Source organism: Mauremys reevesii, linkage group 5 (assembly GCF_016161935.1).
Source record: "Mauremys reevesii isolate NIE-2019 linkage group 5, ASM1616193v1, whole genome shotgun sequence".
Taxonomy (NCBI): Eukaryota; Metazoa; Chordata; order Testudines; family Geoemydidae; genus Mauremys; species Mauremys reevesii.
In genome coordinates, this window is record NC_052627.1 from 115,330,376 (window position 1) to 116,304,066 (window position 973,691).

At 41.3% G+C, this 973,691-nt stretch overlaps 2 protein-coding genes across 28 annotated transcripts; one reads left to right on the plus strand and one right to left on the minus strand.

Moving 5' to 3' along the window:
• The first annotated feature begins 21,915 nt into the window (after positions 1-21,915).
• SORCS2 (sortilin related VPS10 domain containing receptor 2) lies at positions 21,916-789,729 on the plus strand. Of its 9 annotated transcripts, XM_039541215.1 has the most exons (29): positions 190,330-190,432; positions 190,977-191,106; positions 264,514-264,581; positions 476,374-476,473; positions 645,363-645,527; positions 650,623-650,696; positions 659,907-659,971; positions 662,908-663,026; positions 670,243-670,332; positions 688,266-688,445; positions 696,064-696,210; positions 697,728-697,830; positions 711,011-711,087; positions 722,764-722,855; positions 724,213-724,320; positions 740,692-740,812; positions 742,860-742,993; positions 743,731-743,859; positions 745,737-745,908; positions 749,525-749,711; positions 753,167-753,300; positions 755,818-755,941; positions 757,858-757,970; positions 759,759-759,884; positions 764,270-764,369; positions 766,759-766,861; positions 772,803-772,960; positions 775,108-775,187; positions 789,621-789,729. In XM_039541215.1, exons 2-29 carry the CDS (start codon positions 191,104-191,106, stop codon positions 789,687-789,689), a joined length of 3,141 nt encoding a protein of 1,046 aa, XP_039397149.1. In that variant the 5' UTR covers positions 190,330-190,432; positions 190,977-191,103; the 3' UTR covers positions 789,690-789,729. The 9 variants fall into 9 exon arrangements, with proteins under 9 accessions (XP_039397147.1, XP_039397153.1, XP_039397150.1 ...); XM_039541213.1 differs by lacking the exons at positions 190,330-190,432; positions 190,977-191,106 and adding an exon at positions 21,916-22,003 and having other exon boundaries at positions 772,803-772,948; XM_039541219.1 differs by lacking the exons at positions 190,330-190,432; positions 190,977-191,106 and adding an exon at positions 21,916-22,003 and having other exon boundaries at positions 772,803-772,906.
• A 9,591-nt stretch (positions 789,730-799,320) lies between these two features.
• Positions 799,321-971,646, minus strand: AFAP1 (actin filament associated protein 1). Of its 19 annotated transcripts, none has more exons than XM_039541551.1 (22): positions 926,672-926,866; positions 924,649-924,757; positions 918,476-918,562; positions 916,509-916,596; positions 898,636-898,716; positions 896,500-896,628; positions 889,103-889,200; positions 870,771-870,879; positions 863,558-863,769; positions 859,247-859,426; positions 841,924-842,016; positions 839,262-839,346; positions 834,634-834,783; positions 830,569-830,780; positions 825,436-825,581; positions 816,694-816,811; positions 814,800-815,057; positions 810,718-810,832; positions 808,036-808,200; positions 807,294-807,484; positions 806,343-806,504; positions 799,321-802,758 (listed from the first exon to the last, which is right to left on the minus strand). In XM_039541551.1, the coding sequence occupies exons 6-22, from the start codon at positions 896,624-896,626 to the stop codon at positions 802,732-802,734; spliced, it is 2,448 nt and encodes an 815-aa protein (XP_039397485.1). In that variant the 5' UTR covers positions 896,627-896,628; positions 898,636-898,716; positions 916,509-916,596; positions 918,476-918,562; positions 924,649-924,757; positions 926,672-926,866; the 3' UTR covers positions 799,321-802,731. The 19 variants fall into 19 exon arrangements, 17 of the variants coding, with proteins under 17 accessions (XP_039397485.1, XP_039397483.1, XP_039397477.1 ...); XR_005599378.1 differs by lacking the exons at positions 898,636-898,716; positions 916,509-916,596 and having other exon boundaries at positions 799,339-799,420; positions 800,682-800,762; positions 802,633-802,758; XR_005599377.1 differs by lacking the exons at positions 898,636-898,716; positions 916,509-916,596 and having other exon boundaries at positions 799,321-800,762; positions 802,633-802,758.
• Between the last annotated feature and the right edge of the window lie 2,045 nt (positions 971,647-973,691).

The window sequence follows — 973,691 nt, forward strand, 5'->3', positions numbered from 1 at the left end:
CTCTCTCTGTCTCCCCCACGCTCCCTGTCACACTCCACCCCAACCCCCTCTTTTGAAAAGCACGTTGCAGCTACTTGAACACTGGGATAGCTGCCCATAATGCACCACTCCCAACACCGCTGCAAATGTGGCCACACTGCAGCACTGGTAGCTGTCAGTGTGGCCACACTGCAGCGCTTTCCCTACACAGCTGTACCAAGACAGCTTTAACTCCCAGCGCTGTACAGCTGCAAGTGTAGCCAAACCCTGAGAATTAGGGCTCAAAATCCAAATCTAAGTGTTACTAATGGCCCTGTCTGTATAATGGGCTGAATCAAATGCCTTATTTGAACATCAGTGAACTTAGTGAGAAAGGGGTGTTAAAATCCAGATCTGCATCTTTCATAGCATGGGCCCATGTTTAGGTAAAAGTAGGGGGTGGGGAAAGCTTTTGATTGCAGTTGTACTGGAAAAAAAATACAGAATGTGGCTAACTGCAGTAACATTCTTTATTGAAACATTGCAGTCGTACAATGCTCAGGAAGGCTTTTGCAGGCACGACTTCCTAACAAGATATTTGATAGATAAATCAGCAGGTTTTAAAAAACCCAAAACTATAAAATACTCCACTACCAACAAACATTTGTCTGCTCTCTAATTGCTTGGCCCAGAGTAACTATCGGTGTACTGCAGGTTTTCTGTGTTTTAGTTTAAAACCTGGTACTGCTTAGAGCTCAAGAGATTCTAAATAGTGTCCACTGACACACTTATTGTTTTCTCTTACTGGTGAATTCCATGAGGAGTATTTGCTGCCCCTATTATAACAGCAGTCAATGGAGACTGATCACCTTATTTGACTTTGTAAACCTGACATCGTGTGATGGTCAGTAAGAAATAAAGTCAAGGCTGGGGATTCTCTCCTGCATTTCTTAGGCTCCCAATTACCAATGAAATTAATTTAGATATAAATGTTGAGGTGGAGAAAACTATTCTCATGGTTTAGTGTTTGTGGGCCTCCCAGAAGTAGGCAGGGTTTTGCACAAAGGCAGGGTAAGGGCTTGGTGGAGTGGGAGGTTATTTTATCTCTAGGGGACAGTGCTGAAGGCATGAAGAGGGAAGTAAAAGAAAGAAACAAAGGGGAAGGGGAAGCTGCTAATCTTAGGCCAGATTTTCAAAGGTATTTGGGTGCATAAAGATGCAGGTAGACACCTACTGGGATTTTCAAAATCACCTAAGCAGGTTAGGCATCTACCCGGAGTGAGGTGCCTAATCTGTTTAGGTGCTTTTGAAAATCCCATTGGGCACCTATCTGCATCCTTTGGGGCCTAAATACCTTTGAAAATCTGGCTCAAACTAGCTAATAGGATAAGGAGGGATGTTAAAAGGAATAAAATCTGAGCTGCAGGCCAGGTTGGAGTCTTCCAGGGCCTTGAAGGTAAGGATGAGCCTTTCCACTTGATACAGTAGACAAGAGGGACCAATGAGAGGGTTCAAAGAAGGGAGTAATGTAGACTTGATTGGGAGAAGATCATTTTTAGCAGCTGCATGTTTGAATGGGCTGGAGGAGAATGTCATAGTCATGGAGGTCTGCTGGGACGCAGTTGCAGTCACTGAGAGGCAGGACGTGGTGTGGGTATATACCAGTGTTATAGCCTCTGGGAAATGAAGAGTACGATTTTGCTGGGCTGTGGTGGAAGAAACAGGAAGGCTTGAGACAGCCTGGAAGTGTGAAAGGAAAAGAGAGAGAGGAGTCAAAGTTGACCCCAGTGTTGTGAACTTGAATGATGGTGAGAATGGTGGTGCTGTCCATTGTGATGAAGAGAGTGAGGTGGGCTTGTGAGGGTAAAATGAGGAATTCTATTATGGCCAAGATTCACTTGGCATCCCCCCATCTGATGACAAACCACCTACAGTAGCATTGCATATCAAAGTGGGATTGGGCAGCTTGATACAGGTGTAAAGACAGCAAGATTTGGCCTGTTAAATTATTAGGGTGAAATTCTGCCTTCAATTACATAATGCCACTGAACGCATGTAAGTAAAATGGGGGCATAATTTTTTTGGGGGGCGGACAAATGTGCAAATGTGGTAAAGAGGAAAAAGGAAAAGACAATCTCATTTTGATATGAAATGTCAGCTAGAATTGTTCTGAAAAAATGGGAATGTTTATTTTTGTAGGCGGATAAACTATGGTGGCACTTATTTAAGAAATGCATCAGAAAAACAGAGCACCAGCAATTTCTATCAATTGTTTATCAACAATTGATGACAAAATTTCTTCAAATGTTCATGTAGAGTTGAAGTGTTCAGCTCAAGGGCAGGTTTCTTCAACAATCAAAGCTGCTGCTGAATACAGTAAAGTAGCATATGTTGTGTTTAAATTTGAACCTGAAGAGGTGACTGTCAATACAAGTAAATATGATAACTGTCTGGAAGCAGAAATCATTTTTAAATGTCTAATCAAATACGATTCCTTGAAGACTTGGAAAGAAGCTCAGACAAAAGAAAGATAGCTGAATAGTGATTGATTTTTTTTAGCATTGGCTATTGCAAAACATACTGTCAATAAACAAATCTAAACTCCTAAACAGCTGAACTCAAATCCATTTCTCTGATTTGTCCTCCCAATAGGGTTAAGTATCTGACATGATTGCACTATATTTTTAGCTGATTGGACAGTGCCATCCATTTAATTTGGATTGGCTCAGTTAATGCAAAACTGCTACTATCAACATTAGTATTTATCAAACAGCAATACCACTTAGTCTCCAAGCCTTTGGATCTTCACCCAGAAATGCAGGTGTGCAAGTGAGGAATATTTTGGCAGTTAAGCAAAGCACCTTTCTGACTATCAGCCCTGCCCAGGTTTTAAATATAAATATCATAGAATCATAGAATATCAGGGTTGGAAGGGACCTCAGGAGGTCATCTAGTCCAAACCCCTGCTCAAAGCAGGACCAATCCCCAACTAAATCATCCCAGCCAGGGATTCGTCAAGCCTGGCCTTAAAAATCTCCCTAGGTAACCCATTCCAGTGCTTCACCACCCTCCTAGTGAAATAGTGTTTCCTAATATCCAACCTAAACCTCCCCCACTGCAACTTACGACCGTTACTCCTTGTTCTGTCATCTTCTACCACTGAGAACAGCCGAGCTCCATCCTTTTTGGAACCCCCTTTCAGGTAGTTGAAAGCAGCTATCAAATCCCCCCTCATTCTTCTCTTCTGCAGACTAAACAATCCCAGTTCCCTCAGCCTCTCCTCATAAGTCATGTGCTCCAGCCCCCTAATCATTTTTGTTGCCCTTCGCTGGACTCTTTCCAATTTTTCCACATCCTTCTTGTAGTGTGGGGCTCAAAACTGGACACAATACTCCAGATGAGGCCTCACCAGTGCAGAACAGAGAGAAATGATCACATCTCTCAATCTGCTGGCAATGCCCCTACTTATACAGCCTCAAATGCCTTTAGCCTTCTTGGCAACAAGGGCACACTGTCGACTCATATCCAGCTTCTTGTCCACTCTAACCCCTATGTCCTTTTCTGCAGAACTGCTGCCTAGCCAGTTGATCCCTAGTCTGTAGCAGTGCATGGGATTCTTCCATCCTAAGTGCAGGACTCTGCACTTGTCCTTGTTGAACCTCATCAGATTTCTTTTGGCCCAATCCTCTAATTTGTCTAGGTCCCTCTGTATCCTATCCCTACTCTCCAGTATATCTACCACTCCTCCCAGTTTAGTGTCATCTGCAAACTTGCTGAGGATGCAGTCCACGCCATCCTCCCATCATTAATGAAGATATTGAACAGACCCGGCCCCAGGACCGAACCTTGAGGCACTCTGCTTGATACCGGCTGCCAACTAGACATGGAGCCATTGATCACTACCCGTTGAGTCCAACGATCTAGCCAGCTTTCTATCACCTTATAGTCCGTTCATCATACTTCTTTAACTTGCCAGCAAGAATACTGTGGGAGACCGTATCAAAAGTTTTGCTAAAGTCAAGGAATAACACGGCCACTGCTTTCCCCTCATCCACAGAGCCAGCTATCTCATCATAGAAGGCAGTTAGGTTAGTCAGGCATGACTTTCCCTTAGTGAATCTATGCTGACTGTTCCTGATCACTTTCCTTTCCTCTAAGTGCATCAGAATTGATTCCTTGAGGACCTGCTCCATGATTTTTCCAGGGACTGAGGTGAGGCTGACTGGCCTGTAGTTCTCCGAATCCTTCTTCTTCCCTTTTTTAAAGATGGGCACTACATTAGCCTTTTTCCAGTCATCCCAGACCTCCCCTGATCGCCATGAGTTTTCAAAGATAATGGCCAATGGCTCTGCAATCACATCCGCTAACTCCTTTAGCACCCTTGGATGCAGCACATCTGGCCCTATGAACTTGTGCTTGTCCAGCTTTTCTAAATAGTCCTGAACCTGTTCTTTCTCCACAGAGGGCTGGTCACCTCCTCCCCATGCTGTGCTTCCCAGTGCAGTAGTTTGAGAGGCAAAAGACTACTGTTTGTGAAGACAGGCAAAAAAAGCATTGAGTACATTAGCTTTTTCCACATCCTCTGTCACTAGGTTGTCTCCCTCATTCAGTAAGGGGCCCACACTTTCCTTGATTTTCTCTTGTTGCTAATGTACCTGAAGAGATTCTTCTTGTTACTCTTAACATCTCTTGACATGACAAACAGCAGCTTTTCTAAACTACAAGGTACCAATATCCCCAGACCAGATACCTGAGGGGCATCGGGCATACACAGATATATCAAAGGAGCCTATAAGGGGAACCCAATCCTGTGAAGTGCAGAGTGCCTTTATTGTACTGAAGTTGATGGGAGAGGAAGGTGCTTGCCAGAACCTTTCAGGAGCCACTCGGCACCATGCAAGACTGGGCCTTGCTCAGCAGGCTATTGGTAGAAAGATATCACTGTCTAGTGCCTGATCTTTCTCCCATTTAAGTCAACCGCAAGACTCCCAGAGTCTTTAATGTGTCCTTTAGCAACATTTTATCAGGTTATATTTCACATCTCCTTTTCTTGCCCACATGCTCAGGGTTTAACTGATCGCCATATTTGGGGTTGGGAAGGAATTTTCCTCCAGGGAAGATTGGCAGAGGCCCTGGAGGTTTTTCATCTTCCTCTGCAGCGTGGGGCACGGGTCACTTCCTGGAGGATTCTTTGCACCTTGAGGTCTTTAAACCACGATTTGAAGACTTCAATACCTCAGACATAGGTTAGGGGTTTGTTACAGGAGTGGTGGGTGAGATTCTGTGGCCTGCATTGTGCAGGAGGTCAGACTAGAAGACCATAATGGTCCCTTCTGACCTTAAGTCTATGAATCTATGATTCTTTAAAATAAGGAATTCCCATCCTTAGTTCCACTTGATTTTTTGTTCCACAAACATTTTTGTTGCAATTTCAGTGTAGATTTACTATCCCTATCACATTTCACACTCCATTGACTTCGGTGAAGTTGTATCTGCGTTGATAAGCAATGTGTGGACCTGTGACTCCAAATGCAAAGTCAAACTCAGTTTTCTTAAACAGTGCTGCTAGTTGAACTGTTGCCTTTAAAGATAGTTCTCCAAAATTAAATGTGCATTGGAGATGCTGATTTGAGAGAAGAGTCAAATCACAAAATGGGCCAGGTTCACTGCAGCCTGCTGCAGACCCTGCTGAAGGGCTCTGCTGTTGGAAAGTCCACCGCGAGAGGGACTACAATGGTGCGAGATGCCCGGCTAGTTAGTGCAGTCTCTAAAGTGGGTACGCTGGCTGAGGAGGCGATATGAGGGCAGCCAGAACATGAACTGGTTCAGCTCATTCCCTAGGCAGCATTCATCAGTGGGGCTTTTGTAGAGAGGAGATTGAGCTTGACCTATGCTTGCAGAAATCAGAGGGAAAGCAAATTCTTTGGGTGAATCTCTCCCTGCAATACAGTGAGCCAGGTTGGTTCACAGAGGTACTATATACACTTAGTTTGCCAACACAAGTGAATCTGGCCTGATATGTATAACTTGGCTAAATCTCAGCCAAAGGGGGTGGAGGGTGGATGTGGTAAAATATTTGAAGGGTGAAAACACTGTAATGAAGAGATGGAGCTGTTCAGGGTGGCCCTGGGGACTGCTATCTAATTAGGAGTAATGGAATGAAATTGAGAGTAAGATAATTCAGGATGACTATTAGGAAAACAATTCTTCACTTGAACTGTGGCTTTAATGTAGTCACATCTGGTTACAACTTACTTACAAGTTTTCTCTGTTTTATGGAGGGATTTAGTCCACTACACTACATGGGCATTAAATTCACTTTAAAAAAAGAAAGAAATCTTAGGTCTGCTCTGTCTACACTACAGCTAGACTGCACAAGGGTGGAGAGAATGATTCATAGTATGAGGGGAAAATATAGAAGTAAATGGTCATGGTTATGGGGATACCATTAGCTTTTGTTCCCAGCATACATTTTAACTGTGCTGTGACTGGGTTGTGTAGATGAGCCCTTAGTGTAGCTTGTATGTAAAAACCCAGAATTACCTAAATACAGCAATCTGCATCTGGGTTATAGTGCATCATTAGTATTGCAAATACTTTACTTATTTGGGGCTGATACTGCATGTGCTGATCATCCTCCGGTGAGGTATTGATACCCAATGAACTTAAGGAATGCAGGATTAGACTCTGTGGGATTTTGTTCTTGTGCAGGTTTAAACCCTGAACCTGCAAATATGAAGATGCTTAATTTTAAGCATGTGAATAAACTCACTGACGTCAATGGGGCTAGTCACATGCTTAAATTAAGCATGTGCTCAAGAGTTTTGCTGAGTAGGGGCCTTTGCACAGAACAGGTCCTTTATTTTTCTTTATAGTATTATAAAATCATTATTTAAGATGTTCCATAATTCATAATCTGATGGTGACAGGCACGCTATCAAATGCTGTGTTGCTACTTAGTGATTTTTTCATTGAAGTAATGAAGTCCAGAGGCCACATGCAGTATGCAAGACATCCAGACAGGTCTTTGATAGTATGTTTTCAAAAATCAGTGGGTGTCTGAACCAGTGTATAAAAAACTTGAATGAATCCAACTTACTCTCCCACTGATAGAGGACCACTAACACCCAGTAACTGCAGCTAAGAGATGGAGAACATAGAAAAGGAAGATATTGTATGGGAGGGGTGAAGAATAAACAGAGGAGACAAAAAAATTCTGCATTAAGTGAGCCGTAACAAAGTATCTTCAGTAATACTTTTTTGTTGACAACAGAGACCCCATGAGTGCATTTTCCCCCCCTCCTTCCAAAACAGAAGATTTGTGTGTTTTGCAATGCAGTTTTATGCAGCTTGAAACTATAAGAGCACTGCTGGAAAATTGGAGGAACAATGATTTATTCCTTGGCTGAAAGCTGAACAAGGGAAAACGCATAAACACTGCACTATAGGCACAAAGGATGATTATTTTTGCCACATGAAACCGTTTTTAAAAATTCATGGGGAAAAGTAATTTTTGACAGGACTGTGTAGGTACTTTAGGTTTTATAAAAATAGCTGTCAAAGAAAGGTTTGTCAGCAACTGCTATCTCTGCTCTGCCATTCACAGCTTGTTTATGATTTTTCCTGAAAAAATGGGAGTATTTGTTTATTGATAGATGAATTTATATGATTATAGCAGACTCAAATCACAAAAATATAGTAGAGACAAATCCATGGTCTAATTTAAGTTACTTTTTTTGATCAGTTTGTCTTGCAAATAAATAAAATTCCACATACATATATATAATATAGAGAGAGAATAAATGCATTGCTTTTCCAGATACCAGGCTCTGCATTTCCGATGAAATCATAGTAATTTGTATGGGATTTTAAAGAGCATCTTGGCACTAAAATATTTAAAAGTTGCCTTCTGTTTCCTTGACATTTTTTATAATTTAGTGCTGCAAATCCAGATTCCCCAGGCACTCTCATAAGACATAATTCTAAGCAAATTTTGTTGTTGGTGGTATTTCTAATATTCTTTTACCCCAGCTCCCAGTTCTGTCTCATGTAAGCTAATGTGCAGCCTCACCAGTGAGGATGGAGAAATGTAGTCCCAACAACGGGTCTCTTTACATCTCTTTCTTAAGGGCTTGTTTTATTTCCAAAACACAAACTCAATGCCATGCCTAGCCACAAGCAGGTGCTCTAGCAGTGAGTCCACTCTTCTACAGGCTTCTAGATGCTATTGCAATATAAATAAATAATAATTAATAGAGGATTTAGCTACAGGGCTCCCATTTAAATTAACAGGAGTTATATGGCTATATCCCCTAGTTGGCTTTGAAAATCTCATTAGGCATACACAGCAATTGTATAATACAGTACAGATATTATTGCCACCATTTCCCTATTATACAGAGTCACAAACCTTTTATCGCTGTGAGTTTTTTATATATAAAACATGTATATTTATGTTGTTTGTTTAATAATATGAAACACTTTTAAAAGCTGATTTGATTGCTGTAAAAATTGCTGGGTTGACAGAAATTCCCTGTATTTATCCAGAGAGTTTCTGTGTTGTGTCAGTACAAGCTTTTTCCATAACCACATCCCTCTTTGTCTTAACCATGGCCATCTCTGAAAAGATGAAAGAAAGGAATCCAGTCTTCATGTCCTTTCAGTCCTTGGCCTCTCCTGAGCTGGAGACCGAGGGAAGCAGTTAGTGGCAAGTACAATGGTGCGGACGTGTACATCAGCTGCATTCAAATGCCATGGGGAAGGACATAGGGAGATGGGAATTGCCTGAGCAATCAACTCCAGTTGGCTTTGAAATCCTTGTTTTTTTCCAGTTTATTATGGGAAATCTCAGTGACTGAGAAGGTTAAGGATCTTGATTCTCTAGAACAGTGGTGGGAGCTGCAGGCGGCCATGCAAATGTAAACAAATAGTCTGGCAGCCCACCACCAGATTACCTGATGGGCTGCGTGCGGCCCACAGATGGCAGGTTGCCCACCACTGCTCTAGAACCTGGATGTTCTCATCTATTTTCTTATCTGCTGTTCATGGTGGTGCAGAGACGCACTGTTTTCACTGCTCCCATTAATCTAAGGGGACTATCACGCAGTGAGAAGTAGGACAGTAAGCCAGCTAAGAGGATAGTTTTACTAAATGTTTATACACTATTAATATTTTCACTAAAGCCAGTTTTACCGTGCAGAGACTTGGGTTTTTCCATGTATACTGAGCTTTTATCTTTGGAGTATTTTACAAACACTGACTAACCTTCAATATCCTTGAGAGGTAGAAAGTAGTATGGTCCTTATTTTCAGATGGGAAAACTGAGGTAGAGTAGTTAAATGATTTGTCCAAGGCAAGGGAGAGTTAGTGTCAGAGTAACAATTAGAAACCAGTAGTTCCTGGCTCCCTGTCCAGTAATTGAGAGACCATGCCTGAGCCTTGAGGTTGGAGTTCATGTTGTGATTCCACAGGAGATAGGTCAGTGTTTTCCTTAGACACACCTCATAGTAATTATAAATGTGCTAAAAATTGTGGGTGACTGAGTTTTTCTTCCTCCCCACATTGACCCATATACTTCATTGTGACATGAAGTAAATTACAGTTAAACGCTTTGGTAGATGAGAGAGTTGGTGTTGAGGCCTAGAATGGGAAGATAACATAAACACAAAGTAAAAAATTACCCAAGCAGGCATAACCTTCCACTAAGTCACTTTGTTGTATTTTCCGTGAGTGGCTGAATTATTGCCTAATCCAGAGGTGGGCAAACTGTGGCCCATGGGCCACATCTGGCCCACAGGACCATCCTTCCTGGCCCTTGAGCTCCTGGCCGGGGAGACTAGCCCCCAGCCCCTCCCCTGCTGTCTCCCCTCTCCTCGCAGCCTCAGCACATCGCGCTGCCAGTGCTCTCTGGCCCACTGCTCCTGCCAGGCAGCGCGGCTGTGAGCTGCTGCCGCTCTGAGCAGCATGGTAAGGGGGCAGGGAGCAGGGGGGTCTGGGTAAAGGGCAGAGAGTCCCGGGGGGCAGTCAGGGGACAGGGAGCAGTGGGGGTTGGATGAGGTGGTGGTTTGGAGGAGTGGATAGGGGTCAGAGGATGGAGAACAGGGGGTTGGATAGGCGTGGGAGTCCCACGGGGATCTGTCAGGGGGCAGGGGTGTGGATAGGGGTCAGGACAGTCAGGGGACTGGGAGCAGCGGGGTTAGATAGAGGGTGGGGCCCGGGGGTGGTTAGGGGACAAGGAGCAGGGGGGGTTGGAGGTTCTGAGGGGGGCAGTCAGGGAGTGGGAAGTGGGAGGGATTGAATAGGGGGTGGGGGCCAGGCTGTTTGGGGAGGCACAGCCTTCCCTACCCGGCCCTCCATACAATTTCAGAACCCCGATGTGGCCTTTGGGCCAAAAAGTTTGCCCACCCCGGCCTAATCTCTACAATTCTGAGAACGGGTCCCAGTTGCAATGATTCAAATAAGCATTTTACCACAACCTGTCACTGATCCCAGTTTGCAAGAGTCACAGGGTTTTGTCTGGAAAAATAACTTTCTGCATACTGTAAAATCAGATGTTTTCACTTTCTCAAATCTAATTTTACACAAGCAGAAGAAACAACATATGATGAAGCAAAAGGTGAATGATCATTCTCTTTGGTTTTATCTTCAGGCTTTGCTTTTATTCTGATGGATGACACTTGTGTTTGACTTACTTTTATAAAACTTTTTTACAATTTTTCTTTGACCTGTGCATCTCTGCATGTAAATATTAACATTTTGCATTTCCATTGCATCTTCCAACTGAGGTCATTGTATGCAGAGATTATGTGATGGAGTGGTGTGATGAAATTTTTACCTGCATGAGTTTGGGATGGCTACATTACTCAAGGGAGTTGTTCTGGTCATCCCAAATCTCTAAAATGTGGAAAGCTTAAAAATATTGATATTATTTTTCATATTTATCCACATATAAAAGTTCTTGGAATTCTGAGTCCAACTGTGCAGGCCTCTGGGGTAGAGGAAAATTAAAACAAAACAAATTTTAGAAACTTCAAAAAATTATCCAAATAGTTTTCCCATAAAGAATGTAATGAGTTCAAGATATCTTGGGATTGTTTGAGAATTAGCAGTAAATGCTCCTAGAGTAATGGTTTTAGGCCAAAAGGAACCATTAGATCATCTAGTCTGACCACCTGTATGTCACAATCCATTAGATTTCACCCCATGGCCCTTGTATTGAGCCCAATAACTTGTGTTTGGCTAAAGCCTATCTTCCAAAAAGTGTTGTGTCCCACTGGAAAAGCTGTGAACGCATACATCTTGTTTCAGTGGTGTGCACCTTCCATTTCTAGCCATGAAGACTCATAAGAAATGAGACCTTAAATCTGCTACTCAGTCACAAAGTGAATAGTCTCTGTGCTGGGGAAGAAATTCCACATTTGCTGAGGAAAGAGGAAAAGATTGTTCTTGCAGTCTTCTTTAAAATGGTGGTTCTTTGAGGCTGCTCGTAGAGTTGCTATGTTAGAAGTCCACATGGAGATGGATAAGTGAAGCAGAGGGTTGGTGAAACATAAAATATGTATTATTAATCAAATTTATCATGTGGCTATCATATCGCCACTTCAAACAGGTAGATATGTATTAGTGTATGTTACATATACCCGAATGCAAGCTTTTGTGTGTATGTATACACAGCCTAGTGCAAAGTCAAGCACTCAAATTAGGAAATATCAAAATTCAGGTTGCACGTACAATCTTAATGATGTCTGGTCAACACTATGGAGTTAGATCGACATAAGGCAGCTTATGTCAACCTAAAAATGTCTGTGTCTACACTACCAGATTCCTCGCATTGCTGTAACTTTCCTGCTATGTTGATTTAATGACTCCATCTCCGTGAGAGGTGTAGTGCTTAAGTCAATGTCATTAAGTCAACGTAGCAGCAGTGTAGCCACTGTCTTGCTTACGTTGACTTAGATGGCCTCCAGGAGGTGTCCCACAATGCTGCACTGTGACCGCTCTTGTCACCATTCTCAACTCTGCTGCCCAGTAGCCAGATACACAGGAAACAGTCCCTCCCCTGTTAAAAGACCAGGAGCTTTTGAATTTCCATTTCCTGTTTGTTCGGCATGGAGAACTCCCCTGCCCAGCTGAGCATGCCATCTCCATGCTCCAAACATGCTCTTGCCTGGAATACGTACAAGGTGGTGGATCTCCTTGGTCTGTGGGGAGAAGAGATCAAGCTGTAGAGATGTGGACATCTACGCGACGATCTCTTGGGACATGGTGGAGAAGAGTTACCAGAGAGACCCGCAGCAGTGCCACGTGAAAGCGAAGGATTTGGGTCAGGCGTACCAGAAGGCAAGGGAGACAAACAGTTACAAGGAGTTGCAGGCTATACTCTGCAGTGACCCCCCCCTCCCTCAAGAGCCACATGGATACTTCAGAGGAGTTGGAGTCCCGAGCCACCCCAGGCAATGCTGAGGAGGAGGTGTTGGATGAGGGAGAAAATGGGAGACAGGCAAGTGGGGGATCCATTGTCCTGGAGAGCCAGGAGTTGTTTGTAACTCCGGAGTAGTCCAGCCAGTCACAGCACTGCAGCATGGCTGAATGTGATGCCGAGGAAGGAACCTGTGGTGAGTACGCATTTAGCATTAATATTGTGAGGGTACATGTTCTTATTCGCTATTTTTTATTTAAATAGCTAGTGGCGGTAGAGTGGCTATCTGCTTCTCGGTGGCTGGACCTGCTAGTCAGAGCGTGCCCTGTGAAACAGATTGTTTATGTACACAGGGATGTCCTGGGAATTCTCCATAGAGAGCTCCAGGAAAATTTCATGGAGGTAGTCTGCAATCCATTATAGAAGGTTTTTGGGGAGGGCTGCCTTATTTCTTCCACCACTTTCCCATGTCACTCCAATATTAGTTCGGCAGGCATCATCGCAGTACATAACATAGCAGCATAAGGACCTGGTCTGTACCTGGAGGCATGCAGCAGCTGTTCCCTTTCCACCTCTCTTACCTTCAAGAGCATGATATCAGCTAGGGTCATCTATGGGAGATGGTGGTAGTATTCATTTAAACTGCTCAAACCACAAACACTAGTGCTTTTGTGCCCCCCCCCTTGTGATAGCTCACCCCTTCCGCCACCACCGGACAGGGATGCTGGAACCTGGGGGGTCAATGGGGCAGGGGTGCTGGAATTGGGGGGGCCATGGCTGCCCACTGTTTAACATGGCTGTAGTTTGTGTGGCAGGGGTCAGCATTGCCCCCGCAAACTGCAAGCCTCAGGCAGGCAGGGTGTGGGCACATGGACCGGGCGCTGCTTTTGAGCATTCCATCCCCCTGCCCAGAGCAGGTGGAGAGTCTGGGTCTCCCCACAGCGGCCCAGGCTCCCATGGCGTCTCTTACCACTGCCCGGGACCAGCTTCGGGACTGGGCAGGGGGTGGTGCCTTGGGTGCCAGAGAGCAGCAGCGGCTATGGGGGTTGGTGGTGAAGGAAAATGTGATGGCTATAGCCCACCGCAAGCTCCCCTCCTCCCCCCAGCATTGCCCCTGCTGAGGCTTGCAATTTGGGGGGAGGAATGCCGGTCCCTGACCTCCACACTATTCCCATGTTACAAAGGGGAGGTGTCATGGCCCACTGGCCACCCTAGTTCTGCCACAGGTTACCCCTCCACTGCCACAGATGTTCTGGCGCCCCTGCCCCGGGATGTACTCACCATGTCTGGGAAGGCAAACCGGTTCAATGAACACCTTGCTTGGATTCAGGAGAGTGATTTTTATTAGGGCTGTCAAGCGATTAAAAAAAATCATGATTAATCACGTGATAAAAAATTAATCGCGATTAATCACACTGTTAAACAATAATCAAATGCCATTAATTTAAATATTTTTGCATGTTTGCTATATTTTCAAATATATTTATTTCAATTACAACACAGAATATATAGTGTACAGTGCTCACTTTATATTTATTTTTTATTACAAATATTTGCACTGTAAAAAAAAATAGTATTTTTCAATTCACCTCATACAATACTGCAGTGCAATCTCTTTATCATGAAAGTTGAACTTACAAATGCAGAATTATGTACAAAAAACTGCATTCAAAAATAAAACAATGTAAAATTTTAGGGTCTGCAAGTCCACTCAATCCTACTATTTGTTCAGCCAATCGCTCAGACAAACAAGTTTGTTTATATTTGTAGGAGATAATGCTACCCGCTTTTGTTTACACTGTCACCTGAAAGTGAAAATAGGCGTTCTCATGGCACAGTTGTAGCCAGCATTGCAAGATATTTACATGCTAAATGAGCTAAAGAGTCCTCTGCCCCTTCATGCTTGAACCAACTTTCCAGGGGACATGCGTCCATGCTGATGACGGGTTCTGATCAATAACAATCCAAAGCAGTATGTACTGACTCATGTTCATTTTCATTATCTGAGTCGGACACCACCAGCCAAAGGTTGATTTTCTTTTTTGGTGGTCCGGGTTCTGTAGTTTTCACATTGGAGTGTTACTCTTTTAAGACATCTGAAAGCATGCTCCACACCTTGTTCCTCTGAGATTTTGGAAAGCACTTCTTAAACTTTGGGTTGAATGCTGTAGCTATCTTTAGAAATCTCACATTGGTACCTTCTTTGTGTTTTGTCAAATCTGCAGTGAAAGTGTTCTTAAAATGAACAGCATGTGCTGGGTCATCATCTGAGACTGCTACAACATGAAATGTATGGCAGAATGCGGGGTAAAACAGCAGGGGAAATACAATTCTTCCCCAAGGTGTCTAGTCACAAATTTAATTAATGCATCATTTTTTTTAAATGAGCATCATCAGCATGGAAGCATGTCCTTTGAAATGGTGGCCGAAGCATGAAGGGGCATACGAATGTTTAGCATATCTGGCACGCAAATACCTTGCAATGCTGGCTACAAAAGGGCCATGCAAATGCCTGTTCTCACTTTCTGGAGACATTGTAAATAAGAAGTGGACAGCATTGTCTCCTGTAAATGTAAACAAACTTCTTTGTCTTAGCGATTGGCTGAACAAGAAGTAGGACTGAGTGGACTTGTAGGCTCTGAAGTTTTACATTGTTTTGTTTTTGAGTGCAGTTGTGTAACAAAAAAAATAGAGTGAGTTTCACTTTCACAACAAAGATTGCACTATAGTACTTGTATGAGGTGAACAGAAAAATACTATTTCTTTTGTTTATCATTTTTACAGTGCCAATATTTGTAATAAAAAAACCTACACTTTGATTTCAATTACAACACAGAATACAATATATCTGAAAATGTTGGAAAAACATCCAAAATTAATAAATTTCCATTGGTATTCTATTGTTTAACTGTGATTAAAACTGTGATTAATCGTGATTAATTTTTTTTAGTTAATCATGTGAGTTAACTGTGATTAATCGACAGCCCTGATTTTTATATAGCAAGTCTGCACTGGACATTGGATCTGCACTGACAATGGTTCCTTTGTGCTTTGCATGTTTTACAGCTGAAAAGTGTGGCCTTCAACTCTTTCTCCACACTGGCAGAGAGGCTCTCACAAATAAGATGAAGGTGAAAGAGAATGCACAATGATATGTTTAATGAGATAATCAACACCTCTGGGACAGTGGACTCTGAGCAGAGGGCATGGAGGATTGCTCTCAGAAAAAATGAACATGGAAATTTTGAGCAGAACAAAAGCTCAGGAGAATGAACGTGGTAAACAGCAAGAGATGCTGAGGATTCTGAAGGAACAAACAGACATGCTGAGGCATCTGGTAGACCTTCAGGAGAAACACCTTGAAGCTTGACTTCCTCTACATCCCATCCAGAACGTGATTCCAACATCACTGTACTCCTTCTCCCCGCTCATACATGGATGTGTGACAGGCAAAGCTGGTGTGATTTTGAACAGAAGATGAATGTGCTTTTCCCCTCCCAATTGTATTCCCCTGTATTTCTGAGGTTTACTTCTGTGACACATATTTCTGTTTTTATATCTGTGTGCAATAAAAGTCAATTTCTTGAAAATGAAATAACCTTTATTACTTCAGAGTGCGGGGGGGGGGAGAGGGAAACTGAGGCACAGAGGGAGGATGTGAACGAGTTCACATAGAGCCAAAGCTGTGAATAGAACCCAAGAATCCTTGCTCCCATCCCCTCCACACTCTAAGCAGTAGCCCACACTCCCCTCACTCATGGCAGCCACAGTGGTGGCCTCTGTGAGGTATTAGTTGGTGGGTCTCAACCCATTCCCTGGGCATCAAGTACACCCCCCTCACCGGCAGTGTCTTTGGAAGAGCCACAGACTGAATGGAGTGTGGGGTTGTCTGCCCAGCTGTAGCAAGGGAGGGGGCTCTAATGGTTGTAGTGGGTGGGTGTTGGGAGTCATTTTCAGAGCAAACCAAGAGGTGTATTTCCAAGGTTACATTACTACACACAGAGCAGTCACAGCAAGGTTCAGACTATTGGCAGGCACAACACAGAAAAGCAACACATTAGCGTGGGTCGTTAATAAAATGGGGTTTCAAAGCCTCCCTGAGCCGCATTGCTCCCTGCTGAGCATTTCTTGTAGTCCTGGTATCTGGCTGCTCAACATTAGCAGACAGCTTATCCACCTCTATGCCCCACCCTGTGGAAACTTCTTCTCTCCCTTTGCTTCACAGATATTATGAAGCACACAGGAGGCAGCTATGAGGGCTAACCTAGTGAGCAAACTGTGCCAGCGACCCTTCAAGCAGACAAAGCACGTTCAACTGCCATTCTGCACTTGCTGAGCCTGCTGCCGAAGCGCTCCTTGCTGCTGGTGTCTGGTGTCTGGCTTCATGAGCCATGGGAATGAGGGGTAGACTGAGTCTCCCAGGATCACAATTTCAGCATCTCCTATGGTGATTTTGCAGTCCAGAAAGAAAGTCCCTGCTTGCAGCTTTCTGAACAGGCCTGTGTTCTTAAAGATGTGCGGGTCATGCACCTTCCTGAACCATCCCACACTGATGTCGGTAAAACATCCCCGGTGATCCACCAGCGTTTGCAACACCATTGAAAACTATCCCTTTCTGTTTATATATTCTGTGGCAAGGGCAAGGTGGTGTGGTGAGAAGATGGGGATATGCATGCCATCTATTGCCCCACTGCAGTTAGGGAACCTCAATGCGGCAAAACCATCCAGTATCTCCTGCATATTACCCAGAGTCACTACCCTTCTTAGCAGAAGGCGATTAATGGCCCTTTATACTTGGATCACAGCACCCGCCACAGTGATTTTCCTGACTTTAAATTGATTCCAAACTGACTGGTAGCAGTCTGGCATTGCAAGTATCCAGACAGTGATCACTACTCACTTCTCCACTGTCAGAGCAGATCTCATTTTAGTGTCGCTGCACTGCAGGGCTGGGGCAAACGCTGCACACAGTTCCTGAAAAGTGGTCTTGTGCATCTGGAAGTTCTGCAGCCACTGCTTGTCATCCCATACCTGCATAAAAATGTGATCCCACAAGTCAGTACTTGTTTCTTGGGACCAGAATTGGCACTGTACCATGTTCAGCTGCTCTGTGACTGTCAACAGCAACCGGGAATTGTTTCGTTCTATGGCTTCCAGCCAGGCTACTTCCATGCGGCAGTTCCTCTCGTGGCTCTGGAAATACTGCAGGATAAAGCATGTTGTGTTTGCGACACTCACCACAATAGTGCACAGCTGTGCGGGGTCCGTGCTTCTCTAGAGATGGTGGATGCATGGGTATGCCAGGCTTTTGAAAAAAAGGTATGAAATATGAGATGTGGATGAAATCAGGGGAGGGAGAAAACTGCATCATGGGATGTTCAAGCCCTGCTCCCAGTCACTCCTGCAAGAATGTTTTGCTCCCATGAGGCATTGCTAGCCCTTCCCAAAACTCCCTATGGCAAGTTGCACTGTGGGATAGCTACCCATGGTGCACTGCTATCTGCATGGATGCAAGCACTGCTAGTTAAAACGTGCTCCACCAACATAAGGAGTGTGGTGTGGACATGCACAACTGACTGCATGTCGACTTACCTTAAGTTGATTTAAGTTTGTAGTGTAAACATGGCCTGAATCTTTAATTTTGTGACAACATACTCCTTTTTCCATGGGAATTTTGCCACATTCTGTGCACAGGGAATATACATACTTCTCTTATAGGCAGTGCTAGTACAAGGCTGTTAAGGTTGGCTTACAATCCCACTATAAGACCCTGTTTTCAGTGGCTTAAAACTTTATCAATTTTAACCTTTTGGGCTGAAATTTTACATGTTGGTTGTCTGCTTTTGTCTGACCTTTTTGGGAAAATTTCAAAATGATTGAGTTGTTTCCAAGAATGAGGCTAGGGAAATATATGTTGTTTTGCCTATGTTAACAAATTCTGGAAACTTCGTTTTAAAGAAACTCCAGCATTCCCATGCTTTAGAGCAGGGACTTGAAATTTGACAGAGGCAGAGGGTAGCCTTTGTATCAGGTACTGCCTTTTGCCATCTCTGTTAAAACCTGCCCAAATTTGGACCAGTTATAAACCTTTGAAAAATCTCAAATCACATATGCTCAGTAGAGACTTGCTAGAGTTTAACAGCTAAAATCTCTGAAGAACCCACCCTCACTGAGCATGCTCGAAGCTCTCACAGCTCTTAGCAGATGCAGCATGTACCATCTCCTCACAGCTCCTACTACTGACCTGACTGCATATGCTCAGTTGCTCTTTGAAGTTGAAACATACTTCAGCCTAGGACTACAGGGGGATGAGAAAGAAGGATTTCCCCTGTAATGACTGGCTGCTCCAGGCAGGAGTGGGGCCAGGCACTGGAACTGAAACTGAGAGCCTGTTTTGCTTGCACACTCAGTAATCTCATTCCTGGCACCAGCCAATGTAGAGGAGGAAGTTGTCTGACTCAGTCTTAGCTAGACCAGCAGGAAGAGGAAAAAGTAGATTGCGACAGAGTCTCACCAGAGTGGTGGTGGGGACTGTAACTGACAGTGGTTGGGCAAAGAGACTGGGAGAAGCGGGGGGAAGGGAATTTTGGAACTTGGAGTCATGAGGGAAATGGTGATAGACTGGAGCCAGGGGATGGGGAAGGGGAACAGGGAAAGACTGGGACTGGCTGCACAAGGTGACTGGGACTATAAGTCATTGGGGGAGAATGGGACAGAAATGTTGACATTCAGCGACCATTGAAGTCGCTTGGAGCTGTGCTTGGTTACATAAAGTGCCATATAATGCTTAATATTCTGAAAAATCGGATCCTAGATGTATCAAGTTGGGCACCCAGAAGTAGTGGACACTTTTGACTTATTTCAGAGTAGCAGCCGTGTTAGTTGGTATCCGCAAAAAAAACAGGAGTACTTGTGGCACCTTACAGACTAACAAATTTATTTCAGCATAAGCTTTTGTGGGCCACAGCTCACTTCTTCGGATGCATAGAGTGAAACACACAGACAGAAGATATTTATTCTACTCTGTATGTATAAATATCTTCTGTCTGTGTGTTCCACTCTATGCATCCGAAGAAGTGAGCTGTGGCCCACAAAAGCTTATGCTGAAATAAATTTGTTAGTCTGTAAGGTGCCACAAGTATTCCTGTTACTTTTGACTTAGTTTCTCTGTGCCTCAGTTTCCCATCTGTAAAAGGGGATATAATACCACCATCTCCCATCATAGGGATATTGTGAAGATAAAATGTTTGTGAAGCACTCCAATACTATACCGATGAATTCTGTGGGAAAGCCCTTGAGGAAATTAATAATTCTGTCTTCAGAGCAGGGTTTGACTAGTGTGCTATAATAACGCCGAAGGACATGCACTGAACAATGAGGATAAAAAATATTGAATACCTGCTCTTTAATTGAACACCCTCCATCTTGTGCAGTGTACTGAATGAGTAGGGGTCCCATGAAAAAAGATACGATCATGTAATTAAAGCAGCGGTTCTTCAAACACCTCGCCCCCCACTTCTGACAACAAAAAATTACTACACAACCCCAGGAGAGGGGACCAAAACCTGAGTCTGGCCGAGCCCTGCCTCCCGGGTCAGTGGGGCCAAAACCAAAAGCCTTCAGCCCTGGGTGGGGGGCCTGTAATCTGAGCCCCGCCGCCCAGGGCTGAAGCCAAAGCCTGAATCCCATGCCCAGGGTTGAAGCCCTCAGGCTTGGGCCCCAGGTGGTGGGGCTTGGGCTCTGCCTTCAGTCCTGGGCACCAGGAAGTCTAATGCCAGCCCTGGCAACCTCATTAAAAGAGAGTCGTGACCCACATTGGGGTCCCGACCCACAGTTTGAGAACTGCTGAATTAAAGTATTTTTATCATATGCATATACACAAGGGGGTGGAATTAAGGTTGCACAGACAACCTTCATTCTGGCAATTCCTAATGTTTGAGTTTTTGACTGTGCAACCTTAATGCTCTTTTAATGTGTCTTGTGTGTGTGTAATTATATACACACCCACACCTAGGGCCGGTGCAACCATTTAGGCAACCTAGGCGGTCGCCTAGGGCACTGGCATTTGGGGGGCGCCATTTTCTTCAGCAGTGACCGCAGCGGCCGGATCTTCGGCCGCCCCAGTCGCCACCGGCATTTAGGCAGAGGGCGCTGGGGCAGGGGAGCGCGGGGAGGGCCGCCTGCAGCAAGTAAGGGCGGGGTGGCATGCATGGGAAGTCCCTGCCCCAGCTCACCCCTGCCCCACCTCCTCCCCGAGCACGTTGTGGCTGCTTCACTTCTCCCACCTCCCAGGCTTGCGGCGCCACGGCGTGCTCGGAGAGGAGGCGGGGCAGGGGTGAGCTGCTTCACTTCTCCCACCTCCCAGGCTTAAGGCGCCAATCAGCTTAGGTGCCACAAGCCTGGGAGGTGAGAGAAGTGAAGCAGTGACGGCGTGCTCAGGGTGCTCGTGCGCGGAGCAGGGGTGAGCTGGGGTGGGGGGAGCTGCCGCAAGGGGGGTACCTCAGCGCAGGGGGGGGAACTGCCGCAGGGGGGCACCCCAGGGCAGGGATGCGGGGGGGGGGAAGGGGGGGAAGGCGCAAGATGGAAGTTTCGCCTTGGGCGCAAAACATCCTTGCACCGGCCCTGCCCACACCATTATTTATCAAGCACTTATACTGTATAGGGCTGAGCACAAGTCACACAAGGACAGTTCATGTGACAAAATAATCTACCCTCTAACAAAAGACAGAGGCCGTTCCCTAGACACACGTTGAAGCCCAGAGGATGGAGTAACTCCTGACAGGGTGGAGTGGTTCTGTTCACTTCTGGTGGGCATTCACACACAGAACATTCAAGAACTGCAGGAGTTTAGCTTTTGCAAGGCAGGATGTAACTGCCAGCAGCGCTGCTCCTGTCATCCTGATGTCCATTATTTGCAGCAGGGAGCGGCCCCCACGCCAGAGCCACGAATGATCGCACAGGGAGTCTAGGGGTGGGTGGGACCCAGCCTACCCAGTACATTATGTGCGGCTGTGCTGGGCTCTGAGGTTGCCTGCGCCTTGGGCTTCAGAGAGGAGCCAGCAGATGGCGGCGCCTCTCCTTGGCTGGGAGAGGAGTCCCGAGCACGTTGTTTCCAGTGTAAACCCTCGCTTTGGTTACAAACCCTGCCTTCCTCCCCTCCCTCCCCCCTCCGGAGGCTGTGTATCTGTCTCACATTCACATCCCAGCCTGTCACTAGCACATCCGAAGGCGAGCATGGCGCAAAGGGGGCCACCCGTGTCTCCAACAGGGACCCTCCCCAGGACAGCCCCTAGCCTGGCGCTGCTGCTGCTCCTCCTCGGTGCCTGCTGGGCTGCGCGCCCCTCGGAGCAGTGGGGCGGCCGGAGCCCCAGCTGGGTGACCCGGGCAAGAAGGAACCCGCGGGAGCTGCTGTTCCGCGGCGGAGGCGGCGGCCGGGAGGAGGCTGGGGCGCTGGGGCGCGCTGGCGAAGGCGTGGGGGCTGCTGCGGGGAGCCGCTCCAGGAGAGCATCCTCCACCTCCTCCCGCCCGGCCAGGGAGCAGGTCTCTCTGATCAGCACCTCCTTCGTGCTCAAAGGGGACGCGTCGCACAACCAGGCGATGGTGCACTGGACGGGCGAGAACAGCAGTGTAAGTAGGGGTCCCTCCCCAGCCAAAGCCACCCAGCCCGGGGGGGCGGAAGGCATCGCCCCCCCCCAGCGGAGAGCCCAGCCGCTGCCGCCGCTGCGCTGTAACTAGATGGCCCCAGCCCTCCGCGCTGTATTACGGGAGCTGTTCCCTTCCCCACCCGGCTGCCCGGGGGAGCCTTGCCGGGGGGTCTGGGACTCTGGAGTCGGCGCAGCAACGCAGCCCTTGCGTGCGAGGCTGGAGGCGGCGGGTGACAAGTGCATCCCCGGCTGGGGCTCAGGCAGGTCCCGGGAGGAAACTAGCCGCCTCCTCCTTGGCCACGCCGGTACTCCGGCCGGGGAGGAAAGGGGGTCGCCCCGATGTAGGGGGGCCGGGAGGAAGAGCGACCAGAGCGGGGGCAGCGGCAGCAGCAAGCCCCATCCCGCTTGCGCGACTTCCCTGGGAAGTTTGGAAAGTTTACAGCATGCGTCCCGCACATAGATGGAGAGAGGGGCTGGGGGGTGGGACTGCACCTGGAGCAGGTCTCCCGGGCTCCGCCTGCCTCCTCTGGCCCGCGACGCTGCTCGGGCTGCATTGGCCGCAGGGGCAGGTTGGGGGGTGACTTGTGGGGAGGATCGGGCCCGAGCGATGGAAAGTTGTTTCAGTCTCTTATCCTCGGGCGGCTGTCGGCAGCTCCAGGAGACGCCTGGTGGCCGGTCACACCCACCCAGTGTGGCGGGGGAGGAGAGGCAGAGGGAGAGAGCTGCGGCCAGAGCATTATCCCCCTCTCCCTCCCCCGCCCTTCATAAAAGTGCCGGATTAAATTGTCGAGCCTCAATCGATTCACCTCAACCCAATCGCCTGCTTCTAATCCCTGGCCCGTGGGCGAGGCGTTTGCTAAAAGGCCTGAGAGGGTAAAAACGCTCAGCGGAGGCGCTTGGTTGTAAATTGTTCTCACGCGGCTAAATGGAGTCGGAAGAGGCGCAGTAGCGCCGGGTCATTGGTCTCAGTTTGAGCTTCATTCCTGGGCCTGCTAACGCGCAGGGGAAAGGGCACGAGTGGTGGGGATGCTCCAGTTTGAACACTTCCATCTAGCGCGTACGCACCCACTCAGCTTTCCAGCCTCACTATGACCCTCGCCCCTGTTATTCTGTCTCATTTCAAAGTTACACTTTATTTTTGGTCAGCCCCAAAGCCCCCCTCTCACAGCTGAAAACTGAGCTCCATCGCTCAGTGCAGCAGCTGACCCTGGTCTGGTCTCACCTGTGCAAGTAGCACACAAATGAAGGCTCCGCTGTTTGATTTGGTCAAAATGGGTAGAGTTTATGGAGTCAGGTGTCTTGATCTCTCAGCTCAGAAACCCAGGGGACCCATTCTGTCCTATGGTGTAAACGAATGGTGAAACTTTATTTTAATATCCATTATACTTGCCCCTTTTTTAATCTTTTAACAAGCTGGCTGCTTATCTACTGATTGAAGTTTTATACAAATATCTTGCTGACACTGATGCTTTTTTGTATGTACGCCAAGTTTCAGAACTTTGTCAGAGTTAAAGCAGTGTGTGACTTTGTAATATTTAAATTAACTAATTATATGAGGCCAACTTCTCTGCTGGGGTAATTCCATTGATTTAGCCCATTATCTGTTTTTAACTAATATTCAATCTTGGCTTTATTTCCTTTATATCTACAGATGATGGGTATATATTTGTACAGATGGTTTCTGAGATTTGCTGCTTCTGAATTTATCCTTCAGTAAAACATTATTTCATAACACCGTGTAACATAGGTAAATATTACACAGCACCAGGCATTGTGTAATGTCTATATAACCACATAGGCAGTGAAATCTTGTTATGAAAAATCTAGAATGATTTTCTCCTCAAGATTTTAGTATTTCTGGAAAATCTCTGCTTTATTTTATTGTAGATCAGCTGAGATCATGGCCTTAGTTTGAACTTGAGCTTTGCAAATTATGCATAGTGTTCGTTTAAACTTGACACAGTTCAGAAAGCCTGTGTTGTATTTCCCATAAATGTATGGATTAACATCTTCCCCTTTGGGTTGTCAAATCCACTTTGTGCCAGCTCTGCTAGTGGGTCACACAAGAACAAGAGCTGTCCAGTGAGCAGGCTGGCTTCTTGTGTTAATGCTTATTATATAATCTGGTATTTTCATGGGTCAGAGTTGGAGTCAGCATCACAAAGCTTGACACCCAGTTTCTGATTTACTTAGGAGGGAAATGTGCACTGATAGCCATTTTCCTTTAATAGAAAGTATTGCAAATCATTGGCAGCATCTATTTCTCTAGATTTGTCCTTTCCCTGGTACTGCTTTCAGAATAATGCCATTTCTTTCCATGGGCATTGCTTGCAGGCTGTTAGGGCTATTTTTCTTTCTTGAAGAGATCACTATTAAAAAAGTTGGCTTGAGTTCAGATTTTTAGATACAAAAAATGTAAGAGCTTTCATGCAAAGTACTCTGTGCTCTAAAACAAATACCTTGCTAATCCACACACTATAAGCCGCACTTAAAACTAATGGTCTCTCCCCATCTCTCTGCAAAGATTTAATAGCAGATGCTGCAGTGTTAGCTTGTATTGCTAAGATTTCATTATTTTTTTCACGATCTTCTACAATGTGTGTACGAGTATATGATGAAGTAGTTTCCTCAGTAGCAAAAATACATTACACTGTCAGAATGGAATACAGTTGATGCATTATCTTATTCTTTTCTTGTTTGTGTACTTATTAGTTTACTAAATTCATTAATGTGTGGCAGGACTCCACATCATTAGTGCAAATAGATGTTCTCTACTGTATTTACTAATTCAGTGACAAAAATGTTTAGTTGTGCTGTGCTATTTTAAAATCATGCCGTTCAGCATGCCCGCTATCGGCTGGACTGTCCCGCAGTGGGCTGGACCAATGACCTGGAGGTGAAATGCTCTATATCCCATTACCAGACACCTGAGCACCTAGTTCCTTTGCTTAGCATGCTTTTAAAAAATAGGTAGGTGGCAGGAATTTTCATCTCCCCCCGCCACCCCCAGATTCATTAGACTTGTCTGCTAACATGGTTGGTTGGTTGTGTTGTAGAATGTGAGTTGATAAAATAATGAGGAACCAAAAGCTGCTACAAAGAAGTGATCCGAGGATTGCAAGGAAGGTACAGAACTAGTCTGTCTGAGAAAAGTGGAAGAAGTGTGTCAAGTTCATGCAGTAAGGATGAGATGGAAACGATACAAGCAAATGTCACTGTTCTTCACTCTGTTGTGAGTTTAAATACCTCAGGCAACAAAAAACCCTATTGAATGTAACCAAGGACCTGATTTACAATCCATTGAAGTCTGTGGGAGACTTTACTGGGCTCTGGTTCAGGCTCTATATCCATGTTAGAAAGCAGGAGGAGCTTTTGATTAACTTCTGATAAGTGTTTGGAGCAAGGAATAATCATCTAAGTGAAGAAATTAATAGAAATGGTTACCAATCTTGTGCCTTATCCTTCACCATTGTAATAATGTCATAACTCCCCTCGACCTCAGTAGGGAAGGATGGAGCCAGAAGCTACTGAGGGCCTGATCCAAAGCCCACTGAAATCAATGGAAAGATTCCCATTGGTAACAATGGACTTTAGATGAGGCCTTGAGTGCCTCCTTGGGAGGTGCTGAGCACTTTCAGATGCCACTGAGGGTATGTCTACACTGCAGCTGTGAAGTGTCATTTTTCAGTTCACATAGACTCATGCTAGCTTTACTTGAATTACCACCATAAAAATAGCAGTGTGGAGGTTGCGGCACAGGTGGTGGCTTGGGCTAGCCACCCAAACTCGGATGCAGAGGGTGAGGCAGGCTTGGATTCGGGTGGCTAGCATGAGCTGCCACCCATGCTGCTATTTTTAGCATGCTAGTTCCAGCAGAGCTTGTGTGGGTCTGCCTACCTGCACTGGGAATCACACCTCTGAGCTGCAGTGTGGACGTAACCTGAGGACAATGGTGTCAGAACAATTTTTATACAGGGGGTGCTGAAGGCGGAGACCTTGTTATTAATACTTCAAGCAAGAGGGTGTGGCAGCACTCCCTGCACCCCTTGTTCCTGTACCTATGCCTGAGGATGGTGGGAACTTCTTTGGAGGCACTCAGCGCTTTGTAGGCTCAGGCACTAAACTTGTTCTCTTGCACTTTACAGGAGTGGTGGTTGAAAATTTGACAGCAATGAGCTTTAGACGATCATATCTTGTTAAACACCTTACCTTGTAAAATAAATAAAGGAGAAACACACAGTAGGATTATTCCCTTGAGCTCCCTGATGGAGAGACAAATAATCATAAATGGTGAGTGGGCAGCTGTTTCTCAGAAGGTTGTTCACCTGCATGAGTAGTTCATTGAATGCGCTGCCATGGAACACTCATGTGTGGATCAAGGACAAATAAACAAACTTGGAAAGGGCTTAGATTGCTTGATGTAAATACATTTTAAAAAGCTCTGTGATCATCCTGTAAATCCTACTGTGCTTCAAAGGAAGTGCTTAATTTGTAGTTGCATGAGGAGGCCATAAATTAAATGTATCCTTTGCCCCCTCTTTTCTCTGCTTTAGAACTCTGCTGTGTACTTCTGTTATCCTTTCTTAGTGTAGTTATTTTTCAGAATTAAGGAAATGTTAGGTTTGATAGCAGAGGGGCGTATAGAGTTGCAATGGTTGTAAAGTGAGTTTGAATATCTAGGAAGATCACTGAACACTTCCTCGTTCTGTTAATATAGGGAGCTGTGTAAATTGCTTCCTGTTTTGTGTCCTCATTACTTTGTTTTGTATTCTGAAGAATTAATTATTTATAAATTCCATAAACAGCAAGCTTGTTCCTTACCTTTTCTGACTGTAGTCTGTCTAATCAAAAACATTGTTGGGGATGCAAGCCTTGCAAAGCTGGTACTTTTAATGTCAATAGCTTAGCTGGTTAGTTCATTCCTACAGTCAATGTTTGCACTTCCCCTTCCCCTGTTGCTTTGAAAGTGCAAGATCTGTCTTGCACTTCTACTTCCAAACAAAAGTTCTTGCAAATGGAACTAATTTACTAACCTGTCTTAAAAAATCATAAACTGGAGGCTTGACTGCTGGGTTGCACAATGTGCCATTAACATCCACAAGAGTTATTGATTGGTAGTCACTTATCTGATAAAGTAACAATACTTTTTCTATCAGGGTGTATTTCACAATATTTACAGTTTGCCATTTGTATAAATCATCTTTATGCTGTGCTAAATGTAATATGCAGCTTTTAAAGTTTACTAGGGATACAGTATTCATATCCAACTGAGGGGAATACAACTTATTAGTGAAAAGCTTTAAACAAACAATTATTCTTTAGAAGTAGAGAACTTAAAGCCATTCAGTGTTCTGTGATTACAAAGTAAACAGTTTCTTCACAGTATTGGACTCTTACCGACTCCCATAGAGAATATCTATTTGACCTTAGTGTTCACTTGTGTTTTAAAAAAAATCATAATTAAGAGAAATACTTGAAGAATGAATCTCATATTCAGATTTGATCTTGATTCATTGGATGCTCTGTGGAGACTGCTAAAGTGTTGTGAACACGACTTCAGCCAACTAGTTCTTAAGTCTTCAGTTTCACAGTGTCTGTACTTCCTTTTTTGTTTGCTTGACAATATTAAGTCTGTGCAGTCACTCATTTGCCCAGTAGGTTGGTGTCTTGGTCCTATGTAGCCCTCATAAATGTGTAGCACAGGGATACAGTAAATGCTTTTATATACCTTTAAAAAGATCCAGTATTTAGTAGTTTATCAAAGAAAGAAAGATCTGCTGTGTATATATACAGTAGTTACTATACGTAGGAATTTATCTACTTTAACAGCCCAGTTAATCCAGTTATCATTGTTTGATAAACAAGTATTTTGCTTAATTTAAAAATGTTACTTTTTTGCAATGCAGTTTCACCACATATGATTGATACAATCCAGTGACCACTAAATGTGTTCTTTTGGCAGATATTTTATTTAATTGGTTTTCTGTTTTGTTCCATTTGCAATAAATTGCACTGTTGGAATCCATAAAGAAGATTGACTTCAATATTCCTGTAGCAATATCTGTAACTGTGAATGTAACTATTTATCCAAACTAAACAGCACTCCATCTTGGTGATTTTTGGTTCTCTTCTCTTTATCAAGAGGGCCAGATTACTGCTTATGGGACAAAAAAGAGAACATAGTCAAAAATCCTGACTTCCTGGATTTAATAAATGACAGATGTATTGCAGGCTGTAAGGCAAGTTCCCCACAGATATATGTATATATATATATATATTTAAAAGATTCTTTGAGGTGTTGGTGAAAATAAAAACAAAGTTATTCTGAAGGGACTTGCAGAATCTTACACCAAAAGCACTGAGCTTCTCAGTGATCTCTTAACTGGCTGAATTATATTCCAAGTTTAATATAGTGATAAAACAAAACATAAACTTTGTAGTTTGTATTATTTTTTCCTCCATTTTACCATTTTTTCTTTCTTTTGGAGATTCTCTGTATCTCAACAGTTCTATCAAGTGAAGGTAGGGGGCAGCACCTCTGTAGACACAGACAACCCACCCAGCCCCAGCACCTCTCAAGCAAACTCTTGAAATTGACCCATAAGTTCATCATTAAATGTGTGTTCCAACCTGTGTGTGTGTGTGTGGGGGGGGGGGTGTATTAGATTTCAGAGTAACCTGAAATTCATCAAGGAGAGGAGCAGAATGTAAAGAAGTACCTCCCTACTGCTATGGCCAGAGGCAAGGTGTTTGGAGGAGAGTAGGGGGAAATGAAAATGGAGGTAAAAGAAATGTAGCAACTAATAATAAAGACATAATATACAAAACAGTAATATCTCTGATACTGCAGACACACAGTGTATGCATGGATAAACCAAACTGGGATTTATAATATCTCATTAGAGATGTATCTAGGCTTTTGGCATCAGGAATATATCCTGAAGTGGAAATTTCAGACACTACCCTTCACAGACTTGACAGTATTAGACACCTATAAATAGAGACGTTTGGAGAGAGAAATGAGAAAATTTTTAACACTACTGATATTCAGTGAGTAGGAGAATCTTTTGGAAGGAAGAAGTAGGGAAAATGACGATTATTTTACTGAAGAACAGGGACTGTCCCTTCTGAATAGGCACTTTCAGTGTGTATGTGTTCACTGGACATATTTATATTGGGGAGGCCAGGAGATAGGCAGTGACACTTCTTCAAACTGAGGAAAACTTTGTACCACCAGAGGTCTGAGCCCCTAGTGCAGGGGTCGGCAACCTTTCAGAAGTGGTGTGCCGAGTCTTCATTTATTCACTCTAATTTAAGGTTTTGCGTGCCAGCAATACATTTTAACGTTTTTAGAAGGTCTCTTTCTATAAGTCTATAATATATAACTAAACTATTGTTGTATGTAAAGTAAATAAGGTTTTTAAAATGTTTAAGAAGCGTCATTTAAAATTAAATTAAAATGCAGAGCCCCATGGACTGGTGGCCAGGACCCGGGCAGTGTGAGTGCCACTGAAAATCAGCTTGTGTGCTGCCTTCGGCACTCGTGCCATAGGTTGCCTACCCCTGCCCTAGTGTATTCCCAAATAGTGTTTCTATCACTCTGTCAATTAAGGCCAACTAGATTAGCATTAAGATAAAGAAAGAATGTGTCATATAACGTAAGTAGAGTCCTTGTTGCAACTGCAAATAAAACTTCATTTCTGCAAACAAAAAACAAGTTGGAAGCGTGTTTCAGTGGAGTCTGGTTGACACCATAACATATCAGAACCTTCTTTATAAAAAACTGACATCTTTAAATAACTGAAAGGTCTAGAATGAACTGTTAAGTGATCCAACTGGTTCCTCAGTTCTTATTCTATTATTTGCATTGGGTAGCACCTAAGAACTCCAGTCATGACTCCATTGTGCTAAACACTGTACAAATATAGACAGAAAGATGCTTCCTGCCCCAAAGAGCAATCTTGCAATCTACAATTTAATACTTCATACACCCACTGGGTAGAAGACATGAGACTTTCATGTGCAGTAGGCATTGGTGCATAGAGATTGTGTATGGTACACCTAGCATTTGCACAAACAGATCCCCCTTTTACACATCGATATGGAAACATGTTGACACGTGTTGCAAACTCATTTGAAAAAGTTTTCCTAAATAGATACATTTGTTATTGACGAGTTTATTATTAGAATGATGTTGTATTGTGATAATGTCTATATAAATTTTAATAATAGCCGTAGCTAGAAACAATATTTTATATATATGCTATACTGTTTTTGGCAGTAGTGTGTATCTTTGACTGATTCAGCAGTGCATGGAGGGCAGTGGAAAGACTTTGGCCATGATTGCGCAGACACTTAAGCACACTGTAATGGTACTAACAGCTGTAGCTCCAGTGACTTCAACATAATCACTCACATGAGCGAAGTTCTTCATCTGTTTAACAGTATTAAGGATTGGGGCCACTGACTGCAAGTTCACCTGGTGAAAGTTAATCAGAATTCTGAAGGACATTAAGAAGGAGTAAGAAGGATGGTCCAGTGTTTAGGACAGCCTGAGACTCAGTTCAATTCCCTGCTTCACTACAGACTACCTGTGTGACCTTGGGAGAGCCACTTAGTCTCTTTGTGCCTCAGCTCCCTACCAGTAAAATGGGGATAATGGTACTTTCCTACCTCCCGGGATTCTTGCAAGGATCAATAAATGCATTAAAGATTGTGAGGTGCTCAGATACTATAGTAGTGGGAGCCATATATGTACCTAAAATAGATTAGATTTTCTATAGCCTTGGCGATTTTTAGCTTTCTTGCAACTACTTCATAATGCACTAAAATGGCAGAATCCTAGAAATCAGAGATGGAAAAATTCTATGAGGTTCATTTAGTCTACCCTACTACTAATGCATGCTTGTTCCCATGAGTGGATCTTGTAGTGCTTAGTTCAGTCGATACCTTAAGTTACTGGGCTTCTGTCACATCTATAGGCAGATTTTTCAAAAGTCTGAGTTCTTGCTGTTAGGACAGTGTGTCTCTCTCTCTTTTTTTGGTAATTCAACCTAAATTTTTCTCTTCTTATTTTTGTCTCATTATTCCTAGTTACTCCATTACACCACCTGGAATAATTTTGCTTCCTTCTTTGTCTTCATATCCTTCAGATTCTTCTAAACAGTAATCATGTTTTCCCTTTAGTCATTGTTTCATTAAGTAAAACTCACTTAAATCTTCCTTCTTGAAACAGACTTGCCAGCTCTCTAATCATGGCACTAGGTACCATGGTGACTGATGCATTATTATAAACACAGACAGAGAGAGACTAGATCTTTTCTGAATTTCCTCCAATTTCTCTTTCTTCATTACCCCAGGTCCTCCAAAAATTAAACTGTAGAAAAGTCATTGATGGTAAACTGTGATTCATTTTTTTTCATAATGAGAATTTAAAAGTACTTTGATAAATTTGGCCAGTACTTAAATTCCAAAGGGTTAAAGCTCATTTTTATACATTGTTTAAAATGACATTGTTTGTTAATATTTTGTTCTTTTAGATGGAATCAATAAATGAACAGTTTATACATGTCCCTGTCCATTTCCCTGAGATCTGTCTCTCTGATGTCTTCCTTTTTAAGCATGTGCCAAATGGTTGAGTTACATGGACAATTGGAGCCAGGCAGGAGTTTTTCAATGTACTGTTTGTTTGGGTGTTTTTTGGCTCAAGAATGTCAATTCATCAAACTCACAACAGTTTGCAAAATTTCAACAAAATTCCCAAGTTTCAAAATTGTCAAACCAGGGATGTTTTGACATTTTCAAAACGAAAAGTTCCTTTTTTGAGTCAAAATGACTGCTTCAATATCTACTAAATTTAAACTTCAAAAAGTTGAGTCAAAATTATCAAAATGTTTCAATTGACCTGAATAAAAAACAATGTATTTCCAGCTCCCAAAATTTTTTGAGATTTTTTTTGACTTTTTGTCCTGATTTGGAATGGGAAGGTTTTTTTTTGTTTTTGTTTTTTAAATCTTAAATTTTTGCTGGCTGGGAAAACCATTTTCCTCCCAGCTCTATGGACAATGCTGTAGAAGTCCAGTCCCAGTTGCTGGAAAGCAAACGGGTGTCCCTGTCCCCAGTGGGGGGACAGTGTGCATGTTTTGTATCATCCTTGGGCTAATGTGTGTAGGCTAGGCAGGTGGCAAGCTACATTGTGTGGAGCACTAGTCCATGCAAAAACATGCGGTGGTTGTTGTTGTTATTGTCCTCCCTCCCCAGAATGTAAGAGCTGTGGAGAAGGGATTGTCTTTTTCTGTTAGTACTAGAGCTAGTACAATGGGGCCCTGATCCTCGACTAGGGCTCTAGATGCTACTGTAATACAAATAAATAATGGTGATGATGACTGAGAATTGAGCTGTCCCACCCTTCAGCTCTGGCTATGTGAAACTTCCATCTCCCTAGACTCTCTCATTAAGCTACTGCATAAAGGAGTTGATTTTCTTGGCTACCGGAGAATAGCCTGTTTATGATTAATGCATACCCACACTTGCCTCCAACAACCATCATTCCTGAAAGGCAGATGCTCGAGGGAGTGAAGTTAAGGGGTTAGCAGGAATATATTGAAACTGCACTTTCAGCTTGGGGCGGTGTTTCACCTTGTTCAACGTGACCAGTTTTGAAGAAGTATTTGTTTCTTTATCGCAAACATGATTGCACCAGGGGATTGTCGGCTGTCACTAGATCTTCCAGGTGTCTAGCTTTATAAGATATTCTTCAGTATCTGGCTCCCTGGGAGTGTGCTTATCAGTTGTTCCTTTTGCAGGATCGGAGTTGTTTGTGGGTCTCTCACACAAAACTAATGAGCAGCGTTCATTAAATATTAGCGCTGGCCCTCTGTGGTAAACAAGAAGTGTTCTGAATGTCCATTTTTGTTCCTTTTGTGGATCTACATGGTGCCTTGGATTCACCTATATCCCAGATACTGACTGCTTGCAGCCTGAATTTTCCATCTCTGCAATCTTTCTGACTACTTTAAAAGACACTGTCAAGGGTTGGAAACCTAAAATTAGACCTGGCAGCTGTTCTTTGGTTTGTGGATCTGCATGTGTACATGACTTCTCTCATCCTCTGTCTTCTCAATCTGTGAACAGCGGGAGTATTACTAAATGAGAAACACCTGATCAGGATTCTTGTATATTTCTGTATCCCTTGTGGTTAGAATAAAGCAGGCAGCTGTGTGTGAGTGCTCACATGGAATCCTGTCACCTGGGCTGGACTGCCCAGCAGAGAGGTTGAGAGTTTATCCAAGTTGCAGCTCTTATTTTAGAGAAACTGGTAAACTTTCGTAGGGCTCTGGAAGTCCCTCTAAAACAGTGGTGCCCAACTTTTCCAGCCTGCAGGCCAAATACATGATTTCAACCCAGTCAAGGGGCTACAAGAAACAGGTTGTGGCAGATTCTCTGCCCTGTTCTGCCCCCTCTTTTTGGCTCAGGCAGCATAAAGGGAGCAAAAACCACCCACAAGTTCTAGTTGGGAATCCCTCATCTTCAGGAGGTACAATGGGTTCAAAGAGGGAGCTGCAGTCTAGGGTGACCAGATGTCCCTATTTTATAGGGACAGTCCTGATATTTGGGGCATTTTCTTATGTACTCATAACTGGCTGTTGGTTCTGAGCTTCTCTCTTTCTCCTCCCCTGGGTTGGTCTGAGTGGTTGTGTAGGGGTGGGGAGTCAGCACTGGCAAAGCGACTTGAGATCTGATCCTACTCTCTTTGGAGCTCCCACTGCCTGGCAAGGAAGCAGACAGTGGAGCAACCAGAGCTATGCTCATACCTCTTGGTCCTTGTTTCATGCTGTCTGTAGACTCAGATAGAAGACATCACTGCCTTGGCTCCGGGAGGCTCCCATTTGGAAGATTGCCTCTGAAGCCACAAGGATCTAGAAACGTTTTTTTAAAAATTGAAAGATGGGATTCAGTACAATCTACATAAACATATCCCGTGGTTTGAATCTGGCCTGTGGGTCGGATGTTTGACATCCTTACCATGGACGGTAACAGCTTTCAGTCATCACCTCCCTGAGTGGATTTGATTGATCACTTTTCAAATGAAAAGCTCCATATCCCATTATCAGTCATCCATCTGTGTAATCTATCTCTCTGTCTGTACTACCCTAATCTAAGTATTTATATATCCCCCGCACCCACCCACCCACACTGTGGTATCTGTGCCACGGAGTCATCCAACCTCATTCACCCCAGTTTCATAAAAACTCTTAAATATTATGTTTAATACACAAATGAGGCTCTGTGGGGAACTATGCATTTTGCTATAATCCCAGATATCACTATGGATTTTGTTACCTGAATTTAGTTCAGATACTAGTGGATATTCATATGACTCAATCATAGAAATGTAGGCCTGGAATGGACCTCCCAGAAGTCATCAAGTTCAGCCCCCTGTGTGGAGGCAGGATCAAATAACCTAGACCATCCCTGACAGGTATTTATCCAACGTGTTCTTAAAAACCTCCAAGGATTGGGATTCCATCACCTCTCTTAGAAGCGTATTCCAGAGCTTAACTACCCTTATAAGTCAGGTTTTCCAAATATCTAACCTAAATCTTCCTTGCTGCAGATTAAGGCCATTACTTTGTGTCCTACCTTCAGTGGACATAGAGAACAGCTGATCACAGTCCTCTTTATAACAGCCCTTAACATATTTGAAGACTGTTCTCAGGTCCCCCCCCCCCCTCAGTCTTCTTTTCTCAAGATTCAATAGTTTCTTAATCATTCCTCATAGGTCAGGTTTTCTAAACCTTTTTTTCATTTTTGTTGCTCTTTTCTGCACTCTCTCCAATTCATCCACCTTTTTGCTGAAGTGTGATGCCCAGAATTGGACACTGTACTCCAGCTGAGGCCTCATACTGATATGACTTTTTGCAAAGCATTCCTCATTATTTTTTTTTGCAATGTATTGATAACAAATCTGTTTTCCCAGGCAATTAAATATTTACAGGCTGTGACACAGTGCAGCTATTGAATAAGAATACATCTGCAATAATTAAAATGAGTGACACTTTGAAAAACAAACATGAGCTGCAGAGAGAACAGACAGCAAATGTATGTGAAACTGTCATGATTGGAGACTTTGCAGCTCAACAGTCAGGCTAAATTGCTCACACGGCTATAACTGAGCCTTGCAAAGGTGAAGTTAAAAGCAACAAACACAGCTGATGCCACTAACTGAAAACAAAATACTAAGGCTATATAGTATGTCTGGAGTAAGTTGTTTCACTGATAGCAGCAGCAGTTGTGCAGTCCCTGCAGTTTATGCACTGAAGGAGATTGGTAGAATTAGAATGCTTTGATCTAATACGAAAGTGACACTGTCTTAAGGAGCTGAAAGCTTTTCGGGTGCATAAATCATACATCTTATTTTAGGGACATGAGCATCAGAGATGTGCATGTGTATTGAAGAGTGTGTGTTCTGACACAGCAGGTCTCAAATTAAGGTCTCTGTTAGCTTTTCATTGTTGATACGTTTGCCTATTACTGATCTTTTAGAGCTCAATCTTATCTTTGCCACCAGCTCTGAGCAAGGGGCAGTATGCTGTTACACTGCCCCTGGAACAGACAAAAAGGCACCGTGTGACTCAGAGTCACAGAGCCATTCTGAGAAGGAAGTACCCTGTACCAGGTGCAGCATACATGTAGCTACACTCCTCACCAAGCCCGGCCCTCTTGCACAGGGAGGAGGGTAATGTGGCAGCTCTAAAGAGGCTGATCTTTTCTTGCCTCCGTCAAGCTTTGACTTCTAACTTTTGCAACTTTTCTTTGTTTTATTATTTTAATCAAAGCCAGTAGATTGATTAAATATTTGGGTTTTTTAAAATGCTTGATAAGAATAGTGTATTTGCTTATTACTGGGGCAGTGCAGGATTTATGACACCCTTAACTATTCAGTGCTTGATCTTTAAAAGCAGCAGAGAGTCCTGTGGCACCTTATAGACTAACAGACGTTTTGGAGCATGAGCTTTCGTGGGTGAATACCCACTTCGTCGGATGCAAAGCTCATGCTCTAAAATGTCTGTTAGTCTATAAGGTGCCACAGGACTCTTTGCTGCTTTTACAGATCCAGACTAACATGGCTACCCTCTGATGCTTGATCTTTGTAAATAATGTGATTTATTTAGCAGCCTTTATTTCAGTATTTAGCAGCCTTTATTTCAAAACTGGTTAAAGCTTTTTGGTTTTGGACTAGCAATCTTAGGCCCTGTTCCTGCAATGATTTTCACATGCTTAAATTTAGGCATTCAAGTCAGTGAGACTACTTATGTGCTCATAGCTAAGTAAGTCTTGGCTGGATTGGAGTCCTATGTGTGACTTGTAACAATAGTAGGCAGAAAACATAGACACAAGGTTGATTTTAAGTTGACTGTGTCCTTTTTTTACAAGCTATATTTATATTAATGCAGGAGTGAAGGAATAGATATTAATGGGAGCCTTTGGTGAGTATCCAGGGAAAGAATTTGATCTTGCTATGGAAAACAACACAACTACTCATGCAATTAAGCAGAAATGCTGTATTTTCATTATGGATAATTTAAGTGAGGACTGCAGTAGGAAATAGGTTGACGCAGGGAGGCGTATTAAGATCAAACTGGGGGAGGGGCGGCGCTGGATCTGTGCTTGTGTAGCAAGATCAGGTTCCATGTGAAGGTATTGTGAAGTTTCTATCACCTTGGACCAAAGTCTTTTGATTCTGGCAAGACCAGAAAATGGACCCCTACTGGTTCTGAAATTGTAGGTGTGAATTTAGACACAGGGTTTTGAATTCTATTCCCTTTGTGATACTGGGAGATCAGTGCCAGCTCTTGACAAGCTAGTAGGTGTCAGCTGAGCACTGACAAATTCATAGCTGGAAACTAGACCAGATCTCCTGTATGTTAATATTGTTCAAGATAGGTATTAGACTTGTAAAGATGTGTTTAGACTCTATAAAATGCTTGTAAGTTGCAGGATGCATTAACCTTTACTTCTAATATCCGTATCCTATGCTATAAGGTATTATGTAAGTTTTGCTTTGTCATACCTGTCTGAACTTGTGAACCCAGGCAGGAGGAGGGTTCCCCCACCCATCATGAAGGACTATCAAAACTAAGTGGGCCACTGTGAAGCGTCATGATACAAAGACTGGGCGAATGGTCCTGTCACACCTGTGAAGATACTGTGTGCAAGGAAGCACGTCCCATCAGCCTTAATGCTGGGAGAGGGAAATAAATATAGCTGACTTGAAAAGTCTTCATCTTTTTGCTGTTTGGACTCTCACAGGGCTAGAGCTAAGAAACAAAAGCAGAGGACTCCAAGGTCAACCTGGGTTAGCCCTAAAATAGGGGTTCTCAACCTTTTTCTTTTCGAGGCCACTACAACATGCTATAAAATCTCCACGGCCCACCTGTGCCACAACAACGGTTTTTCTGCATATAAAAGCCAGGGCCAGCGTTGGAGGGTAGCAAGCAGGGCAATTTCCCAGGGTCCCATGCCACAGGGGGCCCTGCAAAGCTAAGTTGCTCAGGCTTCGGCTTCAGCTTCGGGTGGCGGGGCTTCTAGCCCCGGGCTTCAGCCCCAGGTGGTGGGGTTTTGGCTTTCTGTCCTGGGCCCCAGCAAGTCTAATTTTGGCCCTGCTTGGCAGACCCTCCTGAAACTTGCTCGCCCCCCCCCCCGGAGGGTGCCCGGACCGCTGGTTGAGAACCACTGCCCTAACTTTCGGAACCGTAGACTGTAACTTATGTGTATATGTTGCCTGCTTTAACCTGCTAATACACCTTCAGTTAGTTAGTACAGGATTGTCTTTGGTGTGAGATCTAAGGTACAAATTGACCCGGGGTAAGTGACTGGTTTCTTGGGATTGGGAGCAACCTGAATATTTTGTGATCTTTGGTATAAGTGGTCATTTATCACTAAGTCCAGCTTGCCTGAGTAGCAAGATAGACTGGAATGCCCAAGGGGACCGTCTGACTCCGTGGTAAGACTGTTATGTTATATCAGGAGTTCACATTTGTTACTGGGTTGATGAAATCTAATTATAGAACATATCACCAGTTTGGGGTGACTGCCCTGCTTTTTGACAGGGCAGTCAAAAAAGGTTGCCCTGAGGTTGGCACTCACACTGCAGACAGAATGACACCCCTCGTGTCCCAAATTGACAATACATGTATCTCACTAAGTTGGAGCTTTGGCTTCTGAATATTCTAAGCTGTAGAAATATTAGACATTGTAGCCAGAGCTTAGAATCTTGAAAATGATCCCTAAATAGTTTGATTTAAGTGGTATCTTATTTCCAGCAGAGTCTCTTAAAAATAGCAAATAAGACTATGAGGGTTATGGTGACATTAAAAAGCATTGCCACGCCCTGCTGTGTGCCATTGTTAAAATAACTTATTGTTTTCATTTGCTCTTAAAATCTAGTAGCCGGTTCCGACTTAGTGAGATACATGTATTGTCTCTTGGGTTAGAGACTGTTGTTTCAGGGGGTGAAACATACATGAAAAACTGTCATCTTGATGTCTTTTTGCTGTTGTGTATTGAAGCATTTTTTTTAGAAATATTTTAATAATTCATTCATTGGAAAGACAGGATACATGTCCTGAATGTTTTCTCCAGTTATCTGAAGTTGGATTAATGCTAGTTAAATGGACAGTCTTGTCTCCTTGAGGATGAATCTTGAATTCAAGGCATTAGTCTCTTCGTACATGAGTGGTAGATGCTCTTAACTACAAGTGAGGTCTCATCTTTTATTTATGAAAGTTTACCTGACATTATTCAAATGTCTGGCCCTTTCTAAATCATTAAGAAATGGATGCCTTTGATGTCTGAATGCTTGACTTTAAATAGTCGATCTTTCCTTGTGCTGTGTTGGAAAGCTGTTTTGATGTACACAAGCTTTGCTTCTTGTTAGCTCAAGGCTTCTGTGGCATAATTAGGCTTGGTTTGCTGGTTCAATAAAAACTGTTGGTGGAAATGTTTAAAAAACCAAACAAAGAATCCCACCAACTTTCTGATCAAATGGAGAGTCACGGCAGTGACTTGAAGCCCAGTTAGTGTTTTGTTTTGTTTTGTTTTAAAGGCCTGACTATTGCCTGTCTGTCCCCAAGGATTTTGGGACAGGCTAGGGGCAAAGGTCATTTGAAAACCTTCTTGTCTTTTCTCATTTATGAATGTCTCATGATCTTCTTAAAAAGGTATCTAGCTCTTCCTCGATAGTTTTAAAATTTTGCTAGAAGGGCAGCAGTTAAATCATTCTAGTGTGTGACAATCTAGTGCGCTATCTATCTCTAGGCCCCAGGGAATTCTCAGCTAGTATAAATCAGCCTAGTGCCATTGACTTCAATGAAGCAATATTAAATTACATCAGCTGTAGATCTAGCTCCTAAATCTTGGTTTCTTCTATAATTCTCATTTGAAAAAAAAAGGAGGAACCTGTGTGTGATGGGATGTGCACCCCAGCAGGCCCTGAAGGGGTTAGTGTGGGCCTGAGGGGCCAATTTGTAGCCAATCACCTCCTAGTGGGAGAGCTAGGAGGAGCTAGGGGGAGGGATAGCTCAGTGGTTTGAGCACTGGCCTGCTAAACCCAGGGCTGTGAGTTCAGTCCTTGAGGGGGCCATGTAGGGATCTGGGGCAAAAATCTGTCTGGGGATTGGTCCTGCTTTGAGCAGAGGATTGGACTAGATGACCTCCTCAGGTCCCTTCCAACCCTGATATTCTATGGAGAGAAAAAAAAAAAGGAAGCCCAGCTGGGCAGGAGTGGGTTGGATTATAAAGCCAGGAAGTGTGCGGCAGAAAGAGGCTGCAGGGAGAGATTTTGCAGTCACTCCCTCAGAGCAGAGAGGGAGAAGAAGAGAAAATAAGCCTGGGGTTCTAGCTGTGGAAGAAGGGCCAACCCCAGAGGGGTTGTGGGGAAAGAGCACCTCAGAGGACTAGGTAGAAAGAAATGCAGGGAAACAGCAGCTTTCTGGGTTTTTATTACTTTTAATGTCTTAGAGGGTCTTTGTTATATGTTGATGTCATGGTACCAAATCAGGAGGATGAGGTGGATGGGCATTTCTAGAACAAATTGTAGAAATATCTAGAACACAAGACCTAGAAGCAATAGAGGACCTTAATTGCCCATATAATTGTTATAAAAGTAATGTGGCAGAACACAAAAAATGTCTGATAGGTTTTTGGAATGTATTGGGGACAATTTATTGTTTCAGAATGTGGAGGAAGTAATCAGGGGGATGATCATTTTAGACTTGATTCTGAGTAATGGGGAAATTGGTTGTGAATCTGAAGGTTGAAGGGAATTTGGGTGAAAGTGACCATGAAATGATAGACTTCTTGATTGTAAAGAAAGGAAGGAGTAAGAGCAGCAGAGTGAGGACAGTGGACTTCAAAAGAGCAGACTTTAACAAACTCAGAAAACTGATAGTTAAGGTCTTACAGGGAGAAAACATGAAGGGAAAAGTCGATAAGGAGAACCGGCAGTTTCTCAAAGAGACAATATTAAAGGCAGCAAACTATCCAGATACAAAGGAGAAATAGGAAGAATAGTAAGAGACCAGTATGGCTCCATCAGGAGCTCTTTAATTACTTGAAAATAAAAAAGCAGCCTACAAAAAGTAGCAACATGGACTAATTGCTAATGAGGAGTACACAAGAACAGCACAAGCATTTAGGGACAAAATTAGGCTGTGGTACAAAATTCATTACACCTAGCAAGGAACATAAAAGGCCATAAGAATAGTTCTTAGAGGAACATTAGGAGCAACAGAAAGAAGAAGGAAAGTCTGGGTCCTTTACTTACCAGAGAAGGAGAGCTTATAATTTGTCATCAAGAAAGCTGAGGTGTTTAAGGCCTATTTTACTTCAGCCTTCATTAAAAAGGTAAATTGCAACCAAATACTTAACACAATTAATATTAACAAGGCAGAAGGAACACAAGTCAAAATAGGGAAAGAACAGGTTAAAGACTATTTAAATAAGTTGGATGTATTCACGTTGGCAGGGCCTGATGAAATTCATCCTCAGGGTACTTAAGGAACTAGCTGAAGCAATCCTGGAACTGTTAATAATTGTCTTTGAGAACTCCTGGAGGACAGGTGAGGTCCCACTAGGACTGGAGAAGGGCAAACCTAGTACCTCTCTTTATAAAGGGGAACTAAGAGGACCTGGGGTATTATAGACCAGTGAGCCTAACTTTGATACCTGGAAAGACCCTGGAGCAAACTATTAAACTATCAGTTTGTCCATTCTTCAGTAGCTAATGTGTTTAATTAGAACATTCTTCAGCGTTGACACCTACAAATTATGAATCAGTCCAAGGGCAACCCTGCAACTCTTACTCAGTAGTCTTTATTCAGGTTAAGTCTTTGTAAGTGTTGCAGGGTCAGGAACTAATATAGGATCTTCAACTCTAAACCACAGAATCATAAAATAATTTGGAATAATTTTGGCTTGACAGAATTTAAATGCTACAAGAAGAGAGACATGGAAGACAATAGCTTTGTATTTATTTATACTTCTTTTCGTTCAAGACTGATTAAAGGCAATACCAAAACATACTAGACAGTTTCTTATACCAGGGATTGGCAACCTTTGACCCGCGGCCCACCAGGGTAAGCCCCCTGGTGGGCCGGGCTGGTTTGTTTACCTGCCGCGTTCACAGGTTTGGCCAATCGCAGCTCCCACTGGCCACGGTTTGCCGCTCCAGGCCAATGGGAGCTGCGGGAAGCAGCGGCCAGAGGATCCCTCGGCCCACGCCGCTTCCCGGAGCCCCTGTTAGCCTGGAGCGGCGAATCGCAGCCAGTGGGAACTGCGATCGGCTGAACCTGCAGATCCGGCAGGTAAACAAACTGGCCTGGCCCGCCAGGGTGCTTGGCCTGGCCCGCCAGGGTGCTTGGCCTGGTGGGCCGCATGCCAAAGGTTGCCGATCCCTGTCTTATACCATAGCTTCAGGGCATATTCAGCTGGGATAGCTTTATTCAGTTAACTAAACATAACTAACCTAAAGCAGTAGTATATAACATATGCATACAGTTGGCCTGAACCAGCAAGATACTGACTGTTTCCTGAGAGTTGCTTTAGTATATGGAAGTTGAAGGTGTGCTACACCTTTCAGTGCCTTGCAGAATCAAATGCAGTGCAGGGGTGACTCCAGGCACCAGCGCAGGAAGCTCGTGCCTGGGGTGGCAAGCCGTGGGGGGCGGCCTGCTGGTCGCTGTGAGGGCGGCAGTCAGGTTGCCTTCCGCGGTGTTTCTGTGGGAGGTTCAGCGGTCCCGTGGTTTCAGCAGTAATTCGGTGGCAGGCACACTGAAGGTGCGTGACCGGGGCAGACCTCCCACAGAAATGCCGCTGAAGGCTGCCTGGCTGCCATGCTTGGGGCGGCATAAAACATAGAGCCGCCCCGATGCAGTGTCTTTAAGATATACGAGAATGTGCCAAAGGGAACCTAATCTAACCAGCACTGCCCTAAAGGCATCATGATGGAGAGTTTCCCTATCAGAGAGTTGTGAAACTATATGTTTGCTCTCCAAGCTGAAATGTCTCTGATTTTGATGCACAAATCTGATCTCTGGCCTAGCTGAAGTTTTATCTGGTTGGTCCATGAAGGCTAGTCCTGTCTGATGTAGGTTTGGTCAGTTATTTTTTTATTTTTATTTTTTTAAAATAGCTTTTTCAAACTTTAGGGAGACGCAAACAGTCCTTTATTAGTTAAGCTTTGCATATCAGTGATAGGCTTAACTTTTGATTAGTGATCCCATTATGAAATGATTTGATTGGATTTTGAAAAGTGACCTATAAAATTGCAGCTGCAGTTTTCTGGGTCTTGGTTTTCTCACATTTAAAGTGTTAGAATGCACAAAATCTCAGACTTGTGCGTGCAAACTGAAGTTACATGTACAAATCAACTAGTTCAACACTTATTTATCAGGTTGTAAGCAAAAGTCTGAGGTTCTGTACAGGTAAAAATGGAAACATAAAAAATACATGTACAATTTTAGAATCCATTGTATTTCCTCTTAAAGTTTCTCACTTTAAATGTACAGTATGTATTGGCTTCGTCTGTTTATCAAATGTACTTGTAAAGTAACCTGTATGCGTATTGATGGTTTTCCTGAGCTAAGATTCTTCCTGTTCATATAAACATCTTTCAGGATGTTTTTATATTACACATATCTACAAATACAACCACCATATGAAAGTTTGTAATGAAGGTGGTAAATAGGGAGATTCAGGGATAGGAGGTCCCTGAATCCTCCTGAGACAAAGGGAGAGGAGCCAGGACATGACAGTCCTAGGGTGTTCTTAAGTGCCTTTTGCCTCAGGTATGGCACCATTTTTAGAGAGCTGAGCTCATGAGCAGTGCATCTCAGTTCTCCCAAGTAGCAGTGAGTGAAGGGGCAAGTTCATAATTCTTTTCTGGTCTGGGGAGACCAAAGCAGGCGTTGGAAACAAATAGAGACATACAAACTTCAGACAGTTTGAAAATCTGGTTAGGGTGTATTGTGTATGGATGCTTAGCTGAGGCTGTTTGGTCTGGAAATCTTCCGAAACCAGCCTCTCTTATGAGATTTGCAATCCTATGAGCTTTCCCCCCAGACTTAGCAATATCATGAGAATAGAATGTAGTAGATTCTGTGCCAGTGCGGGGACAGAGTGGTGGTGGGTTGTACCTTTCCTGTGCAGGTGATGTTGCCATAGAAGGAGGGTCCAATGGCTCAGGCACTAGCTTGGGACTTGGGAGATCTATGTTCAATTTCTTATTGTAGCACAGACTCCCTCTGTGACAATGGGCAAGTCACTTAATCTGTGCCTCAGTTCCCCATCTGTAAAATGCGTTTTCCCCCTCTTATCTGACAGAAGTGTTGTAAAGACACATTAAAGATTGCAATGTGCTACAGTACTGTGATAATTAGGGCCAGACCAAATGGTCCATTTTGGTCAATTTCATGATCATAGGATTTCAGAATAGTAAATTTCATGATTTCAGCCATTTAAATCTGAAATTTCACAATGTTATTATAGGGGTTCTGACCCAAAAAGGAATTGAGGGTGGGGGTGGGGGGTTGCACGTTTATTGTAGGGGCGGGTTGCGGTACTGCTATACTTACTTCTGTGCTGCTGACGGCGGCTCAGCCTTCAGAGCTGGGCAGTTGGAGAGCGGCAGCTGCTGACCGGGAGCCCAGCTCTGAAGGCAGAACTGCTGCCAGCAGCAGCACAGAAGTAAGGATGTCCTGGTACGGTATTGCCAGCTTTACTTCTGCCCTGCTGCCTGCAGAGCTGGGCCCTTAGTCAGCGGCTGCCACTCTCTGGCCACCCAGCTCTGAAGGCAGCGCAGAAGTGAGGATGGCAACACCATGACCCCTTTAAAATAACCTTGTGACCCCCCTGCAACTCCTTTTTGGGTCAGGACCCCCAATTTGAGAAACGCTGGTCTCCCTAGTGAAATCTGTATAGTACAGGGTGAAAGCACACAAGACCAGATTTCACAGGGGGAGACCAGATTTCATGGTCCGTGATGTGTTTTTCATGGCTGTAAATTTGATAGTGATAATGAGGGTAATATAAGGTAGCTCAGATAAATGGAAGGGACAGAGTTGCAGGTTAAATAGGTAAGTCATATTTCTCATGTTAATCCAGTATAGTTTCTTACACTGAGTTTCCATGTGATTTAAAGTCCTAAATTTTATCGCTTTGTATCATGCCAGGGATGGGATTTTAAGATTGATTTTCTTCCTTCTAAATACATTTAAGTATATGTTTCTTACCATGTCAGCTTTTACTTTATTGTGCTGAACAAAACAGGTGCAGTTTTCTGTTGGATGACTATCTACTTTGAGTACACAGTGTTTACCTTCCTTAAACATTTGTTTTTAATACATTTTCATTACTGTTTTTTCTCTGCTTTAATTTGCTAAGAAACTTGTAAGTTTTTCTGAAGACTCATCATGCTCATAGCAGTTAGAAATGCATTCAGCATTATTTCTCTAAAAACAATCTGGATGGTCTGTGATCTGAATCTGCAGGGCCATAAAATATATACGGCACTGTATTAAATTTTACAATGCTCATTACATCAATGCTATACCTGTTGGGTAGAAAATCACTGAAGCAGATGAGGAGTAGTGCTGTTTGAACAGCAGAGTATTAGAAATGCTTTTACAGGAGCTCTTTTAGGTATGAGCTTCACTGCAGGGTTCAGCAAAGAAAATAATTGGTATTTAAGATGTTTGCTAAGTAACACAACTATTTCTCCACAGTGGAGGAATTACAAAGCAGTGAAGTGCTGTAAAATTTTTCTTTGGGCTAAAAAACCTGCCATGTGAAGTCTTAGTTCTATAATGAGACGTCTCTGTGGTTTAGTGAATTGAGCACAAGGCTGGGAGTTAGAAGGCTTAAGTTTTATTCCTGGCTCTACCATTGTGACCTTGGGCAATACTCTCTTGGGTCCTGCTCCCATTGAAGTTGATGGAAAATTTCAGTTGACTTTGATGGGAGCAGAATCAGGGTCTTAATCTCTTGGTGCCTCAGTTTCTCCATGTCTGAAATGAGGATGTGAATTTAACTTTGCCCTTGTATTATTTTTAGATAGATCATTATTAAGATGTTTAGGCTACAAATTCAATTTACCTTAAATGTACCTACCTCGTAATCTGTTAAGCTATTTCCTTTGGAGGCCTGGAATCTACACATCTGCTATGCAGAAGATTCACTGCTCTATTGCTGCAGTAGGCCTTAAATGGTTAAATAGTGAGATGGTTTAATGTTGAATAACCTACTGTTTATAATTATAGACATAATAAACCTCTGTATTTATCTTGCACCTAGATATACTTGAAGGGGATTTTAATTTATGATCTGTAGATAATTCATTTTTAATGGGCTTTGCATTAACATTGCTAATGGTCATAATGCATTTGGTTTCAAAGAGCTACCCTATTTTAAGATTTATTGGAAAATAATGAATATTTCACCATCTGCTCTAGGCTGCACATGAGAAATTAATGTAAATATTTTAGGTTTGGGGTACTGCACTGTACCTTTCACTTCCATTACCAAAGTCATGATTGCTTACTCTTGATGGCAATGTACAGAACACGGGGTATTATCCTCGATTGAATCAACATATAAATTGCCTGTTGCAAAACAGCTACTGAAACTGTCATATAAAAACATGATACAAAGCTATAAAAAGTCTAGAAGTCTTTTGTTAGGCAGCTCAACTACACAGCCAGAAAATGTTGTCAAACTGGGCACATGGCAAACCTAATATCAAGCAAGTCAGCCACCCACTAACAAGAGGAGCCTAGTCCCAACTGGCATAAAAATAGGAGGGATGCGGATAGCAGACACTATTTAAAACAAAAGGAGGTATAAAATTGGTCTGGAATGAGCCTCTGAAATAAATGGGGCTTGCAGAATGCTAAAGTCAGCCAAAAAGGAAGCCTGGCAGACTACCTCTGGGATGGACTGCTGCAGCCCAGTTCCCTTGACTGAGATGATCTTGCCCCCAGCCCATTCTTGACTGAACCTAGGGACCCACTCTGGCCAATTCTAGCTGCTGGGCAGGGTTATAGCCTCAGAGTTGACTATAGAAGTGCTTAAAGTTTAGATAATGAAGGGCTTTGTTTAACACTAAGGCCCTGAATTGAATTTGCAGTATTGACCGCCACTCCAGTTCTCTGGGGGCTCCATTGCTCCATCCTAGGTTCTGCTGCAGTCGTAGCCTCCAAATCAGTTTAAAGAAAAGCCCAATTAGGCGTACATTTTACAGTAGTATAGCTTGGATATGACATGGGTATGTGTATAGCATTTTCTTGATGTGTGTAGAGTTATATACAAAAATCCATCATACACTGCTATGAGAACAGAACCCAGCAGGCGCTTTGTGGGAAAATTACAGAACAGGAATTAAAGAATAGAAACATAAGGAAGTCTCTTGGATGCCTGCAAACCTTTTTACAGTCTTTTGCTGTCTTTCAGTAGAAGTTGCCTTATGCACTCTTACAGCCATGTTTGCAAAACTGGCTGCCTATGCTGTGTTTACAAAACTGGTGTGTACGTTAATCCCCTTCCCAACTGTGCCTGGCAATGTGCTGCTGGGGAGGATTCAGCCTTTGAAGGTACCCACACCTATCATTGATGTGAGCAGTTACCTGTTTTTTTTCCCTCGTGAGAACGATTACCTGTTTTTCATGCACAGATTTTTTGAGAGCTTAATTTAGACAACGAATTCTGAAAACCTGGTCCCCAAAATAACTCTGCAGCAGTCCAGCTACTAACACTCCTCCGTCCCTTGCACTTTTTTTGTGTGCTGCCTTCTCTGACTCTTAAATGTGTTATTCTATTGCATAGGTATTGGAGAGCAGATGTTACAGGTGGCTTTTCACCATTAAAGTGTGAATTTTCTGCTTCTGTTTTCTGTTGTATCTCTAACTTGCATACTAATCGAGTGTTTCTGTGCATAAATATTTTAATCTTCCCTTCATCTTCTTCCCTCCCAGTCCTCCCTCAGAAAGCATGGAAATAATGTTTGCAAACCATTACCCTGGTCACTCTGCTTGTATGTTGCATCCCTTGCTTCCCTCTTTGCCTATATTGCCTATGAGGAGTGTAAGCACTTGGAGCAGAGATACTTTCTTACTATGTGTTCATATATCACCTAACACAATCCCTCATCTTGGTTAGGAGTCTCTCTAGGTGCTACTGCAATAACAGGCAACAAATATTAGTGTTCTGTATGTGGTAGCAGTTTAGAAGCAGGCATCTCCCTTTACTGTACAGCCTTTAAGTGGCCCTAGTTCTTTTCAGTCAGCTCTGTGGAATTTGAGTGGTGTAAATTGTCACTGCTGCTCGTAAAGATCCTGAAACAATGTGTTGCAATAACATTCACAAATACACAATTCCTTCCCTGTGCATGAATCCAAAAGCAACTTCCTAGAGAAAGATAAAACTGAGCTACGATCATGCACAAGCTATGTAAAATAAGTTAAAGCCATGTCTGAATACAAGACTAGCAAGGAATAGTGAGGGGGCTAATACTAAAGTATTATGGCAGCCAATACGTAAGGTGGTACAGATGATAAGAATCTTTAAAGAGTAACCAGCACCGTAACAGAAACCAATATGATAACTTATAAATCTGGGGTGCTGTGATAATACTATCAAATGCTATTTAATTGCACGTGGCACAGTTCATATGAAAATGTTTCACAGCTGACTACATATTCTACAAGTAGCGTAGGTTACTCGAAGCATCTCTATAGATAATTGAAGGCTGTAATGGCCAAGTCTCTGGAAGAATGATTGAGCACAGGACAACTGAGATATAAAGAAGTAGGATTTTATTCATATTGATTGCATAGTGCATCACACACATGTAGGGCTTTACAAACCCAGAGTAAGATATGTTCCCTCCACTGAGGGACTTATAGTGTGAAGAGACTTTTAAAGGATGTGATGCGAGAGTTGTCACAGGTGGAGTCACAGGAGAGCAGTGGCTGTGTAAAGAGAGTGGGCTTTAACAAGAGATATGAAGGAGAAGAGGGAGAGAGCTAGGCATGCTGCAAGAGTGAGGATTTAATTGTTTTGTAGGGTCTTAAGAAACTGTGCATTGACTATTTAGTAATATGCACGCTGAATATTAAAGACCTCTGAGGTTGACAGTGCTGCTGCTTGGAGTCATTCTTGAATATATGTAGTGAGTTGGTGACTTAAAATTCTTTATTAGTGAGGGAAAGAGAGCACGAGTTTCTTTGAGGTCAAGTAGGCACAGGACAAGAAATGGCCTCTGAAAAAACAGTTTAGGAGACCTCTAGGGACAGAGAGGTAGGGAGGCTGTCAGAGGGTCAGCCATCTTGGAAAACCGATCTGTCACCCAGTGTGAAGGCAAAGAAAAGTTTGATATTTAAGGAGTGTAGGGAACAGGCTGAAGGATAAGAGGTGTGTTCAGAGAGATGAAAAGGGATAAGTCTAGTGAGGAAGGCTGGTCTTTCAATTAGAGCCACAAGGCTCTGTCATAGGCCTTTCTGAATTTGAACAAATCAATTAGTCTTTCTGTCTCTCTTAGTTTCCCATCTCTAAAATGGGAATAATTTCTTTCTCTCCCTCTTTGTTTGCCTGTTTAGATAAGCTGTTGAATGCAGTGACTTTCTCTTACCATGTGTTTGTAGAAAATGTCAGGCCAAGCGTCTTGGCTCCACTTCTTTTGATAATCTGTTTTACAGCAACCCACACTCCCACACAAACCAGCTACAGTCTAGATGAATAGTTTTGCCTGATGTTCTCTCCCTGTGTCATATCTGGTATTTAACTGGACTACTGCATTGTCAGGGCCAGTGCTAAGTCATTGTTCTCTCTAAGGGATTCTGTATACGCTGATACCACTATATACACTGTTAAATAGTAATAATCCAGATCTGAACTTTGTGACTCAGACCCGTGTCTGACAGCGAGCATCCCATCCGGTATGGACAAGGGAAAACCCCCCAAAACAAACCACAGTGGCTACATTTCATTGGTGAGCGAGTACTGCCAAGGAGAGGACACAGTCGTATCCTGCTGCAGTATTAATCCTTAACACTCACTTGTGCAACTTCCTATAATCTAGAGAGAGTGTTTTAAAACCTCAGTGCTAAATGGTTTGAATCTGTTTGGCAAACCAGAGGAGTTCCAGGGGTTCTAGAAAACGGTGTTTTTAAAAACACCGCAGGCACTCGTGCACAGGATGTCTGTGCAAATGCCGCGCCAAGCAATGCCGGAGCGGCGCGCCCCGGACCGGGAGGCAGCGGACCTGCGGCGGGCATGACTGCGCGGAGCTGCTGGCTGGGCGCGCTCAGCTGCGCAGCGCGGCGCTGCGCGCTGTCGGCTGGTCGGTCGCCCTCACGCCCGTCCCCGGAAGTCATGCCTGTCGCAGGTGCGCAGGTCCGTCATCCCGGGCTCCGTGGACTCAGCGCATGACTGCGGCAGGGTCCACCGACCAGCCCGCCGCCCCTGAAAGGGGCGCCGCCAGGGGCTTGCTTGCGCGCTGGGCTAGAGCCGCCCCTGTGTCTGTGCCTATAACTCCCAGGGGGACTGCATGTGATGCACCATCCATTTTAGGATGGTGAAGAATCCTCCCCTCTCTGCACCTGAGCTGCTTCACTGGCCGCTTGAGTAAGGGGATGGAATTCCAGTCCCATCCTGCTGCCTTGCTCAGAGCCTGCAATTGTGACTGACTGAGGTGTGGAACATGCAAGAGGGGAGGACAGCTTCTTATTCCATCCCTCTCCTTACCTACACAGGGACCAGTTACAGTGTGGTCTTTGGTTAGTACTGTCCCTGAGAAACTGGTTCTGAATCAATAGAATAAGTAGAGGTTATGAGTGAGATATGCAAACAACACTATGGCTGAGCCCAAGAATCCTTTACAACAGCACGTTGCCTTTTAAAGTAACTCCTTAAACAATGGGTTTGTTGAAGAACGGGTTTTTTTTGTTTGAGTCTGAAGATGACTTAGAATTTGTACAGTACTGTAATCGAAGTGGCAAGTTGTTTCATCACACTTAAGTTTATTGATTCCTTTAGTACATTGGCTTCCTTTCTGCAAAACCAACAGTTTGAATCTCTGCAGCTCGGGATAGATGAACAGAATACCCCTGTTTCCCTAACTCTGCAGACACCAGAGTTTTTTATGGGGCAGGGAGGGAGAAATGATGATGCGCCAAATCCCGTTAGTTTAAGTGTGTACTGTAATTGCTTTGACAATCTGTCAGGAGATTTGTTTTGTTTTTTTTTGCTGGTCATTGCTAGGTGCTAAGCAAGGTTAAAGTGGACCATCCATATTCCATTTGTTTTAATAAGCAAAAAGGCAGAAGATAATAGAAATTAATAGGCGAGTAAGACAAGCCAGAAAAGGAATAGTGTCTGATTCTGTCTTGCATACTGCACCTTCAAATGTTAGTTTACATGCCTGTTTGCTCAGGAATAGTGCTGTGAGTCAATCAGTATCTCTTCCAGAGTAACACATCATGTGCGCTCTTTGAGACTTGTTGGTTCTCTTTGCTGCTTTCCTTAATCTCTAATAAAAGTCATCCAGACTGAAAGGGCATATTTTTTTCCTTGTGTAGGGATAACGGAGCAAAACAAAGTGAGGGGGTTTATCTATTGGTCTGCAGAAATGGGCTTGGGAAGGGGGAGAAGGAGGAAGTGGATATTCTGGCATTGAAATATAATCTGGGCTAATGGAGGAAAGCCTCAAAAGCACTTGGAAGACATTCTAGCTGTTGTGTAATTCTGAGTACCTTATCGATGTAAAATGTTCTGATTTAGAACAGAGGCCTGAGAGGACTGATGGTATCAAACTAAGATTCAGGACCTCTTAGCAGCACTTAGCTTCCAGTAGCAGGGATATTTAGTGAAACCATGTTACGGACACCATATTTTTAACAGAATGATTTGTGGTTAGATTGCCACAAAGGTGAAGTGACTTCTGTCAAGTTTCCAAGACCAGCTTTTCATGGGAGATGTCCCAGGGATGTCATTTCCATTAAAGTGACCCTGGAAAAACGTAGTGGAAGAAACCCTTTTTAAAAGATTTTCTGAACAGACTTGCTTCCTTTCCCTTACAAGGTAGAAACTTTGAGATACAGGGTCTGATCCAAAAAGCCTATTGAAGTCAATGAAAAAGACTTGAATTAAGTGGGATTTTGGATTAGGTCATACAGCAGAAAAACAGAAGAGAAAGAGCTAGAAATGGCACCTGCTTAGAGGGCCCAAGTCTCCTTCCATTGACTTCATTGGAGTTATTCCTGATTTACACAAGTGTGCTGGGATGCTATGGTGACGGGCGGTATAAGAACTGGAGTTGAATTCTGTTCTATTGAGGGTTTTCTGTATGAGAGCAAACAATGTGGCCACGTTAGAAGGATCGTCTCTTGTCACCCTTTTTGATTGTGCGACTCTAAATCTGTGCCATCTATGCAGGGCTATATTTAGTATTGGCCCTCCTATTTACGTTCAAGGGTTTACAAGCTTTCTAACAGCCCTATAGAGCAGTGGTTCTCAAAGCCGGTCTGCCGCTTGTTCAAGGAAAGCCCCTGGCGGGCTGGGCTGGTTTGTTTACTTGCCGCATCCGCAGGGTCGGCCGATCGCGGCTCCCACTGGTCGCGGTTTGCTGCTCCAGGCCAATGGGGGCTGTGGGAAGGGCAGCCAGCACATCCCTCGGCCCGCGCTGCTTCCCGCAGCCCCCATTGGCCTGGAGCGGTGAACCGCGGCCAGTGGGAGCCGCGATCGGCCGAACCTGCGGATGCGGCAAGTAAACAAACCGGCCTGGCCCGCCAGGGGCTTTCCCTGAACAAGCGGCAGACCGGCTTTGAGAACCACTGATATAGAGGGGATTTCTTCTTATTGTCTCAATAGCCTAGGCACTAACTGCTTGTTATGTTCACAAATGGGTGTACAGATTCTTGGCAAAAAGAACAGGCCAGATTAATTCATACTTTAACTAGACCTGTAATCATGTATGTCCAAAGAGAGTCTATGCAACCAGATTGACTCCTTTTTCATCATTCATTTGAAACAAGGGTAGGTTGTTTTGTCTTCTATGTGAAACAAGGGGCGATACATTTTAGAACTGGAACAATATATTGATTTGACCAACCTCCATCCCCCATAATCTAATATTTTTTTCCCCCTATAAAAACTGTGATGAGGAATTTCTGGTGATTTGAATCAAGCAGATCCTTGCCATCTGACGAGTGAAACTCTGAGTTGCCAGGAAACAGGAAGGCGAGTGTGATGTTAATTAGAGAAGATGATCTGTGTTTGCCTTGCCATCTAACTTCCTTCTGCTGTCTTTACATCACTACATAGAGGAAGCACAGAAGGAGCTAGAGATGTAGGCTCCAGCTGATTATGTTGTCTCTTATGTAACCCTTCTGCCAGGTGAAGTTGGCAGCAACAAGGGCAGATTCAATATCCGGGGTCCCTCTTAACAGCACAATACACATCCATCTTGAGCCCCAACCCAGTAATCTGGGAAAATTAAACACCACTCTTCGGTACCTCTAAGAGGCAATACTTCCCCCTCTTGCAAGAACTGAGTTTGTGTATAGCAGAGAGAACCTTTAATAAAAAGGGGAAAAGAACCTAGCATTAATTTGGGAAAATGCTACAACCATGATTCAAACACGTCTGACAATGAGCAAAACTCCCATCCCAGAGTACATTGCTGCTGTATTTGTAAATTATATTAGATTTAGCTTTGATGTATTTCACCTTTTGTTTTTCATAGTGGGCCTTCACTCAGGTTTTCACTTTTGACTACTGTCATTTGCCCTTGTTCTGCAAACACACATGTAAGCTTAGCTTTACTGGAGCTTCAGTGAAACTACTCCCATGCTGAAGGTTAAGCATGTGTGTAAGTGTGTGCAGGATTGGAGACTTGGGATGAGAGAGGAGGATCTTGAACTGAGAGTCAGCAGCTCTGGCTTCAATTTCTGGCTGCGCCACAGATGCCCAGTGTCACTTAGGCCAAAATTTTCAAAAGTGAATACTTTGGGTGCAATGACTGTGTGTGCCCAAGTTGAAACATTAGAGTCCCAGGGCCTTGAACTCTGTGCTCCAATTCTATATCTGTAAAATGGGATTAATAAGATTTCCCTACCTAGTAGGGTTACTGTGAGAATTAATTTATTAAGATGTTTGATGATCTGATATTATGGTGATCAAGGCCATGTGGGTATCACCATGTGGTGATCAAGGCCAGAGTGTTAATATTATCTAATCATATGCCTCTCAGGTTTGATTGCACAGAAAATAGTTGAAATATTTTTCTGGGTAGAATATGATGTTGCTAAGTATGTCTAGGGCTGGGCAAAACCTGTGAAGTTATGTGAAATAAGACTTGTTTTGTTCAGTTTGAGTTTGCACAACTTTTTCCTTGTAATTTAAAACATTGTTCCTTTCAAGGTTGGTTCAGTTAAGAACACAGACGCTTATTTTTTTTCAGATTAAGAGAAATCTGTGCTCTATTGCAGTAATAAAGCCTCATTACTGTCTATTAAATATTAGGCTGGTACAAATATGTGTCTTGTAAGTACTTTTCATACCATATACAATGGAAAAATTCTTTCTTGGGTTAAAGGGCCCAATCCACTGAGGTGCTTAGCACTTACTGCAAGCTGCTTAGTGGCCTGGACATCCAAAGAAGTGTATAGAATGTCTCTGATGTCTGTGCAACTCCATTGAATCCAGAGGGGGGTTGCATGAGTGTAACCCAGTCCTCTGTATTTATACTTGCATTAGAAATTTTCTCTCTTCCTCTCTCTGTTCCTTTATTCATGTTCTCCTTTTATACTCCTCCTGCTTTCAGTTCCACTATTCACCTTAGTTTATTAATGGAACTTTTCTTTCTCAGTTTTCCCCAATGTGAACGTGAACCCAACTTAGCGTAACCAGATGTCACGATTTTCTAGGGACAGTCCCGATTTTTGGGTCTTTTTCTTATATAGGCTCCTATTACCCCCCCACCCCTTGTCCCAATTTTTCACATTTGCCGTCTGGTCACCCTAACGCAACTACCCAACAGGAGTAGACATTCAGAACCTACAAAGTTCAAGTGGGCCAACATGAGTCTTCCCCTTCTAATCAATTTTCTAATAGTACCTGAATACAGTGCTTCCCAACTTGTTTTTAGTGATCTATACCACAGCACAACCTTGAGAATTACCCTTGCCCCAACCCTACCGTACATGTAATCTCCAATGCATTTGAATAATCTTTGAATTTTTTTATGCATAATGTATCCACTTTTAATTTAATCTCTGTGTTTTGTCTGTGTACATGCCTATGCTTTTATTTAGTGCTTTAAGATGCCCCACTGCTGCTCCTTTGCCTTCTTTGTGAACTGGTGGACTTAGCAAGAGTGGATTGTTGTGATGGTCAGTGAGTCAGTCTTCTGAATGTTGTTGTTGTTAGTTGGCAGTGCCACTGTCTCTGGTGTGCAATCACACGCTGTGGATGCTCCTGTTTTATCTGCTGGTTTTCCGTCACACTCAAGGGTTATTGAAGTTGAGACAATTTTTAAGGAAGTGATCTAATTAGATCCACTTTGTGCCTTTTAATATGGAGTAGGTAGAGGATGGGACTGAGAGCCAGGACCCCTGGGTTCTGTTGGGGAGGCACTATTATAAGAGGAGGCTTGGAGTCAGGACTTCTGGATTCAGTTGTTGGCTCTGCCACTACTGTTGTTGTTTTTATTTGTATTACTGTAGCACCTAGGAACCCTAATCATGAACCAAGATCCCAGTGTGCTAGGTGCTGTATGAACACACTACAAAATCTGATGTTGGATATACATCTGAAATGTATATTTAGGCCTTTAAATAAAAATGGGCCTGATTTTTCAAAGGTGCTGAGCACCTGCAACTCCTACTGCCTTCAGTTGGGGCTTAATACCTGTAAAATAAAAGCAGATTTATTTAGTAGTCTAATACCAAGAGTTTCAAAGTGACTGGTTACGGGTGCCTCAATTTTAGGTACCCAACTTGAGACTTGCTAAAGGGATTTTCACAGGGTTGGTGCTCAGTACTTTCTGAAAATCAGGTCCCTTTAAGTCACCCTCAGATTGAGGCACCTAAATCACTAATCACTTCTAAAAATCTTGGGCTCCTAAATTCATATTCAGACCAAGTTTAGGCACTCAGAGTTGGAAACACTGGCCTTAGCTTTTTCATGCTTCAGTTTATCTCTCTGCAAAATGGACATAATCATAAGAACCACACAATCTTACTGTGAGAGCTAATATTTAAAATGGACTTTGAAGTCCTTGAATAAAAGCTTGCTATATAAGTGAAAATATTCATTTATATATTATTCCTGGCTCTGATGCTGACTCATTTATCTTTACTGTGTCATTCTTTCTCTAAAATTAATATAATAGTAGTAATCTACATTAATCTGGACAGTAGTCATATGCATTCCTACCAGCAGATGGAGACAGGAAATCCAAATAAACTTGGCAACATGATTTCCTGTCACAGACACTTACAATTGAGACAGCGACATCTCTTCTCATCTAAACAGGTGGAAACAGCTGAGATGAAAATATTTGCTACCGCTTCCCTCCTCCCCCCCTCCCCGCTGCTCTCATTTTGGGATTTATTCTTTAATAGTAATGTCTCTTCCTCCATCTCCTGCGTCCTACCTCAGACCTTTGTGTAGCCGTGAAGTATGTGTCATCCAAGACAAGAACCACTGTGCAAGGCATCAGTTTAAAAGCATAAAAGGCATTTCAACCCAAAGCCAGTTTATATTTATATTCAAATCGTGGTGTTATCTATCTGTGAAATTATTCATCATATTCATGTGTGAATGCTTTAAATGGTTTAATGTGTTCAGCTGATAACAAACTGCATGCTCGAACGTAATGTTGCTCTTTTTAGACTTGATTATACTGCATCCTTGATTGTGATTTAATGGCTGTTCACAAGCTTGTTCACTCTTGCTGTTGCATATTAAGTACCATAGTATCCAGCCAAGTCTGCCAAAGTCTTTTAAGAGCCCATGCTTTCTCAAGGGAGATGAAAAGCCCTAAGTAGGCTAACATTTTGATTCGAGCTTGGGATTGTGTTTGATTGTTCTAGACCACCAAAGATCATGTCTGTAAATCTCCTTGGAAATGTTTAAGTGCTGAAAGACTGGTCTCAATGCTGGATTTTTCTCTTCCTAAAATCCTGTTTAAATAATTAAGCAAAATCCTTTCAAAGGCAATTAAGCAAAAGCAATAGCAGTCAAAACAGCCCCAACTATGAGTTTTATTCGTCCTGCCCTGTCCATTTTCCAAATGCCTATTTGAGGAAACAAATATTCTATCAGTGTGAAAGCTGGTAAAGGCTAAGAACAAGATCTTGCAGTACCGATTCGTTGGGGTAATCCTTACTTGCACAAATAGTTCTGTTGACATCAGTGGGACTGTTCACCTGAGAGGACTACTCATGTAAATAAATAAATAAATAAAAAAGGTCTGGATCTGAGTATATTTTTTTTCTACCTGATTCTTCTCTTATGCTAATGTAAATCATGAGTAACTCCATTGAAATCATTAGAGTTGCATCAATTTAAAAAGAGTCTGACATGAGAATCAACCCTGTTTTTTGTTATTCCCATCCTAATTGTTCAGTTAAGGTGGCAGCAAAGAAATCACCCAAATAAGCACAGTTTTCTCTTATCAATGAAATTACTTTGTAAAAGTATTTGGCCAGATCTGTAGTACAGGGCATGGGAGCAGAAAAGATGAAGGTTATGATTGAGATTTCCCAGGGTCTTTTCAGCTGAACATGCCCGGTGTGGAGTGGACGAAGGTCTCCTCTCTAACCAGCTTACACAACGTGGCAGGGATGCAACACAAGAAGGCAGTAAATGCTCATAAAGCTATTCTTTATAAGCCATAAGTTTCCACAAAAGCAAAGATTTCAAATGCTGCTTGTGTAGTGAATCTTGACAACTTTCTTCTTCATGGAGGAGGGGAGAGAACTCCACTTACCTCTGCTGGAATTCTACTTCCAGCACCACCCATCTTCAAGGTCCTTGTTGTTGTCACCACATTGATCCCAATACTTGCAAGACAGGTAGCTGAAGGCTGTTAGGGGGAATTGAACCCAACTCCCTCCCCCCACAATGTCATGGAATAATACAGCTGAGCTATCAAGCCAATCCAAAGCAAAGCATTTAGATTCTTTATACTCTCTGTACATCATCTTACTATAGTATGTTGAGACTGGATATCTATCCTAGAGATTTATGGAGCCCCCGTTATCATAATATCTGAGCACATAACAATTTTTAATGTATTTATCCTCAGAACGCCTCTCAGGTCAGGAAATACTAATATTCCTATTTTACAGATGCACAGAAACAAAGGGACTTGCCCGGGTCACAAGGGAGCAGGGACTTGAACCCAGGACTCCTAAGTTAGTGCCCTAACCATTGGACCATCCTTTCTCTGAATACCCAGAACATGCTATCTTTACAAATTATGAAAGGGATCAGTGAAAAGTTAATAGAGAGACATTAAGTGGGAGTTTATAACTAGCCCAGACTCAATCTAACATCAGAAGGGCCTAGACAACACAGTGATGGGTGAAACATCATCTTTAGTTTATCTGAGGACAAAAAGGGGTGGCATGACATGTGGTGTGGTAGTAGGAAAGTGGGACTGAGGAAGTGCAGGCACATTAAGTAGGGTGATCTCCTGACTAAAATATCTTGTATTCCGATCCCTCACTAATTCTGGTTCTCTGTATAAAAACAAACCAGTCTATATGAACTAAATGCATTTTGGGCCAGATCCTCAGCTGCTATAAATTGACGTAGCTCTGACTTAAATTGAACTGATTTACACCAAGTATCTGGCCCACTGACTTGCACTATTAGTGAAATTTAGGATTCTGAAATCCTGATTCTTCTCTTGCTTATTACCAGTGTTTCTCTCCTGTCTTCAGCGGAATTATTCTTGATTTACACTTAAATGTTTTTAAAATAGAGTAGGAAGACACTCTGGTCACCTTAACTTTGCAAAGATACTGAACTCTAGTCTCCCATTAAACATTCTAGATGATACCAGGTTTAAATGTAGAGAGCATAGTAGAAAATAACTTTTTCACTGCAATAGATGTGTGACAGGGTGCTCTACTCACTATAGATATGGAATCTCCTCCTGGCCAATCTGGGGAATAGCTCACCAAGCTGACACCTCTCCCCCATGGTTGCAAGTCATCCCCCCACCTGTTTCTTTGCCTGCAGCCCTGCTCTCGCTCCAGGAGCTGCTCTTGTGACCTCTTCGAGACTTAGCCCTCCAGCTAGGTCATTATGTGGTTTTCCCCTTCCATGGGAGGAGGGGGAGGTCTCTTCTCCCAAACCAGCTCAGGCGGTCTTCCTATGCACTGCTTCATTGGTGCCACTTCCCCGGTGTCTGGCTGGGGAATCCAGGCCCGCTCGCTAGTCCAGGTTCCTGCTCAGGGACCCTCTAGTCAGCAGTCAAGGCCTGTTCCACCCTGTACATTGCTGCATCTCCCTGAGACTTTTCCTAACCTTCTGGCTCTCCTTTCCTTCTCTGGGTCTGCCAGCTTCACCCTTCCTCCTCCTGGGGAGCAACTGGAGGCTCCTCACTCTTACCAGGAAATGACTGCAGCCTTTCCCAGCAGCCCCTTCTGTTGCCAGCTTCTTGGCCTATATAGGCCCGGCTTGTTCCTGCACCAGTGAGTTTCTTCTAATTAAGGCTTCTCTTGAAGTCTTAATTCCCCCCAGTTTGCCACCTAATAGGCCAATTGGCCCCTGTGGCCTGCCTCAACCCTTTCAGGGCAAGTGTGGGGAGGACACTCCATCACAAGGTAGAAAGCAAAGAAGTTCAGAACTTGATAAGAGCTAGGTAATAGGGAGGTGCCATTAATAAGGATTAAATTTACAGAGACAATGAAAGTATCATATTGGAAATGGGTAGCCCTCCAGTACCCTGCTTTAGAGCACTTGAAGAGATTAAAACTCTCCAAACATGAGTATTCTGGTACAAACGGCTCCTTTGTGCTTGTACTCAACCCATTGCCTTCGTCACTGTCTGCTAAAAGTCCTTCATTTTTCCATGGGGAAATAGTCATCCAGCTGAAGTGGATCATGAAATATTTTAATGTGGATCATACTCAGTTTAATTGCAGCTAAAGTGGCAGATATTCCCCCTGTGATATGTCCTCTCTTCTTTGGAACCAGCGGAAAGGAAATATTTGGCAGAGGAAGAACTGCAGTGGATCTTCCTAAGGAATATCATACTTTTCTGACTGGTATTAGGAGGTGACTGGAATGTTAGCTCAGATGTCCCTTGAAATTCTTCCCTGGCAGGGGTGAGAGACTGCATAATGCTGCAATTATGCCCATATCCCAACATATAGGACCTTGCTTTCAAAGTCAGCAAAACATTCAGTAAGCGTAAATTGAAGTATGATGCTTTGACTCTGGGCCTGGCTATCAATTTTGTATTTTCTTAATATTTATTGTAGACATTTTTATTGGTCATTAGTAGAACCCCAGATCTGTCAAGTACTTGATAATTAAATAGGAATTAAATCATTTAAGTGTAAATATTAGAGATTTTGTGAAAAATAAGTAGCTTATTTACTTGAGCTTGAAAAAACAGAGAATTATTTACAGTAAATGGCTGTTTTAGTTACAGTGTCGCCTGAAGTATTTGTATAATGAAATCCGTTATCTGTTCAGTGGCATTCACAGAGGAAGGGAAACACTAGTTTACAGTAAGGGTGGGATTTTTAGAAATACTTGGCAATGGCTTATCTCTACTCCCATTGAAACCAATGGAACTTTTACCGCAGTGGGAGCAGAGCTAGGCCATGTAGCATGTCCATCCCAAACGAACAGCTTACTGTACAGACCCTGAGATTTGTTCTGAATGACTTTTACAAAGTGTTTGGTTTTAACATTGTTGTGGAATTTTAGCTGACTTGCTAAAATCGGGAGTCCTCTTCCAAAGGCAAAGATGTGTTAAAGAAAGCAAAATAAAAAACATCTTATACGCTTAGTGATAGGACCGTCTGTCTTGTTAGCTTCCCACTGAGGTTGAATCAGCTCTTTAAGAACCAGCCCTGATGTTATCACCTTAAAGTAGTGCAAGAAAACACTCACCCACATCAGTCAATGACTTCAGTCATTCCCCCTCCTGCCTTAGTGATGTCCCATTCAGCTGTTTCTTCATTGGTCCTTTTCTGCACCAGACTCTATGCCTAGAATATCCTTCCCAAACTGGTTTGCTAGATCTCTACCCTCATTCAAATAACTCCTTAAGATCACTGTGATGCCAGCAAGAAGCCAGTCAGCCAAGACATTTGTTTTATAAAACATATATTAATTTATATGAACATATGTTTATCACAAATGAGAGACCGTTCATTTTTGTTTGCACATGCTAGGCACATGCCTTTGCTGTGTAACAGCATCATATTACCATGCTCTACCTCCCCCACTCGTTTGTCCCTTCGTTAAGTCATTAAATTAAACTGCAAGTCCTTAAAATCCATGCTATATTGTGCAGCTCCAGCAAACTTGTTGGGGACTGTGAAATAACAAATAGTCCACACTAAGGGAACAGGAAAGGAAATTTTGAGACATCAAATTCACTGCTTTTAACCCACTGTTTTGTGCCTAGCTCTTGTTGATGTCCTTGGAAGTATTGTGATCTGGTATGACACGTAATATGTGTGGCATCATCTGGGGTGAAAGTAACTTAAAGGACTTACTGGTACTCTGGAGTCCTTGGGAGGGGAGGGGCCTCAACTGGAAGAGGCGTGGCCTCTACCGGAAGAGGCAGGACCTTTAAATCCCCAGGCACTTTAAATGAGGATTTAAAGGGCCCAGGGCTGGGGCTGTGGTAGCAGTAGCTGAGAGCCCTGGGCCCTTTAAATCACACCCGGAGCTACCAGCTGCAGAGGCAGCTGGGAGCCCCAGGGGTGATTTAGAGAGCCCGGGGCTCCAGCTGCTGCTTCCACAGTGGAGCCCCAGGCCCTTTAAATCACCATCAGAGGGGGCCCCAGTCTCTGGCGGAGCTTTAAAGGCCCCGGGGCTCCACTGCAGTAATGGCAGCCGGGAGCCCCTGGCCCTTTAAATCACCGCCAGAGCCCTGCAGCTGCTACCCCAGGGCTCCAGCAGCAGGGCTTGGGTGGCGATTTAAAGGGCCCCAGAAGGTAGTGGCAGTGGGATCCCCGAGCCCCTTTAAATCGCCACCCGAGCCGCGCTGCCGGAGCCCCGGGGTAGCAACAGCAGCTGGGGGCTCGGGTGGTGATTTAAAGGGCCCGGGGCTCCCACTGCCACTACCCTCCGAGGCCCTTTAAATTGTTCACAGAGCCCTGCTGCCAGAGCCCTGGGGTAGCGGTGGCGGGGCTCCGGTGGCTATTTTAAGGACTGGGGCGGTAGCAGCTGCTGCCGCCCCAGATCCGTTAAATAGCCGCTGGAGCCCCGCTGCTGCTACCCCAGGGCTCTGGGAACGATTTAAAGGGCTCGGGGCGTAGCTGTGGCAGCTGCCCCGGACTCTTTACATCGCCACCCAAGCCCTGCCGCCGCCACTTCCCCAGGGCTCCGGCAGCAGGGCTCTGGTGGCAGTTTAAAGAGCCCGGGGCTTTAAATTGCCGCCAGGGGAAGCCGATCCGCCTTGGTACGGCTCACCAGCTTACTTTCACCTCTGGGCATCATCTAAGCACAGTGGGGTACGTAACAGAAAGGATTGCAGTCTTAACTTCAAATTTTCCATTCTTTTGGAATATTCAGTGCATAATTCTGGTGTGTGTGTATGCGTGCACATGCATGCTGGGCGGAGGAGAAAATGCATAGGGAGTCCTCTATCCGTGAGTGCACCGGTGCAGCAGCTGGGCAGGAAGCTAACCTAGTGCTCCCTTGAGTGCTAGACCCTTGTCTGTCCAGGACTTACAGCCCCTTCCTCCATTCTGAGAGCACCAGTTACCTGAGGACCTGGTCATCCCAAACCAGGACAGGACAGTGAGCCATTAGGCCTTTAGAATGTTAAATTGCACATGCTATTTCTGTCTTCATCTTCTGCCCCAGAGCATTGAAGCAGTCAGGTTCTTTCCTCTGCCTTCAGATTGAATGTTCCACTGTTGTGCCTAGCCAGTATTGCAGGTTTGCACCTGAGTGGGTAGGGAGTAGAATTCCTACCTTATCCCTGCAGGTGATCAGCTGATGCCCTGACACATGAGATTAAAGTTCTAATAACGTTTTATGAATTGACTGTTGTTCTTGATAATATTTTTATGTGACCTATAACACGGAGTTTTAAAAGGATGTTTTGTGGAGCCGTAAGTATCCGGGGGTTGCCATATGGTATACTATTAGCTATAAAGTCATCCGTTCTTAGTTATCCTTCTGGGTGCTAAATGATTCACAGATAAAATAAAGAGTGGAAAACACATTGACCATTGACTGTCTCCTGTGATGTCTTTTTATTTGTAAAATTGAAAACTGGTTTTGAGTTTTGCTCTCGTCATCCAAACATTCTACTTGTTGCAAGAGCATAGCATGTAACCTGTCATCTGGAAATTCATTGCTGTAGAAACTGAATATAATTGCTTTTGAGAAGTAGTTATATTCATTTTTGGGCCCTGTCTATTAAGCATCCTTATGAAAGGAGAGAGAGCTTTCCATGCACAATATATTTCATGCAGTTTGAAAATCTGTCTCCACAGCTGTTTTTTCCACCCTAACCATCAGCTCAGCTCTGTGCTAGAAGTAACAGAAAATGGTATGTTTGCAGAGTAGGAAAGCAGTGTGTCTAGATGTTTGCTCAGGGGACTGAGAGTTAGGTCTTCAGGATTTTATGCCCAGTCTTTACTCCTGATTCCCTCTGTGATTTTAAATAAATTACTTAGTTCAATATTTTTGAACTTGCGGGCCTAAAGTTAGGCTCCTAAATATGTATGTAGGCACCTAAATAGAAACAATCTGACTTTCTTAGGTGCTGAGCCCCTTGGTCTCCTTAACTTCAGTAGGGATTGTGGATGCACAGCACTTCTGATAATTGGCCCACTTCAATGTAGGCACCTAAATATGAATCTAGAAGCCTAACTTTAGGCACTCAGATTTGAAAATTTCAGCTTTGACCTATGGGTACATCTTCCGTTCAGCCCTCTGTCAAACTGACATAATAAGTCTACCTTAGTCAAGGGGTTTGCTATGAGGAATGTCAGTAAAGTCCTTTGAAATTCTCAGATTTAAAAAGTGGTTTTATGGTTAAACAGTGGCTGGTATTTTACAGCTGATGAATAAAGATGTGTATTGTTCCAGCATAAGGAAGACATTACTTTGAACCCATTACCCAAATACCGTGCAGCCATTCATGTAGCAATGGAGCCATCTAGGATGTTTCTGAATATCAGGACTGTTGTGATAAACATAACCTAGCTTATTCTGCCCCTGCACCGAAACAACAGATAATTCACAGTTTCTCATGAGCAGTGAGAGAGTTTGAGTGACATGTGCAATATCGGACTGATGAGGTAAGAGTTCATTTGTTATGGTCTCTGGCTTCGTGAGCACACCGTCTGCATGACCTGAAATGAAGCTGCTTGAATATATCACCGAGAAGTCAACTGATTCAGTAAAGTTTCTACTCTAAAGTCTGATCTCATTTGCATTGTTATAATTCTGTGTATCACCGTTGAAGACAATGGAGGGGCTTGGATTTATACAGTACAGCTGATTCAGTTTGACCGTGTGCCTCCTGGTTTGGACCAAACAACCAGAGGCCTGCCTTTAAAATTACTTGATGTCTCTTTCCAAAGGGCATAATAGCATGTATGCATCAAGTCAACAAGTTACACCCCTTCCTAATATAGGGAAAATGTGGTGTGTGGCTTGTTGAAAAGGACTGGTTTAATAGTAAGTACATTTGATAGGTATAAGCAGTTTCAGCTTGACATGGAGGTAAAGGAATTATAAAGAGGTTCAAAAATATGTACCCCAGAGACAGGGGCGGCTCTAGGAATCCTGCCGCCCCAAGCAGAGCGGTGCGCCGCGGGGCGCGCTCTGGCGGTCGCCGGTCCCGCGACTCCAGGGGACCTCTTGCAGACGTGCCTGCGGAGGTTCCGCTGGTCCCGCGGCTCCGGTGGAGCATCCGCTGGCATGCCTGCGGGAGGTCCACCCGAGCTGCGGGACCAGCGAACCCTCCGCAGTCATGCCTGCGGAAGGTCTGCCGGAGCCGGCTGCCGCCCTGCCGGCAAAATGTCGCCCCAAGCGCGCTGAGGTCTGGAGCCGGCCCTGCCCAGAGAAGCATTTCCCAATGTATATTAATACAATTTTGGGCAGTTATGCCTGAAACTGTAGGCTCTCCCCCTGTACCGAAATATGGAATGAATGTGCAGAGTGTGGGGGTACCACTGTCTGCCACTTTGGGGCAGTCCAAACTCTATTGTAGTTTTAAAGCATGCCTCCCATTCCACTAAGCCTGCTTTTGCTCCCATTGAATTTAATGCATTTTGCCACTGAGCTCGGTGGCAGCCAGATTAGATCTCTATTACTATAATTTAAGGGCCTGGTTTTCAAGAGTGCTGAACATCTGCAGCTTCCATTGACTGACTGTCATCTGGAGCTGAGGGTACTTAGCACCTCTGGAATTGTACAGAACACAGAGGAGGACAAGAATCTCCCAGTCTAAACAGACAAAATAATTCAGAAACAAACTTCCCTTGATGGTCCTTGAGAATGGCTCTGCTATTGCCAGGAGAAAGTCAGTCTTTGCTGGGTTTGATTCTGTGAGAGGTGTGTGATAGTATTTTTCACTAAATTGCATTAACATTGAAAGGCTTTACTTAGACTTATAAAATGATAGTTTTTTTCTGAAAAAGGTTGAGATCCATTCCCCACGAATCCTTTTCATGACTCTCTGGAAGAGCAAACGCTTAGCATATGGGTTCGATAAACCTTTGATTTAGATCTTTCAAAATCCAGCTGTTGGCGAAAAGCAGCGTGAGAGAGTTCTATTTTGTATTTTTAAATTTTCATTTATAAGATTTTAGTTTTTGTGTGTGTGTGTTTTGTTTGCAGTGTTTTTGGTTTTTTTTTAAACTCCAAAGTGGTAGTGCTACTGAGCCTTGATTTTACTGGGACTACAGTTCAGGCAGTATAGGGACTGTATGTGATATGACTGCTTGAATTGTTTCCTTTTTTAACTTCTACATCAGCAGCTACTTGGATGAGTCACATTCATGGGATGAATTTTAGCTGGTGTGTACATATTGGCAGAATATTCCTGAGAAAATGTTTGTTTGAGAGAGGTAAAGTGAATTCTTTTTTCGGTTTCTTAAAAGCCAACTTTGATTGTCTGATTTTTTTTTCCTTCCTTTTTCTAGTGTTGCACAATCTGTCTATAAATATTTACAAATTTTCAGTCAGGATTAGCCTAATTCCTTCATCTTCAAAGAGTTTACTAGGAGATCATCTAGGGTGCTAAAACCAGTTCTTTGGTTATTATAGGTGTGCGTTTGACTTGTTTACACCCATGTTCTGAATGTAGTGAGGTACTGAGTATAATCTTTCTTTGCTGTCCCGCTTTCCGTGGTAATTCATCCATATCAGGATTAGGGAGATGGGATCCAAGATGCTGCTTACTTTGTATGCTCAGAGACACAGCATCACCAAGAGATACCTGCATCCCTTGTCTGCTATTTTTTGGGGGATTCTTGTTGGCCATTGGATAGCTTATGTAGTTAACTACCATATCTTGTTTGTAAATAATGTAAAAGCAGTGCAGCGTGCTCCATTTAATCAGGAAATCTCCCAGGGAATTGTTTAAAGCTGAATGTACTTAATAATTTTAACTACTGTTTAATGGGAACAATAATTCTGCTTAATGGGGATGCCTTCAGGTGACTTACTGGCACTAGTCCTTTCAGTTTCATTCTGTTTGCTCCTCAAAGAACTTTCAGTCTTGTCTTGGCTTTGCCGAGAAAATGTATGAATGACTTTCCCACTGCCTGTTCCAGGTGATAAGTGTGATCTTTCCATATAAAGTGCACATACTGGGATACCATATTGAGCACCTCAGCTCTGCTGATGCTGGGTAAGGGACAAGCTCAATTCATATCTCACTGCAGATAGCGCCCCTTCTATGTGCAGAGTCACTCCATTACACCCAAGACTCAGCTCCCCTGTTTTCCCCAACTTTCTCTTTTTCCTTCAATGAACCACCATCTCTGAACTTGTCTAAAATCCCATGGATATTACCACTCCTGAGAAATCAGAAATAGTGCTTTTAAACTAAATGTACGTGGGGTAAAAGCACAACGGATAGAGTACAGAGTGATTGCTATTCCTGGATCTCCTAAGGTTTCTATATTCTGTGGACTTTAGAAGGGAGGTGATTTACTGGAGGAATTGGTATGAAACAGGGAAAAGCTGTGCAGCAGAGGTACAGTGAGTGTAGGCATCATGGAGAAAACGGGGAGCAGGGAATCCTCTAGAGCTCCTCAACCTTGCAAGTCCCATTTTATCACAGATCCTGAGTAGTCTTCTCCATCTCAGCTACCCTCTTGCCCTGAAGTCCACAGGGGGCACAGCATGAACAGTGTCGCCAGGGAAAATTTTAAAGAGTGCACATGTTTGGGCTGTGCAAACCTTCTGAAGTATCATTGTTCCTATGGTCCTTCTGAAATCTGGAAGAGCTGCTGCAGACTTTTTTAACATGATGCTTAGGGGAAACAACAAATACTACATGCTAATCTTAAAGGAATTTCAATGTCATATTTTATTAAAGAGACTCTGTGAGCCATGAGAATATTTGAACCTGAGGCTATTTAACCTTTTGGTACTTGAAATGCTTAGGCTTTTTTCAATTCCCTGACTTTATATACATTTTAGTTACTAACACTTTGTGAATTTAAAGTGAAATAGCAATTGTAGCACTTCAGATTTTATTGCAGTTTTTGTTGTTGGTGATTATAAACAAGATCTGCCCAGGATTTGTGAGGTGGGTAATGATTAAGGAAAAGCAAAAGGGGAAGGTCTTAGTTCTCTGAGATAAAGGAAAACAAAATAGAAAAGATGCTGTCAGCATAAGTCAAATGCATTTTCCAAGCCATTGACAGTAATACAAGATTGATTAACATCTATAAATGGTTGAGGTAAGAGAGTTTCTTCCTAACCCCCATTTGAGATTGTCTTGCCTTGAAGCAGGAAGGCTTGTATCCCTTCCAATGCTGTGAGGTGAAATCTGAGCTCCACTGAAGTCAAGGAAAAACTTCCATTGACTAAATGGTATCGGGATTTCACCCCCTGCCTTTTAAACTCCTTACTATTGTAACTTTTTGGATGTTCTCATTATCCATAAATATTCCAGTCCTTCTCTTGAATCCTTAACCTCTTTGACTTAGTATGTTATAGCAATGACTTCCATAGGCAAATTCTAATCCTGTCCTCCAAAGTGCTGGCAACCCCTTCCAGCTTAGTGTCATCTGCAAAATTTATAACCATAGTCTCCATTCCAATATTTTCATTAATGACTTGGCTAATGAATAGTACCAGATGCGGAACTGACCACTGATGGACTCCACTAGATACGTCCTTCCAGTTAGACAGTGGACCTTTGATAACTAGTCCTTTGAGTACAGTTTTTCAACCATTTGTGCACTCACCTTCTAGTAAGGTCAAAGCGTGACTAAAATCAAGATATATCATGTCTACTGTGCTCCCCCTATCCACCAAACCAGTAACCCTGTCAAAGAAGGCAATAAGGTTGGTTTGTCATGATTTGTTCTCGAAAAGTCCATGCTGGCTAGTCTGTATAATTCTACTATCCTGTAGGTGCTTACAAAATTGATTGTTTAATAGCTTGTTCCAGTATGTTTCCAGGTATTAAAGTTAGACTCACTGATCTATAAGTCTCCAGGTCTTCAGTGTTCTCCTTTTTAAAGATGAGTACTATGTTTGCACTTCTCCAGTCCTCTGGGACCTCACCTGTCTTCCATGAATTCTCAAAGATAATTTTTAATGGTTCCAAGATTGATTCAGCTAGTTCCTTAAGTACCCTAGGATGAATTTCCTCAGGCCCTGCTGAATAGAATGCATCTAACTTTTATCTAAATATTCTTTGATCTTTAACCTTCTACACTGATACATTTTAAACTGGGAATTCTGTTATCCAACCAGACAAATTCATTGTTTTGTGAGTCAAGTGTAGTACCCTACTTGGATCAACAATACCTATATTTGTTGCTTTATTTATACTCTTTAACATAGTGCATATCCACCCTGGGAATGCTAGGGACTTCACAAAAGCACATGCACATTAGGGTTACCTTAGAGGACTGGTAGTGATAGAAAGTTGATGCCAGCTGATAGTTCTTGGTTGACTAATGTGAAACAAGTTGATGGTCTGAGTCCAGTCCCTTGTAGAAAGAAGTCTAAGTGCTTATTACAAAGCCTATTGAAATCAATGGGAGTTTTTCACTTACTTCAGGGAGCTTTAACTCTGGCCTTAAATCATTAAACCACCACTGCAGTTGACACTAATTAATACTCTTGTTGGCAGGCTTAGCAGAGTCCAGGGATGGAATAGACACACACAGATCAAATTACACTGTCTCCAGAGGTGGACTTTCCAGTTCATGTCTGAAGCATAACACTTTGTGGGAAACTTCCATTTCCTGTGCCTGGGTTGTGCCAGTACTGTGCACAAATAAAATATTTTGCTTTACTGTGCTGGCTGTGTGGCATCCTACATCACAAAAATAACCAACAAAACCTTTAAAGACAAAAATCACATTGGAATTTATATCCGATTATAAACAGCCTAATATCATTTGTTCCATCTTCATTATGCACATTCTTACTCCATGACAACTCTGTGAGATTGCAATGTTGTTTAAGAAAATCGGATCTGCTGAGGCTTGCCTTTGCTGGCAAAACTGGGGCAAAACTTATGTTTGTTTGATTAGCAATGTGTTTTGATGCAGATTATAACTATTGCTAGAACATACATATGAGCTTACTGTGGTCAGAAGGAAAGTTCTCTTCTCTCTTCCCCCAAGGCTTATAACTGTTTTTCATGGTAATGTCTGCTTTGGCCTTTAAGACACATGCATTTCAAAATGACTGTGTATGATCTACCAGAGTTGCAGTCAACGAGGAACAAAATGTACAGCCTCTCAGGCAGAGAATGAAATTACCTGCTATTTATTTATTTGCACATTAAAGCTTTTTTATGAATAAACTGTACATTCATTTCTTCACCCCTCCATGAGATGTGATTTCTCCTTTGTAAGATATTTACGATTTATGTAAATGATTGTGATTGCAGAAACTAATCAAACCAAGGATGAAAGTAATTATAGCCTATCATGTAGGGTATGGTTTCCTCACTCAACTGCAGGCCCCATGTTCGCTTTCACTTCATTAAAATATATATGAACTCCATTCACGAGCTAATTTGGGCAAAACCATTAGACTTTGTCAGAAGTTTGAAGTTCATTTTCATGCACAAATGAGCCTGCTGAAGGTTATTTGTGTGCGTGGGTGGGGGGAGTGGCAGAGGAAGCTTGATGGTTGGTTTGCCAGGACCTGTTGTCATTTTTATGACTACATCATGTTACATAGTATTCCACAGGTGGATCAACACTAAGCACTTCATAAAAATACAGGGACTACTTAAAGATATTAAGGAGAACGGAGACCTTATCAGACCATTAGAGACAAAGTTGATGCCAGACAATAGCTCTTGGTTGGCTAATGTGAAATGAGTTGATGATCTCAGTCCAGCCCCGAGTTGAAAGGTGTCTAAAGGCCTGATACAATGTCTTTCCATTGACTCAAGTGGGCTTTGGATCACACCCAGAGAACACCATTCAATCTGTCTGGATTTTTGTGTCTTTTTAAATCATCTTTAGAAAAGCTCTAAACAGAAGGCTGCAGAAATACCCAGAGGGAATACAGATCCAGATCCCAAGGTAAGTTTGAATCCAGCAAATTCCTGTAATTTGCCATCACCAATCCCAAGCTTTTGGGAAGCCTGTTGTGACTAAACTGTCACTTATGTCTACCGGTGTGTGGTGTCAGTAAAGACTTTCTTCCCTGGAACTGCCATCCTGAATATCAAGTTATGCTCTGGACTGACTGACTGAATCACTGGAATCTGCTTTCTCTGTGTGCTTTATCAGAGATCACCAGGCAGCCATCAGTGTGATTGACTGGCTCCATGCAAATTGTCAGGCAAAAGTAACTGAAATGAAGTAAAATGTGTGACAACTAAAGAATAAGCAACAATCTGTCTTTTCAAATGAGCTGTTCTGTTGGCAATTTGACAAATTGTGCTGGTTTAACTGAAAGTTCTGCTGAATGTATGATATTACTTTATTAAAAATATTCTGTTGAGAACTGCTATTGTTTAAATTCTTCAAGGCAAAGTGCTTAATGACATCAATACAAATCAGTAAAACTGATCTAAAAATCCTGAGACTGTGGAATTCTTCTGAGATTATAGTCATAAATATACTTGCAATTTTAACTGTAAAATAGATGTCGAGTTCCGCGATCTATGTAAGTTGTCATATCTCTCCCCTAGAGCAGTTGCATACAGTCCTGGCCCACAATGATACATGAACTTAATACAATAAGGCCTTTCAGGGATATTGCAGGAATTTGCCATGTCTGTCACATCTCCTTCCTAAAGAAGTGGGTGTAACTAAGGTATTTGACAGGCACCCTAGGGGAGCCTATTTCCTGGACAGAGCATCAGTAACCCCAATTGCTGTCCCTTTAATGTGAGCCACTTCAGTATCATAATCTTGGTGCAAGAAGCTCCATCTTAGCAACTTGGCATTTGTCCCTTTCATTTGAAGTGGGCAGGTGAGTGAGGAGTGGTCAGTGTACATAGTGAAATGCCATCCAAAAAGGCAGGACTGTAATTTGCAGAGGGCCTGCACTATGACCAAACGTTTTTTTCCCACTTTTGTACAATTTTTTTTTCTTGGGGAAGCAGTTTCTCATTCAGATACATTATTGGGTGTCCCCCAAGCCCTCTGTTGGAGGCATCTGTGAACACCATAAAAGACTTGTCAAAGTCTGGGCTTACCAGAAACAGGTCTGTACTTAAGGCCTCTTTCAGTTTGCAGAAGGCCATGTGACACCGTTTGGACCAGATGACTTTGTCTGACTTCTCAGTGAGAGGAGCAGTACTAAAGTGAGGGTAATATCCTGCCATCCCAATAAAAGATAGTACCTCTTGTCTTGTCTGCGGAGTAGGCCAGTTCTTAATAGTCTCCACTTTTGCAGGCTCTGGCTTTGCACTGCCCCTCCCCACTCTCTGGCTGAGAGCCTGCTTCTGCCATCTCCACCTCGCATTTCTCCAACTTCCCTGTCAGGCCTGTGGTCTGAATGCTGTGAAGCATTCTCCTTTTGTGGGTCACATGCTCCTCCCAGCTCTGAATGAAAATACAAGTATCATCTATAGATGCCAGAGCAAACTCCACCATCCCATCCAAAATCAATCTTACCAGCTGCTGGAAGGTTGTCAGGGCCCCCTTGAGGCCAAAAGGTAGACCCAGGAACTCAACTACACAGGGCTAAAAAAAAACAATGGCTGGTCCTGGTCAGCTGACGTCGGCTCAAGCTTCAAGGCTGAAAAAAATCTGTGTGTTTGACGCTGGGGCTGGAGCCTGACCTTTGGGACCCTGCAAGGGTCGAGGGTCCTAGAGCTCAGGCTCCAGCCCAAGTCTGAACATCTGCACAATGATCGTTAGCCCAGCAGCCCAAGTCAGCTGACCCGGGCCAGCAGCAACCATGCCACAGGGCTTTGATCCCTGTGTAGTCGTACCCAAAGAGCTCTGTTGGGTTGGTAAATGTTGATTTGAGCCTGGCATCTGAGTCCAAAGGCACCTGCCAGTAACCTTCAGTGAGGTCAGGAATTGAGCCCCTCCCAAGCTGTCCAGTGTCTCGTCTGTTCTTGGCATAGGGTGCACATCAGTTGTGGTGATAGTATTGAGCTTTCTGTAATCTACACGGAATCTAAATGTGACCCATCCTTCTTTGGTACCAGTACAATGAGGGATGCCCATGGACTATTTGACTTTTTTTGGATCTCCCCTAATTCCAGCATGTCAGTGATTTATTCCTCCAGGCCCTGGCATGTTTTCTCAGTAATTCTGAAGGGGGACCTTTAACCAGAGTCTTGACTCCCATCTCTCCTTCTTCCACCCCCTCCCTCCCCACCCCAGCGGACAGCAAGTGAGGTGCATCCAGGCTTACTAGAAAATGCCTGTTGATAAGCCTGCAGCGCCCCCACTCTCATCCTGCTGTGTAGGGGTTAAGTGATCAGAGGGGGCTATGGAATCCAGGGAGGGGGCTGGGTCATGTTTCTGCTACCAGATTGATGAGGGTATCCTCTCCCTCCTCCCAGTGCCTGCTCACGGCCAGGTCCAGTTTCTCTGTCATTTATATAGTTTCATCATAGTCACCCTGGAAGCGGCCAGCAGGTCCGGCTCCTAGGTGCGGGGGGAGGGGGGCGCACGGGGCTCTGTGTGCTTCCCCCACTCCGAGCACCGACTCTGCACTCCCATTGACTGGGAACTTCAGCCAATGGGAGCTGGGGGGGAAGTGCCTGCAGGCAAGAGCAGCGCACGGAGCCTCCTGGCCCCACTGCCTAGGAGCTGTACCTGCTGCTGGCCACTTCCGGGGCACAGTGCAGTGCGGTGCCAGGACAGGTAGGGACTAGCCACTTGCTGTGCCACTGACTGGGAGCGGCCCAAGGTAACCCTAACCCCTCCCACACCCCAACCCCCTGCCTCAACTTGTAGCCCACTCCCACACTCCGCATCCCTCAGCCCCATCTCTCAGCCTGGAGCCTCCTCCTATATCCCAGGCCCCACCCCAGAGCCTGTATCCCCCTTCCACACCCAACCCTCTGCCTCAGCCCATAGCCCCCTCCCACATTCTGAATCCCTCGGCCCCCGTCTCACAGCCTGGAGCCGCCTCCTACCCCCCAAACCCTTTATCCCCAGCCCCACTCCAGAGCCTGCACCCCCAGCTAGAGCCCCAACCCCCTGCCCCAGCCCAGTGAAAATGAGTGAGGGTGGGGTAGAGCGAGCCACCGAGGGAGGGGGAATGTAGTGAGGAGGGGGCAGGGCATTGGGGCAGGGCCTCAGAGAAGGGGCAGGGCTAGGGTGTTCGGTTTCATGGGATTAGAAAGTTGGCAACCCTACTGAGTCTGTGTCTGATCTCTGAGTTTCCAGTTAACTCCTAGTAGCTGTTTGTTCAGGTAGCAGCAGTGACAACTGTGTGTGTTTGTTTGTTTGTTTTTCCTCACCAGATGCAGACATTGCTAGGCCTTTAATAATATGTATCTCTCTCTATCTTTTATGTCACAGAGCAGGGAATTGAACCTGGGATCTCCCAACTCCATATCAACTCACAATTGGGTTACACTAGTGCATGATACATGAGATAGAACTTTTAAATCTGTTTAGAAGCTGAAGTTGGTGTGGAATGCAACAGCCTGTTTGTTATGCAAGGTATCTCACTGAGCATGTTACAGGAGGTACTTTGTGATCTCCACTGGCTAGGTGGTGTTTTTGTCCCATAAAGCACTTTGAGAGAGTGCCTCTCTCCCCGTGTGATTTGGATATTGCATTTGAGATCAGTGGAGATTCTCAAGCTGGAGCTCCTGCTATTAAAAGGGAGGTACTGCTGGTTTTGGAACTTTCATGGATTGAGAACTGGTTAAAAGACAGGGAATAAAGGGTAGGAATAAATGGTAAATTCTTAGAATGGAGAGGGCTAACTAGTGGTGTTCCCCAAGGGTCAGTCCTAGGACCAATCCTATTCAACTTATTCATAAATGATCTGGAGAAAGGGGTAAACAGTGAGGTGGCAAAGTTTGCAGATGATACTAAACTGCTCAAGATAACTAAGACCAAAGCAGACTGTGAAGAACTTCAAAAAGATCTCACAAAACTAAGTGATTGGGCAACAAAATGGCAAATGAAATGTAATGTGGATAAATGTAAAGTAATGCACATTGGAAAAAATAACCCCAACTATACATACAATATAATGGGGGCTAATTTAGCTACAACGAATCAGGAAAAAGATCTTGGAGTCATCGTGGATAGTTCTCTGAAGACATCCACGCAGTGTGCAGAGGCAGTCAAAAAAGAAAACAGGATGTTAGGAATCATTAAAAGGGGGATAGATAATAAGGGTGGTCTATACTTACTGCGCGGGTCGACGCGGAGAGTTCGACTTCTCGGAGTTTGAACTATCGCATCTAATCAGGACGTGATAGTTCGAACTCCCCACGCACTCCGGTCGACTCCGGAAATCCACCACTGCGAACGGAGGTGGCGGAGTCGACCTTGGAGCCGCGGACTTTGTTCCCACGGCGTCTGGACTGGAGAGTAGCCCGAACTAAGGTACTTTTAAGGAACTATTCGCGTAGCTGAAGTCGCGTACCTTAGTTCGACCCCCCACTTAGTGTAGACCAGGCCTAAGACGGAGAATATATTATTGCCCTTATATAAATCAATGGTACGCCCACATCTTGAATACTGTGTACAGATGTGGTCTCCTCATCTCAAAAAAGATATACTGGCACTGGAAAAGGTTCAGAGAAGGGCAACTAAAATGATTAGGGGTTTGGAACGGGTCCCATATGAGGAGAGATTAAAGAGGCTAGGACTTTTCAGCTTGGAAAAGAGGAGACTAAGGAGGGATATGATAGAGGTATATAAAATCATGAGTGATGTGGAGAAAATAGATAAGGAAAAGTTATTTACTTATTCCCATAATACATGAACTGGGGGCCACCAACGAAATTAATGGGCAGCAGGTTTAAAACAAATAAAAGGAAGTTCTTCTTCACGCAGCGCACAGTCAACTTGTGGAATTCCTTACCTGAGGAGGTTGTAAAGGTTAGGAATGTAACAGCATTTAAAAGAGAACTGGATAAATTCATGGAGGTTAAGTCCATTAATGGCTATTAGCTGGGATGGGTAAGGGAAGGTGTCCCCAGCCTCTGTTCGTCAGAGGGTGGAGATGGATGGCAGGAGAGAGATCACTTGATCATTACCTGTTAGGTTCACTCCCTCTGGGGCACCTGGCATTGGCCACTGTTGGTAGACAGGATACTGGGCTGGATGGACCTTTGGTCTGACCCAGTACGGCTGTTCTTATGTTCCTTGATTTGAAATAGCACAGATATGTTGACCTTCAGGACACACATCAAAGCTCATCCTCTTCTTAGGCTTTGGGGAGGAACAGTAAATAGGGTAAGTATGGTTGTTATCTGGGGACCACGAGGGATTTCTATGATCATTTGGTGGGTTTACTTTCGTTATACAGTGAGGATTACCCACTGGGTTTGTCATTTTGCTCTGTAGTTTGTGCTTTAAAAAAACCTGCTAAAAGTTCGTAGGTACTGAAATAGACACTTTTAATACATAGGTTGACATAATAATAATTATTAATAATAAAAAGAATGATAATGGATCCTTAGTGAATGTGTTTCTTGGAAGTTAATGTATGTAAGGCAGATTTATGAAACCATACTAGTTAAATTCAAACCACTGTGTGGAAATATTATGTTATTGCTTAGCTAGTTCCGTTTTTTTACTTTACACCACTAGATTTATGAAATACATAGATCTTCTCTTTAAACAATCCCTCAAGCCTCAGATTACAAATTAGTTCCTTGAAAAATCAGCGGTATATATTCTACATTTAATAAATTCAATTATTAAGGAAGCAAAAAAAATGCTTATTCAGTTACTGTGGATCAGGCATCAGACATCGAAGTGAGCTAGATGAAGCATGAAATTGATCACTAAAATCTATTTTATCAGCATTTCTTAGCAATGAACTTGGATATTTTAAAAACCACCCAAACCTAGTCTAAGTAGGTTTTTCAGATGATGTGACTTGAAATGCTAAGGATATTACAAAACAAACAACAAATGTCCTTTGCGTTAAATTTGTGCATGATCAAGGAATTTACATTATGTATGAAATGCAATTTGCATTTCATTCCAGGGAAAAACTATATGAAATACATATTTGTGTATGCTAAATGGGTTTGAGTGAGATATATGGATCCCATGAGTGAGAGAAAAGCAACATAAAATTAACATACATAAAAACTTTGTGTATCTAATCTTAAAGTTGCTTTGCAAACTAATGACTGCATGGGAATCCAGAGTCAGATTGCCATGCCATTGCTGGCTTGTTCCTTTTTACCTCCTTCCTCACCCAAGAAGATTCTTTAAATTCTGACTCAACTTCTGAAGTAAAAAACTTTTCATTATTTCCTTGGTAGTAAACCTTTCTTCCACTTTCATGGCCCAGTGTCCTAGCTACCACCATTCTTTTGGCTGGAGACTAGACGGAAGGCTCTCCTCAGTGCTGCTGCTTTGACGATTAGACAAATCATAATTGGGCAATGCAAGACTCCTTTCCACCAGGAGCTGAGCACCCTGCTTCCATAATACTCTGTGATCTGTGGAATGAGGCCCAGATCCTCAAAGGTATTTAGGCACCTAACTCCCATGAAAATCAATAGAAGTTAGGCACCTAAATATCTTTGAGGCTCTGGGCTTGAGAGACTGGAATGGAAAATTTGGGATCTGATCCTAGACATCAGCAGGGCTTTGGGAAAAATTCCTATTCACACCAGCAGACTTTGGATCAGGACCCTAGTGGTGAATGCTTTTGGGCGCCATTGTCAAGCTTTTATTCCCAAAGTTAGGTACCTAAGTCTCTATTTAGGCATCTAAGGAAGTGGCCTATAACTTTTAGAGGTGATGCACGTACATAGCTCCAATTAACGTCGAAAAGAAGCTGTGTGCGCTCAGGATGTTGGAAAGGCCTCTTGTTTAGGTGCCTATATTGTGATTGCTCCCACTGCAGTCAGTGGTATAGGCTTGGACTCTTAGGTTTCTGTCTTCAGTCACCTCCGTTTTGAACATATTGGCCTTCATAGGAAGTACAGTACTTACCCATTTGGAGACCCAGGCAATACACAGCAATGGCAATGTAGCCATAACGATTTCTTTTCTTACTGTTCTCTAATTTGAATTCTAAATATGGTTTCAATCTCAGGTGCTTTGATGAAGAACAATTTTAATGTCAGGCCTAGCACCATATTGGCATATTTTTAAATAACATCTAAATCTGTTTATCCATTCCATTAAACCAGTTTTGTGTCAGTATAACTCCACTGAAGTCACATTTTTAGGAGCATGTAGGTTGTCTGTCAAGTATACTATGAGTGTAGACTTAAGACTGATTCTGCTGGTTTAACTCCAGTGGCTTCAGTGGACTTCCTTAGGATTTACATTGGCATAGCTAAAATCAGGGTCTGACCCTTGTTGTTGGCTGGAGCCCATTTTTCTTTCATTTGACTCAAATTGGTTCCATTCTGCTCAGCTGTTTAAAAAGTTCCAACAGCACCAAAAGGATTATTCCTTTGTGGTCTGGGAGCCTTCCTACTCTTTTTGAGCAGTTTTGTTTTGAGAGTAAAATTATGTAAGCTGATTTTTAGAAAGCATTTTGCAAAACTCACAGGTTAAAGGATTTTACCTACATCAATGCTACCTAAGTCAGCGAAACCTTTTCAGTTCCTCTGACAACCTCTTTCAGACACAAACAATCTTTGACTGTAAGCTCTTTGGGCACGAACAGTCCTACACTGCATATTTGTACAGTGCCTACCACAATGGGGCCAATGTTTGTCTTAAGCAATATAAGGAACTACAGCAATATATATGTTGCACAATAATAAATACTCCCCTGCATTGCATTTCAATTTAGGGGAAAAATTGCACTCCTGGTGAACTGTTTGTTTTACATTATGCCTGTATTGGAAACTGGTATTTTGAATTTTTAAATGCCATTTATATGGATTAGTCAAGGTTTGGTTGCTCTTCATGACTAAATATTTGTGAAGCATGATACTTCTCAAAGCTATTTTTAAGGTTAGGCAGATGCTTTCTTTTTCATCTCTTGTTAGATAATGAGTAGGAAATAATGGGTGAAAAAAGAAAAATCCTTTTGGTAGAAGTAGTGTTAATACAAAAAAGCACAGCAGTGTTACAGAAGATACCAAGACAATGTATCCAGGTAATATAGTCTAAAGCTTGTTACTCTGGGGGAAGCAGCGTATATCTTTACAGTGTAGCACCGGAGAAACATTTCAATTATAGCTTTTGATCGTTTGAGGTGTGGAAGACCCTTGTGACTACAAGTGTGCCTTTTCCTCTCAGAATTCGTCATTGAACTTTTAGTTTAGCAATATTTAAACTCTGCATAAACTCTAGCAGTATATAAATGCCATTTTGATGTAAATATTTTAATTATTTAAAAAAAAGTAGTATTGCCTAGTCACAAAACAAAGGCTACTGAATATTTCATGTCAGCTCTGTGTTGAACACCTGCAGTGTAAATTTCACCTCCAGGCAAACCATACTCCTGGATAGGAGGCAAAGGTAATACAGGATTATGATTTCATGTTTATCCTGCATGATTAATTTCTTCTCATGATATTGAAATTAACCTGAAGATTTATCAGTTTCAATTTGTTAAGCCAATAATGTCCCTCTCCCCTGAAGTAATATATTAAGCATGACAGACATCAGCCTTTTAACATTTCTTTTTTCCAAATTCCTGTTTACTTGGGAAGGACTAGTGAGTAGAATCAATTGGGTGCACATGTTCACAAATCCCTAGCACGGAAGACATTAGGGTAAAATAAACTTCTAAGTGGCTTTGAGGTCTAACCTGCTGAGGTGGATTATTCTCTGTCTACTCTAATACATCATAAGACATTCCTTGCTAATATACTGTGCCATGTGCTATCAGGGCAGTGTAAAATATGACCTCAGGAACTTGATATTCGTTTATGCCAAGGGCTAGAAAAGATGTGTGTTCTTTACTTACTGTAAGAAAAATAACACTCTTCTTCTTACTTAAAATTCAGGAATATGCTCATGCTTACTGGCAGGGGTAGGTTTAGTAAGTTCAAAAACAAGTGGTGTTGAGAATATAATGTTTCCTGGGTGATTAGAGAGAGGGAGATCACTTACTTTTCCTGTATGTTTGAGCAAAGGGAAGCAACTAAATGAATCTTGGCCAAAATTGGAGTGCCTGTAATTAGATTCCTAAATTCCTATTGCTGGCCTTAGTGGCCTGTTTTATAAAGCTGCTAAATATGTGTAGCTCCCATTGACTCTGGTGGGATTCGTAGGTTCTCAACACTCCAGAAAAACGTGCCTTTTCTATTTAGGTACCTAATTATGATGTTAGGCACCTATGTGTCAGAATTTTGGCCACTACTCCAGTGATGCTGTTTCTTAAGCCTGTTTGATTTTCTTTGAACTACAGTCTTCCACTTGTTTAGGAGGAGCATGACCCTATGAATCTGCAAGAAAGGTCTTTCATCTTTAATTAAACACAAAAATACAGTACTGTATCCTTGTTCCTCCTGTAGTGGGCATGCATTCCAAGAACATTAGAAACCTGCAATTGACACTAATGGAAGGCTTGTATGTGCAAGGGAGCCCCATTACCTAGACTGGAGGTTCTCTGGGGATGATATCATGACTTCTTATCTGTTTACAAAGTGCCTAGCAGAGTATTGGCATTATGCAAATAATAATGCAATATTAGCACAATACCATGAAGTTGGTGTGATACAGGACATTAAGTTCTCTCTGTGAGCAATGCTGCCAGTGGGTGCCTGTTTCAATATTTTAAATGTTAATTTATTAGAATGAGTAAATGGGGGGAAAAATAAGTTTGTGCAAATAATCATTTTGATGGTACAAGGAAGAGTACGGTCTCAGTCGTCTTCATTTATTGCAAAAAAGAAACATTAAAATATAACCATCAAATACTTTAGCACTTGCAGGAAACATGCAGTGGAGTTTTGGAATCTGATTTTATGCTGAAGGTTGTCTCTCTGCGTCTGTAAGTTTTCCTTACTTACTGAAAGGATCCACCTTGTACAGCTCATCTGTGTAAGCACTCTCTACCGTTGTACTTGTCCTTTCTCATAACTCATGTTGATCTGAATTTATCTCCTGTCTCAGTGCTGTTTGTTTGTGGAAGACATGGTTTTTAATGTACTAGGCAGCCTTGCATGTTGTCAGAATGAGGAGCTGGACTTCAATCTGTCTAAGTAAGGTTTGATATATATTGGATATGTGTACAATTTGGTGGAAGGCAGGAATTGATGCTTTTTATGATGTTTTGACCATGCTAATGAAATTCTGATATGGTGCAAAGACTGGGATGCTGCTGCTAGCGTATGTTGGAAGGACAATCAAGCTCTCTTTATATATGGTGTTGATTCTGGTAAGTCATCTCTGGTACTTCTGATTGGCAAGGTTATTCTTTTATTGGTTTGATCCAATACTGTAAGTCTGTTAACGACACTAAGACTTGTATTGCATTTTATTCAGGTAGTTGAAATAATTATGCATCTTAACAGCTAGTACTGTATTTGGAAGAAAAATACTGTAAATGACAGTTTATGTATTTGTCAAGTACATTGAATTTCTGCTGATAGTTACAATGGGCTCTTACTGCAATAGTTATTGTATACTTTGCACATATTCATGTGCACTTTTGAGCTATACCCATTTCCCTTATATAATTGTGTTATGCATTTGTAAGTACCAGTGCTTGGCTGTTATCCCCCAAAATAAACAGATGATGATTTGGGCAGATCAATGATCTAATTCTACCAAAGTGGCTACTGCAGACATCTCACACACTTCCCTCAGGAGGGGAATGCTGGCTGCAAACTAGTCAGTGAAATAGCTGGCTTGTAGGCTGCTTTTCTCAGCACCTCAGATCTATGGCTTACGGTGCTCTCGGGTCTGGCACTAGCTAACTGTACAGGCACATAGCCCAGGATGAGTCAATAATTAAGCCAACAATGGCTCCAGCTCTCAAATTAAAGTCTCTCTTCCTCCTCCAGTTTCCAGGAAGTCTCTTGCTGGTGCCTCTGGGTTCAAAACAAGTGTTTTCCCCGGAAGGGCATGAGTATACAATTGCCACTATGTTCTGCTTGGACAATGATAAAAGCAAAGGAGCTTCCTTAGAGTTTGCAGATGGTAATGCATCTTCTGCTGTGACCTTAAGAGCAAAGCAAATTTCTTCCTCTTTGCATGGGAAATATTGTAGAGCTGGGAAGAATGGCATTTTGAAAAAAAAACCTTTGTTTTCTGAGGAAATTTTGTTTTCTTTGAAATTTTCCAGTCACCTCTGGTAATTATCTGACTGCTGGGAATCCAAGTAACTAAGGCCTGGTCTACACTGGGGGGAGTGGTAGGGGGTAGGGTGAATCTATCTAAGTTATGCAATTTCAGCTATGTGAGTAACATAGCTGAAGTCAACGTACTTAGATCGACTTACCGTGGTGTCTTCACCACAGCGGGTTGACTGCTGCCACTCCCTCGTCAACTCCACCTGTGCCTCTCACGGAGGTGGAGTACAGGAGTTGACAGGAGACTAGACACGATAAATCTACCCCTGCTGGATCGATCACTGCCCGCCGATCCGGCGGGTAGTGTAGACATACCCTAAAAGACTAGGCAGTTGCTATCCAAGTTCAAGCAGCTTTCATTATTGGAATCTAGATATAAAGCTGCAATCAGCAGGATGATCCGTATTCTGCAAGCACAAGGAGTGTGGTGTATGTAATAATCACTTTGTGTATATTGTAGCTTGTTGAAGTGGTTAGAAAAACCATCAGCCTTTTTATTACAGCAGTCAGCTTAGTTAGGGTTTCAGCTTGTAACATTATCTCAGAAACAGCAGATAAAACAGCTGTTGGGGAAGCTCTGTATACTCCTGTTTGCAAGGAAATTGCACCTGTAATTGTTTGTTTTTCAGTGGGTAGGTTGAGGTTGGGAGAACAAAGCCACTAAAAGAAGAGAGTCTCTGACAGACCATTATATTTTTCATTCTTCCCCTCCACCTCTTGTGCTATAAATAACTTGCGTGTAGCATCCAACCTGTAGAAACACATACAAACACCACTGCATCCTGTACCACAGAGGATGATAGTACTTGGCTTCATCTTTCTTGAGCATTTTATTTTGATCCTGATTCTGCAGTCCTCACTCATTGAGTAGTACTTACTCACGTGTAATCGCAGCTCAACAGGAATACTATGTGTTCATCACAATGTCCATGTGTGTATGTATAAGAGTTCCTAAAATTAAACACAAACTAGAGTAAAATCAGATTAACGTAACTCCTGTGATCCATACACGACGGCCTACTAAACTCTGTTATCATGACATGGTGTCTATTCTTAATTTATGTGAACTCTTGATCAACCAAACAGATTTGGTGTTCCCAAGTGATTCAGATATTCAGAATTCTACTGTTTATTAGTATAAGTAAATAGACTCGTGTCAGGGTTAAATTATACATGAACATGCCCCCTGGGGTAAATGTGAGCAGATTGGCGTATTTGTTTAATTTAAGGCATGTATTAATTTGGGCCAGGATTGTCAAATATTGATGTCTAAAATTAAGCTCCTAAATTCCTATTTAGGAACTTCAATAAAAATGGCCTGTTTTTTTTCAAGGGTAGTAGGTACCTGCAGCTCCTATTGTTGGGTGCTTAAAAATCAGGTCACGTTTATGTAGGTACCTAAAAATGGATTTAGGAGCCTTACTCTGGGCACTCGTTTTTCAAAAGAAATCTTGATCTCTGTTCTAAGTGCTGTTAAAAAGGTAGTGTTATCAGAATCTATACCAGGAAATGGTGTTATTTCTCTGCGTCCTCTCATGAACACAGGAGTGTATTGATTTATAGGTTCTAAGATTTCATAGCGGGGGCACTGCTATTGAGAATACTCTGCCCTCACCACTTCTCTCAAGCTGCATTGTCTCTGTCAAGATGCGTTGTCTCTGTGGAGCATAGCGAGGGTCATGGAAAATGAAATCATTTGTGAGGTGACTTGGTTAAGAGCTTTGTAAATTAAGACCAGAACTTTGAAATTAGTTCTGAAATGAATAAGGAGCACTCATGAGCACAGACCTGATGTAGTCACATTAACCTTTCCTTACCCTGTGTGGTTTCATAATCATACACTTTGCTGCAGGTTGATAGACTTGGGCTCTGAGAGACCAGCTGTGAAACCAACGTCCACTGAGACGTTCGCTCCATTGAGAATGTCCTGCTCCTAGTTTCCTTAAAATCAAAAGTAGAGGTGCTATCCTAACAGCTGTAGCAGCCCATTGCAAGAGAGGCAATCTCTAACTGGGTTAGGACCCAGTTCTCATAGGCTTCATCGATCAATGTCAACTTCTTCCACTGTACCTAAAAGTAAATAGGAAGGTAGTATGGCCATTGGAGAACTGGTCTGATGTGGGTAGCTGCATTCTGTGCTGACAGAAACTTCCGCGTGGTCTTCAGGGGCTGGCACCTATAGAGTTCAATGCATTAATCCACCCTTCAGGTCCTAAGGCATTGAATAACTGTAAAGATATTTCCAGTTTTCTGAGGCTTATAAGAGCATGGCTGAGCGGAAGTGGAAATCTTAAATCAAGGAAGCTCTTCTTTTTGAACAGTTCAAGCAAATGGGTTTTGGTGGTAGCAGTGTGGTAATGAAAATCTCAGTTACATCTATTGCTCGAGGTAGCAGTATGGGGGGAACCTCAGAAGGGTGCACAGAATTAGGGTTCTTTAGCAGGGACAGAGCAGAGGGACGAAGAAAATTAATCACTCTCATTGGGAGCAGTACAGATTTCAGCTTAACTTGTGCGGCCTGTGGTGGGGTTTTGTTGTTGTTGATGTGTAGAGAGATTTACTTGGCAAATGTGGATACCAATAAAGAAAAGCTTTTTCCAGATTCAGTTTATACAAACAAAACACCCAGACTGCATATGTATGTGCAACAGAGGAAACGCTTATACTGTCAATGAAAAGAAAACACAGAAACATCAATTATAAAATTAAGGGACATACCGACATAACAAAGAGCAGCCAAGTATTGTCCACATACCAAATTCTCCAGTGTAAGTTGCTGTCTGATCTTTAATATAGACGTGTGGGTCACAGAGACAGTAGGTTCTAGATGTGGAGGCTGTTTGAATCTGGATGGAGCATTGAATGCTGGGATTTGTAGTTTTGGAGACTATGGCCTTCCTGGATCTATAGTCTCTGTGAACCTCATTTCATTGTTAAGGATGAGGGCAGAGGTAATCTATTTTATATAGATTGCTGTAAGTATAACCTTTGGCCTTCTAAAACATGCTGATGTGGCCCTGAGTTAGACAGAGTGTGAATGTCCTTTGAGATGAAGAATTGAAAACAAAATAATATGATCTTAAATTCCAGTATTTATTTGAGGAAGGAAAACGTTCATGGCTGTCAGTGCTATGTGATTAGCTGGACTTTCTGCAATGAGTTAAGTTAGCTTCAGGCTCATATGGGAATTTAAAAAGGTCAGTCTCTCAGGAAAGTAACTGACAAGTAGACAATAATTTCTTCAAACAGATCTCTCTCTGTTTTATCCAAAGAGTAATCTGTCAATCAGGTTCCATTCCCTTCTCTTCCATCAAGTGATGATGGCAAACTAATTATACGTATTACATCAAACTCTGATGAGCTCACGTTTGCTGCTCTGCAAAAACAAGTTTCAAGTGCCTTGCAAATTATAATTCTGGTAAGCACTGTGTTCACCCTTAATATTTTAAATCTTTATGAAGTCATGAATAGGAATTAAATATTGTTAAGAAAATGAACATTTATCTCTGGAAAGGAAAAATTGTAAAATGGGTTCTGCCACTAAACATTGGTTTTTCCCATTAACCGTTTTCATTGCTGCTGAGCTGCTGAGCTGACCTTTCCTAATAAGATTTGATTGAAGTCAACAGAAAGCAGGTATATACCTGATTGGTTTAGTAATATGGCAGGTATATTCTGGTAGGGTAGCAATAGTATGCTCTAGTGTAGACAGAGCATAGTTGTGGGAGCTAGGAACTACTGATACCAGCTCTTATAGTGACTCACTGTGTTGTCTTGAGGAATTGATTTAGCTCCTGCTCTTATTGAATTGGTAGAGTTTGGCACTCATGTCAATGAGTAAGATCAATGCACGATGGGGCAAATTTGTTATGTGCATGATGTGTTGCAGTGGGGGAGAATAGGGTTTGCCTTCCTCAGAGGCATTAGGTAGGAAGCAGGCTAGCAAGGTCTGATCTGCTGTGGCAAATCATATGTTCAGGGGGATGCAGAAAAATAGGAGGAACTTGCAGTAACTACGTCAACTTTATGCACTTTTTCTAAACTAAAACAACATATGTAACTCTAGGTTTACCTATTTGCCAGTTTCCTCTTATTGTTTCATTCAGCCTCCTTTCCTAAAACCTCACTCTTGCATCACTCACATATCATGGACCATCAAGGAAATAGACTTACTTTGTTCTTTATGGGGAATCTTTTCATACTCATTTGAACGCTTTACGAAAAACAATCACCATGTGACTGTTGTATAATGTAGAAATAGACAGTTTGGTTGACATTTGATTCCCACAGGGTACAGAATTAATGCCCCAATTCAGCAAGGTACTGAACCGCAGGAGTAATCTCACAGACTTTAAGTTCCTTGCTGAATTGGGACCTGATTCTCATTTACACTAAAGCCCAGTGTTATGCTTGCTGTAAGGCCCTTTACACTGCCAGAGTTGTGTGATGTGGTCTTATTATACATGAGAATCAGACCTTAAATATGTTACAGGAATGAAGAAATGTCTATTCTTGAAAATGGTTTTCTTTCTGGAGGACGAATAGGTTTTTTCCCCATCTCCATTATATCCCATGACCACGTTTAGCTTTCTTCATAAACTCTGTGGGGATTAGGGTGATCAGACAGAAAATGTGAAAAATGGGGACGGGATGGGGGGCTAATAGGAGCGAATATAAGAAAAAGACCCAAAAATCGGCACTTTCCCTATAAAATCGGGACATCTGGTCACCCTGGTGGGGAATCTCAGACCCCTTCTCACCAAAGAGATGTGAATCTACACATTTTACACGGTGTAATACCTGGCCAAACGTTTGCCTGCAGGCCCATACAGGAAATCCTTGCAATGACACCTCACGTGTATGATTGTTACTCCTTATCATCCAACAAGACTTCTGTATTAGTATTTACTTCCAAAATAGATGGAAAATAGAGAACAGTTAAAATGCAAATGTTAAAACTCTGGTTTAATTCTGCTCACCTTCCTCGCATAAACTATTCAACTGCAGTTAGCAGGACTACCCAGGAGTAGGGCGAATGGGTTTTGGCCGTTGCATAGTTTTGTATCTGGTATAAAAGCTCTTAAAAACTGAGCAGCCTTAGTTGTACTCAAAAGGCTCCAAATCTGGAGCTTGGCTGAAAAAAATAAAGCTTTTTAGGTCTGATTCTTCACTGTTACCCCAGTGCAACTTTTGCTCATTTCAGTGGGAATTGCACTGGTGTAAATGTGAGCAATATGTGGGTCTTAAAAACATTGTTATGGTTTGGGATAAACCTCTTTGAAACTGGGGATGTAACCGCTGCCCTTCTTTTAAAATAGTTATTAAAAAGCCATTAAGCTGCTCTATATTATAATCAGGTAGGTGAAACAATAACAGCCTCCACCCCAGACACAATCATAACTAGCAAAGCAATAACATAATATTTCCACACAGTGGTTTGAATTCAACTAGTATGGTTTCATAAATCTGCCTTATATACATTAACTTCCAAGAAACACATTCACTAAGGATCCATTATCATTCTTTTTATTATTATTAATTATGTCAACCTATGTATTACAAGTGTCTGTTTCAGTACCTACGAACTTTTAGCAGGTTTTTTTTAAAGCACAAACTACAGAACAAAATGACAAACCCAGTGAGTAATCCTCACTGTATAATGAAAGTAAACCCACCAAATGATCATAGAAATCCCTCGTAGTCCCTAGATAACGACCATACTTACCCTATTTACTGTTCCTCCCCAAAGCCTAAGAAGAGGATGAGCTTTGATGTGTGTCCTGAAGGTCAACATATCTGTGCTATTTCAAATCAAGGAACATAAGAACAGCCGTACTGGGTCAGTCTCCAGTTGTTTGATTCTTAATGTGTCCAGGGAAATAGGACTTTTTGTACATTCATTGTAAATAAACAGAACTGCATAAAAGGTACCCAACTTCACCATCAATTTCTCTTTCTCGTGGAAACAACCTGCAGGGACCCAAACTTTGGCTGACAGCTCAGATTAAAAAATAAAAGAGACATAATAATCATTTTTTGCTGCGTAAACTGATTAATAGACCTGTGACTTATTATATAGAGCAATGAAACAGATTCTCTAAAGATAAGGATCTGCGTCATTAACATGATTCACTGTTCTCTTATTTTTTCCAAAACCCTAATCTGTTTGGAGTCTCTTTTTGTATATTAGATCAGTCTAAAGAACTTAAATAGACAATGGTCATGATATTGAAGTCTGAAGTGCTCATTTAATTAAACATAATGATCTGTACAATTCAGTTTCAAGTAGATTAACTAATTCTTGTTAACCAGTGGGCAGCCGGAGCTGACATGAATATTTCTAGGCCCAACTATCATGGAAGCATCCTGTGTTCCCTTTATTCAATTTGTATGTTTCTCCATCTTCTCTTCCTTCACTAAACAACAAAATAAGGTCCAGCGTCTGGTCATCTAGTGGTGCCTTGCAGCATTGCCTCCCCTTTGCTACTAATGAGTGTACTGACTGCATTGCTGCTGAGTGTGTGATCCCTGGTTGGTGCAGCATGTGTGTCACGGTGCCGAGCCTTGCAACAGCAAAAGAGTCAGAAGCAAGGTTTACATCAGGGAGCACAATATAGAGTGCAAACAATTAAAAAAAATACTGGGGGAAAACCCCCAAATGATTGCCATGGCGATGTCAGGACTGTCCAGGGCACCTTAAAACATCCAGGCTTTTGGAGTTATTCCATTCTAATGCCTTCTCTGCTGCTGACAATACAATTATTGCTGCTGTGTGAAGTAACATCTGTATCCTAGGATGTCAGTCCAGGAAATCAACTGCTTATGCGACTCCCCAGGAGGCATGGTCTGATGATCCTAACCCAAGGACTCCTGAATTCTCATCCTCACTCTGAGACACTGACTCCTTCTGTACCCTTAGACAAGTCACGTAGGGCCAGATTTTTAGAAGATGCAGATAGGATCCTAGCAGGATTTTCAAAAGTGCCTAAGCACTTAATGTACACTGATTTCACAGGGAGTTAGGCAGGCACCAAGGCACTCTTACAAAATTGCCTAGTGGGATTTTCATATTTAGGCACATAAATACCTTTAAAAATCTGGGGCCTTGGTCTCTCCACCCCAATTTCTCCAACTATAAAATAGATATAATAATTCTGAACCTACCTCAAAAGGGTGGAGTTAGGATTAATTAGTTAATGTCTGGAAACTGTCCCAAGGATGAAAAGTACTTTCAATTCAGAGTACAAGAGGTTTACAGTATTACACCCTCACAAGGTTATGGTGAAATATATAGAGCTAGTCCCGAAAAGTTAGCGATGAAGCAGTAAGTAGGTTGCTCAGTCTCTCGCTAAGGAAGTAACAGCCTCTTGACTGGCAGGACTCTAGAATCCTACAAAGCAGGACACAAACTGGCAGAATTCATAGGTTAAGTGAAACGAATTAGCAAACAAGTAATTATATTTGTGTGTAACCTTGTTAAGATTATATCCTGTCCATCTTAAAACTGTCATTATTAGATGCATTTAATCTTTGTGACACATGGAACAGTGTATTATGTTTGACAGTTTCTAAAGTAAGAAGGACAAGAAGCTCTAATTGGAATGCTGGCATTGTATAATAATGCTGAGCATTTTTTATCTTCAAAGGGCTTTGCAGATGCTTGCTGGCTAATCCCCACATCCCCCTGGTGAGGAAGGTAAATTTTATCCTTATTTTACAGATGGCGAAGCTGAGACAGAGCAAGAGTGAGTGGATTAGAACTAGCAAGTTCCTGGGTTCTAGTAGTCTTGTGCTAAAACACTACCCCCCTCACACCCTATTCTTTTTAGGTTCTTATGCTGCGCCCATCACCCTGGTATTTGATCCTTCACATATGAAGTCACTTTCACTCTACTACCAGTGTCAGGGAGTTCTGTGGGAGTCAAACATAATAATAGCCATTACAAGTAAATTAAAATGTAGGGTAAGTTTGTTTTCTTTATTTCTGAAAGGATCTGCATATAGGCTGAGTGAAAGATCAGAGCTTATTGAGATCAATGGAATTCCATTGTTATACAGTATGGAGGATCAGACCCATTGCACTGTCAAAAATCTCTGAGGGGTGCAGTGTTATACACTACAATATGTCTTGTAGTGCTCTGCCATTAAGGGAATTTGAGTTTACTGATAGCTGCAATGACAAAACGAACAGCAGTGCTGACATGGTGGTTCTGTTAGAAACCGTTGCTTTGGGACTTAAGAGGACACTGTGTGGTTGAAATTAATGTATTTTAAAAAATAAATGTCCTTATCTATATTAAAAAGCTTTAATGTGCAATGCTCTTCTATTGAACAATGTATTAGTTGTGTCAGTTTCACTCTGGTTTTCAGTCCTTCATTTCTGTTTGAGTTGCAAACAAAGTTTAGGAAAACTTTTATTTATTTAAAAAAATTGTTTTTGATAAATAAATAACTCCTTCCACTGGTCTTAAATTTTGTAAAAGCTTCCCCTTACCCCACAAAGCTTTGAATATGGGTCCAAATTTAACCCATAATGCCCACTTTGGAACATATTGGATGAAATTTGTGGAATGATTTGGGCAAACATGCAATATATTTTAAATTATTAAACAAGAAAATACCTAATATGCAGGTAGTTTCAAATACTTTTTTACAGAACTAGTTTAAATAAAAATTAAAGTTTTTGAATCATATTCATACAACCAATAGTATCCCTGCCCCTTTCTCTTCCTTTCTCGCCTATTCTTCCATCCCGACCCTTCCCAATAATTTTGAAGAGATACTTTTTCTTTTCTCTTCTCTTGTTGCCTCTGTTTTCCTGGGAAGCTCCTACATGGATACACTTGTTCCCCAATAAAAGGGAACATTTTCATTTAGCCTTTACATGAAGTCTATTGGCTGAAATGACAATGCTGTTAAAAAAATCAATATGCAGAAAGCCAAATCATTACTAAGGTTCTCCAGTGAACTGTTCAGGCAGTCAGTGAGCTCAGGAAAACAGCCTAACTGAGTAAACTGCTCTGTGATTGATTTCAAGTGTATCTGACAGAGTATAATTGTCTACCCATTCATTTCCTCTCCTCTCTCCACAGGCTGCCCCTTTTAGGATCAAATAATCACTAACAGTAATCATAAGCAGCAAGAGTAGGAACAGAGTGCTTATAAACTATCCTCTAAGTTTTGCTTTCAGCAATTTGGTCTGATTCCTTATATGCCAGTTCCTCCTTCCCATTTTGCACTTGTATGATTACACTCTCTTCAGAGTCTTTGGGTGACATCCTGGCCCACTGAAGTCAATGAGAGTTTTGCCATTGACTTCAGTGGACCCAGGATTTTACTTTGTCGTAACATTTCAATCTCTTCTTTTCTTTCTTCTCATTTCATTTGTTAAAAAAATGTGGGAAGGGAACCAATCCAGTCAGATGCTAAGCACTCTAAAGTTCTACTGATCAGAATTGGAATGTATGGCACTCACTTTCAGAGAACAAGCTCAGCACTTTAGCAGATCAGGCTGTGATTGAAAATGATGTCTGGAAATAGAATATGAATATAGGGCTGTATTCTGATCTCTTCTCAACAGGTGTGAATCCAGAGTATTTGGACAGAGTACTTGTACTTCAGTGGAGTTATTCAGATTTTGCTCACATTCCTTACATACATTATAAACTTATATCAATATGAACCACATTAACCATTTCTATCTGTTCTCTGCAGTATACTGAGAAATCAGTAAAAATTAAGAATGTATTTTTATCTGAAAAAGCAGCACTTACAGCCAACCTGGATCTGCCACCACATATTTTGCTTGTTATAAATGTGGGTCCTAGGATACCTCCTAATTAGCTCCTTGTGGTCATGAGTGATGGAAAATTTTTAATCATAGTGTCATGTGTTGCACAAGTCTCCACTGTTATATCTAAGGGACTTCTTGAAGAAAGCTATATAAAGAAAAAGTGTTACATCCTTTTAAGTAGTGGCAGGCAGCAATATTCTGCTTAAGCATAACGCAAAAACATGGTTGCATAACATGACATTCCCAGCGTCCATTTGTAGTTAATGTCTGTTATACTGTATATCTGAGTGGGTGATAGCCTGATAGCTGATATGCATCGCACAACTTCAAAATAGCACCTATCCCACCTAACATGACTATTTACCAAGTAGGATTCTAATTTACCATATGAGAAGAAACTGAACCTTTTGGAGCATCCACTATCAGCCATTATTCTTTCTTGGAAAAACTTTATTTTGTTTAAAATAGTCTTCTAAAGTTATTCAATAATTTAACATTTTGGATCTAATACAAAAGTTTATTCCTCACCTCTCCATAAACATATACCATTTTTTCATATTCATAACACAAATGGCTATTGAAGGATACATGTATAATTCAGATCTACTGATCTAGGTGTATTTATGCCATGTCCATCACCATGGTATCTGAGCACCTGTCATTGTATGGAACATCAGGTCTGCATTTTTTTTAATGCTACATGAAACTAAGCAACATAATGAACTAGGACAATGTTCCTGTGTCGTCATATATAGGGCTTTTGGTTTTTTGGGTTTAATAATTTAAGTTTGCAGGGTTTACTGCTGGAACTTAAAAAATTGCTATGTAGATGTCCAAAAACTGGGGTTTTTCAGGCTCTTTATATTGTAATGAGTAATGAATGCTATATATTATATACATTACTCATTACAGTATATATTACTATAATCTCTTTGTAATGTTTCCTAGTTAACTTTAAACAACACTACATTTAAGTGGACTATGGAACTTTTAGTGTGTACCAGCAGTGTCTACATGGACCAATTAATTTGTAACACATTACAAATTGCGCTTTAGGGTATGTCTACACACAGCAATGTAAACCTAGGATTAGTGGGACTCGACTCAGCCGAGCTGTGTTAGGGAACCTGGAGTTTGAGCATCTACATTGTATTTTAACCCTTCGTTGAAACTTTTCTGACCCATACTGTATCAAACTGTACCATAGAATCTGTATGGATATTAATTCCATACTCGAATAATAAAAATATATCAGTAGGGATATATTACCGACAACCTGACCAGAATGGTGATAGTGACTGTGAAATGCTCAGGGAGATTAGAGAGGCTATTAAAATAAAAAACCCAATAATAATGGGGGATTTCAACTATCCCCATATTGACTGGGTACATGTCATCTCAGGATGGGATGCAGAGATAAAGTTTCTTGACACCTTAAACGACTGCTTCTTGGAGCAGCTAGTCCTGGAACCCATAAGATGAGAGGCAGTTCTCGATTTAGTCCAAAGTGGAGCACAGGATCAGGTCCAAGAGGTGAATATAGCTGGACTGCTCGGTAATAGTGACCATATTATAATTAAATTTAACATCCCCGTGGCAGGAAAACCACCACAGTTTCCCAACACTATAGCATTTAATTTCAGAAAGAACTACACAAAAATGAGGAGGTTAGTTAAACAGAAATTAAAAGGTGCAGCACCAAAAGTAAAATCCCTGCAAGCTGCATGGAAACTTCTAAAAGACACCATAATAAAGGCTCAACTTAAATGTATACCCCAAATTAAAAAACATAGTAAGAGAACCAAAAAAGAGCCACTGTGGCTAAACAACAAAGTCAAAGAAGCAGTGAGAAGCAAAAAGGCATCCTTTAAAAAGTGGAAGTTAAATCCTAGTGAGGAAAATAGAAAGGAGCATAAACTCTGGCAAATGAAATGTAAAAATATAATTAGGAAGGCCAAAAAAGAATTTGAAGAACAGTTAGCCAAAGACTCAAAAAGTAATAGCAAAATTTTGTTAAGCACATCACAAGCAGGAAGCCTGCTAAACAACCAGTGGGGCCACTGGATGATCGAGATGCTAAAGGAGCACTCAAGGATGATAAGACCATTGCAGAGAAACTAAATGAATTCTTTGCATTGGTCTTCATGGTTGATGATCTGAAGGAGATTCCCAAAACCGAGCCATTATTTTTAGGAGACATATCTGAGGAAGTGTCCCAGATTGAGGTGTCATTAGAGGAGGTTTTGGAACAAATTGATAAACTAAAAAGTAATAAGTCACCAGGACCAGATGGTATTCTCCCAGGAGTTTTGAAGGAACTCAAATGTGAATTGCAGAACTACTGACTTCTGAGGTGATCCCGGCAATTACAGGCCAGTAAGCTTGACTTCAGTACCAGGCAAACTAGTTGAAACTATAGTAAAGAACAAAATTGTCAGACACATAGATTAACATAACTTGTTGGGGAAGAGTCAACATGGTTTTTGTAAAGGGAAATCATGCCTCACCAATCTACTAGAATTCTTTGAGGGGGTCAACAAGCATGTGGACAAGGGGGATCCAGTGGATATAGTGTACTTAGATTTTCAGAAAGCCTTTGACAAGGTCCCTCATGGATTAATAACTGGTTACAAGACAGGAAACAGGGTAGAAATAAATGGTCAGTTTTCAGAATGGAGAGAGGTAAATAGTGGTGTCCCCCAGGGGTCTGTACTGTGACCAGTCCTATTCAGCATATTCATAAATGATCTGGAAAAAGGAGTAAACAGTGAGGTGGCAAAATTTGCAGACGATACAAAATTGCTCAAGATAGTTTAGTTCCAGGCAAACTGTGAAGAGCTACAAAAGGATCTCTCAAAACTGGGTGACTGGGCAACAAAATGGCAGATGAAATTCAATGCTGATAAATGCAAAGTAATGCATATTGGAAAACATAATCCCAACTATACATATAAAATGATGGGGTCAAAATTAGCTGTTACCACTCAAGAAACAGATCTTGGAGTCATTATGGATAGTTCTCTGAAAACATCCGCTCAGTGTGCAGTGGCAGTCAAAAAAGCAAACAGAATGTTGGGAATCATTAAGAAAGGGGTAGATAATAAGACAAAATATCATATTGCCTCTATATAAATCCATGGTACGTCCACTTTTTGAATACTGCGGGCAGATGTGGTCACCTCATCTCAAAAAAGATATATTGAAATTGGAAAAGGTTCAGAAAAGAGCAACAAAAATTATTAGGATATGGAATGGCTTCTGTATATGGATACATTAATAAGACTGAGACTTTTCAGTTTGGAAAAGAGATGTGTATGGGGGGGTATGATAGAGGTCTATAAATCATGACTGGTGTGGAAAAAGTAAATAAGGAAGTGTTATTTACTCCTCGTAACACAAGAACTAGGGGTAACCAAATGAAATTAATAGGCAGCAGGTTTAAAACAAACAAAAGGAAGTATTTCTTCACACACCGCACAGTCAACTTGTGGAACTCTTTGCCAGAGGATGTTTTTGTGATGGGTTGCACCCACCTTTTGGGTCGCCACCTGAGGTACTGGGATTTCATTGATCCTACCTTCTCCACTAGCTTGGGCTCCCTCTCCCTGTTTTTCTGAATTAGGCTCTCTGGCCTCTGGCAGCACACACCCACAGGTAGGGATGCACCAGCTGTAGAATCACACACAGTCTGCAAACAGCTCTCTATGAGAAGACTGAGCTAGGAAATCACCCAGCACTCAAGTGCAGCTCCCCTCTGGAAAGTACACACAAAATAATATTGTCTTGCACTGTATACAACGTAAGCTCATAAATTTGCCCCCTCCCTCAATGTGGAGGCAGATATGTACAACTTCTTGTCCCCCCCCCCAATTAGAAATTGTAAAAACTGGGTTTAATAATAAACAAAACAAGTTTATTAACTGTAAAAGGCAGATGTTAAGTGATTATAAGGGATAGCAAATGGAAGAGGGCAGATTACTAAGCAAATAAAACAAAACATTCATACTAATCTTAAGATCTTAAAGAAACTGGTTACAAAATGTAATTTCTCCCCCAAAATGCTGACTTAGACAGGATGAAGAGTTTCTGTAGCTTAGAGTTCCAGTTATTTCTCTTTACAGATTAGACTCTTCTGTCTCAGTCTGGGCTCAGCCCTTGCTTTCCTTCAGCTTAGTTCCTTTGTCTCTTCAGGTACTTTTAGCTGTCTTGCTTCTTGGGAGGAAAGGCAGTGAAGAGAGAGTCTTGTTTGCCTTACTCCCCAGCCTTAAATAAGATTTACATAAGGCAGGAATCTTTTGTTTCCCAGTCTTGACCTCCCCCTCCTTTCAGTGGAAAATTACTAGGAGTCCACGATGGTATTCAGTATCAGGTGACAGGACCACCTGACCAAGCAGTGTTACAGCCATATCCCAGGACGCCTCTCAGGAATGAGAGAGATTAGTATCTTCAAAGTCTTATTGTTTCTTCCTAATGGCCCATCAAGGCTGATGGCCTGTTGTTTGGTGGGTGTCTCCCAAATATACACACAGTTGTAATTGTTACATGGTCAGAATTCCTACATTTAGATACAGAAATGATACATGCATACAAATTAGATAATCACATTCAGTAAATTATAACCTTTCCGATGAAACCTTACAAGACCCATCTTGCGTAAAATATATCTGTTATGCCGTATCCATATCATAAACATATTTCCATAAAGAACATGGGGTGTAATGTGACAGTTGTGAAGGCCAAGACCCTAACAGGGTTAAAAAAAGAACTAGATAAATTCATGGAGGACAGGTCAATCAATGGCTGTTAGCCAGGATGGGAAGTGATGGTGTCCTTAGCTTCTCTTTGCCAGACTCTGGGAATGGGTGACAGGGAATGCATCACTTGTTGATTACTGTTCAGTTCATTCCCTCTGGGACACCTGGCATTGGCCACTGTTGGAAGACATGATACTGGGCTTGATGGACCTTTGGTCTAACCCATTGTGGCTGTTCTTATGTTCATGCTTAAACCTCGGGCTCTGGCATCCACACCGCAGTGCACAGACCAGAGTCAAAGTAACCATATCCCAGAGTCCCTAGTGCTGCCCTAGGACTGTGATGCACTTTGGGAAAATTTTACTGCCTGCCATGCAGGTTATCTGGAAGCAGCTCGCTTTGCAAAAGGCTTGATTGGTTTGCTCTCCAATTGCAAACCCAGGAGACTCTCTGATGGTGTGCTTCCAAATCAGTGATCAGAAGAGAAAGGGTTAAAGCTGACCTAAGCTGCTGTCATTTGCAAAGGAGTCTGGCTTCTGTTTTCAACAGAGTGGATTGCAGATTGTTGGAATAGAGAGAGCTATAAAAGTTGTCCGATGGAAATGTGGGACATGTCTGACTTCTAAGAACCAAATCAAGTGCAGCTGCGTCTACACTGCAGAGCGATGGGGCTTGGACCCTGAGTCTTAGCTTAACTTGAGTTTGGGATCTCCAGCCCTGCAAGGCTTTGGTACCTTGGATCTGAACTCTGGGTTAGTGTAACTGAGTGTAGACACAAGGGTGGGCAGTGTAGACATACCCTTTGAAATCACACCCCCATAGTCCTCATTACTGCTCCATGTTCACAAGCCGTTAAATACAAGTAATATTTTCCAGTGTTTATTGGATAAACATAGATTTTATTTTATCAGTTAAAATCTAAAATCAGAAGCCTTACATGTATACTATACTGCACACCTAACCATACGTGTACCTGCAAAGCATTGTGCTTTCATATGTTGTTAAACATTACAACGTGTTCTCTAATGTGATGTCTCTTAGTACTTTGTTTAGTTCTAAACACTGTTCTGTTCTTAAAAATGTGTTTGTGAGAATGGCATGGCATTTCACATTTGTCACTTCTCTGTTTCATGTATCAAATATGCTCCATTTATAAGTAAAACATTTTTTTCTGGAGTTGCCAGCCCTCCAAACTTAACCTGACATCTCAGAGGTAAACTGGGATCTTTCCTTCGTGTGTATCTCCACTAATAAAAAAAAAAGAAGGCTCGGCAGGCTAAATTAGGCCTTTGGTGAGAGCTGTTGAACTCCAAGATTTTTCAAAATATCCCCTTGGTGACCCTTCTGCAGTCTCATTGCCTTTGGTGGGTTTGCACAGTGTGAAGAGGAGTAAAAACAGTCACATATTATTATAGTAACTAAAGCCATAGTCAGCTTTGACTCCGAATATAAACAGAGAGCAGTTCTGTTGACTAAGAAAGTGCTATTTTTATATAGAGACTCTTCAGAGTACAATGGCACTTGAATGTCTAATGAGATGGAGTTTCCATCACTTTCTTTGGGAGACTATTTCAGAATCATAGTTTCATTTTTTTTCTAGGTATTCAGACTCCTTGCACCCATGATTTATACCCATGCTAAAATATCCCTCTCTTTCCCTGATGTTTCCATCTTTCAACTATTTATAGACTATTTTCATGTTTCCCTCCTCTCCTACCCCACATCATAGCTATTGCTTAGCCTAAGCTATATGGATTCAGCTTTATTATTCTTTCGCACAGGTCAATCCCTCCAGCCTTTAATCATGTTCTGTTGCTCTTCTCAGAACTCTCTCCAATTTGTCTATAGCTTTGAGGTAATGAGATGCCCATAAGTACTAGATTGATACTACCACCTAAACCTTTTAAATCATATTAAAAAGTGTATATAAAGGAGATCTCTATTACAAGTATATTGGCAAACACATTTTTATATGACATGCATGTATAATTGCTCTTCTGACACACTTCAACAGTGTCTTTAAAGGGAAAAAGGTGCGTTTCTGTGATTCTGAATGAATCTCTGTGTATATTTCACAAGAATATATTTATGGCAAACAGGGCTTAATCCTGCACCATTGAAGTCAATAGGAATTTTGCCACTGGCTTGGGTAGGAACAAGATCAGTCCCGTAATCTGCATGTTGTAATCTGCACTGACTTTCATCCAACTACTGTGTATGTATAGAGGTCACTTGGTCACTTTTAAAAAAAAAATATGGATAGAAGATGCTTTGGTAACCATTTAAAATAGTTTTCAGAATCATTAAGAAAAGATATATTTTTAATATAATAAAGGTTGATTAAGCACGATTGGTATGATACAGAGTATATGAAATATAAGCTTTATTTCATTTTTCTCCTTACACTGGAACACAAGGTATTCATTTAGAATTTACTTGGATAAGCATCAGGTGAGATGAGTAAATGGTAAGAGTATACTGGTCTGACACAGAGATCTTCACAACTAATGAACCACATGGGCAGCAATGGTGGTGCTGATTTCAGATGTGGCTACATCATTATTAGTAAATAACAAAACACAGGCTGTCTCGAGAAACTTGTAGTTAACAGGTAATGAAGGTGGCTCAAAGAATAACTTACATTTCAAATATTTTAGTTCTCTCAGTTTAGATTAGTGATGGGTGTGAACTGCAAATTTCAGAGCAGGATCCAGATAGGAGTTTTGTTTCAGCCCATACTAGTGTAGATCTAGAGAAAGCTCTGAAATTTGAATCTGGCTCTGAGATAAGATTCAGAATTTGCCATTCTCCCTATGTTTGGAGTTTGGATCTGTGGTTTTGTTTATAGGATCTGTCCCGGCTCAAATGTTCCTATAAAATCTGAGAGTCCCAGAGAAGAGCTAATTCCAACAGACAGATTTTATAGGATCTTAACTTTGAGAACTGCTAGCCTTATCTTTTCCACAACCAACAAGGTTCACCAAAGATAAAGCTTGCAGTTGTGGGTTCTCAAAGTTAAGATATTTTACCCGTGATGAAATCCCTTTTAGTTACACATGCATAATCAAATATCTGGCTAAACTCCTAAGGGAAATACTATTAAGATAAATGTACCAGCTGATGCTGCATTATTCGTGACTAACTCACAGGTCTGTTCCAATTGCACATTAGGACACAGCAGGAGGTATTTCTGATCTCCTCTGATTCCAAGCACAAATTGCATGTTGTTCCTCATTAATAATGTTTTTTAAAATAATAAAAGGATGAAGGAAAACTTTGGGCAGAGCTTATCTGATCTAATAATACCCTGGAGCATTAAAGATACTAATAGCTTCTGATCTTTACGAAAATAGTGAATGACTAGAAAAAGAATGTGTATCTCTGTGTACCACAAAGGCAGTGAAACTCATGCCTCTCTCTTTGTCTTGATAGATCTGAGGTGCCTGGTTTCCCTCTCTGTGTTTCTAGGTATTTAACCCATACCTATCACCATACATCTGTTTCTAATTACACTTTTGTATACAACATGTGCATCATTCTTGCATTTCAATCCAGCATAGCTTTCCTAGCTATTTTTTGAGTGGACATAACATAATATATACACAATACCAATCACAACTATTTTCTTTGGCTAACTCTGCAGAGTCTAAGCTGCTCAGAGAGACAGGATGGCCAAGCAGTTAGGGCAACATTGGCCTGGTACTTGGGACACCTGGCTTCAATTCTCTGCTCTTAAACAGGCAAGATTGTGGTGGGCAAGTTACTTAGTCTCTCTGGCCCAGTTGCTCAAAGATATATATATATAGGGTAAACAGGGGAGTTGTGAGAATAAATACATTAAAGATTGTGAGATGCTCAGATGGGCTCTCTATAAATATAGTAATGGGCTCTCTATAAGTACCTCAGATAGATAGAACTTCTCCACCGTATGAGCAGGAAATACTCACTCCCCATGTCTCACACATATACTATCTCTTTAAAATATTTCCCCAATAGTTCTAATACATACCAGCTCTTATCTCTTCCCCTCAAGAAAATGTTATCAAAGTAGATGGGGGTGGGGGAGGAAGGAGGAGAGGAATCAAGCAAATCATCGAATCAACAAGGCGTATGCTAAAACCCATTGTTCTTTCACTTCCTTTTTTGAAGCCCATCCTTCATCCTTATGCTCTCTATTTAGTTTGTAAGACCAACATTTTTCAAAGTTGGATGCCTGGCACTAGGCATGTGTTGGAATTATTATTAATACAGGATACTACCATGACACCAATTTAACCATAACTGCCTTTATGAAATCTGAAGGCTGCGTGGTATTTCTTGAACTGCTGTAAAAATGTCTAAAAGGTCTAAATAATAAATAGTTTATTACATCCAAACAGTAACAAAACATATATAAGCATCTGACTAAAATACTTAAAAAAAAAAAAAAAAAAAAAAAAAAAAGCTAAATCTAGGGATGGTCCGACCCATACTACTCAGCTCTAACTTGGTCAGGCAAGTGTTAGCAAAGAACCTTTTAACAACCAAGTGATGTCATTGCCAATTGTTGGACCTTAGCTACGGCCAGATGAAGCAGGGTATTTTTATATACATGTGTATATATATATACACAAACTTATATACCCAATTATTTACTGCACCTGGCAGCCAGTTAACAATGTTTAATTTCTGTTACATTGGTCCAAACCTTAAATAAGATAACACTTGTATTTTGAAGGGTCACTACAAGTTTAACACAACAGGTCTTCTTTCTCATGATCTCATTCTTTTTGGTCACATTGCTTTGGGCCTGGGGCTTATGCTGCTATCCCAACTCAATTTAAAACCATAGTTCACCTAGGTCTAACATGGGCCTATCGTCCTACAGCATCTAAGTAGTTGGCCTGATTTTTCAGAGGCAGACAGTGTTTCCTGCTGATCTTGAATTAGCTGTTTTGAAATGAGTTGAATTTCATACCAAAGTAAATAACAGAAGTGGTATGGGACTGATAAGAGGCTTTTACTGAATTAAATATGAAAAGGAATAATACCATTTTGAATTATAATGAAAGTGCCACTGAATTTCCATGATGTTACACCAGGATGCCATGTAATCCAAGGGTCTTGCTGTAGAATTCAGATCCAGCTTGTAGGGGAACCCTGATAATTTACATTAACATAGGAGTTTCAGCTACTCACTTTGAATATCAGTGCACTTGACAAACCAAACAATCCATTGCACTAGTGGCCAACTTATTTTGGTTTTAAGACATTGGTGCTGTATTCTCTTCTCACACTATTGTAAATCAGGTGTAGCTCTTATGTGCAGTAGTGTAACAGTGGTGTACGTAAGAAGAGAATTGGTCCTGTAGTCATTATCAGGCAGTGGTCATGGAGTGCCTCTGCTGTTCCTCAGGAAGTGGCTCAGTGCCTGAGGAATCATGGAGTATACAAGGAAAACAAGGAAAACTGAATGTAAATAAATAACTGAAACCAAAATTAAAAACTCATCTGCTGGGGAGCTCTGTGCTCTACTAATTGGTTTCAATTATTTAAATGTACAGAGCAAGTTTGATCTGTAATTGTAGTGAAAAGATAAAGAACCTGGTTAGTGAATCTGAGCCTTCTCAGTAGTGATGGAATGTTCTTTTCAGTCCCTGGGAAAATTCTTCTGGGAAATCCACCTAATGATAGAACCAGAAAAGAAACTATAGAGGGGTTATAATGACAGCAGCATATTAAAAGGGAATGGAATGAGGTTATCGGAAGGTAATATGAGAAGACTGAAGTGCCAGATATCCTGGCAACCTGTCAGAAGAGTTGTTCGCTCACTGCTCTGATACACTGTATGCAGGACAAAGGGATGAATGATTAAAGACACCTGACAAGTGACATTAGAAAGGAAGCCATTGAGGCATCAAGTGCCAGCAGAGACTCTGTGTCTGAAGACTGACATTTCTGGCCTCATAGAGCCTTATTCTCATTTACGCTGAAGCCTCTTTACATCATTTTGGGAGCATAAAAGGGGCCTTTTTATAGATGAGAATTGGGCCCTTTACTGTTTTATACATCTGATGGAGTGTAGAAGTCTCTATTTGGAGAGGACCCTGAAGTCCTGCCACACACACCACCCTAGTGGTCCTCCTAGAATAAGACCCTGCCAAGCTAGTCGCTGTCCTAAGACATTAGAGGTTAATTTTCTCAGCCACGGTTCAGTCAAGGAGGCACTGTCAGTTGGCAGATATTTAGATGCAGAAAGGCTTAGTGGGATCAGCACCTTAAAGAAGTCTAGGTTATTCCCAGAGCTTGGAGAGGGATGGGTTATTATGAGTAGAAGCCAGGGAAGGGAGCTTTCTAGGGAAAACATGGGAAATACCCTGTGTGGTCTGTATTTTGTACTTTTGAGTTACTGCTTTTAAATCAGCCTGAAACATGCAGCTAGAGACACTTGCCAAGTTAGTGTCAGTTTGGGTTAGATGAGAACTACAGTAAGACTTTACCTGGAGAAGGTGACTTGCAGTCAAACCTGACCACCCAATGAACTCATTCCCCCCCTCCCACCGCTGGATGCCCCCCTCTTCTGCATGTTCTCACATTACACACAAGTGCTAGTGTTCTCATGCACGCTCTCTCCATTAAAAAGCACATTATTAAGGTTGCAAAGTCAAGCACTCAAATGCTAGGAAATGCCAGAATTCAGGTGGCCTCTGCTATCTTCATTGGCCCTTATGCATATGCATTGGGATTTAGTTTTCAATGAAATGATCACATACATTTTTTCCACAGAATTCCTGCCTTATTAAGTGCACAGGATGGACAGTACTCACTTACTCACTTTTTTGTTTTCTCCTCATTGTTCAGTGTGTGTGCCTAGGGCTTATTTACTGCACATAAGCCATGCTCTGAATGAAGAATTATTAATTTCCTCAAGGTCTTTTTCTATTACTAGAGTATATGAGGGCTTCGTAAACATTAATTCATTTATCTTCATAGCACCCCTGTGAGGTGAGGGAGTGGTATTATTCCCAGTTGACAGATGGGGAACTGAGACATGAAGAGGTTAAGCTCAAAGGTTTCCATTAATTTGGGGTGCCTAATCTCTGAGACTCCAAGGAACTGAGTTTTCAGAGTATTTAGCATTGTACAGCACTTTATATAATCAAACACAGCTCTAATGATTTCAATTGCAACTTTGAGTGCTCAGCACTTCTGCAAATCAAACCTCAGTGTATCAAGTTGGGCACCCAGAAAATAAAGAACACAACAGTCACCGTCTGTGGAAAGCTTTGCTTAAATGACTTCTTAAGCATCACATCGGAATGCAGGGATAGAATACAGTTCTCCAGAGCAACATCAACTGCCATAATCATGACTGTCCTCTCTCTTCCTGCGATCCTCTTACCTCATTCACTACACACCTTCCAATTTATGTGACAAATGAGTCAGGGGTCCTACAGACAGCCACCATTCACTACACAACGCTGATTCATCCCTAGAGCTGATCTGTTCTGCGCACTGAATGAGGCTGAGGTTCTGTGGAAAAAATAGTATATGATCATGTAATTTACATTTGGTGTATAATTTGTACACACAAGAGGCCTGCATTAAGTCTGGTCTGGCAACCTTAATTCTGGCATTTCCTAACTTTTGAGTGCTTGAGTTTGCAACCTTAATAATCTTTTAATGTAGCTTTTGTGTGTATAATTTCTTAGTTTTTATAAAAGCAAACTAAAAAATATTCAGTCAGCAACTGATAGCAGTAGTAGGTTGTCATCCTGTATGCGGACCAGCAATAGAGAGGGAGGAGAGGTACATTTTTTCAGTGGGTTTCACAGATATTTGCTGACAGAAGAGGAATGGTGGGATTCATCAATTATGGGTTTCATTCCAGGCTCTGGAGGGGACTGTTCTCTAGTGAGCACAGACTCTTATGCTCTTATCTCTCAAGACTGACTTCCTCTGTCCCATCCCTATCAAGATGTCCCCTGTTCCAATCCCATTTCATCCCTGCCCCGGCTTCTTGTCCTAATCTCATTATCCTTGCCTACCTGGTCCCAGTCTCCACTCCTCAGGCTTCTCATCCCATTCCTAGTTTCCTTGCTCCGCCAATCCTTGCCTCCTCCTCCAGACTTACTGTCCAAATCCCAATCTTCCCTCCTATTCCCTAGCATCTTCCCCCTCCCCACACCTGGTCCCAGTCTCCTTGTCTAGTCAGTTCCAGTTTCCCATTCGAGCTCCTGGTCAAATGTCTTTCTCTTCCCTGCACCCCCACAGGCTCCCAGTCCTAGTTGCCCTCTCCAGGCTCTCATCCTGTCTGTCTCCCTCACCACCCTCTCCCTGACTGTTTCTCCCTTTCTTTTCCCATAGTTAATCCTGCCTTTTCTTGTGTTCCCCAACACCTTGTCAGCTCTGTCTCTCCTCCTCTTTGCCCCCATTCTCCTCTCTGCTGTTTTCTAGTCCAGCCAGTTTCAGTTTTTCCCTTACTCCCAGCTCCTTGTCTGAGCTCAGTCTCCCAGCCAATTGGCTCCAAGTCTCCACCCTATTTCCCTCATCCGCACCCAGTCCTAATCTCCTTCCCCTTCCAGCCTCATCTCCCAACCAGCCCCAGCCTCCCTCCCCTTCTTCCTGGCTCCTATGTCACACTTTATCTCCCCTCTCCCTCTTATCCCAGTCTCACCAGGCTACTTGCCTCAATTTATACCTTCCTTTCCCATTTTTTTGCCATCTCCCCCTCCTCCCCCAAAAAAATTGCCTGAGAGAGATACCCAGGATGAACAATTTCAGCCTGATAGGTTAAAGTTTGGCAAAGTTATAAGCAACTGAAAATAAGGGGACGTGTCAGGCAATAATAGGTGGTGCTACCAACCCTGTCTGAAAGTAAGGCAAGGTCCCCTTCAAAAATTAGAACAAATTCTGTGTTGGCTTGTTTTCTATTGTGAGAGGGGATGGCTCTAAGCTTCAGGTATGAAATATTTTTATTTTTCTGGTACCACAGGGTCAAATCCTAGCAGGACTGACTGAACTCTTCATCCATCTAACATACGTCTCTGCCCCATTATGTCGTATTTGAGCACTTCACCGTCTATTAGATCTTTATCCTCTGAACACCCCTGTGAGGTAGGGAGTGCTAATCTCCTCATTTTATAGACAGGTGACTTACCCAAGGTCACACAGGAAGTCTGTGGCAAAGCAGGGACTTGCACCAAGGTCTCCCAAGTCGTAGGCTGGTGCACTATCATCGGACCATACTTCTTTTCTGAGTTAGACACATTGAGTTCTATTCCATTCACAGTTGAGGAGGGCAGGATCTTTTTAAAAACCTGATCTCCTCTGCTGGTATGGAACTGGAAGTCCCATAGCATTTTTGAATGACAGCTTAGCCAAAATACCCCCTCCTCTGACTTTGTAGGTTGGTTTTCTCCTTTGTGCCAAAGGTGTCTGCATGTCAGTGATGTATATTGTTGTGAAATGCTTAGGGATCCATCGAAGGGCCACAGCAGATAAGGGCCTCATGCTCTGAGGGGCTAAGTGCTCACCACTCCAGTTGACCGGGGTAAAAGTGAAAGTCGTTTGGTAATATGTGCCCATAAAAGTGAAAAAATAAGGGAACGAAGATGCTGAGAATGTGAAAGAAGAAAACTGGCTGGTTGAACATTATTTCCTGTCTTTGCTATAGATGCTTCAGTGTAAAATCATTATTGGAGGGAGTGTATTGAAGGCTGCCACTTGTGCTGGATTTGGCACACACAGGGCCATTCAGCTGGCAAGAGATTAAAATGACACACACAAGTGGAGGCTTTTTTTACAATGCTGCCATTGAAATGATAATGGTGGTAACCTGGTCTTTGAGTCTATTTACTGTAGGCTTGGCAGACTAGACTAGAGTGCTATTGAACATCCCCTGCTAGTCTCCTGATGAAGAGGACTAATCTTGGGTGCTACGCTTGGGATGGCTTGGAGTCCATAGAATAGATTATATGTTGCTTTTTAAGGCAGAAGTTACAATAATTGAATTGATTGTCTTTCATTTGACTCTTGACTGAAAGGAATAAAAAGCTTCAGGATTATTGATTTAGCTTTGCAGTCAAGTATTTTTCTTTTGTTTCAACTTCCCATAGGAGCTAGCCTTAGACCACTTATGCAGTTGTGTAAGGGCCTAATGCAGTAGAAATAATGCAGTTCTGCTTTGCAGGAGTCTGAATCAGCAAAGAGCCCATGCATCTATCTTTAGGCTCTTATCAGTCAGACATCACTGTAACACCTAAGACTTCCTAAAACAAATTAATTAAAGACAGGATCCAACAAGTAGTCTTCATTTATCTGCCCTCCCTAGGAGGTTACTGGAATATTATTCTCTCTTTTATGCCTCTTGGAAACAACTTCTGGATGGGTTCTAGCTAGGGAATGCAGAGGTAGAAAATATAACATCATCCTCTCGGGATGTCCATTCTAGATCAATGACCAAGACTTTACAACAACCAACATGGAGATCAGCTCAGAGAATCCATCTCGGGTTTTACACTGGGCCCAGTGGGACAGTGATTTTTGGGGTCAGATTTTCACAACTGATCAGCACTGACCTAATCTGCTCTGATTGAAGTCAGTGTTTTTAGTGGAAATGGTGTTATATTAACATTGGGCACTTTTGAAGATCCCATCCTGGGAGCCTGGTTAGTGCTGTAAGAACAGTCATACATGGGATTTAAATTGTAGTGCTTTAATTTTAGTAACTCCACCTACATCTTAGTGCTTTATGTAAACCACAGGAATTTGTCACAAACAAATTAGGGTGTGGATAGCAGATATGCACACATTATGGATCCAGATAGTCAGAAAACCCTGTAAGGGAGCAATGAGCAGCATATGCCCCTCTTTCCCATCCCCAGCTGCAGCGTTTCTACCCTGGCTGAACAGGTGACTTGTTGCTAATGCACGTGTTGGAACTAAGGATCCCTTTCCTCAAACCCCCCCCCCCCCCCAATCCCCTGGTGCATCAGTGCTTTTCTCTTTGTCTCAAGATTGGGACTTACTGTAGAGTAAGTGGACACACACTGTAGCCTCTTTTTTTAAAGTTTCCAATTGGATTGCATCTTTAAAGAAATGAAACTTCCCCCCTTCATTTTAAACCAATTTTAAAGGATATATTTTAGGGAGAAATATACTGTAAACAGAGTCATGCCTGAGATCCAATAGAACAAACATGTAATATAACTAGGCATACAGAGAAAACATGAAATTAAACAGAGCAAGTAAGACCCTTCCATAGTGGTTGTCAGGTTTGGAACACAGACTTCCTCTAACCACAAGTTGAAATTTTAGCAGGCTTAGCAGAGCCACTATCCTGCTGCATCATATACATTGAGAACTGTATTAGCGTGTGTGGATCTTTAGGACAAAACTCTTTTAAAACAAACAAATGAAAAAGCTAGGTCTTGTCTACTCTGCACAAACATTAAACAACTCACTTTGGCTTTTTCATGTAATAATGCAAGCTTGCCCCAGTGTCCTTGGCCAAAATTACTGCTTTACCTTCCAACTGGTTTGCAGCAGCTGTTGGCTGGCTCCCTGCCACTCTCCACCATAAAATTGTCTGTGTTTCAGTGTTGCATGTAGAGTGTTTTAAGAACTTTGGGATGAAAGGCCTATTAAATGTAAAGTTATTTTGTTATTAAATATAGTCCTGCCATTAATTTGAGTTCCATCTCCATCCCTAGAGTTAGTGGTCTGTGTGTACCAGGAAAAGTTGCTTGCTTTGTTTGACAGTAGCCTGTAAATACAGTGAAGTCCATATCAGAGGTGGTAGTCCTAGAGAACAGGGCATTGGACTGGGACTCAGAAGACTTGGGTTCTATTTCCAAGCTCTGTTGCTGGGTGACCTTCAGTAAGTCATTTTCTCTTTTCTGTGCCTCAGTTTCCTCACTGATAAAATGGAGCTAAACAAAGATACTTGCCTCCTTTGTAAAGTGCTTTGAGATCTACTGATGAAAAGTGCTATCTAACAGTTTGGGATTATTATTAGCACCCAAGAGATGCTTCTTCCTCTGTAGATTCTTACAAAGGCATCAAAGAGCACGATCTCTCTCTTTCGCTCAAACATGATTTTTGCAATCTCATTCTTTTAACAGTTGTTACTTTTTATATGATACACCTCTACCTCGATGTAACACGACCTGATATAACATGAATTCGGATATAACGCGGTAAAGCAGTGCTCCGGGGATGGGGTGGGGCTGTGCACTCCACTGGATCAAAGCAAGTTCGATATAACGCGGTTTCACCTGTAATGCGGTAAGATGTTTTGGCTCCCGAGGACAGCGTTATATCGAGGTAGAGATGTATCTTGCATCCAGTAATCTCATAACACTTTACAAACGTGGGTAAATACCATTATTTCTATTTTGCAGGTGGGAATACTTAGGCCTGATCTACACTGGGGGTGTGGGGAATCGATCTAAGTTACGCAACTTCAGCTACGTGAATAATGTGGCTGAAGTCGACGTACTAGATCGACTTATTGTAGTGTCTTCATTGCAGTGAGTCAGCTGCTGCCGCTCCCCCGTCGACTCCGCCTGTGCCTCTCATGGGGGTGAAGTACAGGAGTCGACGGGAGAATGCTCAGGGATCAATTTATCGCGTCTAGACTAGACATGATAAATCGACCCCGCTGGATTGTTCGCAGCTTGACGATCCAACGGATAGTGTAGACATACCCTTAGTCTCTAAGAAGGTTAAGAGACTTGTTCATCAGCAGCTACTCAGTGGCCCAGGTTTCCTGTCTCCCAGGAGCTTTAATCACAAGGCCACTTTATTATGCCGTGTAGGAGTCACCTTGCAAAAGGCAAACTGCTCTGTGGTTGCTAGGTAATAATGTGCCGTCCTCAGGCCTGAACCAAATTCACTCAGATTTGTGCTTGTTTGTGACACTGTACAGTAGCAAGCTAAAGGTTTTCCCCCTTAGATTTGCACTTAAATTGGACTGTTCAGATTAATTGTGTGAATTTATCCATCAAGGTGTACACTTAACAAGGGAAGCTAGATGTAGCTTTAGAAAATGCTGCTCTTTATACTTGCTTGCTGAAAGCAGCAACATGGATGACTTTTAAAAAAAAGTGTTAATAGAGAATACCAACACCCTAGACATTAGTAAAATACTGCAATTTATGTAAAGCTTTTCATTATGGCTCTGTGGGGAGTTTCCAAACGTATTAGCATTTTTTAGACTCTCTTATCAGCACTTCAAAGATAAAGTGGTGTGGGATGAACGCTTCTCCATTAACACTCGGCGTACCGCTTATGCTGATGAACATACAGTATATGCCAAAAATAGATATGAAAATCTAAAAGGGGAATTACGAACAGATGTTTTTAAAAACGCAGACAGTTAATTTCTCTGGGTTTTAATTATGATCTGTCACAGGCACTCTTATAGAAACGTTATCACGAACCAAAATATCAATGGAAAATCTCTCTTGCATTAAGAGGAAAATAATTCATTGTCAGGATATTTTTTGTGAGGTGCTGTTCATGGAGGCTGCATGTGTTTCATTAGTGTTTATCCCCAGTTCGTTGTCGTCATGAAAGCTCACAGCCAGCTTGGAGATCCAGCTCGGTGTAGGACTGGATTACTGACCTTAAAGCATTGAAAGCTGAATTTATTAAGTAGCAGCATTGTCAACCCTAGGGATTTCACAAGGAATTTGAAACAAAAGAGCACAAACCTCCTAAGAAAGTTTTCCTCCCAAAGGCATTCTCATTTTTGAAAATAAATGAGCATCACTATAGAGAAGTATCTTGGAATGACCAAAAATGAGATTTCAAAGCCCTTTAAGTGAAATTTCAATTCTTCTCTTCGGGGCTGTCACGCTACTTTCCGTCCCTTGTACCAGACTTTGCCCTTCTGCTCTCTGAAGAAGACTCTTGTATAAGCTGTAGATGAGGAGAGCTAAGCTCTGACCTAAGTGCTATTGGTTGCAATCAGCCTGGAAGTTGGGAAATCAGAAGCACTGAAAAATCTTGCCAGTACATGGGGCAGAACGTGAAAGAGAAGAGTATCTTATTCTCTTACAGAAGGTTAGCAATGGCAGTTTCTTGATTTATACATTCATAAATTAAGCTGAAGTTAGTGGTAGTGAAATTGAATAAATTACACACACTAGTGTGAGTGGTGGACTATTTAGGAGTAAATCTAACAGGGATGTGGGGAATTCTTTTCTGTCATTATCATATGAGAAAGTAAAACATTTCAGACTTTTAGTAAGAAGAGGCAAAAGATTGATAACCACTAGTCTAATCTTTTTGCTCTGCAAAATGTTCCTGTGCCTTGAGTTTCCTGTCTCCTGTTGTTCATTTTCCCCAACCTCCTTTCTGTGCTGTCTTTCTCCCAGGCTTTTTAGACAATCTTGTTAATATTTTGTTCAACCAACAACTAGTATAAGATTGCAAATGTTAAAATACATCTCCCGATGTAGTTGCCTACTAATTGTCATACTTAAAATGCTGGGCTTCAGAACGAACACACACACAAGACGTATTTGCAGATCATCTGGCTCAGGCCATGGTGTGAATGGTAAGTGCAACTGATGTCAACAATCTTGACTGGAAGATAAGGGAACTGTAGCATCTCTTTTCTTCTGCACTTAGCGAGCTGAGCTATTCATGGAAACTGCAACTTTTTGGGGGTATTCTTTACTGCTATTATTCTTCACAAATGAAACCTGGCTTCTTCATCCTAAACAATGCTCAGGATTTAAAATGTTGCCTCCAGGAGAAGAAAGTCTATTTTCCTGTAGGATGGATATTTTGCTCTCCAGTCTGTTAATTGTGGCCTTTTCTTTCAATGGGAATAATTGTGTTATTAATAGTCTTTTCATGAACAGAAGAAAGGCCTCTTTGGAAGGGGAATACTCTAGCTTCACAAAAGGTTTCTGATAGCCTTAAGGTGGATTTATCTGGTGGAGTCTTGGCTAACCTTCATATTAAACAGACAGAGGCAGTTTAGGGCATATGGGGATGTGAAGCAAATTACAAAATAAATTAAAAGCATTATGGCTCAGCAGTATAAATTAATGCAGCTGCTGTAAGCTTCCTCCTGAGAGAGTTGTCAATATCTGCTAAGCTGCTATAGGAGAAAAATAAATTAAGGTGTACTTTATCACTCTTGCTTTCCCCCCCCACCTCCACAATTTCAAGGGGTCCCACATCTTAACTCCTTCAGTGCTAGTGCATTGCATATACTCAGGGGACCACAGAGGCAGTTGGAGCAAACAGCCAATCAGCAGAGGAGAAAGAATGTCCAGAGTAAAAACTGTAAAAATCAGACACCAATGACATCATTTAATGTCCAAAGTTCTCCACTGCAGCTGGTTGTCGCTGCTTTTGATGGCTCATTTTTGGGAGGGCTTTTCTTGTCAGTTGCTCTCTTCCCCAAACTTATATAGCTTAGTGGAAGCGTGGGGGCACATGGGCCCTGGAGTCCCCAGAGCAGATGTCTCCTCCGTTCAATTCTGGATCTGTGGGGTAGCTAACTCTGGCATTAACCTTCCCCGTGACAGCTGTATCTGCTGCAGGTGCTTGTTCTGCTCCTGCCACCTGAGTGCTAGTGTTGTCGCTCTCCTGCTCACTCTCCTGGGACCTAGTCACGTGCTATCAAGTAAAATGTAGTCAAACCCTAAATACGATCAGAGAGGGCAATGGAAATACCCCCCTTTGCTTATGGCACAAGGAAGGGAAGGCTGCAGGGGGAAAACAACAATCCCACTGAGACACTTCGAACAAAAATCCTGAAATGAAAGAATCTGAGGGATCCAGAACTTGAACACTGATGTGGACTGAGTGGTTTAGAGTTAGCTGAAGACTTGAGATTTAGGATCATAGAGAAGACTGTGATTGCCTGTTAGTTAAAAATAAATAATAATCTATTCTGTGTTTGTGGTTCACCAGTTTGGTCATGGCGTTGCCATGGAGGAGAGGCTGCCGGACACTGAGACAAAATGGAATTGAAAACATTTTTATTATTACTTATTACAGTAGCCTCCAGAGGTCTTAATTGAGATCAGGTCCCATTGTTCTAGGCCTTGTCCAAACGCAGTAGAGGACAGTTTATGCTCCAAAGAGTTAGCTATCTGAATTAAGGCAAGATACATCAAATGGATTTAAAAGATAAATGGAGGGAAGGGTAACATTGATACAACACAGGGCTACATAAATTAGCTACCAATATCTGCAAAATTAGAAGAAACAGATTAAAAAAATATATAAAATGAGATCTCAGACCTTCCTAAAGGCTCCTGCCTAGCTACAGTCATTTGCAAATTAACCCTAAGCATTGAGGTTAAGGCAGATTTTGAAGGACAAGATTGCACCTTTATAGGTTAGGCGTAGGATGGCTTGCCGCATGTAAGGAGTGGCACAGAAGAGAGCACAATGGAATTTGTGGCAGAAATGGCAAATGGCCAGTTGAGGCTGACAGCATTGGTTGAGTAGGGAGGTGGGGGGTGACCTAAGATATAAAATGAGAGAAGTAGGGAAAAGCTAGATTGTGAAGGATCTTAATGCTGAGGACAAGGAGCCTGTATATGAGGAAGAGCCAGTGAAGATGGTCAGAATGATGGGCCAGTAAGATAATTTTAGCAGCAGAATGGACCTGCTGGAGATAACATGGATGTTGGGATGGTTGTTAGGGGGCTTATTCCTTCACCCTCTCACTTCCCTGGTCCTTCTCGCATGAACAGAGAGCAACAATACCCGAAGTCTGAAGATGCAAACAATTCAATGTTTATTGGGGTGAACTTCCAGCAAGCATGATTCCAGTTTCCTTCCTCAGTGTCCCCCTTCCCAGCTCTGACACCACAGAGCCTTGCCCGTGTCCCTGTTCCCATTTCCTGTTCCCATTCCCCCCTTTAGCGAAACATGATTCCAATTACCCCACCCCCACCCCCGTTCCCTGTTCCCATTCCCCCCTTGCTTCCTGATTGACTGCAGACTATAGAGTAAAACTTGAGTTCTGCTTAGCTATACCTTAACCAATCATTTTACTGAAATTTAACTAACCAATCCTAACATATTGTGACATGATTATTTAACCAATTATATCCCACCACCTTAATTGGTTTACACCCGACAAAATTAATTATACAGCAGACAGACACAATCACAGAACCAGACAGAGGTTATACAGACAAACAATAGGGAAGCGGAGACTACAGTGATGGAACAATACAGAAATGAGGATTTCACATCCCAGCTATTGATAAGTGAGTTCTTGCCAGACAGGATGCTATCAAACTAAGTTTCCTTTTACATATTCTAGGCTCTTCCCTTTCTCTGGAGGTGGGAGGAATATCAGGACAGGACTGTATTCCTAACAGCCCAACAGCACCTTATTTCAGTGTGACTAGTTTGGAATGTAAGCATGTGACCATACACTTCCCAGCTTATGGCTGCCTCTGCTGCTTAGCCAAAGAACAGGGCCTCAGACTGTCACAGTAAGAGAAGGCCCTTACACTGGCAGACAGTGATTTTGATTCTTTCTTTTATAACTAGCTTAGTGATAAGAATACACCTAAATTCTTAAAGTATAGGCCTTTGCAGGCAGGCCTGAATATCTATATCCTAACAATGGTCAGAGTGGTTGATGCAGATTCAAGACGGGACTGAGTGACTGGGAGGATGCTGTTGTCACTGGGGATGAAGAGTGTGAGAATGGGAAGGGGTTGGAGGAATAAAAGGAGCTCAGTTTGGGCCATATTAAGCTTAAATTGACTTCACAATATCCATGAGGGGATGTCATGGAGGCAAAGCTCTAAGACTCTGGGACGATGACAGATTCCTTTGAACTCCATAGTGGCTGGTTCTGGAATTTTGAAGGAGGCTTCTCCTCCTCTTTGTTTTAAGGAGAGTGAGCCAGTCATGTCCTTTGCTAGTCTTCTATTATGGTTAAAAATTTAAGCTTAATCCTTGCATCATAAGGTATAGCCTGGCTTTACCAAAAATAACTTACCACAAAGACACATCCCAGAACAACCAAGGAAACTCATGAGCCTTTAACTTTGACCTTTGTCCTCATTTTCCTCTTTCTGCTTTCATAATGTTTTCTTCTTTTATCTTGTCTCTGCACTTTAGGATGGGACTGTGTCTTTTCTCAAACTTTGGACACCCCATAAATATTTATGTGAGGGAGGAAAATAGGGTTAAATGGGCAGAGGTATGTGTCTATGTTGAGAAAGATGACACAGAATGAAGGGTTGAATGAAAGTTTTGCAACTTCCTTGTGGGGTGAAAGCTCACATAGCTATAGACTTCCACCTGGTATGTGGAATGAACTACCTGGAGCCTCCACTACAAGGTAATAGTAAAGTATCATTTTGACCATTCGTTTAGGTTCCAAAGAGAATGAGGAAATTCAACATGTGACTGTGGGTGCTAACAGCTCTGTTCTGTCGAACTTGAGTTCCCCTTCCAGCGCTGATGGAAATGCAGAGGAGCAGAGTTGTCATAATTGTATTGTGAGAGTGGGACGGAAAAAACAGAGGGCTGTGAACTGTGACAGGGCTTGGTTAAAGGGGAGGATGTTGTGAAAAGCCTGGTACCAATGAGCAAAGAAAAAAAATGTAAAGGGCAGGGGGAAGAAGGTAAACAACAAAGCGAAAGGTATAGGTTTGCTGTCAGGAGTTAATTTCTTCCCTGTCTTTAGTTGTCTGAATATTAGTGATGGTTAGACAAAATGGTACTGCAAACAGCCAGTTAACTTGGGCATAACAGCTAAGAATGATGGATGTAGAAAAAAAATTGTATTACAGGAAGTGAACACACTGTAAAGGAAACTGATCAGTAAACAGCAAACGCAAATCAAGTAGATGGAGCAGAGCAACTGATTCTGACCAGCTTTGCTCTCTTTCCTGTTCCCTTATTGAAGGTTCTTCCACATTATACTGACTGTTAGTATGATGGTCTCCATTTTCATATGGATTACAGTGTCTCTTTCTGAAACCATCTGGCTTCAGACATCAAAGAACAGCTGTAGATAGCTTTGGCTTTTAAACGTAGCTAAAGTTCACCCCTCGGTGTAAAATAAAATAGAGCCGCACACACATTGACACTGACATGGTGACACTGAGCCTTGGGGAATTCTATTTCTAATCGTCAGCTTCAGTCTTTCTTCTTTCAGGAATTCTGGGCCAAATCTTGCTCACCTTACTCATGTGAACAGTTCTGGCAACTTCAGTTGGATTGTTTGCTTGGGTCGTTACTGGGTGCCAAGCCATATAAGCTCCAAATGTAGGTTTTGTTAACTAAATAAAGTTTAAAGGAAAGGAGGATTATAAAAAAAAAAACATAAGGCAAATGGAACTATTTTAATGATTTTTTAATTTTAATGAATGTTTTTCCAAGTTAAATATACCCCAGTGGTACTGGAAACCCTACAGCATCTGGGTTAGTGCATGAGAGCCAGAAAGTGTAATTGTCTATGAATGGAGTGGTTGGATTCTAGTCTCACATTGATGTAAATCTGGAGTAACAGTGTTATTCCAGATGTGCACCACTGTTAGAGCAGCATCTGGCCCAGAAAGTGAAACTGACCACTATTATTTCACAGTCCACGTTGAGTGAAGAGAGGAAATTGAAGAATAAATATAATGCATGAAAAGTAAATTAGGCTTCTAAAATTCTGAAGGCTTAGCAGTAGCATTAAACTACCGCCAGTGATAGGATCACTGTGGAGCTACAGAATTCTGGGGAGAACACCAGGTCGCCTTTGGTCTCGAATGCTTCCAGGAGCCCCGGGGGAACACAGTTGTTGCTCCAGTATTGAATTATCGCAGTCTTTATGCACGGGTCCAGCTCAAATGGAAAGACAGCAGGTTTGTGACCCTTTCCCCTCCTTACTGCCTATTAGGCAGACTAGCAAGAGCAGCATCGCTAACCCAGAGTAGCCCTTGTGCTCAGGGAAGGATGTTTGCCATGTGACAGTGTTTAAGGGATGTATGAGTCTCCTTGCAACCTCTCCCTACCTTTTGTGGGCCTGCATAATGCTGGATATAATCACACTTGTTAAGTGTCCCTTTCAGCTGTCAGGTTTCAGAGTAGCAGCCGTGTTAGTCTGTATCCGCAAAAAAAACAGGAGTACTTGTGGCACCTTAAAGACTAACAAATTTATTTTAGCATGAGCTTTCGTGAGCTGCAGCTCACTTCTTCGGATGCATAGAATGGAACACACAGACAGGGGATATTTATACATACAGAGAACATGAAAAGGTGGAAGTATGCATACCAACAGGCAGAGTCTAATCAACTGAGATGAGCTATCGTTAGCAGGAGGAAAAAACTTTTTGAAGTGATAATTAAGATGGCCCATAGAAGGTGTGAGGAGAACTTAACATAGGGAAATAGATTCAATTGGTGTAATGACCCAACCATTCCCAGTCTTTGTTTAACCCACAGTTAATAGTATCTAGTTTTGCATATTAATTCAAGTTCAGCAGTTTCTCTTTGGAGACTGTTTTTGAAGTTTTTTTTGTTGCAAAATTGCCACCTTCAAGTCTGTCACTGAGGGCTTGGCTACACTTACAAATTTGCAGCGCTGCAGCAGGGTGTGAAAACACACCCTCTGCAGCGCTGCAAATTGCGGCGCTACAAAGCGCCAGTGTAGTCAAAGCCCCAGCGCTGGGAGCGCGGCTCCCAGCGCTGTCCGTTATTCCCCACAGGGAGCTGGAGTACGGACAGCGCTGGGAGAGTTTTCTCCCAGCGCTGGCGCTTTGACTACACTTAGCGCTTTGAAATGCAAGTGTAGCCAAAGCCTGAGTGGTTAGAGAGGCTGAAGTGTTCTCCCACTGGTTTTTGAATGTTATGATTCCTGATGTCAGATTTGTGTCCATTTATTCTTTTGCGTAGAGACTGTCCGGTTTGGCCAATGTACATGGCAGAGGGGCATTGCTGGCACATGATGGCATATATCACGTTGGTAGATGTGCAGGTGTACGAGCCCCTGATGGCGTGTCTGATGTGATTAGGTCCTATGATGGTGTCACTTGAATGGATATGTGGACAGAGCTGGCATCGGGCTTTGTTGCAAGGATAGGTTCCTGGGTTAGTGTTTATGTTGTATGGTGTGCGGTTGCTGGTGAGTATTTGCTTCAGGTTGGGAGGCTGTCTATAAGCGAGGACTGGCCTGTCTCCCAAGATCTGTGAGAGTGAGGGATCATCTTTAAGGATAGGTTGTAAATCTTTGATGATGCGCTGGAGAGGTTTTAGTTGGGGGCTGTAGGTGATAGCTAGTGGTGTTCTGTTGTTTTCTTTTTTAGGCCTGTCCTGTAGTAGGTGGCTTCTGGGTACTCTTCTGGCTCTGTCAATCTGTTTTTTCACTTCAGCAGGTGGGTATTGTAGGTTTAAGAATGCTTGATAGAGATCTTGTAGGTGTTTATCTCTGTCTGAGGGATTGGAGCAAATACGGTTGTATCTTAGAGCTTTCAGCTGTGACATCTACAGGTAAGACGTTCTCTCCAGCCCATACCTGAAATGAAGGAAACAAAACTCTGCTTGTGTTACTCTTCTAGTAATAGGTTGTGCTGTCAAAACTGAGCAAAGGAGGAGTGAGCAACAAGAGGGGAAACTAATCCCATGTTTCTACAAAATCATCTTCCTTAGATCTCTTTAGGAGGAACAAAGAGAAGAATGGAGGCAGGGGAAGAGTGTACAGCAAAACTGTGTTTCAATTACTTTTTAGAAAATAACTGTAAACGTTTTGCTTCAAAATTTGCTAAGCTTCATTGATTTAACACTGCACTTCACCTGGGGATTTTCCTCCTGAGTGGTTAGGTTACATTACACATGACCTCTTTCCTGCTCCTTTTTAAAAAAGCCTTTTTTTGATAACGGTTTGAAAAACAAAATTAATTTGCTTGTATAAACTGTCTGTACTAACCTGTAGTTAGTGGCCATTGGATTAATTGCTTGTAGGGGGTGATTATGTTAACATTCAGCAAAAATCTATAAACACAGTGTATCCAAATGCGTGTCCTTACTCTGAATGGATTTATTTTTAAATAAAGTGCACTTGTATATAGTCTAATGTTTAACAAAATCATGCAGTCTATAACATACACCAGCAAATGTAAAAGAAATCGGTATTAGGCTGGATGGGTTTCAGTATTTTGTGCTTCCTCAGTAGTGACTCTGGAGAGTTAATCCAACCCTGCTTTCCTTTACAAAATATGGGCTTCTGGTGAGCCAGAGAGCAAGAAACAAAAAGAACTCAAGGCTGGAAGAATTATTACAGGGAGTAGAGGACTAAAGGGAAAGGTTAACATTACAGCCCAGCTAATGTTTATATTTATACTGCAAATAGCTAATGAAAGGACAAGGACAGAAATTTGTCCATATGTAAGTGGGGGAATGGTCCCGCTATTGTGGGGAACTTTCCTGGCTTCTGCACTACCCCGGTGAAGTGGGCTAGCGAACGGATCTGAGTCCTCGCTCCCACTTCCTTTACCCAGAGGCCTCCCTGCCCTTGAGGACTCCCCTTCCACTCTCCTGTCTGGCAGAGTCCTCGTAACCCCAACAAGGCTGGGCCCAGGATTCCTAGGGGGCTCGACCCCCAACCCTGCTGTGGTCACCTAGGACAGGGGCTAGGGTGTCCCCACTCCGGGGTGCTCTCTCTGCACTGTGCACATCCCTGACCCACTGATCACATCATACAATTTAAAGCAAATACAAGTTATTTAATTAACACTTAATTTAAAAAAAAGAATAAGGAAAAATGGGAAAGGTTACAGGAAAACACATCACCCTGCTCTGTGGCAGGGAACATCACAAAGAGTGTCTCTGAAAGGTCAGGGCAGTTCACAGTCTGTTCCTTGTAGGTCCCAGGCCTCCTTCTCAGGTCCTGGCTGTGCTGCAGGGACGCTGCGGGTTGGACACTTGCTCTGGCGGTGGCCACACACTCTCAGGCTCTGGGTGGCAGGACCCTTCTCTCCAGCGTCACCCCCGCCCTGTCAGGGTTACGATCCCCCTCCCAGTCTGGCCTGCAGGGCCTCTTGGCTGAGGTATCTCCCTGCGCTGGGCCCACTGCCCGGGGTCCCCCGCGCTCTCCCCAGCTGCTCACCGCACCCGGCTCCGGACTGCTCCAGCTCCAGCTCCACTCTGCCTCAGCACGGCTGCTGCTGCTGCTCTGACTTCAACTCCCTGGACTGCTTCTCTGGCCTCTCTGGCTCCAGTTGCTACCGCTCTGCTCCCAGGGCAGGGCTGCTCTGCAGGCTGCTTCTGTGACTCTGCTCTGAGCTCTCATCTGCTTCCTGGGCTGCTTGTCTGGCCCCTCTGGCTCTCGTGCTGCAGCTCTCCTCCCAGGGCACGGCTGCTCTCTCTGGGCTGTGCTCTGGCTTTTTGGGCTGCAGCTCTGCTCCCATCAGCTTAGCTTGGGGCCCTGCTCTCTCCTTAGCTTGGCCCCACTCCATCTGACTCAGACAATTCCAGCTCACATGGAGGACGGGACCCCCCTGGCCTCCTGACTCCTTGATTAGCCTGCTCGCCCTGTCAATCAGGCTGACCTGGAGCACTGGCCTCTCCACATTGTTCCTGGTTTCCCATCGACCGCTCCCTTTTTAGTGCTGGGAGCTAGCAACCAAACACCCCCACTGAGTGTTAGTAAGGGGGCAACAGTCCCCTTACACATAGTATTCTGTAAAATATATAATAATGATACCCCGCACTAGTTCTAGAGTAATTTACAGACAGAGACATGGAAATGTTTTACAAATATCAGTTAAACGTCATAACGGTCCCATGAGGCAGGTAGAAATTATTTAAGCATTTTTCAGAAAGGTAATCTGAAACAGAGAGGTTAAGTGATTCGCCCCTGGTAAGTGGGTTAGTGGCAAAGCTGGGAAGAGAACCCCAGAGTTCTATCAAACAAATTTTATCAAGGAAAACTTACAAAGCAGCAAATTGTGTTCTAGTCAATTAGCCTTTTAGCAAAAGAGATTGAATGACTCTTTCATTTTAACTGTGGAATATTTTTCAATGCTTTCTTTTAAAATTATTCCAACATTCCTATGGGGGTATATTCCCCCTTTGATGTCAAGTTGAGCAACAATTCACAGGTTTTCAGAGCAGCAGTGCTATTAGCTATGCCCTGGCATCTCCTTAAGTCAAGGGCCTTGTTACCTAATGTCTCTAGACCTCTATATACACAGTAGGCACTATGTAAATAATGCATAAAAAAATCATAGTTTATTTCTGCTCTCCATATTCAGTTTAGCTTTGCTCATATTTAAACGCTTCCAGCAAGTGAATCAGGGGAATCGAACCAGAGTTCAGCATCCACCAGGAATGATCCTGATTTCACTTATGCCCCAATTCAGCAAGCTGTTTAAACACATGCTTAATTTTAAGCACTTGAATAGCTACATTGACTTCAGTGTTACTAACTATGCATAAATAGTTTTCTGATCTGATCCATTAACTGGTCTAACAGTATTAGACTCCATTGTTTTTTCAGTGATATGCTGCTAATCAAAAGGCAGAAATATACTGGGAAAGTTTCAAATTACTTGCTAGTCCTAGAGGAAAGTTTGTTTTTTTTAGTTTATCAGCTCTTTTTTAAAGCAGAATATACAGTACTTGATAATTGATCAACTCTGAGGCTACAAAGGCCAGTCATTGCCTCTTGCGCCCTCTGGTTTGAATAGTAACAGCACATTTTCATGCTGAGTTTAGGCGAATTGGCTCCTGCTTGTGTATGCTGGGTAATGTCTTTTCAAATTCTTGGCATTGGTAATGAATACGAATTTGAACATGACTTGCAGATGTTAAGCTTATTGTAGGAAAAACACTCACAACAACTTTAAGCTTCTAATATGTGTCCAAAAGCCAAGGAGGGTATTGGAATTACTGCATTAATTCAGTTGGTATAGGTTTTTTGCCTGCTCTGTGATGGTCTCTGTGGGCACTTAAACATGCTATTGGTGACAGCTTATATAGCTACAGAGCCCCCAAAACGTCTTTGCTGTCTGAACATCATGCCTTAAGAGAAATCTATTGCAATTGTGCTGTTGTTGGAACAGATTATGGTCTCCGCTTTATTGGTGTAAACCTAGAGTGATTCCTTTGATTTTAGTGGTGTAATTGAGATCAGAATCTGGCCTGTTCCTTTTTTTAAAATTTAAAAAAGGAGCTGTATTCGGAACACCACTGTTAATTGCCGGGAGACCCCACAGCAAGGGGAGGAAGGATAGCTCAGTGGTTTGAGCACTAGCCTGCTAAACCCAGGGTTGTGAGTTCAATCCTTGAGGGGGCCATTTGGGTAACTGGGGCAAAAAAAATCTATCTGGGGGGTTGGTCCTGCTTTGAGCAGCAGGTTGGACTAGATGACCTCCTGAGGTCCCTTCCAACCCTAATATTCTATGATTCTAAGACTAGGTGGTATTTATGGTATATAAAATGTCATCCTTTGTTAGCCACACAGTGATTTATTACTCGTGTTGACCCATTGCAATCTCAAAACTGGGAATTTCTTATTTTGATGGGGATTTTCTCTGAATAACAATAAAATAATAATGATAAACATCAACTAACAAACAACCAATCTCCTTTTTCAGGAATTATTGGGCTTTGAAGACCCTTTTTGTTTTTAACTCAGAATAATGCGATGGAAAAATTTGGATTTAGCATAGTCAGTTAAGAGGGATTCCGTATTTTGTGCAAGAAGGATGCTTATTTCAGCAATGGTGTTAATTCTCCCTTCAAAAGGAAATGGGAATGTAGCAGGGTGGACCCTGCTCCGGGGTTTTAAGGGGTTAGAAAGCAGCCTGGCAGGGCTTGAGAGCTGTGGCTGGAGGCTGCACTGATGGGGAAAGTGGCTGCAGCTGGGGCCACGCCCCAAACTGAAGCCCTGGGGATTATAAGAGGCAGGAAAGCCAGAGCCCAGACAGAGTCTCTCTCTGCCTTCAGAGAGAGATGGGCCTGGCTGCTTAGGGCTTGAGCGCAGATACCTGAGTGAAGCAGTGCTGGGGAATAGGCTGAGGAGCTAGGGAAGCTCCAGCCAGGAAAGCCCCAGGCTGCGGCCTAGCAAAGGGCCAAAGGTACTGTGGGTTGCAGAGGGCAACCTAGGGGTAGGACGAAGCAGCAGGTCCAAACCCCCTTTGCCTGTGATGAGTGGGCTGATACTGCAGTCTGCCCCAGGGTGTGGGGCTAGACCATGACTGACAGTAGCCACTACTGAGGCAAGGCGGGGATAGTAGCGTGGGGTTCCCCTGGGAGGGGGAGACCCAATTATAGATAGCGGGCACCGGGTCCAGGGAGGGACGCCGGGGCCAGAGAACAGGCGTGTCACCAGCCTGCCGAGGGCGCTCCAGGGCCGGACCGAGGGACATTCCGGGACCGACCAGCAGGAGGCGCGGCAGGGGTGAGTACCGACCCTGTTACAGGGAAATAGAATCAAAGTGCCAAGGAAGGACTATAATTTTGTCCTATACTGTAGTTCTGTTCATTAATATTCTTCTCTGGTGATGTGCAGTGATAGAGAGGATGTTGTTACTGGGGTTGCAGAGGTGTAAATGACAGGAATTCAGTTAACAGCCCTGTTGATGTTCTGTGAACCGGATTAAATTCCAGCTCACTCTCTTGTTTAGGTGTGTTGGATTTGAAGACTAAACAATTTAAAAAAATCGGTAAACCTAATTTTTGTTGCTACATTCTGCAGGTATGATACTGAATACACATAGGGAGCAGATCTGTGGGTAAGAAAGTGGAATCAGGTAGGTAGTTTTACTCAGAAAACTGTAAGTCCCTCAGGGGAAACTCGTCATTCAAATAACAATGTGGTGTTGTGCTAGATCCAAAATATACTGAGCAAAATAACAAAAAATGACACATTTGCAAGGAAAATATTAGGTAAATGAATATATCACAGGTCTGCTGTTTTTACCCTAGCCCCTATGTAATCTTCCCCGTATCAGAGTGGGGAAATAGTTCCCTCTCACAAATCTAGCATGGCTCCAGCAAGTGTTGGTGCCTAGTCTTGCCACTTGTTCCAATATGTACAGGAAAGATGGTTTCATGATTAAAGTGCTGGATGGGGTCTCAGGAGATCTGGGTTCAGTGCTCAGCTCTGGTGCAGACTTTCTGTGTGAACCTACCCCAAGTCAATTTAATCTTTCTTCCCCTGAGTTCCACATCTGTTCTGAGGGTACGTTCACCAGTGCTTGTGAGGTGCTCAGATACTCTGGTGATGGGGTGTGTATGAATAGATAGTGATACGACTGTCCTCTTCTTACAAGAAATAGCCAGCTCATGCAAGGTTTTGTAAGCATGGAGGGAAAATTATTCTTCCTTTTATAATATTCTTGGTAGAGCCCTTTTCTAAATGACATTTGACATCAAACAATTTAATTCATTTTCCCGATTTATCAAAACCAAAGCCTCAGCATCTTTTTAGTAGAGGTGAACAAATGAAATAGCAATCATACTGTTATACAAAATGAAACACGTTGAACTCTACAAAGTCCTAGCACACTTTTGGGTGGACTTAAAAAAATATTCATAGTAAAGCAAAGATAGAAAATACTGAGCAGCCCTCTAAAGTCCACTCTTTCGGCTCAGGTCAACAATATTATCTAAAAATATTCTGGGGATGGTGCGAGCTCCCCCAAATAGTGGCATGACTATGAAGGCCACTCTTATATACGTGGGTAGAGCAACATAAAATCAAGAGCTGTCATTGTCATGTTTGCTTTTTGACAGATGGGAAAATCTTTGTAGTGTTTGAAGAAATATGGGATGGTAATCTAAACATCTCTCCAAGAGATCTGACTTGTTGCAAATAATTTTAGAATAAAATGTCACTCTGCCTTCCTTATTGACTTCCTAATGCAGTCCTAGCAGACATTGACTGACTATCCCTTTCTCCTAGGACCCTCCAAGTCCTTGATGTTTCTCAGTTTGTGCTATGCATTAGGTATTCTGCTTGGTTTCTCAAGGCACTTCAGTCTATGGATGAAACATACAACTTAGGCCTTGAACACTTGGAGTAGTTAAAGATCCTGTGGTGTTTGTGTGTAGCTGTATTAACTAAGATGTTTTGGCCCCAAATTCCAGCTTGGGTAATTACATTCTGCCTACCTGAATTCCCTCTGCAGTTTCAGCTGGATATGGTATTTTTATTCACATCCTGTTTTTCATAGAAGTATAGGACTGTAAGGGACCTCAAGAGGTCATCTAGTCCAGTGGTTCTCAAACTAGGACCACCGCTTGTTCAGGGAAAGCCCCTGGCGGGCCGGGCCAGTTTGTTTACCTACCACTGGCCGTAGTTCATCGCTCCAGGCCAATGGGGGCTGCAGGATCATTTTAGATTTTAATCATATCCTCCAAAGCACTTGCTTCCCCTCCCAGCCTGGTATTGTCCGCAAACTTTATAAGTGTGCTCTCTATGCCATTATCTATATAATTTACAAATATATTGAACAGAGCTGGACCTAGGACTGATCCTTGCAGGACTCCACATGATGTGCTCTTTCAGCTTGACTGTGAACTACTGAATTTTCAACTAGTTATGCTCCCACCTTATAGTATCTCCATCTAGGTTCTGTTTCCCTAGTTTGCATATGAGAAGGTCATTCAAGACCTTCTCATAAGCAAGTATCAAAAGCCATTCAAGTATCAAAAGCCTTATTAAAGTCAAGATATACCACATCAACCGCTTCCTCCCTTCAGTTTCTGAAAATCAGGCCCTATTAAGGTGTTGCAAACAAAGCACAATAACGGAGGTATTCAAAATCCCTAGAAATGTTGACAGTTTAGGCCTTCGTTGATAGTAAACAGCTTCTGTGTTCCCCAAGTGAGGTGTTCGTTCTCTATCTATTACCTGCCTTACAGGAATATTTTGGAGTTTAATTAGTAAAAATTTGGAAAGCACCCTGAGATTCTTGGATCGAAGGCTACAAAGAAGATCAAATTATTTGTTGTTTGTATGTATTATGTTCTTATTAGGGCTATCAATTAATCCCAGTTAACTCACGTGATTAACTCAAAATTAATCATGATTAAAAATATTGTGATTAATCGCACTGTTAAACAATAGAATACCAATTGAATTTTATTAAATATTTTTGGATTTTTTTACATTTTCAGATATATTGATTTCTATTACAACACAGAATACAAAGTGTACAGTGCTCACTTAATATTATTATTTTTTATTACAAATATTTGCACTGTGAAAATGATAAACAAAAGAAATAGTATTTTTTAATTCCTCATACAAGTACTGTAGTGCAATCTCTTTATCGTGAAAGTGTAACTTACAAATGTAGATTTTTTTTTTGTTACATAACTGCACTCAAAAACAAAACAAAGTAAAACTTTAGAGACTACATGTCTACTCAGTCCTACTTCTTGTTCAGCCAATCACTAATACAAACAAGTTTGTTTACCTTTACGGGAAACACTGCTGCCTGCTTCTTATTTACAATGTCACCTGAAAGTGAGAACAGGCATGACACTTTTGTAGCCAGTGTTGCAAGGAATTTACGTGCCAGATACGCTAAACATTCGTATGCCCCTTCATGCTTCGGCCACCATTCCAGAGGACATGCTTCCATGCTGATGATGCTTGTTAAAAAAAAAAATCCATTAATTAAATTCGTGACTAAACTCCTTGAGGGAGAATTGTATGTCTCCTGTTCTGTTTTCCATGCATTCTGCCATATATTTCATGTTATAGCAGTTTCAGATGATCACCCAGCACATGTTCATTTTAAGAATACTTTCACAGCAGATTTGACAAAACACAAAGAAGGTACCAAGGTGAGATTTCTAAAAGTAGCTACAGCACTCGACCCAAGGTTTAAGAATCAGAAGTACCATCCAAAATCTGAGAGTGATGTGCTTTCAGAAGTCTTAAAACAGTAACACTCAGATGTGGAAACTACAGAACTCGAACCACCAAAAAAGAAAGTCAACCTTCTGCTGTTGGCATCTGACTCAGATGATGAAAATGAACATGCGTCAGTTCACTCTGCTTTGGATCGTTATCAAGCAGAATCCATCATCAGCATGGACACGTCCTCTGGAATGGTGGTTGAAGCATGAGAGACATATCATAGAATCTCAGGGTTGGAAGGGACCTCAGGAGGTCATCTAGTCCAACCCCCTGCTCAAAGCAGGACCAAACCCAACTAAATCATCCCAGCCAGGGCTTTGTCAAGCCTGACCTTAAAAACCTCTAAGGAAGGAGATTCCACCACCTCCCTAGGTAACCCATTCCAGTTCTTCACCACCCTACTAGTGAAAAAGTTTTTGCTAATGTCCAACCTAAACCTCCCCCTCTGCAACTTGAGACCATTACTCCTTGTTCTGTCATCTTCTACCACTGAGAACAGTCTAGATCCATCCTCTTTGGAACCCCCTTTCAGGTAGTTGAAAGCAGCTATCAAATCCCCCCTCATTCTTCTCTTCTGCAGGCTAAACAATCCCAGTTCCCTCAGCCTCTCCTCATAAGTCATGTGCTCCAGCCCCCTAATCATTTTTGTTGCCCTCCACTGGACTTTCTCCAATTTATCCACATCCTTCTTGTAGTGTGGGGCCCAAAACTGGACACAGTACTCCAAATGAGGCCTCACCAGTGCTGAGTAAAGTATGAATCTTTAGTGTATCTGGCATGTAAATATCTTGCAATGCCAGCTACAACAGTGCCATGTGCATGCCCATTTTCACTTTCAGCTGACATTGTAAACAAGAAGCGGGCAGCATTATCTCCTGCGAATGTAACCAAACTTGTTTGAGGGATTGGCTGAAGTAGGACTGAGTTTTTGGTTTAGAGGACTTTACTTGTAGGCTGTAAAGTTTCACATTGTTTTATTTATGAATGCAGCTATTTTTTTGTACATAGTTATACATTTGTAAGTTCAACTTTTATGATAAAGAGATTGCACTCGTATTAGGTGAATTGAAAAATAGTATTTTGTTTTTTACAGTGCAAATATTTATAATAAAAATAAATATAAAGTGAGCACAGCACTCTTTGTATTCTGTGTTGTAATTGAAAACAATATATTTGAAAATGTAAAAAACATCCAAAAATATTTAAATAAATGGTATTTTATTATTGTTTAACAGCGTGATTAATCACGATTAATTTTTTAATTGCTTGATAGACCTAATTCTTATTGTTCTCAGTTATAAAAGCACCATGGTTAGCAAAAGACATTGCCAGAAGTTTTATTTACTTCTCAGTATCATCCCACTTGATTTTCTGAGAGGCTTGACCTGGTTCACGTTATAACACATTGCTCTTGTGAGAACTCTTCTAAGTAATCTCTAAAGATATGAGACCAAATTTTGCCCAGTTATTTTGGGGGTAAACTTCCTTCTCTCATAAGAGTTTGTACAGATCTCACCCAAAACAGATTTTGACCCATGAGTTTCAGATGTAAGAGAAGTTTCCCTGTTACGTCCTTCATGCAAAAGCAGGCCACAAAACAAAAAACAAATCTCCCACAAAAGAAACCCTTGAATTTGACTGGGAAAAGCTTTCTTCTTTGGAGGAAGTTAGAGAAGGAGTGGGACAGCACAATTAGCATGTAAAGGAGTCCTCTAAACCAAAAACTGTTTGAAAGGAAGCAGTTAAAAAGGCACTTGTTTGTTATTCTGCTCTAATATGTTTCCCCAGAAGCTATTTCATAGGTCTTGGACATCTCAAGGTATAAATAGCACAAAGTTCGAGGAGTACAAGTAGTTCCGGGTGACTTTTGTTGAACTTGGCCTTTTTTTCTCAGAACACTCCTTGGGGCACATTGTGCTGTCATAGACCAGAAACAAATGACATGTTGTGTCACATTGCTTAATTAGCAAATTCATTGGAAAATCAGACATCCAATCAGAAAGTGCCATTAGCATCTTATGAGGGCACACCCATGTCTGTGCACCTGGTTGGAACACAGAACTGACTCTATCCCTTTTTATTCAAAAATTCCATTTTATAACAACAAGACACTCCAGCAGAGCATCTCAGGGGATTATTGTATTTGTTAAGTGGCTAATGTCACTGGGACTATGATTTTATGATCCATGCTGTACAATCACCCAAAAACATACTACCTATTGTGGCTCACATAATATCCCTACACATAACTTCCTGTAGTTTATTGCATAACTGGAGTGTGACTTCAAAGTGCAAATTTCTAAAGGCAGCAGAATAGTTGTGCACTAATTAATAGGATTAGATGTATGCATCATGGTTTGGAGAGGAGGATATACAGAGAGACAGACAGCCTCTCCACTTGTCAGTCTGAAGCTGATATCATTATTGATTGCCTCAGCAAACTGTAGTTTGATTTCTGGGGCCAGTGAGAATTACAGCAATTCATTTAATGGATTCTGATGTGTCACGTAAGCAAAGTTGGAATCCTACAAAAAGTGGAAACATGGGCAAATTACCAGTGCTTAATTTGTAATGAAAGAGGTGCCAGAGCTTAAGCATTTAGGTGGCAGGGCTCAAGCAATTTTTTTTACATTCATAGCTGATGCAGCAAACTCAAAGGTCCCAGGACTGTGAACTGACAAGCCTAGAGGTGCTGAGGCTCGGCCCTGGCAAGCCCTGGCACAAATTAAGCAATGCAAATTATTAAGGAGGAGTCCAAATAATAGCACAATCATACAGGGACAAAATCAGAGAGGCTACTACACAAAATGGAGTTATACCTAGCAAGGAACGTAAAAGGCAATTAAGAAGAGGTTCTTTAAATACATTAAGAGAAAGAGGAAGGAAAGTATAGGTCCTCTGCATATTGGGGAAGACGAGCTAATAACTGATGACATCAAGAAGACTAAGGCATTTAATGCCTATTTTGCTTTAGTTGTCACTAAAAAGATTAATGGTGACCAGATACTCAGCACAACAAGGTGGAAGGAACGCAAGCCAAAATGGGAAAGAACAGGTTAAGGAATATTCAAGTCAGCAGGGCCTGATCAAATTCATCCTAGGGTACTTAAGGAACTAGCTGACGCAATCGCAGAACCATTAACAATTATCTTTGAGAACTCAGGGAGGATGGGTGACGTCCCAGAGGACTAGAGAAGGGCAAACATACATATCTTTAAAAAGGGGAACAAAGAGGACCTGGGGAATTATAGACAGGTAAACCTAACTTTGATATCTGGAAAGATAATGGAACAAATTATTAAGCAATCAGTTTGTAAGTACTTAGAGGATAATAGGTTTATAATAAATAAGCAGCATGGATTTATCAAGAACAAATCATGCTAACAAACCCTATTTCCTTTGACAGGGTTATTGACCTGGTGGATGGGGGGAAGCAGTAGATGTGATATATCTTGATATTAGTAAGGCTTTTGACACAGTTCCGTCTAACATTCTCATAAACAAACTAGGGACCTATGGTCTAGATGAAATTACCATAAGGTGAGTGTATAACTGGTTGAAAGACCATACTCATAAAGTAGGTATCAATGGTTCTCTGTCAAACTGGGAAGACATATTTAGTGGAGTCCCACAGGGGCCACTTAGGGGTCCAGTACTGTTCAATATTTTCATTAATGACTTGGATAATGGAGTGGAGATTGTGTTTAGAGTATCTGCAGTGTTGAGAAAACCTGACTTATGAGGAAAGGTTAAAAAAAACTGAGCATGTTTAGTCTTGGGAAGAGAAGACTGAGTGGGGACCTGGTAACAGTTAAGGGTTGTTATGAAGACTACGGTGATCAGTTGTTCTCCATGTCCATGTGCACCTGGTTGGAACAAGGTAGGACAAGAAATAATAGGCTTCTCCAAGAAATAATAGGCTTAATCTAGAGCAAGGAAGATTTATGTTAGATATTAGGAAAAACTTTCTAACTCTAAGGGTCGTTAAACTTTGGAACACGCTTCTAAGGGAGACTGTAGAATCCCCATCATTTGGAGGGTTTTAAGAACAGGTTGGACAAACATCTGTCAAGGGTGGTCTAGATTACTTGGTCCTGCCTCAGCGCAGGGGGCTTGACGTGATGTCCTTTCCAGCCTTACATTTCTTTGATTTTTATGATAAAGTTATTTCCCTTTTCTAGATATGTCTTCATCATTAAAGAAGGATCAGGGAGAAAGAATTTATAATGTTTTTAACTACAAGCTGGCAGTGTATGTAATCTCTAAATTGGATGGACCATCATCAAAATAGGTCATTGCTCAGAGGTGTTCTTGATCCTTTGCCACTAGTGATTTTCATGTGCAACAAGGTTTGAGATTTATTAAAGACCCCCTCCTTGAGCCTCCCATCAGTGAGGTAGTTCCACTGATGTCACTTAATTGCATCTAAAAGGCCCAGTCCAACTCCCATTACAGCCAGTGGAGCCACTCTGTTTGACTTCATCTGTGGGAGTTGGGACAGGCCTTAAGTCAGTGTGTGCCTCTGTAGTGTCCACTACAGTCAATAGAATGACTTCATTGAGGACTAAATCAGGCCCTATGTGACTGTCCCTTTGCTGTTGTGGAAGCCAGAGTGTCAAACTCATTCATGTCTGAAGTCATCCTCATTCTATTTCTCTCCATTGCTAAAAAATACCTCAAGAAATCTTATTAATCCAATGGTGACTTTTACTTTGACCACCGTTGGACCAGTATTTATTTTCTAAACTTGACTTTTCCCCTTCCCGTCCCTTTTCTAGACCTACTTGATTGGTTTTAGACCTACTTGCTGCAATTTTAGAATGTGGTCTTCTATTTCAATGTTTTTATTGCATTTTAAATTACATTTTGTAGTGTGGTCTTAGGCCTGGGCCCCTTGATCAATAATGTTGGTTGGTTGGTGCAACTAGGAGAAGTGTGGTCTTTCAACTCCTTTATGCCTGTTCACTTCTTCCTAATCTGCCTATAGCAAGTCCATAACTAAAATATCTAAGTGCCTTCTACGAACTAACAGATCAATCTCCTAATATTTTATTACCCTTCATCTTTCCCCCCCATGCATTTTAAAATGTAGTTAGTACTTGGCACAGTAATGCAGTGACAGCACTAGAGAATGCAGACGTTTGTTTTTGGACTGGAACAGCTGCTGCTGTTCCAATCATCACCCATACTCTGTTGACGTGATGTTTAGAAACCATCTTTATGACTGCAAAAGTTAATGCCTCTTCTGTGAGTGGAACTGGACTGAGATATTCAATGTATTTCTCATAGGCCACCCAATAGCCATTAGATGATAATAAGCCAGATCTTCAGAAGGTATAAATCCAGTTTACACCAGCTGAGAATCTGGCTCAATATTCTGATCATTGCTGAGCTGAGGGAGATCTGAGCCAGTGACCCAGAGGTGAAAAGCTCTGTATCCCATTATCAGTTCCCTGAGGGCATCCAGTCTTTCCAATTTTCACTGTGTTTAAGGATTCATGTTTTCTCAATGATGATTGCCTTTGGCAGAGGTGAACCATTCATAACAAATGAGATTAGACCATTTCCCTCACCACCACACTTCTCCCCCCCACCCTTTTATAACATGACAGTTTAGATAGCCAAGAAAGCGGTTATTTACTAACATTTTGCAGTAGCTGAGCAGAAAAGTGGCACAGCATCCCTCTAACCTAATCTTCAGCTTCAAATCATGCAGCCTGCTTCTATGAATGAGAGGAAATGCGGGTGGCTCTGCAGCATGCACATATTTATAGCCCAAATCTTTGCCATTAACAAAAAAATGGAAACCCTCTAAATCTGGACATTTTCTAAAATTGGGACCAGTAGTCACCTATGGACAAATTCCAATCTAAAAACAAGGTTTTTTCCTGTAACTTCAGACCTTCTCTTAGTACTGAATAAGAAAGATAGTGTGTAGCAGAATCTAATCTAATCCAAACCCCGATGGGGGTTTCTTGAACATTATTATTGTAGAACATAAGAAGTGCAAATATGAGACAAGCTGAGGGTGTGGTGAACTTCAGCTTCAAAGTGCTCAGAAAGAATTGGCCTTCATCAGTAGAAGCTATTTCCCTATTCCAAGAGAAAAGGAGTGGACCCAGGATACTGTCGCCTAGTCTAATTTATTTACAAAGCTCAAAGTGTTACAACTCGTAGCCTACATTTAGACACCTGGATTCAAAGTTTGACGTAGGAGCCTACAAGTATGTGTACACTGCAAACAAACAAACAAAAACAACAAACCATACCCCTGACAGTGAGTCTCGGAGCCTGAGTCTACATAGTTGGGCTCAAGGGCTCATGCTAAGGCACACTAAACATAGCAGTGTAGATTGCCACTTGGGCTGGAGTTTGGGATTTGAAATCTGGTGAGGAGGGCTGGTCTCAGAGCCCAAGCTCCAGCCCAAGCAGAAACATCCACACTGCTATTTTTAGTGCCATAGCGTGAGCCCTGCAAGCCCGGGTCTGTACACCTGGGCTCTGCGACTTATTGCCGTGGGTTTTTGTTTGCAGTGTACATGTATGCTGAGAGGCCTGATTTTTCAGAAATCGTGACCATCTATGGCTCAGAGTGAAAGCCAGTGGGTGTCCAGCACCCATGAAAATCAGGCCATGCTGATGTAGGTGCTTAAATATGGGTTTAGTTTATGTACCCAGTTTTGAAAATTTTGTCCATTACATCCACTTTTGAACAGGGATATTGGATGGCAAAAGCAGGCCAAAGCTTAAGTCTAGTGCACTCATAATACACCCAGGACACACTTCCTAGAGATCCAAGAAATGGCTATGTCCAAATACCTTTCCAGACTCTCTCTGCCTGACATTTGTTTTTGTTTACACTGATGTTATGTCCATTGATTGTTCATGACTTAGAATACTGTGAATTAGAACCAAATCAGATTCTTTTGGGCCAGATTTTGCTTTCGGTTTCACTAGTGTGACTAAACAACTTTTGGCCCTTTGTGTCTAACTACTGCAGGACTCAAAGTATTTACCACACTCCAACACAGTTAATCCTTTATTACTACCAGTTGCTGATAAGATCAGTAAGTACAGATGCTGATGGGATCACCCTGAGCTGGTACTAGTAGACAAGAATCTACTAAAAAACAACAAAGAGTCCGGTGGCACCTTAAAGACTAACAGATTTATTTGGGCATAACCTAAGGTTTTTTACCCACGAAAGCTTATGCCCAAATAAATCTGTTAGTCTTTAAGGTGCCACAGGACTCCTTGTTGTTTTTGTGGATACAGACTAACACAGCTACCCCTGATACAAGAATCTACTCAGTTGGACAAAAGGAAGCAGTGTGCAACTAAAGGATCTGAGCTCTAGCCCTTACCTTTCATAGGATTCTCTGCCTTTGAGACTCTCGATGAGGTGAGATAATGTGATAACCAGGAAGCCATGCAGGAGAGAACTTATTTCAATAAATATTTTTGGTATTTAGATGATGAGCTGCTTGGGAACTTGATTTCTTTCCCCTCTATATGAAAATATAGTGGTAGGGCAAGGACAGGCTTTTAGTCTAGACTTTTGTGCATTAAATAAGGGTTGGGGAGGGATCCTGCCGTAAAATTTGTAAGACAAGAAAAGATTTGAAGGAGCTGAAGTAATCATTGTTAAGCATGCTGAATATCTCAGCACAAGGGCTTGTGTGGGTGGCCACATTCAACAGCCAGCTAGAAGCAAACCAAACAAGACATCTCTAATATGTAAGGAAAATCAATTTGAACTGATAGCCTAAAATGGCAGTCAGTTAGTAAAAGCCACAATGCCACCAGCGGAGTCTGATCACATTCCTGGTGGAGCCTGATAGGATTCCTCAGCGCAGTGTGTCTTTGCCACCTGTCTCTGTTCCTTAGAGTGTGGTTCAATCCATTCAGATTCAATTTGGTTTTTATTCTTTGAGTGCTTAATAGCCATTGCCAAATCTTCACGCAGTTGGAGAACGACAGTGTCAAGAACAGGTGCTGCCAGCTGAAATTATATGGTAATGCTTGTAACAGTACTTGGGAGAAGGAAAATGGAAAAGTTTAGTTCCTTCATGGCAGAATTGGATAAACTGAATGAGAGATACTGGTATAAAATCATTAACCTTTCTCTTTGGTTCCTTTTCCATAGTGAGAGCAGGAGGAAGAGCTTGTAGAGCTGGGAGTAAGAAGACCTACATTCTAATCCCAGTCCTGACATTGGCTCACTCTTTGACTTTGGAGAGGTCACTTAGACCAAAATTTTCAATCCACAGTCAGATGCTTAAATAAGTGACCTGATTTTCAGAGGTATATGCACAACTCCCTGCAATTCACGATGAGCATCCAATACAAATGGAGACACATCAGGATTGAAAGTTTTGGCCTTAATATCTCTGTGCATAATTTTCAAAGGTGCTGGGCACACAGGACTCCCAGGAAACTGAGTGGGAGCTCATCGCTTTTGAAAATTTGGTCCTTTTTTCCTTGGTTTTGCTGTGGTTAAATTGGGATAATAATACAGGCCTCACTAAGGTGTTGTGAGGCTTCATCAATTAGGGCTTGATCCTGTAAGGTACTGAGCATCCTCAGCTCCAACTGATGCTAATGGGATCTCAGGGCACTCAGCACCTGCACGATCAGGACTCTTAATGGAAGATGAAATGTAAATGGTAAGTATTATTAATCTATACCTTAATGTTAGTGTAGAACCCCAGTCCGCTGGGTCCTTAGACTGTGCCCCTAGCATCTACCCCACCACAATATGCTGACCACCACCCTGACCAACTGCCCAAAGTGCTCAAGGCCCGTGGTCCCACAGCAGCCATGCCCCAGACCCCTGACTGGCTGGACACACAGCACTATAGAACCCCTGGGAAGCTGTCTGAAGCAACAGGCCACTGTCTTCTGGTTGCTGCCCAGACTCACTACGTTTTGTAACCTTACCTTGTCACCCGTTGCCTTGCCAGCACTTGCCTTCCTAACCTGCTGGCTGGCTCCTAGGATTGGATCTCCTGGCTACTTACTGCTGTGAGAACACCGACCATTGCCGGGAACTGCTTCTGATACAGATTGACCTGCTGGCTATCTAGCCATCTGTACACAATTGACCACAGCTCTGGAGTGTACTGGCTATCAGGCTTTTCAATTAGCAACTGTTACAGTTAGCAATCCCCACTGCATCTTCAGTGGGGACTAGCCCTTCATAGTGATGCTGGTTTATTCATGATGTTTTTTACTTCTTGTTTTCTGGTCTTTTCCACTGGCTGTTTCACATAAATGTTTTTCTGAACTCTTTAAAGAAAAGAGAATGTTCTGGTGATTGTGCAAAAGCCTCCCTTCCTTTGGGTATTTTCACTACCCTTTTCAGTTTCTTTTTCTGGGTAGTTCACTTAGATTTCCCTATGCTGCTTCAGTATGGTAAAAAAGCAGACACAGCAATCTGTCTCCTTCAGAGCAAAAGGATTACAGGGGTCAGGTGGTGTAAAAGTACATACTGAATGGAGAATTCCCCACTAGAAAATCAGTTTATTGACTAAGGGAAAGTAGCTTGCTGGGGTGGCGGGGAAGGGGAGAGTGGAATACTTAGGAGTGTTGCTGTCATGGTTAACTTGTGGATCACTGAGTGTGTGACCCTTCCCCTCCATTTTTAAATCCTCTTCTTGCAAACAGAAGTGATCATTCAGTAGATGGCAATTTCCCCTGTGAGTCAGTACTGAACTTGTGAATCAAACCAAGATCCTGACTAATTAGAGTAAGTAAAGGTCCCATAGCAGGTTTAGTAAGAAAAGGAATGTTAAGCTTAATATCCTGGCCAAACTGCAATGTAGGTAATTACATTCTGTTCTCCTAAGTCATTTATCATCACATAGATGGCACCATAGGTGAGAATGGTGCTTTACAGGCAACAGGTCTGATTCTCCCCTCACTTAAACAGGCTTTATCCTGGCATCGATCCATTGATTCAATACAGTTACTGTTCATTTATATTTGTCAAAATATATGACAAAAGGACCATGGCGCGTGAATGATGTGGGAAAGACCCTAGGGGTGTGTAAAGCGAGGGGGAATACCACCCCTTGTGGGGTGCAGCTTCTTGCTCAGAGATAGTGAGTTCTGTCTGGGGCAGGGGTTGTCTTCTTATTATTTATCTGTACAGCAATCCCATATTAGAACCCTAATCCTTGATTACTATAATACAAATAATAAATTAATCATAAGAATAGAGTGTGAGGTAAAAGTTACTTATTCTGCTAGGGGTTTTTTGTGTGTTACTTTTACTATTCAAATGTTTTATTTGTAAGCGAGTGAGGAGTTTACCATGGTTGATTAGCATTGCCCTAGTGCCCATACAAGTCTTTAACTCATGAGCCACGCCGCAAAAATCATTAGATGTAAAAAGACGATGCATTCTGGGTTCTTTTTATTTGCCTTATGGCTTTTCGGTCTCTACTGGATACTGGGATCATATTTTCAAGCTTTTCTCTGCAACCACAAGGACTAGCTCAGGGGTAGGCAACCTATGTCATGCGTGCCGAAGGCGGCAAACGAGCTGATTTCCAGTCCGGGGGGCTCTGCATTTTAATTTAATTTGAAACGAAGCTTCTTAAACATTTTAAAAACCTTATTTACTTTACATACAACAAAAGTTTAGTTATATATTAGACTTATAGAAAGAGACCTTCTAAAAACGTTGAAATGTATTACTGGAACGCGAAACCTTAAATTAGAGTGAATAAATGAAGACTCGGCACAGCACTTCTGAAAGGTTGCCGACAACTGGACTAGAAATTTACTGTTTTGAGCTGAGAGTCATGTGACAAAAGGAGCCTGGAGGACCAAGAGCATCACCAAATATTGCGAGACTCCTGGTAACATTACAAGAGTTGACAACAGTGGCATTGACAGGCTTTGCAGAAGAGAACTTGAAGGAGGGATTAGAATGAGAAGGAGGTTGCCTGGAAAATTAATTGAATTAAATATTTCCATGAAGAAGGGGCAGTATGGAAAAAGTACTTAAGAGGAGCCCTCCGATAGTGTCAATTGGACCATATTTTTTTACTTCCTGTCCTGAACTATGTATACCTTTGTTCACTCTTAAACCCAGGTGGATGCAGTATGATGAGGGGTGAAATGTTCACTATATATTCCTTACCTATTTCACAGCGGTGTTGTAAGGATTACTTAATGACTGTAAAGCATTTTGTGATTCTTGGATAGGAGGAGCTATACAAGTGCAAAGAATTATTATTTGTATAAATCTAAAATGTGTGATTCTTTGTGTGAAAGCTACTACAAAACATACAATTTTGATGCGAGTCCTGATTTGAAGAACAAAAAACTGTTATTGTTGCATGGCTGTGTTTTATGGGGTAGGTAACACCCCCTCCCCCAAAACCCAACCTATCCCAATCCCCTAAATTCAGAACAAATATGGCTTTGGATAGAATTGTCCTTTGTGTCCCAATAAAAGAACGATTCACATGTTCAGAACTGGAATCTGTGTAGATGCCATTCATTCCTCATTTAACTTTTCCAAAGTAAAGTTCAGTGGGCATCATGGAAAAGAAATAGTCCATCAGACAAGGTACATCTTCTTTGCAACTACTGTTGCCCTTCCCACTAGAAGTTTTCATTGGTTCTGTCCGTGAAACAACACTAAATAGAAAGAGATGTTAAATTTATGTTCTATAAATATCTAGATTGGCCAGTTGTACTCAAATTAACAAAATACATTCTAGGAGCTGGTCTGTATAGTCAAAATTTCACATACAATATCTACATACAGTGAAACCTGCACTAAGCACACTGCGTCTGATAGAGCTGATAGTCTCTTGCACTGATTTAAGCAACCGCTCTAAAGTTGCCTGAAGGTTTACAGTATAATTTTGTTCAACATTTGGTTAAAGATCCTCTCTACTGGACATCTGAATTTTGCCTGTCCTTGTGTATTCACTGTGGCAGAGCTGTCTACCACTGATGACGAAAGAGAGCCCAAAGGGGGAAAGCTATTATAAAACAATGGGTATCTTAATTTAAAAACCCTTTCTTAAACTTTGTCTGATGCGCCACTCCATGGGGAAAGAGAGAGAATGAAAAACCAAATGAAAAAGGTTTCAGAGTGGTAGCCGTGTTAGTCTGTATCAGCAAAAAGCACGAGGAGTACTTGTGGCACCTTTGAGACTAACAAATTTATTTGGACATAAGCTTTCGTGGGCTAAAACCCACTTCATCGGATGCATGCAGTGGAAAATACAGTAGGAAGGGGTGTGTGTGTGTGTGTGTGTATATATATGTACAGAGAACATGAAAAAATAGGTGCTGCCCCTTTACACTACCAAAAGCAGAGACCTGGGCCTTCTTACCCTAGTGGAGTGTTGGTTGTTTGTTTGTTTGTTTAAGTTTTCTTGATTTGCTCCAAGAGAAGCCAGCAGTGCTTACCTGTGAACATAACCACACATACCCAATCAAAGGCAATGAGGGCAAAGCTGATTTATAGTATTACACAGTGTCACACATTGGTAGGAATGAAAGTATTGCAGCATCCCATTGAGAAGACTGCCAAATACTAGTTTGGTTGGCTGTGAAGATCAGGACCTTGAATTTGAACTGGTATTCTGTGGGGAGCCATTATAGTGACAGGAACATTGGCATGATGTGTTTGCAATAGCCTGTGTTCACTAATGCATGGGCAACTGCATGTTGTACCAGCTGGAGTTTGTGCAGATCTCCAGCTTTCAGTCCGATTTATAGTGCATTACAATAGTCAAGCTTGGAGGTCACACATACATGGATCACCCTTGTCTGTCTTGCACTAGTGGAGGAGAACATGCAGGCCAACACGCATTTCATACATAATTCACCTAAAATGCCTTTTGCCTATCTTTTTCCACACTCTGGATAAAAGAAGACATGGTTCCAACTACTAACACCTCAGAAGTTCATATCTAAGAGCAGATATCTTTTAAATATTTTTGTACCTTTGATTTTGATGTTCTGTATGCTACCATATCTAGCAACGCCTGCTTCAAATCTTCCTTCTCCTACCTGTCAGTACATCATTTCATGCTTCACTAAGTGGTGCAAATTGCAAAACCATCTGTTCATTACTCACGTAGCTATTGTGTGAAATATGAATGAAATATTTCATGTCTAAAAGAGTCATTGTAAACTGAATCCAGCTTGTATAGCGCTTTGGATCTAGAGTCTAGTTCAGGGGTTGGCAACCTTTCAGCAGTGGTGCGCCGAGTCTTCATGTATTCGCTCTAATTTAAGGCTTCGCGTGCCGGTAATACACAGACCTCAAAACATAAGTCTAGCATACTGAGGCCAGAAGGTCTCGCTGTAAGTCTATAATATATAACCAAACTACTGTTATATGTAAAGTAAACAAGGTTTTCAAAATCTTTCAGCAGCTTTATTTAAAATTAAATTAAAATGCAGATCTTATTAGTTTAGTGTGATCCTTGCCCTTGCTTTTCCTTGCTGAGTTTTCCAATGTCTGGTGGCACATATTTGGATACTTTAAGCTGCACACAGGCTTTTGAGTGATCAGTTGTTAACCGGCTGGAACCCCAGATCAGCAGATGAGGTGAGTGGAGCTGGCAGCTGGTAGGGCTGAGCAAAGCCGGAGGCCTGGACCTTGTCTGGCAGGGGGCCTGCGCTGGAACGCCAACAGGAAGCAAGGTGAGTGGGGCTGCGGCGGGGACCTTGGCTGGCAAGGGGCCAGCAGCTGGAACCCCAGAGCGGCAGCGGGCTGAGTGGGTCAGCCTGCCCAGCTCTGGGATTTCAGCCCACTGCCAGCCTGGGGTTCCTTCACCCAAGCCAGCAACGGGCACTGAGAGGGACCGGCGGCGGGACCCCGGCTGGCAGGAGCCAACGGTGGAAACCCCAGAGCGGCGGCGAGCTGAGCGGCTCAGTCCGCTGCCGCTCTGGGGTTTCAGCCGCCAGCTCCTGCCAGCTGGGATCACAGCCTCCTGCCAGTCTGGGTTTCCTTTCCCCAGGCCAGCAGCGGGTGCTGAGGTAGACCCCAGCTGGCAAAGGGCCAGCAACGGGAATCCCAGAGCGGCAGTGGGCTGAGCGGCTCAGCCCGCCCCGCATACCAACAAAAATCGACTCGCATGCCAAAGGTGGCACGCGTGCTGTAGGTTGCCGACCCCTGGTCTAGTTGTTTCCTTTTTGGTCATTTATCTCAGTACAGTACCTGTTTAACCAAAGATGCACTTTGCAATTTTAAATCTTTTGTCCTCCTCCCACTCCACCCCATATCTTTCCCATTTAACATAGTTTGAGGTGTGTTTCCTTTATGGAGGGTTTCCCCTGGTGTGAATTCACATGTTCCAGTTTATTCAGGCCTTGGCTTACGTGTATGTATGTATAAGTATGTAATGTGTGTATACGTATATATATGTGAGGGAGCAAGATTAACTTGCTCTATCTTACAGCACAGATGTGACAAATATTGCAGGCATTCTCACTGACTTTGTTAAAAAAAAATGTAATTTTAAAAGTGTTAATTTCCCCCCCATCCCCAACCAGCTCTACCTCACATTTCCGGTCTCCATCAGAGCCACGTTTGCCATCTTTTTTTGATCGGAAGGAGTTGTATCTTTCGAAGCCACTGCCATCATTGTTGCATGTATCAGATGGTGCTGGTTTCTACCACAGCAGGTCAATATCGTCATCTGATGCTCAACAACGCTCCTAGCTTTTTTACAGCTACAGGGCCCAGCCGTATGCAATGATGGAGATGTGACATTATTCATCACACATTTTAGAGAGTAATTAAATGACATGACTGAATCCTTTGTGGACTCATAAATTTGACTATAGTGAATGACATAGCAGAAGACAAGAGGTGAGTAGTTTGGTAGAGCTGTTTCCCTAAGAATCAGGATCTCATTAATTGTCTCAGGATGCACTAATTAGATTTTATTTATTTCTTTAAGAAGAGGTACAAGATGAGGAAAAATTGTGAACTCCAGCCCAGATTCTCAGCTGGTGTGAGCTGACATATCTTCTTTGACTTCAGAGGAGTGATTCTGACTTATGCCAGCTGAGGATCAGGCTCTCTGTTTTTAGAGCAAAATAGACAATTCATGAGTGAATTAAAATATGATCATCTTTACAGATCAAAGAATGGAAATGCTTTTTTAACAGTTTTGTGGAGGTGCTAATAACTACTGTAACTAAATATTATTCGAAATCAATATTTATCTTGATTATCTTTGACTATAGCCTTGATAGTATTGAACCTGGCAAATCGTCTGTGTTTTTCAGGAACAAAACTGTGTGGCAAGTTAAACTTTTTTAGTGGGTATGGAGACGCATGTGTTTAGAAATCTGTAATGAACTGGTGGAATGGGAACCTGTAACATAAAAATATGGCCCAGTTTGTAGCTTTTGTGCCTCGCTGGAGTAAGCTTTCAGGCAGCTTGAAAGCATAGGCATGCTATGCCATATAGGCTAATGAGTTGGGCTAATCCTGGAATCTTAAAGGAGTTGGCTATCAATAAGTGAAATGTGCAGCTGCTTACTGATATCACATTTTAAAACTGCCTATTTAGGAACAACTTGGTCAGAGTATATACTTTTATTTTACTTTCATGTTTTCTGCCAGCGAAGAATGAAATAATAATTTTCTAAAATCTGAACAGTTCATTTAACTATGTACGTAGCATGGCATGAACAAGCCTTTGGAAAAATATAAACTGATTTGAAAGTGACCCGTGGCTTGATTAACTCTGAGTATGTCAGTAATCTCATTAATTTCTGTGGGATTGCAAATATTTATGGGGAGTGCTTCTCACGTGTGAGCAGCAGCATGGGAGAGAGTGGGAAGGTGCTTACCTTAACGTTGGTATTTCCAGACTTCTCAGTGCTTATTATCTGTGCAATTTTTGCTTTCAATTAACATTTCATTTTTATATGGAATAGTGTATAATATTCAGAGAAGGATGCCAGCTGCATAAAGTTTGCTAGACTAGCCTGTAATTTAAGACTGTATTGTTGCTTTTTAACTTAAAAGTTTGTAGCCATCTGGAATAAATCTTTTACCATCAAGAACAGAGAGAGAGATTCCTCAGCCCCCATGATCTGTAGCCTCAAGTGATCCCCATTAAGGGAAATTAACCCTTATGTCACTGAGCTTCTAAATCTAACCAATTATATAAATATATAAATATCAGTCGGCAGGTTTGTGCACTGGGTGGTTTCTAGGTTTATAACGTGAGCTGTGCTGCTGGGTCAGCTCTGATGCTACAAAATGACTCCAGGTACAGAAATCTGGAAAGCTGCTGGTGTTTGCTTTCCTAAATAAAACAAACTGTAAGTCAGATGTTTAATCATAGCATCCTGACAGGTAACAGGGAGCCTAGTCTAATACAGCTCTTTTACTCGCCCTGGTGGATTTCAGAAATAATAAAGGCTGTTGTGGAGGATAAACTGTTTCTTAATACAAGCCTTGTATGGAACTTTTGTCTTAAAACATGTGTTGTATAACAATATGAATCACCAGCATGAGAGCAATGCTGATCTAGGGTGGCTTTACATTAAGAAAATAACCTGCTGGCTTTAGTAGTGTTTGTTTACTTTATATCTTTAGCGTCATTATTCTTAAGTAGTCTTATCTATTTTCTTTATCACATAGGAGTGTATGTATCAGAGAGAGAGAGAGAAAGGGGGGGATTGGAATGTTGAGCCTTGTCTCCTTTGAGGCTGTCCCTGAACATGAGAGAAAAGCTCTTTGCCTTTCTCAAGCATTCCAACCCCATGCCTGCATACCACTGCAGGTGTACGGTTTTGAATGTGGCTTTTCTAGTTTCTTAGAAGACATTTGCGAGAGGGGGATAAAGGGAGGGAGAAGAAGGGCTCCTTGTCTCCTTAACAAGGACATAACATCGTGCGCTTTCAACATTTTAGACAGGAGCCTGTTTTAATCCCTTTAATGCCTTGGGACATTCTACATACCTCCATTTAAAGGGGAATTTGTGGCTCTAGGGCCATGCACTGAATGTTCGGCCCAGCCAGTAGAATTCAACAGGATCACTTTTTACATGGTGTAGCCGGGGGTGTGGGCATAGCTGTGGCAAGGGAGAAATCTAGTATGCATTTTTACAAAATGCCTTTGTTGTTTTACTTTGAAGAGGGTTGTACACTTCCTCTGAGTAAGTTGTCTGGGATGTATGTTTGTGGTTCCAATTATTCTTGGTTTTCTATTAAAGGATCTGGCTTTGCAACCCTTTTTCACACGAATAGTCACAATAAAGTACGTGACACCCCTCCCTCTCCCCTCAAAAGTCTCAAACAACAATGGAAGAATAGCCGAACATTGAAACTTAAAAACTAATGGACCAGATTCTGATTCTACTTGCACCAGTGTAAATCTGGAGTAACTGTCTTGGGTTCACTGGAGTTATTCAGGATTTGCACTAGTATAACTGAGATCAGAATCTGATTCTCAATGACCACAGAATTTTTTGTCTGATATTTAGTTGACTTATTATTCAGATATATGCAGGTAAACTGTATTCACTAAAACGGTACATTCTTTACACCATAAAATGATGGGACTAGTTCAGTTCCCCAATACTCACAGCTCCAAAATTCTTTCAGAGAGAGATTTCCACAGGATTGGTATTCTGGATTAGATTTTGTCTTTCAGTCTTTTTTTTTTTTTTTTTTTTGCTTGCTTGCTTGCTTCCAGCAGTGGTTTTAAAAGAAGTGGAAGACTTCTTCCTCATAATGTACTTAGCCAATCGGGTGATGCAGTATGTGAGGATTTGGGAGGCTTTTTTCCCCCCGATCTTTGCAGGGATCAGTTTATGCTTTGAATCAAGAGATTTAGTTTAGCACTCTCACCAATAATATGCTGTGCAGACTTAACACATATTTTAGAAAAGAGTGTTGAACAGTGGGTTTTTCGTGTGTTCATATACAATGGGATTCAAGTCTCAGTGATTGGTTGGCTCTCTGGGGAAAAAGTTACTCTCCAAAAATGCTTTTCTGTGGATGCTGCTATTGTTCGTATCTGACTGACTCCAGCTGGTGGGGCTGTTTAAGAAGAGGTTGCAGGTAGTTTTGACATTTTTTCTTTTTCCTGGGTAGGAAAAATTGTTTCACCTTTTGGACTGCTGCTCATCTTCAAGTAAAGAATGTTATAGCTTGTGGGACTCCCAGCTGGAGCCAGTTATAACCCGAAGAACCAGCCTTGGCATTAAAGTATCGAGTAGAACTTGTTCTGCTTCACTATGGTGCTTATACCTGTTTTCAGATATTCAGGTTGTTGTTAAAAACCAATAAATTTACTCTGCACTTTGCAAACCTAAAATCATGTTCCCTGTCCAAAAGGGCTTAAAATCGGAGGTAGACTACTAGTAGTAATAGTACAGTAGCACCTAGAATTGTTAAGTGAGATCAGGGCCCCGTTGTGCCAAGTCCTGTACAAGCACATAGTAAGAGACAGCCCCTGCCCTGAAACCTTTACAATCTAAATAGGTCAGACAGAAGAATGGGGGTAAGGAAAATTAAAGCAAATAATGTAAAGTGACTTGCCCTTGGGCACTCAGCTGGTCAGTGGCAAAGCTGGGAATAAAACCCAGGTCTCCTGAGTCCTGGTCCAGTGACCCATCTGTTGGACCATTCTGCCTCAAGAGAGTTTCAGCAGGAAGAGCGGAGATTGAAGAGATAACCGTGATAGTAAGAGTAAGATGCAGGTGTACCTGGATGCAGTAGGCCTGAGATAGGGCTGTGAGGACACTTGGCAGACAGTTAGAAACTGCTCCAGGCATAGGAGGCAGCATGATGGAAAGTACAAAGCTAGGAGTGTGATGTAAGGAGATATAGGAAGCAAGAAAGAGAGAGAATGGGGCAGGCAGTTCAGCAGCAGCATCACACATTGCCTGCTGAACTGAGAATCCAGGATCCTGCTTCCAATCAATATGGGAGTTGTCAAAGTACCAAGAATCATAGTTGAAGAGCAGGATCGCAGAGCTCAGTGGTGACTTTAGTCTTATCCCTATTTTGTTTCAGTGGTTATTTGGTGACTAATTTGTGTATATGTGATGCTGCGGATTTGAGAATCCACCTGAAACATATCACAGAGAAAAAAAGAAGAGTTCTGTGTAGCTTGAAAGCTTGTTTCTTTCACCAGCACAAGTTGGTCCAATAAAATATATTACCTCATCCACCTTGTCTCTCTAATGTTCTGGGACCAACACGGCCACAACACTGCAAACATACCACTAGCTACAAAATTACTCACTCTCCCACCTTAATTCTTGTGCCCTGATCAGTTTGTACTTGAGCGTATTTACTGTTAGACCAATTTGAGGTGAAATTACAGGGATCTGAGAAGACTGTCCTCAAAGAAATGAGACTTGGACCAGAGTTTCTTAAATTGATTCTGAAGCCACATGCCAAAATTGAATGGATTTTCTTTTTTACAGCTGCAACAAACACCTACCCACATTTTTGTGAACCAGGCTGATCTAATTTTCAGGAGGCTCCTAGAGGTCTCTTCTACACAGCTATGACTCTGTGGTTTCCTTTGTTGCGACAGACAATCATGGCTCCTTCTAGGCAGCAAGGCCCTGGATTTGAGTGTAGGTGAAGATCACAGATGGTTCTGGCATGGGGTTGAGACACAGTGACAGATAGTTGTGGGGAACGCTGCATAGGTGCTGCTTATGTTATGCTTATACTGGGGCCAGAGGTCTCCATTTTCTGAGTCAGTCAATATGTCACTTTTCATAGGCACCACACTTAATATTTGGAATAATCCAATTTCAGGTCTTAATAACAGCTTCAGAATGTGAAGAAGAAAGAGAGAACCTAATTGGAGAATGAACAAAGACCCTGTGGCTAACAGCTTTGTTAGCTGAGCTGTAATAATTCCTAACCATTTCCCCCTCACCTCCAGTTTAAAGTAAGTTAGTCTGTTGGCCTTTTCCCTTTAAGAATTGCCACTGGAACAGGGCTTGCTCTTCTTTTACATGTCTCAGTTTTTAAAATACAGTGTAGAAGATAATAAAAAAAATGGAATATGAACAGTTTGCAAGTAAGAGCTGTTGAGGTTGTAAAAAACACAGGTAGGGATTTTGACGGGTTGGCATATCTCCTTCCACAGCTATAACCTTATCACTGGTGAAAGAGATTTTTTTCCCCCCTAGACAGTCACCTGATTTATGGTAGACCTTTTATACATCATATGTTGACTCATAGCTCATCCTCAAAGGATGAGCTGTGACTAATAGACCTCAGTGGCTGTACTGCAATTTATACAGGATTAGTATTTTAGGAGAATGGTGTGTGAGATTTAAGTAGGAGTAGGATACATCACTGTGGTTCGTCCTTTGCTGTCAGCAAAGCAATCATAAGTTCATTTCTTTAAAGAAGCTCCAGGCCAAATGTCAAGAAAAATTAAATCAAGCAGTGATGTAGTTCCATAGGGAAAATGTATTTCAATTGTGAAGTATTCATGGATGTAATCTGTCATCCTGTAGGTTGTGACTTTTGGGTGCGCTTACAGGCATTTTGGCCTGGTAACTGCTACTTGTTAAGAAATTTGGCTATGATAAAAGACTACTTTCTTTTCTTTCTTCAGTGATGACTTTAAGAATGTATATAGGTATAGACAAATCCTCTGTGATACAGCATCTTTAGTGGAAGAAAATCAGCCCTGTCAACCACTGAGCAAAGACACTAGAATCTTTGAAAACTTTGGCTTCTGGAGTTTGTGTGAGAATTACATTGGATGAGGCTTATCCAGCTTTGGAAAATGAGGTTCCTTCTGTGGGGTGCTTTGCACATTACCAGTATCTGTGTACACTGGCTAAGGAGGGAACACTAAAGATATTCTGGGATTACTTCTGCAGGATGCTGTACAAGAGCACTGACTTGTGGAGAAAGTGGCTCTTATACTTCGCTTTGTCTTTGAAATTTTGCTACAAGTTCGATCTTTCCTTCTACTATGACCAGTGTTAGCCCAAGCGTGGATAGTTCAGTGCAAAGCCACTTGAAACCGGTGAACAGACCCCCATTGACTTCAGTGGGCTTCGAATCTGGCCCACATACAGAAAGATTCCCATTGATGGATTATACTCAAATCCCAACTTGGAGTCTGTTCCTGAGAAGTGCAGAGCACCAGTGACTACCAATGAAGTCAGCTGCAGTGGCAAGGGTACAGTGACTCCCAGGACACTAGTCTTGAGTTGCTTCTTTTGCTGTGAAATGGACTGACCTCAGATTTCTCCACATTCCACTAAAATGTTGTCCAAATGCATTTTGGGGGGATGGGGAGAGAGGAGGAGAAACTACATTTCCCATCAGACTGTTTTAGCCCCAGATCATTGTAGATGTTGATTTACAGCAGTAACTGGCCAGTGGCATGCAGTTCACGCATGGAGATGAGTGGAAGAGGGTGGGTAGGAGGAGGGAGAGAATATGCCACTCCCTGATGATGAATCAGTAATTCAGATTAAACCCTATGTCTGTTGGAATGAAGTATTCCCCAGTCTTAATTGCTAATGCAAATATCCAAAGGATTCTCAGTGACTTCAACAGATGCAGGACTGAGCCTCAAACATATAGTGTTCTCACTGTGAGATCCCATCCTGTATAGTACAGTTTATTAACTCTTCTACATTTTTCGGGTGATGTGGGATGGCTGTGGCTTTTTATTGCCTTTAATTACAGACATTCGTAAGCCTTGTTATCCCACTAGCCGTGAGCACTGATGTGTAGCATTCAAATATCCATGTCTCTCTCAGCCATATTATTTGATTATTTTGAGGCGCTACACTTGGAGAGCTCATATCACTCAGGAAGGGAACCTGTTCAGATGCAAATAGGTGTTTAGCTCCTCACAACAAAACAAATGAATGTTTGATACAAGGTTTTTCATTTTGGAAGGACTACATTGCTTTTATCTTCTGCTGTTTTTCATTTTAGAGATAACAGGCCTGATTCCTCAGCTGCTCTAAATCAGTATCATTCCTTTGACTTTAGTGGCGTTATGCCACTTTATACCAGCCGAGGATCTGGCCTATTATAGTGCCCACATGTGAAAAGAGTGGAATCCAGTCGGGTCTTTCATGGGATTTTGAGAGCATCACAGACATGAGGGGCTAGATTCTGCTCTCAGTTACACTGATGTAAATCCAGAGTAACACCAATGAAGGCAATGGAGTTACTCCATATTTACCCCAGAGTAGCTGAGAGCACAGTTTAGCCCGTCATATCTGAAACCAGAAAACACAAAGAAAACAAATCGCCACACATTAGGGAGTCTTGAATCACAAAAACCTCTGAATAATTTCATTGTGTGGTACCCTAATACCAGGGATATTTGATAATGTAAGCAGGTTGCACTGAGTTTTGAACAGAGATACAATCATAAAGAACAACTGGAGTTAATAACCCTTTGTAGCATGCACATGCATGTAAATGTATTAACTTCGCTGGCAGTGAGAAATCGGCTAGTGTTCTCAGGGCTAAGCTGCTGCCAGACAGTTTCAACTTGCTCAGCTGGCATTTACATATCTGGTAATCCAAGCTGACACTTGCCATGGCAGCATTACAAGGGGTCACTTTATGGGAGGGTGAACTGCTCTTGATCCCTTTCCACAACACATTATTGTAGGTCAGATTCAGAGATGTCATGCATCTTTCCACCCTTCCACCCCCTCATGTGCATTGAATAAACTGTCTCATTTTGAGCAGAGTAAGGGAAAGCCTCCTCTTGAGCTCTCTTTGTATTCCATGGCATCTCCCCTTATGGTATATCCCAGAAGAGTCACACAGTCTTTTATGGGAGCTGTAGGGACTAAAGTACTTTGGAAAGCAATTATTACTGCATTGGTAGGAAGATGGGTTGGACGATCTAATGGGTCTGTTCCATTGTACTGAGCAGAAGTTTTCGTTGAGCTGTCCACACCGATAGTCAGGTCTTTTCCCTGTGTGGTTACAGTTGATTTAGAATCCATTTACTTGTATGAGTAGTTCAGATTGTTCTTTCCAAAGTGCATTACTTTGCACTGGTCTTCATTGAATTGCATTTGCTATCCTGTTGCTCAGACATCTCACTTTATTAGGTCCTTCAGCAGTTTTTCAGCCATCTCTAGGCTTTAACCTAAAAAATTCCATGTCCTCTGTAAACGGTCACCAAATTATTAGATCATGAGTATATTAAATATCACCCTTGTATGGAACATTGGGGCATCCACTATTGACCTTTTGTTTGGAAAATGACCACATAAACCTGCTCTTCACTTGCTACATTTTAACCAGTTTCTAATCTATGACTTTGTCTCTCTTTCAGTAGCTTTTTTTTTTTTTTTGGTTGGTAGTTGGAGCCTATACAAAGGCTATTGGAAGTCTGAACATTTATTGTTTATCCGTTGCCTTCATTCCCTTAAAGAATTGATATTAGAAAGGCATGATTTTGCTTTACACAAGCTGTTCTCTTTTTGTCCCTGTCATATCTTATTAATCTAGGGAACAGATCCTCATTTGCCGTAAATCATCATAATTCTATTGGCTTTAGTGCTGCTATCGTAACTTATGCCAGCTGAGGATCTGGTCCTAGATGTTCTATAATTCTTTCTTTAATTGTCGTTTCAACCAGTTTTCCTGCTATAGACATGAGACTAATTGGTAGACCTGATTTACATTTTTTTAATTTTGAAATTAAAAGTATTTCTTCCCCCCACTATAGAAATGGTATTTTAAAATGGGGGATTTATCTCCCTCCTACCGCCCCAAAAGATTACACCCTTTTTTTTCACAACCAGTTCTCCGTGCTGGTTCCTAATTGTTAGGATCAACCTTTGCAGTGTTTCTAAAGAGAAGTACAGCACTTACCACCCTCCAATCCTCTGGTATTCTATTCTATGTAGGTTCTTATACCACACTCATCACCATAGTATGAGCACCTTCTAGTAGGGCTCTAAGCAACTTGATTAACATCTGTCATGTGTTTGTTTCCTCATCCTCCCGCAAGGGAGATGTTTTTATACAGAAACTAATTTGAAAGATTGATTTTGTATTTTTAAGAGCTTGATTCATTCATTCTCTTTATTATCTGCATTATCATTGTGCAAAGGAGGCCCAGTCGTGGACCAAGACCCATGGTACTAGGAGCTATATAAACACAGAACAAAAGGTGGTCCCTGCTCCAAACAACTTACAATTTAAGTATAAGACACGAGACAAGAGATGGATACAGACTGACTGATGGGGGACTATGAGGAAACCATGAGACAGTATTGGTCAATGTGATAGGCAGTGGTCTCAGAACACCAGCAGCCTAACGGCAGCCAACATTTTTACAGGCATCATGGCCAAGAAAAGTTTTGAGGAGGGATTCGACAGAGAACAACGAGAAGTGGCATTGGGGATGTTTATGGGGAGTACCTCCCTAGCATGTGGAAAGTGAAGACAAGCAGTTTATGTTTGATGTGTTAGAGAAAAGGGACCCCATAGGGGGATGCAAAAAAGAGGGGTGATATGGTCAAAGTGCCGGGCTAGGAAAATAATCTTTGCTGCAGTGGATGGATACGAGCAGAGGAAGACTGCATTTGCCAAGGTCAGAGAAAAGATGTTGTAGTCATCAAGATGCAAGATGATGAGTGCCTGGATGAGAGTTTAGCTGTGTGGGATGGATAGGCAAAGTAGGGATGAGCTGGAGTTCTGATGAGAAGTGCAGCAAGGAAAGTAATTGAAATACTTCCCTGATGAATTGTATTTTCTAAATGGACAACCTATCCTAATTCTCAATTACTGAAGGACAATCTTCACTCATTGATATATTTGCTTTCCCCAACCAACTCTCTGTACAACTTTTTATGAGTGATGTACCCGAATACTTGGATGCTAATATCTAAACTGTAATCTTAAATGCATTCACCTAAATTTGGGTTATTGCTGATTATGTATCATATGACTTTTAAAAACAAACTTGGTATTTGTGGATAATCTAAGCACTATACCCAGATATACAGACACTCCTTTCTCAACCTGTGTATTATATAATTTTAACATTGGCTTTAATACAAATTTTAAATCTGAGACATGTTATGCAGAAAGAATGTGCAAGACTTAGACAGGGCCTGGATGTGAGGATCCAGGAGAGAAAGAGAGGTCTGAGTTGAATATAACTCCCAGGTCATGGGCCTGAGTGACAGGCAAAATGGTGGTTTTGCCCACAGTGATTGAGAAGGGAGGTGGTAGGGAGTGGATGCAGGGTGGGGAGGAGGGGAGAGTAAGAGCTCAGTTTTAGCCATGTTGAGTTTGAGCTGGCTGCTACAAATCCATGAGGAGATGACATATTTTAGTTTGGACAGAAAGTCTTTCACAACTTTTGGATTCCTCATTCCCTGTGGCACATTGCAGTTTTAATGGCTCAGTTAACAGTGCCTCATCTTTATTACCTGCAAAAATGGCTCTGGGGACAGGAATTTCCCTGTTTTCATCTATGATGAAAACTGATACAAAGAAGTCAAACTTTTAATACCTCTGGGCCAAAGAGTCCGACAAGGGTGAAACAGGGCTAGTCCTATTTCCTTTCAGCTACTCTGCACACAGAAAAACACAACGGAATAAACAAATTTTAACCTTGAATTAGTCTCTCTTACTCCTTCTTTCTCCCTCAGATCCCCCTCCTCTTTCTGTTCTACACCTGACTTTTCCATCTCTCCATCTTATATTGGAACCTCCAGTTTCTTTCTACCTTAATTCCTCTCTCCTTCCCATCTGTTTCTCTCTTCCTTCACTGATTCCCCTAACCTTTCCCTCTTCTCCTCTACTACCCAGCAGCTGTGCTTCCACTGTCAAGCTCCATTCTTCTGCTCCCACATCATTTCTCTCTCTCCTCTGGTTCATATTGGGGCTCTCTCCCCTAGTATCCCCGATCACTTCTGTCCCCTCTTCTCCTTCCCTTCCTGTACCCATCCTCCCTTTTATGGTTGGGGTGATCTCTAGTGGCCGTCCGTTTAGCCATCCGAGGCACCTGCTGTAATTACAGTGGGCTCCCAACCGCAATCACAGGGTGTTCTCAAAGGCCTGCAGAAGTTTTATTTCCTTTCAGACTGCCATAAATATAAAGAGAAGGGTAACAACCTTTATGTATGCAGTAACATAAAATCCCTCCTGGCCAGCGATACAGAATCACCTGGTTGGCACCTGACCAAAAGGACCAATAAGGAAAGAAGATACTTTCAAATCGAGGGTAGGGGGAGGGGGGCAAAGAGGTTTTGTTTGTGCTCTGTTTGTTTGTTCCCCTCTCTGGATGGAGAGAGAGACTAAGCAGGTAAAACCTATTCGGAAAACATACCTGAAATGATGCATCTAAAATTACACAAATTGTAAGTAAAGGCAAGAAAATGCGTTAGATTATCTTTTGTTTTAGCTTGTGAATTTTCCCTGTGCTAAGAGGGAGTTTTATTCCTGTTTTTTGTAACTTTGAAGCTGAGCCTAGAGGGGAATCCTCGGTGTTTAAATCGGGATGTAAAGTTACCTTTCATCCTGATTTTGCAGGTGTGATTCTTTTACTTTTTCTTTAAATAAAGTTCTTCCTTTAAGAACCTGTTTGATTTTCAATGTCCTAGAGACAAGGGGTCTGGTCGGTACTCACATTATTCTCAAGCCTCCCCAGGAAAGGGGGTGAAGAGGGTTGGGGGAATATTTTGGGGAAATAGGGACTCCAAGTGGCCCTTTTCCTGAATTTTGGTCTAAATCACTTGGTGGTGGCAGCAAATACTGTCCAGGGACAAGGAAAGGATTTGTGCCTTGGAGAAGTTTTAACCTAAGCTGGTAGAAATGAGCTAAGGGGGGTCTTTCATGCAGGTCCCCACATCTGTACCCCAGAGTTCAGAGTGGGGAGGGAACCCTGACACAGACCCTCTCATATTGCCTGCCCTGGCAGGAACCAATGTGACGGATGGGATATCTTCTAGGCTGTTAGGATGAGGCTTTCAGAACCAAACTAATGAGTTACTACTACAAATAATAAAGATGTCTGTGATGCAGAAGGTCCGGTAAGTATTATGATAATTCCAGTTCACTCTGCTGCAGCAAATCAATTCAGTATTATTAATGGTATGGTGGCAAGAAGTGCAGGATACACTGGCTTTTTTGAGCCCTGCAGGTCTCCCTTCCAAATCGTGCCCAGTCCTGATCCAGCTTGGCTTATGAAATCCAATGAGATCATAGCCCAAAGCTGCATGGCTATAGTGTATGGCACACTGTTCTGCCAAAAGCAGCAGTGGGAACTGAACCAACTTCTCTCAAATCAATGAGATCTAGCAGCTTATTCTCTGTTTGTGGGGCAACAAGAGTGCAACTGTGTGTTTCTTTGTGTGTGTCAATTCAGAGTTTCAAACTCATTTATGTAGCTCTGTGCATATTGATAAATTAGTGGTAAATATGGTTTTCATGATAAACACTCAGAGCAGATCTGCCATGTCACTTTATTATTTATAAAGACTTCGGGGATTCTTTCCAGGCCAGCTGACTCACAACTTTGAAGTCACAGAGCAAAGATTCAACCTCTTCTTCACTCAATAGATGCTTTCAGCTGCAAATCCTACTTGTACATTCAGGGCTAAAATCTTGTCTATTGAAAGAGCAGTAGCTTCAAAATGTAGCAGAGCTGTGTTAACGCTTCATTTCCTACAGTGAATCATTTTGCCTATGAAAATGTAAGAGCTGGAGACATTAAAAAACAAAACAAAAAAGCAACCCTCCGTGCTGTGGAATGGATTCTTTTCTCTTTCTCTAGATAACTTTATCCCATCATAGCAGTAAAATGCAGTGATATGGAATAATTATGTGTTTTAAGCCTTTCCAATTGATATACTGTTGGGTAAATACATGCACTGAATGCTTCAGAGTGACTTTGGAGAGCAAAACACAAGGACATTTTGAATAAAAGAAGCACTCACTTAGACTATGGGGTATATTAACCACTTTTACATCATTAGTCGCTATTCAAGATTAAAGTAGGTATATTGACAGAAAAGTGATTGTAAAAATGTCATTGTGGGGCTGCATAATTTGTCATCTCCCAATAGCTTCTATTATCAAATTTGCTCAGTTTCCAAGTCCAAAGGTGATTTTTCTAGATGCCTGAAAATTTAACCCAGGATCAGAAAATTAAACTCTGCTCTTTCTACTTTTAGCATCACTGCTGGGAGAAAGGGTGCTTTAACTGGAAACTGACATCTGGGTTGGTGATATGAGAGGCAGAATGGAATCCAGCTCAGTTTCCTCTATTGTCTTTTCAGTGTTAGCAATATTAAAAATCTGATGTAGTCAGCAAAGTAAACTGGAGGACACCAAAGTGGCAGATACGTTGAGTAAAAAGATGCCATTTTTTCAAGGTATTTTTTTCTTAAAGTTGACACTCTCTTTAACTCAAGCTATTGGACTCCCTGTGAACGGCTATAAACTGTGAAAAAGAGATGGGAGAGACTGTTCTACCATAGATCAAGAATGTGCCTAATATGTTGATTTTGCCTGTTTTTTCTATGATTTCATCTAGTGAGTTTGTAAGCAATATCCATAAATCAATGGAGGTAACAAAATGTACAAATACAAGTCAAATGGGAAATTCATAATTAGAAATTTAAGAAGTTATTAAAGATTTTGGATATGTCAAATATATTTAATGCATATAATATTTTTCACATTCTTATTAGTTTGTTATTGCGGAATTAACCACTACTTCCAAAAAAGAGCTATGTAACTGCTAAAATAGGTAGCAGATAGAGTCATCTCCTTGTACAGTTTGGTATTTTGATGTTCATGATTGTTTTAAAGGTATGTCTGTGGCTTTGTATTTTTTTCTTTGTATCATGAAAACAATAAAAGAAATGCCTGAAAAAATGTTTGCCAATCTAGAGGCAATAAAGATAATGATGTGGAAAGTCTTTGGATGAAGATGGCGCCAAAGAACACTGGAGGATTCATGGTGAGAGAAAGCATCAAATCAGGAAAAGGTTGTGGCTGAGCTCCTCTTAGAATATAACATTAAAATCCTATAAAATGGTAACAGTGTTGGGGATTTTTACCTGCCCAGATATGTTGGCTATAGAGCTGATTTTAAAAAAAGCTTGATAAAGGAATTGTTAGGTGCAAAAGAGAAGATTGTTACAATCTCATCTAGTCTTAAAATTTATGAAAAAAACTGTTTCTGAAGCTTTGTTTGCAAGATTCCATACCTTGACCCTATAAATAGCAATGAGACTAAGGGCTTGCCACACTTACGGAGGATTGATGCTGCAGTGGTCAATTTAGCCGGTCTAGTGAAGACCTGCTAAATCGATCGCCGATTGCTTTCCCGTTGACTCCTGTACTGCACCTGATCAAGAAGAGCGAGGGGAGTCAACGGGAGAGCATCTCCCATTGATGTCATGTAGTGTGGACCCCATGGGAAGTAGATCTAAGCTACGTCGATTTGAGTTACGCTATTCACGTAACTCAAATTGCGTAGCTTAGATCGACTTTTCCTTATAGTCGAGGCAAGGCCTAATCCTCATTCTATGTGCAAAGCCTGACAAAATGACCTCTGTGCACAGACTTTCGCTCGGGTTGTAGGGAAAAAGAATATCCTCTCGCCTAAAGAGCTGGTTGTAGAACATCTGAACAACCCAGACACAGCTGCTAGTATAGTGCCAGGTCTGTTGTATTTATCTGTAGTCCACTCTGTGGCAGCTACATGTGTTTTTACCCACTGGATTCCTATAATTTCAGAACCCCTGGTCATTTCTCCAGCTCTGCTTCTGTGCTGTCCAGTCCCACTTGATCCTCTAACACTTTTCTCTGCTGTTGTGGAGCACAGGGATGGGTAGGCCCCATACAAATATTTTCCATGGTCATGCTCCATCCTCTCATTCAGAACCTTGCTAATACTGCTAACTCTGAGATCCTCTGTGGCCCTTTTTGTAAATTGGAAGATTTAGTCTGATGTGCTGCAGTCTACTTTTGGCTAAGGATGAGGGAGTAATTAATTTTCCATGCCCATCTTTGGCCTCTCAGCAGGGATTGTTAACAAGGATACTCCAGAGTGCCAATTTTGGGGGTAGCAATCCCTCTGCTAGTAAAGGGATTGGTCATACCCCATAGGCATTTGAGATCTGGTGGAGAAACATTCACCTATTTTTAATGCTGCATGGAGCTAGATGTAGTGTTACTGCTGTTCCTACATAAATGTATTGTACAGGTCATGCCTTATAATTTAAGGCATAGAATCCATGAAAGGGCTAGACTTGGCCTCAGCCATTAATTGTTGTTGTTAACAGCACATAGTTAAAGATGCTAGATAGACAATAAAAACCTCTCAGCTGCAAAAGGCTGCTGTATTTTAAGACAGTTTTTCTTTATTCATATGTGTGTGTGTGGCGGGCTTTGTACCTTGTCGACCCCTTAAGTCAGGGGGGCGGGAGGTAACTCCGCCTCTCTACGCCTATGTGTTTTATCCCCTCCCACCCGATAGTCAGCACAGTGTGGCCCAATGGCCAGGGTCCGTCTATTGCCTCTTCCCGAGTGGGGTAATGCAGCCTAGCGGCCGGAGTCCATTCAGTGTGCCCCTAGGGCAGTGCAGCCCAATGTCCAGAGTCTGCCCAGTTCTCCTCCTCTAGTTGGCTCTCAAGGCCTAGTGGCCATAGTCAATACAGCTACCTCTGGAGGCAAAACAAGGGGCCTAGTGGCTGGGGGCTATCACAAGGGGGTGGCGACCCCCGGTAGGGAAGCTCAGACCCACCCAACTCCACTGGGCCCTGACCTAGGGCCCTGACAGCGGTGGAATGGTCTGCCAAGGGGTCAGCAGGGAATCCTACCGAAACACACTGATCTCATAAGGGGTGGGAGGTATCACTCCCTCACCCTCTCTGGGTCACTTCCTACCAGTGCGGGGCTGATAGGCGCCGTCACAGTGTGTGCTTTTTAAAATCGCTTTTTGTGGATATGCAGGGCTAATTACTCAGAGTAGTTGCAGAGGTGGAAATTGGGGCAGAATTTTGTTTTGCTTCTTTTTTTGTTTCACTTGTTTGCATTTAGCAATGGAAATCTTACAACTTATGGTTGTATTTATTACATTAATCAACTTACCAACCATCACAATAACCCAATAAGAGAGAGAAGTAATATTATCCTCATTCTATTAAAGGGGGAAATTGAGACACATGGAACCTAGATTTTGGATGTGGCTGAGTTTTGCTTGCTCTGTGGCTAAAAATTGCATAGGGAAAAGCCAGCACTGATATTTGCACATAGGAGTTAAACTATTTGCTGAAAGTCTCTGAGGGAAACGGCATCGAAGGCAGGATTTCCTGGCTTCCAGTTCTGTGGTGAGACAGCTAAACTACGCTGTCTGTTCCTGGGTATATACTTGAGCTGGATGGATTCATCTATTGTTTGTAATATACAGTATCTGAAAAATAACATGTTGGACGTGCTTTTTGCTCCACCTTCAGTCAAAACTCCTGTTGACTTCAGGATCATGGCTTTAGTAGATTTTATACTTGCTTTTCCTAAATTGGCTTTGTAATTATGTTTGTAATATTTTTCCTTTTTTCTGAAATTCTCTGATACGTGATATGCTTTTCCTGTCTGTCTCTGTCCAAATTAAAATTGTTTGTGAGGTTAGTTTTAGTTCTTTTATTGCATCATTATACTGAGCAGCCTGTCAGTGCTTCCATTCTAAGCCCAGTTGTGTAGGGCTTTATAACACAGCTGTACGATATTATTCTGAGCTGAAACTTGGCTTTAAATGACTCAGACTCAAGCGCCCACCATCTTTTTTTTTAATACAGATAAGTAAAATAAATTGGTATGGGCTGCATTTTTAAGTTAGAGGATCAAATGTTTAGACATGGAATGGTTCTGGAGGTTGTTTTTGCCCCTCTTACTTAGAGGGAGGCTGTATCATTAGTACAGTTAGCAGGGGCGGCTCCAGGCCCCATCACGCCAAGCGCGTGCTTGGGGCGGCATGCCGCGGGGGGCGCTCTTCCGGTCGCCGGGAGGGTGGCAGGCGGCTCCGGTGGACCTCCCGCAGGCGTGCCTGCGGAGGGTCTGCTGGTCCCGCGGCTTCGAAGTGTCGAAATGCCTAGAGCCGCCCCTGACAGTTAGCAGGTATTGTTAACTAGTACATAGAAGATAATCACTTCTAACTTATGAGCCTGATTGCAGCATGTGGCTAGAGCCAAAGGCAACCTTTGATATGAACGAGCAACCCCACTGAAGTCAATGAGTCTCATTCTCTACTGCCCTGCATCTTGTGGAGGGAATTACACTTGTGTAAAAGGAGCGTAAAGTGCTACCAAATCAGAATGGTAACATTTTACACCCACTTAGCCCAGGGGTAAATGGCTCCACAAGGTTCTAGACAATGGACAGTTAAGCCCAATGTAATAAATTAACTGCAGTGGAATAATACCCAGTAACACCAAGGGCTCAGTTGTGCCCACAATATATAAGATCACGCAGGGTGATTATGGATAAATGTATATACTAAAATTGCGTTCCTTAACTTTCACTCTTTTCTCCAGGCCATTCCTTTATGTTAATATCAGCTCCTAATATTTTTTTTACTGAATCACAAAGTAACTCTTTAGTATTAAAAAGAGGAATCTTGTATACTATGTGTATGGGTGAAGACTTCAGGGAGGAAATCCTGGCTCCACTGAAGTGAAGGAGCATTTTGCTGTTAACTTCCACTGTGTCAGGATTTCATCCCTCATCTTCACATTTCTTATGGCCTCTTGTGTAAACATAGATAATGGCCTAACTAAAACTTTAAGCCAGTGTCTGCAAGTCGGAGCACGCTGGAGATGCGTTCCTCTAGTAGGAATTCCTGGAGATATCAGGCCTTATTTACACCAGTGTGGGAGGAGAATCCAGCCTGCTGTCTTCTGGAGACAGCTGGGGAGAGAGCAGGCCAAAGTAGCCCGTGAAACACCCTTTAAAAGAATGCAGCAGGAATTCTACCAGTTTTGGCTCTGGACCAGTGCTGCAGAGTAGTGTGAATGCATGAGCAGGGTCATGGCTCTGCCTGCACCCCTTCCCACCCACTGTGAGAAGGCTCACAGAGGGAATGTATCAACTGGAATTATAACTAGCCTCTGTGCTTCTTGTGTGCTCTCCCCTTCCACCTCACTCCCATTGTGTATTTGTGCAGGGCTAGTCATAATCCATCCCTAAATATGTATTTATTGTATATGCTGTTTCTTATTAAAGCAGAAGTAATGTTTTGTTTGCAGCCATCAGGGTCAGTTGCATGCATTTATCTTTTTCTAGCAGCTAGAGGAGAAGGAAAAACTCCCCCAGTGCTTTTGACTTTTCAGGGTTTTTAAGCTTAAAAAATTGACCTGGCAGAAGTCCAGTCTGGAAGGTTTTAATCTGAAAATAACAGCGTATTAAATATCTACTGTCACTGCTCACATATTTGTTTATTGTTAGTTTGACAGTATATCATGTGCTGAGTTTTTTGGGTGGGGTATTTAAATTACGCAGAGGTACATTGGAATGATTACAAAAACATGCTTAATACTTTGACTTCAGTGAAGTTATTCTGGATTTACATTGGTTTAACTAACAGCAAAATTTGTGCCATTGTTGGATTATAGATAAGCGTGATTATATTGTCAAAATGGGTAAATTTGTTTAAGCTCCAAATCTTGATAATGCCCCTTAGAAGTAAGGCACAGAGATTTTTCACTTTTTTGTTTAAATAACAAACTAAAAATGTGTCTGGACTACGACCATGAGCTTGAATCTGATTTCATTTACACAGTTCTCCACTGTGTTCCAGCAATCTTAGGTTGTTGTGACTCTACTGGTTTCAGTGGAGTTGTGTTTGCATAAAACTAATGTAGTGAACTTAAGAATCAGGTCCTCACTTCAGTGGAATTATTCCTGATTTACGGTGATGTAACAAATATCTGAGTGTGACAGATCTTTTGTTCAACGTGGTCAGTTATAGGTAGTACTGGCCCTGAACCATGGGTCCCACATATGAGCTTTGTCTCTGACCCATTTCTACTGTATCCTGGATTAAACATCTTGTGGTTGAATGAAAAAAAAATCCCTTTACTTAGGACTTTACAATGATAAATCATGTGCAGCAGAAAAGTGAAAATTATCTTTGCATGTGCCCAGGTGGTTAGCAACATGGGGATGAAGGAGAGCCCCTATTTGTAAGCCTGTGAAGGAAAAACAATAGACTTCCAGGAAATGCCTACGTTTTTCCATGTGTTTTTTATTTGTAAGAGCAGCATCTTGACACAGTATTAGTACAATCATGTGACTGAAGATCTGACGGTGGCAGTTCTTAAAGCAGGAGGCAGAGATGCACAAGAGTGCCATAGTGCTATGTGTTTAGTTCAGCTAGGGAGGGGAAAAAACAAAACAAAACAAAATAAACAAACCCACCACAGCATCCCTGGAGTTATTAATGGATAACTTTCAAATGAGAATGGTGATGAAGATTAAAAATCTTAATTCTAGTAAGCACTAAGCTAAAATTAATAGTCTGTGTTTTTGTTAAAAGTCTCAGAGGGCCCCTGCAGCTAGCATATAAATGTTTTTCTACTGTTAACATTTTATTTTGAATTACAACAAATTCAACTGCTTTGACCAAAACAACTCCTACAAGTGAATACACTGACTCAGTGGGTGTAGTACACTAAAATTGATATCTTCTTGTATTTAAGTACATTTTAATACAGTCTGTTTGCATATGGTGCATACCGGTGCCAAGAAAAGCAAAGTTACACATGCCTTATCTTGGTTTCTTACTCCGTGTTTTTTTCTGTCTTGAAAGCTGACACATTTTTGTCATTATTATCCCTGTAGTTCCCAGATATTTCAGATAATAGGCTCTAACTTGATCTTTTGGAACTCGTGCAGGTCTATATCTTAGCTTTGGCTTCTTGGGGTGAAGTTTGTGTCCTTCCACAACCTAAACTGCACACATGTTGGAAACCAGTTTAAATGTGTGGATATTTTAACACTGATTTCAGATGGACCTCGGTGGTGTCAGTGGAATAGCGGGTGGCGCATGGGTTCGTTATTGGGATACAAAACTCTTCACATCTACATACTTTGTATCTAATTCAGGTCCATAATGACCACAGGTCATTACACTCTGATGACTGTTGGAGGGCCTTGTTAAATGAATTTGCTCTCAATGCAGATACGAGTGGAGGAGTGTCCCCCTCACCGAAACCTACATCAGTTAGCAGTCTCAGCAGGGCTAAATGGGAATGGAGACTGATCCATGGAGATGTGCTTCTTCCCCCTTCAGGAGAGGCAATCAGTGGGGCAGTAAGGGTAAAGCTTGTACTACTTTTGTCTGAGCTGTATCTAAGTCATGCATAACTAGAGTACTTGGCAATTAATTTGGCATATTTAATTCTTTTAAAAAAATGAGTTTAAGGTTACATCTACTTTTTTATTTAATATGGTCAAGAAGAAAATGCACTTCAGTAATTTAAATGAGTTGTCATTCTGTTATCCGTAAGCATCTTGCTTTATCCCTATGTGTATATTTTCACTCCATAACCACCAGCAAGAACTGTCATCTGAAAAGGGAGAGGTAAGGAGATCAGTAGAGAAAGGAGAAATCTTTTCTTTCCGATACAATACCGCATGAGGAAAAGATCAATAATACTTTGATCATTACATTTTGAAAATGACCTGACACAAGTCGTGAGTGGCTCAGCCATGCTAAACATGTGTGGTTCTCACACACACACGAAGATCAATATATAAATTCAAGGCAGGTGTGAAAGACAAGTTGAACTCTTTATCCTTGAATGCTTTGCTGTTTCTTACCAAACTCACTACATAGGTGGCTCCTAGAAGTTGATGTGTTAATATAGCTTCAGCTGGCTCTGCCACAGGAGCTTCAGCTCCACTGGTAAAATTCAGGCATGTAATTTTCCACAAATGTAGGTAGTAACTGTGGTGGAAGCTATGATATAGACCTGGCATGCACGTTTTTACCCCTGCAAGGGAGAGAGTTAGGGGAAATGATGAGGTTGACTATTATAAATTCATTTAGAACCTGCATTTAGGTTTCTGTTGTGTACAGTGATCAGTGTGAGTAACACTCACATTTGTTCTGTGCCCATGCATGCTTGAATGGTGTTGGAATGTGAAGATAAATGACACCATCGTGCCCCTTTTTTCTCCTCGTCTCTTCTTTCTCTTCCATTTTGCTTTGGTTTATTTCCTCTTTTTGTCATTGGTGTTTGGAGCCAGGGTAGTCCTTTATATTCAAGATATTTGGGAATTTGATGATGTGTAGCTATGTGTAGTACTTGTTAAGGATGGTGGTAATTATTATGAATAGCTGTGTGTAGTACTCTTGGTGTTAAGGATGGTAGTTATTATGTTTAGTTGTTTAGAAATTAGCACAAACTTTTAGGAATTTTTGAAATCCAAACTCAGATCTGAATTTTGCAAATGCCCCCTCACTCTGTAATAACCTAAACCAAAAAGTCTGGCCAGAAAACACTCACATTTGGGGGGTGGATATTTCAATAGTAGATCCAGATTCAGTTATCTTTTGTATCTGCTTCTTATTGTGAAATTCCAATAAGGAAGGGGTGTGTGTGTGTGTGTGTGTGTGTGTGTGTGTGTGCAATGTTCACGGATTTAAAAAAATCCCTTCTCCCTGCAATTTCTCACACACAAGCCAGCATGGGGTTCTTTACACCAACACTCTGGTCTTTACCTGCTCTGCGGACATGCAGGTGGACTGGCAGACTGTTTTGAAGCTACTGTGGCTTGAGGAAAAAGCTGGTCTTCAAAGGAAATCCAGCGTTTGAGAAAATAAAGCTGGTGTTACGATGACTGGAACTTTAAACACTAAAGTTTTTAAAGATCAGATCCCATCAGATTTTTTTTTAAATAAAAAAGCTTTTCTTTTTTTCTGAAATTCCAGCTTTTACGTTAAAATCATGCTGCTCCCTGACCCAAGCTACTTCAAAGGTATTCTGCCTAAAGTGGCTGCACAGCTTGGGCTGACTAAGCTGTTGGATGATACAAACTGCTGTGGGGTTTGACATCTTACAGGCTCCTGACATCTCTGGCCAAAATGCAGAGTTAAAAGAAAAATAGGAGAAAATATACAATTTAAAAAAAAAACTTTAAGCCTTTAAATGCTTCTTGAATAATGAAAATGAGAACGTTAGTGGTTTTCCAAAAACAAACTCACTTAACCTGTAGAATAGCCCACTCATTAGTATTAATATTTGTTATTTGTATTGTGGTAGCACCTAGAGGCCCCACCCATGACCGGTGTCTCACTGTGCTGTGTGCACTACAGGTAAGAGTCAGTGCCTGTCCCAAAGAGCTTACAATCTAAATAGACAAGAGAGAGAAAATGTAGGGAAAAGGAAATATCCTCATTTCACAGCTGGGGAAAGGAGGCACAGAGAGATTTAGTGACTTGCCTAAGGTCACACTGGAAATATGTGGCAGGGCATTGAACCCAGATTTCCTCAGTGCTGATTTAATACCTTAACCACATCCTTTCTCCTCATGGCCCTGTTTCAGAGCCCACTGAACTCAATGTCATGTTTGGTGTGTTTCTCTGAAAACATGACTATGTTCCATCCTGTAACACCTTCCACATGAAGATCTCCCAGGCTTTACAACCAATAATGAATGTAGCCTCTCAAAGTCCCTGTGACATAGGCATAGTAAATACCCTCTTACCTACCTGAGGAGGAAATAGAGACAGACAAATTAATCAGCCTTCACATGTGTCAAAGTTTCAGGTGCACACCCCACTTGGCCATTCAGAAGACTACTGTGAGGAGATCCAGTGGATGGATTGTTTGTTTTAAAATTCTGGTGTCTAAACACAGCCCGACACTGTCCCTATCTTTGGACCTCTGAGCGTGCTGCCTGGGCGCAGATCTTAGATCTTCCCGAGATCTGAGACCACACAGCCCCATACCCAAGCCCTAGAACCAATACTGACCCCTCCGATTTTCCCCACTGCTTAAACACACCCTCTCCAAGAACTCCACCCAAATAATATAGAATCATAGAATATCGGGGTGGAAGGGACCTCAGGAGGCAGGGCCACCGGGGGGGGGGGGGGAATGGGGCAATTTTCCCCGGGCCCCACAGGGGCCCCCACAACAGTTTTTCGGAGCCCCTGGAGCGGGGTCCTTCACTCGCTCCGGGGGCCCCAGAAGCTTCTTCCGCTCCGGGTCTTCGGCGGCGGGAGGTCCTTCCACTCCGGGGCGGAAGGACCCCCCTGCCGCCGAATTACCGCCAAAGTGGGACCCGCCGCCAAAGACCCCAGGCCCCCTGAATCCTCTGGGCGGTCCTGTCAGGAGGTCATCTAGTCCAACCTCCTGCTCAAAGCAAGACCAAGCCCCAACTAGATCATCCCAGCCCAGGTTTTGTCAAGCCTGACCTTAAAAACCTCTAAGGAAGGAGATTCCACTGCCTTCCTAGGTAACCCATTCCAGCGCTTCTAGTGAAAATGTTTTTCCTAATATCCAACCTAAACCTCCCCCACTGCAACTTGAGACGATTACTTCTTGTTCTGTCATCTGATACCACTGAGAACAGTCTAGATCCATCCTCTTTGGAACCCCCTTTCAGGTAGTTGAAAGCAGCTATCAAATCCCCCCTCATTCTTCTCTTCTGCAGACTGAACAATCCCAGTTCCCTCAGCCTCTCCTCATAAGTCATGTGCTCCAGCCCCCTAATAATTTTTGTTGCCCTTTGCTGGGCTCTTTCCAATTTTTCCACATCCTTCTTGTAGTGTGGGGCTCAAAACTGGACACAGCACTCCAGGTGAAGCCTCACCAACGTCGAATAGAGGGGAATGATCATGTCCCTTGATCTGCTGGCAATGCCCCTACTTATACAGCCCAAAATGCCATTAGCCTTCTTGGCAACAAGGGCACACTGTTGACTCGTATCAGCTTCTCGTCCACTGTAACCCCTAAGTCCTTTTCTGCAGAATTGCTGCCTAGCCATTCGGTCCCTAGTCTGTAGCGGTGCATGGGATTCTTCCATCCTAAGTGCAGGACTCTGCACTTGTCCTTGTTGAACCTCATCAGATTTCTTTTGCCCCAACCCTCTAATTTGTCTAGGTCCCACTGTATCCTATCCCTACCCTCCAGCGTATCAACCACTCCTCCCAGTTTAGTGTCATCTGCAAACTTGCTGAAGGTGCAGTCCACGCCATCCTCCAGATCATTAATGAAGATATTGAACAAAATCAGCCCCAGGTCCGACCCTTGGGGCACGCTGCTTGATACCGGCTGCCGACTAGACATCGATCACTAGCCGTTGAGCCCGACGATCTAGCCAGCTTTCTAGCCACCTTATAATCCATTCATCCAGCCCATACTCCTTTAACTTGCTGGCAAGAATACTGTGGCTATATATTTGCGGTTGACCTCTTCCAGAGGGCATGTGGTAGGTGTAAAGCATGAAGTGCACAGATACTTTGCATAGGATTCTGACACACTGCTCTTTTTAATAGCACAAGAAGTTCTCAGATCTGTATAAAAATAGGAAGACCTACATGCTTTTCCATGGCTCAATTTCCTCACCACTCCTGAGCATTTGTTGGGCTGGAGCCCTTCTGTTGCAGTGCCAGGCTTGGGTTCCGAAACACAGAGCCTTTCCCCTATAGCTTGCCTTCTCTGATCTTGGTTGGTCTGTCTCCTGACCAAAACCTCCTGTCTGGCTTCCTGAACTTTTCCCCTGAGAGGCTTTTTTAAAGGCTAGCATTACACCTTGGTGTCTTTGTTCTACTGTTGGTAGCATTCCAGTCTTCAGCCTCCCAGCCCCAACTGGCCCATTGTCCCAAGGTGCTTCACCCTGAATAGGCACTTGCTAAGTTTCAATGACCCACTGTTGCCCCTGGTCTAGCAATGAAGTATCCCAGCCCTGCTAGCCTATGGTGAACTCCACATTTACATAGAGGTATTCCATGATACAGCAGTTTTCATAATAACTATTTCATAGTATCAACCAGAATTCATAAGTTGCCCAGGGAAATCCCCCAATTAATTGCTCCGTGTCATCCCCAAGCCTGATACCCCTCCCAAGTGGGAATTATGGGACTAGTGTAGTTTTACATCTGCAGAACTCCATTAACTTGAGCAGCACTTTGCACCACTGCTAGTGAGAGCTGAATCAGCTTTGGAACCCACTGCTTTACTAAAGGGGCAGATATGTGAGAGATGGTGGGCCTGGTTCCCAGCTGCCTTGCATGTGCACCTGTGCAACGCGGGTGTAAAATGTTACCACTGCATGAAGTGAGTAGAGAATTCTGCTTTGGCAGAGCTCTACACTCACTCTGCATTGGTGTAAATTACGGTGTAGAGTCTTCCAGAGCCCTGTAAGTGATCACTTTGTGTTTTAGCCTGACTTATTTTATAACATTTTTGTACCATAATTTCTTTGTTTATCTGTCTGTTATGGTTACACACCCACCCCTTTATTTGGTGTCAGTTTCACAGCTGAAAGCAATTTATTTAATTCCAAATAGCAAGATTTAATACAGTTGTTTCAGTTTGTTACAGTTTCCCTGTGTTGGTTCTAAGTTCAGTGGAGCTGGGTTTTTTTGTTTTTTTTAAAAAGCAGTTTTCGTTTTGGTTAAGAGTCTTTGAATACATAATGGTAACAATTTGACTGACACCTCCATGGACTAAAAATGCTGTTCATTTTATCCTCTTGTAATAAACCATTTATTGTAACAGTGATGGCATTTATTTCAGCAGTGCAAAACTAACCCCTTGTATCAGTATGAAAGTAACCACCTGGAGTACTAACAATAATTTACATACCCCTGGGACAACATTCTGCTCTTGATTATGCAGCTGTAAACCCAGGGATATCTCCCAAGTACATTCCGAATAATTCTATTGGCTTCAGTGGGGTTACTCTAGGTTTACACTGGTGTAATGAAGACAAAAATGTAACTAATCTAACTAATTCAGCAATAATACATGAGAAGTAAATCTAAACTTTGTTGCTGGTCTAATAAATTAGCTGCTAATCCTCGTAATTAAACTACAAACTAGTTCATTTGATGCAAGCAGTATAACTAGACTGGTTCTAATATAAGCTAGGTAGTTACCAAATTTCAGAGGCGGATCGGGAGTATTATTGCTATGACAGCAATAGTTAATTCAAATAATGATAGAGTTTTAATAGACAAGGTTGTCTGACTGAATTAGCAAAAGCAGATTTGCTGAATAATTGGTTCTTTCTTAGTACAGTATGTCACTGATTCCTCTTTCTACCCCCCCGTCCCACACCCCTACAATTGCAACCATCAATCTGTTCCAGTGCATTATGCCCTGGGAGTTTTTAAAGTTACCAGTACAGAAGTTGAACATTTATCAATAGTCGGAAAAGACATCCATGGAATGTCTGAGCAATATGGTAAACGAAATGCAGTATCATCAAAACAAACAAATCATCAAGCCAACAAAGCCATAGACCTGAAGATGCGCATTGTGGAACAAAGAGAGGAAATGCATCCATCTGAGAGTTACAAAATACTGCTCTACATTGGAATGACAGCCTCCGACACCAGCGGTTTGATAAGTAGAAGCCTGCTGTGCCATTCTACCTGTTTCTAGTTTTCTTGAGGAATTAACTTGCTATTGAGTCTAGTGCTTTGGAAGGGAAAACTACTATTTCTGTAAAGCAGGTCTTATGTAATTGTTCTGTTCTTATTTACTTCTCCTTAACTTGATCTGTTGTCACATTTCTCTTTTTAAAATAACGTTTCAGGCTTTCAGATAAATGTTTACATGCATTTATCACTTCTGTGTTGAATACTAGTACTTTTGTATTTACATGAGCCACTTCACAAGTCACACACTAACATTTTACACGCACACTCTCTCACTCTCTCTTTTGAGTGCTGCAGTGTTAACGGTTTGCAGCAAATATCTGCATGGCAGGTGGTTTGATGAGGTAATTAACACACAGTGCAACTTTTTTTTTGGTGCACATTCCAGAGCAGCATGGATTTGCTTCCAGCTTCAGTACCGGGAAGCAGAGAATTGTTGTAATACATACATTCTAATTACCAAACCAAACACCTGAATGTAGGTGACTAGAATTTTGGGGAAGTTTGGCTTTCCAGAAGGGCAATCAAACTTTGCCTGTGGCTCCTGTGTCTATAGTGGGACAAACCAACATCTTGTACAGTAACATCTGTAGACATTGGGAAAGTTTGGGTATGGATTTAAATTTAGCAGTTTGGGGTCCACCGTTGATTTTAATTTTACATTCTGCAGAGTCCTGATTGGGCCCACACCTTAACTTGCTAACCTCTCAAGGACGTTACTATGGTGATGAGCGTGTTATAAAAACCTATATAGAGTAGATTAGAAACAAGTTATATAGATTCATCAATGCTCATTTTCTTGTGCCTGGGCTTCCTGACTTGTCTTGCAGCATGTGAAATGAGTAATAATCCCCTGCTGCTGTGCCCACCATGATCTCCACACTTCACTCACCTATAGATTTTATTTTTTAAACCATCTAACTAAACATAGGGGTTGGGTAATTGGGATAATCAGCTCTGCAGATGTCCTAGGCCCCACAGGACTGAAACAAAAACCTGATCTACACTACGAGTTTAGGTCAAATTTAGCAGAGTTACTTGGATTTAACCCTGCACCCATCCACATGACGAAGCTGTTTTTTTCGACTTAAAGGGCTCTTAAAATCGATTTCTGTACTCCTCCCCCAATGAGGGGATTAGTGCTGAAATCGACCTTGCTGAGTCGAATTTGGGGTAGTGTGGTCGCATTCGATGGTATTGGCTTCCAGGAGCTATCCTAGAGTGCTCCATTGTGACTGCTCTGGACAGCACTCTCAACTCTGATGCACTGGCCAAGTAGACAGGAAAAGGCCTGCGAACTTTTGAATCTCATTTCCTGTTTGGCCAGCATGGCAATCTGCAGGTGAGTGCAGATCTCATCAGCAGAGGTGACCATGATGGAGTCCCAGAATCGCAAAAGAGCTCCAGCATGGACCGAATGGGAGGTATGGGATCTGATCGCTGTATGGGGAGACAAATCCGTGCTAAAGACCAAATGCCCAAACATTTGAAAAAATCTCCAAGGGGATGAAGGACAGAGGCTATAACAGGGACTTGCAGCAGTGCCGAGAGAGGGTTGACTGATGACATGGCTTACAGGGAATTAAAATCAACAAAGGAGGTAGGTTTGCATTACGCTTCTGCACGGGTAACCCAGGAAAAAAAGGCAAGAAATGATTATTTGCCATTGCTTTCACGGAGGGAGGTGGGAGGGGGGCCTGATGACATGTACCCAGAACCACCCGTGACAATGTTTTTGACCCATCAGGCATTGGGATCTCAACCCAGAATTCCAATGGGCGGCAGAGACTGCGGGAACTGTGGGATAGCTACCACAGTGCAACGCTCCGGAAGTCGATGCTAGCCTCGGTACTGTGGACGCACTCCGCCGAGTTAATGGTCTTAGTGATCTTAAGTGGGGACACACAAAATCGACTGTATAAAATCAATTTCTAAAAAATTGACTTATATAAATTCGACCTAATTTCGTAGTGTAGACATACCCAAAGCTTCTGCGTTGCTCCTAAATGAAGGTTTTACACAGCTCTACAGAAGCAGGGCTGTCTGCCAGGTACCAATAAATGGTTGCTCTTAGGCATGCTTTGTGTCACACCCTTGCAGTTGCCTCTCTGTTCAAAAGGTCAAGCTCTGCTCAGTTGTGTATTGTGTCCATCATAGCGTTTTCACACCATGTAAAGTGTTTCTACTGTCACCGTCTCTCTGTCTCCTGGTTCCCACTCTATGATGGATGCTGACCCACTGCTCCAGCTATTTTGCCATGTCTGCCCCTGCCTCCTATCCTGCTATTGCACATCTGTCTGATCCATGTCATTTGAAGCTATTTCTGTGTGACATGGTGTGCTCAGCAATGTTTCCCTCCTCTCACCAGCTGTTTCTCCTTTGAGCTGTGTGTTGCTTGGCTTTTATGAAGGCACTCTAATTACCCCTTCTGGGATCTATATGGGCCTGACATACGCCCGGGACTCCATGCTGTGCTGTGTGAATGCACACCTTGAAGCACACTTTTGAAGGGGAATAACACCTTGCACTTTGGGCCAACACACCTCTGTCAAATTTTTAGTACATTTGTAACAATCTGAGGCACAGAGATGTGTGTGAGCCAGGAGGTCAGGATATGAATTCAGTTGGTGTCCAAACTTCTTCGAAGTTGAGGAGGGCAGGAGTGGGATTCCGATCCTGTCTTCAGTTCAGGCGCATTTCTAGCAGGGTGCAATTTTGTGCTGATCCCCAAGGAATTGAGAAAGTAGGGCTTTTTCATTTCTAATTTCTGGGATTCTCAGAGATCTTTTGCAAATAGATTTACACTCTACGCGCGCGCTAGGCTGATCTTTAGGAGTTTTCTGACTCTATCTGGAACATTTTCTGCAGCTTTTCTTTATTAAGGAATAAATGGTGCATCCTGGCCAGGTCCCTGCCTACCAGCATCGAAACAAATATATAATGAAATGTGTTTTTATCTTATGTTTAGTGATTGACTAACACTGACTATTGTACTTAAGGTGCAGAGCCCAATTCCAATTAGTCTTCATGGTCCCTATATTATGAAGGCATAAAATTAGGCAAAATGGTTAAAGTCAAATAGTTTCTCAGGATATTGTAAATACCATCTTCTAAAAACTAGATGTTTTTGTAAAGCTTCCATTCTGTTTTTGTGATGTGGGAGCTGGTGGGCTTTCTACAACCTTGTACCTTGATCCTGCTCAACTTTGTGCACTGTGAGTAGGCCCATTGAAGTTAATTGGGCTACTCATAGCGTGTAAAGGTAAATACACACGTGTATGCAGGATCAGGGCCTTGGTCGCTGCTTCTGCCTCACAACCTTAGAATTTAGCAAGATTTGAAGAGGGATTAGACGTGTCTATGGATAACATGAATTTGTATAGCACCTAAGGCATTGGGGTCCTGGTCCATGACTGGGACTCCAGATGCTAGTTCAATACAAATAAATAAGAATAAAAATACCCAGAGTTGTTATAGCCATTTCTTAAAAAGAAGGGCTACAAACCCTCGTGTTTTAGGTTACAAACCAATCTTTATTAGAGATTAGGATGAGACCGATGACCAGCTGATTTAATGATCTAGTGAAACCTTCAGTTTCTGCTGCCCTAGTCATACAAGAGGGGCCCCTGGCTGCATCCTCAATGGCCCCGAGATGCTCCATTTGCTCCACAAAAGGTTCTGTCACTACAGAGGATCGGGGGAGGAGGGAGGAGTATGGTAGGGGTCCCAGGCCTACCCACTCTACCGGGTCTCAGGATCCAACCCAGTTATTGAGCTACCCCAAATTAGGTATTCCCCTGGATCACTTCCTACCAGTCTAGAACTCCTTTGTTTGGGATGTGGTCATTGTCTTGTGGACTCTCCTTGGTCTCTTGATGTCCTGTTCAATCAACCTCCTATAGGGCTTTCAACTCCCAAAGGGAGTGGGGATGGAGGTGGATCCAAGTACCTGCTGCTAGAGCAGCCTTCACCATGCTGTTGCCACTCCTGTTACAGTGCTCAGTGTTAGTCTTGCTTCCTGATGTCACATACAGCTTATTCCCTGCCCCGACCTCCTCTTTCTGGGCTAAACTGTTTTTCCAGTGGGAACATGCCCTGTACCTGTTGAGGAGTGGGGCATCCCTAGACCAGGATTGTCTACTCCAAGTCATGCTTCAGTGTGGAGCCTGTAGACCCCATTACCCCTTCATAGGGGGCAAATTACCCACTTCTGCCTACTGTGGAATTGCTTTCAAATGAAGGTGCAAGAGTCTTTTGCTGGCTACTGTTGGAGTCAGGATACTGGAATATATGGACCACAGGTCTTATCCAGTCTGATAATTCCTGTGTTCCTGAGAGAAGCTGCATGACACACTGGGGGAGCAGAGGAAACCCAACTTTCCTCCAATAGTAATAGGTCTGCCAGAAAAAACGATTGCAAAGCTTCTGTAAGGTGTTGGGAGGGATAGCTCAGTGATTTGAGCATTGGCCTGCTAAACCTGGGGTTGTGAGTTCAATCCTTGAGGGGGCCACTTAGGGATCTGGGGCAAAATAATCTGTGAGGGACGGTACTTGGTCCTGCTGTGAAGGCAGGGGACTGGACTCGATGACCTTTCAAGGTCCCTTCTAGTTCTATATTTCTATGATTATGACATGGAAAGGAAAATCTACAAGGAAGGCAGATGGAGACCAGCATAGTGACCATTGTAAATTCACATGCCTAACTTTGAGAGAGACAAGGGGTAAGTGAGGTAACATCTTATATTGGACCAACTGAAGTTGGTGAAAATGACAAGCTTTTGAACATTAGACAGGAGAGCGAGAGAGAGGAAAAAGTCAAGCAGGCATGATTTTAATAATATGGATAGTTTTCATAGCAGAGTGATTATGGAATATTGAAGGTAGAAGGAGTATGGGGAGTTCAAAAGGTGTAAGTGGTTCCCAGGGTTACTGCCTAGGGCAATCCTTAAACTAGGGTCCTCCTAATATGTTTAAAGATAGAATACCTTCATCCAGTCTAATCTATGGTGTATTTATAGGACCTCAACTGCTGTACTATGTAGGTGCCACTACATAAATATATATGGAAATTTGCTATTTTCTGCCATTTCCACTGTTCACCTCTACAGTAGGGATCCCATAAATCCTACCACCAAAATAAAATTGACCGGGTATTTTAAAAGACAGTTTCCACCTACTGTGCTGTAGCTAAAATGTGCTGGATAAATGTGCGGTCAAGCAGTGCTGCTGGCAGTATTCCAAAGAGAAGTTGACCTTTAGTTCATGCCAGTGAATGAGAGGGTGTGACGGGTCAGCCAAGAAACTCCCAGGATAAGGAGAAAATGTGGGGAGTGAATGGCACTGATCTGCAGCATCTCTCGGTGCCCTCAGGTGGTTACCTCTAGAGACATGGTCTCTATGGTCTCTGGCCTGGAGGATGGTGGGGGCCCATCCATTGTCTCTACTATGTCTGGAACAGGCTTGGGCCTTAGGGGAATCTGCAGGATCTGGGCCACATCCAGGTCAATACGGTTATTCACTGCACCCAGGGCCATCCCTAGGAGGATGGGGGCCCCAGGACATAGGTGCTGAGTTTCTAATCTGCCGGGGGGTGCTCCCTCCTGGTTCTGGCCAGGCCCCGCCCCTACTCCACCTCTTTCCCCAAGGCCCCACCACTGCCCTGCTTCTTCCCACCCCTGCCCTGCCCTCTTTCTGCCCGTGTCCCGCCTCTGTCCCACCCAGTTCTGCCCCTCCCCTGAGCACACTGAGCCCTTGCTCCCCTCCCCTCCCCTTCCCCCAGCACCTCAGGTAAAACATCTGATCAGCGGGTGCCACCCGCGGGCTGGAGGCACTGGGGGGAGGTTCTGGTAGGGGGGGCTCCTCCTCACCCTCCCCGCCCACCTGCTGGCCTGCCGCTCACCTCCCTGTTCGCCTCCTCACCCCGCTCGCCCACCTGCCCGCCACACCTCCCCACCTGCCTCCTGTGGCCCCCCCCAAAGCGCAGGGCCCCCCAAAGCACGAGGCCCTGATTTGCCATACCCTAGGGATGCTCTGACTGCACCCAAGGGCATGAGGGCATGCTGTGGAGGGATTGGAAAGGAGCACTCTGGGACATGTAGCTCAGCTGGTACTTGCAAATGCAGTGTTGATCGATGGCATTCAGCATGCTTTCCATAAAGGACAATGGCTCGAGACTCAGGGGAACATTTTGTCAAGGTGGTCCATCTAGCCCTCTTTACCAGGCCTGGGGTAGCTCGTTTTCCTGAGTCTTCGATTTGGGTTCCTCGTGGGAAAATCAGATACAGTGTGATCTGGTTTGCCACAGTAGAAGCGCAGGATAAAACGTTGCTGATGCTCCGTTTCCTTGGGGTAAGGGGTCATTGGCCCAAGTTGACCTGCATTGGCTAGACTTGCGGAGTGGGACCTCATAACGGTGGGAGCAGCTCCAATGCCACTTTTCTTTCTTCCTGCCCTTCACACAGCCGATTGTCAATCTGGATGACGACAGCAGTACAGACGCCCAGATCCATTGGGGTCTCACCTCTAGCCAACTCATTCTTGATCTCATCCCGCAGGCCCCATTGGAACTGGAACAGCTGAGCAGCCTCATTCCACTCCATGTCTGATGTGAGATGGTGGAAGTCTGCTGCATAGGAGGCAGCTGTGCCCGACTCCTGTCGGAGTTTCTGGAAGGTGGCTTTGGATAGATAACACTGGATTGCTGGCCTCCTGTAGTGGGGAAGCCCAGTCTAATGCCTCCCCGACCAGCAGCCTACCTTGGCTTGGTTGGACGAGTATGTTTGAGGGTGAAGCAAGAACAAGAGGTGGCACTACTACATGAAGCCTCAAAATATGGAACGATCCCCACTGAAGCACTTCCGGAGGGGGCCTGGCTCAGGGGGACGATGCAGACAGTACGGCCCAGAGCTCATTGTTCTCTGCACAGAGTTGATAGACTTACCCCTGCAGTGCCTGATTCTCAGTGACCAGCTGCGTGATCTGCACCTGTATGACTTAATCGTCTGTCTGGAGGCGGGTCACCTGCTTGTGGAGAGGCAGTGCTCTTTGGGGTCAGAAGAGCTCCACTGGGTCCATACTTGGCTGAACCACGCTCGGAGGGGTTGTTGGTTGGAGCAAACTGTTGTAGACCGGGATGTAACTGGTCATACCTAGTGGTCAGAGCAGTAGTGGTCAAGCCTACTGGTCAGAGCAGGAGCCAGGAACCAGAGTCAGTAACAGACAAAGTGTCAAGCCAAGAGTCAGAGTCAGGAATCAAGCCAAAGTTTGGAGCCAAGTGGGGCACAGAAGCAGAGATCTGGAACAAGGCAGGAGGGTAGAAACCAGGAACAAGGTAGAGCTTAGGAGTCACGTCAGAAGGCAGGGTCCAGTCTAGCTGCCAGCCAGAGATTCACCTAGTTGCTCAGACAACTTGCTATGCCTCCTTCTGGCTTAAATAGTGATTCTGAGCCAACCAGAGAGGCTGGATGTCTCCTCCAATTGGGAACTTTGTGGGTGGTGCCAGCTGGGGTCCACCAGTCCACACTCCCTGCTGGTACCAGTGAGCTGCCAGGTGGTGGCTGCAGTCTGAGAACTGCAGTCCCTCCCACTGATAAGGATGGCAGCATTTGAAAAATCAGATGTTTTGTTTTGTGGTTAATTTGACGTATTTGCAATTTCTCTAGTTTTATTTTCCTCCTTCCACAGCCATCATGAATGTAAATTTATGTACCATCTGGTATAAATTTGATACATTTCCATTGCATTCATATGTCTGTGGTGTGCTAGAAACCCGTAGGGTGTGGTACAAAGCATGTCAGCCCAGGGTTCCCTGTAGGTATAGCAATTGAAAACTGTGGATTGGCTGAACATGAACTAGAAATACTGCAAGTGAGCATTACGCTGACAACCCTGAGCAAATCACTAAGTAATTCTTGGAGGGTTTTTCATTGAATTCAACATTTCTTGGACAGATTAGCTTTCAAAGTTCTGTGCTGGAGTAATGAAGTTTTACATAAAGTTATCTATAAAGTTTTATATAAAATAATATGCCTTTAAAAAGTAATGTGGGTAATTGGTCCTTGGCCATAATTATAATGGTGGTTAATCCTTAAAGATCCAATAGATTAAGCTAATTTGATATTTCCAGAGCGCCACTGTATTAATCTAGCTATTTAAATGGTTGTAAATTTAGTTTGAAAGTTATGCTGCTTTAACAATGGGTACATCAAAGGTAAATGGCCAATCTAATATTTAGAGCAAGGGATTGGGAATCAGGTCTCCCAGCTGTATTCTGCCCTCTGCTACTGTATAGTTACTGTAAAATGAGCATCATACCTGTCAAGTTGTGAAACGTAATGTTTGTAAAGGTCTTCAGGTTTCTCAGATAAAAAAGCATTCTAGAACTATGAAGTGAAGTAGTCAAGCTAGCTAAGACTGTACAGTCCTGTTTTGCTGTCCGTGTTTCTGTTTGTAATAAAATGAATTACAAGATTGAGGAAAACGATAAAACATAGTTGTGTAGATGGCTGGATGCGAAGGACAATTGGTGTTTTAATATTCCTTCTTTCATTTCTTCTCAGGCCTTGTCCAACACACAAGTTGCACTGTTTTAACTAAAATAATTTAAAACCAATTTACTTAAAATGATATAGACACTTGAAAAAGTGGTTATAGCAGTTTAGCTTGTGCCTGTAAATTTAACGACAAACTAAACTGATTTAAAACAGGTTTAAATCAATTTAAGCGAGTTCACTCAGATTTTTCACTGGTTTCACGTAGGGCTCTAAAATGATTAAAAAAATTAATCACGATTAATCACAAGATTTAAAAAATAGTTGTGATTAATCACAGTTTTAATTGCACAGTTAAACAATAATTGAATATCATTTATTTAAATATTTTGGATATTATATACATACATATGCAAGGCTGCTGCGGCTCATGGTGTCTGGCATTCGGCCTGCTGTGGAGGGCGGGTTCCATGCTGTCCCATGGGCCATGGCCATCCCTCAGCTCTCTGGCCACTCCTGGCTCACCAAGGGCACCATTTCAGATTTTGGTGTGCGTATGTGTGTTTTGGGGGAATGCTGTCTCTTTAAGCAGAGCACTCAGGAGTTTGAACACACATTCAGCCAGCAGTAGCTGCTGCTGGCAGCACCCACTCCTGAGCCAGCACAGCAGCAGACAAGGCACCTCCTGTTCCTTGACCCCGGCTCAGCAGCGACTGGATACATGGGTGGGGGGAGGGGAAAACCCAACATCAACCCCCCAACCCCACTCTGCACAGGAGACAAGAGGCAGGCTCCCAGTCTGGAGCAGCTTGGCTAGGGGCGGCTCCATGGGGGGTGGGAGCAGCAGTGGAGCAGGATGGTGTGAGGAGGGGCACCCCTGCCCCAGAGGCATGCAGCAGCACCCCCCTGAGCATGATCCCTTGGCGGTGGCCCCCCTCCTCCATCCCTAAAGCCGGACGTGTCTATCTCCTCACCTGGCTACTCCCATATCCCGTTTTCAGAGGTGTGCGATTAATGCTTGTTTAAAAAAAAGCATTAATTTGTTTTGAGTTAATCACATGCATTAACTGAGATTGACAGCCCTCGTTCAACCAAATCAGTTTAAAATGACACCTTGGTTAAACCTTAGCTTGTAGACTAGACATAAGTCTCTCTTGGCTGTTTTTGATTCTTGGTCTGTTGTTTTTAAACACACTAAGGGCAAGATTTTCAAAATGGGGCACCTATAGTTAGATTTCTAATGCGGGATTTTCAAAAGTGCCTAAGGGGGTTAGACACCTGATTCCCATATGCACTGTTGAAAATCCTATCCATAGGCTCATATTTAGGTGCCTAAATCAATGGCCTCATTTTCAAAACATCTGAGCATCCTGTAGCTCTCATTGATTTAAATAGGAGCTGCTGGGTGTTGAGCACTTCTCAAAATCAGGCCATTTATTTAGGGATTTGGGAGCCTAACTTTAGGAGTCTAAAGTCCTGATCTAAACCCCACTGAAGTCAGGAAGAGGTTATCTATTGAAGTCAATGACATTGGATCAGGCTCTGACTGAGTAATTATATTTTGATTTGCAGTTGTTAACTAAACATTTGAAATATTTACATGAAACTGAACTGGAAGGAATAGTGGTCAGGTAATGTGCACTGGCCAACTGCATGTGCAATTACAGAACAAAATGTTGACATGCTTTGGAAAAAGTTGTTTGTTTCCAAATCTGTGCAAAACAGACCAACAAATGGAAAGGCACATTCTGTATAATTTGCAGAATTTCTATTGCTTATTTTCAGATGTAATAGTATTAAAAAGTAAATAGACAGGGCAGGTTGGACTACACTTTTTCTCTGTTGAAAAATGCTTTTGTTGAAACATCAGTTTTGATGACATTTTTTTGGGAAGGTGTGTTGAGATGTGTATTGTCTGTGGTTTGGGGACTTCTGCAATTTAGGGCAGGGTTCAGATTTTCCATCTCTGTGGTTTTGCCTTTTTCCAAATCAAAGTACTATGTGTTTTTTAAATGAAGATGTATAAAATCAAGATGAACGATTATGCTGAAACCACATTTTTAAGCAAATTAACCATGATAAGATCTTTAATGTCATGTAATAGAATATATTTTTTTAGTAATGCATTAAAATTGTCAAATCAGATATGATCACACAATTAATGAGATTACATTTGATGTAAATTTCAATTCATTATTACAGTCACTGTGTTCATAGACTCTTTAATAACATCAATATGCCATGATAGTTCAAAAGGAAAGCTCTGCCGTGGAATACATTAAATGAGCAGATACAGAGTCTGCAAGTATTTTAAATACACATTTTGATGCATTTCTATATTGTAAGATTTCTGTGATATGGTAGTGATTTGCAGATAGAGAATGAAATAGAAGTTAATTAAGGCAGTCCTCCATGCATGTAGAAGAATAGCTTAGATAACAGTGTTAGCCAGTTTAATTAAGAGTTGTCTTCTAGATGTTTCTTTTGTCTTTTTAAACCTCCTCCCCCTCTGTCTCTCTCTAGATTTCACCTATTTTAAGTAATTCTTATGGAAATAACTAATCATTACGCAAAAGTGCCTGGGTGACCTTGCCTCATTATAACTGTTACAAAAAAGTTTAATTCAGCATGAAAAGAATAACTTAGGAGCAACATAACTCACTTTCTCTCTTGCTTTTGGAGGTTAACAAATAATTAACAGACAGAAACTAACATACTTTACCTTTATAAAGGAAAAGAGAGATTTTTTCACTAACTCAATCTCTTGCCATAGGTCCTATTCCTAGAGGGCTTCTCTAGTCCTCTTTTGGGAGCCATAGAGGTCCTTGAATTTTTTTTTTACTTCATTCATTACCCTCCTTTAAGCAAGGTTGGACAGGGACATGGTTTTAGAATCTAAGATGGAGAGGGAATGAGAGCTAATTACCTGAGTTCACAAGGTTTTAGGGAATGCTGGTGGAAAAAATATCATACCATGCTGTGTGGTAGTGGAGAAGTCTCAGTGTGAACCCCTGAAAGGCAAAGTTTTGAAACTTTAAAAGAACAACAACATGAATAGTTTGCTATTATTTTAAGATGAATTAAAGATTAGAAGAGGCTTGCAAAGAGGGAAACGTGAAGCTTGAACCTGGAAGCATGGCAGGCTGCCATCCTTCAGGGCAACCCCAACAGGCGATCAGATAGAGTGTACCAAGATTCACCATGCTTCCTTCCCAGCACTCCAAAGACTCTGCTGCTCTGGGAATGAAAAATGCAAACTTGAATCTGGAGCCTGAGTCTCTGTATGGCATAACATTGTGCTGCTGCTAGATTGATGGGCCAGTTAACATATCTTACATTGGTGGAAAGGGGAAGTCTTTTAACCCTATTTTAGAAGAGGTAGTCTAACAGAGCAGGCCCTCTCCCACCCTGGGGTCCCTCACAAACAGCCTTGCATGCCTCTTGCTTGTCAACACCTCTGTGAGTTTTAGTGATGATCCCACCAGCCAGAGACTCAGCTTCCCCTGGGCTCTGCTATCCCCACCCTTCTTTGTGCTTCCTTCCTGTGCTTTTAAGTAATCTCCCCAGCCAGTGGGATAATTAGCTTCTTAGATCATGAAACCCCAGTCAGTTTAGACAATTAAGTACTCTCCTCCTCCACCAGGCCTTTCCTTGTGGAACCATGTAATGCTTAAGTGACCAGAGTGCTGGGACAGCTACTGGCTCTCAGAACTCTGTCATAGGCAGATAGTGATTTTCTATGTAGGTCTGAGCCTTCCTGCTTTCTTATGCAGAAAGGGTGATGGCTGCGTTTGCTTCAGGGAGCTGAGATTTAAAATTAAGTCACTCTCATAGCTTTCTTTTCATTATCCTGTCAGGAGTGAGAGGTCAGTCCACTTTAAGATGATAAAGACCGATGTATCACAAGCAAGGTCAGAAGTAAAATTTGCTTCATTCTCATAGAATTACTGTCACTCTGCAGGAGCTGGATATTGCTGTGATTTCTGTTCCTTAGGCTGTGTGCCCATCAGCATACCGCTGACTGTCATCATGCAACATTATATGGTCCGCTGTGTACCAGGGTGTCTGTAGGTCATCAGCTTCATTAAAATCTTTCTGAAGTAGATCTGATGTTTCTTAACACTGGTTACATGAATCTGGTCTTTTCTGTCTGGCACTATGCACCATTGTATGCATAAATAATGTATCCGTTATGTTTCCTTTCAGCAGGGGCATTTATTAGGCATCCTTATTTCCTCTCCTGTTTGCTTTGGCTACTCAGGTTGCATAAAGAGATTTCCTGTCGGCCAGGGGACAGATTGTCATAAAATCTTACTGCATAAGGAGCACAGTCTCCTTCACAGCATTATCACATACCCAGTCAGACCTTCACCTCAGATAATTTAATCTTTTAGAGAATATGGTGCCATATCACATTTTAAACCCAATCTATGCAAGCCCAAAGCTTTGCCAACAGGGCTGTTTCATTTTCTGGCTTTACAACAGAAGCACCAATAAATGTATGTTAGTGGTGAATTGTCAGGCTCAGGGGGATTGCTAATGGACAATGGAGCCTTTCAGCAATTAATTGCTTGTCCAAATCCAGCCAAGGTTGAGAGTGTCCAAAAGATGCCGGTTACCATGTGATGGCTGAGCAATGGCCTGGGATTCTATTCAGTGTTTAGATACCAAGTGATAGGTACCTTGTGAGGCCAGTGATTAAAATGACACAGCCCCCAGAGTTTTCCCCTCCAAGACAAGTTTAAGGTATGTTGACGAGCCATTGTGGGGAAGCTTTCATTGCTTCTGCCCTTCTTGTACCAGTTCCACGGCTAGTCAGGGGGTGTCTGTCTTTAAGGCTATTAATGTGGCATATTCAGAAATTAAGGCTGTTAATGTGGCATATTCAGAAAAGAAGAATGTTTTTTGTTTCCAAGGATATCATCCCCCGTCATTTGGAAAGATTTTCTGGACATGAATTTCCCTCCTCTTTTGTAGGCAGGTGCTGTAAATTGGTAATTAATGAAGAACACCTCTCAGCTGATATACATTTTCAGCAGTTTTGAACTAGAATTTCCCTACCTCACAAAAAAAGTTCTTATCAATGTTCCAGCAGTCCATCTTCAGGTTTAATTAGTAGATCTCTTTACCAGTTCACTGAGATATTATCTTTTTTTCCCATGCTGTTTGAAAAAGGTTAATAGGTCAAGTTCCCTTAGCAATTAGGGAAAAATGATTATAAAACTTAGGTTAATGCTCACCTTGTACTGGGAATTGATAATGACTGAAACATGTAGAGATGAGTCATGTACTGTAGACAACAATCTGCCCTTCTGATGAGTGGGGTGATCGGAGTTGGTGCCAGTGGCACATTTGCCTAACTATTATATTACCATTTTCTTGGCTGAAATCTGAAGGCCTTGTACCCAATTCACCTGTCTCCGGGAAGAAGTTAATATTACTTTGGTAAAATGCTAGACTGATGATCTTTGGTGAACTATTATAGAAATGTCACTTCTCATATTTGTACTCAGTGGTTCATGACAAATGGCTGTGAGCCAAATTTCAAGATTTTATCTTGTTCACAAGATAATCTGTTGTGCCCTCTGTTGGCATGGTCAAAGGTTGTATTTGATGAAGCTTCTAGTTCAGCAGGAACATCAAAATGGAATGTGTCATCTTGTCCATTACTCCTTTTATACAGCGAGGGTGGAATTTTGAAAAGTGTTGGCCTAACTTGTGTTTCCACTAAGGTCAAAGTTAGTCTTACCATTGACTTAAATGGGAGCAGCGTTTTTGGTCAACTCTGAGCACTTTTGACAATCCTGCCCCAGTTTTGAAAAGCCAGACAGTGGCAGCTGCTGACTGAGGGCCCAGCTCTGCAGGCAGCAGTGAAGAAGTATGGGTGGCAATATGACACCATGTCATCCTTACTTCTTCTGCTGGCGATGGCTCTGCCTTCAAGCTGGGCTCTTGGCCAGCAGCTGCCACTCTCCAACTGCCCACCTCTGAACCCAGCACTGCCGCCAGCAGCTGTGCAGAAGTAAGGGTAGCAGTACTGCAGACCTCCTTGCGACACCTCCCCCCCCCACACACAACTCCCCTTTGGGTCAGGACCCCTACAGTTACAACACTGTGAAATTTCCGATTTAAATAGCTGAAATAATTAAATTTATGATTTTTAAAATCCTATGACCATGAAATTGACCAAAATGGATAGTGAATTTGGTAGGGCCCTCTTAATAGGAAATACTTTAGGTACGAGTATTTTAACCCAAACTGCCATGTGTTGGTTTCTTTGCATGGTAACATCTTTGGCCACAATCTTCCCTTGTTGAAGCAAAGACTGTTTTCAAATATTTGAAGTCTCGGGATAAGTTTTGTATTAAGAGAAATGGGAAAAAATCTTTCTTTTTGAACAGACCACCAACCAAAGGATGGATGGAATGAGTAGCTGCAGTACAAAAGACTTTACATGGGGAGTAATTGAATGGAAGGTGATACTTCAGTTGTAAGGTTTGTTGACTGACTTCCATAAACTATCACGGCAAAGACTTGATTGGAATATAACCTTGTAATGGGTCAGCCATTGTGTGTGTGATCATCATGTAGCTAGTCACAGAAATGACTGGGCATATCTGTCTCTTTCCTAATATTTCTCTCCTTCAGAGTCTCTCTCTCTCTCTCTCTAGCTCTTCCTATTTCAATTCATCATGTAGAACAGCTGCCCAAGGACAGCTCCTGCTGAGCCAGCCGGATCTGGGAGTGCAGATTTTCAAGCCTCTTCCTAGATAGGTTGTGGGTGGAAGTTGGACATAATGAACACAGACAAAAAATGCTTCCTTTAAAAAAATATATATATATATATAAAGCTCAAGCACTTTTTGGATGGGTCAGATGGTGTGGTGGGAAAGTCAGTTAGCTGTGTATTCCATCTGTGCTCCGATCTGAGTGAAATGATTATTAGCGTGGGTCATAGAGCACCACACCTGCAGTCCAGTCTCTGTGGAATCAGTAATTACGTGTTAATTAACAAGTCTAGAATGAGTGAGAGTTTGCATGTCAGCAGATAATCTATATGGTGACTAATAAACTGCAGAATGTTTTCAATTAGCAGGCTTGAAAAGGAAATCCCAGTGAGCGTTTTGCTTGGCTGGGTAAGGACTGAATGAATGCACTCTGTTGTTACGGCTCACAAAATAGGAAAGTGGCGAATTTAGAGAGTACATTGTAGAAATTGAGACCTTTAGAGTGAAACGTTTACGTTACAGATTCTAGCTGCTATACATCGATGAAGTCATTTAAAGTAACTTCAGCAAAATGTACTAAAGTATAAGACAAGGGGAAATGTTGAGAATTTTCCATGTTTGCCCAATAAAACCTGATTATAAGTCTGAAATATATTTTTATTAAAAGTTTAACAGGGGCAAGCTGGATATGAGTCCAGGACGAATGGAAACAAATGCTACATTCCTTCTTTGAGGTAGATGCTGGGACCAGTGGAATAGCTCATACACTGTTCTGAACCTCAATAAAGCATTCACTGTGATCTCAGCATATAACATTCCTTCCATGACATGTTTACATAGTAACATCAAGAGAAATGATATTTCCCAGTGACCTGTCTCCATGTCCCGTCTATTTTGATTTACCTTATTTCTGCCCCAAACACCATACCTAAGTCCAGGCACACACTCAAGGGCAGTGTTTGGAGAGGTGATTTCTAAGCAATTGCATGATGATTTTAGTTTTTCTCTGTGAGACAATATTAGAATGGCAGGCAAAGGTTTGACCTGTTACAATATTGGATCACAAATTTTAATGAGATAGCACTAAAGAACGCCCATGCACAGAAAGCATAGCTATCCATTCTGGCTGCTACCTTCATTGTAAAGTGAAATGTAAAACATTTATTCTCTGCATTCTTCAGGTGCCTTAGATAGACCAAAGCTGGTCAAACCAACCTAAAGGAATGATTATTTTAAAACTGAATCTGAGTGGATAGGTTATGTTCAAAGTTGTAGTCTAGGATGATGGCAACAGCCCAGACCATTACCTCATGTGGAAAAACCTGTGAGAAAGGAGAACTGGGGGAGAAAATGTCCTCTATGCAAATTCTCCTTTATTGTTATAATGGGTTTTTCCTCCTACTGGGCCCATCTGGAAACCTGGTGGATCCTGGGGATCATAGAGGCCCCAGCCATTCACATGGAGACTGGCTCTAGCCCACAGAAGGGCCTTCCTAGGTTCCCTGGTAGTATGGCTCCATTGCTGCCATGTTATCAGGGCCTCCCTTGTATGAGGCTACTTCTGGAGCTCATGGGGAAACATGGGGGATCTACATAGAAAAGATCATATAGCCTAGCCCCAGGCACTCCTCCTGTGTGGGCGAATTCTCTGCTGGGACCAGGGGAGCAATGATGCCAGAGCTGGCTGACTTTTCAAGTGGATGTGAAGAGGAGGAGGAACCTTCCATATGTGGGTCAGAGGACACAATTGACCCAGAGTGATAAATACCCTGAAGAAAAGGTCTTTAGTGGAAGAGGTGATAGATGCTTAGCTCTAGCACTATTGACACCCCATTATATGTTTGTTTATAAACATATTGCAGCAAGTGGAAATTCATTACACTCTTGGAATAAGTGCAGTTTATGGGTGAATAACAGCCAGGTTCAGTTCTTAAGGGTCACATGGATGTACCCTTCTGGGTCTTGTTTGCAGGGGGTGGCAATGAATTATTCGTTGAATAATTCAATGTAAGGAAACCATCTCCTCCTCTTTAGTCAGAGCACCTCAGGCTGCACCCAAGGGAACTACTACACCTTAACCCAATGTTATCTGCAGATATTCATGGCCTGTGCCACAGTCTCTCTCACTGTGAGCTCCTTGGCAACTTCAGAGGCACTGGTGGGTGCTCCCCCATCTTCTAGCTTTGTTAGGCAAGCTTGCTGGCACCCAAAGATTATAACGGTATTAAAATCCGAGAAGGTGAAGTAATCTGGAGCATATCTGAATGTCAGGCAGCTGTCTCGATCGCAGGGTGAGAGATAGGAAGCCAGAACTGTGCAAACTGAGTTTTATAGTTGATCATAAAATTAAGGCCAGGAAGTACCATTAGATCATCTAATATGACCTCCTGTATATCACAGGCCATTAAATTTCACCTAGATACTCCAATAGTGGGTCCAATAACTTGAGTTAGACAGAAGCATTTCAGTCCTCAGGAGACTAAGCTGTTATGTTCCACAGGCAGAGCACAGGGGAAACTGAGGTGCCACCAATACCCAAGGCCACTGCAATGGCATGGAATTGTTTAGATTGAGTTATGCCCAGATGGCCCCAAATCCCTGTTTCTGCTCCTGGTGAACTGGCTCAGATTCCATCTCTGCAGCTCTATTGGGATCCTGAGTCACTAATAGAGATCCTGACATCATATCGTGTATCTCCTGGTCCAGTTCTTTGTATATCTCTTTTTCCTGGTACATGAAGCCAATGTTTTCCACTTTCTCTCATGATTAAGGTGCAAGGTACAGGTGTGTTATCTACTAGTGAATTGGGCTGTGTGGAGGTGTGAGTCTCGAGGACTCAACTCTCTGTAAAAAGCAAGTTTTCTGCCAGACCAGACCAACTGTTATACTAGATCTCAACCCCTTCAACTTCATGGCACCTGATGTTGCCTATCTTTGCCAGTCTTCGATGGAGTACATATACCACACCGGCACGAAAAGGTTTAACTGGAACTAGAGAGTTTAATTAAGGCATCTGGTTGCAACTGAAAGTTGGGCCAGGATTAACTGAAGATGAAGCCCAACTGGGAGAGGAGCTCAGTGGTAAGTATAAAGGGAGGAAACCCAGCTGAGAAGGGGGCTACAGAGAGAAGAACTCTCCAGTCCTCCTTTGGTTGCTGGGGGGTGGAGGAAGGCCAGAGAGAGGCAGATCTACAGTAAGCCCAGGCAAGGGCTGTGGGAAAGGGCCTGAGGGAAGGCCAATGTGAGTAGAAGTCCAGTAAGGCAGCATTGGAGAACCTTAGCTGTTCACCACAGGAACCCAGAGAAGAGGGAAGGCCTAGGTTCTCCTACTGGCAACCAGAAATGGTGGTGCAGAAACACCCTGATCCAAGAGGGAGGAGGACTATTGAGTTTGGAACCGGGCCTCCAGGGGGAAAGCCCTGGGAGATACCACTCTGCACAAGAGTGGAAGGACAGCCCTGCAGAGTCTGGGAAGGACAGCCCTGGCTGCAGAGGAGTGAGTCTACGTAGGGGTGAAGAGTTACGTTTATTTGAGTTTAGTTGATTGGAAACCTTGTTTACCCCTGAAGAAAAGAGACTTCAATGTGACCTGGCTGGAGGGTCACGAGAAGAGGCAGACATCTGCAGGACTGGAAGGACCATCAGCAAGGGATTCTAGAGACAGAAAAGAGCACCTATTCAACACTAGGCTATGAGGGGGGAGCACCAATGGTTATTCAACTTTTCTGCACAGTCACTCACTAACTTGCTGTGTCTGACTAAATTAACTTGGCTTAGCACCTCCTCCTCTCCCCAGTAGGATTCCAGTCATAGCCTGTATGTAGGCCTCAGGCCAGCTGGTAGCCTTTTTTTGTAGGATGGTCCCCTATGAGACACAGCAGCAATAGAGTCAGTTGGGTCACAGAAGCAGGATGTATTTGTCACTGTGAAAACACGGTGCAACTTAGCTGTGCATTGTGTGCTGCTGTATTTGTACAGGAAAGTGGCTTTGGGCCTGCTTCACCCCTGTGCAATATGTAGACCAGATACGCTACCAAAGTGGTGTCTGAAACACTGCAGGATAGTAGTGGGAGGTCTGTTTCCACCATTAGGGCTATTATGCCAGTTAGCTCTGTCCACACTGGCACTGCACTGATGGAGACTGGTACTGTGGAGAACCACATGATGGCCAGTCTTGCTCAAAGCAACTAATGGTGGGTGACACACATAGCATTGGGGTGCTTTTGTGTGTGGACATGAGGTGTGATTCAGCTGTACTAGGTAGCACCCCACATTTCTTTAAAAAAGGCAATGCCCTGTGGTCATGGCCATGTCATTGAACCTCTCTGTGACTCCATTTCTCCATTATATAACAAGGATAGTACTGATTACCCTACCTTACAGGAATGCTACTTATTAGAAGTGCTTTCTGAATGTTTGTAAAGTGCTAACAATTGATATTATTTTTTCTCTAAATGACTTGTTCCAGCTTGTGCCAGTTTAATGCACACAATACCAAAATAAAACATGAAAGACTTTTTAGAAAACTTTCCAAATGTCTCCCTCTTTTGGGGTACACTTCCAGACAACTTATTTGCTTGCAGTTCCCGTTATAAAACCTGGAGAAGCACTTACATCTCGTGCATTTTGAATCTTAACTTTGACTTGCTGTACTACACGATATGCCAGACTAAAAATACCAGTGGAAGAACTGCACCACTTCCCAGGGACGCCATGTCCGGTTTGGTCAAACCAGGGAATGGACAATGAAAGAGGTGGCGCCCTTTGTTTCCATTTTAAACTACCATTAAAAAAAAGCACATTAAGGTGGGGGCCAAAGAGCTGCCTCCAAATTGCTACCTTGCCTTAGGCAAGTCACTTAACTTCTCTGCACCCCAGGTGTCTCCATTTGTACAATAGGGATTATATCACTTCCATATTTACACGGTTCTCTGGAAGTTTCATTCATGAATGTCTGTTAAGTGCTCTGACACTCTTGAATGCAGAACTGCAAAACTGTTAATAAATACTAAACCATTTCCTCCCCTGTCTAAGTTGAGACCACTTCCAGTGGTTTTAAGTGCAGGGAATTGCTCTCAAACTGGTAGAAATGTTCTCAAAAGGGAAGTAATTTGTAAAATGTTGCCACTGTACAAAACTCCACAACAATATGAAATTCTAAAGAGAAGCTGACTCTCCATTCTTAATGCATGCATATGGCAAGGGTTCTCAACCTTTTTCTTTCAGAGGTCCCCTCAACATGCTATAAAAACTCCACAGCCCATTTGTGCCACAACAAATGTTTTTTCTGCATATCCAGTAGATTAAAAGCCAGGACCAGCGTTAGGGGAGTAGCAAGCAGGGCAATTGCTGGGGGCCCCACACCAGAGGGGACTCCACGAAGCTAAGTTGGCTTCAGCCCCATGTGGCAGGGTTTGGGCTTTGGCTTCAGCCCTGAGCGGTGGGGCTCGGGCTTTGACTTTCTGCCCTGGGCCCCAACAACTCTAACACTGGCCCTGCACTCTGCTTTAATTTGGTGGACCCCCTGAAATCTGCTCATGGCCCACCAGCAGGGCCGGCTCCAGCGTTTTTGCTGCAAGCGGCAAAAAAAAAAAAAAAAAAAAAAAAACCTACAATTGGCGGCACTTTGGCAGCAGCTCTACCCCACTGCTTCATTCTTCGGCAGCAATTCGGTGGCAGCTCCTTCCCTCTGGGAGGGACTGAGGGACCCGCCGCCGAAGAGCCGGACATGCCGCCCCTTTCTGTTAGCCGCCCTAAGCACCTGCTTGCTGCGCTGGTGCCTGGAGCCGGCCCTGCCCGCTAGGAAGCCTCGGACCCTTGGTTGAGAACCTCTGGCATATGGGACCTGATGCTGTAATCAGTTCTGTGTGGACAGACTATGGAAATCAACGAGGCTCTGTATGGATGCAGGAGTCCACTCTCAGATCTGATTGCAGACTTGAGGTTGTTGAACAAAATCCTGCCCTACTCTGAGCTCCTTGAGAGCGAGTGAGTGCACTAAACATGGAGCAGCATTCTGAATTTGGTATTTTCTCCCTTTTCTCCCTTTGGGCATTTGAAGTTGGATCTTTACTATTATTTTTGCATAGTTTTTGGTATTTAATTTTTTATTAGGCATGAGAATCTGAGGACCCGTGAATGAGTCTCTTTCTGAGAAGCATAATGATTTCATTGGATAAATATTTAAAACATGGCTAACTCAGTAGCCAACCTGATACAGACACACAGTTTCCTTTGAGATAGCCTCTTAACTATATACATATTTAAAAATCATTTTTATTATCTTTTAAATCATCACTCCTGCAGTAAGCCTCTCTGATTCTCCCTTGCAGGTAATAATAACAACAACAATAATTAATAAAACAGTAGGTGCCTCTTTTTTTAGTAAAATGTGTGCCAGATTAGCAAAATATAACTGGGTGTTTATTTTATTTTTCATGTGCCCTGCAAGCTGTGAACAGCTGTGAGAGATAGAACAGCAACATTCTGATAAGCCTCTCTCTTCTCTTTTTGACTGCTTTATTTGTATACTGCTTCTGAGGGAACTGTAGTCTAGATACCAACTGTCTTTACTGGCCTGGGAGAAATCAGAGCTGCAGAGGATAAACTGATGCAAAAAGGAAGTCCTTGATTGCTAAATGCATGCTTAAATGTTAACTTTCTATTCATCACCATTTCCTCTCTCCTCCCCACTGCAAAACACAAGTGCTGTATTGTTTTAACAATAACAGTGGGAAATAATTCGTATTTTTACACCAATTATTTCCCCCAGTGATAAAAAGAAAACATAATGGAATAAATCTGGCTTCCTGTCTGTTGCTGGGTTCATATCAAAGTGGTAGTTTTGACCTATAAAGATCTGAGTGGTTTGGATCTTGGTTACCTTAGAGACTGCCTCCCTCTCTATTATACCACAGCTGCAATGCTCCAGGTTTAAATAGGAGAGTAAGGTGGCTGTGGGCATTTTCTGGGTAGGGCCCTTGAATCAGGAAGAATGTTTTTGTGATTAAAACCCTGGCCTGGGATACTGGAGTTTGGAGGAACACTTCCTGGCTCCGCCACATAGATCCTGTGTGACTTTGGGCAAGTCAGTTAATCTTCCTGTGGCTCAGTTCCCCATCTATGAAAAGGCAGGATAAAAATACTTCTCTACCTCACAGGGGTGTTGTGAGGTTACATTAATTAATATGCAAATAGGCTCTGTAATGGATGCCAGATAAATGGCTATGGACGCAGGAACTTGCTTCCACCCGCACAGGGCCCAAGTCAGTTGACCATCAGAGCACACTGCAAAGTGACCCATTCACCCAGGCTTGTGAGAAGGGCTTAAATTATGAAGTGTGGCGCCCCAATCCTGCACACATTTAAGTGAGTACATAACAGTATGCCTATGAGTAGCCTCATTAAACTCAGTGGGGCTACATGTAGGTGCAAAGTTACGCATGTGTCTAAGTGTTTGGGGCATAAATAAATTAATGGGTAATGGAAACCATTAGCCTTGATATGCTGAGAGGGTAAGAGAAGATTTGTACTCGATATTAGTTTAGTTTGGAAATGTTTGCATATTGTGCGCATGCCTACAGAACAGGATTTAGGTGTATTTTGTAAATTAAAAATAAAACTGATCAGTCAGCAAGCTTTATAAATCAGCATTTTTCAGATGCATTTGTGCACAAGCATGGAGTTCAGATTTAAGTAGTTCAACCCACCAGTTTAAGAGATAACTTAGTCAAGGCATGTTAGCTCTCTAGCCAGTTTTACTAGGCTGCCCTAAAATAGAGAGAATTATGGACTCTCTATCCTGCAAGAGGGTGGGGATTGGAGAAAAGCCTTGGCTTCACTAGCAATAAGACCAGAGTTTATAACATTCCATATTTGTCTTGTTTTCTTTGTGATCATCTGAACCATCCAGGCAACCACAAATTTCAAGTTCCTCGGTGGTAGCTCTGAAGCTGGTTTGCTGACAGGGCAGTTGCATTTCTCGTGGCTGATTACAAGACCATGGTCCATCAAACTTGAGAGATCAGCTTCCTAATTGAATGGTATCCATAATTCTCTTTTCTTTGCATTTTTGACATGTGTGGAACTTTACTCTTTTCAGGCTTTGTTAGTCTTAAGAATTTTGCCAAGGGGATTTTAAAAACAATTTTTTTTTAACTGCAGCAGTTAATTGTTTCTCAGGCTATAGTTAGGAGCGTCTTACCAGACAGCAAGATGCAAATTAAAATTTTACTTGAAAGTGTATTCCTTTTGGTTAGGATAAAAAAAACCAACAACCCAGCTTCCATTATATAAAGAAATCATCTGGTAGCTGCAATTCTGAGGCTTGGTGGAAATGCTACAAACTTACCAACATTTGAAAGCTATAAATAAGAAGATGTGGGTGAAAATAAGGCAAGGGCCTTCTCCTGCAAAGTTTTACTCACACGAGTAGCCCCATTGATTTCCCCAGGGGTTACCCGCTGGGATAAGGCTATGGCAGATGGGCCCCACACCTTTTAATTTTGCTCGAAATGCATTGGAATAAAAGAGCTTGTTGGAGAACAAAACAGGGTCTCTCTTTTTCCCTTTATATGAACAGTCAGCATGTATGAGTGAGCAGCAGACTGGGCCAGGTTGAATTGTTCTGCTAGTCTCCACAGCACACGTTCTGCTCAGCCTTGTGAGCTGATCTTGTGGTTCACAATGTGAACCATCTTAGAACACCTCATTAGCAGAGGATGATGGCTTTATTGGGGGTGGGGGAACAAGTAATAAAAACCCTTCCTTTGGTTAGAAATGAGCAGTTTAATTTTAATGTGATGACAGCCTGATAGTGAGGATTAGGCTTGCATTAATGCTGGAGCTCGGTGTGTCAGAATGACAGAGAGGAGAGCTATTGGCACTCATGCATATAAACTAGCCCCGGTGAAAAAAATCAAAAGGAAGAAAACCTGCTGTGTTTTTAACTTCTGAGGCTTTTTTCTCCTCTGACAGCTCAGTGGACATCTGTTAAGTAGCAAAACCTTTATATGGAATCCCTCTCCCTGAATCTTTGATTTCTGGCTGTAAGCAGCCATCATTTGAAACTACAACGATGAGTAAAATACCAATTTATCAGATGCAGTTTTTACTGCTAGTTATAAGGAAACCATTTAAATAAGTGAATATACGCTAAGCAGTGCTGTATTTTTCCACCATGGGACTCTATCTAGCCACAGAAAGTTTCCACAGTGTCTGTCCTAATGGGAACATTTAATCTAGCAAAATGTTTCAATAAATAAAAGATTTTAAATAATGTTGACACCTTTCATTTACATGAAACTTTTCACATGTCACAAAATGCTTTGCAGAAGAGAAAAATGAGACACACAGATAAATAACTTGCTGTTACCTTGTGGTCCCTATCCCCACTTGATTGTTGCATCCCTCTATTGCATCTTGTCTCAAGCAAGACTGTAAACTCCGTGGTGCAGGGTCTGTCTTTTTCACCATATGTTGTACAGCACTTCAGTAATACTAATATACACCAATCATTCCAGGTCACACAGTGGGATAAAAGCAGAGTGGGGAATAGAACCCAGGCTTTCTAACCACTAGATCATGCTGCCTTCCTACTGTTATTCTTTGTTATCGACATTTTATTGACTATTCGGCTAAAATGCCACAAAGGAACATCCATGAATTCACAGAGAAAAAAGGAGTGGATAATAGTGTGTTAGAATCAGAAGCACAGTGCACGCATGTCCCACAATATAAAATGTAATAATCCATGATCTCTGGTATATAAATATCATCATCACTAGCTAACTGCATAGGTACACTCGGGGGAGTAGAATCTAAGATCTTTGGCACCAAAGCCACAAGCCACCAGTTGGTGAACAAGATTAAATTGTAGATGGAACTAATGTATATATGAAGGGGATCCGACATAACCCCTTTATTACTATTGATTGTGTGATTGATTGTATCATCCAATAGAGGGAAGTTCCGGGGTTTTCAGGACAACTTTTTTGGTGGCCTCAAGAGTGTGGCTATCAACTCTTGCTGGTGGCCGCTCTCACACTTTTCCCTAAAATACGTAATTAGCTTTAGGAAAATCAAATAAATACACACATATACACATCCAAATCATTGTAACTTATATATTGCTAGCTAGTAAGTCTGTTGTAAAAAGTGATATTATCAAACATAAAAGTATCACTTTTCACAAAAGACTTACTCAGTTCCAGACTTACTCAGTCTCAGTCCTAAGCCTTGGGGGGGGGGTAATTGTAGGCAGTAGTGGCCAGGGGTGATGGAGTTGGGGGGGGGCGGGGGAGAAAGTTGGGGCCAGAGCCCAAAGCCCTGTTGCTGGGCGATAGGGATGGAGCCTGAAGCCGTGAGGCTGGAGTCTGCCACCCCAGCACACCAGGGGTGAAACCCAGACCCTAAGCCCCACCATCCCCGGGAAAGTGTTGAACTCATCAGCTGCCTGCTCCTTCAGCATTGTGCCCCAGCTGTCTCCAGAGGGGGGCAGGGCCCAACCCCTGCTTGCAGCCCCAGCAGACAACACCAAGGTGGTGCATCCAGGAGCAACAGGGAGAGGGAGGGGCTGTGGCTGGAAGAAAAACTGGTGGCCGCATTTGAGAAATGCTGCGCTAGATACACGTGTAATAGAGATCTGTGCATTAGAATTCCACAGGAACACAAATAACTCCCCATATCATGGTGTATGTGCAACCCCACTGTTAAATATTTGTTACAAGTCTCCCCAGTGTGTCTGATTCACAAGGATATGAGTCTGCTAGAGCTACCAACAAGTGGACTTAGTCCTTTTGCACGAGCTGTTAGAGTATCTCCTGCCGAAGTAGAAAATAATGCTTGGAATGAATATTCTGGGATATTCGTGGGAATAATCAGAGATTAGATAGAGTAGGGGGAAGGGGTAGTCCAATTTATAGTTCAGACATCCTGATTAGAAGTTGTCCTGACTGGAGATGGTTGCAGTTCTGTCCTCTTTGCCTTAAATTTACTAGGCATGATTGAATCCCTCTGGCATCCCCTACATATATGTATACATAGAGTGAGAGAGAGTGCCATACACACACAATATCCAGCACTTGCAAGGGATGGATTCACTAGTCTAAAAGGGGTAGTTTGGTACGGTGGGTTGGTCACTGAACTGGGATTCAGGAAACCTGGGTGCCTTGGGAAAATGGATTCACCTCTCTGTGTCTTTTCCCTCCCACTCTTTGTCTGTCTTGTCTGTTTAAATTGTAAGTTCTTCGGGGATGGGACTGTCTTTTACTATGTGGTTGTGCAGTTCCTAGCTCCCTGGAGCCCTAATCTTGGGGGTGATGGAGGGCTCTAGGTGCTACCATATGGTTCATAATAATGATGTCTTTTTTCCACCTCTAAACTTTGATAGCTTATGCATAATCTTCTGTGAAATGTCTAGCTGTTCATTGTTGTTCCACATAGAGGAAGCTGAAAGAACATTAACTTGGCACTAAAAATATTGAATTTTAAAGCAAGCAGATCAGTTATAACCCTTTTGAGTGTTCTGGCACATTTGTATTCTCCGGGTTAAAGTGCTATTTATTCTCAGTACTGTTGACCTGATTTTAATCTTAGCTACGTTAATGCCTACAGCCATTGAATGGAATATATTGAGTAGAAAAATAAATTCATTCTTACAGAATGATGATATAACAGTGTTTTAAAAAGGTCAAAGATGGAATTTATTTTCTGAATGTTGTTGAATCTTGCATGCTTGAGCATTTTGAAATTCAATATACTCTTATGCCAAGTGAACACTTGCAGGGCCTTATCCTGTTGGTTGGTGAGAACACTTGCCTCCCATGTTATTCAATGGCTGTTGAGAGCACTCAGTATATCTCAGGATTGAGCTCTGTGAGTGCTTTTTAAACATTGCATAGCCCCATGCTTACGCAAGAATAATAAAGACTAGACTTCCTGGGCATATCTGAGTAAATCGGAGGCGGGGGGGGCGGAGGAGGAGGCAGACTACGTGTTAAATGTTCACATTTGTCAATCCTAGCCACCTTGGAATGAATGGATGATAGCTGTGGGAATTGTGATGTGTATCCTAAATGATTCTGCACTCAGCCTCGGAAATCATGAGTGGCATGATTTTAAATCTGAGCACCGACTATTCTCTAGTTTTCCCTTTGTTGTCAGTCATCAGCTTGGCACTGCAGCCTATTGTCATACTATTGTATATCTTTTGTGAAGTGCATTGAATTTTCTTGGCAAGATAAAGCTCTATCTAAGGGAAAGTCACAGTTTTAGGTGATAAACATTTGGTGAACAAAGCAAAGTTCATAGTATGTGTTTTCTTTTTGTGTTATCCAAGGACATATACAATTTATAGGCGGATAAAGCCTTTACTTAAAAGTGGGAGGAGGAAGAACTACTACTACTACTATGCAATGCCCCCCCCCCCAGTGTATGGGGGGCCAACCAGATCTCTCCAGAGTCCTCTATCCTGGGCCATTTGCTCTAGCCGGTTCCAGGTATAGAGATGTCCAAAACATCAATGAAATTATATTTCATGAAACATCTTAATGAAATGAAAGATTCACGATGGATTTTTGCAGATTTTTTTGCTTGAATAGAAGTATACTCCACAGGCGCTGACTTTTGTTTTTGCTGGTGGTTGCTTCATCTCCGAGGCCCCACTCCTGCTCCGCCTCTCCCCTGAGCGCCTCCTGCCTGCTCCTCTCGGCCCCCTCCCCCAAGCAGCTCCCACCCGCTGCTCGCTCCTTTCTGCCCCCTCTCGTCTTAAGGGCGAGTGATGGGGGAGGGGGCAGAGAGGAGTGAGCAGTGGGGGCCTCAGAGGAAGGGGTAGAGGAGGGGCACAGCATGGGCGTGGCCACAGGGGAATAGTCTGAGCAGGGGCGGGGCCTTGGGGTGGAGCACGGGCGGGGGTAATGGTCCATGGGTGCTGAGCACTCCCTATATATTTTTTTCCCATGGGTGCTTGAGCCTCAGAGCACCCATGGAGTTGGTGCCTATGGAAGAATCTACATTATGACGTTGTTTTAACTTGGTGTACTCCTATGGAAAGAAAGAGATTTTTATTAAATAGCTGACTGATGATTAAGCTAATTTTCTGACAGATGCTTTCAGACACATCAAAGACACACTTGGGTAAAATGCTTGATGGTTGGGCATGAGTAATGTTAGTATTAAAGAGGCTCAGAAAGACTATAAGCCCAGAAAGACTATAGGCCCAATCTGATCTCCTTTTTACTCATGTCAGTGGCACAACTCCTGTTTATTTCAATGGGAGTTGGAATAGGTCCAAAGTGCCTGGTTAGAAATAATATATTTTGGGAGAAAAATTCCATACCTCTTTTTCTAACACCTGAGACCATTAAACTTACCAGGATTTAAAATTTGATTTTTCTTTTCACCATTTAATCCTATTTGTGTGCCTTTAGTTTATTCTATTTTTCTCTCAAACTGAACAATGAACATACACTAGTTAGTTTCAATTCTATTTTCTGGAGCATTTCACTTCCCGGGTCTCTGGGGAACATTTAATTTAAACAAAATACTTTTCACTGAATTGTTAAAGTAATTATAAAAATATTGAATTCATACTAGGTTTTTAAAAACATGTTGTGTGTGTTTGTTTGTTTTAAATACATCTGTATTTTGGGTCTATGCTACTCACCCCTTTAAAGTGAGAACAGGTAGGTAAAGAAGATGGGAATTATTTCAGATACACCTTCAGTACTGATGTACATAAACATATAGCAATACATAAGCAATGAAAAACTTTTTTAGTGTTCTGTGCTTTGTGTGTGGTTCAGAACACATGTAGGTGTGTGTACACGCCTGTAAACAGAAACGTTGCCAACAGATTTCATAGATTCCAAAGTCAGGAGGGACTATTGCGATCACCTAGTCTGACCTCCTGTACAACACAGGCCATAGAACTTTCCCAAAATAATCCCTAGAGCATGTCTTTTAGAAAAACATTAATTTAAAAAATGGTCAGTGATGGAGAATCCACCATGACCCTTGGTAATTGTTCCAATGGTTAATTACCCTCAGTGTTAAGAATTGACACCTTACTTCCAGTCTGAATTTGTCTAGCTTTCTAGAATTTGTCTAGTGTTCATGCTAGCAGAGAAAGCTGTAAGAGACCATTATTAAATATTTGTTCCCTATATAGTTAGTTATAAACTGTAATCATGTCACCCAGTAACCGTCTATTTGTTAAACTAAATAGATTGAAGTCCTAGAGTCTATCACTATAAGGCATATTTTCCTTTAATCATTCTTGAGGCCCTTCTCTGAGCTCTCTCCAATTTATGAACACCCTTCTTGCATTGTGGGGACCAGAACCGGATACAGTTTTCCAGCAGTGGTCACATCAGTGCCAAATGCAGAGGTAAAATAACTAGGGCTGTTGATTAATTGCAGTTAATTGAATCACGATTAATCACAGTTTTAATCACACTGTTAAACAATAGAATACCAATTGAAATTTATTAAATATTTTGGATGTATTTCAACAAAAGAAATAGTATTTTTCAATTCACCTCATACAAGTACTGTAGTGCAATCTCTTTATCGTGAAAGTGCAACTTACAAATGTAGCGTTTTTTTGTTACACTCAAAAACAAAACAATGTAAAATTTCAGAGCCTAGAAGTCCACTCAGTCCTACTTCTTGTGCAGCCCATCGCTAAGACAAAGAAGTTTGTTTACATTAAGAGGAGATAATGCTGCCCTCTTCTGAGTTACAATGTCACCAGAAAGTGAGAACAGGCATTTGCATGACACTTTTGTAGCTGGCATTGCAAGATATTTATGTGCCAGATATGCTAAACATTCATATGCCCCTTCATGCTTCAGCCACAATTCCAGAGGACACGCTTCCATGCTGATGATGCTTGTTAAAAAAAATGCATTAATTAAATTTGTGACAGAACTCCTTGGGGGAGAATTGTATGTCCCCTGCTGTTTTACCCCACATTCTGCAATATATTTCATGTTGTAGCAGTCTTGGATGATGACCCAGGACATGCTGTTCATTTTAAGAACATTTTTACTGCAGATTTGACAAAACACAAAGAAGGTACCAATGTGAGATTTCTAAAGATAGCTACAGCACTCGACTCAAGGTTTAGGAATCGAAAGTGCTTTCCAAAATCTGAGAGGGGCGAGGTGTGGAGTATGCTTTCAGAGTCTTAAAAGAACAAAACTCTGATGCGCAAACTACAGAACACAAACCACCAAAAAAGAAAATCACCCTTCTGCTGGTGGCATCTGACTCAGATGATGAAAATGAACATGTGTCGGTCCACACTGCTTTGGATTGTTATCGAGCAGAACCCGTCATCAGCATGGATGCATGTCCCCTGGAATGGTGATTGAAGCATGAGGGACATATGAATCTTTAGTGTATCTGGCATGTAAATTTCTTGCGACGCCAGCTACAACAGTACCATGAAAATGCCTGTTCTCACTTTTAGGTGACGGTGTAAACAAGAAGCAGGCAGCATTATCTCCTATCTTGTTTGTCTGAGCGATTGGCTGAACAAGAAGTAGGACTGAGTGGACTTGCAGACGCTAAAGTTTTACATTGTTTCATTTTTGAATGCAGTTATCATTTGTACATAATTCTACATTTGTAAGGTCAACTTTTATGATAAAGAGATTGCACTACAGTATTTGTATTAGGTGAATTGAAAAATGCTATTTCTTTTGTTTTTTTACAGTGCAAATACTTGTCATCAAAAATAAATATAAAGTGAGTACTGTACACTTTATATTCTGTTATAATTAAAATCAATAAATTTGAAAATGTAGCAAACATCCAAAACATTTAAATAAATGGTATTCTATTATTGTTTAACAGTGTGATTAATCACAATTAATTTTTTTAATTGCGTGATTAATTGTGATTTTTTTAATCACTCGATAGTCCTACAAATAACCTCTCTACCTCTCCTCAAGATTCCCCTATATGTCATACAAATATGGAAACAAAGACCAAATTCTCCTTTACCCCATCAAACAAAAGTAAATATTGTCTAGCTTTGTCATTGTTCTATTTCTAACTAACATTTTCACAACTTGTAGAAACCCCTTTTTTTCCTTTATGGAAAGGTGATGGTTAAAAAAATGTTGTTTCTCATTCCAGGCATTTTGATATTTAATGAATAATTAAAAAGTGTTTGCATTAGGATAAATTACTTTAATATTATTTTTTAAAATTAAAAAGGATTGGAAGATGCTTTTTTTTATAAATATTTAGCTGCAAGATGTCCCCATTCGGTAACATTTTTCATTCGCTCCAAAAGAAAAGGCAGTGGGCCAAATTCTTTCCTGGTGTAACATCTTTGAGATCAGTAGGCTTACGGCACAGATGAATTTTGCCCAGTGTAATTTTTGGTAACTTAATTTATGCTTAATTATTTGGCATAATTGCCAAGTGTACTGTCAGTTTAATGATGGTTTATGAGAAATGGCCTCAGTCAACCATTGCTAACACAATGACTGTCTAAATGAAATGTTGCATCACAGACTACTAGTTCTGGCATAAACATTTTTTGATAAGTAAATAAATTAGGTGACACAAAAAGATTTTGGGGTGAATTCATCCAGCCTTAGGAGAATGAATAATTGTTCTCCACCCCACACCCACCTCTGCTGCCCATTTCAGCAACTCACTGCATGGTGAGACCCAGCATAAGCCATCTCCAGAACAGAAGGACTGGTCTGTCAAAGATAATATCAGTTGTTTGTTTCCTATTTGGTATCCTTGGCACATGGATGGACTGTAATAACAGTATAGCAGTTGAGCACTGTTATTATAATCACATTGGAGAGCCTGCTGCTTATGAATAACATTTTTATAATGGGGGAAGGACTGGGGACGAAACCATGCAAAATAACTTGTGTACCAGCATCCAGAACAAAAGGCTAGTGTTTCCTAAACCGATATTTTAATTCGAAAGACCTGGGGAGAGGGCTGCCACCAACAGCTGTGGTGGTATATAAAAACTGACCATCATGCTGTTGTAATAACAACCCCAAAACTCTTAAATTGAACGCTAATTATTGGAGTTCTTGCTTTATTTTTAAGAATGTAATGTTGTTTCATAGACCCTTCCAGGTGCCCAGGGTGGCTTTCTACTGCAAATGTAATAGTCCAATCACAGGCATAATAATCCTTTATTATTCTAGCATCAATAAAGGATTGAGTGGATGAATCGAGTGGATGTTTGGCGGAGAAGAATGCTACTGAAGTCAGGGTTGGTCCTTTGCTATCCAGAGATGATAGAGATATTAATCTTTGTGTCTGTGAAAGGAAATAACCGGAATAATTCTAACTGTGAAGTAGCCTCCCTGTAAATTTCCCTATGTGTCAGTAATGTACCTTTACATTACATTACATATCTCATCTATGTCTTGTAACAGTATTTGTGTTAGTTTCTGTATATTAAACACAATCTTTAAAGCTTCTTTCAAGCTGTTCCATTAAATATTTGAGGAAGGCGAGCATTACCTTATGGAAATGCTAATGATCTAGGGCAAGATTCTTATCTGTTTCACTTGTGTAAATCTGGAGTATTTCAAGTCAGTTGAATTATTCCAGATTTATGCTGGTGTAATTGATATCAGCACATGGTCCTTAATCCTGGGTGGTGTAACTGAAATCATAGTCTGCATCCCTAATTTTCTATTTGATTGATGTGCATAGCTCCCTTTATCCTTAATGGATGTTGCACACATATTAGAAGAGTAGACCCTATTAGGAATTGTCTAAGAAGTGAAATGAAAATGATAAAGACTGAGTCTTGGGTGAGGTATTGTATTTATTTTATGGGATTTTAAAGGATATTATAGTGTTTAAATTATCTGGTGCATTAGCAAATGGTTTAGATCGGCTTTGGCTGATTGACAGTAGTGGGTACATTTTAGAAAATTATTATCCACACTGGGATTTTAATTTTGCTGCAAATTATATTATTTTTGGACAGGTAAATTGCTATTGCTCCCAGAGGATGAAAATAGTGTGTCACTTATTACTTGACTTTTAGCAATAATTAAAATGCATTGGTGTATTATGCTCACGTAGTGTTAGTAATGAAGCAGGGCCTGTTTGCTTATGTGGGTGAGTTCTGAGTCCTTGAGGAATCTGAGGAGTTTTTTAGTAAAATAAATTGGGTACCCAATGCTTCACGTCACAAATCATTTTTCACAGTTTGCATAGTTTTGACACCTGTAAGACATCCAAAGTAATCTGCCCCAGAGACAGGGCCTTTCACTTAAATTGAGGGTGGGCCCACTCCAACTCAGAATTAAGGTAACTGAAGAACAGATGAGCAGAATTTTACCATTCCCACATCTTATGTTATATTTGGCTACAAGAGAAGATTCTATTTTCCAGTGCTGCTACTCCTGTAACTTTTATTCAAGGCCATTAAAATCAGGTAAGGGTATGGTTTAAGAAGCAAGTACTTTGTTAAAAGAAAACTTCTTGTCATCCGAGCTGATCAAAGACCACAGTCCAGATCTTCCAGGCTTTGTGAAATGGCTGATGAGAAGGAACGAAGGTTAAAAAAATAAAATGAAGTTATCACTCTTGCTTGCACTCCAAGGCTTTTTACCAGTGATTCCATTTGGAAGGGGCTATTTCTTTCCATAGCAGAAAGAAGTCATGAGAAAAATAAAGTAACATTTATGTCAGCTGATGGGAATCAAATCGAGTGCAATGGAGTGGGTGATCTTTATTGAGGACTAGGTGGCAATGATACATATCACCTTCTCAGCAGAACTTGGCAATTGTAAAAAATTGTTTCCTTCCTAAATGTAACAGGTGAAGGTTGTCATGCTAGATAGATGGAATGAATGTGAGAGGACTTTGAGGATTCTTTTAGGCATGTAATTGAAGGGAATCAAGAGAGAGCCTGTTAATCTTTGAGGTACAGCAATGAAAATTTTATCGTCTGTCTGTGAGCTTGTACTTGATCCAGAGAAAGAAACAGACTAACTGTTGATACTTTGAGACTAGAGGAACTTGTTTCTGAATAGATTGTATGTGTGGTAAACTACTAGTTTACTACTATCCTTTGCTTAATTGAAAGCTACAGGAGGTTAATAAACCACTGAAATGTTTTAACAATCAGGGGCTTGGCTGAAGTACAAAATCAGGATTTGAAATAGCATTAAGCATAGCATAAATCCACAAAAGCAAGGAACTGCAGCGCTAAGGCTCTCAATTCATCATTGACATACCATGTTGTCCCCAGGCATTCCTACACACATGATAAAAATTAAAGTGGCTTTGCAACCTAACTATAGCATTTGCTATTGAGATCCCTGTAATGTCCAGGCACAGGGGGATGTGTTAAGAATAGATTTATAGGTTGGTTTGGAATTTTCTTGCTTCTGTTAGCATCAGGGGTCTTGCAGTAACTATCTCAATACGAAAAACTTGAGTTTAATTTCCTTTCCTTAAAGATTATCTACTTAGGACCCAATCCTACAATTTACAATGTGGGGTAGATATCACTTGGCACACTAGCCTACTTGCACGTTGCAAATTGTAGTACTGGAGCCTGAGACTGCAATTTCTTTGGGGGCAGGGGCCCTTCTTGTTTTATGTCCATACCATGCTTTGATTCTTGATTAGAGTCTCTAGCTGATACTACAATACCAATATAAGTGCTTATAGGACAATAGTATTATCATAAAATTTGATGCCAGCCATATTTTAGTCTGCAGGACCTTTTTCCAAATTAGTCCTGTATACTATTCAGGGACAAAATCACTCCATGTATTTTAATATTTTTGTACCTTATTAAAATAGTGTAATGAAAAGTAAACTTTTCCTGTCTATCTTTTCTAGCAAACAGGAGTGTCCTGGCTAAGATGCACTGTCTATAGTGAAGCCAGTTCCAGACTGCACTCATGTCATAGAACCAGGAAAAGAGAATTAAATGCTGTACACAGAATGATGTAGTAAGCAACAAGCTTGGTATGCTGCAAATACAAGTGTTCCTCATGGTGCTGAAGCATACAAAAATGTTGAATGAGCTACTGTTTCTGCTCAGTAGCTGAGTTTCCAACTTAAATATTTTCTTGCTTCAGAACACCAGAACTCACTCGCAAGATCTGCCTGTTCTTATTGCTCAAATTAAGGTCTTGATCTTAGAATCTAATCTGTGCAGGCAGACCCTTATGCCTGTGTGTGGAATCCTGTTAAAGTCAATGGGGCTCCAGTGGGTGTGGAGGTCCCACGTCCAGAGGGATCGCTCCCATTGCGGTCAAAAAGCAAAATTTTTTATTGCAACTTGTAATGTTGTACCCTACTAGATGACTCAAAAAGTTAAAGACTGGAATGCAGAACAGCAGTTATTGCCCGAGAACTCTTGAGGTACAACATCGACAACGCAGCTGCCAGCGAGACAAGACATGCAGATGAAGGCCACTTGAGGGAAGAGGGTGGCGGTTACCCTTCCTTCTGGAAAGCAAAATCAGCAAGTGACAGGTGAATACACGGTGTTGGCTTTGCAATCAAGAACCTTGTAGCCAACCGCCTGACTGAGCTCCTTGCCGGCATCAACAAGCGCCTTATGACCCTCCGCATCCAATTGGTCAATAAGTCATTTGCTACCATTATCAGTGCACCAACACTTGACGCTGATGAAGAACAGAAAGAATCCTTCTACACTGACCTTGCTAAAATTCTGTCATCTATTCAAAAAACGGATAAGATAATGCTCTTAGGGGACTTTAATGCAACAGTTGGCTGAGATTCTAATGTATGGAGAACCACCATTGGGAAGGAAGGCATGGGCAAGACCAATTCCAATGGCATCCTTCTACTCAGCAAATTTGCAGAGCACAACCTTGTGATCACAAACACAATTTTGAGACAAAGCAACATATACAAAAGAACTTGGCAACACCCCCGCAAAAAACAGTGTCACCTCCTAGACTGTCATTGTAAGAAAACAGGATTTAAGAGATGTACAAATCATCTGTGTTATGAGAGGAACCAATGATTGCTGGACTGACCACTGCCTGGTGAGATCAGTCATGTCCATCAGGATTGCACCGAAGCATAGAAAGCAATCCATATCATACAGATGGCAATACAACATCCAAAGACTTCAATCCTCAGTGTACCAAGGAAACTCCTCAGTGGAAAAACTGACCATATGCAGACCTAGAAATGACAACACAAGTGTCGAAGAAGACTGGGAAGCCCTAAAACAGACCATCCGTGAGGCGTACGAGGAATCCATCGGCCTTGTTACTTGTTACCATCAGGACTGGTTTGACGACAACAACACTGAGATCACAGCCCTTTTGGACCATAAGAGAAAAGCTTTCTGTGACTAGCAAAATCATTCAGTCAGAAGCAGAGCTCTTTCTGTCAGCTCAAAGCTGAAGTTCAAAGGAGGATCTGAGAAATTAAAAAGAAATGGTGGGAGGACAATGGAAAAGAAATCCAAGCATTCACTAACAGACATGATACGCAGAACTTTTTTTGTGAGACAAAGACCATGTTCATGTGGCCTCACACCGCTGAAATCCAGAGATGGTAGTACCCTTCTTAAAGATAACAAATCCATCAAAGAGTGCTGGAAGGAACACTACCAAACAGGGGCAGCTCTAGGAATCCCGCCGCCCCAAGCAGGGCGGCGTGCCGCGGGGCGCGCTCTGGTGGTCGCTGGTCCCGCGGCTCCGGGGGACCTCTTGCAGACGTGGCTGCGGAGGTTCCACTGGTCCCGCGGCTCCGGTGGACCTCCCGCAAGCATGACTGCGGAAGGTCCGCCGGAGCCGCCTGCCGCCCTGACGGCAAAATGCCGCCCCAAGCGCGCACTTGGCGCGCTGGGGTCTGGAGCCGGCCCTGCTACCAAAAGCTTTTAAATTGAGAATCAACTGTGACTGATGACACCATCAACTCCATCCCTCAGCACCCAATCTGGGAAACTCTTGCCAACCTACCAACAGTTGAGGAGGTCCTCAAAGCAATTAAACAAATGAAGAACTATAAAGCACCAGGTTCTGATGGCATACCAGCTGAAGTACTGAAAGTGGGGGGAGAAACACTGACTAATAAGCTTCACTTGCTGCTCCTCAAAATCTTTCTCACCAAAGAAATCCCTGCTGACTTGCATAGTGCTACCATTGTCACCATTTTCCAAAAGGGAGATAGGGCTGACTGTGGCAACTATCAAGGCATTGCCCTCTTCTCCATTGCTGGGAAAATTCTTGCTTGAATCTTACTGAATTGCCTGCTCCCTCTTGCAGAGGAAGTACTTCCAGAGTCCCAGTGTGGCTTCAGACCATCATGAGGCACAACCGACATGATTTTTGCAGCCAGGCAGATCCAGGAAAAATGTTAAGAACAACACCAGGAGCTGTATAGGGCCTTTATTGATCCGACCAAAACCTTCGACTCTGTCAACTGTGAGGGTCTGTGGAAAATCTTGTCAAAGTTTCGCTGCCCAAGCAAATTTATCACCATTGTAAGACTCCTCCACGACCAGATGACTGTCTCCCTCCTGTGCAGTGGCTCTACCTCTCAGCCCTTTGTTGTCTGAAATGGTTTAAAACAAGGTTGTGTACTTGCACCCACCCTTTTCTCCGTATTCTTAGCAGCTATGAAAATGTTAACCTAAGGCCATTTGCCACAGGGCACTGGCATCCAATACTGGACTGACGGCAACCTCTTCAACCTTCCTTATCTCTGTGCCAGAACTAAAGTAATATCAGCAACAATAACTGAACTCCAGTATGCAGATGATTCTACTGTAGTTGCACACTCAAAGGAGGCTCTACAAACAGCCTTTAATTGCTTCTCTGAAGCTTACAAAAGGCTAACTCTGAACATCAGCAAAATAAAAGTTCACCACCAGCCAGCTCCAGGTCAATCATCAGACCCAGCAAGGAAAATCTACATTTTTAATCTACATACAAAGAAGAAGTGGAAAATGTAGACTACTTTGCCTATCTTGGCAGCCATCTCTCACAGAGGGCAGACATAGATGTCGAGATTCAGCACAGAATCTGCTATGCCAGCCTTGCCTTTGGCAGACTGTCTTACTGGGTGTTCAACAATCATAACATCAGAACACACACTAGACTTTTAGTTTATAAAGCAGTGGGAATCCCAACTCTCCTCTATGGCTGTGAGACTTGGGTGACCTACAGAAAACACCTGAAAAACCTAGAATGTCAACAACAGCATTTTCTTCGTAAGATCCTCAACATAAAGTAGGAGGATCTCTGCATTAATGCCAGTGTCCTCATAGAGGCCAACATCATCAGTATTGAGGCCCGGATTATCCAGCACCAGATGAGGTGGAGCGGGCACTGCATGCACATGCCTGATTGTGCTTACCAAAACAATTGCTGTACACCCAACTCACCAAAGGAGAAAGAGGAAACGGGGAGGCCAAAAGAAGCAATTTAAAGATGATAAATATCAATCGACACCACTCACTGGGAGACAGCACCCCAGGACAGGGATAACTGGCAAAGACTTGTCAGAGACAAAACCTCCATTTTTGAGGAAAATCACCTTGTCCTGGTCTCAGAAAAATGCCAGAAAAGAAAAGACAGCCAACTGCAATCATGGCCCAACTCTGACTTCCAGCACCGTCTGCAACATCTGCCAATGAGCCAATGAGACTGTGGCTCAAGTATTGTCCTTAGTCATCAAAGGACCCATAAAAAATAAACACCCGTGAAAGAGATCATCCTCGACTTTGAGGGATCGATGACAACACATAATAGCATTGACCTCAGTGGGACTGTCTGGATGCATAAAGTTATTGAGTATCAGGGACTGCCTGCCTTGCCAAGAAAAACCATCAATCTGACTGTGTTAAAAAAAAAAAAAAGCGCTGACAAATGAACACACAAATTATCATATTGCATCAGACCAATGGTCCATCTGGTGCAGTAATATTGGTCAGTGCCTACTGCTTCAAAGGCAGGTGCAAGAAACCCTATAGTGGGCAGCTATGGGTTACTATCAAAAGCATATCATAAATGCTACTGATACCGAGCTCCACCATCAGCTAACTGAAAAAAAAATATTTCTGCAAAGGATTGCAGTACTTGTAACAAGAGCATGTACATTGTGTTGATGGCCCTTTAAGGTCTATATTTTTAAATTTGCAGCCTTAGTTGTACAGCATGAAGTTCCTATTTCTTGTGCATTTTCCTTATTTGGTTAAAACAAACAAACAAAAATCTCTTGAGCTCAGTAACACCAGTGCTTGCCCGTTTCCAGGTGCATGCTTTAAAAAAATTGAGCTTTTCCCCCCTCTGCATTCTTCTTCATCCCTTGTGCCAGTGTCTCACTGACCTCTTCTCGGTCACTTCAAACCGTCATTCTCATCTCCACTGCCTGCTGTTTGGAACAGTCATGTGGTATCCCTCTACTTCATCAACCTACCTTATTGACTCTCCATTACCCGTTGGATTTAATCTGAAAACATATCTTTCCTCCCTTGTTTATATCTCTTAATTTCACCCTCCCACAGTTGTTCATTATTTCAGTCATTAATTGTATTTCACTCTGTAAGAAAATAGGGGATACTGTTTTTTTGAGAGACTCTATACAGGATGAAGTTGTATAATATTTGCTTGATTATGTTCATTCTACCTGGTGCTTATCTCTCTGCAACAATGAGATTTGTTTGCTGGAAATGTTCCGTATCACCTCACATCTATGTGTTGCAAAACTGTATCATCAGGTTTTCTTGTCTATGCTGATTACATGAGTGAGTTTGGGTAGTGGGGAGGGATAGTATGATTATTTTGCTACTATTGCCTATTAAAGTGAATGAGAATTTTTGTATTAGAAACACAAAGAAACATTATGCTGCCACCCACAATTGCTGTTGTAGCAAGTGTGAGGGGAGAAGACATGAAAGGAAAATGCTTTGACAGGGAAGTACTTCTATGTTTTCTGGAGATGAAACTTTTACACAGTGAGCACAATTTTGATGTCACCACAGTAATTCCATTCACTTCAATGGAATTACTCTTGATTTACCCTGATGGATGAGAAGAGTTAAGTCCTAGCAGGCTTGATGCCTCTTCTCTGCCTTTCACTTGATTTAACTATTTACCCCAATACAAAGTGTGTATGAAAACTATCATTCTGATTGGATGAAGCATTTTGTATCCCCTTTGCACAGATGTAAATGACCATCCATGAGGCACAGTAGGGTAGAATCCAGACTACATGTGTGGGATAGACTAAGGCCAGATCTACACTACAAACTTTCGCTGACATTGGTACATCAGTCAGGGTGTGATCTCTCTCTTTTGTGTCAGCAAAAGCCCCTACTGTAGATGCAGTTATACTGGCAAAACTACACTTTTACCAGTATAGTTTATTCTACTCCCTACCACTGCCCTATCTGCAGTGAATTGATACTGACAAAAGTACAATTTTGATTTTATAAGCTGCTTCCATCTAGGAGCTCTTTCTTAGTATAGAATAGCTATACTGGCAAAGCCTTCCAAGTGTTGGGCTGGCCTAAGAGAGTTCAGGGAGGGAGACAAGTCCTACATAACTTTGTTCCAGTGTCAGTTAACATTCTAGCCTGTCCTCCTCACTTCTTTGTACAAGAGCGCTGCTTTACTAACATGCAAAATGGCTTTGTGTCGAGGAATAGCATTGTCATTTTGGGAAAACTGCATTTTCTGGCACAGACGAGCTGTGGTTTGTGCTCCCAAGGAATGATGCTTTCCTTTGCTAGATATTTCACAAATGAATTCCTTAGTCTGAATTTGATGCCATAGTGTGTGGATCAATGCTATTCCTCCATGGCGAGGTGTACAGAATCCCAAACATACTCAGCAGTCTGTTGTTATAAGGCAACATAGGCAAAGCCAAGAAGCCTGCAACTACCACTTTCATTAACAGTAATTATCCTTGAGCAGTCGTGATAGGAACAGAACCCTGAATGGTAATTAGCTCCAATTGTTATGCGATGCATTTTCAGGTTCCTGTACTGTTTTTTCTCCCTGTTTAAGAATAGACTGAAGGGATAGCAATAAATTCTGGTTCCTCGCTGTTAGAGGGCAGAGCACTGAAATAAGAGTGACTATACAAAGCCTTTTTCTGCCTTTTTTGGGTTTAGAGCTAGTTGTTTACTGCTCAGTCCAAATTAGGATGTTTTTTAACATGTCAAAATGGTCTCTGTTGCGATCAGAAATCCTCCTACCTTTACATGCTTCAGAGTCTCCATAGCAATGATAACATTTCCCTATCCCTTTTCTCAGCAGCTGTATTGTGCTGTTTAGTTATATGTCGTAGTAAATTAAAGTGACAGTTACCGCAGATATGCTTCAGTTCAGATTTGTTGTATTTGTTGACGTATGTGTGCGTGTCACTGATTAATAGAATTGCCAGATTGGTGCCGTTGCAAATATTCCCAACCATTGAGAATGTTTAGCTTTTTCTATCTATCAACTAATATCCATTCTCAGTAGAAGTTAAATCATATACCTACATGAAAGGAATTTAAATATTCTGAATATATCTTTAATGTACACTGTGATAAGTATGTCAATATCCTGGACAAACCTTATTGAATTAAATTTCAGTATCTTAGGAGTATTAACATATTAAACATGCAACTGTGTATTACTGTGGTATTTTAGGGAGGAGACATGACTAATATAAAGCCTGGAAAGTGCTATGAGCTTCAGAGGACTCTTTGAAACAATTTGCTAGATAAGCAAAGTTAAGTGGGGGGGGTCCTAGGAAGTACATGGGAGGAGGGAAAGGCAACTTCTTACCTCCAGACCCAAGGTTTTGAATCTGTGCCCTGTGGAAAAACCCATTGTTTGCTGATTGCCTGTTACGTGAGGACAAGATCAGAGGCCCAAATTGGATCAGAGTGACTCACAGATTCATGGGGGTCGTTCTGAGTGACTTGGTACCAGGCCTATTGATTGAAACTATAGTGAAGAACAGAATTATCAGATATGTAGATAAACACAATTTGTTGGCTTTTGAAAAGGGAAACCACGCTGCACCAATCTGTTAGAATTCTTTGAGTGTGAGCAAGCACATGGACAGGAGTAGATATAGTGTACTTGGACTTTCAGAAAGCCTTTGACAACAGCTCTAAATCAAAGTAAGCAGTCATGGGATAAGAAGGAAGACAATAACACTGTTTATAGTCTCTGAGGAGGAAGCAAAACAAGCCCACTTAGACAGTCTGTCTTGCTGGGGAATTCACAGGATAGGCAGGGAACTGTGCAGCCGGAAATAAACCTGGTCAGGAGGGAGAGAGACATGCAACTCTGCCCAAGAGAGGCGACCGCTGGGGAGCCAGAAACTTGAAAGTGTGTGCCCTTTCTGGACCACCACTGTGAGAGGAAAATAGAGGTGCAGTTGCCATGAACTGTGACATACCCTTTATGGATATTATACACTCATATCAAGCAGTTGCTCTTTATAGCCTGTATTAAGTTCTTATTGTAACATCCCTTCTTGAAATGAGACTGAGTTATGAAAGTGTTAATAAATTTATTGGCATATAAAACAAATCGGCTAAAGATCTGATCAACTCTGTCCTCGCCTGTGGGTAATAATAGTCCTTAGCCCTTAACTAATACTGCTCATCTGCAAAGCTCTTCACAAACATTAGTTAATTGACCCTCTCACCACTGTTGAGGTAGGTAAATATCTCAGTTTTTATTGTGGTGGTGGGAGGTAAATTGAAGCAGAGAGGTTAAATGACTTGCCCAAGGCAACAGAGGGGGAGTCTGTGTCACAGCTAGGATTAAAACTTTGTGCTCTTGGCTCCCAGTCCTGGGCTCACGTCACTGAGACATTCTGTCTCTCTGTGAGTGCAGTCCCCGGAAATTGCTGAAGGGAGCTTTGGGTGAGAATATAGAACAAGGGAAGAGGAAAATGTGGAAACAAGAACAGAATCCTACTAATCTCTAATTGTGCATTAAAACAGGATGCTCAGTGCTGCTATCTTCCCCCCTTCCCCCCCCCTTACTCTTTGTGAAACCTATGAAAGTTACTTGGTAACTTATTTCTTTGAAGGTATGGCAGTGTGTAGATTAATACCGACACTGCACACCTAGTTAGCATGGGTATAAATCGCAGTGTTCATGGTTAGGCACAATTTAGGTGAGTGCCCTACATGTCTGTACCCCCTGGGTAAATAACCTACATCACTCTATACATGCCCAAGCAGAGCCTCCCCATTCTGCACTGCAGTTTTTAGCAGTGTAGTGTCCTGCAGCTGGAGCCTTTCACTTCAGCGTATAGACACAGGGTGCCTTTCACTGCAGCTACATGTGTAGTGCCTGTACTCTACATGTTGCCAAAAGTGTAGGCATAGCCTTAAAGAATGCCAGGTAGCTTAAGAATGGAAGATATTCAGAAATGCAAGTAGTCAGACTGTAGCCTGTAATGCTAGGATAAGGAATGGCAGTGAAGGATTTTGGAAGTGAGGGGAGTGATACTTTTTATACCATATTGTATTCCGAGTTCTTTGTAGGAAAGTTGCCCTGGGGTGAGCTCGCAGTAACCCAGATTTTAGTAATACAGATCTGGAGAGGGGTATTATTGTATGTCCTACTTCAACATATTAATATACACATAGTGGATTTGTGGGATGCATTTTTTTCTCTTCATATTTTTTGTTCAAGTTCTATGTTTCTCTTTATGAAAATATTCTCATGTCATATATGGAGGATAAATGAGGATTTGGGGCCTGATTTTCCAAGTTGCTGAGCAACTTCTGTGAGATTATTCAAGTGAGAGTTGAGAATACTCTGTACCTTCATGAGGATGCTGGGCACTTCATGGGATTGGGCCCTTGATGTACAGAAATCTTTTGATGTTGCTAAAGCACATTATCCAAGATTGCCATCGATAGTCCAATACACCTAATAGTTATTCACTTCATTCTAAATTGTGTTTGGGGATTAATGATAGAAATCTCTGTATTTGTAAAACAAGTGAGAATTTCACAGACCCACACTTACAGCTGAGGTGGTATGATATAAAATATCCTTTGCACATCAGTTAATGCACCATTGACAGTGATTACCTTTTGTGGGAAAAATAGAGCAGTATTGTAGCAGAACTACGGGATGAGCAAACAACGAATGCTGTGTACTGCTGTGGTATTGTTTAACCTCTGTGCATTGCATGGATGGGAGTAGGGATTATTACCTAATTGAAGCTAAAGCATTGGGCTGGGAGTCAGGAGATCTGGGTTCTGGTTTTGCCACTCACTTGTTCTCTATTGAGGCGAGTCTCTATTGTTCTGAGACTTGAGGCGAGTCATTTAATTCCGTGGTTCTCAACCAGGGGCCCAGGGCCCCTGGAGGGCCATGAGCGGATTTCAGAGGGTCTCTGGGGGCCCAGAGAGCAGGGCCAACATTAGACTTGCTGGGACCCTGGGCAGAAAGCCCAAGCCCTGCCACTCAGGGCTGAAGCCAAAGCCCGAGCAACTTCACTTTGCATGGGGCCTTGGGCAGTTGTCTTGCTCCAGCCCTGGCTTTTAATCTACTGGATATGCAGAAAAACCGTCATTGTGGCACAGATGGGCAATGTTGTTTTTATAGCATATGGGGGGAGAGGGGGAGGCTCAGAAAGAAAGAGGTTGAGAACCCCTGATTTAACTTGCCTCTACCTAGGCTTTCCCCAGTATAAAATGGAGGTCATATTTGCCTATTTTGCAGGGGTCATGAGTGGCATAATTAATGTTTACACTTCTGTGACACTTTCCCTCTGAAGATCTTAAAGCACATGAAAATGTATTGCTATAGAATCATGACTCTGGCCCCCTGCTTCCTGGTAAAGAGAAGAGTGTTGTAATAAGGTGTACTAGAGCCAGGTGAAATGTGAAGGAATGCATGGAAGGGTGTGGAGATGTATTGTCTTGATGGCAGTTTTCTGAGACTTTAAAATGACAATCTACTTAGTGAATAACTGAATCCTTCTAAGAAATTTCCTTCTCCATTTTTTAAATCCTCCTTCAGCATCTGTTCGCATGCAGACTGGATTGGATTCCACATCTTTAAAAAAACAAACTAAACACGCTTCCAACATTAACTGTACACACTTCCATAGGCCTTTTCCTCTGCATTTTTTATAGTCTCAGATCCCAAATGATGTGCAGATTTTTCCAATGCAGGTCGCATACTGATGTTGTCCCCAAGGTTCAGTCACATACTAGCCAGTCCTGCAGAGGAACAGGAGCAAAATTTTCAAAGTGTCTAAGGTTTGGCTTCTAAATCCATATGTAGGGTCAGAAATAGGAATTGTCTTGGTTTTCCAGATAAGTGACTGATACCTGCATGTCTCACTGAATTCAGTGGGAGCACAGGTTGTTCACCACATCTCTTAAATAAAATCTGCTTGATTTTAGGACTATTGATTTAGTAGCCATCAGACTTGTATATTTGAAAATTTGTGTCAGAATTCCCAAACTAATTATTTATAGTCATAACTAATCTTGAAGAAATTGTATGAAACCACAGATGGATAGCAGAAAGAGGGAAATGATTTATGTGTGGAAAGAGCTCCTGTTTACAAACATCTTAATCTCGTTTACTGAGGACAGAAGACTTGCTTAGGCCACATTTAAATGAAAGGCATTATCAATAAATTGCTCATAGACAATGTGTGATTAAAATGTCACTAACATTTGTTGTCCTGTCAGAGGTGGCCTATAACATCTTACCAGTTATATCTAAGGTAAAATGGTAAAGCTGTCCAAATATCTACATTATTCCCTTGTGTTCCCCAATGCTTTCTATAGCAAATAACCTGTATATTTGCAATATTCAAGATATCTAAGAGGAAATAATTATTCAGTTACCTAAGTCAATTGGTTAGTTTTAAAGGGCTGTCACTGTATGCAAACCTACATATTTGTTTCCCCTTCAAAGCTATAATTTCTGATTCACTTCTTTACAACCTGTGTCTGGACTGTCATGTTTCTTTTGTGTGACCTTATTACTCAATAACATCTATCAAGGAACCATGTCCTGATATATATGCCACCTGTGCTTTGGACTATTAGAAATGGATAGTTCAAAATGTGCCTCTTGATTTCAAAATGCATTCCATTTTGGTCTTGTAACACAAACCTTTTTCATTAATCCTTTTAACCACTTCAGTGGGAATGTTTCTCTCATGAGTAGCTATGGCTTTCTAGGTTAAATTACACACCTGTGTTGTTGTTTGACTTCACACAAACATGTGATGCAACAAATTATGAAGATGTGTTATGATTAATCACAGCCAGTACAATCTAGAGAGGCTGCAGGATTTTAGGTTATAATATGGAAGAAATGAGAGAGGAAGAGGATAATTTTATTAAGAAAAATTTATATAAAGTCTTAATGAGTAGCCCATCAAACTGGCTTAAATTTCTATAGTAAAAGATAAGGCACCATATTGACTTCGGACTGATGCCCGTTTAAACCCTGGCAGATTATCAATACTGTATTTATGCCTACAGACCTCAGCCAGATTGGGTCCTGATTGTGCTATACATGTATAAACAAATAGCAAAAACACCATCCGTGTCACAGATCCTAGTGAGCGCGCCTTGTTCTAGCCACCCACTAGGACTGCTGTGAGGGGAATCCAGACTTCTGTGCTCTGGGTTCCTGGAGTGTGGTAGGCTTCTAGAGCCTCAACATTTTGCAGCACTGGTTTCTCCCTTGGCATCTCTGGTACAGTTTCCTATGCACTGACTTTGTCTGCCACCATTCTTGGAAATGGGGCTCCTCATCCCCTCTGCCTGAGGCCTTCAGGACCAGTGCTGACCCTCTTAGATACTCCAGTTATTTAAACACACCCCTTTCCTGAACTTCTCTCCAAAGGTGTGAAGCTTCTGGTTATAGTTTAACTCCCTCAGGGGCGCACAGTAGTTGTAAAGCAGTCAACAGATGCACTGTGCACAGTCTAATGTCTTTGCTCTTCTATCCTTAATCATGTAAAGCGCTGGAAAGTACAGATCATACAAAATAAACACTGAACACAGTCCCTGCCTCAGTATCCATTCCAGGGATAGTGTTGTCCAGAGTCCTTGGAGCCATCTGGGCTCAGAAAAGTGGGCAGGTTCCCCTTGCCCCACGAGGATGCTACGTGCTGCGTGACCTCTCTCCCAGAGCCCCTCGTCTAGCTTCTCTGTTTTTCTTTTTTAAACCCTTCCTGGTCACCTGGCGTCTGTTGTTTTTCTCCTAGCAACTTTACACTGCTCCTACCTTCCCCTCTTCCTTCAGAGGAATCAGCTAAACTGGTTCTTTGAAGGATGCAGCGATGGATTTTATTTATTTACTTATAGCATAAACTTTTGTGAGGTTTAAGTATGGTCGTTAACATTAAGTATTCCTATTGTCCCTTTCTGGGGTGTACGTCCTACACCTCATATCAGCAGTGATGTAGCCACATACATATATAGGCACAGATGATACAGTATTTTTTCATAATACCTCCTCACAATATCAATTAGAATTCGTAAATTGTACCGATATAGCCCCAGTCATCACACTAAGAGTTTACAGTCTAAAAGACAAGATTACCAGGTGGGTGAGATAAACAAGTGGGGAGAGGAGATGGGGTTGGTAGCAATAATAATGTAATCAATGGCAATAATCACAACTTGCCTGCCAAGCCATTAGCAGAGAGCCTCAGTGGCAGAAGCAAAGCGGCAAGAGGAAAGTAAAGCAAAGCGGCAAGAGGAAAGTAAAGGACTCTTGCAACAGCACTTTTTAACCTCCCCAAAATATAAGCTGGCCAGGAACACAGCATTATGTGAGAAAACGGGGGCCTATCCTGACTTAGTACAATCTGTCATCAGCCTCTGCCAATGGTTTCTAGCATAAACCAAACATGCCCACTTACCTCTTTTTGCAGAAAACCTGAAGGAATGTAGTTTTGGCAACACTACCTGTCCTCCCTCATGGTCAGTCAGCTTTGGGGTGCAAAAGGGCTTCTTGGCTTAGGGAAATGTGATTTACGCTATCCTTATCCAGCATTTGTGGCCTTGGTTCACAGACTGGGTAAACTGCATTTTGCTGTCTGTGACAATGGATCTCTTAGTATGCATGCTTTGTAATACATGGGGGGAAATAATATGCAGGCAGGATTAGAGCATTGCATTTCTCACTCTTTCAGTACTCAGCTAAATATGAGAACTAAGTGTTTTTGATTTGGAGGGAAAAAAATCCAAATGACTAAAGCCTTCATTCAGATAAAACTCTCACTGAATGACAGCCTTGCCTGAATAAGGGCTATGGGGCATGGCCTGAAGTGGCTCTAAAAAAGTGTGGTGGTTGTTGTGTATGTACAATCTCCACTTAAACACGCAGGAGCGCCGCCAGCTTTTTGCCACCCTAGGCGGCGGATGGTCCCACCCCTGAAATGCCGCCCCCAACAGAGGCAGCGGAAGGTTCCGCCCCCAAAATGCCATCCCCAACAGAGGCGGCGGAAGGTCCAACCGCCGCGGTTGCCGCCCCCCAAATGTTAGCACCCTGGGCGACTGCCTAGGTCACCTAATGGGTTGCTCCGGCCTTGTAAAGACGTCCTATGGATAGTGTTAGGACTCAGTGCATATACATGCCACTGCCATGGATCAGAATGACCCTGCAGGTTATGTATCAAGAGGTTGTGTTTTGAATAGACTCTCTAGTTACAGGTCTTCAGGAGCAGCTCATTTATTTCCTGCCCCATACTATAACTCCTAATTACATATTTATTCAGTAAAACAACACAACTAAACAAATTTCCTCATACTGTATTGCCTAGGGCTGTTACAGACTATTGTTGGGTAATTAGGTAGTTAGAAAATTGTTAAAGCATGCATTGAATTTGGAAGAAGCCTTTTCTTTCATACTGCTGGGAGGGAAAAACAAAAAGGAAATTCAGCTAAGGAATATAAAACCAACATGTAAGTATTACTTAAGGTTTTGGCTTAAGCTCGAAAATTCAAGGGAATTCAGAGTTCAGGCTGAAAATCCATGGTGACAATCAGTCTATCAGAACACTATTATGCCACCTTTTTCACAATGGTATGAAGAGAGGCTGGGGTGTCAGCCTTGATTTTCAGCTTCAGCTTTGAATGTCTATGCTTTTGTGGCTATAAATCAGGCCCTTACTGTTGCATGAACATTGAGGGTTTTTTGTAATTGAGTTTTGGTCTTAGTACACTGTGCTGTTTCTGTGGGGGTAGAGGAGAGCCTTAAAGGGAACCATCTTTACAGTAAGCACACAGCACTCTGTTGGAATGATGAAGTGTCAGCATAGACTTGGTCCCTTTAACCAGAGGTAAACCTCTGTAAGAAGTAGAGGAGGATTGTCCTGTGATCAAAGGAGAGGTTTGATTTGAAAGCCAGGAACTAGTGAGTTCTAATACGGCAGTGTTGCTGATCCCAAATTACCCCAAATCAAAAGTTTGACCCCCCCTCCCCCCAAAATAATGTTTTATTTAAAAAATCACAATAACAATAAAATCACAAAGGTTGGGAACACTGACACTGACTCCTATGATAGGACAAGTCACTTAAGCACAAATTTTTAAACATACCTAGGCTTTGCTGTGCTCAGCATTGCAAAGCCTAATTGATTTAGGAGGCTTAAATCTAAATTCCTGAATCCCTTTTGAACATGAGGAGTCTAAATCCCATTGACAGACAGTCAATAGGATTTAGGATCCTAAGTGCCTAAATCACTTTCAAAACTGAGATTTAGGCTCCTAAATCAGGTATTGCAATGTTGAGTGCAGCAATGCCAAAATACCTATGTGACATTCCCCTCTGGTGTTATCTGGACCAGTGATCTGCTAGGTCACTCCAATCCTTGACTCTGGGAGCCAGCCTCTCCCTGCTCTGCTGTGAGAACCCCACTCCTGGACTGTTCACGCACAGCCTGTGGCATGTAAGCTGCTCCTTGGATTGTGCAACTGAATGACACTAGCCAATATCTCCGGTCCCAGACACAACCCTAGGAACCGCCATCTTGCAGTGTCCAGTTATGCCCGCTGGATGCTGCAAGCTAATATGAGTTCGTCAATTTAACAAAGAAATTAATATGTACCAGGCTTGTTATCCCAATGGGAGTCTCTGACATGCTTCAAACCAAATGCACTGCTTCAGGTAGAACAAACAAACACATTTATTAACTATAAAGATAGATTTTAAGTGATTATAAGTCAAAGCATAACAAGTCAGATTTGGTCAAATGAAATAAAAGCAAAACGCATTCTAAGCTGATCTTAACACTTTCAATGCTCTTACAAACTTAGATGCTTCTCACCACAGGCTGGCTGGTTGCTCTTCAGGCAGGCTCTCCCCTTTGATCAGCGCTTCAGTTGCTTGGTGGTGGTGTCTGTAGATGGAGGTGGAAGAGAGAGGAAAAGCATGGCAAATGTCTCTCCCTTTTATCATGTTCTTTCTTCCCTCTTGACTTTGCCCCTCCCCCCCTTTAGAGTCAGGTGAGCATTACATCATTGCAGTTCCAAACTGACCAAAGAAAGGGGGGGGACAGTCACTCGAGAGTCTAACAGATCCTTTTGTTGTTGCCTAGGCCAGCATCCTTTGTTCCTGTGAGGCTGGGCTGGGTTTGTCCCATACATGCCCTGATGAGGTGTGAACTGCCTCTCTGTACTTGGAGAGTTTTTGCCTGGGCTTGCTTTAAGCCATGAGGATACATTTTCAGCCTCATAACCATATACATGAAATTATAACCTATAACATTACTGTAACAATTACTATAACATCACTATAACAACCAGGCTTAGTGCATCATGAGCCCTCTGAAGACACCCAGCATGACAAACTTTGCATTGGATACCACACAATCATTTTATAAAGATGAACATGGGGGTGCAGGGTGTTCCCCCGAGATACAGAGTGTTACAACCTACAAACCCTTCTGTCTCCCATCTTGTCACAACATTGGCCATAAACATGGCAGCACCAGCCCTTTCTGACTCCAAGAAGGAGAAAGTATTTGCCACATTCTCGTGCCCCCTTAGGCTGATATGAATTAAAATTAATAGGCTCTGAAGGGAGTGGCTTCAAGGTGGAGAATAAATCAGGGGTAGGGAAGGATTTTTGGAGTCTCATGAGTCATGCATGGGACCCCTTTTAAAAAAAAGAGCAGAGAAGACAACTTACAAAAAAATTACTCTTTCAGGCTCTATGTTCCCAGAATTAATCTTTAAAGCAGCTTGCATGGCAATACCATTATTTTGAGAGTCCTATGTCACTGGTATTCAAATAAATACTTGGAACAGGCATAAGGTTTGAGCTGAAATTCATTTGAAGTACATTAAACATCTTTTTAGAAAATGTTACTTGTATCATAACTGTGTTTACAGCAGCAATAGAGTATAATGAATTACTGTATATTTCACTAAGTGAGCTATTATGTTGCCTGCCTTCCTCCAATTTTTATATAAAAACCAGGGATCATTAATATTCTGAACCCATTTGGGAATTTGTCATGCAATTCAAAGTAACCTCAGGATGTTTGGAGTTTAAATTCATAAGTTCCAGCATGCTTTTTAACAAACAATGTTAATATATTTCATTGGAAGATAATGCTGGAGACTTCCAGAAACTTCAGGTTTTCAGCTGAAGTTAATAAAAAAAAACCCAAAACAAATAACCATATCTTTACTGCTGCACCCTAAGTTCTCTGACATGTCTATTTCTTTTTTGTGGAGCGAGAGGGGACGATAATGCCTCATAGCTCCTGAGCGGCTCTACAGATCTCATGAGAGACAGACTAAATCTGCGCTGTGCTGTGTGACCACGGACACTGTAATATATAAAATAAATACAAGGCACCCTTCTTTTGAGGACTTTTGTGGGAAAAAAATTCAGGTGCCAGAAAATGAAGGACAGTTCTGCCAAGCACAAACTTAAATAGTTTTGTCATCCTGCTCTTTTATTTGCAGCAGGAAATACTGTATTGTGGTTTCAGATAGTCTGATTCTGTAGGCTGGAAAGACGACTTGAACTTTTCAGATTCCCTGCTGTGAATAAGTATCCTACTAAGGCTTGCTTTTTTCCTAATTCTCTCTTTAAATGCAGTTTCAGTGAAGTCTTACTTTAGAGCTGACAATCTTTCTGGGAAATTGTTGCAGGGGTGGTGAACTTTTGGCTCTAAAATTTTGAATGAAGAGCTGATGCAAGGCAAAAAACTAATTCCTTTCCTCCCCTCCCCTGAGACTCCATTTGAAACCAAATAAAAGCATGAAAGACATTCCTTTAAACATTGCTAATGACAGTTGTTTGCATTCTGCACTTTTTTCTCCTAGGAGCACAGTCTGTTTTCTGATTATCTGAATGGGAGATATTTATTAATTTATTTCTAATCTCAAATATTTTTATTTAAATTCCTTTACTAAGCCTGAACCCAAGAATCAGCTAAACCATCACACTGCATATCTGATACATGAGCAGTATGGCAAAGAATGTATCGCCTATATATGTGAAAAAAGATTTAGCTTTAAATCCAGGTTTAACTGTATCTGTGACTTATGAAAGAAGTGTATTAGTGTTAATTATTAGTCATTGTAATAACAATACATTAATTGGAAAAAAAGACTAGATTGGGGACTAGTTAGCTCACTATTAGGTTGCTAGATCAAATCTAGCCCAATTATATAGTGATGGTAAGTTGCTTTACAAACTGATTGATGTCTTATGTGATGCAAATTTGGCACACTCAGTACACTTTCATTAATAAAATAATGAATAATTTATTCATTAATAAAGCCACATTAATAAAGCCACCATCATAATTGACTATTGTTAGTAGTCTTGGAAGAGAACACGGGGCTAGATGTTTAAAGGTGTTTAGGTGCCTAAAGATTAGGGTTAGGGTTAGGATTTAGATTTTGTTAGGTTCAGGGTTAGGATTTCGTGTTAGGATTTAGATTTAGTGTTAGGATTAGAGTTAGGATTTAGATTTAAGGTTAGGGTTAGGATTTAGTGGTGGGGTTAGTGGTAGGGTTAGGATTTACTGCTAGAGTTAGAGTTAGGATTTAGATTCAGTGTAAGATGCAGATGCAGCACCATGTGGGATTTTCAAAAGCACCTAGCTTCATCTTTAGGTACCATGCCTTTTAAAAAATCTGATCCATTAAGGTTGAATTCCCCAAACTACATTTGGAGATGATCCCTATATGTTAGGATTGTGGCATGAAGGCACAGCAATGTAAGCTTCTCCACACATCATATGCCTATACTGTTTTTATTTTATTAAGAGGCAAAGAATTTCTGTCTTCAGGGCTGACAGTTTTTTCAAAACCTAAATTCACATGGGGGAAAAATGTAAGTAAATGAGAGAGTACTCTGTCTCAAAGGCAAGTCACTAAATCTGTGATCAGTTGCATATGTAAGTGTCCCTCATTAATGGTAATAAAATCTTTTCTTGCAGTAATTATTCAGCCACTAGATGTCTCTATGTGCTCAAGGCAAGAGATGGCCCTTGCTTAATAAGGGACATAAAGCTGGAACTCAAGCTGTGTGGAAGTCTCTATTTGTTTGACTGTAGTTGTTTTGTTCAACAAATGAGTGATTCTATATGTCGTCATTAGGGCCCTGTGTAAATCACTATTTATTTATTTAGAAAATTCACCATAGTGCAAGTGGAAAAGTATAGAATTTCACGGAGTTTGCATGGAATTAATTTTACAAGTAATGTTAGTCAATTTAAAAGAAAAAAATGTTAAAGATTTGCATTCTCTAAATAAGAACATAAGCAAAGATGAATTTGCAAATTAAACACTGCAATTTTATGCTTCAGTGATATAATGCAATTCCCCGCCCCCTTTTTTAAAATAGTAAAATTTGAGAGTGTGAAGGTATCTGAATAAAAAATAGACAAGGATTTCAGGAATTTAAAAAAACCCGTCAGTTTGACTTGATGCTAAAACATACAACTACTCAAGATGGAAATACAGAGATTAATTAAACTAATAGAGTTGGAGCGGAACCTCCCCCCCCCCCCAAAAAAAAAGTTGCAGCCCCAATCTTACAAAACTGCCATTTGGCTTCAGTGGGAGCAAGATTGGTTGTCATTTTTGGGGGGGTTTATATCTTGCAGTGTAAAGATCACGTTGCATAAACTAAACCCATTAGTGATTAGGAATATTTATGGTGACCATAAAATGTGATGATACTAACAGATGTAGTGCTCACTGTACTATGGTATGTGGACTGAATACATAGTGATGAAAATGCAGCATATGGCATTCAAATTGTATTCTTCTTGCTTCTCTATCTTAAATATTATTGTAAAACAGAAGCACTTCATTTACTATTGATGGTGAGATTTCCTTTCTGTTATCTCAAAAAATGGAAGAATAAAAGGATTGAGAACCAGGAGACTGAAGTCTCTTCTTGGATGGCTTGCTGTCCTCTAGGTCAATATAGCAACAAATGAACTCCTAATTTTTTCTTCCTATACCCCATCCACGTACCCTGTTCTTCACTCCTGCTGACAACATCCTTCTCCATATCATCAACTCTTACAGCCTTAGGGGTTTTCCTCTCCTGCCATGTGCTCTGCCTCCCATCCAGGCTATGACCAAAATCACAGCACTTCAATAATCTGGCTGTTCTGACTCTTTCTGTTTGTCCTAACATCAAAATCACTCTTACAGGCCCTAGTCATCCCCTGGTTTGACTACTTCCTCCATTTTCTTGAGACCCAACTTGGTGCTTTCTAAACTGTCCAAAATGCTGCTTCTTTTTTTACACATTACTCAGACCTCTTTGAAGGCTCCAATGGATCCTCATTGGACCTCTGTCAAGTTCAAAAGCCCAGGCCTTCTTTTCAAGGTTCCATATAACTTGGATGTGGCCTGTGTTTCTGCCCTCTCCTCATTCGTTACAAATTCTCCAAGTCCCGCTATTCCACCAATGATGCCAGCTTTAACATCTCTTTAATTTTTTTCTCCAACTCTTTGTCTCTCTGCCTTCTTTCATTTCACTCTTATACAGAGAATAGTCTTGGGTTATCACATTAGACTTGGACTTGGGAGAACTGGGTTCAATTCATATCTCTGACAAAGATTTCTTGTGTTACTTTAAAACTCTCTGTCTCAGTTTCTAACCTTCTGTCTGTCTATTGATCTTTTCCCCCACACCCACTAAACATATTGTACTGTGTAGGGTGCCTAGCATGCTGGGCCCCCTCAGTTTACTGTAATACTGTCCCATTCCCTCATTTCTTTGTCACCTGTCAGATGTAAAAATCTAAATAGTAAGCTCTTCGGGTCATGGATCCGTGTCTCTGAGTTGTTCTCTACAGCACCTACCACACCGTGTCACTGTAAAAATACTACTCATGTGTGTCCATTAGTGATGGTAATATTTCTGGGTTATTTTTAATTTTAATTTCCAGGCTGCAGAATTTCTCAGCCTTCCACCTTGCATTTCTTTTTTGTGACACTATAAGCTGCTTGTGGCTGGGAATTAAAAAACAAGTTTAATAAGCTTATCAAATGCTTTGGGGTTGAACTTGGAGGGTTTTTATTTAAAAATTTTTTTTTTAAATTTTTAAAATTACCAATTGTTTAAATTCCAAAGACTTCCCACCACATTTTGGCCAAAAATGTGTTTTTAAAAAGATAAAGGCCACTGTTCATGTAGATCCTACTATAATTCTGTACTGTGATGCCAGAAATGCATATTTGTTTCAAATTCCAGTATAAATAAGCCAAGCTGATAATGAAGGATATCGATTTTTTTCCTAAAAAAATATGGTAAGCAAGAGAGTAGAAAATATGTTCAGCATCCTCTTGGGCTTTACTCTTTAGTGAAAGCAAACTTTACAGTGTGAATAACCATCTCATGTCTGAAATATTTTCAGTAAACTCTGCCTGTCTTTCTGCTTCCTTCCCAGCCTTTCATCTCCAGAGTGTCTCTCTTTATTCTTTCTTTCTCCTTTGGTCTTCCTTAATAGCTACACGTCCCAGAATGCAGAAGTCTCTTATATGAATGCATCACCCAGAGTCTTGATGAATATAGCAGAAGAGTCTACCCCTATAAAAATCTCTTTCCCCATTGTTAAGAGCTTGTCTCTGTTTTGTCTTGAGGCTCAGGTCCAGGGGAAATTATCAGCTCCTATCTGTTGACTATAAACCTTGCCTTTCGTGTGAACTATCTTTAAAATTTTCAGTATATCTTTGGCAACTGAAAGCACTGCAGTTGCATTTTCCTTATTTATCCTCCCACGCCTTATTCATTCTTTTAGTGTCCAGTTGTAATATTCTACATAAACTGGAATCTTTAACCCATCAGCACTACTTTTCTATTAATAGAAATCTGCATTGCCATTTGGTTTTGGAAGCTTGTCATTTGGGCTTCCACCTCCATGCTCTGTCTACAGCACTCTGACCCAGATTTGTAAAGGTATTTAGCCATTACTGTGCTCAGTGTCAAAAACCCAGCTGATTTAGGAGCCTAACCATCATTTCCCAAAGAATTGAGGCTCCTGTCATGCCTAAATTCCCTTTGGAAATGAGATTAAGGCTCCTAAATCAGTTAGGCATTGTGACACTGGACACAGCAATGCCTAAATACCTTTACAAATCTGGGCCTCTCTCTGGAGGTTTCTGTTTGTTGCCTCTAAATTCAGATACCTCTTTATTTGTATGACTGGTCCAGGCCCTTAAGAAGTCTGACAAAGACTGCCCTCACCTTTCATAGAGTGCATCCATATAACAGCTGGGAGCTGTGATTCCTAGCAGGGGTAGACACACATGTGCTAGCTCTGGTCAAGCTAGTGCCCTACAATTAGCAGTGTGGCCAAGCTGGCTGCCAGAATACAATTCCACTCAGCCCGCTGGGTACGTATTCTGGTGACTAGCCCAAGGGGCTGCCTGTGCTGCTGCAGCCATGCTGCTATTTTTAGCTAGCTCTGGTCAGTCTACCTGATCTGGGAAGCACCCTCCCAGCTACTGTGTAGACGTACCCACAGTTGGGGTGAGGAAGCCCATGGGGATACTTGACCTGTCATTGTTTGTTTGCTTTATATAGAGACACATTATTACTGTTTGTTTGAGGATCAGCAGCATGCTCAGTTGTTTATGGAACATGAAGGAGACATGGGCCTTGCCCTGTAGGCCAATCCATGACCCTAATCCTGCAATCTGATCCGTATAAGTGTTTGCTTTTGCCCTGTGGAACCTCAAAGACGACATTGAGTATCCTGGTTGGTGTATGGATTCACTCACTCACTCAGACGGAAGGATGGTGGGCTCCTGGAAAAAAATGGCAAGATTAGGGAGTTGTTTTCTCTCTCTGGTGCCCATACAGTGGTCTGTGTGAAATAAATTGCCTAGTCTAGTTCCTACTAGAGAGTTCCATGTCTCAAAAAAAAAATCAATTGTTCTTCTTTTCGACACTTACGATTGAATGGTCAGATTTAAACTGCCTCCTCTCTCCTAAAAGCAATGCCCCTAGCTCAAGGCTCAGGCACACTGTCATCAAAATTGTGTAGCCTCATTGAACATATTGTATCTGTACTCAGTATTGACAAACTATCAGCCCTAATGATTCACACACATTTATTATTTGTATTACCGCTGCACCTCAGGGCCCCAGCGTTACATCATGTTAGGCACCGTACAAACACAGAACCAACAGAGGGTCCTTGCTTCCTTGAGGCAGCAGTTAGGTGGCAGCAGTCCTGCCTAGTGACAATAGCTCTGCCCAATGGCAGTTGCCCGGGCAGGAGCAGGGGAACCCGAGTCCTACTCCACCGGGTTCCAACCCAGGGCCCTGTGAGGCCCACTTGACTGCTCATCCATCTTCATGGTGTGTTCAGATTTCCCACAGCTTCCTTGGGTCACTTCCTACCCCAGTCTGCCTCCCCTCTGGCCGTTGCATGGCTCCATGGGACATCACTTCGAGTGTCTGGCCTGTGTCTCCATCGTTGGTTGCTGGAGTGCCCTCCCCTCACAAGCTCAATGTTGGCTCTGCTTGGGTCCTTCTTGGGGGCTCCCAGGGCATGTCTTGCTCCCTGGCTTGCTAGCCCCTGACTGAGCTGCCTGGCTAGCATTTAAACCCCACCTGCACTCCAGGGGCACTGAAACAGTTTTTATAGTGGGGGTGCTGAGAGCCATTGAACCAAACTATATACCCTGTATATAATGGAAACAACTGCAGCCCTAGTTCCAGCACCTCTGCTCCACTCTAAGCATGCTTGGCAAGGCATGGTGTTGGGGCCTCTTTAGTCAATAACAGTTCCTTAACCCTGTGATGGGATGGGGGGCAGGTTGTTGCAGGGGGTTCCTGCCTAGTAAGGGGTTCATACACCCTGTCACACAGCCTGAAACACTTCACATAAGAATTCCACAAGAGCAAACACAGGGCTTCATATTCCACAGCAGAATAACTGTCTTGGCAGGCTTTTTCTTGTCGCTCCTCCTCATTTTAGATTCACCTGTCCCCATCAGTTTGAAATCCAGTCATTTTTTCCCTTCAAAATGACACCTGCTTCTGAATCCCCAACCATTTTTTGTGGGTTCATAATGGTTTTAAAACAGCTTTTCTTACCCTGACTGTTCGGTGGGTCTTTCACCCTGCAGCAGGAGAAATTTGACCGACAATACAGGAGAAATGGTGCAACTGACTAGACAATAGATTCTATAAAATCCAGAAGTAAGCAAAAATGGGGGAAGAAACTGAGGAAAGTACTTAATTTATTCCTCTCTCATTCCTTTCCGTTACAAGTACCATCAAAGATTGTTATAAATATAATAGCTAAAGAATGTTTCAGTAGGAAGCATGATCATTAAGGGCCAAATAGCGATAGGGTCTATTTTCTTGCCTCTCTGGCCAATTGTTTGGAAGAGGAATTTTTCAGCCCATTGCTTAGGTTGATACCTATGAGATGCTCATGCTAATCCAATTTTATGTTACATGCTTCCATTCCCTTTCATCTGTTTGTTCCTACAAATGGTTCTTTTGGAGAAGATGTATTGGCACCTTGAAGTTTGTTTACATGTTTTCAGTGATGATATTGTGCATGCAGATTTGCCAAAGTAAGGTGTTGTCAGAATAAAAATAGTCTCTTTGTATTCGGATTGCAGAATCTTCCATCTGGGGTTTTAGTAATTAGACTTCTTGTTAATTAGATGTAATAAAGCTCTGCATAAAGTTAACAATTTATTCAAAATTGTGACATGAGTATTTGGATGCTTTTAATTTTTATAATTTAACTGTAAATAATGATATTGCGAATATATTCAGGATGTCTATGGTTTTCCCCCTTTGCAGGTTTTAAAAATTCCTTTTCAGTCATTCATGACACTTCTGTGGTTGCTATAGTGATGTCAATTTCCTGTTTCAAATTATTACACTTCAGAGAGATACAAGGCTTTTTTAATCTCAATTTTTTCTTTTTAATTTCAATCTCAGATTTTACAGATGCTCTTGATTCAGAAATACGTATAACTTCACTCTATTTTTTCTGTGTTAGAGAACAGAGTAAATATAAGACTTTGTGGGGGTTTTTTTATTCATGGGGCCAGTGAGAATTCCTTCTGTTTTATCGTTAACATTACTGTATATGTTCCATGTTAGCCAGAGTACGCTTTACAAATCTTATATTCTGTTTTTATATGTGTGATTTAATTATGGAATCGCAGACCAGTCACCTAGTTGACCAAATCAGCAACAACTGCATCTAACTTATTGAAACTTATACCTGTATGAAATACAACTTGCTAAGTGGCGTGAGTACTGGTTGGTATGGTGATGTTGACAGCTAGTCTTAGAAATTGCATTGTGCCTAGCCTCCAAAAGCAGTTTAATAGAGGTGGGATCCAGAATAGAATAGCTTGTGTGGCTGTACTACAATAAAAAGAGTGATGGTTACTCCAGACAGGATCACCAGCTTATCAGTCTCCCAGCCTCTCTGTATGTATGGCAAAGGAGACACAGTGTTTCTGTTTTCTGGAAGTCTCTCACAGCTTGGGGATCAAACTCCTCAACTGATACTTCAGGCTCTGTTGCTGTACCCATGTTGTCACATCTCATGGTCATGCTTATCAGCTGATTTTATATTGTGTCTGGCAAGTATGTCTTTTGATGGAGTATTTCTGTCGATGCATCCATCCTAATAGACTAAAGCCTTGCTCTCCTCCTAGTAGTGTGCCCTGTTCATTGTCATGATTGCCTTGATCTTCTGACAACACACAACTTGGGCATGCTTTGTGATGCCTTTAGCCCAATGCAGCTTTGTTCAGGCATATCTATCAGAAAACATCTTCCTGTTCTGGAACAATTAATTCAAATGCTCAGCACTTGCTTTGTTAAAGCCTTGAACCACATCCCTACACCAGTATGGAGTTAAATACATTTGCAGAGTTTAAACAATAGCAAAGGGAAACTTTAAGAATAGGCAAGGGAGAAAAGAAGGGATTTGAGGAGGAGGAAAGAGAATTGCAGAGAGATAAAGGAAAGCAATTCCATATGGCAGGGTTGCTGAGGGGGAAGGCACATGTGGCAAGATCGTATGAAGAGATAAAGAAGTAGCCAGTGATAGAAAAGCAGAGGGAGCAGCAAGGGCAAAAGAGAGAAACGATGTCCATGAAATAAGCTGGAGAAGTGCATGAGGAGATTTAAAACCAAGGAGGGCAGGTTTGAACAGGTGTTGGGATGAACACACAGTCAGTGGAATTGTTTACTGAACTGGGCAATGTGGCAGCACTTCTTTGTAAAAGGGAGAAGGCAGGCAACAGCATGCAAAATGTTCTGGAGATCAGTTTCTAATTAATGTAATTCTCCTTTGTTCATCCTTGGTTGGTGTGGAGGTTGTACCCCATTTTATGTCCAAATTAGGCTCTGTCCAGTCTTGCTGCATTCTCTATTGACTGGTGTTTCCCTTGGGTAGCTATGTAAGGTATAGCCAGATGGGTTTTGTTCTGTTGTTCAATGAAGTTTCCCATATCAGTTTATCATAATCTTCATTTTCACTTCCACTTGCTGGCTTCTGAGACTCACTTTTCTACCCAAGCCCTTTGTTCATTTGTGTTTTTCTCAGAGAAAATACTGCCTGAAATAGAAATGGTGAAGTCTCTCTTATGATAAGAGCTGGATAAGAGCTGGACCAGTCAGTTGTCTAGTCAGTCTGCTCACTTTCTCCAAATTTACACTGGTGTAACTCAGTTAAAATTGATAGGATTACATCAATGTAAAATAACGATGGTGGTTGGGGGGAAGAGTACTGGGTTTTTAGTGCCCTTTTAATTCCATTCTATTCTATGAAAGTGCTTCTATTAATACATATATCAATAAAAGTTGTGGTGGCGGGGATAGATGTGCATGAAGAGCTGTAGCTAACTGTACTATTGTGGTATATCATTGGCAGAATACTTAGACTGCTGGAAATGTACTCCATGGTGTTTCTTATTTAATTTTGCTACTGTACTGAGCATCTTGCTTTAGCTCGGGGTAGGCAACCTATGGCACAGGTGGCACACGAGCTGATTTTCAGTGGCACTCACACTACCCGGGTCCTGGCCACCGGTCCAGAGAGCTCTACATCTTAATTTAATTTTAAATTAAGCTTCTTAAACATTTTCAAAACCTTATTTACTTTACATACAACAATAGTTTAGTTATATATTATAGACTTATAGAAAGAGACCATCTAAAAACTTTAAAATGTATTACTGGCATGCGAAACCTTAAATTAGAGTGACTAAATGAAGACTCAGCACACCACTTCTGAAAGGTTGCTGACCCCTGCTTTAGATTATTATTTTTAGCTGCCTTTGTGTAAGTATAAAACTAATGCCACTGCCACTCTGCTATGGTTTTAATAGCAGAAAAGAGAGGGATTTTTATCTGACTTGATTCTTTCAATCTTTTTCATACAGAAGTGACCAGAACATTCAGGTCTTAATATACATCCTGCGGGCAAGGGCTTGTGCCTTTTTAGCTTCTTTAACTGGAGGACAACTGCGTTTCTTTTTCACGTTAGTATTTTTTTTTTAACGTTGGAAATTCATGTCTTGCCTATCTTGGAAGACTCTGTGGAAACACTTCCCCTTTTCCCCCCTTCCTGACATTCATTTAACTCCAGTGCCTAATGAATACATAGTTGAAAGGATTTTTTAAAATTAATATTTCAATACCATTTTCCCTCCAGCTCAGGTAAGATTTACTTGCAATAAACATCTCTGAGAACCCCAAGAAGTAGTCCAGCTAAACCAATTCCTGATTGTTTCTAAACTTAAAAAGGCAGAAAAAACCTGGAAGGATGGGGATTAAAAAACGGGGGGTGCCAATTCAACTAAAAAACCCGTCTTTTCAGGTGAACAAGTAAATAACTTTTCCTTATCCACTTTCTCAACATCACTCATGATTTTATATACCTCTATCATGTCCCCCCTTAGTCTTCTCTTTTCCAAGATGAAGAGTCCTAGCCTCTTTAATCTTTCCTCGTATGGGACCCTCTCTAAACCCCTAATCATTTTAGTTGCCCTTTTCTGAACCTTTTCTAGTGCTAGAATATCTTTTTTGAGGTGAGGAGACCACATCTGTACACAGTATTTGAGATGTGGGCGTACCATGGATTTATATAAGGGCAATAATATATTCTCAGTCTTATTCTCTATCCCCTTTTTAATGATTCCTAACATCCTGTTTGCTTTTTTGTCCGCCTCTGCACACTGCGTGGACATCTTCAGAGAACTATCCACGATGACACCAAGATCTTTTTCCTGACTCGTTGTAGCTAAATTAGCCCTCATCATGTTGTATGTATAGTTGGGGTTATTTTATCTCGTAATTAAAACTGCAAAAAGATAAAAAGTAAATTAAATGTTTATACCTCTTTTAGTCTCTCCCCAATCTCACATGGCTAAGGAACACTTCAAAAATATTCTTTATTTGTATTGCTGCAGTGCCTTTGAGCCCCAGCCCTGGACAGGACCCCACTGTGTTAGACTATGTATAAACAGAACAAAAAGATGGTCCCTGCTCCAAACAGATTACAACTTAAGTATAAGACAAGAGACAGCAGGTGGATGCAGACAGGCAGGTAATGTGGGTCAAATCCAGTATCAGTTTTGTCCTGTTACTGTCCCTTTCCCCAGTGTGCAACTTGGTATACATAATGAGCCATCCCTTTCCCATTTCTGGTCGAAGGAAGGGGCAAAAGTCCCACAGCGCAGCTTGTACAGTATCTTTTTTATTCTGATTATTATTATTGGTTAATTACATGGATTTGCTGGCAGGATACAGCCTGCTCCTCAGGGCAATCAGTTGCCATGACCATCATCGGTGGATTATAAAAGCATTTCATGCACTTCAGCTGAGACCTTTTACTAAGCAGAAAAAGGGAGACTGAGAATGACACACAGACTAATGTAATGTTTCTCTGACTCAGTATAATGCACATAGGTGAAAATTCCATCTCTCCCTTATTTGGTTATTACCTAAAATTGCAGTACTCAGGATATATAACATTGCACACTGACCACAGATTCCACCTAACTGAAAAGGGGACATTCCATCACAGGTTTCACAGTTATTCTTTACTAAGGCCAAGCGGTCCTTTAGTGATAGGGCTCACTTATGCCTGTACAGCACCATCCATGGAAGTGGGCAGCTGCAGCGCTGCCCCAACCTGGAGTCATTGTGTCACTGGTAGGGGCATTGCTCCAGGCACATCGCCATTGTGTTACCATACTTGCACTGAGTGAATTGGGAGGCCCACTCTGCTGCTGATGGCCATAGCTGAGCATAGCTGTGGCCCCATCCCTTCTGCAAGGTCTAGCACTAGCAGAAGCACTAGACCAAGGACAGGTCTATGCTACACATTTACATCGGCGCAGCTTCACCAGTGCAGCTGTAGCGCATCTGGTGAAGAGAGCTCTCCCGTTGGCTTAATAACTGCGCCTTGTTCAACATAGCACTGTCTACAAGGGAGGTTAAGATTGGTTTAAATATATCACTCTGGGGTGTGGATTTTTCACACCCTTGAGCAACGTAGTTACACCGAAGTAAGTATGTAGTGTAGACCAAGCCCTAGGAAAATCTACTTGCAGGATGGGGGATGCTATCCTGGGAAGCAGTGACTCTAAAAAAGATGTAGGGGTCATGGTGGATAATCAGCTGAACATGAGCTACCAGCATGACTGTGTGGCCAAAAGGGCTAATGTGATCATAGGACGCATAAACAGGAGAATCTCAAATAGAAATAGAGAAAATATTTTACCTCCGTTTTGGCACTGGTGTGATCGCTTCTGGAATACATGTCCAGCTCTGGAGTCAACAGTTCAAGAGGAATGTTGATAAATTGGAGAATGTTCAGAGAAGAGCCATGAGAATGAGTAAAAGATTAGAAAACATGCCTTATAAGAGACTCAAGGAGCTGAATTTATGTAGTGTAACAAAGAGAAGGTTAAGGGGTGACTTGATTACAGTCTGTAAGTACCTACCGTGGGAACATATATTTGATGATGGGCTCTCAAATCTAGCAAAGATCTAACATGATCAAATAGCTGAAAGTTGAAGCTAGACAAGTTCAGACTGGAAATAAGGTGTACATTTTTAACAGTAAGAGTACAATTTACCACAGGTCATGGTGGAGTCTCCATCACTGACAATCAAGATATGATGTTTTTCTAAAAGATCTGCTCTAGGAATTACTTTGGGGAAGTTGTATGGCCTGTGTTATATTGCAGGTCAGACTAGAAGCCTTGGAATCTATGAATGTGCACTCAATATTCAGGGGTTTCAGCTCTTCCCAACATTTGCATAGGGTCACATGGAAAAGGGAATCTGGGTTTCCAAAGCTTCTTGTACTCCCACACAGGGCTGGGCACAGTTGAGCCCAAAGAATGTGGTAAGATAACAAAGGAAAATTTTATTATATATTGCTGCTTATCAACTAGTTGGTATTGTTGACTCATAAGCTATGTAGGTAGAGCCAGAAATACTGTTTAAAATTCATGTGGTCCTCCAAACTGGAAATGATATTGCCCATAAATATAATGAGAAACCTGGATTTTACTGTAAATGCCTCTTCAGTGATGCAGTTGATATGACACATTGTTACCCATAGTATCCAAGTACTATAAGAACCCTGCATTGTCTTCCTTACTCACTGCTCTGGTTTGCAATCTCATGATAGTGAGGTGGGTTCTACTGTTACTTTGACTGGCTGTGATGGAGAAATCCTAGGACAATAAGCATGGATTTTTTTGTTTGATCTATCCTATTAATAGGTCGTATTAACACCCTTTCTTCTCCTTCTCAGCAAACTCTTCATACTGGCCCAAGCCTTTTGGCTTCCCAACCTGGTTTGCAGCAGGATAGCATAAGTGGCAACCCTATAACTTCAGGCAAGCTTAAGTTTCTGCCAGAACAGTTCTCTCAGCCTTAGTTTCAGGATAAGAGGGTTCCAGGCAGAACTGGAAGATTTTGTTAAAATCTGTCACTCCTACAATAATAATGAAAGTATAATTATTCTGTTTAGCTGCTTGCATTGACAGGTCACCAAACTGACTATTGTAAAATAAGGACACCGCCAAGTTGAAAGCTAGGACAAGGCCTATTGATTTGGGAGCAAGTGGTAGGAACTTGAAAATGAAATAGTACTGCTTATCAGGCACCATTGTGTCTGGTATTAGCGTTCCAAAGTACTAGACTTGCAGTAAAATCGAAGAGTCCAAAGGGCGTCTAAATGGTGCAAAATGATGGAGACCCAGGAGTAGATGTCATGAGTGATGCTAGTACAGCAGGAGTCTGGAAAGCAGAGCCTTGCTGACCTCCGAGCCATCTTTGAGTTCTGTGATGACCTCCGTTAATGGCACACTGGCACTTTATGGAAGAGGAGCCTGGTCAGGGAGTAATTCAGTTATATGTTTCCTAGTGAGTCAAAAGCTATGATGATTGTAATGAAACCAGCTCCCATTGCAGGATCCCAATCTCTGAAGTAAACCTCAGCCAGACACTATATCACCACTGCAATGTCTCTCACCAAGTGATGCAAATCAATAACCTCCACCTGCTTGTTTCCAATTTACATATGCAGATACAGCACCAGTTTTCCTTCTAATTTAGCTGTAAACATTAGAACAGATTCTAATTTTTGACCTGTCTGTCTTGTGCTGGTCAGGCACCTGATGCCCAACTATATGCAAAATACCTCTTGAACGCATGAGAGAATCTACCCTCTTATCTGAAAACACTCATAGGATTTATACCACTCTTACTAAGGGCTGGTCTACGCTACAGGGAGAGATTGATCTAAGTTACACAACTTCAGCTACATGAATAACATAGATGAAGTTGGCGTACTTGGATCTACTTACCCCAGTCTCTTCAGTGCAGTGTGTCGACAGGAGACGCTCTCTCATTGATTCCCCTTCTGCTTCTCATTGAGGTGGAGTACCAGAGTTGATGCTAGAGCGATCAGCGGTCGATTTATTGCATCTCTACTAGACATGATAAATTGACTCCTGCTGGATCAGTCGCTGCCCGTTGATCTGGCCGGTAGTGTAGATATGCCCCTTTTTGTATCTTCAATCTGTGGATGTAAATAATTGCAGGTGAAAATCAGGTCATGTTCATGTGTAAGCAGCTGATTGCACCTATAAATCAAATACTTATAGGAATAAATAACCAAAATTGCAGCCACAATCATTTATGCAAAAATTGAGGATGCAAAATCGAGAACAGATTAAAGTTGGGTTTAAAATCAGACCCTGAATACCAACCAACTTATAGTAAAAATATCCGGCTTCCTGAAAATCTCCTATTGCTCAATGCAGAGAAGACTCTGGCTGTAGTGGTATTGTTCAGACAATGCACTAGGCCCTCTGCCAAGGGATGAGTGCTGCAGATCGAGACTAATGAAAGAAATATTAATGCAGTATAGCATGTCAATTATCTTGGAAAGGTCTCCAGCAGCCATTTATCACTTAAACTTCACATCTTAAAGCCAGCTACCAAATTGTGTTACATGTTTGAATAGTTCTGCCAAATTTGATCTATAATTAACTTTCATTTGTTGATAATTTGGACATGAATTTTTATTCAAGTTATGCATCTTTGTCAATTTGATGAAAATGGCTCGAATTTTAATGTTGTCTTAGATGAGTGATGTTGTTCTCCTATTTAGAATGAGCCATATCCTCAAATACCCGAGAGGAAAATGTACCCAGAGAAGTCAGGGCTTTATTATTGTTCACATCGGGTCCATGTGGGCTTTTGTGACCTAAATTGTGACCATTCTCTACAGGTGAGTGATGCACAGGTGAGGTGAGCTGTTTGACTTTATAATATATCTCTATTATCTCATCAGCATGATAGATTTTAGAAGGGTTCATCATTAGCGTAACCAGATTTCCAAAGCAAATTGGGCCAAGTATGAAGGTAGTGTGGGGTATGATTTTGTTGAAGTGTGCACAAATGGATTATTTTGGGTATCTTGGTGGTATGGGAGCGGAGCTTGTGACAGACACAAGAGGAGCAAGGAATCATTGGGAGATCTTATGATAGTAAAGGGAAGGGTGGTAACATGTTAAGCTTGCTGGGGCTTGGAACGAACTAACATAGGAACAAAGGACCCCCACAAACCTCACCACCTTCTGCTCCAAGTGCAAGGCACGCTTCGGTGACCTTTCCTTCTCTAACATAAACACACAGCAGCATTTATATTTAAAACTAACAAAAAAGGCCCCCCAAACCTTACAAAACAAACCACTCCCTATGCACACATAATTCTCCCCTGGAGGAAGGGATGAGAGAGGATGAACCATACATGACAGATGTTAGTCCCATAGTTTAATGCACTACTGGAAGGTGTACAGATACTGTGATGATGAGTGCCATGTATAAACCTGCATAGAATAAACAGACTACAAGTTGGTCCTTGAGGCACAGATGCGCTTAGCCAGCCAATAGACAGTTTCACAAGTTCAACTGGCTCCTTCAGCTGTGTAGTCAATAGAGGTTTCAAAAAAGGACCAAATACTTGTATGTTGGTAACAATATGTAATGCTCCGAAGACAGGGGAAGACCTGGTATCCAAGGAGACATGGTTGCCCTATTCATCACAGATAATTTTCATCTCAGATTGTCTTTTCATAATAAACCACATTCAAAATATAGCTGATTAATAATTTCACCTATGTTTACACAGCAGATGCAAATGAATTCATGTTTACAAAGCAAATGCAAATCAATTCTGCTTGAAAATCCCCAGATAATTTCCTCTATCTTGTCCTGCGTTTGATTTAATTTACCATGGATTAAATCCCACCACCACCACCACACACACCACTGCAGATGGTACACACATGGCCTAGGCATTTCTAAACCCACTTTAGGAGTAGATCACTGGGCTTTGAGTCAAGAGGTTTGGGGTTTATTTCCTTTACTTCCACTACTTTATTTTTGTGGCTGCGGCAGAGTCATTTGACCCTTGTGCCTCATTTTCCCCACCTTTATAATGGGCAACAGTTAAGTATCAGTATTTTTTAATAAATTCATTGAGTTCAGTGAGACTACTCCACTGCTTAACGTTGTTATTACTTATGTGTATTGTGGTAGTGCCTGACGTCCTGGTCCATGAGTGGAGCTTCTGAGATGCTAGAGGCTGTACAGTCTGTACTAACAAAGTTAGACACATACTTAAGTACATTGCTTAATCAGGACTTCTGTTACTTGGTGATGGTGCTTTAATGCAGAAATACCAATTTGCCTACAGTACCTGGTGTAAACATCCATAGACATTTCTGCATCTGCTCCCAGTTTTACGTTACTTCAGAATGCCAGTGGTTCATTAGTGTGGTGCTAAGACAAGCACTACAAGTAATATCTCAATTTGCTTTGTTTGCAACAAGTTGAGTAATTCCCTGACAATGGAGATGTGGAGGATTCTGCTTGTCTGAACAGTTCTATAAATAATTCTGCTGTGTACATCCTTTTAAATGTATAACTGAAAGAAACTGTCAAACATGATTTTCATTCCTTAATGTTGTGCCTTCATCAAAATAAATGTACAGTATTGCTCACTGTGTTATGTTTTATTTCTTTGGGATTATGTATATCTCTGTGGATCTGTTGATATCCTCCAGTTTTTAATTACTTGCTTTTATTTTAGTATCTCATCTGTTTAATGACCATTAGAAATGCCTTTTTAGAAACCGAAACACAAAATATAATTGTCAACAGAGGACAAATATACAGGTCCTTCATTCACTTTTACATAGGGACATAGGAACGGAAGTGGGCCATCAAGTCCAGTCCCCTGCTATCACAGGCAAGCCCATTATATTGTTATTATAAACTTATAAAGCTCCATCTTAAAACTAGTTGAGTTGTTTGCTCCCACGATTTGTATTGGAAGTCTGTTCCATAATTTTACTCCTCTGATGGTTAGAAACTGTGATGGGCTAGTCTGCCATAGAGAACAGTAGTGCATAGTGGTCAGCCAATCCCGCCACTTGGCATGGCTCTTTAGGGTTCATAAAGGACCAATAGATATACATAGATTACTAAGGGTCCTGAGAATGAATGTTGCTTGGGGAAGGAATTCTGACACGGTACCTTTAAGGACCTGAAAGCTTGCAGAGAGGGCAGGGCAAAGTGCCCCTCTGACCAATCAAATGAGAAGGAAGTGAGTGAAGGGGACCAGCATAAAAGCTGCCTCCTCCCTCACAGAAAACAGACACTGACAGAGAAGGCAGCCTGCTGAGATGTCCAGCGTGGCAGGCTAAGTGGAGAGGGTGCTCAACTGAACAGAGCTGGCAATAGCCTAGCAGCTGACATTCCAAGGCAAGAGGCTTGAGACACAAACCCCACTCCAGGAAGAGGCTGAGGGAAAACCCCTGCTTGAAGGCGAAGGAGGACAGATTACCTTGAGGCAGGAATCCTGAGATACAACTCCAAGCTCCCGAGGGAAGGACTGAGGGGAAACACCTGTCTGGAGGAGGGAGTTAGCGAATGCTCTAAAAGCGAGAGATGGAGGAACTGTTCTCAGTACAAGCCGTGCTGCTGGAGCAATGGGCTGGGTTTGGTCTGTGACAAAGCCCCTCCTGAGCTGGTTAAGGGGAAGCTCTGGGGAACCACAGATCCAGGAAGTGACAGCAGAGTCAGGAGACAAGCTGAAGATATTGACAAGCAGGGTGAAGATAGGAACAGCTCACGGAAGTGGCAAGGGGATTTAAGAAGCAGCCCTTATCCACCCAAAGCAGGGTTGCTGGGCTGGAACCCAGAGGAGAGGGCGGGCCTGATTTCATAGACCAAGAACTGTAAGCCCAAGATGGGGATTGAAGGCTGGGTTTAAAAAGACATTGGAATTTGGGTTTTCTTATTTTTTTAGACTTCTGTGTTTTACCTGAAAGGGGAATGAACTGAATCACACCCTGTTCAGAGGGCTAGGCCACATACAATGACAAATTGTTGTGGTACAAGAACAACTGAAGGGGGTGCTAGACTGAGAGACCCCATGCAACACCACATCTGGATGGTAGGAGATACTGTTGAGGTGAGAGGTGCAACTATAGACACCTTTTGCTTCCAGCCTAAATATATTTTTGGCCAGTTTATACCCATTTGTTCTCATGCCAACATTGTCCTTTAGCTTAAATAGCTCTTCTTTCCTAGTGTATTTGTAGAGAGCAATCATATCCCCTCTCAGCCTTAATTTTGCTAGGCTAAAAGTCCAAGCTCTTAGTATTTTCTGGTAAGATAGGCTCTCCATTCCCCTGATCATCCTGGTTGCTCTTCTCTGCTGCACTTGTTCCAGTCTGAATTCATTTTTCTTTAACATGGGTGACCAGGATTGTACATAGTATTCCACATGAGGTCTTGCCAGTGTCTTGTACAATTGCATCAGTACTTCTCTCTCTCTACTGGAGATACATCGTCTGATATATCCTAGAATTATACTTGCCTTTTTTGGCGCTGCATCATTGTGGTGGCTCATCATCATTCTGTGATCGATTAATGCATCCAGGTCTTTCTCCTCTTGTTGTTTCCAACGGATGACCCCCCAGGTTATAGCAAAAATTCTTATTAGACCTTGGACTTTGAACTGGAAAATTTCATCCCGCCTCTATCACTCCAGTCCTCAGGGTCATCCGATTCTTCTTGTATAATATTCCGATCCTCCTTTGTATTGATGATGCCTCCCAACTTTGTGTCATCAGCACACTTCATTAGCACCCTCCTACTACTTGTGCCATGGTCATTAATGAAAATATTAAATAAGATCTGTACTAGGACAGATCCTTGAATAACTCCACTAGTAGCCTTCCTCCAGCCCAATAGTTCTCCTTTCGGTGTAACCCATTGTCCTCTCCTCTTTAGCCAGTTCCTTATCCTTCCAGTTCTTTACTAATTCCCATCCTCTCCAGCTTAACTAATAATTTCTCATGTAGTACTGAGTCCAAATGCTTTACTGATGTCCAGAGTGACAAGCTCTCCTGCGTTTCTCGTCTCCCCAAAAAAAAAAAGTTATCGGGTTAGTCTGATCTACCTTTGGTAAACCTATGTCGCATTTATCCCATTCTCCATTTACCTATGTCTTTAATTTATTCTTTCCTTCAAAATTTGTAGTTGCAATGTTTAACAGACTGACAGAGTTTTGTAGGTCAGCACCCTCTAGTGGATGGCACCAAAACCACAGTACTGTGCCAGAGGCACTATACTGCTAATGGAGGTGCCCCATCAGCTCAAGTGTGAGTCGAGTTCTATGCTCACTGACACCAGGAGGATTGCAGGATTGCTTCCTACAGTGATATCAATATTTCACTTTACTGCCTAAGGCACGCTCTTAGTGAGGCTTAATTATTTGTAAGAAGCTTGAGATAGCAGCATGAAAGATGCTATAGAAGAAAAAAACCTATGAATTAGGAGGCACTAATTGCAAGGATCTGGCACCCTTTTTTATGATGAGAAGCACCAAAATCATTAAAAGCCCCACTTAAATAATGGGACTACTCACAGAGTAGGTTCTACTCAGTGAGTAAGAATGGCAGGCTTTGGCCCATAGTTAGTAAAGAGTACTCTGTTTAGGTTTGTACTTTTATCCTTTTCTATTAACACTAGGCCAAATTCACCACTGGCTAAAGCAGCTGCGTTACCATAGTCCTCAATGGAACTGTAAATTTAGGTGATTATTTGCTGTATCCTACTGTGGCCATATTGTGTCCCCTCATGCATAGTTATCGCTCAGATTGCTTTTTTACTGGCTTTTGTGGTATTGCCTTTTCTCACCAACAGATGGGCTCTTTAAAAAAAGAAAAAGGAAAAAAAAGAAGAGATTTAAATTCCAGTATAAAGGCTGGCCTAATACTGGGTGACCCAAACAGGTTGACTGCATCTGTTTGAGTAATGGACATCCATCCCCTCCTTTTGTTCTGAGCTAATATATATAATGTGTGCGTGTCATTTATATACGTGTCAATTCCAGCTATGCACATGTTCTGTCTTTGCTTATAACCCATCATGCCTATTTCATGCAGCTTGGCCAAATCTCCTCCCATGTGGTGCCAGATGTTAATTTTAAGACTGAAGTGTTTGCACTGAAAATAGCAGTACAGTGCACAGCACGAGTGGCGCATGGAAAACGTGGCTGGATTCTGTAATGCTAAAGGCATTCCTGTCCCAAATTACACCTGTGTCACACCATTGAATTGAGTGGCTGGAGAACTGAATTCTTCTGCTTCCATGGCCACAGAATGCTAGCAAAGTTGCTGCTCTCTCACTGTTCCCAAGTGAGGGAGGAGGGTTGTTTGGCCACTGGATCTATGGAGTGGTGAATCCACCAGCTATGCCTCTGTACTCCTTTTACATGACTATGGATGGAATCTCCTCACAACACAGTCTGATAGGAAGTTCTACTTGCATGGGCTCTCCACAGGACCACAGCATATCATCTGTCCTCTCTCTTTAGTCTTTGGAGCCTTCTGTACCTGCAGGGAATGGAGAGGGACAGAGTTTTGACCTGGGCATTGATACATCCTTGTTCATTCAGTAGACCTGATTCTGCTCTCACACTAATCTAAATCAGGAATAACTCATGGTAGTACACACTTGTAAAATTTGTGGTTAATATGTTCAAAGCAGTCTAGGAGATTTAGCCAAACATCACATTGAAGTTTAAAGAGAAAGTGTGGCTAAATCCCCTGGACTGCTTTGAAAATCTCTCAGCATGAGAGAGAATCAGACTCAATTAGTATTGTAGCTTGTTGTAACCAGCAGTCCATGTCAGGTAATCCTAAATTTAGATTTAAATTAGACAGTCTGGGCCCAGCTACTATACTTGTGAAACTCCACCAAGGTTCGTCTGAACGTAAACAAAGCACAATTTGGCTCACTGTTAAAAAAAAAAAATCTAAGAAAGTATTTAAAAAAACAATTTCTTTATAAGGCTTTACTACTACACTCCTGAGATTGTCCTTTTTACAATATTTCTTATTTTAGGGGAGAAAATCAAGCCACAAAGACTCTCTCCGTTATGTTATCGGCAATGGCAGCAGGGCACTTGCTGTTCTGAAGACAGTGCCTGTTAGCTTTACAGCTCACCAAAATTTGTTGTCTAATCATTTTTTGACCTAAACCAAAAAATTTAGCAGAAAATCATGTTGTGCTGACTTTCATAAAAAATCTCTAGCCCTCATTGGTGTAAATGTTCTGCACATCCCTCTCCGACATGCAAATTAGGCAAAATTCTTTGAAAGGCTTTTAAAAGTCCTGTATTTAAGATTTTACTCTGTTAGCACTTTAAAATGTTGAATGGCTGCAACAAGAGGTAAAAGACATCCTTGTTCATTCAGTAGACCTGATTGATCACTATATTACAGTCTAGAACAAAAACTGTTACACAGTCATGTCTCTGAGTATCTGCCCATATAATTACCTTGCAGAATTCACTGTTGTGGGATATTACTAAAGTAAATGATGTAATTTTTAAGGATTATGCATTTCCAGAATTCATTCTGTAGTGACACTGTTAGACCACAGGCTTCAGGGCATCAGATGGCCTCTAAAAGGGGATTAGGAAGAGATACTTTCCATGGTACAATATTTTATTGCACAATGCAATGCATTATGGGAAGTTTGCCTTTTCCTTTGGAGCATCTGGCATTAGCTTCTCAGGCTGTGCCTATACTTAGAGCTAAGAGTGTGATTCAGAGCTCAAGAAGACATTGAGCTTGTGTGCTAAAAACAGTAGTCGAACCACATGGTCTGGGTGTGTTTGAACTTGGAAGGGTTAGCCTTTGCTGCCACTCGCTGCTGCCCATGTTACCATGGCTACACTACTATTATTAGAGCACTAGCTTGGTGAAAGCTAGTGTGAGTATGTCTTGTTGAGCTGGGCATCGCACCATTAGCTCCAAATATAGCTGAAGCATCAGACAGACTATCAGGTTAGATGAACAATTAAGTATTTCCAATAAGACTGGCTCAAGGTATTTACCAAAGGCCAGGCATTATAGTGATGAGAATAGATCAAATTTTGGATGAATTTGGGAATTGTAGTCCAATTTTTTTATGCTGAACAGCTTGAACAGTATAACTATTAGCTTGGAGGACAGATGAATTTTAATCAGCTTCTTCTGAGTCACCAATGCCAAATAGTTGATAAGAAGTAATGTATTATAAATGCCTCCTTTTAAAAATTGGTAACTTGATATAGAAAAAGGAGCAGCTGTAATAGAATACGTTCTCCTTTGGATGTACATGCATAGCAACTAATGGGAGTTATCCTGGTGCATCAAGATAGACTGTATAACTGATTATATTCATGTAACTGATGATCCTGTAACACTGGCTGAGTCTATGGGGGGAAGAAAGACTCTGAATAGCTAATTTCAATTTTGCAAAAAGAATTTTTTCCTAACTGCCTGTGTTAACCCTTCATATTAAGAGAGGCTTAAAAAGAAGTCCTGAAGTTCTTTGACCTAATGAACATATGGTCATCTGCATGGGGAGGGGAGAACATAAGTAAAATTTCTGATTTTAAAAGAAGATCAGCAACTTGCATTTTGCAGTATACTCAGCACTTACAGAAGCGTGACAGTACCTTCACAGTTTATCCAATTACCTTTTATGGCTATCAAAGATCTGAAAAATGCAGACACCATCATGTGCTGTAGGAATGTAAAAGATGGTTTACAAAAATAGTCCACATGTTAAGGAAACAGTGTTAGTTTCAGAATCAGTTCTTTGAAAGGCTTTTTAAAAATCCTATATTTAAGAATTTACTCTGTTAGCACTTTAAAATGTTGACTGTCTGCAAGAAGAGGTAAAAGATCATCATTAAAATGGATCACTATCTTACAGTCAACAACAGAGACTGTTACACAGTCATCTCTCTGAGTAGATGCCCATATAATTACCTCTCCTTCTCTTCATTATATTAAAATTCACTCAGGTTTGAAGAAATTGTGCCTGCTGTAATAGCACTAGTACAGATAAAATAAATTCTGATGGAAGGAAGAACTTTCTATTAAAATGCACTAAATTTTTGAATGTACAATGTCAATCTTCTATTGATAAGTAAAGTACATTGGCCAAATGCATGAATGGCATAAATTCTGGTTTTGGAGGCAATTACTACTCTCTGTGTAAGTCAGCAAAATAGTGTTTAAAGGATAATTAGCTTGAGCTTTTGGGTCCTGATTCAAAAAGGCACTAAAGCACAGGTACGTAACTGCTTTGCCTCTGTGCTGAAAGTGCAGGGTCGTTCTCTGTAGATACTCCATGGTTGGGTTGTTTATAAAGTGAAGACTGTACAGGAATTTAAACTTCTGGGCAGGTCAGATGCATGGGCTTAGCTTCCCCTGTCAAGGGAACATGTAGCACACTGTCTAAGTGTGTGTTAACTTGTCTCCCTCTAGTACCTGGCTTAGATGGGGTGATCCTTCTATGGAGTCCAGCTAGTAGAGCCACTCTTTTGCACGCAAGAGGCCTGTATGTGTAATACAATAGGTTGTGACTTCTGTTCCCAGGAAGTACTTGTTTGGGGCAGAGTGGGAAAGGGGAACCTAGGGTGACCAGATGTTCCCGATTTTATAGGGACAGTCCTGACTTTTGGGTCTTTTTCTTATATAGGCTCCTATTACCCCCAATCCCCTGTCCCGATTTTTCACATTTGCTGTGTGGTCACTCTAGGGGCATCTTATATTTGTGATGAGTGTGTGTAAATCAGCTTTTAGCCTTTGAAAATCTACCCCACAGTGTCAAACAAAACTCCATGCTTGTTTCAGTATACCCTGTGAACTTACTGGGGCTGCTTCGCTTGGCTTTATTTTATTTTATTTTTTTTATTTTAAGTTTATGGTCCTTTTGAATTAGAGATTTTACAGTGAAAATGTCTTGTCACAAGGCTGTCTTTTGTCTTGATCAGCAGCATTCAGTAAGAGAATGAATCAAGAAGTTTTTTGGCATTAGTTTCTATTGTGTTTTTTAATAATACACGATTATCTTCTTTCTACTTCATAATGGGTTACCACCTCAGAGTCCTAATAGCTCTGTTGCAATAGCAGAATGGACCCAATAGAGAGATCTTTCTTGACTGAAAATAAATGGTGACTCCATTTTCTCTCTCTCTCTCTCTCTCTCTCTCATAAAAAGAGGCATATTTGCCGAGTTCATTTTGTTAGAGATTAATCCAAGCTCGTTGTCTGGATCTTGGATTTTGATTCAGTCCCATTATTGTGCTTTGTTAAAACGGAGCTTTTAAGAAAGAGCTAAGACCATATGTTAGGTAGGGTCGAGTGCTAGGTAGTAGTGCATAGCCCTAGAGCCCATCTGAGCTGTTCATAGGCTTCATTCCCTCACATGCTGACCAGACTATGCTTGTACCATCCCACAGTATAATTGAACATGCTCCTTCCTGCAGCTGCAGGGTCTGAGCAAGTCTCTCCTTGCAGCTGCTTCTCCTAGTAGCTGGGGGCCCCTGACACAGGGCAACTAGAACCAAATCCGCAGGCAGATGGTCTCTCTTGTGCACTCAGTGCTCCCTCCCCTGGGCCCAGGCATCATGGAGGATTGGGAGAAAGCAGCTTGACACAGGCTATGTCTACACTGCAACTAAACACCCGGGGTTGGCCTGTGTGAGCTGACTCTGGCTTGGGCTCCGAAGCTGTAAAATTGCAGTGTAGACATTCGGCCTCAGCCTGGAGCCTGAGCTCTAGGTCCCCGTGAGGGGGAGAGTCCCAGAGCCAAGGCTCCAGCCTGAGCCTGAATGTTTATGTAATCCATGCCTGTTTGGTGTGGTGCTCTGTCCCCATCTAGTGGCACCTAGACCTTCTAGAAATTAATGAGTCTGCTAGAGCCTGAGCTAAGAGCCATGTGGCTTTTACTCATGCCTGGAATAGCAGTGGGGACGGATAGCTCAGTGGTTTCAGCATTGGCCTGCTAAACCTAGGGTTGTGAGTTCAATCCTTGAGGAATATGGGGCAAAAATCTGTCTGGGGATTGGTCCTGCTTTGAGCAGGGGGTTGGACTAGATGACCTCCTGAGGTCCCTTCCAACCCTGATATTCTATGATTCTCATACACTAAACTTCAGAGGTTCCAGGTTCAATCCCACCTGTGGACAACTGGGGTCCATAAGTGTTGCATTTACACCAGTTTTACAGCCCTGCAGCCTTAGCCCAAGTCAGCCGACACGGGCTGCGGGTGTTTAATTGCAGTGTAGACATGCCTTCAGCTGCAGAGTTGTGAGAAGCAGAGATGGGACAGGGGCAAGAACCCTAGGATTGGGTGAGGAATAGGACCAGAGAGAGGCAAACAGGAGCTGTGAAGGGAGTGAGGGGAGAATAAGAAGTGGGGTAACCTTAATTCTGGCATTTCTTAACTCTTAAGTGCTTGACTTTGCAACCTTAGCATTCTTTGAATGTAGTTTATCATTTATGTCACAGTAGCACCTTGGAGTCCCAGTCAAGATCACAGTCCCATTCTGTTCCATGCTGCACACACACAATGAGCTTACAATCTAAATTAACAAGACAAAATGTAGGAAAGGGGGCAGGGAGGAAGTAATATTATCCCCATTTTACACATAACTCAAGTGTTTGATACTGTCCAACATGACCGTCTTTGGAGGATAGTGGCAGACATCAGGATTCCAAAGCATTTAATTGAACTAATGCCAAGTCTCTTATCTCCAACACTAGACACTGGTGTGAACTGCAGCACGCAACAGTATGTGGCTTTCCACTGGGCACATGTGAGACAAGGGTGTATTCTGTCCCCAACCCTTCTCAACATGTATGCAGATGTTATTATGAGACAAGCCCAGGAAGGTTTAGACAAAATGGAAGGAGCTGGGATTTCCCTTGGTGGACTCCGCTTAGCTGACCTGGGATACACTGATGGCATGACACCCTTTGCTCAATCACCGAAGCAATGCAATGAATGTTGGAGTCTGTAAAAATAGTCAGTGAGGAATGTGGAATATCCCTGAATGTGGCAAAAACTAAATGCATGTACAATGACCTGATTAACAAAAACAAAAGGCAAGTGAACATCACGATTAACAGTCAAGTTGTAGAGGCAGCAGATGAATTCAATTATCTGGGATTATGCAACTTGAACTAAGGATTCTGTTGAAGGAAATCAGAAATCTAGAAACAGCTCGCTCAGTGATGGCCTCTCTTAAGAAAGCTTGGAAAAACTGTGGCTTCTTGAAATGTACAAAGGTTCAATTGGTGAAAAGCTTAATTTTTTCCATACAGACTTATGGATGTGAATCATGGGAAATTAGTGCTGCTGAGAAGAAAGACTTTGAGATGTGGTGTTGGCAAAAGACACTTACGTATTTCCAGGACAGAAAAGAATGCAAACCTTATGTTAGAAATATTATTAGAGAGAGACAGACCCTATTATCAGAAATCAACAGGCACAAACATATGTACTTTGCTCACATCAGGTGTAGAAATGGAAATTAACCTTGAGAAAGTTATCATGGATGGAAGATCGTTATAGTAGGGGATGACCAGCAAAGAGATGGCAGATCACTTGGAGGTCAGCTGCTGAGCACTCAAAGCTAGTAATGGATTGAGAAAGATTTTTGAAAATTCTGTTACGATGTCAGCAATATTCAGATGTGAATAAATGGATTTTTACTTACACTTGTGGAACTGAAACTCAGAGAAAGGGACTTGCCAAAGATGATAGTAGGCATCTGTGGCAGAGCTGGGAATTGAACCCAGATATCTCAAGTGCTAGGGCAGCATCTTAACCATAAAGTCAACCCTTCTTCTCTTCTTAGCCCTCACACGGCCCAGCCTTACCTCTACCCACCGTCTGCACAGCCTCCTGGAACCCTGGCTGCACCCCCTAACTTGCACAACTGAGCGGCACCAGTTCTGCTGCCAGGGAATCTTCCAGAGTTATCGGGTGAAGCTTTATCCCTAAATGTTTGTCCTCTGATGGCACCAGTGCATGCTGTCAGCTGTGATAGATTTCAAACTAGATCAACTGTTGTTCGAGGACGGTGGGATAGAGCAGATTAAGGTCTTTAAGCAGTCAAAATTTAAATCTTAAATTACCAGTTGCATGGCTGACCGGAAAAGAAAATGTGGGGAGAAAAAGAGCCTGTAAACATGATGATTGGATCCTATTTGGAGTAAATTATAGCATTCTTGAATGAAAGCTTTCTCTTTAACAGAGAAATCATTAAATGTTAAACTCACACTATTATTTGCATTTCATTGGAAAGACTCGCATGTGCAGAAATATCCATTTTAATTAGTGCTTGAAAAGAAGTCTCTTGTACAGAGTCGTGTCTGGTAGGTATTTTTATACTCACTGAACTCATTTTATATTATGATGATTTCCTCTAATTTTTAATTAACATGTCTAAGTTAGACTTGAGGAAAATGATCAGTGTTTCATTAACTGGCTCACACTTGGAGATCTATGCAAACCTAATTGATATGGTTGCTACAGGGTACTTTGTCAAAATGAGCCATTCTGCCATTACCTTTCTTTCCCTTTCCTTTCATTCATATAAATGTGAATAAGAGGCAAACTGCAATATCTTATTTTTTAGACTCTAAAGTGACAGGACATTAATATATTGCTATTAATAATAGGTTACATTTCCATATAGCTTTTCATTCAAAAGGATCCAAAGCACACTTGACTATGCATATAGATAACTCATCTATCACTAATGTTCAGTGGCTATTCCACACACGGAACACTACACAACAACGCTTAGGAGGGGAAGTGAAAGTGTTTCTCACTGTCACTCTGCACGAAAATTGCATAGGCTAAAATGTAAACATTCAGTTAGAATATGCCTTCTAGACCATACCAAATCCACTCTCCACTCACCTCCTAATTTACAATATTGTTATGATCATAAGTGGTCAGAACATTAGTTCTACACTTGTGATCATAATGATATTGTACAGCAGAACCTCAAAGATACCAACACCAGAGTTAGAGACTTATCAGTCGACACCCTGTGGAACTGGAAGTCCTCAATCAGGCAGCAGCGCAGACCAAAAAAAAAAAAAAAAGGCAAATACTGTACTGCCTCGGGGCTTTAGCCCTGGGGCTCGTGGCTTCAGCCACAGGGGGTTGCATGGGGGAGGGGAGGTCAGGGCTCCAGCGGGTTGAGGGGTTTCTGAACCTCGGGAGCACCAGGGCTCAGGGCTTTACACCGGGGGGAGTGCTGGGGCCCCGTGACTCCATTCCTGGCCTCTGGGCTTTAGCTACAAGGGGAGTGCCAGTTTCATCCCCAGCACACCCCCCCATAGCTAAAGCCCCAAGCCCTGGTGCACACACCCCCGGAAGCTGGGAGCGAAGCCGAAATGGAGCCCTGAGCCCTGGCGCCCACCATGGGGCTGAAGCCCAGATCCCCGGTGCCCCCCATAAGGCTGAAACTGGAAGCGGAGATGTGTGGCTGAAGCCCCAATTCCCAGTGCTCCCCGCCCCCAGGTATAAAACAGTGTGTTCCCAAGGGGCAGAAGCCCTGAGCCCCCTGCCAGGAGCTCTGGTGCCGCAAGGGTCAGATGCCCCGAATCCCACCTCCCCCGCTTGGAGCCCTGACAATCCCTCATGTGGCTGAAGTTATGGACGTCAGAGTTACGGAACACATGAGTGTTACGGACAACCACCATTCCTAAGGTGTCTGTAACTCTGAGGTTCTACTGTATATCTGAAAATTGGATTGCATATCTGAAAGATGACACCATCTGGGAAAATGGGTTCAGGTGTTTGAAGGCAGTGTCCTTACTGGGTGGAACACTGGACTGGGATTCAGGAGACCCAGCTCTGCCACTGATCTCCTGAGTGATCTCGGGCAAGTCACTTCACTACTCTGTGCCTCCATGTCTCCATCTATAAAATGGGGATAATGATACTGACTTTGTAAAGCGTTTTGAGATTTACTGATGAGAAGTGATCTATAAAAGCAAGGTATTGCTATTATTTTAATAAATGGATACATTCATAATGGCTAAGTGGGTGGGGGGTTGAGCTCTTCCATTAGGGTTTTTTAAATCCATAAACTGTGGTAAATAGGTGCAGTTTTGAAGATACAATATATATAAAAAAATCATGATGAAAATTGAAGCCAACAGTATTCTATATGTGAAGTATGTATTATGTCATGAAAGTGAATTAGATATTGTAGAGTCAATGATTGGAAGCAAAGGGTGGTTATATGCTGTCCTCTCTGGACTCATCATACTGCAGTGAAAACCAGGATATCTATTGTTTGCTTATAATGTAAAAAATCGAAGACATTGTAATAGCTGTATTGTTGATATGTTACAAATGTTGCAAATATGGTTTTGTAAGCCATTATTAAACGATAGTACAATGGTTGATGTTTGTTTACATTTCACTTATAAAATATTTTGTTGCTACATTACTTTGTGGTGTGGTGCAAAATGTCAAAACTAAGCTTTCTTTAAATTCAAAATATCATGCTGGCTTCTTGGAGGCTAAACCTAGGAGCAACTGTAGGGATTTTGTACAAAATATGATGAAATAATGTAGGAATAACCTTGGCCCTCTGGTACATAGTGAGAATAATAAGAACTTACATTTCTTTAAAGCATCTTTCATCTTGAAAGATCCCAAAGTATTTTATGGTCTTTTCATATATATATATATCACTCAACCAGCACTGAAATGGAGCCACTGGTGGGAAGCAAGCCCACTAGGAAGCAAAATGTTAATTTCCTCAAACCCTGTCATCCTCCTGCTTTAGTTGGTTTCAGGAGAGAAACTATTTTATCTGCAGATTCACTTAACACCTTTGTTTGTTTCCTTGACACGTATGGATTCACTGTGGATTTAGACATAGAACAGATGAATTTATTTAGGTGATGTGATCATTATTTTCTAGGAGGACTTTAATACAGCATCATAAAGCACAGCAATAGAATTAAGGTTGCATTAGCAAATCCTTTAGAAAGATCTTCTTTCAGGGTTTGGAATTTGGTTTTAAAATCTTGGGATAAGAGAACTCTAGCCAGAAACAATTATTTTTATTTAATGACCTTTTAGTGCTGTTTTTCTTTTACTTAAAATACAATTTTTTAAGCAGCACAAAGGTGGTTCTCTTGAAACATGCTGTCCTAAAGTCCCACTAATCCCTCTACATTTTCCCCTTTACTTTGCTTCAAGACCTCACATGATAACAGACTTGCCCTTCCAGATGAGTCGGATGAGATACTCTCCATGATCTGTCAATGAGAAACAGTCAGCAGAGTCACTGCAGAGCAATATGGTGACTAATTAAAGATCCAGAGGAGCGGATCTATTATATTGTGTGTGTGTATGAATAGACCCTTCTTACGAAAATTAATGGTGCTGTTTGAAAGCTTTAATTTTAGATAGTCACAATCACATTTTATTCTAACACCTTGCTATTACTCATGGTATTTAAACCGTTTAATAAAACAATGAATTGGATATGCAATTAGTAAATGTGGCAGTTTTTGTGCATATCAGTAAGTTGCACACAGCCCTGGATTGATCTTTAACGTCTGTTACATTGGGGACAGGGAACATAGAACGCAGCAACGTGGCTACAACCAAATACCAGGATATATTAAAGTTAGTGACTGTGAAATTGGAGAGTCCGTGCTCCCAATGGTATTATCTATGGCCAGAATAGAAAACCTAAACAGCTTGATTCATTGACAATTGGAGTTGGATCAGTCCCAAAGAACTGAACTATAGTTTGGGACTGTATTTTATCTTCCCTGGCGCACTAGCTTAGACTAGCTCTTATAATATCTTGTTCATGGAGAGTTTCCATTGCTCACATGGAATTCTGAAGGCTCCCATATGTAACTTTAGCGCCCTCGTGGCCAAGATGGAGTCTGCTCTGCCGGCAGCTCTGGCGAAGAGAAGGCGCATGCAGGAATGCAACAGGAAAAATCCCTTTCACCCTAGGGGCACCTCCCCAGAGCGAACACGCACACCACAGGAAAAGTACAATGGATGCAAGAAAGGGAAATATTTCTTTCCAGAGGGATGAGAGGAGAAATACAACAAGGGGAAATATAGGGGGAGCAGTAAAACAGGGTTGCATCCAAACCAAGGCCCCACGGGCCCAGCGGTAGCACAGTCTGGAAGGGCAGACACTGAGCAATGTGTCTGCACACAGAGTTCAGGAGTCCTGAGCAAAGTTCCAGTCCAGTGGTGAGTCTTGGGTGCTCCTGATCATCTTCGGCGCCAGTGAACTTTCCCCCAACAAACCCCTCCGGTGCCCTCTTCTGCCGCTCTCTGCAAAGCCCCACAGAGCGACCACTTCCCCTAGGGCGATCAGACAGCAAGTAATGAAAAATCGGGATGGGGTGGGGGGTAATAGGAGCCTATATAAGGAAAAGACCCAAAAATCGGGACTGTCCCTATAAAATCGGGACATCTGGTCACCCTAACCTCCTCACTTAACTATCTAGCAACCTTCCTCCTTGTTCCCAATGCAGAGTCACAAGCCCCAGTACTCACAGCCCCATGCAGCTCTGGGCAGCCGTGATACTGGGTCCAGCTCCAGCCTGTCCTTCTCGGGCAGTTCCTCCCTGGCACAGTGCTGCTCTGGGCTCCTGTCCTGGGGTGTCCCCAGGCTCCAGGCAGGTTCTCTGCTGCTTCCTTTGTGAGGGCCTGCGGGCTCCTGCCTCTCTCTCCCTCTGAGCTTCTGAGCCACCCCCTGGAGTTTCCCTCCTTTTTTCTCATTCCGCCCCGCCCCCAGAAAAAAAAATTAAAGGGGCCATGCTCTGTAAACCCCAAAGAGGTTACACACATTTTTTCCCATTATAAACCTTTGGCTGCCTTTAGCTCCCATGTTGCAGCCATTCTTCATCTCACATGGGAGTGGACTGCAGCCTCCCTTGAAGCCTCTCATTTTCATGACTTAGTCAGTCAGAATGATTGTTGATGAATGACATGGGTTGCCCCTTCTTCCCTAGGGATAGAACATTCTAGATAGCATTTGTCATACTTTTAATGATTTAAGGGGAAAAAGCTGTCATTTGAGTTAAATTGCTGTCTGCAGAGACTAAAAAGACCTTTCAACCTCTCTGGGCCCAGGGCGGCCTTTAATAAGTAGGAAACATGATTTCTTTCCCTGGTAAATGCAGAATCAGTGTCTTTATGTGCAGAAATCCATTCAATTTAAGAGGATGGATCTCGGAACTGAGCAGCCTGTAAATACAGATCTGAAATCATGTTTTTATGTGTTGAATTCTAAATACCTCCTGGTCTTACACTCACATTAAAACCCCTCTTACTGCTTTAAGAGTGCTCTTTCATTCAGGACATACCAGTTCTTTTATTTCTATAAAATTCAAAGCTATTTGGTGTTAAGTAACTAAGCTTGTTCTTGCACATGGTATTCTCTCCTTTCAAATCTTCAAAGGAAAGCTTCAGTCATTTTGATGTATATGCTCTTGTAGTAATCATAAAGGCATTTTTGCTACATGTGTAGAACTGTTTGAAAACCAGATTAAAGCAGAGCTGAGTTAGAACAGTTATTTCACCATTTGTGAGGTTGGTGTGCCTAGGGGAGACTCCATTCATTTCCTAGGGGGAGGGAGGAGGTGATTCAAGAAATCTCAGGGAAAATTGAGAAGAAGAGGAGAAAAAAGCATGTGTGTTCCATTATTTGTACATGACAGGGCTAAACCATCAATAGGTGCCAATTATTCTTCATTTGTTGTGACCACAGTGACAAACCATCTGAAGAAAACTCCAGCAAGCTGCCTTGTGTGGAGGAATAAATGCACTATTGTCTCCCAGTATTTTTCCAGCAAAGAACTTGTGTCTCCTCTCTTAGTCCTTGGTCTCAGAAAATACTGACTTTTGGGAGATCTCAGAATTCTTTCTGTGCTTAGGAGAGGAATGCAGAGTTTGAGAAACTCTGAATTAGAACGATATCTCTTTATTTTGGTCTATGGAATTTATATATGACTTTGCATGTAACTTACTTAAATCTTCAAATGTAGGTCACTAAAATTTGACTCTTCGATATTATATGTAGGTTAGCTAAATAAGGAGCCTGATTATTTTCAGAGATGTTCACTGGCACTTGGATATGGATTTAAGTGTCTAACTCAGGCACCTATGTTTGAAAATCTTGGCCTAAATGACTTGTCTGTCCGAGGCTGCATGAAAGAGCTGAGAATGGAAACCAGGACACAACCTGACTCCGTCTTGGGATTCAATTACTAACTACTAGACCGTCCATCTTGCCTTAAGGTGACTAGATATTTTAGCTAACCATTCTGGACGCCTCTTCCTCTAAGACTTTGATTCTGCTTTCCAACACCGTGATGTGCATTGCCACCTATCATGTGAAATCAGCTGTAGAATTTATAGCACTATCACAAGATTTACAAGATTTGTATTGATGCACCCTTAATTTTAGGAAACAGGAGTGCAGCCCTAAAGATAGATATGCTTGAATTTTCAATCATAATGAGCAAAGAATATATTTCTCTTGAAGTGTTGAGACTAAAGAAGTTGGACATTATTCTAGGCATGTGCATTTTTTTTAATATCTGTAGTCTTGACAGAACTTTTGCAAAATATAAGATTTTAGTTTTGGTGTGGATGAAATTTTCTTGTTTATTCATGTCTGTGGAGCTGCGATAATTTCTAGTGGGGTCTTTCCATCCATCTTCTCCGGTTTGTTGTTACAACAGTCGCGTATCTGGCAATGGATGTTTGTTGAGTAGACTGATCTTCAGAAGCAAATTTATAGGTCTATCTTCAGGGTACAGCAACCCGTATCATTAAATGGAATTATCTCTGACCTGGTTTCTGTAGGGTATGCTTAGAAGTCCCTTATGAACTGCAATGTCATTAAGTCACAAACTGTGAAGTTCTGTTTTTATTTAAAAAATATAGCATTGGTTGCATTTGTTGCATGTAAGACACATCAAATCTTGGAGACCTTTGGGAATTTTTGGTTTTGTCAGCAATGATTTCTTTTTGCTTTTAAAGAACTTTTTCAGGGTCAGATTCACTTTTAACCTCTTCAGATTTCCTGCATCTTCCAGGCTGCTAGTTATGGCTTTGTTTAGATTCCCATTAACTTCAATGGACTTTGGATCAGGCTCAAAATAAATGCTTGGGGAGGTGGGAGGAAAAAAGCCCACCAATTGAATAGTGATAATCATGTAATTAAATTGCATTTATGCTTCTTGGGCCACTTCACCTGTACTATGTCCACTCATCCATTTCTGGCAGGACTACAGCTACTACTCCAAAGCTTTGGCTTTTTGGAGTTGCTCACTTTTGTTGTTGTTGTTGTTGTAACAAGTTGATTTAAAACACAAAACATTTATTGGCTCCTCCCACTCACCTCCGACCCCCTGCCCCAAAAGTAAATTGACTTGAAGCCAAGGATGGGTCGTGTTTCATCCTGCACCAGTGACATGTATTAAGGTGCCATACCTCATAAACACTGTAGGATTAAAACTTGGTGGGCATAGTGCTGCATAAATCAGGAATAACTCCATTTAAGTCAGTGGTGTAGAACTGAAGTGAGAATAGAATTGGGCCTGGGAGGTTTGTGCTCTTCAAAAAGGAGAGCGCTAGCTTCTCAGTGGGGGACATAGTTTTCTTCTACTCCTGGAAGATCCTGAAAGATGAGAATTCTAAACTTGTCTCATCCCTGCTCTCCCTGCCCCTGACCTCTTGTGTTACCCTGGGCAAGTTGCTTCGTCTCTTTGGGTATGTCTATATTGCAGTTAGTCACCTGTGGCTGGCCTGTTCCAGTTGACTTGGGCTCGCGGCGCTCAGGTTAAGGGGCTGTTTAATTGCTGCATAGATGTTCTGGCTTCAGCTGCACCCCAAGCTCTTGGACCCTCCCAACTTGCAGGATCTTAGAGCTCAGGCTTCAGCCCGAACCTGAACATCTACACCACAATTAAACAGCCCCTTAGCCTGAGCCCTGTGGATCTGAGTCAGCTGGCGCAGGCCAGCCGTGGGTGTCTAATTGCAGTGTAGACATACCCTTTGTGCCTCCATTACCATTTGTAAAATGGGGTTAATAGCACTGCTCTACTTCACAGGGGTGTTAAAGAGGACTACATTAAAGATTGTGAGATGCTCGGATTCTGTGATCATGGGCCATATACGTATCACAACTCTTCTAGAACATTTGTTTCCAAGGGGCTATGAATTAGTTTTAATTTTTCTCTTCTGCTGTGCTCTATGCTATTAGACCAGCGCAACGACCTTTACAGACAAAGGGATGAAAATGAATAGTCTCAATAACATTTTTAAAAGCTCTCTAAAATATTTCTAAAATAATTTTGGGCACTTTTGGGAAGGGATCAAGTATGTAAAATTTCAGGCCCGATGGGAATAGCTCCATTAAGAGGCTTCTCTGAAACTGCATTGCAGCCTTAATGATAGCCTGGCAAATGCTGAAATACAAGAGACTGCCTCCAAAGAGTTTGTTGCAATCTTAATTCTTTATTATAGTGAAATATGTATATGATTAATGAAGGCCTGGCATACTTTTCTGCTTGTATCTCCTTGATCTGGAGGTCAGTTTGAAAAATGCATTGGAGCTTTACAATTGGAACTTGTGAGTATCTTGAAACTTGGCTTTAAGATATCCAATTGCACTAAAATTCTGGAAAGTGGCTGAGGTAGAATGTAGTCCTTGTGTGACAGAATATGGTTGGTAGCTATCCAAACTACATAGCACCTTAGTGAATATGGGCATATCTCCTATCAGATATGGTGTGATTCCACTTAATTATGGTGGCTCTGGACTGTTAAAGTGACACTTAGGACAGAGTGGGGTGAGGTTAACTATGAGGGAAGACTGGAGGCAGCCAAAAAACTCTGTACACTCAGATTAGAAAACTTCAGGTTTGGCTTTGAATGTAGAGACCTCTCCAGCGCTCCCCTGGCTCTTTCCAGTGTTTTTTCTGATGTATTTGGCTGCTAACCACTTTTTGCAAATGCTCCCAAGCCCTTTCTAATACTCTTCTGGCCCATTTGCCCTCCTACACCCTTTCCAATGACGTAGATACTTGATTTCAGCTGCTTCAGAAATAATGCGGAAAGTTAAAAGTACTTTGCACCTCCCAAAGGGGCTGGTGCTGATCTCTTATACCAGTTAAGCTCCATTAACTTCACTGAAGTTAGTCCTAATTTTTCTTGCTGTAAGCAAGATCAGAGTGGCCCAAAGTGGATAGAGACTCCCAGAAGCTGAGCCCTAGCATATCCTTTCACATGCCTGAACAGGAGCAGAGTATCACACTCCTGCGGAAATGAAAACAGTTTTTTTAAACCAAGGAAATATTATGGAACGGTGAAGGAAATGGAAGATTAAATTAAATAAAGAAAGTAGGAGACGGCAAGGAGAAAGGAGGAGGAAAGAGGACAGTCAACTCAGACCATTTCTGTAGTGTTCAGTTATTTGGCTAGGCATTGCCCAAGGCTTTGCTTTCCAGACCAGACTTCCAGACCAGTATCCTAGTCGGTCTATCTAATATATTTATATGGCTCATATTGCCATAGTATTTGAGCACCTCACAGTTTCTCATGTAGTTATCCTTTCAACTCCCCTGTGAAAGGCATCATGGCCTACTCGACAGAGCATTGGACTGGGACTCAAACCCTGGGTTCTCTTCCCAGCTCTGCCACTGACCTGCTGGGTGTCCTTGGGCAAGTCATTTCACCTCCCTGTGCCTCAGTTTCCTCATCCATATAATGGGGGAAATGATACTGCACTTATTTTGTAAAATGCTTTGAGATCCACAGAGTAAAATTGATGTATAAGAGCTAGGCATTATTATTATCCCTTTCAAATAGGTCATATGCTATTATAGTAGGTCTTCATATCTGTAAAAAACCAAATTCAGGTAATAGCAGCAGCAGCAGCAGCCCCCCAGAGGTGCAAAGTACTAAATAATTTTCCCGTTTCAAGATTAATGAGATTAAAGATTTAGGCATTGATCTTGCATTAGAATCAGCTAGTAAAGCACCTGCAGCCTCAGTGGGCTTGAGGAGTCAAGTTAACTAATATGATGTTAAATGTAATTTTGTAGTCAGAGTAAAGGGGGGGACAAGTCGTGGTTAACCCCATGTCAACTGGGCATGATGATTAACTCCGATTCTGGTGATAGATAAGCAGCTGTGCAGGGAAATATGGATGTATTTGCCAATATTTCTAAATCAGATGAGCATTCTTCCCAGGTTACAGTATCCTCTATAAATGTTTCCATATGTCCTGCATTATGTTACTTTTCAAAACTAAGATCTTAGCTATAATATAATATAATATAATTAATATAATATAACCTTGCTTGCTTTAAAGAGGATTCAGTGACCCAGACCAGAAATGTATTTAAATTTTCCAAATGTTACGTTGTACTGTTGGGTGGTTCAGTCACATGACTGGAAGTAATAGGGAAGCTGCAAGATAGGATTCTGTCTTTGGTAAACTGTGTCTACAAACAATCAGTGTTCAAGGTACCCACTAAGCTTCAATATTGGACTATTGGAGTATCTAGGGAAGAGTAAAAGCATTTGTAAATACAAATACAAAACATCAGCTTTGCTAGATGATCTTGAATTTTCATTGGGAATGAGAGAGAGTGTTTTAACAATGGATTAGCCTCTGTAGAGACACTCAGTCCATTTGGGAATACATTCTTTGAGATACAAAAATAGATGGTCTCCTAATTCAAAACTTTGTTTTACTACAATCAAGCCAGGTGCTATGTTAAAAAATAATGTTTGGGATCAAGAGGAAAAAGAAAAAAATCACACTTCGTGTTTTGGAAATTTATTCTCTGAAACCTACTTCTAGGGAAACTCCCTCAAGAACTTGTAATGCTACAACAAATATGTAAACATCTAAAAAGAGTTTACAGGTTGCTTGAGAAAAGGAAATTTTAGCACATTTGAGATTTTCATACCAAGGCAATATTTTGATCTCTTTTTGGACCAGAATGGAAAGCTGAGTAGGCTAGACAGTTAAAATTAGGATAGTTAAAAAAAAAGGCTAATGCCCAAAGTCTGTTATGGGTTAATTCTAAGGGCTTGTCTATATGGGGACATTCAGGAAAATTAATGATTAATAAATAATTATTTATTAATGATCTGGATGATGGGATGAATTGCACCCTAATCAAGTTCACAGATGACACTAAGCTGGGGGGAGAGGTAGATATGCTGGAAGGTAGGGATAGAGTCCAGAGTGACATAGACAAATTGGAGGATTGGGCCAAAAACAATCTGATGAGATTCAACAAGGACAAGAGCACAGTGCGGCACTTAGGAAGGAAGAATCCCATGCACCGTTACAGGCTGGGGACCAACTGGCTAAGCAGCAGTTCTGCAGAAAAGGACCTGGGGATTACAATGGACAAGAAGCTGGGTACGAGGCAACAGTGTATCCTTGTTGCCAAGAAGGCTAACAGTATATTGGGCTGCATTAGTAGGAGCATTGTCAGCAGATCAATAGAAGTGATTATTCCCCTCTATTTGGCACTGGTAAGGCCACACCTGGAGTATTGCGTCCAGTTTTGGTCCCCCCACAACAGAAGGGATGTCGACAAATTGGAGAGAATCCAGCAGAGGGCAACAAAAATGATTAGGGGGCCCATAACTTACGAGGAGAGGCTGAGGGAACTGGTCTTATTTAGTCTGCAGAAGAGAAGATTGAGGGGGGATTTGATAGCAGCCTTCAACTACCTGAAGGGGGTTTCCAAAGAGGATGGAGCTTGGCTGTTCTCAGTGGTGGCAGATGACAGAACAAGAAGCAATGGGTTGGATATTAGGAAACACTATTTCACTAGGAGGGTGGTGAAGCACTGGAATGGGTTACCTAGGGAGGTGGTGGAATTTCCATCCTTGGAGATTTTTAAGGCCCGGCTTGACAAAGCCCTGGCTGGGATGATTTAGTTGGGGTTGGTCCTGCTTTGAGCAGGGGGTTGGATTAGATGATCTCCTGAGGTCTCTTCCAACCCCATTCTTCTATGATTCATTGATTCTTACCTGAATTAATTAAAGGTATGAATTTGAAGTGGGTTAGTTAAACCACATTAAATTTCTGTGTGGTTGCTGTTATTCAGAATTAAAGTTGGCTTAATTTGTTGTTTTCTTAATTAATTTCCAAATTCACTTAATTCACAGTGAATTAAGATAAACCAAATTCACTTCCAAAGTGAATTAAAATGAACTGAATTAAAACCACTGTAATTCTGAATTAGAATGTCCATACAGAGATTCAATGTTTGTTTAATCCACATCAAAATTCACACTTTTCGTTAATTTGGATTAGTTTTCATGGATGTCCTTGTGCAGACAAGCCCTTAGATAGCTGAGGAATGATGGCAAAAACCTCAGCATAATATGCGCAGATATTGGACAACTGTAGACTGTGGAGCCTGTTGATTTGAATAAGGAACTCCAGTGTTGAGGTGGAAGTTAGGATGCAGAAAACAGTAGCTATTCCTGCACCTGCTCATGACAGGGGTATAAACTTTTCTAACCCTGATCCATGTCATGTGACAAGCTGGGACCAGAGAATAAAGAACATTTTCTTACCAGCGCTCCTGTGTTGGTTAGGTTAGTTCTCACTGGACAGCACAGAGACCATTGAATGCGTTATTTACTTCCATGATGCTCTGAGCCAAATCTGGCATGTTATGGGATAGGATGCCTGTGTGGGTCAGGGATCTGATGCCATCCAGACATTGTGTTTTAGGTGTTAATTCCTGTGTACCACACCCTTATTACATGGTGTCAGAAGAAACTGAATCTTTGGTAAAAGTGGAGCAAATGAAGCCACCTGAATCCCACAGAAAGGAAGGGACCCTGGCAAACTGGAAAACGTGGTTGCTGCTTTTTCAAATGTTCCTGGAAGCAAGTGGCATTGGAGAGAAATCAGGAGGGTCAGATATTCCATATAGCTCCTTTGGCCACATGAAGCAGACTTGAGAACAAGAAGCAACTGTGTAATCAGAAAGCCACTGCGGTACAGCGTAGGGTTGCCAGGTGTCCAGTTTTCAACTGGAAAGTCCAGTTGAAAGAGGACCAGTACAGTGTCTGGTCACATGTACTGACCAGACACCAAAAGACCAGTTACCATGGATGGGGGGGACAAGGAAGGAGGTGCTGGGTCATCAACCAATGCCAGCCCCTGCTTAGCTGGGACCACCTCCTACCTACATCTCGTGGGCAGGCAGGCTAGTCCTGGAGCAGAGGGAGTCCAGCTGGTGGGAGGGCGGTGGACAGGATCAAGCAAGGAGGAATGGGGGGAGAGAGCGATGGGGTCAGGCCTCAGGGGAAGAGCTAGGGAATGGGGAGGTTCCGGCTCTCCTGCTGTAGTGTTTGGTTTTCAGAAATTAGATAATTGGCTACTCTATTACGGTGATGGCTGGAACCGACAGATGTCCAGTAATGGAGGGTACTGGACATCTGTTGATACCCAACTGTCTTGATATCGGTATTTGTTCTTACTTTTGGCTAATTTTTTTTATTTGCATTTACCTTTTTTGTAAAGTTTCATGGCTTCTTTAAAGTTTTTGGTTTCGTTTTGGCAGTCTCAGGCACAATGACAGTGGGGTTAATGATGCGAATTGTGGGGAACGTGGGAGAAGAAAGACCAAAAAGAAATGTGGGTAGGTGTGTGGAGGGAAGAGAGAAAGGGGTGTGTTTCCTAGGAACATTTGTCCAGGAGCACTCCACAAGCCATGGCACACATTCCTGGCACTTTGAAACGCCACGGTAACTGCCTCTTTCTCTGAGCCAGTCCCTGGGTTCTGGGGGATGTATGAGGTAAAATGGTTGCAAGTAGCTAAACAAGTTGAACGAATTTAATTCAAATAGAGAACCTGTTTAGCCTAATTCTCCCCTATCCCTGTTTAATAAAATTATTTGGCATTACCCATGATTTAATATAATATAATCTGGAGACGAATTGGGCCCTATTTCTTCATTGCCTTTGCGCCACAAGCCTCTTTGCTCAGAGGCAGCTCTACCACTCACTAGGGAAGCAGCACGTACAAATATTTGGCTACTATCCAACCTGCAAAATGCTTTATAATTAAAAAGTCCCACTGAAATGAAATGAAATAAAATGGCTGCACAGTATATTAGGAACCCACTCTTCTAAATGAGATGTGGAATTCCTAAGGTCCAAACAGACTTAGCTCTGGAATTTTTTAAAGAGATTCCTGTAAATGTTTGGATTCATTCATTAATTTTCTGAGATCAAATACAACTGTGGTTGGTAGGATATTTGTTTCAGTAGCATGAAAAGATGACTGCAATAAAGAGGATTACATTGAAGGATGATTGTAGAATAGCTGACCTATGTTTTTTCAGATGCTGGGATGAAATGCTTCGGCATAATTGAAATTGCTGTCAGCCTCTCCGACAACCTATGCCTCAGTGTTTTTAGATTGCTGGAGGTCCAAAGATGGCTGTGGCTTTGTCTAGCCACTCAGTCATTTTTCATAACTTCATTTCTGATGCTGTGTAGGTGTCTTCATTTTTAAATAATTTACCAGCCCCATTGAAGAAGACAACATTGACATATGTTCATCAGTGCTATAACTCGCTATTTGTGGATCAGAACTGGACTGCAGAATAGGTACCTCAGTGAGGCATTCCTTTACTACAGATGACTGCTACAGAATACAATTTACAATTACACTGAATGAATGGTTGTCAGATATGCTCTGTACACTGGCTTTCTTGATTAGGTGAATTGCTGACAGTCAGCAAAGTGGTGGGTACAGTGGAGTCTCTTGTTTGAACCCTTCCATTTGAAAGCCCTGTATTCTGAAGAAGGATTTGACAATGCTGTGTGACAGGCTTTGTCTATTTGGGGGATGTCTTGCAGTGTTGTCCATAAGGGTTAAGAGAAAAGGGCACAGCTGAGCTATTTAAAATTATCACAAGCTAGTGAGCTTTTCTACATGTGATATCCGGGCAGCCTAATTAAAGAATAAAGTTTCTTGCTTGATCATGGCAGATGATGACTCCATGATACATTGCAGCATCAATGAGAATCAGCAGTAATTTTAAAATTACACATATGGGATGCACAGGGATACAAAGTGTTGGTTTAATACAATTAAAATTCATTGCTCTGGTTAGGCAAATGTAATGAAACATAAAGTAATACAGAATATTACTTTTTGTATTTTCTAATTATCTTTCCTCTGGTCTGATGGGCCAAAATTATATTCTCAGGGCCCATAAAAATCCTCTGGGTAGATTTCTGGAATCTGAACAGACACCTATTGGTTGAAGAGAGGCTGGCTCAAACAGTCTCCCTTAATAAGCTGAGCCAATGGGCACTTGTATCTGATAGTGCAGTTTCCTCCTCTCTACCCAGACTGAATTGCCAGCAAACCTGTAGTAAGACCACTAGCAACAGAATAAATAGCTGATGTGATTGGAACATGCCTGGAGCTGGAGCCAGGAGTTTGTGCAGTAGATCGCTCTCTTGATGGTTAGTTTCCTGAGAAGTCTCGGGTCATGATTCTTTCTCTTGTTTTTGTAAGTCATGTTGTATCTATTAGAACTAAACAATTTTTTTTAAAATTATACACTCTTTTAAAAGATGCCTCCTAGCTTTTATGTTTCTATACCAAACACCAATACAATGCAATAGAACACAGTGGCCTTTAGATTGTGCTGTCTTTAAACAGTGTGAAATCTTTACTATATTTTAGCGAATTAAGATCTGATTCTGCAGTTTTTTGTATCAGTATAAATCCAAAAGTAACTCTATTGAATTCAGTAATATTACACCACAGGGAGTGAGATCCAAACTGCCTCCATTTTGCATAGTGCCCTGTACATCTATGGCACTATATAAATAATGCAAATGGTCTGAAATTGTAGAGTCTTCCTTCATTCATAATCTCTAGGGCACAGCAACCTACATTCTGAAATGTTGCATAAATGCTGTACCAATGTACTAATTACTTTTGATAATCAAACCGAATGGCTAAAATTTCTGTTTAAAAGATTTCATCTGGTGTTTAGGAACAAAGCTAGTGATAGCTATATAAAATCATGCTCCAAACTGTTGGAGATGACTGATGTTGACCCCGCATTAACCAAGCTAACAGCTGTGCAAGGAACCAGAGGTTCTTCCAATTTTACCTCTGTAGGGTTGCCATGGTAACTGGGGTAAGATGAACTAATATGGACTGGCAGTGAGTGAAAGGAAATTTTATTTAAGTGATGTAAATCTAAAATGTAACAGCCAGCACCATGCAAGAGTTGTGGACTAGCACTTCACCCTACTTGGCTAATGAGTTTATCTTACTTTGCAAATAGATTGCGAGAGAACAAAACATACTTCTTGTTACTGGGTTTTCTCTCTAGACTGAAAACCTTATTTTTCAATGTGTTAACTTTTTGAGTTTTGGTAACACAGGTGAGTAACACAGACAGCACAGTGCTCTCTTGGAAAACAGCCACTTCTTCTAGAAAAGTAGTAAGATGACATATTTCAGTGCTTGTTTTTGGTCTTGCACAGAAGACCAAAGCGCCTCTTTCTGGATGAGATCCAGTAACATTGTTTAACACTTTGGATAAGATAAATTCATGTCCATAGAAGCCAAGACAGCTGCATTGTAAATTAGGACTTGGGACTAACTCAGCTCTTCCTGCTGTGAAAGTCATTCAAACTGATTGGACCTTGTAGTTTGGGAGCTGAGGGGAATTTATGTGATAATCTCTGTCCGTCCTCATCCCGCCTCCCTACCCCCCCAAAAAAAACAACAACAAAAAACAAACAAACAAAAAACAGGAAAGTTTTGCAAAATGGAGATATTTACAGAAGATTTACTACTGCCCCATGTCCCAACCCCACAAGGCCTGCTCTCTCCAATGGTTCATGAAACTAATCTTAATATCCAGATCAGAACAGCTCTGAAAATGCTCTATTGTTTTTTTTTATTTTAGCTCATATATCTCTATTGATTTTTACTCTCTCTCTGTGTAGGTGATTCTGATCCTTACCAAGTATTACCATACTGACATGGGGAAGGTGCTGGAGAGCTCTTTGTGGAGGTAAGTACACAACCTTTTCCTATATCCCTTGTTCCTATGCTGGCCAAAGTAGGACGGCTTCTTGCTTCCTTTTATCTTTTGAGGTTTCCTAATGGGTTGAATTGCTGACTCTGTGCCAGATATAGGGTTGCCCAGACTTGCATCTTTTTTATGGACTGTGGTTGAGTGAAGAAGAACTTGAAAGGGGATTAACAATTTGTGCAGTGGAAATAAACAACATTAGAGGATAGGTTATCTTTCCGAGGCCACATTTTAAAGAAAAACAGAATTCTAATTGTAAGTTGGCGTCAGGACCCAATTCTCCTCCTCCTCCTTTTTTTAACCTTAGAAGTTTTGCACCAAAGTTAAGGGTACTTAATGTAGTCATTATTTTAATTGCTAGTAGCTTTTGCTGTTCAGCTCTGTATTTAGGTTAGTAAATTATTGTAGGTGTGGTATATCTTTCTGGTTGTAACTTGGAGCCTGTCCAGATTGTGTTGTGTCTTCTGATGTTTGGAAACTTGTAGTATTTTAAATGTAACTTTTAAAATAATTTTTCATTTAAGCAAGATTTACCAATGACTTTGTCAACTTTGTCTCTTGCGCACGTACACGCTCACACTCTGACGTGCACACAGAGATTTTTTTAGGGTTTCAGACACAGATATGGAACCAGTTAAATTCTCTGTTACACCAGTACAACCCCATTGATCAAGATCAATATTTTCCTTTTTAAGGGCACCAGCGACAGATGTAGGATTATTAATTTTCCATGCTGTTTTCTGCTGAAGTGCTGTTTTTTTTCTCAGGTGAACTGTTGTCAAATATCCAGTTGAAGTGATGGGTGCACTTTAATGTGTGTATTTAAAAAAAATAAATCATACTTCCTATTGGAAAATCTTTCATTTAAGTGCTTTGGTACTGAATAACAAGCTGCATATTGTACATTCAAAGTCATAAAAATATGTTTGTCCTGTGTTTCTAGATATACTTTGTACACCCTGCTGTTCCATTCATGAAGAAGGGTTTTCAACAGAATACTCATGTCATATGCATAGATCACATGCATTTTAAATATAGAAGTGTTTCCTATATTACTGATAATCAGGGACCCCAGAAATCCATTTGTCACAGAAAAACGTGGAATTTGCGTTTTTACAGAGAATGTTTAGTTTTCACACTTTGTGAAAAAATAAATACATATATTAACAAAATTTTATTGAAAGTATCAGAGTCACTTATTCAATATGCGCAACCTCCCCCTCTTGTGGTTGATTTTTGAATGTGCTTTAAATTTACATAGCTAAACATCCTCCAATAAACGGCTTCCGGCATATAGAGGTTACTCAACAGTGTATAGGAGTTCATGTTTTAATGCATCTCAAATTTCACTTCGGCTTCCAAGACTCAGAAAGTGAATAATGTTAATATAAAAGCAATTTTTGCTTTTTTTTTAATGCAGTTAAATCGCCCCCCCACCCGAAAATATAGAATACAGACATAGAATTATTTGGTAAGAAACGCAAATTGCAATTCTATTAATTTTATTTTATTATAATGATTGATGGCACTGGTAGGCTGTGAACTTGCTTAAAATGGTAAATATATCAATAAAACACGGTGTTCAACTAATATTTTGGCTAGGGAAACTAAAGTTCAGCATTTCATTGTAATTGCAGAAAAACATGGATTTTTATGGTTTTTTTTAATCAGAGAATTTTGGTTTTTTTATCCTGGAAAATTAGGATCCCTGCAGATAATGTAGGAACAATGCTATTTGTAATTTCTAGCTGGAGACATTTTCCTGAGCCTTACTAGATAACTAGATAGTCAACACAAGCAATGAGGGAAGGAAACAACAAAATTTCAAGGAATGTGAATTTCTGACACAGCCAGAGGACTTTGGTTCCAGAAATCTGCAACCAGAGAATATAGTATCTTCATTAGGGACAGGTATGGAACCCAGATTGTTGCAAACTCTAACCACCTAAAGACCTCTATGGAGTATTCCTCATGTTATGTAGCTCATGCCAGGGGAAGCCACAATTGCAGTCCTTGAACTCAGGGGAGTGCAGGGCTTGCTCCTTATATATGGCGTCACAGGTGCACAGCACCCCAAAAGGAGTCAGAAGAAGGCAAGATCTATGGTCTGGCCTGGCTCCACACCCACTTGTGAAGTAGGCTGGCTGTGCTGGTTGGAGGAGTCTGTGTCCTCTTAATCTGCCCAGGTTTCCCATACAGTGGAGTAGCCCTGCACCACCCAATATTTGTGCCAGTGGCTGAAGAACAGTCTGCCCGAACCTCTTGCTCCAATACTGTACATATCACATAAGGGTAAATACTACACCTTTACTTCATACCAGGTATGTGATAACTAGCACCTTTGAATGTGAAAATTGAAGAATATGAGCCTGATCTGGCCATCTTCTGCAGAGTGGCCTTGGTTCCCACGGACCCCTCGTGGGAGTGGAGGGCACTCAGAATCTTTCAGGATTGGCCCTTTAAGGGCTATGACAGTTAATTTGGAATTGCCATTTAAAACTCCCTACTTGTGGGATGGGTAATTTTTCTTTTAAATCTTTGCACAGCACCTCGATGAGAGAATACAACCAAATGAAAATTGGGATTAGAGCTGGGTGAATTTTTTTCCTTGATTTATTTACTCTCAGAAAAATGAAGAAACTATTTGCAAATTCAGGTTGAAATTGGCAAATCATGTTTTGCCAGCAATGTTTTGGCAAAAATAAAAAAAAAAGTCAAAATTGTTTGTTTGGACACTTTTGAAACAAAACATTTCAAGTCTCATTGGGCAACTCAGGGCTTGTTTATACAGCCAGTTATAGCGTGGCAAGCCAGGGTGTAAATCTGTAGTGTACCAGCACTCCCACATTCTGGGATTTTCACTGCGCTATAGCAGTGTCCATCTGGGATGTTACTGTGTGGCAAGCTTGCGTACTGTAGAGTCACACCCTAGCTTACCACACAGTAACCTGCCATGTAAACACGCCCTTAATTATATATATATTTTTAAAAGTGCACCCTCCCATTTGAAAAGATAATGAAAGGAGATTAACCCCCCCCCCAAAATTTCAGTTTTGGAATTTTATTTTTTTAAAGATTTTTCAGTGTAGCCACTGAATTGAAAAATCATTTATTCGGATAGTCCTAACCACATATTGTCTTCCTGTTATATACTGGTGGCCTATGTAATGTTTGTGGTATATGTCTAGTTTGCTAACTGTAATTCAGTATAATCATAGAAATGTTGGACTGGAAAGGACGTCAGTAGGACATCCCTGACAGGTGTTTGTCCAACCTGTTCTTAAAAACCTCCAATGATGGAGATTCCACAACCTCCCTAGGTAATTTGTTCCAGTGCTTAACTACTCTTATGGTTAGCTAGGATGTTTTTCCTAAAGTCTAACCTAAATCTCCCCTGCTGCAATTTAAGCCCTTCTTAAGCCATTACTTCTTATCCTGTCCTCAATGGATAAGAACAATATATCACCCTTCTCTTTATCGCAACATTGATGTCAGAGGTGGGCAAAATATGGCCCACGGGACCATCCTGCCCGGCCCTTGAGCTCCCAGCTGGGGAGGCTAGCCCCCGGCCCCTCCCCCCGCTGTTCCCCATCCCCCACAGCCTTAGCTCACCATGTCACCAGTGCTCTGGGCAGTGGGGCTGCGAGCTCCTGTCGGGCAGCGCGGCTGCAAGAGCTGACGGCCTGCCCCGGTGCTCTAGACTGCGCAGCGGCGTGGCTGGCTCCAGCTGGGTGGCGCGGCTGCCATTCCTGGTGCTCTGAGCAGCATGGTAAGGGGGTGGGGGGTGGTTGGGTTGGATAAGAGGCAGGAGGTCCCGGGGGGCAGTCAGGACAGGGAGCAGGGAGCGGTTGGATAGGCATGGGAGTCCCTGAGGGTGTGGATAGGGGTCGGGGCAGTCGGGACAGGGAGCAGTGCGGGTTGGATGGGTCAGGGGTTCTGATGGGGGCAGTCAAGGGACGGGAAATGGGAGGCGGCAGATAGGGGGCGAGAGCCATGCTGTTTGGGGAGGCACAGCCTTCCCTACCCGCCCCTCCATACAGTTTCGCAACCCTGATGTCGCCCTCAGGCCAAAAAGTTTGGCCACCCCTGTTGTACGTACTTGAAGACTGTTATCTTGTCCCCCTCTGTCTTCTCTTCTCCAGACTAAACAAACCCAATTTTTGCCATATTTCCTTGTAGATCATGTTTTGCAAACTTTTTTATAATTTTTTTTGCTCTCCACTGGATATTCTCCAATTTCTCCACATCTTTCCCCAAATGTGGTGCCCACACTGGATGCAGTACTCCAGGTGAAGACTTATCAGTGCTGAGTCGAGTGGAAGAATTACTTCTCATATCTTGCTTACAGCACTTCTTCTGATCTGTCCCAGAATAATGTTTGCTTTTTTTGCAACAGTATTACATCTTATATAGTGGATTACAAACTAACTCATGTTTAGTTTGTGATCCACTATAATCCCCCAAAGCTTTTCTGCAGTACTCCTTTCTAGGCAGTCATTTCCCATTCTGTATTTGTGCAAGTACTTGTTCCTTCTCAAGTGGAGTGCATTGCATTTGTCCGTATTAAATTTCATCTGATTTATTTCAGACCATTTCTCCAGATTGTCAAGATCATTTTGAATTCTAATCTTGTCCTCCAAAATGCTAGCAACCCCTCCCATCTTGGTATTATCTATGCCAGGAGTTCCCAAACTTGGTTCGCAGCTTGTTCAGGCCGTGAGATGCTTTGTTTACCTCAGTGTCCGCAGGTATGGCTGCTCGCAGCTCCCAGTGGCTGCAGTTCACCATTTCCAGCCAATGGGAGCTGCGGGCACCCGTACCAGTGGACAAACAAAGCATCTTGTGGCCCGCCAGGGGCTTACCCTGAACAAGCTGTGAACCAAGTTTGAGAACCCCTGATCCATAGATTATCCAGATAATTTATCCAGATAATTTATGATGATACATTGAATAGAACCAGATCCAGGATAGATCCCTATGGGACTCCACTTTATTTGCCCTTCCAGCTTGATTGTGAACCAGTGATAAATACTCTCTGAGTAAATTTATCTCTCAGACAAGACTCTTTCAAAATTACCCATTGAGACCCTGCACTTTCAACATAAACATTAAACATGCCTCAGATAATGCTGTTATTTAAGATAATTGCTTTAGGCCTGATTCTGCTTGAACACATGTAAATGAGGTGTAACTATACTGTAATCAGTGGAGTTATATCATCATAAAACTAGTGTGAGAAGAAATCAGGCCTTTCCCTCTGCTTTCATGCAATGGATTTACAAGATAGTGTGCCTTTTAAAACCAGGATGAAGTACCCCATGAGGAAAATGCTTAGAAGTAGCCTTAGAAAGAGTTGGCTGTTGATTTAACAATCAACTTATGTTTCTGGAATGCAGCTGAAATAGGAGCTTGGAGCAGGGGGTTTGAAACTGGAACTGAACTTTGTGGTTTGGACATAAATCTAGTTTTCTGTAAACAGGAGTTAATAAGTGAATATACTCAGATTGTAGCATGTATTCAGATTAGAAAACTACCTAAGGGTCCAAAGAGAATAAGAATAGATAGCATTTAGAATAAATCCCGTTTCTCTTGGATGCTTCATGTTCTGTACTGTGTACAAAAACCAAGAAAATTGGTAAATGACGAACCATAACATAATAGAAAACTGAACAATTGTACTTTCTCTATATAGTTATTTCAAGATAGCGGGTATAAATTGATATATCTCCATTGACTTTCAATGGAAGTACATCCGATTACACAAACTGATGACCTGCCCTAGTGTGTTCCTATGTAAAATGAAACGTCTAGTAAAGATTTTATTTTACACTTCTATTTGCATCAGAACAAATACACAATAAAAGAGACATGGAAAAAATTCATAGAGACTTTTGGTTATGGGGAAAAGCCATTCATCTCTGCAAGGTTTGTATGTTCTAATGGAATTGATGCTGTCATATTATTTCCAGTATTTGTCTCTCTGTTAAATTGTCTTCCTGGCTAGAACAACCTCCCACATTTATTGTTCTCTGTATGGGACTTATTCTTGGGATGCTGTAGATAGTTATTGTAGCACTGTGACTGCTATTACAGTGTAGTCACAGGGTTTTCCCCAAAGCCCTGTAGAATCCTAGATCTAAAACAAGGCTATTGAAAATATGGTTTTTAGCTTAATGAAGTCTCTATTTGCTGCGTAGCAAAACAGCTCTTTGTTGTTGTTTCTTAGTGCAGCTCATATACAGGGTCTGCTTTTGAACTTGAGTACTATGGATTTAGTTGAATTCATCCTGTTTTGCAACAATGTAAAAGAGATCAGAATCAGACCCACAGTAAAATTATGCTAATTACACAAAATGGAAGCCACAGAGATGAGGGTATCAACCTCCAGGCTTGAGTCCTCTGGCCCAGATAATTACATCTAGGCAATCAACCTCATTTCCAATTAATAGCATGTTGTTTCATGTTACTTTTGTGCCCTTAAGGGGCTCCAGTCTCTCTTGCTTTGTACACTAGTGCCATCCCTTCCCTGAAAGCCTCCCCTTATTTTTAATGTACTTACCAGTTACTTTAAAAGGAACACTTTCAGTTGGTTTTTTTGATCAGTTTCACTCTTTCTGATGAAGACCTTCAGACCATTTCCCTACATCCTTTCCAAAATCCTTCACTAAAATCTGACTCCAGACACTATTTAGAGAATTCCTTTATTTAGGACTCAGTTGTGATCATTAGGTGTGATTAACTCTGATCAGTGTATTCTGAATCTTTAGTGCAGATCTGTCCCACTTATCAGGCCACCAGACAATGTTGTCCCTCTGCTGAGAAGTAGCAGGTATCATGCCCTTGCAGGTCAGCTGTCCGTTGGAGGAGAAATCGCTGACATGGCCTGGGCGTATGCTTTGTGTAACCTGTTTAATTTAGGGCAAGTCTACTCTACAAAATGAAGTCGACCTAAGTTACATTGACATACAGCCACCACAGTAGTTAAATTGCTTTTGCATGTCCACACTGTACTCCTTGTGTCAGTGTCCTCATCAGGTGCGCTTTCATTGATTTAACTGTCAGTGTAGGGCATTGTGGGATGGCTTCTGAAAGCCAACAACAGTTAGCTGATGTAAGCAAGGCAGTGTCTACGCTAACACTGCGTTGACTTAACTACATTGAGCTAAGTGCTATGCCTCTCGTGGAGGTAGAGTTATTAAGTTGGTGTAGTGGGCGAGTTACATCAGTGGGCGAGTTACATCAGTGGGAGCTACGTTTTAGTGTAAATGCTTACAAAGTTAGGTTGACATAAGCTGCCTTACGTTGACCTAACTCTGTAGTGTAGACCATGCCTTACATACATACACCAGCCCTGGAGCAGAGGTGATCAGGCAATCTTCTCTTTCAGAGATCTCGGTGCAAACACAAGAGCCTAGTTCCCAGGGAGCAACTCTGCTTCAAGAAATGGCTCTTGATAAAGAGATTCAGGCAAAGAGGAAGCTCCCTTGCTGCTTATCACAGCTACTTGAAAGAACCTGCATCAGATAACCAATGCCACTGCATTTCCTTCCAAGACTAAAAACTTACTCTCGTGCTAAGAAAAAGAGCCAGATAAGATGGTATCAGCTCCACTTGATGATCTCTGCCATCTGTGTGCTGGATGAAATTCTATACCTGTACTATGTAGGTGCCAGACTAGATGATCATACTGATTGCTTTAAAAACTTTTAAATCTATAAAAATATTAACTAGTGTTGTTTTCCTTGGGCTATTGAAAAGCCTCTTTCTGTTCTCTTGAAACTTGCTTTGCCATTATCCCTTCCTCTCTTTCCCATCACATACACATCACATAGGCTTGGTCTACACCTAAATTTAAGTCAAACTACCTACATTGCTCAGGCCTGTGAAAAAACTTTGCACCTTGTGCAACTTAGTTACATCAACCTCATCCCCACCATAGACGCAGCTAGGTCAGTGGAAGACTTCTTCCATCTACCTACCTACTGCCTCTTGAGGGGGTGGATTTACTATAGAGATGGGAAAAACACCTTCCATCGCTGTAGTAAGTGTCTACGCTACAGTGCTACAGCATCATAGTTGCAGCTGTGTTGCTTGTATGATGTGTAGTGTAGACATGCCCTTATTAACTTTCTCTCTACCAGTGAATCAAGGGACTTGGGGAGCTCAGTGGTGGTGACTGGTGTCTGTTCTCTGTGCTATTGTAGTTGCAATAGGAGCTTGGAGAGGGGAGGGAGACAGGAGATGGAATCAAGTATTCCAGATCAGACAGATAGGAATATAGCAGTTTAAGGCAGGGTTAGAGTGGGATTCATCCAATAACCAGAGACCCTGATTTTGCATCTGGATCTATACAGGCTGACCCCTGTACCCATGCAAATCTCTGTTAATTTCAGTAGGTACTTCAGTCTGCCCATGTGGGTTAGATTGTAGGATTGGATGCCTACATTTCAGTCGGCTGCAAAGTCTAATAGTTGAGTAATAAGCTAGTGACAGGATGGTACTTGGTAGTCAAAGTGCTAACAACCCTGCTACATCAGCGGTACCAGCCAGTTCCACTGATGAAGCACAAATCGTCATGGAAGCGTGTAAGTAGAGCTAGGAAATGCCTGGATTTATTTGTGTTTTCAGATTTGTGTCTGCTGCTGTGTATATTGTTTGTTTACTTAGTAGTTATTGATCTTATTGAAACTGTGATACATTTATCTACTTACTTGGCTGAAAGCAAGCAAGATAGATCGGCAGAGGTCACCTTGGTTTCCTCTCTGAACATAACTTAAAATAACTGACACTCATCACTGAGGACAAGTTAAGATGATTGTTCATAACATTCTTATTCAAAAGAGTTTTAATGAAAGTGCAGTAATCCCCTGGGGATACGAGGCACAGGTCATTTTAGCCATATAATATATATGCAAAAATATATGCAAAAATATATTAAACTAATCTAGGACCAGAATTTTAGAGGGGCCCAACTTGTGCTGGCAAAGGATGTGTGTTTGTGGGATACCAGTCACATAGACTAAGGGGCGGGTGCCATTTACCACAGAGGGTCCACCTTAAGGACTATGTGGGACTTAAATCAGGCATAGGGCATTGAGCAAAACTTACCCTAAGTGCACAGTTTTGTACACAAAATAGATCAATTTATGCACAAGCAGATATCTGTGTATACTTTGGATGCATGAGAATCTCTATGTGCATACATGCATATATTTTATAGATGCAACTTTGGAAACCTATACTGGAAATTTAGTATTAATTATTCTATTTTAAATAAGCAACAGCTAGGAAATTCATGCTCAGACTTAGCACTTGTCTTCAGACATGAACTAATTAGTCGTCATAACACTTCTTGGAAATAGGTAAGTAAATATTATCTCTGTTTTACAAATGGGATAATTGAGATGTTCAGTGACCTGCTGAAAGTTACATAGTAACTCAGAAGCATGCATGGCCACAGTTGGAACTGGCCAATTTCTGGCTTTCAATCCTGTTGTCAGACCACTAGACAACACTCTATCTCCGATATGGATTCAGCTTTTCCCTGCTAAACTTGTTATAGATGATGAATAATAGATGATGATGATTACTAATAAAGTTTTAATTGCATAATTATCAGGCTGTAATGATATGGTAGTGCTAACACCACTCACCATGTAATTGCCATTGTTCCCAGTGGCATTATCATGTAGTTAATGCCTTGCTACAGCAAAATATCCTGCATTTTTTATGTTAACTATGCTGTTCAATTCCTCTTAGTGTTTTATGATGAACCCAACATTTGTCAATTCTCAGAGCAGTGCATGATTTTACCCAATCTACCTGCTGTCATTGGGACATGGCTGAAAGACAGATCAGAAAGGTCACATTCATAGGAGAGGCAGCTGCTTCTTCTCTCTCTCTCTCTCTCTCTCTCTCTCTCTCTCTCTCTCTCTCACACACACACACACACACACACACACACACACACACACACACCCCAACTCTTCAGACATCATAGCTAATATCCTCTTTAGAGAGAACCTTGATTGTTTAGGCACATTTCTGAAAAGTGCCAATTCCCAACAGCTCTAGGCACTTAGACAAATATACAAAGTATATTATACAACTAGGGCTACATTACAAAATAATGTCTTGCCCTTTATAACCCGGTCTCAATTCCCACATATCACCCAGCAAAATAACCTCTCCATGCATCTCTCATGTCCTTCAGACAATACTTTCTAGAAAATTCTTGGGAAAACTGATATACCCTACAAAGTGCTCAGTATTTCAACAAATTCAGGAGGGAGGATCCCTCACAGAAATTACTCTGCCACTTTTAAGTCATGGTGCTTTTAGTTCAAGCCCATCCACTGATTTTAACTGCAATGGTATCTCCCACAGAGACAAACTAGTTAGGGATTGTCTACACTGACACTTTACAGCGCTGCAACTTTCTTGCTTAGGGATGTGAAGAAACACCCCCCTGAGCGCAGCAAGTTTCAGTGCTGTAAAGCACCAGTGTAAACAGTGCACCAGCTGGTAGCTACGCCTCTCATGGAGGTGTTTTTTTTTTTTAGAGCGCTGTGACTACACGAGCCACAGCAGCACTTTAGCATTGCCAGTGAAGACTAGCCATTAGTTAGCTAGATTCCAAACCATTAAGGGCTTTATAGGAGAAAAACTACATATAACCTCCTGGAAACTAATAAAAAGAAACCTGGCGGTAACTAAAAAAGAAAAAACAAGTGTAGACTGCGGAGTAATATTTTCTCCATTTGAAGTTCAACCTAATATGTGGGCAGCCGTATTCCACACTAACTTGCGTTAGATGGTCTTAAATTGCAGTTCTGCTCTGAATAGTGACTTTGTAGGAATGGGGGTGGGAGTGGGGAATCCAGTTCCTGATTTGCTTACTTTCTGGGGAGAGAAAAAACGAAGTGTTTCTAATTACCTGGGATCTGAAGTCAGACTGAGTTTTCTCTGGCTAGTTCATCATTGCCAGTTAATAAAGATTCTGTAAATGAAAGCTGCCTGCATTTACATCTGTACAACTCAATTTTCCTCAAATTGTGCCCTCAATTGCACCTGTGCCTTCATGAGACGATTTTGGAGACAGTTGGGGCTGGTCCACACTAAGAAGCGGGGTCGAACTAGGGTACGCAAATTCAGCTACGTGAATAGCGTAGCTGAATTCGAAGTACCCTAGTTCGAACTACTCACCCATCCAGATGCCGCGGAATCGAAGTCCGCGGCTCCAAGGTCGACTCCGCCACCGCCTTTTGCAGTGGTGGAGTACCGGAGTCGACCGCGGCGCTTCCGGAGTTCGAACTATCGCATCCAGATTAGACGCGATAGTTCGAACTCCGAGAAGTCGAACTCACCGCGTCGACCCGGCTCGTAAGTGTAGACTAGCCCTTGAGTTGCAAACATGGCCCTGCAGTTGGAACTTGGTCAACAATTGTATATGATTTCCACATTTGCATAACAACATTTCATTGAAGTCAGTGTGATATGTTCATGTTACAAATACTCTACCATGGATGGTGCTACAATGGATGGTGCAGCACAATTTCCATTTACTTAATTTTATTTTCAAGCATTTAAAATGTTTGGCTGCTAAACTACACTCAGAAATTTAACATGCCCATTCTTGGCTCATGAGCAAGATTTTATTTTAGGGAACCTTCAAATAGGCAAATATGTGCTGAAATGTGCAGAAGATAAAAGCAATGAGGACAACATACTGTTCTGGCAGTCTTCACTTTTGCATATGTCAGTGGTTCCGTACAATAGAGGCCCTGATGTTACAAAGGCTTAAGGACGTGCTTGACTTCAGTGAGACTACTCAGAGTGTGTAAGAGTAAGCAATGCATAAGACTCTGCAAGTTCTGGACCTGTGAATGCAATCTTACTGATTGTAAACTACTGGGGGCAGGGACTGTCTTTTTTGTTCTGTGTCTGTAGAGTGCCTAGCACAATCAGGTTTTGGCCTGTGACTAGGGCTTCTCGATGTTACTGCAATATAAATAATATACTGTAATCTATTATATATTTTGATTTATAATATATAAAAAAGTAACTACTATGCACGATAGTAGTTTACATAAAGTCATAGGCAGTTTTTTAAATTAAAATACCCATAATGTCTAATCCACTTTGAAGCACTTGTTTGCAAAACAATTATTTTTCAAAACTGAGAGTCTTTGGGTCTATAACGGCACGATAAAGTAACCCAAGAAGTATAAATTTTGTTTTATTAATGATCTGTATGACTTTTAAGTGGCTATTTTTTCTTAACTATAATTTGGTAAATATATAGTCAAAGAACATAAGAAATAAATGATAAGTTGTGGACTGAGTACCCAACTGTCATTTTCAATTTGATACCATTTAAAATAGTTAAGGTATAAATCCTTAACACAGGCTTTATGTTGTTAAGAATAGACCCTTATCTACAGTATACAGATGCTAAAAGGCACGGGTGTAATACAACAGAGCCTTGTTAAATACATAACCTTGGGGCACAGAAATGTTATTTCTTTAGGTTAATGTTTTGTTTTTGTTTTCTGATTCTGGTTGAAGAATTTAATCATAGCAGGAATAAATTGCTGTTGAATCTATAATTACTTTTAAGATACAGTATTTATTTAAACTGGTAATCCCATTTTATTTTTTGATTCACTGAGATTTATTCATATCATATTCTAATTCCTTTAACGGGAACAGGTTTGTTGAAGTTTCATTATAGGTACAGGATGTGGGGGAACTGCAGCATCTCTATTTAGTGTTTGCCTTGAACGAGTTCCATATTTTGTGGGCTTCTTGGCTCTGGCTATTGGAAATATACAGCTTTTCATCACTAATACTAGGTCACTTGTTCAAAGCTAGCTCAGGTCAGTAGTAGCTGAAAATTCTTGTTCTCTGTTGGCTCTTTCATGGTCTCAGTCCAGTCTCTAATACGTTCTCTCCATCACAAAAACTACTACCCCAACTAAATTGGCATCTTTCTTGGAAGCCTCATAATGGAGGCCAGAGAAGAGCATGGAGCTACAACTATCTTCCAGAGCCCTAGTGATTTTTCCAGCAACTCATGGCTAAAGCATGTGTATGGAATGGGAAATCTTGTATTGGCACTGCCAATGGTATACCTAATCTCTGACCAAACTGAGAACTTGAATCTCCAGGGCTTTCATTTTGGAATGTTTCTCCAACAATAAGTTGACAGTAAAAACTAGCTAAACTACAGTGTGTTAGGTAACTGGGATTAGGACTATGCTGTGTTGTGCTGCAGTCTGTTAACTGTGGAACCCAAGCTTTCACTGTCAAGAGAGTTGATGAATACTTTCTCTTCGGTGCCTTTTTCTGTTCCATTCCAGGAGGAGGAGTAAAGAAGGAACCACGTATGACAGATGCTAGTCAGATTGTTTAGCACATTTTTGGAAGGTGCCATGGTGATGGACAAGTTATAAGAATCTGAATGGAATAGTAATAAAACTCCTGAGAAACGGTGAGCTCATGGCTTACAGAAGGCTATATAATCTAGAGGCTAGGGCAGTGGTTCTCAAACTTTTGTACTGGTGACCCCTTTCACATAGCAAGCCTCTGAGTGCGACCCCCCCCGATAAATTAAAAATAATTTTTTATATATTTAACATCATTATAAATGTTGGAGGCAAAGCAGGGTTTGGGGTGGAGGCTGACAGCTCGCGACCCTCCATGTAATAACCTCGCGACCCCCTGAGGGGTTCCAACCCCCAGTTTGAGAACCCCTGGGCTAGGGCATTGGACTGGGAATATGAAGATCTGTGTTTTATTCCTGGCTCAGGCTTAGACCTACTGTGTAGCTTGGGCAAATCACTTCATCTTTCTGCACCCGTTTCCCCTCCGCCCCCTTTGTCTTGTCTGGTTAGACTGTAAGCTCTTTGAAGAAGGGACTGTCTCTTACAATGTTTGGTAAGTAGGACCCCAATCACTGTCGGGGCCTCTAGATGCTACTGTAATTAGAAACTTGTAAAGTTCAGTGGCTTACTGCAGCATTTTGTCTCCCTACTGCTCTTGACTGAAGGCTGAGGGAATAGTGAGTCCATCAGATGACACTGACATACAGTGAGCATCATCTGAAAACGCTTATCCCACTCTTTGCTACAAGACAGCTGTCGTCTGCACCGGCAGGAAGTAACATAGTGAGTCTTCTCAGCTGCTGTTTGCAAATGCTGTCGTGCAAAGGGTTTCACTCCTCATGCTTCTCTTAGTATTCAGCTTCTCATGTCCCTTATGTGGTGTGTGGCTTCCTCATAGCTTTACTTTGTCCTGCAGTACGTGCAGAGTCTGCTCTAGTGAATCCACTGCTAACCAACTGCAAATGAATTTGGTTGTTGGAGCTGAATGAATGAACAGCTGTGTAGTTAATTATGCAGAATGGTATAGAAAAATGTAGTGCTAATGTTTTATACCCTCATTATCTCTGCAGTATGGAATATATTTTTCAACATGACAATGGCTAAGGCAATGTTTCCCACATCATTTATTTATTACAGACACAGTGGGGTATGCAGCTTTCTCTGCCTTAATTCTGACAGAAAGGAGGGGTTTAGAATACTGAAACCTCAATGCAGCCCTCTTTTTAATTCATCTGTAATTGAGGTCGGGGAAGGGGGGAAGGAATGCAGTGTGGATAAATTCATCGTCTAGAAAGATCTAAATATGCTGATTTGTCTTGCGGCTTTGTGATGCAGCAGATGTATCAATGGATGGTCCCACCTTCACCTCCCTGCCTCCTCTCATTGAACAGTTGGCTAGTCACTCCATCATTCCAAGCTGCCTTTTTACCCTCTTCTGTTTTATTTCTGTTCCACCTCCTCCCACTTGTCTTATGCAGAGCACTTTTGAACCCCCATGAATAAGATAGCAAGAATGTATTCTCTCCATTTCCTCAAGTCACTCTTTCTCCCTCTCTTTTTTAGTTGCCTCTTCCCACTTTCATGGTGCTCTCTTTCATTTCATCTTCTCTTTGACCCCCAAACGTTCTTGTCGAGGACCGATTGTCATTGGAGAAGCTGCTTCTGAGAGGGGGAGCAAGCTCAGCTCCTCAAAGTTATTTAGGTACCTAACTCTAAGAGAAATAAATGGAAATGAGTTGTCTTATCTGCCTTTGAGAATCTGGGTCCAAATCCATTAAGGCATTAAGATCCAGCTCTGTCCAGTTTCCTGTGTGAAGATGTTCTATAGCTGCTGCCTTGCTACTGACAATGCTCTTTCCCACAATGCCCCAAATCTGGACTTGTCTAGTAACAGCCTCCCTGCAGTAGCCTTGGCAGGTCGTGGAAAGATTGGTGGTCTCTGTGTTTACCTGGTCCTAGCCTGGTAGATTAGAACTAGAATTTTAAATTCAATTAAAAAAATGTCATTAATGTGTTCATGCCAGTTTTTGTTGTTTAGTAGAAGAGCAGCCGTATTAATTGTAATTTTTGCCTGGCATATACACCTCTACCCTGATATAACACAACCCAATATAACACGAATTTGGATATAACGCGATAAAGCAGTGCTCCAGGGGGATGGGGCTGTGCGCTCTGGCGGATCAAAGCAAGTTCGATATAATGTGGTTTCACCTATAACGCGGTAAGATTTGTTGGCTCCCGAGGACAGCGTTATATCGGGGTAGAGGTGTACCTTAATCACCAAGTAGATATCGCTTCCCTTAATGGGTGCGTAATCCAAATCACAGCCTGTCCCTTTCTGAACAGAAATCGCATCACCAGTGAAATACAGCTTTGGGCTAAGAGCAGAAGCCAGGGTGATAAGCGATGGAGAGCTCATTGTGAAGTAGTGGGACGTGTCATTGAATAAAGAACTTTATTACAATACAAAAAACCCAAACTTTTCCACCTTTTATATCAAGTTGTGCAGACTCTCTCTTCTGGTAAGCACAAAGGAAAAGGTGATGAGGTTCTGTTTTTCCAGAGAGTATAGATAAAGTGTTACAGGATATGTGGGTGTGAAGTCCTCCTCTACCACTTGATCTAGGGTAACAGTGGATATCACAACTGTTTCAGAAGGAAATGATTATGAATTTTACTCTCCAAGTATTTGAATACTGTTATCACTTTTTATCTTAAATTTTACCATATGCTGTCTTCCATTAATTCTGTAATGTAGCTTTGGGATACACTTTGCATGGAAAAATGCAGTCACAAATAAAACTGCTGCACTGAAGTATGCTGACCCAAGGTCTGAGATTTCCTTTCTCTCCATGAAGTTTCCATCCTAAATGTAGGTCTCTCAGATTTTAATAGTATTTTAACTTGTCTTTTGTCTGACTCACCTTATAAACCAGAATAATAGTCATTTTTCTTATACCTCAGGTTTTAAAATAATCCAAAATGAAATTCATGTATTGGTTCGGTGCCAATTCCAGGTGAGCTTAATTTAACCTCTGAGCACCTTTTTGGCACAGTTAGCAGCAGCTTAGTTGGGAGCCTTTCATGCAAGAGGACCAGTTTTAACTCCCTGTTCAAAGTGCTCTCCTAATTAATCTTCATGGGTGGTAAAATATTCTGCTGCACCGCCAGGGGGTAGTGCATCCAGGCATGGCAGAGAAGAGTAAGATGAAAAAGTCCATTCCTCTGCATTTTAGATGGCTTCAGGGGAATTTATGAACCTTCCATGTTCCGGTGTAGAAAGCTTGCCAAGAAGCACATTTAAATAAAATTAAACAAGAAGAGAAAGTTAATTATTTAAAGATCAGAAAAGTGTGTTGTGTACAGTAAATTTTTCTTTGTTCAAATTACTGTGCTGTCTGAATGGTTTAAAATCAAGAAGCTCTTAACTGCTTGCTTACAATATAGAATAAAATGCAAAAATATGAGGAAATAAATTTTACTGCTCAAGAGAGATCAGTCTTAATAGAATTCCAGCCTTTCACTTGCACTATTACGTGAAACGCAGATGGTTGGGTTTCCAAAGAGTGCATATTAATAATCACACTGTGAATTTCTTTAGCACCTTCCGTTTGATGATCTCCAGGTGCTTTACAAATAACAATGCTCTTCTAGTGTAAATAAATACACAGATAAACAATGCATTTTTTCTGAATTCCAACTATCCAGATTTCCATGTTATATGATATCAGGTCCTGTGTTTACCCTTGTTTGGAAGATGATTTTTTAAAAAAGAAACCTCTCCATTTTATAAAGCTTTCCTGAAATTCCATTTTTGGAATTTACTTGTATTATTATCCTTATTTCGCAAAGCACATCTGTGGTAGAGCTAGGAATAGGACCCAGGTCTCCTGGCTCCCAGATTTGTGTATTAACTGATGACCGTTCTTCCTCTTCTCACCATTGGGAAGTTAATTGTGAATTGCACATACAAAAATGTGGAACTACTTTCACGTGCACTAGGTACTTCAGTTCAGCATCTGTAAATAATTCCGTCTTTTCATAAATACTTCTGCGAGGCCTATCTGCTTCTTTTTTAAAATATGTAGACCACTCTGTTAAGTTTAGGTGTGATATTTGTGCTTTTCTAGGTATATTAAAAAGTCACATCAGCTTTGAAATACGTGGCCATAGCCTTGACCCAGCCACTTATTTTCATGCTGTTATTCAGGCATGAAATTGAGGTTTACTTAAACCTTACTTAAGGATGTTAGTGACTGGAAATTGTGTACAGGGGAATTTGTAAATTATGAATCTGCCTGCAATTTTTGCATATGTACCTTTAATGCATCTTTTCTGGAAGTGTAAAGTACAATTTTCAAGATAACTTAAGAGAGTAACAAGCCTAAATTCCATTTTCAAAAGTGATTTAGCCACTTAGGCTCATTGAAAATCAGTGAGACTTAGCTCCTAAATACCTAAGTCACTTTTGAACAAAGGACTTAGGCTTCTAAGTCACTTAGGCACTTAGACATTTTTACTGCCGGTCTCGTATGCACTGAACACTTAGGCACAAGGATGTTGAATTAAGGGTTCCAATGTTTAACTTTGTGTCTTTCCTTTTGTTAAGTATCACAATTTTGATGGCTTTTCAATTTAATTGTTGGTGCCTGAAGTCCTCCATTATTTATGAGCTCTTTTGCCTGCAACTGCTGTAATCTACTTCCTAGTCTATTGTTTCTACCCTCAGAATTATAGTCTGCTATGGAGTGACTTCCAACCCTCCTAGAGAATATATGCAGCAATTGGGTGCAATACAGGTCCTCCCAAGTAAAACATTAATCAGACTGGTAAGAGGTTTGAGCAGTGTTTTCCCTGTAAAGAATGGTATGCCCCAGGTAAAGGGTGTTCCTTGTGGGGACAATGGTATAAAGATCAATTTCAGCAGAAGAGGGAGGAAAACTAGCACATGTCCTTTGCAATCTTTTACTTATACATTTTTTTCTTCCATTTACAAGGTAGAAACTCACAAAGTGGGGGAGGGATAGCTCAGTGGTTTGAGCATTGGCCTGCTAAACCCTGGGTTGTGAGTTCAATCTTGAGGAGGCCACTAGGGATCTGGGGCAAAAATTGGTCCTGCTAGTGAAGGCAGGGGGCTGGACTCAATGACCTTTCAAGGTCCCTTCCAGTTCTAGGAGATTGGTATATCTCCACCTATTACCTTTGTGAGGGGAAAGAATTCACATATCCTTCTCAAATTCTGGGCAGGCCATGAGCACTTATGTAGGGGTGAACTTCATGTAGGTTTTCAGAGCCACTAGAATACATACTCATGGATGTTTCAGTATCTTCTTCATTTTGGACTAAATTTTTGTAAATGGCATCTTATTGTGGGTGCCTAAGGTTTTGAGGGCTCAGCTTGGATACTCAAAATCACAGGCTGCTTTTGAAAATCTCTGCTTATGGAATGGAAAAAAACCCCTGAGGTATGGAGAGAAGTTCATCTATTCATGTCTTCAAATCAAGACTGGATACCTTTCTGGGTTATACATTCAAATACCAGTTACTGGCTTCAATACAGGGGTGACTGATTGAAATTCTGAGACTTGTGTTTATATGCGAGGTCACAGTAAATGATCTAATGGTTCTCTTCTGACCTTAAAAATATATGAAAAATTAAGATTTTCCCAAGATCACAGAAGTTTTTGGGAGAGCCCTAGCCACAAGACCATCCTCTTACTCCTATTGACACTTAACTGTGGGGATGAGAAATAAATGTTAATCAAAGCACTCTAATACCATCAGAAGGTGTTATCGGGGAGAAAGCTATTTTGACATTTGTGTTCCTTCATTCTCCAAGTTTTCTCTTGGTAAAATGTTGCCAGGCACAATAACCTCTTACCTTTTTAAAAAAAAAAGTCATATATTTAATCTAGATGGTTATTGTTGAATTTTTTTGTGAAGCTTCTTTTCACTCTCCCTTGTAGGTTGGTGTGGTGAATAAATTAGTGCATATTTACAAAGCAAATACTGTAATGGCAATTAGAGTCGAACCTGGAGCAGCTAGGTGCTTACCTGCTATTTTACCTTTTACCTTCCTGAAGTCCTCCACCTCTGATATTTTGCTTGTTGTGGGTGGGGGCAAGGAGGAGAAAAAACCTTAAACTCGCTGAAAAAGTGTCATATGCATGTTCTGCTTTACTCACAGCCAGGCTGGATCCCCAGTCAGCAAGTCATTAAAGGTTTTCACTGCAACAATCACTTAGACCACAACGGCGTATTATTGCCACAGGAAATATGCTTCTCTACTTGCACCTTGACATTTTTATAAAAAAAAAAAAAGCAGTATTTTAGGGTCCAAAATTGCAATAACACTACTGCAAGCTCTAGGACTCAATCTTCAGCTGGTGTAAAGTGACCTAACTCCTTTGAAGTCGGTGGAGTTGCACTGTTTTACACCAGTGGAGGATCGGATCCTGAGGCTTACACTCTTATTTATACCAGCTGTCTACTAGGTTTTTTAGAACAAACATTGTACAATGCTGTGGCATTTATTTCAGAAGAGGTAGGGTTTTTTTTTTTTTTTTCCTTGATGGTCATAAGAACATAAGAACATAAGAAAGGCCGTACCGGGTAAGACCAAAGGTCCATCTAGCCCAGTATCTGTCTACCGACAGTGGCCAATGCCAGGTGCCCCTGAGGGAGTGAACCTAACAGGCAATGATCAAGTGATCTCTCTCCTGCCATCCATCTCCATCCTCTGACGAACAGAGGCTAGGGACACCATTCTTACCCATCCTGGCTAATAGCCATTTATGGACTTAGCCACCATGAATTTATCCAGTCCCCTTTTAAACATTGTTATAGTCCTAGCCTTCACAACCTCCTCAGGTAAGGAGTTCCACAAGTTGACTGCGCTGCGTGAAGAAGAACTTCCTTTTATTTGTTTTAAACCTGCTGCCTATTAATTTCATTTGGTGACCCCTAGTTCTTGTATTATGGGAATAAGTAAATAACTTTTCCTTATCCACTTTCTCAACATCACTCATGATTTTATATACCTCTATCATGTCCCCCCTTAGTCTCCTCTTTTCCAAACTGAAGAGTCCTAGCCTCTTTAATCTTTCCTCATATGGGACCCTCTCTAAACCCCTAATCATTTTAGTTGCTCTTTTCTGAACCTTTTCTAGTGCTAGAATATCTTTTTGAGGTGAGGAGACCACATCTGTACACAGTATTCGAGATGTGGGCGTACCATGGATTTATATAAGGGCAATAATATATTCTCAGTCTTATTCTCTATCCCTTTTTAATTATTCCTAACATCCTGTTTGCTTTTTGCCGCCCTCTGCACACACGCGTGACATCTTCAGAGAACTATCCACGATAACTCCAAGATCTTTTCCCCTGACTCAGTGTAGCTAAATTAGCCCCCATCATGTTGTATGTATAGTTGGGGTTATTTTTTCCAATGTGCATTACTTTACATTTATCCACATTAAATTTCATTTGCCATTTTGTTGCCCAATCACTTAGTTTTGTGAGATCTTTTTGAAGTTCTTCACAATCTGCTTTGGTCTTAACTATCTTGAGTAGTTTAGTGTCATCTGCAAACTTTGCCACCTCACTGTTTACCCCTTTCTCCAGATCATTTATGAATAAATTGAATAGGATTGGTCCTAGGACTGACCCTTGGGGAACACCACTAGTTACCCCTCTCCATTCTGAGAATTTACCATTAATTCCTACCCTTTGTTCCCTGTCCTTTAACCAGTTCTGTTCATCTTGGCAGGTTCTCTGTGGATGACTGGAATAGTTAAGGGGTTAATCTTGTAGACATTTTGCAGATGAGCCTCTAAAGCAGTGAAGGGGTTAATCTTCACCTCAACACTGAACACTTTTCTCAGCTTGACATTTTTCATGGCAGTTTTTCCTGCATCACAAAGCATCTTCATCTGTGCAGAAATTCAGTGATCAGACTTGGGGTTGGAGGGTGGGAGAAAAGGAAAGGCTGGTCATGCACAGGTCAGACTGTTTTAGTACAGAATTTTGTAGGCATGAAAGCCCTTTAGGCACTTTTTCTCATGCAATAGCTGATTATTTTCTTAATTTAGACTTAGATTTTTTTTTAAATCTATACATTAGACCATAAACTTCTCATGCATTTGTTCTGGGTCTTTCTACCTGTCCTAGTTTTCCTTTTTTCACAGGTGAGTATCTTCTTTTAGCCTTATTCATCCTAATCATTCAGTATTTTTGTCACTTAGTTTAGTGGACAGGAGATTCCAGGGAGGTGCACTGCAAGGGAAAGTGGATGTGGAATTGGTTCCTAGTTACTCTTGGTCTCCTTCCTGGTTGCCTTTTGCATTTGAAAGCAAATGGCAGGAATCCCAGTGGCATGTTGGGTATAATCATTCCTCACATCCCCCCTGCAAAGTTTCCCCAGTCCCACTTCAGTACTCAGACTGGGATAGCTGAATGATGGTTAGTTTGCCACTGGCATAAAGGCAATAGTTAGATGTGCCACAGTTGGCTCACAACACCTAGCTCTGCATGTGTGTGTGTAAGTAAATACAGTGTTGTGTAACCAACCACTGCCATTATATATAAGTATTCTGAGAGATGCTGTGCTCCTTCACCTTCTTGGTGGCACAACTCAGAACCCTTTTTTAAGGGTTGACATGGCATCTGTAGGTCTTGTATCTGGTTTTTCTAATAAGCAACTATGATTCGCCCAAACTTAGGACTCAGTGAAACTGTCTGCAGTGATACACCTTGTGCTGTTAAGGCTTGATCTGAAGTTCATTGAAGTTGATGGAAACACTCCAATCCACACCAATAGGCTTGGAGTCAGGCACTTATTTATCTGTAAAATCTAAAATAAGGCAACAATTTTCAAAAACGAATATTGCTTCATGGATACCTCCATATTTCGATGCCCCGCTTGAGACTAGAGCTGGCCAAACCTCAGAATTTCTAGTTCATGGGAAATTTTGACACTTTTTAGTTTGGTTTCAGTTCAGTTTGGAATAAAACCAATTTTTTCAAAAATTTTCCATGAAATTTTGGAAACACAGACACTTCGAGTTTCTGAAATGAAGTATACTCCCTAGGATCACAGCAGCTGCTGACTTTTCTTTTCAGTTTCACCACTGCTATTTAGTAGAGGAAAAACTGAAAACAACCTCAATTTCAGTCAGCAGCTCCCAGGGTCTGCTCCTCCAGGGCAGTTCTGTCATGAGGACTGTTCTGGGGCAGGGGACCCCATGGTTTCCAGACTTTGGGCTCTGTAATAGAGAGTCTGGAAGGAAACCCTGGCATAGTGGAACTGGCCTGGAGCTGTGAAACCTTGAAGTCTCGGGATTCCCAGCAGTCCACCTTGTGAGCTGGTAGGAAGCCAGCAACATTTCTGTTGTAAGCCTGCCTGTCCTTTGACAGAATGTAGTTGCACTTGAACTGTTTCTGTGGAACAGAGTTTTGTTGGAAAATTTCCAACCTACTCTGTGAGAGACACTTTAAAGAAGCCTAATTTTCAGAAAGTTTCTCAAGCTGAGCACCCAAATTTGAGGCATTAGTTACTTTTGACCCCAGGCCCTAGTGAGAAAAACATTGTGCCCGGAAGATTAACAAGCTCAGGCTCTTCCAGCCCCAAAAGGAGTAGGAGCTGCAGCAGCAATGGGCCTGTACTGAGAATGTCCTACTACTGGGCATGGAAGAGTTACATTTCAAGAGAAACCCAACGGGTCTTAACCATTGTGGAAGTAGAGATCCGCAGCCTCTTAAATAACTGGGTTTCCATTGCTTCCTTTCATAGGGAGTGACAATCTTTAAGGAAGGATGGTTTGTGATTAAGATACAGTGCTGGACCATTCTGCCTTAATGGGGTGCTTTAATGAGTGACTATGGATTGTATTCTTGTGTGATCTCAGGTAAGTCACATCAGCTCCTATCAGTACCTCCATACTATGCCAGTAAAACAGAGATCATAATACTTCCCTGCCCTGCAGGAGTGTTGGGAACGTAAACTCATCAATGTTTGTGTAGCGCGTGGACACCCTGGTGATGAGTCCATAAAAAAGCACAGTCAGTAATAATAAACAATGGCTTTGTACACAGTAGATGTTAGATGTTGGCTACTGAGTGCTGAGTAGTTGCTTTTTCCCCTCCCCTGGTTAAGAGGGATACTGCTCTGTTTATACTGTGGAACAGAAAGCATCACCAGAGAGAAATTTTATACTCTGCTTCAATGATCCTTCCCTGTAACGTATTCCACGGGATTAGTACTGTCTGATGTTCTGATGTATAATACAGTATCATTCTAGCACATGTTAAATGGATTAAGAACTGGCTAACTGAGAGATCTCAAAAAAGAGTAGTCAATGGGGAATCATAATGGAAGCGTGTACAGTGGGGTTCTACAGGGATCGGTATTTGGATTTGGCGCTATTAAACATTTCATCAATTATGAGGGAGTAAATGTAAAATCACTGCTGATAAAGATTGGCCAAATGGTAAATAATGATGAGCAATGGCAGATTAGCCACTGGGTCAATGGGGCCTGTGCCCAGGGGCCCCTGTCAATTGGGAGGCCCTGGAAAAATGGGCGCCTCATGCCCCAACCCCCTCCGCCTGCCCGGCACTCCTGCTAGGGAGAGGGGGAAGCCCCCGCACCCCAACAGAAGTGCCGGGTGGATGGGACAAGCCCTATGCTCCGACCCCATTTCCCCGGTAGGAGCGCTGAAAGGACTGCAGGTGGAAGGGGTAGGGAGGGGCCCCTACTTGCTCTGGCACAGCCCCCCCTCCCCCAAACCATAATCCGCCTCTGATGATGAGGAAAGGGCATACAGAGTGATCTGGATGGCTTGGTTAGCTGAGTCTATTCAAACAAAGTACACCATACTACAGCCACATACTGAGTCCGGCCTCTAGGAACAAGGGATGAAGGCTATATCAATACAATGGGGGACTGTATCTGGGCAAGAAATTACTCTGAAAAGGATTTAGGTGTCATAGAGGACAATGAACATAATACAAGCTCCTAGTGCAATGTTATGGCAAATAGGCTAGTGTGAACCGTGGCTATATAAACAGAGGAGTAGTGAGTAGGAATAGGGAGGTGATTTTACCTCTAGATAAAGCATTGATGAGAGTAGTACTGGGATACTACATGAAGTTCCAGTCCACGATGTTGAAAAATTGGAGAAGGTGCAGAAAAGGAGCCTCACCAATTATTTGATGTCTGGAGAAAATACCTTACAGCGAGAGACGTAAAGAGCTCAATATGTGTAGCTTATCAAAGAGGACTCTGAGGGATGACTTGATCATGTGGTGTATAAGTACATTCATGGTGAAAAAATCCCAGGTACTAAAAATGGGCTCTTAAATCTAACAGAGAAAGGCATAACAGGAATGAATGGCTGGCAGCTGAAGCCGGACAAATTCCAATTAGCAATAAGACACACACATTTAACAGTCAGGCTGATTAACCACTTTGAAAAACTACCAAGGGAAGTAGTGGACTCCGTTTCTTTAGGTTTTCAAATCAAGACTAGATTCCTACTTGGAGATATGCTTTAGTCGAAGACAAGTTATTGGGACCAATATAAAGGTAACTGGGTGAAATGTAATGGCCTGTCTTATATAGGAGGTTAGAAAAGATGATCTAATGGTCCCTTCTGGCTTGAATCTATGAATCTTCTGAACAAAGTAGTTCAAACTGAGTGGCTGATTTCTTTCTACTTAGATCATTTTTGTATTATGTTCCCATGTCACTAGGGCTGGCAAGAAAACAAAAATTCCATTTTAGAAAAAAAATAAGTTTTAAAATTTGTTTTTGTTCTGTATTAGAACAAAACTGGGACCTTTCAGCATTTTGAGACAGAGAAAGACACAGACACCCTAGAGCTGGTTTAAGTTTCTGCAGTGCCTGATTCAGAGCAGGAACTTGAACCCACGTCTTTCACATCCCAGCTGAATGCCCATACCACCAGACTATTGGTTGTTTATAGATGGAGTTTTCTTTGGTTGTGACCAGAAATTCCTTCTTGGATCTGAGACACCTTCCCATCCAAACCAATACATTTCCACAAAAAGTTTAGGTTTTTATAAATCAGCATTTTCAGATGAAAAAGAATTTCATCAAAAAAAATTCCTGATGCAGCTCTGTTTGTCAGTAGTGTGAACAATTTAAATCTTGCTTAAATACTTGGTTACATTTTACTTATTAATTGATCTCATATGAATCAATTTGTAAACTCTTTTCCTAGTGTTTTAAATAGCTGCTGTTGGGAAGAAGGAAGGCCGAAAGGATGTCCCCTTGAGGCCACAGGAGAAGTAGAGAGGTCCTGCGGTGTGGGGAAGAGAGCTGTGTATAAGTACATTCATGGTGAAAAAATCCATGTCTCATCTAAAGAACCCAAACACATTCTTCTTTGTAACTTGCTCTGTTTCCAGTTGTATTAACATCTGCAAATTTAGAGATTTTGGGTGAAATCCTGGCTTCTTTGAAGGTAATGGCAAAACTTTCACTGTCTTAAATAGAGTCAGAATTTCACCTTATTAATTACAGTGATTGAAAACAGCTTGAGTACTGTTCACAGAGTCAAGGGAACTGGAATCTGTTCCCAACTCAATTGTTGTCTTGCTGTGAGGCCTTGGGTGAGTCATTTAACCTTTCTTGACAGTCTCCTAAAAAATAACAAAGTAGCTGGAGAGCTATGAGAGAGTACAGTGCAAAGCATTACTGTATTTAAAAAATTATACATAACATGAACAGAGATCCTGTCACGAACATCCAACTCTTTTTCCACTTGGAAAGTTTCCACTTGTGCCTACTTTTTTTCTCCTGCTTCTAAGATAGTTTTCTTTCCATCCTCTACTCATTTCTTAGTCTGATTCTTTGCCATTAGTCTGTGATGTGGAATCTTGTCAAATGCTTTATTTATTTTATTGAAATATATTACATTCAAAGAATCGTTACCATCTAATCCCTTCCACTGACTCTAGGATGACAGTAATATTTTCAGTGAGTTCCAGTAGATTGCTTAAGCATGACCTTCCTTTACTGAGATCCATGCTGTCTGTAGCCCTAATCAAACTCTTGCTTTCTATATATTCCTCTACTCTGTTCTTTGAACACAGGCCCTGAGAGAGTTGAGAGTAGGGAAAAGGTAATTGGTTGCATGCCATTTTTGTGCTCCCAACCCCCGGAGTAGCCAGGCAACAATTCAGCCTGCCCATAAATTAGAGCAACTTCAGGCTGTTCTGATTTACACCTGTTCTTTGTCACTCCCTATTCCCCTGGCTTAGAGACAATGGGTCAAATTCTCAGTTGTGCTGATTCACACTAGCAGACAATTTGGCCAAATAATACTAGGTGACTGTGAGAATTAGCCATCTAAATGTTTTACAGTGCCTTGAAATTATGATTCTTTAAGTGTTAAATATTATGAATATTTATTGTCATAAACTGTGATGTTTTTAGTGTTGGTACAATAGCACTGTTCTTTTTGTAAAGGTTGACCAGAATGTATTATCATTGGTACTTCTAACTCTCTCTGCTGGACTGTCATTTAGTATGATGCCCCAAGGAATTAAACGCAGAAGTTCCAAACTACTGCTATTTTGCTGCATCCCTATCAGTGCATTCAGTTACCAAGACATACTTATAAGCTCCTGATTTGCCTTCGCTGCCTGAAAAATAAGCTGTGCCTGTCCTGTGCTCTACAGGATATATACCCCAGACTGGTGGTATACTGTAGCACAGCGGTTCTCAAATTTTATCAACCTGAGGACCCCCATTTTTATTTAAAAATTTTCACAGATCCCCCAAACCTCTTGCTCAGCCCCAGGCCCCACCCCCACCCTTTCACTGAAGGCCCCATCCCCACCCCGGCTCTTTCTGCTCCTGCTCCACCCCTGCTCCTCCTCTTCCTCGCCTCTTTCTGCCCCTGCCCTGAGCGCACCCCCGACCTGCTCCTCTCCATCCCTCCCTCCCAGCGCCTCCAGCATGCCGCTGAACAGCTGTCCCTGGCGTGCCAAAGCCACTGGGAGGGAGGGGAGAGGAGTTGATCAGCGGGGCCAGGAGACCCCCGGAGTAACCTTGTGGACCCCCAGGTGTCCACCGACCCCAGTTTGAGAAACACTGCTCTAGCATAAGATTTCACCACACCAGTAACAAATGTGTGCTTCCAAAATGCTACACTAATTATTATGGAGCCACAGACAATCCCCTTTAGGCCCTCTCGCCCCTCATGCACCACCCAGACAAAACAGACTTCCGTGATAAACCAGAAATCACATATATTAGGTTCTTCCAGTTCCAAAGAACCAGACACATACCCCAGGTCAAAATATTCTTCAGATCTTACCCAAAGCCCAAGCTGGTAGCCAATCCTTTAGAACTAAAAACTAAAGGTTTATTAATATAAAGAAAAAAGGAAGAGAGTTAGTAAGAGGTTAAAATGAATCATATACAATACAGAATTTCAGAATTTGTAGATCAGGATAATAGCATTGTTTTTAAATCTGCCAGTTTGTAATAAATCTCTCAGATTCATCCCAGATATTGGGGTCTTCAGTCCATTGATCAGAGCTCTTCTTTGTTAGAAATCATAATCCAGACATGTGGGGCAGGAAAGAAGCAAAGAAGTGATGTCACAGCCTCCACTTTTATATCCTCAGCTAATGTGCATGGAAAGTTACTGGCCCAAAGATGGAGTATTGGATCACATGTCCTTACATGCCATCACTGAGTCATGAGGCATCCACTGTCTACATGCCCTCTGAGGTGACCTCAGGAGGGGCCTATTCGAAGAGTTATTTCTCCTAAATGGCCAGTCAACCATGGCTGACTGGTCTTGATGTAAATTTGTCATGTGAGTGTTACTCAGGAACATGACATGTTTGAAATACAAACACAGCAAATATTCATAGCTTCAGGTACAATGATGATACACGGTTTTAAACAGGATAATAATACTTAGCAGCTCATATCTCTTCCAGTGATACCTTACAGGACATACTTTGTACAAGTTTTATTGCAGTTGTACTACAATGGTAGTAGCCGTGAGATAAATTATCACCTTTCTTTCTATACAGAGTCACAGTGGGTTTGGAAGGAGACACTTTTTTTATCTGTTCTGCTGTGTAGGTATGTTATGTTCACTCCCTTATTGCAAGCGGAAATTTTAAAAGATAAATATTCCTCTTGAAAATAGCTTTCTTAAATTTTTGGTATGTCAAAAATGCTTTTAAAATGATGGTACGCAGTGAAATATCTACACAATTGATAGACTTGACGCCCATAACATTTAATAGTACATTCCATCCAGTGTATGTTGAAATGAATCAGCAGTTTCAATTCTATTGCTGCCGGCAAAGGAATTCAAATAATAATCATAAACTCCATCAGTTGACACTGATTTGATCTTTGTTGGCAGTCTCATCAGAAAGGCCAGGGATTTGATGGCATGTAGAGCTGGAATGCACTCCTCTGCCTGGAACTGGTCCACTTCAGGTCAAAGTTTGGGCACATTAGGTGATAGTTTAGATAAGTTTATACTGTAACTACCTGTTCTGTATGTGTTCTGTGGATAAATGAAGGATGTAATTTTCCAGGACCGTTAGTCGGGCACATTTTTTACTAGCATTAGGGTTTTTAAATACTGAAGTCCATTTGATTCAATGGCTGAGAAACTTACAAGGAGTCCTTACTGTGCGGAGTTCTTTGTATTTCAGTAGTTCTTACCTTCTGATGATCTCCACATGCTTTACTAATGCTAATGACTCTCACTAAACCCCCACTTCCAGGTAGGAAAGTTATAACAACACCTACACAATAAATGAGTAAAGGAACTCAGTAACTTGTAGACACAGACCTTAGTATGGGGAAAAGCAAGTCTGCATTGCTCGCTGGGAACACCAGGAGGTAGTACACCATGATGGGGCACAATGTGTTTAGACATGGGTCTCTGTCTTTGGAATGTGTAGCATTATAGGAGGGACTGAAATTCTGCCTACCGTTCTCTGAGGGATACAAGTGTGGAGGTTTCTTATCCACAAGCCATCTTTCCTCCCACTCCCAACAGAGTAATGTTTCCAATGAATTCCACAGAACTGTATTTAAATAAATTTTAAAGGGAAACCCAAATATTTAAAATGGAAAGGTTATCAGTGAATGCTGCATAAATGAAAATGATGAATGAATAAATCTTCCTGGTTACTATTATTTTAATGTTGTTCATAAGGAGAATCCTAATAAAAGGATGAATCAGTTCAAGACTTAAATTTGCAGTATGCTAAAATACAGTACTTAAGAACACCTTGCTATATTGTAATTACCTAAGCATTTGTAAAATGGGGATGGCACAAGAAAGGAGAGGCCAGCTTCTAGAATTCAGAAATGCTTTAAATTATGTTTTCCAAATATGGATTTCATTTAGGTTTAATAAGGATGCTAAGTGAATAGCAGCTGTTATTAAAAACATATTTATTGATGCTTGACATCTATGTTATTGATTATTAAACTTCTCTGTGTATAAAACATTTTAATGGCCACTTTCTATTTCGGTAACTCTCTTGTTAAATCAGTCAAGTGTGTATTTGTTCACTAATTTAAAAAACATTATCCAAAGTTCTCTTTTGAATTGAGCTTCTAGGCTTGGAATGAGTGAAAATGTTAGAATTTATTTAATGTTAATGGACATGGAGGGGGCAAAAAAAATTCAAGATGGATCCTCTATCATAGGAGATACGGTTTGGATGGTCATAAGCTGGATTCTTGCTCCAAGTGACCTTTAAGCAGGCAGCGACAGATTCCCTCTAGCACTGGAGAATCCTGGGACATTGTAAAGCTGGCATAGCCAATTTTTGCCCTCCCTCTGTGCACAGGTTATATAGGGGGAAGTGAGAATCAGGGCCGGCCAGAGGGGGGAGGGGGCAAGTGGGGCAATTTGCCCTGGGCCCCAGAGGGGCCCAGACGAGAATATAGTATTCTATAGTATTGCAACTTTTTTTCGGAAGGCCCCCCTGAAATTGCTTTTGCCCCAGGCCCCCTGAATCATCTGGGCAGCCCTGGTGAGAATAAGGACGGCTAGGTGTGGGAAGGGGCAGGGCTGGAGCACATAAGAATGATTAAAGGATTAGAAAACATGCTTTATATGAAAGAACTCAATATATGTATCTTAACAAACAGAAGGTTAAGGGGCAACTTGATTACAATCTATAAAAACTTATATGGGGAACAAATATTTGGTAATGGGCTCCTCAGTCTAGCAGAGAAAGGAATACCATCATCCAATGGCTTGAAGTTGAAGCTAGAGAAATACAGACTGGAAATAAGGCGTACATTTTTAACAGTGAGGGTAATTAACCATTGGAACAATTTACCAAAGGCTGTGGTGGATTCTACATTACTGTAATTTGAAAATCAAGATTAGATGTTTTTCTAAAAGATCCGCGCTAAGAATTGTTTGGGGAAAGTTGTACGGCCTGTGTTATACAGGACATCCGACTAGGATGATCACAACAGTCCCTTCTGGCCTTAGAATCTATGAACAAACCTCTCCGGCCAGCATAATTCAGAAGAGCTCTTAGGCTGCGCTCAATTATTCTACAGCCAGTTTCAGCCCCTGGCAGCCCCAGGGTCAGGGTCAGTGATTTCCCTACACCTCCCCCAGTTTTTTGAACTACTTACATGCCAAACCTGGTGGCTGAACTTTGCGACTTTGTCCTCACCCACAACTATTTCACATTTGGGGACAATATATACCTTCAAGTCAGCGGCACTGCTATGGGTACCCGCATGGCCCCTCAGTATGCCAACATTTTTATGGCTGACTTAGAACAACACTTCCTTAGCTCTCATCTTCTAATGCCCCTACTCTACTTGCGCTACATTGATGACATCTTCATCATCTGGACCCATGGAAAAGAAGCCCTTGAGGAATTCCACCATGATTTCAACAATTTCCATCCCACCATCAACCTCAGCCTAGACCAATCCACACAAGCGGACCATTTCCTTGACACTACTGTCTAATAAGCAATGGTCACATAAACACCACCCTATACCAGAAACTTGTTGACTCCTACATGCCTCCAGCTTCCATCCAGGACATACCACACAATCCATTGTCTACAGCCAAGCTCTTAAGATACAACCCCATTTGCTCCAATCTCTGAGACAGAGACAAACACCTACAAGATATCTATCAAGCATTCTTAAAACATTCTAAAAATACCCACCTGCTGAAGTGAAAAAACAGATTGACAGAGCCAGAAGAGTAACCAGAAGTCACCTACTACAAGACAGGCCCAACATAGAAAATAACAGAACGCCACTAGCTGTTACTTTCATCACCCAACTAAAACCTCTCCAGTGCATCATCAAAGATCTACAACCTATCCTGAAAGATGATCCCTCACTCTCCCAGATCTTGGGAGACAGGCCTGTCCTCGCTTACAGACAGCCTCCCAACCTGAAGCACATACTCACCAGCAACCACAGAACAAAAACACTAACCCAGGAACCTATCCTTGCAACAAAGCCCAATGCCAACTCTGTCCACATATCTATTCAAGTGACACCATAATAGGACCCAATCACATCAGCCAAACCATCAGGGGCTCGTTCACCTGCACATCTACCAATGTGATATATGCCATCATGTGCCAGCAATGCCCCTCTGCCATGTACATTGGCCAAACCAGTCAGTCTCTATGCAAAAGAATAAATGGACACAAATCTGACATCAGGAATCATAACATTCAAAAACCAGTAGGAGAACACTTCAACCTCTCTGGCCATTCAGTAACAGATTTAAAGGTGGCAATTTTGCAACAGAAAAGCTTCAAAAACAGACTCCAACTAGAAACTGCTGAACTTGAATTAATATGCAAACTAGATACAATCAATTTAAGCTTAAATAGAGACTGGGAATGGCTGAGCCATTACACACATTGAATCTATTTCCCCATGTTAAGTATCCTCACACCTTCTTGTCAAACTGTCTTAAATGGGCTATCTTGATTATCACTACAAAAGTTTTTTTTCTCCTGCTGACAATAGCTCATCTTAATTAATTAGCCTCTTAGCGTTGGTTGGGCAACTCCCACCTTTTCATGTTCTCTGTATGTATATATATCTCCTCACTATAAGTTCCATTCTATGCATCCGATTAAGTGGGCCCACGAAAGCTTATGCTCAAATACATTTGTTAACCTCTAAGGTGCCACAAGTACTCCTGTTCTTTTTAAAAAAGCAAACGGAATGTTGGGAATCATTGACTGCCGCTGCACATTGAGTGGATGTTTTCAGAGAACTATCCACAATGACTCCAAGATCTTGAGTGTTAACAAGACTCTTTCTTGAGTGTTAACAGCTAATTCAGACTCCTTCATTTTGTATGTATAGTTGAGATTGTTTTCCAATGTGCATTACTTTGCATTTATCAACATTGAATTTCATCTGCCATTTTTGTTGCCCAGTCACCCACTTTTGTGAGATCCCTTTGTAATTCTTCGCAGTCTGCCTGGGACTTAACTATCTTGAATAATTTTGTATCATCTGCAAATTTTGCCACCTCACTGTTTACCCATTTTTCCAGATCATTTATGAGTATGTTGAACAGTAATGGTCCCAGTACCGACCCCTCAGGGATACCACTATTTATCTCTCTCCATTCTGAAAACTGATAATTTATTCCTACTCTTTGTTTCCCATCTTTTAACCAGTTACTGAACCATGAGAGGACTTCCCTCCTATCCCATGATGGCTTACTTTTCAAAAGTCAATTTAAATTAAAAACATTTTTTTAAAAATCTAGACCTGTTATGCGTTTTGGTGTAACTCGCATTATTCTTATGTTAAATTTGTATCATCCTAACAAAACATTTACTTTATTCATATCTCTTTTATATATCTCATTGGTCCTGACACCTCCCCTGTAAATTCGAACACCCCCCCCCCCCCAATTTCAATTCCTGGGGAAACCACTGGTCAGGGTAGGAGGAAGCCTTCAGTATTGGACCCATTATGAGGAAGTTCTCCTTTAGGAAGAATAAAGGGAGAGGAAATAGCATTTTGGAAGCAAATGGAAGTTATATGGAAAGGAGAGTCGCACGCCAAAAAGCACATGTCTCTTCAGTGCGAGGCATTGGATTTAAGAGGCTGTTTTCTGTAGTGGTAATTACACAGCTAAGGGTGATGCAGGTTTAATGGTGCTAATCAGAAGAGGCAAGAGAAAGCAAACATCAGATTTTAATTTCTGATTGGCTCTAGAATTTATTTTTCTCTGTCAAACCTGGTGAGAAAGGTTTGTTGGTTATGTATGTATTTTGTATATGGAAAATCTGGAAAATGTTAATCAAGGAGAATGGTCTGCATTAAAATAATCTGTTGACTTCAGCCAAAATGGAACATAATGTAGCATATAAATTCAAATATTTTAATTATCCATCCACATAAATATTTTTAATTCTTTCTTGTCATGTGGCCATCACCACTGTTGACTTCGAATGCACTAGTGAGGAAAGAAGTTGTAATAACATACTGTCTGCACTACATTTTTGTAAAAACATATGTGTGATGCTAGGTAGCATCTATCCCTTTTATGTTTACTGCCCAGATGACATTTTGTCAGACTGGAGGAAGGTGTTAGAATTGGGGCAAAATTAAGATCCATTAAGAAAGGGAGTTCATAATGAAAAAACATCCCTCCCCTCCCCCTTTAGCAGCATCCCTGGGAAAATATTCTTTGAGAGAGGCGGACTTCACAAAATGTTTGGCCATGTGTTCTTTGTACATTTGCCATCTGGCCTTCTTTTTTTCTTAAAAAAAAAAAAAAAAAAAAAGTTCAGATACGTAGTATTTAGTATGAAAAGAAGTTGAAGCTAACCAGAATCCAGTTGCTTTGCTTTAGGGAATAAAACAAAGATATTGTACATAAAATTGAAAGGAAAGGGACGTTTGTAAACGCTTTCCACAATATCAGCTGGCATTTTATGTAGCTGGATTTCAGTGGAAGCAACCAGTAGAGGGGTTAATTGCATCAGTTAGTGTTCAGCAGTTGTACAGCCCCTCATATCCATTAACTGGGTCACGTAATTACATGGAGCCGTTGTTGTGGATTTTGTGGGGGGGTTTTTTGTTGTTGTTTAAGGATAGCAACCACAATTCTTCATTTTCCTGTCTATTACTTACCTCGCCGCTCATTTTGTATTACTAGTTACTGATTCTCTGTTAGCTTTCTTTGTATATAGTTGTTTTGTCTTGAGTATTTGTGTGTGTGTCTGGCAGTCATCTATCTGTCTCTTAATATCAAGACATCCACCTGAGAGGTAGTAATTTCCCCCTTTTGTTCAATGCACACAAGTAGGTGGATCAATAACACAGGAGACCGAAATGTCTCGAGAAAAATTCCAGTGGATTCTAAGCAGACTGTGTGGCTCAAGTTCTTTTTGTAAGTTCGTAAATGTTTCCACAGGTTTAATTTGCTTTGATGTATTCTTGAGGAAAGTTTTTAAAATGTATACTCTGCCTTCGATCTGCCTGTGCTATAGGAGTTGACTAATTTTGTTGCTATGGAGTGGTTTGTGAGTACAGTATCTCACACAATAAGCAATGAGAAATTGGATTACCTCAGAGGTGGATAAAGTTGTAATATACTGCATGTGTTTTCAGGGGAGGGATTCCAAATCTGTGGGAAGAGAGAGGACAGTAGCTGAGGGAGCTTTCTGTGGTCAGGGATTAAAAACTGCAGAGAAATCCTGTGGAAATAATATCATGCTCTCTCTCCCTTTTTATTTCCCTGCAGAAAATACAGATATAATCATTTAAAAATAGAAATGACCCGATGCAAACCAACTAAACTGCACATTGTTTTATATAGTAATTGAATGGTTAATGACAGCTCAACTATATATACTGTGTGTGTGACATTCTATACTTTGGGGCAGTGTGCTGTCACCCCCATATTCCTCATTTTCGTATAATCATGATCTTACATATAAAGCATGCCTTGTAAGGTATCAGGGGAAAGATTATGATCTGCTGAAAGTAATTTCTCTATCCATATATGTATATCATTAATGCATATGAAGTTATGAGAATTGTGTAGTATGGTTGTTACCAAAATATGCTGTAAATTGGGGGAATTAGCTCCCCGGAGGCAACAGCAAGGAAAGTAACCAACGCCTGGGTGGGGTGTCAAAAAAACCATCAATAGCCATTGTCCAGCAAGGGAGCTAGAATACAATGACTCACCTGCATGAGGCCACACCAGGGGAATTGCTCAACCTTGCTTGCAGAGACTCAGTAATGCTCACCTGACTCTGATGGGGGAAGTGGGGGCAAAGCTAAGGGGGAGGAAAGGACATGATAAAAGGGAGAGACGTTTGCCATGCTCTTCCTCTCTCTTCCACCTGCACCTACAGACACCACATCAAGCGACTGAAGCGCTGATCAAAGGGGAGAGCCTGGCTGAAGAGCAACCAGCCAGCCTGTGGTGAGAAGCATCTAAGTTTGTAAGGGCAGTGAAAGTGTTAAGATCAGCTTAGAATGCGTTTTGCTTTTATTTCATTTGACCAAATCTGACTTGTTGTGCTTTGATTTATAATCACTTAAAATCTGCCTTTCATAATTAATAAATCTGTTTATTCTACCGGAAGCAGTGTATTTGGTTTGAAGCGTGTCAGAGGCACCGCTTGGGAGAACCAGCCTGGTACATATACATTTCTTTGTTAAATTGACGAACTCATATAAGCTTGCAGCGTCCAACTCTGGACATTGCAAGATGGAGGTTCCTAGGGTTGTGTCTGAGACCGGAGATATTGGCTAGTGTCATTCAGTTGCAAGTAGCTGGGAGTAGCTTACATGCCAGAGGCTGTGCGTGAACCGCCTAGGAGTGGGGGTTCTCGCAGCAGAGCAGGGTAAGGCTGGCTCCCAGAGTCAAGGATTGGGGTGACCTGGCAGACCACCGGTCCAGACAACTCCAGAGGGGAACTTCACAGTGTGTATGAGTATATTATTACACGTGCACTTCTTTATAAGTGCAAGGCTATGTCTGTGTTTGTACATGTAATATGTGTGTATATAAAGTGTGTGTGTATTATGTATAAAATGTGAGCCATGTAGGGTGGCACTAATTGCCCTTTGTGTTTTTTCATTGGTTCTCATAGTCAAGATCAAACCAGATGTAACCACTGAAGCATGTTGTTTAATTGCTTTCACTGCTGATGGCAGCAGTTTCTTGTGGAACATCAGGATGTGCCAGATAGCTACATCCAATACATGAACTAATCTAGTATGATTGGGTGACTCTATTATGCTATTCAGCAAGGTCATAACCACTTCAAGCCGTGATCTTATCAGATCTCATAAGCAGGGACGGGGTGGGTCAGGTTAGGACTTCTATTCTTGACCTGTAAGTCCCAGGTATGGCAGGAAGTAGTGATGACTGACTGAGGAAGTGACATCACTTTTCTGAGTTAGCACTGAAATGATGCCCCAACATGATGCAGGGGCTGCTGTGTATTTGGACATGTTGCCTTTTTGATGAGATGCTAAAGCAAATTTCTCACCGCTTGTGTCCATTAAAGACCCACTTTTTATAAGTGTAGGGGTGTTAACCCTCTTGTTCTGGACAAATCACGTATAGGGCATTACATTCTGCCCTCTTAAAATTTCCCTTGAAATTTCAGTTGGACATGAAATTTTCACATCTTCTCCTATAGCACTGCTGTGCACTGTTTCACCTCACCGACAGTGTCACTTCAGTGGTATGCTGAGTTCTATGTCTGTGTACATATATATTGTGATGGGGCAAGGCCAGATGGCTACAGTAAAGTAGTGAGGAACAGGTATGTTAGCCCTAGGCTAAACAAATCCCTGGTACCATGGTAACCAAATGGCAGTTGCTCCAAGTTAAGCAAGACACCTGGGGCCAATTAAGATCCTTCTAGAAGGCAGTGGAGATAGCTAGATTGATTGGGACACCTGAAGCCAATCAAGGGCTGGCTGGAACTAGTTAAAAGCCTCCCAGTTAGTCAGTGAGGTGGTCAGGAGCTATAAGAGGAATGAAGCAGTATGAAGCCATATCAGGTGCAAGGAAGGAGGCCCTGAGGTAACGGTGAAGGAGATATTGAGTGGGGGCTGCTGTGGGGAAGTGGCCCAGGGAATTGTACACGTCCTATTTCCAAAAAGTCAGCTACCATAGCTGCTAATTTTAGGGTCCCTAGGTAGAGGGCAGGCCCGGGCTCCCCGCTCCCCTCCCTGATTAATCACTGAGATTGGGAGACAACGGAGACTGTGCAAGGGAGGATTGCTTCTCCTCACCTCCGTTGTTGGCTTATGATGAAAATGGCTCAGTAAGCTGTGACCCTTGCCTCTAGAGAGAGAAGGGCTATGTGGAGGGTCACAGTGAGCCTCTGAGGCTAGCAAAATCCACCAGGAAACATAGGACCCACAGAGTCAAGTACAATACTTTGTCACAATATATTCAGATGAAATGAACTTCACCATGTACCTTCATGGGGAAAAATACCAGGTACTAAAGGGGCTCTTCAGTCTAGCAGCGAAAGGTATAATTGAGAAATATAGACGCACATTTTTAACAGTGGCGGTGATTACCCATTCGAACAGAGGACAAACAAACAACTGTCAAAGGAAGTGGAAGATTCTCCATCTCTAGATGCTTTTCTGGAAGAGATATGATTTATCCAAACACAAATTATTGGACTTAATCTGAGAATGACTGGGTGAAATTCTATGGCCTGTGATATACTGGAGATCAGCCTAGATGATCTATTGGTTCCTCTGGCCTTAAACACTATGAATGTAAGGACATTAACATCAATGCTGTGAACTAATCATACCTAAGCTTGGAAGCTAACAAGTGCATTAAAATGATGGTGAAGGTGAGGGAGGTAGGGGAGGTTGACCTAATGGTAGTACACTGTGTTGCAGTGAAAATGGTCTAGGTCCATGTTGTAACCAGGGTTTCTCAGTCCTTGGATTGGCCGATGTTGGGCATGCTGGTAAGGTGCTATTGTAATTTTGTAAGGTGAAAAAAACCAGCCCCAAAATATCATATTTTTTCTGCTTTTGGCTTGATTGTACCTTTTCAAATGTAGAAACATTGATGTGTTTCTTTGCTGTCTTTCCTGGAATCTAAGGGTTGGATTATTCAGTCTTCCAAGTTCACTTCACGGTGCTTTTACTTACACCAGCCAGTGATTTGGATTCGACAATTCCCCCTTTGTAAGAGGAATCTCCATGGGCCTTAAGGTGCTGGAGGCAGCATGTCCACTGCTTATACCATCTGTCAACTCACCTGTAAAGTAAAGAGGAGGAAGGAGTCTGAGAGGAATAAACTGAAGGAATGCTGGGGGTGAGGTGCTGGAGGCAGCAGCTTATGCCAGTTTTGGGTGTTGGATTAGGCCCCTGGCTTCAAGTTCTTCAGAGGCCTGGTGGTAACTGGCTGCCTCCTGCCACCACTCTTCACTACGTCCTAGTGGAGCTCCGACAGAGTGGAAAAGGGGGTTCACTTCACTATTTGGAAACTTTTACAATGTCAGGGTCTTTGAAGAAAAATAAATAGGCTCAAACAGTCCTCTGTTCTTTGTTATGTAAATCTCTCTGCATTCTACCTGGCAGTATTTTGGCAGCCAGAGACCTTTGCCATCCTCAAGATCCTACAGAAGGAATCTTTAGGATCAGGTGGACAAGATCAACTTTCTGCAATTGCAGAGACTTACATTGGTGGCCACTATTTTCATCCATCTTGTTAGTCTGTGTTTGTGTAATTTTCTAATTCATTTTCTTAAAGCTACAGTAAGAAACTGTGTAATGGTTTCATGCAATAGTATGTAAGATTTTACATAGTCAATACTCTGGGGAGGCCTTTAATGTATAAGATGCCCTTAGGGGTTCATTTCCTTTTATTTATTGATTTTTGGTGTGCACATTAACCAGAAAGTCAAAATCTCTTTCTAGCTGTTTTCTCAAATTTTAAATAGGTTAGGAAGGTTTCTATAAAGTCATCAGTTACCTAGTTACTGCACATAAATGTGTTCCCAACTGTAACAGGTTTCAGATTACTGGCTGAATTCCTTCCAGCCTGTGTCAGAAACCCCCCCCTAACTACAGACAGCTGCAGCTAAACAGAAATAATAACTCTGTGGAAGTGCCTTACACTGTACAGCAAATTGGGCTTCAGTTGCTAAAATGCATTTTAGCTGTTTGTGACTGTATACTTTTGCCAGGATTGGATAGGGTATTTGGGATGATATCAATTTTAAGTAAACCTTCTTGTTACTTTTCTTACTGTCAAAACATTAAGAGTAATTTGGATTCAGGGAATTGTTTCCAGTGGCCTGGATTCATTTGTTTTACCCCACCAATCAAATTACTTTTAAATATTTAATAACCTCATAAGTAAAGAAGAAAGGGGGAGGAGGAATCAAGGCATTAAAAACTTTAAGGAATAAGTAAGTCTACACTATAACAAACTCCATTCTCCCCCCTTTCTTGTCTCTGTTTGGACTTGTTTTTTTTTTTTTACAGGGGAAAACCTTTGTTTGTAAGTGTCAATTATGGCATTAAATAGCCACATGGGAGTGGGGGGAGAGGGAATTGGTTTAAAAAGAGGTCTCTGGTTCTGTTTAAAGTCTGAAGTGACAAAGCTAGACAAACGTACACAAAAAAGGGAGAGAACTAAACAGCACAAGATGGGAAAATGCAGGTTCTCTTTGATATTTGCAGTTCAGCAAAGTTAAATTCTTGTTAGACAAAGAACAATAGTAAAAAGGTGAGGAAAAAATAGTTGGGGGGTGGAGAATGACACACTCAGGGAATGGGGGAAGGAATAGCAAGGGACTTATTTCTTCTTCTCGGGAATTAATTAGGACACCCCTGTGGCGATGTTGAGGTTACCTGATTTCCCTCTCCTGAGCCAGTCTAGTGAGAGTACTTATCTGGATTAGGGAAAAGAACTATCAGTGATGCATGGTAAATGTTTGGCTCCCAGTATGTGGTGGTGGCAGCGGTGATCAGAGTGGTGGTGCTGATGCATATTGATATATTGGGAATTGATATTGCTGTCCCATCATGTCTTGCCCCACTGAATAAATTGCCACGTGCCTGCTCCTAATAGAAAATGCTGGATGGCCTGGGGCTGGCTGTACCCTGGGTTTAGCAGGCCAGTGCTCAAACCACTGAGCTATCCCTCTCCTCTATATTACTGTAGAATGTGTGTGACATTTTTGTTTTGCTTATAAAGCTATCTGTAGCAGATAGCTATAATGCTAATAAAATATGTTAATATAGGCATCTCTCCTTAATTTGTCTTGCAGTCCTTCACTTGCATACATGAGTGCTAAAAACCATGTGCATACATCTCTTTGCCTCAACTTTTCTCTCTCAGACAGAGGGATTTTATATGTCCCGGTGGACAGAAAACCCACCTATTTCACACTTTCTAAGATGTGTCCAAAATTAGAACTGTTTGAAGTTGGTGTCGTGGTCTCATTTTAAAATTAACCCATAACTAATGTGTAAAGCAGTAATATGAACTGTATTCTGTAAACTTTGTGCTTCCAGTTTTTGATGCTATGTGTTTATGCTTTTCATTTTGTTCTAAAATTGCTTGATTGTTAAGGGAAATGTGCTGTTTTCCTTTCATTTGTATCCTGCAAAACATTATCACCTAAGGTAGAAATATTTAATATTTTGAAGATGCTCCTTTCTGTCCAGAATGCAAAAAATGGCTTCATTTTTAAATTGACTCCTATCTGAGTCATTAATCTCTTGGTGATATGCTGCATCCTTTGAAATGCAGTCAGAGGTAGAGCTGTGTGAAACTTACATATTTTCCTCATCAGGGGGTTGTGCAAACAGTGCATGGGGGTTGCGGACATCCAACTGGGCAATGGAGTTTCTTCCATTCTGGTGCTCTAGAACCGTTGCATGCAGGGCTCTCATGGCATGATAAAGCCATTAAAGCATTCAACATAGGTGAGAAGTCCTGGTATCAGTGAGGCTGCTTGGTAGTTGTGGGCTGGTCTACACTACGGGGGAAAATCGATCTAAGATGCGCAACTTCAGCTACGTGAATAACGTAGCTGAAGTCGAAGTATCTTGTATCAAATTACCTACCGTCCTCATGGCGCGGGATCGATGTCCGCAGCTCCCCATGTCGACTCTGCTACCGCCGTTCGGGTTGGTGGAGTTCCAGTGTTGACAGGAGCGCGTTCGGGGATCGATATATCGCATCTAGATGAGACGCGATATATCGGTCCCCGAGAAATCGATTGCTACCAGCCGATATGGCAGGTAGTGAAGACGTAACATGTGACTTTACTAGTAAAGTCCATGCTTAGATGTCATGCGGAGTGAAAGCCACAACCTACAGCTTTGGGTCCATGGACATGAGAAAAGATATATTTACATGTATAGTACAATAAACATGCCTCTTAGAATTGCTATTTGGGGTGTTCAGCAGATCATTGTAATGGTAATATAGTTCCCCACTTGACTGTGGAAATCGTCTTTAAACCAAGAAAGGGGAAAGCCTTTTCAAGCAGTGTGTGTGTAGCTCAGTAAGTACCTGTGTCTTTCCTCAAAGATGATTTTAAAATATATATTTTGATATTTTTTCTACTTGTGTATTTCAGTGATCAAAACCAAAATGCTATGAGAGCAATTAATGTAATTATCTGTCAGTTCCTTTATCTGGAGCATTGAGGATAGAATTTCTAAATGAGATCATGGCTGCTTTTTGCATCTGGAGATCAAAATAACTTTGTGATGGAAAGACAGGGCCGGCTAGTGTTTACTGAACCCATTGACGTCAAAGCAGTAAGTGTCCAGTTGATCACCTTTAACACAGGACTATTTTCAAAGGCAGGAAACGTGGCCACATGGACAGTACACAGTTAAGAACAGTAGGGAACATAGGCACGTTTTACTGGAAAAGTTTAGATGTTCTTAGTGTTTTGCAAGGTGTCTTGAGCCATCCATAAGTCAGACTGTTAATTGCAGTGTAGTGCAACACAAAGGGCAACTCCTGTGTGCTTTGAGTGGGATTGCGTCTGTCATTTGTGCTCTATTTAATATTTCCTTCTCTTCAGGAACCACCACTGTTAATAATTACAGTGGGGAAAATGAATCCTTCTCCATGCCTAGCTGAATTTCAGAAACTCCATGCATTAGGGAAATGCTAAGTGTTTGGACTTTAAACTTTTGAGGAGGCTTAGACTCAATTGTATTACTTCAGCCTCAGTAGTGGCAATTCTTCCTTTTCTCTGTCTGGAGTGGGGAATAGTTCTTGCATAGACTTCACCCATTATTGACTCTGGAAAAAACAGCTGGCCAGCTTTAGGTGAATTCCTTATCACAATCTTTGTCATTGCAGCCTTATTGGCAGTGAGCTGTGGCACTTAACAAGAAGGAAGAATGTCATCCTGGGAGGGGAAACAGATAGCTTAGTTTTAATGACAAATGATTTCGCTTATTCGGTCCTAACTACATATTTGGCTAGAAGACCTTTCATCAACTTACATCTTCAGTCCAAATTAGGTTTGAATAGCAGGCAGGAGGAGCTGAGCGACATTTCTTTATCATCCCATTGGAATATACAATAGCTAGAATATACAGTAGCTGGCCACAGAATGGAATACATAAATGTACCTCAGAGAGGGAATGCAAGTCAGAGCCCTTTCATATAACAGTTGATTGTATGTTGCCTGATAACAGTTTTTGAGGTTCTTAGCAGTGATATGTTATTTCTTGCTTCATGGGTGGGTGGAAAATTTTAAAACCATTTTGATAAGCCCTATGAATGTTACTTTGGAAGGATTGGTCAATCTGATTCTTAGTGGGACTTTATGCCAACTTTCACTGCAAATGAATTCACCAACCTTCTTTCTTCAGTCTCACCAACAGGAAACTAATTTAACAAATGAAGGCTTTTCCTGTTTCTCTCAGGGGTGAAGTGCAAAGAGAGGACAATTTTTTCAAAGCATCTTAGAGGACACATTGATCTATGTATAATAGAAATGTCTAGTTTTGATCCTCAATCATGGAGGGTGACATTCATCTCTGTGCAGAGAGCCACTTCAAGGCCTCCAAACCATTTAAATGACCCTTCAACCCAGGGGCGGCTTTAGGGATTTTGCCACTCCAAGCACGGCAGGCAGGCTGCCTCCGGCGGTTTGCCTGCGGAGGGTCCTCCGAAGCTGCGGGACCAGCGGACCCTCCTCAGGCATGCCACCGAAGGCAACCTGCCTGCCGCCCTCGCGGCGCCGGCAGAGTGCCCCCCGCGTCTTGCCGCCCCAAGCACGCGCTTGGTATGCTGGGGCCTGGAGCCGCCCCTGCTTCAACCTATAGACGATGTGCTCAAGTATGCACAGAGCTGAACTTCATCTGGAGATTTGTTTTGCTTTTTTGTCTAGTTTATGGGTATATTTCAACTTTTAGGTTGAATTGGGTTGCCAATGATTGAAAATATAGATGTCTAGTAGGCCTGCTCTTTCAATGGGAGTTTTGGATGCGCAAGTGTAAGGCTGTAGGATGTCATTCTAGAGGGAAGGAGCTCTTTGTTACCATCTATTGGTGAACTGGAGAAACGGATGGAATGAGCCAGTTGCATGTTTCATGTCCACTATCCTACTGTGAACATTTTGATCATTTGCATTAAAATTCATTTCAGTTTTGAGCATCAAGGTCTTGAAATGTTATCCTCATTGTGTAACAAAGGGGCAACAGAAATGTACTTAATATGCCCCGAGTGAGGAGTTGCCATAAACAGACCCTCAGTCTTGCAAGACTGGGTAGTGGAGCTTGGACGTAAGACACAGAGAGGGAGAGGAAAGGGTTCCTATCTTGTGGCAAGGAGTAAATCTTTGTTGACAAGGATTCTAGTCATGGGTTCTATATGCCATTGAACTCCATCTGCAGTGCAATGATAGAGCTGACTGCACTCTGTTATGGGCCCCTTGCCCCTTGCCCAGCACCCCTAGTACCACCATTAGAGCCATAATCACCTGAGCTGGTTAGGGAGTGTAGCCTGAGGATCCAGGCTTAGCATTGTGATGAGCGATAATGTGGAGGTGGTTGCAGCAAGGTGAGGTGGTGGAGTTTCTGGACCCAACGTGGCACACAGACAATATTGTGGTGAGAGATAGCAGGGCAGCAAGAAATGGTGTAGTGGCAGCAGCTTGTCAAGAGATGACACAGGTGACAGCAAGGTATCCCTTCACAGAAGCGAGGCAAAACTTCCCCCTCAGTGCTGGAGATGGACCTGCATGACTGAACTTTACTAACCACTGACAAGAAACTGTGAGTGGGATGCTCCCGAGGGGAATGGAAGAAAATGAGGTGTTAAAGGCATGTTTGTTCTTTGAACAGTCACAGACAGGTGAGGAAATGGAGGTGAAGGACTATCACCAAAGAAGCTGTGGGATGGGTGTTTTTACTTATTTATATAAACTTATTGTTTTTCTCAAACTAATGCTGTGCTCCTTTACCCCTTTATAAAGTTTTCTTGTTTTGTACACACTCGGTGCTTGTAACGAGTGCTGTGAAGTGTGCCCATAGAAGGTGTTCAGTTTTTCCCAGGTTACTGGGTGGAAGCTCAAACCTCTGGTGTTTGTTTATTTTAAGAGGAACCCTGACTAGATATTTGAACCTGGCCTTTCTTGGTGGCCCTGCTTGCTGCCAGCATCACCTGGCTACTAACAACATTTGGCTGAAGGGTTATACCAGGAATGCAGAATTTGGTACCTGCTATCAATATTTATGAATGAAATTGATATTTCTCATTTTTGAAGTGGGAACAATGGCAATATTTGACAAAGGTTTGTCGTGTAAAGACAAACTATTCATCAGAAACCTACTTTGGCCTGTTTATACAAGCAGTGTTAGTGCAAGGAGCTTGCACTTCATCTGTTTGTATTCTTTGGAGAGAGAACTTCATTCTCCAGGGAAGGGAATCTGGAACCTTACATAAGCCCGAAATTCACATGAAATCCTTGGAAGCAGAAGGAAAAAAAACCACAACTAAATAAAAAACCACCGCTTAGCTCTATTTTTGAAGGCTTATATTTATATCATACATAATTTTAAAAAGGTTACTACCATCTGATGATGAGATGCATAAGGAGTTGATTTAACTATTAAAGCAAAAATATCTTTTTCTTTAAAGAAGAGGCATGTTGTAAGGAGCATCAGTTTCGCCGTGAAACATCAGAGAATACAAAATATATGAAAAAATCATAATGAGCTAATGTGGGGTTTTATATATAAATATAAAATCTATATTTCTATAAAATCAAACAAAACCCCACCTTTATGGAACCATCAAGTATGTTTATATCAAAGCTGAGTAACTGCATGACCCTGTTATTGTAACCCTTGTCATATCTCACTTCCTCCCTTCTATTTATTACTGTCAAAGTGTTCTGTTGAAAATTAAGACCTGATGTTACAAACATTTACACAGATGAGTAACGTTACTCATGCTAGCAGTCCCATTTGACGTCACTGGCACAAAAAGTGTGAATAAAGTTACTCGTGTGTAAATGTAGGGTTGTTATATTGTAAACAGTGGTTAAGTAGAGTGTTTGCACTTGAAACATTTCTTCAGTTTTGAAATTGCCGATTCCAGCGATCCCCCCCCCTATTTTTAAGGATAGAGAAATCAAACCATATGTTACTCAGTTCAAATGTTTGTGCTTTTACCGCTGCTTTGTACATGATTTCACAAGGTAGTGGATGGAACTGCAAATAGTTTTTTGGTGGCCCAGGGCAAAATCTAATATTGAAGCCCCTCCCCCCTTAAAATTACCATGGAGATGAAAGAGGGGAAGGGACAGAGGATCAGAGGGCCTTGTCCTGTGGGGTCACTGCCCTCCACATGAGGATGTGCCTGTCCCTGAGCTCCAGCCCTGCTACTGGTAGGAGTGGTACCTCCAACTCACTCCTACGTCCGGGCTCTCAGCTTGGCGGGTTGCCTCAGGCTTGGTGTGGTGATGCAATTGGCTGGGGGATCTGGGCCCAGCCAGGCTGAGCAAGTTGCTCCCTGTATTATTGATGGCAGGTGCCAAACCTGAGTGGCATTGCGACCCTGTGCACCAGGTCACAATGCATCTCACCCAAACTTTGGCCTGGCCGCCCTCTGTCACTTTGGGGGCCCTCTTAAACAGGAGGCCCAAGGAAAACTCCCTGCATCCCAAGGCAACCCTACTAGTGGAGAATCAGTCCTATATATAAATGCTAGTGGACTCAGCATATATTTATCTATTTGTCATTTTACATTACTTTAAAGATATACAATACTGGAAAACCCCCACCTCCTGCTGGGTATCTCTCTCTCAATTTTTCTCCTTTGGAAGTCTTAGGTGAAACTAGAGCTTTTGAATTATGCTAGATTGACAGCTCTGGAGACTAAAGTCCTCTGTTCATCCATAGAATTGGTGCAGAAGGTTAGCGGTACTACCAGCTTCCCTGCCAGTGTGTCTAACTTTGTTTAGAAGGGCCATTTATAGTGGTGAGAATTCAGTCTCTAATCCATGGCATCTAGGCTGAGATTGCCAATTAGTGCTAATTTTGTTGGTAGCTTTTGTAAGTAAAACCATTCACACTGTTTCCTTGCCCTTTGTCGTTTGTTTAGTGTTGCCCACTGTCCGTGCTAGGAAGCTTATGCCTTGGTGCCAAACTGGATAGTTTAAGAACTCTGACTTGAAGACTAATGCTGCAGGAGTGTGTGTGTGTGTGTAATAAAAACTTTCTCATTTGTAAATGTGAACTTTTGAATGCAGGCAGTGTGTGCAGGTGTTAATGGACACATCTGTCCTACCAACATTTGCCTATCAATTCAAGCAATTATATCCTAGGCTAAGGGAGAAGAGCCAGTGGCATAATTATGTCATAATTATGATGCATTTTGTACAAGACAGGTCATATGAGGTGTCATTGGAAAAGTTACGATTTGCTGAATATGATTATCCTATTTGTATGCATGTATCATTTTTGTATCTAAAGTTAGGAATATTGACTCTGTATCTGTATTTCAATCGTACTTACTCCTGGTGACACCCACAACTAGCCTTTCTGGTACAACAATGAAGAAGCCAGACCAAGCTGATGGCCCATCAGCAAAGACAATGGACCCTGGAAGAACTTAACCTTCCTGTGAACGTTCCAGACAGCCTGTTAGTAATGGCGGCTGTGGCTCAGCAAATTTTGCAAGGGCATGTAACCAGGCCACATGACTCTCCATCTTGGGATGTCAGTGTTTTTCTACAAACTGAGTTTGGGACAAAGGGTTCCCACCATATGCTAAAGCTATATAAGTCAGGGAGTGACATCATCTGTTTATCTTCACTCCTCACACAAGAAGACTCCTGGAAACACAAGAGGAACAAAGACTGAACTGGGTGAAATGCTGGACCCAGGCTAAAGGGATTTCTGGCCTGTGTATGAAAACCTGGGGATTCCAAGCTGCAGAGCAAGTGTAGCTTGTGCCTTAAGAATCTGCCGCCTGCTTGTATCCTCAACCAGGGTGAGAATTTGCTAATTCATATCCTATCTTTCTAATATCTTAGATTTAGTTTGCATTTTTGTTTATTTACTTTGATCTGTTTATCACTTATAATCACTTAAAATCCATCTTTTGTAGTTAATAAACTTGTTTTTACTTTATCTAAACCAGTGAGTTGGATTGAAGTGCATGGGAAATCGTAGCACAAGGGACAAAGGCTGTTGCATATTCCTCTCCACATTGAGGGTGGGGGTGAACTCTATGATCTTATGTTGTACAGTTTCCTGTGCAGCGCAAGACAGTATAATTTTGGGTGCATACTCCAGGGGGGTGGGAGGGGTGTCTGGGGAGCTGAGAGTTGGCTTTGCTTGTGCAGTGACTAGTCAGAGAATCTGCATGTAATTTCAGCTGGCTGTGTCCCTACCTGTGTTAATACTGGTGGAACTGTAGGACCGGGAGTGGGTCTGCAGCTTGTTACAGAAGCACAGTGAGAGCGGGAGCCCAGGCTGGTTGGTCAGAGGACTCAGTGGTACCCCAGTACTAAGTGGCACTCTGGGGGGAACCCATCACAGGTGGGTATGGGTGTGTGCACTTGTGCATTCGCTTACAGGAGAGGTGAGAGGTAAGCAGCAAGGATCTGGGTAGGAATCTATCATGGTCTAAAAATAATCCCAGTTTAGGACAGATCAAATAGTCTGAAGACAGATCACTTCTTCTTAATCAAGATTTTTCTTAGCTTTACTTGAGGGCTTTTGGAGAGGTCCCCACTGTGTCAGTAAACTGTCCAAGGTATAGTTAATGACTAAACACTCTTTCAGGCTTCTCTGCAGGGTAAAATCATTTTTTCAAAGAAATGTTTTAAACTTCCAGGATATTCCCACATTCTTTGGCATATTTTGTCTGGAAGCTACCTCTCCTTCCCCTGCAGAAGTGAGGATTACCTCTACTCTTCTCTGGCTATTTTGTTTCAGTAGTGCCTGGAGTCCCAAGCGGCATAGTAACCCAGGAATGTGACATTACACATTATGAGCAGCATGGTCAGGGCTTTACACCTTAGATGCCCCTAGGGACAGCATCTTCAGTGCCCCCCTGCCTACAGGTGACCTTCGTGTTGAACACAGTTTTAGAGAACGTCAGTTCCTCTAGGCACGTGCCTACTGTGCCTAATTGGAAATCCGCTCCTGAGCGTGGTACCTATTAGTGTTTGGCTTTATAATTCTCTGACAGATAAAAGCCATTACAATTTCTTTTAGGGGCAGGTCAAACTCTCTGTTCAATGGGTTGATCACCTGCAGATTCAGGATCTGTCATTTTCTGGGGACTTGTGATTAATGGAGCCTCAAGTAAAAATCCTCCTTAGTAATTAGTAGGAATATGAAGCCAAAAGCCCATTGTTTCAGCTGGCTGGTATTCCCTCTGAGGAGAACTATTTTACTCTGAAAATGTTCATTCCGCATTATATATTTTAAAAAATGAATAAAGAGGGCAAGAGGCAGGGAAGCCTAATCAGTCCCAGTCTGAAAGTGAGAGTCAGGCAGTGGCTTTCTTAAATTTGGTTCAAAAATGGATTAAAGGTTCTTGTAGCACTTGTTAATTCTAAGTAGTGATTGGTACAAGGTGGAAAATTTGACTCTGGATCCAAATCCAGATTTTGAAATTCTTCCTTCCCACCACTGACACTCAGCTATTTATGTTTGAGTAATTGCCGTGATTAGAACAGTTGTGAAGTTCAGAACCTACATCTAGATTCAGAGTCCAATCTCTCCTACACCCAAATTTGGGGACTTTTGCTAGTGGGGTTTTGGTTTGGCCCCATCACTTCTAATTCTAAGTCTGTTTTGTGGAAATGAGACACCTATCACAATTTTGTATTTTACATCCAGAGGCATGCCTTTTGCAGTCAGAAACTTTTAAGGAAACTTACTGCTGAAAGTAATGGAGGATAATGAAATTCTGCTGACTGTTGCTTAAGACTTACAGACGTGAAACACACATGCAATAATAATTACATTTAAAGTTTAACTGGAAAATTATAAAATATTTGGCTATTAACGATACCGCTTTTAAAGTTAAAGCAGTTTTACACAATGTCTTCACAATTTTTGTGTGTGTGTAAAGTCTCAGTTGTTCTTTCATTTAATGTCTACCCTTGCTAACTCAAAATAGCAGTTCAACCCTCTTCTCACAACCTCTCCTTCTGTCAAAGTATTAATGTCCTATTTGATTAAGAAAATGTCCATTGTGATCCTGCCCAAAGAACCACAAAAAACTGCATCAGATCATTAGCTGGTATAAATTGCCATAGCTGCATTGCCAAGGATGTGATTTATTATTTATTCTTATTTATCATGTTTATTACATTAGTGCTTGGGAGCCAATTCTCCTCATGCAGTGTTTCTTCTCATGACTGATGTGAAGAAATAAATAAGGAAGTGTTATTTACTCCTTCTCATAACACAAGAACTAGGGGCCATCAAATGAAATAAATAGGCAGCAGGTTTAAAATTAATAAAGGAAGACAGAATGCTGGACTAGATGGACCTTTGGTCTGACCCAGTATGGCTGTTCTTATGTTCGGATTGCGCTGTGCCAGCATTGTGTGTGTGTGTGTAATGAGAGTCCATGGAAGATAATGAGCATAGGAAGGCATTTTGATAGGTAGATTATTTTTTTTTAACTGGGTCCCTTTTTACATTTATTTTTTCTGCCTCTTTAAAGCATGCACCTTCATTATACCTACTGGAGATGGAGGAAATTTTGATCCATACTTCCCTGTTAGATCTTATCTCTCTAATGGGCCAGAAGAAACCCCTGATTACAAACACATCATACTGACCATAGTGAATATTCAGATCTGGATCACCACCATGAATCTGCCCCATTTTTATTACATTTAGTAAATTTTGGTGAACAATTAACACTTGTATGAAAATAGGAGAGCCTTATGAAGAGCATCAAGATTTACACAACCTGAACTGTGCCCACCATACAGCATCAGGAAATAATACAAATGTGCATTGTCTCAGGATGGTGCACATTGCCATTATTTTTGTATGGAAACAGCAGCTTCTGATTACAGTGAATGAATTTCAACATAGTACAGCATGCAAAACTGCCTGCCATGAGGTAGAGTCCTCGTTCCCTGATGGAAGCCTGAATTATCACTTCTGTCCCTGGTCTATTTAAAAGCATGACTACTTACCTTTTTATCCATGTATAACTACCCACCCAACTGTGTTTTAATCTGTGTATAAATTTAATTAAGAGAAAAATTCCATGAATGAGGAATCAGGATTTGAGTGGCATTAGTTATGGGTGGGCCCTAGGAATCTTTCCTCTCCTAGTGGTGAAGTATATCTGACTCTAACCAATTGTGTTCATACACAAGGAGGCAGTATAAGTCTTAATCATTTGAGACTGTTCAACACCATATGTCACTATGCAGTATTGCCAAGCCCAAAAGACTGAAAATTAGGAGTCAGGCCCTCCAAAAATCAATTGGCTTAAATCACAAATCTTTTTTTTTTTTAAATAGGGTTTAGATTTTTGTTGTTGGCCTTCAGTGTTTTGAGCCTTTAGGGTTCATATTTTCCAGCTTTTTTCTACAACACTGGGGACTAAAAATCTTCCTTAAACAAGGTGGAATTCTTGCTTAATCTCATGGCTTCAGCAACTGGGCTTTAAGAAAAAACACCAAATATTGCGAAGCTCATGATGAAATTGTGAGAGCTGGCAACACTGTTATGTCACTGATATTTCTATATAATTACAAATTAAGTGTCATAACTATTCTGCTGTGCATTGAAGTCCTGATTTACACATTCTCTCTGTGCACAGGGAGTTTATTTTGAATTATCATTTGCCTCACACTGCAGGAAGCAGCTGATTTGTAAGACAGTTTAAAATTCTTGATATGCTGCATTAGAGGGAAAAATCTGAAGTATTTTTGACTAATTGTACATTGTAATTTTGTTTCAACATTCAAACAATATTGAATAAATTAGATCTACATTCTGCAGTTGGAGTTGTAGATCTGTACTGCCTGCTGACTTTAGTAGGGCACCATGTAGCACAAGGGTCCTGCCCAAATGAATCTCATTGCAGAATCTGGGCCTTAGGTTCTTTCTACTTCATTTTCCTGACAGGTTCTGAGTTCCATGTTTCTCTGCCACAGTTGATGACTTCACAAACATCCAAAGCAGTGCAGGGAAACACTCTGCTTTAGAGGAGGGTGTGTGTGTGATGGGGTATATCTGGCTCTTCATGATCCCCTGCTGGAGACCCTGCAGTCCTACTACAGCCTGTCCCAGGAAAGAGCAGTGAAGGTGGGTCCTCCAGGCCTGCTTAGAGAAGCCTTGTGGAAACAGCCAATCAGAGCCCAGCAGGCTTAGATAAAAGGAGCTGCAGGGTGTTAGCAGGGCAGGCCCTGGCTGGGGCAGAGGGGTGGGCTAGCTAGTTGGCTAGCTAGCTGCGCTCTGGACGAAGGAGCTTGATGGGCTGCATTTGCTAAACCTAGGAGCAAGAGGACCTGAGAGCTCTAGCCCTAAGGTAACAGCCAGAGGTAAGGCGACCAGGTGGGACCAAGGAATGTAGCAGCAACTAATTAAAGGAATAGGTATGTTGTTGATGTTTATAGGGTCCCAGGTTAGGACCTGGAGTAGTGTGCAGGCCACTGATGTTTCCCCAAAATGACAAAGTGGTCTAAGCCCTGAGAAGGAGAAAAGGCTCATTTAGAAGCCCAAATGAAGGGTGGGATTTCAAGGGCTCAGAGATGGGGCAGAAGACCTTGGGGAGGGCTGACAGTTTATTGAACACTTTGCTACTCTGGAAGGGATTTATTTGTATTGACTGTGACTTGGCTGGAGGGCTGAGCCACAGACCTGCAGGGGGTGCCAGGAGTGGGGAAAAGAGTTCATTAACGCATCCAGCTGCTAGAAGGTACTCAGGAGATGAGTGCCTCCTGTTACAATATGTATTAAAAAAAGTTTGAGTACTGTCAGGTTAAAAATTGTGTGTGTGTGTGTGTGTTTAAAAAGCATATTTCCTTATCTGTGACTACTAAAACTGAAACTTTGGGAAAAAATCTCATTTACTTCTCTCTGTTTATATTCATTTACTATTTACATTGCATTTCATTTGAACAAAGAAAATAGATGGGACAACTTTGAATGTACATTGTTGTCCAGTTGACAGATGTGCTAGGATAGAATAGAATTAGTTCACTGCTGGCTGCTTTCTAGTAAGTTTTACATTTTGGTTCCCTGGCTTTTAACAGGATGCTGCAGTGCTTGGGTTTCAAACACTAGACCTGATCCTTCAAGGTATTCATCGTTTCCAAGGCCAAAAAGGACCATTGTGATGATCTAGTCTGATGTCTGGGATGACACAGGCCATACAACTTCCTCAAAATAATTCCTAGAGCATCCTTTTTAGAAAAAAAATCCAATTTTGATTTAAAAATTTGTAGTGATGGGGAATACAGCCCAGCCCTTGGTAAACTGTTCCTATGGTTAATTACACTCACTCTTAAAAAAATGTATGTCTTTTCCAGTCTGAATTTGTGTAGCTTCAGCTTCTAGCCACTGGATCCTGTTATATCTTACACTGCTAGATTGAAAGATCCATTATCAAATATTTGTTCCCCCTAGAGGTACTAAGGGTACGTCCATACTACCCGCCCAGGTCGGCAGGTAGTGATCGACTTCTCGGAGTTCGATATATCGCGTCTCATCTAGACACGATATATTGAACTCCGAACGTGCTCCCGTCGACTCCGGAACTCCACCACCGCGAACGGCGGTGGCGGAGTCAACGGGGGAGCCGCGGACTTCGATCCCGTGCCGTGAGGACGGGTAAGTACTTCGAACTAAGGTACTTCGAGTTCAGCTACGCTATTCGCGTAGCTGAACTTGCGTACCTTAGTTTGAACCCCCCCCAGTGTAGACCAGGCCTTAGACTATAATCACGTTACTCCTTAATCGCTTTGTTAAACTAAATAGACTGAGCGCTCTGCGTCTGTCACTTTAAGGGATATTTTTAATTCTTTAATCATTTAATCAGACATGGTATATCTTGATTTTAGTAAAGCTTTTGATACTGTTTCTCATGACCATTTCATAAACAAACTAGGGAAATGCAACCTAGATGGAGCTACTATAAGGTGGGTGCAAAACTGGTTGGAAAACCATTCCCAGAGAGTAGTTGTCAGTGGTTCACAGTCATGCTGGAAGGACATAACGAGTGGGGTCCCACAGGGATCAGTTCTGGGTCCGGTTCTGTTCAATATCTTCATCAATGATTTAGATAACGGCATAGAGAGCACACTTATAAAGTTTGTGGATGATACCAAGCTGGGAGGGGTTGCAAGTGCTTTAGAGGACAGGATTAAAATTCAAAATGATCTGGACAAATTGGAGGAATGGTCTGAAGTAAATAGGATGAAATTCAATAAGGACAAATGCAAAGTACTCCATTTAAGAAGAAACAATCAGTTGCACACATACAAAATGGGAAATGACTGCCTAGGAAGGAGTACTGCGGAAAGGGATCTGGAGGTCATAGTGGACCACAAGCTAAATATGAGTCAACAGTGTAAAACTGTTGCAAAAAAGGCGAACATCATTCTGGGATGTATTAGCAGGAGTGTTGTAAGGCAAGACACGAGAAGTAATTCTTCTGCTCTACTCTGCACTGATTAGGCCTCAACTGGAGTATTGTGTCCAGTTCTGGGCACCTCATTTCAGGAAGGATGTGGACAAATTGGAGAGATTCCAGAGAAGAGTGACAAAAATGGTTAAAGGTCTAGAAAACATGACCTATGAGGAAAGATTGAAAAAATTGGGTTTGTGTAGTCTGGAAAAGAGAAGACTGAAGGGGGACATAACAGCTTTGAAATATATAAAAGGTTGTTACAAGGAGGAGGGAGAAAAAATGTTTTTTCTTAACCTCTGAGGATAGGACAAGAAGCAATGGAATTTAGGTTGGACGTTAGGAAAAACTTCCTAACTGTCAGGGTGGCATCATTGGAGATTTTTAAGAGCATGTTAAACAAACACCTGTCAGGGATGGTCTAGATGATACTTAGTCCTGCCATGAGTGCAGGGGACAGGACTACATGACCCCTCGAGGTCCCTTCCAGTCCTATGATTCTTGTTGCTCTTCTCTGAATCTTCTCCAGTTTATCAACATTCTTCTGGAATTGTGGGGACCAGAACTGGACACAGTCTTGCAGCAGCGTTCACCCCAGTGCCAAATACAGAGGTAAATTAATCTCTCTGGTGCCACATCCCCTTTTTATGCATTCCAGGATCACATCAGCCCCTTTGGTCAAGCATCACACTGGGATCTCATGTTCTGATGATTATGCACCACAACACCCAAATCTTTTTCAGCGTTGCTACTTCCCAGGATAGTCTCCCATCATGTAAATATGGCCTGCAGTCGTTCTTTCTAGATGTATATATTTACGTTTAGCCATATTAAAAAGCATATTGTTTGCTTGTGGCCAGTTTAAAAACTGACCCAGATCCTGCTCTGAATCAATGACCTATCTTCTTCATCAGTGATGATTTTGTGTTTTCTTCCAGGTCATTGATAAAAGTATTTAAGTAGCATAAGGCCAAGAGCCAATCCCTGCGGGACCCAACTGGAAACACACCCGCTTGATGACAATTCCCCATGTAGAGTTTCATTTTGAGCCCTATCAGTTAACCCGTTTTTAATCCATCTAATGTGTGCCAAGTTAATTTTATATTGTTCCAGTTTTTTAATCAAAATGTTGTGTGGCACCAAGTCAAACACCTTACAGAAGTCTAAATATGTTATGTCAACACTATTATCTTTATCAACCAAACTTGTAATCTTATAAAAAAAGTTTTTTGATCTATTTTCCATAAACCCATGTTGATTTGCATAAATTGCATAATTACGGTATTCTCCTTTAGTTCTTTATTAATCAAGTCCCATATCAGCTGCTCTATTATATTGCCTGGGATTGATGTCAGGCTGACAGGCCTATAATTATCCAGGGCATCCTACATACCCTTTTTAAAAATTGGCAAATTAGCTTTTCTTCCAGTCTTCTGGAACTTCCCCAGTGTTCCAAGCCTTATTGAAAGTCAACATTAGCAGTCCAGCTAATTCTGCAGGCAGCTCTTATAACTCTTGCATGCAAGTTATCTGGACCTCCTGATTTTAAAAATATCTAACTTCAGTAGCTTCCGTCTAACATCCTTCAGAGATACTAATAAAATGGAAAGAGTTATCACCATATGATGAGATTATATAATTTATCCCCCTCCACAAATACAGAAGAGAAATATTTATTGAACATTTCTGTCTTTTCTGCATTATTATTGATAATTCTACCATTTCCATCTATCATTGACCAATACCATTGTCAGGATTCTTTTTGTTCCTAATACACCTCTACCTCAATATAACGCTGTCCTCGGGAGCTAAAAAATCTTACTGCGTTATAGGTGAAACTGTGTTATATCGAACTTGCATTGATCCACCGGAGTGTGCAGCCCTGACCCTCCAGAGCACTGCTTTACCGCGTTATATCCAAATTCGTGTTATATCGGGTCGTGTTATATCGAGGTAGAGTTGTATATTTAAGAAACTCCTTCTTATTATCCTTAATGATTCTGGCCACAGATTTCTCCTTTATAAATTTTCTACATTTCCTAACTTCTGATTTATATTCATTACTATCAACTTCCCCTTTCTTTCATTTGTTATATATTATTTTGTACAAATGCCTTCGCTTCCACTCTAAATGAGGTCAGTTCTTTAGACTGCCTAGTCACCTTTGATTGTAGGATTTTGGCTTTTGGGGCATCTAGTGAGGTATTCTTAAATGATTCCCAATCATCAGTCACATTTTTCTGATTAAATTCTTTCTCCCAGCTGATTTGGCTCATAATTGTTTTCAGCTTTGTGAAATTGGCTTGGTTAAAGCACCAAGTACATATATTACTGAGCAGCTTCAGATGTCTTTGCAGGAATTAGGCCCACTGGGCTCAGTACATGAAAATATTCAAAACCCATTATTGAAAACTATATATTAATACTGGATTTCATAAAAGCTATTTTTACAAAACTATAATTGAGCTACTCAATAATGTGCCCTTAAATCTTCTCATAATTTCTTATTGTTTGGGATATTAATTATTACCGTTTTATACAAAATATTATTCTCCTTCTATAAGTTGTGAGTGATTCCATGGTGCTATCTTTATAGTTGGTCAGCTTGATTGACTTGAATTCCTTCCTATGTGGCCTCTGAATTTTTTGTATTTCCACCCCTGTAATCGTAAAAAATTAATTGCAGTGTACTGCGGTACAACAAAAAATGTGTTCTCTGCCTTAAAATGGGGGAAAAAAGAAACCTCCCTCCTCAATGTTTGGAATGAGTTGGTTTAGTGGAATCCAGATTTGAGTTCTTCTGCCCAATAAGCCCATTTGTCCATAATTTACTAACAGTCAAAGCCTGTTATTTGCTTGTCTTTGCCTTACTGAGCTGACTGACTGGCTTGAATTTCATGACTAAATGAATTTCTAAGCAGTAGTTTGTTCCATTCTGGCTTTAAGGCTTAATGAGAATGTAATGTACCCCATCTGAGGTTTCTGTTTGATCTTATAATAGTAGGAAACAGACAAGGAGATTGCACTAATCATTAAGAATTGTTAGTGCACTCATTTCTCTCTTCTCTAACCTGGAGTGACTGTCTAATGCATGGTTTGCAATGGGTCATACAGTCAAACAGAAGGGTTATATTATCTTGCTTATGTTATTGCAGAGACAGAAATGTATGTATCTCACAGTGGTTTAGAGGAGGCTGGCCATCTTTGCAAATGTCATTGTGGTAGCAAAATTAACTAGAAGGGGGCCGAATGCTTATAGGAATATAAAGAAATTTTCAGTGGGGTTAGTGTGCATCTCTCCCCCAAAAGCTACTTCCTGTCCCACAACTGACCTTGTTTTCCTCACATTCTTGCAACTCAGAGTTGGCCTCCTCTCCTTCTGCATAAAACTAAAGCTCATCTTCATTTCTTTTGAAGTGTTCAAGAATTCTGCTCCTGCCGGCATCCTTTCCTTTGACTCCTCTTCCCGTTTTAGCCTTATCTATAGTTATGGGTTACTTTAACCAGTTACTCACCCCAAGGTGAGGGTTTATATCTACTTTAATCTGTGAGAGTTCAGCCCCAAAATTGACTTCAGAAGAGAGGTACTCAATAGAAGGGCTATAGTGCACAAGAGGAGCAACGCAGTGTTCTTTCTGTAATTACTTTTATTAGCCAACTAAATGACATTTCTCACACTTCAATCAGGTAAAGGAGAGAGAAAACAATATGGTATGTCTAGTATTGCATTACTCACAGCATGCATTGAGGAGAAACCCAAGTTGTCATACTCCTCATCATAATTCTCACCACCATCAACATCACCAATGGTCTTCATCCAGGCATCTCCCAAGGAACCCAGGCAGGAATACAGCTTTTACAATGTGTTACACTGAGGCCCACTGGGGTGTATATATAGTTGTGAAGGTTTTAACCCATTTTCCTTATTTGAACTTCCACATCCAATCATTTTTGGGCTGCCCTGTTTTCCTTGTTAGTTCCCCTTATCCTCATTAACATTTATATCACCCCTTATCACCATAGTAACAGGCAGTTACTTTAAGGAAGTATCTAACATTTCACCTTGGCTATGAACAGTCACTTGTGTCTACTGTTTGGACATTATCCAAACTCAGCAGTTATTTTCCAAACATCAGCATATCAAAACATAGACACAAGCTCAGCAAATGTATTATTAGCTAACTTATGCTAACTTATTTGTATAATAGGTTAAGTTAGCTCTAAGGCCTAATTCGACTAAGTTAAGTGTCTTGCAAGCCTGAGGTCCTTGGGCCCTGTGTTACAACATTAATGATAACTTATATTTAATCTCTATCCTAAATATACAGGGTATTTTTTATCCTTGGCTACACCTTTCTTTCTGTACCCCTGAAGGTTCTCAGTTTGCTGCGCCACTAGATGCTTCTTCTTGTGACTTGTATGGCATTTGGATGGTGAACAAAAAGTAACACAGGCCAGAAAAAAAACATTTTCTCCTATACTGATTATTTATTACAACAGTGCCTCTGGGCCAGCTGAGAGTAGGGTACTCATTGTGCATGGTACGGTAAATAGAATAAGAGAGAGTCCATGCCCCAAAGAGTTTCCAGTCTAAATAGACAAATGCTAGTGGAAAGAAGTAGAACATACCAGTAGAGCGAACAGTGTGATTGTAGCAAATATCGCACATGTTCTGCAATTTCTTTCATTTGGTTTTGTTATGTAAGTGGGGATATGTTAGGAGGGAATTAACTAGATGGAAAGATGAAGGGTGAGGGAGTCGGAAGGGTTAGCATTCTCTCCCCTGTGCTATCTACGCAGTTTAACAGAGCGGAGACTTGATTGGATCTGCAAGATGCTGGACAGCTTTAGGCTTTTCTCCTTCTGTGCTTTCCGCTGCCCGTTGGCTTCTTGCTGCCCAATTGGCTTCTTTCTCTCCACAATCATTAATTAAAACTGTTGCCTGTGGTTTCTCAAGCTTCCTGCCCCGTTTTACCTCTTTGTAGTTGTATAGCATAGGAGCTGAGTTTGTAGGGTGCTTTGTGTCTGATTGCCTGTTTTAGGGACCAGGAAGGATTATTTTCTCGTTTAGTTCAGATTGGCTGAGACCTGATAGTGGGTTTTGGTGGGTGGTTTTTGTTTTTTGTTCCCTTCCTTATAGCATCTTGGAGAGACAGTTGGGTTAAACAGGATTAGGACTTAGAAATTTAATGTTGGGAATTGTATGAATGTTTAGAAGCCCTGTAAACCCCACACTAAACTCATTTAAATGCCTGGTATGGGGAGATTGGGCAGGTAGCACCCCACTTTGGTGTCAAGTTTAATAAAGTTGTGGCCTGCTGCTTAAAATTCATCCCCGTGTCTGTCGTCCTTCACTTGGATGTTCTAATCAATGTTCACAGTGGAAACTGCAGGAAGCACTCTGACCTCGTTAGTTTTTCTTGTGCCCTGCTTGAACGGCTTTCAGCATCTGGGGTGCCTGCTCCAGTGTCTCAGTGGCTCCTGTTTGCAGCTTTTTTTCCAAAGCCCAATGTGTCTCCTAGTGCCACCAGAGCAGTGATCTCCCCTGTACTGAAATACAAATGGTATATGAGACTGTAGGCTAGGTGATATTGGAAGAGTAAGTACCCATATGTGAAAGTGGAAAGGAGTAGCGGAAAAAGGAAATGTGACCTAGGTGCAAATAGTTGGTGAGAGTCCAGCAAAAATCTATAAGTGTGATATGATTTCACCCCCCACATCCCCTCAAAAAATTATTGCAATACCTGGCCAAAACCAGATGGCAAGCTTTTTATAAGGGAACTTTAAAAAATGCCTTTACATCTGGGTGAATCCTGCTCTCAGTTACCCTGGTGTAAATCTGGGGTAGCTAATGTAAATTAGAATAACTTCACTGAAGAAATTAGTGTCAATGAGAGCAGAATTTGACCCATGAATTAAGCTGACAGCATCACTTTAAAGTACTTCCCCAGCCCAGACTCTCAGCCCACCATGCTGCCCCTGTTAAGTCAATGGAAGCACTCCTGGTGAGGATGTGCACCACCGACAGAAGGAGCCTAGTATGGACGTGAACCTCTGCAGTAATTATTACAGTGGCTATAAGTCGACTTAACATAGGTTGATCTACGTTTGTAGTGTAGACATACCCTTAACGTGCTTCCACTTTAGTTCTGAACTGGGTATTTGACAGGTCTTTCCCCCCCACCACCACCCCAAGCCTCCGTATTGAACATATTTTGGGATACACTTTTTGTTGCAGTTTTCCTACACCCCGGATATCATATGGTTCCCACCTTTACTGATTTTCCTTTGCACGCATCATGGGCCTGATCCAAAACCTGTTAAAGTAAGTAGGAGCCTTTCCACTGACTTCAGTGGGCTTCGGATCATGCCCAATATGAAAAAGTAGCTTTGCTGATGTTATCTCTGCAGCTTGACTGCTGAAGCTCAGAGCAAAACTCATCAGCCCAGGGCACTGTAACTTAGGTTCACTCCTGAAACTCAGTGTCTTCTTGCTGTCATAGATGTTAGACTGAAATATCAATCTAGCCAAAATGGCCTGAAATTAAGGTATTTCCTTTAGGAAAAAATGTAGAATTAAATTAAACATCAAAAGGGATTCTGTTGTTTCTTTTAAATATGTAACTTAAACCCTGACTTGGTTTTCCTATCTCTTGGCTTAATGTCGGCAAGACTCAAAATTTCAGTGTGGAAACAAAGGGTAGTATTGCAACTGTGAGCTAGAATTCAGTTCTTTGGCATGTGGCCAGTCCTGGAAGATGGCCAAACTGGAGACTTGCAAAGGTGTTACAGACCTAGGCTCCAAGCCCACAGACCTTGCCTAGGGAAACCTATGGATCTGAAGAAGTAATAGGAAACATGTCTTAACACATCAAGACAATAACATAATGTATGTAGTGAAAGGGGAAATTATCCTGGCCCATTGAAAAACATCTGGGCTTTCTTGTTTCTTTACTTTCTTTTTTAAGTCAAGCAAATATGCTACAGATTTTAAGTCCTATGGGAACTGTAATTTCTCGCTAAGTGTAAGGATCCACTGTTTGTACAGGAACTTCCATTGTTGTTTAAGTGTCCATGTGATATAGCTTTGTTCCTCAATTCCCTCTTTGTCTCCCTCTCTACCCTATCCCACAATGCATCAAGACAGTCAGCTCATGGGCAGAATAGTGTTAGGCCCATTATGGGTGATGTCATAGTGATAACCTAGAATGGAAGCAGATCCCTGAAAAGACCAGCACAAGGACCTAAAACCTCCCAGCATTTTTTCACTATTCAGCTCACTGTCCACAGACTCTGTCAGATGCACTTAAATACTATGGCAGAAATTGGCAACCTTTCAGAAGTGGTGTGCCGAGTCTTTATTTATTCACTCTAGTTTAAGGTTTTGCGTGCCATTAATACATTATAACGTTTTTAGAAGGTCTCTTTCTATAAGTCTATAATATATAACTAAACTATTGTTGTATGTAAAGTAAATAAGGTTTTAAAAATGTTTAAAAAGCTTCATTTAAAATTAAATTAAAATGCAGAGCTCCCCAGACCGGTGGCCAGGACCTGGGCAGTGTGAGTGTCACTGAAAATCAGCTCGCGTGCACACGCGTGCCATAGGTTGCCTACCCCTGTACTATGATGACGGGCAATAATTTTTATTTTGGTAATCTCAGTGTGAAGAGCTGAAAGCTTGATTGAGTTGCAAAGAGAATAACCATGCAATTGTGGAAGTGACAATTCATTGCTTTAGAAAGCAATATTAATGCTAAAAAATAATGTATGCTCTGTTTGCTGCACTAATACTGGCAATATGCTATAATAATAATAATAGGAGATATACCAATCTCCTAGAACTGGAAGGGACCTCAAAAGGTCATCAAGTCCAACCCCTGGCCTTCACTAGCAGGACCAAGTGCTGATTTTTACCCCAGATCCCTAAGTGGCTCCCTCAAGGATTGAACTTACAACCCAGGGTTTAGCAGGCCAATGCTCAAACCACTGAGCTATCCCTCCCCCAATATGCAAAATAGACACTTTTACAACAGTGTTATTTACTCTTTCAAAGTTCTGCTCTTTGAGTGCTGTGCATTTTTGTAAACTAGAACTGAATCTTGGCACACTGGTTTTTCCAAGAAACCTTAAGCTTTTTGGGTTCTCGGCGACAAAACATATAAGGAAGTCCAATGGCTTTTCTTGGCATGTGAACAACTTTTACTGACTATAAGTAACAGTATGTCAGAAGAATCCAACATTTGCAGAGAAAAGAATAGCTGCGCAATATTACCATTCAAAATGTTTTATTATGCACTGGACAGATGTCATAATTTTACACTAAATCATTTTGTATTGAACAAAAACCATATAAATGATACATTTAAGCTTAGACACTGTTGTAACAATACCAAGAAGCTTAAGCCAAAAGTGGGAAGAAGGCAAAGGGAACAATTCATACTATAGCCTGGGTGTAGTGAACCCAGGAGCACTGCCTATGTATCATGTACTAGGAATAGACTCTAACGTGTTGTCTTATTCTCTGCTTCCATCAGCATACAGTTCGGGGTCAAACAAAAAAATTTTTTTTTAACCTAAAACATAAGTACCTCAAGCAGCCTGACTTTCAGAAGTCTGGAATACTCACCAACTCCCACTGAAGTCAATTGGAGCTCTTGGGTTCTTGGTGCTTTTGAAAATCAGACCACTTATTTAGGTGCCTACATGTCAACTTCGTAGCCTGACTTTAGGCTCCTATTTTTGCAAATCTTGGCCTTGGGTCTCATTTTTGTGGGCCTTTTCTCCACTGCCTTTCACCCTTTGTGTAATCTTTTTCAAGGCGAGTGCAAAGTGGGTATAAAAGGCTATATAAATGCAAGGCAGAGGAGAGTCTGACTATTTAGCTGCAGCCACTCTGAGCACCAGAGTTTGTCAAGCAGGACTTTGCTTTCCTTCTAAACAGTGGTAATGTTTGTGGTAACTTAGAAATGTTTGAGAAGATGAAAACGGTAACAACTGGATTTGTGAAACACTTTATAGTTTTATTTCAAGTTTATACAAAATACACAGGCAGCTCTGCCAGACACAACCTGAAGAGTCCTGTCACACCCAATATGCATCCTGTAACTCCTTTTTGCCTTCCCTATCACCTTGGAAAGTTTCTAGGTAGTTAAAATTGGTGCCATCTAAGTACTGAAGCTGATGAGGTAGATTTTTTTAAATCCCTCACTAACTCAAACCAATCCAGTGCATTCTTCTTTTGGTTCTGGATATTTTTTAAATATAGAGACTAACATGTAACTCCAAAGATGATCAATTAGCACTCCTCTCTAGAAGTTTCTGGAATTGGGTGTGGTAGTTTTGGGTATGCTCAATAGCTGTAGCTGGACTCAGATCCATTGAGGGAAAGTAGTCATGTCACCTGCTTTGCAAAAGGCCATGTGTACTGTGTGGGTTGGGAGAAGCTGTGCCACAGGAGCAGAAAGCGGGTTGGGTTTTCCCTAATTCTGAAGCATTTTGCAGCAGGTTAGTGGTATTGTTAACCCTCCAACAGGGACGCTTTGGCAGTGTTAATTACAGAAAGGGGAAATTGGGGGGGAGAAATAATTTTTTATTTTAATTGTATACTTTGAATGTTTGATTTTAGCCAAACTTCTTTAGATAAATTCTCAACTAGTATGATTCACCAACTTTTCTCTTCTTTGAATGTGATGATGGGGAAAGTCATTTATATTTTGTTAGCCTCATTTTTTTTAATGACTTTTTTTTTAATCTATATACTTAGACTGAGTAGTTGGTTAATTGGTTAGTTGTCTAGCTAATGGAGTAATCTCAGCAGAGGAGGAGGAAGAGTCTGTATGGCTACCAATTGGTGGTCCTACAAGCTAGAAGAGAGAAGATATTGTTGCAGTTCTTTTGATTCAGCAGACTCTAGATTTTGGTGATCACAGACTGAGATTCAGGTGAACTCAACCTAAGCTTTTGGGTACTCTTGAATTACTTCTCACTGTTTCTATGGGGACTGACCTGTTTAGATTAAATTTGTTTTATTTATTTACATTGATGTATAAATGTGAAAATAATGTATGTGGATTATAAAGTATCCATGTTATGTTGTAGAAACTAAGTTGTTATTAGTATTTAATATTATTTTTCTTAAGATTTTATAAAATAGGTACTTAGGAATTAAGTTCATTCCTTTTGCTCTTTTTGGACTGGATTGTGGGGAAGTTGACCCCGTGCAATCCTTGTTCAAACTCCTCAATGAGAGAATTCTGTGTCTCCATGTCTTTTTCGATGGAAGTTGCTTTTAGGCACTAGGAGAATGGTAGGGAAGTAAACTCTAGCCTACCCAAAGGTTACATTGGCACAACATTACTAAGGAGCACAACATTCAGGGAACAATCCCAGATGCAACTGAGAGAGGATTGTTTGAATTTGAAGGGAGGTTCCAACATATGGAAGCTGACAGAATAGGAATTAAATTTTCCATTTACAACTGGGCTTTTGAGTGAGGCTGGAGAGGTGGAGAATCCTGGCTTGAGAGTTCATGAGGTGCATTTTGAACAGGAATCCTTTTATGGAGTCAAATCAGTTAACTAATCTTCTCACCCAACAATTCCTTATCTATCTGTTCTGTACATATGTACTGAAAGGATTGCAGTCCTTCCTGTTAACAATGGCTTATTGGAGTTATCCTAAGGAAAGAGGCCCATATTTTCTCTTTATCTGTGGGTTTTTGTTTTGTTTTTTAGGATGACTGCTTTTCCTGGAGTTTCTGTTGAGACTCTCTTTTTCTGTTGTTTATAACAGGTAGGTGTGTTCCTCCTTTTAAAGGGTACAAAAGGTTCTTCTTTAGCTTACAAGATATCTCCTGTAGTCACTCTAAGTTAAGAGGAGTGTTACAGGAGTATGTCTAGCCCTGAGTAGTTAAAACAATTAGTCCCTGATAACAAGATGTGCAGACAATGTTTTATTTTGCATTTGTTTTCTTGGAGGTAGGATTGAAAGATAACATACAGGTCCTAGGTTCTGTTTGGCTCTGCCACCTACTTTATATATGATGCCGTCAGGGGAATATTGTAAGAGACTTCTTTGGGCATGATATGCATGGCCAGTTTGGAGCTCTCAAGAAACAAGAGGAATTTTCAAATCAGAATGTGGCTGGTGCCTGTTCTTTGGGAAAAATCTGCTCTCTCTAGTGGGCATGCAAGCTCTAAGGGTATTTATGCCTCATCTGGGAGCATCACCACAAACTCCACTGTTGTGTGACTCTGTGCTTTCCAGGGCTGCTGTGCTCCCTGTTTCTAAATGGCACAGCCTCAATGCACAATCCCCCCATCCAAGGTCATTCAAAAAAAACCTTCCTCAGTCCTCTCAGGGGGTATCTATAACATGTGAACACAGTATTAAAAACCTCATCAGTACCTGCACTGATAGGAAAGTATGATATAAAGATCTGAGCTGAGAATTGGTCAGTGGTTTCCAAAACCAGGTACTGGAATGTGGAATATGGAGCAGGTATAGGGCAATTTCTACACAGTATCAGCTCATGGTCACTTTGAGGGGCAGAGGGGCGTCTTGCATGCTCATATGACCAGTGAATGACAAAAAAGGGGCGTGCCTCCTAGAATCTGCTTTGCCTGTGGAGCTAGGCAAATCTGCCAACGTGGCAGCTGTGAATGAGGTTCTGCAGCTGGTATCTACAAGTGCCATATCCCTTTAATGATGCTCGATGCTATTTTACACAGATTATAGTGGGAAAGCCATCCTTTCGGACCCTCTCCTGCCTGGGCAATACATGGAACTCCCAATAACCCCTGCTGGCCCTCCCTTCCCCCTAACAGTTTAGATCTGAAGCTAGGGCACACACCATTTGTGTCCTATTAAACAGGCATTAGCATCCAATATCGGCTTGACGGCAACATCTTCAACCTTTCTTGTTTCCATGCCAGAGCTAAAGTAATATCAGCAACAACAACCAAACTCCAGTACGCAGATGATTGTCCTGTAGTTGCACACTTAAAGGAAGATCTACAAACGGCCTTTAATTGCTTCTCCGAAGCTTACAAAAGCCATGGGCTAACTCAGAATATCAGCAAAACAAAAGTTCACCACCAGCCAGTCCCCGGTCAATCATCAGACCCAGCAAGGAAGATCTACACTTTGCCTATCTTGGCAGCCATCTCTCACAGAGGGCAGACATAGATGTCGAGATTCAGCACAGAATTCGCTGTGCCAGCCTTGCCTTTGGCAGACTGTCTCACCAGGTGTTCAACAATCACATCAGAACACCCACTAGATTTCTAGTTTATAAAGCGGGGGTAATCTCAACTCACTTCTACAACTGTGAGACTTGGGTGACCTACAGAGAACATCTGAAAAACCTGGAATGCCAGCACCAGCACTTTCTTTGGAAGATCCTCAACATAAAGTTGGAGGATCATCGCACTAATGTCAGTGTCCTTACAGAGGCCAACATCTTCAGTGTTGAAGCCCAGATTATCCAGCACCAGCTGAGGTGGAGCGGGCACAGTATGCACATGCCTGATGTATACTTACCAAAACAGCTGCTGTACACCCAACTCACCAAAGGAGAAAGGAAACGGGGAGGCCAAAAGAAATGCACTAAAGACACCTGCAAGATAAACATCAAGAGATGTGGCATCGACACCACACAGTGGGAGACAGTAGCCCAGGACAGGGATAACTGGCGAAAACTTGTCAGAGGGAACGTCCACTTTTGAGGAAAATCGCCTTGTCCTAGTCACAGAAAAGCGCCAGAAAAGAAAGGAAAGACAACTGTCACTCTGCAATCGCGGCCCAACCCTGTCTCTCAACACCACCTGGAATGTCTGCCAATGAGCCTGTGGCTCAAGGATCGGACTCCTCAGCCACCAAAGGACCCATGAAAAATAAAACCTGTGAAAGAAATCATCCTCGACCTCAAGGGATCGCCAGCGACACTAACACAGGCATAGGATAGTATGTAGGCTGGATCATTAGACTGTACTGGTCTCCCTGACCCCTCTGTGTGCCCTCTACTGTGTCTAGTTCAGATGGCAGGTCACAGTAGCACTGAATTCCTGCCTAATTTGGACTGTCTAGCCATAGGGCAGAAAATGTGGTCTGTTGAGGGTGCTCTAGACATGCAGTGGTCCTCTAAAAGGACCAAGCATTAAGGTTTCCAGGTGCAGTGGTGAACCTGACTAATAAAGAGAGGGCCTGGTTCCCTTTCATCTCAACACAGGTGCTGGACAGGCTCAGAAGTGCCTGTGCCTCAGTGAGGCTGAGGATTATCTGCCAATATTCAGAGACCTTGTTAGGAGGGTGAGAGCACTTTCTATTCTGAGCCTCAGCCTCCCTCACGTCCTTTCCCTGAGTTGCCTGGATAGTAGACAAAAGTCAGTATTAATTTATTAATGCATCCATCAAGCTGTGAAAGGGAAGTGTCTAGAGAGGTTCCACTGAGTCTAATGGAAAGTTATCTTCAGAGAGAGAGGATTTTCTGAAGTTTTGTAGGATGACTGTAGGGACAGGAGGAGAGTCCGGGTTAGCTCAGGGGTTGGAGAGGGGTGTGATGGGGGGGATGAGGGTTGAGGACACATATACAAGGATTTGGAGTGGGCATTGCCAGGAGACTGAGGGACAGCAGAAAAGGAGTGGTACTAACTTTAATCTACTACCCCAAGCCTTGACATATTTGCCCCCAACCCTTTCCACATACTTCCACTACCTCTTCTAGTCCCTGCCCTAAATCCTGACACTTCTCACCTGTCCTGATACTTGTCCTATAAAACCTAAGTAAATCATCTGTCTTTCTGAAGATAAATTTTTGCTAGATACCCTCCCTTCAATAACTTGAAACATCATAATTTCTCATGGTTCCTTAGTAAATTTTCAATCCATGTGGCAGTGTTCAAGAGCTTTTATAAGGGTATGGGAACACACATCTTACTAAAACCCAGATATATTCCATGCCTCATGCTCCTAGCAAACACCAGTTTTGTAATTCTTGTAGACCAGTGGTCCCCAACCTTTTTCGTCTGGCAGGTGCCAGACAACGAGCCATGGAGGACTGTGGCGGCGGAAGAGCATCTGCCGAAATTCCGCTGACAAGCGGCAACGTTAATAGGCGTCGCTGCCAAGTAGCATCATCAAGAGGCGTTGCCGCCGAAATAACGCCGAAAATCGGCAGCATTTTGGTGGCGACGCCTCTGGATGATGCAGCTTGTCAGTGGCATTTTGGCGGATGCCCGTCTGCCGGCCAGTATGCGGGCACACATAGACGCCCCAGCAGGCGCCATGGCGCCCTCGGGCACCGCATTGGGGACCCCTGTATTAGACAAAACCTAACCATTCTACTCTGCCAAGCCTTAGTTTTTTCTAGCTGTAGAATGTGTATTTGTATGTGAGGATACTGAGTGAGTGCTTTGGTCAGTTCATTTGCTTTTGGATGGGGGGGGAACGTACATCATAGCAGGAGCTCTGCTCACCTCCCCCCCCCCCCTTCAGACCCTAGCAAGCTATTTTCCATACAAGACCACCGGCCCTTGCACAGTCTTGCCCTGAATGGTGCAGTAAAGATGATTTTATTATGAACATAGTTCCAAATGATCTTCATAGGTATGGTACCCCGTTTTTCACTTTAACTAGCCAGAGCTATTGCCTCTTGACGGATGAGTTTCTCACTTTGTTTTATATTTGTTTCAAAATGGGTGGTGACTAAATAACCTTGTACTTTGACATGTTATACATACGGCAAATGCTTTTGATGCTAATTGATAAAATTGGGCCAAGGCTTCATTAAAGTGAATGCAGACGCCAAACAGAAGGAAATAATGAGAAACCTGTTTATTGTAATTAATTTAAGAATCATTTCGGAAAACAAAGCTTGCCTTGTCATGCTGAAATCTACAGGAGTGGATAATACAGCTTTACATAATATTCCTCATTTTATCAAGAAGAATTCCTAATTTGCTATCGAGGCTTTCTTTGTAAACAGGTCTTTGTGTTTTGTTCTTTTAGCGTCCTCTGCTAGAGGCAGTTAAAAGTAATGCAACAGATAAGTTAGAGGAAGAAAATTTAAAATTGGAGTCCTGGCAGCTTGGCCATAAACCATGTGTGAATTAGTGATTGTGTTCCCTTTGCAGCTCCAAGCAAAGAAAGTTGCACTTCTTTATTTCTTGTCTTGATACATATACTCAGACAAAGGGAGAGTCAAAGTCAGTGATAGATTTCCGTGCATGAGACCTTTGAGACAATGGAGCTGCAAGAAATCAGTAGCAGGGTTCTACATTTTATATTGATCTTAACATCTTTTTTTGGTGTTGAAACACCAGGAGTTGCCTGTAGATGAGTATTTTCTAATAGTGGCAAAGGGGAGGATGTGACGTATGATAGTTGGGATGGTGGGTGTATGCATGTCACAGGTCTGTTGTACCCTACGGTTTTACTGCTGTATAATATGCTAGATAATCCAGCCGTTTGCTCAGAATTCTGCTCTTGTAGCTAACCTTTCATTTTAAAAATATGGAAGTTTGTGTATGATAAAAACTTCCAAAAGTTAAGTGGGCAGATAGGGGCAGTTTTATGCCTGCCTCAGTCTGCAGACAGCCTGTACAAAATGGCCCCGGAAGAGGCTGAGCTCTTGCATTTATCTCAGTGGGTTGTTGACTTTCAAATCTAACGATACAAATGAGAATATCAGCTATTTAACTATTTCACTGCTGAGCATTTTAAAATCTAGCCAATGTCTTTATCCCACACAAACCCAAACTGGCCTCAGTTCAGGATATCTGAGCTCAGACATCACAAACTGAATTGCTACAGTTCAAAGATCTCACAGACTCTTCAAGCTGGCTACCTCCAGTTCAAATAATTCATCTGCTCTGCCTGTGAAAGATAGGGTAGCTTGCATGCTTTGCAAAGAGAGTAGCTCTGCATTTCTTTTTTCCTTTTGTTCTCGTTTGTTTTTGCAAACACCAATGACACCTCATATTAAGGTTGAAAAAAGCAAGTGCACAAATGTCAGGAACTGCAGATTTAAATGTGAACAATCAACATTAACTCTGCCCTTTTTATATCTGAATTAAAGTAGAATCCCTAAATGTTCTAACATATTAGACCATGTGACCACAAGACTATGTGAAGTAGTATTCACTTGAATATTGCTCATTGGGTCAAAACCAGAAAATGTATTATATGAATGCGTGATACTAATAATATGTTGTAACTTACTTATCCAAGTGAAGACAGTGCATGCAAAAGACATGTCCATGCCCTGTGGGACTGTGATTGTCCTTTGACTTTGCCCAGAGGAAGAAGTAGGGTTCTTTGTGCCCTCCCCTCCTCTTCCCTCATGGGGCACACCCTTGAAAGGGCCAGTCTGTCCCAGAACAACTAGTTTTAGTGGGAAACCTGTTCATAATACAACATACCTCCCCTGCGTATATGGGAACTTCAGCTGTGTCCAGGTTGATGATACACTCAGTTTACTAAAACATTATTATTTTTTTGGGATAGAGCTGGCTTTGTCATCCTTCACTGCTGCAGTGAATGTTTTAGATAGGTGGTCAGTTTTCACATCATGGGTCTTAGCAAGGGCGTCAGCTGTGAAAGACCTAAATCTCATCTTTGGACTGCTGACACTGGAGACAGCATGATCACTCTTTTTTTTTTTTCTGCTAGCATTGCCATTTCCTGTAGTACACCTCCAAAAACTTAAGCTTATCTTGACCACTTACCCACATTTACTGCGTTGGATAGAATGAGACATCTGAGCAAGATGGTGACCAAATGACCTTCTGGCTTCATAGAGTTAAGTTTAAAGGTTTAAAAAATCCTGATGTAGGTATTCTTTTTTCCTGTTGCTTTGCATTTTCTATCCTCCTTATGTAGATGGCCCAGACTTCTAACCAGGCAAGCATTTTGTGTGTGTGTGTGTGTGTGTGTGTGTGAGAGAGAGAGAGAGAGAGAGAGATGTTAGGGTGACCAGATGAGAGGAAGAAAATATCGGGACACATGGGGACCAGTGAAGCAAAAAGGAATACTGCAAAAGATTGGTTGGGACACGGGACAAACACTTAAATATTGGGACGGTCCCAATTTTATCAGGACGTCTGGTCACCCTAGATGTTAGTTCTAACACACATCAAGTCTCCTTGACTGTTAGCTTTTTTACACCAACTACTTTACGTAATGATAAGTCTGTACACTGAAGATTCAAACTTTAAACACAAGGACAGTGTCTTTAACCTTTTTTCCCACTGTCAGTAAATTTATCAGGTGTCCCAGTATTATTGTTGAGACTTTTGGTTAAAAGATAAACTGAAATAAAGACTAAAATAGGAGTACAAAAGCTGGACTGGGTCCTTTCAGAATTTATAAATGGCACAGGGAAGCTTTCCGTTGCAAAATTACCCCCTGCTAAGGCTTTCCACTAATTCACTTAATCCCTTTAAATTGGTGCTGGTGCTCACTTTTTTTCAAAATCCAAGAATAAACTGTGTTCCAAAAATGGCCTGTGATTTGCTTCTGTATTTTCCACTGGATTTTATTTCCCTCTACCCTCTTCCACAGAGCCTACAGGAAATAGAGGCTATAATTTCGCTTCACAAAATATGTACATGATTATATCACTTAATTTTCAACAATGTGCATGTTTGAATGTGTATGTACTTTTGTGTGCAATGAATTTAAACACGCAATACTTCTCCCCTTAAGAGTCTCCCTTGCCCCTCTGTTCCACAACTACTGTCCATGCATGTGTAATAGCAACAGACGCTGCTCGTCATTGAGCGGGATTGAACCTGGGACTTGTGGAGCTTAGTGCACATGAGCCTCTACTGCATGAGCTAAAAGCCAGCTTCCTGTTAGCTAAGGCTGTAGAGCAGACTCATTTAACTCTCTCTCTAAGTGGTCTCGGTGCCACTAGATGGGACAGAGCACCACATGCAGGAGGTGTGTGGGTAACACATGCAAGTTGGTTTGCACAAATACCCCCAATACTGTTTGGGCACATATATCCATCCTATGTTCATTTGTGTGTGTGGCGGGGGGGAACCTTTGAAGTATGTGCATCCCTGAGAATCTGGGTCCTAAACTTTAGCTCCAATTAACCTTGACTGTTTCTAAAAGAGCAGTAACAAATATGTGAAGACATAATAAGAGAGAATTTAGAAAGATTAATCCTTAAATGATTTATAGGTCTATGCTGATATTCCCTTAAAAACATTTCAGGAGAATCATGTTAAGAGAAACGGATCAAACGTCATTTGTTAAAATAAAGGGCAGAGTGGTCACTCTTTTAAGTGTACTGGGCAAAAAGTAAAAAGACCCTCCTGTGAAGAATTGCATGTGAAGGTGAAACTTTATTTAGTGGGCTAACCAAATTCAAACTAAATGCATGTTAAAGAAAACTAAGCTTTTAAAACCAGACTAACATGAAGTTGGGAGAGGTAGGGTATGTACAGTACATCCCACTGAGATGGAGTTGCATTTCATAGAGCACAACCCCTCGCATGCAACTGGACAAATATTCTACTGGCGTGACTCCATCCCAACGTGCAATTTCCCCCAGCTATTGGCATATGAGAGCACTCATGGCGCTGCTGAGGGCTTGGGGAAGCATGACATTCAACACAGATTACAAGTACAATCATATTATGTTATGTTGTATTTTATTTTATATTATGTATGAAAAATAGATTTTTATAGCCCACAGAGATAATGTACTATATTAGAGCTCATAAAGAGTTCTCTGCATTTTTGCTTCAGATCACTTATGATCATGAAGATAGCGATTACTGTATGGAAGGAAAGCAAATTTTTTTCCTCTTGTTCTGGGGCTGTTGGGTCTCAAGCAAGATTATTCATTTGTAAGTAAACTAACTCATGGTGTGTAAAATTAGAGTATTTGCAGCCCCAAAGTAAGAAATTGGAACATTTAACTGCCACAGTCTGAATGCATCTTCAGGAGGGAAAGATCAATTGCTTTCCTAGTGATCTGTAGCCCTTCAATGTGTAATGCGACCAATAGACTGAGGTTAGCACTCTCACTGGTAAAGCTGAAACAGCAGTTGCCCTTCCCAGGGCAATACAGATAAATGTATTACATAAAATACCTCTCCTTTTAATAATACAGCCCGGCATCCCAATTTTGTGCAGTCAAGTGGCTGAATTGTTGGACTTGGAGTCAGGAATCTTGGCACGTAACTATCTGATAGTGTTTCACACATAATATTTCTGTTGTACCAATGCACATCTGCTAGGTCTGGAGTGAAGCTCCTTTGGTGCACATGTTGTTGGAAATGCAGTATACGTTTGCATTCAATCAAAAATTTCAGAAACACAGTAAAACGAATGGGGATGGATCATAGACATAACAGATGACTGAGCCATTCAGATATGCATCTTTAATAAAGACCATGAGTTCAGTTAATTATATACACCTGAACACCATAAAACCCACAATGCACTACTACATGCATGTTGTTGGTATGGTAACAATATGAGTTCCATATGGCCAATAAGTCCTATATTACGCAAATCCCTGGTAAACCTCATAGGTAACCAGAATTCTCCAAGAATTAGACTCCACACTGGTATCAGTATCTCTTATGCTCAGAGTGGCATAAATGGAAGTAGAATGTTCCTTAAGAGGATAGCTTGCTTTCTTCCTGCTTCTGGGAAGAATAATACTGGATAATGGTCCATTGTGGAAGATTAAACCCATTTTGCTCCAGTTTACTGAACATATCAAGTCCCGTGCAGTGCATCTGGTGCCCCTTCTACTGCCCTAGCTTGCCTGGGATCACCAAGTAATTTTTTGAGATGCTATATCCTCCTCTCTTCTTGAGAGTTGTGGGTGTAACTTGTACCGCCTTTGTCAAACGAATACCATATACTAGAGGGGATAGTCAGGAAATAGGATTTCAATGCCATTCCCATCTCTTGGATAAGTCACTCTATATCTTAATTTAGCCATTTTTAAAGTGGATATATTACCTTTTCTTCTTCCCATTTGTTGCACCACTCTTCTCTGCTCATATGCTCAAACTGTAAGCTCGCTATGGGAGGGCCGTCCTTTTTATTATGTGTTGGTGTCTAGCACAGTAGGGTTTGATTGGTGCTTGTAGGTGTTCTCACAATAGAAATCATATAGTTACTCTGTTCAGTAAAGAGACGTTGAGGAGAGAAAAGGAACAGTCTCAGTCTAGCAATATTTCTACTTGAGATTTAGTAGCTTGTTATGCTATGAAAAGCCATTCTGTTCAATCAGTGTACTATTTTTTTTGATTGAGTTATGCTAGCCACCGAACAAAGACATGGTCCTTATCACCAACTTTCATGATCTTATTGCAACACTAGCAATTTTTGGTGTGTGGTTTTAGGGTTGTGGTGGGTTTTTTTTTTTTTTACCTTTCTCATGAAAACAATGAAAGGCTGACAACTTGTGAATTTTCTCTTATTCAAAATGGCCACCATCTTTCTCGTAATGGGGCTGACCCCAGAAAGATGGCCATTTCCCTCCAGTCTGTCTGCATGTGGAAATGAGGTTGCCCCTTAATAAAATTGGTTGCCACATCCCATAGTTTTCAGTAAGGTGTAAGACATGAGCAGAGGAAAAAGGATGCCACTCTCTGTTACAAGGGGCTGGACAGGACACAGTGACTGTGAGGCAATACTGTGAAAGGCAGATGGGAAGAGTGAGGGGGGAGCAGGAGGCACATTTAAGGGATGCAGAGGAATGGGGTGTAGGGGATGTGGGTGGGGGGCAAAGGGAGACAGGGAAAATGTTGCTCTTGCAAAAGGATATCAGATTCCATATTTATTTTACAATGGCATTATTGCTTATATGAATGATGGATATGTGTTTAAAGTTTTTTTAGTATGTATATCTTGAACTCATCTACCCTAAAAAGTAGTATAAGTTCAAACTGCAAGTGTGAATCATGAAACATTAATTTGGTTACTGGTTCTCAAACCATTTAACATCCAGCCCATTATCAAAGGAAATAAACTAGGAGGAGAGAGAATCAAGACAGTAATAGGGAGTGGATGGCAATTCCCGTGTCTTAAGAGTGAGGTGAGCATAAATTGAATCTCCATCTCAACAGCCATGAAAAAAGTGTGTTTTTCTGTGTGTGCGTTTAAAGGTTGACATTTCTGAAATTATCACACACACATTAGCAGAGGAGTAGAAGTCAAGAAAGACTAAAACATGATTTGATGGCTTTTGAAATCTCATGATATTTGGGAATCTGACTCATGATTTTTGATCCCTTGAGGTTGGAAATACTGCAGTGTTTTAAGCATATTTGCAGTTGTGTTGGACTGTGTGTCCAAAAGGAGCAATGGTCTCAAGTTGCAGTGGGGGAGGTCTAGGTTGGATATTAGGAAAAACTATTTCACTAGGAGGGTGGTGAAGCACTGGAATGGGTTACCTAGGGAGGTGGGGGAATCTCCATCCTTAGAGGTTTTTAAGGCCCAGCTTGACAAAGCCCTGGCTGGGATTATTTAGTAGGGGTTGGTCCTGCTTTGAGCAGGGGGTTGGACTAAATGACCTTGTCATAAACAGATAGTTAAGGGTTAATGTCTGTTTTACCTGTAAAGGGTTAAGAAGCTCAGTAGACCTGGCTGACACCTGACCAGAGGACCAATGAGGGGACAAGATACTTTCAAATCTTGGTGGAGGGAAGTCTTTGTTTGTGCTCTTTGTTTTTGTTGTTGTTCGCTCTCGGGACTGAGAGGGACGGGACATCAATCCAGACTCTCCAAATCTTTCTGAATCAGTCTTTCATGGTTCAATCTTGTAAGTAGCCAGGCAAGGCGGATTAGTTTTAATTTTGTTTTTCTCAACTTGTAAATGCTTCTTTTGCTGGAAGGATTTTTACCTGGTTTCTGGGGCTATTGAATCTAAGTTTCCATAAAAGATTTTGTAATCCATTTTTTCTTTTTTTTTTTTTACCTTTTTTAATATTTTTTTTTTTTTTTTTTTTATTTTTTTTTGATTTTTTGATTTTTTTTTCCCTTTTTTACCTTGGGGATTGGGGTCAAGAGGGATTGGGGGGGGGGGAGGAGGGGGGGGAAGGTTTTCTCCTTTTGTTGTTAAGATCCAAGGAGTGGGGAAAGGTTCCCTGAGGGAAGGTTTTTGGGGGGGAAACACAGATCTCTGGATCTCTGATCAGACTGGAAGGTGTGGATGATCTCATTAGTTTAGAAAGGTAAGTAGAGAATCCCCATGCAGATCCCCATTCAGAGTAGGAGAGAGTGGAGAGGGGTGGAATGGTGAGTGGTGGTGGTTTTTTTTTTTTTTTTTTTTTGTTTTTTTTTTTTTTTTTTTTTTTCTCTAGCTGCTTGGAAAGCAGCCTGAGGAGAGAGGGTTTTTTTTTTTTTTTCTTTTTTAAAAAAAAAAAGCTGCTCAAAAAGGAGCAAAACACACAGCAAAAAGGAATTGCTACAAGCTTTTTTTTTTCCTTTCTACCCTCTCAGTATAGCTAAGTCTCTGTTAACCAAACAACTTAACCAAACAAATACATTACAGTTCAAGTTCAAGTGACAGCAGCAGGGCACAACAAAGAAGCAGGGAAAAAAGTAAAAGACTAACAAAGTGGAAACTAAAACAAACTAGAACTGGCTAGGCTGGAAGAAACAGAGAAAAGACATGAACATAGGGGGATAATGGAACTAAATAATGCAGAAACAAGAAGCTGAGAGAGAGAGAGAGAGGAGAGAAAAAAAAGAAAAAAAAAAAAAAAAAATCAATCAGGTTCAAAAAAAAAGCTTTTAATTAAAGAAAGAAAAGGTAAAAATTATCTCTGTAAAATCAGGATGGAAAATGCTTTACAGGGTACTTAGATTCATATAGCCCAGAGGAAATCCCCTCTAGCCTCAGGTTCAAAGTTACAGCAAACAGAGGTAAAAATCCTTCCAGAAAAGAAGCATTTACAAGTTGAGAAAAACAAAATTAAAACTAATCTGCTTTGCCTGGCTACCTACAAGTTTGAACCATGAAAGACTGATTCAGAAAGATTTGGAGAGTCTGGATTGATGTCCCGTCCCTCTCAGTCCCGAGAGCGAACAACAACAAAAACAAAGAGCACAAACAAAGACTTCCCTCCACCAAGATTTGAAAGTATCTTGTCCCCTCATTGGTCCTCTGGTCAGGTGTCAGCCAGGTCTACTGAGCTTCTTAACCCTTTACAGGTAAAACAGACATTAACTCTTAACTATCTTTTTATGACAGACCTGAGATCTCTTCCAACCCTAATCTTCTATAATTCTATGAAGTCATATTTTGGAGCTAATAGCTAACCACTATCTTTATTTGGATTTTGGTTAAATGCCAGTGGCACAACATATTCAGGTATTTTTACTCAATAGACAATCAGCATTCTGTTGACATCAGTGTAATTTGCACCATAATGTAAATCACAATGTGCATAAATCATTAAGGATAGATTCAGCTCTCATCACTGATGGCAGATATAATAGGCCAGGGAAGGCTTTGTTCACCACTTGCAGAAAGAGCAGCCCGTTGCTGCTAGCTGATGGGGGCTTGGAACCAGCAGCCCCCCTATCAGCTCCCTGCTGAGTTCCCTCTGCAGCAGGCTACCAATTGCTGGCAGTTCAGCTGTCCCTCCCTCCACTGCCATGTGCTGCTCCTGCCCTCTGCCTTGGAACTGCTCCTGGGAGCCTCCTGCTTGCTGTGCAGAGGAGGGGGGGAAAGGGGAGCTAATGTCAGGGTGTCCCCCTCTCCCCTACTCCTGCCCCCCACTTACCCCTTCTCCATATAGAGCAGGGTGGGGAGAGGACAGGGCTCAGGACGGAGAGAGCTTGCTGGCCGCAGCTACTGTCTCAACTTCCTGATTTTTTTTTAAAGGCAATGTACTTAGAGTGGGGTCAGCATACTTAAAGGGGCAATGCGCATCTCTCTTTCTCTCCCACACACAGGGTTCGTGTCTCCGTCTCTGTTTGCCATGCTGTCTCCTCTCCCTCCATTTGTGCTGCCTTGTAGAGTGTGAGGCTACATTAACAACAATGTGTTAACCCTTGAGGGCTCAGCTGAATGCTAGTTCATCATTTAGCAGTAAGGCATTCCCCGGGAAATATTCCACCCTCTTCCACCCTCTAACTTCAGCACCTTAACCAAGCTTCACAATCACCATTGCTGTGTACAGTATTAAATTGTTTGTTTAAAACTTATACTGTGTGTGTGTGTATATATATGTATATGTGTGTATATATATAATATAGTTTTTTATCTGGTGAAAAAACATTCCCTGGAACCTAACTCCCCTATTTACATTAATTCTTATGGGAAATTGGATTAGCTTAACATCATTTCACTTAAAATCGCATTTTTCAGGAACATAACTACAGCGTTAAGCGAGGAGATACTGTACATGCCATTTTTGCCATTTGACTAAATCCTCCAAGTTCTGATTGTGTTAGTAGCTGAGTCAATGCCTATTCTTCTGGGTGATATTGCTGCTTCTGATAGGATTTAGCAGTAATGACACTCAATCGTAGAAGTGACATTCAGACAGCACACACAGTAAGTAACCAGTACAAAACCCTAAGGAAGGACATCTTCAAAATCTGACGTCTATAGTAAAGATGTGTAGTAGTTTGTTCTTTACTCTCACCAGGAAGAGTATAATTTTGCTTCCAGTTTAGAACTAGCACAGATGTGTTTGAAAAAGCAGCTTCCAATATAAACAAAATAGTAATCAAGTAGTTACTCTTGCTGTGCAGAATGTCTCATGCAGAAGAATTCACCTGCACTGATTGATTTAGATAGGGTATAGGTTCCAACTAGTGGATGAAAATATCAAAGAATTTTGTTTAGGTTGTTGGGTTTATTATTATTATTATTATTATTTTTTGAAGGAAGACCTGTACTGCATTTTCATTGTCAGGACAGTGAAAACTTTCCCATTGTATATGTATAACAGAAAGTTGTTGTTGTTAAAGGATCAGAAAAGCAACTTTACTTAAGAGAAGTTTGTTTTTTAATAAAAATGTCAGACTCTCTCTCCAAACTACAGTGCATCATCACACACACTGCATACATCACAGAAATGGTTTGCAGGCATGTTCTTGTGTAAAGTCTGTGGCGTCCAAAAACACACACAGAGCCGTTATGTGCCCATTTTTCTTCTTAATCTCCAGATTAGTCTACAGATACACCAACTCCAGCCGCATTGAACTGGAGTCTTGTGCTGATCTCTGTATAAAAATAGACCTGTACTTTTTGCCTAACCACACGCTTTGTAGTTTGCTCTTCTCACCACCCAGTAAAGAATATGGTAGCTCTGAATTGAGAGACAATGGACCTGACTCTCCTCTCGCCTATTTCTTTCAATGGAGTTACTCCTGATTAACATTGCTGTTAAGAGGAAAATCATGCTTAATATTTCAAAAGCTGGCCATAAAGCTGTCTATAACAATTTTGGTGTATTCCATGCTAAAAACAACTGGAAGGAACTGTACCTCTGGGCTAAATAATCCTTTATTCAGACTCTCAAATTTATCTTAGTGCCATGTAAATCAAATACACTTTTTATTATTACATTATTTACCTTGGAAATGCCAAATTGTGCAATTAAGGATGAAGAGCACATTATTTCTCTTAAAGAAATAATTGCTGCTTCCTAATAAACTCCATATTCCTTTGTTTCTTTCTCTCCTCCCCACTTGCTTCCCTTTTGAGTCTTTGTCTCTGACTTGGATCTTGGCAGGTTGAGAGCTCTGCAGGGAAAACTTCATAAATGCTTTACAAATCTTTAGTAAATTAGGCTCTAAGTTACATCAAAGTAACTTTTGATCTCATTATCTACAAAAAAGCATGTCTTGCTGCAGAATTTAATGGTGATTGCTGAATGAGATGATCTGTTTTGTGCTGGCTAGTATAATCTCCAGTATAGATTGATAACTACCGGTAGTTATGCAACAGGATTTGAGGTTTAGCTCTGTGGAAATGATACATACAGTAAACAGTTCAAATCCAGGACAAACAACTGCAGAAGATGTGAAGAAACTGCATTGTCCAATAGATATTTTGTTATTGATCCAGTTATTATTGAGTACCTTATGGACATGATTAAGTGAACCTGACAGGTTTCACTTTGTACTTGGTTGTAATGTTAATAGGGAGAATGCCTAATTCAGGTAAGTATGAACAGGGGCGGCTCTAGGATTTCCGCCGCCCCAAGCATGGCGGCACGCCGCGGGGGGCGCTCTAGCGGTCGCCGGTCCCGCGGCTCCGGTGGACCTCCCGCAGACGGGCCTGTGGAGGGTCCGCTGGCCCCGCGGCTCTGGAGGACCTCCCGCAGGCACGCCTGCGGATGCTCCACCGGAGCCGCGGGACCCAGCGGCCCCTCCGCAGGCACGTCTGCGGGTGGTCTACCGGAGCCGCGGTCCCAGTGGACCTTCTGCAGGAGGTCCGCTGGAGCCGCCTGCCGCTGGGACGCTGCCCCAAACGCGCGCTTGGCGCACTGGGGTCTGGAGCCGGCCCTGAGTATGAATGATCTCAGTTCTCACTAACAGGAAATTTAAATGCAAATTTTCTATTTAGTAACTACAACTTTAAAGAAGACACGTAGGCTGTGGTAGGGAGGACTTAGAGCCACCATGGCTGGTGACTAAGGCAGAGTGGGGAAGTTGTACAATTGCTTGTTTTCATCATCTCTATTAATCCGTGTACCTTTCAAAACAATACTCGTTAAGTTGGTCTTTAATTGGAAAACAGCATAAAGCCAATAGATATGATGGTGTCTCTGGGAGAGAATTCTCTTCCTGGTCTGGATCTGAAGGTAAGGCAGCAAAGTATCTTTAACATCAACAGACAGCAAATAAAATAAAGTAAAAAAATTAAAATATTTTAAGATAAAAACAAAGGCTTATGTAAGCCTGAAAAAAATTGTTTTCAAAGAAATTTAACAAAACGGTGGCAAATTGTATGTGTTTTCCCAGGAAACAACACATTTTGTGTATGTCGTGGTGCTTCGGACAAAATTGGGCACATGCTCTTGATAACTAGGCATCAGTGTGCAGTGATAGATGAGAGGATAAATGAGTACTGATGTTAGTGGAAGCACCAGGCCAGTACGTTATCAGATTGTTGGATTGTTGTTATACCACTATTACATGTTAGGGTTCTCTGGAGCTCTGATGAAATGGAATGGAACAAGCATCTGTCCTGTTTTATTAAAGTATGACTGCTCAAGACTCTCAATATGTGAAGCTCATGTCAAACAGAGAAACTCTTCTCAGTCCATACTGTATCAATAGACATGGGTGATCCTGCCAGTTTTTAGCTAAAGTGCCAAAAAGGGCCCTTTAGGGATGCTCCTGTCAAAAAGGTGTAAAATGAGTTACACCTAGCAAGGGAGATAAAAAGCAATAAGAAGAGGTTATATAAACTACATTAGAATCAAGAGAAAGACAAAGGAAAGTGGTAGGTCCTCTACTTGGTGGGGAAGGAGAGCTAATAGTGGATGATATAAAGACGGCGGTAAGGTATTTATGACTGTTTTGCCTCAGTCTTCTCTAAAAAGGTAAATTCTGGCTACATATTTACCATTATTAATATTAACAAGGGGGGAAGAAATGCAAGGAAAAAACAGGTTAAAGAATATTTAGATAAGTTAGATATATTCAAGTCGGCAGGGCCTGATGAAATCCACCTTAGGATACTTAAGGAAGTAGTTTGAAGCAATCTCAGAATCATTATCTTTGAGAACTCATGGAGAATGGGTGACATCCCAGAGGACCGGAGAAGGGCAAACATAGTTTTCCATCTTCAAAAAGAGGTCCCCAGGAATTATAGACAAGTCAGCCTAACTTTGATACCTGAATAGATACTGGAACAAATTATTAAGCAATCCGTTTGTAGGCACCTGGAGGATGATAGGATTATAAGGAATAGCCAATGTGGATTTGTCAAGAACAAATCATGCCAGACTAACCTAATTTCCTTCTTTGACAGGGTTACTCACCTACTGAATTAGGGGGAAGCAATAGGCATGATATATCTTGCTTTTAGTAAGGCAGTGGTCCCCAAACTGTGCGGTGCCCCCCCCATGGCAGGGCCTGGGCCAGCTCCATGGGGGAAGGAAGGGAGTGCCACCCAGTCCAGCCCTGCTCCCAGCTCTGTTCTCTGTCCCCAGCACCTGCTCTCAGCCCTGCACCTAGTGCCTAGCCCCTGGCCTGGCCCTCACTCCCAACCACAGCTCCCAGTACCCAGCCCTGCTCCTGGTGCCGGCTCTCCACCACAGATTCTGGGGGCATGGGCCAGGTAAGGGGGGCATGAGCAAAAAAGTTTGGGGACCATGCTAGTAAGACTTTTGACACAGTCCCACATGACATTCTTATAAGCAAACTAGGAAAATATGGTGTAGATGAAATTAATGTAAGGTGTGTGCAGAACTGGTTGAAGACACTACTCAAACAGTAGTTATCAATAGGTTGCTGACAGATTGAGAGAATGTATCTAATGGGGCTCTGTCCTGGGTCTGGAACTAGTCAATATTTTCATTAATGACTTGGATAATAGAGTGGAGATTGGATGACACCAAACTGGAGGGTGTTGCAAGCACTTTGTAGGATAGTACTAGAATTCAAAATGACCTTGACAAATTGGAGAATTGGTCTGAATTCAGCAAGATGAAATTCAATAAAGAAGAGTGCAAAGTAGTACATTGAGGAAGGGAAAAATCAAATGCACAACTACAAAATGATGACACTGCTTAAAAAAGATCTGGGGGGTACAGTGGCTCACAGAGTGAATGAGTCAACAATGTGATGCAGTTGTAAAAAAGGCTTATATTCTGAGGTGTATTAACAGTAGTGTTGTATGTAAGACATGGGAGGTAATTATATGGTGCTACTCAGAACTGGTGAGGCCTCAGCTGGAGTACTATGTCCAGTTCTGGGCATCAGACTTTAGGAAAGATGTGAACAAATTGGGGAGAATCCAGAGGAGGGCAACAAAAATAACAGGTTTACAAAACCTGATCTATGATGAAAGATTAAAACACTTGGACATATTTAGTCCTGAGAAAAGAACACTGATGGAGGGCCTGATGACAGATGTTAGACTTCTATAAGACTTCTTCTATAAGTTTATAGAAGCAGATGACAGAACAAGGAGTAATGGTCTCAAGTTGCAGTGGGGGAGGTTTAGGTTGGATATTAGGAAAAACTTTTTCACTAGGAGGGTGGTGAAGCACTGGAATGGGTTACCTAGAGAGGTGGTGGAATCTCCTTCCTTAGTGGTTTTTAAGGTCAGGCTTGACAAAGCCCTGGCTGGGATGATTTAGTTGGGGATTGGTCCTGCTTTGAGCAGGGGGTTGGACTAGATGACCTCCTGAGGTCCCTTCCAACCCTGATATTCTGTTATTCTATTCTATGATCCTATGACTATAAGACTTCTATAAGACTCTATGTTAGACTTTGTTCTCCATATCCACTGAAGATAGGACAAGAAAAAATGGGCTTACTCTGCAGCAAGGGCGATTTAGATTAGATATTAAGTATCAGAGGGGTAGCCGTGTTAGTCTGTATCCACAAAAACAAGGAGGAGTCTGGTGGCACTTTAAAGACTAACAGATTTTATTTGGGCATAAGATTAGATATTAGGAAGCACTTTCTAACTATGAGCATAGTTTAGCCCTGGAATAGGCTTCCAAGGGAGGAATCCCTGCCATTGGAGGTTTTAAGAACAAATTGGACAAACACCTGTCAGGGGTGGTTTAGGTTTACTTGGTGCTTGAGGTCCCTTCCAGCCCTACGTTCATATGATTCTATGATCATGTGAAAGGGCTTGTCTGGAGTCTCACCATGAGCCTGCTGGCTGTGTTTTATTTCACCACTGGTTGTCACTATGGATTAACCGGCCAGAGATTTATCTCTGATATAATTTAGAGATCATTTATCAGGCTTGCTGGTACTCAGCCAGCTCTGAGGTAGACTCTTGGTAGGCTATGTATCACCCAGATGTTCTTTACAGACTCCTGAGAGGGTTTAGGTAAATGCTTTTTCAGAGCAAGGTCTTACTGTTTTGTGTGTACTACAAAAGAGAAGATAACATTTTAGTGGAACTGTATTTCCTGATAAATACCTTAAAACTTTTATCAAAGGAACTATACCTGGAACAGAACAGACAGCTATAACTAAGGTTGCCTAAGTGTTTCCATTCTAATTCACTCTTTTGAATTACTTATATCTTTCCCAAATTACTCCTTGTAGGCTCTAATAGTCCAGGCTTGGTCTCTACCCAAAGTTGTTCCCCCTCCCCTGAACTTTGGAGCAAAAATGGTTCAAATGCTTTTGACTAGGAGGAGAGTTCAGAAAATTAAACAAAACTAGCCTTTCCCCATCATTATACAGTATTCTTGAAAATAGTTTTACAGCCAAAATGGCTGGCGTAGGAAGTTGAAGTTTGGGATGGAAAAAGCAGCCCTTACTGAGAAGTGCATTTGGGTGTTTGATTAGCATTGGTTTTGATTATACCTCTGCACGTTTTGTATCTAGTGCAGTTTTTTTAAATGTAACTGGCACAATTTGTGTAACTGGTACAATTATTTAATACTCATCAGCAGTGTTGCAGAGTGAACTCGGGCTGTGCTGCACATGGTCGGTGAGTCTTGGAAGCATCCACTGGGCCATACACACTTTGTGAAGCTCATTATTATTAATTTTATTTAAGCACCAAAAATGTACTTGGCTCTGGGCAAGATAAAAAATGAAAGCCCTTGTCCTGAAAAGCTTTCCTCAAATCTGCTTTGTGAAGTGTACATTGAATGAGGTAGGATGTATTAAAAAAATAGTATTAATGGGTCAAATTCTGAGGCATCCAATGAGGGCCAGAACGTGGCTAGCTTTGTGTGGGTGTGTATATGCACCTCCTGCTCGGGAGCCAGTCACATTGGCAATCCCTATGCTCTCCTGAGCCTCGATAGTGCCCCCAGGGGTGCATCCCACAAGTATCAGCACAGAGTTGGGGCCATGGCTTTGCTGCTTGCCTGTGCACTAGTCAGAGAGGCTGGTTGGCTGCAGAAATGTGGCCAACTTCCAAAGGGGGGTGAAATGCTGTGGCTGTGCTCCTGCTGTGCACGGGGGCAGTCTGAGAAATATTGTGGCTTTCTGGAGCACCATGTTTCCTGGTGGTTCTACTTGGTTAGTTCAGCTCTACAGCACTCCCAAAATGGTCCTATGAGATCATGACATGATGTGGTCCTTAGTTTTCACTCCTTCTTTAAATGGGAAAACTCCCATTGGCTTCTGTGGGAATTTGCCTGATTAAAGACAAATGTGTAACTAACAAATGAAGCAAGGACATGTGGACGTGATCCCACTACCTATTTCCAGAAGCAACAATTAGGATTGGGGCCTGATTGTGTTAAGTGTTGTACAAACATGGAAAGATAGTCCCTGCTCTGGGTAGCTTAAAATAATTAATGTATGAAGAAAATAACATTTTAAAGACATTAACTATTTGAGAATAGACACTTTTAATTCAGTGTAGTGTTTGACATATACATATAAAAACAAAGTTCTACTACATTAGAATACAGTTCTGTTTTTTGGAGAGAAGGCTGTGGCATGTTAAAGTTCAAATCACTGGCATGTTATTGGTTAATGCAAAATGTATTACCCTGCTTAAACTTAAGCTTAGTAAGACCACAGATTATGCAATATTAAAAAAAAAAAAAGGAGATATTCTATCTCCTAGAACTGGAAGGGACCTGGAAAGGTCATTGAGTCTAGCCCCCTGCCTTCACTAGCAGGACAAAGTACTAATTTTCCCCCAGATCCCTAAGTGGGATTTTTTTTCCCAGATCCCTCAAGGATTGAACTCACAACTCTGGGTTTAGTAGGCCAATGCTCAAACCACTGAGCTATCCCTCCCCCCAAAAGAAATCAAACTATGAAGCAGACATTGTTTTATTCTGAGTTATGTTTTGTCTGTTTACTGAATAGTAGTGGAGGTAAATCCCAAACAGTCCTTGAAATGATGTGGATGGCATTTACATTTTGTCCCAAGAAGAATAGCAAAGAGGCAACCAAACTGTGCTTACTATCTCCTGCCATTATTGTCAATAGAAATGTAAGACAATGCTGTAGACATTGCAAACATAAATCTTGTACAAGCTAATTGCATTATGTTGCTGTGGTGAGGTAGCTGGGAACGAAGAATATTTTATAGCCCTCATGGAGAAAATAGTGAATCAGACCAATGGCAACACTAATCTTGTTTCTGCTCTGGCTGATTTTATAAAACCTATTATTTGGCTATATCTAGTATGCTGCTTTGTAAAAGGAAAAATAATGGATTTTGGGGCATGTGTTTTTGTTTTTGTGTGTGTGTGAAATATAATCAGTACTGGTTTTGGTCACTCATAGGAGTTCGGGCATGTGACTGGAAAAGAAACTTTCGAAACAGTGTATCCAACTGTTTTCCTACTGTTTTTGGAATGACTTGTTACTACATTGCTTTATCTCAGGTTTTCATAACTGAGATTTAGTCTGCAGTACATTATGAAGTTGTTTATAGCTCAGAAGATCCCATAGCATATAACAGTAGGATCTACTTCACCCAATAAAATTGATGATAATCAGGGGTAGCAAGGTACATTAAATCACCAAAAATTAATCAGAATTTTAAGCTGAATTGATCTGATCCAATGCCAACTGAAGTCAGTGGAAAGACAACTAGTGATTTCAGTGGGCATATTGAGGCATTCACTTACATGTTTTTAGACTGTATCTGAATGCCTGCTTTTTTTCCTTTGGTTACAGTAAAAACCTCATTCATTTTCCTTTCAGATAGATGTGGTTTGGAAGAGCACCCAAATACAAAATATTGACAAAAATAAACTATGGAGAGTCAGAGAGAGAGAATCATAAAATAACATTGAGTCACATTTTGAAATAGCCCCCATAATTGCTAGAGAGTCTGATTTCAAACTCTCTGAAACAAACAAACAAACAAATTTGGAATTAGCCCTTAAAACACTGCATGGTTTCCAGATGCAGATGTCCTGGGAACTGAACATTCCAAGGGGTGAGCGCTGAGTCAGTCATGCTCTTGTTAAGGGAATAGCAGGCAGGTCCAGGTAGCCATCAGGAAAGTCAGAGTACTTGGCCATAGGGTGCTGGGGGGAAACCGTTAGCTTGGAGGGAGATGGGTGAGGGTTTCACCTAGTTATTTTCTCAACTACTGTACTGACAAGCATGGTATAAAAATCTGCAGTGGATAGGTAGGAGAGAAGAAGGAAGAGATTGGCAGCTTGTAGGTGTAGTTTCTTTGTGGAAAGATTAGGCAACTGACCAGAACACCCAGGTAGGAAACAGGAAGAGTCCATCTTTCAGCACTGGAGGGTGGTGATGGCTAAAAGTGCTAGCAGTGCTTGTGGCCTAGAAGGGGGTATTTTGAGGCAGGGAGGGCCAGAGTGAAGGAAGGACCATTGGCTGTATTGGTTTGGTGCTAGTTGCTCCTATTGGTTAGACTCCTACTTCCCTGGTCCATGACTCTTAGGCACTATGGTAATACAAATAAAAATAAAAATGAAATAAGTAATGGATGATGAATCAGGCCCAACATGCCCTGCATGAGGTGGACCGCTGCTATCGCAATGAGCCATTCATTTAGTCCCAGATCCAACAAAGCCCTTCAGTACATGCTTAACTTTAAGAATGTGAATAGTCCCATTGTCCTTAATGGGAATACTCATGTGCTTACAATTTGGAATGTGCTAGGCAGAGGAACACAGGAACTAGATCAGACCCATAGTTTATTGAGTCCAGTATCCTCTCTCCGGCAGTGGCCAGTGCCAGATGCTGCAGAGGAATATGCAAAAAACCTCCAAATCTCTTGTAATTAGAGATTGGTTTAAGCATTGAAACATGAGGCTTAATATCTCTTCCAAAATGTGTTAATATTATTCCATGTAAATGCCCAGTCCCTTTTTTGAATCATGCTAATTTTTTGGCTTAATCATCGTCCTGTGGCAGTAAGCTCTACAGTTTGGTTATGTGTTGTTTGAAAAAGTATTTCCATTTTTCTGGTTGAATTTGCCTTCTTTTTAATTTCACTGAATGTACCATTTTTTTCTTGTGTTTTTGAGTAAGGCTACATTTTAGTCATGGGTATTTTACTAAAAGTCATGAACAGGTCATGGGACAATAAACAAAAATTCATGGCCAGTGACCTGTCCATGACTTTTACTATATACCCCTGACTAAAACTTTGGGAGGGGGCATAGCAGGGGTTGGAGGCAGCCCAGGGGGGGCGCTGCACGTGCTCAGGGGTTGCGGTGGCCTGGGGAGGGGGTGCGGCTCAGGGGTGCACCATAGGTGCTGGGGGGGTGTCACAGCCTAGGGGGCACTGCGGGTGCTGGGGAAAAGAGGGTGGGCGTTGACAGGGCTGGGACAGGCTCCCTACCTGGCTCCTGGGAAGCAGCAACCTCCAGCTCCTAGCTCCACGTGCTGCTTCCGCTCTGCCCCAAGCCCTGGTTCTGCAGTTCCCATTGGCTGGGAACTGCGGCCAATGGGAGCTGCACGGGAGGTGCTTGAGGGCAGAGTCAGCATGTGGAGCTAGGAGTTGAGAGAAGGGAGTTCCTGTTGCCCTTCTGGGGAGCCCTCCCCGCCCAGGTAAGCACCCCCTGCAGCCCCAGCCCTGAGCCCCCCCCCCAAACGCCTGTTGCTGGGGAGAGGCGGAGGACGGTGTGTGTGTGTGTGGGGGGCCTGAGACTGCCCCAGCAGCAACTGCTGCAACTGGCCAAGGGGCTGCCCAAGATGCTCAGGCAGCTCACAGGCCAGCCCCATGGGCTGCTGCAGAAGTCACGGAGGTCACAGAAAGTCACAGAATCCATGACTTCCTTGACCTCAGTGACAAACACAGAGATTTATTTGAGAGACACTGGGAACAGAAGCTCCAGATATAACTTCTCTATACCAGACTTTTGTCGTGCCCCTCTTATTTGTCTTCTTCATAAGGTAAACAATCCCAATATTTTCAGTCACTCTTCGTATGAGGTTTTATCCATGTACCTAATGATTCTTGTAACTCTTTTCTGAATCCCCTCCAATTCTCTAGTTTTCCATTGGGATTAAGCATATGCTGAAGTACTTTGCTTTATAGGGATGGACTCAAACACATGCTTAAGTGCTTTGCTGAATTGGAGTGCAAATTAACAGCACAGCTATTTATATTAATATTTTAGTATTTCTAAATGAGTCTAGTTCATTTACTGACTGTGCACATTTTTATTTTTATTTATCTATTTTACTTTAGATGAAGATAGTAAAATAACTTTTGAAGACACCAGAAAAGATTAAAGAAACATATGTTTTTAAAACTCCTAATTTTCAGGGCTCTCCATGGCTCCATTCCCATTGGACTATGTAGGTTACTCCAGGTTCTAAAAGACAACTTGATGAATAGGATCATAGGAGCAACGAGAGGGAAATCAGTGGGAGAATCTGCTCAATATCTTAGATGTCTGAACACAAACGCAAGACATATGGGAAATAAACAGGAAGAATTAGAAGTATTAGTACATATGCTAAATTGTGACTAATTCGTAGTACAGAGACTTGGTGGGAGAAGACTTATGACAGGAATATTGGTATAGACGGGTATAGCTTGTTCATGAAGGTCAGGCAAGGTAAAAAGGGAGGACATGTTGCATTATACATCAAGAATATATACATTTGTTCTGAGGTCTGAAAGGAGGTGGGCAGCAGATCAGTTGAGAGTCTGTGGGTAAAGATAAAAGGGGTAAAAATAGGGGTGATGTTGTGGTAGGGCTCAACTATAGACAAGAAAATTAGAAAGAGAAGGTGGGTGAGGCATTTCTAGGAAAAATAACAAAAATATCCAAAACACAAGATTTGATACTAATGGGGGACCCATTCAACTACCCAGATATGTGTGGAACAGTAATATGGTAAAACACAAAATTTTGAATAAGTTCTTGGAGTGTACTGGAGACTTTTTGTCCTAGAAAGTGGAGGAATTAATCAGGGAGGCACCATTTTAGACTTGATTCTGACCAAGAGGGGAGAATTGGTAATGAATCTGAAGGTGGAAGGCAATTTGGGTGAAACTGATCATTAAATGATAGATTTCTTAATTCTAAGGAAAGGAAGGAGTGAAAGCAGCAGAATAAGGACAATGGACTTTAAAAAAGCAGACTTAAATGGAGAACTGGTAGATAAGGTATCATGGAAAGAAAATCTAAGGGAAAAAGTTGTTCAGGAGAACTGGCAGTTTCTCAAGGAGACAATATTAAAGGCAAAACTGCAAACTTAGGAAGGAAAGAAGGAAAGATAGGGAGAACAGTAAAAGGCCAATATGGCTCCATCAGGAACTCTTTAATGACTTGAAATCAAAAAGGAATTCTACTAAAAGTGGAAACATGGATAAATTACTAAGGAGGAGTATAAAAGAATAGCACAAGCAAGTAGGAACAAAACAGAAAGGCTAAGGTACAAAATGAGTTACACCTAGCAAGAGACATAAAAGGCAAGAAGAAGAGATTGTTTAAATACATTAGGAGAAAGATGAAGGAAAGTGTAGGTCCTCTGCTTATTGGGGAAGGCTAGCTAATAATTGATGACATCAAGAAATCTGAAGTGTTTGGTTCCTGTTTTGCTTCAGCTCTCACTTAGAAGATTAACCATGACCAGATACTCAACTCAACAAGGAAGGAGGAATGCAAATAGGGGAAAAAACAGGTCAAAGAATATTTAGATAAATGAAATATAATCAAGTTGATAAGGTCTGATGGAATTCATCCTAAAGTACTTCAGGAACTAGCTGAAGCAATCACAGAACCATAGCAATTGACTTTGAGAACTCATGGAGGATGGGTGAGGTCCCAGAGGACTGCAGTAGGATAAACATAGAACCTCTCTTTGAAAAGGGTAACAAAGAGATCCTGAGGAATTATAGACCAGTTCTCCTGACTTGGGTACCTGGCAAGTCAGTGGAACAAATTACTAAACAATCAATGTGTAAGTAGAAAACAGTAGACTTGATATATCTTGATTTCAGTAAGGCTTCTGATACAATTCCCAATGACATTCTGATAAGCAAACTAAGGAAATGTGTGGTCTTGGATGAAATTACCAAAAGGTGGTTGCACAACTGGTTGATGACAGTACTCTTAGTAATTATCAGTGGGTTCTCTGTTAAACTGGGAGAATATATCTGCTGAGGTCCTGCAGGAATCTGTGCTGTGTCCAGTACTATTCAATCCTTGAATATTAATTTACTTGGATAATGGAGTGGAGAGTATAAAATTAGCAGGTCACACCAAGCTGGTGAGGAGTTGCAATAACTTTAGATGTCAGGACTAGAATTCAAAATGACTTTGACAAATTGGAGAATTGGTCTGAATTCAACAAGATGAAATTCTACGAAGATAAGTCCAAAATACTATACTAATGAAGGAAAAATCAAATGTACAATTACAATACAGGGAATAACTGGCTAGGTGATAGTACTGCTGAAAATGATAGGGGGTTAAAGTGTATACAAGTCAACAATGTGATGAAGTTGTAAAAAAAAAGCTAATATCATTCTGGGGTGTATTAACAGCAGTGTTATAAGTCAGACAATTGTCCCACGCTACTCAGCACTGGTGAGGCTTCAGATGGAGTACGGCATCCAGTTCTGGGTGCTACACTTCAGGAATTATGTAGACAAACTGGAGAGAGTCCAGAGGAGAGAAACTTTACATGTTTAGCCTTGAGAAAACAAGCCTAAGGGGGCATCTGATAAATCTTCAAATATGTTCAGGGCTGTTCTAAAGAGGGTGGTGATCAGTTGTTTTCCATGTCCAGTGAAGGTAGGGCAAGAAGAAATGGTTCTAATCTGCAGAAGGGAGTTTTTATGTGGGATATTAGGAAAAACTGTACTTCAGAGTTGGAATAGCCTTCCAAGGTATGTTTTGGAATCCTCACTATTGGAGGTTTTAAAAAACACATTGGAAAAATACCTGTCAGGGATGGTCTAAGTTTCACTGTGGAAGGAACAAGTAAGAAGGCTGGACTTCTGAAGGCCCCTTCCAGCCCCACACATCTATGATTCTGAGAGTCTATGACACCACTTTTTAAGAAACAAATTTGCATTTAGGTTGGAAATCTATATGCCAAATGTTAGCCTGATGATTTTAAGTGGTCAAGATATTAAATCCTACACCATATATATGAGTTTATAGTAGAAACTTTTACTGACCTTAAACGATAATGATTGCATAAAATAAAAGCACCATACAGGGTTTCATTTGAAATAAATTGATTTATTTTAAAACTTTTAAGGACTTTGGAACAAATCCGTTCCCTTTGATTATAACATATCTTGAAGTGTATCTTATGCTGTGGTGGTCTTGCTAATCTTTCAATGTATGTTAGACACACCACATTTTAAAGCTTTGTGTGGGATAGATACACATACACAAACAATAAATGATTGTATGAATTTTGTGGAAAAGTTCTGTAATGTGGATTTGTTAGGATTAACTTCTTTCAAGGTCAAGCCTTTTGTGATGTGGGAGTATAGTGGGAAATATAATATGGTTTGTCTGGTTGTTCTCATTCTCCCTGGTTGTTCAGTTCCCAGCTAGTAACCTGAAGCTTTCACAAATCCACTTTCATTCCACGGGGATAACTTTCTGGTAGTCGGTCAGCCTTCTAGTCAAATGTGTCTGTTGGGTATTGACATCTGTGGCCCTGACCTTCCTGTGAACTCTTTAGGAAGTCTAGAACAGTTTTTTCTGTGTTTCATTCAATGTACATTGCAAAGATTCACTAATTAAATTTGCCATGGTATGCTACCTTTTGAAACACTGTAACATTGCTGTTAGATTTCCCTTTTTCTTTAGTAATTCCCTGTCTCCACTTTCTTCTACAATCTCTGGAGTACATCAAAATAATTGTCATAAACAGAGTACTGGCTATCAAAGACCAGACATTTGGAATATTGTTCTGCTTCAATGACAAGCAGATAAATATGTTATTGAGAGATATTGTATACAAATGGGGCACTAATGACGTCAGGCCTGAAGAAATTATTATTCAATCACTATTACATGAATTTTCAAAAATTTAATTATGCATCATTTCCAGGCTTGTAATAAAATAATTACTGTCTGCACTTTCTCATTACCAACAGCGGGGGCGCAGCAAATGTTATTCCACTCGCCGAGGTGGAGTACCAGCAGCGCTGTAACTGTGTACTCAGAGCGCTCTATGTGCCTTTCCAGTGTGGACGGGAGGTGAGCTAGGGTGCTAGAGGCTGCTTTATTGTGCTGTAACTCGCAAGTGTAGCCAAGGCCGAGGTCTCAATGGGCAGAGAGGGAGCATGTTAGGTACAGGGAGGGATGAGATGATAAAGATAAATAGTAAGTAAGTGAAGAATATAAGAATGGTCATGCAGGGTCAGACCAATGGTCCATCTTGCCTAGTACCCTGTCTTCCAGGAGTGGCTTCTGAGGGGATTAACAGAACAGGGTAATTCTCAACTTTCATCCAGTCCCAGCTTCTAGCAGTCTCATGTTTAGGGACACCCAGCACCTGGGATTGTGTCCCTCACCATTTTCCCTAATAGCAATTGGTGGACCTATCTTTCGTGACCTTTTTAATTCCTTTAAAGCCCACTTTTACTTTGGGCCATGACAGCATTCCCTGGCAACAAGTCCCACAGGTCGACTTGCATTGTGTGAAGAAATAGTTCCTTATCATAGAAGATTAGGGTTGGAAGAGACCTCAGGAAGTCATCTATTCCAGTCCCCTGCTCAAAGCAGGACCAACACCAACTAAATCATCCCAGCCAAGCCTTTGTCAATCTGGGTCTTAAAAATTTCTAAGGATGGAGATTCCATCACCTCCCTAGGTAACCCATTCCAGTGCTTTAGCACCCTCCTAGTGAAATACTATTTCCTAATATCCAAACTTATGTTTGTTTTAAACCTGTTGCCTATTAATTTTATTGGGTGACCCCTGGGTCTTGTGTGCAGGGGTAAATACAACTTATTCACTTTCTCTGCCATATTCATTGATTTTATAGACCTCTCTCATATCCCCCATTACCATCTCTTTTCTAAGATGAACAGTCCCAGTCTTTTTAATCCCTCCTCGTATGAAAGCTGTTCCTTATCCCTAGTCATTTTTGTTTCCCTTCTTTGTACCTTTTCTAATTCTAATCTGTCTTTTTTTAGATGGGATGACCAGAACTGCATATGGTATTTAAGGTGTAAGTGTACCATGGATTTATCTAGTGACATTGTTATTTCCTGTCTCATTAGAAAAAGGATAGCTAATGAGGTCATAACATTCTGTTAGCGTCATTGATTCACTGCAGCTGCACATTCAGCATATGTTTTCAGAAAATTTTCCACAATGACTCCAAGATCTTTCTAGGACAAATAATAAAAATAGCCAAAACACAAGATCTTATACTAATGGGGGACCCATCTGAGGTGAAAGTAAGCCGGTACAGTCTGGTACAGTGTACCGGCAAGAGCCAGAACACCATGCCCGACCGGAAAGGACCCAGGACTCCAGCTGCTGCGGGGAGCCCCGGGTCCTTTAAAGCACCACTGGAGCTCCAGCAGCTGGGCTCAAGAGGGGATTTAAAGGGCCTGGTGCTCCTGCCACTGCGGGGAGTCCTGGGCCCTTTAAAATACCGCTGGAGCCCTGACACTGCTATCCCAGGGCAGCGGCGGCAGAGCTCTGGTGGTGATTTAAAGGGTCAGGGGCTCCGGACGCTGTTTTGTGAGATCCCTTTGTAACTCTTCACAGTAAACTGTGGACTTAATTGTTTTAAGTAATTTTGAATTGTCTGCAATCTTTGCCACCTCAGTGTTTACTCCTTTTCCAGATCATTTATGGATATGTTAAATAGCACTGGTTCCGGTACAGATCCATGGGGGCCCCCACTACTTACACCTCTCCACTGTGAAAACTGACCATTTATTTTTAACCTTTGTGTGACGTTGCACTCTATATGATTTTATGAAAGTATGCTGATGAGTGTGGATATAATGTAACTAAAATATGCTTCATGCAAAAGGTCTCTTGTAAAGTATCAATACAAAGCTTATAATCTACTGAGTATGGTCATCCTATTTGTATAAATGTGTCACTCTTGTATCTGAAACTAGAAATATGAACTATAACTCTGAAGGCCTATTGTAATTATGCAAAGTGTGGGCCACTAATTGTGTTTTGGAATCTTGATGGCTCCCATCAACCAGGACAATTGACTGGATGGCTGTGTTTTCAGGCAGGCCTTCCTCTGAGTCAGGCTGGGAGGAATGAAGGCTTGGGGTCTCACAGGACATGTGACCATGTCACCTGGTACTGAAGTCCATCTTAAACCTGGTGCTTTTCCATTTAGAATGGGGGGGGGACCCATAGAGACAAAAAATTCCTGCCTTGTACCAAAGCCATATAAGAGGGTAGAACAGAACAAAGGGAACAGCAATCATGAGAAATCCCCTAGCTACGACCTGAGCTGAACAAGGGCTGTACTAGGGGAAAGGATTGTGCCCAGACTAGGAAGGCATCCAGTCTGTGATAGAAGCTTATTGAAACATCTCTGAGAGTGAGATTTCATCTGTATTCAGTTTTCTTACTGTATTAGGTTTAGACTTGAATGTTTTATTTTATTTTGCTTGGTAATTCACTTTGTTCTGTCTGCTATTACTTGGAACCACTTAAATCCTACTTTCTGTATTTAATAAAATCACTTTTTATTTATTAATTAACCCAGAGTTTGTATTAATACCTGGGGAGGGGGGGCCGCAAACAGCTGTGCATCTCTCTCTATCAGTGTTATAGAGGGCAAACGATTTATGAGTTTACTCTATAAGCTTTATACAGGGTAAAACAGATTTATTTGGGGTTTGGACCCCATTGGGAGTTGGGCATCTGAGTGTTAAAGACAGGAACACTTCTTCAGTTGCTTTCAGTTAAGTCTTCAGCTTTGGGGCATGTGACAGATCCTGGGTCTGTGATGGAGCAGACTGGCGTGTCTGGCTCAACAAGACAGGGTGCTGGAGTCCCAAGCTGGCAGGGAAAACATAGGCAGAAGTAGTCTTGACACATCAGTTGGCAGCCCCAAGGGGGTTTCTGTAATCCAACCCATCGTATTTTGTATCCTATCTTTTAACCAGTTACTGATCCAGGAGAGGACCTTCCCTCTTATCCCATGACTGTAAACTTTGCTCAAGAGCCTTTGGTGAGGGACTTTGTCAAAGGCTTTCTGAAAGTCCAAGTACACTATATCAACTGGACCACTCTTGTCCACATGCTTGTTGACCCAAGAATTCTAATAGATTGGTGAGGCATGATTTCCCTTTACAAAAGCCATGTTGACTCTTCCCCAACAAATCATATTCATTTACGAGTATGATAACTCAGTTCTTTACTATAGTTTCAACCAGTTTGCCAGGTACTGAAGTTAGGCTTACCAGCCTGTAATTGCCAGCATCACCTTAGGATCCCTTTTAAAAAAATCAACATTACATTAGCTATCCTCCAATTATCTGGTACAGAGGCTGATTTAAACAATAGGTTACATAACACAGTTCTGCAATTTCATATTTGAGTTCCTTCAGAATTCTTGGGTGATGACCATCTGACCCTAGTGATTTATTACAGTTTAATTAAACAGTTTGCTCCAAAACCTCCTATACTGATACCTGAATCTGGGACAGTTCCTCAGATTTGTCATCTAAAAAGAATGGCGCAAGTGTGGGAATGTCCCTTACATGCAAATAATTCATTTTGCTTCTCCACAATGTTCTTGTCATCCTTGAGGGCTTCTTTGTCATCTCAATTGTCCAGTGGCCTGATTGTTTGGCAGGATTCCTGCTTCTGATGTACTTAGATTTTGAAGGCCCTTGAAGATGAGGAGAGAGATTTTTGTAGTGGCTATGGAAGTGAATGGAAAACCACTGGAAGCCTTTCAGACGGGGTTTTACATGAATATGTTTTCACAAACAGATGTGACATTGTAACATATTTGAGTTTGGACATGAGCAGCTTTGGGAGGCTGTAGAGGAGGGTAGATGCAGTAATCTACAGCTGTAGGCAAGTTTGGACTGATAGCAGCAGCAGCTGGAAGGGAAGGAGGACTGCTGCTTGGGGATTTCAGTTTCTATGGTTTGTTTTCTTGGAAGATGGACTACACTTTCAGCCTGACATCTGGTTGTCTTCCCTTGAAACTAAGACTGTCAACTTCAATGCTACTCCTGAGCTTTCCCTTCACACCTGTTAACCATCTTATGCTAACACTACTTTTCGTTCTCCTCATCACCCACCGGGGAAATCACAGGAAAGATCATCAGTACAGCCTGGTTATGGAAACATGTTCAAATATAACACAATACTAACATTTAAAAAATATTAACCAAACAAGAAACATATCGCTTATATGATTCTAAGACCTTATCTACACTATGGGGGGAGGTTGATCTAAATTACCAACTTCAGCTACGTGAATAACATAGCTGAATTCAACGTACTTAGATCTACTTAGGTCCACACTATGCTACATCGACAGGAGACGCTCTCCCATTGACTACCATTGCGCTTCTTCTTTAGGTGGAATACAGGAGTCAACGGGAGAGCGATCTGCCGTCAATTTAGCGATTCTTCACTAGACCCACTAAATTGACTGCCGATGCATCGATTGCCTCATGTCAATCCCCTGGTAAGTGTAGATAAGCCCAAAATTTCTTATTTCTGTTAACAGTTAAATGCTCCAATAGGTACTCTTTAATCTCAAAACGGAGTAACAATGCACACACTCAGAGGAGCTCTAGTTAGATTTGTCAAGATGCAGAACTATAAGCCTTGCTATTCATTCACTGATGTTCACACTTGCTAATGTTCATGGCTGTAACATTCATTAAAAATATCATCCATATTCATTATTTTACTCATCCATCTCTAAATCAGATTTATAGATTACTGTGCATTTTTACATTAATTTTACTACCTAATGGAAGGGATCTATTATTCAAACACTTAGCATCACCCATGTGTACACTTTCTTTTCTTTTGCAGTCGATAGGCTCCCATCCATGAATAACAAAGAGAATAATGCTGAAAAGTGCATTTTGAGATCTTTAAGACAGTAGCGCCAAGACTTATTGCAAAGCGTCTTCAGGTTATTGAATCATTTTACTAAGCTTCTTTATGCTTATGCATTCCCAGTAGGGTAATCCTGATTCAGGAATGCCCCCAAATAATTGTATTTCTGTAGCTAGACTAACTCTCCACATTTCCCCCCCTTTTAATTGATCTCCATCTCTTTAAAAATGACAGCTGTTCCTCTGGTGGAGAAGGTCTGGGGCTCCCATTCACCAAAGCATCCATATTAAAGACAGCCTGTAAGCACATTCTAAAGTTCCATAAAGGGATGGGCTTAAGCACATGCTCATTTGCCCTCCTGCCCTGAATCATGGATACAGGTTCTTTGCTCTTATACTATAAAATCATAACACTATGAGATGGATGTGTATGTCTTCATATCTATCCTAATTAATGTTCACAAAAGAGGTAAAGAACTGGGCAAATAAGTGCTATTTTTACTATTTAGTATAATTCTTTATTATTATTCAGTATATTCTCTGGTGTTTTGTCATGTCCAGTGTTGACTCAAGTGATGTGGTTTCCCTCACTGTCCTTAGCAGAGTATATACCTCAGTCTAACAGATCTCCTCATTAGGATTTTTCCCCCACTACTATCTACCCTATTTTTTTCTAATGGTTGCTCCATGCATCTATCAGACAGTATTGTTTGAAAACAGCACAGTGCTCTGAGTCTTCCAAGGATGAGCTCCATCTCTCATCAGCATTCCCAGGTCCTCTCAGCTTGGGAACAAGCTTTGGGACCTTCCAAAGTTTGCATGTATAGTGTAACTCAGTGCACATGGATGAGAAATGCTATTGGTTTTGTTGAACCATAAACATTTATCAAGGTACTTTTTGTGGGGCTGGGGGCTGGAATGGGGAATGGAGGAAGGTAAGTCTGTTCTCTGCTCATCGCATGATGAAATTCCGAAAAAGAATTCTCAGCACAAGTAGAGACTGTACCCTTGATGATAAATTGTATGTAGCTAAATTGGGGGCAACTTTAAAAGAGAATGACTTCGAACAACTGTTCTCTAAAAACTGGATGCAACTGTAGAATCCCCAGTCCTGAGCTGCAATGCTAGACTTCTATGCTAACCTTACCAAACATGAGGTACATATTATTTTTCAAGATATCTTCTGGAAAGTCAGTTATGTTTCCCTTTATGCCTTCTTCTAATCCCCCTTCATTCTGCCTCCTCTGTTCGTCCTTTTTCTGTCTACCAAAGATTTGCTTGTCAACACTAATGTCCGCAGTGTTACCAGCTGAGTGATGTGAGGCTGTGACAGTAGGGCTAGCCATTGATTTTGTGAATTTTAAAACTTGGCATGTGTCTCTGAAGAAGGCAAGAACTATCTCCCAGGCTTGGTGTATTCACCTTCTGAACCTGCTACTGATGGGTGTGTTGACATTCTCAATTGATTGACTAGCCTGTGCACTGAGCTCATTCTTTAGCTGGCAAAGCCAGTCTCTTTTCACCCAGTTTTCCTTCTTTTTCACTTTACCATCTCCCATTTTCTTTTCTCTACCTAATATGCCCTTCTGAGGATTGCTATTGGGGTGGAGGCTGGAAACCAAGCTTGCCCATTGGAAAGCTTTGTCTGTCACAGAGTGAAGTGTAGGAGGCTGAAAGGTGATGAAGATCCTTTCCTTTTCCTCAATAAACACTTTAAAAAGCCGCAATGGCATTGTAAACATGGAAATAAATAAAAATAATAAGCTCCCAAAGCAACACTATAGAAAATAAAAGTAAAAACATTCCATGCAAATTGCAAATTTTCCGAGCAACACATTTTTATTTATAGTTATAGAAAAAAAATTGAGTCCCATGGTATTGGGATTCTGTAATAGCTTCTGTGTGGATTCCCTGAGGGAGATGTTCCCATATTGGGAAGTCATCAGATTCTCTAGTACTTGTCCTATATCTGCAAGATGAATAAAAAAAACCACTTTATTATGCATTTATTTAAGGGTTACTCTTCACTCCTGTGAGCAAACCACAAGTGGAACAGATCTTAGTATCACTCAAAGAGGTAAAACGCTTCAATAATAATACCAGAAAGAGATGGGCAGTGGATCCTGTATGAGAATATTACTCATAGCTAGCAAACACACTGGTTCTTTGTAATGAATTTTATATGTAGTCAAATGATCATTTTGGGACGGGCGATATCCTGTGCAGCCCTACTTATGCCAGTGTTTTAGGGTTAATTTGCCCCCTCAGTCTCTAGCTCAACAAAGAACAGCATGCTAGCCCAGTGAGTGTTTGGCAGAAAGAGGAAACTGAGCTGTGGTCCTTTTCCCAGAGCGTGGTGGCCTGGTATGTGCTGATCCTTGAAGCACTCAGATAAGAAAAGTTGTGTTATGTTTGTCCAGACTGTTAAATTCAAGCACCTTGTTTTCACCTTCAAGGACTTGCTCAGTTCTGTCTCTGCTTTCATCACTAATCTCATTTCCTCCCCCGCCTCTTCCAGCCGCGCCTCCCCTCAGGCCTCCTTCCCTACCACATCAATTGATTTCTCATCCTTTCCTTTTCCTCAATAAACACTTTAAAAAGCAGCAGTGGAATTGTAAACATGGAAATAAATAAAAATAATAAGCTCCCAAAGCAACATTGTAGAAAATAAAAGTAAAAACATTCCATGCAAATTGCAAATTTTCCGAGCAACACATTTTTATTTATAGTTATAGAAAAAAAATTGAGTCCCATGGTATTGGGATTCTGTAATAGCTTCTGTGTGGATTCCCTGAGGGAGATGTTCCCATATTGGGAAGTCGTCAGATTCTCTAGTACTTGTCCTATATCTGCAAGATGAATAAAAAAACACTTTATTATGCATTTATTTAAGGGTTACTCTTCACTCCTGTGAGCAAACCACAAGTGGAACAGATCTTAGTATCACTCAAAGAGGTAAAACGCTTCAATAATAATACCAGAAAGAGATGGGCAGTGGATCCTGTATGAGAATATTACTCACAGCTAGCAAACACACTGGTGCTTTGTAATGAATTTTATATGTAGTCAAATGATCATTTTGGGATGGGCGATATCCTGTGCAGCCCGACTTATGCCAGTGTTTTAGGGTTAATTTGCCCCCTCAGTCTCTAGCTCAACAAAGAACAGCATGCTAGCCCAGTGAGTGGTTGGCAGAAAGAGGAAACTGAGCTGTGGTCCTTTTCCCAGAGCGTGGTGGCCTGGCATGTGCTGATCCTTGAAGCACTCAGACAAGAAAAGTCGTGTTATGTTTGTCCAGACTGTTACGTTCAAGCACCTTGTTTTCACCTTCAAGGACTTGCTCAATTCTGTCTCTGCTTTCATCACTAGTCTCATTTCCTCCCCCGCCTCTTCCAGCCTCTCCTCCGCTCATGCCTCCTTCCCTACCACATCAATTGGTTTCTCATCCTCCTTTTCCCCCTATATATCCCCTATGCTTGAAAGGTTTTTTCATTTGTTGAATACTAAATAACCTCTCACCTTCCTCCTTCAACACACTTCTTCTACAAAGCCTTTCAACAATGATTCCCTCTCCTGAATTTCCCGAAAGACAAAAAAACCCAAACAAATGAACATATATGCATCCCTTTGAGATTGGATGCTTAGATGAGGATAGCACATAAACAAGGTCCTTTCCATATACATAAGAAGACTAGGATACTTTCTTGAAGAGTTTACAGTCTGAAAGACAAACAATGGAGAAAGAATTGGGGTGGAGGAGAATACAACATGCCAACAGAGTGGGCAGGACTGTTGCATAAACTGTCCCCAAATGATCTCCTGCATAAGAATTATTTCTTGCAGTCTTAATGGCAATGGTACATGTTGAGGAGACACTCAGACAAGGAGAGAGCAGTAGAGGGTCATTGGTTTAGGAAGGACATTTCATGTATAGGGGTTGGCGTTGGGGTGTAAAACACCTTACAATACTGGTGTAGGAACAGGGCTTGGGGAGTAATACAAATAGATGACCTGTCTATTGTGTGAGTCTGAATTGGATTGTTTGTCTCTGATTTATAGTAGAAGCTTGTTGGAACAGCAACCGTATCTGCATCTGTTTGTTAGAGATTTAAATGGAAGAACTTTGGATCAGGATCTGCCCTTCCCAAATGTTTTGAGAGGTTTGGATCCAGTGTTCTTTCCTGGCCCTTCTCTAATGTGTAGAGTGTCCAGATCACAATTAGAGGTTTTTTTAAAAAATGAAGTACTGGCTCTGGCAACTGGGGGATCATCTCGTGTTAGGACATTTTTGATGCAGCTTATGGTACTGTAATGTGCTTCAGAGACGCTGCCATATTAAAAGCATAGGGTAGCGGGAATCAGATTCTCCAAAGGTCAAAGAAATCTAGAAAAATAATTAGCTTCAGAAGATTGTTGATTCATAATTAATTATTCACGGAAGAGTTTCCATGGCCCAGTTTGGTCCTACACTTTAATCTCCTCAGTTTGTCCAGTTTCATTGGTTTTGTTTGTAAATTCATAAAAAAAAATTAAATGTCAGAATTAGACTATAATCTTGTTTATGTCTGTGGTGGATCTGTGGATATACTTGCTTGCAAATCTAGGGGAGCTAGTTATCTTGTGGATTAGATAAATGTGCAGTGAAGCATCCCAAGGTGTAATGTCATTCTACATTTCTGCCTTTTTGCAACACCAGTGGAAACAACCACGTGAGTGTATTCTTGTTTTACATGGCAGTGCTACGCTCAGACAGTTACAGACATTTTGGTAAGGAGTGCAAAACAGTAATAAGAACTACTCCAATTATTTTTAACCGGAAATGCAAGCTGAAGCCTGGCTAAATTTTCAGGTAAATTGGAGAATTCCCTAATGCTGGTTTTCAGTTGCATGTCTTTTCTGCTTTATGCTGGTTTCAGTTATCTAACATATGGAGCATGGTTGTGCATTGTGGTGATACAAAACACTGGGCAGCTTTGCTCTTTCTCCCTCTCGCTGTGCTGGTTCCTCTACAGTAGAACCTCGGAGTTACGAACACCCCGGGAATGGAAGTTGTTCATAACTCTGAAATGTTTGTAACTCTGAACAAAACATTATGGTTGTCCTTTCAAAAGTTTACAGCTGAACATTGACTTAATACAGCTTTGAAACTTTACAGTGCAGAAGAAAATGCTGCTTTCCCTTTATTTTTTTAGTAGTTTACGTTTGACACAGTACTGTACTGTATTTGCCTTTTTTTGTGTGTGTGTCTTTGCTGCTGCCTAAGGGTATGTGTTCACTATCAACCTTAAAGCAGTGCCGTGGCAGTGCTTTAACGTGGCTGTGTAGTCGCGGCACCAGCACTGGGAGAGAGCTTTCCCAGCGCTATAAAAAACCCACCTCCATGAGGGGAATAGTTACCAGTGCTGGGAGCACTGCTTCCAGTGCTGGTGTGCTATCTAGACTGTCACTTTACAGTGCTGAAACTTGCAGTGCTCAGGGGTGTGTTTTTTCTACATTTTTCACACCCCTGATAGAGAAAGTTGCAGTGCTGGAAAGTGCCAGTGTAGACAAGCCCTAAGTATGTACTTCCAGTTTCAAATGAGGCGTGTGGATGACTGGTCAGTTCATAATTCTGGTGTTCATAACTCTGAGATTCTACTGTACTTCACTCTGGTTGATATTGTTTTATCAGCATCCAACAGCATGGTAGGCATCTTCCAGCACAGGTAAAAGACAAGATCCCTACCCTACATAGCTTACAAACTAATGCTGGACGAGAGGAAATAAAGCAAGTAACAAGATGGTATCGATGACTAGGAAGGCCAAAGGCAGCACTGATAATGAATACACAGTTACTAGGCAAGGCTAATGCACATCTTAATGGAGCCAAAAAAATTGAATTAAATAAATTGGTAGGATGAATAGGTAGAATATTTAACTGGTCAGAGCTTGTTCCTCTCTCTTTTTTCAATATGTTTGAGAGCGAGAGTAGGAACTTTCTGATCCGTGATTTGCTTTAGGTACTCAGTTACACGTGTATAGTTTTTTTGAGCTTGATAGATTTTTGAGCTTGATGGATCTTTTTTGATCCATTTGGAAATATTCCTAGATTCTACATGTAACACCGGCAGACCCTGGTCGTCGGTGGGTGCGATCAAACCTGGGACCTCTGGAGCTTAGTGCATGAGCTAAAATCCAACTGGCTGTTAGCTTAGGCAGTAGAGCAGACTCATTTTATCTCTCTCTAAGTGGTCTCCGCGCCACTAGATGGGACAGAACACCATACCTAGGAGGTATGTGTGTTACATACTTCCCCTAGCTGAGGAAGCGCTTCCCGAGCTTCAGAGACTTTCCAGTTGAAATCCCAGACGAGCCCCCACTTGTTATACTGACACCCCCCAGTCGTCGGGATCAAACCTGGGATTTAGATTAGATTATTATTATTGGAAGGGAGCTAAGGAGATCATCTAGTCTAACCCCCTGCTCAAAGCAGGACCAATCCCCAAATGGCCCCAAGGATTGAACTCACAACCCTGGGTTTAGCAGGCCAGTGCTCAAACCACTGAGCTAGCTTAGTGCATGAGCCTCTATAGCATGAGCTAAAAGCCAACTGGCTGTTAGCTAAGGCTGTAGAGCAGATCTCTCTCTCTCTCGTCCCCGTCCCCGTCCCCCCCGATGGGATAGAACACCACACCCAGGAGGTGTGTGGGTTACACATACAGTTCTCAGTATATTCTTGGTCAAGCAGTTATGTCTGATACTCTCCTATGTGTCTTATGGACAATGATTATAATTAAGTATTCCCATCTTGTTCATATTTCAGGAAGAAGGCTTACTATGTTCTCTAAGCTGTACTGGCTCATTTTACCGGTTGAAAAATCATTACATTGTTTTCCTTTTATGCATAGATTCTAAGCATGCTTTATGATCCAGAATCATTCCAGCTGAACAGTTTCCTTATGCCCTGGTGCTAAACTGATTGGTAAAGCTAGAGAAGAGAATCTCTGTTAATTAGCTATTCCCAGATTTTTGCTGGTAGGATTACGACAGAAAACATGTTAGAAACATTGGTTACATTTATTAGAAACAGTCAGTAGATATTTCTATCTGTGAGGTTAGAACAGGCATAGCCACAGGCTTCTGATGCAGCTGTATGGACTGACGGGCAGGCAGTGTTTTAATAGCTCTGAAGCTCAGATGTAGGGTGACCAGATGTCCCAATTTTATAGGAACAGTCCCAATTTTTGGGTCTTTTTTTTATATAGGCTCCTATTACTCCCACCCCCGTCACGATTTTTCACACTTGCTGTCTGGTCACCCTATTCAGACGTCTCATCATTAGCAAACCTAAGTTTTTGCAGCTGGGGATCAGGGAAAGGGGGTAGGTGGTTGGGATCAGTATGGAGGAAGTTATTTCTCTTAGAGCTGTTGTTTTAGGCTCTCTCCAGAGTAGACTTTGCCTAGCATCCATTCTCATTTCTTTTATATTTGGAAGGTTTACCTTGCAACAGGAAGGACAAGAACCTTTAAAGCAGAGGTCCCCTAACTGTGGGACGTGCCCTCCTAGGGTGGTGTGGAGGAACATTTGAGGCGGAGGGTGTTGCGGAACCCAGGCCAGCTCCCACAGAGGTTAAGGTGGAAGCGCCACCCAACCCTACTCCAGCTTCCGCTCCTGGCCATGGCTCCATTCCCTGCCCCAGACCTGCCCCCAGCTGCAGCCCCAGCCTAGGCTTCCTTGCCCCGTCCATCCCCCCAGCTCTGGGGAGGGGGAAGGGGTGCAGACAGCAGTAAGAGGGGCATGGCCATGGAAAGTTTGGGGACCAGTGCTTTAAAGTTTAGATTATGCAGATAAGCCTTGTAGGGGAGGGCTTCTCCTAACCACCCACCCTGTGATTCACTAGGGCTTCTTAGCAAAGCATTTCACTGTAGCACAGAGAAATATCCTGAAGTATGAGAAACTAAAGTTAGTCAAAGTCACGGTCTTCTCAGACAGTGAAATATCCCATGGAGTTAATGGAATGGTTAACCAGAGGGAATTAATAGAATATTTAGCCAGAGAGAGGGAGCAGTTTGAAGCATTTGGCAGTTTCTGAGAGGATTAAACAAACCAAGTAGGTAAAATGAACAGGATGAGTGTGGAATGATGAAAGAAATATGAGCAGTAGGACAGCCTTGGGATCAATGCGATGCTCTACCAAATGATGGAGAAGAGTTTGAGTCTGAATTTGCCCCTTAGATTGCCGAGGTCAGCCCTGGGGTGAAGGAGTGTGTATCTCATGTTTCCCATCAGTGATGCCCCCCATTCATGTAGCTTGAAGGGAAGGCTTCCATGATCTAAGAAACCTCCTGGCCATCTGAGGTTCACAGCAGTTCAGACCCAAAGGACAGGTGCCAGCCTGTAATGCATGCATGTGCTGCAAGCAAACAGCACACACAGATATCAGATTCAACCTGGCTCTGCCTGGGGTAGACTTCTGGTCCTTTAGCTGCAAAAAAATAGGGCTCACTGCTAAAGGAGAACTCCAGCCACGTGCATGCTGCTTTAATCAGTTCATGGTTTAGCTCTGCCAGCACTTGGAGGAAAACTTGCTTACTCGTAAGGCAAAGGCAAGTGAAAGTGAAATCTGTTTTCTCTCAGGGAGCCAGATACTCTTCTTCAGTGTACAAAAAAAAAGGGGGGGGGGAGGAAAAGGAGGGAGGCTTGATAGATCTCATTTACACCAATGGAAATCTGAGGAACAACCCTGAATTTAATTGGGTCTGCATGAGTATAACTGAAGTGTGAATTTTGGCTTTTCAAAAGAGATTCTGATCTCTGTTAAGTGTTTGAAAATCCACTGAATCTAATCATCCATTGCCTTACACCTTGTGTAATCATTTACACCTATGGAGAGTGAGTAGAAATCAGGATGGCTGCATATTGCACTCTGTGCAGGTGTAAATGGCCATACAATACACAAGGCCGTAGAAAATTAGGCTAATTAATGTCACGGGGGTTGCAGCTGGAATAATTGACAGCAGAGTACATCTTACTTTTTCTTCACTTTTAAGGAATTTTCAGCACACTACAAATCTTGTGACAGATTCTCCATGTACATCATGTCAGATCATACCAACTTACTTGCATATGTTTGTTTGCCAACCTGTTTCCTCAGTATATCCACTTTGTTTAACAAGAAACTTCCTTGCAGAGCCACACCAGATATAGCTATAAAAATCAACTTAGCATATGTCATTGTCGTTGATGTGATATTTGGCAGTCTAAATTTTCCAACTCTTTCCCTATAGTAAGATATTGTAGTCGGAGACTTTGACTGGTATGTAGTTATTTGTTTTACCATAGAACTTAGGAGCCCTAGTCACAGACCAGGACCCTATTGTGCTAGGTACTGTACAAACACACACTCTCTCTTAATTAGTCGGGTTTGTTTCTACATGTTCAGAGTGACAAACAGGGGCCAGCTCCAGGCACCAGCTCAGCAAACAGGTGCTTGGGGCGGCCAAGGGGAAGGGGCGGCAGGTCGGGATCTTTGACGGCAATTCGGCGGCGGGTCCCTCGGTCCCTCTCAGAGGGAAGGACCTGCTGCCGAAGAAGAAAGTGGCGAATCGCCGCTGATCGCGATCGCGGCTTCCCCCCCACTCCCACTCCCTGCCACTTGGGGTGGCAGAAACCCTGGAGCCGGCCCTGCTGACAAAAACATTATTTTCAGTAGTAAAGGGAGAAAACATGACATGGAGGGAATATTTAAATACAAGGTATCATTTTGACAAACCAGTTCTGCTACCAATACCTAAATTAGAAACAGAGGCTTGCAAATAAGGGGAGAAGCCTCCTTTCTCCCTCATCTCTTTTAAAAAATATGAACATACAATTTCATGCAATTGAAGTCAATATAGCCTGTACTCTTTGGAAGGCTGTGGGAGAGAGCCATAAATTGCATGTTATAACTGGTAGGTCTAAGCAAGAGGTCTGACCTATATGGTATCATCATTGGAGAGGCAGCATGGATTTATCTTGGGGATGGGAACGGGGAATTCTGAAATTATGAATTGTGGCTCTGCCAATTGAATTGTTGTGTGGCTTTGGGCTTTCCCTCCATCTCTAAAACCATGGATGACCATTATTTGCCTGATGGAATGTTATGACAGCCTTTGCTATGATACTATTTGTACAGTTCGTTGAAAATGGAAAGGACTATCTTTGGGAAGTGCTAAGTATTTTTATGAAGTATTATTCTTGCTGAGTGAGCATTATCTGCCAATCCTGACCCAGTACACCATTAGAAGGCAGAGGAGTGATTTGAAAAATGTTGCATATGTATCAGCCTGAAAGAGACTAGAGCTATTGAAAACTCAGTCACCTGAATTGAGTTTATTAAAACATAGTCAAAACTCATAGTCTCTGTGTGGCAGTGAGTCTTACCAAGGCAGAAGGCACCAACTCTTTCTACTTAATTAATGGATTCCACTTGGAATTATTCTTTATAGCCAAATCATAAAAGCATACAGTTGATATTCATAGGAATGACATTCTGAAGAATGAGTGTGATTGGAAGGTTGGAGGCACTTAAATATTCTGACTAACCCTCAGTTTGACTGGAGAACTGAAACTTTTGCTAGTGAAAGTTAGAATAAGAAGGGTGTTAATCATGCATTCATCCAAGAAGCCTTGGATCCTAGTATGGTGAGTGGAGTATTGTGGGTGTGGTATGGATATTGATCTCAAAGGCCCAAAGAATTAAAGCTGTTTATCAACTCTTTCACTGTCCAGCATTAAACAGAGCTAATTAGATTTGGGGTTATTTTAAACAGGGGTCTTGGTGTTGCTCAGTTACTTGGGAAAAAAAACCAAAGGTTTCAAAAAGTTTATTGATTAAACACAAGAGAGAACAAGAAATCAAAATAGGCTTTTATATTGAAACTGTGCTGGAGTGATTATGTGAAACAAACTTAGTCAAAACCTTTAAAGTCTTTTTCCTTCTGGAGACAAAATATCAGAATCTCCTATTTTCAGAACAGCCTTTCTTTGATGAAAAGGAAAGGATTAATTTTAGTCAGTCCTGATGTGTAGAGGGCATTTATTTATCCTGTTTTTAACAGACAAGGTGGAGGTGAGACAGGATAGTAAAGATGGGTGAAGTGCAGCTTTTGTTGATGTTTTTGGAACACTTGAGTAGTTACAAGTGGATGCTTTTGGCTGGCAACTTAACCATGACACATGCTGCTTGGATTCTGGTTTACGATTTGGTCATGTGGGAAGGGGAAGCAGTGCAGATCATACATGCCTCTGTAGTGCTGGCAATTAGATATCCCTGCTGATGGGCTGAGGATTGGATGTCATGATAATGTGGTGAGTTTCAGCACTCTCAAGTGAAAACAAAGTTCCTTGAACAAGATTAAGGCCAGCAGGCCTTCTTCTCAGGAAGAAAGTCCTTTAGATAACTCAAGATGAGTTCCAGTGGTGGCAGTTCAGGGGATGAGCTTAGATGCAAGGTAGGACAGGAGATGAGAGGGAGAGCTGAGCTGAACTGATCATGTCTTTTTTCAAAGTCTCTTTTTAAGGAACCCAAAAAGGGGGAGAGTGGGTGACAGTTCATCTTCTTCATTATTTTATCTGCCAGTTAGTCCTAGCATCTGTCCTACCAGTTCTGGTCTGTGAACTTCTGGTTCCACATCTTCTGCTTTTGCCAAGCATAACTTCAACCATCGTTGGGTTATATCAGCATGGCCTTTTGGTTTAGATTAATCTAGCTTCTTTGTCTGGTTCTTTTACACATCTTACAACATTAAACATCGTAAACAATTTAACCTGTTTTTCATGGTTATTGTAATATCTAATGAACTTTCACAAACTTTTAACATTTTATCTCACAGTAGGGGTACACCTCATAGGTCCAATAGTCACAACAGAGGCTTAGTGCATTTTCTCTGAAACTACAGAGGTGTTTTGCAGAGCCTCAAGTCAGATTTGCCAGATTTGTGAGAGCTTATAGAGCCTCTCAGAAGATGGCAAGATACTATGAGTGGAAAACTGTTCTTGCTGCATCAAGGAGGTTTAAGGCGAATCAGTAGTAGTGGAATATACAACCATTGACAATGGATCTCTCCAGTGAAGAAATGCATGGGCTGCTAACACACACACACTGATGGCATGAATAGAGTTTTTTATGTTCATAATAAAATTCTCAATATATGTAATGACTTTGAAACTACTTTCTAAGGGCAAAATCTTGCCATTTTTGTACTTTGATACACTGGGAAGTCAGAAGACACAAGCAGCTTCTACATCACTCCCTGCGCACCCATTACGCAGCTGGACTGGACTCTAATCTAGTGCTTCATTGGCACTAGCCAAAGGCTCAGCTAATGTACCTGGACACATGCCACAGGGGTGTACAATCTAGTTTGGGAAGATCCAATGTGCTGCATTTGATGGTCGGAGAGAGCTAGTGTGTGCCCATCAGTCTCAATGAAGAATTGTCTTTGTGTTTACTTCACCTGAGCCCTGTCTGTTATCTATCATAAGGGAAACTATCATTCTAAGACATCTGAAATGTAGGATATTTGTGTCTATAAGGACAAAGGCTCAATTAAGAGTGGGCTGAAATTCAGACCCTAAAAACAGTCAGCTGACATCAATTCTCAATGCACCCAGCAAACCTCAGTCCATGCTCCCCTGCTGCTTAACAATAAGTTAGTCAGCACCGGGGAACAAACATCTTAAATTAGTCCTAGATCTCTCTCACTATTCATTTCTTAGAAATTACAGATATCTATTTAAACATAGATCTCTCCACAACCTTATGGGGACTATAGGTTAATATTGGCATCATTTTTAATTTCTGAGTTTTAATATATCTGGCTTAAGATGAAGCGCACAATGATTGCACTGCTAGCCATTTAAGTACAGGTTTCTCTTTCAGCATATGATGTTTTACCAGCCATCTTAGATTTTTATAATTGATTATTGGATTAAAAATGTTCTTATAGGTATGAAACTTTTGATTGATTTTTTGTGTGTGTGTTTTGGCTTCATTTATTTTTTAGTAGTGTGGCATGTACTATTGTTTCATTGTGGCTTTTGATACACTAATTTCATATGGCATTATCCAAAGGAATTGCCAGACACACTTCCTAACTCAGCTATATTTCACTGGGAATTAATTGCATTATTGAAGAATGAGTACCTAAGAGGCAATTAGACAGAATCTAGTCAGTCCTCAGATCAGAGGAAATTGCCAGATAGGCTTGTGTTTGCCTAGCAATGGATGCTTCACCCAAGTGGCAGCAAGAGACTATTGCATGGCAGAGACCTAAAATAAAAGAAATACTTTGTATGATTTGAGATAACGCAAACTATTGGTATCAGATGTAAACTTACTAATAGCTTTCACTTAAGTTGTGCTATGATAAATGGACTTGCAGGTGCAAAATTCTTTCCTCCCAAGACCTCAGATGCACAAAATAAAGATTAAAAGTAGGACTACATTTGATAACCTCATTCACCGAAAAATTTGCTTTTAGTCTCTAGGTCTCAAAAGCCTGGTTACAAACTAGGAGGAGGACAGTGGTTATCTTTACAAATGGCAAAATTATTAAATTACCAACCCCAGCTGGGTACAATTAAAAAAAAAAGTTTAATTTGCTCAAATGTTTGACTTTACTAATGCAGTTGCTGTATTTCCTGTACTGAAAATAGGAAACAGTGCTGTGAATGTGACTACCTTTAGTATGGTGCTTAGATCCACAGTTATGGGTGTGGTACAAGAACCTGAGTAGAACAGAGTTTGTTGTTTGTTTTTAGCAGAGCCCATTGTATGTTGGGCACTCAAACACATACCTCGTAGTGGACTGTAAACGCAGCCATGCAGATTGCTAGCAGATCTGCAAAGGTAAAACCTGTCACTTTTATTTAAGGACGGATAGTTAAATTCAAACATTGAGACAAATTAGCTGAGAAGATAGCTGTCAACTCCGACCGTCACATTTTGACTATTATTAAATGTAATTTCCATGGACAGTACGTTTTCCTAGACCTGGACCAAGACCTTTGCACATTCAAAGACTTGACATGGGTTAGCTATGGGGCCTTTTACTTTTTTAAGTTGCTGGTTCAAATCTAGCCCAAGCTGGTAGAGACTAAGCATTCTTACATTCTGAGAACTCTTTGGTAGACCATGTGTAAGGAATTAATGCTTAGCCCAGGTTCTAGTGGACAGATATTCCATATCAGAAATAATTACCATCACAAAATTGATATTACTTGGCACACTTGGGAAACTGAGACTGAAATTCATCAGAATGGCCAAGATTTGTACAGGCAGGAGGACCTGAGTGCATACTTCCACCCTTAGATATTATCACTCCAAGTCAGGGCTAAGGCACATTGGCATGACAATTGTTCTCCCTATGCTTTGTGGCTCCATTTTTATTAATTGAGTTTCTCTCACCATTAACAAGTCTCATTGAACTCCAGCCCACCATTTATCACAGGTGACCCAACCAGCATTGCTGCTTCTGCCAAAGGCAGTCTGATCAGGCTTCTAATGTGAAACACTAAACTTGGTCATGGTTTATGGTGGAAAAACTAATGAAATGCTCCATTGATTATTTGATTTGATCTCCCCAATGTCATGAAGACTGAGAGGCAGCATTAGATAGGTTTAAGCATACAGGATTGGGCTTGAATGGGATAAAGCCATGACTGCTATGATAAGGGATTTCTAAAGCCTCAAGTAATCCATGTGTTTTATTCCTTGGATGACACAACACATACAGCATTTCAGGGGAAGAAGTTGAGACAGAGGGGAATAAAATCTTCTGAGATTTACAGATTTTTCTCTTGAATAGGGTTTTCTCATAATTTCTTCATTTTTCTTTTGAGTCTGACTTTTTCACTAGTCTAAATCCAGTTCCACAATTGAGAAAAAATAGGGTACATATAGATGTTGAAAAATGGTTAATGTTCTGAATATCTGATATTCAGTATTTAAAATATATGTATTGAATTTGGGCTTTACTTCATGGTTAAAATCTTGTTAATTGGTGGTTTATGACCTCATTGTTTGCCAGTGAATCTGGGAAAATTGCTGGTTTTGGATATCTGATCTATTTTTTTTAACACTGCTATTAAAATTGTACTGAGCCAGGCAGAAAATGTATGCATGGTTACATTAGTCAGTATCAGCAACATTCTTGTTCTTTGGGCCAGATGATCCCAGATTCAAATCCCAATTTAGAGACCTGGATATACTCCAGCTGCAGTCCCAGCACCCCAGCAGGGTGTCTGGTCCCATGGGTGAGACACTGAACCATATTTGTCTTAGCAGCCTGGGCTCTGAAATTGGAATGGTAGCATACAAAGGAGCATAGAGGAATTCAGCCTGGAGCACAGTCTATATTCTTTTTTTTTGGAACATTTACTTCCCAACCCTTATAATTGGGACGATGCCTCTATGGAAACAAGCATTGGTATTCAAAGAGCTTTCCTTTATAAGGGTCTCCATTAAGTAAATGGATGTAGGAGTCATAGCAAAGCAATTTGTTGTTTAGCTTCAGAAAACAGCAGTGATTTGTGCTTATTGAGTTTTAAAATAGCAGGGAAAAAGTTAGAACAGAATTTGGGAAATCACTGTTCAGTTCTTGTTCACTGCTACAAAAAGTTTGAGTGATGCATACAAATAACACTAATTAATTTTTCAGTAGGAAACCAACACTTCATGCATACTGATTCTCCCAACACTGGCATGAAATTGGTTTCACTATTGTTATACTGGGAGCAAGAGGCATTACTGCAGAGAATTATAATGTGTGTAGAAGTGCACTATATAATCAGCAGTACTCAGCCTTGCAATCTCATTGGCTAAAAGGTTTTAAAATGGGAAAATCCATAATCTTTCTACTTTTCCCTGTTAAATTTTCAAAGTGAGTATGTTTTAAATTGAAATATAATTAGGTGACATTCACCATAAGTAATTAAACCCTGATCAATACATAACAAGTGCAAAGGTTGCCAGAGTCCTTAAATCAGAATAGATGGCTAGTGGTATGCAACGACAGACTTGAAACTGGAAAAACTTGTTGCATGTGAAATCCTGTTTGCCTACAAAGCGCAAGAGTACAACAGACATAATTATTTAATCCTGGAAGTTCTATCCAAGGATCTCAAATTGTTCCACATTGATTAGTGAAGGCTTAAAGTACGTAATAATAATTGTCCTTTTATCTGGTAGGGGTCTGCAGGAGATTTAAAAAAAAAATCCCTGGAAGAGCTGTCGTTCTCATTGCCACTTCCTTGCATTTAATTTTTTAACGCAATGAAAAAATTAAGGCAGCATCTGAGCTCTTTGCACAGCAGAATCTCTGAAGTGATTTTATGTTTGGTAATATGGAGAGTAAATTCTCTAATGTGATCTTACAACAGAACAGTTCAGAGGAATAATAAATACTTAAAAGTTCGTCAGTGCAGGTATGTTGATTTACAGGAGCTGAGGATCTGGCCCATATTGTGTTTTTCATCTGTAGATTTCAAAGCTTTCTAAAGGTGGGACAACATTATTAAGGTACCTAACTTATAGGTAATGCAGTTTGAAAATTTTGGTCTACACTAGGGGTTCTCAACCTTTTTCTTTTTGAGGCTTTCAGCTTTCTGCCCTGGGCCCCAGAGATTCTAATGATGGCTATGCTTGGAAGACCCCCTGAAACCTACTCATGGCCCCCCAGGGGGCCCTGGATCCCTGGTTGAGAACCACTGGTCTAGACCCTTGTCACTCCCTATCCAGAGGTCTGCACTGATATAGACACTCATCCTGGGACCAAAGGTAATACTGTCAGATTGAAATATGTTCCAGTGGTATGGCATTACTGTGGGACCTAAGAAACGCAGATTAAATTTTCTGCTCTGCCACAGATTTGTTATGTGACCCTGGGTAAGTCACTTAGCCTCCCTCTGCCTCAGTTCCCCATCTGTAAAGTGGGGGTAATAGTGCTTGCCTACCTCACAGTGATGCTGTGAGGCTAAATACATTAAGATAGTTAGCTGCTCAAATACTACTGTAATGTGGGCAGTATACGTACAGTATCTAAGATAGCTGAGGTCACTAAACACTGGATAGAAAATCTTCCTGTGGTTTCTGTGCTGAAGGACAGTGAGCAAATTCACACAAAAGGTACAAAATACTTGCGGCAATCTGTAGTATATACGTGCTTGTCTCTGTACTAGAATATAATAATGTAGCACTTGCATAACACTTTATGGGGTCAATCTTTGGGGTCAATCTTTCACCCATTTAAGTCAACAGAAGTATTGTCATTGACTTCATTGGATGCAGGATCAGACGTTACATATTTAGAGCACTACACAATCTTCACAATTCATTTTGACCATTCTTTGAGAGAAGTAGGTCTTCTAGCTTCTAGTCTCATGCTTTAAGGGCTCCTCTGTGTAGCAAGTTAGTCCATGGCAAATGGGGGTGTGAATCTCCAGCGCACCACGTACTGTAGCAGTGACCATATGGGGTTCAAGTTGATGCACTGTTGATTCACACCCTGGTGTGCCTCATACCATATACAGTGCTCCAACTGGCTGTGTAGTAACATCCCATGTGTCCGCTGCTACAGCACAGTGAAAGTCCTGAACTCTGGGACTTTCGCTATGCACTAGCTGTGACCAAATAGGATGTCAGTACATGACAAGCTGGCATGCTGTAGATACACACCCTGGCTTGCTGTGCACGAACTTGCTGTGTAGACTAGCTCATCCTGCCTCTCTTGATGGCTCCTTTAAAATATTATGGTATTGATTAATCTGCTGTTATTATTTGGAGTGTTTATGAAATTTCTTGACTGGCTCCTACTCAGTTAGCTGACAATAGCAATTCATCCTGCAGGGGAGACAACCCAAACAATTTCCACCAAGCTATTGTATAAGGAGGAAACATCAAACAGTGCTGCTGTTTCAAACTGGGGAACAGCAGGGAATACATTTTCACAATTCTTGTGCTCTGTACAGGCCATGGCCTTGTTAATAATACATTTTTCCCCAAAATGGAAAATTTGAACCAAATTGAGATGTAGCTTAATAGCTGATGATTTTTCAGTCCCACATCCTATGTAACAAAACACGCAGTCTAACAGACCTGCTGTGTAATATCATATTGCTCTGTCTGTAGTCACACATTTTCTGTATTCATTACAACCCAGAATTCATGTTCTAAATTATTTGGGGGCATAGTCTACTCCCTGATCTTTGTGCAAAATTCCTGTTGATGTCAGTTAGAGTTCAATATGAAGAACAAGGGTTGAATGTGGATCTTTGACTGTACAATAGTCCATTGTTGCTCTTTTTTAACAGAGTGGTTTTAATAATAAGGACATTACAAACTCAGACTAGAATGATTTCTGTATGTATGAGGAAGAGGAAAACTTTAATGCCAGCCAAACCAGCAACCGGTTTGGGATTGTAAGAATGTGCTAGAGCAATGCTTTGAAAAATGATTTTACTGCTGATGTTCCGGTATTAATGCTGGTACTGTATAATACTTGGCACTTACATACAATCAATAACCATTTTCATCTGAGGACTTCAAAGTGGTTTATAAACATGTCTGAGGTAAGGGCAGAAGAGGGTTGGATAACGCACTGCAGTTGCCTCTGAGGGAAGTGGCCGGACAGAGATTGCAGGTCCCCCAGAAGGGGGAACACAAGAGTGCGGCACAGCCGGAGGGCAGTGTTGCTGAAGAGGACGCCACAGTCCTTGGAGAGACATGGTCCTAGAGTAGGAGTGATGGTGGTGAGGGACCACCCAAAGAGGGTGCACTACCACGCAGAGCTAATTCCCAAGACAACCAGCAGGAGGCACCGCAGTAATGAGGGAACCCTATTACAGTGGTCTTCATAGGATACAGGATGCTGTAAGCAAGACCAAAGCCTAGAAGCTGAGCTAGGTTTCCCCCTCCTGTTGAGTTGCATTTTTAGTTTTATCCCACAGTATTTTTTCATCAGATGCTAGCTGCTGCAATGGCTGCCTTTGATACTCTGTTTTCATATATTGTATTGACAAGTCTGCGTAAAAGAATGCCTCTAATTCCTTTTGTGGCAGCCTTGTCCCTGCTGTAAGATCCTGTCTCTTGTTATTGAGTAGGACACTAGTTCAAACAGCCTTGTGAAGTCTATCTGATTTATTCCCTTCAGAATTTTGTATATCCCCAGATTTTTCTCTTGAATGTATTGTGGTATATAATTACTACATTTATACTCTTTCCATATATATATATATTAATCTAGACTTTATATCTTCTGTTTCTCTACAATGTATTGTCTGAGCTACTTATCTGGCCATGCTCTCAGTATATCTAAGTCATTAAGAGTTTTATTACCTCCTTTTGTATTAACTGTAGTTTTATATCATCAGTACATTTTACCTTTCCTGCTTAGCTGGCCTCCTTCTGAGTCGTTGATCAATAAAGGGAACAAAATCAGTATTAATACAGCTCATTTTTTTTAGTTTCAAGCCACTGCTCCTCGTTCTCTTCTCTACCACTGTAAACACTCTCTCACCCTCTCTTATACTATTACCCTGTATGCAAGCTGTGCATATTGCATTCTCTTAACCTTTCCTGGAGGTCTCATCTTAGAATCCTTTCATCATTTTGTTTGCCCCTCTCTGAATTCTCTCTAATTTATTAATGTCTTTGTTTGTAATAAGGTACCCAAAACTGTGTGCAGTTCTTCCAAGCACAGCTGATAAATAATTTATTTCCAATGAATAATTCAATCTGTAGTCTATTAATGAACTGATCCAGGTTTCTGTGAATGCATCCATTATTCGTAACCATTTGCCAGATAGGCTGAAATTTGTGTGCATAAACTGTGTCATTGAACTGTTCATGGTATACAACTCTTAACCTATGGTCCTATCTATACACAAACTTACACTGATTTAATTAAACTCATGCAAAGGTCTCATCATTCGGTGAAAAAAGTTAAACAAAAATAAGCCAAAGCCTGTGCCTTTTTTATTTAAGCCCTGAAATAAGAGGGTTCATACAGCCTTTTGCACCAATTTTACTAAATTGGTTTAAATCCTACTCAAAGTTTAACCAGTACAATTCGCTGGGTATAGATAAAAGCTTAGTAATGTTGTCTCTTCTCCCTGACTCCATGAGTAAATAGGAAAACTAAAAATAGCAAAATGACAGATAGTAAAAATGAACATTATCCTGTCTCCTGACAGTGGCCAATGCCAAGTGCTTCAAAAGGAATGAACAGAACAGAACAGAACAGAGCAATTGTCGAGTGATCTATACACTTTCCCAGCTTCTTGGGTTTAAGGATGCCCAGGGCATTGGGTTGTGTCCCTGACCATCTTGCCTAGTTGCCACTGATGGAGCTATCCTCCACGAATTTATATAATTCTTTTTCAATCCCATTTATACATTTGGCCTTCCCAACATCCCATGGCAGTGAGTTCCACAGGTTGACTGTGCATTGTGTGAAGAAGTACTTCCTTACGTTTGCTTTAAACCTGCTGTTTATTAATTTCATTGGGTGACTCCCTATTCTTGTGTTATATGAAAGGGTACGTAACGTTTCCCTTTTCACTTTTTCCGCACCATTTATGACAACTTTAGGTGTCTATTTTCTAATCTGAACAGTCCCAGTCTTTTTAATCTCTCTTCTTATGGAAGCAATTCCATACCCCTAATCATTTTTGTTGCCCTGCTTTGTACTTTTTCCAATTCTAAAATATCTTTTTGGAAATGGTGTGACTAGAACTGCAGACAGTATTCGACATGTGGGTGTACCACTAATTTAGACACTGGCATTATGGTATTTTATTATCTATCACTTTCCTAATGGTTCCTAATATTCTTAGCTCTTTTGACTGCTGCTGTGTATTGAACGGATGTTTTCAGAGAACTTTCCATGATGGCTCTAAGATCTTTTTTCTGTAGTAACAATTAGACCCCATCATTTTGTATATATAGTTGGGATTATGTTTTCCAGTGTGCATTGTTTTGTATCTATCAGCAATGAATTTCATCTGCCATTTTTGTTGCCCAGATCCCTTTGTAACTCTTTGCAGTCAGTTTTGGACTTTATCATCCTCAGTAATTTAGCAGTATCTGCAAACCTTGCCACCTCATGTTTACCCCCTTTCCCGATAAGTTTTGAATATGTTGAACAGCACAGGTCCCATTACAGATCCATGGCGGGTATGTATGATGTGCTACTACCGAACCATTTGTGTGAACAATACCCCTTTTAGACAATTGATTGTGAAGGGGATGGAATTCACCTGAAGTGGAATTAAGTTCTGGCCTGTCTGCACAGGGATGAATTTCACTTAGACTGAGTAGTATGGTGCATGAATACAGCTAAACTGAACAGTTCATCCAAATTCAAACCAATGTTTTCATCCACTGTTAGATCAGCTATAAGAGAGACCCATCTTCCCAGCACTTCCTTTGGCATACATTGATACCCCCTGGCATTTGGCCTTTTGTTGTTGTTAATGACTATTGCCAGATCTCTGTGTATTCTGCAGCCATAGAATCTCTTTGCTTACTCTTTGCTGCAGAATTGTGCTTGGGGAATGTACATTTTAATTTAGACAAAACAAAGATTTGCACCCTCTCATGGGAAAATCAGCCAGAGCGGGTTAGAGGGGAGGAAATATCAGAAGTTTCCCTCATGAAGATTTCTTCTCAGCCATTCCCTCGAGGTGCATTTTGCTCACACATCCCCATGGAATAGGCTGTGGAGCCTGCTCACAAACCCTGTGGATTCCTCAGTGTCTATGTCAATACATGTGAATCAACAGAAAGCTGGGGCTGATCTCAGTGCCAGTTCTGGGCTTTGAGGACCACCTCAAATTCTATGGAGCTCACGCAACCATGCCTACAGGCCTCCTTCAGCTGGCTTCTGCCCCCAGAGCCCCTCACTCACTCCAGTAACCATATTCTGAACTCTGCTCCAGTAGCAGCAAAACAGAAGTAAAAACACATCTGCATTGCATAATCCCAATCAAATTGCATCCCTTAATACATCAAATGCCAAAAGTGTTGTTTGGGAAGGTTTCAGTCATCATCATATTCATTTTTAGAATGCAAGATTTGCAAGCATACAAGTGTGAGTACATTATGTGCCAATGACTTAATAAGCTATGATATCAGACCCCCGTATTTAGGTTTGTAAGATAGATTGTCAGTTTTTGGGACAGATGTCACTTGTTTTGTTCTGATGGTACAGCGCCTAGCAAAATGGAGTCCTCATCCATGACTAGGTCTCCTGTATGTTACTACTACTACTGATAATTCTGCATTAAGAAGTCAGTTTAGCAAACAGTTTATGCTTTGTGTTTTACTATCCGTAAACAAAAGGGCTAAAGACTACTTCCATTCCAAAAAATTAAACCATAGGTCTCTAGCAGTCTGACTGTAAGCTTTCTGAAGTCAATGAGCCATTATAATGTAACTGTTCAAATCTTTTTATTAATTAAAGTGATTTTAATAGATTTTGGTCCTATGCTACCAATTAACTGTTTTATATCCTCCTTTGTGTGTTAAGGCATAAAATGGGGTGGGAGGAGCTAAATGACTTTTTGAATTCTGGTGGCTACATCTGATGATATAACTCAGGAGATCATTATTGATTTTATAGAACTGTAGGACTGAAAGGGACCTCAGTAGGTCATCTGGTCCAGTCCCCTTTGCTGAGGCTGGACTAAGTATTATCTAGACCATCCCTGACAAGTGTTTGTCCAACCTGTTCTTAAAAACCTCCAAGTTATACCAGTGCTTACCCACCCTAACAGGAAGTTTTTCTAATGTCCAACCTAAACCGCCCTTGCTGCAATTTAAGCCCATTGCTTCTTGTCCTATTCTCAGAGGTTAAGGAGAACAATTTTTCTCCCTCCTCCTTGTAACAAACTTTTATGTCCTTGGAAACTGTTATCATGTCCCCTCTCAGTCGTCTTTTCTCCAGTCTAAACAAAGCCAGTTTTTTTCATTCTTCCTTTATATGTCCTGTTTTCTAGACATTTAAGCATTTTTGTTGCATTTCTCTGGACTTTCTCCAATTTGTTCACATCTTTCCTGAAATGTGGCACCCAGAACTGGACACAATACTCCAGTTGAGGTCTAATCACCGTGGAGTAGAGTGGAAGAATTACTTCTCGTGTCTTGCTTACGACACTCCTGCTAATACATTATGTTCACGTTTTTTGCAACAGCGTTATACTGTTGACTCATATTTAACTTATGATCTACTATGACCCCGGGACCCTTTTCTGCAGTACTCCTTCCTAGGCAGTCATTTCTCATTTTGTATGTGTGCCAATGATTGTTCCTTCTTAAATGGAGTACTTTGCATTTGTCTTTATTGAATTTCATCTTATTTACATCAGACCATTTCTCCAGTTTGTCCCAATCATTTTGAATTTTAATCTTATCCTTCAAAGCATTAACAACCCCTCCCTCAAGGCTCATTATCCCCAGATACTGAGATTAAGGATAATTATTCTTTTGATTGTGGAGCTAAAATTGGGATTACAGTGGAAACTTAATTGCAACCTTAACTATGGCACAGCTGTCACCACTTCCCAATAACCATTAAATGGTCTTCTATTACCATGTTAAGGACCTGAGGCCTGATAAAAGATTCATAGAATCCAGTGCCAGACAGGACCATTTTGATCATTTAGTCTGACATCCTGTATTACACATACCATAGAATTTCCCCAAAATAATATCTAGAGCAGTCTTGATTTTAAAATTGTCAACGATGGAAAATCCACCGCTTGCTCAATTGTTCCAGTTGAGTTCAATATTGTCCTCACTTGCAATAATTTACACCTTATTTCCAGTCAAAATTTGTCTAGCTTCAGCCTCCATCCATTGGATTGTGTTATACCTTTCTCTGCTCGATTGAAGAGCCCATTATTAAATATTTGTTCCCCTTGACTGTACTCAAGTCAACCCTTTTTGTTAAGCTAAACAGATTGAACTCCTTTCGTCAGTCCCTATAAGGCAAGTTTTCTAATCAATTGATCATTCTCATGATTCTCTGAACCCTCACCAGTTTGTCAACGCAGCAAAGGGTCCTGTGGCACTGTGACAGACCCAAACCAGTGGGGTACAGGAGTCTGGTAGAGGGCAAATATACTGCTCACTGGATGAGTAGTTTTCTGTTCCCTGAGTGACCAGAGCAGGGGCTGCACTAGAGTAATCAGGAACCTGCTAGAACCAATTAAGACAGACAGGCTGATTAGAACACCTGCAGCCAATCAAGGCAGGTTAATCAGGGCACCTGGGTTTAAAAAGCAGCTCACTCCAGTCAGGCGGGGGCAGGGGGGAGCCAGAGGAGAGGAAGGGCGTGTGAGGAGCTGGGAGCAAGAGGCACAAGGAGCTGAGAGGGAGAGGGTGTGCTGCTGGAGGACTAAGGAGTACAAGTGTTATCAGACACCAGCAGGAATGTCCTGTGGTGAGGATAAAGAAGGTGTTTGGAGGAGGCCATAGGGAAGTAGTCCAGGGAGTTGTAGCTGTCATGCAGCTGTTACAGGAGGCACTATAGACAGCTGCAATCCACAGGGCCCTGGGCTGTAGAGTAGAGTACGGGCCCGGGTTCCCCCCAAACCTCCCAACTCCTGATCAGACACAGGGGGAGTTGACCCAGACTGTGAGGAAGATCACTGAGGTGAGCAAATCTGCCAATAAGCGCAGGACCCACCAAGGTAGAGGAGGAACTTTGTCACACACCTCATAGACTAACACATGTATTTGAACTCCAATACGTGTATTAGTCTATAAGGTGCCACAGGACCCTTTGCTGCTTTTACAGATCCAGACTAACACGGCTACCCCTCTGATACTTGACAGTTTGTCAACATTTTTTTTGAATTGTGGGCACCAAAACTGAACACAGCAGTGGTTGTACCAGGGCCAAATACAGAGGTAATATATTCTCTCTACTTGTACTGGAGATTCCCCTGGTTATGCATCCCAGGATTGTGTTGTCCCTTTTGGCCACGCGTCACACTAAGAGCTTGTGTTCAGCTGATTATCCACCATGACCACACATCTTTCAGAGTCACTGAATCTCAGGATAGAGTCCCTCACTCGTGTTAGTATGGCTTACGTTTTTTGTTCTTAGATGTATACATTTACATTTAGCCCTATGAAAATGCATATTGTTTGCTTGCACCCAGTTTACCAAGCAATCCAGAACCCTCTGACTCAATGACCTGTCCTCTTCACTATTTAACACTCCTTCAATCCTTCTGTCATCTGCAAATTGTGTCAGTGATGATTGTGTTTGTTTGCAGCACTCATCCAGCACCTTTAAACCTTTTTAGATGCAAGTTATCTGAACCTGCTGATATAAAAATGTCTGACTTTTAGTAGGCTCTGTTTTAATATTCGCCAGAGTTACTAGTGGAATGGAAAGAGTATTATCACCATATGATGAGATTATATCTGTTTTTAAGGAAGGCTTTAATTTATCAGGCTAAAATGAATAGAACATTGAGATTTAAATCAGCTAGTCTGGCTGGCTAATGTACATCACATTATTTCTCCAATAGAGAGCCCACTAAAAATGCATTGCTCTCAAAATATCTGTAATTGCATGGGATTCTCCATTTTTAATCTTGTTGCAGCAATAACAGCCATACAAGTCATTTCCTTGGAATTAATGTGTTGCAAAGGTCTCACTTGTTGCCTAAAGATGTGTGACGAGCTTTGAAATTTGAAATAAGGTTGGGAATTATACATGATTCTGTTTTAATGAATAAAGCTCAGAAACCTCATCAATGGGCAGGGAAGAATGAATACAGCAGAATGGACTAAATGGAAGAAAATACAAGTATAATACAAAATACAAGTACAATACAAATAATTTACTGGGCAGACCTTCAGTTCTGTGTATCACAGCTATACCAAAGTATAATCTAAGCAACTAAAAAACAGAAAAAGATGAAAGAAAATACAAAAAAAAGCAGAGCTATCGAGATGGATTAAAAAAATTAATGATATAAGATTTTAATTTAAATTAAATACAGGGTTCTTAAACTATTTAAAATTAAATTTGTAATTGAATAACTTGTGTTAAGACCTAAATTACTTATCTATTAAAAACATTTACATACAAAAATATTAGCAATACGTGTTTGCTGTCAAGTTTTAAAGAAAGTTCTACCAGTTCAGTGGTTGAGTCACTGGCTAAACATCTAGAATCAGAGTTTAACTGTTAAACCAGCTTTTGACAGCAGTAGCCTCTTTTGCAAGTACAGAGAGAATATTTTTTTCATTTAAATTTATTCAATTTATTAAATCAATTAATCAATTAAATTTATTCAACTAGTTCAGTTCATTCAAAGTTAAGAAACCAAATGGGACTTGAAAAAGCAGGAAAGCTTGTTTTCCTCCTCCAGTCGATGAATAAAACATAGGTGTGAGACGATGAGATTAGGGGTCACCCAGGAGTGGGTGAGTGAGGTTCTGTGACCTGCAATGTGCAGGAGGTCAGACTAGATGATCTTGGTGGTCCCTTCTGATCGTAAAGTTGCTGAGTCTCCGACATCAACTTGTTCTAAAATCTTGATGGACGTGGTGACCAGAAACAATCATTTCAATTCACTATCTACAGATACTTCCTTTGCTTCATAAATCAGTTTTAAATTTACTTTTTTATGTATCCAGCACATTTTAGATAGTTTTGTTTTTAATTAAAAAAACCAAAACTATGTTTTTATGTATTTTAAATTGAATTTTAATTCCATCCAAATAGAGCTCCACGCAATATTAAGTAGAAAATTAATCATCAGGAAAATAAGAAGTGCACCATTTACCATTTTCTAACATACTGAATTTTACATTTTTAATGATCTGTAGGTTAAACTATGCAATTGCTTACATAAATGTGTATCGATATGTTGCAGCCTCCCGGCTAGCAAAAATAAGCTATTGAGAGCTATTAAGTTAGTTAAAAATTGATTGCAAGAATAAAACAGAATGCAGCATTTGAAACTATATCCTGCAAAAGACATGTGAGACATAAGATAATTCTGAATATTGGCTTAAAGTTTTCTTTTTGGTATGTGTACAGCACCAACCAAACTGGGACTTTAACCACTCTTGGGGTCTTTAGGTGCTACTATGAGATATTTACTAGTACTTTGGTATCACTAAGGCTTGGTCTACAATGGGGGGGAGGATCGATCTAAGTTATGCAACTTCAGCTACGTTATTCACGTAGCTGAGGTCGACTTATTTAGACCTACTCACCGTCTTCACTGCAGTGAGTCGACTGCTGCCGCTCCCCTGTCGACTCTGCCTGCGCCTCTCACGGCAGTGGAATACAAGAGTCAATGGGAGAGTGCTCGAGGGTTGATTTATCATGTCTAGATGCGATTTATCACGTCTAGATGCGATAAATCGACCCCCACTGGATCAATCTCTGCCCACTGATCCGGCGGGTAGTGTAGACATACCCTGACATGTAGAAGCAATGAGATCCAGCAGAGGTGACATTGACATGGACAGGTCTGTTAACCCTACCAATGCCTTAGTCTCTTTATCTTTGTTTACCACACAGAGCCACTACCCTTATCTCTTAGAGCATTTAATGCTACAGTGTCATCTTAAACAACTGCTACTGATAACTAAACAATTAATTTCAAATTTGAAATGGCAATTACACAGCTCTGTTTTTTCCTAATTGAAAAAAATATCTAGTTAATACCCTGTCATTATCTTTTAAATGTACCTGATGTTATGTGGGCTATTTTCACAACAAAGTCTTCAAAATTGAGCACTGATTATGCTGGCTAATTTACGTACACCTACAGCTAGCTATACATGGTAATGTCTGTTTTGGGGAAGACATAGATGTCCTTTCACTATTGCTGAAAAATAATGAAATAAATTAGTAAAAACATAGATGAGGAGTAGTTGGTTGTGGTTGGTTTGTTTTTTTTCCTCCCCTTTAAGGAATACACTGTCAGACATGATTGCTAAGAACTAAGTTCAAGAAAGCACTCGGGTGGACTTAAGCATGTGCATAACAGTGTACATTTAGTAAAATTAAAGGTGATTCCATGTTTAAAAAATTAGTGAGAACTATTTTTGTTTGGATTTCAACCTAATAATCCAAACATTGCGGCATTATTCTAATGCATGAGAACCAGGAACTGAAACTGGTTTGTCTGTTTTCAGTATCTAGGCACAGTGAAAATGTGGAACAGGGGTGGAAGTAAATAACCTCTATTATCAACTCTCATAAGGAAATATTTTTAGTTTGATTTTTGAATTTCCCTTTTAAGCAGAAAGATTGTTTTAAACTTTGTAGAATAGAAACCCTGAAATGAATAACGATTAATCCAAAGAAGTACTGCTATATACTAGCTATATACTAGCAGTGGTTCTAGGAGTGTTAAAGCTTGGAAGTTGGTAGACTAGTCAGACTCTTGTGTATCCTGGAGACATTAGATTATTTTTCCCCCAGTTACGCTCATGCAAGCCTGCTGAAGTCAGTAGGGTTGCAGAAGTGTAAATAGGAGTTGAATTTGGTTAAGTGTAGGTACACCATTGCTTTAGGATCAATTCTATTATAAATCCTGGTGGGGGAAAAGACATTCAGCTATAATCCATATGTTGTAATGTCTGCTACTTCCATTGCAAAACAGTTTGAAGGAGAATGTCCCATTTGAAATTGGAAGTCTGAAACTGCTTCTTACTATATTGATAATTAACCTCCTTCTGGGAGAAGTGCCATTCATCTTGTTGGATTTTAAAAACAAATTGTGAACTCTGGATGATCAACATGTTCAATGAAAGAGTACATAAAATGTTATAATGGATTTCAAAGGACACAGGCAATGTATTATTTATCAATATTCAAACAAAAATAAATACAAACTTCCCTCTGTTATGTAAATGTAACTCTGTCAAAGCTTGAAACTGCTTTCCTTACTGAAGTGGTCCTCTCTTAATTTATCCACTGGTTTGTTGTATGACTCCTTAGACCCGCTGTACTGTTGGCTTTGATCATAGTTTTTTAAAAAGAATATTGAAGCATCTGTTTTGAAAGAAAAACAAAGGTTTGCATGGAATTTTGAAAACAGATTAAAAAAAACTGTTGATAGTGTCCATTTGAGCTGATCTATAATGGAAGAAATCTATTGTAAGCTTCATAAGCTAGGGAGATGTTTGTGCATTCTGCCCATGAAGCATGCAGCTTTAGGTAGCTGAGCAGATAAAGGCCAATATACTGAGTTGCAAATATATCCCCTTGGTATCTTTTATTCTCTGCTATTGTATTTTTATAAAATATGAAAAATCAGAAAACGAGAGTTAATACATTATATAGACTACCCATGCACAGGATGGGGGAGGTTTTCAGAAGCACAAATGGAAGTTAGCCACCTAACTCCCATTGACTTTGTTTCTAACTGCCATTTGTGTCTAGAAAATCTAAATAATTGTGTATGAACAGTAGTTCAGATGCAGTCTTTCAGCCTAGGTGGTCTGAGTGGCTACTTGTTTATACAGATATTCATAGAGTAATTCTTGCTTTACAATTTCAAAGACCAGGAGGAACAAAGATTTTGATAACCATTCAGCATGTCTATGCTTTGTCATAGGAAAAAGATGTTTAGAAGAATGTTTATTTTATTTACTGTATTTAATCTTGTTATTTATAATAGTTTTTATTTATATTTATCATATTTATTATGTTGAATACTACCTTAATGCATGAATAGTCACATTGGTTTAATTGGGGCTATGCATAGAGGAAAGTATGAATCAGTGTAAGGGTGTCAGAATCTGGATTTAAGTGATGTTTGGAATAACATTTTTTCAGATGTTTTCCTTTTTGCCTCCATAGGGGAGTCCCACTAGCCCCCAGTTTTATAGGACCAGATTCCACATGCTACAAAATCATATTGACTTCACGAGGATTTTTGCCTACTTAAAGGTCTTGATCCTGCAAGGTGCTGAGCACCACCAATTCCCATTACAATGGGAGTTGCTGGCACTTGACCTAATGTAGGAGGGCTCAGAATCTTATGGTAGAATATGGGGCTTGATCCTGCATCTGGCACATATATAGACAATCACATGCGCTGTATATCATGTTCAAGGTACAACTGAGAACTCGCCTGTTCTCAAGTTCATGGAGCTTTTGTGGGCATGAAATAGCTCAATCCATCTGGGCTTCCACAAGAATTTGAAAACAGTTTTTCATGGTGCATTGTTTCAAGCTGAGATTGGTTCCATAGTGAAATCACATGGTACTATTCATTCTTTGGCTCACTAAGCCTTTCTCATTTTAACTCTTTTCCGAGCCATTTATAGATTTACATCCTCTGTGGACTGAGCATAGAGCAGGCATATAACACAACTGACCAGTGATTTATACCAACCCCATTTAAATCAATGGACGTCTTTCCATTAACTTTAGTAGGGTTTGGATTGGGTCCTAAATAAAGAGCCAAGAGTTTGAAAGGAATATAGTCCCAGAGTACTTTATATTATTTGAGAGTTTTGTATGTTTTCTCATAGTATCCTGTATTAATGGAGTAGAAGAAATATATAATGAATAAAAATTGTAAGGATTGGTTTGCCTGATACTGTGAAATATATTAAATGTTGAACATATGGTGTAGATTTCTATAAAGCTGTATGAACCTTGCTCCTCCTATGTATCTTTTATTGTACTTTGTAACAACTAAGTTATGTAAATTTTTGTACTGAGTGAACGTTGAAGTTTGTTAGTATTATAATATTGTAAATGGACCCTTTGAATTGAAAATGGGATTTTTATTTATTTATTTATAATCTCCTTGCAATTATTTAGAGTTTGAGTGGATGGTGTAAGTCACTGGGCTGCTGATGAGTGACGAAGGATTAGGGGGAACCAGCCTCAGCTTTAACGATGGAGTTGGGGTAAGTGCTCCATAAAAATTACGATGCAGCCAAACGACAGAATGTGATGCACAAGGAATGAACCTGTATCCCAAAGTGTGGACTGAGTTCCAAATTTTCTCACTTTCAGGAAGCTTGGGTCACGAGCTAAGGTTGGTTCCTCTCTATACTATATGAGGGGAAGTTGATTCAACATTGTGTAAAGACTGCTGTGGCAGAAAAAAATATTGAATAGCAACCAGTTAAAAAAAAAAAGGTAGACAGGCAGAAAAGAAAAAGAAATTAAGATAGTGCTTGCAAGAGACATTCCATCAAGCAGTGAAAGAAATTTGTTCTTTCTCAATGTGCTATGCTGAGTCTATATTGTTTCAGGCAGCTGAATCTTGTACTCAGTCATTCTTCCAAGTTCTTTGGCTAGTCTGTTCCTTTTTTAGTTGTTGACAGTAAAAGAAACCTCCTCCAGAGAATAGTACTGATAAATGAATAGAAACCAAGACATCTATCTTAGTTATAATTATAACCTTGTGACTTTTAAGGGGTACTTGAGGGATTTCTTGTGCAGAAATTCCCTAGAAGATGTTCATTCATAATAACAGCATCCCCAAATGAAACTGGCAGCAAATCTTTCTCAAGGTCAGTGAAGTATTAAATCATTTAATATTAGTTAAAGGTGGGAAATTGAACTCTTCAGTCTAGATATTGTTGTCATCTATACAGTATATGTCCTCAAACCTGGCAGCAACAGATTGCTTAATCCTCTCTATCCAATGCTGACATAATTATGTTGTTGACTTGAAAGAACTGAAGTAGAAGCATAAAGGTAATTAATAGAAATTCATTGACTGGCATACCTGATTCACCTTGGCATCCTAGACAGAGATAACTGATTAAGCTGACCTGCATGGAACGTGAATCAGTTGTTTGGTACCAAAAATATTATTCCTGACAAAACTGCTTGGGGTTGCACAAAGTGTTGCCTGATAAGTATTAGGTATCTCTTCTTCAGTATAACGGATTTATTTGTACAGCACCTAGCACAGGTAAGCACTGATCTTTGATTTGAACCTCTTGGTAATGATGAAATAGGTCAAGGGAAAGATAGTACCATATAGGGCTTGAGTATAGCTATTGAAAGTTATGCAAAAAAGGTAAAACTTTGCCAACACTTCCCATTCCTCCTCTTTTTATATGAAGTCTCTCCTGGTTTCTCTAATGCACTCTGAGATTCCCCAGTGACATTCTGTCCAGTATTTGTGCCCTTCATTCTCCTGCACAGCTTCCCGCACTGCTTCTCTGATTTTAGTCACTCCTGATAAAATATATCAGTCCAGGTATGACTGATATATATCAGTCCAGATATGAACTTCATGGCTCAAGAAGCCTATAGTAATAAAAGGGAGGGGTCAGTCTTTCCTTTCTGTTAATCATATATATTGCTCTTTGAATAATGTTTAGCTTGTTGAATGATATTTAGTTTTGTTGACACATCCTTGTGTCTGTGCTAATTGTCAACTAGAAAACGATAGCTCATCTCAATTGATTAGACTCTTCCTGTTGGTATGCATACTTCCACCTTTTCATGTTCTCTGTATGTATAAATATCTCCTGTCTGTGTGTTCCATTCAATGCATCCGAAGAAGTGAGCTGTAGCCCATGAAAGCTTATGCTGAAATAAATTTGTTAGTCTCTAAGGTGCCACAAGTACTCCTGTTCTTTTTGCGGATACAGACTAACACGGCTGCTACTCAGAAAACTAAGTGGCATTTTTACACAGATGAGAAAATAACTGCAAAATATGTGACTGCCTAAGCAATACAAATAGCAATGCAAGAGTAAGACAGTAAAATGTTGCATTAGCAATGTTTTTCACTGAAGCAACAAAGAGTTGCAGTACATTCCTTAAAATCATTATGATAGCAATAGGACTAGCTTGGTTAGCCAACCAGCCATCCCTAAGTATGAAAAATGATATATAATCAGATAGAGAGGAAAATGGTATGGACGAAAACACATTTCTTAATGTGCTGGGTAGGGGCATATTGATTGTGAAGCAACCTGCAGCCTTCCATTATGAGAACATCCCGTTTATTATCTGTGTCTGCCTGTGGTGAAAGAGGTGATCTGGAGCATGTCATGTTAAAATTCCATTCCACAGGCAGAGCCAGCACAGCAAACAACACAGCACAACATGATGTGCAAGCAGAGAAAATAATGTGCATCATCAGTATGTGGTAATATTCCTAGAAAACTGTTCTAAAAGGGGATTTTAAATCCCCATGTCTGCACTGAAATAGGTTAAAATAATCCTGTGTCTAGATAATTCCATCATTGTTAAAGAGGATAGTCCCAAGGATGGGTAGGAGATGCATATATATATGCCATCTTTTGGATGGGGTCTTTAAAAAAATTATTTATGTAGCAACCTAATTGTATCAGGTAATTTACAGATGAAGATACAAGTCCCTTCTCTGAAGAGCTTAGTTGCAAAGAGGTATTGTTTGTCTGGAAGCTGTCAAACTTCTACTGGAAAGTAGAAAGTCCATCTTCCATCTTATTCTCCAGTTACTCAGAGAACAGATCTTCCTGAGTCCTGCAACATTTTCCAAATCTAAGAATAAATCATGAGATTATAGAATAGGAAAAGAGGAGGAGAATTGATGTAGCTGAAGCTAGACAAGAAGAAATTAAAGCTCAACTGCTTTGAAAGATGGATTCCTCCCAGAAGGAACTGAAAGAAGAATTGCACATAAGACTAGAATGTGGAGACAGGTTGCTGGGAAACAGATTAATGAGCTGGAAGATAAATTGAGAGGAAAAATTAAATAGCAGATAGACCCTGCCTTTAGTGTCACAGAGACTGATAGCCATTTCCATGTAACTGAGGGAGCTGTGGGTAAAATTTCCATTTTAAATCCTCATGCTCCCAATTTTCAAACCACTACATGTTTTTTGATAACCTCTGCTCAACAGGACAACAGGGATCTGACTCTCCAGTGCTTTTTAGTTGTGTAAAGATGTATACACCTTCTCAAAGGGGATATGAAATGTTACCACTTGTATGAGTGGAGAATTCTAATCTGGTAGTATTTTATACCCACTTTGAAATCATTGTGCTTAGGTGTAAATGACTACAGACAATGCAAGAGGGGGTGAATTGAGTTTTATATACTTACCAGGACCACACCCAATGATCTACGGTGGTAAATCATACTGAGGCACATTTATCAGCTAAATGAATCCGGTCAGCTGACTCAGATGACTTTTCTGTCAGCCACTGTAGTCTTGTGATTACTCAGTACAATGAAGCAATCCAAAACCAAAAGCAGGAATGAATTACTTAGCTGCCTCTGATAGGCTTTGTACAAAACTAATTCATGCATGGATTAAGTGCATGTGCAAAAGGAAGGATGAAGCATTTCAAGGACTAGTCTAGAATATACAAAGGCTGGTGAAGCTGACATTATACTAAGTTGTCATTTCTGAGGTACATGATGCATTGTTTCAAAATCAATTTTTAGATACTTGGGAGTCCTATAGAGGTTCCCAGGTCAATAGAGAACCGGCACTGGTTAAAGAAATGCAGCGCTGTAAAAGGTTGATTTATGGAAAGGGGTCACATTCAGCAACAAAATCCAATGCTAAAGAGAATATCCAAGAAGCATTTTAAGAGTTGGAAATGTAGTGACATGGGTATGGATGATGCAACTCCACTTATCCATTCAAGCAGAAAGCAAACTAGCACTTTTGAAAATTGGCTATAGACAGAGGAGATGACAAATGAGGAATTAAGAGTTAAATGTATTGAGATATCCAGGGCTAAGACCTAGACATAAGAAAATTGTAAGTTACCTTATGTTGAAAGAACTTTTCACTCCAGTGTGGGACAAAAAGAAATTTGTGCAATATCAACACCTTGTGGAATGCAAATTCAGAATTTTGACCTATTCTAATATCTAACCCTTGCTTGGCTAGATTCTTTCTTAAAAGATCTTTCTCTCTACAATCCTGAAAGCATTTCCTCACTCAGTGTGCTCAGTTCTTGCCAGAAGCTGATTTCCATTTTTTCATCTTTGGTCACCGTGACTGAACAAAACTCCACTACTGTATACATTATTTTCAGACCTATTCTTTGTGTCTTTTAAGTGTCAGGACAATTTGTTGACACATACCTGGTGTGTGTTTGTTTGTTTGTTTTTAAGTCTCTCCTTGCGTAGATCAAAAATACTGGAAAATTGAAAAATCCTGAACAGTTAATCTTTGAGAATCTGAAAAAAAAAAAGAAAAGAAAAGAAAAGATGGAGACCATATATTCTTATGGGAAGCCTCTAACAAGCTCTGGCATACTTCAGATCCATTCCTGATAGGGTTGAGATTCCAGCCCCTTTCCACAAAGGAGAACAGCATATGTTTCAAAGTATTGTGGGGCAGATCCTCATCTAACATAAATTGGCATCGAAGTTAATGGAACTGTGACAGGTTACACCAGCTGAGAATCTGCTCTCATGATATTATTCTTACCATTATCATTACCATGAAAGATTGCTCTTAGTTTTTGCTTAAGAGCGTGACTTCTGTTTGTTACAGATAGTTGTAAATAATTGTAGATAGTTTAGTTAGTGAAGTTAGTGAAGTTCTTTCCCTGTTTGGGGACCATTCCATCCTCCCACAATGGGGACTATACCCTGGATCCTGGGTTTTAAAACCTGTCTTCTGCCTGCACTCATTCTCTGTGCTGCCTTTACTGCAGCACTCATAGGAACATGCACTCAGAGAAGAAGCACTGACTTTGGAGTAACTTGAGTTGTTTGAGATGTTTTGCCCCTACGTATGCTCCACCTCCTTCCCTTGGTTGTGGAGGTTCTGCTTTGTGGTCGAGAGGGCACTGAGTGGCAGCAGGTCTCTGTCTCCATGTATGTCTTCCTAAATCAATCCATAATTTTTGAGGTTCAGTTTAGCACTCTTATACATGATGAGTTATTCTTTACTCTGCAAGTAATCCCATTGGAATCAATGGTTATATATGCACAATAAAAATGAGAGTAACAGGATCCAGCCCTATGGTAGAACTAGAATGTTGGAGTAATAAAGATATTCAAAGTTATGGTTTGAAAAACAGCATAAACAAATATGAATGGAGCTTTAGAAAAAGTACAGGGAAGAAGATGACAGGAAAGCAGAATGGTTTTAAAGTACATTTTATAGAATGAAGTTACACTTTTTACTCTCTTCTGATATTTAGTTCATATTATTTTGAAAAGAAGTGGAATGACAAGTTAGTCTTCCACTACTGTTAACATTTTCTCCAGGGTAGACATCAGGGTTTGTGCATTATTGACAAAATCTAAATTGGATGGTAAAATATTAAAAAGTAGTTGTTCAAATTCTGTCATCTTCCCATGCTTGTGACAAATGAGAATTCACTTGCCTCTACATTTTTAAAAATCTCAACAGGCACACTGAGTATTAGGCCATCTGGAAACTAAAGCTCTGATCCTGCAGTTGAGTATGCACTGGCACTTCCCTTCCCCTTGCACGAATGAAGTGCATATATTCCATTCATTGTATTGAACATTGGCTTGCAGTATAAAAATACAGTACAAAAAAGAAATGGGTGGGGTTTCCACAGTTACTGAACATATATGAGAATTACCATAACTCATGAGACCAGCGGTCTATGTAGTCTAGTAACCAGGACAATGGAGAAATGCACCAGTTGAAGAAATGCAGCACTGTAAAAGGTTGGCTTATGGAAACGGGTCACATTCAGCAACAAAATCCAAAGCTTAAGAGAATATCCAAAAAGCATCTTAAGATTTGGAAATGTACTGACATGGGTATGGATGGGGCAACTCCACTCATCCATTCAAGCAGAAAGCAAAACTAGCACTTGTGAAGATCGGCTATAGACAGATGAGATGACAAGTGAGGAATTAAGAGTTAAATATATTGAGATATCCAGGGCTAAGACCTTGTTATGGAATCATTTTATAAATTTATTTTGAAAAATGTGTACACTTTAAGTAGCTGTCAGTTACAAGCTTCAGACTCTTTATTTTGCAGATGCTTCTTTGGCAAGATGCTGTACTCAGTTATACCAGTGTAAATTTGGACTCAGTCCATTGATTTCAGTGGAATTTTCTGGATTTCCACTAATGTAACTGACAACAGCATCTGGCCTCTGGTTTACAACATGACCTTGAACTGAATGCAGAAGAGGAGGAGAAGCATGTGAAAGGATCACCTACGAGGAAGACTTGTCTAGAGCGACGGGTGAAAATGATGGTTTTTGCAGGAGAGTTTTTGGTAGAATGAAGGGAAGAGATATTGGGTATGGTGGGCAGGGAGAAGGTTGCAGTCGTCAAGGCTTAAAATTGCCATTGCATGAATTAGAACTTTGGGAGAAGGGAGGTGAGAGAGAGAAGGATAAATGCTGCATTCTTTGCCAGGATATCGCGGCAGTCTGGGTGTGGGGATATGAGAAGACCAGCCAAAGGTTGGATGTGTAGAGAGTGATGGTGTTTACAATTTTAGGGATTGATCCTTCTGCCATTGACTTTCCTGGTACAGGATCAAGGCCATAGAGAATTGGAAGGAGGGGTATTTCTGTCTTTGGAAGGTTGGGTACAGCAAACCCTTGTGGACCATCTCTAATAATGAACCCTCATGTAAAGAGCATATGTGAAAGAACAGTTAGAAAATAAAACTTCAGGGCATTCTAAATACATTATTTTTCTATTTTGGGGGATGGGGAGGGTGGGAAAGACATTTTGTTTAACTGACTCACTTATGATGGTGTGCCTTACCTTAATTAGGCTGCCTATTTGCCATCTATTTCTCAAAATATGCTAATATGCTTTTTGCTCTGAATAGATTGAAGTGCCACACAAATTGCTTCCCCAGTTCAAATAATGCTTTACAGATTAATTCTGAAATGTGAACAATCTCTTGGGTAGCATGGCTCCTTCAGTGTCCCTCCATGAAGATAATTATTTTGTCAACAAGGCCATGGAGACAATCAGTATCATAATCCTCATTGGTTGTTCTCATCTTTTATTCTCTTTTGCCTTCTGTCATGTTCTGAACAGTTATGTGCCAGGAGAAGCATCCAGTTCATCTTTAATTCTGTAGTGAACAAATTCTTCTGCCTCTAGCACTGATGTAAAATAATGGGTCTGACCTTTAATTTCAGACCATAGTCTTGTGGGAGAAAATGAAGCATAATACTCCTTCCCCCCCCCTTTCCCACGCTTCTAGAGGTTACTGCTTTAATGCAATCAAAGGCATGGCAGTAACAAGACTCAGGATCCTATTTGGGCAGTTCTAGGGATTTCATTTAGAAGCATTTAGGAAGATGATAATAAAGGTCCTTTGTAGGAGCTCATACGTGGCATCCTGATGAAGCTTTTCAATTGAGATTCAGTGTAGAGTTTCTCAGGGTCTAGAATTAGGGAGATGCATTTCTTAAAGCTCGCTTTACCAATTTTTTCCCTCATATTTAACCCTTCCAAGAGCAATTCCCCAAGTTCAACTGATTTTCAGTCTCTTCTTTCAGTATATTTCCTAATTATCTCATTGATCTTCACTTGATTCACATGCAAGAAAGTTAATGTGTAGTTAAATCTGCGGGCATTCCTCAGAGTCATGTGTTCCTTGTGCCCTTCCAGAACCTGGGAGTTAAATTTCCACAATGCACTCATTGAAGAAAGTGACATCCAGGTACCTCTACAAGAATAGTGACATCCAGGCACTACAATAAACCACAGATATTAGAAAACTGGATCAAATCACCACAAACTTACACCACAAATTCTATCCAGGCCCCTTAGTTAGCACTGCAGTTTTCAGGGCAATTTGTGTATGCATCTGGGTTTTAGAGTACTTGAAACAATTGGCTTTAAAGAGAAACTCTGGGGCAACCTTAAATACAGCGTCGCTATTGCTCTGGAGTCGCCATATGTTAGCCAGAGGGTTTCCAATACAACTGACCTGGAATGAAAGTGTCCTGGTTTCTTTTCCATGGTGATTTGTTTTTGCTTGTCATTTATATTATGAGCTCTGTTTACTGACAGTACAGAAGTGTAATTATTTCCACTGATACTGGAATAGCAAATCTTCTCAGTGTAATCTGATGTATAGATTAATCCAGGAGGATTAATCTTTGGGTCACCTGCTGCTTAGAAGCTATATGACAATTATGTCACTGCAATGTTTTTGACAATTTTCTTTGTTATGTGAAGTAAAGTTCAGTAGGCATCAGATTAAACAATGGATGGCAGCACACAAGAGTTCATTTAAAGCTGACTGCAGAAGAGTTTGTTCAAGTAAGTGATGACAAGATTAAGACTGCTCAAGTGTTGCCATAGGGCAGTGGTGCACAAACCTTTCCTGTCGTGCCCCCCCTTGCCAGTTACCCTCGTACTGACTATAGCACAGTTGGCTCAGCAGAGGAGCTTGGGCTGATGGCGGAGCTGGGGGCAGAACTGGGGCTGGGGGAGGAGCTAGGACAAAAGGTGGAGTTGGCCTTGGGGTAGAAAGGGAATGAGGGCAGAGCTGCAGCTGGGTGGAGCTCCATCCCCGCCCCTGGGGGAGCTGGCCTGGGCCTCGCCCTGCACCCTCCTGAAATGTTCCTCCATGCTCTCCCCGGGCGGGGGTGCATCCCACAGTTCAGGGACCACTGTCATAAGGGAAAACCAGACCCTTTTATAAAGATACTTTGTGTTCCATATATAATTACTTCTGTGTCATATGCAGAACTTTTCACTCAAAACAGTTTTAAGTTGTACTTCATTCTGTAGGTCCAAACTGATTTAGCTAGGGGTAAAAATCAAGATTTCTATTCCCTGTTTCATTTATACTTAGAAACGGGATCGGGGTGGAGTGGGGTGGAGGGAGAATCCTTGCCCCATTGAAGACAATGGCAAAACTCCCATTGATTTCACCGGGACCAGGATTTCACTCAACTCTATTTATGGATAGAAAATTTTCAGATTTTCATGAAAAGTGGAATAAAAGTTTTGGCAAAATGTTACTGAGTAATTTTCTCTTTTTCAACCAGGTCCATAGTAGACTGGTTATTAAAATAAATTTTTGGAAGTTTTGTCCAGAAAAAGGGGGGTAGGAGAAATTTGAGGCCATTAGCACCAACGTTTTTTATTAGCTCTAATAATATATATTGCTAGCGATATACGGATTAAAGAAAATATTGGCACAGAAGACTGATCCTGTGACTCTCATCCACACAAGTAGTCCTCTTGTGAGTGAAGATTGTAGGATCAGCACATCCCTTTCATGTGTTAGGAAAAAAATGTTTTCACTGGAAAGTGGAACAAAAATGGATTTTAATGTCCAAAGGCAGCAACTTTCATTGGTAGTGTATTTCCAAGACATTATTAATGAACTAATTTTTTCCCATTGGAAACATCTGTAAATGGGAATAATTGTATTTACCTGCATCAGAGATGTGGTGGGGTGTAGCTTATTGTTTTGTAAAGTACTTTGAAGTCTTTAAATTAGGCACATTTTGTGTTGACTTCAGTCTGAAGTCCATTGAAGTCAATGAAAAAATTCTTCTTTGATTTCAACAGGAATTGTTCAGGTGTCTGTAAGCATAAAATATTTACTTTTAACTAATATTATTTTAAAATGTTTATTGCAAGATTCTCTTCTCTTAGTCAGATTGCAGAGCTCGGTAGTGAGTCTGCAATTATTCCCCATATAGCTCTCATTGAAATCAGTAAGGATCCTGTACACCAGAGGAAGCAGAATAGTAGAGTGGTGGGGAGGGATAGCTCAGTGGTTTGAGCATTGGCCTGCTAAACCCAGGGTTGTGAATTTAATTCTTCAGGGGGCCACTTAGGGATTTGGGGCAAAATCAGTACTCAGTCCTGCTAGCAAAAGCAAGAGGGCTGGGCTCAATGACCTTTCAGGGTCCCTTCCAGTTCTATGAGATAGGTTTATATCTCCATATATTTACACAATATTATAACCTGTGTGTGGCTGAGAGAAAAGAATACTGCCTTAATTTCTTAGTTTTTGAAAATCTCTTTTTCTCTGCTTTTCTGCCTACAAAGATAGTCTCAGTTTTGATATTACCAGCTACTGTAGTTAGAACCATCCCTTGTGTTTAATTTTTTAAAAAAATAAAGGAAAAAATAATAATGGACTTTGAAATAAATGATGATTGGGGGTGTTAGAATGGGATTGTAAATTTTGGGTTTCATACAATGTATAAATGGATAACTGACCACAGTCTGCCATTATATCATCTGAAATTGAAAAATAATTCTGCTATACACAATGGCTTAGTTAATCAAAACACTTACTCAAGTTTTAAGTGAACCCATAAATTGGACTAAAATCATGTCTACGTTTTAAAAACTGGAAGTACAAATTGCACTTCTCTGTCTTCTGGGAGAGGAAGAAAACCTGAAATGTGGGTGGTCCAAATCTGTGCAGCAGTCAGGGGCTCTAAATCCTGTAGAGGTGCTGACTGTAATGGATGAATGTTTATAATCCTAGATGGACAAAGTCCTAAGAAATCATTTTACAGTCATGGATTTGTCATCAGGACAAAAACTCTTTTCCATTGTGTGTCTGTGTCTGTGTGTGTCTCTGTGTATACACAAGCTGTTAGGATGCAGTTAGCTACATACACTTGCAGTGATCCTGTCGCCCTTCTGTTCTATTTTACTTCTTTGGATTGTCCATGCTCATTAAACCCCACTTGCTCTGTGAGCTGTGATTGGCTCATTCATACCTCTGCAAGCAGTTTAATTAAATTAAAAAAGGATCAGTGTTTTTAGGTGTCTGGTGATGTAAGTCTCCCTGGCATTAAACAATTCTAATTCTATGTCTCTGCACAGAATGCATCTTTAAGACTAAATTGTTTTTATTCACTCTTGAGGGATGTATTTATAGGATCTATTAGGCTTTTTTTTGCCCAGGTGCAGTCATTGCAGTTGCACTGTAACTTATTTTCAGAAATCACAATTTCAATCCCATTCCTCCCACCTGGTATATTCGAGTTTCAGTCCGTAAAGGTGTTAAGTATTCAATCAACAGACACCTGTCCTGTACTCCTATACTTAAAATGGACACTGGATAAAATTTCCCGAAGAGTCTAAGTCACTTAGGAGCCTAGATCCCATTTAATTAATTGGGACTGAAGGTTCTAAGTGACTAAGGTGCTTTTGAAAATGATATTTAGAGTCCTAAGTCATTGTAGCACTTAGAAATTTTACCCATTTCTTGTTTAAAAAAAATAAATGGTACAAGCTACTCATCCCTTCACAAATAATTGAGGACTGTAACAAACGTCCATGCATCAGGAAGGCTCCCCAACCCTTTAAAGACTGTCTTCTCATCACTTGATCCTGAGAAAAGACGGGCCAGTGTAGTACAGCTGGGAAGTTGACAAATGTGGAGAGTGGCTGGGGCTGAACCAAGTGTGTGGGGTTGCACAGAGAACACCTTGCTAGCAGCTCTCCTTTTTTGAGGAGGGGGCTGCATCTGAGAACCCTATGCTGAGTGTGGTGGTGTAATATGGCAGGGAGAAGTGGACCATCAGAGGAAAATGTTCACAACCATTTAGAGACAGGTTGTTATACCCTTACTCAGCTGAGTAATGTCAATGGGAATATTTGGGAGTAAGGTACCACTCAGCATGAATCAAGATATGTTTAAGTATGAAATCCTCAATGACTGCACAGTTCTTTGATCTCAGTACACAAGCACCCCTGCTGTCACATGGGAAGCTTATATAAAGGCTATATAAAATATAAGTGAATAGGGAAAAGTTACAACAGATATACTAAACTTTGAGTATGAATGTTCCACTTCTCACCACTCACTGTTTGCATAAGAGTTAGCTTCTCAAGAAGACAAACAACCAATTTATCATTAGAGCCTGTAAAATAGGTTGTGAATTAGAAGGTAAAAATGGTAAACTGTTCACTTGAGTGCTAAGGCACGAAGCTGCCCACACCATGACTACCCTACAATTAGATGACAGAACCATTACACACAGCCTGCTGAAAATCAGCCAAGCCTTTTCAGAACATTATCAAAACATACCTAAACCTCAAGCCAACAATAATCCTCAGTAAACAGACTTCTCCTTCTTGAAATGTCCATTAGACACTTCTGAAGCAGAACTGGTAATTCAGATGGATGTAGGCAAAACTGAAGATTGAAACCCCTTAACCTGTCAAGAACCTTTATTCTGGGAAGGTCCCAGGCACCGACAAGATTCTGGCCAACCTCTGTTAAATATGTATATAAAAGATTTTCCTTGCTTTACTTCAAATGATTAATTATCTCTTATTAGCTGAAAAATTACCTCATTCTTCAAACATAGACTCCATCTTGCTATTTCTTAAAACCAATAAGGTCCTAACCTGATGCATTTTCAATTGACCCAAAGAGATAATGATCCCCTATTTTAAAATTCAAGTGAAAGTGCTGTCCTGTTATGCAGATAACATTTTGTTCCCCATTATTAATGAACACAATTCTGGCTTTGTTTTGAGAAGGTCAGGTTTTTTTCCAATTTAAGGTAACTGTCCAATATCATTGTCTTTCTTCAGGAATTTCAGTCAGAAGACTAGATTCTCTCAAAAGGCTTAGAAAAAAACATTTATTCCTAAAGACACGGATGTCTCTTTGCTGTATTTAAGGGGGGGAAGAGAGGTTTGGGGCTGAGATTTATCCAGTGGTTAAATGTGTATTTGCATTTGCAACCCATCAATATGTTGTCAAAACGAATCACTAATTTTAATCTTCCCCTTTTGGGAGAGGAATATATCTAAAGTTACCCACTTGCTTTCTCTGTTCATCACTTCAGTAGTACCTTTAGGCTTGATGCTTAGGAATTATTCCAGTATCGAGCAGGAGTAGGATTGGGACAGAACAAATTGATGCTTACAAACAGGGAAGAATTGGTAGGGGAAGTCGAAGTGGGTTGCAACCTGGTGATCATGAGACGGTTGAGTTCAGGATCCTGACAAAAAGAAGAAAGGAGAGCAGCAGAATATGGACCCTAGACTTCAGAAAAGCAGACTTTGACTCCCTTAGGGAACTGATGGGCAGGATTCCCTGGGAAGCTAATATGAGAAGGAAAGGAGTCCAGGAGAGATGGCTGTATTTTAAAGGAGCCTTATTGAGGGCACAGGAACAATAGCTGTGCAGAAAGAATAGCTTAACAGAGAAATCTTCAGTGAGCTGAAGGTGACCAGCTTGGCTTAACACAGAAATCTTCAGTGAGTTTAAGGTAACAAGCTTAGCTTAACAAAGAAATCTTCAGTGAGCTTAAACACAGAAAAGAAGCTTACAAGAAGTGGAAACTTGGACAGATGACTGGGGAAGAGTATAACAATATTGCTTGAGCATGCCGGGATGTAATCAGGAAGGCCAAAGCACATTTGGAGTTGCAGTGAGTAAGGAATGTGAAGGGTAACAAGGAAGGCTTCTACAGCTATGTTAGCAACAAGAAGATCAGGAAAAGTGTGGGACCGTTAATGAATGGGGGAGGCAACACTAGTGATAGATGATGTGGAAAAAGCTGAAGTACTCAGTGCTTTTTTTTTTTTCCTCAGTCTTCACAGACAAGGGCAGCTCCCAGACTGCTGCACTGGGCAGCACAGTATGGGGAGGAGATGAGCAGCCCTCAGTGGTGAAAGAACAGGTTGTGGACTATTTAGAAAGGCTGGACATGCACAAATCCATGGGTCCAGATCTAATATATCCGAAGGTGCTGAGGGAGTTGACTGATGTGATTGCAGAGCCATTGGCCATTATCTTTGAAAACTCATGGTGATTGGGGGAGGTCCCGAGCAATTGGAAAAAGGCAAATATAGTGCCCATCTTTAAAAAAGGAAGAAGGAGAATCTGGGGAACTACAGACTAGAAGCTTCACCTCAGTCCCCCGGAAAAATCATGAAGCAGGTCCTCAAGGAATCAATTTTGAAGCACTTGGAGGAGAGGAAGGTGGTCAGGAACAGTCAACATGGATTCACCAAGGGAAGTCATGCCTGACCAATCTGATTGCCTTCTATGATGAGATGACTGGCTCTGTGGATATGGGGGAAATGGTGGACATGATATACCTTGACTTTAGCAAAGCTTTTGATACAGTCTCCCACAGTATTCTTGCCAGCAAGTTAAAGAAGTATGGATTGGATGAATGGACTATAAGGTGGATTGAAAGCTGTCTAGATTGTCGGGCTCAATGGGTAGTGATCAACGGCTCGATGTCTAGTTGGCAGCGGTATCAAGTGGAGTTCCCCAGGGGATGGTCCTGGGTCCAGTTTTGTTCATCATCTTCATTAATGATCGGGATAATAGGATGGGTTGAACCCTCAGCAAGTTCGAGGATGACACTAAGCTGGGGGGAGAGGTAGCTATGCTGGAGGGTAGGGATAGGGTCCAGAGTGATCTAGACAAATTGGAGGATTGGGCCAAAAGAAATCTGATGAGGTTCAACAAGGACAATTGCAGAGTCCTGCACTTAGGAAGGAAGAATCCCATGCACCGTTACAGGCTGGGGACCAACTGGCTAAGCAGCAGTTCTGCAGAAAAGGACCTGGGGATTACAGTGGATGAGAAGCTGGATATGAGTCAACAGTGTGCCCTTGTTGCCAAGAAGGCTAACGGCATATTGGGCTGTATTAGTAGGAGCATTGCCAGCAGATCAATGGAAGTGATTATTCCCCTCCATTCGGCACTGGTGAGGCCACACCTGGAGTATTGCATCCAGTTTTGGGTCTGCCACCAGAGAAAGGATGTGGACAAATTGGAGAGAGTCCAGCAGAGGGCAACGAAAATGATTAGGGGGCTGGGGCACATGATTTATGAGGAGAGGCTGAGGGAACTGGGCTTATTTAGTCTGCAGAAAAAAAGAGTGAGGGGGGATTTGATAGCAGCCTTCAACTACCTGAAGGGGGGTTCCAAAGGGGCTATTCTCAGTGGTGGCAGATGATAGAACAAGGAGCAATGGTTTCAAGTTGCAGTCGGAGGAGGTCTAGGTTAGATATTAGGAAAAACTATTTCACTAGGAGGGTGGTGAAGCACTGGAATGGGTTACCTAGGGAGGTGATGGAATCTCAATCCTTAGAGGTTTTTAAGGCCTGGCTTGGCAAAGCCCTGGCTGGGGTGATTTAGTTGGGGTTGGTCCTGCTTTGACAAGGGTTGGAATAAATGACCTCCTGAGGTCTCTTCAAATCCTAATCTTCTATGATAATTTGATTTTGCTTTACTAATGAAATACTAGAAAATGAAACTTAGGAAAGATTGTGTATTGGCTAGAAGATGGGCTGAATAATCTGATTGAAAATATCTAGCTCAAGCTTTTATAATTCTATGATATGCAGAAGATATTGTCATCTCAAACTCCCTTTTATGACGAACATTTATTTGAGTTCTTTACTAGTAAAACTGGGGTAGAGTTTTGAATCCGTGTCTTTTGACCTTAAATTCACCTTTTTGGGAACACAAGCAGTGGCCACTAACTCATTTAAATATGGAAAGTTATCCAGGTCCAGAAATATGAAAAATTGTTTAAGTTAAATTGCAAACCAGTCCAGAAAATCACTTGGTATCTCACTGTCAGGGCCTGATTCCCACTTCTATTGATTTGGAGGGTTAATGCACTCAAAGTAGCTTACGTCCCCAAAAGGTTTCCTCTTTTTAACAGTCTCTCCTATTTTTGTTCAGTAGGGGACTTCAAACAGGTTAATGAAATCTCTACCTGAATTTTTCCCCATTCATTGATCCAGATTAAACAATCTGTCCTTTATCAAATGGCATTATGGTATTCTCAAACAAGCATTATTTTCTCAAATTTCAGCTGTTGTATTTAGTCCCCTAATTTAATAATATATCTATTCAGAATAGAATAAACACTCATAAGATTTCCCTTCCCTACCTCACCCAGTTATTTATTTGGAATGTAACGGAGAGCGCATATGCTCTCTCTCTCTCTCTCTCTCTCTCTCTCATGGTGGGAATGGCTTATGACTTTCGCTCCTCCTAGGGTGAATCTCCCTATATTTTCCATAAACTTACTACATCCAGATACTTGCCTTCAGCTGCAAAGAAGCATAAGGAGAGATGGAGGAAGCACAGGCCATGACACATTAATGACCTTTTGGAGAACAAAGTACAATAGTGGTAAATTAAGGTTTCAATTACCCAACATTCTATCTCATCAATATTTCCAAATGAGACAACAGTTCTATAAATAAATACTCAGGACAAGGTATTAATCCTACATTTGTGAGAAAGTTTTTGGAAAAAAAAATTAGGCATAAGAAAATTGTAAGTTACCTTATGTTAAAAGAACTTTTCACTCCAGTGTGGGACAAAAAGAAATTTGTGAAATATCAGCACTCCTTGTGGAATGCAAATTCAGAATTTCAACCTACTCTAATATCTAACCCTTGCTTGGCTAGATTCTTTCTCAAAAGATCTTTCTCTCTCCCATCCTGAAAGCATTTTCTCACTCAGTGTGCTCAGTTCTTGCCAGAACTGATTTCCATTTTTTCATCTTTGGTCACCGTGGTTGAAAAAAACTCCACTAATGTATACATTATTTTCAGACCTATTCTTTGTCTCTTTTAAGTGTCAGGACAATTTGTTGATACATACCTGGTCTTTTTTCTGGTTGTTTGTTTTTAAGTCTTTCCTTGCGTAGATCAAAAATACTGGAAAATTGAAAAATCCTGAACAGTTAATCTTTGAGAATCTGAAAAAAAAAAAGGAAAGAAAAGATGGAGACCATCTATTCTTATGGGAAGCCTCTAATAAGCTCTGACATACTTCAGATCCATTCACTGATAGGGCTGAGGTTTTCCAGCCCCTTTCGACAAAGGAGAACAACATATGTTTCAAAGTATTGTGGGGCAGATCCTCATCTAATGTAAATTGGCATTAAAGTTAATGGAACTGTGACAGGTTACACCAGCTGAGAATCTGCTCTCATGATATTATTCTTACTATTACCATGAAAGATTGAAAAAACAAAACAAAAGTATACAAGGCTTAGAAGTCTAACCATCTTCTCAGTAACATAGTTTCTTCTTCGAGTGATGGTCCTTATTCCATATGTGGGTGCGCATGTTTGTTTGTGAACAGTGCCAGTTGACCCGTAAGTGCATAGTGCATCCTCTTGTGCTCGCAGCAGAGGGCATAATAGGTCATGCGAGTTGATGCCTCTCCAGTTTCCTCCTACTGCCCCAGAGCCTGACTTCGAACCCCTGTTCCTTAGTTTTTGCTTACAGAGTGATTTCTGTCTGTTATAGATAGCCCTGAGGTAAGTGGGGAAGTGGGATACCGGGAGGAAGCACAAGCAGGAGAGCACAAGAGGGAAGGACTCCTGCCTCATACTGAGAAAGCAGGACAATCAACGAGTTATCTTAAGTGCCTATACAGAAATGCAGGAACCCTGGGAAACAAGCAGGGACAACTGGAAGTCCTAGCATGGTCAAGGAACTATGATATGATTGGAATAACAGAGACTTGGTGGCATAACTTACATGACTGGAGTACTGTCATGGATGGATATAAACTGTTCAGGAAAGACAGGCAGGGCAGAAAAGGTGGGGGAATTGAATTGTATGTAACAGAGCAGTATGACTGCTCAGAGCTCCGGTATGAAACTGCAGAAAAATCTGAGAGTCTCTGGATTAAGTTTAGAAGAGTGAACAACAAGGGTGATGTCGTGGTGGGAGTCTGCTATAGACCACAAGACCAGGGGGATGAGGTGGACGATGCTTTGTTCTGGCAACTAACAGAAGTTATTAGATCACAAGCCCTGGTTCTCATGGGGGACTTCAATCACCCTGATATCGGCTGGGAGAGCAATACAGTGGTGCGCAGACAATCCAGGAAGTTTTTGGAAAGTGTAGGGGACAATTTCCTGGTGCAAGTGCTGGAGGAACCAACTAGGGCTGAGCTCTGTGAGCAGCAAGTCAAGAAAACAGGGAAGAATTAGTAGGGGAAGCAAAAATGGATGGGAACCTGGGAGGATGTGACCATGCGATGGTTAAGTTCAGGATCCTGACACTAGGAGGAAATGAGAGCAGCAGAATACGGACGCTGGACTTCAGAAAAGCAGACTTTGACTCCCTCAGGGAACTGATGGGCAGGATCCCCTGGGAGAATAACATGAGGGGGAGAGGAGTCCAGGAGAGCTGCTGTATTTTAAAGAATCCTTATTGAGGTTGTGGGAACAAACCATCCCAATGTGTAGAAAGAATAGTAAATATTGCAGGCGACAAGCTTGGCTTAACAGTGAAATCCTTGCTGATCTTAAACACAGGAGTATAAAAATATTGCTCAGGCATGTAGGAGTGAAAACAAGAAGGCCAAATCACACTTGGAGTTGCAGATAGCAAGAGATGTTAAGAGTAACAAGAAGGGTTTCTTCAGGTACGTTAGCAACAAGAAGAAAGTCAAAGAAAGTATGGGCCCCTTACTGAATGAGGGAGGCAACCTAGTGACAGAGGATGTGGAAAAAACTAATATACTCAATGCTTTTTTTTGCCTCTGTCTTCACGAACAAGGTCAGCTCCCAGACTACTGCACTGGGCAGCACAGCGTGGGGAGGAGGTGACCAGCCCTCTGTGGAGAAAGAAGTGGTTCAGGACTATTTAGAAAAGCTGGACGAGCACAAGTCGATGGGGATGGATGTGCTGCATCCGAGGGTGCTAAAGGAGTTGGCAAATGTGATTGAAGAGCCATTGGCCATTATTTTTGAAAACTCATGGTGATCGGTGGAGGTCGTGGATGACTGGAAAAAGGGTAATATAGTGCCCATCCTTAAAAAGGGGAAGAAGAAGAAGAATCTGGGAAACTACAGACCAGGAGCTTCATCTCAGTCCCCCAGAAAAATCATGGAGCAGGTCCTCAAGGAATCAATTCTGAAGCACTTAGAGGAGAGGAAAGTGATCAGGAACAGTCAGCATGGATTCACCAAGGGCAAGTCATGTCTGACTAACCTAATTGACTTCTATGACGAGATAACTGGCTCTGTGGATGAGGGGAATGCAGTGGATGTGTTATTCCTTGACTTTAGCAAAGCTTTTGATACGATCTCTCACAGTATTCTTGCCAGCAAATTAAAGAAGTATGGGCTGGATGAATGGACTATAAGGTGGATAGAAAGCTGGCTAGTTTGTCAGGTTCAACTGGTAGTGATCAATGGCGTCATGTCTAGTTGGCAGCTGGTATCAAGCGGAGTGCCCCAAGGGTCAGTCCTGGGGCCTGTTTTGTTCAATAACTTCATTAATGATGTGGAGGATGGCGTGGACTGCACCCTCAGCAAGTTTGCAGATGACACTAAACTGGGAAGAGTGATAGATACGCTGGAGGGTAGGGATAGGATACAGAGGGGCCTAGACAAATTAGAGGATTGGGCCAAAAGAAATCTGATGAGGTTCAACAAGGACAAGTGCAGAGTCATAGAATCATAGAATATCAGGGTTGGAAGGGACCTCAGAAGGCCATCTAGTCTGACCCCCTGCTCAAAGCAGGACCAATCCCCAGACAGATTTTTGCCCTGATCCCTAAATGGCCCCCTCAAGGATTGAACTCAAAACCCTGGGTTTAGCAGGCCAATGCTCAAACCACTGAGCTGAGCTATGCTATCCCTCCTCACCCTGCCCCCCATGCACTGCTGCAGACTAGGGACCAAATGGCTAGGCAGCAGTTCTGCAGAAAAGGACCTAGGGGTTACAGTGGACAAGAAGCTGGATATGAGTCAACAGTGTACCCTTGTTGCCAAGAAGGCTAATGGCATTTTGGGCTGTATAAGTAGAGGCATTGTCAGCAGATCAAGGGACGTGATCATTCCCCTCTATTCAACATTGGTGAGGCCTCATCTCGAGTACTGTGTCCAGTTTTAAAGTCAGGCTTGACAAAGCCCTGGCTGAGATGATTTAGTTGGGGATTGGTCCTGCTTTGAGCAGGGGGTTGGACTAGATGACCGCCTGAGATCCCTTCCAACCCTGATATTCTATGATTCTATGAAAGAGACTTTTTAAAATTATTCTCATGCATGAGGTGCCAAATGTCCACTGTGGGAGACCATGGCTGACCCTGCAAAAATCCAAGTATGTCTGCTGTCCTGCCAAAGCTCCATTTCCATGAAGCATATAGTCAGACAAACTTTGTCCCAAGCTATCAATATGCTATTTGAAAGGCTAAATTCAAACTTAGTGCTAAGGTATATTATGGATATTGATTCCTGCCAGATAGTCAAATCTGAAAAAAGGCTCAGCTCTGTGAGTACTGCCATTCCCAAGCATTCAAAAATTGGGAAAAAATTTGGGAGTCAGGCTCCCAAAAATCACGAGATTGAGATTTATTTTAAAATTTTCGTAATTTATATACCATAAATTTTAGTGTCTTTTTATTTGTTTGCAGAGACTTCCTGGTGCCAGTCCCTTACATTTGAGGTTTCTGTCCCTCTGTTTTTTAAGCTTTTCTCCATAATTATGAGAGCTAGAAACTTAGCTTTTATTTAAAATAAAAGCTGAGATTCATAAATAATAATCAGGTTTAGCAGTGGATGTTCAAGAAAAAGAGCAAATATTGCGAGACTTGTGATAAAATTGTGAGTTGGCAACACCAATTCCAACATTGATCCAGGTACACACACATTTTACAGGTAGGGAATTCAGATAGCCAGAGATTAAGTGACTTCCTAAGGCCACACAAATGTCCTACATCCCTGTCCAGTGCCTTTATCACAAGACCGTCCTTCTTCCCTCTCTCTGCCCTATATGGGGCCAAGTGCACTACATCCATAGCAGCTCAGTCCCTGCTGGCCTGGAAGCATGACACCAAGCTTGGGGACCCTAATAAAGATCCCTATATACCACTTCACTGTGCCACCAGACCTTAAGGACTGCCTCAAAATTCAGCACCTGGACAGTATAATCAAGTTTCTGATTCAGAGGAAAAACATTTGAACTTAGTTTTTTCCATAACCGTGAATGATTTTTAATAAATTGACACGAAACCATGTTGAGTCTATCTAAAAATATGACACTGCAGTAAAAAAGGCAAAATACCATTTTGATTTTCCTCTCTAATTCTCAGTCCTCTCTTGCAATCAAAGCTCTCACTTCACATTTTAAAATACTTAGCATACTTACCACCTCTATTGTAATCAACTTAATTAATGAGATGTCAGAAATGTAATTTGTGACATTTATCTAAATTAACAACAAATTTAAAAGTCCTTTAAGGCCAGACTGAGTTTATATTTATTTCATATATTTTCATTTAGCCTTCACTGGTTCTTTACTCCTGTAATATCAAAGCTATTACACTATCATATGCAAATACATTGGTTGTGTTAACTTATGCTTAATGTTTGTCCTCACTGCATGAAAACTAAATTAATCTTTTACATTGGAAGGGAGGGGAACCTCTCAAACATAAAAGCATTTCCCCCCCAGACATGATGCAGCAAAAGCAGAGAGCATCATGGACAAAAAAGAAACTACTTAGATGTAAAAATACACCAGTAAATTCTAGTGAATCAAAACACTGAAACATGCTGGAGGTGTTTTTATTTTATTTTTTAAACTAAGGGGTTGGTAGTCAGGGGTTAAAAAGCCAAGAGATGAAAATTCAGTAGACCTGAATACAATGTATACAAAAAATAATAACATAATTCCAAGAAGAAAACATACGCACACACACAAATATAAACTGTCAATCATTCTTCAAGGTCAGAGTTAACCACTAACTGATGGGATGAGTCAGTGGTTCTCAACCTGGGGTACATGACACCTGGGGATCCACAGAGGACTTCCAGGGGGGTACATTAGCTCATCTAGATATTTGCCTAGGTTTACAACAGGCTACATAAAAAGCACTAGCAAAGTCAGTACAAACAAAAATTTCATACAGACAATGACTTGCTCTATACACCGTACACTAAAATGAAAGTACAATATTTATATTCCAACTGTTTTACAAAAAGTGGAAACTACGTCAAATTACACAGGATTAATATAAAAAAAAACACAAGCATATAGGGACAAAATTAGACAGGCCACGTAACAAAATGAGGTTAAACTACCTACGGACATAAAGGGTAACAAAGGAAACATTTTACACATACATTAGAAGCAAGAGGAAGTCCAAGGACAGGATAGGCCCAATACTCAATGAGAAGGGAAAGACAAAAACAGAAAACTCAGCAATAGCCGAAATTTTAAATGCGTTGTTTGTTTCAGTTTTCACCAAAAAATAAACAGGGAATGGACACGACTATAGTGAACATCAATGTAAATGGGATAGTATTTGAAGTTAAAATAGGGAAAGAACAAGTTAAGAATTACTTAGACGAAACAGATGTCTTCAAGTTGGTAGGGTCTGACAAAATACATGCTAGAATACTTAACAACTGGCTGAAGAGATCTCTGAGCCATTAGCTATTATCTTTGAGAACTCACGGAGGATCATGAGGATCAGAGGACTGGAAAAAGACAAATATAATACCTGTCAAAAGTGGAATAAGGACAGCCCAGGGAATTACAGAACAGTCAGTTTAACTTGGATACCCAGAAACATACTGAAGCAAATAATCAATTTATAATTACTTAAAGATAATAAGGTGATAAGTAACAGTCAACATGGATTTATTAAGAACAAATCATGTCAAACTAATATCCATCTCTCACAGGGTAACAAGTCTTGTGGATTAGGGGTAGCAATAGGTGTGACATATATAGACTTTAGGAAGGGTTTCGATACTGTCTCCCATGACCTTCTCATGAGCAAACTAGGGAAATATAGCATAGGTGAACCTACTAGAAGATGGTTGCACAACTGGTTGGAAAACCATATTCAGAGAATAGTTATAAATCAAGCTAGATGGGCATAACCAGTGGAGTCCCTCGCAGATCTGTTCTATTCAATATCTGTGGGATATGGTTCTATTCAGTATCTTCATAAATTATTTGGATAACAGCATAGTGAGTAAACTTATAAAGTTTGCGGATGATACCAAGCTAGATGGCGTTCCAAGGGCTTTGAAGGACAGGATCAGAATTCAAAATTATCTGGAAAAATGGGAGAAATGGTCTGAAATATATAGAAATATTCAATAAGAAGAAATGCAAAGTACTACACTTAGGAAGGAATAATCAGTTACATAAATACAAAATGGGAAAATAACTGCCTAGGAAGGAGTACTCAGAAAAATATCTAAGGGTTATCACAAATTAAATATGAGTCAACAATGTAATACTGTTTTTTTAAAAAGTGAACATTCTGGGATTTATTAGAATAAGTGTTGTAAGCAAGACACAAGAAGTAATTCTTCCACTCCACTCAGCACTGATAAGACCTCAACTGGAGTACTGTGTCTAGTTCTGGGCATGACATTTTGGGAAGGATGTGGACAAACTGAAGAAAGTACAGAGGAGAGCAGCCAACATGATTAAAAGATCTATAAAACAAGACCTATGAGAAAAGACTGAGAAATCTGGTTTGTTGAGTCTGGAGAAGACTGAAGGGGGACATAATAACAGTCTTCAAGTATGTAAAAGGTTGTTATAAATTGTTCTCCTTATCCACTGAGAACAGGACAAGAAGTAATGGGCTCAACTGCAGCAAGGGAGATTTAGGTTAGACGTTAGTAAAAACTTCCTAAATAAGGGTAGTTAAGCACAGGAACAAATTACCTAGGGAGGTTGTGGAATCACTCTATCATTAGAGATTTTAAGACAAGTTAGACAAACACCTGTCAGGGATGGTCCGGATAATACTTAGTCCTGCCTCAGTGAAGGGAACTGGACCAGATGACCTACTGAGGTTCCTTACAGTCCTACATTTCTATGATTTTATGACTTTTAGGCTTGGAAGGAATTTTTCAATAAATGTCAATAAACATCAATTTCACTGTACACACACAAACTGGAAAAAACATTTCCATCAATAATAATAGAAATTTACACATTGGCTAAATAAATAATGAAAAAAAATAAAAAATGCTGCTTAGAACGTATCAGAATTTAATATAGGGCTATTTACTCGGTATATTTTGACATGCAATGTTGACAATTTGTGTTTTAATACTTATAAAGCTTTAACATTTTAAATCTACTGTCATTAAATAATTGTCTGCCTCCCCCCCATAATTTTCTGCAACTGTGAAAATCTAAAATAGATACAAATATTAAAAAGCTTAAAAATAATCAATATTCTCCATCAAAATTATAAAGAAATAAAAATCAAATTCTGCCAAGCTTAGCTATTTTATAGCTGTTCAATACTGGTATTATGGCAAGTTCCTCTGGAGCATCAAGTAGTATTGGAGACAGGATACTGGACTAAATGGACTGCGGGTCTTATGAGTTATGGTAATTCTCATATATGTTCAGTAACTGTGGAAACCCCACCCATTCCTTTTTGTACTGTATTTTTATACTGCAAGCGAATGTTCAATACAATGAATGGAATATTTGCACTTCATTCATGCAGCTGACTGTATGCCAGGCCAGGGAAGTGCTAGTGCATACTCAACTGCAGGATCAGAGTCTTAGTTTCCATTGAGATTTTTTAAAATATAGAGGCAAGTGAATTCTCATTTGTCACAAGCATGGGAAGATGACAGAATTTGAACAACTACTTTTTAATATTTTACCATCCAATTTAGATTTTGTCAATAATGCACAAAACCTGATGTCTACCCCCGGAGAAAATGTTAACAGTAATGGAAGACTAACTTGTCATTCCACTTCTTTTCAAAATAATATGAACTAAATATCAGAAGAGAGTAAAAAGTGTAACTTCATTCTATAAAATGTACTTTAAAACCATTCTGCTTTCCTGTCATCATCTTCCCTGTACTTTTTCTAAAGCTCTATTCATATTTGTTTATGCTATTTTTCAAACCATAGCTTTGAATATCTTTATTACTCCAACATTCTAGTTCTACCATAGGGCTGGATCCTGCTACTCTCATTTTTATTGTGCATATATACTTTATTGTGCATATATACCCATTGATTCCAATGGGATTACTTGCAGAGTAAAGAATAACTCATCATGTATAAGAGTGCTAAACTGAACCTCAAAAATTATGGATTGATTTAGGAAAAATTCAGATAGTCTTACAAAATAAATTCTATCCCATTCAAGGTAACTCTTGTTTCCATAAAAGAGAATATTTTGAGACAATAGGCTGGATACTACTTTATCTGAGAGTAATTAATAACAATAGTTTCCTAAAGAAAAGGAGAGTTTACTTCCCTGGAGTAACTTGAGTTCAAGATGTTTTGCCCCTATGGATGCTCCACTGTTGGGGTGTCCATAGGCTTGTGCCTCATGCCTCCAAACAAGGGCATACATGGAGACAGAGACCTGCTGCCACTCAGTGCCCTCTCGACCACAAAGCAGAACCTCCACAACCAAGGGAAGGAGGTGGAGCACACGTAGGGGCAAAACATCTCAAACAACTCAAGTTACTCCAAAGTCAGTGCTTCTTCTTTGAGTGCATGTTCGTATGAGTGCTGCAGTAAAGGCAGCACAGAGAATGAGTGCAGGCAGAAGACAGGTTTTAAAACCCAGGATCCAGGGTATAATCCCCGTTGTGGGAGGATGGAATGGTCCCCAAACAGGGAAATAACTTCACTAACTAAACTATCTATCTACAATTACATACAATTATCACAGAATCATAGAATCATAGAATATCAAGGTTGGAAGGGACCTCAGGTGGTCATCTAGTCCAAAGCAGGACCAATCCCCAACTAAATCATCCCAGCCAGGGCTTTGTCAAGCCTGACCTTAAAAACCTCTAAGGAAGGAGATTCCACCACCTCCCTAGGTAACCCATTCCAGTGCTTCACCATCCTCCTAGTGAAAAAGTTTTTCCTAATATCCAACCTAAACCTCCCCCACTGCAACTTGAGACCATTACTCCTTGTTCTGTCATCTGCTACCACTGAGAACAGTCTAAATCCATCCTCTTTGGAACCCCCTTTCAGGTAGTTGAAATCAGCTATCAAATCCCTCCTCATTCTTCTCTTCTGCAAACTAAACAATCCCAGTTCCCTCAGCCTCGCCTCATAAGTCAGACCCCTAATAATTTTTTGTTGCCCTCCTCTGGACTCTTTCCAATTTTTCCACATCCTTCTTGTAGTGTGGGGCCCAAAACTGGACACAGTACTCGAGATGAGGCCTCACCAATGTCGAATAGAGGGGAATGATCATGTCCCTCGATCTGCTGGCAATGCCTCTACTTATACAGCCCAAAATGCCGTTAGCCTTCTTGGCGACAAGGGTACACTGTTGACTCATATCCAGCTTCTTGTCCACTGTAACCCCTAGGTCCTTTTCTACAGAACTGCTGCCTAGCCATTTGGTCCCCAGCCTATAGCATTGCATGGGATTCTTCCATCCTAAGTTCAGGACTCTGCACTTGTCCTTGTTGACTCTCATCAGGGCCCAGTCCTCTAATTTGTCTAGGTCCCTCTGTATCCTATCCCTACCCTCCAGCGTATCTATCACTCTTCCCAGTTTAATGTCATCTGCAAACTTGCTGAGGGTGCAGTCCACGCCATCCTCCAGATTATTAATGAAGATATTGAACAAAACCCGCCCCAGGACCGACCTGTGGGGCACTCCGCTTGATACCGGCTGCCAACTAGACATGACGCCATTGATCACTACCCGTTGAGCCCGACAATCTAGCCGTATTTCTATCCACCTTATAGTCCATTCATCCAGCCCATACATCTTTAAATTGCCGGCAAGAATACTGTGAGAGACCGTATCAAAAGCTTTGCTAAAGTCAAGGAATAACACATTCACTGCATTCCCCTCATCCACAGACCCAGTTATCTCGTCATAGAAGGCAATAAGGTTCGTCAGGCATGACTTGCCCTTTGTGAATCCATGCTGACTTTTCCTGATCACTTTCCTCTTCTCTAAGTGCTTCAGAATTGATTCCTTGAGGACTTGCTCCATGATTTTTCCAGGGACTGAGGTGAGGCTGACTGGCCTGTAGTTCCCCAGATCCTCCTCCTTCCCTTTTTTAAAGATAGGCACTACATTATCCTTTTTCCAGTCATCCGGGACCTCCCCCAATCACCATGAGTTTTCAAAGATAATGACCAATGGCTCTGCAATCACATCCGCCAACACCTTTAGCACCCTCGGATGCAGCGCATCAAGCCCCACCAACGTGTGCTCGTCCAGCTTTTCTAAATAGTCCTGAACCACTTCTTTCTCCACAGAGGGCTGGTCACCTCCTCCCCATGCTGTACTGCCCTGTTCGTGAAGACAGAGGCAAAAAAAGCATTGAGTACATTAGGTTTTTCCACATCCTCTGTGACTAGGTTGCTTCCCTCATTCAGTCATTCCTTGACTTTTTTCTTGTTGCTAACGTACCTGAAGAAACCCTTCTTGTTACTCTTAACATCTCTTGCTATCTGCAACTCCAAGTGTGATTTGGCCTTCCTGATTTCACTCCTACATGCCTGAGCAATATTTTTATACTCCTCCCTGGTCATTTTTCCAGTCTTCCACTTCTTGTAAGCGTCTTTTTTGTGTTTAAGATCAGCAAGGATTTCATTGTTAAGCCAAGCTTGTCACCTGCAATATTTACTATTCTTTCTACACAACGGGATGGTTTGTTCCTGCAACCTCCATGAGGATTCTTTAAAATACAACCAGCTCTCCTGGACTCCTCATGTTATTCTCCCAGGGGATCCTGCCCATCAGTTCCCTGAGGGAGTCAAAGTCTGCTTTTCTGAAGTCCAGCGTCCGTATTCTGCTGCTCTCATTTCTTCCTTGTGTCAGGATCCTGAACTCGACTATCTCTTGGTCACTGCCTCCCAGGTTCCCATCCACTTTTGCTTCCCCTACTAATTCTTCCCTGTTTGTGAGCAGCAAGTCAAGAAGATCTCGGCCCTAGTTGGTTCCTCCAGCACTTGCATCAGGAAATTGTCCCCTACACTTTCCAAAAACTTCCTAGATTGTCTGTGCACCGCTGTATTGCTCTCCCAGCAGATATCAGGGTGATTGAAGTGTCCCATGAGAATCAGGGCCTGGGATCTAGTAACTTCTGTTAATTGCCAGAACAAAGCCTCGTCCACCTCATCCCCCTGCTCTGGTGATCTATAGCAGACTCCCACCACGGCATCACCCTTGTTGCTCACTCTTCTGAACTTAATCCAGAGACTCTCAGGTTTTTCTGCAGTTTCATACCGGAGCGCTGATCAGTCATACTGCTCTCTTACATACAATGCAACTCCTGCACCTTTTTTGCCCTGCCTGTCCTTCCTGAACAATTTATTTCCATCCATGAGAGTACTCCAGTCATTTGAGTTATGCCACCAAGTCTCTGTTATTCCAATCATATCATAGTTCCTTGACCGTGCCAGGACTTCAAGTTCTCCCAGGCTTCTTGCATTTGTGTATAGGCACTTAAGATAACTTGCTGATCATCCCGCTTTCTCAGTATGAGAAAGGAGTCCTCCCCTCTTGCGCTCTCCTGCTCTTGCTTCCTCCCGGTATTCCATTTCTCCACTTACCTCAGGGCTGATGGGTTAGTGGTTAAATGCTTCTAAATCAGGAGCAAAAATGGAGTAAGAAACACTTTAGTGGCACTACTTAAAATGCAACTATCGCCCAACATACCAAGAATACAAAACACAGTTTATCTCCTCTTTGTCAAGAGCATGTCCTGACAGAAAATTAAATGAAACAGGAATGCTAAAATGAATTAACTGTATTTAATGTATTAGAAGAGTCAACCAAGTTTTCATTAGACTTTAGTTGGTTCTTCACCATCCTGATATACCATGTATTGGTGCCAGTGATTTTAAGTATAAATTTAAAGGAGATGGTGTCATAACCAGGGATCCTAGAAATCCGTTTGTGTTTTTACAAAGAATCTTTAGTTTTTAAATTTTGTGAAAAAATAAACATATATTAACTAGTAACTTAATTTTACTGAAAGCGATAGTGTCACTTATTCAACGAGCACAACCTTTCCTTATTGTGGTTGATTTTTGAATGCACTTTAAATTTATATAGTTAAACATACTCCAATAAACTGCTTCTGGCATAGAGGTTATGTTGTTTAGGGGTTCGTGTTTTAATGCATCTCAGATTTACATTCAGTCTCCAGACGCAACTAATGAAAGTTATGAAAAGATGCTGAAAACTTTAAAATTCACCCCTAAAGACCATGTCACTGAGTTTGACAAAGACAAATTTCACGTTGATAGTAAAGTGCGGTTCCATACTGTATGTAGCAAGGCTGTAGATTACAATTGAAGGCAGACAACTGTAGAATACGTGAAAAGCGCTAAACAAATTGTGTGAGAATCATTTCTTCTGGATTTAAAAATTTCATTTGTACTTTTCTTGATTAAACTTACATTCCAGCTTTTTCAGTGTCCACAATGGACAGCTAAAAATGTAATTGGATATCGATTACATTTTAGCCTAAAGAGATTTTTCCTGCTAAATATCAGAGGGGTAGCCGTGTTAGTCTGGATCTGTAAAAGCAACAAAGAATCCTGTGGCACCTTATAGACTAACAGACGTTCTGCAGCATGAGCTTTCGTGGGTGAATACCCACTTCTTCAGATGCTACCCCTGCTATAGGGGCACTCAGGAACTTTGAGATGTTGAAGCAGATACTTGCATCTGAAGAAGTGGGTATTCACCCACGAAAGCTCATGCTGCAGAACGTCTGTTAGTCTATAAGGTGCCACAGGATTCTTTGTTGCTTTTCCTGCTAAAGATAGTGACAACAGCTCTGTTATTCCAGATTTGAGAACCTCTATAAGTCTGCATTGAGAGAAAGGCAAATCTAAAAATATTTTGCAATTTTTTTGCATGAAAAATACTCTGTGCTACTGTAAACATTCTATTGCTCGTGTAAATGTTGCCTAGGTTTCTCCATGGCACCTTTTCATAGTAAAATATAAGAATAGATGCACCATATATTTACCTTTAATTGAATATTGCTCATAATTGTGTACCCCAAACATCATTTCTCTCCTTTATTAGACAGATGAAGTCGGGGGAAAGATACAGACGTATTTCCTTTCTCACATCACCCAAGGATGATAAGGCTGGACTAGTTTTTGGAGGGAGAGGGAGAGGGATGGGAGGATGTGGTTTTTTTTGTTTGGTTTTTTTAAATCTCTACAAACTATAGGGCAAGGGTCAGCAACCTTTCAGAAGTGATGTGCCGAGTCTTCATTTATTCACTCTAATTTAAGGTTTCGCGTGCCAGTAATACATTTTAACGTTTTTAGAAGATCTCTTTCTAGAAGTCTATAATATATAACTAAACTATTGTTGACATGCATCTGACGAAGTGGGTATTCACCCACGAAAGCTCTTGCTCCAATACGTTTGTTAGTCTATAAATTGCCACATAACTCTTTGCCACTTTTACAGATCCAGACTAACGCGGCTACCCCTCTGATACTAAACTATTTTTGTATGTAAAGTAAATAAGGTTTTTAAAATGTTTAAGAAACTTCATTTAAAATTAAATTAAAATGCAGAGCTCCCGGACTGGTGGCCAGGGCCTGGGCAGTGTGAGTGCCACTGAAAATCAGCTCGCGTGCCGCCTTTGGCACACGTGCCATAGGTTGCCTACCCCTGCTATAGGGGCACTCAGGAACTTTGAGATGTTGAAGCAGATACTGTTTGTAACAATTAATGAAGCTGAGGGACAGTCAAGGGAAGATCAAGTCATGTTTTGCTACTTGTATTCGAATTCCATCGTACAATAGCATTTACAGTGTAGGCAGGAGCTGCAATATGGTGCTCTAATATAGTAAAATGGCTTACATGTTATCATTGCTGTGCTTTTATATTTATCATAGAATAGCCAGAAAAGTCAAGAAATCCCAAATAACTTAGTTAGCAAACAAGGGAAAGGAAAGACACACTAGTGCCAAAGGGATAGGATAACTGGATTGATTGATTGCCACAAAGAGAATGAGGTAGTCAAACAGATGCAAAGTATTATATTACCACTGCAGTGGATATAGACAAGATGGCAAGGCATTGTCGTATGTAGAGAGACTGAGTCTATGCTATGACAAAGAAAGGGGTGAGGAAAAAGTAATGAGCAGGAAATGAGGTAGCATTATGATAAGGCAAGAAGGCTTAGATATAGTAACTTTTAATTTATGTATTCCCAATTAGTAGTTTAGAGATAAGGACTAAAACCAAACTATACGCTTTAAGATTCAAGCCTCCAAGGGATGGTTACAGATAATTTAATTTAGTGGAGGACTCTGAATGACAGCATAAGTGATAACATTAATAACTTTAATATGCAATAGTTAAGCAAACAGGCATTATAATATAACCATACACTGCATTTATACTTGTGTTCTGAGATGAAGTGCATTTAGGGGTGATCATTCCCTGAATGGGAAGAATGGGTATAATCCTTAATGATACATTGATGGTGGATGAGTACGCCTATCTAAAACCAAGGTGCTACCCTTTTTACAATAAATTATAGTAACAACCATTAGTGAATTAATGTTTAATCTACATTTTACCATATCTATATTTCTGTTACCATAATTAAATATTCTCTACCCTCTCATTGGCTATTTAACATTAAACATCATCTGCATTAGCATTAGCATAAATATCATATCAATTTCTATCAACATAGATTAACGTTTCATCTAAAACACATGTAAAAACCAGTTAGAACCAAAACATGTTTACAACATGACCTGAGGTTAAACTTGCCTCTAACTCTAACTTGTCTCTGAATTGTCTCACTTGGTTTTACACATATTTTACCAGGCCTCGCTTGACTATTGGCAAGCCTATTTTTAGGAAATAGATTTCTGGGCCTACTTACATTTCAACACATTTCTATATAACATAAGCAAGCATTATCTCTATAGGTTACAATATAAAAAGAACGTCACAGAATAAGGGGAATTACATGATGAGATATGAAATAAGAGAGGAAAAAAGAGATCTGAAGCAAGATGGGATTTAATGATGTGGAAGAGAGGTGATTAGGGACAAGAGAAAAGTAGAATTTAGAGATGAGAAAATCCTATTAATTAAGTTACCCAATACATCTCCTTGCCTCTGCAGTATATTTTTCTAATGCAGTGATTCTTAACCCTTTCCGTGTACAAACCTCCTTCCCATTTAACCAGGACTCTACTGCATTTAACTTTATAGAAAGGACTCAGTAGTTGCAAACCCCAGACACTTGGTTGTAACTTCCAGATTAAGAACTTTTCTAGTGCTTTGTCCTGGCTAGTTTTAAGATATTGGAGTTTTGTTTTTACCTGTGGCTCTCCAAAATGTTCATTCCACCAGTCACTTCAGAGGAGAAACCCTCTGATTTAACACCTTTCCTCCAAAAATTCCAGTGATCTCCACTGCTTGGATTCCATTCTGTAGACCAACAGAAAGGTCACTGCAGGTCACAACCAGAGAGTCACCTTTTTACACCATGTTACTTTTGAATGCTTCTATTGTCATTCATTTCAGTGTTGTTTCAGTAGGTGAAAGCAGCAGTATGGAACACAGAGCACACAGCACTCCCATTGGGAAAGGATTCATGCCATTTTAGCTCCTTTTCCTTTTGATTTAATTTAGATTCTCACTGTATGTCTGTTACCAGGCCCATTCTCTTGTCTCTTTGTTATCTCTTGCTCATCTTTTTATGGTATAGGAAAATTCACCTGTCTATTCCTCTAGAAAGCTACTTGAGAGACATTTACATCGCAATGAAGATTATGGGTTCTTCAGACATCATTACATTATCAGAGATGTGACCGTGTTCTTTGATATTATGTTCTTGAGACTTAATTTGGCACGAGCTTACATTTCAGTTGAAATTTGATTTATCTTGGACTGTAAGATAGTGATAAATTTGCATCTTTCACTGAAAGAAATGCCAGCAAAATTATGTAAAGGAACTCCATTCAGTTTTCATCAGAGAACAGTTTAGATCATAGAATCGTAGGACTGGAAGGGACCTCGAAAGGTCATTTAGTTCAGTCCCCTGCACTCATGGCAGGACTAATTATTATCTAGACCAGGGATCAGCATCCTTTGGCATGTGGCCTGTCAGGGAAATCTGTTGGCGGGCGGGGCGGTTTGTTTGCCTGCAGCGTCCGCAGTTTTGGACGATCGCAGCTCCCACTGACCGTGGTTCGCTGTTCCAGGCCAATGGGGGCTGCGAGAAGCAGCATGGGCCGACGGATGTGCTGGCCGCCACTTCCCGCAGCCCCCATTGGCCTGGAACGGTGAACCGCAGCCAGTGGGAGCTGTGATCAGCCGAACCTGCGGACGCTGCAGGTAACCAAACCGACCTGGCCTGCCAGCGGATTTCCCTGATGGGTCGTGTGCCAAAAGTTGCTGAACCCTAACCTAGACCATCCCTGGCAGGTGTTTGTCTAACCTGCTTTTAAAAATCTCCAATGATGGAGATTCCACAACATCCCTTGGCAATTTATTCCTGTGCTTAACCACCCTGACAGGAAGATTTTTTTTCCTAATGTCCAACCTAAACCGCCCTTGCTGTAGTTTAAGCCCATTGCTTCTTGTCCTATCCTCAGAAATTAAGGAGAACAGTTTTTCTCCCTCCTCCTTGTAAGAAGCTTTAATATACTTGAAAACTGTTATCATGTCCCCTTTCAGTCTTCTCCAGACTAAACAAACCCAATTTTTTCAATCTTCCCTCCTGGGTCATGTTTTCTAGACCTTTAATCATTTTTGTTGCTCTTTGGACTTTCTCCAGTTTGTCCACATCTTTCCTGAAATGTGGCCCCCAGAACTGGACACAATACTCCTATTGAGGCCTAATTAGTGGGGAGTAGAGTGAAACAAACAATGAAACAGAAGAGTACCTATCTAGTAGACTGATAAATGGGGTTCTGTTTCAAAGTGATGGAGATAGAGTGAACCATCTCCTAAGGTAGAATGAGCAAAAGGAGAGGATTTGCTGCAGTAGAATGTGGATAAGGAAAGCTGTCCTGAAAAGTTACAAGAAAAATTTGGTCCGATGCGCTGGGAGAGAGGGGAAGAAGGGTCAGTCTTAAAATGGCATGATTTATAGTCTATTAGACTGGAGAAAAGCTAAATCTGCCACTGGTAAACTAGCTGCTTTTGAAGGTCCTGAAAAGTTTAATACTGGGTATTCCCCATTTATGTAGGCATTTTGTTTCACCTATATTGTTTTTAGACTTTCTAAAAAGGTACTTAGCATCTTGAAGAAAAGCCATCCCAGTTCAGATATTTGAATCAATGGGCTTCCTATAGAATAGAGAGGATTATTTAAGTCACCTTATTGTAACATGTCTTGAAATAGGGTAGCTGACAATATACTGTTATGCCTATCTTGTAAATAGGAGAACTGAACATGAATGAGGGAGTGCTGCACTGAATCTTCCACCCCTGGGCCCTAACGGTGCCACAAGTCTATCAGCCCGCAGTACATCTCAGAACAGTTTTCTTACTTAAGCCTGACATTGCTCAGCAAAGTTCTTAGTTTTCAGTGTCACAAAGTTGCCAAGTTCCCATTAGTGATGGTCCCAATCAAATAAAGCTTGCTGAAATCAAACCAAATCTGAAGTAAGTTGCTTTTATTTCCCAAAGTCGGGGCTAGTAAATCCATCTCCTTTATTTTGTTTTTCAAATGAGGGCATTGTTTACTTACTGTTAAACTGTAGATGTCGTTGGCAGCAATTTAGTGGAACAGGCTTCTTAAGAAAAATTATAGGGGGGAAAAATGAATATCCAAACCAAGCCTAAATACCAAGTACTTAGGAAATGTGTATAAATATGGAAAAGTATTCATAGTGACTATTGAAAAGAGCAAAAAAATGCCAAAGTAACAAAATAGGGGGTTTTAAAAGAGAAATATATGTATATATCTAACTATATGCTTAGAAAGATAACTGCTGTATAAATGCCCCAAAAATCAAATTGTATATGAGGTGAAATTGGACAAGAGGGTTGCTGAAAGGAATTTTTAGAGAAGTATGAAATAAAATACGATAGCAAAAGGAAGTTAAAGGAAGCTTCAAGTGGCAAGAAGAGAGGAAGTAGTCTAAATTTATAATGGCAATTAATTATGCATTCATTGCTTTTGAAGAGGTCAGACATGATGAATTTAAATTGAACGTGAGGATGAAGGCAGTGCTTTGGATTAGAGGCATTACATCAGGGTGTTGCAGGAAAAGAAGGGTAGAGAGAAAAGTAGATGAAACAAAGGGGAAAAATTGGAACTTTGAGGCAATAAGTAACGAGGATATTAAATCAAACAGATCTGCCTTGTGGCTAAAATGATTAATGATTCCTGGGCAGTTGAAAATAGTGATAATTTGTTAGCCATAAAATTACAGTGAAAGGATGTTGAGGTTGCTGTGGAAGTTAATAAAACAAGGAATTTCTTAGTGGAGTCTCGCCTCCACACAAAAAATGGACAATCATTAAGGAAGTTGTTAAAGAGGCACTCCTTTGTATGGAATTTAAAGGTCAATTCTCTTCATACATGCATATATTTCCCCATGACTTTAATGGGACCAATATATTTGAATCAAGAGGACAATAAACCTGTGAGATATTCATCTGGAAATCAGCCTTAATGCATTTTCGTGCCATCTGTAACTTTTACATTGCACCATTTAGTTGGTAAATATATTTTAAAAAAATCAAAAAGGAGGTGTAACTGGGACTTGGGGCAATGCTGCACAATATAGTGCAGGACAACTAAGTTTGGGATAAATTAAGATGTCTCGGTCCACTCTTTGGACTAGTGGAACTCAGCTTACTTCATAAGTAGGGCCAAATTCTATTCAGTTATTCTGGTATAAATCTAAAGTAACTCCTTTGCCTTTGATTGGATTACTCTGTACCAGTTTAGTATTTGGGCTTTGTGGTGGTACCTCATTACTCAAGCATCTGTTTGCTCTGTCTAGGAGCACAGATACCAAGATGATAGGGGTCCTACAAGCACCTAGGAATATTTACACAGTGCTGCTTACTATGGTATCTGAGCACCTCCTGCAGACAAGTTGTTTGATGCAAGCTATTGCAAGGAGGCTTCAGGAAATGTGAAGAATATACATATATCAATGTGAATCAGAAGTCAGATACTTTTGTTGCTTTTTTATTCATAGGGACAAACTTAATTACATAAATACCAGGGTGGAAGTTGTGTCACGGAGTGTGGGGGAGTCAGGGCCCTGCACCCCCCACTTCCTGCAATTCACCATGACTTTCAGCCAGACAGTAAAACAGAAGGTTTATTAGATGACAGGAACACAGTCTAAACAGAGCTTGTAGGTACAGAAAACAGGACCCCACAGTCAGGTCCCTCTTGGGGGGTGGGAAGCCCAGACCCAGGTTCTGGGCCTCCCCCAGTCTCTCCAGCCAGCTCCAAACGGAAACCCCTTCCTGCTGCCTCCCCCAGCCATAGCTCCTGCTCCTCCTCCAGCCTTTGTCCAGTTTTCCAGGCAGAAGGCGTCACCTGGCCCCAACCCTCTTCTGGGCTCAGGTTACGAAGGGCAGCTCCCATCGGTTACATGCTGGCCATCAAGTATCATCCCGCAGTCAGGGCCGGCTCCAGGCACCAGCACAGCAAGCAGATGCTTGGGGCGGCCAAGGGGAAGGGGCGGCACATCCGGCTCTTCGGCGGCAATTTGTCAGCTGGTCCCTCGGTCCCTCTCAGAGGGAAGGCCCTGCCGCCGAAGAAGAAAGCGGCGCAGTGGAGCTGCTGCTGAAGTGCCGCCGATTGCGATCGCGGCTTTTTTTTTCCCCTGCCACTTGGGGCGGCAAAAACCCTGGAGCCGGCCCTGCCCACAGTGAAGTCACACCCTTATTTCCCATCACCATCTAGTATTGGTTGAGTACCTCAGGAAAACAGAGACACGCCCCGTGTTAGCAGAAGACAGTAAACTAGTGAAACTTGCATGCAGCATTACCAGGTTAATATTCCCTACTCCGTCACAGGAATTTCATTATTGCATTGCTGAGCTAAATATTTGCAAAAGAGCTAAAGCAGAGAGGTTTAGTAGTTAAGAAAAAAATAAGAAGTAGAACATTAAATAGAATTTCTTTGTCACTTCAGGCTTTTACAGTACCACACATAACATAAAAAAAAGAGATTTTTTTCCCTTGAGAGTGTTTTCATGCACCAAATTGTCCCTTGGGTATGGGACCACCAGAACAGGACACTGACCAGCTAATTCCCCTATGGCAGCTGATATGATTCACTGGATTAAATGTTGTTCTAACTTCACCCGAGGGGATACAGCAGGCAAAATTCTAAAACATAGCGTGTCCTATTAGAAATGCTGTTTTTAGTCTGTTGTTACATAAGATTATTTATTTATTCACACTTGATCTCTACATTAGCAGTGGCCTGATACCAGAAGAGACTCATCATTAGATTTAATCAACTCCCCTTGTCTTATGTTGCATATTAAACTTAAATTATGAGGCACTGCTCTTTTAATCTCCCTGTACAGTGGCCTCAATCCAAAGCCCACTGAAATAAAGAGGAGTCTTTCTGCTGACTTCAGACTGCTTTGGATTAGGCCCAGTATCCCTTGCCATTTATTTACTTGCTAATTAAATGATAACTAATAATGATCTGTAAATGCATTTGCATTGCCCTCTAATTTCAAATTCTCCATGCAGCAGAATTTTTGCCTTGACAATGGGTGATTGCTTGGTCATTGTCGAGGGAAAACTTGGAGGTTTTAACAGCTGAGTATGGACCACTAAACCTTTTGGCGCAAGGCAGGTAGGAGAAGTGACTGGGGTTTTTTTTTTGTTTTGTTTTTTGATATCCATAAAGCCATTGAGGCTTTCGATGTTCAGGAGGGGATGTGCTCCTCTTTTCTCTCCCCCTTTTGGAAAGGTGATCAGGTGACTAAGTCTGAGGGAGGGATTTTGGATTCCTAGTTTCCTCATCCCGGAAGCCCTTAACAGTAGTTGGTTGCCCGGTTTCATCTCAATTTCAAATCTGCCACTGTACCCAATACTGCCAAATGATCACATTAGCTTGATGTTTCTGCTAAAAGTATCTGCAGTGAAACAAGTTAATACTAACATCAATTTTTGTCTTAAAACTTCAGTTAGCAGGTCAGGTTCTCAGCTATCTGATCTATTGTTTCAAGATGTCTGCAGGCTCAGACAGACAGCATAGCATTGGTTTACACTCTTATCACATTATGAAGGATTTACTGGGAACTGTAAGTCCTAGAGACAATTTTTCAAATAATTTTTTAGAATCTAGTGGAAGGTTATGCAGTAGCTAACTATGTGCATTATGCAGCAATTTGTGCAGCCATATAGTGACAATCTATACCGAGAATTGGATTTAATATGAATGTATCTGTATATCCACAAGCAAGTCAAGAACACTATTACAGAGGACAAAATCATGGTAACCAAATTACATTCCAAATCAGTTGCATCAGAGACCCCCAACAGCCAACACTAATAGGTGTTTCTCAGAGAGACAATTTACAAATTAGGATCAGAATTTCCCTTTTTTCATCTTTGCAATTTACCATTTTAATACACCAGTGCTAGCCAGGAAACATCTTGACTTAAAACCCTCTGCTAAGACTTTTCTTTTCTTTTTCTTTTCACTTTCCTGGTGATTTGACGTGATGTCATTTCTATCCCTTTCTTGTTCAAATAGAGCTGTGCTGTTTTTTCCTTTCTTTTAATAAGGCACAACAGGGAAATTCCTTCCCTGCTAGGACCCAATCAAATTTTCTCGTCAGTTAGGCTTGACAGCAGGTTTAACACATTTCCTAATTATGAATGCAGTTACTTTGTTAGAACAAACAAGACCCCAAACATTTCTCAAACCTGCCCTGATAAATATAACCTTGAAAAAGACTTCAAGGATAAAGCTCAGCAAAAGAGAGAGGGGAATGGGGTTTATGATTATGTCACTGTAGGTAGCTGGTCAGTTCGCTTTTCTTTTCTTGGGAAAGAGAGTAGTAAACTGGCAATGGAGTAAAGAAGGATGAGTGATGAGGTCCAGATAGAGTGACCCGCAAGTGTTAGAAGCTTGAGAGTCTAAGACTGCTCCTCATGGACCCTGCCATGTTTTCATGGTTTCTCTCCCCTTTCTCATCTCTCTGAGTGCACCACCTCAGGTCTTAAGCCTCATGCCTTTCCCTATACCAGGGGTTGGCAACCTTTCAGAAGTGGTGTGCCGAGTCTTCATTTATTCACTCTAATTTAAGGTTTTGCGTGCCAGTAATACATTTGAACGTTTTTAGAAGGTCTCTTTCTATAAGTCTATAATATATAACTAAACTATTGTTGTATGTAAAGTAAATAAGGCTTTTAAAATGTTTAAGACGCTTCATTTAAAATTAAATTAAAATATAGAGCCCCCCGGACTGGTGGCCAGGATCCGGGCAGTGTGAGTGCCACTAAAAATCAGCTTGCGTGCCACCTAAGGCATGCGTGCCATGGGTTGCCTACCCCTGCTCTATAACATTGCATTCTTAGATGGGATCTTGGGCTACAGTATCCTATGTATCAACCATGCTTACCAGCAGGTACAACAGTGTTTGGCACCTGTGATTCTTCCTAATGGGAGTCTGGGACCAAACAGCCTCCTTAAATTATAGTTTATTTTAACAGTAGGAACAAAACATTTAGAGAAAAAAGAGTGAGTTCCTTTTTAAAGTGCTACAATTCTCTTGCTCTCCTGGTTCCTAGGCCTTGGCCCTGCTCATCAAAACCAATTCTGTGTATAAATTGGCTGGAACCGGGAAGTAGAATCTTCAAAGTTAATAGTTTGGGCTTTGTCTCTTAATGATCCTTAATTATTTACTGGGGGTGGCTTATCTTGAGCAATTGTTTCCTTTCCTGCTCGTTTTTCCTGACAGCCATCCTACTAAATTAAACCAACAGGTTCAGACAGTAAACGGCCCAATAACCAGGTCAACATAGTGTTTACACATTATTACAGAGCAACTCCACTTCCGTTGCAGACCCAATCTTGCCAGGAGCTGAGTGACTTTAACTTGAAGTCAGATTGGGAGATTGAAATGCTCATCAACTCACATGATCAATTGCTACATTGAGAAATTAACAGATGGTCCACACTAGCTTTACATTAAGACACTGAGGTTGTGGTGGTTAATTTGGGTAGCAGTAGAGTTACTGGGCTTTTGATAGCTTTTCTTAAATGTATTAATAGGGCCAAATTTCTGGTATGGGCAGGTATCAGTGTTTAAACCACAATAATTACATGTGCACCAGTTGGATGCATAAAACTCACATTTACATGTGCACAAAAGGCAAGTATCTGTTTGAAACAGGTGCAATCATATATTCACCATGCTTGTTCCCATTCTTAAAGATCGCCACACTTGTGTTTTCTTGGGTGCAAGAGGAACTGCATTTCCATAGCTGTTGGACCTCCACCAAATTGCCCTACACTTCAACTTGGGATGTGCTTTACTGCGTTATATCCGAATTCGTGTGGAGCCCCGGGCCTTTAAATCACTGCCCAAGCCCCGCTGCCAAGCTCTGGCAGTGATTTAAAGTGCCTGGGGCTCTGGCCGCTGTGGGGAGCCGCAGGCCCTTTAAATCCCCACCGAGCCCCGCTGCTGGAGCTCCCACGGTGATTTAAAGGGCCCGGGGCTCCCCGCTGTGGCTGGAGCACTGGGCCCTTTAAATCACTGCCAGGGAAGCTGGTCCAGTCCATACCGGACCAAACCCGATATAACACGGACTCACCTATAAGGCGGTGAGATGTTTTGGCTCTCAAGGACTGCGTTATATCGAGGTAGAGGCAGGGCCGGCTCTAGGTTTTTTGCCGCCCAAGCAAAAAAATTTTTGGCTGCCCCCACCCCAGCCCTAGGCTCCCCACCGCTGCTCCAGCCCTGGGCTCTCCCCCCCCACCTACCCTCCCCGCTGCCCCAGCTCTGGGCTCTCTCCCCCCACCCATACACCCCCTGCTGCCCCAGCCCTGGGCTCTGCCCTGTCCATCCGCACCCCCTGCCACCCCAGCCCTGGGTCACTGGTAACTTGCTCCCAGGGCAGGTCATTCAGCAGGAATTTTGGATGTGCACAGAACACAGACAGGATTGTATCCCATATGGTTACAGAACTGCAGTAAAGTGGAACAATTTTCAGCTTGTGTGATTGGAGGATATCTGGATGCATATTATAAGACTGTCCTCCATAAATGAGGAAAAGTTGAGGTGCCTTCATTATTCTTTTGTTCCACTCTTTGTTTCTATGGGGAATTTTCCAATGCAATATCATTTCTTGCTCAATTTTATCCTACTTTTTCTACAGCAAATTACAGTGGATCAGTATATTTGATTTGGGAGAAATGAAGTAACAGCTGCCCTGAATTTTGAGGTGTTCAAATCTGAAAGGCAGGTACTAGATTTTCTTTCTTAATATTAGCTAAATCTGGAAAGGAAAAGTCAATTTCTGCTTCCATGGCTCAGAAGTGGAAATCCTCCTGTGTGCCTGGTACTGTATCTAAAGCTGCCCAGGTCCAGTAGAACCTCCCCTCCATTACTTTTCATTTTAAATTCTAGTGGGATCCACATACCTCCCTTGCTAGGCTTCAGATAGAGAGGGGCACTGTCTATTTAGCCTACCCAATTCCTTCTTTGGGGGCTGCAAGGTGAGGTCACACCAGTATCTCTAATCCAGTCTGGGGATGTCTTCTGGAGGGGATAACTTGGCCAAAGCCTTCTACTCCTTGGGCACACTTGTTCCCCCTCCCAGTGCCACCTTGCTCTAGCAGTGAGTTCTCCATTCACAGCAAGCTGCAGCATGAGGTTTCAGCTACCATACTCCCTCCACCTCCCTTTCCTGTTGATAGCAGCCAAGGGAATGCTGGGAAATGTAGTTCTTTCCCTGCTCCAGGGCTGGCTCTATAGGCAGGGAGCTAACCAAGGAACTACAGCTCCCAGGGCTCCCTGTTGGTTCTCAGATCCCAGGCTGGATCCCTGCCAGCTGCCACACCTGCAAATGGGCTATCCCAAGCACCTGATTGCTTTGCTGGTGCCTAGAGCCGCCCCTGGGTAGAGGTGTATATAAAATGAGCCATATTATATTCTTAGGGCTTGCCTAGATCAGGGGTTAGCAAACCATTTTTTTGTTTTTGTCTTCGAGAGCCGCATCACATGCAAAGCTACTTGCAGAGTTAGAATTTATCAGCTAATAATAATTGAACATATTAAAGTTATTATTACTCACCAATACTTTTAATGCGACTTCTGCCATTTGAATTTGTATATAAACAGGAGGGGGCTCCAGACTGGAGCAGAGGATTGGGGTGCAGGAGGCGGTGTGGGGTCTGGGAGGGAGTTTGGGTGCAGGAGGGGGCTCTGACCTGGGGCAGAGGGTTGGGATGCGGGAGGGGGTGCGAGGTGCGGGCTCTGGCTGGGAGGTGCTTACCAGAGGTGGCTCCCAGCCAGCGGCTCAGCTGAGCTCTAGCCCCACGCTGCTCCTGGAAGCAACTGGCTTCTGGCATGTCTCTGCATGCCCCTGGTGGGAGGGAGAGGCAGCTCCGTGCACCCACCACCATCCTCAGAGCTCCCATTGGCCAGGAACCAGCCAATGGGAGCTGCAGGGGCGGTGCATGCAGGCACAGGCAGCACAGGGAGACCCGCTGCCCCCTCCCTCCAAGGAGTGTGCAGAGACGTGCCAGCAGCCAGCCACTTCTGGGAGCAGCAGCATGGAGCCAGAGCCCTGCTGCGCTGCTGGCCAGGAGCCACCTGTGATAAGCGCCTCCTGATCACCTCGCACCCCTTCCAGAAAAGTCTGCCTGCAAGGGGCCAGCCAAAGAGCCACATGTGGCTCTGGAGCTGCAGGTTGCCAACCCCTGGTCTAGATGAACAATTAGTGAATGGCAAGTAGAGGAGTTAAGATAGGGCGCATTACTGTTCTGCACACTAACTGTGCGGACCCTGCTACTGAATGCTAAAAGTCCCCTAGTGTGATGTGACCTGCTCTGCTTTGAAATGGGAGCAGATTAAAGAATAGTAGGGAACTTTTGCTGCATGGCAGCAGGGTCCACACGGACAGTTAGCATGCTGCAGATATACACTCCAGCTTGCAACACGCTAACTACTTGGCTAGACAAGTACTTTTCTATACAAGTGTAATTCTAGGTTTTTCTAGTGTAAATCGGGAGCAATTCCAATAGAATCAGTGGGATTACTCCAATTATACACCATTGTAATGGAGACTGGTATTTGATCCCATTGCATTATTTTCCGTGGATATAGGACCTGATTTTTCCACTGAATTATACCCAGTTAACGCAAGTGCAACATCATTAGTTTCAGTGGAGTTACCCTGGTGAAAATATTGTGTAATACAGTGGATAATCAGATCTGTAGTCACTAGGTTAGGTGATCAGGAAAGAAGAGAATATTATGGATCTATTAATGTGTCTATGACCCATATGGTAGCAGAGTCAGTGCGCTGGTAATATATATACCAGGGGTCGGCAGCCTTTCAGAAGCAGTGTGCCGAGTCTTCATTTATTCACTCTAGTTTAAGGTTTTGCATGCTGGTAATACATTTGAACGTTTTTAGAAGGTCTCTTTCTATAAGTCTGTACTATATAACTAAACTATTGTTGTATGTAAAGTAAATAGGGTTTTTAAAATGTTTAAGATGCTTCATTTAAAATTAAATTAAAATACAGAGCCCCCCGGACTGGTGGCCAGGACCCGAGCAGTGTGAGTGCCACTGAAAATCAGCTTGCATGCTGCCTTCGGCACACGTGCCATAGGTTGCCTACTCCTGATATATACTTTTTAAAAACTATGTATATATACACAGTTTTTTTTAAAAGAATTTAGCTACTTTCTCTCCTACTCTGCTATTGGACAAGTTCCATTATCCATGTTTTAAAATTAATCAGCAGTAAACTGAAGTCATGACAGTAAAAAAAGTAGCATTCATTCTTCCTTTTTCTGAGCCAGAAAACTTTTATATCTGAAAGTTTAAAATATATTTTTGTACTATTTTCTATTATCAAAGCCAGTCCGTTTTTGCCAGAGGGAAGGTGGATAAAATGTATCACTTAGTTTGCAGGATTTTGTATATAGACAGGTATTTATTCTTTATTGTGTTATTTTGCATCATACTCATTATCATAGTATTTGATCACCTTTGTATTATATAAAGATAGATAAATAAAATTAAACCAACACAAAAATGTTAAAGCAATAGCAACCAATGTATGGGCAAAGTGTTAGAAGCACATGAGTTATATACATCCCATGACAAGGAAACAATGCAAAGTATTATGCTTACCAAAAACTTCATTAAAAACTAAAAGCAGTGACTTGACATATAAATAAATCTGAGAACACAGTACATGAACTCTTGTCCATTAAACAGAAGTTTACTCCCATGCACAAGGGTAAATATTACTTTCTACAACTTGTTCCATTGGATCTAAGATTCGTAATAGGTTAGTATTTTGTTTTGGAGAGGAAGGATGGTCTTGTCATGGAAGCAAAGCCCTTGCTTGTATCAAGAGTCCCATTCTTTTCCTGGTTGTGCTGCAGCCTTCTGATGTGACTTTGTGTAAAATCCTAAAGCCAGAAGTTTCAAACTTAGCGCCCAACTTTAGGCAGTGGAGCCTATATTTAGGCACATAAATTGGCAACACAATTTTCAAAAGTGCTGATCTTTGACACTTCCTATTAACTTCAATGGGAGTCACAGTTGATCAACACTCTTAAAATCCAACCACTTACTTAGATGCCTAAATATAGCTTCAGCTGCCTGCCTTTGTTTGAACATTTTGATCATAATCTCTCTAAGATTTAGGAACCCCCTTTTTTATCTTGCCTCTGACCAGTACAACTTTCCAGATGCAGCTTCAGATCCAAGAGTCCAAATATGAACCACCTGAAATGTGGAAAAATTTGGATATTAGGCTTCAGACCTTATTAATAGCTGAAATGGTTCACTCTTGCTTATCATACCTGTATGTAAAGCCTGCTTTCTATAGGCCTGACCCAAAGGTATTTGAGATCAGTGGAAAGACTCCCACTGACTAGGGTTGTCAACTTTCGAATCCCACAAAAATGAACACCCTAGCCCTGCCTCAGCCATTCCTGAGGCCCTGCCTCCTACTCACTCCCTTGGTGGCTTTCTCTCCCCCACCCTCACTCACTTTCACTGGGCTGGAGCAGGGGGTTGGGGTGCGGGAGGGGGTGAGGGCTCCAGCTGGGGGTGGGGGCTCTAGAGTGGGGTTGGAGATGAGGGATTCAGGGTGCAGGAGGGGGCTGTGGGTTGAGGCAGGGGGTTGGGGTGCAGGGGGATGAGGGCTCCATCTGGGGGTGCGGGCTCTGGGGTGGGACTGGGGATGAGGGGTTTTGGGTGCAGGAGTGGGCTCCAGGCTGGGGGGGGGTGCAGAGAGGTTCAGGGTATGTGAGGGCTCTGCGATGGGGCAGGCATTTGGGGTGCAGGAGGTGGTGAGGACTCCATCTGGGGGTGCGGATTCTGGGGTGGGACTGGAGATGAGGGGTTTTGGGTGCAGGAGAGGGCTCTGGGTTTGGGGTGGGCAGAGGTTGGGGGTTGGGGTGCAGGCTTACCTCTGGCTAATCCCGGTCAGCAGCGCAGTGTGGGGGCTAAGGCAGGCTTTCTGAGGGGACAAATAAGCTGAGGCTGACTAAGCTATTGGTTACTTTAAATATGAACCTTAATTCTCAGGAACTCAGAAATGGTTCTGCTCTATCAAACTGTAATTGTGTTACTATAAAATCCCCTGAAAAGCAGTGTTGATGACACTTCTAAAGCTTTGGGGAATGGATAAGTATCCCAAAATATCTATTCTTAGCTGAACTAATTGAGCGTCTCATATGTTCTGCAGCGTTCCTAACCTATACAACTCTTCTCCCCAGCAACCCATTCTTTCCAGTAGTTGTCCTATTGTGGCTGGCTGGTGGCTCTTCTTTCTGGTAGAAGGTAGGCAGCAGGCCAGTTCCCATCCCCTATAAAAATGTCATCTTTGAGGGGCATCTTTTCTGCTTTCTCACTCAGTTGAATCTCTGACCTCTGACTGATTTTCCCCTCTTCACCTAACTCTCTGTCTGTGGCAGTTCTGATGAGCCCATCATGTGATTATCGGAAACATTTGCCTCTCTCTACAATTCTTTGTCTCTTTCTCCTCAAAGCTGCTAGAGTCCTATGGGAGTCGGGGAGGTGTTTGTGAGATGTGGCCAGAGATATGGCAGCCCCTCTCCCTATCCATCATCCCAATCATTGCAGCTTTAAGCCAGGGTAAAAGGGTTGCACTGAGTTGACTCAGCTGCTGACTGTTGTTTATTTCCCCCACATACACACATACTTTCTGCTCTGCATACAGACAACAGAGGGAGCACAGTGGAACAGATGAACAGGGGCGGCTCCAGGCCCCAGCACGCCAAGCGCATGCTTGGGGCGGCATGCCGCGGGGGGCGCTCTGCCAGTCACCGGGAGGGTGGCAGGCGGCTCTGGTGGACCTCCCGCAGGCATGCCTGCGGAGGGTCCACTGGTCCTGCGGCTTTGGTGGAGCAGAGCGCACCCCGCGGTGTGCTGCCGTGCTTGGGGCGGCGAAATGGCTAGAGCTGCCCCTGCAGGTGAAGCAGAATTAAGATGGGGCCATTGACAGCTGGCCTACCTGATCAGCACAGTGATGGGAGGCCATCATAGCTTTAAAATTACTCAGTCCCAGTTGGTATGTTTCCTTGGTCCTTTGTCCCAGACTGTAAGGATCCTGGGAGGATTTGTAAAACAGGACTGTTGACAGCTTTGTTTAATAACACTGGCTAGTTGCAATATAGCTACTTGGAAGATACTGTAGTTTACTTAAAGTGATCATAATTCACATCTTTACAAATGCCTTTGCAAGAATTTCACAGGGATACCCATGCTACTCCCTACATTTGCTATAGGAAATAGAATATTTCTATAGTGCTATAGAATATTGCTGTGTAGTTGCAAAGGTAACATTTTAGGTCTTTCTGGATGACATCCTGCTGCTTTCCACCCATCCCTCTGTTTACTTTTTTCATGGAGGATAAGTCCATGGCTATTAGCCAGCATGGACAGGGATGATGTCCCTAGCCTCTGTTTGCCAGAAGCTAGGAATGGGTGACAGGGAATGGATCACTTGGTGATTACCTGTTCTGTTCATTCCCTCTGAGGCACCTGGCATTGGCCACTGTTGGAAGAAAGGATACTGGGTTAGATGGACCTTTGGTCTGACCCAGTAGGGCTGTTCTTATGTACGGATGTTCTTTATTTTTTATACATTATGCATTAATTCCCTTTCTTCCTCTGTCAGAGACAGATGGCAAGTTGGTGATATTAGTGAGCTCCCTGCTGCCCAGAGAAGTTGGACAGAAATGGTTTGTATTCCTGGACTAGCAGACAGCTCACACTTACTAACAGAACGTAGCTTGTGTGCCGAGAGGCTTGACGCATGAATACTACAGCACATAACACTTTTCTTCAGATGCACCTGTGATCTATATTCCTCACTGCAAAGGAGTAGGAAAAAAATCTTGACCTCTGCTTGTTTGATGACTGCAATTAATTATACAATATCCATCTCCTTTATGGAGATGGAGGGAGCATTAAGCTGGGACACATGGCAATTGAATGCGTTGCTTCTCTGGCATTAGAACACTGGAAAATAAAAACAAAGAATGCCTGCTGTTTCTTAAAATTATTTTTTGAACATTTTAAATACTTTTATGTTGGGTGGGGGGGGGGAGAAAGCTATTCTTTACTGGGCTAACTACAAAAAGAACATAATTAATTATGGGAGTTGCAGGCCTCTAAGGTAATTAACACAGTTATCCAAGGTTTCAAGATAGATTGTTATTTTTTCTTTTTAAATAAATATATGGGATTCTCAAAAGTGACTTGTAGTAAGACAAGCTGATGGATAGGTCCAGTAGTTGAAATCATGTGGGTGACCCAAAATTGTGGACTAAGTTTCCAAAGGCTGGAAGTATTGTGGATGGAGGATGTTCTTCTTCAGGAAGAAAACACTTTGTGTTACACATTTGTGATCCCTTCTGTGCATTCATGAAATGTTCTTGGTGGTCTCCAGCAAAGATGCGTCAAGATCTCCACAATCAGGGGAAAGTTGCCATAACTCACAACCTTTGAGTAATCAAGAAGCAAAAAATGTTTTAAAATAAATAAAATGTGACTTTGGATTTTGGCATTTCACGGACAACCTTGAACATATGACTACTGGATAGGTATCTCTCCAGTATCACAGTTACCTTCTCTTCTAAGAGTAGGGAGTAGATAGTATAAGTAACTTAATGTAGAGGATAACTGTAGTATCTTAGCTATATATGGTTCTGGGGCCTATTTCTAAATGTTGACTTTTTAAATAATGGCCAGTCTATTTACTATAATTACTGTGTATGAAAGATCAACAGATGTATTGAGAATGGTCAGGCCAGTAAAAATAACTTTCAGAAAAGGATTGTATCAACTTGGATGTTTAAAAAAAATAAAATAAAATAAAATGGAGTTTACCAAATGCATGGTTTAAAACCTCAAATGTTTTAACATTTTGCTTATTTTTGTTCTATGTTGCAACAAATCCATTAAAAATTAGAAAAGTAGCTAAGTTCACCACAGGCGTGAACAGATGTGATTCCAGTAATTTGAAATTATTGCCACTTAAGCCAGCTCTGAATTTGGACGAAGGTGTTTGGTGTCCCTTTTCAGGCCTGCCCTTTCACTAATGTTCAGCTTGCCTATATGAATGGAGCCAATCCAAAAGTGACTGGCTGACTGCAGTCATTCATGTGAAAGTGATAAGCAGCACTAGAAGGTTATGAAGATGAGTTTGAACTGCTACTATTGAAGACGTTGATACAATCTCAGTTATTTTATTTTACCATGCATAAATGTATTGACATAGTTTCTAAATGAAGAATAAGGATTTAGACCATTTTTCAATTACATCCAATCAAGGAGAACCAATTAAATAAATAAGTGAAGTGACACTGAATTAACTTTAAGAACTTTAAGCTCTCTGCATACTAAACTATAAAACATGCACACAAATGCCATCCTGCCATGATACTCATAGGTGAAAGACACTTTCATTTTCAGAAGCTCTGTTTGGGGAAATCTCTTGTACAGGTATGCATTTGGTATTTAAAAAAAACAGAAGTGGACAATTCTGAGAAAAATGTATGGGCCTTACGAAAAAAAGTTATTTTGATTTTAGGTAAAGTTCAGTACCTCTTGAAAGATAAAAGTAATTACCATAGGCACAGTCACTTATTTCTGGCTTTTATTGAAGTTATTTTTGTTGCTAGTTATTATGAGGGAGATTTTTCAAAACTAGAAAAGGCAATTAAGCACCCAATCTGTGTTAAGTATTAATTTGTATTATGGCAGCTCCAAAGAACTCTAACAGACAAGGGTCCCATTGTGTTAGGCACTGTATGGACATGGCTATGAAAATTTCTCCCTGTATCGTAAATTTAAGTGCAGCTTTTTATCCCAGGAAATCTCAAATCACCTCTCAAACCATATAAATACTTGATTCGCTTCACACTACAGAAATTCATCAACCTCTGATGTACAGCTGAAATGAGAATGGTAGCCAGGATTCAGGCCATCAGGACTAACAATACTTTTTGTGAAAAAAGAGACATCGAATCTTTAATTACTGCAAACGATCAGTAATTTGATTTTACAAAAGGCACAGTGCCCCTAATGCCATGTTGTGGCATTGATCAGAGATAAGATGTCTTTGACTCAAGTTGACAACACTAGTTCTTACAGGACCCTGATTTCTTTTTGGAGATATAAATTCCAACTAAGTACCTTCTAGTCTCAGCTGTGTTTTTTCTGAGATCGCAGCCTGAGATGGCATGGTTTCATACATTTTTTAATTTATATTTGATATTCTGTTTGCCAAAAATATTGAACTTTGCCTTGTTTATAAATATTCTATATTATCCCTATAATAAAATACTAGTGCCAGGGAACTATTTGATGGGTGGTATGACTAGCTTTGGAATGCTTTAATATTTTTCACTTGATTTGTGCTAAGAGTATTTACCTCCAGTTTCAGATGGATGTGGTTATGAAGTTTCCATTCATTAACATGCTTGTGTTGTGTCAAATTAGGTCTGGGATTCATTCTTTATAGAGGTTGCATTGAAGGGTGAAATATGGTGGAGAGAAAAAGAGTAGAGCTTTTGTGAATCGACATCATGAAACTGCTTCTAAGAAATCATATGGGAGTCTCCCCTAATCTTTATAAAATGCCACCCACACAACAAATTGTAGGAGGGATCTAGGTTGAAGATCTGTATTTGGAAGTGTTTATGCTTCCTAGTTCAAACATATGCCTATGATACTGTGTTTCAAGTAGAAACATGGGAATTCTCTTTCAGTAAAAATAATGTGAGAAAAGACAACTTTTTCATCTTGACTAAGCCACCTCCGCTTTAAATATGGAGAAGCTTTGGTATTTTGGATTTAATGAGGCTTAACATATGTCAACATTGGAGGCTGTTTGCATTTGTTAAATATTTGGCATGCTACACTAACTGGCACTGATATATTTCCTCAGTCAGAATCCTTTTTTAACTTGCTGGTTCCTAAATTATAGGGATTTTGCTCTTTGGGCCCTGCTTTTATTTTAGGTCATTCCTTTTAGTCTTACCTTGTCTCCTCCTTCTCTCTTTCTACCAATGCCATTTGTTTATTAGTTTGTTTTGTTTTTGTGGTCGTAAGGCAGATGTTGATACAGATCCATCAGCATGGATAAAGCAAGAAGAGGAAAATGATGCACTTAAAATGTGAACACTGAGAATTGCCTTGCCTGGGCCATCAAATAGCCTATTTTAAACCTGTGTCCCTATTCTAAATCGGTGTCTTGATGTCCAAGTATCTGATCCTCCTCCCATGCTGGTCACTGGAAAAACTCCTATTAAAATTAATGGGAGCAAGATTGGTCGGCAGGCCATTCAATCTGGAATCGCTGAGTTGGAGCTCTCAGTGGTTGTACATGTCTCCCAATAACATCTTGTGGTTGTTCAGGGGCAGCATATGGTTGTAAAATAATCTCATTTCTAGTCAAAACATAGTCCTGGTGACACAAGGTCTACGTTTGTTGTTTAGTTAGCATTTACGAACAGTTATGCCAATAACTGTGGTAAATGTATGGTATTTGTTGACAAATGTTGATTTTTCCAATGATGATCACTTTACTTATTGTAATGAAAGTATGTATGTGGAACACATTAATGTTCCAGTGCTGCAACATTAAAGTCAGTGGGAATTTGGCCATTATTTGAATTGCAGCAAGATCATCCTGAGGACAGTATATACACCTCTACCCCGATATAACGCCACCCGATACTACACAAATTTGGATATAACGTGGTGAAGCAGCACTCCGGGGGGGGCGGGGCTATGCGCTCCGGCAGATCAAATCAAGTTAGATATAACGCGGTTTCACCTATAACACGGTAAGATTTTTTGGCTCCCGAGGACAGCGTTATATCGAGGTAGAAGTGTATTTAGAAAAGTCCAAGTGGCTCTTCTTCCACAAATTTTGGTACCTTACCTGATCCCTTGGCAGGAGGGAAGTGAATGGCCAAAAATATATAATTGAATAAAGAGTTACTGTTTGGCTTTGATATTATCTGATAAAAGGCATGGCAATCAGGACTGTTTACTGCTTTTTTATAAGACCAAAAATAAATAAATAAAAAATTCAGCACCGGTAAGGATCACTGTTAAATTTAACTAATGGGAGACTGTAGCAGGGTGAACCCTTGCTCCTGCCCTGAGGGGTTTAAAAAGCGGCCTGGCAGGGCTTGAGAGTGGCGGCTCTAAAAGCTAGGCTGATTGGGGAAGTGGCTGCAGCTGGGCCACACCCCAATCAGGCCACAGCTGGCCCTATAAAAGGCCAGGGAAGCCAGAAGGCAGAGAGTCTCTCTCTGCCTTCAGAGAGAGAAGGGCCTAGCTGCAGGGAGCCAGAGACTGGGTACCTGAGTGAAGCAGGGCTGGGGAAAGGCTGAGGAGCTGGGGAGCTCCAGCCTAGAAAGCCCCAGGCTGCGGCCTAGCAGTGGGCCAACAGGTACTGGGGGTTGCAGAGGGCAGCCGAGGGGTAGGCTAAGGCAGCAGGTCCAAATCCTCTTTGCCAGTGATGAGTAGGCTGATACTGCAGTCTGCCCCAGAGTGTGGGGCTAGACAATGACTGGCAGTAGCCATATACTGAGGCAAGGTGGGGATAGAGGGTGGGGGTTCCCTGAGGAGGGGAAACCCTGAGAGAAAGGGGTTACTGCCGGGGGCAGCACCCCCATGTGAAAGGGCACCGGGTCCAGGAAGGGACATGGGGGCCAGAGGACAGGCGGATCACCAGCCTGCAGAGGGCGCTCCAGTGCTGAAGAGAGCTAATTCCCAGAGTCACCAGCAGGAGGCGCCGCAGGGGTGAGTCCGACCCGTCTACAGAGACTTTCTTAGATTAGCTAGAACAGTGCTGGTTACTGATGCATAATTCTTTAATGAAGCTACAGTAGACTAAAATCAGATGCTCCTACCAGTTCAATCTGTGACAAATTATATCTCCTTTAAGAGATCTTTTGGGGTTTATGGACATGCCTAAAATAAACTGATTTATTAAAATAAACTGATCCACTGATACGTTAAGGGTAAACTAAATATACTGTTACCATTATGGTTTTTTATCAGATATATTCAGATTATTACTGTGACCTCCTGAAAGTGATAATTCTTTTCAAAAAATGGTAAGAATATTAATAGGTTGCATAGGCCAAATCCAACCTTATGCCTTGCTTTGACACATTACTTGATGTCCTAATTTACTTTCAGTTCCTTTTGTTACAATAAAAATCACCATGTCTGTCCATTACTTCCAATATTATACAGTTTTCCAAGTTTCATGCATTGATTTGCAGTTCTTCCTTTGTAGTTTTATTACTCCAGCTAATAATGGAAAGGTGAACTGTACAGCAAGCTTTGATCATCATGAAAAGTTTTTCCTAGTAAATGAATTCAACACTTACAGTTCATAAGTGTATGATAATCACTACGTACAGATGTAGCTAACTTAATACAGAAAAGAGCATAACATTAGACCAGACCCTACAAACTCTTGCTGTGCATCATTGTTACTATTGTTAGCTAGCGAACCCATTGGGGATGTCTTTTGAATCTGTAGTGACAGATCATAGTTGTTAGTATTATGCTCAGTAGTAAGTATTTGCAGGATTAGAACTGAATTCGGCCTATGTGGTTCTTAAATTGCAAAATAATGCTACTTGGAAACATTTTTAAACTGATATGAAAGTGTTTGTATACTTGGAAAAATCTACATGAAAAAGAGGAGCTAAGAAGGGTTTGTAGTGTATATACCAACATTATTCATTAGAAAATATCATAAATATAAAGCCTGATAAATGGGGAAAATTCAGAAGCATGCAAGAGGAAGACATTTCAAGGCTAACATTGAATCCAGAAGATTTCCACATGGCAAAACATTGCCAGCAAGTCACAAGTATATACCAGATGAGCCTGTAATTCTTTTAAACGATAGTGATTAGATGAATATGATGATAGTCCTATATCTGTGACAAATTTAGCCCATATTACTCTTCTGCACCTGTTATATAATTATTCTCTCATTAGGACTTCTAGACATATTTATGTAGCTGAGTACCTGTACCCCAAAAGAGCATAGGTTACCAAGGGTCTGTCTGATGCAATAAGAACAATTAAAAGAGACTTCTTCTGAAGAAAAGAGAAGCCTGTTCCATGTGGCCTTTCAGGTGAACTAGATTATTTGGCTTGCTTAACTGGATGCTCCTTTCCCTGCCTCTCTTCAGCTAAAAGTGGAATCTGCTTTACTGGCTAGCGAAACAAATAAAATGTGACAGTAGCAATACTTTGTGGATGAGATTGTGATTCTTGGCCACGTTCACATGGTTAAACTGATTGCAGAGTTAAATACTGTATTTATATAACAATAAATGGTAGATAGCGCTTAGATAGTGCTTCACATTTTGAGTCCACTGTACAAAAGGAAAAACAACAACCCCCAAAAAGCGAATTGTGGTTGGCAAAGAATTTTCTTCTGGGGTATATTGCCGTGGTATTGGTGATTGATAGTAGAGATGGAGAGGTAGCGGTGCTGAAATGTTCACTTTACACAGAGTACTGAGTGGCTTTCATCCCGGAGCAGCAGGTGGCTATGTCCCAACTGATATATTGCTGATTAAGATATTCTGGCATTAGTGGACTTCATCTTTCCTGAATTCTTATTCTACATTCCTATATATTCTGGGGATTCACTTAATTATTACCAGGACGGTTGCTGCTACTATTGCATACTGTGTAGCATATGGTGGAAATTCTTTCATTCTTGTCTCACAGTATTTTGACACTTTGAACAGTTTTTTCACCAGAGGAGAAATGGGCAGATTGTCGGTGCGCCACTGATGCTGTTGTATAGTCCTTGGGTTGTTTTTCTCAAGTCAGGAGCCAGCATTATGCCACTGTTTGTCAGGTAGTGTTGTTTTGATGGAAAGCATTTCTGTGACACTGAATGTATTAGCAGCAGCAGTGTCAGGAGTGGTAGCATTTCTCTCACACTCATGTTTGAACGAGGAGCCAAAAATCGCCACTGTGAAACCGGCTAGGGTGGGAGACAGAAGAGTAACTGTGCCCTATTAATTTTCTCTTGGATGTTTTCCCCATATTTCAGTGCATTTGGGATTGACTGAATTTGGTTTTAGACAGGAAGCATATGGCAGTGGGCAGGAGAGCTAAGATTTCAGTGAGATACAGAACACACAAAAGAAACTTCATGAAAAATTGAAACCACTTGTTCTGGTTGAGCAGAGCAGCTGACTATTACAAGTTTTTCTGTGAATATTTGCTGATATTTTAAAATTAAATTATTTCAGTTGTGTGCATGCCCCTTTTGTGTTCCTGCAATTAGATTTTAGCAAATGGCAGGATCTGCTAAATCAGGTGATGTTAAGCAAATATTGCAGAATGCTCGTGGAAAGCAATTCGGTATCCCAACCTGATTCTAAGAGTCCCAGCCAACCAGTCAAGGACTAAGAACTTAAATTATATGACCTATGTGTCCAGTTAAAGCTGCACACATAGTTCACATACTGAATACTCTCAACAAATTTCTTGTTACAAGTTACACACCAGGAATTACCTAACAAATAGTCTGATGACTTCAGCTCATTTGCAGACAATTTGTGAACAGAAAAGCAGGTGAAATGCATTGAATAAATTATTTGTTTTTCAACCAGTCTTTTATGTTTTTATGTAGTTAAATCAATTTAGTTCCTAGTATGCCTAGCTAACACTGTTAGTGCTTCCTGTAGGTGGTCTATTATTCAGGTGCCTTGCTGTTAAATCAGTGGAGGGTTGGGTGTCTGCCACCATTCTGGGTGTTAGAGTATGGATCTCTCCACCAGAATGAAGAGCTGCAGCATGACCATTTTCACCTTTTCCCATGATAACAGAAGCTTGTGTGTGTGTGTGTGTGTGCATGTGTATGTATGTGTGAGAGAGAATGAGAATTGAGGGAGAGAGGAGTCCAAAAAAGAGGATGAATCCAAAGTGGGCAAGAGTGAAGATCCCGTAGTGTATATTCATGTATTAATAGTACAGTAATGGGGTGTCTAAAAGTACCATAGACACATCAAAGGAGATGGGGGTAAATGAAAAAAGTTCCAACCAGATAAGTCCACTACTTCAGATTCAGATACACAATATCCTAAGTAACTTTCTTTCCAGAGTGATATTGCAGCATCAGATGATGTTGATTGGTTTTTACAATGATACCCATCAGATGAATATTTGTGAGCCACTGATAGAAGAGATGAGTGAGGGGTTTAAAATCTCTTACATCTCTGTCTGAGATGTGTCACAGTGGAATGACTTTGTAAGCTAATATGTTAAGAAAGGACATCATGAAAAATCTCACAATAAATACTCATGTACCTTCTATTCTGTGTGCCAAGGACTGTGCTTTTTGTACAGCTTATGATGCTATGCTGCAATTTGGATGAAATCTATGGCAGGCATGCCAAGGTTTCAAAACAAGGACTAATGCATTTCTTTTTCCTTGTTAATACTACATCCTGACACTTGTGTAATGACTGCCAAAAGATAAGAATGGAATGGGAGGAGGCCAGAGGGAAACGCACATGCCCTGGGGTGGAAGGGAGAAGAAAAGCTAGTTAGAAAGAGATTGAGAACAGGGCCGAGCAATTACTACTATATTATTTATTTGAAATGTAATTACATAAGGTCACCAAACCCTAAAATCAAAATTCTGCTCTGCCTTGGATGAGTCTGTTGGGAGGGCTGAAAAGGGGTCGCGGGCTTTCTACTGTAGCAGCTGTATAGGCATCCAGTCTTTAAGGACTCCTTTGATACTATGATGATACAGACCATGTAAATACCTAGCTAGAAAATTTCTGGCAAGTTTGCTTGTCCACCACAACTGCAGGGCTTGGATAAGTGTTTAGGTTCCCTTTTCCTTCCACCATATCTCTTCCTCCATGTGCCTTCTGCCTATCAGAGCAGATGTTGTGGGGAGCGGTAAGGTGAATTACAGTAAGTGAATTACCACCAAGTATCCCCCAGGCCCTTCAATACATTAAATAGTAAGAACAATTGCACCTCCCCTCTGTCCTGACATAGAACCAAAGGCTTAAACAACATCTACAACCAAAGAAAAGAAACTGAGGGTTTACATTTTCCCCCTTTCCCCGTGCCAGTTTTTTTTTTGACAGTGACAACCATTACCAAATATCTGACCATCTTACTGAAGCCTTGAGGGGATCCCTCTGTAATAATTTTCCTTGTTGTTAGATTCTCCTGTCACTTCAACCAATGAATGTTCAGCGGTGTTGACTTAAATTCTCAATTTATTTGTTTTTATGGCTTCTCACTTGGGAAGTGAATTCAATCCTGGATTTGCAAATGCGGTTAAATGTCTTTGTTGGGAGGAGGGTTTGAGGTGTTGGCTTTACAACATGCTCTCTTACCCTACAGAGACCTCACATGCCACTCCTCAAAAGTGGACACAACCTCATGGCACAGACCTCTCCTTCTAGGTCTGTCCAGTGCAACAAATTCCCAGGTTTTAACGTTTATCATGCATGCTTTGAGGTTGGCCTTCAAAGTGTCTTTATATCTAAGGATAGGTTGACTCTTAAAGGCGGTTGGCTGTAGATCACCTCTTCTGCTGTACTGGAAACCTTCATATGGATCATGTGTCAGACCCAGTGAAGTTGAGCCCTGATTAGCATGCTCTTGATACCAGAGATTTGGCATCTCTCACAGACTTCAGTGTTGGGGATCTTGTCCTGCAATTTGATGTCCCCAGCAGATCGAGGGATGTGATCATTCCCCTCTATTCGACATTGGTGAGGCCTCATCTGGAGTACTGTGTCCAGTTTTGGGCCCCACACTACAAGAAGGGTGTGGAAAAATTGGAAAGAGTCCAGCAGAGGGCAACAAAAATGATTAGGGGTCTGGAGCACATGACTTATGAGGAGAGGCTGAGGGAACTGGGATTGTTTAGTCTGCAGAAGAGAAGAATGAGGGGGGATTTGATAGCTGCTTTCAATTACCTGAAAGGGGGTTCCAAAGAGGATGGATCTAGACTGTTCTCAGTCGTACCAGATGACAGAACAAGGAGTTGCAGTTGTGGGAGGTTTAGGTTGGACATTAGGAAAAACTTTTTCACTAGGATGGCGGTGAAGCACTGGAATGGATTACCTAGGGAGGTGGTGGAATCTACTTCCTTAGAGGTTTTTAAGTTCAGGCTTGACAAAGCCCTGGCTGGGATGATTTAGTTGGGGATTGGCCCTGCTTTGAGCAGGGGGTTGGACTAGATGACCTCCTGAGGTCCCTTCCAACCCTGATATTCTATTATTCTATTTTGCAGATGGATTTAGACAGTGAAGGTGGAATCTCTCCCGCTGTTTGATTTGTCATTGATAGAGTGTCCATATCTCACAGCCATAGCGGAGTGAGGGAAGTACAACATCATGATAGATTTTTATCTTTGTTCTGAGGCAGACTCCACACTCCCTCCAGAGCTTGTGGTGAGCCTGCCAAATGACAACCTGGACTTTGCCAGGCAGTGAATAATCTCATCATCCGACATGGTGTTGCTGAGAAGTATGCAGAATTTCTAGGTAGCAGAATCTCCTAACCAAGTTGAGGGTGTATCATCAGTTGTGACAACGGGATCACGGTGTTTGTGATGCTGGTGGTCTGGTGCTGGCTGGTACAACCTTTGTCTTTTTCAAACTGATTGTAAAACCAAAGCATTTTGAGGCATAGGCAAAGTGGTCTATGATAAGCTGAATGTCCTCGAGTGTGTGGCAATGAGGGCACATTCAGCAAAGAGGAGCTCTCTTAGTAGCTGTGTGATTACCTTGGTGTGGGCCCCGAGTCACCTTAGATTGAATAGACGCACATCCAATCTAAACTGGATATGTATGCCTCTGTCAGAGTCCTGGAATGCAAACAAGAGCATGGCTGAAAAGACATGGTGGGACTGGAGCCATTACTCATCCTTGTTTGGTGCCGTTGGTGACAGGGGAGGCTTCTGATAATTCACTACGCTCCATCACCCTGGCCTTCATACCATGGTGAAATAAGCGGATGACAGCAATCTTCTTCTCTGGTCAGCCAAATCTGTGAAGGAGTTTCCATAGGCCTTCGCGATTCACGGTGTCAAAAGCCTTGGTCAGTCAACAAACACCATGTACACAGGTCCTTGTTCTGTTCATGAGCCTTCTCTTATATTTATCAGGCTGCAAATTATGTCCATGATATCATGGCCAGGACAAAAGCCATGCTGTGACTCTGAATACACTGAGTTCACTATGTGAGAGACGAGCCTGTTGAGGACAACCTGTGCAAGGATCCTCCCGGCTGTAGACATAAGTGAGATTCAGTGATGGTTGTCAAAGCTAGATATACTTCCCTTTCTTTTGTATATGTACCTCCCCTCCCGTTCACTGGCCCAGTATGAGGTTGTTCAAGATAGGGTAAGTCTGCCTTGTGGCTTTTTACACAACTTTGGGAACCTGGGCCTAAGGCTCCTCTGTGTGCTCTGCATCTGTGTTGTGTGTCAACCAGGAACAAGGTTTTATTCTGTAGAGAAACAAAGAATAGGATTACAATCTGGCAGCCTCCTTTCTGCTTGCTTGCCTCATGCTTCCAGCTTCAGCCATGCTGAATCTTTCAGGAAGGCAGAGGAACCAGGCAGTTCTCCGAACATCCTGCAGTTTGTAGTCCACATCTTGTAGTTCCCGCTGCTGCTGCTGCTGAATCACACTGGATCTTAGGCTATGGATAGATAGATTATGAAGGCATCCTTATACTCCTGGAGCATGGTACCCTGTTCCTATATGGTCTTGAAAAGGCAGGTGAGTTTCCTGACCAGGTGAGCACCTCCTCAATTGTATACTTGAGATGAAATACCATTGGGGCCTGGAGACTTGCCCATGGACAGCTGCTTTATGGCCTTAGTAACCTCATCTAAAGAAGGGTCCAGGCACAGCTCCTCTAGGACAGATATGCCGCGGGAGTGATTCGATGGCTTCATCAGATATAGTGGATTGACAGTTCAGGAGACTGTCAAAGTGCTCTGCCCAGCAAGAGAAAATATTGGCTTTGTCTGTGAGCAGCATTACTATCCCCTGTGAGAACAGGGGCTGTACCACTGGATTTTGGGCCATATACAGCACAGAGACCTTCATAGAAGGCCTTCATGTCATGCATGTCATGCTTCCTGGAGTTCTACAGCCTTCTGCTCCTACCACTTATCAAATCCCTGAAAATGCTCCATTGAAATACAAGCCATGCACACTCTTAACTTAGAAGTTTTTTCCCCTTTTTTCTCCACTTGATGGTATGAACATAATGATAACTGATTTCATAATCTGATGGAAAATGAAACAGCAGTTAGAACTGTTGGGACCTCTTAAAGGGCCAAATTAACCCTGGACATAACTCCAGCGGCATACAATAACAATGGATTTAACCCCAAAATTTGTCACAGATATAGTGTTTTTTGGCTTACATAAACTGCTTGGTTGTAATGCATCTATAATGGCTTCATGGTGGTATTATTATTTTTATTTTATTACTGTTTAATAACAGCTACAATAATTATTTTTATAGGTAACTAAAACTTCATGACTTCTTAATAATTAGTAGATAATGGGCAAGTAATAAGGGGTTTAATATAATAACTGTATCATCATGTTTGAAATGAATCACATTGTTTTTCACAATGTGAATAACTTAATGCTTCTTAATAATTTAAAATTCCCTAACAAGCCATAATCCTTGTATTCTCTTATCAGTTTTCCCCGCATTTACAAAATAAGTGACCTAGAGCTCACTTTGTTGTTTTACTCCTCTTTTTCATTGTGTGTATGCTTTCATATAGTATTAACCTTCACCTTTAAACTCTGCAGTGTGCAACTAAAAGAGAATGGATGGAATGCTGCTTCTAACTTTGTTTTATGCAAGCCAGAAGCTGAATGTTCTTCTGCCTTCCTTTAATGGAAGGAATCTACAGTTTAATTACTTGTGTTGGATGCAAACTTGTTTCTCTGTGTAGAAACATGTGAGTGATCATTATAAAACTCTGGGATGGATGTAAAAGGTATAATTGAAAAAAAATCATAAGCTTTAAGTGCTAATCAAAATGCAATCCACACATCTGCTAAATAGGCCGCATGCGGCCAATGCAAATACAGGTGTTACGTGACCATTCGTTATAGGTTAGCCAGTTCCTGAAGATAAAATGTGAATGTTAGAGGACAATTTTTTGTGGACCTTGATAGGTCATCTAATTAATATATGTTATGCTCATAAATATATTATAAAGTGGCTAAAAAATGTGAAATGACAAAATGAGTCCAACTCTATTAGACAGAAGTTGAACAAAAGATCACCTTGTTTTCTGAGAGAGGGCTGGGTGTCAAATCAATAGTTCTATAATAATCACGAAGAATATTCATTTCAAGCAGTTTTGCCAGCGTGTGATAGGAAACACATCCTGAGAGAAGGATTTTGTTTGATCATCCCGTTTCAATGCAGTTCTGTGAATGAGAGAGAGAAAAAAACAAACATTAAAATGCTCATTTACTTTTGAATTCAGCCTTTTCTTCTAGGTTATGTTCCGTTGAGTCTCATCTAACAGGTTTGATGTTGGGGATCTAGGAAAGAAATATCCCCTTTTTTTTCCTTTTTGGTACTTTGTAGCTACTAAGTTTCAAAGAGTGAAATGACCTTGAGTTATGCAGAATACTCCCTTCCAAAACTTGCCCCCCCCACCAAAAAAAATCAGATGACAGGTGATCCTACTCTAGCTAGTATAGCAGTCTTTGAAATAACACTAGAGTCCATTTCAGAGAATGTGCATTGGCATCTATCATTTAAGTTCTGTATCCACCACTGAACAGTATATGTTGTCTTCTTCACTTCCTCACAATGACTTGATACCTGATGACCCCCTGGGATGATGTCACTCTCTCCCTAAATCAGAAAGTGGAATAATGAAGTTTTCTCTCTTGCTTAAAGTACATTAAAGATAAAGAGAAATCTGTGCCAAACTCACTCACTATTCTTGGATATTTTCAAACCTAAAAAATGCCGACATCTTGTCATTAATACTCTTGTAAATTCTAAAGTAAACAGATTTCAAAGGCACTTGACTGTTAGTGTGAAGACAAGGTCAAATAGTTGAATGACAAGTGCTCCTGGTACAATAAGACTATCGATCAATCAGTTCTACCAGCAAGTTCTTAAAAAAGACAGGAGAATAGAACATGACAAAATACTGTGTTGAAAGATGTATTTGTAGAAGGTCCATTTCAGCATTCTTGAACTAGTAGTTCATAAAGAAAATCAATTATGTATGGCTTAGAAATGGGTTGGCCCTTCATTGAACAACCTAGTTTGCAATTTAAAACTACTAAAAGGCATCTTGTCACTAAGTCTAAAAAAATTGGAAAAAATCCATTCTGTCAAGTTAAAGCTTTTTCGGTTCCACCACCACTAGAAGAAGAGCATACTAAGTGCACACAGCTGAAATAAGTGAAACACATTAATTTGGTCTAGGAAACATCAAGTTAGTAGTGATGACTTTCTGATGTTCTCACACTGCTTAAAAATAATTTGACTTCAATTATTAAGTAGTCTTCAGTAGGAGTTGTGTGAGCTGGGGATATTTTCACTACTGCTGAGCTCAGCAGACATGGAATTCAGATGTTCACTTGGACATAGTTCAAAAGCTAGGCCTTCTTAACCTAACTTTCTGATGAACGCTTTTGAAAATTAGGCTATTCTGTCCTATCTCCATGTGTTTGTGGTGCCATTATGTTTTGTTTCCTTAAATTTACTGTGGCATTATTCTGATGAGATAGTAATTAGAGAAAATGCGGAAGGAGTCCGATGTTAAATACAGCTCTTCCATTTGTTTTATAGTAAAAGGACTAGTACAAAATTTAGATGGATGGTTTACAGGTGTTAGAAGAAAGGATCTGTTCTCCCAAATAGATCAACGTACAGGAAGGAAAAATAGTTAAACGTTGCATGAAATTATGGACCAGGTCTCTCATTTTTTCATTAGCATGTGGTAGTTTTCGTTATTCATTCTTTGATTATGCGGTATCAATATGTTGAATTACTTCACAAGCATTCAGCACAGAGGGCACTTTAAGTCAGTGGTTTTCCAACTTTTTTTCTCATGACCCAGATGAAGAAGGGGGTGGGATAGCTCAGTGGTTTGAGCATTGGCTTGCTAAACCCAGGGTTGTGAGTTCAATCCTTGAGGAGGCCTCTTAGGGATCTGGGGCAAAAAATTGGTCCTGCTAGTGAAGGCAGCAGGCTGGACTTGATGACCTTTTGAGGTCCCTTCCAGTTCTAGGAGATTAGTATATCTCCAATTATTACCTTTATTACCTAAAATTGTTGATGACTGTGACCCAACAGAGCTGGGGATGAGGGGTTTGGCATGTGGGAGGGGCTCAGGGCTGGGGCAGGGGGTTGGGGTGTGGGAGGGGCTAGGGGTGCAGGCTCTGGGGTGGGGCTGGGGATGATGGGTTTGGAGTGCAGGAGGGGGCTCTGGGTTTGGGGGGCTCAGGGCTGGGGCAGGGGATTGGGGCATGGGAAGGGATCAGGGCTCTGGGCTGGGAGGTGCAAACTCTGGTGTGGGGCTGGGGACCAGGGTTTTGGGGTGAGGCCCAGGGCTGGGGCAGGGGATCAGGGCACAGAGTTGGGGCGTGGGCCCTTGAGCGGCTCCCAGTCAGCGGCACAATGGGCGTGCTAAGGCAAGCTTCCTGCCTGTCCTGGCTCTGCAGACCGCGCTGTGTCCCGGAAGTGGCTAGCAGGAGGTCCAGCTCCAATGGGAGTGCGGAGCTGGTGCTCAGGGTGGGGGCAGCAAATGGAGCCCCATGCGCCGCCCCCCCCCCGCCTAGGAGCCAGACCTGCTGCTGGCTACTTTCAGGGTGCAGCATGGTGTCAGAACAGGTAGGGACTAGCCTGCCTTAGCTGGCAGCACCACCGACGGGACTTTTAACAGCCCAGTGGAGGTGCTGACCAGATCCACCACAACCCAGTGCCTTACATTCCGCGACCCACAGTTTGAAAACCACTGCCTTAAGTTATATCCGAGGCTTTTTACTCAGTCAATACTCAGGCAAACTCCCAATGATGTCAATGGGAGTTTGCCTGTATAAAAACTGAATGAGGATCTTCGGATCTGTTCTTAATTAGTGGGGGAAAGAGGGGTGACTTGCACTTTGAATAACAACATTTTTCTAGTGGTTCATCTAATGCTGGTGTACATCATCTTTACAGGAATGGCAGCCTTGTAATTAAGGCACTGGATTGGGTCTCAGCTCTGCCTAGTTCTGCCACAGACTTTCTGTGTGACCCTGGGCAAGTCACTTGATATCACCCTGGAGATAACAATACATTCTTCCCCCTCCCCTTTGTCTGCTTAAAATGCAAGTTTGGTGAGGGCCTAACTCTTACTATGTGTCTGTACACTGCCTAGCAGAATGTGGTCCCTTTCTCTGTTAGGTACTCTAGGCATTACTGCAATACTAATTAATCATTAATGTATAATTGTAATTTAAAAATTACAAAGCTCCTCAGAAAGAGACTATGTATTCATTAGCAAAGCAAGATTAAAATGAAATGTTAAGAACTCTTTAAAAATACAAGTCCCATGGGAGTAGGCCTGATGCTAAGAGACACAAATTGTTGTAAATACACAGGGTCTATCCTTGCACTCATTTACGTCTGTGTTGTCCCACTGAAGTCAATGGGGTTGCTTGGGTGTAAGTGATGGGAACAGTTTGTATACAGACGTTAGAGCAGTTAGAGCAAAGTATAGAGAAGTTAGAGCAAAAACACAAAAGATCCATTAATGCAAGAGAATGATACAGAATGCTGCTGCAAAAACAGTTTTTCCCTGCACTGTGTTTTGGTGTTCCATAGTTTTGCAATACTGACTCTGACATTTGCCTGTGCCAGTGTTTGATACCTGATGCTCTGCTTTTGTGTCATATAATTAACTGCCATACTCAGTGGATGTTACATGTCTTTAGTTAGATTAGGACATGATGTTTTACCTAGTACTCTGAGAAATCCTGAAAATACCACAAAGAGTGGGAGTGGACTTGTGAAGGGACTAATTATGCCAGTTCATAGAATATCAGGGTTGGAAGGGACCTCAGGATGTCATCTAGTCCAACCCCCTGCTCAAAGCACGACCAATCCCCAGACAGATTTTTGCCCCAGATCCCTAAATGGCCCCCTCAAGGAAGGAACTCTCAACCCTGGGGTTAGCAAGACAATGCTCAAACCACTGAGCTATCTTAAGTTTTTTCTTCTCATCATCTGTGGCTGAGAAAAATAACCATTGTTTTCAGCTTTGTCAAGCTTCTAGGCAGATAGAAAGATGTTGTAGGTGTTTTTTGGAAAGTACTGTAGAATATGTGTGTTAAACATGCCTCTCTTGTCAATTGAGTGAGATCTGTTGAAGTTTCCACAGTGATTAAATGAGTCATTAAGGAAGATTTGTTATAAATGTGTTTCCTTCATGTACTACTCTGGAAAAAAAAATTCAGAGTACTCAGAATTTTTTCCAGAGTAGGACATCAAGTACAGTTCAATACAAGAATTGTACAGAACCAAAAAGCTGTCTAGGCATTGGTTGGAGTATTTTTCAAGGGCCCTAGAATCTAAAAGCCAAATCTTGTCATCTCTGTTCAGTCCTTAGATATTCGCTGAATTACCTCTCAGCCATCTTCTAATCTCTATTAACCCAGTCAAAATCCAAGGCTTTGCCAAGGAGATTTTAACTTCAATTTACACTTGTGTAACAGAGAGCAAAGTTAAATTATAATTATTAGTATTGTTCATATTTTATTATTCAATTTTATTTATATTGTGGTAGAACCCAAACTCACAATACACTTTCCAAATACAGAGAAAGACATTTGCCCAGAAGTGTATTCACACACCCAATCCCATGCTGTGATGTTACAGTTGGCTCCTTCTGCCAGTGCAGAAACCTAATAATTTCAGTGGTGCTCCAAGTAGACCCAGAGGCCCACCTGCATGCATTTCATTGCAGGATCATAATCTGATGTTGTTTAAATCCAATTGTTGCCTGATTTGGGGAGGGTTAGTAGGGACAGTGGAATTTATCCACTTAATTTAGTTTTCTTTAATACTTAATTTTCTAATTAATTAAGAATGTTAGTAATAATTAATAGGTATTAATAATATGGGTATGGCTCGCCAATATGTGTGATCAGAAGATAAAAGTTCGTCTTGAATCAGGCTTCACAGAATTTAATACAAGGAGATTGGGGTATAACAGGAATTTACACTGAGACAAAGTTTAGTCAAACAAGACCTTTTATTTAAAACCAATAAAACAAGAAGTAAATGTAAAATGTTAAAAGCAGTTTGATTACAAAGTTACAAAATATCACAGTTCTTTAAGAGATATGATATGATATTACACAGTTCTGAATGCACTCTGCAGCAAAGAGGGTGTTGTTCACAGCTATCGATAGAGGAAGTTATAAAGAGGTTATGAGTAAAACTCTCTTTTTAACCTAAATGCTCTAGCAGAAATAAGAATTTGTTCATACTCACAACTTTGAAAAGAATTAATACTACGACTTAGTATTGACAGCTTTCATAGGAGAAAAAGGCTTCGAAGCAGGTTGAGATGACCAGGAAACAGAGAGATGTATCGCCTGCCCTAATGGTGGATTATCACACCTTTTATAGGGAGAAATCCTTCCTCCTATGCCCAAATTTGTCTTTCCCCCATGGAAAGGTGAGGGTACCTGTTTTCATAGGCTGACCTTTGTATACGTATTAAATGACGCATCTGCGGGTGTATGTGTTACATTTGTGGTCAAAAATACCCTCCTTTTTACCCTAACTAGGTGAAAGGTTAGCAGACATTCGAAAAGTCCCTAGACAATTTGCGTAGGTTTGTTTCCTATTATCACTTTTCTGAGTAAGGGTCTTAAAGGTTGCTTTCAGCATCACAGAGGAAATAGGCCAGGATGTCTGGTCTAGAAGCTTCTAGGTATCATTACAGCTTATTGCAAATTCTATTAATCTATGCAGCCTACACACTTTTATCAAAAAGACATTTTATACAGACCAACAGATTAATCCTCAGGGCTACACAATATAACTCCATAAAAGTCATTACTGTTACTTCAGATGTATTCCTGTGTAAGGGAGAGAAGAATCCGACCCACTGACATCAGTGGATGTTATTCTCAAATATAGACTGCAAGGCTGTTGGCCCCAAACCATTGAGTCCTCACTAGTACCCATCTTTTCTGCCTCTAGAAATGGCTAGCTAGGTTCCTGGACCTTTTCCAATGTGGGGTGGGACATGCTTTAGATAAACTTCTTTGAGTGTGATTTGAAAGTGAGGGGATCAAAATGGACCTTAATTTCCCAAATCACCAGCCAGTCTGTTTTTATTTGATTTATTTAAAATTTGCCAGTGCAGAGTTCTGTTTTCGTGTATCAAAATGAACTACTGTAACATGGCTTGTAGGTCCAGTGTCTCAGACATAAGAGCCATATATTTGGGGAATAGTATGAAAACGCAGTCACAGTAGAACCAAAAAGAATGTGAAACAAACATCGTTTTGGCTTTTATTATAAACTGAAACTCAGGTACACCAAAAGGTTTGCCACGGTCTTTATAACATTCGGTGAACCTGCACTGATCTATGGTTTTGTGTGGAATCTGTGTAAAACTTGCTATTTGCCATGTACACCAAGGTGAAATTTCCTTTAGTTTTGCCTGAATTTTCCTTTGGGTTTGGAGTACATTCAAACTAAAAGCTAAAAATGAAAAAATCAGGTTATGAATCTGTGAAAACAGATGCCCTAAAACAAACAAACAAATGGTTCACACACTACTGTGCAAACTGAAATGCCATTGCATGTGTGGGACTGCAGCCTCTAAATTGCAATCCAGATCCAAACATCTAAGTTTGAGAATGTTCAACTCCTCATACCCATTGTGATATATTGGTCTTGCCTGTCTGAGTAGATATTCAATATAGCAAATTCTTTTGTGTGGTCTTTCCTCCATCTATGAGTCAATGAAGTCAATGTCAAAACTCTCATTGATTTCAGGGGGCCAGGATTTCACCCCAGAAAAGCTTTAAACAAGTTCCTTTTGTGAGTTCATCAGTAGTTGGGTTGGTTATCTGCAGAACGTGGTTGTGTTACACAGTCTCTACCACTGTGGGTAGCTTCTGAATGGTACCTAGATATCCTGGAAGAGCTGTAGTGTATATAATAATCTTTGCTTTTATAGCAGAGGTGGGCAAACTTTTGGGCCCGAGGGCCACATTTAGGTATGGAATTGTATGAGGGGCCATGAATGCTCCCAAAATGGGGGGTTGGGGTGTGGGAGAGGGTGAGGGCTCCAGCTGGGGGTGCGGGCTCTGGAGTGGGGCCAGAAATGAGGAGTTCAGGGTGCGGGAAGGGGCTCTGGGCTGGGGCAGGGGGCTGGGGTGTGTGTGTGTGTGTGTGAGGGATCTGGCTGGGGGTGTGGGCTCTAGAGTGGGGATGAGGGGTTAGGGGTACAGGAGGGTGCTTTGGGCTTGGACAAGGGGTTCAGAGGGCAGGAGGAGGATCAGGGCTGAGGCAGGGGGTTGGGGCATGGGAGAGGGGCAGGGGTGCTGGCTCCGGGCGGTGCTTACCTCAAGCAGCTCCTGGAAGCAGCGGCATGTCCCTCCTCCGTCTGCCAATGGGAACTGCAGGAGTGGCACTTGGGGTGGTAGCAGCATGTGGAGTCCCCTGGCTGCCCTACGTGTAGGAACCGGAGGGGAGACATGCTGCTGCTTCTGGGAGCTGTGCAAGCCCCCAATTCCACTCCCCAGCTGGAGCACTGGAGCAGGTCAAGCCCCAGACCCCTCTCCCTAGTGGGAGCTCGAGGGCCAGATTAAAATGTCTGAAGGGCCAGATGTGGCCCCTGGGTCGTAGTTTACCCCTGTTCTATAGTGAGAATTCACAAGCTTTAGCAGGAAGCAGGGTCATTCTCCTCCTGCCTCCCTCCTTTTCCCCCCAGTGTCTCTTAATGCCAGATATTATTTTGGGATTGAGGTTTTCAGCTCTCTTAGAGCCTTGTATTATCTTTACTGTAGTGAGCTAATCTTATTCTGTGGGGATTGTTTTCACTCCCATTTGGAATTGCATGGCAACAATTTATGGTAGACTTAGTTTCCACACAGAGCAGGTAAGTCATCCTCAAGAGAATGAATGTATGAGTGTGTCACTATTGCATATCAGCCCTGACATCCTCTACAGCATGATGTCAGCTGTGAACATTTCTTACTGAGACTTTTTTTTATAAACAAGATCCAGGATGGCATTTAAAAAAAAAAAGTATTGGCTGCACTAAATAGTCCCTCCATTTATCTGTCTATTATATTTTTAGAACAGTAATTATCATAGTGTAGAGATGCTGTGGGTCCATGTGGGTGTGTTAATTGCCATAAAATAGCTTGGTTCAAAACTTGCTGCTATGAAATGTCATGTTCTCAGTTTTGAAACTCCCACAAAAGAGGCTGTATTTGTGCTTTGATACTGTTTCCTGGTAAAATGTGACACAGGGCAAAATGTGCTGCATTTGCCATGGATGGACTTTGTAATCTCTCTGCATAATTTATAGGAACTGCCTCTTCTGCTGCTGATGGTCTAGCTGGGACCTGCAGAATAGGTTGGTTCTGCCCTCTAATTTTAAGAGTTGTAGTGGTGGCACTGCAGTATTTTTCTTGTTTCTGGGTTGCTTTTGGATTTACGCCTGGTGAAGGACTTGGAAGAGTTACTATGAAAGCAAAAAAAAAACCACCACCAAAAAACCCATCTGCTAGGGTTTTATGAGTTGCCTACTTGCCAAGTTCAACAGCAGGCCAATCTATTGTTGATCAATTCTTCCCTCACCAGGTGTCACTGCAGTTACAGGAGAATGACTACTGAGAATTTAAAGGAACTTAAGAGATGACTTGGCCACACAAAGTTCTAAACAAAATGTATAAAAAAGATTCAGCAATTGGATAAAGATATTAGGAGATGATGACTCTTGTCATTAGAAAAAAAACAGAAACAAATCCTGCTGAAGTGAAAATGGGGCATTTGAAATCCCTAGGTAACTTCAACAGAGCTTCCGAAATGTGCCTTCTTCCCTACATTCTTGCATTAATTACATATTTTACTAGTCTGCTTTACAAAATGATGATCCAGGTGAGACTCACTCATTGTGGTTTTAATGTGCGTTTAGGCAATCTGATCTTGTTACAAAACTATCTGAATATTGTAATGACCTTTAATATAATGTGACAACCTGGCTAATGGGCAGACACTTCTGAGGCAGATGGTGTACAACACAGGTAATTATTTCTTCTTTGCAGTAGATGCAGACGTGTATTCCACTTAGGTGTGTGCGTGCCCAGTGCACGGAGCTGGAGACTTTTGTGCACATTAGTGTAAATAAATAAAGAACTAGCATTTTTCTGTGGCAGATCAGTGTAAACGTTCTAGACGAGCCACAAACATGGGTTGTTTTTTTAACAAGAATAGATCTGTTAATTACTTATTATCAATCAGAGCAGTCACACAGGAGTAATAAATCTGGAAGAGATGTAAGAACTATTCTGTTCTTCAGCAATCTAGTTAGTAAAAGAAATGTTGAAAAATTGCTTTATAGCCCTGAGGCCTTTTTTCAGCATACTCTACTCTCCACCACTCCCAAAATTGATGGGTCTTATGAAAGACATTATAATGAAGATGGACTTGAAGTGCTCATTTTCATCTTTTTAGGTACTGAGCAAGTAGTTATGTGAAACCACTCTTTTTTTTTCAACTCAGTAAGTCCAGAAATAGGCTGACCTTCTGAAGCAGAGTCTATATATATTAAAATTTTTATGCATAACAGTCAACTTCCTCCCACATTTTCTGATCCAGTTAACATTTTTATGGCACCAGAGAAAACAAATTAATATTTATCACTTTATATAGTGCTGTATGAATTATCAACAGTGGTATTTTATTTATGCTTTTTATGTGGCTATAACTCCATTCCCAGGTGACACCTTACTAGATGAGATGCTGGACTCTCTACTACTTAAACTAAAACTTTACCCCATCTGGACTTTTTCGTGTACATTGAAGATTGCATTATAGAAATAACAGAAATGCAGAACTGGAAAAGACTTCAAGAGGTAGCCTCGTTTATCTCCTCCTCCCCGCCCCCAGGCTGGGGTATAATTAAATATACGTAGACCAGCCCTGCATAGATGTTTGTCTAACCTGTTCTAACCTGGGGATGTGCTAGCCTGACCCACTTCTGTGTGTTTCTTTAACTCTAAATCTGAAATTACTAAGAAAATATCAGTTACATGATACACACCTGTCATCTGAAGGAAGGATTTCGCCCTGTCTCCTTTGCCACTAGCAATGCCACTGTACAGCACTATGAGTTATTTGGTTTAAAGACCCCTTACTTACTGTACTTAAAGTATGTTCTGGTCTTTGCCTTCCAATGTGTGCTGTCCAGCATATCTGATATTTTGATGAAGCACGGCAAAACAGCTATTTCCAAATGGAAGTCCTACCTAACTGATCAACTTTTCAGTGCACTAGCAAGAGTGCTACTTTTTTTCTCACTGGAGACAGTCAAATTAAGAGTGTTTTCTAAAAATCTTAGTTCCAAATCCCCCAAAAGATCAAAATGTCAGGAATTCAGAATTGGAATGGCCACTTGCAACTGTATTTATTTTTCTTGATTTTTCTAAACAGATATTTTGGAATTAAAGCTCTTTCTTCCAAAGATCAGCCTTAAATCTGTGTTCTTGTCAGTAAAATGACAGGAACATAGGGAAATCTGGGAATTGCTGCTGGTTCTTTGCTGGTCTATGCAGGGCAAAATTTGTGGACTAAGTTTATTTGATGGAAAATGCAATTTTGGTCAGCCCAAAACAATTTGTGAATTTCACACTATTAGTTTCAACCATGAATGGTGATAATGCTGCCCACCTCCCTTATAACTTTTAATCCAGTACATAGAGTACTCTCTTGGGTTGTGGGAAATCCCAGCTTCAAATCCTTGCTCTGGAACAGACTTGAAATCGACCTTTTCAATTCACTGAAACATTCCAGTGTTAGATCCCAAGCAATTTATTTATTGATTTATTTTCCTGGAACTGCCACTGGGCTGAAAAATTAGTTATTTGCCCAGTTTTACTGTACATTCCTCTCATATATGTCTTGCACCATGCTGCAGTATTTTAAGTGTAGAGAAGCCCCGCGTTCTAGAACTGTTTTTTCACAAAAGCCTGGGAATGGACAGGGAACAAGGCCTTACACCTAAGGGCATACACTCAGAGAGACCAGGAAGGAAACAGACTTGCAGGTAGCCCTTTAACCATGATACTAGGAAGAACAAGAGGAAGAAGGTAATATTTAATTGAAATGGAAGTGTTAGTTAGCCATTCTTGAGTATGGCTGGACAATTAGCCAAGAGGGGAGAAAATGAGAGTGCAGTATTATCTGGGAGTTTTCAAACAAATTGTCCAGATCAGCAGTTTAGATGGGAACAGATCCAATCAGCATGTCACGTTATTTGTAGATTTGTGCATATACATTTACAAAAAGACGCAGCTTTCCATAGCCCTGTAATGTACATCTGAATTGAATCATGAGCTCAGCTATCACTAGAATGTTCCCACAGCATCTTCAAGTTATTAGTAACCCCTAGCTAAAAGCCAGCATGAAGAGAGCAGCACATCTATCATTCACTGTTTTTCAAATAGGGCTAATGGTTAACTCATGCAATTAACTCAAAAAAATTAATCCTGATTAAAAAAATTAATTACAATTAATCACAGTTTTAATCGCACTCAAACTATAGAATACCAACTGAAATTATTAAATATTTTGGATGTTTTTCTACATTTTCACATATATTCTATTCTGTGTTGCAATTGAAATCAAAGTGTATATTACTTTTTATTACAAATATTTGCACTGTTAAAATGGGAAACAAAAGAAATAGTATTTTTCAATTCACCTCATACAAGTACCATAGAGCAATCTCTTTGTTGTGAAAGTGCAATTTACAAATATAGATTTTTTTTTGTTACATAACTTCACTCAAAAACAAAACAATGTAAAACTTCAGAGCCTACAAGTCCACTCAGTCCTTCTTCTTGTTCAGCCAGTCGCTAAGACAAAGATGTTTGTTTACACTTATAGGAGATAATATTGCCCTCTTCTTATTTACAATGTCACTAGAAAGTGAGAACAGATATTTGCATGGCACTTTTGTAGCTGGCATTGCAAGATATTTACGTGCCAAATATGCTAAACATTTGTATGCCCCTTCATGCTTCAGCCACCATTCCAGAGGACATATTTCTATGCTGATGACACTCATTCAAAAAAATAATTCATTAATTAAATTTGTGACTGACCTCCTTGGGGAGAATTGTATGTCCCCTGCTCTGTTTTACCCACATTCTGCCATATATTTCATGTTATAGCAGTCTCGGATGATGACCCAGCACATGTGGTTCATTTTAAGAATACTTTCACTGCAGATTTAACAAAACACAAAAAAAGGTACCAATATGAGATTTCTAAAGATAGCTACAGCACTCATCCCAAGGTTTAAGACTCTGAAGTGCCTCCCAAAATCGGAGAGGGTCAAGGAGTGGTGCGTAGCATGCTTTCAGATGTCTTAAAAGAGCAACACTCTGATGCGGAAACTACCCCTGGAAAGGTGGTTGAAGCATGAAGGGGCATACAAATGTTTAGCATATCTGGCGTGTAAATATCTTGCAACGCCGGCTACAACAGTGCCATGAGAACGTCTTTTCTCACTTTCAGGTGACATTGTAAACAAGAAGCGGGCAGTATTATCTCCCGAAAATGTAAACAAACTTGTTTGTCTGAGCGATTGACTGAACAAGAAGTAGAACTGAGTGGACTTGCAGGTGCCAAAATTTTACATTGTTTTATTTTTGAATGCATTTTTTGTACATAATTCTACATTTGTAAGTTCAACTTTCATGATAAAGAGACTGCAGTACAAAACGGTCATTACTTATGTACTTTTTTTAGGTGAATTGAAAAATACTATTTCTTTTTTTTTTACAGTGCAAATACTTGTAATCAAAAACAAATATAAAGTGAGCATTGTACATTTTGTATTCTGTGTTGTAATTAAAATCAATATATTTGAAAATGTAGAAAACATCCAAAAACATTAAAATAAATAGTATTCTATTATTGTTTAACAGTGTGATTAATCACAATTACTTTTTTTTAATCACTTGACAGCCCTATTTTCAAATGCTTTCAAATTTGGCTTGCTGAATAATCCTTGTGTCCGTTGAAACACCTCCATTGTAATTTTCCTGGATTCCACAGAAATCTGCCATTTGACAGAAGACCTCTTAGCCATAGAGATTCCTTTGGCTGAAAGAAAGCTAGAGTTAACCCTCAAAGGGACAAAGTAGAAGAGGGCATGTCAGGAAACGCATTTATAAGTGACCTCCCCTTTCGTTTCCCAGTGTACTTTTCTTGAGAATAAATGAAAAATGGAGAGAAAACATTTGTGACTGAAATGTTAGTGGAACAGGGTATTCTTCTCTCAAAACAACTTCCCTCCCTCCTGGAGGTAGGAACCACATAGTCTTCAACTTGTCAGAGTTACTTCCAGGGGTGGAAACAATGAGGAGACCTTGTCACACCTTAGAGACTAACACATTTATTTGGGCATAAGCTTTTGTGGGCTAAAACCCACTTCATCAGATGCATGGAGTGGAAAATACAGTAGGCAGGTATAAATACACAGCACATGAAAAGTTGGGAGTTACCTTACCAAGTGGGGGGTCAGTGCTAATGAGTCAATTCAATTAAGGTGGAAGTGACAAGAAGGGGTGAATACCAAGGGAGGAAAAAATCACTTTTGTAGTGCTAATGAGTCCACTGTAATCAAGGTGGCCTAACAACAAACAGTTGACAAGGAAGTGTGAGTATCAACAGAGGGAAATTAGGTTTTTTTTTTAGTGACCCATCCACTCCCTGTCTTTATTCAGGCCTAATTTGATGCAGTTTTATTATTAAACTTTTAACAAAATACTAATAAGTAACAGTTTATATGTTTAAATAATAACAATGACTGACAAAACAGAACATGTCAGTAATGTTGAGTGGTTATTATGTGAGTCTTGAGAGTAGAGTATGTGTATAACTATACTAATTCTAGCCCAAATGGTGTAGTTTCAAACTTCAGGGTTGTTCAGATCTCTGGTTTGGTTAAGGCCCATCTCTCGACTTCATGGAAGCTTTTCCTCAATATGCTGGAGCTCACATCAATACACTTGTAATAAGTTAAAAATACACTGTGCTGTCCTTGCTGTAATCCTATTATTTGGTTTAGATGAGTGTTATTTCTACATGGTGTTATTACTGAGAGAGGCGATTTTTCTTTAAGAAAACCCATCAGGGAGAATGGCATATATTTCAGTGGGGCAATACACTTTTAAAGGAGTCATTACCTACCACTGTGGCCTGTCAGAAAAAGGTTGTTGCTGGTGCCTGAGTTTGTTCATGAGTAATAATGCAGTTCTGAGAATCTGGTAGCTTTATCTCTGCTTCTATGTCTTGAGTGGAACATGCCTTGAATGCTGAAGGCTTTTGTGTTTTTGATTCCTGAAATCCACTTTATTAAGTTGTGCTGCATTAAAAAACGTGTGAGTGTGTGCGTGTATGTGGTAAATTCATACCCTTTAGCATAGATGGACAGGGAGCAGTGACTTATAAGGCATCCAGAACTTGATGCTTGATGCTTATGCTGGAATTTCTCACTGAGAGCTAAAAATGGTATCTGCAGTGTTCCTCAGAACAGCAGCTCAGACCTGATCTAAGAAATCAGTTGAGTTAATCCTTCACAGCTTCTCACTGTGGTTTATAAAGTTCCAGTCCCTTGGTAAAGCAAAAGCAGAAATCACATCTAGTACAAATAAGCAACATTTATCTGCAACAGGAAATCCTGTCCTCACTACACACTGAAAAATGACAGCTGTTTGCATATGCAAAGTCCTTTTGAACTTGGAACTCGATTAAAATGATCAAAGTTGTACATTCTATTTGCCATGCTGCCTCCAGCTTCAGTGTTTTGCACAAATAATCTTTGTCATGTACTTAAGGCACTGGAGACTGATGGCTTCTCAACACTTCCCAAGAGCAGCTCAATTCCTTCCAGAATCATATAACATGGTTATACACAGTAATTTGTGCTTATTTTTCACAGGATATCGCAGGTGCAAAATTAGAAGCTGGGATGGGCTGTATAGACAAGAAAGATAGGGCTAGCCCCGCCCCTTTGATCCTGTCAATCTTGACTGATAGGGAGGAGGCCTTCAAAAGGGAGGAAGTTGCAGTCCACGCCCGGGGGTGCACAAGGAAGATTGCCCTAAGCAGCAGACTTCAGGAGTGACTCCTGAACCCATGGAGGGAACTCCTAGCCAGGGGACATGAAACACGACCCTGAGGAGAGTACAGTGGACTCCTAGGGTAAGATGGACAGGTTGAGCATCACTCAACTTTCCCCCTATGCTGGTGCTGGATCACTGGCAGCACTGTAGACTTGCTGACCCCCCTCTTTGCTGGGAACACAGGAAGGGAATATCCCTGAATATGTTAGCACTTGTGGCTTTAATTGATCCCCCATCTGGAGAACGTAAGAAGGCCCACAAAGTGCAGAGAAGCCCCTGGCAAATAGTAATGAAGTGAGGCCTGTGCTGGAACACCCAGGGTAGGTAACTAGATGTGGTCAGTTCCTTCCATCCTCTGGGGGAGGAACCACTGACAACTCTGTTACGGGATCTCTTTGAAATTTGGCTTGATAGTTTTTGTGATTGATTCTCTGAATCATTAAGCTACAGATGGTGTTTAATATATTAACAGTTCGCCTCCATAAATAGAGGACAGAAGATAATTGGAATTTCAGACTTTGGTGTTAAGCAAGTGCAACTGTAACATAAGGAGTTACACAGGCATACACCAGTTCTGAATTTTTACTGTTACATTTATTTAGTTGTTAACTAGTAATAAGCCTACTTAAAAAGGAGTGATATGCAGAAGAGCTATTTGAAAATGTTTGCATTATTTTTTGTCAAAAATGGCCTTTTAAAAAAATGAAACATTTTTTAAAAAAAAGACGTTGATGTTGGAAATTTTCTATTATTTGCAAAATTTTCCATGGTATCTTTTAACAGTTTTTTTCCCCAAAATCATGTTAAAATTCTTATCCACTGTTTTGTTTACTGAAGACCAGTTTATTGATGAGCAGATTGTTTTAATAATTTTCTTAGATGAGGCCTGAGTGCTCTCAGGAAAATGACAGTGACCATTTTTAGCCTTCAGTGACAAAATCTAGCATAAGCAGCAAGTTCTGGATGCCCTATAAGTCACTGCGTCCTGTCCACCCATCTGTATTTTTATAAGCTATCTTATGCCAGGCATGTCCATTATGATAATGGTGTGCCCATTATTTTAACAGTCTGTAAATCTATTCGTTTTTTTTTAAAAAGCCATCAAACTCATTGATGGCAACCTTATTTCAAATAAGGTGCTTCTAAATGTCACTTAGAACTTCAGGAGAATCCAAATATGTCCTAGTAATACTTTGTAGTTGACACATTCAGTCACTTTCTGAGGGCAAAATATCCCTGGCGAGCAACTATGGGGCATAGCCTCAGCTAGTGTAAATTGTCATAGTTCCATTGAAATCAAGGAGAAGGTAGGTTGATTCACTGAATACAGCAGGACATATTGGGTTCTCCATGGATTCTACTGTCTTTCTTTACAATTTCGGTTGCCCCGGAAATAGTTGTCCAAAAAGAGAAGACCTTCATGTGGAACTTGACTGTTCTTCCATATATGGATGAGAATCAATGCTGGTATAGTGGAAGGATGTTGAAGTAGGGAAGAATGACAGAGCTTGAGTAGAGTGACAAGGTGACTGGAGTGGTGAAAGAAGGCTGTGGTAAGGATAGAGGACTGGATTCCCCTTAGTGGAGAGAAGAAGGATGTCAATGATAGCAATTATCTTTGAAAAGTCATGGAAGATGGGAGACATTCCAGATGACTTGAAAAGGGCAAATATAGTGCCCATCTATAAAAAGGGAAATAAGGACAACCTGGGGAATTACAGACCAGTCAGCTTAACGTCTGTACCCGGAAAGATAATGGTGCAAATAAATAAGCAATCAATTTACAAATACCTAGAAGATAATAAGGTGATAAATAACAGTCAGCATGGATTTGTCAAGGACAAATCATGTCAAACCAACCTGATAGCTTTCTTTGACAGGGTAACAAGCCTTGTAGATGGGGGGAAGCGGTAGATGTGGTATATCTTGACTTTAGTAAGGCTTTTGATACTGTCTCACATGACTTGCTCATAAACAAACTAGGGAAATACAACCTAGATGGAGCTACCATAAGGTGGGTGTGTAACTGGTTGGAAAATCATTCCCAGAGAGTAGTTATCAGTCATGCTGGAAGGGCATTTTTAATATATGGAGCTATACCTATCTCATAGAGCTGGAAGGGACCCTGAAAGGTCATTGAGTCCAGCCCCCTGCCTTCACTAGTAGGACCAAGTACTAATTTTGCTCCTGATCCCTAAGTGGCCCCCTCAAGGATTGAACTCACAACCTTGGGTTTAGCAGGCCAATGCGCAAACCACTGAGCTATCCCTCCCCCCTGGGGTCCCAAGTGGGGTCCTGCAGGGATCAGTTCTGGGTCCAGTTCTGTTCAATATCTTCATCAGTGATTTAGATAATGGCATAGAGAGTATACTTATAAAGTTTGTGGATGATACCAAGCGGGGAGGGGTTGCAAATGCTTTGGAGGATAGGATTAAAATTAAAAATGATCTGGAGAAATGGTCTGAAGTAAATTGGATGAAATTCAGTAAGGACAAATGCAAAGCACTCCACTTAAGAAGGAACAATCAGTTGCACACATACAAAATGGGACATGACTGCCTAGGAAGGAGTACTGCAGAAAAGGATCTGGGGGTCATAGTGGATCACAAGCTAAATATGGGTCAACAGTGTAACGCTGTTGCAAAAAAAGCAAACATCATTCTGGGATGTATTAGTAGGAGTATTGTAAGCAAGACACGAGAAGTCATTCTTCCGCTCTACTCTGCACAGATTAGGCCTCAGCTGGAGTATTGTGTCTAGTTCTGGGCACCATATTTCAGGAAAGATGTGGCCAAATTAGAGAAAGTCCAGAGAAGAGCAACAAAAATGATTTAAGTTCTAGAAAACATGACCTCTGAGGGAAGATTGAAAACATTGGGTTTGTTTTGTCTGGAGAAGAGAAGACTGAGAGGAGACATAACAGTTTTCAAGTACATAAAAGGTTGTTGCAAGGAAGAGGGAGAAAAATTGTTCTTCTTAACCTCTGAGGATAGGACAAGAAGCAGTGGGCTTAAATTGCAGCAAGGGCAGTTTAAGTTGGACATTAGGAAAAACTTCCTGTCAGAGTGGTTAGAATTGCCTAGGTTGTGGAATCTCCATCATTGGGGATTTTTAAGAGCAGATTGGATGAACACCTGTTAGGGATGGTCTAGATAATATGTAGTCCTGCCTTGAGTGCAGGGGACTGGACTAGATGACCTCTCGAGGTCCCTTCCAGTTCTATGATTCTAATATAAGGATGCTGCAGCTGGAAGGATAGAGAGAGTATGACCTGGTGGTATTGCATGGGAGGGAGCACAGTAAGAAGTCTGTTTAACCTTGCACTCTAATCTTCCTGAATATAAACTTGTCCAATTTGTGCATGTTGGAACACATGCTCTCATTTTGTCATGTGATCTGCTCTCTCTGGACTGTAGAAATTCCAGTTGTTGACAGATTCGGACAGAACATCCTCATTTTAACTTGAACCATTTGTGCTGGCAAATGTGGATGCTGGTCAGAGCATAAGGTATGCTGATATTCCTTCTCCCCTCCAGGCAGAGTTCCAAATAAACTTTGTGGATACAGCAAGAGCCCTCCACACAACACCTCTGCCAATCTGGATCCTTCTTCTTGGGTACAGTACAGATATTAAGATGAATTTAGGTCATACATACATACGGACCATATATACATATGCTTGAAACTCTTCTTTGATTTTCTGCAAAAGTTTTTTCACAACTAGTGTGTCCCAGAAAATACAAGAATTTAACTATTTAAAATTATCTTGCCTTAGTCTGGAAATAGCTCAGAAGTCATAACCTCCTCTGTTATGACAACTTTATTCACTTAATTCATGTCTTTTATTCTGAGTAGTGAGACTAAGCAGGAATCTTTGGACAAGTTTCTTTGAAATGGGCTCTCTTCCTTGTTCTTCTCTGCTTGCATCATTCAGTTGTTACCTTGATACAAATGCAGACATAGTTCCTCCTGAGTTGGTACTCTCTGATGGCTCTTTTGTAGGAATCTTGGAACCATCTCTTGATGAAAATTGGAGAATTTTAAAAGAATTTTGTCAGGAACTTGCCCCATGGCAAGTCAGTGGCCTGGCATTCCTATCCCTACAGAATGCACTAGTTCCCTGTCTATGACTTGCATTTGATTCAGTATAACCAAATACTCAGTATAGCCTGATGCCAGTAGGTTTTAGTTGTAACTTTAATTACTGTTTTATCCATTACCTCAACCAAATTAAGTTTAGAGCCTGTCCATTCTTATTTTCTTCTGTATTTTAGTTAGACTGACACTATGTATTTGATTTCTACGTAACTGTTTGTCCAACCTGAATTGCTATTACATTTATTTTATAAATATATCATTATATAGCTGCAAGGTATGCAACACTGTACAATGAATGGATCAAAGCCACACAGATATCACTATAAACATGTATAAATCTGAAATTTGGTCCCAAAATGAGGGTGCTGAGTATGTGTGCATACGCAGAAGCCTAGATCAGTCAGTATAAATACATAACATGTAACAGTCCTTGCCTTACTTTTTTTCTGGGTTGGTGAAGAGAGAAGGGAATTAATGGAAGTATTAAATGTCCTGTTGATTGCTACCATGGGCAAGATCCTACCCCATGACTTCATCCCTTTTATGCCACTCTGGCAGTGGAAAGAAAATATAAAGCTGCCCTAATTTAGGGTAATCTCTGGGTGGTGTAAAATGGGCATAGCTGGCTCTGTACGACCTACTCTCCATTCCCCAGTATCAGAAACATCCCTGGTTGGACTAGGGCATGACCAGAGTAGGAGGAGCTATGGCTAAACCATGCAGTGCTCTGGACAATTCACAGCAAAGGGGTCTCAAGAGGACCATTCTAACTGGTGTAATTTCAAGCAGCCCTTAAGCTTTGAGCCACCTTTTGAGGGAGTAAGGAGTAGGTAACAATAGAGAGTCTGAGCTGAATGCGGCTATCGGGAATCAAATAACCTTGCTGAATTTTCTCTTAAATTGTTCCATTGGGAGGTAGGATTTGTTTTCCCCCCAAGTCACTGGGGCTTGCACATAAACCCAACGGGCTCCTCTACAATTGCGGGCGAGAGTTATCCATGTGAGGCAAGTGCCTCCTGTGGCCTGAACTCCTGGGAGCTGCACTGATCGGGCTCCCTCAGAGGGGAAAATCCCACATATGGAGGGTCATGTGGCACAGTTGAACCATGAATGAGGCATACAGGATTTGGTCCAGGATGTTTAGGGTTCAGGTTTTTAACTTATAGTTTTTGCTGAATTGTTTGCTTTTTTTCCAGTAACTGCAGTGATAAGTACCATACTTAAAACAGTCACCAAGGTTTAACTAATTGTAGTTCTTCCATGAAAACAAGGCTGTGCGTGCACGCTACCTTTAGCTGTAGCACACATGCATAGTTTTATGCTTAAGACCTATTGGAGGTCAAGCATTTGCTTTGCTGTTTTAATTATGCAGTACTGCACTGATGATCGGAAAAAGAAATAGATGTGTGGATGTCTTCAGTACAAATAGTTTCATAGTAAGTTCACTTTCAATCTTAAACATCTTGTGCTAGATCCTTCTCCCATTGAGCACACAGTTCCCTCTGAAATCAGCTTCTCCCAGTAAATTCATGGTGAGCAGGATTTAGCCTCTTTAAATACATCCTAGGTAAATAATCATTAGCACTGCAGTGGAGGCCTCTGGTACTGCAATGATGATAAGCATTTATCTGATTGTGGTCATGGACGTGTACTGAAGTCATAACAATTCCTGTGGTTTTGTATGCGTTTTACATCTGTGACTGTAAGCATATCGTATAGCATCAGAACAACTCTATCACCTTGTAGAATTGGATAATACAGAGAGGTCAACAATTTTTCTCAAGCCTTGAGCACTGCTCAGTAGTTGCAAGTCCATTCTAATACCTAATGACGTAACAACATAAAAAACTGAATTGCTGGAACAGAAGCATTGGAAGTAGACACTTCGTGTTACAAAGTACGTTTCAGGGATGGTTGAAATACTGGGGCCTTTGGGAAGCACTTATAGCTGTTCAATGTTTCTTTCAGGTCATCAGATTTTGGAACATTATATACAAAGCTGAATCTGCAGCCCGGGATTACTACAGTCATTGACAATTTCTACATTTGTCCCACCAACAAAAAAAAGGTATGTGGCAAAAAAGTATACCTCTTTCCTAGAGATCCAATAGCTCAGGCTAGAAAACTCTCACAGAGGAGTTAAGACTCGAGTAGTTAGTTCAGTGTAGCACATTCTCCAGAGTTAAAATATAAAGGAGTAATTTTCACAAACATGTTGATGACCTTCAGTAGAACTGTGACCTCTGGGAATGGGATATACATTTTAGATGGACTCTGCCAAGCAATGATGATCTTATGATCTTTCAATTTTTAGAGTATCTGTGTGGACAAAAACTGGGGAAGGCCTAGGAGTGAGTGTAGTCTGTGAGGCCATTGATTAAGGAGTCCCCAGAAACTAGCTCCTCTGAGAGCCACGCAAATCCTGTTATCCACCAGAGACAAATGACCATCTGTACGTAGGGTCTGTCCCACTGCATCAGCTTCGGGGCCTCCGTAGTAGGGCTGCTGCATTGGAGCTGTACTGCCCGCTCCTCCCCTGCCTGCAGCTTCCTCTGGAGCTCATATTGAGAGGGTTCTGCTACACTGGGGTTGGTGTAGCTGAGCTGGCTACAGGCCTTCATCCCCCTGCCTCGTTCTATGCACAGTTTCCCAGCTTCACGCATGTTCTTTATTGAGATCTAAGGCGAGGCTGAGCTGGTGCTTTGGAAATGGTTGACAATCTCGCCATTTGGGAAGAAGATGAAAATTCTCATGCTGAGCTTCAGGGAATGATCTTAGGTCACTGAAAAGAATTTTTTTTTAAACTTTTATTTAAAATTCCCCTGTACTGTTGGTGACCCCAACAGCATTTAGGTTAGTGCATGAGGAACTGAAAGTGAAATGGACTATAAACAAAGGTGAATTTGACCAGTCAAATGTGGCTGCCTGTGATGAATGGAAAGTAGAATGCAAAGAAACACAGTGATTATTAAAAAAAATATTTTTTTACAATTCTTGCTGTTTTAATTATGTAAAGTATTGTAAATAATAAGTGTAGTAAGACATATATATGAATAAAAAATTTATCTTGAAAAGTTCCTTTCAACCACAGTATAAAATAGAAGAATTGATTTCATGCGGGGTCCATTGATTAGAAAGACAATTTTAGTTGTACTTATCTATTTGTTCTGCCTAATCAAAAATCAGTGATAAACTCAAAGAACCTGCCTGGGTGATTAAGTGCTGTTTTTATTTCTCCTGGTATTGTGGCTGGAGTCTTTGCAACCAACTGAAACAGTAGACGAGTTAGATAATGTGTATTTAATCTGCTGCAAAGCTGGTAACAATTTTCTTATTCATCAAAGTGGATCTACCACCAGGCACAAAATTGTTTCTGAGCAGCATGCATCTGAGAGCTGGGCTCTGCAGATTATTACAGGGCCAAAAAGAAATAAATAATAATAATAAAAACAAGTATTAATGTAATTTTCTGGAATGAAGACACAAGGATGAGGCAGGATGGGAAACCTATGGAAATTTCTGCACAGCTCAGTCAGCTACTGTGTTCTATGTGAAATTAAAACCTGCACAGGCTTATGGGGATCAAGGATAATGTAAATCTACCGATCTGGGAAAAAAAGAAAATGAACAGTGGTTGCAGGATTGCTGCTGAATTTCAAGAACAAAGGACATTCTGATACATAGAAAAATGGCACATTAACCCAAACTCAGAAAAATCTGATTTATGTTCAAGGTAACTCAAAGTACTTAGCACTTAGTGTAAAGACCCTCTTTAGCAGTTTAATGCTATATTAGAATTCAGTTCTTAAATTCATTTAATTTTGGTCCTCTATGAATGTGCTATTTGATGTTCTGTACTTTGCTCTTAAGATGTCAACCTACTTTAAATATAAAAAATTCCTTACATTTTAGTGCCTGTTAAAGGTGCCAGAGCGAACATTTCTAGAAATAAGTCCTTCGGGATGCAGGCATAATACAAACTGTGGAATAAAGGTGCTTTGCCAATATACTTCAGAACTGGCTTGGAGGAACCACACTGATAAGAAATTCAGTCTCTATGCCAAAAAAAACAGAGGCAGCCATGCCAGCCATCATGATGGTAGCTTTTGTGATGAATGGCACTTGACTAAGACCACCAATTTGTTTCACAATGGCCATTTGGAAAAGCTGGTACATTCATCCCAGACTGGTTGGTCCTGCGTCCCACTGCCAAAATCCTGAGCCACTGAACTGATCAGGAGGCAGCCATCGCTCAGCTGCAGAGTGTTGAAGAACACACGCGCTAGAGGCTAGCCCTTGTTGTCTGCAGTACTCCAGGCTCAAGAGGGAGCATATGTGACTGGGGCAGGCCACTGGCCTCACCCCTATGCAAAGATTGGCACCTGCTGAGGGACTTGTTACAATTGTTCTAGAGGCATAACATTAAATTGCTACAGTTTTCTCCTCTATTCCTGGAGTCATCCACAGACACAGTATACCTGATTTTCCTCTCACACTGATTTAGTTCCATGGATTTAAATTTAAAAATGTCTATTTTCTGCTTCTCTATAAGGTCTCAGTCTTGCACTCTGGCCCCAATCCAGCAAAGGACTTGCATATATGCTTAAATTTAAGCACAGACAGTCTCATACTCCCGTTCAGCATTTGGAGGATGAAAATGTATACAAAGAAACAGAGACAAAAAATGTGTGTGGGGATTGTTGCATAACAATTATCACAATTTTAATTCTATTCCACATCATCCTTAGAGAGTCATGAATGATATTTCTTATATAATTCTCATCATAGATATCAATTTTCTGGTGCAACTGAATGATTTTATGTGGTAAGGAATCTGGAAGGTAACTCTTTTACAGCTGGCTGGAGAGGCATGCAAAAGCTGGAGAAGCTTTTAAAATAAAATGCAACCAGATCAATATGAAAATTGGCAAAAGGCTGAGGTTTAGTTCAGGGTTTGGGCTGAGATTATCTATCCGCACTAATATGCAAACTCCTAACTTGAATAAGAGTTTCATTGAATGTGCTTGGCACATTCACTAGCTATCATTTGTACAATCCACTGGACTGAAAAGTGCAGTTTACAGAACGAATCTGAAACTGTACTGAAAATGTTCAATCCCTGCGGGCTGCACGGGTTTGCATTTTTCTAAGACGACCAGTTGCAGAAAGGTGACAGTTCTTATCTCTCTAATACAGTGTTTACAGCAGGGGTTCTCACAACAAATGTTTTGGTGGCCACCAACTCTTGCTGGAGGCCGTTCTGACAATTTTTCCTAAAATATTTAATTAACTTTAGGAAAAATAAATAAATATGCACATATACATGTCCAAATCACTGTAATTTATTTATGTCGGGTTTTTTTCAGACTCAATAATAAAAATAATGTACAGTTGTCTCTCTTCTTTACTGGACCTAAACAAAATAGAAACAAAAATCAGGTGCTTTGCATGTTTTGATTTTTTTTTAGATTGCTAGTTAGTAAGTCTGCTACTGTGAAAAGTGATATTTGAATATTTGTTAATATCACTTTTCACAGCAGATGTACTCAGCGCCGGCATGCTGGGGGACACATTAAGCCCTGGATGATGAGGTGGGTAAGGAGACAGGGGGTTCAGGAGTGATGGGGGGGACTGGAGGAGGCAGCGGGGCTTGAGGTGATGACAGAGGATGAGTCCAGGGATGGAGCCCAAAACCCTGCGGCTGGGAGACAGAGCCTGCCGCCGCATGGCCAGAGCCTGCTGTGCACCACCCCAGGCTGGAAACCTGAAGCCCAAGGCCCACTGCCCCTGGGAAGTTGGGGAACTCACACTGGTTGCCTGCTCCTACAGTGTTTCTGGGTCCAGAAGGGGGTAGGGACCAACCCCTGCAGGCAGTCCCGGGGGAGGAGCTGCTGCTCCTCCCACTGCTCCCCCCTTTACTCCCCCCCCGCACCACCCCGGAGTTTGTGGCTGCAAGAAAAGCTCCTGGTGGCCACATTTGAGAAACACTGGTTTACAGTGTTAAAAGTTCATATAATTATATTTCCTTTTATTAAGAAGCATATTTGTATATGCAAAGGTTAAATTGTTAGAATCATGTTATTTTCACCAGCTGCATGGAAAAGGGATTACATAACAGAATCAATTACAGTATAAACTGATGGGTAGACTGGGGACTTCAGACCACACAGTGTAGGAGAACAAATCTCTTTAGAAAGCCATGGTGAGTCCATGCTTGGGACGAAGAGGGCTAAGTAGGATGTTGCTCCTTTTCTGTGTAGCCATCTTATGCATCTGCAAATTATTTATGCTGCCCACAGTGGGTGGGTCCAAAGGAGGGGCCGGGAAGGACCCACATTAAGTGACAAATCTCACCCTCTCAAACCTCCTCCCAAACAAAAAACTTGTGCACTAGCCACCAGAAAACTTAGTTTGTGCTGCCTGAGGAAGCATTAATGCTTGCTCCACACTCTGTGACACCCCCTTCAACTCAGGAGGAACCTTTAGCAAATGACAGCAAAGCTATTGGTTCTACCATGCTGACATGGTTGAGGAGAGGCTGCAGATGAATGAGGAGGGAGAGTGCACCAGTGCAACTAGCCTGGCATTAATTTGTTCATTTTGATGCACTTATGCACAGGACAGCCTTTGAACTGACCTGTGACATCAAATTGAACTGACCTGTGACATCAATTGAACTCTTATGAGTTCACCGCATCAGAGCTTATCCTGAATCATCATGGGCTGCACGTATGTCCACTGACCTTGAATTTTCTTACATTTTAAATAATAGAACTGATTTAATTGTCTGCCTCTCTTCTGCTGCTATTGCCCTAGTAGAAAACTGGTGCAGGCATCCTTTAGTTATACATGCACTACAGGAAAATGGAGTCTGATCTGTGGTATTCTGTTCCTTGTGATAATAGGGTATGACTATGGTTTGGAAGTGATGTGCTTGGGCCACCCAGTGCCTGTATTATATAGCATCAACCTTTCAGTCAACTAAAAAGGAAACCTTTCATGTGGAAGGGGATTAGTTATAGAGTAATAGGGATGGTAATTACATACCAGTTTCACTGAGATAAATTACAAGTGATAATGCATAGTATGAAATTGTGATTGGGATGTGTGCTGGGTTTTTTAAAGACAAATTTAGTTCGCCCTTGAAAAGTGTTCAAAGTTTCTAGATTTAATGTCTTTGGGATTTTGCTCCAAACATACTTTAAATGTACATTTGACAAATATTTTGACTCCCATTGCTCCAGATGTTATGGCTGTGCTAAAGGAGCACGTGTGCAACATAAGGAATGTAAGTCTTGTTCATATTAGAGAAAAATAAACATTCTCTGTGGCTATGTTGATTTATTAGTAAAACGGCCATAACAGCAAAGTTTCCTATCTGCTATGCTAATCAATAATTGCACATTTTCCCAATCTAAACAGTACATTAACAGGCAAAACCTACATGCCTGACGAACCACACAGAACCTTGATATAATTAGTAGGTAGGCTATATGTATATTAGTTAGATTGATGGTATTTTAAAATTAGCTGAAATATAAAATATAGAGAAAGGAAATCTCCCATGGAGATAACACTTCCCTAGTCAGAAGAATGGTTTGAGAAATGTTTGCAACCATTTGAAGATAAATATAGGGCTGCCACATTTTGCCATTTGTCTTGCAGGGCAAAATAATTGACAATGAAACTTCCATGAGGCCACCTTTAGTAAGTAACTTTCTGTCTTAAAGGGACCACTCCAGAGTACGTCCAAACATGTCAAGTAGAATTCAGCTCCCCCTTTGTTAGAAGACGGTTTCCATTAAGCAGCCTCTTTCTGTCTGTTCTCTAAGTAATTGCTTAAGAGAGGTTTCGCTGTACTTTGCCGTGAGGCTAAGTTGTGATGTTCTAATATTTGGATTTACATGTTGTGATGCTGCATCAGTGCATAATAGTGTTGCACCCACTAGTGGTGACACAGTGTCAGTATGTGATAATGTTCTACTGACATCATTGTGTCATGTTGCTGTGAAACTTGAACTCAATCCAAGACACTCTAATTGGTCTATACTTCCAGGACAGTGTATTCTCCATTGTGAAAGAACTGGATTGCCTGTAAACTTGGAATTAATTCAACTGGTACAGATGAATATTACTAATTGGCTTACTGTCGGAGACCACTCCCATTGAGTAGATAGAATTAAGAATAAGTAAGGGGACTGAGAGTCAGAAGTCCTCACAACAGCCCCTATCGTATGGTTAAGACTGATTAAATTTTTGTTGGTAAATGTCAATAAATGCTGATTTCACCATAGACACAAAATGATAAATATTTCCATTGAATATAATAGAAATGTACAGATAGGAAAAATGAGAAAAATGCTACTTGAAAAAGTTAAGAGTCAAACTCCAGTTTGAATTAGGCTTGTTACAAATGGACTAGCAAATGAATAATAAAAATAGGTATGATTTGTTGATTTAAGAATATTAACGTTGTATATTTTGACGTGTGATGTTGACAGTTTCTTTTAATGGTTTATAAAGCTTTAACTTTTCGAATCTCAACATTTGCCATCGTTAAATAATTATTGTCTGATTCCTCCATAATTTTCCAGAACTGTGAACATTTAAAATAGATAAAAATAAAAAAACTCAAAAGTAAACTATGTATGCAGCATAGATGTAGTTGTGTCGGTCCCAGGATATTAGAGGACAAGGTGGATGAGGAAGGACAAGGTGGATGGGGTAATATCTTTTATTGGACCGCCTGATGTTGGTGAGAGAGATGAGCTACACAGAGCAATTCTTCTTCTGAAGAGCTCTGTGTGGCTCCAAAGCTTGTCTGTCTCACCAACAGAGCTTGGTCCAATAAAAGATATTACCTCTCACTAACTTTGTCTTTCTCTGGATATTATCAGTCAGTTATAGAAAAATACAAATCTAGTTCTGCCAAGTCTACTCATGCCATCGGAGGTTTTGCCATTGACTTCAGTGGCACCCGGATTGTGTCCTATGTGATTCTGGACAAGTCATGTTACTTCCCTCTGCCTCAGTTTTCCCATCAATAAAATTGGGATAATACTTACCTTTTTGTAAAAATGAAAGCCGTTATATAAATACAAAGCATTATTGTTATTCATGGCTAGGCCAGCACTCCCAAATCAATACAATTTGTATGCACTTTATTGCATAGTGCTATAGAAAGAGGTTTGTCCCTTAGTGAAAATCTAATTTACAGATACTATCTTTTGACCTGCCGCCCAAACCTAGTTTTTACCTCTCCCTGTACTGAGCTCCCTGTTCTTATTAGCAGGCATGGTTATTAAAAACCCACTAGCTTTGAGTTGTTGACAGAATACGGTTCCACCAGTACACAGAAGCCTGCTTTTTGAAAAAGATAGCATAAACCGTTTTATTTATCTTCCATTCAGTTTAACAAAGCCAGTACATGATAACTAACTGGTGAAGTATACGTGGCAATGAGTGAGTTGTAGATTGTCATGAATTGTTTGTGGATTTATCGTGGCATGGGGGATAATTACTTATTAAGGTCAAGGAGTGGTGGAGGCAGAATGGTTAACATTTAAACAGACAGTCTTGTATTATTAGTGTATCCTATAATTTCTTTGACGTTTAACTTGGACAGCTCAATTGATTTCTGAAGTTGACCTTTTGCAGTGACTGTGACCTGACATGTAACTTCTGCGTTCTCTTGGTCTTTGATTTATTCCTTGGTAAAGAGATATAGTCTCTCCCCTTCCTTTGCATGCTTAATATATATTATTTGGTTTTATTTTTACAAATTTCCTTCCTGAACACAGCACAAGTGCAGAACAAAAATGTAATTCACAGTAGTGAAGTGAAAAATAAAAAGTCTAATTTGTGGAAACACAACATAAGAGACTTAATTGAAAAGGGAAAAGAACTTTGATCAAGTGGTAGGAGATCATTGTGCATATAATTCTGCATTTGAAAGACATCCATTTCACTCCTGGTATTTCTGGGAAGAGAAGGAATCCAGCTATCATATTTTCAGCAAGACTCTGTTTCCAATTATGTCAAGCACGGGCTTACTGATTAGAGAAATAGAAATAGTCAAAGACATCTAGGAGAACTAAGAAGAAATGTTTGAAACTACTCTAAGCATCTGATGCAATATGTGTTACTCGATGAATGGCTGAGTAGAGATAGGCATGAACTGAAAAATGTAGAGTTTTCATTTGGAACTGGGACTTTATCAGGTTTGGGGCAATTTGCAAAATTCAGATCCAGGTTCTCATTTCAAAACACTTCAACCTAAAATTCAGAGATGATCAAATCTTGGTTTTTTGGCTCAGGCCCCGTGTCTGAATAAGGGTTTTATGGCACAGAAACATGTAAAGTAACTGTGAAAGGGAACATTCCTGGACAATGCTGCCTAGTGGTCGGATGAGGGGTATTGACTTTGTCCTAGTCATTCCCCTTTCTCACAGTTGGCCCACCCTTTAGTGATCTGTACTTTCAGTGACTCAGCCCTCCAGACAGGTTGTGCTTATAAGTCCATTCCTTTGGGGTATATATAAAGGGTCCACAATGGGGGAAGACTTCAGGTTCAAGTGAGGGATTCAGAGCTTCCCCCTTGGGTCAGGTCTCGTGATGTGGACTCTTGTATCTTCCGGGTCTTCCATCAATTAGCAGCCCTACCAAGGGATAGGCTTCCATAGTTGTCCCCTAATTAGGGGTTGGTAGGGGACCCCAGACCCACCTTCTTCTCCAGGCTCTGATCCAGAGCCTGATGTTAGGCAGCTAAGCCCTGCACCTTGGGGTGCTATGTGACTTCCTCCCTGGATCATTTCCTATGAGCCTGCTTTTCTCCCAGGTTTTAAAGTAAATAACTGAACATGAAAATGAAGTTTCTGACCTTCAAAAGCTACCGGTCCCTTCTTTGCAGGCTGTGACAGGTCACTGTCACCAGGCCTCAGGCAGCAAGAGCTCCCATGGTGCTCCTTCTCAGGAGCTCAGAGTGCATGTCAGCTCATCTGCGCTGCCTGCCTGCCGCTGAGCTACTCCACTTCCCCTTTTAAAGCTCCTCTTCCAACTTGTGCAGATGCAGTGGGTCAGGGCTGCATGGGCCCCTTCTTCTACAGTTTGGGGTTTGTCTATCCCATCACAGTACCACGCAGTGTGACTGGCAGGTCACTAGCTCTCTCTTCCTTCTGATTTCTCCTTCAGACCCATTTTCCTTACTACATTAATCTCCTCAGCAAGGATCTTTCACCTGCTCCTTAAACTTAACAGGTGGCCTGTGCTTTTATCACGTCTCTAGGAGATTGTAAATTCATTGGACTTGGAGATGTGCTGTGTATACCCCATGCTGGAGCAAAGAGACAAGGTGAAACTAAATGTCCTGTAGGGGAGACCAGTCAGATGGTCTGCTCCACCTCACAGAACTTTTGTTACCTGTCAGTTAACTTTCTGGCCTGAAGAGGCCTGTCGATAAGACTGCTTCATTCCTTGTTTCATTTGTTGGTGATAAAGATTGACAGGATCATGCCAGGGGACTCACTGCAAGGACCTTGAGCTCAGGGAAATCTGGGTCTTTCCTGAGATACCGGGCTAAGCTTTATAGGGACAGAGCTACCATTTCCCTTTGTTCCCCCTTTATTTCACAGCCTGATGGTGCTACAGCTCTAGGCTAGCCTTGCAAAAACATATAATTTACACCAGTTCAGGATCTGGCCTAAATCTTTCGTAAGGTTTGGAGTACATCCCTGCTACAGCTGTGTAAACCCTGTAATCGTGGTAGCTAGAGATATGGGAATAACAGTTTGCAGGCAATTCTGAAAAATAAATTAAAATAAACGTGTTTTGACCCAAACCAGTACCCCCCCCATCAAATTTTTGGAAAATCAAAAAGTCAGCTGGCCGGCAGCCCAGTGGTTAGGATTCTTACTTAGGAGGAGGAGGGAGATGTGGTTTCAAGTCCCTACTCCAGAGGGGGGGAATTTGAACTTGGATCTTTTACATCCAAGATGAGTGCTTTGACCAGTGGGCTAAAGATTACAAGAAGGTATCACTACCACTGCCGCCTCCAGTTTTGTGAATGATGCCTAAATCTGCTTATGAATCTGTCTTGAAAAACGAATGATTCATTCTGATAAAGCCAAAACAATTCAATTTGACAGTTCAGAATTTTTTTCATTTTTGATTTAGACTGAAACAATTATCCAAAATCGACTGATATTTGCAAAATGTTTTGGTTGACCCAACTCTACGTTTTTTCAGTGCATAATATATTTTGCCCGAAAAATGTCACTCTGCTCTAGTGATAGCTTCTCTCATGCAACATGGAGCCAAAAATTTCTGCAGAGTTCAGTATCATGGAGAATTGAATAATAATGCATAACAGAGTTTAGGAGGGTAAGCAAGTATAGTGGCCAAGGGAGAGAGTTGCTTTCATATGATGTTTGACGTGTTGTTGATATAGAGATATGCAGGAAATCTGCTCCAGATGGTAGGAGCTGCAGAGGAGGAGGCTGTTGCACCAATAATGCTGAACTCGTGTGAAGGGAAAGAGAGGAGACAGATGCTAGATGAGCAGAGAGAATGGGAAGGGGATGATTAACAATCATTTAATAGTACAGTATATCAAACTGCATGCCTAAGCAGTTAAATCACAGAGAGCATAGATGAAAGTGGGAGGCTAGAAGGAAGGAGGATGGAAAATTCAGTTGTGTTCTTTGGAAATTTTTCTGAGATAAGTTTCTTGTTTAAGAGAAACCCATCCTCCATGGAATATCCTCTTATCTATATTTATTATAACAACACTTTTCCATTGAGATAACAGCTTTTCTCTAAATATTTTAGAGAGTTTTATGAACACTGATGAAGCTTCACCATACACCTAAAGGCATGTGCTATTGTTCCCATTTTACGGACGGGGAAGCTGAAGCCAGGTGCTGTCAAGGCTTAATCAAAGTCTGGCAAGAAATAAGAGTCAGTTCTGGGAAGAATACTCAGGAGGGAGTGGAAAAACTTGTAAACGTTCTTTGTAAAAAAAAATGTAATACTGTTCAAAAGGTCTGCAAGGACAAAATATGTTACACATGTTCCCCAGAGAGACAAAAAATAGTGTTATCATGTATTTGGAACATCATATTCATCATGCTGATGCGTCTTGTATCTCTCTGAGGACCTGTGCATTTCTTTATGCCAATAATAAAAAGGCAGCGTGAATCACAAATTCCACACTACATGCACTGTTAGCATTTTCAAATCTATCGATGTGTCAAATTCTGTTCTTTTTGCTGCAGCTGTTCTGCTGCCTCCTGCTCATGCTGACCACACAACTGCCTCTTCTCCTGGGAGCAGAGGTGCAGCAGGATTTCTTTTTCTTTTTCAGTGGTTGGCATGGGAGCGCAGTGGCAACTAGCAATGCTTAAATCTCTGATATTGACATTTGACAGGGCTGACAATACCCACCCACTGAGAACCCCCTCCGGTGTCTGGCCCCTCCAAGCCCTCAGGAATAAAAATAGTGGCTGAGCTAGTCAGCTGCCGCGGTCATGCTGTCACCACATGAATGTTCATGACCGTGTACAGGACCATTAGTTGTCTGTAAATTTCACAGCTATATATTCTGGTGTTCTTGTGTGTTCCCACCAGAAATACAATGCCTGGTGACACTTGTTTTGAGGGCTGCAAAGTGGCAGTGTGCTACCTGCCTCTAGTGTGTTTATGTTCTGTACATCTATTAAAGTAAATGCTGAATACCCTTAACTCCCATTGGCCTCAGTGGGTGTAGATGGTCTTCCTCACTTTTCAGTATTCGTCCTTTAGCGCTGGGACAGGAAGAGGGCAAGAGGCTGGGGAATCAACATGGCATGCCATGTGATTGATGGTGGGGCCATGTAACTCTGTCAAAGGTTCACCAAGAGGTAAAGCAGAATTTTTGATTTTTCATTATACCATATAACCATGTGGCTCTGTAATAGTGAAACGATTATCATTTTGTATGAAAGAGCCTGAGTTTCCCTCACCGAGCTTGAAGCCAGGTGTACCTCACTAGGTCAACTCCTCTCTAAAGCAGTCCTCATTTTGGTTTGTTTTACCAGCTAACAGTGGGCAGACTTTTCTTTCAGTGGCACTAGTGTCAAGGACTCATCACCCTTCCTTTGTTGTGTGATCTGCTTAATCTCCGTGATCCCAAAACAGTTCCTGAGTTGATACTGAGCTTGAGTCTTCTACAGGGCAGAATGTATTAGTCTTATCTCCAACCCGTTGAATGGACTCCTAAGCCCCAACAACTCTCTCTCTCTTTCTTAATGTTTTTGCAGCCTCCATTATCTTCCCACCCTGCTTTCCATGTTCTGTACGACCGGTTTCCTTTCCTCCCCTCCTATCCTATTTCTCTTGACTTTCCCCTTTTGAAACACCTCTCAGATCCTGCAGCTGGTTATGCCGTTTTCTTTCACGTTTACAGTATTTAAAACATGGAAATGATTATTTTTAGAAACATAGCTAAGTCAATTCGGTTTTGGGTTTCTGCTCAGAACTAGCATTCAGGGCCATGGTACAACTGGTGACTCAGTTATGATTTCACAAAAGGATGCTCCACACCAGGGGCAATCTGGTGACTAACTCAGGGAGACCTGGCATCTATTTCTATGACCTTATGCAAGCCTGAATCTCTCTGAAACCTGATTTTCCACTGCCTTGCATCCTGTATAGCCCATTTATATTTGTGTAAAATGGACATAAACATATTACTATATTTGATAGCATTTTACACCTACCTTGATGTCAAATTATACAAGGTGCAAAGCAGTGCAGAATGAGCTGCATCTGTGCCTCAGTTTCCCCACCTGTGATCCTTGTATAAATGCTGAGTATTGTTCTGATTCAATTTACAGAGAGTTGCATAGTTTATAATGCATTTCTGTAGACTCATTCCTATAGTAACTGAGCACCACTCTAGTATCAGGAGCATAATAAAAATAATTATGTTGTAAATATGCTTCCCTTTTCTTAAATTTAATTAGCATTTACATAACACTGCCCGTTCAGAACATGAGATAATCCTCACTTCACCCCTTTGTGGTAAGTAGATGGGGAAATATTTTTATTCTCATATGGCAGATGAAGAAATTGAGAGAGAAGTTAAATGGCTTGCCCCGAATGGAACATGGTGCATCTATAGAACAGCTGCTTGGACTAGAATTCAAGGAGGCCTGACTTCCATCAGTGTGCTAAATCCTCCAGCCCATATTGTCCCTCTGGACATTTAAATGGAATTCAAATTTTAATTAAAATGGAAGTTCAGTTTTCCCATTCTTTTACAAAATACACTACATCGACACGAGGAGTTATTGGGCTGGCTAGAGAAATGCCTGCGAGGTAGCACTGGAGAGTTCTGGAGTGTTTGCCTTGCCAAAAGCTAAAGATTTGCTAGTTGCACAAAGGGCTATGTTTCCAGTGTAACTATGACTACCGGCATCAGAACTGGATCTCTGGGAATAGAGCAAACATTTTACATGTCAATTTAAGACATTACATGCCTTGGTGTGTGTTTATTTATTTCATGCTAACACGTGGTAGGTTAATTTAAATCGGCTACATCTGTGGAACTAAAGCTTTTCACAATACATCAGTTGGATTTTACTTAGCTGTTTTAAGTCCAGTTCCTTTTGGTGCTCACAGTTTCTGTGTTGCATAGTAGAGACATGAACAAACGACTGCACCTTTGATCGATGGTTAGATTTTTGCCACCCTGACTCCTACTGCATAGCACCTTCTCTTTCAGTAGTCCCACTGAACACAATGGACCAGAACCACAGTTGGTATAAATTAGCCTGGTTCCATTGAAGTCAGTGGATCTATGCTGATTTACACCATCTGAGGATTTGACCAAATGATGATATTTATGCAGTAAGGCGCTACTCAGTGAGAGAGAAGGTGACAAAATATGGCCTAGATTAATGTGCGTAGACTCTTGATTGTAAGGACTGCCACTGTGTTTCAGTTGCAAAAAAGAGGTTGGGGGAGGGTGTCTCTTTGTTCCTTGATCCGGCGTGCTGCACAATATGGGAGAGGGCACAAGTTTTCCCTTTATTCTTATTGAAAATTATGTTTTATTTCTTTCTTCATCAATCTATGGGAACCATGGTTCTGGAACTGAATGCCAATGAATGGCATCAAGTTCCACTAGGCAACCTATGATGTCATTAAGTACAGTATAATACTATATTAAAAATACATCTGTTGCCCTCCATAATAAGATGGCATATCATTGTACACACATTAATGTATCTTCATCACACCCCTGCCATTTAGGAATAATTAATATTATTATTCTCATTTTATAGATGTGGAAACTGAGGCATAGAAAGATTAAGTGACTTGTTCAAGGAAATATGTGGGAGAGATGTGAATAGAATCCAGGTTTCTTAATGTCCTTCTGAGTCTTAATCACAAGACCATACTTCCTCCTCCCTAAGGAAAAGCAGTAGATGGGTTAAATACAGTATGTTTCTCTAACAGTCCACAGGGGATTACTGACTCAAGAAAGGACTTATTGATATCAGTTACTCCTAGCAGCCAGATGTGTAAGAGTTCATTTCTGGTAAAGGACAGCTATCCCAATATTAATGACCTGGAGAAATAAAGTATAGGAAATCCTTTCAGTGGCAAAAATGATAGGCAGCCTGTTTCTGGAATTTGAACAAACTTAGTACACAGATGTAGGTAAACATAAATGTTTTTAAAGATAACATATACAGGTTATGAATAAGATTTGTTAATATTTATTTGGGAAGTTACCTGTGCTAATCATAAAATAAAAAGTTATGAAAAATGTTCCTTCAAACTGTCAGAAATTATGGGAGGTACAGGGTGTTCAGCACCTATGAATATCTAGAAATATATTTACATGCTAAATATGGATTTAGAAGTATGACCAGGGCTCCAGGGGGGCCACTCTGAGATTGCGCAGTTAGGGCAAACTGCAAAGAATGGGGCAGACAATCCCCCAAACTGGTAGTTATTCTAATTCTTAGATTCACCAAGCCAGCAACAAAGCAGCTTCTGCAATACCTGGCTGGTTACCCAGAAGCCAAAATATCCCTTAAAGCATTGAGTTCCCACCGAGATAGCCAAGTCAAATATTATAAGGATTACTAAAAATCTTGTTCATCATATAAAAAAAAGTTCTACCCATCCCAAAGGATTGGACACATTACCTGCCAGGTTAATAGTATCAAGAGGTAGCCGTGTTAGTCTGTATCCACAAAAACAACAAGGAGTCTGGTGGCACCTTAAAGACTAACAGATTTATTTGGGCATAAGCTTTTGTGGGTAAAAAACCTCACTGTTTGTAATGGGCCATCCTGAGTATCACTACAAAAGTTTTTTTTTTCCTCCTGCTGATAATAGCCCACCTTAATCAATTAATCTCAATAGAGTTGGTATGGCAACACCCATTTTTTCATGTTCTCTGTCTCTCTCTGTATATATATATATACATATATCTTCCTACTGTATTTTCCACTGCATGCATCTGATGAAGTGGGCTTTAGCCCACGAAAGCTTATGCTCAAATAAATTTGTTAGTCTCTGAGGTGCCACAATTACTCCTCCTTCTCTTTATATGGTTAACATCTAACAAGATATAAGTAAACACATACAATTAGTATTACCTCTAATTCTCTAACCATACAGGTTTGCATTTCAAAGCTCTCGTCCATTTAACATGGCTATGTTAGCTATTTATAAGGAATAGCCCCAATTACAATCTAATAATCTTTAAAGGTTGAATTTAGCCTGCAAGTTGCTTAACCCTTTCTGGCCCTGTGTCACAAGGAGCCTAACATTAGATACCTGGTCTTAAAAATCTTAACGCTGTGAATTAGGATGAGAAATAATTCACATAGTTCACACATTTGGTTAACATTTACAGAGTGAGGAAATAGACACAAAGAGCCATGCTTTAAGCAGCATCTAGAGAGCGCTCTCATCAGGAAGTTCCAACATTGATTAAGCTCCCCATTGCAACACATTCTGGTTCTCTTTGGTAACTTCGGAGGATCAGGAACTCTCTAGTCCCTCCACAACATTTACTCGCTGTAGCCCAATTAAAGCAAAAAAGATAATTGGAATGGTGGGAGAGTATAAAGTGTCCAAATCTTTCAGCTATGCCTGGTTCCCTCAGATGTACTGCAACACTTTAGGTTTGTATAATGTTTATATACCAGTGACTGTTCCGTAGTTTTAAAGCACTCTGCTTTATTTATTTATCTCGCCAGGAGATCCTTCAATTCATTAATAAGAGAATTAACTTTTTTTTTTTTTTGCGCTAACAGGCCAATTCATTATATTGATGCTCACAGACTCTGTTTGTGCAGCACTCTTCTGTTTCTTTCTCTTGTACATGTAGTGATCTATGATTTGGATAATTACTGGTTGTTTATCTTTTCTTGAACATTTGGATAGCACATATTGTTTGTTTTTTCCCCCTTTTCTTCACTCCCTTTGGATAGACTAATGCAGCGTGCCAGCAGCTGAGAGAATAGTATTTGTTATTCAAAGAGACTACTGAGTTACCCGCCACTGCAGTGAAATGAGGCTCACAGTGTAAGGCTGATTATCTCCCAGCCCACTCCTATCTGGTTCTGTGGGGCTTAAACATGGGACAGTAGGCTGCACTTCTGTGCTACTACCAGGCAGCCAGGGCAGAGCCACGCCTGGTCAACACACCATACATCTAGGGAGGCCAGTCATTTCAGGAAGTGCTGTTCATGATGGAGAAGACTGGAAGCTCCCTGCATGACCTTGAATGGGTCCAGACCTACTATTTATGCCTGGGGGGAGTACCAGGAAGTTGTCTGTGCAACAAGGGAGATCACTGACCTGCTGCTGAGACAAACCCTGCCTTGTTCCTGCCTCCTTGCCCTGCCCTTCGGTTCCTAGCTATTGACTCTGATTTGACCAGGGGCGGGTGCAAGGGGGGCAAGCAGGGACATGGACCCCCCCCAATAATTGGCAGGAGATGCAGAACTCCTTCAGCTCCGAGGCCTTGACGAGGGGTGCAGAACTCCTCCTGCTTCTGGGCTGCGGTGGGGAGAGCGAACTTCTCCAGCCCTGATGCTATGGTAGGGAGAGCGCTCTGCGCCCCTCTCCAGGGCCCTGGGGCTGGAAAAGTTTGTTCTGCCCCGCCCCACCATAATAGTACTGCATCCCCCACCGGTGCCCACCCAAGAGCAGTAAAATTTAAATTCCTGCGCGTGCCCCTGGGTTTGATCCTTGAATATGGTTCAACCCTAGTCTCTTGTCCCCAGCTATTGACCTTGGCGTGATACTTGGCTCCAGATCTCAGCTGCCAACTTTGGTTAAATCTAGGGTTGCCAACTTTCGAATAGTACAAAACCTAACACACCTGCCCCGCCCCTTCTCCGAGGCCCTGCTCCCTCCAACCCCTCCCTTCGTCGCTCACGCTATCCCACCCTCTCTCACTTTCAACGGGCCCTTTTGTTCCAGGCAAAAACCTGATGCCTGGCAACCCTAGCTCAACCCCTCAGGCCCAGCAGCCCACAATTCGGTTCCTGTTGGGTTCCTCCACAAAGAGACAGAGACCTGTGCTCCAAATGTTCATGTTAGAAAAGGAGATTATTAAACTGTTCAGGACCTGTGTCACTGGCAAATAGATGGCCAGATCATGATTGACCAAACACCACAATGTGATTCAGAGGCAGAACCCAGGAGTCCTACTTCCTCCCTTATCCACAGATTAATTTGCATTCTTCATCTAATGAAATTATCCATGGCAAGCGTTGAGATTGTAAATCTGCTCTGGGGTCTGTCAGTTATGGCTTAAGGGAAGCATTTCAACAAGGCTCAGCTTGAGCGATCACCCACTTTTTAAACAGATCAAAATGGAAAAATAAACAAATGGCAGAAAAGAAAACAGAGAATTGATTGCCTTGTGGTTCCAGCTCCACCCTGCAATCCGGTGTTGATGATAATGTTACTATTATTGTTTTGGGAAACCTAAGGCAAAGAGAGTTTTTTCTCTTTGATCTGAAAGTGGTGATATTGTAGGTCATTTCGATTGCTGGGGAAGGAAATTCCATAGCTGTACAACAATCAGCAAGAAAGCTCTGAATCTAGCTCCCACAACTTTGTTATCATACACAGCTCTTCATGAGCACAGAGATATGGAAGTTCCTATGTCACAGAAAGAGGCAGTTCCTCAGAGAATTTGAGAGTGTTGAAGATTAGCACCTTGCTCTTAAACGGGACCTGATGATCGACGGATATCCAGTATAGTGAAAGGAGCTGATGATCAGGCTGATGATTGTCCACCTAGTGGAGATGTTTAGCAGTGTACAATGCTACAATCTGGACTTCCATTGGCGTTTGTGTGTTGAGTTCCAGGTATAGAACATTGCAATAAAAAAGTCCTGATGTCCTGGACCACTGTAGTCTGGCTTGTCTGTTAGTAATGGTGGCAGCCTTTTAGCCAGTGTAAGTTCAGGGAAATGTTTCTAGTGGTTATGGCTATTTGGGTCTAGTTTTGGTCCTGAAGCACCTGGAGAAAATGCACTGCTTTGCTGATATGCAGGCAGATTCTCTTGATGAAGGGCGAGGCTGTGGCACCCTCTTTTTCTTCAAAGTCCTATATGAATTCAGTTCCTTTCTTTCAAAACCTCCAGAGTATGAATCCCCTTAGCATTTGGATACCAGGTTGATAGATGCCTTAGAAATACCTAAAACAGAAAATTAGATGATAGTTGCTGAGCTGTTCATAATCCCTCATGGTCCTCTATACATGAGACTAACTCAGGGTTCTAATTAGAGAGTCTGTGATCCAAACTAATTTCTCTCCACACCAGAATAAGAGTATGTATTATGGGAAGCAGAGCTGTCTAGCAGTTAGGGTTGGCAACTGGAAGTCAGGACTCCTGGGTTCTGTACCAGCTTTGCCACCAGCTCACTGTGTGATCTTTGACATTCTGCTTAATCTCTCTGAGTCTCATTTGAAAATGGGTATTATATCTCCCCACAGTGTTAAAAGTAATGGATGTTTGTAAAATATTTTGAGATCCTATATGCTGTAGTTTTTATTGTTTATCTAAAGTAACTGTTGATCTGTAATATTTGCAGATTATTTTCTAAAGGAGTTCAGCTGGGAATCTGGTGGGCAAAACTACTTACCAAAGATAACTCCTAAAAACGACAAGTTCACTTAACTCACCTTGATTGTAACAGTCTGGCCATATATTATCTTATGATGAATATAGTACAGCTACAGCTCACTTCTTCGGATGCATAGAATGGAACATACAGACAGGAGATATTTATACATACAGAGAACATGAAAAGGTGGAAGTATGCATAACAACAGGAAAAGTCTAATCAATTGAGATGAGCTATCATCAGCAGGAGGAAAAAAAACTTTTTCCAACCAGTGTGAAGGTGGCAGTTTTGCAACAAAAAAACCTTCAAAAACAGACTCCAAAGAGAAACTGCTGAACTCGAATTAATATGCAAATTAGATACAATTAACACTGGCCTAAACAGAGACTGGGAATGGTTGGGTCATTACACTAATTGAATCTATTTCCCTATGTTAAGTTCTCCTCACACCTTCTTTGGGCCATCTTAATTATCACTTCAAAAAGTTTTTTTTCCTCCTGCTGATGATAGCTCATCTCAATTGATTAGACTTTTCCTGTTGTTATGCATACTTCCACCTTTTCATGTTCTCTGTATGTATAAATATCTCCTGTCTGTATGTTCCATTCTATGCATCTGAAGAAGTGAGCTGTAGCTCTCGAAAGCTCATGCTTAAATAAATTTGTTAGTCTTTAAGGTGCCACAAGTACTCCTGTTCTTTTTGCGGATACAGACTAACACGGCTGCTACTCTGAAACCTGTCATAGTACAGCTAGTATCTATTTATGAAGCCCTCACTCATTTTCAAAATTCTTTGGCAAACAAATTAGTTATTAGTGACATTGACCCATTGGACGAAGAGTGGCAGTTTGTTATCTGAAGTAACAGGGCAGCATATGTTTCACTGACGTATGACTGGCAGTGTAGAGGCTTGCAAAATATGTTTCTGCATTCGGGGAATATAAACATCAACCTCCTACATATCAGGAGGTGTTAAAACCACGTCTTATGAGTCAAGCTGCAGTCAAATTAACTTTGTCAAGTAAGAGCAAGCAGCATATTCAAAGTACTGTCAACTCTGTCTGTCCTCCTATTTGCCTTTTTTCATTATAGAAAATTTGTCATGATTTCTGTGAAGATTTCTGGAACCTCACTGACTGGGGAGGTGCACTAAGCCACTAAAATCTCTCTTACTCAGGTATCTTCAAGTCTTAGTTTATATTTCTGCCTCTGCTCTCATAATTTGCAAAACGTTACTGATTTATTTACCCAAACTCTGATGCTGGGAGGATTCATGGGACCTTTCTTTATTCTGAAGGGAAATCAGTGCAAGATTGTCAATTTTTTTTGGATGATGGCTTGCCTGCCAGCCCAAGAACCCAAAGTTGCGAGTTCTGCAGATCCTCCATGCGACAGTTTAGTGGAAGGTGTGTCCAGTTATGAAAACCATTTACTTTACATAAGAACAAAAGAATGGTGTGATGGGATGTTCACCCCCACAATAGCCTGGAAAGGGATAATGAGACTGAGAAGGGACTCATTAACTGGATAGTCCATCTCGGAGGGGAACTAAGTGGCTTACACAATCCCTGATGGAACCCAGATGAGATGTAATAGGCAGGCTATTATAAAGCCAGGAAGCTGGCAGCAGAAAAGGGCTGGGAGTTGGAGATGGAGGATTCTCTGATTCCAAATGAAGTCACTCTGAAAACTAAAGAAGGGTCTACTGAAGAGGGAGAATGGATACAAAGTAGGGCTGAAAAGAGTAGAAGCAGAATCAGATAACAGCCAAAAAAAAATTGCAAAGCTGAGGAAGGAAATAAACCAAAATGTTGTTATTGTAAAATCCCTAGCCAAAGAAATAAAATTAGTGATGTAAACTCTGTGAAAGTAGCAGACTGGATTTAAAAAAGCATAGAAGATATTGTTAAGAGCAAAGAGGCTGTGAGATGGTGATCTTTTAGCTGAATATAAAACAAAGAGCAAGCTGATAAACCACTAAACCCTAAAATGCTAGGGAAAGTTAAAGTAAGTTGCCAGCTACCAAAGTATTGACTGAAATATAATGCCATTAGAGCTGACCAATGATGAGATAACCAAAAGCATAGGAGAAGATAAAGTGTTAGTAGTAAGTAAGTGACTGATTATTAAATGAGGAGGAGAAAGCATGCTGTTACCAGTTGTCCTGATTACATTTGAAGGAGGGACTCCACCTGAGAAAGTAACAATAGGGTTTCAGATATTCGGAACCAAATGTAGTAACTGCGGTGGTAATTACAGTCCCGCGTATAGACGGTGTATTGTGGCAAGGCAAGCTACAAAAGACAAAAATTGTTAATAACGTAACTTATGCAGAAGCTGTAAGGAGACTTTCACAGCATCAAATGGAGAAGGAAGAAAGAAGAGCACAGGAAAAGTGGAACTGCAGACACAGCCTCAATCATATACTAGTAATGAAAAAGGTTTATTGCATTTATGGTAGAAGTTATAAATTGTACATCACAAACTGGGGGGAAAAATCAGAAAAAGAAAATTATAGCAAGGGCAGTGGAATAACATTTTTATATTAACAACTTGTGAGTGGACCATATTCATGCAATGTTGAATGAAGTTGATTAAATATGACTAGAATGGGGAATCTCAATATTTTGTCAGAGTGCACACAGTCTGATTGCACATGTTCAAGAACTAAAAGAAAATATCCTGGAAATGAAAACTAAATCGGTTGTTATATGTATCTGTAGCAAAGTGAGACTCACCCGTGAGGCGCCTCCTGCTGCTTATCCTGGGAATTAGCTCGATTTCAGCTCGGAGCTCCCTCTGCTGGCCAGTGGCTCACCTGCCTCAGGCCCTGTGTCCCTCCTGGACCCCAGTACCCTTTACTTTGGGGTTCTGCCCCTGCAGTACCCCCGCTCTGGGTCTCCCATCCCAGGGGAATCCCCATCCTCTAAACCCACCTTGCCTCAGTGGCTGCTGCCAGTCATCATCCAACCCTTGCTCACTGGAGCAGACTGTAAACCACTCATCAATGGCAAAGGAGGGGATTGGACCTGCTGCCTCTGCCTAACCCCGGGCTGCACCTTTGCAAGCCCAGTACCTGTTTTGGCCTTTAGCAAGGCCCGCAGCCTGGGGATTTACCAAGCTGGAGCTCCCCAGATCCTCTTGCCTTTTCCCAGCCCTGCTGTGTTCCCTGTACCCTGAGGTCCCAGGCAGCCAGGTCCTTCTCTCCCAAGAGCTAGAGAGAGACTGATCCAGCTCTTGGCTCTCAGCCCTTTTATAGGGCCAGCTGTGTCCTAAATGGGTGTGGCCCCAGCTGTGGCTCCCTTCCCAATCAGCCTATTCTTATTGGCTCTCAGCCCCAGCCCTCTGCAAGGGTTGGCTTTTAACATTTTCAGGGCCGAAGCGGGGTAATCATCCCACTACAGTATCCAAGAAACATTGTTGGTTGAAAAACTTGTATTTAAAATTCTTATAGGCAAGGCTAAAAACTAGGAAGAGGAGGAGGCATTTGCACTTTCATAAGGGAAAGATTAAACTACATAGCAGTAGAGAACAGAGAAGTAAGCCAAGACTATAATGCTGTTGAGATCCCAATGCTGAAGAGTAATATTTATTTAAGGATTTATAATATCTATTGGGAAATTAGAAAGTTCAGAGCTACAAGAAATAGTGAAGAATGCTTAAAGACCAGATATTATATGTGGTGACCTAATAGTCATAATAAATTGTGGGGAAGTAAGACAACTGATAAAAATGGTGCATGCTTAGACAAGTTCATTAATGAAAACAATCCAGTGGTTTTAAACAATGGCACCCCAACTAGATTTAATACAGCAGACCTGTGAATTGTAACAGCAGATATTGCAAGTAAATGCAACTGGGAAATATATAAAGAAGGAATGGGGAGTGATCATTTCCCTATACTTATTACTTTTCAAGGACAAGATGAGGTGGAAGGCAATGGAAAATTACCCACTTGGAATTTTAAGAAAACTAACTGGGAGATATTTATAAGTAAATGTACTGAATTTGTGAATAATTGTTGTGTGAGTGATGACAGAGAGAATTTCAATGATAATGTAACAAAGGGATTACCTGGTAATTGCAGCAGCTACTGTAGCCATATCTAGGAAACTGAAATATCCCCAAACTAAAAACTCACTTCCATAGTAGAATGAGGAGTACAAAATGTCAGTTAAAGAAAGGAAGAAAGCCTATAGAAAAGCGCAAAAAAAAAAGTATAATAATAAAGTATAAAAGAAGTAAGGATATAGCATAAAAAGTATAAAACAACCAAAGAGCATTGGAGGAAGTATTGTGGGTAGATAAACAAAGAAAGCAAGACATTAGAAATCTACAGGAAAATTAGAAGAATTAATGGAATTAAGACTAAGTAATCACATCCTACTCTTACTGGGACTGACAGAGTTAGAAGTTCTGATAATGAGAAAGCAGAAGTTTGAGATGAAACTTTCTGAGGGGTGAATAATGATGAAAACCAAACTGAAGTTTTCTACCAGATTAAAAGGCAGTTCATTGAAGAGAATCATAATCTATTGTGTATTTGGGGTAAACTTGAAGATACTATACTGAATGAATAGATTTGTATGTGAGAACTTGAGAAAGCTATTTATGTCAGCAAGAATACATCCCCAGGTAAAGATAATATATGTAACATAATGTTTAAATATCTCTCTGAAGAGCAGTTTGAGGGTTATTTTGGGATTATTTAATATTATATGGAAAATGGAGTGGATACCGGTAGGGTGGGAACACTGCAGTCATAATTCCAATACGAAAACCAGGCAAACTATCCACGAAGACCGGTTTGCCCTCATGTCTGTTTAGGTAAAATTATGGAGAGAATGGTGGATAAAAAATTGGAAAACAATGGCATTATAGAGAAAGCACAGAGTGGTTTTAGGAGGAGAAGATGCACTGTTGATCACATTGCTAAATTAGAAACTGAAGTACAAAAAAGAGTGAGGCACATGGGTTTCATGATAGCTGTCTTTCTAGATAATGAAAAGGCATAGGATATACTATGGATGGAAGGCTTATTGTTCAAAGTATGTGCAGGAGGGATAAGGGGAAGAATATGAGTGGATTAGAGACTTTTTGAATAGAAGACCCATGCAGGTCAGAGTTGGAAAAGTTATGTTGAATATATATATATAAAATGGTACACCACAGGGAAATGTTATCAGCCCAACCTTATTTAATAATTTGATAAATGATCTTTCAGAACAAACAGGTGATTGGGTAAGTGTCACTCTACTCGCACATGATTGTGCTCTGTAGGTTGGGAGCAGGAATAATGAGGTGGCAGAAAAGAGAATCAACAAAGCTTTAATGAGAGACCTCTGACCAGAGAAATGCGTGGGGTTTCAAGTTCTCCTTTGCTAAAACCAAAGGATTGATCTTTATAAAAAGGAAAGTCACAAAGGAATACAAACTGTATCTGTATGGAGAACAAATAGATGTAGTTGAAAGATTCATGTTCTTAAGGGTAATATTTGGTACTAAATTACATTGGAAATATATAAGCTATGATAAAGATAAATGTACACAGAGGATTAACCTGCTTAAAAGTCTTGCTGGGACTAACTCGGGGGCCGATGGTAATAGAGAGCCTTAATCAGACCAGTTATTGACTATGGCTGCCAAGCCATTGGGTCAGCATCAATATCAGAACTTAAAAAATTAGTTTTAATACAAGCTCAGGCACTACGAATTGTGTGTGGTGCATTTATTACAAGATCTGTATCTGCTACAGATAGCTTCTAGTGAAATGCCAGTTACACAAATGAAACTACTTAACCTAAATTTCAGGGACAAAGTTAATGGAAACCAAAATGATGAAAGTACCAAACAAATTTATGAGGATTGTTGAGAATTTGATAGGAAAACTATAGCACATGATGTTAGAACGCCACATGCTGTACTAGTTAGTGTGGCTGTAGGAGTTGAAAGACAAGGAGAAACTGAACAAAGTCAAAATTTTCAGTCATAGAAAAATTAGTTATGGGATGGAAAGTCACATGTCCAAACATGGATTTAAGTATATTTTATAAATTTAAGGGTAAAAAAGAGAGTAGGTATTAAAAGTGAAGTATATAGTATAATAGATGAAAAGTGCAGTCTATTCTATCAAATATATAAAGATGAGTCCAAAAAATAAAAAACAGGAGGAGTTGGGACGGCATATTGTATACCAAAAATATCTGACTATGTAGCTGTCATGACAGCCAAACTAGCAGCAGTAATGCTAGCATTAAATTAGATCTGGGATGTACACCCAGCAATAGTGGTCATTTTTTTTGTATGAAGTCTTGAGCCTTATAGTGATGAAAAAGGGTGTCTTAGTATGTAGAAGTGATTTAATCAATGAAGTTATATTTCTAATAACAGAGTTAAAACAGATGGGGATACATGTAGCATTAGCTTGGATCCCAGAGCATATTGGGATAACAAGGAACAAAATGGCAGAAAAAGCAGGTAAAAATGCTGTAAGAAATGAAAGGATTGACATAGAAATACTTTTGAGTAAACAGGAATTCAAAAGCATACAGTACAGAAAAATTTAAAAGGGGCTAAAAATTGATTAATGAAAAAAGAGGAAGAAGATTTTTTGAATTGTGCCTAGAGTTGAGGATTATGGCATACTTCAGGGCATAGGCAGAACTAATGACTGCTTTTGTCTAGAGTACTAACTGGCCATTGTGACTTAAACAAAAATCTTTTTTGAATAAAAAGACACAAAGATGGACTATGTGCACTCTGGAAGATGTAAGAAACAATCGATCACCTTTTCTGGGTATGTAAGGGCTTTGATAAAGAAAGAGAAACTCTTCGTGAGGAATTAAAACATTTTGAGGCAAAAAAATACATTGTGATTTAGTAAAAACATTAGGTAAATGGAATATTATTTAAAAGGTGCTGTTACATTACCTGAAAGACACAGGGCTGTGTGAGAAGATATAAACCGCTAAGTATTGAGGAATTGTAGCTGGTGGTGGCAATAGACTTTTCAGTCAAGTTTGCTTCACCATAAAAAAGAAAACAAAAAAAGGCTGCAGTAAGGAAGTCTGCAGTCACTGTCCGGGCATTAGCGTGGGAAAGGAAGAAACCCAGGGGGGAGAGTAGAAACCCCAAGGATCAAAGCCCTGAAAGAAGGAGTTTACCTAGAAGGATGGTGAAGCAGCCTGAGAGAGGTGGAGTAGCAAAAGGCTCAGGAAAATGGCAGCAAGATATGACATTGCAGATCTTGACTGCTGATTAGAGGGTCCCTGAGCTGGAAGCCGGAGTAGAGGACAGGCCTGGGTTCCCCCATCAGCCACTGGGGAAGTGGCTCAGTCAGGGCAGTGGATTTGAAGACTGCCTGGGACAGTTCAACCTGTGGGACTTCGATACCCTGGAAAGCGGAAAACTCATAGTGACCTGGCTGGAAGCTAAACCACGAAGAGAGCGCACCCTGAATAGAGAGAGAGAGCAAGGCTGCAGGGTACACGAACGAATGATGGAAGGGGCATCAGATCTGGAAGGAGCTAATCTCTGGAGAAGTCAGGAGGAGACACCCTAGAGGTGAGTGTATCCCGTGACAAATGGTCATAGTGTTTTAGACCAATGGTCCATTTAGCCTAGTATCCTGACAGTGGCCAGTGTCAAATGCTACAGAGATAATGAACAGAACAGGGCAATTTCAAGTGATCCAGTCCCTTTTGTTCAGTTCCAGTTTCTCGCAGATGGAGGTTTAGGGACACCTGTGGCCTGGGGTTGTTGCCTCCTATGTCGGAGTGACATACTAGAGTGAAATCCAGACTAATGAGTAGCAGTGTCACTCTTGCCCTTCTAACCTGGGTTCCCTTTACAATGCTTTGCTGCTGCAGCCTCCAGCCTGGACTGCTCACAAAAAGCCTCCAGCATGCAAGTCACTCCCAGCTACGTCTGTGTGTGTGCAGCAGTCGGTCTGCCACACCTTGGCTCTTACCAGCCTTGGTTATATTGCAGGGTAACCCCAACACTGTCCCAATCTAAGATTTTCCTCCAGCAATGTATGTCCTGGACTGCCCAGCCCTCTTCTGGACAATACAAGTTTATATAAAGTCTGTTATTTCTTTAACAGAAATAATAGGCATGTAACTTGCCATACCAAATAGAGTTTCCCAAACACTTCCATTTAAACACACTAGATTAGGTAAACCAATAAGTTTATTAACCACAGAGAGATTTGAAGTGAGTACAAATGATGAGGCATAAAGGTCAGAAAAAATTTCAAGAAAAATAAAGATAAAACACAGCTGGTGCCTAACTTAACAAATGATGTTAAATTCAAAGCAAAGTTTTCTCACCCTGTGCTTTTAGCAGTCTTACTGACCAAACTTCTTAGGTCAGGACCCCTTCTCCTAGAATCCAAGGAATGCTTCCTTTGTCGCTTCAAGTGCTATCAATGCAATGGGCGAGGGTTGGGGGTGTGCCTTGTGGTGTTTGTCCCTCCTTTTTACAGTGTCAGTCTCCCTTTTGAAAAACATTTCCAGGAGACAAAGAGTCTATGTGGAACCATGTTCCCTGTTGTTTTTTTCCCACTTGTTTGAACGTCCTTTGTTCCTCATTCCTGCTTAATGACCCTGTTTAATGCTTAAATGCAAATTAAGCAGAGCACACATTCCTTTGTTTAGGACAGGCCTGTTTGCCAACTTCTGCTTGGGCAAGACTGTGGTTTGGAACATGTTTTAATAACATAAGACAGGGAAATCTTACATACAACTTCACATACAACGTTGCCACACATTTTATCAGAACAATATTGACCAACAAATTACGAGTTTTCAAATGATACCTTACAAAACATATTTGTACAAAGATTATTACAATAGCGTGTAGGTTGTTGACACAGGGATACATTCTGTCAAAGTCGGCTAATAGCTGTTGATGGATCTATCCTTCACGAATACTAGTTATAATTGTACCTCCTGTGTATTAGAACTTCCATTTTGTGCAGAAAACATATTTTATCTGGGAAGCTGAAACAGGGCCATCAACCATGAATAGCCCTACCCTGGGGAGGACAATATGGGAAAGCTATTCACAATCCTCTGTGCCCAGCAGCCCATATGGGGGTTGTAGAAGGGAAAATCCCAGAGTAAGAAGAGAAGCAGGAAAAGGTGTCAGAAACTACTTTTAAAGTGACATGCTGTCTAGCAAGGGGAGACACTGCATTGCTAGAACTAGAGGCCACCACAGGAGGAGTGGGGGAAGGAGACACCCAGACTCCCTTACTGACTTGAATCAAATCCAGAGAGTACTCAAAGAGGATAAAACCCAGCTAAGGGGTATTGCATTCAGGAGTTCATTTTGCCTACAGCTGTAACACTCTGGTGATTATGAGTGAAGTGCAAGTGTATTTAAGAAGTTCCTTTGCCAAGCTTGTGTTTCTCACTTTAAGTGTCACATGGCCATGAAGATTTTAAACCAGAATGCCCGTAGGGGTGGAACTCTGGGAGAAACATACACAGGTGAATGGGGAGTTTGGGGTGGGGGTGTTTCAGCACTGGTCTAGGGGTTTATGGCAGGTGAAATGCAGCATCCCATATCCCAAAGAATGAGACCAGAGTATGCACCTGTGGAGTGTGCTGTAGAAGCCCAGAGTTTGAGAAAGTGACTGGATTCTGCTCAGACCCAGCTTGCTTGGATGCATGTGAGATCCAAAGGATTGGTCCAATATAGCAGACTGGTGACCGTCCATTAGGGGGGACTCAGCCTGGTGCTTCATCCAACCGAGAAGCATATAACAGGTCTAGCAGCCAACCTCGATTGCAGCAAATAGAGCATTCCACATTCTGCATTCCACATTAACAGCTTCAGTGCTGGAGCATGTCCACCTATCAGTATTCTGGACTAATTGATTGGTATCACGCTGCCATGCAAATTGAATATGCTTAAGATATCATTTAGCAGCAGTTGCCTCCATTACAAGTGGTTTGAAAGCTCACTTTATAGCTTGCCTTAAATACATATTTCCACTTATGCTTTGGTGGTCCTCAATCAGAACTGCTGTATTTAGTTTCCTTACTCTGTCCTTTGGATTTTTGCTGAAAAAGTAGTAGAGGAGTGGGAAGGAAGGTTACTTGACTTGGAGGTGAGTCTTTTTCCTTTCTGGTAATGCTTCTTCAGTTCAGAATTCTTCTTCTCATAGAAATTATATTTATAATAGAATACAAAGAAATTCAGAAAACCCCATTCATCCTCTGTCTCTTTTTACTTCCAGTGAAAATGGAAAACAAAACACACTATAAGAGTGACCTTTTTATGTTTTTTTTTCAGATATTGGAAAAATAAAATGAATCAATATAGACTTGGCCAATGGACTTTGGACAACATTGATTAATTGAACCATGCCCGTTACATGCTAGGGAAACTGTGCTGTACTCTTTCAGGTGCTTTCCTAAGCAGAAGCCCCATGCATTGTGAACAGGTCTCATGTTTTGTGTATCACTTATGATTAAGGCTCAGACTTTTTCACAGATCTCTTTAGTAAAAATCTCAGACAGATCAACAGGCAATAAACAAAAATTCATGGAAGCCTGTGACCTGTCTGATTTTTATTAAAAATATCCCTGACAAAATGGAGAGGGAGAAGGATCCACCACCCACAGCAGCTGGGGGCTCTGGGGTCCCCACCCCCGTGTCTGGGCTGCTGCTGCAGAGGGGCCCCTGCTGCCTTCCATGGCGGGGGCTTGGAGCTGTGTGATCCCCCTGCTGCCCAGGGGCTAGGAGCTGGTGGCTGAGAGCTGCATGGCCTGACAGTTCCAGCCCTGGGGCAGAAAATGTCATAGAAGTCTCTGGAAGTCACGGATTCTGTGACCTCTGTGACATAATCGTAGCCTTACTTATGAATAGAGGGGAAAGTATTAATGTGGTGGCTGGTGCACAGACCTACCCTCTACTGATATGTATATGTCAATATGTTTTCTCAACCTCTACTGGCTAATCTAAAAAGACTGATAACTAGTTGTATTACTGGAAAATTTCACAGACTCAGAAGAAATGGGTTTCCAGATTTTACCAGAGGGGCATTTAGCAAAGTGTTATGCGGAACATAAACTAGTTTTACCTATGCCATGCTTGCTCTATTCACACTTCATCAGCCACCCAAGCCTACAGCCTTTTATCTGCAACAAGAAGTGTAGCATTTTAAACAGTTGCTTTATTATACAATGTACTGTGAATATCTTTATCTGATTACATAATTGTGGTACACAGTATAACCAGTATGCAATCAAAGTATGATAAGAAATGTCACCAGTGCTCATCCTTGATTAAGAATTTATTTCATTCTGCTCGTAACAAGGATTGACCTGATCATGGGCCATTTCATTTAGGAGGATGTATGTGAGAACTGTTGATTTTTAATTCTCCTCCATTGATTTTCAGCATGCAGAGAGCACTTGTTCCCTAATGGCTCTCTATGTTAGTATTTGCTTGCAAATTGAAGTCAAAGATAAATGGCTTTCAGGATAATACCTCTCAAAGGTCTCCCACTCGAGGGCTGGTGGTTGTTAGGAAAGCTGTGGTGGGTTTAGAAAAGTTCTGTGTCAAATATAAAGAGCATTTCCTGAGTCTCTAAATGCAGAACAAAAATAGTTTATTTCTTGGCCTGATGTTGTGACAACTTCCAGCTGACTGATAATTCATTACAAAGAATGGTCCAATTTACCCACCTTTCCCTATAAAAGTGAAATGCCCTACACTTTTCTTAATGGACATTCAAATATTTTTTCCCATGCACTGTTTTTCCTCAGTGCACCACTGATTTTTAAGTAAAGAAGGGGAAAAATACGAGTGTCTTGTATTTACATTTATTATGAATGTCTTCATGTTTGTATTCGAGCACAGCAGCATTGTGTGTTTGCTAAGACTGAAAGATTTCTGCTGTCTAATAGAAAACAATACTTTGAGAGGGCTACAGATTTATTTTCAGAAATCTGTGCCAATTTGTGAATGAGACTCACATGTAAATACAATCCTGTGGTATGTTTGGATATTGCAAGTTTGGTTGTAGGCAGTAGCTGGGACACACCACAGCACTATAGCATATTGTTAGCTTTTGTGCCCTTAACTGCTAATTAAGGGCCCAGTTTGGTACTCTGGCTTCTTACTGAGGTCAGATTTTCCCATCTGAAAGCATAGATGTGTATGTAGGGCCTAATCCTCTGAGACTTCTGAGAATGGGAATTGAGGGCCCTCAGTTATTTGGGGAATTGGTCCATAGATAATGGGCCTGATTTTCAGAAGTGCTGAACATCAGTAGCTCCTGTGGACTTTAGTGGGAACTGTGGTTACTCAGTACCTCAGAAAACTGGACTTGGCATGTCATGTATTTTTGTATGGAACATGTGTGTGGACTGTAATATACACATTCATATTAGTTCTATATAGGCTAATATGCACCACAGAAATCTAATATGTAAAACATATGCTACTTGCATAGTATTTACCTCTAGAACACTTAATTATTTTCCTCACATGCATCCTATAAAACCAGTGGGAGTTTGGGCTGAGGAATGACTGCTGAATAGGACCCTATTGTAAATACTGCTATGCCTTACTCCTTGACCTCTTTATATGCAATGTGATTTGTGTTTCTACAGATGGTTTAATTGGTGTACTGTTTTTTACAAAAGGCTTCAACAGCAGCAACTCAAGATTTCTCTGAAGAAATGGAAATTCAAATACTTCCATTTCTTCTTTAGTTCCCCCCTAAAAGAGGCAACATAACCTGTAGCAAACAGAGTGCAAATTATTTTGCTCTTCATATCATTTTTTGCCTGTAACATACCACATCTGTTTCTTTGAAGGATTCTGTAAAAATGCCTGATTCTAGTTTTGTGGGAGAGATCAAATCATAATATTCTTGGTGAAATTTCTGACTGTTGGCTTGTGGAAAAAATAAGAGGAGGTCTTCAAGTGATGGTCTTTACATGTATTCCACTTGGGGTGAGCATGCAATCCACTCTCTGAGAGCAGAAGATTTTTCAATAGCAGTGTCCATTGGTGCACCCATGCACCCTTTGCCTCCTCATGTTCCAAAATGAAGGTATAAGGGGCAGTGCAGACCAGCTGCCTTTCTATTTCCTTTCTATCATCTATGGTCTGAGGCAGAACTTCTCCAGTGTCCACAGCATTAGCTTGTGTTCTTTGTCTAGTGTAAATAGATCTGTTCTGCAAAAGGTTTATTTTAGTGTTAGCAGTAGTTTTAGAAAGCCTTTAGTGATCTAGCGATATGCCTTGCCTGAATTTGTCAACAAGCTGCCTCAGAAGCAGAGATTTCAGTTCAAAGCAGTCACTGAAGAAGGGAAATTGCTGGCCAGGTCTTCTCCCCAGGCTTCGGTAGATGTAGCAAAAACAGCATCCTGCTCTATGGCAACATGAAATGGGCTTTCTAACTCCAATCATCCAGATTCCTCCAAGGAAGTCCAATAAACCACAGAGATTCTTCCTTTCAGGGACATAATCTTCTTAGCAAGAAAACAGATGAATTGTTACAAACCCTCAAATACCCCAATAGCAGCACAAAGAAAATATTCACTTAAACTTACTATATACAATGGACCACTCCTCACCACTTCTACCTTTCTCTGAGCCTCCAAGAACATGTCAAACAATGCAATGCAGAAAGTAGATTGGAACCCTTCCTTCTCCTCTCAGTCCCAGCCTTCTTCCAAGCAGTTCTTTTGGTAGGATCTTTGAAAGCTGTGAACCAGTCTTGCCACCAAGTCTACTCAGCAGGGGCGGCTCTAGGCACCAGCAAAACAAGCTGGTGCCTAGGGCGGCCAAATCTAGGGGGCGGCAGGCTGCGCTGGCGGACCTGCCGCAGTCATGCCTGCGGGAGGTCAACCGGAGCCCCGGGACGACCGCAGCTCGGCTGGACCTCCCGCAGGCATGACTGCGGCAGCTCAAGCGGAGCCGCGGGATCCGCGAACCATCCGCAGCCGCGGGGGGTCCAGCCGGGCCACGCGGGACCAGCGGACCCTCTGCAGTCATGCCCGCGGGAGGTCCGCTGCTCCCGCGGCTCTGGGGCGCCTCCCGCGCATGACTGCTTGGGGCGGCCAAAACTGTAGAGCCGCCCCTGCTACTCAGCTCAAATTTCCCCACCCTTTATGGTGGTTGTCTAGCTTGCTTTTCCTTGCCATGGAGCCATATAACATCAGATAGTTTCTGGAAATCATCACTGCCAGGTACACAATAGAGTTCCTGTCCAAACACCCTTTCCCTGTCCCTCTTCAGGGACCCATCTCATGAAAGGTTACTCAGGCAGGAAGTCCTTGTTCCAACTGGAAGCTATGAAGCCAGTGCCACCCCATCACAAGAGAAAAGGATTTTATCTGAGACATTTCCTCATCCCCAAGAAAGGAGGAGGCTGGAAGCCCATACTAGATCTCAGATAGCTGAATCTTTTTGTCAACCACCTGAGGTTTAGAATGACCCCATTGGCCTCTATAATCCCCTTGCTAAACAAAGGTAATTGGTTCACAGCTCTCAGTTTGAAGGACTATTATTTCCACATAGACAGATATCCACCTAGAAGGTTCCTATAGGAGAAGGAAGGTAAAATCCTCGCCACAAATTCCCAGCAACACGATTGACCAAATTCTCAGGTCAGATCTCCCCTGACCCCAAAGACAAAGGGCTGGTTCCTTTGTCTTCTGAGGTGAAAGAGCGAGAGAGAGCTTGGGGTTTTCTGCCCCTTTCTTTTACAGACCAGTTAAATTTTGAAGTGGATTCTTCAGAGGTTTACCCTTCAAAGTAAAGTTTATTTAAACAGTAAAGAAGATGATGTGGAGTCTGGGGATGAAGGCGGCTCCATATTCTTTCTTCTCACCTGTGTTCTCTAAAACACAAATTTACTTTGTCATCTGCCGTCTCTTGTCCTTGCTGTCTCGAGGACGCTGTTTACCACTTATATGTAAATTGAGGTAAACACATTTCTTCATTCAGGATACTTCTGCCTGGGCAGGGCTGTGTAGTTTTGAACATGTGCTATCATCATCATCATACAGGGGGATTTCTTAACTCTACATATAATGTTGCTATTTACATTTCACCATGATATTATTGACCAGCAAGTTTTTAGTTTTCAAATGATACCTCATGACGCATAATATTTACCCACCTTGCAAACTACATGGAAATGAACATTTTGTAGGACAAATAGTATAACTGAAGTCTTTCATCAGCATGTTTCATTTTTTAGTCATGAATTACTGATGTGCTTTGTGTGCCACAGAATTGTGAAATCTTTTGTTGTCTTTGTGTTTAGTGCTTTTGGGTCTTCCTGCACACCTCCCCACCCCTGCTCCATAACTACGCTTATTGCATCAGATGGATTTTTATTTTGTTTCTTCACTGCAGCTTTCCTGGTGACCTCTGCTGAGATAAAAGGATTAAAACCACCATGGGATTCCCTACAGTCACAGCTTGCTCAGCTGTGCAGTGATGCGCAATTCAGTGTTCTGAATGCAATTGAACTTTCCAGAAAAAAAGCCAGAGCTGACACAGCTGTTTTCTGTGTCTCTCTGTATTGCTTGCAGCTTATTATATGTACAAAGGAGTGGTTACAAGATGGAACATTAGTCAATAGTATTTTTTAAAAAGACTCCTCTTTTCTTGGCAATACCGTTGAAGCTAGTTTGGAAATCGCAGGAGTGAGGTGGAGGCTCCCTGTGAGTGGGGGAGCATAGCAGGGGAGTGAGGGAAGGTACTAAGACTTGGCAGATGGAAGGGGAGGTAGCCGGCTCCAGGTTGAGAAGGAGGATCCTGGGGGTTCCTACTTTTTCCCAGGCCCATTCCATTCCCTCCAGGTCCCAATCACTGGTCCCAGGTCCAATTCCAGGCCCTACAGTTTGACAGTTCAAGCCCTACTGTGTCCTGTTCTTGCCTCTGCCCCCTCCTCCTGGATGTGTGTGGGCTTACTCAGGGGCAGAGTCCCCACAGTATTTCCACTGCAGAGATGCTGCTGCCTAACTGGTTCCATTGACCCCGAGAAATTCATTTCCCAGTTTGCTATTCAGTCTGGGTGCCTTCAGAATAGCCTGACATCTTGGGCCTGATTCGCCCTGGCTTTGATCTTTGCAGATTTGTTTAAACCCAGTCAGAACAAATGTAACGTGGGTATAAAATATCATCAAATCGGAATGGTGGGGCCAGCCTATATGTCTCTTGGAACGAACAAAACAAAAAAAGTTGTCTTTTAAAAGCAACCAATCCACTGAGATTATTTCCTGTGAAATAAAGACTAGTACTAGGGAAATGGTCACAACATAAGACCTAAAAAGATAGTATAAAGAAGGTTTTACATGGGTGTTCTTTACAATGAGGTGAACAGCAAGGGAGGGGGGGACCATTTAAGAATAGTGTAGCGGGAAACCAAATGTTTCTGGGGAATTAAATCCGCTAATTCTGCCTGAAAGGAAAATAGCTGTTTGTTTGTTAAATCATTTGAAATGTGGTTGTCAAGAAATGTGTGCAGTCTCCTTTCCAGGGTCTTACTGGTTCTGTGATTTATAAATGGAACTTCTTGGATAAACAAATACATTGGGACAGATTCCCTGGGGTGCTCTGGCTGCTTTGTGTGGGTCCAGGATGCAACTAAACTGTAAAATAAGCCAGTTTTACAGTGGCTTTGTGTTGCTCTAGTAGCTCAAAGGAGCCAGAGTGTACTGGGGAATCTGGCCCATTATTTATGCAGGCTTTTACACCATGGCAAAAATAGAGAATCTGGCTCAAATTATTTAAAGTGTTTGCATTACTGAAATGACCCTAATGAACTAATTGTATAGTTCACAATACATACTTGTTTTTTTCAATTCTTTTAAAAAAACTTCACTGTGAAATATGTCACAGCTCTTATATCCTTGGGGCTTACCTTGGGAAATCACTTACTTTATGCCTGAGTATTCTCATTTCTGACGTGGCTAATACAACTTATCTTTGGCACAAGGATATGGAGGGGCTTAAATAAGGCCTGCTGAGTTCCTCAGGTGGAAGGTGCTACAAGTGCAAAATATTATTTTAGTCAATATGTACTGCAATACTTAAAAACAGCCAGGCGGATTCAGTGTGAAGTTTCAATCTGAAGTCTCGGTCTTCAGGCTTTTTGCCTCTCCAAGTCAGGCCTGTCTAGTTATTTCAGTGTGTTTAATTTTGTATTTCCATGCTTTTAATGTTTGTCTAAAAAAGCTAAAGAATCTGTTTTGCAAATCAGTCAGTGTGAATGAGACCACTTATGCAGTCGGCCCAGTTATGAACTGTAGAAGTACAGGGCACTATGGCAAGGTAAAGCAGGCTGCATAAATCCTTTACAATAGGCCTTCTGAGCTCTGAAGTCACCAGTTGCTTACTGTTCACAGCAACAATGCAAGAATGTGTTTTGCTCCTTTCCTACGATTGGCTGCAGATTCTGTTATAAAAATCTATTTCCCATTTCCTCTCCTTGGCACGCTGTCCCCTTTGTTAGCGTCTGAGTTGGACATTTCCAAGATTGCAACACTTCCTGGCCTTAAAAAAAAAGTCTCCTTGTGTCACCCTCGCTTTAGTGCCTAAGCCAGACAAGAATTGGTATCTTGTTAGACTGAGAGCACCAAGAATCCATGAGGCGACGGCATGAATACCATGCTGTTGTAAGCAAGATGACCCAAACTGGCTTGGTTTTGTTGCATTATGTATATTGGTATTGGTTCTTTTGTCACTTGGCTGACTTGTCAATTAATCGCTTCCCTGTTTTTGAACCCAAATGACATTTTGAAGACCAGTTGGACCTAGTTTGGTATTGGGACTCTGTTGTGTTGGAGTGAAAGATGTGTGAAGCTCTGGTTTGGAATGCACTGAATGCTGCTTAGTTCTTGTGGCAGATGTCATTAATTATGGTTTCCCTCCGAGCAAAAGGTTTGCAAGTGCCTTTGTAGCTTGTTCATTGGTAAAGCAGAGCTGTGTTGTGGGAACACAGTGAAATGTTATCCTCTCCAAAGTTTTGTTTCCTTTTTCTATGCCTTCCATACTTTGCTATTTATTGTCCCCCTCCTCTTTCCTAATTAGAAATGGAATCTACTCCCTCCTTCTCCTCCTCAGAAATCTCTTCAGGATGGCCATATGTGGCTGAACTAATTTATACTTTGTACGAATTCAAAGCTCTTTTCAAATGCGAATGAATTAACTCCCAGTTGTGCTGTGAGGTTTAAATGTTGTTATCCCACCTTTACTTTGATATCTGAGGTGTGATTGAAGCATGAGTAGAAATACCCATAATATCTTTACCTGCCATAGCATGGTTAAAAATAGCCGTGTAGATGGGGCAGTGTGGGCTAAACAAGCTCACCAGGGACCCTGAGCCACGTGCTCACATTGCTAGCCCATGCCACTGCATCTACACTGCTATTTTTGGCCACATCATGTGGGTACTGCTAGCATGGGTCTGTCTGCCTAAGCTTCAGTGACCCCTTGGATTGCATTGTAGGTATATTCTAAGGATATGTCTACACTGCACACCTTACGCGGCACAGCTGTGCCACTGTAAGATCCTGTTTCCTGATCTTTAGATTATGTCCACACCTGCGCCTTTCGTTGGTAAAACTTTTGTTGGTCAGGGTGTGGGTTTTTTCGCACTCCTGAGCGACAGTAGTTTTACAGCTGAAAGTGCAGTGTAGACGTAGCTTAAGGGTATCAGGAGGTGTTATTGCAGCTCCTGTAGGCATACTGGAATGAGCTTTTTATCTAGCTAGATCAGAGGTCGGCAACCTTTCAGAAGTGGTGTGCCAAGTCATCATTTATTCACTCTAATTTAAGGTTTCAGGTGCCAGTAATACATTTAACATTTTTAGAAGGTATCTTTCTATAAGTCTATAATATATAACTAAACTATTGTTATATGTAAATTAAATAAGGTTTTTAAAATGTTTAAGAAGCTTCATTTAAAATTAAATTAAAAGGCAGAGACTCCCGGACCGGTGGCCACGACCTGGGCAGTGTGAGTGCCGCTGAAAATCAGCTTGCGTGCTGCCTTCAGCACGCGTGCCATAGGTTGCCTACCCCTGAACTAGATCAAAGCTAGTTTGAGTAACAGTAGCAGCGTAGCTGCAGTGGCGGGAACAGTAGCAAAGGCTAGCCTCCCGAGTACATCCCTGCCAAGGTACAGACTCAAGCGGCTAGCCTGTGCTGCTTCCCATGCTGCTGCAGCTACACTGCTGTTGTTGCTCGAGCAGTAGCTTAAGTATGCCTATGTGAGCTGCAATTGGCATCCTGATTGCAGAGTAGACAGGCCCCAAGACCCAGAGAGAAGGAGTGGTTTGCCCAGGGTCGCACAACAAGTATGTGGAAGAGTCAGGAATAGATCCATTCCGTTCTAACCAATAGCCTGTGTGCTTTCTCCCTTTATTTTGTTGAACACATGCTTTCCCTGTGGTCAATGATTATACTTCTGGGTGCTTGACTCTGTGCAGAGGATTTAAGGTATCCTGAGTTTAGGCTTCGGAAGGATTTTTTTTTAACATATATTCTTTAAGAAGGAGTTAGATTTACAATATCTAAGTAGGCAAATCTGGAATGTGCCTATGGGCAATGTACATTCTGTACTGCATAGCACAACTGGGAACCCATTTCAGCTTTCCCAATAATGCACATACTGATGGGCTTTGTTTTGTGTTGGCATTTTCATTAGCTTTGCTAAGAGTCAGCGTTGCTACCCAGATCAGTAAAGCTCATGTGGATTTAGTGATTACACAATTCTCTTCTCCCAAGACCAAGTTAGCAATTGCAGAGTGTACTATATTTTCTCCTAGCTACATTCTTTTACCCCAGTTAGCTGGGGGTGAGAGGTGTCACATAGGGGATGTCAGTTCAATTAATGGTCTAAAAAAGCTCCTTAGGACAAAGACCTTCTCTTCCTCTTTGTATTATATCATGCTGAGCACACTAATTAATAATAACAGATGCAGAGATTTTATATATGTGTGTTTTATATATAAGCTGTTGAAGTGACCTACATGCCAACTGTTGAGTGTTTATATTTTATTTTATTTCTGACTACAAATTTAATATTATTTATTTATTATATGTATTGCCAAAAGTATGCTAGGGACTTTGGAGAGTTTTATTTCTGATCATCAATTTAAGAAAAGTATCTATATTGTTTCCTTTAGAATTTGCAGAAACTGTCACTCAGTGGAAGTGAGTGAGTGCGTCTGTGTGTGTGTGTGTGTGTGTGTGTGTGTGTGTGTTACACAATGAAAGCAAAGTTCAGTAGAAGTGTACAAGTGGAGTGTTAGTCTTGACAAACTGATGGCTAAAGTCTCTGAGGTGGGAGCAACTAATTCATTTCATGTAGCCCATGTTTGCACCCAAGTTCTACAAGTGGCCAGTCTCTCAAATTCTCTTTCTCTCTCCATGGTTTTGCTGAAACAGGTACTGTATCTTTTTAGAAATACAGACCATCATTTTAGGGGGAAAATTACATAAATACGTTAGAGCAGCTAGAAGAGAACTTTAATTCATATCATAAGTTTCCCCAAGACTGGTAGTTCTTACCAATGAAATATTAACTATTTCAGGAATATTATAATTACAAAAGGAACACAACATAGGTATCTCCATTTTCACTTTGTCTAGTAAGCGTTAATAATTATTTCTCTATTCCTATTGTCTCTGCTTACCTAGAATAGAGCCAGATTCTCTGCTGGTAGAAATGGGCATAGCTTCGTTGACTTAACGCCATTAGAGCAGGGGTAGGCAACCTATGGCATGCGTGCCGAAGGCGCACGTGAGCTGATTTTCACTCTCACTGCCTAGGTCCTGGCCACCGATCCGGGGGGCTCTGCATTTTAATTTAATTTTAAATGAAGCTTCTTAAACATTTTAAAAACCTTATTTACTTTACATACAACAACAGTTTAGTTATATATTATAGACTTATAGAAAGAGACCTTTTAAAAACGTTAAAATGTATTACTGGCACGCGAAACCTTAAATTAGAGTGACTAAATGAAGACTCGGCACACCACTTCTGAAAGGTTGCCGATCCCTGCATTAGAGAGTTTGATCTCCTCCTCCCTCCATACAGTTTCACTGGTGGTGTTAGAAGGGACTTCACTGCATGGTCTGGCACAGACGTGTTGTGTAAATTGTGATTCAATACATCCTCACTGGTGCTGGCATATGCAAATTGCATCTCACTACACAAGCAAGGCCCACTGAACACCGGGGGGGATTCATTGCCAAGGAGGGGCCGGCAGTGTTACCACTACCACCCTCCCTCAAGGAGTATGTCTGAAGGACACAGATGTAGTATTTAGGAACCACAGGCTGTAGTGCGGGTGCACCATTTACATAATACACTGTGGTGGCATTGTTGGTGATTATGAGAATCACTGAACCTAGTCTAGATGCGATAAATCGATCCCCAAGCACTCTTCCATCGACTCCTGTACTCCAGCTTGGCGAGAGGCACAGGCAGAGTCTGCGGGGGAATGGCAGCAGTCGACTCACCGCAGTGAAGACACCACGGTAAGTCAATCTAAGTACATTGTACTTAGATCTAAGTTATTCACACAGCTAAAGTTGCGTAACTTAGATTGATTTTCCCCTCCCCCCCCCAGTGTAGACCAGGCCTAAGTGGTCTTGGTGTCACTAGATGGGACAGAACACGACCCCCAGGATGTGTGCGGGTTACATTAGCACCAGGTGGCCAGCTAGCTCTGCATGGACTACCAGGCCACCAGTAGGCTATGGACCACTCTTTGAGACCCACTGCTCTGGACTGCAGACTTCTTGCATAACTGAATAAGACTTGTTCAGAATTGACATGACACAAACCCCTTATATGGTTCCCTTGTGTAAATTATGCCAAAATTTGAGAGAGCTCATGTATGAGAAGCAGTGGTTCATGGTAGGCTGTAGATGATGCTGATGATTTTGCTCTCATTTACACCAGTTTGGCTTCTGTGTAATTCCACTGATTTTTAAATAAGGTTACTCCTAATTTACATTGATGTACGTGATGCCCCATGATGTAAGCATGTTAGTGCTTCAGAACTGGATTCTTCTCATAGCTTAAGCCTGCTGTAGACACGTGTTAAGAAACAAGTGCAATCAGTTTTTTATAATTTGGGTAGAGAGGAGATGCCAACAGTCTGAAAACAGCAGAACGCCAAGCCTGTTTCTGACAGAAAAATAGGTGTCAGCATCAAATATTGAGTGCTCTAAAGGCAACTTTCATTTTTCCTTTGCTAAATAAATTTATGAATAGCGACTGCTCTGCCTGGAGCTCAGCACTATGTGGGCAGCTTTCTCGTTCTAAAGTTCACATGTAAAAAAGCATTTGAAAGGTCAGTTTGGTGGCCTAAAGGTAAGTACTGTGCATATTGGCATTAGTAGGTCTCCTTGTGAGGTAGCAGGAGTTGAGGAAGCTAAAGAGGAAGGGTGCTCTATTGTGGGTTATGAGCAAAGAGCACATATTACCATTCTCCTGTAGCTCACCTAGAAGCTGCATCAATTGAGCTCTGAGGAGGAGCTCAGTTCAGCTCTCCTGAGACAATTTAGTTGTGGTCACATGGAACTTGTATTCAGGACCATGCTGGATCTGATCATTGGTCCCTTAGTCTCCAGCAGTGAGCAGTCCAATATTTTAGAAGAAGGCAAAAAAAGAAAAAAAAAAGTTAATTTGCAGTACAGTAGATGGAGGAAAAAGCTCTTTCATTAACCACAGAAGAAAATAGTATGAGAAGCAGGAAATTTAATTATCCTCATAGCCTTAGTTTGCATATCTTAAGATATTTTTACGTTGTTTTAAATTACTTTGTTACATTTATCAAAGTATGAGTACTTTGAACCCATATCTACATCCAACTAAAATTTCATCTAGTTTTACTTTAAGGACAAAAACAATGGGCCTGAGCCCCACTCATAAAATTGCCTCGATCAGCAGGAAATCCATTTAAATCCTAGGACTTACACTAGTGTAAAACGAGCGTAAATGAAAGGCAAATCAGACCCCCCTGCCCTGGGGGTTAGGCCAGTTTCCAACATGAATTAGAGCATGCCTGGTTGGCAGCTGTGCCAGGATGTCCCTACTGCACATCTGTTCCCCAGAAACATCTTAATTTAGTTCCTGGAGCCACAGAAGGATCTGTTTTCCCTCCTATGCACCTTAGTAATGTGAATAAAATTTTTGTGAATGTGCATCCTGGGACAGAGAGAAATCATGCTTCTTACATCAGTTTGCACACATTGCATCTGGGGAGTCCTGAGAGGTCCGATCGGCTGGGTTTTTGGCTGCTTTCACTCAGCAGAGCAATATACTGTATAGCAGCCAGAGGAAAGCCAGTACTATGATCTGCTTCCTCTGTGAAAGATCAAGCTCAGCCTAGATTAGAAAGCCCACTTCATGGTTAGGTTTACGTGCTGTGAACTGCCCAGATTATCCCTGCCTAAATGGGTACCACGTGACAGGGTATATTGGGGGTGCGAAAACTCGAAGCTGGTCATTCGCAAGGGCAAATAGCAAATTTAAAAGCCAAGAAGTGCAAGAAAGTGAAATAACCAGCTGGACCAGCCACTAAATCTAATGCAGTTTCTGTCTGTTGAGTATTGCAGCACTATTGATATGTAGCTGCAGCATCTTAGCAATTTTCCTTTTCTATAGCAGCTTTCATGTTTTTCAGCTTTTCCTGAATGTCTCCTCCATCTTTTGAAAATGTATCATTCTACTGTAGCTGTTGAAGCGGAGGCTTTGTGTTTAATTCTTAGTGCTGTGCTCTTCATTCATAGGGAGCAGTGGCTTGGAAGATGCCCCTCCTGTCATTCATAATAGGATTTCCTTTAATTTTGGCTCCTCAACAGAGAGAGAACCATTAGTTACTCAGCTGTGCAGTGGTTAATGTCATCTGAATAGCTGGCTGAGTCATTTCTGAGTTATTTAACATGTTGGGAGTAAGCCTAAAGGAGTCCATCAGCCACATAGTATCTACACGGATCCTCACTGACAAAGACCATTTCTAATTTCTATGGTATTTTAAATCCAAGTTAATAAAAGTACAGAGGGTGATACTCTAATCTTTGTGAAGCCTTGTCATTATATCTGAATGCTAATGAATCCAGTACATTCATTATTATACATTTTAAAGGAGAAGGGGATGGTGAATAAACGGCTGGGGCAGCTTGTTTTGCTAACATAAAATAGAAAATGAAAGATCAGTAGGTTGTCCTTGTAAGATCTGAAACAGTAAAAATGTGATCACAGATGCCGTAGCTGCATCATTATGGAGAACTGTGAGTTTCCTGTCTGCTTTTCTTGTTGTTTAAGGACTGGTCATTTGGCTTCCCAGGTGTAGAAATTCACAAACTGGATTGCTAAAAAACAGCATTATTTTAAGATCTACACACCTCGATGATGGAGATATACAGTCACTTGCGTCACGTTATCTGACATTCTCACTCTGCTCCCTTCATTATCTTGGAAGCAACCCAGAGTTAAGTCTGTATCAAGGCCAAGTAAGAATAATGATATCCCTTCTAGTTCAAGGCATCTGCAGACAATACGCAGTTGGCACCCAGAGCTATGATTCCATTACAGCAAAGGCAAACAGCACCATCTCTGAGCTGTCCCAGTGTCTGGACAACATCAGCATCAGGATGAAGAGCAGGCAGCTGCAGCTAAATCCTGTGAAGACAGGATTGATGCTGGTGGAGAAAGGGGAACATTTTGAAGGACTTGGAACTGCCAGTACTGCAGCAGCACTTTCTGTTGAGGACATTTGCTTTCAGAGAGCCAGAACCTCAGCTGTTGCAAATTGCTGAAGTTAATGGAACTACATACACTTACATCTGAGAATCTGTCCCAGATGGTCCACACTCTTGGCATAATTCTGGGTTCCTCTACTATAACTGAATATCCAGCAGCTGGAGTGGTAAAAAATGCCATGTTCTATCAGCAGCTGGCCAGAAGTCCTGCATCCCATCTTGTACGATTCAGACTTGGCCAAAGGTAATTTCCACAAACCAAACAAATAAACAAACACTGCCTTCACTGTAATCATTTAAAGAGCAAGTGAAATTCTGTTTAGACACAAATAATAAAACTTGTATGAGGTCATTAATGGACAGATTGTGCTCCCAGTTGCCTTGGGATAAGCACTCTGATTCCACTGGTTTTATTCCAGCTTTACACTGGTGTGGCTGACAACAGAATCTGGCCCAAAGACTTTACATGTCTATCCCTGAAGCTGTGAATAAAGGGCACATTGACTTTAGCGGGAGAGTTGAGTGTGCAAGAATGCAAGAACAGGCCCAAATAAAGTTTAAAGTAAACTGGCAGGGTTTTTTAAGAGCCTTATGAAATCATTCTATATAATTTAATATAAAATTATATCCCTGTAATAGAATTTTATAGGCTGGTTCAAGAAAGTTATAGAAAAAAGATATTCTGTTAAATTCTGTAGGTCAGATTCTGCCTCCTTTACTCATAGTAAATAGCACTCATGGGGGAAGCTATGTGGCATTGCTCAGTATAAATAAAGGTGGCAGAAAATGGCCCTATATGTTTTGGAATAATTTCTTTAGAACCCTATTAAATGCTATAGAACCCTATTGATTTGATCCCTGTGAAGTTATATAAGACTTTTCCATAAATATTGCCAAGGCCTGAATTCAGAGTTCTGTTTCTCCTCTAAGAATGAATGAATACCGATGATAGTCTCCTCCTTCCTATGAGCCAAGTCTATTCCAAGCAGAGAGTGCTGCATGAATCAAGGGGCCAAACTATGAGTGAGAGAATGAGACACCAGGGACCACTGAAATGAGAGATAAAAATCAAGGTACATTTCAATAAAAATAAAACCTTACTTGTATTAACCTTTCATTGCCTCCACCATACATCTCAGCAAAGGAATGGATTCACATTATACGAAAACAACAAGAAGTCCGGTGGCATCTGAAGAAGTGGGGGTTTTTACCCACGAAAGCTTATGTCAAATAAATCTGTTAGTCTTTAAGGTGCCACGGACTCCTTATTGTTTTTGTGGATACAAATTAACACGGCTACCCCTTGATACTTGACATTATACGAAATCATCCTATAAAAAAATCTGAGTGTCTCTATTTGTAATCTAATAATATGTATATAACTATATAACAATCTGCACAGCTGTAGCATCTTCTATTCACAGATCTCAAAGTGCTTTCCACATGTGACTGTAAACCAGCCGTGTGCTACTGTCTTCATTTTACAGATGGGGAAACTGAGTCAGAGAGTGGTTAAATGATTTTGCCAAGGTCACCCAGGGAATGTGTAGCAAAGCCAGGAACAGAACCTAGGTTTTCCAAGTTCCAGTTCTGTCACGTACTGCATTTAAGTATGTGGCTAGCGCTGTTGTGGTAACTGTAAGACCTTTGTCATCTTTAGTTGATTGTGTTGTACATTAGTAAAATAGTAATCAATGGGGTAGTATAAAGGAAGGCCTAGATCATGCTATTAAAGCCCATCCCTGCGACAGGGGATGATGCAGAGGCCACCTCCCATGCCAGCCGGTGGCAGGCGTTCTGTCTCAGAGAGGCACAATGCCTTTTGGAGATCCCCAGCATATAAGGGAAGCACAGCCACTACTTACACCCCTTTATGAGGTGCAGCTCACTCTGCCCTGACTTCTGGTCTACTTCATGGATTGGCGTGAAACCATGGCCCTGAAAGTTCCCCATCCGTTTCTGCTTCTTTTGTTATGTCATGCACCCACAAGGGAGTAGAGAGGGGGCAATCCCTGTGTCTTCTTTAGAACAGGGACTATAATACTGCCTGGGCCTTGTATGGGGAGAGAAGATTCCTTGTGTGTTCCACTCCCACTGTGAATCTATCCAAACAGGATCTGGCCGATAGTTTACAGTGACATCTGGCAGGGAAGGCAGAAGTGCAAGAATCCACAGACTGTCCAGCTGCTTAACTTTGCCTGTATTTTTTACAGACTAATGCAGACTTTGAAATATTTTCCTTTTCAGGTAGAAACATCGAAGTCGTCAGTGACTAAAAATCTATTTGCTACTAAGAGTAAAATGTTGACACAGTCTTTACCAGCATCAGGGCTGCTTTCTTGCCTTTTTTTTTTCATTATTTAATGAGAGACTATTCAGGATATTATTCCTTTGAGTCATTCTGTCAGCCCTAGTCACTTTCCTCCAGACAGTGAAGAGGAGAGTGTTTTATGGCAATTAAAAATGTAAGACGTACTGAGGACTGAGTTTCCCTTTTTACACCTAGAAGATTGGGTTCCCAATAGTACTGAAAAATGTAACATGCATTACTGCCAATGCTGTTGCGAACAGACTTCCTTATGTGGTGAAGGGCTATTAGTGAGCCAGCAATGGCACTTACATTTTCTTGTCTAGGGTTCCGGGTTGTTAGTGGTTAAAGCACCAAAGTCTTTGGGAACTGTAACTGATTAAGACTCCTATTCTCCAGTTGTCCAGAGTTAGAGCAGCTGTAATACTATAGTTAGCTTTGTAAAATTGCAGTGAAACAGTGAAGTTATTAGCATGTACAATAACAAATGATGGAAGCTAAGGGACATGGTCTCATCTCAGTGTATGGGATCCATATGTATAATGTCCATTAATGCTATATGCAAATTGACCTAAAATATTTATCCTGTCAGCCAAGATTCCCTTAAAGCTGATCTACTGGCATTTTAGATTTGAACATAGTGTCTTTATTTTAAGATAAATACAATGAGAAATCAGAGCTTTGACGAGAAGGACAAGTTGTCTCTTATTGTTACTCGGTGTGCATAGGTAGGATAACTTTTGTGTTTAGCGTATTAGAAAACCTGGCGTAATTTTATTATTTTTTTCTAAATGCTGAAACAAACTAGGAAACATATTTAAGTTGCTCTTTGACTGATACATGCACTAGACATGTGGTCGAGTAGCTTGAGCATAGGACGGTTTTCCCATGTGTGATATGGCAATAATATTCACCTACCTCAGAGTGAAACCCTTGCATAAGGGATACATAGTGGGCTGCAGTTGTTATTACAGCCCAGAGGTGTCTTAATGGCTGTTGAGCAACTGTACACTACTCTGCACTTTTTCTCTGGTTTGTGAAGGAGATTCTGTCCACTAACACACACACACACACACACACACACACACAGCCTGTTCACTCAGGCTTAGTGCAGAGGATGACAAATAGACTCTAGGACTTTCAAACTGATGTAAGGACAGAGAACGTCATTCATCTTGCATTGGCCTGCTTAAACCCAGCGTTGTGAGTTCAATCCTTGAGGAGGCCATTTAGGGAACTGGGGTAAAATTCTGTCTGGGGATTGGTCCTGCTTTGAGCAGGGGGTTGGACTAGATGACCTCCTGAGGTCCCTTCCGATTCTATGATTCTGTCTTAGAATGCCAACATGCAAATCCCTTGTTAATGTTACTGAGGCACACACAGAGGAGAGAGCAGACACCTTGGTGACTGCAGAGATCAATTTGAGATGTTCCAAAAATTAAGAAAAGTTAAGTATCAGAGGGGTAGCCGTGTTAGTCTGGATATGTAAAAGCAACAAAGAATCCTGTGGCACCTTATAGACTAACAGACGTTTTGCAGCATGAGCTTTCGTGGGTGAATACCCACTTCTTCGGATGCAAGCCGAAGAAGTGGGTATTCACCCACGAAAGCTCATGCTGCAAAACGTCTGTTAGTCTATAAGGTGCCACAGGATTCTTTGTTGCTTTTAAGAAAAGTTAGTTTCCTTACCAATATTATAAGCTTTAATAAAACCTCTGTGTGTTCTTCCAAGATGCGATTTATTAGAACTAACGGTGAGAAGTAAGCAGTTAGAAGCAACTCTTTTTAGATTAGACTAGATGCAGACAGTAACCACCTCTAATAATATTTTTAGCAGAACATGGAGAAATGTACAGTTCAACATTCCATGCAGCTAGAGATTCAGTGCATTTCTACTTCCTTTTCTACCTTTCTTAAGCTTTGACATAGGGCATTTCTGGCACTCTTACTCATTGCATTATGATTGATTGCACTTTTGCACAGAAAGAGTGCATGCTGGGTAAAGAACACATAGAAAAGAATATTGAGTAGCATAACACCATCCCTTCTCATGGACATTCAGTGGCATAGAAGTACATGGAAAATTAAATGGGTTCGTTCCTGGAGCCTTAATACTCCAGCTGTTCTACAGCAGATTTCCTGTCCTACAGGTGAATTCTATTGAATGACACTGAGTTCTTCTAACTGATACTCCTGACTGCATTTCGGCAGGACATGTGGATTTAAAGGCATCTGTGTGAACCTGAAAAGGTTTGAAAATTTGGTTTGATTCAAATAGATACCAAAATATTCAGATGCTTCCTTAAATCTTATACTTGCCCCCTTATTTTGTGATGACACCATCACTAATCAGCTAATTGTGATCTCCCTTATATTGGTTGTACACTTGTGAGAATCTGTTGAGCTACTCCTGATACCTGCCTGTAAATGAGAACAGAATCATATCTCATAGTAGTAGTCGTAACTTGTACTGACTCGTATGCGCCCGAACATTTCAGTTGTATGCCCTTGACCCTCAAAAAGTCACAAGTTCTGTCTGTCCCTCAGATTTTCAAACAAAGTGAGATCCCTTAAGCTGCAGTTGATGTTTTAGCTTAATTTTGGCTTTATATTACACATGAACTACAGAATAAATAATATTTGGTTCAGTGTTTAATCCAGAAAATTCTCTCTCCTTTCAGCTCCTATAAATGCTGATTGACCTCTGAGGGAAGTTTAATTGCACCAAAAGTAAATGTCTTTAGATGCAGCAAGAAATAAATTTGCTTTAGAACTCACAGTCTCCCTTATTAGAATAAACTGGTTTACTGCCCCGCCAAGGCCTGTTAGGAGGGTTAGAATGGAGACATATGCTGCATCTTGCCTGCTCCACATAGCAATCAGATGTAGCCAATCAGTCACTATTATTAAGAGATGTGGTTGGCGGGGAGCCGTGAGTCGCTGTGGAAATGACAGTGTAACAGACTCCAGATTACATCTGCATGCAATACCTCATGTTTGTGGCATTTGGTTTTGCTATGGCTATGTCTGAGCCATGTTAACAACACTGGGAATTGGCTGTGTAAGGGTGTGTTGAGCAATGGAAATGGGCTTGACATCTAAATAACATTCCTATTGGAACTGCGTGTAGCACTTATTCCTGTTTCTTGATTACCTCATTAACAATACCTTCGTTGGTTGGAAAGCATGGATCAAATTCTGCTTGGTCACATAGGAATAAGTCTGGAGTAACTGTATTTGAAAATTTCTTTCACTGCATAAAATACCTTATCTAACCACCAGGCTGAAGAATTGTGCGTTGCAGACTGTTGAGTTCAAGGCAGGCACTTTTATGTGCATGAGGCCAAAGAGCAACTGATGTTTAGGTCAGTACCCTAAAAAGCTGCTCAAAGTAATACAGTAATGGTGTGATAGACCATCACTGCTAATCTCATTTCCTGGTCTAAACAATGCCTGAAATTGCTCGTGGGATGCACTGGCAGTCTGGACTGCTTGGTGAAAATGCGATAATTTGTAACAACTCACATTTCTATAATTTTATTTATAAGCACATTTCTCAAAAGATTTGACAAAGCCTTTAATTAAGTAACAGTAGTAGAATGAGTGTCCACAGGAAAACGTAGCTACCATTTAAAGCTTAGCTATATCAGTCTTTCAGCTGTCAACATTAATGTCAAGTAATGAGTAGTGGCATGGGTGAGAGAAAGGATATTGGCAGGACAACTCCATGGCTGTTCTTAGTGTAAAAGGTCATTGCATTTTTAAACTTTCAGTGAACAAACCGCCACCTAAACAGGCAGGAAGGGAGACTTATGTTGAAGTTAATGCCAACACATCCAGTGTTTGCCATTGTAAGGCAGCTTAAATAAATAGATACACAGCAAAGAAAGGAAATCTCCATATAGGGCCTGAACCAGAGCCAATTAAAGTCACTGGAAAGATTCCCATTGGCTTTAATGGCTCCCATAATGCATTAGCTCTGCTGAATGTTCTGCAGCACAAGTTACTCATTTAGTGCCACATCGTTCACCCCTTACTCACAATTGTGAGCAGATACTTTAATTGCTCACCAGTGTGACTTAAGAGTTCAAAATCTGGCCCTTAATAATAAGCATTGCCATCCAAAAGATCTCAATGCATTTCACAAACATTTAAAGCATTTTCCCCCTACCCTCCCCAATTTACAGCTGCCCTCAACCTTCAAAAGTTGTGATGTTTCTGGGGAAGCTGACATACGAAATGATTTGCCCAAGGTCATACAGCAGTTTGGTGACAGAGCTAGAAATACAATGCTGGTCTTCTGACTCCTAGTCTGGTGTGCTGTTCACTGGAGCATGCTGTCTTCCCTAAGCAGAGTTAATCACAGGTGGCATATGTCGGTTCTTCTGCTCAGTCCTGAGTTTGGCTGTGACTTTTAGTCAGAGTTGTAGGTATTGCTCATTGAGTTACCTGATAGACAGTTTATCTTGTCCTATGTGCTTTACTTGGACCTCTGTTTGCTCAGTTATCACCATGTTCAACTCAAGGTTTGGTAAATTACAGTCCAATGTTTCTGGTTCATTTAACATTACAATTTTTAATCAGTAGTATTCATAGTCCTGTTCAACTTGTTTGTAATTACTGAAAAGATTAGGTGGTGCCTTTCTGTTAAAATGCCATTAGAGAGGCTACAGAATATTAAACAAAAGATAAACAGAAGGAATGAAAAGGTGGGCAGTTAAACTGTTACTGCTTCTGTTTCTGCTTTGCCATAATTTAGAAGCTGAAGAAGTTTATACAATTCTGATTTTTTAAAAGGGTAACATTTTTTCCCAAATAAATATTAGACATGGTGACTAGTAAAAAGGAAAAATATGCTACTTCATTTTAGAATCCAGACATTGGCCAGATTCAGAAGTGACATTACATCGGTAAATCAGTATAAATGGGTGTAAATTGCATGTATTCTGAAGAGAGGTTGGGATTGTAGCAGATAAAGTGACTGACAGGACTTTTAAAAGCAGGCTACTCATTTACTGACTCCAAGATGTTACCCACTTTCCTCTTGTTTAATCCTTGAAACCTGAAATACCTATTGATCCAATGTTAACTCTTGAATTTTTGTGTCAGAAGAGGTTGTAGTTTGTAGGCTTAATTGTGGAGGATTGTCTGACAAACATCTAATGCCATTCTCAACTATTTTCTTGATGAATTCCTCCAAGAATTCCTTTTGTTCTTATTGTAGCCCCTAGAAATATCATAAACTGATCTATGCGACATTAGACCTATGCTAGCAATTGCTCAGTCAGTTCACTTGCTTTTCTCTGGAGAGTAATAATGGTTCACAGTAATATGTATATTATTTGTATTTCTCTCTGCACCCAAAGGTTCACTAAGCACCTCTCAAAGCAGAAAGACAAGATCCCTCCCTTGAAGGGCTTGCGGTCTGTAATAGGCATGATGTAATGTGCGTGTAGCAGTATAGAAGAGAGATGGAGAGGGAAGATCAGTAGCACCAATACGATTATGCTCAGCAATGGCACAGCACACAGAATGATGAATAAAGAGAGTTGGGGGGAGCTGTTTGCTTTTTGGTCTCTGTTAATTGACCCCATTCACAGTTTGGGGCCTTATCCTGTCTTTGCAAAGTAAGTTGTGTTCTTTCTGCACCTCCACACATCCTTTCCTAACCAACAAGAGCTTACCTGGCACAATCATAACTCATCTTGCTTTGTGGAGAATGAAGCGCATGTCAGAACAGACTCCAGCTCAGTCTGCATCAACTATATTTACTCTGCACTGGTGACAACAGTAAAAACTTCATTTTCTCAGCAATCTTAGCAGATACCTCTCACAAGACATGCAGTGATAAAATGTGGCACCATTTGGACAGAGTCCGTCTCCTGATCATAGCGACACTTGTTACAATACATTCAAATGGTTTCTAATTTATATCATAGGTGGGATACATATAGTTTAGTGGTACAGTATACGCATCAGATTCGGATTCCCTGAACTCTCTGGAATGACAGGTTCTACTACTAGCACGGTTGACTAATCCTCTTCATCTTTTTGAGGCAAATGAATTATCTACCCTGAAATTTACCACATAGGTATCTTTCCATTGAGAGTCTAACAACTGAAATTGTATTTCCTCTGTCTGGATGCTAAATATCCTATAGCACTTTTAATAAAGGATGAGTTTTGCATTGGCATCCTTACAAATAAATAATCCTCCATCCTCAGCTGTTGGATAACACACCCTGTTGGTTGCCATCCTCCCACCACAGAAGCAGCAGTTTTTCTGTGGAGCTATCAGTATTTAGTATAAGTGCTTTGAGATCTTTCAGGATCTTTTAGTAACTTTTGTGAAAAGTGCTAATCACACAATGTAAACACCGAAGACTTTGTATGCAAATCTACTGAATGGGCAGTTTTGCTCTTGTGAGGATCAGCAGCAGGAGCAGTTGGGGTATTGAGATGAGCAGTGCCAGCTTTTGATGCTTCAAAGAGTTGGAGAAGGCAGAGGCAAATTAACAGTTCTTTGAGAAAACAGTAGAGTGTGCTACCAAGTTTCTGACAGATGGGTTTGTGTAATAAGGCCTCCACTACTGTTGTTGACTTAAGAATTCAAGGGAGTTAACAGTGGATCAAGAGGGATTTCAGAAGGTCTCAAGGATTATAATGGGAGGTGGGCGGGTGATATTATTGGGACAGTCTAGAAGTTAGTTGGTGATCAATGAGGTGAAGACATAATGTAGACTGCAACAACAATGTATTGAAATTATTATAAAGCATGTGTGTGCAGGGGGTGTCTTTTCATCTTAAAAATGTCACTTATGAAATATAACACCTTCACTGCTGTTTTCTGTGGTGTGATACAGCACAGTAGTATTCTTTGAAGTGCCATTGGTCCACTGGAAATGACACTTCTAGTGTTAATGCCACGTATCTGACAATATCTTTGAAACACAGATGCTCCAGTGGAAGATGGGAGAGAGATGGATAACAAGAATATCCGGAGTTGTTATAATTAATGACGATACAATTTTTGGAAGGGATGTCAAAATTCATGTGTCAGACCTTAAACAATCTCTAACTGTTAAGAGATCAGCATGAGACCTAATGTGTGTGGGAGGCACTATCCCAGATCTGTGGGGTTCTTACACCTTCCTTTGAAGCACAGTATTGTAGAGGCCAGGGGCGGCTCTAGGCACCAGCAACCTGCCCAACCCTAGGCTATGGGGGGCGGCAGGGGCAGGGGGGGGCAGGGGGCTGGGTGGACTGCGCGGGCGATGCGGGGAGGAGGTGACGGGGACGGCCGGACCTGCTGCTGGCATGGAGGGGGCGGCTGGCGGCTCGGGCTCGCGGCTGGACCCGCCGGCGGCAGCGGCGGCAGCTCAAGCGGAGCGCCGGACCCGCCGACCATCCGCCCGCCCGCCCCCCGCGGTCCGGTCCGTCGCCGCGCCGCCGGGAGCCTCCTGCCTCATGCCCTGCAGGCAGTCCCGCCCGCCCCCCCGCCGGTGGACCTGGCGAGCAGGGAGCCAGCCGGGGGGGAGGAGAGAGACCGCGGGGGAGGAAAGAGGGGGCAGCACACACGCGCTGCTGGGGGGCAGCCTATTTTCTAGAGCCGCCCCTGGTAGAGGCACAGGGTTAGAAGGGACCACAAGGGTCATCTAGTCTAACCCCCTTCCAAGATGCAGGATTTGTATCATCTGGTGCTGGAGACAGGATACTGGACTAGTTGGACCTTGGATCTGACCCAGACTGGTAATTCCTGTGTAGAGAGAGTATGCCTAGTAGGAAGGCACAACAGAAGAGTGTAGCTGAACTACTATAGAAATGGTTACTATATTAGATAAAAGCAGGTATGAAGTTAGGTAGCAAGGAAAGGACCTAGATTATATAATGGCACCGCTCAAGGGGAATCTGTGTTTAAGTGACAGAAATGTCTTTGAAATATTGAGAGGCAAATTAAGTGTATGAAACAGTAGTGAGTTTCCATATTGCCTCATGAATCCGTTACACTCAGCAGCCTGAAATAGTTAGTTGTCTATTGATATATGGAGACACATTGGGGGTCCTAATTTTGGCTGGGGCCTCCAGGCACTAATGTGATACAAGTTATACATTGAAATCATCATCATAATATTTAAAAAGCATTGGAGATGCTGTTAGCATTGTAAAGGCAATAAAAATAAACCAGGGGTTTCTTTTTGATACTGGAGAAAACTTTTAAATAGACCAGGCTAAATCCAAAAAGCCATTTCAGACATTTTTCTTGCTAGGTCAGATCACTGCCTCCTTGGAAAAACCAGTGGATGGTCTAATAATACAGAGAGAATACCAGAAGTTTACACTAACTGTACAGAGAGAGAGTGGGTTGTTTGGGATTCTTGTCACGCTCAGAAACAAGATTATCTGGGACCAATAGTGCTGCAGGAAATGTTATAAACAACTTGTCACACACATCCAAGAGGGCATCTTGTAAGCAGCAGATGGGCAAAGCTAATCAGGCTAGGGCTCAAGAACATGAGCGAAAGAGAGAGAGACAGCTTAGCAGGAAGCTATAGGTGTAATGTTTATCTGAGGTTTTCTTTTTTTTTTTTTAATAAGTGAGCAGTATTGCAATAGAAAGCTGCTAAAAAGAAATGTAGAGCTAGATAGCAGAGAAAGAAGTCTAGGCCCTGACGATAACACAACCAGGCAGCGTAGTGCAGTAGGCATGAATGCAGAAATTCTGACATGTGGCTGTGTTGTGAAAAACAAACTGCACTGTGAACACCGCTTAGCAGTATTTGTGATAACTTGTGTCAGACGATTGCCATGAACCAGTTACAGAATTACTCCTGAGGGCATTCTGCGCCAAAACATTCAAAATTCTGTGCCAAAAAATAAAAATTCTGTGCACAATATTTTAAAATTCTGCAAATTTTATTTGTCATATAAATGTGGAGGCTCCAGCATGGTGATAGGGATGACTGTGCAGCCGGAAGTTTTCAGGTACCATCACTATAAAACAGTAAAACAGTTAGCTGAAGGCAGTGACTCATTGTCAGTGGGGCTGCAGAAAAAGGTGAGTTTTCAGAATGAATTTGAAGGCATTTGATTTGTAAATAATTGAAGAGATGGGGCTAAATTCTGCTCTCAATTAAAGCTGCATAAATCCAGATCAAATCCTAACTTCAGTGGAGTTATTGCAGATTTCCATCCCTTTGATTGAAAGCAGAATATGGCCTGTGCTTTGCTATTTGCTTCAGATTATATTATAATGGTAAGAATGGGTGGACAAAGTTCATCCCTCATATTTTACCTACATCTGACTGTCAGTGCAGCATCTTCCTCTTAGGTGCAGACCATGCAAACAGCCTCCTCAGAGATTAATAGAAGTGTCATTTGTGAATGAGAGCTTGCAAAGTTCCTGTAAGAAAGAAGCATCCACTTCTTCCCCCGGGAGACAGAGCTTGTCACCTGTAAGCTGCTTTCAATTTTCTGAGTCCATCAGGCAGGTCTGCAAGAAAGTTGTGTTCTGTATTTGAGTTGAAAAATTCATGAAGATTCCTGATTGAAAGACCAGCAATCAGATTTAATTAGTTTTCACAGTGTAAATATGTCGGATTTCTCTACAGTACTCTGCTGATGTTTTGCTGAAAAAAACATTGTCAAGACTGGCAGTGATGAGAAGTCCCATATAATTCTAAAGTAAAAAATGTATTGATTCTGATGACAGTTGCTTAGTTTCTTCATGAATCTGACTTATTTTAAAGCGTTGTTTTTTTATTATTTTTTATTTTGTGGTGCTCCAGTAATGCATGTCAGAACAATATATGAAGATCTTGCAATCATCTGCTATTCAGGAGAAGTGAGAACATAAACATTACTTCTTGCTTTATAAAGAAGAATATTAATCTCACTCCACCATACCTTTCTAAACCTCTGCAGTGGATAAATGATATTACAATTCTTCAAGCATGTAGGGAAGGGAAAGCCTATTGCTTTACTTATGCTGTCAGCTATCATTGACAACATAAACCCTGTATTCTTACCGATGCTGACAGTTTGTAGAAGTCATGAAAAAATTGAATTCTTACTCAGATATGCTGCTTACCTAGAGTATATTGTTAATGTGAGGTTCTATTTCTGGATGGAATATAAAATTTCTTCAATAATCCTCTTTTGATTTTACTGTTTCATTTTCCAGTCTGTATTCTAAAAGCTATTAATACATCAGTGTGATCATTTTAATGTTAAACTTAGCACATATGGTAACTCCTGGATAAAATCCATTTTTTTAAAAGGAAAATTAAATGTATGCATACATAGTGTTCGTGTATCTCTCCCTATCTAGTATCTTATAATAGTGTCTTTAATATATCACAATGTATAAACAACAAAAACCATGTAATTACTCCATTATAGGATGATAATTACAAGAGCAATTCTGCTTTGTAATCATAAGTGTTAACTTCTGATACAATGTGTGGATTGCAGAATGACTCCAAATGTAATAATTTTGTTTTGTGCGGGTCATAAATAGATATGTAAGTACACTGCAGTAATATGAGTTCTAATTGTCGTGTAATTATAGAATAATTAGATGGCTATTTGTCCCTTATAAATTGGTAGCTATATTTGCTGTTAATGTCAGCTGTACCTTTTAAAGTGTTTCCATTTTCTCTGCTGCAACTGAATGTCATTTCCCAGTTGACTAAATCCTATATAAATACAGTAAATATAAAATTTTAAAATGTCAGCAACAGCTTTATTTGAAGAAGACCATTAATTCTCTCTCTCTCTCTCGCTCTCTGTATACTCAGACATACAAATAGTAGGGAAAGGGAGATGCATGTTTTCATCACTGCTGTTTAAGATGAAATTTCAAACAGCATTTTAAATCTCTCCATCACAAACAATTATATGGTGTAAAGTATCAGAGGGGTAGCCGTGTTAGTCTGGTTCTGTAGAAGCAGCAAAGAATCCTGTGGCACCTTATAGACTAACAGATGTTTTGCAGCATGAGCTTTTGTGGGTGAATACCCACTTCTTCGGATGCAAGCAGTGGAAAAACAGTGGTCACAGATTTAATGAGGGACACTGTCAACTTGCTTAAAGCACCACTCTGTGAGAGAATCTCAAAGGGATTCCGCATAGAATTATGCACTATGTGTCATGAGTATGGATGGTGAAATCTGACCTTTGATTTTTAGGGGCAAGAGTGGAGTTTCAGACAACCCATACCTTATTTATATGAATAGATTTGTTCATGATTTAAAATTACAATTAAAACTGTTTTATGGGATATAACAGTTCTCTTCAATGTCATGGTCCAGAGTACAAAAGCATTGTGCTAGTTCATCACAATCAAATACTGAAATTGACATAAATCAATGTGGCCCTGAAGAAGAGCTCTGTGGAACTCGAAAGCTTGTCTCCCCCATCAGCAAAAGTTGGTCCAGTACAAGATACTGCCTCACCCACCTTGTGTCCCCAATATTCTGGGACCAAAATGGCTACAACACTGAATATAAACCAGGGTGAACACAATTAGTCTTTTAAATGATCTAAAATGAGTGAACTTCAGAATAAACATGATAAGTAATGAGATTTGATAGCTATTTGTACTTGGGGCTTTTGCAAGTTTACAGAAGTGCTGCACAAGAACGTATAAAAGGTATCTCTCTGGGACAGAAGGGACTAGAATGAGATAGGAAGTCTTAAAAGGAAAAAATCCCATTGAAATATGCAGCTTCATGGAAAGCTCAGACTTCTGTTTTTACATGTTTATTTTTAAACTGAGAAGATAAACGAGAGAAGGGGAATTTAGGACACCAACTGGTATGTGTGAGGTGTGTTCTGACTAGAGTGGTGTCTTCACCCATTCACTGTCCCTTTAATAGAATTTGCTTCCATTAGGAACATAAGAATTGCCATAGTAGATTGGATACAAGGTCCATCTGACCCAGTGTCCTGTCTTTAACAGTGGCTGGTATCAGATGCTTTAGAGGAAGATGTAAGAATCGTACACGAGGCAGATGTAGGAGATGATCTGCCTTCCATGTTAGGTCTCATCCTGATATGTACTAGAATTGGCTGACGGCCTGAGGTTTCATATCCCTTCTGAATTGTGTGTGTTAACTATGTTAACTCAGGATATTTTTGTTACCATATAAATGTCCAATCTCTCTCTTAATCTTGCTAAGTTCTTGGCCTCCATGATTTTCTGTGGCAATCGGTTCCAGAGCTTATTTATGCCTTATGTGGGAAAAAAGTATTTCTTGTTTTCAGTTTTGAATCGACACCTTTAAATTTCATTGTCTATCCCATAGATCTTATATTATGAGACAGGGAGAACAGAGGCCCCTGTACCAGTCATAATTTTATATACTTTAATTTTGTCCCCTGCTAATGTCTCCTTCCTCTGGTAAACAGATCCAATCTTTGCTATCTCTCTTCAAAAAAATAATGCTCTGCTCACAAAGGACTCCTAGAAATACAGGTAACCCTATAACAATGTCTCTTGAGCACGTGCACACACACATACCATGGTTGCAACATACATACCAAATAGAGCATGGAATCAGAAAACGATGTTCTGGCTGGTCAAAGACCTGGAATTGCATCTATCAGGCTGATGAAAGCTGATGTTAGCCTCAGAAAATCCATCTCATATTTTGGAGGGTAGGGAGACAGTAACGTCTGTCTTCTAAAACCAAATATATTGATTAGGCTGTCTCTGAATAGCGTTGCTGAATTCTCAGCTCCTCAGCAATATAATGGAGTCAGAGAAATAGACATTTGGGGGCTGGTTTGAAGATCACATATAGAAATGTAAAGCAGGCAAGAAGTCAATAGAGATGCATAGGTGGATTTAAACATGGTTTTATGAGTGCAACTAAGCAGAATTTGAACAACTTTTCTTCTTGTCACCGATGGCCCTTTATTCCTACTACACCTCCCCCCTTCTATCCTTTCTTTAGCCATTCATTAATTTAACACAGCTAGAGACTCCCTTATCACCATAGTTTGGACACATTTGGTACTTAAACCTTTTATTTTTTTATTTGTGCTGACTAATGAGTTGTATGCCTATCTTAAGTCACGGCAGAGCTGCTGATCACCATTAAACCAGGGCTGGTAACAAAAAAATGCATCAAAATTGTTGTTGATAGAAAATTGGGTTTTAGTCTAAACAATTTTTTTTTCACAAAAAGTATCTGCATTCCACAAAATTTTTTCATTTAACAACCAAATGCCCCCAAACCAAAATATTTCAGCTGAAAAACTCGTGTTCCCATTCTCCTCTATGGGTGAGGCTTCCCAACTGAACTACATCTCTAATGATGCACCATTGGCATGATTCCCAGGATACATCACCTCTCCTCTGAGGAAGGGAGCCCATGATACATAATACGAAATGTAGTCCGACCCGTGAGTCCAGAATTTCCAAATCAACATCTTTTGGTTTTAGAATTTTCACTGAAAATCTAAATGTTGCTCATTAGCCCTCCCCCCCCCATTTTTGACCAACTGTACACACAAAAAAGTTCTATATTGTGCTCCTAATTCCTTGGCCCAGTTTCATTTAAATTGTAAAATAAGTGCATTATCATTATGTAAGAAACATGTTTAGCTTTAAAATGTAATTTGAAGTGTTTTTAATACCTCATTGCTTCAAAGTATGTCATCTTGACATGGATTCCCATGTACCTTACTGCCCATTCGTCTTTCCATGATGGTTATAATCTGTTGTGTGTATAAATGTTTCTTCCACCTTCCCGTTATGATCACTCTCAAAGGCATCTGAAGATGGGCATGGCTAACTGCTTCACAGAAGAATCGCTCATCGGACCAGTGGTCCAATCCTGTAAAGGCATGTGCTTAGCTTTACACTGAGTAGTCCCATTGAAGTCAATGTACTTCTTACATAATGACTTTGCACTTGTTCTGTAATTTAAATGAAATCAGCACAGTCATTCACAATGAATAAAATTAAGCATGAGTCTAATGGCATCTTTACACGGCCCCGCAGTTCGGACTATGGGGGTATGATATATGCAGAGTGCTGTGGTATAACTCTGCATTTGGAAGCTATGGACATGAACTAAAAGGTTCCTACTTGGTGTTAGAGTAGTCCAGTTTGAAGAAGACTATGTTAATGCAAACTATGAATTTTCCAGTTCGCACCTATAGCATCCACATGGAAGAGTTATAGTGCAGCACTATGGTGCACACTGCAATTCATACCCCTATAGTCCGAACTCTGGTGCAGTGTAAACGTGCCCGTAGACTCGTGCTTAATTTTAATTTATGCAGTGTAGACATGCCCTGAGTGTCTCCAGGGTTGCTGCCTAAGATGATAAAAGCCTGGGAAACAATTAGTTATGTGGCAGAATCTATCCCTTAATTTTGTAAGATTAGGTTTGGGATTTCTGATGGAATGGTATTATTGGGTAATGCAGAAACTGTACTAAAACCATACTGTACATAGAAATTGAGAAACCCCAACTTTTTATACCAGCAGTTGTCTTTTTGTCATTTAGAGTATATATTTTAGTTGAAAAAATGCTGTTCTTTTAATTGTCAAATTCCTTGCACCTAATCTTAGACAAAAGCTATTCTTATGAAAAGAGAGGTCAGAAAGAGACAACGTATATGACAGACTCAGTGACAAGTCTAAAGTCATAAGTACATCTGCCTATGTACTGCTTGTCTTTCTGTGTCAAGGAGACCAAAGATTCTATAAGCAGAGTATCTTTCATAACTGGCATCTGCACTGGCTAACCATGACTGTGTACAGCTAGGACTGAGTAGCTAGCAAAGCCATGGTTTCAGTAGTATTTACAACGTAAACAGAGAGAGAGGGAGAAGAAGGGTTGACTATTTATCAGTCGTGCCTTGCATTATGCATTCCAATCTTAATTCTGAAAAGAGAATATTGATGCTATTAGTGTAGAGCTTGTATGAATTATTGACTTTCTCAGTTTGTGGAAATTTGGGCCATACTTTATAGAGCCTTACTCTTCTCTCACCTACACTGGTGCAAATCAAGAGTAATTCCACTGATGTCAGTGCAGTTACATTGGTATAAAACTGGTGAAGATGAGATGAGACTCAGATATTATTTGTGTATGACTAAACCGTGGAATGAGAATTTATGTTTAGACTTGGTTACGTTTTGGTTACATATATTCCTTATGGGTATCGTATTGCTGTAGAATAATAATTTTAGGTATAATTTGAAGCTTTTTCTTCCTGTTTATGGAAAATAAAAAGGTAGTGTAAGTCAATTTGTTGGGTAATTGCAATAAGTAAATGCAAAATGGGTGCTTATAGTCCTTATTTTATATCTAATTGGAACATTGTCACTTCTTAAATTTATTAAGAGACATCATTACTATTTAAGCAAAGTTGTTTGAATATATTTTGCACTTTGACTGTTATTGGCATTATAATAAATACAACAGATACACACTTAAATTGATTGATTAATCCATGTACATACTGCATTAACAGTGCTTTGTTTAGGTAATGAAATCATGGTGCACAATTTCAACGTTAAGTCATACACTTGAGAATGGGACTGCGTCTGATGTAAATCTATGTAGCTTCATTTACTTTATTGAAGCATTGTTAATATACATCAGCTTGAGCATGTGGCCCTTGGTTTCTGTGAGCTTCTGCAGGATGAAAAGGATGGTCAGTATGCATTAATCCCTTCTTTTATTGCTATGAAAAGGTATTCTAGGCTTCTAACATTTGCCAGATACAAATTGTCTGAGATTTTGAACTATTTCTCTTACAATTTATTGCTCAATTACTTAAATGATTTGTTTTGGAGCCATTGAGGGAATCTGTAGAAATGTTCAGGAGATTAGGTGACAATGGTAATAGAAGATTGTTTTGAATAGGTTTCTTCAAAATCAAGTTACATTGCAGTTTTGTTGTCTTGTAAGCTTTTAGTTTAATTACTAAAATAGCTTAGAAAATAAGTCAGTCTCAATTACCATTTTTACAGAGATATGTGTTGCTTAATTGAATCAGAAATAATTTGTTGAATTGCTTTACTGATGTGATATTTCAGACAGGTACATTTTAAGAATGCTGTTAAAAATTTAGTCTCTTATTGAATGCATTGAGAAGTATTAGAATTAGCTCTTGGCCAGTATTAACCTGAACCATCAGGTATTCAGATTTCAATACAGAATCTTTTATTTCTTCTTCTTAAGACTGAATAATGAAAACAAAAGCAGGACATTTGTTGGCATTATAATATAAAGAAAAATAATTTGTAAAAACCAGCAATGATATATTTAAGATGTGAGGCAAAAAACCCACCAAAATTCAAAACCTTGTGAAATACTCCCTTCCCAGGCTCCCACATGCTTGCATAGCTCAAAGGTAGCTAAAATGATGTCTCCTTAGAAGAGACAAAACATGAGAAATTGGAAGAGACAAAACATGAGAAATTTCAGCGCAAAGGGTTCATATTAGGAGTGATAAATGACTGAAAATAGGGGTTAAGAATGAAAAAGACTTCTCAGCCATAATAAGTAGGCTTGCCACTGTCGCTATACTATATACATATATAGACAGTGGTATTGATTCCTTTATTAAAGCTCTCTCAAATAAAGTACACATACTCAAATTTCTGATTATATTTGGGGATTTGCTTGTCTGCATGACTTTTTCCTTCTGTTCTTCCAGTAATTGGTTCCTTTGACATCTACTTCTGATGATGGAGCTGATTCCTTTGAAGTTTCCCCTGCTGATGAACTTAATCAACAGCCATTCATGATTACAGCAGATGTTTATGCTATATGGGCTGACAGACATTTTGTGGATTATGTTTTGCTTTCATTCTTTCTATTCCAGAAGTAAATGCTAGCATGATTCTTTGAATTCATTATTTGGCAACAAGGGCTAACTGCAGGACCAACCTTTGACTTCAGAACCTGAAATGAGTCTCCCTAATAGGATGCATTCTATAAACTATGCAGACATTTGATACAGAGTAGAGTTGTGCTCATTATAACAACTACTTTAAGGAGGGCTGCTATCTTTAAAGCTAGAGAAATGTCTGGTCTGTGCAGTGCTTCTTAGCATAGGAAGAGGTGTTATATCAGGGATAGTTAATCTTACCCTCCATAGTACATCACAGTTATGTCACATAAGTACATCTGGAAGAACATTTGTCTGTCATTGAACCACAGAACTCAACTTTCTAAGACATCAGCTCACATATAACAGTTTCAGATCATTCATCCCTCTAGTTTCTGATCTATTGTGAAAAGTAATGCCAAAATGTATGGACTCAGTGATATGACAGACAGATTCCTCAAGATGCTTTGAAGAAATTTGACAGCTCCAATTTGACTTTACTAATGTGATAAAATATTTTTAAAGGGATGAAGAAACAGTTTTAAGTAGGGAACTGCCAGGAGAAGTGTTGGGTGTTTGGTTTTACAAACAAAACAAGGCCTCAGTAATTAGGTTGGCATAAAATTTGCTGAACAAACCAAACCTCCCTAGATTATTGGATCCATAGGAGGAGAGGAGACTAGAAATTTCTGAAATAGGCTGAACAAAAGAGAAGTTCAGTGGATTTTAAAATCAAACTTCTTTGGTTTAGACTTATTGAAAAGTTTTGTTTTTTGAGTAGTAAACAAACAATAAAGATGACCAAGAACCAAATCCCTACTAGGTTTGCAATGTTCAGATCTGAATCCTTTGGTTGGTCCCTCTTGTTATAGTAGGCTAATCTGAAACTCTGGATTAAAGCACCCTGAAACTCTTAGAAGGTCCAAATCTGAACTACATGGCGACTTGGGTCTATCTCTAGTATTAATCATAGACTATCAGGGTTGGAAGGGACCTCAGGAGGTCATCTGTCTGGTCCTCACAGCAGGACCAATCCCCAGACAGATTTTTGCCCCAAATTGCCCCCTCAAGGATTGAGCTCACAACCCTGGGTGTAGCAGGCCAGTGCTCAAACCACAGAGCTATCCCGGTAGACATTCCCCCAAAACCACATTAAGGTATTATTATAATAATTTTACAGATGGGGAAACTCAGTCAGAGTGTGGGTGCTGTAAGTATCTTATTTAAGCATATACAACAAATCAGGGGCAGGCAGGGGATTAAAGTTCAGGAGTCCATTAGACCATAGCTTCTAGACTACATTAATCTCCTTGAATTGTAATATCTCTTATATTCCTTGACAAGAAAAAATAAGAAAATTAATCTTCTCCTTTGCATTACAGGTCAATGTAGTTTACTGAATGTTATTACATAAACACATCATAGGGGGAGGTTCTGTTTTAATACTAAAATACTAACCATTTTAATCTGAGTTTCTGAAATGGTTTAATTGCTGTTAGGGTTAACTACTTGTTTTCCACCTCACTATAATAAATAATGCATTTTTTGCACTTAAATAGCTCCTTTCACTTTAACATGTCAAAGCCATCACTTCATTTAAGCATCAGAACACCCCGTAGGATAAGTACTATTCCTATTTCACAGATACGCACATTAAAACAACTGACTTGCTCAAGTGTGCACAGTGTGTCAGTGTCAGATTCTGGAATCACTAGTCCATGCATCTTCCATCCTTTTGACTAAAGTTATTTGTATTTACTGTAAAAATCACTCATCTAGCACCTTCATCTTCTGATTTTTTTTTTAATGTCTGGTGCCATGGGGCTTATATTGGTTTTTATGTGAAATCAATTCCAAATGCTCTTAAAATCAAATGTGTAAAGGTTGTCCATTAAATAGATTAATATAAAATGTTAGCCCTCTTAGGGTATAATATGTCTATTTCCTGGAAAGTTGTGACATTAGAATGAGAGGTTGTCCATAGGATACTGTGCTATATGTGGTTAAGTGGTCTGTTCAGAAAGGGATGTGTTAAAGGCCAAATTGAACATAGTGTCACAGATCCAGCTGGTCGTCCCTTGCTGGCTACCCGCTGGACTACTGTGAGGGAAATCCAAACCTCTGTATCCCAGGGTTCTGAGTGTTTTAAAAATCTCAGCAGGCTGCAGCACTGTTTCCTCCCTTGACCTCTCTGGCACATGTCCTGGGCACAGACTCTGTCTCTTACTCCTTCACAAAAATTGAGCTCCTCAGCACCTTCCCCCACTCCCCATGTTAGGCCCTTAGGAGAAGTGCTGACCATAAAGACACCCCAGTTGCTTAGACACTCCTCTCTCAGAACTCCACCTCAAAGGAGTGAAGCTTCTGGTTTCAAGTTTAACTCTCTCTGGAGGCACACTGTAGTTGCAAAGCAGTTAACATACTCAGACACTTTGCTCAGAATCTAACATATTTGCTCTTTTATTTAATCATATAAAGCACAAGAAAGTACAGGTCATACAAAACAATAAACCCTACATACATTTCCCGGCCTCAGTTTCCTCACCACTGCAGGGCATTTTTGGGCAGGGATCAGAGTCCCTTGGGTAGTCCAGAGTCCTACTGTTTCCATCTGCTCTTCAGTCTCACAGACAAAGGTATAACATGACCCAATGGCTAGAAGTTGAAGCTAGACAAATTCAAACTTAAAATAAAGTGTAAAATTTTAACCGTGAGAGTAATTAACCACAGAACAATTTACCAAGGGCCATGGTTAATTCTCCATCACTGACCATTTTAAAATCAAGACTGGATGTTTTCCTAAAAGATGTTCTCTAGGAATTATTTTGGGGAAAGTTCTATGGCCTGAATTATACAGGAAATCAGACTAGATGATCATAGTGGTCTCTTCTGGTCTTAGACTGTATAAATCACTGTATGGATTGTAGACTGAAATATGGAGCCTTCTTCCCCATCAGTTAGCTTGCTTGAAAGCGGGCAGGACCCCCTGCCTACAGCAGGCCCCAATATGCTGGATTGCTTCTCACTCCTTTTGGGCTAGAGACAGAATAGCCAAAGACCTCCAAAATATGAGCTCCTTCCTTTTAAAACTTTTGCCCCCCTTTGTCAGGTGACACCCTTGCCAGCTTCCCCATGGGAGCACACCCCTGCGGGGTTACCTCGTTCCCAAGGTGACCTCTCCCCTGCTATGACTTTTTTCTCCTAGTTGGTAGCCAGTCTATCGTTTAGAGCTATTCCATTTCAGTGGAAAAGGACTTCAATAACCCTCTTTCTGTTCTTTTCCCACCAGCCTTTGGATTTTCAGTGCAACATGGAGGCAAACAGACCATAGAGAAGGCAACAGGCTGCACATTTAGAAGGAGTTTGCAGCTTGGTAAAGATACAGCCCAGAATTAGTAATTTGTATCTGACACAAAATTATTAATTTGTATAGGCAGATTCCCAAATCATCACTCATAATATGCCTGAAAATAACTAAGCTGACTCCATATGGAGTTCCTTACTCCTGGTACTCAAATGAAGACGTACACCTCAAGAAAGGAATATAATATACACAAGGGGTTGTGTGTTAATGCATCAGTGCTTTCTATATTTCATCTTTGCTAATTGACAGGTTCATGGGATGCACGTGATATTGGGTGCTGTGGCTTTTCTATAGCTTTCTAAGTCTTCTGCCAAGTTTCAGGGGAAAAGTAAGGATGTAGTGCTTTATGTATTGGGAGAATGGATCTTCAAAGCACACTCTCACACAGAACAGCACAAAAACTTCTGTCAAGGTATTCTCTTCTAGTTAAGTATTTATACTGTGCTCATCGCCCGGGTATCTACATGCATACTTGCCGTAATTGCATATGTTTTCATTTTTAAAGGATTCATATGCCTTTGGCATTATGAGCCAAATTTAAGCCATGGATTTTGTAGAACTTGTGTTAGTAACTATATTAAAATGTCATATAATTAGAGGAAAAATTACTTATTTTATTTAAATTGATTTGTCATAGTAAGCAAATTTTGAATCAGTGTTTCTGTTGGTTTTACTAATCTGAATGGGTGAGAGAGAGCTTCAGAGGAAGAGGAAATATTGATAATGTATAACTAGACTGTTAAATGAAGACACAAAAATGTCACAAAAAACTGGGGACCACTAAAAACCATATTATACTCATCTGTCACTGTACAATGAAAAGAAATCTTAGAATAATAACTCATATTTCTATCAGTATTGATATTCTGTTTTGGATTATAATTGGATTGGAATTACCGTATGTTGAAAACCTTTGTTAGTTAACCATTCATTCAAGTATTGACAGTTGTATGTGTTTTTTTAATATTACCTGGTGCCCATTATAGAAGGGTTTGCATTCCAAGCAAATGGGTGTCTGCTGTCCCCTCAACCATCTATGAATGACTACACGATCCCAACAAACGTATTATGTATATTTATATTGATTTTCATTGTTTTCCCAGTTGAATGCAATGCTTGTGAAAGGTGCCCAGACTGACTACTCGTGCATATGAAATCCTCTTTTCAGCCACAGAAACAAGTATAGCACATACAGCAGCTGTGTAAGCTTCTGAATACTACCCTTTCAAGAAGGGATCACCTCGAGGGGTGAGGGACTGACAATATCCTATGCCTTTTCTGTCCTTAGCCTCTCAGAGGAGACATCATGCAAGGATGACAGTTGTTGTTGACACCTGTCCATTAGCAAGTGGATTAAGATTACCGGTTTATTTAATATAAGTAAGTGAACTACTATCACGTAATGGCTTTAGGTTAATAAGAACCTGAGCCAATGGTGGTAGATTCTATACTCAGTTATCAAACCCTCTTATGATTTACATATCTAGGACCAAAACAGGTGCATTTAGGAGTTATTTTTCTCTTGTGCAATTTGGAATTAGAGGTTAATCCGCCACATATTGGATTTAGAGAGCAGCCACATTATCACATTTCTTATGGAAATGTAATGGTAAAGAGGCACTCTGTGTTTTCATTTAAGTACAGTTTGTGTTGCTTATGAAAAACCAGTACAACAGCTTTTACCCAAAATGAATGTCTGATACCAAAATGATCATGGCCCAAAGGAGCCCTTCTGGTTTCTCAGGGTAATATGTTTGCTGTGCATGCACCATGTATAATGCATAATAAATGTCATTGTGAATTTTTTGTTGCAAAAACATAGCTGTACTGCATAATAGCATCCCGAGGCACAAGATTTTCTCATATAACTCCCACTAGTATTGATGGGAGTTTTCATGTGTAAAGCCCCCACATGGAGATGAGAATATCAAATGCTTCCTTACTTCAATAGTTCAGAAAACCAGGTAGTTTCCAAACAGAATAAATAAGAGTCTATTCCTACACCTTATTCATGAGAGTAATATCACTAACTTCCATGGTGTATCTCTGTGAGCAAGGAATATTCGCATGTGTAATAATTTGCAGGACAAGTTCTTTCCAGTTCACATTTTCCCTAGAAATACAGTTGGTACAAGTTAGCCCATGAGTGACACGAATAAGATGCAACTTCTCATTTAAACAACAAAGCCTTTAAAAGTGAAATGAATAAATAAATGCAAGCATCTGATATTCCTCTCAGCTATAATGTTTTAATGTAGGATTTTATTGAAAATGTTAAGCTTGATTGTGCAAACCTTACCCATACAAGTTGTCCCAATGATATCAGAATTTGTGAGTGATCCCTACACACAGTTCCTTGGAAAGAGGAACTCTACCCTATCATGGGAGAAATCTCTGTGAGGAAAATTTTCTGGATAGTCCATCTTTCTCCCTCTCCGCTTCCCCCCAATACACACCTGTGGGATTTCTGGCAGGAAGGGACAGTTGGGTCTCTTGTTTTTCTTCTTATTCTTATTCTTTCTTCTAGTCTCTCTCGCTCTCGCTCTCTCTCAGGCTCTCATCCCACAAGCACTTAACGCACATGAGTAGTCCCTTTGAGTTCAGTGGGGACTACTTTTGTGGGTGAGTGCCTGCAAGATCAAATTCAAAGATGTAAATTCTGTGGGGCAGGTGTTATCTGTAGATGTCACACAGTGCTGAGCACAGTGTCAGCACTATAATCAGATAATAAATGATAACAATAATAATAATAGATTTAGCTTAGAGCTATCAGAGTGCAAAAAAAAAAAGCATAGAACACTTTTCTTAAGTGAAAAATGCTTTCTCCCTTATGCCTGGATAATTCAAAAGTGGCAGAGTGGATATTGTATTAACCTTTCCAAAATATTTTCATTCTGAGCCAAAGACCAGGCATGAGAAATTTTATCCCCAATGATATGTTTTTGAAAGGGGTTACACATGACTGAAGACTCTTAGAGTGAAAGTGCCATCTCAGCTCGACTTTTAAGATCCATCTCATGATGATGCTCTGATAAATGGCCTAACTAGTTTTTACTTTGGAAATGTGTATTTAAAATAAATAACATCATGGACTAAAACCTTGCATGCTAAGTTTCATCCCAATATGAATCATAGTCAGCTACATCTAAACTTCTGACAATATATATTTTGTATCCAAAAATGTTGACACAAGCTTTGTTGGTGGTGGTATTGATGTCCAGTTAGGGTTCAGTGAGTCTGATTATGGTTTCTTAGTGAGAAGAGCGAGTATCACCCACAGGAGGACCGTGGGTGAGGTGTGACTGCAGCACTACATCTCTGCTTTCAGAATAGTGTATGTTTGTATTTGCATTTCTAAAACATGCATCCTTCCACTGGGTGCATTACGCACAAAAGAGTAACAATCTTCCATTAAATCGGAAGGCAGACGTTTCCCAGAATAATGACAACCATTTCTATAATTTAAAGAAATGTAGAAACATTATCATCAACGAAACATAGACAAGAGAAATATCCTTTCCAAACAGTGATTTGGTATATTTTTATCTGAGATAAAATGCTTAACCAGATTCTGATGGGACTTACCCCCTGTCACCTGCAGGCCAAGAGAAAAACCCAATTTGTTATACTCTGCACTTGGGGAGTGATTAGCTAATTGCCTACTGGCCAAAGGCGTGGAGCTAGCCCTTATAAGTCAATTGAGAGAGCTGAGTTGGGGGGAGGAGACAGGTCTCTGGTAGAGAAAAGCCCTGGGATAGGATTTAACTGACAGAAGACGATGGAGGAAGAATGCTACAGAAGCAGATTAGGTCCCTTCAGGGAAGGGGCCAACAAGAGAACTACAATGGCACCTGAGAGGGGCAGGTGATGTTTGAAGGTTTGTTTGGATTTTCATTTGGAATTTCTCTGTTAGTCCAAAAGGGATTTAGACAAGCCACAAAAACCTAGAGGGCGAAGGGAGAGCCCAGTAGAGGGTGCCAGGGACAAGGACTCTGTGCAGCACTGCGGCAAGAGACAATGGGGTACCCACAAGATGAGGACACACTATTACACAGATAAATAACATGGTCCCAGTATTGCTGTCCTGAAGCTATTGCCTTATAGCTCAGTTAGGTGAACCATCTTGTATTCCATAGCATGTACTACTGGAGTGGGAACAACCATCCATCATCATGATGACATTTCCACCTCCTTCCAGTGGTACTCCCAAGCCACCTGGATTGGCAGCATGTTCTGAACCAGGCCTATTAATCGTTGTGACTTTTATTATTTTGTGTCATTCGAGTAAGCTTCTTTTCAATTTGTAAAAGTTTGCGGCTGTAGGAAACCTTGTCACCCATTCAGAAGTACACCCATTCAGGGTACTGTGCAAGGGGACTCATGGTGAAATTGAGGGCACTAAATGGGTATGAAGTAAAAATTAGGCTAGAAGTATATTATGAAAGCTCTTGAAACTGTAAACCCTACATATCCCAGAATTTCATGTGGCTTAGAGAGGCAGCGTTTTAAACTTTGAGATTGGTGATAGGTTAAGGTTACGTAAAAAAGGTGGTAAAGTTCTTCTAATGGGACCTTGTAGTGTAACGGTCACATTGGCAAGCAGTGGCTGACATATCAAAGTGCTTCATACATTCTGGGTCCTTTGTGTAAGATATTAATAGTTTATTTGAAATGCAAATGAGGGTGAACTAAATTTTATTACAAAACCACATTTCACATTTGAAGTCCAACTTTGATGTGTGATTATGGAGAGTTTCTGAAATTTGGCTGCAGTTACATCAGCTGAATGTATTCTTAGAGAGTTGCTTTTGTTTTAGTTAAAAGAAGTAGTAGTCTAACAATATTTTTTTAAATAAAATTTCCTTTCTTCCAAGGCTTCAGACAGAGTTGCTACTGGGGATCATTTGTTTATCTCAAATGGACTTGAACTTATTTAGTGGAGAGGGCAGGACTTGTGTACTGACATTCAGATTTCCTTCAGAGGCCTTGTTTTATACAGCTCCACTTACACTACTGACTGCTGATCAATAACACTTGATTGAAAAACAAACAAACAAAAATAAAAACCCAAGAAGGTCTCTTGAACACATCTGCCTGCATTGCCTCTGTGAAAAGAGAGCACTTCCTATCTTTAACTTTCTGCCTTTGTCTTAAGGTGTAGGCAGTGTGTCAGGACTTTAAATGAAATCCTCCTCATTTTTAAGACCTTTCTCATATTTTTGCACTGAAAATATGTAATTCTGTTTTTGCAGACCTGTTTTCTCCAATGCCATGCACAAAGTGTAGTAATTTATAGTGGTGCAAAATAAGTATATAAAAAGCCATGGTTCTGCTCTCGTAGTGTTCTATGCCTAATTTGTGCAGATGTAAATGATCACCCAACTTGCAAGATAGTGAAGAATCAGGCCCTGAGTATATGGTCTGTCACATACTACTGAAAGTCTTAATATATTTGGCTTGTTGTTTGCATGGCTTAGGCTGTGTCTTATTCTTGTGGTTTCCAGCATTCAGGAAATGTTATCAAAGCAGGTTGATAGGTACTTAAATTGGTTTATCTGAATAGAAAAAGACCTCTTTCACTACCATTGCAAGACCTTGAAAAATTTGAATCAGGATGAGCATCTTCAACTTGTTGAAGGAATGGGAAGGAGAACGTTACAAAGAATAATACTATTTTTATAAAAAGTGAATGGTATGCCCTCATCTGGAATACTGTGTTCCGTTCTGGTCACCCCGTCTCAAAAAGATATAGCAGAAATAGGTTGAGAGACAGAAGATGAGAATGACTGGGCATAGAAAAACTCTCTCATATGAAAAGAGATTGAAAAGTTCTAAAAAAAAAATGAATGAGAAGAGGAAAATAAACTACACAGTATAATCACTAGTATGGAGAAGGCTGACTCAGAACTTCCAGTCCTCATTTTTATAATAAAAATAACAAATGGACACTGATTGAAATGTAAAGGGGGAGGGGGATAAATTGAAAACTGATGAGAGAGAATACTTTTTCATAAAATGCATAATTAGCCCATGGCACCCATTGCCACAAGATATCATAGAGACCAAAAGTTTAGGAGGATTAAAAAAGGTTGGACATTTATATGGATAACAAGAATATCCAGATTGATAATGGTAAATACTACACAAACCTCCTCAAAAAAGCCACAAAGAGCTTTGGGTAGGATATTAGCCTTTCTACCTTGGGGCAAAAGCCAGTCTCTACAATGAGGGCTATAAGTTAACTATCTTTGGGGAATCCCATAACTGCCTACTTCGGTTAGTACTAGAGCACTGATTTGATCCAGTATGGCAATTCCTGCCTTCCTATGAATAATGTGACTTGGGAATTATTATTAGATTATATATCTTTACTCTGGAGAGAAGTGAAGTGAATGGACAAGATAAAAAGCAAATGGTCTTGAGGAAAACATTTCAACTGTAAGTTTTTGTTTACGTAACATAAACATACTTTCTGAAACCATCAGATCTGATATTGCTAGATTATCTTCTTTTCTCAGTTATTCAACTTCATGCAAAATGTATTGGCCTCCATTCTGATAATGGATAACATCTTTTTTGTTCCTGATATATTAAAATCAAAATAGCAGCAATATTTCAAAAAGCATAGACTAAGGCAGTTTCAATGCATTTCTGGCTGGGAAGAGGAGCTCAAAGGAAATGCAAAGGAATTCAAACAGGTTGCAGCCTTTAAATGCTAATTGGGTTTTTCTGCTATGTTGTTGATTGAACCTATAAGGAAGAGAGTAGGAATTCATTTTTTATACAGATAATTAGAGGAAGTGGGAGTGAATAAACAAGAAGACATATTTTTCTTCTTCTAGATACATCACTCATTTGAGTACAATTACTAATGGTCAGAGCAATGTTTTAGTTTTTATTGTGTTTCAAGTTTAATTATCTGTACTTAACATTATTATTATTTATTATTTATATTTTGTTAGCATATAGAAATGTCAGCCCCACTGTGCTAGACATTAAAGCTGGTTAGGAAATGGGTTTTTTTTCTTTTTCTTTTTTTGTTCTGTCTGCAGAAAATTTAGACATTTTGGTAAAAAAAAATAAAAGTGTAAATATTTCACCTGAAAACTGAAGTATTTCAATTCAGAAATGCTACCACAGTTGTAGCTTGTTCCCATTCCTCTCTATAGATTGTTTTCCCTGACCGAATTTCATCCATCATCTCTTAGTGAGGGGAGGGAGGTGCATAAACAGAGTCCAGTAGCTGTGGTTCATCATGGGAGATGAAGTCTGGAGCCCGGCCCATTGAGGTGAAGGAGACATCGGATGATTTAACTACAGTTCCATGGGATACTGCAGCAGCATATCAAGTTAAAATATTTCAAATTTTCAATTAACACTTTCAATGACACCTTTTGTGAAACATTTAATTTAATCAAAATCCCAATTTTTCCATCCAACTGTTTAGATGGAAAATTTTCAACTAGCCATACTAGATACTGCATAAATGTATAACAAATAAATGATATCTGCCCTAAAGAGTTTAAGATGACACGAGTAGATAAAACACCATGTTATTTAGAGATGGCATGAAGCAACAAATAAAGTTGTGATCTGAAAGTAAATTACACAGTGCATTTCTAGCCTCTGAACTGGGATCAGCTCTCTCTCTCTCACACACTCTCTCTCTCTTACACACACACACACACATACACACCCTCTGTCTTTTCTTCTTAGTACATTCTGCAATGTGGGCTCAAGTCTTAAGTTCTTAACTGTCAGGGCTAATGATTTCCTCCAATGAGTTGTAAGTTGGCTTCAATATGGTATCTGAGTGAATAAGAACTAAATAAGGAATTCAAAAAGGGGCACAAAGGACTATATTCAATGGTGTCAGCTGATTTGGGTCACACTGTTGATGCATGGCATCTGTAAACATGACATAAATGGCTAATTAAACTGGGTTATGGGTTTTTGGTTGCTTTGCCTCACATGTGCAAAGACATGTAGAGTATATCGGTGAACCTGGCCCCATATTTTTAGCTTTTATTTGTGGAACCTAGGGCATTTGCTCCTTTGGATTAAGTCTATGAAGTGAAGCCAATTAAAAGCTGGTGCAAAAGGAGGAGGAGGATTAGTAGTACCATAGTAACTAGAGGCCCCACCAAGATGGTTTATGACACTGTACACACACATTGTAATAATAGTCCCTTTCCCAAAAAGCGTAAGATCCAGTTAGACAAGATAGACTATTTTATGAAATTTCCCTGATATAGACAAGGCTTGAGTATGTCTATACAGAGCTGCTGCTGTAACTTGGCAAAGTTTACACCTCACCTATGTCTTCATGTGTTTTCCCCCCACGCATTTCAGTGATCTCATCTTCCAGTGCTTCTACTAACATTTTTTTTAGATGATTTTTTTTTCCTGTTGGTGAATAAAGCAAACTGATTTAAACATGGATTTCAAACAAAGGGTTTTCCTGCTCATGAGTTTCACTTACAAAGGGCTTTCTTATCTTCCCGCATTCTCTTTAGCACTGGCATTACAATATAAATATAATAATACCCTCTTAAGAAACCTAATATAGTTGAAAACTAAGTATAGTTGTATGTAAATCTGATATGGGTAGGCAAAGTCATTACTCTCCTCTCAATACAGCGTGTGCCCACATCCACACATTTGGTTAGCATCCAAAACACACACCCTTCTTGGAGTTCTCCTTTATTCTTAACTTCAGAACAAAACTATATAAACCTTAGGATTTTTCAGGATTACTGGTCTAATAGATATGGGGGAAGCTGTAGATGTGATATTTCTGATTTTAGTATGATTTTTGATATAGTCCCACATGACATTCTCATAAGCGAATTCAGGAAACGTTGTGTAGATGAAATTAATATAAGGTAGATGCATAACTGGTTGAAAGAGTAGTTCTCAATGGTTCACTGTCAAATTTGGAGGATGTTTCTAGTAGGGTCCTGCAGGAATCAGTCCTGGATCCAGTATACACAACATTTTCATTGATTACTTAGATAATGAAGTGGAGAGTATGCTTCTAAAATTTGCGAATGACACCAAGGTGGAAGGAATTGTAAGCACTTCAGAGAAGAGGATTAGTATTCAAACTGACCTTGATAATTGGTTTAATTTCAGCAAGATGAAATTAAAAAAAGGCAAGTGCAAGTATTGCATTAGAAAGGAAAAATCAAATGCACAACTACAAAATGGGGAATAACTGGCTGGACAGTAGTACTGCTGAAAAAGATTTGGGGGCACAGTGGATCACAAATTGAGTATAAGTCAATAATGGTGATGCAGTTGTGAAAAAGGCTATTATTCTGGAGTGTATGTAAAAAACTGGTGGTAAGGTCCCACTCTATTCGACTTTGGTGAGGCCTCAGCTGGAGTAGTGTGTGTAATTTTGGGTGCCACACTTTAGGAAAGATGTGAACAAACTGGAGATCGAGTTCAGAGGGGAGCAACAAAATGAGAACACATGTAGAAAACCTAACCTATGGTGGAAGGTTAAAAGAACTGGTCATGTTTAGTCTTGAGAAAAGAAGACTAATGTGAAACTTGATAACAGTCTTCAAATAAGTAAAAGAGTGTTATAGAGAGGACTGTGATCAATTGTTCTCCATGTCCACTGGAGGTAAGACATGAAGTAATGAGCGTAATCTACAGCAAAGGAGATTTAGGTTAGATATTTTGAAAAACTTTCTAACTATAAGGATAGTTAAGAACTGGAAAGTAAGGAGTCCTTATCATTAGAGTTTTTAAGAACAGATTAGGTATGGTCTAGGGACAGTCCTGCTTCAGCACAGGCGGGTGAACTAAATGACCTCTCGGGGTCCCTTCCAGCTCCACCCTTTGATTCAGTTAGCTTCTTCCTGTTGAAATGATTCTGCTTTTTCCCCTGTAAAGCCCCTTAGGTCTCATTTGACTATCGCCCCCTAGTCACACTGATTCAGAAGGAGAAACAAACCCTTTTATACTGTTGACTCGGATCTAATGAGAACCATCTTGTCTAACAGACAAGAAGTGTCAGCAGAATACTACTGTTTCGCCATGCAAGGTCCAAGAACTTGACAGCTTGTCAACATTTCAAACTTTCTGGGTACCTAGTTAAGCACCTAAAGCTTTTTGGTTTTTTTAGGCAGCTAAATAAATGCCCGGATTTGCCCAGGTGCTGAGCAGCCATGGTTCCTAGTGACTTCAACAGGAGATTAAGATGATTCTCCTCTTTGCAACTGAATCCACATATTTTGAAGTGAATGTAAGCGATTCACTTTGAGCCCAAGCTTGAAAATTTGGGTCTTAGCCTCTTTGTTCACATGATGTTATGAAAATGAATTAAAGTGCTTTGGTCTATTATATATGGTCTATTAAATGCTATATGTGGGCCATTATTAAAAGGACATGAAAGTTAAGCTAAAGCAAACAAAGCAATCTGAGCAAAAATGGGTAACAAGTCCTGTATTCAAGATATATAATCAGTAACTGAGGAAGATTTAAATATAGCCACTACTTCTAGTTTTGTTTTCAATTAATAGCTGACAGGTGAAGGAAAAAGCAGATACACCATTAACTTGGATTTGTTTCAAATTCTGCAAGTACCATACCTAGGCAGCTGGACCCGTTGGTCTTCTTTATATTTTAGTGCTTAATGAAGAAAGTGAGTTTAAGGGAGAAAAAAAGAGTTTGTGAGCTTGTAACTCTCCATGCAAAAACTTGTAGCTAATGAGGAAACTTGCCAAAGTTTCCCAGCTCCGCTTCGGTATATACATGTATTAGTCATCATAAATCAGTTTGCCTGCTAGCCCAGCCTTGTTAAGCAGAAAAGAAACTCTCTAAAGTCAGTATGTATAACAAAGCTTTAAGATCACTAACAAGTAGGAATGTTTCAGAATGGGGATTAAAAAAAAATATTTGAAGAAGAAAGTGGTATCATGTTGAAGAATGGAACAATGACTTGATCTGACCTATCACCCTTGCTTAGCAATTCACCTTCAAATGGAATAAGACCTAAGAATAAGAGAGAAAGAAGAGGTGATCATAGTATAGGTTACTATAGTGTTTATCTTAAATTGTCAGTATTGACACTGTGGTCCACTGGAACATTTCCAGTTGCTCTGTGGAGGTGCCCTTGTCACAGTGGTGAAGCACCGTGACATTTGCTGCTTGTTACAGACAAGGGCAACACTCGCTTAGGTTTTCCAGAAGCTGTTTTGACCAACTACACTAAAAATAATGTTCAAAGCACTTTGATACCATCTGTATACCTGTTTCATGTCTCTCTTGGTCAAGTATTTGTTTGGTGAAAATTCAGTGATGGTCAGATTTGCGGAGGACACCAAAATTGGAAGGGTAGTCACCACACAGAAAAATGGGGGGAAATGCTAAACTAACCTGGGGAGATTAGAGAAGTGGGAGCTATGGGCATTAAAGCAAGATTTGGTACTAATAAAGTCATGCACCCACCAAAGATTAAAAATTAGATCTTGTAACCAAGCTGTAAGACGGATAGCAATAAAGTGGGTTTATTTCAGTTGTCTGATTCTCCTTTCTCTCACACTGGTGTAAACTGGCAATTATTCTGCTAAAGTCAATAGAATTATATCAGTGTAAAACCGGTGAGAAAGGAGACTAAGGCTTACTTAGTACACTCTGGCTGCTTTCTGCTTCTCCAGTGAATCAAAGCACCAGTAAAGCTGTCTTAAAATGGGTTTAAATTACAAAGAATTTACGTAAAATTAAATTTCATTAAATGGGGTTTATAGCTGCATTGTGTTGTTGAAGCAGTGGAAGGTAGCCAGAATATATCAGTGAATCTGGTGCAATATTTGCATTCTATTTGCTGCAAAGAAGAGTGGGATTAGAGTTGGGAAAGGAGGTGTCCCTGAAAAAATTGCTTTAAGTGATTAGCAGTATGAAAAAGCTTGAGAGCCATTTCCCCAAGAAATTAATCATGCCAAACTTAGTCCTCCTCATTCTTCTCTCCCTTGGATGTTTCTTAATCCCTGGAATGTTTACTGAAGTTTCAGAATAATTATTTTCTCTGTCTGAAATGTTTACTAAATTTTATCTGCCTCCTCAGTGGGAAGCTACTAGTTCATACTGACAATATTCTGAATGAATATTTGAAGAAAAATTTCTCAAAAGTTTCAAGGGAGCTCAGAATTATCCTTGCAATGGGACTGTGGTTGCAACCTTAACTATACAGTGGCTGTCGCCCCTACACCATAAACCACACAGTACAACAAAAAAAGTATTTGACATTTTTTTCTGAACATCTAACTACATATACATACAGAAATAGAGCTAGACTCATGCCTCAGCTCAAAAAACAGAGTCTCTGACACTCAATGAAAGCAGGATTGGGTTCATATCCTCCTTTGTAATCACAGCTATCAACATCAATCATCATTAATAGCTGCTTCATTACAAGCTATTTTCTTCAGAAATAGGAGTACCAAGGAGATTTAGCCATGTGGAAAGTATGCAGAGGTAGTAAGAAACCATTTTGAGCTTCTTATTTATTAGATTGAATGCTTCAAAGCCAGGACTGTGTGGACAGAGCTTGCTGTTATGGACTGGAATGTAGGCAGTCTGGTTTAGTAGTCAGAGCAGGAATCAGGTCTAGTGTGCAGAGCCGGCATCCAGGTTGTGGAATGAAGCCTAGGGTCACCACCAGCATCAGCTGCCAATTACCAGAGCCGGGGGTCAAGCCAGAGCCAGAACCAGGAATCGAAGCTGAGGGACAGAGCCGAGGTCAGATACCAAATGCCAGAGCCATGGGACTAGCCAGAGTCAGGGTTAGAAGTTGGAGCCAGGGCTGGTAACTAGTGATTGGGGGTGAGGTGTAAGGGCAGGAAGTGGAGGAGAGGCAGGGATCCAGCACAGAGCAGGAGCATGGTGGGAACAGGAGCAAAGGCAGTGGTGAGGCAGGAGCTAGAAGTGGAGCAGGAATTAGGAACAGGGTTGCGTGCAGGAGGCAGGTACCAGCAGGGTTCAATGCAGCCAAAATAGAAAATCACCTTATTGCTCAGACAAGCCTCCTGTGCCTCCTTCTGAGTTAAATAAGAACATAAGAATGGCCATACTGGTCGGACCAAATGTTCATTTGGCCCAGTATCCTGTTTTCTGACAGTGGCCAATGCCACGTGCCCCAGAGGAATGAACAGAACAGGTAATCATGAAGTGTTCCATTCCTTGTCGCCCATTCCCAGTTTCTGGCAAACAGAGGCTAGGTACACTATCCCTGCCCATCCTGGCTAATAGCCATTGATGGACCTATCCTCCATGAATTTATCTAGTTCTTTTTTGAACCCTGTTATAATCTTGGCCTTCACAACATCCTCTGGGAAAGAGTTCCACACGTTGACTGTGCATTGTGTAAAGAAATACTTCCTTTTGTTTGTTTTAAACCTAAACTTGCTGACTATTAATTTCATTTGGTACCATCTAGTTCTTGTGTTATGAGAAGGAGTAAATAACACTTTCTTATTTATTTTCCCCACACCAGTCATGAATTTATAAACCTCAGTCATATCCCCCTTAGTCATCCCTCTTTTCCAAGCTGAAAAAGTCCCAGTCTTATTTATCTCTCCTCATACAGAAGCTGTTCCATACCCCTAATCATTTTTGTTGCCCCTTTCTGAACCTTTTTCAATTCCAATATATCTTTTTTGAGATGGAGTGACCACATCTGTACTCAGTATTCAAGATGTGGGCATACCATGGATTGATATAGAGGCAATATTATATTTTCTGTCTTATTATCTACCCTTTCCTTAATGATGCTCAACATTCTGTTTGCTTTTTTGATTTCCGCTGCACATTGAGTGGATGTTTTCAGAGAACTATCCACAATGACTCCAAGATCTCTTTTTTGAGTGGTAAGAGCTAATTTAGACCCCATCATTTTATATGTATAGCTGGGATAATGTTTTCCAATGTGCATTACTTTGTATTTATCAACATTGAATTTAATCAAATAGTGTGGTTGAACCAGTCGGTGGAGCCTGGCAATCCTCCAATCAGGGCTCCCATGGGTGGTACCTTGGCAGACGCTATCCTACTAGCTTCTCAGCCCACCAAGTTTCAGTAGATGTTGGGTGGAGGTCAGGATGCAGCAGCTGTCTGGGAACACCCAAGCCTGTGTTCAAGATAGGACATCACACCTACACACATCGTAGGTACTATCGAAATACTGATAAATAATAATGATATCTTTAGAATGAAACACATGATGGGCACTTTGCTCATACTCTAGAAAGATGGGATCAGATTCTCAATATGTTCCATCAACTTTGCTGGAGGTTTCTCTGCAGCTTGAGGTCTTCAAACCACAATTTGAAGACTTCAATAACTCAGGCATAGGTTAGGGGTTTGTTATAGAAGTGGATGGGTAAAATTATGTGGCCTGCTTTGTGCAGGAGGTCAGACTAGATGATCATAATGGTCCCTTCTGACCTTAAAGTCTATGAGTCTATGAACTTTGCACAGTTCAGGTGGCACAAAGAGACCAGATTCTGGCTGTAGTTGGTCAGTGGAGAATTCTCCTGGTGGATGGGAATACCTCCCTGGCAGACAGCTTTTCAGTCAACAACATCCCCCCACAACATGCATAAGGAAGTATGCCATGTAAGAAACTGGTGTGTGAGAACAGAGGCCTTGCTATGTTGATCCTCTGTTCTTTAAATTTGAGCAGCCCCCGGGCTGTTCTAACTGATATCAGGGCCAGGCTAGCACAGGATCAGGGCATTGTAACTGTCTTCTTGGCACCCCACTCCCACACCTCCTGTGTTGAGTGGAGTTCAGATGCCAGGAATAATTGAGCCAACAGTATATAAGGTAAGAGGGGATGGGCTGAAGCAAACAAGCGAATGAGAAATGAAGTTTATCATGCATCTTGCAAACTGCATTGCTTTTGTCACTGTTTTGTAAACTTCTATTGTTTTGTTAACAATTCTGAAGGCGTACCTAGGGTTTAAAGGCCTTATAGAAGTGAGTTTGCAGGCAGGAAACGAAGGGAAATGTGGGGCAGACTGGATGAGGGAATGGATTCCAGCGGTAGGGAGCCTGTATTTAAAGGGTTATGTTGTGTTATTATTTAGTTACCAATAAAGCCAAACCCCAAGAATGAGATGATATTGGAGACTAGCTCAGGGATTGTACAGTGTAGAGAATGGAACAGAGACTCAGACCATTCCTAGGGACATATGGAAGAAGGTCTGGAGGTGAAAATAGGAAAAGGGAATTATTTGTGGCACGTGTGCCAAGGAACTGGAGCATGAGGAAGACGAGTAAAAAAATGACAAGACCTAAGAAGTACTCTGGAGCTAAACTATACAGAGCCCTGAAAGCAAGGCAAAGGTAAACATTTTATGCACAAGATGATGGAAAGGGGTGTGAAGTGGGGCTGGACATGGCAGAGTAACAGGTACGATAGATGATATTTTGGATGTCATTTTGATAGACTGAATGTGAGAATGCAGGGAGAGGGGAGAGGATATCTGGAAGTAGTTAGACAAACCTGACATAGCCTCACTATTGTCTTTGGGCTGGGCTCCTTTCTTCTTTGGTCTTCCATTGTGTTCTATTATGAGATTTGTGCAGCACACAGAAAAGCAGGGCAGCTGGCAATGGATATTTTGCCTGCACTGGACCAGCTGCTTCTGAGATTGTGAATTTTTTCCTGTTACTCAAGTATAGCTGCTGCTGACTGTGTGCTTTAAGAACAATTACTATTTTTTCACTTTAACAGGATTCTTCCTGAAGAAATCAGAATATTTGTATCTGTGTTTCTTTTCCGATGATTTCGTGCATCCCCAGTGCATTTGGATTGTTCATTATCCAGATGCTACCTACATTAAAAGCAAAAAGGTAATCTACCGTGTAGCCTGACCTAGTCCTCGCTACAAAAATGAACTACATTCATTCCAAACAATAGCGAATAACGTGGGCTTGTCTCATGGGCTTTCCCCTGAAAATTCCATACACAGCTTATAAACATCACATCTGTGTGCATGTGCAGTTTGTACAGATGCCATTTTGTATAAAGAGCTGTCTTGGTGGTACTGGAGTGAGTCAGAATAGCACTATAGGAGCCATAGACCATAGTCACTTTTGAATTCAGACCAATTTTTTGGCAGGGGAGGGACGGGGGGATGAATGGAGAAGCATGAATCAATACAATAAAAGCAAAAAATACCATATTTCTTCTGAGGCATGTTCAGATCAGCACCTGGTGAAGCTGACAAAACCATAGTTTCAGATCCTCCAGCTGGATTTGCACAAGTGGGCTCCTGCACCCATTAACTCCTGTGTGGCTTCAGGAGGGCATACATGTCTGCCCATATAGATCCGCTGGTATGCTTGGAGACTGGGGGCCTAAACCCTATTGAAGTCCATGAGACTTAGGTGACTAACTCACTTAGGCACTTCTGTAAATCCCACTGGGTGCCTATTTCCATCTTTAGGCACCTAAATTCCTTGATAAATCTAATCTAAAATCTGTGCATTACCCCACTAGAACTACAGGCAGGAATAAATGTAAGCATGATAGTAACTTTGACTTTGTTTGACCTGATTTTCAGAAGTGCTGAGCACCTAAAACTCCAGCTCAAGTCAATGAAGGCTGTGGGTGCTCTACACATCTGAATATTAGAAACAAAGAAAGATGGGGATCTCACAGCTGGACTGTTTTGCAAATTGGGCTTTACATACATAGCCAAGAAACAGACTTGAATGTATTGGGAGTTCCTTGCTTACTATAATTAGAGCATCTTTTAAAAATTGTTTAATAATATTATGGCATAACAGCCTTTTCTCAACGGTTAATGTTTGTCTTGCAGGATGCACCTTTCTGGTGCTTGCCTACTATACACAAGAAAAACTTTCATGCTGTTGTGGTGATTAAGGTTCTCTGTATTAGAGCTTTACTGACGAATGGCATTGATCTAGCTGGGTTAATTTTAGTTCATTGCCTTTCTTTATATTATTCTGTGTTATTTCTTGTTTCCACTTTTTCTACAAAGATAAGGTTACACATTCATCTCTCTCTCTCTCTGATCTAATATGAGGCATGGAGAGGCATACTTTGTGGAGTAAACTCTTTGAATGTTTTCCAGCAAATTCAAATTCAAACCCATTTTTTCTATATGTGAGTGTTCTTTTCCCCTAACAAAAGTGGGTTCTTTGCTGTGTATTAGAGACAGAAGAACAACCAACTAAAAGCTAGGATGACCTAGGTTGATGCATCAAATCAGCTGGGCCAGATTCTCAATAGACTTCAATAGAACTATGTTGATTGCAGCAGCTGCAGATCCAGCCACATATATTTTAGAGACAGGCATGACCAGAGGTGCTTGGAGTCCTGTCCACAGATTATACACAGACTTCTAGATTAGTCCATTTCTCACATATAGTATATCTATTATCATTAGAATCTCCCATAGTTTACCCCCTATTTCCTTTCTGCTTCTCTGCTCCATCTCCCCCTCTCCCCTTTTCCCAACCCCATGTTTTTTCCAGATAATTTTTTCCTCCCTGCTCCTATATTTAAGTCTCCTATAAGTAGAAGAGAAATCCAGTAGTATTCAAATCAAACCACGATGTTTGGATGGATTCAAAATTAGGCAAAATGTGTTCACACCTCTTTAGCATTAAAGATCTTGGATGTGCTAATTGTTCCTGTTTCTGAAACGTTTTCTTGCATGTAGGTATTGAATCACTGCAGGATCTTTTGAATATTAAGGGATAATTAGACCGCTCATTCTTTCTTAGTGTACCTTGAACATCTGCAACATTCTAGGCATACAATATTGCTGTAAAAAAGTCTAACCAAATGCTATAGGCGCTTTTTTGTGATGCTTCTTGCAGCACCTTTGGCCTCTGAACAAATTGGAGTTGAGTTAATCCAATGTGAATGTCAGTGCTTTTTGTTCACAAAGGTGTTCTATTATTCATGAGCTACTTTGCATCCAATTCTAAAACTTCTGGATGATCAAATTAACAATGCTTTTGGGTTTGTGGAACACAGTTCTGTTCAATAGCCAATTCAGTGAGGAAAGGAGTGTAAACAGAGTTAATATGAGGGTAGGTATTGTGCACAACTAAAGCTCAAGTGCTAGGAGCTTGTGATCTTTAGTCTTGAAGGTCCCAGGTTGTTGTATGACCATACTGTTCATATTTCTGTAGCCATAGTTTACTACAAAATGGGACTGGAACTCCTGTGGTCCCTGGATACTCAGGTCTAGCTTATATAATATGTGTCTTAGTGTATGTGACTTTGTGTCCCTCTCATAGTTTGGCTAATTAATGGTAGCTAATTGAGTTTCTTTAGCTCAAGTGGCAGATGCTAAAGATCCTAGATTCGAATCCATGACTTATATTGTACAGCGCCTACCACAGTGGGGTCTGGGTATATAACTAGAGCTCCTAGGCACTATGGTAATGCAAATAAAAAATCATAGTAGTAATAATTGTGTTAAGATGTAACTTCTTGTGTATTGTAAGATGTACTGTATACAAACAATATGAATTCAGTCCAGTCACTAGTGGTCCACAGAGAGCTGGTTGGGGACATGTTACTGCATTCCTTCCATGTTTCCAGCTGCTAAATTACATTTAAAGAAGCTAAAAATACATTAAATAGTTTCCTAATATTATTTTTTCCATGTAAGCAACTAAAGTTTCCGCAGGGGCATTATGTGTGTATAAAAAGGAGGAGAGGTTGTCCATGTGACTGTGAATCAGGGAGGAGGTGGCCTACAGCACAGTATCTTTATTAAGATGTGGTCCATGATATTAAATTGTTTAAGAAACCTCATAATAAATTACTGGAATGACCTGTTTCTGCAAATTGTTGTTTACTGAAATTGCATATCAGGAACAGCATTTGTATCAATTAACATCAAAGAATGTGGCATAGACAGTTGGCACCATTTTTTCAATTAAAGAAAAGCTGTAATGTAGTAATAATAATAAAAGATTTTCTAATCTTTACATCCAGTTTCAAAGGAGAGTTAAATCATTAATAACTTTTCAAAGATATGAACATACATAAAAGAAAATGAAGCAATGATGCAGGAAGCTGCCACCTAGATAGCTTGATTCCATAATCTGAGACACACAAAGGGCAGTATGAAAACATAAGTGAGATAAGAGATTTTCAAAGGCATTAAAAAATCAGATTAGGAATTTCCCAAAGTGTTTGGGCGTTCAGATCTAGGATTTGGAAAGGGTCCAACTGCAGTAAATTGCATGTAATGTAAGTCTTGTATTGCATTCTGTACTTTAAGCTATTCCCTAATAAATATCAGGGAATTTCCCCAACATTGCCCTAAATTTTAAACTTTTCTTGTGTATCTGAATGGTGAGCAGCACTTTCTGTGTGCCTGAACGGAAGTACAGTATCATTCAAATGGCTGCTGTCACTGAGAGATACCAGCACTATTTACAGTAATGGAGGTTCTGAAACAAAGGCAAGTATTCCTCAAAAATTAAGCATTTCCTAAAACACGCTCTATATTTTTATTTAAAGTTAGGCTGTGCTCTTATTAGGGCCCATGTGTGTGCAGTGGAGTGGGGGAGGACAAAAGAAGCCTTGCATCTGGTATACAGGAGCTAGGCACAGTTGCAGTCCCTGTTCTCTCCTGAGCAGTGTCATACTCTTGCCAGCAAATTAAAAAAGTATGGATTGGATGAATAGACTATAAGGTAGATAGAAAGCTGGCTAGATTGTCGGGCTCAACGGGTAGTGATCAACGGCTCGATATCTAGTTGGCAGCCGGTATCAAGCGGAGAGCCCCAGGGGTCGGTCCTAGGTCTGTTTTCGTTCAGCATCTTTATTAATGATCTGGATGATGGGATTAATTGCACCCTCAGCAAATTCGCGGATGACACTAAACTGTGGGGAGAGGTAGATACGCTGGAGGGTAGGGATAGGGTCCAGAGTGACTTAGACAAATTGGAGGACTGGGTCAAAAGAAATCTGATGAGGTTCAACAAGGACAAGTGCAGAGCCCTGCACTTAAGAAGTAAGAATCCCATGCAATGCTACAGGCTGGGGACTGACTGGCTAAGCAGCAGTTCTGCAGAAAAGGACCTAGGGATTACAGTGGATGAGAAGCTGGATATGAGTAGCAGTGTACCCTCGTTGGCAAGAAAGCCAACGGCATATTGGGCTGCATTAGTAGGAGCATTGCCAGCAGATCAAGTGAAGTGATTATTCCCATCTATTCGGCACTGATGAGGCCACACCTGGAGTACTGCATCCAGTTTTGGTCCCCCCCACTACAGAAGGGATGTTGACAAATTGGAGAGAGTCCAGCGCAGGGCAATGAAAATGATTAGGGGACTGGGGCACATGACTTACGAGGCGAGGCTGAGGGAACTGGGTTTATTTAGTCTGCAAAAGAGAAGAGAGGGGGGATTTGATAACAGCCTTCAACTACCTGAAGTGGGGTTTGACAGAAGATGGAAGTAGGCATTTCTCAGTGGTGGCATATGATAGAACAAGAAGCAAAGGTCTCAAGCTGCAGTGGGGGATATTAGGTTGGATATTAGGAAACACTATTTCACTAGGAGGGTGGCGAAGCACTGGAATGGGTTACCTAAGGAGGTGGTGGAATCTCCATCCTTAAAGGTTTTTAAGGCCTGGCTTGACAAAGCCTTGGCTGAGATGATTTAGTTGGTGTTGGTCTTGCTTTGAGCAGGGGATTGGACTAGATTACCTCCTGAGGTCTCTTTCAACCCTAATATTCTATGATTCTGTGTTCCCACTCATGCTTTCTGGTACTGTAGTTATCCTTAAACGGGCGGGAGGAGACAGGGCCATGGGCCTCATCCATTTCCATACCAGCCAGCAGAGATGACTTGCTGCTAGAGCTGGTAATGAAATAAAAAAAGGTGACAAAAAATTAAAATCTCGAAATTGTTTTTGTTTCTTGTGGTGATTGTTGGTTTTGAAAAAAGGCTATTTTCCTATAAATATATATTGTTGAAAAAACTGTGACCACATCTGTTTGCCTCAAAGTGACATGCACACTGCACCCTTCTACGGGATGGTACAGCATGCAAGAGGCATTCTTCGTATCAGAGGCACAGTGCTTTATGGTGCTCCTCCCAGCTCAATCAGGCTCCACACTGGCCCCAGCGGGATCCTGTGCCTGCAGGGCATTTGTCTCTTAGTAAATGCTGGTTTATCTATCCGAGGCATTAGACGTTAATTTCTGCATTCTTACTGCTTGTTGTTTTAGCTTTCAACTGTGGCTTTAAATGAAATGCATTAGTCCCATTTGTATAAGTGTCCGACATGAAATGATTCTATCATGATTAGAAAGGTAAATGATTGATTTATTTTTTCCATTCAGTAATTTGACAAATTGAATGATCAGAGTTCATAATTAAGAAATTAGTTTCTTGGAAAGCTCTGACTTCAGAATTAATGAAGTAAAGACCATAGAGTTTACTGGGGATAGTCACATCTCAGTGAACATACAAGATATTAATTACTGGTTTAGAGCTGTGTGTGCTGTGACGTGTGTATGAACCAAGGCCCTCTGACAAGTTAAGAGCCATCTGTTTGTATTGCCTTCTCAGAGATTGATATTAATTGTAGTGTTAAATAATATTCTTTATTATTTGTATTACCATAGCAGCTAGGAGCCCCAGTCCTGGACCAGAATCCCTTTGTGTGAGAAACACAAAACAAAAAAGAGACAGTTTCTGCCCTAAAGAATTTAGAATGCCATGCGGCACCCTAGTTTGCTTCCTGCCAAAGTATATTGCATGTCTGTGATTTGTCTTTCCTGTGAATACAGATCATTAATATTTTCACCTAAAAATAGCTGGAAACTTTCGCTGCTAAATGTTGACAGCTCTTGGCTACTCCTGTGGCTAACAATCAAATAATCAAGTTAAAGCTTGTCAAACTAATTTTATCAACTAAAATCTTATCCATCTGATAGTCTTCCTTTTTAACATATCCTAATTGAAATTGAATTTACTTGTACTTAATTTTAATTACTTGTTCTTAATTTTAACAAAGGAAAATATTGTTTCATCTTGTAGCAGAACCTAACAACTTCTTGAAAAATGATTTCATGCAGGACAAAGGTAAATGCTCTTAGTTTTGAATTTTAGATACGTTAGTAGGAAGATGTCATGGAGGCTTTAATTGTAACTCCACAGGTTAAGGCTGAATTCTGTTTTGCACTTAAATCAGGGATTTAACCTCTTTGGGATTTTTATGAAAAAAATACAGTATATGCTCCTGAAACGTAAGTACTTACTCTGAGTACAGAATACATATTCTGAATATACATCTTCAACCCATTAGTTTCTAAATAAAAGATGATTAAACACTGAGTCATTTAAGAAAATTAACATCCGTGTCAGTCTATTCTTGTGTCCAAATGAATGTTCCATGCCATTGAAATTAATGAAATCTTACATATAGGATATATATGAAGAAATTAGGTTGTAATTAAGATAAGTTATTAAGTATTGTATCTAATTATTATGATTATGTAGGTTTATATATAGGCTCAGGTCAACAGCTCAGATAACTTTTTTTAAATAGGATAATTGTGACAGAGATAACTCAATCATCACTCTTCCTTTATAACTAATTTTCATTCAACAATTCTGTTGGTTGTAATGACTCAATGGCATGAGGAGGCACATGTCAAGAGTTCTCATTGGTAGTTTACTTGGCCCAGCTGTTAGAACATAAGAACATAAGAACGGCCGTACTGGGTCAGACCAAAGGTCCATCTAGCCCAGTATCTGTCTACTGACAATGGCCAATGCCAGGTGCCCCAGAGGGAGTGAACCTAACAGGCACGATAGTGCTTGTTTGGAAAAAAATGTAACAAGTGGGCAATGGAGGCTGGTCTCATTGGCCAATCCAAGGTGAAAGTCTGCATCTCAATAATGAATGAGAGATTATAGGTAGAGTGGGGATAGACTATGAAAGGCCTTGAAAATAAAGACAAGTAGCCAGGGCAGATGCAAGGATGTTTCGCGCCCTAGGCGAAACTTCCCCTTTGCACCCCCCGAGCCCTGTGGCAGCTCTCCAACCCCCCCCTCCACCCTGAGGCACCCCGTGGCAGCTCCCCCTCCGCCCTGAGGCCCCCCCTCCCCATGGCAGCTCCCCCCGGCCCGGGGAGCCGTGCGGCAGCTCCCCGCCCCAGCTCACCTCTGCTCCGCCTCCTCCCCAAGCACACCATTGCTGCTCCACTTTTCCCGCCTCCCAGGCTTGCAGCACCAATCAGCTGTTTGGCGCCGCAAGCCCGGGAGGGAGAGAAGCACAGCTGGGAGGAGGTGGAGCAGAGGTGAGCTGGGGCAGGGAGCGGTTCCCCTGCGTGCCGCGCCCACCCTTACTTGCTGCAGGTGGCCCTCCCCGCACCCACCTACCCCAGGTCCCTCCGCCTAAATGCCGACGACGACAGGAGTGGCTGAAGATCCGGCCGCCGCGGTCGCCACTGAAGGACCCGAAATGCCGCCCCCCACATGCTAGCGCCCTAGGCGACTGCCTAGGTCACCTAATGGGTTGCACCAGCCCTGCAAGTAGCTCATCTTTGGTATGATAGAGAAGGGAGAGCCAGTGGTGGGATGCAAAGAGAGGGGTGACAAGTCAAAGCAAAGGGCCAGGGAAATGATCTTTGTGGCAGCATTCCGGATGGATCTGAGCGGGGTAAATTGCATTTGTCAAGGGCAGAGAGAAGGATGTTTCGGTAATCATGACACAAGATGGTGGGAGTCTGGATGAGTACTTTAGCTGCCTGGCTGGATAAGAAAGGCCATGCCTTACAGATGTTATGTGGAAAGAACTAGCAAGATTTAGACATAGCCTGGATGTGAGGACCTAGAGAGAGGTCCAAGTCAAAGATGGATGCCTAGGTTACAGGCCTGAATCTAGCTAAGCCAATGCAACTTCGTAATGCAGTTGCTCTTAAATTAGCTTAATTCGCAACTGAACTGGTTTAACTTAATTTGGTAATTTACTAACACAAATCAACATGGTTTAAGAAAGAGTTAAACTGGTTTAAGTTTGTATTCATTAAACAAGTTTATGTATCCATTTAAAATTGATCTAGTTAAACCAGTGCAACTTTTCCCATATAGGTAAGTGCACAGATGGGCACCAAAAGGTTAAGGCCAAGATTTTCCATAGTGAGAGTACTCAATATCAGTGAAAATCAGACTCTTATTTACATGCCTAAATGTGAATTTAGGAGACTAACTTTAGGCACCCTTCTTAAATCTTTGCCTAATGACTTGCCCAAGGTCACACAGTGCGTCAGTGGCAGAGATAAATAGAACCCAGGAGTTACGTTCCCAGTCATATGCAGTAACCGCAAGACAATCTTTCTTCTCATTTCCCTACTTAGTGGATTGCACTCCTGCATTTCACTTTCCACACCAGTCAACAAGATAAAATTATTGGCTGCAGTTAGTGAAATGTACTAAAAGAATACTGAAGGGTATGGATGAAAACTGCTATAAAAATGCTAAGTTTTATTATTCTTATTTATTATTTGCAAACATAGGAATTCCATAAAGTTTATTGGTAAAGAAGCCTTAGCGCAGGACTTGAGTTTCTGATTGTCTTTTGTGTTCCAAATGCTTTATTCATCAGTTAAAATATTTAGTTAAAAAGTGGTTGCTAGCATGTTTCTGGTAACATGGAATTTATTCTTGGGGGGTGGGTGGAAATTAACATATGAATGACTAGTTATGAAAAATCATCCTAAATGAGCAACATTTCCTGCTGCCACTCTTGGCCTCTGTTCTTGAATGATGGTTATAGGGCTCCATGCCACAAATATAAAGCAGCACCTGTTAGTGATGTCAGGGCTACATTATGGTCACCGGCGATTCTACAAGGGGTTTTCTTTCAATGACCAATCATATTCACTAGTTATTGCATAGATCAATTCTCTAGCCTGAGGTCATTTCCCATTTTTTAACTATAGTCTTCCTTTCCTTCTCTATCAGTTAGTGTGTGTCTGTTTTAAAAGGGCAAGGAAAGGGTTGTATTATCTGTAACCATTCAAAATGAAAAATTCTATAAATGAAGGGCCATATTCTTTCTTTTAGATTCCTGCTGATTTAAATGGAAGCCATATCCAAGAGCTGGACTTTTCACTAAGAATTTAAATCATTGTCAGTTAAGTTGAGTGGTTAAATTAAGCAGTTTATAAAGCTTCATGCGATTTCCTTGCTCTGCAAGACTAGAAATGCATGTAACCAACAACAAAAAACCAGAACTCCCATCTTCACCTAGACCTGATCCTGTTCCCTTACAAGACAATGCATACTTTATATTGCAGTGCTTTGAAAATAAAGTGTTTGTTATTATTACTACTGTCAGATTTTATTTCTTGTACAATTTACAGTACCCCCAAGAGGAAGACATTAGGAAAAAATCACTCAGTCCATGAGGTCCATGGTTTTTAAAAAAAAAAGTTATAGTGCAGGTCTATTAGTTGAAATAGTTCACCTTTCTGTACCTCAGTTTTCTCATCTGTAAAATGACAATAATGGTCTGTACTGACCTTTGTGAAGAAAGCAATTTGAAAACTTACAGGTGAAAATACTATGAAAATATTATTACTGTTATTGATATCACCACACTGAAAACAAGATATTACATCACCGTGGCAGCTAACGAAAAAGAAACAAGAACCTGAATATGTAAAAAATATATGCAAGGGATATACTTACCTCACAGTGCTACTGAGCATTTATGTGACTAAGGTGCCTGAAGCAGGAGGGCATAGGGGATACAGTTATAGTCTATCCTCACATTAGATTAGAGGATAAAATGATAATCTCTCTCGCATACATTGGGATGTGTAGCAATCTGCCAAATGCTTCATTTTTGGAATGCCATTTGTCCAAGAAAGAAATAGAAATCCATTACATAATTGCACTAGTTCATAGTTGTTAAGGCTAAATCCATATTTTTGTGGGGATTGCCATACTGAAACAGATCATCCACTCCTGTTGCCAACTACAGCCATTGCTAGAAGCTTCAGAGGAAGGTATACAACCTCATGGGGCTTGGAGAGATTTCTTTCTTACTCCAGTTGATCAGCTTATGTCCTGAAACATGGGGCTTGATGTCCCTTTTTGCTTTAACCCAGGGGTTCTCAAACTGGGGGTCGGGACCCCTCAGGGGGTCGCAAGGTTATTACATGTGGAGGTTGCAAGCTGTCAGCCTCCACCCCAAATCCCGCTTTGCCTCCAGCATTTATAATGGTATTATACAAAAGTGTTTTAATTTATAAGGGGGGTTGCACTTAGAAGCTTGCTGTCTGAAAGGGGTCACCAGTACACAAGTTTGAGAACCACTGTTTTAATCTAGCTAGAATAAATGCAGATGCCATTCTTTTTCCTAGGTATATCTAATCATTTTAAAATGTACTCCGCTATTTGTGTTAATAATATGCTGCAGTGAGGAATATCATGGCTTAATTTATATGCGCTATTGAAAAGATATTTCACTGAATTCATTTTCTAGGGAAAAGGATGATTTTTGTTACTCATGTAAATTCAGGTTATAAATACTATCTTTTGAGGAAACCCTGGTGGGTTGAACTTGTGTTTTGTTTATGCTGAGCCAGTCTACTAGTTTAAATCCCTATACTCAGAAAAGGGAGTACCACAGTAATATTAATTATTTTCAAAGGCCTTTGGAAAGAACATAGTGTCTACTACCTTACGGGGCCTGGGGCAAATTGACCCCTTTTCTCCCCCACCCCCACCCCCCCCCCGTGCGGCCCTGGACAGGACATACTTCTCTCAACAAGGTACCTGCCATTGCAATGTCTAATGAGATGCTGCTAGACAGGTACACATTCGGAGTGTTCAGAAAATGTAAATAAATGGTTAATGAACCAAAGAACGAAGTTAAAATGTTAAATTAATTTATAGTCAAGCAAAGCTTCAGATTTATGGCAGGAGGTTGCTACTTTCGTGATGTGATTTGTGTTTGTTTTTGTTTTTCTTCTTTTGTCTCTGTTGGGATTCATAGTGCCACAAGGCAAAAAGGTTTGAGTGTATGAGTCAGGCACGTGACTTGGAAACGGTAGAGGCTTTTAGATTGTTCAAGAGAAGTGAATTATATATTCATCACTTCAATAATGAATAAATAAACGAAGGGGAAAGATACAGAATGTAATGTAAGATGCTGAAAGCAGAAAGGGGCAGGATGGATATCAAGAATGAGAGGAAATCTACACCTTGCACTGGGCAAAATGGTACAGTGCCATTTGGTTGAAATTTCTCTCAGAATACTGCTATTTTTTTAAAAAGACATGTTATAAGGTTAACATGATGACACAGACATTGGGTAGCGTGAGGCCTATACTCTTTGTGAAGCTGCATATGACCCAGGCACAAATACCTGGCCCAAGGTACAATCATACTTCTGGGCCACCTGCACATTTTAGCACCAGGGCTCTCTGTTTCTTCTTTTCCCTTGTGGTCTTATGTCAGCGGCATTTCACCACTGCAGCAGGGTGAGAAATAGGTTTGCCTCCTGACCTTTCTCTCTCTTTCACACGTCAGCTTTGTGCCATAGTAAAAGTTATTAGAAGCTCTGAATTGGAGCTGGGAGGAGGGAACAAAAACAGTCACTGAGGGGGCCTTATGCCCATATGAAGTGTTGACAGGAAATATTTTTCCTATTTACTTATTTGTCTTTTTGTGCAATTAGCTGCCTGCAATATCCCTCCAACACTTAATGACAGGGATGGGTTTTCTGGCCATGAAACCAGTTTGTGACTTAAATCTGTTCCCTTACAATCATGAAATACTGTCGAGGAGCCTTATTATTCCATGTGCCCCACAACACAGGAAATGCCCAGGGTGAATTCCACTAAAAATTGTTGCGTTTTCATTAAAAGAGAGAACGAATCTCTTTTCCTGAAGAGGAGGTGAAGTTCTTATATTGCAGGACTGTACTTCTGGCAAAGTGCTATAAAGTGCTTAAACTTTAGGCATACTGCCTACATTTAGAATTTAGACACAGGTTTTGATTATTGCTGTTCTACAACCTTTGTCAAGTTTGTTGCTCTAAATAAACGTTTGCCATTTATTTTGGATAGACTGTAAACTATTTGGTGCAGGGGATGTCTTTATCTTTGTGTCTTATCCACCACTGAGCACAATGCCTGGGTCAGGAAGGGATTCACCCTCCCCTACGCCCCAATATATTCTGGTTTTTTGTTGGTTTTTGTTGTTTCCTTACTGTGAAACATTAGAGATGAGAGATGGGCACAGCTGGAGGTCGGAAACTGGATAGAGTGGGAGGATACTCTGAGGTAGTTCTGAGAATTTTTCTCTCTTGTGCTGGACCAGATGGTTCTTGTTCAGGGTCTAACTGTTCCCCTTATGTGGGGTCAGGAAGGAACTTCCCACACGTCAGATTAGCAGTGACCATGGAGGTTTTTCACCTTCCTCTGCAGTGTGGAATCTGGATCACCTGTCAGGATCATCTGAGAACATGTTACTTAATCAGTTCCTGGAATGCCTGGTCGAAAAGGGACCCTGGTGGCTCCGGTCAGCACTGTTGACCAAGCTGCTAAAAGTCCGGTTGGTGGCGCAGCAGGGCTAAGGCAGGGTCCCTGCTGCCCTGGCTCTGCACAGCTCCTGGAAGTGGCTGTCATGTCTGGCTCCTAGCCACGGGGGCAGCCAAGGGGCTCTGCGTGCTGCCCCTTCCCCAAGTGCTGGCTCCACAGCTCCCATTGGCCAGGAACTGCGGCCAATGGGAGCTGCGGGAGCAGTGCCTGCAGGCGCAGGCAGCACATAGAGCCCCCTGTGCCTAGGAGCCAGACATGCTGGTTGCTCCTGGGAGCTACCTGAGGTAAGAACCTGCCGGTCAGAGCCCAAACCCCATCCAGCACCCTCCTGCCCCAGGTTGGAGCCCCCTCCCACAGTCCTAACCCCTCGGCCCAGCCTGGAGCCCCCTCCTGCACTCCAGTCCCCTCATCCCCGCCCCACCCCAGCCCCTGCACCCCAGCCAGAGCCCTCACCCCCTCCCACACTCCAACCTCCTGCCCCAAACCTGAGCCCCTTCCCATACGTCGAACCCCACTGCCCCAGCCCAGAGCACCCTTCTGCACCCAAAACCCCTCATATTCGGCGTGACAAAGTGGGAATGCTCTTAATGTTTTCTCTGAGTGCTGTGTGGGTGCCTCAGTTTCCCCTATGCATTTCTCGAGTGTCTAGGGGGGTGTGATTGTTGCAGAGCCTTAGTGGGCCAGTGTGATCCTGTCTGCACAGAGAATGGCCGACACCCTGTCTCCTGGCAACTGATGGCCTGGGCCCCTCCTCTGCAAAGGTGCCAACTGAAGGTGTTGGAGAACAAAGAGATCAGGTGACCTCCTGGCCTTGGAAAGAGACAAAGGGAGAGGAGGGGCTGGAGAGTTTTCAGTTTGGAGCTGGCTGGGAAAATGGAGGGGAGCCCAGACGGGGCTCTGGCCTCCCTACCCCGCCCCCCAAGAAGGACCTGACTGAGGGGGTCCTGTTGTCTGTACCTGCAAGACCTGTCTTGGACTGTGTTCCTGTCATCTAAATAAACCTTCTGTTTTGCTGGCTGGCTGAGTCATGGTGAATCACAGGAAGCCGGGGTGCAGGGCCTTGTCTCCCCCAAACTCCGTGACATTCAGCCTCACCCCAGAGCCCGCACCCCCAGCCAGAGCCCTCACCCCCTCCTGCACCCTAAGCTCCTGCCCCAGCCCAGTGAAAGTGAGTGAGGATGGGGGGAGAGTGAGCGATGCAGGGAGGGGGGATGGCGTGAGTGGGGGATGGTGCCTTGGCGACTGGGTGGGGCGGGGCAGGGCAAGGGTGTTCGATTTTGTGTGATTAGAATGTTGGTAACCCTATTTGCAAGAAGGGTGCGATGAAGTTCCAAATGTTGATATTTCCATTTAGTTTGGTTATTGAAAATGTAACGTGGATGTTTGTGCTCAGTCCAGTCATGTGAGCTTTCTATTTATGATTGCAAGTCTATGATAAACAATTTTCACTTCAGTACATTGTATATCAAACAATTAATATGTCACGATCAACTAAAATATGTTAAAACTTTGCATAAATAAAGAAAATAAATGTCAGTAAATAGCTCAATTCTACTTCTTTTCTGACTGTAAATGTTGAAGAGCAGCCAAATATGCAAGTTGTTATTTTTTAATCAAGTCATTTTGCTATCGTTAAACCTTTCCAAATATTTGTAAGCCATCTATCTAGTGTAGGAGGTTTTTTTCCAGCTAGTGCAAGTAATAATCCAAGCATTTAGTAATACCAAAACAGTGCACTTTATAGCAAGGGCACTCAGTGTAATATTGGCTAAATGTATATGTACCTGTGAAGAGAAGTTAAAGTAGCATCTGTTCTGTTCCCCATCACTCTATACCCTGGACCAGATTCTGAAGCCTAGCTATGGCTGTTGATCACCGCTCAGGTGGCATGAATGAAAAATAAACCATCCACATATCATCAATAGAGAATTCTCCTGTCATAAGAGAACTCCCTGCTGGTGCACCTGTGCTGCTGCCAGGCCCTGCACCTCTGTGCAGGTGTTCTTCAGCCTGAGAGATGTGTTGGATTTGGTGGAGCCTGCCATGCTACACCAGTCCCCCAGTGACATAACTTAGACCTGCCTGGTACCAGCTCTAATTGTCACCCCAAGCCGTACCCCAACCAGCGAGCCATAATCAGCACCCTGCTGTCTCCCAGGTGATAGCGCCTTCTTTTGTTATAAACACAGGGAGCTCCTGCTGAAGCATTTCTGCTGATCAAAACTGCAACAGCATGGCACAAGGAGAAGAGGCAGTGGAAGTTCAGCAAAAGCAGTTAAGCATATGCCTAACTTTAAACATATGCTCATGTCCCACACTCAGGCACATGACTAAAGTTAAGCATGTGCTTAGGTGATTTGTTGAATAAGGTGGGAGTGCTGAATCAGGTAGAAGGAGGAAAAAGTATCTGCTCCTAACAATGCTTAAATAGGAGATATCAGAAAAGATTAATTTATAATGATCTTACATTTAATTTCTACCAGAGGCGAAAATCTTTTCTATTTTGGGCAATTCCATCATTCATGTATCACAGTACCAACCTACCCACTATGTACTCAAAATGATGTATGTTGGAGGAAGTCTGTTATATATAATATAGACGGGGTAAGATAAATGTTGTCTCTTTCATGGCAGACAAGGGATAAGTGCAGTGTTAATTCATATAAAAGGGAGGCTACAGGACACAAACACATCCAGTGGTTTTCTTAGGTGCTCTAACTCACAAATTGGTTATACAAGCCTGTGCTGATCTTTCTCTAAATCATGTCCTAAATTGTGAGAACTTCTGACTCCACTACAGTAGACACTGTGTAATATAGATATTGAGGAAGTCCGTAGTGCCACAAATTGAAACTTATTTAATATACATCTACATCTTATGCCACCTTTTATTAGGACTTCTTATGCTAGGATTATCCTGTTCCCAAGCCTCTATGCAATCCCAGCTGTTTGGTGTTTGTTCAGTAAATAACAAAATATGCACCTAACCTAACAAGCCATTATTACTGTTTGTCCAAAAGAACATCTCACGCTTAGTAACAGGATAGAATATGTATTGTCCATAATACATTGAATGCAGCATATTGAAATTAGAGTAATGGAGAAACATTGAATTTCTGGCATGGGGTCATGTTTTATTATAATGGAATACATGGAATATTTGAGTAATGCCATTTTTATCCCAGCCATTAAAACCTCACAATTGTGCTAAGTGGGGAAAAATGAATGTTTTATGGGGGCTAGAAGGGAAACAAATGATTTTAAATTGTATGTGCCCTTCTTCATCAAAGCACTTAAACAGGTACCTAAATCAGTGGGATTGAAACATGTTTTGAAATGTTTTGCAGAATTGGGATGAGATTACTCAAATATGTAAGCATCTTGTTACAGCACAGCCATAGCACATGTATGAGTGGAAATAGGTAATCTCTGAAATAATTCATGTGTGCCACACCCTGGAATAAATTATAAGAATTTCAGTTCCAAATACTGATCAATTTCTAATCAATTGTTAGGAATTATTGTGGTATGAACGAGAGAATGTTTCAAGTAGTAATAGAAGTGTGGTAAAGGTAATCCTTATCTCTCATTTTTTTTCTACTATTTATTAGCCTAAATAAAAATAGAGGATTATTTTTATTGTTTTTTTGAAGTAGGAAGTAAGGTCATGCACTGGAAGAATCGAAAATACATAATTAAGTGCAAGCACAATATTTATTTTAAAATATTAATTTGAGATGCCCAAGCAAAATTGAAACATTTTCAAAGATAGAGTCTTAAACCTTTTATCCTGGAGTAGAATACATGTGAATACATCTTGCAAATAAAGAGATTTTAACTTTTAAATATTGTATATTCTCTTGCCAACTTAAAAGAATAATTCAGAAAAGGAACAATTTAATCATGTCACAGTGAGATTGGGAGTGCCAAGTTTTATCTTGATTTATTTTAAAACCAAAGACTGCATATAAAACATAACAGATATCATTAGGTTTGACAAAGAAAATATAAGTTTTGAGACAAAGTATATTGGGCAAAATTAATCTGTATATTGCCATTTTAACATTCAGTTTGTAATGGTTCTGTCTAATCCTTTTGTGTGAAAAGTTCCATGCAAATGACAAGCAAAGTGATAACATATTTACACAGCTTTAAACAATTTCAGGTAATTATTGCTCAAACTTGCATTTTCAATTATTGCAACTGAATACTTGCACTCCACACAGTCAAAAGCTTTTTCTATATTAACTAAAGAACTTCAGTTTGTTTTCCTCAACTGAATAAAGTGACCATTTTGAGTGTCTAATATTTATTGAAGGTAACTTTAATCCATATGTAAATACTAGGATGTAAACCTTTCATTCTAAAATCCAGTATTTTACATGATATTTTAATATTATTATAATGAGAAACTTTACCAATTACTGTTTTCTTATCCTCACCCCTCTTTTTAGTGTTTTGTTTTTTCGTTCATTTGTATTCCCATAATTGCATATATCATATTTTGTATGGAAGTAAATCAGCATGATTCTGTCTACCTATTTATGTGGCCACTCTAATATGTGGGAACATCACAATATTAATGAATTTATCCTCAAAATTTGTCTGTGGTCTGAAGGTATTATAACCCATATTTTAAGAGATTTTTATTTGCTCAGGTCCATACAGGAAATGTGAAAGTTGAAATTTGAAGTAAGAATTACTCAAACTCCTTGATTAACAGTCAAATACTGTAACAACAAGACTATGAACATTGCTATAAGATTATTAATCTTTTCTAAAAGCCTTACAAAAAACAAAGGAGCTAGGAACTATATGGGGTGTAAGTTATAAAATTGCCATAAAAACTTCCTTTTGAATTTATGTCTTAATGATTATGTATTTGATGGGCCACATCTTGGTAAGGTAACAGCACCCAAATATTATAACATTTGATTTGTTTTGAAATAATATGAATAGCATTTTCAGCAATTTCTCTATCACTTGTTTTGTATGGCCATATTTCTTGTGTACAGAATCAGTGCTAGAATTTTTAATTTTCAACTACAAAGTCAGTAATTTGTTTATAAAATTTCTTCATACATTTTTTTAATGTATCAGTTAATTTAATATTTTCTTCTGCAAAATGAGCATTTGATTTTCCCTTATCAGACATTAGTTTTTATAAACCGTTAGAAAGTCCATCTTTTGTGGAATTGTTCAGTTTAAAAAGCCTCTTTCAGATTATAGAATCTATTAAAAACTCTTTGCTGAATTTATTTCAGCATTTTCACTGGAATAGACGGAGCACAAAGACGTATTTCTTGTCCATTACACTGCAGATGAATTTCTATTTGTTACAGTTACAAAAAAGAATAAATATTCAATCTGTTAGCTAAATTGACTCTTCAGGATGTGATGAAGCTTGGGATATTGTACAGCACGTTCTAATTCTCTAGCAGGAGGAATAGCTTATAAATTAGTCTATTTTTCTGCCTGCTAGAATGTCTCTGTTGTACTTAACTGTTTTACATTCTGCATATTTATTGTTCTAAAATGATTCAGGGTTCTTTTTCAACTGAATGATAAGCCATCTTGGTAGCTTTTGAAGAGACTTGAATTACAGAAGTACCATCTTCAGGCTAGCTGGGGAATATGAAATCCTTGGGCCAGATCCACAGAGGGATCCACTTGGATGAGTGCCCTAACCAATGGACTTATAAAGAAATTCTCACTCTGTCTCCATTAATAATTAATTAAAGTGGAATGGCTTCAACAAAAGATGATGACAGATGCTCTCATCACAATATCCCATAACTCAGCGGTTTGGGCACTCACCAGAGAAGTGGGGAAACTCTGTTCAAATCCCTTCTCATCAGGCAGAGGGGAGAATTGAATGTGGGTCTCTCACATCCTGGGTAAGTTCCCTAACCACTAGGCTAAAGGTTATAAGGGATGCCCCCTAGTACCCTTCACGGGACAGTTTTGTGTGGAGTTAGGCAGGTGCCTAAACTGCAGTTCTTAATTTGTAATGAAAGAAATGGTGGAGCTCAAGCAATTATTTTACATTCATAACTGATGCAGCAAGCCCAGAGGTGCCAGGGCTATCAACTGCCCAGCCTAGAGGTGCCAGGGCTCAGCTCTGGCACAAATTAAGCACTGCTAAGCTGCCTGACTCCAGGAGAGGGGTTCCTGGCTATGGATCACAAGCAGAGATAGGTGCCTTCTTGCAGCCCGGATTTAGGAGCCTAACTCTTTGAAAAGGGCATGGCTTAGGATACACCCCTCTTGTTGACATCTCCCATTGGCTAGCTTAAACAGCTCCCCAATTAGCATGCTGTGTTGTGGATCCCATTCTCAGGCACCTATCTCTCCCCTTTCATTATATAGGGAGCCTCAGCACCTCTCTCAGGGTTTGTGGATTCCAGATCCACCTAAGTCCCTTAGTGGATCTGGGCCCTTGTTGGTCAAGAACACTTAACCAGTCTAACTCCTAATGAGAACAGATAACTCTACTAGTAGGTTTCCTCTAGACATTGTGAGCCCTTACTGTGCTGAGCATTACTGGCTGTGGCCAAACAGGGCATGAACTGTGACTCTGTAAATCTCAATGATTTATAATGGTGCTTACACTATAGTGTTTTCTCTTTTCAACGAACCGTACAAACAGTAATGGCATAATTGCTAACTTATGCTACATTCAGGATTTTAAAGAGACAAATTGTAGTGTAATAACTATTGCACCTTTACTACAGTATAGGCATTACCACTTTTTACATACATGTGAGTGAGTCTCTCCCTACATGGTGCCAATGAGACCACACAGTATTCAATTTTAGGAGCCTCTCTAGTCTGGAAAGATGTTGATAATTTTGATGAAAGGCAACAAATATATATTTCTATAACCCTGATCATAGTAGCTGAGTGCTGAAAAGGGATTATGAGGCTGGAGACATTGATTTAAGAGGAAATATCAAAAGAATGAAGTTGCTTGGTTAAATTGCAACTAAAGGGCATAAGCAACTTCAAGGCTGGGGAGGACTTATTGAACATGGCACAAAGTGATGCAACTAGAAGTAGTAGGATGAAGGGGTGGTACAGAAAATATAGGTTGAATATCAAGAAAATGTTCGAACAGTGATGTCTATAGGACTTTACAATAGACTCAGAATGAAAATAGAGAAAACTGTTTGAAGTGTTCATAGCTAGCCTGGACTTAGGCACTGGATAACAGACAGCAGGGAAGAGTCCTGCATGGGGGATGAACACAATATTTCAGACTGGTTTTATGGGCATGTTCAGTGCAACTTTTTGCCTAGTATGATGTCCTAGATACTATGATGATGAAACCTTAAAAATGCCATAGACTGATAACCTTAGAAGGATTTTGTGTCTCTAATTTCTTTCCATCTATGACAATTGACAATTATATTTTTTAAGTACACTGAACCTGATATCTCCATGCAAATATACAATCCACTAATAAAGTCACAATATAGACATCACTCTTGCTCAGATGAAGAGAGAAACTCACATATGCTGCAGTAAGTACTATTTATCTAGGGAGAAGGAAGGTGCTCTTATTTCTGTATTTTATGTAAAGAGAATGACTTCTCAATGGTAAGTGCATTTTGTTGGGGCTTTATTTCCCTCTAATTATGGCATCAATTCTGCTATCACACATGACTGAAATCCAGTTGGGAGAAAAAGGAAATGTTGTTCTGAGGGGAATTAATTAAAACTCCATTTTTAATAATAAAATATTTAGAACTGAACATATTTACCACTAATAGCTTTGTATGGCTAAGATTACCACGAGAAATCCATATAACAGAATGTATTGTGGAGCCTCTTTAGACACCCACATTTTTGGCAGCACATTTCAGCTTTCAAGACTTTAAACACATGGCCTCGGTAATTGTAAATTAATTGGCTGTCATGAACAATGGAACATATCATAGTACCAGGATTACATGCCACTGAGAAAAAAAAGAGGGCTGCCATATGTTGCAGGATTTATGCTAATTGAATTCAGCCAATATAGCAACAAATATTTAGCCTCTCCCTGTCCACATCCCCTCCCCCCACAATAGCTGACACATCTACAGCTGCTACCGCTGAATGATTATGGACTCATCTCAGGAAGCCACTCTCAGAGTAAAGTTGTGAAGCTAATACACTCCAGAAATGAACTGTAGTTCTGTTTCAGCTAACCCACAACTGAAGCTTCATAAATTAACTTAAGTAGCAGTGGGCAGGATCCCAGATCCCTGCTGGAGGAACTGCAGGAGTAAGAGCAGGCATAAAAGGTTGCTGATAAGGAACGCATGGAAGCATGCTGAGTTTGGCAACAACCTGATGCCAGTATTGAAGCTCACCCACAAAGTTAGGCAGCTCCTCATTTGTGTCTGGGCTCGTGGAAAGGGTGGTAGGAATGCTGTAGGAGTATGAGGAGGTGTCTCACCGGGGTGATAGAATCTCATGTAAACCTGGTGCTTATTTTACAAACAAAACAATTTATTGAATTCAAATTGATTCATACAAATGTAGAGGGTTCCTATGTGCTGTATGATTTAATATTTTTAGCAATGTATTGGGATGTAGTACGGGAGGATGTATATACAGTAGAGCCTCAGAGTTACAAACACCTCAGGAATGGAGGTTGTTTGTAAATCTGAAATGTTCGTAACTCTGAACAAACATTATGGTTTTTCTTTCCAAAGTTTACAACTGAACATTGACTTAATGCAGCTTTGAACCTTTACTATATAGAAGAAAAATGCTGCTTTCAACCCATCTCAATTTAAATAAAACAAGCACAGAAACAATGTCCTTGCCTTGTCAAATCTTTTTTTAAACTTTCCCTTTATTTTTTAAATAGTTTACATTTAACGCAGTACTGTAATGTATTTGTTGTTTGGTTTTTTTAGTTTGGTGGGTTTTTTGTTTCTGCTGCTGCCTGATTGCATACTTCTGGTTCTAAATGAGGTGTGTGGTTGACAGGCCAGTTCGTAACTCTGGTGTCCATAACGAGTTGGTGCAGCAATGGTGCTCCTCAGCAGCTCTGGGAGCGGAGTTTCTGCTGGAGAGTAGCGGCTTTGCACTGCTCCCTATTTAAAGCTTTGGAGCAAGAGATTGGATAATGAGAACACCTATTTTTTACTTGATTTTTCAAAACTTGATAACAATGGTATTGTGAGTTCAAATCCTGATTGGTTTTGCCTGTCTCTCATAAGAACTGCTTTAGTGGTCACCAAGCTTCTTTTTGTTCTACCGCTTGCATAGGCCTAGTCAGGATTACTCATTAAATGCTATTCTTAAACATCAGTTCTGAAGCCACTTTTCTGCTCGGAGCTGGTTCTGTTGGAAAATGGATGTCTTTTGGTTTTGTTCTTAAACAGAGGAGGCCCACATTTCAGGTCAGACTATTTATTGGAAAGGCACTTCAGAGATAAAAACAAGAATGCTGAATTTATCTTGCAGTCACAGCAACATCCAGCAAATAATGCTGCAGGCTCCCTCAGCTCCTGTGTCTGAGACCAGCCAAGCAACTAAAGAGAGCTGTTCATGTCAATATGGATTCACAGTTTCAGCATTGCATATTAAAGGACATCTGTGTCAGCTGTGTTTTCTCAATTACTCAATTGTTTTTCTTGCTCGGGAGGTAAACAATCCTAGTTATTTTCAGTCATAAAGGTTCTCATTCCCTTTGCCTTCAGTGGGAGTAGAGGGCATTCATCAGCTCTTAGGATCAGGTATAAAATCTGACAGCGGCTGTTTTGTTAGCAGTTTTTGCTACATCAAAAAGAGTTAACAAAATAAAATGGGTGGGGGTTGTATTGCAGCTTAGTGCAATGAATGAAAACGAAGCATCACAATAAGGAAACCTGGACTTATTCCAGTATTTAGTCAAAATAGTCATTAATGGCTAATTTAAATGTGAGCATACAAGGCAAGTGTGAGTTTTGATCCCTTGTATCCCCTTTAATCAAATGCTACCTAATCCTTTTTTACCTTTTTTCTTTTTTTATAGCATGAATCATGCCGTTTTGAAGGTGGCATTCTTATCTTTTGAATTGTACTTACCTCAACATTTAATTTGTCACTGGCTTAGATATTGCCATCTGCATTGTGAGCTGTGACAAATCAGAGCTGCTCTCATGAATATTCAGTAAAAGCTATTTGTTGAGGTATAAAAGGAATTATATTTATGTAACTCTTGTGTATATTCAGAGTCGCATCTACTGAATGTTAGTATTAAATATATTTTTTACTGTGTTTTACTACTGTTGGCTAAGGAGAATATGTTGGATTCTGTTCCTGCTTATGCATTATCAGTCTTGTTTACTAAATTCCCATTAGTTATACCTATTGAAATCCACTGAAAATAGTGGGTTTGACCACATGTCACTAAAGGCATAATTTAAGTCAGTGGGGTTACACAGGTGTAATTGGCATAATATAGTCTGTAGAACCTTTATTACTGATGGTGATGCATTTTAAAAATATCCAGCTTGACTTTCAGATTCCAGGCTGAGTTTGCAGGGGTGGCAGATGGGGGAAAATGCCATAAACTGAGTATATTACATATGGAAATCACCGAGAGACAATAAATCCCAGGATGCAGCTTTAGTCACATTTAAGAGCAGGACTGTACTTTAAACAAGATTTGGATTTGGTTCAGTGCAGTCAGGGAAAGTTCTTGTTTTGTCCAGTTTACCCTTCCTTAGAGGCAAATCTCTTTTTTTTTTTTGTCCCTCATAGGTTCTCTTCCATGGTAGCAAATGATATTATCAATCATAGGACATGATACTATGACACCTGGTTTTTTGTAAAGCAAAGAGTAAGAACAAATATGTTTGCAGTTTGCAGTTGCAGGTCCCATTCTTAGGGGCCAGACCTTGAGACATTCTCAGCTCAGTTAGGAAACTTTGAGTTCTTAGAACCGGACATTGGTCAGGTTCAGAGGCAAGCCTTGTTCAAATGCAGTTGCATTAATAAAGATGGTCAATTGGTTAAAGAATTCAGCGCTATAGCTTTAATATCTCTAAAATCCATGTTTTTGGATTCTGGCTTTAGAGGATTAAAGGTGATTTAGGTGGTTGTTAGAAGTGGATTTCACAGAAGGCTTTGAATAAAATCCTGATCTCCCATTCAAAGAAGATATAAAGCTGTAATTCTTTCTTTGATGAAGTCCACCACTGTGAGATTTGACACTTGAGTCCCCATTGTATTCTGTACACGCATGATGGATTTCTGATAAAAGTATATGCTGCTTTCTCATCTGGCTTTGTGTGTGTTTATGTGGGGTTATTACAGAAGATATAAAACATCTCTATCCATTTTGTTGTCAGTGTTCTGAGGGTAGATAATAGGAGTTCTTCTAAAATAGTTTGCATTTATATAATAATTGTAGATAAAGAGAAATGAAGTGGCTCATTGCTATGAGAGAGAGGAGAGAGAGAGAGAGAGAGAGAGAAACCACCCCAACCTCTCCTTTTAATTGGTAGTTGCATTAAAAAATAGATGTACTTTGCTTTCTGGAGACTTTTATAAAGCTATGCTCAATGTAATTTTCCTCCCTCCTTAATACTTTTAATAAAGATGAGGAATTTGAGTTTGGGGTCATTGGCATGCAGCAGTTTGGCATAAAAACTAACTACATCTAGCTATGGTCAGAACATTTAGGATGATTTCCTCTGGACTGGTTAAAACCAGATTAATGCTCTTATCCTGACTTTGCCCTATTTGAAGAAAGTTGCTGCAGTGAAGTTATAATCTCTTAACCGTAAAATATTTCTACTAGTTCCTCTTAAAAAAAAAGTGGGGAGGGAGGGACTAGGGTTCTGAAACCAGGATGGCTGATGTGATCCTAGCTGACATGTAGTCAGCAAAATCCCAGAATGCAACCTTGTACAGATGGGCTAGTCATGACATTTTATCCCATCAAGCATATTGTGACATCTATTTTATTTCCCTTCTTTTCTCAACAAATGTTCTATTTTGCTGACCCAAGATGGTGCTTTCTATTAAAAGAAAATCAAAGCAGCTACCATTCCTTAAGCGCACAAGACTTTTGCCATCTCAGTAGTGGGGTTCTATATGTCACATGAGTACATATTTCAAGTGGTTTGTGGAATGGTTGCATAGTGTCTGTCAATAGTAACCCTTAGAATGCTACTACATGTCAAGGTGAATAACACATGGAAACTGGGACATCTTGACTGCTAGGTTGATAGAACAAGGAAGTTCAGGTCAGTAGTGTCAGAGTTCCAGAGGTGGTTGGGTATGAGATCATGTCACTTGTTGGGGCAAAGACAGGTGGGTGGGGGTTCTGCTGGGCACTTGGCATAGGCGGTTTGCAGAGGGATTAGACAGATGGGAATTGCAGGAGGATTCAACACCTAAGAGTTATCATTTTAATCGTCACAGGAATATGAGAGGACTAGGCAACTGGGAGGTGGATCTGGAGGATTCTCGTGGTTTATCAAGGTTTTAACAGATGTCGCAGGAGGGTAGGGGTACAGCTCAGATAGTTTGCAGTCAAGTAATTAGCTGTACTCAGCCTTGCAGTGTTGTTTATTGAGGATGAGTAAAGATTGTCTGGCTACCAACAAATCTTTGCATTCATTTTTTTTCAAGTGGTCCTTTGCATCCTTGTCAGTCTCCAAGATCCCACCCTCACACTCAGTATCTCACATCATGGGCATTATCCATTTGGCTGAGGACTCTTGTGAAGGGTTTACAAATCTCATACTAAGGCCAAGGCACGGAAAAGGCTGGAGCAGTATTGGACTAGAAAAGCTCTGCCCCTCAGACACTGAGTGTGCTCCTGAGGAAAGTATAAAGAGCTCCAGAAGCCCAAGCTGGGGTAGGGAGGGGAGGAGAGAAGCCATTTACAGGAGGAGCACTGCCCTGAGACAGGAGAAGAAGAAACTCTAACTGAGAGGGTCTGGCTGTGAGTTTCCCCCACCCCCTTTTTTAGACATCATGCAAGAGAATGGAGAACCACAAGCAGGGGCACCAGAGTGTCACCTGCCTCAGACTCTGGGGTTTGAAGCAAAGGACTATGACTAAACAGCAGCCACTCCCCAAACTGAGGCACTTCCATGGTAGGAAGTGGCCCAGGGAAAGGTGAGAAGGAGGTGGGCCAAATGTAGACCATCTCACACAATTACACTTTCAGGGACTAGGGGCGTGGCAGGGCCCAAGTGGTCTGTCTGCCCACCCTAGATTCCCTTATGCCTAGCACTTGGATGTGCAAGACTAGGGGAGACTGACCCATCTGAACACCATCCAGGATGCATTCAATTAAAAAGAGAGATGGAAGCAGCAGGTTCTGATCACTAGGCCTGCTGACCAAACAGACAACCCCTCTACAAGTCCACACACTTTATAATAAGACCATTGTGTTTCATTCTTGCCAATGCTTACGAGTCCCGTATATAACCTGAGACAGTGTCACAGTTCCCTATTCTCTTCGAGTCTTCAAACTGCCTCATTGCATTCCCTTTGCCTATGGAGTAGCAAAGGCTGAAACATAACTCAGAGGTCCAGTTCCGTCTATGAAGGGGGAGAGTTTCTTCATATCACACCTGCTTTGGAGACTGAGAGCAACATCTCTTGTCATTTTCCCACTGCCTCCCACCCAGGGCTGTTGCTTGGAGAACTGGATAAAGACTATATGGACTGAACTCCTGCAGATTTCAAAATTGTACAGGGAACATCCTCAAGCTGGTGAAAAATGTACCAATTTTAAACACTATTTCTATTCAGTGGACCCTGGGAATTGGATGATAACCTTCAGGTGTCCAGGATTCACCTTTTACCACACAAGTCCAAAGGATGATTCCAAAGCTCCGTTATTTTTCATCACAAGATCTAACAGTCCAAATATATCGCTAAAAAGCTGTCTGTTTGGCAGAGTTTTTACTTCAGGAGTATGCTACTTTCCTTGCACAGATCAACAGTGTTTGTCGGTTTGCATTAGCCAGAGTAAATTCTTATAGTTGTTTTACTGTCACCCCAATGACTTTGGAATCTGAGTGAAGATGATTTTGTCAAAAAGGAAGTACTTTTTGTCCTGCCTTTGAAGTCTTTAATGGCCATCTGAAGCTTTTATATGAGACTTAATGAACAGGAAACTTGGATTCCAACCCAGTGAGCCACTGAACCTGTAACCAAAAGTCTGTTAGGGATGGTACCACTCTACTTCTCAACCTTAAAGTAGCTCAGTCTGTTTACCTTGGCAAAAAGAAGATTGAGATGTGACTTGATTATGGCATACAAGTACCTTCACAGGGAGAAAATATTAGATACTGTAGAGTTCTGTAATCTAGCAAAGACACGCATAACAAGAATCAATGATTTCAAGTTAAATCTAGACAAATTCAAATTAGAAATTAGACACACATTTTTAACAGTAATGGTGATTAACTATTGGAACAAACAAGGAAGTAGTAGATTCTCCCTCTTGAAGTCTTCGGATCAAGACTGAATGCCTTTCTGGAAGATAGGCTTCAGCCAAATTCAAGTTTAGCTCAATACAGGAGTGATTGCCCCATGTTGTACAGGAAATTAGATGATGAGATGATCTATCAGTCCCTTCTGGCCTTAAAATATATGACTCTATGATTCTTAAACACCAACAAATCTCAGGCAAAAGTATAAGAACAAACTAAAACTTGACCTTTCAAGTGCTTATTAAAAATATATCGGCAAAGTTAGGCTGCTGAATTACCCATAATCAGGCTTTTTTTTAAGGTGAAAATCATCTCTCTGAGCCCCAGTACACTGTGGAAATTGAGAATCATACACTTTTCATGAGGTTTTGGAAGTTGCAGTTCCTTCCTTCATGCTGTTATATCCTAAACAGAGTAAATAGTTGGCAAATAATCTTTTGTTATAGTGCATGCTAGAGCTCCTAGTTTTAGTTAGATTGTATAATAGTTTCCATTCTAAATCCTATATCTGATCACTTGGAATTTTGTGAATTTTGCATTTTAAGACTCATGTTTTCCAGGTCATGTAGTGATTGATTTATTTTTCTTTATTTTTTTTTGCCAGGCTTGAACAAAACTGATTCATAAGGTGGTGGCAAATTTGCCTGAACTGTCTCTGTTTTTCTTAACCATTTTTTAGCTAATAACAAATGCCAGCTTTCAGGATGGATTCTGTGATAGCACAACTCTCTCATTGAAATTGTTGGAAGTCCTCCACACCTCAAAGATGCATTGGTTGTCCACTCACACTGGAATGGTTCATAAAACCTATGTAACTGGTAGAATGAGAGTGTTTTCCCAACTTTTCCTTTTCAGAGTAGCAGCCGTGTTAGTCTGTATAAGCAAAAAGAACAGGAGTATTTGTGGCACCTTAGAGACTAACAAATTTATTTGAGCATAAGCTTTCGTGGGCTACAGCCCACTTCATCGGATGCATAGAATGGAACATAGAGTAAGAAGATATTTATACATACAGAGAACAGGTACTCCTACCTTTTCATGTTCTCTGTATGTATAAATATCTTCATACTCTATGTTCCATTCTATGCATCCAATGAAGTGGCCTGTAGCCCACGAAAGCTTATGCTCAAATAAATTTGTTAGTTTCTAAGGTGCCACAAGTACTCCTATTCTTTTTCCTCTTCAGGCACTTAGCAGAATACTGTAGAGTCATCAAGGTTAAGTAAGGAATGCTGGAGCCAGTGGACTTCCAGGGGGAGGACAAAAACAGGGAGAAGTTAGTAAGAAAATGGTAAAGTCTGAGATAAAAAAGGTACCAGAGGACATAAGAATGGCCATGCTGGGTCAGGCCAGTGGCCCATCTAGCCCAATATCCTGTGTTCTGACAGTGGCCAGTGCCAGATGCTTTAGAGGAAGTGAACAGAACAGGGTAATTTATTGAATGATCCATCCCCTGTTGTCCAGTCCCAGCTTCTAGCAGTCAGAGGTTTCGGGACACCCAGACCATGGGGTTTCATCCCTGACCATCTCAGCTGATAGCCATTGATGGACCTATCCTCCATAAACTTATCTAATTCTTTTTTGAACCCACGTATACTTTTGGAACCCCTGGCAATGAGTTCCACAGCTTGATTGTGTGTTGTGTGAAGAAAACTTCCTTATGTTAGTTTTAAACCTGCTGCCTATTAATTTCATTGAATGACCCCTGGTTCTTGTGTTAGGTGAAGGAGGAAATAACACTCCTTATTCACTTTCTCTACACTGTTCATGATTTTATAGGTCTCTATCATATACTTTTTCAGTCATCTTTTCTCCAAGCAGAACAGTCCCAGTCTTTTTAATCTCTCCTCATATGGAAGCTATTCTATACCTCTAATCGTGTGAGTTGCCCTCCTCTGTACTTTTTCCAAGACTGCCACTACTGCCAAGCAGTACATTTGTAGAATGATTTTTTTTTAAATCCCACATTTGTTTACCTCTTGACTGACCCCCATTGGCTCACTCTATTTTCTTCATCTATGTCTCAGTCTTTCCTTTCTCTTCTTCTCAGGGTACATCATTCACACTCATCTATGATTTTGTAAATTGGCTCTCTTGCTAACTGCTTGTCATTCTCATTGATGTTGAGCGGGCTATTGCTGGCTTCCTTCAGATATTTTTGGAATGATCCCTGTAATTTACACACGGTAGTAGAACCCAAAGGTAATGGGTAATTCCTTCCTGCCCTTGAATCCTTTTTTATGGAAAGGTAACAAGAATAAATGTACTGTGCAGCTATATTTCTGTGTTCTTATAAATAGCAAATTCAAAAGTACAATATATAGGCAGCGTCCATTTGTTATTCTATTGTACTTCAAAGAGAAATATCTATACGGAAGGTACTGTAAATCCAAGTTGCCATAATGTATCACCCATAATTCCTAGCATCCTCAGCAATGACAGCATTTTCTTAACTGTAAGTCAATAGTTTAGTCTCCTGTGAGTTGTAATACGTTGGTCTAATTCATGTTTTTGGGTTCAGTGTGCAGGTGGCTGGGTGGTGTTGATGGGCTGTGATATACAGGGAATCGGACTGGATGATCCAGTGGTCCCTTCTGGCCATAAACGCTATGACTGATTGTGAGGCTTGTATTGATCAGCCATTGTCTCTCTCCTCTCCACCTGTCCTGTCCTTTCCAGCTGGAGTCAGTTTCTGCTGCTAATCAGTAAGAGAGATGTAGTTGTTGCATTGAACTCTGTCATTTTGCCGACTCCTCTGTAGGTAGTGCTGAATTCAAGCAATCCATTTGAACTTGGAGCACTGGGCAAGTAGTAGGAAGAGAGAATAAAGACAACAGAGAATGATGGAAAATGGCACCTGCATACACACAAAAAGGAAGATTTGGGTGAACAGACATACAAAAGAGAAAAGAATGGTGACAAAAATCCTACCAGAAATAGGGCCTCTTCTCAAGTAATAGTCTGGAAACAATGGGGAAGACCATGGAGAAAAACCCTGAAACTTTGTTGCATTTTAATAGGACATTTCAAAAATAGCATTGCCGCTTCTGAACTAAATTAATTCTAGAAACCCTTCATCAGAATGTCTACTGTATGGTAGCCATCTGTCCAGTATTTGTACTTAATTTGCCTTGATGAATTAGTGATATTAATATTGCAAACAAAAAGGGAAATGGATATCAGGTTAGACATAGCTTTTAGGTGCACTATGTATACGGTCACCAAATGATATATATGCAGTGATCCAAAGTTCTGAGAATGAGCCCCACACTGTACTTGATCACTAGACACGGTGGCACCATCTACTTTACTCAGAATATGCACTCTGGTCTTGTTATAGCTTCTAGTATTTGTTTAAAATATATAAGCCTGAAAGCACTCTTCATTCCACTGTGGTGTGGTGGTGGAGTGGAACTCAGCTCAGATGTCACCTCTGATTTTCTCTGAGGTCTTAGATTTTTACCCATTTTTTTTCCAGCTGAACTGAATGAAGCACAAGGAGGACTTGCCCAAGGTCACACAGTCAAGTTCATGGCTCAGTGACTAATTTTCGCATGACTTCTCATCTAAACACCAGATCACATGGTCTCATTAAAAATGAACAAGAAAGAAGAATGTGCAGAAATCCCATGAAAAATAGTGTCATAGTTAGAATTTTGTTATTCTAGCTGTGTGATTTGATCTTAAGCATAAAACAAGCTCTCCTGAAACAGTGTTATTGAAAATCACCAGGCCAGGCAACCAGAAAGAGAGTCACTACCTTCAAGTACTGTCACGACTGGAGGTGGTTAAAATTATTTTCACGTCTAATTATTTATTATATACAGTATTTAGCACCTTTAGGGAAAAGAAAGCACGCATTTAGTAACTGACTTCAGTTTTAAACTTGACTAAATAATTTCATCTAATTTTTTATAGTCACCTTAGAAATAAATAATATGAATTATATTGGTTGCAGAAATATCCAAACGTATTTTCTCTTTGAATTAAGCTCTGCTTTATTTCTTCTCCACAGTTTTTTCAACTCTGACAAAGTTGGCATTATCACGTAAGCCTTAAGGCACAGCGTGACTACAAGTACACGGAAAGCATTGCCTGTTTTACAAAATGCCTTGTAGCAGAGACAACGGGACTGCTCCTGTATTTTCTATGTAATAATTGTTCAACATCAACAATGTTTTCTGCACTGTTCAAGACACAAAATACAGTCAGTCTCTGCTCTTAAGAGCTTACAGTCTAAAAAAGACAAATATTGAGTAGATGGGACTTGGAATCCCAGAAGATTGGCTGACCAGGGTTTATTGTTCTTTACTCATTTCTTGTGGGCAATAATCCAGATCCTCAGATAGTAAATTCTGCTACATGCAAACCCTGTATTTGTACTTCATCTAGATTACTTCTCATCAGTCTATTCTTCTTAAACATCAAAAATGAGCATCGCTACTGATCTTGTTGATGTACCTACTATGAAATGAAGTGCAGCATTTGTGTTCTATTGAATCTCACTGTGGCACAGAAATTAAATTGAACCTTGGTGGGGGAAGGGGGCTGTTACTTTGCATGGATCTGCCACAGAGATACAGGGGGAAATGGAACCTTAAGGCCTGACCCTGCTGCCATGAAAGTCAATGGCAAAACTGCTTATAGGATTGATCAAAAACCCGTTGCAATCCATGGGGGGTCTTTCTATTGACTTAAGTGGGCTTTGGAGCAGGAGTGGGTCCATAATCAACAGTAGCAAAAGGATACTGGAAATTTCCCCATTGGCCATCTATTGTGTTTTAATAAAACAACACCTAGAGCAGGGGTTCCCAAACTTGGTTTGTGGCTTGTTCACGGTAAGCCCCTGGCAGGCCACGAGACACTTTGTTACCTGAGCTTCCACAGGTACAGCTGCTCGCAGCTCCCAGTGGCTGCGGTTTGACGTTACCAGCCAATGGGAGCTGCGGGAAGCGGTACGGGCCAGACCTCCGCTTCCACAGCTCCAGTTGGCTGGGAACATCAAACCGCGGCCATTAGAAGCTGCGAGCAGCCATACCTGCAGACGCTCAGGTAAACAAAGTGTCTTGTGGCCCACCAGGGGGCTTACCCTGAACAAGCCGTGAACCCAGTTTGGGAACCCCTGACCTAGAGTAAGGGCTTGAAGTTGTGAGAGGATTACTCATCCCTTTGAAGGTGACGGTTGCCATCCTCTCTCATGTTTACTGAAGTCATTGGGAACTGAGGGCACTCAGCACTACTCAGAAGGCCCTGAGCAGCTTACAGGACCACGGTAGCATCATTGTGACAAGCTCATAAAGGGTGAATTTACATTTCTATAGAACGTATTACAATGATAACTTAATTCTGCTGTCTGCTGATTGATTCTGTCTGACCTTCCTTTCCAGTTAGCTATATGGCAGAATCTTACTAATTCAAATTAATGACTTGGAGACTTGTTATACAATTACTGACTTTGTGAACTAGTGAGTAAGCAAGCATACAATTTTTTTCTTTTATAAAAAAGGCAAGGATAATGCATCACAAAATATACTTTCTTCATTTATTTGACCAGTGGAATTTAATCCTAGGATGCTGATAAATAGTCTATGGTTTATTTAATAAAATTCATGAATTCTTAGTGAACAGCATAGTAATTAGCGAATCTCACTACAGATTTTATAAATCCATCCTGAGAATAGACTGTGATTTCTTTTTCTTTTTTTAATGCCAATTGTAGTGTGTGCGAATAAATAACTATTCTATTTAAATTTTAGGATCCTTATTTTCTCAGATTAATAACACTGCTGCATTCATTTTAGAAATAAATAGTCCTGTGGGATTTATTTCTACTGTACATTAGGCTAAGGTACACTACAAACTTTTAATTTGTAGAGGGGCTATTAAAAATTATATATTAAGACACTGTCCTACTCTCTCTTTCTCTCCCCCTCTGAAGTTTTTACTTTCTTGTTTTCAGTGGCTGCTTATTATTAACAAATGGAAGGAAAGCTGATTTGAGCTAGTATGACACGACTTCCTGGGGGCCCTGGGTATTTCCAGTGGCCTTAATTTTTCTAGATGAGCCGTGACTTTACTACTGAATTGTCATATTATCTTTCCCTAAAGTGATGATGCTCACTACTCCTTTGACACCCTGCTATGACTATGTGGTTGCCAGGAGCATTTCCCTTTTCTTTTTTTCTATCTAAACAGGATTCAGCTACTGAACTGTCTTTACATCTATGGTAACAACCATGTGTTAGCTGAAAGGTTAATTACAGTTGTGTTCGTAAATGAAGGGCTTTAGAGATCAGAAGCTGAGTCGTGACTAATCCAATCTATCTGTGACCAGCACAAAGGTGTGGGTTGGTGTAGGAGGCCAAATAGGTCAATACATTTTTGAATTATGCTAGCTTGTATGGAGACATCATTTGCAAAGATCAGGGCAGCACAAATTAATAAGTCTTACTATAGTCAGATTCAGATATATGTATTCACTAAGCCCCCAGTCCTGTGGGTGCCCAGAGCTCTCATCTTACATTGCCATTGAAGTCACACAGAGTTGAGAGGAGGGTCTCAACCCCTTGAAGACTCTGGACGGTCAGGAGATACTATGCTGTGCAGTCTCATCTCCTTCCTGTGGTTGGCTTTTGTACCAGACAGCCATGTTTGAATAAGTGACATTTGCCATTCATAACTATGTATTTTGTAAAAGGGCTTCAGCAGTTCCATCTCACTACATTACAGTACTTTACTTGGGAATGTAGGATGATTAGGGCTACAGAGCCATGCTGGATGTAACATGTGTCTTGAAAACAGATGAGCAGCAAGGTAGTTGTTATGGGTTTGTTAGCAATCGGTGCATTGTCTCTTCATTGCTGTTTGGCCCTAGCTCCACGGGTCCAATTACTACTTCATAGAGGTGAGCAGTTTCAGAACTGAACAAATCCATACAGCCCTGTTAGCCTCCATCTCATTGGTACCTGACAACAGACATGAAAAAGTGTAATCTCTGCAGTCGCTGTACAAAAGGAACAATGCATGACAAATGTATTCAATGAATACATTTGGAGCTAGTGAACAGGAGCGGCTAACAGGAGTTTTGCAAGGGACTTCTCCAGGTGAAGGGGGAGTGATTACGTGACCCTTGGGGTAAGTTTGTCTGTTGTGTGTGTTTGTGTGTGTTGTGGTGTGCTTGCTGCTAGACTGAAATATACCATGTGGTCTGTTTGTTTGGGGGACCGCATGCTGACGGTGTGGGTGCTGAGCCTAGCGGCCTGCTTAGGGTGACCAGACGTCCCGATAAAATCAGGACCATCAAAATATTTAGGTTTTTGTCCCAATATTTCGTTCCACCAGCAGCACTCACCTTATTTATTTATTTACACCCCCCCATGTGTCCCGATATTTTCTCCCTCTTATCTGGTCACCTTAGGCCTGCTAGGCAATGCTGACAGCTGAAATCTTCTTAATGAGGCTTTAATCCTTAAGCCCTTTAGCACCCTTTAACCAGGGGGGCGGGGCTATTCAGGAAGACCAGGGCTTTAAAAAGCCCGCTCCTAAGCGACCAGAGGAGGTAGCGAACAGGGGAGTTTTGGAAGGAAGTTTAGAGGGAGAGTGTGAGAGGGGGCTACATACACTTCACATTCTGTAAACTTCTTTAAACTTAAGCCAATAAACACCCCCTGATAAAAACAAAACAACAACAAAGGAATGAGGTGCAGGAGTAAAAAGAGAATGGAGGCAGAAGTCTAGGAACAGAGTGGGGGCTACCCAGTTTATTGCACCCAGTGCAGCATGTATGATTACCTGCCTTATGGACAGGTGACATATGTGTGCATTCGGTGCAAGGAGCTCCTGGACCTCAGAGACCGTGTATGGGCTTTGGAGACCAGGGTGGATGAGCTGGAGGACCTAAAGGAGACAGAGGTACATAGATGAGACTTTCCGGGACACAGCAGAATGGTCCCACCCCTGGTCTGACAGCCTCTGTGCTATTGAGGAGAATGAAAGTTTCAGGGAAGGAGAACATCCCACTGGAGCAGAGGGAAACAATCCCATAGTTGGGACCCTCCTTCCAGATGATGTTATGGTATCCTCTTGCACTGAGGATACCTCTCCGGGGGAAGGAACTCCAGTTATTAGGAAGAGACAGGGATTTATGGGGGATTTGATCATTAGAAACATAGATAGCTGAGTTTTCAATGACCAGGAGAACTGCATGGTAACTTGCCTGCCTGGTGGAAAGGTTGCGGATCTCTCGAGACATCTAGATAGACTTATGTGTAGTGCTGGAGGAGGAGCTGGTGGTCATGGTACATGTAGATAACAATGACATAGGGAAGGATAGGAGAGGGGTCCTGGAGGCTAAATTTAGGTTGCTAGGTAAGAGATTGAAGTCCAGGACCTCCATGGTGGCATTCTCTGAAATGCTTCCAGTTCCACATGCAGAGTCAGTTAAACAGGCAGAAGTGCAAGGTCTCAATGCGTGGATGAGACGATGGTGTAGGGAGGAGGGGTGTAGATTTATTAGGAACTGGGGAAACTTTTGGGAAAGGGGGAGCCTATACAGGAAGGATGGGCTCCCCTTAAACCAAAATGGAACCAGATTGCTGGCACTTAACATTAAAAAGGTCGTAGAGCAGTTTGGAAACTAAGGGCTGGGGGAAAGCCGACAGGTGCAGAGGAGAATGTGGTTCGGATAGAGACATCCCTTATGGGAAGGTCTACTAATGGGGATTCTCTATGTCCTAGTAAGGAGGAGAGGATGGAAGATGATAAAATACAGGTAGGATCTGATGAGAAACAGTCAAATGAAAAAAAGTCTCATTCAATTACATCATGCAATGGGAGACAGCTAAAAAGTGACAAGTTTTTAAAGTGCGTATATACCAATGCGCCGGCATCGGTCTTCACAGTTGAGGATGTGATGCAGATTCACAAACCTGAGTCATTCTTTTTAGGAGACAAATCTGAGGAACTGTCCCAGCTTGAGGTGTCATTAGAGGTGGTTTTGGAACAAATTGATAAACTAAACAGTAATAAGTCACCAGGACCAGATTGTATTCACCCAAGAGTTCTGAAGGAACTCAAATATGAAATTGTAGAACTACTAACTGTAGTCTGTAACCTATCATTTAAATCAGCTTCTGTACTAAATGACTGGAGGATAGCTAATATTGTGCCGCCAATATTTTAAAAGGGCTCCAGGGATGACCCCGGCAATTACAGGCCAGTAAGCCTGACTTCAGTACCAGGCAAACTGGTTGAAACTATAGTAAAGAACAAAATTGTCAGACACATAGATGAACATAATTTGTTGGGGAAGAGTCAACATTGTTTTTGTAAAGGGAAATAATGCCTCACTAATCTAGTAGAATTCTTTGAGGGGGTCAACAGACGTGGACAAGGGGAATCCACTGGATATAGTGTACTTAGATTTTCAGAAAGCCTTCGACAAGATCCCTCACCAAAGGCTCTTAAGCAAAGTAAGCAGTCATGGAATAAGAGTGAAGGTTCTCTCATGGATTGGCAACTGATTAAAAGATAGGAAACAAAAGGTAGGAATAAATGGTTAGTTTTCAGAATTGAGAGAGGTAAATAGGTCTGTACTAGGCCCAGCCCTATTCAACATATTCATAATTCATCTGGAAAGGGGGGTAAACAGTGAGGTGGCAAAATTTGCAGATACAAAACTACTCAATATAGTTACGTCCCAGGCAGACTGCAAAGAGCTGCAAAAGGATCTCTCAAAACTGGGTGACTGGGCAATAAAATGGCAGATGAAATTCAGTGTGGATAAATGCAAAGTAATGAACATAGGAAAACATAATCCCAACTATACATAAAAAATGATCGGGTCTAATTAGCTGTTACATTTCACTTTTGCAGACAAGTAATGATAATTTGTGGCTTTCACAATGTCATGGATATGTGGATCCCATTGCTGGACTCTCTCGAGACTTCTGCATCCAAATGCTGAGTCCCCCATGCCTTTGTCACTTTTTTGCCCATGCCTACCAAGCACTCCACATTCAGACTTCTTGTCTGACATCTCTCTTGGCAGGGGGGACCCTGCAGCCTAATTGACTAGGTCCTGGAACTAGTGTTGTCTTCTCCCAAGCCTCACTAGCAGCTGTTGTACGTTCCCTTTGCAGGTGTGAGCGTTCTTGCTTACCGTTTACCTTTGCAGGGGCACGTGACAGTGAAGCAGGCAGACACACAGACAGACTTTGCACAGCATTTAAAACACTATTACTTTTCACTTAGGTAGCATGCGAAATACAAGATCTATATAACATTCTAAACGCACCATTATGCATTTCTCTGCCTTGAGCTCCTCATTACTCTCGTAAATTCTTTGGGCTTGGGCAGAGTCCTCTGGGTGTTTGGGATCCTTCCCCTTCATCTCATGGTTTCTTTTCAAAATCATGGAGTCTTTTTACGTCTGTTAACTTTCCCTACCCTTGGTTGGATACCCCTGCGTCCTCTCTCCTGACCACAGCTTTCTATCTGAGTTTTTTGAGTTTATATGTCCCCCTACCAACACCTGGATTCTTTATTCTCTTGCTGGGGATTTTCCAGTCCACCTCTCTGCAGAGAAGTTGTAGGAACTAGTGTTTCCACCCAGGTGTACCACTGTTGCAAGGTGCTTTCACCTGAATAGGTAACCATTAAAGCCTAATGATCCACCATTGTATCTGGTCAGAGTCATATGTGCTACAACCCCTGTCAGCAAACAGTGGATTTCACATCCACATAGAGGCATTCCATGATACAACAGTTTCATAATAACAACTTCATAACATCAATTAGAATGTATACATTGTACATAGACCGATTCCCCAAATTGTCCCAGTTACAACCACAGTGATGTCAGTTGGGCAAAAGTTAAAATTGTAAAGCACTTTAATAACCACTGAATAAATGGCCTCATATGAGTCTTTACATGATATATTGCTCAACCACTCCAGTCCAGTCTAGACAATACTAGGGCGAGGTATGCAGTCTGCAGATACACACTACCCCTAACCCCTTGTCATTTAATTAATATACTGAATAAGTTGCGTTCAAATTGAGAAAGCAAAGCAAAAACAGTTGAACTAACAGGATGTGTGCTGAGCTTCCTTATGCTTTCATCTTTCCACTACCCACTCTTACTTTATCTAGTTCAATTTTTGTGCTCTTCATGACAGGGTTCTGTTTATAAAGAGCTTAGCACGTTGTTGGGATTTTACAAATAGTTAATAAAGGCTAGGAACTATAAAATTCTACCTGTCATGTCAGAAAGGAGAGTCCTCTTTTCTAACAGGAGCTCAGTGTTATTCAATTAAACTTATTCTGTAATGCAGAAAAAATAACATGTAGGACAAGTGGAATTGTAAGACTTCAGGAAAGCATAATCACAATTTTCAGATGTGGTTCCTAGGGAAAATCACAAAAAGAAGTTCAACTTAATTTGGAAAACGTACTTGATTGACTAAAACAGTTGCCCAGAAAGTTTTTTTCTTTACTGTGAGAGTAAAACTCTTTGTAAAGATCATGTTGTCTTATATGAATCTACTATGAAATGAGACAGTTTGATAATTATTCCTTAATCCAAGTTTAGTCCACCCCAGTGATGAATGCAGAGTAGACAGATACCATGTTTCAGCTGTGAACCTATCAAGACCTGATAGCTGCTCATCAGCTGGGGCTGCAAGCTGCATTTTTGAAGGATAGGATGAAGGTCAAAGTTTCAAAAATGGTTTTTAAAAATTGCATGCAGTCATTTTTGCCTGTGAATAAATATGCAAATCATATAGTACCTAGTGTGCCACATGCAGATAAATGGACAAAAAATGTATGTGCAAATTTAAAAGCTGGGTTGAGACCACTTTGATAGACAGCCCTACAGGTTATTGCTTTATACTGTTCAGAGTTGCTTCTGGCCAGAAATGCCACTATTTGTAATTTTTTGTATGGTCTTTCAAACACTGTATTCTATTTTATAAATGTATTTAGCTTTCAGAGTTTCCCTGAAAGAACAGCATATGTCCAGTTAAAAGAGCACTTCTAAAGCTCTTTAGATGCACACTCTCTATCATGATGATAGCAATGGGAATGCCTTGAAAGGCATTGACCCTGGGCAAAAGATCACGTTTGATTTAAAGTTTTACATGCATTAATATGAGGGTTTAGTCTCCAGAGTTATATACAAAGGCCAGGAAAGCACATCATATGATAAAAAAGATATAGGATTTGGCTGGTGAATTAAATGAATAAGGGGATGGAGTGCTGCCATCTTTCGGTAATCTACTATAATAGCATATGTTGGCTATAAAAACTGTTATGTAAATTACCAATTTGTAGATGAGTGATGCAGGGTGACATTTGTCTTCTGTGAGCATGCCTAATATTAGAAAACCAAAAGATTAGCCTACTCATCCTCTTTCCCAAACTTTCCTATAAGAGGTATGATACTCCAGGCCCTTTTTTTTTTCATGAGCTGTAACAGTGGGATGGTTGCTTTGGCTCAGTCAACCTTTAATAAATTATTATTGATAATTTGTCAGCAAAGGTTTTGCTCACATTTGTTAATATATTATGCCATGTGATGTGAAATATCACCACAGAGTGAGGCCTAATCATGTAACTCCATAACCCTTTTGGCTACAAAATATTAAAGGAAAATAGCTGCAACTCACCAAATTCTTTTTCCTTTCATGAGCAGAGTTGGTCAGAAATTTCCTATCCTACTGGTCTTTTTGTGTACAAAGATAATTGGTGAGTGCAAAAGCAGATTGATGGGCGAGGTGTATGTTATGGCATACAGCAGTGTGCACATGGAAACATTATTTATGATAACAAACCAGTCATCCTCTGTCTCAGAACTAGAGCTGTGCAAAACGCAGTGGTTTTGTTTCTCCAAATGTTCTCTTCTTTCTTCTGAAAGGGTGGCAATACCCAAATTTCACTTTGCATTTCCAGCATGAAGAAATGCAAAACTCAACCACAGCTGCCTAATTTTACCTGAGTTTGTATAGGAACTACATAGACCTGCACACGTCAAAGGATTTTGAAGCAAAACATGTGTTGGTCCTATGTTTTGCTGAAGGTGGATCCTGGTCCACTTGGACTTGTCAAATCTCAGTAAATATTTCAGTGAACTTGACCTTCTCTTTTGAATTGGTAAGGAATAGAGACAATAGAATAATGAGAAAAAAAACCCACAATTTATTTGATGAAAAATGATAGTTGAATACATTGTAAAATCAGGGAAATTTCACATGGTTTCAGATTTGGTTGCAATAATTGCTAATAGCTATAGACAATATTTCAATAGCAGTGGATGTCTTGTATTTTTTTAATCCATTGGTAGCACTGGGTGTCTAAATGCAACAATTGGATCAAGTTTTGTGGTGAGCAGCACTCTCGAGCACAGTGTTGCCCAGACAACCATGCACAGATGGCAGGATTTATCCCATTAACTGTCCGTGTGAATGAAAGGGAAGGGAGAACATACTAAACTTTATATGGGAAAAAAAGATTGGACTAACATCTATCTCATTAGCCATTGTATTTTCTCATACAGCCTCCACCGCCATAGTCTCTGAGAGACTAGCAAAAGCTGACTGTGACCATACAAGAGCTATACTTGGTCCCTGGTGAGCTAAAGATTAATCTCAGTTCTGATACCACTACTGCTTCACAGGTGCACAAGAAAAGGTTGTTTGGCAGACAGCTGGGGAAGAATGTTTTTGGAAGGCAGTGCTTCATACCCAGAAGTGTAGAACTGTGTAACATTCTGTGCTGATGGATAGGGTTTTCTTGTTTGTTATTATTATTATACATGTTTTGATTTCTGATTATAAACCTCCTTTGAGGAAAACCTCTTGCTGACTGTACCTGTATTTTGCTTCTGCTGAGACAAATTTACACTGAATTATCTTTGTTGGCGTTCAGTAGCAATTAATCACAGTCCATACCGGCATATAATCAGCATATTTGTTGTTCTGATAGCTGATGAATTGTTTCATGTCTGTGACTTCATGGTTTCTCTGTGACTGTTCAGCTGTTTTGAGTATCATCTGTCATTCCCTTTTTGAATGGTTTTGCACGTTGTTACTTTCTGAATTTCTATATCCATCTCATATTTTTAACCTGCGGTGCAAAAATGGTTTGTGCTTTAGAACAGCCATGTAACAACAGTGGTATAATTATGGAGCTTGACGGACCTAATGATGAAGAAGTAGAATTTGGTTGATTTACATGGTTATTAAATAAAGTCTAACTGTGAGGGTCACTGACACTTACTGCAAGCAAGTATTTTAGAGCTTGATGTTAGGTTCCCTCCAACATACACACATACAAAGCTGTGATTCAGAGATAGCATGCAGGTAACTATGATTGCCAGTGTTCACTCTGCAATATTACGTGTACTGTTGTAAAAAACCAGCATCAAATGAATGTCACCCAAGACCCTGAGAAAATCACTAGTCTTTAGGAATCAAGACCTAAGATTTTTAAAATCCTGAATGTCTGTGCCCAGTACCAGATGGTACCGAACTCACTAAGAAGTGGCATGTGATGACTTCACTGTTGAATTTCAAGGCAACTGTTCTTCTACAAGGATATTTCTGTTGCCAACAGCCTGAATCACAGTTGATTACAGGAATCCTTCTAAAGGGATATTTTAAAAGGAACATCTTTAATTTGTAGAGCAATTTTCATCTTTGGCTTTCATTGCCACATCAGAATCTTAACATTTTGGTAGTCCTTGATTGAGGTCCCCAGTGGGATGTGATTTATTATAGCAAATTTCTAGAACATTGGGAAATTTCTTCCCTATTCTTTAAATATAGTATATCAGTACAGGTATACATTGAATCTCATTACTGCTGACTCTGAGGATATGTTTTTCATTGTATCAGTGTACTATTAGCATAAAATTTAACTCTGTCTAGTATGTCTTTGTGAGTGCTTCTTCATTTCCAGCATAACTGTAGTGACACTCAACATTTAGATAGTGCTTCACATCTTCAAACTGCTGTATAAAACATTAACAATCCTTGTGCCACCCCTATGATAGACAAGTGTTATCATCTCCACTTTACAGAGGGTAAAACTAAAACCTAAAAAGGTGAAGGGACTTTCCCACAGTGAGCCAGTAATAAAAAGCAGCATTGCTGTGACACAGCCAGGGTTAAAAATCAGTAGTGCTGATTAGTTCCAGCAGTTTTGAAGCTTAAATGCTAGACCATGTTGTGTCTCCGGAAGGAAAAGTAACATAGAATTATTTATTTTTTAAATAAAGTATTATGAATCTAGAGATGGCTTCATTAGGAAATAGGGCATCTAATAAAAGAAAACTATGGCTGTTGTATTTCCTTGCCAAGGAAGTGTGATTATGAAGGTTCCAGGCAGATTTCAAATGATTCTTATTCAGTTAATGGGGCTGACTATGCAATTTATTTGTCTGGTTCTATATCTTTGTAAAAGAATTCCAGCTTCCAGTCAAATGGCACTTTGCCCTCTCTGAATCTGTTGTCTTGTGCAGAATACTTATTGAACATGGGTTTCAAATTTCTTATGTCTCCAGTCATTCTCATGCCGGTATTTCTCTATTTAAGCTCTCCTCCTAAAGGCAATGTGTTGGTAGTTAGATTGCCTAGAAGTTTTTGTAATTTTATGTGGATGTTTGATAATTGAAGAACTGGTTAGATTCAGTTGTAAAATAAGAAAACTACTTGCATAGCAGAAATGTATATGGTCAGACTCCATGGCAGTCCAAGAGAGCTACTCCAGTTCACTCCAGCTGAGGATCTGGCCTGTAAATTTTTGTGTGATTAGTTATGGTTAATATTTGCTCATAGTATTGTCAGAGTACCAGGGAACCATAGCTTCATGGGGTGTACAATACATGTAATTAAGAATCATAGGATGTCAGGGTTGGAAGGGACCTCAGGAGATCATCTAGTCCAATGCCCTGCTCAAAGCAGGACCAATCCCCCAACTAAATCCTCCAAATGGCCCTCTCAAGGACTGAACTTACAACAACCCTGGGTTTAGCAGGCCAATGCTCAAACCACTGAGCTGTCCCTCCCCCCAGAAAAAAGTATTATCCCCATAAGGAGTAGGTATATTAAAAAACAAGTGTTTAAATTATATCTTTATCTATGAATTATGTCTTCATATCTGCTATCAGCCTTCAGTTGTCTAAGGTCATTTTTAAGAATGCAATATTCTTTTTTCGTGTGTGTGTGTGTGTGTGTGTGTGTGTGTGTGTGTGTGTGTGTGTGTGTGTGTGTGTGTTTGTCAGAAGGAGAGAGAGAGAGAATAAAGCATGGGTTCACTGCTTGTAAAAAGTGAGCTTGACACCAAACCCCTTTATCCACAGCATCGGCAATGATAGGGAGTGATTTCCCCACACTGCCCATCTAAATCTGCCTCAACTTTGACCTGACCTGGAGTGGTTACCGGGCCTATGGCTACCCACAAGAGTGAGAGAATAGTTGTATCCTAGGTGTCTCTACCAATATAGCCAACAAGGCTGATGAGAGCCATATTCTGCAATCATTTTAATTGCATTTTGCATGTTCCCAACATGGAACAGAAAATAGACTTCTCATTCATAGTAGGGGCCCAGATTACATCTATAGTGGAGGGAAGAACTGACTTCACCTTACAGATCTTACTGAATCTTAAATAGTGCTTGAGAGTACAGTGATGATTGCTTCAGAAATATTGATGGAAAACACAGCAGTTAGTCGATTTTCTAATATTTTTCTTTGATGTGAAATCCAGTTTAGCAAGTAATACAGTATTTCACTTTGTATGTGTTTCAAGTTGGGGCATCAAATTCTGCTGTGTGTATTGATAAAATGGTGGCATAGTACTAATGCCAATTCCCATTTAGCCTGTTACTTGGAGATTCCATATCACAAATGAGTGGCATATCTATATCCAGTTGAAACATTACCAGCATTGCACTTAAGTATTAGCAAATTTCTAGAATCTGCACAATGTACTTTTCTATCAAAGATAAATCTGGCAAGAATAGAAAGGGTTTAAAAATAAAAAAGGAGATGGGGTCAATATAAAGTTGTACAGGTGAAAAGTCCAGAGCACTTCATATAGTAAAGTTCAGTAGTAAAATATTATTTGGCTGTACTTGCTCTTCCCAATCCCCATTCATGTTTAGTTATCAGATAGTTCAATATCCAAATACTCAGCACTTGAAAAATATGGGCATGTGGGTGTGGAAAATTGAAGCAAAGAAGATTGAAGCAAAGACCTAGAAAGCTCCACAATTTCAGTTGTCTGAGGCTAAAATAGGCCAACTTGACTAAAATTCATAGGGCTGTGGCCGTCCCATAGTTGTTCCGTGATGTAAGTCTTCTGCAGTGTTGCTAAATATTTAATACACACAGTGCGTGCTCCATCACTAATGGTGACAATGCCATAAAACCTAAAGCCAGTATCTACATCTGAGTCACTATCATATTCTTTTCCTTATACATGAGAAGATCATATTCAGACTGTAAGGTCTTCAGGGCAGGGAACAGTAAAGATTAATTGAGAGCAATCCTGCAGAAGCACAAGTGGTTTTCTTTTGCGCTTGTTGCAACGGGTCTTTTTTCCAAATGTTTGTTCCTTTGAAGGTCTTTTCCTCTGGCCTCTGTGTGAAGTTTGGTTTATAAAATTGATTTTTTGGCAGGTAAACCCTAGGATGCACATCTAACACACATTGTATACATCTGTTCCTCTCTGATACTAAGCCCTGCTAGAAACATTCCTAAGCCTTTCAACTGCCAGATGGCTTTATGTGTTTTCAGCAGAGTTTTTTCTTTTTGAACCTAATCTCAGGTTATCCAGGTCTTTTGCTCCTGCTTCATACATTGTGAACAGAGCATTAGAGAAATACTGGAATGCACCATTATTTGTTTTAATGACACTTGCCTGTCAGTCTCCATTTCTGAGTGTGCTAACATTCAGGGAGAAAGGGATCCCTTGGGTGCATTAGATGGGGGACTGACTACATTTTTTGTTTGGTATTTGTTCTGTCATTATGCAATATGCTTATATTGAACCATAAGCATTTAATTATGTATGGAGCAAAGTGATACAGACAACAGACCAGAATCGATCTAGATTCTGTCTATCTTGTAAGATGCAAGAAATGGGTTTTGTACTTTCCCTATTTTACAGTTTAACTGCATGTCTTTTGATTTAAAGAATCCTACTGCTCATGTAACATCCTACTCCTCATGTAACAGACCCTGGTCGTCAGCGGGCAGGATCATAGAATCATAGATTATTAGGATTGGAAGGGACCTCAGGAGATCATCTAGTCCAACCCCCTGCTCAAAGCAGGACCAATCCCCAAATGGCCCCCTCAAGGATTGAACTCACAGCCTTGGGTTTAGCAGGCCAATGCTCAAACCACTGAGCTATCCCTCGAAACAGGGACTTCTGGAGCTTAGTGCATGAGCCTCTACAGTATGAGCTAAAAACCAACTGGCTGTTAGCTAAGGCTGTAGAGCAAACTCATTAATTGCGCTCTATAAGTTGTCTCAGTGCCACTAGATGGGACAGAACACCTACGTGACTTAGCAGCCTAAGTCCCAATGAAAGCAACATTACATATATAGATATAGATGTAAATTCTCTCTCTCTTGCATGCGCACGCATACACACACACAGAGCGAGAGAGAGAACAGGAAATACCACAGTCAAGTCAAATGCCATGATATGGTAAATGTTGATATTTTTATACTGATCATTTGCAGAGCATCAAACAAAGCCATATCCATTTCTTTTAAAAATAATGGGAAAGGGTAAATAGGCTTGGAGAAAATATAATTACCTTGAACATCTGCCCACCCCTCAGACTCAACCTGAAATGAACTTTTCCTGAGACTTGATTTATGGACCTTATTGTGGATACTGTTTGTGTCATGTGGTGAGTAACAGGTAATAAAGGTAATGTGAATGTTTAAAACATGGAGAGGAGCTGAAACACCTGTGAATCTCGGTCTGGTGAATACTCATGGGCTTGGAGCTTACTGTGCAGGGGGACTGAAAATATACAGTTCAGTTCCTGCAGGAAAAGAATTTGCATTCTTCTTGGCTGAGAGCTGCTTCTTCTAGGGTCAAACACAGTGTCCAGGGTCAGGGGCATAGCTTGGGCATCTACTCCACCCCCCACCCCCACCCAGAAGCGAAAGGTAAAACAATCCTCTGACTCTTTTACATGTCACCCAGTGTGTTTCATTCTTTATTAATTCATCACACAAAGTGGGGGGGGCTATGCTAGCCAGAAAAGCTGGAAGGGGGAGGAAACGGAACAGGTGGGGTTGTTAAGCAGAGCACCCCTGTGAATAGCATACAGATAATTTGCAGGCTCTGACACAGAGCAGCTGTGCTCTCTCTGATCATCCTCTCCAATTTATGGAAGGGGTTTGGATGGTGCAATATGGCTAGTAACCATCTCTGCTGTCATACAAAAGCAAAACTCTGATAATGATTTGCTTCGTGGCATGAAGACAGACAGGGCTGCCGGGGAGGGCGGGGGCGGCAAGAGGGGCAATTTGCCCCAGGCCCCCAGAGCAAGTGAAGGACCTCGCTCCAGGGGCCTGAAAAACTCTCGCGGGGCCTGGGCCCCCAGAGCGTTTTCCGCTCCAGGTCGTCGGCAATTCGGCAGCGGGGGGTCCTTCCGCTCCGGGACCCACCGCCGAAGTGCCCCGAAGACCCATGGCGGGGGGTCCTTCCGCCCTGGGACCCGCCACCGAAGTGCCAGGTCTTCAGCGGCAATTTGGCGGTGGGGGCCCCTGCCGCCAAAGACCCCAGGCCCCCTGAATCCTCTGGGTGGCCCTGAAGTAAGACACATTCTGTGGTCTCATTTTTCTCCTTTATAACCTGGGGTTAAGAGGGCCTTATCCAAAGCCCATTGAAGTCAACAGGAGTCTTTCCTTTGACTATATATTGGGCTTTGAATCAGGCCCATAATGCAAAATTACCAAGCTCCGAGGTTATTATGAAGGTTAATGTTTGTACAGTGTGTTGAAAATGTAAATCACTACCTACTGTAAGTACTGGATCAGCTTTGCAAAATTGTCATGCACTATTTAAAAGAAAAGACAAACTATTCACCTTCCTTTTGCCATGATGGTGATTGACAATGGAAAGAAAATGTATATTGTCTCTTAAAAAAAATTGCTACACCCCAGGGTAATTGGGGGATTAGAATCTCACTTGACTATGCTAGGTATTGTTTCATGAACACAATGAGTGTTTCCTTTCTGGTACTCTGGCATGTTCCTCTAATCCCCAACAACTCCTATTACATGTGTTTGTCCACGATAGGGACATTAAGATATCCCAGCCAAATGCAGGGATAGATTCTTTGCTGGGATATCTGAATACCAGCTGTAACTATTCCATGGCATAATTGAAGGTAGTACATTTAGATGAGTTCCCACAAGATACAGCTTGTTATATAAGTTAAATACAACTACTGTCCCATTTGAGAGCCCAAAGATCTCATGTCATATTTGAATCTCAATGATCCCACAAGGAGTGAAGGCCAGAGAAGGTCAGTGAATGAGCAATGCAGAGAGTCAGACCCCTGGGACAGGCAGAGGAATCCTGCACTTTCACACAGTGATGTCATATGTGGAATACTGAAACCAATTAGAACCACACTGGGCTTGTAGTGCAGTCCCTGTGGGCATGTTAAGAGAGTAAAAGTGACACATTAATTTTCACTTACTATTAAGCAGCTTTAAAGACGCTTTGCTTCCTGCTCTCTGGTATGTCTGTGCCCTTTGCATGTAGAGATTTGTTTAAAAGCCTAGAGTGTCACAAGAATCCACTGTTTAAACAGTATTTTAAAATGCTTGTGCTTGGAAACTAAAGACTGTTAAAAAGGTGATGCAAATGGGCCAAAACATCTTTACTTTTTGGTTGTGGTCTTTGTTTTAGTGATTATTATTGCTAACAGGATTTTATGTATTGTAATACCTGACATTTTTCTGCCCTGTTATCCAGTAAGGTGCATTTGAGATCAGGCAATAATAGTGAACTTTTGAGGCTAAAATCAGGGACAGCTGCAAGGTATGTTTTGCAGCCAGAGAGAATTGCTTATCATGAGGAACTCTGCATCAGTAAAGAGCCATGGGGTAGCTTCTGTCTCTGTACATATCTTTGCAGAATAATTTAAAGATAACCAAAGGCGCTGTGAAGCCTGTTTTTAATCCTGACTCTTTCACCAAAAATTCCGAGAAATGATCGGTGCATTTTAGAGAATGCACTCAAGTGCTGTAATAAATAAATACATTTCACTCTGGCTGCAGAGTGTTAGACGTAACTCTTTCTGGATCTGAATAATGCAACCCTATGTGTTAGCCAGAGGGGTCAAAAAAAAAAGAGTGGTATGAGCATCTTTCTTTCCCCCCAGGAGCTATTAATAATCATACTTAGAGCATACATGACACTCTGACAAATTTGAATTATATTGGAGTCCCACATTCAAAGACTTCTGGGTGCCTTAAACAAAACAAAAGAATAACTGAAATCAGTCTTTCCAAATAAACTACAGTGAGAGCGAGAAAAAGGACAAATACACAGGGAGGGCAGAAAAATCCAACCCAACATCCATCATACAAATGCCCTGTGAGAACAAAGCTCAATCAAATACACAGGCGGCTTGACTTGATTCTGGCCTGAAATATTCAGGCGTATAATGATTGAGAGAGAATCACAGGCCTCTGTGGAGAACATATCAACCCATCCAGATTATGCCTTGTGATGGTCAGCAGTTCCTGCTGCCCAGAAGACAGGAGGATAGGAAGTTCTCCAGGTAGATAACACTGATATTGCTCCTGGCTTAAAATACTAGAAGTAAATTGCTGATGCTCTCTTGCAGGACGATAGGCAGGGCAATACAGACAAAAGCCTCCGAGCAACATGCTTCTACTTTGCGCAGTATTTACAATTCGTATGTAATATAACTCATCCAGAAGTGACAAATATGTGGGTCCTTGTGGCTAGGTCCAGTACTGACAAAGAAAGCTTAAACTCTGAGGGCTAGTCTACACTTACCACACCTAGTAGCCGGGTCGCAGCGGTGAGTTCGTGAGTTCTCAACTATCTAATCTAATCTAACGATATTAGTTCGAACTGCTGCGCTGGGCGCGCCGGTACTCCCCCACACCAAAATGGCGGTGCGGAGGTTGAGTCGACCTTGGAGCGGGGATTTCGATTCCTGCGCGGCTGTGAGGTTCAACTAGGATACTGAGGATTCGAATTCAGCATTCTATATTCTGAACTGATGCTTTGCCTAGTTTCGACCCCCGCCCTTAGTGCCCTGAATGTCTGTAAGATGAGGTTGGGGGGGGACATTTCTGGACACTGCTAAAACTGCAGCTCCCAATTAAGGTCACACTCCAAAAAAAAAAAAAAAAAAAAAAAAGCCCTGGCTGTGCTGCGGGTTGGACACTTGCAATGGTGCTGGCCACACACCTCCGGGCTTTGGGTGGTGGGACCCTTCTTCCCAGTGTCATCCCCCCGCCGGATTAAGATCTCCCTCTCAGTCTGGCCTGCAAGGACCCTTGGCTGGGGGTACCTTTCTGCGCTGGACCCTTTGCCCAATGTCTCCCCTTGGCTGGCCCCAGTTGTCACCACACCTGGCTGTATGGCTGCAGCTCTGCTCCCAGCACAGGATCTGGTCTCCCTGGGCTGTGCCTCTGGCTCTGTGGCTGCAGCTCTGCTCCCAGCACAGGATCTGCTCTCCCTGGGCCGTGTCTCTGGCCCTGTGGCTGCAGCTCTGCTCCCAGCACAGGATCTGCTCTCCCTGGGCTGCTTCTGTGACTCTGCTCCCAACTCTGACCTGCTCCCTGAGCTGCTTTTCTGGCCTCTCTGGATCTGGCACGGCTCTGCTCCCAAGCTCAGCTCGGGCCCCTGCTTTCTCCTTAGCTCAGCCCCACTCTGTCTGACCCAGGCAATTCCAGCTCACTCGGAGGACGGGACCCCCCCGGCCTCCTGATTCCCTGATTAGCCTGCCCACCCTGTCAGTCAGGCTCACAGGCTGAGGCTGACCTGGAGCATTGACCTCTCCCCAGTCTTTTAGTGCTGGGAGCTAGCCAACCAAAACACCGCCACTGAATGTTAGCAAGGGGGCAACAGTCCCCTTACATTAGCATTCAAAAACCTGGGACCTGTGTGTGTATGTTATATTGGCAGGGGTGGGGGTAGTAACAGAGTGGGTGTGTTTGAATATGCGTGTGTTTGTTGTTGTAGCTGTGTTGATCTTAGGAGATGGCAGAGAGAAGGTGGGTGAGGTAAAATCTTTTATTGGACCAACTTCTCTTTGGTGATGAAAGAGACAAGCTTTTGAGCTTCACCGAGCTCTTCTTTAGGTCTGGAAAAGATAACCAGAGTGTCACAGCTAAATACCAGGTGGAACAGATTGTTAAGTATAAGGGGTTAACACATGTTGCAAGAAACCACTTAACATGAAGTAGGCAATTAACACCTTTGCAGTCATAGGACAAAGAGGGGTTAGTAGATTACAAATTGTTGTAATGAACTATAAAACCAGTGCCTTTGTTGAAACCATGATTTTTAGTGTCTAGCAGAGTTAGGATTTTAAGCTTCTAGGCTTGCCTTTTGAAAGTGTTGTGAAGGTTTCCATTGAGGATGGGGAGTGAGAGGTCACATATGGAGTGATCACTTTGTGAAAAGTGTTTACCTGCAGAATATATCGATACACGCAGAGTATACTGATATTTCTTCAGACCATCGTCCCTGCTGATTCCATGCCGTTAGCTGTTACACAACAATTCACAAAGATTTATTAGGCATCTGGTTTGCAATTCTGAATTTTAATCTTATATTTCACCTTTTGGGCTATTCTCCTGAACTCTGGGGAGATAAACAGATGCCAGCCTCTGGGAATCCTATCAGCTCATGTGAACTGTCAGCCTAGGGCTAAATAGCCCCCTTACCATTGTGAGAGTCCCTGGTTATATGCAAGCCCGACTAGCTGCCCCTTAAAACCAGTAACCAATCCCTCCCTTTAAGTGTAAGGTGAAAAAGGACAAAGATCCAGCATGTCACCTAGCACCATGATCTAGACCTATGGCTGGCCAGGCCTGACAGGAGCCATCTCCTTCCTCGGATACTCCGCTCTCCAGCTGGTTCTCAGAAGTGTATATGTAGTTTCAGTTTGTCTCTCCAGAACTCCATAAGAGCACTGCCTCTGACCAGGACTCTACAGGGTTTTTTTTCCATCTCAAGGGGGTTTAATTTGGAGTTTTCCTTCTCCTAAGTGAGTCATCAGCCACAACTAAAGGGTCCCATCTGCCCTGAACAGCCTGATTTTAAGGCACCATCTGCTCATCTTTCACACACTCACTTTTTGTTTGAAACATCCCCTTCACCAGAAGGCAGGTGGTAGGAGTTTGTTTGTCAACGGCTACATTTGACCATACTGTGGCCATTTGGAGCATTTTTGATAGACTGAGAGCTCATCCTCTGATCCGTCCCGGGCCATGGCAACACTTTGGCCCTTTTAGGGTCTGGTTAGTGGCAAATGGAGGAAAAACCACAACTGTAAGCCAGGCCGAAGAGCAGGGTGGAAATCTGGTGACAGGTAGGAGTGGTTTATGATAAATGGATGCCCAGACTGTTCAAGGGACAACTATATAAAACCATGGAAAGACCAGTTCTTCTGTGTCGATCAGAGACATGGGTAACCAAGCGAGGCACATGAGAAGACTTAAAGCCATTGAAATGAGATGTTTGAGGGCAGCAAGGACCACATGGGGAGTAATATACACAGTATCAGAGAGAAGCTGCAAGAGAGGAAGTTGAGATGGTATGGACATATATGAAGGATGAATGAAGGGAATCTGGTTAGACATTTGAGGCTAGTGTTCGTGGAAGAAGAACAAGAAGAAAGCCAAGGAAACAATGGATAAACTGTGTACAGAATGGATATAGAGCAAGCTTTGTACTGGCAAGCCTGGAAAAGACTGAGCTGGTGACGTGATCCCAAATACCTAAGAAAAAGGGAAGAAGAAGAAAAGGTGAGAGAGTCTGATGCTCCTGACTCAGCACACTACAGATATAACTATGGTCAAACCAAGTGTCCTGCCACTGAACATGGTTGACCAAGCAAGTAAGATTGTGCTCAGTCAGCCTTATGCAGTCGGTGGCACATGACATGTTCCTTTCCAGGGCAACATGATGTGCAATTTTGTATGCTATGTTGCACTAGTCCATGGTTTAGTTGGGGATTGGTCCTGCTTTGAGCAGGGGGTTGGAGTAGATGACCCCCTGAGGTCCCTTCCAACCCTGAAATTCTATGATTCTGTGATTCTATGGTAATCTACTAGGAGCTGCAACTGGTAAAAAGGTGCCTCACGTGGGATCTAGTGACAGTATTATATATACTAGGAAGAATATACTCTTTCTGAATCTGTGTTTCGGGGTGTGTATATATTTTTCTGTTATATTAAGTGAAACATACATCATTTTATAAACAAGAAAATGTCTTCCAGTCTAACATGCACCCCATTTTCAGTTTACCTTAATCCCACCATATTGTTTTTTCATCATACTCCTCAATTTTTGTTGTGCTTCTTCAGAAATAATGTGTGTTTCTAGAACTCATTTATATGCTTGATTTCACTTAGTTACTTATTGCTGATTTCCAAAAATGCAAGTTTGCATTTACATGCACAGATATCCACACAATTGTGTGTCTAATCCATTCCCTTACCACAATAGTGCAGACAGCCTGGGTATTTGCACCCAGAAATGTTTAGTTATACATCTATGGCCAATTGGAGAATGAATACAAAGCATGCAATTATAAGTGCAGTCATGTATACCTGCTTTTTGAAAATTAAATTCTTTGTGTTTTTGGTTCTCTCTGCCATTGGCAAAACACAGAATTTAACTTTTCCCAGGGTTTCAGGAACATACTGATGGGCTCTTCATTTGTCTATTGTTGTTATAGTAGTTTAAAAATACAGAAAATAAGGTAGAACCCTGATTAATTGAAGAGCTTAAGGAACAATAATCTTTAGATAACTGTGAAAGCTGATTACCCATGGACCCTGCATGCTGACTTAAAAGCTTGCTTGCTAGCTCCTTCATTTTAGACAGATGTCTGGCTTCCTTAGGGCCATCAGGCCTAGCAGGAAGCTACCCTTTAGGATATCAATACATAAATCTTTATGTGCTGAATCTAACCGTCGGAGCATATCTGTCCTTCGGAGAACAGGTGTTGGGATAATTAAGATGTGATTGTTTTGATGCATGGAAAAGTTCTAGAAACAATAAAGCCAGGAGAAGGGGAGATAAAGTCTATTTTCTAATTTTGTCAAATTTGGAAACATTTAAAAACAAACCTGAAAACTGTCAGTTTTTAAAAAGGCAGTTTTTTTTAATTAAAACATTTTTGTTTGCAAAATTTCAACCAGTTCTAGTATTTTGGTGTATTACCTACTCCTGTTTGTGAGGTAGTTTTGCCTGAGTAGTTATCAGTACCACAGATGTACTCACAGTCCCTGCTGCAAAGTGTTATAATATAACTCAGTTCCTAAGGTACAGCACACCACACTGCTTCTTCCAGGCAATAATATTCTTCCTGTGCTGTGGAGGTCTGTGCTGTATTTGCTATTCTGGATATGATCTAAACTCTGAAACAGTATCACCGTTTTTATTTTGTGGTTTATTTCTGTGCTAATTACAATCTGGTCTCTTTAGTTGTCTGTCTATACTGCTGTTCTATACTAACCTAATGATTGTGAGGTTTTGGGTTTTTTGCAGTAATTTCCAAATCCTTTTTTCTGATGAGGATGCTGAATCATTTTGCCTTCATATTCCCCAGTTTCATTCTTTGCTCCTGGACTAATTTATTATATAAATCCTAGGTAAAGTTCACAACCTGAAGGATTTTTGAAATAGTGCTGTTTCCCAAATTGTAAAATGTCAAATGTTTTTAAGATCTAATTAAAGCCTGTACAGTAAGCTATCATTGCAGCAAAATTAAAGAGGCAACAGAGGAGCAACATCGATTATACCAAATCCCTAACTATTTTAAGCAGTCCAGTTGGGCCACCAGCATGTTTAAAAAGCTGTATATTTCATCTTATTACTCCCCACATTGTTCTCCATGAAGGCTCTTCTATCCTTACTGCATTCTGACCAGGATTCTGAATTCTGAGGTTCCTAAAGATCTCACTACTAGATACTATCAGCATCAGCTGAATGTTTCAGTCTTTGTTGTATTTTGTTCCAAAGTGATCAGGTTCTTATGCAATGTCCATCGCTGTGATTGTGTGTGTGTGTATTATAATTATATGTCCTGCCCCTTGTCATTTTGTTTTTCTTGAACTTCTAAAATGATGTCTGATGTGTCTGGTGGTTTGTTTGCTGATTTCATAGCCTTAATATCCTTTTCTATGTATTACTAAGTGGTAAGTTTCTTCTTGGCTTTCTTGGGGAAAACTTCAGTTTTAAATATATTCCTAAATATTCCTAAAACACTCATGCCTAGCCTTATGCTTCTCTTACCTTTTTATTTGGTATCTCTTGTTCAAGGAAGAGTTTTTCATCTTTGATTCATCAATGTTTTTTTCTTCTGTGTTGGTTAGAAAAGAGGGATAGCAAGAATTTGTTCTATGTAAAAGTACCTGCACAGTATGTAGTAGTAACTATGTAATCTGATCTGCCAAGTACCACAAAAGATGCTCAAATTGATTATATACAATTGTTTCCCCTACTTACGTGGCAAATAACTGTTGTTAAAAGGCAAATTGTGCTCTCATAAGAACATAAGAACGGCCATACTGGGTCAGACCAAAGGTCTATCAAGTCCAGTTTACTGTCTTCCTACAGTGGCCAATGCCAGGTGCTCCAGAGGGAATGAATAGAACATGTAATCATCAAGTGATCCATCCCCTGTCGCCCATTCCAAGCTTCTGGCAAACAGAGGCTAGGGACACTATTTTCTGCCCATCCTCGCTAATAGCCATTGATGGACCTATTCCCCATGAATTTATCTAGTTCTTTTTTTTTAAACACTGTTATAGTCTTGGCCTTCACATCCTCTGGCACAGAGTTCCACAGGTTGGCTGTGCGTTGTGTGAAAAAATGCTTCCTTTTCTTTGTTTTAAACCTGCTGCCTATTAATTTCATTTGGTGACCCCTAGTTCTTGTGTTATGAGGAGGAGTAAATAACACTTCCTTATTTACTTTCTCCACACCAATCATGATTTTATAGACCTTTATCATATCCCCCCTTAGTCATCTCTCTTTTTTCCAAGCTGAAAAGTCCCAGTCTTATCAATCTCTCCTCATATGGCAGCGGTTCCATGCCCTTGTTTTTTTTATTGTTGCCTTTTTCTGAACCTTTTCCAATTCCAATATATCTTTTTTGAGATGGGGCAACCACATCTGCATGCAGTATTCAAGATATGGGCGTACCATGGATTTATATAGAGGCAATATGATATTTTTTGTCTTATTATCTATCCCTTTCTTAATGATGCCCAACATTCTATTCACTTTTTTGACTTCTGCTGCTCATTGAGTGGATGTTTTCAGAGAACTATCTACAATGACTCTAAGATCTCTTTCTTGAGTGGTAACTGCTAATTAGACCCAATCATTTTATATGTATAGTTGGGATTATATTTTCCAATGTGCATTACTTTGCATTTATCAACATTGAATTTCATCTGCCATTTTGTTGCCCAGTCCCCTAGTTTCGAGAGATCCTTTTCTAGCTCTTCACAGTCTGCCTGGGACTTAACTGTCTCGAGTAGTTTTGTATCAAAACGATCAACGCTAACATAAATCCAAAATAATTTAATTTTAGTGGAGTTACTTTGGATTTAAACCAAAGTCTAATGTTTAGTCAGCAATGCGTATGGCAAACTGACAGCCATACATATCTGAATACTATTGTTTGAGCTTGTTTGCCAGCTAGCCACCCTACAGTTAGACAGAATGTTATGGGATGGATTGTCCACAGTAGATGCACATATAGAGTAATCTACTAATGGTTCTCATTTTTTTCCAGTTTGGCATCATTACTGAAGAGGCAGATTAGAGTAAGCAAATATATAATCTGAAGTGGCTTTTTTAATTGTTTTGTTTTAAAGTAAGATGTTCAGTGCTGGCTAACCTAAGCAGGATATTTCAGTCTGTCATAATGTCACTAACAGCATTGAAGAACTGCTCTTAGACACTGACCAGCAGACAGCTGATGTAGGGAGCACCAATTATTTATCACAGCCACCTTTTCAAGTCCTAGTATAGTGAAAGTTCCTCCTTGACTGCTGTGGACCCTTCATCAATGGAAATATTGTACCATAGAAATGACTTGGACAGTAATGATGTCTCAATCTAGCCCTGAGCTATTCCTATGCTCAATTTCAAGGGAACAAGGAACTCGCTGGTTTGATACTGCTTTGCTGGTGTTAATATGACTCACTGTTGCTTTTGCGCTTTGGTTCATCTTGGAAACTCATTCTCTTCCACTAGCTGAATTCTATCGTTAAAACAAATTACAAGAAGAGAAAACATTTACCAGGCACTAACCTGGTGAATACAGTTGCACCATTTAGAAGCCCAAGGCCTTATTCTATGCACATTTATTCTTATACTACAGTGATAGGCCAGGTATAAATGTGTAAGAAGTGTAGATATAGAGTAACTCCATTAAATCAGTGAAGTTACACCAGCATAAATATGATATGAGATTGGAATCAGGCCGAGAATGGCCAATTAGAAACCTGTGGTACTATCACAAATAATCTTGGCAACATTTCATACACAAACTAGATTATCACTATGGTCTCTTCTGGCTTTAAAATTTATGAATCTATTGACTTTTTACAGTTAGAGAAATTGCTCAGCACTTGCGTTGTAAATTGGTGTTTTTAAAAACTGGCATTGATAATTTCAATTGTTACCAATAACAGCTGTACACTTGTGGGTCAAATTCTGCCTCCTAGAATCTGGGCAAATGGATGCAGCAGCAGCCTTACAACTGATGTAGCTAAGAATCCTCCCACTGTGCCAGTATGAAGGCACACAGCAGAACATTGTATGACCTTCCTTACAATGCTTCCTTGTCTTTAGTGTACTGCATATACAGAGCTGATGAATTTCATCCTTCAATCTCCTCAATTGCTCAACTTTTGCAAACATGCCCTGTACTTAAACAAGAACGTTGCTTAATAAGAGCATATTATAATCCTAATTAGTTGCGCTGAAACCATCGTCTTTCATTATTTGATCACTTGTGATTTGATCTTGTTGTCTAGTCTGTAAATTCACAAGTGACAGTGTATCAAAACCTCGTTAAGAAGCAGAAACTCAGAATGCAGGATCAGAATCTCAAATATTATATCTTTTGAACTGCTACTTGAAACCACAGAAGAAAGTAGCAGGTAACAGTAGGTTGCTATCATAAAAGTTTGAGCAGGTCTGATGTGTCATCCAGAAAAGGGCACTCATATCTGTGCTAGCCTTTATGAGTATGTCTACACTGCAATTAAAAACCTGCGGTTGGCCCGTGCCAGCAGACTTAGACTTGCAGTGCTCAGACTAAGGGGCTGTTCAGTTTCGGTGTAAACGTTTGGACTGGGGCTGGAGCCCAGGCTTTAGGACCCTGCGAGTTGGGAGGGACCCTGAGCTCGGGCTGCAAGGTGTCTAATTGCAATGTAGACATACCTATATTAACAGCCATTTTTCATTCTCAGTTATGTCTCTGTTGAATTCATTGGTGTTTAATGGGTGAAAATGAAGCCAGAATTTAGCCATAAATGTATTGGAAAGGGATACTCCATGCAAAAGACTAATATTTGAAATTCACCTGTCAGCTGTGTGGATATTGGTCTGTAACTGCACTGGAAGAGGGCCTGGCAGAAAGAGTGAAGAAGAAAGAAAAATGCTTTAATAAATTCATGCTCCTTATTCTAACGAATGTTGATAGATTGATTGTGTAACTTTTAGGTAGATTTGAATTGGGATAAATGTCAATGATAATTTAGCTCAGGCAGCCATGTGAAAAGAACTGTTAACTTCCCTAAGAGAAAACTTGACAGCCCAGCTTTCTTAAAGGGCTTTTCTGTCTCCTTTCCCTTTTAATGAAGCCTGTGGTGATTGATGTGTCTCTAACGAAGGATAACACAGGTCATTCCACTAAACAGAAGAGGCTTCTGTGAATGACATCAGAGCCATAATCTAACAGTGGAAACTGGATTATTTCTGTTTCATCTGATAGGAAGACTCTATGACATTACTATAGTATTCTAAAGAAATATCCGCAAATTTCTACTATTATTTGTTTCTGGCACCCATTGAGAGGACCAAGCAAATATTTGATTTCTGTAGAAGTAAATAAAAGAGAGGGGATGGTTTCAGTATTAAGCCCTGGACTGGAAGTGAAGATCTAGGTTCAGTTCCTATCTCTGTCACAGACATCCTGTCTAAACTTGAGGAAGTCATTCAAGGCTGCTGCTTCTCTCTGTCTCTCTTTTCCTTTTTTAAAAAAAATAAGGCTATTGTATGTTGTTTGAGATCAAAGTCATAACTTGTAGCATTAAGGAGTCAGATTTCATACAATGGATATAATTATTCACAGTAGTGATCTGTCAAGAATGATTTTTTTAAATTACTATTATTTCACAGAATATCAGCTGTTTTTATTTCTCCTCAACTTGTAATAAAAATATTGTTGTTAGTATATCCTGTAAGGAAACTGCTCAATGTGAGGGTAAATCTGACATTTTCCAATCAGAGTAATAAAATACAAAGGTATTATGACTTGAGTGAAGGTTAGCCATTGGGCATAGATAATTATAATTTTTATAAGGTTGTGCTGAGATTTTTGTCTTGATAAATTGCACAAAAACCTGCTGGGTTCTTCTATTTCTAAACCAGCAAGAAACCATATTCAGAGGCCCTTAAAATGACTTTAATAAATATACATGCTGCCTAGCACACAGCATAATTAAGAGACACTCTCTGTGTGAATGAGATCTTTGAACAATTTGCACCAACAGAATGTGTCTCTTGAATCTCACTGCCATGATGTATATTCCCATTTGCATTAGAACATGCTATTATTGCCATTAAACAGTAATCACACTCACTATATCCTCATCTGAAGCATTTATCATTTAGCAAGCCCACTGTGCCTAGAGGAAAGGTTGGGTATGTCATGAATGCTCATCAAGCTGCCATTCAAGGTAGACTTTTCAGAACTTGGATTCGAACAGGGCTGCCCAGAGGAGGGGGCAAGTGGGACAATTCGCCCTGGGCCCCACAGGGGCCCCGACAAGAGTTTTTTGGGGCTCCTGGAGTGGGGTCCTTTACTCACTCTGGGGGCCCTGGAAAACTCACACGGGGCCCGGGCCCCTAGAGCTTCTTCCACTGTGGGTCTTCGGTGGCAATTCGGCAGCGGGGGGGGGTCCTTCCACTCCGGGACCCGCCGCCAAAGTGCCGGGTCTTTGGCGGCAATTCGGCGGCGGGAGTCCCCCGCCGCCAAAGACCTCAGGCCCCCTAAATCCTCTGGGCAGCCCTGGATTCGAACCAGAGTTAAAGAAATGTATGTGGTTGCTACAATAGCACATTGTTGTCTTCTGATTATATTCAAGACCACTGTCTGTACCCCAGAGTCGGACCTTGTGGGCATATGGTCCCAAAGACACCCTCTCTCTCCCCTTCCTTCCCAACAACCATCCTGTTTGATATCAGTAGTTCAGGACTCTGTGAGACGATGAGAGAAAAAGCTACATGACAGATGTTAGCCACTCGAATGCACTCTGATACTACGGTTATGAGCACAGTAAAGAACCTATATAACATAGAAATATTAAATAATTCAATTTTGTTATTATTCAATTGAAACCATAAATCTCCTAAGGTACTCAGAGTTTAAAATGTATGCTTTAAGAACTACTTATAACCATCTTTTTGTAACACTCCGTTTGTGAATTCTAACATTTAACTGATTCAGTGCCCTGGATCATACAGCATACCTCACGTCAGCATCTTGAGAATACACGCATAACTCTTTTAATTCATTTTTTGTTATGCTAGGGGCTGTGGCATAGGAAGAATAGGAAAATAAAGCTAAAATTAATAAACCAGTAGGAACAAAAATATAAGCACTGACAGTTTCTTGTTCCTGTCAAGGTCCAATCATTAATCTAATAATGTAGAAATCATAATATATAACTGGTATTTAATGGTTTCTAGAGACTGTTTTATTTTCCACACTTGTCATTACAGAGAAATAGTAACAATATTGCAATAGTAGATACATTGCAATATTAACTTTTATTGCTATTTGTATAAGTTTAGAAGCAGGAACACACAAACTCACATTGCAATATTAACTTTTATTGGTATTTGTATAAGTTTAGAAGCAGGAACACACAAACTTATTTTCAACAATAACTCTGTCCCATTTTTAAAAGATCTTTCAGATCTTTCTAACCCTTTTTTAGCTTGATTCTTCTCTGCCTTACACCAGTATAAATCAGGGCTAACTCCATTGACGTCAACAATATAAAACTGGTGTCAGTGAAAGGAGAATCAGGCCCTTTATTTCTCTTAGAACTACAACATGGTTTTTATAATTACCCCAGTGATCTGAAGGAAATCTATTAATAACTGTCAAGAAAGGGACTGATGATTTTTATAGTCAGTATAATATGTGGCCACATAGAAGCATGAGTACTGTGGATGAACTCATGAGGACTGAGATTTTAGCAGCTGTTAGGACAGATGAGCAGAATTAGTAGGTGATCAACAGCACATGTTTCACTGTGTTTTGGAAAAACTGTTCTTTCACAAAAGTAAACCTGATTAAGGGCTCAGTTTTGATCTCTGATCCAGATATTCGTGCAAAGTGGTACAATATACATTAGAGAGGGTAGTAGTAGCCTTCTCTCAAAATGATAGCTTCAGTATGGTAATGCTATGCTCCAAGAAATACAATAGGATATGCATCTGACGAACTGGGTATTCACCCACAAAAGCTCATGCTCCAATACGTCTGTTAGTCTATAAGGTGCCACAGGACTCTTTGCTGCTTTTATTAGGATATGCATCAAAGCCCGTAACTGCTGCTGGGCTAAATTCTCTGCTTGTTTAAATGTGTGCAGCTCTTCTAACTTCAGTGGGATTGCACCAATTTACACTGGCAAAGAATTTGGTGCCTGGTGTGTAAGAGGGATGTGTGGCTGTCAATGATTAGCATGAAAATCAACAAAGAGTAGTAGTGTCATGTGAGCAAAGATGAAATTCCTAGTCTTACACACTAGGGGTGAAATCCTGACCCTGTCTAAGTCAGTCGCTAAGCTCCCATTAACTTCTGTGGGGCCAGGATTTCACACACAACCCCCCCATTATTTGCATACATGTGTCTGAAACTGGGGCACATCTCATGAATGCTACATATTTTAGTGAGACAAGGTGGGGAATGTAATATCTTTTATTGGACCAACTTCTCTAAAGTTTGTCTCTCTCACCAACAGAAGTGGTCCAGTAAAAGAAATTACCGTACTTTCCCCACCTTGTCTATCTAATATCCTGGGACCAACATGGCTACAGCAACACTGCATACATATTTTAATGCACTGTCTGGAAGAAACAAAGCACAAGAGTCTTCTTGGGAAAGTATCCAATATGACGCTTGTAGCCTAGGTGTGACTTGAACACATCAAACCTAATGAAACCAAACAACCTTAAGAAAAATCCACACTCAAAACTACCATGTGAACTTGTAACACTCACTGGGGGACTCTGCTGCTAAGCCAATGAATGGATTACACTTCCTCACACTCAACATATGGCTTTTTTCCACTTGTATAGCTACAATATAGCTAATTATTCTTAATTTATTAAGTAATCCAAGTATCATCTATTCCAAGTTACTAACATATTGGTAGGTGCTAATGTCAACATTCTCTTCTGAGCAGTAAGATTGTGTAGTGATCATTATTGGATAAATATAGAACTATTAATTTTATATTAACTCTTTTAGTTAACTGGCACTCAACTGTTTGTGCCATATGGGGCATTTCTCAGCAATGTGACAGGCATGTTATGTTCTGTTTGTGACTGAGAATAGCTGTATAGGCTTGGGCATGCTGTAGACAAAAAGCCAATTTGGGATAATGCCTTTCATTTTGCTCAGAGATAGCACCCATGTCATAAAACGTTTCAATCCTAAAAGCAAAATGTTGCAGTTAGAGATGATCACAAACCATGAGCCCAGTTCTGTAACCTTTGATCATATAAAAGTCTCACTGTCTTCAATGGGACTTTTTGTGTGGATAAGTATCAGCCAAGTGAATAAAGGTGACAGGATCAGGCCCCAAAACCCAGAATCTTATCACCCCTGGACTTTCGGAAAGATCAGATGTGGATCTGGGCTTTGTGGCTCTAATTACAGTAAATATATATATGATTATGATGGGCTGTGTTATGTCCGGCACAGAAATATCCTTGAAGCCCATTCTAAGTCAACAGCCAGAGCGAGTCACATGATAGATAAAGGCCACTTTGGCATAAACCCACGTATTTCCATGGGCAAGGATAAAATACTAGATTTTCCAGGAGCCCTTAGGGGCAGGAGGCAGTTCTTGGATTAATAATCTTTGATGTTTTAATCCTCCCAATACTCCTATGATGCAGGCAGGTATTATTATCCCTATTTTATAAACGGGCATTGTGAGGCACAGAGATGTTAGTGTGCTCCTCCAAAGCCACACGCCAAATCACAGAGAGAACCTGGAATGCAACTGAAGAGTCCTGATCTTATTCTCACCTGTAGCTCTACTGCCTCCCATTCGCTGCACTCTGGCATTAGGGGAAGAGGTGTAAATGATGTATTCACAACCCACACACCTTTTAGATCTTACGCCAAGTGAGACGTTTTTGAGGATATTTAATTTCATTCTAAATGTTCTGTTAGAAACATGCATCTCTTGCAACCCCAATCAACTTTTGTGTTATGCTGTGAGCTTTGGGACATAGTTACTGTACTTTGTCAGCTTGCATTGTGTCACAATAATCACAATATAATTTTTGTTGCCATCACCATTCTGCAAAAAATGTTTTCTATTGGAAGGTCAAAATTAGACCTCGTGAAAGAAAAGTATATTTTTTCTCTTCATGTTTAACTAAATGAGTTAAGAGTTAATACAGGTCATTTCTGACGTGTTAACCGAAGAATACAATATGGTAATGAATAACAGAAAAAAAAATCTCACTAAAAGTTCTAGAGATAGGAGTAGGTGTAGATAAAACACTGATAGATAAAACACTAGAAGAGAACTGTAAGCAAACAGGCCTTTATTATGGGATAAGTCAACGTAACACTCTTGCAATGTATGATCATTTGACAATGTGAGACCAATAGGAACTCTAAAGCTGCAAATATCCCTTCCTAAGCTGGCCAAGATCCAACACAACGGCATGGCAGGCTGGGCTATTTTTTAGCCAAAACATTTGATGGACCCACTTACATGAATGCTGCTTGTTAAAATAGCCTGTAACTTGCACTACTTGTTCTCCTTCCCCTTCTGTGATAGCGCTTGTCATCTTCCAATTTTACTTAGTCATGAATAACATAGACAACTTAAAAGATGTACCCTTGGGTTAAGAAAAATAATTACATAAATTCCCAGCATGAGCACAGTAAATCTTGTATATTAATGAAAATCTTAAGTGGAAATACTTATTGTAACATGATATTCCATGAACCTTTCTGGTGCCCCGCAGACATGCAGAGTTTATTCTGCCGTCAGTCATGCTGGCATAAACCAGGAGTAACCCTGTGATAAATGAAGTGTGGGGAGTAGCTCCCTTTGATGAACACCCAGCCAGCCAGTTAGCTGTAAAATCCCTCTTGGTAGCTGTTCTTTACTTGCTCTACCTGTAAAGGGTTAAAAAGTCCCCCAGGTAAAGAAAAAAAAAAGTGGGCACCTGACCAAAAGAGCCAATGGGAAGGTAGAACTTTTTAAAATTGGGAAAGAAACTTTCCCTTTGTCTGTTGTTCGCTGAGATGCAGGGACATGGAGCAGGAATGCTATACGCGGGAATGCTGTGTAAGGTTTGAACCAGGTATGAAAAAGTATCTTCCATACCTAGAAGAAATAATTTAGATAGGGAATGTTTAGTTAGACGCTATCAGATTTATTTCTTATTTTGGCTTGTGGATCTCCTCTATGCCAAACCCTGATGCTTTTGTTTGCTTGTAACCTTTAAGCTAAACCCCCAAGAAAGCTAGTTTGGGTGCTTAATTTTTGGAATTGCTCTTTTAAAATCAAGCAAAAGCATTATTTTATTTCTTTTTGTTTTTAATACAATTTACCTTTTTAAGGACTGGATTTTTGGTGTCCTAAGAGGTTTGTGTATATGTTGTTCGTTTAGCTGGTGGCAACTGCTAATTTCCTTTGTTTTCTTTTGCAGCTCTTCCCCGGAAGGAGGGTGAAAGGGCTTGAGGGTACCAAGTTTTTTCTCCTCCTGATAATTGCTCATTTTAATTAATTAGCCTCTTAGAGCTGGTAGGGCAACTCCCATCTTTTCATGTTCTCTGTATGTGTATATATATATCTCCTCACTATATGTTCCATTCAATGCATCTGATGAAGTGGGCTGTAGCCCATGAAAGCTTATGCCCAAATAAATTTGTTAGTCTCTAAGGTGCCACAAGTACTCCTGTTCTTTTTGCGGATACAGACTAACACGGCTGCTACTCTGAAACCCACAGGAAGGAATTCCCAAGTGCTCCTTCCTGGGTCCAAAGGTTGTTTTTTTTTAATTTGGGTGGTGGCAGCATTTACCGAGCCAAGGTCAGAGAAAAGCTGTAACCTTGGGAGTTTAACACAAGCCTGGAGTGGCAAGTATTAATTTTTAAAATCCTTGCTGGCCCCCACCTTCTGTACTCAAAGTGCCAGAGCTGGGATTCAGCCTTGACAAACCCCATTGAATTTCCTAATGCAAAACTCTTCTTGTTGATGGGGTCTAGTTTTCCACCCTGAAAGGTACTACTGTGGAGTATGTTTAACCCCTGGTTAATGATATATTATATGAATTCACAGGTAGGCAGCAAAATGTAATGTGCTGTCTACTGTGCTACAGATAAACCTCAGTAAAAAGCAACACCTTTCAGCGATGTAAGGAGTAACACCCCTGTAGAGCTAGTTTTAGATGAGAGTCAGGCCTGCACTGGAGCCAAATATCACCCATATGGTTGTAAGTTGCTAAGGATGCATCTATATTTGAGTTTGTAGGTGTGAGCCCCAGCTCATGCAGATGAACCCGCCCTAGCGCACTTGAGTACATGCTCAAGGGGCTGGGTAGGTTTGTACTCAGGAGGCTGGCTGAACTGCCGCATGTGCTACCCTGACCACACTGCTACTGTATTTGTGGGCGATATGTCAAGCAGAGCTAATGTAGGTTCATCTACATGAGCTGGGAATCACACCTCCCGGCTCAAATGTTAGACATAGTCCGGAAATTGTATACATATTCCACAGTAGTAACTTTTAGGGTGCAAAACTAAAGCCCAGCAATAACAAAGATTTTACATTAGGAAATTTTAAAACCCTCAGTGTTTAGAACTCCAAATCTATGTCTTTCTCTGGGTATAATTTGTTTCATTCATATCCAGTAGGATAGAGGAGCAGTCATTTCCCTACAGGGTATATTTTACTTCCAAGTGTGAAACATTAAGGCAAGCAGAATGGGACACTAATCCAGACAAACCAAAATGCGTAGCCTCAAAAATGTGACTGATTTGTATCTCACTTTGAAATGTTTCTTCTTGTGCCAAAATCTCCATATTCCACAAACATCATACAGGATGATTCACAGGGCACAGACTTGGTGTTTGTGTCTTTGTGACCTTTCACACTAGATGTAAAATTGAAGAAGTTTTGCCCCCCTACACTGTGTGCCATGGTGATTTGATTCCCTGCCTTTTCCAGAGATGCCGAGCACCACAGCACATTGGTAAATCATTGCAAACTCCCATCTACACTCTCCAATATCATTGCAGTCCCCCATGAAAAAAAAATTAGCTTAGCTTCTCCACTCTTCGAGTTTCAACTAGCTCTGGCCAATCTGACATTTCTTAATCTGAACTTGTTTTCCAGGTGACCAGTTCACTTTTTTAAAGTCTTGCAGTCATTATTGTCCGTTAGAATGGTGACATGCAAGATTCTTCAGGCCTGAACCTCCATTTTTCAGTTTTATTGTCTCTGTCTTTCCGTAGCAATTGTCGTAGCAATTACAATTACCTGGATCACAGCTAACCTTTCATTAATATCCACTGCATTCCCATGATTCAAGTCCATAATTGTTTCCCAAGTCGCATTCACAGCTTCTGAGAACTCTAATGCAGGCAAGCTTAGAATGTGAAGTTCAAAATACTAGATTTTAGAAGACTCCGATTTGATTTTAGTCATAAATTTGACCTGGTTTCCAGAGGTACTCAGCAATATAAAAACTGAAGTGAATGGGAGCTGTAATTGCTCAGCACCTCTGACAATCAGACTGTCTTCCTAGCAGTAGCATAATGAATTAAAGGTGTTACATCAAGTTTACACTGGTGTAACTGAGAGCAGAATTTGGCCCATTATGTATAACTCTTTCACCGGAGTTGTTAAGAGAGACACTCTTTACTGGTATAAATTTACACCAGTGGTGATCTTTTAAAACAGCCCAGTTCTCATTTAAGTAGCTAAATAATAGCTGAGTTTCAAAAGTGCTCAGCAACCAGCAGTTCACAAGATGACACTTAGGAATGTTATTTATTTACATGTTTTACCAGTAGCACCTAGAAGCCAGGGACCCAATGTACTGTGCACTGTAGAGACATATAACAAAGAGCCCCTGCCCCAAACAGTGGTAATTTTAGTGATAGCTAAATAAATAAGTTTGGAAATGTGCTGAAATCTTTTGAAAATCTTGCCCTGATTGTGGGTACTGAACCATTTTGACAATGTGGCTCTTAAGGTTTTTTACCATTTACTGTTGCTAAAATAGTGCTACACCCTCTTCTAGATTACAGCTGTACAATCCCATTCAGCAGATTCGTTTTACCCAGCTACAGCCAGGGGAAGAATTTGGCTGGTAGCGTCTAAAAGCGCTTTGATTTGGGATCCTTCAGGTGCTGTATAAATGTACAACATGATTATTATAATCAAACAAAAACAATAAGCAGAGGGTATTACACAAACAATGAAAATGGATCTGGAGGCATCTTGCCATTAATGGCTGCCTGCCCAGGTGATCTCTCTCTCTCTCAAAAGTAAACTGTGTGGTATGTCTTCATGTGCCCCATGGGGCTTTTTGTTCTCAGAAGCAATAATTAAGTTATAGGCTTATTTCTCTATACACTTCCCTTCCTTGTCTGCTTATTAATTCAGAGAAATGCCTAGGAGCAAGCTGATGAAGCGAGGTAGATTTGAATGTGAGACATCGTTGTCAGAAAGGAGGAGAGGAAATAACCTTTTTTTCCCCCCCTGCCACCAGGCTGTTTAACTTGCTATAAATTATCGAGAACTGTTAGTAAATTAGTATGCCACCTGGGACAGGCTGTGGGATTATTGTGTGATTTCTATTTACTTTTCTGGAATGGGCTGCAGTCTCAGATGAGTGCTTCTTTCAGGAAACTCACTCGAATAAAAGACAAAAGGCCATTTTTTCTGGGCATAAATTACACTGAGTTTTTAATTAACTTTTAATTACCTGAAAGAGGCTCTTCATAACTCTCAATGTTTTTTTTGTTTTATGACTAAGCCTTTCTGGCTGCTCTTTAGTCCAGGCTCCACACAGCAGGTTGTGTTGTACTACAGTTATTTTGAAGGTGGTCACAAAGATTTTTTTAATAGTGTTACCTCAAACACTTGATAGCGAAGCCAGTAAAACATTCTGCACTTTTAAGCAGTGGCTAACTGTAGTCTGGGACTGTAGTGAATTAAAATATGAGAGGAGGACAAGCCGAGAGATATATGGGAAAGGCATTTATAAACATAAGAAAACAGTCTTTGATGTATCCAGCGGTGGTGATAATATTAATAGGTATAAAGTACAAAGAAGCAAAGTCGGGAACAACTTGAAGAGTGGAAAAGTAATTTTGAGGATGCTCCAAAATGGAGATGGGCAGGTAATACTCAACCCTAATTTCATAGAGTGCTAGAAAATCAAGTTCATAGGGATAATTCATGTGTCCTGGGCCCGGGGCCAATTCCAACAATGACGCAAAGCCTGCTGCAGCAGGGGACCAATGGATTTTGAGGCCCCTTCCCATCAGGGACAGGCTGACATGGAGTGAAGATCATGCTGCAGTAACAGGTGGTGAGGAGTACAGTCTGTGACAGATTGATAATATTTTTAATATGCTGAACAAATGTTATAGAATTAAGTTACATTTTATGGAATTAAGTTAAACCTTACTGAATTAAGGTTAACACCTTTGGAGTTCATTGTATTAGAAATGCAAATGTTTATGTACTATTGTGAGATTGTATGGAATTGCTTTAGCAGGAAGACAAGATTTATGCAATCCTTGAAAGGTATTAGGAACTTCCAGAAGTCTTTTTGGAACAATATATATTAAATGGATTCCCTAGGAAATATTTTCGGGTGATGGGAATGCAAATTCTCCCCTCCGAAGCCAACCCTTTGAAGATCTGTGCTGGTGGGAGGGACCCATTGTGCATACATTACATGCTTCTGGAAACTCTGATTTGCTTAAAGAGGAAACTGAACATGTTATGAATGTGCTTGTTCTCAGCTGAAGCTCTGATGAACTTGAAGCCGCTAGGGAGGGCCGTTGAAAGACTATTCTTGCCAGAGCCCATGTGAGAATTGGGATAAACCCTGGCAAGCTTATAAGCATGCATGTAGGTTCTTTGATTCGTTTTAATATGTTTCCTCTGTAACACTTTTTCCTTTAAGAATGAAGTAGACTTGCCTAGAAAACTCTGTATGGTAACTTATATTTGTAACAGTCACTCTATCCATTTCTGAAGAGAAATCAAGCAGGTTTGACAGGCTGTCTTTGCTGGGGAATCGGCAGGGAAGGTAGGGAACCTCCCGGGATCTCCACTCGAGAGAGGCAACAGCTGGGCAGCTGGAAGCCTGAGAATGGGCTACTGAGGGGAGATACAGGTGCAGCTGCCCTGAAATGTGACACAAACTACTTTGTGCTAATTTAAAACTCTCTATTCCTTTCTCTGTAGGTTTTTATACCATGCTCATCACCGTAGCTATCTGAGCACCTTCCAGTAATTCATTAAAACCTGCATCTTGTCGGGGGTTAGACTAGATGACTCTTGCAGTCCCTTCTAACCCCATGGTTCTATGATTCTATGATTAAGCCTTGCGGCTAACATCAGCCATGTGTTTTTTCTCTCGGCCTCTCCCTAGGGGGAGAAGTATGTGTGAGATGCAGTGATTTGTTTTGGAAGGTTTATGTGTACGCATGCACCACATGCAGAGCTATCTATGTTAGAAAATGGAAGTTCAAAGAGATGTGCCTGGCACTTACAGCAAAAGTTTTGAGGCTTGTGAAGGTCTTTTCCTGTCATCGTTCATTCCACAGTCTCAGGCTGGCAATGGAGTTATTAACCACAGTCTCCATCCCGGAGCTTTAGTCAATCTTTTAGCTATCCTGGGCTCAGGCCTTTGTGTGCCTTGAAGATGAGGACTGATCCCTTGAACTTGATTGAGTAGTCTATGGGAAGCTAGCATAGTCTGCTGAGGACAGGTTTGATGTGCTCATGGTAGCCTGTGTTATTGTGGAGACACATTGTAATGTTCTTTATCGGTTGTAGTGTCCTAAGGGCTGAAGGCTTCATGCCCAAATATATTGCATTCCTGTAGTCCACTCGAGAGGTGAAAAAAGACATGAATAACTGAGGCCAGGTAATTGTTTTCCAGGATGGCAGGGAGTCTTCTAGCCAGCTGGAGATGGTATAAAGATTACTTGTGAATGCCACTATGTGAGAGCTTAGCATGAGAAATCCAGGGACACCACTAAACTGAAGTGACCAATTATGCGTGTGTGCCTTCAATTAAAGGAAGTTGCACTAAGGCTGCAAACTCTTTCAAATGTTTTCCTCTGCCTTTCAGTATAACCTCTGTCTTGCTTGCGTTCAGCTTCAGCCAGCTGTTCTTCATCCATGTGCTGATCTTATCTAAACCCTGGTAATGGTATATGGTGATATGTGTTGAAAGATAAGTAGAGCTGTATCATCTGCATATTGCTAGCACTTGAGTCCATGTTGTCTGCCCTGTTCATTTAGTGGCTGCATGTAGGTGCTGAATAGCACTAGTGAGAGAGAACAGATTATGGGACTCCACAAGAGAGCAGTCTAGTGGTGGAGGTGCAGTTTCCTATCACCACTCATAGAGGGTGTCCCTCTGGGAAGGACTCATTCCATCATTCCATTTTAGCACATTACCCTGTACCTCTGCCACCACTCTTAAGTGTTGATGGTCAAGGCTAGTGCACAGTTATCAATGATTCACCAGATCCTTGACACACTGTCTGTGGATGGAGTGCTGCTGTCCTGTAACAGGCTTTGGAATTAGGTGAAGGGCATGAATTTTGGTGGTTAAATCAGAATCTATGGTGATTCGTTATTAAGCTTTTGATGCACATTTTATTTTAGATTAAATAAAACTGCACAAAAAAGAACAAAAACTAAAGTCCACGAGAGAATATGGTGTGTGCCTCCTCTATGATATGCTGCATGATCTCCTTACAAAACGTCAGTTACCTTCTGCAAACAGCAGACTCTTAGATAGAGAAAATAAAATCATATGTTACAAGGCTGCCTATATGCAAATAAGAACTTGAATTTCTAGGGGATTCAGAATATCTCCCCATTTATTATTGCCCTTTCTAGGGAATATTTCAAGAACTTATGTTCTTATGTCCCTTTACTGTTTAACAGGAAAATTTCCTCAATTGTTGCCGTAATTCCTTCCACAGACTCATGGTCCCTATACCCTCCTGTCATAAACAGATAGTTAAGGGTTAATGCCTCTTTTACCTGTAAAGGGTTAAGAAGTTCACCTAGCCTAGCTGACACCTGACCAGAGGAGCCAATGGGGGGACAGGATGTTTCAAAAGGAAGGAGGGAAGTTCCCTTTGTCTTGGTCAGTTTCAGTTTTTGCCGGAGTGGAAAAGATCAAGGAATCAGCCTCGTATCAGAGTAGTGAGTATTAAGTAAGGAAATAAATAGGTTTATGTTTATTTTCTTTTTGTAATTTGTCTTGGCATTAGGGGGATAATCAAATTGGGTATTCTTGTGTGTACTAAGGTTTTTGCCCAGGGGAACATCCTGTGTTTTGAATCTGTTGTCTGTGAGATCAGCTTGTATGCTATCTCCCAGAGGTTTTTTTCTTTTACCTTTCTTTTCTTTAATTAAAAACCTTCTTTTTAAGAACCTGATTGATTTCTCCTTGTTTTTAGATCCAAGGGGTTTGGATCAGTGTTCACCAGGGAATTGGTGGAGAAGTCTCTCAAGGCTACCCAGGGAGGGGAAGGTTTTGGGGGGGGAGACAGAGTTTTCCAAATGACTCAAATATTTGGATGGTGGCAGCATATTAATCTAAGCTGGTAATTAAGCTTAGGGGTTCACTTGCAGGTCCCCACATCTATACTCTAAGGTTCAGAGTGGGGGTGGAACCATGACACCTCCAAATTCAAGACTTAGGAGTGCACAATCAAATGACTTTGCAGTACTCGATGCCTGTCAGGAATCACTTAACGCTGTTATTGGTCTGAGGGAAAAAACAGTTGCTAAGAGTGGGCTGATTTCTACTTGCATCTTAGAAATGAGAGCATGTCAATCTGAAAACAAAAGGAGAGTGAGAACTTGTAAAACGAAATCCTGCAAATTAAAGTTGAGAGGTAAATGTTCGACGGAACACCTGGACAGTTTCCAAACATGGGAACAATGCTGGAGCACAGCAGCAAATCACTAAATGAGGTGGCTTATTTTTATCCCTTATGACTAACATAGGCTTTTATAAGACTATTTGTTTCAGTCAAAGGTGAAGATATGCAATTCTCTGTTCCTTTTTATACTGGGCATGTATGTGCCAAAACAATAGCTGATTTCAACACAAGATGTGCACATCTGCATATCTGATATTAAAAGTCAGCCTTGGATTGAATAAGCCCCCTCCCCCCCGCCTTAAAGTTAACTGTAAGACACCGAGAGTACCCAAATCTTAGCTCTAAACATCAGTACAGGGGATTGAAATTAAATGGCCTGTGATATATAGGCAGTCCAACTAGATGATCTAATGGTCCCTTCTGGTCTAAAAGATGTGAATCACTGAAGGGGTTAATAAAAATCACCTTCTTGCAAAGTAACTTTGAATGATAAAAGCAAATAATGTTGGGTATGAACCCTGATTAATAGTTACTTCCATATGAGCCATAGTTGCTTGTCTTAGTTTAGTTTTTCACTAAGAGGATTGGTCAGGTTAGGGTGTAATGTGAAAATATTCTGGGGGTGTCCCTTGCCCCACATTGCTCTGTTAATGTGTATTAGCACTTTTCTGTATCTGTTTTGGTACTTCCACTGCCTCCATTCCTGTCGTATCTGAGTGCCTTGCAAGCATTAATTAAGTCATTCTCATAAATTCTCTGTAAATTAGAGAAGTATTTTCTAAAGATGGGAAAATAAGCCCCAGAGAGATTAAGTGACTCGTCTAAGGTCACACAGGAAAGTTGTGGCAGAGCCAGGAACTCAGCCCATCTCCTGAATTTCAGCTCAGTGCATTAACCGCAAAACCATCCTTCATCCTCAGTCCTATTCTAGAGGAACCAACTTTATGATCTATGGGCCTGATTCCAGTCCCATTGAAGAACATGGCAAAACTCCCATTTACTTTAATGATGCAGTGTCAGGCTCTGTATTAAGGCTGATGGCTGATGTTTTCCGACCTTTGTATAGCTTTTTCACTTAAAGGAATTTAACAAATAAATCAATCACTTGCATTTTCTTTTCTTGTTGCTGCCATACCCCTAGCTGAATGTGTTAAAACCTCCATTAGCATTCCCTCACTTGTAAGTACACAAAGCTCTGGAATTTCAAAACAAAATTACTTTGAAAAAAAAACAAACCAATCTAACTAGAGAGGGTTGGAAACTTTTTACCAAAACAAAATATAATTAAAAAACTGGAGTAAGGGGATTTGTTTCCTGTTTTTCTATTTGCTTGATTTTTATTTATTTATTTATTTTGCATTAAAATGTGGCCCAAAATAAGAAATCATATCTAAGATATTGTGTTTAGAGAGGGAAAAATGCATCCCTTAGCTATGATGGCATATATATCTGAGATAGGGAGCCCCACTCCAAAATAGCCAATAGCCCAGTGGTTGGGGCACTCACTAGGAGGTGAGACATCCAGGTTCAAGTCGCTGCTCTGCCTAATTCAGAGCAGGGACTTGAACCTGCGTCTCCCACATCCCAGGAGAATGGCTAATGAATACTTCATTATTTATAAAAACTGAAACACCTCCAATAGGAGTGTGCTGTCGCTTTCATTTTCTCTCTCTCTCTCTATTTCTCTCTTCCGACCCTGGACCTCAACACTGATACGTTTACATAAAATATTTCTGTTTTGAGGAAACAGCGTTTTTTGGTTGAAAAAATTGACACAACTTGTTTGTGACTAGCTCTAAGCAATACCACCTGATCTGAACACGGAGAGAATCAGAACAGGGAGTTATCTTGGCAGATTTGTAGGTTTTCTAAAAACCTATCTTTATAAAAAAGTGGGCACTGCAGAGCTGCACAAGCTTGAATCCTGATCTAAAAGACATGCTCTAGGAATTATTTTGGAGTTCTCTGGCCTGTGTTAGATGGGAGGTCAGACTAGATGATCACCACAGTCCCTTCTGGCCTTGCAATCTATGAAAGGCTTGCTATTTACAGTTCTGCTAGAATCCGAGACAGCAGCACTGAATGCTGTTAAATGTAAAAGCTTTATTCTCCAGTGAAATCCTTTCTTTATTAATGAGATTCAGCCTGATGGGATCAAAAATTACTTTAAAAGACATTTCCTTTTTGTTCTTCAAGGGCTTTTTTTCCAGTCCATTTGGACTGGATATCAAAGATAAGGGAAAATATTTCACTAGAAAAAGCTTTTATAATTAAGCTTTGTAGCCTACATAAGTGAGATGTAGCTTAATTTAAGTGGAAATTAATAATTATATTTCCAAGGCATGCTTTTGGTGCCCCAATAAATCACAAAATCGGTTGTGCATTACATGGTACGGGCTTATGTCAGCTCTTTCCTTAAGGTGCGTATGTTACCCTGTATTTTAGAGGAGAAGGACTGTGTAATCTTTAGCTAGCGCTAGACCATCATATAGGTTCTTACAGGAGGAGGTGCTTACTGAAGTGGTCTCAAAACCCCAGTCAGGTTTCTTCCCAGTGCCAGCTACCTTTTTTGTACTTTTCTCTACATTTCAGGAGAGAGCTGGTCCTAGAATTCAAATATGTGAGCAAATAAAATGTATGAGACTGGCTTTTTCTAGTGTTTCTAGTGTATCGTAACCCCATGGGTGGTGGGGCAGGTAGGAGAAAGAGCGTCTGTAACAGAAATACATATACACTCAGGACACATCACAAAGCTCAAATGTTTATAAAACATAAAATAAATGCATTATATTTCCCCAAGCAGCCTGGCAAGGAGAAGAGGAGAATCCTCTTGAAGCTCACTCCAGATTATTTCAGTGAGAGTTAATTGTATTCTGTGAAGATGAAGTGAAAATATGGTCCCCAGCTGGGAGAGCAGAAACAATTGGTTCCCCCGCATAAAGACACTGAGATCTTGTTCAATGCCCATATGCTAAATATTTAGCCATGGAAACTGCCTTTCTTTCCTTCCTGTCTTCTTCTTCTCTATTCATTGTATGCTAAACTAATTATTGCTATTCCTGTAATTCCCCTTAGAGTAGGGGTAGTCAATAGGTGGACTGCAGGCCAAATCCAGACTGCCCGGTGCTTTTGAACAGACACCAAAATCTTTTTATATACTAATTATTGGTTTTTTTATTGTTTTTCTCTGGAGTCTGGACCTGGATTATACCTTGTACAAGAAATGTGGACCTTGAAAAAAAAATTGACTACCCCACCTTAGAGTCTAGTGCTGTCTTTGCTGCCAACAGATTTAGAGCCAGAAAGTGGGGATTGTTTGTTGTGTCCTTTCATTAGATTAAGACACATATGAAGTCATTTGTTCTGCATGCAATATCCTGCTTGGAAAACACTGTTGTTGTGCTTTGTGATGCCCTGAGGCAGAAAATATATGCATTCTTAACTGGAGAGGAGGAGGAGAAGGTGGGATCTGTAAAGCAAATTCCTGAATTATAATAATGTGCAAAAAATCCAAACTTAAAAGATTAATGTCTGCCCGCTCCATCTGGGAAAACATAACCAATTGTGGAGATGTTAGGTCTTCCTCTCATTCTTTCTTTTCCAATCTATATAGAGAAATTAGCCCATTTCCATTGTGCAATCTAATTTTCATTATTTCTTCAAGTCGTGCAGAATGTCCGTACTCTATGAGAAGTATAAAACCTGGTTATAGAACATTCCCCTACTGTGACAAGAATTGATGGTATGCCTCCCCCACTGCCATTACTAATCAAACTGTTGACTTAGACTAAACCTGGGTGGAAACACTATCCAATTTAGTTCTTGCGTTTTAAAGGCAACCAGCTGGGAGAGAGATGTATATTTTACCCCACGTAACAGGATGATATAAGATTTTGTGGTTTTTAGATACATAAATTATACACCCAATACATTAGATGGTCCCTTCACTCACACAGCTTCCAGTAGCCATGCCAGTGTTTGACCTTGAAGAGAACCGCAGGACTGCTGTTTTTCTACCCCTGTTTAAATTGCAGTGTCTTAGAGTACCATAATATGATGCTGTAGAAACATACAAGTTTAGTCCAACACTGATACCCATGTAAAATGAAGTTAATTATCTTACACCTTTAGAGTCTAAATATGGCTTATCTATACTGTAATAAAACACAGTGACTAGCCCAAGTCACTTGCAGGGCTTGGGCTGTGGATCTGTAGAATTGTAGTCGAGTCATTTAGGCTTGGGCTGGAGGCCAAGCCCTGGGACCCCATGAGTGGAGAGGGTCCTGGAGCTCAGGCCTCAGTCTCAGAGCTCAGGCTCCAGCCTGAGTCCGAATGTCTACACTGCAGTTTTATAGTCCTGCAGCCCATGCCAACTGATACAGGCCAGCCACACGTGTTGTATTGCAGTGAAGACATCCCATAAGGCCCAAAAACACTTACATGAAGTGCTTAGAGTGCTTAAAGTTAAGAATGTGCTTGCATGCCCTACTGGGTTGACTGGGAGTGCCAGCTTAGATGTTCATTCTCTCTCCAGCACACTTCATGTGCTACTATTCTAGCTGGTTACCAGCTCATGTTAACATCTTGAGCCCTGTAAGGTTCATTGCACATCACAAGTGTCTAGCACGCTGTTGATACTACATAATAAATAGCACAGCTAGTAGTGTCAGATTCAGAATGATTAACTAAACTGCTCTACACGGTTTCTATTAGCCCTACGAGGAGTGTTTCAAATGGCCTTTGATTTTTTTGTCCTGGTTTTGTGTAAGTCCAGTAGATTTCTCAGGGGCACGTCTTAACAGTCCCACCTTATATAATTGACATTCCCTAATTACAGTTCACTTGGAAATCAGCTACTCTATTGGAATGACCTCCTGAGATTTATCTGTGATACTCAAAAATTTGCAAGAGGCCCCTCAAGAAAACATAAAAAGCTCTATAGAACTGAAAATCAGAGCTCTAGAAGAAGCTATGAACAACTAGAGTGTAACAATAACACAGTATCAAGGAATATAAGTATGGGGCGGGGGTTCGAGTGCATCTGGGCACTTACTAAATTCAATAAACAAACACGAGCCAGTTTTCTAGCTCTTGTTAACGTAAAACAATTGATACAAATGCATCAATAACATTAGGGTTTGTGAGGGGTGATTTAGGGACAGCCACAGGAGAAAACCTGCAAAATAAAACTTGTACCTTCAAGGCATTTTATTCCTCTCTCTGCTTGGAATTATCTTGGGTTGATTCTTAAGATATTGTTTTTCACTTGAATGGGAGTAAGGGGTCCATAACTCATTTCAGCTGTGCCACTCATGAGTTATCAGGTCTTTCATACCGTCTGAGATAAAAATCATAACCCATGGCAGTCCATTTTGTGTGTTTTATGAATGCCCTCTGAGAAACAACATCTCATTTACAATTGGAGCCTGGAGCGAAAGTAATTTCTGCATCAACTGAGCACATCTAATAACACATAAATAATGTAAATTGTAAAAACAACAAAAATAGACAGGTTAGTTACTTACATTTGAAAAATGTTGAGAATGTGGCTGCAGTGCTGATGAACTGTTAACCACTGTCCAGAAATCTGTATTTTGTTACAAAGAACAGTTAGTTCCAAAACTCAATGAGTATGGTATGTGAGGCACATTAATCAGCAGTTTTAAGCTATGTCATCACTGAGGGCTGGATCCTCCAGAGTATTGAGCACTCTTGCCCCAGTCCAAGGCACTTAATGTCCCATTAATGGAAATTAATTGACCTCAGTGGTACAGCTCATAAGTTTAGGCACATTCTTAAATGCTTTGCTATATCGAAGCCAGAGTGCTCAGCACTTTGCAGGATGGAATCCTAATAGCCACTTCAATGGGGGTTCACTTTAATGTAAAAACTTCAATAGGACTTGAAGATGGTCAACACCTCACAGGCAGCATTCAGCATCTTATTAGGAAGGGTCTGAAATATTTAAAATATTTAAAAAGTGTTGCTTTTAAGCTTGGTTTATAACACAAAAGAATATTAGTTATTTTAATTTTAGAATATTTCAGGTTTTGTTTTTATAAAACCACATGAATCAAGTGCTCTCTCTCCCTTGTTTACAATAGAAAGCTCTATTATTGCAAGACCATAGATAATTCCTCATGATCATTCCTCATGTTACTTAACTATTCTCTCTTTTGAGTATTGTGAGAGGTAATAGAGAATCAGTGCTGGAATTACAGCTAAGAACAATTTTGCTGATGTTATACAGATGTTATGGGATTACCCATGTGCTATGTATTTTTATTTGGTGGGGGGGTTTTTTAGACTTGCTAATTAAGATAAACTTTTATGTTGAGTTCAGATTTTGAATGGAGCCATGTTTTGTTCTGCTAGAAGTCCTAGAAACACATTCTCAAAGTATCTCCAATTATAGTGCAAGTGAAACGTTTTTTACTAAAGTCTAGCTAAAAATACCATCTGGAAACCCACTATGGTTCATTTAAAGTAGTAGATAGCAGTAGTTGTAGTAGCAAGATGTTGCATTAGTCTTCCACAGTTCAATGGGACTACTCTGTGCCTAAAGTTAGGCATATATGTTAAATCTTTCTGGGATCAGGGTTTAAATTTGCTAGTTCCACGAATGCAACATCCTGATACTACTACTATCCACTACTTCCAATGAACCAGAGGGTTTGCAGATGGCATTTTTGCTCCAGAGCGCGTGTGTGTGTGTGAGGGTTGGCAGTATGAATTTGGAGACATTTGGTCCAATTTCTGCGAATTCGATGATTACTACAGTTATGTTCAGACTGGAAGCATTTTATGTACCTATCACACTGTTGGCCCTTTGTAATCATAAAATTATTAAGATAAAAATAAGAGATGGAGTAATACTAAGAGGTCCAACACTTTTTATTTACTGTGTTTTGACCTGTAGAAATGCTAATGAATGAGGTGGGGGTGGGAGTCTTTTTGTTAATTTAAGGCTGCAGGTGCTGGGACCAAATCCAGAATAATCTCCAGCTCCTCCTTCCTCCCACAAAAGCCGTTGTTGACACCGTACTGCATGTTGGCTAGATGTAGGGAAGGGAAGTGGGGAGGCCTGTGGTAACTTGCTGGAGGATTCTCTACAACTTGAGGTCTTCAAACTACAATTTGAGGACTTCAGTAACTCAGACATAGGTTAGAGGTTTATTATAGAAGTGGATGGTTGAGATTCTGTGGCCTGCATTGTGCAGGAGGTCAGACTAGATGATCATAATGGTCCCTTCTGACCTTAAAGTCTATGAGTCTATAACTCCATCTTAGGCTGATCATTAGAGGCCTGATTCAAAGCCCAGGGAAGTCAGTGGGAGTCTTTCCACAGACTTCAGTGGGCTTTGAATCAGGTGTTACATCATCAGCCAGAAATGAGTGCTGAAGTACAGTATGTAGAACCCTCACCCTGGTCCCTGTTCAGCACTCTTTCCTATATTGACTAACACCTTTGATTTCAGTGGGAGTTTTGACCTGAGAAAAGAGTGTTTAAAAAGCAGCTTTAGAACAATTAGATGAGAGTCAATTAGCTTTTCAAAGCATTAACTCATCGTCACAATATTCTCGGGAGGTAAGTAAAGGCGTATTATCATTCTGACTGGATAGTTGGGGAAACTGAGACACAGAAAAGTTAACCAACATGCCTGAGGTCACACACTGAATCTTTGACGAAACAGGGAATAGTTCTCAGAAATTCCTGCGTCTCAGCCTTAAAATCAACCCACTAAGGAATGCCTTTCTTCTAATATCCAACCACAGGATAGTTTAAAAAACAAAGCACTTCATCAGTACAGCCCAGTTCATCCTGCCTCTTGTGTGTGGAAGGTTCTTCCCCTGCATCTCCCTATTTTTCTTAACATGCCCCCCCTGACTCTCAGATCTGGAAGATATATGCTGTGTTTTAACCTAGGTAATAATGATGTCTGTCTTAGCAAACAAAGACTGACATAGCTACTGAAAACTGCTGTTGTATGATGGACGCGTCCCGGTGACTGGACTGTGCTGTGCTGTGACTGAATAACAAGCACCCTTCTGATGAGGTGCCTCTTCAGTGGCTAGTAACGTAACATGAGCCATAAATAATTATTATTAGTAAGTTAATCAGTCTTTGTTATTCACTCCTCCACGTCTTTTGCTCAAATGCAATCCTGAAGTTGGACATGTGCCAGAGCAGAGACCTGGGCATGGTACTGTAAACTTTGAGGGAGGGCCTATCTGTCTTCTGGTTTTTTACAGCATCGTGCTGTGCTCTTGCCACTTTATGTTGTACTGGAGCAGTCCACTGTATGTGGGACCAACTGGATCTTCCCAGTGGCTTTCACTTGGGCTTAATTGATCTTCTGCTATATGTTGGTGATCTGGGCAATATCGCTACCAAGTAAATTTTACTTCTATATTTCTTTTTCACAGTCTTCTCCCTGAAAGTAATGGTAGCAAAACACCGGAGTCTAAATCCTTCATTACTCATCTTTTACTACATATTTAGGCCCCTACCAAATTCATGGCCATGAAAAACCTTGCCATGGACCATGAAATCTGGTCTTTGTGTGCTTTTACCCTATACCATATAGATTTCATGGGGAGACCAGCATTTCTCAACTTGGGGGTCCTGACCCAAAAGGTAATTGCAGGGGTTGCAAGGTTGTAAGAGAGTTATGGTATTGCCACCCTGACTTCTGTGCTGCCTTCAGAGCTGGGCAGCAGCAGCAGCACAGAAGTAAGGGTAGCAGTACCACAACCCCCCCTACAATAACTCTGTGACACCCCCACCCACCCACCCTCCACAACTCCTTTTTCGGTCAGGAGCTCTACAATTACAACACCATGAAATTTCAGGTTTAAATGGCTGAAATCATGAAATTTACGATTTTTAAAATCCTATGACCATGACATTGACCAAAATGGACCATGAATTTGGTAGGGCCCTATACATATGCAAGAAATCATGCTAGTATTTTTCACTTACATTATAGCTCTCTTTTTTTTTTCTTTTTCTTTTTTTTTGCTGCACTCCAAGACTGTGACACAAGTCTATACTTTATCTTAATAGCTTGCCTGACAATTTAAATGACAGGCTCTCTCTTTGAAACACTCACATAACTCCAATTAATGCTAATGTGAGTTATGCATGCACATCAAGAGATGAATACACACCTAAGTGTCTTTGTTGCTTATTTAGATGCCATAAGGTTAAGAGGAAAAGTCAGAGATAATTTAATAGAGTTTTATAGTTTCACTGAGAAATAGTGGAGGATTCCAAAGAGAATGATGAAAAGCTATAAAAAAAAAGTTATGTAAAGCTTAATTGAAGTTTAGAAGTGATTAAAATCTATTCTGGTTTCTGGGTCCAAAGCCATTCAAGAAAGTATTTATTCATTTTGAGCTAAAACCATCAGCAGTCACTATTTGATTCTTCTCTCCTGACAGTATGTCCCAGTTACATTCACAAAGCAGTCACAAGATCTTTTGCTAAGGGGAAGATCTGTTGCTACTTGTCCCATTTGAAAAAAAATAAAAACTTATGGAAAGTGCCCAATGAGTGTGTAATATTTTATCTGGAATATCACCCTCAATAAACTGTACTAGTCATGGGGTACATGTGAGTCTTTATGTATTAGTGGACTGGTGATGTGGATATCCGGTATACTAGCAGAGGGAGGTGTGTGTGTTTGTTTGTGTAAAAACAGAAGATAGTAGTTCTGGTCTTTTTAGATAAGAGAATTAGAGACAAATATTGTATATACTACTCAACTAAGGACTTGGGCAAATCATTCCCTCCTACACTATCTATGAAGGGTGCAGAGAACTCTTTCAAACTTGGTAATACCAGCAGTTGCAATTGTATAAAGTGTCTCACAATATTTGGTGTGTTTCATGAAGTCCAGCTCCTGGAAGCAAGTTATTTGGTGAGAATCTCAGCTTTCATTTAAAAACATTTGAAGTCTCAAGCCCTCATTGTTTCATAAAAAAAGCTGGAATCTGCCTCCTGATTTTTGGACACGTGTGGTTGGCAATGCTGCAAATGACCAAAAGTCGTGGATGGATAGAAGTTGAGCCTAAGTGGCATCATACCCTCACTCTTTCAACCCTGTAGAAGCCCCTTCATGTGAGCTCTGTGCAGGGGCGGCTCTAGCTTTTTTGCCGCCCCAAGCACAGCAATCAGGCTGCCTTCGACGACACGCCTGCTGGAGGTCCGCCGGTCCCGCGGCTTCGGCTTACCCGCCACCAAATTGCCACTGAATCCACGGAACCGGCGGACCTGCCGCAGGCATGCCACCGAAGGCAGCCTGCCTGCCACCCTCACGGCGACCGGCAGGGCGCCCCCTGCGGCTTGCCACCCCAGGCACGCGCTTGGAGCGCTGGTGCCTGGAGCTGCCGCTGCCTCTGTGTCATGTGGGCCTCATAGGTTTTGTGCTATGTTTGGTGGAGCCAAACAAGAGTCTATCTATATGTCATAATTCCTACACAAATACCTGGGCATATGCCCATGGGAACTGATGTTTCCCCTGTTAATATTTAACTCTCCTAGACATTTCTCCAGGAATATAATGGGGAATGGTGCTAATAGCTAGGCCTTGCTAACCCAGCCTTATCCCGCCGTGGATTGCTTGAGATTTGCCAGATTTCCCATCAGATTTTAGGACAGTTGTTTGGAACAACAATCCCTACGCATACCAGGGGTGACCAAACTTAGAATTACTCTTTTAACTTTGGCCCTCCAACATCATTTTTACATAAATGCGTAATCTGTCTGATTTGTTATTGTTTAGTTTAAAACCTGCCAAAGATCTAGCCAGGTGGACAGCTTTACAAGAGTAGGTTCAAAGGGATGAACGAAAGTCTGCTGGTCTTCATAAAATCTATAAATAACAATCTTTGTTTTAACAGTATTTTTTTAATTACCACATACCCCTATGGAAATCAGTGTTTGACACATGATACAGAACTGTAATAGCTTATCTTGAAAACAAATGAATGTTTACGATATAGATGACAGCTTTACTTTCTCTTTTGTCTGTGAGAGAATAGGCTTATTCTAATATGTTTCAGACTCTCAGTATCTGACTATGTTCGTTCACCAAACTTTGTATTTAGAAATTCATCTTGAGTATAATGAGAACAATCTGTGTGGTTTGGTGGTTGTTGTTTTGTTTTTAAATAATGTGTAGATTAGTCATCATTGTGAGTTAGGTATCAGCCAACCCTGTCTACAGTTACTTTCATAGAGGTTTATCCCAAACATTGCCCAGTTGAGAATTGCATTAGCAACCTGTGAGGAAGCTGGTGAACCACACAAGGAAGCACATTATAGCTGCATTCAGCTTTAATACCGAGGTGTGGCCCATGTAGAATATTGGTCCTGGTATGCAGTGCTCCATCTTGATCAAGGAAATGCTATTTTATGGTATAGAACTCTTTTGGGACCATATTTGGCCCATGAGCTGCACATCGGCCAGTACTGCTTTAATTTATACAATTAAATGCATTGTATTTGAATATTGTGTCCCTACAGGGGATCACAAAATGCTTTACTCAGAGTTTATAGACAACTAAAGAGGGAAAAAAAGACATTAAGATGTGATGAGAATGAGAGGTAAAACTTGTAAAGATAACATTTCTATAATCCCCCCCCCTTATAGATTCACATAAAAATTGCATATTTCACACTCTCATGTAAATCATAAAATTAAACAATGTAGAAAATCAGTGAATCGTATGTTGGTTAGAGGCTACATCCTGCTTACTTCTAGTTACATGGACTAGTTACATGCATAAGGCAAGCAGGATTTGGCCTCATACTGTTGAAATATTTTGTTAAAACTGAGAAAAAGAATTAGTGTTTAGTGCTAGGAGTGTATGAAGGATGGCCCCTGATTCAGCAAAGTGCTTGAGCCTATAAGTCTCTCTCTGTTCAGCAAAGCACTTCATGCTTTACTTTAAGCGCACGAAAAATCCCATTGACTGTCTGTGTAGAAGTAAATGGGAATGCTCATGTGCTTAAAGTTAAGCATGTACTTACATATCCTATTGAATCTGGGCCTGTGAATAACCTATTTACAAATTTCTTGCTGAGGGACAGAGGCAATAAAAGCTCAGTTCAGCTATTGTATCTGTGCAAGTTTACCAGGGAGTCCTATTTTTAAAACTGCAGTTCTACTCCAAAAAGTGACTGAGGCCTTGTCTACACTATGCACTAAATTGCCACCGCTGCGATCAACGCAGCTGCATCTATTTAATGGGTCTGGTGAAGACACAATAAGTTGATGGGAGAGCGCTCTGCTGTCGACTTAATTAATCCACCTCAACAAGAGGTGGAAGCTTTGTCGAAGGAAGAGCTTTAAGTGAATGTAACTTACATCGACTTACAGCATTAATGTGGAGTAGGCTTAAGTAAAAATACCATTTTGCTTTATGCAAGGTACAGTCAACCTGTGGAACTTTTTGCCAGAGGATGTTGTGAAGGCCAAGACTATAACAGGGTTCAAAAAAGAACTCGATAAGTTCATGGAGGATAGGCCCATCAATGGCTATTAGCCAGGATGGGCAGGGATGGTGTCCCTACCCTCAGTTTGCGAGAAGCTAGGAATGAATGATGGAGTGGATCACTTGATGATTACCTGTTCTGGTCATTCCCTTGGAAGAACCTGGCATTGGCCACTGTCGGAATACAGGATCCTGGGCTAGGTGGACCTTTGGGCTGACCCAGTATGGCCATTCTTATGTTCTCAATAGATGCTCCCTGAGTGTATTTGTTGTCATTTCTGTTTCCACTGCTGACTGCCATTCACTCTTGTTTGCAATGCAGAGCCACCATAACTATGGGAGAGAGATCAAGCTTCTCTGCTGGCTTGTGCATCATCAACTGAATATTTTAATTGTTTTGATTGCAAAATTTGTATTGTTGTTGATGTGTGAGCCAGAAAGAGCACAGCTGGACTTTGAAATTCCATGTTGCATTTGCTGGGCTAGCGGTTAGTAAAATAATCTTTTTATTTACAAGCTGAGTATGTTTGATCTGGAGACATGATACAAATGGAACCTCACAATGCCATTTTCAAAAGCCACGTTGTAAGATTCAGGCAGGCTTTGAGGGTGAAGAAACTGAAAGGAGTTTGATTCTTATTAGATTCTGCAACAAAAATACTGAAAGCCCTATATGAAGTCCACGCAATCAGACAGACAGCAGCTGCAACTTTTATTAGGTTTGAGTCAAAGTAATATCCTGAGATAAAAAGGAAATGCAGATAATTGACTGGCATTTATTTTTGCAAAGCCAGTCAGAGATTGCTATCTGATCCAAACACAGAGAGCACTGTTCAGCCATATGAGGATGTTACACACCAGTTTCATCCCTGGTGTGTCTCTATTAACTTCAGCTTAGTTACAGCAGTGATTAAGCAAGCCGTTTGTTTGTAAAAATAGCTTCACTACGCAAAAGGGTTAGTTATTTAAATGGTCATGTTAAACAAGATATTACTAGAATTACTCCTTCCTCAGTAGTTGGAGCTCCTGCATGTGGCTTTATCAACCCTGGGACAAGGACCACAATAGAAATAACAGGATTAAACTCAGTACCTTTGAGATATAAGTAGGGTTGCCAGGCATCAGGTTTCTGACAGGAACGCCCGGTCGAAAAGGGTCCCAGGCGGCTCTGGTCAGCTGCTAAAAGTCCAGTCAGCAGCATAGCAGGGCTAGGGCAGGCTCCCTGTGGCTCCCAGAAGTGACGGCATGTCTGGCTCCTAGGCACAGGGGTAGGCACAGGGGCTCCACACACTGCCCCTACCCCGAGCACCGGATCTGCAGCTCCCATTGGCTGGGAACTGTGGCCAATGGGAGCTGCAGGGGCAGCGCCTGTAGGTGAAGGCAGTGCGCAGAGCCCCCTGCCCCCTCCACCTAGGAGCCAGACATGCCACCCACTTCTGAGAGCCGCCTGAGGTAAGTGCCCACTGGCCAGAGCCCGCACCTTGCACCCTAACCCCTTGCCCCAGCCCTGAGATCCCTGCTGCACCCCAACTCCCTGCCCCAGCCCGGAGCCCCCTCATGCATCCCAGACCCCTCATCCAGAATCCACAGCCCCAGCCGGAGCCCTCACCCCCTCCTACACCCTAACCCCCTGCCCCAGCTCAGTGAAAGTGAGTGATGGTGGGAGAGAGTGAGGGATGGAGTGAATGGGGGCAGGGTCTCGGAGAAGGGGCAGGACAGGGGCTGCAGGGTAGAGGGTGGGGCAAAGGTGTTCAGTTTTGTGTGATTAGAAAGTTAGCAAACCTAGATATAAGGTAGATACTTTGGGTACAATCAGCTTGGATTCATTTGAAAGAGAGTTTATGGAGCCTGGCACCTGCTTAGGAAATAATGGAAACTGGGTGTTCAAATCCCCTAGATGGCTTTGAAAATCTCAGCCACCGAGTTCTTGTGAAGTGTGTTGCCTAATTCCTACCATCTTCTACATTTATTTACAGAAATAATGCTGCGTTGGCTTCTAATATTGGCAATGAAAAATTCTCTATATAGAAACAGTGTTTTTATATGTATTACCCTTTTTCGTTTTTAGATCATTCTTGTGAGTTCTTCACATAATGACCGGGACCAGAGCCTTTTCATGAGCATCGATGAAGGAGCCACTTTTCAAAAGCAGCCCATTACCTTCTTTGTGGAAACCCTGGTTTTTCACCCAAAAGATGAGGATAAGGTGATTGCTTACACCAAGGAAGGCAAGGTAAAGCTTGTGTGTTCTTGACCATCACACGATGTTTCATATTAACCTAATCAAATTGTCATGATTTGCTGATTAGGTTTATACAACATGAGTTGCCTAAGGGGAAGCAATGCCCAGTTCCTGAAATGCTCCTTTCTCTATTTCAGTAAATTGTATCAATCTCAAAATGCCATTGTCCTTTTAGAGTGTTTTCATTCTCTGTCATTTCTTGTTGATATTGATATTGGCAATATAATCTATCCTGTAATATAATTATAGTTAAGTACAATCCTAGAAACTTTTTTCCCTAGAAATTAGCCGTAAGCAATTGTACAGTGTGGCAGAAAGTTGACTGAGCTGAAATATTGGCTCCAAAACCATTCTTGGTTTGTAAAATAAAATAAAATAAAATAAACCTTTATTTAGGTGTAAAGCAGAATAAGATTCCACTGAATCAGTAGATCTGTAGAAAAGTAGAATACTCTCTTTGAAGTATTCAGATCACATACAGTTTTAGAAGTCATATCAAATTATTTGTAGACTTTCAATAGTGTTCTGGATTATTGCTCCTTAGAGTATGAAGATTTATGGCATTTTTCTGGACGTGTTAATGTAAACACCTGCAGCTGAACACATAATCCAATAAAAATATATATATGCAATCTTTTTTCATAGCACCAGAGCTAAAGCTGTAAAATCATAGAGATCGTGGTCCTGATTCTGATTTTACTTACCACTGTTTATATTGACATAACTCTATTATTACTCCTGATATGTGCAACACTGAGTGAGATCAGAATCAGGCCCTTTAAGCATTGTCACCGTGTATGGGGGGTTTATCTTGTTTATGTGATGAAGGGAGTAGAGGGCATGTTGTTCATTTTGTTGTCAAGTATTGCACAGATATTACTGTGATAGTCTACTGAAGTTTCATTGAGTCTTTCAGGAACTGAATCTAAAGCTATGCTCAGTGGTTCATGCTGTTTCACTATTTACAAACAAGGCTACATCTAAAAGAACTCATGTCAGTTTTGACTGTTTCTGCCTTACAAATGTCATGGTGGATTTCTTTGTTTTGTTAAGTCAGTTTTAGGTCCTAAATAACATACAAAAATGTTTTGAAAATTTGACAGCAGCAAAAATATTTACATGGGAAAAATACAGCACAAAAGCCTTCATTCTGGAAACCTCTGTTTCTGGTGGAATAATCTACTAAGGGAAGTGGTGGAAGCTCCCATTAAAATTAGACTGGACAGAACACTAGAAATGTGCAGTAAGTAACAATCCTCTATTGACCAGGAGAAGGATTAGGTGATCTAATAGATCTTTCCTTTCTATCAGTCTTATAATTAAAGCAGTGAATCATCGGGACATAAAAGACCAAATTGTGCAGTCTTTACTCAAGATGTATGTAAGAAAAGCTATCATTGGCTGGAAGGAGAGATTTACCTGTGTAAATCTTGAGTAAGGACTGCAGGATTTGTCCCAAAGAGAGTAGAAGAGAGAAATTCAGAGCTAGAGACGAGGGAGAGAGAAGGACGAGATGGAGGGCAAAGTTCAGAAGTGGCATAAAAAGAGAATCAGTTTGTTGAAATCCATGGCCCCAGAGGTAACATACGCCTTAAGAGAGCTCATAGTCTGGATCCTAGAGTTGTATAATTATATTTCCACCCTAAGTGAAAGAAAGATGTATCAGAAAACTCATGAGAACAAGCTCTCAACCCATTACTTGCAGTAGCATTTTTGAGTGCACAAGAATGCAGGATTGAACTCTTTGACAAATAGCAATCTGCAAGATTCTGTCTCCTGGAGCATCAATGTTCTCATGATTTCTGGCTTGATTTAGTACCTACTTTATATAGCAAAACCTGGATTGTTTTTCTATTGAGTACCCTGTATTTTATTTAAATAAAGCTCCAATCTCTAAATGACACTCTGTAACTGAATACAAATCTAGTCAGTGCGGTTGGGTTAATCCAATTACTGGCTCAAGTCTGTACTTTCTTTTTTTGGCTACCAAAATAATAATGAACATCAATCAGTTGTTCACTGAGACAATATAAATGCTTGATTTCATTTTTAAGACTTGACAGGGATCACAGGAGATTTTAATTGTTTCTTTGAAAACTGTGTGAGGGTGGGGAAAAAACCTGAACTCATGTATTCTGTGGCCTTATAAAAAGTAACTACATTAATGTAGTGCAAGGCTGGTAATTAACAGAATAAAAACTAATTCAGAAGTGTTTTCTGAAACTGAAAGTTTTGCCTTTTCCATTAATGCAACTTTTACACCAAAAATGTAATTTCAAATTTGATGTTTGTCATGGGTAATCAAAAATAAAATACACGATGAGCCAGAGTTTTCTCTCATTTAGGGCCTGATTCAGCGAGATATTTTAGCATATGCATAAATGTAAGCATGTGGAGAAGTCTTATTGAATTTAAGTTAAACGCATTCTTAAATACCTTGCTGAAATGAGGTCTAGCTCATTACTCTTAGATATACCTCTTTTTATTATGATAAATTATTCCTTCCATTCTTGGTGGTTTAAACTCTTCAAGTTTGTGTTTAGTTGTTTTTTGGCCAACGTCTACATATTTGTATAGGATACATCTATGCCACGCTAGATATCTTCTCCATTTTTCTAATCCTTAGCAAGTCATTCCAATTTGCTTCCTTACCAACTGTTGTTCTCCCCTGAACTCTCTTCGTTGTTGTCTTTCTGACTGATAAAGGGTGGTATTCCAGAGGCGCTTTCACCAAATTCATAGACAGAATGTTATGTCCCCTTTCTCATTACATGCATTTCCTATGTCATATATGCATCCTAATACCACCTATAACTTATACCTTAAACAGCAACAGGCTGTACATTCAATAGCCACAATGCAGTGAACACTGTCTCCTATTCTGGTCACTTTACTTCACATTTCCATGGAACAAAGCCCTGTTACTATGCATTATAGTGCACGATAGCTGGATAGTGTTGTTCTTTGGCCGTTCATATTATTTCTAATTACAAGAATTAGCCGACAAAAGGTGTGTAACCCTACATTCTTAAATATGTAAATAACACACTACCTAATATCCATAATAAAAGCGCAATATATACATAACGGACTCATCACTTTCATTTGAGCCTCTCCTGTTACAAACAAGTGTCTTTCTGAGTGTTCCCTATGAGGCTTTGCACTGCACACAGACTGTGCCTTAACAGATAAATGAGGCCTTACATTGAAAGGGAGAAGTTTTCCCCATGATTTTCATCTGAAATATGGCAGGGGGAGGGAACATGTGTAAATTGAATGAAATAACAAATACAAGGGACTTCAATGTCTGTGTATATCTGACTTCTTAAAGTTGTGCTAGGGGTTACTTTATAGCTACAGAGGAGAATTCAATCAGAACCTCCAGAAGGCAATGAGGTAGTCTTTGAATGAATAGTGTTTTGTATCGTGCATGTCATGAAACGAGAATTATATCTGTGCTGCTGACATACCTTGTCTCAGTGTTCTTGTTGTTATTAGCACATTAATTTCTGAAATTAAATGTGGTGGGAAAGAAACCAAGCCCAGTGTTACCAACTGTGACCATTGCAGCCCCATCCCCTACCATCTCTATGTTACCTCTTTTGAGGTGGCTGTTGCTCCCTGGGGTACAATCAGGGAGCAGTCTCTGTGCTTATTAGGATCTCTATTAAGCAAGTGCGTAAGTCCATCTATATTCAGCAAAGCTCTTAAGCATCTGATTGGCTTTTCACGAGACTTAAGCCTGTGCTGAACATTAAGCATTTTAAGTAGGGCTGTCAAGTGATTAAAGAAATTAATTGTGATTAATTGCACTGTTAAATGATAATAGAATAACATTTATTTAAATATTTGTGGATGTTTTCTACATTTTCAAATATATTGATTTCAGTTACAACACAGAATACAAAGTGTACAGTGCTCACTTTATATTTATTTTTTATTACAAATATTTGTACTGTAAAAAACAAAAGAAATAGTATTTTTCACTTCACTTAATACAAGTATTTAGTGCAGTCTCTTAAAACGAAAGTTGAACTTACAAATGTAGAATTATATACCAAAAAACCCTGCATTCAAAAATAAAATAATGTAAAACTGGTTGAAGCATCAAGGGACATGAATCTTTAGCGCATCTGGCATGTAAATACCTTGGGACGCTGGCTACAACAGGGCCATGCAAATGCCTGTTCTCATGTTCAGGTGACATTGCAATTAAGAAGTGGGCAGCATTATCTCCTGTAAATGTAAACGAACTTGTTTCTCTTAGCAATTGGCTGAACAAGAAGTAGGACTGAATAGACTTGCGGTTCTTATATTTTACATTGTTTTGTTTGTGATTGCAGTTATGTAACAAAACCCCTACATTTGTAAGTTGCACTTTCATGATTAAGAGATTGCACTACAGTACTTGTATGGGGTGAATTGACAAATACTATTTCTTTTGTTCATCATTTTTACAGTGCAAATATTTGAAAAAAATATATAAAGTGAGCACAGTACAACTTTGTATTATTCTGTGTTATATTTGAAATCTATATATTTGAAAATGTAGATAAACATACAAAAATATTTAATACATTTCAATTGGTATTCTATTGTTTAACAGTGCGATTAATCACCATTAATTTTTTTAATCATGATTAATTTTTTTGAGTTAATCATGGGAGTTACCTGCAATTAGTCAACAGCCTTAAATTTAAGCTTTGCAGAATTGGGGCCTTGAGCATTTGCACTTGGCTGGCCCCTGTGTAAGAAGAACCAAGGGAGGAAAAATTCCCTTGCACCCCTTCCTCTTGCACAATCACAGCAACGTTAGCAACAGTCTGATCTAAAATGAAATTGTGCATTGTTTTCATGGAAAACAAGGTGTCATTGACAGAGCATTTTACTCTTATATGTATAATTTTTTAAGCAAGTTTGTCTTGGTTTCACTTGTTCGAAAAGATTCAAATGTTAATGCTTTGGATTCATGTGAAATCTGTCATTTTAATAGCTTATTTCAAAGTCCCTTGGTTAGCCACTGTCTTTTAAAATTTAAACTGTTAGCAGTGCTCTACCAGCTAATATTTTTCTTTTTTCTTTGAAGCTCTATGTGTCAGTTGACTTGGGGAAAAAATGGACTCTTCTGCAGGAACGAGTGTCAAAAGACCATATTTTTTGGTAAGAGGCATACATTGTTGTTAGTCTCCAATGAACAAATGAAAGGAAAAAGTATCTGGTACTAATCCTCCTAGGTGTTTCCTGAGGCAGGAGGAAGGATAATAAAACAAATTTGACATCTTTTGCTGGGGCAATTCTAGTCTCCTGTTCACCTGAGTCCAATCTTGCAAATTTAGACTCATACTTATTCAGACAAGGAGCCCCAATTGTCTCAAATGTAAGAGTTTTCAGCACTGCTGTATAGTGACGTTGGTTTAGAGAGAATTTTAATGTCCGCTCAAACAGCACTTCATTTTACTGATAAAAGTGATCTCTAGAAGCCAGACGTATCAATCTAGAGGGAAAATCTATAAAGTTAAAGGCTGAATCTGGCATATTAACTACATCTGTATAGAAAAATGTTCATTGTCTGGGAAGCAAGTGAAAAATCATGTTTTTTGTCCAATTTGCAAAACTTTTGCTGTCTTTCCACAAATATGGTGGGTTGTTTTCACAGGGAGAAAAAAAAAACTGTTTGTTGGACAAAAATGGCCACTGTTCTATGAAAGTGACCCGAAGCCAATCTGTGAAAATGTGTGACTTGTTCCAGAATGGAAATAAACCTTCATCTTCTGCCAAAAAAAGAGAAGAAAAATTGTGGTCAGTTGTGGAAGTGATCAAATTTTATATTTAATCAATTGCCTGAATTCTATTGGGGGGAAAAAATGAAAAAAAAAAACCAAACAACTCAGCTTCCACATGTGGGCTTTAATATAACAAATACAGAGGGTTTAATACAATTCTAATTTTAGCATTATCTAGTATTCCAATTATACCCACAAAGTGCTAGACACTGTCTATCCATACAGGAAGACACGGTGTCTCCTCAAAAGATCTTATCATCGTAGTTCCTTTGGTATTTCTGAACTGCGTAAATTGCATTGCAGTGTGAGTATCTTTATCCTTGTGCAAAGTCCTCTCTGGCTTTCAAGATTATGGAGTTAGCCAGCTGGTGGCCTACACTATAACGGACTTAACTAATTTCAACTACCTTCCCAACTAGTGCCTGTGCCTGCTGTGCTCCCCTTCCCCCAGTTCTTTAGGCAACTGGGGTATGTCTGTGCAGCAAAAAGTCTCAGAGCCCGAGACAGCGAACTCGGGCATGGGGAGTTTGTGCTTCAGGGCTAAAAATGGCAGTGTAGGTGTTCGGGCTCGGGCTGGAGCCTGGGCTCTGAAACCTGGTGCTCTACAGATGAGACACTAGGGAGACTCGCTCTGGCGAACCCAGCAGGGGCTCTGCTGATCATCTTATTTGGAGGTTACTCTTTGTAAAATATGGATATTGTAAAGTAAGGATATTATAATTCATACAAATATGAAATATTATGGTCAGACTGGAACCTGGCAATCCGTCCCAAGTACAGGTTAGCGTGTAGAGGCACTGCCCCAGAAGCGGGATGGGTAGCAAGCTGTGAGTCTGAGTCACGATGTGCTTCCTGCTTCCTTCTTGGTCCTAGGAGAAGTAGTTTATTCTGTTTGTTGGCACAGATTACTTACCCCTATATCAGCTCTGGTGGACCTCTTTTCCACCTGCATGGGAGAAAGAATACCAGCTCCTTTCTCCCCGCAACCCCCTGTCACACAGTAGGGCTGATCATTGAGGCTCACAGCATTATGTTTGTGCCACAAATGGCCAAATTCCATTCAAAACTCACGTTAGCCGGGAATTTCCAAGGTAAGATAGATCCTTCTTCCTACATAACCATCATTATGAAGGTTCTTTTGAGTCTGTCTTAGCTACCTTGTCCTGTACTTTTAAATTTAGAAGCAACATTCTGGGCCAAATTCTGCTCTGGTTTATTCCCCATTTTCTTCACTGGGGTTGCACAGGGTATATAAGTCAGGATGGCGTATGGCTCACTGTCTTTAATATGAGAAAAACATTAATGTGCTCGCAGTTCTATCATCTTGTGTTTTTTAATCCTTGGCCATTATGATCCTTGATCAGTTTAGGTAATATTTATTTTTTATTTTTGTGTTGAAATCAGTATTGCTATTAAGATGAGATGGACTGGGAGAATATTTTCATTACAAAGTATTTAAACATGGGAGGTGGAGGGCAGACACAGAGCAGGGGACATTGGCCAGGTAGGGCACTGAATGAGCAGTTGACAGGAGGATTTTCAAAGATGATATAATGAATTCCCCTTGCCACGCCCAAAACATAAAGCAGTTGTAACTCAGCTATATTATATTGTGTGAATCAAATTGTTGAGTTTTTTTGTTTCCCCAAGTAACTCAAATTCCCAGGAGCCGTTATCCTTTAAAGCTAATCAGAGTAGACATTTGCAACAGTGTTTAAAAAAAAATCCCCACAGTACTTTGAATGTAGTAAAAACAGTTTTTGACCTGGTGCTTCCATTGTAAGCAATGAATAATGCTGTTTTCACTGGATTTCTAAGCAGTGCTTTGCCCTTGAACTGGCAATGTGAATTACTGAAAATCCGTTTCAGTTCCAAATCTTGAACTTATTAAAGTTCTGATAAGCATAATATTATTATTAATGGATTATATTAAAGCGGTGCTGGAGAACAGACAGAGCAAACCTGCTAGTTTCCAATGGATCTTTGATAGGAGGCTCATGTAACAGCAATGAAGGGTTTTTTGTTTCTTGTTTTTAGAGCTAGCTTATTTGAGGATCTCTCTGCATCAGCACGCACCACAGTAAATTGCATCAAATATTTTACAATAAGCCCTTTTGTGTTCTTCTTGAGGAACCTAATTAGTGTAGATGAACTACACATCCATGACAGATTCCACCTGATTAGGTACCTAGTTCTTGCTTCTCTTGAATAAAATGAGATTAAAAAAAAGAAACCATCCCCTGCCTCCTCCCACAAATTAACCCAAGGCATTTAAAATACAGAAGTACTGTCTATATGGAGATCATATCCAAAAGCATCGACTTTATATTCATAGTGTGTGAAGAGTTATTGTTCATGATTCACATTTCAAGATGTACTGTGTGTTAACAATTTTGGTTTTTGACTCCCACATGTTATGTGACTGTAGGTCAAATTATAAATGAGCACTACTACTTTTCTGGTATTTTTTGTGATTGAAATAAGTGAAAGCTGTTATGAGCAGCTCACAAGGATGAGAAATAATTCAATAAAATAACAATCTTGGTTAAAACAATATTAAAGGCTTGACAAACTCAGAGCAAAGGAATTCTGAATATAGAAATTCTTAGTGTTCTTACTGAGAAATGTAATGTGCACAATGCAAGAGTGTATTTATGTGTAGACACAGGAGCTTGTTTTTCTACTCCATTATATCATTTTTATGCTGGTGTAACTCCCTTAAAGTCAATGTTTTGCACAGTATAAAAGTTGAGTTAACAGAGTTGAGAATTAGGCTCTGTGAGATGTATCAGAGGGGTAGCCGTGTTAGTCTGGTTCTGTAGAAGCAGCAAAGAATCCTGTTAGTTAGATAGTTAGTCTATAAGTTAGTCTATAAGGTGCCACAGGATTCTTTGCTGCTCTGTGAGATGGGAGCTGAGAGGAATAGAAGAGGTGCTTCAATCTCCTCCCTCCACCCACTAAAACTGCAGGGAGCTCTGCATAATTAAGAGGCCTTAGTGAGAACCTATTAATAGCTATTTGTATCAAATCCATCCAAAAGATCAAATTCAGGCCACTCACAGTGCGTATGTGGGAACAAAGGTGGCCAAAACCCATGGATACTGATATAGCACTGACTTGCGCCTTGTTTAGTCATTTACACTCTTCTACAGTTGGGATGAGTCACTACCAGATCAGACTGCTAGTTTTACACTCCCTTTGCTACAGGTATACACAGCTCCACAATAGAGCTGGTCAGGAGATGAGAACGTGAGAATTCAGGACCAGAAGAGATCTCCTAATTCATCAAGTCCAGCCCCCCTGCTATCACAGGTGACCCCATCCTAAAATCATATACTTACCAAGCTCCATCTTAAAGCCAGTTAGTTTCTTGCCCCTGCTACTCCTATTGGCATGCTGTTCCAGAACCTCCTCTGGTTAGAAACCTTCTTCAATTTCCAGCCTGAAATTACTCCTGGGCAGTTTATGCCCATTTGTTCTTCCACCAACATTGTCCTTTAGTTTAAATAACTCTTATCCCTCCTTAGTATTTAGCTCCCTGATATGTTTAATGTCCTCCTCCATCTACCCCCACAGGGAAAATTTCACCCAAAACAAAGTCAAAATTTTCAGTGGAAATTTTTGACTTTTTTGTCAACAAACTAACCCGTCCCCCCAAGTCAGCTGCTGGCAATCAAATATCAAAAAAATGCTGTGCTGAAAACTGCCACATATTGAGAAATTTTTAGCTGAACACTGATGAAAATTGAAAATGTTTGATCTAAACACCCTTTTTTTTTTAAACACAAAATCAAAAGTTTTCAAGGAAAGCAGATACCTTGAGAAAATACTTGTTTCTTGAAAACAACCCAAATTGATGGCAAATTTGTAGACAGCCATATTCCACAAAGCACAAGCCAGTTGAAAATCAGGCATTGTGGAATCCACACGCCATAGATTTTCCAGGGCTCCAGAAGTGGTATTCTAAGGTAGGAGTCAGGGAGTGTGGGCCACACCTTGTAGTGTATACCCCACAGATCCACCATGCATCCCATACTGCTGAAATCAGTCATGCACTTAGCACTAGTAACTGTGTGAATGGCTGTGTGGGCTTTCCTGAGCCAGCTAGAATAATAATGCTTGTGTGTCAATAGTAACCTTGTATCTGAGGACAAATGTAAAGAGGGCCTGGATATGTCCCGCAGTATTGGTAACATGCAACTGAGCTGCCCATCCACTAGCTGCATTTATTGTGCGTGTCCTGTAAATTAGTGTTTCCCATACTTTAAAAAAATTATATGGCTTCTGCAACCCCACACTTTAGTAATTCTTAGATTCCAAGGCCAGAAGGGACCATTGTAATCATCTAGTTTGACCAGCTGTATAACTAGGCTTGGCAGATTTATTTGATCATGTCAGTGGATAATATGTGATTATTTTTGAGCCTTTTTTAATTTGTATCAATTTAAATTTTCACAGTTTGGGAAAGTATGATGGGGGCAGTCAGACAATACTTATGACAGTAGATGTTGAGATTCAAAAAACTAAAGCTTAATAACTGTTAAAACACAAATTGTCAACATCACATGTTGAAATATACAAAGTAAATATCTTTAACGCCAACTGGAATAAGTTCTCAAGCAGCATTTTTCTTATTTTGCCTATGTGTAAATTTTGATTATTATCAATGGAAATATTCTTTCATTGGTTTATGTGTGTACAGTGAAGTCAATGTTTACTGATAAAAATCTAATCTTTCCAAGCCTATATATAACACGGGACATAGAACTTCCAAATGCTTGTCTGGATCTTCACAGTCTAATACTGTATCTCCTTTATTACACGCTTTGAGGAACAGTGAAAATAGTTAACAAAGCGTCATTGGCATGTGATTTATTTAAATGAAGGGAACGGTTCACACTTTAGAGTTATTGTTTCAGGCTATCTGCAAACTCAGTGCATTGGTTACACATACTTCATGTTTTGCAGATTTTCTTTGCTACCATAACAACCAGAGACTGAGTTCTTAAAAAATGAAAGCTTGAGACTCTGGAGAACAATTAAGAGGTCTATCCATGCCTTACCCTTTGTGGCCCTGAGGGGCTGCATCCCACGCTTTGGGAGACATTGCTGTATATTAGCATAGCTGAGACTCAAATCTAGACTCTGATGATCTCAAGGTTACGCTTTTACTAGATAAGCCCAAAAGGAGCCTCCCCTATGCAAGCTGAATTAAACTTGTCTCAGCTGGTGGTTGTTCTTTAAGTATCTTGCAGAATTGTAATAATGTGAAACACAGTTTGTATATACAGAACATGTATTGTCTGTACATTAATGCATTTTTTAAGCTACCTTGCCTGTTTTATTGTTTGACTATAGGATCAAGTCCACATTCAGTGGCTTATGTATAGTTACAGCAAGTGGTTATGTTGGAAGAATACAAGAAAAACATCTGAACCAGAAACAAACAAACATGCTATTTTCTCCCACCAAGCTAAAAAAACCCAAAACACTTTCATTTAGCCACATCTGTTTAAATAATTTTTTAAGAGGAAGAGAGCATCTGGGGATGAGATATTGTACTTTAAATGTCAGCCCAATCCACATTAAAAAAGATCAGTTGCAGCCTCTCACTCTAGAGTGTTACAGTGGAAGTGAAAATATACTGCACAGATGTAGACCTCACTCTTGCCACTGCCACACTGCCAGGTGCCACCGTTGTGGGGAATGAAGCTGTCAGGAGGGATATATTAAAAGAAGTATGAAAAGCCCAAAGCTATTGACAGATATCACAATCTATGTTTATGAAACCACTAGTGATAAATTATGGATCTGAGGTTATTTAAAGTGTACCCCAAAAAGCAATCTTTGCATTATTGATGACAAATAGTATTGCCATCTCAGCTTTTGAAAATTTCAGCTTGAAGTTTCTGCAGGTTTGTTGCTCGGTTGTATGGGGTCAAGTGCAAAAAGTAAAATATTCAGCAAACAGCATTCTTCTTCCCTGAAGAGCAACTGTTGAGCTCTCATGGTTGATTTGACATATTACAAATATCTAGATAGATAGAAGCAGCAAAGAATCCAAGATTGAAGATCTTCCCGCCATTCACATGCACCTTAGCATAAGCCCTTCTGTGGGTTAAATAGCTTCTCTGGTTTAGGATATTGTCCACAAAATACCACAATGGATTTTGCATTTTGCAGACCTATTTCTCAACAAAAGCAAGATTTTACTCATTTGTGATCTAGCAATTTCTTGCCTTCTCTTATCCCCTGTTCTCACATCTCACTTCTCTCCCCATTAATTTTGTCCAAAATACTGCTGCAAATATCTTTCTTACCAGTTCGTCTGATAATGATTTTCCTTATTGTTAAGAGCTAGCTTATGGCTTTTCTACAAGCCCTGTGTATGGGGCAGCATGTAGCTTGGATCATCCTGGGAGCCATGCAGGGGAGGTCTTGTGCCCCTCAGAGGCACGGTTCCCTCACTGCTTCTCCCGTGCTCCATGGGTGGGAGTACTAATTTGCTGCTGGCACACTAGCATGTTGCATCATGTGTGCTAGCTAATACATTGTGCGGTGGAGTTGAGGCTCCACCCATTCCTGACACACCTCCTCTAGGGGTTGGGTAGCATCTACATGCACAGTCCCAAGTCATAGTCTAGTTCTGAATGTCACACTACTACCCATCTTTTTCCATGATCAGGTCAAACTTCTCGTGTGCACCTTTGAAGAACTCAGTAGTATCTCCATTCACTCACTTCTCTCATCACATTTTCTCCTCCACACCATTTTATTGCATCCTAACCTTGTCCTCCTGCAGAGCACTTCTACCAACCCTACTTGGAGGGCTTAAATGGGATTAAAGTGGGGCATAGATCTTAGGCTGGCCCTCTGCTCACAGATGTATACTATCCATTTACAATAGCACTTTTCGGACACAGAAGCCACGGGATGGGGGAAGCCCCAGCAGCCCCCGACCCTCTCCCCGGCAGAAGCTGCGGGATGGGGAAAGCTCCAGCTCTGCCCAACCCTGTCCCCAGCAGAAGCTGCAGGATGGTAGGGGAAGCCCCCAGTACCCACCAACCCTGTCCCTGGCAGTAGCCTTAGGGCGGCAGGGGAAGCCCCTGCCCCTGCTCTCTGGCAGAAGCTCCGGGCGGGCAGGACAGGAGAACTGAAGGAGCTCTCACTCCCTGCTGCAGACCCGGGGCCATGGTGTGGGGACAGAGCTTCTCTGGCCTTGGGACCACAGTGGGGAGTGGGACAGAAAGGAGCAAACGGGTTGTACGGGGGTGCAGTGGGGGGGACGGAATGGGGGGCCCTGGGTGAAACAGGATGGGTCCCAGGGAAGGGACAGAAAAGGGTGGGGCCTTGGGCAGGGCTGCAGGCTGAAGGAGCAGAATGGGGGCTGGACCGCAGGCAGAAGGAGTGGGGAAGGGGCCCCCACTTGCTCGGGCCCCAGGAAACTTTAATCTGCCTCTGAGTCTGGCCCTTAATCTTTCCCATAAGTCAGTTCCATCAGTGCCACTAATCAGTCAGTCATTAAACAATGATGTAGGTTCAACATAAAGTATACTCTTTATTGCTAATAACCATATCAAGATAATCATTTGCTCTAAGTATTTTAGTGGTTTTTAAAAAGTACCCAAATTGCACTTTCTCAGTCCATGTATTTGCTCCCTGTGTCTTCATGTCATATCTGCTTACTTTACAGGCTCTTATATTTTGCTAGTGTTGGCACTGAAAAGCCAATGCAGTTGTGGGAGAGTGAGATGGATTCTGTTTTGCTGGGTGTATTGTCGGCAGAATTGTCACCTACATTTTCCTTGCAGAATCTTCCTTTTGAACCATGTTGTAGGAGGCAGAAAGAGTACCACTTCATTTTCTAATCCTAGGTTGTGATAGGAGCTCTGAGGTTTAAAAATAATCTTTTATCTGAGCAAATTTGACAGTTATCTGTTCCGAGAGAATCAGTCTGGATCCCTGTTATTTCTTTTATTAAGTTAAAATGCAGCTTTAGTTCCATTCTCAGGATTTCCTACTGAATATTATTCTTCATTTTTAAATTGCTTTATCAAAATAGGATCGGTACCTCCAGTGAACGTGCCTAACAAAGAATAATTGATTAGTTATAGGGGCTGTGTGTCAGGTTTAGAAGATTTCTAATACAAAAAGAACCCCAAATATTTCTTAGCAATATATTTGCCCTATTGTCACTAATGTCAGAGCTAGTTGTAAAAGAGAATGTGCTAACGTTCAGTACTGTATATTTGTGAAATTAGGAAAGGATTAAACTGGGATTGATCCAGTTTTATTTACTGTTCCCCACCTATTTCTGTTCTTTTCTCCAGTTGAACTTAATATATATCCTGGCGGTTTGTGAGTTCTAGTAATGGAAATTCTAGTAAAACAGAAAAAGCAAAGCATAATGCCGAGAACAGGAAATGTATGATTTCCATCCGTATACTCTAAAATTATAAATGGGGTTTATTGTAACTGTCCAGCTAGGATGTGGGAGCAGTTTAGTACAAAATCTTTCTATTTTTCCATCCATGTAATTACTATTCTCTAGCAGGCCCAAGATAACTTAATTATATTATGTTCTCAGGGCCGTTGCCGGAGTTGACAGAGACCCTGATTTGGTTCATATGGAGATCCAGGACCCCAGTGGAGGTATGCTAATGAAAATTTTAGCAATTGACATCCTGGTGTATGGCTGTTTCTTTTGATTTTAAAGAATACTTTTTGCATTCATTTATAAAACAGTGGGAAGAAACATTTTCCGCTTGTCAGATTCTTGCTCTGTTTATATGTATTCAGCAAAACTGTCCTGATATATAAAAATGTAGTATGATTTAAAATGTACTTGTTTTCCACTCTGAAATAAATTGAAGTCAAGATGCTATGCTCCAGTGAAAAAGTCCATTAATAGTGCAATTTGTTCTGGCACTTAAACATTGAACATTTTTTCCTGATTTGCAAATACAGCTGGCAGTGCAATGTAGTGCTGGGTGAGTGTCTGCTAGAGTGAATTCTCACATATGTCAGCTCCACTGAATTAACAGTCTTTTCCCAGAAAATCCTTGTGTTACACATTCAACATAGTTTTGTTTTTGTTTAAAAACACTAGAAGTTATATAGCATACAGTACAAAGTAGACACTACAATTACAACATATATGTGTCTGTCTTCTTAGGAATTGTACCCTTGAAAGATGGTTTAATTCTGTGGACAATCATCCTAGCTCCTACACACTAATTACATTAATTGTAAAGGATGTATAACTTAACCTTTCAGAACATGATAGCTCTTTCCTCCCATCCCTGTCCTGACCATGGTGAAAAGTTAAGGCCGACCCTTAAAAATCAGGTACCTAAAGTTCAGTCCTAAATCCAAGTGGTCAGATTTCACAGAAGCTCAGAACAGTTGCAGGTCCCAATGAGTTCCTGAGTAGTTGGTTGGGTCTAGTGAGATTCCATAGGAATTGGATGGAAGAAAATTTCCCATTCATTCAGCAGAATAGTGATAGGATTACCATGAGACAGTGGTACTGCCCTGATGCTACATTAGTCTTTACCGCTCCTGCAACCCTGTTCTTCAGAGGACAGTGGCCAGTCAAGGTCACATGTGGCAGAAGTTCCATTGTCATGACCTGGTTCCTCCTCCATCCCACCCTGCCCTCAAACTGCTGTGTGGTGAATAATTCAATTTCTTAGATTAAGAGATTCTTAAAATGATTCAGAGTGGGTCTGTGAAGAGCTGGCACATTTTTTCCCCCTTGCAAATTCTTTCTTACCTCAACTTGCCTGATGAAATCATTTCTATTACACCTGGGCCTCTCCACAGTTAGAGGAAAAGGGTTAGGGATTTGTCCCTTGGTATTTTTATTTTATTTTATTTTTTTTGGATGTGAACTCAGCTATACATTTTGGCTCCATATTTCATGTGCCATCAAGGCCATAATAATAGTGGCTATTTGCAAAATTCATGTCCACAGATGGGTTTGGAATTTGAATGTCCTCAAAATGCAAGGGGGGCAAGGGTTGGATCCAGCATGTTTGATTTTTGCCCATTTCTATATTTTATAAGTCATTCTGTAACTTCAGAATAGAGTGTTGATTAACAGTATCCGTGGAATATGTCACCACCTTTTTTTTTTGTTAAGTTCAATGACAAGCTTGAACCATGTGCATTTAATCTGATTCCCTCAAATGAACTATCACAAGTAATAATTATGTTGTGTTTATTTTCTAAAGAAGAATCTGAGAACGGAACACTGTTCTCTTACATGATTTTTAATACATTTATTTCCTGGCTGAGTCCTTTAGTGCTTTATCTGGCCCTGCTGAGGTCAATAGAAGTTTTGCCATTGATTTCAATGGAAGCAGGATCAAGCTCTTTGTATCTTTATTAGATAAGAGACTTTACTGGTTTCATGCTTGTCCATGTGAATTATGACTAATTAAAGGAATTTGAAGACACTTTGCTGTGTTTGTCCCAAAATGGTTTGGCAATAAGCAGTAGAGTATGGACTGAAGCTGCTTCAGATCCACGTCCAGATTTTAAAACTGTCCCAGATGGGGTCATGGGAGATAAGTTTCTTGCAGGAATAATGAAACACATGAGTGCTAAAGCTTTGCTCATTCAGACTGAGACAGAAGCGAGGTGATGTGTAGTGTTCTTATCTCAGGTTTGGGAGACAGGAATTTCCTTCGTGGGCTTGGGCAAGTTACTTAGGGCTGGACTGACTGTGTGCAGTACACAGACGTCTATAGTGGGACAGGAGCGTGCAAGGCTCCAACGTATAAGAAGTTCTGTTCCATAACAGCTTGGTGTACAAAGTAGGTGGGAGCACTTTGCTCCATCCATTAGGTGGGAGCAGATTGCTTCCCTGATGCACCAGTCCTGCTCTGCACCCCATCTTGGATGGCTCACTCAGTGGAGGAGGAGGAGGAGTGGAGCAGTGCTCGTGACAGCACAAATATTGTAGGCCAGAGCCTCAACTAAGATTTTTATGCAGGCCATTTACCCTTCACATAGACATTTTAACATGCGAGGAAAATCCTAAAGCGTTTAATAGAGAATTATAACATGTCTGCAGAACTTTGAAACCAACCTTTAAAATTCCATAACAGGGATCTGTGTATTCTCTCTCAAATTCTATGGGCTTGATTCTCTTCTCACCCAGTTTCACATGAGGGGAACTCCTGGATTTCAACTACAGGACACCAGATCTCCACTGCTGTAAATGAGTGATCTGCCCATGCGAGGGGCCCTTGTGCAGGTCAGGCAAGCCCCCACTCTTGAACACCTCCACAAGGGCCACTCATCATCTATTCCTTAATCTTTCTGGGCCTCAGTTCTTCTGACCATGAAATGAGGCTAATACCTTCTTACCTCTGAGGAGTGAAGTGAGGATTCAGTAGTTAATGGTTAATGTGCATCTAGCACTTTGGAGATTAAAAGGTTTCTGTGTGAGGGTTAGGTGTAATTATTGTATACTTTACTATACTGATTAATGTGATGCTTCCCCCACACAAACAGAATGTCAAGATATTTGCTTCTCTGTCTTTGAAAACCCTGTAACACATTTCTCCCCCTGCCCTCAGGTTATCGCTACATCACCTGTCAGATTCAGAATTGCTCTGATAAAACACCAACAGTCCAGTTTGCTGGCAGCATCGACCGGGATTCCTTGACTGTGCAGGATGACTACATATTCCTCCAGGTAATGTCACTTACTGCATACACAAGCCAATGTTAAACTAAAATTGAGAAATACAAGCCATACAGCAAAACAGTAGCATAAGAAAACAAAGAAACCTATTGCTGTATAGAGATGGATTAAGAATCTTCACATACAACAAGATGTTCCATAGCAGTCTTATGAAAGATGACACATTTTTGGCCCAGAGCAAACCAGCTGCTTATACCTCTTTAGATTTTGATTTATCATTTTATTTAGATGCAACTAGATTTGCCAAGATTTAGGTTGGACTATATGGGCCAAATTCCTGTTAATGCTACTGTAAATTAGGCAGTATTTAGCATTTTAGGGTCAAATCCTCAGGCTCTGTTCTGGTTTCTTTTCACTGCTTTGACAGCAGAGAGCAGGCAAAAAGCTGCCTGCGTGGTAGCCAAGGGAATCCTTAGATGCTGTAAAGCCAGTGTAGCTGTTTTTTTGTTCCCCAACTGCTTATGTAGCAAGCATACTGGGAATGGCCCTGGAGCAAATACCACTGTGGCCAGTCCTCAGCTGATGGAGTGACCCTTGTCTCTCTTTAGAACCACTCCAGTGGTGCAATTTAAACCAGACTTTAGATTGGTCCAAGTTACATTGTGGCCCTTTCATCCAGCCAGCAGCCACAGGGTCTGGGAAGCAGCAATATGGCAGCAGGTAATCTGCCCCCTACCAGCTGACCCATCTGTGAGTTTGGTGCAGCAGAAGATAACCCGAATCTGGCCCAGTTGCAGGCCAGCAATCCTAGAGGGATCAGCCAACATTATCCCAAAGGATGGAGCAGCCTTTGCAGTCTTACTGCAGGCTATTTGGAGAAGGATTTCTCCCAAGCCATCCCCGAGTTCCCCATAGAGTACAGTTTCTATGCATTGCTCTCTACTCAGTCCTACGGTAAAACACCACAATTTAGCCCCAGTTTGATGTAGTCTGCTTGCTGCAAGCCTTGTCTCCTACAGGAAAGCAATATTGTTTTTCTAGGTGATATTAGAGGAGCTCTCTCTGCTCCACAGCCTTGGGGTACATTAGATTGGCTTTTCCACAGCTTTCTTCCCTTGTGGAGGAATTGGGTACACTGGTACAGAGACAAATAAGCTGTTATCCATGTTGCTGAGCACAACAATCTGCAGGTGCACATGACAGGAAATACCTATCACCGCAAACCAACTATGAAAAATTCAATTGGAAATGAAATTTTGAATTAGAATTGGCATTTTCCAGGCCAAGCCATGCATTGGTGGCAGCCATTTTGCTCAAAGGTAGCTCCCACCAGGCACATTTTAAAATTCATTTCACAGTTAGTAGATGGTGAGAAGTGTTTCTCTCCATGTGCACTTCCAGACTGCTGTGTTCTGCAAGACACAGGTAGTTTTCTCTTCAAGCATCTGTGTTATTTTAGGACAGTACATATTTGTAGGCAGTATTGTTCTGATCTAATGCCAGACATGGGCAGGCACAGCCCAGAGGAATGAACTGGAAACCCACCCATAGCAACTGAAAGGTAACAGAAAACCACTACCAGGAGAATTATACAATACATAGTGTATTCTCATCTCCCGGTGAATTGGCCCTTATTGATGGTATGGAAGTGAAGTGCACTTATTCCATGGGAGGAAGACATCCTTTCAGTGTTTCCTTTCATAGTATTTGCAGTAAAACTCATTGATATAATGTCTTTCATTCACTGGATCACTGTAAAACACCCCGAGTGTAGATATGGCCCTAGAGTGTTAGTTCTTCAGGATGGGAACCATTCCTTCTTACACTTCCAGCTTCCATGGAGTTAGGGACTGGAAACCAAATGGATGTCTCCCAGAGCACCAAGTAACCTGATAAGGTTGCAGTTGTAAAGCACAGAACATAAAGCTGTTGTCATCCTGGCACCGTTGAAGAAGCAGCTTTTGTGTAATGAGGAAAAGCTGCCATTCCACTCTAATTACTTGGCCTAGGCAGTATCAGATGTACCTCCAGCTTTGTTTCCCTGCAGTAATTCCACACCTGCCACAAGGACCTGATTTCACTTGAAAGACCAGGATATCTGTATTTACTGTTTAATATGATGAATAAGACTGGTATTTAACAAAAATAAATAAAAATGGAAGGGGTTTGGTTAAGTTAACAACTCACATTCTGAAAGGCATCACATTTGTTATGTTACAAAAAAGGAGATGGACAGGAAAGAAGTGTAAAAATGGCCACTGTTCTGTTCGTTGTTACATTTAAACTATTCAGGAAACTAGATCTACAGTCATGCATCAGTTCTATTTTTACCAGGCAAAGGTCAAATTTGCATGTTTCAGCATAGTTTGTTTTTCGAACCAATTTCTTTTTTTAAATACGTAATTAAGTATGTGATGCTCTAGGGCCGAATCCCAGGGTTCTCAATTAACTATGGCAAACTCCAGCTGATTTAAATAGGTGTTTTGTCTGAGTAAAATCCCCAGCATTTAGTCCTAAAAGTTTATTTTGAACAATAGATTAAAACTTAGTTTTTCTGTGGATCTTCCATGAATGGGATGAAGGCGTTCCTTCAGGAATTACATTGCCTTAGTAGCTGCCTTCCATTTAGCCACCACATTGTGATGATTTTATCCATCACCCTCCCTATGCTCTGGGGGATGCCTTTTCTGAGACAGCTGAGGTAGAGAAGACTGAGGCCAGAAGGGTTCACTGCACATTCGCCTTTTAAGCCAGCTTCTACTATGGCAACAAAGATTTTCTTCTGTATTAATCAAGCTTCGTTTGAGAGCTCGGAGTACAAATTGCCACATATTTCCTGAGAAATAGAAAAGCTGCCTTAAAAACCTTTTCCTTGCCACAATGGAGGTGGCTTTGTCAGATGGGTAATTTTATTATTTTGATTTAGGGTATCCCCCCCTCTACAAAAGGAGGGGATTAAAGCTTGAAAAGGGGGAATGAAGGACCTGAATAATTGTTCAGTTCATGGGGTTGGACTTAATAAGGGTTCCCAGCCTCCTCTAGATGCATGATCCCACTTGTCTCAATGCAATAGAAAAGTAGCAATGACAGGGATGGTGATGCTAAGTATATCTTCTAACTAAAGGCACAAAGTTTAGGCTGTTAGTGCTGCTGACCTACAAAATGGCTTTTATTTGCACGGTAATAAACCAGAGAAAAAAATTGTATATTTTAATTTTACCTTTTTAAAAATCAGTCTGTTGCTGTTAATTTACAAAGCAATAACTTTTGATAAATCTAGAGTCAGTGGCTGAATTGCCGTTACCTAGAGGGAGAAGCCAGTGGTGCAGAGAAGTGTTTTGGAAAATGTGAAATATTATTTATTAAGGGCCAAATTATCTGCTAGCATAATTTGCTGGAGCACCATTGATTTCAATGGAAATGAGCCAATTTGCCGCAGTGAAAGAACTGGCCCTAAATCCATGACTGAGAGGTACAATAGGGAACACCCTGTCACCTGGTTGTTTTAATCCATCAGTACTTAATACAAATATGTTGCTACTTTGAAAAAGACACTTCTGTTGTTATTCTAATAACTGCAAGGAAAGGCAAGACTTGCAAATACCAATATGTCTGCTATGACATCGGGGAGAAAGGTGGTAATGGAGAACATCTCCATGCTAATTTTCCATTCACTAGCTGCTTGTGCTTTGTTTTCTACTGGCTGGAAATCTTTGCAGGGCTTCTGGATTGTTTATATGGGGCCCAGTTATGCCCTCCGTTACACAGGTGAAAGGTCTATATTCAAACCAAAAGGAGTGTCATCATGTAGATGAAGCTAGAATTGGGCCTATAGGATACAGTTAATCTATTTTCAAAATCACCACTGAACCAAGAGGTTAAATGTTGCACTGTTACCCACCATTGCACTTCTGGGAGACTTGTTCCAGAAGATGATTGATTATAGCTAGAAAATGCTTGTCCAATATAGGGATTCAGAATGCTTTATATAAACCCCTTACATTATGATTTATTCAGCCTCTTGTGTTCTGTTTGAATAGTGCTGTAATAGCAGTTTTAAAAGAGAGACAAGGTAGGTGAGGTAGTATCTTTTATTGGGCCAGATTCCGTTGGTGGAAGATACAAGCTTTCAGGCTTCACAGAGCTCCTTTTCTAGTCTGGGGAACGTAACCTGAGTGTCTGAGCTAAATACAGGTTGGAACAGATAATTAAGCATAAGGGGTTCACACGTGCTTAGGAAACCACTTAAAATAAAGTAGGCAATTAGGGATTAACAGGCAGTGCGATGTGCTACAAATGCTTGTAGTGAGCCATAAAACCATTGTCTCTGAGTCCATGATTTTGTAGGGGTCACAGTGGAACCCATACAATATGATCCAACAATTACAACACATATTGGACGGGAACAACATCCTGAAAAAAATCTTTCCTGAACCCATTCTTCTGACCTTCAAACAACTTGCTAAGCTCATTGTTGTAAGCAAGTTCCCTGCAGACCAGGAAACACCAACTCAAAGTGGCACCAGACCCTTCCAGAACAACAGATGTAAAATCTGCAGACATATCTCCCCTGCTATGATGATCAATATCTCCCACAACACACCTTTCAAGATTCTTGGATCCTACACATACCTATCACAACATGTGGTATGCTTCACCCAGTGCATCGGATGCCCCAACAACAGCTGTGTGGGTGAAACCAGTCAATAATTGTGCTCTCAAATGAACTCCCACAGAAAAACGATAAAAGACAAAAGCACCCTATCACCTGTGGTGAACACTTTTTATTTTTTTTTTACAAAGTGATCACTCCACTTGTGACCTCTCAGTCCTCATCCTCAAAGGAAATGTGCACAAGAATTTCAAAAGGTGAGCCTGGAAACTTAAATTCATAACTCTGCTCGACACCAAAAATCATGGACTCAACAGACACACTGGATTTTTGGCTTGTTACCTCACTGCTAACCCTTAATTGCCTACTTCATTTTAAGTGGTCTCCTACAGGAGAATTGTGTGGACCCCTAATGCTTCCATCTAGTATTTAGCTCAGACACTCTGGTTACCTTCCCCAGACCTAAAGAAGAGCACTGTGAAGCTTCAGAGCTTGTACTTTCATAGAATCATATAATATTAGGGTTGGAAGGGACCTCAGGAGGTCATCTAGTCCAACGCCCTGCTCAAAGCAGGACCAACACCAACTAAATCATCCCAGCCAGGGCTTTGTCAAGCCAGGCCTTAAAAACCTCTAAGGATGGAGATTCCACCCCCTCCCTAGGTAACCCATTCCAGTGCTTCACCACCCTCCTAGTGAAATAGTGTTTCCTAATATCCAACCTAGTCCTCCCCGCCCCCCACTGCAACTTGAGACCATTGCTCCCTGTTCTGTCATCTGCCACCACTGAGAACAGCCTAGCTCCATCCTCTTTGGAACCCCCCTTCATGTAATTTAAGGCTGCTATCAGATCCCCCCTCACTCTTCTCTTCTGCAGACTAAATAAGCCCAGTTCCCTCAGCTCTCCTCGTAAGTCATGTGCCCCAGCCCCATAATCATTTTCATTGCTCTCCGCTGGACTCTCTCCAATTTGTCCACATCCCTTCTGTGGTGTGGGGACTAAAACTGGACACTATACTCCAGGTGTGGCCTCACTAGCGCCAAATAGAGGGGAATAATCACTTCCCTCGATCTGCTGGCAATGCTCCTAGTAATACAGCCCAATATGCCGTTGGCCTTCTTGGTAACGAGGGCACACTGCTGACTCATATCCAGCCTTTGGTCTACTGTCATCCCCAGGTCATTTTCTGCAGAACTGCTGCTTAGCCAGTCGGTCCCCAGCCTGTAGCAGTGCATGGGATTCTTGCTTCCTAAGTGCAGGACTCTGCACTTGTCCTTGTTGAACCTCCTCAGATTTCTTTTGGCCCAATCCTCCAATTTATCTAGGTTACTCTGGACCCTATCTCCACACTCCAGTGTATCTGCCTCTCCCCCCAGCTTAATGTCATCTGCGAACTTGCTGAGAGTGCAATTAATCCCATCATACAGATCATTGATAAAGATGTTGAACAAAACCGGACCCAGGACTGACCCCTGGGGCACACCGCTTGATACCGGCTGCCAACTAGACATCGAGCCTTTGATCACTACCCGTTGAGCCCGATAATCTAGCCAACTTTCTATCCACCTTATAGTCCATTCATCCAATCCATACTTTTTTAACTTGCTGGCAAGAACACTGTGGGAGATTGTATCAAAAGCTTTGCTAAAGTCAAGATATATCACATCCACCACTTTCCCCATATCCACAGAGCCAGTCATCTCATCATAGAAGGCAATCAGGTTGGTCAGGCATGACTTGCCCTTGGTGAATCCATGTTGACTGTTCCTGACCACCTTCCTCTCCTCCAAGTGCTTCAAAATGGATACCTTGAGGACCTGCTCCATGATTTTGCCAGGGACTGAAGTGAGTCTATAGTTCCCTGGGTTCTCTTTCTTCCCTTTTTTAAATATGGGCACTATATTTGCCTTTTTCCAATTGTCCGAGATCTCCCCCGATCACCATGAATTTTCAAAGATAATGGCCAATGGCTCTGCAATCACATCAGCCAACTCCCTGAGCACCCATGGATGCATTAGATCTGGACCCATTGACTTGTGCACCCATGGACTTTCCACCATCAGAAGTTGGTCCAGTAAAAGATATTACCTCACCTACCTTGTCTCTCATATCCTGGGGTCAACAGGGCTGTAACAACACTCCAAACACATTTTAAAAGATACTAGTATTCACTGACAGTTTATATCCTACTCTGCCTCTGTAGGATGAGAGTCTCTTGCCCACTGTGTTCATGCAGCAGATTGTAAGGGCAGAAGCATGAGCTGTCCACAGAGTGAGACACTAGTGGGGAGATGGACTGGGGGTAAGGAAAGGATGGCGTCCCAGTGCACCAGCCAGCAGAGGAGGAGAAGTCTATACCAGTAGCAGATTACTTCTTTCTCCAGAACAAGGGAGGGAATTCTGACTGTTGGAAATTGTTGTTTGTTCCTGAGGTGACATATTTACATGCTACCCCCTCCTATCAGCTGAGAGTAAACTCTGCCTGGTCTTTAATCAGTAGTCTGCAGTTCCACTACTATAGGAATGTCCAGATACTGTGATAGAGGAAATGACAGAAATGAATACAATACATTCAAAAAATCTATTTGTGCCTTTATGGATGATTGGGTTTAGTGCCAAACTAATCCTGGTATTCCCTTTGTTTCTTTGCATAGACAACATCAGCAAATCGGACTAAATATTATGTCTCTTACCGTCGAAATGACTTCATACAGATGAAGCTACCAAAATACGCATTGCCAAAGGTAAGTGTGCACAACTTATTTTTCTTTCCACTATCTTTTTTGTCTTCATTCCCCTTTTGACCAGGAGTAGGCTTCTTCTGTCCCTATTAATCCTGCTATTTTGCTTATTTTTGCTTCCATAAGGATTTCTGAATTCTTCCTGAGGTGTGTTTTTGTTTTGTTGCCTTAATATGCATCCTTGAAGTATAGTAGCTTTCATTGTAACTCAGAGGACTGAAAAGCAGAGGCTAACTTACTTGTCATCTGTCATCACAATAACTTTCAATGATACAATGGTAATGTGGTGATAGTGAGTAATCTTTCAAGAATCAATTACAGTTTAATGTCACATGGTGTCTTTCTGCTAGAAACACGAATGGAAGTATAAGAGAATTTTACCAGCTGATGTGTGTTTTCTGTCACCAAAGAATCCAAAGATATTCCCTAGTGCCATCAGAGTGACAAGGTTGGCAAAGCTAATTGAGGAATTCTTGCACTCTGACATATTTTTGTAAGGACAAGGCTTTCTGTATTTGCATAGCACACTGGTAATAAAATACAAGCATATATCATTTGCATACAGTCTAACTGATGTGATTGAGGCTTTGCAGTACACACAGTATGCTCCATATATTTATGGCTAGCTGGAAGGCTTCTGCAATCCCTGAGCAGAATGACTTGTTAAGTACAAGAGTAACTGACAGGTTTTATGTCTGAGTTTAGGTCACTACCTTACTGTTTAGCCTGTATGGAATTTCCTTCTTTCTTTCATTTTAAAGCAAAGAATAATTTGAATGATTCTTTTTCTTCCAAGTTTTTTGTAATATGACAGTGCCCTGTAGTTTTTTAATTTTAAATATACAGCATAGCAACTAATAAAGATACTGTTTGAATAAGAAGCTGGAACCCCTTTCTTCTCCTCTGGGTACAGCTGTTTTTTTTTTTAAAAAAAGTCATAACCAGGGCCAAACCCTTCCACATAATATTTATTTGAGTGTTTGGAATAACGTCCCAAGTAGCCTTTGTGGTCTCTTGGGTGAACATGTAATTAGGAAAACAACAGGAGAAAGAATATAAATGTCTAAACATGCAAAAAATCAAAGGGAACTATATCATTTGCAGAGTCACAGAGTTTAAGCCTTATTTCACATGAAAGAAATGAGTGTGAGAGTGTTGACAGAAACGGTATTTCTCAAATAAACTTCACGGTTTGCTGTATAATTCAAGAAACATTGCAGTGTCTCAGTACATCAGTCAAAGCCTTTGGTTGATCATTTTTATTTCTTTGTGCTTGTGTTTATTTTTCATTTTTAGTTATGCTGATTGACAGACTAGGATTTTAATACAGGCAGGTGTACATGGTGGGGAAGAAAGCACAAGGAGCCTCTTCCTCTTACCCCTCAAACCTGTGCTGGCACCTTTACCACTGGAGCTGGGTCTCCACTATCATATCTAGTTTGCTGCTTTGTGGACATGGCCAGCCCTATGGCCCCTCAATTTATATATTGCCGTCCTCTATAGTACAAACCGACCTAACAGGGTGTTGTGAGCCTAACCAATTAGTGTTTGTAAATTGTTTTGCGGTCTTTGGATAAATGGTCCTAGACAAATGTGAAACATTATTCCATCAGCTTCCAGGAAATTTAATATATTTAAAGATTTCAGGAAACAGACTTCTTTAATGCATGAAAGTGGATTATAATAAAACAGACGCACGGTGAAGATACTTAGTTCCAAAGGATGTTTTTCACTCTTTTGTCGAACCTTATTTCATTTTTGATGAGTTTGCAAGTTTGGTGCTAAAAGTAACTGCATAGATGTAGCACATTTAGGTTTTTGTTAGGCATTCGACTTGGTACGGTACGACATTCTGTTTAAAAAATATCAAAGTACAATATAAATAAAGCTCATGTTAAATGGATTAAGAACTGGCTTAAGATCTCAAAAGTAGTTGTCAATGTAGAAACATTCACAGGGGGCATTTGTAGTGGGGTTCTGCAGGGATTGGTACTAGACCAGAAGCTATTTGTTATTTTAATCAATGAGCTTGAAGTAAATGTAAAATTATTGCTGATAAAATCTTTTTGAAAATGATACAAAGATTGCCAAAGTGGTAAATAATGATGAGGACAGGACTACCTGGATCACTTGGACTTTGGGCCCATTCAAATAAAATGTGTCTTAACACTGCCAAAGCCAAGGTTATACATCAAGGAAGAAGTTATGCAGGCCATATCAACAGAATGTGGGGGGCTGTATTCTGAAAAGCAGTGATTGAAAAAAGATTTAGGGGTCATATAGGACAAACAACTGAACATGAGCTCCCAGTGCAATACTGTGAGAAAAAGAGTGAATGTGATTTTTGGATGTATAAACAGGGAAGTCATGAGTATTGGCATTGGTGAGACAGGTATTGGAATATTGCATCCTGTTCTGTTGTCCACATTTTAAAAATGATGTTGAAAACTTGGAGACCGTGGAGAAAAGAGTTATCTGAATTCTGGAGAAAACCCTGACAGTGAGAGACTTACGGAGCTCAGTTTGTTTAAAAGAAAATCAAGAGGTGACTTGCTGGTAGGTAAGTACCTTCATGGGGAGAAAATACTGGGTACTAAAATGCTCTTTAACCTAGCAGATAAAGGCATAAGACGAACCAATCACAGGGAGCTAAAACTAGACGAATTCAAATTAGAAATGGAGCACAATTATTTAACAGGGAGGGTGATTAACCATTGTAACAAACTGCCAAGTTTGATTCTCGAGCTCCTGAAGTCTTCAGATCATTACTGGATGCCTTTCTGGAAGATATGCTTTAGTCAAACACAAATTATTGGGCTCAATAAGGAGTAATTGGATGAAATTATCTGGCTTGTGTTAATCAAGAGGTCAGAAAAAGTTGATCTAATGGTCCCTTCCGGGCTTAAAATCTATGTATCATCTATATAGGGCGCACTCACTTAGTTTACTGAGAAGATACATTATCCAGTGAGTATTAGCATTACAATATCTCTTATATATACAAAACTTCTAAACATAGCCTATTTAGATATGCTTCAGTTGTACCCTGGATTATTTGATGTGCTGCTAGATCAGGGGTGGGCAAACTTTTTGGCCTGAGGGCTGCCTCGGTTTTGGAAATTGTATGGAGGGCCGGTTAGGGGAGGGGGTCGTGGCCCGGCCTCCACCCTCTATCCACTCCCTCAGGACTCCTGCCCCATCCAACCCCCCCTGTTCCCTAACACACATACACCCCGGACCTCTGCTCCATCCACCCCCACCTCACCCCCCATTCCCTATCCCCTGACCACCACTGGAAGCCCTGCCTCTGACTGCCCCCCACCGCCTCATTCAACCCCCCCTCTCATTCCTGACTGCTCCCCCGCGACCCCTGCCCCATCCAACCACCCATTCAACCTGTCCCCTGTCTGCCCCCAGAACCCCTGCCCCGACTGCCCCCCGCCACTCATCCAACTCCCCCTCCTTTCTGACTGCCCCCTGGGGACTCCTGCCCCCATTCAACCCCTCTGTTCCCCACCCTCTGACTGCCCTGACCCCTATCCACACCCCTGCCCCCGACCGCTCCCCCGAACTCCCCCCCCACCCTCTATCCAACTCCCTGCCCCCTTACCACGCTGCCTGGAGCACCAGAGCTGGCAGCGCTACAGCCACGCTGCCCGGCTGGAGCCAGACACGCTGTCGACACCAGGCAGCACAGAGCACCGGGTCAGGCCGGGCTCTGCAGCTGCGCTGCCCCAGAAGCTCATAGCCCTGCCGCCCAGTGCATTGCGCCAGCGGCGGAGCAAGCTGAGGCTGCGGGGGAGGGGGAACAACAGGGGAGGGGCTGGGGCTAGCCTCCTGGGCCAGGAGCTCAGGGACCGGGCAGGAGGGTCCCGTGGGCCGGATGTGGCCTGCAGGCCATAGTTTGCCCACCTCTGTGCTAGATGCTGAGTCCTTTGTCCTGGATTGTCCAGGCTTGACTGAATAAATAAATTAGATGCTAATTGTTTCATTTGGGGTAGGTTCAATACCTTAGTTAGGAACACAAAGGCTGTGTTAGCTGGAAAAGTATGCAGTGTTGCTGTAGCTGTGTTGGCCCCAGGAGATTAGAGAGACAAGGTGGGTGAGGTAATGTCTTTTACTGAACCAACTTCCGTTGGTGAGAGAGACAGGCTTTTGAGCTTATACAGAGCTCTTCTTCCATCGATTTAGCTACCGCCTCTCAAACAGGTGGATTAACTGCCTCAGAAAAACTCCTTTTCATTGCTGTAGGAAGCAGCTACACTACAGCACGCCAGTGGCAGCGCCGTAGCTGTGTCACTATAGCAGATGTAATGTAAACAGACAGTATGTTTCTGCTTTTCAGGTGAATGGGGTGAGGCATCAGAAGGTCTTCTCTCAGGTGGGCTCTGCAACCCTATGCATGTCACAGAGCAGAGTGGTTCCCTACCAGGGCCGCCCAGAGGATTCAGGGGGCCTGGGGCAAAGCAGGGGAGCTGTGGCGCTTGTACTCACCTGGCGGCGGTCCGGGTCTTCGGCAGCATTTCAGCGGCGGGGGGCCCTTCAGTCACTCCACGTCTTTGCCGGCACTGAAAGGCCCCCGGCCACCGAAATGCCGCCGAAGACCCAGAGCAACTGAAGGCCCCCCCGCCACTGAAATGCCGGCCGAAGACCTGGACCGCCGCCAGACCAGGGCTTGCAGGGCCCCTGTGGGGCCCGGGGCAAATTGCCCCATTCCCCCCCCCCCCCCGGGCGGCCCTGTTCCCTACATAAAAAGGGGAATTGTGGGCAAACCAGAGAGTGCGGTAGGCTGGTAAAGTGAGTCTGTCTAGTGCAGTGGTGGGCAACCTGTGGCCTGCGGGCCGCGAAACAGTTTGTTTACGTTGACCGTCCGCAGGCACGGCCACCCGCAGCTCCCAGTGGCTGCAGTTCGCCATTCCCAGCGAATGGGAGCTGCAGGAAGTGGGGGCCAACATGTCCCTGCAGCCTGTAAGACCCATTAGTAATCAGAATAGGTTAATAAAAAACTCTGGGCAAATGAAGTGATTTCTGTCAGCTGTGTTAGTTTTATTGTTGCATGGAACAGTCTCATAACTCTAACCACTTCTCAACTTTGTAAATAACCCTCAGTGGCGGTAATATCTCTTTACAGGCTGCTAGTGTTGCAAGCTTTTCCTGCATTCATTCATTCCAAGTTAACATAACTATATACAGACATTTTATAATGTAGAAGCAACATTCTCTTTTATTTCCTACTGCAATTTAGAAAAGCATAATGCATGGATCTAAAAAGATAATGTAGCAGAAATATTGTGAATGAAAATGTCTATTATTTGACTTGAGCTCTATGTATCTGTACTATATTGCCAAATGGATAATAAAATAAAAGTTTCCAGGTAATAGAAACCAAGGCAAAAGAGAATAGGAAATAAATAACCTGTTACTGCCTCAGAAATGGCTGTTTCTTTTACCTTTTCAAAGTGATACATGGCTCTTACGTATATGCTTTTCACCAAATAAATAAAGAGAGAGAGAGAGAGAGAGAGAGAGAGAGAGAGAGAGTTTCTTAATTTGGCTACTACCTGGAGATTTTTCTGTCAGTGAAAACTTAAATCTATAAGACTTAAAGAAAAATATGGGTTAGGAAAACAAAGTTAAAACTCTTCTAAACAATTTTGTTTGACACAAAGCTTTTATTGCAACAAAAAAATATAACTCTGCATCTGCAGATTCCCCTTGTCACAAACTATACATGTAAGTGAGACCAGATCTTCTCTTAAGTAGCTCTGAATGGAACCACACATGCAGCAGTCTCAGTAATGCGCTCCGAATTTTAACAAGGAGCTTGCTCCAAACTTGTCTGTATCAGTCAGGGATACATATGACACTCCCAGGCTGAAATGTCATTTTCCTGTCAATGACCCGTTAGTTCCACAGTGTTTCCCCCATAGTCCATCAGTTCTTTCATTCCCGTATTTTTTGATCCATTATGCTCCCTATTCCCAGCACCTCTTGGAAGCTTCCCTAGGTGGCTGCACTCCTTGGTGGCAGTTCCTTACAGCAGCAGTGGTTGAAGCAGGAAGATGTCCTGCAGCCTTTTCTGATATTAGCGATAGCAGGCCTCTGGCTACGGGGTGTTTGGTCAGCTGAGCAGTGAGTTCCCCTGGGACTTGCCTGGCTAGTGCATGTGTGTGGAGGCTTGGCATTGGACCCCCACTGTTTCCATTGGGTGATTGGGGGTCAGGGAGGGGAATGGACTCCAAGCTCCCTTCAGGTACCAACTGTTCAAATTCTGAGCTGAAGCTGGATGACGGGCTCTGGCGGGGAGAGTCTGCAGCTGCAACAGGACTTCCACTCTGTTATCCTAATGCGCTGCGGGAGGGGCTGGTGAGGAAGTGGTGCTGGGACTTTGTGGTGCATCCCTCATAGACTCATAGACTTTAAGGTCAGAAGGGACCATTATGATCATCTAGTCTGACCTCCTGCACAATGCAGGCCACATATACACTACTGAGGGATGAAGGAGGGGAGTTCCCTTTTTAGGATGTGCCACAGCAATGGCAGCCACACTCTGGGTGTGGCAATTGCCTGCGTGAACAGCAGTCTCCTCAGTCTCAGCATCTGACATAGCTAGAAATGTTAACAAGCAGAACCAGCATTAACATTTGTAGGTGGACCCAGGAAACAATTCCCCTCCCCATTTCCTGTTCCCTGTTTTTACACCACTGCACTAGGACAGCCTGAAGCTTTTCGGGGGTGGTTAGTTATGTTGCTCTCACTCCCAGAGATTGAAGGGATCACATGGGGATGGTGGGAACGTAAGTCCTAGCCACTTTGTCTCTAGGAGCTTTGAGTATTCACATCTATTACCGTAAGGCCTTTGGATTCAGTATAATTTGTTGCCTAGTTTCAGTATTGCCATTCCCAAATCATGAATCAGGTCCCTAAAAATCATGACATTTTCTTAAAAAACATGAGATTTTTTAAAAATAACAAATGTTGAGTTCTTTATACTTGCCTTCCAGTGTCAGGGCCTTTAGAGTGCAGTAGGGTCACATTTTGCAGCTTTAACAGTGCAGGCTAGGAATTCACTTCATTTTTAAAGGCAAGCTGAGGTTGTCACCTAATCACATGCCTCCAGGATCTGGCACATGAAGTAAAAACAAGAAATATTGCAAGGCTTGCAATAAAATCATGAGAGTTTGCAACATTGGTTCAATTTTGACTGCATGATTGGATTACATTGTCGTGCTGCGCATGTGCATGGTGTTTGCACTTCACACGGTAATTTCTTTCTGCTCTTTTAGTTGAAAGCAGACTGCAACTATCAATTATCGTTTGTACCAATGCTTTCTGGCCAGTAGTATTGCCTTTCTTTCTTTCTTGGCTTGGGCATGGCCTGGGTATCATGTCTTGGATGACAAGGGTTTCTGAGCTGCAGCAGAGGAAATAGAGGTGACTGTGACAATAGCAGCTATTCCAACATTTGCTCTCCTCCTTGAATGCCATTCTCCATTTCACCATTCTATTAACACACACTGCCTGTATAGTACAACATAGGCTTACTCTGTGACCTTGATCACCCTCCGCTCTGCCCCCAGGTTTTTCTTGCTGAAAAATGGGTGTAATGATATCTACTTATCACAGAGGTGTTGAGAGATTTAATCATCATTATAAACCAGGATGAAGGTATTGATTTAAAAAATATATTATACTGAGGTATCAAGTACTGAATATGCATAAGACTAGTTTAAAAAACAACAACAACAAAACAACCTCTCCCCCTTTGCCTTCTGTACCAGATCTGATTTTTAGATAGGGGCTTGTGCATTTTTCCATGGTAGGAAGCCAGGTTTAACTAGTATTGAAGATGATCCATGATTTTCTTCTGTCTTAACTCTATACAAATATTATCAGTGACGTTCCTTACTACCACTGAAAGCAGAAGACTTTTGGAAAAGGTCCACAGAGGTACCTCACTTTGGTACCTCACTATAGGCAGAAAGTAAAGAATTAATAGAGCACTGTGGACATTTGTTAGGAAATTGTAGAGATTAGATTTCTGCTATATGAATCTGGAAAAGGTCTTGCACATATTCCTTGGTGGATGTTTATTGTTCCCTGAAAGAACACACACAATTGTGTAGAAATGACATACACGTCAATTTCACTCAAATGATTTAATGCACCCAATTACGACAGCTGCTTAAGAACTTCCTGACAGGTGCTGAACACTGTTAGCATACATTGATGTCCATGAAAATTGATGGCACTTTGAAGGACTGGGCCCAGTATATTGTAAACGTAACCACTTCCTGCGTTACTTCCAGCTCTGTGCTAATTTGAGTGTTTGCTTTTTCTGGTGTAGCTGTCAGACAAAGGAAAAGGAGTCTAGCTCAGAAGTCACCACAAGGGGTCAGGAATGGCATGATTGCATAGCTGTCAGGTTTGCTACACCCCATGTTTAATCATCTCATGTTTAGCCTGGCGAGCCTTTGAAAGATTTTGTAAGGAGTTCTGTGTTAATTCTGATTCAGCACTCTAATGCCAATCACCTGTGCAAGTGTACAAGATTAAACACCATCAATCTGAAATTCACCTTTCTGTCTGTAAATTTTATCCTCTATACTCAAAAGTAATACCTAAAATCACTCTGAAAGAAGTTACAGTGCTTGTGCTTAAAAGGTTCCTTTCATTTTGAAAGATATTGCTCTTTCCACTGGTATTCCCCATTTTAAGTGAGTAGAAAATTTCTCAAACCACTAGAATCTTTCAAAATGGAAGAAACTCTTTTTTTTTCTCTTTTAAAGTGCAACCAATTGTTTACTCTGTGCATTTTACAGCATGTTATGGCCAGTTTTACTATGAGGAGCTAGGTTACACCCCAAACATATCCCTGGTCCCCTAGAGCTGACCCCTGTCCAGTCCCATTGATTTCAGTGTGAACACAGGGAATATGAGGTTTCGCCTGAAATTATGGTAGAGTCAAGAATAGAGCTGAATGAATGTTTTGACCGAAACTTTTTATCACCAAAAAATTAAGATTCAGGTTAACTGAAACATTTTTGTGAATTTGTATAGATTTTGCCAAATTGTTTTGGCGGGGGGGGGAGGGCAGAAAAAAATCAAAATGTTTCCTTTCGACATTTTTTAAACAAAGCACTTAAATGTCTCTGTTCAAAATAACGTTTTGTTTCAAAATTTACTTCAGTTTTATTTTAAAAAATATAAAAGTTTCTTTAAGAAAATCAAAACAAAATGTTTAGTGTCTGGTCAAACAAAATATTTCATTTTACACAAAATGATCACTGAAAATTTTGGGGTTTTTTTTTTCAGTCAACCCAAAATATTTTTTTTCAGTTTTTAGATCTGCTAAGTGAAGTGAAAAATCACACAGCTCTAGTCATGAGTGAGAGAGATGATGATGAAGGGGAGGGTATGACAGAATTATCTGGCACAACATAGCACACAAGAGGGGGGTTTGGGGAAACAAGGGTTGAGATGTAGACAGAGATGTCTTATAAGTTATGAGGATGAGCCTGAACTATATTGCTGTTATTTAGTGTATGCTCAGTGTTGTACAAAGCACATAGGGAGACGTCCCTGCCTCAGAGAGCTTACAACCTAAAAATGTAAAATAAAGCAGAGGCAATGCAGTGAGGTGACCTGGATGATCTTTTCTGACATGGGTTACCTTTGGGGGAAGAAGTGAGCTTTGAGAAGCAATTTCAGGGAAGGAGGGGATGGCACTTGGCATAGTGAATGGGGCATTCCAGGCATGAGGTCACATGAAAGAAGGCATGAGGATGATCGCAGGAGAAGGAGCTGAACAGAGTGTGAGGCGGGATTGAATGATGGAACAAAGGTGTTGCAAGTACTAATGAGAGCAGGAGTGAAAATGATGTGCAAGATTGGAAGCCAGTGGAGAAATTCCATTAGAGGGGATGACATGGTTGGAGAAGCAAGCAGGGAAGATCATTTTAGCTGCAAGGAAGATCAGTTCTGCCACAGGGGGGCCAAATGTGCAACTCTATCATTTAAATATGGAAATGAAAGTACTAGCGGTCAAATGTTACATGAGCACAGCAAATGTGCTAGAGTACACCAAAACCTGACTTGAGACAGTAGGAGGATTCCAGGTTCTTGGAATCTTTTAAAGTCAGTGGAATGGCCCTGAGCCAATGAAATCAAATAAATAATGTGCAGGTAGGAAGGTTAATGGCAAATTAAGAGAGCAGCATGGCTTTGAATAGCCTGCAGAAGGGAAGAATGAATGCGTAGCTTACAGGATCTGCTGAGATCACAGCATGACATAGTGTGGCTGCAGGCAATGAATTAGATATAGCAATAAAAAATGCCTTCTTTGGAACAAGATATTTTCTCTCACACACAATATCTTACCAGTTAAACCTTTCCCTACTGACAGGAAGTCCTGCCTAGCAACATTTGCTAAAACTGGGCCCTAAGTCTGTGATGATTTTATCCTTGATGACCATTTCTCCAGCTTAGCTCTAATAGTGGAAGATGGTAATATGAGCAAGGAAAGCGAACAGGAGGGGGGATTATTTGTAACTTTCTTTTAGCTTGGTTTGCACAACCCATGTACAATTCAGAAGTTTAAAATATGTTTTAAAACCAGGTACAAAATTTGCATCTTTCCTTACTTCAGTTAATTTCCTCAGAGTTATATCAGCAAGATTTGGCCAGATGATGTTTTCCAGGACTGTTGGAAGGCAGTATAACCAAGTAATGGGGTTGTAAATGCTTGGGGAAATATATTGAAATAGACAATGGTGAAAAGTTATCAGTAATCCTGAACCGAAAAATAAAAATCTGCAGTGTAAAACTTGAATGGAACAGACTATGCCTAGGAGTGAAAGGCAGATTTGGTTACCCTCTGTTTCATAGATTCATAGGGCTTGGCTACACTGGAGAGTTGCAGTGCTGGTGGTGGGTTTACAGCGCTGCAACTTACTCACCGTCCACACTTGCAAGGCACATACAGCGCTGCATCTCCATGGCTGCAGCGCTGGCTGTACTCCTGCTCTGCCTCGGGTATAGCTATTGCAGCGCTGGTGATGCAGCGCTGCTCCGCCAGTGTGGCCACCAAAAGCACTGTAATTGGCCTCCAGAATTTTCCCATAATGCTTTTAACTAAAGAACTCTTTTTTTTGTTATGATGCCTCTCTTTGTTTTGTTGTGAACTCGGGGCTCCCAGAGCTGCTTGTCTAAAAAACAAACACAGTTCCTGTTTGCTGTGAATGAGGCAGGCAGGGGGATGAATGTCTACAGCTAGTGTTTGTTTGAGGAGAGAAACAGCATGGTGGGGGGAGGGGGGGAAAGGGAGTCCATCGGAGCAGCTGCTTATCTGGTCTGTAGGCTATTTGCATTTAAGAGTGAATGAGGGGTCGGGGAAATGGTCAGAATTTGCAAGGCAGGGAGCTGACACAGTGTCGGCTCCAAAAATCCACTCTCTCTCTCTCTCTCTCTCTCTCTCCCCCACGCTCCCTGTCACACTCCACCCCACCCCCCTCTTTTGAAAAGCATGTTGCAGCCACTTGAACGCTGGGATAGCTGCCCATAATGCACCACTCCCAACACTGCTACAAATGCTGCAAATGTGGCCACATTGCAGTGCTGGTAGCTGTCAGTGTGGCCACACTCCAGCGCTTTCCCTACACAGCTGTACGAAGACAGCTGTAACTCCCAGCGCTGCACACCTGCAAGTGTAGCCAAGCCCATAGACTCTAGGACTGGAAGGGACCTCGAGAGGTAATCGAGTCCAGTCCCTTCCCTTATGGCAGGACCAAATACTGTCTAGACCATCCCTGATAGACATTTATCTAACCTACTCTTAAATATCTCCAGAGATGGAGATTCCACAACCTCCCTAGACAGTTTATTCCAATGTTTAACCACCCTGACAGTTAGGAACTTTTTCCTAATGTCCAACCTGTGAAAGTATAATGAATTATATTGTAAAAATAAGAATTGATTAAAGAAATGTTGTATGTACCTTCAAGCAGAAATAAGAAATGTTGAAATACAGGTGCCAGGAAAAGAAACATTAGGCATAAACAATGGTGCTAATGGCAAAACATTAACAGAAGATCCCTAATAGTTAGTAAAGAAATAAGATATGCATGCCTAGCCCAGGTAAACTTATTAGATTCTGCTTCTTTTGTTATCTTGTTAAGTTCTTGCCCTTTTATCTGTATAAATAAGATGGTTTGTGTCTTGCATGGTGCTCACATTATCTGGGTGTTATTAGCAGAGCGCTGTGCTAATAAAACAGAGTGGTCTGACAAACTGTGAGTCCTGAGTCTAACTTTGACAAACCCAAACCTCCCTTGCTGCAGTTTAAGCCCATTGCTTCTTGTTCTGTTCTTAGAGGCTAAGATGAACAAGTTTTCTCCCACCACCTTATGACACCCTTTTAGATACTTGAAAACTGCTATCATGTCCCCTCTCAGTCTTCTCTTTTCCAAACTAAACAAACCCAATTCTTTCAGCCTTCCTTCATAGGTCATATTCTTTAGACCTTTAATCATTCTTGTTGCTCTTCTCTGGACCCTCTCCAATTTTTCCACATCTTTCTTGAAATGCAGTGCCCAGAACTGGACACGATATTCCAGCTGAGGCCTGACCAGTGCAGAGTAGAGCGGAAGGATGACTTCTCGTGTCTTGCTCACAACACACCTGTTAATGCATCCCAGAATCACATTTGCTTTTTTTGCAACAGCATCACACTGTTGACTCATATTTAGCTTGTGGTCCACTATAACCTCTAGATCCCTTTCACACCGTACTCCTTCCTAGACAGTCTCTTCCCATTCTGTATGTGTGAAACTGATTGTTCCTTCCTAAGTGGAGCACTTTGCATTTGTCTTTATTAAACTTCATCCTGTTTACCTCAGACCATTTCTCCAATTTGTCCAGATCATTTTGAATTTTGACCCTATCCTCCAAAGCAGTTGCAATCCCTCCCAGTTTGGTATCATCTGCAAACTTAATAAGCATACTTTCTGTGCCAATATCTAAGTCGTTGATGAAGATATTGAACAGAGCCGGTCCCAAAACAGACCCTTGCGGAACCCCACTCATTATACCTTTCCATCAGGATTGGGAACCATTAATAACTACTCTCTGAGTATGGTTATCCAGCCAGTTATGCACCCACCTTATAGTAGCCCCATCTAAGTTGTATTTGCCTAGTTTATCGATAAGAGTATCATGTGAGACCGTATCAAATGCCTTATTAAAGTCTAGGTATACCACATCCACCGCTTCTCCCTTATCTACAAGACTCATTATCCTATCAAAGAAAGCTATCAGATTAGTTTGACATGATTTGTTCTTTACAAATCCATGCTGGCTATTCCCTATCACCTTATCACCTTCCAAGTGTTTGCAGATGATTTCCTTAATTACTTGCTCCATTATCTTCCCTGGCACGGAAGTTAAACTAACTGGTCTGTAGTTTTCTGGGTTGTTTTTATTTCCCTTTTTGTAGATGGGCATTATGTTTGCCCTTTTCCAGTCTTCTGGAATCTCTCCTGTCTCCCATGATTTTCCAAAGATAATAGCTAGAGGCTCAGATACCTCCTCCGTTCATAGAATCATAGAATCTCAGGGTTGGAAGGGACCTCAGGAGGTCATCTAGTCCAACCCCCTGCTCAAAGCAGGATCAAACCCAACTAAATCATCCCAGCCAGGGCTTTGTCAAGCCTGACCTTAAAAACCTCTAAAGAAGGAGATTCCACCACCACCTCCCTAGGTAACCCATTCCAGTGCTTCACCACCCTACTAGTGAAAAAGTTTTTCCTAATGTCCAACCTAAACCTCCCCCTCTGCAACTTGAGACCATTACTCCTTGTTCTGTCATCTGCTACCACTGAGAACAGTCTAGATCCATCCTCTTTGGAACCCCCTTTCAGGTAGTTGAAAGCAGCTATCAAATCCGCCCATATTCTTCTCTTCTGCAGCCTAAACAATCTCAGTTCCCTCAGCCTCTCCTCATAAGTCATGTGCTCCAGCCCCCTAATCATTTTTGTTGCCCTCTGCTGGACTCTCCCCAATTTATCCACATCCTTCTTGTAGTGTGGGGCCCAAAACTGGACACAGTACTCCAAATGAGGCCTCACCAGTGCTGAATAGAGGGGAATGATCACATCTCTCGATCTGCTGGAAATGCCCCTACTTATACAACCCAAAATGCCATTAGCCTTCTTGGCAACAAGGGCACACTGTTGACTCATATTCAGCTTTTTGTCCACTGTAACCCCTAGAACTGCTGCCCAGCCATTCGGTCCCTAGTCTATAGCAGTGCATGGGATTCTTCCGTCCTAAATGCAGGACTCTGCACTTGTCCTTGTTGAACCTCATCATATTTCTTTTGGCCCAATCCTCTAATTTGTCTAGGTCCCTCTGTATCCTATCCCTACCCTCCAGCGTATCAACCACTCCTCCCAGTTTAGTGTCATCTGCAAACTTGCTAAGGGTGCAGTCCACACCATCCTCCAGATCGTTAATGAAGATATTGAACAAAACTGGCCCCAGCACCGACCTTTGGGGCACTCCACTTGATACCGGCTGCCAACTAGACATGGAACCATTGATCACTACCCGTTGAGCCCGACCATCTAGCCAGTTTTCTATCCACCTTACCGTCCATTCATCCAGCCCATACTTCTTTAACTTTCAAATTCTCAACAAGTTCCTCCCTATTTGTTAAAATCAAATCTAGAACAGCTTCCACCCAGTAGCTTTTTCAACCTTCTGAAATAAAAAGTTGTCTGCAATGCAGTCCACGAACTTATTGGATAGTCTGTGCCCCGCTGTGTTATTTTCCCAATATATATCTGGATAGTTGAAGTCCCTTATCACCACCAGATCTTGGGCTTTGGATGTGATTTTGTTAGTTGTTTAAAAAAAGCCTCATCCACCTCTTCCACCTGGTTAGGTGCCCTGTAGTAGACCCCTAGCATGACATCACCCTTGCTTTTTACCCCTTTTAGCCTAACCCAGAGTCTCTCAACACTTCTGTCTCCACCTCAATCCAAGTGTGTACATTTTTAATATACAAGGCAACACCTCCTCCCTTTTTCCCCTGTCTATGCTTCCTGAGCAAGCAGTACCCATCCACACCAACATTCCAATCATGTGTATTATCCCACCAAGTTTCGGTGATGCCAACAATGTCATAGTTGTACTTATTTATTAGCACTTCCAGTTCTTCCTGCTTATTTCTCGCATTTGTATATAGGCATCTAAGATCCTGATTTGATTTTGCCTCCCAGTTTTGCCCGGACCCTCCTTTCTCTCTGCCATTATAGCCCACACTCCCTCCTATTTCCGACCCATCTCCCAGCATTCTGATTCTTTCCAGACACACAAAAAGTTGCATCTGACATCTTGAACAGGATGAGTACACACTCCACTTTCCACTTTCTTACTATTGTTAGTTGCAATTGGAAGAGAAGAGTTAGTGAAACATATTAATTAGTATAAACTCCTCCAGTCTAGCCTTCTTGCCTTCCAGCTGTCCCCTGCCAGTCTGTCCAAAAATCCTACGTTAAAGTCATCTTCTTCTCTCACTACTCCAATCATGTGAACTCCTCCTGAACTTCCATTGACTTCCCATCTCCTAACACATAAAATTAAAATGCCTCATCTTGAGACACAAAATTGCATCTATTTTTGCATCCACCTACTTCTCTGCTCTCACACACCTCTTCCCAATCCTCTTGCCTTTTCTCCTTAGTGTTGGATTCTTCTCTTATTTACATCAGTGCAAATCAGGAGTAACTTCATGGATATCAGTACAGCTACATCAGGGTAAAACTGATGTAAGTGAGATGAGAATCAGAGTAGCCACATCTCCCATTCTCAGCTTTGTTCCCCCTGTGTCTGGTACCAGTCTCACAGTTTATCTGAAAATTGCTTTATCTTTTCTCCTTTAAATTCATGTGTAAACTCCACATCGCTAAGTAATCCCTCCTCCGACATTCTGATCAATAGTAACACTCAGGGGCACCCTCTTTTGCACTGTTGTTCTATGTTTCATCCTGCATTTGCTTTTCTCACTTTATTTAGATTCTAATCACTTGGGGCAAGGAGCATGTCTTATCTGTGTTCTATAAAGCATTGTGTATGTTTATGACACGTTATAAGCATTTTACTATAATAATGCTCTTAAGACATCTGCTGAAGGGCTGCTAATAGCTATGATGATAATTTAAGGGGGTTTTAGAACTTTTCACTAATGGATACCCTTTCATACTCTTTATTCCTATACTCTTTAGTAATTTATTTCTCCTCCCCCTCCATCTCTGTTAATTGGATTGGTAGCATAACTATTCTCAGGCTGTGTCAGAGAAGGCAAATATGATGATTGTCATGGGTTATGGTGAACTACCAGATGTTGCATACCCATCCTCTTGCTTATTTATGAATAGTGCTGGCAATTTAAGACAGTAAAGTTCCATTAGTGGGATTCTAAAAAAAAAAAATCTACTTCTGATTCAATACAAAATTTTAATTGCAGGGCTTTGGAGAATGGCTTTGAGATCAACTATGTGAGAGATTTTATCTACAACAGAGACCTTTCCCACAGATTCATTTGTTTTGGCAGATGTATCAATGACATTTTTAAAATAATTCGGAGTGGTGAATTTGATTCAACGAGACATTGAGGTTAACTCCTTTTATATACAAAAATGTTTTTGTCTAGCTTTTCATTATATATACCTTCCAAAGAGGTGCTTGCTGTGCAGTGTAATCATTCCTGTATATAGTCACCTCTTCTTCTGCACCTAGTCAACTCTTGTTACTTCTATGTAAAGAAATAGAAATGTAATAAAGGTGCTTGTTACATATTTACTCAGAAGTCATTCCCTCCTGCCACCTATCTATTTTTGGAAGCTCTTCTCTGAATTCCTTTTAGTTTGTCAGTATTCCTCCATTAATAAGGTGACCAGAACTGAATACAATATGCCCGGTGCTATTGCAACCAAGTTCATGAAAAGGGGTAATAATCTCTCTCTCCTGATATGATGCTTCTGTGTATGCAGCCCAAAATTGCATTGGCCTTTTTGCTGCCATATCCTATTGTAAACACAGGTCCAATTTTTCTGTCCACTATTACTATCTATTTCAGCATTGCTACTTCCTGATTTCTTCCTCTGATTGAATATTTGTGTATTAGACTATTTTCCCCAAGAGGTATTAGCCTGCATTTTTCCCTGCAGAGGTTGGAGAGAGGAAACAGGGAGTCCAGCAAAGAGGCTATTGCAATAATCCAAGCATGACATTATTGAGGAATGAATGCAGAATGTTGTTGTTATTATTTAATATTTATATTACAATAACACTCAGTGGCCCTGCTGCGCTCAGTGCTCTGCAAATATATAGAAAGACATGGTCTCTGCCACAAAGAGTTTGTTACTTATTCTCTATGTCCCTTTGTAATATATCTCTGTCCTAATTGGTGGTTGCCTCTCATCCTATTTTAGATCTTCAGGAGATTTCATGGACTTTTGTCTGTCTTGTGAAAGTAATTCACATTCTGTGTCCCCTCAGTCTTAGGCATCTCTGCTGCAAATGTGGATATTGGTGGAGGCTTTGTGATGCTGAAACTTGTTGATTAGTCATTGGTTTAAGAACTCCAGCCCATTTCCTATAAGAAACAAAAGCACCTCCTTCAGGCATTAATAAGTGGTTTGGATTCCAAATTCTAGGTGAAAATTCTATATCCCATAATCTGAGAGAGATAGGATATAGTAGCTTTCCTAGTACCTAGGCTGAGAGAGCTCATAGTCGGGGATCTTTAAGGTGTATCTCTTTTCTCTGGCACTTGACTCTCATGACCAGTTTGTTTTTTGTCAGGTAGGCAAGATAGTATCTTTTTTTTTAATTGCAATTATGATAAATCTTGTATCTTATTTCTTTTTCTGCAGGATTTACAGATTATCAGTACAGATGAAAACCAAGTATTTGTGGCTGTTCAAGAATGGTACCAGACAGACACGTACAACCTGTACCAATCTGACCCACAGGGTGTATACTACTCCATTTTACTGGAGAATGTCAGGAGCACTAAGCAGCCAGAAGAGAATGTCCTGATAGATATTCTGGAGGTAGGGTGCTGTGCAAATACTAGAACTTTTGTTGCTTTCTGTCTCTTCCATTTTCTCTCCTACTTTATGTTGTCAGCAACTCTAATTATGAATGTTATCACTATCAAATTAATTACATTCTCCCCAGTTTTCTAGAGTGATGGGAAGGGAGTACTGTATTACTCTAATTCTCCCTCTCTCTCCTCTTCCTCCTAAAGTTTTATAAATACACAGTTTCTTAAGTTTAAGTTTGTTACTTCTATGTAAAGAAATAGAAATGTAATAAAGGTGCTTGTTACATATTTACTCAGAAGTTTGGTTGTTTTATAAATACACAGTTTCTTAAGTTTCCAAGGATGTGCAGGAACAAGTTTAATATTTTTCATTTTCTTAAAATATGGGGTCTGGTGTTATTTCAAGTACTGAAGAGTTAAGTAGTAAGATTCAGTTAGCACTAGTTTATTGTGGAAGGAGGAATATAAACAGCTATGAAACTGCCTTATGTAACCAAATTTAGCTTCTAGGCAATACAACAATACTCTTTTTGCCTTATATTTGTTTTACAATTTGTCAGCATTTCAGCTGCTAGCTGCTTTGTCTGAGAAGCCAATGAATGTAATTATCAGATACTATGTAAGTCCATTCATTGAGTTTTGCTTACATACTTTTTTTTTTTTAATCAGGAAGCCTTTTAGCCAATAGGGTCTCAGAAAACAGCAGTTGTATGAGCCTAGTACTGGGTCTTTACATGTTGACCTAGACAACTGAAGAGCCAACAACATTAGATTGAGTCAGACCACAAATCCTTTTGCTTTCTGTAGGCATTTTTTCCGAGAGGCGCTGCTATGAGAGGAGCCATCCTTGCAAATACTCAACTCTGTATTTTAAACCTGCAGCAGTTGGCTAAAGAAAACATGGAAAAATAGAAGTTTAGGAAAAAATGCCATCAGTTTTCTTGTTCAGAAGGGTGATGATGACAACACTTGAATTTAATAGTCTGCTTCCTCTGCAGCTTTAAAAAATATTCTTACTAAATGCACCAGGCTTCTTTGCAAAGGAGTCACAATACTCCTTAGCCTGGCACATATGCAGGGGCGACTCCAGGCATCAGCACGCCAAGCGCGTGCTTGGGACGGCAAGCCACTGTGGGCGCTCTGCCGGTTGCCGCAAGGGCCTGCGTGAGGTCCACCGAAGCCGCGAGACCAGCAGACCCTCCGCAGGCAAGCCGCCGAAGGCAGCCTGCCTGCCGTGCTTGGGGCAACAAAATGCCTAGAGCCGCCCCTGCACGTATGGTTAGGAAGGAGTTAAATGAGTCTCTCTAGGATTGTAATTGGAGGGGGGAAATGATGGCATGCTCCAAACTTTTCTAATCTCCTCCACCTTTATATAACTCCTTCTCTTTCAACAGACAAGGAGGTGTGACATAATTCCCACCCTCCCATTTCAAGCATTGATTACCGTAGGGGGATTCTGTGGGGAACGGAGGGCATGGAAAAAGGCCACCTTCTTCCTCTTGTGTAATCAGAGTCCCATATGCTGATTTTAATGACAAAATATGTTTTTGCTGCTTTTTGGTCCTGTTAGCTTGGCAGAGCCAGCACAGCTAAGAGAAAAGAAACTGGGTTCTCTTCTCCTCTGGCATCTTCTAGAGCATGGGTTCTCAATCAGAGGTCACAAAGAGGTGTTAAGGGGTCACAACCACTCTGCTGTTCCCTTGTTACTAAGGAAGTGCCAGTATAGAAAAGGCTTGGAACTACTGGTCTTGAGTATTGTTTACTAAAGTCCTTTCAGTTTCACCTGTGCAAGCCCACTGAGGTTCAGGGAGGTGCAAAAATGTCACTGAGGGCAATATCTGTCCTGTGGAACCTCTGTTATTGGTGGTGCACAAAAAGAAGAGATCCTAGATTATTTGCAAATTCCAGATTTACTTTGTAGAGCTGGCTTTAAAAATTACTTATAATGGCGCATATTTAATAAGGAATGATTGAGCGACAGTAAACATGGAACCTTACAATGCCATTTTTACGTAGCCAATTTTCAGTGAAAAGCTGCCTACATATAGAAAGTTTAAAACTTGCATATCTTTTCTGCTACATGGTGAAATACAATTAGTGTTTGTTTTCTTTACTAGACTGTGATGAGCAAGTAATATTTACAAGAGTTCTTTTGTTTTGACTTATTTACACTGTACAAAGTAGTTAATAAAAATAAGGCTGCTACTGTGTTTAGGGATTGCAGGACAGTTGTTGGTTTGGGTTTTTTTTTCTGACTTGGGATATCTTGCAGGGTGTTTCAATAGAAGTGTCTTGGAAAAAAATCTTCAACTCCAAACACAGACAACTCTCAATGGATTAAGAATTTCTCTTTCAACTAATGTATAATTCTGCATGAAATTTGCAAGTTTGTCTTCCACTGGCCTCATTTAATCCTTTACATGTGCATCTGCTTTATAGTCTTTTAGAGATTTTCACCTGTCTGCATTCATTTTCCTTTATATCTTTTGTACAGAACATCTTTTCCGCTTTTGTTGCATATATGTACAGAGACTAACCTCTAAAATATATGTTTAAAAGAAAGAAAGAAGCAGTGAGCAGTGATTCAAAGTCAGTGTGGTCTTGAAATACTGTACCAAGTGCTGTAAAAGTGAACCAGCCACAAGTTTAGCATAGAGATCATTGCAAAACAAGCATGTTGATATCATGTTTCATGACATGAGTGGAAATACTCATGAATAAAGGTCACAGAAGTGGACACTTAATTTACAGCATACTCATATTGTGCTAGCAATTGCTTATTTAATACCCCAAACTGCAGACCTTACTCATATATTTATTCCTCAGTCATGTGACTTAGCCCCATTGATTTCAGTTGAGTGTTTGTAATATTTGCACAATTGTCCATTATTTGATCACTACACACACTATCTGTTGTAAATGCTGAGGGGCCCTCTGTACGCTCTCCCTTCATAGTAAAATGGCACAGGAAAGTTCTGCAATAGTTACTACAGAACAGATCTGTGGTAGTTAGTGTGTATCATACTGTCTAGTCATAAGAAGATGACTGCCGAACAATAGGGGCTGTTGGCTGCTGAGTGCTGTTGAAAATGTGCTGCTTCATTTAGATGCCTGAACAGGAGCTGAACTCTTTTGAAAACATGGTTATTTATTTAGGTGCCTCTATGGGAGCTGCTAAGCACTGAGCTCTTGAAAATCAGGCCTTATATGACTCCCACAGGGCGGCAAAAATGGTAGAGCCGGCCCTGGACTCCCATCACCAAACTATCTGAGCACTTCACAATCTTTTTATGTATGTATCCTCACAACAGGCCTGCTAGGAAAGGAAGGACAAATATCCCCATTTTACAGATGTGGAACTGAGACAGAGAGAGAGACTGAGTGACTGGCACCTAGCAGGTCTGTAGCAAAACAAGGCACTGAATCCACATCTGCCAAGTCTCACGCTAGCACCTTAGCCACTGGGTGATCTTTCCTCTCTGTGGGGTTTGGATCAATCCTGTATACATTATCACCATGCAAACCCTCAGTAATAAAATAATTAGTATCAAATCTATACCATGCTAACAGGTCTGCTGTCCCATACGTCTGCAGGCAGAGCTGTCATTAATGTTAATATCAAAGGGAGTTTGGAATGAGGGCAAAATATACTCTTAAATATTACAGATTGAGAGAGATGAAAGAGTATGCAGAATAACAATCTCAGTGAAAACTAGCCATTCCTGATCATACCGAGAGCTGATGACACTTATTCAAGTACAAAGCTGTAATAAATCCTCAGATTATGTTAAGCATCCACATGTCTGCTGAAGAGAGGGAGAGAACATTTTGGCCTGAATTCAGGGAATGGCATTTAATCTGGCAAAGTGTTTTTCTTCTTAATGAAAACGTTAAAGAATGTGATCCCAAAATCACAGAGTAAGCTCTTGGTTTTAAAAGTCTCTCTTGCCTCACACAGAAACTCTCCTTGCTTCTCTTCTTCTTCCTTTAGCACATCTCTGCCCTTCCATACACCCTACTCCCCCAGAAGTAACATTCTGGTCCTGCTGTACTTCCATTAGATTCTGGGCCATCTGATTCCTCCGAGCAGGATCTGAGAATATAGATACCAGAAGGGATCATTATGATCATCTGGTCTGATCTCCTATATACCACAGACCATGGAACTTCCCCAAAATAAGTCCTAGAGCAGATCTTTTAGAGAAACATCCAATCTTGATTTAAAAATTATCAGTGACGAAGAATCCCAACCCTTGATAAATTGTTCAAGAAGCTAATTATTCTCACTTTAAAATGTACATTTTATTTCTAGTCTGTTTGTCTAGCTTCAGCTTCCAGCCATTGGATCATGTTATACTTTTCTCTGCCTGATTGAAATGCTTATTATTAAATATTTGTTCCCCACATGGATACGTAATCAAGTCACCCCTTAATCTTTTCTTTCTTAAGCTAAATAGATTGAGCTCTTTGAGTTTACTCCTAATACATTTTAAAACTCCTTATTGTCCTTAATTCTGATGACCATAGATTTCTCCTTGTGTCCCTTGGCTTCCCCTAGCAATTTTATGCAATTCCTAATTTCTGATTTATATTCATTACTATCACTTTTCCCTTTCTTTTGTTTCTTATATATTATTTTTGTTTTTTCTACATCTGCCTTTGCTTCCCTGCTAAATCAACTTCTGTTTTTTAACCAGTATGGCCATCTTTCCTGATTGTGGGATTGTGTCAGAAATCAGTGGTTCAGGAGCCAGATTAACAATCAGCATTACCCAAAAGAGCCACAGTAGTTTGCTGCACATTGATCTCTTTCTTTCTTTTAATATGAATTTTTATTGGAAAAGCTTTATAGACATTTTAAAAGAACAAAAGACAAATATAAAACCAAAGAAATTAAATGAGCATAGCTCTATTCATAGCTTGCCCCATCGTCTTTAATTATAGTACCCAATCACTCTCACTTCCTATTGAAGGCTAGAGCAAATAATAACTAAACTAAACAAATATCTAGGGCCGGCCATGAGCTGGAGTAAAATAGCATAGCTGTATTCATTTGGCTGGCTTTCAATCTTCAATTATATTATTCTTCTGTTCATATTTTAATCTATACAATGTCTTTGCTGGGTTTTTTATTGCTGTAAATTTAAGAATAAATGGTTACTTTATCATTCAAAATAGCAGTGCATTCTGCTGTTATTGTGCAAATGATATTAGTATTTTTAGCATAGCTGTTACATTGAACAGGCTAAAATAAGCCCTTATCGTGAGGGCTGCTATTGGTTTTATTTGCCTCTGCAATAGCTATAACAATATTAGAAAGGATAGAAGGACAGAATGGAGAAAGTAACCATGGGAAAAAAATGAAGACTGGCCATTGCTCTGAAGTTACACTGGAATAAAACTGATGTAACTCAGTGCTCATTTAGGCCCAGAGTGTTTATAAATGGATGTTGAGTTGTTCTTTTATAGCTCATCATTCTAATGGTGGGGGAGGGCAATCACTGGAGAATGACCTTTAAAATAACCAGTAGAGGAGAGAATTACATGGATTTTTTCAAAGTATATTTTCTATTGATTTGTATTAATTAGAAAAAAAACACTTGACTATAATTCACTTTAGTCATAGAACCTCAGTTAGGGCAGCCTTGAATGAAGCAAAAGGTTTGAAGCTGTGACTCATGATCAATGCAGTGATGTTGTTTATTATTTGAATGCTGACAATGTGCCTACGTACTGTACAGATAATGGTACTGACAAGTCCCTGCCATGAGGAGTTCACAATATAAGGGTCTATCCCACAAAATCTTACTACTAAGTGTAGCGTTTAGTATGGTGAGTAGGCCGAGTAACTTCTCACGTCAAAATCTACAAAAGCGATTTTAAAAAAAAATCCAGGTGCTATTTAAAAGTGATGGTGAAGTCCTAAACTAAAACCCTACAAAAAAGTTGTGCAAGAAAAATATCTCAAAACCAAAATAAATATAACAAGAAAATAATAAAAGAAAACCTGGTGCCAGGTCCTCCGCTCAATGGAGCATCACTGTTTTATACCAACAGGGGATCTGGCACATGGAGTAGTGAAACAAAAATAAATAGAAGCAATAAAAATATTGTACAGCAAAACTAAGGAATCATTTTAACTGACTACTGAAAATGTCATTGGGACTCCTAATGGTAGTAACCTAATAAGTTTTTCGATGATCAGGCCCTAAAATTGATGATCTACGAAAATTCTTTTGAACCTTTCTCTGATAAGTGATAAGTGAAAATTGGTGCCTCAGTCCAAAGGATTGCTGTACCTTCTACTACATTAATGAACTTCATTCATATGAGTGGTTTCATAGACTTCAGTGGCAGTATTCATATAAAGTTACACACTTGACTAAACGTTTTAGAGTGGTTCATATTTTAAGAACTAAAGAAATATGGTCAGAAATCGTAATAGCAGTATGCAGTAAGAAAGCACATATGTAATTGTAGATATTGCATTAGGTTTCTCAATGTTCTAAGTACTAATATGCTACAAAAACTAAGGCCTAGTCTATACTAAAAAGTTAGGTCAAGCCACTGTGTGTCAACCTAGTTGTGCATGTGTCTACACTTAAATTTATTTCCTCCCAATGTAAGCGTCCCATTATGATGACACAGTAATGACACCTCTCCAATCAGTGTTGAGAAATGAGCGATGTACCGAGGCCATTGCAACATGGGTGTAGACACTGCATTACCTATGTTGACTAGGGTTGCCAGGTGTCCTGTTTTTGACAGCCACTGCTTGTTGTCCCAAGACTGCACTGCAATGCAATCCCATCAATCAGTGCTCATTTCTCAGACCCGGAAGTGAGGCTACACCATCTGTGAATGCCACCAGCAAACTTGAATTGGTTCTCTCTGTGTCCTGCAGCAATCTGTCCTCCACAAAATCATCACACTTCTTGATGAATCAGTTCTTGTGGCTCTGCAAATACTGGAGGATTATGCATCCTGTGCTTGCAATGCTCATGACAGTAGTACAGAGCTGTGCAGGTTCTGTGCTTTTGTCAGAGATGGCGGACAGCGAGGAGAGCAGTGCGGGTTTGTGAAATTTTTAAAAAAGGCATGAAAATTATGGGAGATAGATGACATCATTGGATGGAGAACATTGCATGCTGGGAAGTTGATCCCTTGCTCCCAGTCACCACTGTGTGATTTGTTCTGCCCCACTATGGATTGCCAAAACTTCCCAAAAGAGAGTGCACTGGAGAGTGCTGAGCTGCACATTGGGATGCTCACCCATAGTGCACTGCAGTGTGCACTGACACAACCACTTCTGGTGAGTATGCACAGTGGTGACTCACGGAGCCAAGTATGCACGTGCACAAGCAGGATAGTAACTGAAGCAGCTTCATGCCAACGTAACTTGCATTGGCAAAAGTTTGTAGTATAAACATGCCCTTAATGTCTTAAAATATGTTCAGAAACCAAAAGCACCAACTGTTTTGTTTTGTTTTTTAATATCCATTCTCTTTTAAGAGTAGGTAAGTATCTGGAATATTCAGTTTCTAAGGAACCTCTAAACCAGGAATGATCTATGCTGAAGAAGTGTTTGCAGGCTGGTCATTAACCCTCTTAATGTTATGCTCCAGGTCAGAGGTGTTAAAGGAGTCTTTTTGGCCAATCAGAAAATTGATGGGAAAGTTACAACTCTAATAACCTACAACAAAGGCCGTGACTGGGACTATCTGACCCCTCCAATTTCTGATATGAATGGTAAACCAACCAACTGCAAACCTGTAAGTGATTCCTTTTAATGTTTTATCCAATGTGCACAAGAACTATTTGTAGAATATGTTGAAATGTAAATAAATGAACAGTAGTTAAGTCATCTCAAGCACCTAGTACCAAGCTACATTCTCCTCTCATTTACACCAGCTGTAGATGTATGTTTTAGTTTCTCTACATTAACCATGCCTTCACAAGTTATTGAGCCAAATTAATCTCTGGTTTGCTCCATCTGCAGCATTACACGTTCTTTTGTTAGGGCTTAATTTGGCTTGTATGGGACAAGTGTGCTCTAATTTACCTACCATGCATCCTGATTCAAGGCAATCATTCATTTATTATTAATTATTTTACACCGCAAGGAACTTGTCTGGGAATAAGAGCAGTTCATCAATAGGATTAAAAATATGAATACTTTTTATTTCTGTTTTTGCATTGTATTGTTTTATCTTAAAACACAATTACCCTATTATGTGTGTGTGTGGGGGGGAGTTACACAGTTGTCTGGAAATGTAAGTCAAATGGCTAGTTATGTCAAAAACCCTTTTCTTTTTGTGAATGGACGTTATTATGGTTTTTTTATATGTCCCATTTACCCACAACAGTTTAGTTTTTTTGTTGAGTCAGCCCTGACAAGCAGATCCCCTGTGTCTTTCTCACAGGCTCTCTGCTACACTGTACTATTAGATCTCTGCATTTTTGGGCAGAATATATGTCCATAGTCAGGGGGACAGACTAATCTTTATCCCTCTCTGCATAGTAGGAATAAAAGACTGAGATTGGGGGAGATGTTGACTCCCTTCAGAAGACTGGGGCTACAGCAATACATGGTTCATGCTCGTAGCTGAAGTTGCATAGTTTAGGTCGATCTTCACCCCCCCACACACACACACACCCCAGTGTAGACCAGGCCTTAGGGTGTGATCTTGTTCTCAGTGAAGTCAATAGCCATGCTCCATTAACTTTAGTGGGAGGAATATTGAGCTCCACTGTGGAAAGAGCAGAAAGCAGTAAGTTAATTAAACAGAGATACAATCAAACTCACTCCAAAAAAGTCATTTAAAAATATTTTTCATATAATGATTTTTTTCCTGACAGAAGATGTTTCAGTAGAAATAGTTGTTTTTAATCTAATTCTCTAGCTTATAACTGCATAAAGGAGCCCAGGGATGATGATAACCAGCAACAACAAATAAATCTTTGGTGTTTTTTATTGCTTCTTCCAAAGATCCAAGCAGTCACTCTGTCACAAAGTTATTTTGTGCTATAATTTCACACTGTCTCTTTCTGAATTGCAGACCTTGTTTTAAGGCCACGGAAATATACAGAGCCAGGGTAATTGGTTCCCGCTAGATACATCAGACTAATATTTTATTCTGGAACCCGCTTTGTGAAATTCAGTCACTTCCCCCTTTTTGTAAGGCAGTTGTCACTGCATGCTACTTTCTGATTGTGCATTAATTACCAAAGTAGCAGAACTGCTGTTAACAGCTTGTAAAATACTGTGTTCTTCCTCTTATTCCTAAAGCCTGATTGCCATCTTCATCTCCATCTCCGCTGGGCAGACAATCCATATGTGTCAGGAACAGTCCATACCAAGGACACTGCACCAGGGCTCATAATGGGGGCAGGTAAATGCATGAAAGTGCTTTTTTCCCCAAAACGTTGTTTCTTGTGGATCATGTTTAGTCGCATGAAGAATAATATATAGACTGTATTATAAACATTGCCCTAGTGCACTTGCGACTGAATACCACTGATTTTAGGGAAATTGACTGGTCAAATGTGATTGGTCAAATTGTTGAAAGGTTATCAACCTTTCTGCTGGGTAGCCTGCAGGGATTGGAAGGAATTATTTATTCCAAGATGTCACAAGTGGACAGGTGCATTGTGTGTATCTAGCTATCAGTCATTTATGGCCCCCACTACCATTGTGTCTGAGTTCCTCACAATCTTTAATGTATTTATTCTAACAGCCCTGTGAAGCAGGAAAGCGCTATTATCCCTGTTTTCCATGTGGGGGAGTGAGGCACAGAGAGTCTAAGGGTGTCTTCACTTCCCACCAGATCGGCAGGTAGCGATCAATCCAACGGGGATCGATTTATCACGTCTAGTCTAGACACGATAAATCGACTCCTGAGTGCTCTCCCGTCAACTCTTGTACTCCAGCGCCACGGGAGGCGCAAGCAGAGGCGACGGGGGAGCGGCAGCAGTCGACTCACCATGGTGAAGACACCATGGTAAGTCGATCTAAGAATGTTGACTTCAGCTACATTATTCACGTAGCTGACGTTGCATAACTTAGATCGATCCCTCCCCCAGTGTAGACCAGGTCTAAGTGTCTTGCCCAAGGTCACAGAGGAAGTCTATGGTGGAGCAGGGAATTGACTCTAGGTCTTCCAAGCCTTTCGCAATTGTCCTAACCACTGGACTAGCCTCCTCTTTTCATATTTATATGGTGAAATGTTTCATCTTGTTCTGTAGGATCGTGTACTGGCCACTGAGACCATTGTTCTAGTCTAGTATGGCAAATCTTTTTTTTCTTTACACTTAATGCACATATAATTATCTTACCGTATTTATTAACTTCTTTATCCATGACAAGGCAGGTATGAGAGATAAGGTAAAAGTGGCTATTGCAGCAGTGTGTAGGAGTCAGGTTTGGGTTCTCTGTCATACCACGTGTACTGTATTGCATCAGAGCAGTGGTCCCCAAACTTTTTACCTCATGACCCACCTTACCCGTGTCTGCACCCTTCCCACAGAGCTAGAAGTGGGGCCGCAGCTGGCCAAGGCGAGGGCCACTGCTTGGGGTAGGAGCCTGCAGCTGTGGCCGAGGGCGGGGCCCCAGGTATGGGGCAGGCTGCCGAGACCCTGGGCATGGGGCAGGCAGCTGGGGCCAGAGCCAAGAACAGAGCTGGGTGGCACTTCCTCTCTGGCCCCTGCGGGGGGTTGGTCCGGGCCCCAGCTGTGCCCCTTCAGTGTTACTCCACATCCCCCTAGGGAGGCGCACCCCACAGATTGAAGACCTCTGCATTAGAGAGAATTGACTAACTACATGTAACATAAAATCTCCATAGATATGCTGACCAATCAATATGAAAAATGTCCATATAAATCTGCTTTGCTTTTTACCTTTATCAGTCAACAATTCAGTTCCTCTGAATGTCATGTTTCTTCTTCTTCAAGTTACTGAGACATCAGGTTTGAGCTATAATATCAGTTTATCAGTTTATTTAGGTTTTATTTTCTTATTTTTAAAAGCAGCAAAGAGTCCTGTGGCACCTTATAGACTAACAGATGTATTGGAGCATGAGCTTTCGGTATATGGCATCTGCCAGTGTTTAACCGTGTTAGTCTGGCTACACTCAATAGTATCATAGTATCTGCCACGTTTATCCGTTATTAGCCGTGTTAGTCTGGCTACACTCAATAGTATCATAGTATCTGCCGTGTTTATCTGTTATTAGCCGTGTCATCGGATGCAGACGTATTGGAGCATGAGCTTTCGTGGGTGAATACCCACTTCATCAGATGCATCCAACGAAGTGGGTATTCACTCACGAAAGCTCATGCTCCAATACGTCTGTTAGTCTATAAGGTGCCACAGGACTCTTTGCTGCTTTTACAGATCCAGACTAACACGGCTATCCCTCTGATACTTTTCTTATTTTTGTGTCTTGTGTTAAATTTAAATTAAACACACACGCAAACACACAGAGCTACTCTATTTGGAAAAAATATATTTTCTCATTGTTATTGGATGTTCTGTCTCAGCTGACATCAGTGGAAGGTTTGACGCCATCAGTTACTTTGATAAACACTGGCAGATGCCATACACATTCCAAAACCAAAATGTAATTGCTAATTATTGTTTAAATTGTCCTGTGGCTACTGAGGTGAAAACCATGGTGAAATCGTACCCCACTGAAGTCAATTGGAGTTTTGCCATTGACTTATGAAGCCAAGATTTCACCCAATTTCTTTAAACTGCACTTTTCTATAAAATATCCAAATATCTTGAAAGTTTTTAAAAAAACAACAACTTCCTTTGTGGGCAGACATTATAGAAAAGTATCATAAATCTGTTCTATGTATTCTGTTCTTTTCTATGTATGCTCTTTTGTATGTATGCATCACCGTAGTATCTGAGCACCTTCCAGGAGTGCATGAAGCAATGTGACAAACATTGGTTACATGTGGTTTATTCTTTCTCTCAATCTCTCCCTCTGTGTGTGCACTGTCCTGTTTGGATTTGGTAGGGTTGTTTTTGTTTATTTTTTAAAATGTGGGTTTATATCAGAAAAGGCTAAAGAAGTGTGCCTTGCCCTTGGAGTAGAAGGCGGTGAGGCTTGTCTGAGAGCAGCCCCTGAGAAAGCTCTGTCTCCTGCAGGGATGAGCTGTATCCTTGTGTTAAAAAGTTTCATTGTGCCTGAGGAGTAGAATTGTCAATCACAGTCCTCATCGAGGCATTTTAGGCAATCTTTTAGATCTCCTGGGCCCAGGCCTGGGAGAGCTTTGAAGATATGGACCAAGACTGTGAACTAGACTTGATTGAGTGTAGTTCAGATTCAAATGCTTTCCAAACTATGGGGCTATTCCTAATAACCCTTACCCATGGGAGTAGTCCCACTGAAGTCTGTGGGCTATTCTTGTGAATAAGGACTTTTCCAGGATTAGCAGTTTGGAAGAGTTGGCTCTAAATACATGCAGGAGTCAATTCGCATCTGAAATACAACTGTCTTTGGCAGCACAAGGGAGCAACCAGGTACACAGCTGGCAGACATCTCTCTACCAAACAGCATGGGGTGGGAGAGGAGGAAAGTTTGGCCAAGAATACTGAGGCAGACTACATGCTGATAGGATGTGCCATGGAATCATTGATGTCCAAGTCAAGCAGGGAGAAAATCTTGTTTTTGAAGCCTCTTCTAAAAGCCCCCTACACAGCAAACTACTTGCACCAGGAAAGAGGAAAGCCCGAGTCAATTAACATGTATTATCTTGGTGTCGAGTCTTTGAAATCTGGTGCACGTAAGCGATGAAATGAAAGGTGTTCAGTCTTCTCTGGCAGACTTGGTACAATAAACACACACTTCTCACCAGACATACTTTACACCCAGAGACAGCCTGTATTTCCTTTGGGGCCTGGTCAGAGAACTGATAAATATATGTGAATCAGTAAAGGGTAGTGGGTGTTTCAGCATGTATGAGAATCAGTGTCTTTGGGCCACATCATGCTCTGAATGAAATAAATGGGAATTTTACCATTATATTAAATGAGAGAAGGAGTAGAATGGTGGTGTGCAAATCACAGGGCTTAGGATATTGAACTGTACATTTATTTTTATTTCAAATAATTATAATTAGAGAACAGCATTAATACCTAGAATACTTGGGACAGAGACATTAATAGGATGTTAACATTGCATCATTTTAAGCCCCAGTATTTGTAATTTACAGAATGAAAATTCTACTTTACTAAAATGTCATAAATAGTTCTGAGAAATAATATTGTTAGTATTGAAATATATGTAAATTGTGCAGACAAATATTAAATGTAATAGCGGCACATTAAAAAATTATTTTTAAAACTAGTCTTCTCCCTTTAAGGAATATAATAGGATTTCACATTTATACTTGATTTTACTGTATTTTAATCTTGGCAAAAGCTTCTATGGTATAAGCCATTCAACGTGGGCCAATTGATGTGTAAATTTTTACGTTCAGCCTTAAACCTGTAAAGGATTCTTCTGTGAAAAATGCTAAGAGAAGTGTAAATTTTGAGATTCCAGTTTACTAACTTTTTGTTCTTAGCCTCTTTTCCAGATAATAAATCAAGCAAATAGTACATATTGAACAAATTGCAGAGGTTAATTAAAATATATTGAGTACTTCAGCTGCTGTACAGAACAGTTAAGTTACTCTTTGTCATCTCTGGCCCAGATGTGCTGTATATGTTGTATTAAAGTTCATGTCTTCATGCATGGAGATTGCATGTTATGACACCATTGCAATAAACGAAAAAAGAACAGACAGATGTTTGACTTCTACTGACACATACAGATTCCTCTCAACTACACATTGTCAGATTCTCCCCCTCCCCCATTATAAAACAATAACTTCAAATTGCCAAACAAACACCACTTGGCTGGGGCAGGGCCATTTGACCAAAAAATAGTTTTGCCTTCTTGCTCTATGATGTGACTATTAGCTTTGAAATAAAAAAACTATTGGCTGGCTAGCCGTTTCTTGAAACAAATCACATGACTACATGAGCTAACAATGCGTTAGACATTACAGAAACATCTGGAAGAGGATATGCATGATATTATAATAAATTTGGGGGGGGGAACACCCCATATTTGAAGAATTTAAATCTGTCCCATTCTGGGTTGCATTTGGGTACCCATTTATTTGCATTGAAGCAAGTCTTCTATAATGTAGAAAAGAAAAAGATTTGAAAATTAATTAATTAAATAAATGATTACATAACACACATTAATGAATGGAAAATGTATTACTGAAAAAAAGTTAAAATGGCATGAAAATAAAATAAACAAAAAGGTCACACACTGGCTTGGGCCATAGAAGGGGTGTCAGCAATGCTCTGAGTAAAGCTAAGTTTTAATTTGTGTAACAACAGAAACTAAAATTGAGGGAATTCACTTGCAGTAATTCAAGATAGTGGGCAGGCCTATTGTTAGAGAAAGATTCACATGATCTTATAAGTTAAGCCTGAAGTGCTTCAATAGATGGACTCTGTAGAAAAATCCTTTAAAAGAGTATGGTGAACCTATACCCTTGAGGTTCCAGCTATTAGAGGACATTTTTGGCTTTATGGGTTAAAAAGTGACCTCCTGTGGGTTACAATAGTCTCATTTACAGCTTTGAATGGTATACAGTACAGCTGGTTAATTTTTCAGCCCATGGTGGAATAACTTTTTCAATATAAATTTGAACTATCATCAGAGTATAGTAGTAGTATTTAGTTATTTATTATTTGTTTGGAGACAGTGTACGTGGACCTGATCCAGACCCCACTGAAGTAAATGAAAAGACTTGCTCTTGCTGTGTTCCTATGGAATTACTCCAGATTTATTCTGATGTAGCCAGGGGCAGAACTTGGTCCGAATCACCAGGCAAACAGTGGAGATGGGCAATGGTGCTGCAGTTTGTGTGTGCATGCATTGCATTCAGTGAACTTTAGAATATGGATAGGTGGGGGGAAATTTTGGACAACTAGTTTATTTGCTGAAAATGTAGTTTCAGTCAACCCAAAACTATTTGTGACAAGAATTAGCCAAATTAGTTGCCACCACTGCCTCCCGCCTTATAACATTTCCCCCAGTGGTAAGAGTTTGCACCAGGGCTGTGGAAGACCACGTTTTAATTCTTGCTGAGGAGCACGGATTTGATCCCAGGGCTCCCCTTTCCCAGCGAGTGCCCTAATCACCAGGCAATTCTGGGCTTGGGTTCTCTTGTTGATGCTGTTCCACTTTGAATAAAATACTTGAATAACGGGTCTCCCATGTCCCCGGTGAGTGCACTAACCAATGAGCTAAAAGTTATAAGACAATTAGCATTATATCCTTTGTTTATTTTGTAAATCTAGCCCTTAAAAATGCCCAGAAATAAATATATTTTTGTTTGACCCAAAACAGACTTTTTGATCTGCCAAAAATTTTCAGCAATTTTTGGGTTCCGGTCAAACCGAATTTTTTTTATTTGTTTTTCTTCTGAGAATGGGCACCAAACTTAAACATGAGTTATTCTCCAGGTCTACTTATTACTTCATGTAAGGATAGGTGTTCCAAGATACTATAAAGGGCAGTGAAGAAAGCATGGAGATATGAAAGGGAGACAGACTGGTGAGGCTGAAATGCTGGCAGAGTGAAGTGAATGCTATAAAAACTTCACATCCCACCCAGGGCCAGCTCCAGCTTTTTTGCCGCCCCAAGCAGCGAAAAATAAAATAAAAAAATTAAAAAAAAATAAAGGAAAAGCCGATTGAGCTCCCGCCGAAGAGGAAGAGATGAAGTGAAGGACTCGCCGCCGAATTGCCGCTGAACACTACAGCGGAGCGCTTGAGCGGCCGCCGAACAGCCGCCGAAAACCCAGACGTGCCGCCTCAATACCAGACAGACTGCCGTCCCTTTCTATTGGCCACCGCAGGCACCTGCTTCCTTCGCTGGTGCCTGGAGCAGGCCCTGGTCCCACCAGTGCCACAACTGTTTTTCTGCATATAAAAGCCAGGGCTGGCATTAGTGGGTAGCAAGCAGGGCAATTGCCCATGGCCCCATGCCACAGGGCCTCACACGAAGCTAAGTTGCTCAGGCTTTGGCTTCAGCCCCAGGTGGCAGGGCTTGGCACCCCGCGCTTCAACCCCACATGGCAGAGCTGCGACTTTCTGCCCTGGGTCCCAGCAAGTCTAACACTGGCCTTGCTTGGTGGCCCCCCTGAAACCTGCTCATGCCCCCGGGACCCCGGACCCTAGGTTAAGAAATGCTGAGATAGAGCAGATTTGTGAAGAGCCTTTCAAGATCAGGGCAAAGTTTGAACATGGTGAAGAAAGCCAAGAGAGAGGTGACTGACCAGTGAGGGAAGATCACAAACTTCACAGCAGCTACATGGAGCTTCAGAATTTGCTTGGGATTTTTTTTTTAACAGAACTTTTCAGATTGTAGCTCTTCAATATTTTTTCAGTTGTGTTGTTTTATAACGTCTTTCACTTCATTCTTCTCTCTCATGTATTGGCTTCTTCTCCTGGGGCTGTTCACAATTTGGCTATTTCTCACTTTCTGTGTCACTTGATTGCATTGGCTGTTATTATGCACATTTTTTGTTGCTTTCTCTTGATTGCTACACTTATGCATATGGTTCATTAATGCTTGCACTCAGTTGGAGGTTGGAAGTGTTCAAGACACTTTGACTGCTCGTGAAATCCTTATTGTGTTCCTGTGTCTGATTTTTCACTCGATCTTTGTCTCTTTATTTTCAGAGTTTCTTTAACTTGAGGGGTTTGTTCAGTTAGTTCTACCTGATTATCTATTGTTGTAAATTGGTTTATATTTTGTAGTGTTGTTAGACATACTTCTGGCACTGTGTAGCTGGCTGGTCTTGTCTAGCAGGGTTTTTTTTTATGCAGTTGGAGACTTGACTTTAAAAACATATATAAAGGGAATGTAGTTCCCATGAAAAATGCTGCCTTGACGGCAATGGAAATTTAAGTCGTTTATAAATCCACAGAATAGGTGCAGTACACCCAGCAGCAATCATGTTTCCCTGTATGCACCGCCTACATGTCTCTTAACTCTGACCTGGAGAAGACCTAGGGTTTGTCTATGCTGCCCTGCAGTTCGGACTATGGGGATCTGAATAGCTGTGGGCACCAAAGTACTGTAACTCCTGCATGTAGATGCTGCAGGTGCCGGCTAAAAGCTTCCTAGTTCACATTCCTAGTCCTAGTCCACAGCTGAAAAAGTTCATTCCTTTTCCCAGTGCAACACATAGCCTCTCTGCCAAGCCTGTAAGCAAGAGCACCATTGGTGGCCATATTTTTGACAAAAGCACATTTCTGCACAACGGAAACCAAACTTACCAACTCATTTCACTCATAGAATCACAGAACTGGAAGGGACCTCAAGAGGTCTTCTAGTCCAATCCCCTGCACTCAAGGCAGGACTAAGTATCATCTAGACCATGCCTGACAGGTGTTTGTCCAACCTGCTCTTCAAAATCCCCAATGATGGAGATTCCACAGCCTCCCTAGGCAATTTATTCCAGTGCTTAACCACTCTGACAGTTAGAGGGTTTTTCCTAATGTCCAACCTAAACCGCCCTTGCTGCAATTTAAGCCCATTGCTTTTTGTCCTATCCTCAGAGGTTAAGAAGAACAATTTTCTCCCTCCTCTTTGTAACAACCTTTTAAGTACTTGAAAACTGTTATCATCTCCCCTCTGTTTTCTCTTCTCCAGACTAAACAAACCCAATTTTTTCAATCTTCCCTCATAGGTAATGTTTTCTAGACCTTTAATCATTTTTGTTGCTCTTCTCTGGACTTTCTCCAGTTTGTCCACATCGTTCCTGAAATTTGGCACCCAGAGCTGGACACATTACTCCAGTTGAGGCCTAACCAGCGCAGAGTAGAGCGGAAGAATTCTTGTGTCTTGCTTACAATACTCCTGCTAATACATCCCATAATCCCACCTCATGTTACTAAACAGCAAATGGATGGTAGCATCGTCCAGTCATCATCAAACCAACTACCTAGTATGAAAGACTGTCTATCCCAGTAACTGCTACGACTGCTCTTTAGTTTACAGAAGATCTTCCTTTAGACAAGGCACTTTGCAATTTAAAAAAGTACAGTTATATTGGATCATGAAGAGAAGTACCAATAAGAGAGAGAAGAGATAAGAATACTTAGTATTACCAGCATATAAATGATAGCAAAAAGCAAAAATAGCAATAGTTGACTACTATAATCTGTGCAAAGGAAGACGAGGAGTGGACCAGGAACCGAACCCTCTGGTATGGAATGAAAATGGAAAGAGAGTTTGCCAACCCATAACAGCCAAAAGAAATGCTAGGAAAGATAAGACTGGAACCATAAGAGTACAGAGATTTGTATTCAAAAGAACCAGGAGTCAGTAGTAATGAAAGCAGTACAAAGGGCAAGGAGAGTAAGAACGTGAGAGGGGAAGATAAACATGTTTAGCAGAGGAGAGGAAATTAGAAACAGACAGGAAAGCAGTCAGTGGAATAGTTAGAGAGATTCTGGCTATAAAGGAAATCAGATCGCATGGTGTGAAAGAGAGGTTCAAAGTTAGGAGTGAAGAAGCATGGTCCATAACTCTAAAGAGAAAAAGAAGATCAGAGATGGTGGTTTAAACCCTGGAGCTGCCCATAGCTCCCTTTGAACTCACCTGTCTTTCAAATTATTCTCTTTGTTTGCAATTGTTTTTTGTGTTCCATGCTCCTTGTGTTTTCCCTCATTAGCACATTCATGATTTGCTATTGTCCATTTTCTTTTCTTTGTTTTATATTGGGTGTAACAGACATTACATGCTATCCTGTATGCAGTTACCCAGAAGGAAGGTGAGAAAGTTTGTACTTTAATTTGCTAAGAGCGTTGCATACATTTTGTTCATTTTTGTAGGTGTCTTTTAAATTTGATGTTCCAGTATCTTTTTAAAAGACTCCCTGATTCCTGATTATGGGGTTGGTCCTGGCATGTACTGAGTCTCATTGAGATGTGTAGGAGCTGAGGATACTCAAAGCAACTCCACTTTACTTCCTTTTCTCAGTTGACTTTTAGGACTGATAGTGATAGTTTCTTCATAATTAGAGACTGGTTCACACCAAAACCTAGATATTAATATACCTGAATTTATGGGAAAATTTGCATCAGAACTCAGTTCCCAATTTTGCAGCTCAGGCCAATCTCTTTCAAAGGGATGTTTGCAATGTTGTTGTAGCCATGTTAGTCCCAGGATTTTAGAGAGACAAGGTGGATGAAGTAATATCTTTTATTGGACCAACTTCTGTGGGTGAAAGAGAAAAGCTTTTGAGCTTCACAGAGCTCTTCAGAAGAAAATGCTTGTCTGTTTCACCCACAGAAGTTGGTCCAGTAAAAGATATTACCACATTGTCTCTCAGTAGGAGGAATATCTAAACAATATTTAATTGTGATAGTTTTCTGTGATGCTGGCATCTCGGTGTAAAAGAGAACAAAAGAATCCAGTGTTACTATAACCAAAAGACTTGAGCGCTGTAATTTTTAAAAGAACAGCATTGTACCCAAAAACTAACAGTGTTTCCAAAAAAGTTCTTAGGCCTTGTCTACACTACACAGTTTTGTCGACAAAAGTCAGCTTTCGTTGACAAAACACTGGAAGTATACATACACTGAACTGCTCCTCCCGCCAATGTAACGCCCCTACTGTGCCAACATGGGCGGTGCGTGATTCCTCCATTCAGGGAAGCTGCGCACGCTCAGACCATGGCTCCCCCCGAGGCCTGCCCCTCTCAGCCTCCACCCCTCTGGTCCCACTCGGCCCACTCCCACCTGCCTCTCGTGCCTCTTCTCCCCCTCCCTCTGCCTTCCCCCCCTCTTTGCTTGCACTTGTTCACCCCCTCCACAGCTCCCCACCTGCCACTTACGCTTCTTCACCCCCTTCCTGCCCCACCCACCACCACGCATACCTCTTCACTTCCTCCCCTGAGCCTCCCTGCCCACTGGCCAGCCAGCTGCTCACCGCTTGAGTGAGGTCCCCATGTGGGCAAGGGGGGACAGGAAGAGGCAGATCTCTGGGGGAGAGGACAAGTGGGGTCTCGGGGCTGTTCGAGGAGGCTTAGCCTCCCTGGCCTCTTATACCCGCCGCCTATGTATGCCAACATCATAAACCCACCTCAATGAGAGGCACAGGACATATTCTACTCTCACTAAATAATTGTCTAACCCCCATTATTAATTCCTACAATGGTGAAAATTTAAATCGCTAAACAGCTTTAAAAACACTTTAAAATATATGTTGATATTATCCTTTAAAATTAAAAATAAAAATTGAAATCTTCCAATCCTACCTAAGGGTCAAGAAGCAATTTTCCCCTCAAAGAATTGCATGGCTTGTTGGTTGTACTCAATTTTGGGTTTTTTCAGAGTGAAGTGGGGTTCAAGGTAGGATTGGTAATCATCTGAAGCATCAGGTACAGCCACTTCTAGATGCCAATACTAGGCTAGCTCCAATAAACTCTCTGATATAGAGAATTTTCTGATCCCATTTTAACTATAATTAGGGTTAAATAATTTAAACTATTAAAGAGCCAAGTACTCATAATCTTGATGGTGTAAATGGAACATATAAATCTGGACAGTGTTTTCTGTCAATCTCTCTCAAGTCTCTCATCCTAGATAAACCCTAAGTATGTGTTTTCATAGCTAACACATTTGTTTATATAGTATGTTAGTAAAATTTCATAATGCTATCCTAATCTCAAGTGTATTCTTTCCTTATGTCTCTTACTTAAAAAAAATCTGACAAATGTCATCTATTTTTTCCCCAAGAACATACAAATCATACATTTAAGGCAAAATCCCCTCAATAATAACACTTAGGTGCAAAAGCATACTGTGATTGTGTCTCTTCTAGCTTACTGTAAACTGACTGGCAGTTTAACAGTTGGTTATTTGAAGAGCGGCTTGTCACAAGATAGAAATCTATGCATTTGGAACTGTATTTGTTGAGATCTCCCGTCACAAGTTTGCTTTGCAGCCCTCTAAAGACTAGCTACTGCTCTTCAGTGTTTATTGTCAAAATACTGAGCTAGCTTTTTGGCCAGTGTCAGAGTAGAGAATATGATTCTGCTTCAGAATCTTTTTTTATTTACACATTTTTGATACCTACTGTTTTTAAGTGCTATAAATCTTCCTTTAAATGTTCCTACCACTGAATAAAATGAGCCAGATAAAACAGGAAAAGTGGTTCAGGATGAATAAAGAGGCTAAGATGGTACTTTACATAGTGCCATAAGAGAGCTGGCCTCTAGGTATACCAAGAGTATGGGTCTCAAAGGCCTAGATCTTCAATAAATGTTATTTTTTCTTTTATTTTAGCATGAGCAAACTAAATGAAAAAAAACACACTCATTCTCGTTTATTGTTAATTTTGTGCAGTGCTTCTGCCAAGATAACCTCAAAAGATATTCACACAACCTGAATCAGAGAGATTCTTATTCCAAATACAGTGATCATTGCTTAACCCTACTGGGGATTTAAGGGATACTATAATAATATTAATAAATAATAGTACTAAGGGTAGTTTATTAAAGAGTAAGCAAGAGGCACCTGTTAAACCTTAAGGACTGACCATTTTCCTAGAGTTAATGGAGATGCCTCTGTGGGGCAATATGTCAAGAAAGAGGTAAGTTTGTGAACTCTCAGAGGAGGTTGGAACTTATAGCAGGAGTGTGTTGTATTCTACATCCTCCCCCCTGCCTTCCTCCCCCCCTTGCCCCTTCATTGACTTATACGTATAACTTGCCCCCTTCTCTTTCCTGCCAAGTCCTACCTCTTCCCTCATACTACAAAGCACCAGCGGGTATGTGGGAGCAGGAGAAGATGTCGTAGATGGTTATGGAGACCAGAGTGGCTGGTCATCTGGTGAGTGAGGGCAATTTGGCACTTTGGCAGAAGAAGCTTCTTCCAATGTTCATCGCACAGGAGCATGGACTCTAGTTAGAACGAGGAATGAGAGAGAGAGAGTAAGTAAGTGAGTCCAGGTGCAGGGAGAAAGGTGTTGTGGCAGGGAAGGAGGTGAGGGAACCAGGGAAGGAGATGACAGAACTTCAGTCTCCAAGATAACTCTGAGAAAGTCTGGAGGTCTGGGTAAGTCTTCTTATGGGCCTCTCACAAACCATGCTGTTTCTACTCAGTGGAGTCATTTTAAATCATATGGATTAGCCTGACTCTTCCCATCCTGCAGTTACTATCCAGCTCTCAACAACCAATTACGTGTAAATTAAACATATGTAATATGTAATATGTAATAAAACATATGTAATATGTAATAAAAACACAGCAAATATTAATTATTGTTACTGCAGAAAATAAAGTAATCCTACTTCATCATTTGGGGCCAGCATGCACTTGTGACTCTCATTGAAATCAGGCCAGCCCCAGTCAAGGATCCCAGGGCAAAATTTGATTGATCCTCATCGGTTTTCCTGCTTATTTTGCTAAGGAGAGAGGTACTATATAAATGCAAGCTTTGCCTGTTTATTTATTTATTTACTTGTTTCCTTTGTGTCCAGGTAATCTGGGCTCCCAGCTGGTTGAGTATAAAGAAGAAATGTACATAACATCTGATTGTGGGAATACCTGGCGGCAGGTAAGGAAGGAGAAATAAGACACTTGAAACTAATTTTGAGCATCAGATTATTATTTTTATTGATTGATTGTAACCACAATTATCACATTTAACTAATTAAGCCTTCTGATCCTCCTGTAGATGTAAGTAGCTATTATTATTCCCATTTTACTTTGAAACTGAGATCAAGTGGGAGATTTTCACAAGCAGTAGTGAGAATTAGGTTCCCTGCTACTATTGATGTTCAATAGGAATAGGGCACCTATTTTGTCCCCTTGAAAATCTCCTCCTGAGTAACTTGCACAAGGATGGTGCATTCCTTTTTTTTTCTTCCTTTTTTTTTTTATTAGCAGCCTTTTTTCAGGATACTCAGAATGTATATACCAGAGGTAGGCAACCTACGGCACGCATGCCGAAGGCGGCACGCGAGCTGATTTTCAGTGGCACTCACGCTGCCCGGGTCCTGGCCACCGGTCCGGGGGGCTCTGCATTTTAATTTAATTTTAAATGAAGCTTCTTAAACATTTGGAAAACCTTATTTACTTTACATACAACAGTAGTTTAGTTATATATTATAGACTTATAGAAAGAGACCTTCTAAAAACGTTAAAATGTATTACCGGGACACACAACCTTAAATTAGAGTGAATAAATGAAGACTCGGCACACTACTTCTGAAAGGTTGCCGACCCCTGGTATATAATCAGGGGACAGACTTAGGATGCTCACATGCAAAGGTTTTGTTCCCGATTAGCTAGAAATGAATGAATTATTCTATTTTTCTCAGTTTAAAATTGGTGTCAGACATTTTTTTTGGCCCAAATGATCTTAATAACAGAATAATAACAACACTTCAAACTTTCCAGAATTTGAAATCACTTAAATCTTGTGCCCTACAGTTGAAAAATTTCTTTAGGATTAATGGCTATTATTTACCATATTTCTTCATAACTAAAAGTTTCTTCTTTATGAGGGTCTGATAAATCATTTTCTTCTACAGAGCTAAAGAACTGCCCTCTTTCAAAATGACTGACATCTCCCATTGTTCTCAATGGGACTGAAAATTCAGGAGGCTCTCAGATGACCCCTGCAAAATGGCCACCTATCTCCTATTGTTGTCAGTGAAATCTCTGCCTCCTGACAGAATAGGAAGTCACTATCTTCCCTGGCTTGACTGAAATCGGAATCAGTTGGCGATGGTGGCCAGTTTGAAAGATGGCAATTCTTAATGAGTTTTTCTGAAGGGAAAAACGTTATGCCTCAGCTTCTGCTGATGGATAAACATTCAGTTCTGAAAAATAGCATCCAGAATAAGCATTCATCCTACATATTTATTTTCATTGGCTACCTGTTGCACCAGATCAGATCAGCAGAGAGGGCAGGAGGGAGGAGGACACAAGGGTTTGTGTATGAGTGTGTGCATGCGCAGGGAATGTAGGAGGTGCAGTAGAGATGGGGAAATAGGGGTATGTATGCAAAGAATAAAGAGGATATAGAAAGGAAGGGGAAATTTATGTATGGACGTGCAGGGGAGTGTGAGAAGGTGTAAAGGCAGGGAGAAACTGGAGGACAGGAGGGAGAGGTAAACCAGAATATACTCTCTCCAGCTGCTATGCACTGTTCTGGTGAAATAATGTAGCTATAAACCCACCTTTAGTGACCAGTATGGGAATGGCATAAAGCAGCCACAGCACACCACCAGTGAAAATAGCCCTTAAGCTGAAATCTTTAAAAATGCTTTAAAGTTGATGCTTCATGTCTTCACATCATTAGAAACATCACATGGTAATAATTCCTTTGGCTTTATTTTGTGTTTGTATATGAAATTTCTAATTAAAGAAATTTCCAATCAAAAACTACATTAAAATTGATGTAAGGCTGAGAGCACATATCAGTAATTTAAGGTAAAATATACTACAGGGATGTTGTAATTAGCCCAGTACCAAGTGTTATGATCCCAGGAAATTCAGAGTTAAGGTTAACTTTTAAAAAACAATCCAAACCTAAGATATGGAATGGACATGCACAGTTAAAGCACCCAAGCAACTCAATCTTTGGATAATCTTAACCGTGCCCTTTAAGGACAACATGAGGGAGAAAATGTGACTTTTAATATTTTGTTTAATGTAATCTGATACAACAAACATGCAAATACCTTAATCATAATCTGATAATAATTGCATGACATCAATTGAGTTTTGAATTTCCTGGATTTACAGTGTTTGGATTTTTAATAATTACAACATCCCTGTCATGTATTTTACTCTCAATTACACTGTCTATTTTCCATTTAAATACTGTCAGGGATGGTCTAAGAATACTTGAGTCCTGCCTTGATGCAGAGAACTGGACTAGATGACATCTTGAGGTCCCTTCCAGATCTACATTTCTTTGATTCTTTTTTTTTTGTCTGGGAGTATTAGATGATGATGATAGAGAAATATCAAAAACTTTCATAATTGTCTGAAGACCAGGTGAGAAGCACTAATAAGAATAGAAAAGTGTCACAAAATTATTCTATTTCAATTAAAACAGCTGTTTTAATTGAAATGCTCTCACTCTAATGTTCAACTGAAATATAACACAATTGTACTGAAGTACAAGAAACAGCAAGAGTGAAACTGAGCACTCTAGTTTCACTTTCCAAGCTGAATAAAAATAAAAAGGATTTATTTTTATATACTAGTAATATGGTGGAAATAATATACAAAAGGACATTTTAAAAAAATAGTTATATTATTTTTGTCATGATGATGTTCTTTTGCTTCAGAAGTTGAGATTTTATGCCTAATAATTTCTACAGTTTTAGCGGTGGGTATTTATCTCCATGCTTAGGGGTTACCAGTATTACTTATGACATCTAATGCTGCCATTTACCAAAATTCTGTATTTTTTTCTGGTGAGAAAAGGGGCTGACCCATTCAGATTCTCACTATTTGCATTTGTGGGACACTTAAGCTAATGAGAAGAAACTTGGCTTATCAAGCCTTTAGGTGATTTTTCACTACATATAAACTCAGACGTGACCTCTGATCCCCATTACAACAGTCAAAATGAAAAGTGCAACTGATTTCTTTATTTTAATTAAAACTGTCATGAAGGCTTTGCAAAGATCTTAATAAATCTTCACATTGGTGACTAGAAAAAAGAACACAGATTATTTTGTATATTTTATATCCCCATTATTCATTGCAAGCTGCCTGTTCTTCATGAAGGCAGCTATACATTTCCTTTCTCCAGTGAAATTCATGAAGCTAAAAACAACACATGAGCAATTACATGATACTGCAATTATTTAGATGACTAATTACTGGTCTCTAAGGCTGGCACAAGCAGAGCCACGTTTTGTCACAGTTCATTGGATGGGTTCAGACCACTCACTTGGAAACTGGGCAGTTCCAACTGCTAACTGCCAGTCACTGCCCTGCACCTTTGTCACATCCCTCACTGTGCATCCCCAGCATTGCTGCAGAGCCATCTACAGGCTCTCATAGAGGAAAAACAAGATTGGATTATGAATCATGGTTAACAGAGAGACTTAGAGTAGTATAGAAGGATAAACACACCAGAGCAAGGAATAAGGCCAGTACAGGGAATAAGCTAATACCAGCAATAATAAAGAAATATTGGCAATAGGAATTGAATAGAAAGATAAGAAATAAAACTAAGAAACTTATTTGAAATAAAAGGAAAGCAAACACAGCTGTGACAAATGGCAAAGGAAGTGTAAATAAAGCAAAGAGTATATGAGGATTAGACAAACATGTTAGCACAGTTATTTGGGACAATTATGTCTATCATGCCTAACAAAATAGAGCACTATAATGTGAAAGATGAACATGATATTAAATCAAATAGGTAGTAACCTAAGGGTCTTCATGGAAATGAAAACCAGGTTTGAATGGGATTCCTTCCTCATTCAGGCTTTATAACAGTTTTTGGCCTCACTGAGCAGTTTTCTGCTCTCCATTTTTTTCAAACCACGGCTGGCCTGTCTAGTGTTAAGGGTGAGTTTACTATTTTTCTGCTTTGAAGTGTAACACCGACAGACCCCCGTCATTGGTAGTCGGGATAAAACCTAGGACCTCTGAAGCTTAGTGTATGAGCCTCTACCACATGAGCTAAAAGCTAACCGGCTGTTAGCTAAGGCTGTAGAGCAAACTCATGTTATCTCTCTAAGTTGTCTCAGTACCACTGGATGGGACAGAACACCACACCCAGAAGGTGTGTGGGTTACAGTAGCACTCTAATAGTGATGATGATTATTGCAGAAGAGTGCAGCACCATTGTGCTAGGGGATGAGTAAACAAATAGTAAGAGACAGTAATTACCCAAGTAGCTTGCAGTTTAAATAGACAAAAAAAATATTGGGGAAATAGCATTATCCCTGTTTCATAGGGTGGACAGCTGATACTCAGAGAGATCAACTGAGTTGTCCAAGGTTCATCCTTCCTCTCTACATGATACCTCTGTATTACACAAGTTAGGGAAACCTTTGCTTAAGCAGGGCAAAGCTCAGCAACGTTGTAACCATCCAGGCACCAAAGAGAGGTACAGATTTTCTTCTCCAAGCAACCAAAAGATGGGTAGCACCGCTGACAAGAACAGCAAGCAAGAGGGGCTGGAATCACTCCCTTTCAACAGCCAAGAAGAGAGAGTTAGCTAGGACAATTGTAGGAAAGTGTTCCAGCTTGGAATTTAGGAATGGATTTTTCTTGGTGAAATACACAGGTGCATTTTTGCCTAGCTTTGAGTTTCAGGCAATGCAGAATTAAATCTCATAGGATAAATCCTCACCAGGTGTAAATCAGCATGGCTCCATTGACTTTATGCTGACTTTTACTAGTAGAGAATCTGTCCTGGTGTATCTACAGCTGTTGCAGTAACAAAGACATAAACAACACACCATGAGAGAGAAAACAGTTGGCATTATTATGAAGCAAATAAAATTCCCTAAACATTACAAAAGAGCTACAAAGGATGAAGGATGCATGAGGTTCCAATGGTGTTGCCCTGTAGCAGCTGGCCACCTGAAATGACTAAACAAGTTCTAGTTAGTGGAGATTATCACAAATCCATTAATTTGATTGTAGTTAGTGGAGAGAATTATGATTTGCACAGTTGAGACTTGCATATTTGAACTGCTTATGAGCATAGATAGGCATGCGGCAGTGGACTAGAAGCCAGGAGCTCCTGAGTTCTAATGTCAGCTCTGATGCTCACTTCACTTGTTGCTTTGGGAAAGTCCCTCTTAGAGGAATAGGGGTTACCATCTTTCCTTATCTGGGAATTTGGGGTAACATTTATTTCTTTGGTGTACTTCATCAGTGAATTAGTTCATGTTATTACAGTGTTCAGAAGATGAAAAGCTACTCCTGTAAGTGCTAGGTGTTTATAATGTGAACAAACAGAAAATTAGGAAAAGATGGAGATACACATTGGTGCTATTCTCTGTGTATCGTAATGGAAACAGAGGGCTTGACCACACTCACCCAGGCATCATTTACTCCTCTTGCTCACTAATGGAAGGTAGAAGGTTATCACGATATGATTTTAATAGTTCTTTGTGTTAAAGCATTGGCAGTGTGCCAGTATTATTCACTGGAAAGTGAATTAGTCCTGGAACATTTTATACCATTTTCAACTGCACACTCAAGAATAAATAACACTATGTTGTATTAGATTCTCATGTTGTTCATAACTACTTTCTATTGGCTCTGCCATTTTGATAGTTTCGCTTCAGACTGAAACAGTTTTAAAGGCAGTCAGTGTCACTACATGTTGGCTCTGATTTTTTGAATGGGTGATCATAATGGTCTCTTCTGACCTTAAAGTCTATGATTCTATTTGTCTTTTCATTACTCCTGCCCCAGTTATATCACACAGAGAAAAATATACTAATGAAATTACTTTACATTTGTATAGGGATCTTCATTAAAGGCTCCCCAAGCACTTTGTACATAATGTTATGCTTCTGGTATGGATGAGAAAACTAAGGCACAGAGAGAGGTTAATTGACTTGCCCAAGATAGCAGATGGAGGCTGTGGCAGAGCTGGCAATAGAATCAGTAAACCACACTGTGTCACATTAATAGTATAAATGTAATGGTAAAGAAACATAAAGATGATTTGCTATATAGTATCATCTGTGGATGAAATCCTTGTCCCGTTCAAGTTAATGACAAAAAACTCACTGACTTCTGTGGAGCCAGGATTTTACCTTCTGTGTTTAAACTATGTTGAGTCTTAAATTATATGAATTATTGAACATGCATATTATGGGCCCAGGTTGGAAGTCCTTCCTTGGTCTTTAGTCATAGCCTGAATAGAGACTTAAGAACTAAGCCCCATGGGCCTCATCTGATACCCACTGAATTCACTGACATTCTTTCCACTGACTTCAGTGGGATTTGAATCAGGTCCTCATCTGAAATTCTTCCATAGATTCAATAAATGTTTCTGTTTTTAATTAAAGTCTTGTTTACTGTTGTTATTTCCAGTCCTTTCTCTATAGACAATATTTACAGCAAAAGATAGAAAACATTCCAAAGAATAGGTGAGATTAAACAAGCAATCAGTACCAGCAGAACGGAATCACAGCTTTAAGTAGAATATAGAGTAAAACGATGGTACCCAAGCTGTGTAACCATGAGCTGTACTGCCAGTTTGCCCGGCGTCAGAGGGATTCACCTAATTTAGAGAAAATGGTACAGATATCAATTTCCCTTTTTCTTCAGTATTATAGCACCTGGAGGACTATGCATCCCAGCATATACTGTTTCATTCTTCTTTGTGTGATTGCTCATGTCCATTCCATTGTAGGTTTGTGTGTTCGCCACATGTACCGGTGCTGGAAGTTTTTCCCTCAGTGGTATCCATAGAAGACTGGCTCTAGTGCCCTCTGGAGTGGCATGGGTATGCACCAGTATAAGGGGCACCTCCAGCTGCTTCTTCCTTCTTACCAACAGTGACGGTGCTGGATTGTCTCCTTGCCTCAGCAAGCTTTCCTTCTAAAACTGTGAATCTCTTGTATATAGTTCTTAGAAAGTTTGTATAGTTTATTAGTTCCCTTAGTGCATAAGTTAGAAATAGTTAGTCCCCTATGGGACTTAGCCTAGGGACAGGGCATGGTCCGATCCCCAGGCTGCACGCCTTGTGGCCACTGCAAAAATCCTATGCCAGTCAGTGATCCCCATCAAAGCTGTCTGAAATGTTTGGGGCATACCCACGTGAACAAAAAGTGTTGCATTTGTAAAAGTTTCAAGCCATGAACCAAAAAGCAGGGAACATTCAACTTAGAGTGCTCCTTATGGAGTTGGCCCTTACACCGGCCTCTGAGTTGGCTAAATCGAAATCTGCTCCAAGCACCATAGCATCCCCAACCCTGGTACCAACTAAAAAGCAAAGAAAGGCCAGGAGAGGGCATTGTCCTATGTAAAGGGAAGGAGCGAGCCGGAGGAAAGTGCAGGGCAGCTCCTCTCCTCTGGACGTTGGCCCGCTGGACGTTGGCCCGCTGAGCTGTTGCATCCCCTCGAGACCCACCTGTCACTCAAGGAAGCAGCAGAGGCACTCGGCACCTGGTGGTGCCATCCATGCCAGAGGCCTTTCAGGCTGCTAAGGACATATTGTCCCTTCTGGTGCCACTCGTGCGGCGCCAGAGAGGTGCCCCATTCGAGGGGTAAGCCTGCCCTGTGACCTTTCCAGCGGTCTCCATCAGTGTGGCACTGCTCCCTGATGCAAGAGGTGCCTCGCTAGTGCTCACCTGGGCAGCGCTGCCAATCCCCGGATACGGGTCGGCTTACCTGTCAGCATTCCCAGCGTTGTTCCCAGAACTCTAGGCAGCATTCCCCAGGATCCCGGCACCAATTAGCAGGTCTCTGGTGCAGACCTGTGGAGGCACGTTGCCAGTCCCCAGAGTCCCGGCACCAATACCCAGAGCAGCCGAGTCCATCTCTAAACTCGCAGCACCACTCCAGGGAGCCGAGATGCCAGTCACCTGAGTCCCGTCATCTGTCTCTGGTTCGCTGCTACAGATCCCCACCAGCACGTCGACAATCTCCTGAGCCAAGACATTGCCCCTCTCGCTCCCGGTCCATGGAGCAGCACCGCTCTCAAAGTGTGAGGCTTCGATCACCGGGGTACCGGCACTGATCCACCAAATGCTGCCGCCGGTCACTGGAGGCGCAGCACCGAGAGCCATCTTCCCAGTACAGGTCACTGGTGGAGACCTGCAGAGAACAGGTAGATGGGAACAAGGTAGAGAGGCAGCATCAGCACCGTGCTGGTCCCCCAGACGAGTCTCTCCGTCCTCAGGCTCAGAGAGTGAGGAGGATGATTTGCCTGCAGGCCAAGGCCAACAACAATTAGCATTCCCATTGGGACCAGCAGTGGCCACATGGCCTCAGGGCCCCTGGACGGTTCCCTAGCAACTATGGAATGCCTAGGGGTTTCCCCAACAATCGCAGGGGCACCAATCAGTCTCAGGGCATCTGAGAAACAGCAACAGTCTCCCGCCAGCCGCCGGACTTGGAAGTGGAGTCAGAGCAAGGTCCCCAGGATCAGCGAGCCTTGGCTGAGGCTCCCCTGGAAGAGGCTACAGAGTTGGCAAACCCACTGTTACCTGCTCCTCATCCTCTTCACCTGATGAGGCAATAGCGGAACCTTCCCACACACTTCCCAAAGACAATGTAAAGGGTCACCAGGAGCTTCTAAAGAGGGTGGCATCTAACCTGGAGTTGAAGGCTGAGGAGTTGGCGGAACCCTCCGACTCACTGTTTGATTTTTAATTGCAGCAGCCCCTTCCAAGGTGGCATTGCCCGTCCACGAGAGAGGGGTAAAGCTGATCAAGGCCTTATGGCAAACTCCGTCCTCCCTGCCCCCCATCTCCAAGCAGGCAGAGAGAAAGTATTATGTCCCTGCTAAGGGATTTGAATACCTGTATACAAACCCCACTCCAAGCTCACTGCTGATATCAGTAGCCAATGATCGCAATAGACAGGGCCAACCGGGATTGGCCCCTAAGAATAAGGAGATGAAGATGCTTGATCTCTTTGGCAGAAAGATTTATTATATGGCCAGCCTCCAGCTAAGAGTGGCCAACCAGCAGGCCATACTTGGCCATTATGATTTTAACATCTGGCAGTCCATGGCCAAGTTTGCAGACTCACTGCCAGAGGAGCCCAGGAAGGAGTTCCTAGCTATTCTGGATGAGGGCAGAGCTGTGGCCAGGGCAGCCCGCCAAGTGACCTCAGATACGGCGGACTCCCCTACCCGGACCATGGCTTTGGCCATTTCCATGAGGCGTGCGACCTGGTTGCAGTCATCAGGCCTGACGGTGAAGGTTCAGCAGTCCATCCAGGACCTCCCCTTTGCCAGCCTGGCACTGTTCACAGACCAGGTCATGTAACTTGCTGGACAGACAGCAAGTTACATGACCTGAAAGACTGTGCATTATTCGATGTGTTACGCCATCACCCAGCAGGCCAGAGATGACACTGGATTTGGCAGAGCTGTGTTGCAATCAACATATCTGTGAACTCCTACCCACTTCGGGTACTGCTTGGGAGTCACTTAAAATGGAATGGACATCAGCAATCACTCAAAGAAGAAAAAACGGTTATTAACCTTTCGTAACTGTTGTTCTTCAAGATGTGTTGCTCATGTCCATTCCATGACCCACCCTCCTTCCCCTCTGTTGGAGTTCCGGCAAGAAGGATCTGAGGGAGTGGAGAGCCGCTGACGCCTGTTGTACCAGCACATACACGCACCACTCCAGAGGGTGCCAGAGCCAGTCCCCTACGGATATTACTGAGAGAAAAACTTCCAGCACTGGTTCATGGGACGAGCACACACACCTACAATGTAATGGACATGAGCAACACATCTCAAAGAATAACAGTTACAAAAGGTTAGTAACCATTTTTTTTTATTTGAGCAGCAGTTCAGAGAAGGTTTGGAGAGGAATCCAAACATTGCTTATCTGATTACATCTGATCTGATCCTTTTGAAGTGCATCTAAAATTAGTGTTTATCCATTACTGAATTCTCTAAAATATGCAGCTGTATGTAATAAGCAGACAGGACTATAAATTTCTCATATCTGGTGCTGGTCTGTAAATGGAAGACAGCCAAAGTGATTCTTGAAACTACAGGATTCCTTTTAAAGATGTTCTTATTAGGTGAGAGAAAGACATGCAGCCAAGCTTCTAGCTGGGATCTTTCTGCTTTATTAATGCTTCCTCATTCCTTGGAGTGAATATGAATGTGCTTGGGGGGGGAGGGTTTTCTTCTACACTTAAGTCTATCACTGATATGGCTTCAAAATGAATAAAGAGAAGCTTTTAGCATTGTCAGTGTTTTCTCATTCTCAAAGGCAATGTAAAGCAAACGTCTCATTCACTTTTCTTTGTCAGGTTGTATAAGGGGTAGAATGTATGTGTATTAATTTTCAAGGAGTGTGCATTAATGCTCACTTTATCACATGCTGCTGTGTTAAATGAAGTTTGACAGACATCTGAAGCAAGCAGACACTTTCTTATGACAAATCTCAGATGTAGAAAGGAAAAGATATTTATTTATTTAGTGCTTCCAGTGATTCAGATTAAGCTTTTGCCTTTTTTTCCTTTTCTTTCCTCAGTTATTTTGGCTCTGGACTTTCAAAGGATTATTTTCATTTTCCTGGTGTATAGTCTCTATTAAGCCTAGGTATTGTTTATATAGGTTGCTATTGAAAAGTCTGCACTGACCAACAGCTGTCCCACAATATTGTGTGAGATAGCTAATATTTCCCTATTCTTAAAATAGGAAATAACTGTGTATCTCAGATACCATTGTATACTAACTTGATAAATCTAGCCTTTGTAATGGTAATCACTGTACTCTTTTTTTCCTTTGGTTGTTTGGCTGCTATTTCAATAGTTTATGAATATCAACAATATTGAGATTCAGGACTTCCACCAGAGAGATTTTTGTGCAAATCGTTGAGCTGTGGAAAAGAGAGGGAAGAACCCTACATTTATCCTCAAATCTTGGTTATGATTCATCGCTTGTGTCACCAAGCCAGTATCACATACATCCTGACTTTTTAGACCATTCAAAAGTCACAAAGTGACCTCATTGTTAAACTGCACAAAGTCTATAGTTAGACAAACTAAGTATTAATAATAGCGTCTTTATCCTGAAAATATAACTCATACCAATTTACATAGTGTTCTGTACATTTTGAAGAATGTGTTAGAATCTCACAGACAGAAATAACTTTCCTGCCTGTTTTTCTTACCATTACACTTCAAGGCATGCCATTTTGCAAGATATATAGAATATGACAAATACCTTAAGTAAGATGATAGGTCACAAAGAGATATGTAGTGGGAAAGAATGAAGAATGCATATTGTTAGAAGCTGAGATCACCTACAGGCATTTTATTTGACTGTGATTTGAACCTGAACATTTCCCAATTCACCAGCATAAATTTATTTTCCTTCACAACCTTGAGAACTTGATCCACATGGTAGAAACAGTCTTTAATAACTGTGTACAATGTAGGAATAAAACTAATTATTATGTACTTTTGAATTTATTTAACAAAGCAGACTGTTAGAAAGCCATACATTGACAAGTATTTTAATAATGTTTTCGTACTGCATTTTATTTTTTCCAACCCAGACATCTGCTTGGTCTTTTTATCTGGTTTCTAGGTCTTTGAAGAAGAACATCACATCTTGTATCTGGACCATGGTGGAGTCATTGTGGCCATCAAAGACACTTCTATCCCTCTGAAAATACTCAAGTAATGCTGCAGTCAGTTATAGTAGGGTTATTACATATTCAAGACCTCAAACGTACTTCAGAATCAATCAGTAATGAGCTTTTTAGTAAGTTTGTGTAAGAAATCCAGGTGGAGCCACTTTAATTTAACATTTGTTAAACCAACAAAATGCAGGTGGACATTTTATTAAAGCATTCCCAGTGGAGTTGTTGGTAAAGTAGTTTGCTACATCATTAATAATAACACTTGTTTTGCATCAGTATGGCCCTGTTCATTCAAAAGCTTCCCAAAGTGGACTGCAGTACAAACTATACACAGAGGTCACTTAATCCACCACTAAAATCCAGTAACTTTTTTAACTGTATACACTAACATTGCCGTGCAGGTTGGGGTAGGGAGTAAATGTATAGCTGCAGAATGCATTTAGGTAGGCAGTATACCATTGCCCATATCGGAATTTTGGAATAGCATCAGAACTATCATCTCTAGAATTATGCAAAGAGTAATGTATATGTACTGAATGCAAGTGATCAATGCTTCAATTTTACATAATGATAATACTTGCACGTATATAAGCCAAGTTTGTGATCAGTTGTCTGGGGAGAGCGTATATGAGGAATTAGAGTTAAATATAGGGAAAGCAAAGAGATTTCTTGGTTTTTTTTTTGTCATTTAGAGGGAGATTATTTCTGTTTTCCTTTCTTTTTGGGAAGGAAATAGCAGAGCCTCACACTAATTTCTCTCTCTCTCTCTCTCTCTCTCTTTGTTTGTTAATGTGTTCAACCATTTAGGGAAAAAAGACATAATCAGCACATTAATTTGTTTTGTTTTAATTCGAAGCCTGTTACATACAAGAATTGATAGGATATGCACAGTACTGTCCTTTAGAAACCAGATGACTGAATTTGTGAAGGGTCATAGTCTGGTTGGCTTCTTTTTTTCTCACTGCCTACCTGCGTTTTAGTAACTGAGCAGTTTTGTTCAATCCTATTTCACTAAATTCTGTTTGTCAAGTTTAGATTTTATGGGCAGAGAACTGTGGCAAAAATAAAACTGGGTAAACTGAAATCACTGTGGGCGTATAGCAAGATCATGCAGCGACAAACCTTAGTGCTGGCCTGACTGAGGACATCCAGCAATGCTCAGTTTAATAGACATCTTTTAATGGAGATGCTGAGTCCCAGGGCACGTTAGGGAGGGAGGAGTCGCATTTAATTTACTACATTAAGTAGGCAAAGAATTCCCAATTTTTGCAACTGTGTGTTGGTGATCATGAGTCCTATGGTACAATGCTCATGAGATTTTATCCAACATATTACAATAATTATGATATTTATTTAAGAGCTGCAATGAATGGAAGACATTTCTCTCTTTAAAGGTTCAGCATAGATGAAGGTCAGACATGGAGTACACATAATTTCACCAGTACATCAGTCTTCGTAGATGGGCTACTCAGTGAACCTGGAGACGAGACATTAGTCATGACGTAAGTTTCTGTTTATTTAGGCTACCCTTCAGCAATGCACTTAATCATGGGCTTAACTTTAAACAGGTGAGGAGTCCCCGCATCTGGGGCTTTCGTGTCTTGCAATCATGTGGGCTTTCACCGTGACCAGGTCTGAACAGCATTAACAAGCAGCCTGTCCTTAAAATGATCTGAATCAAATATTTCAAATGTAAATATGAAGCATTGTGTTTTATATTCTGTTTTTCATGGTCATGACCTGGAACAGTGGAAAATTATGGCCATAAATGGATATCTGAAAACTGTTCTTTCACATTATTTCCCCCCTGTTTTTTGCAAACTCTAAGGTGTTATTCAATAATAATAGGTTTCTTGCTTTTTCTGTTATAGAAATTGTCTTCACAGTGTAAACCAATATGCTGTTGTCCTAGTAACCTAGCATTGTAATGAATTATGTGTAACCAAACATCCTGTAAAAAAAATACACATTCTCCCCACTTCTCTGTAGTTTTTGTGATGGATCCTATTAATAGAATTTAATATAAATATGGGCCTGAGCCACAAATTTTGGTTTTGTATATGCACTTTCCCACTATGGTCCCAAATTCTAATATTATTAAACCCTCTGAGCCTACGAAACAAATACCCAATCAGTGCCTCTATCCTTGTGTTGATTGGAGGAATAGGTGGGGAAAGGAAACTTAAACCCCATTTGCACATATTTGGGATCTGTTTTGGGACTGGCACAGCCCAAAACACTTAAGGGCCCTGAACTGTAGAGATTGGCCTGAATACAGTGTGTTCTCGACCTACATCCTATGCCAGGGGCTGGAAATGGACCTGCCACATTGCTGTGTCAGCAGCTCTTCACTGACAAGTGAGCCCATATATACACTAGCTACTCCCTGGAGCTGTTTCCACCCCCTTTAACACCCCTTCTCACCACTAGAGTGGCATAAAGGGACTGCAGCACAGAAGCAAATCAGACCCACTGTAATTCGAGCAGATTCACCCTGTTGAAAGCATCAGAGATGAATTTGGCCTGTTGTCATGTCACTTTCTTTCTGCCCCCAAAAGCAGGTCTTATGATTTCTTCTTGTACTTTCTGGTCTGGAAGGAAATTGATGCTTTCTCTGTTAAATCTTCCTGGGATTTTTCTCCTTTCCCAACCTTTCTTCCCTCTGTCAATGGTGAAAGATGAGATCACGGCTTCTTGTCTTGTTAACTGCTGCTACCAAGCTGTGTACAAACCACTGGGCCTGTCAGAGGGATGTTGAGGGAGTTACTATGCCTGCCTTACTCTTGGAAATTTTGAAAGTGCCCAGTCTCTTAGACACCTACGTAGGAGAAGACTGACTCCCCATCTAAATTTGGGTCTCCCACTTAGCCATCTCCTACAACTGCCTGTTGCTACTATGGTGAGCTATTTTTGCATCTGTATACCTGGGTATAAAATTTTACAGGTAATGCCACAATTTAAGTTTTCAGAAGTTAAAATGTGGTTCCATTTTGAAAAGTGACTCTCTAAATTTCCTCGTGAGATTTCATGTTCATCTCTCATTATTTCCGTATCTAATTTGCTTTGTTTACAAGTCAAAAGATATATCTATCTATATCTATAGATATAGATATAGATAGATAGATAGATAGATATTTTTAAGCTAACAGTCCAATGAAGTCAGTCTGGGATCTGAGAGTCAAGCTTGGTTCTTTCTTTTTGAGGCATTGGACTAGTGATTCACCCCAGAATTAGTTTTGTTTGTTTGCTTGTGATGAGGGATTTCCTCTAGGACAGATCCAGTTTTATCCTATATTCCAAGGACCTAAGCACAGCTCTGTCCAAAGCTAATTAATATGAATGTTTCAGTTGACACAATGTGAGAGAACGCTGGGAAGTGACATACAGTGCCACTCTTCCAGGGACTGAATATGCTGCCTTCCCAGTGGTCCCAGCCTCTACAAGTATTGGTAAGAAGGGGCACCATGTTGCTCTGTCATTGGACATTGAAGCTTGAACTCCATGTTTAAATTTTCACTTAAATCCTAACATAGACACCTCCATCCACTGAACTCCCTCTCTTCCCCGCTTAACCCCTCCCCCAAGTATTAAACCACCCCAAGTAGAGGGTTTTTTTCCCCCAAAAAAAGGAACGAGGGCCAGAGATCCCATTAAGTCCATGAGGGACTTTGCTATTGTTATTGATTTTATATGGAAGGCACTCAGATACTGCGGTGATAGGCAGCAATATAAAACCCTAAAATAGAAAGATAGATAATCCAACTGTGATTCAAAATTATAAAACATTATATATGTAAAATATTATACAGCTATTATTTCACATGGCACTTGCATCTCGTTCTGGTTTAATATACATGATGGAAAGCTTCTTCAGTTATTTCTTTCTTAGCATTTTGTGTATCTCTCTGTTAAATCAGTAACTCATTCCAATACAATGTTTTTTCCCCTGTGTTTGTCACTTTCTGAGAGTAGAAATAACTCCTCCATTTCCCAGTTATTTCTTAGTTTTTACACTTGCCTGAAGTTGTTTGGCTAACATGCCCTTGGAAAACCTGGCATGTTCTATTTCAGCATCTCGTATAGATTTTTTTTAATCTCATTTCATCGGTAGAGATATACCATCACTTTAATCTAAGTTCTTATCAAAATAATTGTTGGCACTTTCTGTGGGATGATCCACACACAGCACTCTAGGTTTAGGGTTTATGGCAAATATGATGGAAACTATTGAACATGAATAGCTTGCCTTGCTTAATTTAGGGGGAGGGGTAGCTCAGTGGTTTGATCATTGGCCTATTCTTAACATTTCTCATTTGAAACATTATTGCAACAATTCAAGAGTGATTGCAAGAGATTTTCCACTTGTTCATACAAAACCAATGAATAAGGGCCTATGATAACCATTTGGACATTTTTTTTCATGCCATAAGGGCAACTGGACTTCCATGAGATTATGCCACTTTTTTGTTTTAATCTGTACATAATGGCTGTGTGGGGCACTGCAAATCCTCTAAAACATGCAACTTGTTAAAATAGGCCCTCCAAAGTATGTAAGGTACCTATCTATAGCTCTGATCTAAGGGTATGTCTACACTACGAAATTAGGTTGATTTTATAGAAGTCGATTTTTAGGATTTGATTTTATACAGTCTATTGCGTATGTCCACACTAAGCGCATTAAGTCGGCGGAGTGCGTGCTCACTAGCGCGCGAGCATCGACTTACAGAGCGGTTCACTGTGGATAGCTATCCCACAGTTCCCGCAGTCTCCGCTGCCCATTGTAATTCTGGGTTAAGCTTCCAATACCTGATGGGGCAAAAACTTTGTCGCGGGTGGTTTTGGGTACATGTCGTCAGGCCCCCCTCCCTCCCTCCTTCCATGAAAGCAACGGAAGGCAATCGTTTCATGCCTTTTTTCCGGGGTCCCGTCTGCTGGACCCACTCAGCCCTCTGCCTGCCAGGATGATTGGAACCCCAGGCAGGCAGCAGGCTGAGCAGCTCAGCCCACTGCCGGTCTGGGGCTCCATATGCTGGCTCCTGCCCTCCGAGGTCCCACTCAACCCCGCTCAGCTGGCAGACCTCGGTGAGGTCGATCAGGGTGCCTGGACAGACATGGCTGTCTTCCTCTTAGAGCACCGAATAGGAGTGACTCCAGGTCATTCTCTTCTTTAAGTTTCATCTCATGGAGATTCAATCCTTCCTGGAATATCATGCGAGCTGGAGGCTTCTGTCTCAGGCTGCTCTCCCAACCGGCATTACCGTGCGGTCGCACCTACCCCAGCCTACCCCTTGCTCCCATGGCTCATGAAGCCTGGACAGTAGTAAGGAGCAGTTCAACTTGTGGAATGACAAATCCAGAACAAAGGATTGCACTCTATGGGCCACGTTAAGATTATTTCAGAGTCTTAGATAGCCATTAGTCCCTATACAAGGCTTCATGAAAGTTTTCCCCCACCCCTAACAAAAATGTTAATTTACCAGAGCAGATGAGTGGGTAAGGAACCCGATACTATAACTTAGAGAGAGCTTCCATATTATTTAACTCATAATTGATATAATTCAAAGTAAAATTTCACAGCGCGGTCTGTTCTAAGACTAAAAATGCAGGAGGGGAGTGAGAAAAAGGAACAATAACCTGTTTCTGCCCGGTTTCGAACTGGGGACATTTTGCATGCAAGGTGAATGTGATCACCACTACACTAAAGGGCTTTCACATGTAAGGTGAACATGATGATTACTACACTACGGGGCTTCTCTTTTTTTGCCACAGACTTTGCCGAATGCACAGGAATGTTTTCTCTAGCTACAGAAGCTACCTAATGCAATGTCTATATCTATGGCCTTCCTGCTCATAAAGCGGTCATGCCCCCGCCCAAGGCTGACACAGCGCACAGTGCATGTGACACAGCGACCTGGCTCGGGCAGGATCGCTAGTGAGGCATGATACTTTTGCGGTTAAGCTAACACAGCAATTCTCTCCTGGCCTCTGGCACTGAATGCCTCCATGCATTACGCTGTGCCCTATCAGTGAGGGAAGATTGCATGAGCTAGGAAAATATGTCATCATGAGTACATTTTTTTTTGCCTTCTAATCTGCAATAACCTCAGGGATGGAGATGATAGAGGGAGTGTAGAAACATTCTGGGGGGGCTGCATGGTCACCTGTGCTGCTGAGTGCTGCTGAGTTCTCCACGCTGGCCAAACAGGAAATGAAATTCAAAAGTTCCTGGGGCTTTTCCTGTATACCTGGCTAGTGCATCTGAGTTCAAAGTGCTGTCCAGAGCGGTCACAATGGAGCACTCTGGGATAGCTCCTGGAGGCCGAATTGTGTCCACACTACCCCATATTCGACCCGGTGATGTCCATTTCAGCGCTAATCCCCTCGTCAGGGAGGAGTACAGAAATCAATTTTAAGAGCCCTTTAAGTTGACAAAAATGGCTTCGTCGTGTGGACGGGTGCAGGGTAAAATCGATCTAATGCTGCTAAATTCAACCTAAACTTGTATTGTAGACCAGGGCTAAGATACATGGATTCATGAGCAAAGTTATCATCATTATCTTCTGAACTGTGGAACTGGGGATCAGAGTCTCATACTTTTACTGCAGTTTAGTAGCATCTTACTGCACAAGCAGTCCTATTGAAGTCACTGGAAGTGGAGTAAGTGACTATTCAAAGTGAGTAGGAACACCACCCTTACAACCAGTCCTTACAAGATTTGAAACACTGTACCATATTCACCAATTTTTGTATGAATTAAAGGGAAGAAAACCTGCAAAATGTGTTGCTAGTTGTATTTATTTCAACTTGCTTACCTCACCTGTCTAATGCTTAACACATTTTCCCCTCTACCCCCACCCCATGAGTGCCGTTGCCTGCCCACTGTTGTCCTGTGTGATTTCATGTCAGAAACATTCTGCTGTACTTCCTGACTAAGGGCATGGCTACGGTGCAACTGGAGATGTGATTGCAGCTCAGGTAGGTGTACCTGTGCTAACTTTCGTCTAGCTGGTTTGGCTGAAGATAGAAGTGGGCTAGGAATATGAGTATGTACGCAGAGTTCTGGGCAAGCCTGTGCAGTCCACACTGAAATCTGCACTGCTGCAGCTTCACTGCTACTTTTAGCTGTGCTAGCTAAACTAAAGCTAGCACGGGTATGCCTCTACAAGCTGCAATCATGCCTTCAGTTGCCATGTGGACATACCCTTGGTGTAAGTAATTCAGATCCTACCTTTAAAACCTTACACTTCTCGGGTCAGTGATTGATTTTTACAGTAACTTCTTCTGAGAAATGTCATCCACTGGTTTACTTTTCTGTAGAAAAATATCTTCCACCTCTTCCATGGTATTGAGACAGAGGCTGAGTTTTCTGCTGACCAGACAAATTGGTACATAGTAATAATAATGGCACTGATAGCAAATTGATTATAGTATCTTCCATCATGAGGGATCCCCAAAGCACATTACAAACTAGAGAATGCTTATGCTCCTCTTACTTGGACAAAATTCTAATTGTGTTTTGGGGTCAGTTCCCTCCTCCCTGCCATCAATAGGAATTTTGTCCAAGTAAAGAGTGCAGGATCAAAGTACTCTGCATACAGTACAAGAGATGTAACCACCTCTGGTGTAGGAGGGCAATAATCAGTGGTGGGTGTAGCAACAGTGTGTGTGGGGAGGGTACATTTTGGTTAAGCCTTCCAGGGCTAGTTCATGTTCCTACAAAAAATGTCATGGGATCTTTTAGGTATACACAGAGCAGATACAATCCCAGGGTGAAATCCTGGCCCCATTGAAGTCAGTGGCAAAAGTCTCATTGAATTAAATAGGGTCAGGATTTCTGCCTCGGCTTTTAAAGTTTCATCCAAAAGATAGATACACAATAAACATCATGGAAAAAGGCATCATTGGACCCAATAAGATCCCGAGTCTGTGCCCCACTGAAAGCAAAGGTAGGAATAGTTCTTTAATGGAAGAAACAATCACAAACCCACTGTGTTTTGTTTATCTACCTCAAGAGGTTGGAGCGAGAAGGTGGGTGAGGTAATATCTTTTATTGGACCAACTTCTGTTGGTGAAAGAGACAAGTTTTTGAGCTACACAGAGTTCTTCTTAGGGAGGACAGGGGTTGGACTGAGCCAACTGTGGCTGTGACTTGAACCTGTATTTTATATCTAAATCTTAAAACATTAAACCATCTCTCCAACCATATCCAAAATAGATACATGCAAATGACAAAAAATATGCATTCCACTCTCTTCTACTTTTGATGTAGCTATAAGTTTTGAGCACTGTGAAGTGTATATATTGTGGAGAGAACAAGTGCCATGTAGGAATCAATATGCAGTTGTCTTGTATTAGAGTTCTGTAAGTAAAGAACCACATTTATTGTTAATTCAGTGAGGGTTTGTTAGGTTTTTTTTTCTGAATTAAATTAAATAAGTACAGTAAATTTATTTAAAATAGCACATACTCTAATACAGTCATTTTTATTTTGTCTTAAGCTCTTAAAAAGTGAAAATTTCTACTACATCAATGTTATACTTTACAGTATATTGCATTGGGGGAAAAAAGTCTGTCTTGTATTTACTAGCACTGAGTTGAGTAATGGCCCCACTTAGTGGAAAAAGGAGGAATTTTATGTATGTGTGAAATACTGACAACTCTCTTAGAAGTAAGCAGCTTACATAGGGAAGGTTTCAAACCTGTTTTAAAAAAAAACATAAACAATATGCATTATTGTACACCAAAGCCTAGTTTAGTTAGGATTGCAATATAGCCCTGGTATCTGTGGCATCTTTGATAGAGCAGGCCGCAAGGACTTCGGGACCTATTTGTTGGGCCATGTCACAGGGTCGATACACCCGCCACCCCTTGCGGCGTGGGTGGAGTGCGTTACAGCCCCGCAGTAGCATCTATAGGACTGTCCACGGTCACGGGGCTGCATGGCTCTGTGGCCTTAGTCAGTGATGCGACTCTTGCAATCAGGGCAGCAGGGCCTAGCATCCAGAGTCAGTAACATGGCCCTGGTTATCAGGGCAGTGCAGCCTAGTGGCCAGAGTCAATAATATGGCCCTTGCTAGCCAGGCAGTGCAGCCTAGCGGCCAACATCAATAATACACCCCTGCTATCAGGGCAGTGAGGCTTAGCGTCCGGAGTCAATAATATGGGCCCTGCTATCAGGGCAGTGCGGCCTAGCGGCCAGAGTCAATAGTGCTAGTGAGCTGGGCCACCACACCGTATGACCCGCCCTCTCCACTGTGTCCCAAACGAGCGCCCTTTAGGTGGCAGGGTTGCCTGCCACCTGCTCGGTGGGGATCCTACCGAAACACATGGAGCCTGTCTCTGGTTCTACAACCGCTTTCCCACCAAGTTTCCCTGGGTCACTTCCTACCTGATGCTCTGCACTTCGCCGTCTCCAGGTCTCCACAGCCTCTCCCATCTCTGTGGCGTCCCGAGCCTGTGCGTTGGGGTTCATCTCTGGTTGGCCTCAGCTTCCTGGAATGCAGGCAGTCCTCCCCCAGGAGTATCAGCAGCACACCTCCTTCCTCACCAGTGGTCAGCCCAGACTGAGCTGCTCTGCGGCTTTTTATATCCTGTCTCCAGTTGGAGCATGCCCAGCAGAGCCGAGGGGGCCTGGCCTCCTCGGCCAAGAGGGAGGGGTTGATACACCCGTCACAGGCCAGATGTAGGGATTTCCTCAAGGGAGTTTCCTTACAGGGATTCTATTCCTTCATGCATTGAAGCACCATGATGTTAGATATCAGCAACTGCTCATCTTCCTACAGAGTTCTTTGCTGGGGTCTTGCAAGGTTCCATCCTGTCACTCCTGATTTTTAACATGATTATATGGCTGCTGAGGGAGGTTGTGAGCTCTTTGGAATGCAGTACTATCAGAGTTGATGTTCAGTTGTCTCTCTCATTAAATTCAGCTTTCATAGACCCTAGTGAAAGCAGGATCTTGGATGAAAACATGCTAGTGTAAGCTTGATCCAGACAAGATAGCAGTGATATTAGTGGGTTACATATTAGAGGGAAACATTTGGAGGAACTGACTAGATTTGTGACTCCTGCCTCTACTTAGGGGACACAGTTTTGGATTCCTAATGGGTCAATTGCCCTTCCCATGTGGTAGCAGTGGCCCAATATGCTGCCTACAGGCTGTAGCTATTCCTTTGTCACGTGGAACTCTTCACAATTATCCAAGTCTGTATCAATTCAGTGTGTGATGCTATGATGTACTATTTCCTGTTTCAGGAGAACATTCCCCTTGTAGTTCCTATATCAACCAAACAGTGGAGATGGGCTGGGAATTAGGACTCTTGATCTAAAATAAAAATAATTACATGTTTTATTTAAATCCTAAGTGGGCTTTTAATCCATTTAATCATGTATTGCTGTAGTTGCTGTGGCTACATTGTGGTGACACCCACACTCTAAGTGAATGTAGCCTGTCATCTCTCTACTCTTATATGTTGGAGTCCCAAAAAAAGGATTTCATACCCATCATAAAATATGTCAAGATGGCCATAAATGTGGTTAAATACTGAATCTGAAATTGCATTAGCCCCACAGTAATAATTGCTGAAATATGAAACAGTTTAAAACATATTTTCCTGAGACAGTAAGTCCTCAGACAGTCCTAGTCATAGCTAATATATTTAATGCAGGAAAGGAAGCCCTGTTATCATGAGCAAATCCCTAATCACACTTTGCAGCATAATTTATTTCCATGGATGCATCCATTTAAATGAGGACTTTGCTATCCATTTTGCAAGTGATTTAGGCAGGGAGTTTCAGAGGACTTGAAGGGTAGAGCCCTGCACAGATACAAAATTTGTATCTGCATCTGATCTACAATCCGAAAACATGGTCCATGGACCTCTGTGGATATAAAGTGGATATCCGTAGATTTTTCAAGGGTCTATTGAAGTGGGCTAAATGCCGAACTCCCGCTGAAGACTCCCTTCGAACCTTGGAAAAGCTTTGAATACTTGAGAATGTTTTATGATCAGCACAGCATATAATGTTGTTTTTTCTTATGATTCAGTCAGAAATCTGAAGAGCAAGAAGAAACCAAGTGAGGTGGCTGAATAACAACTATGGGAGTATGGGTCCTTTTCTGAGCTCTGTCCTATATTTACTAGGGAATCTTAGGAAAAGTGGCTTAACCAGTCTGTTCCTCCGTTTCTACTATGTAAACTAAAAAAATAAGTACTTCTGTGTAACTAAGGAGTATTCTGAGGTGCTTGTATACATTTAAGTAAATAACATAGCTTCAGTAAGGTGGTTCAAGTTCAGATGGAAAGTCCTAAAGAAGTGATAGTATTATTATTATTAATGCAAAATAAGAGTCTCTGCTATAGAGAAAATAAGTGTAAGAAAATATCATTCTATTTAATTCCTGTTAAATTAGTTCCCCCTGATTACGAGCCTTAGCGGAGACAGGAATAGCAGCATCCCTCAAGAACAAAGTTTAAATGAGTTAGCTTAAAAACTACTTTAATCCTGTCTTAGCCACCAAATGATGCAATCAAATTAAAAAATGATGTGCTCATAAATGAACTTGGTACAAACGTATTAAGTTGTTATGGCAACTGGAACACTGAATTTAAAATTATGGATCCCAAATTCTATCAAACATAGTTAAATGAATTTCTAAGGTAATTGGAATTTCTTTCAAAAATTATTTATGTCGGCACCATCTTTCGCGGTTACTATAGAATTGATTTGATGGCTTTCTAATGAAATCCAATTAATCAAGTAGAATGTTTTACTAGCTAATGAATTAATATCATCTTGGTATTTATCTTATAATCATCACTTATACTGTCTTCACCATTCCATTTTTCCCTCATATGATTTTATTGAATATAAATATTTTGCACGTGAGCAATTAGATTATGATTGGTTTCATGATAACCAACATCAGATACTTCATTTTTGGCCTTTCTTGGGATCCCATTTACAGTGTGTCCTCATTTCTTTCTTCTAGAGAATGCTCCTTTAGTTTAACTGTGGTGTTAGGAGTTTGTTATAGATATAGATAACAGGACTCATGGGGCCAAATCTTGAAAGCAGCTCAGTAGGGTGGATGCCCACTGGGTGCTGAGCTGTTTTGAAAATCTGGCCCATGATGTCTCTCTCTCCCAGGCTGGATGTGGTTATTTTAATAGGTGATCGTGTTTTCCTCTATTGAATATATGAAGCCATGGATTGTTACAGATTGGGACATGTGAACCCCAGAAGCTCAAGGATGAGTTATACTTTACCATGGGGAAGGTTGAACATGTGATGTACGTGTGGTGTTTTATCTAACATTGATCTTAGCTAGATGGAATCAAACCAGCCCCATGTGCATCTATGTTTCTCCTTTGAGCAGGTGGCCTGCTGGGAAGATATCATAGGTCCTGTCACTTCTGTTAGCTAATAGAAATTCTCCTTTAATTCGTATAGTGGAGGTCTGTAATTTTGGCATCAAAGGGAGTAAGATCTACTGCCCATGTTACATCTATGTGGATTACTTAATAAATGTAGCATCTGTATTTATGAACCCAAATTTTATTACAGTGTGACCCACTTACTGCCTGAGTCAGAATCCTCAGTGTTCACAGTGATCCTTGTTCTTTCAGGACATCTATCTATCTATATATCTATCGATAGATCGATCGTACATAGTTTTATAGTCCTAGTAGTTTCACTGTTTTAATAGTTTATACATAGATGGGGCAAGTGAGGTAATATCTTTAATTAGACCATTTTTTATTGATAAGAGAAACAAACTTTCAAGCTACACAGAGCTCTTATTCAGGTCTGGAAAGGTACTAAGAGTCTCACAGCTAAATACAAGATCAATCATATAGTTTAGCATAAGTAGTTGGCACGTATTGTAAGGGACAATTCAAGATCAGGGGCGGCTCTAGTGATTTTGCTGCCCCAAGCACGGCAGGCAGGCTGCCTTCGGAGGTTTGCCTGCGGGAGGTCCACCAAAGCCGCGGGACCAACGGACCCTCCTCAGGCACGCTTGCGGGAGATCCACCGAAGCCGCAGGACCAGCGGACCCTCCGCAGGCATGCCGCCGAAGGCAGCCTGCCTGCCACCCTCGCAGCGACCGACAGAGTGCCCCCCCACGGCTTGCCGCCCCAAGCACGCGCTTGGCGTGCTGGGGCCTGGAGCCGCCCCTGTTCAAGATGAAGTGGCCCCTAACCCTCCTGGAGTCTCAGGACAAAAAGGGGGGTAGTGGATTACAGATTGTTGTCATAAGCAATAAATCCAGTGTCTTTATTAAGGCCCTGATTTTTAGTGTCTAGCAAAGTTATGAATTTAAGCTCCCAGGTTCATTTTTTGAAAGTGTTGTGCAAGTTTCCTTTGAGGCTGAAGACTGATGGGTCAGATGTAGAGTGATCATTTTGTGAAAAGTGTTCACCCACAAGTGAGCTCTGTGGTGGTTTTGTTTTTATCATTTTCCTATGTGAGTTCTTTCGGGATAGTAGTGATTATCTATTTTCACCCATATAGTTGTTATTGGTGCATTTAGTGCACTGGGTGAGGTAGACCACATGTTGTGATAGGCATGTATAGGGCCTGTGGATCTTGAAAGGTGTTTTTTGGTGATGTTGATCATTATAGCAGTGAAGGTATGTCCAACAACTCCATCCAGGAGTACCATGCTGGACTTCCCTTCCATGGTACCAATTCAGCCAATGATGGATCTGCCTTCTGATGTATGGGATCTATCTGTACCAACCTCCCATACTCCCCAAATACAGGGATGAACTGAGACCTTTACTTCCTGAGGGGTATTTTTGCCTTACTGTACTTGCAATCCCCTCTTCTATCAGGTCTGGTCCTCCTCAGAGACATCGGTACAACAGAGGAAACCATTTAGAGGAATCCATCAGAGGAAACTCCACTACAGCTACAAGTCAGAGCATTCTTCCTTCAGCACTGCCAGTAGAAAATGAGCTGATTTCTGCATCAGAGCAATCCCATGTTCTTGATGAGCCTGCGCCCCTTTGAGAGAGACCAGTCTGGACAGAACCTTTAGGAGAACTTGGAGCCATCCTCCTCTCAGACATGACAATCAAAGGGACCTTTGAAACTGAATGCTTTGAGGACCCCCGCAGCTTATTATCTCCTCATATCGGCCTTAATTGAGACCATGGAATCCATATACTAGACACCCGGGATCCATGCAGGAATCGCAGCAACCACCTTCCCTAGCCAGTACCAACAGGCTCCATCAGAGTATGTGGCGAAGGCAGATCTGATGGTTCCAATGGGTGTATCATCCTCTTCACCCAATGAAGCTATTGCTCAATTATCCCCATCCCCCACAGGCAATACCAGGAGCTTTTACAGAGGGCTGCAACTGATCTCACTTGAGGGAGTCTGTGACATGCAGCATAGACTCCTGGACATCCTTCAACCCTCTAGCCCTAGCAACATGGCTCTCCCAGTGAACAAAGCCATTATGGAACTGACTAGCCCAGTGTGGCACACTCCTGCCTCCTGTGCTCCAACTCAAAAAGGGTGGGAAAGCATTATTTTGTTCCAGGGAAAGGGGCAGAGTTCCTGTTTACCTACCCGGCACCTAATTCCTTGGTAGAACAGGCAGACATAGAACAATCCAGATTACAGGACTCCAAGTCAACCCATCTAACAAGGGTGATAAACGCCTTGACCTTTTGGGGAAGAAGGTATTTTCATCTACAAGCCTTCAATATAGAATTGCTAACTATCAGGCCCAGTTGGTGAAATATTATTTCACAAATTACACTAAATTTGTGGCATTCAGAGATAAACTGCCCCAGGAGGACAGGTCCTGATTCCAACCCCTCATCAATGAAAGCAATCTGATGGCTAAAACATTGCCACAGGCGGCAGTGGATGCAACATGTAATGCATCTAGAGCCATTGCCCCAGCCACTGTCATGAGGTCCAAATTGTGGCTTCACTCTTTGGGGTTTCCCTGGGAGATTCAGAATACCATTGAGGACTTACCCTGGCTGAGTCTAATCTCTTCAGTGAGAAGATCAATGAGTCATTTCATTCCCTTAACAACTCTTGGACAATCCTCCATTCCCTGGACATTTACATCCCGGCACCAAAGAGGAAACACCTCAAGCAAACTTACAAACCCAGCCCCCAGGCATTTTATCACCAGTGCCCTTACGAGCCATCACGTAAACAGCAGAGGGTCCAACCCCCAAATACCCTACTTCCTCCATCTCAACTGCTGCTGCTCAACCCCACCCGTTACCAAGGAGTTCATTCTGATGGGACATTCAGGAACCATTTACCTCCATTGATGCCATTACATACTGTCCCCCAAACCTTCGGTGATCATCTCACCCTCTTTGTGCACAATTGGAAGGCAATAACAGACAAGTGGGTACTGAAATTCATTCACTTCAGCTATGCTATCAAGTTTCTCTTCCCTTCCCCTCACTAATCCCCTCCTCAGCCCCTTTTTAGGGACCACTCTCACTAGGAAATTCTCCATCAGGAGGTGGTTTCTGTCCTTCAGTAAGGGACTATAGAGCAAGTGCTTCATCACCATCAAGAAAGAGGTTCTACTTTGTCCTTTCCATAAAAATGGAGGTCGGAGACCCATTCTGTATCTTCAACAGTTAAATGGTTTTATTTACAAGTCAAAATTCTGAATGATTATGTTGGGATCAATAACCCACTCCTTAGAAGAGGGCATGTGGGTTGTGGCTCTTGACATGAAAGGTGCTTATTTTTGTGTAGATATTCATCAGTCCCCACAGAAGATTCCTTGGGTTTCTGGTAAGACAAGAACACTACTAGTTCAGAGTATTTCTGTTTGGACCAGTTACAGCACCCCAGGTCTTCACAAAGGTCTTCTCAGTAGTGGCAGCTGAGGTGAGACTACATGGTTACACCATGTTCCCATACCTGGACAGTGGGCTGCTAATGAGCAAATCCAGTCAGAAAGTCCAATCAGCAACCATATTTTTATTCAGTCTCTTGGCATCCTTGGGAGTCTGCATCAACAAAGAAAAGTCCACTTTGACTCCCACAAGCACTATATACTTTATAGAGGTGACCCTAGATTTGATCTCAGCCACGGCCTACTGACCTATGGAGAGATTCTATGCCATAAACAACTTGAAAAGAAAAGTCACTCTCAGTCCTCAAACCATAGTCAAGGTCTGTCTTTCCCTACTAGAACACATGACCTGGTGCACTTACGTAACTCCATTTTCTAGGCTTCATCTCTATTATCTGTAGGTCTAACTCTGATCTGTTTACTCTCCAGACGGAGACAACATGAACATCAAGGTAACAGTTCCTGTCAAGACTGTTCTCTTGTCCACAGCAAGTGCACATGGGAATATCTTTCATTGCACCCACACTCAATGTCACCATTGTCATGGATGCATCCTTCATAGGATGGGGATCCCAGATGGACCCTCCAGGTTGCATATCTATCTACTAGAGCTGAGAACAGTCCCCCTAGCCTGTAATGCATTCTGTCCACTTATTTGGTCCCACCATATCCAGGTAATATTAGATAACATGATGAGTGTTTTCTACATAAACAAACCAGGTGGAGCAAGATCCTATCTCTGTGTGTAGAGGCTGTCAACTTATGGAACGGGTGCATTAGAAACTGCAAAACACTCTTGGCAACATACCTACCAGGTGCACAGAATTCTCTGGAGGACAATCATCAGACACTTCTCCACAGACCACGAATGGGAGTTACACAGTTCCATCCTAAAAAAGATTTTCACCAGTAGGGAATGCCATCCTAGGACCTGTTTGTCTCATAGGAGCTCTGTGGAAGCACTGAACAGAAACTGTTCACTTCAGAATCAGACTTAAATTCTTTGGCAATTAAGCCACATGAGACTGAATGAGGCTCTAATTCAAAGCACAGATATATCTGACTTTTACCCAAATAGAGTCCTTATCCTTGCTAATTTTTTGCTGGACGTCATACTTACTCATTTTGTTTTGGAAGTAAATGGCCTCACTTTGGACATTGTGACTGTTGAAAGCACAGGCCAGTTTTTAAACTTCCATGAAGTTCCCATTTTGCTTAGAAGGAAATTGACTATTTTGAGCTGTCTTTACTGCAGCTTATGGAGGTACTGAGCCTTTAGATGTAACTCTTTAGGGACAGGAGTCAGAATTTCTTCATGCAATGCACTGATGGAAAATAATTATGAACAATAATACATGCTTTACACTTATCCCAGGTTGATCAGTAGTAATATTACCATTTTATGGCTAGGTAAGGTAAGGCACAGACAGACTGAGGAACTTACATCGAGGTCACATAATGAATGAGTGGTGGAGTTGGAAATTGAACCCACCAGTCCTGACTCCCATTCCACTTCTCTTATGACTATCACTCAACCCATGCGTCTGACAAAGTGGGTATTCACCCATGAAAGCTCATGCTCCAATACTTCTCTTGGTCTATAAGGTGCCACAGGACTTTTTGTCGCTTTTTACTCAACCTCCCTTATCTTATTGCAGAAACTCAAAATATGTAAACCATAAAAGGGATAATAAACTGAAATGTCAGGCTCTCATTAAAATCATGTATATTTCTACCTCAGTCCCAGAATAGTTTACTGGAAAAAATAGTTCTCTAATAAATGAGCAATACCATTTCTTAGGGTTCGGTAGACAATTGACAGATGTTTTCTCCCCATAGAGAGCTCCTGAAAATGTATATCAAAAGTGGGGGGAGGGGGAAAGCAGATAAAGAAGCAGCATTTCTATTTTCAGCAGAGGGCACTGTGAACAGAGGGGGGAAGTGAATAAAAATAATAATTAGAAATCTGTGAGGATTGCTATTGCTCTTCCACAAGGTTTTTACTTTTGCTCTTTCCGTTCAGAGTCTTTGGACACATCAGTTATCGTTCAGACTGGGAGCTGGTGAAAGTAGACTTCAGACCGTCTTTCCCTAGGGAGTGCACAGAAGATGACTATGAATCTTGGGACCTCACAGATCTACAGGTACTGGACACACAACGATCTTGTATTAATAATACATAGCGCTTACGTAATGCTTTGATATTCATTGTACTGCACAAACATTCACTAATGAGTGTGGATTTCAGCACCCAGCTTTGACAACCCCAGAGTGATTTTTCGGAAGGATGAAAATAGTCCATTACTGTTTTTATCAGTGACGTCAGAATGGCTTAGTCATTGTACAGGAGATAGATTTTGTGTTTCTTTTATTACCTAAACTGGGCTGGGGAAGAAGGAAGTATACCTAATTACTTGCCACAGTAATAGGTGGTCATGATGGATTGTGGAAAGTTAGCCACACACTGGAAATTAAAACCCATCTCACTGACTGAAGCAATCTGAACATGCAGTTATATGTTCTGCCAACTTCCGAACCAGGCACTATACTCGTATGTAAAGCACCAGAAGTAATTCCAGAATCTCAGTGGACTAATCATGTATTAGAGTCCAGTTGTTTTGGGCAATACAGTTCTGTACTAATTCGTTAATGCTATGTTTCTCTCAGTATCCTGGCAAAAATTAATTTTTGGCAACTACATTCTCTGTAGTATTCTCTTTACGGTGTATTGTTTGTATAGACCACTTTGTGATCCTTTTGGATTAAATGAGATATATCCCTGTTAGTCATGATGCTCACTGTCATTGTTATTTTTACTCTCCTCCCTGTGAATTTATTCCCTTTTCTCTATCTGTGCCTCTTTCTCTACGTTTCTTCTTCATCTGCCATTCTGTATTATTCCAACCAAACTTTCCTTCAGCACTTATTCATTGGATACATTATCACTACTGCTATACTCCTCCTCACCTGGAGCATGCTAGGTATGTACTTAGAATGTAACATAGCCCCTAGCCTTAACGAGAAAAGTACATTGAGACAGTGGAATTACACCTCTCCATGGAGTTTCAGAAACTGGAAACTACTGAAATTATTTTAAAAATTGATGGAGTATTTAAAAATACTCACTTACCAGTACTGTAAGTGTTTAAGTGACCGTTCTCCAGGCAAAAGTACCTGAGCAGTGCATATAACTGCAGAATTGGGGCCACAATTACCCAGACATTTTAATGCATATCCTTAGACTTCTGCCCTTTAGAAATATGTCTCAATATCTGGAGAAGATTACTCTGTTTTCCATATTTGTATTGTGAATGATTCAGATAGAGTGTTCAAAGAAAAAGAAAAAAAAGCAGTTGTTATTCATTATAATGCATCCTAAGCGTACAGTTGCAGAACTGTGCTACAGAAATAAATCACCATCTCAAACCGTTAATCACTATTGCTATTATTATTTATTTGTATTACAGTAGCACCTAAAGACCCAAGTGAGATCTGGGCTCCATTGTGCAAGGGAGCTGTACAAACATAGTAAGGGACAGTCCCTGTCCTGAAGATCTTAAAGTCTAAATAGGCAAGACAGACTGGAAGGTAGCAGGGAAAAAAGTATTAGTATCCCCATTTTACAGATGAGAAGCTGAGGCTCAGAGAGATTAACAAGTTTCAGAGTAGCAGCCGTGTTAGTCTGTATCCGCAAAAAGATCTATCTGCATCCGAAGAAGTGAGCTGTAGCTCACGAAAGCTCATGCTAAAATAAATGTGTTAGAGATTAACAAGATGTTCACAAGTGACAAGATTTCAGGGGTCTTTGTTTTTGAGTGCCCAACTTGAGACATCTTAAATAGGCTTGTTTTACAGAAAGTGTGGAGTAAGTGCCATGTGAAAAACCAGGCCCCTTTAAGGTGTCTCACATATGACACCACAAATCAAGACACTCAAAATCACTAGGCACTTTCAAAAGTCTTGACCTAAATACCTTGCCAGAATTCACCCAGGAAGCCTGTAAGAGAGTCAGGAATTAAACCCAGATTTCCTGATCCTGAGTCCAGTGCTTCAGCCACAAGACCAGCCTTTCTCTGGCTACAGTCTAAGTCACAAGTGGGTGGACTTCATGACAGTACAATTTGGAACAAACACAGAAAAACAAAACTTCTCATAGCTTTGCTTTTTACACTCCTGTGCTTTAATGTTCAGGGTGATCGCTGCATCATGGGTCAGCAGAGAAGTTTTCGGAAGAGGAAGATTTCATCCTGGTGCATTAAAGGGAGGAGTGTCACATCTGCTCTCACATCCAAAGTTTGCGAGTGTGCAAACTCTGATTTCTTATGGTGAGCCTTTCTGTGGATTTTCAGGGTTATCCTAAAGATGAAGTGTGTGAGAGTCTGGGATGTGTAAACCCCACAACTTTCCTAAGCTGAAAACAACAATAAAACATCCCAGCAGGATCTGAATGAGAGGTTGTTTTCCCATCTGTTCCTTTTTAAAAGGCAAAATTACTTCAGTAGTCCTATTACTGTTTATGTTGGTGGGTTTTGCAAGCAATTATACAGAATTTCATAGTGTGGCAGAGAAATGCAGAGCTACAGAAGCTGAGTGCTGTGGAGTTTCTTTTGAAAAACAGAACCACAAAAGCACTGACATTTTTGAAGTAAGGTGTTTTGTTTTGTTTTTCCATCTGACTAGACAAGTCCTGATGTTTTACTCAGGCAAACTCCCATGGAGCAAAATTTGAATCATGATCAGAAGATTTGACCTATTGTATTTAATACAAATCCTCTCTAGTTCTGAGTGAAGTGGAGGAAAAGGAGTGGTGAAAGAACCCCTTTAAAAAAACTAAACTGCCAATAGAGAGAATTCTATGGAACTAGTTTTTGGACCCAATTCTGCCCTGAAATCACTGCCTTAGGAATCACCCTGAGGGCAGAACTGGGCTCAGCATGTTGTGTGTTGGCTTGATACAAGATAGTATTCAAAAATAGGTTCTCCCGCACTTCTATCCAACCACAGAAAAGAGATTTGCTAATAAAGAAGGGGCGCTAACAGATTAATTTGGTTTGGTTTGCAGTGATTATGGATTTGAACGTTCAGCACCTCTGAAATCAGAATCCAGCAAGTGCTTTGCTAACTTTTGGTTTAACCCAGAATCACCCCCTGAAGATTGCGTATTAGGGCGGGCCTATGCGAGCAGCACAGGGTAAGTATTTGATACTTTTACCAGCATTTGGGGGGAGAGCACTCCTGCAGAGGATTACAACATAGCCTTCGGGAAAAGTAATTAAATACTCTTTATAGTTAAATTGTTTACATCAAAATTGTCCTTAGGTAGGTTTAGTGTGTAGGAGGGTTTCAGTGGGGGGAAGGGCTAGGACTTGCAGGAAGGACCAGGGCACTGTCAACTTGATATTTTTTTAAATTGATAAAGCCCCCTTTAAATGGTATGTCCTGATTTTTTAAAAAATTCCTTTTAAAAAAAGGTGTTAAGGGTTTTTCTGATCCTTGAAAGCAGAAGCATCAAACATACAAAATATGGCCAAACCCAAGCGCCCACAAATCTTGTCAAACTCCCAAAATCATAAAATAGATTTTGAGGGTTTTTATTTTTCATTTCTTTTGTGGTATTTAAGCCTTTAGGGATGTGATGAGCTTTCCAGTGACTACAAGGTTTAAAGACTGTCGAGCCACGGCCTGCCTGCTGGGGCTGCTGGCCTCTGAGTGAAACCTGCTACTGGGGTCGCATTTTCCTGCTTTTCTTCACAATGATGAGAGTTAGAAACATACTTTTTTAAAAACGTGAAAGCTGAGATTCTCAGGTAATCACATGCTTCCAGGAGCTGGTGCTTTCAAGAAAGCAGCAAACATCAAGAGACTAGTGAAAAATCACTGTCAGCAACAATGCACCGCTTCCCATTTGTCTCCTGTATGCACCCTTAATTGGTGTCTTTTCAGTTTCAGGGTTGCTGCTACTATTACTAGTAACCAACTTCTTGCAGAGTCTGAGCTAGAGCATGTGAATGTGCTCCCCACAGAGCAGCGCATGACGGATGCAACTCGCCGTGTAGGGAACAGTCCTCAAAGGCCCCAAATAAACAATCAGAAAAGAGAGAGAGAAATATTTTTCTCTAAACTCTTTTCTGATAATCTTAGGAGCTGTTTATAACAATAGTAGCTACGCATTTTTCGGATATGACTTTTAAGTTGACAGTGACCCTTTAATTTTAATCCTTTAATTTTATTTTGGAGCAATTTACCCTCTAATTGAAATAATTTACAGTTTTCTGAATAAGTATTTATCCTCACTCAGCTTCTCATGCTCCTTCTCCATCCCCTCATGTCCTCAGGGGTAAAGAATTCTGCAGAGAATGGATTCTTTTCCTAATCCTATGGGGAACTGAGAATCAAAGGAAAGCTTTACCGAACTGTAAACAATAGAGCACAGAACATACACACTACAATGTGGTCTGATGTCTATGCTGAGAATAAGTTGCAGCTGGCAATAACATCATCTTTCTCAGCTGCATAGATTGGGACCAAATGTTGAAATGTCAAATCAGGCAAGAAAATCAGTTTGCTGGTATTTGCTTTATCAGTGAAAATCAGTTTTTTGTTTGTTTGTTTGTTTGTTTGTTTTTGGTAGTGAATGGCCGCTATACTATAGCATGTTTGAACTCAGAAGAATGAAACGTCAATTGTGTTAAAAAGACTGGTTAAAAATAACAAACCTGAATGAAACTGATTCTTGCACAATTGCTGCATAATCCTGAGTGCTTCCTTGTTAACCCTCAGCCAATCTTTGTCAAGCTTTATTTTTTTATTCTGTTATGCAAAATTTGAATTTTAAAGTGTTTTAAGAGCCACGCAAGCATAGAGTAGTTCATCAGCACTGGAATTAGCTCCTCAGTAATGCAGAAGTTGTTTGATCTGATTTCCATCTGATCTCTGGGACATTGACCAGACCCACTGAGAAGTCAATTACCGTGTGGTAGCCATTGTTATACTGTCCTGCAGTGCCTCCAATGGCACCCACCTGTTATTCTCCAGTCCTGTGTGCTCACTGCTTATTGTTTTATGCAGGTACAGGAAAGTGGTGTCTAATGTATGTGAAGGTGGTGTTGACTTGCAGCAGAATCTAGCCCAGCATATGTGTCCACTGATTGCTCCCAAAAGACTGCAGATCAGCATTAAAGGAGAGAGCCTGGCTGTTAAACCTGGAGAGGATGTCACCTTTGTAGTCACACAAGAGCAGGTAATGAAGAACTTCAGCCTCTTAAAAATGTCAGCGCTGGTTTAGAAGTTATTTCTAGGTGCTCGTTTCTCTCCTCTCTGGCTGGGTGAACAGGGATTAGCCCCTGGCTTAGAAACAGGTGCACAAACCATTCCGTTGCTATTGCTCCATCCATTTAACCAAATGGAAGTATTCAATGAACTACACAAATGACAACTCTGTCTAAGAAACTGGGTTCATCCCCTCAACAGCGTTTTTCTCCACTGTTCCTTAAAGATATCAGCAACTTTGAAAATCTTACCTTAAGATTAAGATTGAGTTAAGCGTCAACTCCCTTGATCTGCTTTGAATATTCCAGTTTCAGTGTTAGAGGGGAGTCAAGTGAGATGTAAAGAAATTGTACTTAACATCACATGGAAAGCAGAGTACAGACAACATTAATACAGATAAATGTTCAGCCTCAGTAAAGACATGGGGGGGGGAGGATGATGAAGCCAAAGAGCCTGAAGTAAATTCATGCATTTCAGCAAGGCTGATGATACAACCCGTGTCCCAGATTCATTCCTGCCCACAGATGGGGATTAGCCATCATGTCCCAGATTTTCAAAAGGGTACAGCACCCACAGTGTTACAGTGGAAGCTGCTAGTGGCAGATTTGAAAATCTGGACTTTATTTCAGTGCCTAAAATAGGAGCTCTTATCTCTTTTTTGACCATCTGGCCCCAATTGTGGGTACTGGACACTTGAAAATCTGGCCCTGAGCTCTTTTGGTCTCACCTATTAAAAATGTAAATCACATCTTCTTGGTAATCAGGTAAAACATAAGATAAAATCACCAGGAAGTAAAGGATAATGACATCTACTCTGTATAGTCCTTATTGACAGGTTTCCCTGTGTTGCCTAAAAGAGGCAACATCTTAAAGGTATAATCAGACTATAACAGTCTGATCTGTAGGATGGAGCAGTCTGATCTGTATGTCTGTGGTTTTTAACACTTACTCATTCAGTGCCAGATTCTGCCATACTTTCTCAGGTTGAGTACTACTTTACTTTGACACTAATCCCATTGATTTCAAAGAGTCTGAAGGAAATTCATACATTTCAGCAGGCCTGCATGGTCCATGGACACTGATTCATTCCTGCAGAAGCCAATGGGAATACTTGCAGAGGAAGTTACTACTTAATATGTGTCAGAATCTGGCTCTAAGTAGTTATTGGCCTTAGCTATAGCTCCATTTCTTTTCCTAATTCTCTGTGCTGTCACCATTTCATTATTAGTAAAGAAACAGCACTTGACTATTATCTGAGAGCTCAGTAATTTATCATTTCTGTTAATTGTGATGGGGCATCTAAAAATATGAGTTTTGCCAGAGTAGGAATTCTGAGGTTTGAATGTGTTTCTCTGTCAACTGGCTGAACACCTAGGACATGCAAAGATGCTCAAAGGTCACAAATGGTATTCTCTCTCTCTATCAGTGATAGCTATGCATAATACTCTGAACTATAAGTCTCCTTTACAAGAAACCTAACAATTTGCTGCCCCCTATGGCTGAGAATCAATACGTCCATAACATTAGTTAGAAACAGAAAGGCAAGTTTTGCACAAGGGACCAGTTAGGTCTTCTGACAATTAGTGAGCTTAAGAGAGAGATCCACTAACACTAAAGAGATGTAGTATTATATCTATCTGTCACACACCATATTAGTTTATTGCTGTGTCTGAATGCCTGTTCTTAGTTTCACAGGAGCGAGGAGCTTTGGCTCACACCTGTGTTTGTCTGGGTGATACATTACTGGGTTTATAAATAGTAATAATATTAATAACAAGAAGAAGAAAATAAGCTGTCTCAGGCTCTGCTCGCTCAGTCCACAAAATGCATGAATAAACAATGTTAAGAAAATCCACTATTCGCAGAAGAACTATGTAGATGTGTCCAAGTTCCATTGAATTTAGCTGTATTTTTCCCATGTTCCTCTTTTGTTTTCACACCATTATTATCTTCCTATTTTGTAGAATGAAATCAGTGCTTTGAAAACATCAAGATCCTTAAATAGTATTATAGTAGGAAGGGCATTGTGAGAGCAAAACTTTCATTAAAACTCAGATCTGGTTCACAACATAAAACCTTACTCCTGTACCCCCTGGAGATAGTATGTAGGTGCTTTGCTAGCATAAGAAAGCAAACAAGCAGTATTTGCACTTTAGTGTCACCTAAATGAATTGCACTTACAAGCACACAGCTGAGGAATCTCCTTTGCTTTAAACTTTAATATGGTATTGTCTCCTCCACTAAATTCCACCCATCTGTATCCAAAGAAAATGGTGATTTGAAGGAAATGTTCACAGCAGAGGAGCATACAAGGCAATAAACTCCTTTTGTGGGTGATGCATTCTGGAGTTGAGGCATTTGAGAACTATGCAGGATCTTTACTTTGAGCATTCTCTCACCTTGTGAACATTTTTTCCTTTTATCTGACAAGACAGAAGAAAATTCATCCAAACAGCAGCACTTAAAAAAAAAATGTTTTCCTTTCCTTTGTAACGCAAAGATCTGAAAGTTCTTGTCTGCTGTTGCCTCCTTTGATCTTCTGTTAACATCATGTTTTGGGATGAGGTTTTGAAGTATGACTTTTTCAGAGAGTGGCCTGTGTCGAAATGGAATAATGGAACTGAACATATAAAGATTTCAGGGTCATTTGAGAGGCAATAACATGTGATTTTTGAATGCTGTGATTGGCTGAAATCCTTTTCTAGTCATATAATTATTGTAATGCACTGTCAAGTGAGTAGCTGCACGATTGCCTTTCCTGGATGCAATCAGAACTGTTACAATGCGTGCCCTAGGCCATGTACTGCTAACTGCTAATGGAGAGTCTCCTTTAGCTCCAGTCATGTGTCTCTGTCCAGATGGGAGAATCTGAGTTCTATACTCACTGTCATGAATATCCATGGTGTGTAGCCTAGTGACAATGTAAAGTCATAAATGGTTATGTTTTTTGTTTTAATGAAGTTGCACATTGAAGGCAATCTTTATCATCCCAATACTTTAGGCCTGACTTTAGAAAGACGGTGTCATTTTCATGAGCACTCGGCAGAGCTACAATGAATAATAAATTATAGCAGATGGCTATGGTGGTATAAATGCTATGCTAGCAATAGTAACACTGTGCTAACTATACTATGCTAACCCTACACTATGCACTAGGCTTAGTCAACTGGGTTTTTGCTAGCACAGTGGACAGGGCTTAAGAGTCCTATATAAGCTCAACGAATACTTATAGATTGGGATTGCTCCGCACAGTCATGTTGGTCATATCCAGAGGCGTAGTCCGTGTAGCATAATGCAGTTACAACCTGTTGACTAATCTGGAATATATTATCCTCATTAAACTAGATCTGTTACAGATAAGGGAATATTAATACACACACACACACACGCCACTGCCACCACCCCCCCTCCTCCCTGGAGCAGGCATCGTCGTTCTGTTCTGTGCTTGTACAACATGTAGGACAATAGGGCCTTGGTCCATGGCTGGGGCTCCTAGGCACTACCACATACAAATAAGTAATAATAATGTGTCCTGTTTCTTTGAATCTTGGGTATTCAACACATCTCTGATCTATTTCTTCTGCTAGGGAGATATTCTAAATACCAAGTACCAGGTGGACCTTGGGGATGGCTTTAAGGCAATATACGTGAACCTCACAATGACAGGGGAACCCATTCGGCACCGTTATGAGAACCCTGGGATTTACCGTGTCTCAGTCAGGGCTGAGAATGTTGCCGGGCATGAGGAAGCAGTGGTGTTTGTTCAAGTTAATTGTAAGTTGTGCTGTTTTGTTTTCCTCTGGTTTCACTTTTGCAGCTTCACAACAACTTGATGATAGCTACAGGGCAGTGATTTCCAGAAGAAATTATATTAAAGATCTTATCACCAAAATACATTTCTTTGAATTTGCTCATGCAGTAGTGCACCTGCTGCATATGGTTGATGCAGATGATTGTAAATGGGGGAGGGTATTACCAAACCAAAGGGAGATTTGACTTTGAAGGGAAGCATGGTCTAGTGATTAGACAGCAGGAGCATCTAAGGCAGGAGTAGGGGTATCCAAGTTCTAAACCCAGCTTTGACAGTAAATTCCTCTATGGTTTCAGGTACCATTTTCAATCTTGGGTGGTTAAATTTAGCCACCTAAATATGTATTCAGATACCTAAGTAAGTGACCTGATTTTCAAAGGTGTGGAGATGATGTCTTCTCTTCCCTGATTTTCAGAAGTCTCAGATCAGTGGGAGCAGTAGGTGCTCCTTACTTCTGAAAATCAGATAATTAGCTAAGAACACGAGACGTGATTAGAGACAGGAACTTAAGGCAACAGGAATAAGTGCACTAACTAGATTTAGTTGCCTAATTTTAGCTACCCAAGTTTAAAATGTTGGCTTCAATATATATTGACTTAACTGCATATTGCAGTGAGAACGTGCAGTATCACATGAAACAGACCATTTATTTTTCTTATAATTAAAACCAAAATAAAAACCATCAACTAGAATTCAAAGAAAATAAACAGCAGTGCACAAGGAATAGCATGCTCCATCAGAGGTTTAATGTACCTTAGTCAATTCATAATTGAAATAAAACAGGAAGCTCAGCACTGGAACTGCATTTTCCTCCCCCTTCAGAACTCATACGAGCTGTTGCTTCTCCTGTTCTTAGATAGGTCAAATAGAAACCCAGAAACAAATCATATAGTCAAAAAAAGGCAGGTTACTCCTCTTGTGTTCTCCAAGTACAAGCTTCAGGCTTTGGGGAGTGGGATGGGTAGCCTCCATCATGAATCCTGGAACCAAATAAAAAGCAGTAAACATTGGAGCCTCTGCAGAGATTGGAACTTTTAGTGCAAGTCTATAGGAAATGGACAGTGGCTCCAGCTACCCATATTTCCCTTCTGTTAACCAGAGTCTTTGAGATGCAGCATTGCCTAGTAATTAATGCAAATGACGGAGAATAAAGAGATCTGGGTTCTATTCCTTCCTCTGCCCTTACTGGCTGTGTGATCAGTTAGGGCCCTATCTTGCATCCATACAGATTAATTGCAAAATTCCCATTAAAAGCAAAGGGAGCCGGATTAGGCCCATAACCTCTATGCCTCCGTTTCATTATCTATTTTTTAAAATATTCAGGTAGTAACATTTCCTTACAGCGTAGTGTTCTCAGGTTTAATTCAGTATTTGTCAGGTGCTTAGATGCCAAGCTGATAGATTTGATAAACAGAAGCAGGGAAGGAGAGTGGCTGAGTGTGGGTCTGTAGAAGCAATATATGCCTGCTGTGATAGGTGAGTATCCTTCCTTTCTCCATTGAGAATTGCCCCACTCTTGGGAGATTGACAAGCAGTAAGAACCCCTGAAGGATTGCCTTCCCAAAATGTCCCTCTCATTTGGCTTCTATATTGGGAGATGAGTGATGAGTGAAGGATGTAAATGGAGTTTCATCTGGTGGATTTACAAATGTCAGAGGGGGAGGTATTTCTCAAGTGTAAAATGAATGCTATATCTAATCTGGTGTTGGAACACTAATTTGATTAGGATTGAGTACAAAGGCCAATCCACTAGGATAATCTTAAACTGATTTTGAGTCTCATCCCCCCGTATCCCCCTCCATATTCCCATCGGACTTTTACCCAATGCCACAAACAACCTTGGAGTCTTATAAAAGTATTTTGTCTTGTCCAGGGTCAATAGATAATTTACATTTGATTTATGCAGTCCTGGTAAATTGTGAGGTTTGAGGAAGATGACCAGGACAATTAAGATGGAATTTGGAAATTCTGGAGTAATTTAAGTTGTGGGCTCAGAAACACCTTATCCCGTAGAATATCATGAAAGTAGAATAAGCCATAAACACCGATATCTCAAAATTCTTTTTACCTGATGTAACAGTCAGGAGGAATGCAGTTTTGAGGGACAGAGGACAAAGGCAGAGTTCATGAAACTTGTCAATACTAAACTCAAGCCCCATGAATAGGAAAAGTCCCAAACTGCAGGACAGATACGCACCAGATCTTTAAAGAAACTTTTCATTGTGGGATGTACCAAAATTATGAGTCTCTGATCCAGGGGATAAGATGCTGCAGCTGGTACCAGGGGCTAGAGCAAGGCTCAGTTCTTTGAAAAAGCAAGTACTTGGACCAGAGTAAAGGGAATTGTGGAACAGAGGCATACCCACAGTGAGTGTGAATTGGACGTGAATGGGCAATGATGTAATTAGTGCAAAGAGGGTAAGAAAAGGCTCAGAGTGATGTCTGGATTGAGGCTAACGGCTCTGAATGACAAAGAGATGTTTAGAATACAGAGAGAAATGATAGGATGGATTCATTATATATAATAACTTAATTGATGTTTGTAAAGCACTTTGGGTTTCTGAAATGGAAGGTGCAATATAAGTAAAAAAAGTGTTAAAAGCCTCCAAGCTTTGAGTGCTTTTCTGAAACAAATATAATTCATGCCTCCTATAAAGATTTTCTTTCAATAATATTATTTAGTAAACATTTTTATGGACCAAAATATAATGAGACTAGTAAGAACCTGATACAGAGATTTTAAAGTGATGCTGTTTTTGTACACTGCCTGCAAGTATAGCCTCACTAGGTAAAACATCAGAAAGGAACAAATTTACTCTAAGAGCACGTGTTTAATGTACAGAAGTTATACATTTAAATTTTGCAAATCAATTACTTTAAAAATCTGTCTATTAGAAGCTATGTATTAATTGGATATTATGCTGAATATTAGCCTGACTAAAAAAAAACAACGAGGAGTCCGGTGGCAACCTGACTGCTGATACTTTGTAATGAAAATGAACAGTCAGCATCATTCTTCTCAGATTTTGCCTTAAAAATATCAGAGGCCTGGTAGAATTTCCATCAATTTTATCTTTGATTACTTTCCTTTTCCATCTTTTTTTTAAAAAAAACTGGGCTAAATTTACTTATGAACTTCTATGTCAGACATGCACAAGAAAGACTCATACAGGTGCATCAATAAATCACGTTGCTCTGGATTTTTATTTGTGACCTCCTTTGTTTAATTCAAATGTCCAGAACATACCTTCAGCTCTTTTCATTGATGCATGCAGAAATCAGGGAGGGAGAAAAGTAAATTCAGGACCTTGTTCTGTGCCGGTGAGACTGCTGCAGAATTGCTGAACAAGAGAAAAACCAGAAGCATTCAATAAATTGATGGATTCTTGATTAATGGCCTTTTTGGAACTCTATTCAGCTCCACTGCAGGCTTTACATCTAGAAGTGGTTCCAGTCATTGGGAGAAACCAGGAGGTGAATTTGACAGCCATCGTATTGCCCAAGAACCCTAACTTGACAGTCTTCTACTGGTGGATAGGAAATAATCTTCAGGTACACACAAGATTTCATTGGAGATTTTTTTACAGCCTCTCTTCAATAAGGATTATGTCTAACACCTATTCCTTTCAGGAAAATACTCTCCTGGTGTACGTGACATTTTGCAGAATACCTTCTGTTTCAAACAGTCTGTGATACCATCTATTAGATGTTATTTAAACCTCATTAAGTGATCATGAACTTTCTCTGTTCCTTTCCCATTATTGCTATTTTTGTGATTCATTTTTTATTGATTTTCATAAACAAAAATACAAAAATATAAATGACTTGCGGTTTGTATATGTTACAGAGTACCACATATTTCACAGGATATCCAATAGAATTATGTAATTTAAGCACCTTTATAGTTTGTCAAAGCTGAAAAATCAGACAATAACACAGACACAAGATGTTAGAGTGGTGGTAACTATAATAATAATTATTAATAATAATAATAATAAGATACAAAGAAATAGGCAGGAAAGGGAAGGAGGAGACCTCAGGTATAACAGAAGTCTGGCATTATTTGAGCCACCTCAGAATTCTTTATCCAAGTGTATCAAGAAACAGGGTCCAATTTTTTTTAAGTTCATATCATTGCTCTCTATGTCAATAGATTGTTCTTTCGCTGCTTACTCAGACAGGTTCAAATACCAGTGCTCTATTTTGGGCATAAACCTACTTATCCATTTTTGTAAAATCATGCACTTGATAATCATTGAAGCCTTCAAGAACCAAATCTTGGTGGTGGAGTTAAACCCAGCGTAGTAGGTACATAAGCTAAGGTATAATTCTCAGCTGACGACTGATTGCTGAAATCAAGCACCATTTTCACTCTTGTGTCTGCCTGACCATTGGACAGTCCCATAGCATATGCATCAGGGTTCCTTTTTCTTTATTACAGTGTCAACAAACTTCAGAGGACATGGGCCTCATCTTGCACAACCTCTGTGGTGTCCATTATTGCTATTTATGTGTAAATGGAAATTTCTCATTTAGAATCAGGCTACTTCTCCAGACCATTTCCTTTAGTGGAGTCACAATTGTGTTGCAGTTCACCACCTTTAACGAAACTGTGATGTAATGCATTTGGGATTATGATATCAGTGAATTATGAGAGCTTCTATTTATGTGATGATTAGCAGAGATGGGAATTGAAATACTGCACAGAAATATATATTTCTGACTAAGTCTGTTTCTGTGATGTTATATTCTTTACAGGTTGTTATAGAGAGATGAAGTTAAGTCTAAAAAGGCGAAGACAAAAATGGTGCTCATACACTATAATTTTGGTCATAGATGGGTAGATAGGTTAGATCAGGGGTAGGCAACCTGTGGCACGCGTGCCGAAGGCGGCACGCGAACTGATTTTCAGTGGCCCTCACACTGCCCAGGTCCTGGCCACCAGTCCGGGGGCGGGGGGGCGCTCTGCATTTGAATTTAATTTTAAATGAAGCTCTTAAACATTTTAAAAACCTTATTTACTTTACATACAACAAGAGTTTAGTTATATATTATAGACTTATAGAAAGAGACCTTCTAAAAACGTTACAATGTATTATTGGCACCCGAAACTTTAAATTAGAGTGAATAAATGAAGACTCGGCACACCACTTCGGAAAGGTTGCTGACCCCTGGATTAGATACATGGATCATAAAACATAAAAAATCTAAATATTTCTACTGGGACAGGATTATTCTCTTCTGTTCATTTAGGCTAATTATCTTCTAAAATAATTATTTTAAAGTGTATGAGCGCAATGTAGTGCTCATAAGAGAGAGACTAAGATTACTGCTTGAGGGAGGAATAGTTCAGACAAGCACCATGCACCAGTCCATTATTCTAGTCTTGGGTCTTTCTTGAGCCCGGAATGCAGATCAAGTGATATTGTGTGGTGGATCTGTGATGTGCACAAATATGGACTAAGCACCTAATTCTGCAAGATACAGAGCATCTCAGGTCCCTTTTGACATCTTTGGGAATTGCAGAAGTGCAATAGGGCTCCTGTATGGATCGGGCACTAAAATCAGGCCCCAAAATTAATTTAATTGTAACTGATGATAGAATCTGAACTCAGGTGTGTAGAGGGGAATTACCTATGCACTGAGGGCCAGACCCAGAGCCCAATGATGTCAATGGGAATCTTTACAGTCATTTCAGTAGACTTTGGATCAAACCCTAATAGTTTCTCAATTATATTAGAAGGAGGATCTGCTCAGTCTTTTAAAATGTGTGTCCCTTAACTTTGTAATTCCAAAGGCAAACACTAGATTTTGAACACCGTTTAAGTATATTTTATATGCATTTTCTGAATGAAGGACTATTTTAGTTTTCAAGTATCCAACGTAGGGCAAGCAAACCTGGTGGTAGAGAATTGGAATTTGCTGACTTGTCTAACCATTGATTAAAATCACAATGAAAAATCAATCTATTATTTGATCCTTCCAATATATTTCAATCATTTGTCCTTCACACACATTTCTTTCATAATTCTTCCTAGCATTCTTTTTTAAATTTTCCTCCTTGTTTAGCCACTTCTCACTTTGGACCGTTTTTTGGTGACAAGATTTGCTGAGACAGGTGAGGTGAGAGTTACAGTGCAGGCCTCCTGTGGGAACTCCATGCTGCAGGATTCCAAGATTGTCCGAGTTTTTGGTGAGATCATTTTACTCCCTCGTATTTTTTTGTCCATTACATGTACTTGTATGTACTTTACAATTGCTCTTAGAGACCAGATCCTATTGTGAAATTTTATCCAATGCCATGTTAAACTTGTAAACTTAATTCACTAATCTATTCTGTAATGAAACACCATTGAAATGAACGGAGAGAGGCTAAGGAAGAATTTGACCTGTATCCCATATAGAAAATGCTACCATGTTATTCCAAAGCACTACAGATAACAGTTGTCTTAAAGCAGCATTTTGGGCCATAACTGTAGAATACTGTAGAACTTATATGTTTTTATAATATTTTTAGGCATTCTGTTGATCTTACTACAGAAAGAATAATGTGGGAGGAGAGAAGTTCAGTGGGGCACATACTTTTGTCATAAAAAACTTGAAAGAATTTGCCTGTTGTGATAACACCTTTTTGCTTAATGATTTGGGCATTTCTCTAGGAGTTTGGATTAGAAAGAGCTGCTGAAAAATGTTAAATGACCCTTTTGCTAATGTGCTGCATTGGATCTTAGTGTATTTTGCTGTGCTATGTAATGTGCTGATGAGGCCTGATGTATCATGAAAAATGTAAGAAGGAAGAGGAAATATTTAAACTTGTATATCTGCTGTCAAATCTGGGTATCAGGGATATCTAATAAGTCTTACTTTGCTAAGGTTTGCAAATATGGCAAGTTAAAAGCTTCATATATCCTGGGGACACTCAGAATGATACTTAGCTATTGTCCTAATATTCCAAGCAGACTCTGCCCTTTTTGCTTGTAATATGCTTTTTAATATAACATAATGGTAAACATCAGAATTCAAGCTAAATAGAGCATTTGTAAACCTCTTGCCCTGTAACAAATGGATTTCATGAATGCCTGTGATACCATTTATAAATCCATCAGCTTTTCAGAAAGCTTTAAAAATATAACCCCATTAGCATGGCTTGTAAGCCTATCATGCTTCTTACTTTTCACTACTGCAGCTGCTGTTAGTATTGGCAAATCCTGAGTCAAAGACCAACGGGGCATTGGGGTTGAGAAAAATAAAGACAACCTTAGAAAAAATAAATATAAAAATATGATTCTGTCTAAACTGCCCAAGAGATCATCTTTGGATCGTTCATGCATTCCAAAGGATCTCTTTCTCTGCTTTTCATTAGGTTCTTCAGGTATACTTCCAAGGAGCCTGTAAGGAGAAAGGAAAGAATACAGAGTCCTGTTTACTAAGGAACTGTCCATTTCTAATATTTCAGTTATTTTTGGATTATATTCATAGAAATGTTGGGAGTGTAGCTTATTTATTCTTTTAAACAATGCAGTAGGTAGCCATTGCCATATCATTTCTGTTCATATTTTCACAACTAGATTATAAAAAATATAAAGAAATATTCATTTTGCATGAAAAAAGGAAAATGCAATGGGCAAGAACCAGATGTTTATGATTCAGTAAGAATCAAGTCCATAGAATCATGCCCATTTAAAAACAAAAGAACTCACAGCTTTATGTGTGGTGTAATATCTTAATGAAAAATTACTGGAAAGATAATTATCAGTGGAGTATATGAAACTTGACTTAATGTTTTCCATGTTGCCTTTGATTGGTGGCTAGAAATATTTAGACATAAGATGCTAGGAAATTGGGGAAAATACAAAAATCTAGTATTGATCCATGCTACTTGGATTGTAAACTCAATGGGGCAGGAACTATCTTTTAGTCTGTTTTTGTACAGCACCTAGCACAATGGGGTCCTGGCCTGAAAATGAGTCTTGTACGAGCTTCTAAAAATACAAATAATAACAATAATAATGCTAATAAAGCTTTTTTCCAGAGTTGTTATTTTCTACAAAACTGTTTTGCCCCAATTCTCTTTGAATTGTTCAAAAATGTTTCTTTTCCTGTTTCCAGATCATTTTCAAGTTCTTTCTCTAAAGTTTACTAAACACCTGGACATGTACAACCCCAACGTACCAGAGTGGAGGGAAGACATAGGCCTGGTAGTAACACGACTTCTCGCAAAGGTGCTCTCTCAGTTTGCTCATAAACTGCTCCTTCTCCAGTCATAAAGTTGAAGGTTAAGTTAATGCTTTCCCATTTAGAAAAAACCAGGCAGGGCAGAACAATAAAACTATCCCCATGAGCGACATTTAGAAGCAGTTTGAGACCAGTGTCACTTGTGTATACAGGCCATAGATTACATTATTGCAATTCTGCCAGTTTATTTCCAACACAGCCTAATTGGGAATTAACAATAAATACTCCTCTCAGGGATTTTGGGGCCAGGTGGAAATATTAACAAATACTTTGACTTTGTGAAAAAAATGTAACATGAATGTGATGTAGTCTTTGATAGTTTTTTTTTTAAATAATAATTTACAGCTTTGCATGTGTAACTCTGAAAATTACAGAAAATGTGTAAGGAATTAATTTGCTGTAGCCACTTTATGTAGATTGCAGGTATGGATAAGACTTAGATTCAGATTCAGTGCTTAATTTGTACTAGAGCTTGCTAGGGCTGAGTCCCAGCACCTCTAGGCTTGGCAGTTCATAGCCCCAGTACCTCTGGGCTTTCCGCATCAGTTATGAACATAAAAAAATTGCTTGAGTGTTGGCACCTACTTGCTTGAGCCCTGGCACCTCTTTCATTACAAATTAAGCACTGCTCACATTTGAACCCTGAATTGTCCTGTAGATTACTTAAGTCAAGCTTCACATAACAGCATTGTAACATGAATAAAGAGTAATGCCATTAAGGTAGGGAGCACTTGAGCAATAATATTCAGGTGCACACACTGCCAGAGATAAGCACATATTGAATTCAGTCGAGGAGCATATCAATAGGTTATGACCCCAGAGGTAAATATTTATAGAAATAGTTATCACCAAGGAAACACAGAGCCATATTGTCAAAGGGCCCAAAGTGAAGTCAGTGAACTTACTCTGGATTTGCACCAGTATAAACCAGATCAGGATTCTGACCTTCTATTTTACACCTGTTTCACCCCAGTTTATAACCCCAACACCTAGCCAAATAGAGTGAGTTCCATTAATCACACATATCAACTTCTACCCATTTCATGATGTACATTTGCCTGATGAGTGTCTTCCTTCCCTCCCCCACCCGCCCCCCACCAATCAAATTGGCTCCACATCTTAACTTTTAAAAAATCATATACATGAAGTTAGATAAAATTATATGGATTTTCAGAGACTGTTTGACCTAAGGACTATGAGATTAGACCAGTGCTTTTCATTAAAATCTCTCAACAGCCTTCCTATATATATCACACAACACAAGAATTTGTGACGAATGGTAACATTTTCAAAAATGATAGTGTCATTTAGAAGCCTAAGTCCTACTGAATTTCAATGAGACTTAGGCTCCTAAGTGTCTAAGTCACTTTTGAAAATGGAACTTGTACTTCTAAGACACTTAGGTGCTTTTTGAAAATTTTATCTTGGAAGATGACATGCTCACTGCACAGTTGTGGTAAACCACGAACCACTTAGGCTTCAGTTCACTCTTTCCCACGATACCCATTAGAGCTCTTTGCTATGTGTGATAACACTTCTAATTTTCAAAGAGCTTTTCAGATCACTGCAAATTAATGTAAGGTTTTGTGCAGCTTTCTAGCTTCCAGTGACTTCCGTAGAATTTTCTCTACATATTAAAAATCTTAACACCAAAGACCAGATCCAGAAAACCATATGTGAAAGTAACTACATATTTTATTTATTTTTTGTATAATACTGACATTATAAAGTTAGCGTACAGGCCTGTAAATCTGTGCATGTCTTTTTCTCTGCAGGAAACTAATATCCCTGAAGAAACACTGGTGACCGTGGTGAAACCTGGTCTGCCCACAACTGCTGATTTGCTCGTGCTGCCACCAGCAAACCAGCCAAAGCGGAAGAGAAGTATAACTAGTGATAAGGTAGCCAGAACAATCTCTAATCAGGAGTACAAACCACTAGGGAAACCACATATTTAGAACATTAACATTTTTGATTAGAGGAGAGAAATCCTCCTCGCTGACTTCAGAAATATATTAGACCTCAGATTCTACTGACTCAAGACTTTAGGATTTGGTCTATTACATGAAGAGCAGGTGGTTTCTGTCGTAATGGTCAGGAAGCTTATTCAGGTCCTGAGGCAACAGGAGCAAATACTTTAAGTGCAATGTTTTTAAGAGACTAGTTCAGGAGGGGAATATGTTACAAATAAGAAGGTTCAGAGAATAGGCCACAATATCTGTCTAGCCAGAGTGTGTCTATCTGTAGGCAAGCCCAAGCTCCCTGGGCAGCATGGTACAATACCTCGTTCATGGAATTGCTTAAAGAGGCAAATCTCAGAGTATTTTGATGTGGCTTCTGAGTATTCGAGCAGGAGACTTTAAACTTAACTTTTAACTTTCAGAATTGGGTAAATTAGGATTGAGAATGGTCCTAATGCAAGAAAAACATCCGTAGCCTCCCCCTGTATCTCAGTGTGAAGTTCTGGAAGACTGAAGTCACAATTAATTTCCAGGAAGCACTGTATTTTAATAGATAGTTCAGAAAGACCTATGACAATTGTGGCTTGCAGCAGGTGGGTGAAACTCTTAACTTCTTTGCTCCTTTTAAGGAACGAGATGCTGATTTATGATGAAAGTGTACCTTTCAGTTCCAAGTTTATGTGGAATGGACTTCTTCAATAGTTAAAAGCAACAGATTAAGACAGACCCCTGTGTCCTGCTGTTTGTTTGCTTTTAAAAAAAAAAATACCTAAATGTATTCAGATTAGCTCCCTTTAAATCTCAGCTATTATTAGTGGTCTGCTTCCAGGCAGCTTGAAGAATACCATCAGTTGCATTCAATGCTGCCTCAATGTTTTCATGGTCAGATCTGAACCACCCTTCCAGATATTCCAAGAGGAAAGACATAAAGGGCTACACTGAGCTGCTAATGATTTGGAGCAATTCCTAATATCAGGACTGGAGAGAAATGAAAGCAATTTAGTATTGCACAATTTGTATGATAAAGATCCCCATCTGAGAGCTAACTTATGGCTATTGGAGCTAATGGTGCACCAAAGGGATGCCAAAATCAGGATCGAAAAGATAAATCTGGGAGTAACTATATATTCTTCATCATATTTATATGTTGCTGACAGAGTCCAGTTAGCATTCAGCTGGGGGTGGGGCATACAAAAGGGCATACAGATATCAGGAGCAGATATAGCACCTCCATGGACACCACAGGGAGTGTGTTCCCTGGTAACTTTTCTCCACAATGGGAAGAGGTGCAGCATGCAGCTTCCTCACCACAGCCCTACACCTGCTTACTGGTGTACAGTAACTCCTCACTTAACGTTGTAGTTATGCTCATGAAAAATGCGACTTTAAGCGAAACAATGTTAAGCAAATCCAATTTCCCCATAAGAATTGATGTAAATGAGGGGGTTAGGTTCCAGGGAATTTTTTTTCACCAGACAAAAGACAATATATATATATATATATATATATATATATATATATATATATATATATATATATATATATATATATATATATATAGACACACATACACACACACAGCATAAGTTTTAAACAAACAATTTAATACTGGTACACAGTGATGACGATTGTGAAGCTTGGTTGAGGTGGAGGAGTCAGAGGGCGGGATATTTCCCAGGGAATGCCTTACTGCTAAATGATGAACTAGCACTCGGCTGGGCCCTCAAGGGTTAACTCTCACACTCTAAAAGGCAGCAGGAATGGAGGGAGGGGAGAGCGCATCGCAGACAGAGATGCACACTGTGTATGAGAGATGCGCATTTCCCCTTTAAGTACGCTGACCCTACTCTTAAGTACACTGCCTTGTTAATTAGATCAGCTTGCTGAGACTGCAGCTGCTGCCAGCAAGCTCCCTCTATCCTGAGCCCTGTCGTGTGTGTCCCCTGCTGTATGGAAGCAGGGTGCAGGAGCAGGGTGAGGGGGACACACGACAGGGCTCAGGACGGAGGAAGCTTGCTGACAGCCCCCCTCTTCCTTCCCTCCCCCTCCACTCCCACACAGCAAGCAGGAGTCTCGGGGAGCAGCTCCAAGGCAGAGGGCAGGAGCAGCACATGGCAGTAGGAGGAGGGACAGCTGAACTGCTGATTGATAGCCTAAAAGGAGGTCACAATTTTTTATGACATCTGCAATTGTACAAAAATCTGTGTTACTCAGTAAATATCCTTCCAAAAAATATCCATGCCTAATCCAGTGTCCAGTGAAGTCAATGGAAAGACTCTCATTGATTTCTTTGGATGTTGGGCTGGATTCTTAGTTATCACTTGTGGCAAACCACCCATGTTTATAGATCATTCATTGTTGATGTATAACTGAGAGGAGAACCTTCAAGATCTTCAATATTTCCCCCTTTTCATGTTTCAACAAAGGGACATTTATTCTGCTGATAGCTCCAATTCTGAAAGTTGGTGCCCTGGCATTCTTATGAGATGTTGTCATATACCGAGAATGCACTCTGAGTCTGCTTAATAACCTGGGCAGCCCTTATGGACTCTATATCTGCACTCTAAAATGTGAATGAAATTAGTATCCCTTTAAAAGTTTCAGATCTCCATGTCATCTCTTACTCACTTGCTTGTCTCTCAAAGGAATTGCACTAGGAAGAACTACTTTTAGATCTAGAATGCTTATGGGATTTGAGAATTGCTGGTGGCAGGGCCGGCTCCAGGCACCAGCTTATCAAGCAGGTGCTTGGGGTGGCAACTCTGGAGCGGGGTGGCACTTTCAGGTATTCGGTGGCAATTCGGCGGAGGGTCCCTCACTCCCACTCGGAGCGAAGGACCTCCCGCTGAATTGCCGCAGATCGCGATCGCGGGTTTTTTTTGTTTTTGTTTTTGTTTTTTGGCTGCTTGGGGCGGCAAAACCCCTGAAGCCGGCCCTGGCTGGTGGGACCAGTTAAGTATGGTTCAAGTACAGAACTCTGTTGGAGAGAGACTAAGTAAATATATTTTAGCAGTGGTTGTATTATTTTACAAGTTGCTGTTAATACAACTGTCAGAACTATTTCTCATGTCAGACTTGGGACAGAATAATGGAAACAATATATGGCCAAGTCAGTAAGTTGGGGATAAAAAGTTAAGAATTCTCTGGGAGAATTCTCCTGAAAATTAACTGAGGCCCAAATTCTGTTACCTTTACACTGAGTGCACAAAGAGTCATATTTAAGTCAGTGAAACCATTTATGGACTGAGTGTGGGTATGGGGATCAGAATCTGGCCCTTTGTGAAGTTCATGCAAATACTGTAAGAGAAACAGCAGGGGCTTTTCTACCTAATAGGCTGTGAGGGCTTGTCAAAACCGAGCACAGTAATGTAAAAAGAGCCTCTCTTGAAGGTTTTATAGATATAAAGGCAAACTTAGGGAAGTTGTGGAATATTGGGGATTTTTAAGAGCAGGTTGGACAAACACCTGTCAGGGATGGTCTAAATAGTATTTAGTCCTGCCTTGAGTGCAGGGGACCGGACTAGATGACTTCTCAAGATCCCTTGCAGTTCTATAATTCTATGAAACTTCTAATTTGGCATCCTGTGGGGAGTGGTATCCTCTACTTAGGAACAGTCTATAAAACTAGCCTTGATCCTCTGGAAAATTACCTATGTTGAAGATGCAAAGAAGAGAAAGAGAGGGGCCAGACGATGTGTCTGACGGTGGTGGGATGTGGTGGCACTTTTAATGGTGCTGATCCATAAAAATGTGGGAGATCATATTTTAGCATGCTTTGTCCCCATTAGAAAAATAGGAGAAACTGTTTCTATGTGGATGGAAATAATTGTTTTGACAGCATCTTCTTAAAAACGTGTTGCAAACAGCCATCCATCCATAGAGATAAGCAAGTGAAGTAAAGTATGACATGCAGTGCATTATCAAGCAGTGATTACTTTTCATATGTAAGAAATCTAAAATTCCAGAGAAGCCTGTCTTTTGATATCATTAGAAGAATATGCATATTGTAGACAGGTTTCAATGTGGATTATTCATTGTGCAAGTTACAGTTCGGGTGGGCCCAATAGCTCCTGTAAATGAAATGCTGTTTATCGCATAATGAAAGAAGAAAGTAAAGAGCTCCATAAAGGGAAGAAAGATTTGGCTATGAACATTTTAAAACCAGAATTGCCTAAAAAGTTACAACTCATTGAAACGGTCAAAAAATGTCTTGCGGGTTTCTCAACACGTTGAATGAACGTAGATGTTTCTCAATTTATTGCATTGAATTTCTCAAAGTGGAACTACGTGGAAGATGTGTGACATTGTCTTTCTTATGTTTTCAGAGAATAGCTGCTATAAAGCAGGCCTTGAATGCACATAACATCAGCTTCTTCCTGAGGGAAGGATACTGGGTCTTAGTGACATTAGCCAGCTCTGATTCAGGTAAAAACCCCAATCTGTAGATTGCTATTAGAGTTCTGAGAGAAGTGTCACATTAACTGGTTTCTTCTGATGTTTATTAATTTAAAATGTACCATCAAAGCAACTTATTTTGCTGTTTTTCATTGTTTGTTTCATTGTGATACCCTGTTAGAAGGTTGAAAATATTTGTTCTCTCACTTTTGTCCTTTTCACTAAAATGTAGACAGATTATCAAACACTGGCCAGTTTATACAGGCACAAATTGAAAGCACAGTTTGGACACTCAGATATAAGGGTCCTCGGTTTGACAGCCTGTAAGTATTTGGACCCACAGATCCAACCCTACAAAAATAGAGGCAAGGACTGAAAAGTTTTCTGTATTTGTGTGTGGGTGTTTTATTAAGGGAGCAAACAACGAAAAGGCTGTGTTTTAGCAGCAAGGACAGCTTCAACTTAAGCCCTCCCTGACAATGTCAAAGCCTCTTTGTTTGTGCATGTGCATCATCTTTTATGACATCCGTTCTGTTTGTTGCTGAATGACACTGACCCAGCAAAAAGAGCAAAGCACATTGGGCCCTATTCAGATGTGTCATAAATAGTGATGTAAATTATATATTGCCAAGTCAGTTCCCAGGTCAAAATAAGGCACATCCTCTCTATATCTTAGGTTCCACTATATACACCCATCACTGTAGTTTCTAATCTGAAAATAAAATGAGGTAGAAATCACTTGCGTTAAGAGTCCATATTCCCTGGTAGCAAGAACACAGACTAGAACTGAGGAGTCTTGAATTCCATTCTAAACTCTGGCACTGTGTAACTCTGCAAGTCAATTGACCTTACTCTATCTCAGTTTCCTCATCTGTAAAATGAATATAGTAATGTTTATGTATCTCATATAATAGAGAATTGTGAAGGCTGATTGACTATTGCGTACAATACCTTTGGAGATCCTTGGAAAAATGGCACTATCCATGCAAATAATTACATTATTATTATTATTTATTATTTCATTTAAATTTGTCCTCTCTCCTGTATCCACAAATTGATCTGCAAATTAGTTTATGGTGCTGCCTATTTTACTTCTGGGGGAATTCTGCGCCCTGCAGAAGGCACAGAATTCATACCTTCCGCAGATTTCTTGGCTCCCCCACAGAAAAATGATGGAGCAAAGAAATCTGTGGGGAACACATGCCCCTTGCATGGCAGCCTGGGCATGTCTGCTGGGAGCAACCAGCAGCAGAGAGCAGATCATCGCGGGGGAGAAGGAGGGAGGCTGGGCATGTGTGCCTGCAATCATGGAGAGATGCTAATAGGGTGGGGCTGGGTGCCTGCCTGGGTGCGAATGAGTGAGAGACTCACTGTCCCTCTCATCCCTGTTGCTGCATCCTGAGCTTGGAGGCGTAAGGGTGTGTGAAGCAGGCTCTGTCCCTGAGGCAGAGCAGAAATGTAACAACTAAACAGGCAGGCTGCTAATGTTCCCACTGTTAGTTAATTGTTCTCATTCGTAGTCAATTAAGGCTCCTTTACCTTGCCAGAGTGGTGTAAAGGAGCCTTATTGTAAATGATAGCAACAAAATCCTCATCTAGGAAGGTCTATGTCAGTGGTTCTCAAACTTTAGTACTGGTGACACCTTTCACACAGCAAGCCTCTGACTGCAACCCCCCTTATAAATTAAAAACACTTTAAAATATATTTAACACCATTATAAATGCAGGAGGAAAAGCAGTATTTGGGGTGGAGGCTGACAGCTCGTGACCCCCCATGTAATAACCTCGTGACCCCTGAGGGATCCCAACCCCCAGTTTAAGAACCCCTGGTCTATGTGCTTTCTCACTTTTTTTCCTGAGCCAGACAGGCACAGTGGGGTTAAATTACAGATCAGGATCTATTTTACTTATCCATTTAAAAAAAATGCAGGACAATGATTAGCAAAACTGTGTGACTTTCATGTGTGAAAGTTTGAGCAATTTAAAGTGACCTTCTATTTTACAGAACACCAAAATAAAAGTAGTGCAATTTAAATGAAAATCCAGGATTATAATTAGAATGCGGGGTCTTGGTTACCAAGTATTTGTAATTGAACTCATGTGTTTAGGAAATTCTGAACAGTTATGATGATTTTTTTCTGTATTCTAGTTTAAATAAATTACCACAATAAGTGAAACTGGTGTGATTATATTGCTTTATTGTGACAAATAAAATATGCAGAATTTTGGATTTTTTTTGGCACACAGTTCTCCCAAGAGTACTATGTGAAGAAGCTACATGGTGTAGTGACAAGGAGAAGGTATAAATACAAATCTAGTGGTTTTTACTTAAGAGATTCAATAATAAGGCAAGCCCAAGATGATAACTGGTCGGAAAGCAGATTTACTAAATTCTTCAAATATATGTCTTGCATTTCAGACTCTCAGAGGATTGGAGGAGGCAATGGATACTGGGCTATAGTGGTTCTCTTTGTTATCTGTCTAGTTGTAGTTGGGGCCTTCATTCTCTACAAGTTTAAAAGGCAAGTAAACCTTACATACTTTAAGAACTAGATTTGTTCACATGTATCATTTCTTGAAAAATAGACTTTTTTGAAGCAGTGCACTGACGGGTCTCGAGCTTTTAAAGCCCATGTTTTTTCTGACCGTTTCAGACATCAAGGTTATAATTGATGTTGATGTAGGTAAATAGCAGCAATGTGGGAGCTCATTCAGCTTGCGTCAATACAACCACCAAAAAATAGTCATTCTAAAATATATTCCTATTATCTACTCTGAGGAGTAATGAGTAACCTAGGCAACCAGGACAATTAATTGATCCACAAGTCTAATTTCTTACCAAGAAAACAAAACAAAATGATGTAGAATTTCTCTTTTGAACATGTTAGCGTTTGATTACCGAAACAGTGCCACACAGGTTAAGAGTATCCAGCTGTGATAGAAATAATAAGTAAGAATAGAGTTTGCATGATAACATATTAGGGAGGAGGTGAAGAAGCTATGGAAGTGGCCTTAATATAAGAAATATGTTCATGAGGAACAACTGATACCACATAAGCTGTGTAAGCAAATACTTATTCCTTTAATAACTCAAAGATATTTTTAATCTGCATTTGATTAAGGAGATTGTCATAACAGATAGTTAAGGGTTAACAAGCTCAGTAACCTGATGAACACCTGACCAGAGGACCAATCAGGGGACAAGATAATTTCAAATCTCTGTGTTCCTTGTTGGGTCTTTGTTCTCTTTTTGGATCTAAGAGAGGCCAGACATATTCTTCAAGTTCTCCAAGTTTCCTGAAGTATTTTCTTCTATTCAGTCTAGTGAGTATTAGAAAGGCGGACTAGTCTTATAATTTGATTTCTACATTTGCAACTGTGTGTTTGCTGAAGAAATATCTTTATTTCTGTTTGCTGTTACTTTGATTATTCTGAGAAAGGAGGGTGGGGGAGAGCCTCTCCAGGTTTATAAGTTAGACCCTGTATTTTTTATAAGTTAGACCCTGTATATATAAGTTAGACCCTGGTATTACAGAGATAGTGTACTTTCTTTCTTTCTTTTAAATAAAATCTTTTCTTTTTAGAACTTAATTGATTTCTTCCTTGTTTGGATTTTCAGGGGAAAGGGAGGGGGGAAAAGTGAATCCCTCTTTGTTTTGATTCAAGGAATTTGAATCCAGGTATCTCTCCTAAGCACTAGGAGAGGGGAGGGGGGAAATGGGTTGTTTCCCTTTGTGTTGAGATTCAAGTTTGAATCTGTGTTCCCCAGGGAAAGTTTTGGGGGAACAGGGAGTGTGTCAGACACTTAAAACTTCACTGGTGGCAGCAAGAACCAGATCTAAACTAGAATTTTAGTTTAGAGGAGTCCATGCAGGTCCCCATCTCGTGAACGCTAAAGTTCAAAGTGGGGAATAAACCTATGACAGAGATGAATTCATTATTGTTCAGGTGGCAAGTTACTGTCTTTTTTATGCTGGTTTATCTATTTGTTTTATTATTTGGACATGGTCCTGGTATTTTTTTTGTTAGGTACTCAAAAGCCTTCAGGTTTGAGCCGCATGGGAATAAACATGTTATAATTTCACAAAATCTGCAGTCCTTACTCAGTGAAAACGCCTATTATTTCAAGATGGATTTTTATTTAAAATAAACATTCTTTAACAGAATAGACTAGGTACCATACTGTGCTAGTGATAACAGCAAGAGCACAGCATTTAACTGAGAGTTCAAGTTAGCAACTATCTTTGTCATCTCATTAGACAGAGGTGCTTTGTCTCATGTAGGAAGAATGTCTTGGCTTTCCAACTGTGGAATCTTAAATTTCTTGATATTTATAGTGACCTATTGTTTTATAGGACGAAACACAAAATTTGATATCAAACTCAATCTACAGCTGAATAAAAATAATAAAAATCCATTTAGCTATTCTGGGTTCCCGGAGCAACAAAAAATCATCATAAAATGGATGATGTGATGCAATAATATTTCATCTGCAGTACATTGGGGGTTGTCTGTTTATATTACATGATCATAAAACTTGGTGGTGGTGTCTGTTATGAGACATTGTGATGTACGTCTCTTGATTAGCCCTTAAGTTAGCGGCAATTAGACAACAATTTAATAACCAGCAAAAGAAATATACAATATTTAAGAAAGGGGAAAAAAGTATTTTTTATTCATCTTGATTCCTTTCTAAAATGTCTTCTTGGGTTATTATTTTCTGAATGGGACAGTTATTGCAGAGGAAGACTGTAGGAATGCTAGGAATTGTAACACGGCTTTAACTCCCCTAATACACTGGAATTTCTCAGTTGAACAAATCAAACTTCAGAGCAGGATCTCACAGCATCATGCAGCCCCCAGCAAAATTTGATTCTTCTGAAATGGAAAGCGGGTGATCCACCAAAGCAGGGTGCTTAGAGACAGATATCACTAGAAATGGGTTAATCACCTGAAGCAGAGGCTCACCTATGAGTTCAGCTTAAATTCATGAGTGCACATGCATCACAAAAGCACATTCCGCCCAGGATGAAAAATGCAGAGTAAAGATTTCCCAGAACTGAAATTCATAAAAACAGAGTCTCTGCAGTGATCTCTCCTAGGGTGTGCCTACAGTGCAATAAAAGACCCACAGCCTGGCCACGGCTGGCCTCGGTTGGCTGACTCGTGCTTGTGGGGCTAAAACTTGCAGCGTAGACATTCAAGTTTGGGCTGGAGCCCAGGCTCTGAGACCCCATGAGGGGAGAGGGTCTCAGAGCCTGGGCTGCATCCTGAGCCTGAATGTCTACACTGCAATTTTTAGCCCTGTAGCTAAGCCCCATGGCCCTGAATCAGTTGATCTGGTCTCTGAGACTGGGTGCTGCAGATTTTTTATTGCAGTGTAGACCTCTAGAGAGCAAACATTATCCAAGGACAGGAATCCCCAGAGCACTTAGTTGTATAAGACCAGGATCCACAGGAGTAGTTGGTCCACCTAGACAGAGACTGACAAGCAGAAAGTAACTAAAGTGTTATGATCAGAGGCAATACTTCCTACTAAACTTTTAAAGTTATATAAGTTTTCAAAAGATAAAGTTATATAGTTTTCAAATACAAATCCTAAATTTCTTCCATCCCAGTAGTTAAGAGTGTTTTATACCAGCATTTTCTCAAATTTTTGTTATTATGGGATTGGAGTGAGGAGAAGGGGTAATTTCCCTGGTGGCAAATGCTGCTGAAGCAAGAAACAGTTCAGAGAATAAAACTGAATATCTCAGATGCAAAAAGATCTCCTCCTCCTCTTGGCTTCAGACTGCATGCATTAGACAATTAACATGGTGCTTCAAGCTAATCTACAGCTGAATAAAAATAATAAAAATCCATCAGCTTAACCATCCAGATAAACCAGGATCATGGCGTGTTCTGTCACTGGAACAGCATAAAGCAACTGGAAGGTTCCAGTGACTCTGGCCCATTATCTAGCAAGGATCCAGAATCTGCATATTGTTTCTCAAAGCAATGTCATCTTTATTAGAGGTAATTCAGTCAAAGAAAAATCCTCCCTTTCTTTTTCTGATGTATTTCTATGTTTGTGATGTTTTTCCTAGTAGGATTTCTTTATCCTTTCAGCAGCACTCTGAGCAGGGTTCCATGGTGTGGGGCACTCTGCAGTAATATAGACAAGACAAACAGCACAGTATCCACCAAGCAAAGGCAAGGGAAGGAAAATGATATTTCACCCACATCAAAGCTGTCATGTATTTAATACATCACTAGCAGAAGAGCTGAAATCATCCTTCTTTTATTTTTGCAACAGCAGGAACACAGGTTTCATCATACCAAATTAGACTATTGGTTCCTCTATTTAGGTATTTTGCCTACTTTAGTGGGAGTTCATTTGATTCTTCAGAAGAAGAGACAGGTCTCTGCCTTTTCACATTCTTAAATTCCTCCTCTTCCTCCCCCCTCCCCATTCATTTGAAAATCTGTTAAAAATTAGGTTCATTATTTTAAAAAATCTCCATAGACTTGCTGCAACCAAACTCACGGATCTTTTTCTGTATTCACCTCCTTGCATCCTGTCCTTGGGTACCACCAACCTGCACCCAATTTCAGCACTCTTGGAGCAGAGTTCCTAATCTTTCCTCATCATTGACTTCCCATCTCATTTACACTTTCAGAAGAAAACCTTCCCCTTTTCCCCCTTCGCCTATACTACTATTATTTGCATGAGAGCAAGTGGAGTCCCAATCCTAGCCATTTAGTTATAAAAACAGGTACTAATTTGATGATCCATATTTTATTAAAATCAAAACAATACCATGTAGAAAAGGCAGGGACAAAGTAAATCATGACTGCTCTAAAGCACAAAGAACTCATTCATCTGAACATTAACCCCAAAACTAACACCGCGATAAATATTCTATTCAATGTATTATCATTATTATTGGTACTGTTACTTTAAGTGCCAGCAGCATGCTCCAGTACTCTGTATTATTTACATTTCAAAATGTTTAGTAGTAGGAAACAGTAAGAGGGGGATTAGAGAAAGATGGCTAACAGATACAGTATTCCTAGTCATTTAAGCTCACTAGTAGCATCTGCCTTCTGAAGCCAGTGATTATGGTTTATTGTGCAATTTTGTTCATTTTCTAGAGGATCGATTAAGCATTTCTTTAGAATAAAATATGCATGTAACAAACAGTGTATGTTCTAGGCCTGTTAGGGTTGTGTAATGTAGAAAAAACATAGCCCTACTGTCCAGAATAATTTCTAGAAAAGTGTGGGACCAGGAGACCATATAATAACTCTAAACTCTTATACATCAGAATTCCTGTTTCAATACTTATTTAAAAGCTGCTGAAGCTTTGTTGTAGCATGAATTATGTTAGGGCACCTAGAGCCTAGTATCGACATCATTTTATCATTATTTAAATAAACATAAATAAAATGTCGTCTTTCTCTTGAAGAGTGTATTATCTCCTGGTCATGAAGACTCTTGGAGTCAGGACTGGGTGCTTTGATTTGCTCTCTCTCTCTCTCTATATATATATATATATTTTAAATAAACCTTTTCAGTATGTTTTAATATTGTACAACACTGTGACTACCTCAGCAGAGGGGTTGATGGAGACACTATGGAAATTAAACTATGATGTCATATTGCTATTATTCCCAGCTGGGCCAGTGACTCTGTGCAACCAGCGGCAGTTTGCTTTACCTCTCTTGTCCTCAGCAGCTGTTAAATTGAGGTAACCTCAGGGCTGCTGTAGTGCAGTGTTTCTCAACCAGTGGGTCACGACTCCCAGGGTCACAAAAGGCAATCAGCAGGGGCAGGGGGTACGAGGTACTGAAAATTTAATTACAATTTGAAAAGTTTGCTCCTCCCACTTGCTACACACCCTGACCCGTGAAGGTCAAGTATTGACTGTCAATCTCTCTCGAAACAACACACACATAAACATATTGTTGTTAGCATTGATACAAGGTCACCAAATTGTTTTAACTTTCAATAAGGGGTTGTCATACTGCTGCAGAGTACGACATAACTAATTGATGCTTTGTCATCCTTCTATGATGACATTTTAGGAATGCAAGAAATATTATTTATTAACATGTTTTCAGTTTAGGGTGTGTTTTTTTTTAAATTGTAGTTACTGGGAGTTCAGTAAATAACTGAACAAAAAAACAAAAAAAATCTGTGTTTATAAAGAAATCCTTATATCAAAACCAGGCAAGTTCATAATACCCTTCTAGAAAATTCCTATAAAATGTAATAGGGATAAAACCAATGAGCTTCTGTAGTTATTACTGTAAAATCCTATAGAATTAAATAGAAAATGTTCTTTAGGCTGGTTTAAAAATTCAATGGAAACATTATTCTTTATTTAATTCTATAGGATTTTTCCATAGGGGTTTATCTGATTAATTGAATATAATATGAAACTAAATTCCATCAAAGGATATTTTTCCTGTGCTATTTAGGAAACTGCCAGGCAGAAATGTCTATGCCCAGATGCACAACGAAAAGGAACAGGAGATGACCAGCCCTGTTAATCACAGTGAGGACACCCAGAACATCATCCAGGGTGAGGAGTTTATTGATGATGATCTGGATTCTCAGACGCTAGGTAATGCAAGAGGTAACTTCACCTTCACTTTATTAATGTCTCAGTTAGTATTTTGTTTGTTCTATTTTTTAAATTATGTTTTAATGTTTGCATTTTTAGTATCTTCATTTTTATACTCAGCTTCAAGAGGGATTGAATGGTAAACTGCTAACAAGGAAACACTTCTCCTTTTATCCTCTTTTTTTGTTTTGTTTTAAATTCAGTCTATTCTGTTGATGTTTTATGACATGCCATATAAATATACAGTATGTAAGTTAGTACAATACACTGCCATATGTGACATATGTGAACAACATTAGGAAGATCATACAAAAAGCAGCATAGATTATAATTGATGAACTTCACTAGCATTTAAATTAACTCGTGCATGCCTTGAATTCAAAGTGTAATGAATTTTAAGCAGAGAGAAATGATGTGTAGAATGAATGTTTCCATAATGCAGGGTAGATTGTAAGGAGGTGTCCTCTCTTTTAGACACCTTAAATGAATTCCCAAATACAAAACTTCATTGAATTCATCCTGTTTTGAGTCCTGACCTGCCAGTATCCAATGGACAGTCATTAGAATTCTCATTCAGGAATCTTTTATGAATGTGTCTTAGAGCAGATGATTCAAAGTTAGATGAAAGTTCTTGTCTAGGCAATTCATGAGTATGCTGAATGTAATGTAGAGAGCTAGTCTAAAAATACTCCACATGTGTTGAGCACACAGAGCAGCCTGAAAAGTGTAGCACACAAAGGAAGATTGTCTAGTGCTGTTTCTGACAACTCTGTGAAAATGGAACATCTGACCCTAAATCTCAGGCTTATAAAACTGGCTGAATTGATGGTAGAGACAACTGTGAGGTTAAATGGCTTCATTAACCCTACATGGAGGGCTAAGATCAGCCACGGAGGGCAGACATCCTGGAAGTCCTTCTTTATTTCTTTTTTATTCTTACTGTCTATCTCTAACTGTCTTTTGTTGTTTTTATTTTCCTTAGCTGAACCATATCTTGCCACTGAAAGGGAAAAAACATATTTCACCTGCAAAATTGTTTTTGCCCAGATCTGTACATTTTTTAACAAATTGCACACACTAAAATCATTGCTGTTTTCATTAAAACCCTTCAAAGAGAACTTTGATTATACTACAAAGCTCTACCAATACTGTAGCACTGCAAATGACCCTGGGACACAAAAATTGTTTGTATGACAAGTTTGTTTCAATTATCTCATCTCTAGAATAGAGTTCTGAATGCCAAGAAGGTACTCTCAGGATTCTTCAGTTAGTGTGAAGCGCTCATAGCCCCTTAGCGTATAGCAGGTAGTCTATAATCTTCCTCTTGCAGTTGTGTAATACCTCTCACTATTTTTGCATATGTGACTGCTTAGGATGAAGAACATGGGAATGAAGAAGTTCTACTCTGATTTACAACCATTCAAAAATAATCTCCTTGCCTGCTCACTGTAGGCTATGTTTGGTCTGATCCTGTGCTCCTTACCTTCCACTGGGGTCAGTAAGAGTGTCGATTGAGTAAGGAGTGCAGGACCTGCCAATGAGGAAGTCTTAAGTTAAGCAGTTAACAAATGCAAATCTGAATGTGACCTGTAGTTCTGCCAGGTTGTCAGCACCAGCAGACATCCAGGGGGACAGGAATAGCTCATGTCCTTTGGTCAGAGCAATCTATGTTTATCAGCTGCCAGACAGTTCTAAGACATAAGACTTTTTCTTGCTATACTTCTACACCATGCACTTTTTTGTTATTTGCAGTATTTCCTTCAGTAGCACACAACGGTACATGGGAAATCCTCCTAATTGTCTCAGTATTGTGCTATTTTGTCTGGCTGAAGTATGAAGCATATCACCATCCCTACTGAAATATTAAATTCTGTTTTATGACATTATTTGCAGATGGTTCGTATGCTATGGAGATTCCCACTTATTCTGATGGGTTTCCCCCCCACTCTAGAGATCACTGTCGTAGCCTCCTCTCCATGCACCGCAGGGTTTTACAAACCTAGTTTTCTGTTTGCTCTCTCTCTTCTCATAACTTTTGAATTGTCACAGTACAGTATTTCCAGACTCACCCATCCACTTTTTTTGTTTTCTATATATTTTATGTTGCCTACTTTATCGCAACCCCCACCTTGGGACTCCTCAACTCCATTTCCTTGCAGTGACTCCTTCTGGGAGAGGTGGAAACTTGAACAGCTACAGAGTTCCCTTATTGCTGATGCCGGTCAGTGTCCAATCCCAGGTCAGTGGCATGTTGAATGGAAGCCTCAGGTTCCATTCTGCTCCCTCACCTGCTCCCCTCAAGACAACTACACCTTTTTAAGCTGCAAAGAAAACCACCTTATGCTGTCACTGGGATAGAAACACTAGGAATTCACTAACAGCCATCATGAGCAGACACTTTAAAGCACTGAAGTAGAAAGTATGCTGTAGGTACACTGAGCTGCTGCACCACCTGCACCTGAACTGTTGTTTGATAAGATGACCATCTAATTTGATTGACTTGTCTCTGCAATAAAAGGGGAATGTATAGTAAAATGCTCAAAATATACTAATGTCAGCATTTTGTTTTTATATTTTTTTAGGCAGTCACTCAGGCGTGGTTTTGAGCATTAACTCCAGAGAGATGCACAGTTACCTGGTTAGCTGATGTTTACAGCTGAACACAAAAAACGAAAGACTCTTCTCTGTATTGTTTAATTTTTCCCTGGGGATGTCACCAAATTGCAAACATGGCTGTACCTGCTGGTGGAAAGTAGGTTCCTAAACAGTCTTGAAACTACAAGTGTCCATCATCTGTTACTGTATACTGGGAACTTGTTACAATTCAAACTCAAACTAAGGTAGCACATTTGTAGCCCTAGGCACACTAGATGCCACATTTTCTCTTTTCTGTGTATGTTCTAGTTCTTTATGTTCAGTTTTAGAAGGACTGGACTTAGTTCCTTTTATTGCCTGGGGTGTTCAATGGAAGACTGAAATTCAGCAGCCCTGAAGAGTTGACTTTAAAAGCCTGTGACTAGTAAGTACTAAGCAGATGGCTGGTTGATCGCTACAAATTTGTACTTGTTTAAAAGGCTGTGACTGCCTGTTCTGGTTCAGCACTAAGAGAGGAATGAGCAAGGAGATAAATATACTCCTTAGCTCCTCTTCAATCCAAGTTCTTAACTTTAAAATGTGTGAGACAATCTAATGAGCTTCAGCTCACTATGTGAGTCCCTGATATAAATTGAATAAGTAATGTGTTAAGACTTCTTGCAAGTAAAATGAGTCCTAAGAAGCTCCCAGCACCACCCCCAGCCCACCCAAAAAACCCGCTAGCTTGGTGCTTTCACTTCTGGAGGCCGGCTGGTTTAAGTTGCTCTTCTGTCATCTTCTAACTTGAGCACCTCCATCATGGCAGTTGCAAGACCAGTTATTATATAATAAACAGTTCTGACTGCCTGTCCCTCTTTCTCTTTTTAAAAGTGTAAATACCTCTTTTAAGTAGCTTTTTGTATGTTTTTTTTTAAATTTCTATTTTGAGGGCAGAGGCCCAATATATGTAACGAATTCTCCCCCAACTAGGTCAGTGCAGCACACCAGAACCTTTAGTCCTACAGATACTTGGAGTTTCCCTTTGCGTTCAGTTCCTGCCTCTGATGTAAGGATGGGCAAACTCGCAGCTGAACTTCACCACCTTTGACATGTTTGACAATCAGGAAGGATGGGAGCAGGGAACTGATGCAATTTAAGGGATTGCACTTCATGAGTGTCACCACCAGGTGTCACTCTTATTCCCTCATCGCTGAGCTGGGCCATATCTCTGCAGGGAAGGGCAGTGAAACTGTCAAAGGAGCCAGATTGGGAAAGGCATGTGGGTCAGTTCAGAGTTTGCTTATCCCCATCTCTCTGTCCCCAGGGGTTGAGAGTCCTGAGTTCATCACTAAATCCACATCTTGTGGGTTTTTTGTAGGGATTTGTGTAGGAAATGAACCACAGCATGGTTCAGCCAAGTGTTTGGCATCCCATGTATCACAGCTGCCTGGAATTAGGACACTCTCTGAGAAACCTATTTAATCTTTTCACCTTTTGCCTTCAACAGGGGATGACTAGCTCTTTTTTACTCACTGAATGTTGTGCTAATGCTTGTAGCTAATGTCCGTGCCACCTTCCTTAAAGGGATTATAGTCAACTACATACTTGTGAATGACCAAGCAATCACGCCGGTGAGACAGAATGGCACTATCTAAAAATTCTCCTATGCAGTAGGTCGCTCTTCCATGTAGCCAGGGAATTAATGATATCATGGAATATGCTTTCTTCAGAAACAACATATTAGCATGCCACCTTCTATGTGGCAATATAAGCTCTCACAAAGCTCACAGAATCTGTGTGTAAAGCACAAGAAAATCTGGTTTAGGAACTAACAGTATGAAAGTGGATGGGAATGCTTGAAAAGAGTGGCAAGTGCATGCCAACTGCTCAGGAAAAGGTCTGTTTGTAACCATCTCACAGAAATTTCATCTTGAAAAGCCCTACAGGGCCCTGCAAAACTAACCCACATAGAGACAGGAAATACTTGAGCTGACAATGCTAAGTATAATTCTGACACAGTCATAAGAACCAAAGATCAAAGGTCCATCTAGCCCAGTATCCTGTCTTCTGACAGTGGCCAATGCCAGGTGCCTGAGGGGGATTGAACAGAGCAGGTAATCATCAAGTGATCCATTCCCTGTCACCCATTCCCAGCTTCTGGCAAACAGAGGCTGGGGACAGACCGTCCCTAGCCATCCTGGCTAATAGCCACTGGTGGACCTATCCTCCATGAACTTATCTAATTCTTTTTTTAACCCTGCTATAGTCTTGGCCTTCACAACATCCTCCATTCATCCATTAGTGTCTGAGTCCTGGATTTTCTGAGGTGAAGTGTCAATACAAAATACATTAGTGCTTTGGAAGCCTTCAGGACTGTTGCACCATGCACTTGCCCTGTTCACCAGCTCCTTACTGCTTTTAGGGGAAATGAACTAGAAACAATAGAGTGAAACAATATTGCAAACAACTTTTCCTGGGAAATAAATTCAAAATAGGGCAGGAGAGTGGAGGATTGAACTCTTGAATAATGTAAAGAATTCAACTTATATATTGGAGTCTTTTTGTTGGTCTGCCTGCTGGCTAACGGAATTATAGGGACTAGTTCACATACACTAATTTTATGCTTTCACAACTATTTTTATACATTTTACAACAGTTTGATTCATGTTTCTGTTGGCAGGAAACTGCTACTGCAAAGCAAAATATTTAACTGTTGTGCAAGACTCTACTAGTCATTATCATTAATACTTAGCACTTATGTACGGTGCTTATAATCTTCCCAGCATTTTCCAGCATTAACTAATTTAATTCTTGAAACACACCTGCGAGGTTGGTATAACATGACTCACAAATGTGGTGAGACCCTGTTTTCTGAGGAGTTTTCAGTATTGCTATGTCAGTGTAAATAATAGCCAGTAGAAATAAAGCAAGTCTTTTGAGTTCCTGACCAGAATGCCTTTATAATGGATTATTTCTAAAATGGGAGGATGTCATTCCCATGCAATGCGACTTGTTTTTTGTGTAAATGAAAACTCATACCACTGGTAGATTTTGAATCTGTTTAACTATGCCCGTGGGAGCACATTTTGTTTTTAAAGGGAAGAAGTGTGTATACACACACACACACACACTTTTGTATCTCTTTATACAGAGAGATGGACAAATGCACAGAAATATATATATATGTACTCACATATGTGTATATCACACATCTATAGATATGCACAGAGGCACACACACACAAACTCTTATAAGTTTTAAGTGAGGAAGGACAATATTATGGGTAAGGAACAAGACTTGGGAAACAGGTGACCTGGGTTCTAGTCCTGTGTCAGACAGTCTTTGTGCATGACTTTGGGCAAGTCACTTAGGCCGAGTCTTTCAAGATATTTAGATGCCTAACTCATGAGAATTAGTTATTCTTTTAAATAACTTTAAAAATCTGGGTCTTAACCTGTATGTACCTAAGTTTCTCCATCTGTAAAATGGGGCTTATACTACTTACCTATTTCATAGGGATAGCATGAGGCTAAATGTATCACTCTTTGTTTGAGATCCTCCAAATGAAAGGACTATAAGTGCAAAGTATTAATCATTAATTATTTCTTTTTATTAATGTTTGTTCTGATTAAAAGTATCATTTAAAAGTTTATGAATAAGTATGAAAACCAATAGCCCCACACAAAGGTGTTAAGAGTGTTAAAAAGCAAAAATGTAGTTTCAATCAAAGACAGTGTATGGAATAGCTAATTGTTGTGTGTCGTCATCGTGACATCGCCATTGATTTGCTAATCTGCACACGGCTTACTAATGTCTTAAATTTATTTGCATTCTGCAATGTTAATGGGTGAAAGGCCTTATAATGTGGGTTCAGTGAGCCACCCACAACATTGACGTCTACCAGTGCTGGTACTGGACTATAGCAAAGACCATAACAGCATAACTGGCAATGTGTTGGCCTCATCTGCACATTGTGGCCTTCTTAGAAGGCCAAGTGTCTGACACTGTAAAAAGCTTGCCTTGAATTCTAGAATGATCCTGGGAGCCTTGGTTCCTTCTCAGTAAAGCTGTTTTAAACAGAACCTCGGTCTAGGTCTGCGACCTTTGATTTCCTCTCTACATTATATGGAACAGCTTCCTGTGGCTGACTTAGACAATTTCATTTCAGTTTTAAAACGCTTCCTTCGTAGCAAGCTGCAGCATACTCACAAATGCATCCAAGAAGTTTACGACACCCCACCACCACCCTCCCAATCATTGTATAAGTTAACTTATCAAAAGTTAAAGCAATAAACTCCAAGGTGTGTTTGTGGTACCTTTGGGGCCCGGTTTATTGTGATCCAGCCTCTTGTGTAGTCATTTGCACCAGGTTCAAGTGGGTGTAAAATCCTTCCTTATTAGAATGATGAGTAGTTCTTTCCTCCTTAAACAGTCCTCAGATTGAGTCATACATTTCTCCTCAAATAGTCACACTGAAATGAATGGAGGGGCTAGAGGAGTAAGGTATTAATCGATGTGAGAAAGGGTGGTACAGGCTAGCCCTGTGTTAACAACTGTTCAGTATTTGCAAGTGAAATACGTTGGCAATGCTCTAGTTGTACATACAACTGTTTAGGGATTGATTTTGATACCCTTAAGCTTACTGTGTAGTAATTTACTCCACAAATAGCCCTATTTGAGTTCAGTGGGATCACTCATGGAGGAAACAGTAAAATCTGAGTAAGGGTGTCAGAATCATGCACTGGGATACAGTAAGATTTTCCCTCTTTCATTCTGCATCCTGTTTACCTCTTTTTACTTTGGGCCAGATCCTGATGCACTGAATTGTATCTTACTTGAGTGGTATGATTTCAGTGGGATTAATCAAGGATTCCGGTGCTTTTCAGCATGAGTAAGGCTATCAAATTCTGCTGCTTTAGTTCTATAATTATTGCTGGTTGGACTAGTGTAGCCAGATCAGTGTTTCTCCAGGTATCACCAGGGGCTGGTACAAGAACTGAGGCATTTTTCATACAACTTTTAATGATTACTACTTGTTTTGCCTTTTTGATTAAAAATCCTCTCTAAGGTTTTTGGGGATCTTCTGCCCATAGATAGCATGTCTTGAACTGAGGTCAGTGAAATGTAACTGCAATGGTGGCTATTCTCGTCTATACTGTGTGATCCTGTGTGTGAAGACAGACTTTTCTTTCTCAAAGAATAAGAAATATGTTCATTTGTTTGCAGTCTTCTTGACCATGAACTATTTTGGTTCTAGGTGTGTTTTGAATTTTTACACTTACAAAAAGTTTACTACAGTGTAAATAGGCTTGTGGCTATTTTCATTCAAATCATAGGTTTTACCACATACCCAATTTTATTTCATTGAAAAAATAGTTTTGTTTTTGTTTTTTGAGAAGGAATTTTTTTTATGTTATTGCCTATTCATTGGCATTTAAAGTCTTCATTATACATGAGCATTTGATTGATACAGTGCTAAAGTCACCATCTCCATTTATATTTCAGCTGTTTTAGATTAAAATAAAAACTTCACATTATGTCCAAAATAATGAATTTTGGTTGGGAATTTATTTTCAAGCATTTAACTTTTAGTACGTATTTCTCAGATCATTTCCAACTCAAAAATTCTATGATCTATCAGCTCACCAGTCCATTCAAATGTAAACTTATTCCCAGTACATTTTCTATTGTTTTCTCCAGTCTAGTCCTAAATGAATATGGCTTCCACAATTTTCCTTGTGACACTTATACAGTCTAATCTAGCTAATCTATGGAAGAACCTTAGTGATCTCCCTCACTATAGTATTTGAGTGTCTGGAAGTAGCAATGGTATCTGCCCATAAAGGTTTATATGATATCCAGTCTAAATGTGTGAGTTCTTTATTTCCTCTTAATATTTTCAGTGGTAATCCCCTCATGCCATACTATCTAATAAATCTTTCCCTCTGATGTTTATATCCTTCATATTTTTAGACTATTGCTAGATAGTCACTCAAAAGGTCAGACTCACAAATGGAGCCAGATTCTCAAAAGAGTTCCAATCCCATTTAGACACCAAAATAAGTGGCCAAATTTTTGAAAGTTATTCAGCATGTTGGGCATGGAGCACATTAGGGATAGCTCAATGGTTTAAGCATTGGCCTGCTAGACCCCGGGTTGTGAGTTCAATTCTTGAAAGAGCAATTTAGGGATCTGGGGCAAAAATCTGTCTGGGGATTGGCCCTGCTTTGAGCAGGGGGTTGGACTAGATGACTTCCTAAGGTCCCTTCCAACCCTGGTATTCTGTGATTCTATGAATAACTGTCCCTTGCAAGAGATCTGAAGATAAGGTGTGCCCTAACCACTGAACTATGGGATAGTCTGATGTGGGCCAGTCCCTTGGTTTCCTGTTAAAGCTGTTCCACTTCAGATCAATAAATAGTCAGTGGAGCACAGAGACCAGATCCTGGGTGAGTGCTCTACCCCTAAGGTTATAGAATCTTTTGTATGCTCACTTGTGCTCTCTCTTTCTTATTCTCCCTCCTCCTAGCTACACCCCCACCATTTTGTGTGATTTTTTTCCTTCAGTGGTCTGCTCCAGTAAGCAGCTTCTGAGTATGTCTCCCATATTGGTGCCCTCAGGCAAGTTAGGGGGAGAAATACCTATTTTCTCCTGGTTCATGTATTGCTCTGGAGCTTAAGGTTATCCAGACGCCTAGAGCAAGGCTGCAGTGCGCAAGCTCTGGTGCAGAAACATAGGCACCTAGGGAACTTGTACTGCAAAAATGTATGTGCGGAGTGAGTGTGGGCACCAACAGCGTTCAGCAGCAGCTCAGTGTGGGTTTTGCAAATACCAATGAGGCCTGATTCTGGGATTTAGGTGCTTTTGTCTCTTTGTGATCTGTTAGTTTAGGGACATATGGCCTTAGGACTGCGGAAACACATTTCCTATCGCACATACCCTCTCCCTCTCTCTAAATGGAGGGGGGAAAAAAACAAGTGACCTTAATTGGCGCTGAAAGGAAAAAGTGAAGACATTCTTTTACCCTGACCATTCTAATAATAATTATTTCCTTGCAACACCTGAAAACATCAACTGCATTTGAACTTTATTGATCATTCTTGATTTCTTTGTTTTTGTAGAATTTACATTATCCTGCTGTGATAAATCATTGCAATACAAAGGGTGTAAGGCCTCGCCACAGAGCGATAATTCATGCAGCAGTATACAACATGTCTTAGATAGTAGGCCTTTGTAGTATATTTTCTTAGTAGTATAATAGGGTTATTAACCACTTGTGAGACCAGGCTTTTTAAATATCATATGCTGAAAATGTATCTTGTGTTTTTATTTTGCATGGTGCTAATGTTAATGGGCCAAATACCTTTTGATGCTTATTATCAGCTCCCTTTGACCTGAACACTAGCTGCTCTAAGGTCAAAATTTGGCCCACTTTGTACAAATGTGGTATCATTTCTCACTTCTTTCTTGTTTACGTACTTCAACCCAAATTTGGGTTCTGCACTGTAACGGCTCACGTAGGAAAACAACAGCTTTTTAGACCAGTGGCCTTTAAGGCAGACAATCTGGTTATGGATTATAACAAAAAGTAGGCAGCGCTGTGTGAAATGAGGAATTTATCACCTCAACAGCAGGAACACACACATCTGCACGCACACAAACGACATGAGGCAATAAAGCTACAGCCTGTGGCTCATGAGTGCAGCTTTGGTGATAAATCACTGATAAGTGACCCAGACTCATAGAAGAGAATGAAGACCACAGAAACATTGTCAGATCCATACTGGAACTTTCTGATTGTGCTTCACCCAAAGTCTTGCAGGCATAGTACATACTAAATTTCTATTTTTTGAAAAAGGAATGGGTAGTGCAGGAGAGGTACAATAGGTTTCCACACGTCTTTCCCTTATGGTATCCTGGAGTCAGGTGGTGGTTGGCTCATAAAAAGTTGTCTCAACTCAGCTGCTAGTGGCTGTTCAGCCACATCATAAAAACCGCCTTATAGGGCAGCAAATGTTTTCAGTCTCCCCTGAGTTTACACAGCTTGGAGAAACCTACACAATTCCCAAGTTTTGCAGGGGAAGTTGCGGGGTAGGGGAGTTGCATTGATGGGAAAAGCTGGCTCCAGATGTGTACTCTCCCTTGCATAACTGCCTTGTCAAATTCTTCCCTTAGGTCCTCAGCTGATGTGATGGAACTCTGTTTCCTGCAGCTGAGAGAAGTGGGGACAGGAAAGGGACAGATTTAAGGATAAGGGTGCAATGGACCAATGTCTGTGGAATTTCAGTAGAAGGGCCCACAGTGGATTGAGACATCTGCCAGGGAAATAATACCTCTTCTTCTCCATCCCATATGCATCTCAGTTCTCACTGCTCAAGTTCATACAACTCACTGCAGCTAAAGTTCTCTTCCTTGCCTGCTGCGCTGGCCATATCACCCCACTAATTCCAGATCTCTCCAGTGGTTTCCTTTCTAATGCTGTATCAGCTTCAATCTTTACCTCATTTTCAAGACTTGGGGTATGTCCAGACGGGTAGCGATCGATTTTTCGGGTTCGATATATTGCGTCTCATCTAGACGGCCAATAGGAAATACTGAGCCTGGGTTGAGGTGGTTGTGCACATGCTCACTGGCAGCAACTTCGGTGTCCAGGGAGCTTTTGCAGTGGGAATTTACTACCTAAGGTGCCAGGTGAGTTAGGCAGCCAGTGAGAATCCTAGTGGCACCTAAATGTTGAACTTTGCCATCTGAAGTAGCAGTTAGTGGCCTAAATACTTTGGTGGATTTAGTCCCCCGCCCCATTATTTTACCTCCCACGAGCATTTGGAACAGTTTCCTCTTCCTTTATGCTGACTCCAGTCCTTCAAATTCTTCCTGAAGCGTCACTCCAGTCAGCTAGCTTTCTCTCTGGAGGCACCCACCCCTGCTTTCCTCACCTCATAGTCTGTAATCGCTATTCCATCACATGAGCTAAGTTAAAGAAAGCACAGAATACAGACATGTCCAGCGTACCTGCTCCATCCCCAGTTTGATGTTGCACATCTTCCTTTGTTCACATTTTAGCTAAGCACATGGAGCTAATCACTAAGTGATTTGGCCACTTTGTTAGCCAGACTTTCATTTGTTTGTCTCAATTTCTGTTTTCTCTCTCTCTCGCCTTCTCTGTGTTTTTCTCAGCTCTTCCTTTCTGTCATGTCCTTTCACATTCCTAGTTGTCTGTTGTCCCTGCTCCAATCATCTGCTGTGTATCCCACTACATGCTACCCTGATTTTCCTAGTCCTTTGTTTTGCACTCTCTTCTGCCTCTATATAGGGTTTTATAATGAAACCCAACACCAGAGCCATCCCGTCCATAGGACGGACCAGGCCCCATGCCTTGGGGGCCCCCACACTTTGGGATGCAGGGTCCAGGGTGACCTGGGTGTTTAGCGGGGGAACCTGGCACTGGCAGCAGCAAGCAACCTGGCCCCAGCCCGCCCTGCTCCGCTCGGCCGGCTCTCGGTGTTACTTGGGGAAAGGGGTGGAAGCTGGAAAGAGGCGGGGTGGGGGTTTGGAGGAAGGGGTGGCGTGGGGGCAGGGCCTGGGCTGTAAGGGGTGGGTTGTCCGAGGCCCCTCCCGCCCCCCAGGGATGGCCCTGCCCAACACTGCAGTATCTGACCAGATCTCGCAAGCTAATAATCAAAATCACACCATGCTACCCATCCCTATTTCTTCCCCTATTCTCTTTTATATTGACTCCTTCTGTCATGTATTTTCTCTCTCTTCTTCCTTTCTGTTGTTAGCTGCCTTCTCTCTCACCCAAGCATCTTAATCTCTTTCCCCACTTAACTTCCTTTTAGATCCTCCAATACACTTTTACGAAATTCTTCTCCTCCTCCCTCTATCTCTGCCCTCCTGCCTTTCCCAAGGCTCTTCTGAGTAATTTCCAACACCCACCCACATGGCTCTCATCTCTGTTCTCTTCACCTCTGGTTCCCTCACTAATCTGAGCCTGGGCTGTGGGTTATACTGACTCCTCTTCATCTGCCACTAATAGGGTTGCCAACTTTCTAATCGCACACAACTGAACACCCCTTCTCTGCCCCTTCCCCGAGGCCCTGCCCCCCCACTCACTACATTCCCCCTCCCTTGATGGCTCGCTCTCCACCACCCTCACTTTCACTGGGCTGGGGCAGGGGCTTGGGGTGCGGGAGAAGGTGAGGGCTCCGGTTGGGGATGAGGGGTTTGGGGTGCAGGAGGGGGTCCAGGCTGCGGGGTGAGGCCAAGAGATTTGGAGTGCGGGAGGGAGCTGCGGGTTGAGGCGGGAGTGGGGTATGGGCTTTGGGCTGGGGGTGCAGGCTCTGGGGTGGGGCCAGTTATGAGGGATTCAGAGTGTTGGAGGGGGCTCTGGGGTGGGGCATGGGGTTGGGGTGCAGGAGGATGAGGGATCTGGGCTGGGGTGCAGGCTCTGGAGTGGGGCCAGGGATGAGGGATTTGGGGTGCAGGATAGTGCTCCAGGTTTGGGGGGCTCAGGGTGGGGACAGGGGGTTGAGGTGTGGGCTTACCTTGGGAGGCTCCCAGTGGAGCTAAGGCAGGCTCCCTGCCTGTTCTAGCTCCATGCTGTGCTCAGAAGTGGTCAGCAGCAGGTCCGGCTCCTAGGCGGGGGGCCAGGAGGTGCCATGCGCTGCTCTTGCCCATGGGCACTACCCTCCAGCTGCCATTGGCCACAGTTCCTGGCCAATGGAAGTGCTGAGCCAGTGCTCTGGGTGGGGGCAGCGGGTGGAGACCCCTGGCCCCCTGCCTAGGAGCCAGACCTGCTGCTTGCCCCTTCCGGGGTGCAGCACAGTGCCAGGATAGGTAGGGACTAGCCTGCCTTAGCTCTGCAACACCACCGACTGGACTTTTAACGGCCTGGTCAGCAGTGCTGACCGGAGCCACCAGGGTCCCTTTTCGACTGGGCATTCTGGACAAAAACCAGACACTTGGCAACCCAAGCCACTAATAATCTTCCTTTCTGATTCTTCTACACACTCACACTCACGTTCTGGCTTTGAGCTGTCCTTTTCAAACCCCTCCTCCCACCCTTTACCCACACCCAAACCCCGGGGCCCCACTGCCTTCTCCCAGGGGCCTTTCCCAGCCTCAGTTTCTAGGGGAGAGGCGTGCTGCTGGCACATGCGTGTAGCCGCACAGCATGCCTTGTCCTGCCCGCCAAACACTTTGCCCGCCCTCCCTCCCCTTGGCACCCAGCCATGAGGCTTGGCAGCCCCGCAAACATGGACCTCCCTGCTCGCTTCACTGGAGCCTGAGCTAGAATGTGGCTCACTGGCTAAACTGCCCTGGGATGGAGCTTTTCTTACGTAAGTCACTCACCAGAGGGCGGGGCAGGTGCAGGGGCTGTTTGCCCACTGGGCAGCATATGGATGCTCCCTGTGTGGCATTTCTTGCCAGTCAGGATCATTGCTTGCTACCCCCTCAGGTGTCCCCAGTGAGCAGCGGGGAAGGTATGAGGGGATGAGCCTATCCCTCACCACCAATACAAGGGTAGGAGTAACCAGGGACTGCTGGAGGACAGTGGGGTTTGGCAGAGTCAGGTGGGTGAGAGGAGCCTAGAGAAGCCGGTGGCAGGGAGAGGAGGGAGCAGCAGGGAATTGCAAGATTTGGGGGGCAGCTGTGGAGGGCAGAACCTGTGGGTTTAGGGTGAGGCAGTGTGAGGGTGGTGGCTAAAGGGAGAGAGGCCTGAGAATGGGTGTGCAGTTCGGAGATCCTGGAGTAGCCTGAGGAGGTGTGTAAGGTGGGGGATGGGAGTGGGGAGGGCAATGTTGCTAACGCTTGTGCTTTTATCACAACTCTCGCACACTCTAGTGTTTTTCTTAAAGCCCCAGCTCCTGGAATTAGTTATTTACATGGTTGCAGAGGGGATTTAGAAAACCCGAGCCCTACATGCTGCAACACCAGGAGGCATATCAAAAGAACTCAAATGTCTTCTTTTTAAAATCGGACCATTTTTAAGCCAATCGTGTGGTTTTCAGGGAGCAGATTGACACGTTTCAAACAGGCGAGGGTTGGAAATGCTGGGGGGAGGGCTGCAAGGGGCTGGTGGAGAGATGATGAGGGAAGGCAGTGGTTGCGCTCTCTTTGAGCCCCTCCCAGTGGCCCTTTGGTTGAGAATAGCAGATTGGAAAAAGCAAAGATTTGGGTAAACTGGCAGAACTCAGTGGGGAAGTTTGCACAGTGTTTGCCTACATTATATCTGACTCAGTCCATTGCTACTGTATTTGCTAACTTTGAAAAACACACACACTTACTATGACTCCCTTCTCGCCGGCTCCACTCATACAATTTCACAATGATAAAGATGTTGGCAAATAATATTGTGTTGCAAGTGTAACTTTAAGAGAAAGCAGCCACCCCCTCTCTTGACTGAGGTACAATAATTACAATAGCATAATTTTATATTTATGAAATTGCAACACTAAACATTTTGATATCTTACTGGGGAAAGATCATCGAGCTGGAGAATTTTCCATTTTCTTACTATAGGTTAAATGTGATAGTATGAACTTTTTTAGAACGTCTGTAGCCTGCACTTGTAGATCATATAGTCTTGACTGACATTTCGTGTGTGATTAAGATGCGAAGGATTTGGCAAAGAGACTAGGTCAAAGTCAGACATGAGGATTTGGACAAATCTTGATTAAGCTCTTGATTAAATCATGAGCAAGGAAGAGAAATGAAAGATGACTTGTGAAGGTTTGTAAATCACATTATCCCTTTAGTATATACTCTTATTTATTGGCATTACCGGGCTGATTCAGCCCTCACAACTGCACAACTCCATTGACTCCATTAGACTTACACTTTGTGTAAGAGAAGGCGGAATCTGATATATAGCAGTGGGCCAAATTAACCTCTTAATCTCACTCCAGCTATACTCGGCTAAGCAGCTAACTATGTTACCTGTAATTGTTATGCCTCTGGTTATCATGACAGCATTTAGCACAAACGTAAGAGAAATGAAGCCAAGATGTAACTACTCCGCTTCCAAAATTCTTTGAGGTGCTTTTATGAGCAACTGCTTAACAATGTATTTTTAGCTGGAATTCTAACAACTGACCCACTGCAATTCCCTTAAATGCGCTTAGCAGTAATCTACCTGTAACATCAACAAGTATGCAGTCCTCTCTTTTTGCCTCCACATGTTTTCAAAGGTGTGAAAACAATACTACCCTACTTTCCTAGAAATTTTGACTTTGTCCAAGCCTCTTTGTACACAGCATCAGGACTCAAGGGAAGAACGAAATTAAATCCATAATTAGTGCATTGTCAAAAATGAAAAAAAAAGTTATTTGTATATTTTTTGTAAATATGTAACAAATTAAATGGCAGTTTTGTAGTGATGTGCTGTTTTGGAGAACAAAGAATCAACTATATGTTTGAATATGCTTAATGTAACACGTAACTGTGATTCAGTTGCACAATCAATAGCTTAATCAAAAGTCTTGTGCAATATGTAGTGCACATACATAACCAAGTATCTGTTAGTGGTCCACCACCAAATTTTTGGCCAATTTTAATTATATTTATAACCTGCACAATGCAGATTTAACAGTATTTTCAGCTTCCAAACATGTAGCAGGCAAACTACTGTATACGTACCTGTGTACTCCACTGCATCCAAAGGTATGCGTTTGTCTTGAGAAACTGCACTACAGATTTTTCTTTAATAAAATTTGTTTCTAAACTATTTGCATTCATTGGCTTTTTGTTTAATTGTTTTTTACTGTGAAACAACCTAATGGATATTTTTAGTGGATCCAGGTAAACTCTTTCAAGAGACTAATATACTGACCCAGAAAGAGTTGAATGTTACAGTTCTCATTAGCCATAGTCTTCAGAACTTCCAACAGCATAAAAATCAGCCACTACATAAAGCTTGTCTATAAACAAAATAAAATTAAACCCATCCTTTTCCTTTTCCCAGAGCAATGCAGTTCAGCTGTGGAAGAAGACGGACGCTGTGCAATTGTATTGACAAATAAAAGTATAAGAACATAAGAATGGCCATACTGTGTCAGGCCAGTGGTCAGTCTAACCCAGCATCCTGTGTTTTTGCAGTGGTCAATGCCAGATGTATCAGAGGGAATGAACAGAACAGGACAATCATCAAGTGAACCTACCTTCTGATATCCAACCCACTACCAAGCTTCCCCTGCTGAATCAAAAGGGATTTATACTGCTTTGTAACTGAAAAAAACTTAACAGCGCATTAACTGTTAGGGCTTGTCTGGCAGTATGTGAAGCTGCTATGCCACCAGGAGAGCTTCTTACCGCCCCAAGATGCGATAGCTAGTTGCTGGATGAATCTCTCCCATTGACACAGCGCTATTGATGCAGGGGGGTTAGGTCATTATAACGCCATCACTCGGGAAAAATCCAAACCCGTGACACAGTTATACCGATATAGGTCTGTACTTTAAACCTGGCCTGAGGTGGTCACCATAATGGCGAACCATAAATTAATTAAGGTTGGACGCGTTCGGTTGCCCTGGCCACTGGCCCGAGCCCTGAGCTGCAGGATGCCAGCAGGCGCGAAGCCCCTGATGGCTTCAGGGGAGTGAGGGTGGGGCCTTGGGGCAGAACGTGGGCAGGGCCACAGCCTGGGTTGTAGAGGTTTAGCCTCCCCTGGCCTGCGATACCCACTGTCCCTGGGTACCACCTCCTTCCTTCTCCCATCCACATATTCCTATGACATGCCTGCTAGCCCCCCCCCACTCCAGTGCGAGCCAGGTCCATGAGCCATGAGGGGCTGTTTGCTGGCATCTTCCTAAGGTGCATATACACAAAAATGAGTTCCTGGAACATAGATTCTACAGCTGATGCCATCCTTATGATGCAGTGGCTGCCCTTCCTCCTCCAGCGTGGGCTGGATCACTCAGGCCTTGTCTATATTGCTGGCTTTGTGTAGGTCAGGTGTAGCTACATGCTGCAGTGGAAAACAGGCTGTGGCCTCACTTGTGACAGTGAATGGCGCTAGCAAGGGCTGAGGCAGTGGGGAAAGGCCCTTGCCAGAGCTTTTCCCTGCTTGAGCAGTTATCAGTGGTGGCGAAAGCCTCCACCAACTCAATAGCTGGACACCGCAGGCATGTTTGAGAGTGTAGAGACCACTGTAGGGTACATACCCCAAGGTTCTGGCATATTTTTACTCTACTTGCTTAAGGAGTGCCTGAGCATCTATGCTAGGGATTTCCTCACGGGAGGGTGTGAGGTGGCATGCAGTGTCTGGTCGCTACTGGCTCCTGTAAGTATAGACATAGCCTGAGACTGGATGCAGCCCTTAAAGGCTGTGGAATTGGGGGAGGGGGGGGCATGCCTAGTTCAGCACTTTATAGTAAGTCGTGGACCAGTCTGAGCTTGACTTAGAGTCATGTTCTCCCACTTCAGTAAACCTTAGCTCAACCTTAGCACCTGACTATGCTGGTATGAGTTACCAGCTCAGTGCAGGGTAGTTGTCGCTGTGTCAGTGCCAGGATATTAGAGAGCCTGGGTGGTGAAGTGAGGGGGTAGCTTTTAGTGCAAGGGGGCGTGGGAGGGGGTGTCGCACAACAAATTTTTTTGGTAGCCTCAGCATGCGGCCACCAACTCTTGCTGGTGGCTGCTCTGACCAGTTTTCCTAAAATACTTAATTAACTTCAGGAAAAACAAATAAATATGCATATATACCTGGCCAAATCATTGTCATTTATTTAGGGCGAGCTTTTTTACTGACTCAATAATAAAAATAATGTACATTGGTGACCCAAACCTTCCACCCATTGCTGCTGACACCTGCTCCAACCCGATCCTCCTGGACCCCACTGCCTCCCCCGGCCTCCTCATCGCGCACACTGCTGCTCTCCCCCGCCCCATTACCCGGAGGTGCTTTCTGTCACCTCACATCCCAAGCTTACCCCTGCTCCTTGCCTCTTGGCCATGGTACCCAATAAGTCTGGTCCTGCTGAACCCCACTGTCATTGGGCTGAAGTGCAGAACTTGTGGGGGAGGGGCCTGAAGCCCAGAGCCCTCCAGCCCCAAGGCAGGGGCTGAAGCACAGAGCGCACCACCAGAGTCCCACAGCTGAAGGAGGCGGGGGGGGGGCGCGGGAAGAGACTGGTTAAACCTGCCCCCGGAGCCCTGCAGCTGAAGTGTGCGTGGGGGAACTGCAGCCCTCCCACAAAGCACATGGGCATTGCAGGGCGGGGCTGCCACTTTGTCCCCCTCCCTGCCAGGAGGCAGGAAAACCCGCCGGTGGCCGCATGCAGACACAGTTGAGAAACGCTGTTTTAGTGGCCCAGTGTCTGTTGGTGAGCAAGCGAGAGAGGCTGTCAAGCCACACAATGTGCTGCTTCAGGGCTGCCCATGGAACGCCCAGCTGCACAGCAAAAGGCAAGGTGGAGCAGAACGTTTAGCATCAGTGATTAGCACATTTTGTAAGTAAGGCTACGATTTAGTCATGGGCAGTTTTAGTAAAAGTCACAGACAGGTCATTGGCAATAACGAGTGACTTGTCCGTGACTTTTATTAAAAATACCCCTAACTAAATCTTAGGTGCTGGGGAAGGGGTGTCTCTCCAGCAGAGATGGCTGCTCCTGGGGAGGGGGTGGCCTAGGGCCCTGCTGCTGCTCCTGGCCCACTGCTCCAGGGCAGTGCTTGGGACTGCTGGAGGCGCAGCTGGCCCCGGTGCTGTTCAGGCAGCTTGGGGTCAGCCGCACCAGCAAAAGTCAGGGAGGGCATGGAAAGTCACAGAATTTGTGACCTCTGTGAAAGCCTTGCAGCCTTAATTATAAGGCCGTGGTTCCCAGGGGCAGTGGGTGGCAGGAGCCCTGATTCCCCCTTGCCCCACCCCACCCCAGCACGACTGGAGAAACCCCAACTTCCTCCCCTTCCCCGTGGCCAGAGGAGCCCCAGGAAAGCCTGAGCAGGCCAACCAACCCAAGCCCCCCGAGCAGCCCCCATCCCAGGGGGTTGTGTGCTGAGAGCCCCCTACAGTCACTGCTTCCCAGAGCTGCCCGCCCCTGCCCAGGCAGGTCTCACCAATTGTGCCAGCAGTCAAAGGGGACTGGCAGCTGAGGAGTAGCCCCAGCCCCAGCCACAGGGCCCGAGTAGCAACCACATGCGGCGATGGGAACACTGTGAGTGCCCGCTCCATGGCAGCAGCTACCCTGCTCTGCCCAGCTCTGGCTTTCTGCTGCCGACCTTGCCAGGGGCAGGGCTGCAGGCCAGGGGATTGGAGGGGGGGGAAAGGAATGTGTGTGTGTGTGTGTGTGCGAGCCTGCACGCGTGCACCTACAGAACTGGCCCACTCTGCTTAAGGCACTGCCCCCCCCCCATATTTCCCAACTCCACCCATGGGCTCAGGCTTAGTGACCCCCACCCCCGTTGAGACCCACTGTTGGAAGGGACTATTCAAGCTAGAATGGTCTGTTAACATCTCTGCAATCCTAGGACAAAAAAACGGTGGTTAGTGGATTACGGATTGTTGTAATAAGCCATAAGGCCAGTGTCTCTGGTCAGCACATGATTTTAGTGTCTAGTAGAGTTATGGATTTAAGCTCCCAGGCCCCTGTTATGAAAGTATTGTGCAGGTTTCCTTTGCGGATGAGGACTGATAGATACAGCGAGAGCTCACTTTGTGAAAAGTGTTCACCCATAGGTGAAAGGGTGTTTTGAGCTTTTAGCATTTTCCTGTGTGAGTTCAGTCGAGCGCGAAGATTGTTAGTGGGGCATTTAGTGTACTGGATGAGGTACACCACATGTTATGCTAGGCATGTGTAGGATTTGTGAGTCTAAATCAGCATGGCGGGGTGCTATTGTGGTCCTCAACTGGGATGACTATGTTAAGGAAGCCAACCAACAACTCTGACACCACTTACAATAAAGATCTCAGAGCAGGCCCCCAGACACACTACGATTTACCCAGGAACTTAAGGAGCTCATAAAATTCTTCCCTCAACCCCTCCAAGAGAAAGTCCAGAAACTCACCTCCACAAACCCACTGCAGGAATCGTCTTGTAGCCTGATTTGGGGTGGGTTAGTAGGGTCAGTGGAGTTTATCCACTTAAATTTAGTTTTATTTAATAATTAATTTCCTAATTAATTAGTAATAATTAATAGATATTAATAATATGGGTATGGTATCCCAATATGTGTGTTCAAAAGATAAGAGTTCGTCTTAAATCAGGCTTCACAGAATTTATACAAGGAGATTGGGGTATATGACAGGAACTTACACTGAGACAGAAATAGTCAATCAAGACCTTTTATTTAAAATCAATGAAACAAGAAGTAAATGCAAAAATGTTAAAAGCAGTTTGAGATTACAAAGTTACAAATATCACAGTTCTATAAGAGATATACCTATGATACTAAACAGTTCTAAATTCACTCTGTGCAGTAGCACTAGAGTGTTGTTCACACCTCTGATAGATAGAGGAAGTGATGAAAATGGTTATGAGTTTTAGCCCTCTATAAACTAGATGCTTTAGAGGTAAAGCAGAAATTAAAGTCCTTTATACTTACAGCTTTGAAAAGAAATAATACCACGACTTATCAATAGTTGACAGCTTTCGTAGGTGTAGGCAGGGTGAGATGATGGAGAATAGAAAGATGGATGTATCGCCTGCCTAATGGTGGATTGTCACCCTTTTTATAGGGAGAAATCCTTCTTCCTATGCCCAAATTTGTCTTTCCCCCACGGAAAGGTTAGGGTACCCATTCTCATAGGCTAACATTTTATGTGACAGATATGTACGCATCTGTGGTGTACGTGTTAGATTTGTGGGCAGAAATCCCCATTTTTCACCCTAACTAGGTGAAAGGTTTTCAGACATTCAAAAGGTCCCCAGACATTTACGTAGGTTTGTATTCTATTATTACTTTTCTGAGTAAGGGTCTTAAAGGTTGCCTTCAGCGTCACGCAGGAAATTGGCCAGGGTGTCCAGCCTGAATATCTGTAGGTGTCTTGCATTCTATAATCTATGCATCTTACACACTTTTATCAAAAAGACATTTTATACAGACCAACAGATTAATCCTCAGGGCTACAGTCTACATGCTTCCCAAGATACAGAAACAAGGGAACCCAGGAAGACACATGGTAGCTGGCCATGGCACACTTACTGAAGGCATAGCGGGACTGATAGAAACCATCCTCAAATCACAGGGTCAGCTTCCTCCAGGCCAGAATTGACTTCCCCCATTTACAACCTCCCGCAGAACACCATCCTTGCCTATACACCCTTGTCCCTGCCCTATAGACCAAAATCCCCCACACTAATGGGATAACTGCCGGCCTTGATTATATGCAAGACAATGGACAACTGTCAGCTGGCAACTTCAAACACTTTGCCAAATTCATGCATTTCATCCTCACCCATAACAATTTTATATACAACAACAAACACTTTGTCCAAAGCATGGCCACAGCCATGGGTATGAGGATGGCTTCCCAAGATGCCAACCTCTTCATGAAGAAGTACTTCTGGACAAATATACCACAAAACCAGTCTCTGGTGGCGTAAATATCCTCAGATTGCCACCACAACTTTAACACCCGTCACCCATCCATCAAACGCTATCCAGAACATGCGGACAATGGACCTCTACAGAAAACCATATACAAGACACCCATATACTTTCATAGAGCCAATCCACCACCAATAAAAAAATAAACCTGTTATATAACATCAGGCACGCAGCTACCACAGAATGTGCACTGAGGCAAAAGTCAAGGCTATTCACATTTAAAACTGCCTTCACCAAACAAGGCCGCTCCACTAGCAAAGTAGATTGCATCAGGGAAGGGCAACCCAAAAACCCTTGGAGAACCTGCTTCAACACAAAACTAGCCCTCCTCCCAACCCCCTCCCCCGACTGCACACCCCTAGTTGTCATCTACTACCCACATTGGAACCCATACTCGATGCCCTCCCATCTTCCTCAACGCCCCCCCAGTTCAACCAACCCAAACTCATCATACGAAGCAAGCGCCCCCACAGACCAGGACACACCAAGTCAAAGTGGCACCAGACCCTGCCGGTACAACAGTTGCAAAACCATCTCCATGGCTACAATGATCAACACCCACCCCCTGCTCCCCACAACACTCATTTCAAGATCTACGGGTCCGACACATGCTGCTCACTTCATGTGATGTATCTCATCCAGTGCACTAAATGCCCCACTAATTAATAACTATGTGGGTGAAACCAATCACTACACTCTCAAATAAACTCACACAGGAAAATGACAGGCAACCCAGGTAGTCTTGAATGATGCAAGATCAAGGTGAGAAAGTTCAGTTCACTGGCACCTGACCTGACATACTGTGGTTTTGTTTTGTTTTTTAAAACCTCCCCGTATGGCTATTGGTGAACAATGTGGATTGGAAAAACTGGCTGTAGAATGTCTACTGGTCTTTCGTGATACAGCCAGCTTTCCACTTTGTTTGCTCCATCATAACAGGTGAGCAGCAGCACAAACAATATTGGCATTAGTCCATGTGCTAAATCACAGTGGTTGCTGAACTAAAACAAGGTTTTAGTGGGTGACTATGTTTGTTTACTTATTGAAGAGTTGTGTACAAAAATTGGACAACTGGAAGAAAGAGCTTCATAAATATGTGCTGAAAACTTTTTTTTTTTTTGAAGACACACATGGCAGTCTTCCAACAGTAATTAGAGAAAGACATATGAGTGTTAAGAAATCTGTAGGCCAAGATTTGTCATCCTCTACAGTGACACCTCATGTGCTTGCTATAAGGAAGTCTGGATTCAGGTATCAATGTGAACTTGAAAACATCATGCTGACAGTATAGCGAGAGAGCAAGTTTTGCTCAATAGTCAGCTGGGCTTCGAAACCACATTTTTTTCTTTTAGCCGTCAAACAAAAAGTACTTCCATAGCAATAGCAGAGTCCCCAATTAAAAAAAGGAGTCTCTTCTAATCGCAGGTTACTGTGTTTTACGTCCCAAGATCAGTTCTCTAGCTGTGCAGGAGGATATGCATTAAAAACTGTTAAAGAGGAAGTGTATGAATAGAAACAAAACATATTGAACCTCGTTCTCCTCTTTCTCGCAGTGGTGTAGCTCTATTGCCATCCATGGCACACTCCTAATTTAAAGCGAATAGTAAATCAGACCCATTGTGTATGTTATATGACAGGGGTGGCCAAACTGTGGCTTGCGAGCCACATGTGGCTCTTTTACAGTTAAAATGTGGCGCGTAGAGTCCTCCATGCCCCCCCATTCTCTGCCTATGGGCGGGGGGGAGGGGAGGCAGACTTGAGGCTTCTGCCTGCAGCAGGGAGATGGGGCTAGGGGCTTCTGCCAGAGAAGACTGGTCCCTGCTGGGGCGGGGGGAGGCACAATTTAAAGATTTGGGCCTCCCCAGCAGCTTGAATCATGCCCCGCCCCCCAACCATGAGCAGCCCTCCCTGTAGCTCCCAGGTGTTAGCTCCGGGCGTGGCAAACAGCTGGGCGCTGCAGGGAGGGGTCACTGCTTTAGCTACGTGGGGTGAGGCAGCAGCTCTCCCTGCAGCTTCCAGTTTGCTGCTGCCTCTGCCCAAGGCGCAGCTCTCAGCTTGCCGGCTCCAGCAACTGCCGTGCAGGGAGTGGGGCCCAGCGAAACCATGTGACTGAACAGGGCCAGCAAACCCTGGCAAAAATCACATGCCCCCCTCATGTGTCACCTCTGGCTTCTGCTCAAATGGGAGGGGTGGCCTGGGCACCTCCCACAGGGCTGAATCTCTGAGCTCCCACTCGCTACAGGGCTGAAGTCCTGAGCCTGGGCAGGCGTGCCTCACAGGACTGAAGCCTGGAGACGCCCCCTCCCTGTGGGGCTGAAGCCCTGAGCCCCGGCTCTCAAACTTGTGAAGCTTGTCATATGTGGCTCAGAGGGTCAGTAAGTTTGGCCACCCCTGTTATATGACATCCCAATGCAACATGCTAAACTTTAATGCAAAGGGCTGGGTTTCTCGAGCCCCTCATTTCCAGGAACAGGAAGGACAATAATGCTCACACTCTTTACCCTGCTGTTTTAGTTGCTGTCTGCTTTAAAAACAATAACAAACAAATTACTTTGCTAATCTCAAAGAGGAGCCGTTTTTCAATTCCATCAGAAACTTGATTAAGTTCCTGTCATACAATTTCTGGGTCATAGATATATAAATGTTTTCCCCTGTTCTCCAGTAAGCTTTTTTTTTTTTTATTACATCTGGAAATCTGCATCGTTTTCTTATGAAACTCACTACTCTGATGAACGTGTTTACTCTGACCCTAGTGTTTTTTTAGAAGGCAAAGAGGGCAGGCGTGTGAGCGTGTGAAACAAGCTGCTCACTACATTTTTAATCTCTGTTTAAAGACGCTTTCACCCTTACAACAGCTCATGCAAACTGGCCTGAGATAAAGTACCAGGAGGAACAGTCTGGGCTAAAAAAAGGTTAATAAAGGCAATAACCCCCCAAAATAACGCATTGGCAGCAATTACCAACCCATTTAAAAACTAATGGTGAACCAAGGAACAGCAGCTTTTTCCTTTTTAAAATCTTGTCAGGAACATGTAGTGCTAACTATAATGGATGAAGCAAAAAGTAATTGGAAAAACTTATTTCCTTGTCATCAGAAGGATTATTAAAGGAGACTATCCTTGATGCAATTAAATTAATTCAATTATCTAATACGCTCTAATACAGGAAAGGCCTTAAAATGTCTCATTGTTTTCATGTAGTGACAGATGCAGAGTTTTTAAAAAAGTGACAGAATGCTAACGGATGACAATATGAGGTTATTTTACAGGAAAAATGCTTTTGTAGCTGCTAAGAAGAAAACTGTTTCAGCTACTTTTTAAATAAGAAACAGTTGTGTTTGATGGAGAAGCTGACTTAATAAAAGAAAGTATATTTGGTCCCAATACTACTGCCAGTAAGGGGACACTGTCAACCTGTTTCAAATCCCTAACCACTGAAATATGCATGTCTGCACTGAAGATTCCTTTGATAATCCCAATTTATAAGGGAATTAGATGCCCAAATTCCATTGCATTTCAATGGGATTTGAATGCCTAAGGGCCACATTTTTAAAGGATTTTAGGCTTTGCTCAGCTGCAGTTTTTTCCTGCCACAAATGCTAAATGTTCTGAACTTTGTTTCACTTGTGTGGCATTACTTCGCCTTAGAGCAATGTTTCCCAAACAGGACGCCGCTTGTGCAGGGAAAGCCCCTGGCGGGCCGGGCTGGTTTGTTTACCTGCCGCGTCTGCAGGTCTGGCCAATCGTGGCTCCCACTGGCTGCAGTTCGCTGCTCCAGGCCAATGGGAGCTGCTGGAAGCGGTGTGGGCTGAGGGACATACTGGCCGCCGCTTCCAGCAGCTCCCATTGGCCTGGAGCAGCAAACCGCAGCCAGTGGGAGCTGCGATCAGCTGAACCTGCAAACGGGGCAGGTAAACAAAGCGGCCCAGCCTGCCGGGGCTTTCCCTACACAAGCAGCATCCCAAGTTTGGGAAACGCTGCCTTAGAGCATCAGCTTTACAATAGGTTTTTGAGAAGCTAAAGGAATAACATTGCAGTTTAAAAAAACGTTGCAAGTTGACTGGTAATAACTTGTGCCTCTTTAGAAACCATTCAGATGAGTCATGCCAGGTAAATTTTGATTTTCTTCTATCTAATTGATTTAGGTATTAATACCACGCTCCTCTCCATAGTGTCAGAGTATTTCTAGTGAGCTGCTGAGATATTATGCATTAATTATGTTAACAGCTACAAAGAAACAGTGATATAAACACTTCTTGTTTTGACAGGGTAATTTTTATTAATAATGCACATAAATCTGTCACACCTAGTAGGCGCCAGTCCTTTTTCACACTCTAAGACTTCCTGGAGAATAAACTAGAAAGACAGAAATTAAATGAAGCTAAAGACACACACTTGCAGGTGGGTCGATTTTGGATTTTTTTTAACATGATTTTCCATGAATGTGTCTCTAAAAATTAAATACATTGAGAAATACAGTAGAAAGAATATATTTACAATTATAATGGGCACTGCCAACATATCCAATAACAAAAATAAAACAAAAGCTTTTTTCATGTTTCTTGCATGCTTTTTTCCCCACAGAGATTTTTAAATATGATTTTGTTTTTTTTAAAAATACAATAAGGAAATAATTACATTCTTAATATGAGAACATTATCTTACAACATACAACCAGACCCAATTAATTTGAACGTGTCTAAAAATGAAAAACTGATACTAAATTAAGTATTCTGTTAGAAAAATCAAAATACCAAAATCATCTTATAAAAAACACCTTTGGTCTCCCCAAAATTATGATCCGATATTTAAAAAAGCACCTGATACAGTAATAGGAGTTTGTTTAGGAAGCACATGTGTAACATTTTCTCAAAAGACATAGAAATGTGATGATTTAAAATACAAGAGTTTTCTCTTTAAAATGTCAAACTGTCCTATTGCTGAGTTTGCCTGGTAATTTTGAAATTTCAAAACTATGAAAATACAAACTTTGTTGCTTTTTATTAAAATTTGTACAGTAAGAGTAACGTGCAAAAAATGAGTATTTCACAGCACTGAATATGTTCTGGAAAGAGGCTATTTCTGGAGTTTGGTATATTCTATATTACAATACCTTGGCCATTATATAGAATAGTCTTAGCTAGTATGCTAATTGCAAAATGTTAGCAATGTACTTGCACAGTTAGTTACACAATATGTTCACAATATGTCATTTAGAACAGGCATTTAGGGGTCCCATTCTGAAAGGTGTATGTGGCAGAATGGAAGAATCATTACATGGAGTTGTGCATCTTATAAGCAGCCTGCAATTTCTGTTTGCTTAGAGGAATTGGCACACTCATCTCAGGCATGAGATAAAAATTTAACCCCAAGTCACTCCTCACTATGGGGAAAAAAGTTACAGAGCCAATCTGGGGGAAAAAAGATTCAAATTAGTTAGGCTATTGGCTGTTCAGTGTTATTGATGTGGGACCACTTATTAACGACAACTGTTTCAGCATCACACGTGTTGACTAGAGGCCTAATTTGCATCATAAATATGTACAGATATAAATTAAATATTTAGTGAAATATACAAATAAATAACTTTTGAAGTAAAAAGCCTAAATGAACTTACTTTTGCATCAAACTTTTTTTCCTGATGTTTCTGGGATACTCTATAGTACTGTAGTCCGTATCATGCAGCATAACTTGTGCCCTTCACATAGAAAATGTTAAGGTCAATCTAAAATACAATACAATAGCCAGCGTTGAATAAGAGACAATGCTGACATGTATTTCCCCACTGTATTTGCGTTATTGTGGCCCCTAAAAAAGCCATACTCCTGGGAGGCAACAAGGTCTACTGCCATTTTGGGCCCTGATCCTGCACCACTGAGGGAGCCTTGTCATTGACTTTAATGTGTAACTGAATCAGACCCTTAGTAGTGGGCCATTATGACCCACTCTTTCAAAAGTGCTCAGGGCCCACAACCGGGGCCAGATTTTTGGGGCTGCTGGGTGCTGAACATTTTAGCCTATGGTCATAAGCCTGCAGTTTGCATGCGTGTATAACACCCATGGATGTCCTTTTGCTCCTGGCTCTGAGTTTTACGTACCAGTGTACATTTACAAAGCGATGTAAATTATTACCAATGATAGAACTGCAGGACTGAGTTGCCAAGTGATCTATTCTTCCCTTGATGTCTGTATCTGCAATGTTGCCAACTCTTGTGTGTTTATCAAGAGACTGGTGATATCTGGTGCTTTATTTAAAGCCCCAGCACCTGGAGACAAGTGATTATGTCAAAATCTCAACTTTAGTTTCAAGCCCTCCTGATTGTGGAGATAATCTTGAACACGTGACCTGAGTGCATTTTAAAGGCTCGAAAAACAGAAGACAAATAGAAATAACTTTTTAAAAAAAAACAAAAAAGTTTTGTGATTTGGAAGCCACTCATTAATTTGCGGGCTTGACTCATGAATTTCGGACAGTTGGGTTTGGCAATAAGGCATCTGACTTTTCAGCAGAGACATACATATAACAAAGGGAAAACAGACTTCTGAATTATTCACAGACTAAATGGAAAACCCTGTTTCTTGGCAAAAAGAAAATGAGTCCTCTCTCACAAATGTCCTGTCACTTCTTATTTCATCATTGTGGATAAAGGAGATTGGAAATTCACATTTCCTCAAAAATATTATCCAAGATCTGAAAGGACTGCAGGAAGCAAATACAATAGAGTTATAAAACCTGACTTTAACAATGTTAAAACAAGCAAAACAAAACTGCATGAGCCTTTTAAAGTTGCTGTAATTCAAAAAATAATTTTAGCGGCTGTCAGTGGGATTTTTCTGGGAGGTGCAGAAATGAAGCAACATATAAAAAGCACTTTGTTGCCTTTTTAAAATCATGCCTAAATAATTTTTAGACTACATGAGAGATGTTTGAAGATGACAGGTGCTTAGGACCAACAGCAACAATAAAAAGAACATATTAAAATGCATGGCAGCTTTTCATGTCCTGATGACAAAAGCATCAGTCTAAAATGTATAAAAAAATGCTTCACAGACAAGTTGTCATTCCATGGTTGTCTTATAACCATAGCAAAAAGAGTGGTGGCGAAGAGTTCCTGACTTCCCAGCTCAAACAAGTCATGTCATTCCTGTGGAAACAGTTCTTCGATCTCCTGCCAAGTGAACAGGTAACAGCAGAATGAATCCTAACGAGCAAGCTTGTAAAAAGTCCTCTCTCAGGTGATGGAATTCTGAAAGTCAAAATTAGCCTTAATAGTACAACATATCTAAATTTATATGATTTCATCTGGGTCTGAAAGCATGCACCAGTCTTGATTTCCATTCAGGACTTTTGATGCAATGCCATTTACATTGTTGGTTTAATCTCTTTCAGCAATGTAAGCTTTCAGTTGCAACTATATGCTCCTTTTTACTAAGATTTTTACAAATAAAGTTGGAAATAAAGAGTTACAGGTAATAAAAAGGGGCACACTCAGTTACACACTAATACAGTAGACAGAGTACAGTCAAATGAAGGCCAAGCTACTGTTAACTGAACATAATTATAAAACCTTGTCACTTGACACCACTTTACAGATGAGTCTTTTGCAGCCTACATCTTGGTCCATATGAAACAAGGCATTTAAGCAAAGTAAACAAATTTGTAATGCTTATGTTCCGTTTTTCAGCTCCCATTCCTAGAAGGGAAAAATAAAAGATGGGGAAATATTATAGAAATCTATGTGTCTATACATACATGTACTCTATATGCCATTATATAAATCAGAGATGAAGATATTGAACAGAACCTGACCCAGAACTGGTCCCTGTGGGACCCCAACTTCAAGCTTGACTGTGAACCACTGATAACTACTCTCTGGGAACGGTTTTCCAACCAGTTATGCACCCACCTTATAGTAATTCCATTTAGGTTCTATTTCCCTAGTTTGTTTATGAGAAGGCCAGGTGAGACAGTAACAAAAGTCTTATTAAATTCAAGATATACCATATCTACCGCTTCCTCCCTATCCACAAGGCTTTTGTTACCCTGTCAAAGAAAGCGATTAGGTTGGTTTGACATGATTTGTTCTTGATAAATCCATGCTGTTAGTTATCCCTTATGATCTTCTAGTTGTTTGCAAACTGATTGTTTAATTATTTGCTCTGTTTATCTTTCTGGGTACGGAAGTTAAGTGCATGACCCAGATCTGCAGGGCTCCCTGAACAACTGCACACATGGGCACAGGACATAGGGCAGGGATGGGCTGAGGCCATGCTGAAGCCATGCAGCCATAGTTTTTGGTCTGAAGTATTATCTGTGGCACAATTACACAGCTAATTCAGAGGGTGTGTGTGTGGGTATGTGTGTGTTGATTCTTCTTCCCCATTCCCACTGCAGAGATAGAATAATAGAAATGTAGGGCTGGAAGGGACCTCAAAAGGTCATCTAATCCAGGCCCCTGTGCTGAAGCAGGCCCAAGTAAACCTAGACCATCCCTGACAGATGTTTGTCTAACAGGTTCTTAAAAGCTTCCAACAATGGGGATTCCACAACCTCCCTTGATACTTAACTAAATTATCCTTGTTAGAAAGGTTTTTTTTAACGCTAATTGGGCTTGATGCTGGATTCCTGAATTTGTTACTCATTCCATAATCTCTAAGAGGTCTTTCTCACTGACAACCAGTAAATATCTTGCTGTTGCTTGACAGCAATAATGTATCTTGTTAAGATAAATAGGTGCATCGTTCCAACTGCATGATCCTTTTTGATGTTACAGTCATGGCAGAACACCCGTGGTGACCCATAGCTGGTGTCCCTTAGGCAGAGCCGGCTCTAAGCACCAGAAAACCAAGCACATGCTTGGGGCAGCACAATTTCAGGAGTTGCGCTCTTGGAGGTTTTTTGGTTTTTTTTTTTTTGCTTGGGGTGGCAAAAAACCTAGAGCCGGCCCTGCCCTTAGGGATGCATGAACAGAACAGGCCACGGAGTCTGCACTTTTAGATTTGAGTTGGTTTATTAAGCATAAGCCTCTCCCCAACTCCGTTACTCTCTGGAACACCCCCTCGGGCTCCTGTATTGTCAAAGATATTTCTATTAGGGGGGCAGAGGTTTGAGAGTCCCTCTGCTAGATGGGCTGCTCTAATTCCTCCTGCTTCCCCTTTCAGAGTGCACTATGTGCGCTAGAGTAGTCTCTCGTCAGACAGGCCCCAAAGCGTGGGAGAGCTGCAGAGAGCAGCCACTCCAGCAGAGTGTGCGCTGCCCTGAAGTTACACTGTGCCATATAACACTCAAATGAGGGAAATAACAGAGAAAAGGGTTCACAGCAGAGAGTGTTAGCGCACCAGGGGTTGGACACAGAATGGACAGAGCTGGGGAAAGAGAGTAAGAATGGAGGCAGACAAGGGGTAGAAATAAAAAGATGAAGCGGATCAGGTAAGTATCCAAAATTTTCAGGGCTCGCAAACACATCCTACATATCGTGAAATGTATCCATTGCTAGGGACTTCAGAGTTAGCACAAACATGAAACTTGCCTCACCTCCCACATCCTATGAGGGAGGTTACATATGCTGAACCAATTCCACTCTCCGGATGCTCACATACAACTCCCACTGATTAGTCAAGTCATTACGGGCCAAATGGGCCTCTAGGCTTACTCATAACTACACAAGGCCAAAACATTAAGTGCCAAATTCCACCCTCATACTTGTGCATTCAACTCCCATTGAAATTAATGTGTGTTGCAGATGCATACCTGATGGTGGAATTTGGCTGTATCTAGTTGTGAATGAGCTCAGTACAGTTTGGGTCGTATTATCTAATTCAGCTGCATTTCACTGTTAATATTTGGAGCATGAGGTTTTATGAAAAGGTGGCAACAGCTGTTAAATCTGAATTCAGTATGTGGAATTATTTTCCACTGATAGAAAAGTAGCTTCGTATTCTTTTAAATAGTCTAATCCTACACCCAAGTTTTTTTCCAGAAGAGGCTCTGATTAACCAGTAATGTTCTTTAAATCTTCCATTCACAACTAACAGAGCAGATTTTGCTGCATGGCACTATTCTGAGCAACTTTTGCAGGCTGTAAAATACATCAGTACGTGAATAAATAACTTGCCAATATATAGTCTCTCTCATCCCAAGAACTTTACTTTTCAGAAATGGGGAAACTGAGGCACGGATAGGGTTAGTGACTTGCCTTATGTCACATGACAAGTTTGTGGCAGAGCAGGAGAGCCCAGCTCGCCTGACTCTCAGTTGCATGTCCTAACTACTAGATGGTGTTCCCTCACTAATGCTTTGCTAAAATGCATTTGTCTGTAAATTCTGCTTTCAACACTGCAAACGTATATCATGGATGAAAAAATATATATCTTAGCATCAATGAAATGTTAAAATGCTTCCTAAAATACAACAAATATGGTTGTTTTAGACAAAATAATGGAGTGCACTATGAAGAACAGATGTGTAGGATTATTGTTTATAACTGTCGTTAGCAATGAACAACACAAAGATCTCAGACCCATGCCAGCAGTAACACCCCTTTCTACATGCTGTATGAGTTGTTCAGTAACAGACCTTAACTAGCCAGTTCAGCCAGGCCCAGAGAACTATCACGAAAATCCCATTAAACATAAAGCACAAGTAGCACGTCTACTAAAGACTATATTAAAGGGGTAGGAATGCAAAGTTTCATCCAGGCACTAGTCAGAACAAATTAAATTCAACGGATTTCTACTTTAATTGTACAGCAAGAATGGTTGCTTGCACAGTACATTTTCAATTACTACAGCCTAGAACTATTTAGCTCATGCATCAGCTGGCAATGATTATATCTGATATTCTTTTGATTACTAAAGCATTGGGTTTAACAATGACACTAAATGCTTATTGACTAAACCCATTAGCGTAATGGTGAAGGGAGTAAAGGACCAGTCTGTATCACAGGCCATTTACAGTGAACTCCATAAAAGAACAGGGAGAGATACAGAGTCAAATCTATCATCTTAATATAGTATTTCTGTTCTTCTGTCATCTGGTTCCCCAAATTTACCCCATCAGAATGAAATTAATCCCTGTTCAGAGGATCAGCATGAAATCATGCACCACTTAATGAGAATGTAGACCTTGGGCCAGCCCTCTATACTGGTGTGAAATTTCACCCATAGAAATTCAAGCAGCGGGAACCAATCTTTCCCTCCTCATGAATAAAGGAGAGATGAGAAACATGTCATGAGGGGAAAGGGCAGAAGAAGGAAGTCAAACAACAGATCTTCTCACCTTTGCTTTTCGAAGGACGTGACCTCGACATGGAGAATTACTTGATGAAGGAGGTTTCTTCAGCACTGCCGCACTGTTCACTGGTATTGAACATTCAGTATCACTTGTATCACAACTGGAGATAGGAGAGTTTTCCAGAGTTCGATGCTTGAAAATTGGAGACTGACAGACAGAGCAGACAGAAGGAAAGTCTCAGACTGGGCAATGTTTCCTCCAAAATATTCATAAAAATAAAAAAATCTTCAACTGGGTAAATCTTTTTCCAAATATTCATGTAAATATTATTTATTTAAATTTAGAACTGCAGAAAATATAAGTTTTATTTTAAAGTTATGAAAAGTACATTGACAGACAATCCTTTCCAAACATGAACTAGACTCATTAGGACAGCAAACGCCATTTCCTGAATAAGCAAAATAAAAAAAAGTAAATAGTTATATACTCTGTGACGGCTGCTTCAGTTCCCTTTAAGTGACTGAACAACAGTGACTAGGTGGGCCAGAACAGTGAACCAACACAATAACTGACCATTGAACCAACACAAAAATTTTGTCCATATTGACCCTTGTGATATTAAAGGTTTAGAGAAGTTAAGCTCTTTGGGGGAGGGACTGTCTCTTATTATATGTTTGTACAGCTCCTAGCACAATGTGGCTGTGGCCTCTAGGCACTTCCACAATACAAATGGTAACACATGTTCCCTATAATTCCATACATATCAATTCAATGTCATTGTTGAAGAGGACACCAGCTGCAGGCGAACAATGGAAATAATTCAAAACAGAGCTTGGCTACTTTCTTTTCATGGGCTTATAGATCAGCTGCCTGATCCTGCAAGATGTTGAACACTCTCAGCTCCTACCCACTTTCCTGGATGTAGGAATCCCATTTCATAGGATTGAGCCCCACGTGGTTGGGAGCTTTTCTGAAATCATTCAGCTGTGGACGTACCTGTGGGCTTGAGGTTCCTGATTTGGGCTCGATTGCCAATCCCATTGTGATGCCGCCAGCCAAGGCTTTCTTCAGGCTCTCTTTCACCTCAGTCAGTTCTAACTCCAGATTTACACGCTCTGTCTCCTTCAGCTTACATTCCTCTTCCAGCTTCCGTAACTTATCTTCAAGAATCACTTGAGTCTTCCTGCCTGAAATCCAGAGACGGGTGCTATTCCAACAACAGGCTACAGTTGATGGACTCAGTGCTAAACAGGGTTCACTTATTTACAAATAGGGAACAAATGCTTTAAAATGCTTGGCTACCTAAACAGCTACACACACTGTAAGGTTTCAGCCTCATTCAAGTAAGATGTTTTGCACTTCAGACAATGCTCAGTGCTTCATCTGGGGCATCATCCTGTTCAGTTTCTAGCCATGTAAATTTTCAGTTAGTCTCTGTACCACAAAAATGGAAGTAGCCAGTGATTTAAAAAAAATGGCGACCTTTCCTACTTTTCTCAGTTGCTGATAATTGTGATAGCGTATTTTTGAGTTAAACGCACTAATAGCACAAATATATTTGCATAGCAATTATAGTCTAATTTTATATATTTTAACACACAAACTGAACCTCATGTTACACCTGTAACAAGTAGTTTAGAATTTTGAAAAATACATTCCAGGCCCCAGGAAAGAATTCCATTTGGTTAGCTAGAATTCTTCAGCGTGCCAGGCTCTCACACAATAAAGCACCTCATACCAGCATTAACTTCAATGGCAGCTCGCAGGTCTTTCCTTTCTTTTCGGAGCTGAGCCAACCTGTTCCTCAGAGCTTCTTTCCTCCTTAACAACTCCTCCTCTTTGGTTTGTAACCTCTTTGCATCTGCCTCGACACGGTTCTTGCCATATTTGTACTGATCTGCATCTATACGGAAAGATTAAAGAGTAATGATGATTTTATTAACTCCTTCTCTGAATGGCTCAGAATATAGGAACATCACTAATTAGAATTTGAGATGGGACAAACAAAATATAAACATCCCTGAAACTTCTTGCTCTCAGCTTTGTGACTTTGTGGGCCCCTCGGATCTCTTTGGATAAAATAAGCAGTGAAACAACCCTTCAACTATCCATCAAATCCAACCCCACCAAAATCTTTTGCAATGTTTGAGAAAGTTGGGTTAACATTTTTTCTTTTCTGTTTTCACTGGCTTTTCCCACACTTCTTGATCCCTGCTGAGATCTGAAGCACAAATGCTGAAATAACGTGAAAAAGTCCTATTTTCAAGAACCTTCTGGAAGAAATGGAAAATACCAGATACCTTACAAGACACCTGTTCTAAGAATTCCTGCCTGAGAGTGCAAACAAAACAGGTTCTGATAAATATGTAAAACTTTTCCTCTGCTTATCCAGACTGATGGCTGGTCTACACTACGGGGGGTGGGGTGGGGTGTGAGTGAATGGGGGGGGATTGATCTAAGTTACGCAACTTCAGCTACATTAGTCTTCAGCTGAAGTCGACATACTTAGATTTGCGCTCTCCCGTTGATTCCCCTTGTGCTTCTCGTTGAAGTGGAGTACTGGAGTTGACACTAGAGTGATCGGCTGTCAATTTATTGCATCTGTAGTAGATGCGATAAATCGACCCCTGCTGAATCGATCGCTGCCCGTTGATCCGGCCGGTAGTGTAGACAAGCCCTCAATCTCTGACCTGAGACTTAACTGAATAATGAAGTTGGAAAACTCCCAGTTTTCCAGCTTTGCTGCTCCTTCACTTCCACCCCAGGCAAAAGGCTGAGGTCCCCAGACATGTGCCCCTTCTCTCCCAGTAAGGATAGACTCTGATGAAATGGCAGATGGCTCACTCTCTTTTCTCTGCCTAGGAACCTTCTTGGCCCAGACTCTTCTGACATCTTTAAATCAGAGATCTTCACACACCCCTTTCCTGCAGAACAGGGGCTGAACCTCAGAAGATTTTTTTCTATATTTCAAACCTACTGAACTCCACAACATGTCAAAGCATTTTATAACCTTCCAAACCTAGAATTAAATGTTTAGATTATTAAATCCCATACTATTATAGATTAATTTCTGTAACACACTATTACATTTTTATAAAATGCCATTAGTTTCATCTGTATTATCATCATTATTAAACATTTATATTATAGTAGTACCGCAACCAGGTTGGGCCCCTAGAACTTTTCCAGAAGACCCTCGCATGAGAAATGTAACAACAGAACCTTCCAAGTAAAAATCTCGAGGTAAGAGAAGAGGGTGCTAGTACTTACTGAGGTTACTAAATGAAAAACAAGCCTGAAATTCAACAGTCTAAGTGCTAAGGCTGGTCACTTCATCCTAAGGCAAGAAAAATGTACTCTTGAAAGTTCTCCTGGCTTCTCTTCTTCTTGATTAAAAATGCCAGACCACCACATAAGGCTACCAGAATTACTTTTTAGGTTGCTGAGTTCAGGACAAAACAAAAATTATTATTCACTTTGGTCACCATTATATGTCAAAGTTAGTAAAAATGCAATATCCCAAAGTAAGTTGCAGGAGCAACAATATGAGCATGAATATGTCAGTATAATACAGACAGACAGAGGTGTTTAGTGTCACAAATTTTGTTTAAACAGCTTTTGTGTGCTCAAAGTGTACTTTAAAAAATCCCTCTGAGCATTTTAAAATACCCAGGTGTCCTAATATGCATTTTCACCATTTCAAATGCTAAGAGGGGAACATACCAAAGATGAACAAATATACTCTTAGGAATAATGGAATGTTAAAAACTGATGGAGGCCAGAGAAGCTCATTATTCAATTTACATAATTCGGTTCAATTTTAGTCTTAGATTTGAGACCCACAAAACCTGTTCAAATATTCCTGGAGCTTTAGAATGTATGACTGTATAATTAGTATCGCTGAAAAATTACATTTTATTACAGAAATTATGAGTAAGATAGGTTTTGAAAAGAGAGGCCTACTGCTTCAACATTTTTGCCACAATCTCAAAAATTCATACCAGCAGCCAATGAATTATGTGTTTGAACCAGTTATTTTTTTGTTTCTGTTTTAGATTATTATAAAATTCTCAAGGGAGAGATCATATGCATTTATGCATTTATACAGCTCCAAGCACACAGATGATGTTTACCTAATGATTCCATATGTTAATAAAATGATAACCAGAGATACAGGGACTGATTCCGATTTCACACCAGTTTTACATGGACTTCAATATAGTTACTACTCCTCATTGACTCTGATGTAAGTCAGTTCAGAATCAAGTCTTCAGTCTGTCTTTCCAAAGTGATGGTTATTACAAGAATCTACCTGCTAGCACCACCTGTCTGGTCTTTACCTTGCTTGCTAGTGGGAAAGACATGCCATGTTTCCTAATGCCCAAAGTTACAAAGCAAGACTGTGAAGAGATGCACTTACTCGATGCTGTGCGTTTCACACTTGACGCTGATTCAGATTTCTTCTGTTGGTTGTTTAAAATTCTTCCTTTTCCCAAGATCCCATTTGCAGTTGCAGAGCTTTTTTTGCCCTTAAACTGTTTGAAAACAAAATATTTATGCAATGGTAACTATTGTTGTATGGCTGGTGCCACAGTAACACGTACACCAAGAGCAAAGCTTGAAAGAGTTGTTTAAAACTGCCTGCCTTCCAGGAGGCTGTTCATATGCTTAATTGATTCTGTTGGAAACAGTGCATCCTCTAGAGTCTGTATCATTGAGAATTGCCTATTCGGTAAGATCAGAGGCTGGCAATCCCTGGGAATTGTGAGATTCTCCCTCTCTTCCTCTTCCATCTGTGATGGCATCATTGTTGCTAATTTGTTCAATTTTTTTTTAAATCAAAACTGGCACATTTTAAGGATGATGCTTTAATGGAGCTAACTGGTACTTTGTAACAATTTTCTATTGCAAAGCCCTTTAAAAATATAGTAGGGCTGCACATTACTTTCATACCCATCACAAGAAGCTGTAGAACCTTCAGCCTTGCCCACTCACAGTGAGGTACAATTTTAAACTGTTGCTTATGTATTACAGGTTCTTATTCGGTGTATTTCCTAGGAATTGCATTGCTATAGTACATGGATGCCATTTCCAAATTGAATAATTAAAACCACACAACTTCATCCATAAGGAGTTAATCAACTGATTCTCTCCTAGGATACCTCCAACAAAGCAAACTCATTGAAAAAGGCAAATTAAGGTGGCTTTTGTACCACACCCTTACAGTGCCTAGACACAAGCTCTAGCTAACTACTAGACAAGATAAGAACATTTCAGAGCCCCGGATAATGCTCTGCTGCCAGCCTCTAGGAATGAAACCACACGGACAGACAACAAGAGCATTCTGGCCAATGACAAGTTCTGCAAAGTGCAATAGGATAGCCAGGTCATAGGGCAGTTAGGGCTTTTGAGATGATAATCAGCACCTTGGACTGTACTCAAAAGAGGAACTGGAGCCAGTGCAGAGCACAGAACACAGTTTTATGACATGGCAGTGGTCTGCCCTGTTTCAATGGTGGTTGCTATATTCTGGATTAACTGAACCTTCCACGTAATGTTGAAGGGCAGCCCAAAGTAAAATACATTGCTGCATTCTATCCGGGCAATGACAAAGCTATGGATGACCGTGGCACTGGTCCCATCCAAAAGAAAAGATTGAAACTGAACCCCCTGCAAGGTGTCGTGATAGGGATGAAATTAACTTGTGCATCCTGGGTACAAAGGAATATAATCAGAGCCCAGTTCACACTTAGTAACTGTTTGTAAATGTGGGCTTTTAATAGCAACTACTGGACATTTATAGTAGGATATAGAAACAGTACAGTTGTGAGCTGTGTCAGATAATTTCGCTGAATGAAATGCAAAGACATAGTCCCTGTCTAGTCACAGAACATTTTCTTCATGCCATACTATAGAACAGTGTTTCTCAAACTGGGGTCATTGCTTGTGTAGGGAAAGCCCCTGGCGGGTTAGGCCGGTTTGTTTACCTGCCCCATCCACAGGTCCGGCCGATCGCGGCTCCCACTGGCCGCGGTTTGCCGCTGTAGGCCAATGGGAGCTGCTGGAAGCGGCGCGGGCTGAGGGACATACTGGCTACCGCTTCCAGTAGCTCCCATTGGCCTGCAGCGGCGAACCGCAGCCAGTGGGAGCCACGATGGGCCGGACCTGCGGACAGGGCAGGTAAACAAACCGGCCCGGCCTGCCAGGGGCTTTCCCTACACAAGTGGCAACCCCAGTTTGAGAAACACTGCTACAGAATATTTCCTTATGTGGTCAAGTTCCTAATTTTGTATTTATTGCAACTCCTTGTCGCAACCTGAGCACCAGGTTGCAAATAGAATCCGACAAGCAAGTTATTTATGGTTCGTTTCTGTCATCCACACTCAGGCTGAGTAGCTCATTAACCGACCAAGAAGCCCCACTGAATTCAACAGGGCCACGCCCAGCATAAGATACTGTACTTGAGAGGAGTAAGGGTGGCAGAATCTGGCACTTAATTACTGGAGAGCAGTCTGCAGTACTGGCTAGCTGCCAGGATAGCATGTGGGTTTCCTGTTGCAGGTGTGCATGACTGAATACAGGGGTCAGAATTATCCTTTACTTTCTCACTGACGTAAATTTTATGCTGCTTCTGTCATTTTATATGACTCTTGAAACTTTATCTAATTTTTCAGAGCAGTATTGCAGAATAATGTATTACAAGACACTAAGTCAAAATAGCAGCTTCTTCACTAGACATGCAAACTGACTGGCTAAAACAAGGTCATAGTACTAAAAACATCCCTATAATTTTCTTTTAACTGGTCAGCTAGATGAGGTCTACACTAGAAATTTTTGATGGCATAGCAATGTTGGTTAGGGACATGATTTCATTTGCAACCTTTCTACATTGGTAAAAGCCCCAATTATAAAGGCAAAAAAGTCCTTTTTCCAGTGTAGCTTATTTTACAATAACACACTTTTGCCAGCATAAACTGAGTCTACAGAAGGAGTGTTTCCCATTATAGATATTCTGGTAAACCCTTTCTAATGTAGACAAGGCCCAGGTATTCCTGAAATGGCAGAATAGGGATTTGTGAACCTTAGAGTGAAATTCACCCTTATACTAAAGGCTGGCAAAAAATCTAGACAAGTGCCACTTAAACTATCTTTTGAACCCTATTTTGAAGGCTTAAGTGTGACCTAAATGGTGCATAGCTTTTGTACTGACCCTCTGCAAAGGGGTGAATGTCTTTACTACTTCTTAAATGAAAGATTCAACTGCTCTATACAAGGTAGAGAATTGGTCTCTCTGCACATACAAACAACATGAATGTAGGAGGCTTGGATCTAAAAGTCAAGTATAATTTTTTTTAAATTAAAAAGAGGAAAAAATGGTTTTGGTTGACGCATACAGTGATGTTTATGTTATTTCAAACACTTTCCCCTTTGCAATACAATGAATAAAGATTCTCTGTTAAATCTTTTAAATCTAAAAGCCACTGCATGTGATTCTTGTACAAAGGTTCATTTGTTCACACACCTGTATCCGCACATATGTTCCTTACAGTACATATTGTTTATTGGTTTATAGATGCTTTTGAAATATACCAATAATAAAGTCTGAACTGTGGTGCAGAGAGTAACCTTCTACCGCACTCTATTTTAATCTGAGAAAAGATGGGCCTCAACCAACAACCCTGAACTTTGCTGCTCAGGCCCATCTCTGGTCTAACATTAGATTCGTAGCTTTGTATGCATAATTAGACCAAACTAGTGGCCAGGTAAGTAATACAGATTATTTCAGATGCATCAAACAAGTAAAAGACTTCCTTCATTTTACTATTCTCTTTAAATTAGGCTAATAACCTGATTGAGAATTGCATGCATTGTCCTTCACAATGGATTCAGATATGGTAACATAGCTTATGACTGCGAACAGGGAATCTTAGATTTCTTCAGGGAAGAAAGCAACAGGGCAGACAGTTCAATTTAGTTGCACAGTATATTTCAGTAAACTAATACCACACTTAAAACTAAAATGCCAAGTATTTTATCTAATAAAAACAAAGTATTTAGGGGGCCAAAGTTTCAAAGGATGGTGCACAGAAATTTGCACATGCAACTGTTGCACATTATAGCCCCTGAAATATTTATATGTAATATTTTTTGTTAGTGACAAGCTGTGCTGAATCCCCCAGTAGGAAATATGCTGAAGTCAACTTAAAGCCAGAGGTAGGCTTGCCGTTATATGGCTAAATTTTGTTTGGAAAGTTATGCCTATTGATTGTCTTGGCTCTAGGCACAGCACCAAGAACATGCTAAGCAGACATCTGATGGACAAACAGGAAGACAGCACCTCTATTTCAGAATTTACAATCTAGGTGAAACTCTTTTACTTGTAGTGGGCCCATTTAAGTTCCAAGCATTCTAGTGTTAAAACCAGGCCAGTGAAATAGCCCCAGATACAAACAGAATTGTGGTAAAAGGCAAACAGAATTACAGTATTAAACATTATAGTACCTGAGAGCCAGATCCCCTCCCCACAGCAGAGGTGTTAGTGACAGACTGAGCAGAGGACAGATTGGATGAGACAGGGTTTTTGTAATGGTTAGAGGAGAGTTTGTCAGTAGATAACCTATTGGCTTTTCTGTCAGCAGGTGGATAGCGTGCAAAGATTTTCGGAGACGGCAAGTTATCGTACAGGCCTGCGTTATCATAAAGCACTTCTTCTCCCATGTTTCTGCTACGAGAAGTAGGAAAGCCATCTTCCAGTTCCCACTGCAACACACACACTTTTGCTGTTAGTAAACAAATCATCATGCAGAACCTATGCAACATTAAAACATAAGCAGGTTATTTAGAATCATTAAAACCGTTTGAGTTTAGCAAGATTTTGATTTTTCCTGACATTTGAGCCCAAACCGGTCTAGAAAGACATGAGTAGCTATGGCATGTTCGGATGACTGGGGAAAAGAGAGGATTGTGTTACCTATTTCTTAACCTGAATTTTCTTGTGTTTTCTGTTAAGCAGAGAAAAGGGAACTGTGATGTCCTTATACTATTATTTGATTATTATTATTATTTTCCATTTAGTAATTCTGAGAAAGAAGGTGCTACAGTGCAGATGCTGATAATTACTTCCTTGCATAAGGTAGGACAATAGTGGGGTACTCATGGGTAACGTAGATGAATCTTCAGGAAAATCTCTAGGACATATTTTGCTAAACCTGGCTTGGTAATACAGATTTTCAGACCTGGCAACTATTGAAAGCTCTGAGGTTTTTCTTGAGGCCATGTGTCTTTTCAGGAACTATCAGCTGCTTGTGCACTAGCACTGTATTTTATTTGTTGGAAAAGTATTACTTAGCTAAATAAATATCTAAAATAGCTCCAGGCCATTTCCTCTTTCCACAAAAATGGAAAACTCAATAATGCGCACCCAGTGATTCATTCATTTAATCTTAAAAGAAGCCGTGGTCTGCATGCCCCAAACCCTTCCTTAATCCAACCTATCTGCATGAGTGCCCTCCTCAGATACAGTGCCAAGCACACCCAAGAACTACACATGCATCCCACTCACCAAACACTTGGGTGTATCCTACTCTTTAGAGATTTTTCCCTACTCCTCTGACATGTCATGACATGAGAGAAGATTGCACTTGTTTGTGACAGCTTATGCCTTGAATTTCTGTACATTTCTCTCAGTTTTCAGACTGAGGTCTCAAATCTGCCTTTAAGACAATGCCCAAATTAGGAACTATGCTGAGCTGCAGCACCCGCAAACAAATATTTAGAGACCACATGCCACTGTGTGCAAACATGCACTTCCCCCTTCCCCCACTCCTATACAGGACCGGCTCTGCAGGCTAATTCAGAGGGTGGGGTGGGATCACGGCCTTGCCCTCAGCCTGCTCTCTTTGGGATGAATAGCACAACTGTCAGTGGAAGCCCCGCCTTGGAGATGGATAGCCCTATTGTCAGCTGTTCCCTGGATAGTGCCATATTCCTGCAAGGGAGCAGAGTGAGGTCTGATGGCTTGTTGCACTTTCTTCACAACTTACAACACCCAACACAAGGCCTGGCACAATCACGCCCTGAGTTTTGTCTTGTTCTAATGAATGTTTCTTTTAAAAAATTCAAGGATTTTATTAATGGATTTGGCACAAACTGATCAACAGGCAGCTGTTTGTATAAATATATGCTGGCTCATGAACAAGTTAATTTAAACAATATGTCCCACTCCCCCAAAAGTCCCCAGATGGGAGGGAGGTTTTGTGATTCCTGATTATAAAGAGTAGAAAACTTGAGTTCATTTGGAATCTGCCCAATGGCACTCAATGAGGTAATACAGTTTTCAGGTGTCCTTGCTTTCAACACACATAAGCCATTTGCACTGTAAAAATTAAATTCTTACCGATCCATTTATGCAGGGAACATCATCATAATGAAGTGCCATTCCACTGGGACATGCGTAGCCATTGGCAGTGCTTCCCCGATATGGATTAGTAGATATAACACGTCTGTTCATAAAACTATGTAAAACAAAAAACACCACTTGATCCTTAGTCTTCATGATGATTCAATGGTGCTACACCCACATTTGATTATCTGCCCATTCTGGAACACATAGCTTTTCTCTTTGTATTAAAGCTCTAGATAGTTTTCCTCCTTCTGCAACCTCCGTGAAAGAAAAATAAAGCTCTGTATTTTACTCAGATCTGGCTGCTAACATCCAATATCGCAACATATGTTTCTGTACCATAATCATAAGAGAAAGTGTAGGACTGTGTGAAAGCCGGGATGGAAACAGCTGTAGCTGTTCTATCGTGTTACATGCGAATCTGCTGAGATAAACCAGTTTGCCAGACCTCAATAAAAATTTCTGCCTGTGTCTATATAGGATAGAATGAAGAAGGTGTGCATGCATATTGGTGGGGGAAGGAGGGAAGGGGAAATGACTCAAGATTCTACTACAATCATTTTAGGAACTGGAGCAAACCACAGTCTAAATCCTGCAAAATGCTGTGTGTGTGGAACTGTGAGCTGATCAAAATTTTTCAGATGATTTTTTTTCCAGCAAAAGACAGCATATATTTGAAAACCAACATTTTCGTGAAAACTTTTAGGTTCCAATCACTTTTTTCAGTTATATGAAAACTTTCCTTAGAATCTTTTGAAATGTTTTGTGCATTTTTTTTAAATTATTTTTACTTTTGGTTTGCTGCTGTGTAACTTTTGACTGGGGACCAGTTATGACATGTTGTCATGTTCTCCGGACTCCTTGCCTGGATGAGCGTGCACTCCAGATGTCTCTCACACAGGTGTGTGAAAACTCTGATATAGAAACACTTTTTATAGTTTTGAATGTTTTTAATTTTAAAAAAAGGAACAATTTTGATCCAGCTCTTGTGGGATCCTGACTGACTTGAGTGAGGCTCCTTGTGCTAACAAAGGTCTACTACTCATGTGGAGCAACTTGCAGATTTGGGCCCCAAGTAGCAAAAAATAAGGTGCCACCGGACTCTTTGCTGCTTTTACCTACTTTTCGTAACTGTTGTTCTTCGAGACGTGTTGCTCATGTCAATTCCATTCTAGGTGTGCGCGCGCCCATGTGCACAATTGTCGGAGACTTTTGCCTTAGCCGTATCCATAGGGTGGACTGTGGCACTCCTTTGACTGCCACGCTCATGCAGCGGAATATCAGGCGCCACTACCCTATGCCCTCTCGGATCCTTCTTGCTGGCAACTCCGACAAAGGGGCAGGAAGGGAATGGACATGAGCAACACATCTTGAAGAACAACAGTTACAAAAGGTAGGTAACCGTTTTTTCTTCTTTGAGTGCTTGCTCATGTCAATTCCATTCTAGGTGACTCACAAGCAGTATCCCTGGAGGTGAGCTGGGAGTTTCCAGATGTGCGGCTTGTAATACCGCTCTACTGAAGCCAGTGTTGTCTCGGGCTTGGTGGGTAAGTGCAGAGTGAGACATGAACATATGAATGGATGACCAGGTGGCGGCCCTGCAGATATCAAGAATTGGCACATGGGCTTGCGCTCTAGTTGCGTGGGTGGTTACAATCGCTGGTGGAGGCACCTTCATAGCAAAAACGGATGCCGGAAGTGATCCAAGATGAGATTCTCTGGGTGAACACTGGATGACCTTTCATCCTATCTGCCACTGTGATGAACAACTGTGTCGACTTGCAAAATGGCTTGGTCCTCTCAATGTATAAGGCTAGCACTCTCCTGATGTCCAGGGAGTGCAACCTACAGTCCTCCTCAGACTTATGAGGCTTTGGGAAGAAGACTGACAAAAATATGTCCTGGCTTGTGTGAAATTGTGAAACCACCTTGGGTAGGAAAACCGGATGCAGCCGCAGCTGGACCTTGTCCTTTAAGAAAACTGCCAAGTGGACCTTAATTGATGAAAGGGACAAGTCTTGGAGCTTGAGATACATAAGGTACTCCACGATGGGACTACAGTGAGGCCTGCTTGGGCCTAACCCCTTGGGCTGAGGCCGAACATGAGAATCGTCTCCATTTGGCCTGGTAGGTCTCTCTCTAGTGGAGAGCTTTCTACTAATCAGTAGGACCTGCAGGACGCAGGCTGAGCACTCCTGCTCTTCAGCAGTTAACCATGCAGCAACCAAGCTGTTAGGTGCAGCACTGCCAGATTTGGGTGCAGGAGCCTGCTGTGATTCTGGGACAGGAGATCCGATCAGAGGGGCAGCTGCATCGGGGTCATCACCGACAGGTCCATCAGTGTGCTGAACCAGTGTTGGCATGACCAAGCCGGGGCTATCAGGATAACTTTGGCCTTGTCCTGCTTGATCTTCATGAGGACTCTGTGAAGCAATGGCATTGGTGGGAAAGCGTACAGAGCCTCCGACCATGGAAGTAGGAAGGCGTCTGACAAGGAGTTTCTGTCGACGCCCCGAAATGAGCAAACAGGTGACATTTCCTGTTCTGGTGAGTCGCGAACAAGTCCACCTGGGGAGATCCCCACTTTCGGAAGATCCCACTGACCACCTCGGGGTGGAGTGACCATTCATGACGAGATGAGAAGGCTCTGCTGAGGCGATCTGGCAATACGTTTTCCTGGTTGAGGGAGGTGCGCTGCCATGAGATGAGTGGCATGCTGCATACACAAGTCCCAGAGCTGGAGGGCTTCCTGGCAGAGGGCTGATGACCTGGCTCTACCCTGCTTGTTGATATAAAACATCGTGGCGGTGTTATCTGTCAGGACTTGAACCAGTTTGCTTTGTAAGTGGGACTGAAAAGCCTGACAAGCCAGACAAACCGCCCTGAGATCCCTGACATTTATGTGGAGGAAATGGTTGACTCCCCGACCAGCAGTCTTGTATACTGAGCTCCCCCAAGTGGGCTCCCCAGCCCAGGTCTGAGTGTTGGAAACCAGAGTTAGTGTCTGATTGCTCTGTCATCTCTTCTGCCTATAGGCCTAGGCTAGTGGCTACCCTTCGGATCAGGATCCTTCTTCCTCCTCCTCTCCAGACGAGGCTGTGGTGGGGCCCTCCTGTGCTAGTCCACCGGTGCTCCTTAAAGTCAGCCAGTGGGCTAGCACAACAGGAGGGCCCCACCACAGCCTCGTCTGGAGAGGAGGAGGAGGAAGGAACCGCTGGAGGGTGGGGGACCCGGGGCATCATCCCCTGCAGGGGAAAGGGGGTTTCAGGGTGGGCACCTGTCCCTCCACTTCAGTGTCCAGGAGGAGGGCCCTTAAATGACTGTTGTGCTCTTTTTGTGTCCAAGGACAAAAGTTCTTACAGATGCAACACTTTTCTTTAACCTGGGATTCCCGCAGGCACTTCAGACAGCTGCCATGCAGGTCACTAACAGGCATAGGGCTATTACAGTCAGCGCAGGGCTTAAAGCCCGGCGACCAGGGCATGCCCTGCCTGGGGAAAAGTCCCCACCAGGACCCTAGCTGAATAACTACCATTCTTAACAGCTACTTACTAACTAATCTACAATAAACAAAACTATTTACAGCTGGAACACAAAGTCAAAAGGGAAAGAACCGCTGAACACTTGCGAGGCAAGGGAGAGGAGCTCTTGGAGTAAGAAGTAACTGAGCAGGCATAGGGCAGGTGGCACCTGATATACTGACACATGAACGGGGCACTCAAGGGGGTGCCAGAGCCGACCCTATGGAGACCCTAAGGCAAAAGTCTCCGACAACTGTGCACGTGGGTGTGCACACACCTAGAATGGAATCGACATGAGAAGCACTCGAAGAAGAACTGTGATTCAGAGAGGAATTTGCTTTCACAAACAGCCCTTGAAACAGAGCCAGTAACACGAGACCGCAAAGATCCTTAAGATTCAAGTACATAAAAAGAGATAAGAAGGAAAACAAAGATTCGCCACAGACCTATTCAATTTCTGAAGTTGACATTAATAAATTACAATAAAATCATGCAGTAAGGTAGATGGGTTTTTTGTTTCTCCATAGGGGTCATAAATAATGTGGGAAAAGCCTGCCAAACATGTTATATTTTATTCCAGTTGTGTAGAATGAGGAACAATGTTTTCTGCAGATAGATTTTAATAATATTAACTAACCATTGTCAGCATCTAGAGCTGGTCCTGTAAGGTACTAAGTATTCTCAACTCCCACTTAATTCAATAGGAAGTTGAAAGCCTTCAATACATTTCAGGATCTGATCCTCAGGAGAATGAACATACTGCAAATGTCACATCAAGCTGTAAAATAACTGAGAAAATAACTAGTGCGGTACTGTATGTTTTGAAGTATTACACTGCTCACAGTCTTTGATTATAATCAGAAGATATTACACATTGCTTCTGAAAATATAAATCTGGTATCTCTTTATAAATCAAATGCCAGAGTAGAGAATTATTGCGCACAATGTTCACTGCTACATTTTTACTATTGATATGCTCTTTTCAGAACTCTTTGTGTGTATAGTGAAATTTACCCTACTGCAGAGGGGCCAACACAAGGCTCATGTGCTGTTTAAGTCCTACTTTAAGTCCTATTTTTAAGGTTCAAATGTAACTTAAATGGCAAATAGGCCTTTTGTTGGCCAGCTGCACAGTGGTGAATTTCACCCTTACAGTATTATCCTATAATGATCTTGTACAATAATCATGGTCTATTATAACATCCAGTACAGAATTCCACTATTTTCTGTATTAATGTTTCACAGCCAAACATGTTTCCTTTGTAACAGGGGCTTTCAATCTTCTTCCTCACTGATGAATAAAAGTTCTTGAAGAATTTATAGTTGTTTACAATTAACAGCTTTGCATAACATGTTTATGTTGCAATCCCTAATGTGGAAAAACTCTCATCTACTGACTCCTTGTTCTAGGTAACATTGGCAAAATCTGGCCAAGGTCAAGTTTTTGCTGGATCATAAGTAATTGAGCAGTTTTATAAAGAGGAATAGTCCAACCAAACTTCATGTGTGTAGTTACTGGCATGTGCAAGTATTTACAGAATCAGGTCTTGCCTTCGTAAGTAGTTTTCCACTGTCATCTGACTTTAGACACGCCCGCCCCCCCCCCCCCCGCCCAATGAACCCTTCAACCTGAAATTTATCATGTCTTCTTCCACAGGAGCATTTAAAAAAATATATATTAGGATTAACTGGACAAGATGATCATGAGATGAGAGTTTGCAGGGGGGAAAAAAATCATACTTCACCATTGTAAAAATGCTCCTAACTGTATCATAGCTCTAAAAAGAATAGTGTTGTCAAGAAACTCCAACATTTTTTTCTGCTGTCCTTAATGAGAAACACTACCCAAATATTTCCAGACTATATTTAGAAATATAGACAGCCCCTGCCCCAAATATGGTACTATCTAAGCAGAAGACAAGAAGGGACGGGGGAGGGGGGAATGCAAGGAAACAATGAGATGATACATAGTCAAACATGACAGGCAGTGATCTCAACACACCAGCAGTCTAACTGTTGTCAAATGTATTGTCGGCGTCACAGCAAAAGAGAGTTTTGAAGGTAACTTTATGGATGTTTATGGGGAGCGCCTCCCGAGAACGAGGGGCGGCATGGGATAAAGCAGGAACGTACTTGTTTGAAAACGTAACAAGTGACAGAGTCTGGCATCATGGGTCGACTGGAGGTGAGAGTTGACATCTTGATAGCAAAGGAGAGATGATAGGCAGGATTGGATAGGCCATAAAGAGCCTGGAAAGTGAAGACACACAGCTTATGTTTGATGTGATAGAGAAGGGGGGAAAACAGAGGAGGGATGCAAAGAGAGGGGTGACATGATCAAATGGGCCCCGGTCCACGACTGAGGCTCCCAGGTGCTATGATAATACAAAACAAAAACAGTGATAGGGTAGAAAAGTGATCTTTGCAGGAGCATTCTGAATGGATATGAATGAGGCAAGACTGCATTACTTGAGACTAGAGAGAAAGATGTAGTAACTGAGATGCGAGAGTTTTTGCTGTGTGGATGGATAAGAAAGGCCATGTCATTTCTCATTTCCCCTTCTAATTTTACAAGAATAATTGGATCAGAAGTTAAAAGAGACATGCCCTAGGTTGTTTGCAGATAAGCTCTTACATTCACTTTATTGTGGTACAACAAATTTAAACAAATACTTGATAGGGAATTTTTATTACTTTGCAAGTTAGGTTTGGCATTCCTTTCTAATATGTGGTCTAGTTGCACTTCTTTTTTTCACTTGGTTTCAATTAATATCACATTTGTTCATAAAATGAAAGCCAAGCAATATTCAGGCAAAAACATTTCCATCCGGCTCCTCTCTTACATGTGGTTATCACTGGATGCTGATGGAAGCGAAAAATGCATGTCACAGGAAAAGCTTTTTTGAGCCCTATTAACTTCAAAACATATATAAGCACAAGCCTCTAAATTAACTGCATTATGATTCTATCAAAATTACTTGGATTTGACAAAAATGGGATTGTGGTAAGAGATGAATCAACCCTGATTTCTATCAAAAGCCATTCAAACTAGAGCATGAATGAAGCGTCTCATTTTTCTGCTCTGCAGCTCTCCTGACCCTTCACTGGTGAGAGTATAATATTTCCAACAGGAAGCTAGACTAGGTTTTCACCCTTTATGTATTTTTAGTCTATTCCTATTTATGATGGCTATATTGAGCTTGATTCTACAAAATGCTGAATCCCAGTAACTTCAAGGGGAGCTGAGGGCACTCAGCACCTTGCAGGATCGTGTTTATAAAGTCCTAGTAAACTGTCTGGCCAAGATATTGTCTATTCACACTTTGCTGTCATGAGGCATATACTAACAAAATCTGCATTGTGTATTGAATTAATGTATTGGTGTGAATTTCACAACCACGAGTTTTTAATCCTTCAGCAGGGAACAACTGGATGTAGTGGGTCTATGAGAAAGACAAGGTGGGTCTTTTATTGGACCCCAAACTCTGCTGGTGAAGGAAATAAGCTTTTGAGCTACACAGGGCTCTTCTTCAGGTCTGGGAAAGGTAATCAGAGTGCCACAGCTAAATACAAGGTGGGAGAGATTGTAGAATCACAGGACTGGGATGGACCTTGAGAGGTCACCTAGTCCAGTCCCCTGCACTCATGGCAGGACTTAGTATTATCTGGACAAGAGGTTCTCAAACTGTGGTCCGCGGACCACCAGTTGTCCGTGAGCTCCATTCAGGTGGTCCGCAGATAGTTCTGTCTAAGGTGCGCGCCTGGGCAGCCGCACACAAAAGAATGAAGGGCCACCCACCTAATTAGTGGAGCCGTGCAGGCATGGCTCCACTAATTAGGCGCCTGGACCCTGGAGAAGACACACACGTAAGGTGAGGTGGTGGCCTTGGGGCAGAGGCAGTGGGGTGAGAAGAGGGGGTGGGGGAATATGGGACGTGCAAGGCTTCAGCAGCCAGAGAAAGAGGCGACTTTCCACAGCTCCAGGGTTGTGGCTGCCGGGGAGAGACCCCCTTCCTTCCCAGCCCCAGCTCAGGGGCTGCTGTGGCGGGGGAGAGAGGGCACATCCATTGCATTAGAAAGGTAAGACTAGTGATATTCAAATATGAGTTGTGTGCTTTTATTTGTGGAACAAAAAAACGTTCATTATTATTAAGGTTTTTTTTTAATATAGCACTTTTATCCAAAGCCCTTTACAATAGTTAGCTAATGGTACAAACAACATTTGGAGAAAAGAACGGAGAGTACTCGTGGCACCTTAGAGACTAACAAATTTATTTAGGTATAAGCTTTCGTGGGCTAGAACCCACTTCATTGGATGCACGCAGTAGAAAATACAGTAGGAAGATATATATACACAGAGAACATGAAAAAAATGGGTGTTGCCATACCAACTCTAAGGAGACTAATCAATTAAAGTGGGCTAGTATCAGCTGGAGAAAAAAAGTGTGGTGATAATCAGGATGGCCCATTTCAAACACTGTGAAACATTTGGAAAGATCATTAAGTGGTCCGCCGAGACCCTCAGCAATTTTCAAGTGGTCTTCAAAAAAAAAAGTTTTGAGAACCACTGATCTAGTCCATCCCTGACGGGTGTTTGTCTAACCTGCTCTTAAAAATCTCCAGTGATGGAGATGCCACAATCTCCCTGGACAATTTATAACAGTGCTTAACCACCCTGATCAGTTAGTTTAAGGGTAACCACATGTTGCAAGAGACCATTTAAGGTGAAGTGGGCAATTCACACCTCTGCAGTCACATGACAAAGGAGGTTTAGTGGGTTACAGGTTGTTGTAATGACACATAAAACCAGTATTTCTGCTGAGTACTGAGGGCTAAACCAATTCTGTGAATTTACATTAGTTCTGTTAAAACTTGGAAAGTGAATATAACCAGTGTAAACTATTGTGACTGAATTGTGGCCAAGCTTAAATAGGTTAAAATAGCACCTAATTACTAGATTCCTCTTACACTGTAAGTTGAATACATCATAAAAGTGGACATATTCTGCCTCTCTTGTAATACTTAGCCGGATGCCAGCATGATAATCTTAAACACATCTCGAATGCTTAGAGACTCAAGATTTCAATCCCTCAAGAGTTTAATATCTTGGCAAAAAAGGGAAGGTTTGATAAGGTCTCTTGATATTAGAACTAACATAAGGCTGCAAATTCTGAAATTACTGAAAACACCCTAAATTGCTTTTAATGCATCTTACCAGAAGGTCTGTTTTGCAGCTTGTATGACACTTGCAGTCATCTCCACATCAATATAATCATAGTGCAGGGCTCCAGGATCTGTAGATGAACCGGTTTCAGCCAGTAAAATCCCAATCCACCTGCCCATGTCTTCAGATGATGAAGCCTATGATGATGAGAAGATCTTATATAAACTCATAAATTATCACTGAAACAACAGGCTTTTTAATATTAATTACTTCATAATTACGCTTTTATTTTACTAACATGTTAATATAATGATGCATGTGAAGCTCTGGATCACCTTTGCCAAACTATGCTAACAAAAAGTAATATTCACTGTGGTTATTCTGCCATAACGAACACATTTAAAGCAACATGTTAATAGATTATGGAGTAAAACAATATGAACAGTTTCAGCAAAAGAAGGAAAACATAAATGCATGAAGCCAGTGTATCTAGGTATGCACCTTGCTTATTTTAAATTTCAGAAAGCTGAGACAAATGTTTTCCACTACAAGGCTAAGCTTTTAAGAAAGGTAACTTGTCCAAACTGTAAAGCCAGGATAACCTTGGACAAAGAAATACTAAAGCAGGATGGAAAATGGGGGGGGGGCATTAACATTGTGGAAATCATTCTAGTTTTTGAAACTGAATGATTTTCAGTTTTTGAAAAATTTCATGCAATTTTATAGGCATTTCAATATTTATTTATTTTAAGTTTCTTTATTCAGTGTAACAAACTTAAAGATTTTTTCCTTTAACTCAATTTCCTTACTGCAGTTCCTCTTCTTTATATTACACTTCATTCATTTCCTGTTCTTGTAAATCGTCATCCAAATAACCTGTACTGCGTATATATAGCATGACCCTTCTTCAAGGAGAAGACACTGACCTGATCTGCACTTAAGAAAACCTGAGTGTTCAAAGTATCTGACCAGAGTCTGAAAATGAAAGTTTGCCTCCCACTAGTTTCCTTACAAATGCCACTACATGTTATCTTTATCTAAGGTTTCCAATTTTAACCAATAAAAAGTCAATAGAGCTACCCTGGAGCCACTTTTCATAGTTCAAGTTTGGTTTTAAATAAGCACTGAAAAGAACTTATTTTAGCTCATTTGAAATTTCATATGCTGTTTGTTTTATTCTGACTTTTTTTCGGGGGGAGGGAGTGTTCCTACCCTTGGATTTGTTGCAAAGATATTAAATAATACAACTATGGAGCTCTTTAGTGTAGTTTTCCATTTTACAGCTATTCCCTGCGTTAAGCAAGAGTGCATTCTCTCAAATTGGCTCAGTGGTTGTCAGTAGCTGTCTTCTCTTGGTCTTTGGACTCGCAGAATCCAAGTCTAGAAGGGACCACTGTGATCATCTAGTCTGACCTCCTATATAACACCGGCCACACAACTTCCCCAAAATAACCCCTACAGCATGTCTTTTAGAAAAAAACATCCAATCTTGATTTTAATATTGTCAGTGATGGAGAATCCACCATGACTCATGACAAGTTGTTCTAATGGGGTAATTACCCACACTGCTAAAAAAATAATGTCTTATTTCTTGTCTGAATTTGCCTTGCTTCAACTTCCAGCCATTGGATCATGTTACACCTTTCTCTGCTAGTCTGAAGAGCCCATAAATAAATATCTGTTCCCCAGGGAGTACTTATGGACTGTAATCAAGTCACCCCTTAACCTTCTCCTTGTTAAGGTAAGTAGATTGAGCTCTCTGCGTCAATCACCTATAAAGCATCTTTTCTAATCCTTTGATCATTCTTGTGGCTCTTCTCTGAACACTCTCCAATTTATCACCATCCTTCTTGAATTGTGGATACCAGAACTCAACGCAGAATTCCAGCAGTGATCACACTAGTGCCAAATGCCAAGGTAAAATAACCTCTACTCCTACTTGAGATTCCCCTGTCAACTCATCCAAGGATTGCATTAGCCCTTTTGGCCACAGCAATCGCGCTGAGGGCTTATGTTCAGATCATTATCCAATAGAACCCCCAAATCTTTTTCAGAGTTACTGCTTCCCAAGATAGACTCCCCCATCCTGTAACTATGACCTACATCCTTTGATCCTAGATGTATGCATTTACCTTTAGCCATATTCAAAGCATATATTGTTTGCTTGCGCCCAGCTCACCAAGTGATCCAGATCACTCTGTATCAGTGATCTGTCCTCTTCATTATTTACCACTCCTCTAATTATTTTTTGTTATCTGTAAACTTTATCAGTGATGACTTCATGTTTTCTTCCAAGTCATTAATAAAAATGTTAAAAAGCTTAGGGGCAAGAACCTATCTGTGCAGGACCCCTCTAAAAACACATTAATTCAATGATGATTTCCTGTTTACATTTTGAGACCTATCAATTAACCAGGTTTTAATCCTTTTAATGTGTGCTATATTAAAAAACTAGAAAGATATAAAATAAATCAAAATGTCATGTATCTTACAGAAGTCTTAAGTATATTACAGCACTACTATCTTTATCAACCAAACTTTTAATCTCATCAAAAAAAGATATCACGTTAGTTTGACAGGATCTATTTTCCATAAACCCATGATGAATGGCATTAATTGCCCTCCATTAAGCACCCTTGTAATTTTTTATTAATAGAGTCCCATATAAGCACGCCATTATCTTACCCAGGATTGATGTCAGACAGACAAACCTATAATTACCCAGGTCCCCATGTTTACCCCTTCTTAAAATTGGCACAACATTAGCTTTCTTCCAGTCTTCTGGAACTTCCCCAGTGCTCCAAGAATTATTGAAAATCAACATTAATGGTCTAGTGAGTCCCTTAGCCAAATCTTTTAAAACTCTTGGAGGCAAGTTATCCAGACCTACTGATTTAAAAATGTCTAACTTTAGTAGCTGCTATTTAACAGCCTCCTAAGAAGACTCAATGAATGGAAAGAGTGTTATCAATGAATGGAAAGAGTGCTATGACTACATCATCTGTCTCCTGTCTCTCCCCCCCTCGCCTCCCCCAGTGCTTTATCTGCATTATTATGACCTTCTTCCTCAGTTGAAGCTTTTTGGGCCTCTTGTTAAATATTCTTAAACAATTCCCAATTATCATTTACATTTCTCTGATTAATTTCTTCTTCCCAGCTAATTTGGCTCTTAATTGTTTTCAGCTTTGTGAAACTGGTCCTTTTAAAGCACCAAGTACATCACTAGTCTAGACTTTGCACATTACAAATGTGATCAAGTGTTTATCACTTTTACTTAAGTTGCCAGAAATTTTTAGTTCCTCTTTATCTGTCAAGATGAGGTGTGATATAGAATTCCCCAGGATGGATGCAAGACTTTTTAAGATAGAAAATTGTCATCTGTAGTATTTAGCAGTTTCAAGGATGTTTTAATATAGGCAGCATAAGACCTCCAGCATACATCACTCAAATTAAAGCCCCCAATGATCACATAGTTTTTTCCCTTATGTTATGATAGGTGCATAAGGAGGCAGCCATCCTGTTCTCTAGTGCGATTTGGTGGTCTGTGGCAGACACCAACTAATATCCCATCTTGTGCTTTAGCTGTTAGGACACTGATCATTAAGCATTCAAGATAATTTTTTTCAGAATTATCAGTGACTTGGAAACAGATAATGCCATTTTCGGCCTAGAGTGCCCCTTCCCCTCCCTTATTGCCCACCTGAACCTTCCTTAACAGGCTAACCCTTGATTTAACGTCCCAGTCATGTGAATCTTCCCCCCAGGTTTCAGTGATACCAACTTGATCAAATTTATGCTCATAAATGAACAATTCCAATTCCTCTTGGTTGTCACCCTGGCTCCTAGCATTAACGAATAGGCCATTAAATCATTTCTTCTCTTCATGTCCTTTGGATCCTCAACTAATTCTGTTCTCAATATCTTGATTTTGTCTTCCATCTTTTTAACCTCCCAGAGATCCTAGCAAGTTCTTGGGTAACCCCCGGTCCAGTTCCTTAGCCCTGTGGTCTGCATCTTGCTCCTCGACCTCATCAGCTGCAAGACAGGGAGCTTCTATACTCTCCAGCATCGCACTAATCTCCAGGGAAGGATGGGTACCAAGTACTCTGTTCAGCTCCTTAGGAAAATGGACAGGTTTTAATTCGTGCCTGGTTGGTATTATTAAGGATCTCAATCTTTTGCTACCATTGCCTGCCAGACCAAATAACTCCTTCCTCAGCAAGGTGCTCAGACACCTGGTTGTCCCAGAGGTCAGCAACACCTGCCCATCTGCCTGAGCCATGCATATTTCCATGGAAGAATGCTTCCAAACCACGGGACAGTGGTTTGGAAGAAGTTGATGTTCATAAAATATATGCACCTCTATAAACTTTATAGGGCAGGCAGTACTATTGAGACAGGTAACTTTCTTCTGGCAAATCTGACCCATGTGCAGCAGAATGCAGACTAGAGAGGACACTACTATGGGACAGAAGCACTAAGGCTATTTGCAATACTAGAGCTATTATGCTAGCTTTTTCCATCCAATGCTGGAAGAGTACACAGTGCTTAGCCTTGCTTGAAACAAGTCTAATGTAAATGATGGTATAATGGCCTGTGTACAACTGGAAGTGTTTCACTGTTTACATGTGTGGTGTGCATGGTAGGAGGCCCAACTTGTGGCTAGAAACCAAATTTCTCTAGTACAGATACACCCCCTGACGATGACTTCAGAATAACAAATCTTAAAGTTGATTAATATGCCCAGGAGAAACAGAGATCCAGAGCTCTAATCTTCAGTGTAGTGAGCCACAGCAAGGTTATTTAATTAGCACTCAGTCATCTGTATTCTGAGTTACCTCCTTGATAGAAGACTCTAACAGGGGAGGTGCATAAGCACTTATAAAGGGAAGAGAAAAGGTCAGAGTGGAGAGAGAGACAGCAGAAAACATCTTAACAGGGAAGACTGTTGTGAGTTAAAAATCAACAATATTAGGGTTTTCCCCTTACATCAATTCTCATCCAGATAAGTCTCTTTTGCCTGTAACTCTTAATTTGTTTATTTCTGTAATGTTTGTTACCCAGCTCTGTAACTGTATTATTTAACCGTGGAAAGCATTTTGAAAGGCAGATTGCATGAACGAGCGGTCAGGTAATTAGCCCATGTGCATCTCTGCAAAGTATGCACATTAATAAACATCGCACCTCTAACACTGCGACCTCCTGCCCATTTCGAAGCAGACGGAATGTCAAGGGATGCTTGGAATCCAAGCCTGGAATGACTTCACAGCCACGCAGAGGAATAGAAACAATGTGGGTCTTCAGATCTGTTCTGTCCTTATGGAAAATGAGCTTATTATCTTTCACTCTGCACCAGCGTTCACGCCACCGGTTATTTGAGAGCACATTCAGATATCCTGCAATAAAACAAAATACGAGATATTGTATCCTTCGCTTACTTTAAAAAAGAAATGGCTTTTTTAATGTAATGGTAGTTCGTATAAAACTTATTTCTTTATGTGCAGATTGAAAATCCAGATGATTTTAGGAAGACAAATAAATGGCCTTTAAAAAATGTTTTATTGAAACTCTCACTGTACCAGTAACTCAGAAAGCATGGCTTATAAAGAGTTGATCCTGGTCGTATTCTGAACATATGCAAATGACTGTGCTGAGTTAGTGACAGTTATGGCTGAATATTCCAGAGCTCCTCTGCCACAGGGTTTCCCTGAGATTTTAGTAAAAATGGAGGCGGGAGTGTGGGTGTGGGAGTCAAGAGGTGTTCCCACTGTGAACCCCAAAGTAGGATGATGTTTAAAAGCACCATTTAAAAGGTTTCAGTATATCCTAGACTACACTAGAAACATAACCTGCTCATGTGAGAGTTACATGCACAGCTGATTTGTACCCACACAGCTTTTTCACAACTGAACCACATTCTACAGTTCTGTGGATATATCTAGATCTATCACACTGCAAATTGTGTTTTCATAGTCAGGGGCGGCTCTAGAAATTACGCCGCCCCAAGCAGGGCGGCGCGCTCAACGCCCTTCCCCGGTCCCGCGGCCGGGGCAGAAGTGTCTGCGGCGGGTGCGCTGGTTCCGCGGCTCCGGTGGAGCATCCGCAGGCATGCCTGCGGGAGCTCCGTCCGAGCCGCGGCACCAGCGCACCCGCCGCAGTCATGCCTGCGGGAGCTCAAACGGAGCCGCGGGAAGATGGGACCCTCCGCAGTCATGCCTGCGGCAGGTCCGCTCGTCCCGGAGCTCCGGTGGACCCCCCGCAGGCATGACTGCGGAAGGTCCGCCGGAGCCAAATGACGCCCTACCGGGACAATGCCGCCCCACGCGCCTGCTTGGCACGCTGGGGTCTGGAGCCGGCCCTGTTCATAGTGCTTTCTGGGAAAATAGTGACAGCTAACCCATGATGACTCAACAAGGAACAAGGGGACTAATGGACATGCACATAAAACAGCACCAGCAGCACATGGGACTAAGCACTCAAAAGGCATCCCACTGCTTAGAGAGTTGGAAGGAAGCAACATCAGCAAAAGTGGTTACACAGGCATGATTATGAGGTCCCAGCTGCACAGCAAAATATGAATGTTATGACCTGGCTGCAGGAAACAACCGTACGCAACCTAAGCTGCTGACGAGGGCAAAACACCATTACAGGGCCATGGTTACCATGTGTTATTAATTATGTTTCTTGTGTACATGCAAGATGTGTAGAACCAACCATGCCATTAACTGGTTACAAACCGAGTGAAAAGTTGCATGTATATGGACGGTAAGTTAAATGTGGTGGTGGAGTTTCAGGGAACTATGTGTAAACGGGTTGAAAAATGACACACACAGAAAACCCTGTGCTACTGTGAGATGATCAAGGAGTGCGCTTCTGTCTATAATGTCTGAAAACAATTTCATAAAGACCCATTAAACTGGATTCATTTGGCAATTCATTCTACTTAGCTAGAATAGCTAAACCAGAGTGATCAGTTTTACTTGTTGCTCATTGTATTTAATTTTGTGTAAAACACCCACTTCTGCTGTTCTTTGAGTTCACTGCATGGAAATTTTAAAAATGAATAAAAAAATCTCCACGGGGATTTCACTGAAATTAAAATAAGTAACTTAAAAACTAAACTAAACAAAACCAAACAAAACAAAAAACAACCCCCCTCCAAGAACACCTTCATATTAGGTTTAGTTAAACCACTAGTTTATATTGGAAGAGAAAAGGACCTTTGAACTTGGCTCCCAATCACATATGGTGCATGAATTATAGACAGTATATTTCCACTTCCAAAGAGTGTATTAAAAGAGGAAAAGATTGAATGACATTTTCTTCAGGGCAGAATTTATATGAAATGACTCATCTTTTACCTCATTGCCGATTTTCATTTTCAGTCCCAAGGAGGAAAGCTCTTAATCATTCCGGATAGCTATCTTTTTGGTTTTCATTAAAATTATGTGTTATATAGCTTAATTTTTCTGGGTTTCCATTCCAACATCATAGTTACAAATTCAGGTCTTGATCCAGCAGGATATATCAGCATATCTGAACCGTGCAACTCTTGGAAAGATGTCACATACACAAAAAAATAACGCCCCCCCCCAAAAAAACCCCTGGAAATCTGGAGAAGGAAAGAGTCTCCTGATCTTGGTTATTTAGGATTCTCAGTATTGTCCACCCCACCCCACCCCCACATTCCCCCTCTTGAAGACTGGAAGAGATTGTAGAGTTGGTGCAGGGACGGAAAAGCCTTCTCATATACATGGCGGCTGACCTATTTAGGAACGATGAGGGGTTCCTATTATTTAAGCTAAATCTCTCTTTTTTCTCCCATTGTGCCCCTCACAGAAGCTCTCCCAGTCCAACGTACTTTCCCTGAATTAAAAGAGCGCCACCCCTTAGCCTGTCCCAAATGGCCCTGTTTAACTTTCAAAAATCAACATGTATCCAAGTCCTGTGAATGGTCTTAAATGGGGGGCGGGCCAGGGGAGGAGGAGAGACAGCTTTGGACTCTGCCTATTGGCCAGATTTACAAAGAAAAGCAATCCAACTTTGAAGAACCCGCCTTGTGATTGCCAGAGTGCAGGGGGATTTCCTTTTCTCACACTGTGTCACCTCACCACAACTTCATTTATCTTTTTCCTTCCCTTTTTTGATTTGGAAGTAAGGCATACTCAGTGAAAAAAGCCTCAACCTATGGCGCAGGCAGCAAGAACGAGCCAATTTCGGAAAATGATGCAAAACTCGTTCTTCTGCAAAGGCTTCCCACGATGACCAAAGCAGAAGCTTTAGTAATACATATTTCCAGATAAAACCTAGAAAGGATGCTGAGTAGAGCCCATTACCAAAAATACTAACAACTATATTTAGTGGCCAGATAGGAGATAATGAGCACTATAGAAATACTACAGCTTACATTATATAACTACAGTCTAGAGGAAAATATTCTGGGAAAAGAAATATCTCACATAATAAGAGAGTAGTCAATTAACTGCAAAGCCCAGAAAGTTTTTAGCTTCCATGGAAGCCAGATGTTGCAGAAGGTCAGTTGTGCTTTTTCCAGCTGCTCTTTTTGGTTGATAAACACATCTGTACTCTCTTATATGTCACACACACATAAACATATTTTTAATAAAAAAAGTTGCTTAAACATGTGATTCTCAAGCTGTGGTCTGTGGACCACCTGTGTTTATGACACAGTCCATGGAGTTGCTTCTATCTGTCAGGCTTTAGGCAATAATATTTTCTGCCATTTGCTACCCCATGCTCTAGGATTTCCAGAGACTTTTCTGATCATCTAAAGGGGAAAATAATCCCTTTGGGCACCGTTGAACCCTGTATAGTTGCTTCATGGCTTTCTTTTTTTAGGGAATGAGGGAAAGGTCAGCACTAAATATACACATACCTACAGGCAGGAAGAGAGAGAGAGACAGAGAATAAATAGCATGGATACAAAATTTTGGGATGGAAAAGAGTTAAGCAAGCAACTCCACCTATCACATTTTCACCTGGTATCCTTAAATATGTAAATACTATCCTGATGTTATCAAGTACTACGGTTCCTACAGGAAAGGGGGATCAGGAATGAGGAGGGAAATGGCCTACAAGAAATTAGTTATCTTGTGAAGTTTTACACAATACCAACTAGTTTGAAAACCATTGCAGTAGGGGCAATTGTATACGAACGGCTAGGCTAGGAGTCTATAGTGCTTTAGTTGCAGTGTAAGCTTGAGAATCTAAGAGAGTCAAATCACTTACCACATGTTGGAACATCTTCCTCAGCTGATGAGGTCTGTTCATCTGTTGATGGCTTTTTCTTTCCTAAACTGATGATCTTTGTTATTTTTTTCCCTGTTACTTTAGTCACTGCGCCCTTGGTCTCTGACTTGGAACTCTTCTTCCTCTTAACTATCAAGAAAACAAACATGGACATCTTAGTATGTTTGAATGAAACCAATTATATTAAAGCACATGGATCAAAATAGAAAGGAAAACAACTTCACTGCAGATACACAAGCACAAAACTGACTTAATTCTTAACATGAGCATTTGGACAAAACAGCTGCCTTCTGACAAGAGACACACAATTGCAGGTGCCATTAATGCTGATGCCCATATCACATGCCCAGCACAATATCAAAAATATGGCACACAGGAAGGTAAGACTAAAGCAAGTTTATCATTAAAATTCATAGTCTAATTGCTCCTCTCCACTAGAACCATCTTCTAATTTAGAAGTGTGGATGTGGTAATTCCATGCTGTTCATTCAACCTGACTGCACTGGAACAAAAATGGAAGTTGGATGATCTCCTGTCATTGTTCCTTAAATGCATTTTCAACATAATGCCATGGCAATGAATCAGACCATTCTTTTTAGTATAGTAAGTATATGCCTGGCAAAAATATCCCTGTTATTGGAACTAGGTAACTATAAATATCAGAATGGGTCTTTGGGAAAGGCATGTATTATAAGATAACTTTCCTTTATAATGGAAAAATTAAGATCACTTAACACTCCCAATGACTAGGAGCTGGTGTTCATTTTTATGGAAAGGACAGTGCAGAAAAAAATAGTTTATTGGATCTAATCATTACATATGGGAACTTAAAATAATGCATCAGTATGATTGGTATGAACATAGAGATTGGTGCTGAACTTAACTTGCTCCCATTGAAGTGAACAAGATCAGTACTGGGGGGACAACTTTCCAAAGTGGCTAAATGACTGAAGAGCCTACATTAGATATTTTTTAATAATATAGTAGACAATCACAACCAATAAAAAAACCCCAAAAAGCTGCACAAAACTTTCTTTGTGAAACCAGAACCATAATTATCTGGCTTGAGTTTTATCAACAATATAAAACTCACCCTTGACCAACTATTATTGCAAACGGGGGCCCATTTTGAGCTCAATCTTAGCTGACAGACAAGAAATGAAATTTAACTTCGTGGTTTTGACAGAGCTGAGCGGACTTTCAGCTTGTTAGAACCATCTTTCCCCGTCTCTACACACACAAGCACGCATGCACAAAAACAACTCTGTGGGTTTGAACTGAGCCCTCCCCCAAAAACAAATAAAAGGTTAATTTGAAAGATATGAACTGAAATGTGAAACGTTGACTTAAAAAAATAACTGGTGCAAATTATGTGAATTGGCAACTCACGGGAAAAAGAAATAATTCACAAATTCTCAAACCACAATTTGTTGTCTTTTTTTTTAGCCTTCATTATTTGTTAACATGGGAAATTATTAGAAATTCCATCTGTCATCAAGACTGTCTCTTTCAGTGAGACTCCGCCACCAACGTATATGCAGTGGGAGAGTCCTGTTTTTGCAGGTGAAAGTGGATTATCTGAAAACCTTCAGTAGAATGATGATTTGTGTGTGGGAACAAAAAGCTAAATCCTGCCCATGGATCTGCAGGGCTGGTGTAACCTAATATTGTGCTGTCCCTACATGCAATGAATTCCCAAAGTTCTAGGGAAGGAGAGCATCCCATCTGCTCATATCATCATGAGCACAGAGAGACAGCAGGAGGCAGCACTTGACTGAAGACAGGCTGCTATCTCACACAGCAGCAGCTTAAGAACAGCTTAAGAACATCTGCAGCTGTGGAGTAGGGGAGGGAGGGAGGGAAGAATGCTTATGTCTGGGTTTGGGGAATAAATGTCCACACACCCCAGAGTTCAAAGAAAGTCAAATCAAGCTCAGTAAAGTGGAAAGTGCAAGGGAAGAATTCCTAGCTCCGGGAAAATGCAGTGAAAGGAGCCCACGTGAATTCTAATGTTCTTACTTCCTCTACCTTCACTCCCCATGGTGTTTTATTCTGCCATGGAGAAGAAAGGCAGAGGAAATGACCTTTCTCCTAACCTCTTTCTCCTGCAGTATGTGAAAGGGATACATCCCCTGATCTCAAGACAGACTGGCAAGTAAGCCATTTATTCTCACCTCCTTCACCACAGCAGAACAAGATGCTGGTGGAGAGAGGGGGGCAGAAGCTCTGTGGGAGTAGAAGGGAGATCAGTGCACAGTGAAGCCAGATTCCCTCAAATGGCTAACTGAGCTTTCACTCTCACTGCTACAGCTGATTTAAAAAAGAACCTGAAACTCATTCAGAACCTCTTAAAATGATTTTGTGATGACAGCCATGTGTTAATGCATTAAATGTCATTATTTTGTATTATTCTCTTCACTACTACAAAAGTCTGACTCTACTATGACGGAGTTGAAGGCCAAGAGTTTCAAGTGACTAGTGCAGGGGTCGGCAACCTTTCAGAAGTGGCGTGCCGAGTCTTCATTTATTCACTCTGATTTAAGGTTTCGTGTGCCAATAATACATTTAAACATTTTTAGAATGTCTCTTTCTCTAAGTCTATAATATATAACTAAACTATTGTTGTATGTAAAGTAAATAAGGTTTTTAAAATGTTTAAGAAGCTTCATTTACAATTAAATTAAAATGCAGAGCCCTCTGACCAGTGGCCAGGACCCAGGCAGTGTGAGTGCCACTGAAAATCAGCTCGTGTGCCCCCTTTCGGCACCCGTGCTATGGGTTGCCTACCCCTGGACTAGTGCTTTTGATTACCCAGCTTTGGACACTTCAAATGGGCCTGATTTTCAGAGGGTGTGCATTCAGCACTCTTTTGAAAATCAAGCCCCTATAAGGTGCCTCAAGTTGGGCATTCAAATCACTAGACACTTGTGAAAATTGTGGACTATGCACATATTTTGTATTTCCGTACCACAGACACATGAAACCGGCTTGGGTGTCTACCGCAACACAATTTTTTATGCCTTCTGTAGTTTTACGAAAGTTTCTGTAGTATGTAACTGTAGCCATACATTTTGGATATAGAAGTCACAGTGAGCTACTGTGCTCCATTCTGTTGACTGGAGTGTGGAGATCTATACATTTGGGAGAGTCATTCAAAATCTCCATTGGAAAGGGAGGGCAAAGATTACAAACTAAAACACCCAAAGGAAACAAACACCCATTTGTGTCAGGAAAGGGAGACACAGTGCTTGCCCAAAAGCCAGTGCTAAGGCAACTGTTTTCCAACAGAGCTTACATCAGCTTTTTCACAGCTACAGGGAAGTACTGATTAAAGCAAATGTGCTCTTCTGAACAAGACTGAGCATCGGTATATGGTATAGGGTGGTATCACCTATTTACAGGAGTCTTTTCTTCAAGGGGAAACAAAAAGATAATCTGTGGATTGCTTTTGCAGACCTTACTCAGGAAATTGAATTTGGAATGTCCCTCAGCTTGGAATCTAAGGACTGGGAACAAGCTTTCTGACTCCAAAGTGGAGTACATCATTTTAAAGTAATTTAGCATACATGATTCTTGTCTTCCCTTATAAAATGCTATGACACCCTTCCTGTTTAAAATTGTAGGGGAAAACCTTACATGCAACATGGTGATTGGCTCAACTCCCCTATAGAAGACAGCATACTTTATAAACACAGGAAAAAGTCATTTCAAAACTTACATATGGACCTTGATCTTGCTGTCACTTACATCAATGTTACATGTGGATAACTCTTAACTAGAATGGAGGTATTCTAATATCCACTGTAGTAGGGTGGTCCCCTGCTCCTGCCCTGAAGGGCTTGAAACAGTCCAGGAGAGGAAGTCTGGGCTGATTGGGGAAAGTAGGCTCAGCTGTGGCCATGCCCCAATCAGGCCCAGCTGGCCCTTATAAGAGGCAGTGAGCCAGAGGCCCAGACACTCTCTCTCTCTGCATTCAGAGAGAGAAGGGCCTGGCTCAGGGAGCTAGACATAGGGTAGCTGAGTGGAGCAGGGCTGGGGAAAGGCAGAGGAGCTGGGGAGCTCCTGCTTGGAAGGCTCCAGGCTGCGACCTAGCATAAGGCCAAGAGGTACTGGGGGTTGCAGAGGGCAGCCCAGGGGTAGGCCAAGGCAACAGGTCCAAACCCTCCTTGCCACTGATGAATAGGCTGATACTGCAGTCTGCCCCAGGGCGTGGGGCTAGACGATGACTGGCAGTAGCCTTTTACTGAGGTGAGATGGGAATAGTGGGTGGGGGTTCCCCGGGGAGGGGAGACCCTAAGACCAGGGCACTGGGTCCAGGGAGGGATATGGGGGGGCCACAGGACAGGTGGATCACCGGCCTGCAGAGGGCGCTCTGGAGGCTGGAATGAGCTAATTCACTGACAGACCAGCAGGAGGTGCCGCAGGGGTGAGTCCGCTCACCTACACCACCAATGTAAAGGTTTATGTAATTCAACCTTGGCACAGTTCAACTTTCAGGGTAGATATAAGACTAATTATATTACTTACAAAGCCCCTAAGTCATAAAAGGAAAAAATATTATATTTTTATACTGAATATGTAAAACACACTCTGCATCTGGGATTCACCTTGCTCTTTTCCATTACACACGGCAGTGATTCCATTTTCTATAGCACCCTCCCCATCTGAGCTTGGCCTCTCGGAGGACAATTTCTGCATGGACAAAATAAATTAGGTCATTTCTCATGTGGTCACACTGGCCAAATAATGTGTCATCGGTCAAATTAAAGTTATGCTTATTATTACATTAAATACATGCCAAGCATCCATCCTGAGGACAAATATGAGATAGCCAAGAGTTCATTTACATTACATAGACTTCTTATGTCACCACACAAGCATAAGTTTTGCTAAAACAAAACAAAACTAAGCACACACTAGAACTGTATTGCCAAATATATCCCATTCTTTTATCCTTTTAAGAGTAACAGTCCAATCATGTAACCCAAATCTAACAATGAACCATGTTAGCCATAATATATTTTTATTACATTTATAGATTCTAAAATGTTGCTCTCTATTAATGTGCTAACCAACAAGTGCTCATTTTACATACAATCAATCTTCAAAACTATATCTTTAATGAATGCTTTAGGTAATTTACAACTGACAACTTATCAAACACAACACATTTTTATATTTCAGTACTTTCAGTACTTTCGATGTGTGTAAGTAAGGGTCCCTTGCTGGTATGAACTAGAGTAAATGGTGGATTCTCTGCAACTGGAAGCATTTAAATTATGATTTCGGTAACTCAGCCAGAGGTTATGGCTCTATTACAGCAGTATGGGGGTGCGGTTCTCTGGCCTGCAATGTGCAAGAGGTGAGAATAGATTATCACAATGGTTTCCTTAGAGTCTGAGACTATAAAAAAGTCTGTGAAGTTAGAGACTAGCAATTATGTGTATATTACTAATAAAAAAATTAAAAATCTAAAGTTTATAAAATAGCTATTACCTAAAATGCGTGGCATAAACAAAACTCATATGTGGTGGTGTGCCATAAAACTTTTTATTGGCATCTGTTTAACATGTTTTACATAACTCACTCATGGCTTCACCACCTATGAGTAACATCGGCATCCCAAATTTGTGGCAAGGAAAACTTTATACCGCACCACCGTGTGTTTCCTTCCTACCCCGCACAGAGTGCTAAAAACTTAATTGAACAGACTTTTTTCTTACATACATTGAAAGGTCTGAAATGCTACCTATACAAATGCGTTGTTTGTGTAAGGCGGTCAATTGTAAATGTATATCTAAAGCATTCATTAAAAATATCATTTTGAAGATTTCTTTCATCTATGAGCACTTCTTACCTGATCTTGCTGTTTAGCACATTAATAGACAGCAACATTTTAGAATATTATATTGTATAACAGGCAAGGGAAATTATATACAAATATACCTTAATTACCATAAGCCAAATCCTGATCTTAGTTATACTGGTGTAAATGCAGAGAAATTCCATTGATGTCAATGGCAATACAAAAATGTAAATCTAGGCTACCTATGAATGGACTTTGACCTCCAGAGTCTTGAGGTCAAATCCTAGTCAATGGGACTTTTAAACATTAATCTTTAATGGGACCAGGAGATGGCCCATAACAAATAGGACTGCCATCTTGCAATGGGGTCTGACTGCGCAGATATCACGCAGGCTAGAGGCCTAAAGCAGCGCTGCCTTGGTGAGCACTTGGTGCATTGATGCCTCACTTCACAGACATCCTGTTCATTGTTAGTCTGCTGCCTCAGGGTATGTCTACACCACAATTAAAAACCCACAGCTGGCCTGTGCCAGCTGACTTGGGTTTGTGGGGCTTGGGCTAAGGGGCTGTTCAATTACGGTGTAAATGTTCAGGCTTGGGCTAGAGCCTAGGTTCTAGGACCTTGGGAGGTGGGAGAGGTCTCAGAGTTCAGGCTACAGCCTAAGCCTCAATGTCTCACCACAATTAAACAGCCCTGTGAGCTCGAATCAGCTGGCATGGGCCAGCCACGGTGGTCTACCTGCAGTGTAGATATACCCTTAGTGAGTCAGGGAGCTAAGTGTCTCTGTGCCAAGACATGAGCACTTCACAAGCTCTAAACACTGCTACCTCGGAATGCCGGGGTGTTTAAGCCTCTATACAGAATGGACTTCCTCTGCCAGGCCTCCAAAACCCCAGTCCAGCCCATCATATACCCACCACCCATTCCTCCCCAGGTTCCACATCCCTGCGCTTGTTTCCCTCCGCCCCCACAGGTCCATCTCTACACCAGAGCTCACCCACCATGTCCTGTGCTACTCAGCAGGCCTGCTGGTAAACATCTAAAATAAAAAGCTGCTGATGGATATGAGTTGCTGAAGTTGGCCAATTTTGGATTGTCTGAATATGAGGAATAATTGTGTGTGTTTCATTTAAAAAATGGCCTCTGCCAGAGATGTTATCAGAATGTGAGAGAAATGTGGAGTCTTTGGGAACTGTGCAACTTATCTAGAGGAACCCAAAAATGTGAGGAAGAAGGGGCAAAATTTCTAAAAATGCAGCATCTTAAAATGGTTCCTCTGCAAAAGTTACCAAGTATTTTACTGAAAAAGTTACTGTGTCAAATGTAGAGATTGAATTCAATCATTAATTAGAGTCCTGCTTTAAGGGTAAATGCAACCTGAACTTTAGCGTCACTATCGACACCTCCATAATAGAACATCATCATCTATCTTTGCATTAGCATAGTAATTCTTTAACTTTACCTTTTCCAGTTCTGTCTTGTGTATCGGAGAACTAGATGATGGTCCATCTGAATCTATCACTCCAGTGAAGTTGCTGCAAACATCTTTTATCACCTTAAAAAGATATACAAAATGTTTCCTAGCACACAAGTAAAAGAACAGAAAAATTATATTTTGCTGAGCAGAGAACTTTATTCGAGATGAAGCACTAAGAATATTTGCTATCCTGAAGGTTAAAACAGCAGTGTGGAAATTATTCTCTTTATCCATAGGCAATATGTTAGGCAGGCTGCCACTGCTTGAGCTTCTCCACATTGCCTCACTAAGTCGCTTCATGAATGACCTGGAGGAGCCATAATGTCTAGAGGTGAAAGGTTTCAATTTCTAGACGAGCTAATCTCCAAGCCTCTCCTGAGTAAAGAAGCTGCCAGCACTTACAGTTTTGCAACATGAACTCAGCTGACACCACCAAATTCATTTCGTTATGACTAAAAAATAGGATTAGATCCAAGGTCCTGCAAGCCAGGGGACAGCACTGCTGCCTAGTATGCTACCCAGCTGCTCTTTTTCTAATGAAGAAATAATGATGTGCTGACCAAATTGCAGATCTGTATCTGATACTCCTGAGTGTGTGGTTTAAATGGATTTTTCATATTCATTATGTGATGTTCAGTGGTCACAGTAACATTGACACTGAAGCATAGATCATACTAATTGCAAATATCTCTTAGGAAATGTGAGTTATTTTATGCGTGCCGCCCCTGCAAAGAAAGAAAGAAAGAAAAAAAAATTCACAGACGGAGATGGATTTTGATAGAATTTATGGGAGCTCAAAAACTGCATCTGTAAAATAAGGCCTGAAAAAATATAAAGGCAGAAGGCTTTTACTTTTCCTGTTTTCTCTGTGCACACAGTTAGGTTTTGATTCTTAGATGGGGTTGCCACCTACCAATCTTCATACTGGAGTACCTGGTGTTGAGGGGAATGTTTGAGTTCTTGATTGCCTTAGATGCCTTAGAGTGTAGATATGGCCAGACAAGCGACTATGCAAAAGTGGGACCTTCTTAATTAACAACTCTCCTCCCTGGGTGTAGTCAGAGTAGTATCTGTTGACCTGAATGACATAAATATGGCTTTATTGCCTTTTGCCCTTGCAGAGTCCATCCAACTAAGAGAGAAATGCATTTTATTGTGGCTGAGGCATCATTAACAGAAATGTGAACTAAATTCCAAATGTAGGGCCAAATTCTGCCCTCATTTATACTTGTGACATCACATGATTTATCTAGCGAAAGAACTTGGCCCACAGAACCTTCACTCCCAGTGATGGTACGCAAGCCAGAATACAAACTTAACAATCAGATCCCAGGCTGTTTGCATGGCTGAAATAAAAATGTCTTTTACTTGTAAACTGAGAAAATTTGATATGGAAACCATTAAGACGTAACAAAGATGGCATCAAATAATGTCCTTTTCTAGTTACTAGAGCTGAATCCCTCCTTTAAGAGCATACTAAGTGTCTATCTAAAGTACTTATATGGCCCTGTTATTGCAGTATCTGAACAGAAGGGGAATTGAGGCACAGAGAGTCTAAGTGTCTTACCCAAGATCATACAGGAAGATGCTAACAGAGCAAGGAACTGAACCCAGGTCTCTTGCTTCCCAGGCCAGCAGCCTAAACACTAGGCTATCCCTCCTCTCAGGCCTGTTACCACTCTACTCCCTTCCTCCCTGCCCCATAAACACACCCACACTCTTTTGAGGGCCACACAACTCATGCAACTCTGCATCTTGAGGTCTGGCCCCAGCGCTCACTCTCTCTTGTCAGTAGCAGGGTATGAATACCACTTAACACCAACTTTGGCATCAAGACCAGATACAGATACAACTTATGGTCAGATTTAATTCCTGTGCTTCTGTTTAGTGGAAGTATCTTAGTGTTTTATTTGTAAAGAAACTTGACCATTCAGTTTCTGGGAACATTCATTCCTGTCTCCTGCATGACCTTGATACAACGGCTCATGTTTTCAGCATCTGGTCACACCACACAGTTAGTTAATTTTGGCAAAGGCAGATAGTAATGGAAGTTACAGACAGAACAGAGGGAAATGATTTGGCAGCAGCCACAGAATAGTATGTGCAAGTCATGCACTCGAGTAAATACTGTTCTCAAAATACCTCACACACTTAAGGGAAAGCTTTCCCAAAGTGCTTAATTGGGTTTTAATTAAATTTTGAATAAAAATGATGCACTATCATAGGAACCTCATGGCAAACTCTGAAGCAAATGCATATTCAAAAATTCAGTATGTGAACATTTTGGGGTTCAATGGATCCATCTTCAGCTGGTGAAGACTGAGTGCATCAATTTCTAGGTGGAACATTACTATGTTTCATACACAGTTTCAAACTTGTACTTCCATGGTGTTCTGGATGAGTGCTTTGATGCCCCTTCTATAATTCTGGTGCCACAATAACTGCTGTTGTCACATGCTCGTAGTTTTTACTCACAACTCCTGAAGCTGAAACATCAGTGTGGCCAAATCTCATGATTTCATCACAAGTCTTAGAATACATGTTGATTTTCTTAAAGCCCCAGGACCTGGAGTCATACAAATACACAAGAATCTCAGGGGGGAGGGGTAGCTCAGTGGTTTGAGCATTGGCCTGCTAAATGCAAGGTTATGAGTTCAATCCTTGAGGGGGCCACTTAGGGATCTGGGGCAAAAATTGGTCCTGCTAGTGAAGGCAGGGGGCTGGACTCAATGACCTTTCAAGATCCCTTCCAGTTCTAGGAGATTGGTATATCTCCAATTGTTACCTCAGCTTTCATTTAAAACAACTAAGTTTGCATCCCTCCTGGTCACAGAGAAAAGCATGAAAATGTGACATAAGTATATCCTAATGGCTCAAAAAGGCAAATAAAATTTTATTTTTAATATAATCTCATTATTTGGTGATCTGACTTGTGATTTTTGAATGCTACTACTATCTCATGCAGTGTCTACTCAAAAAAGAGTCTTTCATGGAAAGATTGAACAAAATTCCATCAGTATTTTACATTTCAGTATGAGGGGTGGGTGGGAGGAAGAGTTTTCCTCCCTCTCTCTCTTTCTCTCTCTCTCTCTCTCACACACACACACACACACACACACACACACACACACACACACACACACAGACAGAAGTAGCGTTCATATATGCCATCTGCCAACACCGATACATTGAGAAAGTCAATCCAAGTTTGTGTGAAATGAAGCATTATTTTAAAGTTTAGGACCATGTAAAGTCAGCACGCTGCAGGCTTTTCATTTTTTTTGGATCAATTTAAAGCTAAACCAGTTTAAAAATAAACCTGTCAAATTGAAGCCCCAAAAAGTTAAAAATATTTCAGTTCTTAGCATGTGAAAATGGACTGTTGGAATGAAGAGGTTGAAAATGTGAAGGCTGGACATTTTTGTGCAGCCTGAACTATATGATTAATATTTTTTTCTATTACAATAGTGCCTGGAGGCCTCAACTAGATCAGGAGTCTGTAGTCCAAACTATTGTACCAACATAGGTCTGATCATGCGAACACACACATTGTGTCTTATTGACTTCAGTGGGACGAGGCACATAAGGTAAGTGTTTACAGGATCAGGGCCAAATAGAAGACAGAGTACCTGCCCCAAGGAGCTTGCCATCTAGGTGTGAAATCCTGGTCCCACTGAAATCAATAGGAGTTTTGCCATTGACTTCAACGGCCAGGATTACATTCTTGGTGTTCCCAGGTGCTGGGCCTACAGGCTCCTACTACATAAGCATTTGAGTTAATTATAGGGTGCTCACCTGTACTGAATTCATCAATTTCCACAATTACTATATACACCTCTACCCCAATATAACACGACCCGATATAACACGAATTCGGATATGACACGGTAAAGCAGCGTTCCAGGGGGGCGGGGCTGCATGCTCTGGTGGATCAAAGAAAGTTAAATATAACGCGGTTTCACCTATAACGTGGTAAGAACTTTTGGCTCTGAGGACAGTGTTATATCGGGGTAGAGGTGTACTGTTTTAAATTAACACTATCAAGGCTGGAAGGCCAAATATTTGATCTACCTTTCTTTCTTTTACATGCTTGTAAAACTCAAAGGCTCTAGTCACCAGAAATTATCCACCCATCTTCCATGATACAGGCTGCAGATAAGATACTGGCTATGTAGTAAGCCAGAGAACAGGTTGCCTGCTACATAGAACCCTCCAGAAAAAGAAAAACTCCCCTGCATTCCACAAAATGGCAGAGATGCGCTAAGTTAGAAGCACTTGAGTAAATGAACTCCTTGCTTCCTGGCCACTGCTTCCTAACTCTGAAGATAGGTATACTGTCTCTTTAAAAGTGGTGGCTGGGGAGGGTTCTATATAGGAGTGATAGAATGAAAGAGAGGGAGAAAAAGTAGCCTTAAGGCCAATCCCTGTGGTTCTTATTCTCATATAGCTCTTTGCTCTGTGTTAGAATAAGGCGATTATTTACCATTATCAAACGTGACAATGGAATCCTCAGTCTGTCTGTCTTACTCTTCAGCCTGTGAGCGTTACGGCCCTAGTATAGTACCAACAAAGTGCTGATGTTTTACAGGCAGATATGGGAAATCCCCTGAAGACCTCGCCGTCTAGCAATTCACATAAGTAGCCCCAGCAGGCTAAGAGGGAGAGAAGAAATAACTTTCCCACACTACTCTCCAAGTGCTAAAGAGGAGCTCGTTCTCCCCATTGCAACGACACACCACTTGTAAAGCACCCCTAGACTGAAGTGAAAAGGACCATCTCCCCTGCCCATTACCATCGGTTGGGTGGAGTGGAGAGTGGCAGGGGACTTCAAACGAGCTAGCAGCCACCAAGATGGTCTTTAGTCCACATATATCCCCTTTAAAAATTCCCTCCTGTCTGACATTCAATCAGGCCAACCACCATACACACTGGCCTGTGTTATTACCATTAAACCTTCTGCCATATATGGCAACTGGATCAGAGTCTTGTGAAAAAAAGAGCATTGGGCAGCTGCGTAATGTTGCTTTAGGCACTGGCATTGCACTGCTGCTACAAGTGTGGAGGTCCCCCCCTCAGAACGGACAGCTGCATACACCGTCCTCTGGATGCGGATTTTATTTAGGCCGAAAAGCTCCCCTTGTAATCACGGATATGATTTTCTACAAACAGATGTTTTAATGCCCGTTTTATGAAAACAAATGCAAAGAAAGGAGCTCAACCCATGAGCTAACAAATCACTGATTCTATGTGAAAGAAGGGGAAAATTATTAGGGAAGGACTATTATCTAGTGCTGAAAGCAGGTAACTGAGTATCAGAACTCCTGGATTCTCTTACCATACCTACTACAGACTGTATCTGTGACTTTTAGGAAAGTGCAATTCTGCCCTAGAAAGTATTATGCAAGTACGACATATTAATCGTTTCTCTGATTTTCAAATCACATGTGCTCATTTTACACACAAACATTCTTTTTCTTACTGCCAGCCCCCCGAGCCCACTCTGGACTGTGGCAGTAAAGCTGTGTCCTTTCATATCAACAGCAATAGCAGAGATTCTGCAAGCCAGACTAAACTTTCAGGTACACCTCTGTCACTCATGTAGTCTTCACGTTATGCCTTCAACAACACTTACATAAGCCCACTGGCCTTTCATTGGTTTGCACTAGTGTAATTGAAAACATAATCTAAAGACAAAGGGGTTGTACAGTTAGATGAGGCTAGACAGAGCCCAGTCTGACAGACATGGATGGAGTGTGCAAATATGTTTGTAAAAACCCTCTTTTCATATGCAAACTGAGCAAATGTGACATAGAAGTCTGTCAGGCACAACAAAAAGGGAACCACACAATGCCACTTTTACAAAGCCACTTTTAAGACACAACCACAATTTAACCTTTTTGTGTCTCCGTTTACCCACCTGCAAAATGGGAGGAAACAACCCCTCAAAGGGCTATTATTGGGTGTAATAAATTAATGTTTGTGAAGTGCTTTAAGAACAAAAGAGAAGTAACCATTTTTTCTTCTTTGAGTGCTTGCTCATGTTGATTCCATTCTAGGTGATCCGCAAGCAGTATCCACGGAGGTGGGCTTGGAGTTCACCGCTTGAGGCTTGAAATACTGCTCTGCCGAAGCCAGCATCATCCAGGGCCTGCTGGGTAAGTGCATAGTGGGCCGTGAAGGTATAGACCGACGACCAGATATCCTGCATAGGCACTTGAGCCAAAAAGGCTGCCGAAGAGGCCTATGCCCTGGTACAGTGGGTGGTGATGATCGTCAGGGGTGGCATCTGTGCTTGATCATAGCAAAAGTGAATGCAGGATGATATTATCTGAGCAGAAACAGGGTGACCTTTCATTCTGTCGGCCACGGCGACGAATAATTGCATTGACTTACAGAACGGCTTGGTACTGTCAATATAAAAGGCCAGTGCTCGTCTGACGTTGAGGGCATGCAGCATGCACTCCTCTTCTGACTTATGCAGCTTCAGGAAGACGACCAGTAAGTAAATATCTTGGTTTGAATGAAACTGAGAGACCACCTTGTGGAAGGAAGGCTGGGTGTAGTCTTACTTGGATCTTGTCCTTGTAGAAAACGGTGTAAGGTTAAAAGACCTCCTGAATGAGGCGTTGCTTGTGAAAAGGGTCCCTGAAGAGGGGTGGGGAAGGAGGATGGAAGGGTTGGTCGGCTACAAACTGCAGGGGATAGCCCGACAAGACTGTGTTGAGCCCCCGGTGTTACAAGGTGATATGGGACCAGGCCAATCAGAAGAGTTGAGGCAGTTGAGGAAGACGGGGAGCGGATCCATTGCAGTGACTGGGGTGTTGTCCTCGGGCGCACTCTCAAAATGACGGCTTTTGGCTGCCTTAGTCCCTGGAAGGACCAGGCTGGACAGATGGGTGAGATAACAACTGGTGGCGTCGCTTAAAACCCCATCTTTTTTCTTCTTTTTGTAGGGGCCGGATCTAGAGACACCCCAAGACCTTGATGACGGCGGAGGCGGCAATGGACGGAATGGCCTTCTAGCCCGCTGAGTATGCAGGCCCAAGGAGCGGAGGGTGGCCCAGGAGTCTTTAAGGCCATGGAGCCTTGCATCAGTCAGCTCTGAGAGAAGCCCCGTTCCCTCGAAAGGGAGGTCCTGGAGGGTATATTGCATCTCCTGGGACAACCCGGAGGTCTGTAACCAGGAGCTATGCTCATGGCTATTGCAGAGGCGACCACCCTGGATGCCAAATCTGTGGCATCCCAAGCCATCTGAAGGGCACCCCTAGCTACCGCCTGGCCCTCTTCCACCAGAGTGGTGAACTCCAGTGCCTGATCATGTGGGAGGCTCTCCCTGAACTTGCTGACTGAGTCCCACAGGTTGAAATTGTATCTGACAAGTAGGGCCTGATAGTTTGAGACCCTAGATTGGAGGCTCGCTGCTGAATAAATCTTTCTGCCAAATAAATCCAGCCTCTTGGCATCTTTATTTTTGGAGGTGCCAACCACCTGGCCTTTTCATTGACGGCAGATATGACCAGCAACCCCGGGGGAGGGTGTGTGTATAAATATTCAACCCCCTTTGTGGGGACATAATACTTCTTTTCCGCATTCTTGGATGTTGGTGGAATGGAAGATAGGGTCTGCCACCCTGACGTGGTGATCTTCAGGACCCCTGTGTGAACGGGCAATGCCACCCGGGCTGGGGCAGAGGGGGGGATGACATTGAAGAGGTCATCAGGCTCCTCAGCTAGCTCCTCAACCTCCAAGTTCAGGTTGGCCGCCACCCTTTTAAGTAGGGCTTGGTGCTCCCTGAAGTCATGGGAGGGGGGAACGAGAGGGGCTGCCAGTTTGCGAGGGCCCCGCCACCGCCTCGTCTGGGGACAACGAGGACAACTGCACCGCTGGAGGGAGGGGAGCATCCCTGTGCTGCGTAAGGACTGTTCTTCAGCCACTGGGGCCTCCCGTGAAACTGCCGCTTCGGATTTGGCCCCTTGCTCCAACACTGGTGCCAGCAACGCCAGGGGTATGTTCTCCAAAGCCGTCTGGGAGGAGCAGTGGGAGTATGGTGCAGGCATAAGACGCACCCCCATGGGTTCCAGTATTGCCACTGGGTGGGCCATTGCCCGTGACCCCATGCCGGCTCCCAGATAGGGGATGATTCATTCTTTACAAAGGAAGACTGAACTGTCCCTCCGACCTGGACCACTGCCCTTCCGGTGACCACGGCAGGGCTGTGGAAGCCTGAGTCTGTCGACTGACTCTTGCTGGCGGTACGGGGAAGGTGAGGGTTGGTGCCTGCCTGAAGAACGGTATCAGCGTCCCGGTGACTGGTGCCGCGACCAGGAACAGTCTTGTGCTGGAGGGGACTGACAACTGAGAGATCTGCAAGGCGATGGTGACCTGCGCCTTGGTGATCTCTGGTGGGAGGACTGTCGGTACTGGGTGTATGGGGATCAGCATTGCGATTCTGGAGTTCCATGTCTCGTAGGTGAGGAAAGTGGCATCTGAGATCTGGGCCTCCTGACCGGAGACCAAAGTTGTGGTATCAGGGTCCTTGACCGTGACAAGGGGAATAACACCTGCAGTCCGGGGACGTCCCACGGCCTTTAGGGGTGGTCCTACAGCTGATTTGGTCATCTGAACTGGTGTCTTGGTGGGATCCGCCATGCGGCCAGGCGTCTGCGGTGCCAGTTGGCCTAACTGTTCTTTGGCCGCCAGGCCCACTTTGGGCGCAGAGGTCCCTGCAATGGGCCGGGACCCTCTACCTCTCCCCGGAGTCAGAGTCGGGTCCCTGGCTGGGCTGGGGGTCCAACCACAGCAGTACCCCAGAGAGCCACCATTGCAGGCATGAGGTCTAACACAGGTCCTTCTCCCAAAGTCCCCTTGCATGATGACTGTGGCCCAGTTGATTTAGACCACTTCTTTGGTACCGGAGAGGGGGAAAGATGCCAGGTGGATCCCAGTGCTGGCAATGCACTCCGTGCCAGTGCTGAAGTACCTGGCATGGAGTCCAAGTGCAAGGGCTCAGATGCTGGGCACAGACCATCCTCCATGAGGAGGGCCTTCAACTGAATATCCCATTCTTTTTGACTTTGGGGACGTAAATTTTTGCAGTTCCAGCACTTTTCTTTTCTGTGGGGCTTCAAACAACTCTTGTGAGGGTCACTGATCAGAACATTGCTTGGAGCCTGGGGAGTGGGGCATGTCCAGCTTCGGGACAAAGTCCCAGCTGGGACTAACTACTAAGCTACTACTATGCACTTAACAGCTAACTAATCACTCGACTAAATAACAAAGGGGAACGATCTAAACAGTGAAGAACCACTCATGTTCTTGCCAAGCAAGACCAGGCACTCCAACCAACTGTCATGGGTGGTAAGAAGGAACTGAGAAGGTGTAGGGCCGGTGGCGCCTGATAAACTGCTGCATGAATGCGGCACTCCAGAGGGTGACACAGTCAGCCCTATGGATCCTGCTAAGGCAAAAGTCTCCGACAGTTGTGCATGTGGGCGCGTGCACAACTAGAATGGAATCGACATGAGCAAGCACTCAAAGAACTCTACTTCCAGAAGCATCTAGGTACACCATCAGCATTGACCCAGCCCAACCCTGCTTAGCTTATGAAAGCTGATGGAATCACAGCAGTATAGTTGGAAATATTAAACTAAAGAAACTTTACCCAAACAATGCATAACATTATTAAAAAAGAATATATTTTGATAAAATGGATTTTTTAGATTGGTCATCAAGCACTGTGTGAGAGACAAACATTAGAAAACATACTCTAGCAAGCAATACTACAACGGCAAGAGGATGGACTTCATTACTACTTCGTTTCTGTAATGGTCATGATTTTGGACCTTAAGGCCAAAGACATCTTAAGTATCTTTGGCATAAAATTGTTTTTTTAGTCAAAGACCAGTCTTCATATGAAGGGGTTGCTTGCAACACAGAACCCATTTACCTGCATGAATGAAGTCACTAAAGGAAGTATATTGTTGTAATACCATTTATTAGTATTTTTATTTCTTCATCCGCTACCTCTTTGGGGCATGCTAAACAAGTGTAATTTCTCACAGCCAATTGGATATATTGGAACAAATATTCAGAACATATCCGTAGCTGCACACATGCATATTCTCAAACATCCACTGACAAAGCTCACTTTTGGGGCACAAAGAGTAACTGTGCACATCTTTTCATGTGCATGTTTATAGGCACAATTCAGTGTTACTGATGTAATCTCTATAGCAGCCTGGAATCTGTACTGGTTATGCTTGGTGCTCTGAAATTCTGACAGACTGGTGACATCAGCTATTCTTTCAACCAAGCATTCTTTAGTTGGTAAGCCTGAAACTGCCTATGTGGTTTGCTGTCTAGACTTTAGATTTCTCAGCTGTTTTCTGGTGTCATCTCTATAGAATTCTTTAAAATTGTCTATGTATGTACTAGACTTCTATTTGTTCTACCATGAAATAATCATATTTGAATCGACATTTTAAAATCAATTGCCTAAATAAAGTAATGTATATTGTCAAAATTACAGCTTATAAAAGGATAAAATCAATTTCTTCAGGCCACAGAGGAAAATCACTTGACCAGTCCTCGTCTCCCTAGATACCGATCTTGGTCTCTTCAGGCTAAAGGAAAAAGTACTACACCTCTACCCCGATAGAACGCGACCTGAAATAACACGAATTCGGATAGAACGTGGTAAAGCAGAGGGGAGCCCCGGGCCCTTTAAATCCCTGCTTGAGCCCCACTGCCGGAGCTCTGGCGGGGATTTAAAGGGCCCGGGGCTCCCCGCAGCGGCTGGAGCACCAGGCCCTTTAAATCACCACCGGGGAAGCCAGTCCAGTCCGGCACGGCGTACCGGCTCTTGCCGGTACGCCGTACCAGATCAAATCCAATATAACACAGTCTCACCTATAAGGTTATATAGGACTGCGTTATATCGGGGTAGAGGTATAGCTTGAGACTTAAATTTGGATCCTTGCATGAGACCAACTTGTGCTTGGCTTCTAAGCTGGCCCCACAGGTTCATATTTTTGAAGAAGATGGCATCCCTGTTTGATAGGTGGAAATGGAAGTGTTCTGATAGGAGGAAAATAAGGATCCAATCAGCCCTCTTGTCTAAACAGTACAATAGTCTCAGAAGTTTGGGGACCTAAGTGTGCTGGATATAGCCATGGCTGCATTTCCTCCAAGGTGGGTGAAGCAATTCCTGCATGGGGATATAGAACTTAAATCTGGCCCATGCAATGTCTATTGTGCAGAACCATCAGCTGCTCTGCTGCACTTGCAAAGCGTGGGGCTGCTAACACTAAAAGAATACCAACCTCAGATATCCCATAGCACTAACATGGCTGTGTAGAGCGTCTCCATTTCAGGAGTGAGTGGTGGGCGGGGCCTTGGGGAAGGAGTGGGGCAAGAGTGTTTGGTCATCTGCTATTATAAAGTAGGCAACCCCAACTGTGGGCCCACATTTTAACTGGGCAAATGGACAGGATATTCTGTCTAAGGAGAGGTCCCAGACTGGCTGAAGGATTGGACCTCTGTGGGACCAAAGGAGTGATGCGTCATTTCTGCTATGTTTATCAGTAAGTGTGTGGGAACTTTTATTGTTTTTATATGTCTTCTCTGTAATGCTTTGTCCTTAAAATAAATGTCCTCTTCTGAGAATGTGCTGTGTGGTCACCTGTAACTGCTCAATATACCGGTCATAGCCCTTGGAAAGTAAGCAATGCATAAGTACCAGCCGTTAGGCAGACTGGCTTGTGAGGGATGTCACAGTATATGGTAGGGGGCTATGCAGCCTTAAAACCCCTGGTCAGGAGGGAGAGGGATGCTGGTGTCTGCCCAAGAGAGGTGATGGTTGTGAGCTTGAAACTTTAGGTGGGTGCCCCTGAGGGACCACAAAGGGAGAATACAGATGCAGGTACCCTGAAACTGTGGCACTTCCCCGTGGCAGTCTATGACGCTGCCCAGTCTGACAATCAAATCTAGAAATCACGTGCTGGGGACAGAGATCATGGGAGAGAGTGCCTCCCAGCTGATTGAAAGACAGAGGGAAACTGAGGGCCCCATCATCTGCCCGTTGAAGTCAATGATCTATTTCACTGGGAAAAAAATCTGGTACACTCTGGAAAGAGCTGTGTTTGGTCAAGAACTCCAACACTTTTGACAGCCAGGAAGAATCAATAGTGGCTCTTCAGCACTAAAAATGCTTCCCCATCTATTTGTAGAAGCAGGACCTCTCCCCCAGGCCCAAGCCACTCCTCCCAACACAACACAGTGAACTCATTCCCAGTATTGTCCTTTCCTGCACACACTGCAAGAGCTCACAGGGAGTTATGGGGTAAACAGTAAAAAGAAAATTAGCTGCAAAATAGTGCAACTTGAAATCTGATGCATCTGACCATTGTATTCCACTGAAAAGTAGTATTTCTAATTGACTAAAACTGAGCTGCTGCAAGCACAGCATAAACTGCTTTCGGATTGTTCTGGGTAGGCAATTTGTACTGTATAGTAAGTATGGAGTATGTTATAGCACAGTTGTAATCTTGAAAGTTGAGAGGACAGTAGCTTTGCCATGTACTTGAAATAGCTTTATTAATGAAAAGCTTTGTAGTGTGATGGAACTGAATAAACTACTGTCAATCTGTCTCCAAATGTTCTGCAGATTGCCTAGTCTTTCACTCTCAGCACAGATACAATTTTAAAGCTTTTTTTTTTTTTAGTAGCAGGAATGTGCCTTGTATGTGGAAATAACTATCTCTGCCTGTGTCTGTGAAGACTGTTTTATGTATAAATAAATACATTAAACATGTTTTATGAAAGAAAGCCTGATAAGCGCCAATGCATTCAGCATTGCAAAATCCAAGTTTAGAACAACACAGGAAATAACAGTGCATTTAGTATGATCTAATTACAATGAAATTCCTTTGAAAAAGAATGTGACAGACTAATGCCATTTCATTCCAATCAGTTGCCATATGCACATGCAGGACAGATTCCAATCAGTGTTCATGAAATGTTAAATGAATTAACAGGACACTTATTCAGTGCTACTTTTTAAAAGTACTGGTGTTATAAATAGCCTATAAGAGCTCATTGTTACTTTCTATGAAAATCCAAATATCAGATCCTGAGGTCAGAGGCTGCTCTAGACACAGGCAAGTTAGGCAGTTACCTAGGATGGCAGATTTCAGGACCATCCCCTGGTTCCTTCCACAGTGGTGGCAGGTGATGAGGCTGGTGGGGCTGCCAGTTGGGGCTTCCAGGAGCAGGAAGCGGACCCCAGCCGGGCTGCTGAGGAAATGTTCTCATTCCTAGATGCTCCCCACCCCTAGTGCAGGTACGATTGTGGCGGCAGATGCAGCTCAGGCACTGAGTGGCTCAGAGCTACTCCTGGCAGCACTGCCCAAAGCAGTGACCTGCCTGGCTCCACGTCAGCACCCAGCCCACATTTGCTGCTCAGCGCCCAACCTCTGCAGACCCTGGTGCCTGGGCAGCTCTCAGCACCTGCCCTGGCTGCTAACCTGGACTCACACTGCGATGGCCCTGTACAGTGAAGAGCTCATCTGGAATGGTATGAGTGGTCTGGGGCTTGCTGGGGACCAGGCAGAGGTGCAGGCTTGGGGGTGAGAAGTGCGGGGGGGCCTCGGTTGAGCTGTGTGGCTCTTGGAAAAGAACTGAAGTGTGGGTCAGGAGTCCCTGGCCCTGGGAGGGATGGAGGAGGCCGGGGAAGGGTTACAGGAGGTGGATGGGGAGTGGGTGACTGGCCCAGGGGGTGGAGGATATAAGGGAAGACTTGTGAGGGGAAGATAGGGAGCAGGTTCTTGGCTCCTGGTGGGGGTAGATCCCTGCCACAAACTTCTAAGCAATTAGGAGGAAGGTGGCACACTGAAATCTGTCTGAGATATTAAAGAGCAGAACACAGGCTAATCTGGTGGTATAGAAAATTACAGATTATTTTTCCATTCAGCAAGTCATCGTGCAGTCATGCCTCTGAAACAGCTCTTCACTTCTTCTCTTTCCATAGGAAATTCTTATGTGTTTAATCAAACGTGTTTAGAAACATACAATTTATTCTTAAGAAAATAAGTACCATATATGGGTACATCAGAGCAAAGCATAGAGAATGTTGGGTGGATTCTTATGTATTCAGACTTCTACATGCTCTTAAATTGCTGGATTAAACGTTTTTTAAAATAGCCACTATAGCTTAAGTGATAGTTTCCCACACTACTTCACTGACCTTCACATCTGAGAACAGCAAAGTCCAACATAAATACTAGTAATCTGGTTAGGATCTGAAACTGCAGTACTTGCACTGGGAACTTCCAGATTTCTAGACACTGAACAAAACAGAGTGAAAAATGGCAAAATCCTGTTTCTCAGAAGTCTGCAGGACAAACTGCAACACATGGCATGCTGCTAGAACAGAACTTGAAAACTGGACTAAACCTTCTAGACAGACTGAAACATACCTGCACTTCTGCATGCACAAAACACATGCTCCCTGCAACTGACAGTACTACTACAGCTGTGCCTGTGTTTACTGAGTCATGTACTTACAGTAACATATTGCCAATTAACTTTTTCTTTAATACATTTTAAAGTGCTACTTCTAACTGTGTCTCTCGATTTGTTATATATTCGTTCCCCTTCTGCTTTCATCTCTCTTTTTTTCTCTTTCCTATCATAGCTCAGGATTAATCTTTTTCCTGAAGTGTCATCTGCTCCCCTTCCATTTCCCTCCTTCCCTTCTGTACCTTCCTCATTCTTTTGCTACATCATGCTCTCCAGTTCCTCCGCCACCTTTTTCTTCTCCCCCCTCCTCTTCACACAGACATCTGCACCCATCTACAGAGCTGACAGGTGTCATGGGACACACTCATTTGGCAACACTGTCACACCTACCCATAGCTCTGCAGGCAGGAATTGCAGTTCTGCCTTCTGACCTCTATGTCCCCTGCTGAGCAGGCAGGCTTTACTCTCACTGCTCCCCCTGCTGGATCCCAGCTGAAGGAAGGAGCGTTGGCACCAGCAACGCAAGGTGAGAGGCTCAGCTGGCATCAGGCTCTCTTATTTTGTCCCTACAACTGCCCACATCCAGCTCCATCAGGCTTCTCACCAGCAAACATCTGCACACCCATCAGAAGACACACCCTAAATTCCCCAGCAGCAGCAATCACCCCCCAGCAACCAATCAGCCAACATCAATTCCCGCCCTGCATCTTCCCCCAGTAACCGGCCAGTCTCAGCAACCCCAACAATCAAAAACCCCTCCAGGCACCTCCATACTGCTTTCAGCTCTGCCACACTCACCCAGCTGCCCCTAAGATAGCCACCAGCTAGGGTGACCAGACAGCAAATGTGAAAAATCGAGACAGGGGGTGGTAATAGGAGCCTATATAAGAAAAAGACCCCAAAATCGGGACTGTCCCTATAAAATCGGGACACCAGGTCACCCTACCACCAGCTGCCCTCAGTCACCCCCACTTTCTACTGTCAAGATTTTGGCCAGCTCCTGAGCATACCCCTACCACTGTTTAGAGAGAACACGTGTATCATAAGCTTGACGTTTATGGATATATGCAAATTAGCCCATGAACTAATTTGCATAAAATGCCACATGGGGCTGTGCAAAGCATAGCAGCTATGCATCGTCATACCTGTCCATATTCACAGCCACTCTCACATAAGCTCATCCATTTACCTCCACAACCACACCTGCTACTCATAGGCTCCCCAGCTTCCCTCTCCCCTCCTATAACTGCTCCATAGCTCCCCTTCCCCTTCGCTTAAAGGTGTAGCGGTTCAGGGCTACACTATTCCCTTGCTATATCAGAAAGGAGCAAGCAGCACCTGGGTCTTTCTGCTCAACAGCTCCCTCTACCTACTCCAAGTTTGACTTGCCCTAGTCAAGAGGGATTTTACAAGCCCTGCGCCAGGTTTGGTAGAAACCATTTTCACCTATGTGCACAAAGAATTTCTTCCATAAACCAGGATGTTAAGAAGATAAGTGAACAATGTGTACTAATCTCTGCAACTCCCATCCACAACATACATGGCGTATGAACTCTCAGTGCAATTACTCACACGCATAGTTACTCAGGCACATAAGCTCTCACAGGATCAAGGGCCCAAGAATGTAAATATATGGGTGGACACAGAAATTTACTGGTATGAATTTGGAGTAGCTGCTTCACTCATGAATGGTAAAACCATGAATTCTTGTAAGTTATGCAGGTCATGCCAAAGGAATACCAATAAAACCTTTAACCAATCTCATCATCATCTACTTTGCATTAGACAAAATTTACAGAAACCACTCCCCCCATTTTTTGTGTGTGTTCTAGAAAGCTAACACACACTTTATTGGTATTGTTTCCCTCTCTTTCTGCCTTGGTTACAATTTATTATTTTTGAAACACCAACGGTAATGCTAGGCCCTGTGGAGTCAACTGCCTTTGAAGCAAGAGTTCCCACTGCATAGGCTTAAGAGGGAGCATATATGATGATGCAAAGCATGGTATTCATTTGAAAGAAGGTGAGGATTGGCTTTTTATTGGCATAAAACAACCATTTCTGGCTTTGATTCATTACAAGATAGCAGTGTTGTTGCTGTTTCAGGAGTAAATATTATACTATCATTTTGGGGAGAAATTCTACATTTGAAGAGAAGCAACGTAAGCATAACAGATGTTAGTTTTTTAAACAGGGAGAAGGGAGTGGCTGTTTGAAAGCAAATCACTAGTTACTTGTTAATTAATTCTTAAAAAACCCCAACCATAAAACCTAAAACTTTCTGTCTTTTGCTTGTATTTTTTTTTACTCAATACCAAAACTAATTTCAGTATTTTGAAGTTACTGGGAAAACGTCCTTCTCCCGTCTCAATATTTAGCATCATGTGGCATTTTAATAAATACTAATTTGTTTCAGAGACTTTAGTGGCACAAAGCAGATCTTATGACTTGCTCTTCACGGATTCAAAATCTGGTCTCTCATAAAATTGTACACTTGAAAGGGGCTGCCTGATATTTCACATGACCAGCAGAATTCAGTAAACACAGCCATTCCTATTCGGGAAGAACTGTCATCATACAAGGCAAAAAGTGAAAGGATTTTGTCAGTGGCAGGTGAAAGAGCTCAAAGGCTGGATATATGGGGCCATTCTTCTGAATAAGAAAAATACACCCAACTACCTAAAACATTAATTTAAAAAACAGTCACATTTTCATATCTCACCTTTTTTACACAATGTTTTATTACCAGAAATGTTTTTAGATATGTAACTGGTCAGAAACCGTCCAGTACCTTCAACCACTGCTCCGCCTGCTCTTTGCTCTGTACTGCTAGAACCAGTGCATCTGTTCCTTGGTGAGTGATTTTCAGCTCATGCTTCTTCTTTTTACTGTCTTTGGGAATGTATGTGATACTGCAGTCATTCAACAGCAGTTCCATCTGAGGTTGCTGATCCTTAGAACTTTTATAACACTAAATAAAAATGAAGTATGTTATTAGGTTAAAACTTAATTTCATGCACTTTTGGTGAAAGCCCTTATTGTATAGCAGTACTTCACTGCTTTAGCTTTTCTCACTCATCCCCTTACTACATACCGAAGTTAATCAATGCTAACTTGGCATCAATCTTTATCACCCCCTTTCCTAAAGTGAAATGGCTGCCAGATTGACATTACTGGAGACTGTTTAATCATAGAATAGGTACAGCCTGGGGAATACCGTCGCAGGCTTCTTTTACCTACCAATAAGCCTCAACCCTGAACTGGATAAGAGAGTCCGGGGATAGTTCAGTCTCCATGGTGGTTTACTCTTTGCCCTCTCTGCTAAGACTGACATGAACTTTTCTCCTCCTCAACGATGAGAAACGTTAGTGAACCCCCTTCAAATGCTGGGTCATTGATGAACCTGGCCCAGATTTGAAGCTGTAACATCTGATGGCTCATCTAGTACCCATTCTGAGCTTCCATCCTTCAGTTCTTTCAATCTTTCAGTGTAGTTCAGTTTTATTTAGATGTCGTACACAGAATAACAGATTTGAAACAAAAACAACTCAAGCTCATAGCGTTGTGTGCCTGTATTTCCATGTCCAGTTACCTTAACAACATGTGCAAATTGGCCTTTTTACCCCATCTACATTTTCATGTGCATGTACAATAGCTATTTGGATATTAAAAAAGACCAATCTGCATATGCAATAAGGATAACTGAACACAAAGGTAGACTAACAAATGCACATGCATTTTTATACATGGATCTGAGACCCCTTATTTTAAAATCTTGCCTTACCCACTTCATGTGATAAGATTCAGGAACATATAGCAATTGTTAACAGGATATTACAAACACTCTACAATCAAGGCTGAGAAGGGAATCATTTAAAACCAATCTTTGTAACTGCTCACAATTTTCTAATTGTTTTCCTTTCAGACTAAAATGCCTTTGGCCTGGTCTCAGCGGAGTGGTAAATAATTTTTTGAGGAAATTTGTTTTATTAAAAAAATCATGCTTAAGTTATATGAGCATGAAAAGCCACCATCACCTTTTAGCAGTTTAAAATGCAGTTCTGTTATCTTAATATATATTTCTAGATTTTATTTTTCAGAGTATATATAAGAAGTTTACTAAAAACACACATTTACATAACAAATAGCGCCAGATGAGGCTTATAGAAAGCAATTATTGGCCAAATTATTTATATAGAATGTCTGGTTCTGATCTAAAATATCACATTTTGGTCCCATTTGAATGCTGCATTTATAATATAGGGAATAACTAATCCCTAAACACATATATATTTGTATTACTTTCTGCATAACTCATAGGTTAAGTCTTCTAGGTCTTTCTTCCAATAGTAAACTAATCTTGTTTAAATTGCTCATTCAACTCCTGTTATGATTTTTATTTTCTTAATCCTCATTACAGTATTACTGGAAGAAAAAACCCCGGGGGGGAAAATAACAATTTCTTAGACCACACAAGTGGTTAAAGGAACATGTGGTTAAAAGGGAAAAGAGTACCACCAGGATTTTAAATAAATAAATAAACTTAATTGTAGAAGAAATATAATGTGTCTTTTTAATTTCTCTTTCTTTCTCTCTCAATTTTGATTTTAAGCTTCTATCCTTCATTTCAAAAGTCTGATTCCGATCTTGCATATGTTGGCGTAAATCTGGACTAACAACAGTGAATCCGATGGATTTACACCAATATAAGGGTGAATGAAATCAGAGTCAAACTTTTTTTTGACAATTAAAATATATACAGTGCAAGAATAATATACTTAAAACATAAATTGAACTGCCCATTTAATAACAATTTCCCACCATATTTACAGCAATCTCTTCTCTGTGACCATCTATGTCCCAAAATCTGTCCATTCCCCCTTCAGCCAAAGTAGAAGACGAACTTTGCAGCATATTCTGAACATTGACAGATCTGGGCCATGGAGGACCAACAAGGGAAAATGAGTTGCTAAATTGAGGGTCCCCACTTTGTGGAATATCCTTTTCCAGTTGCTACCCTTCATTACTAAATTTTTCTGTTGGGATGCAGCCATCATAAGCTCATCTGCTAATTGCAACTTTGTTGGCGCCACACAGGAAGAGAGTAAACAGACCCCACGTGATTTAGGGTGTAGTTTAAAACCCTTGTATTTTTTTTAATAATATAGAAACGAAACCCTTTCATAAGCAGAGCCGTCTCTAGGGTATGGTGAATCAGGGCAACCGCCATGGGCCCCACGTTTGATGAGGAGGTGGGCAGGAAGGTGAGGTGGGGAGGGCAAGGAGAAGCCCCCCTAGCAACCTCCCCCTAACCCCAGTGCCTCCGGGCCCACCAGCGGGCCCCGCTGATCAGCGCCTCCCCCCATCTCCCAGTGCCTACCGCCGATCAGCTGCTTCGTCTGGAGGTGCTGTGGAGGGAGCAGCGAGGACGCAGCGCACTCAGGGGAGGGGGTGGACCTGGGTAGGGAAGAGGCAGGACGGAAAGAGGTGGGGGAGCAGGTGGGGCATTGGGGGAAGTGGTGGAGTGGGGGCAGGGCCTACCAGAGCCAGGGGGAGCACTCCTGGCAGACAGAAACTCGGCACCTATGTCCCGGGCCCTGCACCCCCCGAGGGTCGGCCCTACTCATAAGATAACCCTTTTTTCACTAAACAGAAACAAGTCTTGCAGCAGGAAGTTTACTGAGTCATGGACCTGCAACTGGTGAGCACTATACAAAAGAAACATAATAGAGTTCTAGAGGATGAACACACAAAGACATTTAAATCACTTCCATCTTTCCTTTCTATGATGCAGCTGTGAGTTATGTGAATACTGCATCTGTAATTATAGCAGAACAGATGGCGAAGGTTTAGTTTTAAGTATATACATTACAATAACATATGCTGCAAAGTGATTGCTCAATCTACCAAGGGACTTGTTTCTCTCTTAAGGGTCTGATCCAAGAGCTCTGATATAGGGAAAACTCTCACAGAATCTAGTGGGATTTTTGCCTCCATAAGGGTTAGGTTTACAAGGTTTCAGGGATGAAATATATTAGACAGAAATAGGCTTCAGGCTATGTTCTCTGCATCAGAGAATTTTCTAGGGTGTAAGTTTCACTCTGACAGGTTCCATGTTCTAAGTGGCTTTAAAAAAAGCAATCGATCAATTGATATGGGGCCCCTCGTCTTGGGTTCTTGTTCATGACAACGCTCTCTGACAGCACTACTACACTTGATCGCTATTTACAATTGTCAGGGTTCCTTCCCCACTTTGAACTCTAGGGTGCAGATGTGGGGACCCGCATGAAAGCCCCCTAAGCTTATTTCTACCAGCTTAGGTTAAACCTGGTACACTGCCACCACCAAGTGATTTAACAAGAAACAGGGAAAGGACCACTTGGAGTTCCTCTCCCCACAAAATATCTCCCCAAGCCGTTATACCCCCTTTCCTGGGGAGGCTTGAGAATAATATCCTAACCAATTGGTTACAAAGTGATCAAAGACCCAAACCCCTGGGTCTTTGGAAATGGAAAAAATCAGTCAGGTTCTTAAAAGAAGGATTTTATTAAAAAGAAAACGTAAGAATCATCTCTGTAAAATCAGGATGGAAAATAACTTTACAGAGTAATCAGATTCAAAGAGCACAGAGGAACTCCCTCTAGCTTTAGTTTCAAAGTTACAACAAAAAACCTCCCTCTAGCAAAGGTAAACCTCCCTCTAGCAAAGGCAAAATTCACAAGTTGAGAAAACAAAGATAAGCTAATACGCCTTGCCTGGCTGTTACTTACAAGTTTGAAATATGAGAGACTTGTTCAGAAAGATTTGGAGAACATGGATTGATGTCCAGTCCCTCTTAGTTCCAAGAGCACAAACAAAAGCCCTCCCCCCACCCCTCCAAGATTTGAAAGTATCTTGTCCCCTTATTGGTCCTTTGGGTCAGGTGTCCACCAGGTTACCTGAGCTTCTTAATCCTTTACAGGTAAAAGAATTTTGGTGCCTCTGGCCAGGAGGGATTTTATAGTATTGTATACAGGAGGGTTGTTACCCTTCCCTTCATAGTTATGACAACAATGTATTTACCATAAGCCATAAAATAATATGGAAATAAAATAATAATTACCAGTAGTTTGTTTTCTTTGATAACACACAGTAGTTTGGTCCATTGTCCAAATCGCTTCTTTCTCAAGAGGAAGGCACAGATTCTGGCATCCTTTACAAGGTCCATAGAAGCCTCCTCAGAAGGCCATTGATGTCTCATTTTTTTTCCTTTTCCATCCTCTTCCTCTTCATCATAAGATTCGTAAGAGCTGCTCATAGCATCTGAGTCATAATCTTTAAGGAAAGTATAAAAGTGCCCAGTTAAAACCATCAACCATGAAACACACCTATAGAACTGAACAACTGTAATGGGATCTATTTTAAGTATACTACCTTTTATTCTAAAGACAAACCAAAAACAATATATTTTTCAATCCTCAGTAATATCAATACATTAAGTTTATTGAGTATGAGATGCTATAAAAATGAGAAGTGCATCATCATTAGATTTAACTATAGAACCATAATTATACCCCAGGAATTTTAACTAAAACTGTAACTTGGGAATTAATACTTAGCATTTAAATACTGCTTATTTTGAAAGTGCTACTTGCAATTTCATTTTCCCCCTTTTTGCAGCTTTTCTAGAGGAAGCGATTATAATCTTTCCCCATTCCTTAATGCAATACTAAACTCTTGGTAACAATGTCTGCATGGAAAGAAATAAATGTAAATATTCAGGACATAGCACGTAGAGAATTAAACATGGAGAATGACAGAGCTCACAAGGAATCAAGTATTTCTGTATGTTCAAGTAATTTACACCGTATACAGTAGAAAAATGCATGTCTGTACAAAATTTCATACAATTATAACAGCAACAAGATACCAACCATGAGACCATTAATGCTAACTAGCCAGTGCTGTTGATTGCGTCAGTGCCTCTGCTGATGTTGAAAGCATTCTGAAAAAAACCTCTCTCCTTATGTTCCTTAGTTCACATGCTTTGGGCCTAATGGCAAGACTCTTTTTGATTTAAGTGGGCTTCGTATCACCCCCTTTGTTATCAAGAGCCAGGAGTTAGTTCTCTACTACTGCGAAACGGTGTTATCCTTATCACAGAAATCGCCCCCCCCCCCACTAAATGAGGAGCTTTCTGTCAGCTGGTATGCCTAGAAGCTCCAGAAGGCACAATCCTTCCTAAGCTGTGGAATGACAGGGCTCAGCACTAAGCCAATGCAAGGCAATGGCTAAGAGCTACAAATGAAGCCAAAGTTAAGAAACACTACAAGGTTTTTATTGTTTTAAAAAAAAATGAAATATAAGGGAAGAGTGGGAAAGGTTAGGGACTATCTATTATTTAATTTAAACTGACAAACTGGAAAATGGTTTTATATTAAAGACTGTTCATTTTCTCATAATCATGTAAAATGATATGTGAGATCTCCATTTTCTTCTAATTACCTCCCTGAAAACCAGGACAAAAGAGCCTAAACAAACACACCCTTCTGGAGGGGTTATTCAGGAAGCTCTATGAAAGTTTACACCACTAAATTAGAAAATACCTAGGAGGTTATTGATCAAACTCAGACATACAAAAGAACACCCACATCTTACCTGCAGAGACAAGAGAGTTAAAGTGGTGAAATTACTAAACATGAAAATGTAGAATTCAGTACTTAAACCAGCATTTCAGGGAGGCCTGCCTATCCCCTTTGCCCTAGAGTTATATCCAGAACCCTGGTCCATCCCTCTGGCAACAATCCTCCTTGAAAGGCAGCAACTGACTCACACTCTATTCTTCCTGATTGCTCTATTCTCTGCCACCAGACTGCCTCGGAATCTGAAAACTCCCAGAGGGGTGGCCAGCAGTGGAGGAGAGCAGAAAAGGCAAAAAAAATTATAGTATTTAAGTGAGAAGAAGGGACCCCATTCCTGATGGTGTGCATCAATTTAATCACAGGTGGGATTTCTATCTCCAAAATGAACTGACAAGGCTCTTTGTTAAAGATCAGATCCAAATAAGAGAGCATATAGAAGCTACACACTTCCAATCTTGCTTTCATTAGGCCACATTTAAGACTCTTCTGCTGTGTTACAGACATCAGTCTTCGCTGTATTTTAATAAATCATTTCCATTTTATGGGATGTTTTAACTTTCTCATATTCCACAAAAGAATGTTCCACCTTCCAAATACCATTGTTATCAGTCATCTCCTTACTATATTATGAAGACTTGGTTTCTTTTTACCTCAAGCCCCAAGCAAATATCTTGTTTCCTTCATTGCTTTTCAGCAAGGTCATTTGCTTAACCACTGCACTTCTCTTCACAACACCCACATACTTTCATCAAGGTTATTAATATCACAATTATGGAGGTGCCGGTGGGGACTCCAAATTTAAAGGTTCAGTTTTGCATTTCAAGTATCCATATACACAGACACACACCACCATCATGCCACTCTGCATCCAACAATTTAAAAAGTCTTGATTTGGAATGTATATATATAATAAATGACTTGGTCTATATTTTATTTTGCTAATAATGTGTGTGTGTGTATGTGTGTATGTATATATGTATGTGTATATATATATATATACACCCATACACACACACACACACATATATATATACATACACACACACACACACACACTCACTCTTAACAAAATAAAATATAGACCAAGTCATATTTTATTAGACATCTTATTTTGGCACATCTGTTTTGGCACAGAGTTCTCCCTTTGGGAGTTAAAGCATGGGCTGGGTCATTTATCCCTGCATAAAATACTTATTCACCTGGCTCCCTACTACCCCAACTGCTGTTGCCATCATGGTACAAACAAGAGAAATTATCAATACTGAGTAACCATATAATCTCAGCACTGTAAACCCTTGTCCTTCCTCACCACACCTCCTCTGTACTTCCTTATTCATTTTCTCCACGCCATTCATGATTTTATAGACCTCTACTATAAGCCTGCAGATTTAAGCTTTCCTTAAATAAAAAGTTTCTAGTCCTTACTGTTGCAAAGATAACCTTCCAAGTGTGACCTGAATGTGAAAGACGCAGTACCACTGCAGCAATTCAGAAACCTGATGGCAACAACAGGGAAACTGACAAACAAGTTGTGAGTGCAACTGCTAACCAAGGCAATGAGCTACAGCAGAGGTGTACAGTGGTGATCTTCATGGGAAAGATTTTTTAAAAAGTTAGAGGAAGGGGGAGTAGTTAGACCTTACCCCACCCCCTCTGCAGAAGACAGAACACTGTGGGAGGACAGAGTAGTCGAGAATGCCAACCCAACACTCAGAATACATTAAGGTTGACGGGTATCAAGGAAAAGAGATTGCTCCTTTCCCGCAGCAACACAGGGTGAAGGGAAGGGGTTCAAGCCTATCCAGACTCATTAACCAGAGATTAATGTCTCTATAACCTACAGTGAATTGACCTTCCGCTAGACCTCAAAATTTCATACTAGCAGAACACACACAATGATCAAGATTATTTTTAAAAGGTGTTTAAAGTTAGGCTCCTAAATCCTCATTGAGGTTCCTAAACTGAGTGGTCTGACTTTCAAAAGTGCAGAGCATCCAGTAGCTCCCACTGACTTGAGTCCAGGCTCAATGCAGTAGAGGGCCATGGCATACATTTTAGGCAGTACATTCTAATATGTACTGAACAGGCAGGATTCAATTTTTTAAATACATAATTTCAACCGATAATATCAATGTTTATTTTAAAGCAATTTTTTCAATTTTTATTGATTTAAAATTTTCACAGTTGTGGGAAATTATGGGCGGTTCAGACAACAGGGGAGTCAGACATTAATTTAATTACAGTGGACCCTGGGATTCAAAAAATTAATGCTTTACAACTGTCAAAACACAAATTGTCAACATAACATGTCAAAATATACAAATTAAATATCCTTAAATTAAACTTTAATAAGTTCTCAAGTAGCATTTTTCTTACTTGACTAGCTGTACATTTTGATTGTTATCAATGGAAATATTTTGGGGGTGTTGTGTATGAACGTGAAATCAACGTTCACCGACACTTACCAGTAAAAATCTGATCCTTCCAAGCCTAGTTTTATATATATATATAAATAATACATATATACATATACATACACACACACATATTTTATACATACATACACATACATACACATATATATACACATACATACACACACACTTTTTGGCAGAGCTTGATGGTTATTCTAGTTTTTGTTGTATGAATTACATACTTTTCTGTGTACAAAAATAATACAAATTGTTAAGGAAAATAATACCCTAATACATTTTCACATTATTCCCAATAAGGTATTCAAAGGATTAACCTGAAGCTAATTTAAACCAGGTCACTCTGGAACAGTATTTTTCAATAAATGGAGATGGAAAAGAGAGTCATCATCAGCTGAGGCACACTTCGACTTGTTCTTATCTGCAGATAAATATTTATTTACAGACCACAGATAGGGAAATCACCATCATTTTGTTTTCATGAACTATACTCCTGTGGATTTTTCACCTTTTTATAGGAACATGGATCATGTGAGCCTATTTACTGTTAATTATAGTAGAAAAAAATCTTCTTATTACAGTACAACCTCAGGAGTTATGAACACCAGAGTTACGAAATGACCGGTCAACCACAGACCTCATTTGGAACTGGAAATGGGCAATCAGGCAGCAGCAGAGAAAAAAAAGAAAAAACCCAAATACAGTACAGTACTGTGCTAAACATAAACTACTAAAAAAAAATGGAAACATTTAAAAAAAAAGATTTGACAAGGTAGGGAAACAGTTTCTGTGCTTGCTTCATTTAAATTAAAATGGTTAAAAGCAGCATTTTCCTTCTGCATAGTAGCTTCAAAGCTGTATTAAATCAGTATTCCGTTGTAAACTTTTGAAAGAACCACCATAACATTTTGTTCAGAGTTTACAAAGATTTCAGAGTTATGAACAACCTCCACCCCCTTGTAACTCTGAGGTTCTACTGCAGGGGTCAGCAACCTTTCAGAAGTGGTGTGCCGAGTCTTCATTTATTCACTCTAATTTAAGGTTTCGCATGCCAGTAATACATTTAAACATTTTTAGAAGGTCTCTTTCTCTAAGTCTATAACATATAACTAAACTATTGTTGTATGTAAAGTAAATAAGGTTTTTAAAATGTTTAAGAAGCTTCATTTAAAATTAGATTAAAATGCAGAGCCCCCCGGACCGGTGGCCAGGACCCGGGCAGTGGGAGTGCCACTGAAAATCAGCTCACGTGCCGCCTTTGGCACGCGTGCCATAGGTTGCCTACCCCAGTTCTACTGTATGAAGAAACATATACTATAGAGAGATATATCTGTTTGAACATTTATTTAATCCATTAGAGATCGCATTCTCTCTTTTTTCCCTCCACTCTTCATGATGCTGTTCTTGTAGTCTGGGCCCTTAGAATCTGAGTCTTCTCAATCATGTCCACTTCAGAAACAGCGCCATATCCTGGCTGCAGTTTTTACAAGTAAAGTGAGTTTGGTGGTTTTATTTTAGTCACTTATGTTCATATTATTCACAAAGCCATAAGACAAGCTAGCACAAATGAGCTCAATGGGAATTTTGCTAGAGTAGATGGGTAACAAGCACTGAATTTAGCCACTAACACCAACAGAATTCTTGACAGTATTTGTATTCTTCTAGAGGGGTTAAAAGAGTGGATGACAAATACAAAAGGTAATTGAATTCAGCGGATTTGAGGCAATACAGGTTATGAGTTATGCTAGTTATGCATATAACTTTTGTAAAAGTTATAGCTTTGATTTATGGGAGGTGGAGGGATGGTCCATCTCCCCTAAATGTTCCTGTGGGTCTGGACAGTAATGAAGGTTAATAAAAATAAGTCTGAAATTTGGTTAGCATGTTCTGGGTTATCGCCCCACTGAAACAACTACTGTACAGTACTTTAAAATGCAGCTAATATTTTCTCCTTGAGCTGGGCCCTTGCAGTTAGCAGCTAACCATGAACTGGCAGTTCCCTGGGTCAGAGGGTGTGAGCAGGACCACCCTGCACTATTTCTGGGGGAGAAGCAGGGAGTGGAAATTCCCTGTGCACTGCTGAGGCTGAGTGTGTCTACATTCATTTTACATTTTTGGAGCGCTTATTTTTTTGCTCAAATTGCCTAGGTTAAGTTATTCCTATTAACAAGGGCCAGATTTTCTTTGGCTTGGTATTTTTTATGTTTAGAGCTAATGCATACATATCATTCTCCAAGAAAAACAAAGGACTCTCCTTAAACCACAGTGTACAAATGGCACACAGATCATTTGTTAGTGCTATAATGTTTCTCTTGTTTTATTGTTTAGGAGAACAGATTTTATTTAGTCATTCATTTAGATTTAAACAACAATAAAAATGGTCTAACAAATTTAAGGTCATGAATGATGACGATCCAGCAGAAAAGTATTCATACAGAAGTGATGGATTAACTCTGTCAGACAATAAATAAGGGCAGCAAAAGAAACCTTTTTACCTCCTCCAACCCACAGGAAAACACCCTCCATCTTTTAGTACTTAAATGCTGAGCTCTCTAAACCTGCACAACTGTTCAATGGCAGGCATGCCATCATTCTATCACTGTGATCCAACCATACGGCAATGTAAAATAGATTAGACTAGGTAAGTATTTGGATATGATCATGGGAGACCTGAGTACTGAGGTAATCGGTTTTGGTGATTAATCAGGAGGTAGCACTCAAGTCGATATTGAACTAGTGTCACAGGATAGCATTGGAGGTATTGGTCACTCACATCAGAAACTGCTGTGGGGTCCAGCATGCCTACCTGATCCCACTGTCATAAACCAGCCACAATCTATCCTTATAGATACGGACAATAGTGAGCCCTTCATATAATTCTTAAATATAGAGGATGTAAAGAGAGAGAAGTTTTCTTTTTTGTTTATGTCTTCATGTTTTAAAGCACTGAAAGCCACTAAAACTGACTTTGGTTTCACACCTTCAGCTGCTGGCCAGGGCCCCATCCTCTGATCTAACCCTAATATCTCTAGCCTGCTTCTTGCTCTTGCTTATATATACACACACCCCCCCCCTGATTTTGACATTGCTTGCAGAAGAAGTGAAGATTCACCCACGAAAGCTCATGCTGCAAAACATCTGTTAGTCTATAAGGTGCCACAGGATTCTTTGCTGCTTCTACAGAACCAGACTAACACGGCTACCCCTCTGATACTTAAAACTGACAATTGCTTAGGATGGCATCAGGATATATATTACTCACTGGAAGTGATATATTCAGGAGCCTTTCCAGGACTAAGTGGCACCGCCTCCTCATAATAGCCTTCAGGTAGGGACGATGTTGGTAGAGGTGGAGGCCCATTATCTGGTGGCTAAATGAAGAAATAAATTAATGAGATCAAAAGCCCAACAGATCACTGACCAATAAAACGCACCTAATGTTCACTGTTAATTATGGGAACATTACCAAGGTTAGCAATGCCAACTAATTCCCTTGTGATTTTTTGTAATGTCGATTATACATAAAAGTGAGGCTCAGGAAAGGTGAAGTAGTCATGCTTCTTTATACAACAGAGGTTGTGGAGAGTAGCAGTTTTTGGAAAGTAAATAGGTCCAAGTTTCAAGCTCCCCACGGGTAGTCATAATAAAATAATAGGTTAGTGGTTGAGATTAGCAAAGCAGCAGAAGGAATTTAGCCACACCATCTTCCATATCCTGGTGATATGTTCTGAAACCACAAAGGGCCCAAATCTGTCCCCATTGCTCATGTCGAGTAGTACCTTACTCTGTAAATACAACAAGTGATTCCAGCAGGACAACATGCAGACTAAAGTATTACTCAACATCATCAGAGTAGCAGAACTAGGATAAAGGATGGAAACTACATTAAAAAAAATACTCTTACTATGTAAATATTAAGAGGTCAAAAACGTTTTGCAGTCTAACATCTTGAAAGGAAGACTTTTATTTATTTATTTATTATAAACCCGGGATCCTACAATGGAATCCATGCAGCTGGATTCTATCCTTGCATGGAATCTCCATTCAAGGATTCTTCTGTGCAGACAATTGTACAGGATCAGGGCAGAGGATGCTAACAGTGTGCTGTTCTACGGAGACACAAATGTTCATGTTGTAAAAAGACATAAATACACCCTCCACTAACAATGCACAGATCATCTTAATACCAAATTCACTGGATTGCAAGAGACCTTTGGAGGATCACCTAGTTCACAGTTCAGTGATCAGTTAGTTCTTCAGTTACATTACATTTCTGAATGAATAAATTAATCCAAATAGCTTGATGTAGAGCCTTCTATGACAATATAATAGTTCAGAAAATCGACACTTACTGATAAAAAATATTTCACATACCAGATCAATTTTTAAAATGCTGGCTTTCTAAATATAAATCTGTTTTGAGTTTTAAACTCTAGTTGCTGATAGGCTGATACAGTACCAAGGTAAATTTTAGTACTGCATGATATATACCATATCAGGTTACTGTCATATTTCTTTGACAAGTAGGAAAACAACCATATTTTATAGATTTCACTCATGCTGCAAGATCTTAATTCTACAGTTTCACACTGAAGAGAATTTTTATACCTCCTTTCAATACCATAGATTTATTATATGGTATGTTACATCTTCTTCTCTCTCTACGCCTTATCTCTGGGTAATCTCCTCTGCAAACACAAATTCAACTACCATGTCGATGGTGAGAACTCACAGACCTACCTCTCTATTCCAGACCTGTCTCCTTTTGACCAAACAAATATCTTCTCTTGTCTCCCTGACATCTCCTTAAAGATATCTAGCGCCAATCAGGCTCAGCGTGGCTGAAACAGAGCTCTTAATCTCCTCCCTCCCTCTCAAGTCCTCCCTGCTACCTCCTCTTCCACTCACTAGGGACAACGTCACCATCCTACCTGTCACGGAGGTCTGTAACCTGGGTGTCATCTCTTCCTTCAGGTCCTCAAATTCACGTTATGTCTAAATTTTACTGATTCTTTCTGCATAACATCTCCAAGATATAGCCTTTTAAAATCTATCCTTATGGCTAAAACTCTCATCCAAGCTCTTATAATCTCAGGTCTTGATTACTGCAACATCCTTCTCTCTGGCATTGACAAACACAATCTTGCTCTGCTTGTATCCATTCAGAATGCTGCACCATTTTCCAAGCCCATCACTTCGACCATGTGTGACCAAATCCACCCCTGTATTCACAGCCTACATACTACTGTAGTAATCTTTGTACAAAATACACCTTGTGAGGTAGCATTTGAAAACTAATAAATTCACTGCTCCATAATATCATGGTGAAATGTCTGTAGCAACAGTATATGTAATGTTATAAACATGAGCTGAAATTAAACACATTTTAGACCTACCAGACAAGTCTGGTTAAACCAGTTTCTTGAAGACAGAGGACAAGCTGACACCTCTAGCCAAGTGTCATCAAAGCTGATGGGCAATCACCTGTCAAATGGCCACTCTTTGGCATGGAAGAGGGGTAGGAACAAACACCATGGAATCGCTTTCACTACCAGCCGTGGGGGAAGTGGAGGAATGACAAAGGAAGCAGCCGTTTGACTTTCGGAAAGATCCTGACCTGAAATTTGGTCAGCCTTGTTGTTGGGAGCATGTGGTAAGAATTTGTCTTGAACCAAGTCTAGTTTGTTAAGTTTTAGCACTAGAAAGTGTTTTAATTTTCTCTCTCATATAACCATTTCTGACTTGAATTCCTTATACCTGTACTCCTTTAAAATCTCTCTTTGTAGTTAAATAAACGGGTTTTATTTTTTAATCAAAACTTAACCAGTGTTGTGAATTGTTTGGTAACTTCAATTAAAGTAGCAAACTGTTGTATATTGTTCTCTTATAGGGGCAACAGACCTAAAATATCTCAGTGATGCAGGAGAGGGCTGGACACTTCAGAACACGTGGTTTTCTAGGGAAAATCTGGGACTGAGAATGTGTTGGGGCTCAGCCTGCAAGTGGTAACCAAGGCTGGTGGAAGCCAGAGTGTGCTGGCAGGCTGGAGTTATACACAGACACTCAGAGAGTGACCTGCGGGCTGTTTGTGAGGACCCTAGGTTGGGAGCTACAGCAGCAAAGCATTGTGAAGCACTCCAGGATGCAAGGCAGGTGGTGATACAACCCCTCACTGGTCTGGACTGCATCCTGGAATGTCATACCCTCTCTTTGCATCCCTCCACTGACTCCCCTTCTCTATCCCACATAACATAAGCTGCTTCTATTCACTTTCAAGGCAATTCACAGTCAATCACAACCTATATATCATCTCTCATTTGCTATTGAGCTGTCAACGCTCAACTCCGATGAGCCCATGACGACAGCCTTTGTCACACGCACATTAAATTTTTAGACAAACACCTTGTCCGATTCTGCTAAACTGCAGGCCTACTTTGAACACATTATTGGTCAAATAAAATAGCCTTTCAAGCTTATCTGTTGCTGCACGATAGAAATGGCCTGCTAAACCCAGGGTTGTGAGTTCAATCCTTGAGGAGGCCATTTAGGGATCTGGGGCAAAAATCTGTCTGGGGATTGGTCCTGCTTTGAGCAGGGGGTTGGACTAGATGACATCCTGAGGTCCCTTCCAACCCTGATGTTCTATGATTCTACAAGGGAGCAAACGGGTGCTAGCTATGAGCTACCTGTATTGCCAGACACCGCACAGTGTGGAGAGCAGCCTCTGTGGGGCTGGTATTGCCCCCTCACGCACAAGTGGACAGAGCTTTGTTCTGTTGAGCCAGGGAAAAAAGGGGGAAGTAATCTCCTTATGGTTTATATCAGTTGCAGATTACTTCCCTTTGGAGCAAGGGGCGAAACTAAGTAATGAATTGTGACTCTTAGGGTCAGTTTGCTCCCTGGTCTGCTCTTGGACATATGCCTCCCCTTGCCCAGGCAGACTTTAATATCCCAGTCTAGCCTTAAACTATTTTCCCAGTATGTGTGTGAGATCATATGTATATGTATGAACTTCCTATTATTAAACCAATTCATCTAGGAAATATTGGTCTAGAGAGTCATGCATATTTTGATGCAGCACAGACACAAGGTTTCTAAGCTATTTTTTATTCAGCAATAAATAAGAGATTCCAATAGAGATCTGAAAAATGCTTGTTTTTAGTCTAAATGTTATTCAAAAAGAAAGTGGGGAAAAAAGAAGGGAAATGAAACACAAATGGTGCTTGTCTGAATTCGACCCCTTTAGAACACTGGTTACTTCACACAGCTGGAGCGAGTAAACATGTGCAGCCAATGTCAACACAGATGGAATCCATTTCTGAATTAACCAGGACCTGGATTCTGAAATGTATTTTGCAGTGCTTGCCATACACAAAGTTTTAAAAACAATGAAACCCCCCCAGCACAATGGCTTTTGAAAGAGGCACAATTAGTAGAAACGACTGAAGGCACTTTTCAAAAATGTCCACTATAAAGAATGTTTTCTGATTAAAGTGAGACAGCTTGCTTTTGTCTTTTTTTTTTTTAAGCAGAAACATAGACCACATTCAAAGTCTGTACTATAAACCCCTGTGTTTTCTATGAGATCTGGCACGACTAATGCTCTGTACAGCAAATCAAAAATGTATGAATCTACATGCAGACATTCTGATGTTACTGATATTTATAATTAAAAAAAAAACCCAAGTTATTGCTAGTTGCATTATTGACACCTTTCAATTCACTAGAAAGTTGTAAATTTTTCTGGCAACTTTTCAAGAGCAGAACTTACATGGAATGCATCAAAAAAGAACATCTGATTTCAATAAAACTTTATTAATTCATCTGCAACTGACAAGCATCCCCAAATGCAACTAGCTTGATTAGATAAAATGATTAAGTCTGATGAAAATTAGGTAACCCTGCACAACTAGACAAATTGCTCCTTTTTTTTTTTTTTAAACTTTTCAATCTGGCATATATCTTCTAATATTTAAATTGGTATTATGTTACTACCTTAGAATGAAGTGAATCCTGACAACCTGAGTACCCGGGATCATTAAAGAAGCTACTGCACTTTCTATAAGAGTAGCTATGATACCTCTATGTCATTGCTAAATTTCTGTTTTGTTCTAGCCAAACACTACAGATTAAGTAGTTACATTCTGACCTGGCTAGAGTATTCTTCATTTCCTATCTGTAGCAAACGGCATGGGACTTGGAGGGACTACAAATTATTGTCACTGAGACTTTAGCACAAGGATGTGAGGATGAGATACTGACCAAGCAAGTCACTACTAGTGGCAGATACAAATTAAGCACTGCTGCTAAGTGTAACAAAAGAGGTACCAGGGCTCAAGCAATTTGGTGCCAGGGCTGAAGCAATTTTTTTACATTCAGAGCTGATGTAGCAAGCCCAGAAGTGCTGGGGCTATGAACTGCCAAGCCTAGAGGTGCCGGGGCTCAGCTCTGGCAAGCCCTGGCACAAATTAAGCACTGCCTAGCAGGGCATACTTCCCAGACTACAACACATATAACTGTGGAAAAGGTCACAGAGTCTATCAGAGTACCTTCAAATCTCAAACGAGAGGCTCTGGACATTCTAACAAAGCACCAAACACTGCTGGGTACTACATGCAGTTTAAAAAAAATGCAAGGTCATACTCCAAGGTTGGCCAGATTGCAAGGAACAAAATGCCACAGGAGTTTACCCACTACTGCCAGGTGAATCATCAGCTGTACATGCAAGATAGGATTTTGTTTAAAGGAAACAAAGCAGTAATTCCAGCGGAGTTAAGAGCTGACATAATGAGATGGATACACACTTCACACCTGGGGACAGAGGCTTATAGGAGATGAAACAGGGAACGTGTCTAATGGCTAGGCATGAATGCCCAACAGAGAGTATACAGAACAGTGTGAGGTGTGCAAAGAGCATAGTGACTAGCAACAGATGGAGACTCTATATAGCTTCATGAAATCCCACCCAACCCTGGAAAAAGACTGGCACAGACCTGATCACTTTTAATGACAAGAACCACATGGTTACAGTAGACTACTTCTCCAATTTCTGAGAAGTGATCTCTTCAGAGGACACTCAGGTAAGGACTGTGATTAGGAAATGAAAGTTGCATTTTGCAAGGTATGGCATACTTGGCATGCTATGCTCAGACAGTGGGTGACAGTACACTGTACCAGAATTAAAACAAACAATTCAGCGCCAAATGGGAATTTGAGCACAAGGTATCTTCCTCTAGATACCCAAAAAGGAACCAGAAGATGGAGTTGGCAGTAAAGACAGCCAAGAGACTGATAGCAAAGGCAAAACTGATAGGAAGGAATCCCTACCTGACAATGTTGTGTAAACGCAATACACCTTCCCCAGGGACCAGATAGTAACCCAATACAGAATATATGTCTACATTACAATTGGGAGGAGCGTCTATTGAGCACCATGAACCTCACAAAGCAAAAAACTTGGAGAGGGGAGCACCAGTTGCAGGAGGCACCAGGAAGTCAGTCTGTGTGCACATGGTCAGAATACTAGCTGCAATATCTCTGTAGATAGTTGTCTTAATAAAGAGCCAGTTTAGATTTACAAGCATGGAGTCCTTTCATGTTATCATCCAACATCCAGAACATGATACACTATCCTAAACCCTTGTGCAGTATTTCTTTGCATTGTTGAACAAATTCTTCTTGCATCATACCTAAAACCATTATAAATAATATATGGTGGGTTATGGAGGATAGAAAATTTAAAAAAAAATTAAGCTGTGGTTTTAGAACTTTAAGTTAATACCACGAACCTCAGAAAGAAAAGAATTCCACATCAGTGGGGCAACCCAAGCAAATAAATCATAATATGTAGAAGTGGCAAATGGTAAGCATCTAACAGCATTGAACTGAGCTCAGATTCCAGCTGATTGTTCTATGCAACGGCACTGCTGCCCTGGGACAGAACCTAGAGATGCACTTAAACTTTTCCTGTAACATCTGTCAGACAGGCTTGAATTTGAGATATTTATTAAATAAAATTTGCAAAACTCAAGTACAGTACACACCACTTAAATGAGAAAGGCAGGCAAGAGTTACACCCAAACTCCGTGGCACAGTGAGAGAAGAAATGAAGAATTAATTTACCTCAGAGATTCAAAAGTAAAAAGAATGAAAAAATAAAATTTCTGTTTTATTTAGGATGAATAATGAAATATTAATACATATCCACTTGGAGGTGTCACTTAGACAACCGGAAATATACAGATGAAGAACCCAGAAAATAAAGAAAAGGCAGAGCAAATTTGTATATAAAATCAATAAGAATTGACCTATGTATCAAAAAGGTTCAGGTGCATAGAGAAGAGCAATGGGTCTAACTCAGAATTCTTGCAAATGCCTTGATATTAATCCCAGGAAGATGTATTTAAATTATAGTCTATGTGAAAGTACCAGTCAGACATGATTACTGATTTTTTTTATTGTAACTGTGCTAGGCACTTCCTACTACAGATGAAAGACACTTTCCTCCTGAAGGAGCTTACAAGATATTTATGCAGATGACATGATGAAGGGTTAAGACAAGAAACAGCAGACACAGGAAGAAGACGAGAGGATGGACAGGGCAATGCCAATTAATTTATGCCATTATTCTGTGAAGGTTAGTCCACAGCATGATGCAGTGAAGAGTTTTCTTTTAAAAACTAAAACAAAACAGGAGGAGAATTTGGGTAGGATTTTCACAAGTGGTCAGCATTGTCCTAACTCTGCTCCCATTAAAATCAACAGGAGTTATATCATTGACTTCAACGGGAGCAGAGTTAGGCCAATGATGAGCGCTTCGGAAAATTTCACTTTTAAGTTTAAAAGAGGAAACCAGCTGAGGAATGGCATTGCATGGATAGGGAAGACATGGCAATAAGAAACTGGCAAAATGATGAGACCCGACCACAGTAAACGAGAGCACAAAGCCCTAAAGCAGTGGATCTCAACCAAGGGAATGGTACGTCAACTCATCTAGATATTTGCCTAGTTTTACAACAGGCTACATGAAAAGCACTGGCGAAGTCCCTACAAACTAAAATTTCATACAGACAATGACTTGTTTATACTGCTGTATGTACTATATCAGTGTTTCTCAACGCAGGGGTCACACTTACTTTTATAATTATAAAATGTATATGGTAAAAATGAGAAAGGAAGCATTTTTCAGTAAGAGGGTGCTATGACACTTTTGTATTTTTATGTCTGATTTTGTAAGCAAGTAGTTTTTAAATAAGGTGAAACTTGGGGGTACGCAAGCCTCCTGAAAGGGGTACAACAATTTGAAAAGGTTGAGACCGTTGCTCTAGAAAAGCAAAGAAAGCAAGAAGCAAAATAATACTCTTATAGTCCAGTGGGTTGAAATTCACCAACAGATCTAATATGATTAGAAGAGATGACATTCTGCTTCATTTAGACAGACAGGTCACTATATGCCTTTAGTAGAGCACTTTGAGTCCACTGTAAACCCTAACTGTAGTGGACTGAGCAAATGGCCGAACTGTAATAAAAGCCAATCCAAGACTGTATGCCCTTGCAGACCAGAGATGAAGAAAGTTTTGAAATAAGACTCAATTTATGTTATTCTTCATAAAAGGGTGTTATAGAAGTCTCAGAATTAGATCACTTAATCAAAGATATTCCTATGATGCTATATACAAATATGAAAAAGAATAATACATAAAATAAATAATAATAATACCCAAGACCAATTCGAGTATCAGGGAAAACATAGGAATGACAAAGGAAACAGAATTCTGAAGGACAACATAGCCAGAAGAAAGGACAGAAAGGCATCCAAAGTTTGAATTTTTTAGCTTCATTTACTTAAGCAAACACCTCCCCAGATGATCTCTGGTCCCAGAATCAGTTACATATGCACATTTAACAAAGACAAAGGCAACCATGGCTAGAAGGGGGGAAATTTTCAAAGAACGGGCCAATCATCTTCAGTTGAGGAAGGCTGTCCTCCAGTCACTGGAATGTACACAGGTTTGGGTTCATTCCAGAGTCTTTACTGCAATGGGATACTCAAGATTAGCTGCAAGAATACCAATAGCTGCAAGAATCAGCCTGCCTCAGCATTTTAGCAGTTAGCGGTTATTACATATTTATAAGTCTGAGTTATATTGTCAACTGTTTGGGGCAGGGACATCATTTACATGGCTGCAAAGTGTTTGCACTTTGTAAATAATAACTGTTTGACATTTTTCTCTGAGTGTCGCACATGTATAATATTTGGATCCTCCTCTGCACTGACGATAACTCCCAACTTTGTATTATCACCAAATTTCATTAGCACATTCCTTTGTGCTAAAGCCATTAACAAAAACATTGAATAAGATTGGTCCGAAGACCAACCTTTGAGGAAATCCACTAGTAACCTCCTTCTCGTCTGATAATCCACCTTTCAGCACAACCCATTGCCTTTCTCCCTTTTAGCCAGTTCTTTATTTATCTTACAATTCTTGTAATTAGCCCCATCTCCCCTACTTAACTAATCATTTCCTAATAATGAAGTCAAAGTATATATCAGATCTACTGCACTTCCCTTTTCTAAAAAATCAGTTATTTTCTCAAAGAAGGAAATCAGGTTAGTCTGGCATGATCTACCTTTGGTAAATCCATGTTGCATTATATCCCCTTTACCATTTACTTCCATTAATTTAATTATTCTTTCCTTCATGAACCACCAGCGTGTCCTTGGCTATAGCCTTAAAAGTAATAAGCTGCCAACAGAATCTAGAGTACTAAAAATCTTGCATTATTGTTAACCATGGAAGATGCTATTCAAGGTCCTTTTAAACTGATATCACTATTCAGCTTTTAACCATACTTAAATGGCTTTAATCAATGAACTTCTATTGAATTTACACAATTTGACCTTTTAATAGAAGGCAGGAAAAAGCTAATTTCCAACATTTTTCTGAAAGGAAAAAATATGTAATAATGTCATAGAATTTTATTTTTATAAGGGAGACCAGAAAGCAATGAGTAATATTGAACCCTAGAAGAAGTCTTGAGATAAAATAAAGAGACACAATTTCCTCTTTAGTATTCAAGAAGTGTATTTTTCTTATATCATAATCCTATCGGCATGTTTCAGAAAGAACCCAGAGAGTTGGCATACTTTGTGTTTACAGAGTGATTCATGTAATTTGCAACATCTCACTTTAAAAAATCCTTTTGATTTCACTACGGATTTTCTTCTCCAAGGGCACCATGTCCTTTTTGACACTTTCTAATAGAAGTCAGTGAGCATACCTGACAGAGAGCAAGATAAAACGAGGCTGTCAAACTGATTCCCAACAATAGGAAGCCCATTTATGTGGAACACTCCTACAGAGTAAGTACGTACGTACGTGGGGAAGTGTAGGGCATAGAATTGACCTACTCTTTTGATTTATGCCTATAGGGAGTCTGGCACATTGCTGGACACTTGTTGTGGTTAAATAGTTATTAGACTGTCAGTGTTCCAGGAAAAACAAAAATACGCATGCACTTTACTGTGGAAATAATGCAAAATAACTGTGTGTGCTGTTGGACTTTTTTTTTTTTTTTTTTTTTGACTGCACAGAGCATTATCTCTGAAATCACTGACAGTCAGATGAACTATGACAACCTAATGATGAAAGTTATATGTGTTCTCTCCCTGTCATGTTGTGGGTAATTTATGCTAGTCTTCCTCAGGAATATCTGAATAGCAGGACCTACAGGATATATCATTGCTTCCCTGGAAAGGGTATTTTTAAAGTTGCTTGATGATGCCACCGTGGTGGGATCCTAGGTGATAAACTAGCAGCAGTTGAGCAGGACATGGAGCATGGGCTCCTTTGTTACTCCAAACCTGTGAGCAAGAACCATTGTTTGCAGTGTCACAGCACCAGCATCTTCTACAAGAGAACTAGTACACATTTAACAACAGGGAAAATGTACACCAAGACATACTCAAGTACTCAGGCTAGAAAGGAAGGTTACTTACCTTTTAATAACTAGAGTTCTTCAACATGTGTGGTCACTATAGGTACGCTTGTACTCTATGCGCCCAAGACTGGAAATTCTTTATTAGCAGTGCCCATTAATCCACGCCTGCATCCTGTGCCTCCTCGAGCTCCGAACTGAGGGCATAAGGGGTAGTGCAGACCAACCGGATACCCAGTTCCTACTTTACCTTGAATAAAGGGAGGATCCAGGCAGAGGGGAAGAATGGCAGGTTGTGAATACCCTTAGGAACGACATCCTGAAGAACTCCAGTTACTGTAAGTTACTGTAACCATACTTTCTTCTTTGAGTGCCAGTCCCTATGGGTATTCACCATCAGTGACTCACAAGCAGTACTCACTGATGAGGAAGGGGATGCAAGGACCCATGCTGAACCACAGACTGAAGCACTGTGGTGCTGAAGTATGCATCAAGTAAAGAAGCCTGGACCAAGGTCTGGTAAAGGTGTGCAATGAGCTCCATGTTACCACTCTACAGATTTCCTCTGGAGGTATACTTTGGAGACAAGCTACTGAGATAGTGTGTGCTCTAGTAGAGTGGATCCTTACATGCTGAGGAGAAGAGTCTTCCATCTGTTCATAAGTTGGATACAAGATCCATTTCAAAAATCTTTGCAATTAAATTGCTTCCCTTTTATCTGGTCAGTGAATGAGACGAACAATCTCGGGGATTTTCTGAAGGGCTTAGTCCTGTACAGGTAGAAAGTCGGAGTTCCATGAATGCCCAGGGAATGTAGCTTCCTGTCCTCTCTGGAAATGTGAGGTTCCTGATGGAACACTAGCACATGAATGGTCTGATTCAGGTGGAATTCAGAAGGAACCTTTGTGATGAACTTGGGAAATAACTTTAGGGTCACTTTGTCCTTATGAGATATGCTGCAAGAGCTGCAAATTCCCCTACTCTCCAAGTGGAAATGACTGCTTTAAGGAAGGCCACACTTTCATGGTTAGATGGAGAAGTGAGCAGGAAGCCAAGGGCTCAAGTGGAGAATTCGTAAGTGCTGACAGCACCAGGTTGAAATCCTAACTAGGAGTTGGTGCTGACACACAAGGGAAGGTTCTGAATAAGGACTTTCAGAAATCTCATGATTATAGGGTGTCTGAACATCGAGAAGCTATCAATAGACTGTATGAAGCCACGCTTAGAGGCAACTATGGTGGAGCCTTGAGAAGGGTTCTACATGTATGCAGGCAGCCATGAGGCCTAGAAGAACTAGGCAGGAACAGGTTGTCATCTGGGCTTATTTGGAGTCGGTCAATGACGTTCCTTATCGCAAGGAACCTATCCTTGAGGTAAATTGGCTTTGGCGGTTGTCCACTCCAGGTTTGCTCCACCAAATTCTATAACCTGTGTTGGGATTAAAGTGGACTTTTCTAAGTTTACTCAAAGTCCTAAAGATTGTAGGAATCTTAGGGGGAAGTGTGCCAATGACTGGACTTCCAGGACCTAACTGGGGATTAGGTCCTGCTTTGAGCAGGGGGTTGGACTAGATGACCTCCTGAGGTCCGTTCCAACCCTATGATTCTATGAATGACCTGTAAGCAGCCAGTTGTTGAGGTAAGAAAGCCAGCCTTGATGATGAAGGTGCACTGCTACCATGGCAAGCGCCTTCATGAACACTCTGTATTGGTAATGTTCTAGGCTCACTGTAAAGCATAGAAATGTCTTTTGGGCTAGGTGGATGTCTATATGAAAAGAGGTATCCTTCAAACTGAAAGCTGCAAACCAATCATTCTTTGTTGAGGAAGGGGATTATTGAGACCAGAGTTGTCACCTGAATCTCGAACCATGTATGAAGATATTTAATTATCTGAGATCTAAAATGGGCATCCATCTGCCCTGTTGTTGGGAAATGAGAAAATATCTCAAATGGAAACCCTTCCCCTAGGACACTATGGCTCCTAGTCAAAGAAGGAAGTCCAATGAGAGGGGGATTGGAAGAAGGGATTGACAGGAATTCTGTTGTGTAGCCCATGGAGTTAATCTCCAGGACCCATCTATCCACAGAGATACACTGACACATTGGGAGGAGACAGAACAGGCATTCACTGAAGGGACTGGGTGTGTGTGATTGACAGGGTGTTCTGTCTGTTATGGTGAACCCTATGGCATTTCGTGGGTAGTTGGTAACTCGACTGATGAAAAAAGGGCTGAGAAGTGGGACTCTGCCTATTAGGAAGTGGTTAAGAGCATTTCCTCTGGGGGGCCAGGGCATAAATCCCACAGGAATGGAGGATAGCTGGGGAATCCTTAACTGTGTGCAACAATTTGTTCATTTTTTCATTGAACCTTTTCCCTTGAAGGGGAGGCCTGGACTTACTTTGGAAACCCTATGGAGTGACGCCAAGAAGCCTGCCTTATGATTGGAGTGGGAGGCAGGGTCAGCTGCATTGTCCAGTAATGCTTGAAGAGATGACTGGGCTATGAGTTTCCCTTCATCCAGGAGAGCTTGGAACTGAGGTCTTAGCTCCTCAGGAAGCTTGTTAGCTAACTCAGAAAGTTTGGAGAAATTAATAAATTTGCTATCTTGGATTGTAGATGGACACAAGAGGAACTCTTTCCCCCCACCAAAGGTCCAGATTTTTAGAGTCCTTATCAGAGAGGGTAGCTTGCTGCACTCAGTAATGGCCTGCACCATTCAGTACTGGGTGGGAAAATAGATATTCCATCCCTTGAGCTGGAATAAAGTAAACGTTCTCTTTTGGAAGCTGGGTTGCAGGTGGCTGGGATGTGCCAGTCTTCGCCAGTTCCAGAATGGCCTGTTGATGGGAAGTGCCACTCTGGTAGGGCCTGTAGTCTGGAGAATGTCCAGAAGCTTGTGAGTAGGGTCCTGAACTTCCTCTGGAGGAATCTGTAAAGACCCTGCCTTTCTGAGAAGTTCCTGAAATTGTTTAAAATCATCCGGCAGTGATGGTGAAGCCAGCTCCATTGCCTCATCAGGGAATGAAGAGGGAAGAACTACTGGTGGATTGGGCAATTTGTTCTTCCTCCTCATAAAGGTTCCTGAGGGGGTTGAGGTTCTTCCCTAGGAAGTGAATGCTCCCATCTCCTAGAGCAGGGGTCAGCAACCTTTGGCACGTGGCTCGCCAGGTAAGCATGGAGGCAGGCACCCACAGCTGCAACCAATAGCGGAAACAAGGCGCGCTATAAAAGGGAGAGTGCAGAGAAGGAAATGGGAGGCAGAAAGGCCTGGGATAGCAAGGTGGCGACAGCCCTGCACCAGGCTGACTTTGTAAACACAGCCAAGAGACTGAAAGAGACTATAAGACCATAAAGAGAAGGGCTGACAGGCTTAATTGAAGGTGAGGATCCAAGAACTGATCTGATTGAGAGCAAACTAAGGAGAGGCAGTCAGGAAAAGCTGAGACCCTCGAGAGATCACCCCAAGAGGCAGTGACAGAGGCTAACCTCTTCTTAAAGTATTTAGCTGGGGACCTCCCAGGTTTTTTGAGGGTGTTTTCTCTTACTCTCATCATGCCCATGTCTATCGGAGTCTTTAGCCTTAGGCTCCAATGATCCAGGACCATGAAGCACCAAATCTGAAAGGACACTAACAGGCGGATCTCGCCAACGTAGATGGGGGTCGGAGTACCCTGCACTGGGCTATGGTCACACAGAGAGCTCCATCAGATGATTCCTAGAGCAAAACTTGTGAGACTGTCATGTACAAGTAGGGAACGAATTATAAATCTCGCATTTAGATGGGATATGCAACTCCCCAAGGCAACAGAGACAAGAGATGTGGGGGGTCACTAACCAGGAAAACCTGGGCACTGGCCACATGGGGTTGAAAGTTGGGGATCTTGGGCATAAAATAGATGCCCCAAACAGTGCCTGGGAGAAACCCCCTAAACACCAGAATGAATGAACTAGCTAACTAAGAACAGCAACTATGTGCAAAAAACCCCTGGAAGATGCAAGTGCAGACACTGTCGGATTTCCACTTCAGACAGAAAATGGTGGAAGGAATTATGCTGCCCCCTTGGAAAGTTATTCTTCAGCTCAGCTTCTGCCTTGCTGGCCCACAAAAAAGGTCACTAGCGCCAATGGAGCCATATAGACAGGTTAAATAAAGGGAGATGTTGTGCTGACAAAGCTGAGGGTATGTCTACATTTGAGCTGGGAGGCATGATTCCCAGCTCGCGTAAATGTACCTGCGCTAGCTCTGCTCAAGCTATCCCCTAAAAACAGCAGTGCAGAGTGGGCAGCCGCTCAGGCTAGCTGCCCTGAATACAGTCCCACCCAACTCCCTGGTAAGTACTCCGATGGCTAGCCCAAGCTGCCACCCATGCTCTGTGCACGCAATGCTATTTTTTGGTGCCAGCTTTAGCACAGCTAGTGCGGGAATCACACCTCCCAGCTCAAACGTAGACATGCACTGAGTGAGTGGGCCTGCCAGGCCGGGAGTGCATAGTGTGGAGTGCAGGGGAGCAGTCACGGGTGAGAGGAGGGAGGGTGGTGTGTGACACACATAACATTAGTTTTTAGGAGGACCTGCCAATGCAGGTCTCAGCTCTGTTTCAGTTTTTAAAGATCCAGAGCCCACTGAAATCGATAGGAATCTTTCTATTGACTTCAATGGGCTTTACATCAAGCCTTTGGTGGGTTAGTATAAAAGTGGTTCTGGAGACTCAGGCTCAGATCTTAACCTTATGTCTCAAGGACCAAAGAGCATCAGCCTCTGCCAGCATCAGCAACAGTCAAAAGAACTGAGAAGAGGAGCTGGGAGAATCCATCACCATCATTCTAGAAAAAAACAGAGTGCTCTGAGCCTTCACTTAGTGAAAGAGCTCAAGAAAGGCAGGCAGAATCTGACTCAGGCAGCACTGCCCCGGACTCAGGAGAGACGTGAGCAAGACTACTCGTAGGTCAGAGAGGGGAAGAAATCTTCAAGCTCCTCTTTACCATGCTAAAGGGGTCGAAGAAAGCAAAGTAATAAAAACATACAGTAAAATAACAGTGTAACGGGCAAATGTTTGTGTGAGAAAATAAACAGCCATTGCCGTGCGCAATGTGTTTGCGGAGCTCTATCTTCTACCTTCTTTCGTCAACTCATTTTGATCTGTTTGAAACATGGGAGCTTCAGTTAGGATGCCGTGGGCTCATGGGACAGCACTGGAGGTGGGTCCCTCCCACCACCACTCTTTCCCTCTTCCCCCCAGCCAAGCACGCTAGGAAGTACTCCAGTGGTTGGATCAGTAGTGGAAGGGCTAAATTAAGAAAAGACCAAGCATACAAAACACTATAATTTTGCAATATTCCTCAATCCATAATTGAAGACCTCCGATTCCACAGACTGACTGGGCACTCACAAGCATCCCTTTCTCATTGCAATGGGAATCAGTTCTGTTTAGAACTTTCAGTCGTAGGCCCACTGGCTCTAACTGGCTCAATTTCAAAGTCAGTTCTCACAATATCTTCCAGCAATAATTTTGTTACTTCAGAATTCAAAAGAATTTAACTGCTGCAGAAATTGTCGACATATTGGACCCTATTTATAGTTCACCCTCATACAGCTTTCTTAGTTTTAACTATATTTATACATTGGTGTAAGGGAGATGAGAATCAGGCACATTTCTTTTGAACCAACAGAAGAACTTAGTTTGGTGGCAGTTTCTGCAGCCAATTTACTGAATGGAGCCTACACAAATACTAGAAAATAAAGAATTACCATATATATTCGTTCATTAGCCTGTTCGTTTATAAGCCAAACCCCTCAAAATGGATAGGTAAAAATAGAAAAACTGTATGACCCTTTCATAAGCCGACCCTATATTTCAGGGGTTGGAAAACTTTGGTTCCCGGCCCATCAGGGTAAGCCACTGGCGGGTTGGGACGTTTTGTTTACTTGGAGCATCTGCAGGCATGGAGCTCCTCAGCTCCCTGTGGCTGCAGTTCACCGTTCCCAGCCAATGGGAACTGGGGCAAGCAGCGCGGGCCGAGGGATGTGCTGGCCGCCACTTCCTGCTGCCCCCATTGGCCTGGAGCAGCAAACCGCGGCCAGTGGGAGCCACGATCGGCTGAACCTGCGGACGCGGCAGGTAAACAAACTGGCCCAGCCCACCAGGGTGCTTACCTTGGCAGGCCATGTGCCAAAAGTTGCCAATCCCTGTATTAGATATTCAATTCAATGATTCCATGGCGTTTAAGATCATCAAATTTTGGTGTAGACCCATTTATAAGCCGACCCCCGCTCTTGATGCGTGACTTTTTTACCAAAAATATTTGGCTTATGAACGAGTATATACGGTAAGTTGGCTTGATTTTATGGAATTAGCTTGTGAAGGCTACATCTTCAAAAATTTGCAGGCATGTGCATTTTTTTTTTTTTTTTGCGATTTTCTTATATCTCAATAATTTCCACTGGATTTTATGTTATGCACTTCTTGTATGTTTTATTATCAAACACTATAACCATGGAATAGATTCTCCAGATTCCAATGCATATTAACATGCACTTTGACATTCACTCAAATCTATTGCATAATAATTCTATATAGTTATCTGCAAAGAATATTAGCACATATTTTTGCTGAGTTTTGTCAGATTTTATATATGAATTAGTTATATGGATATCACTAGCATAAATATTCCTGGTTTATGAACATCCAGTTATATTAGATAGGATTTTTTAAAATTTTGTTTCAAGACATAAACCAAAACACCAACAGTGGTTAGGAAGAAACTATTCCTATGATCAAGTTATTCTAAAACTGCCCATGACGGGGATTCTTGCACCTTCCTCTGAAGCATTTAATACTGTCCGCTGTCTCAAGATGAATAATGGAGAATAATGGCACATTGATCCGATGCATTACATCACTGGATGTAACTGTAAACAAAAATTTCAATCTGGTAATTTAAAAAGAGATTAAAAAAACATGCTAGGGTCATCTAGTCCATCTCTCATATCTTGGGAATACTGAATTCTGCATTGCAAGCTAAACATAGATACTTTTATAAAACTGCATCTCCTTAGTGGGGACTCATCTAATACCTTTCTGTAGGAAGCTGATCAGGAATAAGTAAGAAGCAGCACAATTTATCAATAATTAATCGTCTCTAATATCAGGGCTAAAGTAGTTGTCAAAACAGTGCAAAGCAATTCTTTGCAAATTCACTGCTAGGAACCTACTTCCATTATTTTCTTCTAAGCTATTGTCAAGTCAATAATAAAGAATGACTAAAACTTGTTTGTAATTAGGTCACTTTTCAGCAAAACAGCTGCTTCAAGCTGGACAATTTTCAGTGCAGATCTCAGTCCAGCTCTCATATTTTCTATAAACATAGCTGGAAACTTAAAATTTTACTCTTTCAGAGAATTTCCTGCTCTAGAAAGTTAACTACATTGGACAGCATTAAAGTCCTTTCTTCCCCAGCAAGCCAGTTTGATTTTTCAGACTCTGGGCCTGTATTTTGTTAATTATATATTGCAAACAGAAAAGTATCGTCATGTTGAGCTGTCCTGAGGAAAACGAGAGTAGCTTTCTTTTAATTATTTGTGTTAATGGTTATCACAACAATAGTAAGTAAATATTTTCTAAGGGCTGAATGTACAGTTAAATTAACACATACCAGCCATTGCTGAGGTATCTCTGGTAGAGGCATCTGAGGTGGGGCAGGCAAACTATTGGAAACTTCTTGTTTCTGTACATGTTCTTTTATTTCAAAACCTGCAGGGGAAAAAATGCATGCCATATAAGACAGTAAACCAAAGTATTAAGCTGGGACACTGCTCCATTATATCTATTTACTATTCACACAATCTGTTAGTTCTCCATTTCAAAGAACTTCTGAAACATTTTTACCTGCACGTTTGTTTTTAGCATCCAAAAATTTACCAACAAAGGTTGTATTCATCCACCTTCATAAATGGCAGAGAGTAGAGACCAACACAAGCTCCCAGAACATGGACATCTAGGGCAAAACTTTCCCTCTTGGCCTCATACCCATTCCCCAGATCATAATTGATTTCCAAAGCCACACCGATGAATGGCTTAGTGACTTAAAACACAACTTAATAGAATCAATGCTATAATTTAAGCTTCTAATTAAACAAAACAAACTCACGCTCACCCACCTAACTGTATCTGAGAAAGCCAATCTAGTCTTCTGAATACCAGATATAGAAAAGTATTCAGGAAATAGTTCTAGATTAGTGTGAAAAAAATCAGAATTTAAGGGACCTAAATCAGTGGTTCTCAACCATCAACTCATCTAGATATTTGCCTAGTTTTACAACATGCTACATAAAAAGCACTAACAATGTCAGTACAAACTAAAATTTCATATGACTTGTTTACACTGCTCTATATATTACACACTGAAATGTAAGTACAATATTTGTATTCCAATCAATTTATTTTATAATCATATGGTAAAAATGAGAAAGTAAGCAATTTTTTCAGTAATAGTGAGCTGTGACACTTTTGTATTTTTATGTCTGATTTTGTAAGCAAGTCGTTTTTAAGTGTGGTGAAACTTGGGGGTATTCAAGACAAATCAGACTCCTGAAAAGGGTACAGTAGTCTGGAAAGGTTGAGAGCCACTGATCTAAATAGCCAGAGTTTGAACAATTTACTAGACACCTAATAGCTAAAGAGTCCCTGCTGTTTGCAAGAGGAAGATATAGAAAATGTGGATGTGAACAAAAATGATTAGGGGGCTGGAGCACATGACTTATGAGGAGAGGCTGAGGGAACTGGGATTGTTTAGTCTGCAGAAGAGAAGAGTGAGGGGGGATTTGATAGCTGCTTTCAACTACCTATAGGGGGGTTCCAAAGAGGATGGGTCTAGACTGTTCTCAGTGGTATCAGATGACAGAACAAGAAGCAATGGTCTCAAGTTGCAGTGGGGGAGGTTTAGGTTGGATATGAGGAAAAACTTTTTCACTAGGAGGGTGGTGAAGCACTGGAATGGGTTACCTAGGGAGGTGGCGGAATCTCCTTCCTTAGAGGTTTTTAAGGTCAGGCTTGACAAAGCCCTGGCTGGGATGATTTAGTTGGGGTTTGGTCCTGCTTTGAGCAGGGGGTTGGACTAGATGACCTCCAGAGGCCCCTTCCAACCCTGATATTCTATGATTCTATGTGCCAGTGGAGAAGAGGGTGCCCTCAGCCATCATTTACTAGGCTAGAAAGCGTTAACAAAATAAACTATTTGAACAGAGTTACAGAAAAGTTCTGTCCTCCAAATATTTTCTTCTTTTGCATAAACTCACAATTTTTGTTATGAGGAACAATGGTTTCCAAAAGGTCTAACAACAACAGAGTTTCATTAGTGCAACTGCCTCTGGAAAAAACAGAGAAGAGAACTTGGAAGTGGAAGGGAGGTTACGTGTAAAAGCTGTGTCCTCCTACCAGGCACTCTTGCCTGTCAATCATCAAGTAAGAAGAACAATTCAGTAAACTAATTTGAATCCCAATCACACTCTCTTAATAGGAATGTTGTATAGTTTATCAAAAATAATCAGCTTGGGAGACTCGGGTTCATTCTTCAACATTCTGGCATAAATTCAGTCAATGGAGCTGCATCCTGCTTACCCCAGGACTGAATTTAGCTCTTAGTGTTTTGTTTAGCTTTTACATACATATTTGAACATCTTTGTCTGAAGCCATACAACTCCCAAAAGTGTAATCAATGATTAAATACTTCTTGTCATAACACCACAGTCCTAGTAGGTGTGAAGTAATAGATGGAAAAAACAATGCCGATTAAACAGACCATGACTCAGGGCCAGAGATAATTCCTCTTCCTGAAAATCAAGTTTAGAGATATTTCTTAAAAAACATTCTTTTTTTTTTTTTTAAAAGGTCATAACTTCCAGTTGTGCCTCTTCATGTCGGACAAACCCATCTTTAGAATTTTACCCATTTGCTTTTTTTTTTTGCTTTCTTTTGCTGTCTTTGATTGAAAATTAAAGTTTTCTGGGACAAAAAATTAAAATTAATTCTGCTGAATAAATAAATACATTTTTTCTCACATTCTTATTACTTCGTTTGCTAACAGCCAAAGCTGTATGTGTTAAATAAGGACTTGCCTCAATAGTCCATCTTGCATTTCCTTATGCAGTGATGTCAGAATGATGTTTGTGACATCAGCCATTTCTATGGAAACAGACTATGCTGTCAATCACACAATTATAAATTCATTGCAGGCTCTAGCAACAGAATAAACTTGATTTTTGCAGGACAACCCCTGTTTTTTCCACAAAACAAGGTGAAGCAAAATGGGCTTCATCGAGATTTAGTTTAGAGTTTTAGTTTGTTCAAAGCTGAAACCTGAAAGGGAATTTCAAGAAGCAGGAGGAAGATACATATAAATGAAGGCCAAAAGGTGATATCTACATGTAACCCTGTGACATGTATCATTAGACCAGTGATACTCAGACTTCAGTGGTTACTCAGATCTCAATTAGTGATAAACATTACCCAAGAGAGCCAGACTGATGTGAATTCATTGTTTCACTTACTATTTATAATATATGTTAATTCTCACAGAAAAATGACTCTCCAAGTATTTTTATTTTGTCAACTACAATTGGTTAATAACAGAGTAAAAAGCATCCTGATTGGTTAATAATTAAATCACACAGTGTTTTAATATCATGTGTTGCAAGAGCCACAGGAGACACATTAAAGAGCTACTTGCAGCTTGGGAGCCTCAGTCTGAGTATCACTGCATTAGACTAACTCAGCTATGGGGGGGAAAGGGAAAAATCGAAATAAAGCCTTCAGCTATTCAGTTGAATGAACGTGAATAAAGTATCTTATATCGATCCGATATCACATCCCCCGGATCGAGCGGATCGATGTCCGGGTCTCTCCATCATTCCTCCGCGCCCGCCGGTGGGTGTGTGGTGGAGTTCTGGAATCGGAGCGCGGGGATCGGATCGATATATCGCGTAGATGAGACGCGCGATATATCCGAAAAAATCGATCGCTACCCACCGATACGGCGGGTAGTGAAGACGTAGCCTCATACTCATTAAATGCAGTGCTTAATTTGTAATGAAAGAGGTGTTGGGGCTCAAGCATTTTTTATTTTTTTTTCGTAACTGACACAGCAAACCCAAAGGTGCTGGAACTATGAACTGCCAAGCCTAGAGGTGCCGGGGATCAGCTCTGGCAAGCCCTGGCACAAATTAAGCACTGGTTAAATGTAGTCTTCATGTCACACCACTGAAGTCAATGTTCAATGGTGCTACAATGCACATGCTGATGAAAGATTTATAAAAGATTCCCTTAACAAATAACTTAGGTACAAGATAGTTATGGTTTAAAGTGTTTCAGTAAAATCCTACTAACACCCCCTGCCAAATAACAGTTTCTTTACAATGTTTGACAGCTTTAAAAACCCAAAACATTAAAAAATTCTGGAAATGAACAGTTAAAGGAAGCAGCCAATTCCCACTTAAATAGAATCCTCAATTACCCAGGCCAATGGGGGCTGCGGAAAGTGGCGCGGGCTGAGGGATGGGCCACGCACATTGGCTTGGAATGGTGAACCACAGCTAGTGGGAGCCATGATCGGCCAAACCTGCGGATGCGGCAGGTAAAGAAACAAGCGTGGCAGAGGTTGCCGGTCCCTGGTATATACAATTGTATAGCTGTGTGGTGAAGATTCTGAAATCAGTATAGTCCCAGGGCACTCTATACCACAGTTTCATAAATTCTCTCATAGTGTTGTGTGGGTGGAGTAAAAGGATATTTTAAAATACCAGAAATAATATGATTGTTCAGTTTAGTTATATGATATTGTATGTTTATGTATTCTCTTATTGTATCAAGGGAGTACTTAATGTTATATCACATAACAGACATCAAAAGAAACTTGCTTTACTTTATAAAGGCACTCAATATTCAATAAAGATTAGTTTAGTCTTTTTCACAAATGTTTAATATAATCATTATAAATTCTAGATAACAAACTTTCCCTCATATCATCTGACCTTCATTATAACCTGAATGCCAAATACTAATAATACTTTCAACTACAGATTGATTCACTTGAATTTATTGTGCATGTGTGTGTGTGTGAGAGAGAGAAAATGAGAGAGTTCATATAAGCTCTCTTTGGTGATGATCCAAGGTGCTGTTTTCAGTCAGCTAAGGGAAGTTAGGACTTAATTTTGTCATATCTATCACATGGGCCCTGTTGGTGTAAAGCTTTTTGCCCCCCATTGAACACCACAACCATAGACAATGTTCTGTACTTTTAAATCATAGCCAGAAAGCTGGTCCTATGGACTTAATCAATCTCATTCACTGGTTCAATTACCAGTGTGGAATGTACGGAATGGTGGGTCTATGTTCAAAATCTTTTATTGTAATGGCACTTCGAAAAACAACATAGAGGTGAGTGTGACAATCACACTTGGTATTCAGATGTTTTCTTGCCACTGAGTATCCGAATAGGAATTTTAAGATCTCAAGATCTAGTGTATGCACTTGGGAGTGTTTTGCAGTGAACAAGTTTGTACAGTAGAGATAGGAGATTAACTGGGTACGGCCATATAATCTTAAAGTTTCTTTTAATCAGTTCTTCCAATTTTGTAGTTTCTCCTATAGTAACAGCATCTAGACATTTTTAACTTGTAAAGTACATATAGGAATCTGGAAAATAGTAGGTAAATTTTATTCAGAAGCATTCAACATTCAGGAGCATGGAAAAATCCACTAACGGTCTATAGTCTTTGATCTTCCTTCTTTTAAAAATATTGTGCCTTTGTGTCATGGAGGAAAACCTGATAACCCACATATCCAGCCAGTCAGTGAGAAAGGTACCTGATGCCTTTTTTTCTATATTTGCAGAGTGGTTCCGATGACAAGATACAGTGCAATTTCCTTTTTGAAGAGGACTATGGTTATGTGAACTAGGATGCTTTCAGACTGCATCCGCAACGTCCACATGGAGGAGTTACAGAACAGCACTTTGTTGTGCACTATTATTCACATCCCCATAGTCTGAACTTCCAGTCAGTGTAGACAAGCCTAAAGTCTTATCTGAGGCACTGAATGGAGGTTTGTATTTCACAGAGACAAAGCAAAGTGTCACCCGTGAAGAGAGCAAATTTAAGTTCATTAACATAATTCCCTGAATCTCTGGGGAACATGTCAGCTATTGCAAGTAGTTCACGAATGGGAGCAAACAAGAGGACGTGACAAAGAACAATCTTGACTTGTGCCACTCTTTAAAGAGAGGGTCCTTCAGAAGCCATTCAAGTAAAGGAAGGTATATGGAGAACCACAGATCAGCTTGAGAAAGAGGTTATAAATTCATTTTTGAAACTGTAGTTCTCCAGTACTATAAAAAGATAGTTCCAAAGAACCTTAACCAACATCTTTTCTGCATCTAATGCTAGAAGGCCATTTTTATTCATTTCTTTAATATGATGAATAATGTTTCACATTAAATATTATAAATTGTGGCTTTCCCTGGAATGAAGCCAGGTAGTTGGTTTCTTAAGCATTTTGCTAATACTTTATTGTCCAGATTGGTTAGTTATACTGGCCACTATGATTTACAGTCTTCTGGATTTTTATCTTTTTTCAGGGGTATAGTTATACTGGCTTCCAGACAAGAATTAGGCTATTTTCTTTGTTCAAGGGAGTGACTGCTCATTTGAAGTATTCAAGGCACCAGAAGCTTCTGTAAAGATTTATAGACCTTGTGCTGACAGTGTCCAGCCCAGGACACCCGACATTTGGAAAGTCCTTTGTAGCATTCCTAATTTCAACTGCTGGTATCTCACTTCAAGTTTGACTTTTTTATTTTAGCTATCTGCACAATATTTGTTGGTTTTCCAAAACTGTATGTTTTAAAAGAGTTCCTGAAAATGGAAACAGTTTTATTTTTTGTAGCACTTAAAATGTGTCTGTTATCTCTTTTTGATCAGTTGCTTTATTTTTCTTCTATTCCATTTGCAAGTATAATGACTGGGACAATAGTTGAATGACATACTTTGAAAGCTTACAAATGTGCATTTTTACCTATATTGTGCAACAACTGCCATGTGTAGGTTCCTTTACAGTGAGAAATGAAATGTGTCACACTTTCACTATATTCAGCAATATAAAAAAGCTCCTCATCAACTTATTACTTTGATTCATGAATACAAGTTTTTACAAATATCAAAGGGTGATTAAGGTCATGAGGTATTTAAAATAGAATAGGGTGACACGAAAGTGGGGAAATTATTGGAGAACACTAACTCTAAAAGTTCTTATCTCCTCTACCCCCGCCCCCCTCAAAAAAACCTCCCCAGAGAACAAAATTTCTCTGCAGAGAGAATGCCATGTGACGGAACATGGGGCAGCAGACATTCAGGCCCGGATGTTGAAACCTTGTGAATAGGGAGGGTCTCAGAGCCCAGGCTCCAGCCTGACCATCTACACTGCTATTTTTAGCCCCACAAGCACAAGTCAGTTGACCCAGTCTCTGAAACTTGCTGCTGCAGATCTTTTCTTGCTGTGTAGACATACCCTGGAATCTCACGGAGACTGGCTTCTTTTGTGGAAGTTAAGGAGGAAGGGGTTTGGAGAGAAAACAAAATTAGCATTGTAATGGTAAGCTACAGAGCAACTGTCAATGCTCCATAATATAACACTATTTTCAGTCAATACCATCAATTGCAAGTGCACCCACAATTTAAATAAAGTAAGTGCTTAATTCACAGATCAGAAAAACACTGTGGTTGGCAGATTATTTGCAGTACAATAAATTACTTTGCAGCTAGATTGTGTTAACATTCATATGGTGGAAGATACGTGTAGTAACTTAATTCCAAGCCCTTTGTTACATTTTACAATAAAATGTAACAAAGGAAAGCACTCAGCAAACTTACATTTATTTTTTGCCTGTTTGCATGTCTTTTTGCTTTGTTTCAATTTGGCTTCTGGGGGAAAGAGAAACACTTTGAGCATAAACTAATTCTTCCCATTCTGCAAAGAACAAAATAAATCTTTGACACTGACCTTTTGATGACTGTATCCTCAGGAGAATGTTAGTTATTACTGCTTTTTTCTCCCTGACAGTGGATGTTAGATATTCATGGTCCAAAAGTTCAAGAAACAGACGCAATTCAACTATTAATTCTTCCATGGCTGGAAAAAACAAAACAAAAACAAGAATTAACTTTTCTAAAGATGTAAACTTGATTTAGACAGGTCAGTGAATTCTCTTATTTAAAGAGATTCCTTGTCAATTTTATTTAACCTGTACTCTTCCCCTCAGTCCTCCCCCAAAACCCACACATACACTAAAGATATGTCTACACTACACAGACTATACAAGCACAGCTGTGTCATCATAGCTATGCCAGCATAACTGCATAGTCTACATGTGGTCCCTACTGATGGAAGGGGATTTTCCATCAGTGCAGGAGCACCACCTTCATGAGTGACAGTAGCTACACTGACAGAAGCATTCTTCCTTTGACATAGCTGCGTCTACACTGTCGACCCATCTGCATGTCAACCTAACTTTCAATGTAGACCAGGCCTAAATCTAGCTGGGAACATATTGCATTAATTAGGCAAACTATAAAAACTAGCCACAGTGTCACCCATCCCACCATTAGTCTCTGGTGAACCACCCTCCCTCATAAATGTCACAACGGAACCTGGCTAGATTTTTTTAAACATTTTTTTCTTTTTAGTGTCATTTAAAATGGAAAAGGTTGTGACAAAAATTTCTAAATGCACTGACATTTTCAAAAATTTTGATTTCGGAATTTTGGGGAAAATCTCCCTCCACTCCTACCCCCTTAAACATTCCATCCCTTGTTTCTGGTGGAAAAAAAACAATGGACGGGATTAAAAACAAACAAACAGGAATGTCATTTTTTCTCTACAAAAATGTAAAAGAATTTTGTTAAATATGAAAAATGTTATTAAAAAAGAATGAAAAAGTCTCAGCCCCCACATTTTTCATGAAATATTCCTCCCTCCGTTATTTTATCAGTTCTAGTTAGAACATGTAAAAATATAAAGTGGATCCAGATACTGAGCCTCCAAACTACGCAGCTCCACACTCAGAGATGAGGAGGCTCACAGGTCCAAAGGGAGGTGGTTTTTCCACATAGACCCCATGTAGGTGTGTACACAGATAGCAAGGCCAGTCCCCAGGACCGCACCATTTGTCCCTGCTGTCTATGCCCAGTGCTAGCCTAGAGTGTTGACTGTGACATAGTAGGCTAATTCTCCAGGCATCATCATCTTAGGAAAGAACTCTTCTCTGAGGGTGTCTAATACGCTAGAGACAGGGTGACGCTACCGAGGCTTCTGGAGTTTGCAGGGATGCAGCCATACAAACGCTATGTGATAAATGAAGTAGCAACAGTCAGGGCCGGCTCCAGCTTTTCTGCCGCCCCAAGTGGCAAAGCAAAAAAAAAAAAAGAAAATAATAATAATAATTAAAAAAAAGATAAAGCAGATCGGCGGCACTTCGGCGGCAGCTCAATCGTGCCGCTTCATTCTTTGGCGGCAATTCGGTGGCAGGTCCTTCGCTCCCTCTCTTCCTCTTTGGTGGCAGCTCTAAGACCTTTCCATTGGCTGCCCTAAGTACCTGCTTCCTTCACTGATGCCTGGAGCCAGCCCATGTAACAGTAGGAAGAAGCGTTTGGAAGGGCTGCATGTTGTGGCTGAGAAAAGTCTCTCTCTTATTATTAGCAGAAGCCCTATGTGCTAGTCCACAAACCAAAGAATTGTATATTCCTCAAAAATGAGCAAAGACAAAGACACATGGTCTTAAGGACTACACCTCTACCCCGATATAACGCCACCCGATATAACACAAATTCTGATATAACGCGGTAAAGCAGTGCTCGGGGGGGGGGAGGGGGCTGTGCACTCCGGCAGATCAAATCAAGTTTGATATAATGCGGTTTCACCTATAACGCAGTAAGATTTTTTGGCTCCTGAGGACAGCGTTATATCGAGGTAGAGAGGTATTTGTTTGGCTATCAGATACACAAGGGTATAAGACTTTAGAGAAAAGCATTTTTAATGTGCTGGACTCTGTCTGGATTTAAAACAAAATAATACACAAAAAATTACCAGTATTCTTTATATTACTCTTGGAAAGAATGAAGCAGAAATCAATTTCCTTACCTACTTTGCTCCTTCCTTGCCTTCCCTCCCATCATATCCACACGTTCGTTTTCTAACACAGTATTTCCATAAAGCCAGTTCCTACAGCGCAGTAAAATAAGTGACTAATCTGTTCATATGACCACCACCGTGCATATCGCAGCTTGCTGAACAGTGCACATTGGTACTACACTTGCGAATGTTTGAACACTTTATCTTTAGAAATGGCCACCTTTTTTCAACATAGGCCTTCTCTGAGCTCATTTTTAATTCTGTCGTATTAACAGCTTTGAATTGTTTTATTCATTAAATGACATATTTCCATAGTCCATGACTAAATTATTCAGTACCAATAATATAACAAAATTCTTAAGATATGACATTTAATGCAAGAGTGAAGTATTACCGTGAAACAACTGTGAGCTGGAAAAGCATTCTGGCTAATAGTCTCTAACTGAGAAATGCCCAGCACCCCACTCTATCTGGTCTCACCACAGGCTCTCCTATACCTTATCTCTAGCACCGCTTCAGTCAGGATTTTTTTTAACTGCAATAATGTTTACCAAGCTCTTGTGTATAATTGTGACCATATGTTTTACAGTATGCTGTGGTCCCATTCCTGCCCCTACTGAATTCAAGTTATACCGTTGACTTCAATGCAAGCAGGATCAGGAGTCTACGGCATAGCTGATACACTGCAGACAGACTGAGGGAGAAAACATGTCGGTCATCTAAGCCCAGAAGCTAAAATAATAGGAAATCCATCCACAATTCTGGCTTGTGAAGCAAGTATATAGAGAAAAAGCTTTATGCAGCAACAAAGCTTTACTGTTAATTCTCCCCTCCCCACACTCAAATCAGTGCTCAGACAAATAGCACTGTTCTGAAATAGCAATGAGCTAGAGGCGCAGACTGTATAATGACACCAAAATCAATCATGAACAAATAGTTAAGATTACATTTTTGCAAATTCCCCTTCTGAAAGACACTATTCATCTGCTTAAAGACACTTATCTGCCCCATCCAAGTTTTCTATTGCCTGGCATGTTTTTCTACTTTAGCTGAGTTATACAGCTACTTTTAAGTTAATTGTGCATTCTTTCAAGATGTATATTCCACCGTGGTTTTTAGAAAGTCTCTTAAAAGGGGTAGCAAAAAAAATCTGCCCCAAGCCTCTTCAAAAATCAGCTTATGATAAGAACCGAAAAGGGATGGTTTATTTGGTTCTTGGTAAACTTACTACTTGCTATTAGCTTGCTATTATTTTACATGTCTGTTTCAAGACAACTACATCATTTCCAGTTCCATGTGTATTATGTAGAGTCATTTGGACCTTTGAAAAGTGTGTGTAAAATGCTACCAAGTCAGAATGGTAGAAATTAAATTTTTTCCCAATTTAAAATTTAAAAGTGTGCAGAGGAAATCTTTTAAGCATTCTTTTACTGTTATATATTTTCTGTATCATGTGACTTTCCAACTGTAGGCTATCCCAAACAGTGCTCCAGGAAACCACAGCTGGTCTGCAAGTTTTGCAGTAACATGAAGGTGCTCCAAATGTTGGGATCAGAAATAAGAACTCAGAAGAGGGATCAATGATTGTGTGAAACTTTTAATATTTCAGTTAATAATATGACTTTATAAAATTCTGCAGACCCTCACATGACAAATGGTACATTAAAATCCAATCCCTCAGCACCATTGTAAGTACTAAGTAGTATTATCCCCTTTCTAGAGGGAGGATAGCCTTAGTGGCCTGCAACCTGAAGTTATCTAGGTTCTATTCCTGGCTCTGCCACAGACTTCCTGTATGACACTGGGCAAGCCACCTAGTGTGTGCATGCCTCAGTTCATCTTTGTAACAGAGGGGGTCTTGTGAGGATAAAATCATTAAATGATTAAGGTGCTCAGATACTAAGGTGAGGAGTGTCATAGAAAAGCTTATAAACACATTTAAAAAATGGATAATCAGAGGGGCAGAGAGGATAAGTGACTTGTTCAAATAACCTGTTTCATGCCATGTGTTTCAAGAATACTAAAAATACTAAATAACGCAAACTTTCAGAATGCAGGTCTGACTTGTTCCTCCATTCCTTTAAACCAGTGGTTCTCAAATTGGGGATCAGGATCCCTCAGGGGGTCACGAGGTTATTACATGGGGGGTCGTGAGCTGTCAGCCTCCACCCCAAGCCCCGTTTTGCCTCCAGCATTTATAATGGTGATAAATATATTTAAAAGTGTTTTTAATTTATAAGGGGGGGGTCACACACAGAGGCTTGCTGTGTGAAAGGGGTCACCAGTACTGAGAACCACTGCTTTGAACTTTAAAGTTAATTGTACTGATTTTTAAGGCTGTCGATTAATCGCAGTTAACTCACGCGATAAACTCAAAAAACTTAATTGCAATTAATCGCAGTTTTAATCGCACTGTTAAACAACAGAATACCAATTGAAATTTATTAAAGATTTATTTTTATATATTTTTTGTTACATAACTGCACTCAAAAACAACACAATGTAAAACTTTAGCGCCTACAAATCCACTCGCTCCTACTTCTTGTTCAATCAGTCATTATGATAAACAAGTTTGTTTACATTTATGGGAGCTAATGCTGCTCGCTTCTTATTTATGTCACCTGAAAGTGAGAACAGGCATTTGCATGGCACTTTTGTAGCTGGCATTGCAAGGTATTTACATGTCAGATATGCTGAACATTTGTATGCCCTTTCATGCTTCGGCCACCATTCCAGAGGACATGCTTCAATGCTGATGACGCTGGTTAAAAAAATAATGCATTAATTACATTTTGACTGAACTCCTTGGGGGAGAATAGTATGTCTCCTGCTCTGTTTTACCTGCATTCTGCCATGTATTTCATACTACAGTAACTCCTCACTTAACATTGTAGTTACGTTCCTGAAAAATGCGACTTTAAGCAAAACGATGTTAAGCGAATCCAATTTCCCCATAAGGATTAATGTAAGGGGGGGAAGGGGTTATGTTCCAGGGATTTTTTTTTTTTGCCAGACAAAAGGCATTATATAAATTTTAAAGAAATGTAAATAAGGAATTTAATACAGGTATAAATTTTAAACAATTTTAAAGAAACAATTTAATACTACAATCATCACTGCTGAGTACGAAGCAATGGGAGGTGCCCCCACCTTACCCCACACAGGCACAGCCCACTGGCACTGCAGACAATGAGGCAGGTAAGGAGGCTGAAGGTGCTGTAGGCTAGGGGAAACACTTTGTGCAGCAGCAGCGGCAGCTTCCCCTACTCTGCAAGCATGAGGGGGGGGAGGTCAATCCTCAGCCTCCCCACTCCACCCCTTCCGCCAAGTCCCCGGGGTCTTCCGGCGGGCGGCGCTGGGGGGAGAGGGTGTAGGGGAGCTGATGGGGGGCTGCCAGCTGTGGACAAAGGAGGCAGCCAAACGACGTTATAGTGGAGCGTTGCACAACTTTAAACAAGCATGTCCTGTAATGGAGCAGGGACGTAAGATCAAAACAACGCTATGCGAGAGGGCATTAAGTGGGGAGTTGCTGTACAGCAGTCTCAGATGATGACCTAGCACATGCTGTTCATTTTAAGAACACTTTCACTGCAGATTTGACAAAATGCAATGGTACTAATGTGAGATTTCTAAGATAGCTACAGCATTCGACCCAAGGTTTAAGAATCTGAAGTGCCTTCCAAAATCTGAAAGGGACAAGGTGTGGAACATGCTTTCAGAAGCCTTAAAAGAGCAAACACTCCGATGCGGAAACTACAGAACCTGAACCACCAAAAAAAAGAAAATTAACCTTCTGCTGGTGGCATCCGACTCGGATTATGAAAATGAACATGTGTAAGTCCGCACTGCTTTAAGTCATTATCGAGCAGAACCCGTCATCAGCCTGGATGCATGTCCTCTGGAATGGTGGCCGAAGCATGAAGGGACATATGAATCTTTAGCGTATCTTGTGACGCCGGCTACAACAGTGCCATGCGAACGCCTGTTCTCACTTTCAGGTGACATTATAAACAAGATGCAGGCAGCATTATTGCCTGCTAATGTAAACATATCTGAGCGATTGGCTGAACAGGAAGTAGGACTACGTGGATTTGTACGCTCTAAAGTTTTACATTTTTTTATTTTTGAATGCAATTATTTTTTGTACATAATTCTACATTTATAAGTTCAACTTGCATGATAAAGAGATTGCACTACAGTACTTGTATTAGTGAATTGAAAAATACTATTTCTTTTGTTTTTTTACAATGCAAATATTTGTAATAAAATATAAAGTGAGTAGTGTATTTGTATTCGGTGTTGTAATTGAAATCAATATATTTGAAAATGTAGAAAATATCCAATAATATTTAAACAGTATTATATTATCATTTAACAGCACAATTAATTGTGTGACTAATTGTGATTAGTTTTTTAATTGTGTGATTAATCACAATTAATTTTTAACCGCTTGACAGCCCTACTCATTTTACAATAAATAATACAAAAAGCTGTGTAAGATTTTAAAAGCAACAACAGAATAATTTGCTAGATTTTAAAAATCGTTATAAATATTTAAAACACGTTTCAGAAATTTCTTCTCTTACTGTCCTGCCAGGGTTAGGGTCTGTGTTTCTTCTGCAGGAGCTGATAGCATCACAAATATTAAGGAAATGTATGGAATGCAGCTCCCTACTCTCCTTTAAATTAGTGCAATGCCATCAAATATTGAAGAAGAAACTCAATGTTTATTGAGTAGAGAATGAATGTCTCATCAATTAGAGTGATAGGTCCCTAATGTGCTTTTGCACTTGCCATGCACAAATCAAAAATAATGACATCTCAGAAGGGTTTCCAGCTTTGGCACTCAACGTTTTTGACTTTTTCAAAAGACAGCACATAAAACCTACACTCACAAGCCAGAAAAGGAAGACAGCAAGGTAAAAACCATCACGGAAAGACAATTACCTAGTGCTGCAATTTTTGTTCCAAACCAAAACTAAAATCAATTGGAACTTAAACAAAATAATGATGCAGTTATTCCAGATCTACACATGTATGGGCAATATTCTATAAACATTTTTTTAAAAATGTATTTGAAGTTTTCATTGCAAATAGATTTTAAAATTCCTAGGAACAGTGCCATATCGTGTACATGGTCTCCCGAGTTTTCTTAAACCAGAAGCAAAAGACAAGAATGAGCTCATTACAAGAATGTTCAGATTGTTTTTGTTCACTCAGAGTGTAGATGTCAATGGGAGCTAAGGAACAAATAAAGCTTGCAGAAAACTGGTCTGGTGGTTTTAAAAGGTTATGGCTGTTTAATAATAGCCAGATTATTTTTCACGCTAGAAAAAGGTTTGGAACAGTAGGCTGGCTCAAAATTTGTGTCCTATCAAACTACTGAGCTATTTCAAAAGCTCATTATCTCAGACTCTGGATTGTTTAATTTTAAAAGTTTAGATTTAACTTCCCAAACTGATTTTACTCAAATGTGGTTGGCTTTGTACATCTGATTAGTACCAGTCTTCTAGTCAAATATGAAGACTATGTGTTGTAATTTAGTGTATTTACATTCATATGAAGTTCCAATTTGTGTATTATCTACTTAAGGTAATACAGAGAGCCCATATTTTAAGACACAACAAGGAGTACGAATTGATGTTGAGTTTTCAGCCTTACTGCTGCATTTACTGACTTTTCAGACCTTGGATTTCAAGGCCATAACCTTGTTTTGATGCTAGTTTTTGCATGAAATACATTAATTAAAATAAAATACATGCACACTCCCATAATGGTTAAAATATTTTACACACAGAAAGGTGTTTAAAGATGTGATACAAACTGCAGGATAAGTATAAACAAAAATGTTCCCAGCCCCCACATTACTTGGAATCACTTTAAAACGTGAACATTTTCCACTCAAAAATTCAAGCTTCCATTCCCTGGGAGCAGGTATGAGACCTGGGAGACTTAGGGTTATAGGCCCAAGACTAATGCTATTAAAACATACAAAAGTATTAGGAAAAACAAATCCTTGTCTTTCAGATGACCAAATTTTTGGTTTTAGGCAGTTTTTTAGGTCCAGCATTTGCAAAAACCTGAAACACACAGAAAACAAACCGTACCAATCCACCGCCTGAATTTTCAAATCAGCATTTTATCCTAAAGAGGGAGGCACAGAGAAGCTGCCTGCAAGAACTAGTTTATCAGAGAAACTATTGTATGAATTAATGTATGCTACCATGGTACTAAGCCCATTTCTACTGAAATGAGCTCATCATCATAACTATTAAGCTGTGTCAGCTTCTAATCTATCCATGAGAGTGTTTTAAAAATAATGGGGGGGGGGGGGATGGGGAATCTATGAGGAAAGCATGAGGCTGAGCCTGTGTTTCATATAATCTGTTGTACATCCATTACAACTGTCAGGTGGTGGAATAAGTTTCTTTCACGGCTGCTTCCTCACCATAAGTGATGACAGTCCCCTACAGAAACACATGATTTCTGGAAGCAGGCAGTAATAGCAGATTCCGCATTAGGAACAATTCTTACTTTTCCCAACACACAACTGGGAGAAATCTACAGTAACTGAAAACTGCAATGATCCTACTAATAGGAAGGCATTCTGTTCATAATAGCTAGGCAGATGGACATTGTTTCCTTATTTGCCTCCATCTCTTCAAGAGATCTCAAGAGACCCTTTAAAATGCTTGACAGCCCTACTTCAGCCCTAAAATGCTTGACAGCCTCTTCTTTGATTTAGCTAGAGAGACTTCAGCACCTTTTAAATAGGCCACTAATGTCATCTCTTCCTCTAAATTGTGTAAATAATGGAGGTGGAATAAATGAAAGAGGAGGTTACTTCCTCCTAAGCATAGCCTAAAAGACTTAAGAATGTTCCTAATGGTACGTCTACATTGCAATAAAAAACTCGCATCATGGCCGCAGCTGGCCCGTATCATGGCCGCAGTTGATTCGGGCTTGTGAGGCTCGAGCTCTGGAGTAAAAATTGCAGTGTAGACGTTCCAGTTCATGGTGAGTGTAGTGGATGTTGTACTTATTAAGCTAACAAATGTTAGGAACCATTAGGAAAGGGGTATATAATAAGGCAGAAAATATCATAATGCCACTATATGAATCTATTGTACACTCACACCTGCATGCAGTTCTGGATGCCCCATCTCAACAAAGATATATTAGAATTGGAAAAAGTACAGAGAAGGGCAACAAAGATTATTAGGATTATGGAACAACTTCCATATGAAGAGAGAATAAAAAGACTGGGACTGCACATCTTACAGAAGAGGCAACGAAGGGGAGGCGGAGGATATCATAGACGTCTATAAAATGATGAATGATGTGGAGGCAGTGAATAAGGAAGTGTTATTTAGCCCTTCACATAATCAAAGATCCAGGTCCACCCAATGAAATTAAAAGGCAGCAAATTTAAAAACAAACGAAAGGAAGTTCTTCACACAACACAGAGTCAAACTGAAACTTATTACCAGGCCAAAAATATAACCGAGTTACAAAAATAATTAGGTAAGTTCAGAGAAGATCGGTTCATCAATGGATATTAGTAGGGTTGCCAACTTTCCAGGATGGGTCTGGAATTTCCAGGAATTAAACATTAATCTTTAATTAAAGTTGTCATGTGATGAAACTTCCAGGAATATGTCCAACCAAAATTGGCAACCCTAGCTATTAGCCAAGCTGGTCAGGGATGCAACCCTATGCATGCCCTGGGTGTCCCTAAACCTCTGACTGCCAGAAGCTGAAACTAGAGGACAAGGCATGGATCTCTTGATAATTGTCCTGTTTTGTTCATGCTCTCTGAAGCATCTGGCACCAGCCATTGTTAGAAGACTGAATGTTGGACTAGATCAGGGGTCAGCAATCTTTCAGAAGTGGTGTGCCGAGTCTTCATTTATTCACTCTAATTTAAGGTTTTGCGTGCCAGTAATACAATTTAACGTTTTTAGAAGGTCTCTTTCTATAAGTCTATAATATATAACTAAACTATTGTTACATGTAAAGTAAATAAGATTTTTAAAATGTTTAAGAAGCTTCATTTAAAATTAAATTAAAATGCAGAGCCCCATGGACCGGTGGCCAGGACCCGGGAAGTGTGAGTGCCACTGAAAATCAGCTCACGTGCCGCCTTCGGCACCTGTGCCATAGGTTGCCTACCCCTGGACTAGACGGACCACTGCTCTGACCCAGTATGGACATTTTTATGTTCTTATAACCATCCCGAGGATGAAGTGAAACACGGGTAAGATTCCTCAGCAGGTCACTTTATCCACAGAATAATATAGGTGAGCCCTGCTGGAAAATTTAGCAGTGATCTTTTATTCCAAACTTGGAGCCATCCAGATTGTTACCAACTATCTTTTCAAACAGCATGAAGAACAGCAGAGACAAAAGACACAGCCACTAAACACTCCTCCCGCTTCATACAGATTTATGGTAATCCTTAATGAGCTCCGGGGGATCATTATAGTTACAATCCACATATATTCCTCCTTTTTTTCCCCTTCCACTTCAGTCTTCAAGGCACTGGCTTGTACAAACTTCGGTTTCCAAATAAATAATCAGAACTCCTCCTGCTGCAGTCAAAGCATTAAGGTGAAAAACAAGAGGTGGGAAAACAGATAAGGAATATTTGGGCAAGAAACAAGTTGCCAAAAATTCTGCTTACTCATCTACAGCTGTTGTTTGACTGACAGACTCACTGGAGTGTAATCCCATTAGTATAGGGCAGATGGATAAGGCTTTTTTTTTTTTTTTTTTAAGTTCAGTGTTTTATGCACTACCACAAAATGTAAAGAAAGTCTGCTTTTAAACAAGTCCATAAAAGCAGAAAAATCAAAGAGCTAGTGATGAAGAATTAATATTATAATCAATTATTTATTTAACACAATATTAATTGTATAAATTAAGCCAGTTATAACAATGTGCTGCACAAATAAGAAATGTCAGTAACTAAGAACAGAAATGTAAAGCATAATTCACTTAGGTTTTTGAAGTTTTCCTCTAAAGATATATTTTTCAAGCAAAAAAATGTTTTTTTCTCCCCAAAATATACTCTGAAAAGTCCAGACATATGGATCTCACTCCACCTTGCAGTCCAAACGAAATAGAAAGCCCAGGCCATGCTTATTTTTCAGTTCATTGTAGGAATTTTATTTCACTTTCCTTTCCAGATTCCACTATTCTTACCAATGAAGAAATTTGAGTTTCTTACATTGAAGCGTCTCAGTTTATTTTGGTTCATATCATCTTGTCACCATGACGTTCCAAGTCTTGCTTCATAGCTCGTGCACTAACTCAGCTCTTGTGTTGCGTCAAACCCAGGCACCAGGCCAGCTCCAGGCACCAGCGCAACAAGCAGGTGCTTGGGGCGGCCAACGTTGAGGGGCGGCCCGTCCAGCTCTTCGGCAGCGGGTCCCTCAGTCCCTCTTGGAGGAAAGGACCTGCTGCCGAATTCGTGGCTTTTTTTTCCCCCACCGCTTGGGGCAGCAAAAACACTGCAGCTGGCCCTGGTCAAACCACAGAAGATAAGCAACTATTACGGTACATCATAAGCGCATTTAACTTACACGAATTCAATTATACGCGCTCAGCAAAAAAAAGAAAAACAGATACCTGTAAATAGTGCAGGTGATTCCACCCAATGTGCCCAGCCGCATTGCCACAAAACAACACAGTCACACAGTCTTTCGCTGCTTTGAAGCCAGGGGCTTGTCTTTCTGATTTCAAAATGTAAGTGCAGTTGGGCATTTTTTTCCAGAAGAGCCCAGTCTTGTCAGTGTTAAAAACTTGTTCCAGAAGACAGCCCTTTTCTTCTATGATTATCTTTAATTGTTCGGGGTAGGCTTTTGCTGCCTCTTCATTGGCAGCTGCAGCTTCACCAGTAGTCTGCACATTTTTGAGGTTGAAGCGGTTCCTAAAACTGCTAAGCCAAACATGGCTGGCTTTGAATTCCTTCTCATCAGAAGGCTGTCCCTCTTCGGCAGGAGGTTTGAACAGCACGTAGAGGGTAAGAGCCTTTTCTCACAACGTGTTGCCATCGATAGGCACACGTTTACAATTCATGTCTTCCAGCCATAAGTTTAATGCTTTTCAGTCTTCACTAAAGTCTTATCACATACCTGGCTCGTCACCTTAGCAATTATTGGAGCACTTGGTGCCACGGCTCGATGAATTTCTCCCTCTCGAATCTTGATGGCACGGATTCGTTGTGGCCATATTTACGCACCATGTTGGAGATTGACATACTGTGTCTCAATAAGTCCAACACAGCCAGTTTTTCCTCCAGCACTGGACCAGATCGCTGTTTCTTCAGTTGAGCACCAGATGAAGTAGTTGGCTTTCATTTAGGGGCCATGTTGTACGAAAAATACGTATCTTTAAACACTAGAATCACATTCAGCGCAGCGAGATGCTCACACTATGAGAGGCACGCGGGAACTGAGACCAACTTAGGGAACAGGAGATTCACGTCTCCCATCTCATGCTCACTCCGGGACATACTTAATAAAGCTGGGCTTGCTCTACAGGGCTGCAAATCCCCATGCCCTAAAAGGCAAGAACAAAAATCTCCTGCCTGTGTTCTGGCAATCAAATAAAAAGGCTTGGGTGATGGCAGCATTATTTCTGGATTGGTTCCACAAGTGTTTCATTCCGGAGGTCAAGCGGTACCTCGAAGAGAAAGGACTTGACTTTAAAGTGTTGCTGATTGTAGACAATGCTCCTGGCCATCCTGCGGCACTCCGGTTTGCACATAACGATGTTGAAGTCATCTTTCTCCTCCCCCAATACCACCTCCATCCTCCAACCTCTTGACCAAGGCATGATTCGCTGTTTCTAGGTCTCGTGCATGTGGCCTTTGTTCTCACGGATATGTAGCACTATGGATGCTGATCCTAATCTTAATGTGATGGAGTATTGGAAGTCCTTCAACATTGCCGATTGCATCACTTATATTAAACACGCAATGGATGCAATCAAGCTTGAAACAGTCAATGCATGTTGGTGAAACCTATGGAAAGAATGTGTGAATGATTTTAAGGGTTTCCCGACCATTGACAAAGAAGTGAAACGCATTGTTCACGTGGCCAGGCAAGTGGGTGGTGATGGCTTCATTGACATCCTTGAGGAAGAAATTGAAGAATTAATTGAGAGCCATAGAGAAAGATTGACTAATGAAGAGTTAGAGGAACTGATAAAATTGTCTACAGAAGACAAAGATTATGACGACGAACAGGAAGAGCCAGCAAGTTGGAATCTTCATAAATTTGCTGAGGTGTTCCAAGCAGCGAAACACTAGAATGATTTAATTTCTGAATACAATCCCTCTATGGAACGAAGCCTCAAAATCACACGTAGTATTACGGACGATTTGAGACCATATCGAGAAATGTTTGAGAAGCACAACAGACAAGTTGCCAATCACCATGTTTTTCAAGGAAAAACAACCAGCAGCAGATGAGCTTATGCAATCAACTTCTCGAGCTGAGCCAGAGCCAACCACTTCATCTATGACTCACTCTCTGTCACACCCAAGCTCTCCATCACCTCCGTTTCCTGGATCAACATCAAGCCCTGACTACCCCCTGTAATTACCCCCTGTAATTAAAAATACAGTACTGTAAAATTGTATTTTGCATATGTACTCTTTATTATATACTGTACATTACTGTATACATTATACATGTGTACATATTACTGTACAGGGTTGTATACACAAAACCATGTACTGTATACTGTACTTTATGTACGATTTAAGGGATTTTCAAGGGTAATTTTGACTATACATGATTTTCACCTTACGCGCTGACTTTAGAACCTAACCCCGCGTAAGATGCGACTCCACAGTACCAGCAAACATGCTCAGGCAAGGAAGTCTCATACGCTACAAAAGGTTGACAGCAATTGTGTGATAGAAGACAAAAGCTCTGCCCAAGACTCCAGATCTCAGTAGCAGATGGTGGCCAGATACACAACAAAGACTCGAGGGTATGGGTAATGCATGTTAAATAAAAGAAATTAAAGCATACAATACACCCCATAAGCTCATATGGACCCTGCTTGAGAACTGCCTGCTTATCTGTTTTTAGTTCAGCATGTCTTTAAAATGTGTTATTCAAAGAGCAAAATGTCAGAAAGCAAATTAATTAATTCAGTTGAAACACAAACAAATGTAACAATGGAGGGATACATACACAGAAGGCAACCATAGGATTTTTCAGTGTCATGTTTCTATTTTTGTACTAAGCAGTCTAATTCTTGTAACAATACCTCAAACACTTAAAACCTCTTTTACATTCCTAGGCATGTATATTTTAAGTAGATTATCTTCCATGCAAACTAGGAATATTTTGTATTATGTGAATTTGACATTAAAGTTTCTCTGAGTATTTGTCTAGTTTGTTACTAATTTTAAACGGGGAATAAGATGATAAACCATTTTTCTTGTGATCATATCCAAAAGTCCTTCCACCCACTTTTAACCAAGAAAGGGTGAAACAAACAAACAAGTTAGGACTTCAAGGTCTGAACCATAGTTTCTATCAAGAAAGGAAAAAGCCCTAGAAAATACATAAGGGAAAAAACTGAACTTGAAAGACTGATTAAATGTTAAAAGAACAGGAGTACTTGTGGCACCTTAGAGACTAACAAATTTATTTCAGCATGAGCTTTCGTGAGCTACAGCTCACTTCTTCGGATGCATAGAATGGAGAACGGAGTCCATTCTATGCATCCGAAGAAGTGAGCTGTAGCTCACGAAAGCTCATGCTGAAATAAATTTGTTAGTCTCTAAGGTGCCACAAGTACTGTTCTTTTTGCGGATAGAGACTAACACGGCTGCTACTCTGAAACCTGATTAAATGTTGTGACAGACCCAAACCAGTGGGGTACAGGAGTCTGGTAGAGGGCAAATATACTGGTCACTGGATGAGTAGTTTTCTGTTCCCTGAGTGACCAGAGCAGGGGCTGCACTAGAGTAATCAGGAACCTGCTAGAACCAATTAAGGCAGACAGGCTGATTAGAACACCTGCAGCCAATCAAGGCAGGCTAATCAGGGTGCCTGGGTTTAAAATGGAGCTCACTCCAGTCAGGCGAGGGGGAGCCAGAGGAGAGGAAGTGTGTGTGAGGAGCTGGGAGCAAGAGGCGCAAGATGCTGAGAGTGAGAGTGAGAGGGTGTGCTGCTGGAGGACTAAGGAGTACAAGCGTTATCAGACACCAGGAGGAAGGTCCTGTGGAGAGGATAAAGAAGGTGTTTGGAGGAGGCAATGGGGAAGTAACCCAGGGAGTTGTAGCTGTCACGCAGCTGGTACAGGAGGCACTATAGACAGCTGCAATCCACAAGGCCCTGGGCTGGAACCCAGAGTAGAGGGTGGGCCCGGGTTCCCCCCAAACCTCCCAACTCCTGATCAGACACAGGAGAAGTTGACCCAGACTGTGGGGAAGATCACTGAGGTGAGCAAACTCTGCCAATAAGCGCAGGACCCACCAAGGTAGAGGAGGAACTTTGTCACAATGTATAAATCTTTTCTATCTCCAGTTTCCTATCTTCTGATATTTGGCAAATCTTATGTTCCCTGGGCTGTCAAATATAGCTGTCAGTGTAACAGAAATTTAAAGCAGAGCCTTTTAAAAAAGTACATAAATCCCCAAGAGCTTTCAACAAGTCCTCCAAAACAGCAAAGTCTCAAACTATATCAACATTGCACACTAAAGAATGGTATGAAAGTTGCAAAGTTAAGCATTCCAAAGTTTGGAAATGCCTGAATTAAAGTTGCCTGTGCAATCTTAATTTGGCCCACTTGTGCATTTGCAGTATGGTACAGTCTTTAATTATATGAAATCCATACTTTATATAAACGCATACTTTATTTTCCACAGGAACCCTGCCACACTCAGTGCACAGGATGATGGTGCTTGCTTAATGAGCAACTATTCCATATTTTGTTTTCTCCTCGTTATTCAGCTTGCAGCCCAGGCCTCATTTACTGTACACTATTCAAACCCTGCTCTAAAGACAGAATTAATTTTCTCATGGGTTTCTCTATGGCATTCATCACTACAGTATGTGAGTGCTTCACAAATACTAATGAACTTATTTTCACAATACCCCCGTAAAATAGGAGGTATTATGATCCCCATTTTACAGATGGAGAATTGAGACAAAGATTAAGGTCAAAAGTTTCCATGAATTTTGGGTCTTTTAGATAGGTACGACACAGGGCATTTTTTTACAGGGTTTTACAGATCAAAACCAACATCTTAAAATCGACTCCAGAACCAAGACACAACCAGTGCAGATCACAGAGAATTGGTTTAGTGTACTCGCAGAAAAGATATGCCCAACTTAACAAGTGGGCCACTGTGTTCTGCACCAGCGGCAGTGTCCAGGTGGATTTAAGATGTAGTCCCATGTAGCATGCACTGGAGTAGCACAACACACACAGAGGGATCTCCTGGCAGCGGAACTGCTGCAGTTCTACCGAGTAAGATAGGGAGCAGGATTCTGGGAAATCAAGCATTACTGGATGCAAGAACCCCCTCCATAGCCATGTACAAGAAAGAATGGAGGCAGAACCACTAAGCAAAACCCCCAATAGTCTACACAGTGACACTCCTCCTACACTGCAGCTTGGAACAATTGCTCTACACGTCCCCCCACCCACTTCACTGTGCACAGTTCCTCCAGCATCCAGATCACATACTTGGAGTGAACCCCTAGAGGGAAGACTTGTCCCACAGGAGTAACCATGAGCCAGTTCCTAGCTGACAACAAGAAGTTCGTGCATTTCTACAAATTACCTATTTTAATTTTTATAGAGCAAGAAAGCAGTAACTGTGATGCTGTTGATTTTAACTCCCACAGTTCCTTGTATTCTTACCATCAGTACAATTAACTTCCCCTAATCAGTTGTCTCTTGTGGTTTCTTTTTTCTATCTTGCTTATGAACAGCATCATTGTGGGGTTTAGACAGTGCAAATTACCAAAATTTGCATAAAGATACATTTTACAATCTATGGGGAGAACGCAAAGGAAGTGAAATGAAAAATGTGCAGTAACTCGGAGCCCAGCTACTCTTCTAAGACAGTTTGTGCTGGGTGCATACCGCACAGCATTAAACTAAGACCAAATAGTTTAGAAAGCTTTACTTTGCAGGTCCACTGTGCTGGTAGCACAATGGACTGGAGTGGAGTAGGCACTCTGGCAGAATGGTTGTAGTGTCAGGTCTCCACGAGGTTTGGGTAAATCCCAACACCTAAAAATAAGTCCACATCAGATGTAATGTCTAGTCCAGGGGTCAGCAACCTTTCAGAAGTGCTGTGCCGAGTCTTCATTTATTCACTCTGATTTAAGGTTTCGCGTGCCGGTAATACATTTTAACATTTTTAGAAGGTCTCTTTCTCTAAGTCTATAATATATAACTAAACTATGGTTGTATGTAATATAAATAAGGTTTTTAAAATGTTTAAGAAGCTTCATTTAAAATTAAATTAAAATGCTGAGCTCCCTGGACCAGTGGCCAGGACCCAGGCAGTGAGAATGCCACTGAAAATCAGCTCGTGTGCCGCCTTCGGCACCCGTGCCATAGGTTGCCTACCCCTGGGCTAGGCACAATGGCATAAACCGCAGCTGGACCTTCATTATTAACTTTGAATTCCCTGGGCCAAATCCTCAAGACCAAAGACTAAGCTCTAAAAATGTGCTTGCAATTGCAGCTATTTGCTCACACACCAAAAACTGATGAACAGGTACATTTTGCAAGTGCATTTTTAGAAACCCATTAAAAATCTGGCCCCAAGGGTCTAAACTATATTTGAAATGACAGTTTTGAAAATGCATATTATATAGCAATTAGAAATGAAGGTGAGACACTGGTGAAATCCTGGCTCCACTGATGTCAATGGCAAATGATATTTTATCTAATAAACTTATTTTAAGGGCTTTAAAATAAACAAGGAGACTTTCTCACTTAAATACATATTCCCTTATATGACAAAAAGTCATTTGAGTGTATGTAGACACTTAAGTGTTATTTACTCAGCCCCAAAAAACTCCTATATTTTCAAATATCATCATCTTAACTGGAATTGTACTTTCTGTAGAACATTTACATCTACGCTAAGCACAAGGGCCAAAACAGGCACCCCAAAAGATTGTATAGAATCAATTGTCCAAAAATACGTGAAAAGTCCTACACGGTAATTCCTATGCCCAACTCTATCAAGACAGTAAACATTGTTACAGAGAGGTTAGATTTCAAAAGAAAAAAGCGACTTCAGCATTTTGTGGCATATTGCATACATGTAAGTGAAATGTGAGACATGCTCTGAACCTGCTTTTCAGCTGGGTTCTCTACAGTACACTGAAGGCAGGATAGAGCATGCCAGCAGCTATTCTCAGAGAGAATTTAATGGACAACAGCTGCAGTTTTATCTGCAATATGCTCATATTTAGAACTTCAGCAGAAATCTGCACAATTTTTCTGTCTGTTGGATTTTTATTATATTGCTTTAAGTTATAACAACATGTGGCTGGCTGAAGATCTATCCAATCAGGCTTCTCCTCTTAACAAAAATTATAATATGGATCTTGAAAAATCATGTAAGTTTTATATTGCTTTAATTAGTCATATTTACAATGTTGTACTTAGGGGTGGAACCTGCAAAGCTTTATGAAGCATAAATATGCATTGCTACATTGTGTGAACAAATTAAGCTTTAATTCACCAATATTGAATACAATTTTAGTTTTTGGTTGTCAAAATGTTCTTGAAGAGTATTGGTTTCCAGAGGGAAGAGTAAGCTGAAAAAAATGCACATCCTTAAAAATCTGTTTGAAAACGTTTTCAAAAATTACTGAAGCCTTCCTGAACATGAAGCTTCGACTATGGACTGAAACCGCCCCCCCAAAACTACCCAACCAAAAGCCCACTAAAATATATTTATATACTATATAGGCAGATTGTGAGTGAACAAATAGTCATCAGAACTGCATAAAAAGTATGTCCTCTTATCATAACCGTTAATTAAATGTGTTTCTCCAGAACCTCATCTGGTGTAAATCTCCATAGTTTCATTGATTTCAATGGCACTAACCTAATTCACACCAGATGAGAATCTGATCCACTATTTTAATGATATATAGATGTCATTTGAATTGAGCATCAAGAATGAAAAATTAAATCAAATTTGTCTGAATGCTAACACAAAAACGCTAGATGCTAATGGTAAAATCATCTTCCTCTCCTACTACTCCATCCACCTCTGCTCTCCTAGGTACTTGTCTCTTACATTTATCAGTTTCAAGCCCCATATTCTCCTCTACAAAATCCTACATAAAATCTGACCCCTGCTCCTCTTCCACTCCCTACATTATATCAATTTCCTTTGCCTTATTATTCTCTAAGCTCCCTGCATTCTGTCATGTTGCCCCATATGTTTGGCAGGTCTTCCTTTTCTCTGCCCCCTTGAAATACCTCCTTAAGCCCACTTCTTTCAGCACTCCCTTCCACAATGATCTCATACTCTCCCTGCTCTAACAGTTGTGCCCTGTCTGATCTTGCATCTGTTTTTCTTACCGACCTTTGGGTTAGACCTCGCAAACCCTTTTCCAGTCCCTGCTCACATAAATAGCTCCACTGACCTAAAAATCAAGCCAGGTTTGAAGAAAATCAGTGGTTTGTTATTTTAATTATTGACATTTAATACTTGGTAATTTCACTCGTGGGCAAAAGGAGAAAAATACACGAATAGATGGATTTGTGTTTATCCCGACAGAAGCAGAACAGGAGAGATATAAATCAGCTGTCAGGAAACAGTGACCTCATCATTTAATGTCCAGTAGTCTACTATAATTAAGGAAACTGACCTGCCAGTTGTGTCTGCTCCCTGCTTACTTAAAGCTGGTCCTTTCCAATTGTGCAAATTATTCTCCAGTGGTACAATGTTTCATAACACTGTAGAAATATGTCCAGAGATTCAGTGCTGCCAGAACTAACTGACTTTGAAAATTATGCATGCAGCACTCCAACTAAGTGTCATTATTACTGTAAAAGAAACATCTATATGCTGCAACACACAAGTCCATATGTGGTATCCTCTGACTTTGTTACATACATTCACCATGCTGTACTCTCACGTAGGTTAACGTGATTCTGAATGCATTCACTAAGAGGGACACCAGTGGAGTCAATTTAGTATTTGTGAAAAGTGCCAGAATGATGGCCCTGGTGAAGGAGTCCTCTCCTCATCGACAGAATGATCACAGCACAGGCAGTGTGCAATTTCCACCACCTGCATGCCCCATCTTTGACCAATCTATTGGAGGTGGGAGGTGGGGGGCAGGCTTCATGCTGATGCCATCCTTAGCTTCTTCTGAAACTGTCCTCACGGCTGCCAATTGGGGTCAGTTGAGTTGATAGTTATTGTGAAGGTAAAAAAAATGACCTGGCCAGCTGCATTCTATGACTGGGAGGACAGCATGCAATTCCCCTTGTCTGTGTCATGCTTTTATCAGTGGTGGCCAGGCTCTAGGCAGATTAACAAGATCCTCACCAGGAATCATGCATGCCACCTGTCTAGTACCTTAAGTCGCTGGATCGTTTCCTGAATAGCATGCTCGACAATATTTGACAAAAAAGTGCTGTGCATGACTGAACAGTTCTTCCTATAATCTCAAGTAACATTAAAGGGGCAGTATTGCCAAATTCGCTTCCACCAAGATTTCAAATGCAAAAATCCCCACACCTTGCTGCTTTTTAAAGAAGTGGCTCAGTTTGTAACAGGTGAAGATTTTTTGTTTGCATGTTTTGCTTTTCATGGACCAAAGAATCTCACTGAGGATTCGGATCTGTTGGTCTCAGAGTATTATTAGTGTATCTACTTATATAAAAGCCATCCCATGGCATCGTAACTAAAACAATACTTGTCATGTCCTCAGACATTAGCATGCACCAGCCTTCTGAAAACAGCCCCAGGAAGGACCCAGCTGGTTAGAGTCCTGATAGCAATCAGGACCCTGCTGGCTTAGCCAATCACTAGCCAAATTTATTACACAAAAGTAAGAGCTATCAATGGCAAACATTTGACTACTTCCCTCATCTCACCATCTGCTTCTTCTGCTGCTCACTTGAAAATTAATAAGGCTGTTATCTAAATCAGAAGCTAATGCTACATCTGTCTTCCTTAAAATTACAGATAATTACTAGACTGTGCACATAACTGCTCTTGCAATTAGCATGAGGGTTCAATAGCCTCTAATCTGACAGGACCATTTCCTTGCCTAAAGAAAAAGCTATAATGTTTCATCTGCAGTTGCAATCCCTGAATTACATTAAATTGGTTCTTGAGATTTAATTCCCCCACACACACTTTGCTCACAGAACAACAACAAAAATCAGCTGTACCAAAATTTAAATGTCTTTTGAAGGACATAATAAATGTGTGCCTTTCACACTTAGATATAAAAAAACCGTGAGGACTGCCATTGCGTGTATAAATGACATCTACAAGCCCAGTTCCTAGTGCCTGTTCTCACTCATGGCCAAATGAGATTGATTTTTGCCCTCTAAAGACTCATTCTTAACACTTCTATTTTCATCTGGCTTGAGCCAGAGCTAGAGTAAGTAATGGGAAAGAGAAATCAAAGATGTCTTAAAGAGCCCTAAAACTCCCTCATGTTAATATTTTCAAAGGATCCTAATTCTGTTCTCTTTAATCAGGTAAATCTACCCGAGGTCAAATATGATTTTTTCCCAAGTAAAGCCATGATGCTGTAGTCTTAACTTGCACTAGGAGAATTAATGTCACAAACCTTCACAAAAACATTTCACAAACCTTCAGGAAAACAGTCTGAAGCAGAACACTGTAAACTTCTTCCCCAGTTACATCCAACTTGAAACACCATTCAATCTTAAAGGGGCACTGTCAGAGGGGGGAAAAAAAAAAGGTCTTATTTAAAAAGTGTCTGAATTAATAATATCTTAACATATTAAGGAGTTTAAACATCTCACCATTAATGAAGGCTGTTCATTTGTTGCAAACCACACAAACACAATAGTTAGTTTCACTTTCTCATCCTCAAATACTAGCGAAATTTTACATTTTGGGTTGTATACCCCATGATGAAATGTTTATATCCAAACAAAAACTATATTCACTGAAGTTTAAAAGCAATGCAATGAAAATGCTGCTGTTAACAACGGAGTCTCTAATTTAAAAAAAAATATTTTAAAAAGTCACATTTTGGCTTTAAAGCAACGAGCAGTCCGGTGGCACCTTAAAGACTAACAGATTTATTTGGGCATAAGCTTTTTGTGGGTAAAAGACCGCCTTCAGATGCCTGGAGTGAAAATTACAGATGCAGGCGTAAATATACTGATACATAAAGAGAAGGGAGTTGGGACTTTTGTAAGGTAATTCCCTTCTCTTCGTGTGTCAGTATATTTATGCCTGCATCTGTAATTTGCACTCCATGCATCTGAAGAAGTGGGCTTTTTACCCATGAAAGCTTATGCCCAAATAAATCTGTTTGTCTTTAAGGTGCCACCAGACTCCTTGTTTTTGTGGATACAGGCTAACATGGATACCCTTCTGATTATGGCTTTAAACTATTTAGCATCCCGCTGACTGTTAAAGAGAATAAAGTAAGTGGAATGGGACAGAACGCTTCACTGTGCCCTAGATCTTCTCCAGTGTTGTCCTTCTTTTTATACTGGTTATATAGGGTTACATACTGGCAACAGAATAATGAAAGTTCAACTTAGTCTTCTACTATAATACCTGCCAGTCAAACAACGGTAGGCTGAAGGACAAAGACAGGACAGGTCAGTGAAAGAAAGGATCGCTATATTTCAGGAGATTCACCATAAAAGGGGTATGTTTTGAAAAAGCTAGACAACCACTGGAGTAGGAGTAAGCAGAGATGGGTAATTTGGAGTCTATAAATCTTGACAATATCCCTTTAAAGAAAAAATGTCTGTCACTGTAAGCTTGCTTGTTTATATGAATGATGCAAACACACATTTGTGGCAAAAATAATTTCCACGGTTTCTATTTTGTGCTAGCTTGCCATGATTGTGCTTTTTCTTAATTGTTTGTTAATAGCATGCAAAGTGAACAGATGTACATCAAGTCAAGCTCTCTCTTCATTCCAGATGTGGGAGTGATGGAAAATGACAAATGGACAAATCAAGAAAGGCATTACAACGAAGGCATTAATTCTAGAAAACAACCTTTACCCTCTTTAAGAGAGAAGATGAAAAAGTGCAGCAGATATTAACCGCATATAACATTTCTGTAATGTCTTACATTTTAAAAGTGCTGTACAAACGTTAACTGCTTCATCCTTTTAAGGCCCTTTGGAGGAAGGAAAGTATAACTATCCTTGTTTTACATATTGGGGAAAGCGAAGCAGACATGTTACGTCCAAACTCTTCTGTATCTAGGTGCCCAAAGCTAGGCACTTAAGGTGGGAATTTCAAACATGCTCAGCCTTTGCCTAACAGCTCCAGCTGAAATCGGTCATAAAATTAGACTAACCAATCATCAAAAGCATCTGTGGCTCCTTCTGAAAACTGGGCCATTTTTATCTATTTTAACTTTTGGCCCCCGCGGTTGAATATTAGGAGAAGTCGTCCTAAGGGTCTTAACTGCAACGTGTTACTTATTTGCAAAAATATTTTTAAGTAAGCTTCTGATAGAATATAGATCAGAATTATATATCCTTGCTACAAAATTCTGAACGTAATGAAGATCATTTTAAAATAATCATTTCTATCGAACTCTTTTGATTCAGTTCCTGTCAAATGTCACTGAACTTTACCAGGCCCACATGCCAGTGATTCAATGGCAGAACCAAAGTAAAAATGCAGCTGTTTTAGCTACCCGGGGGCAGTCAATCCATAAAGCCACACTGCCTCCAATCACGAGAGAAGTCAGATGCTGAGGGCCACACTGGCAGCTTTCTCAAACCAGGAAGGGCCACACCTAATTTGAATGAAATGGACTGCAGTTACCTGCATGCCAAATAGGGAAGTGAGAGATCATGGGGACAACAGATCTCAGCACACAGACAATGTCCCATAGGCAACGCTCAGTATAATGCTCCATTCAAACAGCCTGCAGAACTAGATGCACTGCCCTGCATTCCACTCCTGGACTTGACTAAGCAATTTGTGAGTAAGAGGATTGGATTTCAAGCCAAGTCAATGATCATCTGCAGCCTGGATTAATTAAAATTACTTCAATTTCACTTTTTTTTTTGTGCATACAGTAAGAAGAAATGTTTCAGATAAAAATTTTAAGCGCCAGTATTCCTCCACTCCCCCTCCCACCAATAACAGAATACTATTTGTGCCAGGGCACATTCACATCACATGTGGAGGGAGTAAGGTGGCTGGCACTATTCTTGTTAGCAACAAAGATAGTTGCACAACTCATTTCCCAGGCACCAGGATGAAAATATATCCCACTATGTAAGCCAAGCTTTTGATTCGGGAACAAGAGTGGTGGGAGAGATTAAATAGAATAAAAAGAGTCACGAGGCACAGCGGAAAAAAAATAACTGAAATATTTGTGTAAAAATTCCAAATAAAAGTTCTCAATTTCACTGTGGAAACTGGAAAGGACAAATTTTGAAATGGATGGAAAAGTGCATGGGGTCTTAAAATGCTTTGTAATAGGCTGGTTCAATATTTTGAAAATTCTTAAGCACTTGTTTTACAAAGCACCTCAAACATTAGCTCTCACAACATCCTTGCAAGAGGAGCATTATTATCTTTATTTTACATGGGGAAAACAGAAGCAGAAAGTTGCCCCAACCATTAGAGCAGGGGTAGGCAACCTATGGCACGCGTGCCAAAGGCAGTATGCAAGCTGATTTTCAGTGACACTCACACTGCCTGGGTCCTGGCCACCGGTCTGGGAGGGACCTCTGCATTTTAATTTAATTTTAAATGAAGCTTCTTAAACATTTTAAAAACCTTATTTACTTTACATACAACAATAGTTTAGTTATATATTATAGACTTCTAGAAAGAGACCTTCTAAAAACATTAAACTGTATTACTGGCACGCGAAACCTTAAATTAGAGTGAATAAATGAAGACTCGGCACACCACTCCTGAAAGGTTGCCGACCCCGGTCTAGATAATTAGTCCTGCCATTAGTGCAGGGGACTGGACTAGATGATCTCTTGAGGTCCCTTCCAGTCCTATGATTCTATGTCAGTCAATGTCAGGCACAGGATTGGAACTCAGAGATACTTAATTGTACGCCACCCAACTCCATCCTCTACATCATCCATTTTCTCTTTAAGAAAGAATTACTATGAGATTCCTCAAGAAGCAGCTAGCCACTCTATAACTGATAGCAACATGGACACCTAACAAATTAATTGCTTTTAATATTCTTACAATAATACCATCTTGTTCTTATATAGTGCTTTTCATATATAGTGCTTTTCATCCATAGATCTCCAAGTGCTTTACAAAGGAGGTCAGTATACCTCTCCCTCAATATAACACGACCCGATATAACATGAATTCGGATATAACGCAGTAAAGCAGCACTCCGGGGGGGGGGGGGGGGAGGGCTGCGCACTCTGGTGGATCAAAGCAAGTTCGATATAACACTGTTTCACCTATAACACGGTAAGATTTTTTGGCTCCCGAGGACAGCGTTATATCAAGGTAAAGGTGTATCTTTATCCTCATTTTACAGATTGGAAAACTGAGGAACAGGGCGGGAAATGGCTTGCCCATGGTCATTCATTAAAGCAGTTGTAAAGCTTTTATGAAAAGGTCCATAAAATCCAAGTCCAGTGCTCTAGCCACTAGGCTGCATTGCCTCCGTGCCAAATGGAGGGACTTCACTCCTCCAATCTCTATGGCATCTCTCAGACTATATGGCTTCTCTCAGCTCTGCCATGATGATCTGCACTATTATATCCATTTTGGAAAATAACACAAGTTTCTCACGGGTTGTCTCCAATCAGCTTGACGCACACTTCATCTGATCCGCAACCAACTAGCAGCAATACCAGAATACATCCTCCTCATTGTGAGAGTGAATATCATTGCCTTCATGAAAAAGTCAAAGCATCCCCACACTGCAGTCAAGAAATGGCCCAAACTGGTTTGCCCCAGGAGGCTCCTGTAAACCTCCAGAACTCCTTTAGAGAAAAAGGCACTCAGCTGCAAGACTAAGGCACTGCAGATCCAGTGGAGCAATAAAACCGACAGAACCTCCCTCTTTATTTCACAAACAAATTACCATAGTTCACTAATGAACTATGTCAGAAAACGAGGAAGACAGAAGAGTAGAATGTTCGTGGTGCAAAACCCTTTTCAAAATCACACTGACAGCTGCACCAGAATTCTTGTATGTACCATTTACTTGCTTAATTAAGAGTTTCCAGAGTGTCAGCTTCTCTAAGAAATATGTATAATGAGACATTTGAGTGTCTAGAAACACAGTTAATGTGAGTAAGACTCTAATCTGAGCTTCCTCGGTGAGAAATCAAAACAAGCCACCAGTCATTCGTTCAGTAATGTTAAGAATTTTCCCGGTGTAAAAAAAGAAATGAAGAAGCCACCTTTTATGATAAAGTTTTCAGGGAGAGCTCATAAAAAAACAAGACCAATCCTCATTTACAGGATACATTTCTAGAACATATAACAAAGAGAGAAGGTCACAAAAGGTACAAGCGTTTGGGTTTAATCTGTTCGGCCCAGGAAATGGTGAGCTTTTTCTAAATGAACAAATAAATATATGTCTTGAAGCCTCCCCACTTTAAAGTAAACAACCTAGAGCTAAGTAATTTAAGAACATCAAGGAGAACAAAAACAAAGAAAAGAGAAAGAGACTAGGAGGCAACATGGAGGTACAAATCTTAAAAACGCTGAGTCTGTGGAGAGGGAAGACGGTGAAAGTTCACAAGTGGCTTTCAAAGGCTGCCTTTTATAATGGCACTTGGACAGCAGCCACATAAAGCACGCCTACCTTTAGCTATGGGTCTCCCCGACGCTGTTTTGAGAGCTGTTCCTCAAGCTAACAGTGAGGTCAGTCTTCCACAAAACACGAGCGTGGATACACTCTAAGCCCCGAAAAAGTTTATAATCTAAACCAGGGATCGGCAACCTTTGGCATGCGGTTCGCCAGGGTAAGTTGTTTACCTGCCGCGTCCGCAAGTTCGGCGGATCGCGGCTCCCACTGGCCGCGGTTTGCTGCTCCAGGCCAATGGGGGCTGTGGGAAGCGGCATGGGCTGAGGGATGCGCTGGCCACTGCTTCCCGCCACCCCCATTGGCCTGGAGCGGTGATTGGCTGAACCTGCACCCCCATTGGCCAGTGGAAGCCACGATCCACCGAACCTGAGGACGCGGCAGGAAAACAAACCAGCCCAGCCCGCCAGGGGCTTTCCCTGGCAAACCACGTGCCAAAGGTTGACAATCCCTGATCTAAACATTCTCTTAGCAAAAAATCCTCCTGCACGTTGTTTCATTTTGTCCCCCTTTGTTTATTTTGGCCTTCTGGAAAAGTATGTTATATTCGTGGATGCAAAAGTCTCTGTGTAGCCAGAACTGACTCAGGCTTGCAGGACTCGGGCTCCATGCTGCAAAATTGCTGTTTAGACATTTGGGCTGGAGCCCAAGGTATGGAACCCTGTAATAGTGGAATGTCCCAGAGCCTGGGCTCTGGCCAGAGTCCAACCATCTACACAGAAATGTTTAGCCCTGCAGCCGGAGTCAGTTGACCCGGACCAGCTGTGGGTCTATTATCCCTGTGTAGACATCCCCTAATATTGTAATAAGCTCATGGCCATCTATAGTAGCCACTAAGATTCACACTACAGTTAACAAGAACTTTGAAGCAGCAGCTGGAGGGATGGAGGAGGAGCACCAGAGTTCTAAAAGCACAATGCACTTGAACTAACATGTTAGCAAGTTGGCATCTCTCATAGTTAAATAGTTCTGATGCTCTCCAGTAGAAAACAGTGAAATACACATACACACTCGACAGATGAGTACAATATTTTACAGCCAAGGATCTCAAAGTGCTTCAAATTCATAAAATGAACTTAGCTTCACAATCCCTGTGAAGAAGACACGTCTTCTCATCTGTAAAACAACAGAGATGTCAGGTGATTTGCCCAAGGTCACTTAACTGAAAGGGTGTCAAAGCAGGGAACAGAATATTGATCTCTTGATAAGTAGTTGTGTGCGCTAAGCACTAGAACACCTTTCCTCCCATTTCAAACTATTTTAGTGTTCAGGAAAGTCAGCAGGCTCACAGCCTCGGTGGCAGAGGTTCTCAATAGAAGTAAGTCACTGAACTGATTTCTTGCAACGACCTGCTAATGTATCTCTTCCTTGTTCTGGAAAGAGACCAAAATTCACTCTCCATGCCAGCATCACTTTTGTTGAGGATATTAGCAAAGGTGTCAATTTGTAACAATGGTAATGTTTGTAACTTCCTTTAGGGCCTGAACTATTAATTCATATTACAAAGACCCTTGTAACAGCCTTTATATAGCAATAATTTTCAGTCACTACTGACTGGACCACTCATTAACCAGTGAGGTGGAGGCTGAAAGGCTGTCGAACTCATAACCAATCCCCCAGAAATATCTGTTTCTGCTTTCAAGGCTATTGGTCTTTTTGATGTGGGACATTTCATTTTCACTCAAATTGTTCAGATGCAACAAGAAGGATTAGAAAAAGATGCTCTGGAAACTTACCGTATGAGTAGGGCCCTACCAAATTCATGGTCCATTTTGGTCAATTTCACAGTCATAGGATTTTAAAAATCATAAATTTCATGATTTCAGCTATTTAAATCTGAAATTTCATGGTGTTGTAATGCAAGGGGTCCTGACCCAAAAGGGAGCTGTGTGGGTAAGTTGCAAAGTTATTGAAAAGGGGTCACAGTATTACCACCCTTACTTCTGTGCTGCTGCCTTTAGAGCTGGGCCCTCGGCTAGCAGCCGCCACTCTCCGGCAAGCCAGCTCTGAAAGCAACGCAGAAGTAAGGGTGACAATACTGCGACCCCCTACAATAACTCTGCGACACCCTCACTCACAGTCCCCTTTTGGGTTGGGACCCCCAGTTTGAGAAACGCTTGACTCCCCTGTGAAATCTGTATAGTATAGGGTAAATCTGTATAGTATAGAGTAAAAGCACACAAAAGACCAGATTTCATAGGGGGAGACCAGATTTCATGGTCCGTGACGTGTTTTTCCAGGGCCGTGAATTTGATAGGGCCCTACATATGAGTAAAAAGGAAATTATCTGCTTCTTGGCAACTTCTCTTATTTAGGAAGGTCTTTTATTTATTTTTTTGAAAAAATGAATCTCTCATTAAAACAAACACTCACATTACTCATCTCCAGAAGGAAGTGTGACTTTTCAGGGGGAAAAAAAAGTCTTTCCTTGTCAGACAATTTCTAATCAGACCCCAGGAGAATGAGTAGGATAAAAGTGAGATTCATTAGATTAAAATCATCTGTCACAAGAGAAATTCCAAGTTTTTCCCAAGTTAACATCTTGCCCTCTGAAGCAGAAATTCAATTCAATCAAGTCAAATATTTCCTGAAAATATATAAATAAAAATATTTTTCTTTTTAAAAAGTGTTTTATATGCTTAATTAGTGTGTTTATACAAAATAGAATGTATTTCTTTTGGAGGATACAAAAATAAATGTTCTGATATCATTTGGGGCTATTTTGCCATTTATACCGGTAATACATTTTTGCTTTTAAAAAATAGCTTTAGTTTTAAGTATCTCAGTACCACTGGGAAGTAGATAGATAACTATTAGCCCATTTTACAGAAAGCAAAGCAGAAGAAACAAATGGTTGTATCCTGCACCATATCATGCATATTTTGAGAAACTGAGCACTTTCCATTCAGTAATGAAGGTGCTCAGCACTTTTCAGGACAAAGCTCCAGTGTCAAAATTCTCAATCCCGAATGCCCAAAGTTTGACACCAAACTTCACAACGGTTGGTTTTCAGAGATACTGTGTACCCACATTTCAGTTGCAGGTCCACAACCCCTCTGAAAACCAGGCCCAATCTGCTTAATTCTAGACATCAGAGTTTTAAAAGTTTGGCCGAAGTAAGCTGCTGAAGGTTATGCAGTGAGTTGGCATCACAGCTAGGAAGAGAATCCAGCTCTCCTGAATCCCAGTTGTGGGTTTCATCCAGGAGGCCCTTCCTTCTTTATCAAGCACTTCACCTTTGGTTGAGTGCTTTCTAAATAAAATAAAATAATTATTTTGAACAATATAGAATTAATGACAATGACAGCGTGTGGCTAAACATTAAAAAAAAATCTTCAGGATGTCAAAACAACATATATAAGATCTTGCCAACCCTCTCCTCTTCTCAGACATGCGGCACCATGTTGTTTTACACCAATATCTACAGGTTTAGTAAAACTGAGACTTAAACAGAATGTTTTTCTTATAAAATCCACCTGTGACTGAAGTTCTGTAGGGGCTGCATTTAAAATAAGGGGCTACTCAATCAAGCAAAAAGTAGAACGTAGACTCTCTCTACCAACATGTTCTTTTCAGATCTGTAGGCCTTGAGTCTCGAACTGACAGGACACAGGCAGACTGCTCCACCCAAATGGAGCCTTATGAAATTTAACAGACTCATGGAAATGGAAAAGGGACTTCAACAGGTCATCTATTCTAGCCTACTGCTCTAAAGCAGCACCATGTAACCTAGATCATCCAGGACAGGTGTTTGTTCAACCTTCTTCTTAAAAAACCTCCAAGGATGGGGATTCCACAACCTTCCCTGGAAGCCTATTCCAGTGCCTAACTACCCTGATACTTAGAATATTTTTCCTAATATCTAACCTACATCTCTTTTGCTGCTTCTTGTCCTACTTTCAGTAGACATAGAGAACAACTGATCACAGCCCTCTATAAAATAATAGCTTTTAATGTATTTGAAGACTGTTATCAGGTCCCCCTGCCCTTAATCTTCTTTTCTCAAGATTAAACATACCCAGTTTTTTTAAACCTTTCCTTGTAGGTCAGGTTTTCTAAACATTTTATCATTTTTGTTGCCCTCCACTGTACTCCCTCCAATTTGTCCACATCTTTCCTGAAGTGTGAGACCCAGAAACGAACACAGTTCTCCAGCTGAGGCCTCACCAGTGCTGAGCAGAGGGGGACAATTACCTCCTGTGTCCTTTCCCAGACCTGAAGAAGAGCTCTGTGTGGCTCGAAAGCTTGTCCCTCTCACCAACAGAAATTGGTCCAATAAAAGATATTACCTCACGCACCTTGTATCGCTAAACTATTTTTTGTGAATACTTCCTAAGCAAACTCATGCCACAAAAGAGAACTGGCAGCTGTTGAGATGAGTTCCTGTCTGCATCCTGTAAAACTTGCCCATACCGGTATTGCCCTGGCCTCTTCTTTTGTCATTCAGTGTTGAACGCATTCTAAAACAATATGCATTTCCTCACCTTTCAGACTTTAAGGCACCTGCTCCCCTACTTGGTGTAAACTTTGCTTGTGCCAATCAGAAACGAACACAAACAGGTTTTGGGCCCCGTCCCCTATGACACTTCTATGATGTCATAGTTGGTACTTTAGGCCTGCCTGCCATGTGCAGGCAGGGAAAGGAGAAAGAAAAACTAATCCTGTGTATCCTGTGTACACCCGTAACCGAGCCTGATCACCTCGAAGCCTCTCTCTCAGCTCACGTGTTTCAAACAGAGTTTCTACGTTTGCCGGTTGTTATGCGTTGGTTTGTATTTGTAAGTATCGGTTATTACTAAATGCTGCATCTTTGTTTATAAATATTGTTAGTAGATATTTTAGTCATTGTGTGTTTTAAGTTTCATTAACTCTATTAGCTAATCATATGCTGCTCCCTTACCCCTTGTAATTATCCCCAATAAAACTTTAAATTGATTAACTTTAGTTGTGTGTGTGTGTCTGCAGTTTGCATTGTGACCCATATTCTCCTTGCATCCCTTACCAATATAGTCTATTGCCACGTGCAGCCTGGTAAATAACAGGCCTGCATTTTCTTTCACCCCTGCATGTACGTGGCAATCCACAGCAGCCACCCTGGAGGGATGATACTTATTTGCCTCAGATAGCAAGAGGTTGGAGGAAAAAAAGAGAATATAATTAAACATAGAAGAAACCATGTGATTGATTTCTGGTTGCCAACACTCAGTATAACCTTCTCAAGGGCTGGCAGACGTCATTGGCACACTGAAAGAGAACTGGATAAATTCATGGTGGTTAAGTCCATAAATGGCTATTAGCCAGGACGGGTAAGGAATGGTGTCCCTAGCCTCTGTTTGTCAGAGGATGGAGATGGATGGCAGGAGAGAGATCACTTGATCATTGCCTGTTAGGTTCACTCCCTCTGGGGCACCTGGCATTGGCCACTGTTGGTAGACAGAATACTGGGCTAGATGGACCTTTAGTCTGACCCAGTACGGCCATTCTTATGTTCTATGTTCTTATGCTCGGCAGCCGCCTCATTTTTCTCCTTTTGGACTCAATTCAGCAAAGCACTTAGGGCTTCAGAGGGATAGCCGTATTAGTCTGTGTCAGCAAAAACAATGAGGAATCTTTGTGGCACCTTAGGGTATGTCTACACTACCCACTGGATCGGCAGATAGTGATCGATCTATTGGGGATCGATGTATCGTGTCTTGTCTAGACACGACAAATCGATCCCCGAACTCACTCCCCCTCGACTCCGGAATTCCACCAGGGCAAGAGGCGGAAGCAGAGTCAACGGGGGAGCGGCGGCAGTTGATCCCGTGCCGCGAGGATGCAAAGTAAGTGATTCTAAGTCTATCTAAGATACGTCGACTTCAGCTACACTATTCTCCTAGCTGAAGTTGCGTATCTTAGATCGATCCCCCACCAGTGTAGATCAGGCCTTAGAGACTAACAAATAAATTATAAAGTATCACAAGGATTCCACATTGTTTTCACTTAGGGTTTGTGAATAGTCTGCTCACATTCTTAAAAAGTTAAGCATATGCTTAAATGCTTTGCTGAATTGGTCCAGAGTGCTCAGCTCCTGGCAGGATAGAGCCCTTATTCTCCTTGCACCTTAGAAGGCAAGATCATGCCCTGGATGCATCTACCTTCAACTGACTAGATGAGATCACTTGAGAGCAATGACACACATGCACAGACAGACACACGCACACCCTTCCCTATGGCTTAATGCGCTGTCTCTACATCACCCCTATTAGCCTATAGATTGAACTCTAAAGCCCCATTCTGAAAAATTCCTCAGCAGACACATATAAATCCATTTCTTCCTCTACCATCTATTATTATAAAAGACGACATTCAATTAAGTGGTCTACACCAGCAAAGAATTTAACATTTTTCTACAACCACAATGGCAAGTGCAGGCATTGTTTAATCCAATAGCAATGACTGTGTTGTGAATTTCACAGAAAGAGAGTCTCTTTTCCCACAGAAGCTAAGGCACCCTAGACGTAATTAAGCCCTTAGCTAAACACTCTGCAGTTCTCAGCAATTGTTCTGGGACTTTTCTGAGGACTAAAGCCTTCTTGGCTGTCACAGTGAAAATAAAAGCAGAAATTTTTCACAATAAATTTGGAAACAGCGTCACTCCCCTCATTAGAATAAAATACAAATAATTACAAAACAGAGCTAAAGAGGGTTAATTTTTAGGCACCATTCAGACTTTCTAACGTAATATTAGCAAGGCACAAGATTTGCTTTCATAGATTAACACTGGCTGTGGTTTTGGATGTTCAGATTATAAATGGAAAGAACAATCTACTGATCAATCTCTCTCCTCTCCTTCTTTCTCCCCCACTCTCCAGTTAAATGTTAGCCAACACACAAGTAAGTTGAATCTACCTTTTCCCTATTGGATCATGGTAACAACATGCATCCAATAGTCTTGATCTCTTCCCCCGCTCCCTTGCCAAAGTTAAGTTTTTACTTTTCAAGATAGGCTTTTTAGGGTTTCCTCCCTCCGCCCCTCACAGACACACTTTAATTTTATTGTAAAAGGGAAGTGTAATGCTTCTAAAATGTACTAGAATCACAGTCTTGAAAACTCAAGTATTCCATTCATAACATAACATTCCATTCATGGCATCAGGAGTGCAAACTTGCCTATAATGTCTCCACCCTTGACCTGGAGAGAGTATATCTCTGGGCAAGAGGCTCTTCTGTCTCTAGGAAGATGCTTTATTATATTATTTATTGTTTAAAGTGCATCCATTGTGCATCAATTCTGGTGGGAGTTATTTTGCAAGAGATGTCTCTCAAGAACTAGACTGAGACCTCCAACTCATTTCACGTTAGCCAGTGAACAGCCATCAAATGGGGACTTTTGATGTGGGCCAGATTTCAAACTGGAGATCTTAAAAGGTGAAAAGTCCCAGGAGTCCAATTACTAATCTCCCAAGCAATCCTGTCCCCCAAACGGACATTAATTGAATCAGATAAGGAAAAGGAGAGCTCCCCTTACTCAGCTAAGTTAGCAAAAGCAGAATCCCATTCTTTTGTAACCATATGGAATAAGTAGTAGATCTACCACTGCAAAAATATAAACAATTGTAAAACTGGCATGAAAGGAAGATCATACTTGGAACCCATGACCTTATTCGAAATCTGCGGGAATAATCTTTCTAATATGTGATCTGATCCTCAGTTCCTAATAGTCTAGGTGGAGTTTGTGCCTAATTGCTCGTATGCACGTTCAGAACTAGTAAATTACAATACAGAATAACAACTGCAACTGGTAGCTGTTCAGTCCAAGTTTCCTATAGATTTATGAGTGCCTAACACTTCTTGTTCTTCTCTTTTATCTGGGATAACTCACCACAAACTGAGCAAATAAAAAATGCTTTCACATGAAAAAGAAATATTTGGTAAATCTGAAATGTGAGAATGTAGAAACTTTATGTTGTGAGCCCAAGTTAAAATATCTCCGATTATGCAGAAATGAAGCGAGAGAGTAATCAAAGCTAAGAATGTCACAGAAATAAAGAGAAAAATTGCAAGATGCTCTATTATTATATATTTTAAATGATAGGTTATTTTTTGCTTCAAACTTACAAAAGTTTTGTCTTTATTACTGGACATATTCTCTGTTTAATACCCTATTGTCACTCCATTTAGCATTCTGTAAATAAACATGAACACTTAAGCACACAAGTAGGGAATAAATATGATAGTTGGCCAGATAATTAAAAAATGAATCACTTAATTTATTAGATGTCAGATGGAAAATTTGTTAGAAATTATTTATTTATTATCTGACCATCTAAGAATGTAGAAGAGACATGGGCCGTGTCCCAGGTGACACACATATCCATACGGTTCAGACAGACACTAAATGACTAAGCGGTAGTCAATCTCAAAGCAGAGCACTGCTTTGTGGGCCTTGTTTTTTGCTGACTCTGAAGAAGGTGTAATGCAGGAGGGAAATGCCGTTTCCATACTGCTAAACAAAAAATGGACCCTCTGAGATAGGACTGAAAGGCAAGGAGACTATAACGATGAGGCAGAGGGGTACATTCTGACATCAGTTACACAGCCATAAAGCTAGTGATTTTATTCCAGTTTTATATTTTTGTAATGAAGGATCAGAATCTGACTGAGAGGGTAGTGGTTAGAACAGGAAACTAGGAACTTGGACTCTGACTCTGTCACTGACTTGCTGTGTGACTTTATGTAAACCATTTAATCTCTCTGAGTCTCAGTTTCTCCATCTGCAAACAACACTTTCAGTCTCACAGCACTTGTGAGGCTGAGGAGTTATTAATTCACTGAGATCCTCTGAGGAAAGAGGTTAGAAAATGCTAACACACCTTAAGTGACCTACTACAGTGGTTGTATTAAACACTTAAGAACAATATTTGAATAGGTGTAGTTCCCAGAAGAGACACAACATGTAGACTGAGGCAGCCAGCTAAGAGATAACTGCTGTAGATGTGAAATCACTACTCCTGTGGGAATTCTGCACCACTGCACACATGCAGAATTCATGTTCCCCGCAGATTCCCCCTAGCCCTGCAAAAAATAAGATTCTTCCAGGGAGTCACTGCAATTACACGTTTCGACCACTAGGGGCTGGTGTGGCACCAGAAGAGAGGGCAGCCAGCTCAGGACCAGAGCAGCCAGCCACAGAGAGGGAGGAGGAAGTGGCTGCCTTCCTCACAGCACGTTGGATGCCCCAGGTGAGGAGACACAGGATGGGGGACAGACATGGGGCAGCTCAAGGATCACAGACTGGGGTTCAGAAGGGCTAGTGTGGGGGACAGACTGAGGTGAGGGCATTGAGCCAGGGGCTGAATAGGAGTGCAGGTCCATATGGGGATGGGGGCAGGCATGGTGACTATGTGGGAGTGCAGGGCCAAATGGGGACAGAGGAGGAGGGGTGGCTCAGTGAGGGTGCAGGGACACACGGGGAGGTGGGTGTAGTTTAAACAAATTCTTACTCAAAGTTCTCTATTAACATGCCTAGTAAGGAATCTCTTTGTCAAAAAACATTTCCTTAATCTTTTTTGTTGTCTGTATTGTTACAGACATACTTGCTGACAGGTATTTTGAAATAAAATTACCAACACTATTGAAACTGGCATGATTATATTGTGTTATTTTGGCAAATAAAATATGCAGAATTTTAAAATACTGAGCACAGAATTTTTAATTTTTTGGCACAGAATTTTTACATGAATAAAATCACTTTCACCAACACCTGCTCTCAGATACCACAATGGTGGGTGCCTCTGTACATAATTATGGAGTCAGTGGGCTAAATTCTCTCCTCATACATAAACCAAAGTGAAACCCTTAACTTCAATGGATTTACTCATTCCTGATTTGCACCAGCATAAGAGCAGTGTGAGGTCTATTGATTTCAGTCATGTCTTGAAACTTAAGTACTGTACAGTGGAAGCAAATATTTCCATCATTAACAGTTTTACACTTGTACGTGCTTTCACTTCTAGTTATTGCATTACTGCAAATCTTATCTGACAAAGCAAAGAATCAAGGTGTAATTTGCTTGTCAATAACTGTTACTTTAAACTGCCAAAGAAAAAGTTAAGGAGCAGAAGTTACTAGAAAATGTATAGGGTATTTCATCTCATTGAGATTAACATCCTATAGGCAATATTAAAACATGAAGGCCAAAATGCTCACATTTGGATGCCTATATCCAAATTCGAGTGTGTAAGTGCCAATGGTGACATTTTTCAGAGATTCTAAGTATCCATAATTTCCATGGAAGTCACGGGGTACTCTGCTGGCCCTCACATTAACATGCAGGCACTATACTCTCTCTCACTTTCCCTGAAAACTGATGAAGAAAGTGAGAATAGCTTTATGCAGATATTATTTATTATTATTAATTATTATTATTTATTTATTCTGATTTTTACTGAGATACAATTAAAGAACTGCCACCCATTCAGTGCCTTAGCTGGTCATGTCAATCTAGTAAAAAACAACAACACAGGAACATACAAATAGATCTGTCAGTTTATGCCCAATCAATTCAAATACACCAGCTACACATACATTTAACAAAAGTTAAACCACCTGCAACCATTACCATTATACACATTACCCATCTCAGAGGCAAAGGAGAAATGAAAGATGTTCCAAGAATCTATATGACAGTGAATATTTAGTCAAGATTTGTATTCAAATTAAATACAATTTTACTTTTGCAACATATTAAAAGTTTATTACTTCATTATTACTAAATTGTTAAAACAGGTATTTGCAAAATATTTCAGTACACTTCAAATACTCCAAAACATTTCAAGGTACGTGACTAGATTGTCATGAACCTTCTCTAAAATCCTGGAACCTTAGTACTATCTCCACATTTTATTTTAAAAACAGAAATGGTATGAGTAAAACTGTGGATTCATTCACTGTGCATGTAGCATACACTAAAAGGTTTCTGGGTCCTGTTACTCATTACCAGGAGAATAGCAATCCAGTTATACAGAAAGTTCATGGTTTCTGCAGATTTAGGATTACCCAGTTGTACTTGGTAGTTTTTCCTCTCATCTAATCATTTGCATCTGGACTTTAAATATATCAGTGTTTTCCACCATCTACAAAAGTAAAACAATGCCACCAATGAAAATATGCACTTTCTATCTTTAATGGGGTGTTAAGTATGTTATTTAATTATAACCACTTAAAAGTTTACAGACCTTAGAGAAAGTTACCCAGAACTCAAACATCCATCTTGGACCACTGTAGCATATTTATAAAACATGCTATATTGATCTACGTTACCATGCAAGTTGTTTTTATTTTTACACATTTAAAATATAACTAATGTTCATATTAAGTATAAGGGATTAGAAAGGATTCACCCCAGGCTAAAGTGTTTCTTATTTCCTACCATCGCTAGAAATTTTTTGAAGAATTTCCCTGTGTATTGATTGTTGTTAGGATATAGATATTCAGGCCTGCCTGCAAAGGCCTATACTTTAAGAATTGAGGTGTATTCTTATCACTTAGTTCTAGAGGTACAAAACAAGAATCAAAATCACTCTGCCTGTTTACAGGGCTTTTCTTACTATGATAGTCTAAGGTCTTGTTCTTAGGCTAAGGCCTTTGGCTAAACAGCAGGGGCAGCCATAAATTGGGAAGCGTACGGTCATGTCCTCACCAGTCACGCTGAAATAAGGCAGTTTTGGGCTGTTAAAAAGGTAATCCAATCAATCACCTCTAGAAAAAGGGAAGAGCCTAGAAGATTTAAAGAAAACTTAGTTTAATAGCATCCTGTCTGGCAAGAACTCACTTGAGGTGTGAAATCTTCATTTCTTAAAAAAAAAAAAAGCATGAGGAGTACTTGTGGCACCTTAGAAACTAACAAATTTATTTGGGCATAAGCTTTTGTGGGCTAAAACCCACTTCATCGGATGCATGCAGTGGAAAATACAGTAGGAAGATATATATACACATAGAGAACATGAAAAAATGGGTGTTGCCATACCAACTATAACAAGACTAATCAATTACGGTGGGATATTATCTGCAGGAGAAAAAAACTTTTGTAGTGATAATCAGAATGGCCCATTTCCAACAGTTGACAAGAAGGTGTGAGTAACAGTAGGGGAAAATTAGCATGGAGAAAAAGCTAATATATTTTGGCCAGTGTTGAGATGAGACCACAGAGAGAGAAGTCAGCATTTTTTAGCCACCTCCAGGAAACTTGTGGGATCCATACATAACCTGGAAAATTGGTGCAGAAAACAGGTCCTTAAAGATTGAGAGTTGGTAGGACAACTTCCACCTTTTCATGTTCTCTGTATGTGTATGTATATCTCCTTACTATATATTCCACTCTATGCATCCGATGAAGTGGGCTGTAGTCCACGAAAGTTTATGCTCAAATAAATTTGTTAGTCTCTAAGGTGCCACAAGTACTCCTGTTCTTTTTGCTGATACAGACTAACACGACTACCACTCTGAAACCTGTCCTCATTTCTTTGTTGTTCTATCACTGTAGTTCCCACTTCCCTACTGTTTGTCTGTATAATCCAGAGGCGGCTCCAGGCCCCTGCACGCCAAGCACGTGCTTGGGGCGGCAAGCCGCGGGGGGCTCTCTGCCGGCGCCACGAGGGCAGCAGGCAGGCTGCTTCCGGCGGCTTGCCTGCGGAGGGTCCGCTGGTCCCGTGGCTTCGGAGGCTTCAAAGCCGTGGGACCAGCAGACCCTCCGCAGGCAAACCGCCGGAGGCAGCCTGCCTGCCGTGCTTGGGGCGGCAAAATCCCTAGAGCCGCCCCTGGTATAATCTGTCTGGTTCTGTAATTGTTTCTGTCTGCTGTATAATTAATTTTGTTAGGTGTAAACCAATTAAGTTGGTGGGATATAATTGGTTAAATAATCATGTTACAATATATTAGGATTGGTTAGTTAAATTTCAATAAAATGATTGGTTAAGGTATAGCTAAGCAGAACTTAAGTTTTACTATATAGTCTGCAGTCAATCAGGAAGTAATGGGGGAGAATTGGAATCATGTTTTGCTAAGGGGGGAGAATGGGAACAGGAACACAGGCAAGGCTCTGTGGTGTCAGAGCTGGGAAGGAGGACACTGAGGAAGAAAATTAAAATCACTATTTGCTGAAAGTTCACCAATAGACATCCAATTATTTGCATCTTCGGACTTCAGGTACTGTTGCTCTCTGTTCATGCAAGAAGGACCAGGAAAGTGAAAGGGTGAAGGAATAAGCCCTCTAACAATTGTTTTACATGACCCTGTTACATAAGTGCAAAGTGCTTGGTAACACGTCTCATTAAATAAAGGAAGAATGGAGTAATCAAAAGGAAACTTCTAGTTGAATGTCCTCGAGGGTAAGTCTTCACTGCAGAGTTACCTCAGATTATAAGTACCTGGGATGTAAGCCTAGCCTGGATGTAAGCAGCCACACTGCAATGCCATAACCAAGTTACTGTGTCCTCACTGGTGCTGCACTCTCCTATGTGTGCCTCTAGGACTATTGGGGTAATATCCCACCATTATTTGCACTGCAGTAAGATGAGCTGCTCTATGATTCTTTTCCAGTAAATTATACAACTTGTCTGTCCTCCTAGGCACATGGGGGGGGACGAACTGTGGGAAGGCACTGGAGGACTATCAACATCCAAGTGATTCATGCAAAGTGGGAAGGTTACCAGCCCTAGTGAAGGCCTCACGCTGGCGTTAGCCTGCAGCCACAGATGAGTCAGCTGGGTTGAAAGCTCCACACTTGGATGAGAATGGGTTTAGAGCAGGGGTACTCAATAGGCAGCCAGCGGTCCAAATCCGAATTGCCAAAGCATACCATGGGGCGCACCAGAACTGAGGTCTTCATCCCCACGGGAGGGGGGGCCTCAGCCCTGTTGGGATTCGGGGCCTCAGCCCCACAGGTGGGCACCGGGCTTCCCGTAGGTTTGAAAATGTTTACCAAAGCTCTGCTCCAGCGGGCCCTGGCTGAATTTAAGCCCTGTGCAGGGCTGACAGTGGGAGCCCTGCTGCACAGGGCTGACCGCCAAGTAGCCTCCGGAACCACGGTTAAAATCACCTCCCGCCCCCAACCCAAATCAAAATCTGAAATGGTGCCCCTGGGATCATGGACCCTGCAATTAAAATGTCCACAATTCCACCTAAGCTGCTGAGGGGTACATATTTCCTGTCTGTCTTGCAGAAACCTCCTCTGCTTGACAGCAAGGGAAAGAGCCGCCAATCAGGGCTGCTGCAGGAAGCCGGCAGTGCTCTCTGCCCCAGCACCTCAGCAGGCAACATTCTTACAGGAGACAAGAAGGAGAAGAAAGAGCTCATTGGCTTGCGGCAGCTCTGTTCTTCCCTTCACTCTACTCCTGTGACAAGGGGAGGGCTCTTGTGCCTCTCCCTTGTCTCCTCTCCTTCCCTGCACCTCAGGAACTGCAGGAGGAGCAAAGGCGAACCAAGATAGTCCCACCTCCAGCGCTTTTGACATTTAACGGCACTGTGCTTAAACATGGCAGCAAAAAAAAGGAAAGTTGACACCAAAAGCCGTGCATTTAAAAAAGAAACGCTTACCATTTTATTTTGCCACAACATCCAGAGGGTCAACAAGTATGTTTAATTTGTACAGAGACTGTGGCTGCTGTAAAAAGTGGGAACATCAAGGCACTACGAAACGAAGCAGATGGACTTTGACCACAAATATCAACTGGGCTCCAAGAGTGCTTCATTAAAGGATGCATATTTTCAGAGCACAGGTATTATTTAAAAGGCTACTTGTGCTCAGGAAAAGGCAACTGAAGTTTCATTGAGGTGTGTGTGGGTAACAGCAAAACACAGGAAACCTTTTACAGATGCGGACATTACTAATCAGTTTATGGTTACTACAGCTGAAACTCTTTTCTATAGGGGGAAAAAAAACATTGTTGACGCCTTCAGACAACTGCCACTCCCAGGCACGACGACTGTTAGTCACGCTGAGATGATGGTACAGGACATTTTCAAGCAGTTGTGTAGGAAACTGAAAACTGGAAAATTTTCCATGGCAATGGACGAATCCTGTGATATCAGGGACATAGAGCAGATAGTGCTGTATGTCTGTTCTTTGGGGAGGGTTTTTTTTTTTTTTTAAAGAAGATAAATTCGGAGAGGATTTGTTGTCCCTTATACTACATAAACAATCACACAACATGTGAGGATTTGTTTAATTCTGTTTAAACTGTTTTGTCTAATGAAGGTTTTGACATGACTCAGATTGCGTCTATTACAACAGCTGGTGCTCTTGCCATGATTGGTAGTCACCGAGGGCTTGTGAAACATCTTCAAGATCAGAACCTCAATTTGATTTTCTATTACTGTGTAATCCACCAAACCTCACTTTGTGCAAAGCTTAGTGATGAGTATGCTGATGTAATGGCAATGGTGATTAAACTTGTCAACTTCCTTTGGTCCAAGTCATCACTGCAACACAGACAGTTCAAAAGCTTTCTGTCAGAAGTATCTGCCCATTATGATGACCTCTGCTGGCTGAGCAGAGGGCAAGTACTAAGAAAACTGTGGGAAATTAGAGTTCATGTGGCAGAATATCTACATAACATTCCAGGGAAAAAGGCATAAGGGCTACACCCTTTTTTGAGGGATGCCACAAGCATGGTCATCATGGCCTTCCATGTTGATTTAACAGGCCACTTCAATTATTTCAACTTAAAGCTACTGGGGCGAAATCTCAATGTAGTGGCTCTCCACAGTAGTATCATCTCATTTCAAAACAAATGGAGTCTCCTGAAAAGTGATTTGGAAACTTGGGAGATGCTGCATTTCCCAAAGCTGCTAAGTTGCCGTGACACTGAAGATGTGAATCAGATGGCATCATCTCTGGACACGCTTCTTCAAACTTCCAGCAGAGGTTCCGAGAACTTGAAAGTGTAAAAGACATCTTCCTGTTTATAAGGAACTCATTTATGGTACAAGCAAATGGCATGTGGAGTAATCAAGCAAAAGCATCCTTTCCAGATGTTGAAGAAGCAAAACCACAGCTCGAGCTTACTGATTTACAAGAGGATGAAGTACTTAAGTTGCGACACACCGAAACTACATCAGAAACTTTCTGGACTATCTTTGTGCTAGACTCCATGTATCCACACTTGAGGAAGGTGGCATTTAACATTTTGACTATGTTTGGCTTGACACATGTGTGTGAGTCAGCATTCTCAACAATGAACAACATTAAATTGCGTAATTGCTCCGTTCTGACCGATAATCATCTGTGCAATTGCCTCCATCTTGCCTTGACTGAACTCACTCCAAACTTCAAGGCCCTTGTCCAGCAGAGGACCTGTCACTTTTCCAACTGATGCTGAGTAGAAATTAATTACACACATTTTAAATTTGTATTGCCATATACAATTACATCTTCAGTAGTGAAACTAGTCTTAACAGGCACGTCACAGTAATTATTCATGATTATTTTTGTATAATACACATGTAGGTCAGTGTGCATTTCTTACTGGACTGACTTGAATCATAAACGATGAAGTGTTGTGTTTTAATGCTAATATTTGCATCTGTTTGACATTTTCTCAAAGTACTTTCTTAAAGTCTCAGATGTAATTTAGTACACTGAAACTATAAGCAATAGGCCCTGGGTATGTTGAACAGGGGCACATGCAGTGTGAAAAATGTTTCTCTAGTGTCCGGACCCTGACTACACCTTGACCAAGAAATCTGAACCTTGACAAAATGGAATAATAGACTACCCTGGGTTAGGGACAACACTTGAGCAAGAACCTGAGTTAACGCTGTAGTAAAGTCATACCACTAGTGGTTAACTCTATATCCATCTTTTCATTGTAGCATTTGAAGAATTCCAGAACTGTAACTTAATTGGAATTAACATTGTGCCAAACAATAATATTAAACATGACTGAATTTTTGTTTGAATTGAAAGCCGGGGTTACAAAGATGGATCTGTCAAGCATGTGATATAAATATGGTTTAGTTTAGAAGGATCAGATTTTTACCATAAATATCAGTAAACAGATTTCACTGAACATACATAAATTGATGAAAAACTATTTCCATCAATAATAATCAAAATTTACAGATAGGCAATGTAAGAAAAATTCTACTTGAGAATACTTAAATCATACTATTAGAGTATGTTTTAAGGATATTTACTTTGTGTATTTTGATATTTGATGTTGAAAATGTGTGTTTTAACAGATATAAAGCTCTAAATTTTTAAATCTCAACATCTACAGTCTTAAATAATTGTCTGATTCCCCCATAATTTCATGGAACTGTGAAAATTTAAATAAATAAAAATTCCTAAGCACCATAATTTACACAATTATGAAAATTTAAATTGATAAAAATAAAAAAAGTTTAAAAATAAACATTGATATTATCCATCAAACTTATTTTAATTGAATTCTGCCAACCCTACATATAATCATTATAGCTTATGATGTTAGTTTAATGTGACAGATTTTGTAAATTTCAGGAAGCTTCTTTTAATAAGTTTCAGTTTGTCCAAAGGTAGGAGAGTGCTGGGAGTTTGTTTTGACCCCATTTGCTATAAATAGTTTTCCCTGGTTTCAATTACACTTCTTAAAAGTAGAGTTTTCGGTAAATCTTTTCTTTCAAGCAAAGAGTAAAAATGATTTATTTCACTGGGGAATTGTGAGGAAAGAAGGTAGTTTAACAAACAATATTGGAGGATTTAAAAAAAAAAAAAAAGAAACTGCAGACCAGTTTTAACCCATATTCTTTTGTTTGCTAGTCTATACATGCAAGTTTCTTTTTGCCTTGTTTATTTCAGTTGTACCATAAAACAAACATTTATAGTGAACATACATGAAGCATGTGTGTTCTTAGTATGATTCTGTTGCTGTGTTGTGGTCTTTCCATTGTTTTCTTTTTAAAATATTCACTGCATATGACAACCTGGGGAACTTCAAGAGTTGGTTTAATATTCAGTGTGCCTGTCTCTAAAGAGAGTCAGTATCATTTTAACATTTCACTTTACATCTTCCTATTGTCACATGCCACAGCACTTTCTAAAGACTGCGACTTCAGCCCAGTATCACCCCTGACTAGGGTGCAAAATAAGAGCAATGCATTTTTAGCAAAGAAAAAGAAAAAAGGAGAACAAGAGAGAGCGACATGGATGGTGAAAGTTAAAGAACAACAAAGAGACAAGGAAAGAACCGTTGAGAGTGGGTTTTTTATTGCAATTTTGCAACCTTTCAGCATGAAATGTTTATTAATAAAATGGAATCTTAATCTTGGTCATCATCTCTGTTTTTTGTTTTTGTAACAATGTGATTGTATTTAAAGCAGCTTGAAGTCTGTCATGTTTATACAAGTGCGAGGGTCTGACTTAGAGAAATCTAGTCTGCCAAAACTAATTGAACCAAAAATGTCACTGAAAGTTTTCATGTTAAATGAGGGGGAAAAGGCACAACTCTCGATGTTGCATTCTACATAGACTAGGATGAGAAAAGACAGAAAACCTGACATTTAATGATTGTACTTTCTTATAAGTATTATTTCCACACTCACTTACATAACATTTGATAAATCAAGTGAGCAGTGACATTTGGAATGCCTCCACGGTGGCAGCTTCTCTGGATGGCTAAAATCCCAGTTTTTAAGGGTGAGGCACCAATTAGAACGAATGGGAAGAAGAGCAACAGAATGGAGATGAAAGGGGACCAAGTCAAAAGAAAGTACAACTAAAGAACAATTTGCTCTCTTCCTCCAAGTCCCTTCCAAACACAGCTGCTTGCCCAACCACTTCCTCTAAGTGGTTGGTTTGTTATTTCTACCACAAAACTCAGGCTACACTCATCAGGGATTGCTAACCTATTCTAGGTACATGGTCATCTGTACAGAAAAATCCATCAATAGCTGAAGTAGGAGTTCCTGGTCTCTTACCACAACCAGCTATTTTCACCATAGAATGGAAAGTGACATCCACTCCAGACTAAATTGAGAGAGGACAGCACTTATTCTACAAGAACTTTGTCTGCTGGTTGATTGTTGCACTGTGAGTGACCAAAAAGATGCTTTTGGGCAGACTGCAGTCTTGTGAGGGAGATGGAGAAAAGCTGGGGGGGGGGGGGGAGGGAGGCAATTGTACTGAAAAGAATACCTGAAAACATGGAAAATCCTGTAGTCGTCATCCAAGGCAAGAAATCAGTGGGAGTTTTGCTTTCGGTAAGGACTGCACAATCAGATTCTAATAGGATAATAGAAATAAGTACAGAGTAATACTATATAATAAATAAAACATTGAGATGAAGAGTAAGGGGGTGGGGATTAGATGAATAAGAGAATATGACCCAAGAGGAAAGAACTGAAATGTAAAAGAGTAATAATAATGTTTGGCACCTGAAGTTCCTTTCAAACACTACAACTTTAGCAGTTCATCCAAGACAGATAAAACATTTCTACAAAGATAAGTTAGCTTCTGTATCATCATCCCATTTTCAGATGGAGGAAATGGAGGCATATAGTTCCCAAAGTTCATTGAGTGAATCAGTAGTCAAGTTATTAATAGAACCCAGGCTTTGACCCCCCAGACAATGTTTAAGTTCATATTTGATGAGAATTAAAACAATAAATAAAATATTTGTTTGAATGAAAACTGACACTAAAAGATGGAAGGGAAGGGGAATCAGCAAGAGAGGGAGATTTGTGGGGAGGTGAAGGAGCAGGAGCAGGAGACCACAACACAATGTTTACATAGTATTTTATTTATTTTATAGAAAGATTGTTTCCAAATTGGTACTTAAAAAGAAAATGAGCTATTTTTGCTCTGTTTGGCAATCATATAGTTATTTTGGATTTAGTCACCATGTTTGGCATCACTGTTTTAAAGAAAAGAAAGGAGAGAACCAGATCTATTACCTGGTTACAGAGAAATATGTGTATTATCTAGAAGTAGGACAGAACAGTAGTAGGCTAAGCCCTAGACTCTTTATAATTGGTAGCCCTTTAAACGAACAATGTTAACATCAACTCACACTTTCTTACTTCAATCATTACTCACAAGGGAGTGAGTACTGATACCTACAGGTAGGGTCACCAGACAGCAAGTGGGAAAAATCGGGATGGGGGTGGGGGTAATAGGAGGTTGTGTAAGAAAAATACCCAAAAATCAGGACTGTCCCTATAAAATTGGGACATCTGGTCACCCTACCTACAGGCAACAGATTTCAGGATATACTATGTACATGCTGCACCTGCGTCTTGAGTTACACCAAAAGAACTCTTTCTACTCTTCAAAATGCATTCTCTCGCCTCATATACTACAAGCATCAGAGCCTCCTTGCTTTCTTTCAGAGTAGCAGCCATGTTAGTCTGTATCCACAAAAAGAACAGGAGTACTTGTGGCACCTTAGAGAATAACAAATTTATCTGAGCTACTTCATCGGATGCACAGAATGGAACATATGGTAAGGAGATATACATACACATATAGAGAACATGAAAAGGTGGGAGTTGTCCTACCAACTCTCAATTTTTAAGGACCTGTTTTCTGCACCAATTTTCCCCGTTGTGTATGGATCCCACAAGTTTATTGGAGGCGGCTAAAAAATGCTGACTTCTCTCTCTGTGGTCTCATCTCAACACTGGCTAAAACATATTAGCTTTTTCTCCGACGAATTGTGTAATAGCATAACTAAATTAATCTCATTGCTTAAGAATTTTCAATTACAAATAATATTTCCATAACTTTGAGGCTTGCGTATATGGTCAAGCTGTACTTATTTGAAAACAAGGCTTAGAAATAAAAACTACACTGCATCATTTTTCATCTAGAGGACTAGCTCCTCAAATTTCATTTATGTTCCCGTGACATTAAGTGATGTGAACAATCACTCACAATCCACTGATGTAATATTTGCTCACCCAGTTTCAGATGTGGACACTTAACCTAATTATCAATAAAGATACTTGAAATGTAAAGATTAGGTGTGATAGACTGCTGTCCTACCTCCATGCTACAGAAACATTTCTCTATTGAGATCATGATTATTGAGCCTAAAGTCAAACTTCAGAAGAAAAAAAAAATACATGAAACATTACTGGACTGTTAAACTCCATCAGAAATATTCAGAATAAAGTTTACTATTTTCTTTGCATTAGGTACTTTCTAGCCTTTAAAAAGAAAGAGCTGCACTGTAATCAAACTAGCGAATACATTCCATAGAGATACGTGACAGTACACGTATTTGGAATGTATTTCCCCGGGGTGGGAGGGGAGAACCCAATGTAATCCACCTGTAGCTGTTGCTGGCATTTGAAAATAGTTATAAACATTAAGGCCAAAGACGGCATTACCGTAATTTCAGGAGTTCACAATATTTGAATGTGTTTGATACAGAATACATACACATACACATACACACACACACACAAATAGCTTTTGCATGTGTGGTTAATAAATCTTGGCTATTGCATCTTCCAGTTGTTTTGTTGTAAAGTGACCTATCCAACTCCAATATGTCTGTTAGTCTATAAGGTGCCACAGGACTCTTTGTCGCTTTTTACCTATCCAACACAGAATTTCTGTGGCCTTCCGAGAAAGGCATGCTCTGATGGCCTGCTGAAGAGCAAATATACACAGCTTAACACAGCGGTGGGCAACCTGCAGCCCATCAGGGTAATCCGCTGGTGGGCCGCGAGACAGTTTGTTTACACTGACCACTCACAGGCACGGCAGCCCACAGGTCGCGGTGGGTGCAGTTCACCACAGGATGACCACTATTGCTCTACCAAGTCAAAGGAAAAGCAACCTTGCTGCACAACACCCAGCCCTCATTTTCCCTTTCCACGCTGATACTGCTCCCTAAAAAATAAACAAATAAAAATATATACATAATATAAATGCACACGCACACACAAACCTGCACGCCCAGGGACCTCCAGGGACCTTCCAAGACCTCAGAATGAGTGCCATGTTTCCCATCATGCACCATAAAACTTGATCCCCTCCCACCCCACTCCCTCCCATCTCCCAACATTTGTGCAGCATCTTGAGCAGCAGTAACAGTGATGCTCATGCCCATCTGTAACAGGGAAAGAGGGGGTGGAGAGAGGTGATAGACTCATTATCTATGAAAAACCGAGAGCGAGAGATTCTCACTTGTATATACAGAGATTGGTGGAAGCTGCCAAAATTCTCCTTCACGTTTCAGAAAGTGATGCAGCTCCCCACCCCCCCATTTCTTCCGAGGAGTAAGACTGGAAAGGTAGCCTGCAACCTGACTGCACCTGGCTTTAAATAAAATGTTCAAAACAGCCTCAAGGATTGGAAGACCCGGAGCCCAGCAACATCTAAAGCTCACAAAAAAAGGTGAATTTTCTCCCTTGCTGAAAAGGTCCCTCATGAACATCAACAAGGAGAAATGAGTAAGTTGTAACTTAAGAAAATCATAAAAGATGCTCTACCAAAAACTAAATTGTTTGAAGCTACTCAGTCTAAAGCAGCACAAATTAATAGCTTCCCTTTAAAACTTTACTCTTGTTACACTGTCAAAGGTTTCTTTTCCTAATTTTTCTGACTGTATTATTTTGGGAAGCTATCGTAACAGAGATTTAAGAGTTATGAAGTTATTAAAAAAAATCTCTATTCAAATCTCTCTCAAAGAGAATAGATTCCTTTACATTCTGATTTCCACCTTTCCTCCCTATTTACATCGCACAGTCATATTTAAATATGGTAATTCATAAGAAACTGTTTTGCATATAACTCTCTCAAAGTTAAAACTAATTAACTTACTAAAATTAGGAGTGAGGAGAGCTTAGAAAAAAGTGTATCATGCATACCTTTTTCTTATGTTTACAATCTAAGCTTTTAACACATTGTATAACAAAGAGTCCTGTAGAATGCCACAAGAATGATTGTATTAGAAGGGCACGTATAGACCTGTGTCCTATAAATATCCCTGTCTCTATCTTCCCTCTTGACTGAAACTTTGCAATAATATTCTGGACAGATTGAATAGTGGCAGATAACCTGTTCCCCTCACTCCATAATTGGTTGAATTGGCCCTGGTTCCATTTCTTTATGTTCTCCTAATTTGTCAGATAAGCAGATCAATGTTTTCCTACAATAGGCTTTTTTATCATGCAAGGAGAAGGTCAATGAAGCGCTGTTTATATTGCCACTGTTATATTTCATACACATATAAACTGTTCCTCCTATTAAAAATGATTTACAGAAGTGTCCTAAGGTTCAACATTATCTCATGTTTTCTTCTCCACTGCTGACACTGGTCCTGGTCTACAGAGAGTCTGTGGCACAGATCCTTTCGCAAAATCCAGACCTGAGGGCTGTCCCCAGTCTCAGAAGCAGCCGTGTAGTATCAACCTGACCACTCAACCCTGCTCCCTCCCCAGGGGCACCCAGACTCTGGAAGATGTCAAAGAAGCAGCTCCTCCCAATATATTAGCATGTGGTGGTGGCTCTGTCATCCTGTATCTGAACAGCAGGCAAGGCAGCTGACTGAAGCAGGCCTAGAGACCCTCTGGCCCCTGTCCACCACACCTTTCTGCACTTGGTCAATTGTGATTAGGATCAGCCAACAGAGTACAGAGCTATACAGCAAGGCAGCAACGGCATAACATGGGATAAGCTACACATGGGATTTTGCTTGAATAAAGACTGAGAAACTTAGGATTTAGGCCATGAGCCCAAAAGCCATTGGCTTTTAGGCCTTTGAGCGAGCGAGAGAAAACATGAAGAATATCTGCTCTCAATTACACCCGTGAAAATCCAGATTAATTTATATTTAATAGAATTTCTACAGATTTAGACTGGGGTAAGTGAAAATGAGTGCAGAATTTTATGCAGAGTATTTGAATACAAGGGAACACAACAAATTCATGTATAACTGCACTGTTCATAGTACAATCTGCACAACTAGGTCTTCACTGCAAAGTTAACTCAAGTTATCACTCAAGTATTGCCCCTAATTCAGCTCCCATCCACACACAAAACCCCTTAACTCCAAAGACGTGGTGCTTTTAACTCAAGTTGGCTGGCCTGTTAGGTCTACACGCTAACACGCTAGTTAGCACCATATGTCAGGTACTAACATGACCACTTTGCAGTGTGGCCACAAATAGCCTAGTGCCACTTACAGTGGCACTATTCCACCAATGCTTTCCCACAATTCCCCCCGTGTGCCTGGAAAGAACAGACAAGTTCTCCCACAATTCATTAGGAAAGAATTTGTTGAGTGGCTCAGCCTACTGAAGTGCATAGTACCATGAGATTCGTCCCCAGAAGTTTCAGCATCACACCCCAGCAAGTGCAGCACCAATATAGATACAGCAGCTCAAAGGTGTGATTTTGCAATGACTTCTCTCGGTCAAACTGGACCAACTCAAGAAATCTAAGCATTGTTGACTCAAGCTAACTGCCATGAAGACATACCCAGAGTATTTGCATAACACCTAGCATAACTGGGCCCCAAACCCTACCAGGAGCTACCAGAGTACAGATAATGTGTAATAATTATTTATGTGAAGCAGATATTCTTTAACTTTCCTATTACTGCACATTTTTGACAGCATGCAAACAACTTTCTTGTCATGCCACACAAGCGTGTAGAATCACAATGAAAAGGCACGACAGTTTAGGCAATACGAGACAAAGTTTTTATCAGCCTAGATGCACTCTCCAAATTAGTCCAAAACTAACTGGATTTTTTTTTAAAACATTGTCAGAATGTTGATAATGGAATGGCTAAGTGGTGGGGTAAGATGGCTGGCAAGCCATGCTTCTGACAGAGGAGAATAGACTCAGCTCCCACCAAGCATTCTCAAGTCTGTCGGTGAAGTTGCTTAAAGAAAAATATTAGGCACTTCCACTGTCTGAAAGATAGAGCACACATGCTGCTTATGTAGTATTCCCAGCCCACTTGTCAAGGACCACATGACTCAAGTCCAGAATCAATTCACATGTGGAATGTGCACTAACTAGATTGCTGGGTCAGAACTCCCTACCTTCCTAAATAAAGACCCTGTATGTAACTTATAGTTCTAAGTAAAAAACTTAAAGCACCATGCAATAGGTGATTCGCTTAAGCGTTGACAAAGTTATAAATATGTATAACACTGAATGTTGCTAATTGATACCTATTCATTGGGGATGAAACGCATCCCCATCAAATAGGGCCTACGCAAAAAGCCTTCAATACCCTTGTAGCCCCACTTTTCAGGCTGAGGGAGCTCTTTAAGCTTAACAGATAGCATAGATGTTCATTGGCCAAGCAGATAGGGTGCTACCCTGGGATTTAGGACCTTGGGCAAATCGCTTAGTCTCTCTGTGGCTCAGTTCCCCATCTGTAAAATGTGGATAACAGCACTTCCAGGGGTCTTGTGAGGATGAACACATCAGAGATTGTGAGTTGCTCAGATACAACGGTAACGGGGACTGTTAAGTATCTGAGAGAGCTACATCACCTCCTAGAAGGCCTTGTTATACAGCTTATTTTGTTATGTTACGGATCCTGATTATCATGGTACAATATCAGGGGCAGTGAAAAAATATCGGAAAAGGTCTGATGTCCTCATAATTTAGCTTTATTTTGTCCTTGTTTTAATACAAACTGATTAACACAAACTCCAGCTGTTCTCCATGTTATACCTCCTTGTAAAGAACATGTAAATACATGCTTGTCTAAACTAAACTCTAGCTATGTGGCAGTCTAGACTTACATGAATTTGATGTGTTTATGAAGGATACTTTCTTATAAATGCTACAGTGTTGCAAATTTCACCTCTACAGATCCTAACCATATTTAACACTTAATCTTTCAGCAAAAGAATGCTTTGTTTTGTATGGAGTACAGTTAAAACAACTACAGGAATGGCTCTCCACAATTGTCCTAGTTTTGAAGAATAATAAACTAACAGCCTTTCAGAAAGGTCATGTACTCTAAGTAAGATAATCAAAACAAACCCATCTTCAGATAGGGGATATTATTCAGCTTTAAATGAAACTATTCATAAGGAGTGACATTATTAATAAAAATAGCACACCCTCCAATACTTAAAATATATCACAGAAAGGCAGCAAAACAATGAAACCGAAAGGAAATATAGATAACTAGAGTTATGTACACTAATATACTTCATGGGTAAAATTAAGTCCAATCCAGGGAGCTTGCACAATGCCCTTTGCACCACTGAGATGTGTTATTTGGCCTGATGCAACAAAGAATTTAAGGACACACTTAATTTGAACTAGGTGATTAGTCCCATAAACTTGAATAGGCTACTCACATGCTTAAAGTGCTTTGCTGATCAGGGATTACTGTACAAATATACCATGCCTTTATATTTCCATTTCCTTTTTGAGAGGTTTTGGTATTGCTGGGTGCTGTGATACAGGATTCCCAACACTTTAGGCTACTTGGTATGTTGTTGTTTAAAAATAGGGCCCAGATACCCAGTAAGGATTATTGAACTATAACACCTAATCCACTTTTAAACTGAACTCCTTATTGAATTCTAGGGCTTGTTTTGTTTGTTTTGTTTAAAACAACAAAAACAAAAAGATGGGACAGTAGGACCCATTGTTTTATACAGCTGTCTCGGTGTGAGAGCTAAAATATTTTAAAGCCGGTATGCAGTTACAAATAAAAAAAATTACCACGCTAAGGGGATCAACTTGCAATACAATATTTTACATCAGATTTCTGCTGATGAAAACCACATTCTTCAATTGTCTATTTATATGCCCTCTCTATACCTCACTGTAGTATCTCACCAAGGACTGATACTTATATATAAACTCAAATTATCAGTTTTCTATGGACTTCCTTTCAGCACTCAACAGAAACAAATGTTTTGGGCATTATTAAGAAATAAGTTTAATATTATAAACTGGTTCACATAACTGGTTGAAGCCAGATGCTATCTCTTCTATGAAAATATGGCCTCCATGTGTACCTTTTCTAACAGCACTGGAATCAAAAGTTTTTCCACAAACAGTAGCTATATAAACAGCTGTCAATTTACCTCACACTGCTGACTGCGAAGTACAAGGCATCATGCATGGGTGATTTCCTTTTCACATTCTCTATAGTAGAAATATTTTTTACAGTGACTTGAGGACAAGGTTTTTTATTCTTTAAATATTGCCGAATCCCATGCAAAACCCCATTATTTTTAGCCTATTATTTAATTTTTGTAATTTAACTTACCCAGAATCAAATGATTTAAAACTACTGATGTATTGCAATACCTCCATCTACATGGAAAGTCTCCTAGTAACTAATAAATTAACATTTGGTATACAGATGGTCTTCCATGAGACCCAGACATTGCAAAGCAAATTTCTGCAAAGATGGTGAAATAAATTTTATAGGAATACCTGGTAGGGCAGCTGGCATATAGCAGACAATTTCTACCATAAAACCCATTTTCCTAGGGTTATGTCTCGACTATAAGAAGTTCACTCCTGGGTTACAAGTCTCATCTATAAGACATTTTTGTTTACTTTCATCGACTTCCAAAATAATACATAAGCAGACATCTAAATAGTCTGGGCCAGTTTTTCAGAGTTAGGCACGCACAGCTACATTTGCCTATATTTGGGTGCACATAATCTATGAGTTTAAAGAGTCAATATGTTTGCACAAATCCAGGAGATGGCCATCCCTTCATTTACACCAGTTTTAATCCCATGTAACTCCACTGACTTCCGGGAAGTTACTTCTAATTTACATGCCTGTAAATGCAAAGAGAGTTGCACACCCAATTTTAGGTCATAAAATAGGTGTACACCAATGTATGTGTATCAAATTTGAAAACCTGATCCCATATTTACAACATACTTCTCAATGTTACTGGTTGAGACTTCCTTTGCATATATAAATCTCAAAAACTGCTTTGATTAAAAAAATAATTTGGCAAGCAATGATATTGTCATGTAATGTAGTGATGAAGCTATTGTATAGCAAGATCCTGCAATACTTAACACAGACCTATTAGAGTCAGTGAAATCAATCAAAAGAGTAATAATAATGAACACTAATCACAGTACTTCACATTTATATACAACTTTTCATCTGCAGCTATCAAAACATCTTAAAAAGAAGTGGATAACCAATAATATGCTCATTTTGTAGACAGAGGAAATGAGACACGGAAAGGACTAGGCTCAGATTTTCCAAAGTGCCCACTAATTTTGGGTACTTCAATTTTTAGATTTTTTATTTGCAGATGTGCTGAGCACCTACAATGCTCTCTAGTACTTTTATGTGGAATCTCACACATTTCCATCATATCCTCCCTTTTGTTCAGCATGTAAACGAGGCTGTTGCAAGCATGGGTTGTTGTGTCTTCAGTAAATGACTTCCACGTTTATGTTTTTATTTCTTCTAAGATGGCTCAGCTGAGTGCTTTTCTTAGTGTCTGGTAGGCTCAGAAGTAAGTGAACCCTAAATCATTTAGGGGTTTATAGACTGAAGCAAAATAACAACTTCCCCTAGCTGCAAATAAGTTTCCAAGTGTTGGTCATAAGGACTGGTGTCTGTATGACACACTGCTTGGTAAGAGGGCATCCTCATTCTGCTCTAGCTTCATCTTCCATATAGTCTTATAGCACAGCCTCCTATAGAGCACACAACAGTTGTTCATGCTTCTTTCACCTCATGACAACAGCAGCAAGTTCAATGTAACTCTGAAGGTCACACTCAACTCACTAAGCACAAACAGGCAGAAAGCATGCATGGGCACAGCTGCCACCTGAACATCCAGACCACCAAGGATGTAATAACATCCCCTAAATTGCAACAAATGGCAGATCCTCCTCTATTCCCAAACCCTGCTCCAAGTCAGAGTGCAGATTTATACAGCAGCCAATTCTTTCCCTTTTCCCAACCCACCAACACAACTTCAGCCTCAGCTAACTAGCTTCCATGGATATTGGGTCATTCATTCCAGCACAGTAGCAGGGTCAGATGACATGGAGACATAGAATTGGCTGTTGTCAGCGAGTAAAGACAACATAGACTACATCTCCTCATTGAATGAACCAGAACTCTGCCTCATCCTCCAAGAAAGAACCCAGAAACATTTTATCCATTTGACATTATCAGAATTTCATTCTGCTCTTATTTCAATATCCTCCTTGGTGTGAGGAATCACAGGCCTCGAACCCACACCTAGGGTTCCCCAGGCAGCTAAATTCCCTCTAAGCTGCACAGCCACATGTCTGCACAGTTGCCTATTAAGCATCACACAGGCCCTCAGTGCTCTGGCAGGTAGTGATGCCTTTCCCCCAGCACGGACCTGCCGCGGCATCCCTTCCCCGGCCTCGACCCAACCCGGACCGAACCTGCCGCAGCCGGGGGACAGGCAACCCTCTGCCCCACCCCTGAGCCCCTCATCCCCGGCCCACCCCAGAGCCTGCACCCCCAGCCGGAGGCCTCCCCCCCCGCCACCACAACCCTCTGCCCCAGCCTTGAGCCCACTCCCATACTCCGAATCTCTCGGCCCCACCCCATCACATGAAGTTTGTTATGTGCTTCAATATGGAGATAATTCATTCTGCACATGGGTGGGAAAAATTAGAGGGAAAGTTCTCTGAGCAATCAGAGGAATCCTTGGCTGGCTGCTCTTATGGTGGCTGACTACTTGCCTGACCCCTGAGCCCTGCCTTCCTGCCTGTTTCTGGTACCTGTCCTCTTTATCGCAGACCCCCGTCTGTTCCCTGTTCCTGTTTCGCTCCAGTTCCCTGTTCTTATGCCCTATCTCTGATGCTGATTCCTGACTTTGTCTCCATCTCTGACCTATGGCTTAACTCCTGACTCTGTCACCAGCTCCAGGAGCCTGACTCTAACCACTAGGCTTGACCGGCCATACCCTGGCTCCTAGGCTTGGTTGCCCTCTGCTTCACTTTGCCTTTAGTTACAAACCTGGCACAAGTCAAACTATATTCTGGCCTCTAAAAATAGTGATCAAATAACATAACACTAATCCCCCACCCATGCAATCTTTACCCATCTTCAGAGCGTATTCCTAATGATGGCCCTATGGATTGTGGGACTCCATGCAAAGCACCAAGTTTGAGCACCCCTATCTAGTTTCTTCTAAAAAGGGGATCTCTTCCATCTGTTTTCTGCTTGCCCTCATCCCCTTCACCTGGTTGGGTTCTGACACACACCCCTAGCCACCTCTTGCATGAAAATCACAATGGACCCTGCTACTCAACCTAATATGTCTGGAGGCCAGGTACTTGCCAAACAAAGAGAGGCTGATCTACAGTTGTGAAGAGGGGTGTTGCAAAGGTAAATTGGGACACAATTCAGTCATGTGTGCATAGGGACTACGTGTGGGGGCCATTTACTACTTTTGCCTTTGCCTAAGACCAACCGCATGTGTATATAGAAGAATATGTATTTGGGGGTGGGATTTTCCAAAGCACGGTGACTTCAATGGGACCTGGGTCAGGCCAATGCTAAGTGATTTTGAAAACCCTTAATATTTTTCCTTGGTAGTTTTAATGCAATTTGATTCCACTCATGACATGTAGTGAAATATGGCATACTGCTATATATGTAGACACAGATGGACAGGCACAAAGAAATGGGCCTGCATAACTATGAGTTGCAATCCTTTTTAAGACCATTTTGGGGGCAGTTAACATTTGATCTTGGAGACCAATATTAATCTGAACTCGCTATAAAGTTTCTTGATAACAAGAGAATCCCATGGTAACAATGCAGTAAAACAAACACTGATACACTATATATTGTGTTTCTTATCTTGAATTATATATGTTTCTTTCCTTGAACGATTCTCAGAACTTCTGTGTGTGCATGAATTAGAGAGCGCATGCAAAGCTGCCAGGGTTATACAGAATTACACAAGTTAAATTTCTTTCCCAAGTACTATTAAATATTATGGTATAGTAATGTCAAATCTTAGCACTGACATTTACAGAAAGCTATAGTCAGATGGGATGCGGCTCCCATTCCTTACATTAAAAACACATGTAGCTTTATGAACCAAGCTTTTCATCATCCAAGATGTAGAGCCTAACTCGTGCAGTTAGGATTTTAATTTCATGACATAATTCTCATGTTGTGATCTGATAAAGAAAGGAAAATAATTGGGTTCTTGGAAGCAGAGATTCTAATAATCCTCACAGGCTAGTAGTCAGCAGCCAAGATGCACAATAAAACATGTTAATAGAAGAGATTTAAAAAAAAACCTCACATGGAAGGTTCTCTCTGTTGGAGTGCAGAGATTTACTCAGTCCCATTATGAGGTTTTATACATATTGACTCATTGGGCCTGATCTTGAGCCCTTTGAAGTCAATGGCTAGACTTCTATCAAGGCAGGAGTAGGGCCATCATAAGGACAATTACTGTTCTTCTAAGGCCGTGTCTACAACACTAACAAGCTTACAGCAGCACAGCTGTACCAATACAGCTGTCCTGCTGTAAGAGCGCTCGTGTAGCCACGTTATGCGGATGGACGAGAGCTCTCCTGTTGACATAATAAAACCAGCTCAATGAGCAGCGATACCCATGTTGGTGGGAGAGCGACTCCCGCACACGAGCACTTATGCCGGCAAAACTTATGTCGGTCTTTGTGGTTTTTTTCACACCCCTGAGTGACAAAAGGTTTGACAACATTGGGGCTAGCGTGGACATGGCCTAAGGTATGTTTCCTTCTTATTTAAACCCAAAGAAAATACAGAAGTACTAAATGTTGCTATAGTGTAACAATGTTACCAGAGTTATTAGCTGCTTTAAAACCACACTGGAAAGTGCACTTTGAGTGACGGCTCGCAATCAAAACTTTTACATTCGTCTGTGTCTCTTCATTGTTTTTAGTACTCATTTAGCAGTTTGAAAATAGCATTTTTTACTACTAGTTTGGTCCTTTTCCATTTTGTAAACAGACTGCCCCCATTCTCTCCAGCTTCGGAAGTCTGGCAAAAATGTCTCACAAAGGTTGTCTGTTAAAATTTAATGGGGTGGGGAGATAGATTTCAAAATAGGATATTTAAGTCCATTTATAACAGCTCTTTCTTGGCTCGGAGAAGTCTTGTGTACATTATAACTCTCTCTCTCTTCATACTGCTTTTGTGTAAATGTAATAGAAGAAACAGTTTCTCTTTAACAAGACGTTAAAACGATGGGAAAAGAAGGGGGAAACAACATAAAATTAAATATAACATCTTTTAAAAATCAAATGCTAACTAGGTTTACTTTTTTTGTTCTGTTTGTAAAATGAACAATATTGTAGTTGTCCGTTTGGACTATACGCTAACACAGACCTCTTATGCATATCCGCAGTTCTGCCTATGTTGCACAAAGAGCTACTGTTTACAGAGTACTCTTACAATACTGCTTATTTTCACACTAGATTTCCTTTTAAGAGCTCCATAGCTGGATTTTAAAAAGAGAGACGTGACATGAAAAACTCGTTTATGCAATATAAAATCATATAAACATTGTGCATGACCATATACACAGAGAAAGAAATAAAGAACAACAAACAACTCCTAAGCAACCATTACACATGGATCACCACGGCACGACCATCACCAAGTTCACCCAAAACATTGTTAACACACCAGGGTCAGCAGAAAAGTGCCCAGATTACAAGTCAATTTATAAAAGGTGTAGTCAGTCTGCAGGAAGGTGACACTCAGTGCCCAGAACATCCCAGCACATCACTTCCCTCTCCCCCACTACTGTTACTGTGAGATTTCAAAATGGCCAGTTTGGCCTAACCAGTAAAAAACTGGACTGCAGGAAACAGGCAATACATGAGTGCTGTATCTCACTCCAAGAATAAACAGGAAACTGGAGAAAACCAGTTCCAAACTGCTAACAAGCTGTTGAAAAACTTCTAAAAAAGTCTTCTCCTGCCAGCATAGTCCTGCAACTCACAGAGGCTGAGGTAATGAAATCGACTGGAGAACTTTCTCCCATCAGCTTACAGTGTCTCCACTAGCAGTGCTACAGTCGTGGCCACTGTAAACTCTGGCTACACTACAGAGATACAGGTTTCCGAGTGGTAGCCGTGTTAGTCTATATCAGCAAAAACGAGGAGTCCTTGTGGCACCTTAGAGACTAACAAATTTACTTGGGCATAAAGCTTTCGTGGGCTAGAACCCACTTCATCAGATGCATGGAGTGGAAAATACAGGAGCAGGTATAAATACAGGAAAAGATGGGAGTTGCCTTACCAAGTGTGAGGTCAGTCTAACAAGACAATTAGTTAAACAGCAGGATACCAAGGGAGGAAAAATAACTTTTGAAGTGGTAATGAGAGTGGCCCATTTCAGACAGTTGACAAGAAGGTATGAGTAACAGTAGGGGAAAATTAGTATTGGGGAAATTAGGTTTATGTTTTGTAATGACCAAGCCACTCCCAGTCTTTATTCAGGCCTAATCTGATGGTGTCGAATTTGCAAATTAATTCCAGTTCTGCACTTTCACATTGGAGTCTGTTTTTGAAGGTTTTTTGTTGAAGAATTGCCACTTTTAGGTCTGTTATTGAGTGACCAGAGAGAATGAAGTGTTCTCCTACTGGTTTTTGAATGTTATGATTCCTGATGTCAGATTTGTGTCCATTTATTCTTTTGTGTAGAGACTATCCAATCTGGCCAATGTACATGGCAGAGGGGGATTGCTGGCACATGATGGCATATATCACATTGGTAGATATGCAGGTGAATGAGCCCCTGATGGTGTGGCTGATGTGGTTAGGTCCTATGATGGTGTCCCTTGAATAGATATGTGGACAGAGTTGGCAGTGGGGTTTGTTGCAGGGTTTGGTTCCTGGGTTGGTGGTTTTGTTGTGTGGTGTGTAGTTGCAAGTATTTGATTCAAGTTTGAGGGGCTGTCTATAAACAAGGACTGGCCTGTCTCCCAAGGTCTGTGAGAGTGAGGGATCATCCTTCAGGATAGGTTGTAGATCCTTGCTGATGTGCTGGAGAGGTTTTAGTTGGGGGCTGTAGGTGACGGCTAGTGGCGTTCTGTTACTTTCTTTGTTGGGCCTTCTTGTAGTAGGTGACTTCTCAGTACCCTTCAGGATCTGTCAATCTGTTTCTTCACTTCATCAGGTGTGTACTGCAGTTTTAAGAATGCTTGATAGAGATCCTGTAGGTGTTTGTCTCTGTCTGAGGGATGGAGCAAAGAGCTCCATTAACTTTTAAAACACTAAAAACATTATGGTATGAGTGGCCCAATCCCAGATGCTTCTCACATTTTAAAAAGAGAGCCATGGTCAGTTCTACCAAATGCTTTCTCCTAGTCCACTGAAATAAACCCCGCATCCAGATTAAGAAGATGGCTGAATCATGATTTAAAAGCACAGAGGATAGGGATATGTTTGATCAAGGTATATCAAAGGGTCCAGATAGTCCTCCAGCTGATTTGCTAGGCCCTGTATATAACATTATAATCTGAACAGAGAAGGGAAATAGGTCTCTGGTTTCGTAAGTCACAAAGGTCCCCTTTCTGGAGCAGTGTGATGGGAAGGGGGTGGACAAATCAGAACCAGTAAGATACCAGAAACGTTTATAAAATTCAGCAGGCAGCTCGTCGATACCTGGGGCCTTCCTTACAGGGCACCTGTAAGAAGAGAGGGGCATCCAGATGCTGCTTCTCCTTGCCACTCAGATGGTGTAACCGCTGGTGCAGCTCATCCATCAGCAGCATTTCACGCAAGTACAGAGCTCTGTAAAAGGAAACTGTTACTTTCCAGGTCCTGGTAGAATCAGCCATCTGATGACCACCAGGCAGCCAGAGACTGTGAATCTGCTGGCAGTCCCTAGTCTTTCTCTTCAAACTGAAACAAAAAACAAACAAACAAACAAAAAAACCCTCATGGAAGCATCAGTGTCATGCATCTGGGTGAAAAGGGGTCAAACCACGGCTCCCTGCACCTTCTCCTCCACCAAGCAACTCAGAAATTGGTCTTCTCCGTAAGAGTCTGGTGCATCTGCGCCACATTCCCCACATCGAGGCTGTCACAAAGATCCATGAAGGTCCATTTCAGGGCACTCACAGCAGGATATACAGACTGTGCAGCAGCCTGAGTGTTCTGCTGGCAGCACAGCTAGATTTGGACCTTCCCAACATCCCACCACTGTCTCAGGGACTCATACAGGGACGACTTCTCCCGACAATACTCCCAGAACATACCAAACACCTGGGGGAAATTCAGGTCCAGCAAGAGTTTGGAATTAAAGCCTCAGTAGGAAGCACAGGCAGAGAGTGGGAGACACATGCTAACAGAAACATAACAATGGTCAGAAAAGTGTGTGGGAGACATGGAAGACTGAACAAATATATTCACACTGGATTTGACAGTGTAAAAATGAAGTGACTGGGAGTAGCCTTCGGCCAGCAGTGCTGCCTAACAGTGGAGTGGGAGCAGCTCCAGACATCACTATCACAAAAGTCTGCAGGAAACAGTGCAGTTCCCTGGCTGACTTTGGGTGTGGATCTTCATGATTTCTGTCTAAGGGCTTGGCTACACTTGCGAGTTACAGCGCATTAAAGCAACCCCAGGTGCCCTAGCTCACTACCTGTCCACACTGGCAAGGCACGTAGAGCGCTCTGACTCCAGGGCTAGAGAGCTCCTGGTATTCCACCTCGGCGAGAAGAGTAACGCTTGGTGAGGATTGTCTGAAATGCCCAAGCGTCTGTGTGAACGAGATGTTGCATTACTGCGCTCTGATCAGCCTCCGGAAACATCCCATAATCCCCTTAAGTCAAGTCGCCACTCTTGTCATTGTTTTGTAATCACTGCAGGAATGCAGATATGCCCTTTGAAAGCTCCGTTTCTGACAGCTGGCATGTCATCTGCTCTGAGACAAAGCAACTGTTACTGTCGAATGCTGTGTGAGAGAGAGAGGTGGGGAGAGGGGGAGTCTGCTGCTGTCTGAACTTACAAGACAGCATGCTGACATGCTCTCAGCCCCCCAAGAACCCATTCTCTCTCACCCTACAAAGCACGTTGCAGTCACTTGCATGCTGGGATATCTACCACAATGCACTGCTCTCTGTGGCCATTGCAAGAACTGCTAATGTGGCCACGCCAGTGCGCTTGCAGCTGTCAGTGTGGACAGACTGCAGCGCTTTCTCTACGAAGGCTGGTTCAACTCAAAGTGCTCATGCAAGTGTAGCCATGCCCTAAAACCCAGGCTACAGTACAGCACAATAATACTCTCAGGATGACAGCGAAGTAAGGCCTGGAGAAGCGTCTGCAGGAAGGAGACAGAGCCCCACCCCAGAGTATGGGGATAGACAGTAAAAACAAAATTAACAACAACAGCACCAATACATGCCTCCACCTGAACCATCTCCTTCAGAGAGAAGTTGCATCCTCGGGAGAAAAGAACAGCTACGCCACCACTGGAGCCATGGCTTGAGAAACCTTCCCCTTCCCACTCCTTCAGCAAGTCCTCCTGATGATCAGGAATTGAATGTGTCTCTCACAAAAAACCAACACTGGCCCGTTTTTGTCTGAGAAATTCAAAAAGTTGCACCCTCCTGTGACCAACCCAGCATGCATTAATATTCAGAGAGCCACGGCTGAGTAGCACCATAGAAGCTAGAAGAAGGAAGAATGATTGTTCCAGGAAGTGGACAGAAAGATAATGGAATTGGGCAGAAAGGAGAAAATGCTAAAGCTAGGAAAATAATTTGTGTTTTAAAACATGCTAGCTGGCCACTAGGAGAGAGACTAACCTCGGAGAGCCTGGGGTTGACCACAGCTAGTGAAATCATGTTAAAACACAACCTGTTTTCCTAATCTAGACATGACCCAAGGGACGCAGGGAGAGGACGAGGCTAGGGCCCTGATGCAGCAAAGAACATAAGCATGCAAGTAGTCTCATGGACTTCTGAAAAGCTGATGCGTCATGTGAGCAAACAAACTCTCCAACAGATGGACTCCTTTTCCTTTCTGCAAAGGAATTTGTTTTGTTTGTTTGGGTTTATTTATGTAGTTGGTTGATTTGTGGGGTTGTTTTGGTTTTTGCTTTTATTTGTTTTTAAAATGGGAAATTTTGTACCTTCCCAGCTGTTTTTTCATTTTAGATGAGACCATGATTGTCAAATATAATTTTTCAACAAAAAAACCCTGGAAATGTGGTTGTTTTGTGTACGCCGCTGGGGTCCAACCCAACTAAACTCAACAGTCTTCACACTGGCTATTGTCCAGAAGTTCCCCCGAGATATTTATGGTTGGGTTTCTTTGGCTTCTAAGCTCACAACAAAAAAAATCACACCCTGGACATTCATCTCTGGCCAAGCAGTTAGGGTTTTCCCTAAAGGACCTGCTATCCACCTAGAAAATCCCTGGACCAGAGAGAATCTCACTGCTTTTTTATGCTCTTCATTATAAGCACAGGGTGTGGATGAGGGGTTGTCCAAGTAGAACACTTCTGCACATCCGGGCAGGCTCTAGACCATGAAGACATTTGTTTAAATAAAAAACAAAAAACAAGCATGATTTTTTCATTTTAAATAGGTATTCTTTAGTAATGGGATATTTCAGTAAAAAGTGGAAGGTCTGGTTAGTTCTGTAGTTCCCGAGATGGATTTTTAACACCATCTTTGTGTCTCCCATCTCTCAGGGCTGGTCAGAAACTACCTGCACCTCCTCATAAACTAAAATAGCTTCAGGGTTTCTCTAACTTACACTCAGCTGCCAACAGCTCTAAGGGACAATGCCTGATCTGCAGAAAGACAGCGGTATTCTGGCTGGCGCCCCTTTCCCTTGGACATGTATTCAGTATATCCCCTGTGTTGTGGACTGTGAGTAGTGTACTCATCACACCCATTGTTTAACACAGTCCTTAGCTCAGCTATTGGATCACAGGGAAAAAAAATATTGTCACACTTCTATACCACAGAAGCCCAGACAGACTTTGAAACCTCACTAGAGCGAATCATTGTCCATTGGAGTCATGTTTTTTTCAAGCCAGCTGGAAAATTAACCTCAATGATTCCACATATGAGGACAAGTATTTTTGCAAAAATATTTAGTGTTTTTTGTGACCAACTCTATTTAAATGCTTCCATACGCATCTGTTTATTACGCCTTTTAGAATTTGTTTGCCGGCATGTGATGCAAATAGCTTCAGATAGCTTGTGCTGAGACTTGCCTCATTTAGCAAATAAGGTCAGATCATCCTATCTCCACCAATGGCTTAACCAGTTAACAGTTCAAGGCGGTATTTTTTTTTTTAAACCAGCAAGAAGGTCAATACCTTAAATGTATTTTAGGAAACAAAAACCAGTCTCAGCCAAATAGATTGTGTTACAATTGAGTCTGTAATAAACATCATCTATGTACACACCTTCACGTAATGGACAGTGCTACAGGAAGATGAAATTAGATACTGCAATTTTGTTTGTCATAATTGCCTCCCATTCTCTCATCCTACAGGAAAATTCCTTTCTTTTAGCTAGGAAGCTTGCACTTAACGCAGAAGGCAAAAGGAAGCTAGCAAGGGAATTTGAAAAAGGGAATGATATGGTCTGAGCAGTAGAAGAAAAGGACAATCTTTGTGGCAGCATTTTGAGTAGATTGGGGAGCGGGGGTTTGGAAAAGGAAAGGAACTCAAAAGGGTAAAAAGCCTATATCTATGAGGTTATGCTATATTCATAGTATCCTGACAAAGAGGCTAGAAACCAGTCTGTAAGTGCCATCTAAACTCTGGGGGATGGCAGAGCAATGCAGGAGGCTAAGACCAGGAAGACAGAGCCTTTGCTCACTGGTGTCAACCACAGATTCTGTTCTGGGCTACTTGATCCAAGGGTTCCTCCTTTCCTTCATCATGTCAAAGGAGCCCTGCTGCCAAACCCTCAGGAGTCTTAACAAAAAAAAAAAAACCGACCAACCAAAAAAAACACACAAAAAAAGAATGAAAAACCGAATTATATTCAAAGTAATTCCTCACCAGCCCAGAGCAGGCCCCCAAGAGGGAAAAGTTCAAAAGTGCCAAGAATGAAAAATGTTTGCATAGAGAAGAACGCGGGGCGGGTGCACATAGAGAGAGAGAACATCACAGTACTGCGGGGCTACAGTCCAAGGTGGGCTGCCAAGCCCATTGCTTCTAATGTAGACAATCCCTAGTCAGTGGACATCACAGCGGGGCCGCCTTCTCCACATATTCTCAAGACAAACTGTCGTACACCACTCATGCAGCTATCACCCCTCATGCAGCTGTCACCCATGCTGAACAAAATACTGCAACACGTGTTTCTAGTTCAATGCTCAGACCTCCGTCAGCAGACCACAGCCACACCACCACAACACCACAACTACATTTGCTAAGGTAATAACCAACCCTGCCCCCCCCCCGACTCCCGTAAATGAAAACACCCACTCATAGGTTCAAATCTCTGAAAAAACGCATTAATTCATTTAGAAGCAAGTGCAGTCCAAAACCCTTTATTTACTTTGCACCCAGATTTGCAGCAAGCATTTGAAAATAAACAACAAATCACATACAGCCCCCAGCTAAAACCTCTCCAGCAAGTCATCAACAAACTACAACCTATCCTGGAAAATGATCCCTCACTCTCACAGACCTTGGAAGACAGGCCAGTTCTTGCTTACAGACAGCCCCCCAACCTGAAGCAAATACTCACCAGCAACTACACACCACATCACAGAAACACTAACCCAGGAACCAATCCCTGTAACAAACCCCACTGCCTACTCTGTCTCCATATCTACTCTAGTGACACCATCAGAGGACCCAACCACATGAGCCACACCTTCAGGGGCTTATTCACCTGCACATCTACTAATGTGATAGATGCCATCATGTGCCAGCAATGTCCCTCTGCCATGTACATTGGCCAAAGTGGACAGTCGCTACGTAAAAGAATAAATGGACACAAATCAGACATCAGGAATGGTAACATATAAAAGCCAGCAGGAGAACACTTCAATCTCTGTGGACATTCAATAACAGATTTAAAAAGTCGCCATCCTTCAACAAAAATCTTCAAAAACAGACTTCAAAGAGAACCTGCAGAGCTACAATTCATTGCAAATTTAACACCATTAATTTGGGCTTGAATAGGGACTGGGAGTGGCTGGCTCACTACAAAAGCAATTTTCCCTCTCTTGGTATTGACACATCCGCATCAATTATTGGGAGTGGACCACATCCATCCTGTCACACTGGTTTTCCACTTGTAAAGTAACTCCCTTCTCTTCATGTATCAGTATATTTATGCCTGCATCTGTAATTTTCACTCCATGCATCTGAAGAAGTGGTTTTTTTACCCACGAAAGCTTATGCCCAAATAAATCAGTTAAGTCTTAAAGCTGACACCAGACTCCTAGTTTTTTTAAACAAATCACACTGATCCCTTCTTAATAAAACAGTGCTCTGCCTGGGGTCAGAATTGAGCTGTTTTGACTGTGGAAGGCAGAAGATGCGATGAAGGCTTTGTGGATGATTCATCAATGAGATTGCAATTTATAAGAGTCTCGTGCAGGTCTGTCACATTGATTTAAAACAGTTTCATTTTATTAGACCAGACCAGCAGCACAATGTACAAGTCAAAATCTGTCAATGAAGTTAGTGCAGATGGGAGAAGCTCACTGTTGTTTGTTTTGTTTAATGTAAAACCTACAGTAGTTTCCCTTGTTTCTCTCCTTAGACTTAACAGCATGCGGCCTGTGAGCCACACAGACAGGATGTGATAAAGCTTTGTGCCATATCTGATTGACGACTACACTAGTAAATTCTGTGAAGGCCACTCAATTGTTTGCAGCTGGTCTTGATAAGAAATGCCTAAGCAATTTAATCACATATGCTAATTGCTAGTAACAATACATCACTTCTTCCACTCCCCTTTTAGAACAATGACATTACCATGATACGGGCGCATAACTCAAACACCAGTTAAGATTCTAAATCGCTCTAGCATCTGTAATTTATCTCTTAAAAATTAAATCAACTACGTAATGAGATTTTTTTATTGGACAAACAAATCATTCCTAACACTCAAGTTCAGAGGCCTAAAATGCAGGTGGCACCTTGACAGTCCTAATGCTTAATATTATTTGTTGGTTTAACAAGAACGTGTCTCATTAAGTAGCCTTTGGTTTTCACCTTTTTTCCATGAAGATAACATGCAATTATGACTAGTCTATTAAAGATCACAGTGCTAGTTTAGTTACTATGGATGTATGAAATATGCCAAGTTTCTGAACTCTAGTTTAGATTAACTGTAAGGGACCTACTCCTTAGCCGTGGCTACCAGCTGACGATGTACTAAATGAACCAGAAGATTGGTCAGCCAGTCAAGTGGAATAACACCAAGTTCTTGTGTTCTATAAATGTTTAGATATGATTAGGAAAGGGATAGAGACTTCAGGGATTCACAACCATGATATGATGACAGTTCCCTAATGAATAATGTATACTTAGTACAGCTCACCACAATTACCTCACATACACAAATGCTGCATTTTACCAGCTGAGGGATAAAATACCCAACCTCTGAGACATCAGCAACAGTACAGATTAAACTGAAAGCACTTGTGCACTGATTTCTGATGCTTATTACTGATGAATGATGGGATTTTTTTGTTCAGTATTTAGTGCTTATAAATTATCTGTATCTGCCCTGGAGCAAAAAAGCCATCCCCATCCGTTCTAAAACATGTCCTGGCAAAGATATGCCCAAGGAGAAAGCCAGTCAGAAAACAGAAATCCCAGGATTGCCTCAGAACTCAGAATTAAACCAGTGCACTGTTTTTTATATTTATTCCTTTTTACTTTTTCTTAAAATTAGCAGATTAACTTTTCTTATTTATGCAAGAGTTTTGTTTTGTTTTTTACCATAGGTTTCTAATCATTTTTTGTCAGTTATACTGGCAAACATACACAGTCTACTCCCAAGGTGCTTGTATTTTTGACAGCAAAGCCATTATAAAGGAAAGCCAAAAGCAATCCTTTACGGTAACATTTCCCCCTATTTATTTTGATAGACACAGTGGCAAAATGTGAAACAGAGGGCTTGCCTACACTTGAAATGCTACAGCTGCACTGCTGTAGTGTTTCAGTGTAGCCACTGCCATCGGTGCAGGTAATCCACCTGCCCAAGAGGTAGTAGCTAGGTCAATGGAAGAATTCTTCCCTCAACGTAGGGCTGTCTACAGTGAGAGCTAGGTTGGCTTAATTACACTACTCAGGATTTTTCACAGCCCTGAACAACATAGATAAGCCAATGTAATTTTCTAGTGTAGATCAGGAAAGCTGTTGATCAGTCTGCCCAATAGCCTATTATATTCTCCCAGGGCCACTTCCACAATGAGTGGAGTGCCATTAACTCACATTGACTCCAATGGGAATTGAGGGTGTTCAGCAGCTTGCAGGGTCAGACCTTACTGCATCATGCATGCTTTGAACCACGTTCTGCCCTTGATGGCACAGCTGTGCCTACACCACCTTTTGACTTTATTTCTGATTATTTCCCACCCTATTCCTGTAAGCATCCCCGAAAGAAACAAACATAAGTAAGGCCACTTTTACAGTCACTCATGCCATCCCATTCACCCAGCCAAAGGTAGAATGTAACCCACTTCCAGGTAGAAAAATAAGTGTTTACATTATTTTTCTCTTTGATTACCTTGTTCTCATTTGGTAAATATGCATTTAAGCTTTTCCAGTTGCCTTCCCACAAGAGATCTAAATGCAAGATCTCAGTGACTTTTCTAAGAGTCAGGCTATGCCTACACTTGGTCCTGCTAGTGAAGGCAGGGGGCTAGACTCAATGACCTTTCAGGGTCCCTTCCAGTTCTATGAGATAGGTATATCTCCAATTAATTATTATTATTATTATATTACACTTGCAGAGTTTTTGCACTGTCAGCTTCACCCAGTGATACTGAACCAGTGAAAGAAAAGTGCTGGTTTGTGTACTCCCTTACTTCCACAGGCGTCAGAGTGTTTACACTAGCAGCACTTCCATCAGACGAGAGCAGCGCACTGAAGGCAGCTATCCCACAGTGCAGCTCTCTCTAGTTTGAGGATGGGTCTTGTGGGAGGGGGTGATCGCAGGGCATCCTGGGTCCCTGCACAACCTCCTCTCCCCAAACACTGATCAGCTCCAGCAGTTCAGCATGGCTCCAAGCAGGGGACCCTTTGCTTGTGGAGCAGGCATTGTCATCTGGCCAGATAAGTGAGCATTTGCCAAGAAAACAGGAAGGGGAGTTTCAAAGTTCCCGGGGCTTTCCTGGGGGAGGGGTGAATGTCTGTTTACCTGGCATCAGAGCAGCAGAGCTGCTGGCAAGAGTGGTCACCTAGGCACTGTGGGATATCCTGCGGAGGCTAAAAGCTGTATAAACAGGAAGAACGTGTCTCCACTTGCACATCACCGCAAAAGCATCACCGGTAAGAGCTGTATGCCTCTCGGGGAGGTGGTTTTCTTTTTGCAGTGGAGTTTCATATCAAAGAATCATTGCCAAGTGTAGACACTCCCATGGTTTTTGCGAAAAAAAGGGACTTTTTCCACTTTAAATAGCAAGTGTAGACATACCCTCATTTAGAGAAGGTGACTTCTCTGCAAGGCAGCCTTAGATGCCATACAACAATAGGGACCCAAGGACACCTCAATGGATAAAGAACTTAAAACAGGTATATTTCTCAAAGTTATGTTTTAGAAGGCATAAGGCCTTTGTTTCACTGTTTATAGTAGCCTTATAGAACCTAAGTCCAGCCCGGTTTTTCAAGTAATTTCCATTAGGTCTAAAATCTGGATTTCATTGAAAAACTTAAGAAGTACATTAACCTAGATACCTGTCCATTTCTGTGTTCTCAGTGAATAATCAATAAACACAATGATGACTAAGTGGAAACACAGAAATATATCCATAGAAAGTCATGAGACATGTAACTGATCTGTCTAGATGGAAAAGATGCATCAATCTTTTGAAGAGGCTGCCAATAAAAGGGTTTTAGAGTGCTATAGGCACAAAAACATGAACTAAATGTGCCCAATCATTTGGAAGAAAAAGTAGGCCATCAACACCCCCTTCCACTTATCAGGATATATCATCTTTTTAGATAAATATAAAAACACACCCCTTCCCTCCACACCTTTTCCAAAACAAAGGAAACAGCTTTGATCAATGTGGTTAACCACGTGGCTGCCTGGTTAACCATACTCCCCTTGATAGAGGTATTTGAAATGAAAGTTTTAGATAAATGCCTGAAACAACGCCTATACCTCTCCATATACTGCTAAGGAGCACTGAAGTGACAACTCTTTGCACTAGGGCAGAGGATCTCACACTGTGGTCCGAGCTCCATTCAGGTGGTCCGCAGATAGTTCCCTCTAAGGTGCACGCCTGGGCAGCCATAGACAAGAGAACGAAGGGCCAGCCACCTAATTTGTGGAGCCCCGCAGACGTGGCTCCACTAATTAGGTGCCTGGATCCTGGAGAAGATGCACATGTAAGGTGAGGTGGTGGCCTTGGGGGGAATAGGAGGTAGGTGGGAGGGGGCAGTGGGGTGAGAAGAGGAGGTGGGGGGAATTTGGGACATGCAGGGCTGTGATGGCCAGAGAAAGAGGCAACTTTCCCCAGCTCCAGGGCTGCGGCTGCCGGGAGAGACAGCTCTCCTTCCCAGCCTCTGCTCTGTGGCTGCTCTGGTGGGGGAGAGACCCCCCCCCCTCCTTTCCAGCTTCAGCTCAGGGGCTGCTGTGGCAGGGGAGAGAGGGCACATCCATCACATTAGAAAGGTAAGACTACTGATATTAAAATGAGTGCTTTTATTTGTAGAACAAAAAAAGTTAATTATTATTAAGGTTTTTTTAATATAGAGCTTTTAGTCAAAGCGCTTTACAATAGTTAGCTAATGGTACAAACAACATTTGGAAAGATTATTAAGTGGTCCGCTGAGACCCTCAGCAACTTTCTAGTGGCCCATGGAAAAAAAAAAATCGAGAACCACTGCACTAGGGCATTCTGTTTCAGGGAAGTTTTGATGAGTAGCAGTGACAAGATGATTCATGTTCTGACCTTAGAGTTGATTTTCCTTACACCGCTGAAAAGGAACAACAAACAGAATCATCTCCTGAAGATGCAACCACAATGTACTTATTTCCTACAGACATAAACATCCTTCCCTGGAAGCCTTTCCCTCCTTTAACTTACTCTAAACTCACAGATGATAGGTTTAGAAGACCATCTAAATTCTGCTCTTATACTACCCTGCAGTCAATGGGATTGTCCAGGTGTACTGTAATGCAGAATCTGGCTCATTTTGCTTTCAGTGATAGTTTCTTAAATATAAATAAATAAGAGCTCTCTCTTTTTAAAGGTCAGAAATTCTCCTGAATTTGGAGAAGCCTTGGAGTCCATTTTATTATTTTGCTTGCCTTCCCATGGCTCAAACTAAAGCTTTGGTGGAATCCTTGGCAGGTACATACTTTCTGGAAAAGGTCCCTCCAAAGCATGAGTTCAGCATCTTCCGTGATGGCTATGCATATTAAATATAACTATAGTATTTATGTTCACAACAAAACAAAAATACTTCCGTCCCAAACCTGTAAGGTTTTAAAACACTATCAATGACTGCTCTATGAAGCTCCTGTGTTCCCTGCATTTGTTGGTGCTCACAAGCCCCTCCTTTCAAGAGATTATGATAGACAGTCTATTTGGAACAGTTCTGGCCCAGGTGATCGTCCCAAGCCCTAGCATCCAAGATTCTATTGGAGAGCTCATAATACCAGCATAATGCTGATACTGTTGTCTAGAGATTGTTCTTTGACAAAACACCAAACAATGGCTGACTGATGGGAAATAAGTGCTCATCATTCCATCAGTACAGGACCTCCATTAAAATCCATGGTGTTTTCACAAAAATAGAGCAAAGTGTACTCTCCTTTTCTTTTCAGAATCCATTTTAAGATTTTCCTGACTATTTCTGGTAATCATGTTGCCATGGGAACATGACTGCCCTCACCCACTCTACCTAGTGTCCAATGCCCCAGATCTTCTCCTATTCCATTGCCATTTTCTTCCAAAAGACAAAAATAACTTGTTTACAAAAGCAAGGTATTTGGGGAGCTTTTTCCTGGGAGGTGACCAGGTGGCATAGGAGATGACTGAGGGATACCCAGTAGAGGAGAGATGGGTGAAGTACTCCTCCTCCATTGCTAAGTATCCCAACCAAACTACCAGCTGCCAAACCAGCTGATACCTTCCCCCCATCTGCCATGCCTACACAGACCTGACATAGAAAAATTAACCTCACATTTCCCTAGATACCCTATCCAGCATCTCAGAGAAAGGTACGGCACTTTGCTGCCTACAGCAGTAGCTGGACAGTACCACAAGGCTGTATGTGGGCGGGAGGGTTACTCCATTTGTGAAAAATATCATAAGCAGTAGAGTTGATCCATGTTGTCAGAATATAGTTTTCTCCCATGGAGCAAAACAAAGAGTGATATCAAAAGAAATCTTTAGAAGATGTGAGGCTGGCATGCCCACAAGTTTACAACACGATGTTTTTTGAAGGGATCTCTCTGCATATGGGGTCTGCTTCATTATTTTATAATTCTAATCTTACTTGAAACCATCATCCATGGTCCAAGCACGAAAATAGGCTTTTAGTTAGTTAGTTTAAGTGTGAGGAATAAACACTGATGAAACAAATGGGAGAGATTGGAAAAGCTAAACTCTTTTCCACCCCTAACATCCATGGAAGGGAAAGATGGTGTTTCTTCTCTGAGACACCTGAATATTCCTCCATACAACCCTCCAGGCCGGTGGATCCCTTCCTTTCTTAAGATCAATAGAGCTTATTGGAAGTCTTTGAACTCTGTACACAAACTAGAGAATGTGCTCAATTTCCCTGGCTCCAAACATCTCTCTCTGTTGCCTCACTCCTCCTTTTTCAACGGGCTAAATCTTGGGTAAATGTCACCTATCTCCAAGCAGAACCGACAAAGTACAAACCGAATTAAAAAAAAATCCCAGTGGAAGAAATCAAAATACGTCGCTGTGAACTGAACATATTTCTACCAATCACACTGCTGCTTTTTAGTTTTAACCTCTCCGTTAAACAGGAAATACAGCGGAGGGGGTCATATATTGGTGAAGCCAGTGGGGATAGGTCTGGAAAGATGGTGCTTTTTGCCTTCTCCCTTACTGACTCTGGGGCTGTAACACGATGCAATTCCCGCCCCCCCGTGCTGAACCGGTTGAAATGACAAAGTCGGGGTGGACTGTCCCAAAAGGTGGGGGGAAATCATGAAACCCTCTGCCTTACAAAGCAGCCGCCTCTCGGAGTTGGGGCAGCCCGTCAGACAGGCTGGTGCCTTGCACTGGAGATTGGAGTCACAAGGATCACAACCAGATGGCATCATCTGCGAAGAGCTCAACCCAGATTTTCGCTCTTTCAAACCCTACGCAAGGGTTGCATCATGTAACAGGAGTCGGGGGGGGGGGGGAACCCAACCACCAGAGATCTTGCAAAGGGGGAAAACAGTAACTGGCTGAACTGCGGCCGCCTGATGCTCTGGCTCCATCACCGCTTTTTCCATGTGCTTCTCCCAGCCAAAACAGAAAGGGGCTTTTTTTGTCTCTGCGCTGGGTGCTTTCCAGAGAACTTCCAGCCCGCGGCTGTTTGCAGGGGCTGCCTTGGGGGGGGAGGGTCAGAGCCCGGCCAGAGAAAGCCCCTTTCCCATTTCGGAGCCCCCTCGGCCGAGCCCAGCGGGCCGGTGCTGCCTTGGCACTGGGGCTGGTTTGCAAACAGGGAGCCGGGACAGGGGCAGCGGAGCGAGAGTTCAGGCAGCAGAGAGACATTTCCTACCTCGAGCCTTGTCCTGCAGCAATTCTCCGCACAGAGCCGGGCGCCTGCCCACCCCGAGACCCGGCGCAACAATGGGGAGACCGGGCAGGGAGCAGCGGCTCCGCTCCAGGCCGGGGGAAAGGAGGAGGCAGCAGCCGCCGCCGCGAGCGAGCCCGGGGAGTATCATTCACACATGCCAGAGCCGGCCCAGACTGGCGGCTCCGCTGCCCAATCAGCCGGCAGCGCTGGGAGGAGGCGGAGCCAGGCAGAACAAAGGAGGGAGGGGGAGTGCCCCAGCCCCCGGCCCCGGGGCAGGTAGCGCGGGGCGGCGCTGCTCGCTCTAGCCTGCGCCCCGAAAGGCTATAGCGCGTGGGGTGCTACAGCGCCTCTGGGTAAATGCTCCCTGGGGGCAGGGAAGGAGGGACCCCAGGGAGGGGGGTCTCGAGCACTATCCAGAGGGCTAGGGGGTTGCAAGGGGGCCAGCACCGCCCAGGGGACTAAGGGGTTGCAAAAGGGGCAGGGAGGGGGCCAGTACCATTCAGGGGACTAGGGGGTTGCAGAAGGGATGAGGGCTGGGGAGGTGGCAGTTCTTGGAGTCCCGGAAGGGTCACGTGAGCTCTAAGGCTGAGGCCAAGCGGAGATGAGAGGGGGTGTGGGGTGTTTCTTCGAGACAACCAGGGGGACATGGGGGGGGGGGTGCTGCTAGATGCTATGGATTCTACCTGGGGACAAGCAAGTGCTGGGGGGGGGGGGGGATGTATGGTGAAGGGAGGGAAGATAGTCTCCTGGTGGGGGAAACAGGAGGTTGAGGTTAGAGTTGCAAGCCTGCTCCTTGCAGGGACAGATACAGGGCCCTGATTCTTATTAAATGACACCTCTACTTGCATTTTATCCTGAGTCCTATATCAACTCAATACAGGATGCTCATTACCCTGTATTACAGCGTTAATTTCACGCAGCAATACAAATGTCTGGCTGCTTACCAGGGTGGTAGGTGGCATCCCTTCCACATGAACTTTGTATTGTAATCATTGTAGGGCACAGGCAGTTGACCTCTATTTTATCAGTTATCTCGGGGCCAGTGTAAGCCCCACCATCCATCTCTTAGCCCTGCGCTGTCAGCGGACAGACTCATGGTGCCTGCAAATGCTACAGGCATAAAGCCTGCTGCACATAGGGAGGGAGGATGCCAAGACAGAAAAGTCCTGCTGCCCAAGTCAACTGGAACCCACCTCCCCCAGACTTCCATCCTTCTGCTCTCCTCCCTATTCCTACCAAGGGATGTGCTCAACTGAGAAAACAATCCAGAAGTCTGAGCCTGGCTATATTGAAAGTTGTACCTGTTTCACCAAACCTTTGATTTTAAAACCAGTTTGGTTAAAACGGTGCACAGTCTTGTGCAGACACTTCTAAATCAGTTTATATCTAGCTTATATTGATTTAGCTTAGTTCGGTACAGGTTAGACAAACACCTATTAGGGATGGTCTAGGTATACTTGGTCCTGCCTCAGTGCAGGGGGTTGGACTAGATGACTTCTCGAGGTCCCTTTATCACGGAGTGTGGTGGAGTCAGGACCCTGCACCCCCCACTTCCTGCGATTCACCGTGACTCTCAGCCAGCCAGTAAAACAGGTGGTTTATTGGACGACAGGAACACAGTCCAAAACAGAGCTTGTAGGTACAACCAGGACCCCTCAGTCAAGTCCTTCTGGAAGGCAGGGAGCTTACACCTCAGTCCTGCGGTTCCCTCCATTTCCCCAGCCAACTCCAAAACTGAACCCCCCATGCAGTCATCTCACCCAGCCTCCTCCCCTACCCCCCACTCCTCCTCCAGCCTTTGTCCAGTTTCCCAAGCAGAAGGTGACACCTGGCCCCACCCCTACCCCTCCTGGGCTCTCATGTTACATGCTCAGGTATCTTCCCTCAAGGAAAGTCTCCCATCCCACACACTGTCCCAGTAAAACTCCTCTGCAACATTCCCAGGTCAATACTCCCCACCCCCTGCTGCATCACACCCTTCCAACTCTACATTTCTATAATACAAACCAGATTTAAATAAGATTAATGATGCAAGTTAAATGAGTCAATATAATTTAAACCAGGTTTAAATCAAATTAAAACTGTCCATAGAGAGTTTTGGACTGATTTAACTACTTTGGTTTTTAAACATATTTGAAGTTAAAATGGTGCAAATTGGAATATAAACAAGGCAATAG

Bases quoted from the DNA above. Each gene is read 5' to 3' on its own strand.
- AFAP1 (XM_039541544.1), bottom strand. From the start codon at position 918,545: ATGGTGTTTCAAGTTGGATGTAACTGGGGAAGAAGTTTACAGTGTTCT. The intron at 889,201-896,499 runs GTCAGTGTCAAA...TTTCCCCTGCAG, and splicing joins GAGGATACAGTCATCAAAAG to GTTTTGAAATAAAAGAACAT. The intron at 863,770-870,770 runs GTGAGTAATATA...CTTTCCTTAAAG, and splicing joins TCCTGAATATATCACTTCCA to ATTATGACTCAGATGCTATG.
- SORCS2 (XM_039541213.1), top strand. From the start codon at position 21,974: ATGGTGCACTGGACGGGCGAGAACAGCAGT. The intron at 670,333-688,265 runs GTAAGTGTGCAC...CTTTTTCTGCAG, and splicing joins CAAAATACGCATTGCCAAAG to GATTTACAGATTATCAGTAC. The intron at 759,885-764,269 runs GTAGCCAGAACA...TTATGTTTTCAG, and splicing joins GAAGTATAACTAGTGATAAG to AGAATAGCTGCTATAAAGCA.